The sequence below is a fragment of the Camelus ferus genome, chromosome 25 (genome assembly GCF_009834535.1).
Source record: "Camelus ferus isolate YT-003-E chromosome 25, BCGSAC_Cfer_1.0, whole genome shotgun sequence".
In the NCBI taxonomy this organism is placed as follows: domain Eukaryota; kingdom Metazoa; phylum Chordata; class Mammalia; order Artiodactyla; family Camelidae; genus Camelus; species Camelus ferus.
In genome coordinates, this window is record NC_045720.1 from 30,525,058 (window position 1) to 31,548,161 (window position 1,023,104).

General features: G+C 36.4%; 9 protein-coding genes, 2 long non-coding RNA genes and 1 pseudogene across 32 annotated transcripts; 5 read left to right on the plus strand and 7 right to left on the minus strand.

Annotated features, from left to right (window-relative positions):
* Positions 1 to 674: 674 nt before the first annotated feature.
* On the minus strand, positions 675 to 70,150 carry SPAG1 (sperm associated antigen 1). Of its 3 annotated transcripts, XM_032468261.1 has the most exons (21): positions 70,037 to 70,150; positions 69,561 to 69,713; positions 68,184 to 68,301; positions 66,944 to 67,085; positions 65,093 to 65,252; positions 54,203 to 54,328; positions 50,504 to 50,568; positions 49,677 to 49,786; positions 48,948 to 49,053; positions 46,097 to 46,227; positions 43,223 to 43,329; positions 41,313 to 41,472; positions 26,523 to 26,903; positions 26,037 to 26,136; positions 20,901 to 21,053; positions 15,770 to 15,936; positions 12,950 to 13,082; positions 10,949 to 11,075; positions 3,247 to 3,411; positions 1,830 to 2,198; positions 675 to 1,725 (listed from the first exon to the last, which is right to left on the minus strand). In XM_032468261.1, the coding sequence occupies exons 4-21, from the start codon at positions 67,081 to 67,083 to the stop codon at positions 1,594 to 1,596; spliced, it is 2,832 nt and encodes a 943-aa protein (XP_032324152.1). In that variant the 5' UTR covers positions 67,084 to 67,085; positions 68,184 to 68,301; positions 69,561 to 69,713; positions 70,037 to 70,150; the 3' UTR covers positions 675 to 1,593. The 3 variants fall into 3 exon arrangements, with proteins under 3 accessions (XP_032324152.1, XP_032324153.1, XP_032324154.1); XM_032468262.1 differs by lacking the exon at positions 69,561 to 69,713; XM_032468263.1 differs by lacking the exons at positions 49,677 to 49,786; positions 66,944 to 67,085; positions 68,184 to 68,301; positions 69,561 to 69,713; positions 70,037 to 70,150 and having other exon boundaries at positions 65,093 to 65,230.
* Positions 57,531 to 60,513, minus strand: LOC102515567 (annotated as a pseudogene).
* Positions 70,151 to 72,550: 2,400 nt separating the features above from the next.
* On the minus strand, positions 72,551 to 75,281 carry POLR2K (RNA polymerase II subunit K). Of its 3 annotated transcripts, none has more exons than XM_032468266.1 (4): positions 75,214 to 75,281; positions 74,456 to 74,521; positions 73,500 to 73,592; positions 72,551 to 72,983 (listed from the first exon to the last, which is right to left on the minus strand). In XM_032468266.1, the coding sequence occupies exons 2-4, from the start codon at positions 74,514 to 74,516 to the stop codon at positions 72,961 to 72,963; spliced, it is 177 nt and encodes a 58-aa protein (XP_032324157.1). In that variant the 5' UTR covers positions 74,517 to 74,521; positions 75,214 to 75,281; the 3' UTR covers positions 72,551 to 72,960. The 3 variants fall into 3 exon arrangements, with proteins under 3 accessions (XP_032324157.1, XP_032324155.1, XP_032324156.1); XM_032468264.1 differs by having other exon boundaries at positions 75,185 to 75,267; XM_032468265.1 differs by having other exon boundaries at positions 74,456 to 74,534; positions 75,185 to 75,250.
* A 4,532-nt stretch (positions 75,282 to 79,813) lies between these two features.
* On the plus strand, positions 79,814 to 90,868 carry FBXO43 (F-box protein 43). The gene is made up of 5 exons (XM_006192814.2): positions 79,814 to 79,935; positions 81,959 to 83,445; positions 85,900 to 86,002; positions 89,935 to 90,138; positions 90,244 to 90,868. Exons 1-5 carry the CDS (start codon positions 79,933 to 79,935, stop codon positions 90,490 to 90,492), a joined length of 2,046 nt encoding a protein of 681 aa, XP_006192876.1. The 5' UTR covers positions 79,814 to 79,932; the 3' UTR covers positions 90,493 to 90,868.
* A 13,065-nt stretch (positions 90,869 to 103,933) lies between these two features.
* On the plus strand, positions 103,934 to 238,299 carry RGS22 (regulator of G protein signaling 22). Of its 7 annotated transcripts, none has more exons than XR_004315277.1 (28): positions 103,934 to 104,119; positions 104,626 to 104,654; positions 114,309 to 114,371; positions 124,954 to 125,178; positions 125,883 to 125,968; positions 126,637 to 126,805; positions 129,977 to 130,106; positions 131,851 to 132,460; positions 133,988 to 134,149; positions 139,826 to 139,994; positions 143,643 to 143,776; positions 147,251 to 147,362; positions 148,802 to 148,924; positions 149,737 to 149,838; positions 175,399 to 175,593; positions 177,574 to 177,666; positions 179,448 to 179,620; positions 180,549 to 180,711; positions 184,992 to 185,150; positions 187,169 to 187,237; positions 189,542 to 189,703; positions 193,718 to 193,897; positions 197,382 to 197,540; positions 203,297 to 203,395; positions 205,553 to 205,646; positions 205,769 to 205,849; positions 234,274 to 237,516; positions 238,152 to 238,299. XR_004315277.1 is itself a non-coding variant. In XM_032468228.1 (27 exons), the coding sequence occupies exons 1-27, from the start codon at positions 104,095 to 104,097 to the stop codon at positions 234,291 to 234,293; spliced, it is 3,786 nt and encodes a 1,261-aa protein (XP_032324119.1). In that variant the 5' UTR covers positions 103,934 to 104,094; the 3' UTR covers positions 234,294 to 238,299. The 7 variants fall into 7 exon arrangements, 4 of the variants coding, with proteins under 4 accessions (XP_032324119.1, XP_032324120.1, XP_032324121.1 ...); XR_004315278.1 differs by having other exon boundaries at positions 234,274 to 236,448; positions 237,377 to 238,299; XR_004315276.1 differs by having other exon boundaries at positions 234,274 to 234,426; positions 236,159 to 238,299.
* A 149-nt stretch (positions 238,300 to 238,448) lies between these two features.
* LOC102514870 (cytochrome c oxidase subunit 6C) lies at positions 238,449 to 245,254 on the plus strand. The gene is made up of 4 exons (XM_006192813.3): positions 238,449 to 238,605; positions 239,596 to 239,730; positions 240,324 to 240,452; positions 245,132 to 245,254. The coding sequence occupies exons 1-3, from the start codon at positions 238,543 to 238,545 to the stop codon at positions 240,435 to 240,437; spliced, it is 312 nt and encodes a 103-aa protein (XP_006192875.2). The 5' UTR covers positions 238,449 to 238,542; the 3' UTR covers positions 240,438 to 240,452; positions 245,132 to 245,254.
* A 550-nt stretch (positions 245,255 to 245,804) lies between these two features.
* Positions 245,805 to 873,568, minus strand: VPS13B (vacuolar protein sorting 13 homolog B). 11 transcript variants are annotated; one of them, XM_032468224.1, is made up of 62 exons: positions 872,736 to 872,882; positions 852,219 to 852,362; positions 832,418 to 832,538; positions 825,907 to 826,074; positions 821,772 to 821,953; positions 818,087 to 818,261; positions 814,345 to 814,613; positions 809,337 to 809,432; positions 808,755 to 808,877; positions 808,156 to 808,293; positions 807,113 to 807,200; positions 800,872 to 801,063; positions 793,379 to 793,548; positions 790,387 to 790,581; positions 784,633 to 784,757; positions 761,655 to 761,836; positions 699,051 to 699,185; positions 698,090 to 698,263; positions 635,421 to 635,530; positions 631,744 to 631,891; positions 609,982 to 610,109; positions 599,801 to 600,035; positions 576,756 to 576,976; positions 566,781 to 566,984; positions 553,527 to 553,698; positions 552,882 to 552,996; positions 550,450 to 550,591; positions 546,961 to 547,369; positions 537,343 to 537,454; positions 502,919 to 503,122; positions 492,341 to 492,467; positions 490,129 to 490,272; positions 436,093 to 436,408; positions 435,721 to 435,975; positions 417,074 to 417,211; positions 393,970 to 394,365; positions 376,995 to 377,197; positions 374,245 to 374,452; positions 373,766 to 373,950; positions 338,928 to 339,124; positions 334,268 to 334,449; positions 332,672 to 333,021; positions 327,311 to 327,472; positions 304,953 to 305,108; positions 295,789 to 296,052; positions 295,028 to 295,111; positions 294,675 to 294,850; positions 294,083 to 294,253; positions 293,524 to 293,725; positions 292,197 to 292,385; positions 289,485 to 289,631; positions 287,230 to 287,513; positions 284,905 to 285,032; positions 284,496 to 284,695; positions 271,498 to 271,616; positions 266,699 to 267,504; positions 262,480 to 262,656; positions 260,317 to 260,487; positions 253,848 to 254,024; positions 251,586 to 251,688; positions 250,835 to 251,084; positions 245,805 to 247,150 (listed from the first exon to the last, which is right to left on the minus strand). In XM_032468224.1, exons 1-62 carry the CDS (start codon positions 872,880 to 872,882, stop codon positions 246,902 to 246,904), a joined length of 11,940 nt encoding a protein of 3,979 aa, XP_032324115.1. In that variant the 3' UTR covers positions 245,805 to 246,901. The 11 variants fall into 11 exon arrangements, 10 of the variants coding, with proteins under 10 accessions (XP_032324115.1, XP_032324113.1, XP_032324112.1 ...); XM_032468218.1 differs by adding an exon at positions 873,338 to 873,568 and having other exon boundaries at positions 246,902 to 247,150; positions 435,721 to 436,408; positions 872,736 to 872,914; XM_032468219.1 differs by adding an exon at positions 873,191 to 873,317 and having other exon boundaries at positions 246,902 to 247,150; positions 435,721 to 436,408; positions 872,736 to 872,914.
* Positions 304,507 to 317,795, plus strand: LOC116659903. Its single transcript, XR_004315279.1, has 3 exons — positions 304,507 to 304,670; positions 307,959 to 308,126; positions 316,423 to 317,795. It is a non-coding gene; the product is annotated as an uncharacterized LOC116659903 (long non-coding RNA).
* On the plus strand, positions 872,912 to 874,941 carry LOC116659843. The gene is made up of 5 exons (XM_032467886.1): positions 872,912 to 872,944; positions 873,099 to 873,287; positions 873,343 to 873,711; positions 873,800 to 873,856; positions 874,274 to 874,941. Exons 1-5 carry the CDS (start codon positions 872,912 to 872,914, stop codon positions 874,313 to 874,315), a joined length of 690 nt encoding a protein of 229 aa, XP_032323777.1. The 3' UTR covers positions 874,316 to 874,941.
* A 2,820-nt stretch (positions 874,942 to 877,761) lies between these two features.
* On the minus strand, positions 877,762 to 894,401 carry LOC116659802. Its single transcript, XR_004315165.1, has 3 exons — positions 894,303 to 894,401; positions 883,392 to 883,464; positions 877,762 to 879,326 (listed from the first exon to the last, which is right to left on the minus strand). It is a non-coding gene; the product is annotated as an uncharacterized LOC116659802 (long non-coding RNA).
* An 11,842-nt stretch (positions 894,402 to 906,243) lies between these two features.
* Positions 906,244 to 917,484, minus strand: LOC116659844. The gene is made up of 3 exons (XM_032467887.1): positions 917,416 to 917,484; positions 907,072 to 907,515; positions 906,244 to 906,530 (listed from the first exon to the last, which is right to left on the minus strand). Exons 1-3 carry the CDS (start codon positions 917,482 to 917,484, stop codon positions 906,273 to 906,275), a joined length of 771 nt encoding a protein of 256 aa, XP_032323778.1. The 3' UTR covers positions 906,244 to 906,272.
* A 9,294-nt stretch (positions 917,485 to 926,778) lies between these two features.
* Positions 926,779 to 934,386, minus strand: OSR2 (odd-skipped related transciption factor 2). 2 transcript variants are annotated; one of them, XM_014565412.2, is made up of 4 exons: positions 933,999 to 934,386; positions 929,236 to 930,004; positions 928,125 to 928,224; positions 926,779 to 927,366 (listed from the first exon to the last, which is right to left on the minus strand). In XM_014565412.2, the coding sequence occupies exons 2-4, from the start codon at positions 929,889 to 929,891 to the stop codon at positions 927,184 to 927,186; spliced, it is 939 nt and encodes a 312-aa protein (XP_014420898.1). In that variant the 5' UTR covers positions 929,892 to 930,004; positions 933,999 to 934,386; the 3' UTR covers positions 926,779 to 927,183. The 2 variants fall into 2 exon arrangements, with proteins under 2 accessions (XP_014420898.1, XP_014420899.1); XM_014565413.2 differs by having other exon boundaries at positions 926,779 to 927,284; positions 933,999 to 934,385.
* Positions 934,387 to 1,023,104: the final 88,718 nt, after the last annotated feature.

The window sequence follows — 1,023,104 nt, forward strand, 5'->3', positions numbered from 1 at the left end:
AATCCCTCAGTGGGGTACATCCAGAGGCTGGTGGGCAGACTTCCTGCTGGAGTCCTGAAACAGTCAGCAGGAGCCATGCTTCTTTCATGCCCTCGATATTCTTATTTGCTTCCTTCACTGTCTCTTCCCTTCCTTCAGTCATGGAGGTCCACCTCAGGGCTCTGGGTGCTGCTGGGGAGAAACAGGTTTCTCCAGGCGCCACCCAATCAATTGGGCCAGCCTGGCACCCGCTTGCTGCTTCCCACCTCCTCTGCAGGAGAGGCCGCCCCGCGCAGCTGGTACCTGGTAGGCAACTGTCGACAAAAGAGAATGTTTCCTTTTTACGTTTCTGCTGTAAAGTTACTAACACACTCCATCATTTACTTGTACAAAAACTTAATAATATTAAAGAGGACAAAACTAGTTTGTTTGAAGACTAGAAATAAGTACCCATTATGGTAGATTCTCATTTATGAACTTAGGAAAGAACAGTTTAAAAGAAAAATGGCATTGTTTGAAATCACTTACCTACAAGTTTTTTTAATGTTCTATAATTATAAAATATTAAAGAAAAATGGATATGGTAACAGTGAAAGTGACAGTCATCTTTCATCTGTACTTCTAAAGAACAAAAAAATGTTCCAGAAAAGGACAACTGACTAAAGATTACAGGAATAAATGACAGAACACTAATAGACACCTGACCGGTTTATTGTAAGAAACACCTTTACTTTGGCCCAGTTAACAAGGGAGCTCTCAATATAATTAAGAGGTCTTCACTTTCCCTTTTATTCCAAGGGAATAAATATGATCATGCTTAACGGAGGGAAAACAAAAGAGGAAGAAGATATTTTAAATGTGTGGGGGAAATGTGGGAGTGACAATTCAAACAGAAACACAGGCTTAGCTGCTTTTATATGGTGGCGTTTTGTTATTGCTTATATAAGTGGTATATGAGGGGTACTAGCTTTTAAAAATCTAGTAAAAAGTGGTAGAACTTTTGGCAATTTTTGTTCTTAGTTATTAGGCAATGCTTCTGTACTAGAAAAAAATAGGTTCTTATAGCTGTAAATTAATAATCACAATTTAACAATCATTTCATATTGCAGACTTAGGTGTTGCACTTCATCTTAGTGGGCGGTAATCCGCAAGTAGTATACAATGGGATTTATATACGTATCTTAGCAGGAGACAAAGGTGATGTGAGCATCACTGTTAATGATTTTCACTTTTAAAAATGAATTTTAAAGGAAGTTTTATCAAACTTAAGAGGACTCTTTCATAGCCCGGAGAAATGTAATTTAACTCAAATTTTTAACAAATTAAAAGAAAATGTGTAATATAAATTAAAATGCATTTAACAAGTTCCAAATATACTTATTATTAAATATATAGATGTTAGCTCTGGTACATAAGAAAATATTTACAACTGATAAAAAGCACATATTGTAGAATATACGTGTTCTATGTATAAAAATAAGTCAAATATTTATAGTCCAGACCAAGGGATCTTTTCTAAGCCAGGTTTTATCCGTGCAGCTCTATTACAATACCATCTCATTAGCATTACTGGAACACATACATGCATGGAAGAAATTTAAGAATAATCTCGATTTAAAGCTCATACTGCCTTCTGAGGGCCTGTACATCTTCTAAGGTAAAACGTGGGCTTGGTGTGTCTGAGAGGTCATCAAAGAGCTGTTTAATTTGCTCTTTTTGGCCCATGCTAATCAATGTCAACATCATCTGAAAGAAAGAGGAAAATTAGATTAGCATGCAAATTAACATTTTAAAGTTATAAAAACCCTAAAAATAATCAATCTCTATGAATAAGATGTTCTGCCACCTACCTTAAACCTTTCTGCTTCACTCAGATACAAAAGATGCTGATACACCAAAGAGGGATCTTTATCAATAAGATTATTTTTCAGAGACTGAATGAGGAGGAGGAACGTATCCCCCTCCAGCTTGTTACTCAACAACACTGGCAAGTCTTTCGGTTCCGTGATGGCTAAAAGGTGTGCACAGGCCTCTCCGTCTTTCCGAGCGCTGAGGGCGCTGATGAGCTGACCAAACTCGTAGGCGTTGTTGGGCTTGGCGATTGGCAGCTGCTCGTGGAATTCTCGTGGCCCGTTGCTCGTGTCCCCCTTCTCAAAAGCAAGGCAGTGGGTGGAGACCTCCTCCGAGGTCCTTTCAGGCTCTTTATGGCCTCCATTCACCTTCATGAGGAAAAAAAACTGCACTGTGACACAAACGACAGCCACTGAGCACATCCTAAGTTACCTTTCTTAAAGTGGGAAGGAACTGAAAACCACAAGGGGACTGTATTTTAGTCAAGTTCTAAGTGAAAAATGTCTCATTTGTAATAAATCATAAAATCTACTTTTTTCAAGAAGAGAAGTTTTAAGGTATAAGTATCCATTCATAAACATACTCTTTTAAAGTTAAAAATTTTTTTGACATTGAAAATATGACAGTAAAATTTCTTATAATTTTCCATGAATAAAAGCTACTATATAAAAGACCTATAACCACCTTCTCTTTTTCATGATAAATTTTACATTGACTTATTTTCTTACATTTAACAGAGAAATGAACTCATATTTTTCAGTTTTCTTAAAACAGTTTTGCCTTCTCTCCAGAGGGAAGAAGCTTCCTAGTCTCTCACGTTAGCCTCTTACTCTTAGTGGAAATGGAAGCTGACAGATGGTCTGACACTGGCACTCATGAATGCAGAGGAACTCATGAGCTGACATCCTTCACTAAAGCAAAGGCCTGAGTTATGTGAAGTCACACAGGGAGGTTTGCATCTAGGGAAGTCCAGGATCCCTGGCGAGGCCAGTCTCGTTCCAGTGTACTGAAAAGGTCTGAATCAAGCGGGGAGAGGGGAACATCTCTCCGTGAGGTGTGGCCTGCAGGGCCACTGAAACTGAATCAGTTGTAGGGTTCTCTCCACAGTCACAGGCGCCCAGGGCAATCTGGAGTGCAAGCAATCAACCCCCCAGGCCCGGTGGCGCTGGGGAGGGAGCAGAGAAGGGAGACCCCAGACTCCCAGCACCTCCCTGGGCCCACGCTGGGAAGTGCAATGGCTAATTATCACAGCAAAGGAAACGTTTTGACATTATAATCGGTTAAAATTTCTTCACTGATCATCAGAATTAAAAGTTTTAAATTTTTCTGGTAGAACTCATGGAATGTGACCTAGGAAACCAACATGCATATAGGATCCCCAAAAGAGTACTTCCAAAGATAATCAAATACAAATACCTCTTGAATCTCAATTTTCCTTCTCTCCTTTTCTTTGTTGAATGATGCTGCACCATCCTCAGTATTAAGGATTCTGGTTACCTCTTCCAGTTCCATCTTTGCCTCGACAACACCTGGGTCTAGCAGGAGAACTTTATTGAGGTCGTTTAAACTTTTCTGATAATTCTGAAAGTAGAAAGGCAGAGAAAATAATTTCCATAAATAAAAGAAGGAGCACAGATGCGCCCGAGTAGGGGTGAGAATGGTGAGGGGGGTGTGTGGTGTGTGTGCGCTGGGTTCCCGTTAGGACCACGGTTACAAAGGAAGGCCTATGGGGTTAAGTCTTGGGCTGAAATATCACAACCCATATCACAGTGAACATCCTCCGCAGAAGAGCGAGCACGGAACCTGGAGTGAGGTCAGGTCTGTATCACCACTTCATGGTCTCTGACGCACACAGGCATGTGCCATCTGCTAATGAACAGATGAAAGAATGGACATCCTCACATCAGCACCTCCCAGCAGTGAAACCTGAACAAGAGCCTAGAACCTTTCTGAGTTTCAGTTTTCTCATCTTTAAAATAAGGATAACGAAAGCTTTATTCTAGTTTTCACAAGGCTGTGCCAAGTCATAAATGAATTAATAAAATAATGAATGGTTTAAACCTATAAAGGGCTGTTATATTAGTTGTTACCATAATATCTTGTTCCACAAACCCTTCGAAGTTACTCACTGTTCAAACCGGCCAGCGTCAACAATGATTAATTGACAGAGTCACACAATACACTGGAGAGGTTGAGGGGAATGAAAAGGAATCTAAGTAATGAAACACAGCGTGGAACCTGGTGGCAGAGACAGATGCCACAAAATCACAGTCTGCTGTGACAGGCCATATTCTAGAACTACGGGCTACACCCATGTTTTAATTAAACCAAAATTAATTCTGTGAGGAGGTGGAGAATTCCAATGATGTGTAACAGCTCAAGTATTCATGACACATTGAAACCAGAGTGCACGGGACACAGGCACAGGCAGAACAAGCCAGTGATGCTGTGACATTCCTGGGGCCTAGCTGCGAGGCCACTTCCCCCACCCCCATCCAGTAACACACCAGAGCAAGAGTGGTATGTCTACAGGGATGACCTTAAACCTGATCTAACTTACTTTTTTGAAAAGGTAAATTATTTACAAACCACAGTACATGAGTACTATTAATAACAAATCTCCACACAGCCCTGTGTCACAGCAGCACAGGTGGAACCTGCCCCAGAAAAACAAATGACATCGTATTTCCATCCTAAGTGTTGCAGGCAGGGAGCCAGGTGGAAGGGGGGCCGGCGGGGCCAGCTGAGGGAGGAGCAGTAGCTAATTCTCACCATTTGTAGCATTTTGCAAGGAGTGTTACTGTGCTCTCATAATAGCCCTGTAAGTACTTTCATTGTCCCCACTTAAAGAGGAGACTGAGGCACAGAAAGGTACTCTGTGCGATGAGCAAGGCAGCAACGAGCAGAAGGTGGACGATCAGACACTGGCTCAGGTGAGAGGCCGGGAAGTGGAGATCTGTGCCCGCAGCCTTGGAAACGGGAGGCCAACGCCGTGGGAGCCGGCAGGCTTTCTGTTTCCAAGGAATGTCTGTGCTACTGAGCAACCTGTTTGGTTGGAGGAAACCTAAGAAACCAAGAAATGCACTTTAATTATGTGTTCGGACAGAGGGCAGGACAGCAGGAGAAGAGGAGGGGCTGGATCCTGGAGCCACACAGACAAGACCCGTCTCCACACTCCTGTGCCAGGAGCAGGAGCACGCGGGGGAAGGACAGCCGTGCCCTGGCCCTCATGGGAACTTATGAAGGGAAACAATAAGAAAACAAACGAGTAAATAAGAAGAGCATGGACTGTCATGCATGCATTTAAGAAAAGCAAGGGTTGGGAGGGATACTAATGAGGGGGAAGGAGCCTCTGTTCTAATGCAGCTGTCAGAGAACACAAGGCCTGGAGGGAAGGAGGGAAGCCAGCCACACACAGGGGAGGGAAGAGCAGAGCTCAGACCAAGAGAAAGTGTGGCTCCGGCAAAAACGAAGACAGTGAAAGTTACTAACGACCTTATTAGGCCTTAAAGAAAAAAGGTAAAGTATAATCAGGTGTCTGCAGTAACACATACTATTAGTAAATGTGCTTAACCTACAATTATTTTATAAGATATTACTATTTTTGATACTTCTGACCCTACAGCATCCCCAGTTGGCTGTAAACTCCTGAAGTGGGCACCATGTCTTACTCACCTCTGTGCTCCCAAAGCCTGACACCAGATGACATTCAGTAAAAGACACAAGTTGTAATTAAAAGCAAAATGTTCCATTATCTTTTCCTATGAAGAACAGCTATACATTAAGGAAAGCCCTTTAATGTTTCAAAACTGACACACAGGAGGAAAAAAGAAGCCCACTAGAAAACAAACCAAAGATCTGAGAGAGCAGAGGGTTCAGCTAGGAGCCACGGGCAGGCCCTGCTCCCCGCAAGCCCCTGCGCACTGCCCCCAGTCACACGGGGAAGCGGGGCCAGGCGTGAGTTCTGCTGCATTTTACCAGCAGCTGCGGCCTCTGAAGATCCTCAATTTAAATTCACTTGGCACACACTCAAACTACAGGGGATATAAATCAAGCTATAAGAAGTCAAACCAGAAAAACAAGCTGCCAGCCTCATAATCCAGGGGGATAGGGTTACTCAAATTCGGGATCAGCCTTCTGTGTGACAATACAATTTTCAGCATTCCATCCGAGGAAGTATTCAATTCTGGTCTTTCACTAGGTACACCTTCTCAGAGTCAAGTAAACGAGACCAAAGAGTCAGGCAGCGGGTATAGGATAAACGTGCTGAGTCTGGATACACATAGACTCGTGAGGCATGCAGACCACATGGACCCCTCATGGACCCAAATCCATATGTTCAAAAGCAGCGGAGTAAATTTTCAAAGAGCATCTTTTAACTCATGGTGCCACATACACAGGGAATCTTCACGTGATATTTACAAATTATTATGTTGCTAACAGAAAGGGGCCATTAGGGCTCGGTCACCTGGGCACCTTGAACACACAGTGAACACACTGTGAACACAGAATCCCGTGGCTGGGAGCTGCTGGGTTGGTGAGTGGGCGTCCAAGGGCCGGGAGGGTGGCACACCCCAGCTCCCTGAGGACAGACGCTGCTGTGCTTGAGCCCCTCCTGGACCCTGTGCACCTCTTCACCTGGCTGTTCGTCTGCATCCTTTACAACAAACTTAGAAGGGCCGGGCAGGGCTTGGGGGGAGGTCAGGCTCCACTGGGAATGGGGGTCCTATCATGGCATCCGCACAGGTGTGGCTCCTGCAGCCTGAGGGCTCCAGGATCCAGAAAAGCCTCATCGCTCGATGCACGGATCGAACTCATGATAGAGGACACAAGGCATGATCACCCTTGCCCAACTAAACCTAAGTTTTACGGACTACAGTTTTAGGTATTTCCCTGTCAGTGATGGGCATGGGATTAAAAGAACTATCTCAAACTCAACAAGGTCTAAACTCCCTCGAGGCTCCCCCTCCTGCTGTGCGGCCTCTGTCATCACATCCACTTGGCCACTGACACAGATGGGGGCAGGGGCAGCAGCCCTTCTGTTCCTTCCCCTTCTTTCCCCCGTATGTCTGACTGCTCCATGCGGCCTGTCACCTTGACCCTCAATCCTCAGTTAATCCCTCACCTTCTGTTATGCGCCGAACTGTGTCCCCTGAAAATTCCTAGGTTGGAGTCCTACCCTACAGTACCTCGGAATATAACCACATTTGGAAACAGTTTCTTTAAAGAAAAAAGTTTCTTTAAAGAGGTAATCAAGTCAAAATGAGGTCATTAGGGTGGGTCCTCATCCAATATGACTGGTGTCTTTATAAGAAGAGGAAATCTGGACACAGGCATGTACAGAGAAGAGACGAAGTGAAGACACAGGGACAAGACAGCCAGGGAGAGGTGCCGGAACACATCCTTCCGGCACGGCCCCCAGAAGGGACCAACCCCGCCCACACCCACACTGTAATCTTACACTTCTAGTCTTCAGAACCGTGAGAAGATAAATTTGCTGTTTCCGCCACCAGCTGCCGTACTTTGTTAGGGCAGTCGGAGCACGCTTACACACCTTCTCTCTCCCCTCTGCCATTACTTTCCTGTAGGCACCTGCTGCTCGGCTTGCTGGCCTCTCACCCATCTCCCTCCTCCACGCTGGGAACCCTTCTGATCCACCACCTACAACATCCCCAAATTGAATCAATCGTGGCACCTTTTCCACCCTTTGGGGGCCCCCCATCACCCTCAGGATCAAGCTTAGCCTCCATAGCATGACCTCTGGGCCTCTTGGGATCTGACCATCCCTCCCCACCCCCACCCACACCTGGCATCCAGCTGTACCAGTTCAGGAACAAGGCCATAAAAATACACATAAGAATGTCACAGCAGCTTCATTCATGACAGCCCCAAACGGGAAACACCTAAATGTCATAAACTGGTGAAGATGTGAAACAAACTGTGGTATATTCATACAACTCAGTAATAAAAAGGAACAATTCCTGATACTCATACAGTAAGGATGAAACTGAGACGCCATGCTGAGCAAAAGAAGCCAGACTAGAGGACATGCTGCATGATTATATTTATGTAAATGTCAAAAAAAGGCAAACATCTCCAATGATAGAAATTAGATGAGTGGTTGCCTTAGGGTCTGGGTGGAAGGAGGGAGATTAAGGTCAATGGACATAGAGAACTTTCCGGAGAAACGGAAATGTTCTGTTCTTGTTGGGGTGGTGGCTGCGAAGGAATGTACATTATTCAAAAATCAATGACTAAACTAAGAAAACAATCCCATTTACAACTGCATCAAAAAGAATAAAATACCTAGGAATAAATCTCACTAAGGAGGTGAAAGGCCTCTCACTGAAAATGAAGACACTGATGAAAGAAACTGAAGATGACACAAATAAGAAAATGTTCAGTGCTCATGGATGGGAAGAATTAATATTGTTAAAATGGCCGCATTATCCAAAGCACTCTGCGGATTCAATGCAATTCCTATCAAAATTCCAATGGCATTTTTCACAGAAACAGAACAAACAACCCTTTAATTTGTACAGTAACACAAAAGACCCCAAACAGCCAAAGCAATCTTGAGAAAGAAGAACAAAAGTAAAGGCATCATGCTCTCTGATGTCAGACTACATTACAAGGTCAGAGCAGTCAAAACAGTATGGTACCATCATAACCGTCCCTCGGATCAGTGGAACAGAATAGGAGAACCCAGAAATAAACCCATGCATATATGGTCAATTAATTTACAACAGAGAAGCCAAGAATTCTCAATGGGGAAAGAGTAGTCTCTTCAAAAAATGGTGTTGGGAAAACTGGACAGCCATATGCAAAAGAGTGAAACTGGACCACTCTCTTATACCATACACAAAAACTAACTCAAAATGGATTAAAGAACTGAATGTAAGACCTGAAACCATAAAAGTCCTAGAAGGAAACACAGGCAGTAAGCTCCCTGACATTGGTCTTGGCAATGATTTTTTTATATTTAACACCAAAAGCAAAGGCAACAAAAGCAAAAACAAATGCGACTACATCAAACTAAAAAGTTTCTGCACAGGAAAGGAAACCATCAACGAAGTGAAAAAGCAACCTACTGAGTAAGAGAAAATATTTCCAAATGATGTATCTATAAGGGGTTAATAATATCCAAAATATATAAAGAACTCATGCAACTTGGTATCAAAAAAAACCAAACAATCCATCTGTATATCTTCTTTGGAAAAATGCCTATTTAGGTCTTCTGTCCATCTTTTGATTGGTTTTTTTTTTTTTGATATTGAGCTGTATGAGCTGTTTGTATATTCTGGAAATTAATCCCTTGTGGGTCGCATCTTTTGCAAATATTTTCTCCCATTTTGTAGGCTGTCTTTTTATTTTGCTTATGATTTCCTTTGCTGTGCAAAAGCTTTTAGGTTTAATTAGGTCCCATTTGTTTATTTTTGCTTTTATTTCCATTACTCTACGAGAGGGATCCAAAAAATATTGCTGCAATTTATGTCAGAGTGTTCTGCCTGTATTTTCCTCTACGAGTTTAATAGTATCTGGTCTTATATTTAGGTCTTTAATCCACTCTAGGTTTATTTTTGTATATGGTGTTAGAGAATGCTCTAATTTCATTCTTTTCCATGTAGCTGTCCGGTTTTCCCAGCAACACTTCCTGAGGATACTGTCTTTTCTCCATTGTGTATTCTTTCCCTCTGTGTTGCCTTCAGTCTCTTTCATCAGTCTTATAGTTTTCAGAGTACAAGTCTTTTGCTTTCTTAGGTAGGTTTATTCCTAGGTATTTTATTCTTTTTGATGTGATGAAGACATACAGATGAAAAAGCACATGAAAAGATGCTCAACATCACTAATTATCAGAGAAATGCAAAGCAAAACTACAATGAGGTGTCACCTGACACCAGTCAGAATGGCCATCATCAAAAAATCTACAAACAATAAATGATAAAGAAGGGTGTGGAGAAAAGGGAACCCTCCTACACTGTTGGTGGAAATGTAAATTTGGTGTAGCTACCATGGAGAACAGCGTGGAGTTTCCTTAAAAAACTAAAAAATAAAGTTACCATATGATCCAGCAATCTCACTCTTGGGCATATATACAGAAATGATGAAAACTCTTAATTTGAAAAGATACATGCACCCTAATGTTCACAGCAGCACTATTTACAATAGCCAAGACATGGAAGTGACCACAATGCACATCAGCAGATGAATGTCTAAAGAAGATGTGGTATGTGTATGCAATGGAATATTACTCAGAAATAAAAAGAATGAAATAAGTCTACCTGCAGCAACATGGATGGATCTAGAGATTATCATACTAAGTGAAGTAAGTCAGAAAGAGAGAGACAAATACCATATGATATCACTTATATATGGAATCTAAAAAAAAAATGATACAAATGAACTTATTTACAAAACAGAAAAAGACTCACAGACATAGAAAACATATTTATGGTTACCAAAGGGGAAAGGGGATGGGAGAGGAATAAATTAGGAGTTTGGGATTAGCAGATACAAACTACTACATATAAAATAGGTAAATAACAAGGACCTACTGTAAAGCACAGGGAATTATATTCAATATCTTGTAATAGAATCTGAAAAAGAATACATACATACATATATATGTATCATTCTGTAGACTCACACTGCCCACAGGCCATTAAGGCCCAGACCATATGAACTTCCCAAACTCTGGTATGTCTCTACCAAGTTCCTCTGGTGAACACGTCTTCCATTCTGACACCTTCCTTTCCTTCCACCCCACAGACAACCTTCACTAGAGGAATCCAGGCATTGCTGGTGGCCCTCCTTCAGTAATTCAGTAACAAGCCTTCCTGTCCCTTAAAGTGGACTTATAACCAACACCACTCCTTAGAAAATCAGAAAATAAATCATCATTTTTGAGTAGGAAGCAATCTCAGAAATTATCTAGCTCCATGGTACAGTTAGGAAAAATCTGAGACACCTTCCAAGGTTTCAGGACTGATGAGAACAGAACTAAGATTAAATCCCAGGATTATGTCACTCCCATTCCTTGGTCCCACAAGTTATGTTCATGAAAACCACATGAGTTGCTCACAGAGCTGAAACTTACATATTATAATGAAGATCTCACCTTGAGTCCCTTATGAGCAAGGGCTCGTCGATAGCATGCTTTCACATTCCTGTTATCTATCTGAAGAGCCTGATCACAGTCCTGCTTTGCCTCTTCAAACTGGCACAGCTTCAAGTAACAGAGAGCTCTGGTATAATGCAATGGAACTGGGTGTTATGAAAGGTAAAGACAACATTATCTGTACATTTGGACAGCTAACAGGAATCAGAAATAGCTAAGGAAGTCTGTTTCTATACCACAGCTGCTGCAGCTGAAACCTAACATTTTTCTCCAATTATGGCGTTTTCTTGCAATACATGTAATTATGGCCCTGGGACACAATGACTATCGAAATACAGTACCGGCCCTCAAGGAGGCTGCAGTTGAAGGAAGAGGCAGACAGTTAAAATCAGCAAACACAAAATCTGTACTAGATGCTCTGGGAACACAGAGCTAAGACTCTCATCAGATCCGGTGGAGTTGAAGCAAGGGGAGGAGTAGTCAAGGAAGACTTCCCAGAAGAAGTGACATTTAAGTTGATGTCCAGAGTATGACATGAGAATTATCCAGTATGAAGGCATTGGGCTGAGAGTTAAGATGCAGGGAAGGGAGAGTAGAAGCCACAGGTACAGCATGTCAAGTACTACAGTGAGAGAGAACACGGTGTTCTGGACGGACTAAGGAAAGAGCCCTATGGCTGGCGTGTGGGGATGAGGCTGGGAGAGTGGGAGGCCACAACATGAAGGGCCTTGTAAATAATGGCAAGGAGATTGAGCTTTATCCAGAACTTAATGTCAGTCCAGTGATGGGCTTTTAAACAGCCTGACATGTTCACCAGGTCTTAGAAAGATCACTCCAGCTGCAACTTGGAGAATGATAGGGAACAAGACTGCACAGGGACACCCCGGAGGGCACTGCAGACATCTGGGGACAGTCGGTGATGGCTCAGAGCAGGGACTGGCGGTGAGGGTGGAGAGAGGAATTTGGAAGGCAGGACACCTGAGCTGCTGACAGACTGGGAGAGCGAGGCGGCGGTCAGGCACGATGACTGGCCGTGAGTGCAGAAGGGCAGGGCTCAGGTCCACATCAGAGACGGAGACTTGGGAGACAACTAGAAGGCGGTGACCAGAGCTGGGGAGAGGATGAAATGGGCCAGAGAGCACTAGAGCAAAAAAGGGATTTACACCTTTAGAACCCCAAGAATCCCAGGGAAAGAAAAGCCTCACAAAGAGGGAAGGGGGGAGCCCAGCAAGCGAGCTGTCTGCACGGCGGCCAAGAGAGAGGGGGTCTCCAGGGAACACTGAGGGGCCACGGAGGCCCAAGACCGCACAGGCCGAGCAGGAGCGGGACAGAGAGATACCTGCTGTATTTACTGACAAAAGTTTGGGCAAAAAGTTGCCAAGAGAAGAAAACAGGTACAAAAACAAAGCAGTGGGGGGTTAAGTTTTAAAAAATGCATCTGAAATAACTAGGAAAACCCACCCCTACTCTTTAGGAACCGTACCTTATTCTTCGTTGTCACCCCAGACTCTTATCTACTCCCTAAAAATTCCCAAATCACTGTATTCTAGGAAACTATCTTTTCCACCATAATGTGGTAAAGGTGGCACCTGAGCAGCATTCTAGAACAGTCTGCACACGGAAAGATGCCAGTCCCTTCCCTTAGCGCTTCAAGAGAAAGGGGCACTTACGACACCAGTTTGAAGGCCAATGGTTTCCTGCTCCGGCCACGGCACGGAGGGCGAGGTGAGGCCCGCTCCCCGGGCAGCGACGGCAGCGCAGGAACAGCGCAGACCACGTCAGGCCTCCCAGGCCACACCACCATGCTTTCCATCTCTCTGGAAATCCTATGGCCCTACCTCTTTAAAAAAAAGCACTCCCTTTGCTATATAAATATACGAACAGAACAACCTGACATATAAATTCTCAGAACCATGGAGAAAGACTCTCGCAATCAATCCATCTATATTTTTAAATCAAAAGTATTCACATAAGAAATACATACAGTTACACAGAACTTGCCTGTTAGTGTAAATGGCACATTCCTTGTTGTTAATCTTTAAGCATTCACTGTATTTACTAAGGGCATCTTTATAGTTTTTGTCCTTTACATACTGATTTCCTTCTTCTTTAAGGGTTTTAAACATTTTTTCATCTATGGGACACACAGAAGAAAGAGGAAATTCTCACGTAAGCATCTCTACAAATCTTAAATGTACTGTAAATTAACTTGACTATACACTGTACAGAGATAAAGTTGAAATGCAACATAAAACTGTACACAAATTAAAAAGATAAACTGATTATAAATAAAAATGATTATACATTATGACACTATTTTTTCAAATTAGAAAATAAAATATGAGTGATTCTCTCATCTTATCCATGTTGGTATGCCTTTGTTTCTCTGCTTGAGATACAAGTAGCTAGAGTGTTTGCTTGAGTAACTATTTCATGAAAAATGAACACACAAACCCATTAAACCCTGTAGCAGACATCTGTCCAGCACTCCAGATTTCCTTGGAAAATCACACCACCTCCACTCTCTACTCCTGCGGCTTAGGTAAAGCAAATCCCACCTGAGCCCTCCCTTTGGGGGTCATCTTTGTTTTATTAATCAACACATTACATCCCCTTGGTCACAATAATCTAATTGGTCACAGATGGACCTGTGAGAACCAATGAGCTACAATAAGATTTTTGTGGCAGCTTCTGATAAGGTAATTCTTACTCTCTCCCGTGGAATAGGAGTGTAAAAGGAGGAGCTATTTTGCGTTCCTGCGGTACAAGGGGAGAATCTGAGAATGGGGCCAGCAGAGCAAAAGAGAGGCCAAGATGGAGAACTAAAGACTAACCTCTGAGTCCTGAATCCAGCCATCCCTGCAGTTACTCTTGTGGACTGTATTACAAGAGCCACGATAAACAACCTTTTTTGCTTAGGCCATGAAGGGTTGGGTTTTCTAATATCTGCAGTCAGAGTCCCAACTATTACTATTATCTCTTATCTTACAATGATCATGGCTGACCCCTGCTCAGGTTCCACTTTCTTCTTCCTCGGGGGACCTCGATATTCATTCGGCTGTCCCTCCTCTCCTGTTCAGGCCATGTATTCAAGGCAAGCTGACCCCACTGACCAGGAAAACTCAGGCCTAAGCCAATCAGGCAGAGCATTCCTTCAGCACAGGGACTGGCACTTGACTCATTAGAATAAGTACCAGTGGAATTCGAGCCAACAGAATAACAGGCTAAACAAACTAGGTCTTTGGAACAACTTATTTCTTCATCCTTAAATTAAGGCCACCAAAAGCAATGGTGTCTCTCTCCGTTTGAACACTGATAGGTACAGACATGGTAAAACTGCTATGGTTCTACTGTCTCCGGCCAGAGCCTGAACCTTGCTTTTAGAGTCTGCCTGGGCCCTTTCAGTTACTTGAGCCAAAACCATTCCTTTAAGTCAACAGATTTTTCTCTTAATTGCAACTTAAGTTTTCTAACACACACAAAGTATTAAAATTAAAAGCTCTAAAGCCATGAAATAACTTTACTGTATGAGTAATTTGATATAAAATAAAAATCCATAAACTTAAAATACACCTTTAAATTCTGCTTCGATCTAAAAATCTTGATAGACACACTGAATTTAAAGTATAAAGTTGGAATGTGTACAATCCTCTTATTTGTCCCTTTGCACAAATGGCATGAAATGTTGGTTTTTCATCCTTTATTTCAAATTACAGAGCATTTCTGCCTAATGTTTCATGTTTCAAAAGATCTCACTGTGGTGCCAAATGACACTTCCCAAGAATTCTTGTGTATATATAAGCTCTAAGACAGAATATTACAGAGGATTTTTTTCCCTCTAATTTGCTGAAAAACTTTCTTCAAGCTTTTCTCCCCACATTGTTTTTAAGCCTTGGGTATCCAATCTCACTAATGATTGGTACACAAATATGAACAAAAAAGAGCTGATTCTACTTGTACTTATGACCTACTATCATATATCTATGGGATGGTTAGTATATGCACTTCATTAATAATGAATAGCTACCCTTTATTGAGCAAATACTTTGAGCCAGGCCCCATTAATAATGCACTTGAGAGACTACAGACCTCCACCTAAAATCCCCAAGCGAAATTCCCTGCGCCTTCTTTCTAGGCAATGAAAAGGGTGAGGGTCTAACACTAGCCATTGGGACATCATGGCTCAGGAGCCTCCGGGAGTCTGCAAGATGAAGCTGACTCCAGCCACAAGTGGGGTTTCTAAGCAGGCAGTAGAAATGGGGCCTCAGCTGACTCCAACAGAAAGCAAGAGTAAAGCCACATCTATTAAACACTCCGCACAAAGTACTAAAGCAAGCACTGTGGGATGCAGGTGTGGATGTGGACCACCCGGTACAGGGAAGGAGGTGCTGCTAGACATGTGTTGTAGGGCTTTGTTTTATTATTTCATCAATCTCATTACACTGGCTCTGCCACATACGTGGTGTGTACGAACTATGTGCTACTTCTTTTTCTTATTATTAACAATGCTAACTTAACCTTTATTAAGAGGCTACTATAAGCTTACATAGTCAGCACACGCATTAAGTATTTTATATGCATACCTCCATTTGTTCCTGAGAATAACTCCATGAGACAGTTACTCGTATTTCCCCATTTCCCCCTTCTCACATACACTTAAGACACTGGAGGTGTGAAGCAACTTCTTAAGACTGTAGTTAGGAAGAGGGAGGACAGGGTTTTAACTTAAACCCAGGTCTGATGACTGAGTTCATACCCTTGTCCTTCTGCTTTACCGTGAAAACAGACACACGGCTCACGATAACCTTCGGCTTCCCCTACCTGTGGCACCAGGTTGCTGATGGCTGCAGGAGTCTCCCACTTGCTCTGGGGCCGCCTCTGCTGCAGGTTGCCAAGCTCGCAACTGTGCGGAAGTGGGCACAGCGGGAATGGGTGACAGCTTCTCCCGCCAGCTCGGTCCATCCAGAGCCATTAAAATTCTTGTGATTCTAAAAAGAAAATGAGTTTTCTGTTGATCATGCAATTTGCTTTTTGTATTACTGATGGTCATATCAAGAGTAAAATTTATAAATGCTGTGCATGTGTGTACTTCCCTGTAGAAAACACATAATCTTGAACTATCTGCTGTCCACTTAAACTTTTAAAAGAAGAACTTTTAAAAGGTGCACCAAACTATGTAACTTTAGATCCTTTTTGTATCAAAAGGAAAAATTAAGACAGTTCTAACTGGTTAAACAATTTTTTAATGTATATGCAATAAAATTTTAATTTTTAAAAAAGTGAAATATAAATATATAAAATTTAGGAAGCCTAGAAGAAATAACACAGTCCCACATAACACTGAATATAATTACTAAATTGATAACGTATTACTCTTGAGAATAATCAGAAGTAGTTTAGAATTTTATGCCCAAACTGTATACTAAAGACAGGTGCACACTGGCTGCTGAAAGTGATGACTTGCCATTGCATGAAATACTGCTTTTTTCTTAAAACATTTACATGTGGTTAAGCTTCCCTTACCTTGTATTTTTTTATCTCTAAATTATCCACTTATTACCTCCCCCCCCAAAAAAAATTATCTGCTCATTTTGTTTTCATATGCATAAGATGGAAGAATAGGACACTGGTGTCTACGACAACGATCCTTGTATTAATGCCACTTGCTAACATATAAAATCCAGATGAACATCCCTGACTATCACTTTCTCATCATTCTGGACATCCAAAATATCATACTTAGATTTTAAAACAAAATTGAATTATGTCTTTGGGATACATCTGGTTTTAAAAAGGTGCTCCCCAAGACTGAGAGTTTACTGGTTATTTATAGAATGCATTCAAATTAGTTAACTCAGTAGTTCTTTTTGTGTGTAAAAATTTTATCCTTATATAGAGGCAAATATAATACACATACTTTCCCTACAGTTCTTAAACTGAAATTTCAATATTGCTCTTTGGTTATGATAACCAAATCTCATATATTTTAGTGTAAAAAAATAAATTTGAAAAATAATGTATAACCACCCACAACTGCAGAAGAAAAAGCAGCTTTAGAAAAAAGAATTTTCAAGCAAAACCTGTATTACCAGCAGAGAAGAAGGAAGAAGCAGCTGAAAAGAGATCATGTGTTGCCAGGGAGTAAATAAGTATATGCGGGGAAATGTAACATAAGATTCCTGGAGAGGAAGAGAGGAATATGGTTAATGGAAGACACAAACAAAATAAGCACAGGTGTTTAAATTAAAAAAAAAAAAGCTATCATTACTTAGATAGAAAAGCAAGCATAAATATGGGGATTCATGAAAAAGAATAGAGAAATTTTTAAATGGATATTATATACAAAATATATATACAGACAAAGCCTCATCTTCTCATAAAACAACATTTTTTTTTTAATTGAATGGTTCTTGCCACTCCTGGGCATATATCTGGAAAAGACAAAACTCTAATTCGAAAAGATACATGCACCCCAATGTTCACAGAAGCACTATTTATAAAAGCCAAGACATGGAAGCAACCTAAGTGTCCATCAACAAATGAACTGATAAAGAAGATACACACACACACACACACACACACACACACACACACACACACACACAATGGAGTATTACTTGGCCATAAAAAAGAATGAAATAATTCCATTTGCAGCAATATGGACAGACCTATAGATTATCATACTAAGTGAAGTAAGTCAGAGAAAGACAAATATCATATGGTATCACTTACATGTGGAATCTAAAATATGATGCAAATGAACTTATTTACAAAACAGAAGCAGACGTACAGACAAAGAAAACAAACTCACAGTTACCAAACGAGAAAGCAGGGTGGGGAGGAAGGGGAGGAAGGATAAACTGGGAGTTTGGAATTAGCAGATATGAACTACTATATACAGAATAGAAAAACAATAATGTCCCATTGTGTGGCACAGGGAACTGTATTCAATGACTTGTAATCTACAATGAAAAAGAATAAATATATATGATGTATAACTGAATCTCTATACTGTACCTCAGAAACTAACACAACATTGTAAATCAGCTATACTTCAATTTAAAAAACAACCAAGAAAAACCCCCCAAAACAGATTCACAGACATAGAAAACAAATTTATGGTTATCAAAGGGGAAAGGCAGGGAGGGATAAATTAGGAGTTTGGTATTAACAGATACACACTACTACATATAAAACAGATAAACAATAAGGACCTGCTGTATAGCACAGGGAACTATATTCAGTATCTTGTAATAATCTGTAATGGAAAAGAATCTGAAAACGAAGATATATACAGATATATGTACATCTATATGTGTAATTGAGTCACTCTGCTGTACACCTGAAACTAACACATTGTAAATCAACCATACTTCAATTAAAAAAATTAAAAATTAAGAAAATAAAATAATAAATGGGTCATAAAAGTCAACTGGTATAAAAGAAACTCCTTGAGTACATATAAAAATTATAATACACTCCTGAAAAAGCCAAACAGAATTACCATATGACCCAGTAATTCCACTCCTACATCTACAACAAAAGGAACTGAAAGCAGGTATGCAAATAAGACCTTGCACATGAATATTCATAGCAGCACCATTCGCAACAGCCACATGGTGTAAACAACCCAAATATCCATCATCGGATGAATGGATAAACACAATGTGATATACCCATACAATGGAATGTTATGCAGTCATAAAAAGAAAGGATGTCGTCACACATGACACACCATGGACCAACCTTGAAAACATTGTTAAGTGAAATAAGCCAGACACAAAAGAACATATTGTATGATTCTATTTATATGAACACTATCCAGAATAGGTCAATCCATAGAGACAGAAAGCAGACTGGTGGTTGCCAGGGGCTGGGGGAGGAGAGAATGGGAAGGGACTGCTTAGTGGGGACAGAGTTTCCCTTTGGGAATAGACGGAGGTGGTAGTAGCACAACACTGTGAATGTACTAAAGGCCACTGAATTGTATACACTTTAAAATGGTTGATTGAGTTGTCACGTGAATTTTACTTCCTTTTTCTTAAGTGTAATGTAGAAAGTTCAGAAATGTGAGTGATCACTGTCTCTATGAGCCAGATTTCCTTAAAATACCTCTTCAACAGGGCCCTCGTCTCTGTTAGGCACTTCAGGTGTCTTCCTGCTCCGTTTCACGGGAACCCCTAACTCTGTGAGACGGTCCTAGTTTCCCCAGCTACCTGGGAGACTCCCAGACTGAGGATGGGCAAGGTAAGGGCAGAAGCCCGCAGCGCAGGGTCAGCCCTGCCCTCTCTATTGGGGAATGCATTCATCCCACACTCTTTACTGAGGAGACCCCTGTGCAAGGTCCACAGCTACAAAGATGATAAAGTCCAATCCTAGTGGAATGGGAGGAAAAGAACTTCACAAAAAGAGAGGGACAAGGAGTTTACCAACATCATGGAAGCTGGGCACAGCGTTGCAGAGGCACCGAGGAAGGGACCCTGAAAGGCGTGTGAGCCGGGGAGACAGGTGGATCAGGGAAGGTTCTCACCTAAAGGGCAAGAAGGAATGAGCCAGACGAAAAGCGGGAAGGCACGCACGCCTGACTATGCAGGATGGAGGCCAAGGAGGCCGGGAACGCCCAAGCTGCCATCTGGTCCCACTCTAGATCTGACAGCCAGGATCTGTCCCTTTCTTCCACTTAGCCTGGGACCAGACAGTATCCCTGTGACCACAGAGTGGAGGTGCCCGAGATGGCTGTCCACTTGCCACCCAGATCTTTCCAGCTGTTTCCTCCAAAGTGCAGTGACACTGTGTGGGGAGGTTAAGGCAGGATTTTAGAAAATGAATTACTTGAAACATGCCATCTCATATTCTACAGCATTGTTCCAGGTCTCCTCGTGGTCTCTCTGGGCCCTTCACAGACCACCCCTGCACCGTCTCTCCAACAGCTGTAGCCGCACGGACAGAGTGGGGCTGGCCGTTCTGTGGTCCCCCGACCTCATGAACAAATGTTCACACTTGAGGATACTCTGTCTTACGCTGAGTTTTTTCCCCAGCTATGTTCTACTTTGCCCAAAGACAGAGACTCCGTCAGTTTTTTCTCTTTTTTGTCTTTTTGTGGGGAGTGGGGCAATGCACACTACACAGGGCACAGTGTAACACACAAGAACTTGGAAGAAATTATACTTTAGACAGATGGAATCAGAAAACAGTATACATAACTAGAACTGTTATCCAAGTAGTCATTTTCAAGTTTCACCTGAAAGCAACTTATGGAAGTCTGGAAATTCTTACCTGCCCATTCTCACTCAGGGGATCAATAGGTCATAACATAAATTAGATCCAAATTCTTTGCTATTTCACCATTTTAAGTTAATACTCATCCTAGATGGGTGTCTATTTAAAGGGCATATAACACAAATAGCTAGCAGACTCATGAAGACATCCACTCTCCTGAGGACAAACAAGATGTGTTTCCACTGACAGGTGTGGTGCCAATGAACACCTGCAAATTCTGCCAGAAAAGATTCAACATGGCAGTTTTCACTACATTTTTGGATCTTGTCCTATAATTAGTACTGATTTATGACATCACTGAAACCATCTTTCTAACCCCATAGATATTTACAAATATCAAAATCAAATTCTGTGCATTTTTGAGCAGCACGAAAGAGCTACATTCTGTGCTATTAAAAATAAACATATATATAGAATATCCAATGGACAGTAATAAATGGACCAGGAAACAAATATAAAGGTATTAGAGGACAACTCAAAATGTGTCATGTGATAGAAAGGTAAGCTAGAGAGAGAGAGAGAGAGCCAGTGAGAGAAGACAATCATTCATGTAAGGCCAGTGATGGAGAACATGTCTACACTTTGGCATCACTCTCGATGGAGAGGAAGAAAATAAAATCTCATTCAATTATAAAACAAGTAGACCTCAGGCAGCTGCCTCAGGTTAGGTTACCTGTTAATACTGTCATTTGCTATCTGGATCCCGCAGTCTATCTGCAACACTGTTTTGTAATCCACATAAGCTTTATGATACTGCTCTAAAGTTTCATAGGCCATTGCTCGTCGAAGAAGAGGCTTGACTGAGAACGGATGAAGTTCCAGAGCCCTGAAGGAGACAGAAATATTACATGTCATTTGTTTTGAAAATTACTAACAGTACTGGATCCTCACATACATACACATCTGATATTTCACTTTGGGGACTTGGCAACACACCAGAAAGGCAAACCCAGAGTAGCAGAGCAATCAAATCTGTGGTTACTTCCTTTCTTTTATTTACTTATTTATTTTAATATTTTCTTTTTTTTTCAATTTATATACATTTTTAATGGAGATACTAGGGATCGAACCTAGGACCTCATGCATACTAAACATGAGCTCTATCACTGAGCTACAACCTCCCTCCTACTTCCTTTCTTTTAAACCAGGACCAAAGCCCTTTGGCATTTACTCTTTCCCCCAGTGAGACTGAGCTCCCTGGCAGCAGGCAGTGCCCTCCCTCTCCCCGCTCCCCTATGCGCTAACAGATCAGCCCCCCATGGCAGCAGGTACAGAGCAGACTTTCAACACGTTCTTGTTATTGACAGATTAAAAGGAAAATTTTGACTTGAACCAATGTATTTAATAAGGTACCTTAGCACAGACCCACAAAAACCTGTATGACCTTTTGAAAATCAGCTGTCTAAAACTTAATATAGTCGATTATGATTTACTTGCTGCCCAAGGGCTTCAAAAACAGACCAGAGGGAATCAAGAAGGTAAGTATACAATGATTTCTTGTAAGTCATGAATTTTCATCTTGTACTTTTTAGTCTATGAAGAGTCACCAATATCACTGGAGATGTATTTCAAGGTTATGTTCCTTGGTTTTGTTTGAAGTAACTGCTTAAAGCTACCTCACTACTTAAGGCACTTCATTATATTCTGAAATAAAGCATATAATCAAAAGACTGTATTTATGAATGAAAACTATTGTACTCTTAAGAAAATCAACTGAAACTGTAAAGAAGTGCTCTTTGCAGAGATTCTTTGAAGAGCCTATTTTCTCTATAAACCGCGGAAAAGTATCTGCACCAGACTGTCCACACTGGGGGCAGAGGTTTGCTCTTCCGCTAATTCTTATGCACGAGCAGTTCATGTATCAGACACCCAACCTGCTTCAGGAAATGCATGAGGAAGGGCTGCTTTGCTTCTTCCCAATAGTCCTAAGATCTGCCATCTATCCTGTCTCCCGTGACCTGGCAAGGATGCTGCACCCACAGAATATCTGCCAGTGTGAGTCACTGTGGATGCCCTCACCTAGGGTCACAATGAGCCTGCACGTTAACATTAATGTGCTCATTTGCAGGTGAGGAGATGCAGAGACACATGGAGCCATCTGCTCACGTGCCTTTTGAATTTAAGCTTCGGGGAAGCAAGGGCATCGCCTGTCCTGATCACCACTATATTCCCAGTGCCTAGATCATTCCTGGGCCACGAGAGGCACTCAGTAAACACCTCCTGAACGAACGTTCAGGGCCTACACTCTTTTGACCACAAATACATACAAAAGCACCACAAATAAAGGAATTCAGAGGCATCTGCCACTCAGACTCCTTCATAATTCTCTCCACTGTACAGATACTCAACTGCATACATGGCGTGTTCCTGGGCTCTGTACCATGCAAGTTGTTCTAGCAATGTCATTAAATCTAATTAGCCTCATGCCTTTGAAAAATAACCAATTTTGCTCTGCCTCGGTGTTAGGATTGTGGGTGATTTGAATGATCTCCTTTGTGCTATGTTGGGTTTTAATTTTTTTTTCTGTAATAGGTATGTGTTACTTTTGTAGCCAGTAGAAGTTATTTAAAAAATCAACTAAAAACACTCAAACACTAGAAAACAGGTTTCTGGATATCAGGATCTATCACCGGTACCACTGCCTTAAATCGACCTTAGTTTAATGCTTAGGGAATATTAATTATACAGTGATTACAAATATAGGTTATAGACACATGACTACCCTCATTTTACCAAAGACTTCCTTCCAGTGCCCAAAGTGCTATTTCTCCATGCAAGATGGACGTGAGGTAGGCATGGAATCTAAAATTGAATGAGACAATGCATCTAATCCATTTAATTTTTAGCACTCCCCAGCCTAGTAAATGGAAGGTTTTTTCTTTTTAACCACAATCCTGAAAATAACAGTTTTGTTATGTTTTGTTTCATATATTAATCTTATATTATATGTGCTTATAAATGAGAATTCCACTCAGGAAAAAAAGCACAGTCATTTATAAAAACCAACACAGAGAACTTTTCAACCAGAGTTTACAAAAGCTTAAATATTCAAGTTAACACAGTGAAGACTCTGAAGAGTCTTCTACTTTCAAGTTCGTCAGAGAGCAGCAAAAATGGAGCAAAAGCAGAGAAGCACTTGGCAACACTGATTTGTCTTCAGTCTGTCAAAATACCTTCCGTGGAAAGTTGGTGAAGGATTTTTGGTGATAACCCAAAAAAGTTCTCTGACAGATGGGAACAATGAAGTTTTTTTTTCAGCTGGTAAACAACTATGAGAATGAAAAAGTAATTTGTAGAATAACAGTTTAAACTTTCCTTAGGTGTCATAACCCTGTTCCATGTTTCACCAGGAGGCCTAAATTGGGAACCAGGAGCTGCTGATGGAGGAGAGGGCAGAGCCCGCAGACCCTCAGCCCCTTGGACAACTCCTCACTCTCCAAGTGCCCTGGGAAGCAGCTCAGAGGACGTGATTCCGAGCAGGCCCCACAAGTGCACACACTTAAAATCAAATCCTTTTCCCCCTAAATACATAAAAAGTTGTTTTCATTGGTAAATCTATGAAAGCTATTTCATAGGTTCCCCCTCCCCCTTGTTTTAAATTTTGCCCCAGGGAGTTTTTCCTTTTCACTGTCTGAATCCTGCTACCACTAGCCTTATAATAAGGGCTCATGGAACACAAAACCACTTCCTAAAAAGCAAAGGTAATTTAATAAAAAACTGAAAAATAGGCTTCTTTAAAATGCAGGCAGTCTTCTCAAGGTTTCTGCTAATGACTGATTCCTAGTTTATACAGATTTAAACACATCCATATTTCAGTACGTTCACAAAAGCAAATCATGGTTTCTCTGGCATCAAAGAGGAGTTTGAGAATCACTGCTTTGGAGTAAAATCACCCCATGCCCCTATGCTGAGACTCACAGGCCAGATATCAGAAAAAACATCTAAGTAGGTCGGGCTCTAGAAAGGTCAGTAGTGACCAGCAGAGCCAGATTCCTTGGCCTAGAACACAGCCCTTAACTAAGGACACCTTACCTACACCGTCACCCACTTCCCTGCCTTCCCGGTAAGCAACCTTCTGCTCTCCTCCAGGACAAACCTCCATTCCAGCCTCCCTAGACAGTCTCATTTGTAATTTCCTCCTGGGTCTACACTAAAACACAACAAATTTTAGCAGGAAAATGTCTGCCACCTTAAACGATCTCAAATAGGGACAAAGTAAGTCCACTCTTTTGCAGTAGCCCTTCCTGAAGGGGTCCCAATTTTTAACTAAAGAGTCCTGAGCTCGCTCACTGAAGGGAGACCTAAGACAAGCCTGAGGGGAAATGTATTAGCAACAGACACTTGAGCTGAAAGGTGCTTCGCTGCAAATCACAAGGTGCCTGATAACCTGCAAATTCATGTGGTCTTGTTGTTAGTTATGGGCAGTGGTAAATGTTTAACAACTGGCTCTCCTAGGAAAAAGGCCCAGGTTTGTGGCGTCTGCGTATTTTCATGGTATTAGTACTCCAACCACGTCAGATTTCAATTAGCACCTTGACTTCCACCAACTCACAAAATCCTAAAACTGTAACAACTAGCTAGTGTGAGCTAGCAAAATGGTAGACGGGGTCTAGAGTCTGACGAAAGTGACTACAAATAGTATTTATTTTAAATCTGAACATGCAAAATTGGCAAAAAATGCAAGTGGCTCAAGGCCTTCTTTTTAAAACTGCAGGCACAGTTTAAACTAGCAAGTTTTTACCCCTATCAATTAATGAATAGTATCAATGGGAGAAAAAATTGTTCACCTTCTAATCAAGGTGTCCACGCATGTTACTGTCCAAACTAGGTCTTCTGAAAGTGAAAGGGGGTGTTATTAATAATTATACCCAGACTACAGGAGTACGCCAGTATGGTGAAGGTCAAACCAGGACATGTGACTTCTGCTTTTCTTAGATGCACTAATAGTAGCTTCTTTCCAAAGGGCTCCTGAAGCAGGCTTATTACTTAATGGTAAAAGAAGCCAAAACTTTTTATTCATATAAATACACTCATCCATCTGAGCATGTAACCTGTTGAGTACCATGGGTGACTACTGTGCTGGGCAGATGCAACACTGCGTAAAACATGATTCCTGACCTCATGGAGCTTAAAATCCAACGCAGCAGATGACACAAGTACCTACAGGTGTGACAGTGACAGTGCAGGAGCTACAGTCGTGTAGATCACCAGGGAGCCTGAGATGACCAGGAAGGCAGAGACCAGGGGCAGCTGAGCGAGGACTTCAGAAGCAAAAACGTGCAGAGGGCATTATATAGTGGACCAAATGGGAGTAGAAAGCTTGTCTGGGGGGCAGTATGGTGAAAGAGGAGCTTATAATTATCTGGAAGACCATACTAAGCCACTGAACGCTCCCTGAAACAGTCCGCACAAAATAACGCTTCAGGAAAAGTTACTCTGATGTCACAGTGGGTTGGAGGAAGCAGAGAGACTAGTTAGAAGTCCTGTAGAGTGAGAAGTACCCTAGTACTAGTTAGAAGTACTCTAACTAACCTCTCAGGGATTGATGTGAAAAAGATGTGATTGATTGATGTGAAAAGAGCATGAACTCAGGCGGTAGCAGGGGAAATAAAGAAAGTTTGCACAATTTTTTGTAATTGTCTTCATACATGTGAAAGAATTTATGACCTTTATGTATTTATCAATTCAAATCCCTTAAATGTCTAAAAAAAATCAGGCTCTTATGCAGAAAACTTTAGAAGGAATTAAATATTGTATTAATTACATCGAAATGATAATCTCGTGACAAACCTGAAACCAGGCAGTTTACCTGTTACAATCTTGAATGCAGCCACTGCAGTTTCCGTCTTTTATGTAACACGCTGCTCTGTTAGAATATAAGATACTTAGATCCTCTGCATTTCCACTTCCTAAAATCACATTTAATTAAACACAGTTAAAATCCGTTAGCAAAATCACCGGAATTACAAGACGACAGAGGCCTGCAGCGGCACCGCGGTCCTACACACGGCTGGTAACGCAGCTCCGAGCCGCCGCCTGGGCCCGCAATGGTCACAGAGGCCAAGCCCGTAGGGGCAGCTGCGAACGCGCCTCGCCCGGGCACATGCTGCGCGTTCCAAGATGCTGCTCGGGGAGGTCAAGTCGCACCCGCCCTGCCCGCGGTCACCAGGAAGGAACGTACAGAGGCGAGCGCCTGTCATTCGGGAGGTGGCCTGCGCCGGTCCCGCGGTGGCCCCTTTAGGTTCCGCGAGCCTCATCTCGAGGGCCTGGGACCCCGTGGGCGCAGCCCACTCACCTGCAGGCTCCAGCTGCGCGATCGCCGCCGAGTACTTGAGGGCCGCCTCGGCGAACTGCCCGGTTTTGAAGAGCTCATTGCCCTGGCTCTTCAGGCCGGCGGGGCCCACCGGGGCGGCGGGGGCTGCGGGGGCGGGCGGCGGCGCTCCGGGCCCGGGGAGCGCGGGGGACGCGGGGTCCTCGGCGCCCCGCACGCTGCCCGCCGTCGCCGGGGCCCGAGGTCCGCCCCGCTTGTCCGCACCGGCCCCCGGCGCCCGTCCCCGCCGCGGCGCGCCCTTCTCCGGCCGCTTGCCGCCCTGGCTCTTGCCGGTCAGCTTCTTCTGGATGTTGCCCATGGCGCTCGGCTCGGCGGCGTGCACGGCTCCCGCCGGCTCCGCGGCCTCTGCGGGAAGTGGATGCGGGAAGTGAGTGTTTGCATCATCGGGAGCAACTACCGCTGAGGCCGCGGGGGAGCCGGCGGGGGGCGGGTTCGCGGGGTCAGCCGGGCGGAGCGGGCCCGCCCCTTGGGCGGAACCCCGAGGTTCCCGCGCCGCCAGGGGCGAGTCCTCCCGGAAGGTTGACCGCCGAGGCCGCGCTCCGAGCCCCCGCGCCTTCCCCAGCTACGGACGGAAGCCAAATCCGGACTTAACTCTTCAGACGCTGAAAGAGCTTGGAACGTGAAAACCGGCATTTCAAAATCACTCCCTTCGTCAAAGCATACGTGTCGAAGGAGCTCTTAAAATACGTACTTTTCTTCCATTTACAATTTATGAATGAATGAAGGAAGTTACTAACACTTGAATACAATCCTGATACCCAAAGTTAGGAAATGCAAATCAAAACTATAAGCAGTTACCACTTTATACCCCCTTTCTTTATGTTAAAGGACTGGGAGTAAAAGATAATTTGAGGGGAAAAAAAGTCCATGTGATTTTTTTAGCCATTGAAAAGTCAATTTAGCAAAGAACTCACATAAAACAGGCACGTAATTTTTAGTTTAAAGTGAACCTTAAAAAGACAGGAAATTTTCCATTACAACGCCTTATTCAAATTAAAAAATTCCTTTGATCTTGACTGAAAGATTTCAGGTATTATCAGCTTTGGTAATTGATCATTGAATTGATTTGCTAGGGGGTAGGTGTGCAGCAGAAGTCTGAATATTTTCTATGAATAATTTCTTCGGCTATTTTCGTTTTAGAACTTCTATGATTAGGTACTGTTTACATGAATTGACTTTGAAGTATGAAAATGACGTATAAATATTTCATTGATGGGTGTCAGTATTTAAAACAAAGCAATTTATCTTTTCAAAGCACTAAATACAGACTTTTCAGCTTTCTCTTGTAACAAATTCTAATCTGATTTTTAAAACCACATAATCATAACTGACACTGAAAAAGAACTTGACAAAATCCATCACCCTTTCAGGATAAAAAACAGTAAGAAAATTAGGAACAGAAGTAAAATTTCTCAACATTATAAAGTAGATTTATGAAAAATGCAAAACTAGCATCATACTCAATAGTGAAATCCTGAAAGCTTTTCCCTGAAGCTAAGGGACAAGAGAAAGATGCTGTTTTCACTGAAGCTGCTCTGAATTGTACTGGAAGGTGTAGCCTGATCAATTAGGCAAGAAAAAGTAATTAAAGGAATCCATATTATAAAGGGAAAAGTAAAACTATCTCTATTTGTAGATGACATGATTATATAAAGATAGATTCCTTGGGATTATATATTTACAAAATTTGTTTATATATGAATTAACATACATTCCCAAAGAATACACACACACTCTACTACTAGAGCTAATAAGCAAATAGAGCAAAATTTCAGGTTACAAGATCAACATAGAAAAATGAGTTGTTTCTATACACTAGCATTGAACAATTCTAAAAGCAAACTACAGAAACAATTCCATTTACAATAGCCTCCAAAGGAATACAATATTTAGGAACAGATGTAATAAGGTGGTGAAAGACTTATACACTGGGTAAAGAAATTAAATAAATGGAAAGATATCTCTTGATCATGGATAAGAAGAATTAATGTTATCAAAATATCAGTACTATACAAAGCAATCTACAGATTCAGCATAATCTCTATCAATGATAAACTCCACAACCTTTTTGGCAGAAATGGAAAGGTTGATTCTCAAATTCATATGGAATTGCAAGGGGCCTACAATCACCAAAACAATCTTGAAAAAGAACAAAATCAAAGGACTTACACTTCTAATTTCAAAACTTACTGAAAGCTACAGCAATCAAAACAGTGTGGTACTGGATAAGGGCAGACATATAGATGAATGAAACAGAGTCCAGAAATAAACCTATACATCTACAGCCAACTGATTTTTTGGGGGGGGTTAAAATATGTTTTAATTTTTACCAAATGCAAATCAATGTAAGAGTACAATGAAACTTCTAAAAACCACACACGGACCATGTCAGTCAGGTTTCTTTCTTAAATTGACGTATCATTGACTTACAATATTATATAAGTTCCCCATGTACAACATAGTGATTCACAATTTTTAAAGGTTATAATCCATTTATAGTTCCTATAAAATATGGGCTAAATTCCTTGTGTTGTGCAATATATCCTTGTAGCTTATCTATTTTATACATAATAGTTTGTACCCTAGGTCTCCTACTCCTACCCTGCACCTCTCCCCTTTCCTCTCACCACTGAGAGCTAAAACCATAAAACTCTTAGAAGAAAACGTACGGGTAAATCTACATGACCCTGGATTTGACAATGGGTTTTTATATACGATGCATGGCATAAGCAATAAAAGAAAAAGCAGATAAATTAGACTTCATTAAAATTAAAAACTTTTAATCTGTAATGAAAAAGAATATGGAAAAAATATGTATATAGGTGTATAACTGAATCACTATGCTGTACACCAGAAATTAAAACATTGGAAATCAACTATACTTCAATAAAAAAAAAATTTTTAAATAAAATTAAAAACTTTCATGCATCAAAGGATATTATCAAGACAGTAAAACGACTGCACAGAATGGAAGAAATTCTGTGTAAATAATGTATCTGGTAAGGGTCTAATACCCAGAATATATAAAGAACACTTATAATGCAATAATAAAAAGACAAATAACCTAATTTTAAAATGAGAAAATTACTTGAATAAGCATTTCTCTACAGAAAATATACAAATGGTTAATAAATATGAAAATGATCAACATAATAAGTTACTAGGGAAATGCAAATCAAAACCATAAGGAGTTACAACTTTATACCCCCTAGGATGGCTATAATCAAAAAGGCAAACCATAACATGTATTTGCAAGGATGTGGAGAAATTGGAGTCTTTATATACTGCTGGTGGGAATATAAAATGAATAACAGTCTTACAGTTCTTCTAGAAGTTAAACAGAGTTACCATATAATCCAGTATTCCACTCCTAAGTATCTACCTAAGAAAGTTAAAAACATATATACACACACACCAAAATACTTGAACATGAAAGTTCATAGAAGCTATTCATAATAGCTAAAAAGTGGAAACAACCCAATTGTCCATCAACTGATTAATTGTTAAAGAAAATGTGGTATTATCCATGCAATAGAATATTATTTGTCCACAAATAGCAATGAAGTACTAAGACACCCATCTTAGTAATATTTTTTTGAACACATCTCCTCAGGCAAGGGAAACAAAAGGAAAACAAACAAATGGAGTTGTATCAAACTGAAAAGCGTTTTTTGCAAAGGAAAGAAAACTATGAAAAAAACAAAAAGACAACCTACTGAATGGGAGAAGATATTTATAAGTGATATATCTGATAAGGGATCAGTATCCAAAATATACAAAGAACACATACAACTCAATAGCAAAAAAACAAACTAGATTTAAAAATGGGCAGAAGATCTGAATAGACATTTTTCCAAAAAAGACATACAGATGGCCAACAGGCACATGAAAAGATGCTCATCATCACTAATCACCAGGGAAATGCAAAAACCACAATGACCTATCACCTCACAAATGTCAGAATGGCTATTATCAAAAAAAATAACAAGTGTTAACAAGAATATGGAGAACAGGTAACCCTCCTACACTGTTGGTGGGAATGTGAATTGGGGCAGCCATTATGGAAAACTGTATGGAGGCTCTTCAAATATTAAAAATAGAACCACCACAATACAGCAATTCCACTCCTGTGCATTTATCTGAAGAAAACAAAAACACTAATTAGAAAAGATATATACACCTCTATGTTCATTGCAGCTTTATTTACAATAGCTAAGATATGAAAGCAACCTAAATGTCCATCCGTAGATGAATGGATAAAGATGTGATACACACACACACACACACAATGGAATATTACCTATCTGTAAAAAAGAACACAATCTTGACATCTGCAACAACATGGGTAGATGTAGAAGGTATTACGTTAAGTGAAATAAGTCAGACAGAGAAATACAAATACTGTTTTCATTTATGTGTGGAATCTAAAAAACAAAATAAATGAACAGACATAGCCAAACAGAAACAGAGTCATAGATACAGAGAACAAATAGGTGGTTGCCAGAAGGGAGAGTATTGGGGGGAGGACAGATATAGGTGAAGGAGATTAAAAGGTGCAAACTTCCAGTCACAAAATAAATGAGTCACAGGTATGAAATGTACAGTGTAGGGAATATAGTCAATAATTATGTAATATCTTTATATGATGAAAGATGACTAGACTTATCATGATGATCATTTTGAAATGTATAGAAATATTGAATCATTATGTTGTGTACCAGGAACTAACATAGTGCTTTCAATTATACTTCAAAACAAACAAGCAAAAAAAAAAACAAACCAAACAAACTCAAAGAAACAGAGATTTGTGGTTACCAGAAGTGGGGAGTAGGGGGAGAGTGTATTGAATGAAGGTAGTCAAAAGGTACAAATTTCCAGTGATAAGATTAATAAGTACTAGGGATGTAATGTACAACATGATAAATATAATTAACACTGCTGTATGTTATATATAAAAGTTGCTAAGAGAAGAAATCCTAAGAGTTCCCATCACAAGGAAAAAAAAATTTTTCTATTTTTAAAGTTTTGTATCTGTACGAGTTGATGGATGTTCTGTAAACTTAATGTGGTAATCACTTCTTGATGTATGTAAGTCAAATCATAATGCTGTACACCTTAAAATTACACAGTGCAGTATATCAATTATATCTCAATAAAACTGAAGGGAAAAAAGGAATGGAGAACTGATACATGCTGCAACATGGATGAATCTTGAAAACATTAAGAAAAGTGATAGAAGCCAGACACAAAGGACCACATACTGTATGATTCCATTTGCAGGAGATATTCAGAACAGGCAAATTCATGAAGACAGAAAGTAGCTTAGTAGTTGCCAGGGGAAGGGAAGATAGGAATAACTGTTGATGGGCATGGGATTTCTTTCTGTGATGATAAAAATGTTCTGGAATTAGGCAGTAGTGATGGTCGTACAATCCTATGAGTTTACTAAAATCCATTGAATTTGTAAAGGATGAATTTTATGACATTTAAATACTTTTTTCCCCACGTTGGCCCATATGATGGGAGAAAAAAAGGATCTATATTTAATTTTCATTTTTTACCAATACATAGTTTATTGATGATTTAATTTCTTCAATAGTGATTTATCTGTTCATATACTTTGTTCTCTTTAACTTTTTCTTATTGTTTTGTAAAAGCTCTTCATATTATAAGATTATTAACTCCTTGCCATTTTCCTAATTTATTTGCCTTTTTTATGGCATCTTATTATACAAGTTTTTCATTTTTGCATAATCAAAATCATTTACCCTTCTCTTTATGATTTTGTCTCCTGTTTTAACTCTTAAAAATCCCCATACTCCCACCCTCCTGATCCCACCAATTCTAGGACAAGGTAAGTATTTATTTAGATTTTATTCTTCTGTTAATGACTTTAGTTTTCTTATATTCCATTTTTTAAGCGAGTAATAAGCAGCAACATTACAAGGGAGTCTAGACGTTAACTCTTTTCTCATGGCCACTTCCAAATGCTCTCTACGAGGGAAGGACAGCACAAAGAGAAGGCAAGTTTCTGGGAAAGCCCATGAACTCAGAACCCCAGTCTAATCAGCCTGGCAAATTGGCAGGTGTTTCTTCATACCAGTCCTTAGAAGGAAAGGTGAAGAACGTCTATCAATTGTCTAATCTCAGTACGTGACACAGAGTAGGTGCTCAGTAACTGTCAGCTGTTAAATTAAATCCCTTGGTTATGCTATACCTCAGTCTGCAAGAACCGGGCCTGGCCAACCCAAGGGGAGCCAGCGGGGGAGCGGCATTATCAGCTAAGGTTGGAACACACTAAATGTTGCATTTTCCCAAGGTCTTCAGGGCTTCCTGCATCATACCCCATAATGACTAAGAATTCTTTCTTGGAATCTGGTGGAAGAGGAACCACAAGCAAGGATTCCTACTTGATAACCTCACTCTGGGCTTTCACTTTATTTTCCTAAAAGTGACCTGGATTTCTCCTGTCTTGTCCAAGGCTCCAGGACCTCTTTTTACATGTCATTTAACAATAGAACTTAGTAGAGATGAACATAAGATAGTTTCATTGATCTTATCTTAAAAGGATGACTTCTGGGCTTCCAGCCATTTAATTTACCTAATCTTGATTTGCTTTCCTAATAAAAGGGAACTAACTGGTCTTAGAATTTACATTCTTTCTGTCCAGACATTTTTCTTTTCTGACTCTTACATATTTTTATATATTCCCTAAACTACAAAATAATTATTGGGGGGCATGAATAACAGGATCAGAAATGGTTCTCTTACAGCTCTGGCTGCTTGGAGATCTGGATGGGAATATTCTCTGTGGAACTTACCTTAGGGATAACCACCTAACTCAAGAGAGAAACAAATTAGTCTGTTAAGTGATATTACACTACATCAGTCCTGGCTCAGATTTATAATCATGGAAGTGTATTACTAATTTTTTGTGTATCTCTTTCCTTTTTATCTTTTCTGTTTATCTCTACTTATGAGAAAGGCATTTTAGGATGTTTTTTGAGATGTAATTGACATACAACATTGTATAAGTTTAAGGTGTACAATGTGGTGATTTGATACATGTATATATTGCAATAAGGTTACTTAACATATCCATCACTTCATATGACTACAATTTTTATGCAATAAGAATATTTAAGATTGACTCTCTTAGCAACAAGTATATAATACAGTATTAACTATAGTCACCATGCTGAATACTGAATCCCAGTACTTACTCACCATATAACTGGAAGTTTACACCCTTTGACCACCTTCTCCCCAATACTCTAACCCCTCTGCCCCTGGCAACCACTATTCTACTCTCTATTATGAATTTAGCCTTTTTAAGATTCCAAGTGAGATCCTATAGTATTTGTTTTTCTCTGTCTGACTTATTTCACTTAGCATAGTACCCTCAAGGTCCATCCATGTTGTTGCAAATGGCAGAATTTCCTTCTTTTTATGGCTGAATAATATCCCTGTGTGTGTGTGTGTGTGTGTGTCTATGTCACATTTTCTTTACTCATTCTTTGATGGACACTTAGGTTGTTTCCACGTCTTGGCTATTGGCAATAATGCTGCAATGAACATTGGATATCTCTTCAAGAAAGTGATCTCATTTCTTTTGGATATATACCCAGAAGTGAGATGGCTGTATCATATGGTAGTTCAATTTTTAATTTTTGAGGAAGCTCCATACTGTTTTTCATAGTGCCTATATTTCCACCAACAGCACACAAGAGTTCCCTTTTCTCAATATCTTTGCCAACATTTCTGATCTCTTGTCTTCTTGATGACAGCCATTCAAATAGGTGTGAGGTGTATCTCACTGTGGTTTTGATTCTGATCACTGATGATTAGTAATGTTGAGCATATTTTCATGTACCTGTAGGCTATATGAATATTTTCTTTGGAAAATGTCTATTCAGTTCCTCCGCCCATTTTTTAATAAAAATGATCTTACTAGTCTTTAAGTCATTTACTTCTCAACATAGATTCAACCTCTGATGAGTTCTTGGTAAAACATCAGTGAGCACAAGAGTGGATAACCACCAAGTTATATCTCTTTCTTTGACAGTGTAGCCCAGTGATGTTCAGCCTGTGTTTTATAAAACCTACACTTTCTTAGTTGACATCTAATAACTACTTTTAAGAGAGAGACTTTGGAATCTCAAAGATTTAGGGCCACACCCTAACCATATGACTTACAACTGCGCAAATGTGGTAAATAACCTTTCTAAGCTTCTACTGTCTAGTGTATAATGTATGAATAGTAGAGCTTCCTTGCAGATTAAGTGAAATAATCTATGTAAAGTGCTTTCATAGTTCATCAAATGTGCTAATTGTTCAAGATAAAAAAAAAAAGTAATGAGACGGACAATTCCTGTCAAGATAGAGTAAATATACTCTGTCTCTCACACTCAATACCATTGAAAATCTGGGCCAGAATTCTTGGAGAAGATACATGAGGACACTGAAAAGTAAATGGCAGCAGGCTGACTGGGGAAAGGAACTAGAATTTGAAATACTATTCAAACAGCAGTGAGTATCTCATTTTTCTTTTCTCTGATATCTTCTAGCCTGAATCAAAGGCAGTCTGAAACCCAGACTGTGCACTGGGTATGGACAGAAAGAGCTTCAGAAGATGCTATTATTTATCTAAAGCAAAAAAGATAGCTGGCTTCTTTGGGGAAGTTGCCTATTTCTTTTTTGTTTGTTTTGTTTTTCCATTGTCTCCAATCCCAGCCGCCAGGCAATCCTTCAGCTGCTGCAGTGGCAGTAAGCAGCCAAGGAGATACCTAAAACTTTGAGGGAGAGGAACTCTTATCTCTGGTTAGAGAAACTGTGGTCCCAAGAATGTCTCCACTGCTTTTTTTTTTTTCGCTTTCTCTCTGACCTCTTGCTGTTCAGTCCTGGAGGCACATACTCATGGGAATTGTACAGTAGGATGGGGAAATTAAAAGTGTGGTTTTCTAGCCAGAGGAAGAGGAAGGAAAACCTTTGGCAGCCAGAAAGAGTAGGGAGGAATCACAGAAAGGAGGGAACCCAAGAAAACAATTTCATAAAATTGTATCTGAAATAAGGTCACATTGCAGGTGATCCATATGCATAAATCTGACCCTAAACATAATATGAAAAAATTTTAGAAGTGAATTAAAGGGGAAACCATTGCCAAGACTCCAGCTGGTAACAGGGTGGTGCACAAGTGGGACAAGTCCAAATAGCACTGCAGAGGTTTTGAAACTAAATTGACATTAGAACCACAGTCCACAGAAGTCAGGCAGGAAAACTGTTACCCAAAACTTTTTAGTCAGGAAAAGGAAATGAGAAAAAAACAATTGCATGAAGATGAAATAACGTGCGACTAAAAAACCAATGGGTCAACAATAAAAATCAAAGAGAAAATTAAAGAATACCTTGAGACAAATGACAATGAGAGCACAACAACACAAAGTATATGGGATGCAGCAAAAGTAGTCCTAAGATAGAAGTTCACAGCAATAGAGGCCTTCCTCAAAAAACTAGAAAAAACCCTAACAATATAACCTACCACCTAAAAGAATTAGAAAAAGAAGAACAAACAAAACCTAAAGTCAGAAGAAGGAGAGAAATAATAGATGAGAGGGAAAATAAATAAAATAGAGATTTAAAAAATAGAAAAAAAATCAATAAAACCAAGAGCTGGTTTTTGAAAGGATAAACAAAATCAACAAACTTTTGGCCAGGCTCACCAAGAAGAAAAGAGAGAGAAACCAAGTAAACAAAAAAAGAAATGAAAGAGGATAAATTACAACCAACACCACAGAAATACAAAAAAAAACTGTAAGAGAATATTATGAACAACTATATGCCAACAAATGGGAAAACCTAGAAGAAATGGACAAGTTTCTAGAAACATACAGTCCACCAAAACTGAATCAAGAAGGAATAGATAATTTTTACAGACCACCACTAGAAGTGAAATAGAATCTGTAATGTAAAAAAAACCACAAAGCCTCCCTACAAACAAAAGTCCCGGACCAGATGGCTTCACCGGGGAAATCTATCAAATATACAAAGAAGAACTTATACTGATCCTTTTCAAACTCTTCCAAAAAACAAAAGAGGAAAGAACACTACCAAACTCATTCTATGAAGCCACCATCACCCTGATACCAAAACCATACATTACCAAGAAAGAAAATTACAGGCCAGTATCTTTGACAGATATAGATGCAAAAAAATTCTCAACAAAATATTAGCAAACCGAATCCAACAACACATAAAAAAATCATGCACTACGATCAAGCTGGATTCATCCTGGGATCACAAGGATGGTTCAACATATGCAAATCAACCAATGTGATACACCACATCAACAAAAGAAAAGACAAAAAAACCACGTATCATCTCAACAGATGCAGAAAAAGCATTTGATAAAATTCCAACATCCATTCATGATAAAAATCTTTCACCAAAGTGGGAATAAAAGGAACCTATCTCAACATAATAAAAGCTATTTATGACAAGCTAACAGCCAACATAATACTCAAGTTGAAGGCTTTCCTACTAAAATGTGGAACAAGACAAGGATGCCCACTCTCACCACTTCTATTCCACACAGTATTGGAAGTCCTAGCCAGAGCAATCAGATAAGAAAAAGAAACAAAAGGAATCCAAATTGGAAGAGAAGAGGTAAAACTGTCACTATTTGCAGATGACATGATACTACATATAAAAAATCCTAGAGACTCTACACAAAAAATACTAGAGCTGATAAAACCAATTCAGCAAGGCAGCAGGGTACAAGATTAAAATACAGAAATCTATTGCATTACTTTACACTGAGAATAAATATCAGAAAAGGAAAGAAAAAAATAAAAATTCCTTTTAAATCACATTAAAAAAATAAAATACTCAGCAATAAATCTGACCAAGGAGGTGAAAGACTTATACACTGAGAACTATAAAACATTGATAAAGGAAATTAAAGATGATTTAAAGAAATGGAAAGATATCCCATGCTCTTGAATTAGAAAAGGCCCAGAATTGCCAAAGCAATACTTAGGGGAAAAAAACAAAGCTGGAGGCATAACCCTCCCAGACTTCAGATAATACTGCAAAGCTACAGTAATCAGAATAGCAAGGTACTGGCACAAAAACAGACGTCAATGGAACAAAATAGAGACCCCAGATATAAATCCTCACACCTGCGACCAACTAATCTTTGACAAAGGAGGCAAGATTATATAGTGGAGAAAAGACAGTCCCTTCAGCAAGTGGTGTTGGGAAAGCTGGGCAACCGCATGTAAATCAATGAAGTTGGAACGCTCCCTCACACCATACACAAAAATAAACTCAAATGGCTTAAAGACTTAAACATAAAATAGGGCACCATAAATCTCCTAGAAGAGAACACAGGCAAAACATTCTCTGATACAAATTGTAGTAATGTTATTCTAGGTCAGTCTCCAAAGCAACAGAAATAAAAGCAAAAATAAACAAATGAGACCTTATCAAACTGGTAAGTTTTTGCACAGCAAAGGAAATCATAAACAAAATGAAAAGACTGGGAGAAAATATTTGCAAACGATGCAACTGACAAGAGCTTAACTTCCAGAATATACCAACTCAATAACAAAAACAACAAGTAACCCAATAAAAAAATGGGCAGAAGACCCAAACATATATTTCTCCAATGAAGACAGACAGATGGCCAACAGGCATATGAAAAGATGCTCAATATTGCTAATTATCAGAGAAATGCAAATCAGAACAATGAGGTATCACCTCAAATCGGTCAGAATGGCCATCATTAAAAAGTCCACAAATGATAAATGATGGAGAGGGTGTGGAGAAAAGGAAACCCTCCTATACTGTTGGTGGGAATGTAATTTGGTGCAGCCACTCTGGAAAACAGTATGAAGATTACTTAAAAAACTAAAAACAGAGTTGCCATATGATCCAGCAATCCCACTCCTGGACATATATCTGGAGAAAACTCATATTTGAAAAGAAACCACCCAGTGTTCACAGCAGCACTATTTACAATAGCTAACATGGAAGCAATCTAAATGTCCATCAACAGATGAATGGATAAAGAAGTTGTAGGGGACACACACACACACACACACACACTCACACACACACACACACACACAGTATAGACTATTATTCAGCCATAAAAAAGAATGAAATGTCATTTGCAGCAACATATTTGGACCTAGAGATTATCATACTAAGTGAAGTAAGTCAGAGACAGACAAATAACATATATCACTTATATGTGGAATCTAAAAAAAAATACAAATGAACTTATTTACAAAACAGAAACAGACTCACAGACATAGAAAACAAACTTGTAGTTGCCAAAAGGGAAAAGGGATGGAGGGATGAATTAGGAGTTTGGCATTTGCAGATATTAACTATTATATATAAAACAGATAAACAACAAGGTCCTACAATATAGCACAGGGAACTATATTCAAATCTCATAATAACTATAATGAAAAAAATATATATTATATACATATATAAATCTGAATCATTTTGCTGCATACCGAAACTAACTCAACATTGTAAATCAACTATATTTCAATTTAAAAAAAGAATGAAAACAAAAAGCTATAAATAGGAAAAAAATATTCGCAGATCTCATACCTAACAAAGGACCTGTATCAAAAATATAAAAAGAACTCTCAAAACTCAACAGTTAAGAAAAGAATAAGCCAATTTTAAAAACTGGTTGAATGATTTTGGCAGATACTTCACCAAAAATGATACAGACACAGCAAATAAGCACATGAAAAGTGTTCAGTATCATTAGCCATTAGTAAAATGCAAATTAAAACCACAATGAGAAACCACTATACACCTAATGAAATGGCTAAAAATTGTTGTTAAATAAAATACCAAGTGCTGCCAAGAATGTGAAGTAGCTAGAACTCTCATATGTTGTTAATGGGAATGCAAAATGGTACAGGCATTCTGGAAAAACAGTTTGGAGATTTTTTAATAAAGTTAAACATACACTTCCCATATGACTCAGCAATCCTACTATTTACTCAAGAGAAATGGAAACGTATGTTCACCTAAAAACTTGTGCATGAGTGTTAACAGCAGCTCTCCTCATAAATACCAAATGCTAGAAACAACCCAAATGTCCTTGAACAAATGAAGGGATAACCACATAATGGAGTACTACTCAGTAATAAAAAGGAATGAACCAAAGATACATGCAATCACATGAATCAATCTTAGTGATATTATGATAAGTAAAGGAAGCTAGTCTCAAAAAGTTACATACTCTCTGATTCCATTTATATGACATTCTGGAAAAGGTAAAACCACAGAGAACAACTGATCAATGGTTACTAAGTGTTGGGGTGAGGGAAGGGTTTGGCTAAAAGGAAAGCAACAAGGAGTTTTCTGGTGTGATGGAATTGTTCTATACCTTGTCTGCAGTGGTGGTTACATGCAATTATACACATTACAACTGTATACTGAAAAAGTCCATTTTTACTATATGTATATTTTAAAAATAATTTTAAAATAATAGCACTGAATACAGTTTATACTATATCCTGTCCCAGATAAGATTTAAAATGATTTCCTTTCATTGTAAGGGGCTTGACTAATTATCTTAAGCTAAATATAAATATAAACAGAAAAACATCTGTTACCAGAACTTACTTAAAGGTAAGCCTCAATCCTTGAAAAGCTGCTTACCTTAATTTCTCCTTTTCTCCTCCTTAGATGCCCTCCCTTCCTTTCCCATCTCCCTCTGGTGCTCTATTCTGTCTCTTCTTCTCTCTTCCCTTTTTTTTGTGTGCCTTTGTTTTCATCCTAGCTTAACCGATCATATTTTAACCTGAGGTGTATATTTCACATCATATTTTTTAACCATTAAAAAACTTTAAAAAATAGATAAAATAAAAACATATACTCCTTGTTCTTCTTTTAAGTCAAATCAATAGAACATTTTATATTTCTATCTAAAAATTAAAATATTCTGTCAAAATACTTACAGTTGATATTTACCTGTGAATGATTTTCAAAGTTGGTATTCCTCTCTTAGCTGCTAAGAGCTCTTAAGAGAGAAGAAAAACTTTTTCTCCCCCGGTCAAGTGAAAAGGCAGACCTTTCCCCTTAAAGCTGATATAACTTTCATCGTTTTACATCATGAAGGTTAAGCTTTATATATTCTAGATTCTTTTTAAAAAATTGTATCAAAAATGAAAAAATTTTGCGAGGCACCCACAGCAATTTGCCAACAGTGCATTCATTTTAGGTATATAACCCCTCTGAAGCCAAAAACATATGTTTCCAACCAAGTAGTTACATATAAAGATGATCATCCAAGAGATGGATTTAAGGTGAACTTGCAAATAGTAGGTGTCACACAGACACAGCCATTTGCATTTAAAGGTAATAATTAGGAATTAAACTGAGCACTAGAAAAGATATCAGGTTAAGAAGAAAAGTTGGTTTGAAGATTAAGAAAAAGAGTTTAACTAGACTTCTCATGGTGATCATTTCACAATGTATACAAATACTGAATCATTATGTCCTACACCTGAAATTAATATGTTACAAGTTAATTGTATATCAATAAGAAAACAAAAAAAGACAAGCTGTATTACGGAAAAACTTACTTGTGGATTTACAAGGTAAAGGCTAGAAAGTCTGGTAGACAAAGAATTTTTTTACAAACAGAAAATTTGAACCAACTCATCACGTAACAAGAGAAGGGTTTTTTGCATAAACAAAAGAGAAAAGATGTTTTACTCTTATCTCCACTGCCATCTTCATGTTTTCTTCCATGGTCCTTTCCACCCTCATCTTCTGAGTTTTCTACTTCCTGAATAACCATCCTTTTCCCCTTGACTTGAGTCTTAGATGCAGGTTCAGAATTTTTCAGATCTCTTTCAACCTCTGACAAGGTTTTCTGCAACATAATCACCACATTAAAGAAAAAATTTTTCCTTTAATTAAAAAAATAACTATTCTTGCAGGTAAGAATATGAAGATATTAAAAAGTAAAGATGACTACGATAAGGCTTCTCATGGTGGTCGTTTTTTTTTTTCTTTTCAAACAACTTCATTGCTCTGTTTGATTATAATCATATATGTCCATTGTAAAAAACTTAAAGCATAACATGTATAAAAAAGGAAGAAAAAAATCACCTGAAATCCTGCCACTCAGATAACACTACTGACAGTCTGATGATCATCTTCCTAGATATGTTCCTGTGCATATATACTCACAGGGATGCACAGTTTTATGAAAATTAAATAGTATATATGTTTTTTAAGAGTAATCTTGAAAGTTCTTTAATATTTTATGCCTGTTAGAATTAAAAAATATATCAAACCATTTTCCTTTCCTTCCTCATTTTTAACAGCTGAGGTATAGTTGACATAAACCACACATACTTATAAAGTGTACAAGTTAATAGGCTTTGACATAATAATAAATATATCCATCATTTGCAAACATTTCTTCCTGTCTCTGTTATATTTCCCATTTGTTCATCCTTGCAACCACTGTTCTTTCTGTCATGATAAACTAGTTTGCGTTTTATAGGATTTTATAGAGGTAGAATCATACTATATGTATACTCTTTTTGTCTGGCTTCTTTTACTCAGCAAAATTATTTTGAAATTCATCCATGTTGTTGTATGTACCTACCAGTTCATTCCTTTTTATTGCTCAGCAGTATTCTATTCTATGAATGTAACACAATTTATTTATCCATTCACCTACTGATGGACATTTTAGGCTATTTCCAGCTTTTGGCTATTAACAACAAAGTCATTATGAATGTTTGCGCATAAATCTTTGTATGGACATATGCTTGCATTTTTCTTGGTAAACACTAGGAGTGGAATGAGTGGGTCAGGTGGCAGGTGTATGATTGTTTTGTTTAACTTTTATGAACCTGTCAACCTGCCTTCCAAAGCAGTGGGGTCATTTTATATTTCCTAGAGTTTCAGTTCCTCTGCATCTTGGCCAACACTTGGTAGTGTCAATCTTTTTCATTTTAGCTGTTCTAACAGATTTGAAGTGGTATCTCTTGTGGTTTTAATTTACATTTCCCTAGTGACTAATGATATTGAGCACTTTTCATGTGCTTCTTTTCCATTCACACAGTTCTTTTGGTGAAGTGTCATTTGATGTTTTGCTTATTTTTTATTTGCCTGTTTTCTTGTTATTAGAGAGTTCTGTATATACTCATGTTACTAGCCCTTTGTTGTACACACAATTTGCAAATATTTTCTCTCAGTCTGTGGCTTGTCTTTTTATTGTTCTGATAGTACCTTTCAAAGAGCAAAAGTTTTTAATTTTGATGAAGCCTGATTTATCGACTTGTTACGCACTGTGACTCTGTGCCATATCTAAGGAATATCTTCTCATCCAAGGTCATAAAGATTTCCTCTTATGTTTTCTTCCAGAACTTCTACAGTTTAGGTTTTATATTAAGTTATATGAGCCACTTTCAGTTAATCTTTGCATATGGTTAAGATAAAAATGCATTTGGTTAAGGTATTATATGTAAACATGAAATTGTGTTGAATAGTCAAAGTAAAGGTAGTCTTCCTTGCTGGATGATCATCCGGCAAGACTGATATCATTTTAACATGATACTGATAGAGCAAACTAGAAAGTTAGGGGAGGTATTACTTTCCGTACTCACTTTGGCCAACTCGTTATGAGGTTCAACATCCAGTACTTTATTCAAATCTTCTATAGCTTCCTGGAGCTTGTTTTGATGTTTATATGTAGTCGCACGGCGCAGGAGAGCTGAAAATTTGCCAAAATAAAAGTCGTATTTGTTAACATATGGCATTACGATCATCACACATTTTTCAAGTAGAAGACTATATGTAGCACGGAACAGTTTAGGATGCAGCTGTGCAAATGACACCCATTTTCATATTGTTGCAAATACAGGAAAGGACCCTGAAGTAAACAGAAGAGGCTGCATCAGGCAACTGTTCCTTCCAACAACTGGCGCGCTGACAGCCCCAGGCCCTGCTAGCTCCCCCAAGGGCTGAGAGTCTATACCTCAAACCTTCAGAGGCACCACGACGTGCTGCAATATTGAGAAGCTTTTCACTAAACAACAGTATTTTCCTCCTTATAATCATCATTAGTATTACTTCACCACTTTATGAAAACTTAGAAAACCATTCAAATTTAGTGTATTACTGACCAGCATCTGACCCAGAATATGGGTCATTAGTCAAGTCTTTGTAGCAATCTCTAAAACAGATGGAAGGAGCTATTTCACACAGGGAACTGAGGAAATCCTGATGATTGAGTCAGCTGGGTTTAGAAATTGAGCACTTTAGTAATCTGTATCAGTTTTTTTTTTGTAGGTTGCAATGTCTAATTAGATAATTTTTTGAAACTGAAATGAATGCATTCTTGGACCCATCATTATTAATCATATAGTGAGAGAATTCTGTGTACTAAGCCACTACTTTGAAAAGCATCAGGCGAGAAATTTAAATCTGATATATTTTAACATGGTATTTTAAAACATAAATTTGACCAATTTGATTTTAGTCTTAGAATGACTCATGAAAATTTATCTAAAGGATAAATCATTTTGTCATAAATTTAATCAAAATTATAGCACTGTAAGTGCACGTTTAGCTATTACTATTACTACTCAGATTTCAGAAGGGAATATCCATAAAGAAATATTAATGACATAAAAATCACCATTTTTAAAACTTTAGTTTGGAAATAATTTTAGATTGACAGAAAGTGGCAAAGATAACACAGGTAGTTCTCACATACCTTCACCTAGCTTTTCCTAGTGCTAACATCTTATGTAACTACAGTATATTTGCCATAACCAAGAAGTTAACATTGGTACAACACTGTTGACTAAACTATAGGCTTTATTTGGATTTCATCAATTTTCCCACTGATGTCTTTCTTCTGTTTTAGGATGTAATCCAAATACCACATTGCATTTAGAACAATTATTTTTTGAGTAAAAAATAAAGGTTTGAAGAGGAAGATATTTATCCACACTTCTTAAAGTTTTATGCCCATATTGATTACTAGATTTGGCTCTGTCAAACTTGTTGTTTATAGTGTGAAGATTCTGGTATTTAAGAATTTATTCAAACAAGGAAGAAGGGAAACAGACGGCCATTGTACTGGCAAGAGAGGGGCACCGTGGCTGCATGTGGGCTCTGGAGCTGAGTCCCGTGTTGAGTCCCGGCTCTGCCATTTACTAGCTGTGTGATCTTGGGGGAGCAGGTCAATCTTTCTATGCTTCAGTTTCCTTTTGTAAAATGAGTGTGCTAGTAACAGTATTTGCACCCTTATTGAGCTGTTGTGAAAATTAACGAGGTTAATACACGTAACACATGGCACAGGGCTGGGCACCCGCCTAGAGCTGGGAGCCCACCCGTACTCTGTGGCAGAGACAAAACACAGGCACAGGAGACCTGTACTGGGGAAAGGAGGGCAATCCATGACACTGACAGTCAGGCTGATGTACTGGGACCCCTCAGCACACCCGTGGTTTCTGCCCACCATGTTTATAGACACAAAAGCATACGTCCCATGTGAAAAAAATTGTGTTTATATTTACTTGAATCCATAAATGTTTAAAGAAATAGAACGAGTCTATTATAATTTATGCCACTCCTTTTTGGAATGACTCCTTGATCACAGAAAAGGGCAGTGCAGTCTGACTTGCATACTTCAGGCCTGGACCACAGCACGATGGTGCAGTCACTGAGACAGGAAATCAGAACAGCAGGCAGGTGTTGGTGGAAAGATGTAGTCTGTTTTGGATATGTTTAATTTAACACTGTTTAATTTAAACATTAAAAAAGGACATTTAGGTAGCGACACCAATGAGGCAGCTAGGTAGAAAGTTCTAGAGCTCTGGCGTGAATTATATTAATACATATCAAAAAATCTATATTAAGTTATACTTAAATTTATTTTTTGGATAAAAAGATACAGTTTGATAAACCAGGTACAAAAAGATAAATACTGTATGATCTCATTTCTATGAGGTAACTAGAACAGTAAAAATCAGAGACAGAAAGTGGACTGGTGGTTGCCAGAGCTAGTGGGGTGGGGACAGTTGAGAGTTGTGGTTTAATGGGTACACTTCCAGTTTTGCAAGATTAAAAAAGTTCTGAAGATGGATGGTAGTGACGACTACACAATATACTTAGTACCACTGAACTATATGCTTAAAAATGATTAAGATGGTAAGTTTTATGTTATGTGTATTTTACCACAATTAAAAAATCTGAAAGAAAAAAAAACAGTTCAAAAGCAAGTGTGAGATATTTCCTTAAAAACACACGTACATTTTATTCAATCATCTGGGATTATTACCTACTTCAATGTAAATGATTAGGAACTTAAATTCCAAGTTAAACTTGAAATTAAAAGTAAGTTTATGAAGGTAATGATAGAAATTTGAGTTTATTTGAAATATTTTCAGTGTAAACATAATGAGCATTTACAAATGGTCTTTAACAGATCCTGCTGCAAAGTTAAAGGCATTCTATAAACATTTTTTTACCCTTTATGTTTCCAGGTTCTAACTCCAAGACCTTCTCACAGTCCCGGAAAGCACTGTTCCAGCTTTGCAGTTTGAGTTCTGCTTGAGCACGATTGTTATAGGCCGCTACGCTGGGAAGCACCGAGATGCTCCTGTAAAAGAGAGACTTTCTGGCAACAAGCAGATGAGAGAAAAACGTAAAACAGAGAAACTTACTTAGCTAAAACTGTAAGTAAAACAATCGTGGTTTGTGTTATGGGTAGAATTGTGTCCCCCAGAATTCATATGTTGAAGTCTTAACCCCCAGTGCCTCAGAATGTAACTATACTTAGAGATAGTCTTTAAAGGGATGATTAAATTAAAATGAGGTCATGAGGGTGTTCTCTAATCCAGTGTGACTGGTGTCCTTATCAGAAGAGGAGATGAGAACACAGATAGGCACAGAAGGAAGGTTGCTTGAAGTCAGAGAGAGCAGACGGCCACCTACAAGCCAAGGAGAGAGGCCTCAAAGGGAAGCAACCCCAGACGGCTGGATCTCAGACCTAATCTCTAACCCCCCGAGCTGTGAGAAAATAGATTTCTGTTGTTTAAACTGCTCAGTCTGCGGTACTTTGTATGGCAAAGCCTGCAAACTAATACAGCCTGCATCATCAAAAGTAATGACACCAAAAAATAATACACAATTCTACAAACATACTAAATCAATACTTTGGACAGATGCTTAAATATCCAGTTTTAAAGTTGACTCTGGCTTGAGAAGTGACATGGTAATTTAAATAGAACTTCTTAAAAACTAGTTTAGTTAACATGAGGTATCAAATACTTTTTTTTTTACTCTTTGCAATTTCCTAGTACCAAAAAAAATGGAGCAATCAGCCACAATTAATATTCTTTATTACTGTTACTGTGTTAACAGACACAAATTAGTCTGTAATCTATAAGTAGATTTAACTCTAAGGAAATGATCATAATTTTATCAGAGGAATTTAGTTGAAGAAAACAGAAGAGAATAGTAGTAATTGAGGAATACAGACCTTAAGAAAATAAATTTTGCTACATTTAAGGGTATGAATGTAAAATAATTAATGAAAAGAAGAATTTAAAACCTACCTGGATGCTGCTTAAAAAACTGACTTGGAATTCTGTAAAATAATGTATTCCTACACATAGGAAAGTTAAGGATATCAGTGCACTGTATTTTCTAAATCCAGAAGAAGAGAATATAAAAATGGAAAAGTCACAAAAAGTATCAGTTTACTAAAATCATTAACAAAGAATATAAAGAAATTATATGGTTGGGTAGAAACCAAACATGGAAAATATACATAAGAATAACACAAGTACCTGTGAGTACTTCCCACATGCCAGGCACTGAACACTAAACTCATTTACTCCTCATTACAATCCAGGGAAGAGGTACTACTGCTCTTCTGATTTTACAGATGATAAAATAAATGGAACAGAAAGGGTAAGTAACATGCCCAAGGCCAGAAGCTTATAAGTGATAAAGTCAGGATTCAAACCCCAGCAGTCTACTCCAGCACTTGCTTTCTTTACTATCATGTCATCCTGCCTTCCAGCATGTTGTTTTATTTAATCCTCACAGCTGCTCTGACGTAGGCACTGTTACAGCCTCATCACATGGAGAAAACTGGAGCAAGAGAGGTGAAGAATCAGCCCAAGGCCAGAAAATGGCAGTCTGAGTTCCCTTAACCATTATACCATGCTTTAATTCTTCACCTCTATGATTCCTTCAAAGAGGAAGACAAGAAAAATGTTTCCTCCCTGTAATAGACAAGAGTCTCCACTGGTGGAAACCTACAAGAAGAGACGTAACAGTATAAGAGCTGACTTCCACCGGCCTGAACAGGGGAGGCTGTACTGAATGAATGCTACCTCAATATCCTCTTTACCTTGTATATTCACTTAAACAGTTCAGCAAATTTCTTTACAGATGCAAACAACATTTTTAAAAAATGCCTTCCTTCCAAAGGTGGAAAAAGATTGTAGAGTTTAGTTCTAAGATGGCATTAGTGATTCTATATATAGGTAGTTTGTTAAAAATATTTTAGGGAATCAGTCTACTTTTCATAGACTGTAAATGCTCCAGAAGTCATACAAATATATAGTGAACATCTACTATGAACCAGGTACTTTGCTGGGCATTAGAGATACAGTGACACACACAAAAAAACAAAAACCAAAAACCAAAAAACCTGACAAGTGGGCTCTGCTCTTAGAGAGCCTACAGTCCAGTTAGTATCAAATCACACAAATTTAAATTGTAATGCCAACAAATACTACAAAAGAGAGGATTGCTATAAAAGTCCATAAATTGGAGGGAGGAAGTGGAGTAGACAGAGATATAACCTAGTCTGAGAGGTAGAGAGATTTCCCCCAAAGAAGTGAGGCACAGACTGAGACCTGCAGAATAATCTAAAATCATCTAGATAATGAGAAAAGGGAGGAGTATTCTAGATGGAGGACCCAGAATATGCAAAGGCCCTGTGGTGGGAGGTAGCACCATAAGTTAGGGTTACATCCAGGCAGTCTGACTGCAGAACCTGACCTCTTTACCTCTGTGCTATATGGACTTCCTGTCAAGTTCCATTCAGACTGCTTCTATTTTTTCCTAAAATAGGAAAGTTAGGACCTCTGTCAAAAGTGGGGGTGGAGCGGAAGCTTAGAGGTTTAAGAAAAGTATTGAAAATAGAATGCAAACACAACTGAATTTCTGATAAATCACAAGTATAATATCTTGAGTGATTCTGAAGCAGATTACTTAGCTTATCTATATCATTTCAACAATCTAAATTTAAATATTAGCATTTTTTTAAATGGCAAGTATAAACCACAATGAAAATCTGCTCACCGAGTATAATACATCACAGCCTCTTCATAATCTCCTGAGTTAAAAGCTTCATTTCCTTTTTCCTTTTCACGAGTAGCAAGAAAATCCTTTTCCTTCTCAGTTAGACCTAGAAATAGATGTTATCTGCTATAAGTAAAAATATAATTTAATAGAATTTTTAAAAATTTAAATCCAAGAATGCTTATTTTAACAGAAGCAGAAAATTGTAAAATAAATAAAAGAAAATAGAAGGTTTCCTAAGTTTAGAGATATTTCTTTTCTTTTTTTTAATCATTCAGAATGTTTGAAGGTTTAAATTTTGTATGGTTGATTGGTTTTACCTTAACAGTACTATCCACCTGTGGACTTCAAATGAAAACAAAGTGCTCCATCTTTTTTTTTTTTTTTTTTGAGGCAAAAAGAAAAATTTTTGAGGGTTTTGGAGGAAAAAGAAGATTCCAAAAAAAAAAAAAGGAATGAAAAATGAATTAAAAGAATTACAGTAAAAAAAAAAGGTTTATATATGTATTTTAAAGTCTTACTTAAGTTAATTATTATAACTATTACTCACATAAAATTAAGTAATTAAAGGGTAGAATGGAATTTGTAAGAGGTGTTCAACTCTAAGAGAAAATCCATAAACATTTAATGGAAATTTGCAGCATTTTAAGAGAATGTCTTTGGGCAGAGAGCATTTATAATTTAAAATATTTAAAGACTACTAAATTATTCTTATCTTCCCCCAATTACCTGCTGTGTCTAGTCTTGTCTCAATTTTAGATAAATGTGCCTTGTTGTTTACTACAGTTTTTTCTTTGTAATCTTCATCAATTTTTGAACATTCCTTTTCCACGTCAAATCTTAAATGAAAGAATAATAAAAACTAGGGGAAAAAGTACAATACAAGCAAGAGAATAAAATTATTGATATTCTTGTGTTTATATCAATTGTGCCTTTAGACGTAATATTCCACAAATGCATAATAGTTTTGTTTCATGAGTCATCTGTATTCTTTCCTAGAAAACATGGAATTTAGTGAGGACTTAAATATTAATCAGACCTAAATTGTGCAGAACTTTGTAATTAAAACTGTGACCAATTGCTCGCAATTTAAAATTTTGTTCTTTTTTATTCTGGATGGGTGTAAGTATTAGTTATTTTCGGTATTCGTATAAACAAAAGGATACAATAGTTTTTTATTTAATGAAAAAATAAAATCAAGAGTGCTTAGAGCAGATATTCTTAGAACTCTACTGATATAACTTGGTATTTTTGATATGTTCAGGCTGAAAATAATTAAGTTATTTCAGTATTTTATGGTAGAGAATTTTTCAGTGACAATTTTACATAAAAAAATAGAAGGATGTAGGTATAGCTTAGTGGTAAGAGTGCATGCTCAGCATGTATGAGGTTCAGGGTTCACTCCCAAGTACCTTCAATAAAATAAATAAATAAATAAATAAATAAATAAATAAATAAATAAATAAATAAATAAATAAATAAGTAAGTAAGTAAATAAATAAATAAACCTAATTACCTATCCCCCAAAAATTGAAATGAAGAAACATAAAACATACTTATCCCACTCTGCATAATCCCTCGGAATTTTCTTTTTAGCTGGTCTACTTTTAGAATTTTTTTCCTAAAAGAATAAAATATTTTATGAGATATTTAATACAAGATTAGCAAGTTTTCCTGTAAATGTGAAGTATTAGATTAAGATATACGAAATGAATGAATAAGAAAAACGGGCACCCTTTCAGTTACAACAACTCCAATGTTATAATTATTAACATAATAAAACACAGCAGGTAAAAAATTCGTTTTAAATCTGTAGTTATTTCTGAGTGTGATCAATAGGACTTTAAGTACATATACAAAATTTTTAAATTTACATATATGAAATGTGATTATTATTGATTTTCTTATAATAAAAAATTACTAAACTATCATTCTTTTAAAACCTAGGCATTGAAGAAATAACAATAACTCCTTTGCTATATTAGTCAGAGCTCTTTTGCTTGCAATGACACACACACAAATTGGATGAATTTTATTTTAAAAGAATACATTATTGGCTTATATAACCTACCTGATGAAAGGGCAGGAGTATTGCTGGGTAACAAATTCATATACCCTCTCTCTGCAACTCCCCTCTCTCCCCTAGAAGTCTCTGCTATTCTCTGTCTGATTTTGATTTCCCTGCTAGCTACTTGCTTTTTCCATGTAGTAGGATGTGGCCACAAGCAGTCTGGGATGATAACCTCACAGGCCTCCCAACCAGAAAGGAAAAGGAAGAGTGACTCTTCTCTCCATCTTTAGTTAGAGAAATCCCAGGGAAGGACTCTAATTAGTTAGCTTGCGTTATGTGCCCATCCCTAACCAAGCATTTGGTCACACGTCCACTGCAAGCACCAAAAGGGAACGTGAGGAAAGCAAACAATAGCAATTATGCTCACAAATAGTTCCTTACGTGGTTTCTTAAAAGTCATAATTTGAAACCATCTGAATGGGTCATTTCTGCAAGCACAATTTTTTAACATTGTGCACTGGTCATTATGAGTTATACAGATCTTCCAAAAATTCCTACATTTCATTATACAATTAAAAAATCTTATCTGTTAAAATCTTCATGGAGCTCACCAACAGGCACATGAAAAGATGCTCAACATCACTAACCATCAGAGAAATGCAAATTAAAACCACAAGATATCACCTCCCAACTGTCAGAATAGCTATCATCAAAAACAACACAACAAATGCTGGCAAGGGTGTGGAGAAGAGAGAATCCTCACATACTGTTGGTGGGAATATAAATTGGTGCAGTCACTGTGGAAAATGGTAATGGTGGTTTCTCAAAAAACTAAAAATAGAATGACCATACGATCCAGCATTTCCTCTCCTGGGTGTATATCCAAAAAAAAAAACCCAAAACACTAATTCAAAAAGATAAATGCACCTCAATGTTCACAGCAGCATTATGTACAATTACCAAGTTCTGGAAGCAACCTAAGTGTCTATCAACAGATGAATAGATAAACAAGATGTGGTATATATGCACAGTGGAATACTACTCGGCCATAAAAAAGAATGAAATCTTGCCATTTGCAACAACATGGATGGACTGGGAAGGTATTATGCTAAGTGAAATAAGTCAGAGATGTATGACATCACTTATGTGTGGAATCTAAAAAATAAAACAAACTAGTGAATATAACAAAAAGGAAACAGGCTTACATATACAGAAAACAAACTAGTGGTTATTAGCAGGGAGAGGGAATGGGGGAGGGGAAAAATAGGAGTACAAGATTAACAGGTACAAACTATTATGTATAAAATAAGTTACAAAGATATACTGTACAACACAGGGAATATAGCCAATATTTTATAATAACTATAAATGGAGTATAACCTTTGAAAATTATGAATTGCTATGTTGTAACACCTGCAACTTGTAAATATTGTACATCAAATACATCTCAATATGAAAAAAAAATTTTAAAAATCCTCATAGAGCTCATCAGAAAAATCTCTGTCTCCCTTAAGGGGAAATTTTTTTGTCACAAGCAGGTATTTGAGAGCCCCATAAGAATATGAAATACTCTAAATTCTACTTGAAAGCTCAGATTTTCACACTGGCAACAAATATTGTTCATTGTTTTCCTTGAAGTGACAGACCATTTCATTCACTTCCAAGAAAATGTCTGCCAAAAATTCAGCTCTGAACAATCAGAGCTTGTCAGTCACTTCTTCAAGTAAAAACTGTTTCAGGAAAAAGTGGCTACTTTAGCTGGCAACTCAATCACAGAAGTGCTTTTTCTTATGACAGTCGTATTTCAATTCACAGTGAAGTGTCTTCTGCATACTCCACATTGTATGATGCAGAATACTAAAAAGATGTGTCCTCAAGATTCAAGATTAAACAAACAAAAGTTTTATTGTTTCATCGGGACATTTTTAAGTTAAACTGGAATGTTTTACTACAAGTACACAGCAGTGGAGAAAATAATGACCACTAGTCCAGCTGGTGCCACTGCCTTGATTCATGGTAAAGCACCAGCAGTTTTACCCTCAGTGCAAATGTCAACACAGTGAAAGAGACAAAGTATTAGCATTTTTTTTTTTTAAACAACACTGACTTTCTGAATCCTCTAGAAGGATCTCTGGGACAACCAGTATCCACGGACCATATTTTGAGAACCACTGTACCACCAGTCTGTCTATCCACACTGGACGATAAGCTCTCTACGGACAGAGACCAAATGTTACTCACTGCTATATTTTCAGGACATAGACTTAGCACATAATGAATGTGCAGTAAATACAAATTGACTGATTACAGGTAATGGCATCCTTACCATACTTACTTACCATGTACCTCAGTTACCTTAATGAGGAGTAAAAAGATCCAGGAAGGTGAATTTCCAGGGAGCAGAATGATGAAGGGCTATGCATGTTTTTCAAATAAAATTGAGGACAGAAGAGATGAGACAAACAGGAATGACTCAACCCAGAACAACCCAGAATGAAAAGACTTAGGTAGCTATCCTTTGAGAAATGATAGGAATGAAAGAAAAGAAAAAAAAAAAAAAAAGGAGGGCAGAGGGAATGAAATGTATGATCCAAAGCAAAAGCCCACTGGAGACAAGGGCTGGGTTCCATCATATCAGGGTCAAGTGGATGCCAAGAAGCTCATTTTTAACTTGAAGTTAAGCAGAGTGAAACTGGAACTCCAACAGGCCCCTTGTCTATGGAACACGTCAGTTAAAAAGGAAAGATATGCATGGCAAAACAGGAGCCGATCTCAGTGAAATAACCATGAGGGGCTGGGGATAAGGAGGAAAAATGCAATAGACAGAGAGATGACAACTATAACTGCTTGAAAGTTTCCATTTAATACTTTAAATTCAATTATGTATACCTAATAATGTAATAAACTACTCCCTCTATACCTCTACTGGATACATAAAATTATTCCCTGGAACTCTCACCCTGAATTGTATCTTATGTACTCATCAAAACTTGTCAGAGTAGAAGAAACAGAACAGTAAAAGAAAAAAATGGAGAAGGCAGTAAACCCAAGATGCAAGTCTTCAAAGGAAAATTGATGTTTCATTTTGATCTCCAAGTGAGGCCTTCTCAAGGTGATAACACAAGGTCAGCAGAAAAAAAAATCTCCAGCTCTCCTGGAGGACATCATGCTTTGGCTACACTGACTAAACTGAGAGAACATCCTTACTTAACAACAACCTTCTCTCCCTACCAAAAAGGCCTACCTTGGCAACGTGAAGATGGCTATTTGAACCACGAACTGGAGGCAAATTATCTTCCATGGCTGGAAATGTTTCAGTTTCATGAAAGTGTATTTTATCATCTTCTTTTTTAATTTCTGATACCCAACTCTGAGAAGAAGGGAGAAAAAAAGGTAGGTAAATGTATCAAATTCATGAGGCACTAGAAAGGACTATACACCATCATAGTTTACAATGGGTCAGTTCTGAGGTGACAATATGATCATGCCATTCTTTACCTGAAACGCCCTTCTTACTCTCAGTATGTTCATATTGTTGTCGCCCCTCCTACTTTTATTTATCTTGCAAGATCTTACTCATTGTCCCTTTCAGCAAGTTTTCTCTGAACTTTCTGGTTGGGCTAAAAGTGCTCCTCCTTCAGGTATCAGCATAAAGATTTCAAATCCTCTGTTTATTGTTTGTCCCTCTGTCTGTACTGTAAATTCCTTAAGTCTTAATCTCATTTGTGTGATTCAAGAGCCTAGGACATCAGATACAACTTACCTATATATTAGATTGACCTAGTCTCCAACTCCAGCAGTCTGACAGAAGGGAAGGGCCCTTTTCTATAGGTATATATTAATTACTGCAGATTTCACTTTTTTTCTAATATATACAATGGTCAGCATAAAATATAAAAATAACAAGAAAGACAAATAACCAGAAAAATGGTTACCTCTAGTCAATAGAAGCAGACACAGAGAGTGGATGGATGTTGGGAATAACAAACACGGACTTGAAAACAGCTGCAGTAAATATGTGAAAAGGGTGGACAACATGCAAGAACAATTGCAAAATTCAGGAGAAGAATGGAAACTTTAAAAAGATTCAAAGGAAATGCTGAAAATGAAGGACTCAGTATCTAAAATAAATAATTCATTTGATTAACAGTAGAATGGACACAGGAAAAGAATAGACAGAAAAAAAATCAGTAATGCAATAGCAGATTTGAACAACACAACTTCATCAATATTATAATTATATGTTCTTTTCAAGAGCACAAAGAACATAGGCAAAAAAGGTCTTAATAAATTTCATAGGCTTGAAATCATACAGATTACAGTACTTGGCCATAACAGACTTATACTAGAATTCAATAAGTATTTAGACTATCCCCAAATAATTGGAAATTAAACAATACACTTATAAAGAACCCATAGTTTAAAAGGATATCAGATGGGAAATTGGAAAATAATCTGAACTAAGGGATAATGAAAACATGACATCATAATTCGTAGGATACAGCTAAAGTATTATAGGGAAATTTACAACCTTAAACAAGGAGAAAGGTTTAAAATCAATTACTTAAGCTTCTACCTCAAAAAGCTAATAAAAGAATGAGAACACAAAACTAAAGTAGGTAGAAAAAAGGAAATAATAGTAATAATAAATGAGAGTAGGAATTCCTAAAATGGAAAAAGAAAGAAAATTAATGCTCAAAAAACTCATCTTTTCGAAATAAATTAATACAATTTACAAACATATAGCAAGACTAGTCAAAAGAAAGTGAAAGAAAAAATATAAATTACCAATATCAGGCAAAAAAGAGGTACATCACTAATAATTCTACAGCTATTAAAAAGGTGAAAGGGGATGTTTTAGACAGTTTATACTGATAATTCTGCAATTTAGATTAAAAAAAATAAATTCCCTGAAAAAATACAACTTAGCAAAATTGATACAAGAAAAGCTGGAATACTTAGAAAAACAAAAATGAACAAACAAACAAAATCCGAACATAATGCCTGGCATATACTAGGTTCACAATAATGTTTATGAAACTGAATTGTCACAAAGACCAGAAAAAATTGAGTAAGAGATGTCTTTATTATGTGTGAAGTTCTATTATGTACTACTCAGCAAATACATAGGGAGTGTCTAATATTTGTCAGATACTCTTAAAATAGGCCCTGGGATAAACATGTTAACTGTCCTACCCATGTAGGAGGCAGGGAGGATGAAAAGGGGGCAAACAGGAGAAATAGGAAGAGAAACAGAAAAACAACAGGGAAGAAGGGTTAAATGAGAGAGGAAGAGGAAAGGGGGTAAGAGAGAATGGGGAACAATGGAAAGTGGCAAGAAAAGTATGAAGAAAGGGGGATGAGAAGGAGACAAACTCAAGACGGGACAGAGAAAGAACACACAACTGGGGAAAAAGCAGGCCCTGCAATGAAAACTCAGCTGTTTCCCCTCCAGAAAATAAAGCCAAGGAATTCTGGGCATGAACTGCTATTTTTACTTGTAGATTAGTTACCAGATTTTCAAACTCAAGTCAATAAAATGATAAAATGAGAAAGCTGAAAGTTTTTATAAAAGTTAGCACTTTGAGGTAGAGGATACCCAAACCTCAAAATTGTTTTCAGATGTCTTATTCACCCCAGAAAAATATGCTGAATAAAGTAAAACAGAAAAAACTATTTTTCCAGAGTGTGTCTTTTTAAAAAATTCTTTTTTTGTTTCAATTTATCTTTTTATTATAACATGAGCTAGATTTAAGAAATTACCCTAGTCTTCTGACTTTATTTCCCAGAGTTGTTAGAAGAGCTAAATGATAATATAACTCATTATGAAAACATACTGAAAAGTACTAAAGCTGATGTAAAATGGTAATCAAGGTTCCAGGTATCAAGGGATTAGAGTAACTGAAAAACAAAACCAGGTAGGCTGCAGCCCAACAGACAAAAGATAAAGGATGTGCTGGTTTAACGCGATGCCGTCTAGAAAGACCATCAAATGTGCACGGTGTCAAGTCACAGCCTAAGAAATATTTCCATTGGGTGAGTTCCTTTTTTGCTTTATAAATGAGTTTTCTTCACTTAATAACTTAGGAGTCTCTTAAATTAACATTTCAAAATTCATCAAATAGATACCATTTTTATAGGTAAGGTAAATTATAAGATAACATATTAATTTTGCTCTTTTTAAAATCAAAAAGCCAATAATGGTCAGAGATTGATGGAGTGGGGATGACAAATGTACATTTCAGACTTTCATTAACAAGGAAAAAAAAATGAAGCATATTTATAGACTTAAAATTGTCATTAGTGCATTTAGATTCTGATGAAGGAACATTTAAAATATCTCTACAGTAATACAATGTTAATAGAAATTGGCCATGTACTGAGGTCATTTTAGTAAGCTACCATCATTCAAATATAAGAAAAGTAATTTCCTGGTCCAATTTAGTGAAACCTTAAAAAAGATTGTCTCTAGAGAACATTATTTGAGAACAATGCTTTTTCAGACACATTTTGATATTCAAATCCACTTTATAACACAATTACAGATTAACCTTTTAATTACATCTTTCTTATTAAAAAGCTGTAATATTTCCATTTCTTCGAAAGATGTTTTCACCAGTGTGTTATTAGATTCCACAGGCTAAGAGTTCTTCATTATTATAAGAATCTCAGACAGATTAGAGAGACTGCCATTTGTTGCTTTTTCGTCTTTCCAGAATGACACAGGCAGACTTGCTAGACTAAAGTTGATGTCTTTAAAGGCATGCAACAAAAATATTCCCACAATGATTGTAAAGAAGCCACTCAAAGTACCAATGACACCATTAACAGGCATAGCTTGCCACTCCTTAAAAAGAATAGCTGAGTAAGTTAAAACCGATGTTGTAAAGAATACGTAATATACTGGAGTCACAAGGGAAGTGTTGAATACGTTCACGGCCGTGTTCAGGTAATTAATCTGTGTGCTCACACAGACTACAATGCTCAGCAGCAGAATCCAGGCCAGGGGATGTCGCAGCACAGGCTTGTCAGCAAATAGCTCTTTGATAGCAATGCCCAGGCCCTTAACACAGGAGACTGAAAATGCTCCAATTACAGAGCAGACTGTGATATAACAAGAATGTTTGTCCACGGTGAGGCCCCGCCACAAAGATTAGTATCAAGGACACAATGACCACAAGTGTTGCAAAGGCCACAAAACCCGGATCCCATAGCTTGTGAGACATTTCATTTAAAGTCTCAATCTCCTCTTCTTTTGGAGCATGAATAACCATAACTGCAGATCCCAGAACACTTAGCAAACACCCAGTTTTTCCATCCAGATTATGTCTTTCATTTAGAAAGTATGAAGAAAGAATGGCACTTAATTAGCATGCAGAGAGCTCCTAACGGAGTCACTAAGGTGGCTGGGGCAAAAGCATATGCAGCAAACTTGGCCACCTGGCCAGTTCCCACTGACAGCAGTCCAGCCACCACTGCCATTCTTTAAGATATGCACGGCCACCCTGACCTGCCTTCATGGAGCCTTTTCTGGTGAGCTGCAGAAGGCCTTTTTTTCTTTTTTTCAAAATGAAACACCCTCCAATGAAAATGCAGGCGCTCATAGCCAATCCCAGACCAATGTAAAAGTCATACTTTCCAGGCCCCTGGCTCATTTCTTCCGTTACTTTAGAAATTACTGTGAACCACAGTGATCAAGGACAGAGAACTGCTGGTGCTGGAGGCAGGATGATGCAGTCTCAAACAGTCTGAAAGCAGGGCACCAGTGGGAAGAGTCCTGGAAGGAACAGTTGCTTCACTATTTTCAGACCAGGTGATGTTCTGCCCACTCTGCGTACCTGAAGCTCAGTCACAGCCGGGAGAGCATGTAAGTTTAATACGGTCTCTCTTATGAAAAAAAGGCTGGAGGAGGTTAGCGATGACTTCACTCTCATTTCCTCATAAATAATACCCTTTATTCTCATTTAAAGTTTTAAGCCCTGGCAGAGTAGCTCCAGCCCCAGTTTGCAGGCCTGCTGAGCGGCATCCCCTCCGCTCTCTGGCCCGGGTCACCTCGGCCAACACTCCCACACAGGCCACACTAGCCACCCCATCCTGAGCTTGAGCCTTCATCACAGTCCAATGGGAGCTGCAAGCATCCAGCGCTGCAGCTGTGCAAGCCACCCCCTCCATGGGGGAGTGCCCGGGGAACCTGTCCCTATGACCTACTGTCCCCACCACTGCCACTGGGACCAAGGGGCGCCACCAAGGAGAACCTGGGTGTGGCCAAGTGACGCCAAAAAAAAATATATATATATATTTCGTAAGCAAAATGAACCACAGAGGAACTATGAGAAAATATTGGTAAATATGTGTCTGGCAGAAAGAAAGTTTTCGTAAGTATAAAACAAATGTAAAGATCACAAAGGATAAAATCAAGAGGTGTGGTTGCATAAAAATAAAAAAAAATAAACATAGAAAATACCACACACAAAATTTACAAGGCAAATAACAAATTGATGGAAGAACTGGAATATGTAGGACAAAACTCTTACAAATAAGTAAGAGACATGTCAATAGAAAAATCAAAAAAGGGACCTCTTCTGGCCCTGATGGAGTAACAGGGACTGGATTTACCCTCCTGCCTTTAGAGCTTTAGAAAACTGGATAAAATACATGAAACAATGGTTTTCAGACCCTGGGCAATAGGTAGCACAGGACAATCATTCCTGAAAGAAGGGAAACAAAGGAGGTAAGTCACACACTTGCCCCCAAGTGACTGCCTAGTGTTTCCAGGATGCAGCACAGGGAAAGGAAACGCTAGCAGCCCTGTGGTCTCACTGAATTTAGAAGAACAGAGGTCAGACTTCAGGGAGGCCAAGACTGCAAAGATGTGGGGGACAAGATATGAGAGGACAGAGCTAGACAGGTAGAAAGCTCTGAAGATAACCTGAACAGCCCTGTGTCTACTAAGGAAACTAAATTCACAGTTAAAATCTTTCCAATAAAGAAAACTCGAGGCCCAGATGGCATCAATGGTAAATTCTAGAAAATATTTAAGGAGGAAATAATACCAATTATACACAAACTTTTCTAGGAAATAGAAGAAAGAACACTTTCCAACTCATTCTATGAGGCCAACATTACCCTGCTATCAAAACCAGACAACAACATCACTAGAAAACTACAGACTGATATCTCTCATGACTCTTAGACACAAAAACTCCTTTACAAAATTTTAGCAAATCATATCCAGCAACATATAAAAAAGATACATCATGACTAGTAGGATTCATCCCATTAACGCCAGATGGCTATAACATTTGAGAGAAGTGTAATCATTTACCCTATTACCAGACTACAAAGAAAACCATACGTTCATCTCAATAAATGCAGACTAAAGCATTTCACAAAATTAAACATCCATTCATGATAAAAATTTTCATCAAACAAGGAACAGAAGGGAATTTCCTCAACCTGACAAATAACATCTACACAAATCTAAAAGTAACATACTGAATGGTGAAAGGCTGAATGATCTCTCCTAAGACTGAGAACAAGACAAAGATATCTGCTCTCATTTCTACATTGCACTACAGGTCTGAGCCTGTGGAATAAAGCAAGTAAAAGAAATATAAGGTAGCCAGCCTGGAAAAGAAGAAAATCTCTCAATATTCACAGATGACATAATCTTGCACAAAGAAAATACAAGGAAACTACAAAAAAGCTACTAGAACTAATTTGAATTAGACAAGACATAGGATGCAAGGTCAATATAGAAAGATCAATTAGATAACTATAAACTTGCAATGTACAAATAAAAACTAAAATTAAAATTCCACTGATAGGAGGTATCTAGCTTAGTCAAATTCATAGGAACAGAAAGTAGAATGGTGGTTGCCAGGGGCTCGTGGTAGGAATAGTTTGGAGAGTTATTGTTTAATGGGTACAGAGTTTCAGTTCTGCAAGATGAAAAAGTCCTTGAGATTGGCTGCACAACAATATGAATATATACACTTAACACTAACGAACTGTATACTTTAAAATGGTTAAGATGATACTTTTTATATGTGTATTTTACCACAATGAAAATAAACCAATAAGATTTCAAAGCTGGAATGACTCAGAATGAGCAAAAAAAATTTTTAAATATTAACTTTTACAATGGCATAAAATATATTAGATATTTAGGAATAAATTTCACAAAAATAGAAGTACACACTGGAAACTACAAGACATTGCTTCAAAAAAACTAATGACTTAAATGAACATAAAAAAAAATGTTCATGAATCAGAAATCTCAATATTGTTATAATATCAATTCTTCCAAAACTGATTCACAAATTCAACATAATCCCAATCCAAATATAAGCAAGTTATTTTGCAGAAATTGGCAAGCAAAGGACCTGGAATAGACAAAACAACTTTGAAGAAGAACAACAAAGTTGGAAGACTTGCACTATCTGATTTCAAGACACTGTTATCAGGACAGTGAGGTACTGGAGTAAAGACAGACATTTAGATTAATGAAAAGAATAGAGTCCAGAAATAGATCGACACATACATGATCAATTGATTTTTTAAATTTAATTTCTAAAATTGTTTTGTCCAACTATTATATTTTTTTAACTAATTATTTTCCATAATTTGGGGGGGGGCAGGTAATTAGGTTATTCATTTTTTTTTTTTAATGGAGGTACTGGGCATTGAACCCAGGACCTCAGGCATGCTAGGCATGCACTCTACCACTGGGCTATATCCTCACCCCTAGTTGATTTTTGACAATGGTACCAAGAAGTTAAGTGAGGAAAGGATAATCTTTCATTAAGTGATGTTTGAACACTGGGATATTCATATTAGTTTGTATGAACGTGTGTGTGCACATGTGTGTATCTATTTGTATGAGTGTGTCCAAAAAATAAAACAGATCTTAGACCTAAATTCAAGAGTTAAAACTATAAACTTTCTAGAAGAATCATAGGAGAAAATTTAGGGATCTTGGATTAGACAAAGATTTCTTAAATAGGACACAAAAGCACAAACTATAAAAAGAAAAATTGTTTTCATCAAAAGTAAAAACTTTTGCTCTTCCAAAGACACTGTTAAAAAAAAAAATGAAAAGGGGAGCCACTAAAGAGTATCAGAAAATACTTACCAAGAGGTATCTTTGTGTGTAACATATATGAAAGACATGTATTTTTATTTTATAACTTAATAAGAACACAATCTAATTTTTTAAATAGGCAAAGGATTTACCTTTTTTTTTTTTTGAAGTACAATCAGTTACAATGTGTCAGTCTCTGGTGTATAGCACAATGCCCCAGTCATGCATATACATATATATATATATATACTTGTTTTCATATTCTTTTTCATTAAAGGTTATTGCAAGATATTGAATATAGTTCCTTGTGCTATACAGAAGTTGTTTTTTTAAAATCTATTTTTATATATAGTGGCTAACATTTGCAAATCTAACTTGCAAATTTATCCCTTCCCACCCCCTTTCCCCCAGTAAACATAAGATTATTTACTATGTCTGCAAGTCTGTTTCTGTTTTGTGATTGTTTCTTTTTTTTTAGATTCCACATGAGTGATATCACGTGGTATTTTCTTTCTCTTTCTGGCTTACTTCACTTAGAATGATGATCTCTATGTCCATCTATCTGCATTGCTGAAAATGGCGTTATTTTATTCTTTTTTATGGCCAAGTAGTATTCCATTGTATAAATATACCACAGCTTCTTTTCCAGTCATCTGTTGATGGACATTTAGGTTGTTTTCATGTCTTGGTTATTGTATATAGTACTGCTATGAACACTGGGGTGCAAGTATCTTTTTGAATTAGAGTTCCCTCTGGATAAATGCCCAGGAGTGGGATTGCTGGATCATATGGTAAGTCTACTTTTAGTTTTTTGAGGAATCTCCATACTGTTTTCCATAATGGCTACACCAAATTATATTCTCACCAATAGTGTAGGAGGGTAGATCCAAATTAGAATAGAAGAGGTAAAATTGTCACTGTATGCAGATGACATGATACTATATATAGAAAACCCAAAACGCTCCACACAAACTACTAGAGCTGATAAAAGAATTCAGCAAGGTAGCAGGATACAAGATTAACATACAGAAATCAGTGGCATTTCTTTACACTAACAATGAATTAGCAGGAAAAGAAAATAAAGAAACAATCCCTTTTAAAATTGCATCTAAGATAAATACTTAGGAATAAATCTGACCAAGGAGGTGAAAGACTTATACATGGAGAACTATAAAACCTTGATTAAGGAAGTCAAAGATGACTTAAAGAAATAGAAAGATATCCCTGCTTTTGGATTGGGAGGATCAGTATCATCAAAATGGCCTTACTGCCCAAGGTAATCTACAGATTTAATGCAATCCATATCAAATTACCCATGACATTTTCCACAGAACTAGAACAAATAATCCTAAAATGTACATGGAATCACAAAAGACCCAGAATTGACAAAGCAATATTGAAGAAAAAGAATGAAGTTAGAGGAATAACCCTCTCAAGACTTCAGACAATACTACAGAGCTACAGTAATCAAAACAGATATATGGATCAATGGAACAGAATAAAAACCAGAAATAAACCCACAGACCTATGATCAATTAACCTTTGACAAAGGAGGCAATAAGATACAATGGAGAAAAAACAGTCTCTTCACCAAGTGGTGCTGGGAAAACTGGATAGCAGCATGTATCTATCTTTATATATAGTAGCTAACACTTGCAAATCTCAAACTTCCAAATTTATCCCTTCCCACCCCCTTTACCCCAGTAACCATAAGATTGTTTAGTATGTCTGCAAGGCTGTTTCTGTTTTGTAGATGAGTTCATTAGTGTCCTCCTTTAAATAGGCAAAGAATTTAAAGACACTTCACAAAAGATAATACGGATGAAAAATAAGCACATGAAAAGACATTCAACATTATTAGTCATTAAGAAATGCAAAAGAAAACCACAATGAGATACCACTACATACTTAAAGAATAGCTAAAATTAAAAAAACTGACAACACTGTGTATTGACCATGATCTAGAGCAACTGGAAATTTTATCCATTATTGGCAGGACTGATTGCCACTCTAGAAAACATTTTGGCATTTGTTCACCAGTTGGTAAATGGTTAAACTGTGAGATAGCATGCAATTCACCACTACTCAGCAATTAAAAGGAATGCAGTCTGGACACATGCAACAACATGGAAGAACAGCAAAGGTATTATGCTAAGTGAAAGAAGCCAGGCACAAAGGAAGATACACTACATAATTTTATTTATATCAAAGTCTACAAAAGGTAAATGTATAATAATAGAAAGCAGTTCAGTGGTTACCAGGAGCCAGGATATGGGGTCAGTATTGACTGAAAAGGGACACAATGAAACTTTTAGGAGTAATGGAAATATTCTATATACATTTGTCAAAACTCAGCAAAATATCATAAAATAGCTAATTCTTACTGAACATAAATTATACCTCAATAAAGCTGATTAAAAGAAATCAGTAAAGATACAGATCATTAACAAAAGAAGAAATTCAAGCGACAGACTATTAAAAATTTATCTCCACTAGTAATCAAACAATACACTATGTATGATAATTTTTTCAACTATTTGATTTTAAAGTGTAAAAACTGACTACAGTAACCAGCAAAGAGTATCTGAAACAGGCATTCTTACACACTGCCAGTGGGAGAGTACAAAGGTCCAACTTTCTGAGAACACAGAGATGCATTTCAAAAGCTTTAAAAATATTAAAATCTTTGGATCAAGAAACTTGAATTTTAATAATTTATCCCTAGGAAATAAGCAGAGTGGTACCAAAAAACTTTATGAACAAACATGCTTGGATAGCACTCTTTATAGATGCTGGCTGAATTGTGATTCTTCCATAGAATGGAATATTATTGTCATTTAAAATATACACAAATGCACAAGCACGCACACACATAACAAATCCACAAACACACACATTCACAATATTCTCCTGGGTGTAAGAAGCAAACAATACCACCTCAGTGATCACCACTAAAAGGCGTTTACTGACAAATAAGAAGCCTAGGATTTCAGATAAGTGAAGGAGATATATATTCGTGACAATGTCGCAAAAAGTGAAGTTATCCTGTACCTTTATATCACCGTCAATTTTTTCCCATTCTTCTGCAGTAAAACTGGATGATGTTGCTGCTGGTTTATCTTTCCTCAAAGCTCTGCTTTCTGGAGCCAAGCCTGTGAGGCGCTTTTCACAGAATTCTGTAAGTTCAGGATAATATCCTTCCTCACCAGACCTTTAAAAAAAATTCAGAGTTTTAGAGTTACTGCTTTATTTAGAGATCATCTAGAGCAGTGGTTTGCAAACTGGGTTCCATGGATCCCAGGGGTTCCATGGGGATCTCAAGGTCTGCCCCTGCACAAGAATGAAGGCTGGGTTGCTGCCTTCCCACACCTCTGGAACGACCTCCACGTCTATCTGCTAACAATGGAGTGATGTGATGAAGGAAAACAGGAGCACCAAAGACACCAATTTTCATCGCACCCTTTAAAAGTTGCATAATATTTTCTCTCCTCTTTAACATACATATGTTCATTTTGTATGTGAGGTAATTTTAAACTTATAAATGGAAATTCATTATTAGAGGAGCACAAAGAGTGAGACTTCCGACTTCCTTTCCAACACGGAGTTACTGTTTGCCACTCAATTTTTTTCCCCCTCAAAATGATGGGAAGAAAATGCACAGGAATGGTTCAGAACAACACACCTCTAAATTCTACCACTCAGGGAACAGAATTCCTTCCTTGAAGAGTTAAACAGACACACTGCTCTTTTTTGCTTTTTTTTTCTTAAGGAAAATCAATCTTTTCCCCTTGAAGTCTATTCATTTTTACATTTTTAGAACCATAGAAATAAATCCCATTTTCAAATTAAATTGAAAAAAATAATTCCAAGTGAACACAATTAGCTATTCATAAAATGTCTTAGAACCAACATCACTGTGGCTTTCAAACTCTTTCATCCTACAAACTTCTGGTTTCCTTTATTAGTTCTTGACCAAATATAAATGAAAATGTTCTTATATGTTGAGAAAAACAAAAGGGAAAATGATGACATAATACATCAACTCTGGCTGAGGACAAGCAAGGGATGCTCAGGAAGGACAGGGGGTTAAAGGTGATGAGAAAGAAAAAGGAAAGGACACAGTGATAAGGAAGGGCCTCAGAGGAAAGACAAGACAGAACCACTGAGCAAAAGGAAGACTACTGATGTTCCAGAAAGGAGCAATTCGTGCTCATAAGTGCTACTGCAACTCCAAAAGACAACTCCTCAAAAAACCCAAAATATGTGGCACAGGTTGGCAGCCATGGAACAGTGTTGTTTGTAGAGAGTTCCCTTGACCACCTGCACACCGATCAGCCAGCGTGCTTGTGAAAAACACACATTCCTGGCCCCACTCCTGATTTCCTGAGTCAGAATCTCTAGGAAAGGGGCCCTCAAATGTGCATTTTTTTTAACCACCTTCTTTGGTGTATATTAAAGTTTGAAAATCATGGCCACAGGGCTCTTACCCAGAGAAGGCCTGGATTCCCTGCCTCCAGGTCCTACCTCCTAGCCTCCCAGCATACTGTGTGTGACAGCTCCCAGGGACTCACCCACATTTGTGGGCTGTAGTATGAAGTGGGAGAGTGCCAGAGAATTTTATGAGTAAGCTGGGGCCTCCTAATGGCTGCTTTATCTTTTCCTAGGAAGTGGGAGGAAGCCAAAAAATGCCCTCTTAGATATAAATTAGCCTAAGTCTCAAGCTGGAAGCAGACCTAGCCAGAACCCTCCTAACCACTAATTTGGAACCTATCATGGACAAAAACAACAATCTCAACATTTGAAAATTTGCTCCAAAATTTCTTATGTAGCTTTGACTTTCAGAAGTCAACAATATAATTTAAATTGGTATACTGAAATATGAAATGATTTTTAAATGCTTACCTGAGCACACAAAGAATTTTTTCCAAGTGTTTAACATCTGAACATTTTTCAATATACTTGAAATCCAAGTGTTCAACAGGAATTTTAAATGTTTTTGTTGTTCCAAAGCCCCACAATGATGGATAATCTTTGGCAGTCATGGCTGAAATATTATATAGGAAAATAATTATGAATCTCATTATATATATACTCATAACTATTATGAATCTAAATATATATATGTATATTCAATTCGGATAGTAATAACCATCTAGGTACATCTGTAATGTTTGTTTTTCATTTCCATATAAAAAGAGATGGAGGATCTCTTCTAAGGAGGAATCCACTTATTTTAAATTCTCTCTCCCTGCTAAGAACAGTTAACATTTATGAAGCTAAGTTACCATATAGTGTACATGGGTTATTTTAATTAATCTTCACTTAAGCAAAGTTGAAATACAATGACAAAGCAAATTTTGGTGCGGGAGAGGAAAAAAATTTTTTTTCCTCTAGTCATTTGGGTTCAGTAGCTGAGGACTGTAAATTAAACTGACAAAAGACATTAACAGAGGAAAAGATTTATTTTATATGCACACAGGGGCTTCATTGAAAAGCGAAAACCCAAAGAAACTTTTAGGCCTATGTAGGTTCTCTAACGTATATACCATTTTAGCAGAGGGTGATAAACTGCGCAGAAGTGATTAGACAAGGCAAAAGTTCTGGCTTCCAGGAGAAGGTAAATATATGGAGAAACTAATGGAAGATAAGGGTTGTTTAAGTAAGGTTTGTTTATGCAGACTCATCTAAGTGCTAACTGTCCATCTACTGTAATAAGGGTTGTTCTCCTTGCCTTGGTATGGAAAGAGGAGAGAAGGGGACACCTTCATAAAGGGAAATTTATGCCCTGCTTTTAGGCAGAAAAGAGGAGGGCAGAGAGTTCTTCCAGTGCTGCTGTTTCTTAACTGCCTTCAGCTCAAGATAATCCTTACGCCAAAGTGGCCTATCTAGGGATGGCATACTGTGATCCCTTTCAATGCTCAGATTGCTTTTTAAGATATCTTTTAATGTTGATTTGAATGACCTTCTACTTTGGCTGTTAACATCACAACCATCATTTTGTGATTCAGCACAAACTTAAATAATGTCCTTTCTGTCACTTGCCTTAACATCACCCTCTTTCCCATTCCCTGCCTCCTTACATTCCCAGTTACCCACAATGAACAGCTCTTAGATCTGTGTTCTAATGGCACCTTATACATACCTCTTATAACGTATCCAAATTATGTTTTTTTGTCTTCCCTTCTAGATTGTGAGAGATTTTACTTTATTCATCTCAGAGCTTCAGAACTAACACTTCAGTGAGTACTGTCTTATATCCCCTAAGAAAGATACAGATAAGAAAGGTGACATTTCAAGCATATAAACTACTCAAAGTCATTAAACTATTAAGTAGTGAACTGAAGAACTCAATCTCAGTAGGTAACTACAGAGCCCACATACTTAACCATCATATTTAACTGTGCTTTTCAAATTGCAGGTGGCAACCCATGAAATAAATCTAGTGAGTTGCAATCAGCATTGTTTTATGATGATAGAACAGCAATAAAAACAGACCACCTAACACACACCATTAAACATTGTTTTGTAAAAACTTTCATTTCATGACTATACAAAGAGAATTATAAATATATGTGTATACAGTGCACGTGTTGCAAAAAAAGTTTTATTATGAGTTATTGTCAAAGTTTTTAAAGACCACTGCACTAAAACATATTGGGATAAATTTTAAAACAAGAAGTAGCAATGGGTCTAACTCATTAGTATCTCCTTCACCGTGTCTGCCCTCTGGGAGTCTGGTCATATATCAAATGTCTGCAGAAAAAGAGGATGCTCTGTCAGTATCTCCTCCATATCCCTGCTGGCTTTGACTTGGGTATAGAAAATAGGTAACAGTTTGTCAGCTTTTGGATGAAATCCAGCTGAGAAATGAGAATGGCTTTCACACCATACCACCAGGGAACCAGTATGATGAATGTCTCTCATCACAAGGAGAGCCTTAAGGCTAGAAGTTACAAGAAGGAAAGTGAAGAATTTTTAAATTATTGATGCTGCCCCAAATAAAATGGGTTGTCTTTAGGAGAATTTTTCCAAAGAGCCGGAGGATCTCTGATGGGATTTAAGCATCTAATGGGATTGAAATAGATTACCTCGAATTGAAGGAGTCTTGCAACTCTTGAGATTTCATGATTTGAATAAAATAACAGTGAAAAACATTTGAAATGATAAAGACAGCTCCTACCTAATCAAACGAATTTCATAACGTTTCTAAGAATCCTTTTTGAAAATCATCTTTTCTTTTTCTGGCAGGATATACATTCTCAAGACCACTAAATGTTAATCTTCATGTTCCCCAAAATAAGTTATACAATACTTTATTTGCCCTATTTAGAACTCTTCCATGTTTGTTTGCAATCTTTTTGTCTCTGATTCGGAATAACTTTGGTCCTAGTTGGTTTTAATTTTTTCTCCATCATCTTGATCCACATCAACTTCCCATGTTTCCTAATCAGTTTATCAGTAATACCTTCAAAGCAAACCGTGATGGGTTTAGTTAACACGAAAAATTGTTTTCTTTCACCTGGGCACGTTTTCCAGCATTCACAGCGCCCCCTGCAGCCAGAGGCCGAAAGGAAAAGGCAAACTCCGGCCGTAGCAACGGTTTCTATGTACAGCTCGGCGCGAGGGCGGCGGGGTCAGGGACTGGCCGGGATCCGGGAGCTCTACAGCCAACCTGCAACGGTCAGGAGGCCCTTAGGACCCCATGAAATTGCTCCCCATTCCCCGGCTCTGTTCACCAGGCCTGGTGGCAGCTGGCCGACCCCCCGAGAACCCCCGTGTTTCCATCACGCCCCAACATGCGCCACTGTCGGCCAAGAGAAACAAAAGGCCCCCAGTTTGTTTTCCCTGACCAAGAAGATTGTTCCATCCCACATGCTCCCTCCCACTCGAGTCCGACAGGGAATTTGCTCCACTGGGTCCGTCTTTCACGCCAGCTCGAGGAGAGAGGGATCGCGATGGGAAGACGTAATTTACTCCCAGCCTGGAGTGACTCACCTGGTTCTGAGCCCAAGCCGTGCAGAGGAGGCCGCAGCCGCACACTTTACCCGCTGCCCAGCAGTTACCGAGGGAAGGGCGTGTCGCCCCGCCTGGGCACCCAAGGGCATGCAGCTGACCGCCGAGGGCGGGGACTAGGGCATCTGCGGGATGATTGGCTAGTCCCCGATCTGCCACCCCGCTGATTGGCCTTGCAGGCCCAGCTTCACCCGGACAAAGGAACAGAAGCCGAAAAATAAGAGGCGCAGTGTGAGCTCTCTCACTTTCGCGCTTTCAGATAGTTAAAACACTGTAACTGTGCTACACCGTTGGACTTTTCAATAATACTGAAAGCAAGAAGACAATAAAGCAATACCTCCAAACTCTGATGCTGGTGAAGAACACACAAAAATGTCCTTACAGAGAGAAAAGCATGAAAAAAGGAACAGGCAAGAAAGAAGTAAGGTCTGTTACCTGCTTAAGGAACTGCAAATGTTTCCTTAGAACCAAAAGATTGAGAGGTGTGTTGCAAGTGGTGACAGAGGCAGGAAAGGATTCTGATTATCAAGGACCAAATATACTATTCCCAACAGTTTGGTTTTTATCAAAATGAGAAGCTACTGAGGACTTTCAGCAGAACAGCACCACGAAATTTCTATTTTAGAAAAGGTAAGCTGAGGAGTATCGAGGACAGCAAGGCCAGTAGCTGAGACTAACCCTAAAGCTAATCCGTGCAGAAAATGCTAATACTTACAGTAAAGGTGTTAACAGTTAACATCTATTAGGTTCAGAGTTTTTACGGATTATTTCATTTTATCTTGCAGCAAACCTCTGAGGTAGGGCTATTATCTCATGCCTATGTTACAAATAAGGAAAGTGAATCCTGGTCAAGTCACTGCCATCTAACATGGGACACTGTAGGAATATGGACCCAAAGCCTTTCACCAAAGTCCATACTGTTTAAGTACTCTTTTAAGTACTAACCAACCCATGAGTAAGCTGTTAGCTCAACTTCAAAACATGTCATAACCAGCTACTTCTCACTCCCTCCACAGCTATCACTACATGTTAATGGTAGCATGAACTAGTACAAGTGGCCCCTAACTGGCTTCCCCTATAATGACCATTCCTACAGAACAGACGGAGAAATCTTTTGAGTCTGGGCAGAGGGTCGGGTGGGTGGATTTGTATATGTGAAGAGGCAACTTGTTCTTACATCTTCTCAGCTTATACTTTCTCACCTTATGCGATAGTTTATTCTTCCTTAGAATTGGTCATTTCTGATTTCATCTATTTTTGAATTTTTCCTAACTTCAATCTCTGAAGATAGCTTCAGAATCTCAAAGCACTGTTCTGACCATCATTAATTCCTCAACTTTGACAATGAAGCTGAAGTTAAAAGAAATGAAGTGAACTGGCCAGTAACTGAGTAGCAGGGCTGGATGTGAACCAATTTCCATGCTTTTTCTGATGGACCTGCATGTCTAGAGACACTGGTAAGCAGTTTAGTAGGGGACAAGTTATGACTTAACTTCAAGCTCAGATTTACTGATTTTTATATTTCGAGCACTATGCAAAAGGATCTTTTTAAAGCTATTTTATATCTATTTTACCCTTTCTTAAAACTGTCCAGGTAGGTTAAGAAGTAAAATTATATCCATTTTATAGATGAAGGGGACACCAAGGGGTAAGTAACTGATTGAAATGATGGTCTTGAGTTCCAGTGGTAATACTTTTCCCATCAAATCACTGTCTAGTTAACCAAATAACAATATTCAATTAAACTACTAATACGCAAAGGGCCTATGATGAAATCAGAATCATTAACAAGCGCTGCCCAGTGAGTTCGGTTTTGTTTAGGGTACTATCAAAAATAGCTATTTACTGGAACTCTTTTATATAGAAAGAACAAGGTCAAGAAGGAACATGGCAGAATTACCAAATTATGAAAGCCACAGTCCAGGAAAACCTGGACCAAGGAACTACTGTACAAATTTTGAGCATAATAATGCTTTGTATAGCACATAAATTTATAGACCTTAGTATTTGAGGATAGTGGTAGAATAACATTTTTTTAATAGCATAGTTAATTTTTTGAATGTCAGAGACACACATAGCTATTAATAAAGCTGGAATAGATCTAATCTTCAAAATGAGTATTAGAGAGGCCAATATGGCATTCCATAATGATGAACTCCTGGAACAGATGAAGTATCTAAGTATCCATATCCCTAAAACCAAGGCAAAAGCTTTAAACATTTATCCAATAATTCGGTGTAAAGCAACTCCTTTTTATGTCCTGAAAGCAGAATTTTTTACCTTAATGAATGATTACACCTGGCAAACTGCACTTGCCTTAATAGTCCATTTCATCCATTTTACTTGGGGTTGATTTTGCCCTACAAAAAGCAACCATTAAAGTTTCTTTTCCCTTGCCCAAGATTTAAAAAATAGTCAAGCATTACATACATACACAGAAAGGCCTAGGCCAAGCTAAATGAAAACTAACTCAAAATGAGGTATGCACACTGACAGTTAAGTACATTGGTATACTCCATACAGAATAGAATGATGCTGGAGAATTTACAGTTGGTGATGTAAAACAGTGGTCTCTTAGGAAGTTACTTAATCAGTCTTTTAGAGGGCCCAAGAAAACTTCATTTTAAACAAGGGCCTCAGATGATTCTAGGTTTTGATTAAAGTGTAGTTTGGGGAAGCACTTTTAACCTTCATTGTGTGTTAGTTTACATACACAATAAAACCACAAATCATGTAACTGAACAAAAAATATCTTTATATAAACTATTAATAGATACCTAAATACAACGTTTTTTAAATGAAATCATGTGTATATAGTTGTACTCATACAGTAAACTAATCAAAAGCTATACAACATTAACAGCAAATCCAAATCAAAATGAAGATATTCCTCTTAATTCCATCTTTCATCGAGCATCAAAAACCACCACTGCATTAAACTCAGTTAAGGACAAAAAAAAAGTAGTTTAAAATTATATAAACTATTTTAATTTTTATTAATCCCCTTCCCATGATGCAAAAGACCAGTGCACTAAAGACCACTGAAGCATTGTTAAAGGTGGCACCTTAGTGATTTAAAAAATACTGTTACTACGCTCTCAGTCTTCTGGCTAATTTGTAAGCCTCCTTTTTTCCATGAGGCAGCATAATCAGTATCTGTATTTCTCCTTGTATAATTTAGTTTGTCCACAAATTCAAGCTCAAGAATGAGTATTTAAATATAGAATCCCTGAAAAATACACTTATGAAAACCCAAATCAACAAGTATTTATTTAGCACAGGCCTATACACTGGCATACTGGTCCATAAAAATTAATCATGCCCCTTTTTTGGTAATTCAAACAGTGTTACCATTTTCACCAGAAATTAGTCTTTGACTATCAACCCAAGCCTTATTCTTCACTTCCTCCTAGCTCATATTTAGAAAGCACAGTTAAAAGGATACATCTTTTAGTCCTTTTCTTGTACATTATTCTGTATCCACATTCTCTGCATCGGATTGGATCCCTGGATTTTATTTCATTTTCTGTGTGACATTCTAGAAAAGAAAACACATTTATTCAATGTCTAGAAGGGAAATATTACAGACAAGCAAATTATCTTTACCATACTTTTCACTCAAAGCACTAAAATATGTATACTCAATCTCAAGGGTATGTTGCTATTACCAATATACTAAGGGCGTCAAAAAAAAAAAAAAAGAGTGGTGGGCAATGCACTTTTCCTAGTGTTAGGACGTTTAGATAGAAATGAGGACTGTGCAGGGGGAGAGGAAGGGGAAAGGAACAACCCAGAAAATGGCAGTGTGTCTGCATTCAGGAAAAGGGACTCCAGAAATTTTTACTTTCTCTCAATGAGAAACAGTAAAAGAAGCCAGTTAAAATCAAAGCGCTACAGCTGCTCATGGGAGGGGGACTTGGTATAACTTGACCCAATGAACCTGCCCAAAAAGGGATGGGCGTGCCAGAGTGCAGGGAACCTGAGCGGTCAGTCAATTAATCAATCAAGAAACCAGGATATAAAAACAGGAAAAACAAAGGAACAGCGCCATTTTTCCTCTCTTGGATTGGTCCGCTCCCAATTCTCAGGGGTGTACTATCTTTCACTATTTTTACTTCACTAATAAAAATCTTGCTTATATCACGCTTTTTGTCTCTCCTTAAAAATTCTTTTCTCAGGTGACTAAGAACCGAGGTAATTCTTATTTTCCTTTTCCCAGTAACACTAAGAGAGAAAGTGAAATCTTAACGAGAGGATTTTTTTTTAATGGTTGTTAAAGCGTTCTCCTTTCTAACTGTAAAGATGAATGACTCATTTTAAGACAAAGATAAATGCAATAACAACAACAACAAAAAAAAACTTAAGTAAAATACTCTTACTTTAAGTAAGCACTACTCTTACCTCCACAGATATATATCATTGGCTGCTGCTTTGGGGGTTGAACGTCCTTCTGGGTGTCCATTGTCCCTGAAATCACAGACTGAAATATTGACTATCCCAAAGGCGCTCCTCACAAATCCAACCAGGCCTCATTCTCCTCAGGGAAAGGTAAAAAGGTCCCTATTCCTAATCTATACTTTTTTCAAATCCTATGGGTGGATCTAAAGGATGAAACAAAAAACAACGTATCCCCGCATTTACCCCCAAACTGGAAATAATAAACACTTAACATGTTATCTCATATATACACGTTATTTCATTATAATCTTTACAACAATATTACTGGGTAATACTCTTATTTTACAGATGGAGAAACCGAGGTTTCCGGACGTTAGTTTCGGCAGGATTATTCAGCTATTAAGAGGCACAGAGATTTAGACCTAACTGGGAAATTCGCGTTTTCATTTAACACAAGAACAAGTTCTACTTCTCGAAACTTTAGCAGGAGAGGACCAAAAAATTGCATCTCTCAACACGGGAACCTACGAACCAAGGAAAAAATAATGAAACAACTCCCAACAGCTGAACAGCTAAACGGAAAGAAACCAAGCAAAGGACTAACAGCATCAACTCTATTCCCAGCCTCTCCCAACTTTAACCCGACACCGGACCTTTTTAACCTCTAGTGTCTTTCCAGTTTTGGCCCAAATACCCACCCCACAAACCCCAAACTGGCAATTCCCTACCCACCTAGCACGGAGAAACTTCTCTGCACTTACAAGCAGATTCCAGCTCGCCGCTGTGTCGCCTCCAGCTTCCGGCGCTAGCATATGATGCAGGGTGGAGTCTCCGCCCCTTCCGCCCAGGGCGTGGCCGAGGAACCCGGATTGAGCACAAACGGTGAAGGCGGGGTTTTTGTATGTTAACCTCTCTGCGCAAAAGTGTGTAGCTGTTTATAGTTTTCAGGAAAGCAGAGCATTTTTAGCAGTTTCTTATATCCAAGGAGGTTTGTCTTCTGATAAATGAAGCCGGTAGAAAGTAACACTTTTCCAAGAGGACGGAGGGTTAGAGAAACCCAAAGAGCAAGTGCTCTTGGAATTCTAAACTGACCGTTACTAACAGGAACGTAAAGAAATTGTCTCCGCTGCTGATTTTCACGTAGAATAAGACTTAACTGATTATGTATTTCAAATCGTTTGGTACCTGTGCTGGGGCAGTGGAGCAACTGCCCCCTATCCTTCGTGTAATTTCGTTTTACCTTTTTGACCCTTTCTCGCCTAGACTTCTATCATCCCTCTCACCTGTGCCTTTCACTCGCTTAAAGCATAGGCGGGCTTGAGGGCAGCTACATCAGTTATTTCCACTTAAGGGATTTAGGTGGTGGTAAATGTCCACTGACTCTCCTTTCGTCCCATGTATACCTCCCCAGAAGAACAAAACGACCTGCCCAGTGGAGGCGTGTTCTTTAAAAGCTCAAAATATTTGTGAGAGTATCAGTTGGGTTCACAACATTTGTTTGCTTCTTTCACAGCAAATATTTTACTTACATCAAAAGGAGGGAGAAGAAAAGTTATTAAAATTTAGGAAATAACCAGTTGTTAATAACTAACAGTTAATAGGAGAAGCAGATTTCTTTCTCTGCAACATGCACTACTTTGGTTTCTTATTAAGCAGGCTATGCTGCTTTCCGGTCTTCCATCCAGCAACTCGAAAACTTAGAGCTTCACCTTTCATTTCCAGAAGAGGTTCCAACTGGTTGCACCTCCACAGACCAACTTGAGAGCTTTAACTCGATCCTCCCAGTCTTCCTAGATGCCAATTTTTAAATTTCCCGGAAACACAGTGGAGTGTCCCGCTTTTTCCCCCACAGAGAGGCTAAGATAGAACATAAATATTTTGACCATCAGCTCTCCTCTGAAGTCCCTCTCCTCTCAGCCAAAGGGAAGAGGTAATCCAATAGAACAGTCAAAATAAGATTCCCTCCAAGAAGTACTAGATAAAACCATTATTATCATAAGAGAAAGATGGTGGACTTATCCAGAAAGAGGAACTTTAATCATTGCAAGCTGACCTGGATTCTGACTCTCCAGCTTGAGGTGTCAAGATGATGCTGGCACATAACACAGTCTGTGGATATCAGAATGGATCAACACATGTAGAATACCAATGGGTCCTGGGACCCTACGGAGGGGTAGGGTAAAGACATGTTGTAGCAAGAAGATCCAGAATTTCAACAAGAGTTCATGTTGAGGCTAGTTTCCAATCCAACACTCTCTTTCCTATCAGCAGGAACCAGTAGTTTTAGGATCATTATGGAGCATGGTCAGTGGAAGCTCTTATCAATGGTAACAGCTAACTTTTCTTGAGCATTTACACTATGCCAGATATCATTGCATTGCTCTCTACTAATGAGGGTGTTGTCTTGCCCTTGGATACTAGTGCTTTTAACTCCTTATTATATGGTTGTGGAGATGCAAGTTGCTATTTTTTTCCCTGAATATCTGTTTTCCTTTTCATTTAAGTATATCTGCATAGCTTGAATATCACGATGGAAAAGTCTTCCATTATGTTTTACCAGATGGTCCCCAAAAGAAGCATTAGATCTGTGGAAAACATACAGGTTTTAGAATTCTGAGGTCAGTAATGGGATGACACCCAATACGGAAAGGGAAGGGAAAAGGCCAAAGACTGTGATGGGTAAAGAATAGGAAAATACAGCTCAGTAGCTTAAATTTGGGGTATATGAGTAAAGCTAGGGCAAGCTACATGAAACTAGGTGTCTTTTTGCCCTTTTTTGGGAGAGGGGTGTAAAAATTATTCTTTGAATGAATAAAAGGGAGCTATGATATGCTCTTTTACTCTTCAGTCATAGTGAAATATCTAAAGAAAAATTAACTAGAGAAAGAGAAAAGAGCAATGTTTAAATGGTGTTTAAGGTCATGTGGATTTTACTTAACCATAGGCAAAATCTCCTGCCCTGTTTACAGTGTAGTGGGGAGCAGACAATAAACAATATAAGTAAATAATATATTTTAGAACATGGTAAATTGCATGGAGAAAATTCAAAAGCAGAGGATTGCAAGTGCTGGGCAGGGAGTGGCAAAATAGAGACTTTACTGTAAAGAAACTTGCTTGAGGGGCTAGAAAGAACACTACTTACTCTCCCTGAGCATGTGAGGAAGGCTTCAAGGAGCTGCTGTCTTGAAAAATGTGTAATTTACCAATTCCATACCATAAGTCCTCCAGGTACCTCAAACTTAACAACCTCACACTAAATTCATCTTACTTTCTCCTAAACCTGTACTCTTTGTTCCTTACCCCCTGCTCCATACAGCTGATTCTGCCAACTGAATGTGAGTCCAGGTTCTTCTCCCCCCCACCCCCCCCACCCCCACCGCACTATCTTCTGGAGTAATGCAGCAGCTTCCTAAGCCACCCTCACTTATCTTCCTCTTGTCCTCCATTCTGCCACCAGAGTGGTCTTTCTAAAATGCTCTGCATTGCCTAAAGGATAAACTTCAGACTCTTAATATGCATCCAAAACTCTCCATGGCTTGGTTTCTTCTCCTTCTCAAGAATTTTCTTTGCCCTTTCCTCAAACAATTCTTAGTTTCCAGCTATTACAAATTGTTTAGTTTCTCTAGTGTGCCCAACTGTTTCAGTTTTCCTGCTCTTGCACATTTTGAGTTTGGAATCACCTGTTATCTGTCTTTGAAACTGCCACTCGTCCTTCAAAATCCATCTCATGTCACAGCCTTTTTAAAGTTAGCTCTGGCCCCTCTTCTGGCGTAGGGTTAGTTGATCCGTCTTTCTTTTGCGCTACTACCATTCCTCTACCACATTCTATAGCATTCAGGGTAGCTGTGTCTATCTTTGTATTCCCAGTACTGAGCCCAGGAATTGGCACATAGTCAGAGATTAATAATTGTTAGTGAGTTTGATTTGGATATATGGCATTTAGGATATCTAAGGGGCATCCAGATGGAGAAATGGCCTGTTGGAGGAGAGTCGTAGCAGTGGCAGTTACTGGCTTTAAAGCAATGGTTGTCGCTCTGAGAGTTAGGTAAGCACAAAATGGTAAAGTAAGAAAAATGCTGGGCAGGACGCCCTATTTAGGGAATAAGTAGAAGAAAAGAAGCCACAAAAAAGAGATAAGGAAGAAGCTGCCAAGAGCAAAAGGATGGAGCCTGGCCAGAAAATAAAATAAAACATCCCATTTTAGATGCCAAAAAAAAAAAAAAAAAAAAAAAAAAAAGCATAATCTCATCTAGAGTTGCTATAACCAACTTAGTCATACCTTTCAGACCTTATGCTATGTATATCTGTAAGCTAAAAGGAGTCATTCAGTTTATGTAACCCGCTTCTCATGCTCAATTTCATCTCCGGAAACATTTTCAAGTGAATGTTCTCCTACGTAATTTTTGATGGCATCCCGCTGTAGGATCTATTAGCCCTTCCATACAATGTTCCCCAGAGTTAAAATGGGGCGGGGAAAAGCCTAGCAAACTAGGAAGCCCTCGCTGTGCCTCTGAGGGTGGAAAAGCGAGGACCAGACCTCATCCAGCGGAGGCAGGGGCCGGGGGCCTGCACGTCGCGGGGCGGCCGGTGGGGGCGCCGCGGAGCGGGAGGGAGGGGCGGCGCGGCGCGGGGCGGCGCATAGCGGTTACTCGGGGCGGGCGGTTCAAACCGAAGGAGGGAAACGCGGCGGCCCCACGCGAAGCCGGCGTGGGGGTTGCCATAGCGGGGCATCCCTGGGGGCGAGGCCGCGGCTCCTCCCCGGCGCTCCAGCAGCAGCCGCCTGTGTCCCCGCCCGTCGGCCCCGTCGGTGCGGCCGCGCCGTGGTGTCCAGGTGGGCGGGCGCGGCGGCTAGCGGGCCTCCGGGCGTCCCCCGGCCCCGCGCCCTCTCTGCTTTCCGGGCGCTGGGACTAGAGAGGCGCCCCGACGCCGTTCACTTTCCGCCTCTCTCCGCTCCAGGTGACGCCCGTCCACTCTCGGCCGCTCGGTGGCTTTCCGGGCCCCGGGGCCAGGCCGGGCCTCCCTCCCAGCCTGGCCCGGGGAGGGTCCGCGGCGGGACGGGCGGGCTAGTTGACAACCTGGGGAGACTATTAACCACCCGCCCGCCGACGGCACCTCGGGGGAGGAGATGACAGCGCTGCAGCTTACACTGCATTGTCGGAAACCCGAATTTGGGGAGTTTCCTCAGATCCAGGACTAGCTGGAGAAACCAAAGATATTAAAATTACTGTTGTCTGGAAAGCTGGAGGAAATTCAAAATAAGTTAGGCAGTTTCGAGTGTTAGAAATAATCCCTACAGCATGTAGTTTATGGACCCTGCAAATTTTAGCCGGCATCGTGCTACTGCACGTTTCAATTACTTTTTCAAACTAAAGTTTTCTCTTTAAGTGGTTTTACTTTGGTATGAATTTTAAAGGCAAAGTGAGAAATTTTCTTTTTTGGAATCCTACAGAACATTGACATCTAGAGCTCAAGATTTACTGATGGTAAGATTTTTCCACTTTAACAAATGAAGGAAATTTAGTTCTAATTTGTTCTTATGTTATTACAAGTATTTTATTCTGAGTTAACCAGTGCTTTTTTTTTTTTTAAGAGCATCATAGAGATACATGTTCTCAACCTTTTATCTTGGGTTGAAAATGTGAAAGATGAAAATGATGACACCGCAGAAAGCATGTTGGAGGCAACTTCAAATGTGTAGATGAACTGGAAAAAAATAGTTTTTTGTATGTTTAAAGCAAGAGGTCTGTGGTTTTTAGCGGGAAGAGAATGATATTTGTACCCCGACTTTTGTTTCTAACCATTTGCCTCTGTTTCCCAAATTCTATCATGGTGAGACACCTGGTGGTGAAGTAGAAGAATAGTTACGTTTAACTTTTAAAAAGTCTCGACCTAAGTTCACCAAACGACAGGAGTGAAAACTATTCTTTAATAGAATGATTCTCAGAAAGGGGAAATATTCATGAGTGGAGGTGTAATTTGAAAACAAATTCTGTTTTATTTAATATTTTGAAAACAAAAATTGTATTAAAGTATAATCCAAATTGTAAAAAGCAAAGTTTGATCATCTTGGCTGGTAAGCATGCAAAGAAGAGAGCCATGGTTCTCACAATCCGGGGAGATCTAAATCAGAAGAGAACATGTATGAGATTTACCAAAATGGAATATAAGGTTTAAAGGTTGAAAAACACTTAGATACTTTGCCCAGTAATAATGACCTTCTAATGATCATTAGACATAAAGAAACTATTCGGTTTTGTGGTTAGAGTAGCAAGTTTTAAAAATAAAGTCTCATCCACTTATATATTTAATTGATGTAGCTTAAGCATAAATAACTTTCCCGTTGTACTCAACTGAAATGTATCTTCCCAGGATCCTTTTAATAGAGAAAAATCATGTGTTTGGTCTGGAGAAAACTTTGAAAGAATGAAAATTTTCTTAGTATCCTTTGAATAATCTGGAGAAGTATCAAAAACTATAACTTTTTTTTCTTATTCTTTGAGTTAAGATTTAATTCAAGTTTCTAAAAAGAAGGAATGTAATGATACTGTTGAAAAAGTTAAAGAGTAAAATATTTCCTAGTGTCATTCCATACAAATATAATTAGTGAATCACATTTCTTCTTTAAGTAATTTACTTGAATTTTTATTTGCAAGTTCAAGAATATATTATAAAGGGTGGGTTGTCCACAAATATTTGCCAGTTTACTCTGAATTCAAGCCTGCAACTTGACCTTATGTCTCAAAATATTTAGGAGATGAGATATGAATGAGTGTAACATGCCAGGTTTGAAATGGCCCCATGTTTGTGGGGCAGTGGATGATTTTGGTTGGCTCAAGAAGAGTATGTTAGTGATTTATCAATGAGCTGAAGAGTCTTTGCGAAGATGAAAGTTGGGAACTCAGACCTTGTCAGTGGTCATGAGGACTGGATTTCTGAGACAGGCCTGTGTTACAAGTATGAATAACAGTATCCTGGAGTTGCTTAGCCAAGTTGCAGTTAAGTGCAGTGGCAGCACTCATTTGTCCCATTTCCCAAAGACATATATAGACTTTTTTAAGTAGCTATATTTACATCCCAGAAATTTGAAGGGAAATATCCAGCCGACTAGATATAGGCCAGCACAAATGTGCTAGAATATTAAAACTACATTAATTTACTCCAGTGCTGTTGAAGTCATAAGGTAATAAAATCATCTAAAAATGATGCCATGAGAGGTTTTTCTCTTCAAATGTATTTCCAGGAAATATTTGTGCATGGTGCCTAAACCATGCTTAATCAGTTAATCTCTGAATATTTATATCCTGGAAATTTTGTTTTTTATAATGTTAAAACCTTGTTTTAAGTAAGATACACATGAGTATATTGTAGAGTAGATTTGTTTTTAAGGTGACTTTTTTATTGCCGTTAAAATTTTCCAGTATTATCTGTGCTCATAACAAGTAGCGTATTTTGGTGTAAGTTGCCAGGCTGTTCAAAGTAAGAATAAAATTTGTTTTCACTTTGTAGAAACGGGTTTTGAAGATGTCAGAAAGGCATTCAGGTCAAGCTGGCACTGGAGCAGGAAATGAGGTAGACTCTCCTATTGTCAATGTCAAGGACTCCAGCTCTGGAGACTTGTGTTCCATATGTTCATTTCAAGATAGTGGCTACAGTGAGCTGTTAAAATCTTGCAGCTTTGATAATACAGATAAAGAATTTTTTGGAAAGAAAGAAAAAGGCTCAACATTAATCCATGAACATCCTGAAACTTCAAGCCTGGCCTTAACACCTAATTTAGAGTCTCCGACTCAAAAAGTAAGATTTGTCTTCCCTAGAAAGGAAAAGGATAAAACTCCAGAACTTTGCGAAACTCCTAAAGTCAGTGGAAAAAAATTTTTACTGCGCAGAAGATTGGACATATCTTTCTCTTTTCTAAAGGGGGACTTTGAATCACAAAATAGTTCTCTTGAAAGTAGTATAAGCCAAGTTCCCAATTTAAACAAAAATATTCCAAGCACTGCTTCAGGTTTGTCAAGGCAAAATAATTTCAATTCTTTAGTTAATAGCACTTTGAAAACAGAAGAAGCAACTTCCAGCAGTCAAAAATTGAGGCTTAATTTTTCTCAACAGAAAACTTCCACAGTTGATGATTCCAAAGATAATGGTAGCCTATTTGAAGTTGAATGTATATCTCCAATTCAGGGCAGTGGTTTTAAAGATTCTTTCACACATGACTTCAGTGATAGCAGTCTATGTGTTAACGATGAGAATACACATCCCAAACTTCTGGGCTCCTCTGTTAGTGGAACAACATATGGAACAGATGAAGACATATTTGTGACTCCAATAAGTAATCTTGTAGCAAATATTAAGTTTACCGCAAGTCAAAGGCTTACTCCTTCAACTGAAGTGAGACGCAACATTTCAACACCCGAAGACAGTGGTTTTAACTCTCTTTGCTTGGATAAATCAGGAGATTCCCTCTCTGACCAAGAGGGTTCTTTTCAAGAACTACTTCAAAAACATAATGGAGCTCTCAAAGTTGGGGACACTGTAAGGAAGTCAAGGCATCTTGAAAGGTTGAGAAGACTGTCCACCCTTCGAGAGCAAAGCTCACAATCAGAGACAGAAGAAGAACAGCTGGTCAACCACTCTGGTCCTGAAACAACACCAGCGGTGGCTTCAGACAGCTCAGAGAGTCAGCCAAGCAGTGATAATAAGAGTGAGGATTTGATTTTAAGCTTTCCAAATTTATCAAAGACCCCAGCTTTGCAATTAATGCATGAGCTCTTTATGAAAAGCAAAAGGAAAAGATTCCAGCAAAATGGTGCCCATGAATTGTTAGAAGAAAGGGACGGGGAGAGAATAGCTGTACTACAGCGTGTACTTGCAGGACTGATTGGCAAGAAAATGGGTATAGAAAAACTGGACATCTTAACAGAATTAAAATGCAGAAATTTAAAGCATATTCTTGCTGTGGTTTTGGACTCTTTGACTGTAGAAAGCCTGTGCAGGTAAGAATTTTTTTTTTTCTGAAATACAGTTGCCTTTTATCACTTTCTTTTTTTAAGTTGGAAAGTTTTTCTGCTAATTGAGTAATCACCCTGGGTTTTTTTTTTAATTTGTTTTGTTTTATTATCTCTACCTTGGTTACCTTATACTTTATCAAAGGTGATTTAGTGAAATTCTTCAGTGTCACAGAAATGTCACAGAAATTTCAGTATATTGAATGCTGCTTAATAATGAAAGAAACGAAGTCATATATAGGAGAATTGAGGCTGGGAACTAACTAAAGTGACAAAAATTACAGTGAGACTGCATTTATACTGGCAATTTTGGGAAGCACAGGACTATCAGAAGACAAGCCCCTTGGGTATGCCCTGAGCAGGAAGGAGGGAGGTCATGTGGAACAGGATTTCTGCAAGGTGTTGGGGCAGGGCATCCAAGGGAACCTCTTGGAGGTAGCGAACCTCTTCTGTAACAGGTAGATGTCAAGAGTTTGGTTCATAGAGTCTTTGCTCTTTTTGTGGCCCCTACTTCCATTAAAGCCCTTCTTCACCTTTTCCCCATAAATTAATTGTAGGCTACTGTGGAGAATTGGAGAATCTCATAGCTGGAAGTCTTCTGAAATATCTAGTCCTGTCACATATTTTGCAGATGCAGAAACTGAGCTCCAGAGAAGTTAAGTGGCCTGCCAGTAGTCACTCAAGGAGATAGGAATAGATCCAGATCTACAACTGAGCCATCTGATTTCTAAGTCCCACAGACTCTTATTAAGGTTAAGGCTTCTCAGAATAGGCTTGATCAGGAATATATTTGGTGTAACCCAAGTAGGATAATAAGCAGATCAATGACATATATGCTTGTGCCTTTAAATAAAGGTTCAAATGAATAAACAGGATTATACTGTATAGCACAGGGAAATATAAACAAGATCTTATGGTAGCTCACAGAAAAAAATGTGACAATGAATATATATATGTTCATGTATAATTGAAAAATTGTGCTCTACACTGGAATTTGACACAACATTGTAAAATTATTATAAATCAATAAAAAATGTTCAAAAAAAGAGAAAATGTTCAAATGAAATACATTATTTTTAAAAAAAAAATAAAGGAGATGGCTGAGATATTGGAGTTTTATTTTTATATACTGGAGTATTTGGATACAGACCAGTTAAAATAAAAACTTGGGTGACACTTTTGGGTGCTCACTTGGGGGAGCAGATGATATTCAGTCATATTTCAATAATTGCCCTTCCTGTCCATACCTCCAAATTTATTGCATTTGTACTGTGGCATGCATGTGTGATGTTGGCAGTGCTTATTCTCGGTAATGTGAGAGACTAGTCAGCTGAAATAGCTGAGGGGCGAATACGCAATTATGTAGTTCATTTCTTCCCCATTAACGGGTGACTTTCTGACTATTTTCCATCTATCTGCTACAAGGCACATGTATCTGCTTAGGGAGTGTTCACAACTCAAGTATAACCTGGGGCTCTCCATACCAAGTGACTTGTTTTCAACCTTCTCCTGACGTTACTCACTTTGAGTGACTTGTTAAGTTAAAGTAATAAAAAAGACCGGATTAACAGTTGAAGGATTAGCTTTTCTTTAATAATTAATGTAGTCAAAGTTATTGATAAGTAAGTATATTACTGGATATAAATTGTGTTTTTTCTTTAGTTGTTTCATTCTCATAAACTTTGTTTTATAAAAAAGGAACTTCGTAGTGCTGCCCATAATATTTATTACAATTGACCTTGAACAACCAAGGATTAGCGGTGCTGAGCCTCCACCATGCAGTCTAAAATCCTTGTATAATTTATAGTCAACCCTGCATAGCTGAGGTTTTTCCATATTCAAGGTTCAACATCCACAGTTTCCCATCCATGGATTCAACCAATGAGGGACCATGCAGTATTTACTAGTGAGAAAAACCCACACGTGAGTGGACCCACAGAGTTCAGACCCATGTTTTTCAAGGATCAACTGTATTTGGTACTTAGTACTTGCAGCAAAGGATTGATTGTTCTTGTGTTTATTTAATCAAAACGACAAATTTGTTAAATACAATAAGAGGAGAAATTTACAAAAATCTCTTGCACTATAGATGATAATCATTTGCTGCATGTCATGTTCCACATTTTTTAATCTTGGTATCACGTTTAAGTTAAATCCTCTTAATCAGTTTCCCAGTGGACTTATATCAAGTTTATATGAAACTTTGTTTTTTCCTTAACCGTTTATAAGATAGTAATATGGTGCTGGTATGTTTCAATATTTTTATTTTAAGAAGTATTCTTTCACAACTAGGCAGATCAAGTAATATTTTTATTGTAAGTTTTTAGGTTTAAATTAACTATCCAAAATCTTTAAAATGAGCTTTTCTTATTAATTGCTATGTATAAAAAATGTTAATTCTGTGGAATATATACAATATTAGGACTGATCTTTTTGTTACAGTGTTTGGAAAGTGAGTAGAAATTGGCGTGAAATTATTGTTCAAGATAAAAAAGCAAATCGGAGGAGGAAATTTCATATCACACAACTGAAAACGGATTCTGAGGTAATGTATGTAATACTATTATAAACTGGATTTGTATAAATACCTAATAGCCCCAAATTGCTGGACAACCTAATTTGGTTTTCCTGCTATCTTTTAACCTCACCATTTACCAACATTCATTTGTAAACTCTTGATTTTCCCCAAACTCCATTTCTAGCCAGTCTGTAAGTGGAGTAGACTGAGTGATGCCAAGAACGTCTTGCTGGATTTTGTTGTTGTTTAAGTGTATCTGCTGTTAGCAGAATTTGAACACCACTCGATTAGGATATGCTGGATCCTATTTGTCATTAGGCATCTTTGTAGCATTTTCTATCCAGTCTTTTGAGTGGATCTTATAGGCCAGTCACTCAGATTACAAAGGAGAACATTTTTGACATGCTCTCTGCTCTCTTGGAGCTCATATCCTGTGGGGGATACAGGTATAAACAGGTGGTTACAACACAGGTGTGGTAGGGGAAGCCCAGACGTAGTTCTATTGGAACATTTAAAAGGAGTGTTTGATACTTGGGGATCAAGAGAAGAGAAAAGTGCATCTCAGCTGAGACCTGAATAATGAGTTAGCATTAGCCAGGTGAGGACGCTGTTTCAGCAGAGGGAGGAGCATATATGAAGGCCTGGAGGTGCGTGAGCGTGGCAGATTAGTCCTCGTAACGCATCATAAACCTGTATTCCCTGAAGACTTGAGGTCCAGCTTTGAAATTACAAGAAGTCCTACAGCTGATTTAATTCTTTCTGGGGACACTATGCATAACAGCACCTGATGACTCTGGCACCCGTATTTACTGTATATTCAACTTTTAGGCCTTTCTTAGACATCAGTAACAAAGAAACTCTGAGAGTTAACTTCCTTATCCTTGTCCTAGTAAAAAGTGTTTAATAACATAAGTAAATTTATACTTTGACTAAATACAATAATTGAGATGAAGCACGGCATAGACAAACATGAATACCCAGGTACAGATTGGGGCGTTTCTCATTCCAAGAAAATATTAGGGACTGCTATGAACTAAAACGTTGCCTTTCCATTTTATTTGAAGAAAAGTTTTCCCTTTTCACCTGTGGTAATCCTTCATGACTTATTCCCGGCTCTTGGCTACTTACTGCTGCAGTGCTTGGTTCTGGGAGCTTATAATAGTGAAGGCATTAATTGCTTTCTTAATTATTAACTCTTAATAAAATTCTTAAGTTTTAGAATGCTGCCCTACATGCTAAGGACAGACCAAAAAAAAAAAAAAAACCAAATTTTTAAGCAAGTACCTATTAATATTAAACTTTTAGTTCCACATCCTCCTTACATCCTGTGTGAAAGAAGCATGTGGTTGTGTTGGCAACCTCTGGGTAATTCCAGATACAGTATTCTACCCTCATGTGCTAGCTACCACTATTTTTTAAACTTGGTTTCTTAAAGGACTATACCTTTTCCTTACTTGTGCTTTTTTCCTATATTTATTTGTTTTTTAATTTTTAAAAATAAAAACAAGTACCTGGTTTAAAATGTTAAATTGGACTTTGAGGCTGAGAACACACATTCTCCTGCCCTGTCCCTTCACACTCTTGATTCTTGCCTCATCAAAGCAATCACTTTGAACTCTTTAGTTGTTCCTTCTGAGGTTTACCTCCATGTTTCCAAACAGCATGGCTTCACTGCTGTTTCTTGTTTTGTTTCTATAGAGGGACTAGCTTAGTTCTCTAACCTCTCACCGCACCTTACCTGCCTCTCCCTCTGAAATCCTTCCTCCTGTCTTATGAAGGTAACTCCACCGTCATTTGGGAGCAAGTCTGAATTGGGTGCTAACATTATTAAGACTGTGTAGAGATTATTATGACTTTTTGACAGCTGTAACATGTAGTAAACTATGATTGTATCTATTGTACCCTCTTTCTTATATAACTTTTTTCCTCAGTTAATAATTGCCCAGTTTCTTTTTTTCTTTCTTTTTTTTTTTATTTTTTTGCTTAGTGTTTTCTCTGTACAGATCCCTGATTCATCTCCTATTATCCACCAGAACTGGAATCTCCTCTGTGTAAGTCTGAATAAATCAGGTATTCTAACGGTTCCTTCTTTTTCTCAGAGACAATCTTCCTGGTGCCCTTTGCCCTCTTATTCCGAAATGGACTGGTTGCTTTCTACCTGAACTATCCAAGTGTGTATCATTGACCGAAACAGAAAAAGTGTAAAACAAAATTGTTTGGTGGTTTTCCTCAGGCTTGTATAGCATCACTGAAAGTTCCTTATGTGTGAAATTAAAATGCACAGACCAACTACGTGTAATAGGATCTCAATTTTATGTTTGCTTTGCAAAATGAGAATGACCATAAAAATTGGAAGATCACACCTTTTTGATTAAATTTCTTAATTTACTGTAGTCCTCACTGTTTTCTTATAAACATGGAAATGAACAACAATAAGGCGGCTCCACTCTTACCCTTAAATATTTTCTGGAAACGTGATGATGACTATATTTTGAAACATGTTGTTGCTCACGAACACGTGCCTTTGATGACTGTTGAGCCTTCTGCTGTTCAGAGATAGCAGCACATGTTTTAAGGTCCAGGAGGACAGGAGTTAGACTGTTTGATTCACTCGGCAGCTATTGGGTGTCTTATGAATATTTGTTAAATGGAGGAGTGTTTCTTCTGTGGCTGAAATTTGCTTCAGCAATATATCTCTATTGATTTTTTGGTGCACGCCTCATCACTGTGTTTGCCAACTGCATCGATATCCAATGGGTGTGTTCTTTTAGCGTGCTCTTAAGTCATGTGCTTCTGGCCTAGGCTGCAAATCATTTCTAAAATGTAATATAAAGAGACATATTGAGTCCTTAGGTAAGTTTAACCGAATCCATTCTAATTTCTGAAAACCAATATTCATCCATTACACTTATGCATATGTTGTTAAACTGTTCATTGCACAATTTTTCGTGACCAGCTAGCCTCATTTCCTATACTTATCTGACTATAATTTCTCATGTTTTAGCTCTCCTGCTGTTAGGGGCCAGTTGTGGCAAAGGGAGACTATCAAGGGAGAGGAAGCAATTAGAGCTGGACCCTTGAGGAAATTCACATGTAGTACATTTTATTTTGATAATTGGTTAAGAATGCCAATTTATTAAAAAAAAAAACTTACTATTTTTTTTTCTCATTCCCAACTTTAACAAAGTAGAAGGCTATAAGGATTACTCATTGAGAGTATTTCTTGGCTAAATATTTGAGTCATGTGGAAATCCAGTTCAAATAAGAGATGTTTTTCTCCTCTTAAAATATCAAAGCTTTTTAAAACTTAAGGGTAAAAATTAATCAGGTATTTACAAGTATTGTAAGTATTTGGTATTTGTGAAAACCAGCCAAACAGATTGGGTTTCATGGTCTAATCACACCCATTATTCTTCTGATGTGTCGCTAAGGTAAGAAACCTTCGAATTATGTCCCATAGCAAACTTCGGAAAGATTCATCTCTACTTAGACTTTGGCTTGAAAGGGAGCTTGGTAAACTCCAGTCCGTGGGCCAAATCCTGTCTGTCACCTGTGTTTTTAAAGTAAGTTTTATTGAAACACAACCCTGTTCCTTCAATTATGTACCTCTACCTCTACAGCTACATTTTGCTAAAGGAAAAGAGAAAAACAAAACAGTTGAGTAGCTTGCAACTATCTGGCCCTTTTCAGGAAAAGTTTGCAGACCCATGCCTTAAACAGAAAAAAATAACACATCCTGCAAACTCAAAGCTAGCATTTATTGTTTTATCTGTTTCTTTTTATATTTCTTTGACTTCTAAATGCTAGATGAGAGAAAATTTTTTTTCTAGAAAGGGATGGTTTAGGGAGAAATTCCTAGTGGTGTCAAACCACTTTCAAACATTCGAATACACGTGCATTGTAAAGCTGTCCGGGATCTTTTGCTGTTACAGTGTTGACCCTCTTGTCTTTTACCGCAGGGGGCTGTATTAAATGTTGAGGATGCTGCCACTCGGCTCCATGTTTTAAATCGATCAGCTTTAAGATCTGTGCAAGCACAGGCTAGGACACCAGGTTTTCAGAGAGAACAAATTTCAACATTTTCTCCTTGGGGAGAAGTTTTGACACCTGTAGCAAGTTCTGCTGTTACTCCCTTAAGTAGTAAACAGGAAGAATATGTTAAGGTAAGTATGTACTATAAGTTATTAGAAATAAGTGTTTACAGAGTTTGAAATAAAGCAACGCTGTGTGTGAAACCGGGAGATTTAGTGTGTGTGCTTTCACCGCAGGTTGCCAAAACACTTTTTATTGATGAAGCATTAAAACCTTGCCCAAGGTGCCAGTCCCCTGCTAAGTACCAGCCCTATAAGAAAAGGGGACTGTGTAGCCGCACCGCCTGTGGTTTTGACTTTTGTGTGTTATGTTTGTGTGCTTATCATGGGTCTGAAGAATGTAGTAGAGGAGCAGCAAGGCCAAGAAATAGAAAAGATGCTCTTCCAGGAAGTGCCCAGAGTAAGCGGAATCTAAAACGCCTCTAAAGAGACTTTAAATATAAAAGAAGCATCCTCCCCTAAGCAACTTTTGTTTATCTGACTTAAAATTATGAATATTTTGAAAGCATGCAAGTCTTCCCATTAATGACAGATGATGATTTATTTCCTATTTTGTATATATTCTAATCCATGTCATTGTTTTCTTTGAAGTGGTGAGTTTTGAAAATTTTTATTTTACTATGTCATTTTTACTCATTTTAATAACAGTGTTTTTAAATAAAGAATTTTCAATGTTATCGTATATATGTATATAACTGTTTTGTATAACATTAAAAGATTGTGCATTTCATCACCCTATGTTGAAATGTTCTTCACTTTCAAAAAATAATTTTCCAAATAATTTTTAAAATTTTGAACTTGAGACAGATGGCTTTTGCAGATTTTGAAATCTTTGACTATTTGACTGAAATGAAATATAAATAAAATGTTTTCTGAAGTTCTGTTGAATTTACTCTGTAACCTCAATCTTTCTCTTAATTTAATGAGTATCATATTTGGACAGACTTCTGGTTAAATAAAACTTACTTAAAATTGACAACTAAGGAGATGTAGAGAGTAAATTATTAGATATATGTGGTTATTCACAATGGGAGTCTTAGTCTAACCTGCCACGAGTCACATATAAATTTCTTTTACACATGAAGTTGTCAGTTGTGCAATGTAGAAACCTGGAATCCTATTTCTAGCCCATTACGAGGCACTTTGTTACTGTTTTATGTGTTGCAACCACACCGCCCTCTCAGTGGGATCACATTTGTCATCTTTTGGTTACCCAGTCCATTGGAATGTAATTTTTTATTTTACTCCCGTGGAGAAAAAGTAGATTTTTAACCACATTTAGTTTTAGAAACTGGTCATCTATATATGTTCCTCTCTACTGCAGGTACTGTTAAACAATGGAAGTTCAATTTTTAAAAAATATTTCTGGTGTTAAAGTGGAATGAATATTATAACAAAGTAGATATGACTGAAATAGTGTAAGGACTTAGTACCACATATTTAAATGAGTTTATAATGAAACTTTCTGAAGAAAAAAGATCACCGTGGGAATTCAAGTTAATGAATGAAGCTGATTCCACACTTCTTGGTTGGTTTTACATTTGGGATGAAGTCAAGAGGTAGATAGGTTAACTGAAAGAAAATCATATGGTATGCATGAACAACTTTAATAAGAAAACTCTCCAGCTATCCAGAAAATAATCATCAATATCCTAATTATAAATCATCACGTGTTAGAGTAACTGGCCGGCGCAGCTGCCTCAGCTGGAGGGTCTAGGAGTATCCTGTGCTTCCTCTGTCACGGGGATTAGTGCACTTTACTTAAATTGTTTCCTTAATTTTTTTTTCCCCAAGAGACTGTAAGCTCTTTGAAGGCCTGGACTGTGTCGTATTTGATTTAAATACCATTGCATCTCTAGCCTAGTGCCAGGCAAGTAGCAGGTGCTCAATAAATACTTATTGAATGAGTGGATTTTTTTTTAGCACTACCAGTGTTACTTTCTATTTAAGTAAACCATTATAATTCTACCTTAATAATGTGTTAATTTTTTTAATGTTTGATTTCAGTGACTAAGAGTTGATTACACAAAAAAGTGGAATCTAAATGATTTCTTAAGTTTCTTTTAAACATGTAATCAGTGGATTTGTTTGGTCTACTCATTGTTTTAGTTGACTTTTCTTACAATTAGTTAGGGTGCAGTGGAAGGAACACTGGACCAGGAATCAGAAAGCTGGGTTTGGTATCCTGAACCACCTGCTAGCTGTGCCCTTATTTATGTCACTTACTGATTCTGAGTATATTTCTTTAACTGTAAATAAGGGAAGTTAAAAGAAATGATGTAGTGTGAAATTACTCTGTGTTACACCAACCGGTGTTACACATTTGGCTATATGAATACAATAAAACGAAATAACATTTGTTGGGGTAGAATGTCTGACCTTGGTATCATTAGCACTATGCTGAATGAAGCTGTAGAGTCATCTCTAACCTGCTTGTGAAAAATGGTTGAAAAAAAAGTTCAATATACCATTAATTGAGCATTTACTATATACAGGCACTGTTCCAAGTTCTTTACATGAGTTAACTCATTTATTCTTCAAAGTGACTCTAATGCAGTTATTATCATTCCTTTTTTTATATCAGGAAACCAAGAATAAGGGTAATTATCTAAGATTGCACAAACAGCAAGTGAGGGGAGCTAGAATTCTAGCAGAGGGAGTCTGTCACTTGTATGTGACAAAACTCTTTGCAGAACCATTGTTGATAAATTCATTATGCATATAATTATTGTGTCTTAAATGGATTGTTTTGCCAGTTAGGAAAAATTATTGGTATACCAGAGAAAAATAATTCTAATTTAGAACAATTTTGCCTGAATAGAGTAGTTCGTTAGCTCATGAGTGGCTTAAACAACTATATCTTCGATGAACTAATGAATTGCATGAATACACTATTATCTGGGATCTCAGTTCCAGAGGCCACTGCTCCCAAGGCCTTTGTAATCAAAAGACACAAGGCATGAAGACAAGAGCATTACCACGTTCTAGTAATGACTACATTCTTAACAGGTTTTGATTACCGGATGAGGGAAAGCAATGAGCTTTTCTCACCAAACATTTATTGCTGGGACTATTCTGTTCCCAAGATTTCAAAACAAGGGGGATGATTAAATTTGGCACTTTGTTTTTGTATTTTGTTTTGTTCCTTAATGAAGGCATAAGGAAAAGAATGAGTGTTAATTCCGGGGGAAACCAATAAATGCTTTACTTTCTACTGATTTAGGGTAAGAATCTGTCTTTTCCCCCTATAATGTGTCCCCTTGTGGCCGTGCTATCTAATGGCAGGAATTTTCTTTTTTGACTTCCACTTGATTCCAGGAGGGACAGATATTTCCCATTTCTGATCCCACTCATTTGGAAAAAAAATGGTAATAAACTTGTGATAAGTAGTATATAAAGTGAAACAACACTTTAAGTGCTATCTGATTGTTTTATGGTAGCATTTCTATGGGCAAAAATATGGATGTTTAAATTTATTCCAGCTATTTAAAGACTTAATAAGGTCTTACGGATTTCTTAGCAGTAATTTAAGGGTAGAAGTACTATTGAGAAAATATTTTTGATACTTACATAGCACTGTGTAAATCTAAGGTTTAGAAAAAATTTTTCAATTACCTTTGCTTAATTTATGACACAAAGGAAAACCGTCATAAATTTATGACACAAAAATTTACTGAATATTTTCAACATTTGACCTCTTATGTTCCTAGTTTGCATTAAGTTATTAATATGGATTTATTTTAAATAGTGTCTCTTTAAAATAGTGTAATATATGTAGGAAGTGCTTTAAATATCTTAAAAGATGGAAATACCCATTGTTTCTGTGTAGAAGAGGGTAAATATTTCAAAGCTCACACTAAACATTCCACAAGAGGGCGCCAAAGACTCATTTATGGTTATTTTGGCTGCCCTTCAAAAAAGTAAATTTAGTTTTTATATATTTGACATTGATGTGCTATGACATTGCCAGATAGGGGCCATGTTCTTTAATTTTTTAAGTGTATATAGGATGAATGTTGTTAATAGTTAATATACTAAGAGTTGGTAATTAAAATATTTTATCTGGCTTACAAAAGTGTACTATTTTACGGGATGGCTTAATGAGAGCACCTTTTTGGTGGCCGGGTCTGTACCTTGGCCATCTGTGTTCACTTGCCCAACAGCTCTGCCGTCCTGGCTCCCTCATCATGGACTGTGGAGCCAGAGGAGTAGAAGGAGCAGTAGAAACATGGAGGTGAGCGCTGGTTGTGAATGGTGGTGGCGCGCTACCAGCTATTTCCCTCTGGAATTCTCATTTCTGCCGCAAAGTGGTGCTTGGTTCAGGTCCTAATCACATCCTGCCTAGATTCTGCTCCATGCCTCTTAACAGGTCTCTTTGCTTCTGCTTTCTTCCCATCTGACTCTGTCCTAAGTGTCCATTGCCAGGTTATTTGTACTAAAATGTGGCTCCAATTATGTTGGTTCCTATTAAAAATGTAGCAGAATTTGGAATCTCCTAATGGTCCTAACTTTCTAGTAATCTCTCCCACCGTTCCACTCTGCACACTTTGTTCCAGCCAAACTAGACTCCTTACTGTTTTCTAAACTTCCCCTGTGCTTTCTCCCACTTCCTCTCTCTCGCCACACGAAATCCCGTCAAATCCAGCTAATCCTTAATTTCTTTCCCTGAATCATTTTCTGATCTCTCCAAGGTGGAATTCCTACCTTCTTTGAATCTAGTGTTTATTTATACCTTTCTTGGGGTATTTCTGGCATGTCTTATTCGTATTAAATTCTTTACTTGTCTTCCACCATTAGCAAGTTCCTTAAAAGCAAATTGCTTTATTCACCTCTCTCTTTTAGCAGAGTGTCTTGTGCATGATAAAGGATGCAGCAAGTATTAATTGAATTGCTGAATTAATGATGATTATTACATGCTATTATAATGAATCATGATGGTGATATATAATAGGATAATATCATGAATGAGAATTAAGATATGTATGCATGTATGCATATATACATACATATACATATGTTAAATGTTTAAGGGCAGTGGATTTCGGTCTTTAGAGGAAAATATGCATCAATTTATGGTTAAGTGGTCGTAACTACATGCAGAAAGTAAACCATACATTCAAATTTTTATGTGCTAGGGTGGCAAAGAGATTTCATTTTTGTGTGTGTTAGTGTTAAAAAGAGGGAAGTATGTGTTCAAAACATAGTATATTAAAGGAAGAAAATATTTCTTTTTTTCCAGCTTCATTGAGAAAGAATTGACATGTAATATTCTGTAAGTTTAAGGTATACTACATTTATTTAACATATATTGCAAAATGATTACCACCATGGTATTATATTAGCTAACACCTCCATCCCATCACATAATTACTATTTCTTTTTAGTGTATGTGTGGTGAGAACAATTTAGATTTACTCTCTTAGCAACTTTCAAGTATATAATACAGTATTGTTAGCTATAATCACCATGCTCTACATAAGATCCCCAGAACTTGCTAATCTTATAACTAGATGTAATTTTATTTCTTGAATGCTTTCATGCATTTTGGTAAATATTAATAATTTTGGTAAAAATAAAAATAATTTGAAGCTTATTTAGGTGTCACCTAAAAAAAAGCTGGATAATCTTATATATTTAAAATAAATACTTTAATAATAAAGCCATGGGTTAAGAACAAAAAAATTACCATCTGGGTGATCTTACTGAGGTACAAATCTGAGTATATCTCTCATTTGCTTTAAATATTAATTAATTGACTTGCTGAATTAATAATAATTGGTTGCCATATGAGATAAATTTTATCCAAATCTCAGTTTTCTTTACTTATTCAGCTGAGATCATAGGGAACTTCAAATACAGTTGTTTGTTTTTGAGAGAGCTAAAATTGAGCCACTGCCTGCTTCATGCTCCCTTTGCTCCAGCTCTCTGGCCACTTAGAGTTTGCCTGTTCTGCTTCCTCCCTCGGATCCCATCGGCATTCTCTCCCTTCCCCTCTGCCTCACTCCTATTTGCTTTTTAGAACTCTGCTCAGTGGACAGCAGGGCTGATCATCTTCCCCCCTCCCAGGCTGGCTGTGTCACTCCCCGGAGACCATTTGCATCTGTGTTATCTCAGCCTTTATCAGAACTTTTATGCTTTCCTCCTTAGGCAGGGAGGTCCTCTGACCGGTTGGTGTCTGTGTCCTCAGCACTTAATCTAGTGCCTCAGCACTGAACGGAAGTTCAGTGTGGACCAAAAGGCTTTCCTGCTGTCACTCCTACGCCCAGCCTGGGTTAGGTCTACGTGGGGTGCAGTGGGGAGCAGAGAGAGGGAGCTCTGTGTCATTGTTAAAAATGAGGGATTGCCAAGGCTGCTGTCAGGAGAGGCCTCCTTTTTCCTTACTGTGTGCTGCCAGAGCCGTGTACCTGGGTTGTAGTTGTTGAACCTCCACATACCCTGCTGCCTCTCTCCTTTCCTGCTGATACAGACGGTAACCTGCACTCGTTTTCAGGTTGCTTTGTAAGCACTTTTGAATTGTTTCATGAAGAGTGTAAATACCCCAAGGACAGAGGCTGTTTTTTCCTGCCGCTGTCTGGTGCTCCAGTGTCCGCTAGTGTGACCAGAGACACAGTAAATGTGGACTACATGGGCTGTGGAACCCTGAGACAGTGACCCCAAATTTAAAATATTTACAGCTCTTAATTGTTGGGGCTAATTTTTAATTTGGTTAGGAAATGAACCATGTATCTTACAGACATGATCTCATTATATTAAGAGCAATGCTGTGAAAGTGGTACCGTTAGTATTTGCTATTTTTTCCCCAGAAAAGCCTCAGAGGAGTTTAAAACTGTGTTCATCCCCACTAGTGAATGTAGGGCTGCGGTTAACATGGTGGCTGTTTGCCCCCAGACGTTGAGGCTGGGCTTTCTGCCTGCCCGTGCCAACCAGCGCAGTGCCCTCTCCCGTGGCCGTGGCCGCGGCCTCTGCTGCTCCTGCTCCCTGGTGATTAGAGAATCACGTGCTGTTGGTCTGGCTTCAGGTGAGGCGATAGGAAATTCAAGCTATTGGATTTTTTATTTTTCCTGATCCCTGGTACCCGATTAGGGGATTAAAAATTAAGAGATTTTTTTAAAAATCTACCAGTTTAATATTCTTTATACCTTTTCAGAAAATCTTTTTTAGAGCAGTTTTAGGTTCACAGCAAAATTAAGAGGAAGTTGCAGAGGTTTCTTAAGCTCCCTATCCCCACACCTGCACAGCCACCCCGTTATCAGCATCCCCAGCAGGGCGGTGCACCTGTTTTAACCGAGGAGCCTCCGTGTACACATCATAATCACCCAAAGCCCATAGTTTACCTTTGGGTTCACTCTTGGTGTTATACACGCTGCGGGTTTGGACAAACGCATGACTTGTAGCCCCCACTGTAGTATCGTGCAGAGCAGTGTCACTGAGCTGAGAACCCTCTGTGCTCTACCTGTTCATCTCTCTCCCCACTGACTTCTGGCAACCACTGATCTTTTTACTGTCTCCATGTTTTGCCTTTTCCAGAATGTTGTATAGTTGGAATCATACAGCATATAGCCTTTTTCAGTTTTGCATTTTACTTAGTAATATGCATTTAAGGTTCCTCCATGTCTTTTTGTGGCTTGATAGCTCATTTCTGTTTAGTGCTGAATAACATTCCATTGTCTAGATATACCGCAGTTTATTCATTTATGTACTGAAGGGCATCTTAGTTGCTTCCAAGTTTTGCTGATTATAAATAAAGCTGCTGTAAACATCCTTGTGAAGGTTTTTGTGTGGACATAAGCTTTCAGTGCCTTTGGGTAAATACCAACAAGCACAATTACTGGATTGTATGATAAGAGTATGTTTAGTTTATAAAAAACCATTAAACTGACTTCCAAAGTGGCTGTACCATTTTTGCCATCCCACCAGCAGTGTACGTGGTGAGTTCCTGTTGCTCTACATCCTCACCAGCATTTGGTGTTGTCAGGGTTTGGATTTTGGCCATTTGAAAAGGTGTGTAGTGGTATCTCATAGTTGTTTTACTTTGTAACTTCCAATAATATAATCTTTATTTCTTTATTCAGTAAATATAATCCACTTATTTAACACATATTTGTTATTTACAGTATCATGGCAGGCTTTGTTCTAGGTCCTGGGGCTACAGGAGAGACCAAAACACGTCAAAAAAATCCCTTCGAATTCAAATTCATTTTTTAAAAAAAGTGGGATGGGGAGGAAGAAAAAAGGGAGAAAAGAAAAAATAATGCATTCTCTATTTGTAAAAATTACAACATCCTAGAGCAATATTAGACTTAAAACTTTAAGCAGGGAAGGGTTAAAAACTTGAATTATCTCATCAGTTTGTGAAAGAAACAAAGTAATATAATGGAATATATTGACAATTAGAATAAATCTAAAACAGCAGGTCCAGCTGGTAGTTATCTTGGATAAATTAAGAAACTGCCTAATGACAGTATTAAACTCATTATGCTCCTTCTTCAAAAAATTATGAACTGTTAAGTTAGGAAATAGAAAAAAATGGCTATTTTCTAGTTAAATGTGATACGGATGTGAGCAGTTGTTATCCAATATAGATAAGATAGTAATTTCACAGAAAGGAAAGAATCTGTGATTATCAAAAAGAGGATGGAAGGAAACAACATACATTTTATAACCTGTGTATCTGATCTCCTTGCCACAACAGCAGTTGCTTTAGGGACTGGAGTAGGAGATGGCATCATATATCATTAGATGCTGAGTTGCCCCCTGGGTCCTCGGAGAGACATTCTATTGCATTGTCTTGTCATTTTGATTCATTTATTCATGAACAAAAATGATTCGTGTAAAAGTTAAGGATATAGTTTGGCTGTGTGGAAATAAGTGAAAATAACCCAAATGAGAACCAGCAAAGTCTACTTATTCAGAGTTTGCTACAGCAAAGGCATCGGCCACCATCACTTGCACGTGGCAGTGGCTCAAAGGCACGCAAGAGAGAGGAAGAGCTGTACAGTGAAGAGGGGAAGACGTCAGGTGTGCTCTGATTGGAGGTTGTGGGCGTGGGGAAGCTGGAAGCAGGCCAACCAGAATCTAGCAGGCATCCTGTTGTTAGTTAGGGAAGCATATTTGGCTTTCTCTGGTTGATCCTGAGTTGGAAGCGGGGACAAAAATTAGAGAGACTGGCAGTTACTGACCAAAGCCAGACCATTCCAGGCCTGTTGCTGCAGAAGTGTGGCTTGGCTTCCCAGGCTGGTTGCTGCAGAGGTTATTAAATTCTGTTGTCATAAATGGTCTAGCCATTGTCCATTTGTACATTCAGACTCTCAGCCTGTTAAATATCCCATTACTATCAAAAGTTAAAATCACAATGATAATAGGAGTTTCATTGTCTGATGCTATTCCTGTTTCCTGTTCACATTTAGAAAGGTTTAGAACTAGGCTTAAGTTTGACCCTACCACACTAAATGCCAGGAAGGACCGCTTCTTTTAAATCATTAAATAGGTAGGATGCCTAAAAATAAGCTCTTGGTTGTCAAGGAGCTATATACACATACACATACCCAAACACACCAGTCCCTCCAGCAGTACGTGGGAGAATCATTGGATAAATCCCTTCTCACCCTGAGCAGGCTACACAGAGTAGCCCTAATGCAAACTAATCCTTGCAACTCAGATCAGCCCTCGTGACATTTGGTTTGAGGCTTGTATTTGGAAACCTGATCATTTTTCTTTGTCTGCAGCAGGTTAATGTGGCATCACTTCTGTCCTGTTCCACAGTTATGTTGGCTTCTCACCGTATCACAGTTTTAACTGTTTTGCAGGGAGACTGTCTGATATGCTCTACCCAGATTGAATTTTAGGTGTACCACAAAGTCTGTGTTTAAGTAAATCTGTCTCAAACATAGCCTTCAAATTTGCTAACAGTAGGTCCAGAATCAGAGGAGAATAAACAAAAACTTAAGTCCATTTATGCAGCTATAGTTCTCACTATAAACTTGTGGTTTTGAACTGCCTTGATTTTCAGCAGTGGTAAAGACTAGTCGTAGAAGAAGGCTTTTTTGGAAAAATGAGCTAGTTTAGGGGCAGAAACATAATGTGTTGAAAGTAAGTAAAATCTAGTCATCAGGGAAACGCAAATCAAACCCACAGAGAGCGACCACTTCACACCCAGTAGGATGGCTGCAATCAAAAAGACAGATGGTAACAAGTATTAGTGAAGATGTACGAAAATAAGAACCCTCATCCACTGCTGGTGGGAATATAAGATGGTACAGTCAATTTGGAACATTGTCTTGCAGGGTGAGGAGGGTGTAGCTTAGTGGTGGAGCGCATACCTAGTGTGCACAAGGTCCTTGGTTCAATCCCCAGTACCTCCATTAAAAATAAATAAATGAATTATCTCTCCCCTGAAAAAAATTCTAAAAAAAGAGACAAAATAGTCTTGCAGTTCCTTAAAAAGTAAACATAGAGTTACCAAGCAAACATAGAATTACCACATTACCCAGCAATTCCACTCCTAGGTATATATCCCGGAGGAATGAAAACATATGTCCACACAAAAACTTGTACACAAATGTTAACAGCAGCATTATTCATAATAGCTTAAAAAGTGGAAACAATCCAAATGTCTATTATACTGGGGAGTGGACAAATTGTGGTATATCTATACACTGGACTTATTCAGCAATTAAAAAGAAATAAAGACCTAATTCATGCCACAACATGGATGGCTAGATTTTACAAATAATATGCTAAGTGAAAGAAACCAGTCACAAGAGACCAACATATGGTGTGGATCCCATTTATATGAAGTATCCAGAATAGGCAAATCTATAAAGACAGAAGGTAGATTAGTGGGTGCAGGTGGGAGTGGGATAAGAGAGGTGACAGCTGAAGGGTATGAGTTCTCTTTGAGGTGATGAAAATGTTCTGAAATTGATTATGGTAATGGTTGCAACTCTGAATATACTGAAAACCACTGAATCACACAGTTTAAACAGGTGAATTTTATGACATGTGAATTACATATCAATACAGCTGTTACCAAAAAAATCATCAAAACATTAAAATAGCTTATAACCTACGCATTTGGGTGCAAGTTACTGTTTTTATGATTCTTAGGCTGTTTTAAAAATCTCTGATGAGGTTATTTTTAGGGAGAGGCTAAGTTGTTAGCACAGTTGTTAAAGAGCAAAGGCTTTGGATCAGACAGACTGGATCAGCTGGTAGCTGCAACACTTGCAAATTGTTTGTCTTTGGGCAACTCATCTCACCTTTCCAAGTCTCAGTTTCTTAAATTGTTGAGAACAATACTGGTCTCTTAGGGTTATTGTTAGAGGTCCACAGTGAGAGTGCAATAACTGTTAGCCACACAATGTTAAAACAAATTATTGACTCATCATCAATGTGCTATCTAAAACAGGAATTAACAAGTCTTGTCTGTCAGCAGGGAACAGTGCAGAATGATTGCAATGGAGAAATGTTTCAACAAATACGTAACGTACTGAGCGGTACGCGCTCAGTAGTGGGTGCTGGAGGGGGTGTGCTTAAAATAACATGGATCTCCTTCACCCCCAGGAGTTTACTGTCTGGTTAGTGGCACTGAGAGTAGAGGGTACACCATCCTGTACAGATAATTTTAATATTAATACAGTTTTAAGATAGGAGTTTGTACCAAGTATACAGCAGCAAGGAATTCATCAGAAGGTATTCTGCAGGTGACACCCAAGCTGAGTATTGGAGAATGAGATAATTTAGCCTGGTAAAGAAAGGCCGGAAGGACTTCCCTGGTGACAGAAACACTGCAAGCAAATGCCTGAAAAGCCCGTTGATATGTCGACTCTCAAATTTATATCTCCCAAATTCCAGGCTCCCATGTCAACTGCAAACTCGAAATCTTTGCTTGGATGGCTAAGAGGCAGCTTAACCTCTGTCTGACCTGTGGTCCACTCACAGCTTTCCCCATCTCCAAGGACTGCAACTCCATCCTTCAGGTTGCTCATGGCAGAAACCTCCGAGTTATTCTCAACTACTTTCATTCCTACATCTAATTTGTCAGGGAATCATCCTGGTTCTAACTTTAAAATACATGCAGAATCCGAGTCCATCTCAAGCCTGTTACTGCTACCACCGTGCTCTCAGCCAGATCTGTTACTACCTGGGACCATCTCTATTCTCTCTGTACAGCGCCCAGAGTGATCCTTTTAAATACATGTGAAATCTCTCTTTACAACTCCTTTTTTTGGAAGGGGGAAAGTAACTTATGGTATGTATGTATGTATGTATGAATGGAGGAGGTACTGGAGACTGAACCCAGGACCTGGTGCAGGCTAAGCATGGACTCTACCACTGAGCCATACCCTCCCCTCTCTTCACAACTCCTGTAGTTCGCATCTTAGGCAGGATGAGAGTCCATCTGAGGGCGGACAAAGCCCTTCCTGACATCCCTCACACGTCACCTTTTTCTTCTCTTCACTACTCTCCCTTGACTTCGTTCCGCACACTGATTTTGTTTGGCCAAGGGAGTAGTCCATTGCTTTAGTTTTTGTCTTTGCCTGTGTATGGTTGAAAAGGCAATGCATATAACTAAGCAGGTGTTATAGTTCCTGGCAGTACAAGCACCCATTGTCTTACTCCTTGTTTGCTTAAGCATTGACACCTGTGGGTCCCTGGGAGGCAAATGTGGAGCCACTGAAGCTTTTAAGTAGGTCAGATTTGCATTTAGATTATTTTGCTTTCTGCATGGAGAATGGATTTTAAGGGGAACTCCACTAAAAGCAAAGAGTCTAAGAGACAAGTTAGGAAGTTCTTACAGCTGTCCAAATGGGAGCCTGTGCTAGGGCTGCGGTTGTTAGTGGGAATGCAGAGAAGATTCCAGATTCCACAAATACTTTAAGGTAGAATTGGCAGAACCTAGCGCTTGGCTGAATATGGGGTTTCTGGCCTGGGTCACTTGGTGGATGAAGGTACCATTTACTGAACATGGAATTTATGTAGGAAGATGAAATTTGACAATAAGAAATCAGAAGAGTGTGAATTTCCTTTTGGACATTTTGGTTTGGAAGCATCCAAGAAGAGCTGCCACAGGTAGCAACTGAATTTAGGGTTCTTAGGCTCAGAGGGAGAGGTCTGGGTTGGAAATTTGAGTTAGCCACGACATTTCTAAAAGTGTACCCCCTCCCCCCCATTAGAAGTATTGTCTTTTTTCAGATTTCTCTTTTCACTTAAAACTGCTCTATCATAAGTTTCCCTAGAACACACACCGTGGGCATCCTCAGTTGACTGTTCCCCTTCTTGCCTCCTCTGGTAATGGCTAAAGCCTACTTATCTTGAAAATTCGGCTGTCCTAACCGACTGGAGGAAAAATGTGGGGAAGATCTGGTTCCTAAGGTACGCGAATATTAAACTTTTGATGGAGGCATTTGATACAACTGTGAATGAGCTCAAGCAAGAGCTGTGTGTGGGGAGTACTCGTCCTCCTTTAGTATCAAAAAAACTCTTCCCTTTCTACCCACTCATCTCAGGAGGACCAGCCCGTCTGGCCTCCACTCCCGCACCCGCTCCGAGCGGGTCTTTTGTTTCCACGGACTCCACATTTCCTGGACGGCGCGGGCGGGAGCGCGTGCGGGGAGCACCGGCCGAACCGCGGTCACCACGGTAACGAGGCCCCGGCTGGTTCGGGGGCAAAGGGCGACGCGCGTGTCCGGGGCCCTCGCGGTGGCGGCACCGGGGTCGGGGCGCGCGGCGTCCCTCAAGCGTTGGCGGTGGCGCCGGCCCCCCACCAGGAGGAGGACGGGCTGGGGCGGCCGGAGAGTCCCTTCCCCCAAAAGGCGTGTGACCGCCCGGAGCGGCCCGCTGGTCGGCCCCCGCATTGTCTCGGCTCCATAGCAACTCGGGCCGGGCAGGGGCCACAGCAGCCGGCACAGCCCGGGGCCGCGCGCCGCTCCGCGTCGCCCTCCGATCCCGGGCCTCACGGCCCGCGCCCATGGCGTCCTGACGGCCCGCGCGGGGTCGGGGGCCTCGGGCGCGGGCACCGGCGGCGGCATGCCCCAGAAGCGGCTCTCCGCCGGTAGGTGGGCCGGGGCCGCGGCGCGCGGACCGCCGCTCTGGCCCGCGGGGCGGCCCCGCCGCGTACGGCCTCTGGGCTTTCCCCTCTGCCTGGGCGTCCCCTCTTCCAAACATTCGAAGCCCTGGCTTCAAAGCCCTCTCATTGCGTTTTATTACGAATTTTACCGAAACCACCCCGCTTTTACAGTGCCTCCTTGGCACCCTCTTATTTTATCTTAATTCTCCGTTTTACAGCGGGAATAACAGAGACCTCCATCTAGTAAGGCTAACTCCAGGGTCACAGTGAAGTAGTGACCAAGCTGGATTCCAGAGGCCTTTCCTCCCCACTTCCACCTTGAATTCCAATTTAAAATTCAATCCATGTGCAGAGAATGAACAGAGGGCCAAAATTTTTACTGAGCTTGCCCACGTATAAAGCAGGGCTAAGTACTGTCTCAAATTATTTCATTTACTTTAAAAGGAAATCAGATTTGAGTGAGATAATGTCATTTTTTTATCTTGTTTCAGAGCCACCAGCTATTACAGAAGAAGAGTTTGTAAGTACAATTTAGAGGGCTGCTTTTTTTTTTTTTTCTTGGCTTTTTCTTTTTTTAACAGCAAATTATCATAGAAAAAAGCTGTGCATTTTCTTTTCTTCTTTTTGCCAAATGGGTATAAATAGAAGCTTTGGTTTCATAACAGTGGTGCTGAGTACAAGACCATCTTGTATTTTTTAACAGGTACATTTTTAAGAAAGGGCCAGTTGATTTTTATGGTGGATGCTGTTCATTGTTAAAGTTCTTTTACATAAATGGTCTCATTTAATTTTGCTGAACTTTTAAATGACTCCTTGGCAGGTAGATTTTATCTCCATAGTTTTATTGTGATGTGGCTGTGCAGTTCCTGGTTACAGTAAACAGTAGTAGGTGGAATTGATTGATAATAAGTGGTCAATTTATAGGCATAATTCCTTTAAAAGTGTACTGAACTTTGTTCTCAGGTCAGACTTCTGGACAGCTGAGTAATAGTAAGTACTTTGCTGAGTACATTATATACATTTTCGTTTAGGTGAGCCCTGCATCTAGGGTGGTAGCTTCAACTATAATTCCCATTGTGTGTTTAAGGAACTTCCCAAGGTAATAATACACTTAGATAGGAAGGAGTGGAGCCTAATTTCTACTCAGGTTTGATTCCAAGAGCTCTGACCACTTCTCTAGATTATTTGCTCATGTCCTACAGCACTTAATTTCTCTTGCTGGTCGATTATCTTATTTGCTTTGGCTTTTTATTCAACAAACGTGAGTGCCTCTGTATTCACAGTGCAGTGCTCCATGCTGAGGATAAGTCAGCAAGTTCACTGTCTAGGAGGGGCTAGGAGGGGCTACGAGAGGAGAGGGTCTCTGCTAGCTGAATCCGCTAGCACTTTCCACTTTCACCCTTTGGTCCACCACTGAGAGAGGGGGACCGAGACAGAGGCACAGAGAGCCAGTCAGAAACTCCACCTGTCTTCCTGTTGCCTTGGTGTAACACTGTGCAGTGGTAAACTTCTTTAAACTGCTTCCTGAACTGTTCTTCATCCCAGCCAGGAGTAAGCGTTTCTGGGGGCAATCCTTTCCCATGCAACGCCAGCATAAACTCTCTAAAGAGCACTTAGCAATATTATACTTAACACTTAAGCTGTCTGCTAACCTCCCCAGGTCTTTTCCCAGTTTGTGGGAACTCATAGCCTTGAAGACTATTAGCTACTCCTCTTTTTCTTGGTTTCTTTGATGCCACTCTCCCCTAGTTCTCCTGTCTCTCATTTTGAAGTCCCCCTCTCTGGCTTCTCTTTTTCCTTGCCCACAAAAGTGTTGACCTTCCTCAGGATTCTCTGGGGGCACTCCTCTTCTCCTCCTATAGCTTCAGCTACCCTTATGTCCCAGACTCCCACCCAGCGCCGCGCACCTCCAGCCCACACACCTCTTCTGATGCCAGAATTCTGTATCTGTTGGGTTGTTGGGCACCTTCATCATCTGGATGTCCCTGAGTCACGTCAGTCGTCTACAATGAACTAATCCCCACCCCTTCTCCCTCATTCTGTCTTTCTTCCTCTTTTATAATTTTGGTTAGTGGTGTCAGTGGCCAGTCATCTAAGCCAGAACCTTTCTTCCCTTTTCTTCACCTCCCACCTGCAGTCATTTACCAAGTTCCTTTCATAGCCAGATCTTTTTCTCCGTCCTCGGCAGCTCCTGTCTTATTCAAGCCCTCATCCCTGAGCGTGGACTTTGGCAGTAGTCCTAACTGATATCACTGCCTCCAGTACTCCCTCTGCTGACTTCAGTTTTTCTTTGCCTGAGGCATAAAGTGCAAACTCCTGTGCATCAACTATGCAGATTACCTGCTGTGGCTTTGCTCTGCCTTTAGATTTTTTTTTTCCTTCTCCCGTCACTCCTGCCTTAGCTATCAGATTGCTATTAACTCTAAAAAATCACCACATTACTTGATTGCTCAGAGCTTTCATTAATCCTACTATTTACTGAATGCTGACTACCTGCTAGTATTTAACCTGAAAACAACCCTATTAGGGGGTTATTAACACCCACATTTCACAGATGAGGAAGTCAGCGTTCACAGAGGTTAACTAACTTGGCTTGAGGTCACACATCTAGTAACTGGCAGAACCAGAATGTCAAACACCTCCCTTTAGCGTTCAGAATCGTTTTCTGTAACTTTTCAGGCTTCTTTAACCTTACCTCCCAATACTTCCTGTGTGATAAAGACAATGTTCATACTGTTTTTGGTGTTTATAAAGTACTTCACATGCCTTCTGTTCCAGCCAAACTGCCTTGGTTGCCTCCTTGCCTTTGCTGTCGAGTTTTGTCTCAGTTGCTCTCCCCCATCCATTTCACAATCTTGCACATTCTTCGAGGTCCAGCTCATCTCCTCCGTTTCCAAACTATAATCACCCAGATTGCCTTTGAGCCCTGTGCAGCTTTCAGTTTGTGATCAGTATGTGACGAGATCCTCAAATTCATATGCTCACCAAGCATTATCTGTCGATTAAATAATTTATATGTCAGGCACATAATATTTATCTGTCTTTTTCAAAAGTGTAAAAGTTTCTCTTTTTCTCATTAATATTCTTAGAAGAAAGTGTGTGGCAGAAGTCTCTGGTTCCCCAAAGTCCATTCTACCATTTTCCATAATACATACTAGACACATTGCTCTCCAGAATAAAGACTACATTTTCTAGCCTCCTTTGCAACTAAATTTAACCAAATTCTGATTAATAGACTGTAAGCAGAAGTGTTGTGTCCTATTTCTGGAAACCTGATGTTTACAAAGATTAAATAACTAACCCAGAGCTCACACAACTAGTGGCTGGTTGAGCCACAGTTAGAACTTGGGTCGTTGTGCCTCTAACATTTAGGTAAGCATAAAGGGAAAGAACATACTCTTTTTCTTTTTTCCTGTTGGCTGGAATGAGGATGTGATCCTGGAGCTCATCCCTGCAGTCATCTTGGATCATGAGGTAGAAGTGGTATCTTGAGGATGTCAGAGTCACAAGATCAAAGGGCCCTGGGCTCCGGATACGTTGGGAAGCCACAATGCCAGTTCTGAACTGCTTATAATTATGTGAGAAATAACTTCTATTTTATTTAAGTAGTGTTGTTTTGGTTTTCCATTATTGTCAGTATAATCCTATGTTAATATAAAATGCTTCCATGTTCATAGGAACTTTTTTTGTATTGCATTTTCTCACTCAGTGATCTAAAATCCGCAGTGCTATATGGATGTCTGCAAAATATTTAACCTTTACGTCGGGTCTTAATCTTCAAAGGAGAGAATAACATTTAGGATAAATCATTTGTTGTCAGGGACACATTGCCTTGTATAATTTTAACTTATTGTTTATAAATTTTGCAATTTCTTAACAAAATTGTGAGCTCCTATAGAGCTAGTATTGTGTCTCAGTACGCCTTAATATTCCCTTTAGTAAGTAGCATGATTCTCAGAATATGTTATTAGATGATTAATAAATTTTGGTTGATGGATATTTTCATAGATAACAATTAATATAATTTGCTTCACTTATTAAATTTTTTGCAAAGCTTAATTTGATACATAGTCTGTATTTCCTGAGTATTTCTCTCTTGACTTTTTTTTTCTACTTTAGTGTCTTTATTAACTTTGTATTTGATTGGTCTTTGATAATTCTCTTAGGAAAAATATACACCAAAAACTTAAATATTTGATTCTCTCATTAGTTCCTTTGGGGGTATATTTTTAACTACATAAGCAATATATAAATACATTCTTACAAATAATTCAAATAATAAAAGTGATAAAGTGAAAGCTTCTCCTTATTACTTCCCTAAATCTCAGCCTCTCTTTTGTATTCCATAAAAACTGAAATATAAATCTATCATAGCAAGAATAGTGGAGTTCAGACTGCTTTATGATACATTGGGATTTGATTGTATGTTAGATATACACTGAAAAAAGTTTAAAGTGACAGTGACTCCCAAAATTCTTTTTAACTTTAAAACAGAAATTAGTATTAAAGATGTAAGTACTTGACTCTTAAATCCAAAATAATCATATTTTTTGTTGTGCCTTAAAAATTGAAACTACACATATAGATATGCCATGCTTCAAAATAGTCTTGGTAGAGTAAAAATTTTGTAATATAATGATCTTGTTAAAGATTTTCAGATATATAAAACCCACAGTTTCAGCTTTTCTTTTTCAACCACAGTTTCAAGTTAAAAAGCAGATGACATTTAAAAAAAAGAAAAAAATTTTTTAAAGCAGATGCCCTTTATTTTTACCATCAAATTAAGAGAGACTGTAGTTTCAAGCAGTATTTTCTGTATTTTCCTTGTTAAAAATCGTATTTTTTGAGCTAATCGCTAGTCTGTTCAGATTCATATTCTGTTATTTGTATAGGTTGAATGGAATTATTATAAACACAGCATTTCCAAAGCATGAGGATATTATTATTATTCTAACCTAGTATGCAAATATTTTCTCACATTATGTAGGTTGTCTTTTCACTTTCTTAGTAGGGTCCCTTTAATTCATAAAAGTTTAATTTTTATGAAGTCCCATTTATTTATTTTTTCTTTTGTTGCTCATGCTTTACATGTTGTATTTAAGAATATATTGCCAAATCCAAGGTCATGAAGATTTATCCTTATGTTTTCTTCAAAGTAGTTTATAGTTTTAGCCCTTATGTTAGGTCTTTGATCCATTTTGAGCTAATTTTTGTGTACGTTATAAGGAAAAGGTCCAACGTCATTCTTTTAAATGTGGGTAACTAGTTTTCCTAGCACTGTTTGTTGAAAAGAGCTTCCTTTCTCCACTGAATGGTCTTGGCACCCTGGTTGAAAATTGTTTGACCATATATGAGAGGATTTATTTCTGGTCTCTATTCTATACATCTGTCTTTATGGCAGTACCACATTGTTTTGATTACTGTAGTTTTGTAGGAAGCTTTGAAATCACAATATGTGAATCCTTCAATTTTTGTTCTTTTTCAATATTGTTTGGCTATTCCAGGTCCATTGAAATTCCATATGAATTTTAGAATGGGTTTTTCATTTCAGCCAAAAAAAAAAAAAAAAAAAAGAAGAGGAATTGGGATTTGGGTGGAGACTGTATTAAATCTGTAGATTGCTTTGGGTAGTATTGTCATCTTAATAGCATGGGCTTTCAATCCATAAACATGGCTTATCTTTCCATTTATTTATATCTTTTCTGATTTCTTTCAGCAATTTTTTTAGTTTCAGTGTACAAGTCTTTGGCTCCTTGGTTATTATTCTTTTCTCTGCTACTGTAAATGGAATTATTTTCTTAGTTTCCTTTTTGAATATATGTAACTTTTTCATGTTAGGTTTTATGCTTGAAGTGCCTATGTGCAATTCCTAATCAAGACTTTTTAATGTTGATCTTTTACTATTTTTGATTAGTCTCTATTGGTGAGAAATGGTATCTCCCAACAAATATTAACATTTTTGTACTATCTTTATAACCATTCACAATTTCAATAGTTGAAATTAAAATTTAAATTTAGCAGTACTTCCTTTTTTTATGACAAATATAATGTTAAAAATTCTTACGATAAACAAATTAAGAAGTCAGTTAAATATTTCAATTATTTTAAAATAATTATGAAACTCTACAGTTGCAGCATATACATACATTTTTCAAGTGATCACTTTATGTCTAGCTTGTATATTACTACAGGAATCTGTCAGTTGCCAACAGACAGAAATATCTGATATAAGTGAAGGTAAAGATTTGGGGCCATCATCTGTAGTCTTGCAGGATCTACCCTCCCCCTTTCCTCCAAGCTGTCAGCATCTTCAGCTATGAACTATTTTCTTGGACATCTCAAACAGAAACTTCTCCAGCAGCTTCACAGGGCAGTGGTACACTCTGCAGCTAGCTAATAAATTCATGTCCAGGGGCTTGGGCAACTCCTTGGCTGTGCTCAGCGTCTGGGTGTGGGATGTGGCTCATAAATCACCGTCTCCAGGGCAGGGAGTTGGATCTCAGGAGTCCCAAACAAGGCTGCTCACAACTGCAATCCTGGAAGCACCGGCCATCCCTGACTCTGCCTGTTTGCCATGAGGGCTGAAGAGTTCTACTTTCACTTGACCCATTGAATTCCATTGTCTGCACACCACTATTTGTCATTGCATACCTGGTAGAAAGCTCTGGTATAATGATTGGCTTGTTTAGAAAGGAGAAAAGATAGAATTTATATGTGGTTTAGGAAGAAAAAGCAAAAAAGAGGTCCATCCTGATAGGTAAAATTTTGGAAATATGATCGATCTATCCTATCTCCTGATCGATGATAACATCCCCAATCTAAAGTGTGTCAGTTTAGGATTCTGCATAGGAAATTAGATGAATGGCTTTGGTTTAATGTGTGAATGGCTTGAAAGGAAGTTGGAAATTTGGATTATTTTTCTACTGTGCCATTAGCCAACTGTGATCACCATTACTATGTTTTGCTTTCCATCCTCTCTTTCTTTCTTTGCACTGTATTGCCTGTCATGTGTATATTTCTAAATATAGAATTCGAAGTTATTTGAAATCCATTTCAAATGCCATTTTCCCCACTTGAGTCTTTTCTGATTCCTCTTACCAAATAATATCTTTGCCTCCTTCGGGAGAAAATTTTTATGTTGTAATTTTCTCATGGCATGTATTATATTCTTTCTTGGATGATGGCTTTTATCTGTATTTACCCCATTTCCTCTTGTTTAGAAGATCTTCTTTGTATATCTTGCATCTTTTAGGGTTGTGAAGAAATTGTAGTTGATCTCATTTGAGGGTCCAGCAAAATGAGTTTTTAAACAATGAAAAATTTTACCTATAAAAATTAGCAGACACATATAAACTATTTCGTTTAATCCTCTTTCAGGAAGAAATGTGAGAAGTTTGGACTAAAAACGGAAAAGATGACTTCACTTTCACAGATGGCACACCTGTAATACATGAAAAAACTGGTTTCAAGAGCGTATTCAATTCTGAAAGACTGTTCCTACCTTCCATTGCATCATTCAGCAGAGAATCTGTGTTGCAAACTTTGCAGTCAGGTTCATGGAATGATGTAATGGAGGAATTGATTGTAACTCAGTTTTCTTCTTGATTGTACCGCTAACCGTCAGCAGTTTATTGGTTACTTGAAAGATGTTAAAGCTGAATGTGGAGACTTAGTTCATTTTACTACAGCCAAATGACTGGATTGTGGAAATATACTGAGAGTAACTGGGCTGCTTCTGCAGATCAAGGCTTTAAACTTATTTTTCTCTTTAACTAAGAGGTTTTGAGAAAAAAGGATATATCAGATCCTCGTAGGTTCACAAGACTTTGTTACTGATGTGGCAAGGTATCTGAACACATCAGACTAGAGACTGCAGCAGGAAAATATGCTCACTTACTTAGAGACGTGCAGGCCTTCTCATTAAAGGGTGATGAGAGGATTGAGCAGATGACACTAGGAGGCTACACTTATTTCCATTGTGGATCTGACCACCCCGATATCAGCAGAAACAAATGTTTAATATTGGTAGAAATTAAGATACAATTTCTGAAAAGAAATACAGATTTTGATGGATTTGAATACTATTTTAAGGGTCCACGGTTGTAAGTGCAAACCTGAGGATGTGACTGAATGCCAAGGAAATGCCCTCTCGCTGTGGTTCTGCTTTGGGGGAACCTGAGGGAGCTGAGGGCACCCTGCTCACCAGGGAGTAAGGGCAGCTCTGCTCCAGTAGGTGTGCGGACTGTGCCCCCTGAGAACTCCTATCCGCCCATCAGGAAATGAGTTCAGAAATCGAGAGTAAATGTTTAGAAACTTTATGGTAATTTGACAGAGTATGTTTATAGCTATTGAATTTAATAATAAAAAAGTTGGGCTTGTATTATGTATATTTTTATTTCATTTTCTAGCAATTCATTCTATGGCATTTTACAAAAGTTATCTGTCTGAAATGAATTAGGGAAAAGACAAAACAAAACAGGTACTTCATCCCAGGTGGTTTGGAAAGCACTGAGTGTCTTAGAAGTGTGAGGCATCTGGAAATGAATACCTGAATCTGAGGATTCCCTACAGATTCCTGGCTATGTGGCTGGCCAAATTCTAAGCAATATTTAGGTCCACCACCCATGAAATACACATTGTTTTATGGCTAAAAATTTAAAACAAAATGGCTATTTTAGAAAAATGAACACGGGACTGCCCTCCATTACCATTACTAACTTAAAATACTCACCCTTCCCATCTGTGGATTTTTGATCATGAGCCTAGTAGTGCAGAAGTTGGCCACCTTTCTTGTAACACAATGCCTTTTACCTAGGAAATCCTAAAAATGTTTTTTGAATTCAGTAGATTTCTCCTAAGAGTTAGCAGAAACTAGGTAGTTCACTAAGTGAAGTCCAGACAATTAGAGTAGCTTTGAAAGGTAAGGCTTGAAAGATTATTATCCTTTTAGCCTCCACAAATGTTTTCTGCCTTGTTCTGCTTTAGGAGATCTTTGCCAATCAGAATTTTGTTTGAGATTGTATTACTAAGGTACTACTAGAAAGGTAGTAGGTTTGTGAGATCCTAAGTTTGTTGTTATTGTTTTAATCAGTTGAGATTTTTAAGTAAACTAAGTCCTTAATTTGTTGTCATTTTTAACCAGGTTTTTACTAAATTGCTTGATATAAATCCTCTAAGTGATTGTTCATAACTCTATACTGACACTGCAATTACTTAAAGAACTTACCCTGAAAATCTGTTTTCCAAAGTAGGTATTAATATATTATAATTTCTTCCTTATATTTTCACACTGTACTTCAACAAAGTTTTTAAAATTGGCCAGTATAAGAAGAAAATAATCAGCCATATGGAAATAATAGCCTTATGTCATATTGTCAGCTTTCATGTTAGATTTGTGAAATTGAAATATAATTATGAATAACAAAATAAACACATGCGCTATACAACAGAGTATGCCATGAAGTACTTTTGACACAATGGAAACAATTACTAATCAAGTAAGGTGTTTTATTTGGAAGAGAGAATTCGTTCTTGGCAGTGGCTTTCCAATTTTGCCAACTTTGAAAGTGACTATGTTGGTGGATGAGATAGTTATGGAAAAAAATGTATACAATCCTTATGCTTAGAACACATGTACTGTCAAAATTTCTTAATGCGAAAGTTAAGGAGGACCCAAGTTACGAACAGTCTCATCCTGAAGGTGAGGCAGTAGAATACTTTCTTCACTTAGTTGATCACAATTCCATTAGGTGATTTAAGAAATTTTTCATCTGAATCTCAACTTAACTCCATACATTGGTGCTGTCTTTACTGACTCTACCTTTTTTTTTTAATGAAATAAATATTTTTAATTAGTCCATGGGAAATTTACCACGTGTAGTATTTTGTATTTGCTGAAGTTTCTTTAAGTGCTGTGTTGCGTTTCCCCTGTGTTCTGTTTTCCAGCTGAGTCCAGTAGCAAGGTCTTTTAAGAATACGCTCCATTCTATTTTCTTATTTCTTCCTTCCAGAGCTCAGAGCACCGTGTTCTATTTATTAGCAGGGGTTCACTACTGACTGATAAAGATTTGAAGATCTACATTATAATGTATTAATATCAGAATTAGAGAATAACATTGGCGTGTTTTAAAACATCTTAGTATAAGCATAATATTGTGTTTTTATATTTTTGCAGGAAAATTCTTTGGCAACAGATGATTTCCTTGTGGACTACTTAAATGAATTCCTAAGCCTTCCAGTGAGTGTATTACTGTGTTCTGTAGAGTATATTATCAAAGCAAAATATTGTAAACACTAGATTATCTTGTGAGACAGATTTATCAGCGATAATATTTTTTTAAATACTAATTAAAACATTTAGGTAAAGTTTGTGTCTTTTTTAAGGAGTTAATCATTTGGGTTTGATCATATTTAGGAATTATTCTTATTGAAGAAAACTGGGTCTGTCATACAACAATAAAAGTAAATAAAGAGAAGAAAAAGAAAGCTGGATTCTTTCTAACCATCAAAAGCATTCTGTATAAAATCTGATACAGTTGTATTTGGTACCACTTTAGGCTTTGGACAGAGGTGATAAGGACAGAATATCAAAAAATTTAAGAACGTAAATTTCTTGCCTGTAGGCAATTATTGTCATCCTCTTGGACAGATTTTAAAGTGGAATTTGTGTTCAAGGCAACTGGAGTTTTATGTCAATAGTAAATAGGCCTTGAGACACTGTGTTGGTGTAACATAGGTAGATGCCAAATAATAGATTTGTGGTCTTAGCCAGCAGTGACTGATAGAGTAAACGTTGAGGGTTTGGGAAAAGTGAAATGGGGATGCATAAAAACACTTACATTGTTGTATAGAAATAAAGTTCATCGGGAATGTCAGATGAAAGGAAGTTAGATAAGAAAAGGTTTTCATTATTGTTATGAAAAATTTTTTAATTCAAATACTTAGGGAAAATTTGAAATATAAAAAAACACAATTTTTGAAGAGAATCGACCGTAAGATGCAAAATCTCTTAAAAGCCCAACAACTGAAAATGTTTTTGGAAAGAAAAGAACTAGATGCATTTTTTTGCCCAGATTAGTCTTTATGTATATGTATGTATCTGTGCATGTATGTGTATTTGTTTTGATTCTCTTTTACAAAAGAATTTGCTTTCTCCTCCATGCGGCACCACTGGGTCTCTGGAACCACTAGGGGGGTCTAGTAGAGACATCAAGGCACCCTCTGCCTTTCCAGCCACAGGCCTGAGCACCCCGGGAGGCTCTTTTGTGGTCTGACTCTTCAGCTTTCATCATCCAATTGTGTATTATAAAAAAACCCATCAGAGTCACCAAATTGTCAGAATGTTGCTCTTCTGGATTAGGTAGTCTTTCCTCTAGGCTCTGCATTCTCCATTCTTCCTCAACAAAAAGTACATTATTGTGAAGTTTTAAAAAGAAGAATCTCTATATTGAGTCTGATTTCAGCTTCTCAAGATTTATATTTATTGTCTCAGGAGTTGATTACCTTGACTTTTACTTGCTCTGGAAAATAAACCCCCCTGCTTAACTTTTTTTTTAATCGCTTATAGAAATCTTATAACAATAGCATAGAAAATTAACCTCAAATGTAAGAAAAATTCAGCCATAGTCTTGCCATCTAGTTAGAATAGACGTTACCTTTTTTTTTTTTTTTTTTTGTATGTTTTCTTTCAGGCTTTAGGTGAAATGACAGAATGTGGTTTCTGTTAACTCTGTGCGATAATGTTTTTCATCCCTCTCCAGCAGACACCTGCAGTTTGGCCCGTTCATACGTCCCATGCAGCCCACCTGGGCCACTTCTCCCTCTTTTCTGTGTCTTCACATCCTTCTGCTTTTACATTCTCTCTGCCTGTCTGTCTGTCTCCTTAGCTTCTACATTTGGTACCACCACAACGACTTATTAACTACCTGTGCTTCATACCACAAGATGGAAGAAGGGGAAATGTCACAGGTTTTCAAAAAGAATTTAGGGGCAGGGAGGAGAAGGAATGATGGATTCTCACACCAAGTTCCTGGCAAGATTCTAGAACAGATTAGTAGTGTTTGGTTTATGAGCACTTAACTAAGAATTAGAAGCCAGCGTGGGTTTACTGAGAATTAGTGAGCCAAACTAATTTCTCTCTCTCTCTCTTTTTTGGATAGTTATGGACTGGTACTTCAGGGAACCATAGATTTAATTTATTATGATATCAGTAAATAATAGTACTGATGATAAATTGAATCATGTTACTTCCTGCTCAAAACTTTGTCTAGTGGCTTCTCATTAAACTAAGGCTAAAATTCCAAATCCTGTATGATCTGGCTCTTGCCGTCTGTTGGTCTTTACTTCCTATGCTTCTTCCCCTTGTTAATGCTTTTCCAGCCTGGCTGGGAGACTTGGCCTTCATTGTGTTTCTCAAACATGAATATGCCAGGTATGCTCAGGGCTTTCCAGCCTGGAGTGCTCTTCCCTGAGATACTTGTATCACTTTCTCCCTGATTTAAATCACTTCTGTTCAGAAAGCCTTCCCTCCCAACCCTGTATAAAACAATACACCCAACACGTGCTCCACTTACGCTGCTTTATTTGTCTCCAGAGCCACATCATTAGCATTATCTGTGAAATTACTAACCGTAGCTACTAGGGGTTGACTCTTGGCCAACAATTGAAGTCCAAATTCCTTAACATGGACCCTTTGCCATTTGTCCTCAATCTAACCTTCCCAGCATTATCTCTAGCTTCATGCTACTTGTGTCTCCCTGAGCACCCTTTCCTGCCTCCCCTCACCCTCCTTGACCACACACGTTCTTCCTGTGCTCCTCTCCCGGTGTGATGGTTGGAACAGGAACAGGAGGGAGACAGAACTGTTTGAGCTCAGCTCCCCTACTTATTACCCACGCGATCATAGGCACATCCCTTAATCACTTAATTCCTCGATTCCTTTCTATGTGAAAACAGTGTAACTATCCTACAGGATTGTTATGAAATGAGGTAACAGTATATTAAGTGTCTGGCGCAGAATTAGTGCTTCTCTTTCTTCCCTTCATTAACTAAACCATCTCCTCCTCCATACCTGAAACATGAGGGGCAGTCACTCTTCAATTGGATTGATGGGTCATTGTCATTCTAGAGAATAATTTTTGCTACATTGGCTTTGGCTTTTAAAAATTGTTTTTTTATCAGAGACTTGAATGAAACATTGTAAGTGAACTAGTGTTTTTCCAGCTTGAGGTCACTCAGCTAGTAAATGACATGGTCCACCCAGGTCCACATGATTCCAAAACTTGTCCTACCACACTGTAATCCCTATAGAACTGGGAGCCAGGGAGCAAACTGATAGTTTGGATAACAGAGTTTGGTCTCATTTTTATCATGGTAGCCTGAAATGTGCTAGAACAAACAACGCTAGTATGTTTTTAGGATGCATTAATAGAAGTATAGTTAAGATCAAGAAAAATATTAGTCTGGAGCTTAGAAGACACTCAATAAATGTTTTTCTGAATTGGATCAAACTGTCAGACCACATTTGGAATATTGTGTTGCACCATATGTTAAGAGTTGCTCTGCCAGACCAGACTCAGGAAGGCTCAGCCGATGAATGCTCGGGAAACCATGTCGGATGAGTAAGGGTGGAAGGAAGTGTGGGTGCTGAACCTGCCTTGGGAATGGGCAGCCCTTTCCAAATATTTGATGATCTGACAGAGGAAGAAGGGTTAACACATTCTGCGAAGCTAGAGGGCAGAACCAGGGTCAGCATTTATGAGGAAATTAATTTTCACTCGCTAGAAGAAAGATGTTTATAGATTGTTTTCTAACAATAGAATGGGCTGGCTTGTGAAGGACTAAACTCCCTGTGATTGAGGATGTTCAGGTATAGGTTAGGCAGTCATTCGGGGGAATATTTTATAGGGGATATATGTATTGGGTGGGAGATTAGACTCCTTCAGCTAAAGAAAATTTGATTAGTTTCTTCCCTGTTTATCTCAGGAAATACAGCACACAATTGCTGGGGGCAAGGATAGATCCGTTTCTTCTGTATTTCCCAAAACTTCTTGAGGAAGATTCTGTTTTTATTTTTACATTTTCCATGTGAGATCCCTGAAATAAACAAACTTTCTAATCTCCTTTTCTTCTGCCTCCCCTCCTCCATCACCTCCACCCACCAAAAAAAGAAAAGAAAGCTCCCAACAATCTAAAGTCTGAGGGTGTGGACGTATATTACAACATTCTCTATCTAAAAGAGCTCTTAGGTTGTCTAGATTTCTGAGACTTCTCCCACATCTGGAGCGATATGCCCAAGGTCCCATAATCGGATGGTGGCAGAAATGGGTCCAGGAATCAGGCTTTCTGGCTCCTACACCATTTCTTTCCATTACACCATTACCCGCTTGGGACACATTGTAAGATCCAGAAACTGGTGGCTGGTAGCCTGCTTCCAGGTTCACTTTGTGATGAGGGGAATCCGGGACAGTTGCCGCTATTATAAATAATTATGGCACTTTCCAAATCCTAGCTTTCATAACTTCATTTGGTTTGTTCTGGTGCCAGGTTCACATTCAGATATTGTTTTCATTTGGTGTCTGGGAGGTGTTTTTTTTTTTTTTTTTTGCTGTCAACTCTTTATGGACAAGTGTTTGCTTATTAAATTTCCTTCTATGCTATAGTGTGAAAACATTTTTTTTTTCCTTTTGGTTTTGTTTGGTGTGTTTTTATGCTCAGTGACTATTGTGGGATTGAGTAGATGAGCCCACATACAGATTTAGGTTGGTCCTCTGTGGGTGGTTTAGAATGTTTGTGACATTTATGGTTTGCAGAAGCTGAAGGGGTGGCCTGTTCTATACCCTCCTTGCAAAGATAGGTATGTCATGTGTTTGCCAGACCATGCTTAGCTATGCGCCTTTGGAATTTTACCATAACTTCCTTTTTTTGGAATGATTCTCCACACTTTTTAAAAAAAAATCTGTGAACTATTATAACTTCTTGCAGCTTTATGAAGAAGTTATATGTTAGATAGATTGTTGAGTAAGGAGAGAGAGAGAGAGAGAGTATAGATTTGGGGAATGAGTGAGACAGAGGGGGATGAAGGACTTGGGTCTTCCCCGACCATAATTTAAATACTTAGAGATTGATTTTTAAAGGCATTGATGGAGTTCCAGTTCTCCACGTAGTACTGCTTAGCTCAGCACTTGTAACTACGGGTGTTTTGATAAGCCTGCAGCTCAAACATAAAGCACTCAAATTACCTGATGTAACTATTTTTTGTGCATTTTATGTGGCACATTATTCCTTCCACCCTACTGGTGAATATGTCCAGTAAATAGTTTCTGGTTAAACATCTAAAATGACAATAGAGCTTAGATTAAAAGAAGTAGTTATTGGTAACTGACTTGTTATATTCAAGTAGTCAGCTGTTTTTCATTCACTGACTAAGATGTATGTGTAAAATATAGCTTTGAGCTCAATTAGTAGAGACAGAGTTGGAGTAGAGATGAACATGTATTAAATTAACCTAGTCATTAGTTTTTAATTTAAATACTATTCAGCTAAATAATTTGGCACCCAGTAAGTTTCAGTGGTGCTGGGCTGGCAGTTTAAGCACATCACTAATTATTCACAGGCTTCTCCCCCGCCCCCCACCTCTTTTCAAAGAAATGTGGAACCAGCAATTTATTGTGGTAAAAATATTTTCATGCACTTGCTTTTTCTGTGAAAATATTTTTCGCACATGGGTGACTGGTACTACAAAGTTAGCTTTCACCACCTTCAGGTCAGTTCGTTTTAGAATGTTTGGAAAATGATACCCTTGAAATAAGAAAATTAAGTAAAGGAAAGAGCAGTCTGTAACAACTTGTGGAGGACTGGGTTTGAGGCTCAAACTGAACAGTTTTTCCTGTCAGATGATTAAAAGCTGAGTGTTCTCTAAATCAGCCTACTCAGCTTTCCGGGGAAAGTCTTCCTCCATCGTTCATGTCTGTCTCCCCCACCATACAAGTCTTGTATTGTCACATACTAAACTAACTTGAGGAATTTTGTAGATAAGCTTAGAAAGTGTAAAAACAGAGGATTCGCTGTGTGAGAGAGATTCTTTCTAAGCAGACAGCAGGACTTTGCGGAATGAAGACCAGGGTTCTTTCTCCTGTGTGGAGAAGGTGGATGCCCAGCCCCTCCGTGTATGTGAATATGCACGGAAGTCAGCGTGAAGTAGCAGACAGAATGCGGGCTTCGACCTTTGTCTTTACCTGTTTCTGGTGCGGAATTCCCTTCTCTCCCTTGTTTCTCTGATGAGAATGCCTGTTTATTCTTCAAGACTCAACTTTCTCCGTACAACTTCCTTAATTTCCTAAAGATAGTTAGCAAGTCCTTCTGTGCCGTCACTCCATCTGTATATACCTTTACTGTAGTTATTATGTGTTAAAGTGGACATGCATTATACACGCGTTACTACTCAGAATGAATAGTGCTCTGCAGAGGGATTTAAAGAGCCAGGGTGACTCTGTTGTCCCAGTCCACTGGCACATGCAGACCACTCCGTGAGCATCCCAGAGCGGGTGAGACGGAAGATGAGAATCTGCAGTTCCCTCAGTGGCTCTTACCCTTCTTTCTTCTCATAGTGTGGTCATTTTATCTTGCTGAGGGTGATTCTGGTATTAAACATACCTATTTTTGTAGAACATGAGCTTTAAACACATGCCCACCACTTCACCTGGTCTCTCACTGAAGAATTAGTGACCATTTCAGTGTTGGAGGAAAAATTGACCGTGGTCAGCTTCTTGAAAGATAGGACAACATTGTACTTAATGGGTGTAATGCGTTTTCAAGGATTTCAAGGGATAATTTTGACTAAATATGGCTTCACCTTATGTGCTGACTGTAGAATCCATTTCTCATGTCTCGCATCTCAGGACACATCTTGGGATGTAAACCTTGTTGATTTTCGAAATTAGATGTTTTGGAGTCTCATCTCTCAGGTGCGGGTCTTAAAAGTTGAGGTGCTCGATTTGGAGTTCAAACCCTTTGCTCCTCATGGAGAAGCTCTGGGTTTTGAGTTCCCTTCCAATTATGGGTCACTGCACTGGGGTGGGTTTTCTGGCGAGGTTATGTCCCACCTTTTCTTACCTTTTTGATGTGGTTTTCTTCTTGATTGCCTGATATGTAGTCATCACTCAGCCAGCCTTTAGGCTTTTTTAAGAGGAAATTGTTCCACATGTAGCTGTGGACTCAGTGTGTCCACTGGAGGAGGTAAATTTAGGATCTTCCCAAGTTGCCATCTTGCTGAAGGATGAGTCTTTATTTTCTCTGTGTATTTACATATCTTTCTTCTTCTGTTAGATTAGCATGTTCTGAGATGAAATCTGTGTCTCATTCATTTCAGTTGGGGCTTGTGGAGGATGCTCTGAATCGGCTCACTCAATGTAGCAATATATCATCTATCCTGGTGTGTAATAAGGATTCAGTAAATACTGTACAGAGCTACTCCAGCAGGACTGGGAGGATGATGTTAACCATAAAACTTTAAGCTTGGTTCTTATCCCCTTAGTATGCAGAGTGGACCATGGTTTCTTGTGATAAGATACAATATTTTTGTGTATTAAATCCACTACTTTTTTAAATAAAACATTTTGTTTTTTAAAAAATTCTTTCCTAAAAAAATTAGGATTCAATAAATACTTACTGAATAAATGCATTAACAAACAAAGGAACATTAGAGTTGGGTGATTTCTAAGAGACCTCCCCAGAGTAAACAATCTGCCTCACCAGTTCGTGCGCCGGCAGGAGAAACTCCACACTGCTACGGGGAGAATTTTCCTAAAACTCAAATGGGACTACATTACTCCTCTGCTTAGGGTTTACCCATGCCACCCTTTTCCTCAGAGGATCTGGATAAGCTTATGCTTCTTAAAATGGCATGCAAAGCCTTCCATGGTCTGATCTTATCTACCTCATCTACTTCAAGTCTCTTTCTCTGTTCCTTAAACTCTTCCACCTATAAACTATTCTAGTTCTATTCTATTAGCATTAAACTGCTTAAAACTACCCGCATGTATCTTGCTGCTTCAGTGCCTTGCATAAAGAAGATGGTCAGTTCATGCTAGTTTTATCATGCGTGAGGCAACATAGTAAAGAAGGGGAAACGTGCTATCTTTGGAACCAGACAGATTTGATTCTATAGTCCCGAACCAGCTATATTTATAGCTGAGTCCGTGGTCCGTCGCATAACCATCCCGAGCGTCCATTTTCTGTAAAGAGCCGTCGCAGGAATGTGGAAGGAGTCAAGACTGCATTTAAAGCGACTATCACATGCTTGGCCCCTGGTAGATGTTCGGTAAACTGTGGTTCTTATCACTCCTGTTATTTCTACCAACTGCACCCTAACTAATAAGATTGGCTACTGAGGGTCTCAGAGTGTCACGATGCCTTTAAATTTTTTTACTTGAGCATTTTTTTTTACTGGATTAACAGAAAATATTTTATTTGTCCATAGAAATAATTACTTGGCAATTTTTGCTTTGGGTTATCACTGCTTTGTGTTCCTTCAGGTACAGGTGTGAGGATAAAAGTCAGAAAAAAAGAAAACAGTAAATGAAGGTCAAGCTTGTTCTCTTGTTCCATGCTCAGAGCTAGAAGAATCTTTTCCACATGGTCCTTCACGTTATACTGCTGCATTCCCCTTGCCCCAGTTAATATCTGATGCCCATTCTCTATCAAGTTTAATTCAGTTCCTTTCTCCAACTGGATGAATCTGGTCTCTGACATCAGCAGACCTGTTTATCTCTTTAGTCTAGTGATGGTATAATTTGGAGATAATATTTGACATTCAGGTGGGTGGTGACTAGAATCTCATGTTTGAAAGACAAATGTGGTGGGAAACCAATGAAATGTATTTATTGAAGAAACCTGATACACAATTTACTGCTAATTATCGTTACTTATCCAGTGAGTTGTATTTGTCATTTTGAGGGGAAATCTTTTTTTTTAGCTTTTATTTGTATTTCTTTTTTTCTTCTGGCTTAGTTGAGATATAATTGACATAGAGCACTGTATAAATTTAAGGTGTACACCATAATGATTTGACTTACATAAATCTTGAAATGATCACCACAGTAAGTTTAGTGACTATCCATCATCTCATATAGATACAAAATAGAAGAAAAAAAATTTCTTTGTAATGAGAACTCTTAGCATTTATTCTCCTAACTTTTCTATATAACATACAGCAGTAGTGTTAATTACCTTAATTATGTGGTACATTACATCACTAGTGTTTACTGATAACTGGAAGTTTGTACCTTTTGACCACTTTCATTCAGTTTCCTCTCCCCTCCCCACCTCGCCGACCTCTGGTAACCACAAACTTGATCTTTTTTCTATGGGTTTGTTCATTTGTTGAAGAATAATTGACCTCCAACACTATGTTAGCTCCTGGTACACAACACAGTGATTTGATATCTCTGTACGTTTCAAAATGACCACCACAGTAAGTCTAGACACCATCTGTCACGACACAAAGGTATTACATATTATTGACTGTGTTCCCCACACTGTGCATTTCATTTTCTTCACTCATTTATTTTGTAATTGAGAATTTGTACTTACTCATTTTCTCACCTATTCCCCTCACCCCCCCCACCCCACTCCTCTGAGGGGAAACCTTAGCCGTGAGGCCTTTTGGACTATGGGCTGACATTCATATTAAACTCTGTTTTCTGTGCACTGTAAATTCCTTAGGAGGGGAAATAATCAGACGTTAGAGATGTGATTTGACCTGACATAAGGAAATATGAATATATGTGCAAACAAGCAATAGGTTTATACGTATTCACACATATATTTCCAACTCTAATTTAAACATCCTGCCATTTATTAGATTTTAACTGCAGTATATTTAGCAATATCTTAGTAAAACTGGGAAGAATTGGTATTCTCCCTAGGACACTTACTGATCCACAGGGAAGGGTTTAATGTCTTCTACCATGTGGCTAAAAATATATAGATTAATCTATATGAGTATGCAGTTCACTGGTGGTATCCTAAAATAAATTAATATTCTGAAAAAGGGACCTGATTCTTGATTTGGAGGGCAAAATGGAAAAAGGCACAGCCAATCCCCAATTTACTTGGTATGGAGATGGAGGCCCCAAATATGTCAGTGGTTTACCCATACTCACAGGGCTACTTATTGGCAAGCTGGTATTCAAACTCAAGACTGCTGACTGTTGTATATTAACGGACTGACTTTAAATAAAAGTTGGCACCATTTAGTAATTACTGAGAAGAACTCAGAAATGTTATTGTCTTTCACTCTCTCCTTTTTTTTTTTGTCACAGTGAATGGAATGGTGTTGAAATAGTCTTAAATGAAGAACACATTGTACTTAATTTTCTCCTTTTGGGCAAGGAAGACTTAGCTTTCATGGTTCCTGGGGGTGAAAGAGACAATAGGAATGTTATTTCTTCTTTGCTCATTCTTCCCTGGGAATCTGCCCCCTTCTAAGGGAGTAACATTGCTTCCTAGAGACCAGGTGTGTATTTCTTTCCAGTTCCAAAGAGGCACAGAGATAAGAGGTTATACAAAGGGAATTTCTGCCATAATATACCCTGACACTTATCTCATAGCATAAGTACATTTGGAAGGAAGGATTCAGTGGGTTCTCTTACCTGTAGTCAAGAGATTTCCAAGCTCCTAAAAGGAAAGAGGTAATGATTAAGAACACAAAACTTTGTGTGAGTATATATGCATAAATGTAAGTATCAGAACTTCTTGGAGACAGTGAATTTCTGGATTTAAACAATCTTTAAACATATTCCCACAAATTTATTTTGCAGACCTTTTCAGAGGCAATTAGATTTAATGCGGACTTTGGAGTTTTTGAAGTAGTTAACAATGCTCCACAACTTCTGGAAAAGCAACTGAAAAAAATTCTGCTAGACCAGCAACCTCGGAATCCCATCTATGATGTTGTAAGAAAAGAAAAGAATAATGTCAAACCTGTTCAAGTGAATGCCCCCCACTATGAAGATAAGACTGTTAATGTCAACTACAATATTATGGTAAGAAAGTATGTTTGTGATCTAGTTATACTAAACTTATCTATGTTTCCTCTCCTGCTCCCTCTTCAATCAAAGCTCATCATGCTTCCAGTCAGCCATGCTCTGTGGGAAACCTTTGCTGGCTCCGTGCCCTGTGGCCTCCCATGGGAGCCTGCACTCATGGCACTAACCGCACTCAACCATTATTGCTTATTGAAGTATCTTTACTCCGTAAGAGAAGGGCCTTATCTTTCTTGTTAACCTTGGTGTCCTCGAGGATAGTTCCTGTGGATATTAAATATTTAACAAAATTTTCTAAATATGGAAGGGCAAGGGGCTTGCAGTTACTCTAGCAGCCTTACCAAGTTTTCTGGTTAGTTCTTTTTCTGTTTGTGATTATTTTTAACCGATTTTATGACTGAAAATACTGAGACTAACTGACTTTTTTTTCCTCATTTTTCCTCCTTCAATAAGTTACTTAACTTCTCCGGATTCAGCCTGTTAATCTGTAAAGTGGAGATAATAGTTGATACAGGGTTGTTGAGAGAAAGAAGTACCGGAAGGCAGGAAATAGCTTCAAATTTGTGACTCAGGGTTCTTGCTGTCCCTCGTGCAAATGGAGGGTAGAGCAGGGCTCCCGGGAGGAGCTAGAGGTAGTGTTGCTCCAGTGATGAGGCCATAATTGTCCTACAAGGTGATTTTCTTTTTCACTTGTTCTCTAATAGTGTCTCAGTCGTGAACAAGGTATTCAGTGGATCAAAAAAGAAAGACTTCCAGCATTTCTGGAAAGTGATTGCTACTTTGAATACAGGTATTATAGTCTCATCACTACACATATTTTTAAATGCTTTGTATTTTTCCACCTAAAATCATTTCTCTGTACTTTCTTAATAAAATTGTATACCTTGAAACCGATTGGAGTTTGTATTCCACTTGCTATAATATAAGAGTGATAAAGCATTGGTGAAAATCATTTAACTTTTCCAAAGAGATTTCACAAAAGCAGTGCCTAACAAATGTACTTCAGTTCTGCTTCTGTGATCATTATATTTAAAATCTTTTCTATTTGTGGCGAAGGTATTTATGTGGAGGGTGTTAAAAAATAAACATGAGAGTCATGAAAAAGAATGTTGTAGTGCAGGGCCAAGTTTTCCTTTTGTGTCCCCTGACTTTTAAAGTTTAAGTACCTAAACATTATGAAATTTTACTAAAACTTGACCTTTGCTTAGAACAACCATCTTTTAAAATAAAAATAAAATAAAATGGAATAATCATTTAAAAAATAACAGAATGATTATTAATTAATTTATTAGCAGTTCTATGAATAAGCCATCAGTTTTAGCAGATCCTAAGAGAATCATCCTGCAGAGTTAGGAAGGGAGGTTGGCTTGAATACATAAAATAAAATTTTGGGTTTTTTTTCCTGAATTCTACTATATTTGAAACTTACTTCAAGTTTGTATGATTTCTACAATGCAGGTTAGCCAAATTGGTTTCACAAGTAAGATGGAGTGAATCAGGCATGAACATCATACTAGGTACAGATTTTAATCCCTGGGTCCTGAAAAAACCACCCAGTCCACCACCTCCTGTTGTTGAAGACGACAATGTTATGATTCTGAAAAAGTTCTACATTTCTCTTGGCGAGGTAAAAGTGTGACTGTTTCTTTGTGACGTGGCACTTCAGTGAAGCTTCTCATTTTAGGGACATGAATTTCATTTGTACCACTTGACTAGGAAGATGATTTCAAATACCTATTTTATGCTGACCCATTTGCCCTACACTCTTTCACTTGAAATGTAATTAGAATTATTATCCTCATGGAGAGGATATTATCCTCAAGGAGAAATGCCGGATGGAAGAATGTGCCCAGTGTCACCTGGAAAGCAAGGGTTTCATCGTTCATTCCAAATTTTTTATTATTTGGGTTCTCTAATTTTTGATAAATTGGGTTTTCTCCTCCCTATTGTCCAGATTATTCCTCAGTAATGAAGTACCTTACTGTTTAACTGCTGTCGGGTAAATCTGTCCTCCGTGATTGGAGAGTGTTGGGTTGTATGAGTACGTTTGAAGAGATATAACCTAGAATCAAGTGTTGGAGAAACATGGTATAGTGAAAATTGCTGTTTGATCTCTGGCCTTGCTGGGGAGGAGAATTTTTCCTTCTACCCTTCTAGGTTCTTTGGCTGGTCTGATAATGAAATTGGCGTAAGACAGAGTAACAGGAGAAAAGCAGATGTAATTTCATATGTATGGGAGTCCTATGAGAATATGAGGCCCACGAGCAAGTTGAGCAGTGAGGCTGATGTGCCCTCTTCAGCTAAGGAAGGGGGTAGGGGCCTGGGGCTTCAAAGGGGAGGCGGGTAATTCACGGGAGGGTAAGAAGAGCAGACCTTTGGTAATTAGATGTTTGCCTGCCTACAGATAGGTCGATCAGATAAAAGTTATCTCTGGCAATAGTCCTCTCTGAGCCAGGCCTCCTGTCTAAGTTCTTTTGCGTAGTTAAGAGAGAGGTGGAAGTTTTTCTTGAGTCTGCTGGGTCTTGATTGTCTTCAGCTCACAATAATCCACATGCCAAAGTGGCACATTTTGAGGTCACATATTCTGCTTCTCTTTAGCCTCTAATTTTCACATCTTCTGTCTGAGAACACATTTCCAAAATAGAGTTCTTTACAAACCAAGAATTGCAAATATGTGGCCCATGTGTTGCTTTTCTCCTACTCTCCATTCATGACAGACATTGCTAATCAATCATGGCAATTACCCTGCTGAGCTAGGACTTGGCTCCAAATTCTTGTCAACACGACACTCTAGGCAGGCACTTCCAATTGATCAAAGATGTCATACAAGACAAAAACTATTTGCCATCTCTGTTGGAATAGATATCCTTATCTTATCTTGCTTTTAACATTTTTTTTTTCTGTGTAAGCTCCTATTTAATTTTGTAGTTTGGCATTTCTATTGGTAATATTTGGCAAAAATGTTAAAAATTATGCCAGTCCCAGTATTTCCTCTGAAAGATGCTTGGAGATGTACTGAAGGCATATTTTCCTTCTCTCTTATCCTTATTTTTAAGTATTTTTTCTCTTAACTTACGTATTATAATAATGTCAGGAATGTCAAAAATATATACTGATCAATATAGAGTACAGAGATCAATAAACATGCAAAGGAAATAATCAGTCTAGTGGAGTAAGTTCTGATTCCTCACTTGTAAATTGAATCAGATCTAAGAGAATGAAAACGCAGGCTAGTTTACTTTTGCTATTTTCTGTGATGAAAAAAATCTCATTTCTGTTGACTCGAGTCATGCTTTAACTATATATTATCCTTTTAATAGCTTTTGAACTTTGAGAATTCAGTGTTCTTTGGGTTCTTAAGTCATTAAACCGTGACTATTAAATAGGGGTTAATCTTTATGATAATTGGTAATATTTCTTTGAGTCTTCAGTTTTACTGTGTAAACACAAACAGTTGACCCATCTTTTAAGAATATAAAGTGGAATAATTAACTGCTTTTATGTTTGACTAACTACTTCTTTCTCCCCTGTCTTCATCATTTTTTGTGCAGTTGAAATAGCAAGGACTCTTGTATGTTAGTCTCTCTCAATTCCTTGAAAGTTCCTTAATTATTTTGGCTTCCTCTCAGTGCTTAGGATACTGCTTGGAATAGAATAGTCATTCAATAAATATTTTGAATGAGCATGTTATTGATAATAAATGACTTGGCTTTGGAGGAAGGAGAAGAGGAAACAAAAGGAAATTAGATTCAAAGCTTTTATCTAGCCAGGAAACCTTACCTTGAAGAGGGGCAGTGACTACACAGATGGCACCTGTCACTTCTCTCTCTTGCTTTTGGTCTTACTGTGTGGCCTAACTTGTCTTGCTAATTCTGCATAATGACCAGGGAACTGTATCTACTCCATTTGAGCCCTGCCTCCTTTGTGAATGTTCCTTGGGTGAAGGGGCAACCAGCTGACTCAGTTGGAGAAAGAAGAAATGAGAGCAGTGCTGGGCACTGCCTTCTCTGCTTCGGTTGAATAACTTGGGTTATCCCAGAAAGATAGGTGAGGATATTACCCAGAGAAGTAGAAAGAGGAATTTTCCCAAGAAATCTGAGATGGGGTTTCTTAGGACTGGGGTCCTAAAAGCTGCGGGTCAGTTTGGGAATTGGGTCAGCTGGCTCAAGAGTACACAAAAGAAAGGAGCAACTGAAAACTCCATCCAGGGGCAGGTGAGTCAGGAATCAGCCTTCAGGAAGCATCCAATCCAAGCCAAGTCAGGAAAACAGAATCTAAGACAAAGGGGCAGATGAGCTTAGAGAGGTTTCCAGTGCTACTGAGAGTAAATTTTTGTCATATTATGGACACATTGTTAAAAACACTGAGCCAGGCCAGACAGAATCGGGGGCATGAAATAATTGGGAAAGTTGTAAATGGGAACAGCTGGCAAAAGATGCATCCAAAGACTGATGAGCCATGGTGACTGCTCAAGTTAAAGTTAGATGGCATGAGCTTGTAGTGATTACAGGAGGCAAGGTTACATGCTTCTGGGGGCAGAGTAAAGAATGTGATGAGTATTGCGCTCACCTTTTTCCTTTGGTCATCTCATGCGAAAATAATCTTGATTGAAATTTCCTTACCACTATTTGCAGCTAATGAATCTTTCTGTATACAACATTCTTCTCTTTCATGGCATAATTTTTTGTTTACATATTGTACTATGCAAATGACATATTATCATAATGACTTGTCCAGGTTTGTGATTGGAAGAATACTGCTAATCTTATGTTAAACAAATGTGCTCCTTTCTTTGTAGGCCTCGTATACTCAAACAAAAGATTGGTTTACATTAGCAAAACAGAGTCAGCAAACAGTATCAACCTTTTCATTACCATCTTGTGTGCTCCACAATAAAATTGAATCACCAGTTATTTCATCTGTTTCTGGTAAGCAGAAAAGGACGAGAATGACTTTAAAACTGCTCTTTAAGCCTCTTTTGTTATTGTTCTAAACTTATAGCATGACACTTAGTGGATAGGGAGAAAAATTGCCTCCCCCCAACTTTACTTTTTACTGTTTTTCAAGAGACAGCTTGGTATAGTGAAAAGAGCGTGAGTTTAAACCCAACTCTGATATTTATTAGCTTGTGACTTTTGTAAATTATTCCACTTCTGGGAGTCTTGCTTTGTCATCTGTAAGATTAAAATAATGATATATACATACTAAATGCATAGAAAATGCCTGGCCTAGTGTTTGGTATCTAATAGACAGTCAATAAATGTTTGTCTTTATTTCCTATCACAGTTTACAAATTCTTATTAAGCCTTTGAAATAGAATACAACCCTTCTCTCCTCCCGAAAGTGAATAGTGATTCATGGAACTTGAGTTTTCCTTCTTTTTTTAAGTTCAGACTATTTTTCACCTTGAAAAGCAGATAAATTTCTACTGTGGGGATACAAACTTTTCTTAAATAAAAGGAACCTTCCAGAAATGAGAGTGATTAACATGTATAATTTGCTAGGCAAAAAAGGAAATCTAGCAATGTGATTCAGGAGGGGAACTCAGCAGTTCAGTGATAGTTCTTACATGTTTCCTTTGAGAAGTATAAGCCACCTCCAGGGGTAAGTCTGGATTCTCTGGAACTGAACCTAAATCCAGGTAAAGAGGACAATAACCTTCCTAATTGAAAATAGCTGAATTTATGGATTTCTTACTATCTCCCCCAATAGTAAAGCAGGAAATTGGAGAGTAAAGGTAGTCAACAGGAAGAGAAAGGTGAGCAGGAAGGTGGTGAGCAGAAATGCTGGCCTTCGCTCTGCCTCCGCGTCGGTGGGGTTGAGTGGAGACTCAGTATCCTTTCACAGGTTTATGAGAATCTTATCTTAATATTGGCAAAATTTGATATATTTATCTTCAATAAAAATTGTGGTGAAACATTTCCGGTTCACTGAGATTTGAAATCTCTTACTGAGAAAATTGAGCATGCACATCAAGGTTTGCCATGAGAAGTGAAGTATTGATATCAGATATTTCACTGATTTCTGAAAGACAGAAAATAGGAGCTAGACTGTATCTTTAGAAAAGATGTAAAAACATTCCGTTTCTATTTGTAAGCCTTCAGAAGGGCCTTATGCAATTTTGTAATTTTTAATGATAGTTTGTAAGTGTAGTAGTAATTGAATCTTTCTGATAAAATAGTGAATTTTAAAAAAATTACTAATATGACTCCAGTTCTGATCCTTCGTCTCATCATCGATGGTGGCTTATTTTATTTTACCATATACATGAAATATTAAAGCACTGTAATTATTTGATGTACACATTCTAATTCTTTAATAGATTTGGCATTTATATGTTGACATTCTCTATCAGCCTGAACTATTGCATTTTAAAAGTGGTATAATGTCTTTTTGGAGATCCTCTTTATTAGGGATATCAAATATTTAGTTCATCTGCCACCATTATCCCCTTTCGCGTCCAGGGAAGACATGGCTAATCCCTGTTGGCAGTTTTTTCTCTGCTGGTCCCAAATGTGGGACCAGAAGTTTAGAACTCCTCACAACATAGGTCCCTGTGGTCACTAACTGTATTAAACCCATTTGCCATCCTAGCTCTATAACATCCAGTTAGTAATTTAAAAAATTTTTACATTCATACCTCACCTAATAGCCTTTTATGATTTAATACAGAGAGTTTTATCTTTGATGATGGAGTTCACCCCAGGACGAAAAAGGACCCATCTAAAGCCACTAGATTAATTTCTGAATTTGAAGAAGATGGATCTGTATCTCTACAAGACACTCCTTCTCAAGCTCTTCTGAGGATATACCTTGAAAAGCAACAGGATGTTGAAGAAAGCCTCATATTGCATTTCTCAACATGTGAAGAATTTTTAAAATCTTATATAACTTTTATTTTGAGGGTGGCAATTCATCAAATTCTTGGAGTTCCGCTCAGAGAAAGCCCAGATTATATAAATTTCAACCATGTAACAGAAGTGGAGCTTGATGAGTATTTGGGGCCTACCTCTGGCAGGAATGTTTTGCTAAGTGAAATGGCTCAAGCCACAACGGAAAAGTTAGAAGAAATGTTAGAACAAGGAATTTCAAAAACTGACAGCATTGGACCAGAAGGCAGGGCTGACTGGTGTGTTTCTCACAAAACTTATGACATTGGCAATAGAAAGGAGTTCGAAAGATTTAAGAAATTTATAAAAGGTACTTTGGGGGAGAGATACTGGTGGCTATGGATGGATATTGAGAGGTTAAAAGTTCTTAAGGATCCTGGAAGACGTCAAAGGTATTTCTATTTTTTTTTTTTTGTCAATGGTTTTAAAACTAAAGAATGTTAGTTTGAGTTATTTAAGCACAGGCAGAAAGCCTGAAATAATATATAAATGTAATTTATACTTTTATAGAAATGAATAATAAGATTTATTTTATTATAATATTGATTTCACTAGTTCTGTGATTTCATAGCTTTCAGATGCTAATAGTAGCAATTATTTGTTGTTAAACATAATGTTTCTCCCCATAGATTCTAAACTTACTTTCAGATTAATCATTCTATTTTATTTTTATAATATTCCAATGATAGATTTTTATTGAAAAAAATGATCAGTTATATGACCACAGTGGCATAAGATACCTTACATGAAAGATATCTACTACAGTTCCTAGCAGTGTGCTTGATTTAACAAATTCTATGCTCTTTAGGTGGATGCCGCCTAGACATTTCGTACCTGGATGAGTTCATTTCCACTAGATAGCATGCTATATGCCCTCTAGAGAGCCTTGTAAAGGTCTGCCGGGGGGGGGGGGGTGCAGGTCTTTGGCTGCTTCATATGTTTTGGGTCATTGTAAGTCTTAAGAACCTTAAGAGGACCCTGTTTTAGGAGAGTCTTTATTGTCTGTGTTCTCTGGATCTTCTGTGAAACAGCTCAGCTAGAGTAGACTTCTTCCCATTTAAGGGTTTGACTGAGTATGTTCTCGTGACTGGGCTATTCCAGTTATCTCAGTGGCGTTCAGATCAGAAAGCTTATTGTTGTACATAGTTACAAGAGCAGGAGTTACCAAATGGTTGATTATGAAGCATGACCTGATTGATCCTGGGGTGGAAGGCCACTACCACTTTCCAAGTCACGTTAGGGAAGGTATTATGCAAGCCACCTACACCGGTTCTTTAGAATTAATGCTGTATTAGTTCTATTGTTGCAGTAATAAATTACCACAAACTCAGAGGCTTAAAGCAGCACAAATCAATTCTCTTACAGTGAGAAAGTTAGAAGTCTAAGATGGGTATGAAGGCTGCAGTCCTTCTGGACACTCTGGAGGAGAAGCTATTTCCTTGCCTTTTCTAGCTTCTGAGGCCACCTGCTTGGTTCATGGCCCCTTCTTCCATATTCAAAGCCGGCAGCATAACGTCATCTCTCCTCTCTGACCTCTGCTTCTGTCTCACATCTTTTCTCTCTCACTTCTGCCTCCTTCTTAGAAGGACACTTATGATTACATTAGGGCCAACTGAATAATCCGGGATAATCTCCTCAAAATCCTAATCACATCTGCAGAGTCCCTTCTGTCATGTAAGGTGATAGTCTTAGGTTCTGGAGATTAGGATACTGCCATCTTTGCAAGGCCGTTTGTTGTCCAGCCTACCAGAAATACCCTTCCCATTTCCATACCTATGAGAAATATTTGTATCTCCACATCGGTACCCCTGTAACTCACTTCTGGTTTTAAGATAGTTCATTACTTGTCTGAAACATTTTGGAAGTGAAAATATTTGGCTAGTTGAATATTGCATCAATGTGTATATGTTTTATTTCAGACATCTTGAGAAGATGAAAAAGTGCTATCTGGTGAGCAGTGGAGATTGCTACCTTTCTGCAGAAATCTTATCAAAATTTAAACTGCTAGATGGATCTCAGTGGAACGAAGGACACTTAAAAAACATTCAGTCTGAGGTTGTAAAACCCTTACTTCTTTATTGGTAAGAAAAATAAAGTGAATCAAAGTTATTTGCTTTCACTTTTCTTAAGCTAGTTACAAGTTATACTTTTTTTGTCTTAAGGATATATTATATATGGAAATTTGAAATGACAAGATTATTGTATCTTTGGCCTTCCTTAAAGTATCTATCCTTTAGATAGTGGGAGTTTGGGGACCTTTAAATCCATAATAAGACTGGAGAGTACTTAAGCTCCTTTTTAACTTTGTGAGCCCGTCCTTCTACACCTGATGTTTTTTATGCTCAGTATCTTGTCAAATTGATGTGTGTGTCTGTGTGTGTACATGTAGCTAGAGTTAGATTTATCATCTCAATAAACATTTTTGAGCACTTACTGTAGGCTAAGTGCTGTGCTACAGATACAAAGGTAAAACATGGTCAAGTCTAGTGATTCTAGTCTAGTGGGAGGAACCTGCATGTGAAATGAGTATAATACAGAAAGTGTGGTGAATGCACAGGATACAGAGAAGGAGTAATATTTCCCCTGGGACTCAAGGGACACTAAGCAAGAAAAAGAGAATGGACCTAGAGAAGAAATGTGTGTCATGTGAGGATCAGTGAGTTGTCCATTGTGGCCATGATGGATCTGATTGTGTCACTTCTCTGCTCTGAATCTTTCAATAGTTACCCCAAAGCTTTCAGTATAAAGTTCAGATTCCTTAAGTTAGCAAATGAGGTCATTATGATTTGTCCCTTGCCTACTCTTCTAGCATTATCTCCCATCTAGGATTTCCAGATTTCTTGTATACTTTGTATTTTTCCATATATAGAGAGAATATTCTTTTTCTCTTTCTTTCTTTAAAAACTTCTATTCTTAAATATTTAAGACATGCAGAAAGGTATAAATTATACTATAGTAGGCACCTACTATGTACAAACTACCAAACTTAATAAAATATTAATCCAGTACAAGCTTTCATTTTTAAGTTAACTTTTCATTTTGAAATAATTGTAGATTCATATGCAGTTATAATAATACAAAGAGATTCTGTATACCTTTCACCCAGTTTTCCTCAGTGATAACATCTTGAATAACTGTAGTATAATATTGCAGTGAAGAAATTGACATTGATATAACTCACTAATCTTTTTTTCATTTTTTCACCAGTTTTACATGCATTTATGTCTATGTGTGTATAGTTAGTTCTGTATAATCATGCATTTTCCATTACAGTCAAGATACAGAGCAGTTGCATTACCGCAAACATCCCTTGTGTTGCCCTCTTACAACCATACCTACCTCTTTCCTTTCCCCCTTTCTTTCCATCTCTAACTCCTAGAAACTACTAATCTATTATATAAATGAAATAATACAATATGTAATTTGGGGGATTATTTTTTTCATTCAGCATAATTCACTTGAGATCCATCCAAATTGTTGTGTGTATCAATAGTTCTTTTTCATTGCTGAGTAGTAGTCTATTGTATGGATGTTATACATTCATTCACCTATTGAAGGACATTAGGGTTGTTTCCAGTCTTTTGATGTTACTAGTAAAGCAACTATGAACATTCATGTACAGTTTTCTGCATGAACATGTCTCCTCTGGGATGAATGTGCAAGAGTGAGATTAATGGGTCATATAGTAAGTCTGTTTTTAGTTTCAAAAGAAACTGCCAAACTAGTTTTCCAAAGGTGATGTCCCCTTTTACATTCCCACCAGCAGTGCATAAGTGATCCAGTTTCTCTGCATCGTTGCAATGCTTAATGTTGTCACAGTTTTCTTTTTTAGCCATTCTACTAAGTGTGTAGTGATATCTCATTATAGTTTTACTTTGCAGTTCTCCAATTGTTAATTACACTGAACATCTTTGTATGTACTTATATTCCATTTGCATATCCACTTCAGTGAAATACCTGTTTTATCTATTTTCTAACTGGATTGTTTTCTTTATTCTTATTGATTTTTACAGTTATTTTTATATTCTGGGTACTAGTCATTAGTTAGATATATAGTCTGCATATATTTTCTCCCAGTCTTTAAACTTCTTAAAAGGTTCTTTCAGAGCTCCTGGGTTGGTGAGCACGTAGAGGTGCTGGGAAGGTGGTGCATCCACAGCCCTTGCCCTGTGCATTTCTTCTATCTGGCTGTCTCTGTGCTATATCCTTTAACAAAAAGCCAGTAATCTACATTAAGCAAACAAGTAAAATATTGTAGATAATGGGAATCAGAATTCTCATCAGTGTGGAAGAGAGTTACAAATGTGTCAGAGAACAGACTGAATCCTGTGGTGATGAACTGGAATTAGAGGTGCAAACGGAAAATACATCTTGCACAAGCTCAAGTTACCATACTCAATTGTGAAGACTAATACACTGAAAAAACAGGACAAATCAAACAGGCCATGCAGACAAGAAAAAAACAACTTGTGAGAGAAAGTCTAAGGTTAATTGTGTGTGAAATTTTCCCTGGTGGAGGGGAGTGTATTGGGGGGCTCTCTAAATGAAGATTTCCACAGAAGTTTTACTCCAAATGTTTCATTAGAATAGAGGCAATTATCCTCTTGGGCCAAGTTTATTCAACGAATACAACTTTTCTATGTCAAATGTTGCTGCCTGCACCTACTATTAAGAATAAATATAACCGTATCTTAAGGACCAAAAAAAAAAAAGGTTTTTTAATAGAGCAAAATTTAAAAATTTGTTGAGATCCAGTTTTTCAGCTCTTCCTTTTATGGATTATACCTTTAGTGTTAAACATAAGAACTCTTTGCCTAGTGCTGTATTCTGAAGATTTTCTTCTTTGTTTTTTCTAAAAGCTTTGTAATTTTATGTTTTACATTTAGATCTGTGGTCCATTTAGAGTTAATTTTTATATAAGGTATGAAGTTTAGGTCAAGATTGAGTTATGGTTTCTTTTTTTAATTGCTTATTGATATCTAATTGCTCATCCTCATTTATTGAAAAGCCTGTTTTTCCTCTTTCTTTGTTTTACATTAACGTACAGTAAAAGCGAATTATATAGATTCACATAACCAACCACCATGACAATCAATGTACAGTTATCCTCCTAAGAAACTCTCAGACTTCTCTTTTGTCATTATACACTTTCTTCACTCCTAACTAAAGCCTGGCAGCCACGAATCTGTTCTTTGCCATTATAGTTTTGTCTTTTTCAGAATGTCATAAATTAAGTTATACAGTATTAACTTTTGATATGCATTTTTCTAGTAATTAGTGATGTTGAGCATCTTTTCATGAGATACTTCCTTCTTCCTCTCACCACACACCAATATCATGCAGGTCTTATGGCTGATTGTCTGTTCCCACCTGCTTGTATTTTGGTGTTTGTAAAGATACTTTATTTTATGAAGGTTTTGTTGCAAGTGTTGTCCATGAGTTTTGGTTTTGCTGTCTAGTTGTGCTGTCTCTTTTTATGATGGGATTCTGAGAGGTAAAAAAACAATATGACTGACAGTGCCATTTCCCCAGAATCCTCTCTTACCTTTTTTCTTGATCTAGCTAAACCCTGCGTATTCTTTAAAATTCAAACTAAAACATGAACAACCTATGTAATCACCATGCTGGCTGAGAAATAAAGCATTGCCAAGACCCTTGAAGGTGCCTTCCTAATCACAACATCCTCACTCCCATCTTGACTTTTGTGATTATCATCGTGCTTTTCTTTATAGTTTTACCAACCGTGTATGCAAATAAATCCCTAAATGTATGTTTTTATCAACCTGTTCTACAGCTTTATAAAATGGAATCATGTTGCATGCAATCTTTTGTGTCTTCTATCAGCAGTATATTTGTAAGATTTGTCTGTAACTGTATTTAAGAGTTTTATTACTTTTTCTTGTTGTATAGAGTATTCCAGTACGTGACTATACCATAACTTACTGGCTATTTCTAACATTTGTGGTGTTTTCTCTTTTCATAATTACAAGCAGTGCTGTACACATATCCATTTTTCCAAAGTAGTTGTAACGCTTTGTACTTCCACTAACAGAATATGAGAGTACTCATTGCAACAAATCCATGATGACCTTTAATATTTTCAGATTTAAAAATTTTTGCCTGTGTGTTTGGTATGTCATTGGTGTATTGTGTTTTTAACTTGCATTTTCCGGATTATTGGTGAGATTGATAACCTTTTCAGTGTTTATTGGTCACTTGGATTTCAACTTTCTTGAATTGCCTGTTTATCTTCTTTGACCAAGTTTCCATTGGTAGATACATAAATTGACTGATAGACACACACACACGTATAAACACGTACATAAATGTATATATATGTTTACACACACAGTTCCTTGGATACAGTTCCTTTAGTGGTATTATGTGACAGATATCTTTTCCCACTCTAGGGCTTGAGAACTAAGACGTGTACAATCAATGTACATGAAAACTGGTATGACAGAAGCATGAAAAAATCCAATACCAGTTTAGCACTGACTGTGAAATGTAGTCTACAATATTTGATGAATTCACATAGTGGCTAATAAGAAATTAATGCAATGAATGAAATTTAGAATGCAAGGTTAAATTAGTAGGGGTTAGTAGGGACTTATGGGGTCATATGAATATACTGTGGTGATGGGAATCAGAAATTGAGGTACCTAGATTTCTTTTCCAGCACATGTATGATTTATTTGATAAGGATCTTGTAGATATGCCCACTTGTTAGCATGAAAATGAGATAATTTCAGATACTTCCAAGTCTGCAAGTAAAGGTTTTGAAATATAGTGTAAAATGACCATGCAGATCTTTACAAGGTGTTTTCTGATCCTAAACTAATCGTGGACTTTGGAGTCTCTTCCACCCATAATCTGTGTTCACATCAGGGAAGTATCTACTTTCTTCCTATTTTAAAGGGAAGCACTATGGAGTGGGAATTAGTCTTTGGGCCATCCAAACTCAGGGGGAAAACCTAGTCCAAGATGCAATTAACAGGCCCTGGCAGCTGAAGTTAACCCTGTAGCCAGTATAGAGTTAGCCTACAGACTGAGTACCAGAATGTCCATCCAAGTAAGTGCGGCCTTGATATTGTGCCAGACATCCTCTTTCCTAAATTTCTGGCAGTAGTGTTGGTCTTTCATGTATATAAATTGTTGTAAAATTAATTCTTACTTTCAAGTTTAAAGCTTGAAAACAGATCATATGAATTATAACCCTCTTTAGTAGTATACTTAAGCATTATAAAAATGTTTATATATATGCATTTAAGTGAAAGCAAGTTTATTTCAAGAAATGTTTATATATTTTAAATATTAATTTCATCTACCATTTTTTTAATTTTATTTTTTATTCATCCACCAGTTTTTATTTGATACTACAGATAAATTCTAAACTGCTTAAAAATGGGTCCCAGGTGCATTTTATGTTTGTTTTGCTATAAACTAAAAGTAATTTTTAAAAATTCCTTCTTCAGATAGATATATAGATTTCTTTCTCTTAATAATTTGGATATAATTTTATAAATTGTTTTTTCTTCATGCATATTGCTTCTTTATATAAGTGAATGTGACTTCAGGCAGTTGGTATAGAATAACATTTGGTTGGGGAGGGTTTAGACAACAGAAAAAGAAGGAAGTATTAGAAAGGGGTATGGAAGACTGGTTGTTGTGACCATGGGTATTACACATTTATTAGGCTTTTGATTTTTGAGGCTTGTTGCCTAATTTAACCTTAAATTTGTTTTTCCTCTACCTAGGGCACCGAGATTCTGCATTACTCATTCATCCTCAACAAAACATGCTAGTGCTGAACTGAAGTTCTGGCACCTTCGTCAAGAGAAACCAAGGAAGGATGTTGACCCTTTTCCACAAATGGCAACCCTCTTGCCATTAAGACCTAAATCGTGCATTCCACAGATATCTGAGGTACAGGCAGAGTGTACATTGATACTTTGATCTCGTTGTTAAGTTTGTAGCAAAGTACCCATGCTTGAATTTTGTACACTAGTACTTAAGTTTAATCATAAGCTCTTTTGTTATTGCTGTTAATGTACATGCTGCAACAATTAGGAAATAAGAAAACCGATGGTCTGTTCTCCACCAAGCAGCCAATGTGATCTTTTAAAAATACATGATTATGGCACTCACTTACTCAGAATTCTCTGGTTGGCCTCCTTTCTCATTCAGAATAAGAGCCAAGGACTTTACACAGCTGTCCACGCCGCTGCTAACTTCCTAACCTCATTTCCTACCACTCTTCTGTAACTGACTCCACTCCACACTGGCCTTGTTGCTGTCCTTTGAATACACCAAGCAAAAGCCTGGGAGTTGGCACTTTACTTGGAGCACTTGCCCTTCACTCACTTTGGCGTCTGCTCAAATATCACTTAATCAGAGAGGCTGTCCTTGACTCTTCTGTATAAGCACGCGTGTAGAGTAGCACTGCTACCCTCCATCACTGTCCTTTGGATCACATGATTTGTGTTTATTGTCTTTCACCTCCTACTAGAATATAAGGGACTTTTTTGTTAACTGCTTTTCCTCAGTGCCTAGAACAGTGCCCAGCACATAATAATTGCTTAATAAGTATAAATTGAACAAATAAGTGAAAAGTAGCAACAGCAAAATTAGAAAGAGTGAGAATTTTTTCACAACAAGGAAGAATAAAATAATACAAATTTTCTTCTCTTTCTGGGGAAAAAGCCCAGAAAGAGAAGAAAAATTAACCAATTTATGGAGAAGAAGTAAATAACCCTGCATGCTTTGGCACAACTACAAAATAAATGTAGCTAAGATCTGCATTTCAAAAGAGGAGAAAGTTATTAATCTTTGTAACCTTTAAAGGTGTCACCCAGTGTTAAGTGTTATTGGCCGTAGTCAACCCCTTCAGCAAAGATTACTTTATGATTAGGATATCTTATTTTTAAAAGGTAGAAAGACGTATAATATAGTTTTAAAAATTCTACGTCTACAAGTAGTGTTTTAGAGCTGGAAAGATCTTAGTTTTTCTGTCAGTGGTTTCTTAACTGTAGATACATATTAGAATCACACAGAGAGCTTTTAACCATACTGATGCCTGGGTCCCATCTTCAGAGATTCTGATTTGATTGATCTAGACTGGGTGGGAGTCATTCTGTAAAATCAGGGGGTTGGCTTAGAACTGAGGTTCCTATCCTGCCTGAACATAGAGTCACATTTTAGAAACTGCATTTTAATAAGATTCCTAGGTGGTTTGTATGCATAACACTGCTGTAGGCTAGTGGTTCTCAAACTTCAGCATACCTGAGTCACCAGACGAGCCTGGTAAGCTAGACATCCTGGGGCTCCACCTAAGGAACAAGATTTAGTAGGTCTGGGGTGGGGCCCAAGGATTTGCATTTCTAACAAGCTCCCTCTGAGGTGATCCTCTTGCTGCTGGTCTGGGGACCATTGTTAGAGTTAGTGTCACTTTAGTGAACTAATGGTGGCCTTTTTTATGTCATTTGTGCTACCTTCTTAGCCCATGTGACTTTGTCACAAGTTAATACACATCTTAAACATGTAGTGTAGAAAGTACATCATAACACATAAACAGATGGCACTTGTGCAGCATTTGAGAGGCAAGGGAGAAACAAGCGATGTATGGTTAACGAAAGGAACTTGAATGAAAGAGCAATGCCAGAGGAGTGGGGAGAGACTGGCTTGTGTGTGGTGGTATAGACAGGACTGACCTCGTCTGTTACTTCCCTTCGCTTTCTTATCATCACCGTGTGTCGTCATGGATGTTTTCTAGTTGGATAACTCATTCTGATCTCACTCTGTTTCTCCTTGGTGGAAAACTGTCCAAGGAATGGAACTCAATTCCATTTTCTTTATTTTCCTCTTTTAAAAGTTAATATATCATTTATGTACAGTAAAATTCACCTTTTTTAATGTACAAGATCTATGATTTTTGACAAATATATACATTGTGTAACTCCCATCACAATCATGATACAGAACAGCTCCTTTACCACCCCCCCACTGCCCCCCACTTCTGCTGTGTCCTTTTGTCAGTTTTTTCCCTGTCAGTTTCTTTCTGGCTTACTTTTCTAGCTTTCACCCAAGCCAGAAATCTCAGAAATTCTAACTTAGGCCATTCTCTCATTTTAAGTGTAATACACTTAAGTTTTTTTTAATACTAAAATTTTTTTCTTGTGCTAAAAAACATGACATAGAATTTAATTCACCATCTTAACCATCTGAAAGTATATACTACAGTAGTAAGTATATTTGTATTGTTGTGAAACAGATCTCCAGAACGGCTTTATTTTGCAAATTTGAAACTGTACACCCATAAAACAAATCCTCTTGTAGCCCCTGGTAACCACCATTCTACTTTGTTTCTATGAATTTGACCACTTTTAATAATCTCAGCTCCCTGTGGTCCCACTCATTTATTGAGCGTTGCTTAATGTCATGCTGTGTTATGAATTTCTAAAACAGATGTGAGCCCTGAGACATGGGAAGTGATATGTGAAATGTACTTAAGTAATTTTATTTACAGAATTCTTAAAAAAATAGTAGTGGTTGTTAGACACCTAGAGTGTATACGAGATTTTTTATTATTAGTTCTGGATAATAAAACATCACAAATATATTTCTTTCACTTCAGCAGCATATATCACATTCTAACTGAAGTTGACATGTAAGAAGTTTGTTTTTCAAATTATAAAAATAATAAAACCACTGTACATTTGGAAACTGAAGAGACAGATTACACCTGTCTCACCAGCTCCTAGACAACTGTTATTTATTTTCTCTTAGGCTTGTGAATGTTTAGCTTTAATATACTTATATTTTTGTATTCTGATAATTCCTTTTAACATCATCAGTATTTTTCCATGTGTGTCATAATTTTCATAGCTCTTACTTTTAAGTATTATATAGTGTTACATTTATGTATATCTCATACACAGTTAATTATTTCTTTCTCCTCTCTTTGGACAGTTTGTACTTTTTTGTGTTTGTACTTTTTTGATTCATGCATGTAGCATCTCATATTCTAGATTTAAATATTCACTTTTACCATAAAGAACATTTAAAAATGGGAACAATACCGATGAAAATAAAATGTCCAAAAATGAGAGGAAGTAGCCCTGTTAAGATAAAGGTGTCTTATGGACCAATGCTATCCTCATCCTTCACCCCACCACACCACCACGTGCATTCCCCACCCCGCTCCCCACATACATCCATCCACATCCACACACAGCACTAAAACCTATTCAGTTCTGGAATAAAGAAATGTTTTTTTGCAAAGTTCTTCCTCCAGGAAAGAGTCTTTTTTCACAATGATATAAGGATATACAAGCCTTTGGCTTTTTTCCCCTTATACTTTAAATAGTAGTAGGGATTTCAGCCTGCTGGTTGCATAAAAGTGGGAGTATTTTTATTCTAGCCAGAAGCATAGTAGGTGGTAGAGTGAGGGAAGAAATCGTCTAGTGATCAAAACAAATTTGAAGTGTATATGGAGAGCCATGCTTTTATTCTTTGTCCCCTTTTTCCCCCATTGTGCCCATTTTTCACTCTGTTCATTATCTTACTACTTTTTAGAAAGAAGAATCCAGTTTATTGCAACTTTCTAAATCTCCCAAGAAACCACCCAGAGTAAAAACAGCAATTCAAAAACCTTTGAAGAGTGAGTCTTTGTATCCAGTTTCTTCTAAGGAGGATGTGACTGAGAAAGGGTAGGTGCAGCTCTTTGTGTGACATGTGCTTTTCTGCAATGGTAAGATTTTTGAAGAATTTAAAAATTAAATAGAAATTGAAAACTAATTTTGGCTGTTAAGCATCCCTTGAGGTTCCATATGAGTTTTAGATGGATTTTTCTATTTTTGCAAAAAATATCGTTAGAAAGTTGATAGGGGTTGCATTGACTCTGTAGACTGCTTTGTGTAGTATTGAAATCTTAACAATATCAAGTCTTTCAATCCATGAATATTGGTATATTTCCATTGTATCCTCTAATTATTTCAGCAATGTTTGGTAGTTTTCATTATATAAGTCTTTCACCTTCTTGGTTAGTTCTGATATTGTTCCTTTTCATGCAATTTTAAATAGGATTATGTTCTTAATTTCTCCTTCTTTTTTAGTTCATTATTAGTGTGTAAAAATCAACTAATTTTGTGTAGCGATTTTGTTTCCTTCAACTTTACTAAATTCATTTATTAGTTCTAAAAGTTTTTTTGGTCAAGTCTCTAGATTTTTCTCTATAATCATGTCATCTGCCAACAATGCCAGTTTTACCTCTTCTTTCAGATTTGAGTGCCGATTATTTTCTTGCCTAGTTGCTCTGGCTAGGGCTTCCAATATACTACATTGAATAAAAATGGCAAGAGTGGGCATCCTTGTCTTGTTCCTGACCTTAGAGGAAAAGCTTTCGGCTTTTCACTGTTGAGTGTGATGTTAGATGTGGCTTTGTCATATATTGCCTTCATTATGGTAAAGTATGTTCCCTCTACGCTGACTGTGCTGAGAGTTTTACTCATGAATGGATGTTGAATTTTGTCAGATGCTGCTTCTGCATCTGTTGAGATTGATCATATGATTTTATACTTCATTTTTTTAATGTGGTATATCATATTGATTGATTTGCAGATATTAAAGCATCCTTCCATCCTTAGAGTAAGTCCCATTTGAGCATGGCGTGTGATCTTTTAAATGCATTGTTGAATTTGGTTTTTTTTTTTTTTTTGTATTTTGTTGAGGACTCTTGCATCTATGTTCGTCAGGAATTTTGGACTATGATTTTCTTTTCTTTTCTTGTAGTGCTCTTGTCTGGTTTTGGTATCAGGGTAATGCTGGCCTCATAAAATGAGTTTGCAAGTATTCTCTCCTGTTCTATTTTTTGGAGGAGTTTGAGGATTGGTATTCTTTAAATGTTGGTAGAATTCACTAGTGTAGCCATCTGGCCCTGGACTTTTTGTTTGTTAGGGGTTCTGATTATTGATTCAGATGTCCTTACTAGTAGTTGGTCTGTCCAGATTTTCTATATCTTCATGATGCTGTCTTGGTAGGCTGTATGTTTCCAGGAATTTATCCATTTCTTCCAGTTTGTCCAATTTTTGGTGTTTAATTATTCACAGTAGTCTCTTCTGATTCTCAGTATTTCTGTGTGTCAGTTGTAACATCTCCTCTTTCACTTCTGACTGTATTTATTAGTCCTGTCTCTTCTTTCCTTGGTGACCTAGCTAAAGGTTTGTCAGTTTTATCTTTTCAGAGAACCAGCTCTTATTTTCATTGATATTTTCTATTGTCTTCTTAATTTCTGTTTCATTTATTTTTGCTCTGATCTTTGTTATTTCCTTTCTTCTATCTCTGGACTTTGTTCTTCTTCTCCTAGTTCCTTGAAGAGTAAAGTTAGGTTGTTTATTTAAGATTTTTCTTATTTTTTTGATGTAGGCATTTATCCCTATGAACTTCCTTCTTAGACTACTTTTACAATATTCTGTTTTGGCATGTCATATTGCCATTTTCATTTGTTTGAAGATATTTTTGAGTTCTCTTTTGATTTTTTATTTGACCCATTGATTGTTCAGTAGCATGTTGTTTCATCTCCAGATATTTGTGAATTTTTCAGTTTTGTGATGGATTTTTAGTTTCATACCATTGTGGTCAAAAGAGATGGTTGATATTATTTTAATATTCTTAAATTTATTAAGGCTTGTTTTGTGGCCTAACATATGATCTACCTGGAGAATGTTCCGTGTGTGCTCGAGAAGAATGCATATTTTGTTGCTTTTGATAGCATGTTCTGTAAATGTCTGTTAAACCCATCTGGTCTAATGTGTGTCATTTAAGGCCAATATTTCCTTATTGATTTTCTGTCTGGATGATGTGTCCACTGATGAAAGTGGGATATTAAGTTTCCTTATTGTTGTTGTATTGCTGTCTATTTCTCTTTTTTGGTCTGTGAATTTGCTTTATATATGTAGGTGCTCGTATATTTGGCACATAAATGTTTACAAATGTTGTGTCAGAAGTATTAAGGCCTGAATCTTTGTGATTCTCTTGGCCATTCCTTTATAGTCAGTGGTGTTACAGCTCCTGACATCAAGCTTTCACATCATAAAGAATGAGGAGGGGCAATATCCATGAATCCTCTCCCTTGGTCAGGAAAGCAAGTTCTCATAGAAGCTCTGCAGCAGGCTTCATTTTATATCTCATTAGTCACAACTGCATTACATGACTACCCCTCCACGCATGGAGTCTTGATAAGTGAATGTTTAGCTTTTTAGTATTTTAGTGGTGCTCATTATAGAATCGTGCCACTGGAAATGGGTGTTGAGTTAGCCAATTCACAGTGTCTGCTACATGGGGAAGTGGAGACTAAAGCATATTGTACCTACATTTTATTTGAGAAGAACCTGAGGAACCTGCAAAGTAATCTGCTGGTGGGTTGGAGTTGGGGTAGATTGGTGTGTTGGAACAGGCACGTTTTGTGGCACTGGAAAATGAGGTTTAGGATAATTGCAGTGGGCTGTGGGAGAGGGAGCTGGATAAGAGAACATAAAAAGATAATGTCCAGAGTCATTATTCTAACTCTAAAGTCTTCCATTATCTCATCTCAGACTGCTATATATAAACCCTTATGAATCCCACCTGTTGTGAGGATTAAATATGATAATATGAATTTTATTTGGCACAATGATTGCTTTGTAGTTTAGTTCTTAGTGTCCTCCTACCTTAAGAAAATTAGTTAACTTGCTGCATTTTAAACAAGACTTTCCTTGCCTACCTTCATATATTGTTCACTATTCTTATCTGAAGAACCCCTCTAAATACACACACACACAGAATATGTCTAACCCTTTTATTCAGGAAGAATCTAATTTCTTCAATTACTAATATAGCTCAAAGGAACTTCTCGGTCTTACACTTGCATAGTTTTATTATCCAGCTCAGTCATTGGGCATCTATAATATGTTCTCATATTCATTCAGTCAGCAGTTATCTTATTGGGAGTTGTCTTTCTATATGACTATATATATAACTTCCTATATGACTGCTTCGTTTTTTCAACTACCTCTTGAGGGTTGGACCTGATGCTTATACCTTTTTTTTCTAATTATTTCACAACGCTTGGAAGAAATCTCCTAATATTTGATGCCATGTATACCAAAGGTGCTTAAAATACTTGTGATCTCATCCCTATAATTTAGGTCAAGGCACATGTCAGAAAGCAGAGTTATTCGTTTAACATCTTTTACTGACATTTCTGAATGTCTGAAGCCCCAGCTGGATAGAAGGTATACTTATACAGAAGAACCTTTGGTAAGTATTTTAAGGCCGATTAATCTGATTTTTCATTTACCTAATCAATTTCCCCTGATTTTTAGAGAATTTTTAATTGATTTACCATAGTAATTTTTTCTTTACTGAACAAAAATTTTATTTTTTCCTTGCAAAAGGATTTTTATTAAGAAAAAACCACGTTATTTCCTTTTGTAGAACTATGTTGCTATATACTCCATTGGTTACTGTTTTGAAAAACACCTATGTTCTGGTTTTGGTATGATCACACCTCAGACACAAAATAAGATCCTCTAGGATTTTTGTTGAATATTTAACAGTTAAAGAAAGATAAAATTTGATGTTATACTTTGGAACCCTAGAATTTTTATAAAGCAGAATCTTTCCAAAGTGTGGCTGCCTTGATAATGTATATTTAATACATCAGTTCTCAGTGAAAATTTTACATTCTCTAACAATTATACTTTAGGTAGAAAGCTTGGTAGTCCTAATATAGCCTGAACACTTAGATGTAATTTTGTACTATTTATTTTATTGTAAGCAAACAGTTCTCCTTTTCTTCTAATTAGTATTTCTTTTCCTACAAAAAAGATTATTGTAGTTTTGGAATGCCAGTGGTTAAACATCATAAAAACATTAAATTTTTTATGTTTAGGAAGATAGAGAGGCAGAGAGACATTGTAACAAAGAGAGAGCAAGGACCTGATTTAAATGTTAAATTGTTCATGCCATAGTTATCTTAAAATTACAAAGAAGTCTGAGTTCCACACAGCAGATAGCGAAGAGTTCATGTGAATAGTGGATGCCCTTGCTTATTCCAGAGTTACTCTTATGCTTGGAGAAATAGCCAGCCTTCTGTGTCTTAAAAATGGTGTTAGGCCTGCCAGCGTCCTTGGCAGAGAAGCCCATAAACAGTAAAGTTTTATGAGAGCTTATCCAGCCATTTATACTCTGAAGGCCGTGACCTGTGTGGAGTGAGACTGTCCAAAGAGGGACCCCATAAGGACAGTTAATGAACAGCGCTAAGAGGCCATGAAGATACTTCTTTTTATAACTCTCTTGTAGCTATTACAGCAGCAACTCACAGCTAAAATAACACTAAGTATGTAGGAAAGAGGCCACCAACAGAGATTTGGAAGACTCCTAAAATGGTATCACTGTGCCTGAAATGTGAAAATAGTTGAGGTTGGGAAGTCAATGTAACATTAAGTTTGAAATCAGATTGGCTTATAACAGAATGAACTCTGCTGCTATGGTTGGCTCCAAAAATGAATCTTATGCGACAGTCAGATGCAAACATACTGCATTAATTACATATATGGTACAAAAATAAAATAAAATAAAATAGCTCAGTGGGGAAATGACAGCCTGGCAGAATTTATGAAATCCTGTTGTTGTACAATGCCATAAAAAATTACAATGTTTCTGGGTGGATAATGTACTTCTGTTTTGTTATCTAGATTAAAACCATGGCAGATGGTGCCTTGGGAGGATTTGACATGGAAAATTTGTTGCAATCTTTGTATGTAGAAAATAGAGCTGGATTTTTCTTTACTAAATTCTGCGAGAATTCGGGGAACAAGGTAGAAGATAATTATTTTAAATCTGACTTTACACTTTTACTTCATTTTAAAATGAGAGCTTGAAATAATTTAAGGCTGAAGTAATTATATTTGATGTTAAAATTCCCATCTCCTGGTAAGAAATTTCATGCTAAATATTTAGTAAAAATTTAAGTGTCTTAATTATAATTCTCTTTGGTTCACTAGCCTACTAAAATTACAAGGAGAAGTAAAATACAGATAGACAAGGATTGACTTGTATTATTAACAGTTGTTAACTTTCCTGTAACTTTGTTTCAATGTAATATATATTAAATTCAGTTGATTTTTATCAGTCCTTTAATTTTTATTTTTAATAATTTTAATAATTACAATTACAATGAATAGTGACAAACTTATTTCCAGGTTGTTTGCTTTTTAGTTGTCACAAATAGTCTTCATTTTGCTCAAATGAAAAGTATTTCACTAGCTCAGTTATTAGAGTAGTGTTTGATTCTGGTATAATGAACTTTTGCCCATAGATATCAAAATACCTTCAGATTTTGGTTTTATGCCAGAAGTAAGTGATTACTCGTTAATTATTAACTAGAACACTTATTATCTTAATGACCAATTATGTGAAAAAATGTAGATGCAGAAATAAAATGTTCTAGTGACAATGCCAATGAATATTTTGTATGTTGCCAGTTTGTGATAGAAGATTAAACCATCTTAAACTGAACCTGATTTATAGTAACACCAAGGAGCTAAACAATTATTTATATTTGAAATTAAAGCTTTGTAGAGCTTTAATGATTGGGTGGTAATAATTTATGTACTTTTTCCATCTGCAGTTGTGGAAGAACAGTGTGTACTTTTGGTTTGACCTACAAGCTTATCATCAGCTTTTCTACCAAGAAACACTTCACCCTTTTAAAGTATGCAAGCAAGCCCAAGTAAGTAGTAAATAACGCTGGTTCAGTGTGAAGCTTTGAGTACACCGAGAAATAAAAAGTTGCTTCCAGCCCCAAACAAGAGAAATCTGGGAGTGTGGGGAAAAAGTGCAGTTAAATTGTTGCCATTGGATTACTTTATTTAAACGTCAGCAGAATATTGTTTTATAATCTGATTTGTGGGTTCTCATTTTTATCTGTTTTATTTGATTTGCTCTATTTTCTCTTTGCTGCCAATTAATTGTTCTTCCAATAAAAGACATCCTATTTTTTTTCCCTAATTTTTGCCTTTTTGGTTGAGTTCTGAGTCATTTAAAAGAGAATCATGAGAGAGGGCTTGTAATGAATCATTGAAGTGACTGGGAATGGAGGCACTGACCAAAGCTGTGCTCTGAGCTTCCTGCAGAAATCAGCTGTTGGGTATACTTAGGCTGTTGGCCTGTCTAAAGAGGAGGAAAGAATGCTGACTGACACTGTGTGGTGTAGACCCCGCATCATTGCCTGGGCTTCTGTGCTGCATGCCATGTAAGACAGATACTCCAAGTTGGAGAGAAGAATATCTTAAGACCTCTCCAAAGCAAAATAGAGGAGGAAGAACAGACGATTCTCTGAGGAGAAGGAAAGGGAATGGAATTATGGCTCAAGCTAACTTGTCTTCAGTTTTTTATTCTTAGGCTGTCCTGATCTTTTATGGAGAGATGTCATCAAGCCTAGAAAACTGCCAATCACTTCTGTACCTGTTGGCCACTTAAGTGCTTCTTATAACCTGAAATAACCCCATTCCAGGGGACCTTTCCCTGAACAATGCTGAACAGATTAGCTCTGTCATACTGTTTATTATCTTCCTGTTATCTTATTTGGGACATCAGAGAGTACTGCTGGCTATTTGTTGTAACTTACACCACCCTGACTCCGGTATTAATAACTATGTTTTGTAAATCAGCCGACAGATCTTTGTACTTTTTACCATGAAAATAAGGGCTTCGGCTCCTACATAGCCCAGATCTGACTCCGTAAAATGATAAAATTATACCTCTAATTTGCCAATACCATTTTCTGAGACCACACAATTGGCTCTTCTGCTTGTTAATCCTTTACCTATAAAAGTACTTACTTATCTACTCTCTACTTATCCTCCTTCCCTAACTTCTTGCCCCTGTCTGCTAAAGTACCATCTGTTTTTATTATGTTTTCACCGCTACAAAGCTTACTCCTTCAAAATCTTCAGCAGCTCAATTAAGCAGATTTTCTTGTTATGATTGTAATCACCATATTTCCATGCACTTGTAAAAGTGGGAATTCTGTTTGAGCATGGTAGATAGTAAGTCTTTGTAATGGCATTCAACCAGCTATAAATGGTTATGAAGCAGGATACAGTCCCATTTTGGTTATTCTGAGATGGAGTATCCTGTTTTGGGATTAGCGAGGCCCATAAGCTGTTTTCTCTTCCCTACGTTCTCTTTTGGTGAGTAAAGCAGAGTAGGGGGAGGAGAGCCATGGAGACATTTGCTTTCAGGTTAATACGGGGAAATAAAAGGAGCAAGTAGTGTGATTTTTTTGGACTTGCTTGCTTTTTGTTTCTATGGTTACTTTATTTTTTGGTTAGCAAAGCAATTGTCTAAATTGGTTCAGGCTTTAATTATTTGAGATTTCTGTGCCACCACAGTTGAGAATTGTTTCAAATACCATAATCCTATGGATTTGTTTCACAGTATGAAACACCATTTCTTTATTCTTTAACATATTTTTATTGAGTTATAGTCATTTTACAATGTTGTGTCAATTTCCAGTGTAGAGCACAATTTTTCAGTTATACATGAACATACATATATTCATTGTTGCATTTTTTTCGCTGTGAGCTACCGCAAGATCTTGTATATATTTCCCTGTGCTATACAGTATAATCTTGTTTAGCTATTCTGCATATGCCTGTCAGTATCTACAAATTTTGAACTCTCAGTCTGTCCCTTCCCACCCCCCGCCCCCTTGGCAACCACAAGTTTGTAGTCTATGTCTATGAGTATGTTTCTGTTTTGTATTTATGTTCTTCTTCTTTTTTCTTTTTAGATTCCACATATAAGCAATCTCATATGGTGTTTTTCTTTCTCTTTCTGGTTTACTTCACTTAGAATGACATTCCCGAGGAACATCCATGTTGCTGCAAATGGCGTTATGTTGTCGGTTTTATGGCTGAATAGTATTCCATTGCATAAATATACCACAGCTTCTTTATCCAGTCATCTGTTGACGGACATTTAGCCTGTTCCCATGTCTTGGCTATTATAAATAGTGCTGCTGTGAACACTGGGATGCAGGTGTCTTTTTGAAGTAGGGTTCCTTCTGGATATATGCCCGGGAGTGGGATTACTGGGTCATGTGGTAATAAGTCTATTCCTAGTCTTTTGAGGAATCTCCATACTGTTTTCCACAGTGGCTGCACCAAACTACATTCCCACCAGCAGTGTAGGAGGGTTCCCTTTTCTCTGCAGCCTCTCCAGCATTTGTCATTTGTGTACTTTTGAATGATGGCCATTCTGACTGGTGTGAGGTGATACCTCATTGTAGTTTTTATTTGCATTTCTCTGATAATTAGTGATACTGAGCATTTTTTCATGTGCCTATTGATCATTTGTATTTCTTCCTCGGAGAATTGCTTGTTTAGGTCTTCTGCCCATTTTTGGATTGGATTGTTTGTTTTTTCCCACCATTTCTTTATAATAGAAATGCTGTATGACTTCCTTCAAGGGTACATTTGCAATACAGATCTTTGGATTGATCATGTCAATGGCAGAATGTCATCGGCTGGCACTGTGTTACAGTTGCTATGAACTTGATTTTTACATTGTTTTTATACATCTGACAAGCTGTATGGTAGGAGACCAAGAGTTGATTACAAAACACTTATATGCTTTTCTGTATGCTGGTGGGCAAATTATGTATCTTAAAGTTTTATTTCCTCAAGAAGTACTACAGAAATATCTGTAGGCAGACCAGGTGGGAGGTCGGTGACAGTGATTTGCCATGACTAACTCTGGTCCAAGAGTTTGAACTGTAGTCCCTGGCACATCCTGAAGATTTTATTTCACAGCTTTAAGATAGACTAATGTGGTTAGAAACCTAATGAAATGGTCTCGGCAAGGAGAAAGGGAATCACCACCATAGTGCAGAGGTACCATCTTTGATTCTAGCAACAAGTTGCCAGGGTCCCATCCATCACTGCCAAGATTTGGAGCCCAGATTGCTGCCACAGGGAGTCCTGCTGCTTTTTTTTAACATTACCTACTTGCTCCAGTGACAGAGCACTACAGTAGAATGAAGTACATGTGGGTACCACTGTCTTTTGTAACTTCTTCCATCTTCGTGGAAATCTTTCAAATAAACTGTATCCCAACAGAAACCATGCATTTAGAATTTACCACTCTCTATAGCATATACATTGAGATTAAAAAAAAATTAGTGAACCTGTATGATGCATAAGTATTATACATGTTTACATGTATGTAGACACACATACATACAAACATGTTCAAAATTTTAAAAAAATTAAATGAGATGGAGGAAGAGAAATTAACAGGCTCTGTCCTGTGTACCACCAGTTGTGGCCCAGGCCACACTGGAGCCCCTTTGGGCCATCTCTGCACAGCCAGCCCCAGTGCTTTCCACAGGTCTTTCTACTGAAGCCCAGGTTTCAGCACCCAGTGCACACACGCCCCAGCAGACGTGCATCTTGTGCTAGAGACTGCAGTGAGGTGGCCAGGACCCTCCGTGCTGGTCTTTCTTTGTTCTGCCTGCCATGAGCAGGCTGCTGCACTCTCCTCTAAGCCTCTGAAGCTCCCTGTCTGTCCCAGCTGAACTCCTGGCCAATGAAGGGAGTTTACAGGGTGAGGGAACCTTTCCTCTTTCACAGGTCCCTCCCAGGGGCACAGGTTCCATCCAGATTCCTTTTTTTTTCCATCCTACCCAGTTCCATGGTGCTCTTTCTTGGAGTTTTGGTAGTATGAGGTCTTCTGCCTGCATTCAGTAGGTATTGTGTGAGAACTGTTCCACATATAGATGTATTTTTGATGTATTTGTGGGAGGAGATGAGCTTCGTGTCCTACTCCGCCATCTTGATCTCTCCCCCTTGTATGGCATTTTAGATTTTGCTTTATAGCCACCGAGTAGTCTTCACTATCTTGTTTTTGTCAATGCTATGTAGATTTATTCACACTGTTTTTTTTGTTTTGTTTTGTTTTGTTTACCATTGCTTTTAGGACCTTTTCCTTCCTCTGGGTTTGATTTCTGAAGAATGTCTTTTAGTAGGTTTTTCATCAGGATTTACTGGTGGTAAAAATCTCTTAGGTTTTGTTTGTCTGAAAATGTCTGTTTTATTCTCTCATTGATCATTTAGATGAATATAGAGTTCTAGGTGGACAATTTTCTCTCAGCACTTTGCAGATATTATTCTTTTGTGTCTAGTTTTTGTTGCTATTATTGAAGAGTCTGCTGTTGCTCTTTTAAAGGAGGATGTTTTTTCTCATTGTTTACTTTTATGATGTTCCCTTTGACTTTAGGATTCTGTTTGTCACCTACATGTGTTTACTACCATTATCTTTCTTGGGTCTAAGCTGCTTCTAGAATTTGAGGAATCATGTCTTTCATCAGTTCTGGAAAATCCTCAGCCATTATTTCTTTCAGTCTTTCTATTCTTCCTGTCTGTATTCTGTCATTCTCAATTCTCTGGTCAATGTGGGTGCTTTTCAGTCTATCGTATCTCTCTCTTAATCTCAAGATTTTCCACCTTATAATATCTGTGTTATATGTTATAAACTGAAATCAATCACTTTCCTTTGATCTATTTTCCAGTTCATATATTATTTCTTCAGCAGATTTCAATCTGCTATTTAACCCATCCATTGAGTTCCTTAAGGAATCATTTAAGGAATTACTTTTTCTTTTTAATTATTTTTTAGACATTCTACTTGTGTTTTTCAAATTTTCCTAATGTTTTTCTCTTTGTCTTACTTTTTCTTCTTTTTCTTATTTCTTATTTTATGTCTCTAAGCATCTTAAACATATATTGTAGTTTGTAGCTGTATTGTTATCTATTCCTGCATAAGAGTATTAATTTTGTGGCTTAAACAACATGCATTTATCATCTCACAGTTTATATGGGTAAGGAGTCTGGGCACAGCTTTGCTGCATCCTCTACAAAACTGTAAATCAGGATGTTGTCCACGGCTGGTTTCTCATCTGGAGTTCAACTGAGGAAGGATCTACTTCAGTGCTCACATGGTTGTTGGCATCATCCAGTTCGTTGCAGGCCACCAGAATAAGAACTCCGTTTTTTTGCTGGCTGTCAGCTAGCAGCCACCTCAGCTCTGTGCTATGTGGCCCTCTCCGCATGGCAGCTAACAGTGTGGCAGTTTGCTTCTCCAAAACCAGCATGGGAGAGAGTTTCTCAGTAGAACTAGCATTGCCATTTTATGAACATAATCACATACATGTAATCACATAAATCTCATCACTGTTTCTATGTTCTCTTGGCTAGAAGCAGGCCATAGGTTATGTCCACACTTAGGGGAGAGGGTTATGAAAGGGAATGAACACTAGGAGACACTATGTTCATGGGAGCCACCCTAGAGTCTGGCTCCTACAGGATCCAATAATTCCATGATTTGTAGTTCTTGGGAGAACTAATTCTGCTATTTATTATTTCTGCTGAAATGATGGATTCTTTCTTTGTGAGTTTTGTAATTTTGCATTATGAGCTTTTAAGTGAGATTTTTATCTGTGGTGCTTCTGCTGGGCACATTTTTAATGTGAATTTCTCATCTTGGAGAAGTAGATGAGAAATTCCTCATTTGCCAAGTGTAATCTTGAAAATCAATCCCAAATGATGGTAAACTCACAATAATGAATTCTCAGGAGATTTTTTTTCCTCCACATAGAGTCTAGGCCAAGACAAGCATGCTTCTTTTTTGTTTCCTAGGTTTGGTAGGTGTATATACGTTCATTTTTCCCACTCTGCATTTCACTTTTTCTATACCCGTTCAAGGATCATGGTGTATGTGTGTGGATCTCAGTGTCACCTTTTCACTTTGTGAGGGTCCAGGGCCTTGTCTCCTTTACCTTGTGGCTCTTGTAACCCACAGCTTTGACTTACCCCATGGTAGTCTTGTCTCATGGGATAAGCTCATGCTTATCACCCTGATTTTCAGTACACTCCTTCATTTTGACCCCTGGTGACTTTCCAGTATGATCTCAGCCACGCATTTAAGAGGATATTTGTTATACTCTATCCAACATTTCTAGGCAATTTATAGAGGAAAGGTTTTCAAGTAATCTAGCCTACCAAAAAAGGAATCTTTATAAGAAGCGGTCATATGTTTTCTAATTTAATACCCATGGTAAGCATGTGAGGTATTTTTATCTATTTTTTGTGGATAAATGAGAAACTAGACCTCTGGAATGTTAACCTTGCCAAGGTTTCATAGTTGGGAACAAAACTGAGCTCAGACTTGTGATGCAGAACCTACTTCAGTGCTGCACTTTGCCTTCTCTGCTGTGCGTATAAAAGCTCCTCATGACTGCCTCGGAGGACTTTGCAGGGACTGCATAAGATGATGTAGTTGGATGTATTCTGTAGTTTAATGTAGAGCACTCTATGGAAGAAGTATGTAGTATTATTAGAGTCAGTACTTAAGGCTCTGTCAGTTATCTGGTTAATGGGGAAGAAAGGCAGGAATTTGAAGAAATTGAAGAAAATAGGCTGGAAAAACAGCAGCTCCTAAGCAAAGAGATATTCACTCAATCACTAACTATAACTTATTCTAAGATTCAAAATAAAACTTAAATTAAAATACGCTTCATAGAATCACAACCTTTTAAGATATATTTTATAATATCCTGTTACTTAGTTATTAATTTACATTCACAGAGAGCCTACTATATGCCAAGTAATGTTCTATGAATATGAAAACGATTAGGACAAAGTTCTTGGCTTAAAGAGCTCACACTCTAATTGGGGAGAGAAATAATTGCTGAAGTACTTCAGTCACATTTGAAATAAAATAACATATAACAGCATCTTAATTGGAGATTAAGTAAGTTCTTTCTTTACCAGGAGATAAAAGTTGATTATCATTTTTTAAAATTATCAACTTCTTTTCAAATACCTGTAGAAGGAAGGGAAACTATTTCCTTTTTTTTTTTTTTTTTGAGCCAAAACATTTTTAATCCTTTGGTCTTACTTCTGCCCTGTGAAGCAATACAAAATAAATCTCTGTCTTTTGGGTGACAGTTCTTCAAACAAAAAAATTGTACTGTCCTGTTTTACTCATATCAATGACTTTAGACTAAATCTCAAATCTCTTCCATATCTTTAACTATAGCTAGATGAAATCTTGACCTTTGAAAGTCCCATTTCTGCAATCTACACCCAGTAATTTGACAGCTTGGAAATATTCTGGCCTAATGCTCTAGTGAGAGACTCTTGTGCCTCTGTTTATATTCCTACAGAGAAATTAGTTGATGGGTCAATGGCAAATAATTGTCAGTGTTAAGTGACTACCCCATCTCCCCTATCTCCCCAGGGTCTATAAGAGTTTATTCCTATGTTTGCAGGATTTCACAAGAGAGAAAGAAAACAAAAAAACTGAGTCAATTATGGTATTCAGACCTATACCGTGTATTGATGTTTTTAGGAAACCTTAAGTTGTGATGTAATAATAATGCAGAATTCATTAATTTATTCATTCAGCAATTATTATTATTTTTTGTGGTCTAATGCCTTTTTTAAAATTTTTATTTTTTTAACTTTTTTTTATTGATTTATAATCATTTTACAATGTTGTGTCAAATTCCAGTGTAGAGCACAATTTTTCAGTTATACATGAACATATATATATTCATTGTCGCATTTTTTTCTCTGTGAGCTACCATAAGATCTTGTGTATATTTCCCTGTGCTATACAGTATAATCTTGTTTATCTATTCTACAATTTTGAAATCCCATCTATCCCTTCCCACCCTCTGCCCCCTTGGCAACCACAAGTTTATATTCTATGTCTGTGAGTCTATTTCTGTTTTGTATTTATGCTTTCTTTTTTTTTTTTTTTTAATTCCACATGTGAGCAATCTCATATGGTATTTTTCTTTCTCTTTCTGGCTTACTTCACTTAGAATGACATTCTCCAGGAGCATCCATGTTACTGCAAATAGCGTTATGTTGTTGGTTTTTATGGCTGAATAGTATTCCATTGTATAAATATACTACATCTTCTTTATCCAGTCATCTGTTGATGGACATTTGGGCTGTTTCCATGTCTTGGCTATTGTAAATAATGCTGCTATGAACATTGGGGTGCAGGAGTCATCCTGAAGTAGGGTTCCTTCTGGATATATGCCCAGGAGCGGGATTACTGGGTCATGGGCTAAGTCTATTCCTAGTCTTTTGAGGAACCTCCATACTGTTTTCCACAGTGGCTGCACCAAACTGCATTCCCATCAGCAGTGAAGGAGGGTTCCCTTTTCTCCACAGCCTCTCCAGCATTTGTCATTTGTGGATTTTTGAATGACGGCCATTCTGACTGGTGTGAGGTGATACCTCATTGTAGTTTTGATTTGCATTTCTCTGATAATTAATGATATTGAGCATTTTTTCATGTGCCTATTGATCATAGCAATTATTTATTGCTATCCTTTTCGTCCTCTCTGGACCCAGATCATTTAAATTTTCCATTAGGTTGTACCAGGTTGTCTATTACTGTAGAAACAGGAACTTAATATAAACTGGATAGCCCTTAGACCAGCAATTACAAGCAAATTTTCCCTAGCCTAAGAAATCCACTGATATTTATACAAACATTTATCAAACGTCTAGTATATACAAGGCTCTAAGCCACACTGGGGAACACTTTGGGGAGCAAAGCATACACAGGTGCTGCCATGCAAGTGCTGTCAAGGTTCAAGAATATGCTCTTTTCTTGGCTGCTTTTCCAGTAAGCCTTAGAAAGACTGAGAAAGAAGAGACCATGTAGCTCTTTCTCTATAAAATTTGCATTGTCCTGACAATGTTTTCCATTGAAGTCTGAGCTAATTTTATGTAACCAAAACCTTGGGTGTTACCACAAATTCCTTCGAGAAAAAAAAATGTTATGGCAAAGAAGATGAGTGTTGAAGATTTTTCTGATAATCAGCCTGGTTTTTCTTTGCCCACTGTCATCCATTACCTTAGTTGTTTAGCTACTCTCTTTACTTGGCATTTACAAGACTTAAATACTTCAGGGTGGTCCTGACATTTTCATTAAAATGCTATGAGCTGAGTGCTCCTTCTCTAGGCTGATGGTGTATTTTCAGGTGCACTAACAGAGATCATTCTTTCTTTATACAGCAGCAGCATTGAAAATAAAGCTGTGTTTCCTAAAAGGTGAACGGGCATGGGTGAGGGGTGAGGCTGGGGTGATGATTAAATGTGAGAAATCATGTACCTCTTTACAGCTTAATGACAAATTTCAGTGTCTTCAGAATTAGGTTGTTTCTGAGTGCGGGGCCAGTTATTATTCAGGCTTTGTTACATTATTTGTTTCTGTTACCAGAGAGATGGTGTCCCAAGCAGCAGTCCGGCTTGGAATCTCAAGCACTATGAATCACTGAGCCGAGAATCGGCAGGGTTCTCTTCTTGCATCCCATTTTGTGATGCTTACTAGTGACAGGGACTCAGGAAGAACACGTGTAGCAGCCAGCTTTCTGGCTTTCAGTTAGTCATTCATTTCCCCTGTTCCTCATGTTTGTACCAGCTACCCATCTTCAGTTTTAAGATTGTGACTATTATAAGATTATGGACCAGAAAAGCTCCTTTTTTTGTCCTCTTGTTTCCAGAAAAATCAACACCTGAGCTTCTCTAAACCATAATTATTATTATACCTAATGTTTATTTAATGTTTACTATCTGTTGGGTTCTGTGGAAATCACTTTACATGGATAATTTTATTTCATTCTTGACAATTATAAAAGGTAGATATTGGTATTCTCTCCATTTTATAGATTAGGAAACTGAGACTTAGAGAAGTTGAATACTTTCCTAAGACAGTACTTTGCATTTAGCAATTAGTGAGCTTGGAATTAAACCAAGTATTCTGACTCCAGACCCTGTACAGTTAACCTCTAAGTCATTGCTCTCTGATTACTTGTCTCTAGAAAAAAATCACCTTATTTAATTTTAACTTTGATATCTTAAAGTCTTTGTGAATATTAAATATCAAATTCACCCTTAACATTTCCCCCCAGTAGATTGTAAGTTCCATGAAGACAGTCTGCTTTGTTTATATACTTTGTATATTCAGAACTAGAGCTGGCATATAAAAGGTGCTGTAATATTTTTTGAATGACTGAATGAACTCATTGGCATGTTTATATTCTTAGCAACATATTATAGACCTAATTATACATAATGATTGACTATCTATATATGACTGCCAGCCAGATGTTTTTAGTTTTAAAAAAATTTGTTTTAATAAAAAAGCTTAATGAACTCCCATCACTCAGCTTTAACAATGATCAGTATTCTATCTTTCCAGACATAGTGTGTTTATAGTCCAAGATTACTCTTAATAAAGATCTCTTAACAAGCTTCACTGAAACAACAGTGAAATCTCCCTGTATCCTCCCACCTCACTCAAGGAACTTAAAAATAAGGTTGCTTTCTGAAACTTAAACTATGAAATCAGTGTGTAATAATTCAGAGAGGATATGAGCAATTATCTGGAGACAGAATGGTTTCACAGGTCTCAGGACTTATAGTGAATGTACCAGTACATCTAAAGAAAGAGTGTTCCAGGCAAGAAGAGGCATTGGTCAGCAGTGGCATTTTAGAAAGGGAAAATGTACAGAGGTGGTCCTTGACCACACACTTGAAGCACTGTGCTGAGCTGGCTACTCCTGAGAGCGCCTGGTCAGCCTGATAGATCTAGAAGAAAAGATGATTCTTTCCATAGAATCATAGTTAACTTCCCTTATTCTGACTCCAAGGAACCTGCTACATTTGAGCTTGCTTTCCAAGGTGGAGTGCTGGTGAATAGAAATACTCCACCTGTTTGACAGTTGATTTTCTCGTTGTAAAGTGACCCCTTGATGCTCTGGTTTTATGTGTCAGTTTCTTGTGCTTTGTTAGCATGGACTGGCTTCTCTAGGGGCAGGGTTTTTTTTTTAAGCCAAAAATGTTAATATAGTCATGCTTTTCTCACTGAATTATCCTTTGTTCACTGATTTTCAAGGAATTATTTTTATTAGAGTTTAAATAATTCCATTAGTTTAAATACATATTTTGCTTTTGTCAGTTAATAGGTTTTTTTTTTAATTGAATCCAAAAGTTATGTGAATAAAATCCTTATTTGTTCCTTAGGTTGCCTGAACTGCTTAGTAATAACTCTTTGTGTAATTGTTTATTTTATTCCTTATATACTTAATCAATTTTGCTTAAAGTACATTAAGCAATGGCCCAAGTCAGTCTTAAGCCTATTCTGTTTTGCCCCTTGAGTTTGTGGTTCGTTTTTGGCTTTACTTAACATACTCTTTTCCCATTTGATTTTTCATTTTGTCCGAAATGATTCAAGTTTGTTTTATTCTTTTATCCTATTGGCATTTTCTTAGCTTCTCTTTTGCATTGAGTTCTGTTTAGTAGAGTCTGAGTAATTGCCAGAAATTCTGTTTGATTGTCATCACGTTGTCTTGTTTGTGCAGCTCCATCTTGTGTTTCTCTCTGCAGTAGTTTGCCTCTGCGTATCACAATGTTGCAATCTCTAGATCCCATCTTTTAAGATTCCTAATTGAAAAACCCCAAGGTCCCTCACATGAAAATCCACTTGTGGAAAGCTCCATCTGTAATTTATTCCCTCTCGGCATAGTTCCTCAGTGATGTTTTTGAGCTCCTAGTTGGATGTGAGAGATCGTTAAAAATCATCATTTTTTCCTCTTTTTGCAGAAAAAAAAATTGGATTGCTTGAACTTGCTCATTATTTTCTTTTTTTCTGCCTCATATGAACCCAGATAATGATGTTCAGTGCCTGCTAGAGCTGAGAATCGTTATGAAAACAGATTTTTTTTTTTTTTTGCTGAAGTGAATATTTTGTGATTTCTGAAGGTGTCCTGTATCAGGGTATTTACATTCCCTTTATAAACCTCTCTAGGGGCTCTTTGCCTTTAGCTTTTTGGAGCACAATTTCATTTCATTTTTTAAATATAAATTCCAAAGATGGAATCATTGAGCCCAGTTGAGAAGATCCCACATTACTTGCTATTTGACTTCAAGTACAGTAATCTGTTTTTTGTTGTTGTTACAGTGTAGGGGACATCTGTTCTGTTGTGTCTGATTATCCGTGAGTTGATTTTGGTCTCCTTGGGGTCCAGACACTGCATCAGGACCCATCAGTACCAATTTTATTCCTCAGGAGGCTTTAATGCTTCTTCGCTGTAGCTGCTCCTTGTACTTTTTCATGAGGACAAGTTAACAAGCTTCTCCCCACTAAACTCTTACCTCTTCTGATTTACTAATCAGATTGAAGTTAAATTTAACATGTGAAGCTTAGCTTTGCCCGTTTCTAAATAAAAACTATTCAGAATGTAAACAAACAATTTCAAAGAGAAACTTATTTGCCCTCCTCTTGTAGTTTGACTTTAACTATTAAAAAGTACATTCTACATCCATGTTTTAAAAAATGGATGCCAATTAAATAATATTTAAGTAAACTGTGTTATAAATTGGCATGTTTTAGTGTGAATTGGTATATTCTGGTACGTGCTTTGCCTCCAGTGAATATTTCAATTAGTTGGTGTCATTTGCTTTTTTCTTACTTTATTTCTCTTTCTTTAGTCATCATGATAGGAAAAGAGAATTATATCTGCCTTGTAATCAGTGATATGGTGATAAATGTTTAATAACCAACTCTGGGGCCGGGGAAGCAGTTCTGATTTGTAGCATTTGTAGATCTCTGGGTGTAAATAGCTGCCGCGTGGCGTTACTAGAGTTGGAAAGAGAGGTGCAGCAGCCCACCGTTACACAGTATTCCACCAGACAGACAGCATGGAGGTAAAGGACCTCCAGAGCACGGACAGTCGTGAAACAGTAAAGTCATTAGGAAGTGTGGGCTGTGAGTATTCATTATCTTTGTTTTTAGTATAATTTTTTAAATTGTAAGCTTATATAATTTAATTTTTGATAATGACTAAATTTAACAACCCACTTACCAAATTCCTAAAAATTCATGAATTAGCTCTTGTGCGCTGTTACGAGCTGGCTCCAGCATACCAGTGCTCGTAGTGGTGGAAGGAATCACTCTGATCCTTCAGTCTTAGGTTTTTCTAACATTCTAACTGGAGACCCTGATCTTCCACCATCAAATTTTTCTCCCACCCTTTAGAGACTGCCCATGAGCTCCTCACTTTTACCTACCAGAGAAAGCATATTAACCTTGGCTGCCGTTTGCTGTGAACTGAAAAAAGGAGCCTGTGAAAAATCTTTGTATATTTCAGTAGCCAAAGTTTTTTTTCTTCTTTTATCCTTCAAGTATATAAAATAGTGTCATGGGTCTTATAGGACATTTCTTCTTCCCCGGGGGCCAGCTGGATCTTTGTTGATAACACCCTGTCAATCCATCTGGCAGGACCCTAATGCTACCTCCCAGTAAGTAGAAGGAAATACCAGTTAGTCTCTGGACTACTTTAACAACTTATATTGAAAATCTGCTTTTTAAATGTCCCCCAGTTTTACTTAACCTGGTAATATGCTCTGCTCAATGTCCTGTAATCTAGTATTAAGATCTCACAGCATATAGATTTTGAAACATCTTGTATCTAGTGTACTGAGGGACTCATTTTAAGTCATACAGTTCTGAAGTTGAACTTTTACATTTCTTTTCTTACTTCCAGCCCTGGCCTGGTGGTGACAGCAGAACATCATGCAATCAGTGTTACCAGGCAATCATAGAAAGATACATATACATGATCATTAAAATAAATACATCAGAACAAAGTATGTGAGACTGTTCCATTAACATAACTAACAGCTGAAATGTAACATAGCAAATCAACACATGTGCTACAACATTTGGTGTTATTCTTGACTTTGCCTTTTAAGGCTACACAGGAATTGTTCTTATTTTCATTGGAACACAGCTGAGTGTCAAGCTGCAGCTCATCAAATGGCCCCTACTTATGGAAAAGATGCTCTCCCAAAGACTGTGCTCACCTTTGGCACAGCGAGCATGCTTTGCTGGGTGCTTCTACAGCATGATAATTGGAATCTAACCCCATAGTTGTCATCATTTAGTCTTTGGTACAAAGAGAAATCCAAATAGCACAAAGAGTTGTGGAAACCCTTCCTTTCCTTTCCTTTCCTTTCCTTTCCTTTCCTTTCCTTTCCTTTCCTTCCTTCCCCCCTTCCCTTCCCTTCCCTTCCCTTCCCTTCCCTTCCCTTCCCTTCCCTTTCCTTTCCTTCCCTTCCCTTCCCTTCCCTTCCCTTTCCTTCCCTTTCCTTTCCTTCCCTTTCCTTTCCTTTCCCTTCCTTTCCCTTCCCTTCCTTTCTTCTTTCTTTCTTTCTCTTTCTTTCTTTCTTTTCTTTCTTTCTTTCTTTCTTTCTTTCTTTCTTTCTTTCTTTCTTTCTTTCTTTTTCTTTCTTTCTTTCTTTCTTTCTTTCTTTTTCTTTCTTTCTTTCTTTCTTTCTTTCTTTCTTCCTTCCTTCCTTCCTTCCTTCCTTCCTTCCTTCCTTCCTTCCTTTCTTCTTCCCTTTTCCTTCCTTCCTTTCTTCTTCCTTCCTTCCTTCCTTCCTTCCTTCCTTCCTTTCTTTCTTCCTTCCTCCTTCCTTCCTTCCTTCCTTTTCTTTCTTCTTTCTTTCTTTCCGTCCTTCCTTCCTTTCTTTCTTCCTTTCTTTCTTTCTTTCTTTCTTTCTTTCTTTCTGTCTTTCTTCTTTCTTTCTTTTTTCTTTCTTTCTTTTTCTTTCATTACACTGTTAAAAACAAGAATAAATTCAATAAGCCTCAAATTCTACTCTCCCAGATATGCTCATCTAGGCTTTATGATGCAGTAGGAAAACATCAATACATTCCAGGGTCTATGAGAATCAATAAAATGTCCAAAAACCAAGACTGGAATGCATTTTCATACACTTGAAAGGAGGTATGGATCCACTTTCATCCAAGAATATGCTCATAACATGCACTTTCAAAATGATTTTGAAAACTGTTAAGTGCTGAAATCTTGCATGAATAATATCTTAGCATTGGTGAAAATGTAAATTGAAATGGGAAATGTCATATTTTAATTTGAGCCATCTCCTATGTAGTACAATACAGCTGTTGTGTTCAGGATTTTACTTCTAGTTAATGAAGCATCTGAGATTTCCTTGAAGAGGCAAACAGAAATATTTTCTTATTTTTTCCTATAATACCAACAAGCTAATGGGTATTAATAGTAATTTAAATTAAATATATTTTTAATTGAAGTACAGTCAGTTACAATGTGTCAGTTTCTGATATACAGCATAATGTTTCAGTCATATGTATACATACATTAATTCGTTTTCATAAAATTAAATGTTATTTGTCATCTAAACATCTTTTAGAAAAAGCAAAATATTTATGAAAATATTTCTCTCCTTTTCTCTCTGCCTTCGTCTTCATTTCTCCCAATTTGTTCCTACATTCCACTTTCCAATTCAGTTCTTCCTCTCATCTCCAAGGTATCCATCCTACATCTTTTTCTCTTACTAGTCTTGAGAGTTTAGTTTAAAAAGAAAATTAACTTGCAGAATTTCAAGACTGTAAGAGATGTTTAAGGGGGAGGAGTTGCTTTTTTTTTTTTTTTTCCTTTCTGATACAGATGCCAAGAAAGTGAGTCACAGGCACAGGTGTAGAGCAGGGCTGGGCAAGCCGCCCGTCGTGCATTTCCTGATTACATAACCTCTGAGTGTCTCCAGGAGAGATGGGGTTTAGAGCCATGCTGTGTGCAGTGCCAGGCAGTCTGATCACAGACAGGCAGTGCTTGTATCCCTCTCAGAAACTTTCCTGCTGTGTTGTTAAAGCATCATAGGTTAGTGTTTAAATTGGAATGATGTGGGCCACAGCTGTGCATGAGTGAATCTCTGCTTTAATGTGAATCAGAGTAACTGACTGAGAAATGAAGGGAACATTTTCTTTTCCAACATTAGCTACATTGTTATTTGCTCAGTGGCTAGAAGGGAAGAACTGGGTGGCCAACAAAAAAGCAAATGATCCAGGATATTTAATATTTCTATCCTGTAACTAGAGTTTATCATTTAGCGATCATAAAGCATAATCTTTAGATTCCATTGGAAAGTCAGCTTACATCAACTTAAAAATGATTTTCATCATCTTTATATAGACCTTAAAGATGTTGTTTAGCTTCTTAATTTTGTTTCATATATATGATTACATCCTTTGTGTTTATTATATATAGTTAGTGGTCACTTGTCCACTCATCAGTTATCTCTGGATTATTGGAAACATATCAGAAAGACATTCTCAGATTTTAATGGCATAATTAAGTTGAATGTACTATAAGTTTACTGTGTGGCCTAATTAAGGATTGAAATCAAATCAATTTTCTCCTTTTTACCTCCTTAACCACCTTGGTTCCTACCCACCTGGGGAGGTGAGGAAGAGGGAGAGACCAGAGACCGAGCCTCAAAGGAAGACAATACAGGTGCACAGCGTAGACTGTCATGGGGAGGATGAACTTTCAAGCCCCTTTCTAATGCTTCCTGTCCTGTGATTTTATAATAAGACTGGTAAACAATCAGTGAAGTGAAGGGAGTATGTTGCTCTTAAGGATTATGCTGGTTATCATGGGGGTCGGGTGTTGATACTTGAACAAAGAGAATTACTTAGGTGATAATGAACAATGTTCTGATAAACTGGCTGTGAGGAAGAAAAAAAAAAGAAAGAAAAAGAAAAAAATGGAAGAGCAAATACCTACATTTAGATACAGAGAGGGGAAATATTTTAATTTCTATTAAGATTTTCATTTACTGCATTTATTCATAAGAGGAAAGTCCATGAAGCTTCAATCCAAGCTCTAAATAAAATATTCCTGGTTTGGGATTTTTGGCTTTTGATAACAGCTATTCAATTCATATGATTGCAAATTAGACAAATGTGTGTTTATTAGAAAGGAATATCCTCTGCCTTTCTTTCCTATATTTTCAGCATTAAGTGTGTCAAGCAGTCCTGAGTCTTGTTTTAGAGAAACTTTAATTTTATCTAACGGATGACAGTTAAACATAGGGAGACCATATAATTTGCCATCTAAACCAGGATTCTTTTGAATGTAAAAGGGGAACTATTAATAATTATGCCAAGACAGTGGGCTTAAACCAGAACGAAGTTGTATGGCTATCCTAATTGTAGTTCATTGAGGCTGTAGGATATGCAGTTAAATCATATGCAAACTCATAAAAAGAGATCGGATTTGTGGCTACTGGAGGTAGGGGTGGGGGGAAGGAAAATTGGATGAAGGTAGTCAGAAGGTACAAACATCCAGTTGTAAGATAAGTAAGTACTAGGGATGTAACGTACAACAGGACGACTATAGTTAACATTGCTGTGTAGCATATATGAAAGTTAAGAGAGTAGATCCTAATAGTTCTCATCACAAGGGAAAAAAATCCTTCTTTTTCTGTTTTTGTATCTATATGAGATGGTGGATGTTAACTAAACTTATTGTGGTAATTATTTCATGATATATGTAAGTCAGATCATGCTGTATTCAGTAAACTTTTACAGTGCCATATGTCATTTATATCTCAATAAAACTGAAACAAAATAGTTGAACAATAACAAATATTACACATAGACCCTTGTGGCTTTATAGAGCATAGTACGAGTTGGGCACAGTAGCCTGGAAAGGATCTGACCTAGCTTGGCCAGAGGACTGAGTTTTTTTATCTTTTTAATTGGGATGGAAATGCTGCCCCGTATTTCCTCCTCATATTTTTATACTTGGTCTTGTCAGTTTCTGCTTGTTTCGTTATAGAGAATTAAGTTCACAGGACTTGCATTTGAGGAGAAAGGAGAAGAGTCAAAGATCATGCCATGAGTGGTATGTTATTAATAAAAACTGGAAACACAGAAGGAAATGGCAGGCTTGGGAAGATAGGGAATGGTAATTTTTTACGTTATTGAGTCCTTGAGTTTGAAGGGCTGTATGCTATCCATGTAGCTATAACAAGTAGGTAGCCAGAAGCAAAGGTTTTGAATTCAGGAGGGAAATCAGGTCTAAAGCTATATATATCTGGGTTTCTTCCACTGTAGTTGACTGTTAAGTCTCTGAGAATGGATGAAGTCTTTAATTCATTCATTCATCCATCATTCATTCTAAACTCAGCATTTCGTTAGATGCTATAATTACAGTAATAAACAAAGTAAACCCAATCTGTCTTCATAAAGCGTGTGATCCAGTGGGGGGAACACACAAATACAGGGTCCCATGGGCATACATAAGAATGATTCCTGAGCCAGACTTCAGGAAACTTGGTCCTTTGGGATGGAGAGAAGCTCAGCTAAAGGGGAAAAGAGGATGAGAGTGGAGCAAGGGAGAGAGTCCAGAAGGGAAGTCAGCAGTGTTAGAGCTGCATAAGGAGTCAAGTTGGATTAAGATTAAGGAGAGAAGATATTGAACTGCTGGCTATGTGGTTATTAGTGATCTTAGAGATCAGTTTCACTGGCACGAAAAGCAGATTGCGGTAGATTGAGAGATGAGTGAAAGTGAGTGTGAAGATTTGTAGGGAAGGGAAGGAGACAAAAGGGTGGTAGTTTGTGGACAAAACAGGAAGAATATTTTGGAATGGGAGAGATGCTTCATTTGAACACCTTTGTAGGATAAGGAAGGAGATGGAATCAATGGAAAGATAAGGACATAATTGGTGTTGGGAGGTTCTCAGGGAATGGAGTCAGCAGCACACATGAATTGTTTAGCCTTGGAAAAGAGTCCTTTGAAACAGAGAAAGAAAATGATTTAGAAGAAAGCTCTTGAGAGGAAAATTGAGGGCATTCATACCAGTGGTTTTTCTGAGTTAAGTGGAAGATAAAGTCCACTGAGTGAACAAGCACGGAGGAGGCAAAGTTTAGAAATGGGGGGATGGAGCTGATTAGAAATAAGCAAAATTGCCAAGCTTTGCAATCACAGCTAAGGTTTTTTTTTTTTTTTCTGTTTGTTAAAGTCTATTAATAATGAAGCCAATTATCATAGTTTTTTTTGGGAGCTTGAAGATAGAATTAGAAAAATGAATGATTAGGCTGACCCAGAATTGGGCCTTGACAGGGCAGAAGATCATGGTGGCAGGAATTCAGGATGTTTTAAGAATGCAGTTGAAATGCTGGACAGTCTTCAGTCCTAATTGTGTAACAAAGTATGAGAAACTAGGTGGTACATGGCTCATTTAGAGGACATGAAGAAGCTGCAGATTGTGCTGAAAGTAAGCAGATCTTGGTGAGAGGTATAAAAGGATGAAGAGTAATGGTCAGAGAGAAGAAGCTGTGCTGTTATATAGTCAGTGCTAAAGTGAAATGCTGTTCATTCTGAAGAAAACCATAGAGCAGAATTCCAGAAGGTAAAAGGCCAAGCCAACTGGATCCAGTTGCATACATGATCTGGCTTTATCCTGACATCATGAGATGGCCACCAGTGTATAGTGAGTGACAGAGTATGTACATGGCATCTAGAGTCTCTCACAGGACTGGAGGTAGCAGCAGATTTTAAAAGACACGAGAGTGAAGGCAAGACTGGGAGTGAAAAGGAAAGGAATCGATTTGGGTATCAACTGGAATCTGACAGTCCTCTCGCTCTTATTCTAGTCACCATTTCAGCTTTTGTATTTTACCCTCTTCACTACTATGCTTTTAAGTCAGAGGATTTGCCCTAATGTCTGTATAGAGTCTGACAGGTGGCACATCAGGCCGTCTGAAAGCACAGCTTTGAACACAGCTGACCCAGTGACATCACTCCTATGTAGAATCTAAAAAGAGAAAAAAGAAGACACAAATGAACTTATTTACAAAACAGAAACAGACTCACAGACATAGGAAACAAACTTATGGTTGCCAGGGGGAACCATGAGAGGTTTGGCCGTGAGAGGATATTCCTGCCAATGTGGAAGCTGACTGCTGATGTTAGCTTAGTGATTTGGGGAGTCAAGTTTACTTTCCTTTGAGGTAAATTTGAAATTTGAAACAAATTCTGGAGACATTTTTTTAGTGTTGTTAATTTGATCATTTTAGTCTTTAGTTTCTTAATTTACTTTAGTATAGGCATTATTTTCATTAGTGCGGTTTTTAAAACTTCCAGTGTAGAAAATGTTTAGTAGTAGAACTGAATCTGATAAAATTCTAGCTTTTCAAACAGATTAGATTTACAAGTCATTCTTCTGAATAACTCCCAAGGTTAAGAAAAATGGTCATGTGTATGTGAACCAAATTTCATTTTAGATACTATAGAATCACTTGGTAAGAGCGTGGTTCACTTTGGACTATTAAATCCAGCAGACTATGTACCTGTGTTTTAGGGAAGGAAGTTTCCAGACTGTAGATGACCTAATTATATAGAAGATCCCCAGTGGCTCTTATATGCCCTTTCTCCCATATTTCACAACACTTAGGAGGAAAAAAATGTCCTCTGCTGCTGTTCAGGACTCATCTTTTAATAGCTTCAAAAATTTTGAAGTCTATTCCATCTGCTAATTTCCCTTCCCCTTAACCTCATTAATGTTTTCTAAAGAACTTTTAAGTTCTCTTTATCTTCCTAGGAGTTTTCAATACATGACTCTTGAAATTTCTCCCTACTTTTTCTCTTTTATCATCTTGAAGCTTCTTTCTACATCCACACTAATAATCCTTACAACATATGTGCTATATATTGTTTCTTAACTTACCCAGTTCCAAATGTCTTTTATCTCCATTTTTCCTAAGTTAACTGTAGGGATGGCTATATCCTAGGATTCATCATAATTTGGAACTAGGTCAGCTTAAAATGTTTGAACTCTGAGATTTCCCTTTCAGATCATAATCTCAGTTTAGGCCCCTCTCTTCCATTCATTCATATAGCAAATATTTATTGAGTGCCTATTATGTCCTGAACTTGATAGTACTCCCTTCTAACTGTGGTGCGTGTGCTCCTCCTCTGTCTTCACTCCTCGTTCTTCGATACACTGCCCTGCTTATTGTTTGTTACTACCCTGATTCGAACCTGTTTTGTTTTCCTACCTGTAACAGGCCTCATGGTAGATCATTTCAATTGCACTTTAATTCTACACCTTTCATTCTGACTTTTCTTTTGTAGGCTCTTTTACTATTTCCTCTGACTTTATTCATTATTATTATATTTTCCAATCAATATTTATTGATATTTACCTACATATGTGTGCTTTTTGTTGTTCTGAATTCCATCCTGCTTTTGTCTAAGGCCTCCCTTTTTTTTTTATTTATTTAGTGCAGATCTGCTGGTGATGAATTCTGGTTTTGTTTATTGATTTATGACATCTTTATTTTCATTTTAGAAAGATATTTTTACTAGGTATAGAATTATAGGTTAGCAGTTATTTTCTTTTGGCACTTTAAAGACTCAAGGCCAGAGTCTATATCTGGTCGACCCCTGCTCTTAGAGTTTTTTGAGAGCCTGAGGTGTTTATAGGTATTTCCTCACTGACAGGTCCTGAACTACAATTCTTATCCCCTCAGCATTGAGAAATTTCCAAAAACTTCAATTATAGTAATTGTAAGGACTTTGACTTTTTTTTTTGGTAATATATTTTTAAAAATTGAAGTACAGTCAGTTTATAATGTGTCAATTTCTGGTGTACAGCATCATGTTCCAGTCATATGTATACATACATATATTTGTATTCATCTTCTTTTTCTTTATAGATTACTACAAAATATTGAGTATAGTTCCCTGTGCTATACAGAAGAAACTTTTTGTTTATCTATTCTATATATAATAGTTAATATTTGCAAATCTCGAACTCCCAGTTTATCTCTTCCCACCCCCTTTCCCCCAGGCAACCATAAGTTTGTTTTCTGTGTCGGTGAGTCTGTTTCTGTTTTGTAAATAAGTTCATTTGTGTCTGCTTTTTTCTTTTTTTAGATTCCACATATGAGTGATGTCATATGGTATTTTTCTTTCTCTTTCTGACCTACTTCCCTTAGAATGATGATCTCCAGATTCATCTATGTTGCTGCAAATGGCATTATTTTATTCTCTTTTTATGACTGAGTAGTATTCCATTGTATACATAAACCACAACTTCTTTATCCAGTCATCTGTCAATGGACATTTAGGTTGTTTCCATGTCTTGGCTATTGTACATAGTGCTGCTATGAACATTGGGTGCATGTATCTTTTCAAATTAGAGTTTAAGGACTTCGACTGTTATTCTGTATGAGATGGGAAGTTGCTGGAGAGTTTGACTAGAGGAGTGATATTCAAAAGAATTACTCTTTTTGCTGTGGTAACAAGAGACTGAAAGAAAGCAAAGAGGAACCTGAGAAGACCAGTTAAGAGGCTGTTGCAAAAAAAAAAAAAAACAGGCTAGAGACGAGGGTGGCATGTAATTTTTTGTTCGGCTGTTAAAATAACTTCCAAACTGCCTCAAATCTTGATCTACTGAAACCATTTCTCCCTTCTGATACCATAGTGATTTATTTCTAAAATTCATGTAATGATGTCACTCCTCAGATTTTCCCCATTATATATCTTTAGGTAAAAATCCAAATTCCTTACCAAAGGATAAAAGATCATATCCACGCTCTGGTACCTGCCTCCCGTTATAGCAACCGCTCTCATTCTACCTCTGTCCTTTAGCCAGTGTTACCTGCTTGGAGACTCGACTCTCCAAGGTTATAAAACCTTCTTAGGCCTCCTTGCCTTGACCCATGTTTTCCTTTTTGAACTATCCTCGTCGACTCCCTTCTCTTATCTGGCTGACTCCAACTCATCTTTAAAAATTCAAATTAAAGACTAAGGCTAAGAAGCTTTTCTTCTCTTTGAAGAGTTTCTGGACCTTTTCCTTCCCCAGTTCCAAGACAAAAATGGGTCTTCTCTGTGGATTCAGTACAATTCAATAAACGTTTATGGAATCTGCTCTCTACCAAGAACAGTTTTAGGAGCTGGAGAATCACGGAAGACTAAGCTGCAGTATTTGCCCTCGAGGACCTTGTTCTAGAAGAGAAGACACATGAATACAGAATCGCATTATAGTCTGGTAGGGTAGAAAAGTATGCTCTTGGGAGGAAGATGTGAGTGAAAGCTTCCTGGAAGAGAAGAAATCCATGTTGGATTTTTTTGTATATATATTTTTTATTGAAGTATAGTCAATACTGTGTCAATTTCTGATGTTCAGCTAATGCTTCAGTCATACATGAACATACGTATATTTGTTTTAATATTTTTTTACCATACGTTACCATAAGATATTGAATATAGTTCCCTGTGATATACAGTATAAACTTGTTGTTTGTCTATTTTATATACATTAGTATCTGCAAATCTTTTTAATTTATTTTATTTTATTGAGTTATAGTCAGTTTACAATGTTGTGCCAATTTCCAGTGTAGAGCACAATTTTTCAGTTATACATGAACATACATATATTCATTGTTGCATTCTTTTTCACTGTGAGCTACCACAAGATCTTGTATACATTTCCCTGTGCTATACAGTATAATCTTGTTTAGCTATTCTATTTATACCTGTCAGTATCTACAAATTTTGAACTCCCAGTCTGTCCTTTCCCACCCTCTTCCCCCCTGGCAACCACAGGTTTGTATTCTATGTCTGAGTCTGTTTCTGTTTTGTATTTATGTTCATTTGTCTTTTTCTTTTTTCTTTTTTTTTTTTTTAGATTTCACATATGAGCGATCTTGCATGGTATTTTTCTTTCTCTTTCTGGCTTACTTCACTTAGAATGACATTCTCCAGGGACATCCTTGTTGCTGCAAATAGCGTTATGTTGTCATTTTTTATGGCTGAATTAGTATCTGCAAATCTTGAACTCCCAATTTATCCCTTCCCACTCCCTTCCCCCTCTGGTAACCATAAATTTGTTTTCTATGTCTGTAAGTCTTTTTCTGTTTTGTAAATAAGTTGGTTTGTCTTTTTTTTAGATTCCACATATAAGTAATATCATATGGTATTTTTCTTTCTCTTTCTGGCTTACTTCACTTAGAATGATGATCTCCAGGTCCATCCATGTTGCTGCACCATGTTGGTTTTTAAAGAATAATTCAAAGTTTGTTGAGCAGGCTGCGTGCATGGGGTAGGGCAAATATCCAAGGCTAAAGGAACAACTTGTGCAGTGGTATGGAATGAGAAAACAGCAAAGCTTAGGGAAATTACAGAAAAATTGGTGTTTGAGCATAAAGCTTAAAAGGTGATTGATAGGGGGTGAGCTTGAACAGAATGAACAGGCAATCATTGAAGATCTTATTTGCAATGAATACCTTTATTGTGGTGCTTGCCATGCTATATTGTTAACACTGTTTTTCATCTCCATGTCACACCAAAAGGCTTCTTCAGGCCTGCATTGGGTCTTAATCATTAATCTCTGCACACACAGCACCTACCCAAGTGTCTAAGATGTAGCAGATATTCAGCAAATACTTACCAATGTGAATCCATTTAAAATTTATGAAAGGCTCTTTTACGTAAGACTATTATTTGGTGTTTGGCACCAATCTATCTATCTATCACTTGGGTTCAGTCTAGGCATTATTAGGTCCAAAATCTAAGTATAAAAATAAAATTGAAATAAAATACAATTAGAGATTCTTAGTAAAACTACATTTAAATCTGATGTGTAGGGCATGACATATCCAGTAAATATCATTTAAAAAATAAAATGTTATTAAATTACCTCTCAGATTTAAATGGCTGTTATTGAGGGAGAAGACAAATGAGTAAAATGGAATACATACTTATGCAGCTTTGTCTAGGAAGCTAGAAGTTCCATCTGTATCTTTCCATTCATTCTTATCTCCTTCTGCATCCCTTCCACTGCATTAGACACCAGGTGGAGATGTGTAAGAACTCTGCACCTCAGTTAGGGAGGGCAGGTGGTCTCCTGGGTCTCTAGACTAGAAGAGTGATAGCCAGTTTTCAGCCCTGGTATATTCTTGCCTCTTGTTTCCAAAAGGGCATTTCAAAGCACTTTGGAAAGTAGCACAAATGTGTTAGAAATGTCATGAACATAAGAAAAAAAGGGGACATATAGTGTGGAATCTATCATAATAGTACATAGCAGTAATCTGAGAAAAAATGGAATATTCATATCATGCATTGTTTTACAAGATACACTGGCCAATTGACTAATTTCCAATGAAGAAATAGGAAAAAAAATGAAAGGCAAAGTTTTTTGAATAAACACATTGCTTTGTCTTAAGTAGTCTGCACATCTCTTCAAGAAAAAAAATCACTTGAACTTGTCTGCCTTCTCTTACCTTTTAAAATATGCTTTTGCTAAGGAATCTACTAACCATTATGTTTTCTCCCAATATCCTCTCCTTTCTCCCCCTTCTCCCATAGTATCTTTTTGCCACATACATTGCTCCTTCAGCCACTCTTGACATTGGACTCCACCAGGAAAAGAAAAAAGAAATTTATATGAAAATACAGCCACCATTTGAAGACCTTTTTGACACAGCAGAAGAATATATCCTTCTCCTCCTTCTTGAGCCCTGGACAAAGATGGTAAAATCAGACCAAGTTGCTTACGGAAAGGTATTGTGGCTCTGATCAATTGTATGTGGACCATTCAGATCTACTACAAAACTGATGATAAGTTAACTCACAAGAGAGAAAAGCTGGAAAAAGGTTTCATACGGGCCAAGGACTCAGAGTTAAGATTTGGGCAGACACAAAATTGGGGCAGGGAAAGTATTTATTAACTTAATTATTTATCAGTTTCCCTATTGCCTCCTAACAAAAGACTAAAATCAATGTCATTTTTTAATTCTCTCTACAAATATGTCAGCAGAGAGAAACCTGAGTTTTGGTTTCCTATGAATCAATAAAATACGCCATGATAATATAGTGGCTTTGTCCCTTCCTGTGTTTCTCAGCAGTGGCCTTAATTTAATTAGTGGAAAAAGCCCGTTTATTTTTCTGCTGGATGAGTTATAGTGAATATTACACCCATGGAAAATAAAAACGTTTCATATGTATTGTGGAAGGCATACTCTCTGACTTCAGTGCTGCTGTTTTAAAACACCCCAGATGTTCATCAGGTCAGACTGCTTGATGGGATAAAAGTGTCAACACATCTTTTTTTTTGTTCCAGAAAAGGTCATTTTTTTTTAAAACCTCAGTGCTTGAATATTTTCGCTTTTCTCTTGATGGGTGGAGGACATTTCTTTAAATGTTTATTCTGAATCACAAATTAAAACCATTCGTGTGTATTTTTAATATTAAGTTAATGCTTGTCCTTTGTACATGAGGTCATTTCAAAGGGAACTCTGCTGTCTTTGTATTGCCCTTCTTCGTTCGTATCTCCTCAACAACTTCTGAGTCATGTCTTCTTCCAGAAAGGATGGGTTAGGTAATTAGGGTAAAATTAATACCACAACACCTTGGATAGAATGACTCTATTGGATTGTGACCAAAACAACCTTTATGACTTACTAAATTCACTGACCAAAATAATGAGTTTTTAACCCCTGATTTCTTTTCACCCTGAAAAATTAGCTTTCACATCCTTTCTACTACAAAAATACGTATTTTACACTAGGAAAATTGGGATATCATAAATGAAATTTTAAAAAAATTCTCTCCAGTAATTATTTTAAACATAGTTGTATAATGTAGAGGAAACTGGATCTGAGATATGGTCCTAGGGTGACAAAACAGTTAGAACTATGACTAACTTCCCTAAACCAAAAAGTCTGGGCATTAGTAGTGATTCTTATAAAATTCATGGGAAAAATTATATACCATTTTTTAATAAGAGGAATAATAAATTTCTCTTAATTCTAGAAACTTAAATTCAGCCCAGAGGACTTCTCTAAAAGTCCAGCCGACTGGATTATGTAGACTCTTTCCCAAAAAGGATAAACGAGGAGACTTACCCAAAATTAGCTGTTAAACACAGGAAGTTCTCAGTCAGCCAAACTGGTGTTTCCCTGCAACAGAGAGATGGAGAATGAGCTTGTTCTCCTGACCGTTTAAAGCAGTACAGGGCACACGCTGAAGACTGAGCCCTACTGTGAGGTTTAATTTGAGGATTAACCCTCTCCTCTCTTCCCACAGCTATAAAACCCTCTGCTCACAGACCAGTTACAGTAGAGTTCAGTCATTTCTTATTCTACTGTGAATTATTAGGTCCCCAAAGCTAGCAGTGCCTACCTTCATGACTGATATCCTGTTACAGTGAATAGAAGCTGGAAATGTCACCCAACATGTTTGCACTGTCTATTAGTTCACATGGGGTATCCAGAAAGGAGGAATGATCTTTGGTGGCACTGTATCATTACATAGAAATGTATGTATACTTTTAATCACATGCATTTGCAGCCTGACTTTGCTGTCTCTAATATTTTTCGCCATGTTGGTCTTCCTGCTTTTGTCTCCTGACTAGCTTACTTTATTGGCAAGTGTATTTGTTTTTTAGCCCACTGTTTTATTGGCAAATTGTGCATTCTTTCCCCACTTCTTCATAATGCACATTCTTTTGATGTTACAAGCTTTATTATTGTTTTATTATAGGTGGAGCTGGTGGAAGAAACTCGACAGCTAGATTCCACATGCTTCAGAAAACTACAGGCTTTGCATAAAGAGACACTTTTCAAGAAAGCTGAGGTAAGAAACATTCTACTTAGAAAAACAAGTATTTTAACCTGGAGACGATTATCACTGCATAGGTGGGAGGTGGGAGAGGGATCTATATTGAGAAGATCATGTATTGATATGGTAAGGGACAGGCGGTTTCATTTTCTGCTGCTTCTTTGCCTAGCGTGCTGAATTTGACAGGTGTCACATTATACTGACAATTTAACAGCAAAGCCAGAGAAACAAAGCAGATGAGGTTGCATAGGGAGCCAAGATCCTCACTTGCCTTCAAGCCACACTATGTTCCTTTGAATGGTACTAGTTATTTTCTGTACAGCCACAGCTCTATTTGTTGTCAAGTCACAAAAGAATTAAATCGAGTTTTCCAAACAGAAAAGGAACTGTTGTGTGACAGCAGTAAGCTAAACAATAAAGAAAAAGTATGGAGAGGGCTTGCGAGAGTCAGTACAAAGATCATAAAATTGACTAGGATATTAAAATGTTATTTTGATTTATAAAGATGCAACTTTTGGATTGGCTAAGTAAACCGTGACAGATCTATAAAGCCGTAAGATTAGATGTGTGTATCTATGTAAAAATGACAGTTTAGGTTCATGTTTATTGATATGGAAAATGCCCAGAAAATATTATTATATAAAAATGTAGGGAACAAAAATACTGGGATCATATAATCCTATTTATATAAAATTATACATGCATTTCTACTTGCATACATACATGCAGAGAGAGCTATCTGGACAAATGTTCATCCAAATATTAAAGATAGTGCTGAGAGGTACGGTTTCAGGGGATTTTTTACTTTCTAATTTTACCTACCTGAAATCTGTATTCTTTTACAGTAAAATTTTACACAAACAGTAAAGTTGTTTTTTTTAATGGAATCTTCATGATATTGCCTTATTAACATGGAAGTTCTTTATATGAAACACAGTATCTGGAAAGGATACACAAAAGTCCATAAAGATAGCACATTAGAAAGTTGTATTTAAAATTTTTTTTGATTTATAATACTATTCATAATACTTCTACATATCAAAAATTGATTTTTTAAACATTGGTAATTTATCTCATGGTCTGATGCTTTTCGAAATCAAATAGGGAGATGAATTAATTATACAGCAAGTTACATAAGGAGGGATTTCCAGAGAATAAACTTCTTTAGCTCTTTGCCCTGGAGGGCTCATAAACTGTTCCCAAAACATAAGCAGTCTTTAAAATACCTCACAGTTAACTGTTATATGAAGGAGATTACATTTAAAGTATCTTGTATTACTCTATAACTTTAAAAATTGTTATAGACAAAATAATGTTTTATGTTCATAATATACTAAGGAAAAGAACCAAGTTCTAAAACCATACATAATTGTTTAAGCCTATCTTCATTTTTGATAAACTACATGTATGAATACAAAAAAGACTAGAAGGATGCACGTGAACATGTCAATGGTGGTTACCTCTGAATGGTAGTACTGTGTATGCTTAATGTTTTCTTTTTATTACAAAAGACATATTACTTCTGTACCAAAAAAATTATAAAAGTAACATTTTATAAGCAGGTATATAGTAAATGTTTACTAAATGTTCCTGAAAAGAAGGGAATGGAAAGAAAAGGAACAGAACAGAATTTGATGTGAGTTAGAACCAGATTCTATATTCTTTACCCAGTTCTACTACTGAAGTGATAAATGGCATTGGCCTAATAGTTAATTTTTATTTCAGTTTCTCTATTTAAATTTGGAAAGTAATTTGTTGTATTTAAGAGATTTTTATGGAAAATATTATTCCACTAGGACACCACTTGTGGAATTGGAACTGGCATTTCACCACTTCCTCGTGTCTCTAAGCAATCAGAATACTGGAATAATGTGCCTGCAGAATATAAGCATTTTACTTTTAACGATCTGCTTAACAATAAATTGGAGTTTGAACATTTCCGTCAGTTCCTTGAAGCTCATTCTTCAAGGTGAGGAACATAACCATTTTAAAATTTATTTCTCTCTTAAAATGGTATTTTTCTAAGCTATTTACTTTTTGAGCTACTTATTTTGATAAAGTGATTTGGTGCTCAATTTTAGCCATTTCAGTAAAAATTAATGAGCATAATTGTCTCAAACCTGTATGGATAACTTTTTGGTGGAGATCACATTTTCATAATAGCTGCCTCCAAAATGTTATTTTCAGTGATCAAACAAGATGTGTTGATACTTTTAGCATTGGCTAAATGAAAACACCAGTATGATTTATTTTTTCCCTTTCCGCTGCTTCTTTTGTATTTTTCTACACAAGTGCTCTAATTACTATTTGTGAAAAGTTTCTCTTTTATATTTCACTAAGCTACTGAAATTACTGTACTATTTTATAATTTTTGCTAGCTGATATATAAGTGAAACATTGTAGTTTTGCACAGAATCTTGGAACCTTATGACACATATGTCTAATATAAACTGAAGCATTAATCATATTTTTTCCAATACTTTTCTCTCAAGTTAGCAAAAACGGGTTAGACCTGGGAGCCAAATTTCACATATACAGTTTCTCTTCTTTGTGATGCGGATTATTCTAAATTTAGCATGTTGCCAAATAGACATGCAATAGGTGGAAATTTTTACATATTTGAAAATGACAGTACTAGTTCATCATTAATGTAAGAACACTGAGACCCTGCCAATATGGTGGGAGATTTCTTTTCTGATCCCAGTGCTCCTTTTATTCTTTCATATATTTAGCCAGGAGAAGACAATGTTGTACTCATTAATTTCACGATCTAATCAGATGTGCTAACTAGTCAAGACACTTTCTAAGTTCTGTCAGAAAGACAGCTAGTTTGGTGCTCAGTATAATTGAAAGAAATAACTAAGAAGGACTGTACTTTGTTTTTGTTTTCATTTTAGCATGGACCTTATGTGCTGGACGGACATTGAACAGTTCCGAAGAATAGTTTACAGAGATCGAGAGCAAAGGGAAGCAAAATCTATATATATTAAAAACAAATATCTTAATAAAAAATATTTCTTTGGACCCAACAGTCCAGCTTCTCTTTATCAGCAAGACCAGGTATCAAGGTGGAAACACATTTTCTATATTCAAGTATAAAAACTAGTAATTTATTTCTTTTTACCAACAACTTTAAAGTCATCTTTTTTTTTTTGCTTTTATGATTGTGTCTTAGACACTTTTGATATCTTTTTAAGGTATTCATAAGTATCTGCAAATGTCTTTACAATTCACTCAAATGTTACATGTTATAAAAGCAGTATTATTTTAAAAAGTAACTTATGGAATGAAAGTAACTTTGTTCATCCACTCACCCATTCATTTGACAAGTATGGGTACCTGTGATATGCAAGACACTGTTCTAGGTGCTCAAGATAAATGGTAAACAAGGTAAACAAAGTCCTTGCACCTTTCAGTTAGCAAGAAAATAGCCATTTTTAGCCATTAAGCCTCATCTCTACCTCTTTTCTGTTCTTCTCGTAGCTGATATTACTCCAAACATAACCGATCATTGAAAAATCCTGTTTGCCATTGTATTGTCCTCCAAAGCTGTTTTTATTGATCAGTAACATAGGTTTGCCATTTTGTTGAACCAAAACCACATACCCTTCATCACAACTTATTAATAACTATACAATGTCATTATTTACATCAAAAATGTCAGGTTGGGATTCCGCATTGGGTTTGAGTATTGATGTAGCACTTTGATCACATAAATTTAACTCAGTTTTTATGGCTTTGAAATATAAAGTATTAAGTGTTATAATTTATTTAATTTGAAGTTTGCTAGTCATAGAAGTTTGTCAGATCAAATGTATAGCATTTGATTTCTTTATTTTTGTAGTTAAACAGGATGCATATCTTAATGGCAACATGTATAAAATAAAAATCTCAGATTAATTCAGTAAAGTAAAAAAAATTCAGAGATGTTCACAAGTAGAGCATACCACATTAAAAAGCTAGATCTTTTGGAGAAAAATAAGCAAAAGTCCTTGGGAAAAAGAGGGAGAAGAAATTCTAGAATTAAGCAACCTTAACAAGAATGCCTTTGCCATTAGTTCCCTGAGATACAAATCTGGGATATATTAAGCAAAAGTGGTTGGGAGTATCTCAATAAGCACAAGTATGAAATAAACACATGGAAAGCATTTGTTTTCTATTTGGCTTGTGCTGCATTGCGTGAGGTTTCATGGTATCTGATGCTACTGTGTGAACCCTCCACAGTAAAACATGCTGAGAACTTAAAATTCAGTGGAAAAAGTCACTCATTGCTGTCGTAGCAAATGGTTGTGCTTACTACAGAGGGGTTTTCCGAATGACTCCTCCTCTTCATCTTTGTCTTTACTTTTACTATTATTATTGTTATTTTTCTTTTTACCTATTTTATACTTAAGTATATCTGCATCACATGTTTTATATAGACCATGCTAGTTCTAATTTTAGTTGTGTGGCTAATTTGCAGTCTGATTAGCAAAGTAATCTTTCCCCTTATTCTGTTTTCTTCTTCTTTTTATATAAAATAGTATTATTTTAAATTTTGATTACTATTGTTAAAGAATGCCTAAGAAGGTTTCTCTTTTGTTTATTACTTTTTTTTTTCAATTGAAGTATGATTGACCTGCAATGATGTGTTAGTTTCTGGTGTATTTATTTTTGCCTTTATTTCTATTGCCTTGGGAGGCTGACCTAGGAAAACACTGCTATGATTTATGTTAGATGTTTTGCCTATGTTCTCTTCTGAGAGTTTTATGGTGCCCTGTCTTATATTTAAATCTTTAAGCCATTTTAAGTTTATTTTTGTGTATGGTGTGAGGGAGTGTTCCAACTTCATTGATTTACATGTGGCTGTCCAGCTTTCCCAGCACCACTTGCCGAAGAGACTATCTTTTTCTCCATTGTATAATCTTGCCTCCTTTGTCAATGATTAATTGACCGTAAGTGTGTGGGTTTATTTCTGGACTCTCTTTTCTGTTCCATTCATCCATATGTCTGCTTTTGTGCCAATACTAGCCTGTTTTGATTACTGTAGCTTTTGTAGTATTGTCTGAAGTCTGGGAGAGTTATGCCTCCAGCTTTGTTCTTTTGCTAAATATTGCTTTGGCAATTCTGAGTCTTTTGTGATTCCATATAAATTTTAGGATTATTTGTTCTATTTCTGTGAAAAATGTTCTGGGTAATTTGATAGGGATATTAAATCTGTAGATTGCTTTGGGTAGTATGACCATTTTGACAATATTATTTCTTCCAATCCAAGACCATAGGACATCTTTCTGTTTCTTTAAGTCATCTTTAATTTTCTTTATCAGTATTTTTACAGTTCTCAGTGTATAAGCTTTTCACCTCCTTGGTCAGGTTTATTCCTAAGTATTTTTTAATGCAATTTTAAAAGAGATTTTTTTTTTTTTAGTTTCCTTTTCTGATATTTCATTGTTTTTGTAAAGATATGCAACAGATTTCTGTATGTTAATCTGGTGACCTACCACCTTGCTGAATTCATTTATCAGCTCTGGTAGTTTCTGTGTGGAGTCTTCAGGGTATTCTATATGTAGCATCATGTCAACTGCATGTAATGACAGTTTTACCTCTTACCTTCCAATCTGGATCCCTTTGATTTCTTTTTCTTGTCTGATTGTTGAGGCTAGGACTTCCAACACTATGTTGAATAGAAGTGGTAAGAGCAGCCATCCTTGTCTTGTTCCAGATTTTAGTGGGAAGGCTTTCAAATTTTTACCATGTCTATTATATTGGCTATGGGTTTGTCATAAATAGCTTTTATTATGTTGAAATATGTTCCCTCTATACCCACTTGGGTAAAAGTTTTTTTCATGAATGGATGTTGAATTTTATCTAATGCTTTTTCTGCGTCTATTGAGATGATCATATGGTTTTTGTCTCTTCTTTTGTTGATGTGGTATATCACATTGATTGATTTGAGTGTGTTTGAACCATCCTTGTGACCCTAGGATGAATCCAATTTGATCAGAGCATATGATCTTTTTTATGTATTGTTGGATTTGTTTTGCTGATATTTTGTTAAGAATTTTTGCATCTGTATTCATCAGTGATATTGGCCTGTAATTTTCTTTTCTGTTGGTGTCTTTGTCTGATTTCAGTATCAGGGTAATGGTGGCTTCAGAGAATGAGTTTGGGAGTGTTCCTTCCTCTTCAGTCTTTTGGAAGAGTTTGAAAAGAATCAGTATAAGTTCTTCTTTGTTTGTTTGGTAGATTTCTCCAGTGAAGCCATCTGGTCCTGGACTTTTGTTTGCAGGGAGTTTTTTTTTTTCATTACAGATTTTATTTCCTTTCTAATGATCGGTCTGTTCAAATTATCTATTTCTTCTTGATTCAGTTTCGCTGGACTGTATGTTTCTAGAAACTTGTCCATTTCTTCTAGGTTGTCCAATTTGTTGACATTTAATTGTTTGCAGTATTCTCTTACAGTTTTTTTGTATTTCTGTGGTTCCCTTTTGTTTTTAATGAAATGATATTATTACAAGGACTTGATTAATCTCATTAATCAAAAGATAACGAAGAAGAGATAATTTTTCTAATGATGAGTCCAAAAATTTTGAGTGGTCTGTACACAGAAAGAGGTAAAAAATCAGAATGATTTATAGCAGGAAGTAGCCATTAGTATTGTTGAAGTCAGTAATTATGCAGAAGGACGATTTGGGCCACAAAGAATTGTGTTTATAAAAGGTGCTACCCGTGCAAGTAAGAGACTGTTGTCTATATAACCTGACTTTCCTCTACTTGCTGCTGCCTTTTTTCTTCTTTGAAGTTGCTGGGACAGCCCTACATTGCCACCACCACCATCATTCCACCATCTCCAACCCAGTGTTTGTTTGTGATGTGCATACTTATAATATCTGAGTCAAGATCGTCTCTTAAGTAATTAATGCCTTATTTTTCTCTTGCACAAAAGAAAATGCTTTCTCAAACAAGTCCATTTGAGTAGAATCACAGATTCACTAAGTATTAGTTCTAGAAAAGGACTCACAAGCTAATGCCTTATTTTACAGTTGAAGAAACTGAGGCCATGGAGAAAAAAATGGCATTGCAGTTGTTATGCAGGATAAAAATCCCTGTGTTCTTTGAGACATACCATAAACAAAACCATACATCTGACACAACCATCACATAGACCACAATTCTCTGTTTGATGTTAGGGGAGTTATCTCTCTTTACTATACACAGTAAAGCCAGGAGATATTTTACAGAAAATGGAAATTATGGCATCTGTCAGGTGCTCAGCAAATGGTTTTGGGGTGAATGAATAAATTAAAGACTATTAGTGTTTCTTTACTTCTTTAAAGAAGTTTCTTTTTTTTTTTCCTTAGATAATGAATTTAAGTGGTGGCTGGGGAAAGATTCTCCATGAGCAGCTTGATGCAACCGTTCTGATTGAAATTCAGAAGCACGTCCTAAATAGGCTAGAAAATGTGTGGTTGCCGTTGTTTCTTGCAAGTGAACAGTTTGCAGCACGTCAAAAGATAAAGGTATATACATTAATGTAATCTTGGGATAGCAGTTGACAGCACCTCTCAAAACACTGAATGCACATACTTGCTGACCCAGCTATTGTACTTCTGTGGCATAGTGGTTAAGAACATGGAGTCAGACTTCCCAAGTTTTAATCTCAGCACTGTCACATATTAATTGTGCAACATTAAGTTTTACAACCTTAGGTTCCTCATTTGAAAAAACATGAGGTTAATAAGAGTAATTGCCTCATAAGACTTATGAAGAGGAAATGAAATGATGTATGTTTAGTTTCTTAGCATGGTGCCTGGCACACAGCAAACTCAGATATTGTCTATTAAATATAGTTGTTATTTTTTATATTATTATTATTGAGTCCTCTTATAAATGGGGAAGGATGTACAAAGGGGAATAGTTAAATGAATTATGATAATTCCATACTATGGAAAACTATGCAGATTTCCATGTAAATGAGTTTATAAAAATGAGATTCCCACATATCCTGATAATGAAAGATGTTATTTACTGAAACAAACAGGATGCAGAACAAAAATATATAGAAAATAATCCTATTATATATGCTTATATCTCTGTATCTGTCTATTTAATGCATCTCTCTCTCTTTCTCTTTATCTATTTATATTATGTTTATGAACAAAAATCAGAAGAGGATCTGCATCCTGGGAATAGGTTTAGGGAGTGAAAAGGATTTTTACTTTGTAAAGTAGGGTTTTTGTTGTTGTTGCTGTTTTGCTTTTTTTGTTATAAGAAGCATGTATTGCTTTGATAATTTAAAATGTCATTATCACATTTAATAGGTGAACATGATCTTTACAAAGAGAACACAAGAGGCAAAGAGCATGTAATTTTGGACTTTAGTGTGTAAAGCACATGCCGCTAGTATTGATCAGGAAGAATGTAAAAAAGCTGCTCTCCATACTTAATTTATCAAACGCTTTGAGTCTTACTTATCTGGAAATATCCTTAGTCTTCTGCATACCTTAAGTTATAGAAAACACAGTACAGCTGGAAGCATAGGACTTATAGTATGAGGAAGAAGACCTGATTTGCTTTAGGCAAAAAATTCCTGGCAATAAGCTTTGGGACAACTCAGATTTTCTCATTTTCTTTCTTCATGATGACTCTAATTCTCTATCCAAAGCCAAGTAAAAAGATACTTGGCTTACTAATATCATTTACCATGTCTTCTCACTATGTTTACCACAATAATTTTATTGTTACCTACAGCCACTTCCTGCTTAGCAATTCTTTGGATGGTCAACAACATAAACTGATTCTGGCAACCTTAAGCCAAAGGCAAAAGAAAAGAGAGAACAAGTATTTATTACAAAATGATGCTGGAGCATCTCACAAACGTAGGGGAAGAATTGACACACAAGCTTTAGAAAGGCTAGAGGCCAGGACAGCCCTGGGAACCCAGCAAGAAGAATCCTCAGATCTTTTCTCCAGGCTGGGGCTACCAAAAGACTCAGCAGCAGTGACTCTGGGTCACTCTCTAGGTCAGCTCCTGGATGTGTGTGTGATGGACAGGGAGGTATGGTCACATGGCGCAGAATAGGCGGGAATGGTTCCGAAGAAAGGGAAAATACTGTGAATAGGCAATAACCTCAAGAAATACCTACTGTATTTCTTCCTTGTGTTGAGTAACATTTTTGCTCTTCTAAAATTAGTTGTTTTACTGGAAAATAGCACAAAAATCTGGGAAGTTCTAATTATCTTTCTAGCTTTAGTTTCCATGTTACCCAGAGTGAAACTATTGTCTGCCTTTGGCGCAATGCACTCAGGTGTTCTTATCTCCACTTTGCAGATGAAGAAACTGTTCAGAGAATTTGAGTGACTTGCCCAGGAACCTGGACAGGGCATCCATTTCTAAGTCTTATCCTCTTTCTCCTGTTCTCTGTCTTTTATCTGCACTGACCTTTACATCATTTTTAAAAGCTATTAAATTAGTAGATAATTTCAAAACTGGGGACATTCTGAATAACTGGGATAAAATCATTGATTTTGCTTCTAGGTACAGATGAGAGACATAGCTGAAGAGCTTTTACTACAGAAGCATGAAAAGAAAATCGGGGTCTGGAAGGCAAGTAATATTTGTTATATTCTTCCTCTTGTAAGTTCTGCTCTGTCAAATGATTGTTTTTCTTCTTCTTGTACAAAGAACCTCATTGTAGACACTGCTTTCTGAGCTACCAATAGACTGCTGACACTGTTCTTAACTGGCTGGTGGAATCTAGGGAAAAGTGTGAGTCTACTGGAGCCCTCACCTTAAAGAATTCCTTGACCTGCTCAACCCAAGAAGTGTGTAGTTGGACTTTAAATCTATATTTTTATTTGTTTTGCTCGTGATGGATTTATGGAGACAAGCTGTTCATTCCAGCATATGGTCGTTTATTTATTATTGGGGGTGAATTACACAAAAAGGATGAGAAGTATGCAGCAGAATCAGCAACTTAGATGATCTTACATCATCCTCTTGATTTAGAATTACATTTTAACTTTAAAACAATTAAAATAGGTATCATTTTGGTGATTATTTAAACCATTATAATACCTTATTAGAAATTGCCTATTTTGCTTCCTAACAAGCATGCTAAACACAGTCCTCTTTTTGAGCCTGCAAATCCATGTGTATTCATCTTTCTACGGGTCTTGATAAAATGTCAAGCTAGACCCAGGTGACCCTCTACAACTAGCAAAGATAAAAATTTATTAGACTGTTAGAGGAATGTATGTATCTGTTAGGGTGCTCTTTTTCTGTGTTTTCCTCTTGAAAGGAAATAAACTGTCCTTATATTTATCTTTTGCTTTATATTTTTTTAAATACTAAATAGAATGGGCTTATACTTCATATTATTTTGCATTATCTATTATGTTATTTTCTGTTTAGTTAAATTACAGGTTTTAGTTAAATTGCTAAGTTTTAGTATCTTAAGAAGCAGGTCTTAAAACATTATTTGTTGAGTGGGTTTTAAATAAACATCCCGGTCTAATACATAGTTGTTCCTATTTATGGGGCTGTAATTTTAATAGGGACCATATGGTGAGTGTCTTAATGTTTTTATCCATAGAACACCACATGTGCCTCACTGAAATAGTGATAGACATCTATTCACTTTATCTGGGGTAAAGGACCCACCATTCATCTAGACTGCCTCGGTTGCCTTCACTTTTCAGTTTCCAACTCAGATGTCATCCTCAAAGCCCTTCTCTGGCCTTCCCCAAGCTCTTAACTCCTCCAGGCAGAATTAGTAACTCCCTCCTTTGTGTTCCCATAGAGTTTTTACACAGCTCTCTTAAACACTTATGTTGATGATCACATATGACTTATTTCAAGAAACTTATTTTATGCCTTGTCATTAGTGGATATTTACCATGCATAGTGGATCTTTATCATTGATTGTTACTGTAATTCCCAAGTTCATTAAAACATTGCCTTTAAAATGATGCCTCCTTGCATGGTTGTAGGCTAAACTCAGATTTAGAGAACTTCAGTAAATTTATTGAGTGAAAAAATTAATTCAGTGAATGCAATAAAATCTATTAAGTTTTTTAATCTGAGAGGCTAAAGGAAGATGAATATGTGATCTAAAATGGTCAAAGTAAAAAAGTAGAAATCATATTTCAAAATTGTGAAGATATGAAATAAGTAATGCCTTTAGCCATAGCAAAACACCCTGGGTTCCTTCTGGTTGTTTTGCTATATAAAGTAAATCCTCAGTCAGAGGAAGTTTATTATTAAACTATCCATTAATAGTTATTTCTTCTTGCTGTTAATTATTAATAGCAATTTATTGTTAAGATAATATAAAGATATCTCACCTAAAAACATGGTCTTTCTAGGGCAGAATTATAGTGAAGCTTTATAGTAAATTTTCTATTTAAATTAATAGGATTCATTGGTAGTTTTTTCTAAAATTTTTGAAAAAATTCTTAAGTGTTTAACTGCTTTTACTTTTTAAAGGACAGGAATTATATATTAACATATATAACATAATATATGTAATTAATAACAATATGTGATCATAACATTATGATTACTTTGTTCTGTTTAAGCACAGAACTCATACTGTACACCAAATTGTAGTCTTTCATCCTAGTCCCAAACTGTAATGATTGTTAACGCTCTTAATGTAATTATGTGTTCTAAATCATCCAGTCATTTCTTTTTCCCTCTACCTTTTAAAAACATGATGCCATAAAAATATAAAGGAGAAAAAAGAGAGAAGAACAGAGGGGGAAAGTTGTGTAATTCTGTTCATCCGTGCCATGAATTTCAACAGCCAAAAGTAAAGGAGACAGAAGTTGGTCACTTTTAGCCTAATAAGTAACTTTATTATTAATTTTTAGAACACAGCTAATTTTCTGTATTCTCTGATTTGGACAGCCTGTGGAGAGTAAGTGGATATCTTCATCATGTGAAATCGTTGCTTTCCGTAAAGCATTGTTGAATCCAGTTACAGCAAGACAATTTCAACGGTTTGTGGCTCTGAAAGGAGATTTATTGGAAAATGGGGTGCTCTTTTGGCAAGAAGTACAAAAATATAAGGTATTACATTAAAAACTGGAGAAAACCACCTCTTTTTGAAGAGGAGATGCATTAACATATCAGATTTCTAACTAATTTTATGGACAAGATTTTGATTAAGGTGTCGCAGATCTTGATGTCTTCACACAAATGTGTCAGTATTGAGGTGTTTATTGTTCTATGTTAGATACATTTAATATTCTACAGTGAAGAGTAACAGCAAGCCCTGAAATGATAGTATTAGGCCTTTCAAGGTGTTCACATGTATTATGATCAAATGAGAACCTTCTTGAAAAGTTTTAACTAATTTTTGCATATCACTTATCTATAAATGTACCATGCACATTTTTTCCTGAAGATATCCATATTCAGTACTTTAACCAAGACCTCTTTACAAGAATTCCTTCTGACTTATTTGCAGCTTTGTTATCAATATCTTTGATATCAAAGATAATGGACTATAGGTAAATAAACCAACAGATACGAGAGAGGATTTTCTATTAGAATGGCCAAATTTGTAACAAAATAAATAAGTGAAAGAACAAGTTTTTAGGTACAAAACAGTTTTCTTTTTCAGGTTTAATTGTTTGATGGAGTCATATAGAATCTTTGCATTGAAGAGGAGGAAAGGACTTTCTAGGCTATATTCTAGACTTGAATACAGGAATGTTGTCCAGAAATACCTAAGAATAGGCATCCAGCTTAAATACTCTCAGATTAGCAGGCTCATTTCTTTGCAGGCAACCTATTTTATCCAATTATAAAAGCTGAGAATAAAAATAAAATGGAAATTTTAGAGGATAATGCTTTTAATTGGCCCATAATCTTAGTATGTATTAGGCAGTGCTAGTACTCTGCAGCATGTATGTTCTATATAGTTAGTAGCTGTGCAATGCAATCTTCTTTCCAGACGTTCTCCAGCATGCCATGAAACTGTTTTCTACTCTTTTCTGTTATCAACAGTTTTTGTACTTTTCTCAATGAAGAAATTTCCTCAGGAAAAAAAAAAGTATTTTTAAATAAGTTTTAAAAAAATCTGTCACAAGTTAAGTAATAATAAAATACTTTTTTGAAAATTAGAAAGGGGGTAGAGTCTGTTCTGCAGGACAGGCAATGATGATGAGTGGGCAGAAGAGTCTGTAAGCTAAAATGAGTATGAGTAAGGCCAGCCCTGCTAGGGCAAGAGGTAATGAGATAAACTGTGCAGAACAAGCTTTTTAAAAAACCATGGTCTCATACACAGTCAACCCTTAACTCTGTGGCTGATTCTCCTTTAAGGCTGCCTTTGGTCCCCATTTAAATATCTTTTCTGTGGTATAGAATGAAGGACAACACTAGGTAGCTGTTAAAAATTATGCTGTAAGAGTAAGTTTGTTCATTTGGTAAGCATATATTGTCCCTAATATGCCAGTCATTGTGCTGATTGTAGGAATAAAAAGGTGGATACAATGCACTGCCTTCCCTCAAGGAAGGAGACGTCCATGAAAACAAATGTCATGAAATAATATTGATTCTGATCCATGTTCTAACTAGGCACAGTTTTGGCACAGAGGAGAGAATGATTCAGGGAGGCTGGTAGGTCAGGGAGATCTCAGCAGAAGGGATGATACTTGAACTGAGTCTTGAGGAAGTTTGCCAGGGGAGAAGCGTCCCACACAGCAGAGTCTTACTGTGCTCGCTTTCATGTGACTTACTGAGTGTTTACTGTCTGCCAGATATTGTCTTAACACTTGTCATGTAATAACTAATTTATTCTTTATCAGAATCCTAGGTCAAAGCTATAATTCTCACCATTTTACAGATGAAGTAGCTAAGGCATAAAAAATTTGAGAAACTCCTGACATCACTCACACAGCTAATCAAGTGGTAGAGCTGGAATTTGAACCAAGCCATTCTATTGCTAAAGCTTGTGCCCTTAACCACTAAATTACGCTCCCTTCCCTGATGATTGTAGTAATATGGAAAGAGATGGCTGCAGTGATCTTACTCAAACATTGTTCTGAATTGTTAAAAATTAGAAAGAACCCAGATGTTTGGCAACAGGCCATGGGTTACTCAATTATGATACATCTATACAACAGAATACTCTGTAGCCATTAGAATGTATGCTGTAGGAGAATAATCAATGATGGGAAAAGATATTCATCTCATCGATTTTTCAACACCTAGCTACTAGAGAACAGTATGATTTTAATCTAAAGTATGTTTGTACGTGTGTGCGTGTGTGTGTGTCCGTAGAGAAAAGACTGGAAGAATATATACATCCAGCAAATACTTATTGAGCACATATCAAAGGCCAGGCTAAATCCTGGGGGTGCAACTGTGAACAGTCTTTCCTCTTAGGGCTTACACTGTTGTGGGAGGGACAGACAAGTGATAGACTAGGCAATTATAAGAGTGTGATTAATGCAGTGGTGGAGGAAACACAGGATGCAATGGAACTACCTACAATGGACATCTTTCCTGGACTGAGGGAACGTTTACTAGGGGACATTGCAGTTGACCCTTGAATAACACGGGTTGAAATGTGCAGGTCCACGTATAGTTGGATTTCTAAAAAATAAATACAGACTACAGTACTACACAATCCACTGTTGGTTTAATCCCAGGTTGCAGAATCGCAATTACAGACAGCCAACTCTAGTTACATGTAGATTTTCTACTGCGTGGCAGAGTCTGTGCCCCTAACCCCCATGTTGTTTAAAGGTCAACTGTGTGCTCAAACTGAGACTTTAATGATGGGTGAAAGTTAACTTGGCCAGTGGTATAGTAGGGCAGAACACTTAGGAAAGAATCAAAATTCTCAAAAATTACACTCTCAAAATTAAAACTGCATAACTTCACAAATTTATTTTTATTTCACAAGCCTTGCAGCCCATAATAATAATAAGCCAGCTTGCCAAATAATCTGATACGATAATTTCACTAGTAATGGTAATTTTTGGTAACGTACCAAACATATATGTTATAAATAGGCATTTTCTGAGGGGATACTGAATTGAGTAGAAGATGCTAACTGTTGCCTCAATGTAACATTTATATCAAGATTTTTCACAGATAACTTATTCCAAACTTGTAACTTATGTATGTGAAGTTTTATTTGGTGAGCACTAGAATTTTTCTTTCTTTAATAGTGTCCTTAAGACAGTTATTACAATGCCTGTCATATAGTGAGTACTTAGTAAATGTTGGCTTATTTCTGGCCTAGAATTACAAGTTTCCAAATATGTTTACCTTCTAGTGATTTAGAGAGCAGTGTCTTTGACAGAGAAATACCATGATTCAAGCTAAGCTACCTCTTTATTTTAAAAAACGATAGCCTTACATCTCGGCATAAAACTGGGTCTTTTAAATGTACAATTACTATTGTTAAGTTCTTTAGCTATAAATATGATAATGTAATAAGTTAACTTAAAACAATGTAGATACTAAGAGATGTGTAATACCCCACCTGCCAGCACAGGATTCCCGCTTATGTTGCTAGGCTTTTTGAGCCTAGGTCACCTTGGTGTAGAAGCAGTTATGGTAGAAAAAGCTTTTGCGTCCACATGTAAGTTGAATTAGGTGCCTGTTCTCAGTGCTCTCCCAGGGCTCCGGCTACCTTTACGGACCACTTAGATTAACTATCTCAGATCGGAGTAACGTGTTTTCATGCTTCTCTTCCAATAGATATTGAGCCTTTAAAGGGCAGGTGCTGTGTCTCGGGGCTCAGCTCAGTGTCTGGCATATAGGAGGCATTTAATATAAATGTGTTAACTGAGTCAAAGTAGACACTAAGCTGCTCTTTTGCCAGGAGAAAAAGCAATCAGGATTAAATAAAACCTGTATTTACGTAAGGTACATGCATCAAAGTCTTAGGTTCCTCAAACCTAAGAGAAATAAAAGCTACGATTTCTAAGGTAGTCAGCATGTCCTAGTACCTTCCTGACCTGAAGTTAGAGTGTACATAATAACTGAAGGACATATTGACACATTCTATAAAGTGTTCTAGTAACGCATTAATCATGTATTATTCTGTCTTTCTTCCTTGGTTAGGACTTGTGCCATTCTCATTGTGATGAGTCTGTCATCCACAAGAAGATCATGACTATTATCAACTGTTTTATTAATTCCAGTATTCCACCAGCTTTACAAATTGACATTCCATTAGAGCAAGCCCAGAAGATTATTGAACACAGGAAGGAGTTAGGACCATATGTATTTAGAGAGGCACAGGTAAGAAGTCAGGACATGTGGCTAAACATACTTTAAAACAGATGAACAGTCTAGATATTCTTTTAAAGTTTTTGCATTATTCATATTTTGCAAGGTTCTAATTCTAATGCTGGGATTTATTCTATTTAATTAAAAAAATCTTTGCATATGCCACAGAACATGGAAACTAGTAACTTAATATTTTGTTGATGATAATGTACAGAAAATACCATTATTTAAATACTGTGCTTTGACTTTGCATGGTTATCATTTTTATTTCTAACTTATAAAACTCCAGTTAATTCCTCCTTTCTTTCCCGCCATTCATATTTCCTTTTAAAATATCTGCTATGACAGATGTGTATAAAATATGTATGTCCCAAGATTTGCATATTTTTAAAGATTGGAATATTCACATAGCTCATAAAATAAGTGAGAGGAGATTTAAGTACCCAACCAACATAAAGTACACAAGCTCATGAAAGGAAAGTCGGGCCTGTTAACCTGCTCAAGTTACTTCTTTTTTGGGTAAATAATAGAAAACACTGCTTTGTTGAACATAATTTATTTGCATTTTGAAAAGCCTTTTAGTGATGCTGTTCCTGAAAAATGATTAAGAAAAATAAATTATAATAAGGGTAATAGGGAAGGCTGTGTCATGATTTAAGTGATATGAAACAGAGACTGAGGGTATGATTGCCCTTGAGCATGGAAAAAAAGCCGTTATTCCTTAACATGCATTTGCAAGCCAGCTGTGTTCTAAGTCCTAAAAGGAACTGAAAGTAGACTCACAATCCAAATTATGCATTAAAATAGGCAAAAATATAAAGGAATGATTGAGGATGTGCTAGAGAGAAATAGAGAAAGTATGGTGCCAGAACCGTAGCATCTGTTAATGAAAAGATCACTCAGCCTAGCCTCAGTCTCCTGAAGCCCAGGCCGGGGCTTGCCCGTCTAGAGCGTAGACCTTGAGTCTGACAGTGAATGTCCAGAGCTGCTTACATTGGTAAGTTCTGCCACACTGTCCAGGGATTGCAGCTTGGGAAATTTCCTGGAGTCTCCTAGTTTATGCCTTCTCCCTGGGTTCCCAAACAAAGTCCTAGACATATCTTAAATATGGACTTTGGAGCATCAGAAAACACCTCACCAAATCTATTACTCCTCTGTGCATAAGGAAGCTCAAGGGATGGCCTGCCTCCTGCCTGGGTGTACAAGCCACAGGTCTGGTTGCCATCCTCATGGCTTCCCTCTCCTTCACTCCCTTACCTTTGGTGATCTTCAGTCACTAAAACATATCCAATTGGCTCCTTGTTACCTGTTATTTTATCTACTTTTCTCCAACGCCATGCTGCTACCTCAGTTCACAAGGGAATGTCTTACACTGACTACCAAAATTCCCTGCCTCTAGGCTCTCTTGAAACTATTTAACTCACTGCAGACAGAGCCATCTTTTTCAAAATGTATATTTGATCATGTCACTTCTCTGTTTTCAGTTTCGATTACTCCCCATCATCCTCAGAATGAAGACCATACTCCTTCCTGCATATCTCTCTAACCACGTCGTCCTACCCGCTGCCATCTATCTCCCAGTCTTACTGAAATGTTTCTTCCCTCCAGAGCTTTTTGCAGTATCATCTTCTCTCCCTTATACTTCTGTAATGTCCTGTGTTTGTCCCTGTCAGAACACTTATCACACAAAATTGAAAATGACTATTCTCATGTCTGACTTCCCCATTGGACTATAAGGTCTTTGAGGGCAGGGAGTGTTTCTTATTTACCTTTGTGGCCTGAGTGCCTGGCACAGAATAGACACTTGACACTTTTGAATAAATGAAAGAGTGTGAGAAGAGATCCATCATGACGGAAAGGAATAGATCAAGTTGGAAATGAAAGCGAAGCTGAACAAAAGGGCTGAATAGTAAATTAAAAACTGTTGCCTGTTTTTGCATCCTTATCATTGTAGCCTCTGCCTGCATTCCTAATAGCTTGAAAGGTTTCATCACTCAGCCGTATTTTCACTGACCCTTTTAAATAAAACTACAGCCATTGCCATCTGCTGGCAGCGGGCAAAGTAGCTCTCTATTTATGAAAACATTTCCTTACCCATAGTTAGGTTATCTTTTAAGGTTCTGGAGGTACAGGGCAATTTTCATGAATAACATGTATGTCATTAACCTTAATTGCAACTTTTAGAAGTAGAGCAATTTTATGTTTGCCTTGAAAAATTGTGTCCTAATAGGGTGACTTACTGGAAGGCCTTCTAGATGAAAATAAATATATTTGAGAGCTGGGAATGACTCAGGTTTTGGAGCGGTAACTGAGAAGTTGAGTCAATAGTTGGTAAATAGAGGAGGAGGAGTATTTAACCTTAAGGAGTTCATATGAGAACCACTATGATCCCGTGACATTGGAGCAGGGGGTTACTTAATTAAATGCATGGCAGATAACTGTAAATGAAAAACATTTTTAAAGCCTGCGTTTCATCAAATAAAGTATCTTTAGCTTTTGTGCTTACAATCCCAAGAGGCTATAGAATTCAATAAGAGTGTATTTTAAATTGTATTACAATTACTAATGATATTCATGTACAGAAAGGAAGAGTAATAAAATGTATCAGTTCAGGACTCTGTTGATCACAGCAGCATTTACTTTTTAAAAATTCCACTTTCCCCCTGAAGAGTTGGCTTAGAGCCTAACAGGATGGTTCACTTTTCTCCAGGGCATGAGGTAAAGGCCATTCTTAGCAACAAGATGTTGGACTTCATCTGATGTGGCAAGTCCTACCTTCTTGGAAGCAATGTATGCCTTTGGAACTAATGGAAAAACTTGGCATGGGGATTTGAGCAACAATTCTTATCTCTATAAATATCACAATTAATCACTTAATGTAGAGTGTCCTCATAGAAAGCATTTGTCCAGGATACCACTCTGCTTTTTAAATGTTACTTTTCTTGCTCTTACATAAAAGAGAGATTATATCATTTAAAAGTTACTCAAGATTTATTCTTAGATCTGCAGCTTTGTTTAAGAGCTTTTCCAGAGGCAAAATGGTATTTCCTTTCTCTGAAAGAAGGAAAAGGGGGGTGGAGAGGAGTTCCCCTTGATGAGCTGAATATTTGGAATACTTGCATAAAACAACAGAGTGTGTGGCAGATCAACTAGTATATGTTTTAAAAGAAAACATAAATTTCTTATTTAGAAAGACCTAATGGATTCTTTATTAATACAATCAATTGGTTAGAGAAGCATAAAGAATAAAGTGACTTTTAAGTGTATTTAAGTGTATTTTTTTTTTGAAAGAAAGACTTCTCGTTGGTAGTAAAAAACATTGATGATAAGCATGTGCTGAGCTAAACTATACCAAGATGTCTGGAGACAATAAGTTGGAGGAAACATGCTGTATATTAAAGATAGAATAGTTAATCCATTATTATGGTGAATTAGAGTTTAAATTGGTACATTTGTATAAAATTGTAATCTGAGACATGCTTTGTTTTTTATACAGATGACAATTTTTGGGGTTCTGTTTAAATATTGGCCTCAGTTTTGTGCGTTTAGGAAGAACTTAACTGATGAAAAAATTATGAGTGTTTTGGAGAGAAGACAAGAATATAGTAAGCAGAAAAAAAAATCAGCAGTCACAGAAGATGAAAAATCTGCAAAGGTGAGACAAGAATCATTTTGGGTTTAATCAGACCTTTAAAAGGTATGTGATATGTGTGAATTTAAAGAATCTGGATTGGGCAAAAAGACAGAGAAGTTATAGAATACAGATTTTAGTGGCTTTATGCTTTCAATCAGAGATTTCAGACTTGTTTTTGAACTTTTAAAAATTATCTCAAATGTCATCTCTTCTATGGGAAGGCTTCCTGGACCCTCCTAGCACAGCAGCTCACATCTGCTGTAAAAGCAGTCCTGCCTCTGTTGGAGAACACTTTATATTGTCTTGTGAGTAAGTTTTTGCATCTGTCTTTCTTGCTGGACTGAGATCCTCAGAGATACTCTTAACACTTTAACCATTGTCCGGTTCATGATCAATTATTAATCATTGTTTACTGAATAAGAGAATGAATGAAAAAATATTTTGTACTGTGGGCAGCATTTTCAATATTAAAATTACAGAGTGATATATTAACTGTGAAACTTACAAATGTAAGTCATAAATTGTCCAGCCTGCCTATTTGTCTGTTAATCTGTCCATCCATTCATCCATCCATTCATCTAGCTCTCTTTATGTTTATCTGTTTTCTTTGACTTGAAAAGGATTAACAAGTAATATATTTAATCCTATTCACAAATTTATTCCTATTCTGTTTTTTAAAGGAAATTTAAAAGAAACAAAAGTAATATAATGAACACCCCAATTTGCACAGGTCAAAATAACTTATTTTCTCACAGTTCTGGAGACTAGAAGTCCCAGATCCAGGTGCCAGCTGATTCGATTCTTGGTGAGACCTCTCTTCCTGGCTTGTAGACAGCCACCTTCTTGTGTCCTTGCTAGTTGAGGAGGGATGGAGATCTCTCTCTCTCTTCCTCTTCATATAAAGCCACAATTCCTTTGGATTAGCACCCCACCCTTATGACGTCATTTAACCTTAAAAATCTCTTAAAGACTGTATCTCATGGTACAGTCTCACTGGAAGTTAGGGCATCAATATATGAATATGGGGAGACTGAATTCACTCCATAGCATATATTATGCTTTCTACATCTTGCTTTTAAATTCATTTTGTCTTTTAATTCTACTGCACTACTTAGATCTAGTTTATTCAGTTTTATTGCTGCATTTCCATCATATGAATAAATACACTATTTTTATTTAACTATTTCTTTATTGTTGGATTTTTTTTTCCAATTTTCACCATTACAAACAGCACTGCAGGCAACGTTCCTGTAAATGTCTCCATATTCACTTGTATAAAAATGTTCTGGAATGACTGAGTAGTAGAGTATGTACGTGTGTCAGTCTATATTTCTACCAGTGGTATATGAGAATACTGCTTCTCCCCATTTAGTATGTTCAGACTTGGAAATTTTTGCCAATGTGTTGATGACAAACAGTATGTCATCATGCTAATGCATTTATTTACATTCACCTAATTATTGGTAAAATGGAACAACTTTTCAAATGTTATTTGGATATTTTGATCAGGATTGTAATAAACCTATAGATCAGTTTGAGAATTGACATTATAACAATATTGTGTCTTCTAGTCCATGAACACAGTTTATCTCTATTAAGTTCTTCTCTAATTTCTCTCATTAATGATTTGTCATTTTCAATGACAGGTCTTGAATGTATTTTATGAAGTGTATTCCCAAGTATTTCATATTCAAAATATTGCTATTGTTATTTTTTAAATTTCCAATTCCAGGTGATTTTTTTTAGAAAAAACTTTATTTTGAAATAATTAACATTCACAAGAAGTTGCAAAGATGGTACAGAAGTCCCACTTTCCCTTCACCTAGTTTCCCCCAGGGGCTACATCTTACGTGAACTATATACAATAGTAAATCAGGAAACTGACATTGGTACAAGGTGTGTGTATAGTTCCGTGCCACTTTGTCACATGTGTAGGTTCAAGTAGCCAACACTACGTCCAAGATGCACCACAAAGTTCTCCCTTGTGACTACAAGTCATATCCACCCAATTATCCCTAATGTCTTGCAGCCACACGTCTGTTCCCTATTTATGTAATTTTGTCATTTTGAGAATGTTATATAAATGGAGTCATATAATATGTGACTTTCTGAGATTGGCATTTTTCACTCAACATAAATGCCCTTTAGATCCATCCACACTGTTGTGTATACACATAGTTCATCCTCTTTATTGGGTCTGTTGTATTTGCCCATACCTTTGCTCTTTCCATTTTTCTTCCTTTTTGATGTTCCAAGATTTATTATTTTATTCTTTCTTTTCCCTACAAGTAAGGTATTGTTTCTCACTTCTTCCAAGATTTTTCCTTTGTTTCTAGTTTTCATAATTTTGATTATAATGTATCTTCTGTGGTATTTTGGGGAGTTGATTCTGTTTGAGGATTATTTGGGTCCTTGAGTCTGTAGGTTTATATCTTTTGCCAAGATTGGATGAGGGGAATTTACATTCATAGTATATTTATATTCATAGTGTGTATATTCATTGTGTGTGTGTGTGTGTATATATATATATATATATGTGTGTGTGTGTGTGTGTGTGTATGTATATATATATATGTGTGTATACATGCACTTTATTTCTGATCCATATTCATAATCCCATGGGCACCTTATAGCTTCATTTCTGAGAGATTTTGGTTTTTTCTTCAATTTTTTTAAGTTCAGTAAACTGTCAGTTTTACATTTTCCTTTTTAAAATTTTTTTTGTCTGTTTCTGTCCTCAGCTTCTGTATTTATGATTTGGAGTATTATTTTATATATGCAAGTATTTTTGTAGGAATATTTTATCTATTTTGGGATCCTACGTTAGAGTTTTCCTCTGATTCATGATTGGATTTCTTAGAGAGTACTGTTATCAACTAAAGTGTTGGAGTTCTCATTTTCTTTTTTGTTCTTATAATGGTTTTATATGGCCATCACCTGCCGTTTTCTGCTCATTTTGAACTGTCATATTTTCTTCAACAACCAATAATAGGGATGTGGAGCAATCAGAACTCTTATACACTGTGAATAGTATAAATTGATAATCACTTCAGAAAACAATTTGACTTTATCCAATAAATTAAAAGATGCACTTAGCCTTCAACTAAGCAAATCTAGGCTTATATGTACGTATATCCTATAGTAATTCATGAACACATACATCAGGAAATGTGCACATGATTTATAGCAACCGTGTTTTCAATGGCAAAAAGTAGGAAGCTATCCAAATGTCTATTAACAAGGGATTGGAAAAATAAATTCATGTGGTAGAATCCTTTGCTGTGATGAAAAGCAAATAAATCATAACCACAATAATAAGTGTAGATGTATAGCAGGAGTATAATGTTGAGTGGAAAAGTTGCAAAGGAATAGAAGCAGTAACCTCTACTTATATAAAGTAAAAATTCATGCAGAACTAATTAATACAAATATGGTAGACTATAAATAAGCAAAAGTAATGAGAAACACAAAATCCCGTATAGCCATTACCTTTGTGGTTGAGTGGAGTTAAATGATGGGATTGAGGAATGATACAAAGTGATACTGCACTTCTTAAGCTTTGGTGGTAATGTTACTATTCATATCTGATGTGAGTGTTACAAATATTTTGTGTTTAATATTTAATAACATTTCTATATGAATGATGCTACAAAAAATTATCAGATTTTCAGAAGCTACTCTTTGGTTGTTTTCTATCATCTGGAGGTTGATAAAAATCCTCACATTTAATTTCTCCAGGCCCTTGAGGCAAGTCCATATCCAGCTGAGCTGTATGAATGTGATCCTAAGTTGGTAGCCTCAGGAAGGTTTAAAGGGCTGATTGAGGGAGGAAAAAAATAGAATGTTGTCTAACTTATGTACACTAGGAGCTCTGTTCTGATTCCACCTGTGGCACATGAATAACTTCACCAACCAGATGTCTCTTGTGACTCTGCTGCATTTTCTACTAATGTGGCCTAAATAGTGTCTCAAAAGAACTTCCCATCCTAGTCCTTTTCTTCCTTCTTTCACCAGACTTTTATTAATTATCTACTACATAGAGTTTTATGGATCATCTGTTCATATTGATCCCTGCTACATAAGCTAGGGATATGAATATAATTTACCTATTGTGTAAGGGTAGGTAAACACACATATACACTTAACTGGAAATGGTATAAACAAACAACTGAAACCACAGAAAATGAGCAATTAATTATTTGTGGGGAATGGTAAAGGATCTCAAAGGAAAGGTAAATTCGAGTTAGTCTTAAAAAGTAGGATTTTAGTGAATGATTTTAAATGCATACTTATTGAATAAAGAATATAGGTTAGACTTAAATATGACATGTGAAGCATAATGAATATCATAAAGTAAATATTAGTTATTATCTTATTTATTGTAACAATAACTGTCCCTTACAACAAAAATACTAATGTCAATTATATCCTTCATCTATTATTCTTATAAAGGAATCAAATGGAGCTAGGTAATCTGAAGAAAATTATGACAGGAGAAAGAATGTCATGAAAAGCTTTCATATAGTTTAATGTCAAGTACTTAAAATGAACAGTGGCAAATTCATTAAACAAGGATCATAATAAGTTAACTAAATCTTTTAAATTGTAAATGGCAAAAAATAAACAAGGTTAAAAGACAAATTAGGAAAATATATGATATTTCAAAAAATTTATGATATAAGTTATAAAAATAAAATATAAAAGGTAAATACTCTAAACAGAAGGTAGGGCAAAGGGCATTAACATACAATTCACAAAAGAAATACAAATGATTAAAAGCATTAAAAGATGTTCAACCTCACTGATAACCAAAGACATGCAGAGTGGCAGAAAAAAAAAATCCAGTGTTGGTTGAGGGTATGAGAAAAAGGCCTACAAATTCATGCATTATTGGAGGAAGTATAAAAATGATACTCAGTTTCTGGAGGGCAGTTTGAGAACTTATATTGTTTAAAATATTCATTCTTTTTAAACTAGCAAATACACTTCTAGAAATTTATTGTAAAGGAGAGAATCAAAAAAGTACACAAAGATGTGTACATAGCATTATTTGTAATAGCAAAATTTTAAGTGACCTAAATTTCTAATAGCAGGCAGTGGTTAAATTATCTGTGGTACACTCCTTTACTAGAATATTATTCACTTATTGAAATGATAATGTAGTTTATTCTTTTATCATTCAACAAATATTTGTGTGCATAAGACTGTTCATCCATAGAAAATAATAATTTAATTTATTCATTTCATCATCCATCAAATATTTGAGTATATACTATGTGTTCTACTGTAGGCATACTTGGTATATGATACAAAGACCATGCCCTTACATTCTTATTCTATATTTATTCACAGAGAAATGTTTTCACAATATTTTGCATGAAAAAGTAGGTTTTAAAGGAGCACATATAGTGTAATACCATGTGTATGAAATTTATGTAATAAAATAAACATATTAAAATTATAGATTATATCTAAGCATCTCTCTAGTGAGAAGTTTGGATGAATGTTTGTAGTGGTTTTTCTTAGAAACTAGAATTTGGGGGTGATTTTTACATTCTACGTCATAATTTCATTTATTTTGTAATATTTTTATACTAGTATGAAATAAAATTAAAGATCATAACAGTAGATTACGTTATATTAGTGATATTGGTGAAATCTCAGGTATGGGGCTCACCACAAAATATTTTTTACATGATATGACTTCTGAACTGTAAGTTTATATTAATATAGCATTTTTCCCTTTTGGGGAATAATTTAACTCAATATAATTACAGGATGGAATCAAACAGTATCCGAGTACTTCAGGATCTGCTATCAAAACAGCCACTTTAGGCAGTGACCCAGGTTTAGGCCTGCAAGCGTACGGCCGACAGGTAAGCAGGAAAGATGCCACAGATAACATTTCTTCTACAGAGCACTGGACAGCAGGGTGCAGTAACCCAGTCATTTTATAGTAGCAGAGGTGTGTTTGGAAATGAGGCTAAAGAGAGAAAATGGCCTCTTGAATAAATAGTTCTGGGGAAACTGGACAACTTCATGCAAAAGAGTCAGACTGGGCTACTTTCTCACACCATATGCATAAACAAACTCAAAATTATCAAAAACTTAACTATAAGACCTGAATACATAAAACTGCTAGAATACATAGGCAGTACGTTCTTTGACATCTGTCGTAGTAAAAATTTTGTGTAGCTCTCCTTAGGCAAGGGAAACAAAGGCAAAAATAACCAAATGGCACTACATCAGACTTTTTTTTTTTGTTTCGAATTAAGCTTTTGCACAGGGAAGGAAACTATCAACAAAATGAAGAGGCTGCCTACTGAACTGGAGAAGATATTTGTAAACAATGTATCTGAAGGGGTAATATCCAAAACATACAAAGAACTCATACAACTCTACATCAAAAAAGTAAACAACCCAAGTAAAAAGGGACAGAGGACCTGTATAGACTTTTTTTTCAAAGAACACATATAGATGGTGAACAGGCACATGAAAAGATGCTCAACATCACTCATCATCAGAAAATGCAAATATAAACCACAAGGAGATATCACCTCACACCTGTCTGATGGTTATTATATAAAAAAAAAACAACAAATAACAAGTGTTGGCAAGGATATGGAGAAGGAAACTCTCATGCACTACTGGTGGGAATGTAAATTGGTGTAACTACTATGGAAAACAGTATGAAGACCCCTCAAAAAATTAAAACTAGAACTACCATACAAGTGGAATCCAGCAATTCCACTTGTAGGTATTTATCCTAAGAAAACAAAAACACTAATTCTAAAAGATAGATGCACTCCTGTGTTCATTGCAGAATTATTTACAATAGCCAAGACTTGGAATCAACCTAAATGCCCATCAATAGATGAATGGATAAAGAAGATGTAGTATATACACAATGGAATATTACTCAACCATAAAAAGAATGAAGTCTTGCTTTTGTGACATATGAATGGACCTAGAGGGTATTAAGCTAAGTGAAATAAGTCAGGCAGAGAAAGACAAATATTGCATGGTTTCACTTATACGTGGAATCTAAAAAACGAAACAAATGAACAAACAGAACCAAACGGATACAGAGTCGTGGACACAGAAGAAACAGGTAGTTGCCAGAGGGGTTGGTGTTGGTGGGAGGAGAGAAATGAGTGAGGGAGAGTGGGAGGTGCAAACTTTCAGTTACACAATAAACCAGTCACAGGTTTATTGTGTGGGGCACATAGTCAGTAGTTGGGCGATACCTCTGTGTGGTGACAGATGTTAACTAGATTTATCATCATGATCATTTTGAAATGTATAGAAATACCCAAAACTAACATGGTGTTGTAGGTTAATTATACTTCAGAAATGAAGAAGAAAACAAACAAATTCGTAGAAAAAGAAATCATATTTGTGGCTACCAGAGGTGGAGGATGAAAGGAAGGTGAATTGGATGAAGGTAGTCAAAAATATAAATCTTCAGTTATAAGATACATAAGTACTAGGTGTGTAATGTACAACATGATAAAATTGACACTGCTGTATGTTATAAATGAAAGTTAAGAGAGTAAATCCTGAGTTCTCATCATAAGAAAAAATATTTTTTATATTTCTTTGATGTTTTATCTATGAGTGATAAGTGTTTATTAAACCTCTTGTGATCATTTCATGATGTGAGTCACATCATTATGTTGTACACCTTTAACTTAAACAGTGCTATATGTCAATTATATCTCAATAAAACTAGAAGAAAAATTAAATTATTAAAAATTTGGGTCAAGGCTATAGAAAACTACCTTTACGTTATCATAAATATATGTACATAAATGTAGACCAATAACAATTTGTGGCATCCAGTTAAAAGTTTAAATGGGCAAGTTCTGTTTGTGAAAATTCATATAATTATAAATTTATCACCTGTGTTTTTCTTTGTATGTGTTATTCTACAATAAAAGGTTTAAATAAAGGGGATGATAGAAGCTATCTTACCTTCAGTTTACTTCCTAGGGCAAATATTTCCAAATTAACTTTGAAAATTATTTTTCTAGCCAACCTGGTGCTACTCGAAGTACATAGAAGCTTTAGAACAGGAAAGGATTCTTCTTAAAGTTCAAGAAGAACTAGAAAGAAAGTTGTTTGCAGGTAGTTTTTGCTTTTTCCTTACAGAGTTGCTTTGTTATCTTCTATCATGGGTTCAGTTCAGAGGACTTGACTGATGGTTACTTCACTGTTTTCCTTATTTCTCTCTCTTATTTTTTCTGCAGCCACGCCATCTTTTACAACTTTCAAGTCTACTGCTTCCAATATGTCTCTGAAAAAGACCATATCTTCTCACAACATCCAGAGTGAGTTTCAAGTGCTAAGTCTATCTTCGGTTCTTTCTTTCTTATTGTTAGAGCTTCATCTCTTACCTCACCGTCCGGAATATAGAGGGCAGGAAGGGATGAGGGACAACTCCCTCCCAACTGCTCTGATCCACACATTAGGAGAATTCCGTGTGTGTGTGTGTCCTGTCTCTCTGTTTTTCCTCCTCTGCTGGAGAGGAAGGACTAAGCCTATACCCAACCCTTTGCCCCATTCCCAGAGTGACAGCACTCATGGGAGCTGCTGTAGGTACAAGGTAAGTAAGAGACTGAATTGATCACTCCCATCCATGTCCCGCTGACTCACACACTGATGCCCATGCACACCTGCACAGAGCGCACACGCAAAGCACACACACACATAGTTAGACTCCCCACCAACAAGTTGGTGGGTAGGAGCACCTTGCCTGCCTTCTGAACACAGCCTCCTGAGTAGGAAGGCCTCTGGGGAATGACCATTTATTGCTTCTATTTACTTCTTATCTAGTCTTCTCTTCCACAGAGAATATTTATGGAAGATTGGGCTCTTGCTCAGTTTCCCAAGTTCTCCCAAGCTGAATTTTTCTAAGTTCCATTTTCCCAAGATAGGAACATAAGAAGGGACTGAAAATAAAGAACCAAAACTCAAGCTGGAGTCCATCTCACACAGATACTGATGAGGTTATACAGTTTCGATCAGATACTAATGTTAGAGTTTAGCAATGCCCTTGCAAAGTAGCGCAGGGGTATAACCTGTGTAACGCATTGACCCAGTACTTAGAACACCCAGTAGAAGTCCCTATTCTCTTACCTTCCATCTCGCAGCTTAGATTTTCGTTTCTTAAAATCCATAGTTTTCTGGTTCTTGGGAGGGTTTGATGAGCAGGCCTGTATGTTCTTAGCCTGCTCATCTTTTTTCTCTTCTGATTTGCCCTTGCCTCTGCACCCGCTGCCAGTTCCCCTACCCTTGAGACCAACCTCACAGTGCCTCTGGCACGTAGGGTGTGCTGACATGTGTTAACTTTTTTGATCCTTGTTACAACTCTCTAAGTTTTTGTTTTTGTTGTTTTGGGTTTAAATTTTTTGTAGCTGTTTATGTTTCAATCATTTCTCCTTTTTTTTTTTTTGCAGGAATTCTTTAAACCAAATTTAACTAACAATGGAAGCTCAAATGCTTTTTGACAGTCTGCTTTAGAGCAAGCCTATCATCTAAATAAAGTTTGGCTTGTTTTACTTCCACAGTTCAAAACTTACAGCTACTCTGTACACATGACATACAAGACTATAAAAAATTTTTAAACTTATTTAGAATAAAACAACTTCTATCTAGGTTAGAAGAATCAAAATGTTTCATTTATCACAGACCTTAAGGAGCTATAAATGTTTTGCTCCTCAAGTAGTCTTTCAACAAATGTTTCTTGAGTATTCACTGTACAGTTGACCCTTTCACAACACAGGTTTGAACTACGCAGGTCCACTTATATACAGATATTTTTCAGTAGTAAATACTACAGTACTATAAGATCTGTGTATGATGAACCCACAGATACGGAACTGCACACATGGAGGAACCTTCAGTACAGGGGCCTACTATAAGTTATATGCAGATTTTCAACATTGCAGAGGGTCAGTACCCCTACCCTCCATGTTGTTCATTGATATATTCAGCAAGTGGTCAGGGGACCAATATTGCTAGCAATAAATTGACCCAAAACATAAAGGGAAGACCCTTCCCCACTTTATCCCTATCCCTATACACAATTCTAAAAAAAAACCCCATTTATTAAAGCAGTGGTTCTCAAACCTTAGTGTGCATCAGACTCAGTGTAACATTTGCTAGAAATGCAGATTCCTGGGCTCACCCTCTGAGAGGCTGATTCAGTAGTTCTTGGACAGGACCCAGGAATCTCCCTCTTTAACAGACATCCTCATTGTCTCTGTGATACAGGTGTTCCACAGTCCACTCTGACGTAAACTGTTAGGGTAGTAAGAGAAGAGCTTTAAAAGGTAAAAGCTCTCTTATTAACTGGAGTTACACTTGTAGCAGAGAGAAACCCAGACACGCATCCTCCTGTCCTCTTCCTGGAGGCAAAGGAGAATGTGTGAGAAATGATCTGGGGGGTGAAGCTTCACCATCCGTAGGCCCTGGGACTCAGAAGCTGTGACCTGGAGTAGCGGCTTGGAGGCGCTGGACTTACACTCTATTACGATCCCAGAAAGTATTTTCAAGTAGAAACTGCCATTCCTAATTCTCTAAAGAGTTGGACATTTTAAAACGGGAAAGCATCAGGAGGCACACATCAGAGATCATTTTTTCCCTAACACAGTGGTTTTTGGACACTTTTTTTTTAAACATTGGAACCCTGTAGTTCCCTCTGCTCTCACACTCCTCTAGACCCCATATTGGCCAAGGCGTTTGTATCTGTTTTCCATTCATTGCCCTTGTCTTCTTTTTTTTTTTTTTTAAATTCCATTCCTTTTCTGCCTTCTTTTGATTTTAAATTGAGCATTTTATGTGATTCCATTTTCTCTCTTAGCATATCAATTATACTTCTTTTTAAAATTTTCTTGTTGTTATTTGAATACTAGCATCTGACATAGAACATCTAGACAATAGATGTTTATTAAATATTTGCTGGAAAAATGAAGGAAATATCTCCACTCTAAAATCTTCAAAAGGTAAAAAGTATTGCTCATCTAAGAATATCAGTATAATGCTATTCACAAAAATTTTCCACTTGTGTTATTGTAATGATAAATGCCCAGTACTATGGTTATTTTATACCATTTTTCATATTTATGAAAATAGACCAATGTGTCATCGTGTCTTTCAGAGAAAAAATTAACACATATTAAATCACATTCAATCACTTAAATCACTTTCAGCCTGAGTTTCTCAACCTTGGCACTATTGACATTTTTGGCAGCTAATTTTTTTTGTTGTGAAGGGCTGTCCTATACAATGTAGAATGTTTAACAATATCCCTGGCTTCTACTCACTGTATGCTGGTAGCCCCTCCGTAGCTGTGACAACTGACAGCATCTCCAGACATTGCCAAATCATCCCTAATTGAGAACTACTTTAGACGTTGGAACATTTTTGCATTTTACTTTTTGAAATCTCTAATTACAATGGAATCTTCAGATTCTAGTTCCCCAGCATATCATTTTTTAAAAGTATAACGCCTGTTAGCTCCATTATGCTACCAACAGCGTCTTCTAACTGATGACAGCTTGTTTGTTTCAGTGAGTAGCTGTATTACAGCCACTTGAATAATTTCTCCTTTTACATCATCTTTGAAAGTAAAATGCATAAAGGAGATGCTCAGCCAATGTTTGTTGAATTAATAACACACAAATTCCTTAGATTTAATGTAACATACACTATATTTTAGGTAATCTTAAAAGTGCCCTTAAATCTGTCTTGGCTTTGTACAAATAAATAAATAAATTCTAACTGTGCTATACATGTTTGCATCTAATGTGCTTCTTGACTTTATGAGTTCTCATAAAGGAAAAACAGTTTACTTTTCGAAGCCTTAGGTTTTAAAAACACACAAATTATTCCATATACTATGTCAGCTTACATCCTTCAAAACATGCGAAAATTGAGCTTATACTTTGTTTACATTATTGTTTTGAGTGAACAGTTTGAAATAAATACAATAGTGAAATAATCCAAAAGTAATTTGGCCAATTGGCTCAGATTCAGCTTGTGTATATTATTTTTTAATAAACAAATTTAGTGTTAAAGAGATAACCTAATTCATGCTGTATTTGTTTAAATATGTATCTTTATCATTTGTTATATAGTTGAAAATTACAGAACATTATCTGTGAATAATTTTTTTAATTGACATTTTCTTTTTAAAATTACAATAACCTTTCTACTTCAAAAATATCTCAGTTGGTATATATCCAAAGATTGAGGAAAATTTGGTTCTTTTGGTTCTAATTTTGGATCAATTACTATCTTTCTGATTTGGAGTCATTAATTTTACCTCTTTGAATCTCAGTTTACTTACATATAAGAAACAAAGGATCATTTTTCTAGCACTAATATTCTGTGATTCTATAAGTTGATATTAGAACTTTTTAATTTATAACTGCAGATAGAGTTTTGGTGTATTCCTCAATGTGCAGTTATTTTAAATTAGAGCCTTAGATCGAAAGATGAAGGGGAAGGGTTCAAGATGGCAATGTAGGAAGATCCTGAACTCACCTTCTGACACAGAAAACAGATCTACAACTACATATGGAATAATTCCCTCAGAAACGGACCAGAAAACTAGATGAACAGAGCCTCTGCAACAAAGAGTTAAAGGACAGCAGCAAGACCAATAGGAGAGGCAGGGACAGACTCAGCAAGGAAAAACCCACATGCCAGATGCAGCAGTCCACAACTGCGAGGGATCACAAACGTATGGGTCTTTTTTCCTGAGGAATATCCATGTCAGGCGCCCCAACCTCTAGATCCTGCATAGGAGAGACAAGCCCCAAACCACCTGGCTTTGAAAACCAATGGGGAATATACCTAGGAAAACTACAGAACTACAGGAAACAGAAAACCTGGTCTTAAAGAGCTTGTGCATAGACTCACTTGACCTGAAAATCAGCACAAAAACACCAGATGGAAAAGTGTATGGACCATGGGTGAGAAGGATCTGTGTACTAATCTTGAAGCATCTGACAGAGAGGCAAAAATCAGTAGGACGCTCCCTGGGGATTGATTGATTAATGCACGCTCCCATTAATGCAATCTTAGGCTACCTTGCTAATACTAGTGGTGGTGGGCGCCGTTTTGGAATTCTCCAACTAGACTGTTAGTGTCAGTAGGAATGCCCTGCTGATAGCCCTGCCTACCCTTATGTTCCAGCTGAGCCTCACAGCTGGCTGGGCAATAGTGCCACCCAGCACTGCTCTACAGCAGCCACAGCCTTGTCATAACAGGAGGGCACATGCAATCTACATTGGGGACAACCCTTAGTGCCTGGCAGGATTGCACTTGTGAGCCCAACAGGACACCTTCTAAATAAGGCCACTTCTTCAAGACTGGAAGGCATAGCTGAATACCTAACACATGAAAGCAAACAGAGAACAGGCAAAATTAGAAGACAGAGGAATATATTCCAATTGAAGAAATAAGACAAAACCTTAGGAAAAGCACTAAATGAAATGAAAATAAGCAATCTATCTGATAAAGATTTTAAAAATAATGTTCATAAAGATACTTACTGAGGGGGAGTGTGGCCATGGAATGCAAGTCTACCTCAGGAAACAACAAAGTATCAATTAGCCTAACCTTACACCTAAAGGAACTAAAAAATGAATAGATAAAACCCAAGGTTAGTATAAGGAAAGAAATAATAAATATGAGAGCAGAAATAAATGAAATAGGGATTTTAAAAAACTATAGGAAAGATTGATGAAATTAAGAGCTGATTCTTTGAAAAGGAAAACAAAATTGAAAAACTTCTAGCTAGATTAACCAAGAAAAAGGAGAGAGAATTTAAATAAATTTAGAGATGGAAGAGAAGTTGCAACTGACACTGCAGAAGTATAAGGGATCATAAGAGACTACTGCAAACAAGTATGTGCCAAAAAATTGAATAACCTAAAAGAAATGGATAAGTTCCTATAGATGTACAATCTTCCAAGACTCAATCAAGAAGAAATAGAAAATGTGAATACATCAGTTACTAGTAAGGAGATTGAAACAGTAATAAAAATTCTCCTAACAAAGCCCAGGACCAGATGGCTTCAAGGGGGAATTCTGCAAAACACTCAAAGAAGAGTTAGTACCTATCCTCAAACTATTCCAAAAAAAAAAAAAAAAAAGAGGAAGGAACACTTCCAAATACATTTTATGAAGCCAGCATTACCCTGATATCAATGACAAGAACAACCACAAAAAAAAGAAAGTCACAAGCCAATATCCTTGATGAACATAGATGCAAAAATCCTCAGCAAAATATTAGCAAACCAACTCCAACAATACAGTAAAAAGATAATACACCCTGATCAAGTGAGATTTATTTTAGGGATGCAAGGATGACTCAACCTCTGCAAGTCAATCAACATGATACATCACATTAACAAAATGAAGAATAAAAATCGTATCATCTCAGTAGATGCAGAAAAAAACATTTGATAAAATTCAACTTCCATTTATGATTAAAAAAAACACTCAACAAAGTGGGTATAGAGGGAGCATACTAAAGCATAATAAAGACCATATATGACACATCCACAGGCAACATACTCAACAGTGAAAAGCCGAAAGCATTTCCTCTAAGATCAGGACCAGATCAGGACCAAGACAAGGATACCCCCATCACCACTCTTACTCAACATAGTATTGGAAGTTATAGCTATAGCAGTTAGGTAAGAAAAATAAATAAAGGAATCCAAATTGGAAAGGAAGAAGCAAAACTATCACTCTTTACCAATTGCATGATACTATATATAGAAAACCCTAAACAGTCCACCAAAAAAAAGTTGTAACTAATGAATTTCAGTAAAGTCACAGGATACAAAATATACAGAAATCTGTGATCTTTCCATAAACTAATAACTTGCAGAAAGAGAAATTAAAAAACAATCCCATTTACAATTGGCATCAAAAATAATAAAATACCTGGGAATAAATTTAACCAACCAGGTAAAATACTTATTCACTGACAACTAGAAGACAATGATGAAAGAAATTGAAGAAGACAAATAAATGAAAAGGTATTCTGTGTTCATGGATTAGAAGAATTAATATTGTGAAAATGTCCATATTACCTAAAGCAATCTACAGATTCAGTATAATCCCTATCAAAATTCCAGTGGCATATTTCGCAGAACTAGAACAAATAATTCTAAAATTTGTATAGAACCGTAAAAGACCCAAATAACCAAAACAATCTTGAGACTGAAGAACAAAACAGGAGACATCATACTCCCTGATTTCAAGCTCTCCTATAAAGCTACAGCAATCAAAACATGTACTGGCCAAAAAACAGACACACAGATCAATGGAACAGAATAGAGAGCCCAGAAATAGACCCATACATATATGGACAATTAATTTACAACAAGGAAAGCAAGAATATACAATGGAGAAACGACAGCCTTTTAAACAAATAATGTTGGGAAGTAAGAAAAAAAAGAAACAATAGTGTTGGGAAAACTGGATCACTTTCTTACACCATATACAAAAATTAACTCAAAATGAATTAAAATCTTGAATGTAAGACCTGATACCATAAAATTCGGAGAAGAAAACATAGGTAATATCTTCATTGACAGAGATCTTAGCAATGTTTTTGTGGACCTGACTCCACAATCTACTTAATGAGAAAAGATATTTGCAAATCATATATTTGATAAGGGGTTAATAACCAAAATATGTAAAGAATCCATTAAAAAATCTAAAACTAGACTTACCATATGATCTAGCAATCCAACTCCTGGACATACATCCAGAGAAAACTAATTTGAAAAGACACATGCACCCAAATTTTCATAGCAGCACTGTTTACAATAGCCAAGACATGGAAACAATCTAAATGTCCATCAACAGATGACTGGATAATGAAGATGTGGTATATATATATATATATATATATATATATATATATATATATATATATACAATGGAATATTAACTCAGCCACACACACAAAAAATAATGCCATTCACAGCAACATGGGACCTAGAAATTATCATATTGAATGAAGTAAGTCAGACAGAAAAAGACAAATATATGATACCACTTATATGTGGAATCTGAAAAAAAAAAAGATACAAATTCTATTTGCAAACCAAAACCAGATTTACGGACATAGAAAACAAACTATAGTTACCAAAGGGAATGGGCAGGGAGGGATAAATTGGGTTGAGGATTAACAGACACACATTACTATGTATAAGACAGATAAACAACAAGGACCTACTGTATACCACAGTGAACTATATTCAACTTCTAGTAATAACATGTAATGGAAAAGAATCTGAAAAGAAAGAATATATATGTATGTATAAGTGAATCACTTTGCTGTACATGTGATGCTAACATTGTAAATCAAGTGCACTGCAATAAAAAATTTTTTAAAAACTAAGTTGATTCACTAAGGAATTATTCACAACTTTTGCATGGATAATGCTACAATGGTTATGTTCAAAAAGTTATATTTTGTAGATACTGAAATATTGGTGAATGAAATGATATGATGTCTGATTTTTGGCTTTGACATGAAGCTGGATATTGGGAGTTCATCATATTATTCTCATTGCTTTTTATAAATTGGAAAATAGCCAGAGTAAAACTATTTTAAAAGCCAAAACAAACTGTAGACATTTTTCTAAGGAAGACATACAGATAACCAACAGGCACATGGAAGGATGTTCAACATTACTAATTATTAGGGAAATGCAAATCAAAACCACAATGAGATATTACCTCACATCATTTAGAATGGCTATTATCAAAAAGACAAGAAATAAATGTTGGAGTGGATGTGGAGAAAAGGAACTCTTGTACCCCCTTGGTGGAACTGTAAATTGGTGCAGCTACTATGGAAAGCAGTATGGAGATTCCTCCAAAGATTATGAATATAACTACCATATGACTCCACTATTCCACTTCCAGATATAGGGAAAGACAGATACCATATGAATTTACTCATATGTGGAATCTAAAAAAAAAAAATTGAGCAAACAAAACAAAAAAATCATAGATACAGAAGACAAATTAGCAGAGGGGAAGGGGGTTACGGTGGGCAAAATGAGTCAAAGGAGACTGCCTATGTGGTAATGGATGGCAACCAGGTTTGTAGTGTATATCAATGTTGAATTATAATTCTGCACACCTGAATCTTACGTAATTTTGTAAAAGATGAAAATAATTCTATACTGTTTCCTTTCCCAGAGTAAAATACTTAGGGTATAGGCCTGGCCTGAAATAATTACTATTTTAGAAACTTCTTCTTTACTGTAATTATTATAAAACTAATGTATATACTTCATTTTAAAAATTCAACAGTATATGATGTTATTAAGTGGTAACCACCCTTTCAACCCCATTGTGATAGAGATTGCTGTTTCCCAACGTCTGTCCAACTTATGTCTTTTAGTAATGGAATCCCCAAGTTCTAGCTGTGCCCATGAAAGCCTAACTGGAGTTAATTGTCATTTCCAAGTCTACCTTGCAGTTAGATATGGCCATATGACCACTGTCAGGCCAAGGGGTATATAAGCAGAAGTGTGAAATGTCCATTCAAGTTTTTTAAAAATGAAACTGCTTGCCAACCATTTTCTTTTTCCTCTTCCTATAAGCTGGATCACAGTTGCAGTGCTGGCTGACAAGGTCCCACCACATAGCTGGGGCACCTTCCTAAGGAATTGTATAGCCTGGGTCTCTCGGTGACCTCATGAAGAAGAGACACCTTGCTCTGGACTGTTATGTGAGAGAGTTTATTTTTGTGCCTTTTTGTTATAGCAGCTTATACTTAACCTTAACTAATGTAAAAATTGCTATCAAAAGTAGAGTACTGCCATAACAAAAACCTAAATTATGGGACATTGGTTAATCAGTCAGTCTTTGGGCAGAAGGAAACAGATAATTGAAGGCTAGAAAGGTGGTGACCTTTGTAATGTCATGAAAAAATATTTGGTGGACCTGTTACTTCTGATAACTTGGAAGGTAGACCATGTGCTTGCTGTGCCCATAGCTTTCTAAAGGAAGTGGTCCCCCCCCCAAAAAATAGAATGTTAGTGTGTGTTTATGTGTTGGCTGTTCCATGTTGATTTTAGCAAGGTACCATGAGCAATATATTATGCTAGAATTAACCCATTTATAAGTAAAAATGAAAGCTAAAGGGAGTCACATTCTCTGACTGTGGCTTACAATTAAACCTGATATAAAATCTGATAATTTGGCTCCTCAAAGCTGGAAAAGTCAACTGCAACTATGCCTCATAAAGCAGAGCCTTTGGTCAGTGCCCTTTTTAAAAACTGTTCATTAAGACTTTTCATCTGAATAGTGGTGGCCCTATAACAAAGGTCAGAGTAGAGGTGTTGCCTTGCTAATCTAGCCTATTGTTTTAAATGACCTTAAAATGACCACCACTAAAGTAACAAAGAGTGAAATGTGCTGAGCATAGAAGTGAATAAGAGAGTTGGCAGGCTTAAAAACAATGACAAGAAGAAATTTTGACATGGAACCAACTGGTAGTAAATAGACTGAAAGCTTACTAAATTTTGATGGAATTGTATTCTCAAGAAAACCACAAACCTGGCCTGAAAGTGCCTGTAGTTTTTCAGTCTATAAAACAACCAACAGCCCCCAAACTTGCATCATCAGAAAGCAGGCTGTGAAATTTATACAACCTCCAAAGAGGCCTACTTTCCAATGCCAACTTGAGACGTGGCCTACAAGATAATAGATAAGGAAGTTTTTCTCAGAAGGCAAAGTCAGGGGCCCCAGAGGAGTAGGAACAAGAGAATTTCTCCCTCACAGAGTAGAATCAGGCTCTAACAGTGTGTTCATTTGGGCTTCTGTAACAGAACCATTGAGTGGGTGGCCCTTTAAACAACAGAAATTTATTTCTTCCAGTTCTGGAGGCTGAAAAGTCCAAGATCAAGGTGCCAGCAGTTTTAGTGTCTGGTGAGAACCCACTTCTTTGTTCATAGATGACTGTCTTCTTGCTGGGTGCGCACGTGGTGGAAAGGAGGCGGGAGCTCCTTTGGGTCTGTTTTATGAAGCACTGATCCCATTCATTTGGACTCTCCCCTCATGACCTAATAACCTCCCAAAGGCCGTCACACTGTACCATCACACTGGAAATTTCAGTTATGAATTTCAGCGTATGAATTTCAGTTCATTGCACAAGGTATTTTCACAATTCTAGCCAAGATGATGAATTCTGATTAGTATGTATTGTCCTTTCAAGCCATCATGTTGTATTGTTTCTTTTCTCTGCCATTGTTTCTATGTCAGTATGGTCCCATCAGCTTTTTACCTTATAGTGTCAAAACCTCTGTCCCCTGATGAATTCCTTTCTGATCCTCAATACTGTGATATGTTTATTCTCATGTGCTATCATACATGTAGGATTTTCAGAAGGAGGTGTTAGAAAGTATATACTTAGTTTTGACATATCAAATTTGGTGTCTTTAGCAACTTTTTAAAAATTACTTAATTCCTAAATAGGGTGGGACTTATAGGCTGAGTGAGAAGTTTAGCAAATCATCTCGCCAAAAAAAACAAAACAAAACAATAAAACTGGACAAAATTGTCAAAACAACTACTTCAAATATATAATAAATAGAGGAACATTTATTCAGGAAAAATTACTGAATCTCAGTAGGAATAGTTGGGGGTTTGTGGATTCATGGGTTAGGGCTGCTTCCTCTCCCCTGTGCTGTTCCATGTGTAGTAGTTCTTCCGGAGTGGGCAGTCAGCCAGGACCAGCAGCCTTGCTGCCTGCAGGGAGCTGATTTGATTTACACTGGAACTCCTCATCCCCAGGAGTTTTGTCAATACAGTAGGACAATCCAAGAACAAGAGCATATATCCAGGAAGGCCAACCTCATAGCCAGACTGAGGTCATGCCACTGGTTGGGGCCAGCGACGTACCAGCAGACCAGCCAGAAATAGAACAGAAATCAGAATGAAGAACCATAGTGGCACTGATAAACTTTTACATATCCCTGATGGTTTGGAAACTGGTGGGCACACATGCTCAAGAGAGATCAGAGAGAACCCTAACCATCTCTCATCTTTTGTTGAATATGAGGCCTGTTTACTCAGAAGGTAAAAGTTGAAGCAAACTTACAGACTGCCTAAATTTTGAATTCAGTCCCTAAGCCACTGCATTGTGATGCAACACTTCAGCGCATCAGCAAAGAGTGAAAACCTTACTAGCTCATAGTATTTAAGTGCAACTTCTGACCAACCATTGGCTGACCACTAAGTTGTGCAGGTGGTCACACTGTAGAGGCGATAGCCTCTATAGACTTAGCCCAGGCGAGCCAATAAACAAATAATAAACAAAATGAAAACAACCCCTGGGTGGGGTAGTGAATTGGAATCTAGAGACAGTACAATATATCATCTAAAATGTCAGGTTTTCAACAAAAAATTAAAGGAGGTGCAAAGAAATAGAAGAGTATGACCCATACACAGGAAGAAAACTAGTCAGTAGAAACTGCCTCTGATGGGACCCATATGTAGTATGTTTGCAGCAAAAATTCTTGCAGCAAGCTATCTACAGCATAAATGCTTCTGATCAAAATACTGAACAGACTTAGCTGGGAGCACTTATTCAGTAGTTGTTCACATATATGTTCTATAAATAAATACAAACCTACATTTTCAGTTCCCATCATGAGAATACTGAGATTGTGTATAGTATTTTTAATCAAAGCTGTTTTATCAAAAAGGCCTTCTTTTTAAGTTAAAGTAACATTTATATACTAAACTTTTCCATTTATCATCAAAAGAAAAAAATAACATGTTTTTCAAAGAATACTTAATTTGGCTCATGTGAATATAGTGATAACATTTATTCCATCTGAGGGTTTTAAGTGGATTGTTACAAAAAAAATCAGTGTGCATTTTGTCATTTTGTGTACTATTCATTTTTAAGACTTGTCAGCAGGCAAGAAGAATACCCTTATTGTCAGTCTAATTGAATTTTTTGGTCCGCTAGAACTATTATGGACATGGTCCTTTTATGCTATACGTGTTTGAAGTTCCCATCCTGACAGAAATATTTTTTTCAAATCAAGAGAATTATCTCTTCTCAGAAAAATATTCTCGCACACAGAAAAACAATCATCTCATTAAGTAGAATGTGATATGAGACAAATGACAGGACAAACAAGGAACAAACACGCTGTCATACAGGAAGAATGTGCTAGCGTGCAAGAGCTTATGCATCACTGTTGTTAAGACAAATAATGGGATATACGAGCAAAATGTAACATACTATGTAAGATTCTTGTAAGTGTGTGTGTAGGGGGTGTATGTGTGTTTGGAGGATGGCTGTTCTTGTTGATAAGTATTCATTACCATATTCCAGCGTAAGGAGAATGACGGTTTTAACTCAGATGTGATTCAGCAAAGACCACTGTGTAACCATCATAGCCATCAACAAACTGATTCGTGTGCAGTTGGTCCAAAAGTTACAAAAGCTGTTTCTGAGTTCTTGTTTGTACCCACCATCTTAAGATTACATCAGAATTAAAGCATGCAGGACTTGAACTGACTTCAAAGACTAAACTTAGACTCCTAGCTAGTTTAGTTTTTTTCTTTTATTGGTTCATGTTTTCCATTTGGCTTCCATATCCTGTTTTAGCTTGATGCCCCTTCTAGAATTTCATTTACAAATCTTACAGCCTTGGTTGGTGAAACACGCTAATTAATGTTGTGGTGGAGGCTGAAGATCTTAGCAATCTCATGCCTCCTGCTTGGAAAAATATCTGCTGTTTTTCCACCCCATGTCTAGCACCATGCTGAACATGACAAAATGCATCTTAAGTGGAACTCTAAATGCATTTAATCAAAATGCATTCAAGAAGGACTGTTTATACTATCTGCTGCCAATACTATTAATCATGAAGCTCAAACCTTTCAATGGAACAGAAATATGAGATCTACTTTTTCCTAATTAGATTTTTTCAAGAAAAAACAATAAAGTAAAAACAGGTTATTTTATGATTTTTTTGAAGTCCCAAGTAATGCATAAGCCAACAGCATTCCAGCTTTATAAAAATGAACAATTCCATGGGCTCTGTAAATCTCTTATGACTGCATTAAGCAATACCAATTTAAGGGACAAATTCCAGCTCCATAGGTCTTTGGCCAGCCTGAGAATCCTGTACAGGAAACCAAGGTCAGATTTGCAGTTTTATGCTTGAAGATTTGTCTGTGACCAATTTCTCAAAAAATTTTGGTTAGTGCTATGGTATATCCATCATATTTTAGTTGGTATTGAATAAACTTTAAAATACTTGGGTTAATTTGCCTACTATGCTTTTAGCAGATGCAGAGGGTGCCATATATTTTTGACTGAGTCTAATTAGGGTCACCTTCTCTGCATGCTGTCTTGTGACAATGTGGGTACACATCAATTCAGTGTTTGTTGAGCAGCGTGTAGGGGCCAGCCTTTGAAGAAACAGTTGGATGGTTTTATAAGCACTGTACTTTGGAGTTCCTGAGATTATAGTTAAGTTTTCAATTCATGGTGGAAGACAATGTGTCCTTAAAAAAAAAAAAGGAAAAAAAATTTCAGCTCTTAGATTTCTCCAACCCTAGCTAACTGGTGAAAAGTAAAAACAAACTACTCTTGAAACTCCAAATTCAGTGGTCCTGGAACATAACACCTTTGTTTAGTGGACTCATTTGGCCACATTCATTAGCCATCTGTTAACCAAGGGAGATGGAAAGGATACTCGGTGAATTTGTGCCATAGATGTAGCAACCTATGCTGCCAAGTTCAAAGCTTTGCCATGTTACCTGATCCAAATCGTCACGTATTTGAAAGCTTTATGTGTCCCCTGAGACCTTCTGATGAATGGGATTCCACCATATTTCCAAGAGCCCAAGGCTCCAGGATTAACTAATGAAATTATAGTTTATAATATATTTACCTTGAGCTCTGATTGGCAGTATCTGTGTTAACGTAGCCCCTGTGTTCTGTCTAATGTGTGTGAGAGCAAACACAAAGGAATCGCAAGCTGATTCCAAAACAACAGTTTAAAAATATATGAGGAAAAAGCTTGTATGTGGTTTGCTTAAGGCTGTTTTCCTCATAATTTAAAAATATCTTTCCCAGGATGGCATACGCTGATTGTTGAAACAGAAATCTAGTTCAGAAATGTATTTCTTGACTTCACTTTTAAAACATCTATCCCAGTTTTCAGTATGCCGTTTATAGCAATACTCTTATTTTACTAAAGAAGGTAAAAGGAAAAGCCCCAAATGATGAAACATATTGCTTATATTCTTAGTCACGCTCTCATGCAAAGTGAATGACAAAGTTGTCATCTGTACTAGTGACATCTGAACGTTCATACTATAGTGGTAATGATAATTGAACATGATGATTGCTAACATTTATTAAATGGTTATTAATTACCAACTTCTTCTGCATTCCTTACAAGAACCAGCACCATCAACAAAAAATTATTTTACAGATGAGATAACTGGGGCAACAAAGAGATTGACTTATCCATGGTTACACTGCTAAAACTTGTACCGTTAAACCATGATGACTTCCAGTATTAATTCTATTTTGAGCCTATCCAAGACCAACACAATTTTGTATCATTATGACTCGTAGCCTCAGCGATAAGAGAGAATTGAAGTCGAAGCCTCATATGAAGCAAATTAGTCTTCTTGTTTGACAGTAACAATAACATTGCTTATTTGTAGGCGGAGTAGACGATTAAGTGGTAAATGCAGTCCGCATACCTCTGTGACAGGTAGGAATGACCTCTTTAGAAATGTTTGATTTTTCTACATTGTGAAGCTCTGGCTATGGTTTTAGACTCTGATGTTTGGCCTAAAGACACTGACATTTATACATATATTTTGATAATGCAATGGTTAAAGTATAATTTTATTTTTTTGGTCATGTAAGAATTGATTAGCCACTTGAACTCTCAAATGAAATGAGAAAGTCCTTTTTTAAATTTGGAAGTTATTTTTTGAGTGATCTCTGAGATGTACTTTGTGGCATGGCCACTTAAATGTGCACATGTATGCGTGTGCATAGGTATAAGTTAGTTTTCATCTAATTACTAATGCCTATGCTCATGATACTCTTGTTCATGAGTAATAACATTATGGGTACCATATAGCTTCTTTTTTACTTGTTAAAAATAATCTTTGATTGGTAGATCAAAGATAAGCCAGGCCATACCATTGTAATAAATCCTGAAATCTAAGTGGCTTAAAATAAAATACTGAATGGTACTTAGGTATGACTTAGATGGATTCCTGATGTTCAGCTCTCTTTTAATGAATTTACCGATCATATTTTCTGTATCCTCAGTGCAAGTTGAGATGACAAAAGTTATAGGAAGCACACAGATAAGGGTCCACATGTTTCCTATCCTGTGCAGAACTAAACTGGAAATCATGCGATGTAGGTTTGCCCACCTTTAATTTCTCACTGGATAAATATAAGCTTGATCTATAATAACTAAAGAAATATTTGAGGACTTCTGGCACTGAACATGTTGGAGTAACAGTACCAGACCTCTCCTCATGCCATAAACAACTATTAAATTGTTGGCCTAAAACAAATAGGCTACCAGTTATTTCTCCAGAAAGAAAAAGAAAAAGAAAGAAAGGAGGAAAGAAAGAAGAGATGAAAGAAAGGAAGGAATAAAAAGAGAGAGAGAGAAAAGGGTATTTAACATCAGCAGAGGATTGCACTTTAAGGTCTGCAACCACTGTGAATCACATGCCAAGTCCCCACTTAGCAAGGGAAGAACTCTTATAGAGGGAAAAGGAAGAACTCTTATAGAGGGAAAAGGAAGTACTGTAGTAAACAGTCGACAGCTTTTCATTGGTCAAGTTATTGCCAAGAAAGAAGTCTTTCTTCTTCCTATTGGGCTCTGCTATTGTCACAGAATGTGAGAGCTCCCTCTTCTGGTCTCCCAACTCTATTTAATTGAAATTTCTGTTTATTAGGTTTTTTTGCAAAACTAAACAAAACGTACAGAGCAACTGTTTTGAGACATCAGACAGTACACAACGCACAATGTCATCTTTAAGAGTAAAGCACAAAATAAGAGCTCTATATTCAACCTGAGGGCATTTTCTAAACTATTTGCAGGAAATTGGAGAGGAAAAATTGAGATTGAGGTTGTGAAAGTGGTTGGAGATTGCAGTACAGGTACATAAGAAGAAGGAAGCCTCAAAGAAGTAGCCCCAGGAATCTGCACAGAAGTTTCCTTTGGACTCTTGTCCAAATCCTCAGCTTCATATTTGCTGGGTGAGTCTCTTCAAGGCATGTCAGAAAGCAATGGCTGGACAAGCTGAAAGGAAGCCTAGATTTTAGAAGTTGTACAATGCTGTGATGACATTGGAGTCACTGCCCATTCAGAGTGGAGATGTGTTGTTGAGACTTCAAAAAGGCCATGCCCTAGGAGTAAAGCTGATACATATAAGTAAGTGCTAAACCTTAAATCTAAGGAAAACATGAAATATATCCACAATGAAAGCCTAAAATAAACCTCAACAGACTCAAAGTGATGTCCTAGCAATTTAACTTTCTGCCAGAATAAAATACAGTACTCTTCAGAGGAAGATAACAAAATCTAGAGTCTATGTCCAGCACAAGATTTTAAAAATTACTGGACATGTGAAGAAGCAGGGGAAAATTAACTCATAGTTAAGACAAAAAATAGTAAATCTAAGAGACTCACAGATGACCAAGATGTTGGAATTAGTAAAGAAGGACTTTAAACTTATAAATGTGTTTTAAAATGTTAAAGATCTTTCCCCTGTTGAGCCTTCATATGTGCCCACAGCCTTGGATGACATCTTGGCTACAACTTCATGAGACAGCTCGATCCAAAGACATCCAGCTGAAACAACTACGCCAAACTGATTCCTGACCCACAGATACTGTGAGATAAATGGTGTTTTAAGCCATAAAAATATTTAAAGCAAAAGATTAAACAAATGGCTGAAGAGATGGATTAACTGGAGCAAAGAAGTGGAAAATCTTTAAAAGAACCCAGTGGAATTTCTAAAACTGAAAAATATAGTAGCTGAATTGACTCCACTGGATGGCTCAACAACAAATGGACAAAGCAGAAGAAAGGATGAGGAAACTTAAAGGCAGTCTAGTGGAAATTAGCCATATTAGAGCATGGAGAGGAAGTAAAAGGTGAAAAAAAAAAAAAAAGACAGAGTATCAGAGACCAGTGGGACCATATCAAATGATATAATGTATATGATGGAGAGAATGGGGTAGAAGAAATATTTGAAGATATAACAGCTTGGATTTTTCCAAATTTTATAAAAGATAACAACAATCTATAGATCCAAGAAATTCAGAGAGCCGGAAGTGTAATATATCCTTTGAAGAGTACACGGAAGTGCATCATAATCAAACTGCTGAAAACTCAGAGAAAGAAAAAAATCTTAAAAGCATCCAGAGGAAAAAGAGGTAATACATTTAAACACAGAACAGTAAGAAGGATGGCTGACTTTTTATCAGAAACAATGGAAGCCAAAATGGAATGACATTTTTAAAGTGATGAAAGAAAAAAAAAAGTCAACCTGAAATTCTATATCCAGTAAAAATATCCTTCATAGTTGACAGCCTTCATTTCATCTTTGTCAGAGCCATGAATTCAGTTGTCAAAATCAGTGTGGCCAGGCTCAAGGCTTTGGCCTGTATGGTTGGTGGAGGCAGCACTGAGAGGATGGCCTATATGTTTGATAACATACAGGAGGATTAACAAATTGTATATTGAGGATAATGGGAGCCAGCTTTTCAATGTTAAAGGAGGAAGTTACAAATGTAGTAAGTTCAAGACACTTACCAACTTTACAGTAGAGAAACATAGCATGTGACATTTTTATTGTGGTAAAATTTAATACAGAATTTACCATTGTAACCATTTTTAAGTGTGTAGCTCACACTTAAAGTCCATTAAGTCCATTCATATTGATGTGCAGCTATCATCACTATTTCCAGAAACTTTTCATCTTCCCAAAGTAAAACTGCCCCCATTAAAGAATAATACCTCATTCTCCCCTTCTTGCAGCCCCTGGCAACCACCATTCAACTTTCTATTTCTATGAATTTAATGATTCTAGGTACCTCATATGAGTGGAATCATATAGTATTTGTATTTTTTGTAATTGGCTTATTTCACTTAGCATGGTGTCTTCAAGGTTCATCAATGTAGTAGCATATGTCAGAATTTCCTCTTTTTAAAGCTGAGTAATATTTAATTGTATGTATATATCACATTTTATTCATCCATTTATCCATCATAGATACTTGGGTTGCTTCCATGTTTTAGCTATAGTGAATGATACTATTATGAACATGGGTGTATAAATATTTCTTTGAGAACCTGCTTTCAATTCTTTTGGGTATTTACACGGAAGTGAAATCTCTGTTATCATATGGTAATTCTGTTTAATTTTTTTTAGAGGAACTACCATACTATTTTCCATAGTGGCTGCAACATTTTATATTCTGACGAATAGGGCACAAGAGTTCCAGTTTTTCTACATCCTCCCCAACACTTATTATTTTCTGTTTTTTTAAAAAAATAATATCCATCCTGATGGGTGTGAAATGGTATCTCATTGTGATTTTGATGTGCATTTCTCTGATGGTTAGTGAAGTTTAGTATCTAATTGGCCATTTGAATATCTTCTTGGAGAAATGTCTATTGAAGTCCTTTGTGCATTTTTGAATTGGGTTGTTTGGTTTTTTTTGTTGAATTGTAGGAGATCTTTTTGTGTCCTGAATATTAGCCCCTTATCAGACATAGGATTTGCAAATATTTTCTCTTATTTGGTAGGTTGCCTTTATACTCTGTTCATTGGATGCACAAAAGTTTTAAATTTTTATGTGATCTGATTTATCTAATTTTTCTTTTGTTGCCTGTGCTTGTGATGTCATATCTAATAAGTCACTGCAAAATCCAATATTATGAAATTTCTCTTGTATTTTCTTCTTAGAGTTTTATAGGTTTGGCTCTTACCTTTCGGTCTTTGATTCAAGTTGAGTTAACTTTGTATATGATGTAAGGAAAGGGTCCAACTTCATTCTTTTGTGAGCTTCCCAACACCATTTGTTGAAAAGACTGTCCTTTCACAATTGATTATTTGACTGTGTATGTAAGGAGCTTTTGTGTGTGTGTTTGTGGTGGTGGTGGTGGGGGTGACTCTATTCTGTTGCATTAGTTTATATGTCTGTCTTTATGCCAGTACTACATTTTTTTTTGTAATTGGGAAGTATGAGTCCTCCAACTTTGCCCTTCTTTTTCAAGTTTGATTGAAATATACCACCTTGACCAAGTAATAAAAATTAACATTACAAGTAATGAGGACAATTGACATTGTGTGCCTCCTGAAAGGATGCACTGAACAGGACATAGCATCACTTCTGTGTCATTCCTGCTACCAAAAACAAAAACAAAAACAAAAACAAAAAACCTCCCTTCAAAAATAAGATTATATCAGACAAACCCAAACTGATAGATATTCTGCAAAATAATTGGCATGTACATTTCTAAAATATGTTAAGTTCCTGGAAGACAAAAACAGAGATTATCTTCCAGATTGAGAGAAATTAAAGGGGCATCATAACTAAATGTGACATGTGATCCTGGATTGGATTGTAGACTTATAAAGAATATTGTCAGAACAATCAGTGAAATTTGAGTGGGATCTGTAGATTAGATCGTAGTATTGTTTCAGTGTTAATTCCCTGAATCTGGGTTGTTAGATCTACAGCTTACTTTCAAATGGTTAAAAATCATATTATGTATATTATACAAAATTATATTATGTGTAATATCAAAAATTATATTATACACACACACACACACACACAGGGACAAAGGGACAGGGGGAGACAGAAAGAGAATGATTAAACAAATGTGGCAAAATGTTGACAAGTAAATGTTATCAGTTAGGAAGAGTATATGGGAATTCTTTGTACTATTCTTGCAATTTTCTGTAAGCTTAAAATTAATTCAAAGTAAAATTTTAAATGATAGATAAATGATGGCCAAATATAGACATTTTCAGAAAAACAAAAGCTAAGGAAATTTGTTGGCCCTAGACCTGCACTGCAGGAAATACTTAAGAAGTTCCCAGGGCTGAATAGAAATGATCCCAGATGGGATCCCAAATGGGAGCCTGCATTTTCAGGAAAGGAGAAAAGCACTGGAAATAGTAAGATTTCTAAACTATACTTTCAGGCTTGTAATTCTATATAGTGGTTTAAGCACACGTGTTTAGCTCCTCTTCCTCCAAATCCCTAAAAATTACTATAAAGGATAAAGTTATAAACCCACAAAAATAAATAGAGGGCATCAGTTGATCAGAGGTTTCAGCAAGTTTCTGGAGACTGAAAGTGGGTGATGGAGTAAGTATTTAATGAGGCAGGGAGGAAACCTCACTTGAAAAAATGCATGGTAAATATTGTAGTTGAGGAGACTGTACAACTTCCCCTCATAAACCTGGAGAGGCTGAGGACTCAGAAGTGCCAGGTCCTCTGAGACAGTGAAACATGGGGATGAAAATAGAGGAGTTACTGGAAGATTTGTAGGCAAAACACTTAATACATATGAATCTCTGCAGAGAATGCCTCATTCTCCTCAAGCAAAGAGAAAAAGAGAGACAGAGCAAGAGTGAGAGGGAAAAACTGACTAATTTCAATTCAAAAGACATGGAAAGCTACTATTTTTTTTTTGTGTGTGTGTGTGTGGTGAGAACACTTAAGATCTATACTTTTAGTAAATTTCAAGACTATTATACAGTATGGTTAACTATAGTCACTATGCTGCACATTAGCTCCTCAGAACTTATTCATCTTCTAACTGAAAGTTAGTACCCTTTGACAATATCTCCCCATTTCCACCATCCCTCAGCCCCTGGCAACCACCATTCTTCTCTCTGATTTTGAGTTCGACTTTTTTAGATTCCACATAGAAATGAGATCATATAATATTTGTCTTTCTGTGTCTGGCTTATTTTACTTAGCAAAATGTCCTCCAGATTATCCTTTGTTGCAAATGGGAGGGTTTCCTTATTTATGGCTGAGTAATATTCCATTGTATATCATTTCACAGCGTATGCATATACTAAAGCATCACATTGCTTACTGTAACAAGAAGAAAAAAATTACATTGTACAACCTAAGTTTATGCAACTATTATTTGTCAATCTACATTAATAAAGCTGGGGGAAAAGGAATTTAAACAAATTCATAAAACCAAAAACCAAAAACTAAACACCAAAAAAACAAAAGAAATGGAAAGAATTGTCTGGTGAGAGACTGGGCAGTAAGCATGTGAATTAGTGCCTTTGTCAGCACACAGCTCTCCTCATTTCATTTTATAACATCCAAAGCTTAATGGCTTCTCCTTGTCTGTTCACCTAAAGTGACACTTTCCAGTTGACAGGCCCTGCCATGAACACAGATCTGAAGGTGACCTTTTATATTGCCTCATTTTTTTTAAACACTTTTATTATGGTATGATTCCTATACAGTAAACTATATATATTTCAATGTACAATTTGATGAATTTTGATAGATGTATACACCAATGAAACCACCATTACAATCAAGATAGCTAACATTTCCATGACTCCCTAAGAGGTACAAATTTCAAATTCCTAATTTATCTCTTCCTAACCCCTTTACCCACTGGTAACCATAAGTTTGTTCTCTATGTCTGTGAGTCTGTTTCTGTTTTGTAGATAAGTTCATTTTTGTCCTTTTTTTTAGATTCCACATATAAGCAATATTGTATGATATCTTTCTTCCTCTTTCCTATTTACTTCACTTAGAATGCCAACCTCCAGTTCCATTATGTTGCTGCAAATGGCATTATTTTATTCCTTCTTATGGCTGAATAGTATCCCATTGTGTGTGTCTTCTTTATCCAGTCATCTGTTGATGGACATTTGGGTTGTTTCCATGTCTTGGCTATTGTAAATAGTGCTGCTGTGAACATTGGGATACATATGTCTCTTTGAATTATATTTTCCTCTGGATATATGCCCAGGAGTGGTGTGCTGGATCATATGGTAAGTCTATTTTTTGTTTTTTGGGGGAATCTCCATATTGTCCTCCATAGTGGCTGCACCAATTTCCATTCCCACCAGCAGTGTAGGAGGGTTCCTTTTTCTCCACACTCTCTCCAGCATTTATTGTTTGTGGACTTTTTAATAATGTCCATTCTGACTGGTGTGAGGTGATACTGCAGTTTTGATTTGCATTTCTCTAACAGTTAGTGATGTTGAGCATCTTTTCATGTGCTTGTTGGCCATCTGGATGTCTTCTTTGGATAAATGTCTACTTGGGTCTTCTACCCATTTTTTGATTGGGTTGCTTTTTTTTGTGATATTAATCTGTATGAGCTGTTTGTATATTTTGAAAATTAGTCCTTTGTTGTTTGCATCATTTGCAAATATTTTCTCCCATTCTGTAGACTATCTTTTCATTTTGTTGATGGTATCCTTAGCTGTGCAAAAGCTTTTAAGTTTAATTAGATCCCATTTGTTTATTTTTGTTTTTATTTCTATTACTCTAGGAGCTGGTTCGAAAAAAATATTGCTGCGATTTATGTCAAAGAGTGTTCTGCCTATGTTTACCTCTAGGAGTTTTATAGTATCTGGTATTACATTTATGTCTTTAATCCACTTTGAGTCTATTTTTATATATGATGTTAGAGAATGTTCTAATTTTATTCCTTTACACATAGCTATCCAGTTTTCTCAACACTGCTTATTGAAGAGACTGTCTTTCCTCCATCGTATATTTGTGCCTCCTTTGTTTATTTGACCATAAGTGCATGGGTTTATTTCTGGGCCTTCTATCTTGTTCCATTGATGTTTATGTCCATTTTTATGCTTGGTCCTGGCCCTCTGGTGGGTAGGGCTGTGCCTAGGCTGCTCTGGACTGCTGATGGGTGGGGCTGCGTTCCAGCCCAGTACTTTGGCCTGACCCAGTAAGCTGTTTGGCCTGAGGCTTCCCAGCACTTAAGCCTACAGGCTGTTGGGTGGGGCTGGGTCTTGGTGCTAACAACCCAAGCAAGCTGTCAGCCTCTAGGATAACTCATGTAGATAAACACTCCCCAAATGTCTGCCACCAGCTTTTAGGTCTCCAGGGTGAGCCACAAGAGATTTATTTAATAGCATATTATGCTGTCATATTGAAGGGCAGCCAAATATGCTACCCCAAAATATGCCACTTTGCATATTGATTATTTTGAATTAAAGTCACTCCAGAAACAGCCAGTGCAGGAGAACACTCTGACCCTCCTTTGTCCCTCTGAAAGCAGGAAATAAATCTCCCTTGTGAAAGGCACCCTCCCTGTACTAGATACTGAAGAAATGTACCTCATCACCAGAGATAGAGAACTTAGAGCTCTCTAAAAAGCTATAAACCTTGTTAGTTCTTTGCTGATTTATTACCCCAAATCCAAACTTCTTTTTCTTGTCAATTCTGCACAAATTTATCGTATATTTGTCTAAAAGGTATAAAAGCTGCCCCCGTTGGTCACTTCTTTGTATCTCATATTTTTCATGAATTCCTATACATATGAAATTAAATTTCTGTTTCTCCTGTTAATCTGTCTTATGTCAATTTAATTATTAGGCCAGCCAAAGAACCTAGAAGGGAAGAAAAGAAAAGTTTTCCTTCCCTGCAGTAGGATAGCACATTACTACATAATGATAATATATTATTTATGCTTTCACATGGTAGCATATGATTGCAAAATGATAGCTATGATTCATAAATATAAAGATAATAAATGGAAGAAACAGTAAAAGTAGTTGCTTCTGCAGAGTAGGATGACAGTAGGTGTATTGAGAGAGAGGACTGTATAACCAGGAGTGTGGATGAGTTTCCTTATAGGGTGACTCTGGGCAAGAAACTGAACAGGTGGACTGGATCAGACTAGAATCTGCTGTTTCACTCCATTAGGAGCGTGAACTTGACCTACAAGCTATGAGAAGGCATTGACAGTCCTAATCTGGGGAAATTGTCTGTTGTGTGGGGATAGTCAACAGAGGAGTCCTTGATGAAGCCTCCCATAGACTGGGAGGGGGACCTAGTAATGCCTCTAGCTTGTGATTCTTCCCAACCCTGTATCTATGAGAGCTGTCTATGCTCCAGAAATGTTAGTGTGTTACAATTATTGACCAAGAGTCAGTGTTCCTCCAGGTACAGGACAGCTCACTGCAAGATGATTTTAAAGTAGTACACAGCAACTGCACTAAGCAAACAAAATGGGGTGGGGGGGTGGGGTATATAGCTCAGTGATAGAGCCCAAGCTTAGCATGTATGAGGTCCTGGGTTCAATCCCCAGTACCACCATTTTAAAAATGAATAAAATGTAAACTGGGAAAAAGAAGTTCAATGTGAAAGGCAAATACATCATTAAAAAATTACATAAGTTGCAAGAAAAAAAGGTGAGGGAATCTATAAATTGCAAGAGATGTAAAAGACATTTCAAACAATCGCAACATGTGGTCCTTATTTGGATCCTGATTCAAACAGTTAAAAAAAAAAGACACTTAGAAATCTGAATGCTGGATATTTGTTGATGGTGAGGGATTATCATTGTTTCAGGTATGATAATGATATTGTAGTTCTATTATAAAATAGACTATCTTTTTGAGATATATAATAGGATATTTACAGATGAAATTATGTGGTAGCTGGGATTTGCTCTGAAGTAATCAGTGAGATATCCAAGCTCCAGTTACCTCTTCCCTGATCCTTCTCCCCCCATCTCATTTAATTTTCTTTGGAGTAAGAAACTGCTTATTTTGGACTTATTGCTTATAATCCCACTTTCTTTATACCCCTGCTTCCTAATGGACTAAGCTATTGATTCTTGAAGACTTTCTTTTTCCTTAGAAAGCTCACACCAATCAAAAGCTGTGGCTTTTAAGACTATTTGCCAACTGAGAGGTTCAAAATCACTTCAACAAGTTGACTACCCTGAGGACAGTGTGTAAAGAAAGCTCTTCCCCTGGAGTGAATGGTGGCCCTATGGACATTGGGAACGCCCAAGTTTAGCATCTCCAAATATTAATGTCTATACTGATTTTTTCTAATGAGTCAATTTAAAGAAAAATGTTAATAAGTAATAGTATAGGAGTGTGCAGATAATTGAAGCATGGAAATTTTGGGTTAAGCTGCATGCACACTGAGACCCTCTCTCTTGGGGCTGCCCTTATCTTTACTGGTCCTGGGTCAGTCTATCTCTCCAGAAGGCAGAGAGGAAAGCACAGCTAATTGATACATTGAGCTTAAGTCTATCAATAATGAGAATAGCTGGTGATATTAAAGAGATGGGAAGCTTAGAGGGCAGTGTCTTGGAGTTCAGAATGAGAAAGGAGGGGTCTGCAGGGCTCTAGGGGCTCCCCAAGGATCAGGATAAAATCATGTTCATCTTTGCTTTCACAGAAACTGCCACAAGATATGGCCTGTAGTAACCTCAGTAAATATTTGTAGAATAAGCATCTTAGATGGAGGGAAAGGAGGATTTTTATATTTTTAAAGTTATTTAGAGAAATGTGAGATGTGGTCTGATTCCACTTAAAATGGGATGGCTTAAGAGGAATGAAAGGACAAAAATTAAAAATTAAATTAAATTTAAAAATGAAAATATAGTTCTGAAATAGAAGCCACACCAAAATTAATGTAGTTGTTCAGGGAACTCTCAGGTGAGTTTGGTGTTTAAAAGCTTATGTACAAAAGCGGCAATGAAAGTTATGTCATCAAAGTCAGGTATGAGGGACAGTCGCCTGCAAGAATTATACCAAGATGACTGAAGAGTGGTCTGAGGCTTAGAAACGATGCTAAAGACATTCATTTGTTGTAAACATTTTATCATGGAAAACATCAAACATATGCAAAAGTAGACAGAATAGTATAGTGAACTCCTGTGTAACCGTGGTCCAGCTGCAATAATGCTTACTAACTAGGGGTCAGCAAGTTACAGCCCAAGGGCCAAGTTCAGCCCACTACTCGTTTTTATAAATAAAGTTTTATTGGAACATAGTCATGTTCATTTCTTTATATTTTATCTGTTTTACTTTTGCATTTACCAGCCACTACCTGGCCCTTTATAGGAACAGTTTGCTGACCCCTGATTAATTCTCCCCTAATCAACATCCCTCACTCTTGTCCATCTACCTGCCAACCTCCCTTGTATTATTTTGAAGCAAATCATCATCATCATGATGTCATTTGATTGGGAAATATTTCAGTATATATTTCTAAACCATAATGCCATTATCATTCCTAAAAAGAGATTTCACAATAATTTCTTAATTTCATAAATAACCAATTAGTGTGGAAATTTCCTATTACCTCCAGGGCATAAATCTTTTTAGATTTTTTGTCTTCCTGCTTTACAGTTCATTTGAATCAGGATCCAAACAAGTTCCACACATTGTGATTGCTTGACAATTCTCACTCCCTTTTTTAGTTCCTTACAGTTCTTTTTTTTTTTTTTTTAAAGAAACCAGGTTGTAAAAACAAAACAAAACAAAACAAAACAAAACAAAACAAAACAAAACAAAAGAAAGAAAGAAACCAGGCTGTCCTGCAGAGTTTCCCAGTCTGAATTCTAACTGCATCCCTACAGTGGTGTTTTAACATGTTGCTCTGTCATGCTTGTATTTCCTATAAATTGGTAATTCAATTTAGAGGCCCTCAAAGGAACTTTAAAGCTCTTCAAAGACGCAAGACCATTTGCCACTTTGCATTGCACTGGTTTGTTGTTTACTTGATATTTAACACCTGCCATAATTAAGTATGGGTGATCAGAGCTCTGTTCCATCGCATAGTCCCCAGGGAGGACTACAGCTGGGAAGATCACTGGGAGATCTTCAGCTATGCTCCCATGAGTGAGAGAAGACGCTACTGTATTGTAACCCTGCTAGGCCTCAGTACTCCATAGGAGAACAATGGCTCCTGGTGGCTCTCTAAATTATAACATCACCTTTCAACTGCTAGAACTATTTTGTAGGAGGGAGGGAAAATGGGATGAGATTCCTTATGTATAGGCTTTTATGTTACTATATTAAAGTGAGCTTTTTGGAATTGGTTTGGCTTTTATCTTGGGTGTGTGCATGAGTGTCTTAGTATAGGAGTCCGAATTCTGTTCTCTCTCTCTGCTTTTGACCTTCATTATGGAGTCTTAGTAACTTGAATGCTGATTCAAGTTCATCTGGAAGTGAGTGAGGCATGTAAATGTGATGAGTGATATGTATTATTGTAAATGATCTACCTGGGCTCTTGGGAACTTTAATCATCTGTGATCACCGAGACTAAAGAAAAAAAGAGGTCTTTTTAAACTCAAGCAGGAAAACTGTGAGACCTCTGGCTGTGTCTGTATAGATATATGTATACGTGTACAGTATAAGTGTGATATGTCTCTGCCTCCAAATGGCATTGCCAAGATTGGTTTGTGGATAAGCTCTGTTTAATCAGCTTAAAAGAATTAAGCACTTATGTAAATTCTCAGAAATATATAAGAAACTGGCCAGAATGAATTTCAGGTTGACATGATCTGGGAAATATTCAATATTAAATTAATATCTGGTATTTAATCTGGTATAGCTTAAGCTTGTTGGTTTGATTAATATAGACATGTCTTTAAGGTCATCAGTATTAAGAAGTATACTTTTATTATACTAGGTTTACTGGAAGTCAAATAATCTGTTGCAATGTGTCAGCAAAGAAAGTAACATGATACTGTGGACAAAGAATGCTGCCTGCCATATCAGTACACAAGGGATGTTGTGGCTATCAAGCCATCAGCCACTGCAGCTGCCCTCTCCCCTCCACAAGGTACACCCTGAGGGTATCCAGGATGGAGGAAAACAGCATACTGGTCCTAGATAGTTAAGGTGCACATCAAAGAAATAACTTCATTAAGCCTGGATTCTTGCATCTTCTCACACAGAGAAAAGTCCTAAATTTATTAACTTGAGTTGTCTGACTTTTCTTTAATTAACAGTAATCTTTTGATGTTCAACTACCTGTTTTTGTTTTTTGCAAAAAGTCCTATATATTCTGACTCCTCCCTTATCTCTTTGGACAGTCTCTCAGTTACCTCTGAGAGACTGTATCCTACACTGAAGACCTCAGTAAGTCTGCCGAAGAAAATGTAATTAATTCTCAACTTTTAGGTTGTGCATCTTTTTTTCAGTCAACAGTTTGATGAAAATTATAAGTAAATTCAATGTAAATGAGATAAGAGGTCTTAGGTAAACTCTTTTGGAATAATTATGTTTTGGAAATGTCTTTCTAAAACAGTCTCTGCAGATTTTGATAACTTGAAATTTTAGTTTTGCTAAATTCAATTAAATGATAGGAATTTATTGAAAATCCAGGTTATTTCAAAGAAGATAAAATGCTAAGTGGGTCTGAGTTTACCTACCTTTGCTTCTTACAAGAAGAAAACTAAGGCAGGAAATGCTGGTATGACAAACAGTTTACGATTACTTGCTTCTCAGTTTTTGCTAGAGACTTAAGGTTAAATTTTATGGGTTAAAATTAAAATATAACGCTACTAAAATAATAAGAGAAACATTTCAGTGTGCCAGGAGAGTAGGGTGTGTGTTTTTAGTAAAAGGAGGTAGGAGGAATGGAAATTTTGTTAAAGGATAAAAGGGTAGTTTTGTCCTGGAGCTGTTTGTTTCTGAAGGGAAAAGAAAACAAGGGCCAAAATAAAATGGATACAAAAAGTTGTAGGCTTGTAGAAAAGGAATACCGAGAAAAGCTTTGTACATGGTCATGATTTGCTCAGTTTGGATTTGTGAAGATTTGTGAATGAAAAATAGTCAAGTCATATCAGTAAACAAAGGATGCTATGGCCATCAAGTCGTATGCTACTACCTGCCCCTGCAGCCACCCCCAACAGTGCACCCTGAGGGAACTCAGGTTGTGGAAGAGCAGGAGACTGGCCCTAGAGAGCTAGGTGTGTATCAAAGGAATGATTTCAGTGAGCTCAGACCTTTGCATCTTCCCATACATAGAAAAGTGCTAAATTCCTGAACTCGAGATGTCTGATTTTCTTTAATTAACAGTAATTTTTTGATGTTCCGACTACCTGTTCTTTGTGGCAAAACTCATCTATCCTGGCTCCTCCCCTGCCAATTTGGATCAGTCTCTTATAGCCATCTGAGAGGCTGCTTTCTGGGTTTGAATCCTCAGAAAGTCCGCCAAATAAAACATAACTCTCAGCTTACAGGTTGTGCATCTTATTTCAGTTGACAGGTTAAATGTAACTAGGTAAACTGATTTTGTTTTTAAGACTAGGCTGGTGTAGGACTGGATTTGGTTTCTCACTATGTTAAGAGAACAAACTTTTCTTGGAATGCTGCTTTTGATTAGATTGTTTCTTTGTGTGTAAGTGATCTGTATTTGCTTTCAAAATCTTTTATTGTTGCTTTAATTACATGAATAGTATTCACACTGATCTGTGATCCTGTGTGACCAAGTGTTTTGAAACCTTTTTGATATTTTTGACAAACTGCCCAAATATCAAATTCAAATTGAAGTTTTTTTTCATCTACAGCTCACTCTGGAAACCTGCAGCATCTCGGAGAGAGTAAATTAACTAGGATTATTTGGTGTGTTGAATTACATGGGAAGCATTGTGAAATGAGTGATTAAACCTCAGGTTATACTGTATGGGTAAATTTTATTAATATAGACATTCTAGAAATTATATGAATTTCTCAAATTTGGACATGCCCTGGTATATAATGTTATTGTTACCTGAAAATTAGGTTTGCCTCTTGGTGTCAGCCAGAAGACACACCACGCCAAAGACCGGGAGAAGAAAGGATTTATTGCTTGCAGCAAGTAAGGAGACCACCTGCGATCTTTCCCAAAGCAATGTCTTCCTGAACAGCCAAAGTTTTAAGCTAAGGGTATATGCATGTTCATGAAGGGGCTACAGCAGAGGAGAATTCAGCATTGAATTGGGGCAAAGGTCGACAGAGTCCCAGCTTTAGGTGACTGAAGTCACGAGGGTCAGAAAAGGCCATCATCCCTTGGGTTCCAGTTGAATGCCCAAGGAGGGTTACATTCTGCAAAACAGCTCAAGAAAGTGCTTCAGGCTGGTCTCTACCATTGAAATAGAACTTGCAGTCTTCCTTTAAGATCATTATTACTGAGATCTGTTCAAGGGCAAGCAATGTGGCCAGGCTTAGATCACAAAATGGCTTAGGTCTAAAATGGCTTCTCGTATGTCAAAAAGTTCCTCCAGGGACCCCGTGCCCTATCTGCTAAAACCTTATCAGTCATTATTTTAGTTAGTATCTTAAAATGTTGTGTGTCACAGCTGTGACCAAGTTTCTTTGTCTATTACATTGTAATAAGGTGTTTAACAATGTCTTTTAAAGTCTTGTTATTCGTAGACAGTTATTGTTGTACTTTTGTTAAAGTGCTTCATCTTTAAGAAAATTCATGGGAAGGACTCTTTGACAAATACAAGTTTCTGATGAATTTCAGATCATAATGCTGAACTGGGTAAGAAATTTAAAAATCCCAATGGAAAATCTGATGGCTTCATAAAACTATTAACAAAAGGTTTGGTTATTGAGTAACTGGTGAATATGGTTATAATTTTCATGGTTTTGTTTGGAATATTACTGGTTTTGATCTGTGTTTTCCAGCTATAAGGAAACCCTTCCCTTCGAGCTAATTATGACTTAGAGCAATTTGGTAAATTACACCTTTGTAAGTAGAATTAAAACATTTATCTTTTCTCTCAACCTGATCTCTCTAGACTTTGGAAACTCTTGCGTTCCACGCAGCTTATCAGGTGAATAAGAAAGGCTGCCCCCTGACAGATGATGGAATCTTGGTATTTTGAGGACCTCAAGAAGAGAGAAGTTCACCCAGGCAGAATCTAATGGCAAGCCCTTGGTGTGGTTTTCTTGGCCTTTCTCTGCTCTAAAATCTGATGTTTCAGTTCGTTTGACCTCACTGTGCATTGCTTGTAAACTTGGGTTCAACAATAAGTAGCCTGAAAAAAAATGTTGCTGAGGTACAAACCCAGTTTGACCTTCAATCAGCACCTTTTCCTTGTGACCTAAAGGTTTCATGCCCCAGAATGTCTGTTAACAAGTTGAACACAAAGACTCACTGACAAGGACCACTTCCTCGATGATTTATAATAGCAGAGTCTGGTACATAGTAATTGCTCAATCAATATGGGTTGAATCAGTATCATGTATCTTTTGTGTCCCTAGGAATCTTTCACATTGCTTGCTGAGTTGACTTAAATAACACGATACAAATCCAGGTTGTTTCAATAAAAACCAAGCCAGACACCCCTAAGGTACAAGAGGCTTACCTTTACACACGACTTTGCATAAACTTGCAGATGCCTTCCTTTAAAACACTTGTCTTCTACTAAAAACCCACGCAAATACTTCCATCAAAACTTGCTCTGCTCTGCTAAGCAGGTAATTGCTTCTGCAGCAGCTGGGTCACCTCTGTGTGGTAGGGACCACTGTTTAGGATTGGTGTTAATCTGTTTATGTCTGTCTCATCTGCAGGGCTGTGAGCTCCTAGAATTTGGCTGTCTTGTTCACTCTTTAACCAAACAAGCAAGCGGTTGGACGCATAAGGGTAGTCATAATGAAAATGTCGGTTTGTGTACATTGTTGGGGCGATCCATGCCCAGGATGATTTGTACTGTATTTGTAGGGTACATTTAAAAAATTCACGTACTACATCTTTGAATTCCCTAATTCTGTGTATTAGTAAGATCAATATCTCTAAATTACTAAGGAAGTGGACTCATAAGGTGAAGCCCTAAAACCAAAGTCCCGAGGGGAAGAGACTAAACACAGGGATTAACTTCAGCTGTGAACAGCGGGAGGCGCGCCAGAGGCATTTTGATCTCTTTCGGCCACCGTCGCCGGGTCCTCGCCACGCCCTCTATTTATGCGCCTGCGCACTGCGGGAACGCCGGCCATTTCTCCATCAGTCTGGAAGGGCGTTGTTGAGGTGAATCGTGTTGCTTTTCCTTCCCTTGTTCGGTTTTCCTGCGTGTAGCCTCCTTCGGTGTGCTTTGGAGTTGGGTCTTGATTTTGCATTTCTGCGGTCGGAAACCACGGACCTCTCGCCCGCGTCGACCCCAGCGCGGCCTCTGCGGGCAGGCGGGCAGGTGGCAGGGGCCCCACGTAGGCTGGGTGGGCTGCGGGGCCAGGAGGAACCGCCGGGCTGGGTCCCCGCTGCGTTTTCCCCTCATTCTGTGTGACCTTGGTTACGTCATTTGACCTGCCTGGTCCCGGTGTGTTCGCTTGCAGGGAGGGTGGTTTCTCCCTCGGCCGGACTTGAGGTCCAAGGAACAGTGTGGGCCCTCGGTCTGCGTCCGCTGTGTGCTGGCGTTCGTGATTAGGGTTGGGAAGCTAGAGGAGGGTCACCCTGCCTGTGGCAGGAGGGCAGGGTGGGCTTCAGGCAGCCCCCTCCGCGCGCCCACCGCCTTTCCGGCCTGGTCCCGGCCGCGCTCGCTCAAGGTCGGCCCGTGGGTGAGACGGACGCGCCCCGGTCACTAAGTGAGACCTGCAGGCAGCTCCTGGGTGCCGACCCAGTGTTAGTCGTTGACCGCGTGACCTTGCAGTAGTTCCCTAACCTCGTTTTCTCATAATTAAATGGGAATAGTAATTGTCTCACAGGGTCCTCTGGACGATTAAATGAGTTGGTAGGAAGTTTGTAAATACTTAGAAATGTGATTGTCAGTCTAGAGCCACTGTTAACCTTCCCTGTAATTGCAAGAGATTTTTTTTTTGTCGTTTTTGATCCCCGGTTACTGTTGTGCTGCAGTTGTCTTGCTTATTTAGGGTAGTCAGAGGGTAAACAGGGTGCAGCCGGCTGAGCCAGTAAACACCTTAGGCTTTGGGGGAGGAGTCGGTCCTCTATCCTTCCCCTCTAGGTACTAAGATGTACAGAATTCTTTAGGTGTCTTATGAGAGTTTTCTTTTTATTACTATTTAGCTGTCAAAGATAATAACTACCATGACTTCTGGTGCTTTGACGAAACCTCAGATGCGAGGCCTTTTGGCCAAGCGCCTGCGATTTCATATTGTTGGAGCGTTCGTTGTATCCCTGGGAGTTGCAACCTTGTATAAGGTATGTATGTTTGGTTTTTATTTTGTGCTCATAATATAGAAATGTGTCTTAAAGTTGAAAATGTGTTTTATTTTCATAAGAGTCTTTTAAAGAAATTCCCTGTTTAATACATTCCCTTTCTCTGTTCACCTCTGTGTGACAGGAAAGTATCATTTTCCCCAAAGAGCTTTGTCCTCCATCTTTAAATGAAGCTGTCTTAGTCGGCTAGGGCTGCCATAGTTAGCAAAGTACCACAAACTGTGTGGCTTACACAATATAAATTTGTTTTTTGTTTTGGAGGTAAAAATCCAAGATTAAGATTGCTGCAGGGTTGACTTCTTCTGAGGCCTTTCTCCTGGGCTTGGAGATGGCTGTCTTCTCCCTCTTGTCATATGGTCCTGTGTATATGAGCTTGCCTCTGTCTCAGTTTTCTCCTGTAAAGGTGCAAGTCAAAACTGGATTAGGACCCAACCTAAAGACCTCATTTTAACTTACTTACCTCTTTAAGGGCCCTAATAGGGTCAAGTTAAAGTTAACTTTGTGATTTATGTTGTCTTTAGATATTGTTTCTAATAATCTAAAAAATAAGCCCTAATGTAACCTGTACTTTTTAGTTTGGTGTGGCTGAACCAAGAAAGAAGGCATATGCAGATTTCTACAGAAACTATGATTCCATGAAAGATTTTGAGGAGATGAGGAAGGCTGGTATCTTTCAGAGTGCAAAATGATCTTGGAATGTAAAGGTAATGTGGTTATTTGAAGTTACTGTTTTAAAATCTTTTAAAATTGTGGCAAAGTACACCATCTTAAGTATTTTTAAGTGTACAGTTCAGTATTGTCAAGTACATTTACACTGTTGTACAACCAGTCTTCAGAACTCCTTTCAGCTTGCAAAACTGCCACATTTCCCCTTTCCCCTGGCAGTCACCATTCTACTTTCTAAGTACCTCATGTAAGGGGAATCATAAAGTGACTTTTTGTGACTTATTTCACTTAATGTAATGTCCTCAAGGCTTATCTGTTAAAGGATATGTGGGAATTTTCTTTGTTTTTAAGGCTAAATAATCCATTTTATGTATATACCACATTTTGTTTAATTAATGCATCTGTTAATGGACACTTGGATTGCTTACACCTTTTGACTGTTGGGAATAATGATCTGTGATGTGTGCATTTCTCTCTGGTGACCTGCTTTCAATATTTTGAGTATATACCCAGAAGTGGAGTTGAGTATATACCCAGAAGTAGGTTATACGACAGTTCCATTTTTAATTCTCTAAGGAACCGCCATACTATTTTACATGGTGGCTGCACCATTTTACACTCTACCAACTTCTGTGCACAAGGGTCCCAGTTTCTCCACATCCTTGAGAACATTTCTTTTTTAATAGTAACTATCTTAGTGGATGTGAAGTGATTATTTTGGCTTTCATTTGCATTTCCTTAATGGTTAGTGATGTTGAGCATCTTTTCTTGTGCATTTTGACCATTTAATTGTATCTTTTTCTATTCAAGTCTTTTGCCCACTTTTTGATTATTTTATTTTGGCCGGGGGAGTCGGGGGAGGTAATTAGGTTTATTTAAATTTGGCGGAGGTACTGGGGATTGAACCCAGGGCCCTGTGTATGCCAAGTATGTGCTTTACCACTTGAGCTATATGCCCCCTTCTTTTGCCCACTTTTAATTGGACTTCTTGTTGAGTTTGTAGTTCTTTAAACCCCCTGTCAGGTATGATTTACAGGTATTTTCCCCCCATTATGTAGATTGCCTTTTCACTGTTGATTGTGTTTAAATTTTTGATAGGAGTCTGATTTATGTAATTTTTGTTGCCTGTGCTTTTGATGTCACATCTAAGAAATCATTGACAAATCCAATGTCATAAAGTATTTGTTTTCTCCTAAAGTTTTAATAGTTTTATCTCTTACCTTTAGGTCTTTGATCCATTTTGAGTTAATTTTTGGATATGATGTTAAGGGAAAAGTCTACTTCATTCTTTTGCATGCGAATATCCCGTTTTCTCAACACCATTTGTTGAAATGACTTTTCCCCATTAGATGTTGGCACCTTTGTTGGTGTGTTTGTTTTGTACTGTATATGTGAGGATTTATTTTTGGATTCTATTCTGTTGTTTTGGTTTATATTTCTTTATGCTGATACCACAGTGTTTTGGTTACTGGATCTTTATGGTAAGTTTTGAAATCAGGAAGTGTTAGTTCCCCAACTTTGTCTTCTTTTTCAAGATTGTTTTGGCTATTCAGGATCCCTTAATAGACCGTATGAATTTTAGGATGGATTTTTCTATTTCCGCAAGAATTCCATTGGGATTTTAATAGAGATTGCATTATATTTGTAGGTCACTTTGGGTATTGTGGACATCTTAATTACAAGTATTCCAGGCTGCGAACACAAAAGATGTGTTTTCATTTATTTGTGTCAATTTCAGCACAGTTTATGTTTAGTAGTTTTCAGTATACCAGTCTTGCCCCCTTGGTAAGTTTATTACTAGTTTTTTTTTTGACACTAATGTAATGGGTATTGTTAATTTTCTGGTTATTCATTGTTAGTGTACAAAAAATGACTAATTTTTGTATGCTGTAGCTTTGCTGAGTTTATTCTGACAGATTTTTTTTTGTGGAATCTTTTAGGTTTTCTGCCTGTAAGATCAGGTAATCTGCAGAGATAGTTTTACTTCTTCATTTCCAATTTGCATGTCTTTTATTTCTTTTTCTTGCCCAAGTGCTCTGGCTAGGACTTCCAGTACGATGTTGTCTGTCTTTTTTTTTTTTTTTTTTCTTAAAGAGCTTTATGTTCTATTTATTATTGTATTATTTAATTACTTTTTATTTTGGTGGGGGGAGGTAACTAGGTTTATTTATTTTTAGGGGAGGTACTGGGGATTGAACCCAGGACCTCATTGCATGCTAAGTAAGCGCTCTACCATTTGAGCTATATCCTCCCCCTCCAGTCTGATGTTGAATAGAAGTGATAAGAATGGGCATCCTTGTTTTTTTCCTCCTGATCTTAGAGTAAAAGCTTTTAAGTCTTTAACCATTGAGTATATTAGCTGTAGATTTCTTGTATAATCACCTTTATTATGTTGAGGTAGCTTCCTTCTATTCCTAATTTTTTGAGTTTTTTAAATCATAAAAAGGTTGTTAAATTTTTCAAATGCTTTTTCTATATCAGTTGAGATGGTCATGTGGCTTGTCCTTCTGTGGTGTTATTATGTTTGATATCCGTATGTTGAATCATCCTTGATGATCCTTTTAATAAGCTGTTGAATTCTGCTTGCTAGCATTTTGTAAAGGATTTTTGCATCTGTATTAGGGATGTTGCTCAGTACTTTTCCTGTGTTATATTTGTCTGGCTTTGATATCAGAGTACTGCTGGCCTTACAGAATGTTTTGTATTCATTAGTGAGATGGTCAGTCAGGTGTGGTCACAAGAGACTCAGGAGAGGCTCAGGGAAGCATGGTAGGGACAGTCTCTCCTCCACCCAGAAATCTTTAGTGTCTCAATATATAAAAAATAAATATATATAAAATATGTAGAGTGAATTTAGAAGTGTTACCCACTCTTGAATTTTTTTTTGAAGAGTTCGAGGAAGATTAGTGTTAATTCTTTTTTAAATATTTGGAAGAGTTTAATCTGTGAAGCCACCTGATCCTCGACTTTTTTGTGTCCAGAGGTTTCTGATTGCCAGTTCAACCTTTGGTGGTGTGATTGCTTATTGTATTCCTTTATAGTACTTTGTGTAAAATCATTTGTAATATCCCTGCTTTCGTTTGTTTTCAGTTGTCTTAGTCTGACTAAAGTTTTGTTAATATTGTTGGTCTTTGCAAATGGCTAACTGTTGATTTTGTTGATTTATCAGTAGTGTTTCCTGTTCTCTATTTTGTCTCTCATCTTTATTTCCTACTGCTAGCTTTGCTTTTTTCCTAGCTTTTTAAGGTGTAAACTTAGGTTTTGATTTGAGATCTCTTAAAATTTCTTTTGTGATACTTAACTTGACCCAGTGGTTGTTAGTGTTTGTTTAATTTCAACATACTTGGATTTTTGAGTTTTCCTTCTGGTATTGATTTCTAGTTTCATCCATTGTGACCAGAAAAGATACTTTCTATGATTTCAGTCTTTTAAAATCTGTTGTCTTGCTTTATGGCCAAACATGTGGTCTATCCTGGAGGATGTTCCATATGCTTTTTAAATTGATTTAAAAGCATGTGTGCAGTACCTGATGGAACTATTCATACTCTGGAATCTTGTCATTCATGTCTTTAACTTGATTCAAGCTCTACAAAAAAGAGCAATTTAAGGAGAGTTAAATGAGCCTGTCTGCCACCTCAGTGAGTTTGATGTGACAAGGGGAGTATGAATGTTATTTTTTTTTTCAGGCAGACTTTTCCTTAATGAGCATTCCAACTGCCATATGTACGTGTGTGTGAGAGTGTGTGTGATCTTTGCTAAGATCTGGGATGTGGGGGAAGACCTGCTGTATTGGACTCAGATCAGTTTTCTAAGACTTAAGGATGATTTTGAATATAAGTAACTTTTGCCTAACGTGAAATTCAACTCTGTTATAGTCCATTTCTATAGTTTATCTTAAGTATCTGTATTATAGATAAAACATGCATAAAAAGCTATAGTTTATATTTAGTATAGGTAATATACAATAGAAAAACAACTTTATTCCCAGTGTTTGGAAAATTTGATAAAGGAATTATGACTTTCATACCATGGACTGTTAGGTCCATTAGAAATGATAAACACAAAGTAATATGAAGAAATTTATAATAGAAAATTAAGAATGTTTTATGTAAAGCGTGAGCTATGTTAAGTGAAAAGTGCATAGAAAAAAAAGCTGAAGGTAAGAAGATCAAGAAAATATTAGTGGTTCTGTGTGGAATCTTAACATTGCTGTTTTCTTATACCTTTGAAATTTTCAGAATTTCCACAGTGGGTATGTATTTCATACTCAGATGTTAACAGGCTGATTTTTAAATATTTAGGTTTATTTTACCTTTTACTTACAAGAAGTTGATTGTTGTTTTTGGAGGAAATAGGTCCCCTTTCAGTTTTGATTTTTGTTTTCTCCTGTTTTGGAGACAGGACTAGAAATGTTTAGAACTGGTGGGCTGCTTTTTAAGAACGGTATGGGTATGAGAAGGGAATGGAGGGCGGTGGACTTGAGGGGAAAAAAGAATTTGGTAAATAAAAGCAAGAAACCTCTGGGGTAAGATATGTATGCCCCAAATGGCAAAGAGGCTGATCAGAGAGGTCAGGACGCATGGGGGAGATTGGACCCGGAGCCCAGGCTCCTGGGCGAAATTCAGCTCCACTGGTAGCAGTAGACTTCAGGGGACCTTCAGGGTGGTGAGGTACTAAGAGAAAGCTTGTTAACTTGGCTACTCTTTTTTCTCCACAGAATTTCTTTGGGTTGAATTCCGTGGAAGTTTGTCACTTACCTGCGTTCCTGAACTATGAAACTATGAATATCTTGGTTAAGGAGTAGTTTCTCTTGATAAATAAACAATTAACAGATACTGTGGACACTGAGTCTTTGCTCTGTTTTTCATATATATATACATGTATGTATATATATATGAAAACACACACACATACACACACACACACTTGCATTAGATGCTTCTGGACTTCATTGTCTCTAGCCCTGCTGAATCCAACCACCGGACAGATGTAATAATAGATAATTGGAATTTAAGAGTCTTTCCTCAGTATTATGGAAGAGCTAACAGAATGTATGTACAGTATGGAAAATGTCTAATCCAAAAAAGTTGTGTCTTGTTGGAATTGAGTAATGCCTGCTAATTTACACAGTGTGGTAACTTTTTCCAGAGGAGGTCTCAGGACCTTTCTCCCCTTTCATAATTGTTTTTTTGTTGTGATCAAATGACACTATAGAGAGCTTTAAAAATTAAGTGTATTTTAGGCAAAGCTAATTTAATCCCCAGTTTTATTGTTATTAACTGATGCAAAATTCTTGAGTCCCATACTGTGGACTGTAGTAAACCCAGGTATCAGTGAAAACCTGCATTTTAAGAGCCCCTGGTAACAACACATTTATGTGTGGTCAGTAATTCAAGGATTCTTTTTATTTTTAACAATTTTTAGAAGTAATATGCAAAATTACCATAAAAGATACAAGAATACATATTTACATTCTTAAAAATAGTTTTACTCTTCAGGTTGACAAAACTTTAACTTTCTTAAATGAGTATGATACAAGTAATGGACAAACTACTTTTGTTTTTCATATTCAGCCTGAATTGTCTATTAACAGTCTTGCAGTCTAGAAACAACTATGTAGTTAGTTACTTCTTATGCTCAATAGCATGTGATGTCTAAGGTAAAGAAAGTTAATGTGGGCATTTGAAATTTAATTTTCTTAGCATCTCACAATTGTAGGTGTCAGGTTGAAGGCCCAAGTTTCAATGTAATGAGTAAAAATGTGTTTTAATTGGAGTATAAGATAAACTCACCTGAGCATTCTGGGTCCGTTTTTATCAGCAGACACAAAAGATTTACGCCAAGCTTGCCTAGTAAAACAAACTAGGAAAACAAAAACATTTTTTCCAAAACACACGTGGACAGTCATCAGAATGTTTTATAAATTTCAGTAAAATGCAGAATGTAGAGTAGGACTATACATGTCAGCTTTCACTTAAAAGGACAGCATCACATTTAAGTAACAATAAGGTAAACAGAATCCTAAGCACTTAATTTCATTTAAAGAATTTAAATCTTTGCATACAGGGGTGTTAAAGGTGATGTCTTAGCCTAAAAACAGATGCAACTGGGTGTGAAGTTTCAATCTGTCACCATTCTAAGGCGTGACTTTTGTGTTAGAACAGAGTTAACAGATCTTAATTATAGTTGAGATTTTAGCAAATACCAGAGCAAGAAAGAATGCATTTTCTACTTGTGATAAAACTAAAGATTCTGTTAATCAGGATTCTGTTAATCAGAAAAGGAAGTTTTTCTTTTTTGATCACTCCATTTTAAAGTATCGTAGTTTTAGGGAAAAGGAAGAATCAGAATTCATTTTAGAGGCTAGATCACTATAACTATAGAACAGTGTTGCCCTTGTGCTGCATTAGACGTTAGAAACCCTAAAAAACTCGTTAGGTTTCTTTTCCAAAAAGAAACAAGCAGGAATCAACACCTCAGAGGGGGCTCAAGGGAACCCTTTCCTCAGGGCTTTATTTTTCACCATGGTAAATTTACTAATGAAGACTTGAGCAAAATGTGGCTCAACCATATAATGGTATGATTTCACAGTGGAGGGGAGAGGTTCCACAGCCACCACAGGGCAAGGTGTCTGCATGGAAGAGCAGCTGGGGGCCAGGTGACAAGATGTCTTTGTGATGTAGTCCACAAGTCTGTTATACTGTTGCTCTGATAGTCTCTCTCGAGCTCCGTCCACCTGGGGTCCAAAAGAAAGATTCTTTAGTTGCCAAGCCCCCCATAATGAAACTTTCCATAAGATTATCTCTTCTCTTGCCTTGATACACTGTTAGGCCTTTTAGGTTATCTAATAAAGGCCCTGAATAAGCATTTGGTGTGTAAAATTCCCAGGTTTAAAGTTGATGATTTGCTCTTAAAAGTCATCTCGCTATTCTTTACTAACCTAGTCCAGGAAGAAAGGAGAAAAGTGCCTTTCCTCTACTTGAATCTCATCAACATTAAACTCTGCACCCTGAGATAAAAGCTGTTTGCCTGTCTCTGCAAACCTCTCCAGACAGAACCTCTTTAATTTGACAGGAAAAAATGGAGAATAGCGCCTCTTTCAAATCAGTGGCTTTGGACCGAGCATTTAAAAAAATAAATACCTTTTGAACTGTAACATTTTCTGTTTTTATAAATACTAGGATTTAAAGCCAGAGAAAATAAAAAAACTGGGCAGAGGAAGGGGAAATTTTTATGGAAAAGAGGGAGGATGCAAAGTACATTTATGGTTCATAAAAGTCTGGCTCATCTTCAGTGGAACTCAAATAGGAGAACTGAGATATACTACCTAAGTTCTTAAGCAAGATTTTCTGAGAAAGCACCCATCAAAGGCAAGTGGAGCTATAAATTCTTCCCATCCTGAAATCCTGCAGCTATGTAGTGTGTAAATCAAGTGCAGTTGGAAACTTGAAACGAAAGCCACTGATCTGTGGGAATCAGGTAGCCACTGACCTTTCAGTGGTCTTTACCTAGCAAATGCTGGCAAGACCACTCTGGGAGAATTACATTTTAATGTGAGCTTCTTACTTCCTGAAATAATAAAGAATGTACACGTTTCTGTGTAGGGCACAGAGACAGTGCAGCTAAAGGTGCTTTAAAAGCTGTAGAAAGCCAGTGGGCTGGTAAAGGGTGAGGTCTGCCTGCCAGAGCAATACATAGGGCATCCATGCATTAGAGTTCAGTCTGTCTTTTTAAGCTTGGTAGAGAAAAGGAAGGCCCCCAAAGGTTCACTGACAGATGAAAGCTGTGCACCACCAGGCAAAAGCCAGAGCTCTGATGATATCATTTGATGGGGTCAGAATTCACTTGGAAAGCTTTGAATACACACACAGTCTTAATTGCTCCTCCTGAACAGCAGCACAGGAAAACCCGTGTTGTGAAAGGAACATGGCCAAGGAATAAATTGACCTTCTGACTCATTTTGAGCCTCTCATATGGGACTTCAACAGTGTGCCAGGCATATTAAGCAATTATTACCCTAAAAATGGCTGCATTTAACCAAGAAGAGTAAATGCTGATTTTTAAGAAATCAATCCTGCGATATTTGAATATACTGAATGATGTCATCTATAAATTAATTCCTTCTAAAACTCAAAGGAGCTGAGTTTCCTAGCATCGAGAGCAAAATCCCAGAAAAGCCATTTTATGTAAAGACCTTAAAATACTGTTCTTTAGTTTTCACTGGAGGACACTGGGTAGGCTTCTCAGCCCAGTTTTACGCCTGTGCATTAGGCTGGTGAGCACTGACGTGGGCATGGCCACTGGGGACAGTTCACTGTCAAGACAGCACTGCTGACGGCCCCCCTACTCCCACTTTGAAAATACACTGGATATAGGACTCTTAAAAGGTCTACTGTCTCAAAAAAAAAAAAAAAGGCATTTTGTTCTGCAGCTTGGGTGTCCACTGGGGTGAGTAGGGGAGGTTAGGGTTTGGACACAGGATTAACGAGGCAGTTACTTTTTGTTTCCTGTGAGAAGATAGTAAGAGCAGAATTTGGAGGCTGAAGGCATGCTGGGGATCCACCTGGTCCTGCCCAGTGCCAGGTGCTGCTGTGGAAGCACAACAGTGTCCCTGCTCTCGGTCACCTCTTCCTGCCTCTGTTTCAGCCACCCCTCAACCCTGGTCCTGTGACCCCTGAACACCAGTGGAAAATGAGTGGTGAGCTTGGTGTCCAGAGTGTCAGCGCTTCTGCCTCCAGCTGATCCCACGGTCTCAATTAGCCTTGGTGATGCCTAGGGGTGGTGACTCCAGCTATCATCTCAACAACCCCCAGAGAAACTGAGGTCTGGTCCCCTCCTCAAACAGTACCCTTCTCAAACAGGAAAGCCAAAGAGAGGGATAACAGCAAAAGATGATTCTCTAGTCTCAATAGTTTAAGATCTGAAATATTTCCCAAACAGCTAAGGAATAACGATGGTCACAGATACTCCTCAGGGCTTTGGAAGTTTCTCGTTAAGGACCAAGGACTTGAAGATAATGATACTATCCCCTGCCAAGTCCTGTAGCCAGATTACTGCTGCTTTATTGTCAACTGGATCAGAAGATTTTGGCAGATCTAATAAAGTCAGCCTGGACATCTGACCTCTTGTTTATTCCCAGAAAGTCATCAACTCGAACCAGCAGTGTAGTCCTAGTGCCAAGCCCCAGCTTAAAGCCTGACTGATTATGATCCAAGAAACTAGAGAAATCTCAGAGTTGTTGTGGTTGGCTGCCTTCCATCTTCTCAGATAATTTTACCCAAACGGTGGTGTGAGGAAGACGCAGGCTCCCATACCAGGAAGAAAAGAAAGAAGGAATCAGGCAGGAGGCAGGTGTGCTGTCCTCTCCTGGGGCTCCTCAGTTCCTAAGTTAGGACCAGCAGGCTCCAGCTTGCCACTGGTCTACCTCTGGTGAGCTGTGTGGGAAAAGACACCTGTATCTGGGGTCAACTCTCAGGGCCCTGTGGATCAGGCAGTCAGCAGGGAGGGCAGTTTTCCAGTGGGTGCACCTGCTCACCGCGGCCTGGACTACAGGAAGCTGGTGCTCACCTCTGACCCCTGACACCCAGAATCACCAACCTGAACAGCCATTCTACATCAACTTCTGTGTGGCCAGCACATTAGCCAGCACATCTCAAGCTGTGTGGCCAGGGAGCTGCCCCAAGAGCCCAAGCAGCATCCCCAGGAGGCCCCCTTTGGTCCATAAGGGATGGGAAACTGTCCTCTGGGAAAGGGAACACAGAACGCAGAGCAGGGGGTGGGAGAGAGACACACACTGACAAAGTTTTCATCCTGAAGTCTGGGATTGGGAACGAGGGAGGGAGGGAGTCAGACCTGGTCTGTGACCTTGCAAAGGTCCGGCCTACTGCCTGTGCCTTGTTTCACTCACGACACCCCTCACTTCAATGGTGGTCCCCTTCAGTCCCCACAAACCTAATGCAGTCACTCCCAGGCCATGTGCAGATGTGGGTCTGCTCTGGGGAGTTCAGACCAGGAGGTCTGCTCCGTGCAGTATTTTCAGGGAATTGCTGCCTCGGCCCTGGCCCCTTCGCATACAGGCCTGCCCGCTTTGGAGCTCCACTGTCCTGCCCACTCCAGTGCCCAAGCCTCAGGACAACCAAGCCTTCTTCAGCTCCTGTGGTGACTGAGCCCCAGCTGTGAGTCCATCCAGCCTCCTGCCTGGCTCTCCTGTGACAGCCTCACACGCACACCCGGGTGAGAGCTTCCCCACCCGCTTCTGCAATGGCTGCCTCACCGCCCGCACACCCTCCCCCGACAGCCCTCCTGGTCTCCAGCAGCCACTCTACAGGCTGTGGGCTCAAAAATGCCTGGAACCACCGGTCACCCTGTGTCTCGACTCTGCCAGCAGCAAGCCCCGGTCGCCCTGCTTTCTGAAATGTACCTCCACATCACAGGCCACTCTTGGCTGCTTGAGCTGCACGATGAGCAGGTTGCTTTGCTTGCTGTCCTGTGTACAGTCGATCTCCGTGACGGGGAAAGCCTGTTGCTGGGTGTCCTCGCCGACACTCACCACGAAGAGCACTTCTGACGTCAGCAGCAAGCACCCTTCGTGCTCCTGGCCTGAGCCCCTCACCAGAACCACATCCAGGGCCATGTGGACTTCTGGTCTGCCCAGAGACTGAAGCATTTTCCTATTTCAAAGGAGAACAGTGAGGCCAGGAGGCAGCTTTGAAAAGATGGTCACCTATCAGGGCTCACTGTGTGTACCAAGGAAAAAGCCCTCACCAACCTGATGATTAATTTCAGCCTGAGATGTAACTGTCAACTTTAAATCTCAAATTGATACTGATCAACAGAACCCAGCTCCTTCAGGAGACATACCTCCCTTGGCTCTGGTTAATTCCTCTTCTTCCCACTAGAAATGTCACCCCTACTTGGAATGCTGGCTCCACAGAGAATCTCAGGCCCTCTCGCAGGCCTGGGCTCCTCTGCCAATGTGCATCCTCCCCTGAATGGGACGCATAGGGCGGGGGAGTTCTGCCAGCCCAGATCTGTATACGGCAGACTTTCCCTGAAAGCAGCTGCCCTGTGTGGGCTCCCCTGGAAGCACGGCCCGTTAGTTTGAAATCAAGCCAGAGCCTGTTAACATACAGTGCGCATGTACCCATGACCCAGTGTCTAGGTGATTTTACCAGACGTATTTGACGTGGCTATTTGGAGCCTGGTCAGCATGCAGATCACTTGGCTGATAGCGCTGTTTGGGGAGCTGAGAAAGTCCAGCTCCGTGTAAAATACCTGTGGTAAGAGAAGTAAGGGAGTTTTACTAGTTGTTTTCTGGAAAACAGTTTCACGCTAGAGTGATGTCATCTGCTTAGCGCCATCCATAAACTACTACAGATCCAAAATGATGTCACATCTTTGGAAGCATGTGCATAGATAATCATTAAACAGTGGAAGGCTCTTAACCCTGGTGATCTTACATTAGCTACAAACTGAAATATGAATGAGCTACAGTCCAAGCAGAGACAGGCAATTAGAGGAAGCATAATGCTCCTGGGAGTAATCAGTCCTGAGCAACAGCTTACACATCATTTACAATTTATATGATAAAAAAAGTCAAGATTGTTAGTCAACTTCCTTGCTTAATATTACAGTACTTCTGTATCTGCTGTGGCTGGTCAAATAATAAAAAACAACACACACAGATGCACACAAAGGCACATGTTTTGCTTAGATACGTATTTAAGTGACTTAATCCAGCTGTTAAACATGAATCCATATACATTTATGAGCGCTCCTGGGGCCTCTGGTTTATGACACGCTCTCCCTGGTGCCAGCACCAAACGAGGGCACCCAGCAGCGGCCACGCAGTCCTCCAAAGAGACTCTCCAGAACCAAAGATGGTACAGCATGTGTGCTTTCTGAGGGCTTGTAAATGTTTATAAAGGAGGCACAGTCATTAGACTAAGAGTTAGTGGTTTGTAAAACCTTCAGTGCGGTAATAAAAGTTTTACAAGAATGATGGAAACCAACAAGTCCATGTGAAGCTCTGTTCTGAGATGCTCTTACATAAGGGAGAGTTCCGCAGCCCTGGGAAGCGCACAGTGAGGGACAATGGCATTCTCAAGACCAAGGGAATTTATGAAGTATAAGCTGACTTTGCCTCACAGGCGTCCATCGCAGAAGGAATAGTTTTTATTACTGTGTAAGCATCTGATAAGGAAGCATTTAACTTTGTCCAGTTATGAGTTGCAGCAGTTCTTTTTGTCAGTTTCCCTGCAAGTGAAAATGTCACTCAGAGAAGGAGAGACAGAACTAGAGCGGGAGGCGAGGGGGAAAGCGGAGGGGAACACATGTTCCTATCTGTGTGGTCTCTTAAAGGAGCCTCTCTGGATGGCTGCCTGAGTGTGGGCATTCGTCCCCCGCTCTCTTCCTTTCAGACAGTGTTTTATGCCTGATCTGGCTGCCTCTTGTCGGGTCTAGTGAGGCGCAGGATGCCGCAGTGAAATGTAGCCCTTGGGCTTTATGGCCAGATGCAGATGCAGAGCGCCCGCAGGGAGGAGGAGGGCCTTCTCGTAGCTGGTGATGCCAGCTAGACAATAGCTTTGTGACCAAAATAAAGACATGATTTTAGGAAAAAAGGTAACAATTCCAGTTACCTGTTTACTGAAAGTCCCTTTAACTTGCTCAGTCAAGACGGCAGAAAATTAGCAAAGGAGGAGGTGCTTCCTTTCCCAGGCACCCGGCGCTCCCGTGCACGCAGGCGTGTGTGGAGAGCCCAGGCACCCTCCAAGCACGGTAGTTCCAGGAGCCCAGGGTTTCTGCAGCCTTGCGCTTGGGAGAGGGGGGTTCCGGCTGCAGATCACATGTCTTTGCTGACATTGGCCGGGAGACTCGGCCAGGTGGCAGCAGGCCCCCCAGTCTGCTGGCGAGAAAGCCATGCCCAACGCTGCGTGCACACGCACCCACCTACACTCAGGCCCCTCTCTCTCACTCTCCAGTGTGACAGTGACTTTGTCATTTAAGAATATCTTCCTGCCGTATAACCTATTTTTTTCCTTTCAAATTGCTCACCAGAAAAAGTACTTCTACTCTCAGCTTCAATATATTCTACATCTTGACCTCAACCTCTAACTGGTTACTTTTCATTAAAGTCTATTTTATTAAATGTACTGGAAAAAGATCTGTGACATATATATACTGAATTTACTCACTGATTTCCTGGTTCTGCACTTTTATTATTTATTATTAGTAGGCCAGTTCTACTCTTTGTATAAATAAGCATAAGGAGGTGAGAAAAATAGCTATTTATCTACTTATAGATTTATCTATTTTATTTTTCAGTCCTTTGTCACGTGAGGGGCTGGATTATCTAAGTGGGGGGGGCCTCGGTATAGAAACGCAAATGAATGGGTAATGTCTGAGTTGGCCCGACAGGCTCTCCGCCGACTCACCATAGCCAGTCTGCGACACGAGCTCAGCAGCCCCGCCGATGGGCTTGGTGAACACCCCCATGATTCCTTTCCCCACGCCCGAGATAACACCCTTGGCCTTGTGTCCTGCTGAAGCCTGCGCCTCCAATGTTTTCTGGAAGTTCTGCATTGGCTGATCGACGATACCAGCAATTGCACCTGAAAAACAATGAGTCCCTGGTGAGGATTAAGGCTTAAAGTCCTGAGCTAGTGAGAACCTTCAATCTGGAACATAGTTTTATTCGGACTGACACCCCAGCCTCATTATGAAATTCTTTACTATGCATTTATTTCCCATTTGTCTAAGTACATTGAGGCTAAGTTAGACATTTATTATCTTCATCAAAACTACAGGTTCAGACTGGGTTTGGCCCATCACAGATGGGACCTGTGAAGTTCAGTTCAGAATTTAATAAACATGCCAGACCATTCTGAAGTGGCACCCTTACACCTTTCCAGAAACCAGGCAGCACAGTTTAGGGAAGAGAGCTAACAACTCCTTAGAAGAGTGAGTCTGCTCAGCCTCGGACATTTTCCCTGAATGAAGAGGATGAAAAACTGCAAGGGGCCAGGCCTTTCCCATGTTGTCTCTTTTAGAAAGAATAAGAGCAATCATTTAATAATAATTCAATATTTATATTTTAATAATTGTTTAATAATGAATAATTTTGATATAGCAATTATTCTTTCCATTATAGCGAATCTGTTTTGAGTGCTGACTATGTGCTAAGAGCTTTACCTGTATGAGGTCATTAATCCTCACAATCCTAGGGAGGCAGGCATGGTTTTTATCCCGAGTTCCTAGATAAGGCCCCTGAGGCACAGGGAGGTTAAGGAGTTGTTCCCAAGGTCACACAGCTGTCCCGTGCTGGAGCCAGGATTTAAGTTTAGGGAGTTGGAGTCATAGCCTTGCTCTTAACCACCAAACTATTCACTGATCCTGCTTATAAAACAGGCTCTTCCCTTTGCCACTCTGGGAAAAATTTCCTTCTCTCTCGCTTCAACTGAGGTTTGGCCACTTACTCTTCACTTGAGAACAGCTACAAGGCCTGTGCTCATGACTCTCTGCCCTAACGGCTTTCCCCCAGGGTGGCCAGGCCGGGCATGGAGCTGGAGGGCAGACCCCTCAGCTGCTGTGGGTCCCCTCCTCGCTCTTCTCACTCTGAGGGACCAGGGATGAGTTTCAGTAAAGTCCCAACAGTCCAGATTTTTTTTCCATAAGAGTGAAGGGTTCCCTAGCCCAGACCCAGTAAGAGGTAAAAATCTTATTACAATTTTTGACCGAGTTCTCTGTTTTCAACTCAAACCTGCTAGGATTAATGAAAATGCAGTCTCCCTGGTAGAAATTTTAGTACATGTCAAATCTCATTATTCCAAATGCCACTAATTCAAAGTCTCCTGGGTAAATGGAGATTTCCAGGTCTCAGTTAATGACCTGCTAATTTCAAGCAGTATTACATTGAACCAAATCCAGTAAAACGAAAGGCCAGTTCCTTCAGATCAGTTGTAAAGGGAACGTTCTTCATGGATTCCACTCCTCTAAATTTTGACAGAGCCATTTAAGTTTATGTATTGACAGATTAAGAATGACCTGAGGTGACAGGTCTGTTTCCCAGCCTAGACCACTGCTTCCCTAACCTCCTAAAGAAATTACGTGGGAAGCTGCTCACAGCTGGCCCGGCCACCCTGGCCATTTGGGGCCAAAAGATGGCGGTCTCAGTGCCCCACAAGACACTGGTCTTGGCACTTGCGCTGGGAGCTCACCTCATGCTTTCAGTCTGAGGAATCTGGTGTTCTGCTCCCCCTCTATGAGATCAGGACTCAGAGCAGCTGGGAAGTATTCATGGAACTGGCTGCAGTGGGGAGGCAAGAACCCTGGGGTCTTCCCTTCCAATCACTTCAAAGCAGACAGTTTGAGGTGAATAGCATCCAATCAAACAAGACAGCTTTTGCGATTTCATTCTCTGGTATCTTTGAAAGGTCTCTATGCAGAAGAGCAGAAAAGGTGGGGTAGATAATGCCAAATTCACCAAGAAGTTAAATTATTGCCTGTATTTCTGGGAGAAATGTCTTTTCTCAAGTGCAGATTTCCAATCAGACTATTAAAATTGAGCCGGGGCAAGTGAAAATCTCCCATTTCTCTTTAATGTGCCAGGCCCACCCAGCACCTGGAGCAGGGAGCCGAGACTGTCCACACAGGGCTCGCATCTACATCCGGCTAAGTGCAAACAGGTCCCACAGGGAAACTCCCCTTTGATCTTCCACTTTCTCCAGCCACCCGCCACGGTGAAGGCTCGGTTCCTGCGGCTCTGAGAGAGAAACCGGGCAGCCTGAGAGGCAGGAAGCCTGAGCCCCGTGACAAGGTGTGAGGCTCTGAGGGGCAGAGAAGCGCTGTCAGGGCACATGCCCTGGGCCAGCACTGGGCCCTGGGGCGGGGAGGCCGGCCTGTCACACACCGACACCACACTGGGCACCAGATGCGAGGCCGAGAGAGGCCGGCAGCCCCGGCCGGTCTGCAGCCGAGCCCAAGAGGCAGCTTTCTCCAGGCTTCAGAAAGCTCTCTTCTTAAGTGTAATCCAGCTAAATCCCACCACTGGTAAATTATTTACTGTCATGTGCTCAAATTCTGCTCTAAGGCTTTAGGGAGTGGAAATTGATCCTCAAACTTGTCTGCTGGCATCAGGCCCACGGGGCGGGGGGCCACATGGAGCCAGCTGTGAGGTGACAAGTGAGGCCGGGGAGGAGGGACACGCCTCGCAGGGACGCTTCCACGGACCCTGTGTGCTGGGCAGGGCTGAAACCGGGACCGTTTCCTTTCCTGCCCTTCGCTGGAAGAGGGGGGCTTGCTTTGCAAAGCAAGGGAACTACCAGGCCCTCCCCCACCTCTTCTGTGACTTCCTCCCCAGCCTGAGGCAAAAACACTGGGTCAGAGATCCGCCTGTGGGGTATCTCGGAGCTGCCCTTCCCACACACTGTGATTTTATTTTGGCCACTTTTTTTTTTTTTTTTTTTAAATCATAACAGCAGAGGGATAGGCCTGGGCTGGGACACCTCTCCTCAGCTGACTATTCCAGGGACAAACAAGCCCCACAGAGGGTATTCGGTATTCTGGCTTCAGGCTGGCTTTTTCTGACCAGAACAGATTAGCAAACTGAGAAGGAAGCACGTCTGTTACTCCTGGATTCCCTTCCAACTGCAAACCAGGCTGCTGGGGCGGCATCAGAGGGACAGCTCGTAAGTGCTGTCTGGTGCTGGCTCAATACCCACTCGCTCAGGAAACCGCCGCGATTCACCTGGTGGGGGCCTATGTCGTTGGGATGCCAAACGGCACCCCCGGAGTGGCTGTGAAGATAGAGGGTGTGGTCGCTGGGAAATCCAGCCACGCTTCCTCAGTCAGGTGCTCTCAAAGGAGCGTGGGTCAGAGAAGCAAGTTCTGACATCCTGTCCTTGGTATTCACGCACCACAGGTCACATCCGGGAGGGAGGGTGCCGTGTCACTGCCACGCGGAGCTCACATCCTCTCCCAGCAGACTCCAGCATGAAGCAGAAAGCGGGGGAGTCGGGGGAACAGACCTGGTAAATGTGGGCAAGCCTGGTGCCAAGTCTGCAGGCTCCATGGAGTTTTTCCAAAAGCTTTTGCTTTCTGAAAACGACTGTGGATCTCCTCCAGGGACCTCGGCGCATCTCTCGCAGGCCAGCACTTCCTTGCTGACCTGGGGCAATGTGGCTGGGCATGGTGGCTAAAGACGAGCTTTGATTTCTCAAGTGCCTCATAACACTGCACAGTGTCCCCACGAGGGCCAAGAAGAGTCAAGAAGGCCCACAAACTCATAAACATTTGGGGGAAATGTGTTTTTCCTACCCTGGAACTTTCAACTGTTCAGCCTCCCCACATCCTGATTGTTTCCAGGTTGAAGCCCTCCAGGGTAGCTGACGTGGAGAGGCCCAGGCTCTGGTCCTGCCTGGAGGTCTGACCTGGGCAAGTCACTTCACCTCACCCACGAATAGGGTCTGAAGATCAAATAAGATGACACATAGGAAAGTGCTTTGTCAACCCCGAAGTGTTCTTTAAATACATGTTTACTAACTGGGTCATCAGTGTTTATGTCTTCTAAAGGAAGAAACCGAGGAACCAGCATTTTGATGTCACTAAGCATGGCTTTCAAACTCTTATATGTAATAGCTCTAACTTCAGCTGGGCACCTACTTGCATTGGGCCGTTTTAAACACCATTTCTGGGGATGGATTAAAGGGCAATAAATCTATACTTTCCTCTCCCTCTTCTTCCTGCCACATATCAAGGACTAGATGTTCTGAGATGACCCAGTGATTACGTGGAATACAGAAGGTTCTTGAACTCCTCCAGGAAAGGGAGCTGGTTTGGGCCACCCTTGGTCTGAGGAGCACAGAAATGGACACACTGCTCCGGGTGCGCTGCTGGCAGCGGAGCTCCTGGGGGCGCAGGGCCAAACCAGTGTTTGCAGGCGCAATCAGTTCACACGGGGGAGGGATTTACATCACTCCCTGAACTCCCAGGTTTTGGGAAATTACCAGAGATTCAGAAAGACTCCCTGAGCCTACTGCAGTTTCCACAGACAGGCTAACTGATTCCCATGCATGGACAAGACACAATGACTACAGCAAAGATCAAAGATTTATGATTTTCTACCCTAGTTAACAACAGGAGCCACGCTCAAAAGGGTGACATCACAAGGGCAGAATCACGGCTCCCCACCTAACTGATTTCCACCATCAGGTACCATTTTATGCAGTGGAAACTGGGTAGTGGGTGTCGGCTTCTCTGGGTGGGAAGAGAACAGATGAGTCAGGATGGAAACAGCCACATGCCAGCCAGCTCCGGTCTCCTCTGCTGAGCACCTCCATCCAAGAAGAGCTTGGATGGAGGGAAGGAAGCTGTCCTGCCCAGAGCAGAGGGCACGTAAGGCCACAGTTCTTAGCAGAAAGAGGTCCCACAGATCCCAAACAAAGACTTAAGTCCTCCAAGATAACCTCATTATCACTTCCCGTGGTTACAACAGCTTAACCCAGTGGACTAAAACTAAAGCAAAAATGCTCCTCCATCACTCACATGGCTCTCTTTGCTGAGACTCTCTGAAACCAGGCAACTCCTGCAGTTCCTTTGCTACCGCAGTGTAATCGTGGGTGCTGTTTACCAAACACAACCCCTATGCCTGGCACACAACTGACCATCGTTACTTCTAACAATGGCATTTCCAGCCCCAATTTACAAAGGAGAAGGCCTGAGGTCATAAAGAAAGGACCTGGACACCCAAACCTGGGGTCTCCTGGCTCCTGAGGAGCGTGGTCACCCCCTCCCTCTTCCCCAGAGCAACCACGCTGCCTGCCCGGCTCTCCTTAACCCGGCTGCTCCACCCAAGTCCCCGTTCCCCCACAGTATTCTGAAACCGTGCCCCACGCTGCTGTATGTTAGGACTTACACAGTTTCTAGTAACTCAGCCTGAACTTGGAACATCTTACTACTTCCTCTTAAAGCCTCAGCTGGCCGTGCTGCGGGTTGAGGGGTCGTGTACAGAACCGCAGCCTGGAGAGAGGACAAATACTTTCAAGCTCATCTTTTCTGACCTGTGCTCTCGCTGCTTCAAGCCACTTTGATCTCTGTGAGATGCACACTCCTTCAGATGCTTGGTAGGCAGGCTGCCAAGCAATACAGTTTTAAATTCCTTTGCAAACAAATAAACAAGATACTCTTGAAAATCCTGCTCTGCAAAATTTCAGCTCTGAAGCTTCCTTTTTATAGATTTTTCCAAAGCAACTTATTTTTCAAACATTCGCAATATTTCGAAATACCCACCGCAATCTGCATCTCTAACTATACATCTGGCTGCTCGACCGTCACTAATCACTTGGAATCAGGCAGATCCGGCACTCTTACAAAAGAAAGAGGAAAAAGTGGGCTCCTCACTGAAGTTTACATGACACTTGCACGTTGCTCAAGTGCTTCCCAAACAAGAGCAGGCGTATGCAGTGTCTGTGACAGAGAAGGAGTGGGGGCTTCAGGAGGGTTGCCTGTTACTCCCTTCTGCAAGCAAACAGCGGCATGACCCCATCTTTGTGCTGACACCCCGCACACAGTCCCCTGTGGAATGATGCTTTCTTACAGCCACGAGGAGGCAGTTTCCACTAGAGGCAATGGAAGGTAGGGCTGGGGCGTTTGCTCAGGAGTAGTGATGCGGCAGGGCCTGGGATGGTGCGAGCCATGTTTGCACCAGGCTCTGGAGAGGGTATCCTGTTCTAGAGCCTCATGATCAGGGCAGGAACCAGAATGTGTGCCTTATCCTCTCTGAGCCCCAGCTTCGTCTGCAGAAAGAGAGACAGTCCACAACCACCCCCGGTCCCGGGCCTGGGCGCCGTGGCCTGCTGGCAGAGCCGCACACAGACGCCAGAGCCCCTGGGTCCCTCGGCCCCTTACCGAGCAGGCTGATGCCCAGCCGGGACAGGCCCTGCCGGAGCCCCTCGCCCAGGCTCTCCGGGAGATGGCGCCGCCACTCCTCCTGCCGGCTGTAGTGCTCCTCATCCAGCGAGAGCCGGTCCATGTTCCGGGCCAGGCTCGTGGCCAGGTTGGTGATGGAGGTGAGGGTACCTGAGGGCACAAGAGCGCACGGGTCGGCCTTCTGGTCACATGTATGGTGGCCCCGAGGTGAGGGGTCCCCGGAGCGCTGTGGGGGAGGGGGGGGACAGTAGAAGCACATCTGCCTTCTGGACGTGCCTGTGGAGAGTGACAGTGGCTTCCTCTTGGGCAGCATGAAACGACAGCCTTAAGAAAAGGAGGTGATGATGGACACTTGTTTACGAGGGTGATGGCCCTCCTCATGAGGGGTGGAACACAATCTCTGTTACCAGAAAAGTGCTTAAAGTCTCCGATGAAGTTATCACTCACTATCATCTGATGGTCAGGGCTTGGCTAAAATAGTTCAGAAGTCCATACTGAGGCCCAGTTTTGAAGGGTACAATTTGTCTGCTCTGATTTTAAAGGTTAAGGTTATGTTGCTGAATTTTAAACAGATTGTAAAGGAATGTTTCCACTTTCAGAATAAAATGTATTCCCTCCTTATTACTTCAGTCCTCGTAAAGGGAGATATTAAACTTTATTACGTGATATTCTGAGGCAGTAATTATTATGCCACAGAGACTATGTGTGATTTTGATATTCAGGATGTTAAGTGAAAAAAAGGCAAGGACAGTAAAAGGGAGTTAAGCATGTGAAAGCCACGACTCTGTCCGGTTTTCCCAAGGAAGGTACTTCTGCATCTTGCTCCAGACAATCATAACCCCCTCTAGGGAGTCCGCACAGATCATCTCCGTGAGCAGAACTGAAAGACATCAGTGGACATATCCTGAAGCTAATGAATTAGCTCATCTGTTTTTGGATGTCTACTTTCAAGAAGAAGTGGAAGATGTTGTTTTTGCAGCTGCATCTCTACCAGTAATCTGAAAAGAACAAAATCCATGTGCACACACACACTGACAAACCAAACAGATTTTGCTAAGAGAAGGAGAGGACAAGAGAAAAAAACATCCAGTGAGTCAGTATGCTAAAATTACCGCCAGGGTTCAGTTGAGCTGGTGCTCGTTGTCTTATTTTAAAATAAAAACAACAGAACCATAGAGATTCAAGTGTCAAGACTGAGAAATCCACCAGGGAATCATCTGTGAGTCCCCACAGCTCTGCCCGCAGCCTCCCGGGTGGCGGGGTCCGGGGCAGCGGTCCTGTCGTCGTCCACGGAATTTGGTCCACTGCTCTCGCCGTTCTCTTGCCAGCCCTGCTCGATGAATCCTGGGTTCTTCCATTTCAAGCTCCAGTTTCTTCTTCTGAGGCCTTCTAGAGACTTCTATAAGCTGCCTACTCATAACAGTTACAGCATAGTTCACAGTAAAAAGCCTTTTATGGGGGAGAAGGCCTTTGCCCTGTTTCCCCTGCCTCCTGCCGAGAAGAAACAGGGACTCAGATGGCCCTTGTTAGTTCCCGAGTCACTGCCAACCTGACCCGAATGTGGGCAAACAAACACACGGATGAAAGGAGAGCACGCTCTTTCTCGTGGGCGGCAGTCAGACTTCTGGGCTGGTGACCAGTCTTGGCCACAAGATGGCACTGTTTACGTGGCCTGCTAGGGAAAGGCTGGCTCCTTCACCTCCGGATCGGCTTCCCCATCAAAATATATCCGTATCCTTACAAAAGTTATGACAACTGTATCTACATTTAAAAAAATATGATGAGGCAACGCAGTGTAGGATTTCTGATGTTTAGCAGAAGTCCTGAACACCTTTAATATTTCTGTATTTATCACATGGAATAACAGTTGAGCCAATCCTGGTTTTCCCAATGGGAGGTTTAAAATTCTGCAGTTTCTGAAACATTTTCACACACTGCAGGCAAGGAGTGATCTGTTTAAAACATAAGACGTTATATATGAGCTTTGCTACAACTCCAACCTTTCACTGCCAGCTAACAAGCCAAACAAAGCTAGAGGCAAACTTAATTCACTGAAAACTGTAACACGGTCTTCAAAAATAAAAAACAAGACAGGGAAGGAAGGAAAATAAGGCATCGTTTACAAGGAACCCAAGTAGCTACCTTTGGAAATGTGCTTCACAAATGATGTCGTCCCTCTGGAAACTCCGCTCACAAAGGCTCCAGGGCCCCGGGTCAGCCCCTCGTACGGAAGCCGGAAGAAGTCGGCGATCCCGTTCCCAATGCTTCGCACCAAACTCGCCGGGCTGCCGAGGATTTCCAGGGATCCAACCACCCAGCCTGCGAGGGGCCAAGGGGAAGGGGTTACTGAAACCCTAAATACAGCCCTTTCAACATTTGGGAAAAGTGACCCATTTTCCCTGCAATTCATTTTTCACACTAGAATTGAGAATGTAATAAGCTCCTTTGGAGCCAAATATGGGAAATAACTCATTCACTGTGAATTCATAAATGGCAAACTTTCATACTTTATAAATCAAAGTGATCCTTCTGGCAGCCTCACAAATGGCTTTAATATGACTTCCCTGCCCAAGCCTCCCGTTCCTGCTAAAAGGGACCCGTGTACAGGGGACGGGCGCTCCCAGCCGCCCAAGGAAAGGCGGTCCCTTGGGCTGCAGGTGTTCGCAGGCTGGGAAGTCATCTTGAAAACCTCCTTGGGGAGCAGAGGCACCAGGATGAGGAAGAGACGCCTGGTCGGGGGAGGGGACCAGATGCTAAATGGGGTGTTGCGAAGGGGACACACAGTTCTGACAAGGATGGGGGAGTTACTTTTAATCTTTCCCAATCCTACCGAGCTGAGTGCTTCCCTTTGGAGTGGAGCTGGAGCCAGAGAAACGTCTCCCCTTCAACCCTAGCTTCAGTTGTGTAAACTCTGGTGACAGGGACATACTGATTAGGTTAGCGAGAGGGGCGTGTTTCCCGCGAACGTCCCTGGAGGGGAGTGTTGGATCGGGTTTCCTATTGGAGCCGGGGCTTGCCAGGAGCGGGTCTGCTCCAAAGCCTGAGTGCCGAGCGCACGGCCCTGTGGGAACGCGGCTGTGGTGTGGACCCCAGAGTGGCTACCCTTCCTCTCCCTCCCGGGGTGGGGGCTCAGAGCTCTAGCCCAGAGGACAGGAGGTGCCAGCAAGGATGGAGGGCTCAGGAGAGGATGATTCCAAACAGATAATTTCCTCTGGGAACACAGTAACCTCCCTAGCCTGGGGCCGAGCGCTTTAATGGGGAGGCCGCGGGGACAGGACCCATGCGGGAGCCAATCCTGCCTCCCCAGCAGGTTCTTGGAGGCCAGGCCTGTGACAGAGACCCGCCATCAAGTCATCCATCCCAGAGTGTGGGGAAGGTGTGGGTGCCAAGCCAGAGCCTTTACCAAAGGGTTCCCAGGCCCAGCCCTTGTCGGGAGGATGATTCTTAAATTCTGAGCCCACCTCTCTTCTCTGTGACGTTAGGAGGTAACACTAGGGTTCAGGTTAAAAGAGGGAATAATTTCTAGAAGATGAAGATTAGAAACGGGAAGGCCCTGTGGGTGCCAGGCATTCAACCCACTTCTCACAGCAACAGTGCAAGAACTCATACCTGCCTTCACATACATTCAGATTAGCTAGAGACTGAGCTTCTCCTGGGTCAGGCTCTGTACCAGGCACAGGGAACAGAGCCTAATCCGATGTGGTGTTGCCCTGTGTCCACCATCTCAAGGGCCGGCAGGAAGAGGAGGAAACTGCAGCTCAGAGGTTGGGTCAATTCTCACAATCTCCCCACTGGTGAGACACTTGGAGGGGTTTCCAAGCCGGGTTTACCTGATTCCAAAGCCCACCCTCCCTCCTTCGGGGAGCCCAGGCTGTACCCAGAAGGCTGGGTACCATGGAGGGTACGGAGATTTTCCCTTGGAGGGCCCTCTCTGGAGGTAAAAAAACAACAGATTCTCTTTAGACTGGAAAAGTTGAAAGGTTTGCCTGGAAGCAGAAGATTCGACTAGAAACATCTTATTTCCCCTTCCCTCCAAAGGTTCTATACAGAGATTAAAAAAAGGGAGAGTAGCTACTGCCAAGCAAAGACCACTCACTCTTCTATCTGTGGGCCCATTCAGGCCAGTGCGGCGGGCACGGAGTGCGAGGAAATGGGCCAGCCTCAGACCCCAGCCTGTCCCCCTGGACAGGAAGGTGAGGGAGTCTCTCCTCGGTTAGGATCGCTGCAGAGCTACTTCTCAGTGGCATCTGAGTTGGCCAGAAAAGGGCCAAAGCATCCAGGGGCATTCCTTCTTTAATTATTTCCCTTCAAAAGCAAATACAGCTTTTGCTTACTTGTTTGGAGATTTTGTTGAAAAAAAGGTGTTGGTCTGGCTTCCCATCAAACTAAGCCTTGGGGGTAAAGAGGGATGCCAGGAAATTACAAAGTCCACATTCTTGCCTTCAAATAGGGCCAGTTGTTACTCATTTCTAATTACTTTATTGTTAAAACCTCTACAAGTTACTTCCCTAGAAATGAGGTCAGGGTGTTTCAGACATCGAGGTCAGAAACCTTCTAAGTAAGTCCAATGGGTGAATCTTGACCCGTGTGAGATGTAGAGGCAACTGGTCCACTCCCAGGCCAGCCCTCTCCCGGCCTCTGCAGGAGTGCCAGTACATCCTCCTTATGACACTTCTACCCAGGGTGTTAGTAACCTCCTGCCATCTTCCCATTTGCAGCTCTTTCCAATCACTGATTTCCTCCAGATAATCTTCAGACTGTGTAGGCCTTGAGTGACAGAACTCCCAACAGGCCTAAAAAGTTGGCCCTCTATTTTAGAATTTCTTGTCTCAGCATCTAATGAGATTGGGACAACAGCTTGGAGGATTTTTAGGTGGATTACAAAAAATCCAAACAGAATGTTCTTGTGAAAGCTCATGAAAAACAAAACAAAGAGAGATTGTTGTTAGCACACGGGCTGCAGGGACCTAGTTCCTGGTGCCACAGCTGGAGTCTCTTACTCTGGTGGGTGCTCCCACACCTCAGCCTTATGTGATGACCAGATGGACAGGAGGCTGATTCCTTCCCAGGCTCCTGATCAGAGCTCAGTAGCTGACATGCCTGCTTCTCATGTTAAAAGCCAAAACTGCCCGAAAGAGAAAGCTCCTAATATACCCATCTATTAAATTTGAAATGTTTGTGGCTTATTTTTAAAGAATTTCTTAGCCAGAGGGTAATATTTTTTTCACTCTTGTACCAGCTATCAAAACCACAGTTCCGGCAGGGCGCTCTCCAGACCTCGCTATTTTCAGCTGGGAGTCCTGGGCAGCCCTCTTAACTCTGTGAACTTCATTGTGGAGACAGTGTCATCTTTCCAACGTGGCAACAGCATGGGTCAGCTGGTGCTACCAGGTTAACCTCACAGGGGAAGGCACTCACAAGTACCACGTGACAAAGGTCTCTCCTTTGTTATTTTCAGAAAGCAAGACCTCTGTGTTCTTTACCAGAAGGAATCGCAAGACCAGCTCCAGTTGGTTGGTGTTGGTTGCTTGAATTCATGGGAACTTGAGGAGCCAGATTATCAGAAGGAAACCATTTTAGAGTGAATTTAGCTCCAGAAGGGGTGCTCTGAAGCCAGTTACCATAGAGCATCAAGAGACAACACCCTTGGGCGCACAGCACACTCCATACGACATTCTGTACACACATTCAAGCCGCCCCCAGCAGACTCTGCCCGCTCAGGGCTACGGAGAGGCTGGGACACCCAATGCCTTCTCTTTGCCATCCGTCTAGACAGGGAGGGCCTCACGGGGTAGGTAGAAGGCTCTTTGTGCATCTGACGAGCACACAAATCCTCTGAATTTCTCACCTAGAGCTATTCATGGGCTGTAATGAAGAAAGCTAACAAGCCAGCACTGGATTCCTGTTAGGGCCAGGGGCTGAGGGCTGGGGCTGATTTTCCTGGCGGCACCCGTGCGTTCACACAGAGCTGGTGCCTGCGGGGAGCTCACAAAGCGCTGAATGGGATTGAAATTCTACGTTACATAACAGCCGGCATAGCAGTGACTATTGCTGGGTGTTCACGAAGTGCCAACCCAGATTCACTACTTTACCCCCTGCCATTTTATCCTGTCAGAAGTCTTAAAGCCCATTTTCCAGATGAGGACACCGAGACGTGGGAGGTTCAATAGCCTGGCCAAAGCCTCACAGCCGGCAGTGGCTGAGTCTAGACTAAAATCCACTGCTGTCTAACTGCCAAGGCCACGCTCTTCACTTCCCACTGTGTTGCTTCCCTCTGTCTTGAGGTCCGTGAGTCCACCCCGAAGCCTTTCCTTTCTGCTCGGGCTCCAGCCCATCACGGACCCTCAGCCCGTGTCCTCACCTGCTCTGAAGAGGGCCCCCGCAGCGTAGTGCATCGCCAGGGCGTGGACCAGCTGCCTGGCCGTGGTGAAGATGGGGCCTCTTTCAAACACGGAGAAGGAGAGCGGCGTGTGGTCGGAGGCTATGTACAGCTTGAGGGATGCGTGAATGCTGACAAGGAGATTCACCGGCTGTATCACCAGCTTCCGTAACGTCACGGGATTCACCAAGGCCCTGGCATGCTGCCTGACCTGCACGGGCAGCCCCTGTTTCCCACCTGAGAGCCTCGTGGCCTGACCAGCTGGGCAGCTGCTAGGGAGGTAGGTCTCAAACAAAGTTTTGATGTAGTAGACAAAGGTATCTTCCACATATAACCGGGTGGGTTTCAATTCAAAACTGAACTCATTAATATCAAATAAGAAGCTCTTGCCCTCAGTTAAGGTGAGGCAAAGTTTGATAAAACAATTTTTCTTGTATTCTTCCAAATCTTTGCTGGATACAAGGAGATTCTGCATCTTGAAACAGTGAGCAGCTTCTGCCTTCTCCCCCCGGCAGACCAAGACAGCAAAGTGGAAACTGGACTTGTCGTACAGCTGGTTGTCCACCTGCAGGTCCCCACAGCAGACCTCGACACAGTAAAGGTGGAAGAGGGCTGCGGCCGTCTCTTCCCCAGGGAGGTGACCAGCCCCTGGGGTCATCTGGAGAAAAACATTGTCCAGTGTGAGTCTCAGAAGTTCAGATGATGCTTTGTGGTGGGTGAGGTCATCAAACACCGCCAGGCTCAACTGGGTGATGAACATTTTAAATGTCACGATCTTCTCCAGAGTTCTAGAGGAGAAAGGGAAGAGAACATTAGCCTCCCCTTGCTTTTTTTTTCTTTCTTTCTTTTCTTTACCTCCCTCCCTCCTCTCTAATTTCTTATTTTCTAATGATAGCGCCTTATTAAGCACCTCCTGATGTCCCATCAGATTCTCATAAGAAACAAACAAGAACTTAACTTTCAGTACATCGTGTCTGGACAGAGCCCATCACACTCCAGCAGTACTGGGAAATGTTTCCAATGGGACTATTACAAGTTCTTGTGTTTCTGTATCATATTTCCCTTATCAACACGAGATTTTTATTCCAAAATCCCTCTTGTTCTTTGTGCACTAATTCTCTGTCGTGATTGTCACAAGGCAAAAAGTCATAATAAAATAACCAACATGCCTTAAACTGGAAAAGAAAAGCAAGCAGAAGAACACTGACCATGAATTCCCACCACAACGGCCCAGCTACCAGCATCTCAGGTCGTGTTCTCTGCTCTCCCTGCCATTTTCAGAGCTGAACTGCCCAGGCTCTGGTCTCTGTGAACCCCTCTACCGTGCGCTAAATCACTGTGCTCTTGCCCTCTTCAAGGTCATCTCTCCAGCAAGGCACCCCTATTTTTTTCCTTCACTACTAGCAGCTTATAAACATGCTGTTATTCTCCTATCTTAAAAAATCCCTCTTGTAATTCCCTTTCCTCCTTTACCTACTACACATTTTCCTGATCACCTATATATAAAAACTCCAAAGCATTTTCTATACGGCATCCCCTATTCCTTGCCTTCCATTTTCTCTTACCCTTACACCAAAGGAGGCTTCTGCCCCCTCCGGTGTATTAAAGTGGTTCTCATCAAGGTCCCCAGTGACTTCTGTGTGGCTAAGCCAAATGACTGGCTTTTAGTTTGCGGCTATCTGATGTGGTCAAATATTCCTCCTTCTGGAAACACTATCTTTGCACTTCTGCTCTCAGCTCTTCCATGTCTGGTCACTCATCCTCATCACCTATGTGCCTCCCCACTCTTCTCTCTGGCCTCCTCAAGTTCAGGTGCCCAATGTTCAGCCCTTGGTCCTCTTCTCCTCCCATTTCCACTCACTCCCCTTGGAGATTTTCACCCAGTCCCAGGGCTTGACATGCCATCTATATGCTGATGACTTCCAGAGTCACATATTCAGCTTAGAACTCCCTGTGAACGCCAGTCTTATGTATCTAACTGCCCATCCACACAGTAGTCACTGTATGTCTAAAAGACATTTCAGGTGGTCATGTCTGTAGTCAAACTCTTGATCTCACCCTCAAACCCACAGATAGTCTTTCCCATCTTCGTTCAGGACAACCACATCCTACTGGTTGCTCAGATCAAAACTTTAGGAGTCCTCTTTGACGTCTCTATTTTCAACCCTTATCCAATGTGTCAGGGAACTCCCACTGGCTTTTCCTTAAACATATATCCAGAATCTGACCATTTCTTATCACTTCCACTGGTAGTGTGGTCCAAGCCATCAGTACCTCTCGTGTGAATAACTGTATTAACCTCCTAACTGGTCTCCCTGCTTCCTCCACCTTTGCTTCTCCATAGTCTACTTCAAAAGCAGCCAGTGGTCTTCTAAAATTTAGGTCAGAGCACGTAACTTCTCTGCTCAAAAAGCTCCTATGACTTCCCCTTTTCACTCAGAATTAAAACTAAGCCCTACACAACATGTCTCCTCCTTCCAGCACGTACTTCCCAGACCTCAAGCACTGCTCCTTTCACGTTCCCCCACTGCACTTGGCCCACATTGGCCTCTTCCCTGGTTCTCCAATTTGCCAGGCATGCTCTCCTGACCTTGGAACTGGCTGTGCCCTCTGTCTAGAGAGCTCTCGCCCCAGACAACCACGTTCCTAACCCTCTTGCTGCTTTCATGTCTTTGCTCAAGTGTAAACTTCTTGGTGAGGCTTACCTACACCAGTTTTTCAAAACCACGCTCTTTCTGCTCCTATGCCCTGGCATTCCTGGTCCTTACCAGGCTCTGTTTTATCCTTGCTGAATGCCAACCTTCTACTGAACCATAAAATTTCCTTTATAAATTAATGTTTATTCTCTATTTATTCCACACCTATGAGAATGTGGTCTCCTCAGGAGCTGGGATTTGGGACTTTTAGGTCACTGATGTATCCACAGCCCTAGAACAGCACTGGCATCCAGGAAGCACTTGAAAAATATTTGTTAAATAAATGAATTAAGAAAATACGAGTAAACACTTGTACCTTTCCTACTTTGACCACAGAGTGTATAGATTGTTGCTACTATCATTAACAATGCCCTACTAATGCCCTAGATAAAACATTTCTGAAATTGTGTGGGCTTGAAATTTTGTGTTATACAATTAAAAATTCCCCCGTATTTATTTATTTATTTTAAATTGAAGTACAGTTGGTTTATAACGTTGTGTTAATTTCTGGTGTACAGCATAGTGGTTCAGTTGTGTGTGTGTGTGTGTGTATTTCTTTCCATATTCTTTTTTGTTACAGTCTATTACAAGGTATTGAATATAGTTCCCTATGCTATACTGTAGTACCTTGCTGTTTATTTTATATAAAGTAGTTGTGTTATGCAATTTAAAATTTAGCCTCCAGCCTTATTACAGTATTAATTTTTTACAAATACTTCTGGGCAAAGGAAACAGTCTGTCCAACCTATTTGAAATATGATAAATTCAAATTAATAATAATTTGGCAAGGTCCAAAGTAAGGAGTTCTTAACCACATACGAAAAGCAAGAAACTAAAAAATAAAAGACGGCTTAAACAAATGTATGAAAGTTGATATCACTAGTTTATATTTTAAATAATTTGAATGATAGTCATTTTTATGATTATAAAATTCTTATAGAAATTAAAATACAGAAAATTATTAAATAACCACTTACAACTGCACATCTATTAAAATTTTTCATTCTTTTCTTTTCAGTGGAATTTCAGAGGAATGTTTTCTGTGAGAATGTGTGTGCATACATGTACTTATGTGTATATATGTACATATAATTAGGATACATATATATTCAATTTTATATTTTGTTTGCTTTATTTTAGATTTATTGTATGTATTTTTCTATTTCACTAAAATCCTACAAGCCTCTTTTCTGTGGAAATACCATTTATGATACATTAATGTATCCTTTATGCCCCTACTGATGGGATTTGTACTCTGAATATTTTGCCATTATAATTAGCAATGTGATAATTATCTCTTGGCATACCTTTGCCTATTTCCCTAATGACTGCTTTAACTCTTAAGCTCTTAAAACTCTTAAAAGTGGAATTTCCAAGCCAAAGGGATTTTAAAGTTCTTACTATATATTGCTAAAGTGCTCTCCAGAAAATGGTTAACAACTTACACTTTTACTAGGACTGTATATGATGGAATATCATGGTTAATATCTCATTTAAATTTGCATTTCTTTGATTACCTGTGTTTCCTCTTCCTAGAATTTTCTGTTCATGCTTTTTGTCCTTATTTAATTTTTAGAAGGAGGGACTATCTTTGTATCATACCTACTGAATTATATGAGTTGTTTTAAAATAAGGATATTAACTCTGGTTCACATGTCTAAAACGTGATGGCGACATTCAGGTTGAAGAGGGGAAAATGTGGTTCTAAGAGGTGAATTTATTTTTGTTGTAGCTCTAACTGCTAAATCTGATTACCAATTACCAGGTTGTGCTGTGGATACAAAAGTATGAATTTGCATTTCATGCTAATGATAATGTATAATTCTAAGATGCATGTCTCAGTTTGTAAATCAGTTTGTTAAACTTTCTACAGAAGAACTGGAAGCGGTACCCACGCAAGATGATATATTGCTTCTTATTATCGGTGTCATTTAATGTTAGTAACCACATCCTTATGGAGTCCACAACAATTAACCAAAAGCTTCAATGTTATTTTCAGGGATGATGAGGAATGGTAAACAGTAAGCTGACAACTTTAACACAGGAAACTTACCATGCTGGTACTGGGATAATAATGAAGCCTACCTGTTGGTATTAGTTAAAATAGGTCCAGCTTTTCCTTCTGGGGCCACAGTGATGAAGGCTGTGCCACATCGGTGGGCAATGTCCACATAGACATAGCCAAAGCCAGTCAGAAACACAACCTGCAAAAAGTATTCAAAATCTGATTGAAAAGAAATAAAAGATGCTATTGAAATGGCTTCTGATGTCTTAAGTTCTGATTCAATACCACAAACACTTCCTGGTTATATTTCCTTTATAACCATTTTTACAGGCTATTCCGCTGACTTGGAATGAGAAAAAAAATCAAATCCAGATTTTTCAATATCCAGCTGTAAGGTTCACAGAAAAAAAAAGATGGATGACGGGGCATGAGTATCTTCATTCTCTGCTCTCTGGAATTGGCAAATAACTCTACAAGGGCTGGAGTCCCGCCATGGGCGAGCTTTACGTGTGCGTATGAATCTCTGGGGGGGAAAACCCCCTAAAACTCAAGATTTGAAATGCAATGTGCAAAAAACTTGCAGGCTCTTGAGTATTGACTTACTGCCACAAGGATGCCCTTCTATGCTGGGGACACCTGAAAACCACCAACAGGACATGCTATAATCCCCTCAAGGTCCCTCATATAACTGTAACAAGAATGTCAGATAACTTCATTTGCTTGGAGTCAAAATTAATTTTTCTTCCATGAGAAGGTGGACTAAGACCTAGAAAAAAAAGTTCTATCTCAGAAGCCAGGTGCCAGGCCAGCAGAACAGATGTCCTTTCAGCATTAAATACCGATGGTGCTTAAATGGATAAATATTTGAAAACAGAACAGAACTATTTGAAAAACAGCTCCAAGAACACCATGTTCACAGCCAGCATTACCTGAGGTTAAGGGCAAGAACCTCCCTGTGTTTGGGAACGTTGATCCTGGTGATTTGCAATACCAATGCAGGCCAAGTCTGGGCCCTTTATTATTGTTAGGACAGCAAATAAAAGAAGAAAGAACTGAAAATTCCTGGGTGAGGGAACAAAGCTAGATGTCCACCTGGCATGTAATGAATGTATTCTAATTCTGACCAAATGAAGAGGTACCAGGAGTCTGTGATTCTCACTCCTGGATGTGACTTCAAGACCACTGGGCTTCTTTCTTGAATAATGGCTCCTCCATCAGAAATCCTGACCATCTTCAGCATCCAGGGCACCCGGAGGTCATCTCTGCCTCTTCCCTGTCTTCATCTCCCGCTCTGCCGGCTCCTGCACTAGCTTTTTCATTCTGCAGCCATCGAATGCTGTAGCTTATTTAGGCCCCTGTCTGCCCCTCGGCACCCTCTGTGCAGAGAACATGCCTTCCCCCATGAAAGCCCTTTCCAAATCCTCTGTATCTTTGCACCTATAGGTAAGAACACCTTATACCAGGAAGATAATTCTCTAATTTTTCTACTCCTTTCCTTAGCTTGATACCTACTCGTACATTTCTAAAAATAATTTAACCATACTTCTGTTTGATGACAAATCTTATTGTATGTATTACAGTCACTGGTTTCTATCACAGATTCAATCACTAGATTGTCAACTTCTTAAGGGCAGGAGTGGAGTCCTTTTGTATTCGCTAGTGGCATGTTTCCCAAACGGATTGTTTTGCAAAAGTATCTGTTTCAGAAAACTCTGTTTCCTGAATTTGCTCCTTTGTTCCAAGATAAGAATTGAACTGACTATGATAAAATGTGGAATGCAGCCAACCTGAAAAACGGCTCAGCTCACGAATCTAAAACAAAACAGGTACTCTCTGAGAGACACTCACATTTACAAAAAGCTATGATTTTTACAAAAAGTATGATATGTAAAGGAAATTGATCGGTTTTTTACTAGGCTTACAGACATGGGATTATTCATCTGACACAAATCTTTGTAAGGTCCTATGTTCCCATCCATATTCCCTTCTCTCGAGGACTGTCTGTAATTTCAGAGCATTCTCCGGGGTTTTAGCAGACAGTGTTAGAAACCAGAACTACCACCCCTCCCAAGAGGGAAGGAGGTGATCAGAAGAGGGAAGTACGTATTGTTCTGCTCAATCTCAAAGCGATCTGGAGGCAGTATGAAGTGAGGACACTTGGACTTCCTAAGATCGGAAAGGTAAGGCAAGCTGATTGTTTCTGTTAACTGCTCAGGGGACCTTGAAAGCAAGCAAAGCAACCCAAACCTTTAAGGTACTTCTTCTGGCCAAAAACGTAGACTCTGGAGAGAAATTCTGCAGAGTGCCCCTTTCACTCACGACTAGAACGGAAGAAACCCAGACCTTAACTTCTGGTGCCTATTCTTAGTTCTTTCCGCATGTGGAGAAACAACTTATAACGTCAACCATTTTGTACAGTGTGAGCTTTAGGGATTAGAGAGTTAGGTACCTAAGTGCCAGAGGAACTGGGCACCTAAACCCAGGTCCCCCGGAAATTAAAATCAGTCCTTGTCTTGGTCTCATGTTTGATCATTTAATCATCCAATCATTTATTGGATGTTTAAAGCCAAGTTCACAAATAATGAAATAAGAGCTAGCAGTTCCAGGGTAGAGATGTATAAAATGCTTCTCCCCCTTAGGGTGTTAACTACCAGAGTCTTCAGTATAAGTTTGTGAGGGCAGCAGTTTTGTGTGCATTTTCTTCAGTATTTATAACCAGCGCCTCGTGCTCAATGAAGATCTGAATGGACATCATCTCGATGTGGTTCCTGTGGTAGAGACTTCCAGTGTCCACCAACGTCGAGCTGCCCTCTCCTTCTCAGCGGGGAGTGGGGTTATACTCCCTGCCCCACTGCTGTGGCAACGTGACTAGCTCTGGCCAACGGGCTGAGGGCAGAACTGACAGATGTCAGTTCTAAGCCAAAGCATAAACGCGCCAGCCTTCTCCCCTGCTGCAGAGACGGAATAAAGGCTTTATGTTCCGTATCACTGGTGGGCCGCATCCAAGCAGATGCCTGTTCTTTGAAATAGTTCTATTGGAACATAGCTATGTTCGTGTATTTACATACTGACTCTGTCTAATAGCAGAGTTGAGAACTTGTAAAGAGACTATGGAGCCTGCAAAGCCTGAAGTATTTACTATGTAGACCTCAAAGAAAAAGTCTGCTGACTCCTGTTCTACGTAGCTGTGGTAGACTGTTAGACAGTCACGGAATTGCACATCTCAGGATCCATGCCCTTGTTTAATCCCTTCCCATAATGACACAAAGCTTGGCTTTGCAACTTTCTTCAGCTAACGGGATGTCAGCAAGCACGAGACAAGAAGAGGCATGATACAGCTTGCTTTTCGAGGTTTATCCTCTTGTCAACCATGCAAGGAAGCCTGGTCTAGTTTCCCTGCGAGGGAAGGACCACATGGTAGGAGAGCTGCCCAGACTTCCCAGCTGAACTCATCCCTAGCCAACCCCCCTCTTGAATGCAGCTGCGTGAGTGATCTCAGGTTCATCATGCAGAAACATCACCCAACCAGACCCTCCAAATCACTGCTGTTTCAAGTCTCCATGCTTTGGGGTGGTTTGTTACAATGGGGCAATGGAAGATGATGGAGCCTCCATCAACCTGGGTCCCTGTGTGACCATGCAGAACAGAGCCCCCTGGTGACGAGCACTGGCCATGCAGCACGAGCAAGGAGGAAAAGCTAGGATGAGGGCCGGGCAGCATAATGCAGCCTATACTGACAGAGAGAGATACTGGTCACAGTAGGGTTCCAGCAAAAACCTAAAATACGACTCCTTGGCTTAATGGTAGGCAGTAGAAATTGCTATTGAAAGCTACAAGAATGGGAACTCATGTTACAAAGCAGCAAGACACTCAGTAAAACCACTGTCTGAGATGACTTGAGAGGTAGATTGTACACCTAATAGATTTATTTGTAGCTCTAGAAGATGAGGTTTGAAAACAAAATATTAGCAGTGTGTGTTGGCTGCTGCTGGCTGCGCCTGGCAACGTATTATGAAGAAGACATGAGCTCAGGAAAGAACTAGCCAGTTTGCAAATAAAAATTAAAGAGAAGAAAGAGATTCCAGAAATTCAGGGCTCTGCAGAGTTAGAAACGCTTTCAAACCCCAAACAGCCAGAGATAAAATGTAGTCTTTGGACATGCTGAGGGCCACGTATAGGCATCCCGCTCACTGCTAAAACTCCTTAACTGTTTCAGTAACCGAGAAAAAAGTTTAGATGGAGAGTATAACTTTGCCACACAGGCTGTTTTAAATTCAGACAGAGGTAGGGAAGCAAGATAGCACAGAAAATATGTCTTAAGAACTAAGGATGTGGTTATTAGCATGTGGGATTCTCTGGAATCAAACAGATAAGAAGTCCACCGAGTTCTGGAGAAATCACTATTGCCTAATTAATTCACGAACATGGACTAAAGGAGACTGGGATTGACTAGGGCTCAATACGCCTTCAGATGTGGCCGAGGAAGCCCTCGGAGGGTAAACCAGGGACTGGAAGAATGATGGTAAAAGAGTGCTTCCACAAGCAGCGAGAGGGCCTGAAGACTGCTCCCAGCTTCCAAGGTGTGCCCGCAGGGCGTGCGGGGAAACTTCAGAACTGTCATGGACAAGAGGCTGGGTATGCCTCTCATTCCCCCTTTTTCTAATTTGGAGGAGTTACCACCATTCTCTTGTCCTGTCATTTGGCAGGGGGCTGATGGGATCATAGGTCTCCAGATGAAAACAAGTCACATCCAGACTCAGAGAGCACCACTCAGAAGTATGCGATTTCCAGTGGGATGTGGTGACTGGTTAGAACCCTGGGGAGATTTGTTCTGTTGTGTTTGGGGCGGCAGTGTGGGGGGTGGAGTGGAGAATGAAGTGAATGATTAATGGCCGAGTGGATTATTTTTTTTGGGTTGTTTGTTATTACAGTATAAGCTAGTCAGTCCTGATGGATGCTGTCGTGTAGTTGTTTTTCACTTTCTTCGCGTTGGTAGTGTGAGGGTGTGCGTGGAAAGCTACAGGCGACATACAGTAAGAGAACTCAGATCAGTAAGTAAGCACTTAGACAAGAAAAACTTTGAAGCCTAGGTCCTGCCTTCTACATAGTACATTATCTTTTCCTACAATTACCAGCAAGAACAGTGTAATATGACCTGTGCTTTGCTGTATATTCAGCTATCTTTATTAAAATGGTTATTTACTATATTTACAGCCAACAAACAATATTTTAAAAAATTTATACCAGTTTAATTTTACAGAGTAAGTAAGTTACAAGGTGATGCCTAGGAAGTAACTGAAATTCTTGAAAGTCCATCTCTCTTCCTTTCTCTCCCATTCCCCCCACCCCACACCCCCCCTGCACCACTCCCTCCAGGCAATATGTGACAATCCAGGGATAACCAAGAGGGAGTTAGAAAGCATCCCAGTGCTGCGGCTGAGTTACGGAACAGGTATCCCTGTTATTAAGAGGCCTTAAGCTGCACACTCCTCCAGTTTGTACTAATTTCCTCTTCAGCTGGTCTTCGTTCCCATTATAGTGTCTCTTGTTGGACTTCATCACTCTCCAGTTCTCCCTCTACCCGACTCATCTCACCCCGACCCCCTCACATTTTCACTTCCTTGTTAATGGTTAATTTTATGTCCACTTGGCTGGTCATGGGGCATCCAGATTAAAACATTATTTCTGGATGTTTCCAGGGGAGATTTGCATTTGAATGTGGGTGGGCATCACCAATTCATTGAGGGCCGGAGTAGAACAAAAGGTGGAGAAAGAAAGAATTTGCCCCCTTTTTGTCACCTCTCTGTTTGAGCTGGGACATTTCATTTCATCTTCTTCTGCCCTTGGACTGGAATTTTACGCTATGGGTTTCCCGGGTTTCCAGCATGTCTCTAGCAGATTGTGGGATGTCTTAGCCTCCATAAACTGATTTAATCACATGGCAGTCAGACATTGCATTTGTTCTGCTGACTTTCTGCAAAAATTCATAAAACATTTCACCCTCTATTTGGGTAAGGAATAAATATAAAATTTACTTATACCTCCAGATCAAACAGTTTGTTAAGGAATGTTTTAAGAAGGCAAAGCATGGTACAGAAGAATTCAAGACTCAGACTTTGAAGGGAGGAAGAGAGTTCCACATGATTGAAGTCTGACCTGCAGAGGGAGGAAGGAAGGGAGTGAGAGGAGCTTTCCTGGTCGCAGGGAGTGGTTTGTCTTCAGCAGTCCAGTGGGCTGGAGAGGCTTTTCTGGGCTGGCCCTGTGTTTTAGCAATCACTTTGGTGGAAGTCGTGGAGACAGATTTGAGGGCAGGGAGGTGATAACAGAGAGACCTTTTAAGGGGCTACTGCTAAAATCTGAGAGAGAGAGAGATGATAAATAAAAGGCCTGAGGTAGACCCTGGTCACAGAGAGAAGGGGCAGACACAGAGACACTTCTGAGGAATTTCTACCACAACCTGGTGACTTACTGGATGTGCAGGGGAAGAGAGAGAAAGACAGGCTTGGGACCTAGACAGTCCTGGGTTTGAATCCCAGGTCCACTTGCTCTGTGCAAGTTAACCTCTCCGAGCTTCAGGAAGCATTCACCTTTATGAGATGTGATGTGGACTAATGACAATATGTCAAGTGCTTGACATAAAGCAGGCAGTCCATACAAATTTATATCAATGTTGTTTAAAGTTTTTATACTGGGAAAACAGTGACGACATTAACTGAAGTACAGACTCTAGGAGAAGCTGGCTTGTGGAATGGAAAAGGGTCACTTTGGTTTCAGACGATGGCGATGGTTTGAGGTGGCTGTAGGTCTTTCAAGCGGAGATGTCTGGCGGGTGGCTAGAAGTAGAGATTTGAGCTTGGGAGGGATGTGGGGGCCAGAAATAGACATCTGGGAGTGATGGGGTGATAGTTGGTAGCTAAAGCTCTGAGATGAATTAGATCTCTCAGAGGGGAAACAAAGGGGGGACGAATTTCTAAGATGATCAAGGTAGAAAAGATTGGACAAAGATGAGAAGAAAACAGCAGACATTCTGGGTGTATTATTCCCTCTGTATACTTATTGAAAAGTATTTCAGGGAAATCCCTACTCCCAAGTATCTTTGGTAGCAATGGGGACTCAACCAGAACAAACTGGAAACACACAGGAGACTCTAGACCAGGCCACTTGGCAGATGTTGGAAGTGGGTGCCAACTTGCTGATATCTCTTCTGGCCCTGATCTGGGGTGTGAGGGAGAGAAGTAAGCAAGAAGCCAAAACATCTGCACTACACATATGCTAAATCAGGTACTCACTTGGATCAGTACCTTCTTCTCTCTGTAAGAATCTGGGGACTGGGGCTAATGAGAGCTCTGAAAATGACTGCATGCTCTGGAAGCATCAGTGCTCAGGCTTCCTCCTGTCTGATCTGCACCAAATGGACCGATGACACATTGGAGTCCTGGCTCCTCAAGGCATTTACTGAAGTGTCTCATGATGCTCTTGTAAGCAAGATAAGAAAAATATCTTATACAGTAGAGATTAAAAGTGCTTTTAGATGCATTTTCTTATTTAAGAAATGTGGGCTAGATGACAGTAGAGTTTGGTGCATTAGTGGCTGATTGAACCCATGCATTAGGGAAGTGTCTGGTGATTCACCAGTATGTAGACCTTGGACTTGTCCTGTTCAATGCATTTATTAATGACTTGGATGAACACATAGACTGCATGCTTACCACATCTATAGATGACATAAAGCTACTAGGGATTCTTAATATGTTGGATGACAGCATCACAATTTTTTAAAAAAGTGATTTCAACAAGTAGACTATGCCAATAGCAACAAGATTTAATTTATTGGGGATAAATGTAAAGTCCTGTCATTGGGTTCAAAAAGTCAACTATACAGCAAGTCATACGATAAAGACCTGGGGGATGTGGCTGACCACGAGTTCAATAATAACAAACAGTCTGAACTTGTTAATAAAAAGCTAACTCAATCTTCTACTTTATTAATGGAAGCATAGGGAGGTAATAGCTGGTTAGACCACATTTGGAATACTGTGTGTAATTCTGGCTGCCAGATTTTTAAAAGGGAACAGAACACGCTAGTGTGTTCAGACAAGGGTAACTGTGGTGATGGGTCTGGAAATCACATTTACTGAAGGAATGATTCAAGGAACCAGAAATGTTTGGCCTGGATAAGGGAACACTTAGAGAAGATGTTGAAGCTGCCTTCAAATAACTGTAGTGCGGCTGTATTAAAGGGGAAGAAAACATTCTGTGATGCCCCAGAGGGCTACACAAGGAAGGATGAATGGATGCTACAGACAGAGCTTTTGGTTTGATACAAGCAGAAATTTTCTCATAGTCCCTGCTGGAATAAGCCATGACTGGTACCCTGGGAGTCTTCCGAGGTGGGATGTCATGGAGGGGACTCTTGTTTTAGGGAAAAGGGGAAATCAGAAAATCTCTTCTAACCTGTGCTTTCACTGACTTTCAGGTAGCAATGTCTGTAGCCAGGGCAGGACTCCACATGGCAGTGACCTCAACTTGGTGGAGGAAAGACAAGACCAAGCCACATGTGCGCAGACCCAGGTTCCAGCCTGATGCTACTTAATTAGAAAGAACCCAGCGGATTACTCTTTAAGCCTCAACCCTCTCATCAGTAACGTAAACATCAAAATTACTGCCCTGACTATCTTAGAATTTTTGCAGTGATCAAAGGCTCTGTGTTAGGACTTACTACTTGACCGCATTTATTTAGTTACTCAGGTGCCTTGAAGGTGGGAATTACACATTATTCGGGGCAAGGGTTTGGCCTTTGATAGGTTCTCAGCAAAAGCCTGTTGAATAATTGAAAGAATGGGGACTGTCAGACGTGAAAGCGCTCTGTAACGATACAGAGCTCACTGGAGAAGAAAACAGCTGAGGCTGACCTGGCTAAACACTTCTGCTAAGGGTCAAAGATCATGAGAATTTACTGGATCTTCGTAGAAGAGAAATTACTGGCAAAGGGAACGTTTTAATCTGCTTTTTGGGGTTCAAACTGCTCCTTCTTTGGCTCAGTAACTGCTTTTCATGAATAATTCAATCACTTTCCATGGCTCCTAAGATAAAAATGGAAATCCTTGATTGGAGCGACAGGATCTTGCCAGGTTTGGCCTTGAATTGCCTCACTGGCCTCCTCTCCCTCCCCCTCTTCCTTCCTCTGGCACTACCAACACACTGGCAGCTAGGTCCCTGAAAGGCCCACGTGCACGCTCTGAGCACCAAAGCTCTGAATATGTTGTTCTTTCTGCCAAGAAAACTCTCCTGTTCTCTTGTCTACTTAATGCCTGTTCCTCCGTGAGGGCACAGACGCACGGTCGACTGGCCAGGGACACACTCCTTGGCCTCTCACACTGGTCTGCTGGGGACAGCACAACTGTACCTATCTTTCCTTCAGAGCTGTTATCAGAGTTCACAACAAGAAACGACCTACGTGATCGCTTGCTTGTTAATTACCTCCTCCCAACGCAGTCTGCTTGAGGGCGAGGCTGTGTTGCATTTCTGTTCCCGTGCTTTACACCAAAACTCTCACGTCTGACATGCGCTAGAAGCTCCCTAAGTGCTTGCTGACTGAATGACTAAAGTGCACTTCGCAATGTTTATGTTAGTTAAATGGTAACTACGATGTTTTCTTTGTACTTTTTTGGTTTGGAATTTTTCAGAAGAATGTTGCCTAACTCTGACAAAAATAAGGTTTCAGGCTGTATCAGTTATTGAAATCACATACACTATGACAGGATTCTAAACTATTTCCCTGATGGGGTCAAAATTATGACTTAAAATGATCAACCTAAGCTTACTTTTCATGCCTTTACTTATTTATTGAGAATCTAAAGATATTTTCCCCCTCAAGTCTGGCTCTCAGCCACAGCTGCCGCTGCAGGGCCTCTGGCTGAGACACCTTCTGACTGGGTGTGAGCCGGGGACAGACCCCAGAGAACCCACAGCAATGAGAATTTTGCAGCCTGCATGCTCTCAGGTCTTTTTGATAACTCTTGATCCAAAGAATACTTCTTTGGGTGATTATAAAGTGGTTTTCTGCCTCTTCCCTCCCATATTGCACCTCAAAATTATACCACATGACACGGTCCTATTTACAAAATCGAGGCAGTTGCGTACCTATGACTGACAACAGCTAAGTGAGTTTTCTCCCTTGCGGCATAATGGGGATTTTACGGTGTTTTAATTCTGCTTTTTTAGGTCAGCTTTGAATTTCACATCACGTGCCTCAGAGCCAGGGCCGAGGAAAAGCTTCTGGGAGACAAGCTCACTCCTACAGGAGGGCTGCCTCCTTTCATCGGAAGACACAGCTCCCCACGCTCCCTGGTGATTTATATGTCCTGGTGTGTTACTGAGGAGATGTCAGTGAGGGTTTGAAACAAATCTTCCTCCAGGGTAGGAAGTAAACCGTGGTCTGCAGGACATATGGCCCGCAGCTCCTTAAAGATTAATGGGAACATGAGACTTTGCTGGGTCCTCAGACCAGGGATGATAAGGGTGTTGGAAAGAGTACCTCCTCTTAGCTTTGAAGTGTCCCTGACTACAAAGGTTTGAGGAAATTTAGAGTGAACGGGAATCCCCAAACTAAGGTTTGGCAGGCACAATGCCTATTGTAAAGAATTCTCTAGGCATATATAAGCAAGTTTCAAAAACCTTCATAACGATGCAGGGGAGCTCTGGGACCCTCAAGTAGTTGGTGATATTTATTTTGTAAATTCCCAAGACAAGACGGGGGATGTGTCCTAAGGCCGTACAGACCCAGCAGCTTCTCCCTGTTCATCACATGGGCACTGCAGATGGAAATCACAGCCCTCAGTTTGGGGCCACCACACTTGCAGGTCTCCAAGGTGAGCGGGGACCCCAGCCTGCTCAGCCCCTGTCCCTGGCCACGTCTGTCACCTGTCTGCACAGCTACTGCTCTCCCCGGGCCCCCACCCTTTCCCTCCCTCTCTCTTAGCAGCTGATTCAAACCATGCTTCACAGCAGACTTAAGGCCACCGAGCATCACTTCACCCCATTTCTCAGCCCTGTTCCTCCAAAGATCTCTACCTATATCTCTGCCCAGCCCCACCTCTCTTCCATCGTCAGAGAAGAAGGCACGGTCCTCCTGCTCGAGTAGAATTACACCCCCGGAGCTTTGGACTTGCCACTCCTCTTTCCTGTGGTCACGGCTGCTTGACTGGCTCCTCTCCTACCGTAATAAAGGGCGACCCCCCAACCCCCGATCTCATTTGCTTCATAGCCGTACTCCTGAAAAGAGCACTTCCCACCCATTCTCGCTCTCCCTCACTTCCACTGCCTCTGAACTTGTAACTTCCAGTGCTCATCGTGCCTGCCCTCTTCTCCCTGCCTTCCACCTCCTAGGCTTCCTCTTTCAGGGCCTTCATGTTTCCACCCCGCCCGGCCTCTCCCCCTGCTACGCACGACACTCACATGTTGGAGTTTCCCAAGGTTAGCCTGCGACCTTCTTTCCCTCCTTCACAAGATCTCTCTTGGGAACCTCATCTTCTCACTCATTCATTCAGTCATTCATCTATTCGTTTGATATTTATTCACATCTGACTGTGTTGACAGGCACTCTGCTGTAGGCCGAGGATGAACAGGGCAGGTATCTGACCACCAGGGATCCTGACTTGGTAGGAAATCATTTCCAGAAATAAGTGCCATTAAATGTTACAAATGTTATTGGAGTATGTAGGGGGTCCTGGGGGTGGGGAGGAGACCTCACCGGGGTGGAGAGATCCCTTGAGAGATGAGACAGAGTGTGCCAGCAGGACGGGGGAAGAGGGGAGTTAAGGCTTGCCTGACTCCAAAGCATCTGCTCTAACCACTACGCGTGAACGCTACTTCCTACAAGTCCCTTCCCTGGGAACACGTGGGACTTAGGCCACGTTCCCTCTGGACGCCTTAGTTTTCACTTCTGTAACCTGGAGAGGACAGTTCCTATCTTGCGTGACTGTTGCAAAGGCTAAATAAGAATGAATGTAAAGTGCTCATTAGCACAATGCCTGGTATACAGTAAGCGATTATGAAATAACCACTGTCATTATTGTAAATACATTCATAAATTGTGTTTTGTAACCATTACAATAGGACCTACTTCAAAGCTTGTTGTGAAGATCAAATGAACTAATAGATGTGAAAGAACTTTTGCAAAGTACACAGTATTATTTAGCCATAAAAAGGAATGAAGTTCTGACAACATTACAACATGGCTGAACCTTGAAAATGTTATGTTAAGTGAAACAAGTCAGATACCAGAGGACGAATGCTGTATGGTTCCACTTACATGAGGTGCCTAGAGTAGGCAGATCCAGAGACAGAAAGCAAAACAGAGATTACCAGGGACTAGGGAGGGGGAGAACGGGAGTTATTGCTTAATGGGTACAGAGTATCTCTTTGGGATGAAGAAAAGTTTCTGGAAATAGATAGTGGTTATGGTTTTACAACATTGTGCATGTATTTAATGCCACTGAAGTGTACTTTAAAATGATAAATTTAAGTAGAGCAGAAAGGAAATGCTAGGTTCCTGTGCCGTTTTCAACAAAAATAACACCATTAGCATCCAGAGTAAGACAAGAGACAAACCAGGACATAGATCTGTTCAGGTTTTTAAAACTGTCCTTATGTTTGCAAAGTTTCATGTACTCCTGGGATAAGTATGTATATTTTTAAACAAGCAAATTTTCAAAAGAGGCAGTTAAACTAGGGTTGGCATTATGGTTGTCCTAAAATCTGGAGAGTTGGACCACCTTCTTAATGGCAGAAGATAAGTAATTTAATTTCATTTTTGACCTTGGATTTGACCCAGGAGGGGAAGCTTTACCAAGCGCTCCTCTCTTATATCTTCAAAGTAGGGCATACTTTGGAGATACATGCTTGGTTTGAGAATTCATAACCAAATGAGGATGTAAAAGTGGACACACGTGTGCCCTCACACAGAGACAAGAAGTTCAGCATTTAGAAAACTATGTTTAAAAACAGACAACCATGGAAACCCTAGAAAAGGGACTTTTTCTTTGGGCTTTGGCAGGAACGCAAGCGGCCCACTGACCTGTGTTCCCTGATGGTTGATGTCGACGGCATCACTCCACTCGGTCGTTATTCCCTCCAGCAATTCCACTCTCAGAAGGAGGCTGGGAAGTATGTCTCTGGTCCTGCAGTCTGGGTAACTGGAAATCTGATGATACAGCTCATGATGGATTGAGCACTCAGGAGGAACTCTTCGGCAATACACCTCAAACATTGGAATATCTAAGAGTGAAAAAAAAAAAAGGCATAGGCAGACTGAGGCCTTGAAGACAAAGACTTGGGGATATTAAACGTAAGTGGTGAGAGAAACTTCTGGAAGTTTACTTAAAGAATAATATTTTTATTTAAGGATCACAGGAAACTATTAAGTCAAAAATCTCCAGAAAGAAGATAGGTTTTATATTATTTAAATTCAATATTGTAACATATACCTTTAATATTTTCCTTTATAAGTATTGTTACTGGGCATCTGTTGTGGAAGATTATTCGAGGGTTAGGGTCTTCGGAGAGGGTTAGATAGGTCACCCCCAAGTGTTCCTGATACGTCAGTGCTACCGCCCTGGAAGAGAAGCCAATCACAGGACAGAGATGGTTTAGAAACAGATGCATGCTTTCTCTCCTGGTACATGTTCATTCGGATTTGCAATATTCTGAACCTCTGTAACATCTCTCTTATACATCAGAGGAAATGTTTTCAGAGAAATGAGGCCGTCCTCTCATCTATTAACTGCCAAGCACTATTATTAATTTTTTCTTGACAATAGTAACACGTATTTATATGAAATATTAAAAAAAATGTGAAAAATTATTTAAAATAAAAATCCTGCAGCTTCTACCACTCAGAGAGAATTACAGACGTGCTAGCTTTTCCTGCTGCTCTTTTCCCCTCTCTGCACATGTGCTTTAATCTCTTCTGATGGGCTGCCTTCTTCCTCAAAAGCGCTTGGTAAATTCTGGCAAAGGGGGAGCCGATGTGCTTTTAGGAGGACGACTGGAGAATCTGGGTGTCTGCTCTGTTTTTGTTCTACAGGTAGGTAGGCTCACTATGTCTGCTGTCCATTTTCACAAGATCATCACACCTTACAGGATCTCCATTGTGACTACCAAGAGCAAAACTGTATTTTCTATTTGGCATCAGAAACATTGCTGTGCGGGCATAGGCTGCCCTCTACAACAGACAGAGGGAAACTCTCCCATTTAGACCTAGAGACCACCAAACAATGTTTTATATCAAAGCAGGAAAAAGAATTCTCTCTGAAGTTTAAATTACAAAGAAGGCATATACTTGCCAAATGTGACCCTTAGTTTACACGGATTATAAGCGGTCAGTAACACACTAAAGAATTTCCCATTCACCATCTACCCTGTTCGCCAGCATGAATCCTTCCCAAAGACTATCTGTCTGAGATGTCAAGATGAACTGTACATTAGCATTTGAGGAAACACCAACACATGTGCACTGTCGTACTGAGGGGAGGACAAAGAGGAGGAGATGAAACACTTCAGAGTATAATCTTTGGATTGACAATGAAATTCAATCCCAGCCTAATTCTGGAAGAGCCGGGCAGGCCAACCTCAGAGAATGTCTCACTTAAAGTCAAGAAAGTGGGCACCAGGACTAAAATATGGTACATTCAATCTAATACCTATCTTATTATTTATAGATAAGGTTAAATTACATTAATAAAATCTTAGAAACTTTAACATAATTTCTCATTGTGTTATTTTAAATTCTGCCTCTCAGTTTTAAAAATAAGTTTGGTTTTCTACACATAGGTTTACACTGCTTTCAAAAATACTTCCTTAAACTTACCACACTTAACTTCTCTAACCAGAACATTAAGGACAGCCAATCCTCTGGAGTTAGAGATGGAAAGTGTTGATAAAATCAGGGATGTTTGTGAATGTTGTGAAGGAAGAAAGGATGTGTGTGGGGAACAGAGCCTTACCATTATGGATGACTTGAGTTAGGAAGTTATCTTTTGAAATACTACCTCTAGCAATCTCTATATACATCAAAGTTAAGATGGCTAAAATCTCCAATAAAGTCTATAAATTCATAATCATGAGAATAAGGTACCTCTCATAAGGTCACAATATGTTTTCTTTTGTACTTTTAACATATACCATAAATAAGTTATTCCCGACAGCTACAGAAAGGACGTACTGCGTGCAAAGCGACCACAAAATAAAAATCCGGTAAGAGCAAACCATTACACGTCTCTGGCTTGATTCTGTGGTTGTTATTTGCATAATTGGTAATTGGTAATTGGAGCAACTTGCGTGCAGGAACAACCCAGAACAGAGTCTTCTGTAACTTGTGTTTATCTAAGTTATCTCTCAATAACTTTTTGGGAAAAATTCCATTTTGAAGTAAAAGTAAAATATGGGAAGAGAAAATGCTTTCCAACTTGACTCTCTCATATTTTAACCTTTATTTCTTATCACTTGACAGAGGCTAAGAAGTCATAAAAGAAGGCGATCTGTTCATTATGATAGATAGGTGCTGCTATTCTATGGTACAAACACCACATTTTCCCCGGGTTTAGGCTGTGTTAGGGGAAAAATCTCATCCGTAGTACACCGGGATATCCTATGTGTGATCATAACCCTTGCCCAGTTGTAAACCATACCTAGAAGCCGCTGAAAATAAAAATCAAACCTAATTTTACATGCGGTGAGCCCCACAACTATCCTGTCTTTTCTGGTACCTGGATGAATGAGCAAAGAAGGGCATTTACATAAACGTAAACTACCTGGTGCAGAATCCATTTTCCCTACAATTCCCGAAGGGCACGGCCACACTCTGTCTGGGAAACTCCGGTCTGACCAGAGCTGGCAGGCTCCAACACTGTGAGCTGCCGGCAGCTGCGGCAGCGGAAAAGGCCAGCAAGATCTGTTTTTGAAGCAGGGATGCATCCAACGCTGACTGACTGATGTCAGGCATTAAGTCCCAGCAAGGGAGGGAGCTGGATGTCACAGCAGGCGGCTCACCACCCGGGCAAACGCTGTAAGTAGTGCTGTCTGGAATATGAAAATACTGAAAAAAGAAAAAGTGCAGAGAGCGCCGTTACTATAGTCACACTGAGAAGTTAAGGTCTTTAGAGAACAGCTTCTAAGAAACCAGAACTGTGTATTCTCAGGAGGTAGCCAGGTGGGGGACATGGGAATATTGGAAGACCTGTTCCCATGAGAAAGCCCTAATGAGATGATTACAAGCAGTGAAGGCAGGGTCTGCTCTTCTAGGCATAATGAAACGTGATAGAGCTGGTGTGATTTAAAAGGTGATGTAAAGTTCTTGATATCCCCCAGGTATTGCAAAAAATCCAGATGCTGGTGGTAGAAATGCCATTTGTTGGGAGGGAGTCCTCTTGGAAAGGTATGGCTGCACGAAGAGGGTGGCGGGTGCCCTGGGGGACCTTGGAAAGAACAGACCTGAATGAGATACAGAAGGTAAGCTGGGAGCTCAGAAGATGCACTTTTTTTGAAGGCTCATCCCGAGGGAGCAGGAAACTCTGATCTCCAGCCCTCAGTTAGAATTCCAAACGCTTTCTGGCACATGAGAAGAATCTCAGAATTTGAGACTTAAAAAGGGCCTTAGAGATAATTTATTGGCACCTCCTCTTCCACAGCGAGGGAGCTGTTTTCTAGAGCGCCGATGATTTGTCCAGCAGCACGGAGCCGGGTGTGGCAGACCCTGGCTGGAAGCCAGCCTTCCCCCTGCCCTGGTTGCTGTTTCTCCCACTGTCTCAGACAGTCTCCTAGAGAGGGTAGGGATTATCATGTCTTTAAAACATTCCCACACCTGCCCGAAGCAGGGTCAGGGTTGGAAAAAGGGGCCCCCTCGGCTGCAGAAAGAACGAGGATTTCCACTTCTCTCCAGGAGCCGATTGTGAGCTGGTGTAGAGGGGGCTGCCGGCAGCTCTCATTTCCTGAGTGCCCAGCATTCTTCCTCATATCATCTCATTTAATCTTCACCCAAACCCTGCAAGGAATGGAAAATTGTGCCCATTTTCAGATGAGGACGTGTCAGTCTGGAAAACTCTGACCCCAAATCTCAGGGTGGGGAGAAGCAGGAACATTATCAGGGCACAGGCTGGTTTTATCCTCAAATCCTCAACTACAGCTCAATTATCATTGACCTCTACTTCCTGACAGGGGACTTCTGGTCACCTATTTATTTTATCAGTACTTCAGTGACCCAAGATGAAATTCTAGTATTCTGACATTTTATAAATACTATAATGCTTCCTAAGCATCCTTGTGTATTGTTCTAATGTAATTTTTAGGAGCTGAAAGTAAGGGATAACAATAAATGCAGATGAAAGCAAAGAAAAATAATACTTTCCTATATGATGGTTTCAATAGCATAAAATAATAGCATACCACTTAGCATATTCTGTTTTTAAGTCCTTTTAAATATCCCCTTACTCTCTTAAAATGAAACTGTTCATCTGAACTGTATCAAGAACTGAATAAAAAAAAAATCCTCCCTGGATTCATTTCCCGAATATTCTGCCATAGAGACGTTAACATAAATGAGCTGGTACGTTGTTTTCACATTTCCTCTCCTTGCGGACACAGAGCTCAGTGCTCCCAGATCTGGGGCTCGTCTGGGCTGGGCCTTCGGCACACATGGCTCCTTCAGGCAGCACAGCCTGTGAAGCAGATGTTCTTTTCCACGAGACGGTCCTCAGGCCCACTTCCCGCCGCCGGTGCGGCCCGGCTTTAGTGAGGGCGCCCGGGTGCGCGGCAGCCTCCGGGCAGACGGCGGCCGCACTCCGCCCGCAGCTGCCGGGATCTGCGGCTTCGTAGGACGTCTCCGCGTCCAATTACCTTGGAAGCGCTGCCCGAGACGGCCACGGTTTTAATGAAAGCAAAACTACACGAATCTTTACCTAGATTCTGTGTGAGCTTTTCATTTGTTCTAGGTTAAAAAAAAAAAAAAGCTGATCTAATTATTACTTATTTATCAAAACTTAGACAAATCAGTCACGTTTGAATTGCTTACCTCCTTTCCAGAGTGGGGTCTGGAGACAGATAACTGTGGTTTATAAAACATCTGATACGGCGTAGTATTGATTATTGTAGTCTTGTCTTCAATCTGAATGATCTGTATGCCTTGCTGCACCATGGAGGAAACGCAGAACTGACATAACTGCGGGACAGTTGAGGAAAGAGTACTTTAAACAATGTGACATGGCATAGAAAAATCTGATTATTTTCGAAAGGCCATTTTAGCCACTGGTTTGACCAGGACGATGTCAATTTTACCTTTTGTCCCACAGTACTTCATACAGTTCCTTTTCAGTCTCAAAACTGTCAGTATCTGCTTTTCAACAGGGTGCTTTAGCCGCTACTGTGTGGTTTTCAAGTTATTTAACCAATTCCTTCACAAAATATTTATTTATATAGTACTTACACCTAAACCGATGCCACTTATCTTTTCCAACATAAACAAATCAATCCAATTGACACAACACTGTAAACTATACTTCAATACAAAAAAAGAAAGAAAGAAAAGAAAAAGAAGTCCATCCAGCACTCCCTCCCTCCTCCTCATGCTCATCCCAGCAACCACCTCACCGTAGGTATATGTGGACCACGGGGAGTTCTGACAACTGTAATACTGATGGCAATAATGAAGAAGACAGTAATGACTGACCTCACATACTGCTTTCTTGTGCTTCACCAGTTTAAAGTACTTTATGCATATTAACTTGCGGAATCCTTACTACACCCACATGTGGTAGCTACTACTATTCCCATTTTACAGAAGAGAAAAAAATGAGGCACAAATTGGTAAGCAACCTGCCCAAGGTCACAAAGATAAAGAGGGTCTAGGGCTTGAATTGAGAAACCATGCACTCTGGTTTCATGGTGTTGCTCTTAACCACTACATGTATCACCTCACCTTCTTACCACACTGTATGAGAAACTGATGCTCAGAGACGGTATTATCTACCTAAAGATACCCATCTAGTAAGTGGTCATGTCAGAACAGAACTTCTCCAAGTGTGGTCTGCGGATACCTGGAGGGGATGGTCTTTGAGATCCTTGCAGGGGCCCAAGGTCAAAACTAATTTTACAATAACACTAAGATGCTATTTTTTTCACTCTAATTTTTTCCTGAGTGTACAGTGTAGTTTTCCAGAGGCTGTATGACATATGATGTCAGAGTTCTTATGGCTAATGAAATGTATGTTCGTGAATTCTTGTGTTTAAAATTTTCTGCTTTAATTTCTAACTTGATAAAAGTCAATAGCTATAATCCACATAAACAAAAGGTTTTTGGAGGTCCTCGGTATTTTTCAAGAGTGTAAAGGGGCCCTAAAACTAAAAAGTTTGAGAATCACTGCTAAAGAATAATGAGATATAAACATAGTAATACTACATTTTCAGCAGTTCATTCATTCACTAACATTTATTTGCATTTGCTGCGGCCACTTTGTGAGATGCTGGAGGCACTGGGTGTTTGACTGTATATCATAACTTCTTCTCCAGGTTTTGATGGTTTTTCTCAACTTACAGCTATTCAACTCTGGGTGATTCACGCCTACAGCTCTTTGCCATTTACATCCATGTTACAGTATTTTGGCCGGCAGAGCATAAACATGTGTTGCCCAGACAACTTGGAGGAAATGGATACCAGCCTTGAAGATTGCAGACCAACTTCTTTGTATCAGAGAAATTTATTTTTAAAAAGTCATCAAATGACCCTAACTTTTCTCAAGAGGCTCTTCAAAGATGCCTGTCAAAATCTAACTTCTCCCCAGAGAAAGGTCATTCTGAATTACACCACTCTGATGAAGTATGCCTTCTTTTTCTGATTTGGGACAGCTAAAATAATGAAGATATTCTTAAGCACAGCATGAGATTTCTACATGGTACACGTTGATACTGTACTTTCACACATCCAGTTAACTGTGATTTGTTACTATGTTACTCAGTTTAATTGGTTTTCATATACTACTTGAGAAAAAATTTATGCTGAAAGGCACATACCATTTGTACTTAAATAACTGATTAAGTATGTTTTTTGTATTCGTATCTTTACAAACATGGGTACCAGTCCCTTGTTCAAGAATACAACTCCCAGAGGGGAAGAGTGTAGCTCAGAGGTAGAGCACATGCTTATTAGCACGCACAAGGTCCTGGGTTCGAACCCCAGTAACTCCATTTAAAATAACTAACTAAACCTAATTACCTTCCCCCTCAACTAAAGATAAAAAATTTTTTTAATTATAAAAAAAAAGAATACAACTCTCTCTCATAATGTTGGTTCTATGGGATCCACCTCATTTTGGTCAGGACGCCCTTTCCAGGAAAATAACCTTTGCTGCAGGAGCCTTTGTCTTTTCACTCAATACTCAGAATGTTAGCAACTCTGCTTCCTGCTCTAAAACAAGGAGGCCAAGTACAATTTGTGGATATTTTGGAGTAGATTCATTTTTCCCCCACATACAATAAATCAAGTGACTGCTGAGTGTTCTGAAATAGAGTGGTTATTGGATAAATTATGTGACACAGCTATTATCACTGGTAAAGGAAAAAAGAAGACATTGTAAAACAGAGAGGTCTAAGAAATCACATGTTTCACTGTTATAAATTGTTTAGAACAAGTAATACCAAAAAGGGGTTAAAGAAGAAAAGTGTAGACTCATTTTAAACAGGTTGAGGGGATGGCACGCTACTCCCCCCAAACCACAGACTCTGATCCTACCTTCTGATGTCCTGGGAAAGCACCAAGTCTGATTTCAGCATCAACAAACCCTTCTTCGTCCAATGACACAACTTCACCATTACCTCCATCTTTCCACTTGGGAGACGTCAGGTTATGGACCAGTTTAATTGCTACTGACTTGTGCACAGTGTTTGTATTTGCCCAGTATATTCCAATTTGAAAAGCTTCCTGGAAAAATAATGCCTCAATTATAAAGTATTTTTCTTAACTTTGATATTTTTACCTCAATTCGTAGGAATTTTTTTGTGTGTTATATAATTCATCTACTTAGGCAACCAATCCCTCTACAGTTTTCTTTCCTTTTTTTTTTTTGATAATGGCAACATACATTTTATTTTAGTTCCCAATGCTTTCTTTGCTTCACAATGGAATTCATATTTATGGAAGGAGGGAAAAACATCAACCCAAACTGCTTCTGCCTTGTAAATACCAACGGCTTAAAACCTGAAGGTTTCATTTCATTTGACAAGAGAATAATATGCAATATTAGGTACATGTAGGTCAACATTCCAATTCCATAAGGTAACATCATGTGATTATTAAAAAAAAAAGGAAAAATGCAATTGAATAAAGATGTTTATAAACTGGAGGTCAAGAAAAAGTACTCTCAAATTGTTCCCTATCAGGAAAACACTTTATTTAGGAATTCCTTGTACTCTTATTTTCTTACAGATTTATGTGTCTTCTTGAACTGGGCTAGCCTTATCAAGAAAGCTCTCCTGTGATGGAATATAAAATCTTCCTGTGAAATTCTGTTTTACAATGAGATTTTTCCTCTGTGTTAGCAATGATTCTATGTTGCTATTATCGATAACGGGGGGGGGGGGCTTCCATGGTTACGGACAGGTAAGTCCCCTTACAAAGGAAAAAGGGCCTTGACAAAACCAGTTGTTCAGAAATCTTTAATTCTTACCCACCTTGCAAATCTTAAGAGAGTTTCTGCAAAAATCACAAAAATATCTAGGGGGTGGGTTAGCACAGAATATGACTCTGTATTCTTAACATATTCTGAGTAGGCCAGAATACTTGTCAAACATTCTGTACACAATGGAAATAAGCCTGTAACTAGTAAAGTCATCAAATTTAATGATAACTCAAGCATGAATACTGCTGATGGGAAGAAAAAAAAAACATACGAAGTATCTCTGAATATCAGAGAACATTCCATACCCCTTACACATGCATCTAGGCGGACAGTTTTCCACAACTGATTCATTCTGTTAAGAACATAAATGTAACCTCAGAATAAAAGCTGGTTGTTGAAAGACAAGAATTCATATTAGTTAAAAAAAAAAAGTTACAGTACCTGAAAATTAGGGGGGATAATAATTTTGCCAGCAGGAACCTGCAGAACAATCTTCTCTCCTTCAAACAGCCAGAGGTCCCACGTGGACTGATTGATGAGCAGGGCCCAGGGGAGCAGCTCTATCAACAAGGTCCTCACATACGGCTTCCAGGCTGACAGCCTCACTCGCATCGGGCTGTCCCACTGACTCAGCTGTTCGTTCCTGTGCCAAACACCACATCCAAGAGACACAATGAAACGCGATGACTTCAGGATTCATGAAACGTATTTAAGAATTCCAGACACACGACGCTCCAGTATGACACTTCACACCAGAGTCATGCAATGCTATGCTGCGTTTGCATCCTGGAGAAAGGAACTTTTCATGCAATTACGCTCCAGGTTAGGAAAGAAGCAGTCTACAAAACGTATCTACCAGGTGATAAAAGGTCAGAATCTGACACATACGTGCAAACATCTTTTTGAAAACATTTTTATGGTATCTAACATTTTTGTGAATGGTCATTTATTTCTTAAGATTGGGAAATGTTTGTAGAAAAACAGCACTGGAGAACATTACCTGTCAGCGTCCTTTTTATTATAGGGCCACACAGGTTGAAGGGACTTTTCTGGCCCGTAGAATTCATCAAGGATCTGATTAAGTGTGCCTCCAGGGTGTATCTTGGTGGCTATTTGCTTAATGAGAGATGTTGAAATGGGAACAGCACAATGTGAAGGGTCATCTTCTTCTCTAGGAAATGGAGAGAATAAACAAGAATGAGTATTAGATGCATTACAAACCAATGCTTCCTTTTGTGAGACTGAGTCAATGTTTGGTGATTTAGGGGTGATGACACAGTTTTGGGATGATCTGGGCCATGGCCTTTCCTCCCCAGTGCTGGGGTGAGATCTCTGTTCATTTTTTTATTCCACTACAGAAATTATGTGTCAATTAAATTTTCTGATCATTCTTATTTATTTCTAAAGGGGCTGAATTTTATCTTAATGTACAGATGAGAGTAAGAGAACACTAGGCAGGGCAATTTTACAATAATCTTCTTATAAGATAAGGAATCATACAAAAAAACTCCATCCTCCCTTTCCCCCTCAATAGGACAAGGTTATTTTTTGACTGACTCTCTTTTAGGAAAACGTAAGGACTTTTCCAGTACCTTGCTTGAAATGTCAGGTGATGTACAAGGTCAGGTTCTATGTTTTGCAGTGGTTTTTCCTGTCCTTTTCCTGGAATAATTTGTGTTTCACTCAATCCCAGACTCCTTTTCTCCAAATGTATGATAATGGGGTCTGGAAGATGACTCCTCATGATAAAAAGAGGGCTGAACACAATCTATAAAAATAAAAGGACAGAACAACTTTCATATTTGCTTTGTTGCAGTATTCCAGCTGTTTGATGCTGAAACAAACTTGTAATAAATCTCTTCCCTGGGTCACTCTGACCTTAATTTATTTCAGAACAGGAAAGGTCAGAGTCATATACCATATTTTAGGATTGGAAAGCACTCACCATTCGCTGTTGCACTTGAGAATTGGGTTCTAAAGTCAAAACTGTGCACCAAACATAAATAATGGAACTGTTTGAAGATGGCACCTGCATATGAGATAGAAAAGAATCCTATTAAATACTACATGGTTCACTAATTAATCAAAATAAGGCACAGATATGATATCAGCGTGCAGGATGAAAAAAGTTTAAAGTTACAGAAAAAAGCCATTAAAGAATAACTAAGGAAAAGCAGACTTCATTATGGCATCAAGTGAATGTGCAGTGAGTCAATGGGGCCAATTCCTTCCAGAAAGATGAAGGGATTCGTATGCAGAGAGGCTGATACGAGCATGAGTGGGAGAACGAAAGACAGGACTTGTCCTTTATGGGAATGAAAGTGATGATGGTGGAGACTGAGAGAGAGCTAAAAAAAGTAGCAGATCACCACAAAGATTCTCACATGGGGAGGACACCTTTTATGCCCTCCCACCCCCTCAAAGCCCTGGTGCATCAGAATCTTTTTCAAGATATAACTCATCTCCATCTGGGAGGGGTAGAGTCTTGGCCATGAGAACTATGGGAACTAATATAAATGTGTTGTTGTGGGATAGGGAGGAAAAAGTTTGAGCAGTAATATTCAAAGTGATTTTTTATTATTTCAGGCATCCCCTCTTCTGTAGAGATCCCTTCTTAATAAATTAAATGCTGCACTGAATAAAGAGCATAATGAGAAATTTTACATTTTAAACCTGCGCTATTTTAGATTGTATTACTTCTCATACCTGAATGACAATGCTATACTCAGGGTCCTTGGATTCCAGGCACACGTCTCTTGACCAGTCTTCATCTCCTTTGGCCTTCACACACAACTCAGTCAGTTCACTGTTTTCTAGGATGTATGAAGGCAGTTTCTGTTTGGCTGTGAGGCAATCAAAATGTTCTCGAACCACAGCTTGTCCATCTTGACCAATGTAATGCTGAACAACTTTTAGTTCTATACTTTGAGACAAGTAACTACAGATGATCTGTCTTCCACAGATGATAATCTGGAAAAGACAATCAATCAATCAATCAATGAGACTTCATCTATCTAGATTCCATGAACTGGAGATACAGGCAAACCTTGGAGACATTGAGGGTTTGGTTCCAGGTCACTGCAATAAAGCAAATATTGCAATAAAGGGAGTTACATGAATTTTTTGGTTTCCCAGAGCATATAAAAGTTATATTTACACTATACTATAATAGATGGTGTGCAAAGCATTGTCTAAAAAAATGTATATACCTTAATTAAAATTTTTTTGTGCTAAAAAATGCTAACCATCATCTGAGTCTTCAGTGGACTATAATCTTTTTGCAATAGTAATATCAAAGATCAGTGATCACAGACACCATAACAAATATAAGAAATGAAAATGTTTGAAATATTTTGAGAATTAGCAAAATGTAACACAGAGACCTGAAGTGAGCAAACACTGTTGGAAAAATGGCTCCAACAGACTTGCTTGATGCAGGGTTGCCAAAAACTTTCAATGTGTAAAAATGCAGTATCTGCAAAGTGCAATAAAGCAAAGTGCAATAAAACATGGCATGCCTGTATATAACTGCTCAGAGTAAATGATGTTGATTTTAATGCAAAGAAAATGAAGCCATTAGCTTATTTAGAGAGTTCAAGAAGAAAAAGAGGCTTGGAAGGAGGGAAAGGATTTTGCTTTGGTTATGTTGTTTGAGGTATTCAAAGCACAGACAGGTAGGCAGGATCCATGTCCAGCTAGAAATGCTGGTCATGTACTTGAGAGTGAAGGTGGGGCTGGAGATAAAAGATCTCGGAAATCAAAGCTTTGCACAGACTCTTTATCTGGAAAAGAGGGTGGAGGCTCAAACCCAGCAACTGACCAACACTGTCAGGGCAGACCCAAGGTGAGAAGCAGAGTGAGGGCTAGAGAAGAAGTGTGAAAGGAAGAGAAAGCAGGAGAAATATCTCTTCCACTGGTAGAAATTGAAAGGATGATGCAAAATTTATTCTTATGCAGTGAATGCTTTGAGAAAGCAAATCCTTCTGTAATGTGAAGAGAGAACTTTCATATACTGGATTTCCTTCTTTGTGGAGGTGAATCAGGAGAAAGCAGTGTTGCTGAAGTCATGAGAGAAGAGACCAACAGGAAGTGGTGGTCAGTGGTATCCAACAAGGCAGCAGGCACAAAGGATGGGGACTGAGAACAAGACTTCAGTTCTCATAGCTGAGATAACAGTTGTGATCAGTCCATCCCCCGAGGCTGATTCCCAAGGGTTTATTGTACTCATATGCAATACAAGATCTCTGCATAAACAGATAATACAAACCACTTTTAACTCAGAAGTCTAATTATATTTTATCTTACTCAGGTTTTTCCTATACTGTGGAATCATTTATCTTTATAAAACACACAGAATTATCCATTAAACCCATGGATTATTCAAATTTACATCCAGCTAAGCGTATAGTTCAGAGTAGGCCTTAAGAAATATCTTTTTAGGGGGAGGGCATAGCTCAGTGGTAGAGTGTGTGTCTAGCATGCACAAGGTCCTGGGTTCAATCCCCAGTACCTCTGTTAAAATAAAACAAAACAAAACTAGTAACTCCCTCTCCCCAAAAAATAAAACTAAAAATTAAAAAAGGACACAATATATCTGTATTAAAAAAAAATCTCTCTTCAATTGGTGGAAATTGAAAAGATAATGCAAAATTTATTCTTATGTAGTGAGTGCTTTTTAGAAAGCAAATCATTCTCCTATATGAAGGCAGAACTTTCACATACTGGATTTCCTTGTTTGTAATATTTTCCCAGGTTATAAAATAGTAATAAGTAATATACAAATATAGCATATTTACTGGTCTAAGGATATGATGGTTACTTTAATGGGTTAACTTGAATGGGTTACAGGGTGTGCAACTGGTTAAACACCATGCTGGGTGTGTCTGGGAAGGTGTTTATAGGTGAGATTAATATTTGAATTGGTAGACTCTCCCTAGCATGGGCGGGCTTCATGCCATCAATCAAAGACCGGAAAGAACAAAGAGTCTGAGTGGGAAGGAACTTCACCTGCCTGATTGCTTGAGCTGGTCTTTCCCAGCCTTTGGACGTGGACTGAAACATCAGCCCTTCTTGGTAAACTGGTCTGCTGGCTCTTGGACCGAAACTACACATCACATCAGCTCTTCTGGTTCTCCAACCTGCAGACGGCAGACCGTGGGACTGTGCAGCCTCCATAATTATGTGAGCCAATTTATAATACATCCGTCCCTTTCCTTCTCTATGTGCATTCATATGTACACACACACACACACACACACACATCCTATTGGTTCTGTCTCTTTGGAGAACCCTAACACAAAGCATTTTCACAAATTATCTTTTATTCTCACAGCAACCACATAAAACAGGTGCTACAATGACTCTTCATCTTAATAAGAAAAAGGAGCGGCACAGAGATTCTGAATAACTTGCCTGATATTACACAGATTGGCTCAGAGTCTGTGTTGATAATCACCATGATGTTCCATATTTCAAAAAATTAATCTCTACTAATTAATAAAACATAGAAACCACACACAAAAAAAGGAGAATAAAGGCTGCCCATCATAAGGTAAATGTGGCCAAAACCACTGGTTCCATTCCACACAGCTGGTCTCCCCTTTCCCCTTGCTATTAAAATCCCCAACTTGGTTTAGGTCTCAAAAAGCAGCATAGCACCAGGGCAGGTGGCCACCTCCCCCGGCCCCCAGAGCTGCACCAGAACTGGTTCAGGCCAGTCCTGCTCATTATATTCCCTTTTTGTCAATGATGAGTTTAGAGGCGAGCATGGAACTTTGTTTTGGTTAATAACATAAAAAAGGAAAACTGGTAAAAATGTTCTAGGAAAGATTTCACTCCTTGATAACAAGCGTGACAATTTGAGAAGAGAAAGCCCTCCTTTTCTCCGCCGTGAAAGATGTTATGAGAGGATAGTCAAAGCTTATGCAACCATCCTGAGACCAGGAAGACAAATTCAAGAGAACAGCAGAGAAGCAGACACTGCACTGAGTTGCTTAATTAACTAAACGACACTGAACCTGCCTTCTTCCTTCTGGTTACATGAGATAATACTTACACAATAGGAACATAACAGTATCTGCCTCATTAACTTGCTAAGAAGATTAAGAACCCTATTCTGTAACTTCACGCTGAAAGCATCCTAAGTGATACATTTTCCCATGTCGCTAGGAATACTCTGTAACCATCATTTTAAATAAAACTATTATTTAACACAAATAAATGTAAGTATTTATGAATGAATTATTACTCACCCAAAACAAGTCTGCTAGATTAATAGACCAAAAACTAAGGTCATGTTGTTGACTAGCATTATTTGAATAGTGAGGTTTAGTACTTTCTTAAACATTCATTTTCTAACTACCTATTCCTTTGACTTTTCTTTAGAAGGAACACATCTGTAAAAACCAAGCTGTGCTTAACTGTTACATTTCCCCTAGGTCCCCTGGCCATTATTATCTTTTAAAACAATGTTTTCAAAATAACAAACACAGAATTCCATTGAACTATGAGTCCCACATTTTCTTGAGCAAATACTAGGGGCTGCTAGACACCATGAGAAGCCTTATGGTGCCACAGTGCTGCCTAACTTCGAGTAAACAGTTGAAAGTTGGGGCAGTATGTGACTTGGTTCTTCTTCTGGATGTGCCCAGGCCTGGCAATGTGTGCTCACTGCCTTTGCTCAGAACCTTTGAGCCCCATGTGATTTAGGAGAGAATTTGGCTGTCTCTCACAGAAACCACAGAATCTCCACAACCATCTGGGACTCACTTTGTTTAAAGACAAAGATCCTCTTGGTCGGTTTTTATAGTTTCATTTTCAACTAAAAAGCCTATTAAATAGGCTTTCAAATTTGATAAAAAGAAAAACCCTTAAAAGTGGCCAGGGAGGGAAGGCTGCTTGGATGAAGGAAAATCCAAAATGGCGACTCCTTGGAGTGGGGTCTTCATGGCTGCTCCCACATAGGGTTCAGTGAGAGCCATGTCTGCTTTTCTTCAGAGTGGCAACACTTACAATGCCGTTATTTTGAAAATTATGGTTAGAATTTCAAGACTAATTCATCAGTTGAAGACAGCTTCTTAATTTTTTTTTAATGTTGGCTTTCTCTTTAATACACATTTCCAGGTTTCACACTTATTCTCCTCTTTCCCCAAAGCCACAAAGATGTGTATTGAAGATTTCCACATATGATTTTACTTAGCAGGTTTCAGAACTCTTATTAGATCAGTGCCAAGAAGAATAGTGATATTAAAGAATAACTCCAGAGTACCAGATGCACTGGAAAATGATATCTGAACCATGATTAAAAGTGCATGTATAAAGATACAAATATGTATCTATATATATGCATACATTCATATGTACATTTAAGTTTTTAGAGGGGCAAAGCTTTCCTCAATGAAGGGATGGAAAACATGGACACAAATACGTGTACCTAAGTAGTTGTGTAATTTACAGAGTTCCTGAGAAACTTTACAGTGGTCAGTTTTCACTCAACTGGGGAAATGAGAGATGTACAGATAACCAAATGCCAGTGTTCAAACAAGCCTTAGCCAGTTCTCTGTTGTCCAGTGGCATATTGACGTGGTTAAGGTACATCAGGGAGCTGCACACACTCAGCTCCTCGAATGGGGATTGGTAGTTAGGCAGCTGCGGTTTATTGCAAATTTCCAGGCCCAAGTCGGCAGAAGGAGAGAAGCCAAGTCGTAAGGGAGGCAGGAATCCACGAACCTCTTCTGGAAGCTTGGTTCCTCATCTTCCTTCCTAACCAGGCCAATTGCAGAAATCCTGGGTCTCTGATGTAGCTTCACTACAGCTAATCTGAATGTTAGTTAATCTACCCTGAGCATTAAAAAAAAATCCAATTTAAAAAGAAATAATATATTTTTACCTGTGTGTGTGTGTGAGAGAGAGAGAGGGAGAGAGAGGGAGAGAGAGAGAAAGAAAGAGAGACAGAGACAGAGAGGGGGAAAGAGAGAGAGAGATGAGAGGCTGAAAAACACCGTCTAGGAAGCATTTTCACAACACTGACACATGAACAGTTGGTTTGAGGTTGGCAGGGGTGCTCTGCTGAACATCGTATTACCCGAGTTACTGATGAACCATTTTCCATTTGCTTCCTTCTAGGTTAAGTGAATTGCTGTTTCTTTGTTCCACTTTTCCCTGCTCTGCTCAGTTTTAAAAATGGTCCTAATGCAGAGCTCAATTTCATCTGATGATAAGAAGTGCTAAAACTCAAAATATAAGTTACGTGCATATCTGCCTCCCATGATTGTGGGAACGTAAAATGGACTTTCCCAGTTCCTGTAGGAGAAGAAGACACTTCCCTTCAAAGAGGTAAATGCTCTGGGAGTGAGGATTATGCCTCTGTTATTGCTCTCCATATAGTCCTTTCCTGCCTGGCTAGATTCGACTTTTTTTTTTTAAGAGTATTTATTATAAGCAAGGTAGAAGCAGAGAAAGGTGTGAGAGGCATTCCCCACAGAAAAGGATTATGACCATTTAACAGTACAAATAACATTTGGAAAAGTCTTGAAATGTAATTTGGCACCAGATGCGTTAAAATCTACAGTGATGACATTAACAGCGAGAGTGATTACAAGGATTCCTTCAACTTCCAATGTATGGAAATTTTTCCTCAGTTCTGATTTGAACACTTCTTATAAACATTTAAGATTTTACAAAATGCTAATGGTTTGAAAAATTCAGGAAATCAGCAGAAGTTTAAGGACAAATATACATTGAGCTATTTAAAAGCTTAGTATAGCCCAACAAGACTCTGGTAAGACAAAACAAAGAATTTTGTCTAAGGAATAAAGTACATGTTTTTAGTTTGGGAATGTGCATCAAGCACCACAAAAACATTCATACTCTTTTGCTCAGGTAATTAAATTTTATAGCAATTATTTTAAGGACAGACTCAGAAATTTGGTCATATATTAATATACAAAGATAGTTATTTAAGGATTTATTATAGTGACCAATTGAAAATTAACTAAAAGTCCAACAACAAGGAAATGTCTAGATATGATTTGATATGTCATATGATAAATCATTATGCAACCATTAAAGGGATAACTCGAGAATTCTAGATAATCTGAGAAAATAAGCATTATATACTGTCAAATGAAAAAATGAGTTGAAAAATGTAATTACAATCTGATCTCACGTTGGCTAAAAAATTATCAGCACCGAAAAAAAGAGCAGAAAAAATACACTAAAGTAATAACAGAATATATTTTTTGAGTGGTAGATTTATGGGTGATTTTTACTTTCTTCATAAGACTTTTCTGTGTTTCCAGATATATTTTGTAATAATTAATATAAAAATAACTTTGTGAACTAATATTTATTGGGTAATTTCTTTTATAAAAGGAATATGAAGTATAGAAATGTTAAGGCATTGGCCTAAGGTCATATAGGTAATAAGTACTAGGGCTGAGAAATCTTTTGTGACCAGAAAAAAAAAGTACGTAAAATTTTGTGAGAATTTAAAAAAAATGGATTTTTCACAACTAACTTTTTTGACTTACGGTATACTGTCGTAATAGTTATCTGCTCAGGTACACTGTATATATTAATTTATCCCTGAAATTTAATACCATTTCTTGAAAACAGATAACATTGGTGGCAAGATGAGGCATTAATATAGAAACACAAAAAAGTCCAACTAGCATTACTTGCGCCTGGGAATATTATTGTAAGTGCACTAAAATTTAATGGGTTATGACAGTGGGCCAGGAAGGACCCTGCCATTCCACTGATTTACTGGTAAACGTTCTAGCAACCACATGCCAAAGAGCTGAATGAATTGGGAAGCTGTAAACCAGAGCCGTGGTAGACAAAGCACCTGAGAACTTGTTAGAAATACACCTTGTCATGCTAAACCCAAGACCTACTGAGTCTGGAATGCTGAGGGTGGGACTCAGCAATCAGTTTTAACAAGTCCTCCAGGGGATTCTGATCAATGCTCAAATTTGAAAACCACTATCCTAGAGGGAAAGAAACTAAGGGGAAATACGCTAAATCTTCCCCTGTTTTTGGAGGGCCCTAGTACAGAGGAGAGGTAACAAGTTGTGTGCCTCCTGGGTATGCCTCACAAGTTCTGAGGAATGGTGAACACTGGCTGAATGGGGACAGATTTTGGCTCAAAATTAGGAAAGAACTTCATGAATAGCTGGAAGTAACGGACAATGGAAAGGGCTGCCATGGGAGAGAATGAGACTCTCATCATTTGGAGTATTCAAGTGGATGCTGAGTGACCGTTTCTCAGGCACACTGGTGAACGGGAGGGTAGAGAGGCATTCTTGAGAGACCGTGAATGACAGGTTCAGAAAACCGGTATGTATTGGGCAGGTATTTGTTGGGAGCCTGTCCACATAAGAGAGCTCTGAGGGCAGGTGGGAGTGACACTTCTTATTCTTATGACTTCCCAGCTCAAAGCCCACACTACCTAGGCTGGTCTCCTCAAGAGTCCTTGGGTAAGACCCATTTGTCCCATATGCGTATCTTTGTTTATCCCACACTGCCGACTCCGACTCTTAATCCAAATTCTACATGTTTTCCGAAGCCCAGCTCAAGCCGTCTTCTTAGTGAAACCTCTAAATTCCCTCACACTTACTGTCTGCTGTATGCATTGTTGGGTTTCTGTAAGTTTTCAGTTAAAGAGTGAAGACTGTGTCACATACTTAGTGCTTTTTACCCCGTCCTACAGTGGGGAATCAACAAACATTAGGAGGAGTGGTTGGGTGATTGGGAAGACTCTTCCATGCTCCCTTTCTGAGACTCCTCTGCTAGTGTTCTTTTCACTTCTGTTGCCCACAAAAATGAGACCCCGAAGTCCAGCTCCTTGACTAGGTGCAGACCAAGAATGTATATGGTATGGGCCCTACTGTTGCCCTCACCAGCTGCTTCCTGCCTGCCCCCCGGCATACAGCAATGGAGGAGCCTCTGATGCCCAATATGAAAAGCTCCCTTTTTTCTTTTCTAGGGACCCAATGCTGTGTCTGTCATGTCCCCAGTTCACATAAGCTCTGGATCCACTGTTACAGTCCAGATGCAGATGTATATGTTAAAACTCTTATGACAAATCCAGTTACTATGTGTGCAGTGAAGCCAGTTTTCAGATTTTAATACTTCCTTTTTTTCTTTCTACTCTTGTCATATGCTCCACGCTTGAAAAACATCTTTTAAAACCACATTTTCACATCTTAAGAACACAAAAAAGTGTCAGATACTTTTCTCCCCCCTTTGCAGTCTTAGAACTTCAAAAACAGCCAAAAGGAAGTTTTATAAAATACGTAAAAATATGTGCTGAGAGCTGAGGTTTTATATGCCAACAGTTAGACTGCAGTGAATTTTTACTGCAGTTAATATTAACTCCTAGGAAAAGAAAGCTTGCTGGAGACTCAGGCCCGCTCTGTCGCGGGAGACTATCACAACACCTTGCAGATTATTTTTGCACGTATGAGAATCAACTCCTGGTTATCCACTGTTGGATTATCCAGAGTCCTCACCATCCTTCGCTTCTTTTTTCTTCTCCATAAAGACCCTCTGGCCATTTCACAGCTCATTAGCACCTCCACCAGAAGGTAGGTGGTGACAGGGAGAAGAGGTGAAATGAAAATCAGTAAATTTTACTGCTCGTTAGCAGCTCTTGTAAAAGGCTTGGGACAAGGGGGATGAAGCCACCATCATCATCACGATCATCAACCAGCACTTTTTAAGGGCTCATGTGCAGGGGAGTGGTAGGCATAACTCGGCTCAGTCCTGTGATTTTTTTAAGTGATTATTTTCATTTCTTTACGTTTCCCTTCCATTAATTACACCAAATAATTAAGAGTCATCTGGGTCATGAACAGAAAGGAACTCACCTGTTTTTGTACTCCACTGAGTTGCTGGACCTTGATGATGAGCGAAGCAGTACGACCCTTGTACTGAATAGTTCTAATAAACATCCCAGCATGGTCCACACTGAAGGGCTCTGACCAACGCCAATTGCCCCAGCCTTCAATGCAGATGTGTAACAGCTGGAGAGAAAAACAATAATCGTCATAATGCCAAAAGTGCCAACGAAAATCTAGTCCTAAAATGAAAGTCTCATTGCTGGAAAACCTTCCTATTTGTAATATCTAGCATCTGTTTTCTTTCTAACCTGCATTATTCATCCACTTCCAGCTTATTCAACCAGGCTAAGAATAGCAAATATGCCACATAGAGTCAATGTGGTTTTCCAGATCACATTTTAAACCTTCTTAAAAATAATTGTCCTATCAAATGGTAAAAGGCCTGGTGAACATTTGAGGAAAGACCATTTCATTCATCTGGAAGACAAGAAGGCTGAAATGTGAGATCAAAGAACCTTGGTCTTGGCTGATAGTTTATTCCTTCTTACGGCTAGACAGTAATTAAAGCTAAATTTGGTTTGTGGCATTATTTTTGACCCTAAATTGCCATTCCTTATTTTTTCTCTTGAGAAAGAACACAAAAGCAATTTGAGGATACAGTTCATTTAATATATTCTCCTTATGAGATCACATGTATCAAATGAGAAATACCTTTAACATTTTGAATGTGTGAGAAAATGTCTTTGTTCTATTTTTTCTAGTGTGTGTCTATTGTAACTTTTACCAATTGAGTCTCCTGATCCACATTCATATGTTGGTAAAATTTAGATTCCTTTCACGGTCAGCAAATATTTTCTATTTCTACTCCTACCCACTAACTGCAATTAAGGAAATCAGTTTAACTGAACAAGTATTCCAAAACAACAATAATTACTGCTTCTTTAGGGTACATGTTTAAATGAAAATAAGCAATGTGCTATATGATTACTGAGTCTAAAGAAATAAAACTGATATTTTAGGAAAAACATTTAGATGATATACAAAATTAATATTTTCTTTCATATCATGTATAATTTTTTTTACAAGAGCTAGCCAAAGGCTAATCACATGAAACATTTTCCCAATTAACAGAATGAGTAAACTTTTAAAAAATTCTATAAGAACTATCATAATAGGCTCTTGAAATAAATACATTGAGGATTTACATGGAAATTGCCACCATAATAAAAGTTTTTGATGAAAAGATTTTTTTTTTAAGTTTTAGCATTAGGAGAACCTCTTTTAAAGTGCTTTAATTTGAAAATTTCCCAAGGTCACTGGTCATCATAATATGACTTCTGGTGGAAAATTAAGAGAGGACTTTTTTTTGTTTTTAAGTATCTTAATAAAATACATAAAAAAAAACCCTCCTAACTCATCTCCCCGTTTTTAATATGGCCTCACTTCAGTTCTTCCTCCATATAACTGCTAGTGATCTTTTGAAATCAAAAGGCTACCATTCAGATGACTTTTAAAAAAGAAGTCTAACAGCTAAAAAAAAAAAAAAAAAAAAAATCCTGGACGGCAGAAAAAAAAAAAAGAAAACCTTTAGGAAAAATTTGGTTTTATATGCACTCTACAACATAAAAGTACCAGAGTATCTTTGATGTTTAAATATTAGTTACAGAAAAAAAAAAAAGGAAAACAATAGCAGTGTTTGGAACCATTTCAGTTTTTTTTTTTTAGCAGCAATTGGGAATAAAGCTCAGGGTACACACAAAACTAAAAGAAACAAGAAAGCTGTTTTCTTTGGAGAGACTAGTAGCTGGAAATGACAAAAAAAGAATAATGAAGCAAGGTACTTAAGGTCAAGTCCAGCTGTATTTTTCCTGAAAATTCCATAGCCTCTAAAGAAAGTTTTAGTGTACACAATGTAAATTTAATTGAGGAGTGTTCACATTTGCAGATGAGCTCAGTTTTATGTAGCTGCTCACTTTGTGTCCATAGCTTTTAATGACTGAATGTCACCAAGGAATATGCTGTCAGGTTTCGCTTGGCAGCTATTTGTTCTCAAATTGTTGGCACGTATATTTTCCTTGAATTATGAAAATTCAGATATATTTGGAGTTAGTTCACACAGAAAAGTTAAGTGGGAGAAAAACATGACATTTCTACCCACATGCATCACCAGTAGAGTATCTGTAATGTTTGGTCTACAGTTAAAAAGCATCTAAATATCATTGGCGATTAGATGTATATAATTTATTAGGAAAGGAATGACATTCCTAAGAGAGAAAATCTACAAAAAGACCCAGAGGAGACTTTAGTCCTCCTTCCCATGGTGTGACTGATTTGGGCACTAGACTGCGGGGCTCAGATACCCATGGACTTCAACTGAGGGTGGGAAGTTCCGTTCTTGTTGGACCAACTCACTAAATTTCACTGCTATAGGCACTGAAAAGTCTCCATTTAATAACATATACTCATGTATCTATTTTTACTTCTAAATCTAGGAAACTATAAAATCAGGCATAAAAATTTGAAATTTATGTTAGACTGCCTAATTCTATGAGACTTCTATCATTCATCCAATACATTTTTCTTACTCAGATACTATAAGGAAGGCAACATGTTAGGAACTGTGGGGGAAATAAAGAGAAGAGCTTTGTTCTTTGTCCCACAAGGAGCTTAAAATTTTACAGGGAAAATAAGGCATGCACAAATAACTAACATGAGGCATTAGAAGAAGTACAAACTGATACAGGAGTTAGAGAAGGGAGGGCTGGTGTAGACTGCTGTGATTAGGAGGGCTCCCTGAAGCATCTGGGTCTTAGAGTTAGGGTAGGATTTCAGCTGGTAAAGATGGCAGTCATTTCCAGGCCAAAGGCACACTCCGAGAGGTGAAGTCAGAAGGTCTGCCTGGGCAAAGTTAATAGTCTCAACTGGCCGGAGAAAAGGGAACATGTAAAAAAGACTGAAGGATAAGGTCAGACAGTGGATAGAGATTGTGGCCAGCACTGATTTACTAAGCTAAGGAAGCTGTGCTGTATTCAGGAATCAGCCTTCTGTATAGATGCACCATGTGCTGAAGGATGCTGAGAGTGGAGTGCAGACGTGAGGACAACGGTCACAGAACGAGGGGCAGCGTGGGCCAGAAACACGTGAGAAAAAAAGCCAACGGGCTTAGCGAGATATCACCCTCCGTTTTGCCTAGAGCACAAGGTATCTTTAATGTTCTCTCATCGACTTGGAAATTTTCTTTCCCTTCTTTTTTTTTTTTTTTTTTAATTAAGTTTCCCTCACTGACTCACTTCCTTCACCACCTTTTCTATTCAGAACTTCTCATTCTCTGTGGCCTACTTAGCCAGTGTCTAGTATTTTCCATTGGAAAAAAAGGCAAATAGGATCCACTCTTGTTTGAACTTTTCAGTGGGAACTGAAACTAAGTATAAGGCAGCCTGTACAGCGGCCACACTCAATGGAAGGGCTCAAGGGGCTGCAGCAGATCACCCCACCCCCAACTCTGCTGCACTGCACTGGCAGCCAGATTAAATTCGTAGTTTTTCCACCGAAGGCCTCAAATGGGAACACAGAACTTCTCACTCACGTTTTTCAATACAAAGTAAAACTTAAGACTGAATTACTGACCAGGGGATTGAGGGTTGAGCTCTCAGGACCACCCACAGTTACATCTAAAGGGAGGATTCCACGGATTACAGAGGAAAGAAAAACAAGATGAAATCCAGGAGAATAGGGTACACCAAGGAAGAGAAAGAGAAAGGGGATAGTTAAGAAAAAAAAATTTAATTATCTCTTAAATATAAAGAAGGTACTAGATACTTTTCTGTGAACTTTATTTCACTATTCATTTTAAAACTATTATCAAGATGATTTCTATCTAATCAGAAATTGAAAATTTGTCTCCAGATTCACTTTAATATTTTTTACATTTTACAATAATTTACTATTCAGTAATATATAATGTTCTAAAAAGAAACTGAAAATCTAAGTAACTTCAAAATATTTCCCTAATCCACTGTAGTCTTTTAAGACATTTCAGGAGTTCTAAAAAATTAATGTGAAATCCAAGTGAAATAAGCTACTGCATAGATGTGTATATAAAATAAACATATATAATATATAATGTATGTTAGTATATATATTAAAGCTTAAGCATATTTATTTTTTAAACTTCTAAACTTATCTCTATGTACCAAGAGCCTAGTGCATAGTAAGCATTCAATAAAAATCTTTGTTGAATAAATGAATCAAGATTATTGAAAAATAACTCAAAGTAGATATTCAGAAATTTTAGTGGCAATATTTATGCATAAATATCATAAAATGAGAATCAAATCAAAATATTTAGAAACAACTCCGATTATGAATGACCTTTCAATACAAGAGATTCACTTCAGGTGGATAATGATACTAGATTAAACTACAAGTCACTGTAATCCCTTAGATCATTAATTCAGACATTGCAATATTGATATTACATCACAAAGCAGACCTCAAATGATCTACTAGGTGAGCAACATGAGTGAAAGTTAAGTTAAAATATTTTAAAAATTATTGGTCTAACTAATGAAAAGCTACAGGTCAAATTAAACTGATCAAAGTTAACTGCTTATTTAGAATGCATATGTGGGACTGACAGTACATTTCACACCAATAAACTAACATAAAAACAAAATGAAATCTGTAGCTCATAATTGTTTTTTTAAGGCAGTTGAATTTCAGGATACTCAGAGTATCTGAAATAATGCTAAAAGCCAAGCAGGAAAATTTCTAGACAATGGCTAATGCTTGGTGTCACCCTGATTCAACACCAAAATTCTTAGGACCCTATATACCCTTTTACATTTATAGAACATAATCTCACACCTAAAAGAATGATAAAGTGGAAATAAATCAAATTGAATCCTTTTTTTCTGGTAGAACAACTTGGACTCTTTGATGCAGTGTAATCTGGAAGAAAGAGGAGAAAGAAAAAGAAAGCTTTCCAAATCCACCTTTCAGGAGGTGATACAATGGAGGCTTCACTGTCATCACACAGGCATCATCACACAAATTTTGAGGCTTGTGGGTTTTCCCTCAAGACTGTTTGAACTCAGTGAAGGCCACAAATTCTGTGCAATTGGCATAAAACAACCACTTGCAAAACAGGGAACCCTGGCACACGCACTCAGTGTTGGTTAGAATGAAAACTGTAGCTGGAGGGGTTACCCTTGTATCAAAAATCTAGTTTCAGATAATCACTGACATCAATTCTAAATAAGAATTTATCCTAATACAATAATTATACATACGCACATAGATTCACCTACATGTATTCCAGGATTGTTTTAATAATGGAAAGTTGGTATTACTAGGAAATTGGTCAAATAAAATATAATCAAAAACAATAATAGCTATCATTTATTAGACACATACTTTGTGTCAAGCACTGGGCTGAGTACTTTTTATATATATTTTCTTATTCATTCCTTAAAACGATCTTACATGCAGATACTTTTACTTTACAGATGAAAAAACAAGCTGAGTGACAGAGAGGCTGTGTGACCTGCCTAGGGCCACAGCACTGAGGAGGGCAAGGTATAAGATTTGAACTTACTTTACTGAGAAGTGTGCTTACTCAGAGCCTCTCCTCTTCTTTTAAATTGAAGTATAGCTCCCTTACAATGTTGTGTTAGGTTCAAATGTACAGCATATTGATTCAGTTGTATATATTCTTTTTCATATTCTTACAGGTTATTTATTGTAAGATATTGAATCTAGTTCCTTGTAGAATCCTCTCAAGCCACTGAAGAAAATTACAGCATGAAAAAATGTTAATAATATTACTTAGCAAAAGGTTAACTGGAAAAAAGCACATTACAAAAAGATATGTGCAGTCTATGTCCCATTTTTGTAAAATGAACAAAAAAGTATATATGCCTGTTTCTAAGGGAGAAATGGCTAGAAATATACCCAAATGCTAACAGTGGTTATCTTGGGGTGGTGGGGTTATGTGTTTTAAGTTTCCTTTTTGTTTGTGTGTTTGTGTGCTTTTGTGTAATTTCCAAATTTCATGCTATAAATATGTATTACTTTGCAATCAGATAAAAATTAATGTTATTAAAATGAAAAAATGTCTAATAGAAAGCATACAGAGCCTGCATTTTAAGTAAAAAGGAATTATACATGCCTATTTTAAAAACTCATTTTCGGCTTCCTGCATGAAGTCTCCTCATTGGTCCTGGTCAGTGTCACAGCCTCCCCACCTGCTCTGCCGGCACTTTGCTAAAAGGGTGACACGATCCTCGGTTCATCTTTGCAGGCTCTACCACAGCTCCTCACACAGGGTCTGGCTTGCTGTAATACTTATTAACATGATTCTTGGAGCAGTTTAATGTAATTATTTGAGTTTTTTCCCTAGGGCAATAGTTTTTTTTCAACTTAGCAAATATTTCCAGGATCTACATCTATTTAATGTTTACCATAAGCCAACTAACTGTACTACACATGGCAGATACGGACACAAGTGAGGCAGACACACAGAAGATTCTCACGATACAGTGGAGAGATATCTAACAAGAAAAATTATACTGTAAAAATTTATGAAAGGAAGGAAAAAACTGTTGTAGGACTCCAGAGGTATTATGCTTGGGGAAATAAAAGATTGACTAGAGACTGAAATATTTTACTTATCCAAAGAAGTAACATGAAAAAAAAGACACATTGAAATAGAATAAAAAGGCATACAAGATCACTATTTTCTAATAAACAAAGGTGAAGGCCTAACTTGGAGTAGTTCTTTCTGTACAAAATTAATGTCTCCAAAACATACTGATTGCATTACAAACAAAGACAAGTGAAAAAAGTAGCAAACTATGGCTTCAAAACATTTGTTCAAATAACTTGTCATACTTCTTGTCAACGTAACTTGGAAAATAAACTCTATATTATGAACTCATCAAAGCTATTCCTCCTGTAGCTTTGACTATAATCCAAATGGAGCCACTGCATTTTGATCCTGGAAAGGAAAGAGTCATACCAGAACAAGTATCATTATTTCAGGAGGTCAGATCTTGCTCTTGGGAAGCCAAGAGGCATGTTTGTAGATTCTTGGCGATGAGGAGAGTTGAGAGTTAGTAAGAGGAGTTGCCTGAGAGAGAGTGGTAGAGAAAGGGAGGTTGAAGAGGCAGTGAACTCTTAGATCAGGAACTGTCACTTCCCCTCAGAGCATCAATCATCAGTAAACACCAGGGACTGCAACATTAAAGACACTGAAACACAGTAAGTGACAGCTGTTGGGTTGTTTGAAATAATATACTATTCACTATCTCCCTGGTCTTTCTATTTCTAATCAGAGATAGTAGCTCCCAGGAAACAACAGATTCTAGTAGCAGCCCACTGTATTTTATGAGTAGTCATCACAAGATAAACAGATGAAGAAAGAGTCAGGAAAAAAACAACAAAAACAGCAGCTGTGAACAAAGGAAATTATAGTTCACATCATTTGAATTTCCATGAGTAAATAGGATATCAAATATCACACATTTTTAGCAAACATTAAGGCTTAATCAATGTTCCAATATATCTACAATCAAGTTATAGAATCTTTTTAAAAACTAAAAAAATTTTTCATAAATAACTATAAACTGAGTTCAAGAATTTATTTATGGTTTTTCAGTGTTTGGGCATTAGTCTCTGTTCAATCTTTGACTAAAACTTACATACTTATGAGAAAAATAAGTTAAAAAAAGAAAAAGTAGGGTGAAGAGTAGTGGCACTTTAAATTTATACATTATCTATGAAACAATAAGATGCTTAAATGGGTATTCTTTGCTAAAAAGTTACCTAAAGTATCTAAATTAGGGAAAAGTAATTTACTTCACAATTTTTCTTTGCAAAAAGGTTTACTGAGCAAATTCTCTTATATTTAAAATTTTTAATTTTACACATAACTTTTTAGGAACACATTAATCATGGAATCAGATATAATGTACACAGTAAAAAAAAAAAAAAGCATGAAATGATGTATAGGCTTGTTTTAAAGAGGCCATTTCAACATTACACGTATCTGTTGTTTTCATGTTTCTAAAGGGTGTGGGCTTCCCTATGTTTAAATGATATATGACTTAAAAAACATGAGCTGTGATGCTAATAGCGGCCTTACATCCAGAATTGTGAGAGTCTTTGAGGCTGTTCACCCTTGATGCTACTGCCATAAGGGGTTGAAAAGTGAAAATTCAGGAAATTTGTTATGTATGTGTATGTGTGTGTACAGAACAGGATGGTCTATGTATAAAATATGAACTAATTCACACTTTATTTTTAAATAATTAAATAAATAAGAACTTTAATTGCTTAGTTGAGTGGCACTAACAGCCAGGAGATTCTGGTGTTGTGTAGACAGATTTTCTTGACAGAATGATAGTGAATGGTCATCATGCTCTTGGTTGAACCCAACTCTTCAGTGGAAAAGATAAGAATATGTCGGATGGAAATAATAAAGAATATTTTAAGGTAAGCTGAGAAATGGAAGCCAGAAAGATAAGAAGCTGGAGATATCGTTTGATAGTCATTCAGATTTAGATTAATGTTCTGAGATTCTGAGCCAAATTGTCAGGTATTTTTTGTTTGAAAATTAACTTTGACTAAATACAAATATATGCAATAGAGAAACCTAACCCACATTTGAATAAAATTTTTCTTTTAAATTGTTCTTAAATGTAACATTCATCATTCAACAAAATTTAGTTTAACAGAAAATAGAAGGCATGCCAACACGTGTCCTAAGAAAAGACCAAGTAGTTTCATGCAGTCTGTAATTGATTTTTAGTCATCATGGCAATTCAGACAATTATGATTGTTAACCCTAATTTTTAATTAGCAAAAAAAGAAGTCAACAGATGGATATAAAAGAAATCCAAAATTTTTAGTTATTTATTTTCCTTTAACTAAACTGCCTTGCCATACTAAGAAAACATTTTTGTAAAGGTTAAATAAAGTATTTCATGGCAACCGCTGCTTCTCAGTGCCTGTATAACAAGAAACATGAGCCAGCCAAAGTTGTGCAAGTTGGTTTTCTTTCCCAGTGAGGGAATGTGGTATCTAAGACCTTGCCCTAACTCATTTTATCCCCAAGTGTAAGTCAAGCAAGTCAAATGTGAACTAATGCCTGAAGGGAAGTCCCTGACTCCAAAAGTATGGATTATTTCACATTTATCTTAAAATCTGCTCTCAGAGTTCTTAAAATTCACTAACTTGGCAAGTCAGGAATTATCATGAGAAATGAAATAATTTCATAACTATGAAGTCATCCAACATTCCATGCATCTGACGCTCATTGGGCTTGGCCATGTCTTGGGCATTATTCTGACCTTTAGATAATAAGCCCTTCAATATCCTGTTCAGCATGGAAATAATTAAGAAGTGCCACAGCATAATAGGTGCACCACTGTCTTTAACAGAGTTAACGCTTTTGTCACACAGACTTGTGGTAATAGGCTATGATTAAACACGATCACATTATGTATGCTGAAATCTTTGTAACATTCTTAATCAGTATTTCCCATTACTTAAAAATGGCAAAATACCATGTTTTAATGGTCCAGCTGCATTTCCTTTCTCCAAGCACTCTGTATTAAAATTCACATTTAAAATTAGTTCAGTCAAGTACCTTTATGTTTAGACACCAAGAATTCACATTTGCAGAGCACTAGCTTGTGAAAAGCCTTTGAGTGTCTTGTAAAAATCTTAAGGAATCCTCAGTACATTTTTCTCCAAAGCTATATTTTCAGTGTCTGAAATTTATTGCCAGAGAAGGGACAGAGAGACCATTAGCAGCACCAGCAGCCATTCCTCTGGGTGCTTCGCAGCTGAAATAATCCCCAGTCGTTCGCTTTCATGCAAGCTTGTAGAAAAGTCCAGGAATCAGCCCTGGGACTGGATACAGCGTCCTATCACAATTCTATCCTTGCCATTGCTTGTGAAAGACTTTAGAAGTCTTAACTAGGTCATATTGGAAAACACTTTCACAAACTTCGAAACATACAGGAAAAAGAAAACTCAATCCCAAACTTCTGCCTCTCATTTAAATAGAGTGAATGTATTTCCCAACAGAAACTGAACAAATTCCAAATATGTTCTATTCACTAAATACTTAATGACCAAACTGTTAGGGCCCCATTTACTGGTGACTTCAACTAGGCCCTATAATCTCCCTCAGAGAATATAAGTTTCCTGGGATCTCTCAAGAAACTACAAATATTTAAGAGAATTTAAAAGAGCTAGGTGAAGAGACTGGGTCTACAGTCTACTATTTTGCTCTTTCAATTACTGCTTGAAACTGAAATAAAAATGTATTTGATGGTGACTGGACGGTAGGTCTCAGGTACTCAAATGGGGTCAGTGCTTACAGAATATTTTGGATTACAATCCTTGCCAGATGGTCCCAAGAAGTGTTTACCTCACTGTTGATTTCAGCTATTTTAATGTCAGCAACAATAAAAAGAAGCTTGTTACTGCCACTGGGGAGCAAAGGCATACAATCCTTCCTCCCCAGATGGAATTGCTAGATGCAGACAGCTGTGCCCTACCCAACAGTAAGGGTGACACTGCAGGTTTCTGGGGATCTAGTTCCATGATTAGAGAAAGAGACAATATAAGACAAATTTAACTTGCAATAATATCTACTTTAAATCAATAATACTTGGTCAATTGTACAATGTACTTTTAGTTTATGATAAACAATAAAACCTTTTCAGAGTTAAACACAAGTAGGTGGAGTTGGACATGCATGTGGGCCTGAAAGTTGGTCTCAGTTGAAGTTTACTGCTAATCCCCTCCTGCAGCATTTTACTATTTTATAATAGTTTCCATGAGAGGCCACTGGGAGGTCAAAGGGGTGGAGGTGAGGGAGACCAGGAGCTACTCTTACTTAAGCGTCTAATTGCACTGACAGTATACTAAAGCATACATTTTGAAATTAGAGGACCTCTTTTCATGTGTCTGTAGAATATACACAAAAGCATCCAACATGACACAAAGAATACTGTTCATAATTTCCATATTGTTAAATTAAGCGTTTAAATCTATGTTCTTGAGAAATGTCAGAAACATTATGAGACAGCTCAACATTTATTTATTCAGTGAACATTTATCAAATGCTGATTATGAGTGAGACTCAGGGTTAGATATTGCGGAAAATCACTTTTATAAAACCCTCCTACTGCCCCCACCTTTTTCCTTTCAGCAAATACTCGCTACAAACCACATCTATACACACACTCGTCCTCATTCTCTCTCTCCTATTTCAAAGCAGGAGGAGGTTTTTGTGGTAAGTTGCTAATTACCACACATTCTCTGAGCAACTCTCATCAAGAGGTTAACATCTTGTTCCTTACTCTTTGGCCCTGCCCTAACTTTGTGACTTTCTCTGCCTAGTAGAATGTGGCAGCAGATACGGTGAGAGCTCTGAGCTTAGGTCAATAGGCTTTGCAGTTTTTGCTTTTGCTCTCCTGTCTAGGCTAGTCTGCAGGAGAGGCCACATGGAAGAGAACCCTGGCCAACAGACTGCCAAGTACCAAAAATGCAGGCGAGGCCACCATGGACCACCCAGCCCTGGCTGTCCCTCCAGCTGACTGCAGCCTCACGAGTGAGCCCAGCTGAGATCAGCAGAAGAACTGACTTCCTAACTAAGAGCATCTAGATTTCTGACCAACAGACTTATGTGCTAATAAACTATTTTAAGCCACTAACTTTTGGGGTGGTTTGTTAAGCAGTGGTAGATATCTGGTATAAGCCTCTTTCCATCCAGCATCAGTCCTACTGGTGATCTGGATTCTTTCTCTTCTCCCCTTCTGAGACCTCATGCCATTAATCATTCTTCCTGCCTTCTACATCACCAACCTATCTGCTATTTATTTCTTCTCATATGCGGACATGCCCAAGTTACTACCACTTAAAACCCTTGCTTGACCCTGCGGCTTTCTCTAGCTAATACCCAATCCAGAGTAAAAAAAAAAAAAAAAAAAAAAACAACTTATGCTCATTCTCCCCATTTCCTCACCTCCCATTCATTTTTCAACTCACTTCAGTCTGACTTCTATCCCTATCCTGCCACTGGAAATGCCTTCCTTGAGCTATCAGTGACCTCTCAAGTGCCCAATACAATGGTCTCTTCAGTCCTTGCTTCACTCAATCTGCTTATGGCATCTGGCAACACTGATAATCCTATCCTAGTAGACATTCTCCTTTCTTGGCTTTTAGCACACCATTATGTCCCAGTCCTCCTACCACATCTTGATTTTCCTTCTTTCTCCTGTTCCTCTTCAATGGATCCCATTCCTCAGCCTAACCCCTAAATTCTACTACTAGTCCTTATGGCAGCCCACCTCCAAGACAGCCCCAGTGATCCTTGCTTCCTTCTATTTGTGCCTTTGGGTAGTCCACTCCCACACTAAATAGGACTGACCTGGGTAACCACCAGGATATTACTTAAACAACAATGAATAACTCCTCAGCCTAGGTCGTAAGGAACACTGTGGCTTTTGGCTTGTTCTATCTTGGATAACTTGATCCGGGGGAAGTCAGCTGCTATGTCATGAGAATACTCAAGGCAGCCTTTGGAGAGATCCTTGCAGCAATGAGCTGAGGCCTCCTGCCAAGAACCATATGAGGGAGCCATTTTGGAAATGGATCCTCCAGCCCCGTCAAGACTTTAAAGGACTGCAGTTCCAGTGAATGTCTTGACTACAGCCTTATCAGAGAGTCTGAGCTAGAACCACCCAGGTAAACTGCTCCCGAAATTCTTGGCTAATGAAACAGAGATCATAAATATTTGTTGCTTTATCTACTCAAATTGTGAAGTAATCTGTTAAACAGCAATGTGTAACTAACCTGGAGTGTGGTATCTGCATGTGAGGTGCTACTGCAATAAAAGCCTAAAATGTGGGAGGGGCTTTGGAGCAGGTAAGTGAGCAGAAAGTGGAAGAACTTGAGGAGAGTATTCGTGAATGTCTAAGGTGCTTCAAAGATATTATTAATAGAAACTTGATGGCCTTAGAGGAGGCTGCCAATGAGGAAGCGAGGAAAATGCTATTGGAAACTAGAGAAAAGGGGATTCTTGCTATGTAGTGACAGAGAGTTTAGCAACACCATTACCTGCAGTAACTTGGAAAGTAGAAAATGTGCCTTATAAGCCATGCTATCTAGCTAAGGAGATTTCCAGGCAGTGCTGAAGTCCCTCTTGGCTTCTATCTGCTGCTTATATTAAAGTCCAAGAGGGGTGCTCTAAACTTAAGGAAGGACTGTTAGATAAACAGGAGCCACAACTTGCTAGTTTTGAAAATTTTCAGCCTTCCAGACAGCAAATGATGTTAAAAGCAAGAAATTGCTTCCAGGCTAAGGTCAAATTCAGGACACAGCCAGGAAAGTTGAGTGGAGAGATGAAGCTAAGGATGTGGCTGTAAAATCCTTTGTTAAGATCTCAGAAAGATCGAAATTGGTGTCTCAGCAAACTAGTCAAACAATAGGGCTTCCAAAACACTTAAGGGTGATGTCCCCTAGCAATGTCAGCAGAATCTTAAGCAGGGAAGGAATTATCTTGGGTAGGATATGTGGGTACGATTTTTGTCTACAGTGCTGAACTTCAGTAAGATTAACAAGAGACCTACAGTGTTGTTTAAAGAATTATGTTGGCAGAAACACTGCCAATTTATTTTTATTATAATCTTTTTTGTTTTTTGATGGAGGTACTGGGGATTGAAACCAGGACCTCATGCATGCTAAACATGCACTCTACCACTGAGCTATACCCATCACCCCCACTGACAATTTAGACTGAAAGAGGCCAAGACAGTACAAAATGTAAAGAGGCCTTTAAACCTTCATAATTCTATTGGTAGAAAGCAGGCTGAGAAAACTATGAAGTTCAAACAAAGGATACTTTTCATGGAAAAGGATGGATGACACAGAGGCCTGAGCCAAGAGTCCAAAGCCATGAGCCATGGAGAATCATTCCCAAACAGAAGTATGAATGATTACTAGCCCAGAAACTTCCAATATTCACCTGTTTGGATTTCAGAGTTTCTATGGGCCAGTAACTCCTACGTGTCTCCTGTTTTCTCCTTTTACAATGCGAGTGCCTACAGAAGCTATCCTATGCCTGTACCACCACTGGACACTTTTCTACAGCAAGAGATAACTAATAAAGCCCTCTGATCTTAGCACTCCCTCCTTGGGCATTCTTCTCTATTCCCAGTGCTACCTAGGCACTGATGAAAGGCCAAAGTTTTACCTCTAGGCCAGACTATCTTTTTGAGCTTCAGGCCATTACATTCATTTTGTCTACTCTACATGGCCACTTGGATGTGTGGTTAAAAGGAAAAAAGGAAGGAAAGGAACCTTTGGATATACAGAGCCAAGTTCTTAGGGAGGCACCTTATGAATGTTATCTCATGGGATATTCATAATAATATCTTAATTTTGCATAACAGGAAGCTGAAGCTCCTAGCAAATAAGACAATGGCCAATTTTACACAGCTAAAAAACTTTAGGAGTGAAGTTCAGGTATTCACAGCTTCAATTTTGTGCTTTTTCTAATATATCCTCTTTCCTGCCCTCCAAAGTAACCTAAAACTCAGCGTTTCCAAATGGATTTCAGGGACACCTTGCTGCGCTCCCACATCTTGCACCACTCTCTGTATTGAAAACACCGTCCTACTCAGTTCCCTGTTGCCAAAGGCAACACTGCCAACTTGTCCCCTTTGTCTGAAGCCTTGGAGTCAAACCAGGCTCTTCTCTCCCACAATCAATTACCAAATCCTGGTGATTATAACCTCTAAAATAACCTCCAAACAGATCTCTTGCAATCTAAACCTTCTCTTTAGCACTTTGAGGATTTTGTTCCACTGTCTATCAGCCTCCATTCTAAATAAAGAGAAGTCCAGAGTTACGTGAACTGTTGCTTCCCCTCTCGTTTTCTTCTGGCTGCTTCAAGATTTCCTCTTTACTTTTGGCTTTTAGTAGTTTCATTATTTGCCTGAGTGTGAATTTCTTTGAAATGACTAGAGCTTTCTGGGCCTGTAAATTTCTGACTTTCACAAAATTAGGGAAGTTTTCTGGGATTATTTAATTTTTTTTTGCCCCATTTTCTCTCTCTTCTCTCAATCTTTCATTGCAATTACTCATATATTACACCTTTTGAAACTGCCCCACAGGTCCCTGCAATTCTAAGTATTTTGTTGGGATCTTTTTTTCTCTCCCTCTCTTCTTCAGATTGCATGATTTCTATTGATCCATCTTCAGGTTTACTCACTTTTTTCTTTTGTCATGTTGTATTATTTCTACTGCTGAGTACCAAACTGCCACAAATTCAGCAGCTTAAAGTAGCTCAAATTTATCATCTCAGTGCCAGTGGGTCAGGAGTCCAAGCATAGCTTGGCTGGGTCATCGGCTTAGGGTCTCACTACTGCAACTGAGGTGTCAGCTGGGCTAGATTCTTACGTGGAGGCTCAACTTGGGAAGAATCCACTTTCAATCTCACTCAGGTTGTTGGCAAAATTTTTTTCCCTTTGTCTATATGGTGAGGGCTTTGACTTAATGACTGGCACTGGCAGCCACCTGCAGGTCCTGGAAGCTGCCCCCAGCTCCCTGCCCATGGCCCTCTTCACAGGCAGCCAGGACATGGTAATTTGCTTCTTCAAGGCCAGCAGGAATGTATGTATCTTTCTCTCCTCACAAAAGGGCCCAGTCAGTACCTCTTTTAGGATTCTTTAGATTAACTCAGCCCACTCAGAATTACCTATTTTTGATTAACTAAAAATCAAGCAGATATGGAGAACTAGAGATTTTCAGTGGGGAGAGTGAAGGGGAGGGGCAAGATAGGAGCAGGAAGTTAACAGGCACAAGCTACTATGTATTAAATAAACAAACAAGGATATACTGTACAGCACAGAGAATATAGCCAATATTTGATAATAACTTTAAATGGAATATAAGCTATTAAAATTTTCAATCACTGTATTACACACCTGAAACTAATACAATATTGTAAATTAACTATACTTCAAAAAAAAAAAAAAAAGAATGGTTAAAAAAACCAACTAATTTAGGACTTACATCCATAAAATCCCTTTACTGGTGCTATAGTCGCTTTAGAGTTACATATGTGATGGTAACTTCAGTTAAAAAAAAAAATTTTACATGTCTGATGATTCCAACCTCTGGGTCATCTTGGGGGGTTGGCATCTTTTAATTATCTTTCCCTTGAAACTGAGTAACACTTTTTTTTTTTTAAAGAAGTAAGTAACTCATTTATACTCAAACCGAAAATTCTTATATCTGGATGAGTGGCAGCTCAGACTAATTCAGGTCTTGAAGCCCTGGGTACAAGCTGCTTTCAGTCTGTCCATGCATGCATGCGTGGTTCAGCAGTAAGCCTACAAGCGGGGCTAAATTTAAACGTACTATCTTCCCATTCTCTGGCCTTCCCTTTTCCAGGGTTTTCTCCCCACTCTCTACAGCCTTGACTGCCTGAGCTCTTTCACCTGGTACCTTGGGCCAGAAGGACAACGGGCCACCCTTGCCTTGCTGCAACTGTAGCTGCCCTCAAAGCAAAGCCACACAGAACGGGTAATTCACTCTGTGCAGATTACTAGCTCAGAGATTCTACGCCCTTCCAAAATCTGCCTGCCTTTGTTCATCTCCAGAGGTAGTTGTTTAGTGTTTTGCTGAGAATTTATAGCTATTTGTCACAGAAAGGTCAGCCTGTTAGGCGTTTACACCAGTCTATGACTTCTACTCTGTCCTGGCTCAGGTACTATCGTCTCTCTCACCCCTGGACTCTGCAGTAGTGTGCATACAATTCTCCGAGCATCTTCTCAACCACCACAGGAATCGTTCCAAAATGCAGCTGTGATCTTCTGACTCCTCTATTTAAAACCCTTCAGTAGCCAAAAGCTTCCCACCACATACAGGTATCTCTCCTCAGAATGGATTGCCAGGCTCTTCAGAACATAACTCCTCCAAAAAGTGGTGTGCTGGAGCTGACTCATCCTTGCTTGTGAAAAAGAATTGCCCCCCCCCCGCCCTGTATTGCCCCTCCTGACTCCTCCCAGGGATAACCACTAGTTTGTTCTCTGAGTCTGCTTTTTTATTGTTGTTGTTATATTCACTAGTTTGTTGTATTTTTAAGATTCCACATATAAGTGGTATCATAAGTGATATTTCTCTTTCTCTGTCTAACTTCATTTAGTGTAATGCCCTTCAAGTCCATCCACGCTGCTGCAAATGGCAAAATTTTGTTCTTTTTAAATGGCTGAGTAGTATTCCATTGTATATATATACCACATCTTTTTATCCATTCATCTGTTGACAGACACTTAGGTTGCTTCCATATCTTGGCAATTATAAATAATGGTGCTGTGAACACTGGAGTGCATGTATCCTTTCGAATTAGTGTTTTTGTTTTTTTTGGAGACATATACCCAGGAGTGGAATTGCTGGATCATATGGTAGTTCTATTTTTAGTTTTTGGAGAAATGTCCATACTGTCTTCCTCATTTGCTCTTTCTAAATAAACTCTGATATGCATGCCATGTGCCACAAAACAGCAGAGGCAAACACCTGAAAAATGTATCAGTTTGAATAGCTTTGCCAACACGGAATATTTCCTTGCCTCCCTAAGTCTGCTTTTAAATTTTCAAAATTGTGACTGTGGCAACAAGAAATGTGCTCATTCTCTAGATATATGGGTACACATGCATTATATAAATGGATACGAAAAGAGCAGTAACTAAATAAGAACTACAATCTTGTTAATAAAATTGACAACTGGTTGGAATTACCATAAGACAGGAAGATACTCAAAATCCTTTACTCTCCCTTTTGACAAGAGAAAAAATGGTCAAATCTCACTTTAAAATATTTTTACATCCAAAAAAAAAAAAAGAACTGCATAACTTTCTGTCTATGTAGGCCAAAAACAAGTACAGCAAAAAATATTTTACTGCTTTGTGATAAGTCCAGGTTGATTATATGTGTTAGATTTAAAATATTACCTGTCACGTCTTAATTTCTGAAACATCTTACCAAGTTTTCAAGTGATCAGAATACCATTTAGACCAGAGTGAAAACAGTTTAAAATCATATATCTTCAGTCTATTTAATTAAAAAAAATTTTTAATTTAATTTTTTTTTATTGAAGTATAGTCAGTTTGCAATGTTGTGTCAATTTCTGGTGTACAGCATAATGTTTCAGTCATACATATACATATATATTCTCTTTCTTTCTTTTTAAATTTTATTTATTTTTTAGTCTATTGAATTTTGTCAGCTGAAGAGACCTGAAAGCAGGGGCTGGCAAACTAGGCATGGCTCATGGGCCAAATTTGGTGCACTTATGGCCTGTGTGCTCAGATGGTTGAAATTCTCAAATGGCTGAAAAAGGTCAAAAGAAGAATACTGTTTCGTGATGTGTGAAAATTGTTGAAATTCAAATTTCACTGTCTATAAATAAAATTTTATTGGCACACAGTCACACATTTGTTACGACTGCTTTTGTGCAGAGCTGAATAGCTGTGAGAGAGGGTCTAAAGCCCTGAAAGCCTGAAATATATACTACCTGGTCCAACACAAAAAAGTTTGCCAATGTCTGCCTGAAACGAATATATGATTTATATTTTCTTCACCAAATTTGATTACTGTGACAAGTATTCCCCAGATCCTCTGCTGCTCTTCCAAACTGATTCTTAACCTTGTGGCATTTTGCATTTCAAAATATCTGCAATTTTTACAAGCTTATGAAACTTTCTATTATATCCATTGTGAAGGAATATTTTGTTATTTCCTATAGCTCTGTCTAGAGCCCATTTCCACCTTGACTGATGGTTTGATCACTAAAATTAATTCCACAGGTCACTGGAATTCTGCAAATCTAAAAAAAATGCATCATCTACAAATTGGGCATGTTTTCAGGGTAAAAGCAATTGTAGTTCCTTATATACAAGACAGAGGCAGTCATTCCTAGTTCAAGCAGTTTAATCAGCCAAGAGTGCTCTCTCTTAACCAGTAAAAGAAGTTCACTTGAACAGTCTCTAAACACAAATCCTACTACGACGGAAGTGCCAGTGTATTTGGTTTGGCTAAATTTAACGAAACTTCCCTTGACCCTGAGCTGCAAATCCTGCCCATGTTCTGGGGAAAGATTCCACAAACTCACCTATCCAGTCCTTAGACTCAACCTCACGTAACGTGAAGCACTTCTCGGAAGATCAGTCCTTTGCTGGTTACTGCTCTCATCCAACCTGCTCTGAAGTCTACTGAACTGGGGGATTTAAGGGCCCTTTGTGGTGGCATATATGATTGTGCAGCTGAGCATGCTCAGTTATTCCCTAGGAAATAGCTTTGTTCTTCCTTTGTTTGTTTAGACAAGCAACTGCTGCGGGATATCCAGCGTTTTAAGTGATTCTGCCTCAGAGAATGTGTTAGAAACTATAAGGAGAGGTTATAACTTTTCAATTCTAAAAGGTTTTTCGCTTTAGCTTTCTGGACTTGGTTGTGTCCATGTTTCTTCCCATCCTATTGGGACTTACTGTTGTTAGCAACCTCCTGTGTGGTTCTAAGACATGTTGACCTCTTTGAAACCTTTCCAGGTGTCATTGCCACTTTCTTGATCTCTGCAATATAAGCTACATTGTTCAGTGGAGTTAAGTTCTATGAACTTTAGAAATCCTCCCTGAGACTATGAATTGACTAACGCCCAAGGTAGCATAAACACGCAGACACAAATGTTCCTGAGACCCAGCCTGCTGGGCAGCGCAGGATATGACTTGGAGCCTGGAAATGGGAACAACTTGCTCACTTGTGAGTCTCTGACTACCTCCAGGTGCAGTATGAAGCTAAGTGGCTAGTTTTTCAGATCCTCAGATGTAACCTCTCATTAGAACACAGCAGAATTTCCAATTGTGGATGTTAAGGAATTCCTTGAAGACCCTCTGGGCCCATTAAGACCTCTCTGACTTCAGAGAGTCCTAAAACACACTTCCTTCAGCATACATAGCTGTAGCAAAGAGACACTTTCCACGGAGTTGATCTAAGTTTTAGTGAAAGATTATAATGACATAGCTCATCTTAAGATTTGTATCCAAAAGATGCAGTTACAAATTAAAAAGAGAAAACAAAGTTTAATAGATACCTGTCTTTTCTTTCCAGCTTGTCATGAAAAGGTTCTTACTGGTTTTGGTTCTTAAAGCTTTGCAAAGGTTCATACTCATACTAAGGATCCCATGTTAGTCTAGCTTTAAGTGTGGAGTACTATGCTAGTGATTTCTCAGCCCTTTTCTTAAAACCTCTTAAAACAGCTTGTCTATTCTAACCGACAAATCATGCTGCCAAAACCTGGGAGAGTTTGACAGTGTTGTGGAAATAACACTATATTGAGAATGAAAAGATACAGGATTCAGTCCCAGCTTACCACTATCTTAGCTTTACATTTCTGCCTCTTTATCTATAAAATAGTCATAATAAAAATTCAAATCACACAGGGATATTACGAAAACAAAAGCAGTAAAAGTGCTTGAAAAAGTGCAAAAGAGTAGAAAAGCGAAAGGTGTACTGTGCCCATGGTCATCCATGCTTCTTTCCTGTTCATCCCCTTCCCATCCAGAAACTGTAAGTCCATCACACGAAGACTGCTGTTCCTCCACACCCCTGAGCCAGCTGTTTATACCGTCACCCTTCCTTTCCTGGCTCAGTGTCCAGGGAATCTTGAGGGTCACCGAGGGCCATGGTAGTCTATGCATCTAAAAATGACTTGGAAGGGAGTTGAAGCTTCCTCTGCTTTGCTTTCCACTGGCTGAGGGCTGCAGCTTATGTGTGTAAATGGGGGAAGTGGCTACAGGTACAGTGTACGGTCACACATCACCACACCTCAGAAGTTTCTTTCCTGTCACTACTAGTTCACTTCTGGGAATGCAATTATCATAGAAACCTTTCAAAGGGCTAAAAGGCTACACAACAAGTATTGACACGGATTGTCTCTAGCTGGTTGGAATTATAGGTCGTCTTTTTCTTTTTGGTTTATATATCTCATCTAGAGTCTCATTTGTGCAATTAATAAGAAAAAAATAATGATTTAATTTTGAAACAATTTTGAAACGAATCAACCAACTAATTGCTCTTTAATTATGTTACAAGGGACAAATAACCAAATAACTTAAAAACACTCTAACAAGGACATTTCTCAAAAGGAAAATTAGAAAATAAAGGCAAGTCATTCACTTTAAAAATACAAGCGCAATATCATATCATATATGGGACTTTTGTAAGACCTTTTATTAAAAAAGAATTTATGGCATTTTAATCTGCTGTTAGATTAACTAGAATTAAATAGATAGACTTAAGAAGAATTGCACTGTATTTACTTTCCCAAATTTTATACTAGTAGTGTGGCAGTATGACAAAAAAGCAAGTAAGAAATCGAATCTAGCTACTGGGGGAAAAAAAAAAAAAAGGGAACTGGGAGCCTGAGGGTATAACATACTCTAAAGCTGGTCTATAGCCCAGATGGGAAAACTTGTTCTCTAATCTAATGACTTTCTTTTAATTACAAGCAGACAGTAGTTTCCTTATTACCCAGAGTTTTGGAAATACATTATTCTTGTGAATACTTCCTAGGCTTTCTTTCACTCATTTAAGACCACATCTTTGTATTTAATTCCCCCTCAGTTACCCCTGCAGGGCACACCCCTCTAATCATTCCCATCTAAAGTGACAGGAAAATGGAATTATACTACTTGGAAAACAGACATCCTTCGGTATGTCTTTTCTCAGTGCTCCCTTGGGCATATTTTGCCATTGTGCTCACTTTTGCCGCAGATTGTGAGCTGTCCTTGGAAGGTAAGGACTGAGACTTCTCTGCCTTTGAATTCCCAGTGCCTAGGACATGACTGGTGCAGACTATGAATCAGAATAAATGAATGAATAATAATACCGAAGGCATCATGTTTACAGTAGTGTATCAAGCACAATTTTAGTGCCTTATACATATTAACTGATATAGCCCTCCCCACCCTATGAAATAGGTACTATTATCCCCAGTTTACACGTGAGATAACTGAGGCAGGAAAGCAAAGCGAGGTAATCCAGAGACAGGATCCAAGCCCACGTCCTGTGGCTCTAGAGTTAACCTCATAAACCCCCCGCGAACCAGGAGACATCCACTCCGCGAGAAGCACGGGGACACTGTGCTCCCCACTCTAAACATTTCTGGGTTTTGATCGGATGTAGCTATACTTTGCGGTTCCTCGGGAGACTTGAAAAGGGAAGTAACTGGACACAGGCACACAAATGCAGAATAAACGACTCCCCAACCTTAACAATTGCTGTGTTTGTAAGACTGTTTCTCCAAATACCTGTGGGGATTTGTGAGAGCGCCAGCTGTACTGGTGACTATGGAGACTGGCCAGCAGAACATTTTCATCGGTGTCCACCTGGCCAAACCGCAGTGTCTCCTGTGTGTCGTTACAGATCACAAAATGGCTGAAGACCAACTCCTCTACCTCAGGGCATTTGTTCTGAAAGAAAAAGAATACGAAAGCCAACGTGCATCAGGTTAATTGCAAGATGTTTGGCAGCTGTCTGCCCAGTGGCGATTGTTACAACACAGAAATACTAAAAGATCTGTTGTCATTAGCTCTGGTATACAAAGTATTCTATACTTCCAGGATAAGCACAAGAAAATACCTTAAAGAGATCTTAAATGTTCCAAGAACATGTTTTGATTTATATTCCTGCAAAATAAATCATATACACAGAAGAGTAAAAGAACAATGAGATCCCTCAAACTCGTAGCATTTTAAAATGAATTAACACGCTACAAAGACTGCTGTACTGGGTAGTGTGCGTTTTTGAGCAGAGTACCAGGGGCTAGAATTACCATGTTCCCGACCTTCTAAACTTGACAATCAAGACCAATTACCAAAGCCACAGTTTGTACCCTACAGAAAGTAAGGATCATTTAGGTAATACATCCCCAGATTCCTTAAGGGGGAGGGTGTGTGTGTGTGTGTGTGTGTGTGTGTGTGTGTAAATCTGCTCAGGGAGAGATGTAAATAAAACCATAACTTTCCCTCTATTGTTAAAGAGGCTGAACATACAAAACAGATCAACCTCAGAGTCAGTGTAAGCTGAGATGTAGTTTTCAAGAGAAATAACATTAGCTGAAAAGCAGTTGTTGGTGTCTGTTTCAGCTAATAATCAATCAGCTAATGTCTTCCATTAATCTAGCAAGACTCAGCAAATTAGTAACATGTTCCTGTGTTGATACCTCCTTCTCAGCGATATCTCTACAGGTTGCTATTATATCAAAACACTGGCCAAGTGATAGAGCATTTCTGGGATTACTCTTTTATCACTTTGGATAGGTTATGGCTTAAAAAACAATAAATGTACCTCTGGTAAAGGAAAACAATAGCTAAATAAACGATTAACTTGAGAATGCAACAAAAATATCTCAATTAGCCAATGACTTTGCAGACAATGGGAGCTCATATGTAACTGATGCTTCTCCAGTTGGCCTCTATTTCCTGGCTGTGGATCTAAACACTGTCACAATGCCATGCTCCATCATTTGTCATTTTACTGAGGGGAGGGAGAGTAAAAAGGGGATACATCACTCACGAGCATAGAGATTTCAGTGATCATGTGGCCTGAAGCCAAGGAGTCTATGGATGAACGTATTTGGAATCCAGCCTGGACCAAGACCTGACCTAGAACCTCACCAAGAACAGTTACCTAATCATCCAGAAGGCCCCCAAAGTGGGCGGGCAGAGCTCTCTAAGTGCAGTTGGTGAGGAGGCCCTGGAATATCTCATCCTTCCAGATACCCCCGAGGACTCCTGAGCGTTCGACCTGTCATCCGTCTATTCTCACCAAACCTCTCTATTCTCATGGGGCGGAACCTTGCTCGACAGCCACGCTCATCATAGATAAAAGAGTCTCTAGCTAAGTGAGACTGAAGCAGTTAGGACCAACAATTACCTGTTGTCTACCATACTGCTCTTTGCTGTGGCTTTTAATCATGACCTATGATTTCAAAACTGGACTGCCTGCAGGTTTCAGGCACCCTGCCTGATCCGACCCCCGCCGCATCTTGAACCACTCTCCATCTGCCCACTAGACCCCAGCTCCGCCAGCCCCTTCAGCTCCTCCAGTACCACAATGGCCCCCTTTCAGTTCATCCAACACATGAAAGTCCTTCCTGCCTCCGAGCCTTTCTTTTGCTTGGACCTCTTTTCTTCCTTGCTTGGCTAACTTCTTTCTACTCAGCTTTCAGGTTCCTGTTTCCAGGTCATGCCCTCCTGAGATCCTCCTGGACCAATTTTGACCCCCCTATTTTATGCTCATACAACACTGTATTTCACCTTCACAGCACTGATCCCTTCAGGGACTGAGTAATTATTTGCATGATTATGGTTCACTGTTGTCTCCATCATTAGACTCCACACTGCATAAGGGCAGGAACAAGATCTGCTACTTACAACTTTATCTCCTGTGCTCAGAATAATGCCTGGCGCATAAGTACTCTATAAACACTCACAAAACAAACACATGAGTAAATCTAATTTTTAAAATTATAAAACTAATATATGCTCCCAGTAGAAGGATTAGAAAGTGCAAACAGTATGAATTTTAAAAAAAAGTTTCTAATTTTATTTTAAGAGATATTGCTGTTAACATTTTGGTGAATTTTTTCCAGCAATTTTTCACTTCTGAGTGTCCCAGCTGCTCCCTACCCAGTCCTATCTTAGATATCTTATATATTTAAAGGTTTAGAAACCTTTAATCAAACTGGAGTCACAGTGTATAATTAGTTTTGATGAGATTTTTCCACTTAGTATTGTATAATTAACATAAACTGCTCTCCTTGTAAACATTTTTTTCTCCTTTAGGTCCAAGAGTACAACCATGAAGAAAGGGATAAGATTCCAAATTCCCACTCAGACAGACATCCTGAGATTGAAATTCAGTTTTCATAATGAATTGGGATCAATCTGCTGGTAACACAGAGGTTAAGTTACCAGATGGGGCTTGAGTGAAAAAAAAAAATGATATTACTTTCCTCATCTCTAAAAACTGACCTTTAATAAATGATGAGGGTTTTAGGAAAAAATGTAAATGAAAGAGCACAAGGGGGTTGTTTACATTTTTCTAAAGAATCCTCAGAATCCTCAGGGAACCGTTTCTCTACAGCTCCTTCATCTGTAGAGTTCATTATGACTTTAACAAGTTTAAGCATTTCTTAGAATGTTTAAATTCTAGTATATCATAAAAATTCATACACATTTTGTATGACATCATACAAGCTAAACCTCAGAATGCTCACTCAGATTTGTAATTAAAAGATGGCTTAACTATATTTAAGATTTGTGCTGCAGTGTTACACAGGCATTTGCAAGTAAAGAGAGGTATCATTTTGGTGTAAGGTAAGACACATGAATATAACTTTGATTTTTAAGTAAAAATCTTGAAATGCTATTTTGTCTAAATGTGGGAATGTGACATAGAAATATAAAGCAAACTGCAAGTGGCACTTTGGGTCCTTAATCTGGTTTCGCAAAACATTAATCATTTACGAAAGAGGGAAAAAACCTACAGCCAGAGAAATCGGACACTGATGAAGGCTTCTGTTAATCTTGAACTCATGACCTAAAGGTGAAAGGCCAAATTGTTTCATGCTTCAACTGTCTGGTCCATCCACACTGGATATAAATGACTTGTCTTGGATCTGAATATCCGATAAAAAGTATGTGGAGAACTCAAATAACTTATCCTGCTTATTAACTTCACTTTCTCATTGGGAGTAATTATACTCCATGTGAGCATCAGAACACAATAAAATCCAAGCTTGGGAAACTAATCTCTCCCTCTAAAGGGGATAAACCACATTCAGAACATCTTAGAAACAATGAACTTAATAACCCCTCCATAAGCCCATTTCAATGTCAAATGTCCTATAATTTCAAAGTAGTGTGTTTTGGTATTTATTTTAGAATACACAGGGTTAGATGCCTACCACATTAAAACTTGGTGGCAAGTACCCTTGACATGGGAGGAAACAAGAAAATTACAGCAACAATTACAGAAGTATATCCTCTTGTGGCTCACGTTAACATTGCCAAATCCCTGTATAAATCAGAACCAACTATTCATAGAATGTACCTGTCAGCAATATGCTACGTGACATATGGCTCTACTTAATCAAATATACAATTCCATTTAAAAAAAAAACTCAGAGTATTCCTTCAAGGCACTCTGTTAGCCAGTCAGTCACTCACACTCTGATGTGGTTTAAAACATTTAAATATTTATGCACCGTATTTTATTTATATGTATAGCTGTGTCTAAGAGAAGATTTTTACCCTGGGAGGAAACATATTTCTGAGGGCCATTTTGCAGTAGTTGCTACACATGAGTCCCCTTATACTGGCTCTGATACCAGAACAAAAATATCCTGGGTTTAAATGCTCTATCAATGAGTCTTTTATATTTTCTAGGTTTGTTTTTTATTAAATGCATTGTTCAAAATATGACAAAAAACAGAAATTGGAGCCATGGAGGTTTTTTTCACATCGCTATTCGAACCAGCTGCAAAGATTTAGATCACACTAGCTCTTATTTTACGCATGTCCTCTGCAACAAGAAAACCATGGAATGCCCTTAAAAAAGAATTTTAAAATATAAAACAGATGTGTTATCTTCTTTCCCTTTGCTATTGTAGTGCCATGTTAGGTAATTAATTCCTTAGTCTTGTATAGGTCTTCATGCATATAAAGAAAAGAGTTTATTCCCATAAAAATTCTTAAGTTAGGGAACTCAAGACCCTCCCCCTCTCCACTGCCCCATCCCCCCATGAGGTCAGAGCAGAATGAAGGACCGTTTCACTTGGGGAGTTGGTCCACACAAATGCATGTAACATACAAAATGTGGGGAAATGTCTCAGCTTAAATAGCAACACAAACTATGTGGAAACACAATACTGAAAATCAGTAAGGGAAGCAGAAGTGATTTGTTATTAAGTCACTGAGCATATCACTATCCAAACATTTCGTGAAATTATTTTCATACTAGTGGATGCGGGCATTTCCCCACTTTAAATACGCCATTCAAAACAGACTTTCCATCTCTTTTCTGAGGTGGCTGATTTCTGCCAAGAGATAAAAGTAAAACAATTACCAATCCAGAGACTTTAGTTAAAAAATCTGTTATCCGGTGCTTTTTTAGTGACTCAAAATGGCAGAATGATAATGGGGGAAAGACTGAGACTATACTGTGTTCACACATTTCCTCTCACTGCCTTTTCTCTTTGAAATGCTTATCTCTCAGAAAGGCTCACACAGGCTCTTCATTTCTGCAGTGGATGCTTAGACAATTTGATACATAGCTAAGTTGAAGCTTTGGCAAACTAAAGCCATAAGACTTGGAAAAAGTTTCTGGGAATATGTAACTTTCCACACAGATGTGGTACATTAGTCACAAAAATGTGGGCATGATCTCTGGTGCATGTGTAGAGAACCCACATTCTCCAAAGGTTTTAAAAATAACATGCATCACTTTGCCAAAACAGAGAAGGCCCAAACACTATGGTGCCCATCAGATTCTTCATTCTCTCGCACTTTTGTTTACGCGTAACTTATTATTAGAAGTGATAACATAGAGTGCCTAGTAAAAGATCACCCACAGACAAACTGTAAACTGTTCTAGAATGTGCATACCTGTTGCCAAGCTTGTACTGCAGTGTTTAGAGAATGAACCACATGTTGCCCAAAGTTTACAAATATAGAGTCAACCATGATGGCGGAGTCAACCAGCTTTTCTACAGCATTGCTGGAAACTGCAATCTGTCCAAAGACGCTGAAGGGTTTTACCACGCTTTGCATAGTAACATTTCTGCACTCTAGAAGTTTACAGTCTGTTTGAGCTGAGAACTGGATCTCCTGACAGACAGAATTATTGTTCCATTGTCGAAGATACATGTGTGGTTCTCTGAAGGAAATAATCATGTATTCCAGTTCAGATGGCACATTTTTATCAGAAATAAATGGCTGGAGGTATTGTGGTGGAGCTGTGGAGAGAATGAACAAGAAAAACAGCAATTGAGATGAGCTGATACTTTATGGATATAAAGAGATGAATTAATTTAAATTATTCCCTTCTTCATAACTGATTTTAATATTTGCTGTTACATAAATTCAAGCATTCTCCTGAAGATAATACAGTATTTTAATACCATTTGATATCTGCAGACAAAACTTTGTGCAATAAAGAGGTCTCTTAAATATATATATATACTTTCCAAAGGTTACATTCCTAGATAAAAATTTGATCACAAAAGACAACAAATAAAATGAAGAGGAGGTAAATATCAAAGGAGAGTTTTATGGAAGTGCTCTGTATCTACTAACCAAATCTCAAAACCAAAAACATGACCCAAAGAGAGTTAGAAAATGCAGGTTAAACTCCATTTTTGCTGAAAAGGCAAGATGCTTAATAGCAGCTGTGTTTAGTTTTAATCTGATTTTTTTTTCTTTTTCCATTACATGGAGGTTGAAAACCTAAAACCAGAATCTAAATGTATTAACTAGAGAAGGTTTGGTACTGACTTTTAGTAATAATTATTCATGTAAAATGAACAAATTTATAAAAGGCCACTTCTGGTGTGTGGAAACATTTTAATTTTCTACCTTACAAACTTGGAAAAGTGCTGGTCCTTTACATTATTTGAGAATTTGCCCATCTTTGGTAGGAGGTATTTGTGCTTCTGAAATAAGGTAATATCAAGTACTTTTGGAAACTATTTGCCATTAATGTAGTGGCTCAGTATAGAACAAAAACAGATGTATTTCTGTCAAAAAGATCACAATTAGAGTAATAGAAAAACTGGCGATTTTTGTATTTTCCTTGAAAATTCATTAGGAAGCATGCAAAATCATGGCAATTCAATATAACTGGTAACTTATGTAATAGGTCCATAAGATGGAGTTCAAGATTTCAACTGTTATATGAAATCAACTTCAGGAGATCTTTGCAAGTGCTCACTGTTGGCAGAAAGGAATGTTGCTTCTAAATATTTCCACCACCGTGTGGGTGGCAATCAGCACAGAAGGAGCTTTGGTTGGTGGTGGGGGAGATGGGGAGTGATTGGCAATCACATTCTGAAACATCACTAATACTGTGGTGCACAGAATGGAAACCTCTCCAGGCCTTTTTACTTCCTGACAATAAATTGGGTAAAAATTAACAAATTGTGTCTTAACAACACTCAGGACAAAATAACAAGTTTTAAGTAAATGTTACTCTGCTAAGAGTACCTGTGCCTAGCTGATCAAGGTGATGACAAAGATGGAACTCCAGGTGAGCAAACTGGAAAGAAATGCAAAGAGATGGGACAAACCACGGTGTAAAACAGGAGTCAACTCGGGTACAGGCAGCCAGGGCTGTTGGAGTTACAAGCTGGTCACAAGTGCTTTGGGAACCAGATTCACTTGCAGAGCTGTGGGAGATAAGTAATAAAAGAAGTTCAATAACCTAAATTTTCCAATATCATATAAATGTCTCTCTATAAGAGTTTTTAAAGCTAGGTCCCATAATCTAGTTGCCTCGCCTCAATGCCAGTAGAAGCATGAGCGCTGACGGGGAGGGACCAAGTACATCCCGGTAACTGTGGATCACTGATCAGATGCTGCCTTAATCCCCATCATAGTCTTTGGTCCTTGTCCTTCCAAGTCTGATCTACAGCTATGGTCACCTGGCTCCCTAATCCATGAAGAGCCTAGAGAAGAAACACTGTGGTTTATAATATCCTAGTGAGAACTATGACAGGAAAAACTGAAGAAATAAATCCTTGGTTTTCAAAGAACTCAGTCTAATTGGGGATTTAAAATATGTAGACATTTGCAAACATTAGAAAACAGAACAACCATCCAGGAATAGGAGAGTCAGAAGTGCTGCCAGGATGGCAACTGAGGAGGAGTTCAGAACGGCACGGGGTGAACTGTGTGCGGTTCTCAGAGAGTTAATCTTCAGCGGAGTTTTGAAAGAAGCTGGGAAAAGGCTGGTGAAAATGAAAGCTAGGTTTACTGAACGTTTAACTTCAAGGGGTTTAGAGTTATGTGGTGGTATTTATTGCAATGTTAGAAACACTCCATTGTATTGAAAGAAAACACAACTCTGGGTCACTACGTTACTGATGAAATGCTCTGTGTGAGAACGTATCTAACTATATTCTTAAAATTTCTATAAATGGGCATACTAATCCAAAAAGCCTTCTAGGAATTTATCTTTAGAGTTACAAATAAAGGTCTCATTGGCAAGGTAAAATTAAAACTTGTATTTATTCAGAAATTCCAAAATGTATTAGCTGTACATGTGTTTTACAAATCTGAATTCCTTCCCTTATACTACCTTTAAGAAGTGCTTAAAAATACTGGTATAGTGTTAGTCAAAATATTATTAAAAATCCAGGTGAGAGTTCTTTGAGATCAGTTTTAAAACAGCGAGTACGCAATGAGGTGTTTATCTGAAGAATTTTTCTTGCCATCTGTAATTTTTCACACTTTTGAGATTTTCCAAGATTTACTTTTTTCTCTCTTGAGAGTAGCAAATACTATAACATATTGAAAAAGGTTGCTAAAACATCACAAATATGCCACAAACTTCATTTATAACAAATTGATTCATTATTCACTTTTCCTAAATTAAACACACAAAGCAATGGTTAAAAAGGGATTTTTAGGTAGTCCCCTGGCTTGTCTTTTGGTTCAGCCAGTGGGAGGTGCCCACAGGGGACTGGAGGTGGGTAGAGAGTTGGTGGGGGAATGTATTCCCCTGGTTCCTTCTTAGCTACATCTCGCACATTGCTGCATCCTTCCATCAAAAACAGCTACAACCTGCTCTTAGTTAGTTTTGGTAACGGCTCAATCACCTGGTTCTTCAGGACTAAGAACAGGATGGCTCCCCGGGGCTTCTAGTGTCAGGCTCCTGTACTATCCCTTAACCTTGCCACCACTTCTGTAAATAATCTACATTAAACTCTCCTCAGCCTCCCAAGCTGAGTGTGCCATCTGTTTCCTGTCAGGACCTAGATAAAAGGGGTTTATTTAGGCTTCAGCAATGGGCAATGGAGATGGGCAAATACACACATGATGAGATTAAAAACAAATAGCTGAAATGGATATCCTGATCAGAGAGTAAATGTTGTATCTCTAGCTTCAGTCCAGTGCAAAACAAACAGGAGAAGTTTTCTAAAGGTCAATAATATTGTGGAAACTAAGCTCGAAGTTACTCTACTTCCAATGCTACCTTGAAAAATACAATCATTACCAATCATTCATTTTCATGTGATCAAGCAAAACATTAGTTAAAGATAGTGGAAAATAATTATTACAAATACACGGGGATTAAATGAAAGATGTCTGCATGGGATAAATGGACCAGAGTTTAAGAGACTTAAGTCTTTTGTCTCTAGTCCTTTGTACCAAAGGCTACCTGCCACTCCCCAGACTGGTTAGCTCCTGTCCATTCCTTAAGGCCTCAGCTTAGGAATCAGTTTCTCAAGGCCAAACAGCTAGCCAGGACTTAAACCAGGCCTGCTAACTTGAAATTCTCTATTAAATCGTGCTTCTATTTACATATACACAGTGATGCTATTACCACGAAGAACCTTACACTGTTGCACTTTTTGCCAAGTGTGGGCAAGATTTTTTTTTTTTTTTTTTTTTTTTTAAAGATTAAGCTTCATGGAACTTATTTTTAGGAGCTTTCTTCCAGTAGTGTACAATGGTCTAATGTATATCCTTCTCAAACCATAAATATTATTTAAGATAAGATAATCTCTAATCATAAAAGTGTCAGGTTTTTGTCCAGTTTTAGACTTCTCATAACAGAATACAGCAATTTCATTTCTACATGAAGTGCTGACATATTATCAAAGCACTGGTGTTTCTTTCAAGAAATAAGATGAAATTTATTGTCCCCTTTGAAAAATGTCTTAATAGTGTTATATTATGTTGATTTTCAAACCTCATTTCACTAATACCAATTTCTATCTGAAAAATGCTTAATGTCAAACAATTTAAAGCCAATTCCGAAATATTAGGCAAGTTGAAAAATCCCAGGTGAGGACAAAAGATCTGTGATTACAATGCCAAAAGCTTGGTGAAAAACTGCCTAAATTTGATTGTCTGCATAAATTTCCATTCCCTAAAGGTTCCACATTTCTGCAGTGCTAAGCTTACCACAAAGTGATTTTTATGAATGTTTCAGATTCAGAGGAATTAACCTTGTCTAAAATGCTTCTTTCAATGATGAAAATGCATTCTTTCATAATTAGAATCAAGAAATGTTTTCTAACTTGATACAAATAATTAAACTCAGGCTTTAAAAAGTCAATTTCATTCTCCACAGCTTTGTTTTATGAGATTTCCTAGGTAACTGATGCTTAGAAGAGGCAGTCTTTCTGTCCATCTGCTAACTCCTCACACGATGGGTGTTCTCTTCATTGCTGTGTTTCATTTGGGTAAAAACAAGATCCCACTGCTCTAATACATTTTCACCATTTTTACATTACTAGGTAATATACTAGGAAGGTAATAATTTTTAAAGAGCCCAAATGACCTAGAAATAGGATATATAAAACATATTATTATTAAGCATATAAAGTAATCAATGAAAAAGACTGTGGATGCAGAGTAAAACGTGAACAGAGGTTGTCTCACTGTGACACGATTATGGGTGGTATTGTGTTCTTTATTTTGCAAATGGTCTTCAATGAATATATATTATTACTAATTAAATAAAGCATTCACAGCTATCTATAAAATAGGAATCAGAATACAAAAATGGTATGCTGTGATTATAACCTTGTAAAGGCATACAGTTAATGGACAAAAATAAAGGTTAACAGAGAAGAGAAAACAGCTCATTTGTAGGGTGTTGGAATGGTGGATTTTTTTTTCTCTTAGTGTCAAAATGTTCTTCGGGGGGAAAATGGAGGGATTATAGAAAGGGAGCAAGATAATGCTAAAGCAAACTCACCAGGAGAATTGGAAGATAGGACATTGAACATGGTGGACAGAAAGATCAGCAAATGCCCACAATACGCACAGCACAGGACCCAAGAAACCGTTCACTGATGGTGATTTGGTTTCTTTTTCTTGTCATTTATGGGAGCATGAACAGAAAGATGTGAAAGAGATATGGAGCTGAAGAATAAACTGCTGAAGCCATTTTCCTCTACTCTAAGTGAGTGGATGTATTAAGCAGGCAAATATTGGAAATGGGGACAATCTGGCCCTGTTTTGCTACTAACCAGATATTTGGTAGGAGGTGTGGAACACGAAGTTCTGGGGACATGATTCAGAGTACCTGGCTCTAGAGAGAAATCATGGTCAAGTAGACTCTAGAGCTGGGTAGAACTCCGGCTATCTGAAATCCTTTGAGTATAAGTTATTTTTGTTACCCAAGTTTTCCTAACGTCTGGAGCTTTGTCTTTTTAAAAAGTTTTTTTTTTTTTTTAAAAAAACCACGTAGGAAGGAAATATCTCCAAAATTTATCTTTTTAAAAGGAGACAATTCAATTTACTTAACCTTTCTTTTAATGCCCCAGGGTTAACATTACCCATACTGATGACTGTGTCATTAAGAGTCTATTGAAGTGTATATGGCTCTTTTCCTCTACATTTTTTTTTGGTTCAGGATAACTGAATTTTTTTGTGGTTTGTTTTGGCTCTTTTGTATATATATATTTAAGGAACAGGTACTGAGAGCTCACAGTAAAACACAGAAATTTTAGTATACAGACTTTGAAGCATCAGTTTCTGTCTTGTTTCCTGGTTCTTATCTGTAGTTCAGCCAGATGCAGCTGCGAGACAGGGGAGACACAGCTAAGTGAGGGGTCACTGGATGAGATGACTTGACGATTGTTTCCTAGTAAATACCACTATTTCATTTTCTCTTTGTTCACTGAGTTACCTTTGGTCATCAGCTCCATTTTGGCTGCTGTTCAAGACAATTCTCCAAAGGTCCGAGGACACCAGTTTCTTCTGGTCATACACAAGATTGACATCTGGCAACTGCAGTTCACAAACTTTGCTTTCAGACAGGCTAAATTCTCGATATGCAACAAAAACCTTCTGGAGTTCATCCCAGTATTCCAAACTACAGGGAATCTGTAGTAAAAGAAAGAAGATTTTAGGAGCTGCAAACAGAAACTATGCTTCTGTATTTGTTGACATGCAAATTGAATCTTCATAAAAGTTATAACATTAATGAGACTTTTTAAAAGAGAATACAGTTGTAAAGGACAGTAGTTTAGGGTTTCTTCTCATAGTTATAGTCATCCTGTTTACCTACTTTATTTTAAAAGAACCATTCAAGAATAATATGTGAAAATAGCCAAGTTTTTGAAAAGAAATTTTTTAAATAAGAGAAAAAATGGGAAAAAAAATTCTACCAGGTATGAAGTGTTTTATAAAGTTAAAGTAATTAAAAGATAAGGTTGAAGTAGTTAACATAAAAATAGATAGAAGAAAAAAAATTATAAAATACAAGTAGATACACTGTAGCATGTAATAGAGGTACCATTTCAGATAAGCAGGGGAAGGATGGGAAATGAGGTTGCAGAACTGGTTAGCCATTTGGCAAAACCTAAGTGGGTCCCTACATCATTCTTACATGAAAGTAAATTCCAAAAGAATCAAAATGTTAAAAACTGAAAGCATAAGAGAAAAAAAATCAGTTAATATTTTTATCATAATAGGGTAGCCTTTTTTATGTATGGCATGAAACCCATGGATGGGAAAAATCCCACACATCATAAAATCAAATTTAAAAAAAAAGCAAACTAGGATAAAACAAGTAATATTCGATGATGGATCTAGGAATACTTTTGAAAGCAGAGCGCTTTTAGAAATCAGTGAGAAAATGTTAAGTAAGCATACAGAAAAATAAGCAAAGGTTGTCGTTGGAACCCCTGAATGATCTTCCATGTTCTTGCCAGGTGTGCAGAAGATGCAAGGCCCTGAAAGCTACTACTTGGGGCCACGTCTCAGGTTGTGTTTGCAGAGAGCAACCTTGAGCGATAAGGTCAAGCCTCTTTCCCGGACAAAGAGCAGACTTGCTCTAAAAGTTAAGGTGAATTTGACAAGCTCTATGTTCCCTGCAGTGCCACTGATCTCCTGCATGCAGAGCATCCCCCTGGGGCCCTTCTGCGTCGCCCATGGGATTTGGGAGCAAGAGGAACCAATGCGATCGTTATGCACATAGCACTTGCTGTGCTACAAGCAATGATGTTCTTTGTTTCTGACCCAAAAGTCTCATCTTCTGTCAGCATCCATAAACATTACTAGGCTAATTTATTAGTATGCATAAGGTAAAATCCCAGATTCTGATAGCAATTAGTTCACAGAAGGAAAGATATAACCAGCCAGTATACATGTAAAGATACTCAACTTCATTAATACTTACAGAAATTCAAGTTGAAGCAATAATGCAATATTTTTATTTATTAATCTGGCAGTTTTAAAAAACTAACAGTTCCAATTTCTGTACACATGTGGGGAAAAGCATTTCTATTTAATATTTTTGGAGAGAAATTTGGCAACATCTATTAAATGCTTGGAAGAATACATCTATGAAATTGCTTTACAGATCTTCCAATGCAAGAGTGTGTGTGTTGCATGTGTGTGTATTTACTTCAGTACTACATATATTGGTAAGAAATTGGAAACAACTCAAATATACATCAGTAGGGGTTTAGTTAAATATAACACGTAGATTTACAGAATTAATTACTGTACAACCATCAAAATGAATAAGGAATAGCTACACATACTAACACAAAAGACACCCAAGATGTATTATTAAACTAAAAAAATTAAGCTTCAAAATAGAATATATGGGTTAATTCCATTTGTCTTAAAAGAAAAAAAAGACTGGGGTCAGCTGTGTCTCCTCTTTCGGAAGCATTTCCTAACTATCATTACCCTCAGAGTTGATCCCTGCCTCCCTCGTGTCACTTTCATATCTAACACACTCCTCTATCATAGGAGTCATGACACTTCGCAATTCCTTATTTACATGTACATCTTCTTTAGTTGACTCTGTGATTCTTGGGGCAAAAATGGCACATTATTTTAAAAAATATTAGCATCTAACACAGTTTTGGGGACACAATAGGATATTAATGAAAGCTTCCTGAATGAACAGAGTTCTCCTTAACCTTTCCTTCCTAAATAAGTGATTCTCAGTCTTTCAATGGAAATACTATTTCTTGAAATTCTCCCTCTCCTTGCTTTCCATGACATATTTTTTCCTAACTTTCCCCTCTCTGGGTCTTTGTTCCTATATTATCTCCCAGCCTGAAATACCTGTAGACTCCCTAGTTTCTCAATGTCTGATGTTTAAATCTTCCCCATCTATCAAGGTCCAAATGAAATACCACATTTATTTGAGCCTTTTAACCTCCCAGATGGAGACATGCTTTCCCTTTTCTGAACTCCAATAGTTTTTAAAAATGGGAATCTGTTTCATAGCTCTTATCACTATACAACTCATGTTACAGTTATTTCTATACATGACATCTTCCCCGGTAGACACATTCTTTGAGAGAATGATTTCCATTTGGCTAAGCTTTGGATTTCCACAGCACCTGGCCAAGTGTACATAGTGAATGTTCAAAAAATAAAAAGTCGCTGAATGAAGGAATGAATAATTCATGAGTGAATGAACGAATATACACATCCTGGGTGATTCAGTCTATCTCTGGCACATTAAAAATTCTCCACAAAGAAGTATAGAAGTTTAAAACATAAACTTTGGCTTCCTGATGGCATTCAATTCCTAGCTCCATTAGTTATGAGCTCCTGGGCACATTAGTTTCCCTAACATCAGTACCAATATATCTCTAAAAAGGGGATAGTAGCAGAACTCTCTCACAAATTGTCATGAGGAATAAATGAGGTACAGCATCCCATTTAATACTACACAGCAAAAGCTTAAGAAATGTTAGCTACTAATTAGTCATCCTTCTTATGCTCAAAGAACACTTCTGACGCTTGGGTGTCGTTAAAAGAATCATGTAGGTTGTGAACAAGAGTCTTGCTTGTTGGATTTCCTAACCATGGGTTGGACTTGTGGGAAGAAAATAATAAACCTTGAATCTGGATGTTCAAGAACACTGTAATCATAGTTCAATATGATTTTCTGCTGCGTATCTATTAAAATATGTCCCTGTATGTTGGCTATTACTTGAGACATAAATATCTCCTTGCTTAACTCCTCTCTAGACTGCCAGTAAGTCAGCCCTTCAGCTTAGGAAGGTCATAAGCAGAAATGGATAAGATGTGGGAAGTGTAGTGAAACATATGAGAATCTCATGGAAGAGTGAAAATGAGTTTAGAAAAAGCATATTTAATATACCTATTGATTTTTATTAACAATAAGTTAACTGAATGTAAAGATCAACATCATCTTCTTGGTAGAGAGGTCACACAGCAAATAGGGTGAAAAAAAGACTTGTTTCTGGTATTGTCTCCAGAATTCTCCATTAAAACTAATGTATAAGAGTTTATGAAAACTGGATGTCACACTGGAACTCACAGTGGGGCCTTAGGAAAAAAGTGCTAGTCAGTTTTGATGTACAGGGGAGAGTTGGAATGGATCCATAATAAAAGGCAATCCAAACTGGGAACCATTGTGGGAAGCCATTAGGTAGTTTAAGGGCAATGAAAGTGAACTGAACCAACACTGGGGCTTAGGAAGGAGAAACCGTGAAAGTTTAAAAAGAGAGATTTGGAAGAACATCAAAAACAAAACAAAACAAAAACCCAACCTGTTTTTAGTTCACGACTTTGTGTGAGGCTAGCTCTGTGGTTACATACTTCAATTGGAACATTCCAGGTTACTCTCAAAATTTAGAAAACAACAGAAAACTAGTACAGAAATACATCTTACAATATGTCAGTTACGTGTTTGTCAGGATTTTCCTGTATACATCCTATTTTCCTTGGTTAATAAGGAGGTATTAACAAATTCAAATGAAAATTCTGTTGAATTTTTTTAAAGTTGTATGCCTATAAGTGCATTTATAGAAGTCACATATTAATCCTTTCCCCCATTTTAAGAACACTTTTGTTTTCAAAACCTCAAAAGAAAAGCTAGGAACAACACTCGGTACAATTAGTATTTTAAAGGTAATTTCAGTCAACTGTGCACTCAAACACATACTGAGCCATAAATTTATAAACCATGTAGACAGAATTTTTATTTTTTAAAAAAAATTTCTCCATCATAAAAAATCTTGTTGGAATTATACTCACCTAGGATAAAATCCTGGCACTGACAATCACTGCTCTGTGACCTTGAGCACCTTATTTAGTAACTCAGAGCCTCAGTTTCCTCATTTGTGAAATGTAGGTAATAAAAACTAAATTTTTAGGCCATGTTAAGAATTTTAGACTTTATCTTAATGTCAGTGGGATATCTTTGAAGGGTTTTAAGCAAAGAAGCAATGCTTAATGCCGAATTTATGTTTTTAAAAGCTTCTGGATACTGTGTAGAGAATGCATTAAAAGAGAATGGGGCTAGAATGGATGTGAAAAGACAGGAGGCTAGGGCAGTGGTCTAAGCTAGAACTGTAGATAGCTTATGGTATGGTTTGTGGCAGTGGAATGGTATGCGGGAGATCCTTGGGGCATAAAAATTATGTTGACTGACAGACATAAGGGGAGGGAGTTGTTAAGGATGATTCCCAGGTCTCTGGCCTAAGCAGCTGTATGGATACTGATGTCATTTACTGGGATGGGTAAGACTGATCTGTCCCTCTGGGAAGTAGGTTTGTGGTATGTGTAGGGTAGAGAGGGGGAGATCATAAGTTCATTTCTAGACAAGCTGGGCTGGAGGCACCAATGAGCCATCCAAGTGGAACTCTTGAGCATGGAGTTGGCTATTCTAGAGAGTGGGACAGGGAGTTAACTGTGTTGATACACAGCTGTAGGCTCATCCAGCCTTAACCTTTCGTCAGGAGAGTGGAATGGAAAACACACTCAGCAGTGAAGTTTATGGTACTTATTTGCAAGAGGGGGGTTTAAATGATAGGTGAAAATTATAAACTGGTTAAAAGGGGATGTGAAAACAGAGTAAGCTGATGGATAGGGAGAAAGCAGAACTACAGGTTTCAGAGAATGAATGACTACAGTGGGGCTTGTTGAGTGAGCAAGTAGGAGAAGCTGAGACACTGCGAGTGGGACTAGGATGCTGGCATGAATGATTTGGGAGGCAGAGCAGTTTGGGATGTTGACAAGTTCCAAGGCTTGTGTGTGGAAGGGAGTACTTACATGGAGTGGAGGAGATGATCACTAGAGTGAGAAGCTCAAGCCGGGCTTTTGGCTGGATCTTTTACATGGATGTTGATGGCTGTGAAGAAAAAGGCTGGAAGCCATGGGCCAAAGATATAATGAGGGAGAGTGACCATATAGTGAGTGGATGGCAACAACAAAGTGGGGTGAGGATGGTAAGACTGGATGGAATGAGCCTCAAAGAAGGAGGAGGATTTCACAGGCGTAAAGAAGACTCTATGCAAGTGGCATTGGTGGGCAGGAGGACATCTTAACTCCTGACCGTGAGGTGGAAGGGATGTGAGAGAATAAACAGCTTCCACCTCAGGAGGTTCCAATGTTGTGGAGAGTCCCAGGGAACAGCAAGATTTCATTTAAGGTAAAGGCGTAGGGACAATTCTTGAACAAGAGGTTGACGTTTAGGGAAGTTCACTTATCATAGAGCAGGTGTTCCTTGAGGGCTTAGTGGAAGGGTTTGGGAGGTAGAGAAGGAAAGAGGTTGGTAAGAGAAGGAAAAGGGGATATAAATCAGTATCCAGATGCAAGGGGACACATCTTACACTTTGGGTAGTGACTAGGAATGACAGAAGTGAGGCATGTGTTGGAATTGAGACCTGATTTAGGAGGGGAGGGATAATGATTGTGGCTCTAAAAGTAGCCTACTGCTCCTTCCTGAGGCCTGGCTGCATTCTGTGTGTTCTCTGCCGAGCATTCTTAAAGAACTCGACCTATTGCTCCAATAGAGTCTGGTACATGGTACACGCTTAATAGTTTTTAAATTTATGAAAGAAGATAGGTGCTGAAAAGACAATAATCTTTTTCACAGTTTTCTACTCTAAAAGGGTCTTGTTTTATATACTGAGCCCTCCCACCAGATTTTGTAATCACACCCACTTTTAACAAACTTTTCGTCAGCTCACTGATCTTCCTTTGCCTTTCAGTTAGAAGCAGACATTGCCCAACTAATCTCTAGGTAAGTAGTAATATAATTAAACTGAAAACCTAATGCAGTCACATTGTGCTTCATATGGTAGCAATTAATTACTCTCAGGAATAACTCTGGGCTCTATTTTGTGTGATCTACTTAAAATAACTTTATTGTGTGCTTTTAGGTTTGAAAGAGATGATGTGAATGATCTTTAGTTTCATATCTATAACTGAGGATTTATTATTAATGCCTGCACTGAATAACTTGAAAGAAAGATGACTATTCCAAGAAAGTCTGGTTGCCAAAAAATAGTTTAGAAAGCCTGACTATCTAGTACTGAGTCATGGGAAGTGGGAACAAGTAAATTGGTTTCACTGGAAAACATTCCACATGTAACACATGGTACATTTCAAATGACTGTCAAGATTATGTATATTTTTATTACATTTTGTTTTCCTATCCATTATTTGACAGGACCTAAAAAATTAGCCAGCCATACATAATAAACTGTACTCTAAGCATATGCGGTCTTTGCATAGGAATATATTTTAAGTTGTATATCTGCCAGTTGGTAAGAGCACATGCATTTTTGCATTTAAAATGTGATTCCACAATTTTTTTCCGTTTGATGGCTAATTTGGGAAGATCTGCATGTATGTTGGCCATTTAAAAATATTTTCGGTACAAAGAATATTTTGGCAATTAATTTGTTTTTATTACTAACTTGTACTGCCAAGACTATTAGCAGGGTTGCAACTGCCCATCTGTCCTCATAGATAAATAGCTCTGAATTCTTTGTGCAGGGGCTGCTGAAGCTGGGCCACTGCCCCTTTGCCCACTCAGTGCCACCAAGAAACCCAGGAAAAGGATACAGAGGAAGTGTGTTCTCTGTATTTACGTACGTAATAAAGAGGTGGTACTATTTAGCAAGTGTTATTCTATCAATCAATCTGCTTCAACTGTCCTTTTCTTTATGTTATGACAAAATAGAGGCAGTCTAGCTGACTGTGTAGGGCTAGTTAGTGTGCAGAAAGCTAGAGCGTCCATTCAGGAGTAAGCTTTTAAAGCCTGGTTAAAGCAGAGGATACCATCTTTTATCACTCCTCCCATCACACTTCCAGATTTCCCAAGACACCAATCAAGAGGTGACTATCGTAGAGGTAAGAAAAGCTTCCATCATCACCTGTGTTTTTGGAAGGAGCAGTAATAATACTACTGATGGAAGAAGCTGTGGTAGAAGAATAGCCTTTTTCAATTTACAAAGATTGTTCTTATACATTATCTTATTGAGGAGATATTACTCTCATTGTACAGATAAGTTACTGTGGCTTAGAGAAGTTAGGTAATATGTTCAAGATTACACATTTAGTAAGTGCAGACATTTTGGCCATAAATCCTATGCTCTACAAACTAATCACCTTTAGATTAAAGAAGAAAAACAGACCTGATAATGTATCATTTCAAGTTTCTAGTCATAGTTTCTTTAAAGTTGATTCTTAGAAAGAAGTCTGAATGCAGAGTACATTTTGATCCTTACCATTTATCCCAGTCATTTATAGCCCACAGCTAATATTATACTCAACTGTGAAAAAAGCATTTCTGCTAAGATTAGGAACAAGCCAAGGATGCTCATTCTTGCCACTTTATTCAACACAGTATTGGAAGTACTAGCCACAGTGATCAGACAAGAAAAAGAAATAAAAGGAATTCAAATTGGAAAGGAAAAAGCAAAACTGTCATTGTTTGCAGATGACATGATAACTATACACAGAAAATCCTAAAGATGCCACCAAAAAAACTACTATAAAACTCATCAATGAATTCAGTAAAGTTGCAGGCTACAAAATTAATATATAGAAATCCATTGCATTTCTATACCTTAACAATGAACTACCAGAAAGAGAAGTTAAGAAAACAATCTAATTTACAATCACATCATAAAGAATAAAATACCCGGGAATAAATGTAAGTAAGGAGGTAAAAGATCTCTACTTGGAAAACTATAAGGCACTGATGAAAGAAACTGAAGATGACACAAACAAATGAAAAGATATACCATATTCATGGATTGGAAGAATTAATATTTTTAAATGACCATAATACACAAGGCAATCTACAGATTTAATGTAATCCCTATCAAATTACCAAGGGCATAATTCACAGAAACAGAACAAATAATTCTAAAATTTATATGGAAACAAAAGACTCTGAATAGCCAAAACAATCTTGAAAAAGACCTTAGTAATATTTGTGAGGTATGTTTACTTACGCAAGGGAAACAAAAGTAAAAATTAAAAAATGGGACTGCATCAAGGCTTCTGCACAGCAAAGGAAACTATCAGCCACAGTTTCCATTTCCAGTTTCTTTAAAGTGGATTCATAGAAAGAAATCTAAATGCAGACAATATTTTGATTCTTACCATTTATCCCAGATACTTAATTTGGCAAATTTTTTCTCTTTGGCAGCCCTTTTCTTTCAGCACTTTGAATACGTTACCTCTTTGCCTTTGGTCTCCACCACTGCTGATGAGAAATCAGCTGTTAATCTTATTGAGTATCCCTTATATATGATGAGTCACTTCTCTCTAGTTGCAGTCAAGACTGTTTTTTGACTATTTCGTGCAGAAATCTGAGTTTTGTCTATGTGGAGTTCACTGAACTTCTTGGATGTGTAGACTAATATTTTTTATTAAATTTGAGAAGTGTTCAGCCATTAGTTTTTCAAATAATTCTTCTTTCCTTAAAGGCCTGGAATCAGTAAGCACCCACAGTCTTTGCTGAGGGACTCTATGTGGCCGTTGAGGCATACCCTCAACTCTGCCTTAGCTTTCCTTTTCTGCTTCTGCAGAGTCTTAAGGTCAGCCAGAGGTGAGAGCACAGGGCCTTCTTACATCATTCTTAGCATGCGCAGAGCCAGAAGTGAATGCACAGACCTACGCATGTGCGTATCCCACTAGTTTCCCAGAAATCTGCTAGAGCTTTTCACACTGTCTGTGGACATCTCATTCCCCAGCTTTTCCTTTTAAGCTTGTTGCTTAGCTTAAAAGTTTATCTGTTATCCACTGCTTCAAGCACCATTTAAAAAAAATTCTTTCTCACATACACCCTTGGGTAGGTAAAGGGCTTTTCACACTGGAACATTCCTAGTTGATAACTTTTGAAAGAGTAATTGTTATGAAACCTTCATTTTGTTAATAGAAAGTTATTTTACCTCATTAACCAAGTAAAAGTGTATACTAAGTTTATCACAATGTCAACATGATGATAAGACCAAATATATTCCCCCTTGGGGAATCCAGTGGAAAAAACAAGAGGTAGATAAAGAGTTTTTAATTGATGACTGGAAGAGAGTAGGTATGTGGATAGTTAAAACATAGAATGTGAGGTCTGAGCATGAAATAGTGGATTGATGCATGACTGAAAGATACAATGTATATATACATCATATCATTACATAAATTAGGACAATTTATTACATACTATTATAGAAATTCGGATAAATGGATATCTATATAGTATTATACAAATGAAGGTAAACTAACAGCAATATAAACATTAAAACCTAATAAGCTAAAACACCAGCTTTGCCTCTATAAATAAAGAAGACTGTTTTCTACTTACGATTGTGACTGGACTTAACTGTCCTTTTAAACATCAAGAACATTTATTACAATCAGTTATTTATCATTATAACAGAAAAAAATATTCATCATACAGAACAAACGCAACTGATTTTCAATGGTCAATTAAAAGTAAAATGTATTCTGATAATGGCATTTGTCAGTTTTTTGTGTCTACTTCAAAGTAAAAATCTATCATTTAGTAATAACAAAATACAGATATGTATGTAATTTCAAATGTTTTAGCTTATAATACTATTTTTATATGTATTTGCTTTTTAGTTGATTTTGAAGAAGGAAAAGAAAAGCTTCTATACATCTTCAACTAATAGAAATCATACCAAAAAAAAAAAAAAAAACCTTAAAATATTGGAACCAGTTGAGAAACCACAAGTATTCAAATGCAGGAAATCATGATTTTATAACATTTTAATGTGATCTACTCTTGGGAAACAAAGTTAACCAAACCTTATTTCTGTACAGGAAATATTCCAGCATACAGTTGTAATACTTTGTGGTGAAGGGGTACAGCTGCAGATTTTTCACCTGTAATGCCCCACTGGTATTGTGGCTTACTACATTGCACCAAGACTGCCTTCCTGTCCGGAAAACCCTCTAAGTACAAACAAGACTCTAAGTCCAGATTTTATTTTCCCTTGGTATCAGAATATGGTAATTTAAGAGTCCTGAGAAATACTTTTTTAGCCTTTAAAAGGAAATGTGTAACATTCTTTTATTAGGATCTATGTTTGGGTTGGTTTTTCAAAAACCTTAACATATGACCCAGTTATCTTATCAATTTATCAAGCTACCAAGTTTCAAGCAAATGCAGGTGTGTAATATGACATCTTTCAAGATAATATTTCCCATAAAGACAAATAATATAAATATATTAAGAACTTCTGAGTCAAAACAAACTTAGAACAGGGGCAACTGTACTATTTTATGGTTTCTTTTAATGAGACTACAAATCCTAAATTCAACATTGTGCTCTAGTCTCAGCTCTAACTATTCAGGTATTTTACTCATCTGTATGGAATAGTCAGATGTACATGGTACACTGTAAAGAACGCTAACAAGGAATCAGGGGAGCTTAACTCTAATCTAAACTTAGTTGCACACTAGTTTTTAACCTTGAGTTGAAGTCACTGGCCCAATTTGAGCCTCACTCTTCTTACCTATAAAAAAATCAGATGATGGATTAAGACAACTCCAGCTCTTTAAAACTTTAAAGTGATAAAGATACACACACACACACACACACACACACACACACACACACACACACACACCAGCTATGGAAGATACAGATAGTGTCTCTCTACAAAGAAAAGGGCAGGCACGTTTACCTCCTTTTCAAAAGATTCAGGTTCCCCAAGTTTGGGGTTCCTTTCTTAGAATGTAACTCATTGTGTGTTTAAGTGTCACCTGGCTCTCTTCCTGTTACTCTAAGGGAATTGAGGCTTGGGGAACTGGCACATGTGCAGACACTCTGTTGTCAGTAATACACTGTCCTTCACCTCTGATCCAGCATGCCCCTATTTTCTATCAGCGTCCATGAGACTGTGGCAGGCTAAGTTGTTAACTTGCAAATGGGGTAAACACTTTACAATTTTTGACACCTATACTTTATTTAGCATATATTTTTCTATGTATCACATATATCCTACACATACATAAATGTATATGTAAAAGTGATATTAATTAGCCTACCAATTATATTTTATTTATTCACCAAATATTTACTGTTTCTAGGATAAGGGCAAGCTCAGGATTCAGCAGTCAGCAAGGGAGACAGACGTGGTTCATGACTTCATGGAACTGACAAATAAGGAATACAGAGTTAAGTACCTGACGTTGCCAGGCATGATTTAAAGCGTGTTAAGAAAATTTTTTTTCACACAATTACTCCATACTTTTCTGGTAAATTTGAATCTGTCTTTCGAGTCCAAATTAATGTGGTTTAACTATTTATAAGTGGGAGGGTTTATTTTCTCAAAGCCTAAGTCCATAATTTCACACTATCTTTTCACCAGATCTTCTACAGAGCTGCTAATAAGTAGGCAAGAATGACTTACAATTTTAACTCTGATGGAGGTACTGTGGGAAGAAGAATTATTTGTTGGCAGGTAGCAGGAATGAAAAGCAATGAAAAATTTAAAAAACTAAGTCTGCACAATCAACCCTTGAGTAAGGGGCAGACTGTGCAGTATAAATTTTGGAATAGTAACCTTGGTTGACCTCTGGTATTCTGGATAAGTGTCCTAGGGGAATAAATCTCAATGTGGTAAAAATGAAACTGTGTGCAGATTCCACTAACATTCCTAAGGGAGTATCCCTAAATTCTGGCCCTTCCCTGTCTCCCCAGACTAACCACCTACTTTTACACTTTTACATACACATTTAGCGGCCATTAGTTTGTCTCCATCAGTGCTTCTTGAAATCTCAACCATCTTTCAAAACTATTCTCTTCACCTCCTTCTAGAAAAACAAAACAAAAAATCCTTCTCTAACAATCAAAATTGGAAGCGATTTCTCCCTAGACACATGTGGCTTAAACTCTTCTTACTGGCACTTGGTAATACTATCTTAGAGTCATCTGTGTCTATCTGTGCAGATGGAACTCCAGCTTGTGTACCTTTGTGACTCCCTGCCTCTCCTGTGCAGAATAAGCTATAACTCCAGCTCTCTTTGTTTAAACTTCTTGTTAGAAATATTACTGGGTTCTCCTTGTCTTCAGCCTGCTCATTTAGGAGACTTCACAGATCCACCAAACCCATCATGACAATAGTATGTAAAGCCCAGACTAAAATGAGTATGTAGGTGAGGCCTTACTTAGGCAACTACCTTTAGGACACAGTCTCAACGCATTAAGCTAACCTTATTCTATTTCACTTTAAGCTTTCACTCAGTCACAGTCAACACCCATTAAGTGCTGTGTTAGGCACTGGAGAGCAAAGATAAATATCATAAACTCTGCTCTCAAGAAGCCTAAAGTGAAGGAAGGAATCAGTAACATAAATAGGGGCAGGGTAATATGGATGTCCTCAAGGGGGGCAACTTTCCCAGCCTGGGTGGAGACAGAGGATATCAGGGAAAGCTTCCTGGAGGACCAGAAAGGAACAATACATAAATATAAACAAAAACAATTCATACATGTACAAGATGTGTTTCATCTTCTCAGGAGTCAAAGTCTTCCCTACCTTGGAAATATTATATTACAAAGGAAAACAAAATACGTATCATTAAACTAAATTTGAACTGTCCTATTTCAAATATACATAAAACCCAACTGACAAGAAATGACAATGTAATTGGCATAAACCACTGTGGAATATCCATTTTTAAAAATGGATAAGGTTTGATGATAAACTTGAAAATCAGGAAGCATTTTTTTTATCATTATGTATGTAATTAAATTTTGTTTATAACACATGAAACTGTTTGGAATTTCAAAACGTATGTTCAAATCTGATAAAGGAAACATGGGTAAACTATATAGTTTCCTAAGACAAACATTCACAAATGACCACCTCAACACTGTAGTCCCAAGGTGAGACGCAAAAGAAAAGTGAAACGCAAAAGAAAAGTATCCAGGCACGTCGATGATTTATTCCCTTACAAAGGAAACATGAATGTCTTTGACACTAATTACGATTCTTTTCCTATTACCTGTCATGTCAAATTTGCCTGAAAGAATGACTTACAGTAGTTTAGTGCCATTCACTCTTAACCTTATACTTTCCTGATTTACCATTAAGAACAGCCAGAGGGTGTTAGAAAATATGTCCGTTACACAGCATATCTGAACATATCAAACCACAGCTCTGTTTGCTTGGTTTGTTTTCAGGTTTCAGGTGGCTCAGGGAACAAAGAAGGCTCTCATAGATATCTGTAATTTTCTAAGTCTTGCAAAATCATCTCCGAAAATCTACAGAGAGGCAACTTTTCAAGGCTGGAATGACTGGCTCTTTCCTCATAAATCTGCAGATAGAATTTCTGGCTGTACTGACCAATATTATTTGGTGGTGACCTATGTCCCATTAAGCGAATCATCATGTAGAAAGAATGTAATGTGGAAAAGATGAGTTTCGGGAATGCTTTTTAGACAATTTAGCTAAATTCATAACACATCATAGACTCAAATAAAAGCCGCAGCCACCTAATTTGCTGTTTAGGGGTACATCATAGACTTTATGTGACAAATGTTTCTCTTGAGATTTATGGAAAGGAAAAAAAGTAAAATAGAAAACTAACAAATAGTATGGACAGGATTAAAAAAAAATACCCAACCACATGTTGTGCCCATAGATCAGTTTTGATATTCACACAGAATGATCAGGCACCTTCTTGGGTGTTCCCCACTCTGATTGTCTTCCCCTGACCCTGCTTCCCAGGGGAAAAAAGTATTCTTGGAACATGTCACTCTTGAAAAAGTCAAAAACCACAAAGAACAGATTCTTTATTATTCCCCAATACAACCATTTCTTAAAAATTTAGTAACCAATTAAAATAAATGGTATTAACTTTACAGATGTTTCCATAAAAAAAAAAAGACTTTTACTTTTAGTGTTAAAAAGTACAGATATTTCTGTGATATCTTACATAATTATACAGTATTTTAAAGATTGTGATTTTCATTTTTAATTCTTCTTATGCAAACACTGATACTTCCAAAGAGCATCAGAATGATTTTACTCCTGAATGAAAAATATAGGATTATAGATTCTTTAAAATGTACAGTCTGGCACAGGTCTGAGGACCTGAGAGTTGGTCTGCATTTCTTTGAATGTAACGAACTATGATTTTTTTTTCAACTATATATCCTCAACCACAGGACTTTATTGTACCTCAACTGAATATTATGGCTTAATAGTTTGATCTAAGTATTAAAAAAATTCTTTTGGCTAAAGGCCAAATTCAAAACTTTTTTTGGTACAATAACATATCTATTTCTAAATTCTGGCCTGCTTCTTTCTCCCTTTGGACCTCATCCCTGACAGACATCTGTATTTTGTAACTTTTCCTACATTCTGGCTCTGAAGACAGGCCGAGTTTTGGCCCAATAATCCTTTTCTGTTTGAATTCATTAGTGTGAGAATCGCAGGACTAGAAAGGACTTTGGGAGGTCATTTAGACATCAACTTGCTCTGGACAAGACTAACTCCAAACCATGAAGACAAATGATGTTTAAAGACTTGGAGAAGAAATTTCAAGATTTCTCTCATCAGCGTTGCAGGGCTTAGCACATCTCCCTATTAGAAAATGCTTTATGATACAGTTTTCATTTTATAAAAATGTTATTTGGCAGACATCATGGCTTTCTATAAAATGAACTACCATAGAGCTTACATTTTTAGTCCATTAAAGGGATATTTAAGACTGAAATAAATTATTTGCTGGGCTCCAATGGTCCATAATTGGAGCAAGGGAGGTACCCAGCTTATTTGACACTGACATCATTTTACGACAGTAATACAAATGCTATAGATGTTTTCATTTTTCATTCAGTTTTGTCTTTAGTTTTACATTCTCTTATCTACCTCTACATATACATGAAAATTAATATTTTTAGGTTAATTTTCCGTAAAAACAACTCCTAAAACCAGCATAACTGGGTTCACTTACTAGCTATACGACCTTGGGCAAATTGTCTCTATTTGCAGTTTCTTTCCCTATTAAACTATAATGATGATATAGAATGCATAGGATTTTGGGAAGGGAAATGAAAGAATGTAGATAAACTGCCAAGCAAAATTTCTGGCACACAGAAATTGCTCAATAAATGCAAGTTGCCTCTTCCCTCTTAGGGAAGAATGAGTCACTGAATTTACTCTCTGTGGTTTGTGGAAATTACTGACAAACTATGGTACATATCAATAGGTGCTAAAACCAATGTGCGGAAGGTTGATGGGGAAGTTGATAATGATGGATAATGACCTGATCAACTTTAACATTGCTAAAAGTGAAATAAAGCAGATATCATGTGTCTCCCATTGTGATGCAACACAAAGAATGTTGTGTCACTTGGGAAGCATTCTTTACAAAAAAAAAAAAAAAAAGGCAACTCAAATCTAATCAGTCCTCCATAACAACTACTAGATTACAGAAAATATGGGAGAATAGAGGAAAATGTTAAACAACATTATAAGGATAAAGTGAGCCAAAATCCAGAGCGTAGGAAATTTTGTATGTCAAATGATCCAATTTCTTCATCAAATAAATGACATAGGAGACAAAAAAAGAGAGAGGGAACTGTCATAGATTAAAAGAGACTTAAGAACTGTATCAATCAAATGTAATGTGTGGAACTCAGCAGGATCCTGATTCAAGCAAACCAACTCTAAAAAAATATCTCTGAGACAACAGGGAGAATTAAATGTAGACTATTATATGATATTAAGGAATTATTGTTAATTTTGTTGGCTGTGATAAAGATATTGAGTCGTATTTTAAAATATTTACCTTCTGGCAATGCTTACTCAAGTATTTATGGGTGAAACGATGTGATGTCTGAGACTTCTTTTAAAATTCTCCAGTTTTTACAACAACAGGATCAACAAAAAGTGCTGAGAAGAACGGGTGTAACAAGGACACTAGGATACTGATCATTACTAACGACGTGTGAGAGACACACCGAGTTTAGTACGCTAGCCTCTTTACTTTCATATATGTACATTTTTCATGACAAAAACTTTTTTTCCAAGGGGAAATCATCAGATTTTTTTCCCTAACTAAAATTGATCGAATGTTAGAAGTCTCTGTTAGGAATAATATAATAAACGTATCAGTCAAGAAAACAATTAAAAATTGCTCAAAACTTGCTGCAAAATCAGTTTAAGAATCATTTTAGAAGGTAGAGCTCATATAAATAATTGTGATGAAGCCATGTATATATCTCAGAAAAGGCCAAATTTGTACTTGCTACTTTACATACATGTACCATGACGTAGCTAAAGAGAAAAAGGTCCTAGTCAATGTTTGGAAATGACTTTTCCTCATGGAGGGAAAAAAAGAGATGTCACAACAGGGGATAAAAAGATGGGTACGATTAATTAAATCATTATTTACTTTTAAAGAATGGTTCAAAGTTGGCTTATATAGCATATATTTTTCTAAAGCTGAATACTTTTTAATCAACAAATAAGATAAAACCATGAATGTAGTTTATATATATTTCAAGATCACTGCAGTAAAACGAAGTCTGAGAGCTGTGTTAGAAAGCTGGTTGTGGTGAAAATGAGTCCTTTGAGAATCTTGGTTCAGTTTATATACAGCAAGACTCACACAAGTAAAGTACAACCACATTAGTCATCTCTTCACTAAAACGCCCTTTGATGAGTATTATTTCCTTGAGATAGTTAAAGGAGGCAGTCGCCTGTATCCCACATTGGATAAGCACACATTCCAGTCCAATATATGACATGAGAACTGTTACCAAGAAAAAACACCTACCTGAAGTCAGCCAGAAAGAGAAAGAAAAATACTATGTGATATCACTCATATGTGGAATCCAAAAACAGAAAAAAGAAGATGCTAATGAATTTATCCACAAAACAGAAAAAAGATTCATAGACATGGTGAACAAACTTATGGTTACTGGGGGGACAGGGGGTGGGAGGGGATAAATTTGGAGTTTGAGATCTGCAGATTCTAACTACTATATATAAAATAAACAACAATTTTCTACTGTATAGCACAGGGAACTATATTCAACACCCTGTAGTAACCTAACATGAAAAAGAATGTGAAAACAAATATATGTATGTATGTGTATGACTGAAACACTATGCTGTATTCCAGACATTGACACATTGTGCACTGAATATACTTTAATTAAAAAAAATTGGGAAAAGAAAAGAAAAAACACTTACTAAAATTCCTTCTAATAGTAGCCTAAAACCATCATATTATTTAGTTACTTTGGCAGGATTCTGAGCATCTCTACTTGGTGATTCACTACTATGTGGCCGATAAAGCAGTGAAGAAATAACTGCCATTTGCAGTTACTTATTTATGTAAGTCTAGGCTTTCAAAACACTGTGACACTAAGATAGAAAAAACTGTTGACACAGTTTTCTCTGGGTTTCAATCAGTTTTATAAAATACAAGAGGATCTCTTCCAGTAACTAATAGTATTGGTAACGAGATAGACAGGAAACTCTTTTGTAATAGTAAGACCAATAAAAATGCATCATAGAATAGAATGTAGAATCTGGATGGAAAACAAGAAGTGTTTTCAAACAACAAGTCTGTGCTTGACGGAGGCTGCTTCGACCCACCCATGGACACTGAAAGTTAAGAAACACTGATCACACGTAAAAGTGTGTTTCATGAAAGACATCTTCCGTAGGTTACTTAACCGCTCTGAGCCTTAGGGTTTCCTTAGTAAAATGTGAATAACAGTTTTTGTAGCTTGAGGATGAAGTAAGGTAGTCATCTAATACTCTTAGCAAATGGCTGGCACTAAATAAGAAAGCAATAAGCAAACAATAAGTGAGAGAGGGAGAAAAGTCAAGAACTACCCCTTCCAATCCTGAAACCCTAGGATCGTTTTCCAAGTTTGTTTTTTGTCCTCAGCATACTGCCATCTATCACGGTTTATTAGCTAGAATACAAAAGCAAATAGATATACGTGAAACCTCTATTCAGGCCCTGTCATTGTCACCTTACAACGTAAAAAAATTTGACATCTTTAGCGGAGAGTATAGCTCAGTGGTAAAGCGTGTGCTTAGCACGCATGAGGTCCTGTGTTCAATCCCCAGTACCGCCAATAAAAAAATTAAACACACCTAATTATCTCCCCCTTGCCCCCTAATTTTACATCTTTCCTCTTAATTTCTTCCATCTCTAAGGAATGAAACTTATCACTCAACTCTCTGCTTCTAAGCCCTCCTGCCAGTAACTTCCTCCACAGAATCAACTATAAACTAAATTAATAACTTCTTTTCTAATCCTAACTTCTCTCCATCCCTCAGATCATTCCACAAATCAATACTGAGCAACTACTATATGCCAGTCTCTAAGTGACAAGGAAACACTGATGAATAAGGCACAGGGCCTTACTCTCACGGAACTTACAGTCTAGTGAGGGTGTCACACAATTAAGTCCAATGTGACACAAGCATAGAGTCCAAGATGGAGATGGGCTAATGCAAGGCAATGGCTGCCATGGTGCCCTGGTGACTAAAGCTTCTCTCCAAGTCAACAGTGATCTCAGAGTTGTCAGATTGACAGCCTTTTCTCCAGTCCACAACATACCGTGTTTGTAGTCCTGATACTGCCAAGTTCTCCAAGCCTCCTAAAGTTTTCACTCTGTTTGGATTTGCTGACACTGTTGTCTCCTCGGCCTTCCTCTCTGACCACTTCTTTGTTGATTCCTGTATGAGTTTCCCAGGGCTTCTATACCAAATTACCACTAACTTGGAGGCTTAGAACAACAGAAATTTGTTCTCTCACAGTTCTGGAAGCTCGAAGTCCAAAACCAAGGTGTCAGCAGGGCCCTGCTCCTCTGAGGGTCCTAGGGAGGAAGACCTTTCCCTCTCTTCTCCCCAGCTTCTGCTGGCTCTTGGGAATCCCTGGCTTTCCTAGGCATGTAGTTCTATCGTTCCTGTCTCTGTTTCTGCCTTTACACGGCCTTTTCCCCTGTGTGTGTTTGTCTCTATTAAAATTTCCCTCTTTGTATAAGAATACTAGTTACTGGATTATGGCCCAGTCTAATCCAGCATGGCCTCATTGTAACTTAATTATAGCTACAAAGACCCTACTTCCAGACAAAGTCCTATTCTGGGGTTCCAGGTAGAAATGAATTTTGGGGGGATACTATTCAACCCACTTCAATTCCTAATCTACTATTTATTTACTGGAGGGGGTGAGATTTCTCATGATTCTATTCTCAGTTCTCTTGTCCTTGAACTCTTCATTCTGTCTGTGTGTGACATCTCTCCATTTCACCTTTATGGCTTCAGTGTTTAATTCTGTGAGGATGACTCGCAAAACATTGCTTAAATAGCCTGACCCTCTTCTGAGCTGTCAGCACGTTTCCAAACTTGTGGTAGGCATTTCACCATGATAATTCCTCTAAAACCTTAAATGGTGAGCATTCAATGAAGAACTTACTATCTCTTCCACAAATCGGACAACCCCACTTTTCCTGATATTTCCAGTCCCCATTAATGATGCTCAATCCATCCAGTCACCCAGGCTCTATACCCACAGGGTCATTTAATTTTCCTCTCCTATTATCGTATGCATCTAGATATTAAAATCTATTTATTCTACCTCCAGATGTCTCTTACATTCATTTCCTCCTTCCTGTTCCAAATTGTGTTCTGAATAGGTCTCTACACAGCTGACCTGTATAGGTACACCACGAAGATACTGTGGGTTCGGGTCCAGACCACCACAGCAAAGTGAATATCCCAATAAAGTAAGTCACACGAATGTTTTTGTTTCCCAGTGTATGTAGAAGTTATCTTTACACTATACTGCAGTCTAAAAAGTGTGCTAGCATTATGTCTTAAAAAGCACATATTTTCTCATTTAAAGAGTATTTTATTGCTAAAAATTGCTAACCATCATCTGAACCTTTCGTGAGTTATCTTTCTGCAGTGATATCAAAGATCACAGATCGCCATAACAAATATAAAAATAATGAAAAAGTTTGAAATATTGCAAGAATTACCAAAACATGACCCAGAGACACAAACTGAGCAAACGTCATTAGAAAAATGGCGCCAAGAGACTTGCCCGATGCAGGATTGCAATAAACCCTCCATTATGTAAAAATCACAAATCTGTCAAGCGCAATAAAGTGAAGCACATTCAAAATGAGGTCTATGCTTGGAGCAGCCTCTAATTCACCCTTCCCTCTGTAATCAGCCTAGGTTGTTGCTCAGCTTGATAACCGTAACGACGACCCTTACAGAATAAAGCGCTTATGGAATAAGCCCAAACGGCTCAGACAGCATTTAAGATCCTCCACTGTCTGGGGTTTAAGTCTACTTTGCAAGCTCATCAACTACTGTATGAACTCCTTCTCTGTACTTGCATTAACACTTACGGTATCACACCGGGTGCTAGTTGCCTATGGGTTTGTTTCACGAAGCTTGGATTGTAAGCTCTTAGAGATAATGCTTGTATGAACACCATGTAAATGTTATTGAGCATCATCAGCACCTTTTGGTCCTTCCCCTCAAGTTTGCAGGACAGAAGAGAGACTACGTTAAGTGGCTAAGGACTCAAAAACACTAATACCAAAATGTCCAACAACTGATGAATGGTAAGTAAATAAATTGTGGTAAATCCATACAATGTATGAATTTGGTAATAAAAAGGAATGAATTTGGTAACAAAAAGGAAATACTGATGTATGATTCGACATGGGTGGTCTATGAAAACATTATGTTAAATGACAGAAGCCCATCACAAAAAATCACAACCTATGTAATTCCATTCATACGAAGTGTCCAGAATAGGTTAATATATAGAGACAGAAAGTAAATTAGTGGTTGCTAAGGGCTGGGGACGGGGAGACTGGAGATTGATAGCTGAAGGCCACTAGGTTTCTTTTTGAGATGATGAAAATGTTCTAAAATTGATTGTGGTAGTAATTGTACAACTCTGTGAATATACTAGGAACCACTGAACTGTACTCTTTAAATGGATGAATTGCATGGTATGTGAATCGTATCTCAAAACAGCTGCTAAAAAAAGTACTAACAGTGTAACACAATCAAGATTCTTAACTTTGATGTAGCATTTGACGATGATGGTACAAAACAAGTAAGGTTCTCAAGTTTGATATTTTTTCTCCTAACTAGAACTTGAATAAGGAAATGGGAAAGCCATGCATGTTTGAAAATATATGACAAAAATTTGAATTTTTCAGACTGATATCTTTAGGAAAAGGATGGGTAAAAGGATAAAGAGCTTTTAGTTTGTAACCAAAACTCAGTTTTTCTCCAACATTTAAAATTCAGGGCAGAACAAGAGACAAACTGGCACCTATTGATGGTAAGATTTTAGAGGCAAGTCGTAATTGCTAACATTTATAACGCATTAACTATGTGCTAGACAATGTCTTAAGTGCTTTTTACATATAGCAATCATTTATTCCTCCCAACAACCAAAACTGTTGTGCCTAATTTACAGATGAGGAAGCTGAAGTACAGAGAAGTTAGGTATCTTGCCCAAGGTCACCCAGTGGGGCTTGGATCTGGACCCAGAAACTTGAGTTCCAGAATCTTTGTTCTTAACAACTATTCTATGTTGCCTCTCTATACTTCACTTTTCTTTCTGTTTGTTACTTTCTCAACAATGTAGCTTTCAGAAGACAATTTATACTTTTTGAATAATAGTTTTTACTGTAATTCTCATAGAGGGAAGTATTTCTATTTGGGGGAGAATAATTTCTAAAAAGATGATCATAGATCATCAGTTCATATTTACTATTTTTCTTTTTTTTTTTAATACCTCTAACATTTTTAATGCTGAGCAATAAACATCAAACACACTGACTGCTAAGTATAGTTCATTTCCAGAAAAAAATGCTTCCCCCACGGCCTTTTTAAATGCAAGAGTATTTCACGGGAAAAGAGAAATAGGCTAATAAAATTTCTCCCACCAAAAAAAGTGACAGGACAAAAATGACCTCAGTATTCTCCCAGTTTGCAAATGTTTTCCATTTACTTTAAAAGCACGTCTTATTGACAGATTCCTTCTCCACCTCTTTCTTACTTATTCGAAGCATAAGGAATGCTAGCATTTTAAACTATTTATCTATTTATTTTTATGTCAAAAATCTCATTTGCTTTTTAAGTTTTCTCTATAAATTCTGTTTCAGCAGACCATTCACTAATAAACTAGAAAGTGAGTTCTCTTACTGCACCATAGACTAACTGGTGAATTTCACAAGCAGGCCAGAAGCAGACGCAGGCCACAGGGCTGGCTGGCGCAGCGGCGACTGTGGACCCAGATTCTCAGGAGTTACAGTTGTGATGCCAGCACGGACTTCTGGTTGCCTCCCCAAACCTCTCCTTCACTTCTTCCTCAGCAAATAAGTCCCAATTTCCCCTTTAACTAGGAGTAGCCACATGCTATAATTCTAGACCCTGAGATATTGGCAACACAGTGTGCACGGTGTGGTTCCAAGAAACATCCTTAAAGTGAGGAGGCGTGCTCTTTTTTGGTTCCTTCCTCTTCCTATGGCTGGACTGGGGACCAGATGTTTGAAGCCTGCACAGCCATCCTGGACCATGAAAGAAAGGCCAGTGCGGGGGACGGCAGAGCAGCAGGAAGCAAGAAGACACCTGGGCCCGCATGACTCCGTAGAGACACTTAACAGTCATAGATCACCTGTTTTCAGACTGTTCTCATGTACGATAGGAAAAGAAGCTTGCTTTGCTTAAGCTACCATTATTCTGTATTTTCTGTCTCTCATATCTAAACCTAATCCCAACTGACATGGAGCTCTGGCAGTATTTCTTGTTGGGAGCCTTCACCAAAGATTCATACACAGTTTATAGGAATCTATATACTTTTTGAATCTGTATGTTAAATCTTATGTGCAATCATGCCCTTTTCAAGGAGAAGAGGCTCATGGCAATTCATTTAACTTTTCAGATCCCCAGCTTTCTTATCTGTAATGAGGGGAGAAGACCACTCATCTCTGCAGCTGACTTCAGGAGTAGATGTAATCTGCACAGCGTGCGTAGCACAGTGAATACTGCCCAGCATGAGAGGCACTCCTCATATTTTTGAAATTTTGTAAACAGTCTTACCGTACTTCTCATTGAGCTTAAATCTAGCCATCATCTATGACTTCCCTTATCCCTCTCATTAAATTATCATATTCACTGTCAAGAACATAGATTATCTCTCTGCAGTGTCTCCCACATTCTTATCTTTTTCCCCATATCAGCTGCTACCTCCCCCGGCTCCTGCCCCCAGGTTACAGACCCCTGACAGATCTTCTCATTTTTGGTCTCTTTGTATTCTATTCCACTCTCTATCAGACTACTAGATTCATTTTTGCAAAGTCCTGGGCTGCCAATGGTTCTCCAATGCCATCAAATGAAGTATAAACTCCATACTCTAAAAGTGGTCAGGGTAGCACAACACAGAAGAAAACCTTACGCATTCATACAAACCTAGATATGAGTCTCAGTTTTACCTCCTTACTTGCTTTGTGATCTTGGGAAGATTGTATAACTTCTCAGATCCTAAGTAACTTTAGTTCCAGAGTAGAGATAATAGTACAAACTACACAGGGTTACAGAGAGGATAGAAGAGACATGCCATATAAAAGGACATGTTTCATGCCTGGTACATACACTAGGTGCTCAATAAATGCGTCACCTTCTTCTACCCTCCATGGAATGAATGGTCATAGACTAAAAACCCAGAGGTGCAGCTCATCACTCATCCCTTACTTGTATAATCCGTGCTGGTCAAAGCAGATTATTTATCACCTTCCAGGTGGAAGTTCTGTCTTCTCTTACTCAATTCTGAAACTTTGCTCTGACTGATTTTTTCTTAATATGTCCTTTCTCCCCCTTTTATCTGCTGAAATCCTATTTAGCCTTCAAGGATCCTCTCAGTTGTCACCTCCTCCATGAAGCATTTTCCTGATGTGTCAGCCAGATGTAAACTCTCCTTGTCTAAAAGGCACGTTCTCTGTGTCTCCTGTGGCTCTTCACGGTTCTGTCTCGCCTTATTTTGTGTACTTATCTCTCCTAAAAGTCTGTTGGTGCCTTCAGAGCAGGACTAGAGACCTCTCCTCCTTCGTATCTCCTAAGGCCCTAGTTCAAACTCCTTTATCTGTGTTTACTGAATTAACCTCAAAATTCTCAGGCGGAGCTCTTTTCAATATATTCCTAGATCCTTTTTTAATACTTTTACAACACTACGAAGACAGAATGATTAAAAGTGTATCCAGGGAATACTCTATTTTAGGTTCCCCTTCACTGTCCAAAAAAGGAAGCAATGGCTTCTGGATGCAAAATACTTAGTAGTCAATCCAGCACTGTTCCCCATTATTCAAAACCATTTATTACTGTGTCCACTGGGTACACAGGACTTTTTCCTTTCCTTTATTTCCTAAGAGTCTGGCTCTGCCTCTGACTTCCTCAAAGCCCCCAAGGCTTCTTTTTCTTTTCTGCATTTCAACAACAATGAATCGCATATCTGGCTTTGAGCACCCCTCCTAAAGATGATGGATAGGAGCAAAGTCTTCTGGGACACATTAGTACAGCTGCCAGTGGACAGGAGGTGCTTATAAAATAAAAAGGCTCAGGATTCTGGGAACATATGTGCAGCTATAAGTGAACCGCCCAACACAGCTGAAAAGAAACACCCAAGAACACTTCCTTTTATTCTTTTTAAGTTGTGCATGGAACACGCAAATCATATTGGATTGCAAGTAACTCTCAGAAGGATTCTTCTTCTGTAGTGTCACCCATGTGCTAATATCATAACCTTTGCCTATCAGGTCCATGTGCTTTAGAATCACAGGAAGCTTGTAAAGTCAAGTTTAAAGCAGCAAAAGTCTAGTTTTTAATTTATTGGGTAATGTTGAGTATTACTGTCTGACTCTGAACATTTTTGCATATAATTATGAAAAGAGTAAAATCCACACAACTATGAGGTTTAATGAAGCTTTAGTTCAGTCTGTAGATAAGCATGTAAGATAAAATGTTATTAGAAAACCAAACACAATTAAATCACCACTCAGCTACAGACATTAAGCATCACACTGTAAACTCAATTTCAAAAGTCGAAAATTATTTTATATGTAAAGCTCTCATACATCATTAGAACTAAGACAGTACTTACAGAGTCTGTGAAGTTGCTCATGTGTTATATAGTCATCGAATTCAGAAGATACTTGGGGACAAGAAAATAGCTCTTATGTGCCTGTAAGACATAGTAGCTTGCCTAATCTATATTTTAGGGAGACGCAGGGGGTGGGGGTGGAATGAGAAGATTTAAAAAGTGATAGGAAGCTCTTCTCTAGACACAGACAGCCCATGATGTGCAGACAGAAACAGCTTTGCCAGATATTTACAAAGGGAAGAAGTGGAAAAACCATGGCAAAAAGGAGTAAATTTCTTTAGTGAGGCAGTCTTTCAAGAGACCCTCTTGCCAGTGGCGACTCTTCTCCAAAACCACAGACAGTATATAAAAGGCTTCTTCTTGGAAGAGCAGAATACACTGTGAAGATCTTCAGAGTCGATCAGACTGGACAGAAGCAGCCTACAGCGTGAGACAGGTACTGACCATGAGTTTGGCCAGGCCAGACATGGTGGCAAAGAGGAGCAGTAAAAGAGATACGATATAGGATGAATCCCTTTGGGGGTATCTGCAAAGCCCACAATGACCCCTAATTCACAGCCATCTTGGTTAACATGACACCACCCCCATGGCCTCAGCTGAATGGGCCAAAAGCACCTGACAGCAAATTAGGTCAATCTGGAATGCAGAACTGGACCAGAGGCTGGACTTGTACATTCGACTCTGGGAGCTCTAGGAGTTGTGTGGGGACTACCAGGTGGCCTGAGAAGCAGGGAAAAAAAGAAGCTACTCTGTTGAAAAGGAAGAATACAGCAAAAATGGGAAAAGCAGCAGAGAAAAGTGACAGTGGGCAAATACTCCCCTGGACTCCTGTCTTCTCTTCCTGGCCCTGTCTTTCTACAGGCCCAGCTGCATTTTGCCCTTGGCCTCTAGGACTCCCCACTGTTATCTTTCTAAAAAAATTATTTTGGGGGGAGGGGGGAAGTGTTTAGGTTTATTTATTTATATTATTATTATTATTTATTTAATGGAGGTACTAGTGATTGAACCCAGGACCTCATGCATGCTAAGCATATACTCCACCATCGAGCTATACCCCTCCCACCTCCACTGTATCTTGATACTAGATCCCTCCTCTGTTTTTCGCTAGGCTAGCTCCAGCGGGGTTTCTGCTGCCTGCAACCTGGAGGACTGTGGCTGACGTACCACCTCGGAGGCCGCTGACCATGGAGCTGCGGGAAGGCGGTGTCTCTTCCAGCAGCAATTCCCAGTCGGTGAAAGCATTACACTAATCACATGCAGAGCCATCATTCTCAATAATTAATTACGACCTTAACAGGCTATAAACACAGTGTATTTCTCAGGAAACAGGGCTTTCTGGATCTACATAGCAGGATCCAGGTTCTTTGATCAGTGGATATTACAGTAACGAGGACGATGATATGACGACAACGACAGCAGTTACCAAGGGCTGTAATAATAACTTACTGAGCCTCTGACTGCTTAAGGCACTATGTGCTTTACATGCATTATCTTTATTCCTCACAACTCTTCAAGGTAGTGGGAGTAACATTTTGTTTGGAAAGGTTTGTGACACACTGCACAATAGAGACATCATGTGGGAGAGGCCCGCGTGCTGGGAAGGCAGGTAGCCACAAGAGGGGACTTAGCGTGATGGATGCACCATGATTTACCATCTGGCCATTGGTCTTGCGGTCTCAAAACATTTCCATGGTGTCCTAGCACTGGCTCCATTCAGGAATGCTGAGTCATGTAACAAAGTTCACTAGAGACTGATATATAAACCAGATGCCAAGTTATTAATTTACCATGAGATGTATAACTGCCAAGCAGCCTGGAGACTGAAGCTGGCCTGAGAATGTATGAAACTCTCTGTAGACAGAGTGCATTGGGAGCCAAACTATTAGAAGGTTGTTTGGGTGAGATGATTTGAATGTTAGACACAGAGACCTGACAGCTGCGACACTCATCTCCATAAAGGGGATTTAGCTGCCAGGTGAGCCTCGGGCACCGTTTCTTTGGATGCAGCCAGGAGGGCTTCTTCCGACAAATGCTTCCCTGACCATCCTAGGCTCCTACAGCTGAGCAATTCTCCTTCTGACAGAAATGCTGTTTTTTTTTTTTATTTGAGATATCATAATACGCAAACCATCATCTGTATCTGGGAGTCCTTTTATTTATTTAAGGTTATTTTGCATATCTTTGGTCTGATTCATTATTTCATGATTTAACAATTTGAAGCAAAATAATTTTATTTTCCTTCTTTCCATATTTCTCAACAGAGTTGTTTACTATCACTTAAATGTATCCTCTACAATGTGAATACCCTGTTATTTTATAAATAGGGTAAAGAACATAAGTTTTGGAGTTAGAAAGTCCTGGGATGAAATTCTGGCTCCCCTACTTTTAAGTTTTATTTAAAAAAATTTCCATTAAAAAAATTGAAGTATAGTCAGTTTACAATGTTGTGTCAATTTCTGGTGTACAGCATAGTGTTTCAGTCATACATATACCTACATATATTCCTTTTCATAGTCTTTCTCACTGTAAGTTACTATTATATATTGAATATAGCTCCCTGTGCTATACAGGATAAATTTGTTGTTTATCTATCCTACATTTAATAGTTAGCATGTGCAAATCTCAAACTCCCAATTTATCTCTTCCCACCCCCATTCCCCCACTGGTTAACCATGAGTTATGATTCAACACCAGTTAATTCCTCTTGGCCTCAGTTTCCCCACTTATAAAATGGGGATAATGCCCACCACCCGGAATAAAATGAGATTTAATAAGGTTATGTACGCAAAACACCTAGCACAGTGCTGAGAGAAAAACACAAAGATGATCACAACACTTTGGAGCACAAATAATACAGATCTTAACCATTTAGATTTTCCTGGGCTTCCAAGTATGTTTGTTTTTTGTTCACTATTCTTCCAATGTGGTTTCACTTTGATTTTTATAATCATATTAGTGTTACTTTAAAAACTAATTTTCCTGACTTTTGAACTGGATAAATAAAAATGAACTGGGCACGAGTGTACTGATTTCTTTGGCTTACTGTTCTCCTTCTCCACCAGAAATAAACAAATGACACAGCTCGCTTTTGTCTTTTTCTTCCTGTTATTCTTGGGAGGGCATCATTTAAGGACTCTAGTCATAATTTTTGTCATATTCAAGAGTTCTGCATTTAACTCTGAAGCTTGAAAATGCCTTTTTAACTGAGAAAGTGCTATGAAATCACAGAGCTGTAGTAACAAATTTATTCTTTTTCTCCCAATTAATTCAATTTACTCTTCAGATGTTAGAATTCCCCAAATTACATGATTCCTCTGCTATAAATGGACCCTAAAATATATTCAGCTTTTCTGAGTTTGTATATGCATTTATGCCCTGTCTTTTCAATTAGATTATAAACCTTATCAGAGTAAGGACAGATTTTCCATCTCTTAATATCTTCACTGTCTATATGTGGTAGAACCCTCTACTGATATTGAGAAGATACTGAATAATTATTTGTTAATGATAAATGCTAGGAAGTGAAAATAAAAATAACAGAGACATGATTATCTTCTCATTTGTTAATTATATTCACATTTTCTGAAGATGTAACTCTGCATTTAGGTGTGTATTTAATTTTTCTAATATAAGGTTTTATAAACCTATGTAAAAACTTCCCTAAATTACTTAAACACCTTCTTTCCCTTTTACCTGACTTTAACATCAGTAGCTTACGTACACCCTAGATGTTCCTTGCATTAGCTCCTGTATCCTTCCTTTCAATCCATACAGTTATCATTCACTGTACTTCTTTAACTTTGCTTCCTCTCTGTTCAAATTGCTTAAGTGACCCCAACCTAACATTCAGTATTTGTCTTGAACTGTAGTGCTCAAGCTTTATAATCTTAGATTTCTGGGAAAAGAGGAAATTTAATTTGCCTGATTGTCACATAGCAAATGAAGGTATCTAAAAATTTAGTGCCATGCATACATGAAAATAAATACGGAAAGAAGAAGAATTCAGAATTGAGAGAACAGGAACAAGCCCCCTGACAGACGTGTGTGAGAATCAGAATATCCACGACCCATTCTACTACAAGGGATGAGTTAAAACTCTGCAATCTGAGAACGTAGGCATTTCCAAAATGGAATCCTTGGTAGGCAGTGTACACAATGGGAAGGGGAGAGACGGGAACTTACAGTATGTGCCAGACGCAGTGCCAGCAATGTCTTACATTTAAGCTCATTTAAACAGCACCACAGTCCTTCTAGGTTGATGGCATTACTCTACCTTACAGATTCTGATTTTACTGACATCTAAATATACTACTGACCCTTAAAATTTAACGTGATAAAATTATAAGTCGACCACAAAGTAAGCTCCTTTTGCTTTCTGTGAACATTAATTTCAGGGTTTTTCTTCTGTACCTATGGTTAGTTTAATATTATGGGCATGTTTTCCATATTTTTTAGTATAATTACAAAATAAATTCCATAAAGTCATAAGAGGAGCCTGTTTTTAAATCCCAATATCAATCATGGAAAAATATATAAACAGATATATTTAAGGGTTCTGTACAAGGGAACTGTATAAGGTCAAGTTTTTTATGAACTAAATGGTCCTGAAAGGAAGAAGTCATCCAACCTCAATTTTGTTTTTATGACTAAAACCAAGGAGATCAACTTATTTTTGTATTTAAGAACTAGCCTCTGCCTAGGGGGCAGTGGGCTTGGCAGAATATTCAATGATCTCACCAAGAGCCTGTGTAACATAATGACAGTAGACTGTGTGTTTATAGTAGGTAATACCACTGAAGCATAACATAATGCATCCTGACATAATTTAGTTTGTAAAACCAAATGCATCAATAGCACCATGAAATAGTGACAAACAATGTAATACTTCTGAATTATGTGGGGTGGGAACAGACATTCATGCACTCATTCATGCATTCAATGTACTGAGCATCTCCACCACAGTGGACACAGTAAGGAACATGATGACAAATTAGCTATGATCATTTCCTTTGCGAACCTCCAATCTAGGAGGCAGACAAGATATAGATGGTTAAAATGAGAGCAATAGGTGAGAAATAGCATACAAGTGGTTCCATGGAGTGTTACAGGACTTCAGAGAAAGGCAGTGTCATGTTTGGAGATGGTGTCCATGAAGGGCTTCATGGAATCGATGGCATTTGAGCTGTCTGCAAGTGTGGGTGGGAGAAGGGAGAGATTCACATGAAGAGAGAGTGGTGTGGAAGTGGGATGCCGCAGGCTGGTTTGGGGAATGTCGAATACCCCAAATGCGGTTTGACCAGAGCAAAGATAGCGTGTAAGGGAAGGCAAAGCTGGGTCGGGAGGTTCTGCAGGGCTGTCCCAATCAGTCTAGCAGGGTGGTAAGACCACTGAAGGTTCTTCTGAGGAAATCAATGATATTTATGTTTCTTTAGGAACTTAGTAGGATAGGGTGGAAGAAGAGTTTGAAGGATGGCATTTCACTCAGGAGGCTCTTTTAGTGGCCCAGGCATTTGTTTGTGAACAAGTGGAGGAAAGGAAATTAACATCTATGAAGAGCTCACTATGTGTAAGGCATTTATTTGTTTTAGCTGTAATATTTCATTTAATTCTCATGACAACTCTGAAAGGTAAATAACATTAACTCTGGTGTTCAGTTGAGGATATTAAGGATATTAAGAGATCAGTAGTTTGCCTAAGATCACTGAGTTAGTAAAATACAAAGGGGAGGGGAACAGGAGTCAGCAGTTGAGACTTTAACGTCTGGGTTATCTACACTATGCTGTGTTGATAAAGGGCTTTCTTTTCCTAACTTCCTTGCTGTTCAGGATTGGTAGTTCAATATTTCAGCTGTGCCTCTGGTACAGATCTGCATACAGCAGGAGAATGATTCTGACAACAGAGAGGTTTAATGCTGAATGCTTGAATTCTGAAATCAAGGAGGGGGAAGGGTATAGCTCAATTGGTAGAGCGCGTGCTCAGCACACAAGGGGTCCCGGATTCAATCCCCAGTACCTCCTCTAAGCAGAAATCAATGAAGAAACCCCATTACCTGCCCCTCAAAATACAAATAATTCATACTGAAATCAAGGAAACTCTTCTGCCCCAAACAACCACAGAAACCTGCCTGCTAGACTGAGAGCTTCTTCTGAGCAGACAGTGTCTTACCTGACTCGGAATCCCCGGGAGTACGCCCAGGGTCTGGTGCTGCAAGTGCTCAAGGAACAAGCTGCCATACTGAGTCCCACCTGTGACTAATGCAATGTATTTTCTGTTCTCAACAGAAGCTCCAAGGAAACAGCCCATTTGTATGGTAAGATTGCAACCCAGAGAGTTATTTCTACAGATGAGGCTCACCCCCACCCCTGGGACAAATTCTGCTCCTAGTCATGGGAACAGAAGGGGGCTCACGGGCTCAGGAGCATAGCAACTTTCTGCCAGTCCTGGTCTGTTCTTTCATTCCTTGTGTCGGTTCTGGTGTCCTTTCTTACCGTGGGGATCAGGCTTTCCCTTTCGGCTTACAGTAGGTACAACCCTGTCTTGCTTCTTATGCCAGCATCCCTGTCTTTGAACTCTGCCAGGTATCAGTTCCTATCTCTCCAACAAGATACAAAATATAGCAGAAAGTCTCTGATACCAAGTCTTTGCTTGTTGTAGGCCCCTCTGACTGTCCCAGATCTCCTAGACTACCCGAGCTGGTCTATGGACCCATTAGACCCCAGCTCTCTCTAGTCTAGCCTGTGCTTCTGCTTGTTGAAAAGACTTTGGATGAGGAACATATTAATAGTGTTGGTAGTACTCATACTGACATAGCATTTACTATGTGCCAGGCATTGTTCTACATGTCTCACAAATATTAATTCCTATAATCACTACATTAGTAATAGTTTCATTTTATTGATGAAAGAAAAGCAAAACAGAAAACCTGAGGCTGAGAGATTAAGTTACTTGTTTTAGGTGACACAGTCTGCAAATGCAGTGCCAGAACTTGAACCCAGGCACTCTGGCTATAGCTCATTCTCTTAACCACTAAGCTCTCCTGCCTCTCCAACGGCAGTGAAAAGATGAAGGGCACGTCGCCTAGAGAGTGTACTTACTACCTTAAATGCTCTGTTAAATACAACTGGCATAATACTACCACCAACAGTTATCAGGCTTATGTTAATTAACATTTAGCTATAAATCTGAACTCCAAAATCAGTTATAAAGAAGCCCTTATACGATGCTGAAACTTTGATGTATGAGTATTTTCATTTTGACCAAAAATACTACAGATGTTCTGCATTTAGGCAAGTCTAACAAGACAGTAGGATTCAAAGACAATGTGATTCTACTTAGCAAAGATAATCCAAGAATACTGGTAGAGAAGACAATCATGAGTATGACCTTGACAGAAGGGGAAGCAAATCTGAGGAATTAAGAATCAAAGTAGAGTTGCTAAGAAGGTAGATCTTAAAGGCTCTCATCACAAGAAAAAAAAAAAACAAAGGTAAGACTGTTGACATCTTGGCAAACTGGATAGTTCTGCACACTCTAGTTCACTTGACAAAATGATGACACATTTCATTGTTATCAATTCAGAAGTTGTGTATCTGACTATATAATAATCAGGAATTTAAACAAGTATTAAATAAGCATATAATAATACCTATGTTAATATGTACTGTAGATTTCTCTGATTTGTATTATTACTCTGACTTGTTAAGTATAATGCAGTGATTTAAAAAATTGGTTAATACCTCTATGTAGCAGAAGCTGAAGATAAGTGATCAAGACATACAGGAAGCTTATTTTCTAATGGTAGAGAAAGACCATAATCAAGTAAATAAATAAATGCATAGGCTCATTCTGAATAGAAATAAGAGCTATGGAGAAAGTAAAACAAGGTAACGTAATACAGAATAAAAAAGCAGTGGTGAGCTAGCCAGGATGTGACATTTGAGCTGGTACCTGACTGAAAAAGAGCGAGAGAGGTGACTGTCAAGTGGTATGCTCAAGGAGAAAAAAGAGACCAGTAGGGCTGGAGCAGTGTGAGAAATGGGGAGACTGACATGAGATCAAGCTAGAGAGGTGGGCAGGGCACAGATCATAGGTCCTTGCAGGTCACAGTAAAATACCACATTCTGTTCTAACTGTTAGAGGAATCCACCATCAGGTTTCAAGTGAGGAATGTAACCTAATCTACATTTTTAAAAGATCTCTCTAGCTGCTGTTTGGAAAATGTATTACAAAGAGTCAAGGATGGAATCACAGAGACCAATGAGGAAGCTCCTATAGTGGGAACAGAAGATGGTAGCCTGGACTCAAGCTGTACCAGCAGAAACAGAAAGAAGAGGTGAAATAGGGAAATATTTGGAGGCAGAGCTGACAGGACCTGTTGATGAATGAGATGTGGGGAGTTGGGGAAAGAGAGCAATCAGGAATGACTCTGAGTGGATGGCTGTCTGATCTAGTAATAGGTAGAAGACTAAGAGAAAAACAAAATTTAGGAGAAATCCAGATCTGTAGAATATTAACCAGTAGAATAAGAATTTAGTGATATCCACATGCAGGGAACTGACAAGCAACAAACTTTCACAAAATCATATGGAATCTCATCACTGTTACATGGTTTTCCTATCAGCCTCAGGGCCCAAGAACTTTTTCAGTTCTGGAAATGAAATGAAAATTGAGTCATCCATTCTGACCTTATGGGGATGTATCTTATTTCACAGAGCAGTTCTAAAAATGCTAAAGAGTGTGAGCACATGGTAGGTACTTGGAAAACGTGTGGTGAACTGAGTGACACCTATCTGTCCCATTACAGTTAGGGACCATGTAAGCTACTTGTAACAGGACAAGGGCAAAATTAAGGTCTCTCAAAATTGCTGTGTACTGTGAATCTGAATAACATTCCCTTATTTTAAAAAATTTCTTGTGTGTGTGTGTGTGTGTGTGTGCGCGTGTCTGTGTATGTATGTGTTTGCATACACACGTGTGTGTATTCGCTCTGATACTATGGATGGAAAAAACAGATATGCTCCCAACATTTTTCCTACTATCGAATCAGCACTTTCCCACAAATTTTTTATTTAAAAATGAATAGTCCCTACATACCTGGAGCATATCGCCAAGGTCTGCTGTGCTAATATCCGGATCCTCTGTGGTGTTGAAGGGCACAGGGGTTATCCGCACAAGGGTGAGCACCCGTGGTTCCGGGTATCTCCATAACATCATGCCCGGGCTGTCTTCAGTTTCATTGTAAAACAAGACTTCATAGACACCAGGCATTTTCAAAGGTTCTGTTAAATGAAAGAATAGTTAATTGCATGCTTTTGAAGGGGGACACATTGGTTTATTATAGCACGAAAAAAATTATGAGAATAAAAAGAAAAGAAGCTGGTTGATCATTTTTATATGGTTTGAGACAGGAACAAATCAAGAGTTTTCCCTTAAGAGAGACTGAATGACAACATACTATTTTTGTCCTGCAGGTATTCACTTACTTTTCAAGTGATCTTGATGTGCTATCATTTAGCAAGTGTGCAGCTAAAAACAAACACACACACACTCATACTGAAGCTAGAGCTACTTACCAGCATCTCGTATGTACTGAAATAGACCAGTCCGCAGGTCGTCTGAACTTTGTTCACTTTTAAACATCTGATTTTTTTCCAGAGGAGACGGCATCTGTGGCATTGCTTCAGAAACTTGCACTTCAAACTTTCCCTCCTCGTTAAGATATCCTTTGAGTAATTCATGTAGAAGAACTAGACAATTCAAATGTTCTTGACCCCAGAAAACCTTTAAAATCATACAAAAAAATTCAGTAGCTTTAAATACAAATATTTCATGAGGATAATTAGGTACAATCATATTTGAATCAAAGACTGTAATTATCTTTAATTACTGACAATAACTAAATTACAATTTTTAAGTAATTGACCTATTAGATGAAATTCTATTATTTGGGTAAATACATAAAAACAAGAAAATCAATTACATCATATACTGTGTGAATAACAATCAATTTTAAATGCTGAATTAGTGACAAAATTACGTTGACATGAAGTAATGTTTGTGAATTAACTTAGCTAAGAGAGAAAAGAACACCAATCATAGTGTGAGAGAAGGCACTGAAGATCCTCTTGGGTGAAAATGGTAATAAAATAATAACCTCGTGGAATAGCTTCCTACACGTTGCCATGAGGTTAAATGAACACATCTTGATTATAGGATTCTTTTCTTTTTTTTTAAAATAGTAATATTTATTTATTTTATTATTTTTGTACTTGAAGTAGAGTCAGTTACAATGTGTCAATTTCTGGTGTACAGCACAACGTTTCAGTCAGACTATAGAGTTCTTTTCTTTGCACTTTCACTCTTCAGAGAAAAGGAGAGATGAGATGCTCAATGAGCCTGAACTTAGAAGGCTCCCAACTCTGTGTTTAGCGAGAATGTGTCAGTGCACAGTATTCCACAGCCTCTGAGAACCAGCTGGACAGGAGCTACGGCAGAGTTTCAAACAGAGGTCTTGGTGTTTTGTCTAACACACAGGATCAAGTTCCCTTTTTCTACATGTGAAGAATGTTGTTCTACAACAGAAGTAAGACCAGTGGCCAATAATGATCAATGTCAGAGGATTTCAAATTTTAATAATGTTAAATTTCTCTGCTTATATTGGATAAAGGCAATACAACTATTATTTCTAAGAGAACCGGGTAACACAGAAAAGAAGAAAAAAATATACAGAGATAGAAAAGAATAAGCCTATACCTTGTGGGTAAGTTTTAAACCCTAAGCTTAGGTCTTGATCTCTGGAATTAGGGCATCTCAGAAATGAAGGTAAGAGACATGATACTAAGTCTATTTTTTTTTCTCATCAATCTTATTTTTATTGAATCCTGAGAAATGGAGATAGGTGAAAAGCTAGGGGAGTCAAATACTGTGTCCCAGCTCTTAAAATGTCAAGACACTTTATAATGTAGAGATGATATACTTTGTTTTTGCTCTTAATGTTGTTTTTATGGTAGAGTTACTTTGCTACCTTGGAAAAATGGTAATACAATTAATATTCTTGAAAAAACAACACAAAATCACAAGCTTAGTAAATACATGAAGATTTATGATAGATGCTGAAAATCTCCAAAGCAATAAAAAGCATTAATTATTAGGATCCCCCACATGTAGCTCTGTGTCAGCAAGAAAACTTGTGAAAAGTTTGAGGCAATACAACTTTTAGATGAAAATAAGAAACTGCCATTTAATATGCCTCCGCTATTAACAAATTAGTCATTTCTATTTTCTATAACTGTGAATTTCTCAAGCTTTTTAGACTTGTGTCAAATTTGGGAGACATCAAATCATATAAAGAATACATTCAGATTCCATCCAAAAAGGAAATTATCAAATAAAATAAGTTGGATACCCTCACAAACCCCCTACTTGGCTGTAAGTCACATGCATGAAAGGTTGCAATGTAAGATTGTATATCAAGTTAGTCATCAGACATTATAACAGCTAAAGAATCTGTGACTAGGAAATGGTTCTCATATATTCCTGATGACACTGTGCTTGAGACAGGTTAACTACTCTGTAATCATGGAAGTCTACACATTAGAAAAAAGTTTAAGGACCCAGCAATTCCACTCCTAGTCATATTATCCAAAGAGAAAGGAAAAATATGCCCACACAAAAACTTGTACACAAATGTTTAGAGCAGCATTATTCATAATAGCCCAAAATGGAAAGAACCTAAATGTCCATCAGTTGCTGAATGGATAAATAAAATGGGGTATACCCATACAATGGAGAATTATTTGGCCATCAAAAGTAATACAGTACTGGCATTTGCAAAAACATGAATGAACCTTGAAAACATGCTAAGTGAAAGAAGCTAGTCACAAAAGACCACATTTTACATTATTTCATTTATGTGGAATGTCTAAATGAGTCAAATATGTAGCGACAGAAAATAGATTAATGCTCGCCTAGTCCGAAAGGGGATTAGAGGGTAATGGTGGGTGAATGCTAATACATAAAGGATTCTGGAGGCATGTGTGTGAAAATGTTCTAAAGTGGACTGTTGTGATGACAACGCTACTCTGTGAATATACTAAAAAAACCCACTGAATTGTATACTTTTGGTGAATTGTATGGTATGTGAATTATATCTCAATAAAGCTGTTAAAAAAGTTTAGTAAGAAAAAACAAGTTTAGCAAGACAGCAATCTGACAATACCCTTTTTTACTACATCAAGATTTAAAATGTAATGGAACAGTTCAAAAAATGAACAAAGGCTAGTTAAAAATTTATGGGGGAAACATGGAGCCAATCTCCACAGACCTGTAGCAGACCTCCTCTTAAATCAATGGATATTTTTGGTACGGACTGTTCTGGGCCTGGATTGCCACTGTGTTTACACCATTTAGCTTCCATATTGGCAGTAGCACAACATGGTCCTATTAGAATCCGACTTCTTTCTTTGAGACTTGTTTTCAGAAGAAGATCATTTACAGTGAGTAGAAATGATGACCCAATAATTAAACCTGAAAAAAAAAAAGAGAGAGATGGAGAGAGGTATATATTATAATTCTTCCTCTTCAAAAAAAATATGTTTGGGCAAGAACTATCTATGTTTTTTAAGAACGTTTATTCACCCTCCTTTGTCAGAGCCTTCTTTTCGGTTGGCTTTCCCCCACAGTTTCATGCCATTTATATAGAATTCTAGTTATGAAGCAGGTATACCTCATTCACATTCCTAACAAAGCAATATTTGCCAAAACATTATGACTTTTTCCATGTGTGAGCATTTTAAGTTTTATGAGTAGAGACATTTTCATTAAATTGTGGAAGTTTTTCAAACAACTACATTAAGAATAAGAACAGCTGCTTCATTTGTCTATTGTTAACATGATGGGGAAAGGGCAATTTTCTGTGATTTCTTATAGTAACAGAGTACAGTATATTACTCTGCTAGACATTCAAGTTTTTGACTGGCCTATGTTAAAATTCAAAACAATCAAAATATATAACATGTGTTTTCTAAAAAATTTTAGTTTAATCCAAACTTCACACATCATAACCACTTGAAGTTTACAAAGTCTTAAAAACAGATAGTGGCAGGTTAGATTTATGAGAAAAACTATACGCTATAGTTCAAAGTAAATATACCCAAAAAAGGAATACACTTTAAAACGTAGGTTTTCTTTTGAACTTAAGCTAGAAGTGTAGATCAAAACCTTTTCATAAAACCAATGGCACACTTCAAGATACTTGGATGCAAAGTTAAGAGTGGTGGGTTAACTTTCCCCTAAGGAGCTCACATTCTGAATTGTCATTGTGAATATTGAATTTCACCAGACTACGTTTGTAATGCCCATGGCTTATTTTTCTAATGATATTTGATCCTTAAAAGAGATGAAAGATTAAAAAACACCTTAGGCCCACAGTATACATGTTTCAAAGTACAGTACCCACATTGACTTTTCAATTCTCTAGAGACTTGAAAACTTCATATATGTTGTATGTTCGTACTGCAGAAATAAGATACAAACTTCTGATCTTCCGTGGAAGGCAATCACACTCACAAAAGTGTTAGGGTTAAGACTTTGGTTAAAATTGTGATGGTGGAAATTAATTTCTTAAGTTTGTTCATCAAATATATTGTGACAGTCAGATTTCCACTTCATTGACACAATTTTCTTGATTCAAAGCTACACTTCACTTAGACTAAAAAAAAAGAAAGTAAATTAAAAAATAGAAACACATCAATTATCCAAGAATCAAAAATCGTCCTTATTGATGGAGTTTAGAACTTAAGTCATAACTTCTGACTTAACTGCATTATACTTCCTTCCTACTGTTGAGAAATACTTACCTCTCAACAGTAAATGGCTGCTAAATTAAATATACCAATTCATTATTGGGATACTGTCATAATGGGATTATTAAAGGATATACTTAATTCAGTGCAATCATCCAGCAAATGAGCATTAAGGGAATGTCAGAAGTACATTACCCTTTATTCTAAATACATGCATCTTCATACTACTCTACAATGAAATACTCAGTTACCTGGTGGTAATCTTAATGTCAATGTCCCATTGGTCCCTTATACACAAAGTATTTAATATTAAAGGCCTAGGTTGTTTATCTTATTTAATGTTTATCATTATCATCAGGTACCTCAAACTGGAAAATCTTGGAGCCCGCTTTGGGGGGGGAGGGGGTCTCTCAATTTCTGTATCATTTCATCAATTTCTGTATTATTCCATTCAACTTTATTATTTTAAAACATCAAGGAAGAGAGGCCTTAGTAATCTAAGTGATTGAGAGGGAAGACCACATCACTTTCACAGGTAGACTGTGACAACCCTGGAAGCAAGGACCAGCCTGTGCAGTACAGCACCGAGCACAACAGTAGCTACTCAGGACATATTCCACTGAACTCAACTGACAGTTTAGCATCTGATCCTATTTTCAGCTGCTGCAATATATTTCTTAGGTGACAGACAGAAAAACGCTTAAATCTTTTGCCATTCTTCATTTTGCATCACTGTATCGTAGAATAAGACTGCATGGAAGAGATCTTAGAAGCCGTCTTTCCAAGTCCCCTTCCTCTCTCTCTCTCTCTCTCTCTCACACACACACACACACACACACACACACCCTTTTTATTTTGAAATAACGTTAGGCCTACCTAAAAGTTACAAAAATAAATGTAGTTCCCATATACCTTCCACCTAGCTAGGTATCTATAGTACAAATGATGAAGTCAGGTATAATGCTATTACATCATCTACAGATCCTATTTACATTTTGCCATTTTCCTCATGAATGTCCTTTTTCTGGTCCAGGACCCAATCCAGGAACCCCACTGAATTTAGCTGCCAAGTCCCCTTAATCTCCTTTAATCTGGGACAGATCCTCCAGCTTTCTTTGTCCTTCAGGACCTTGATACTTTTAGATAGTCCAGGCCAATTATTTTGCAGAACATCTCTCAATTTGGGTCTGTCTGATCCTTTCTCATTAGAATGAGATTATGCATTTTTGGCAAGAATACCAGAGTAGGGTTGCCCTTTTCGGTGCATCATTCCGGGGTAAGTGACATTGATGTTTTACTACTTACTGGTAATATTAATGTTGATCACATGGCTACAGTGGTGTCTGCCAGGTTTTGCCACTGTAAAGGTGTTGTTTTTCCATTTGAAAATAATAAATATCTTGGGATATATTTGGAGATTACACGAGTATCTACTTTTACATCAAATTTTCACCCAGTAGTTAGCATCCATCACTGGCTCTTGCCTGCAATGATTATTACATGGTGCTGATAATATTGATTTCCTATTTCTCCTATTCTTCTTCATTTATTAATTAGTATTCTAGAGTTAAAAAAAAAGAAGCTGTCCCCTCTACCCTATTAGTTCAATTATTTATTTATACCAGGATGGATTCATGTACTTTTACTTTATTTTATGGGTTATAATCTAATATTATCATTATTTCCTTTGTTGCTTAAATTGAGCCAGATTTGGCCTTTGGGAACCCTTTCAAACAGGTTCCTGTGTCATTCTGACATACCGCCAATATTATCTGAGAACTTCATTACTTTCAAGATGTTTTCAGGCTCATCTTGTTTTTTCCCCATCCCATCTCTAGTATCAGCCACTTCTCCAAAGAGCTTTAGTCTCTTTTGCTGAAGAATGGCATCTAGAAACCAAAATCTGGGCAGTAGGTATGCTCATTGCTGCTAGGGTGTCACTGTTTCTGGGCCCTGTCAGCAGAGAGGGCTAAGAGATATATGCATGTATACGGCCCACGTATATGCACACATCTGTGCTTCTGTACCCATCAGTAAATGTATTAAAAATCATAAGTTCATACTGATGCCTCTGGCTCTAACCCAACACCACAGGGTGGCTTCTAGCCTTCTCACTCTCCTTATTTGAAATGTCTTCCTACGACAGGGAGAAACCTGCAGAGTACCCCTTCTGATGTGCTGACTTCTAATCATCCCTAAAACATCACCTTTGGAGAGAGTAGCTGAAATTGAAGCAGAAGAGTGAAGACAGACATAAAGGACAACTTAATGAAAGCAGAGGTAACTATCTACCAAAGAAAAGACCATCAAAAGGAAGAGCTGATATTTAGGAGTTTCATTAAAAATGGGCTTGACAACATTTTGTCTGGAGAATACAGATAAATGATAAACCTTTCTCATTGTATAGCAGCTTTCTTATACAAAGATACTTGTAAGCCTAGGATAAATCTTTGTAGAAGTAAGTTAATGTGTACAGAATTCGAACCTTACTAGATATTTTTGCTATGCAGGAATGACTTCAAAATATTGATACTGTACTAAATTCGTTTCTGAGATTCTGCCTTTAAAAAATAGTACTAGGATGACAAAATCTGCCTCATTATTCCTGACTGTATGTTCCTTAAGAATACCTATCTTTTCTCAAAGAAGAACATAAGCAGGGTTGATGGAGGGCTCATCTTAATTCCCCAAAGTTACACAATTTGAAGTATTTACTGGCTGGGGTGAGGAGGGATGTAAGAAAAAATTCTAGACTTGATTACAAAAACAAATATCAAAATGTTGATAGCTCTTATATTACTGTGTCCACTGCTAAACATGTGAACATTTTCCTACTGTCATACAAATTCCATTCATTCCTGCTCGGGTAGAGTGAATGAGATACCTAGAATTCTCGGGAGGGTAAAGATAAAAGTAGGGACTGAAACCCCAGGAAAATGGCCTAACAATAGGAAGCCAATGGGCAGGCAAACATTTGGGAGCCTGAAACAAGCAGAAAGCAAGCACGCCAGACTCAGGTGAGCACTGAGGAGGCAGGAGGAGACACAATGTGCTTGAGATACAAGAGACCCGGCAGTGAAGGCACTCACCCCGCTACAGCTACATTCTAGCAATAGAATCTAATGACTGGTTTTCTAGAAAGTTGACTAGCAGGGCTGGGAACCTGTTGTCCTTTCTAGATTTTCATGTTTGATACTCTCTGGAGTTTGATTTGGTTCAAGGATGAACATGAGATTCAATGAAAACCAATGAGGTACAATAATACTTTGGGGAAAGTGATCTTTCCTCCTGCTGTCCAGTTGTGAAGTTAAGAAAATGAAGGTGCTGGAGCAGCCACCATGTGGAGCCCGAGGCTGAAGCTGTATGATGCAGAAGGAAGACCTAATGGATTCTGCCATACCTACAGCAGGCGCTGGTCCCAGGCTTTTCACCTACATGGGACTGCTTAAATCAGTTTAGGTTGGATTTTCTGCCATTTATAATCCCAAAGTATCCCAACTTGATATACATTCTCAAACTGAAAGGATTTCCAAGCATGAGTTTTATTCCTCCCCCCCGTCCCTAATAGCTTATTTCTGTGAACTTCTTTACTATCATGGCTTTAAGTATAATTTCTTACGACAGTATCCATAACCTCGCTTCATTTCTTCAATAAGTACTGCTCCCATGTTTCTAACTGTCTTTAGGGGATTGGATATCCTGGATCACCTCCAGCTTAATGTTTATGCAAGAACATATTCATTATTCAAAAACATTTGCTGATTACCATACACTGGGTATATACAAAAATAAAGTAATTTGCAACTGTCTTCCACATCACAAGATTTTTCCTTGGCAATGTGTTATTAGGCTCAAGTTCTGAGATCTCAGAAAGTACTGGAGGCAAAAAAAGACAACCAACATTTATAATACTGACTCTGTCAAGCAAGTAAACTGTTGAAAAACACAAACACTTCCCTATTATCATACAAATACTTTGAGTTTCTGCTTTATATTCACTTTATGTGCTGTCAGTTCTTTTACGCTAATCAAATATTTAATTGAATACCCACGTGTAAGGTGCTGTTCTTTTCTTTCCTCTTTTATTTGCCAACAGCCTACCCCTCACTCACTCTGTTTTTACTTTTTCCTTTACAGTTTGCACTTCCCTCTATCACAGGTCGTCCAGCATTGACCATGGGCTTGTTTAAACACACAGGGCGCTCTGAGAATTGAAGATGCTAATGTTGGCGATGAGGACCCAGGAACAGGTACTGCCTGAGGCATTAAGAACACACATGACCTAGAGATATAAACGTGCCCTGCCTGGTTCCTTCTGTCTCTTTTCCTTCATGCCACAAACCTACAAGGAAATTAGGCATGGTTCACTTTGGAGACTTAAACAATGAATTTAACTCATCCCCACATGTCCACCTGCCCACTACACCTGCTACACACACCAGCCTGCTGTGGCTTTGCTCCTCCATGAGGGGATCCAGTTCCCTGTGGCACCAGAGAAAGGGTCACCCACAAGTACCCGCTTTTAAGTTTAAAATAGTCTCCATTCCCTTTTGAACATTTCTTGCTACATTTTTTAAAAAGCTACAACAAAGTAACAGAAAAACATGTTAGTCCAAGTGGCTTTAATCTTGGTATAAATGACCAGCAATAAGAGATTACGGTGATCACTTAATAAGAAAGAGTGGTGATTAATTTCACAAAGCGTCATTTATAAATGGTAAACTAAAGTTCACACTTCTACCACAAAACACGAAAATAAGCCCTGGGATTCATGACAGGGTTATTAATTCTCCTTTCCCCTTTCTTTCACTCTATGAGAAGCTGGCCCATGGGATGTCATCCCCCCTCCTTTTTTAAATCAGGAAACATACTAAATATCTTCCAGAGGATAAAATGAATCTTATTTTAAATATCACCACACATATAAACCCAGGGCCACAGAGAATACTCAGAGTTCATATAAGCTGGATATTTATACATTCAAAATCTGGTACAAATGGCAACAGAAAGTGAGTTAAAGGCACGTATTATTCTTCTCCCTAACGGACTAATGTATTATGGGACAAAATGACTACAGGTAAAAGTTATAAAAACTAAATTCTTAGCATTGAAACATTAGAAAAGTCAGAATAGTTCTGTGAAGTTTTACCCACTCCTCCGCCCCTGTGTGTGTATGTGTGTTTACATATTGTAAATATGACAAAATGTTTACATCTGTTCTAGTTGGTGAGTATACAGGCATTTGATGTGTTATCCTTTATATTTTCTGTACTTTAAATTTTTTCCCTAATTTATAAAAACAACAAGGAGAAAAGAAAAGAAAAATTGAAGTGCAAGATTTAAAATGATCACTTAAACTTTACAGGTACAAATATTATTAAAGCAATTTATGTAATCAATGATCAGGTAATTCAAAATTTAATTATGAAATAATTTCAGGCTTTCAGCAAAGTTGATACCCTTCATGCAGCTTCCCTTAATGTTACCAACTTACATAAACTATAGTATGATTCTCAAAAGCCAGAAAATTGTCATCCACACAATACTACTAACTTACAGACCTTATCTGAATTTCACCACTTTCTCCCTTCATGTACTTTTCTTGTTCCAGGATCCAACCCAGAATCCTACCTTGCTTTTAGCAACTGTGGGATCGGGTCACTTCTGACCAGGTATATAACTTCTCTCTACCTCCTTCCATTCAACAGAATGCTTTTCTGCCTGAATTTTTCCATTGGGCTCTTCCAAAAATCTGTTTATATATTTAATTTCAGCTCTAGCAAACTAATGGCAGATATTTAATTAAACTAAATGAGGTGTAGTAACATTGAGAAGTAATTTCAGAAACAACTGGTTGATACATAGAAATAATCTTGCTTTGTTTGCAAACTGACATACTTTTCACTGAGTGTAAAAATTTAGTTCAATAAACAAATAGTTTCATGACTTTAAAAAATACTCCTTCAGAAGACAAATAAATGCAAACCACTTGTTTTGGAGAATGTTTACAAAATGCTGCCAGCCCTACATCCTCAGTCTCTACTAGATCTTTAGTAAGACTTCTACTCTCTACATGCTGACTGTGCAAAGTGCAATCTACATCAAGCTTCTGTATGTCATTAGGAAAGAGTACTCAATGATGACATATGCTAGCAAAGCATATCCAGGTATTTTTTATCCAGCTGGAAATAATCTAAGGCTACTAGAAAATCAGCAAGCATGTGTTAGATACATCCAGAAGTCAATCTGCATAATAATGAAGCATGAGTTTGCCTCAGAAGTGAGGAAGAAAAATTTCTGTAAGTATGATCCATAAAGAGATGACCATCAGAGAAAAAAATGTGACAATGAATATATATATGTTCATGTATAACTGAAAAATTGTGCTCTACACTGTAATTTGACACAACATTGTAAAATGATTATAAATCAATAAAAAAACGTTTAAAAAAAAAAAAAAGATGACCGTAAGTGGCTGGATGACTGGAAAAATCTTTTTGTAAGTCTGGTCCATGAAGAGAAGATTAAAAATCTTTTCAACTAACTATGTTGAAGCACATAAAAATGGCACTTGGGTATTTTAACCATGAAAAAGAACTCGCTTCCCCTATCTTGATCAGAACATGCAAGTGTTTCAGATCCTGTTTAATTACATTCTATTTTGTAACAGGCCCATATATTTGAATCTATTATTACAGTAAGCTGTAGTAAAAGATAAGATTATGTATAAGACAAAAATATAACAAAACTGTCAGAGACCTACATGAATACTGATATTTAAGCCGAAAGGGATGCTGGTGCCCCGAACAAAATTACTAAAAAGTTTAGTCCTCAAAATGAGAGGTCAATTGGGTGGTCCATCTCCTAAATGTGTCCCTTCTCCAAAGCACCTGATGACTTCTCGTGGGCGGCACTTCCAGTCCCCAGGGACTCTCATCTAGTGAGAGTAATAGCTGGGACCCCTACTCTAATCCAAATCTCTTCTTTGGATACAAGAAAATGACAAATAGCAGGAATACAATTTTCTTTTTCTTTCACATAAAGAAAGGGAGAATCACTAAGATGACAATGTTTACTGAGTTGGCTATTTATACTTGGCCCTCGCCTGGGAAATGTATTTTTTGAGAAATGTTTTATAACTCTTGGATCCTAGAAAAACTAAACTGAAAATACCAAAGGGTGATGGAAGATTTGCTTTGCCTCTTTCTTCCCCTCCAATCTGCCACCACACTTACTGTTTTTACAGTTGTGTCAGTTTATTAGAAAAATAAAACTTGACTGGATCATGTGGATATGCTTAAAAAAAAAAAAAGCAGACTAGCAGATCTGACTCTGCATATTGGAAAGTAGATGACAACCTTCTTACAAAGGAAAGAACAGCAGTAAATATGTACTTCAAAAGTTTCTCAGATGAATACGGTAGCTGGTTAATTTAATTAAATGAGAATACTGTTGGTGAATCAATTTTTTTAAAGTAAGTCACATGGATGGAAGACTTGGTATAAATTTAAACAATGTTGAAAGCAAAATGATTTCCTAAGTGATTTACTGCAATGGCTTAGAAACTGGTCCTGATCCACATAATCCAAGTTTTAAAAGACTGCTTTATTAAAAAGACTGGAAGCCAGAAGACGTGTTATGGTCCTCACTGCAAGTCAGAATATCCCTGGGCAAATCACTTAATCTCGACACCCTTAATTTAGTAACCTCGGACTAAGCTCAGCAGGCCTCAAACCAGGGTTCTCTGACACTTTAGTGGACCCACACAGTAATGGTGATCCACATGGCATTTTCAGTATTTCAAAGAGCCTGAAATAAATCATGAATTTGTTGGAGACAGGGCTGAATAGGTGTACCAAAATTTTTATTTTTGGTTACAGTCATATCAAGTTGGTATGGTCATGTTATTAGCTATCTTATCCTTATTTACTTTATCCTAAATACAGCATGTTTGGATGATGGAGAGAAAAGGATAAAAAGGGTTCTTGATAAAGATAAGAATGATCTTTGAGATAATCTTCAGCTTTAAAATTTAATGCTCTATGACCTCAGCATCCATGTGGTGTGACTGAGTTGGGAGAAGACGATACAAAAAGACAAATATTTAATGAGGAATTTAATACATTTATGCCAAGGAATGTGTACTCAGCACACATTATCTCACCTAATCCTCTCAACAGCCCTGTGAAGTAAGGACTTTTGCCTTTATTTTGGAAATGAGCTGTGTTGTAATTTTTACCACAGTTAACTGTCAGCAAGTAGCAGGGCTGGGATTAAGAGTTTGCCTCTTTCCAGCACCATGTTGCCTTATAAAAACTACTGCTATTAGTTAGCTCTTTAGTAATTTCATTTTTCCAACTGGTAACAGGGTTGTGAATAAATGCTTTTTCCTGTCCCCAGCTGTCTTGCAAGGCCCCAGTAATATTATGCCAACATAGCCTACAGGTCCAGGGGCCCAGCCAGAGAGCAAAAGAACATCTAAGATGTGTCTTCAGCCACTCATCATTGATAGTGTTGCTTTGCCAGAAACTTTCCTAGCAAACAGCCTTCTGGCTTATGTGGATGAGAGGGCAATTTGCTGTGACCGCAGGCAAAACTAAATAGTGTCACAAATTCACTAGAGTCGGGGACATTTACTTCTAACCTTCTCTTTTTCCATAGTCCCAGAAGACATACACAGCCCAGGACAACAGGACACAATTTTAAAATATGTAATCTGAAGCCAACAGTTTTCTAGCAGTCTAGATTAAGTTTGGAATTCGGTAACTAAAAACAATAGGGAGAAGGCTAATTTAGCCAGAGACAAGGGCTGAAGGTGAATATACTTGGAAGAGCAGAGTAACGGTACTGGATTTCTCATTAGAAGGGAACACAGTCTTATGAAGACTTCATATTTCCCAAGAGAACCATATTTACACGATTAACAATTCTTTTGTTGAGGAAAGAAAGAGCTTTCATTATTGCATGTGGACACATGTGGGCTGTGTAAAAATATAAGGGATGTGTAACACACGGTAAACAGAAAGTAATGATCTTAAACAGGCCAAATCCTTGAACTCGTCATTAATAAATGTCTCTCCTGCATTCAGCTACCCGGGCTGCTGGGAGCCTGTTTTCTTCAAGTACTTCAAACGCTGAAATCCAGGAACATTTATTATTTTAATCCATTACAGGCAGCGCTTGATTTAACTTTATTGGTTGTGGTGGTGGTAGTGGTTATAAGTGGGGGTACAGCAATGTTCTTTTACACATCATTTCAAAAGGGCTTAATTATATTTTATAGTTTGGGCCAGGAATTCTGCTTGTTTTTTGTCTAACAAGGTTCAAGTGGAGTTCAGGTCGGTGATTAATCAGAAGAAAAAGTCAGAGATGGTTATCTCTCTGCGCTGAGCTCATCTCCCTCTACGCACGGCTGGGCAGGTACATCGTGTTCACTATGCCAGGCGCACGACAGTGCTCTGACATCCTAGGACCAGTGCTTACTAGATGATTTTTACCTCTCATACAGCCTGGAGATGAACATATCAGAAATCTCACCCAGTGGTCATCATCTAAATTCCTGAAGTTGCTTTCCTATGTATTTAAAGGTTTCCCATTAAAATCCAAAACAGCTATAATAACTGAAAAGATCATCACTAAAAAAATGTACATGAAGAACAAAAAGCACTCAACAGATATTTAAAAAATGCATAAAACCTTTAACACAGAAAAACTTAAATATCCTAAATGAAAGATGTAAAGAGTGATCAGCATAATTTGGTTAAACAAAAAAACAAACGACCATATAAATATGCCTGAACAGCATATATACTAGTGGAAATTATTTTTAATATCCAATATTTTTAATTTTTTACCTCTCTTTGTGAGGGGTCGAAAAAGATCACTTCTAAGAGAGTAGTATTAATATTGCTTATTATTGTCCAAAATTCTATCTAATCATGTATTATGCTAACCATTACAGCCAGGAGAATAAAACTTGTATGGTGGGATTCCTTCTCCACTGCATGTGATTTCTAAAAGAGAGGACAAGAGAATTACTCCCCAAGAGGATATCTTACACATTTATGGTTTTTATTTTCTACCACATTAGAGAAAAAATATGGGACATTATTTTGAAAAGAAATTATGAAAATTTTACTTTTTCCACTTGTTTTCCATTCATTTTTAGAACTTCTTATCCTACCTTTTTTTTTTTTTAATGTCTCAGTAGTCCACCAGTATGCACAGAAAAATATCACTGTTGAAAAAAATCAGTAATGTACAGGTAATTTAAGAATAAAAAAAAATAAAAAGAGGGACATGCCAGTTCCTCAGTAGCAACTTTGAACCTTGTTATAAAGTAATAGGAGGGAATCTGAGCAGGATTAATGGTGGTACTCAGCTCGGGGATGAGCGGTGTCATGTTTCACGGACTCTAGGCCATCTGCTCTGCCTGCCTACATTTTACTTCTGCAAAACTATAAACGCACCTCTACCTCAGGGACTATAGAAAGGCATTAGAATTCTTCTGCTTTTCATTATCACAAGATTCAGTAACTCATTTCATTGTCAAGATAATCCCCTTTTATTCTTTCTTTTGCGCTTGCGAGGTATGCCAAAATGACAAATAAAACCCCAGATGTTACAGACTCTATGAGGTCTCCACCTTTCCCTGAGTGTTGGGTTTAAGCTACTTGGGACACAGTGTCAAAAATGACAGGACTCTGATGCCCACACCCAATATTCATTATGGTTTGTTAGCGATTTGTATAGCTGTCCACAAGTCCAACTTCCACTTCAATTCTCAGTGGCTCCTTAACAGTTAAGTTTGTCCTCTGACTTTAACTGTCAAAGAATTCATTTCCTATTGTTCAGCCATTGGACAGAGATACTATTTCTTTCTAAAAGTAACAAAAGTCTTTGGGGTATTGTAAATGGCTTGTTATTGCAATATATTACTTTAGGTATTCATACCTAATTTAATGCTTTATTTTCCCTCAGGCTTCCTTGCGTTTCTGCAGCATCCAATGGCTATGACAACGCCTTAAGAGATTTTCCTCAGGAGATCCAGTTGACTCTGGAATGAAAAGCTGGAGCTCCACTTTGTATCAATTAAAGCCCAGTTTCACTTTTCAATACATGAAAAGGAGTGTTAGGTTCTTTATGTTTTATTGGTCCTGAATTCAGTGAACTTGAGAAGAGGCATTTGTATATGTGAAAAATAATGTGGTTATGCTTTCTTTCTTTTTACTTTTGTTTATACACAAAGGTAAGTACATCTGGATGACAGAGGCTGGGGTAGTGGAAGTTATTTAAACCACAGCTCTTTGACTAGGAGTTCAACTCTTTGCTTCCTGCATGGATGAAAAGTCCCCTAAGTCCCTATGGAAAGAGGATCTTTGCAACTTTCCCCCAATTCTGACTCAAATGCCAGCCAAGATGGCCTCACTTCGGCTCTTCCTCCCACCCTCTGTGCCACCTAATTTGTTCATATCCTATTTCCCTCCTCCATGTCTGTGTGGAGGATGCTACTATTCTAAGTGCCCCTGAGAAGAGCAAGGCAGCCCAAAGCACAGCTATCTCACAGCCTGAATTGTGTACCCTTATTTGCCAAAATCTAAGAAGTGCCGCCCTAATAGAGCCATAATTTACTCTGACAAGGGGAGCTAAAGTCTGCGGCTCACTCCTCACCCTGCCTGTGCAAAGTGCTACACTGCTGGTCTGGAATTTATAGCTACATACTTATGGTTTCTCCAAAATGACACACTTCAAACAGCAAAAAAAGACTGTGTGGGGTGGGGGGGGGAGGAAGAGGGGTGCTTCTAAAAAAGAACATATTATAGAATGGGATGGATTTAGTAGACAGCAAAAGAAATATTATCTGCCTTAAAATGTTTCAGAAAATAAGATGCAATTTAAAAAAAAGATTAATTTTGTTATAGATAATACAATCATAGACATTTTTGCGATATTATACACAATCAGAAATTTTTGCAATATTATAGAGCAATTTAAAAAATACAAGCATTATGTCTACTACAATCAGAACTTTAGGGTCATTTTACCAAAGACATACAGGAGAATGTAAGTATTTTAGCAGAAAAATGAGTTAGGTTAATTGTAAGTCACTGTTAAACTAGCATCTGTAGAGTGGTATTAAAAAAAAAAAAAAAAACCCAAAACCAAGTCCCTTGAAACACGGATAGTTTAGGGCCGCAGAACAGTACAGGAGGCTACGAAGGACTCGTGGATTTTTCTTTTATTAAGTGGAAAATATTTAACCATTTCATTTTGGTTCAAATGATGAAACCATTTCAGTGAATAATCTGTACATATTTTGTTGTAAAAACAAGTAAGTGACTATAAAAGGGTATCAGATTTAATGTATTGACAGTGTCTGGGAAGAAAATTAACTTCTCTCTCTCACTCTTCTATCATTCCCTTCCCCATGCACTTCCCATAAGCGCATGACGGTTTAGATGATAAAAAATATAATCATTAGGCAAACTCAAATATTTTTTGTACTTTCCAGAAGTGAGGAAACATGCCTACAACACATTCCCAATTGTGTTTCTCTAAATATTACTCAGAACATAAGATTCCTCTAGCATTACAAATCTATTTCAGATCCTAAATTAAAACTCATCTGGAAAGGACCGTTTTACCCTGTTTATATAACATTGTCACATAAAGAGTGTTAAAAAAAATATTTCACTAAAAATAGCTTGCGTAAGTTAGGGATTAGAGTAGTTTCTGCTGCTATAATTGTTCCTTTGTAGTTTTTTCCATGATGTTTTTGCACAGTGTTTTTGACTGTGTTTATTAAAGTCAGCACATCAAAAAGGATCAAAGAGAAAGTGAGTGAGAACCAAAGAAACCCCAAGTGTGTTGTCTCATTGGGGAGTTATGCAGATTCGCATAAACAAGTGCAAATTGTTGAGGTTTTAATGAAAATTTTCTGCAATTATTTTATCTTAAGTCATTCTATACAATAACATCTGTACAGCAGATGGCTATGCTGTACCAAGGCAATGCTCCTTTTTCTTTCTGTTTAATAGTACGTCTGAGATGACTACTTTTGTCACTGGGCTCAATTTGGTTCAGCAAATAATTTGAAAAGTGCAGCTGCTGCAGATGGTCACAACAGTTATATAAACTGTACAATCAAAGACGTAGTTAAGTATTTCTGCATTAGATTCAAACTATAAAAATCTTGACATTAACTCTGCTGTGCTCAGAGAAATAATATAAAAAATTTTGGTTGAATACATTATGATGTCACTTGAAAAATACACAAAGAAATATGATTACTGGTAGGAGAGTTATTTTTTCGTGAGGAGAATTTTTTTTTACAAATATCAAAAACGTGTCTTAAATATATATTTGCATACATTTCGACCAAGGTGCAAAGCATGATTTTTTAAGGTACTCAATTACACAATGAAATTGATGTTCAAGGTTTAAATTATATCTTACTTTAAAAAAAATTCTGCTTAGTTAAAAATCAATTTTTGAAAACTATGTAGTAATCTCTCAATTATAATTTCCTAGAAATCTGCCTACAGCAATAATTAGAATTTATAATCTTATTTCACTTAATTATAATTTGTTATTACCTTGCTGACTTCGTTATCTTTTAAACATTTGAGCATGTCATCGCTTTAAGCAGAAACGTAGAGAAAACAGATTTTGTGCTTGTTACATTCTCATAATAAAGTTGTTCCTATTAAATGGCTAACTTCAATTTGATTTGATTTCCTGATGTAAATAACTACTTCAGAACATTTGCTGAATGCTCCACATTAGAGCTGTATAAGGTAAGTCTTAGTCAGAGCTATAGTTTCTACTTCTGCATTTAACTAGGTAAAAGGAATAGGGGTACTGGTATAAGAGGGAAAAACAAGTTAAAAAAAACCAGAATGAGTCTACTACCTTGTAGTGCTCAGTGAGAGGATTTTAATTATATTTTAGATATTTACTCAAAATTGACACTATTAAAAGTGGATAAAATACGAATAGCAAATGAATAAAATAAGAAATGAGGATGAAAAAAGGAAAAGGAACTAGAATTAGGTACAGTACACATTCAATTCTTTCACTATGTTTGAGTCCTAACCCTTTCCCTCCTATGATTCAGGTACAACTGGAAAGGAGTGGGAATGGATCCAGGGTTGTCTGGGTTGCAATTTATTTGTGGATAAATCAGATATTGTAGACTCCAGTGTTTCATAGCCTTTCATGTCCGGGGGACCTTACATGTTTCATTTCTAACTTTAAGACTAAAAAATATACAGTGCTTTTAGCTGGCTTGGTCACAAATATTTCTGGTGAGAAAGAAAGAAATCATTTCTTTTTTGGCCTAAAATTCATACTTCTCAACTCCAAAATTCTTTATCTCTTCAACTACTCTGCCCAAACTGGCTATATGGAACTAAGTTACAGCTAGTCTCCAGCTGCCACTTAATTACTTTATAGAAAGCAACTAAGTTGCATATAGTTTCAGGATTTACTTTATCCCCCACCCCGCCACCCGCACTACGCATCTAGTCCCACTTCTTTACTGCAAATTCAAGTGGAAAAAAATGTTTCCCTCTTGCGACTTTTACTTTCAAAGTAAAATTTCTGGCATCCTGCCCTGAACGTTTACAGTAGTAGTTTCTGTGATTGAAAATGGTCATTTCCCACCTGTACCTTGTCTTTTCTCTTTCCCTCCTGCCCACCCTTTTTGATTCAGTCTGAAAAAGCACGTAACAAACTAGTCACGGTAAGAAAAGAGGAAAATGTAGATGTCACTGCCCATTAATTTCTCACCTCTCCAACCATCAAGGGGGTTCAGTTGGCCGGTCCACAGCTCCCTCTGCTCAGCTGGGCACAGAAGCACAGCCTTTCCTTGCCAGGTGTTGCTACCTGATAATCCTCAATGGCATTGTCTTTGCAAAGTTGAACCCTGGCTTCTATTACACTTTGTGTAACATTCATGCCACCAGAGCAATTTTTCTTTTTTAAATAAATTGTTACCAGTGACTTAATGGAGCACATTGGAATCACCTGCAGGGTTTGCTGGGACACAGATTTCTGGGCTCCATGCCCAGTTTCTGATTCAGTAGGTCAGGGGTACGGTCTGAGAACTTGCATTACTAACAAGTCCCCAGATGATGTGGATGCTGCTGGTCCTGAGATCACACTCTGAAAGCTATTAATGGTTCACAAAACCTGATACGTAGCCTGTTCTTCCACTACAGCTATTTTAGGTAAAAAGAAATTTAGAAATGAGCAGTTTTAAAGACATCTGTAGGAACACGCCTGAAGAAGTGGATTGGAACAGTTTAGTTCAGGGCTTAAATAATTTGTTATAAAATTTTCTGTAAAGTAAGGTCACAAACCAAAAATGTCTCCATCTCTAATAGTCCCAGAAACTTTTAACCTCTCCATGCATAGATCAACCTTCAGAATTATGCACTTTCAGATGTGAACAAGTCATACTGTCATCTCCCTCTCCCCTTTTCTGTCACTTACCAGGTACTTTTTGTGCTGCTTTGACGTTAAGGCTTCCGTTGAGTGTTGATAAAGATGCTAACAGGCATGGTTTATTTGGATGAGGGACAGTTTCCATGGAGACCACAATCTGAGTAGTATGAACAGAAATCTTCTGAAAGCAGGAAACAGTTCTCCACACATTTTCTTGAAATGGAATCTTTTGTGTTCCATCACCATGAACTTTCAGTTTAGACAACTTTCCACGGTAGCATGTGGAGGCTGGAAGCTCATCCTTACTCAGCGTGGTGTCTGACAGAGCTGAGGTCTCTTTGCTGTGTGCACTTTTTATCTTCTGTAAAAAATGGTTTACCTGGTCCACCTTGGTAAAACTCAGGTTTGCTTTCAAAGGTTTTGATATATCCAAGTTGATGTCTGCTATAGAATTGAAAAAGATAAGAAAATTACTGAAGCTCTCTTATTAACTATAAGCCTTTACTTCCCTGTTAAGCTCCTATTTAAGCTCCTCAACACCTGTACTGTGGACTCATTATGATGCCATTATAATTCTTCTACTCATCACCTAACTATTCTTCCCACTTTGTTGCTTAAAGGAACACTTTCCCGGGCTTACTTACATCCTACACTCCTGTCTCCATCCATGTGACTGTTCCCGACAGGGTGAAGGCCACGCATGGACATCTATCTGCCCTCTCCACTCTGAGGCAAAATTAAGCAGCCTTTCCAGTTTGTTACTGGCACTGACAATCTTTCTTTTGAGGTAAAAGTTCTTCCCTCAGCATTCGGCACAATGCTTGACACAAATACCGGTATTCATGAATATCTGTCCACGTGATTCACTGAAGTGGCCGCTCCACAACTTTGTTTGTTTCCTCTTTGTGACCTGCTAAAAACCAGAAGAGTGCCTACATCTTTCCCTACATTCTGCACGGATAGAATATCAATGATCCCATCCAACGTAAGATGGGTGAACTGAGATTTCTTAAAATCTACAGTTCATTTGCCATGTATCATATATCACATGGTGCCCTTATTTGCCACTCAGTCACCTGACTTTAAAACTAACTAGGTCCTATTAGTTCAGTTTTTGCCTTCTTACTTCTTTATTGTCAATAAGACATAAGACTATAAGCATCATGAAGGCAGAGCAAGTCATAAATTTTTATACCCAGTGCCTGGCACAGTGTCTCTCTCAAATGTACGTGTTCAATAAATGGTTGAGTTGAATTGAACCTATCAAGTGTTCTTTTCATTGGAGCCTGAGGATGTAATACAAGCCAACCACAGATGAAGCTAGAAATAGCAGTTATCAAGCAGATTAAGTTCATATTCTATCTCTGTCTTCATAAGGAGGACCCCTTCTCACCTTCCTCAGATATCAGCACCTTAAGGGTTCTTCCTGGGTACCCAGGCTCCCTCAGGGTACCATGCCTTTTGAGTGTGCCTTTCCTTGTGTTTCTTTAATCAGGCCTAGGAAAATGCTGAGAGTCCTGCTTCCAGTTAGCTGTCCACTGGAAAGGGTCAGACCCCTGAATCACCCTTCTGCAATACTAAAATGTTCCCTGCTGCCTACACTTTTTAAACAAGAAAGAAAAAAAAACCTCATTTAAGGGAATTAATTTTTTAACATCCTTACTGACATATTAACTCACACACCATATAATTTACCCATTTAAAATGTAACAATTCAATGGCATTATTTTTTGACTTGTAGAATTTGGGGTACTGAAAGGGGCTGGTGAGCAAAATATTTTAGGGAAATTGGATGATTCGAATGACTCATACATCAACCTGCTCTGCCTATAAATCCTATTCTGTGGGCTTCCAAATTTGGTGGCTTCACAGAAAATATCTGCTTTTGTCTGGATTCATAATGTGAGATTTAAATTAAGGGTCAGAAGTGCTCATTCTGTAGCCACAGAAACAATTTAGTGACCTACCCAGGAAGCTGCCCAAATAGCCACCTATACCAACTGCTGAGCCTAAGGGATCTGCTTCCCCTGCCTGTGGACCGGCAAAGCGTCCATGCAGTGGCGCGTATGAGTCGCTAACTACCATCTCACCGTTGATCCTCCCATCTCAGGTATCACGTCCCAGTGACACAGAAAAAAACTACACCTCTAGTTACTTGCCTAACTTGTTTTTGAGACTTAGTCTTTGAGTTACTTCCTCCAGGAAATCTTTCTTGACCCTTGTGGCTGAGTAAGGTACCTCTCATCCACTGCTTCCAGAGTATCTTATGTGTTGTGTCATCATCAGGTACCTATTTATATTATTTTATATAGTTACTGCTTAGGTATCTGTCCTGGTCCAGCTAACTGTGAGCTCCTGAACAGTCAGGACTGTCCTACGTCTTAACATTCAGAGTGTCGAAACTACTGTTTAGTCCAGAGTGAGTACTAAATGAATATTTAATGATGTAGTGAAGGCAAAAAATGAATGACTTTTTCCTTTCTACTGAACTCCCACAGGCTCATCAAATCAATTCATCCGGAACAATCCATCAACTCCTCTCAAACAAGCTATATTCCCAGCCTCAGTTACTGGCTCTATAATCTTCCATTTGGCTCATATTAAGAAAAAATCTGACTTTTGGACTCATTTCATTCTCTTTTTCCCTGGTCCAAATCTGCTCAATGATTAAGTTCTGTTAATTTCACTTCCAAAATATTGTTTGAATCCAATCTCCTTCTCTCCAGCATTCCAGCCACTCCCCATTTTTTCGTTCATGCCTTTGATATTCAACTATTATAAAGCCTCCTAAATGGCTTTTCTGTCTAGACCAATTCCTGTTAATCCAGTCTCTCCAGAGCAATTTCCAAATGATTTGTTTCAAATGTGATCCTGATTGGCACACTAGTACTTAAAACTCTTTAATGGCTCTTCTTTACCTATGGGATAAAAGACCAAGCTCCTCAGAATGGAAAAAAGAACTTGCATTTCTTTATAGCCATTGCCCACTACAGATTAAAGTTCCAGAAATATCAAAGAGTTTACAGAGCTCATTTCCTCCAACCCACGCTATGTCAGACCTTCAGGCCTTTGATCATGTTGCTCCTTAGTCTAATGTACCCTTTCCTTGCCTGACACCTAGTCTTCAGCATGCTGCTCAGCATTTGCTCCAAAAAGTTGATCCACAAAGCTGGATCTGCACAAGTAGTTTTCTGTGAGATATAATCCCAACTAAGAAGATCCTTGAGTGCATGTTTTTCATCTTTAACACTTAGCATTGGGCTTCAAACTCAGCATGAAGTACATGTTTGGTCACTTCACCTGGAGCACTACAGAACATTCTAATCTGGCTCTGTGGTAGGCAGAATTCTAAAGATGACCCCCTCTCCCTCAAGATTCATCTCCCCTGATTATTGAATCAAACACTAATCTAGGTAATGCTATGCTGTGAAGAGATTTTACAGTTGTGATAAAAATCCCAGATAAATTGAATTTATGACACAGAGATTATCTGGTGGGCCTGATCTATTAAATGAGCCCTTTAAAAAGTACATGAAGGAGGCAGAAGGGAAAGTCAGAGAGATGAGAAATGTGAGAAGGGCTCTATGGTATGTCATTGTTGCTTTGAGGATGGTGGCGGCCATTTGAGAAGGAATGGGTGCTCTAAAGCTGAGGGAAGGAAGCACTGGCCAACCACTAACAAGGAATTGGGGACTTCAGTCCTACAACCATAGGAAATGGATTATGCAAACAAATGGAATGAGTCTGGAAGTGGATTCTTTCCTAGAGCCTCTAGTTTAGAGCCCAGCCCAGCTGAATGACACCTTGATTTTGGCCTTGTGAGATTCTGAGCCAAGGATCCAGCTGAACCCACCTGGACTTCTGTAGGTCAGGATACTGACTTGCAGGATTGTGAGATAATAAATTTGTGTTCCTATAAGTCACTACATTTGTGGCGACTTGTTATACATCAAATTCCATATGCACATGTACCCACAGGATAGTTCTAGTTTCTAATATGATCATGAATGAAGTCTCAAGGCCTAGGAATGTTTGCCTCAGCTTCTTTTATCTTCTTCCTCCAAAGCAAAAATATCTAATATACCTTGCTCTTCTCTTTGTTAGCTGCCAATTTCTTCTCTTTAAAAATTATTTCAGAGTTCCAGGAAAAATGGAACCCTGTCTCTCCCACTTCATGCAGTTATAATATCTAGAGAGAGTATAGCCATAAGACCTACACAGAGCAGCTATTTGAGGACTCTGAAAAGTAAGTGGTAACACACATAATTATATGTAAAATAGATAAACAACAAGGACCTACTGTATAGCACAGTGAACCTTATTCAATTTCTTCTAATGAGCTGTAACAGAAAAGAAACTGAAAAAATAAATATGTATGCATGTATATATATAACTCAATCACTCTGTTGTACTCCTGAAGCTAACATTGTAAACTGACTACAATTCAATAAAAAATAAGAATGAATGAATGAATGAATGAATGAATAAATAAATACACACATACATACATACAATGAATATATGGGGAAAAAAAGTAAATGATAACAGATAGATTGGGGAAGATGACTAGATTCAAAACACCACCAAAATGTAGTGAGTTTCTCATTTTTCTTCCCGTACTCCCAGCCTGGACTAAAGGCAGCCCAAAACCTGGAGGTGGGCATCAGGAATGGACAGAGGGAGCAGCAGGAGAAACTCTCTATTTCTGGCGTCAGAAATGGTAAGGAAATTTCTAATGTTCACAGGGACTATGAAAATCCCTCATTTCCCCCTTATTTATCTTGTCCTGTAGGAAATAGGAGACAACACTCATAAATTCATTTTGTGAAATCAACATTACTGATAGCAAAGTCAGATAAAGATAGTAAAAGAAAATTATAGACCAATATCCCTTAAAACCAGAGACATAAAAATCTTAAAAAAAAAAAAAAGACAAATCAAGCAATGTATGAAAGTAATAATATACTACGACCAAGAGGGGTTTATTCTGGGACTACAAGGTTGGCTCAGTATTAGAAAATCAATCAAATAATAGTATTACCAGTTTACAAACAAACAAACAAACAAACAAAAAAAACACCACCAACAAAAAAAGACATCATCATATCAATTGATGCAGAAAACGCTTTTGAAAAACTTGATAGCCATTTATGATAAGAATTCTTAGCAAACTGTCAATAGATGGGAGCTTTCTTAACCTGTTAAAATTCACAGGTGAAAAAACCTATAGTTAACATCATCCTTAATCATGAAGGATTGGATTGACTGAATGCTTTTTCCCTAAGATCAGAAACAAGATAAGGACATCCATTTTCACTACCCATACTCAACATAATACTAGAAATCCCAACCAGTGCAATATGGCAATAATAATAATAAAAAAAAAAGGCATGAAGATTGGAAAGGAAGAAATAAAATGATGGTCTGTTCACAGATGACAGGATTACCTATGTAGAAAACTCCAAGAAATCTACAGAAAAGCTCCTTGAATTAATAAATGAATTTGGCAAGATTTTAGAATACAAGACCACCACACAAAAATCAATTGAGTTTGTACAAACTAGCAACGTGCAGTTGGAATAAAAAACATTTAAACAGAAAATAACATTTATAATAGCACCAAATAAAATAAATACTTAGGTATAAATCTAGTAAGACTCATACAGAATCTGTATGTTGAAAACTACAAAATGCTAATGAAAAATCATTAAAGACCTAAGTAAATGGAGAGATATGCTGTACACATAACGTATTTATGGACTGAAAGGCTTAAAGTTATAAAGATGTTTTTTCCCAGTTGATCTACAGATTTCACATAATTCCAATCAAATTCCGTAAGTATTTACTGTAGATATAGAAAAGCTGATTCTAAAATTTATAGAGGAGCTATACAACAGAAACTGACATCTTGTAACTAACTATACTGCAAATAAAAAAATGTATACAGGAAAGCATAAGAAATAGAATAGTCAAACACTTTTGAAATAGAAGAATAACACTGGGTGACTTACACTACCTGATTTTAAGACTTAGTATGATGCTACTATGATCGAGACAATATAATCTCAGAGAAGTGATATACATGTATATCAAGCAGAACATAACAGAGAATCCAGAAATAAAGAGTCCAACCAAATACTGTGAATTTTCTTTTCAAGTGCAAAGATACTTCAATAAAGATTAGTTTATCAAAAAATGGTGCCAAAAAAAGAGAAAAGTGAACTTTTGAACTTAACTTTATACCTTATCCAAAATTAACTCAAAATGAATCACAAATCTAAATGTAAAATGTAAAATTATAAAACTTTTAAGATGAAAACATAGGAGACAATCTCTAAGTCCTGAAATTAGGCAGAGTTCTTATATACAGTACCAAAAAGAGCATGATTCTTTTTAAAAATTATAAACCGGACTTCATAACTAAAAACTTTCACTCTGTAAAAAGTAACATTAAGAGAATAAAAAGACAAGCTATGCACTGGGAGAAAATATTTGCAAATCACATATCTGACAAAAGACTTGCATCCATAATGTAAAAAAAAAAATTCCAAATTCAACAATTAGAAACAAACAGGTTAATTTTAAAATAGGCAAAAGATTTGGATAGAAACTTCACCAAAAAGCATATATATAAGTAGCAGATAAACACATATAAAAACATAAGACATCATTAGTCAACAGAAAAGTACAAAAAAATGACAATGACACATCTATTAGAATGGCTAAAATAAAACATACTGACAATACGAAGTGCTGGGGAGGATACAGAACTAGTGTGATTCTCATACATCACTGGTGGAAATGTCAAATGATACAGGCAACCTGGAAACATTTTAGTAGTTTCTTGTTACTTAACATGACCCACCAATTTCATACCTAGGTATTTATTATAGAGGAATGAAACTAATGTTCACACACAACCTATACATGAATGTTTAAAGTAGCTCTATTCATAATAACCAAAACTGGAAACAACTTAGATGTCCTTCAATAGATGAAGTCTTAAACTGTGGTATATCTACATGATGGAATACTACTCAGCAATAAAAAGGAATGTGCTACTGATACACGTGACAACTTGACCAAATCTCAAAGGCAGTACAATCTCAAAGGCAGTAGATGAGTGAAAGAAGCCAGTCTGAAAAGGTTACATGCTGTGTGATTACATTTGTATAACATCCTCAGAAAGTCAAAAGAAAAAAAAACAAACCTTAAAGTGATGGAGAGCAGTAGTTATCAGAGATTAGGGTTTATTGGTGGGTGTGATTACAAAGGAATACCATGAGAGTTTTTTAACATGGTAGAACTGTTCTGTATCTTGACTATGGCCATGGTTACACAATTCTATACTTGTATCAAAAGTCATAGAATTGTATACCAAAGAAGGACAATTTTACTACATATTAACTTAAAAAATAAAAAAGAAACACAAGTTATTCCAATGACTTTGTCCTATGCATGATAGGAAAGTATTTTCCACTCCATTTATTTTTTACCCACACGTGTGCTTCTCAAAAGGCCAAAGGGCTTCAATGTGTCCCTATGTGTAGGGAAGCCCACTTTATGCCTGAGTGTTAACCAACGCTACTGGGTCAGTTTTTGAGGTTTACTTTCCATTCTCTGTAGCCCCTCCAACAAGGTAGTAGAACATCTGTGCTAATGGTGAGATCAGGGTGGCCTTTCTGTAGAAGGTGAAAAAGGGGGACTGCTACTCCTAAGTGTTAGGGAAGCCACAGGACAATTCCTGATCTTACTAACACCAAATGTTGTGGCACATGAAAATTAGAGGCTTTAACTTAACAGCTGGACTAGAGTCAGTTAAGCCAGTAAAACTCAAAAGCATAGGTCAGTTTGGTGCCACCCAAAGCAGTTGAGTTACAAGAGAGAAATATCTGTTCATATGACTTGGCTCGTATTACAAAAGAAATTTTTTAAAACGGTCCCTTTTTTTATCAGTAGGAGTCAAATGCTGATAAATTCAGGAAAAGAAATGTGTATTAAAAAAATCTAAACATATTGGTGAAGTTCAACCATGAATCTAATTGAGTTACATTATTGACCTTATTCTACCAAATACAAATTCTTTGAGTAGTATAAAATCAGAAAGACCCATTTCTCAAAGCAATGTCAAGGTCAGCCCATGACATGTATTTGGTATAAGTCTGGTAGCTCAAAATGGAGATGGCAAACACATAATTAATTACAGTTGCCTCTCTTGTTCTATCTTTAAGTCATGAATCTCTACTAGGTTACAAGTTTATATATAACAATTCACCAAGACTCAACAAATTTTAGCAATAAGAAAGTCTGAAGCAATTTATCTTGGTCCTCCCTCTCTCATGTATCTCATATAGTTTGTCCCCAAAGTATCAGTGTGATTTTAAACTTAAATAACTTCAGAAGAATAAATGCTACAGAATTATTTAAAAAATCATTTTAAAGCTTAATTACTTAAATTCCTTTGGCTGCATGAATTTGAAATGTGAATTTTTAATGTTAACTTTTTATGATCTGGTTTCTGGATGGCTTTCTTTGGCCAGTGGATTGCTAAAGGAAGGCTTCTTGTTTGGACACTTTGGCCACTTGATTTATCTTTCCTATGAGGTCAGGTCAAAATTGTTATGTATGCATCAAAACTTCATTTTTTGAGTGATCTTAAACCTAGGAGTACAAATTCAATCTCTCAGTCACTGAATACCAGCTGATGAAAGTTTTTAGTTTTAGTTCAAAAATCTAGAAGAGCTAGATACATAGTACATGATAGATGTTAACTTTTTATTAAAAACAAGTTGATATTTAAAACATCTAAATAATTTACCTTTCAGATGTTTTTTAATTGTTTGTTCGCACACAGTGCAATCTCTGTGCATGGTGCCCTCCACTAGGTCACAGAGTTCCTCTCCCCCACCCCCCATAGCTAGAATGCTGAGCCACATTCCTTGCAAAACACAGTCTGTCCTATGTATAAACAGAGGGCTTGGAGCAGTCCCATTTGGGTGAGCTGGACAGTACTCTAGGCCAAGAGCCCAAAAAGCAGAGTGGAAATGAGGCCATACTGTAATATTACGTATTCCTTTCAAAGCAGCAGGTCCATCAAGAGACACACAGCAAACACCAGAATGAGGAGAACCACAAATGCAACAGCACCCTTTCCTGCTGGATAAAGTCCATCAACATGTGTGAATCCTCCAACTAAAATCATGAAGCCATCGTCACATCTGGTAATTCAATAAATTTGTATTGTTACTTTTGCTACCTAGTGTCTCTAGACTACTACGTCCTTGAACTAGATAGGCACTTTTTTTAGGTAGAAAATTAGTGCCTTTATTACAAATATTTTCAGCTTCATAATGATAGGACGATTACTTTTACAAATGGGAAAAGTTATACAACATAAAAGTTTGGCATTTCTTAAACATAAAACATAAAAATTGGGCAACATGTTTTCTAGTCTTCTTTTATACTTTTAAAAAATTGATGAAAAACATCTAACTTCATTATTAAGATGAAAACATTAAAGAAATGGACTACAAAAAGTTTTATTCAACAGAAACACAGTGGGAGCTATATAGAATAATATTTTAAAAGACATGGAAATGTAACTGGATAAAGAACCAGGCATAGATTGATAATGTGGATTTTACTCCAATTATTATCATATTCTTGTTTAAAGGGTTTAAATTTTTTCATAATTCTCATTGAACTTTAATAAGTGGACTATTTTCAAAGTTTAGATTTTAAGACTATGTAGTAATAGAGAATCTCTCAGCTGAGTCATCTATTTCTCTGCCAACTCTTAATTTCTCGCCATTCCCAGAACACATTCTGTATCTTTAAGTTACCAAGTAAATCCATGCCTGTCAATTATTAGATTCTAATTACCCTTCAAAACTTTCTGAACAGCTACCAGGAAACAGAATGATGGAATGATTATTGAGTTAAAAGGAGATTAGACAAATACAAATAAATTATACTTATTTTATGTTCCCATCACCCTAGGAGATGACTTAATAGTGAAAGGAAAAGAATCATATTGTAATAATGAAATCAGAGAGGGAATTCAAGCCCCAGAGGTGATTCCTCTAAGTTATGTTAATGCACACCTTGTGGGGGACCAAACACCAACTGGAAAAGTTTCCTGAAAACTGTTCCAGATATTTTCTCATTTAAAATGTTCCAACTTTACTTGACCCATTAGTCATCATATTACTTACATTTATGATGTATTTTGAAATCTATTACCAAAAACCCAATGGATTCAATATGGCTTGTTATACCCAAATCATAACATTTATGAAAGAAAACTTCTTTGTTAAGTGTTTCTTCCTTTGGAATTTTATTTGTAAAAGACAATTTTTTAAAGACAAGCAGGATTTACTAGGAAAATAGTCAGTGGCTATGAACAGACACATGAACGATGGTGTTTTCCCCCCAACCTTAGAGGGGAAAATGCAAAAAAAAAAAAAAAAAAAGAAAGAAAAAAGAAAAAAGAACACATTTTTAATCAAATTTGACTCTATGCATTATAGTAACTCTAATAAAATATGTATTTTTTATTAATAGGTCATAGTATGGTTTTTTTCCTCTTATTCAGCATTTCAAATTCAGACTTTGGTTACACTGTCCAAGTAAAGGTATTCATGATGATAATGGGCAGTGGAAACTGAGTATTCACAGGTGTGAGAGCTAGAAAATTTGAAAAGCTGCCCATGACAGTGAGATCTACAGGTTTTCACTGAAGTGTAAAGACCTCAGCGGTGGCAGACGCTAGCGTGTCAATTAACAACAGTATACCAAATGGAACTGGGTGCAAGCTGTCCCATGAGTTGTTGGGGAGGCTCAGAGACATGGACTGACACATGTCCTTGACTGGTCAGTCAGCAGCTACTTACAGTGGTGCTTCTCACTGGGATTTGGGCATCATCATTAGTAGCATAATTACTCATGCACATATTCTTTTGATCAACCACTGACTTTTTTGGACGACACTGTCCCACTCCCCAAAAATCACAACATAAAAGTTCTGATTATAGGATAATTGTATTGGCTTTCTAAAATAAATGTACTGAACTTAAATAAACTCATCTAAATGAGCCTCTCTCCCTCTAAGTAGTTATCATAGAAGGCTAAGTATATTCCATTGCTCTAATAATTGTGGCAGCTTTTCTGGCGCCCATTTCTTTTTTCTTATTTCTCTATTCTCAATGATGGCATATACTTATCCGTGGAGACAGCAGATCTGATTTTTGCAACAGTGAAGTGTTTTGAGATAAGGGAGCAAGGATTCCAGATTGAAGGAAAATTAAAAACACAGAGAAGTCAATTTACAGAGGCTCCCACTGCCAATGATGAGACAATTTGAGCATTAAAAATAATGAATTCAGAATAACAGCAAACAACAACTAATTAGCCACCACTGGAATATCTAGAAAACTAACTCATTTCCACCCCCATCCCCAGTTTTATTGAGGCATGATTGGTAAGTAAAATTGTAAGATATTTAAAGTGTACACTGTGATGATTTGATACACATGTACATTGTGAAAAAATTCCTATCTAAAAAACCAACTTATTTTTTTCCCCAATGGGTAAATAAAGGGAAAGAATTAAGCATTTATCCTACCTTTCTTAGGTGAACAATACTACTGAGTAACCAAATAGTAGATAAGGAAATGTTTCTCTTTACAGAAATATTCCAGCTAATATGAATATTTAAAATGCTAGAATTAAAAAGGAATGCCAGAATTAAAATATTACTGTCTGCAACCTCCAATGAATTTAGGCACTAAGCATCACTGGTTGTTAACATCACAAAAAGAGACCTTCAGACATTATGTGCTTCATGGAACAATATAAAACCTTTTACAAAACAGTCATGCTAAAAGTGAATAAATAAATAAAATAAACAAACCTGAATCAGATTAAGCCAACTACCAGTTTATATGTAGGAAATATAAAGGACAGGGGTAGACAAAGCCCCAACTGTGGTAAGTGCTACAGGACAAAAGATCTGGTTTCTTTAATATACAAATTGCAAGAGATGAAAAAAGAGAGAGGAAAACCTACCAATTAAAAGAAATTTGAAAGACAAACCAATAACGACGTGTAGACCTTATCTGGCTTCTGATTCAAAAACAAAGAAACAAAAAACAAAGAGGCACACAAACACCCACACACATTATGATATTTATGAAATAACTGGAAATCTGAACACTGAATGGGTACTTGATATTAATGAAGAATTATTCTCTTTAGGTTTGATAATAGTATAGCAGTCCTGTTTTCAAAAGTTCTTATCTTTTAGAGATTCATATTGAAATATTCCAGATGATATACTATGATGCATGGGATTTGCTTCAAATACAGAAGATGAGGAAATGCCCAGGGTTATATATGAAACAATGTATTGGCCATAAGTTGACAATTGCTTATGCAGGAAGTTCTATATACTACTCGGTCTACTTCTGTATATGTTTAAAATCTTCCATAATAAAAAGTTTTAAAAAGGCATAGAGATGATAGTGAATTTGGTACATGAAAAAGTCGTACTAGAATATGATTTCAAACCATTTGCCTCCCAACTATCAAATTTCTCTCTTTTCTCTTCAACTTCAATAGGTGACTTTGCTTCTAGCTTCAAGGAAAAAGTTAAAGGCATTAAATTTTCCTCGATTTCTTGTTACCAAGTTGAAAACCTACCTGCATATGCCATTTCCTTTCCTTCCTTAGTTTGTTAGGTAACACCAGTTCTGTCACATGTGCGGTGGATTCTTCTCTGTCCCGCTTTCTAAGGAACCTGCCTTTATCTTTTCTTTTTAGTTTATCCAGTTCTTCTCTCAACTGGATTCCTGTTGCTGATATTTAAATACGAGAAAATTCATGTCTCTTTCAACATAAAAATAAACCCCAAACTTCTGATCTAAAGTGCTCCTTCATTTATAATAGCTATAAATAGAGTATAATGTTTAAAAATTGTGAATTACCTGCATCTTACATAATATTGTACATCAACTATACTTTAATTAAAAAAGTGGAAAAGTAAAAAACAAAATGTTCCTTAATATACTATCCTCATTATTCTTCTTCACAGCCTAACTTCTTGTAAGCATTATATCCTGCTTCCATTTCTTTTTCTCCTGCTTACTCCTCAATGCATCCCAGACTAGTGTCCATCCAGGTTAAACCAATGCGGAGGAAGTACTTGTAGTCACAATGTCTATAAATCCACTAGATATTTTTGTTTTCTTGTCTTTCTCTATCTCAAATGACTACTTGACATTATTACTTCTACACTTTTTCCCTGGCTTTTTTGACTTACACCCAAATTTCCTCTTCTCCCTCAGTTTCCTCTCAAGGGTCCCCCATTTCCTCTTGGACAAGAAATACTGATTAAACTTCTTCAGAAATGAAGTCTTAGGCTCTTTTCTCCACTTCCTCCCTGAGTAACCTCATCCGTGCCCGTGGCTTGAAGTAGCATCTACATCCCAAAGCTCCAAAACACCCAGTCCTTTATCACTAGTCTTAGTCTTTGTTGTAAGCTCCAGATATGTACGTACAATTGCCACAAACTCAACATATTCAGGATAAAATTCATGATCTCTCCCTACACATACAAACAAAATATGACTCTTTTCAAGTATTGTCTGTCTCACTAATCAGGATTACCACCTGTCTTAGCCAGCTTAGGCTGCCATAACAAAATACCATATGCTGGGTCACTTAAGTAACAGAAAGTTATTTTCTCAGATTTCTAGAGCTGGAATTCTGAGATCAAGGTGCTAGCATGGCTGGTTTCTGGGGAAGGCTCTCTTACTGGCTTGCATGGCTGTCTTCTCACTGTGTCCTCACATGGCAGAGAGCGAGTGAGGAGACAGAGACAGAGACAGAGACAGAGAGACAGCAAGAGAGAGAGACACAAGACAGAGAGAGCCAGCAAGATCTCTGGTGCACTAATCCCACCATGAGGGCCTGACCTCCAGGACCTTATCTAAACCTAATTATCTCCCAAAGGCCTTATATCCAAAAACTATCACAGTGGGGATTCGGGCTTCAACACATTAATTTGGTGGGGATACAACTCAGTCCACACCACAACCATCCATCCACTTAAGACCACTTAGAAACCCGTAAGTCATGCTGAAATCTCTCTTACCCTCTATCCTCTCTACTCCACTACTGCAGTCTGTGCACTTTGCCTCCCCAGTATCTACCAACTCTTTCACTTTTCTCCATTTCTAGCACCATTCCCTGATCCAAATTACCATGACCCCTCACCAGTACTACTGTAATAGTCTCCTAATTGGTTGCTTGCCTCTACTCTAGCCCCTCTCACCTACTCTTCATCCTGCAACTGGAATCATCTTTTCAAAATGCAAATATAATCATATCAATACACACACATACCTCCTTCCTCCTCAATAACATACATGCCCCACTTAAGAGTTCTTCAGTGGTTCCCCAGTGCTTTTAAGATAAAAATCCAAAATCCTTTATTACAGCCAGCAAGGCCTGGCCTTTGCCTCTCTCTACAGCCTCTCCTCCTACCACTGTTCCCTCGCTCTGCCCTGGTTTCATTTCCTTCAGGGTGCCACGATCCACTTCCCCACAAAGTCTTTTGCACACATTCTTTCAGAAAGCCACCCTCCCCTCCATGTCTTTGGTTAACTCCTTTTCATTCAAGTATATGAACTTGGCTGAGAGAAGCTTCCCTAAATCTCCACTCTTGGGGGCTGAGGAGGGTTATGACTTGATCAACAGAAGGAGGTGGGTGGTCAATACTCTTATGAGTTTGGCAGAGAAGGTTAATCTACCAAAAGCAAAGGTACAAGATTATTGAATAAAAGGAGAATCTGAAGTGAGGGCTGCCAGCAAACAGACTGAAGAAGTACCGAGGGCACACACCAGGAAGGTAGCAGGCATAATGGAGGACCATTTCAAAGGAAAACTAAAAGGACTTGAATAAAAAGAAGGATGAATCAAAGGTGACAGTAAAACTAAGAGAAGACATGAGTAGCAGAATGTTGCTATCACCAGTGCATGCGAAGAAATTTAAAGACTATACTAAGAGAAGGAGTGCATATGAAGAGGGGAGAAAATTGGTTTGATTTAATGTGAACATAGTGAATTTTAAATAACTAAACACATCTAATAGGCAGATGGAGAAACCATAAGTTATTAGAGATAGATAATAAAACTAGAACTAAGCATTTGGAAGTTAGCATAAAAGAGGTAGCTGAGGTTACTGTCTGTACTAAGAACAGAGGGCTCAAGACAAAATTCAGCATCCATTCATGATAAAAACTCTCATCAAGGTAAGTACAGAGGGAACATACCTGAACATAATAAATGCCATTTATGACAAACCCACAGCCAACATACTACTAAATGGTGAAAAGATAAAAGCCTTCCTGCTAAAATCAGGGAAAGACAAAGATGCCCCTCTCACCGCTTCTATTTAACGCAGTACTGGAAGTCCTAGCCACAGCAGTAAGAAAACAACAGCAACAAAAGGGCATCCAAATTGAAAGGGAAGAGGTAAAACTGTCACTATTTGCAGATGACATGATACTCTATACAGAGAACCCTAAAGTCTCCATCCTCAAACTATTAGAGTTAATAAATGAATTCAGCAAGGTTACAGGATACAAGATTAATCTAGAAATCTGTTTCATTCTATACACTAGTAATGAAATGTCAGAAAGAGAAAGTAAACCCCCCCAAAAACCCCCAAAAAACCCTGTTTAAAACCTGCATTAAAAAGAAAAGAAAAGAAAAGAAAAAATCCTAAGAATAAACTTAACCAAAGAGGTGAAAGACCTACACGATGAAAACTATAAAACACTGATGAGGGAAACTGAAGATGATTCAAAGAAATGAAAAGATGTCCTGTGCTCTTGGATTGGAAGAATTAATACTGTTTGCCAAACTACCTAAAGTAATCTACAGATGTAATGCAATCCGTATAAAATATCCATGATATTTTTCATAGAACTCGAATAAGTAACTCTAAATTATATGAAACCACAGAATACCAAGAATTGCCAAAACAATCCTGAGAAAAAAGAACAGAGCTGGAGGTATAACCCTTCCAGACTTCAGACTATACTACAAAGTTACAGTCATCAAAACAGCATGTTCCTGGTATAAAAGTAGACACATAGATCAATGGAATGGAATAGAGAGCCTATAAATAAATCCACACATCCACCGTCAATTAATCTATGACAAAGGAGGCAAGAATATACCTTGGGGAAAAGACAATCTCTTCAACAAGTGGTACTGGGAAAGCTGGACAGCTACACATAAAACAAGGAAATTAGAACATTCTCTCACATCATATACAAAAATAAATTAAAAATAGTTTAAAGACCCAAATATAAGATGTGGCACAAGAAAAGCCCTAAGAGAGAACATAGGTGAAATATTTTCTGATATAAATTGTAATAATACTTTCTTAGATCAGTGCCCCAAAGCAAAAGAAATAAAAGCCAAAATAAACAAATGGGCTTTAATCAAACTTAAAAGCTTTTTCGCAGCAAAGGAACCATCAATAAAACGAAAAGACAAACTACAGAATGGAAGAAAGCATCTGTAAACAATGCAACTGACAAGGGGTTAAGATCTAAAATAAATAAACAGCTCATACAACTCAATATCAAGACAACAATCCAATCCAAAAATGGACAGAAGACCTGAAAAGACATTCTTTCCAAAGAAGACATACAGATGGCTAGCAGGCACATGAAAAGACGCTCTGCATCATAATTATTAGAGAAATGCAAACAAAACCAAAATGAAGTATCACCTCATACTGGTCAGAAGGGCTATCATCAAAACGTTCATATATAATAAGTACTGAGAGGATGTGGAGAAAAGGGACACTTGTACACTGTTGATGGGAATATAAATTCATGCAGCCGCTATGGAAAACAGTATGAAGGTTTCTCAGAAAACTAAAAATAGAACTACCATATAATCCAGAAATTCTCCTCCTGGGCATATATCCAGGAAAAATAAAAACTCTAATTTGAAAATATACTTGCACCCCAATGTTCATACTAGCATTGTTTACAATAGCCAAGAGATGTAAGCAACCCAAGTGCCGACTGATAGATGACTGGCTTAGGAAGATGTGAGAAAATACATACATACATACATACATACATACATACATACATACATACATACATATATATATATATACACACACACACACACACACACACACACACACACTGGAATATTAACCATAAAAAGAATGAAATATTTCCATTTGGAGAAACATGGATGGACCTAGAGAATATTATGTTTAGTGAAATAAGTCAGACAAAGACAAATACTGCATGATATCACTTATATGTGGAATCTAAAAAATTATACAAATGAATGTATATACAAAACAGAAACAGATTCACAGACATAGAAAACAAACATGGTTATCAAAGGGGAGGGAGAGGGGGAGGAACAAATTAGGAATATGGGAATAATAAACTACTCTATATAAAATAGATAAGCAACAAGGATTTACTGTATAGCACAGGGAATTACACCCAATATCTTGTAATAACCTATAATGGAATATAATCTGCAAAAAAAACCCGAATCACTATGCTGTACACCTGAAACTAACACAATATTGTAAATCAACTCTACTTCAATACAAAAAATTAAAAAATAAAATAAAGTTCTCGGTCTATTCTCACTTTGACACTCTGACATCAAATTTACTGCTTCATTTTGATAAATCATGGGGAAAATAAACTACAATAATGCAATGCTGACACTGCAAATTGGAACCTATAAAACTCAGGAAATGCAAAAGTCAATGGTCTAACATTTTTATTAACTAGTTTACATTTCTTAAATGTAGAAGATAGCCTGCTTGCATGGCTGTAAAACTGAATTAAGACAGAGATAGGACTCCAGTGATTAGGGTATGGGTCTTGGCCCTATTTCTGGAAAGAGAAAAGAGGCAAAGGGTTAACTATCAGGGTTATACTAAGAGAAATAAATTAATTAAAATGAGCTTTTTAAGGTGCTTCTGTTCACTTTGAATTTTCTTGCATTTAAAAATCATATTTCTTAATCTTCATTTTCTGCTCCAGAAAAATGTCAGGAGGCTTTTTGCATCATCTTTTTCAGGTATCCTAATTCCCCCGAATCAGTTGCCTTTGACATATGTCTAAATTAACCCTCAGTGAGTAATGAACTCTGTAATAACAGAACACAAAAGCAGATTTCACCAACAAAAGTAAAAACACTTAAAAAATACAGTGTTGGGGAAAACAACTTAATTTTTGAATGGTGCATTTCTGTATCTGAGATGTTTTTACAGTAAATACATTATTTAAGTACATATTTTCATTCAAATCCAAGAAGCTTGTGGAAATGGGATATTTTAGGATGTTTAGGAATTTTTAACAGTAAAAATTAAAATTATTGCAGCCTATAAAACAGTAAGTTAACCTATAAAGTATGTGAAGAAAACAGTATTCAAAGTAGGATTACAACCAATTAAAAGTCAAATAAAAATTTAAGATAAAACTTAAACAAAACCAATCCAAAGCTAGAACGAAATCAGAAAACCTGAAAACAATACAGGTAAATTAATGAACAGGTTAGGTTAAACAAGAGACTAGATAAATGATTTTATTAAGAGAAAAAATATCAGTGGCTACGTGTTTCAACTAGAGACACCAGGTAGACCAAGATAAAAGAAATGTGAAACTGCAGTTATAACTTCATGTTTGATATAACCATGTTGCTTAAATTTATATGAAGACTGTGGCATGCTAATTAATCTATAATAAAACTTAAATGATGTGGAGATGTCCTCTCAATTTGGCGTATTTTCCTTTGTCATTTAAATGTCTATTTCATGGCTACAGTGACAGCGTTCAAAAGTATGTCTGCAAAGGAACAAGTTAAAAAAGTACCAGGGAGCTCAAATGTTTTTGTAAATGACCCTGAGTTAATTAGAAAAATCTGCACCCTTCCCCGTTCTTCTCACGTGTCAGCTCTCATTAAATGAAAAAAAAATTTCATTTCAAAGTTAAGAAATCCTATGGTTAACAAAACTTTTAAACTGGGATCAGGTGGGCCCATTCCTACGTTTCTGGATGATGTCATACTAAGCAGTTCACGGCTGAATTTGAATTTGCGAGAAGTATGAACGATTTTTCAATATAAGAAGAATCGGCTCTAATGCTAATTTCTTCTCTACAGGCTAACTGTGCTGGGAACAGGTGGCCCTGCTTTCAATTACGGAGGGCTAGCATGCCAGTGTGAGGCCTGGATTAGTTCACCTTCTCACGGGGAATTTTCCTCGGTTGGGAATGGATTTATTATGGCTTCACACATGGAATAGAGCTCATGTCAGCTGAGGGCAGTGACACATCATATGATTCAAATTAACCTGCTGTGGACTGTTCCGCGGGGCTTAGATTGTGTATTAAAATGACGACATTTTAAAAACAGCTTGAAAGAAACCAGGATTGCTGAACTGCAGTGGTTCCAATTTGTTCCAACTAATCTATCACCTGCTGGAGATATTATTCTAGTAGGTTTCTGGTAGCTGCTGTTTTCCAGGTTTCTCCAAGCCACTGACCTTGCTAATGGGTACAATTGTTGCCTCTGAAGGAAGGAGGTGGGGTTGAGAGAGCTTTGAAGGGGTTTTTGATGTAGAAGTTAAGGACCTATCATTTGCTCTAAGGTATTATTAAGTGCACAGAGGAAATAAAGGGATACTCAAGAACACTGAGTCATTTTTCCAAAAACAAATGCTACAGAGCAGCACTTGCATCACCTTGTTTAGATAAAATAATCCCTGAAAAAAAATCTGAAAGGCTTAATTTAAAAGCTGTTAAGTTTGCATCTTTATAAAGAAAACTTAACATTAGGTAGTTATAATCAGTATTTCCTTTGCTATTCAGGGTTGTAACTTTTATTGCTACTGCAACCTTAATTCAAGAGCAAGAAAATAATAAATGAAAACCTACTATTTTTTTTTTAGAAATGTAATAAACATTCTTTGGGAATGATACTTAAATAAGATGTGCATAATAGATTAAAATAATGGTAGCAAAAGATTCTTAATGACGATACTGCACAAAACTGAGCATTATATGCAATACTAAAAAAAATGCCTTTTTATTTTTCAAGGGGAGAGAAGAGTATTGGGGAATATTATATAAAGCTAAAGTTTTTTCCCCGAGGCTCAGCATAAATAATATTGCTCTTAATAGACTATTATCTAAAATCTGGAAAAACATAATTTTCTTGAGTTGCCAAAAATCTATTAACTAATACATTCCTATAACAAGAAATGCTTCAATATGTCCTGTTATTCCAGCTGGTCTCTAAGTTAATATAGGGTGGCTGGGTAGTGAGAGAATATAATTATTTATGTAATAACATCTACTTATATACTTTATATGACAAATTGCTTATAGTAAGGAAATTTCTGTCTATGATAGTAAATTCTGGAGTTCAGAGCTGTTAGGTTAATGTTCTAGTGAAATCCCACAAAGCTGATATATCATTCAAACTAATCTTCCATCAAATAATTTACTAAAGAAAAGTACTCTTGGTGAAAATGTTTTAGATTTTGAAGAACTTAAACCATTTATTGGACATTGTATTTGATTTTTCATAATAAAAGCACCATTTAAAAAACCACTCAACGTTCTTTGTATCATCCCCCTCTCCTGTGCCCCAAAATATCTGCAGTTTGAACCTCAGTAGCTGTTCCTGATGGTATTAAGAAAATCATATATATATATACAGACACACACACAAATTGTATATATCTTATTACTATATGAGTTATTTAAAATCTTGTTATAAAAAGTGTAGTCCCCAGACCAATAGGATCCACTTCACCTGGGAGCTTGTTAGAAATGCAGAATTTCATCTCTATTAAATCACATTTGCATTTTAACCAGTTCCCCGAGATGTTCAAATATGCATTCAACTGATATAATGGAAAAGAATCTAAAAATGTATTATGTATGTATAACTGAATCACTTTGCTGTATACCTGAAACTAACATTGTAAATCTACTATACTTCAATACAAATTTTAAAAAAATGTACACTTAAGTTTGAGAAGTGCTGCTATAAAATAAATGTCAATTCATTTACTTAAAAGTTTGAATCTCCAGATAGATTATCATTATTATTGAATGTGCATAAAATTAGAAATAGCATATGTATAGTTTCCAATTTTAAAAAGTATAAGAAACACAAAAGTACAACTATTGTAAAAATCACACTTCTACTACCCCGGCACATTAAATGACAGAATTATAAACATAAAATTTTTCATTTGTTCATTGATATTTCTCTTAAAATTCAATTTTTTGGTTGCCAGGCACACAATTTACCACTGACTTGCGGATCCCATCCATTTTATAAACAAATCAATCAAATGTAAGCTAGAAAACTTCCTAGCCAAAATGGTGAAAGACTGTGCCTCAAAACAAAGAAATCTAAAACTAAAAGAGAAAAATAAGAAGTAAATACAAGTTTCCCTGTCACTTCATGAACCAGCCTCATGTTCTAATCCTATTCATTCATTGTAGCATGTTCAGTCTTTTGTCTTGCAACTGATGTAGTAAGAAAACACTGAATCATACTTTAAATAGCAGATTTTTTTTCCTTACTGGTGTATAAAATGTTTTTTCCTACAATTGATGGTGGCTTAAATTCAATAAAATTCAGTACTTCACATTCACTAACCAAGTACAAGGACTCACACTCCTCTCAGTCCATCCAACTCACTCTGAAGGATTCTTCTAACTTTCATGACTCAACCTTTATCATCAGCTTCTCGCTTTCCCCTGAGTTTTTAAAACCATGTCTAGATACCTATAGAGGTTAGAAATAGTTCTTCATACTTCTACACCTTTTAAACCCCAGCACTGGAGAAACATGCTTAAGAAGAACTGGGCTCCAATGAAACGGTCAATTGAGGTGGTTTCAGGCTCTTTTTACTCCAGACAAGGTGATGGGCCACCTTCTCTAACTGTCGTCATGGGTCATCAGTGCATTGGCATGTCATGGCATACAAACTGAATCAGGTTCACAGAGGGATATGTTTGAATCATCAAAATTCATGCCTTGCAGAGTATTGCTAGAGAGCTTAAGGCAGTGTGATACTGTTGTTTTAAATCTGTAATGAAGAAACTAGCATTGTTTTGGTGACTAACATGCTCTGCAGCACTGTAAGTGTAAGCTAACAAAAGGGAAACTGAAATGTAGTAATTTCTGTTAAATAAATAGTTAAGATCTCACTGAGGTGAGGAAAGAGTAATAAAGAAAAGAGAAGAAGGAACGTGAGGTGAAGGAAGAAGAAACAGAGCAGGAAAAATAGAAAAGGAGTACGAGGAGACTATGGAGAAGAAAGAAAAAATCTTTAGTTATGCCGCAATTAGTGTAGTACAAAAGTGACCTAGGCCTCTGAGTCATAAAGACCTGAGTTTGAAATGTTCCTCTGCTACTATGACCTTGGGCAATTTACTTCATTTTTCTAAGCCTTAGCTTCCTTATTATAAAATAGGGATAATTACAGTGCCTGCTCCCTGGGTCTATATGAGTATGTAAAGCACTTAGTACCTGGGACATAAAAAGCACTCAATAGCTTTGATATCTGTATCTATCTATTTAAAATTGAGTGTTAATATGCCCCAAGCACTTTGCTAAGCATTTGAAATAAGCGTTATCTATCTATCTATTGAAACTATCTGTGCATACTATCTTGTGTATGTATGTCACATAGCCTATCCATTCATCCATCCATCTACCTATTGACCCACCCATGTACCCACCCATTATCTACTTTATTCTCTTCATTTACAGGTAAGGAAACTGAGGCACAGATTAGATAACTGCCCAAGGTCACACAGTTAATAAGCAGAAATAAAATCATCAATTAAAATTATTTTTAAATTGGTAACAACTTTTTGTCAGACTAATGGTAATTTTTAATGCATATTAATATTTGCCTTTTGACTTCTAGAATGGCAGCAGGAGAAAAGTACATGTTTGGAAAATGAATTACTTATTTTTGGCAAGGAATGTCAAGATTACTAACAGATCCTATGTACATGTTAATATACTCACATGAAAAAAAATTGAATTATGACTTTCTTACCTGGTCCATTAAGAAAGTCTTTAATTTGCAGCGTTACAAGGGAAAGTGGAATACCACTTTTGCTGTCTATTTCTCCAGGCACTGTCTGCAGCCAAACTGTGCAGTAATCGAGGGCTTCAGGCAGAGTCTTTCCAGGATCTGAAGTGACAAAAATAGAAATTAAAAATGTCAATTACAAAGCAAACATCCCATTTTGGTGTAAGAGTATGAGCTGAAAACAAGAGGAAAAAATGGTTAAAACATTATATGTAACTTTCATTAATTCATTTGTTTGTACATATTCAGTACATAAATACTTGTATGGAGAAAGAGAAGCTCTCTGTCCAAGGTAGAATAATGAAACCATATTTTCCAGAACCAAGCCAAAGAGGGAAAGATATTTCAAGTCTTAAGTCATATCATCTTTGAGTGAAGATAAAATTTCTGTACTCTGAGCTGCTGTTAACAGTTGAACAGTTAGATTTTTTTTTTTTAAATAGGATGTTGGAAACAAGTTTAAGAAAAAAATAGCAACCTTTTCAGCTTAAAAAGAGGCATATACAGGTTCAAAGATGCAGTGGATTAGTACTACTTAGGGGTTATTCGATCTGTTTCAGAGTTTTACTGACATTACAATCACTTTTACTACTAGGCTTTTGAAGTTAACTTCAGTAGCTTTCCCATAACCTTCTTTAATGATAAAATCGGTCAATCTTTTAATAGTTCCAATTACAACTAAAAGTTGCCTTTTTTTCAGTTTGACTTTTTCTATGAAATAGTAAATAGCTTAAACTCTTTTTAAGGTTAATATTGTACATTTTTAAAAAGTATTTTTTAGCTATTGATGATGGCAAATGGAATTAGATTTTTAATTCTTGGCAATCCACAGTTTTTACTGAAATAGCTCTTTAAATAAAAACGACTTCTGTATCTTGGCATACAATGCAGTAGGCTTTTTAAAAACTTCTAAATATTCCCAGCTTTTCTTTAGTTTCAAGATTGTTTTACTGTCTGTGTTTTAATGGCCTCTGAATGTCAATTTTATAGGGATGTCCTTGCCACAGAGTCCATCTATTCCATTTTCAGTCAATTTGAGATGTGTTATTAAAGTGTTAATTTATTTTAGGCTTTATTGATTGGATTGCTTTCAAGAATAGCATTTACATACTGTATATTATATTCAACATATGGTTATATAGTATTACTGTCATATGTGAACTGAGCATATAAATTCTGCCTTGGAATTTGTGTTTCTTGACCTTATCATGTGATTCTTATGAAATTTGGCACATATGAACCTTTATGTGATTTCAAAGAAAATACTGAAAGCAATTGATTGTGACGTTAGATCTATGTGGTAAAGATCAAACACTAAGCTAGTGCATTCTTCTCTTTTTATATGATCAGTGAATATAAAGCAGTGAGAATATGCATAGTAGATCTATTATAGTAACACAATACTATTCTCTCTTTTAAATATAATGGTCAAGTTTACTGAAAGGATGGCAGAAGTCTGTTGCTGGTAGGATCTATAATCAGTAGGATCTGTAATAGTTTGTAGGAGCTATGTAAACTGCCAGGATCTGAGTGTCTGTTTCTAGGCCTCCAGGTCTGTGCAGCCATCATCAAGAAGCCATTATTATCAAGTAAGCAATACTGTGGCAGACCTATGCGAGGAGACATAACTTCATTTTGAATCTAGAGAGAGAACAATCATCTCACAAAGAATGAACAGAGATGAATTAAAATGATGTAGAAATATTAATATGTGTACAAAACTGGCAAATAAAATAGAAATAATAAGTGAAACAAATTACAGAAATCACATATTCAAACTCATATGACAGAAAAGGGATATCATGAATATGTAAAGAGTTCATATAATCAATACAGATATTACTAGAAAAATAGGTAGAGGATAGTATGAGTAGTTATTTAATGAGGAAAATAAAGAATAAATAAAGAAAAACAAATGACATAAAAAGTTAAAAATATAAACATTAAGAGCTACTAAATCTTAGCAATAATCAAAGGAAAAAAATCTTTTAAAATAAATAGAACTTTCTACCTATCAGGCCAAGACTAAAAAAACTGATAAAGCCTATGTAATTGACATACAAACACACACACACACACACACACACATTCATTGCATGATTTTTTATCATAGCAAAAAGTAGAAAACAACCTAGATACCCATCAATTGATTAACATTTATATAAACAATGATAATCCATGCAATGTATAAAAAAATCAAGAAGATTTATATGTACTGACATAATAAGACAGCCACTTTATATTGTTAATAGTGAAAAAAAAAAAGCTGGATAAGCATCTTTTCATTTATTGGCGACTTAGGATTCCTCTTTCAGAAATACGTGTTTACTTGTTTTTCTATTGGGTTCTTTTTCTTACTGATTTGTAGGAGCTCCTTATTTAGTGAGGGTGTTAATGATTTGTTTGCCGTGTGTAGCAAATGTTTCCTCTTGGTATGCTAGTTGCCTTTTAACTATATTCTGATGCTTTCTGCAAACACACTGTTTTTTTAATAGGTGTGGTAAAAAATCATTAACTTATATTTTATGGATTTATCCGTTAGTTGATTATATATTTTCCTATAGTTTCTTGAAGCATTTAAAAAATTTTATTTTTACTTATTTAACCCTTCTGGAGAACATTGTTTTATGAAAAATAGGAAAAATTTGCTCAGTCTCACTATTAATTAAACAAACACAAATTAAAACAAAAATGTAATTTTTCACTCATCAGATTAGCATAAATTAAAAATACTGATAATATCTCCCATATATGGTGGATAACAGTGTAAATACAGTATTTTTGCATGGGTGGGGCGAAGGTTGAAAATGAGTGTCTACCAAAATTCTAAATATCCATGCTCTTGTAATCAGAAAGGCCACTGCAGGAATTTCTCTTAAAGAAATACTTAAGAATACATAGATAAATGTCCAGAGAAGTTGACTGCAGCATCACGTGAAATATTAAAAATCTGGGAAAAACAAAACTAAATATCCATCTACAGAGAAATGGTAAAATAAATTATGACTATATTGTGAATACAGAATTCTGTGCTGCTAATAAAAAGAAGCTAATGAATTTGATGTACTGATATAGAAAAGCTTCAAAATGTCTTGTTAAGTGAATAAAACAAAGGAACAGAATACACACAGCTTTAGTAACTTCAAATGTAAAAATCCTATCTCTGCACGCGCACACACACACACACGTTTTGGCTTTTTAGTGCTGGAGGATAGTCATCTTTAGGATGGTCCTAAGCACAAACTGATATACGGACCTACAATTTATCGAGAGCTGAAGAAAAATAGGACTACATACCAAGCATTTACAAAAATTAAAATAAGAAAAAAGCATTTCAAAGGATGTATGATGTCCTACCTTCAACAAGGTATGGACGGGGGGAGCAGCAAATTCTGATAATGTGAATGAGAGTTCTCCAAGTAGGGGACATGGGTTTCATGCAGGTTGCTTCTCTTTGGGTAGAAGTTAGAGGGCCTGGCCATCTGGCACCCAGTCAGGGAGTCTGCACTGGGGCAATTACTGATGGATATGACTCAACAAAGATAAAATAAACAACCTGGCAATAGTAGGAAGCAGAAAAGGAATCAGGAACGAAAGAAAATGTAAAAGTCCAGGAAACTTAAGCAAGGAAGTTAAAATTTCAGTGACTATTTCCCCCCCAAATATTACTGGTCTAATGATATAATTGGCCTAATATTACTACACAACTGGTTTAAAAAGTACAACTATATTTAGAGGACTGAGAGAACAGAAAAACTGAAATTAAGACCATTTAGGAAAACACTGGTTGCACGGTTGATGAATACTGAAGGGATGACAGAGCTGGTGGCTACCCTCCCAGGTTTGGCTACAATCTCTGCTTCGGCTGTGCCTGCAGTCATGGCGGTCAGATGAAGCAGCAGCAGCCGCAGGAAGGTGGTGTCAGAATCCCAGAGAACAGCTCGGGTCTGCAAGTCACCGTTTAGTCCCTTATGGTCTGATGGCTAGATGCTGAGGGGCATGACTGCTAGACTTCCTGTACTGTCTTCAATTTAGCTTCTCCTTAACTCCATCATCAAGGTCTAGAAAAGAGGAGTCATGTTACACATTCCTCAGGGTCACTATAGCTGGGAAAGCACCAGATAAACGAAGATGAAAGGAGCCTGTGAATACAATATAAATGGAGTGGCAAATAGGGATGACTGTTTCATACTGGGAGCCACTTCAGACTTTGCCAGTTTTCTTCTCCATATATAGCAAACACTCTTGTACTTATTTAAGTACAAGAAGCTCTCAAAAATAATAAGCTCCTATTGCTACCGATGAGCACACTTACATGTACACTGTCATCCTTAAGCCTAAGAAACAGGAGAACACCTTATCTTATTAGGAGTCACAGAATGTGGGAAATGGGTCAGAGCAAATGACAAGCTGCTCATAGCCATAAATCTTGTTCAAAGTCAATTAGAATTCACTTCAATGAGACACTGGTGTTGACAAAATTATAATATTTGGTTTTCTTCTTGGATGACCTGGCCTCCAGAAGAAAATATTTCATCATAACATGTCATAGAAAACAACCGAGAAGATTTAGAGTCTGAAGTCTATTCTCAGATGGATCAAGGTACTCCTGGCTTTCAGGGACTTGATTTGGATTATATTCTGTGCTTGCAGGTTACCTTGCTCTTCTTCGCAAAACCTTCATTTCTCTTAACTGTGTGGGAGGTCCTCCTCTGACTCTTATAGTGGTGCTGCTCATTATTGTTATTTCTTAGCCCTTAGCAAATATTCAGAGTTTAGTATACCTTTGCTTAACGTTTGAATTATATAAAACATAACATGATTCAGTGTGGCCAACTCAAAATGAAACTTCAAAAATGAACTCGTTTATTTTCTTTATAGTTTTCTACTTACAAAAAGTTTATTTTCCACACTTATATAGAACAGCTGAATGCTGCAGATTTTGTAAGCTTTATTATTACTTGGGTGTTTTTTAAAAGAAAAACAGACTATATATTTTTTTCACCTTTTTTCAAAGTCTTCAATGACCTCTTATTTTGAGTCACAAGTGTCCTGAAGTCTGCTGGAGCTGATGAGCCCAGGCCTGTCCGAGGGTGTCACAGAACTGAAGTGACATGTATGGCTACTTAGGGAGACTGGTTCTCTTTGGCCTGAGGTATCCAGGGATGTCCTATTTATGAAAGAGCATTTAAGTGACTTCTGATGAACTCTTGAGGGACAACAGAAGGCTTGTGAAATAGTTTATTACTGTCCCTGGACTTACTGAACACAGCTTTTCTTTTGTGGAGCTATCTAATATTTTGTTCTATAGAAGAGTTTATATTAGGTTATAACACAGGAGAAAATACAGGGTGATGAAAGGCCATGAACTCTGGAGGTAGATCTGTGTATAAATCCTGACTCCTTGGGCTCCTTGAACTGGGTAAATTTAATTTTAACTTCACTGAGTCCTCCTTTCTTCATTTCCAAAATGAAGATAATAAACTAAATTGTGAGGATATTGAGACTATTACTATTGTAATGTATGTAAGATGGTTTGCATGGGATAGGTCATGGTAAGAGTTCAATAAACGGTCACTATTTGATTTATTAAACACAAATTCTAAACAAAATAGGAGTATGTGTGTGGTATATCTTTCAAGTATCTATTCTTAACTTTTTGTTTTTGTTTTTTAACTTTGAAAAATCTTCATGGCTGATCTAAAATAAGAGGAGAATAAAAGGTAAAAAACAAAAAGCCTTGCTTATTAGTGAAAATTATACCCAATTTTGATTGTAAAGCTAATAAGCTTATTTATATTTAACTTTGAAAATAATGATTATTGAGGCCTGAAATACTAGTCAACATATTTTACTTCCCTGACAAATACTTTTGGCTGAGTAGGAGTTATAGACCTGACAACTTCCCTGCTTTTTGGTTCTGATAATTATCAAACTTATATTCTTACTGTCTTTCTCATCCCTTAGAAATATCTGGCCTACAGATGAATCAAGGGATATAGATAATTACATAGAAGGTTGACTCCTTTCTACTTTTTAAACTAAAAGTTAGAGACCCCTTTTACAAAGGTGTCTGGGTATATCAACCTTTCCACAAAGAAGAGATTGAAATGGCATTCTAAAATAATACACAAATAAACATGGTGAACCCATCAGGATTTCAATTTCACAAGGCTTTCTTTTTTAAGGAAGATCAAGTAGAATTCACAACCAACCAGAAAAGGGGGTAAGAAAATACCTAAAGAGGAATCAGGGTAGTACGGGCAGGCTTAGAGACTCCCTGCTTTCTGACTTCATTGACAAGATGTTCCCAGATTGTTCTTTAGCTGAATTCTCTTATTTCCAGACAAGAATACCTAAAGGTGTTCCTTAACAGAAATTGAATAAAATTTAAAGGAAAGCATTTTGGGAGGATCTACTGGATCTACTGCTTCTGTCTATGAAATCAATATGGTTAAAGCTTCCAGGGGCCTCTTTCAGGAGCTACAGTTGTGCTTGGGTTTGGTATGTTCAATGGTGGGAAGTGTAACTCCTTGCAACAAGTGGCTGCTATCAGAGGGGTCACTTTCCAACCACTGGACACACAAAAGGCAAAGCTACAGGCTTACTGAGTTTCTTATATTTTTCTCTGTTTATTTTATGATCCTTAGTTTAATGACTTCCTTATTCTTTTTCTTTTTTTTAAAAAAATGTAGCCACAGAAACAAATATAGTCCATGAGGCTCCTACAGTACCTGAAAATTAAATCCTGAAGGAACCTAGACTCATAAAACACAGTAACAATTCAATGTTAGGACAGCAAAACCGACCAAGAAACCAATTCTAAATTGCTATGGATGCAAGGCAAGTGCCGCTGTCTCCTTGTTGGTATTCAGGCACTTGGCAAACTCCACAAGCATTTTTTTCCCATGTGCTGTACTCTGCACCTCATAAAATGTGACAGAAAGGGGAAGAGATTTCCTGGTTTGAAATCCCAAGCCTGAGCCCATAGGAAGAGAAAGAGGAAAAGATTAAAATGGCCGCTGGCATGTGTGATCATCAGTGTCTGTTGGCTCTAACTTTTAGAACCAAATCTTCCATATCTTGCCAGAAGAAAGTGCATTCTTTCTACTTAATGAAGCTAATCAGCAGATAATATATGAAATATCATTTCAAATATTTCTTTTTATTTTCTAGGCTGTTCTGTGTTCTTGATCACTTTCCCATTTCATTGTTTTCATGTTAAATTCTAATGTAGGTTTCAGATATTTTAGAGAACATTTGATTAAATCAGAACAAGTAAACACAGGGTGCTGTCCAGTCAAAAAATGTAGCCAAATATATCCAAGGAAGATCAACTTAATCCCAATCGTAAGCCTCTTCTCTGCTCTGACTGAAGTCTGGGTTCTGTAACACTGAAAGCCAATTCAGTGGCTAAAAATGATTCCTCCCGTTTTCCCTTCATTTTGAGTAAATGCTGATGATTAAAACTGGTGTCAAAAGGGCCAGGACACTAATCTTTTTCTCATGTCCAGAAAGGAAGGTCTATTAAGCTCTCCCTTCTACTGCTAGTAACTACGGAAGCCCCAACTTATAGCTGAATATTTCATAGCTCCCGAGGAATTTCATAAATATTACCTCATTTGGAGCACGGACTAAACTACTTGCCCACAAAACCCAGATATTATTATAAAGGTATACCTTGTCTTATTGCACTTGGCTTTATTGTGCTTCACAAATACTGCATTTTTTAAAACAAATTGAAGGTTAGTGGCAACCCTGTGCTGAGCAAGTCTAATGGTGCCATTTTCCCAAAGGCATTTGCTCACTTTGTGTCTCTGTGTCACATTTTGGTAAGTTTTCCAATATTTCAAACTTCTTTATTATTATATTTGCTATAGTGATCTGTGATCAGTGATCTTTTATGTTACTATTGTAATTGTTTTAGGGTACCATGAACCATGCCCATATAAGATGATAAACTTGACCCAAAAATGTGTGTATTCTGAGTGCTCTACTGATGGGCCGTTTCCCTGTCTCTTTCCTTATCCTCAGACCTCCCTATTCCCTGAGAGAAAACAATATAGAAATAAGGCAACTAATGGCACCACAATGGCCTCTGACTACAAAGTGCTACTTCAGTGAACACATAAATGGTAAGGAAGCAAAACAACCTTACTGCTGATATGGAGAACGTTTTAGTGTTCTGGATAGATGATCAAATCAGCTACAACACTTCCTTAAGTCAAAGCCTAATCTAGAGCAACTCCATAAAGGCTGAGAAAAGTGAGGAATCTGCAGAAGAAAAGTCTGAAGCAGCAGAGTTTGGTTTATGATGTTTAAGGAAAGAAGCCATCTCTGTTAACATAAAAGTACAAGGTGACTTTCATAGCTACAGAGGAGAAGTCAGTGCCTGACCTCAAAGCTTCAAAGGACAGGCTGACTCTCTTACTTAGGGGTTAATGCAACTGGTGACTTGAAGTTGAAGCCAGTGCTCATTTACCATCTGAAAATGGTAGGCTCCTTAAGAATTAGGCTAAATCTACCCTGTCTGTGTTCTGTAAATGGAGCAGCTAAGCCTGGATGACAGCACATCTGTTTACAGCATGATTTCCTGAATATTTTAAGTCCACTGTTGAGCCCTATTGCTTACAAAAGAAGATTCTCTTCAAAACACTACTGCTCATTGAAAATGCACCTGGTTACCCAAGAGTTCTGATGGAGATGTTCAACGAGATTAATGTAATTTTCATGCCTGCTCACATAAGGTCCATTCTGCAGCCCATGGATCAAGAAGTAATTTCAACTTTCAAGCCTTACTATTTAAGAAATACATTTTGTAAGGTTACAGCTGTCATAAACAATGATTCCTCTGATGAATCTGGGTAAAGTAAATTGAAAACTTTCTGGAAAGGATTCACCACTCTAGATTCCATTAAGAACATTTGTGATTCATGGGAAGATGTCAAAATACCAGTATCAATAGGAGTTGAGAAGAAGTTGATTCCAACCCTCTTAGGTGACTGAAGAGTTCAGGACAACAGTGGAGGAAGTAATTGCAGATATGGTAGAAATAGCAGGAGAACTAGAATTAGAAGTGGAACCTGAAGATGGGACTGAATTGCTACAGTCTCATGATAAAACTTTAATGGATGAGAAGTTTCTTCTTATAGATGAGCAAAAAAAAAAAAAAAAAAAAAAAGTGGTTTCTTGAGATGGAATCTACTCCTGGTAAAGATATGGTGAAGACTGCTGAAATGACAACAAAGGTTGCAGAATATGACATAAACTTAGTTGATAAAGCAGCAACAGAGTTTGAGAGATTGACTTCAATTTTGAAAGAAGTTCTACTGTGGGTAAAATGCTATCAAGCAGCACTACATGCTGCAGAGAAATTGTTCACGAAAGGAAGAGTCAATCAATGTGGCAAACTTCACTGTTATTTTAAGAAATTGCCACATCCGCCCCTACCTTCAGCAACCACCATCCTGATCAGTCAACAGCTATCAACACTGAGGCAAGAACCTACACCAGTAAAAAGATTAAGACTTGCCGAAGACTCAGATAATGGTTGGTATTTTTAGCAATAAAGTATTTTTTAAATTAAGGTATGTTCATTGCATCTTAGACATAATGCTATTGCATGCTTAACAGACTACACTACAGTGTGAACATAACTTTTATATGCACTGGGAAACCAAACCATTCATGTGACTTGTTTTACTGCAATATTTGCATATATACTGTGGCTTAGCCACAATATTTCTGAGGTATTCCTGTACCTGTATTTTATTGATAAGGAAACTAAAGCACCAAGAAATTTAGTTATTTTCATGAAAGAGCGATGGCATTTGAGTCAAGGCTGAAAGTCAAAATTTCTGACTTCCATTCCAAAACCCTTCCCCATACATTAATTCCCCACACTGGTTGGGTTACTTCTTACTTAACTTTCTCACCACAACTCTCCCTGAGTGACCTACTAGAGTACCTCCCATTTAAAAAATCTACTTACTTGCCGATTCCTGTCAAAGTAATAATTTCTTTTCACATTACTGGCCAGCAAGAAATGCTCCTAGCAGCTACATTTTCAGATAAATGTTTAAGTTGTGATCATTATGACATTCAAGTCACAGGTTAATTCTAAGTCTTTCCAGGGATATTAGCAAAACCTTAATTCTAAAAAGACATGTAATTCAATCCTTCTCTTAAAGTCACAATAGCTGAATGAAATAAAGATATGATTTATGAGGTGTTAGGAGCCAGTTTATGATTTTCTAACTGTTGGTTTACTCAAATGTCTTTGGCACATTTCCTGTAGACCTACTCATGAAAGAGTAAAGAAGCCAATTATTATAACTGAAAATTTTCAACTACACAATATTTATAAGTACACTAAAATGATGTTAATTTTTTTTTGGCCGATTACAACCACTATTTAAAAATCAGTTTAAAGATATTAACAATAATGATAGAAGCATCAACAACAACAGTACTAATATTCATTGCATCCAGGGCTACACACTTAGCTAAGAGCTTCATGTACATACATAATTTACCCCTCACAGCAATCTCAGGATATATGATCTCACTTACATGTGGAACCAAAAAAAAGACGCAAATGAATTTATTTGCAAAACAGAGACAGAGACTCACAGATACAAACAACAAACTTATGGTTACTTATGGGGAGGGATAAATTAGGAGTTTGAGATTTGTAGATACTAACTACTATATATAAAATAGATAAACAACAAGGTCCTTCTGTATACAGGGAACTATATTCAATATCTTGTAGTAACCTATAATGAAAAAGAATATGAAAGGGAATATATATATGTATAAATGAATCACTATGTTGTACAGCAGAAATTAACACAACATTGTAAATCAACTACATTTAAAAAAAATAAAGATAAGGAACTGAGGCTTAGAGAGGTTAAGTAATTTGCCCAAGGTCACACAGCTATATGTAGCAGAGCTGGGATCAGAACTCAGGACTGACTGACTCCAACTCTTGACCTTTTAATGAACTCTATTCCGTGTTTGCCTCTTAAACCTGAAGTCATATTTGTAACATTTACAAAACTTTAAAATGAAGAAAGCGTCCCATACTAGAAATATCATAACATGGATGTTTCTGTCCTACAGAGAAGTTGTGTTATTACCTGCTTTTTCAGTAAGATAAGTTCTAATCAACTGTAATTTTGGTATTTTAGTCTAGCTGATGATTGAAAGACTACAATAAAGTAAAAAAGTTTTCAAATTAGTTTGTTAGTTCCTAGCACACATTAATGAGTAATAAGATACTGGACTAACTGTGTACTGAGGAAGTACAGGGTCAGGGGTAGGTTAAATTCCCTCAGAACGGTTCAACTCCTTCACAACTGACCAGATGGCACAATCATTTCTTCAAAAACAAACAAAAAGCCCCAAACAAACAAGAAGAAAAATGACTTTTTGAGGTTGCCTTGGGCTGCATAGTCAAGATATGAGGCAATTTCAAATCTGGACTCCATTACCTTAAACAAAACAAATACCAATTTTTAAATATTTATAAACACAACTAATATGATTATGTTAAAACAACTACATACATCTTTATTTAAATGAGGATTGCCAACAGTACAGCTGCTGCATGTAAAGGTGCTGGCAGAAGATCCCATTTCTCTTAGAGGTTGCTCCAAGTTGGAAGGGCATGGAAAAGGGGCATTATTTTATCATTTTAAAAAGAAACTTGTTAACTCACCGATGTACTATCTGCTTGGACCATATGGAAAATCATCTATAGGTAATTAGTATTAATAGTCATAAAAGAAATGCAAGTCGATAATTCAGATTTCAAAAAATAATCTGCCATTTTTAAAAAACTGTGGAGTGTAACACAAAGCACCATATATATTCTTTCAGGTAGAGCTGGCATAATTTAAGATCATAAGTTACACAGATTGGCAATTATACTTTATTTTTTATTATATATATTTTTAAGTTTTATTATATATATTTTAAGTTAAAAAAAATCAGGGGGAGGTAATTAGGTTTATTTATTTTCTTTTTAATGGAGGTACTGGGGATTGAACCCAGGACCTTGTGCAAGCTAAGCACACACTCTACCACTGGGCTATATCCTCCCGCCTTATACTTTATTAATAACACTTTCAAAATCAAAAGCAATTCTCCTCATTCTTATTTCACTTTGGGTTAAGATATAGATATAGGTATAAATATTGATTCCATTTAATTCTGGGTAAATGTAGAATTTTGGTTTTTAAATATATATGTGTATAAATGGTATATATGATATGCACATATGTATATATACTAGCCACACGTGTTGAGAAGGCAGATCGACATGAGGAACAATGAGTTTCACAGCATTTCCTCTTCTAACTTGATTTTATAATATATGAAAGAATATCCCTAAGGAACACACTGTGAGGACATTATTACCACCCTTTGAGTATTTGCATATGTACTTTGCTTAATGGGGACATGGGCAGAATTCAGTTAATGCTGACAACTCCCTGGGAGCAGTAATTATTCATTACAATATATTTAAGTGATCTGTGCTCAGAGATGTAAAGATATTAAAGTATCACTCTTGGAGGAAATCCTGTATTAAGTTTCTCAGAAAACTATGCCTCCACTAATAGACTAGAAAACATTTTTATTATCTTAAAATTGCAGGAATTCTGGTGCCAGCCAAAATTGGAGTAAGCTCACTGCAGTCCAACTCTCATGTTGCTTGAATTAAAAACTCAACCAACCCCCCCCCCAAAAAAAAGCCCACAATAAACAAGAACAATGCAGACTGGGGAGGGGAGTTAAACTTGTAGATATGACCCCATAGTGGTGAGTTCTCTACTTTGTTTTGTTTTTCCTCTTTTTTCTTGTAACTTTGACTTGACAGTGAGTCCTAAGTTGTTGGGCAGGAACAGCCCCAAGTCCAACAGAAATCCTGTCTGGAAGATACGGCCCCTGTGGTTTCAAGACTGTTGAGGAAACCAGCTGCTTTTTATTTTTCTTTTCTTCTCTCCTGGTTTTGCCCCAAGGGTGGGCTGTGTGTGTGTGTGTGTGTGTGTGTAGTGAAGAGGTAGTGCAATGGCTGTGCTGTGGTGTCAGTGACATAAGCATTTAAGGCTTTGTGGGAGTACTATAACTATGTTTCATGATGTAAAGGTAAGCGCGCTAGAAATGAATGGAAATATAGAAGTTCTCAGAAGAGAAATAGAAACTACAAAGAAAAAAATTTAGAACAGAAAAATCCAATAGAAATTATCCAATGTGAAGAACAGGTAGGAGAAAAGAAAAAATAATGAATGGAGTCTCATGGATCTGAGGGATAATATACAAAGGTTTAACTCTGGAGTCCTGAAAGGAGAGGATAAAGATTGGTACAGAAAAATATTTAGAAAATAATAGCCAAAAAGTTCCTAAATTTAGTTAAGAAAATATTTACAAAGTCAAGAAATTCAGAGAACCTCTAACAGGATAAATTCAAAGAAATCAAGCTCAGACACATCATATAATAAGCCTACAGAAAACCAAAGATAAAGTAGAAAAACTTGAAAGCAGCTAGAGGAAAACACATTACAGATACAGAAACAATGACTGGAACTACCATGAATTTCTCATCAGAAACCACAGAGGGTAAAAGATGGTGGAACGATACCTCTAAAGTGCTGAAAGAAACGTCAACCTAGAATTCTATATCCAGCAAAAATATCCTTTGGGAATGAGAGGGAGAGAAAATAAAATACTCCCAGATGATGGAAAACTAAGACAACTTGTTGCTAGCAGGCCTGCTCTAAAAGAAATGCTAAAGGAAGTTCTTAATTTCCAGAGGAAAACTCAGAACTTTAGGAAAGAAGGAAGCATTCTGGACATGGTAAGTACCTGGGAAATACAAAATATACTAGTTTTTTCTTCTTTAGTTCTTTAAAATATGTCAGATTATTGAAACAAAGATCAAAATCTTATCTAGTAGGGTTTTCAGTATGTGTAAATATACTGACTGTGAAAGACTAAGTAAGCATATTCAAAACCTCAGAGCAAACACTAAAATACATTTTAAGACATACAGCCAAAGAGCAAATAGATAAATAGAATAATAAAATTATTCTGAATTGCAGCTAGAGCTGAATCTACTACTACTTAAAAAAAAAAAAAAAAAAACAACAACAACTCTGAAGACTAGTTCTGTATCATTCCTCAAAATCCAAGCAGCTTTCCTTAAGTCATTTCATACAAATCTTACTAAGCTTTTCTAAATCGCTTCTCCGGAAGTTACAGCTCTTACTTAACTTTAAGTGTTTCACAGCCCTCCATATCATGAAGACCCATATCCTGTTCAACTTTCATCATTAATCATAATAAGTGTAATTATTAAATGATGGGACATGCCTGAAGGACAGAACTGGGTCTTATTACCAATTCCTCCTCATTTTGAACAGGTCTGATAATTAGCCAGGGTTCAAATGAAGTATATGAAAGACTAGTCCTAAAGACTGTCTGGATCTAGAAATGAAAGCACACCAGGGATTAGAAGTTCATTCTAAACTAATGTCAAGATGATTGTACAAAACAGGAGGGTGTGATTTTAAAAACCATGCTGATTAATTTAAAGTAGTTACCTTGAGCTATTACACCATATTCTAACAAAGTTCAAAGGATTTTTAGTATTTGCTTTCAGGGTCTTCACTGCAGTCTCCTGAATATGTCAAATAAAAACCACATCCTCATAATCTCATGTTAAAAATACTTCCATCTTTTTAGAATTACCCAGAGCCATGCTTTATCAATGAATAAAATCAAGGATGAAGTGGCTCGTACCATTTTTATTATCTTAATGAATTAGAGAATCAAAATTTCTGAGACGACTAGGGCCTTAGAGGTCTCCTGCACTGTGAATTCCTTTGTAACATTCTTATTGGTTCCCTCATTAATTAATGAGTTAAACAAAATCTTTGACATGTTCATTTTCTGTTTATATAAGAATTATGATTTTTTGGAAATTATCCTCTGAACATGATAAGTCTTTTTAAAGAGTGAAACAAAATCCTTTGTTTACTTTTAGTTCCATATGATTTCCATACAAAGGATCATGAACACATGTAATAATGGCCTGTGACTTCCACATAAAACAGTTAACAATTACAAACTGTTGTGCTGGATTTTTTTTTTTTTAACAATCAAATGTTTTTCTCCTCTTTAAAAAGAAAACCTATTATCTCCATAACAACCTCAGGCGTGTCTGAAATGCTGAAACTGGGCAATGAATGAAATGCACATATATGCTAAAACTGCTATTGGCTGACTGCCACTTGAGTTACCTTATAAAAGAGGATGAATTTTAGTATCAGGAAAGTATGAACACTACAGGAAGATCTAATATATTACTCCTTTCATTTTTTGCTTATGATGCCTTTAACTTTTCCCTGACCTTTCTCAGAAAGTAAGCTTTCCAGTGCTGTCCCTTTTTGTCCCTCCAATTAAGACACTGTAAGTAGTCCTTCACTTTAGAATTGTGAAAGGCCATCTCCACCTTACTGCTCCTCCCCTGTGTGGATACTAACATTACAGTTATTTATACTTTTTACTTTTTTCTTTTTTCTTACCCACATGGTAACTATTGCAGGGCTTCAGAAGAATCCTGGACATGGAACACTGTTTTGTTCTGGGTAGAAAAGTGCTACATGAAGTGTTTCTGGATAAACTAAATTGATAATGGGACTCGGATAGTTCATTCAACTGAACCAATTCAAAATAGAAATTCCCCAATCAGTTTTTGAAAAATAGCTTCATTAACAATTAATACACATTTATGTATTTAAAATATTGAATTAACTAATCAGTGCTCCAACAGAATATCAGAAGAAAATCTGCATCTTTAAAACAAGTCAAAATAAATTTTATCTGATAGGTGGCTTAGAGATGTCAACTCCCTGAGGCCAAAGCTAGTTTAAATATTTTTAGAAAGGTGAGTATGGGGAGATGCATTCCATATTACAGAAGGATAAAACTTTAGAACTGGAATGGACCTTGTTAGTATCTATTATAATCATCGCATTTTATACCTAAGGAAACAGAAACCCAAAGAAGTGAACTGCCTGGCTAAGATCACTTTGCTAGTTAATAGCAGGGCCAATATTAAATCGCAGGCTTTCTGCTCCTGGTTTGGTCATCTTCCTACTACAGAACAGCTAAAGCAGAAGCAGCAAACATTTATGAGGGTCTAATACTCGCCAGACTCAATGCTAAGTACATTCATGAATTATCTCTTTTCAATTTCACAATCACCCTACAATATAGACAGGTACACATCTTGACAGTGACAAGAGTTAGAATTTCAGCTCAGGTTTGTCATATGATTAGGAGAGGCTGTACTGTGTAGCCACATCATGGACACATATGTACAAATTCACCAGTTAAAACACAGAATGTGAGATGGGAACATATTTCCCATTTAATCCCATGAGGATCAAATGAGATCATGCATTTAAAGCAGTTAGCATGATTCCTGGCACAGACTGAATTCTCAATAATTGCTAGTTGCATTTTTTAGCCATTATATTTTAACTGCTTGCTTCTGACAAATTTTTCCAAATCACTAAATTCATTTTAAAGAAACATGATAATTTATATTGATTAACTCTTTACTTGGATAGTATAAATGTCCAAGTAGATGCTTTCTGTATAAGGAAAGGGATCCACAACAGTATTACGCAAAGGATGCTCTGTGGGACATATGTTAAGACATTTTCCTCCCACACGTAATCCCCTATACTGAATCTGGCCCATAAACTTCACTCTAAGCTTCATCTACTAAAATTAGGTTCCATCTTGCTCTACATACAAAGGTTTTTTTTTTTTAAACAAAAAATATTTTGTTATTTCAACCTAGGAACCAGTTATAATTCAAATGCACACATTTGCTATGAACCCTGATAACTCTGCTGAACTTAGTATCATTATGTATTGTAGAGGCTGCTGACGCCACACAGCCATAAAACCAACCACAGCAGAAAGCACTTAAGGAGGGGCTTGGAAGTGAAATTTATTTTCCCAATCCTACACCTACCTTTTGCCCATGCTCAGCAGACACCCAAACAGGTATCAGGTATGCAGGCATGAGTCCTTGAATCACATAACACCAACTACCTCAGCACCAATCCCATCTCCAGGCTCCCAGAAGTACCTGTTATATTGTAGGCACTCAGTAAATGAGAACATGCTTGAAGAAGGGAGGCAGTGGTTACTGGTAAATGTTTAACAACTGGCTCTCAGAGTAGGAGAGCTGATTGATAGCATTTGCCAATATCTGTGGCGTAAATACTCTCACTATGGCCGATTTAAACTACCAGTGGTTTAACAACTGTCTTTCAAAGTTCCTAAAAATTTAACAGCTCTTTTGAGCCAGTATGAGCCAGCTCCAGCACACTGACAGAGAGAGGGCCAGCAGGCAGCCCAGGAGGTAACTCTAGGTTATTCCTTCTTAGCAACTGGCCAATTACCCCTTTCTAAAGCGGAGGACTTCAACTGTACCTCAGCAAAAGCCAAGGGCTCCTTTGACCCTACTTCCTTGGGCTGAATCCTGATCCTCACACCTGCCATCTACTCTCCAAAATCTTGCCATGTAAAACGGTTCTCCCTGATGCCAAGAATGAACCAGGCTGACTTCCAAACTGGACAAATTCTCCAAATGCCTCACTGCTGTCTTCCATCTGCTAGACGGGACCACCTGAGAACAATAAAATGCCTGAATTATACCTGAGCTTGCTAGGGCCCCCTTCCAATGTCGAATTTTAGATGATCCAGCTACCTTCTCTGGGTGGTCTTTGCAGCCATATTTCTAATTCTATCTTACCTCAGGGAAAAGGTCCCTATATCTTGTTTGGCCCTGTTTCCATTATCTTTTGTTAATTAACAGCCTGTATGTCTTAAATCTGTACCCCGATCACTTTCCTAGTTTCAGTAGGCAAGAAGCTTCAGAAGTTATATATAATGCTTATAATATATGATGCTCTCTGGTCATAAGGAAGGTGTGGATGGGACAACAAGAGCCAGCTGGCCAATATGGCTAATAAACATGCTCGTTGAACATGTATAAAAATCTTACTTTACTAATAAACCTTCTCGAATACATTTCATATTATGCTGTTACAGCAAGATGACTAGAGCAAAAGAACACCAAAACAATAAACTTCGCTTTCTAAGATTTTTCTTTTTTTATCCAAATAGTTGCATTAACATGGAAAACATACCACCTATGGGCCATTAATATGAAAAAAAAAAAAAAAAAAAAAAAAAAAAAAAGACAACTTTGCTCCCTAATCATTGGAAATTGTTAAGCATTTAGCCCAGAGACAGTCCCTGTTTCATTTAGCTTCTGAAAACAAATGAATATTCAGAGGCATGGTAAGAACACTAGGCTAACCCTTTTTCCATTTCAAACATTTACTTAAATACGACTCAGCTGTGGGATATGAACTTTACATATTTACATATTCTGCAGAGAAAAGAAATCTTGTCTGGCCTGCCAGCTGTTTTCTGTTTGATCAATCTTGAAGCTTTGGGAATAAAACTTAATTTGTAGTAGTAGTTATTAGCACCCCAGTAAATCTGAAGGCTCTTACCTGTACATTTGTAATCAGAAGCCACCCCTTTAAGCACAGCATCAAAAATAGATATTTCCACTCGCTGCTTTCTGTGGTGACAACTCAGAAGCAAAGAAGGCTGGGACACAATAAAGTACAAAAACGGTTCTAGCTGCAAGTCACCGGCTCCTCTTCGCCCAGGCTGCCGAACGATAGTTATGCCAAGTGCCTGTCTAGCAGATGACCTTGCGGATGCGTGAAGACTTTCAAGGGAGATGACCCCGACTTTTTTCCCTGAAGGAAAAGATACACTGCTGCTTAAGAGATCTTCTGCTGTTACCATGGAAATACATGCTTGGCTGGGCTTAGCAACATCTGAATCAACTTCTGGGAGATTTAATGAACTCTTGCCTGTTTTTTCATTATCCTTTTGCTCTTGCGATTTCGATGAGGGTAAGGCCGTACAGGAATAGGTCATCAGTGAGATTCTACTTGCAGTAATAAATATGTCAAAAGGAATAAAATTTAGGTTTTTCACAATTGATGACTGGCGGGAGGGGCGGGCAATGCGATGCTGACTGGTACCACTGTGCTGCTCTATTTGCACTATCCTGATTTTAACGCTGTCACTGCCAATTCCACTATCCTGAGCACCACTGTACCGAGACGAGGTTTCAGCCATGCTTCCATCAAATGTATCCGTTTTCTTCTGTTCTTGCTTAGAGATCTGTAAGGAAAAATAATAAAACATTTTAAACTAGTTACATTCCAAATGTTACTATACAAATGTTACAGAAACATGTTAAAAATGGGTCCAGTCTAACTTCTAACAGGGTAATCAGGAAAACAAAGTAGGTGCCCATTCAAAACAATTATTCTTATTAAAATGCCAAGGCAACACTTGAGAAAAAAACATCAAATGTAGGAACGAGGCCAAGATGGCAGAGTAGTAGGACGCTCGTGGCTCACCCTCTCCCACAGATACAACAAGACTCACATCCACGGACCCAGTCAGCCAACCAGAGCACCTGCGGAACTCAGACAGAACATTGTCCTGTTCAAAAGACAAAGAAGCCAAAAATCTGGTAGGAGAAAGGAAAAAAGAAAGACGAAAAGGCAAAACAGTGAGGGACTGATCCCACGGGGAGGGAGCGGCAAAGAAGGACTAGATCGTTCGCTGGGTCTCCCCTCTCCAACGCTGGGTCTCCCCTCTCCAACGGAGAGGCCAGCGGCACGGAGCGGGAGCCTCCGAGTCTCGGATCTGTATGGAGCAGCTCTTGACCGACAGAACTAAGTTAAACGGGCACAGAGGGTCCCTGCGACACCCAGCCCGAGACCCGAGCCGGGAGCTGGGGGCTGGGGGCTCGGACAGGCTGCCTGAGCCGGTCGGAGGACAGAGACGGCTGCACTGAGGCAGCCCCAGGGAACTGCAGGGTGCTGCGCAACATGGATGAGTGGGTGCACAGGGCAGAAAAACCTGGGCCCCCCATAAAACATCACGGCTGATGTGCCCTGGGGGGAAGGGCGCATACCCCCATCTCTGAAAACCCACGGAAGGTCTTCCGCAAGGAGAGGCGGGGGCGCCAACAGAGGGCCATTGGAAACAGCAAGCTGAGTTCGGGAAACAGGAAGACACAAAGACTTCTCATTAAGAGCACACAGTCTCCAGGAGAACATCCCCCCACTTTTTTTTTTTAAATCTGTTTTTACCTGTTGTATTTTCTATTACCTTTTTAATTTTTACTTTTTAAACAATTATATATCCTCCCAGTTTTAATCCCTTTAAAAATTTTCTTTTAAAGTATTATTATTTTAAAAAATGCACGTCATGTCATTTTTATCTCTCTTGGTTTTGATCTCCTGTTATTGGTTATACACAGGTTTCAAATGTATTTTTTCCTCTTTTCTCCTTTTTTAAAGGTTTTTAAGAGATGTCTCAACCCGACTGTTATTCTGCTTCAACTTGCTCTTCAATTATTCATTATACAGTTTTCAAACTTTTTCCTACCCCTTTTCAAAATTCTCTTTATATTTTTTAATTTGTTCTATTTTTATTACCTTTTTAATTTCTACTTTCTAAACAACTGTATATACTTCTAGTTTTAATTCCTTTAAAATTTTTCTTTTATTAAAGTAGTTATATTATTTTTAAAAAATCCACCTGATTTCATTTTCATTTCCTTTGGGTTTGAGCTCCTGTTATTGATTATAAATAGGTTTCAAATATTTTTTGATCTTTTTTCCTTTTTTTTAAGGGTTTTTAAAAAGATGTCTAAATTCGAATGCTAGTCTGATTCAAATTGCTCTTCTATAATTGATTAGACACTGTTTTCAAACCTTTTTTTCTCCCTTCTCTTAGAATTCTCTCTTTATTTTATCTTTTTTATCTGTTCTATTTTCTATTACCTTTTTAATTTCTACTATCTAAACAATTGTGTATGCTTCTAGTTTTAATTCCTTTTTAAATTTTTCTTTTAAAGTAGTTATATTATTATTATTCTTTAAAAAATCCGCCTGATTTCATTTTCATGTCTTTCGGTTTTGAGATCCTGTTATTGATTATAAATAGACTTCAAATATCGGTTTTTGATCTTTTTTCCTTTTTTTTTTTTAAGGGTTTTTAAAAGAGACGTCTAAACTCGAATGCTAGTCTGATTCAAACTGCACTTCTATAATTGATTATACACTGTTTTCAAACCTTTTTTTCTCCCTTCTTTTAAAATTCTCTTTCTCTCTCTCCCCTTTTTCTTTTTAAGTTTTATTCCTACATAGGCATTAGATAGATAAATAAATAAACTCCTTTAAGGACCACAATAGATAACTGATACTCCATAAACCACAGTGCCAGAGAGATATGAGCAAGATGAAGAAGCAGAGAAACTATTCCCAATTAAAAGAACAATCAATGAAATAGACATCGACACCCTACTAGATCAAGATTTCAAAAAAGGAGTGATCAAAGTATTGAAGGAACTAAAAGAGATAGTGTTTAGAGATATAAAATATGTCAAAAATGAAATAGAAGCTATAAAGAAAAGCCAAGGAGAAATTGGTAAACTCATTGGTTGAGATGAGAACGGATCTAAAGGCGATGCAAAGCAGACTAGATAATGCAGAGGAACGAATTAGTGACCTAGAAGACAGGACAACAGAAAGCACCCAATCAGAACAACTGCAAGATAACCAAATAAAAACAAATGAAAGCAACATAAGGGACCCATGGGATAATATAAAGCATGCCAATTTTCGCACAATAGGGGTCCCAGAAGGGGAAGAAAGATCAAAGGGGATTGAAAAGGTTTTTGAAGAAATCATGACTGAAAACTTCCCAAACTTAAAGAAGGAATCAGATATCCAAGTATAGGAAGTTCAAAGGATCCCAAACAGGAAGAACCCAAACAGACCCACACCAAGACATATCATAATCAAGATGGCCAGAGTCAAGGATAAAGAAATGATCCTAAAGGCAGCAAGAGAAAAGCAAAGAGTGAGTTACAAGGGAACCCCCATAAGGCTCTCAGCTGATTTCTCTACACAAACACTACAGGCCAGAAGGGAGTGGCAAGATATATTCAAAGTCCTGAATGAAAAAAAGATGCAGCCTAGGATACTTTATCCAGCAAGGCTATCCTTTAGGATAGAAGGAGAGATAAAGAATTTCACAGACAAGCAAGAACTAAAAGAGTTTAGCAACACTAAACCCATGCTAAAAGAAATATTAAAAAGTCTACTCTAAATAGAAAAGCAGCAGGATGCTACAGAAATGAGAAACTCATAACTGGAAAGGTGATAACTCATGAATTACAAATAAACACGAAATTGTAAAAGAAGACATCTAAATCATTAAGAGTGGGAGAGGGAAGCAAGAAAATATAGAGTATTTTTTTCTTTCTTTTTAAAATTTTTTGTTTTCGGTAGGATGGGTTTGAGATATAGTAAAGGGCTAATAGACTTACAGAAAAGGGTAACCACAAGCCAAAAACTTACAAGGGAGTCACAAAAACTAGATAAAATCCATCATAATACAATGGAAAATTGCCAAACCACAAAAGGAAGAAGAAAGGAACAAAGGGAAAATACCAAATCAACTGCAAAGATAAGTTCAAAATGGCAATAAACACACATCTATCATTAATTACTGTAAATGTTAATGGACTAAATGCTCCAGTCAAAAGACACAGAGTGGCAGACTGGATAATAATGCAAGAACCTTCAATATGCTGCATACAAGAGACCCACTTTAGGGAGAAGGACACATATAACATTGAGAGTGAAAGGATGGAAAAGGATATTCCATGCAAATGGAAAAGCCAAAAAAGCAGGTGTAGCAGTTGATTTCAGACAAAATAGACTTTAAAACAAAGGCCATAAAGACAGATAAAGAAGGACATTTCATAATGATTAAAGGAGTAATACAAGATGAGGATATTACACTCATTAATATATATACACCCAATATAGGAGCACCTAAATACATAAAACAATTACTAACAGAGATAAAGGGGGATATTGATGGGAATACAATCATAGTTGGAGATTTTAACACCACATTAACATCACTAGACAGATCTTTCAGACAGAAAATAAGTAAGGCAACAGAGAAACTAATACAATAGAAAAACTAGATTTGGTGGATATTTTCAGAGCATTACACCCCCCAAAAATAGGATATACATTCTTTTCAAGTGCACATGGAACATTTTCCAGGACTGATCATGTACTTGGGCACAAAAGAAACCTCAACAATTTTAAGAAGATAGAAATTATCTCAAGCATCTTTACTGACCACAATGCCATGAAACTATAAATCAACAACAGAGAAACAAAGGAGAACAAAAGGAAAGCATGGAGATTAAACAATATGCTATTAAAAAAACCAATGGGTAAATGAGGAAATCAAAAAATACCTTGAGACAAATGAAAATGAAAGCACAACCACACAAAATTTATGGGACACAGCAAAGGCAGTGCTAAGAGGGAAGTTTATAGCAATACAGGCCTTCCTCAAAAAAGAACAATCTCAAATAAACAATTTAACACACCAACTAAAAGAACTAGAAAAAGAAGAACAAAAAACCCCCAAAAGGCAGCAGAAGGAAGGAAATTATAAAGATCAGGGAGGAAATAAATAAAATAGAGATTTAAAAAACCATAGAAAAAATTCAACCAAACCAATAGCTGGTTTTTTGAAAAAGTAAATAAAATCGACAAACCTCTGGCCAAACTCACAAAGAAGAAAGCGAGAGCACAAATTAGCAAAATAAGGAAGGAAAATGGAGAAATTACAACAAATAAAATAGAAATACAGAATATTATATGAGAATATTATGAAAAACTATATGGAACCAAACTGGATAACCTAGAGGAGATGGACAAGTTTCCTGAAACATACAGTCCACCAAGACTGAACCAAGAAGAAACTGACCACTTGAACAAACCAACCACTAGAAATGAAATCAAAATAGCAATAAAAAACCTCCCTACAAATAAAAGTCCAGGACCGGATGGCTTCACTGGGGAATTCTACCAAACATACAAAGAAGAACTCATACCAGTCCTTCTCAAACTCTTCCAGAAGACTGAAAAGGAGGGAATACTCCCAAACTCATTCTATGAAGCCACCATCACCCTCATACCAAAACCAGGCAAAGACACTACCAAAAAAGAGAATTATAGGCCAATATCACTGATGAACATAGACGCCAAAATCCTCACCAAAATATTAGCAAATAGAATCCAACAACACATAAAAAAGATTATACATCATGGCCAGGTGTGGTTCATCCCAGGGACACAAGGGTGGTTCAACAAACGCAAATCAATCAATGTAATACATCACATCAACAAGAGAAAGGACAAAAACCACATTGTCATCTCAACAGATGCAGAAAAAGCATTTGATAAAGTTCAACACCCATTAATGATAAAAACTCTCACCAAAGTGGGTATAGAGGGAACATATCTCAACATCATAAAAGCTATATATGACAAACCTACAGCCAGCATAGTACTCAATGGTGAAAAACTCAAAAGCTTCCCACTAAAATCTGAGACAAGAGAAGGATGCCCACTTTCACTACTCCTATACAACATAGTCTTGGAAGTCCTAGCCACAGCAATCAGGCAAGAGAGAGAGAAATAAAAGGGATCCAAATTGGAAAAGAAGAGGTAAAAGTGTCACTATATGCCGACGACATGTTACTATATATAGAAAACCCTAAAAGGTCCACACAAAAAACTACTAGAGCTGACTGAAGAATTCAGCAAGGTAGCGGGTTACAAGATTAACATTCAAAAATCAGTGGCATTTCTTTACACTAACGATGAATCAACAGAAAAAGAAACTAAAGAAACAATCCCCTTTAAAATAACACCCAAAGTAATAAAATACCTAGGAATAAATCTAACCAAGGAGGTGAAAGAATTATACACAGAAAACTATAAACCATTGATGAAGGAAATTAAAGAAGACTTTAAAAAATGGAAAGATATCTCATGCTCTTGGATTGGAAGAATCAATATTGTTAAAATGGTCACACTGTCCAAGGCAATCTACAGTTTTAATGCAATCCCTATCAAATTACCCAGGAAATATTTCACAGAACTAGAACAAATCATAACAAAATTTATATGGAACCATCAAAGACCTAGAATTGCCAAAGCATTACTGAAGAGAAAGAAAGAGCTGGAGGAATAACTCTCCCAGACTTCAAACAATACTATCGAGGTACAGTCATCAAGACAGCATGGTATTGGTACAAAAACAGACGTATAGACCAATGGAACAGAATAGAGAGCCCAGAAATGAAGCCACAAACTTTTGGTCAACTAATCTTCGACAAAGGAGGCAAGAATATACAATGGAATAAAGACAGTCTCTTCAGCAAATGGTGTTGGGAAAACTGGACAGCAGCATGTAAAGCAATGAAGCTAGAATACTCCCTTACACCATACACAAAAATCAACTCAAAATGGATCAGAGACTTAAACATAAGACAAGATACAATAAACCTCCTAGAAGAAAATATAGGCAAAACATTATCTGACATACACCTCAAAAATGTTCTCCTAGAACAGTCTACTCAAGCAATAGAAATGAAAGCAAGAATAAACAAATGGGACCTAATGAAACTTACAAGCTTCTGCACAGCAAAGGAAACCATAAGTGAAACAAAAAGACAACCTACGGAATGGGAGAAAATTTTTGCAAATGAAACCAACAAAGGCTTGATCTCCATAATATATGAGCAGCTCATAGGACTTAATAAGAAACAACCAAACAACCCAATCCAAAAATGGGCAAAAGACCTAAACAAGCAATTCTCCAAGGAAGACATACAAATGATCAAAAGGCATATGAAAAAAATGCTCCATATCATTAATTATCAGAGAAATGCAAATCAAAACTACAATGAGGTATCACCTCACACAAGCCAGAATGGCCATCATTCAAAAATCTACAAATGACAAATGCTGGAGAGGCTGTGGAGGAAGGGGAACCCTCCTCCACTGCTGGTGGGAATGCAGTTTGGTGCAGCCACTGTGGAAAACAGTGTGGAGATTCCTCAAAAGACTAGGAATAGACTTACTGTATGACCCAGGAATCCCACTCTGGGCATATATCCAGAAGGAACCGTACTTCAGGATGACACCTGCACCCCAATGTTCACAGCAGCACTATTTACAATAGCCAAGACATGGAGACAGCCTAAATGTCCATCAACGGATGACTGGATAAAGATGTGGTATATTTATACAATGGAATACTACTCAGCCATAAAAACCGACAACATAATGCCATTTGCAGCAACATGGATGCTCCTGGAGAATGTCATTCTAAGTGAAGTAAGCCAGAAAGAGAAAGAAAAATACCATATAAGATCGCTCATATATGGAATCTAAAAAACAAACAAACAAACAAAAAAAACCCAAAAAAACCCACAATAAAACAAAGCATAACTACAAAACAGAAATAGACTCATAGAAATAGAATACAAACTTGTGGTTGCCAAGGGGGCGGAGGGTGGGAAGGGACAGACAGGATTTCAAAATTGTAGAATAGATAAACAAGATTATACTGTATAGCATAGGGAAATATACACAAGATCTTATGGTAGCTTACAGAGAAAAAAATGTAACAATGAATATATATGTATGTTCATGTATAACTGAAAAATTGTGCTCTACACTGGAATTTGACACTACATTGTAAAATGATTATAAGTCAATGAAAAATGTGTAAAAAGAAAAGCAAATTTAACCCCCAATGGAAAAAAATATGAAATGAATATATATGTGTCTGTGCATGACTGGGATTTTGTGCTATATATGAGAGACTGGCACATTGTAAGTGTACTTCAACTAAAAAATAAATAAAAGATTAAAAAAGCAAAAAACAAAAACAAAAACAAAAAATCATCAAATGTGCATGTCTATCATTAAAATATATTTTTCAGTGCCAGACTTTCTTTCTTTGGATTAATATGAAGCAGTATATATTAAAAATATACCTTTTAAACAATTATATTGGTCAGTATTCTTTATAGTGATTTTTCCAAGTAGTATAATAAATTGCTTACAAATCATGATTAGTATTGGTTAAAATTATATCTTAGGCAAGAGTAGTTTATATTGTGTACCCATTTTATTATAAAATTGATTTATAGTATTTTGGATAGTAAGAAATAGAGGAAAAAGTCAGTGGTTCTAAATTAAAGGACAAAGAAAAGTAATCTAAAATACAGGTATGCCATTCAAATGATGTTTATTTTCCTTTACTACAATAGGGCTTGAAACAAAGGTAAATGTAAGATATCCTGCCTCCGTGGAGAACAGAGAACAACTTGGTGGTGGCAGCAGTTAGGATGACTTTGGCAGCACAACTGCAAGACCTCCAGTTTGATTCTTTGGTTCCTTTTTCTCAGTCTCCCAACCATCAGTTTGTGATACTGTATTTGAGAGCTAGATAATTCATTTGCTTTCTCACTGAAGTAATACAGATTCATTAAAGAGATCATGGAAAATCTGAGAGAAGAACAAAATCCTCCTAACCCTCGTTATATCACCAAACATAACCAGTGGCGATCTTTCAGCGTATTTCCTTTCGGTCTTTTATCCTCCCTGCCCCTACACCTTTATGTTTATAATCATACCATAGAGACCAATTTGTTACCCAATTTTTTAACATGTTAATAATACTCTTCATAAATGTCATTAAAAAAAAACTGCGTAACATTTCATCGACTGTTAGGAACCATTTGTTCAACTATTCTCATATAATTGGACATTCAAGTATTCAATTTTTGCCAACATCTATGACAAACCGAGTAAGATTTTTCTTAGGACAGGAATTACTAGGTAATGGGTATGAAAAAGTTTAAGGTTATCAAATATTGCCAGTGCCTTTCCAAAAAGGCTGCACTAATTTACATTACCAACAGCAGTGGAAGAATACTCCCCAAAGTATTGGGTATTGCTTCTAATTTTTTAGACTCTTCCTTATTTTGGTAAATACAGTATTATTTTTCCACATGCTACAAATTATTATAAGTTGCTTGTGAAAATGTTAGAGGACAGTTAAATAATTCAGGACAATGATGTGATAGTTATTAAAAGTTTTCAAATAATATTTTTTGTTAATTGATCTTAAAGTTGTTGAGGAAGGCACACTGTCGTCAGAAAAATCCAACCTTAGGTATATGAAACAAAAACAACTAATCTGTGTTCTTTGAAGACACCACGCTCTTTTAAGCTGTTCTATCTCTCCCATGCTGTCTCCCTGCCTGGAGCCCCCTTCTGAGCTTGCTGTAGCTGGCAGACATTTAGCTATGTGAAGACTCAGAACAAACGACACTTGTCTGAGAACTGTGCTCGCACGCTTTTCCTTCTTGCTGGTCCTAGTACTTATATTTCTATTCTAGGATGTATTATTTTCTACTAAAATGCTCTGTGGTGGCAGTAACAGAAAAGTGTTAACACAATATAAAGGATTTGGAGCCAGACAGAAGCAGGGTGAAGGGTGACACTTTCTAATTGTATGATACTGGACAAATTACAAACCTCTCTAAGGGTATATAACCTCATCTGTGAAATGGGGATAATAAATCCAACCCCAAAAGGTTAGTATGAGAATTCAATGAGCTCAGGTACCTAAAGAGGTCAGCACAGTGCCTGGCATCTAGTAAATACCCAGGGATGGGCAGCTCTGTCTCATGTATTATTCATGTGAAGGATGCAGGAGGGACGGGCCCTATCATTCTGCTTCTGTGTAGCACCAAGGAACAGCGCAGTGCTTGACACACTGTAGGGAGGATCCATGAGTGTTTGATGAGATGTTAGTTTCTGATACAACATTAAATGGAAAAAATTACTCTGCCTACTAGAAATACGTTATCGTTAACATGTAAATATATGGGTATACTGTACTCTTTAAGGTCTTTTCAGACTATTCACAAGTCCTTTCCTTAACTGCATCCTTCGTGCTGTGGGCTGCTCACACTTCAAGCAGTCCTCTCAGTCTCTGCTGGATGCTCATTCTCACACCATGGATGTTAATACCCAAGCCACAAAGCTGCTGCAACATTGAACCAGGTATTGTACTGACCACACATAGCAGGCATTCACTAAAGGGTAAGTTCAAAAGAGAAGTCACCTTTTTTGGGAAGACTGCCTCAACCTTTCCAGGTGGTGTGAGTCTCTCCAGCTTCTCTGCTTTCATAGCAAACTGTTATTATAGTACTTTTCAAACGCTGCTGTGTCTCAGCAATTGTAATCAAAGATAAAAAAGTAAGATACCACTGAGCATGTTTATTATTTGCCAAACATTGTTAGCACATGACATACATTTTCTTTACTAAGTGTTACAGACTTTTCAAGGGGGTACTTTTATCCCCATTTTACAGTAGAGGAAACTGAGGTTTAAAGAGATTAATCAATAGGTCCAAGGTCAGACAGCTAGCAGGCTCAATGTAGGAGAGAACGCCATTAGTATCCATGGCACACACCACACTGCTAGTCACATAGTAAAGCTCAGTAATTATGTGCTGACTGAACAAATGAATGAACAAGTTTAATTTTAAAATTCAGTAAGATAAAAATAATTAAGGTGACTATTAAAGGAACAATTTAATTGGAAAGGTTTTAGTTATGTATTATAAAAAATTTCAAATATACCTCCAAATCCATTATCAGCTAGGAATTTGCAAATAGTATGTGAAAAGTTAAAAGAATCAAGTATATACGTAATCTGAAATTTACTGCCACATTTTGAAACATTACAAACTAAATAGCTGTATACAGCAAAACTAAAAAAAAATCCCTTCGGTTAGCTGCACAGCAAACTCAAAACAAGAACTCATTTATTTTTATTCTCTCAATCAGGAAAGGCAACCGCAATGAACTATGGGAGACTATACTTTGAATGAACAGAGGATTGTATTTTCTTCTTCTGATTTACAGATTTGTATTTAAAATCTAGTTTCTCCTTTAAAGTGAATTAAGTGTTCCCATTGGTGTCAACAGATGACAAGACAGACCACCTGTAGGTAAAGATAAAGAAATGCAGTGCCCAGCCCTATTACCTGTTGAGATTGCCACATTAGACTCCAGCCTATGTCAAGTGGCACAATCTTGAGATATAAACAAACAGCAAAGGCAGGATGGCAGCTATCTGCTTAGGTCACACAGGTTACTGAACAGAAGTCAGTTGGTAACTAATTCTAGTTACTACTGAGCAGAATGAAATTTGAACCAATTACCCAGAGATGAAAGACTCAGACTCTTCTTGGGAAAGGAAAAAAGAAAAAGAAAAAAGAAGTACAACTTCCCCAGTACTAGAAGGCTAAATTCTTAAAAATGGGCCAAAAGCCAAGATTTCCTCCATTTTTCTAAGTTTCCAGACATTTGCAGAACTGAAACAAATAAGCTGGTGATTTTGGGGACATATTTAAAAATCCATTGGTTTGTCACCAGTCCACTGCAGATTCATCTATTATATTGAAGAGTATCTGGCCTGCTATTAAGAAAGTTTTATAATTAATTATGTGTGCTAAGCCCTAAAACTGTGCATCAATTTACTACTCCTTTGTGGAAAAAGAAAAGTTCACAATGTAATAACTCTGAAAATAACTTTTCCTTTATTATGATCCACAGGGACTAATAATTTAAGTTGTCAAAAACAGCAATATTTGCTTGCTGTTAGTGAATGCAGCAGAAACACGTATCTCTGGGCAGTGCTGTTACATCAGCTCTCCCGCTCTTTACCTAACTCATTTAAAATGAACAATAAAAGTTTTCTTTAATTAGCTACTGGTGTGCATTAACATGATCATGATTAAACCATAAAAACCAACTGTACATTACACTGCTCCTCTCTTCCATGTGTTTTGAATTACTCTGTTTGAAAATGTACTTTACGTCCCTTTTAAAAGTTTGACCTTCTGCTTTCAGAGAATTAAATGCATATTACTGCAGTGAAGAAGATAATGTTTCAGACCTCCAGGCATATATTAAACACACTGGCAGCACTTGAGACAAAATGCTTTACTTATTAGATACTTCCTATTCTAAACAGTGTCATCAAAGGCTAAAAACAAAATCCATATAAAAGCTGCGCAATGCTTCCACACAGAACCTGTGCCAAAATCCCTGTACTTTCCAACTAATGAGGAAAGGATGTGTACTCTTAACATATGAATGTAAGATTTTCCAAGCATTCACTTTAGGAAACTGGGCTATTGATTCCATATGGGTTATGTTAAATGAAACTGTATTGGTAAAATAACCTTTAAGATATCTGGCATGATAACTATAATTAAACAATATTCAAAAGACTAAAACAAAAGGGAATTTGGTTCCACAATGGCTAATTAAAATAAAATGAAAAAATACAGCATGCCATCTATCAAGATAAATTGTTATTGTTTAAGAACTATTTAAATACTGCTAAAATATACTTTCAGATAAAATCTGAAAGAGCTGGAAAAATATTTGTGGCTTAAAAATGGATAGTTTGGTGAAAAAAGTATAGGACTCTGAAATTTTATGCAGAGATAACAGCTTTAAAGCCTTGAGCACAACCAGATGGTACTTAAATCAGAGGAATTCTACAGTTTCACTATCAATGGGTTTCAATATGAGAAGGTTTTCAATAGCTAGGAAAACATGTCAAGTTGATCGTTTACTTCTCAGATCATTTCAGCGCATTTCCCCATCCTTTCGCAGCTATATGTGGTACAGATATTAGCCACCATTGAAAAGGTGCTGAAAGCAGTACTAGGAGCTACGGAATTCTTGCTAATCCCTGCTTTTCATGTACTGAGATAGGTAAGTTTACTAGCTCATCCTGGAATTAAATAAGAGCCACAGTGTCTCAAGAGCAGTGGCTAAAACCACACTAAGTATGCGACAATACCAAAGAATGCATTAAAATAATTTCGAATGACATTAATTAGATGTTCTGCAGTAGCATTTTGGAGTGGAGAAAGATAAGCTTGACTGATTGTAACTTCTTGTTTGGCCATATCAACATTTTTGTGAGCGCACTCCAAAGTCAGCCTTATTGATAAAATGCTGCAAATAAAAGGGTATTAAAAAATTTTAAGAAAATACATAGAAACTGACCTCGAAAATGAACAAGGACTAGAACAAATATAACTTCTGTTTTGATGGCTGACAAGAAAGGGCAATGCAACACCTATTCCAATATTTTAATTCACATTATTTCTTTTGCCTTTTAAAGGAAACTTAAACTATATACCAAACATGATCATACTCACATATTTTCCCAACTTCTTAGCATGATTATGGTTATATAACAGCAGCAGTTGGATTTTAACCTTGATCAAAATATCTTTTGCCAATCATGAGATCACTTTTGACATCTTATAAATTATAGAAAAGTGTGAAACCACAAAATCTAAGTGACAATCACATCTGTATACTACTGTGACATTTATTCTAATTTATTTTATTCTTGCTAAAATGTAGTTGTATTTTCAAAGAAGTAAACATTCTGTCTATCTTACAAAATTAAATACAATAAAAAATTGATTACAGTATTTTAATGGTTTTATGTACTGGAATTACAAAAGAGAGTTTTTAAAAGCTTAAAAAAATTATGTGCCTCATTGTCTAAACATTTGCAAGCATGATCTCCTAACTATATCTTTAAGAAGTCTGGTTTTTGGATAGGGTAGGGTAGTGCTGCTGGGAAAGGTTGTCGTAGGCTTTTAACACAGAGGTAGTCTACGCTGGAAGCTTTAGATAAATACAAATTGTTGTACCAATCAGAAATACACCAACTTGATTAATTAATCAACTGAACAACAAAAGTATATTTTTAAGTCTCATATTCTCAGTGATGTCAGCATTACACTTTATGAACATTTATTATTTTATAGATGAATTACAATCGCAGCTCAGGGATGTGCTGGATAAAATTTATCTAAGCACATTAAATTTAAAAACATTATAAACAATAAATTGACTTTGATATGAAATACCTCCTTCAGTGTCACCAGTCCATGTTATTTTTTTATTTAAAAAACAAACTTTAACAAGCACTGTATGCACTGGGTACTACAGATACAGAGTGCTAGAAAACAAGGGCTTTTTATATTTTATTTCTCTAAGCCAAATGTTATACAAAATCCCACAGGATGTAATTGTTCCCAGTTGGATGGCAAAAAAAGTTTTCACAATACTGCAGTAATTATGCAAGAGAGCAGAACTAATGATACCCATCACTGCTTAACAGATAGAATGGTAGAGTACCATTTCAAGTTTTCCCTTTCATGAAGTTACTTTTCCGGTTCTTTGAAGTAACAGTATGAGGCCACTACTGCCTGCTAAGTATCAGTTCAGATACTCACATTTCAAGACCAGTGCTAACTGCAATAAAAGCAGCATGGAGACAGTTCAGGCAAGGTTGTGTTTTACTTTAGTTGTGTTTGATCTATTGTCCTAATTTAAGTTGTAAATTGCAAAAAAGGGACCAATTCTAGTGCTAAACTGACTGTAATACCTAGATTATTATCAGTGTCTGTTTCAATATGATAAACCAAAGAGCTAAAAAAAAAGAAGTAAACACACCAATCTCTTTGCACAAGTTCAAATCCTACTGAGATTTTTATCAGCAGAGCTGATCCTTAAGACTTTTGTGCTTGTCTCTCCTTTTATATATCTGTATGATTTCACAGCATTAGCTTACTTTCAGGGGCTTCTAAATTCATGAAAAAAAAATTAGTTACAGGTAAGACTTTGTATACAAAATCTTAACTCAGAAACAGTTCTGATTCTCTCTCTCTCTCTATGCCTCTCATAAAATTGGAATAGTTTGGTCATTTTTGTTAAAGGAGACTAGATCTGTCTGATTTATACTAACTTCTAAGTTTGACTTGTTTGCTTTTTATAATGAATTCAGTTTAAAAAAATAAAACTTGACACATTTTGGGAACTTGGATCTTAATCAAAGATACCTCTGTATCAGAAACAACAACCTGCTTTGAAATGGCCATGCTGTTAATTCTTAAACAGTTTGCTACTATGTGTTCAAGGTAAATACTCCTCACACTGATGAAATCCAAGGTTCATTCCACTGATGTCAATGTGGAAACCATCCTGTCCCGTGGCTGCTTAAAGATTTTCAATAGGATTAAATCAGCTGCAAGTCCTCATTATATCAGGGTTTACAATTGTGTCTGAGTTGGAGTCTGTTTCTCATAGAATTTTACTTAGAGACTGACTTAGATTGGCTCCTTAGAGCTAGTCTGATTTTACTAGAAACAACTGTATCACATCAGCCACTCTCATAAAACTGCAGTAAGATTGAATCAGCCCTGACCCTGAAGCAGATGAACGGTTACCCAGCTTATGCATTCTCTGAGAGTCACAGAAAAGTTTGCATTTAGTTTCTGCAGTAGTGCAGAAGCAGAACATGCTTATTAACTATTCCAGCAGGCCTTTGCTTTACTATTATGAACCCGATTTTCTGATAAGAAAACTATAGTTGAGCTTGGAAAAACTTCTATTGATTAAAAAAATATGAATCCTTGGTTATTTTATCCCTCAAATCACATACACTCTTTTAAAGAAACTATGCAGTTTATGGTAATGAAGCAAAAGCATGTGTTAAAAATTTCCCCTAATATTCAGAACAAGTTGAAAAACAACGAACATGGTTTAAGTGTATCTATTCCTTTAACTAGTAGCTGATCTTCCTTGCCAAATAGAATATAGTTACTTAACAGAAATATTAAGCTGATTTTCATTTATATACATTCTATCTACTAAATCTAGACCAACCTGGCCAGTTAACTGTAGATTTTCTTCTAAGTAAACCTGAATATTAGTAATCTCTATATTGTATCTGATTTTATTGAAGTACATCAAGACATTACAGAATACAGGGTCATTTACAAACTTTTATTGGCTCCCCTTTAACTTCATGATGGCAGATTAAATTCAAATTGAACTAAAGGTACATATTGATTCTCTGTGTGTCATATGTTATCAGTACCTTAATGATGCAATGGACTTGAAATGCAAAATGGTCAAGATGTTAGAAACATTTATTTATGCCCTGCAGCCATTTCTTCTTTTCCATTAGAACAACTTTGTTCTTCTCTGCTACTCCATAAAAAGCATCACTAGGACAAAATGACCTTCTACACACACTGCTTTGATCATATCAACCTCTCCCTTCAATCCTTAGAAATTTGAAGCATTCTCTAAATCAGGTAAATATTCTTAACTTTAGCTTTCATCAGCTAGCCCTACATCATTAATAAATTTTTATATACAGATATGTCCCAAGAAAGCAACTTTCTGTATATTAATGAAGGTAATCCAATCTATACCTTAAAGATAGTCCCGGTCATGTGGGAATACTTGAGTAAAAGTTTAGAAGTTAGAAAGAAAAAGAAGCTTACCTCCTTCCCAATATCAAACACTCTAGTAACTAGGCCTGGAAAAAACTTACATCTCTCTAGACTTATCAAGGAATAAAGTTTCTATTTTTTAAAAAAATTACAGCTGACCCCTGAATGAGTGTAAACTGTGCAAGTCCTCTTACAGATGGATATTTTTCAATAGTAAATCCTACAGTACCACATGGTCTATAGTTTATTGAATCCACAGGTGTAGAGGAACCTAGAATACTGGAGGGCTGACTATAAATGATACATGGATTAACCCTTGCACTGATCAAGTGTCAACTGTATTTTTAAGGTAACATTTTTCACTCAAGTATGGTTAATGTTTGGACTTCAGCTATACAATTTTATTGGGATAAAATATTTCCTGAGTTGCTTGAGAACAGCCAGTGTCAAAATTATTGAACAAAGTGTGGACTACAATTTGATTTTTCATTATTCATTCACTTAACAAGTTCTTATTGAATGAACATCTACTATGTTTCAGGGACTGGCTGGGAATACAGCAGAAACAAAGCCCCTACCTTCATGGAGTCCACATTCTAGTGTGAAAGTCAGGTCATACAATTTTATACAATACAACACACATTCATACCCTGTGTTTGCTGATGGAGTGGATGTTGGGTAGTATGAGAGAAAGACAAGAGTCAAAACTGATTTGAGTATTTTGGCTTGAGCAGCTACAAGAATGAGAAAAGATGATTTTCTAGACTATGCAAGCAGCTTCCCTACCAGTCTCTGAGTTAGGCCAATGCTTTAACAATTTGCCTTTCTAAATTTTGCCTGTTTTCCCAAGAATCAAAAAGGACCACCATGATCTTCACACAGAGAGATGATGACATCCCATCAAACCCAGTTTTAATAAGACACCCCCAGTTCAATTATGATGTCTTCCTAGTTCCTCCAGCAAGCGAATCCTGTCAGCTGAGAACTATTCAAGGAAGGCCTATGATTAGAGATGGTTTTTTAGAGTTGGGCTTAGGCCTCATTCTAGACAAACAGTTGGAGAACAGGGAAATGAGGCCAACACATGGAGTCACACCACATCCCAGAAAATTAAATAAATGAGAGATTATTTCTTGGGAGAATTTTGGCCCTGGAAGAGTTGAGACTGAAAGAATATTTGTGTGTTTCGCTGGAGAAGGGCAAGAACAGAGAGGACCGGGCTCTTACAAGAACTTCATGTTCGTAGTTGTTACCGAGCATTTCGACTCGGATGTCCCTTTGTTACTATCATGCATCTAAAAGATCACCATAACATTTAAAAATACCTTCTCCCCAAAATACTGCCTCTATGCGTTAACTTTTTGTTCATTTGTTCCTTCTCAGAAGGCTCAAATATTAAATATTTCTCCCCGGTATCCACCAAATACTGCTGGTCATTCCTTCATTTCATTAATTACCTTTGCTGTTACCTTCGTATTTTCTATTTTCATGCAGCCTTCCCATTCTACACTGGATCACTACTAGAGTTTCCTAGTTAGTTTCTTTCCCTGGTCTTTCCTTTTCCTAAAGAACCCCATATAGTAATGGCAGATAACTCTTCTGAAAGAAAACACTTTCAATATTTACTTAAAAACATTTGTCCCGCTAGAATGTATGATCCAAGGAAACAGATTTTTAGTTTTTATTTTTCTACTTTATCACCAGCTTTCAGAACAGTGGTTGATACACAGGAGGCACTTGGTAACACTTAGTAAACGAAGGAATGAACAAATGGACTGAATCATTTGCAAGGTGCTCATTTAGGTTCCTGTGTTGGGTAGTAGATATAAAAATCACTTAAACTTGAACCCTGCCTTCTAGATTAGAGATACTTACTTAATAAAGATGCTTTTAGAACGCATCTGAACCAAGACTGAAAGAAGCCAGAATTTGGACTTGTTGAAATGGCAGTGAAGACACTGAGACTGAGAGAACAACATAAATGAAAAAAGGACAAAAGACAAAAAAGGGTATGGGTAAGAGAATGGAAAAGGAAATGTCCCAATTTTCTCAAACAAAAAAATAATGAGAAGAATGAAAAACGAGTTAGGATAAAGCAAGATTCTAGGTGGATGTTAAGGAACCTGGACTTTCAGTTTTGTCCCAGTTTCCCTCAAAGCAGAGCCTCTTGACCACCTGCAGCAGAATCGCCCAGCGTTTCAACAGAGGTTCTCAGGCCCCATGACTGACGCATCTTATCTCAAGGTGAGACGTGCTTGTAATAAATAATTTTATGCACACTAACATGTGAGAAACTGCTGCAGACAATTGAAAACTAGAACTTTCTAAGCAAGTAAGTGACAAAAGAATGCTTAAGAAAAATTAATGTGAACAAAACGGTGGGAGTAGGAGATTGGAGAGCAGAGAGATGGTGGGTAGCACCAGCAGTTAGAAAGCAGTTGACCAGATGACGACGCCAGAGATGTGAAATAAAGTAACGCAGGAAGCAGTGCAGCTCAGGAGATGAAATGAGAAAATTCTTACTTGATCACTCCAGCTCAGAATCTGGCCAAAGCAGACCACTGCCTACTGAATAATTTAACCAGTATTCTGGGACCTCCTCTCTACCCACCCCTCACTGCTCCTTTACTCAAGTCTCCATTCTGGAACTTCACATTCACCTTCTTGCCTCTGTATCTTCACTCAAATGGTAGGATTCTTGAGTTCAGAAACACACCATGCCCATTTTTGTAAATCCTGTGCATAGAGCATGTGTATGTGGGGAGGTCAGTATTGAGGATGACAGTGATGAAGGTGATTAACATGGCAATGATGACAGCCCACCAAGCTGATTACCTAATATTCTCTAAAGCAACAACACTAGCACATAGGTAACACTTACTGGATGCTGAGAATGTGTCAGGCATTTTTCTATGTGCACTTGGTATATATCAGGCACTTTTCTGTATCAACTCATTTAATCTTCAGAATTCTATGAAGTATTATTACTATCTCCATTTTAAAAGAAATGGAGGCCCGGGGGGGATAAAACATACGTAATGGGTTCAAAATCACACAGCAAGTAAATGGTGAAGTTTGGATTTGAACACTGGCATTAGGATTCCATGCTTGTGTTAAAATCATAACCTACATAGTCTCTACGTCAGAACCTTCTTTCTTTCTCTCATAGCCCTCACAATTTGAAATTCTTACAACTCTTTGTTATTCTTAATATATGTCCCACTACTAGATGGCCAGATCTTAATTGTAGGGACGAGTTAATTTAGTTCAGTGCTATATACCTAGTGCTGGGCACTTAGTAGATGCTTTATAAATACATGCTTTGGAAACAAATGAATAAATAAATGAAAAAATAAGGAAGGAGGAGGAGAGGAGTGAAGCAACAAATACCATTATAAATATGTAAGGGACTAGAGAAGCTTTTTATTGCTGCAGATTGCAGACAGATGGCTTCCAGAGAAAGCCTTCATCAATATATAAATACATTTTGAAATGCTGAAAGAAGAAATCCATTTTGCAAGGTGCTGGGACCAGGTGTGTCTATTTTAGCAAGTCACTATATTCAAGAACAGGAAGCAGGGCTTGGAGATAGAGCACTACACCAGGGAATGAAGACCTGGCCAAGTTCCACAGTTTCCACTAAGTCACACCTGTGTGCAGCCATGTGGGGAAAAAAACCTCTTTGTTCACAACTTTCCTTTTTGACATGGAGCTAAAATGTGGGTAATCTAGGCCAAATAAGTTCTCAGTTCAATGCAGCAGAATAATGGCTTGTTAGAGCTGGAAGAGGTTCTGGAGCTCATTGTTTCCAGAGATTTTCAAACTACTTTTTAGCCACAGTACCATTTCTTCAAAGAATATCTTACGGGGCAATGGGGTAGCGGGTGAGGGCCAGGTCGGGGAGGGCAGATGCACAATATATAAAACAGATAAAAGCAAAGCTGCCCAGGATGGTTGGGTCACCAATGTGTATGCAGGTGATTTGAGGGCCACAAAGTCCAAATCTGCTACAGGTCAACTACCCCTTAATGTAAATTCTAAATATATGTTTTATTGAGACAGTAATTCACATACCATATAGTTAATCTATGTAAAGTGTACAAATCAATTTTTTTTGGTATATTTGCTGAGTTGTGCCACCAACACCACTCTCAATTTTAGAACATTTCTGTCCACCCCCAGAAGAAACCCCATACCCATTAGCGGTCACTTTCCTTCACTATTCCACTTTCCTCCCTCCCCACCAGCCCCTACACTAACCTACTTTCCATCTCTATAGATTTTCCTGTTCTAGACATTTCATATAAATGGAATCATACAGTATGTGTGTGGCCTCTTGTGACTGGCTTCTTTCACTCTGCAACACGTATACAGGGTCCAGCCCTGTTGTAGCATGTGTCAGTCTTGTATTCCTTTATACGGCGGAGTGATATACTCCTGTACAGATACACTACCTTATACTTACTCAAGAGTTCATAGACATTTGGGTTGCTTCCACTTTTTAGGTATTTCTTTTTTTTTATGAATAATGCTGCTATAAATGCTGAGGTACAAGTTTTTGTGAGGACAAATGTTTTCATTTCTCTTGGGTACATATCTAGAAGTGGAACTGCTGGGCTGTATATAACTCTGTGTCTAATCTTCTGAGGAACTGCCAGACTATTTTTCAAAATAGCTGCAACATATTACATTCCCATCAAGTGTATGATGGTTCCAATTTCTTCACATCTTCACCAGCACGTGTTATTATCTGTCTCTATCATCACAGCCATCGTAGTGGGTGTGAAGTGGCGGCTCATGCTGGTGTTGATGTGCATTTCATGGAAGGCTAAACGGTACTGATAAGTTTTTTCATGTACCCATTGGCCATTTGCGTATCTTCTTTGGAGAAATGTCTATTCAGATCTTTTGCCCATTTTAAAATTAATTGCCTTTTTATTACTGACAAGTAAGGATTCTTTACGCAGTCTAGATACAAGTCCTTTACCAGATATACAACTTGAAAATACTATCACCTATTCTGTGGGTTGTCTTTTCACTTTCTTAATTTTGATTAAGTCCAATTAATTAATTAGGTTGTTATGCTTTCTGTGTCATACCTAAGAAATCATTGCCTAATCTAAGACCTTAGCTTTAGCTCTTAGGTCTAGGACTTGATGTATTTTGTGTTAATTTTTGTATATGGTGCATGACAGTATTTTCTTCTAATCCTTTTTATTTCTACAAGGTCAGTATTAATTTCCCTCTTTTATTTCATATTTTAGTAATTTTTCTTGGTCAGCCTAGCTAAGGGCTTGTCAATTTTGCTGTTTTCAAAGAACCAAGTTTTGGTCCTGTTGATTTTCTCTACTGTTTTTCTATCTCTTGTTATTTTACAGAAAACTTAGAGAAAGTGAAGTTTGGGTTGAAGCAACAGCAGCTTCCTACCCACCCCTCCATTCAAATGGTCACATATCTGGGATGGCTCCGGCCAGTCCTATTTCACACCTATTATCTTCTTTACGAATAGCGTCTACTGCCATTCTTGAAGATTTCCTGTCAGATAGGAAGTCATATGGTCACTCTACGAAGAGCCTTGGTCTGAAACTGTGGATTTCCCAGAGGTTCTATCCAGCTTCCTCCTAGCCCCTTTCTGTTTGAGTGTTCCTTGTGGTCCTGGGCTCAGGCATAAAACAAAGTAAAAAAGTTAAATGAGGACAATACAAACATGTGATCAAAGGGACACACTTGCAGTTAGATCCATAAGAATAAAAAAAAAAAAGGGTTTTGAGAATGCTGGCCAACTAAGGAAAAAAAGTAAAAGAGCTAGTCTTCACTTGTCTCTCTGACTGTTCTTTTTATCCTTTTATAAACAAGTGTAAACTGTGGTTAAGGTCACAAAGAAACATTCCCAAGGATGGCTGTGGAGAAAGCAGTCTGACTTTCCCACGGGCAGGCCCCCGTCCTCCATTCCCTCAGCATGCCTGTGCACATGCTCTTCCTTAATGAAGATGGCATGCCCGAGCACAACGACAGCCTTTTGAAGGGGAAATGGATTCTTTCCCTTTAAAAAAAGGGTCTGGTCTAAGGGCTTAAGAAAAAACAGAGTTCACACTACTCTCTCTTGCTACCTGCCTCCCACACTATAATCGGTGTACCCAAATCTATCAGATGCCAGTAATTCACTTTGCATTCTACATGCCCATTCCCCTTCTGCCCTGAACCTGTACTCCCCAAGGAGCAGGAAATGGTTTTATGATTCCATCTGCTCCAGCACCTCAGATCTCCTAACAGACTCTCCTGACACAGCCGAAGGCACACATGCAAACAAATAAATACATTTTATCAATTATTGAGGTATATTTCATTCACAATAGGAGTCAGGGAATTGTACATTCACTATTTCTAGAAGTATCCTGCACTAACCCAGGAGAATTAAACACATTTTAATGTACCGTGTTTGAATCTTAAAATCTTTTGTTTGTACTTTATTAATGTAAAAATCAGACTTGCTGTGTTGGCCTGACTATTGCATGATACTCACAAAACTTAGTTTTATTTTAACCAAATGTGCTTTTTTTCCCTAGCTATATTGGTCTTTAGACTTTATTTGAGAGGATATTTTAAGAATAGAAGTTTTAAAACATTTTACAAGAACTTCTTTGTTAATAAGAATTTGCTTGACATCAAAGTTAAAGCACAATGAAAAATCTGGTATGCTGAAGGTTTTCAGTGGAACAAAAATGCTCGTTAAAAGTCAGGGAAAAATATTACTGCTGTTTTTGGCAATAAAACACAATGATGAAACAAAGCTTCCTTAACAATGTAAAGACAGTGGGACAGTGACTCAAGGCACTGGCAGATATTTTATTTTGATACGTAATGTAGTTCACAGAATACCAGTTGACTTTATTCTTAGGAACACTTTTAAAAATGGCAGTGATGGATTTTCAGGCCTGGTTACACCTACCAGGAAAATGACGCAACCGTTATTCACCTCTTCCAACTCTGGTTTTTACTGGCATCTTCTATGAGTTACACTTTGGCACTCTTCTAAACATCATCAGGCCACAAGCTCAGTCTAAATCAAATATTTTTACAAACTAAACAATCCAGTGCTAAAAACTACCCAAGTTACAAAGACCCAATGCTGTTTCCGTTCCAAGGAATGGGCTATTTTATAGGGGAAAAGTGCTTACTACATGAAAAGGGAAATGGTCCTTTAACCCAAAAGAACCAGAATGGTCAGGGCATTAGAAAAACACTGTTAGGATTTAACTTCCACTGGCCACCAACTGACAGACATAACCTGCTAGTGACCTTTTCCATTCTCTGTCTCTCATGAGCCCACATAACAGATTGTTTAGACAAGTTAGTTCATTTAGTATTGAGTTAGTTAAATTAGATTTGTACAGAAAAAAAAAAAAGACTGTTTCATAGACATACCCTATAGTCTTAATTCTGGCTAATACTCTTGCAAATGTGAGCTACTATTCACATTATTATTGCAAAAGAACAATTCAAGTCCAAGTGCATGTCCTACCAATGAAAGGTAAGTAGCATTATCCCTGCATGTGCAGAGTATATGATTTTAAAACAGCTGAAAGGATGCACACAAGCAATGCTGGCAAGCTAACCTAACAAACCAGTGAAATTTTCATTTTTCTACAGTAAATACAGATATACTAAAACATACTCTTTGTAGCTGCTGCAGGTGTCACCTTGAAGTTAGTTACACAGTGCGTGGCGCGTAACAGGGAAAGGTACTCGTTTGAATGAGTAAGTACAGAGTATCTGGTTCCCTTACAGATCTGAGAAAGGTGTATCATGTCGAGTGCTATGTAAGTAACACTTAGGAAGCCACAGGCAATTTCATTTCATCTTTTTTTCCTTTTAAAAACAAAGGCCACTACTCTTTATTTGAGGAGTTTTGTAACTGGATTAACTGCTCAGCCCTCAGATCTCCCTCACTTCTGTTACCTCTATCAGTAGTCTTATCACATAGGGCTCTGCATTGGTCAATTGTTATTAGAACCAGCAGAGTATTACCTCCCCAATAACTGTAAATTCTTTGCTTTGAGACATTCATTACATATAGCCATCATTTTTTCATTTAACAAATCTGTACTGAGCTCCCACCATGTGTCCAGTGATTTTAGGCACTGGGGCTGTATCAGTGAACAAAAAGCAAAACAAATCAAACCCCCAGAACTCTCGTTGTGGAGTCTGTATTCTGAGAAGGAGGAGAAGTAATAAATATAACAAGGAAGTAAATCATACAGTGTGTTAGTCAATCAAATGTAGTATGAGAGAAACAAGAGCAGGGCAAAGGAGAACAGGAGTTCTGAGAAAGGGCAGCAATTTTAAACAGGGTGGTCACAGGAGGCCTCATTAAAAAGGAGACACTGGAGTAAGGACTTGAGGAACTGCTGGGAAAGAAACCCTGCAAATGCCTGGTGGCAGGAATCCCAGCAGGCACACTCAAGGAACAGCAAGGAGGCCAGCGGGACTGGAGTGGAGGAAGAGAGGAGATCAGACAGGGAGCAAGGCGCAGAGCTTCTAGGACCTGGGAAGCTGTCCGTGTAAAGACTTGGGCTTTTCTCTGAGAGAAACAGGAGTCAGTGAAGAAAGCTTTTGAGGGGACAACAGAATCATTTAGCTTAGGTTTTTAAAGGATCACTCTGGCTTGATGTGCTGAGAATATGAGGAAGAGAGAAGAGGGTATAAAAAACAGATGAATCAGGAGGCTACCTACTGAGTCACCTAGCTGAGAGATACTGGTGGCCTGGACCAGGGCAAAACAGTGAAGGTGGTGACAAGGAGTCGAATTCTGGATATATTTTGAAGGCAGAGCCAACAGGGCTTCCTGACAGATTAGATGTGATGTATAACAGAAAAAGAGGAAGTGAATGTGACTTAAATTTTGGCTTTAGTAACTAGAAGAATGGGAGTTGTCAATGATTGACATGCAGAAAAGACTACAGGTGTAGTAGGTCTGGAGGAAGAGAAAGATCAGGAGTTTCATCTTGAACATGTTAACCTCATGTAGTGAAATGCCATAATCCTTACTTTACAATCACAGTTCATTCTCCTTAGCATACATTTATTTGTAGATTAAAAATAAACCGATGGTCTTTTAGTTTTTAGGCACTGTATCTAGAATTGCATTGGAGACCTTATATAACTTTTATTCATTAAAACTAACATTTCTCTCACTAGTAGCTGGAAATTCTAGTCTACTAGCTTAAGAATTAAATTCTTGATTGCCTTCCGCTCACCAAAACAAATGTATTTACAGCTTCTTGGCCCCTAGATTTAAGAACAATTTGGGCAGGATGAAAGGGCTCTGGAATTAGAATAAGAAAACCTGTATGTCAAACTTTGGCTCTTCCACTTCCCTGTGATGGGACTTTAACATCTTTGGAGCTCACTGATGACCACATAAAATGGAGAAAATATCTGCTTTATAAGGATGGTATGAGATTAAATGATGTAAGTGACAAAGTCTCATGAATTGTGAAGAGTTATACCAATGTTAGAAACTATTAATATTATTGCCGACAGTTTTTCTATTGTTTTTCTCATTCATTTATTCAGTCATGCATCCCACCATCTTATAAAAAAGGAACAAACGTACAAAGTCAATAAAAGTCACTTTCCTTAGTTCCCTTCTGTGTACAGCTTTCCCTCCCAGCTTTTTATTTCTGAGTGGCTAATTCCAGAGCTCTTGTAGTGAGTTCTCACATATACTTCATTATCCTTTTGTGTCACAGACTGCGCACATAAAATGGTTAATACCAAGCAATTTCAAGGCAGGAAACACAGAATTTCAGGCCATGCATTTTCTTACAAATGGAATGCTTCCAACATAAAGGGATAATACCATTCCAGCAATTCATCTGAATTGTCACTTAGGTTACACTACTGCTGTCTTGAGAAATTTTGGCTTCTAGTTCTTCTGAGTCACCTTCAGTGGTTTTTATTACAACACCATCATCTTGTAAATTCATTTTTTTCAATATGCCTCCATGAAAATATTCAAACACACAAAAAGATGAGACTTTTATAGTAAGCATCTGTATAGCTACCACCTAGATTCTTTAATGAATATTTTCTTGTTTACTTGTTTTAATCACTATCTAGGGATGGAATGGCTCTCAGAAGAAAAAAAGGGCACTTTTATTCACTTATTGTTTATGATTAAAGAAATCAACAAAAATATTAGTAACAACTATGCTTATTTTTTGCACCCTTATGTGCTAAGTCCCTTACCTACACTACTTCTAATCCTTACAAAATTCCTACAGGGAACCCAAGGCTCAGAGGGGTTAAGGAGATGGGCAAAGCCCCAGAGCAGGTCCCTGAGAGCTAGACTTGCACCAAAACTCTTAAATATTCTAAACTGATCCTAAAAGCCAAAAGAGGAAAAACCAAACTAATCAATTGAAGGAGACATTATTGGTTACGTGTCCATCATCCATTTTAATTTTTCCCATCCTAAGAGAAATCTTGTTTTTCACAAATCTGTCCACCCCATGCTCTATGTCTCAGGGATAGTTAACCATACCTTCAACCCTTTTCTTTGATTGTTTCAGAAGTTCAGGCCTAAGCCAATCAGATCAGGAACTGCCTAAATCAGGGAGCTTGGTTCAGGAATGGGCATGTGACCCAATTTGGTCTGATAATTCATGGGAAGAAGTTTTCTCAGGGCTTCTGGGAAAAGCTTCCTCACGCCTATCAGGGAGCTTTGGGAAACAACTAGATGCCATGAAGTACAGACACGAGGCCAAGAACTATTACAGTGACGGTACCAGCAGGCGGAAAGCAATCTAAGGATGGAACCAATGCATCAAGGAGAATGTAGCAGAGCAAGTGAGAAAAAAGAAACTATTACATTAGACTGAAGTAACTCTCAAGTCTCCCTTCCTTTGGAGTTCAAGTTATGAAAGCCAATAAATTTCCTTACTGCACAATACTGTTTGGGTTTTCTGTTAGTTGTAGCTGTAGACATCATAGCTGATAGAGAAAACCAGCCAAAAATACCGTACAGAAAAATGTAATAGCTAAGAGAGCACACTAAAAGCGTTTTGTTCACAGAGCCGTACGAAGGGTCTGCCGAGTGAGGCGGCTGCCGTGGACAGCCGGCATTCTGGGGGACTTCATTCCCGGGGTGGGGGGGGAGGTTAGCAGCAGCAGCAGCAGTTTCCTGAGGTTGTTCATGCGCAGAACTCTGAGGCCTTCCCTGAAGAACAGGCCTTATTTCCACCACAGATTATAGAGAAATGAATTCCAGTCAGGCTTTAAAAAGTCTAGATGAGTTTTGGCCAGCAGCCCCTACATGCAGATAACCACACTGTCACCCGGTCCCCAGACTCTTCCCTCTGCTTTGGAGGCCGTAGTAATGTTCCAGTTCAGGCTCCAGCCCATTACCACTGTTACTGACTTTCTAGGATTCAAACTGAAAAGCCCTGGGAATGCTATGAGGAGCAACTGATAGATCATTTGTGAAATACAAACTTGAGGAATCGTTATTAAGGAAATATGCTATGTTAGCTTCTGCTCACAAGTAGATGGCTTTTGTCAGTCACTATCATTAAAAGAAATGATGCTAAAAAAACTGCCACATTATTATGTAGAGGAAGAAGTAGATTATTTATCCATTCCCTCTTCTTCCCAGCTGATTGGTGCATGGTGCTGATGGAGCGAAGTGCAGTTCTCCAAGGAGTTAGGTCATTCATATCACTGTTGATAACTATTACATTGGAAAGCAAAGTGCAGCTTACCAAGGTGGGTATATTTTGGGGGAAAGAGTGTCAGAAAATAACATGATATAACAGCCGAGAGACTGTGGATCAGCTGCCAGAGCTGAGTATAAAGTAGATAACCAACAAAATTGGGGGAGGAGAGGGAATGGACAACACATTTCTTCCCCATAACAATTCTGCCTGAGTTGGGACTATTTATTCACTTTGCCTTCTTAAAACAACAAAGCCTAGCAGCACTGAGGGTAGAAGTTGTTTATAAATCTTTCAATGTGATGGATGGCTAAATCCAGGCTCACACTGTCTTCTTGTTTCTTATAGGAGTCATACCCAACTTGATCCAAAGCAAGTTATGCGTTCAACAACAACAAAATCTAGGTTTTACTACTTCAGAGCAATATTATATGTAAATATCTCATACCCTCAACTTTCATTTTCAGCCTTAAAGCAGATCAAACAAATAGGTGAAGAATTATTTTTGAGATATAAGAAAGATACAATTCTTAACTCCAGATTTATTTACCTATCTGAGTTGTCAAATCTTAGGACTCTTCAAATGCTATTTGTGTGTATCTGTGTTGAAATTATTTTTTAAAATTTAACTTATCATAATTTGCCTTAAAATACTATTATACTACTTTGCATACAGTCTAAGAACCTTCTAACAGTGCACACTAATTCCTCCTCTCTCAGCTTTTGCATTACTGTTATCATACAGCCACATGTTATAAAGCCCCAATTACATTGTTATTATTTTAGCTTCAAACAGTCAATAGTCTTTGAAAGAGATTTAAAAAGTGATGAGGGAAAGTCCTTTACAGTTAAGTTACTCACATAATTATTATCCTCCGTGATTTCATTCTTTTGTGTACATGCAGATTTCACCTAGCATCATTTTCTGTCTAAAGAACTCCCCTTAACAATCTTTGGAGTGCAGGTCTACTGGTGATGCATTATTTCAGATTTTGTATGTCTGAAAAAAATCATCATTTTGCCTCAGTTTTTTAAAAGATGTTTTGTTTGGATATAGAATGTTTTGCTGTTCTGAACTTCAGCAATGCTGCCTCACTGTCTACTGGCTTGCACTTCCAACAACAAGTCTGCTGCAATTAATTTACCTTTGTGTCTTTGGTTACTGTAAAGACTGTGTCTATCGGTGGTTTAAGCAATCTGACAATGGTACAGTTTTCTTCCTGTGTCTGGGGATTAGGATTCTTCTTGGATCTCTCAGGTTTATAGTTTTTACCAAATCTGGAAAATGTTTAGCCATTAATTCTTCAGAATTTTTCTGCCTCTGCCTGTCTTTCCTCCCCTTAAGGACCACAGTTACACACCCACTAGGCTAACTGGAGTCTCTCACAGCTTACTGATGCGCTCTGTTCCTTTCCCACTCTCACCACAGCCCCGCCTTTTTTTCTGTATGTTTTAGTCTGGATAGTTTCTATTGCTATGTCCTAAAGATCACTGAGATTTTCTTCTATAGTGTCAAATCTGCTGTGAATCCCATTTGGTTTTTTTAATCTCAGATATTGTATTTTTCATCTGTGTAAGTTCAATTTTTAAATATCTTTCATGTTTTTCCTCAGCATGGTCATGCTTTCCTCTACCACCTTGGACAGATGACATAATTTATAATAACTGTTTTTACTGTCCTTGTCTAATAATTCTATAATCTTTGCCATTTCTGGGTCTGTTTTGTATTGATTAATTTTTCAACATTATGGGTTATATTTTCTTGCTTCTCTTCATGCCAGTTTTTATTGGATCCCAGACATTATGAATTTAACTTTGTTTGAATCAAGATATTTCTGTTCTTTTCTAAATATCTGTATTTCTTTAAATATTCCTTTAAATATCTGCTCTGTGATGCATTACTTGGAAACAATTTGATCCTTTAGTTCTTGCTTTTAAGCTTTTCTGAATGACAGTAGGAGAAAACATAGGTATGTGCTCTCTGACATTTGTCTTAGTAGTATGTTTTTCGATATATCTCCTCAGGCAAGGGAAACAAAAGTAAAAACAAACAAATGGGACTACATTAAACTAAAAGGCTTTTGCACAGGGAAGGAAACCATCAATAAAGTGAAAAGGCCATCTCTTTGATGGGAGAAAATATTTGTATATGACATATCCAGTAAGAGGTTAATATCCAAAAAACTCATACAATTCAACATCAGTAAAAAAAAACAACTCGATTAAAAACTGGGCAGAGGATCTGAATAGATATTTTTCCAAAGAAGGCATACAGATGGTCAGCAGACACATGAAAAGACGCTCAACATCACTATCATCAGGGAAATGCAAATCAAAACCATAATGAGATATCACCTCACACCTGTCAGAATAGCTATTACCAAAAAGACAACAAATAACAAGTGTTGGTGAGGATGTGGAGAAAAGCGAACCCTCATGCAGTATTGGTGGGAATGTAAAGTGGTGCAGCCACAATAGAAAATAATATGGGGGTACCTCCAAAAGTGAAAAAAGAACTATCATATGATCCAGCAATTTCACTCTGGCTATTTATTTGAAGAAACAAAAACACTAATTAGAAAAGAAATATGAACCCCTAAGTTCACAGCAGCCTCATTTACAATAGCCAAGATTGGAAGCAACCTAAATGCCCATCAAAAGATGAATGAATAAAGAAGATATAGTATATATATACAATGGAGTATTACTCAGCTGTAAAAAAGAATGAAATCTTGCTATTTGCAACATGGATGGACCTAGAGGGTATTATCCTAAGTGAAATAGGTCATAGAAAGACAAATACTATATGATTTCACTTATGTGTAGAATCTGAAAAAACAAAACAAATGAACAAACATAACAAAACAGAAACAGAGTCATAGATACAGAGAACAAACAGGTATTTGCCAGAGGCAAGAAGGGTAAGAGGAGAAGGGTAAGGGGAGGAAAGAAACAGGTGAGGGAGATAAAAGCTACAAACATCTAGTTGCAAAATAGATGAATCAAGGGCATCAAATGTATGGTATGTGAAATACTATCAGTGACTAAGTAATATTTTCGTATGGTGACAGATCATAACTAGACTTACCATGGCGATCACTTTGAAATGTACAGAAATACTGAATCACTATGTCGTGTAACAGGAACTAACAGTTTTATATGTCAATTATACTTCAAAAACAAAAAAAAACTCACAGAAAAAGAGATCAAATTTGTGGTTACCAGAGTGGGGAGTGGGGGAATTGGATGAAGGTAGTCAAAAGTACAGACTCCCAGTAGTAAGACAGATAAGTACTAGGGATATAATGTACAACATGATAAATATAATGAACACTGTTATATGTTATATATGAAAGTTTAAAGAGAGCAAATCCTAAGAGTTCTCATCATAAGGAAAAAAATTTTTTTTTGTATCTATATGAGATGATGGATGTTCCCTAAACAATTGTGATAATCAGTTCATGATGAGTGAAATCAAATCATTATGTGGCATACATTAAATCTACACAGTGATGTCAATTATGTCAATAAAACTTGAAGGAAAAAAAGATTCTTTATAATTTCATTCTACCTACATGATATTTTTATGCCCTGAAAAGCCAAATATGGTTGAAATAAAAATATGATTCTTCCTTCCTTTTATTAACTGTACCACCTGGAGGCTGAAAATAAGGCATGTCTGCTTTTTGGGAATACAAAGCCCTAAGAACATACTCTAATTATCCAGTTTTTCCTTATTAAAAAAAAATGCTGGCCTTAAGTAAACTGATTCAATAGCTAGGTGCAAATAAAATGTCACTGGCTCACTTTTCACTTGGGATGCATATATTTATGTATGGATGGATAAATGGATACGTGAACAGACATATAGTAAGATAGAGAAGGAAAATCTGGAAGAAAATATATGAAAATATTGTAATAGTTTTCCATGGGCAGTACAATTAAAGGTAATAACTGTGTTTTTCAACTTCCCTAAATTTTCAACATTGAAATTTATTGTTGTTGTAGTTGCTGTTTTAATAAAGAAGAAGAATGAATTACCATTTAAAATTCATTGTAAAACTTTATTTCACATGGAGCATTTCAGTGTATGACTTATCTATTTTATTCCCAATATTTGTTGAATAAACTCAAATATTATGTGTATAAGTCTATATACAAATTATTTAATTAATTTACTTTCTATTATGCATTTGAGCATTTAATATATACTTATATTAAAAATAATGTAGCTGGCAGGGTGTGGAGCTCAGTGGTAGAGCTTGTGCCTAGCAGGTATAAGGTCCTGGGTTCAATCCCCAATACCTCCATTTAGAAAGTAAATAAATAAGCCTAATTCTTCCCTGGCCCCCCAGAATAGCATACCTTACAAAAATAACTATATATATACTGATCCTATATTTCTAATTATTATTTAGGATAATTTCTTAGAAGCAAAATTACTAGACAAAATTATAAGAATTTTACTTCTCTTGATACATACTACCAAAATATACCCTAAAAAGTTTGTACCAAATGATATTACCACTAATAAGATATAACTACTAGCTAGATTGAATGGCTTTTTGCTATATTTATTACCTATTTTTATTCCCTCTTGCTTTGCATATATTTTACCTGTTTATCTATTGGGATCATAGTGGATGTTTATAGTTATAAGAACTCTAGAAAGGATATTATTAACCCTTTGTCTGTCTGCCTTTTTATATAGAGAATATTTGGTTTTCTTCTAATGTTAGGTTTTTTCCAGTTAGAAAAGAGTGCTGGTTGGACTCAGATCACTTACAGCCTGGTTCTACATCTTTCACTCAGTAGCTGTAATAATCTATAATTTGTAATCTCTCTGAATGTCAATGTCTTCATCTGTAAAGAAAGCATTAAATTAAATAATATCTAAGGGCTCTTCCAGTTCTAAGATTCTAAGAGTTTACGAATAACAGTAATTCTCAGGGTAGTTATAATACTTAAATTAGGCTAAAGAACTTTTCTCTAAAACAGATTGTGATTGGTGCATCTGTGATTCTATGCACTGAACACGTGAGCTAACATGCTTTGTTTATGAGATATCATTTTTGAACAAGTGGAATGTGTTAAATGGTATCCAATCCATCAAACTAAAAAACTTGGTAATCTTTTTTGATTCATCTTTGTCCATCAACTGTCATGTATTTAATATATCACCAAATCCTTGAAAATCGGTTCTATGTTATTCTTATTTTTCTTTTCTTGCCACCTCTCGTCTAATCGTGGCCCTTACAATCCTGAATGAGCAACAACAACAACAATAATGGTAGCAGATGACAATGACTGAGCACTTATTGTGAGGACCATGTCAAGTGCTTTAAACATATTATCTTATTTCAACCTCCCAACAACTCCAAGTGATAAGTAGAAGAAAATGTCCCAGTTTATAGGTGAGAAAATTTAGGAACCTTCCAGTAGGTGCCAGAACCAGAATTTAAGGCCAGGCAGCCGGGCGCCAGTTGTCGGGCCCCTCGTAGTCACGAGTACTGCTTCCTAGTGGAGACCATAGTTGCCCTCTCATTTGCAGTCACTCTGCAAATGTACCATTTACACCAGGGCAGAGTGAACTTCAGAAAACACGCATTCCTGTGCACCTCTCCATTCCTTCCATCACACTGTCCTCAGAATGAAGTCCAACCTTTTGAGCACTTTTCCTGCAGCCTTTCTCTCCTGTCCCATCTACCATGCTGCTCAAAGTCACCCAGCTATATCTGCCATTCTTATACTTTCTGACCACACTGTATCTTCTTCTACTTGTGATACCCTTCCCCATACTTTCTGCTGGGGAAATGCCCTCTTTCACAGTCCATCCTGAATGTTACCTCTTTCAACTCCTGCCTGCTGTCTCTCTATCCCTACAGGCAGAACCTTCTCTCTTCGCCTCATCCCTTTATTCATACATCTATTGCTCACTATTTAAAAAATCTTCCAACTATCTAGTACACTCCTTTTTTATCTGGCATTGTAAATGTGCAATGAGCAATTGTTGGATAAAGTAAATGTCCACAGACTAGATCTCAGCATCCCAAAATACAGACTCTTTCCCCTGCAAAGAGTAGTTTTTAGATAAAATACAATAAAAAGAATACAGCAGTTTAAACTTGGTTTAAATCACCTGGGATACTTATTAAACTACTGATTTCTGCGGCCTTCTCCAGACTTACTCAATCAGAATCTCTAGAGATTTTTAACCAGTTTTCATCATTATCATCAAGTTAAGAAAACAGCCACTTATATGTATGTATATTGCATAAAATATACATGTATACTAGCATCAAACAAAAAACAAGGACACTTAAAAAATGAACAGAAGTTAGGCCTTCAGAATGAATCAGAATAATATTCCAAAAATATACACTGAATCTAGAATGGAATGGAGTTTTAATTTCACTTATCACAACTTCTTTGCCCTAATTCTCTCATTTCACACATTTTTTAGTTTAGTGTGGAAACTGAAGTCCACAGTGGGAAAGCGACTTGACCAAGATTCTATCATTAGTGGCAGAGCAAATTTTACACCAATTTCTCTGATGCTTAGTTAAGATTTATTCTCATAATATCACAGTGTGCAAATTCTAATTTAGTTTAGATTTATTGAAAAAAATCCAAAGAAAATTTAGAAAATTACCAATTATAAACTGCCAAAACACACTGAAGTATTCAGTTTTCCTTATTAAAAGAATAAACTTAAAAAAAAAAACAAAACCTTGTAAGTTAACGTGAGACAGCAAATTCTAGCAGTGAAAACTCCTAAAATATTTGAGGGATTTGTAGTAAGAGCCAAGCTTAAGTGCTTTTTTTTTTAAACACAAAATCTCATGTAGGCCTCACTGTGAAATTAAGAATGAAGAAGTATTATCTCAAATTTGCTGATGAGAAAACAGGGACAGAAATCAAACAGTTTGCCTGCTTTTCAAAGACATAAACTGTTTGGGCCAGGTTTTGAACTCAGCTTTTCTTATCAGTCTATACTTCTTGCACTATGCTATATTACTTCACTTAGAAAACAGCTAATAATATAACTACTAATATCATATAAGGACTAATTATTGCACTGAAAAAAAGGCAAATTTCAATAGATCTGAGAAATGTCCTAATATTGATTTTGGCAAGCAAAAATTTTACAATGAAACTTGGTAAAGGTATCTGCCTTTTGTTCCCCTAGATTACCACTTTAGTATGAGACAAAATAAAATAAATGTATATTTAACCCAAATAATGAAAATATAAAGTTTTGTTTTAAATAATTAAGTAATGTAGAGCTATCTAAAATGATCTGGATCAAGTTCAAATCCCCATATGACACCTAGGTTAAAATTACCCTGGTCCATGAGACCTCCTTCTCATACTGAAACACTTTTAAAAGAAAAATAATTTAAAACAGAAGATTTTTCTTGGAGTTATTTTCTCTAGTGAAATCACGTTAGTCTACACAGACTACAAGTAATCTCTAAGTATAAATCTATGTACTCCCTCAAATTTGGCATTTAATTTATCCTTGTTTATTTAATTAAGGAAGAGTGGAAATTAAGTAAGTACTAAGAGGTCCCCATATACATCAAGACAAAGCCAGTATTTTCTTGGGTCTTTTTTTCTAGGAGAAAAAAATGGGCTGCTGGGAGTCTATACTTTTTTGATAGAATGCCAGCATGTTAAAATGAACTGTACTTAGCTAGCTCTACATGTACATAACCTGTGATTTAGGTCCTGAGGTGCTCTGACGTCTATGATACTTCACCACCAAACAACAGGAAGGCATGAAAATATTTTCACCTTTAACTTATGTGCCAGGTTAATAAACAATCCATGCAACAAAACATATTCAGCACCTATGTTAAACATGTTTTTTTTTTTTAAATACATAAAAGGAATTCTGCTGTCTCTGCTTACTATATAGAGTGAAGTCAAGATGCTCCTGCCAGTACTTCCAGTCTCATTGAATGAAGCAGGGAATGGATGAATGGATAGACAGGAGATGAGAACGGAACTAAGTAAGCAAATAATAAATATGGCTTTATTACCTCAAAAAACTTTCAGTCTAGTAAGAGGAATACACTGTTTTAGACCACATGAACTTATCACTGATTATTGGCCTGGCAGTATGCAAGGTACCAGAAGTGCTGAGATAAATAAGGTAGTTTATTCCCAACGAATTTAAAATAGGGTCTCTACCCTTCAGAAATACCTACAAGGTGTAACACGTACTGCTATACATTTTGGGACACTCAAAGATAAATCAGACTTTGAGCCTGTCTTCAAAAAAGTATGCAAGGTAGTAAGTGATCTTCTTTACTAAAAATAACCCTAGACTTCAGATTTCAACCAGCTAATAAAATACCTATACATAATTTATTTGATGTTTACTATGTTTTATATAGAAAATTAATTTGTAGATTTTTATGTAACTAATTCATTCAGCTTACTGCAAAAGTTTTAAGTATATCTGCAGCAATAAGAGATTTTATAACTAAAGGTATTATCTCATCCTTAAAATATTTCTTTAATCTGTTTAAATGAATTCATTTCCCATAGAACACTGCTTAGGGGAATTCAGCATGAGAGTGTTAGAATGTCAGCATAATTCATATCCAATTTCTAATCTAAGAGTATTTTTTTCCAGTTTTAAGAAGATATAATTGACATGTAACACCGTGTAAGTTTAGGGTGTACAATATGATGATTTGATATATGTATATATTGTGAAAAGACTACCGCCAGTAGATTAGTTACCACATCCGTCACCACACATAGTTACCCATTTTTTTGTGTGTGTGGTGAGAATATTTAAGATCTACTCTCCTGGCAACTGTCAAGTATACAATACGATGTTAACTACAGTCACCATGCTGCACTCCTAGGACATCTCTAAGACTTATAAGTAGAAGTTTGTACCCTCTGAGCATCATCACCCATTTCCCCCAGTGCCCTTCTCAAAGTATTTATATAGTCGATTTGAAGCCTGAAAGATGATTATCTGAAGACTATTCAGTGTGACAGACAATTTAAGCCTACACTTTTGACTTTCATTTCTTACTTTTAAGGCATCATGATATTTCACACAGATTTTCTAGTAAGGCAGCCTATAGAAAGCAAAAGCACCGTAGTTAAAAATCAGAAGCCTAGGATTTCAACTTAAAATGTATACCAAGTTAATTGGTTAACCTTAGACAAATAAATGAAGATTTCCTTTTTTTTTCATTTTAAAATGAGGATGAAGTTTATTTACTTTCTGAATATCTCTAGACAATGAAACTACTGAAAGTAGCTTGGGTAGGAGAAACGAGATTTTAAAAAGTACATTCCAAAATACCAAGAATATATTTTGGCTTTTCATTAACCTTAATATTTTTGGAAAATACCATTTTTGAGAAAGAGAAACAGAGACAGAAAATTTAATGTCTGAACAGCATTCTCAAAGTGTGGTCCATGGACCCCTGGAGGTCCCAGAGACCCTATCAAGGACCCCAAAAGGTCAAAATTAATTTTGCAGTAATACTAAGACATAATTTTTCTTTTTCACTATCTTGGCATTTGGTTGATGGTGCAAAAGCAATAGGGGTGCCTTAGCATGAATCTAGCCATAGAACCAAAATGAGCTAGTTCTCCAGCATACATTTACAATAAAAAAAAAAAAAAGAGAAGCAAATAGCAGTTTCATGTAAGAATGTTCGTGATGAAACAGCAAAAATTACTCATTTCATTAAATCCTGATCAATGAATAGATATCTTTTTAATATTCAGCGTGACGAAATGGGAAGCATGCACAAAGCACACCAAAGAATGACAGCTGTCTTGAGGAAAAGCAGATACACAGCTGAACTGCTAGCTATACATAAACTGATTTCTTCATAAAAATCTTTTTTATTTGAAAGAGTGACTGATTACTCAGAACTGGGTATTTCATAAATATTTTCTCTAAAATAAACTATTCTTTAAAGGAAAATAATAGATAGTATTTATTCCCAAAAGTAAAATTTGAGCTTTCAAGCAAAAATTAGCATTTCTTGTATTGGCTATCATGAACCTGACAGCTTCCCAATATTTAGTCTTTTCTGATAATATTAACAAATGTGTATTTTGATGTTATGTAATAAAATCTGTCAACTTTTAGAAGATCTGCATAACTAAGTAAACAAATACTTTCCAGAAGATCAATGCATGATGTTACAAAGTCATGCATGGGTAAAAGAGTCATTAAAACTCAAGACAAACCACTGAATTGTAACATAACAAAATAAGAAAAGTTCATCACTATAGTTCTGAGTTCCACATTGTAACTAACCTTTGAAGAAATTACAACGATTAAACATAGAGTTACCATATGATCATCAATTCCCCTCCTGGGTATATTCCCAAGACAAATGAAAATATGTATCAACACAAAAACATGCACATGAATGCTGACAGCAGCACTATTCATACCAGTCCCCAAATGGGAAAAAGAACAAAGGCCCAACAACTGAATAATACATTAAAAATATGATATATATATCTCTAAAGTGGAGTATTATTTAGCAATAAAAATGAAGCATTGATTCAGGCTAAAACACAGAGGAATGATATAGAAATTATGCAAAAGGAGCCACTCATAAAGGGCCACATATAGTAATATGACTCTATTTATATGAAATTTCCAGAACTGACCAATCTATAGAGAAAGAAAGTACATTAGTGGTTACCTTGCTGATGGAGGGAATAGAAGAGTTAGGAGACAATGCTTAAGGGGCATGAGATTCCTTCTGAGGGGATGAACGTGTTCTATTATTGATTATGGTGATGGTTGCACAATTCTGAATATGCTAACAGCCACAGAATTGCATATTGTAAATGGGCTAATTGTACAGTATATTGATTATATTAGAAAAAACTTTAAAATATAAGGTCAATGAAGTAGATTAAAAAACTATCATATCTCAAGTTTTATTACATATCAAAGAAGAATACCCACAACTATCTTAAAGGCTATTAAAATACTCCCTTTTCTGACTACATATCTTTGTGAAGTTGGATTTTCCTTCCTTTACTTCAACCAAAACATGCTGCAACAGGCTGAATACAGAAGCAGACAGGAGACTCTAGCTATCTTCCTTTAAGCCATACGTTACAGAGGTTTACAAAAAATTAAGACAATGCCAATTATTTTTGTTTTGGAAAATATAATTACTTCATAAAAATGATCATTTTAAGTCAGGAACAAATTGCTACCATAGTGTAATGCTAACCTCCAAATTCAAATTGGATACACAATAAGCAATCTCTAATACTTTTCTCTGTACCATGTCTTCTCCCCAAAGATACAGTTACGATTTTTGATGTGTTGTTTAACTCTGGACAATATGCCTAGCTTTGAGTTTGCTAGCTTGCTGTTGCCTTTTTGAGTCAGTAAGAGTATGTCATTGATCATTATCATCAAGTGGAAAGAAGACAGGACCATACTCCTATGTGGCTGTGTTGGGCAGAATAATGGCCCTCTGGGGATGTCCAAGTCCTAATCCCCTAAATCTGTGAACATGACATGTTAGATCTGGAGAAGTGACTGAGGTTACGAGATTTTGAAATGGGTAGATTATACTCGATTATCTGATTGGGCCCAATCTAATCATATGAGTACTTCAAAGCTGGGAATTGTCCCCTGCTGTGGCTAGAGACAGATGCGATGACAGAAAAAAGGTTATAGAGATGTGATGTAAGAAGGACTTGACATTGCTGGCACTGAAGATGGAGGGACGACACATGAGCTATGGAATGCAGGAGGCTTCTAGAAACTAGAAAAGGCAAGGAAATGAATTCTTCCCTAGGACCCACAGAAACAGAGCTCTGCAGACACCTTGACTTAAGTCCAGTGAGACATTAGTATCAGACTTCTGACCTACAGAAGAGAAAGTAATAAACTTGTGTTGTTCTAAGTTATTGAATGTGTGGTAACGTGGTAGAGCAGCATTAGAAAACTAATACGGTGGTAATGTCATTTTTCATCCAAAACTGGTTGAGGGAGATTAAACATAAAGTTAAAAAGAAGTTTCAGTTTCAAGTACTCTTGCTTGCATAGGGCATTTTTCAAGGTTCTGAACCTAATTTTACATTTGTAATTTGTTCTTTCTAAAAAGGGTCAACTTCAGATCCCAGAAAACTGAGATCCACCCCAAGGAGAATGCTAAAAACAATACTATAGGAAATTTTCCCGTAGAAATACACTCAAATTCCATAGGTTCACAAATACATTCTGAGGTTATTTCGGGGTGGGGGGGACTAGAGTTTACATGAATATGGTTTGATGAAGAGAGATAAGCCTTGGTAAAAAAATGAGAAAGATGGCGAGTTAACTCTGGAAAATATTTTAGGAGAACTAAAATTAATGACTGCAAAAAACTTTACTCAATTATTGAGAGGAACTCACTTAGGCAAAAGAGACATTTTGAAATGATTATACCCAGAATTAGAGTTACCTATACATTGACAAATAGAGTTTAGATTCATTTCTTTCCAAATGGCTGAAATTTCAGAAGAACAGAAAAAAGACATTTTGGGGTCACTTTTAGATAGAAATTTCTCTAGTCATATCATAGAGAAATTGAAACTTGTCATTAACTACCAATATATGATGAATAAATTAGAAACCGCCTTGCTGTGCTACTTTTTCTTAACTATCTAGTTGTTCCAATTCATCTCAACAGAGCAGCGTGGATTACCACCGGAGGTCGGTCTTGGGCTTTTCTTGGGTCATCAAAAGCACCAACGAAAGACAAGAAAAGAGGTGAAGGTCAACAGCATAGTCCAAAGCTCTCACTTTGCAGATGAAGATGTTAAAGCTCTAAGAGATTAAAGAAATGCCAGGCATATAAGGGATTAACTACAGTTGCAATCTACACTAGTAATTTACTTTTACAATTTTTGACTGTAAAAGGTGCATCTATTAATAATATATATATCCTAAAAAAAAGGAGAGTAGGCAAATCTTCAGTACAGAAGAATTCAACTGAATTATGTAGATACTCTGTCAACATCTGCCAAATCTAAAATAAAGGACATTGTACAAAATACCTGACTACTATGTCTCAAAACATTTAAGGTCATCAAAAACAAGGAAAATATGAGAACTGTCATAGTCTAAGGAGCCCATGGACACAGAACTAAATGTAGCATGGTATCCTTGATGGGATCCTGGAATAGAAAGAGGACATTAGAAAAATGTTCTCAGTGAAAACAGGAAATCTGAATGAAGTGTAGACTTTAGTTAATAATTATGTATCAATATTGGTTCATGAGTCGTGAAAAACATCCACAGCAGTGTAAAGTTTTAACAATAGGGAAAACTGGGTGCAGGGCATATGGGAACTCTTTATACTAGTTTTGCAACTTTCCTGTAAATCTTAAACTATTTTAAAATATAAATAGTATTTTAAAAGATCTATACATTCAAAAAATTGGTGAAATCTTTTAGCAATTTACTAGTATCTGAATCTCCCTTTTCTTTTGGCCGCAAGTTAAGAGCCAAAGAGTTCAGTCCTCGTGGCTCCAATTTATGCTGTCTTTTTGTCCCTCTGGTCTTAATTTTAGAAATCTATTTTACCATTTTTTTTGTATGCATCTTTGTAGATTCCAATCTATATTTACTGGGCAAAAAAGTAAAGTTTAAATAGAATAAGCAGCTTCCTGCCCCCATCTCAAATTTCTGAGCTCCGCACCATTTCTTAATAGAGGTAGGACATCCTATTTCATGGAGTAAAATATCAAGTGAGCGCCTCCTCAACTCCCAACTCCGTATTACTCGACTCTCAAATCTTCTTCCATATATGACCACCCTTCTTCCTTCCCTTCTGTTGCATTAGAAGGGGTGTCAATCTCTCTAGCTTTCATTCATGAGGTATAATTTTCTCGTCATTTTAGGAATGTTATACTACTGATTTTCTCTTCTCATCCCAGTATACTTCAACCTTTCTTCTAACTGAATCATTCCCACTGACATTTCAAGATGCTTGTCTTTTCCATATTTAAAAAGAAAACTAACAAACAAATAAATAATAACCCTCTTTTGAGCCTTTAAAAAGACAACAGCCCAGTTCAACATTTTTATTGGGGGGGCATGAATGAAATACTGAGCTGAGTATTCAACAGTTCAAGAAGGTGCAAAGTGCAGGGAGATCCCAGCCTGTGGGCTTTGAATTCAGGAAAAGCTGATGCCTATAAGCAGACATGTAGCTGGGGAGTCACTGCCCTTTGCCATCTAGTTTAGAACAGCAGGGGAAAGAACCATCTAGAGCACTACCTTTCCCTTAACACATGTGCTGAGATAAACCAGCTCAATTATGACATTTTTACTCAGAAAAAATAATAATGAATAAGCTATAACCCATTTTCCTAGGTCTTTCCTCCTTATATACAACCTTTCAAGCAAATGCAGACTTAGCCCATTACTCGCTTTCCTTCCCTTCTTCCCTAATCACGGCTTCAGTCGGCGCTCTCGTCACCTGGATCACTTCTAGGGCTTCTAGCAGACTCCTACCTAATCCATCTGCCACTATTCCAAGTGTGAATCTGATCACATCATGCTGTTGTTGAGATCCTTCAACAGCTTATCATTACAATATAATAAAAGATAAACTTTATATAAGGACAAATGAGGCCTATATACACTAGTTTTTGCTTCATTCTCCCATTAAAACACTCACATCCATACCAGTTATGTGAATGAACTGCCTCTAACAGCTCTTTTAACCAATATATTCTCAGGTGGGGGGTGGGGGGGGAAGCCTGACTTTGTTACTTATTAGCTATGTAACCTTGTGCAAATTAAGGAACTTTGAGACTCAGTTTCCATGTCTGTACAACCTGAAAAAGAGCCTCAAACTCACATGGTTATTGAAAGGACTAAAGGAGTTAAGTTATATAAAACCCTTTGGTTATGTGGCACATGGTGAGTACCCAGTAACTGTTTGCTGGTATTACAGATTCTGGGTAGCTACTGCAGTGACAGACACTCTGATGTTAAATCACTGTTGCCAGTTGGGCTTTGTGTCTTCCAAGGCTGTGTTACTGAGTGGCCAAACATTTTAAAGCCAAGTTTACTGGAATATAATTTGTAAATAAAATTTAAACTTTAAAAACATACAGTCAAATGGGCTTTGACAAATACATACAGTTGTATAACCACTGTCACAATCAAAATATAAAACATTTCAATCTCCCCAGAATGCTTTCGTGTCTTCCAAAGGTGCATTACCAAATGGGCTAATTTCTAGAAAGAAAGGTGGGAAAGCTCCAGTGGCACATTTGCTGAAGTCTACGGATCTTAAAAAACTGTAGAAAGAAGATCACTGGATTAGGTTTTGGTGTTTATTTTATGTATCTCTATACTCTATGAGAGGATTTTTAGTCATTTGCTGTAGAAAACCTTTGAAGAAGAGCCAAAATTCTAGAAATAAGCAATTTAAAAATGTATGAAACCTTAGATGAGAATTATACACATTCCCATGGCGCTGATGCTAACATATTCTTTTTTTAAAGTCAGTTCTTTTATGTAACAGTAACTGAAAGCCCTAAAGTTTGCTTGTTAGAAAAGCACAAACTGTCAGATAGGAAAGCAAGCCAACCATGGCTCCTCAGTTATTTTGAACAGCTAGTTCCTTTATCCTATTTCTACCCAGAAAAAATAATAATGAATTACTTATAACCTATTTTCCTAGAGCTTTCACCATATAGACAAGCATTTTTGTAGGTCATGAGAAATATGGTATTAAAAGACAGCACTGGAAATTCAAGAAAAGTATTTGGGAAAGGAGCAATTATCAAAGAGAATTCAAGGTCAGAGAGAAGGCGTATAACTGAGCATGGATAGGAAGAAATATAAATATAAAACAGACAAGGGAGGCCCAGGGAGAAGCACAGATGCAACGGAGAGTAGTCTTGAGCAGACAGGCTTCGACTAAAGATGGAGATGTGCCTGGAGCCAAGGGAGTTTTACCTGTTCTGACCAGCTTGACCATAACATTATTTTTTTACTCTAACTTTATCATGCTTCCTAGATAGTTAGATATAGTGCTTTACATAGTTCTTAATTCTTTAAATTGCTGTAGAGAAGCCAAATACAATAAATAAGAGCAAAAAGTCTGAGGAAATAGAAACCTTATTTTGGTAGAAATACCTATTATTTTAGAAATCTGAAGAAACATGGACTAGGTACCGTATATTGCATGATGGTTAAAGTAACTTTTTGGTCAATGAGATTTTCCTTACAGCCATCAAAGAGAGTCTAAGAATAGGCACCAAGCATGCATGGCACAGTTCACCAAGTGAGTCACTGCCATAGACTGAAAGGAAAGGGGAGTGAAGGAAGTGCCTGAAACCAAGTGGTTAAGTGGAGGAGGACAAGGAGGAGAGGAAGGAGAGAAAGCAAAGGAAGAAATGCTCAATTAGTGTTACAAGCTGTCTACATTCTTCTCCAGGATATGCAGTGTGTGGATCAAAGAACCCCCACCTTCCGATCCCCAATGATGTGGTTCTATTCTCTGCCCGTAAAAATATGGTTTTTATTTTGCTATAAAAGTTTTATTTACTCAAAAACATTCATTTGAAAATGAGCATGTGTTACTCCTTACATATACTCCTCTGTAAGCAGGCTTAATAAGATGATTACTTGCTATTCAGGAATAACAGAATAATTACTGCAGCCAAATGAACATAACCCAGGGCAATTTTACCTCTCTCGCCCTTCCATTTAGTCAATTTAAAAGTGTCTTCTTCTTCTTTTTTTTTTTTTTTAAGAATTGTAGCTTCTGGAAACAATAGGTAATATTATATGCTATAGCTATTTCAAATCCTAACTGAAATAAACTGATACTGTATTAGAATATAACATATTCTATTCTACAAGAATAGAAGAAAATGTAACTATGATATTTATGTTCAAAGATCATACACCTACTATCAATGTCTGAGTACAACTGACAGGTTTAGCCTAAAATGGATCTGAGCTTCAACGGCCATCTGTGTAAGTCATTCTCCAGCTCACCCAACTTCACCTCCTCTCTATTGCCTACTTACTTAAAACATTTCAGCCTCATAGTCAAAGCCTTCCACAATATGTACCCAAATTGTCTCCATCAAACATATAATCAGCAATTTCTTCCAGTTCTTTTGATGTATATGTGGCATATATACCTTGTCTTTTCTATGTCTGTGAACAGAAATAGGACTTCCTATGAATTAAGGAATTCATTTATTAATTCATCCTGCAAGCATTTATTCAGCATCAAATTCCATTCTGTGCTCAGCACTTCCCCTGGGTTTTATCATTTCCATCTCAGAACACTGTAACAGCGTCTGTATCAGTGAGGGTTGTGTTGGGCCTTATGTAATAGAAAGCCAAATATTAGTGGTGTAACAATTCACATCTATGTTCCTCACATATTCTGAAGTCCAGGGCTGCTTGCAGTGGCTCCATGACGTCACTCACATCTCAGGATCACTTTAACTATCCACTTTGCATCCTTTTATCCTCATGTCTGTCATCACATGGTAACAAGTGGCCAGTCACTTCTGCTGTCGTTATTCCAAGAAGGAGGAAAAGGGAGAAAACAGAGACTTTCCCAGAAATCCGTAGACTATTTCTCTTCATACCTCATTGACTAGAACTGTGTCAAGGAAGTCACATGATGTCAAAGACTTTCTCCTTCTTTCAGCTTTGCTTGTTTCTGTGAGCTCAAGTCCTCTAATTTGACACAGATTTTCTTCACATGACAGTAGTGAAGGAGAAGAGTGGGGCCACGGTCAGAGAAAGCTCCAACATGACAACATCCTCACTTAATGATCCCTAGCAGAGAGGGCTTGTTCTTCTCAGTCTCCATATGCAACACTGCCCTTGCCTGAGGAGCGTGCCTATATCCGGACCAGGGGATTCATATAATAATTAGCCAGGCCTGTGTCTCACGTCTACCCAGTAATGGGAATCCCCATCAAAATTGCATGGAATAGGAGAATGTTGTTTAGCCAAAGGAAGCGAAGTTCTATTAGCAGATGAAGAGGGTTAGAAACATTGGGCAAAGACAGTATTCGTCACTAGAGCAGCTCTGAACAATCTTCAAGCTAACATTATTTCTGTCATATTATATGACATAGAACTTTATGATATATTCAAAATACTGAAGTGAGCTGAAGCTGCTTTTTAAGGAATATCCTAGCTTTGACAACAAGGCAACCCTGAAGTCTCTGTGGCCAAGGCTGTCAGGTGCACCCCATTATTCATTATTCCCTTCTTTCATGGTACTTTTAGCAGGGCATATGGCTATACATTAGAAAGACTATATTTTCAGACTTCCTTGCAATTAGGTGTGACCATACTAACCTTGAGCCAATGGAAAGTGATGTATGTAACTAATTATGTGCAAATATGTGTTTTTATACATGTATTTGTGTTTATATTATCATGCATATATGACTAGTTATATATAAAGATATCAATATATATTGATCTAGCTCTAATTATTTGTTTGTTACTGTCTATCTTCTTCACTGAATAGATGAACACTAGAACATGAAATCAGAAACTTTACCTCTTGTTTAATGCTGTCCCCATAGAATCCAGAATAATGTTTGACACATAGAAAGGATTCAGTATTTATTGAGTAAATAAGTAGGTCATTCTTCTCTCTCTAGTCAGTTCCCACTTCTCCATGAAACTAGATCTCTGAGCACCTAGCGCCTCCTCTCCTTATTCTGGATAGCTGTCAAACAGCGCTAATTTTCCTTAGAGCGTATCTGACACCCTTCATTTACTGCTGACTTCTTAGTTGTAAATTCATTTGTTTATTTTTTATTTCTTAACCAGATTATAAAATCCTAGAGGGCAGGGACCACGGAATGTTTATTTTTCATACCTATGTCATAACTCTGTAGTATAGAGTAAGCCCTCAATGAACACTGCTGAATAAGACTAGGGCAGAAAGTTTAATGGCACGTAGGAAAACTTAATGCATTCACTGGATTTCTGGTCAAGAAATCTACATGGGCTAAACATCAGCAAGGCCAGAAAATTAAAAATTTTATGTTTTCTTGATGTTTATCATCTACCCTGGAGTAACTATGACATGTTTCTCTCTAAGCATAAGCTTGTTTATCAGGAGAAAATTATACTATTTTTAACATTTATAAAGCTTAAGTAAAATTGAGACAGGTGTGATAGTTCAATGTACCTAAGAAGTCCTTCCCTTAGAGAGAATAGGTAGTAAAACACTTAATAGCTTTTCCAGGTCTAAGATTTTAAGAAATTCAGTGTATTTCCTCACAGGCCCTGTTGTCCATTTAAGGCTCTGCTTGATTCCATATTTTATTGGAGCCTGGGTTTACTGCCTGGTTACAAGTAGTCAACCCAGGTGCCTCTGAAGGGAAACAAATACTCAGCACAGTAACGCCGACGGAAAGTCACCACACGCATGTTACCCGAAGTTCCTACCTCCTTTTCTAAAGGAGAAAGGTGAGAGAAAGGTTACAAAGGTTCCATATTTGGGTAACCTCTGAAATGGCCTTTCCCATTCATGCCTACCTCAAGATAGAAAGTCCCCAGATAGGCCACAGCATCAGCATCCTCTCCCACACCAGCCTCAGCTCCTGCTTTCAAACCCTACCTCCGCTCACATGTCTTCTCAGGGTGTATCTGCCTCTACTTCCCGCATCTGACCTGAAGCTCTGCTCCAGAAAACACCTGCTACAACATCACCACTCGAAGTCCCTGCCCCTCTTCTTTACTCTTAAGTTCCTAGTTCCAATTTTTCTTAGCAATCCTTAGGTTGGTCGAGTATATCTTGTAAGAATTTTTCATTATCGACTGAAAAGTAAGAATTTCCATTCTTACAATGAAGCACAACTCCAAAGCAGATAATTTCCAAGCTAAAATTGTAATAACATTACCACAAAACAACCTTCATCACCACTCCTAGGGCATACACTCAATCACAGTTCAAAAAGATCCAAATTATTACATTTTATAACAAATTGTAAAAACACCCAAGCAAACTATATGAGGCACATATAAGCCTTATTTACAATATTTTTCTATACTATTATACTACTTCTATATAGGAACTCAAATATGTAGTATTTTATTTAGAACAGTGGGATAAACATATTGGCAATTTTACTAATTTTTTTTTCATAGAAAAAACATTATTTACTTGATAACCTATAATTTTCCAACATTCTTTATCATTAACCTCAGAGATCACAATCTTCTCTCATCTGGCTCTGCTGCGTCAAGAGTGCAGCAGGTCTAGAGAACTACTGGTCCAGAATGGCGAAGGCAGAAGGAAGGTTTTAGGAAGAACGGTCCCAAAGGTTCAAACAAAGGGGGCATTTTTTTATGTTTCAAAGTGTGAAAAGTCAAATTGTCAGGTATTATGTAGAGTCACTGGTAGGAGCTGGGGTTGGGTGGAGAGAAAGAAGAGGTAGAGATTAAAAAAAAAAAGTTGAGCAAATAAGAAAATGTGGCAATGATTAATTTCAGGAAAAACAAGATTCTAAAAGACAGGAAATATAATCACATTATATTACTTCACTAAGCAATGAACAATATTTATATAGTCTTTATAATGAAAACAATTCATACTGGCTTTATAAATGCAATACAAGAATATTGGGAGAATGTAATAGTGGGGGAAAAGTAGAAGAGAGGTGAAATTCTCATCTACAGCAAATAGCAAGTCAACAGGTAATACTAAAATGAGTAAGTCAAGAGATGTCAGTCCATTCATTTTATTCAGAAATATGGCAATAAATTCCAGAAGAAAGGGCTTATAGAGTTTAAAACAGTTAAGCAGGATAAAGTAGGGGTATGAAGGTACTGACACAATTTTGATATATTTAGTTTAGCAACATTTGGTTGTTAAAATTCATGTATTACTTTGATAAAAATAATAAACAAACCATTTCAACTTAACAGGCTAATTTTAGTATTTTATCTATATTGTTTATAATTTTACAAATTTCAGATAGATTACTTAGCTTTTATCTCAGTTTAAGGCACTCTACTAGTTTAAAATTCTATAAAAATTATCTTTTTTTATGGTGTATTTTTTTGTGACTCAAGCTGAAGAAAATGTTTTTAAAAAGTAGAATTTTTGGTTGTTTTCTTTTTAACAATTCCTTATAATGTCCTGCATACCAATAGCTTTATGAATACTTACAATGATTTTTAGTTTCTTTTTACTATTATATAAAAATGGCCTGCATTATTACCTCATAAATAGATTTGCACAAATTAAAATCCTTTAACTCTTTGTTTATTCATATTTTTTTTCAAAAATTTCCTGACATTTACTTGTACACGTAACTAAACTATCTCCCTTGTTAAATCCTTCTTGCATGAATGTTATGATTACATTACTAATAACCACTAGTATATAACTGGGCCTTTATGGAACCTGGACTACTTTGTCAGAAGATGAAGAATCTTCTTAAAAAGTAAACCAATTGTGTGAATCACCACAGCCCTGCTAAACACTAGGAAAGAAATCAAAGATGAGTAGTGTAGCCCTATTTTTGGAGAAAAATTAGAATTGCACATTTAGATTTCACTATGACATTATCTAGGAGATGAACTCCCACCTCGTGTAAATGGCAGGGAACTAGGATGTGAGGAACCCAAATAGCATCCTGTTGTGCTAGTGCAGTCAGATGTCATCATAAAGACAAAAGCAACAGAACGGAATACAGAAGGGTAAGTACTTTGTGATGTGGAATACATTTTGGCTTTTTAAATACTAAATGCTTACTTTTCTTTTGTACTTTCTCAGCCTGTCATAATATATATAGAGGAACAAGAAAAGGTTAATTTAACATGAAGAAACTGAATATTCTGGCAGCCAGCACTCACGGAAGTCCTAACAGTTGAAAGAGACACTGAAAATCAAAGAGTACAAATACAGGCTGCTTGATCACTAAGCAGAGTGTATGTTTTCAGAGCAAAAATATTGGAAAAGTTTTAGTCAATGTAGGAGACAATTTGCCTAAACTGTAGGCGGTCATCTTATTACCTGAAGTGCCTCCCTTTTAGCTATCTATGTACTTGAAAGCTTCATTATGCATTAGTTCCCCATAAATTCAAATTAATATTAAATATTGCTTCTAGCAATAATCCTTAGATTGTTCCACTGTTTTCACTTCAATTTCCAAAGATCTGTCCATCTTTATTACCCTTTGTTTAGAGAGATGTTTCCTCTACTAACAAAAATCCCCCTTTCACATTCTTGGATACATTTTAAATTAATGTTTCAAATGAAGACCTGTGAAAGATTGTCTGAAAACTTAAACATCATCAAAGTAAGCAGAACAAAAGAAATAATAATTAGAGCAGAAACCAATGAAACTGAAAACAGGAAATCCAGTAAAGAAAATCAATAAAACCAAAAGTTGATTCCTTAAAAAAAGCAGTAATATTGAGAAGCCTCTTGTCAGGCTTAAAAAGAGAGAGTGTGAGAGAGAGAGAAGTCAAATTACTAATATCAGAAACGAAAGAGGGGACTTTAGTTGAACTACAGATCCTATGGAAATTAAAAGAATGATAATGGATACTATGAACAGGTCTATACCCACAAATTTGATAACCATTTCAAGGAAATGAACCAGTTCCTTGAAAGGCAGAATCTGACAAAACTCACACAAGAAGAAATAGAGGACCTGAATAGGCCTACATTTATTAAAGAAATTGAATCAATAATTAATAACCTTCCAAAACAGAAAACATCAGGCCTAGATGGGTCACTGGTGAATTCTACAAAATATTTAAGGAAGAAATAATACCAATTCTTTACAATATCTTTCAGAGGACTGATGCAGAAAGAATATTTCCTAACTCATTCTGTAAGGCTAGGATTACCCTAATACCAAAACCAGATAAGACAATACAAGAAAAGGAAATTACAGACCAGTATATCTCATAAACATATTTGTAACAAACTTCAACAAAATACTAGCAAATGGAATCCAACAATGTATAAAAATAATTATATACCATGACCAAGTGGGACTTATCCCAGGTATGCAAGGCTGATTTAACGTTCAAAAATCATTTAATGTAATTCATTATATCAACAGACCAAAAAGAAAAATCACAGATAGGTGCAGGAAAAGCATTTGACAAAATCTAAACCCATTCATGATAAAAACTTAGTTAACTAGGACTAGAGGGGAACTTCCTCAACTTGATAAACACTATCAACAAAAACATCTACAGTGAGAAACCTGAAGCTTTCCTGCTAAGCTCAGGTAGAAGGCGAAGGTTATCCTCTCTCATCACTACTTTTCAGTAATATACTAGAAATTCTTGCTAATACATTAACGCATGAAAAGGAAATAGAAGTGTAAAGATTGTACTAGTCTCTCATACCATGCACAAAAATAAATTTGAAATGGATTAAAGAGTTAAATGTAAGACCTGAAACCATAAAACTTCTGGAAGAAAATACAGGCAGTACACTCTTAAATAAACAAATGGGACTACATCAAACCACAAAGCATCTTCACAGGGGAGGAAACAATCAACAAAAGGAAGACTCCCTGGTGGATGAGAGAATATATTTACACACAATATATCTGATAAGGGGTTAATACCCAAAATATCCCACAACACATACAAACTCAACATCAAAAAGACAAAGAACCTGATTAATAAATGGGCAAAGGCACTGTATAGACATTTCCCCAAGGAATACATACAGACGGCCAACAGCACACAAAGAGATGCTCAACATCACTAACCATCACGGAAATGCAAACCAAAACCATGATGAAATAACACCTCAGACCTGTCAGAATGGCTATTATCAGAAAGACAATAAATAACAAGTGTTGGAGAGGATGTGTTGAAAGGGGAACCTTTACACACAGTCAGTGGGAATGTAAATTACAGAAGTGTGGTTGTTTTAAAGGTAATCAGCCCTTTCAGAACATACTGTGACATTATAAGCAGTGTACTCTGTGCAGCTGAAACGTCTTTATGTTCTTACACTATCAGGTGTGAGCTGTGCTACTCATTTATGAATATAAAAGTATTCTTCTAGTTCACTGGAGGTCTTTTCTTAATATTGGAATTTTCAGAGACATACACCACTGAGGCAGGGAATAGGACTAAACTGCCCCTCCTCATGACAGTTTGTACTTTTTTTTCAACTGTGGTAGAACATACATAAAATAAAATTTTACTATTTTAATGATTTTTCAGTGTATTTTCTGTACTGTATTTCAGTATATTATCTGTACTTTTAATATCACCTCCAAGAAGGAATTAAGGTCCACAACCACATTTTTAAAACAGCAAAAACAATCCTAGCTTGTTTATGGAACTGTGAGGAATGACTCAACATTCAAGTAAGAGTTGTTGGTAATCATAGTCTGAGTATATCTTATTTACTGAAATCAGATCCTATTAATAGGTATTAAATGTAGGTAGGTAAATAGGTGTTAGCAATCAATTTGCAAAGTTCTATGAATTCCTAAAACACATTAGAAATCTGTGAGTTAGAATTCACTGACATGATAGATTCATAAAATAGCACAAATAATGTAGGAACGCAACTTGCTTCAAGGACTTCACTGAAAAATGCCATGAGGAAATATTTTTGGTCTGCTTATTTTCATATAATATAATTGTATTATTATGGGTTGTCTAAAATATACTGGGGGAGAAGTCAGTATTTTGGAGAGTATATAGCTCTACATTCTTTTTTAAAAAGACATGAACAAACAGAAAGCATGGATGATACAAGATAATCTAGTCAGAGAATCGTTCATGAAACTTAAAAGCTTCATCATTTTTAAATAATTTTTTTAAAAAGCTGATTAAGACTAATGTTATGGTTATAGCACACCAACTGTGGCAGAATAAAAAAAAAGCACTGACTTGAAAGACTTAAAAACCTCAGATCCACCATTTTTTAGTTTTGTGTGTATGATCTCAGGCAGGTTATTTACTGTCTGTGAGCCCCAATATCCTAAACTGTTAAATGGTGATAATGCCCACATCTACCCCACAGGGCGGCTGTAGTAACATGCTTGAAGATATATGAGCTAACTTACATGAAAATGCCTGGCACACCTGCTTAGCATCAAGCGGCTCTCAATGAATACATCTTCTTTACCTTCCTTCTTAATAAATAGCACTTAGAGCCTTCTGCATAACTCATAACAAAAATAAAAGCAGTGCCTTTTTCATAGATAAACAGTTTCTTCCCTAGAGTTTTTATAAAAGATTTATTCTAAGTACAGAAACAAAAAGCAAAGAAAAGTATCTTGAGACACATCTAACAAGAAGCTTTCTTTGTTTCACACTGACATGCTTTGTGGTTACAACGCAGGCTTCCAATGAACACTGGATCAAAATTAAAATTTCTAGGCAGGCATTCAAGTTCTATGATTGTGTCCATTCTTTACTGAGCATGGGAAATGAATGCTTTAGAGGTTACTTACTAAAGATATTCCCATAGTACACTTACAAAGCTCACTTCCAAAAGAGGCTCTATCCCTGTAATGTATCTGAGCAAGTGAAAACTATACCAGGTTTCGTGCACTGTGCTTTAAAAGCTGCAGCAGGCTAATAAAATCATGTTTTCACCAGAGACTTTTCTGAGGCTGGGCCACAGCGATATTGCAAAGGTGCATGATAAATTACAGGAAAAGACAGCAAACTTCAAAAACAAAAAACACTAATCCAGAATGATTTATGACCATATTTTGAATAAAATTAAATACAGAATAATTAGCAGAAAGCATTTAATTTCAGTTTTCCTATTACGAATGTAAGGTTGGCACAAACGTAGTTAGCCTAATCAAAATCAGGTAACAGTTACCTCTGTGGCTTTGCTTGATGGTTCCAGTCCAGTCATATTTGCTACTATTAACTGATGTAAGAGCTGAACTTGAGCCACACTTAGGAAGAAATCCAGGTTTGTGGTTATATTAACTTCCAAGGAATGGCCACATACTAAAATCTCCTGAAGGGAAAAAAGGTTGAATACAGATAAAGAAACATGATAGCCATTAGATGATAATTTATCATTCTTACTTATTTGACCCTTACGATGTTGATGAATTCTCCTGGGACTCAAGTTCACTTATTAATGAGAATAGCACACATGGTGAGCACTGCCACTTGACACAGTTTAATGGATTAATTTAATAAACATTTATGAGGGCCTGCTGTGCCGCAGGCCATGTCCTAGTTATAAGGAAACAAACTAACTTTCACCAGTTCCTACACATTTGCCTTTTTCATACCTCAAACTACTATCATTGATTCAATACGTAAGTGATGATGTAGTTCTTAACATAATCTTGTTCATCCATTCAAACCAACAAGTATTTAGTGAGCATATCCTAAGTCACAAGTACCATACGTGAGTGCTGGGAACACCACAGAGGGTAAGGCCAGTCTTGAAGGGCAATCTGCTCTCGAGAAGGTTACAATCCAGTTGGGCAGACAAATGTAAACAAGTAACTATCAGCAGGCAGTTACAGTCACAAGTGGTATGGTCTGAGTATTTTCCTAAGGGGACGTTCCAAATGATTTATAACAAAATGGAGTGCTGAAGCTAAAAACAGCTAGGCTAGTTAATTTCACTTTTTTAAACTCTAAAATCTTGGCAGCTTTAGGTAGATGTCCACTGCTTAACTGGTGCTGTTCTGCATAACTGAGTCGCCTGAACATTCATTGTTGGAAAACCACTCAGGGAAGGAAAACAGAAATGAAAAACAATCCAGAAGCTTCACTTAATAAGCAGAAGCCCTGCCTCTTGTCAGGAAGTGCATGTGGATAATGTTCAAATGCTTGGAAATGTCCAACAAACCTTCTTCCTATTAGTGTCTTTCAAGGGAAGGGATTTAAGCAGACTTACGACTGGTCCAAATACAAACCACACAGCTTAGAACAGCTTTTAATAAAGCCATAAAAAACAGCAGGCCGGAAATGATCCCTACTTTTTAAAATTAAATAAACTTTTGCCCCCTAAACTTTCTAGCATTTTCTTATTATAGTTAAATTCTTATTTTATTCCTCAAGTAATGATGAAAGGAATATATTTGTGTATTCTAAACCAATTGTGTTACTAAGTAACTGAAAGATAATAGCAGACTTCATTTTTATACACCTTTTGTGGATATAGAAGATATCATGCCCAACCTAACTTTCCCCATAGGGCTATTATAAACATCAAAGACAATAACATATACTAAATAATGTTTTTCAAAAACTCAGAGAAGGTTGTAAACTTTTTATCAACTTAGATTAATATATTTAATCTGTATCTAATTTTTCTGAACTTTTCATGACAACTGTTTATAATTCAGTGATCAAAAAGCTTATCATGTTTTTAGCATAGCATAAATTTTCATGAAGAATATTTTTAGAGTTATGGTGGATCAGATTATTATTACATTTCTATTCTAGGCTTGGAAGCAGTATGCCATAGTGATCAGACTTCAAACCTGGATCCACCAGTAACTGGCTAGTAATACCGGTCAAGTTATTTAATTTCTTTTGATCTCAATTTCCTCATCTATAAAACATGGAAACTAGTACTATCTATCTCATACGGATGCTGTGAAGAATAAATAGGGTAATTCATGTAGAATGCTCTTTGTAAAGTAACCCATGTGAGAATGCTAAGTGATCTGTCAATATTATTGTTGCTTTCATTAGAAAGAGGCTGTAGAGGTCAGGAGTGTATGGCCTGGAACCAGACCAGCTGGGTTTACACCATGTTTTGCTCCTTGCTACCTGTGAAAATTTGGACAAGTTAACTCTCTATGCTTCTGTTTCCTCATCTACAAAATGAGGACAGTAGGAGAAGCTAATGGGATTATTATGGAGATTAAATGAGTTATTACATGAAGAGAAATAACTGAATAGTACAAAAAGCGCTCAATAATTATTAGCTATAGTAGTATCTTATTAATAATAAGCTAATTTGTGTTCCTGTGCACTGAAACTATGAAAACCTGTAACACACAAAGAGAACCTGCTCCATTATTTAGACTAAAACAAAACCTAAGTTAAGTTCTAACCTCAGTGTGCATATTTTCCGGAGAAATTATTTTGGTGAAAATGATGGCAGGTGCTCCAGTTATTCGAACAGAAAAATCCATTAAAATGGGAGTCAAAATTGCTCTTCTTTCCTGATGCCGTCGTATGCTAAAAGATAAATAAAAAATTATTAGCCATTTCATTTTAAGGATAATTTTCATGAAATTTGTACAAGTTTGTACTACCAACATATATGACAAAATTACATTATTATTTTGAGTGTGTCTATTTGTATATTTTATAGTTTGTAACTTCACTTAACTTCAGATTCATAAAAGATAAAAAAAAATCACTGAGAAACTCAGATGTCATTAACCAATTACATACTAGTAGCATCCTAGGACCTTTCAACAAATTACTTTGTCTATTTTTAATTCTTTTTGTTTTTACAAATAGTTTAGTATCTCTTTTGATACCAACAAAAATCTTACTATTTTGTGATCATTTTTAACTTCTTAATTTTAGTATTTCTGACATTCTACTTGACAACTGCCACCTCTCCAATCTCAATAGGTTCACAAGCATATTCTCTTAATCTTTGATTTTTTTTCTTTAACTCTTAAAACCATCTGAGTTCATAGATTATTACTGCCTTTACAGTTTGTGAAATGGCTTTGGTGACTCTGATACTGAATTCTTCTTCACAACAACCCTGTAAGTGAAGTAAGGACCATTACTAGCCCTACATTATCTGTGAGGAAATGGGTTCAGGGATGGGCTAAGGCCACCCAGTGGAAAGAAAGGTTCCACAAGTGGGCCTGAAGGGTAAGTTGATACCAGAACAGCATTTAACCTCGATTTCAATTCTTCCGTATACATTCTCACCTTCTGCTCAGTTACTTAGCACAATATTTATACCCTACGTTTAAGATTGCTAATTGCTAATAATTTCAAAGGAAGTACTGCATTCATGGTAGAAGATGAAATTGGAAAACATCATTAGAAACCAAATCTTGTGCCAGTGCAGATCTTCAAGGCTACTAACCATATTCTCAGTTTTCATTTTATGAAATAATACAGCTCTATGTTTTTATTAGTAAGCCATACCTCAGAAGTGCCTTGGAACCATTAATTTGGTATTCCTTATTACTCTCTTTTATTATAAAATGATCAAGTTGAGATCAGAGAATTGGCATAAGTTATCTCACGAAAAAGCCCAGATAAGTTCAAAACTCAAGTCTGTCCACATCCTTTTCTACAAGAGTAGTCTACAGAGAACTAGTATCTTTTGTTGAATTTTGCAATGGGCAGAGCTTTATATGGTGTTTGCCAAAAAAGCAAATTGGATCATCTGGTTCTGTGACACATAAGTATTGGATTTCAAGAGAGTCAATTTTAAAGAATTAAGAGATCTGGTGAATAGAGAGTAACAGGAAGAACTATTAAAATCTCAATACAGAGGAAGGGCTGAGATCCTGAGAGACACCATAATTATGGCCTAATAGCTCAAATTCCATAAAATGACCAATGTGAGAAACATGTAACATCTGATGTGCTTTCATAGGGGAGTGCTAAAATATATGATGTATTAAAAATACCTTAAAATGGAAAAGATGGCAGGAAACCAAATAAGAGCAAATCTTAACTGAAGCACTGATGGGAGGAAAAAAAGTACTTGTCCGTATCATAATTTTTTCCCATTACGTGAATTAAAAAAGTAACATAACATATGAAAGACTCATGACCTTAGAGATTAAAAAAGATGTTTAGTAAGTCAATAGTCTCATAAAACTAGAACTTTACTAGTATAGAGTGCTAACGTTTGTATTCTTTCTGGTAAGTATTTGAGGTAAGAATACATATTCTTTTTATCATAAAATCTTTTTAAAAGACTCAAATATTTTCAAGGATGAATTCAAAAGAAAGAAAAAATAAACATTGAAGAACTAAAGTAACTACAATAAGAATTACACTCTGCCAACATTTTACTAGATAATGGTCTAGGGTTTAAAATAACAAAAGGGGGAAGTACAACTCAAAGTATTAACTAACATTTCTAATGACTTCAGGCTCTCAGTAAACCAAGGGAATAGATTTTTAATGGCCATATTGAGACAACAGGCTAATCCTTACATCCCTGACAGTAAAGGATTTTGAAATGAGCTGCCAACCTAGATCCGGGCCCTTGAAAGGCCAGAAAAGCAACTTCCCATCAGAAATAGAAAAGAATAAGGAAGCCTGCCTGGTTTGGCAAGAAAGCTTATTGAAAAAATTCAGAGATCTTCCTGTTATTTCAACTTAAAAATTAAAATAAAAATAATGGGAAAGTTTAAAATAATGGGATTATTTTTAATATTCTTCTAATATTAAATACATAATAGATCGATAAATAGAATTTTAGATGTAACTTAAGAAAACATTAGTAAACTAGGATACAGATTTGAGAACCTTCCAGAAATGTACTAAAGTAAATTTAAAGTGGACAGTTTGAAAGAAAAGTTAAGAGACAGGAGAGGCAAGTCTGATGCATTTAACTGGCATTCCAAATGAGAGAAAAGAAAGGAAAAGGGACAGTATTAAAGTAATAATGACCTAGCACTCTCTAGAATTGCTGAAATATAGGAATCGACAGATTGAGCACAGTGAGTCCTGGTTCAGACAAATATAATAAAATCCACAATTACACGTATCTTGCTGAGTAAACGATCTTAAAATCAGCTAGAGAAAATGTTAAGACGTATGGGGTTGGAAAAGCTGCAGAAGAAATATTTCTCTGATGTGTTCTACTGTAACAATGATTTAATATTACTCCACATTGTCCACAGAAACAAAGAAATGGTACAGTGACCTGCACCTATCATCTAATGTAGAGGATTAGGCTCAAAGAAACTTATTAAACCCTCTTTAAGCATTTAAAAAAACAAACCTTGACAACCATAAGGTGTTAAATGATAGGAAAAGTGATTATATGTGTGTTAAGCTATTCTGTTAAGCTCTGGGAGGAGGAGATTTTAAATAATAAAAATTACAGATCCTTGAAATTGTCACTAAGCAAGAAGGCACGTGTATCTGCCACAAGTCCTCATGGAAACACAGGTTTAGGAGGCTGAGGCCATTTTCCTTGGGCCGGCATATTTACGCTAAGGTTCTTCTGCCCATCTCCCAAATATCTTGGTATGACTTTGTGGTAAACATTAAAGCAGTTTAAGAACCATACTTCAAAAATTTCATATTATGGAAAACTAGAGGCAGGAAAAATGGTACTAAGGTTTCCAAAATATTCCACCAAAAAGACAGAACATAAAGTGCTAGATGGTCTATGTATGCGCAGAGCATTTCTTATGCAACATGAAGACTTTCTTGGTACGGCATTACAGCTGCGCTTCAGATAGAAGACACAAGACTTGTGGGAATCAACCGAGAGAATACTTTATAGTGGATATTCCTAAATGTAAAAAAACAGTAATATTCACACATATTTATTATAAATAATAAATATATATGCTATTTGGAAAATTATTTGTTATAATTTGATTAACTATACTTATTTATAGATTCCTCTTATTTTTACATAGTCAAAGGATAAATCATTTGATTTCTATAGTGACTTTAAATTTAGTTAAGCATTGAAGCCCATTTTAGTGGGCTTTTTTTTTTTTTTCCTTCCAAGAGGAACACTATCTGGTGATTTTCTAATGCAATTAAAGTAATATCCAAAAAAATAAAATAATATAAAATCCAGACTCCCAATGATCTACAAGACCATTCATAATTTAATCCTTCCCTACCTAAAACTTCATCTGTTACTGCTGTCCTCCCAGTCAGACACGTTCCTTAAATGTGCTAAACTTATTCCAAACTCAAGGGTCTAAGTTCTGCCCACAACACTCTTGGCAGAAACACCCCAGGGGTATTTCCATGGTTAGTTCATTCTTGTCATTCAGGTATAAGAAGAGGCCTTCCTTGAACCCTAATCTAAGGAAATCTCCCAATTACCCTTATCACATTATACTGCCATACTATTTTCCTAGCACTTATCATTCTTTGAAATGTTGAGAACATGGACTGAGGGTCCACAACTGTGGCAGACCCTCTGCTAGGTGCTGGGAATACAATGGCAAAGATGGATGCATGGAGTTGAGAAAAAATTAAAATAATCATACAGTAAGACAAGTTTGATAAAGGACAGAGAGGCACAGAAACATCAGTAAGGGTTCAAGGTCCTAAACTTACATAAGGAATTATATAGTAAAGACACAGAGTCTGTGAACAATGCTGTTAGGAACTACAATTTGAAATGAGAATAATTTTAAGGTACATTTAAATAAAATGTTAGTACAAATTTATTTTTGCAAAATAAAATAATATTAAAATATTCTCATTCTTTAAAAAAAATAGAAACTAAAAACTCTCCCTCCCCCAAACAAACAAAATAACAAACCAAAACAATGGTCAACATATTTGTGATGAAGATCACAAGTGCTACATGTATTACAGTCTCCAAAACAAAGTCTTATGCGCACACCTATCCTGAAACAGCGACCTAATTCAATTTTACTGAGATGTTCAGTGCGTAATAGCTCTGGTTATAGTTTCCAGCTGTTGATATTTGTAGTCTGGAACTCCTGCATTTATCTCTACTTGATAGCTCTTTTCTGAGAAAAAACTTCAAAATAAACTTCATGGAGGAGGGAGAAACCAGGGGGACTACTCAAAGTTTCTTGGAGAAAAGGACATTTGGAAATTGTGTGTTGTGGATATAAACAGGAATCCACCAAGAGCTGGATGGTCATGAGATTTATTGTATTTCATTTTTAAAGCTTTAATAGCATGCATTGATCTACCAGGCAGAGTGCTCACAGAATTATACAAGATGGTGTATAAAAGTTATGAGTTGCACATATACTTTTAAGTAAATTTTGATATTATCTTGTTTGGCTCCATCTCTTAAAAATAAAATGTTCAAGGAGGGCTATTTAGGGCTTTAGTCAGTTGGGTTTAGATCAATCAGGGCTTTATAATCTATGTTTATATAGATAACAATTATGGTATTAGGAGCTTTAAGACTACAAAGTAACTCAAGATACGGAAGGTTTTTAAAATTTTATGATCTACTATTATGATGATTCTATTTAACTTAAATATTTTCTGGCTTTTTGAATACCTACTGTCTGTTAGTAACTATGCTGAGATACAAAGAGTAAGGCTGGGCAAGACAGTCTTTGTCATTTTATCTCTATGCCACCTTTTCAGGTTGCCAAGGGCACCTTCAGCCAATATGTAAGGAAGAAAATATTTGCTGGCTGTTGGGAAGGATAAACCAACCGCTCCTTCCTGCTGCATCAGCATCTCTTTTCCCTTCACACCACGCAGAGTTCCCAGGCACTTTGAGCAGGAGGGAGAAATCACATTTTCCCATGTAAAGCCATGACAAAGTTTAAGGAGGATTATTATCAAATCAGACAATTCAAGAAGGTTTAGGTTACTCCAGGCATTAATCTATAAACTATAAGAATTAGACTAACTTACATAATTTTGCTTAGGCAAAAATTTGCTTGACATCCTCACAAATTAAGACACAAGTGATGGTTTTCAGAGTGAAGGGTAAAAATAAAGGAAATGCTTTCCTTCCACATTCTTGTTTATGATTTCAGGTGCAATTCTGAAAAACTCTCATGTTTGATTAATCACAAGTCAAAATATGCAAGGGCTCCTATGAAGATCTGGGTGATACTTCACTTCAAAAAATAAAAATGTAAGTAATCAAAAGACAGATGGAATAGTCACTATCTCTCAGAATTAAGGCCAATTACATACGCTTCAGGGACTTTAATATCAACACAAAGTCATTCTTCCACATAGTCAATGTTACTAATTCTGTGAAGCACAGAAGTGACAGGTTTTAAGAACGTGTCAAATTCAAATTCAGCCTGCTAAGCAAACACAGAAACAACAATTAAAAAAAAAATCCTATGTGTGGGGAAAAAGGCCTAAAGGTAGTATATATAATTTGGTACATGTATATCAAAATACTTAAACAAATAAATATTCTGTGACTATTCCTCTCAATAAATTTTGAAAGATAAATTACCCAAGGAAATCAAACACAGATAATCATAGGACCAAATAAAAGTATTTTGTATAAAAACTAAATTATTTATTTTTCAAGTGTAGTTTTCAAGTCTATTCAAACTGTATCTTTAAATATTATAAACAAGAAAAATATACTAACTTGAAGAATAAAGGCTTACTGGCATTTTCAGGAAATCATAAGATAAACTTTCCACACCATCCCCCAACCCCGCCCTAAGTACTGATCACCATGTAAAACAGCAGCAGTGATTTTAACGTGTAATCTGCACATGGCAGACGTCAGTACAGGTTATTTTAGTACTCAGCACTTCATTTCCTCAGATTATAAAATAAGCCCAGATGTAGCAAAAATGGTTGCTAAAAGAAAAGAAAAAAAAAGTGATTAACAATGAACTTAGCATAAGTGTAAGGGGTCAGAGCATTGAAGAGAAGAAAAGCAGCTGACTAAGGAAGTAAAGCACGGTTCTGTACTCAGCTCTGTCTATAAGTGACATTGGACAAGCCAAGGAATCTCCTCCAACTTAGTTTACTATAGTGGTTTTGCTCTATAGCTAAGAATGGTTCAGTTTAGAGAGACATTTACACGAGAGTTGGAATGTGGAAGAGAAATAGTGGATAATAGACTCTGGAAGTCATGCTGGTTTTTGTTTTTTTGTTTTTTTTAAAATTGAAGTACAGTTACAATGTGTCAATTTCTGGCATACAGCACAATGTCCCAGTCATGCCATCCTGTTTTAAACAGCAGTGAAATTACCACATAGAGGGGCTGGCAGATTCCAGCTTGTCCTCATTCTTCCCTGCTCTGTGACCAGCTCCTTATCCAGACCGCTGGCCCTGCTGACCAACAGCAACTGCAGGTTCAACTCCAGAAGCAAGAGAACAGCCTCCCATGGACTTCTCTAACAGCCTCTGTGCCTGGTCCCACTGCTGCTGGAACCTGGCTTCCCAGGTTCCCTGGGGTGCTACTATTTGTACTGTTTCTTTTAACCCAGGTCACCTAGCTTCATCCACAATTGGGTGCCATCTTATTACTAAAATAAATCCCTTATGTTACAATGATTATAGTGGTTGTGCTGCCCTGACTGAACCCTGATGTATTTCCTCAGCTGAAAAATTAAGATTATGGAAGCAAAAGATCCTCTAGCTTTAAAATCTGATGATTCTTTACGCTTAACTTCCTTGCTTCCTTCTCCCCAACTCACACACATAAACACATTATGATCAAAGACAAAATGTGAGTAATGTATCAGGAGGAATAAATGAAAATCATTATAAAAGTTGCCATTTAATATTAATTAGGGGAGGGAGCAAATTATTCTTCACTGTGTATCTTTTGAGTTCTACCTGTAATATCTACTGAAAAGCAAAAACATAATAATGTTAAGGTTCTGTTTATATTTCTGTTAAGATTAACTGTCAGAACTGAGCAACATCAGATCTAAAATTTCTTGTCTTCATTTGAATCAGTATCTCTCAGAAACACTCACGTTCAGTCACTTGATTTGTTAGCCCTACTTAATCATCTAATCATTTAATCTTTCATTAATTCATTCAAATCTTTACTAAGTCCCTGTTATGTGCCAAGTATGTTATCATCTGGGTGTTCAGAAGTGAATAAAACAAGCCATGTTTTAATGCTCCTACTCTTTGGATCTACTGCTTTCTTAGTTCAAAATGCCCCCATCCCTCTCCCGCCACGCATCCTTTGTGGAAACACGTTCAGAAGCCATATACTCCGTGAAGCCTTCCCTGAAAACCTACCCATAGAGTTAATCATTCATTTTTTTCTTTAAATTCTTTATTTGTACCTATGTTGATTTTACATTAATTTACTGTTTTGTTTCTGTGTTTATGTCACATCTGTTAGACCGAGATGTCCTATGTTCATGCAATGTGTTAATCCCAGCTTTGCTGTGGCTCTTCCATAATCCTAAATATCCTTTATTTATGTCTATCAGAGTACTTTCCACATTGTACTCTAATAGCTAATTAACTAATCTGTCTTTTTGACTGGATGCTGAGCTCTGTAAGGGATAGGGACATATTAGAAGCTATTTTATTTTATTTCTTTAGTGTATATACTGGATGCTCGAAAGTCTGTTAACTTTTGACAAGGGTGCCAAGATCATTCAATGGGGAAAGAACAATCTTTTCAACAAATGGTTCTAGGACAACTGGATATCCAACATGCAAAGGAATGAAATTGGACTTTTAACATACACCATATACAGAAACAAACAAAAAATTTCAAAATAAATCAACAACCTAACTAGAAGCATTAAACCCATAAAGATCTCTGAATAATATAGGTATACATCTTCATGACCATGGATTTGGCAATGGGTTGTTAGATATGACACCATCAGCATGGGCAAAAAAAGAAAAAAAAGTAGGCCAATTAGACTTTATCAAAGTTAAACACCTGTGCATCAAAGATCATAATCAAGAAAGTGAAAAGATCATTTGTAAATCATATACCTGATAAGGGTACAGTAGCCATAATAAATAAGGAACCCCTACAAATCAGCAACAAAAAGACAAACAATTCAATTTAAAAATGAGCAAAAGACTTGAACATATATTTTTCCAAAGAAGATATTCAAAGGCCAAGAAGCACATGAAGAGGTACATGACATCATTAAACATTATGGAAATCAAAATGGCACCCAGAAGGATGGCTAAAGTAAAGGGAAAAAAAAGGAAAATAAGCGTTGGTGAGAATGAAGAGAAAATGGAACCCTTGAACATTGCTGGTGAGAAAGTAAAATGGTTTATCTACTGTGGAAACAGTTTAGCAGCTCCTTAAAAATTTAAATGTAAAATTACCATAGGATACTGCAATTCTACTCTTAGGTTATCTATCCCAAATACCTGAAAACAGGTACTCAAACATTAATGCCACAGCAACATTATTCACAATAGCCAAAAGGTACGAACAGTCCAAATGTTCATCAATGAATGAATGGATAAACAAACTGCGATATTTCTTATAGAGTGAAATATTACCCAGCAATACAAAAGAATGAAGTATGGACACAAGCTACCATGTGGATAAACCTCCAAAACATTAAGTTAAATGAATGAGCCAGACATAAAACGTCATAGAGTATATGATTCTATTTATACAAAATATCTGTAATAGATAAATCTATGGAGACAGAAAGCAGATTGGCAGTTTCCAGGGACTGTGGGGAGAGAGAAGGATGCGGAAAAACTGCTTAATGGACAAAGGGTTTTACTTCAAGGTGAAGAAAATGTTTTGGAACTATATAGAGGTGGTGGTTGCACAGTATTTTGAATGTACAAAATGCACTGAATTGTTCACTTTAAGTTGTTAATTATATGTATGTGAAATTCAACTCAATTATTAAACCACACATATGCACACAAATTTTTTGTTAAATGAATTAAGTATTGAATAGCAGAAACAGCTCAGTTGAGGCTGGATGGTCATAAAGTTTCCTAGGAAAATAAGGCTCATCTTTCTGGTTGATGATAGCATCTGTGGTTTTTAAGAAATGATGACCTTGAAGTTTTGTAAGACAGTAGTTTCTAAATCTGAAAACTAAGCAAAGAGAAGGAATGAGGGGATGGACCCTGGCTGATACCACGTGATGTTTAGAGATCAGGATCTGTGGTGTGGACCCAGCTCCTCCCTTCAGAACCAAAACACTCAATGCCTCCAGCTGCCAGGAGTGTTGCAAGCAGATGGCTCCATAACTACATCCCTCCCCTGAAATGTACCTGGCCAGCTGTGGGAGATTTATCACCCAAATTTAGAGCCCTCCTTAGGTGCATAGGCAATCACTTGACAATGAAGGGCTGTAATAATACATTTCATATCATGAAAGTGCCTTGTGCTAGGGATAAATAAATGGACAAAATAGTGATGATCTGTCTTCAGGACCCAAAGAGTATAGATAATTAATATTAAATATGCTAAGTGATATGGTAAGAGCATACAGAAAGGGACCCTAACCTGCTTGATGTCTAGTCTAAGACTTAATGAATGACAGGCAAGTGAAGGGTGGGTTTGGAGGGTTCCAGGCGAAGAGAAGATCACACGCAAAGGCTAGTAACTACTGACAAATCCTACTTTCAGGAAGCTGAAAGCAGCTCGTTATGACTATAGCATAACAAAGTTAGAAAGGAATGTGGGTACCTAAAGGAGAAGAACCTCATAAGAAAAGACAAAAAAAAAAATCTGACCTTGAGGATAATGAATTTCAAGGGAAAATATGAATGTATCCTTAGCCTGAGGAGGAATCTTTCATCAAAGAGGAAGATTTAAAAAAAATAAAAATTCTGACACAACTTTAAATTTATAATAATTGCAGTGTAACAGGACCTATCAGGACTAGCAGGTTTCCAAGCAAAATCATGAGCTACAATTACAAAATACATTTTACGATTGCCATGAATTGCAGAAGCAACATCCAAACACTTAGGTTGGGCAGACTAAAGACTGTATCATCAACTGTTCCTATGGCAATGAAATAGTAAAAAGTTTCTCAACCACTTCCTACCTGCTGGCCATATTCCACTCCAGGGCTGGATTTTGAGAATTTCTTTCACTTTCTGTTAGCACCCCTCCTGTGCCACTTTCCTTCTCTGGTTTTAGTTGATCCCACTGCGCAGTACCAATGTTGATGGACTGCAGGTCTATTTGGTATTGTCTATCTTCAATTTCTGACCCAGGGTCTCGAAGAATTCCTAAGTTCAAGGCTCTCCTGTAAAGGCAGTGAGAAAAAAAAAAAAGTAAACAGATAAAATAAGTTTTCTGTGTTTATCTTGTTCCCTAACATAATATCATTATCGTTCTTTCCTTTGGATTACTGGGTTAATCAAACCTATTAGGCAGGTATTAGAAAGTTACCACATATTATGACTTGAAAATACATCCAAAACTGATCACTTACAGTATCTACCCTATAACGATTTCTTACATTATTCTCAGCATTGTGTTATTTTTCTAAGCACTTTCACATAATATGATGTCAATCCTTGAGATTTGTGAGGTTCTATTATTATTTCAGTTTCTACTGAAGAGAAAATAACGCAGAGAGATTGAAAGACTTAGCCAAAGTTACTGAGCTAGTAAATCCAGGTTTTTCCAACTCAAAACACCCTGTCTTCTTTCCAATGCTAAACACCTACTTTCCCTTCCTCAGCACTCTGATGTCTTGTTAGGAAAGATGGTGAAGCCTTGCTAATTTATTTAACTCCCCTACCCCACGCCTTTGGTTCTTTATATAACCCACTGACACAGAGACTAAACTGTTGAGAAGACTACATTGCTTACTGATGTAGAAACACAATTAAGGATTACTGGCCCATAGAGAGTTGGAACTTTGATCTTACTGGACCCAAGCTTAAGTAAAAGAATAAAATTATCAGCAGCTTAAAGCTAAACTAAAAGAAGTAAATGGTTAAATTTTTCATGAAGGTTCTAGAGTGAAAAATAGCAAGGCAGTATCGTGACTGGGAAGAAGGCTAATTGGAAGCCAGTTGAGCCTAGGCTTGTGTGAGTTGGGAACTTTTTAGTTATGTTGGCTCACAAATTTTTTAAAGTGAGTTATCAAAAGGAGAGTACCACTTGGCCTCTGTGAAAGTTTCAATCAACACAAAAAAATAAAATTATATAGGGGATAAAATAGCTTTACTAGCACAGACACAACTGTAGATGTCAGAAAAAATACAGTTAAGTTAGCTACATCAAGAGAACACTAATAAAACTGATTAGTGGAGGAAGAAGGGAGGGAAGCACGGGTCCTAGTATGAAAATTATAGAGAAACAGTAAGAATGTGATCAAGACTATGCCTGGATCAAGACTAAGTAAACAGTGTGGGTCAGACCATGCCCAGGGACTGGTCAAACACTGATGGAAGGTGGATGACAACTGAGACTCAAGATGGCAGGAGTCTGGGCCAGATTCTCAGGCATGGAGATAGCATGCATTGGGCCAGGCAAGGTGAGGGCTGAGGCTAACAAATTCAAGTGAAGAGAGGAAAAAGGAGAGGCCTGGAACAGAGTGAGCAGGCAGCTCAGGAAGGGAGATATCACTGGGCATTACAATCAGGGAACAGGAAAACAAACAGGCATTGGTCAGAAGTCATAGTGGGAGCCAGAAAACAGAGAGATGGATTCTCATTATACCCAAGGTAAGGGCTGAACCTAGTCTCCTTTTTCATTTTTCTAATTTAGAAACATTACAATCTAGGAATGGGCATGCAAGAAAAGGTGCCCTAAAGTTTTATATAAACCCAAGAATTACCTTAAGAATAGGGCCCAGAAAATGGGCTGTGAACATTTGCCTTAATGAAGGGAAAGAAAAAAAGGAGTGAATGAGGGTGCAGGTGGGAAGGAGTAACATTCTGAATATCCCTATTTTGGTAGAACGCTCTCCTTTCATTTGAATACTCAAATAATTCTGTTAATTCTAAAGGCTCAGCTCAAACTTCACTTTCTAAGAAGCCCTTCCTGACCACCATTTCTTCAAACTCCCTTACTCTCAAATCTCAGCTCTTAGGGTCTTTCTATACTTACAAATATAAGAACATCACAGTGACTTGTCAGTCTTTCTCAATATGACATAAATTTCTTGAAGACAGAATCTATGTCTTCTATTAAACAATCAGTAAGTGCTGTTTCAATTCACTGATTTGAACTAATATAAATATTTAAAAATCTCAAGTGAGGAATCAATCTATAGCAATAAGAACACAGAGTCTCCAGACAGGAAACTTCTGCTGCAGGACCACATAATCTCTGAAAGACAGCAAGTATTTTTGGCATTTGGTGGCCCAGCTTATTTCCCTAGATTATTGTTCCCCATATAATAGTTACACTTACTTATTTTAAACTAACCAATGCTTTCTACATTTTAAATAAATTCCCTAAACCCATTTTAAAAAAGAGGACTAAAGCAACTTAATAATCCCTTTGAAGGACAGAAAAAGTCTAAAATAGACCTAATTGGAGTCCCAGGGAGATAGTACAGTGAGTTCTCATTCATGGAGGAACTACTTGAAGAGACAATGTTATTCTACAACTGCTGAAAAATGCCAAACCTTAGATCCAAGCAGCCCAAAGAATCCCAAGAAGTAATATAAGGAAGAAACTGGTAAATATATGACTACACCTAAACAAACATTATCTTCAAAATATTAAATAATGCCAAAATTATGAGAAGAAAATAAGCTAAAAATAAGACACTGGACAATGACAGTATATAAACTAGGGGACCAGGTAATTTTAGGTAAAGTTTTCTAAAGTCCTTGTATTTGGGGAGGGGGGAAATGAAGACAAAGACACTAACTTCAGACTTTTTAAGTACATATGTGAAAACAGCTAGAGTAACAACTAAAATAATAGACATGGAACATGTAACTCTCAAGTAAGTGAAGTAAAAATTAGAATGCAAGCGCAAAAATCAGAGAAACTTAGACAAATAGCTCATAATAAGAACAAATCCAAAGATAACTTCAATCAGAATAAATGTAACTGATTTAACTGTCCAATTAAAAGAGAAAACTGTCAGATTGGTTTTAACAAATCATAGTTTTATTGTTTTTTTTAGGAAATATACCAAAAACTTCAGTGCACAGGAAGATTGAGACAACAAATAGAAAAAATATGCATATATTAGGCCAAAAGAAAGTTGGAGTAATTATATTGATATTTGACAACATAGACTTTAAGGAAAAAAATTATTTAAAATAGTTACTATCTGAATGTAAAAGATCAATTTGCCTGGAAATTAAGGCAATTCTAAATTTATTTGTAATAATATAATTTAAATATATATATATATATATATATATATATATATATATATATATATATATATATATATATAAACCAGACATACCCACAAGAAGAAATTGACAAATATATCACCTGTAGTGGAAAATTTTAACCTACCTCCCTTAGTAATGAATTGGCTAAGCATATTAAAAAAAAAAAAAGTAAAATAGAGAAAATTTAAAAAACATAAATACATTTGCTGAAACAGACATTTATAGAACACAGTATCCAACAACTAGAGAATACATATTTTTCTCAAGCATACAGGAATATTTACAGAAACCAGTCACCCAAAAGGCAATAAAGCTACTAGCCTCAACACATTTCAGTAGGTTATTATCTGATGGACTATATATTCTCTGAGTATAATAAAAGTAAGATATTTTATTAAAAAAAGAGAGCCTGCAAAATTGCCTGTATTTGTTTAAAAACACACATCTATGTAGTCACTCACTGATCAAAACAATAATAAAAATTTAGAAATACTTAAAAACAAAATGTGCATTAAAAGTTGTGGAATGCAGTTAAAGTGGTACTTAAAGGGAAATTTATTGTCTAAAATGTTTGTTTTAGCAAAAAAAAGAAAGTCTCAAAGTTAATGAGCTGAACATTAAAAGGCAGAGTAAACTTTAAAAGAGGGAGGGGGAGGAAATAAGAGCAGAAATTATTGAAATAAAAAAGCCAGAGAAGATCAACAAAGCCAAAAATAAACAAACCTCTAGCAATTCAAGGACAAAAAAGAGATAAAGATAGGAGGCCAATAAACTACATTTGCAATAAAAACGGAAACATAACTATGACACTGTGGAGATTAAACAGATATTACGAGGATATTAGGAAGATTTATAGGAACAAAGATTGTAACAATTTATTGTGGAAAAAAATCTCTCCTACTTAATCACTGCCCTAGAAGACATGTCTTATCCTTTTCACCATGGGACAAATATAAAAGTTGTCCTCTCATTTCTTCTACCAAATACAACAGTATGTCTATCATACTCTTTTTCTATATAAAAACAGCTATTTAATATAATAGCTGGTGAAAAGTAACCACTTCCCTACTTCTCACCTCAGTCAAGACTGCCAAAAGGGTATCCTTCTATCTGAACAGCACTGTCTCCAATGAGAAAATTTGCATTCATTCATTCATTCAAAGGCTATTCAGTGGGCAAGACATGCTAGGTCCTGAGGACACTGAGTCCTGCCCTCACGCAGAGAGAGGACTTATAAAACAGTCAACATTATACAAGGTTAGGTACAGAATGCAATTGGAAGCACACAGGAGGGACTGCTGACCCAGATCTGGGGAGCCCAGGAAAGTGGAGGCAGTGTTTAAGGGACTTCAAAAAAGCTCAATCTCATTTAGCACAATGAAGAAAGTAGTGAGGCAGAGGAAACAAGAGGTTTAAAGGCCCAAAGTTGTGAGACAGCAGCCCATCCAGAAACCCTGAAGAGGCTCTGAATGGTTGGAGTGGAGAGAGGCATGGAAGGAAGCAAAGCCATAAAGCTAGTGAGGCTTCAAGCCAAAGACAAGCCTTTCTTCCCAAAGTGTCAGTGGCCTGTACTAGGCCCATCTCTGGGGGTTTTACCCTTTTACAGGTGTGGCCCACAGGTCAGGCCTGCCTAGCAAATTGGCATCTTCTCTTCTGCCAAGAAGGTTATAGAAATTATGGAGTAACAGTCAAGAGAGGAGAAAGAACTGGGCTTCTATCTTAATTATAAAAATTAAATGAGATAATATATAGAGAGCCTAGCACAAAACTTTCCACATTGTAAAAACCTCAGTAAGTGTTAGAAAATAAAAATCATTCACTTTGATTCACTCCTCAGCCTTTGTATAAAATGCTAAATAGACGTGAAATAACTGAAAAATTGAGAGGAAGACTCACCCAGATAAAGCACATATTAGGATTCGGAAAAAAACAGAAGCCTGACCAGAGAGCACCACTGACCCTCAATTTAATCAAACTCAATGAATTCTGCCCAAATTTTCTAATTTAATGTTTCATCAATCTAAAAATATTTTGACAGCACGCTCATTAGTATGTAATAAATTCCTTACTTTCTAAGGGAAGAAACAACCTATTGTATAAAATTTAGGCCTTTAATAAAAAACACAGTTCCATCTTTAAGAAATCATTTTCTTCAACAATTTTTTCACCTTCTGAGAGATCAAATTACAAAACTCTGCCGTTTCCCAAGTGTAAAATTTAAATTACTATTAATAAACATAGGCCATCTGGCTTTTTAGTTTAGGTTAATATAAAGATTAAATATATTTTAAAGAATTAGCTAATATTTACAAACTATACGTTTGGTTTGATTTTGCTCTGATAAAAATAAATACAGGATAAGTATTTTCAAACTTAGATAATAAAATCTAATTTTTCTTTCTTATTACATGATCAATATGACTTATTTTTAATTCTTTATAGTCAGAAAACATACAGTGGTGCATTGATTTATGTCATTTTCCAAAAAGTACTTGATTTTTTCCTCAACCTGAAATATTCACTAATCTTTATCCTTTAAAGTATAAGATATGCTCATTTTGTTTTATGCATACTTAAAACCAATTCCTCTTATTACAATATAGAATATTCAAAGTACTTTGCTTTGTTTCTCAATACTAAATTAAGAAAACGTACTAAAAATGTTTTCATTCAAATACCATACATTAACTTTTATTAGGTAGTATTAGAACAAGGTGTCTTGCAAAAGATATATTTCACATCTCTTGGTATACTAGATATTTTTTAAAGGTATAAATACATAAACAGCTACAGAATTGAAAATTACTTTTTTTCAAAGGCTGGAAATCATCATACAACTTTTAAAATGCTGTTTTCCATAAATAAGAACTTTATAACTAAAAGTAGTCTGTTAAGTGTGAAAAACAATCTGACTGCAAAGCCAAAAATTAAAGTATATCTTATTCAAGAAAGCTTTGATTAAGTGCATCACATTTTCACGGCACAAAAAAAAAAAAACTGCAAAATTATTAAAGAATTTTAATAGAATGATACTTTACTAAATCATAACAAAAAGCACTTTTAAGGCTTCAGTGAATGTCTAAATTAACAATATTAGCCTTAAAAAATACAATTATGATATCTCAATAAGGAAAGCTTCATACTATTTCTTAACTAAATGTTTCCTAGAAATGTTTGATATCATAAATAGGAAACAAATTTTCTTGTCTCAAATTCACATACTTCTAAAAGCTCTATGAACTTCACTCTCCCTCCTTATTACAGTCTTTAAAACCTTTTAGCAATTCAAATCAGAAAAGGGAGTGAGTCAAGATGCCCATAACTTCCTTACTCTTAACACAAAAAGCTGCTTTATTAGCTAAAATGTAGGAGTTATAATTGTAATTGCTTTGCCCTTCCGAAACTCATCTCCATACCATTTGAACTGTTCAGCAGGTGGTGTAGGAGGATAAACTGAAGTCTGCAATAGCTGGTCAATAATATAATCATAAGGAACCAAAGAAGACTTTAAGTATATAACAGGAAACACAGCTTTAATGTTTTCCTTTTTAAATTGATTTAGTCTGGGTCAGGCCTTTTGTATGTTTACATAAGGAACAGCTCATGTTGAACCACTTACTGCTCGCTGCTGAATAGGCATATCTCAGGACCTCACTGTAAAGAAGTAAAATTCATTACTTACAGCTCAATTGAGATCTACAAAATGTTAAACAAGCCAAAAAATAGGAATGTAAAAAGAAGTAAAATTTATATTCTTGATTAAATTAAATGTCTACATTTTTATTGCTGAGTCTCCATAAGTGACAGTAATTTTGAGAGTGTATAGGTAGGGGTATAGACGGTTGACCATCATGCTAAGACCAACTGCTGACTTCCGTAACTAATGACTTAGGGCAAAGGGTCTCATCTTTAGAGTGCAGAAGAATCACCCAGAGCTTATTAAAAATGTTAGGTTCCCAAACCACAAAAATTCTGATTCAGCAGGTCTGAATGCCTTTTCCTCTTTTTTTTTTTTTTTAAATCTAAGCTACTATCCTTATTGATTCTAAAAACCACATTCTGATACTTTGAGCATCGTATCTTTTTGACTTGGAACATCATTATCTCTGCTATGTGAACTGAGGAGAGCAAGAACGAGGACCAGTAAATCTAAGGCTACTTCACTTATAAAACAGAGAAATACTTGTCCTTCCTCTTTCACTGAACTACTTAGAGGAAGCACCTCTTCTCTTCAAGGCCAAGATCTCTGTTAATTCACTTCACCCTTGAAGGCTGGGTCAGTGTCTGTCTTCTCACCAGCTTCTACTTAGCCACAGAGCTTGACACAAGGTAGGCTTTTAATATATGAAAGTTGAATAAATAACAAATATTTTTCTTCATTCTCTTCATTTCCCTTGGAGACTATACTCAATCATTTTTTCTCCTGAAACTTAACCATTCAGGCAAAAAGTACCATTCAAATTATTCTCCTCGTGAAAGAGAAAGACTCCCTAAGACCCAGTACACCCACACTAGGTGACACCCTGCCACATTCCCTTTTGAACGGAAGTGTATTTCTCTCTCAGTATTTCTATTTCCTACTTATTTTCTCCTCTAATCAAGAACAATCAGATGTCATCCCTATCCCTCCTTTGAAATTTTCCTGGAAAAATTTTCCCTACCCTTAACTCATTTTCTAATTACCAGATCCAACGGACGATTTTCAGTCATTAACTCACCTAACCTTTCTGGGCACTTGACAATTCAAAGTGGCAGTACAGCATGCTGGTCAAGAGCACACACTGCACATTTAGCCTGCCTGGGTCCATAATTCTAGCTCTGCCACCTACCACTGGGTATCTTCGGGCCAGTTAAAGGCTCAGCGCTTCATTTAATTCATCTGAAAAGTGGAGTCAATGAAGGGAGTCAAATGAGTTAATACATGCAAAGGAATATCTGACTGGAAGTAAATAATTACATATTAAAGCTATTTATCACAATTGTGCTTATTCTTGAAATTTCCTCCATGAGCTTGAATGGCTTCAAACTCCCCCAACTGTCCCTCTTTAATCTCCTTTACTAGATTTTTTCTCTGTTTTCCCCTTCAATCCTTCAATATTAGTGATCTCCAGGCTTTTATCTTCAGTTTAATGTTATGCTTTCTATGCATCCAGGAGCACAACTGATTCACAAATGTCAGTATATGTATTTTTCAGTTATCTCTCTAATGAAGGAGACAGGTTTCTCAGGATCTCCTTTTATTTTCTGGCCCAGTCCATTCAATGATGAATGGCACACATCTGTAAGACTACTGGCTGCCATTAGGGCTCCATGGCCAAGGAGAGTGCAGTGTAACGCTGTATTAAAAGCAAGAATTTTAATGTCACAATCATATTCAAATTCTAGTCTACTGCTGACAGGCTATACATATATCCTTGGAGAAGTCAACTACTCAGTGAGTATAAAATTTCTCTGTAAGGAGATAACAGTACGGAGGTTTTGTTTGGGAAGAAGTACATAATTTTAACATGCCTACTATCTTATAATGACACCCTGGTTATTGTTATTGCTACAGTGCATGAAAAAAAAGCTGGATGGCCTGCTTTCGGACTCAATCCATCAGTCTCACTTACTCTGTACTATAAAATCCAAAAGTATACTGAAGATACAGACACTTCAATTTAAGCAAACAGGTCGTAATATAATTCCTTGAGTTCAAAATACAATTATGATATCTCATAAGAAAGATTAAGTAAGAAACAGAAGATTAAGTAAGAAAATGGTTTCTCTACAGTTCCAGTCCAAGGGATAAATTAATCATGTATTTCACATTCTCAAAAGAAGGGAGTTATAAAAGTAAAGAAGCAAAAAGAGTAATCTGGTTATTAAATCATTTTCTGAGATATCATATCTTTCAGAAACTAAAATTAATTTTTAAAATAAACTTTATAATAAACAACAATTTCACATTAACAATGGTTTTATAATGGGGTAATAATAAAATTCAACTTTTTCAGTTATACAACTTTTAAATGACTTATGTGTACAAATCCACAAATACAAAGTAATAGTGACATGACAGCCATATTTGCCAATTATTTTCCTTTGATGGCTAAGTTATAGGCAACTTCATTAGAATATAAAATATCTCTTGCTGCTTGAAGATTCTCAAAATGTTCTTAGTGGTTAAGTAAATAAGAAACTAGGTTTTCAGAATCTATCTTCAGGAAAAGGTGCGCTTTGAAGTTTTTGTCTTCAACAGTCACAAACTTGTGCTGTTAAGTAGTCATTTGCTCAATAATGTTATAAACAAGGTATATTTGTAAAGTGATTTAAGAAGTTGTAAGGTATACAATGTATGGGCAATGTGAAAAGTATACAAAAGTATACACCAAACAATTGTCATCCCATTAAAAACATGGTCTACAAAAATGCACTGACTGAACATGTACTGCACTGAAAAAGGTGTTCATGTGATCAGAGAACCTACATGTGCTCTCAGAGAAATTAATGAGATCCACTACAATATAGAGAAATGGAAATGCTACTTCAATTTTGTAAAAAAATCTAATTATGATGTTGATCTTCAACAAAATTGATTATTCATTCATCAGAAAGGTTTTGAGCACTTGGAAAGTGGTACATATTAGGAGTTACATGAATTACCTAAGAATAAATCAAGCCAAAACAAACCTATTTCCTTTTTTAGTTGTATTGCCATAATAAATGAGAAACTAAGCATCAATATTATGGAACTTGATGTTATGAAGATGTGTAACTGATAAGATACTTTTTTAATGTAATAAAAAATATGGGCTTGATGAAAGCACAGTAAAATGGATTTAGAGCTGATCCAAATAATATCTATTTGGAGTCAGGTCTCTAATAACATGCCAGAGGATTTGGCTCAATTCAATTATTTTTATCATTCATTAATTTTAATTAATTCATACAAATCTGTCTTATCAAATTTTCATATCACAAAGTTGGGAAGTACAGCTAATATACTGAATGCAAGAATCAGGATTATGTAATATGTCAAAATATTGGAACAGAGTCAAAACTAATAAGATGAAATTTAACAGGAATAAATGCAAAACCCATACATAGATTCAAGCAGTCAACTCTATAAGTACAAGATGTGAAAGAGATGGTTTGACAACACTTCACAAAAAAAAGGCCAACAACAACAAAAAGCCTAGAGTTAGTTAGGCTGGCTTATAGGAAAGAAAAGAAATATCAAAAGCATTGTCAAATGTCATTCTAGCCTTTTAATTTTTAAATAGACTAACATACACTATGCACATACTATAAAGTTTCACAGGATTAGGCGATCTCTTATTTATTACACTAGTAAAATAGCACAATTCTTAAATACTATTCTGTCATTAATATTTAAACATTAAAATTTTAGAATGAGTGCATTTTTCTGCATAGCTTCAATTCAAATAGTAATGTATAATAATTCATTGACAACATGGGATCAGAAAGTTTTTTTCAGTATGTTATAATAATATATTACAGGTGTATTTACATAAAATCCTCATAGATTTCTAAAACATGTAAGTACTTGGCATAAAAGTTAACTTTTTATATTAGAGTCCAGAATGGTCTTACTTAGCAGTGAAGTTTACTGCAATTCCCACATAGGTAACTTTGAAAGGTTAACTGTGTATTTAGTAAACCCTGTATTCTTCAAGTTTGTTTAGATTTCTAAAGATGATAGTAAAACAGATCAAATTTATGATGTGTCCTTATTAAAAGATAGTCAGACCTCCTTTTTGCTTCTAATGTTTCTGCAACAAATCTCTGGCAACACTCTTGATTTAGATTCTTCTATAAAATCGACCATGGCTGCAAGTCAACTCCTATTATATAAATCATGAACCACCCAGACTTTATCCAACTGTGTTAGCACACTTTTTCATTCAGAGATTTTCAAATCTTTATTCAATTTTTTTCATTTCATTTACTCAAAACAATTGGTTTTGGTACTTAACAGCGTCCTCATTTACTTATTTATAATCCTATTTCAAAATCCTATTTGAACATTTCTATGAAATTCTCACGTGTAATAGTCCCTCTTTCTCTACTCATCAGTCATTACTCATCATCTCCTACTCCTAACATCATTATTACATGGAAGATTTCCTTCCAAAAATCATCATTTAAATCAAGATTCAGGATTGCCCTCTACTCAAAATCTCAGCTAAAGATTCTCAGGAATAATAACACTATTTAGATAGGCTGGTGAGTAAATGATGTTTTAAGAGACCATTTAATTACACAGAGAGAGAAATGTTCATAGGTATTGTTAAATAGGAAAGGTAGATTCTTCTTAATTGTTTAAGTACCTTCTATAGTAAGAAAAAATCCTATAAGCTTATAAAAGTGCTTATGTAAAGCAAAGTGTAGCTGAATTAGTTGGACTACATGTTAAACTTCTAATTCTAAATTGCACGGGAAATCTTTAATAAAAATTTAAACAAAGACATTGCCCTTTATTTCTTACCAGATTCATTTTTATTAATATGCCTCTAATTCTATCTTTAAACTTTTTTCTTCTTAATTATGTTCTTTTATTACACATTATTCCAATTCTCTTACCAAACTATAAATTGTCTTATAATACAGAAAACATAAATATACATGATAGTAATAATATTAATAATATCACTTTAAAATTTGTATACAGGTAAGTAGTTTGCAAAGAGATTTTCAATGTCGTCTCAGGTAAGTGACCAAGCACAGAGTCTTGACAGGTAGACTCCATTTTATAGATGCTGATGGTTTAGGTAAGGAGACTAGGTTAGAGCTGAGTCTAAATTGGAAACCACACCTTGTGACTGCAAATTCAGTTCTCTCCTTACCTCTTTTCTATACTTCATATGAAAACTGGTTTTCAAAATAAAATGTAAAATTACACTTTATTAAAATGTATATATGATATAGTTGGGTAAAAAACTGAGAGATGTCAAATTAAACTTAAGACAGTATTTCTAAGACTACAGACTAGGGTAGATATAAAGAAATTTAGGGGTAGGGGGTGGAAGAGAAAACTTCAGATTTGGTATATAACAAAGCAACTCCTTTAAAAAATGTTTCCACATTATTTTATATAGTTTATAACATATTGAGTTGCTTCAAACCCACAAATGTTACAAAATTGGTCACAGAAAAAAAGGAACCAGAGGTCAAGATCCTCAAATTTACAACAATAAGTATTAAGCAACTCTGTTTATTAATAAAGGAAAATAGTAGTTTTTAAAAATGCAGCAATAGTTCAGGAAATCTCTTAATAAGTGATGCTAAAATATAAATATCCCAACATGTAAAATAATCACAGTAAAGATGATTTAAGGAAAGGTACCAATCAAGAATCTTCCAGTCAGCAGTAAAGTACATAGTCTCACATTTGATTAAAAATCTGGTATCTTTTCCCTGTTGTAGAGTAGGGTAGTGCCATTCTACCACCGTACACTAGAGGGGACACATCTATATATCTGATCATCATATGAGGACATCACAGCATTGCCTCCAGGTGTAGAGAGTGATATTTTTCCCTACGGGTCTTCCATTCACTTCCAGTGCTAAAACAATCCTGTCTGTAGTGTCTAATACAATGGTATTAATGCCAAGTGTTTGCCAGAATGTAGAGCAATGGCAACTCTGACACTCAGCCAATGGGAATGTAAGTCTGATATAATCACTTTGGAAGACAATTTGGTGATATCCAGCAGCAATGAAGCTATGTATAATCTATGAATTAATTCTACTCCTAGCTACACGACCTAGAGGCTTGCTGTCCAATACAGCAGAGATTAGCTGCATGCGTCTACTGAAAATGAAGTTAATTAAAGGTCAATACAATTTAAAAAATTCCCATTCCTCAGTCATAGTAGTCACAGTTTAGGTCCTCAACAGCCATGTTTATCTACTGGCTACCATATTGGGATAAGGCAGATATAGAACATTTCTATCACTGAAGGAAGTTCTTTGTAAGGCACTGCTGCAGAGAAACTATTATATATGTGTACAAGCAGAATGCTGAAGAATATTCATTTTAACATTATATGTGATAGAGAAAATTTTAAACATTAATGTCCATTATTAGAAGGAAAGACAAACAAGCTGGCATATTCATGCAATGGACTACTAAATAGCAGTAAAAAAAAATCTATGAATGAGATTATGAACATCCAAGTGATGAGTATGACATGAATAAGATAGAGTTAAGGAGCAAGCTGCAGAACAGAGGTAGGTGGTGGGTATAGAACACGTTTTCTCATTCTTTATATTATTCTGAAGTAGCTGTTTCAATAAAAAGGCCAAGAAGAATTATAATGTAGCGGAGTTAAGAGCTCAAGCTAGCTGTGTGATCTCCGGCAACCTTGAGCTTTGTTTTTCTCTGCTGCAAAATGTGAATAATAGTAATAAGTGCCCATGGCTGCAGTGAAAATTAAAGGAATAAAATATGTGAAATTAGTCTGTAAATATAAAATGCTGTGAAGTGTCAGCTAGTATTATATAGGGCTTAAAAATACAAACTGAAAATTATCTGGGGATTTTAAACCTCTTGGGTAGGTAGGATAAGGTGGGATATGTTTTTATGTGGTACATAAAAAAATTATCATGTCTTAGTTTGCCAGTGATTCTTATTTAATTTTGCATAAGCAAGGACTAGAGGTGGAATCCTTTCCCCAGATTAATCAATACAGTGCAGCCAGATTAAGTAATCATTTTTAAAATATCAGCAATAATTATGACAGCTAATACAGATAAGTATTCAGTAAATATTTCTGAATGCTTACTATATGCCAGTCAAATTCTAAATGCTTAGCAAGCATTAATTTATATAATCCTCATAACTACCCTGTAAGATAGGTAGTATTATTCCTGCATTACAGAAAGGAAATCAACACATTTCAGCATCATATGTTGTCCAAGGACATTTGGCTAGTGAGTGGAAAAGCTGAGACCTGAATCCAGACCGTGTGGTACCAGAAACTGTACTCTTTAAGCACCTATTATGTCCTTGATACTGTGTTTAATCCTCTAAAATAGTACAAACCTGATCAAAAACACTCAGGACCTCCCCCATCAGCCAGGCACTGAAGCACAAATCTTTAACCAGGAATTCAAAGCTTCCACAATCTGACCTCAATTATGTTTCCCCACCTCTCTCTCATTACGCCCCTAAAACCAATCCTCTGCTCAGGTCTCTAAATTGTACCTGCTTCTCTTCTTTGACTCCTTATTTCCCTCCTCCTGACATATCTGCTACAATTCAAAGTATCCTTCAATGGTCTCACCTAGTTCTAACTCTTCCATGGAGATTCCCTCTGGATATCATAGCATCAAAAGTCTTCTCTATGAGAAAATCTCCCTAATGTACCATCTATAATCAAAATGTGATTAATTACACAGATACAAATTAGGAGACTATGTGATTTTAAAACAGCAATGCTGCAACAAGGAAATTCTAAGGACATCCCTGTCAGTAATAAATGTACACACTGTCAAGACATGTGCTAGCAGTTTCCTAAGGTTTGGGATTAGAATTTTCTTCTTTTGATTGTATAAACATACCACAACTTCTTTATCCAGTCATCTGTCAATGGACATTTAGGTTGCTTCTATGTCTTCGCTATTGTATATAGTGCTACTATGAACACTGGGGTGCATGTAACTTAAAATTTTTCCTTATAGAAATTTAATCTCATGAGATAAGGTTCTAGAAAGATCTCCATTAAATTTAGGGTTGAACACTATCCAGATTTACAGATATAATTTAAAATATTATATATTACTAAGATTCCACTTACAGTATTTTATCCATTGATTCAGTAATTAATGAGTGAAAATAAACCACTACCTATTTCACTCAGGAACACTATCATGCCTATCCTAAGATGTACATTTTTTTCTTCAGGAAAATAACATAAAAATATTTTCTCCTGTCTTATTCTCAAAGTATAGAGATATTTGTATTTACATTGAGCATCAATGTCTTAACATGGCAAGAAATGTATAACTATGGCGATAACAAATATGATAAGCTTATTCTTAATAGCATAACAAGAGTTGATTAGGAATCCTGCCATAATAACATACAGTATTGACTTTACAGCAAAATATGAACTATCTGACCAAAATACTTCAGTTATACTGTTTAAGAACATATTATATATAAGCTTTAATTGATTCCAGAGAATAATATTCTTTTATAATCTTAAAACCTGATAAATAAATATTACTATATAGTATAATCTCTAAATATATTACCCTTAGACATTTTCTAAGCTATAATTAAAACAGAAAAGAAAATGAGATCGTTCATATGTGGAATCCAAAAAAAACAGAAACAAAAACAAACAAACAAAGCATAAAAACAAAACAGAAACAGACTCTTAGACATAGAATACAAACTTGTGGTTGCCAAGGGGGCAGAGGGTGGGAAGGGATAGACGGGATTTCAAAATTGTAGAATAGACAAACAAGATTATACTGTATAGCACAGGGAAATATACACAAGATCTTACTGTAGCTCACAGAGAAAAAAATGTGACAATGAATATATATATGTTCATGTATAACCGAAAAATTGTGCTCTACACTGGAATTTGACACACGTTGTAAAATGATTATAAATCAATAAAAAATGTTAAAACAGAAAAGAAAAAGGGAGAATTAAGGCAACATATAAACAATTTAATAATGTACATTTGGCAGTTTTTATAACAAGAATAATAATTATAAAAAATTTAACCTTTAGTATTTGTGGTTCTATACCATGACATTCAAAGAAAATAAGTTTATAGTAGAAAAGAAAATGTTGAACAATAGCAAAGACAAATATATAAAACATGAAAGTACAGTTATACAAAATAGGGACTCAAGACCACAGTAAAATCTCAGAGAACAATTACGTAGTTGTTAGATTTTGGTTACAAAATAAATACAAAAACAAAAAGTTTAATATCACTCAAAGGGAATACAAAAGAAACTGACTTAAAATTTAAAAAAATTTAAGTTTACCTATGAATTCTTCAAATCCAAAATTTTAGTTCTGAAAGACATGGTCAGAAGTAGGGGAACAGCTAGGAAATATTTTACCAATAAAACTAAAATATAAAAGTGGTGGGGAAAAAAGGGATGTTTTTCACACCTTAGCACATGTGTTGAGGTACAAGCATTCAAAATAAAATTTATGAACTGAGAAATAATGAGGTCGAACAGCTGTTAAAGAGATGCTACAAAAATGATTCCCAACTTAGCTGGTGATGAATTTTAAATATCTTTTCTTTCTGTGAACACCGTGAAATATTCCTTAAATACGTAACTCTTTATATATAACTTTAAAGAGAGAATAATGTGCTTTCTGCTTTAGGGCACCAAAAAAGAAGAAACAGGACATACCTTCACTAAAAGTGGCTGCTTCCAAATAGAGGAGATATTATCATACCTAATTCTAAGCATCTTTTCTATCAACAATTTATTTAACAATTATCTACTACAGTTATTAATCATACTGATTTTATTTTATTGTATATACTTCCTTCCCTAAATATTCACATAATCTGCCATTCATATTGTGTGTGCATTAATAAAATCACACCTTATATTAAAATAGAAATCTCATTCAACATCAATATGTTTTTGAATTAAACATGTTGTATATCTGTATCTTAACATAATGCAAAAAAATACAAAAGAATGTGCAGAAGATTATTGTACCTTTTCTTAAAGGCCAATGGAATAATTATTTACAAATTACTGGTGAAAAGTCTTAGTTACTTCATTTTTTTTTTTTTTTACTTTTTACACTATATTCTTAAATTTAACCATGATTATTTTGATCTTAAATATTAACATCATATGCCATGACCTAAAGACAACTTAAGCTATAATGACAATAACTTTAACTTACAAAACTAGTGAAACATTTCTTACAAGATAAAATAAGTGTAGATATTACATAAATATACTAAGAATATTAAAACATTCAGGAAGTTCTTCCTTTATATTTTGAATATATATTTCTTTACCTATAGAAAATGATGTTTAAAAAAATTAGTCAATTAATTAATACACTTTAAGACTAAAGATGATTAACTCATGTTCCATGAAGGTAAAGACTGAATATTTTTATTAAGTTTTTTAGATGTAATGGAGCCCTACAACTAGCAAATAGCTAGTAAATAGTAAGCATTCACAAATATTTTTGAGAAAATAAATAAATGATATAATAAAACTGATTTATTATGTAAGGAATAACAACATTATTTCTATATTATAGAAAGAATCTTTTAGGCACCTCGCACATGCTTGTAGTATTAGTCAAATCAGTATATTAATGATATATCCAGCACTAGTACTAAGAGACGAAAGAAAAATACTGCAAATATGTGGATGCACATGTGAGGGGAAAACATTAAACTGGTTCCTCGATCAAACAAGCAAAATAATCCTCAACACACACACACATACATGCACGCACGCACACGTGTACACACACATCAGAATAGAGCACATATTTCTTTAGAACCACCACTGTCCAGAGCTGAATGACTAACGGGTGAGCTAATGATACCATATTAAAAATGAAGTTTAAAAAGATCCAAAAAGCGATTAAATATAAAGGTCATAGAAAGGATGAATATCAAAGAATAAAAGACCTATTTTCATATATTTTACACTGAGTGAATAGAAAAAAAATCTTACAATTGGAAACAATATCTGAAGATTTTAAAATATAATGTATATAGAACTGCAATTTTCCCCTACTTTTTAAAACTGCAATTACGGAATTCAAATTAGTCTAAAAAAATCTAGAAAATATGCATGAATAAACACAAGAAAAACAACTTCTCATATACCAATAATCACACCTCTGACAACCATACAGGCTATTTTCTGTTCACATGTAAACATGTACATAGATCATACTATGCATGCAGTTTAAAAAACACTTTTATTCATTTAATGGATACCTAAACTACATTTCATGTTAATAAACAGGCACCCATATCATTGTAAAAGTTGCTTAGAATTTCACTGCACAGATACACTATTATTATATTAACCAATCTTCTACAGTCAAGCATTTAGATTATCAAATCTTTGCCATTATATTAATTAGCCCCTGTTGCTCATTTATGTTTAAAAAACAGAGTAAACCTACAGTCGACTAGCACTCAACTGCTTTTGAATATGTGATCTTAGAATAGTAAGGAATATGTGTAACTGTCAACTTTGTTTCATTAAAGGTACATAACAATGTCGATAGTGATTTTGTCAAAACTTATTCTTATTGCCTATGAGACTCACACATCCAGGAAAACTATACCATAAAATTAGATGTAATGTACAACATGATTAACATAATTAACACTGCTGTATGTTATATATGAAGGTTGTTCGAACAAATCTTAAGAGTTCTCAGCACAAAGAAAAAAATTTTTTCTTTTACTTTGTATCTATATGAAATGATGGATGTTCACTAAACTTACTGTGGTGATCATTTCATGATGTACGTATGCTTTATGTCTTAAATTTACACAATGCTGTATGTCAATTATATCTCAATAAAATGGGGAGAAAAAAATTATTAATTAAAAAAAACAGCTAGTTTCCATCTTGAGTTTTATATGTTCATAAGAAACTATGGGAAGAAAATGCTGATTTAAACATCAGGTATAAAAAGTAAAGTAAGGGACCCCAAAGAGCATCTAGCTACAGTAATTTTAGTATTGGCAGTCTCTAACACTGAATCATCTCCTTCATGAGAATCAGTCTCTAGGAGCATTATCCAATTATGAAAAATAAATATTTTAATGAAAACGAGAGGTGGTTATTTAAAAGAACACAGCATCCTTAATTATAATAATGCTGCTAGGTATAGTTAATGACCCTATACATTAAGGAAGGTCGAATTTTAATGACCTGGACCACACCAGGGTCACAATTGGTAGCAGAACATTGATCAACATATAAAAGCCACCGAACACATGAAAAGAATTACAGTACATCACACATCAAACATTTTGGCCTGGTGCTTCCTTCCTCTAATTCTACTGGCAGGAAATGCTCAACATATCCTTTGAGGTGACCAGACACATTTAGGAGTAGTCCCTTGTTAAAAAAGCTCTTGGGTACTGCAGTTTTCTCCAAAGAGAAGAGCAGCTTCTGCTCAGCACTGCTGCACTACATTTCAACCTGCAGCAGAGATGGAGCTCCACTGATGAGGTACTGTAACTGCATAACGTAGCTTCTTCTTTGAAGGGTTAAAAGTGTAGACAATGAATAAACCTGGAAAAGTATGTTTTCGCATTTTATATGATATAGTATCAGGTAAACTGACTCATAAATGTTATTTTATTATATATATCTATGTATGTAAATAAAGTTAAATGTTATACAAGTAAACATGTTTTGACCTACATCATCTTGTAAGTTAGATTTTCACCAAAATATACTCATAGTACTAAGAATGAATTTGAAAAGAGTATCTTTTTAATGTGCCCATACTTAACTTGTAGAATGTACAAATGATTTTGGCACACTATTCAAAATGAAGAATGCTAAATATCTGAGGATGAACTTTTTCAAATACAATAATTATATGAAGTTGGAAAAAAAAAAACCTTGACAAATTCAGAATGAAGGATAACTTTCCTAGGAGGTATCTGTTGTGACATGAGCTAGGATTTGAAACAAAGTACTTGATTTTATTGTTTTATTCTATGGTATAAACATGTTTACAGCATAATTTGATACTGTTTACCAGAATGACAGGATATTAATTACTGTGTATTTCATTAATATCTATTCAATCACCAAACTGAAGCAGTAACATTGCAATCCTGGAACTATGCATATTTTTTCCCCTATTTTTTGGATAATTCTTAAAGTTGAGTGGAACTATACCTCAGTTTTATCAGGTGTTAATTAAAATCACCTGGAAATACTGAGGTTGTGTTTCACTGAACATGAGCTTCGTGACTTCTATTCAGAACTTTAATGACTGTGAGTGTGTTCAATGCCAAAGACATGCTGTCCACAGTGTGTTTGATAAGCTGACATGGGACAGGAATTCTTTTCACTGTTGTGTCAGTTTATCAAACCCATACCTGGACGACAGTCAGTTCAGTTAGAGGACAATAGAATCCTGAATACAAAGCATTACTTCCCTTTGAGAAGCAATATACTCTAAGATGTACAAATGCCACAGGCATATGTATATGACAATCTGCATTAAATAAATGCCGCAATAAATAAAATTCACAGAAATTGGTTCAAAAGCTCCCATTATGACCAGCTATTAAGGTATATCTTAGGAATTTGTCTAATGAAGTTGTTTATTAAGAAAAACTTTAATATTCATACATGAAATTTTTACTTTTTCTTTATATTCATTAGTGATTTACATGGAAATATAGTGAATGAACACACAGTTTAATATTAAGGTACAACCAACTGAACTTAAAAATTGCTTTTTAATTCTGATCAAAATTATATTTTGAATTGTATGATTTGACACTGACTTGACTATGTCAGGTAGACTTATAGATGAATGATGTTGAGAAAAAAGTTTTCACAACTTAAGATTTCATTTTAACATTTAGGTATGTCAAAACTAATTTATGGCTATAAAGGTGAGAATGGTGGCTGTCTTCTGGAGTGTAGGGTACTGGGTGCGAAAGGAAGGAGGAAAGTTTCTTTTTGCGTACTGGGTGTGTTGTGTGGTTGTAACATAGCTATGTACATATGTAAAAGTTCACTGAGCTGTATACAAATGATTAGTGCACTTTCCTAAATGTAAGTTATAATTCAATAAAAAATAAAAAGATATGAAAAAAAGTACAAACCAGAAAAAAAATTAGATTTGTGCTGATTTTTTTTTTATCTAATCTTTGCAGTCACATTTGTATTTTTCATTCCATTCCTTTGTCAGTGTGGAATGACTTTCAGGTATCTAGTTTTTGCTCAGAGCTTAATGTTAGAAATGATGCATAAGAAAAGTATTTCCTCAGTCCTCAGCACAGAGGATGCACGGTCTCCCAACAGAGAAGTATTTTTAGTACATAAAACAGGTAAAACTGTAGTTTATTTTAGGGCAGTGACCTAGTGGACACAGAATAAAATGAGAAATAAACATAAATTTATGTATTAATAGCTATTGTTTAAATTGTTACCTTAGAAAATAATTTCCTTGATCTCATGTAAAAATTAGAAGGATTTTTGGATAGCAGCATCTCAGTGGTTAGCAAGTACTCTTAAATAATGTATAGAAGTAATTTATTATTAATCCCACATATTAAATGAACACATAGATGCTTGCTTCCTAACTTGCTTTGTAATTAGTTTTGATACTTGTGGAGGAGATATGAAGGCTGAAAACAGACACTGGTCAACAAAGGGTAAAATGGGCCTCCCTCAAACTGCAATTACAAAGCCAGCACTGCCGCTCACATTTACACATTTCTTAAACTCAAAGCTGGTCAAAGATTTTTTACCTCTCTACCTATCAATCATCTGTCTTTCCTACTGAATCCTTTTAGGATGCTGAATCGGTACATTATATGAATAACTATAAGAACACACATGCAGGTTACTCTTAAGTTATAGTATTCAGTCTTTGTTATTAATAAGAAAAAACGTATTCTTCCTTTACATCACAATGTTTTACTGCTCTTTTTTTTTTAAAGAGCTGTCTTGTATGCCAGTGGTTCTGATGAACAATGATCATATTCTAGAAACTCTGAAGATGTATCTGAAAGGTACACTATGCTTTCTCTCACGTGCCTTTAAGCCCAGAGGTATTTAGATAATAATGTCACATGATAATGTAAGTGCCTCAATAAAAACACACAATCAGGAAACACATCATAAGATACTACATATCCAACATACGGTATGTAACAAGAATGTATTTCAAATATATGTAAGAAAGATTTTCCAACTTAATAATAAAAAACCGTTATTACGTGAAACCAAACATATTCTACTATTCTGCAGCTTTTCAATGTGAGTTTCTACAGGAAAGCATCAAAAATATCAATAAAAAGCATTAAATACATTTAATGTAACATTCCAAAATTTATGACAGTAGAACTTATAGTCATTTTCAACACTGTTATTGAGGTAGCTTTTGGCAGCAAGTAGAAACACATTCGTGGAAACCTACATCCTGCTACAGGAAGCCACAAAAGACGCAGCTACTTTGGTGAGGGCCAAATATAAATCCACGGCCTTCACACTAGATCAGCTGAAAAACACGACAGGGACTAAAAGTCTGCCAACAGTATTTTCAAATAAAGCTTTTAGGCAAGTTACTCTAAATACCTACTATCCCAATCTCTCTTGATTTGCTAAAAGAGTTATTTTGAAACCAACACTATGCATTATAGGATTAGGGACATAAAGTCACTAGATATGAAACATACCTCACCAAAACCCAACACAATGGTTATTCTGAGAACATGATATAGAAAGAAAATTAGGAAGAAATTAATGGTTGGGAAAGAAAGGGCATAGTTCTGTGGAGATCTGTAGAATTTAATCTTTACAATGTATCTGGGAACTACAGCTTAGTGTTAAAGTAGATGATAAGCTAGGTTTTAGGAGAAACTGTAAAGACATACAGAGGAGCAATGCCATATGTGTGCTGCACATTCATCAGGAATAAAGAAAGCCTATTATTGATATTTCCAGAAAAAGAATAATTTTCCTATTTTGAAATAAAGACAAATTTTCAAAGCATACATGCCCAACTGTTTATGATGTTAAGCTCATCTAAAGGTTGTTAATCTCATCTAAGAATTTCTGTAGGTCATATGCTTCAATTATCAAGTGTTTGAGCCTATGAATATTGTTGAAGTATACATGTAAAACAAAATAAAAAATTAAGTCAATCTCAACCACTAATTTCACTGGTCACTAACATCAATATAATGTTAGTTCATATTGCGAACATTAACCCTTTGAGAAATCAGGACAACCATTAGAGAGTTAAAAGTTACAAAAAGATACTCTCAACATTTTAACGTATGAAACAACTCTGTTGCCTGCGGATATCTTGAACTACATCAAGGTCTGTTTATTTAAACCTTTAGCAAGGTACTTGATTCCTGATTTTTAGTAAACTATGATTTTAAAAATCTTAGTACAGTGATTATATATACACATTAAAGTTAATAAAAAATTAAAAGACATTCTATAGTAGTTTAAAAAAAATTATGTTTGTTTTACAAGCTTCCAGTAAAACTTCCATTTAGGAAATATGCATGTTTTGTGTTGAGCATCTATGCTTCTGAAACATTACTCATAGAATTAATTTTTATAATGAAAGTTAAATTTCTCAATCAACTATGTCAGAACAAAGCATGTTTTTTCCCACTCTTTCTGTATTGGTGGTGTCGCATCAGGCTCACAGTGAGAGACGGAGAGCAACCACTATTGCAAAAGTTGCCCATAAAAAAGCAATAAACAGATGGAAAACAAATTTTGTATATAATGCTGGAAGAATTCTATTAATTCAAGTCTCTAAGAGTGGAAATACATCAGCTCCCCTAACTTCTATACTTCCTTAAAGGTAGAATTTCATGAATTAAATTGCTACAGATATGGTACACCTGTCAGAAGCCTCATTTATAAAAGATGTCTTTAAAAAGTTTGCCAAAATTACCATGGATTTTTCATATAATGCTCGTAGACAATTTTTAAAAGACTGAAATTCTCTATGGAGAAAAGCTGAAACTCAATACTAGATTCAAATCTATTAAGTACTGAATGCACTAAAAAGGATTAGCAAATGTCTACAAAAAAGGTATGGCTGAAAAATTCAACAACTGACAAAGTTTTTAAAGAGCTATGGGATAAATTAGTCACAGATAAAATCCCATAAGGGACATCAGAAGACCCACAAATATTAATGGCATGAGCCAAAAGCTGTATGCAGAGGTTCACAAATGTCCAATTACAAGGATATAGTTCCCTCAAGTAAAAGATTAAAGTTAAGAAACTTTGCAATTAAAAATATTACAAAAGAAAAAAAAGTTCTGTTTTGAACATTTTGAAATTCTTCTAACAAATAAAATATTTTGGGAAAAAATAAAAACTAAATTTTACTGTTACAATCACTAGTTTATTATTTAAGTCTTTTAGGGTAAGTATTTACAAGACAATGAATTTTAGATAACGTGACAGTAATGATACAGGGAGTCAACATGTAATCTTAAATGGCTTCCAAACTTACATACCTAATTCTATAAGCCTTGTTTTCAGGTATGTAGCTTAAACACAATATTTCTCAATTGCACAGGATTAGAGAACATATATTGAGTTTATCAACAAATCTATGTAAATATTCATATCTGGTCATGACTCACTTTAGAGTTTACAATAAGTGTGAGAAAAAACTGGATCAAGATCAAAATCATGAGCTAGGGATGCCAATGGGGAGCCATTTTCTGTGGATCCAAAAGTAGTATTCAGCACAACCTGATAAAAGTTCTTTTCAAATAGACAGGTTCAAATGCCCTCAAGGACCAAAGACCTCAAACACTAGAATTATGAGTTTTCACCATAAATTACGGCTTTAATATCTATCATATTAAGTCCGCCCCAGCTTGGAGTATTTTCCAAAACCTAAGGAAAATGCATAGAAAATACACAAAAACTGGTACCTAAGAGTTTTTTCAATTTATTCACTGTTAACAAGAATGCTATTTTAAAAAAAACCTGACATCTAAACAGCAATAAAATTTAATGGAATATGAATGTGAAACTTCAAAAAAATTAACTTTCAAACTTAATGTCATACCTTGGTTAACTGAGTTAGTTAAATTAAAGCCAGTCTGTCTTAAAAGAAACTCAGTTTCAGGCAGTAAGATGTAGTGGTAAAGAGCATGGGCAGTGGGAACTGGTTCTCCTACTTATTTTACGTGTGACCTAGGAGAAATTATTTAATGTCTGTAGACTCAGTTTTTTTCATCTCTAAAATACAGATAACTGTAATACCTGACTCTTAAGGTTATTGTGTTTCGGAAGCGTTGCACTGAAGCATCAAGTAGAATCTTTTGACACAAAACATGCAATAGATGTTAGCCATTGCTGCTGCTACCACACCTACTGCTGCTGATACTAACATATTACATTGCAGAAGGGCTCGTTAGACACGGGTGCAGAAGGCCAAAGAAAGGGGACATTACTTCTAAGTAAACTGATTATGAAACGTTTCAAAAAGAGAGAAGGATTTAAGTGAGACATTAAAAGACAGATGTGAGTCTTAAAATGTTTTCTAAATTAACAATGTTGAGTACCAAAGAAAAAGATTTTTAAAGAATCCATAACCTCATCAATATAAAGTTTTTATAACAAAAACTTTGAAAAACTGAGCTGGAAGAAAGCTGTATTTCAAGTAAGTTGAAAATGCATGCATAAACAAGGGCCATAGAAAAGAACTATAAGCATTACTGGGGTAAATAAAATATTTAACTTGAATAAGTGTCTTACGTAAGAAAGTAATTAGTGGGAAGATTTGAAGTCTAGGTTGAGGTCAGTTCACAGAAGAAGATGCATTAAAAGACAGGGATTTTGTCATGTTAAAAACTGAGCACTATGACAGATATTAAACAGAGCTGCTATCATCAAATAATGTTTCAAAGTGGTACACTAAAGCCAAAACCGCCTACAATACTTTAATTCACATAGTAGTGCTGAACTGTGAATCACTTGGCCTTTGCAGTTTAAGTGGTAACAGAACACTTGAGCTACAGCAATTTCAGTTTCCTACTGGTACTGACCTATTTGTTCTCAAGGATCATCCTAATAGCTATTTCACTGAAGGAAACAACTTAGTTTTCCTTTTATATTTTCTCAGGTATAATAATGTTTTGAAAACTGGTAAATCGTGGTCACAATACGTTCTTCAAAAGTTTTCATGGAGCTTTTTAGTAATGGAGAATACTTTGTTGGCTAGAGGCAGAAAAGCAGACCTTAAAGACACTTTTGACCATCTAAAACAGCTAGTTTAAAAACAGACAAGTGTTTCTGTATATAATGACACTGAAGGATGCCCTCTGTCTATACATATACATGGATATATACATATTATTGCAGTAACACAAATGCTAGCTGCAGAACACCATGTAGAGTACAATCCCATTATTTAAAACAGACAGCAACATCACAACCACACACACCACACACACAAACACACACACACATGGTCTAAAAGAATGTCAACAAAATTATTAACAGGGGCCACAGAGTAAGGAAATGGTCAGCACTCAGAGTAAGCCTTGGAATTCCATTTTCTATGCACACACTTTGGTATTATTTATGTTTGTTTTAATTTTATTTTAAAAAATCTTCCTATTATAGGCTTATTAATAGATTAAAGGTAGATTTGATACAAAAAGGTGTCATTCTACCAGTTTCTAAATTATTTAACTTTTTATTTTAACTTATATTTTAATTTGATAAGATGACTCAGTAGTGATAAACTAAATTTTAAACAATATTTTTTAAAAATTTGGAATAAAAAAGAAAAACAGATAACTTAAAAGGCACTAAAAAAGTGATGTATTTTACTTACACAGTCTAATGAATAATTAACGTTCATGTTTCTATTCCTTTGGCTACTTTTAAAAAGAAAAAAATTTGAACAGAATTGAAGAACACTTTTCTCTATTCCTTCCTGTGAAAACTGCAAAACTGGATGGAACTTCTGGAATCATTCTTTCCCTATGTAATAATTTTAAGATGCAGGACAGAATCATTGTAAGAACACTTATAGCAAAAATGGGACCATGAAAAAAGGTGTGGGGTGCAAATTTATAACTTCTGATTTTGCTTATTTCATCAATCCAGGCAATGTGGGTGGTACTGTAGACAAAGCATGAATTATTAATGATATCAAACCTATCACAGTTTCACTACGTAATTTCACTGACTCAAATGATGTGGCTGAGGTTTTGAGTTCCATGAAGGGGGTGTACCATAAGTTCTAGTCAAAAATACATATCTATCATTGGTGTCAAATATATTGTAGGCAGTCAATAAATATCTATTGAATAACTGAAATAATTAATTGGTGTATGTGTAATAAATGAATTAAATGAATAAATTAATGCATGCACACATGTAACGGAATGGCATAAATGTCTCAAAGATCCCTACTGTTCTAATGATTGATATATAGGGCTATTTATTCCTTTTCTCATATGGAAAGCTATTCTTGAAAAATTATTTAAAACGATGAAAACCAAGTCAAACTATTTTGAAATAGTATTCAGGATCACAGTCAATGAATTTTTTAGAAAAGTCTTAGGAAGAGAAATAATATAAATCCAATATAATTTTCTTTATAGCAATTATACTATAAAACGGCTTAAGATCATGACTGAGACCTATTTCCATTTTTTAACAGAAACAACCATAAACACTACAGTTCATGAGCTGTAGATGATGTACCAGCATTTGTAGAACATAAAGTTTCTAAAAATATATAAACTATTTCTATAAGAAAATAGTAACCAAATTTATCAAATTCTTAATATGCTTAAGTTACGAACACATTTAAACATTTTAATTAAAATACTTTATAATCCCTATTTTATTTTAATTTCCTTAAATCAGTCTATGAAGTAACACCATTGGCATACGTAACTTTTTAAAAAGTCTGCCCTTATAACCTTTCATTCTTAATTGTTTCTCTGTTGAGATAAGAGCTTGAATCATCTCTCGGGAAAAGACGTTGGGTAAGATAAAGCAAAGATCTTACTATTAGGCCAGAGTGAGCTTCAGAACTTCATTATAAGTCAGGGAAATGGCTGAACACACCACAGAATAGGAAAATCTCAGGCTGAATTGAAAGGAAACTGGGAGATGGTCTTGTCTAAATCAACAGGCGAGGAGGAGGCAGGTGAAGAAGGTAGAGAGTGAAGAAAGGAGCTCATGACCATAAACAGCTGGGCATGAAGACTGAATAAATAACATGTTATACATGTTCTGTTGTTTTCTAGTGGGTCAGATGGTTTTTAGAATAATAAGGTATGAATTCATATGAGGTATTAGTAACTTAATGGAAGTTTTATATTTTACATTTTCTGAGTCAAAGATTCTAAAATAAACAACCACTATCAACTGAAAGCTTGTGAAAATTCTGAAGTTAAAAAGAGACTCCACTTAGTGATCTTGTTAGGGACTGGGTGGGAAGGCATGGGAGAGGAGGCTACTCGCTGTTTGTCATAGAACCTTTTATAATGTTTGAACTTTTAGTATTAAAATTATTAACCTTTATTAAAAATCTATTTTTTAAAAAAATCCTCTTTGTTCAAAACTTTTGGGAACCATTGATCCCATCTGCTATACAAGGTGTGGTCCCTGAAGCAGCACATTAGTATGATCCAGCACAAGCGTCATACCCACTCACTCAGGAGCTTGGTAGAAATGTGGAATTTCAGGCCTCCTGTCTTTTAACAAGACCCCTAGGTGATCTGTATGCATGTTGACCTCAAGAAGCACTGGTCCAATTCAACATTTTCAAAAATAAACTCCTGATCCCCACCTGCCAAACCCTCAAACTAAATCCAACCACAGTTTGCCTTCCCACAGTTAATTTCATCCTTCTGGGTACTTACGCCATACAACTGAGGAATTATCCTTATCTCCTCTGTTTCAAATCCCATCTGCAATCCATCTGCAAATTCTCTTGGCTCTACCTCTAAAAATCTCCAAAATCTGACCACTTCTCACTATCTCCGCAGCCACAACCCTGAGCCAAACCACCATCATCTCCTGCCAAGATTACTGCAACAGTCACAAACCCTTGCCCTTCCCTGCCTACAGTCTACTCTTCACATGTTGGCCTGAATTATCTGCTCAAATATAAACTGAACCATACCGCTTCTCTGCTCAAACCCTCTGAGGGCTTCTCATTTGATGAAGAAATCAACTCCCTAATAATCAAAAGAACTTCATATCACATATTCAGTTGACTCAAACAATAGAAATAACCCTCCAAATAATTCCTTTAGAGATCACTATCCAAATCCGACTTGCTCTTTTGAACTGTGAGTCGCTTTGTTGCTAAATACACATTCCACCTTTTTTCTCTTTGTCGATCTTTAGTCCCTGCTAGCAATAACTTCATTTCTTTCTGTAGGTAGGTATCTGGTAAACAACAAAAGCATAACTAGAAAATTGTGCAGGTGTGAATTACTGTCTCCCACAACTATAACTCACTTAAAATAATAGCCAAAGTCCTCACACTAGTCCGTGAGGCTCCTCCATAGTGTCTCTTACCTCACAGCCTACTATGTCCCCCCGCACATGCTGGTTCAGCTGCCATTGGCTTCCTCAGCAAACTCGTGCCTCAGGATCCTGTGCTTTCTCAGTGAGATGTCCAGCTCCATCTCCCCATTTCCTATCTGCCTCCCCACTGCATTGCCTCCACAGCACTGATTATATTCTGCACTAGAACATTTATTTGTAACTGTAACTATTATCTCCTCCATTAAGAGTAGGGATTTTTCTTGATCTTGTTCACTGATGTACACTCATTACCTAGCCCAAGTGACTGATAGATGTCCTTTGATTTCCCCGTCCCACAACAAAACCTCTCTGCTTATAGCCAGACAAGGCAAATAATTCCAGAGATGAAGAGTACCCAGTTTCCATTCATCCAGGAAGGGTGCTTCTCTCTCTAGAACTTAGTGCCTCTGGACCCTTCTGTGATATCAATCTTTTATTTTTTTTTCTTGAATCAGCTTTACTGAGACATAATTGACATCCCACAATATTTACCCATTTGAGGTATACAATTCAGTGCTTTATTTTGTATACTATCATTGTACTCATTATACATCTTTCATTGTACCTCACTACTAGATTCCAATTCTAGAACATTTTTATCACCCTAAAAAAAATCTTATACCCATCAGCAGTCATTCTTTTTTCCCCTCCTAAAAACACTTCTACTTTCTGTCTCTATGGATTTGTCTATTCTGGAAATTTCACACTGAAGAATCATATAAGATGTGGCTCTTTGTGCTTCGCTTTTTCCCTTCATGTGCTTTCAAGGTTGATCCATGTTACAGCATATATTTCACCCCTTTCTATGGCAGAATAATATTCTACTTTATGGGCATGAGGCCACAATATGTTTAGCCATTCATCAGCTGATGAACCATTAGGTGGTTTCAACTTTGGGCTATTATGAATAGCACTGCTATGGACATTGGTGTGCATGCTTTTTTGAGGATGTATGTTTTCAATTCTCTTAGGTACAAACCTAGGAGTAAAATTCCTGCATCATTTGCTAACTCTGTGTTTAACCTGATGATGAATTGCCAAAGAGTTTTCCATAGTTGCTGCACCATTTTACATTCCCACTAGAAATGCATGAGGGTTCCAATTTCTCCACATCTGCTGCGTTTTTGATTACAACCATTCTAATGGGTGTAGTCTTGATTCGAATTTCCCTAGTGACTAACTAGGTTGAATATTTTTACATGCGTGTATTGGCAATGTTTATATTTTCTTTGGATATAAATCTATTCAAATTCCTTTGCCCATTTTTAAACTGGGTTTTCCTTCTATCACTGAGTTGTAAGAGTTCTTTATATATTCTGTATACAAGTCTTTCATTAGATACGTGATTTGTAAATATGCTCTCCTATTCTGTGGATTGTCACTTTCTTAATAGAGTCCTTGGCAGCACAAAAGTTTATAATTTCGATAAAGTCCATTTTATCTATTTTTCTTTTGTCCACCATGCTTTTGGTGTCATTTTAAAGAAACTATTACCTAATCCAAGGTCACAAAGATTTACTCCTATGCTTCCTTCGAAAAGTTGCAGAACTTTCTCTCTTAAATTTAGGTCTCTGATCCACTTGACTTAATTTTTGTGTATAGTGTCAGGTAAGAGTCCAATTCCATGTGGATATCCAGATGTCTGAGTGCTGCTTGTTGAAAAAAAAAATACTGTTTGCCATTGAATTGTCTTGGCTTCTTTACCAAAAACCATTTGATAGTAAAAGTGATGGTTTATTTCTGGACTCTCAATTCCATTCACTGATCTATATGGCTGTCCTTACACCAGTACTCCACTACATTGATTACTGCTATTTTGTCATAAGTTTTAAAATCTGGAAGTGTGAGTCCTCAACTTTGTTCTTCTTTTCCAAGATTATTCTGGCCATTCTGGGTCCTCTGAAATTCTATGAATAATTTCCATATTAACTTTAGAAATTTTATCAATTTTTACAAAGAAGCTAGCTGGAATTTTGATGTGGATTATGTTGAGTCTGCAGATCATTTTAAGGAGCACCGACATCTAAAAATACTAAGTCTTCTGCTCTTTGTGCATGGGATATAATTCTATATATTTAGATCTTCTTTCATGTCTTTCAACAACGTTTTGTAGTTTTCAGAGTATAAGTTTTATACTTCTTTTCGTAAATTTATTTGTAAGTATTGAATTCTTTTTGATGCTGTTATAAATGGAATTGTTTTCTTAATTTCACTTTTAGATAGTTCACTGCTTACTGTTCTTGTGAACTTGACTTTTATACAGTTGCCACTTGGTATCTGTGGGTAACTGGTTCTAGGATCTGCTGGGATACCAGAATCCACAGACACAAAACTCACTACACTCCTACAGACAGCCCTCCCTATCCATGGCTCTGCATCCGTGGATTCAACCAACCACAGATTGTGTAATACTGTATTTACTATTGAAAAACAAAATCCACGTACAAGTGGACCCATGCAGTTCAAACTTCTGTTGCTTCAAGGGTCAACTGTATATTGATTTTTTTTGATCCTGAAACCTTGTTGAACTAGTTTATTTGTCCAGTAGGTTTTCAAGAGGATTCCCTAGGATTTTCCCCATACAAGATCATGCCATCTGCAAACAGACGTATATTCCTTACAAGCTGGGTGCCTTTTATTTCATTTTCTTACCTACCGTCCCAGGCTAGAACCTCTGGTATAACGTTGAATAGAAGTAGTGAGAGCACATAACTTGTCTTGCTCCGGATCTTAAGGAAAAAGCATCTGGTCTTTGACCATGAAGTATATCAGTTGTGGGTTTTTGCTTTTTTTTAATAGATGCCATTTATCAGGGTGAAGAAGACAGAAAAACCAAGATAGAAAGAAGAAACACAAACAGATTAAAAGAAAGAGGAAGTATAAACCTATGGAAAGGGAGCAGGAAAATGAAATGACTAAATTACTAACTGACTAAATAATTGAGGGACTAAATGACAGAAAATATGAATTTAAAAATAACTCTAAAAGGAATTCAGAAGAAATATATTCAGAAATGCTCTGTCATTAGTTCAGTATATGTTTTTGGAAAAACGTGAAAATTCCGTGCGCCTCAGTTTTGCCAATGAGAAAAAGAAAGTAAGGGCATTTATTCTATAAACATACTATTTGTTTACAAATTTTTATGTATTCTGTGTGAGGTAGGATGTGAGGCACTGCAGATCTAAAGAGATAATGTACATTTTATCCTTAATTTACTTTTTGCCATTATATTTTATATTCTATAAAGTAAGTCAAACTATCAAAGTAGTGAAACGGAAGGAAAAGAGATACAGGGAAAGAAAGTCAGAAATAAAAAAAAAAAAAGAAAGGAAAAATATGAAAAGGGAAAAAGTAAAGACAGATGGAAGATACAAAAAGGGAAGGAAAAATTAGGCCTGAACAAAAATAGGGAGGTAAATAAGGACCCTCACAAATGACTGAAGAGCCAGAGAGGGAAAGGGTAGAGAAGGGGAGGGGGTATGTTCGTGGTTTGTTTTATTGATGGCAATAGGGTCTTTTAAAAATCTGAAACATATTTCTTTCACCAAAAGTAAAGTAGGAAACTCTTTGAGGATCACTTACTTCTAAAGTGGAAAAGAAAAGATAAATATACCTTAAAGAATTTCCAAATGTTAGAAAATTAAATTGTTTCTCTAAAAGGGTTCCCCTGTAATCCTTTCTCTAGATATCAAGCAGGTCACAAGACATGCGCTGTGATCTTGGCTCTATCATTACTTGACATCATTATTCTTTTGGATCCTCAGGTTCCTACTCTATAAAATAATGAAGTTGGATTAGTTCATTCCTAATGCTTCCTTCAGTTCTGACACCCTTAAATTTCACATAAGCTAGCAAAATAAAAACTTATCTAAGGGATGAAGACCATAAGCTACCCAAAAAAAGTAATACAAGAGAGAGCAGGGTATGTAATTCAAAGTAAAAAAATAACAACTTGAATAATGGGGAAAAAATGAGAAAACAAAATCCCTAGGTCCACTTTAAGTAAAAAATAGCTATCACCCTCTAGGTGGTAAATACGTTACAAAACTCAGAATCTTTCCTAGCAGTAACAGTTACTGGAGAACAGTAGAAATTTATTTATTTTTTTTACAAGAGTGAGAGAGGAGGACATCTGAAAAACAGACCAGCAGGAAAATAAGACACTTGTTCATCTGTATTTCTGTGACTTTTCCCACTTGGTTTTATTTGCAACTGTACTTTTATGTCTGGCAGCAGTGCCAACTTCAGTATGAATGATATATTAGTTTTATCATGTTGATTACATATGTTCACCAGTTTAGTTGTCCAGCTATGCTTGGTGTGGTTTGCAAACAGTCAGTGACAAAATCCAGAGCATGGCATTTTCACAGAAAGTGTTTACTGTGAAATTTCTCCTTAGAAGTTTGCTTTTCTTTACAGCTTTGATCCATATGACATCCACAGTCCTACATTTCAAATAATGGCTTATAGTTAAATTAAGAAAATACTTCAATTTGATACAATATGACTGCACTGGATGTGGTAGTTTTAGAGAGGACCTCATTTTCTCATGTGATTAGAGATTTGATCAAATTCAAAGTCTGCTAAAATTTTCCAAAACTGTGCTTCTTCAGTTTTATGGTGACTTGGTACTTACATTCTGTTATTCATCAACACTTCACAGAAATACTTGATTTGTCTGAAGGAATTTAAAAACCCACAACTGAAGAAAATCAGAAAAACCTGGTTTTAAATATCAAAAGACCCTGAATGAAAAGTACTTCTACAGGCCACACTAAGCAAGTTTTATTGATCAGTGTACTTTGCGTATGAAATTGCTGCAAGATTGAACATAAGAAAATAAACTTACTGGTAAATATCTTTCCTGAGGACAGATCGGCCAAGGGGATTGTCAGCCTGGGGAGCCATAGCAACAGAGCCAATCTTCAAAACCATAGTGTCTTCTTTGGCTGCCTGATTAACTGTAACAAAAGGAATAGATTTATGAGGTATGCAGTAGGTCTGCGTGTAATTTCATGTGTAAGGAGAAGTTTTTGAATAATAGGATAGAGAAACAATAAAACGAATAAATGAGAACAAAGAAAAAATTATGTTAAAAATCAAAATATTTCTTATTTTTCTTAACTATTTCCTTTATATCCCATTAAGTAAGTTCTCTATACACATTAAAATGGCAACTTAAAAAACTTCAGCCTGACATGAAAACATATGACATTAAACATATGTATGTGGTACTGAAGTAGTATGTTTAACTAATTTCATGGTCTTACACTACATCTTTCTCCCAAGTGATTTTTTAGCCCTGGATTCTCAACACTGCATTGTTGTTTACAAATATATTAAGGATAGGCAGTAACAAAGTCAGTAACAAATGCTCAAGCCATTTAAATTTACATGATTAATAATAATAATTAAATAGAACATACACACATGATAGTACATTAAGCTGTAACATGTCAGAAAATTAAGAAGAAATATAATATCTGAAATGTGAATGAACAAAATAACCAACTGATTGTTTAATATACAAGAACATTTCAACTTGTGACTCTGGGCACTTTAAATTTTGATAATTTCTACTGGTGGTGTGTGCTTGAGAAATAGTAATTTCACACCTGTGTAAAAGTTCTACTTCTTAATGCAATCTAAAACTAAGGTAAGTATTCTCAGAAAACAATAAAAGGTAAAAAGATATATTAATTCTGATTCTCTTCTTTGTACTGAGTAAAATTATTTTACCATATGTTCTCATGTTGTAAAACTCAATTATTTTTCTGTAGATCACTGGCTAATTCAGCGTCTTTTCTAAAAATTATCTGGAATGAATAGGCATTCTTGATAGCCCCATTAATTTATATTAAATTTTACTCCTTCTTCTTCCATAGATGATTCTACTTTAGTAGTTGTTTAAAATTGTTTAAAAATTATTATCAATATATAGTTTTCTGGGTTTTGTAGAAAACATATACTAAAATTCAAAATTTCTCTCAAAGAACTATCATCTGCCACAAAAGGAACAGAAAAGGACTGGCTGCAAGACCTCAGGAATATCCTGAACAGAACATGCCTACAAAGGCATACAATCCATACTTCCCAAACTGTGCTGCCCAAAGAATGCAAAAGCTAAGAGATTATTTCCAGCTGCTTCAGCAGAACACTTGGTATGGTCTGACTTAGATTAGTCTAAAAAAGAAAGTCAGAATTAAGAAAATCAGAAATAAATAAAAAGAAAGATACTCAGTGTGGGAAAAAAGGAACCAGAATAAGATGTAAATAAGGGGAGAAACAAAATGGCAGGGGGCTTGGGAAGGCAGGAGCAGCAAAAAGGGGGAAAAAGAGATGCGCTATCGCAGTATTAGCATGCGGATGACACAATAAAGAAAGTACTTTCAAATGTCCACAGCAAAGAAGATCAAATAGAAACTACTTCTCATGCAGTTGCCCTATTTTCAAATGACTAGAGGTCTGGCTTGATTATATAAGTCCTTATACTGTGAACAATGTTTGCATTTCACAGATCTTGCATTTTATGCCAAGCTTATCAAATAGTTCCATGTGGGTAAAACCTCTGATTAAGCAAAAGACATCAATTAAATCAATAAACAGTAAGCCTGGAGAATAGACTGTACCACAAAAGTGCAATTAGTGTACTTGCTAACTGTTCTTCCAGGCTACAGATACTACCTACCATATGAAAGTCTAAAATGTAATAGAAACACTGCAGTAAATGAGGTACATATGGTAGAAAAATGACGTACTTGGTGTTACATACAAAGCCAGATCCAAGAACAGAATTCTGTTTCTGTTAGAGCCAAAACTGTTCTCACTAGATTATACTGACTATGAAGTTATAATAATAATAATAATAATAATAATAATAATAATAATAATAATAATAATAATAATAATAATAATAATATTAATAATCACTTAATGCAGATCATTCACAAGCTAAATTAATCAATTTTATTATAGAAAGTATTCAGCTTATCAAAATGTATCTTTGAGATATAAGAAAAAATAATAAAAATAGGGATTTAAAAAAGAAAGTGCCTTGAGTCATTTCTTCAGTTACTTTATAGTTGGAAAAAACCAAGTTCCCCTTTTTCAGTTTACTTCACCTGCATTTAATAGTTGGACCATATGAGGAAATGTTCCCTCTAGAAGCATTTTCAACATGAAAATGAATGTTTTCCTTCTTTGCTTTAACTGTATTTTTTAAAAATTGAGGCTCATGAGGAACGACTGACTCCAGAAGACACACACCAGATACAAAAAAACAGTCCTCTCCTCTGAAATAAATAGCTTAGGCTGGAAATCAAACACCTAGATTCAGAATCTTGATAATAACTGCACATAATGCAAGCAATATTTAAGTTGAAAACCAGACTTTCAATATCACTTCTTAAAATATTAGAATGCTAAATTTTTTTTATTATTAACTGAACTTTACACATGAACTACTAAAAACTTTTACACTTAATGTAACATGAAATATGTCTGAAAGACTGTATCTTGTCTTGGGAAAAAGGGTGTGTATTGAAAATATAAAGACTATGAACAACTCCGAAATTATGAGCTTGTATAAGTAACCAAAACCTTACATAGAACAGAATTTTCTTTTTTCTTTTCTTTTCTTTTAATGGAGGTATTAGACATTGAACCCAGGACCTTGTGCATGCTAAGCATGTGCTCTACCACTGAGCTATATCCATCCACTCTCTTCCAGAATTTTCGTGTAATTGTCAGACAATATAAGACTGTTGCTCATAACTAAGTTTTCTTAAACTCAACGTGAAATATAAGTGTTTTGGAGAGTTTAAGATTTTCCTTTAAGATTCTCAATATAAACTCTATATAGTAAAACATCTGAAGTCTCAAGAGTATTTGAACCTGCCACTGCGCAATATTACACTTTTATAAAACCACAATAGTAGTGACAGCCCTACACAAAGCTCTGAACAAAAGGTTTTATTCGTTACTGCCACATTTGCAGTTGAAGACAGAAGGAAGGTCCAATAACTGTGTAACCCAGTGATTACGTATGTTAATGGGAATATGTTGCATCTAGTTTACCAATCATCTCTGATCTTCAAGCACAAATTGCTTAGAAATATTTTTATAATATAGTTTATTCTGAGAAGTATGATATAGCAACATTTTGCTATGCTAGCATATAATTTACATTCAGTTTAATTAATCTGATTAAAAATAAGTTTGCATGAGTAAAATTTTTAAGACTTTCTGGAGTAAAATGAATACTATGCTCTTGATTCTTACTAGATCTTACTGGACTCATTTAAGTAATCATATTTATTTCCCATGGAATTGCTGCTTCAATCATGTTTTTCCTTATTTAATCACATCTTTTAAAATGTATTATATAGAAACATCCAACCTTGCATATAAAAACATACATTTAAAATTTTATCTATAATTTAAAATGGTTAAAATGGTGAATTTTACGCTATACAAATTTTACAGCAGTAAAGAATTTCTCCTGGGTGAATTATGATCATTTGAATTAAGAGTAGCAATTATGAAAGATAAAGCATAAAAAAAAAACTAACATAATATGCCAAACCTCTAAATTTCCGGCATAGACTTTTATATTTGTTGTTTATGGATATGCACATATTCTGGCAACCCGTAACATCTCAGATAGATACAGCTATGAGAATACGTAGAAGTAGGGATACATACGTGTAGATACAGATATATTCATAGACAGACACACAGGCAGAAGGCAAAAAGAAGAAAAAAGAAAAAACCCACAAAGTCTAAAATAATAAGATGTATGCAATACAATCATAGTCCAAACAAAAAGCTTAACATAAATAGCTCTTGATAAGTGATAAAGAAAAGATAAGCAATTCCCTAGCGGGGGAAAGTGCACTTTTCACTAATGAGACTGACAAAAAGTCAAGTTTGATAAACCTCTGTTAGGATGACAGTGAGGAAACAGTACAAGCTAGTGCAGCCATTCTGGAGGCCATTTTACATCCCTTAGCATATGAAAGGTACCCTTTGATCCAGCAGTATTTTTGCTAGGAATTTATTTTATATATATATATATAAACACAAGTCATGAAAAGTACCACTAAAAAGGTGTTAATTGCAAAAAGTGTTTATATAAGCAAAGGATTAAAATTAACCAAAAGTCCACAGAGACATGTGGCAGCCTGTATTTTCTAAAGATGGCTATAACAAGATCCCACCCCCTTACCCTGTATGTTCTTATTCAAGGTTACCTGCTTGGCGGGTACTTAGTCATCAGAATTTTGGAAAAGAAAGAGAGAAGGAAAAAGAGAGGAAGAGAAGGGAGGGAAGGGGAGGGAGGAATAGAGAGGGGGACAGGGAGGGAGGAAAGGGAGGAAGTGGGAGGGAAGAGGAAGGAAGGGAGAGAGGAAGGAAGGAAGCAAGCAAGCTAGCTAGCTTAAAAACAAGATAGCAAGAGTTTAGAATCATTCTTGCAATTACAATCAATAGGGGATTTTTCCTAGTTACAGAAGCCAAATGGGAAATTTGAAACAACATAAACAGAACTGTGATATATAGTAATAGTTAACAGTTATGAAACAGTAAGCCAAAAACAACAAACAAGCAAAACAAAACAAACGCACACACAAAGCAAATAGCTCCTTTCCCTCTTTCTCAAATAGCCCCTTTCCCTCTTTTCTCAAATAGCCAGGTTTGTGTAACTTAAGGCATCTATACAAATCAGTGAAGCACAGAAACTGTTTCAACCAACTACTACTGAGCATGATGGAAAAATGAAGCTAATGTTGACCAAGGAACTTCTGATCTTTGTCTCACTATGAAGGTCCTCTCCCCTTCCAGTGAGCTTCCATTGTTCTTGTCACCTGTTGACTGAACTGTGTCTGCACTTCAATATTGTTCAGAAAATACCATAAATCCTGCACTAGTCAAGAGGGCTTACAAGCAGATCAGTGATTTCTCAAAAATGATAGAATTCTAAACAAAAAATTACCATATGAGCAAGCAATGTCACTCCTAGGCATAAAAACAAAAGTATGAAAAATGGGTTGGAACAGATACTTGTGTGCCAGTGTTCATTAGCAGCATTACTCAAAAACAGCCAGCCCAAAGATGGAAACAATCCAAGTGTCTGATAGATGAATAGATAAACAAAATGTGCTACATCCATACAATGGCATATTACTTGGCCAAAAAAGAAATTAAATTCTGATACATGCTACAACATGAATGGACCTTGAAAACGTGACTAAGAGAAGTCAGTCAGACACAAAAGGACAAATATTGTATGATTCTACTTGTATGACATCTAGAAGAGGTAAATTCACTGAGACAGAAAGTAATTTAAAGGCTACCATGGAGGAGTTATTGCTTAATGGGTAGAGAGTTACTATTTGGGGTAAATTCACTGAGACAGAAAGTAATTTAAAGGCTACCATGGAGGAGTTATTGCTTAATGGGTAGAGAGTTACTATTTGGGGTAAATTCACTGAGACAGAAAGTAATTTAAAGGCTACCATGGAGGAGTTATTGCTTAATGGGTAGAGAGTTACTATCTGGGGTGATGAAAACATTTTGGAAATAGTGGTGACATCTGCACAACACTGTCAATGTAATTTATGCTATCAGTTACACTTAAAAATGGAAAACACTTTGTTATATATATACTTTACCATAATAAAAAATGAAAAGACTTCCAATGCAATGAACAAGACATTTTACATTTTACAGGCAAACTCTCTCTTAAGAGGAAAAACTTAACACTATACATAAGGTCTTCCTAGTGATGTTCACCTAAGGGCCATGACACTGATATGGATGGTGAAAATAAGTAAGTCATTTAAACTTCTCTCACACATATGGTTAGTCACAAGAATTTCATTCCAAGAAGCCCTGCAATGAAGATTAACTGAAATGAAAGAGCGATTCACTGTGGAAATATTTCCTGTACTAACAAATGACAGTCAAAAGCATTCAGAAGTGCTCAGTACATCAAATGGATGAAAACATCAAATGGAAGAAATATTTTAAGACAAATGAGCAAATTTTAAATGCCACTCAAATGCGCAACTGGAGGAAAAGCTATGTTTGATTCAGAAAGACTTACCAGTATAAACATGACTGGACACCTATTTAAGTAGTCTTAGCCAGAATGGCTCATCTAGAAAAAACAACATACTGACACTGCTTTATATTCTAGGCCCAATTTCATAACTCAAATAAGAGATGAAGCATATACCTTTGGTTTGTTTTCTTTTTATTTGTATTTGTGACCAATATTGATATTTTATAGCATGAAATTTAAAGTGTGAAACTTTAAATTAAAACAGCACAGAGGATATTAAGAAAATAGACTTAGCTTAGGGTTAGTTAACACGCAGTCACTATTCAGAGACCAATTAGCTCATATAATTTGAGGATCATTTGTACTTCCTGAACACTTCTATATTATTACAAAGGCACCATAGTCAGATACACTGCTTTACTTCCTGGCGTGTCTGCATGAACACTTTCTATTTTTTCATACAGCATTTTCCCTGCACCTCTCCCCACCTCATCCTAATCTCTAACCTCTAATACCACTTTTTTCTTTAGGTTTCAGTGAAATTTTGGCCTCACCAATTGTTTACATTTAAATGAAAATAAATAGAAAATTACAGAAGGGGAACGTAAAAATATGCTACAAGGAATTTTCAGGAAATCCTAAAAGCTTACTTACCATATTGTCTTTTAAATGAAATTACTGGAACTCATTCTCATTAGGAAAATGAATGCTTTTGTACCATCCAGAGAGATGTTTGTGGAAAATAATATCCTTAATTGTTAGAAAAAAATCAGGATTTTTCATAATAGAGGTATCCTAAGATTCAATTTACTCTTATTTTTATCTAAATACAAAATTTCTGTAGTTTTATTTTAGTGGAAAAGGTTATAAATACCACAACATAATGCTATTTTAAAATTTTAATGTACTAACCCAGACTCTATTTCCAAAATAACAATAACTCTTCTGTAATAACAATGCCAAACTACTCCTGCTTCCATAGTGTTTTCCCCTATTCTGAGTTGGAAAATCAAAAAGATGGTCTGAAAATTTCAGTGATCTTTTATATCTGTTCCTTTTCTTGTATGGTTATGAGAGAGTGTTATTACGACTCTCAAACTGCTTCTCAGAGAACTATACTGTGTAAAAAGTAGGTTTCTTTTTTAATCTATGTAACTATAATATAAATTATCTAAATATTCAGTAGATTACATATAATAATGATAATGATGATGATGATAATAATAATAATAATAATAATAATAATAATAATAATAATAATAATAATAATAATAATAATAGAAGTGTATAAAGGTTACTGCCTGTACAATGAATACACAGCCTCTTTCTGGTTAGTAGTTTGTCTCTCGTATCATTTGCAATTACTCAATAAAGATTAATTCTTTATTCTTAAAGAAGATGTATACACGCACACACACACCATGGACTACTACTTGGCCATAAAAAAGAATGTAATAATGCCATTTGCAGCAACGTGGATGGACCTAGAGATAATCATATTAAGTGAAGTAAGTTAGAAAGAAAAAGACAAATATCATATAATATCACTTATATGTGGAATCTAAAAAAAAAAAATGATACAAATGTACTTATTTACAAACCAGAAACAGACTCACAGACATAGAAAACAAACTTGTAGCTGCCAAAAGGGAAAGGGAGTGGATGGACAAATTAGGAGTTTGGGATTAACAGATACATCTACTATATATAAAATAAACAACAAGGACCTACTGTATAGTACAGGGAACTATATTCTATATTTTATAATAATTTATAATGGAAAAGAATCTAAAAAATATATGATATGTATAACTGAATCACTTTGCTGTACACTTGAAACTAATACATTTTAAATCAACTATACCTGAATAAAAAAAGATGAACTCTTTATTTTTTACCATTCATATATTTCTACAAATGATCTGAAAAGATGAAAATTATATAGTGCTGTCAGATTATAGCATAAGCAGAGAATATTAATTTGACATCTCAAAGTTATTAATTTTATGATAGTCCCTAGCAAATATTAGAACGAAAAGAATAGAAACTGGTGTGTATTGAGAATCTGTAAGTATAATATTACAAATTTATCTCTAGACATCTTGGTAATTAAAAACTATAAATCTCTACTTTTTTTTTCATGTAAAGAAAAAAAAACCTACTACTTTGAATAAAATTTAATTATTGATATTATTTGGCAGAGTATCTTCCCTAATTAAGATCATTTGTCTTTGGAAGACAGAACGAGACAGACTAGGCTCTAAGAAGAAATATAATGGAACTAGATGCTTTTCTTTTGTTATTTATCATCATTGACGATTCAATCTCTGCCTCCTCCACATAACTAAAAGGAAAAAAGACCCAACGCCCCCCACCCACTTTTGCTGTTTTTATGTGGCAGAGGTTATTACCTATCCCTCAAATATCCATTCTCTCTCCTTGCTCAAATTCACAGGGCACTAATTTATCAGCTGGGCACACCACCTCTCAGCTTCTCTTACAGTGGGATGTAGTCATATGATTAAGTTTTGGCCAATGAGGAGGAAGAGGTAGTGAAATGTGGGACTTCAGAAATCCTATTTTAAAAGAAAGGGCACAATCCTCTCCTGATCAGACTTTCATTTACTGAGAGATTACTATGGGACTGACACTCGGCACACAGTTTCTTATAGTTTGAAAGTGAGCTATTAATAAAGTCTACTATCAAGTTAGGCACTACTATTACCATCTTATACAGTGAAACTGAGATGAACTTGCTCAAGACCTCACAGTTCCTAATGGGTAAAGCTGGGATTTGAACTTTACCATTCAAGTAATGGTAATGCTGTTATCCTATACCATTAACCACTGTGCTGTAATTTCACTCAAAATTGTTAAAGTTCTTCATTCTTTTACAACATGGAGGAAACCAAAAATTTTCAAGTCCCTTTTGGGGGTGGAGGCAGAGGAATAATCAGTTCACTTCATTTTAAATTCTAGAATAATTTCAGAGGGCACTGAGAAGCCTGGAAAAAGCCACAGGAGCTCTGATATGTTGGCTAATTTTTTAAAGTAATTTTTAGTTACCTTAGGTACATGGAACCTAACATTTGAGTTTAATAAAACGAAGGACAGAAAGTATAAGCTTTACTAGCAAAAGACCTGAAGTAAAAAAATCTCATATTTCTTATTCTAGTAAGTAATAGAGTCAGAAACATACCCAATATTTTGACATAACTTTTAAAGATTTAGTTGTAAAATCACTATAACATATACATTCTTTATAAAATACACAAAACTGCAAACTACAACCAGCTACCATATTACCAAAGGAAAAAAAAAAAGTAAAAAGAAAAAAAGAAAACTAAAGTTCCTAGATGAAAGTTATTTAAAATCAGACTAAAAAAATAATTCTGAAGACAATACCTTCAATACTTGGCTGCGTTTCTTCTGTTTTTGGAACAAAAATTCTGATTACACTTGTGTTGATATAAATCAAAGGCAAATTGCGTGAAGTCAGAGTATGGGTCCTCATGGGCTGACCGGGAGATTTTCTTTTCTCTTTTTGGGCCCTTGGTAGTTTTGCTTGAAATATACTTGCAATGGCATTAAGTAGAGGAAAACAAAGGACAACGTCAAAAGCTTGTGCTGAAAGAAGTATTTCATGAAGAAAATGAGGGGAACCATCTGTTAAACCTTCAGATAACTTATAAAAACTTCTTCGCTCACTTCTTGATGTTAACTTGTGGCGGACATTTTTTGTTACAGCTTTTGTGTATGTCAAAGAGAGAAATCCATGCTGCTGATGAGAGCCATCTAGAAGTTTTGCAGTCGTCTGTTCCAGGAAAAGGAAATCACAATACACACTTCATTAAAAAAGGAAATAAAAAAACCTATTTGAAAGCAGAAAATGATCTCACGTTTTATTATGTCCACACTTCTTAACGAGCACATTACTGATCAATTTTGTAAATAGGGCAAAAGGTCCTAAGACTTTGAATGAACTAAAGTTACGAATCCTGGGTTGTAGTTCAAGATCTTGAGAGAGGTAATTAACCTCTGTGTGCTTGTTTCTATGATTTTGACATTTTCTGTGACATTCTGAATTTAGAACAGACCACCTCTAGATACATCTTTTCATTCTTAATAATTTTTCATTAAGAGGACCAATATGTTGTTATAATTTGGGTCACAGAGGGGTTGTTTATGCAAGTGAAATTGAAATAAACATGTTATATATTTCCATTTGTGATCAGTAATCTGAATAGAAAAGATGATTGACTTTGACAACACTTATATGAATAAAGTTTTTCATCTGATAATCTGTTACTGAGCCCATAAAAAGAGCCTCATTGAGACTATGCTTTCATATTTGAATCAATCATTTAATGCATGTTTAACAGAAATGGTAACATGACACAAAAATAAAACATCTTTTATAACTTGCCTATTTTGACTATCATATTGTTTACAAAACCTATCAATCCTCCAAAAACTCATATTCCTTGTGTTTAGTACTATATTAAATAGTGAAAACTGTATCATTATAACTAATATTTTTGACAAAACTTGTCCAATTAACTCATATTCAAATTGTACACTATAAAGAAATTACAGTAAAATAAAGTATTTTTTAAAGAAAGGTAAAAATGCATATTTTGTATTTCTCAACATATGAAAAGGACAGTTCTTGCAAAAAGTTTTCCTGGCCCAGTTAAAGTACACATAACTCTATTCTGCAAATTACTCAATATAAAATCAGTTAGGTTGTTATATTCCACATTCCCATCCCTTCTTCCCAAGGCCTGATGAAATTTTTCAAAGTTATTAGGGTCCAAAGAGTGATGTTAAGAGAGGAAGTGAACTGAGGAAGAAGAAGAATGAAATATATTCACACAAACAAGAAAAAAATGAGCAGCAGCAGAGCAGCAAGGTGTCTGAGCCTGCTATTCCATCACTAGTAACCCTCTACTTTGTCTTCTTCCTCTCATGTTGTTGCCTGTCACCCAGTGACATGGTGAGAAGAAAACACAGTGAAGTTCAGTTTTCACTGCTAATTTAGTCTTCAACCCGGACTTTATAATGAAGAAAGGTGAGATAAAATTTACCTCTGCATACGATCTTTTTTTAAAGTTAATTTTCCTAGCATTAAAAAAAATTTGGAAAGTAGGCATTAAATGGTTGTGCAATATAATTTTTCTTATAACTGTTTTGCCCTCAGTGGTTTTTTTTTTTTAACTGTTTCCAATTTTCTCACTGCCTCTTGTCTGATTTCCCTTACCTTTCGCTTTTTACATCCAAAACAAAAGGAAACACAGGAAAACAAGAAAAGTGACACCAGTCTTTTCATCATGCTGCTGAATTGTAGGCAGGAGTGAGTGGAAAAGGGTGGCTGTCGGGTGGCCCCAGTGGAAGAGGTCACAGCAACACGCTAGGCATCTCTACCGGGAAGTGGGGGTGGGGGTGGGGATGAGGGTAGTGAGTAGAATCAACCACTAACCTAACTCAATTTTCATTAATGGCAACATTTGAATTCTGCAATTAGTATAAAAGGTGTCTCAATGTATAAATGTAGGTACTCTTGAAAGGTAAACTCCCATTGGAGAAAGTTTATTTGCTCAACTTCTGCATTCCTAACTCCCCTAGTAGAAGGGGGGGAAATGAAAGAATGAACGAATACTACCTGGAATTGAGGTAATATAAATGTTACTTTCACAGAGTAATAATAAATACTTAATACAATTATAAGCTAGAAAACTGATAATTCAAGAAATCTTAAAATTTTTAAATTTAGAAAAATTGATTAAAAACTTTAAAAGGGAATTAACAATAATTTTTGCTTTCTTTCATGAATACATATTAAAATTATTAACAGTATTTCTCATGGACGCTAACAAACACTCAAAGAGAAGAAAATAAATCTAGACAGAACTTTCACTGACATAAAAGCCACATTTAGGGACATTTCTTTTTTCCAGACAAGACTAGAAAAAATTCAAAAATCAAATCAGAAACTAGCATTTGGCTATGGAAATATAATGTTAAACATTAAGTCTAAGAACAAAATTATTTAAAATACTTGGTTAACTTAAAAAATCTTTTTAAAGATATTTGTCTTAAATCCCTTTTGAGCTACAAAGAGGAAATAAGTACGAGTTTACACATGCTGAGAAACTAATAATGTTCTGATTTAATAAATTCTTAAGAGAATTGCTGTTGCCATTATAACTCATTCTTAATATTTTAAAATCACACGCATTTTATTAACTTTCAGAATGTCACTTAATATGCTTGTAACTTATGTAATATTGTACATCAACTTTACTTCAATTAAAAAAAGGAATGTCACTAAAAGAATTAGCTTTATAACATATTCAGATATACTGTATCCCTAGGGAAAAGAAAGGATTCTAAACTTCTAAAACCCACTGATATACAGTCTAGTGTTCATCTTCCATCCAGTCAATGACAGACGTACAGCCTTGTCCAGATTTTACAGGCATCAAATAAGGTGCTTGGAGTTAGTTGTGAGAAGGAAATGGCATAGTAATAGGAAAAAAAGCAATCTAAGTAAGAATCATAAAAGAAATAACAAAAGCAGTAGGTCAACTCTTGATCATTAATCATTCAATACACGCATTATTTAACAATCTATTTTGATTTTCTAATGCTGATGGTAAAATTCGTTTGTATTCACAAAACCAGAATGACAAAAAGCATACATAATTAGCTGAGAAACAAATTAGATTATTGTGAAAAGCAGCCTATAATTTAAGAATACATTTTAGTTCATTTACAAAGTGGGTGGTAAAGGGAAAGATGAAAATCAAGAGTTGACTCTATGGATAGTTCAGTTCCTTCTCTGGGTTCCTGTTAATGGGAGATCTGTAGCATAATTTAAAAATGATTTCTTACAGAAGGAAAGAAGCCAGAGCAATTACTGAAAGGGTCCTGCTTGCTGATGGGTCGAACCAACAAGGTGCGTCTGTTCAGCTTGTCAGTACAGGAAAGGAAGACACCTCCACATTGCCCCAGAGACCAACACTCTTCCCCAAGGCTTGAGGTGATGGACAGGAGCAAAGAAGGTGAAAAGACAAAAGCAATAAAAGCCATAAGCAAAAAAAAATCTGGACAATTTTAATTCCGCTCAAGTTTGCATAGGTTTAGGTTTGAGCCACTGCTAGGTATGGCCTCTGTCAGAACCATCTTCTGCAAAAGCATTGTTAATGGGAAAATAATTGCTTTTAGTGTAAACAGCTACTTTCAGTTTATAAAAAGGACAATTTAATAGGAATTCACTTACAAATGGGAAAAAAACATCTAAAAGTCAACATAATACATTAATGACAACATATATTAATAAAAGCAACCCTACCTTTGCCTTATTGAAAAATTTACTTAATTGCTAGAACAGGAAAATGGTTACAAAACACAAGCAGCTTAAAAAGATAAATAGCTTCATTTTGTAATGTAATTTGGGAAGAAAAGGTCAAAAAATTTACTCGGAGCTCTAATTCTTGTAACCATTAGTCCTACTCATGAAAGAACAAACATAAACAGTTTATAATATATTGTTAAAAAAATCATAATTACTAAATGAGTCTCACCACAGGTTTTTCTTTGCACTGTAGAAATACTCCTTCAAAATGTCCTGACTGCCAACCTTCCCCTGGCCTGGAAAACATAAGTTCACCTTATCTGTTCTCTTCAATTTTTCTGAGTTAAAAAATTGAGCATATATAACTATTTCAAGTAGTTATGATGTAAACAACACTATACTGAACTAAAACGTGGATGTGACAATGCAACCAACAGAACAGTTTACGTTAGTACCAAACCCTGGTAGCTCTGCACAGAAGCATCTGTCTTAATGGTAAATTGTATACTTACTTGGCTGATTATTTTTCTTTCTTACCCATGAGATGCTAAGGTCCGTAAGGGCATGTTTATGTCTATTTTTGTTAAATACTATATCCCCAGAGCTTAGCATATTTATTAAATCAATGAATAAGTAATTTATCTAAATATTATTAAATTACATAAATTTAAATGTCATTGATGGCCTAGAACATAAATTGTAATATTCACATAATCAAGACACTTTTTCAGCAGTAAAATGTAATTCATGTATCACTTACAAAAATCATTTTGACATAGAGATATACCATTCAAAAGGAACTATACAGCTAACCATTCCATTATTAAAAATCAATTAGTGATTCACCGTTACTACAACAAAACCAATTATCATAAGCTTGATAAGATAATACTAGTATAATATGTCTTAATATATATCCAGCAAAATATTTTGAACTTCACAGATATGACACATTTTTTTTGGTTGTGCCAGATTTAATAGTAATTGACAAAAATGATATATACAATAAAGAATAAAACTTCAAATATATTTAATATAAAATCAGAAACCCATTAAATAAAAAAGCCTTTGGTTTTTAGAATACATAATGCATCAATAAAGGTACAGAAACATACATGCTTCTGCAGGCACTTAATAAATAATTGTTGAGTGAGTAAATATTACAAATCTAGGAAAAAAAGGACTTTCAGGCTGTTTCTATGCCAAAATACTATGAAGTTGAAAATAGAATGCTGTTTAAAAAATAATTTTTAAAAATATGTGTGAGTTTTGTGGTATATGAATTATATTTCAATTAAAAAAATTAGGGTGGTAGCATAAAGCAAAATAAAAAAAGCATCTTTCTTTGGGAAAAATTAACAATAAAATTGCTGTAAAGTTTCATAAAAATATCTAAAACTCTACTTTTGTCCTACCATTATTTATTAGTATAAGCAAATTATATTTGTAAATTATATTTGCTTATGATCTACTTTTGATAGAAATTTATTAAGAAGGAAATATATGGTTCTAGGCACATCTACAACTTGTACATTAATCATCTGTGATATAAGAGAACTCTCCAAAGTGCAAAGGGACATGAGACGTTGCTCCATTTCGATCTATAATTATACTGGTATACGGAGTGGATGGGGAATATACAGTAAAAACCAAAGCCATCCACTGTGTCCCAGGAATCTAAACAAATATACAACATATGTAACAAGTTGTGAGATAATTAGTAGAGGTAGCTTCTTTCATTCAGTGTAGCTGAGTGGATGTTTATGAACAGATCTGCCCTCTTATAGAACAAAACTTTATTATATTCCATATATGAATGAATACCAAGTAAAATTAACCAATTTATCTGTTAAAAACCCTCTGGGAATATGTACAATATTTTACTAATCAGACCAAAATACAAAAATTCTTATATAGAATTTGTTCAAAGTAAATATAGCTTTTCCCGATTTCATTATTCATTATTTACCTGCTTCTATAGTGATCAATATTGAAACTTTCTATTTTACATTTCACTTTAGTGTAAACATCCTGGACATCTATGGAAGCACTGAGGTCTTCCAGTTCACTGACCACACAAAGCTCTGCAATAAGAAGCAAACATTAATATCAGTATAAGCCTCATACTCAGTATTAAAACTTTCTATTTCACATATAATATTGGCATAGATATCCTTCAGATCTAAAGTGGGAATGAGACTTTCTGTTCATTAGCCACACAAGATACTAAAATAATAAGGAAAATTATATCAATATAGCCCTAATAATTAAGACAGGATACTTATTTCAAGATAGGGGAAATCTCGGTTAATGTTTGAAGTGCTACATCTGGTATCAGTCAACAATCGCTGCAGTTCGTTTAGTGATGATCTAATGCATCAATCTGACCAATGGAAAGATTACCTTAGGGTTTTCGGAATGAATTTTAATACAAACAAGACAAGATTTAGGAAATAGAGTCAACATGTTAGTATTACTAGTAGAAATCACTTGAATTAGATCTAATAATGTTTATTTGATAAAAATGACAATGACAGATAAAACTGACTCTCCAATTTCTTCTAAACAATACTGTCTAATAGTTTATCTTTTCAGTAGAAAAGTAATCCTATACCTGTGCCTTTATTTTCAGGATCTGGAGCAAAGAGCTTTATAGTAATTTTGGGCAGCACCCACTGCATCCACAGACTAACACGTCCACTGGATCCACCAATGTTACTTGTAGTTTGTTCCAAGGTAACAGAATCCGAGAATGGTGAATCATCAACTGCTTGAACAGAATCTCCCTGGGATGAGAAATAACAACAATACTTTGTAACTTAAATAAAAATAACTGAAAAATTATAATTAAAAACCTGCGATGATTCCTTATAACTCATCCTTATAATATATGCTAATGCTAATCATACAGATGCTTATGCTAATACATAATGACAGTAATATAAACACATACTACTCACATGCTTTTCTTAGTTACAATGTACAGGCATGCCCTTCCAGTTTCCTCTAAACAAATTAGGATCGTACTAATGAGTATTTCTTGATCAAGAAGCTATAGTCAAGGACCGTTTGGGCTCTATTTTTGGAAATAAAGTTTTACTGCCTCACAGTCACATCGACTCATTTATCTATTGCCAATGGCTGCTATTTAGTAGAGTTAAGTAGCTGTCATAGAGGTGCTATGATCCACAAAACTTAAAATATTTACTGTCTTGCCATTTACTAAAAATGTTGCCTACCCTTGCTATGGAATATTAATGTCTGACTCTATAAGAACCATAGCAAAACATAAGTAGCATGATTTAAGAAACAGCAAGACATTCATCATGCTTCACATATGTTACTATAGAGACTTTTAAAAGTTAATAGATTTGATGATAGATTTTTTAAATGATTTATATGGTTAAAAGTGTCTTAATTAGAGGAACAGAGCATGAGCTTATTCAAGTCAACAAATACACACTGAATTCTGGATATGTGTAAGGCCCTAAATTTGGTACTAACAAACTTTCTGTAAAAGGTTTGTTGGGTTTTTCCTTTTCAGCAGCTGAAAAACAAATCCTAGTTTGGAGGTGAACAGCTTCAGTCTCAAAGGCAGGAAGAGATGGTGCCAGAAACAGTGATCACTCACTCATGCACTCCACTCTTTTAGGATTAGCTACCACGTATTTGGTTTTTTAAAATCCCAACTTTGCTGTACATCTAAAACCATCAAAAAAAAAAAACCTGAGAGCCTAAACCCATTTTCTGTGAGCTGATCAACTATACTCTAGCATGCTTATTTAAATATTAGTTATATGTGCTGAAGCTCAGTCTGATAGGCAGCCTGGTATATGAGGTTAAGGACTTCAGATACTGTAATGTAATTTAACCTCTCAATTTGTTCCCTCATCTGCGAAATGGTTATTATAATTATATTTATTATATAATAATAATATATATCTTACTTAAGATTAAGGAAGAACACAAATATAAAGTGATAATTTATAATATACAATTCATAAATGGTATGTATAGTAATCACCATCAAGCTTAGCTACTACTTAGACATTGTTACTCTCCGCCCTGTAGAATTTGGTATCCTATACCCTACACCCTCTTGCCTTTCTCATTCTGTCACCTTTCTAACTTCAGGACATTTTCCTTTGCCATGTATGTTCAACTTGTAACACTCACCTGTTGCTTTGAGTGTTTCAAACAAAATGTTCATTGCCTACGCTAAGGATCCATAACCAGTAGCCAACTACCAGACAAAACATCCTTTAAGGTTTAACAGAAGAAAATACAACATGGTCAGTACACTGTTTCCTTGGATAGTTTCTCAGATCAGAACCCATTTATCTCCCAGTCAAGGCATTAGACTGGCACCTAAAGAACAAGGAAGATAGGAAAACCTTACACAAAACAAAACCAAAAAAACCTACTCTCACTAGTACAGACATGCCATCTCTGCAGGCATATTCAGTTCTATATGAAGTTTTTACCCTGACCTCACTTTTACAGCATCTTTCAACCAGAAGAAAACTCAGTTTCCTTGAATCCCCAGAAGAGATCAAACAAGGAAGATTTTCACAAAACTACAGGGAAGTGTTTACTGTTGGAATACTTAAGGACCAAGCACAGCAAAGCAATAGTGTCTTGCAATTCACTGTGACACAAAATTAGACTTAAATCTGAATATATAGTCATCCTTCCTTCCAATTACACCAAACAAAGCAAATAGCTTACTGTTTGGGATGTTTTTATATAAATGCCTCTCTAAAACATAAGTGGTCCTAAATCTGCTATAATTGAAATTTCTTAGAATTTGAGAAGGTATACAAAAATTTAGGGTTTTGCAAAAAGACAACCTATGGAATGGGTGAAAATATTTGCAAAAGATGCAACCAACAAGGGATTAATTCACAAAATATACAAACAGCTCATATGGCTCTGTATCAGAAAACAAACAACCCATGCAAAAAATGAGCAGAAGGCCTAAATAGAGATTTCTCCAATGAAAACAAACAGATGGCCAATAGGCATGTGAAAAGATGCTCAACATCATTTAATTATTAGAGAAATGCAAATCAAAATTGTAATGAGGTATCACCTCACACCAGTCAGAATGGCCACTATCAAAAGTCTACAAATAATAAATGCTAGAGAAAGTATGGAGAAAACACAACCTTCCTACACTGTTGGTAACGTAAATTGGTACAGACACTATGGAGAACAGTATGGAGGTTCCTTAGAAAACTAGAGTTACCATATGATTCCAGGAATCTGGAAAAGATGAAAACTCTTATTTGAAAAGATACATGTACACTAATGTTCATAGCAGTGCTATTTACAATAGTCAAGACATGGAAGTAACCTAAATGTCCAAACAGATGAATAAAGAAGATATGTATATACACACATATATATACACACACGTACATATATATACACATACATATACACATAATAGAATATTATACAACCATAAAAAAGAATGAATTATGTCATTTGCAGCAACTTGGATGGACCTGGAGATTATCATACTACGTGAAGTCAGTCAGAGAAATGTATATGTGGAATCTAGAAAAATTAGACAAAGGAACATATTTCCAAACCAGAAATAGACTCACAGATGTAGAAAACAAACTTACGGTTAACAAAGGGGAAAGTGGGAGGAAGGGATAAATTAGGAATTTGGGATTAACAGATACATATTACTATATATAAAATAGATAAACAACAAGGACCTACTGTATAGCACAGGGAACTATATTCAGTATCTTGTAGTAACCTATAACGGAAAATAATCTGAAGAAGAATATATGTATATATAAAACTGAATCACTTTGCTATATACCTGCAACACTGTAAATCAACTATACTTCAATTAAAAATTACAGCTAAAAAATTCAAGTTTTTGGTTAAGTGTCTAAAGTAAAATAGTATCTAATGAAAAGCAAAAACTAATCCCAGAAAAAGGTATATTTTACAAAGTTAAATTTAATAAAAGGCAACATAATGTGTCAGTATGCCTTTCTCTACAGACTGGTTCTCAGAGCATTTACAAATTAATTTCTCTCTCCAAGAGTCAGAAGAACATCATAATCCCGAGAATGGGAATTACAGGGCAAAGAGTACCTCACATCAATGGAAGCCTTGATTTTTAACACTACTCAGTAGTAATGCTAAGAAAACTGTGGCTCAAATTTAGTAAGTAAGGACTCCTGAGAAAAAGTTTTGCTCTCCTTCTTCATATAGTTTCAATTTTCATTTTGGATTTACAACATTTGGGTGGTACTATTAAATATGTTTCTGCATTAATTTTCTGCTCTATTTCTAAATCTATAGCAAAAACTGAGCCAGAACTAGAGATGCTGAACTATTTTCCCACACCTCTTCATGCCAAGTTCTAAAATACACAATTCAATTCTTTCACCATTTTGTCACAAATTGACCAAAATACTGAGTTTATTTTGCTAACTGAATTTATCTTTGTTCATCTGGAAGAGCAAATACTTCAGCCCTTTATCCTTGGCCTGCTTCAGAGCTCAGGGATGATCATACTTTTGGCCATATTACTCTCTCTTATCAAAACAACTCCAGGGTTCTTGTTCAGTCACTAAACTTCCCAAAGGGCTAAACACTTCCACGACTGTTTGTACTTAAGTCAACAGTAACAAGTGGCCTGCTGTGGCTTCCACTACCTTTGCTCTCACTATTTTAATGTGAAGAGTGGGAAAAATAAAGAACTGTTTTTAAGCTCTGTACTTAAGTCTCTCACTCATATTTCCCCCTCTACTATCACTCAGATTGATATTCAGGAAGCTAGAGCTTTATCCACTGAAAAGTATGTTGCTCCCTATCAACATGTCAACATAAGAAGAATTATTCATAGTTTAAAGTACCCATCATCCAAGGATCATATAAACAAATACTTCTCTTCTACTTAACACAAACAATTGGTAAGAGTGTGCTTTTTAAAACTAGATCCATTTACAGTGAGTTCTTTATAGTCAAAATAATTTTAAAATAATGGTTTTGATCCAACTTAGCAAGAAATAGCAAGAGATACCTTAAACAGTAAATGTTTTAAAATTTCATGAACTTTTTGAGTGCAAGTATTAATAAGAAATTTTTAAAAATCAAAACTGCTTTTTAAAAGTGGTCCCCAGATCCATAATTGACATAAGTAGGCACAACAAATGTAAGGTGACCTCAGATTAACAGGTTATATTTATACAATAAAACTATTTGAATTTTAAAAAATAAGCCAATAATCGAGAAACCAGAGGCATCTTCTGGTATGATGATTTTGAAATAAGAAAAGCATAACAAACAAAATATTTTGTTGATTTGTATGTGGAGGCTAAGCAGTACCTGCTTTGATATATGTATTATCTTGGTTCTTTCAACAGCTACTCAGTTGATGAGATAATGATCTAAATGCTAAGATTCCTACATTTTGAATGAAAGTTTCTCTCTAAATGCTGATGATAAAACCATTTAAAGATAAATATTTAATGAAATAAGTCTATTTTCAGGAACAGATATAAAATTATTATGAGATGTTCTTAAAATAGAAATTGAGTAAAAAAGTTCAAACTAAATTTATTTTCTATAAGGATGTCTGGAATAACAGATTGAGGTCGATTACTGCTTAGGTTAACTGCACTTAATACATAAGTGAGTAACAACTTTTTATAACTGAAAAAATGGCAGTTTTGCTATGGCAGTTGCTGTCAAGTAACTTCTGTTTTTCTTTTTTTGGATATATAACTGACATATAACATTATAACAGTTTCAGGTATACAACATAATGATTTGATATTTACATATATAGTGAAATAATCACAGTATGGTCTAGTTAACATCCATTGCCACACACAGTGACAAATTATTTTTTCTTGTGAGGTGAACTTTTAAGATCTATTTTCTTACAACTTTCAAATATACAATACAGTATTATTACAGTCACCATGGTGTACATTACATCACTAGGACTTATTTATTTTATAACTGGAAGTTTGTACCTTTTTGACCACCTTCACTCATTTTGTCCCCTCCACCCCAAATTTTCGCTTTATATTTGACTAAAATAAATGCATTCTAAATAACTATTAGAAACTAAGAAATGAACCACTTCATGCTGGATTTTTTTTCCTGAAAATAAATTTTTTTATCTTAATTGAAGTATAGTTGATGCACAGTAGTATATTAATTTTAGGTGTATAATATAGTGATTCAATATTTTTACAGATAATATTCCATTTAAAGTTGTTATAAAATATTGGCTATATTCCCTGTGCTGTACAATATATCTCATGCTGGATTTTTCTGAGAACTCGGCTGCTAAAGCAATTTCAACTCCTAGATCAATAAAACATGGAATTCAAATTTTGCCATGATCCTAAGCTTCCAACATGTGTGTTTAATCTGTCAATTTTTAATTTAGGTTGAGCTATAAAACAATACTCTAGCATTCATTCAGCATTTTAGATTTTTCTAAAGCTTTAAAATTATTTCTTATAACAATACTGTGAATAAGGATGACATTATCAAAGATCTTACATGTGTACACATGAGAAAGCTTCATCAATACAATATAGCTATCCATAATAACTGTCCTTTCTGTATCCCCTTTATGGAAAGTATTGAAAATGCACAAGAGAGAAATATCATTTTACATAACTACAACAGCCTCCAAAAGAGTTACAATTTATGCATTTACCCTGTAAGGGAAGTATGTGAGTGCCCATGTATTTGTATATTGTGTGTATGTTTGCTTCGTTGACTTGTTATGTAAATGAAATCATGAAAATGTTAGTGCTTTTAAAGGTAGTTTTTATTGTTGGACTGTCTTGTAAGCAAAATGGCATAAATATTTCAATTAAAATAATTATATAATGTTTCACTTTCCTGAACAACTGATGGGACACAAACTTTTGACAATTTTAACTAGCCAAAATACAATGGAGTATGTTCTTCAAGTCTATGGGTAAAGTCTTATTTATCTTTGAGTCCATGTCAACAATTTGTGCGCCAGAGACACATTGGGTACAGCAAAAATTTTGCTCCCCATTCCATGTAACACAGAATTTTCTCTGGGAAACAGCAATGTAATTTATAGGCTAAATTTCCCAGGCCACCTATGTATCATGTGTATACACATATCCATCCCCCAACTTAAATACTATAAATTCCTCTAAGCATAAAGGACTGTGCCTTACATGGTTAATTAAAAAAAAAAAAAAGATGACTATTATTATGCTAAGTATCCAATTAAAAAAATTAGAAAAGCAACAGAATAAACCCAAGAAAAAAGCAGTATCTATTTTAGCCTGGGTAGTAGAAAACAGTTATCCTTGAGACTTTTTAAACACAACTCTAAGTTACAAGTAGGTTTGAAGGCTTGATCTCATACTACCGAATGTTTCAAGAAATGTCTATGAAATTAATAGCAAAGGGGCCCCAGGTTAGTGATAGCCTTTGGAGTTTCTCAGAGAAGGAAACACATAAAATCTCTGTTGGGGAACAGGCTCCTGACCACTACGTAAGAGCCTCATAAAGTCCCACTAGTGAAGAACTCCCAGCAGAAGAGTACATAACACATACGGCAACGGTGTAAGAGCAAGAGTTAAGAACAAAACAAACAGTAAGATTAGATTCTCAAGAAATTCAGATAACAGATCTGATAAATAATATAAAAGAATTATGTTTAAAACAACAGAAGACATGAAAACAAACTGAAAAAAACTCATTATACAGTTTTATGAATTTACATCAAAATATATTTGTAGTGACAATGAATCTATACATCTTGTACCACACCATAATCAATCAGATTTAATTTTATCATAAATGAGGTACTATTTCCAAATCATTAAACATCCATATATTCAAGAACAATGTGTTTAAAGTCTGCTCTGTACCAAACAATAGTGCTTGATACTGAGTAGGTTCTGGTTGCTTAAACTAGGGTTATTCTCAGATACTAAAAATAATAGTAGAAAGTTTGTATTTCACATCCAGGATGTGACTGAAACAATATAATCATTATTTGACATCCCTACTTCTTAGTCAGTGTAAGTCTCCCAGTCTAAATCATCTTCTAACCTATAATGTTTGTTTGACTTAACACATACTTTAGATGAAAAAAATTGCATAAAAAGTATAGCTAATATGGAAACAGAAAAAGCAACAAAGGGTCATTTATTCAATATGTCTTTTGCTATCTGAACAAAATCTGTTTGTTGAAACACGCTAGAAGGTTTCCTTAACACAAAATGACTGTCAAAAGAGAAAATTACGTTCAACTTGAAAATACTACCCAATATTTAAAAAGCTGAGTGAAATATTTATTCAACATATTACTGGAAGCCTAGCCAGAGCAATTAACAAGAAAAAGAAGTAAAAGGCAGCTAAACTAGAAAAGAAGAAGTAAAATTATCTGTTTGCAGACAACATGACCTTATATGCAGAAAACCCTAAAGATTTCACACACACACACACACACACACACATATAAAACACCTGTTAGAACTAATAAACAAATTCACCAAAGCTGCAGGATACAAAACCTACACACAAAATCATCTTTCTATACAGTTACAGTGAACAATCGGGAAAAGAAATTAATAAAACAATTCTATTTATAATCAAAAAGAATAAAATACTTAGGAATAAACTTAACCAAGGAAGTGAAAGACTTATATACTGAAAACTATAAAATATTGCTAAAAGAAATGAAAAAAGACATAAATAAATAGAAAAATGTCCCATGTTCATGGATCTTGATGTTAAAATGGGAAGTTATTGTTTAATAGGTACCAAATTTCATTTGAGAAAAATAAAGTTTTGAAGATGGTTGATGGTGATGTGAATGCACTTAATGCCACAGAATGGTACACTTAAAAATGGTTAAAATGGAAATTTTATGTTCTCTATGTTTTACCACAATAGAAGAACTCACAAAAAAATTAACTGGGACACCTTTGTCTTTTTATTAAACGCTCTTAAAACTGCCCAATTTGAGAATGCCATCTTTTTCTAACTAATATAACAGCCAAACTTGAAATAAGAAGAGGCAAATCTCAAGATGCCAGAAATGAAGAGGAAACACAAAGTCAGGGTAATGACTGGGAACTGAGTCTATGGTGGTAAAGGGAAGTCTCAAACTCAGGTAAAGGGAAAGGTCTAGGGGTTTAAGCAATGCCATTTTAACACTCCTTCAGAGACTGGAAAAAGCTTAGAGTCTGAGTTGGAGCCATTTGCATAAAGCCTGGCACCAAAAAGAGCTGCTTCTTCAGTAAAAACAGACAATCCACATGAGGCTTCCCAGACTGAAGAAATGTCATGAACGGTTTCCATACGGGGCACCAAAGTGGGGCGGGAACAAGGAACAAAAACCGCCAACCTCTCACTTCTATTACCCTCCGATCTCCTGCCTGTATCACCCACTGACTAAACCAAATGGATAAGAAATAGCTAAAAGGGCATTTAGCAAAGGGAATTAAAAAAAAAAAAAAAAAAGGAATTGAGAAAAATGCCCTAGAGAAAACACAGAGAGCTAAAAGAGTAGGGGAAAAAGGGGGAAAACAGAAAAGAAAAAACAAAACAAAAATGCAAACAAAAAACAAACAGTGGTTCAAAGACTTGGAGAGGGAATATGAGAAGTTCTAGAAAGAGAAACTAAGGACAATGTAGAAGTATTTTGTCAAGTGACAATGAGTGTTTTAGAATTGAAGAGAACTATTCCACAAAACTCAAGTGTTGAGCAGGACAAAGGAGAACAAACACATCTGCACTTGGTGGCAACAGTTTACTTTAAAAAGGAAGATTTACCAATGGATTAAGTCCTAGAATTCGTATGATAATACATCTTAGGGACTCTAAAGTCACAATGCAAAAGTTTTCATTTCAGCCTTGCCACTCATCTGTATGATCTCAAACAAATCACTCAACCGCAGGAGCCACAAATTCTTCACTGTAAAAGGTAAATAATACTACCAACCTCATAACATGGGTTTGAAAATTAAAAGAGAGAATGCTTATAAGGTGCTCAGTTTAGTGGATACTCCAAAAACTTTTTATTTTCTTCTTAGCCCTGGCTGCATGAAGAAGACTGTCACACTAAGGACACGGTATACCACAGCAGCCCTATGCTGTTATAATGCTATTTTGTTAAAACTTGGGGGAGGCAGGAGAACACAGGTATGAAGCAATCTCAAGGTAATAATTTTACTTAAATACATCAATATCAGCACCTTTTACTGCGGCAGTAACAAAAGTTTTAGGAATATATTTATCAAAGAAATACTATCACTCAGAGCTTCCTAACTAGTGCGCTGTGACACCACGGGCATGTCAATGCTGAGACACAGGTCTCTTGGCCCTCAGAGTTTGTGGGGAAGGGCTGGGGTGAATCAAGCTCTCAATGACTTAGAGCTTCTCCTGATTACTCCAGGTAGAAATATCATTTTCTATCTATGCAATGTCATGAAAAGGGTAGGGAAGTTACAGCTACAACTAACCACAAAATAGATACAGTATATTTAAATCTGTATATAGAGAGTTCTGTTGCTTATATGATGCTATTATCCAGAGAGTGTCTTATAATCACAAGATTATTAGGACAATGATTAGCAAGAGAAGCAAAGGGAGGCCAGGGATGCCAGGTTTGAAAAGTCATAAAGGCTTCTGAACAGATTAAAAGAAAATATATGTGTGTCTCTCTCCACATTGTCTTCCTTAGCACCATTCATTAAATAGTTTCTCCAGTGAGAGAACAGGGTTTTATCACCATTCAGTCAAGTAAAACTTTAAATATATAGGCAAATTCACCAAAGTTACAGAACATTTTAAAATGGAATTCAAAGGATCATAGTAACATACCTACCATGTTAGAACTCAAAATAAAAAGAATGAGAATTACAAAGGTCATTACCCACAGTTCTAGCAGCACTATAAACAAAAGAAAATGAGAAATCAAAGTCTGGGCACAAATTCTGAATTCTGCATCAACTAAACAACCACAGATTTAGTCACAAATGAAGCAATCACACACAAAGGAGAAGACAGTGACTATCTTTTCTGATGCCATCATTTACTAATTCTCAAAGAGGTTAATTTCAACTCAGATGCATACATAGTTAATCTTGATCTCCACATAATTATTTTCTTGAGAGCAAGCAGACAAATTATACATGAAATATTCAATATATGAACACCTCCTTCTAAGTTGTAAAGTTAAATCAAAGCCTTAACGTTGACTATCATATCATAACAGTCTTCACAAAAATCTTCTTGCTCCTTACAGAAAACAAACCAGTGAAATTACTTTAAGATACTTCTCAGGGAACAAGGTTCCCAAGTGACTGTGAGTTTCAAATCCATATCGAACTACTAGTCATCACTCACTTCTTTTCTTGCCCACACTATGTAAACAAAAGTGGGTACATTTTGAAACTATTTACCACATTTCCCCCCATAACTCTTGTTACCTTTTGTAAGCTGCTTTACATGGTGTCTCTTGAATATTAATGTGAATCTTTTGCGTTAAGATTCTTTCACTTTCAGATCTTTTTAAATCAGATCAGATTATATCCATAGTTAACAAAAAACTAACAAATCCACTAGAAACATTTTCATCATTTATTTCTATGATCCAATTAGAAAAAATTCTCAAAGTTCCAATTTTAAATTAGCTGCAGTCATAGAAGGAACTTATTATTAAAAGCAGAATTAAGTGATTGAGAAAATCCTCCCCCTTTGTTAATCTCTTCCTTTCGCTAATGAAGACATCATTCTTCCAGTCTATCCTATTTATTATATACCTACTAAAGCAAAACTATTACCAATGTCTTACACATTTCTTAAGATCCATTTCAAATGTTACTTCCTCTGCAAAATACCTCTGTAGATTGAATTTGAAATCATTTCTCTATAATTGCAGAGCATGATTATCTCTATTACATCTTATATCATGGTCACCACGTCCACTTTATAATTTGTAGACAGCACCACACAAACTGTACTTTGTGTGAATGGCAGTCCCTAGATGTATGACCAACAGGTATGACCATTCCTGTTGGAGCCCTGTCTTTTCTGGACCTGCAGTGTTTTTTAAATAACTCTTTCTAAAAGACCACTCCCAAGATAGGCAGTCATGTTCATATTACCATCACAATTAATACAATACTTAGCCAAGAACTGTTTAGTGGAACACTCTCCCTCCTGCCACTGAAACATCCAGAAGATTTAACTTTATAATTTCACTTGTACTAGCCTTGTCCAGCACTTTAACACCCTGAGCTTTGATTACTCTACCAAAGTATTTTACTAAGTGTATTTTGTGCAATGTTAACATATAGTGTATGAAAAAGGGGTCTTTGGTTAAATACGTTTGGAAACTACTACATTCAATAAAGTTAAAAAGTTTTCTTTACTGCAGGAGCCTTTATATTATTCTAAGAACATTAGGAATCTCCAGAAAGAATTCATTGTTTTTACCCTAAAAGGATATGCCTTACTGACTTCAAAAGGGAATATTTCTAGATTTTCATTTGAAGGGAAAACAAAAAGTAATCCTATCACTTAGGTCACTGAGTTTCTTAAGATTGGGAATAAGCAGGGACAGAGAAATTGCTTGTGCAGGGGTCAAATAGATCTACTTCAACACGTGTTTACACAAAAAGGAAAACTACCTCCATCTATGACAGTAGTTCTCGGGGGTTAGAGTTCAGGCCACTAGGCGGTGTTTTGAGAATGTGTTAGGATGTTTCTGGCTGACTGATAATTCAATGTCACTACTGGCATTTAAGAGTTACCAGTTAGGGTATCAAGAGGCCCTATGATGAACAGGACAATCTTGAAAAATGAAGCCTATCTCACAGGCATTGAAGCAGGTGAAATCCTATTTATAAATAAACATATGGGCATCCAATTGGATTCTGTTTTAAATGTAAACACTTTTTTTTTTTTTTTGCATTTCTGCATGATCTTCTTACATACAAAGAGTTCTAGAAATGCGACTATGGAAATAAGAGGGAGAATAAACTTTGTTTTGTTCAAAACTTTACCAAGTTTGCTATCACTTCAGAAAATCACATCATCAACTTGTGGTATTTAACACAGGCCTGCACAAGTCTATTTGTATCAGTCGCATTCACAGTAATCGCATATACCTGGCTACTTCATTATATCTTCTATGTAGCCATGCCTGAGCATTTTTAAATTGAAATATATATTACTGTACCTTAAATTACTTTCTTTTAATCCTTTTAATCCTTTTAATCCTTTCCACTTTATTCAAGATACCAGAAAATTTTGAAATTATATATATATTATAATTATATATATAAAAAGGTTATATTATTTTTTATTTTCATTTCAGGATAGTAAAGGGGGCATTATAAAATATTTGTCATAAAAAAGGGCACTGGCATACTGGGTGAGGTTATGGTATTAAAAAATGAAAAGAAAGGCTTTTATGATCAGAAGGAAGGAGGAGAGAACTTTGGGTCTGACAAAATTGAAAACTACAAGATAACAAAAACAAGGCAGAGAGGGAAGGGGAGCGGGGAGCATGAGCCTCTTTTGCACTCAGCTTCTAAGTTTCCATACTTCTGAGGAACCACATTTCCTGTGCCTCAGCTTTTGCCATTTCACAGAACGCCCACTGTCACTTCACTTCCTACTAAAAGTGATTAAAATACTTGGACCTAAAAGAAACTGTGCCACACGGCCACTGCTACCACAGCTCCTCAGGAGCCCCGTGACCCTGCCGGCTGCCACAGTGGTGAGGCCATCTTCATTCTCAGCCCTGAGACGGAACTGTGAGCTACACATCGCCCTTCACTTAGTAACGGGATTTTTCAGAAACACTGACCTCAGTAGTAGTCCCAATGTCAGCAGACGGGCTGCACGTGCTGGTGTCTGGAGGAGCTGTGCCTATGCTGCTCCTAACTGGGGAACCAGGCACAGGCCCTGCCACGGTCTCTGGATAAGCTGAAGAAGGGCTGGGATTGCCTCTCTTCTGAATCTTATTCCAGACTTTATTCATGATATCAGCTAGCTCATACAAGAGCTGCACCTGAGCAGAAGGGGAAAAAAAGGAACAAGTCTTTCAACTTCTAGTCACAATTGACCAAAATACTAATTAAACGTGAGAAAATTAAAACAAGTCCAGGGAAACAAGAATATATGAAACAAAAATCTATCAATGTATCACTGATCATGACATTATATCCTGACCTATAATCTATTATATATTATATGCACTGTATTTATCATATATATGATCATTTTGTCATGACACCATAATTTTGATGAGATATATAGAGAAAAAGAATTCATATAAAAATGTATAATATTAAACATTTTATCATGAATTGAATTTGAGACAGATATGATGAACTTATTTACACTTAAAATTTGCCATATGTTCAAACTGTAATATTTTATAAGCAATTTAGCATTTTGGGAGAAAATATTGCTAAGATGGTAATAATGCTAATAAAACAGCTTATTATGGGACAGTGGATTTCTTTTAATACAAAACTAATAGAACAAACACAAAGAAATGCCTCTTAAACAGAGGTCCAGATCAAAATTAGAAATCAAATAAATCCTAGTAAATATGACTATTTAGTTATACATGAAATAATCACCATTCTTATTTCTAAATTATTTCCACATTTAAATTTTCTCTATTTTCTGAGGAATAAATCTGAAACTGGATTTCTTGTGCAGCAAAATAAAGTAAAAAAGAATGATATAACATAGAACAGTAAAAGGAAAATGTTACATATGAAACTTTTCTATAGATAAAGAACATAAACTATCCAACCTACTATTCCCCTCAGATTTGTCATTCCAATATTCAGAGAAAAAACTGTTTAACTTGCACGTTGTTTGACTAAGTTGTAAGATATTTACATAAGATTTCATAAATAAGCATTAATCATGGAATTTGTATGACAACATATTGCCATATACTGTATAAAAGAAGCCTAGGAAAAAAATGCAAACACAATATATAAGCAAATCCACAGCTGGATACCATATTCTGCTTGCCACTAAAAAAAAGAAAGAAAGAAAGAAATTCTCATATTTATAAGAAGTTTCAGCCGCAGGACATATCCAAATGATAAAGCTGGCTTCTTATGTGGGCAGAACAGATGCCTAAAAACACTCTTGTCAATCCTTATTTGATATAAAACAGTACATGGTTACAGTTTCTCCTGTTTTTTGTGTGATGAAGTCTCAAATCTCAGGTTATAGCTCTTTTTGTTAAAATAATAAGCTAATGGCTAGAAATCCTATAAAAACCTTATGAGAGAAATTTTAGTTCAAATTCTTTTGTCCTTTTTGGCCATTAAATAAGATGATGCATAAATCTCTAAAAAGAAACCATTTTGCTGCAAATCAAAATTTTAAAAAAGATTTTTACTTTTCGGTAAACAATTAGAACTGACAAATAAGGAAAACATAAATAGCTTCTAAATAGTTTTAAGGACATAAGTTTTATTTAGTTAAGACAATGCTGCTTTTATTGTCACTACTCCTGATTTCAACTGGTATCATAAAAGAATTGTATATGAATGTCACCAAGTACACTGTGCATTTAGCATACCAAGCAAACACTGACATAAACTTTAAATACATTTTTATTTTCAAAATATTTATTTTTATTTATATCACAGAATTCAGACTTTCCAAATTCAGAGTTTTTAAAAAAGAAGGCAAAAAGTTAAGATAAATGTTCAACTCTTATCCTTCAAGCTGTACTGAAAACTATGCCAAATAGAGCCACAATGAGCTACTATCAACTAGCTATTAAGACATTTGAAATTAAAAAGCATAACTAAACTAAGTATTGGTGAGGATATAGAGCAGCTAAAATTCTCTGCTAAGAGAATGTAAAATTTAGACTACAGTTTCGCAGTTTCCAAAAAAGACATACATATACTGTATGATTGAGCCATTTCCTAAGTGTTTCCCTAAGAAAAATTAAAGTCTTTGTCCACACAGAGACGTGAATACAAATGTTCACAGCAGTTTTAGTTGTAATAGTCTAAAACTGGAAAAAAAAAAAAATCTCAAATGGTAACCAGTAAGTAGGTGAATGATTTTTAGAATATCCATACAACAGAATACTTGCCAATAAAAAGAAATAAACTTGGATTCATGGAAAAATATGGATTAATCTCAAAATTATTATGCTGATTGAAAGAAGCTAGGTGAGAGAGAGAGAGAATACAACTGTATGATTCCATTTATATGGAATCCTAGCAAATCCTATAATGACAGTGTCAGTGGTTGCCTGGGATTGGGGGGAGGATTACAAAGAGGTACAAAGAAAGTTTTGAGGATGATGGATTTGTCATTATCTTGATTATAAAGATGACTTCATGGGAATATATATGTCAAGCTTTATCAAATATATACTTTAAACATGTGTAGCTTATTGCATTTACGTTTTTACCCCCAAAAAAACTTTTTAAAAATCTCTAAAAAATGAGCTCTATGTGAGGTAGCTTTATGTGGTTTATGTATGGAGGTGACTGAATATCAATAGTATCTTAAATATCAAATACTGATTGAATATAAAAATGTAACATTTTATTGTTTAAAAATTAACTGCACATACTTTTTCTCATTTAACCAAATCCAATCAGAAAGGAGACTTAATTGGACTGGTGAAGTGGAGAAAAACCTCAAGGAGATACATTCTTGAAAGATACATAGGATTTAAATGGGTGCAAAAAGCCATTCCAGTCATAAGAATAGCAAGAGCAATAGCCAAGTGCAGAAAATGATCGAGACATGATGTAGGGCCATGAAAAGTTTGGCAGTGTATTAGGAGAGTCAGATAGAGGAGTGAACATAAAGGAACATAAAGGTAGACAGGAATAAGAAAAACCATTAGATATACAATGTCAATGGAAACCGAGCAGGAATGGAATTTCAAAAAACAATTACTCATCCATGTTGAATAACAACCAAGAGAATGTGAATTTACAAAGTCTATTTCATTTGGTATGCAGGTTGTTTACTAATCATTAAAATTCAGTTGCAAAAGAAAGCGTTTTTTTGAAAAAAAAAAAAACCCTTTTTATGTAGGACATTACATTTAGTCTAATTTTAAGAGATAAAAATGGAAATGAGGAGCTCAGAGAAATTAAAAATGAGTGAATAGTGGAAGAACACAAATCTGGTTTTGTCTGAACGCAATGCTTGTGTTCTTAGACTAATGCCAAATTCCACTGCCTAGGTGAAAACTAAACATAACTTTGAACAATAAAAGCTATGAATAAATGGACAGGAAAGGAGCATGAAATCCATCCTTTCTCTAGTTTCACATATTAAAAACTCAAAAATGAAAAGATAGTTTTATGTTCCTGGGAATATCTTATAGGAAAACAAAATGTATCTATTTATTGGCTGAGGGAAAATTGCAATTTTATTAGAGATCCCCCAGGCTCATTTAATTTTGGAATAAACACAATTTTTAAGGTCTGAGAAACTAGTGTCTGAAGACAAAGGGAACTGGGTAACTTTGGCAAAACACTTAAGATGAAAGCAAGGTTGATGGAAATCACTGATGGCTACAAATTCTCTAAATATCCAACCAGGTTAAATATTTATAGTGTCTAAGGCCTTGAATGGCAATGAACTCTTAAGAACTGACACAGTAGTTTAGGTCTCTGTATTTGGTACAGAGATTTACAACAATGTCGGACATGAAAATGAACTTGCTCTGGGCCTGCCCTACATATAGAGCTTGCACTGTATTTTAAAGTAGAAGAAATTAGTTGAGGGCATTAAGCAATAATGAAACATTAATTCATGGACAAGTGTTAACACTTCTGATGTCACTCTAATGCATAAACAAAAGAATGGTATTTAAGTAGGAAGTACTTGAATGGAATCAAGACGCTTATATACTCGCTATAATCGGAAGTGCACAAAGATTCTGACAGTATATTAAAATTAAGTGGGTATATACATTGTTCTGGGGAAAAGGCTATTATAAGATTCTTGAAGAAGTCTATGGCACAAAAAAGAACGAGAAGTACTTTCAAAAAACAGAAACAAAACCGAGATGAATTAGTGAGCAATCACTCACACATACAGAAAAGGTTTATTTTGAGTCATTAATCTTAAAAGAAAATAATAAAAACAGTAAAAGAAATTTTAGGATCCTATATGCATGTGGGTATTTGTATTATAGGAGCCCACGATACTTTTTATAAGGCAGGGCACCCAGAAAATGTAAAAAGACACATAGATATGTATCACTAAGAAAGATTCAACATTTTTGGCAAAAGATTCCATAAACTTTAAAGGCAAATAACTACATTACAGATACAGGGTCTGTATTTAGAGAATATAAGGGAAGCTCTTCAAATTGCTAAGAAACTTAACAGAAAAATTAGGTAAATGATATGAAATATCAATTCATAGAAGAGCAAATTCACTGGTCAAAAAACATTGAAAGTAGGCTCATCCTTATTCCTAATCAGGAAAATACAAATTAATGTAAACAATATGGATTGTCAACTCACAAAAGAGCAAACTCAATGGCCAATAAACACTTGAAAAGTTGCTCAAGCATCTGGTTTCATTTCCCTTCAGCATGAAGGATTTCCTTTAGAATTTCTTGTAGTGCAGTCCTACTGGTGACAGATTCTTCTATGTGAAAATGTCTTTCTTTGGTCTTCATTCATAAATGTTATATATTTTTTATTTAGAATTCTGGGTTGAGCGGCTTCTTTTTTTTTTTCTTTTTTAATTTCCACAATTTAAAGATGTTGCTCTTCTGACCTCTATAGTTTCTTATGAGAAGCAAGCTAACAATAAAATCTTGATTCTCTTATATGTAATGTGTCATTTTTCTCATCATACCTTCAAGACTTGCTCTTTATCTGTGGCTTTCAACAGCTGAATTATGATGTGTGTAGGCATGGCCTTCTTCATGTGTTTATCTTATTCAACTTTTCCCCTTCATTTCTGGTTTATATGTGGTACTCAATAAATATCTGCTGAATTCACTTAGGGAAAAAAAAAAATCAAGTCATCCTTTGTAATTCTGACAGAATCCAGAGGGAGTCTGGAAGCACAGGCTAAAGCAACCACTCACAAAAAAAAAAAAAAAAAAAAAAAAAAAAAATTTAAAAAAAATGGTTTATTTGAAGTCTAATGTTTTACCATTAAAATGTAGGTCAATCTAGCACACAAGGATATGAGAGTATTTACTTCTTACTAAGTATTTGAGTACATGTTGATCCTTCAAAGTGCTATTTTTTTCTGTGGCTTCCTGTCCCTTCAGGAATATTGCTACATTCTACTGGGGATATTCATACCAATTTACATAGGTAGAGGGTCTTGCATTTTATATCAGAGTCAACCTAAAGTGACAAAACGACATTCAGATTGCATATCAGACTTTGCAAACTACTTTCATAAATTACCTCACTTAAAACTTCCCAATAACCTTGTGATCAACTTTGGATATAGCAGTTGGTAACAATTTAACAGAGGCTGGTTTATCAGGACTTATCAAGAAGATATAAACAAATTATTGCTTTTTGAGTGTAAAAGGATTCTCAGGGTATGAAGTTCATTCAGCCTTGGTTTAATTCTCAAACAAACAAAAAACCCAAAAAAGATCCTTGTTAGTATCTGGGGAACAGCAGCAAGGAGGCCCTGGGAGCCAGTGACAGAAGAAAGAACAAAAGGAGGGATAAGACTTAAGAAGGAAATATCAGGCCAAACATAGGCTCGACCTATGTGATGACTTAGCTTAAAACTGGTTTATACTTCAACAACAAACAAGGTAAAAATCTGAGGACTATATCCCAGAGCTCCAGTTTTGACCAACAGTATTACATATAATAAGAATCCATAGAAATCACATTACCATCGAGGATGTCAAAGTAAAAGAAAAAAAAGTTTTAAGATTAATAATAATGGAGCCCCAGGCTAGAACAACAATGGGAACAGAATTTATTCTCAGCTGAGAGAGCTATGGACAACCAGACCATGTGGAGTAGGGCAATCCTTCCAAGGCTATAATGATCCCTAAAATAAGTCCCTAAAATAAAAGGTTCCTGGTGACAACTACAAGTGGCAGTTAGCTATCTATGATGCAGGGATTGAGCTATTACTAAGTATAAACTATGAATAGAAATATTTTTTCTGTTATTGCAAAAACTTTCTTCATATTCCTTTGTAATCTACCCTTCCTATCACTCTCTCCTTCCCTCTCGCTGCCTTGCCTCCAGACAACAAGGAACCTGCTTTCTGCCACAATGTAGTAGTTTGCAGATTACAACACTTTATATGAATGGAATTATACAGTAAGTAGTCTTTTTTGTCTGGTTTCCTTCACTCAGTGTAATGATTGCAATATTCATCCATGATGTTTCATTCTATCAATAATTCAGTCTTTTTTATGGCTGAATAGTATTACATTGTATGGATAGGCAATCACTTGTCTAAGTATTCACTTACTGATGAAAACTTGGGTTATGTTTGGCTTTTGTCTATATAAATAAAACTGCTAAATACATTCATGTAAAAGTCTCTGTGTAGACATACATTTTTGTTTCTCTGAGGAAATACTTAGGGAGGAATGGCTGAGCCGTAGGGTAAGTACATGCTGCCCCTCTTCAGGAATTCTCAAATTGTTTCCAAAGTTGTTACACAATTTTTAAATTCCCATCAGCAGTATACAGAGTTCTAGCTGGTTCACAATATCCCATCTTTTGAACTTTAGTCAATCTAATAGGTGTGTAGTGATACGTCCTTATGTATTATTTTGTTTTTCCCTGATGAATAATGATGTTGAGCATCTTGTGCTCATTGACCAGTCATATATCTTGTGTTCAAATCTTTTTCCCTTTATTTGCATTCATGTTATTTTATTTATTGTTCTTTTCCTTCATGTTATCAAGTAGAAAGGATTCCTTAAATATTCTGGATAAGTTTGATAAATTTCTTCCAAGTGTCTGGCTTTCATTTCTATCTTAATGTGGCTTTTAAAGAGAAAATGTTTTAAACTTGGTTATGCCCAATTTTTGATCAATTTGGGGAGAGCTGCCATCTTAACAATATTGAGTCTTCCAATCTGGGAGCAAGTATCTCTCTCCAACTAGATATTCAAGTTCTCTCAGCAATGTTTTGTGGTTTTCAGGGTAGAGGTCTTGCACATCTTTTTAAGAGATTCATTTGTTGGGTTTTTTTTCGGCACCAATATGAATGAAACTGATTTCCCCCTTCCATTTTCAAATTGGTGGCTGCTAGTACATAAAAATACAATTAGGTTTTATACATTAATCTTGTCTCCTGCAACCATAATATGCTTATTAGCTCTAGTAATAGGTTTTTAATTCCTCAGGGATTTTCTATAAAGTATTTGATCATATGAAAATAGAGAGTTTTACTTCTTTTCTTATCTTTATATCTATTATTTCTTTTGCTTGAGTAACTGTAATGGCTAGGATGGCCAGTACGATATGAAATACATGATGAAAGCAGGCATTCCAGGCTTTTCCTTGATCTTTGACTTTATCCTCAAAGATATACATGCTTAGGACTAGGTGAACTGCTTGAATATGTAAAAGCCTATCTTCTTCTGCAAATTTGGAAACTTTGTACAATTATTTTTTCACATTTTTCTGCCCTAAGCTTTTTCTCCCTACCTTCTGGAATTCCAATTACATATATATTTGGACACTTTATCCCATAACCACTGAAGCTTTGGTCCTTTTTTAAATGTCTTTTTTTCTGTTTTTCAAATTCAATAATTTCTACGCTCTATATTCAAGTTCAATGACTCTTCTATCATATGCAGACCACTTCTAAGCCCATACACCATGGTTTTTTATTTCAGGTTCTATATTTTGAATTCTGAAATTCCACTGGATTGTCTTTATATTTTATTTCTCCATTGAAAATTCTTACCTTTCTCATTCAGTGTGCTTTCTTTTATAACTCATGAAAAAAAAGTATAATAGCTGCCTTAAAGTCTTTTTTACAATTGAATTATATAAAAAACAAGTTGGGAACATTCATTTATGTTGTTAGTTTTTGCTTTTTTGTTTGTTTTAATCAGTGGGAGGGGCTGAGGTTGGCCTCTGATGCTATGATAGAATTAAATCTTTTTTTCCCCCTTTTTCTGTGATTAAGGATCTAAAGAAGGTGAATCCGTTTCTCTACAATCTGTGAGAGCTGCCATACAAAAGTATCACAGATTGGGTGGTTTACAAGAACAGAAATGATAGTTTCAAAGTTCTGGAGATGATCAAGTCCCTAAATCCACATATCAGCAGGGACACGCTCCCTCGGGGATTGTGAGTAGAATCCTTCACTGCTTTTCATCTTCTCCCTGGGGCAGCCAACAATCCTTGTGCTCTTCGGCTCACAGCTGGATCAGTCCAGCATCTGCCTCTAACTGCACATGGCACTCTCCCTGTGTGTCTTCCTATTAACTTCCCTCTGTGTACATCTACCTCTAAATGTCCCTTTCATTAGTTGTTTTGGATGAAGGCTCACCCTAATGACTTCATTTTAAAACTTGATTGCCTCTATAATAATCCTATTAACAGATAAGGTCACATTATGAGATACTAGAGGTTAGGAATTCAACATATCTTTTGGGGGGGGGGCACAATTCAACCTGTAACAGTTTCCCTTCCTCTTGGAAATGTTTTTCAGCAATCATCAACAGTAGAATTCAAAGAATAATCTAAGAGAGGGCAAGTCATTTCATAATTATTCTCTTCTATATCACTATGGATCATCATAGAATGGCAAATGGCTATTAAACTAGATTATTTAATATTATTCAAAATAATTTACTACTGGTTAGAAAAGAAATTATTTTTATAATAGTGGACAAGCTTTTAGTTTTAAAATAATGTTCATTTAATATAACTGTCTCAAAGTAATTCTATGTATTTTTATAATAAGGCCATCCACCACTAAGATATTAGCAAAATGCACAAATATATATAAAAATTAAACTAAACTGTGTAGTATACAGTAGGTGGAGAGAGGCAGAGAAAAGAGGAGAAAGGAGGATGGTATCAGTAAAGGAGGCTCTATAAAATGTGGAATAAAATTTGAACCCACTTTAAGAAACACAATTTAAACACTGGTTTGAAACCACTAATGCTGAGATAAACAAAGATTTATCACAGTGACCTGTCAGATCCAATAAGGTTCTAGAAAATATTGTTTATAAAAATGTAACTTCAAATATTGTTCAACATTGACAATCTATGTAGAAAACATAGCACAATCTGCTTGAGGTCAAAGAAACAAGTATTAAATTGTATGCAATTAATAATTTGTATAAACCCAGAAGATGTGAATTTATACTAAATTATCAAACTATAGAATACAACTTTTGGCCTATATCAACTGAAATGTTATAAGATTAACAAAAGGCGTTTTCACAAAAGTAATCAGTGCTTTTCTTTTCTTTTTTTTTTTAAATATGTGCGGCAAAAGAAGTTCTGAGTGAGAATCTGATTGAAAATTACATTTGATCACTTTGACAGACTCTTCCAGTCTGACAGTAGTTCTTCACCATTTAAAACTACATCTGCAACTGATTTCATTCCATCAGCCAATAGATGCATTTATGCTGCCACTGTTACATTTTCAGAAGAGTTTAAATTACAAAACTTGAGAGAACTTCAAAGCAATACTTAATCTAACCATTCTGATCTTGATGAACTGTTAAAAATAATTTAGGATGCTTAATAGAAGAGAAACTCTTCGACAAAATGGATAACAATTGTTCTTAAATCACATTATTTTAAATTTCCTTTCATAAATCAAATGTACCAACCTGGGGGTTCGAGCATTTTATCTCAAGTGACTCTAGGTCTACATGCAGACAGACAACAAACGAATGCCTCGTATCAGGTCCTGCAGCGAGTAGTTTTTGAGATGTAACAGCTAGAGTAGAGGTACAACCCATAGGTTCCACAAGGCAAAGTGTCAGCTGTTTTCCAAAGAGGGTATATATGCTGAAATGATGCAAACTGATAGTCCAAGGAAAAGCATCACCTGATAATGGGGACAAAAGGGGGTAGGGAGGTAGACATACAAAAATATAGTTAATTTTATCTTTACAGTAATGTGTCTATTGTTAGTATTTGAAATATAAAACCCTTAATATGTCACCATAAAAAGGGAATATAGTACCCCAGAGACGATGTTAAATTAGTTTACAGGCTATGTAATGGTTACCTTTAAAAAATGTTTATGTTTATATTTATTATACTACTGTAACAATAATTATGCACATTATTAAACATACAAAAGTAGAAATTAAGGAAATGAGATAAAAATATACACAGAAGTTCTAACTTTTCTCCCCTCACCTTAGTGCTAGTGGGTTGTACAGTACACCTGCTGGGGATGTATGCACTGTACCTTGGAGACCACAGAAAATGTGTTAAATTAGGAAAATGGACTAAAGGTGACCACAGATCTGACTGTGAAATAAAAAAGGAAAATAAACAATCTTCTATGGTCTGTTGGACCATCTGCACAAGAATCCTGTGAGTGCTGATATAACAGACTCTCTGGTAGCAAAGACCCAGGATGCATGCTGATATCTTCCATTGGTGATTCTCATGGACAATGTAATTCTTAAAGAAAATATACCTGATTAAAAAAAAAGCACTCAAATTTCAAGATTAAAAGCAAAATTCCTTTCATTGTTTTATATTTATTCTTTTATTAATTAGAGAAAAATTTAATATAAATTTATGAGATAAAGCCATCTGATTTTTTTATTGTGACAACAGATAAAATACTTTGTGAAATAATGTTTAAAAGTATAGTCAGTATTAGAGTATTTATAGACATTTATTATTGGGATGCCAGTTTGATGGCAAATACGTTCCTATACTTGTATTTTTGACTGTGCAATTCTACTAGCACTTGTCAGTATAGATAGTATATTACGGGCTTCTCTTTAAGTATCTAGATTATTTTAAAACAAATTTAAAATATTCATTTACTTCTCTCATTAGAGCTACTAGTACCTCGCTGAAAATAATTTATAAAATGTAATATATAAAGAAGAAAAATCAAAACCAGTCACATTTCACCTTCCATCTTGTTACTCCCAGTAATATGCACTATTAACAGTGTTACATTTCTTTCAAGTCTCCTTCAAGTCTTTCCCCCTACCCCAGTGTTGAACATACCCACACCGAGTTAGAATCAGGATTACATTGTACTTTTAGTTTCACATTATTTTTCAGTAAGAAAAAAAAATTCCAAGTGAGTAACTATGTGGATCATGCTAAAAATATATATTGTAAAGGAATCGAAATATGCAGCTGAACTGTGAATGCTGATACTCAATGGATGCTACAAAATACATTCTCATTAAAGCTTGAACATTCAAAATGTCTTGACCAAGTGGTTAATAAAATTAAAAACAGAAACTTTCAAACTGAGACTTGGATAATAAAATAAATCTAGCTACACATAGTAGCCCAAAATAACTTGACTGGAAACAATGAAAACTGCGTACTAATATGTGGTTGGCACTGTGGTACTCTGCCTGTCTTAAGATTTAAAATATTTTCCCCCAGGAAAGAATGACGAACTTTAAATCATCTGTAACTAATTCTGAAATTATTTAAAAACCTACAGAGTGTTCCATGCTATTTACAAAATAAAGGCTTTGCCAAATTTATCTTAAAGTATTTTGGAATGATTTCAGGTTACATATTTTAAAACTGGTAGTAAACTATATATAGTTTTAAATTTTTTATGTTATTCAAGAAATGCTAAATTGTGATTATGCTTGATAGAAAGGACCACATTTTAATTTGTTAAATTAAAAAAAAAATTCCAAGTAATACTGATACTATCTCAGATATGTGACTCTTTTCCTCTTTGGAATCAGATCATAAGTTGAAACTGGGTATATTATATTCTAAGTCTTAAACAGAATCTTTTAAGGTAATAAATTCATGTCCACTTATTTGGCAAGCGGATCATTTGTTTTAAAAAGTAAACTCTATCTAGAAAATAAGATCCTAGTATGTAATGACAAAAACTCCCACAATTAATCACTTTAAAAAAAAATTACCAAAACACATCATTATCTGCATTACTATCCCTTTTACACACATATACATGCACATGAAACTCCTTATATATTTATAACACTGGCAATATACTGTTCTGGGGACTCCCTAAATATGCTCAGGCATCCATGACAGACCAAGAACATGGACTATTCTGAGACCTTCAAAATTAGTATTTTTACTTTAATTGGAAAGTTCTAATGCTATAAAATTAGCCTATCATTTTAGAAAAATTATTGCTGGCATAATTCAGAAACAAGAACAAGAAAAAATAAAAACAAGGCAGGAGGATTGAGAACTGCATTTCTGTGTGAATTTGTGAAACCTCTGTATTATCAACAGAGACATGAATACCAGTAAACTAATTCTAAAAAAAAAAGATAACCAAACACTAACATACTTCAGATGAAGTAACGCAAAAGAGAGTAAGTGTAACAGAATTTTAGGACAAAATGAACAGAGAAATTTGGTGAGACTACGTGATACATGTATCAACAACGGGGAAGGGGGACTTCATTACATAATATTAACTTAAAACTGAGTGAAATTATAAACATTATATAGTGTTGATTTTCTTTTTTTTTTTTAGTGTTGATTTTCTTATACTGTATCACACGTTGCTGATTTTGTACAACACTAGAAGCTGAAGAAAAAGGAGTGACTTAGATAACAAAGAAAACATTCTCTCTCTCTCAAAAAATATATATTTCAAAAATTTTATTATCAATGTTGGCATCATGAAATAGTGACTATTTATACAGACCCTCATCATACACATCTAATTTACAACCTTGACTATTGGTAGGTAGGGATCAATATTCTGAAAAGAGGATCAGTCTTTCCAATTCTATTAATGCTATACTTAAGGGAAAAGTATATATATTTGGTTTTAACAAACATCAATATGAAAATGAAGAAAGTTAGACAACATTAGAAATACTCCCCTCAGTTTTCTTGATTTCATAACCTTAGTCTTTAGAAAGCAACAAAAAAGTACCTTACTCTTCTCCCTGATTTTTGTTCCTATGTCCCACAATCCAGTATAACTCAGGAAGGTTTTTATTTCAAATATGAATTAGTATAACCAGGAATATTCTACTCCTAGTTATGAGGGTTAACAATTTGGAGACAGATACACTGTATTCAACAAATATAAATGAGCCAAAACTGCTGACACTGTCTCCCCAAACCACTTAGCACTTAATTGATTTAAAGACAGTTGAAATAAAGGGGTTCTTTAATTCTAAATGATATTAATTTAAGTATTGGGAACTTCCAAGGAATGAATGCATTAAAAATGATATAAATTATAATCAATCTTCCTGGCAGAGGAGAACTCCTGAAATACCTGGTATAGAAGGAAATAAAAATGAGCAACCTACAGTTTGATTCGCTTTATAACCAAAATTCTACATTTGGAAAAAAAAATCACTTAGTAACAGAAAATATAAAATGTACTGCATGCATAAAATAATGTAATATAAATATTAAAATATATAAAATTTTATAAATAAATGAAATTTATATAAAAATACAAAAATCATGTTTATTAAATCATACTAATAGATAATTCATTTCAAATTTGTGAAGTATTTTCTTCACATCTAGAAAACAGCATTCAATGCTAAGTACTCTCCTCAAAGTTATTATTGGCTTAATCATTATCATCAAAAATTTCATTACTGCATAAAGAAATATAATACTGGTTTTAAGATTCTTTAAAACTTATCATCATAAACAATGCAAAACCAGAATTATCACTTTTAAAACTAAAAGTAACCCCCAAGATTAGCACTGTTCTTCCAGGAATGAAGGTATGAGTAATCACTTTACAGTTTTAAAAGAGACATTGTAACAATGCAGGATATATGTAAGGTTATATGGTCAGCTAACAAGATATAGCCTCCCTTCATGTAGCTTGTCAAGAAATGTTACAATTCCACATATTTTCAAAAGTGACTTACCACTAACTAGTGGCAATCCTTGCCTCACTTAAATTATTATATAAAGATGTCTACATAATTAAGAAAATTATAAAATATTTATTCAATCTCATCACTCAGTGATATGACATACGGATTAAAACTTAGAAATAAATATAGGGTATTTTAAATATCCTTATTTTGAAATGTTATTTTCTGCTTCCTGATTGTTTTTTACTTTAGTTTTTCCCTAAATAACTAAATAGCCAATTATTCCTTTTTAAGCTATTTAACTGAGTATGTATTTTACAAGCACCATGTTCTCAAAACTTTAATAACAGATAAGAAATCGATGCTTAAGACATGATTCCCTTTCCAAAACATTTTCAGCTATATATATTATATTCACAACAATAAAAATACTTATAAACATTTACAACACAAACATCCTAGATATCAAATACACTCAATCATTTTTCTTAACACATAGTACATGTAGTTATTTTAGTCAAATTGAGTCAAATCTCAATTACTTTCCCAAGACTTCTACAAAAGAATGTATGCTGCTATTAGACAAAAGTCATGGCTAATGATACAAAAGCACTGCCATTTTAACTCTGCTAGGAAATGAGTATTTGTGAGGAATAAAAGATATTCATTTGAGCTTTCATTTTATATTACTGACAGACCACACTGATCTACTTAAGTGGATAAATTGGTTTACTGAGTGCACTAGAATGCTATGACACTGCCTGGTACAGCAGAATGAGCCTGGATTTTGCATCAGACAGACCTAGGTAAGAATCCTAGCTCTAAGAGTCCCTTATTGTTAGGGGAGAAATACTAATGCCTAAATCCTCTGCTTCTTCTACATGAAGTGTTGAGCCATTTCATGCCTTTTCTGTTGGCAAGAACTGAGTGGACTATTTCATTATAATAAAAGAACCAACTTAGTGACAAAAGAAAAGACATAAAAATGAAAAGCAAAGTAAAAGGAAAAAGGTTAAAGGAAAAAAGGTAAAAAGTAAAGCTCTAATGAATTTCATTATTTGAAGAATTTTTTGAAAGGTAGCGAGTTCACCAAAGACCCTAAGAATCGTTCAGTTCAAGAAACTATTCCAAATTCTAAGTTACAAAGGTTGAATTAATGAATTGTATTTCCTGAAAACCTTATAAAGAAGGGAATCATATGGAAGAAAACCTCAGTCCTGGAGACTGTTATTCATAACTTAGCACCTCAAGTATGGCTTCAGTGTCTGGGGCTCACATGAACCACATCAAAACCATGCTAAAGCTGACAGGTGTGACCAGAGACTAGCCATAAAATTAGATACAGAGCAATTTTTGGTATTGAAAATAGATGCTACTCTGTAACAGAAAATTCTACCATGTTATTAGTGCCATATGATGAACAATGTAAGTCAAATAGATACCTGAGGATATAAGAAAGGAAAAAAGAAGCCAGGTCTGTGACAATCTTACAGATTTGTAAACCATCAGTGAAAAGGTGATAGCTTAACTATCAGTATAGATAAGAGTACCCAGCAAAGCTATAAATATGAAGAACAGCTACCTTTAAAGAAAGGGCAGAAGAAAAGGAGCCCATGAAAGATATGCAGAAAAAGTAGTCACAATCCACAGAAAACAAACCAAAGGACAAACCAAAGTTGTCCAGAAGTTAAGAAAGAATTTCAAAAAAGAATCAATGAACAACATCAAAGATTAAAAGGTTTCCACTGGCTTTGCAATGAAGAGGTTTGTTTTCTTAATTAAGATGAAAGATATTTTAGCATTTTATATAAAAGGGGTTAAATAAGGAGGTTATAACTAATGAAACAAGTTCCTTAAAAACACAGCGTATAGCATGTAGTATGCACTCAATAAGTATTTGATTAAGGAAGGAAGGAAATGCATGAATGAATAAAAATGGCTCAGTCCTAAGCAATGACAGAAGACTGAAGACTTATTCTAGGTAAGGTAGATTCATTTGTTAAACAAATATTTACTGAATTAAATATATGTTAGACATTATTCTAGGATCCCGGGAGAGTGCAGTGAACAATATAAGCTCACTGCTCTCATGGAGCTTGCATTCCAGTTGTGGAAAGAAGGATAATAAACTATTAAGTAAATGACACATATCACATTGGTGGTGGTAAGCACTCTGAAGAACAATTAAGCAGAATAACAGAACAGGGGATGATGCTGCCACTTTAAGACAGAATAGAAAAAGCCTCTCAGACGAAATGACGTTCTGTAGAGACATAAGTCATGAAGCTACTTGGGAGGGAGGGTGGGAAGTGTTCTAGAAGGGGAATAGTAAGTGCAAAGACCCTGTAGCAAGAACATGATGGGATGGGAAGTTGTCAGTGCTTTCATTAAAGTAATAAGGAACTTGTATGCTGACAAGGGAAAAATCATCAGAAAACTTTGAGGAAAATGGTGTAAGTTTATGACAGCTTTTATGAGGGGTGGAAAGGCATGAAAGGAATTATAAAAAGTTTACAAAATTATCAATGAGGGCAAGAAGTCATTTTTTCCCCTAAAAAAAATTGTCAAGAACTTCAGAAAAGCTCAAATGTCAAAATGTTGAAATGATCCAAGGCTACATTTTCTTCCAAGAAATTGAGAACCTACAATATCCAAAAGAATTCATACAACTCAGTATCATAAAAACAATCTGATTTAAAAAAGGGCAGAGGACCTGAATAGACATTTTTTCAAAGAAGACGTACAGATGGCCAACATACACATGAAAAGATGCTCAACGTCACTAATCATTAGGGAACAGAAATCAAAACCAAAGTGAGTTAACATCTCACACTTTTCAAAATGGCTACTATCAAAAAGACAATATATAACAAATGCCTGAGAGCATGTAGAGAAAAGGGAACCCTTTGCACACTGTTGATGGGAATGTAAACTGGTACAACCATTATGGAAAACGGGATGAAAGTTCCTCAAAAAATTAAAAACAGAACTACCATATGATTCAGCAATTCCACTTCAGGGTATTCACTCGATGAAACAAAAACACTATTGGAAAAAAACATGTGCACCCCACTGTTGATAGCAGTATTCACGATATCAAAGATATAGAAGCAACCTAAGAGTCCATCAGTAGATGAATAGATAAAGAAAATGTGGTGTAGAAGGAGATCGAGATGGCAGAGTAGGAGGACACTGAACTTACCTCCTCCAGTGAACGCATCAAAAATACATCAACATGTTTAGAAACTCTCACTGAAAACAAAGTGGAGACTGGCAGAAAGGCTATTCTATAATCAAGACTGCAAAGAAAGATCCACAGGGAGACGAGCAGGAAGGGAAGACAGGCAATCAGGTGGAGACCCATACCTCTAAGAGGGGACACACCAGAGGAAGGGAATATCAAGGGCTTGGAAGTCCTTCCTGGGGAGTGAGAGGTTCAAACCACATGTTGGGCACCTCAGCTCCTAGAACCCGACACTAAAATGATGAGTCCCCCATTGATGGAAAACCAATGGGACTTAATGGAAGGTTGTAAGAAAACAAGACTCCACTCTTGACGAATGTGAGCACACACTTGGTAACTCCCTGGAACAAGGCAGAAGAGAAGACTGAGAAACCTATACTTTGAAAACTATAAAACACCGATGAAGGAAAATGAAAATGATACAAAGAAACAGAAAGATATCCTTTGTTCATGGATTGGGGGAATTAATATTGTTAAAATGCCCATATGTCCAAAGCATTCTTACAGATTGAATGTAATCACTATCAAAATACCCATAACAATTTTCACTGAATTAGAAAAATTTTTAAATTTGTATTAAACCACAAAAGACCCTGAATAGCCAAAGCAATCTTGAGAAAAAAGGACAATGCTGGAGGTAGCATGTGCCCCAGCTTCAAATTATACCACAAAGCTGCAGTAATCAGAACAGTATGGTACAGGCATAGAAACAGCCACATATATCAGTGGAGTAGGACAGAGAGCCCAGAAATTAATCGATGTAGTTATGGTCAATTAATTAGTCTAGGGCAAAGGAGGCAAGAACACACATGGAGAAAAGATAGTCTCTCCATTAAGTGGTGATGGGGAAATAGACAGCTACATGTACAAGAATGAAATTAGGACATTTTCCCACAACACATTAAAACATAAACTCAAAATGGATTAAAGACCTAAATGTAAGACTGGAAACCATAAAACTCCTAAAAGAAAACATAGGCAGAACACTTTTTGACATAAATTGTAGCAATATTTTTTTGGATCTGTCTCTGAAGGCAAAGGAAACAAAGGAAAAAAATAATAAACTTAAAAGCTTTGCACTGCGAAGAAAACCATCAAAAAAATGAAAAAACAACCTACTAAATGGGAGAAAATATTTGCAAATAATACGTCTGATAATGGGTTACTGCAAAATGTATAAAGAGCTCATAAAACTCAACATCTAAATAACAAACAACCAGATTAAAAAATGGGCAGAAGACCTGAATATTTTTCCAAAGAAGACATACAGATGGCCAATAGGCACGTGAAAAGATGTTCAACGTTGCTAATGATTAGAGAAATGCCAATCAAAACCACAAAGAGATTATCACCTCACATCTATTGACCACAAATAACAAAATGTTGGGAGGATGTGGAGAAAAGGAGAAAATTCCCACCTGGCACACTATTGATGGGAATGTAATTTGGTGCAGCCACTATGGAAAACAGGATTGGTTTTCCTTAAAAAACTAAAAGTAGAAACACCATGTGATCTAGCAACTCCATTCTCAGATCCAAAGAAAATAAAACACTAATTTGGAAAGATACATGCATCCCAATGTTCACAGCACCATTATTTACAATGGCCAAGTTATGGAAGCAACCTAAGTGTCCATCAATAGATGACTGGATAAAGAAGATCTGGTATATACAGATACAAACATACACACATATATACAAACATATACACACACAATAAAAAATTCTGCCATTTGCAACAACAGAGATCAATCTGGAGGGTATATATTTAGTGAAATAAGTCAAAGACAAATACCGTATGCTATCACTTATATGTGGATCTAAAAAATGAAACAAAGTAGTGAATACAGCAAAACAGAAACAGACTCACAGATATACAGAACAAACCAGGAGTTACTGGTGGGGAGAATGAAAGGGGAAGAGGCAGGTACAAATTACTGTGTATAAAGAAATAAGCTACAAGGATACATTATACAGCATAGGGAATATAGCCAATATTTTAAAATAATTTTAGATCACATATAATCTAGAAAAAATACTGAATCACTATGTTGTACACCTGAAATTAATTATAAACCAACTACATGTCAGAAAAGGAAGATGTGGTTATACACAATAAAATATTACTCAGACACTTGTGACAACCTGAATGGACCTAGAAGGTATTATGCTAAATGAAATAAATCAAACAGAGAAAGATAAATATCATATGATTTCACTTATATATGGAATCTTAAAACAGAACAAACAAACATAACAAAAAAGAAACAGACTGATAGATACAGAGAACATACTGGTGTCTGGCAGAGGGGTAAGCGTTGCGGGATGAGAGAAGAAAAAGGTGAAGGGGATTAAGAGGTACAATCTTCCCAGATACAAAATAAATAAGTCATTGTGATATTACATTACAGCATAGGGAATATAGTCAATAACACTGTAATAAATGGTGACAGATGGTAACTAGACTTACCATGTGGTAATTTCATTACACATAAAAACATCAAATCACTATTTTGTACACCTGAAACTAATAATAGTATTGTAAGTCAATTATACTTCAACTGAAAAACAAAACAAATTGAGAATCTACCAGAGCATGCAACTACACATTTATTTATTACACACAGTGTGTGTACTGGACGTGCTTAAAACTCTACATGACCACCACACTCACAGTCTTCCTCTGTATAAAGCAGTCAATGGGTAATTCTTTTTGCTAAGTCACAATGCATTGTGCTGCCTGATTGCTGATGGGGCCAAACTAAAGAGACGTCCAGGCTAAATATGAGGAAAACTAGTAGCCCATGAAGTGACCTAACAGAAGAAGGGGAATCAGATGAGATTTACAATTCTGGTAGAGTGAGGAGCTTAACAAACCCTCTACCCAAGAATAAACTATAAATTTGGACACACTTGTTACAAGGGAAAAAACAAAAGTATTTCAGCACTGTGGAAATCAAAGAAAGACATCCAACAGCCTGCAAAGGATTTACACTTAAAAAACTGTTGAACTTTGGGTAAGAAGAGTTAGAGTTTGTGGTGTTCTTGTATGAGGCCACACTGATCTCCCCCAGGGCTTGCTCAGTGTGGATGCTGTGCCAGGAGAAGGCAGGTCACAAGGACTGGAGGCACTGGTGGCATGGTCAAAAAGAGGTCACTTGACTTGTAGTGGTGAACAACCAACACTCCCAGAAGTGGGGTCAGTGAAATGATGATCTCAGTCATGGCTGAACAGGGAGGGCCAACAACTCTGCTAGCCTGAGACTGTGGATATGACTGGGGCAAGCACACTCCTGACTGTGGTGGCACACAAGCACAGTGAATGCAGAAGAACAGAGTTATCTGGATACTCCCAAACAACCCTGAGACTGTGCATTTGTCTAGAGGACTTGTGGAAAGGCTCAGAGGGGAGTATAAGTGTGGCAGATATGAAAATGAACAGAACAGTGAAGGCACAATCTTATGCATACAGACATCTATTAGTAGAGGACAAAAGCCTTATTTGAGAACTAACTCTGTTCGATTTGGGGATTTTGGCTGACCACTAAGATAAGAAAACACAGTGATACCTAAAAAGCCAAGGATAAAAATAAAACCAAGAATAATAAGAATAAAACAAAACTGAGCTGAGACATCAGTGGTCACACAGTTGGGGAGAAACAGATTTAGCTCAAGGAAATTAATTTACAAAGAAGCATAAATACATAAAAGAACAACAACCATCAGGGGAAAAAGAATACACACATTAACACACACACAGAGCTAAAATCCTCAAAATTTTAGACAAATACTGAAATAGGAAAGTGTGCCCTATTCCTAGGGAAAAAATGCAGTCAATAAAAACTGTCACAAAGTGTCAACAGATGTGGCATGAAGTGCAACAAAAGATGGCATTTTTTAATAAGGAAAAACATAAGGAAACATACAGAAAAACATAAAAGAAAAATATTTTTTAAAATTCAAGAAAAGTATGACAACATGAATCAATAATCTCATAAGGAGAAAGAAAATACAAAAAAAGAACCAAGTCAAAATTTAAAGTAGACAAATAAAATGATTGAAATTTAGTAGAGAAGCTCAATAGCATATTCATGACGGCAGAAGTGAAAAAAATCAATGAACCTAAAAACAGATGAACAGAAATTATATAACTTTACTAGGGAAAAAAACCAAAAGGAGACCAGTAAAAACAAATCATCCCCAGCTGCCTATGGGAGGGAGAAAGATGTCCATGCTGAAGAAATGTACTTGGAGACTATATTCAAGCCCACTCAAGTAAGCATCCAACACTCCCCATTATATACAAACAAAATGGATAGCTAATGCTGTTAGGATCTTCGGGATCTAGAAAAACAGGCAGGGAACTTGGGGTCATTGAGGTAGTCAGGGAGAGCAGTCAGGACAAAAGTTGTCTAGAGCCCAGAGACAGTGGTCTCCCCAGGGTCCTGGTGCCACTCTCACTCCTTCTGCCATGAAAAGGTCTGCACAACAAACCCTTCCTTGTTGGCACAGCAGAGGAGCAGCATCAGCCATCCAACAAGCCCAAGCGAAGAGCCTACTGGCAAGGATGACATCTAGGAAGACAAAGCCATCAAGTCCTTTAATCAAAGCCTAAATAAACTCTTAGAATTTGGCACAGGTCAGATATCCAAAGACAGCATTTCTTAGAAGCTAGAGCTACAAGCCTTTAAATCCCCCACTGGCCTGTGGAATCTACTGTAGTGCCCCACCCCACCCCACCAACCCCACTTAGGTAGGATAAATACACTTTCGATACCTGTGTGTTCTGCTGACAGGTGAATAAAACTCCAAGATTGGAACAATAGGTGTGTTAATACCACATATTGTCCTTAGAAGTCTTGTGGCATTAACGGAAGGGACAAACTCAGTCGTGGACATGAAGGTACCCTCCCAGGACCTCCTCTAATCAGCCTGTAAGAGAGCCAGCCCAGGATCTCTGTACTCCACAACATGCCCCAGAGTGGGGCTTACCTTTGCACCTCCCTCTGCCTGCACAGCATGCTCATCTTTAACCTTTTCTGTAACTCAGAGACATCTCTGGGACTTTCACACAGCTCCTGTCAAAACCACAAGCCAGTAACTATAAACTTTATTTTGACATCTTGCTTTTTGGGAATAATTACCCTGTACCTAAAATGTTAGCCTGTTTAGTGCTTGTCCAAAAAAGATGATAATAAAGTCAATGTTGCACATTCCTCAAAGTAAAAAGCAAACAAAAAAATTCATCCTGAAAAAAGCAAAATATACTGAAGAAAAATTGACAATCTCAGAGACATGAGGAACATCAAGTGTACGAATGTAAATGTAATAGAAGACTCAAACTCAGAAAAGAGAAGGGAGAAAAGAGCAGAAAAATATTTGAAAAAATAATGGCTGAAAAATCCCCGAACTGATGAATAACATTAGTACATACATCCAAGCACCTCAACCCAAGCCCAAACAGGATGAATATTGAGACATAAATACCTAGATATATTATAATCCGATTGTTGAAAACTAAAGAACAATAAAAATCCTTAAAAGGAACAAAAGAAAAATGACTCATTACATAAATAGTGAAAAATCAATATGCTTAAAAGCCGATTTTATGTGAAACAATGGGTTCAGAAGGCCGTGCAAAATCACATTCAAATACATGAAAGGAAGTAATAAACTGCCAACAAAGAACTCTACATCCAGAAAAACTATGTAACAAATATCAAGGTGAAAAAAGAACATTCTTTGACTAATAAGGGCTGAGAGAATCTACTGCTAGCAAAGCTGCCTTATGAGTAGTACTAAAGTCAGTTCTTCAGGTGTTAATTCAAACCCACAGGAAGAAATGAAGGCAATGGATGTGACATATAAGTGGGTTAATATGAAAGATTCTATGAACATATTATTTCTCATTTTTCCTCTTACGTACTTTAAAAGGCAGTATACTATACAGAGCAGTGACTGTAACAGTGTATTGCTGGGTTATGATACGTGGAGATGTACATACATGTGAATAGAAAGGAACAGAGAGCAGAACTGCGTTAAAATAAATTTTCTGTAAATTACCAGAATTAAGTTAAAATATATCTAAGATAGAATGTGATAAATTCAGATGCATAATATAATCTTCTAGAGCCACCATTAAATAATAAATAGTAAAAAGAACAACAGAGAAAACGAAATGATATGCTAAAATACACATTTAAAACAAAGAAGATGTTAAAAGAGAAACAGAGCAACAAAAAATAAGAAAGATAACACAGCAAATGACCAACTTAGTTAAAATATATCAACATTACATGAAATATAGATGGTCTAAACACTCCATTTATAAATAAGGGATTGTCAGACTGAAAAACTATACCCACAAAAAGTTAGAGTAGCTATAAAAAATAACAAATAAAATAGATTTAAGAAATTATGTATTACATATGCATGACTGGGACATTGTGTTCAATACCTGAAATTGACACTGCCAGAAAAATGTAGACTAAAATCCCTCAAGAATGTAGATTAAAAAAATAAAAAAGCAAACTATGTTCAGCATCAAATAAAGAAAGGATATATTACAACCAATCAGCATATATATACCAAAATACAAGATTAGTTTAGCAATTATTTATGTAAAATTGATTAATTACTGCATTAATAGCATAAAGTAGGGAGAAAACAAACCTGATCATCTCAGCAGATCCATATGAACACTGATAAAATCCGAAACACCTCATGGTAAAAAGTCTCCATAAACTAAGAATAAAGTGGATCTTCCTCAACCTGATGAAGGGCCTCTATAAAAAATCCACAGCTACTATCATACTTAATAGTGAAAGTTTAAATCCTCTTACTTTCAGATGGAAATGGATGCAAGAAATGTCAATCTCATATAAAATGTCCATGATAAAACAGTAAAAGAAAAAACAAGACTGTAAAATTTGTCAGGCATTATTATCCTAACTGTATAATGAATATAATCATTTTACACAATAAATATTATATATGTATATATCACACAAAATTGAAAGATTAAACATTGGGAAGAAATTTTTAAAAATCAAAATGTTAAAAGTGGTTATCATTGATTTTTATTTTCTACTCTGTATGTTTCCTGCTTTTCAAATTTCCTTTAATGAGGGCATTATGCTAAGTTAGGTAAGTCTGACAGAGAAAGACAGATACCATATATATCACTTGTGTGCAGAATCTAAAAACATCAAACTCAGAGAAATAGAAGAATGGTGGTTATCAGGGATTGGGGGTAGGGGAAATGGAGAGATATTGTTAAAGGGTTCGAACTTGCAACTAGAAGATGAGTGAGACTTGAAGATCTGAAGCACAGCATAGTGATTACCGTCAACTACACTATATTATGTACTTCAAAGTTGCTAAGAAACTAGATCTCACAAAAAAGAAATTATGTAACCTGATAGAAATACAGCTAACACCACAGTGATAATCATATTGCAATACATAAACGTATCAAATCAGTATGTTGTATACTTTAAACTTATACAACTTTACATGTCAATTATTTCTCAATTTTAAAAATTCCCTTTAATGAGAATGTGTTACTATGGTACCATTTAAAAACCGTATTTTTAAGATTTTATGCCAATGTAAATTATATAGTTTATTTTTAAAGGATGAGCAGGAAAAATAAAATGGCATTATCAGATCTGCCATATTAATAGTTGTTTTTAAAATAAATGTGTGTTAGAGGGGTGAAAATGCAAAACTGATTAACAAGAAATAAAGCAGGGTCCCTCGTCCAGCCTAAGTCACATAACCTAAACAAATGACTGAGTAGGACAGATGTAGCTACTGAAAAGAGAATAATATCTATAGCAATTATATATTAAATACTTTTAGGCTGTTCAATAGCTTAATTTCATTCGTAAGACATATATGATGGCACCCAAGAGATTTGTTTAATAACAACAACATTAAGAACAAATCTGAAACTCTCTTCTGAACTTTCTCTTTTCCCCAGGGAATCTCATTTTCATACGGTTTAAGAATTAAAGTCAAAGACACTGAGTAAAACTGGGGAAAAAACATCTATTGCAATAGTACGTCACCATCTTTCAGAACAAGGAAAAATTATGATAATCAAACTATGTTGTTGTTTTTTTTAAATCTGTATTGGAACAGTACACATGAACCACTGAGGTGACCAGAATTACAAGGAAAAATAGCCCTCATGTTCTTCATAGATGTTCAACAACTTTCACATCAGTGTCTATCAAAACTAAATCCAACAACAGCAGAATTTTAATTTATAAATGATCTCAATATTCCATCTCTGTCAAAATATTTTATAAAAGTCACAGGCAACTCTTTCAAAGAAGGAAAAACAAACCACTGCTAGACACAGTGTAGAAACCCATCTGCTCAGAGGTGTGAGGTGGATGCAGCAAATTACATCTGTAAGCCTCACTGCAAATGCTCTCTAATGAAACTCAAGATGTTGATTTTGACCCAAACACCCTACACAGATTGGATCTGGCTATATTAGAGAGCATCTCTCCCTTTCCAGGGCAATTGAAATCAGATGACACATTTCAACAAACAGTTCCTCATTTTGAACTTTAGAAGTCCAAGTTCAGCACAGAAGAAGCCTCAAATCTATAATGAGAACCCATTTTGTTCATCCTACTGATCATCTTTGTAATGTTAGAGGGTTTTTTAAAAATTTTGTTCATATCATAATGACTAGTTCACTATACCTTGAATGTAAACAACTGGTTAAAAAATTAAGGATTTAATAGAAATTTAGAACACCAGAATGATAACCAAACAAAGCCAAACACAAAGAGCATGAGAAAACTGACTTCACAGAAGCCTTGAGGACAAGATAAAAAAAAAAAAAAAAGCAAAGAAATAAAAAAGTTTTAATTGGAAACATGGTCTTCATAATCACCAGAGTCAAATGATGAAATATCACAATTTTAACTAAAAATTCAAAGTTGTTTTCTATAGTAGAATACAGACAATGAGTCACTGAGTTCCATTTTGATTAAATTATCCTGGCTTGGTTTCTGTTGTTTGCAACCAAAGAATATCAAGATATATATATACATCTAGGCACCATCCTCTCTCTTCTGTCTTTCTCAAATAATTTTTTAAGACACTGTAAATCTATTATATCAATTCTTCACTTTCTGTTTAGTCATTAGGCCACCATCAGCCAACATGCATTAATGCTACTCCTCTGAAAGTACTGTGATAAGAGAAACCAATCATGCCAAATTGTCAAATTCCTCTCAACACCTTTTAGTCCTCCTGTTATTGGGCATCTCTCCTACATTTAAAAGACTGAATCATTTGTCTTCCATGATACTACTGCCTCGTGGTTCTTCCCGTACTTACCTCACACTTTATTTGCAGTTTCCATCATGGATTATTTTTTCTTTTCATCCAACAGGCATTAGTGTTCCCCCTTCTTCTATCTGGATTCTACTTATTTATCTCTGTACAAGTGACTTTGGGTGATCACATTTTTCTTCATGGTTTTCTCTATCATTATGTATCTTTAACAATGATTCCTCTTTTAAAATCTAGACCCATTTATGCAACAGCTCATTAGATATATTTACAGGAATGCCCCACGAACACTTCACAGTATGACCCAATGGAAATTCACCCTTCCTATCTTCCAAAACTAAACCTTTTTCTTTATTTGTAATCATAATAGTAACCATATAAACATGCACACAGGCATCCAAGCTAGGAACCATAAAGTTATTCTACATATTTACTTCTCCTTTACTATCCATAACTAATCTAGTCACAGAGTTTTGCCAATTTTCTGTTAACCTCAAGTATTTCTCTATTCTTTCTCATTTTCTCCATCGCTATCACAATTCTGATTCTGAAAGTCATGTTTTTAGACAACTATAATAGCTACCTGCAATATCCAACTCATTTCCCTGCCTCCAGTTTTCCTGCCTTCCCTTGCATCCGTGCCCAACTCCAGCCCCCACCACATCTAACCTCTACACTTACCAAAAAACATTTACTGAAAAAATGAGCTGAATATAGCAACAGTATCACAGAAACAAAGTAGAAAGGAGTATAATCAGAAGGTGGTAGAGATTTAGACACATTTATAATCTAGCTGAACATGAATGACTGAAAATATTTATCGACATTCTGAAATCAGCAAAATGACAGTGAGAGAAAAAAAAGCATTGTAAATCAAAATGAATATGAGAACAGGAAAGGACAAAACAGCAGATAAGGATTATCAACAAATTTTTAAAAATGGAAAGATAATAGATAAGCAGCAAATGATAAGGCCCAGAGCAGTAAACTATAAAGGATCAATCTGCTTCATGACATCCAGCCCTCAACAGGTTCTAACACTCAAATATACTTGAAAAAGAGAATACAGAAGTGACAGTGAAACCAGGAGGACAGGTTGAAACTTGAAAATGAAGAAATCTCCCAATTCTTTCTCCATATATGCCTGGGTGTAAAGATAAAGAGTAAACTACTCTTTACACATATGCACGAAAGGGTTACACACAAATATTTTCAAAAATGGCCTTTCAAATGACGAATAAAGATATATTTATGGTCCTTCAATAAGAAGTTAATACCTATAGTTTTTTAATGTCTAAAGAAGTCTTAAATATCTTGAAGTAATCCCATTTCCTCAGGATAGGTTTGGCCAATGAGGATGACCAGATGGTTAAAAAAATTGTTTCAACTTTAGGTTTCAATGTTGATTATACAGTCATTCTATATTCTCTTAGGGAGTATGAAAAATAGACTTTAGAAGTTTCTATTTAACTCTAGTCCTCTCCATCTGTTCTATCATTTTTTAAAGCTGAAAATAAACTAAGATGTTGTCTCAGTTCTAGAAAAAAATCAGAGAATATAATAACACCTTATGCTTTAAAGATGGAGACTTCTGTAGTTCTTAAGTCACTCATAATATATTGGAAAAAACAAGATAAGAATAAAATAATTTACCATATGAAAATGACAAACAGTTGAATTTGGCAGGAGAGTTGTAGGAATAAGAGGGATTTAAAATGAGTACTGAAGAGAAAAAGAATATAGGGTAGTATATATCAGTCCTTTCATGAAATTCATTAGAGAAAAGAGGGTATAAAATTGTCATAACATCTTTACATCATTGAAGGATTCTATTTCCAGAATCATGGTAGATTTAGTGCCCTGAATGACCCTTATGCTAAAAACAAATGAAAATGATGGAATATATTTATAAAATATTTATGTGTAACACATATTATGATTAAAACATAATTGTTTATACACACACACAGAGTATGTCCTTAAGTTCATTAATGGGTAAAGTAAGGATTATTAAGGCCAAGGAATGAGAGAAGCCAGAAAATCACAGATAAGCAAAACAAACCACTTGAGACATTTCAAAACTGGTGAACCTGAACATCCTTGTTCACAAGTAAGGTTGATTAAAGATAAAGTTGGGGGCCAATTTGCAGTGTAGAATCTAATCATATAATAGGCTTATATGCAAAAGATTTACAATAGTAATATTAGGGTAAACTAGAAAGAAAACTGCCCATTTCTCTGCTCCTCACATGACCCTATTAAAACTCTCCCAGAAAACTGAACCTCGAACAGAGGAAAAAAAAAAAAAAAAAAACTCAAAACCACAAGCCAAGCCTCGTAAGAGGTTGTAACTTGAATTTTTATTATCTGAGTGGCATAAAAACCTCTAACAAGGAATTTTGTTTCAAGTTGTCTTGAACTGGTAATACTTCCAGTGTATCCGAAGTAAATTCAATCATGCATAGAAAGAAGCTTTCAGCTAGCCTTCAAAAAATGTCCAGAGAGAAATTTCCCACAAGGAATCCTAGGCATAGGAGGCAAGAGTCAACAGGAATTAGACAATAATATGAAATAAATGATTCATATATCAAGAAATAAAAGAAAGCCTTGAAAATAATGAATAAAAAGTGAGGAGTTTTAAAAATCAATCAAAATATAAAGAATATCATAAGTAAAATTTAAAATTTAATAAAGTGGCGTGAAGCTCAAAACCAGGAAAATTAATTGATGGTTTTAGATGTCAAGATGCAGTTTGAATCTGAAGAAATAAAGGTTCGCAAGGGACTAGAGGAGATCTCCTGGGTGCTGACAGTATTTTTGATCTTGATTCAGATGCTGGCAACATGAGTAGGTCTTTTTTATAAAATGTATATGAGAATTCTATAAAATTCTATAAAAGTTTATTCATAAAAATTCAATGAATAACGTTAACAGCATATTAGACATAACTTAAAAAAATAATGAAATGGAAATCATATTAAAGAAATTACTCAGAATGCAGGTCAGCAAGTTAAAGAGATAAAATACAAAAAGTACAAAGGACAGACAAGAAAGATACAGTAAAAAGGGGAAAAATTCAAAACTACATGTAAGAAAAATAAATAAATAAATAAATAAACAAACTACACGTAAGAGAGAATAAGGCAGCAGCAGCATCTGAAGAGATAATGCCAGAAAACTTGTACAACTCATAAAAGATACCAATATATTAAAACTTTTTTGTGTGTGGGGAGAGGGAGGTAATGAGGTTTATTTATTTATTTTTAGAGGAGGTAGTGGGGACTGAACCCAGGACCTCATGCATGCTAAACATGCACTACCACTTGAGCTGTACCTTCCCCTTCATGTTAAACTTTAAAACACAAAGATTTTAAAAATTCTTAAAGCTACCAGAAAGAAAGGTCAAAATACCTTCAGGGAAACACAAACTGAAAATGGATCTCAAAATTAAGTTTGCTAACAGCATATCATAACAAAAAGGCAGAAGGAAAACGATCTGAGGACTATAAAAAATAATATAAATATAACGTAAAATAAAAATATAAACGAAGGACTGAGCTGTAAGAGGGAATGACCAGTAAGGTACTAGTATTACGAGTCAGCAAATATGGCCATGACTCAATCTTGGCTATCAGATTTTGTGAATAAAGTTTCACAGAAACAAAGTCACGTTAGTTTACTGACATACTGTCTACGGTTGCTTCTGAACCACAGAGCTGAGTAGTTGCAACAGAAACCACATAGCGGATAAAACTGAAAATATGTTCTGTCTGGCACTTTACTAAAGTTTTCCAACCCCTGCCCTGGTTATATATATGTAATAAATATAAGCAATTATTTTTTAAAGTGATAACCAGTTACTCCAGAGACAATAATTGAATTAAAGCATTTTAAGACCTGTGTGTTATTCAGGAGCAGAGCAAATAGCTTGACTTACTGCATAATTAATAAGTTAAATAGGCAGCTTAACATTTCTCGGACTAGAGCTGACTTTGAAGAGTGATAATTTCTAAGATTGAACAAAAAAAAGAATTGCTAGAAAGTAATTTCCAATACAGCAGGGAAAAAATAATTAAATTAATATATATTACAGTATAAAGGAAATAATTAAATTGATAATTAAATAAAACAAATAGTTAAGATAGTGAAAAGACAATGGGAGAAAATATTGGCAAATGATATATGTGATAAGAGTTTAATATCACAATATGAACTCTTACAACTCAACAATAAAGAGACGAATAATTCAACTAACGAGTGGGCAAAGGATGTGAATAGAAGAGGAAAATACAAAACAAGATCTACAAATGGCCAACAAGCACATGAAAAGATGCTCAACATCATTAGTCATTAGGGAAATGAAAATCAAAACTAGGAGACACCACTTTACGCCCAATGGGATGACTGGAACCAATAAGATAGACAGTAACAAGCAGTGACACAGATATGAGTAAATTAATATTATAAATCAACTATACTTCAATAAAAAGATGTGAATAAATTAGAACCTTCACACATTGATGTGGGATTATAAAATGACACAGGTATTTTGTAATTTGTCAATTCCTCAAAAGCTAAGTATAGAGCTCAAAATGACCTAACAATTCTACTCCTAGGTATGTATGTAAGAAAATAAAACACATGTCCATGCGAAAACATACACAAGAATGATCACAGCATCATTATTCATAATAGTCAAAAAGCAGAAACAACCCAAATATCCACCAAATAATGAATAAAGAAAACACAGTATCCCCATAAAATGGATGATCAGTCACCCATAAAAAGGAATAAAGACATGTATGCTATAACACGAATCAACCTTGAAATTTTATGGTAAGTGAAAGAATCCAGTCACAAAAGACCACATATTTTTTATTCCATTCATATGAAATGTCTAAAATAGGAAAACTCATAGACACAGAAAGACAAATAGTTCAGAGGGACTGTGGAGAAGGGAGATTAAGGAGTAATGATATACCAATTCTTTTTAAGGTGATAACTGTAAATATACTGAAAATCATCTAAACGTATACTTTTAAAGGAAGAATTTTACAATATGCAAATTTTAGCAATGAGTTTTAACAAAAAGTCAAGGTACAAACTGTTTTAATTTTACAAAAATTATTCCATAGTTTAAAAGAAAAGGGGAGGGGGAGCATGCCCCAGCTAACTTTGAGGCTAGCATATCCTTGATACGACATGCAACAGCTGTTGTGATAAGAAATAATTCCCTATAACCAAAAGTCAGTAGCAAAGAACAGATTTGTCCAATATGCTACAGCAACGACCAAGACAAAGAGCACATGAGAAAAGCTCTAAAGAAATTCCTTCTAACTCTTAGAACTCCATGATCTTATGATAATGTATTCATATTATTAAGTACAAATGTTAATTTGTGGCAGTAAAATCTTGCGTACTTTTGATAATTCTAAGAAAACTAGATTTCAATGGAAATGTCAATAGAGAAAAGGAGAGAGAAATCGACATCAAGTCAAAGTCAAAAACTGCACAGGCTGTATCTGCTTTTCAGTAACAGTATGTGTGGTAACCTGAATGATATCACGACTCAGACACTTACATTCTAATAATATGAACAAGGTGTTGACCTATTTAGCACTGTCAAAAATTTGAGGCTTGTTATTAAAATATAGATTCACATTATTTACTTTGTGACTCAAAACTTTCCCAAGTTCACATACTTTTTGAAATGAATACGTCGAAGTTCAAAAGGGTATGAATCTGCAACTAAAAATACTGCAACATCAGAAATCATGTATTTATTGAAGAAAGAGCCATGGCTCCAATCATTGCACAACTGTCTACTTCATTTAAATAAATGAGTAATCTAGAAATATATTATGCTTGATGTAAACAATATAGTCATTTGTCTATGTATTTATAATATATCCATTCATAACTCAAGTGGGTTAAATTAAGATCAACTTACTTATAATTCTTAGTTCAGCCTAATGCAAACATCTGAAACCAACTGTCTTCTTGAGCTAATTTTATCTATGTTTAGCATTTCAGTGACTATACTATACTGCATATGATCTTTTGTAGATAGTCTGTATATGTGTGTGTGATTAAAGGATATGGCTATCAATAAACATCACTTACCTCATTTACTTTGGACAGCTCTCATTTTAAATCTACGTAATAGATCACTTATTTCATTTTCATGTAGTTCTTCTAATGAGAAGACTGATTTACAGATGCACTGGCATATTAAAAAAACAATAAAACTAAAACTATCAGTATAAAATATAATAACCCTAGGAAGACTTTTTAAAAGATGTACCTTCTTCAAGGATGGGTCGTGGGATGACAAATGGAATGTCCTGAAGAGGTTCCATGTACTTGTGGCCAGCACTAACAATCTTTATTTGCGGCAAACAGAGGACAAGCGTTCCTGGCATGCTGGTTTGTCCATGGTACCAACTTCTTACTGTTCCAGGAATGTCACCAGATACAATTGTGCTTGGGGAAGGCAAGCTATCATTTGGGACGAACACACAACAAGACTGTACTTCAAGCTAGGGAAAAAAAGCAGAATCAAAATATTTTGGATCAGATCATATTTGAGAGTAAATGTATCCTCAAAGACCTAATATCTTTACCAGAGTACAGAGGCAAGCCAAAAAAGAAAGTGCCCCATACTTATGTCTTTATGAGTTACTTCTACTAAAGAATATAACAAACACTTGAAAAGGTGTTGTTTCTCGCTATAAAGTTGATCAAAAGAGCACAGTGACATGAAATGAAAACATATCTGCCTTTCCACAGTTCTTTCCAAGAAACATGATTGAGTAAGAAAATGTGCTGGCATAGAAGGTGAGAAAATCCTCCTCCTTTTGCAGTTCATTAGGTTTTGTTAACACCAGCTAAGGCCTTAGGACTGACTAGCATTTTATTGCTCTTACTTTAAAAAATTAAAAAAAAAAACACAAACAGCTATTTCTATGTGAATTTGTCCCTTCCTTTTTACTTTATGACTGAAATATAAGAAAAAATGTGTACAACATTCAATTATATCTCTAGACAAAAATTAAAGAATATGTCTATGACATACATAGTAATGAAGAAAATTCAAGAGACTTAAAAATCAGTGCATTAGTCCTTACTTTTATCATACTTCAAATTATTACCTAAATTGTAATTTCATGTGAAATTTTTATGTTCCCGTATCCCCAGTATAGTTACTTAGGTTGCCAGGACCTTGTAGAGTTCAAATAAGACTAAGTAAGATAAAATCAAAAACTGAATACATCATGAGTTCTTAACTCAAAAGCAATGTAGGTTGAAGCCTATTAGTCTCAGTTAGCTCTTTTACAAGGTAATATTCTGTACCTGGTTAGTAAACTGCCCAAACAGCCTAGCATACTTAAATCATTTTTAAAAAATTACAAAATATGACCTGTTCTATAAAACATTTGGCATACAAAAGTATTATCTGTTTTTATCTAATAAAAACTAAAATTTGTTTGATAAATGCTTGCATATTCTAGCAAATTAAAATAACAAAGAGACTATATTTTATAAAAGATAACTAAGAATATGGTAATATACCTTCTCTTGGAGCTAATATATTCCTTAGCGAGAGCATATATAACAGGTCTGGAATTTCTTGATAAGATAATTTGCCAGTCTTATAAATAAGCAAACTTACTCATCTTTCCTTCAACATTTCTGTACATGTACAAACTGATGAATTTTGTGAAGAAAAATAGTAATATATTATTTTGCAAAAATAAATACACTGGTTCATGGAGTATGAGAATTTTTCATTCAAGAATTTCATCTTGTAGCTTAAGCGTGTATATGTTAAGTGATTTAAGAACACAACATTTTTAACTTCTGAAATAGAAGTGTATATTGTCTAAGATGTATTACATTTATGTACGAAATATGAACTAATTCATTAGTGATGTGCACGTAGAAGGGTACAAGTTGAAGCGGCACACTGAGAGCGTACTCTCCTATACTAATTATGGTTATAGGGTCAAACTATGAAGAGTCAGTATTTAATAATCCATGTTAAGTATTGACCCTATGTTGAAAAATGCTTTCAACAATGTGAGATAATTAGGTTAATATGCCACCATACACAAATATATACATAGATGTCCTGAGAAACAAATCTCAATTGTGCCAAAACTTCCAAAAATCACAATATATTCCAAATTTCCATTAATTCAGAAATAAATTATTTAATCAAATTTAAACAGCCTCAGCAATGCATGCAGAATCAACAGCATATGAATCTGACGTATGTATACAGCAACTCCAAAAAATAAACAAATATATGTTGTGGGGTTCTTTAATGATAAGAAGCAAAACAAATACATAATCCAAATCGCTCAAACTTAATGATAAAGTTACATCTATTACATATACTAAAGATATCACAGAAATCTTTTTATACTTTAAAAATAACTGTTAAACTGTATGTCTAAAATTGTGGTTTTAATGTAAAATGTTGAGTGATTTATGTAAGTGAATATAAATCTGCAGCAGTAAATTTTGCGTTAATGTAAGGATCTGACAATCCAAGGGAAAGAAAATGAAGTAATCTGCCAGTAAGAAGTCCTCAAACTGGGGGTCAGATCATGTTCATGGAAACCATCTGGTTGGGACCCTCTGAGCCACACCAAACACAAATGATCTTTTAAAAAAATATCCTATTCATTAATCCATCACAGCTGCACTGAGTGTTACTTCATTTTTCCATGGCAACATCCTTTCTGTTTCACGGATCTTATTTCAGTTTTGGTAGCAACATGTTCTTTCGCCAATATTGAACACATTCATGTGTTAAAGTGAAGGGATTATTACAAATTCTTGAAGTAGAACCACCTCTATTTTGATTCCTACTAGGTCAAGGGCTACATACCTAAGTATCATATGCTGAGGATAAACCAATAAAGCAGAAATTATTTGGTATTGTTTTTAATAAATGAAATGATTCTTACGCATTCTGAAGTTCCAAGTTCCATTTTTTCTTAAGTTTCAAGTGCTGCTTGAAAAGATATATGGCACTGTGTACCCCTACCCTCCAGAAGTAAGGTTTGGTAAACTTGGATTTTTCTAATTTGTGTGCTACATAACTGCGATCATAACTCAGTTAAAAAGAGATTTTAGATAGGTTTCACTTATACATTAAGCTAAGCATTTTAATTAGCCCACCGTCCATCATACAGAATACTTAATATAAATGCTTTACCATAGTGTCTGCCCTTTAAATAATGTTCCTACTTCCCATTCCCAAAGTAACGTGTTTTCCTTTCTTCAAAACTTCAAACCTTAGTGATAATTATATGTAAAAAATTTATACAGAATGAAATGTTCTCAGTATGAATGTATTTTACTGCCTCAGGAAACAGTTTCAAGTAAAAAAAATATTAAAATGAAGAAGTATTGCAGGTTCTATTTTCACTCACTTTTTCTTTCTTTTATTTATGGATTCTTTAATGTCTACCATTAAGTGAGCTGGAAGTCAGGAATAGAGACAAAAGACAGAGTCCTAGCACTTAAGAACAAGAAGGTTTTAAAATGCTAATAGCCTTATATGATTTTCCCAGAACAAATCGCCAGCTCCTTTGACTGTTTTGTACTCTACAGTGTCAGCACGAAGTGTAGTACCTCCCATGTACTAGGTACTAAATAAACAACCGTTAAATAAGGGAACACAATCATTTTTATTAACATCAGATATTGATATTAATTAAAATAATTGTTTAATGCATGTTGTTCACCATTTCATTCCACAGAGACACCTCGTAGAGTAGTTAATAAAACTGACTTCTCAGCCACAGGAGTTCAACTCCAGCTGTGGAACCTCTGACAAGTTATTTAATCTTTCCATGACTTCAGTTTCCTCATCTGTAAATGGGGGGAAATCAGCTTTGATATAAAGATGCAACATATTAAGTACCACATAAATGTTTGCTGAATAAAGTCAATGAACATATTCTAAATATCCAATATATACTAGACCCATATATTAGCCTTTGTAGATTTATAAACGTTGCTCACAGTCTTTTTATTTTAAAACGCTTTTGCTTATGGTTTAGCTTTCTATGTATATAGAGGCCACCAAAATAAGCAGTATTATATTTGTACTACAAAACATATATAAACAATTGCTCAAGTCAATTTTTCTATTCTATAAATTTTTAATACATTATGAAAATATTTGGGGTATCTTCCTATGTAGTAGAAATCTGAATATACAAAATTTAGGGCATTAGTTAAAAACTTCAAAAGTGAACCGTGGTTGTCTTCTTTTCCACAGTGAGTATTATAAATCTCCACATTTTTCACATAAACATCAGTCAAGGGAAAACATGAAAAAACATTCCTATATTTGTATCCCAGACCTTCTCCTTCTAATGAACTAACCTGCAATTGCTGTCACTTTCTCAACGCCTATAAATAAAAATATGGCCCTGTGTGCAAATTTTAATCATTGAACATAAATAATTATTTTTATAATTAAGGTAACTGACAGTTGTTATGTCTAGCCTAAAACATCTACTCTTATTTAATCCTGGCAATAAGTCAGGAAGTTCACTGGCCTTGAGGATATTAAGAGAATAATGCAACATGATTACTGCATCACTGTTCATTCTCTATCTGTAACTTCCTGGGAGAGAAAATTCACTTGTTGTAGCTTAACTGGCTTATGGTAACGTGAGACACTTTGACATCCTCATCAAAATCACACAGAATGTGGTAAGTCATTTCCTAAAAGGAATAAAAGATTATTAGCAAAAGAAGGAGATAAGGATAAAAAATAGAGTCCATTATACTATACTGTCCACAATCAGAAGACTTCAGAAACTACAAAAAAACACCCAGGAAATGCCATAAGGCAGCAACATTTTCTTCAATGTAAAAGACAAGGAGACTGAGTTTGGCAAAAGCCAGGGTAATGTTATCCTTTATTACTGAATTCTAGGCCAGAGTAGTTCTATTTTGTCAACTACATGCCATTGACAATTATGTGATTCCAGAATAAAAATGTCACTTTTTTGAAGTATAATAGATAACATCTTTGCTGAGGAGCAGACAGACAAAAACTGCAAAGAACAATGAGTTTATGCTAATCTACTGTGAAGAGGGCCCCAAACTAAGTCCATATTAAAAAAAAAAGTTGTTCAATTTTTCAAGTTCTACATCTAGAACTATAAAATAATCCAACTACAATGATGTATAGAAGTTCTTTTTTCCACCATTTGAAGAATAGGTTGTTGCAAGTATTGTTTATGTCTCAATGCAATGTAAGTCTTTCTACCATAAGTTAAAAAGTACATGGGCTTAGCAAATATCAACTTGGGCCCCAAAATCAACTTTCCAGAGACTCTGATTCCAAACACATTTACTTGCTCAAACTTCCATTAAAAGAATAATCCTTTGATGGCTTTAAGTTGCGATGTTCTGTTTTATCTGATGACAACTTCCGGGCTTTCTTTTGTATGTTTTGGTTCATAGAACATCTTGGAAAATGGATTTAACTTTAAAAAAACCTCAGTTTTAGGGCCTGGATTTTGATCAAAATCTAGTTTTATCTTTAAACTTTTTCAGAATACATTAACATCTGGACATGTCTAAATATAATACAGGGCTGGGACTAGGGGTGAGGCAAGCAGGGCTCCTTGATCATATGCAAAATAACATGTATATATCATAGAGTACTCCTGTAATTAAATGTTAATTTGTATTCAATAAGCTTAGTCAAATGAGGGACATCAGACTAAACTGTATACTAAAAAATGGTTAAGATGGTAAATGTTACATGTGGATTTGGCCACAATTAAAAATACTAAAAGAAGAAAAAAATGAGGAACATCAGTATCTCTACTTATAACTAATCCATAATGACATATAAGACAGTTCATTGTTCATGGTCAAGCTAATGAAGGCACTGCATCATTACAAAACAGGCAAAAGAATCACAAAAATGTAAGAATTGGAAATATCTTAAACATGACTCAATCTAACCACCTCATACCACAGATAAGCAAAGTAAAGCCCACAGTTACCATTCAGAATCTGATACTGCTGACCAATGGTTCCTTGAAATTCTATACACTCTTGGCTTCCATGAACTCTCTGGGCTTCCCGCCTACATTTTTGATCCCTTGCTTAGCATTTTTTTCAAGAATACTTTCTCTTATACTGATTACTTTAGAAATGGTATTCACTTGGCCCATTGCTCCTTCAACTTCTTGTACTTTTTTGAATGATTCATTCTCCTAGGTTTAACCATCTGTGGATTCCCAAAATTGTATTGCTACTGTGCAACTCTTCCTTAAACTCCATATACAAATATTCAGTCCAATAGATAACCGGATATCTCACAGGCATTTCAAATACATGTGTAAATTCAAACTCCCAATTTGCCGCTAACCCTGAAAAGCTGCTTCTCTTATCATATAATGGCATCTCTATCTACCCACACCAGATCTGGAATACCAGACTTGCTCCTTTCTCTCATTTTCCAAATCCATAAGTCAGTAGGTTCTGCTGATTTTACACTTAAGTCTCGCAGGGATCACTGCCTAGCTTTTCCTATTGTCTAGTGTATTGAAACCATTGTTTAATACACTATGTCTATTTTTGGTTGTTTCAGGCAGCAAGATAAATCCGGTCCCTGTTACTTCATCCTGGGCAGGGGAGGATGTTTTCCAGAATATCTTGTGTTGTGGGATATTCATGTGTCTACTTGTTGGCTTACAAATATCATAAAAATTTCTTATATCACTTGGAATTTTAAATTGGAAAGTTTCCCTAGAGCTGTCAAATAATCACGTAACCTAATACTATTTTTCTTATCCTTTTTATATGACTACTCAAAATGCTATTTGAAAAGTGTAATTACAGTAAATTGTCCATTTTTTGTGGAATGGATAAAAAGGAATGAGGTTACTTTTAATACAACTACTTATAGCATCATGAAATAATATTTAGGACTAAAGTAGACTAACAGCTAAATATTCTTGCTAGTTATTACATACTGGACAATGCTATAGTGTCATCTAGTTCTACAAATCAATAAATACTACCCTGGAACAGTATTTAAATTCATCATGAATCTCAGTGCATGCCCTAGGAGTCCTTTCAGTAAGTGAAATTTACCTGCACACGCCCATCTCTCTTTTAGATCATTAAAGTTTTCTAAGGGAGCCCTCTAAGAGACATTCCCCACAAGACTTCATAGATGGCTCTTTGCTTTTTTCCTGCTAGACCAAGGGAACTATTATGTTTCTTAGCTCTCCTCAGCCTTTGGCATGATATATAACAAAAATTAAGTGCTGAATGTGAGGACAAATGAAATAATAATAAATGGAGGGAAAGAAAGCATTTCACAACTAGGCAACTAGTTGTTTAAAAAAATAAACAAGTTTGTACTAAGGTATTAAAGAGTTAACGTGCTTATGATTAAGCAAATACTTATATTTTAGCAAGATTTTCCTGGAACTACAATGTTTATCAGAAAGGACATACGGAATTTCAGAAAGCAAAGCAGGATATATGAAGGAGCAACAGGACCTTGGAGTAATTCCTCAAATTATATTCCACCACTTCATCAACTCCAGGGCTATTTCTGAGGGGAGTACAAGGTAATTAATTTTAACAAGACATGTAAGTACTAAGGGATCTGCTACAGTCCCACTATAGTCAAACTTTTATTTCTATACCTATATATTGCATATACATATTTCATGCGTGTGAAATGAAAGAATACTATGTAAGCTTATTTTGGTATCAAAGCACTTTCACTAGAACAGAGAAGGAAAACTGAGAAAAAGAAAAAAGAAAGGAGTTGTGTTGCCAGAAAGAGAAAGCAATAGATAAGAATCAAGAGAAAGCAAATTTTGTATAATAGGTAGACATCAATATTCAGGGGAAGTGTCCACAAAGATCTATTATACACTGAATAAGTCTTAGAAAAGACACAAAGAATACATACCTTTCCTACAACAATTCTTAGCCCTAGTTTAATGAAATCAAAATACAACTAATTCTTGAATAAGATGGCTTAAAGTAAAGTGCTAAAGAAAGGCATGATATGTAACGTAAAGCACCGCAGAAAGATCTAATAATATTTGGATTATTCCTTTCTTCCATGAAATACTATTTATATTAAATTAACATTTAGAACTTAAGATTGAACTATAATCAGATGAGTTCAGTGTTATTTATTTATGTAATAATTATAGTAGAAATATATGCTCTAAGTAGTTATACATCTTCTTAATTACTAATCACTCTAGTACTTATTGACTACTAAAAACACCACAGATTACTCTTTCTAGAAGATAACAAAATAATACGTAACAAGATGATGGGTAGTACTTATCAGGGAAAAAAACCCACTTAATTTACTGATGATTTAAAGAGTAAAAACAGAATGTGTTAATTAATCAGTGAACTTAGAGGAGCCCATGTGGCATTATGCAGAAACACAAGAAATAAGAAAAAAGACTCCTTAAATTTATTTTCTTGTGACTACAGACTAGAGTAACCTAACAATACAGACTGAGATGGACCAAACTGAGAAAGAGAATGTAACTGAGATACAATTGCCCATGTACTACCCTCATTCCCATCAGTAATGTCTCCCCTTAGATGAAAGATTTTGTTATACAGAAAAGCTACATACAAGTAAATGAATAAATATAAATAGCTATGAGGAACAAAACCAGACACTACTATCATGAAGGATGGCATGGGTAAATGTTTATACAAGGACTGAATGAAAAACAGTAAAAAAGATCATAAGGAGACAGTAGTTTACTATAGATTAAAGAAAGTAATATTGACTATAAATGATCAGCAACATGTTAAGAGCACTGTCTGTTTTCTGCTTCTACAATCAACCTCAAGCAATGTAAAGGCACTGAATGTTTCCTGCATTGCTGCTGTCTCTCTTCCTATTTGATGCCACCAACACATCAAAAGAACCTTGAAAGGAGAAAGACAGGTAAGTCAACACAGGGAGCTACAGTTACGAGGATAATATCAACAGTAAAAGGCCTAACACTGGCTGAGATTGGTGAGATGCAGCTGGTATCTGTGAAAAGGCCATATTTCTTGCAAGCTAAAAGTTAAAATGACAACAAAAGAATGACAAAACACACTTTCTCCCTCCTACTCTTCTCTGAATTTTCTATAAGCAGCATGCTCAGAAGAGAGAGGCTGTAAAGGACTCCCAAAATCCAGGTTAGTGGCTCTGGTATTAGATAGATTTGAAATACAGTTGACCCTTGAACCACAGAAGGATTAGAGGCACTGACCCCTCACAGCGGAAGATCCATATATAACTTTACAGCCCACCTGTTGGATTCACGGTCTGCATCTGCAGATTCAACTACAGATCAAGTAGTACTGAAATACTGAAAAAAATCCACATATAAGTGGATCTGCACTGTTCAAACCTATGTTGTTCAAGGGTCAACAGTAATCATATTCACATACTGATAGGAGGCAACTGGAGATGTTTCAGATTTCTGAAAAGTAATTTTGGTAAGTTTTCATTATAGTAATCAGACTACATTACAGCTATGCATAACGTGTTTGTATTGTGAGTTATCACTTTTCTATGCTGCATAACAAATTACTACAAATGTAGCAGCAAAAAACAGCACATACGCATTATCTTGCAGTTTATGTGTGTGAAGCTTCCCGGTATAATCTCCAGGTCATCCACCTTGCTCGTGTTCAAAAGGTGGGAACAACATTCTTTTGCAATTTTCTACATCTTAAACAGAAGTGAAAGACCCCAATACTTAGATATTACTGTCTGATACACATAAAACTCCACAAAGATGCCTCTGACCTCAGTCTTCCATATCTTATTTCAAAGTGGAAAAGATCTACACAAAAACTTAAAAACTGTTGAGTTACCCTTACCTAATACCTATGAAAGAAGATAAGAATTTAATTGTATATTTTCATCAGTTTAAACATGATGTAGAAGAAGGGTAATTTTAAAAGATTAAATTATGTCTACTTAGAAGTGAAAATAAGTAAAAAGAAAATTTAATAACAATAAGATAAATAAATAATTATAATTTTCATATCTAGTTTATGGTTAGGTAGGAAAAAATAGAAGGGTTATCTAATTATTCCAACTAAGCTTTTATTTTAGCACCAAGAATGGGATTTATACACCGACCATTGAAAATATATTAAATAAAGCTTAAAAGAAACAAAAAATGCAATTAATTAATTTTTTTAATTCAAGGAACATCTCAAAATCTGTGGTTTTATAAATCTATCAGGAAAAGCACAAGTGTTTCATATCACTGTTAATAACATGCAAAGTACAGCAATAGTTTTCTTCTAAATTATGAAAATGAGGTAGTATACATAAGCATCACCAGTGAGAACATTTTTACCAACATTAAAGGTACCTCTGAAAATTAAAAAGAGTCATATAAACTAAAGCCACGATATTTCTAACTTTTATTTTACCTGCAATGTGAGACTTTTTACTGCATTCCACACCACTCCAATAAATTCTTTCATTCTTTCCTCAGGACTTCTACAGCCTTCAGATATATTCAGCATGGCTTTCACAGGAACTGACAACGGTCTGGACTCTAAGTATAAGAACAGCTAATTATTTAACAGAAATACACCTTACACTTTCACAAAAATATACAGAAAATATTTTGAGAGTATTTCTTTCCTTGCCTAAAATTAAAGCTTCTATATGAGATTATAAAATATCACATTAGATCATTTTATCTTACAGAATTACTGATTTTTGCAATTATTCAAAAATAAGCAAAACTAACCTATTAAAAGTCAGGAGAGTATTTCTGACTCTTGTCAGGGATTGATGATTGGGAGGTGGGTTTGGGGAGCAATGGTAATGTTCTATTTATTGAATACATGGATGTATTCATTCCATGAAAATTTATTAAGTTGTAACCTAATAATCTGTTCATTTCTCAGTATAAAGTTAACACAGCAATAAAAGTCTTACTTGAAGAAAAAAATACAACTACAAAGCACTGGCTTTACCTGAAACTGATAGGAAATATGTCTCCCATTTGTGAATTTTTCTGATAACAAAACCTTACTCACAAGATCTCTCAATTTTAAAACTGATTTGAAACTCAATTTTAAAACTGCTGGTAACCAAAAGAAGTACTGATTACATAAAAAGCAGTTTTATGTTATTAAAAATTTTGTTCAACTAAAATAAAGAAATTAGAGAACTTCAATAATTTTATATGTAAATTCCAAAAATTATACTATAATGTATAGTAAGATATATCTGAACAGATCCATATATATTTAGGTAATACATTTTGTGTTAATGCAAACATATAATTTATAGGTGTTATTTTAAATACTATAAGATAAATAAAACAGATCTTACTTTTCAAGACTTTTACTAAGTTTGATTGATCACAGAATGTTCTCCAAAGTAAATGCCACCATATCACCACTATAAGGATGACAAATGCTATATCTACTCATATTTTTTTTCTTCTCTCAACTTAGTTCGCATATTTGTATTGATACTAGGTAACAATATCTTAAAGGCATGAGACATAAATCTTTTTTCTCATAATTCTACAGTCTAACATACTATACATATTTGAAATTCAAGAAATGTTTGTCTTAAAAAAAGTTTAAGAGAGATCTGTGGAGATAGGAGTAGAGCATTCTAGGCAGAGAGAACAATACAAAGTCTCAAGCTGGGAGTGTACTTAGGACTTTCAAGAAACAGTATAAAAGCAAGGATGGCTAGAACAGAGGAAGAGTGAGAAATGGGAGACGAGGACAGAGCTATCGCTAGGGACCAAATCACACAGGGCTTATGTGGGCCATGGTAAGAAAGTTGGGTCTTACTTTGAGGGAGCCAGGATACGATGATGGATTCTAAACACAGTCATGAAATTAATGGACATATTCTGAAAGAATATTTCGGGCTACTGTGTAGAATGCTGACTACATACATTAAGTATTAAAAAAGGAAGACAAGTTATGAAAGATGGTGGCAGCAATGGCAGTAATGAGAAGTGGTGAAATTCTGTATCCATTTCCAAGATACCGCCAACAGGATTTACTAATGGACTAGAAGTACAGGAAGAGAGAAAAGCAAAGCAAGTATGACTCCTAAGTTTTATGTCTGAGCAACTGAAAGGATGAACCTGTAGGGTGAGAAGAATCAAGAGGGAAAGAAATGTAGTTTTAGACTGTCAAGTTGAGAGTTCCATTACAGATCCAATTGAAGATAATATGGCAAAAGGATAAACAACTGTTAAAACTGGAAAAGAATATGAATGGATAATTCACAGAAAAAATGTAATTTGGCCAATAAATTTATTAAGAGACATTCATCTTCACTAACTAACAAAAATTAAGGCAACAATCATATATCCTTTTCAATTGTCATGGTGGCAAACATTTTAGAGCTAACTTATATTTAAAAATTTTTGACAGTGTCAAAGCCCCTCGTTAGAATGCTTCACATACAGGGAATACAAATAAGTACACAGTAAAGTTACAACAGAGGATATTTTGTATCTACCAGAATTCAAACATGCATGTTTTTCTACAAAAAATCCCATTTCTAAGAACCTAGGCAACAGAAATACTAACACATGTGAGAGTGCATGCATATCAACAAGTTAGAGAAGATGTTCAGCGTCAGGAGTATCAGCAGTATTATTTGAAACAGCAAAACAAATGAAGGTAGGAAGGGGAAGGGAGAAAGAAAATGCTAAGCAACTTATCTGTCCATCAAAAAAGAAATGGTTAAATTAACTTTGGAATACCTTTAATACAGATTATAATTTAATCATTTAAAACTGAACAGTTAAAGGTATGACAGAAATCATTTTCAATAACTTGTAAAATGAAAACAAAATATGTGTGGTATAATCCAAATATTTTTTTAAAAAACAGTGTGAGTTTGAGCATGTATTTGTTCATTTCATACACAGAAAAGTTAAAGGGTAAAAAACAAACCCTTGACAGAGTTATCTCTGAGGACAGTAAAACGGAACTGATGAGGGGTGAGGTGAGCTATTTAACTCTTTACCCTGTATATTTCAGAATTAATGTTTTACGACAGTGAATTTCTCATTGTAATTTTTAAAATAAAACACACCTTAATTTACTTTCCATTCACTTGGACTTCACTGCTATTCTTTTATACTTTAGTAGTTACAAGAAGAAGATGGTTACGTAAACTTATTGTAGAACTCTGCCAATTTAAACAACTGACTTAAATGTAGACCAGCCTCATAAGAACCTACACACAGATGTTTAAGGCAGCTTTATGCAACATTGCCAAGCCGGAAGCAACCAAGATGTCCTGTGGTGGATGAACTGCTAAATAAACTGAGATACATTTAGAAAATGAAATGTTATTCATCACTTAATAGAAATGAGTTATCAAGCCATAAAAACACATGCAGGAAATTTAAATGCATATTACTAAGTGAAAGGAACCAATCTAAAAAGGCTACACACTGTTTAATTCCAACTATAGGATATTCTGGAAAAGGCAAAACTATGGAGACAATAAAAAGCTCAGTACAGGAGCTGGGAAGGAGAGAGGAGTAACAGGCAGAGGACAGAGAATTTTTAGGGCAGTGAAACTACTCTGTATGACACTATAATGATGGGTACATGTTAGTATACATTTGTCCGAAGTATAAGAATGTATAATAGCACGAGTGAACCCTAATGAGAACTATAGACTTTGGATAATAATGATGGGTCAGTATAAATTCACCAATTATAACCATGTATCACCTTGGTGAGGGGTTTTGATAATGAGGGAGGCTATGCGTGTGTAGGGGCAGGGCATATGAGGAAACTCTCTGTACCTTCCCCTCAGTTTTAATGTGAACCTAAAACTACCCTTCAAAAAAAAGTCTATAAAAAATTAATATTTTAAAATGCAGACCAAATTTTAAAACTCTTTGAAACCATGAATAGCAAAAGTTCTACAAAATTTGTTTATGGTTGAATTTTTTAAATCTAGTGATACAGAATATTAGTGTTGTATAAATAATATTATCACAGTTTGAAAATAAATACATCTAATTAACGTTATCAAGCCGTATGGGCACCATTATCTGACTGCTAAGCAGTATTTCAAGTCACTACTAACCAAAACAGCCACATATTTATTATAAATGCTGTATTATGTGATAGAATTACTTAATTTAAGAAGTTAAAGGAGACCCTGAAATCTGTATATGGCTTAAAAGTGCTTTCCAAAAGGCTATGAAAAACATAATCAGTTTAAAATTCTCATTAAATAACATGATCTGGCTTTTAGAAGTGTAAAAGCACCCTATTTTGGATATACTAATTTTCAATCCATCATATTTTCTTAAAGATAATATGAAGACAAATTTGTTTTTTAAAAAGGACAGTTTTTTCCCTGTAATTATGTCTATTTTAAGGATGACATGTATACATTTATAAAGTCTGCCAATCTTGATCCATACTTTAACCAAAATTTCTGTAACATTTACTACATACCAGGTGCCACTCTAAGTGCTTTACAAATATGCGCCAGTTTAAACCTCATAACCCCCGATGAAGACACAGTTATTTACTCTTATTACTACCATTTTCAGATAAGGAAACTGTTCACAGAGAGGTAAGTAACCTATCGTAGCTCACCTAACTGGTAGTGGCAAAACAGGGATGCAGTCTAGGCCATCTAACACCAAAGCCCATGCTTTTTAACTACTATGTTATCATGCCTCTTCTGTTTTTCAAACTTTGTGCAATGACTTCTAGTTCTACCAAATATGTAATAAATGTACATTTCTACTGAGGATCTTGGTACCACAAATAGTTCAGAAAACAGTATACTTGTCCTTTCTCACTGGAGCTGTAGAAAACCTACATTTAAGATGGTAGTCTGATAACTATTACACTTATTGTTTTTAACAATTAAGGTAATTTTGAGGTCCAAATTTTGTTGGTTAAAATATTCATTTCTCAGGCATGTACCATCCAACTTGGTACAATATTATTCCTTTGTTTTTCATGTCATGGAAAAAGTACCGCACTTAGAGTCAACTTAAGGTTTCAGATTTGGACCTTCCTCTATAATATTGTAGAATTCCAATATAATTGTGAATATATTTAATTCTTCATGGTATATTATCAAACATTTAAATAGTTGTCTCTCCAAAAGCAGCAGAACATAGTAATATGGGATAGCAATAAATGGTAGTAGTTAATGGCTGGACTTTGAAGATAATTCTGGATTCTGACCCCTACTAATCTTACTCTTCCAATAAGAAATAATCTTTATGTACATATTTATTAACATAACACGAATTAGATAAAATTAGCTGAAAACACATAAAGCTAAAAACACCAAGGCACAGAGTTAAATGACTATTTTTTGCATCTAAATATCAATCAGTGATTTATATTAGAACATTCCTTCATCTCCTTATGGTTGAACTGGATGGAACCTAGTAACAATTACTCAACATTAGTATGTCAAAAACCTCTGTTCTTATTTTGAGGGTTTCAGTAATGATGTCAATGGTTAAATGGTAACTCTAAGTATTGTATAGTATGTATAAACCAATGACACCAAATAATAACATCTGATACCAAATGGCTTATGTTCTAGGAGTTAAAGATTCTCATAATAACAAAGTTACTTCGTGATATCAAAGAGTCAGAAGACATTTGTTCAGCTGCAGTAGAATTCAGTTCTCACAGTAAGTGCTTCTCAGAATCAAGCCCTTTGTGTTTCAGGTTTTTATCATCTGTTGTATGAAAGTCTTAGAGAGGTGCTATCACAAAAGCAGGCCGACCTCAGTACTTGGTCAATAGGGGAGGATGACTTCTAATAGGAAAGTAACAACAACAACAAAAAAATTCCTATAGCAATTTTTCCTATAAACATAAGACTTCTTACCACTAATTCATATGTTTATGCACTTTATTCAGTACAGTGCTAATAATAAGAGAGTATTCATTTCACTGAAAGGACAATCCATGTTTCCTTTATTTATTTCATGTAGTATCTTGAAAGAGTATAGTGCCTTTTGCTCAGTAAACATTAGTTGAATCAATCATTAATGATTAAAAAAGAGAAAAAAAAAACCATATATGCACCTTATTTAAACTTTCCATAGTAGCATATTACTTGACATTTTGGTCAAAAATGTACCTTTGTGTAAGGTACATATTTAAAATTTATGATTTCATTTTTATTTAAAATTTTAAATGATCACCAAGAAGAAAAGTGTTTCAATCTTTTATTTCTCCTCTCTGTTCATGGGAAATCAAGTTGTTCAGCCATGTATTCACTGCCCAGACAAAATAATGCCACGGGGCAGCTGCCTTAACCAGAGTTGAATTATTTAAAGGAAACTTAAAAGATAAAAATAGAAAACCTCCTGAGAAAAAGCCTTGCACACCAGGTTGTGGATCATTCTGGAAAGGCAGCATGCTTTAAACAGTGACAGGCAAAGAGACAAGACAAATCCACAAATTGCCCATATGGGAAAGCAAGGCTTACTAAGGGATAAAGAGGGAAGAGTTATAAGCTTGGGAAAGAGAGGACCTGAAGCAGGGCTATAGACTGTTTCATTACAAGTTTTCAGAAGCTGAAGACAGTCCTGAACACCAGGGTATCTATAAAAGCATGCTTTCTAAGTGTTTGTGCAGGGATTCATTGTGAACACAACAACAGATTTTCCTTGAACAAGAAATGAATTCTATTGTGTAAAGTTACTGAGATTTTTGTGGTTGTTTTTTGCAGCCACTGGACAACACTGACTACAAGGAATTGACTGACGACTAGAGGAATCTGAAACAGCTGGTCATTTCCATCTTCTTAGAACATTTTCTTCACTTCCTTCTGGACACCACTGTTTATACTATGTTCCTCTCCTACCTCACAGGTAGCTCTTTCTAGGTGTCACCGCTAGTTCATTTTCCAGCTCTCTAATCATTTAGAAGATCTAGGGATTCAGTTGTTGTGCCATGTCTCTTCTCTTTAAATGTTCTCTTCTTAGATGATCTCACTCCATGTCATGGCCTTAAGTATCCTCTACATTGTGAAAATTTCCAGGGAAGAGTCTGGATCCGTCCCCTAAACTCCAGACTACTTATCCAACTATCTACTCAATGTCTCCATTTAATAGGAATTTAAAATTTAACACGGCCAAACCAAAACTCTTGAGTCTCCCTCTGCCTTTAGATCTTTCCTTTTATATTCCTTCAGGTCTCAGTAAATAGCAAATCCACATTTCCAATTGCTCAGATGAAAACAAATAAACAAAAACACTGACCCCTCTAGAGACAGACATTTGGCATAATTTAAATTGCTCTATCCAAAAATATACCCAGAATTTGACATTATATTCTTTAGTGATACTACCCTGGTCCAAGTCACTGTGATTACAGGCATGTACGGCAATAGCCACATGGCACAAATGTGGTCACATTCTCAACATAGCATCCAGAGTAATAAATACTATTAAAACTGCCCCAAAAGGCAACAATATTCCTCTAATAAAAACTCTTCTATGGCATTCCATTTTATTCACTTTTATTAGTCAAAGTCCTTAAAATGGCTTATTAAGTCCCTATAGAATCTGGCTTCCCCATTGTCTTTTTTTTTTCAATTGAAGTACCATCAGTTACAATGTGTCAACTTCTGGTGCACAGCACAATGTCCCAGTCATGCATATACATACATATGTTTGTTTTCATATTTTTTCATTAAAGGTATTACAAGATACTGAACATAGCTTCCTGTGCTATACAGCAGAAACCTTTTTTAAAATCTATTTTTATATATAGTGGCTAACGTTTGTAAATCTCAAACTCCCAAATTTATCCCTTCCCACCCCCTTTCCCTGGTAACCATAAGATTGTTTACTAAGTCTGGGAGTCTGTTTCTGTTTTGTAGATGAGTCCAGAGTCTTTCTTTTTTTTTTTTTTTTAGACTCCACATATGAGTGCTATCATATGGTATCTTTCTTTTTCTTTCTGGCTTACTTCACTTAGAATGACGATCTCCAGGTCCACCCATGTTGCTGCAAATGGCATTATTTTATTCTTTTTTATAGCTGAGTAGTATTCCATTGTATAAATTTACCACAGCTTCTTTATCCAGTCATCTGTCCATGGACATTTAGGTTGCTTCCATGTCTTGGCTATTGTAAACAGTGCTGCTGTGAACACTGGGGTGCATGTATCTTTTCAAATTAGAGTTCCCTCTGGATATATACCCAGAAGTGGGATTGCTGGATTATAATGGTAAGTCTGTTTTTAGTTTTCTGAGGAATCTCCATATTGTTTTCCCTAATGGCTGCACCAAACTACATTCCCACCAGCAGTTTTGACCTTCCCTTACATCCCTCTTAATGGTGCTCTTCCTGCTCCAGCTAGATTGTCCTCCTTGCTGTTCCCTGAAGGCAAGAATACTGGCGAAAATACTGGGCTGACCCACCACCTTTCTCTCCATCTCCCATTTCCTTAATCAGTAAGGATTTAGGAAATTTCAGTGGAGCAGGAATAAAGGCAGACAGATGCCAATTTGTGAATCTTATTATATTGCTATTCTTCCATTCCATTAGTGTGGCTTGGAAAACACTTGAAAATGAGATAAAGGAAAATGCTATCTTCTTCCAAGACTTATGAGCTCTGGAAAAGTAGCTTAGTTCAATTCAATAAGCATTACTGAGTGCCTACTTATGCTAAGACCTTGGGAAACAAATATGCCTGAGACTGAGATTATGTCGTTGAGGAGTTTACACCAAAAAGAGGGAAATAGTTGGGTAACAAACTTACTAAATGGATCGTTGGCACAGACCTATTTCAGAAAATTTTACCATAATGTAAGAAGTATAATAACTGTAGAAGCATTGTCTTATAATGACCCTTCACACTTCTCTAAACCACTTGCATATAGCCATGGACAAGAAGCTATAACTCATTCATAATCCTAATGATTTTTATGTCACTGGAAAGAAATATAAATACCTCTTGCAAAGATAAGGAAGGAAAGTGAATTTTCACATTAAAAAATAACCTATATCTGTACTTTTTTTCTCCAACCCACATCTGCTAACCTGCTGAAAATCTTTATCACTATAAAGCAGGATAACTCACATTTCTGCAAAGGGTCTTCCTCCTTCAGATCCATCCTACAGACTAGTCTCAACCATAGGATATTATTCAAGAATAAATAGCAACAGGGGAGGACACAGCTCAGTGGTAGAGCTGCATGCCTAGCATGTAGGAGGTCCTGGGTTCAATCCCCAGTACCTCCAGTGAAATACCAAAGAAATAAATAAATAAACCCAATTACTCACCCCTTGCAAAAAATGATGGCTGGATAGATAGATCCTTAGATAGATAGCCTTTCTGAATCTATTCAACTTTATTTTCCACTCCAATTCAAAATCTTTCCCAGGCTGTTCCCATCCAAGTAAACTGCAACCTCTTGACCATGCAAACCCCATCTATTTAAGACTGACCTTCAAGTTGTACGCCTTACAAAATGAAAAGTTTTCCAATTCCTAAAATCTATATTAATAGTCTTTTCTCTAGATCCTCCTCAGTTCTATAAAGCCTACCACATAGCACACTACATTTCCCCCTTTATTTAGAACCTAAAGTTTATCAGAACAGATGCCACATCATATACTACTTTCAATTCCCAAAATTGCTGAGAACAGGGTTAAGAGCACTGAAAAAATTCAAGGTTATATTTACTGATTATTTGACTAAAAATAAAAATTTACCTCTATATGTTAGGTTGTACATGGACTACTATCACACTTCAACATTTTAAAACATATCTAAATTTCTGATGCAGCAGGAATACCCCAAAAGACAATGTGTACCAATCTAAACTGTGCTATAAGCTGCTACCTTCTCCCAGATATTTGATAAGTATCTCTGGGAAATCTGGGAACTGATCTAGAAAGTTACAGGACATCAATTTAAATCAATTAAAAGACAGAGGGTAAATAAGGTTAAGAAATGTGATTATTAAGCCCCTAAATAAAAACAACAAAAGAAAAAGGGTTTATTCACACACGCAACAATTATTTACTCAATTTGCTCAATGCTAGAAATAGCTGTTAGATTCTGAGAATACAAAAATGAACAAGTCAGATATGACCCTTGACATACAGTCTGGACGAAGAGACAGAAAAAAAAAATGGAAAACTGATAAATGTTACGAGGACAGAAAAGAGGTGCTAAGGTAAGGAACCCTGGGGGAGTGGTACAGACCTACTTTAGAAAGACCAAATAGGAAAGGTTTCTTTACTGAAAGGATAACATTTAAACAAAGACTTAGAGTATGAAAAACACATAGCTATGAAAGGAGCAATGGGAACAACAGAAACAGAATATGCAAAAGATCCCAGGCAAGAAAAAACATGCAGGATTTGAAGAAATCAAAGAGGATCAATGTAAGGAAAAATGACAGAAGATGGAATGGAAGAACCAGACAGAAAGGCTTGTTCAGATCAAACTTTGTAAGTCCTGGTAAGGAGCCTGAATTTTATCTTAAGTGCAGTAAGTCACAAGAGTGTTTCAAGCAGGGAAGGAAATGATCCAATTTAGATTTTTTAATAAGATGGCTCACGCTGTCATCTGGACAAAAGGTGACAAGATAATTTGTAAATGACAGCACTGAGACTAGTTAGGAGACCCTTACATTACTCTGTACAAGAAATTACCTGGTTCTGACTAGGGAAGTAGCATACAGACAGAATGAAACAAAGACTCAAGATATAATTTGGAAGCAGAACAGACAGAAGACACTAAGGATCAATCCTAAATTTCAGCCTTGAGCAACATAGTCAATGATGGTGAGGGAGAGTTACACAGTTGTACAGATTTGATACGTGCCCGGCTTCAGTGGCCTGTAAGATATTTAGTGATGTAGAGGCAACTGGATGTGAGACACGAAGGAGAAGGAGAAGGAGAAATAGAAGAAGAAGAAGAAAATAGAAGAAAAGAAAGACTGGTATAACAAAGCAAGCCAGTTAAGACAAATATAAAATAAATCATCAATCTGAAATAAACGTTAATATGTAGGCATGACTGAAAATGCTGGAGTTTAAAGCAGACTTAAGATGATTTAGAAAAAGAAACATGATAAAGATGACAAAGAAAAGAAAAAGTAAAATTACAATGCAGGGTCAAGAACTAAAGATAGTTTTACCTTGCTTGAAGCCTACAGTTTTCCTTTTAAAATGCAAATATGAATTGTGTTTTATCTGAATTGTGTTTTATCATTTTATAAAATTTTCACATACATTATTTTATTTAAGTCTTACAACAAGACTTAAATCTGTGAGATAGTTGGGTATACTTACTACCATTTTATAAATGAATAAAATGTGGCTGTCTGAGGTTAGCTTGAAGTGGGAGGGGGGAACTGGGTCAAAAATGTGGTTTTTTGTTGTTCATTTACTGTTTTTTCCTGCTATATCTTCCAAATTCTTGATTTGTAGTTTACATTGATCATTATTTTCAGCAACTCTATTTGACAACATAAATTTAAATAACTTGAATAGAAAGTGCCCTTTACATAGTAATACTATTTTTGAATTTCTGGAGTTTGGATAATATATAAAGCTTTAAGCAACTTGCCATAGAAACTGCAGCAATGCCTGAGACTTTTCATCAGAATACAAACTTCATTTGATACTATCACTCCAGAAAGCCCCTTGGGAAATAATGGCTTTTGGATTCTGCAAGTCAGCGTGACATGGCATGCAAAATTGCATCTTATGCTGAGCCAACCAGGAAAATATATGTCATCACTATGTGACATTCAGAATTTCATCTGGAAACTATAATCTTGCTCTGACTGCTAAACGGAGGGGGAAAAGACTGCATACAAAACAGTTTGGTTGAATTTTTGCTGAATTCTTGCCAGTTTGTGTAAAAACTCTATATTTGAAAGAATTTATTTCCAGAGAAGAACTCTATATTCGAAAACCTTTCTACGTACTTATTAACAACACCATGTGTTCTCAAAGAACTTTAAAATTAACTGACATGTTTTAAATTGTATGTAATGATAACTCAAATTAATGAATCTCCAGAAGAAATTGTTTATAATAAAACAAAGTTGCAAAATTAATAAACTGTATAAAGCAGAACTGTCTTTTCAAAACTGTATATAACAAAAACACCTCTTAATTCCTTTCCCCCAGCTGAATAAACTCTAGGTTAAGAAACAAATGAAAACATGTTGTAAAGTCTGTAATCCCATGTCTTTCTCTTCTAAACTACTTTTCATCCTGCACTCCATTCATGTGTGCATTACCTTCATAATTCATTTACCTTATTCCTATCAAAACAGAAATGTGTGAATGTGATTTAGTCTAAGTGTAATATAATCAACATTTTGTGTTTTCAAGCTGTTCTGACTGACGGTAAAGTGAAAAGTTAGCAGACATAATTGGAAAAGCTGATTGACTCTCAAAAATTATCCCCAGAGGTCATGTTTCTGTTATCCCTACATTTTCATTCCCCTGAACACAGAGGTAGACACGTGACCCAACCTGGGCTGCCACCGGGCCAATCATAACTAACCTCCTTGGCCACAGTGATTGTCCAAGATGTGTGCACATGAGCCAAAAAGGCCAAATAAAATCTTCTTCAGGTATGTTTTCAACAGACACTGGAACAGATCCCTTTCTCTCTGATCAGAGAGACTTAAGTAAGTGAGTCCAGAGGTATCACAGCCACATACACTGCTAAGTCAAGAAAAATATAGTCATTAAGAGAAAGATAAGCCAAGATTTTAAAAGACAGAATCCTAATGGAATGAAATCTCTAAGTCATCCCAAAGAAAAGATTTGTATTTGCTTTTCTTACCATTTGGTTATGAGATAACCAATAAATAATCTGTTTTTTTAAAACTAAAAACCACTTGAATATAGTTTTTCTCTTCTTATCAGAGAGCCCTTCCTAATTTAGAATTGTGTCTTCTCTAGTAAAGGAATCATCTATTAATTAGGGGAAAACCAGGCAACATGTTAGTAGCTAAACCTACCCAGTCCATGTAATATCATTACACAGCCGGCACAGGCTCCAAAACACCACAGAATGCTGTCAGCATAACATGGGGCTTACCTCCTTAATAGCTATTCAACTTCACTCCCTGCCTAGCTCACCTGGCTCTCCCTCCTTCCATTCCCACATTTACTGGTCATTATCTCAATGATTTTCTGCCTGGGCCTGTGTATTTGGGGATGCTATTGATTTTTTAACTCCTCTAATCTTTTTTTCCACTCCATAAGATTTCTTGAACTACATTAGCCAATAATTCTCTCAGTTTAACTTGGCTCCTTGGGACCCTCCCACCTGGACCTCATATGACAGACTTTCTCTAGATTATCCTAAACTTCCAGGTAATTGCGTCCCAATATAGCAATGTCCTCCAAAAATGTGGTGCACAAACCACAAGACCATCCACTGAGCTGTAGGGGACAAATATGAGAAAAATATGTATTCCTATTTACTTTTATCTAAAAATGAAAAAGACACACAGTTAATGTTTAGTAAAGTAGACTCACATTGAGGTCCTTCTCCATGTCAGAAGGCCACTCAAAACACTACGCTAAATATACTGAAGGAAGAGCAGACATTCAGTAATAGGAAGGAACTGGCAGGGATCCTTCACTCTTCAGTTTTCAGTTAACTGTGGCATATTACAATTTACACATACACAGTTAATCAAATTTATAAGTTTTATTATCTACATTTAACCAAATTGTATTACCTACATATAAGTAAATGAATCCTTATAATTTGGATACATACTTTTAAAAGATTCCTGTAAAATACACACACCCAAACATATGGATTAAAGAGACCACTAATTTAAAAACAAGAAAATAAAGATGCCACTAATTTTTTTAAAAAACAGGCAACGTCTTTCCATTAATTTGGAAGAATACCTTATCGATATAAGAAAGATAGAAACACACTAGCCTGATGTTGATAAGATCTTTGCAAAATGGCTAAGAATGAAAAGTGTCCTGAGTACATCAATGATGCCTCTTCTCCTCTTGAATCTGTATATCTCAGTGAGGTGGCTGTCAGTTATGTCAGCCACTAAAATCAATTACTGAAATAAACTGAATTAAGAACTAAATCTTTAGGTTGTTATAACAAAGCATTAAACTTTATTTTTAAAAATGAAGTATAATTTTACTCTCACTGTTAATATGGTTAACGTATTATTATAATTCAATCAGAATAGTAAGATTTAAATGTTAAAGTTAACATTTTCTTGAATGCTTTATAATGTATTAATATAGTGATACACATATATAATGCATAAATCAATAAATGATATACCACAGAAGCTGGCTCAAAATTTTTCACTGATAAGAAAGTACTAAGAAAAAAGTTTGATGACTACTACTCTAAAGATAAACTACTTTCAAACAGTTTGTTTCCTCTGTACTTGTTTTAATTCATTCTTTTACTATTTAGTAATGCTTTTAACAAAATGTGAGCCTGCCTCAGCTGTGTTCAAGGAAACCAAAAACAGTGGTTTGGTTTGGTTTTTTCTACTTAGTTTTGTTTTAATCCAAGCTTCGACCAAGAAATTTAAAAGGGGAAGGAGTAAAGAGGTGAGGACAGTAATCACAGTAAAATAACTCCAAATGATGTAGAATTTAAAAGTAACTTCTCAAAATTAAAATAATTTACCTTCTTCTAAAGACATTGCCTCTGACAAAATTCAGTGGAGGCTACAGTCTACCTTCAGAGTAAAAGTGAGAGTAAAATTTGAACATATTAAAAGAAACCATACATAAACAAATCTCCTTTACTGTCCTAGAGAAGTAAAAAAAAAAAAAAATGAGTCAAGGAGCTAATGGAACAAGTATTTTGTTTAATTAAATACGAAATAGTAACTGGTCTAATTCTCGAAAATTGAGGTTTCAAGAAGAAAAGACTATGTGCATGTAATACAAACTGTAGTACATTTTAAAATAAAAATCAATAAATGTAGTTTGCTTAACAAACTGAATACATTCTTGGAATTAATTGGCAAACACTAACTATAAGCATTCTGCTGGACACAGGAAGAGACACACTAAAAAAGTACAAATGACGTTTCTTCCTGAGCTGATGATTTCCTTGAGGAGTCCTCATATGAACACTAGCAATGAAAGAAATTCACTTATGTAGTAGAACCAAGTGAGCAATGCAATTATCAAACATGTCTATAAAAGGTCATCATCAAGTGATCAAGGGATGTTTTGTGAAACATAAAAAAAAATCAAAGTATGAAGAAACTGTAGTTGATAGCTGCAATCATCTAGACTCTGGCTGATATGTCAAATGATCATCTGGCATCTACTGAATCCTTTAGGAAACTAAGCTTAGAAATGGTAGGGGGAGGAAAGTGGGAAGGGACAGACTGGGAGTTCGAAATTTGTAGATACTGACAGACAAATGTAGAATAGATAAACAAGATTATTCTGTACAGCACAGGGAAATATACACAAGATCTTGTGGTAGCTCACAGAGAAAAAGAATGCAACAATGAATATATGTATGATCACGTATAACTGAATAATTGTGCTCTACATTGGAAATTGACACACTGTAAACTGACTATAACTCAATACAAAAAAAGGTATCTGATTATAAATTATGTTCATTGCCCAGAATAGTAGAGAAACAATTTACAATTGGAATATTAAGTATCATTTTAAACTCTGCAGGCTGCTAATACTTTTTCCCATAAATTTTAGGTTTAGAAATAAAAGTAATTTTTCTTACAAAGTAAAAAAAGAAAAAGAACCATTTAATAAATCTATATTTTCATTAAATTCTGACTAGTATATGAATATTTTCAATTTATTTTAAATATATTTTATTAAATAAATTTCATTTTATTTTAAAGCTTTTTCTAGTCTATAAAAGGAAAATATTTTTAAACCACATTTTTTTATCCCTGAAAGAATAAAATCAATTACATATTATGCATTAGTGTGTACTCATGCTTTAATATTTTCTAATGAAATTAAATATGTAATTAAACAGAAAGGAATGGAATTTTATAACCTACTTGATTAAAGTGAGCAACTTCTAATATACATAAATCCACAAAAAATATATTCCATGTACATTAACACTAATTCTATATTGTAATTACAAACATATCTGCTCAATATTCAAGCTTAATCAAATTAAGGATGGCTTAACCATTTTTAGATGAGTAACTATACTAGTGTGATCCATTTTACTTATACTTTACAATTCTTAAAAAAAATTAGAACCCAAAAATACATCAGTGCCTTCAGGAGAAACTATTACTAACAAAAACTGGAAATCTCCCTCCTTAAAACCATCCTATAAGTTATACTGCCTGTGGAGAGAATGATTTTTTTTTAAGGCTCAAAGGAATTTCAAACTTGGTGTAATATATTAAACTTAAAAAAAAAAAGGTCAAGTGTAATGTCATCTCTTATTTTCTTAGAAGGAACATACTCCTTGTATGTGAAAAACAAGGGGCTTGCCTTGAAAAAATTATACATTTCCTAATCTCTTATAGTCTCTGAAACAGTGCAAGGAAAGTTATACTTAGTCTCCATAAATATTTGTTTGTGAAGAGAAAATCAACTAAATTGGCTTATAATGGTACATACTCTTTATCTTCTTACCTCTTTCTCAGAGGAAGTGACAATTCGCTGTTAAATCCTACATCTGTTTTTAAGACCTGTGATCTCACTGTATAAATTATTCCCAACTTTACCGTATCTCCAATTTTTTCTTCTCTCCTCTTTACCTCACTACAACTATTGACTGACCTACCCAAGTTTCTCAAGAGTCAAAACTCCTGAAAGAGTTGTGTACAGACAGAGGCTGGTCTCTACATGCTCAATCCCCATTCATTCCCTAACGACTAAAGCTCCTCTGGCCAACTGATGTTGGCCAATTAAAGTTTTTCAGTCTCATTTTTCTTGATGACTACAGCACACCACGCAGTCACACCCTCTTCCTACAACTCTTTTCAATTATGTTATCTTAGACGTTCCTTTGTTGCCTGCTTTCCAGAATGATGTTTCTCAGTCTCCTCCACTGGCTCCTACTCCTTACTCTTTAATGAGAAAGTAACTCAGAATTGGATTTGGGGCCTTCTTCTTATCTTGCAGTGTAAGGCCTCCCTGAGAGATCATGCCCTTGGAGAGGCTTTGACTATGATCCACAGGTTGATGACTCCCAAACCTGTATCTCTCACTGTGAAAAATCTAAGCCATATCTCAGACATGAAAAGACTTTTACCAGCTTTGACTTCTGATAGCCCCAATAAAAGGAGAACATTTATTTTCTGTCTTCCAAAACTCAGCTTGTGACGTTCCATTTTAAGTTATTGTGGCACAGACTGTTAAATAACCACTAATATATATTCTCCCCCTTCTTTGTTAGAACCCACACATTCTAGCCAGGCATGTGCCTCAAAGAATACAGACTGCAATCCTGAGATCCCTGTGCAGCTAGATACAATCATGTGACTAACTTGTGGCCCAGAGAAATGGAGCAAAAGTGGAGTATACAACTTCTGTTTAATTTTTAAAGAGATAAAAGACTCCTGTTTACTCACTTCTGCTCACTGAAATGCAGATATGATAAACTACTGAAACATCCACTGTGGACCAGAAGGCCTTGCATCACAGGCTACCCATAGTGGAAGAGAAAGTACCTCATCTTGGAGAAACTTAACACCTCTGGATGTCTACTCGAAGCTTTCACATGAGAGGCAAAATTTGATCTTGTTTAAACCAAAGGTTGAACAAGGGTTTTCTGATATTTTCAGCCAAACTTAACACAATCTTAAGATCATAGCTAAATTACTGAACTCTTGCTTAATTTAAAAATACTATGTTTTGAAATGAGGTCAGAAAAAAATAATTAGAAATATTCTACATAATAGCCCAAGTTCATTGTCAAAAGATTCTTTTAAAAAAAAAAATCTGAAACCTTTCACTATCTATAATACAAAGTGCTTTAAAAAATTCAGGATTTTTCATATTTAATTCTTTTTATTTTATTTTATTTTTTTAAACATTTTTTATTGAGTTACAGTCATTTTACAATGTTGGGTCAAATTCCAGTGTAGAGCACAATTTTTCAGTTATACATGGCATATTTAATTCTCTTTGAAAACCAAATAAAACAGAATTTCCGTATACCTGACAAAAATTTTAAACATCTGAAACATCATAAATTTTAAATTTTATTAGAAGCATCAATGACTCTGGGATATATTTAAGGACGTGTAAGCTGTGTGAGCTCTGGGAATCATTCCATTCTCATGCAAGAAAAAGTATGTCAGTAGTAGTAGCTCACTTTGGAGTTTCACCCAGGAGTTACGCCACTGAAGTGACACCCAATTAAAGGCAGAAGGAACCTCCTTGATCATCACAGAGGTTAGGTGTTTCCCACTATACCTACATTGGTAGCTCTGATGCAAAATTCTTCACCATCTTAGTCCTATGGAACTGGGCTGAAAACTTAAAATATTCCTTTGATACAAAAAAAGACACTAAGAGGTTAGCTGATTATGTATTAGGTTTTAGCGGGGAAATTTTACATAGACCTTATTTTTAGGGTTGGTTATGTGATTAAGGAATAAAAGAGACAACTAATAATCACACAATGACTACTGTAACCTGGGACTTTCATTTCTAAAAAGTCTCATTAAATATTTTTTAAGCTTGGGTAAGTTGCTTGACCTCTTGATGATTCAATCTCCTTGATTATAAAATGAAAGGTTAGATGATTTATTCCTAAATATACATACAATCCCATATGATTTTTCTACAGGTATCCACATGCCTTACTCCCTCACTTGCTTCAAGTATCTGGTCAAATATCAACTTTCAGTGATGCCTACTGTAATTACCCTAATTTTCACCCCACAGTTCACTAAAGCTTTGTACATTTTTTCCCTTTTATTCTCTTTGTGCCTCATTTTGGCCAGTTTCTATCACTACGTCTTCAATTTCATTGATTTGTTCTTCTGCAATGTCTACTCTCCTGCTAATTCCACCTAGTGAGTTTCTCATTTCAGATACTATATTTTTCATCTCTAGATTTGGGCTCAGTTCTTTTCTATACCCTCCATTTCTCTCTGAAATGTATTCATATTTTCTTAAACACCTGGATGTAGTTATAATACCTATTTTAACGCACAGGCATTTAATGTACCTGCCAATTCTATCATCTGTGTTATTTCTCAGTTTATTTCTATTGGCTAGTTTCCCTCCTGGTCAAAGTTGCCTGTTTCTTTGCATCTCTAATAGTTTTTGATTCAATATTTGACACTGTGATTTTTAAGTTGTTACCTGTCTGGATCTTACTGTATTCCTCTTAACAGCACTGGGCTTCGTTTTACCAGCAGTGGAATAACTCCTTGTTCTGGTTTCTTCAGAGAGGCATTTTAAAGCTTATTTAAGATGGGTCTAGTATAGGCTTTCCTATGGATAATTTAGCTCCACTCTTGAGGCACAGCCTTTTTGGGGTCTCTATTCAATTTCCCAAATGATCAACGGAAATTGTGAACTATGCATAGTAGGAACCTGAATGCCTTCCAGTCCTGTGTGAGCTCTGGGGATCATTCAGACCTGGGTATCATTCCTTGGTCATCCTATGTGTGCACATCTCACTATTTGGCAAATACTCAAGGATAAATCCACTGCTGATTTATGAAGCTCTTTTGCTACACAGTTTTCTCTCTCTGGATCTCTGTCCTGTAATTTCCAGCTATTGCTGCCTCCTTTTACTTTGATCCCTTTGCTTCCCTAAACCTCAACTCAGCAATACAGCTGCGTTCAGCTTGATATATCCCACCCTGTTCCGCAGACTGGAATGCGCCTTCAGCTAAAAAGCCTGGGCAACCCTAAGGTTCAACTAATTGGTTTCCCTTCTATGAGGGATCATAGTCCTGCACTGCCTATTGTCTGATGTTTAGAAACTTTTTTTGTTCTCTCATATGTTTTGACCAGTTTATTAGTTATTTACAACAGGAATATAAATCTAGTCCCTGTTACTCCATCACAGGCAGAAGCTGAAGCTCTACAATTTTAATTAACAGCAGTATCTACTAAAATTTACATCATTAATTATCACATCTTCATTATTATCTCGGTAGCATTTAAAGAGTCAAATTAAAATGCCTTCTGTTATTTTAACTGTGTACTCACAGTGCTTTTAGACGAGACGTAATACATAAACATCTAAGATAAAAATGGCTCATATTTTTAAAAAAGCCATCATTTATGAAGTATCCTGCTTTTTAAAGTTTTCATCTCCATTACAGACATTTTCATCAAGAGTTCCAAATTAATGTTCATAACATTTCCAAAACATAGGGTAAACAGATGTCATAGCTTTTAGTGGTTTCCTTGTCTTAAAGAAAATACAGATTCTCTAGAAGATTATTTAGAATTCTGTGATAATATATTATCTTCATGTGAAACATGCTTTTATTCTGGCTTGGCCTGCCCTGCGTGCCTATATCACTCAAATTGTGCTGTTCTGCTGTCAACACATTTTCAGCCATCAAGCACATGTTCCCCCTGCAACCAGCTACTTAAAACTGCTTAATTGAGATTGGAAGAGGATGTCTGCTTCTTATTGAAAAAAAGGAAAATCAAGCCCAGTGCAGTATCACAAACCCTGGTCTTCCTGTGCCAAAAATACTATATAACACAGGGATGAACATAACATCTTTGGACCTTAGGTTGAGGATATAAAACTACAAGATTATTTTAATAAGAATTCAGGGATAAATTAACACATTTTTCCACTGTGAAATTCAGTTTAAAAATTAAAATATGCATTTCACAAGAATGTGAATGCACATCCTCTTCAACATACCGTGGGGTTACATCCTGATAAACCCACTGTAAGTTGAAAATATCTTGAGTTGAAAATGAATTTAATATGCCTAACCTACTGAACTTCATATCTTAGCCTAGGCTACCTTAAATGTGCTCAGAACACTTACATTAGCCTACAATTGGGCAAAATTGTCTAATGCAAAGTCTATTTTAAACTAAAGTATTGAACAGCTCATGTAACTTATTGAATACTGTACTGAGGGTGAAACCGAGAATGGCTGTATGGGGATAGAATGGCTTTGGGTGTTATCAGCTGTTTACCCTCGTGACTGCATGGCTGACTGAAAGCTGTAGCACACTGCCCCTGCCCAGCATCACCAGAGTATCCTACTGCTATTATTGGCCCCTGAAAAGATCAAATATAAAATTTAAAGTATGGCTTCTACTGAATCCATACTGCTTTAACACCATCATGAAGTTGAAAAACCAGAAGTCAAATTACCGTGGGCCAGGGACTGTCTGTATACTTAATACAACCAAACTGTACATTTAAAAAGGTTAAGATGGTAAAAGTACAAGAAAAACAACAAGAAACATGATATGTAAGAAGCTATGAATACCTTACCAAATTCATTACAGCTTATTATTAGACGTTAAAGAGAAAAACACTATTTCAAATGAAATCATACAATTTTTTAAATTACATTAATAGGAAATTTAAAACATTGTTTTATGGAAGAATATTTATGTTTTATATTTGCATAGATGTTCTAGCTAAGAAAGTAAAAGAGGAGGAGGAAAGAAGATTGAGGTATTCTGCATTTGCAAGAATTCACTTTAAGAGGGAACTATCAGGAGACGATTCTCCATGGGTCTCTTGTGCTTTTGCACGTCTTACAAGTAGAGGCAGTGAGTGCCTTTGTTCCCAAAGGTGTTTTTAAGGATATCTGTACAGTGTACAGCCTCAGAAGACAGAGACATTGTCTTTTTTCTGAGCAGGTTTGCTTATAGTCTTGCTAGGTATACACAGGGCTTCCCACGAGAGAAAACAGCAGGCATGCTTTCTACCCATTATTAAAGGTTCAGGTTCCCTACATTGAGGGTTCTGCTGCTACAACATAATCCACTGTATACAGGTATCCCCTGGCCCTCTTTGTGCCACCCTGTGGGAATTAGGCATAGGGCAAGGACATAAGAAAATGCTAACACTCTGGTAATTGCTAATGCCATAGATAATAAAGTCTTTTGTCTCCATTCCAGGAGCCTCATGTCTTTGGCAAACATTGATGAAACTGTACCCTGCATAACATGATAACTTGTCAGCTTAGAGGTAGGGTGAAATTACAGACCCTTTAGAGTTCTTGACACATACCTGTTACTGTTTTTGTTTTTATAGGGCTGCTGGCATATTCAGAGGCCTGATAAGACTGTTGCTTTGCCAGGGGTGCACTTCCAACAGACACGTCATCCTCCTTCCTTCTGCTAATTGGCATAACAAGAGGAACAGCTATCACAGGCTGCTGGAAGAGCCAAATGAAAAAGTAAATTATTTACTATTTCTAAAGCAGAGAAGGTTAAACACAGCATCCCTGCGGGAAGTCCTTCACATGTTGGGGTTGAGGTTTCATTATTTATTATTATTTTTTAAACTAATAATCACCATAATCCCCACCACCCCAGAGATAATAATCATTAGCATTTTGATACATTTCCTCTCAATGTTTATCTTTTTTTTTCCCCCAATGGCTTACATCACTATGTTAGTTTCAGATACACAATATAGTGATTTGATACTTCTATACATTACAAAATGATCACCATCATATGTTGGGTTACCATCTGTCACCATACAACGATATTACAATATAATTGATTATATACCCCATGTTGTACATGGGGCTCTTTTACTTTAAACAAATTAATCAATCTTTGCCACCTACCCTCTTTGTCTCTTTCACACACACTCACACAAGGACACTTAATTTCAATTTTAAATTATAACTCTGTTCAAAACCCAAGAGAGCTTGGAAATAATTAAAATTTAATATAAATTTTAATAAGAAGTATAAAGATAATATGGTAAGGATAAATCAAGACTAAAATTAACTTTGAAAATTAGGGTTATTAGAAAATGAAAAGTTATAAAATGATATTTTAGGGACATACTTCTGTAAAGTGTTTATGCACATGTTAATGCGGACAGTCCAATTTTTTTTAAGAATTGCTGAGAATCTCTATATTTTGTCTGACAAGGTGATATTCACAGCATATTTAGAAAGAATAGAAAAATATCTATAGTTAGGGAAAGCTGGAAAACATTATGATCCTATATTGAATGCATGAGTCCTGAGCTGGACAATAACGCAGCTGTTTCATCTTTATTCACTGAAATAAAGTCTGATGTTACTGCTGATGACGCCCAACACAATCTTGTCAGATTTTTGGCAAAAAAAATTAAAAAAGTATTTTAAGTTTGCTGCAGGATCAAAGATCAATGTTGAACTGGGTGGAAAACAATCATCTAATGTTGGGTTTTAGCCACAAACTGAGAAGGAAATTGCAGCTTGGGAAACAACAGATGATAACTGTGACACAGCTGCATCAGATGGTGAATCTGGAGGGGGCTGGTCAGGCTGCAGTGCAGTCTAATGTTACCCTCAACACTACAGCATCCACACTTTCATAAGCCTCACCCAACTTATGAGTCTTATTTAATATCATTTAAATTGTGAATAAATATTTCAATGAGAACATATGTACATTATATAACAGTATAATATATTCAACCAACATATGACTTAGAGGAAAAAAAAAAGCCAGATTATTTTGCAAGTTGTTATTTAGGCTGAGTAAAAGGACAAGAAAAAGGATAATGAGAATATGAAAAGATTGTACTGTGAGAACCACTACAATGTAGAACACCTGCTTTCATGTTATGTAAATATTTAGTCAAGCTGACAATATTTCTACAACTCTAAATAAGAAATAGCATTTAAAACCTAAATGAGAAATGCTGAGCATAATTTAAACTTCCTCATCTATGAAAGTTAACAGGATGGAGATGTCTACTGGAAAAATCCTTTATGCTCTAATATTTAGTGATTCTATAATGCCTTGGGTTTCTTGGCCATCATTTATAAACTCAGAATATGATGAAGCACTCTAAGAAATTAGAACAAATTTGAGGGTCAAAATTAATATATAATAAATCATCAGAGAAAATTATATTTTCCCAAAACCACCCTATATATTACATGTCACATATTATATATTTCATATTATATATAGTATACATGCTACATATATAGTATGTGTATATAAGTAAATACAGGTGTAAAAATTAAAGGATTGTATCAGTATCATAATAGTGACTGACTCTGGGAGGAACGGGTGGTCAGTTAGCAATCAGAGGGGATTTTAGCTTTACTTGTAATATTTTATTCATCTCTTTTAAAAATAAGCAAATATGATAAATTGCCAGTAATTATTGTTATAATAGAATATGTATGTTTTATTCTTTATAATTTTCTGTATTTTTACACTTATTAAATTTAATAATATAGGAAAATTTTATAGGAAGAAGGACGAAAGGCTTCTTAGGTATTTTGGAACCATGGATATTGATGGGGCAAGGAAAAGACAGAGCCAGGGCTAAAATACCACTGAAATTTGGGGGAATATCCAGTACCAAAAGGTAGAAGCATGTAAACAGAGCAATGAGAGGTTGCTAAAAATAAATGGCACTGCTTTTGTTTTGACTGGGGTAGTCGTATTTCCAGAAGAGTGGTAAGAGTCACTCATCTTATTCTTTACCCAGTATCTTTTCATGCCTGACATGCAGCACTTACATTAGCAATCATTCAGCAAATATTTATGGAGGGTCTCTGTTGGACACCATTATAAGTATTTAGAATACAGCTGTGTAGGACACACGTAAGATCCTTGCTCCCTTGGTTTTTATCTTGGTATCCACGTGGGAGAAAGGGCTGGAACCAATCTCCTGTGGATACCGAGGAAGGACTGTGCTAAGAATGGCATTACTGTATTCCTTCATACTCTCCAATGCACTAACTGCTTCTAGAGGGAGGAATGGTCTCAACCATGATTTTATTTGTGTAGCCCCATATCTAACATACTACATTGTATTCTGCAACTGTTTGATAAAAGGAAGCATGAAGTGGGAAAAGGATGGCAGAAGTCTCAAATGACATTAGGACAAAGAAAAAAAGCCTTTAACAGATGCTCCTTGAGGAGCGGAGTTATACTTTAGTTAATTTATTATATTCTTATATAATTATGCATTTTCTCCCATCAACTAGCTTTAAGTTACCTCAGGAAAAAAAATACAAAGCTATTTCAGGTAGAATATTGTAAAACTGCATTTGAGTCAATGGGAAAATGCAATCCAATACTGCATAAATTTGGCCTCAAAAATTCTTGGCTCTAGAATATACCAGATGTGACAGTAGGTAAGTAAAGCTCAATAAGCATAAGTATCTTATCTTTAAAATGGGAATAATAAAATGTCAGAATTATATTTGTATCGTGATGTGGAAAATTACATATAAGTATCCTAGAGACTATAATTGGCTACTCTTTACTCTGTAATTTATACCCCCTTAATCAAACATATACCCCAGGTCATCTGCACCAACCATCCCAGTACCAGGATTAGACACACTCAGTGCATGTTTGTTGAATAAACATAAATATGAAGAAATGTAGAGATAATAAAGTGAAAACAAGTCTTATGTATCAGGCACTCTAAGAATAAACATGTACGCACTTTGAGGGAAAACAGGCCAGTAATCTAGTCTCTCTAAAGTATCTGCTTTACGAGCAATTATACAGCAAGTCCCTTTAAAAATTAATTCAACTCAACTCTGAGCTGTAATTTCTTGTAAAGAAATTAAAGAATTTTTTAAAGGGGTACAGCAGGGGTCATAAGAATCCTGATACATCCATAAGTAAAATCAATAGAAGAAATACCTAACTCTGATAAGTGAGGAAAAAAGAGTCACTCATTGAGAATTATGAAGAGTTTCTCACCTGTGGCATATGTTTGCTGGTTCGTTTCTGAGGTTGATAAATGAGCCAAGTGTATAAGATAGGGTCAATATTAACTGCTAGTCCTTGTACACTACAAAGAAGCACAGCACCTAAAAAAACAAGGTTTGAAAACTGTTACAATTCCTCCTAAAAATAATAAGCTGAATATCACTTCACATCAATTACAGTAGGATAGGTACAATAAAAAGACAAACAGTAATAAGTTGCCAAGGATGTGGAGGAATTCAACCTTCACACATTGCTGGTAGAAACTAAAATTGTGCAAATTCTCAAAAAGCAAAACAGACAGTTACAACATGACCCAGCAACTCTATTCCTAGGTATATACCAAGAGAGCTGTAATCATGCCCATGCAAAAACTTGCATACAAATTTTTACAGCAGTATTATTCACAATAGTCACAAAGTGGGAACAACATCAATGCCCATGAATTGCTGAATGGATAAACAAAATGTGGCATAGTCATGAAACGGAAGAAAATTATTTATCCATGAGAAGGAATGAAGCACCAATACATGTCACAACATGGATAAACCTTGAAAACATGCTAAGTGAAAGAAGTCAGTCACAGAAAACCACATATTATATGATTCTGCTTATATGAAGTGGCCAGAATAACCAAAACCATAAAGAAAAATAGTAGATTAGTGGATGCCAGGGCCTGGGGGGAAGGAAGAACGGGAAATAACTGCTAATAGATATGTGGTTCTTTGGGGAGTGATGAAAATGTCCTGTAATTAGCAAATGGTGATTGCTGTACAAGCGTGCAAATATTCTAAAAACCATTAAATTATGCATTTTAAAGTATTTTATGGAATGTGACTTACATCTCATTAAAAGTGCACTTGTCTTCACAAAATAGTAATAAGTTTAATTTTTAGGCAAATAATAATTTCTATACTGGCCATGAGAATGGAGTATTATCTCCTTCTTTTGTTTATATTACAAAACTAACTCATGATGTGAAAGGAAGTATTATCATAACCACTCAATACATCACTGTAAATTACAGCTTTAAATGTGCAGAAGCAAAGAGAGAGATCTGCCTAGATGAAATGTAGGCCAACACTCTGACATAAAACACAAAGCTGAAGTGTAACAAGTTGCAATTCCATCCTACTAACTAAAATATTTTTGTCCCTCTCTGAGAAAAAGTAGCTCACATAAACTTAACTAAAGCAAAGTATCCCATTTTAAATTTATGTGTGGCAAGTGATAAATATCCATAAATAAGATTTTACATTTCTACATATATCTTTTAATTAAAAAAATACAATTAGCTCCACTAGGATGTATGGAATATGAAGGAAAGGGTATTAGTCAGTTTTGCTCTCAATTGTATTTCCAGCATCTAAAAAAGTACCTACTACCTGGCAGGGACTGAAAAAAAAGTCACAATAAAAGGTAAATAGATTCTCACATTAGTTGGAGGAAAGAGCCATTTGTTTTATAATGCTGCATATAATTTAAACAACTAGTACAATTAGTATAATTAGCATTAATACAGAGTCCTATGAAAAGTGAACCACACAAAGATGAAGATACAAGAATGGAGGAGAGGAAGCAAATGAAAGAGAAATTTCCACTTTTTTCAAAGCTTTGCACAGAATTTTCAAAGAACCAAAATTTGCCATGTGAACTCTTGTTCTGCCTTACAGTGCTGCTTCCCCCAGGGACCACAATCAGCACAGACTCGTAGGCAGCATGCCAAGACAACACGAGCAATCCCTACTTCCATGTACAAATGCATGTGCTAGTGATCAGTGATTCACTCAAACATATATCAGAAAGGGACGATGGTGAGAGGCTAAATACAAAATGACTGCAAAACAGGGGGTTTATAATTGAAGTCAATTGGAAAAGGCAATTTAACATATATTTTTCCTCTAATAGAATGCAGATCCCTCATAAGAATCTAAATTCTTCTACTTCTCAAAAACTACTACTAGTGTACAGAATAAAGGCTTAAAATGCTATATTATATTAAGAAAGATAAAATAATAGCTCTACTATACCAGTCACTACCATATCTGCAAACTAACAAAAATACAGTACACAGATATATTAGTATAAAAATGTAGCAAGATACAGTACATAAAAACAACAAGAGTTAATTTAAAGAGCGCTCCTGTTTTATAACAATTCATCCTCTTCAAATATGTTAGTCACTAGGTGAGAAACAGAACTTGGCCTTAATTACTAAAAACTGCTTATCAAAACCTTTTTATTTTAAAGAAATGAGTTGAACACATTTAAATAGAGAGTTCAAAAACATATTTAAATTCAAGAATGTAAAATTCAATCACAAAAGTTAAGACTTTTTAAAAATCCATACACAGAAAAGAAATTACAATTAGATTTAAATTACTATGAATTGCTACATGACCCCACTATAGTTTGTTTTATAATTAGTATCACAAATACTAAACACACCAAAATAATACATGGCTGACAATACAGGATGTGTTTCATCAAAAGAAGGAAATACAAGAAAAAAGACATGGGGATCCAGAAGACAAAGGATCCAACATAGGAAAAAAGTCATGGGAATCCCCAGGATCACAACAGTAAATTAGTGACAGATACATGGAAAACTTAGTAATAATAAACCCAATTATTAAATATGGGGAAAATGTTATACAGTAAAAGATAACTAATCATAGGATAAACATGACTGTGCCATGAGTAATATTTATAGACAGAACAATGTAAATTCTGAAAAAATGAATTAATTGATTAATCAAATGTATGATACAGCAAAACTGGGACTATGGGTACCTAAGAGGAATGTGTGATGGGAGCTGAAGAGGGTAAAAGTTGGCCAATTTTCATTTTCCACAGTAAGGTAATAATAAATGATGCTCTAAAATGAACAATCAAGAAAGAGCAGGAAAAGCCCTGTTATTTAAAAATATGGATGTAAACACCAAAATAATTACTGAAAAGATCTGAAACTAGCTACTTCTTGAAAAGGGAACATTAAAAAACAGGTGCAGTTGACATGAGAGAAAATATAATTAGAATTCTCAAACTGGGGACAACAGAAAAGAGAAGCAGATGAGCTTTAGATTTTCTTTCTTCCTTACAGCCACTAGCAAAAAGCAGAACAAAGTTTTCTCTTTGAAAAAATTCTCCAATTCATTGTCATACAATAGCCACAAACTAAGATCTGTAAATGGTTCTCGTTTAAAAAAATCAGTAAGCACTGCAGGAGGCAAGTAAGTGGGGGTCAGAAAAACAAATAAACAACAAATTCAGACTTTCAAGCACTGAAGACATTCGAATACAGAATATAAAACAGCTATGCAGGAAATGTTTAAAACACAAAAGTATGAAATCATGAAGAGGAACAAACAATGAGAATGTATAAGCAAAGAACATATTTTAAAGAAAAATGGCAATTATAGAAATGACAGGTTTAATTGTTGAGTAAAAAACTCATTGGGTAGGTTAAACACCAAATTAGATGTCACTGAAGAGAAAATTAATGAAATAGAAGAAACACAGTAAGATAACTCAGAATACATCTGAGATAGAAAAATGAAAGAAAACTATTAAAATGATGTTAGGAGATATGAGGACTGAGTAAGAAAAACTAATGAGATTCCAAAGGGAATTAATAAGGAATGAACAGAGGCACTATTGTTAAAAAGGTAACAGCTGAGAACTTTACAAAACTGTTGAAAGACAGTAAGCCTCACACTCAAGAAGCCCAATGAACCCAAACTGTATAACTAAAAATAGACCTACATTAAACAGAGATACAAAACACCGATGAGAAAAAGATCAGAAAAGACCCTAAACGAACAATTAAAAGATGATAAAAGAAGAATTTAAATTGATTTTTAAAAGCAAATAAATCTGGATAAGTTTTGTTCTAATATTATACATCTCAAATACAAGCAACATATAAACTTTTTCTTAATTATGATAAAAAATATGCAAAAAGATCTGTGTGTTTTAAATTTAAAATTATGCAAACTGAAAAACATAACAGTAAATTAAGGAATTACAGACATTCTCCATTTTAGGCAAGTTATTTTAAAAGTCTTTTCGTATGTGTGAAAAACTAAACATGTTGAGTAAGTTTTGAAAAATGTTCTCAGAAAGTTATTAGCACAATTTTAAATTGGGATTTTAGAGAAACAAATGTAAACAAGTAAATATTTTCATGTGAACAATTAATTTTGAAGGTTTTATTATATTATAATGAAAAAGTTAAATACTTCACCAACATCCATATAAGTTACATGATTACATTATACCAAAAATGACTAAATGACATAGCCAGAACTTGAACCTCATGAGTGTTAAACAAGTTAAAAAAAAAAAAAGAGAGAGAATAATCTTATTAATTTAACAACAATATAAATGAAATTATAATTTAGAGATTATGTTCTTTTAAATTTAAGGGGATATTTTTTATAGTATACTCCATTTACAAGATACACAAGTTTTGATATATAAGTGTGCAGACAATTAGTCTGATACTGAGTTGACTCAGAACAGAGTCCCCATAAATCACTAAAATTTGGCAATATATTATTCTGTTTAATTTTAGCCTGGGAGACAACTAATGAGAAAAGTGTGCTTTACTTCTCTGCACACTGCCAAAATGGCTCACTTATCCACATTCCATTCAGGCTTCACCAATTAGTTAACCCAAGGAACCACTGTCATTTTCAGTTACATCCTAAGCTGAAGAATGAGAACTGAATTAAGGGTTAGAGTCCAAAATTGCAGAGCAGTGAAGTTAAACATACATATTTCTTGTTAGCTACAGAAACCCTGTCAACCAATTAGACTGTCTTGTAAAATATCAAATTATTAACATGAAAAAAGTGTCTTTCACTTATCTTGAATCAATGAATGAGACAAAAGCACAGATATATGAATCTTCATCTAAGTTTAAGTGGCTAAAACTCACTATTTTTCTATTATGCAACTACAATAAAGTAACAACTTTAAGATTTGTGAAATCTCTTATGAAGTATTTTAATTTGTGAAATCTCTTATGAAATATTTGCTACTCTTATTTTTATGAATAATTTCAAGAATTCTGGCTACACAGTTACATAAACAAAAAAGGAAGAAACAATACTTCAAAAACAAGGGTGGGGAATAAATGCAAGACAGAGCAATCAAAGGCTAAGAAAGGACAGAGCAGGGATGCACTGCCAACTGCTGGCATCTGATTATCCAAGGTAACTATCAAATTTAGTATAAATGAATCATAAGATCTTTTAGCTATGTGTGTATGGTAGCTCATGTTACTTAATTAACAGTTATTTCCCCTTCTCTTAGGATGTAGAAAATCACAAGAACACTCGATCCCATTGTAACAATAAGAACAAGTCATGTAACTTATCAAAGCTTTTCAACATTCATCGGACAGATTTTTTTATGAACAAAAATCATAAAAGTGAAAGGCCCCTCATAGGGCAGAAGGAATGAATAGTGGCTTTCATTCTCGACACAGCAACAGAGGAGAAGAAAGCTGGTAAGAAGAGAACAGCTGAACTTTTAACAAATGTTTAAAGTGCTAGTTGGGGGCTGAAATGACAGTATAGAATCTTTGAGAACCCTAGACACACAGGGAATCCACCCACCTGCCATCCCTTTTCAACAAGCCTCCACCAAATGCTCATCAGAATAACGAGGGACAGGTCTGGAAAGATGAGAAAGATCCCACTGGTGCACAGGCGCATGGAGCCTGATGAAGGCTGAGTGCAAAGAAGAACTGAGAGAAATCTCATAGCCACTCTGAACTGTTCAGTGAGCACCAAGCAGGACAACCTGTGCCAGGAGAAGAAAAGAGGAACTAAGGACAGATGAACAAGGCGTGCTGAAGTCTGTGGGTGGGTCAGAAGAACCGAGAGAAAATCACAAGCCACACTTAAAGAAAACTCTGATCCTGCTCTCAAAAATATTTGAAGTCTGGAGTGACTTAATATAAGTAAAGCAAGAATCAGATCCAGGTCAACGAGAGAACAGAAAGCAAAGACCAGATCCAACTCAACTACATCAATAATGTAACAAAATAAGAGGTATGCCCCTTTCTGGGCATAAACTTTTTTTTTTTTTTAACCACAGGCTCTATTACTCGTTTTACAATGTTTGGCATTCAATAAAAAAAAAAAAATGAAACACACAGTAAAACAAGAAGAAATGACTTAATATCAAAGAAGAAAACAGTCAATAGCACCAGCCCCAAAGGTGGCAGATACTAGAATTATCAAACAGGAACTTTACAGAGCTCTGAGAAATATGCTAAAGAACGTAGTGGAAAAGGTAGATAACAAGCATGAACTGAAGGGGAATTGCAGCAAAGAGACAAAAACTTAAAAAGAGCCAAATGGAAATACCAGAATTCAAAAAATACAATATCATAAGTGAAGAATTCTTTCTACAATTCTTCCCAAAACAGATGTATGATATCAACTGACAGATTCAAAAAGCTCAGCAAACCCCAAGAAGAATAAATGAAAAGAAAACCAGATTTAGACACATCATCATCAAAACACAGAAAACCAAAGATAGAAAAAACTTCTGAAATCATACAGAGAAAAAGACACAATATATAGATATATGGGGAAACACAATAAGGATAATTTCTCATCAAAATTAATGGTAGCCAGAAGACAATGAAATGATATCTTTAAAGTGCTAAAAGAAAAGACAAACTAGATTTCTATATCCAACGACAATATTCTTTAAAAATGAAGACAGAATTAAAAAAACAAAACAACAAGAACAATTTGTCACCAAAACACTTGCACTATTAGAAATTATTAGGGAAGTACTTTAGTCTGGAAGGAAATTATACCAGACAGAAATTCAATTCTAGGAAAGGAATGGACACCAGAAAGAGTAAAATATGGTGGTTAATAAAGACCTCTTTAAAATTTTTATTTTTATTACATACACACACAAACATATACATATATCAATGTTACTCTCAAGCCCAAGTTAGATGAAGTTAAAAATACTTATTAAACACCTATTTATGTACAACTGTACTTTTTTATTTCCATCTATCCAAAGACTACACATCCTTTGATTCAAATTAACTTCCATAATTAAGACTGCTTATCACCACTACCCTTTCCATTCTCTGCCCAACTGCAATAGTGAGTATTATAGAGCTCAATTTAGCCACTGACTCAACTCAGTTTTCTCAGTAAATAAGAATGTCATAAGTTAAACATAAGAATGGCAAAGGAGATAATGAGTGCTTTAGGAAACTGCAGGCTATGTGAAATAGTGATACATTCTATTGCTTTGTAACATGAAAGACACATCTGCATTTCCTCGTCATGAATTCAAAATGAGTTAACTCATCCTGGTTGCGTGTTCTTCTCCAGTCCAGTTCAGGTACAGAGAAGGCAGAAGAACTGGACTTCAATAAGACTCCATGCATTATTTTATTTTTCCTACTGTTATTTTTCTTTTTTTCTCCCTAGGTCAAACAGTTACCTAATTGGTTTTCTCAGGTATTAAGTTAGTAACCGGTTTCCTTCTATGTGACTATTGTGTCTTATTTCTCAATTGGAAGAGATATGTGTCAATAATTAATACTTTGTGGCATTTCAAAGTTCTTACCTCTAACTTTATATTCATGACATAAAATCCTAAAACCATAGAGGTATCTATGGACAGGTCTCAGAGCAAAAAGCTTAGAAGTTCTAAATGATAAAGGATATCATAGACAAAAGTACAGGCAAAAATCAGGCTAGAAGAAAATATTAGGAAAAATAGATAACAAAGATAATATTCATGACATATGAAGACCTCCTAAAAATTACTAAGAAAAAAATATATACAACCAAGCAGGAAAATGGAAAAAGAAAATAGACAACTCACAAAATAAATACAACCAGCCTTTACTAATGTTCAACATTACTAACAGCCAAGAAATTCAAGGCCAAACAATAAGATAATTTTTCAATGACAAATTAACAAAAATTTAAATGAATTAAATTCTATTACCGATAAGGCTGTGAAGTATAAAGCATTCTCATGCACTGCTGAAAGAAAGCGGTACAATCTTTTGGAAGGCTATTTTGGAATTACCTATTAAAATTTTAAATGTACAACTCATTGATGCAGCAATTTTAGTTCTTGGAATCCTACATTAACACTTGTAGATGCTCTTAGAAGTATATGCACAAAGATGTTCATTTGTAGTATTATTTACAGTAACACAGCAACAAAAACATGTAAAAAAAATCTACATATATAGTTAAATTACAATTATTTAATGGCACACCATTCAGCTATTAAATGATGAAGCACAGAGGTATGTAATGACACAGAAACAAGGGCAGAATAGTATATTTAAAGTGAAAAAGTTAAAGTGCATATGCAAGTGTATTGCAGAGAAATCTCAGGTATTATTATGTAAGTATATTAAAACATAAAACAGTGATATGTGTAGATGTTGGTGAATATACAACTGATAACGCTGTTTAAAAAAAATCTGCAAGTTTATGAACCAAGCTGTATATAAATCAAGGGAGAACAAACATACTACTTCATGATTAAAAAATATATTACTATATTGCTGATATTCTAAAAGCATGAAGCTACATCAGCATTTTTCCTGATCAAAAACTTGAATTTCAACAAAAACTTTGGTTCAAAGAAGAAACAAAAGCAAAAATTTGATTCACCACAAGTAAAAACCATTAGGAAATTACCAGATCTCGTAAGTCTTCTTTTATTTTCAACTTGTCACTATTCTTTATTCAGGATTTTCATCATTCAGAATACCCAATCCAATATCCTGCACCAAACCAATCTGAACAAATTTAGAGTCTTTTAAAAAGTAATCTTTAAAACCAATTCTTCAATTTAAACTGAACTTTACAGTGAAATATAATCAAAATAAAATCAGCATATAATCACTTATTATCATTGACTCATATACTTCAGTAAATTTTTTTCTATTGCTAATATTATGATAGCTTTATTAATTTCAAATATTTCTCCATTTCTTTTAAACATAGGCCCCAAACTCTAACATACATCAATTTTATTAGCATATTTAAAATAACCTGAGGCTACGAGCACTGTAAAGACACTGTCAACAATAGGAGAGAATTACCTTTTGAATTAATGAAGCATAAACTATGAATCAGTGTACAATAACTCAGAATAAAACTGTGTATTTAGTTGGTTTAAGGCATTTAAAGCCAATAATGATAATCTATGATTGCTTGGTTCTAAATAATTAATAATGTACTGATTTAGAATTTTCATTTTGCTGACTATATGAAAGTTACCCACATCTGGCTTAAATTTTAAGCACACAGAGTTAAGGATCATACACATGTATTTCTTGTTATAGATGCTAGCAGGAAACTTAATAAATGTTTTTTATTATGATGATTCGTAAAATGAACTGGAATCTTCAAAGTTATCCACAGTGTCTGTAGTTTTTAAATTTCATATACCAGTAGTGGTTGGAAAGGACTCTCTCAAAATTATGATAATATTCAGCAGACTAACTAAGAGACAGAATATACATTTTGATTTAATTATGAACTCTTTGCATACTGAATTTTTATTAATAATAATAAATCAACGCGGAAATGAAAAGCAATGCTTTTTTGATGAAGACCAGTCAAGCATGCATTTTCTGATATTTGATATCATTACTTCTCATTTCATCTGAAATCTTGTGCCGTAAATCACAGGATAGATTTCTAACATTCCTAAGTCCAGGATACTGCCCTTCATCCCATCAGTCATTCTTCTCCAGCCAAGTTATTTCTTTCAGTTTTTCAGAAATTAAGGCTGCTTTTTAAATATAAGAACACTAGGATCACCATAAATTTTAAAACGTTTTAAAAAGTGTTATCTGCATGTATCAAAAAAAAAAAACCCTAATATTTATGTTTTTCACAAAGTAACCTGAAACTAAAATGATCTTCCCCCCTGATATGGCTTGCCTTTGGGGGAAAAAAACTGATGACTGATTCAAAAAGTAAATTTGCATGTTTAATTTAGCCTATTTACTATTTTCCAAAAATACTTAGTAGAGAACTTAGTAGAGATGATGGTCATCTAGAATCTTACTCTATTCACACCATATAGCACAACATAAAGAACAGCAGGTCTCTGAAATATGCCAATACTTTATTCTACCTAAGGTTGCAGTTTTTACATCTTTCCTCTGTAACATAGACATAAAACACTAGAAGATACACGTAAATTTGAAGAGCAGGCAACATTAGCCTTATACAGAGTTCTCAAGGTTACAAAGCTTACACGGGTGTGAGGATTAGTTGACAAAAGTAGAGGCTTTAAAATTCAGAGTTTCGGTTTCTGAACAGCATTCCAGTATTAAATCGAATTCATGGTTGCCAATCCTTAAAAGAGTTAAGAAGTCATTACTATTCTTGGAATTCAAACTGGATAAGAGTCTTCTGTAACATCAAAGATTAATATGGAGCAAGTATAAAAAATACAGAACACGAGGAAAATTAATGAATTACTGCTATAGCTATTAATTTCAACCACAATTATAAAGCATACTAATTTCATACTACCTTGTAAACTTTAAAAAATGAAAATGATGCTTTGAGTGACATGTGATTTAGAACTTTTTAAAATAAGTTTGTCAAATTTATTTAATTCCCAAAATTTCTATACATACAATTTTAAAAGGTTAAATCGAAATGCTAGCAAGGTTACAGTAAAACTGATAGTGTATACAGGCTTCGGTTCACAGACTGAGATAGTTCGGTAAAATTACGTTAATAAATAAAGTGTTTTGGAACACAGCCATGCCCATTTGTTTACATATTGTCTATGGCTGCTTTTGCACAAAATCAGTAGAACTGAGTAGCTGCTAGAGAGATCATATGGCCCACAAGCCTAAAATATGTAGTAGATGGCCCCTTAAGAAAAAGTTTGCTGACCCTTGTTAACACATTGCTGGCAGGAGTTTAATTAACAGTTTACATACGAATTTGGTAATAAAGAGTTAATACTGTTAACTAATTAATTTCATTTCTAGAAATCTATGCTAAGGAAATATAGGGGTTACTTACCATCAAGAATTTCACATTTAATTATTTACAATAGAATATTTGAAATGATCTAAATCTCTAACAGTCAGGACTAATTAAGAAAACTGATGTATTTAAGTGACAAAATAGCACACGATCATTAGAATGATAGTTATGAAGACTGTGATAAGAAAATATTTAGGACATAAACAGAAATTTTAAATACAATTTAACACGAAGTACATACATAGCAGGAAAAAACCCTGGGATGACATAAAAAAATTTTATAATGGTTTGCAGGTTAATTTTTTTCTTCTGCTTTCTAGATTTCTTAACTTTCCAAATTGTACTTACCAGAGATATAATTACATCTATAATAAGAACAATATATGAAAATATCTAAAGATTTCATGTGTTTAGGTAATAAAAATGTTATTCCTCTGCTTCAAACACTGACTTCCCAACCTCCTTTGCATTAAATGTAGAATTCTTCTCATAGCCTACAAAGCCATGACACATCTGACTCACCTCTCTGCAATCTCATCTCTGACCCTCTTCCCCGCTAACCATAACCAACTATCCTTGAACTTATCAAATTCTATGCTGCTCCATCAGTCACCTCTCTGTTATCCCTCATACAGGCCTGTCTCTGATCTCTCTATCCAAACTAGGTTTTCCCACTCTTTGTCATACAGTATCTTTGTTTATATTTATGATTATATAATTTTTTATTTACTCATCATCTCCCTCCTCAGATACAATGTAAGCTTGTGAGATCACAGACTATCTCTACTGTTCACATGTGACCAATGCCAAGCACAGGGTTTGGTACATAGAAAATGCTAAATTCAATGAATGAATATATGAATAATTGATTATATTTACCTTTAATCTTTCAAGTACTTATTGTTAAGTATAGTTTCATTTCATTCAGAAGCAATTATTGAAAAATATGTTTCAAATCAAAGAATATCCCAAATATTACTAAATATAAGACACATTTTGATTACTGATAACAAATAGATCTGTTTCCTGGCCTGTAATCCAATATTCCAATGTGATACCACTTCATATATGTTGTGTTAAGCCTTTTTCTGATTATATAAATAATATAGGATATGCGGAGATATTTTATAGTCCACAAAAACTAGAAGGAAAATATTTTTAATCAATATTAACATCTGGCTGTATATAAGACTCCTAATGTTTGAGGACTTAAATCCCAGCTGTTTCAACATCTATGTCTACACTGTAGTCACATGAAGCTGGTATCCAGAAACAAATATATTTTCTAAAGATATAACGAGCATTACATTCTATAATACATTTTTTTCTTTAATGTTTCATGATGAGCCTTTTCGTGCGTCATTTTTAGCAGACAGCTATTGCTTTTTACTCTCCGGCATTCCTTTCTTGTGACTCAAATACCTCTAATTCCCCACTTGTGCCTAAATTACTCTCGCAGTTGCAGTGGTGGTCACCTCTGTGTGGGTTCCTAACCAACTCCATCAGGGCAAACTGACAGAGCCTAGACCTGTGCCCATCCAACACGTCCCTTCCTCTGGATCCAGGGCCTCCCAGCTAACTCCTGAGATAAGGAACAGTGCTGTTCCACACTCAGTGCCCACAAACATAAGCAGAAGCTGGAACAGCAGCAAAGTTAGTGCCCTGAAGGGTAGAACCTTGACCAATGGAGTGTGGGAGCCAGTGGGGGTAAAAAAAAATCTCTCCCAGAAAGAACTGTCCTAGGAAGTAGTGGTAGCCAACTAGACTATACGTCTCCATATAGGTCTCCCTCCTTTGCTGACTCATAACCTTAATCTGACTATAATCCCTAATAACAGTGCACATAAGCCTTTCTCTTAGCTTCTGCTTTCTGAGGAACCCAAAAAACTCTTCTTTTGATTCTTCTGGTAAAAGCATTCCATCCAGTTCCCTCCCAGGAATTATCACGCACTCTCCCTTGGAATCACACATAGTTTAGTGGGATTATCAATCAAGGTATTCTATACTTCCCTGCCCAAAGGATATGCATGTGACTGAAATCAAGTACCTTAAATTTGTCCTAAATTGCCTATAAAGCTAAATCTATTTCATTTTACCTTGTGCATATGATTTAGTCAACCCTCTCTTCTTCTCTCCCTCCCTTTTTTCCATTTTTCACCTATCATTTATAGATCTAATATGTATAAGATACTGTACAAGGCACTCAAGGTACAAAGATAAATGATTTCTGAATGGAGTTCTAAAGAAGGAGTAGAATTCTGCCCTTGCCGGACAAGAAGCAGGGAGGACACCACAAGTATAAATACCACTTGTGCAAATACATGGGTAAGGGAAAGTCAGCGTCTTTAGGAAAATACAAGTAATTTTAAAAGGCTGGAGCTGAAGATACGTAAAGCATATTACTAGATCATGAATGTTCATTCTAAGGAGTTAGTATTTTATTCTGAGGCTGTTAAATGCCACTGAAGATTTTCAACCTGGAGAAAAAGAAATGTGCATTTCAGAATGATCAAAATGAACAGAGCATGAATTATGGACTGAGGGGTTAGAGGCAAAAAAAAATTGGTAAAATTTGGTACTTTTATAATTAATTAGGCATTTAGGACATAAACCATAAAAGCATAGCCTGACACAAAAGAAGTCAGAAATATTTTATTTGAGAGGTAGACATAACATTCCATAACTAAATTAGATGTAAGATATAGGAAAGAATGGCTCAAGCCAGTAAGAAGATACAGTGGTACAATTACTGATGAAATGAACTAAAATAAGAAATGGGTTTGAAGAGAGAGGTAGAGATAGCAATTTGAGAAATGGGAATTTGGGGTGTCTATTAGACACCAAGGTAAAGATATTTGCTAGTAATCATAATATATAGGCCAACATTATTTGGTAGAACATTATCCCTGGTACTAGAAGTGTAACTGAACTACATGGAAGGAAACAATTATATTAATCAAATTACAACCATAAGGTAAAATAAAAATAAACACATATTTAAATATGATACAATATAATAAACAGTGAAAACAATGCATATATAAATATAGTTATTATATATAAAATATATTTTATATAATATATATGTAAATAAATAAATACAGCTAAAACTGTAGTCAAAGAAAAAAATTACCTTGGACTATGTTCATCAAGGAAATTAGATGGTTATGTACAGATGGTTACAGATTGAAAGAAAATTTTGAAAAAGGAATTAAAGAATGGTTAGAAGGACAGAATTAGAATACAGAAAAATTAAGATACATCCTATCTCTTTTTCTTCAATATTTTCAAGGGAATGATCCAAAGCACTGAATGCTAATCAAATCAAGCTTTAAAAAAAAAATTGTGTGTGTATGTGTGTGTGTATATATATATATATATATATATATATACATATACATATATACATACACACACACACACACACACAAAACAAAAAATTGTATTTCCAGGCGTGGCTCACATGTTCAATCCTGGAACTACCCTGTGAAATCAATCCCACTTGAACTATATAGCTTACGGCTACTACCAGATAAGGAGGAAATGAACAATGAACAGGCGAAAACAAAAGAAATATCACACTTCACACCTAGCAGTCAGTATAGTAAATGATTACAATGTTGTGATTTTTAAAAATTTGATAAATTTAATATAATTCCAAACTTCAATGCTGCAAGAATAGTACAAGGAACTTTAAAATACCTTTCAACCAAATCCCTCAATGGTCTAAATTTGGACCCAACTGTTTTATACACACCAACACACAACAGCATGTGTGTACGTCTGTGTATGCATGTATAGAATCCTTTACTGATCCATTTCAGAATATACTGGATATATATATGGTGCCCATTTACCTCTAAATGTGTCATTGTGTATTTACTAAAAACATATACTTGCATAAATGTGTTTTTAGATAAATGTGAACAATTTTTAAGTCTTTCCTAATACTGAAAGCTCTTTTTTTTTTTTTAAAGGGTCTGTGTCATGAAGTCACTTAACATTCCTGGAAAGAAGAGATATTTCCATTACAAATAAAGAGAAAATGTAACATCACTAAAACAAAGTAAGTATTCCTCAGTCCATTTCTTTTAAAACATGTGATTTTCATTATTGGGAATTTTTCAATTCTTGCCAGTAGTCATAAAAAAGATTCAAATTTCATTTAGAAAGTTCTCCACTCCCAGGTGAATAATAATCAATGTCTACAACCCCTGACAAAGTAAACCAATTGATTATACACCCCCGCACCAGCATCAAACTCTGCAAAGTCCAGCCAGTAGAGTGCCAAAGCACAAATGTTTGACATCCAAGATGGTGATGGTACATGGAAAGACGACATGAATTGTTCATGGGAATCTCAGCAGAGTTAATCTGAATTTGGCATATTCTGAGCCTTATTTTCTCCATTTTAAAGATGAAAGGGTTCCACATGGGGCCAAGTAACAGGACTAGATTTACCCTCTCATGTGAACCAACCAAAATATTGGGGGAAATATATGAAACAAAAGTATGCAAGACAATAATTAGGCAACAGAGGACTATGGACCCTGCCTGACATGCAAAAACCAAACGAGCTGAGCCCCACAATCATCCCAGCTTACTGCCTTGAGAGAACTTCCAGGATGCAGTGCAGAGAGAGGAACCAAGCAAAGTCCGGCACTCTCCCCAAACAGATGAAACAGAGCTCACAGTACAGGGAGATCAGAGTGCCTCAAGTTCTCAGGAAGGAGCACCAATGAGGAGAAAGAGCTGAATGAAGAGAGAGCTCCACAGATCTTCAAAGGGTCTCCTCAAGTTTTCAACACACAGAAGAAAGAGGAGTGAATATACAAATGGTCACTAATCACACGAAAAGCTGCTTAACATCATTAATTAGGGAAATGCAAATCACAACCACTTCATACCCACTAGAAAGGCAATGATTAAAAAATGGAAAATAACAAATGTGGAAAAACAGGAATCACAGTACATTGCTAGTGGAAGTACAAAATGGTTCAGTTGCTGTGGCAACAGTTTGGAGATTCCTCAAAAAGTTAAACATAGACTTACCATATGACCCAGCAATTCAACTCCTAGGTAAATTCACAAGATAATTGAAAGCAAGTACTCAAACCAATATATGTACACATACATGTATGTATCTACAATATATGTATACACATGTTCATTAGGCACACTATTCACGATTGCCCAAAGGTAGAAACAATTCAAATGTCCATAAAGGATGAATGGATAAACAAAGAGTAGTATATACATACAATGGAATATTATTTGGCCACAAAAAAGAATAAAGCACTGACATATGTTGCAGTGTGGATGAACCTTGAAAACATTATGCTAAGTGAAAGAAGCCAAACGAAATAGGTTTCATATTTTAAGTGGGAAAGGAAGAGGAATCAGACAATAAGAATAAGAAACACTCAGAGAAAAAGAAGAGAAACCAAGAGAAGAAGCAAGTGGAAGAAAGTATTTCAAGGAGAGTGATCAACTTTGTTAAATACTGCTGCCACGTTAGAGAAAACAAGGACTGTCATCTTCCAGTAGAATGTAACAATGTTCAGGTTACTAGTAATTTGGACAAGAGCAGTTTCAGTGAAGTAGGGGGAGCAAAAGACTGATTGGAGTGGATTCAGAAACAAGGAGAGAAGAAATGGGTACCATAGGTATAAGACAATTGTTTTGATTAGTTTCACTGCAGAGGCAAATAAATGCAATGGTAGCTGATAAGGGGAAGGTGGGATCCAAAGAAAGTTTTGTTTCTTTCTTTTTTTTTTTTTTAAGATGGGACAAAAAAAACCCCAGCATGTTTATAGGCTGAAGGAAATGACTGATCCAGCAGAGAGAGAAAAATGAATGACTCAAGTGAATGAGAACAGATTTACTGGAGCTGACGTCCTTGAATAGGGAGAAGAGATAGGATGTAGTGAACAAGCTTTAGATAAGAGCATGGTTATTTCATCTATAGTAATGGGAAGGCTGAGTACTGGTGTAGTTACTGAAAAGTCAGTTAAGATGGTTGTGTGTAAGTGTATGAGAGTCTCCTCTCAGAGCGTCACTCTTTCCAGAGAAATAGAAAGCAAGGTCATCATTCATGAAATGGGTTTGAAGGAGCTGAGTTAGGGATGTGGGTGAGTTTGAAGAGAAGATAAAATAAGAAACAGTGGTTTAAGGACAGTGCTTCTTAAACTTGAAAGTGCTTAAGAATCACCTGGGGCAGCAGATTGTGATTCTGGCATGTAGCCTGAGATGGTGCAATTCTAACTAGCTCTCATATGACGCTACTGTCCTGCTCCAAAGTGATTACACTTCGAGTAGCACGGGTATATAAGAGCATAGGACAAACAGAATAGCAGGGAAAAAAAGAATGACTGCAAGTAAGTGATCCTGTTTCTAGGATAGTGGTCGCAAAATTACAGTGAGGTCAGTCAACATGACTATGTATTTTTCTGATCCCAAAAAGTTATTACCTGGAATAAAAAAAGATTTCACCTTAAATGGTTGTTGTTATTATCATTATATCTAAATGCAAAAAAGAGTAATCCATCTGTGATTCTTATAATCTTCTTTCAGGTTGCAAAATAAAAACAATAGCACTTTTCACGTGCTAGGCACTACTCTAAAAACTTCTAAGGCTTTATCTCATTAATTCTAGCAATGATTCAAGGAAATAGGTACACATCAAACTCATTTTATACAAGTTAAAATTGAGCCCTAGAAAAATGAAGTAACATGTCCAAGATCATAAAAGCAAATAAGGTTGGAAGATAGGATTCAAAATCAGGTCAACTTGACTACAAACCCTACACATATAAACTCTGTTCTATAATACTTCTCAAAGAAGTTACTGCTTTTCAAATATCCACAAGTGACTTTTTATAAAATATGTATTTCAGGTAAACACCCTATTTTCCTCATACCCCTTAAGTTCTAAATCTTATTATTTCTTCCATGTACACTTAAATTTTACTGAATCCTCTTTTAGTTCCTATGTCTTTTTTTAACTTTGTCCATTCACATTATTTCCATTACCCAGTGCTATGCAGTAAGTTGTTAACTAGGTTTTTATTAATTATAATTAAGATTCTTAAAAACAGTAATAGAATTTATCCTATTTTGGAGTAAGAATAAAGTATAAGTCAGTATCTATTCATTTTAAGCAAAAAGCCTAAATTTAAACAGTTTGTTATATATCATAATTTATGTTTCTTTAAAGCAAATTAGCTCAACTATGTTTGGCAAATAGGGAAATGGTATCAGCCAATATACACATAACCAAAAGGTTGTACTGATTTAAATTGGCGCTCAGCCCACTTTGAAGCTATCAGCTTTCTCATGATGAAAGAGAAAGCTTTCGCAACATATGATGTGAAAAGGCTAACGATCCAACAGAAGTGCTTTCCTTTCACACAAGCAGTGACTGATTCAGAAGCTTCATGACTCACTAGACCTTCCGTATGCTAAGCTTTCTAAAGAAGATGGGAGTGCAGAGGAAGAAGATGCTAAGACATCTACCCTATATTTAAAGAATTGTTTTTATTAAAAAGTCCATATACTGCTCCATTGTTTTTCATCTTGGTGAAAGTGATCACCCTTAAAAGCGAATTTTCTCAAACATCTACATAAACAAATCATGAGCCCAAATTTAAGGCTATCCTGACAACTATGCTGATTACAACTGCCAGAGGAGAGGTAACTGTACTAGTATTTTTACCAAAATTGTTACTGTTTTTCTTAGTACTTCTGCTATAAAGTTCCATACATTATGAGTGGTACTACTTCTAGTCCTATCTTCCCTGAAAGCTCTGTTGATTTTATGTGCCAAATGCAAGATTTTTCAAAGATGCATGCCTGGCACTATGGGAGATATGCCTGTACTGTAGAACGTCTTTACAATCACACACATACACATGTATGATACTTTTCACAGGAGCTTCTCACAAAGTTTCAACAATTTTCTCATTTCAATAATCATGATCTATTAACTTTGAATTACTTGTAATCTAAAATACGTATACACATATGCATACATATATACACATTAATTAGTATCCTAATTAGTCTCCACTAATGACTTTTATGTATATATGCACACACACAAATACAAGAGAGAGAAAGTTACCTAAGGTGGTTTGGGTTGGAGGGAGGAGAAAGTGAAGACACCTCTGTAGCTGGGACTATCCTAGGCCTGACCATGACTGACTTACTTCAAAAGGGTATGATTTAAAAAAAAAGAAAAAAAAAAAAAAAACCACCTAAAGCAATAACCATATACATCTAATGATCTGATAACTGAAACAGTCTCAACAGACAATTCCATATCTAATGTCACTAGAAACCTTGAATGGGTCTTTGGAAAGACTCGCTTTATATTAAACGTCCCTCTTTACCCATACTACACTACTTATGGAGACTTCCTAATTTAAATGAGACCATTCTTCCCTTATTTCACCATTATATTGAATCTGTCCTCGGTTAGTCAATCATTAATTCAATCAACATTCATTGGGCACCTACTATAACAGGAACCAAAGGTACAAATACAAATTTAGACGAGAATCACTACGCTTATTAATATTTATTCAGTACAGACACTGAACTAATAAACAAGTAAGACTAGCAATGCCCTAGACATGCACAAAGTTTAGTGGAAAGGCTTCAAAGTCAAAGGTATAGGTCTGAATCTGGCACTGACACCGCCTATGTGAAGTCCCTAACCATACCACCTCACTGCAAATTTCTTCAATGTTAAACGAGATGAATACCACATAGTTTATAGGGCTGTTATGAAAAATGAATGAGAAAATGTTTATAAAATGCCTGTTACATAGAAACCTAAAAAGTGAGAGTTGCTGCAATCATCATTATCATCACCATCATTATCATATCTTAGGGATGAAATTAAACGAAGAATTAAAAATAGTTCTATCTTTAGATTTCCCAGAACAAGACATGTCATTTTTCCAGTACCAAAAGCTTGCTGAATTATCTAAGGTAACCAATCCTACAAAATGGTCTTCCAAGAGACAGATGTGAGGGAAGAAAGACTCAGCATCCTATGCTAGAGGGGATGCAGTGCTCTTAAAGGCACATTTGAGAAATGAAAATCTAGTCGAGTCAAAATTATAAACCAATAGTGAGGTATACGTTAACCAAACCAGCCTTACTAGAAGGTCCTGGAAGAAATGACTTCTATAGATGCCTAAAGGGAGACTTACCAAATAGCAATACTTTCCCTCCATTTGTGTAAGTCTTTAAAATAGCTGACAGAGAGAGAATTACTCTGTCCCTAACTGCTAATATCTGAGGAGGATAATACTGCACATTAGGCACCTAGTGGGGAAAAAGCCTCATTTATCCAAGAATACAAGGAGGCAAGACTGACAATCCTGGATGATAATATTCTCCAAGTTATCTTAATTAAGATCAGCTTTACAGTTGCATCAGAAGTACAAGTCCGATATCCCTCCTTCCTGGGAGATGCTATCTTGACATCTGGCTACAGAGACTGCCTGCTACCCTGCTCTCATGTATTTCTGCTCTAAGAGAGGGTCAGCAAATACAGCTTGCAAGCCAAAATCAGTCTTCTATCTGCTTCTGTAAAGAATATAGCTAAGAACAGATTTCACATTTTTTAAAAGTTGAAAAAGTTCAAAAGATTATATGAAAATTATATTAAATTCTTTCAGTGTCTATAAATAAAGTTTTATTGGAAGACAGCCACATTCATTCATTTTCATATTGTCTCCAGCTGCTTTCCTGCTACAACAGCAGAGTCAAATAACTGAAACAGAGACCTATGGTCTGCAAAGCCTACAATGTTTATTACCCAGTCTTTTATAAGAGGTTTGCCAACCCTTGATCTAAGACAGTGTATGAGAGGTATGACTCCAAACCTCAATACTGAGAGGCAGGGAATGACTACCAGTTCCTTAATAAGATAGTGTCAAATGGATTTTCCATTAAGACTCTGGTAAGACCACTGTGAAGTCCATTTCTGGTAATAATACCAGGTAATAGCCATTATTTACCAAGCACTTATTACTGCATGCCAGGTATTTTCACCTTCATTTTAAGGATGAGGAAACCGAGGATCAGGGAGTGGTGGTAACTTGTTCAAGTTTATTATAGCTAGTATGTCAAGCTCAGAATTGTGTCCTCCAAAGCCCAAAGGTATGAACAATTGTCTGACATAAGAGTACAGAGAGTAGAAGAATCGAAATTAATGATCCCCCTCAAAAGAAAATAATTTTCCACACTGAAGTGGATAATGATGAAGTAACAAATACTCTATAGAAATCAAAACCAACATCCCTGAGAGGAAGGGATAATCTAGCCAAGGAAGCTTTTTGCAAGTGGCTAAGAACTAAACATGCGTATCAAAACTGGCTCCTGCAGCTGGTCCTCCTGTTTCTGTCAGTGATACCGTAAGCCTCTCAGTCTTTCAAGTTATATCACTTACCACCTATAACACCTTTTGCTCTTGCCAGTAGGTCATACACGAGTAGGCAAAAATCCACTGAGAAAGGGATAACTAGAAGAGAATATGTAGTCTGAAATTATGCCCCTCCTATTAAACTGTTCACATTAATTTAGCATTTTGTTTTATGAAATGAAGGTGAATTTCAGTAGTAACTTTTTCTAAATTTCCTTACTTGAAAAAGAAAGTTGGTATTCAAAAAAAGAAAATACAGTTATATTAATTAAGATTAATTAATTAGTCTTGGTTATAATTTCATCAAGTTTACAATATAATGTTTTGAAAGAAAAAAATAGTGGTTTTCCTTCGTAATCAAGTAACACTAATGCATGGCCTTGATCATACACTAATTCATAACCTAGTGGCCCTACTTTTCAATTAGAATGAACACACTGCTTACTGCATAAATGCTATGTGGTTAACCTACGTACTAAATTAGACAAATTCTATTTAAGTCTACACTTAATTGTTTATTTTATCATAAGTTACTTTTTAATGAACACTGCTCGTTACAATTTTATAAACCAGAAGAGTTTACTAATTCTAGTAATTTCAATTTTCTTTTTAGCTAGATTGAGCGATCTGAAACTTTCTGTTGCATTTCAAAATCTAAATAAACTACAGATTTATCCTTTTAAAAAAAACCTTAAATTGTTCTTTACTGTTATTACAACTATTCAAGGTTGAGCCATACAGTCAACTGTGGAAATTTACATTAAAAAATTAGTATGCACTTTTTAATTATATGGAGGACTCAGTCTACACAGTATATGTTCCTTTACTGTCTAAAACACAAAATGTCTTCATTATGATACCCACACTACTGTGCTTCCTATTCTTTATATTTATCCATCATTATTAGCATTGACTTTTTTTCAGAAATTACATAGAACCTATAATCTTGAATATAACTGATATATTTTACTTTCCAGACAAATTAGAAAAATCTAAAAATACTTTAACAAAGAATGAAATTAAGGGACCAGCTGTTCAAAACATAAAAGTATAAAATACATCCTTGTAAGAAAATTAATATTCTAACTTTCATGAAAATGTTGCTTTTAAACGTCAATGTCAGGTCATGACTATAAAATTTTATTCAAGAAATATTAAGAGTATATTTTAATTTGCAAAGAACTTGTATTTTAAGCCAGTTATATACTACATATTACAATAGAAATCAAGACAAAATTCAACAAATACATTGTACTTAAATACTTATTTCTAAAATAATTTTAAGATATAAAAGGACTTATTTTTCAATAATCATACGTAATTCAAAGAAAATATAATTTCTACCAGAGTAGTCTCGAATATTATTCCTACACACTTTAAAAACTATCTTGTTACAAATGCCTAAGAATTTAAAGTACTTAAATCAATTATTATTATAGGCAAGGTCTGAAATTAAAAATCTTATGGAAATGTTAAGAGTTCAATAGTAAGAAGAATGACCAGAATGTGTATTTGTTTTGGAAAAGTAATTGCTAAACTGAGGTCTTCCATATTTTTCCTTTCCTGATTGTCAGGATCCGTGTAATGACAGGGCACTAAAAATAAATGGCAGGGTATAGAACACACCACAAGGTGGTGCTAATATCCTCTCATAACTGGCTGGATAGACCACTGCTGCTAGTTTTCAGATGTGGCCTGAGATGAAGCTCTGGAACTCACAAGGTGTTTACCCAACTACAACATTCTCTGGTCTAAGAGAAAAACCAAACCATTAACAATATGGGAAGCTTTTGATTGTTCCTGGTAGAAAAAAATTTTTGAATTAATAATTTTCTAGAGTTAACATTTGTTTTGCATCAACGTTCTTCACATTTAGTTACAATATTTTACATGAAAAGGAGGTGACCGTATAAGCAACTATCTTTACACTGCTGTTAGATGAAATTACTATTTTACACTTAAGGAATAAACTATCGTCATGTACAAGTCAAGACTTCTTTATCAATAGGGTTCTTATGTGGGACACTGGTATAAGTGATGATGAAACAGGCCAGTATTATGAAACCCACATTCATACTGCCAAAATCTGTTTCCCAGATTAACATTCTCACTCATTTCTGTATACTTACTCATCTTCTTAACATAATGGACTCTTAGAAAAACATGTCAGGTTTCACACAATTCAGGTTCTAAAAACACTAAACCAACTGTTAGGGTTAACCTTCCTTGAGTTGCTTATAGTCAGACAGACACACACAGATGAAAAAATGGAAAAGAAGCAGAGAGAAGGGTGGGAGGAGAGGGAGGGAAAAAGGGGAGAAGAAAGATGAGAGGGTGTGAGGGAGGGAGGAAAGCAGTGGTCTGGCTCCAGAAATACAACTGCAATTCAGATAGAGACAAGGAGAGAAAGAGTTGCTAGAGAAAGTTGAGATATATTTATTTATATATATATATATACATATATATATATATAAACTATTTTACATATATATTATATATGTATAAGTATATAACTATTTTATATATATATAGAGAGAGAGAGAGAGAGAGCTGAGAGCGCACATGCGCTAGTGAACACTGAGTGGTAACTACGTGCCAGGCAATGTGTTAAACATTTTATGTCTATTTTCTCAGTTAATCCACGTAACAATCCTATAAAGTATTACTATTTTCTTCATTAGAGATTACAAAGCTGCAGCACAGAGAGGGTGGGTGACTTTCCCAAGGTCCTACAACTATTAAGTGGTTATGCTGGGACTAGAATCCAAGCAATAGGGCTACAGTAAGTCTGCCACTTAACCACTTCATAATATTACCACTCATAAAATACAGAACTATTTCCTTTGGGAATAAAATAAATGGCTGTTATGAGGAATAAAAAAACTTTTATTAAGCATACAAAATGAAAAAAAATGCTATAGCCAACACTATGGAAAGGGACCTCAAAGAGCTTGAAATCTTGAAAGGAACATACACCCCATTAAGTTGGGAAATATAATGACAATTCAAAACCACAAAATAAGATAGCAAAAAAAAGTAAAGTGGTTAATAACCAATGACTAAAGAAAACAAAGTAAGACATTAGAAATGGTAAAATATGATTAATTACAAACAATAGCTGACATAAGATTTTTTAAAAATAAGCTATCACACTTCAGATACAGCAGGTTGGAAAAGTCACCAGAAAAAGGTAGATTGTAACTAATCTTTATGAAGAGAGAGGTATGGGCAAGTGAGAAGAAGGAAGAAAGGACATTTTGAGCATTTTAATGTATGACTGAAAGTATGGAGGCAGAAAACTGTAAATTGTGTTCAGGAATAGATCAATGTAATTAAATATAGTGTTTTTAACACAGAGAAAAAAGTAAAGAAAAGCTAAATGGGCTTTATTCTTCCATAGTCATCAAAGCCTAGAGATAAATAAATATATCTATGTTTCTTGCTAATTATATTTTCTATAATAAATACTTCAGAAAGGAAAGGAAAAAGAAACAGGATTTCAAATTACATGAAGAACCAATCAAAAAGAAATTGGCTACTTGTGACAGAAAGAAATGGAAGAGACACAGGAATGAAAGAACTAATAGGAAAAAAAGTTGAAGAAATTATTAAGTCAACCATTTTGCTATTCACAAAATACTCAAAAGCAATATAAGAGACTCTCTAAGGTATTTAATTTTAAGTTATATCATTGTACAGTATATGTAGTAAAATTGTAATATAAAACTGAAGTTCATATTTTAAAATTACTTTATCATTAAAAATAGGTAAAGATTTTTGGGGGAAGGGAATAAGGGAGAATTTAAGATAATCTGAGTAGTGACTTCATAAGAAGTTCCTAAATATATTATTTTAATTAAACCTTAGAACAACCCTATGATAAGTTAACTTTACAGAAGAAGGAACACAGTCAGAGAAGTAAAGTGAATAAGTCTAATTTATATTATACCTGAAAGTGCTAAGATTCCAACCCAGTTTTCCAGACTTTGACCTGAAAATTCTTTTTCACTTTTACTATTTGGTTTGTATTTTCATTACAATAAAACATATAGTGCAAGCAGGTAAAATTTCTAAAAATTATGGACAGTATTACTTAGACCACATACACTGTTATTAATACTACATGGGTAGCATATCTAGCCCCAGAGCAGTGGATCATATGTTTCTACACCCACAAATATTAATTAGGCACCAATGATATGCTAAGCACCATTCTAGGCACTAAAGATATAGTAATTAATAGAGAAATAAACAAAAGGCAAGCATACAAGAAAACATCAGATAGTGATAAGTATAATTCAAAGAATTATAATACAGAAATAGGAAAAAGAATGAATGCGTGAATCTTTAATATTGGATGGTCATAAGTACCTCGCTATGAAACTGACATGTAAGCTGACACAGAGCCAGCCAAGAGCAAAGTGGTAAGACACCATTCCAAACAGAAGGCACGGCTAGAACAGCCCTAAACAACGATAAAGGCAGTTTAGCCAAAATACAGTGGGAAAGGGACAGAGTCATAAATTAGGTCAGAGAGGTAGGTAGGGGATTTCTAAGTTAGAAAAAGCAGCTGGAGTTTTCTGTTTCCAATTGATAGGAAAGGGCGGGCAATAACATGAGCTTATTTATATATTAAAGGGGAAAACAATTACTCAGTGTGATGTAAAGAACACAGCAGAGCAAGCTTGAAAGCAGAGACACCAATTAGAGCTAAAGTAGTACTAGTCTAGCAACTCTTAACCTTTCCCCACCTCGAACACTGAAGGAAATTATGCTCTCCAACAAATAGCAATAGAGAGGACAGTCTGACGAAACTTGCTCTATTCCAGAGGCTCTATTCTAGGAAAGACTGTTGGTAGCATTCTCCACTGCTCACTCTCAACTTCCCTTCTCCCATGATTGGACAGTTTTCCCTTTTTTTGTTCTATTATTTTTCCTTTTCCTCTGTCAAGGCTGAAAGTCCACTCCGAATGCTATTCAACCAGAACTGGATTTCTGTCTCTATAGACCACTGAAATTGCCTGAATTCAACATTCTTGATACTTTAAAAAGTTTTGATTCTGAACAGAGGCAACTAAAAAGACATCTCCACAAATAAACAGATTTCTGAACAATATGACTTGTCCTATACAAGAAAACACTAAAGATAACTCAGACTGTGATAGGCAATTTTCAGTTAAAAATCCAATTTTGACATGTTTTCTGAATGCAGGCAAATTTTTATGCAGTTTGAGAATAAATATTTTAAAATATTCAAATTTCTAGCATGTGAACACAATAAAAATATTTATGAAAATTAAAACCACTGTCTGGAATCTGATGAAATATCCAATTTTGGTTTAAGTTTCATTTCTTTGTATCCTGGGATATTTCTTCTCTATTGTTTAGAAAGCACAGACGTGGAAATACAAAATGAAAAGAAGGCCTGGAGTATAAACCTCATCATAATGGTTTTGCCCCAAAGTTCTAAGTTTTCAATTATTAAGAGTGAAAATTAAATCTCATTTTCAACTTAACCAAATGTTTCCTAACATTATCCAAGTCTCAGAAAGCAATCTGTGTTGCAATTTCTATTACTCAAAACAAAAATTCTTCATAGTTATAACATGTTTATTTGAAAATAAACTGTGAGTTGAAATGACTTCAGTTTCATTTTCTCATACAAACACTGGTAATATACAGCAGGTTATTTTCTTAATCATGAAACTGATAATTTTGGAAACCAAGATAATTATATTTAATCAATTATAAGTGCCACACATGTATACTACAAAATAAAACTTTTCAAAATGGAAAAAACAATCACATAAAACCATAGATAATATTATACAATAACACAGTGTACATTTCAAAGTTCATTTCTTGCTTTTTGTAATTATTTTAACTGCTAAAAATCATCAAAAGCCTTCCTCAAGGATATGAATCCAGGACTTATTTACAAATATGTTCAATCACTTTAAAAGAGAGACTTTCGGGAGATTTGGGTCAGGTAAATGGAACAAGAATCAGATCAAGGAATCCCTTTAGCGCTGTCTTTTCTTAATAAGTGATAACATTAGCAAACAAGTGCTATGCACTCTGGCCTTTTTGAAAGAAGTTTGCTATATTAGACTGTATCTCCTTAAAAGAAGCTATTCAACTTAAATCTAAGGTAGGCCTGCCTTTAAAATCAATGAACTATTTTTGTTTGTCCTAAAATTAACCATCCTTTAACCTCTCATTACATACTGCTCCACAATGTCAAAGAACTAGAATTCCAAGGTTATTTGTCCTAATTTCACATGTTTTATTATAAGCTTCTGTCATGCAGTTTTCCTCAGAACAGTCACTGGGACTACTGTGCCCTTTTTACCAGTTTTTTCCCCAGTCATACATGTGTGACTATCAAGAACAGAAATGTTTTTGTTTGGTTTTGCTTTTAAGTAAATTTATTAGAAATTAAAACTTGGAAGAAAAAGCACTCAGTCACATTATGCTCTTATTGAATAAAATTTTTAGAATCTCCTTTTTGGAATTCCTTTAAAAAAAATCTGTTCTTCAATCACATAAAAAGTTATTCTCTTTCACTTGTTAGCCAAAGCTAACATGACCTTAACAAACTCTTCCAGAATTTTTTTTAAAGTTATCTATTTTACACACACACACACACACACACTCTCTCTCTCTCTCTCTCTCTCTCTCTCTCTCTCTCTCTCTGTCTCTCCCCCCTCTCCCCCCCTCTCCCCATGACTACCTGTAGAATTATTTGGGTGTATAAATTAAATTTCCAAGCACTCTCATAAAATTTGACATTATCATCTTTAGTAAAAATAAAAAATAAATCATGACTAATATGGGTTTGTTGTAAGCCTGCAAAAATAGTTTAACAGAAATTTCTCAACCTAATTACAATATGTTCCACATATATTTTTAGCACCACATTCTACTTAATAATATATCATACTTAATGGGGAAACATTGGATTTTTTAAAAAATCATGACATAGAAGATGCTGACCACTACTCCCAGTGCTGGAAGTCCTAGCCAGTGAATTAAAACACAAATAAAAAATAAAATATACTAAAATTTTATGCATGGAGTATAAAACAGACACAAAAACATCCACTCACATACACATAAGATAAAATACAGACAAGAAGAACAGTAAGATTTCAATTAAATTCCAAATACAGATTTTCCTGGAACTTAAAAATTTAATTTAAATAAAGTATATGTAAGATGTGATCTCATCTTTATCAGTCCACAAAATAATGCCTATTAGTGACCCAGGTGCAGAAAGTCCAAGGGTTTGCAGTATTACTACATAGCATCAGTCCCATACCAGTGGGCCAAGCTGGCCATGAGCTTATTAGAGCCCAATGAGCACATCCATTCAGACCTGCTAGAGAAAAACATTAACACTGTTTACAAATTATTGAACCAGGCCCTGATCCTCTCCAGAAGATAGTATATGGAAACCTGAATGACCCCAGCCAACCAGGAGATTGAGTTGGGCAAGATATATCTGTGGCTGCTAGCCTGACTACACAGCCAGGCAGGATGTTATGATACAAATGGTTCATCAGCAGTGAAGTGCCCAAAATTACCACACTATCCACCATCCACTGTGACCACTTAATCAAGGCCCAGCTCAGGGAAGAGAAACATCTACACCATGCCAAGGACATAAACCAGAAAGTGCATAAATTCCTGGCAACTTCAGCTTCCAAGTATAGTATGTCCTAATGGGGGCCTGGATCTGGAATCATTCACTGTACCACTTTGGAAAATCACATACCCTGGGATTCTTCTGCTTGGAGCTTACTCCCATACTCCCAACAGTGGTCGCTTGGGAGGCATCTGAAATGGAATTGAAGTGTTGAAGCTGTGGATGGCACAGCTGTGGGAGTTGTGGGACTCTCCTGAAGTTTATGTTTCCCCAAGGTGATTGGTGTGAAACTGATAGGCTCTCCAGAGAGACCTCACCAACAGATGTGATCCTGAAGGTGGCAGGCATCCTGCAGTGAAAGGTGACATAGGCGCCACTGTGGAGTACCATGGGCCTGGTGTAGAACCCATCTCCTACACTGACATGATGACAGTCTACAGCATGGGTAAAGAAATTGGGGGGGGGGGGGTTCAGTACTCCCTTACAAGCACAGAATGAAGAAATACCTGAGTGAAGGAGGGTAAGGAGACATGGAAAATCTAGCATATAAAACTAAGGATCACTGGGTACCAGTGCTCCTGACCCTAACTGCCATTACAGCCAATTGACTGAAATTAACCTCAACAAGGTAAAGCAGCACACTGATGTGCCCTTTACCATGATCCAGCCCACTCCAGGGCAGAAGTGGGTACTGTGGCAGAGAAGGAAGCATGGCTTCTCATCATCCAAGCGGGGCTGATCAGCAGCTGTACCAACTCGAGGTATGAGCCCAGGGGGCATTCAGCAGGTATGGCCAGGCAGGAGCTGGCTTGCAGGCTCAAGCGCAAGTCCCAGTTCACCAATGCACTGGGATCTGAGCAGATCTACACTACCACTGAGCAGAACGGCTATACACAGATCCGACAGGAAGTGGATGGCCTTGTCCTAGCCAATATCTGTGGCCACTGCATTGGCTGGTAGAACAGAAAGACATCAACAGGAGGAAGAACACAATCCTCAACTCCTACAACAGGAACTTCAAGGGCCACAACAGTGTAAACACTGAGACTCATGCCTCCATTGCATCCCCAGACATTGTCACAACCCTGGTCATTCCTGGCACCCTCATAAGCAATCCAGAGATTGACTTCCTGACAGGCAAGGATGGAAGAAAGTTCAAGCTGGCAGCTTCAGATGGAGATGAGCTACCCTAAGTGGAGGCAGACCCCAGGCAGGACACCTACCAGCACCCTCTCCCCAAGGACAGCATTGGGCCGAGAGTGGATATGAGCCCCACCAGACAGAACCTGAAGCTCCTGGAGCCTTTTGACAAGTGAATGGCAAAGAACCAGGTGGCCTACAGATCCTTATAAAGGTCAAAGGAGAATATATCACTTATCAAACCTTGACTGTTGGCACCTGGCTCAAGTTCTGGGGCACATGGATAGTATCTCTAACAATCTGCTTATTGGCACCATCAACATCAAACACAGCAAGGATAACTCCATGCACAATATTGTCACCCAGGAGTTTTGTCCTATCCCTGACATTGCCCTGACTACTACAAGAAACATGGCATCAGATGGGTTGTGATCAGATATGAGAACCATGGCAAGAAAGGAAATTGCAGTATATTCATAAAAGAGATTACTATACAGCAGTTAAATGACGAAGTAAGAGTTACAGGAATGAAAACTTAATACTGAATTAAAAAGCCATTTTTGAAAGGATATAACTAGCAAAGGAATCAAAACATATGAAATATAAATTTTTTAAATGACACAAACATATATACTAAAAGTATAAAGGCACACTCAGGCCTCTATGCTAATGAGAACATAGCCTATTAAAAGAGAGGTTCCTCATAAAGAAGTCTCAGTGCCCTAGAGCTATAACTTGCAAGATTCAAATTATGTAGCTACAAATAATGTTGCTACACAGTCTGACAGTTCTATTGTCCTCTAGCTCTCATTGTACTGCTACTGTAGTAAATGGCTATCTTGCAATGCCATGGTAGGAAATGCTGCTTAAAATGGACAAAGCTGACTGCCACAGTAAGTTCGGCCAACACTGTACTGTGGTAACCATTTTGCAGTACATGATGATGCTGTGCACCTTAAACTAATGCAGTGACATATGCCAATTGTTTCTCAGTACAACTGGGGGGAGGGGAATGAACAGAGTCGATCCCTCAAGTAAGGTTTTCTAAGCACTCTTCAGGACCAATCCATGATAACAAACAAACCAAAACAAAAGAAAACAAAACAAAAAAACAGCTAAGTAAATTGCCAGCAGTCTTCACTTAAATTTAACTTTTCTTCTATAGGGCTTATCCCTTGTCACGGGCCAGATAAATAAAAGTTTAGTGGAACTATCTATCCTTATTCTGAAAAGAATATAAGAGAGGAAGTTCAATGGATGTGCAATAAATTTATCTATGATTAAAGAATCTGGAGGAAAGCATTTTTAATGCGTTAAGCTGAAAAATGAAGGAACAATCCTTACCAGGAATAGTGTGAATTTTCTTTAAGAAATTGAACTCCATCTATTACTATAATTCAATAAAAGACTAAATTGATCCTAAATGCTTTAAGATAAGTGGAAAAAAATAAATTTCTGACTAGTGACTCTTAGACAGTAAAAAACTAGTTACCAAGAGAACCTGGAGATTCTCTTAAAGGCTATTCAAAGACAAGATATCGATGGTTTCCATTCTGTTTAAAGACAATCACAAGGATCAACTAACTTAACATAGTACCTCGTATCACTATGATTTCCTCCTAACTTCTTCACTTGTCAACCCAGTACTCCATTCTCCCACAACTCAGAAGGTAGGAGACAATCAAAAATTAAAATACAGATGATAACACCTGGATATTAAAAATGAAGTCACAAAGAAGGGAATACTTAGGAGCTACAATTAATTTAGCCTGAAGGCAGGATTATGTGAAGAAAGAGGAAATGACAAAAGCTGGAATAATGTAGGAGCTTGTGTCCAGGGGTAAGAAACAATTATCTTAAGTAATGTTAAGAAAGTTCAAGCTTATTCTTTGATGTTTACTCAGCACTTGATTAAACTCCCAAAATTTATTTCTCCTTTCTCTTCCAAAGTCCCACCCTTCAAATAAAAAAATTTGGTTAAACACACACACACACACTCCATCATGGGACCCTAATTAGTACCTTATATTCTGTATAAATAGCCATAATAGTGTAACAATGAGGACAATCCTGTCACCATTTAGCATTATATTGTGGTCAAAAGATTTTGATATGGTGTACTTTAATTTTTATAAAACAATTCCAGTATAGGACATACAGAAATAGTAGCCCCAAGATAACTGCTCCAAATAACATGTCCATACTTTCAATTCTTTCCTAAAATCCGAGGAGAACACTTTTAAATAGGCATCTCCAATTACTTAATAAAAATTACAGAATAAAACATACATGCTGAATAAGTGGTTCTTGAACATTTTTTTTTAGCACCTAGTGAGTAGATATTAGGGATGCTAGAAAATATCCTAAAATGTACAAGACAGTCCCCAGCAACAATGAACTATCTATTCAGAAATGTCAGTAGAGCCATTGTCAAAAAATTTTTTGCTCTAAAGAAACAATGAATGGGGATAAGGGTACAGTTCAAGTGGTAGAGCACATGCTTAGCATGCACAAGGTCCTGGGTTCAATCCCCAGGACCTTCACTGAAAAAACAAACAAACAAAAAAAACCTAATTACTTCCCGCTGCCAAAAAAATTTTAATTAAAAAAAAAAAGAAACAATGAATGTTAGTAAATTATTTACTGGCAGAATGTCTGTACTGCGATACGTAATTAGAATCTGTCACCAGGGGGAGGGATAAATTAGGAGTTTGGGGTTAGCAGATACAAACTACTATATATAAAATAGATAAATAAGCTCCTATTGCATGGCACAGGAAACTATATTCAATATCTTGTAATAACTACAATGGAAAAGAATATGAAAAATATACATATAACTGAATCACTTTGCTGTACACCATAAACTAACACAACATTGTAAATCAACTTCAATTTAAAAAATTAAAAATTAGAACCTGTTGCAATAAGAAAGACATTATTTAGTGAAATCTCAAAGGGAATATTGTCATAGTACAGAACAGGAAAGTAAAGATCACTGAGAAAGCTTGGTGGTTAAATTTAATATAATCCACTGTAGTTGATGTCTCAAAAAGAAGTTGCTTCAAAACTGAAATTGGAAGTAACACTGCAAAAAGATCAATTTTATTTATAAGCTGGAACTAACAAGGTTTTTCTCTTTACTGTAGATGGGTTTCCTTGAACCACTAACAACATGCACTGAATGTCAAGGCAAAAAAATGTAACAAAATTTTGATCAGCATTCCCTAAGTGATTTTGTCAAACAAGATACACAGATTACAGTGTCCTTTCAGAATAACTTAAAAATGTATCTTTTCAAAATTAATCATTCATTTTATAAAACACATGCTTGGAAATAGGACAGATTCTAACTCACAGTAGCTACTTAAGTAGTATTTATTGAAATGATGTTCAAAACAATATGCCTCAAACTAAAACACGGGGTTTAGACCTCTCAAAAAATGCCAAGAGACTGAAAATTTCACCCAGTACGTTTCACATAAAACTGGCAAGATACCTCTTTATAAGCAGAAAAGTCCTATAATCCAGAAACAGCCATACTAAATGAAAACTTAGAATTCATCCTGAGCTAAACTTCTCAAAAAAGGGTACTTACTCTTAAGACATAGGCAATGGTAAGCCAAGAAGTACTCAAAGTGACAAAATAAGCAGAGTTAAGACTTAACTGAAGAGCAATCTAACCTATCAGTGAAATAAAACAGCAATGGTAGTAACTCTTTTGCAGTAACCTACTGCCCCACCCAACAATACCACTGCACTGGGTTATTTTGGACTTTCTCACCATCCTTCAAAGGCTGCGTATTACCTAAAAATTACCACTTGGTTTACTTATCAGAATGCTACAATTCCTCTCCAAGGCTGCATCTCTCTCTGGGGTTTATATTTGGTTAGAAGCATGAGCACTGCTCTTAAATTTCCTGAGATTGAACTCTTTTATCCTAACTGACTACCTACAGCTTGACCCTGGGTAATTAGCCTCTATGTATCATGGTTTTCTCACCTGTTGGGGGAAGAGGGGTGGAGAGAGAAAGAAGAAGAAGGGCGAGGAAAGGAAGAAAAGGAGAAAGGGAAAAAAGGAAAAAGAAGAAGAGTTATACCTCACAGGACAGTTATGACCTTTATATAATCTAATATATAGAAAGAGCATGGGATGGTCTCTGGCACACGAAACTGCTCAATAGTAACTACTTGTGTTATTCAAAAAGGAACTGAATCAATTTTGAACAATTTAACTTCGAGATTTTTCAAGTTCTTTTTCAACTCTTACAAGTAATATCTTGGTTTGCCAAATTATCAAATTCCATTTCCATTTTGAGCAAAATTAGTTTTACAAACTAATTTGTTTTTAACCAATTGGGTAGAGAGAAATTCTGCCTTATTCCAAATTATTTAAGTTTTTTATAAACTATTTACTTACTCAACAACTAGAAACATTCACATAACAGAGAACACACTGTCTTAGCTCTCATGAAGCTTAGAAGCTAGCTGGAAACAAGATACATATCTGAAGTATTAAATGTGAATTAACACCAGTTTATTTACTCAGTATATATACTGAGTACCTGTTGTAAATGCCAGGGAACATATAAGCCTTTTCAAAAGACATATAAGTCTTTTATGGTTCCTCATCTGAGCCAAAAAAGAGGGAAAATTATTTGACTCATTATCTTCTCAATTCTTCCAGGTATGGAAAACACAGATGCACAGGATAGAAGGGAATCCAGTAGAGAATAGATGAGAAGGAAGAATGATGAATAAGATTTTTTTTCTCTCAATAAACTAGTGGCAAAGATAAAAAAGTAACGAATCATTAAGGTACAACTATGGGCGCATGGAAGAACAGCCACCCAAAGCCATTTCCTATGAGCAACAAATAAATAATTTAACGAGGGGGAAAAAATCCAAAGAAAGAAAATGTCATTTTCTTAGAAATAATAAAAACCTTGAAAAGAATGCATAGTATAAATATTTGGAAGGTAGACAACAGAGGGATAATATAAAAAGTATTGTAGGAATTGACAGGCACCTGTTTAAAGACTCTCCCAGGAAATTGGCTCATACTTGAAAGTTGATACACTTACCTGTGTCCTACCAAAAGTGATCTTTTCACTACATGGAACTAACGTCTTGATTAGGTCTTTGTCAATCATGTAAAATAATGCTCCTGAGAGAACTAAATCATAGCTCTCCCCTGAGATACCAGATTTATGTTGATTGAGATTGTAACCTAAACCATACATACACATAGGTTAGAACTACTCTGCTAAGATTGCTCTTAGTAATAAATTCTACAAAACTGCTTTTGAGAACTAAAGTGTCAATACCTTTTAGCCTAGAAGGTAATATTTTGAAGAACAAATGAAACATAAAATTAAACTGGCTTGTTGCAATATGTTAGGTAATATATGAACAGTTGGAAAGGTTGAAACATTTGGATTTCATCTGACAGACAAATGGGAATCACTGTGGGTTTTCAAGTGATAATATCAATGGACAGTTTATACAGAATGAATGAAGGAAGGCAAAATTAGCAAGAGAACATTTAAGTGATCCAACTACTCTGTGATTAACGCTGCCAATCTAGTTTAAAGTATGGGAAGTAAGAATAAAAAGCAAGGGATAAATTTAAAAGAATCATAAAGAAAAAAAAAAACTTTAAGACCTGTTAACTGAATAAGCAATAAAGCAGAATATAGATTAAATTATGCCTTTTTAGAATAACAATACTAGTTTACATGTTCAGGACCTAAATGAAAAGTGAGGATGGTTAATACAACTGTTTCAGATTTTATCTAAAAAATATTTTAATAGCTTATCCAGTGGAGGGAGAAAGCCTTTAATTAAAAGTATCAAAATACAACAAAACAACTATTTTAAGAACTATTTATAATCTCTGCAACTAAAGATAATCCTACAAAATGGATTATATTATAGGAACAAATCTCAGAAATTCCCCTCAACCTGTAAATAATCATTTCTCTTCTTTAGAATAAAAGACTCAAGGTAATCTATATATACCCTTTCATCACGTTAAGTTTTGATCATAAAAACTTTGAAAATATATTTTAAAACTAATCATCTGTAAATTTTTAGTAGCTAAATATGAGAATTTAAGACTTTCTTATGAGCAGAACCCTTTTCTCAAACAAAATCTTACACAGTAGTTCAACAAATTAATCAGTAAAAAGTAGAGTTGCTTTTATGGAATCTAGAAATAAAGGTCCAGAGCCTTACCCAACGGCAACTCTAAGAAACTTTGGGCTCTGCAGAGCAGTTTTTAAATTAAATTAAATGGAAAAGAGAAAATTATATATTGCTTTGTCCAGTGGGATAAAATCTGCACAACTAACACTAAAATTAAATTAGTTACCTTATTGACAGATTGAGGTATACAAGTGAAACAGACAGTACTCGAAAGCTGAATGGAATTAAAAGGCTACTATTTGGTTAGAGGAAATAGGTACTCAATAATTATTTACTTCAACAGCTTGAGAAAGTGAAAATTATCATGAGAGATTGCACTTGCTTAATTTTAATTTCTTTCCCATGTTCGTACCACTGCTTGGCTTCTAAGCCTAAATTTCAGAAAGAGTTTGATCAACTGCTGAGTTAAAAAGATCTCCTACTGCTTTTATCTTTCAGTTAAGCTACTGTTGACAAAGACCTCCCCCAAGAATCACGGAGTATGAACTATAGGATTGCTCATGTCTGGTTACTTGTATCCCAGCCTGCATTCATTACTTCACCCCATTAACATTCCACGCTGGGAGTCCTTTGCCAGTTTTATGAGGCGAAACCACAAAATGTCAGGTTAACAAAATCCTCACATAGCAATTTCACCTTAAAATACTGCCTGTCAAGGACTTGCTTCCAAGATATCTAATAAATCACTAACTCTATAAAGGAGGTTGCAAGTCAAATAAAGGCAAAATTTGCATCAGAGTACAATAAAGATTAATCAGAACACAACCTGATTATTTAGAACCACAACCTTTGGGGAAAATAGAGTAGAGCAGTATGATTTCAAACATACCTAGTAACCTATCTTAGTTTTTAATTGTTCTTATAGTTAAACAGATATACTTATCTATCACAATCATTCCCATTCAGATACCGGATTTGAGACAGTTTGATAGACAGCAGAGAGCTTTGGAGACATGAACATACTGGTTCAATTCCTGGTTCTGCCACTTATTAACTAGGTGTCTTTGAGATAGTTAATATCCTCCCTAAACCTGTTTTCTCCATGTAAAAGTGAAGCAAATAATTCTTCCATTATTGGGCTATTCTGATTTTAAAAATATGTCAGACAAAAGCACCAAGCATAGTGCCTGGTAACAGTAATGTTAATAAATGTTCACTGTGGGTAAGAATAGTAAATGTTCAATAGTTGTTAGTTTTCCTCTCTCTACCCTTTGTAGAAATGAAAACTGCCAACATTAGTTAGAGTTACTGTTGAAACTCTCTACACTCTCTGAGACCATAACTAAGAAATCTAATCTCTGCATGTACAGTCATGGAGTCAAGAAAGTTAGGGTAATTATGAAAGGGATAAAAGTGTAAGGGACAGTTTTTGGCATACACGTATGTGAAAATACACCTACTAAACACATCTATTTTCCTTTGCTCAACAGGAATGAGAGAAAATAAACTGGCCAAGCCTGTGTACCCTGCCTCTAACTTGATGACCACCATCATTGCTAGTATTTGGCCCTCATGATAGTCATTAAACCATGTTGGATAACTATCCTCTAAGCAAGTACCTTTAAGTAGAATAGCCCAGGCTTGAATAAATCTTTACAATCTCTTGTTGACCATGCTACAGACCTTCCAAGGAATCTTCACAGTGGACTCTAACCACTCTTAGATTGCCAAAATGGACAGAAATTAATCCCAGTGAAACCCAAAAGCTATAGTCTATTCAGGGCTGCAGTTAGTTGACTAAGAGCTCCCTCAACATTTATTAGACAACTATTAAGTACCAGGCATTACAGCTTGCTTAGACCTGTCATCACAACCTGGAGAGGATGACCACTTTTTCAGGTCTGAAACTTTCTCTCCCAGAAAAATGGGTAGGAAAGGCAAGGAACCCAAACCAATAATACACACCTGTATAGTCTAGGGAACTGACACGAGAGCAAATCAAATTCACACTGTCTAACTCTAATTTCCCAAAAGAAAGTGATTCATACTCTGATTCTGTTCTATTTTTTTTTCTTAGTTCTTAACCTTTCTTTTATTTGGGGGGGGTGTGTTGTTCTATACTTTTTTTTTTAAATGATGTTCTGTGGCTCTCAGCCTGTTTGATTCTTTTTTAATAACTTAGTTTTACTTAATTTTATTTTTTGGTGGAGGGAGGAGGTAATAAGTTTACTTATTTATTTATTTATTTAGAGGTACTGGGGATTGAACCCAGGACCTCACGCATGCTAACCATGTGCTCTACCATTTGAACGACACCCTCCCTGCTATTCTTTCTGATAAAAATAATTTGGATTGGTCATGCTAATGACTCTTGTGACTAAATGTAGGGTACAGAGAATAACACATGTTAGAGTAAACTATCAATGAATTAAGGCAAAAATATTTACAAGCCATTGCTGTATAATTTCCATATGTCCTGGATACTAACCTAATCACTATTCCTCTTCTTCAAATCCATTCTAATTTCTTCAAATCCCTTTGTAAATGCAGATAACAAAACAGAACAGCGAAAGGAAACAACACAGGACTCCTGCAAAAGCTAAGCCTTTGCACATTTATGAGTCCCATTTCCAGTAAAATCTTTGACAATGATGTGTGGATTGTATTCATATTAAGTTCCCAATTCAATAGGTAAACGAGTATTCATGCTCTTAATCTCACAGGCAACACATGTCTATAAGAAAATTGGTTAATATTAATAATTCAGTTAAAATACTGTAATCACTTTTCACATTGGATTAATATGACCAAAAATCATAACCAATCCTCAAATTAAAAATTTACTTCTATTTTCCCCTTATGTTCTCTTAAGATATGGAGACTTTTTTAATATGCAAATTTACATTTGTACATCCAGCACAACATAAAGAGCAGACTTGTATCCCCAAAACCTCAGAAAATATTAGTGATCTAGTAAAGCCCTAAATCTAACAATTCAATTTGACCTTACTAACTGAATACATTTTAACAGAGCAAATGTACATTTCAGTGATGCATGAGATCTCAAGTACATCACAAAAAAAGGTGACTGTTTCACTCAACACTATTAGTAAAGAGCAGTCAATAACAAAGAGCTCTAAGGAAAGAACAAGGTCATATGAATAAAGACAAAGAAAGGAAACCAGTAACTGGGGCTCTCATCAGAATGATACAACTAAAGACGCACAAAGCCTTCGGACACAGGCAAATAGGCCCTGATTTTATTGTGTTCTCTCACACTTGAGAGCAGCCTGTTTGGCTTCCTACAATAATTACAATGCAGAAAGCAAAAGAGCCTTCCTGGGAATTTTACACTTTGAACAGCAACTCTAAGAACACAAAAGCTCCATCTTCTTTCTTGCATATATAAAAGAGATCTAAGAAGTCAAGAAACCCTCTGTGTTGCAAACAGACAGAAATGAGACTGAATAAAGTTAATTATTTATTATGGCTAAATCCTAATCCTCTGGATATCCCATGTCACATTTCTTATATGGTAGGAGTTAAATAAATGGCCCATAAACTTACTAAGCAAAAAAATGTTATTTGCAAGTGAAATGAAACTATAAATGCTATTCAAATGCAAATTTTAAATTAACCAATTCAGCACTGGAAATGAATAAAAAGTTTATCTGATACAAGTTTAATAATAGAACAGATTTTTTAAATTTTTTAACTTTTTTAGGAAAAGTCATTACCTAATATAATCATCCATCTTAATTATTTACGCAGATTCATAAAACTGTGCATAGAAGAATCTTCAGACTTTAAAATAACCTAAAACCATCTGAACCTTTATGCATTACAATCAGATAGGTTTTCAGTAGTTTTACAGAATGCTCCAGAATTAGACTTTGGTAATAGAGCCTGAAGCTGACACTAGTTACTCTTCTTGTGGAAGAGGCTGAATGTTTAAAGACAATTGGTCTTTAAACCATTCTTAAAACAAATGAATGCTAAACACTTTTTTAATTTTAAAAATTTCAGCAGTTATTGGCTCAGAACCAAACTTAAACTCTGAGCAATTAAAGGTTAAGAGTAAGCATATTAGCAAAAGTAGCAATGCCTGACCCAAAGGTGACCTGGAGGAATAAAAGGAAAAGAGAAAAATTTAGCTTTTCACACTGTAAATATCAAAGCAAGGTAACTGCTTTAAAAACTCATGTTCATAATAATCATCATATATTTAAGTGAGTTAAAACATTTATTTGCAGAAAACCTCAATACTTACAAGGTTCACAAGTCTGTAAAAATGTAGGGCATCACTTACAATTAAATGCTTCCTCTCTTAAAGTGGATGGCAATTTTTAAAAGAAGACTTGGGGTACCTTCCACATTTTCAAAGTAATTAGTATCATTACAATTGCCAGAAGTAACTATTCCATTTTAGTCTGTTAGTAAATGGTTTGAATTGACTAAGATGAAAGTTGAACAAATCAAATAACAAGACAAAGATAACAAATATTTACTGAGAAAATAAAATGCGTTGGCCATAATGACAGGAAGACGGGAAAAAAAAGAGTTGAAAAAGAAAACTAAATTATTGATGATGTATTTTAAACATCTGTGTAACAAAGATCAGCATTAACAAGAAACTAAAAGTACTCAGCCTTTTACCATAGTCCCCACTGACACTCTGACATTGGCAAAACAACATAATTAAGAAAATTTAGTATTCTGGGAAATGAACGTGCTTACTGGGGTAGACCCTTATCCTACAGGTCTCTTTCAAACAGAAAGCAAATCATCATATTTCTAATTTAATACACTCTTGGAAACTAGAGGACATAATCCCAGGGTGCTAGCATTCTCAGCTAAGATTCACAAGTTCCAAAACACAAGAGTAAAGACACAGATGATAGCCCCTGTACCTATTATAAGCAATCACTCCCACACATGCTTTTAATATTGGAACAGTGTAACACAGAAGAGTTAAATAATGAGTAAGCAAATATTTATTAAATACCTACCAGTATTAGAAAATAAAGAGGTGAATAGGAGAGAAAGAGTCCCATCTCATATGAATCACATTCCTAAAACATATTATATTTTATCCACCTAACAACTGTTAAGATATTCTCCCAGTTTTCCAGAAAGGAAACTGAGACTAAGGAAGGTTAATTGATTTGTCTAAAGTCACAGTCAACAACAAGTCTGTAAGGAGAAGAAAATTGAAATCAAATCCAAGACTGTGACTCCTGCCAGTAGCCTGTACTCACTATCCTACAGCCAGTAGATGCTATATAAGTGTTGTACTATCCATTACGAGTATCTCTGGAAATTAATGTTTCTGGTTGTCACAATGATTAGGAGATGTTACCCGACATTAGATACCAATCAAGAATGTTCAAAGTTGTTCAATGCTCAGAACAGTCCCTTACATAAGAATGGTTCTGCATCCTACACAATTTTCAAATATCCTGACAGTTCATGTGAGGGAAAATCTATTTATAATTACTTGAATCTAGACTCTAACTCCAATTTACATTTAAACACATAGTGGTTTCCATACTCACTTTTAATAAACCTGAAAGTTTCAGAAATTTATCTATCAGAAGAAAAATTATCAATCACTGAGAAATGACCAAGAGGTGTTTATCATTTCAGAAAATAACTTCACTCATGGCTATTCCATTTGAGTACCTGTACTGCTAATTTATCAAACATGCAGGCAGGTAAGATTTATAACTGTGTTGATATAACACATGCGGCAGATTAAATGACTTACCTGAGCACTTCTTCATGTCTTCTAGTCTACTTACAGTCTAAATATTGAATAAATCGCTTTCCTCTTATTTATCCCTTACTACAACTATGGCATTATCAATGGCAAATCAATGGCAAACTATGGCAAATCAATATTGATTTCTCCATAAGTTATCAGCTTAAAACATACATTAACTATAAATTGTATATCAAGATAATAAAGAGCTATCAGAAAATACATGCTATAGAAAATAGCACTGAGAACCACGTGGTTCTAACTGTGATATTAACTAGGCTATATTCTTGGCCTTAAAATAACACAGTTGGAACCATCCCAATGATAAGATTCAACTCTACTCTTGAAAAATTTCATAAAAGATACTCTCAATGGCAGGACATTTTTTATAATGAACTAAAGTTCCTTATTCTATAATTTAAATGTTTATTCTTTTCTCTGTCCTAAGACATCTACTGTGCAAGACAAGAATAGGTCAAATAAAAGAAACAAGTAGAGGCTGTATTTTATCACTGGAATTTATCAGTCTCACTATTACTTACCATATGTCCCAGTTAAGTTTTCAATGAATGTCTAGTCATAGAATGATAATTAACTCCATAGCATTCCTACTCAGTATCAGTGTGCTCATGAACTGAACAATCCAATACATCAACCATTTTATAAATGCTTTTAACTCACAATAGTTTTTTGATAGAGTATATAGACTCAAATATTATTCACACCCAATATGAAATTTCACAAAAAGAATTCTCAATTTGCAGAGGTAGTAAATTATAGCAGGCACACAATAGCACTGTCTAAATATCTGAGTTTAAAAACTAAAGTAAAGGTTTAAAATGCTAACTGTGAATTAAAGTTTTCCAAGGATCCTATAACTTTCCTACCACAAAATACAATAGTTGTTTGGAGATAGACACGTATCTATAGAAAGCAAGTATCCTCTACTAGCTTATGGACTTCACATTACATTCTGGTGCATACACCTAAATTCTTGACAAAACTTTAAAAGAATGAGTTGAATAATTTTTGCCCCATTTCAAATCCTTATTAATAGTGAATCCTCTAATAACTCTCACCTCAAAAATAAGACTAAGATGCCACTAGTTATATAATAATTGTATGGTTCAGCATCTCTAGACCTTTTACTAAATATCAGGTCAAGAGCTGCTCCTAAATGACTGCACAAGATACAGCACTATGTTGCATTACCAGATTTGGGACAGTGTTCAAAGAGGTCTCTCTTATAAATACGGTAGGCAATACAGCAGATGAATTCATTACCACTTTGAGCCACAAAAAGTGACACTAAAAAGTCCACTCCATGCCACCTCTGAAGTAGCTCCAAGGCCATGGACCATTTTCTGCTGCCTATATGCAGTTGATTTTGGCTACATCATGGCCCCTGCATATCATCACAGCTAAGACATTATTAATTCTCAAGATTCAGCATTATTTAATGTGTCATTAAAAAAGAAAAAAATTTTCAAAACAGTCTAAGAGGAAAGTCCTGCATAAAGCTGACACATGAAATCTGCCAGTGTAATGGGAAATAAGAAAAAAAGCCATCAAGCAGAAAGGTAAGTTGTTTGACTTAAGCTTCACATTGGGTAGAGAGACAAATACAAATCTTAGGGAATCTGAACCATAAGCAGATATTCACTTAGATTTGCAGTCTGAATCCACACTACCAATGAAGACCAAAAAATTCTCACGCAGACAATCTAACTTGTGGTAGTCTCAAGTTGCAGTGCCACCAGATGAGCAGCAGAGGCCAACACATAACCTCTCTGGCAGACCTTGACCTCAACTCAGGCCATGAGCAATTGTGAGGTATCACTGACTCAATTTCAGAGATGCTAAAATATGAAAAGCTGCAAAATGAAAATCAATGAAATAGCATATAGATGCTTTCAGAATTAACAAAAACAAATGAAATCATACTTAGGGAACAGAACAAAGGGATTCAGTATCTCAATACTCAGGGATTTTTCAAAGAAAAAAAAAATACAAAGTTCTAGCTAGGGAATTATACTTTCTTGTTCATAAACTGGAAGCACCTCTTTCTTAAGGAGTATTTACAGTAAGAAGAGAAGTCTCAAATTTTTCTTTGTTTTTACATGTATCAGTAAAATTACGTAACTACGTAAGATACAGAGCCCAAGGATAGCAATTTCTAACAGTTTTTAAAAGAGTCAGACTAGGTGAAAAGTTAATATTTTAAAATACAATTCAAAGGAAATTTAAAGCTTAATTTCATTATCTCTGAAGTCAAATGAATATACACATCTATAGACATATGGATGTATATATATACACACATATATATAAAGATAGAGAAGACATATAGGGAACCCTGAATTACTGCCATCCTTTACCAAAGAAGATTGAAGACGACAGGTGAAATTTTGTGTGCCTCTAATGTTAACCAGATTTAGATTCACAATTTTATCACAGTACTGAATCCATTATTATCAATTTGACAGATCCATCAAGGCATGTACTTTTACTCATGTACTAACACTTGTTTAATTGAGTTAATTAATCACAGCCTAACCAAAATAGCTCAAACAGACCTCACACAGCATTCAAAGTGTAGCTTGAAATCTAACCCACCCTCCCTTTTCTTTAAACTGGCGTGGGGATGAAGTCAATAAATTGTCAATTAATAACATACTTGCTTTGATGAGTCTTCAGTAATTTACTGTCATCCCACTTCATAAATTTTTTTAGTAAAAGTTGTGGGATTTCAAGAAAGATACCTCTTCCATGGGAAAACTCAGTTTAAGAGTTTTCTGCTGCCAATAAACCAATAAGACAAACTAGCTGATAATCCTCCCACACTACACCGTGTAGATATAAGCACTCAACCAGTGAAAGTTTAATTTGTTCCGCCATTGGCACAGAAAACCAGTCAAATTTATTTACTAAATAGATCTGAACATCAGTCTCTAGCTTTCTGCTACAGCCAAGTTGAACCAGGTTATTCACAGGCAAAAATAATACATAGTTTTGAACCTAGGAGTGTCAATACAATAAAAATAATTTTTTCTCACTACCAGAGCCAAGGTGCTCCATTATATTTATATGCTGTATCGATTTCTAATGGAAATTAAGTGGTATCCACATCCAGTCTCCCCCCAAACAGCATTTTCTCCTAACTTAAAAGTTAGATATCGCTCAACAATTATGAAGACATGCCAACCCCTGTCACCGTGGCCCTTCTGGCACTCTAGATACCACTTTTACCTCTTGGCCACAAAGTCCTGACCTGCGCCTGGTCAGAGACTTAGCCTCCTGCCACTCTCAGAGAAAACTCCCTGACATATATTTATCCTATTTACACAGTTCTCTGACCTCTTATCCTGTGAACGACAGATTCCTGTCTTCATGTCCTCCAAGGACTAGTCCTCCTAACCAATCTGCAAAATTCCCTTAAATCAACTCAGTGAACCCACTTCACATTTATTACAATGAATATGCAAAACAAGGAGGGAAATGTATATTTCCAGTCATCTGATAAAACAAAAATAAACAACATTCATAAAATTAAAAGTTAAGAATTAAGAAGACTGATGCTGTAAACAGGTTAAGTGAGAGGCACCTTCTGACAATGACTAATACTAACAAAAAAGAAGACAGGACCAAGTAGTGATTGCCACAGTGATAAGAGGAAGAAACTAACAGAATGACTAACATCAAATGGGCAAAAGTTTGAATTTCAGTCCATTTTCTTATTTTTGCCTCTTGAGAATAATTAATGGCAGTTAATTCTCATTATCTTCCATTAAAGGTAGGTTTACCATGTATGTAGCTGTTACCAAAGATTTTGTTCTCGTTCAAAACCATTTATTAATTCAACAAACTTTTACTGAACACCAACCATCTGCTTAAAACTAAATATTAAGCATTCACAGGTAAATAAAATAATCCTTGTATTTGAGCTATTATAATTTAGTGGAAAATGCTGACAAATATTAATCATCATAATTTTTATAAATGGTTTAATAAAATATTCATAAGAGGTTACAGAATGCAACAGGAGTAGAAACCATGAGGGGCACCTAACTTGCCTCGGACGGAAATTTGCATATTAATTTTCAGTGGAAGTTAATGCTTCAGCTGAGTAGATTAAAGTAGAGAGGAGACATGCAGAAAGCTTCCCATGCACTTGAAATTTGTATCCACAAATGAGAACAGTATGTGAGAACAGCACGTTCCTGGGGTTAAAAACAGTTCCACGTAATGTGGTGTACATATGAAAACACTATCTGATACAAGGATAGAGTTGTATATCTGGCTAAGAAGCCTGACCTTTATGCAGAAAGAAATGAGAGAGCCTTCAACACACTGATTGTCCACTGTGTGTTGGGTGCCCCTAAGGAAACACAACTGTCACCTAGATTTGGGTGACGTGGCAATCAACATGTTAAAGCCTATTTTAAAAGGAAGTAAAAGGATTAGATTTGTCTTACACAGAAGTTTCATAGGAAGATCTTAGAATCTTGTGACTGCTCAAACAGGAAAGATGGGAAATGAGGGAAGGAAAAAGTTTAGGACAATCCCTAGGTTTCCGATACTACCACCGTTCACTGATACAGAGAATACAGGTCAAGGTGCCGACTTGGAGTAAAATGGTGAATTTAACTTGGAAGCGCTGAGTCTAATGTGCCGGTGAATTATCCAAGAGAAATGTTCATGTATAACCAAAAATTCATCTGCTGCTCAGGGAAAATGCTGGTACTCCATATTATACGTTGGGAATAGCACAAATGTAACATTTTATCTTTACAGAACTGATTGGAATTATCCAATGTTGGGCATACAATATCAATTCATTTTACCCACTGGATACCATGCTTTATTCCATGAAAAAATAATGTTTTTTAAAAGTCAGATTTGCCAATAGCAAATACGAACTTAATTAAAATTTTCCTCCTTTCCTTATACCTGAATATCCTCTCACAGAAAAGACTATTTTATTTCTGTTTTGAGGGTTCTAGTCACAAACTTCTGCCACTATGATGGCTTCTAACATTTGTATGTACCAAATCTTACTCTGAATGCTTTGGTCACATGAATTCATTTAATCTTCGTGCCAACCCTATGAGATAGATATTATTATTATTCCCATTACCAATGAGAAAACAAAGTTACTGAAGACTCCAGACTCCAGAAACTTGCCCATGATCAGAGAGATAGTACATAATGAAGCCAGGAATCAGTCTGATTCAAAGCCCATGCTTTTAACTACTATACTACGTCATCTGTCATAAATGATACTTCTTTAATAGATTAGGATTATGTAAACATCAAAACTTATTCGGAAGCTATGAAGAATTATAGATAGAAATGAATAAGCAGATTTGAGTATAAACGGAAAAGCAGCTCTCCTTAGTGAGATACCTGTAGTATAAATTTCAGGCACTGAGCCACACCCGCACTGAGTAGGCACACCAAAGAAACAAGCACTTTAAAGCTGCATGGCATGGAGGGCTATGCCCAGAATTTCTACAGCTGCTTTGAAATCTTACTGCTACTGGAATTTTGCTTTTGGATTCACTGATCCTAGAATGCACCAGCCTTTAAAAATATTTGAAACACTCTTCATTTTTACCACCACCTCAATTCCTTTAATGGTGGTATCATTATACAGAAAACATAGCTAGTTATAAAGTTGAAGCACCATATGAATTATGGGTAAATCTGCACCGTATGAGAAATGTGTGACCACTGTCTCTATTATCAATTTTGCAAAATAATGATGCTTCATCTCTTCACTTTCTCAACTGGGTTTAAACAACAAAGTAAGACCTTTTCATGTTACTTAGCATAATTTTTACTGGTATTCAACATCAAAATACTGAAGTACTAATCTGAAGAACTAGGGATTACTACGGACTGCCCTAGTAATCTGGCTGGAGATGATGAAGTGATAGCCAAATGAGTCTAGTAACAGGCAGAAAACTCATTATCTTCAAACCCCTGGATGATGACTTATAGCAGGAGAAAATCTGGAAGGCCCTGCTTTCTTAGATTGGGTTCACTTAGAGAGACCTGACACTATGGCTTACTTGACCTTGGCTACAAACACTCACAAACACACACACACACACACACATACACAAACACAACTGGTTGAACTGATGGAGAAAAATAATCAGTAAAGTGAGAAATCCTAAGAATACATAAATGTATTATTTATTCATCAATATTCTGCTGTAGGTAGAATCAAGGACTTCAAATACAAATTCTGCCTCATTTTACATGAACACATTTAATATATCATCTATGATGACTAATTTCAACTTAAAAAAAATAAAATTCCTGTTCCATAATTATTGTGAGGATAAAATGAGATAGTACTCTTAAAACAGTGCCTGACGCTAAGAAGCATCCACTAAAAGCTAGTATTTTCATTATATGCACAGAATGCAGTTTATGAAAAAAATCACACCCACATTAATTCATCTGCTCTTTTCAATAACCCTATGAGTTAGGCTAGTATTTATTAATATTACCATTTCCCAGATGAGAATACTTAAGGTACACATTATGTAAGTGACAAATACCCAATAAAAGATGCATCTGAGTCTTGAATCCAGCTCTACAATAATGCAGACAATCCCTCTTGAATAGGTAAGTGAAGGAAAAGAAGTACAAGTAAGAGAACACAGGAAGACCCATCAGATCTCCCAGGAAATGCCCTTCCACAACTAACACCAAGGCTGGAAGAAACAAAGCAATAAGGATCCGGAAACCTGTACTGTACTCTTAACCAAACAGGTACCACAGTTGTTCAGTCTGATTTGGAGATACAGCAACTTAAGTATGACTCACTGAATTTTAAAAGGTCTAAATACATTTCAAAGAACCATTTGTTTAGGATACCTGATATACCCCCATACCAACATTACCATAATTGCATGCTATTTCAGTATTTACTCTACAACCAACACTTTGTTGAGAAATTTTTTTAACTGACAAATTATTTTTGAAAAGCTGACATAAAATTATTTAGAGTAAGTGACCTACTGTTTATCAAAGAGCAAATTAATGCCCCATGTACTATTAACTTAGGTATAACCAAAGATAAATTCCTGGGAGTATTTCAGAAACTGAAGATAAGAGAAGGTCATACAAAATAAATGAGGGTATATGAACTGATATTATGCTGGGGGAAGCCTTGCAAAACTGTGTCACCCTTGGCTACACACACACATAGGTTTGTTTATAGGGGTCTAAATAAAGCAGCTGTAGGAAAGGATATCAAAAGATAGGATTAGAAAGAAGACTCAAAGATTCAGAAACATATACAAATCTGATTTTGTAAATAAAACTTTTCCTTGTGAAACATGCTCCTAGATGAGCAGGTGGTAGTGATATAATCATATCCTGAAGCACAGCAACCAATTTAGCTCATGTTAACTCTACATCTATGTTATAAAAATAAGGATAGTTACTATGAATATCTGTAAAAATTTCTCATTATGTCACCAGCATAATAACTCTAAATATATGATGATCAACTGTTTGTCAATGAGGATGATATCTTACACTTAATACTGAGAAATACTTTTATCAACTTAAAAAAAGAAACTTATCAAACATGATAACATCAATATTGCCTATAGCCATGAACCGGCTACATGGCACCTTCCTCAACTTTACATCCATCTGTTCAATACGATCATAATACACCAAGTTTGTAATAATCATTTTACTGTCATCTGCCTGAAAATCCTGCAATAAATAATATTAATAAGCAAATTCATTTGGTTTATGACACGAATGGTGACCTCTTTAAAAGGATGTCTTTATATAATGGAGAAATGACACAGAAGTATCCAGGGCCTGGTGTTGCAATCATGTTATAGATTGAGAAACAAAGTGAGATCAAATGATTTATACAAAAACTGGGCCTCACAGTTAGACCAGAATTCAAGTAACAGTCTTGAAGTTACAGATACATTTCTTCCTTCATATAACATGAATCTTTTCCCATTTCATATTTTCTAAAAATTCACTTTGCATCAGATATCAGATGGTAGTGAAAAGATGATTAAATAAGCAGGATAAATAATTAGTTCCTTTGTTTATAGATAGTGGTGATTCAAAATAAACAGGGGAAATTAAAAATTATGCATACGAATGGATCTAATGCATAAAATTTATCCAGAAAAGCAATATATGGAGTATATTTTGTGAACCTCGGAGACAAACACATTTTAGACTTCATTTAAAGTAAATAATTAATTTCTACTGTTATATCTGAATTATTTCATGTTTAGTAATCTTGAGTATATGTGATAAACTTGAGCAAAGTAATATCAACTATGTGTTTGATTTCTGTAAATTTTAAATATGAAATATTTTAACATTACCTTTTAAGCTACAAACTTCAAAGGATGGCTGCAAAGGCTACAATCATTAAAAGTAATGGGTAAAGCTGATCAGTAATTAAATTGATCACATCTCCCTGAAGACCAAAAACCTAGATGACAACAGAGCTCAACATTTTCCAGCTGCTGAGGAGTAAAGGCTTTCAACATTTGGATATACACAGGCATCTTACTTTCCCAGGATTTCAAAGTCCACATGCAGGCTGCTGTTCAGCTATTATAAATGAGTAATTCAAGTAGGGCATGACTGCTTCTTGTATTAACTTGATAAAGATGTTTCACTCCAAATGCATCAACAGTTGTGTTAACTCATCCCTTTCACAGGCTGACTGAGGCTTACTTATGTTATGCTTTGTTAACAGTGAATCCAATATATTTTAAAAAAGATTTGTTAACTGCTGCTTTTGTTCTTTTAAAGCTAAAAATGGAATTCTACTTAATAATTAACTTCAAGCTAAACCACATAAACTAAATACAATCTAATGAACTCAACACACTTTAATTTTAAAATTTTGTCTTAGAAAACAAAAGCAGTAATAGCAAATATTCAAATATTTTAAATTTTACAATCACACTGAAAATTTTAAAATTTTAAATACAATTTTGGCAATAGTTCTCTGAATATACTTAAATACTTCAGAAGGAAAACTACCTTACCATAAATATGTACCAAGCATTTTTTAACATCATACAAAATGTTACAATATACAAAAATATGGACTTGAGCTAGTAATAATTACCAACATTTAAAACAAGACAACATAAGCCAACTGAAAGAATTTGCAATGCTTAAATAATAAGAATTTTCAACTCATACGTAATCTTTTATCATTCCAGGCTTCAATAGCTATCCTTCTTTGAGAAGCCTTTCTTAATATCATTCAATCCTCCCTTCCCATTCAAATTAATCTCTCCCATTTATTTTCAGATAGACACACTTTTCTCCCAAACACTTAGCATTTGTTAAAGTTAGGCTTGTTTTAGAATCAGCTGTGTGTATACTACTCCATAGGGCCCTGTATCAAATATCTTCTTATACCAGCCTTTAGCAGCTTCATGCTTTCAGCTAGCAGCCAATAAATGGAATTAAACAGAATTAAATAAGCTGACTAATCAATGTCTTGGGGACTGAATCTCTTCAGTCTTTGCTCTTTGGTGTAATGGTTACAAGCATGAGTTCTAGAGTCAAACTGTTTCTACTTAAAATGTTTAGCACATAGGAAGAACAAGAAAAATATCATAATTAAACCAATGACTCATAATCCCATCAAGCATTCATAACCACTATTAGAAAGTAAGTTTTTTCTATGAATACACATGTAAGTACATACTCATATGCATACATTGAGAGAAAATTTTTAAAACAACAGTCTTATTGTATGTAGGTTTATACACTGTTTTCACACAAGCTTTTATTATGAACATTTTCCTATGAACATTTTCTATTGCCTGATTTCAAAGACGTTCTTCTTTGGATATACCTTTATTTTATACTTAACCTACTATTGAACAACAAAGATTTGTGATTATTATAAATACAGTGACATAACTACTCTTAATTTTAAATACAAGTCTTTAAATGCATCTTGGATTATTCCTTTAGGATATAGTCTTGAAAGTAGGATTATTGGATGATGACCACTCTTAAAGTCTTTAATAAACTGTGAGATTGATTTCTGGAGAGTCTGCAACAATTAATAGTCGGACCAGACTTTTACTAAAGTGCTTATCATAAATTTCCCAGCTTTCAGTTTTATAATTTATTAAACTCATTAAAAAGGTAAAAATTATTCATTATTACTGGACATTATATATATCAATTTCTTTGACTATTTATTACTTTGACTTTTTTCATGTGTTTTTGGCCATTTATATTGTTTACTTTTATGTCCTTTGGCCATTTTCCTGCGATGCACTTTCTTTTTCTTTGTTATTTACTTGTAATGAAGTTCTGCATAACTCTGTTATAGTCCCACAAATACTTTCAGTATTTCAGAATTCTATCTCTTAAGTGGAAAAAAAATCAGAGAAGGTATAATTTTTCATTTAAAAGTGGCTTCTTATAATTTAGATAACATTATATAAAGCACTCAATTCTAATAAGAAAAAATACAATATACTTAACTAAATAAAATAAAAATGTCAATCAAGAAAATGTTACTTCTGTGAGGTGTGGGAACTGCTCTTTCCTGTATGTACACGTACACACACACACACACACACACACACACACACACACACTCAGCTTCCCTCTCTCACAATACCTAAAAGCAGTGCCTGATACATATATATAAAGTAGGTATTCAAACATTTGATGTACAAACACTTCTCTCAGGAAAGCTTTTTTAGTAAGTTAGAACACAGTATTTACTTTAAGACTAGGTTAGAACATTTTATTCATTTCTCTACTCAATTAACAACAACTACAAAAAAAAAAGTCCTTTTTCTGGAAAGTTGTAGATATTGACAAAGCACCTGGTTGAAGAGAACTTACTATGAGAAGATTTCAAAGGTTAAACTCAAGTCAAGTTCTACAGAATTAGCCCAGAATTATTCAACAATCAATACAGCCTTTAGACAAGAGGAAACTGTTAACTTCATCACTGCCCTCTGCCGGTGGTATTATTTTCCTTTAATTTTTCCCTGCAGGTACTGAATATTTGCCTCACAAAAAATTACGTCTGACCTGCCTCTATATTTAAACCACCCACAGCTAAAAATAGCCTAGCCATCTGGAATTTAGCAGTTACAGTGAAAAATTGGTGCTTCAACGAAGAGCTCTGCATTGTTGAGAGTACACCCTCCCAGGTTATCGGAGTCTGATTCTATGGGGACTCTGCACCTCTTCGCTGCCTCTGAGCTACCTTATAGATCTGCAAATTGTAGATAACCAACAGCAGTGCAAAATAATTCTTCATTACAGATGCAAGTAAATTCTGTCAGGTAGAAATTCAATTCACCTCTCTTTCCCACTGTGGGGAAGAAGGCTATTTTGTGACTATTTCCAAATTTATTATAGTATTATTGATCTATAAATTTCTGTGTTTTTAATACTCCTTTGATTTGGTTGTAACATCTGCCTAGTTGTCTCATTGATGATGTTAATAATCTTGAACATTTGTCAATTTCATATCTGTACGAGTCATAATTTCACTTTTTTAAAAATTATTCTTTAATAGGCTAAAGTCAGATTACATTTTTCCCCCAGAGATCAATTTAGATATAAAATGATGGGAGCCTGTAGACAATAGGGCTATGCTCAAATGGCAGAAAGCATTTTCTTGTATTTACCAAATACCTATCATGTACTTGTCATGATCCCTGCCCAGCTTCAGGGAAGGTTCCTATAAACAGTTACAACTGTCTGCCCTGTGATATGATCAAAGTACCATGGTGCTGCTTAGAAGGCAGTAATTAATTTATAAGGGAGGAGAGAGGAGAGGGAGAAAAAAGGGGAGGAGGAGTAAAAGCAAAACTCAGAGGAAGGCGAAAATAAAACAAAACACAGTAAAAAAAAAAAAGCGATTAAAAGTTCTCACACATTAATGGACAACAGACTTTCAACATTTATCTAGGAAACAAAGTAAAAGCATAAGGATGGTTCCTATGTATACTGTACTGACTGAAGTGGCTGCAAAAGCTATCTGTGGAATAAAGTTTCTTCTAGAAGGGATGGGACAATTAAGGGAAGAATCAGGTAGCAAGGATGGATGAGAATTTCACTCGTAAGAGTTTTGTAAATCAACTCCTAGTGGTTCACTAAAGCTACGACTTTTCATTCGGCCATTATGACAGCTACTACACAGCCAACTTCAACATCTGAACAGAAATTGCAAAAAAACAAAACCTTACTTTGAAGACATATCACTATCTAAAATATAAAATAAACTGAAGTAATAATGGTAGCTTTTTGATCCACATAAAAACATACAAGGCATTATACATTTTATGTTGAAGATCACTTGAAGACTATTATAACCTGAAATACTTCTTAGAATAATAATTTACTATTTACAAATGATGCTACCACTTGCTTACTTTGAATACCAGTTTCATTTTACTACATAAGCAGTTAAAAAAAATGCAAAAATTTTGACCTTGTGCTATAAATAACGAAAACAACTAATCCCCTACAAGGCTCATGAATTTCTTCCAATGGCCTCCTTCCAGAACCTGGGACCTTTCAAAGACACAAGCAAAGTAATTTCCTGTTGCTATTGAAATTGTTCCTGCCCCCTAGCATCATGCCATCCAGGAGACATTTCAAGCTGGAAGAAGGCAGGATCCTGGGTCTAGGTAAAGATTTGCTCCTAGCTTCACAACGGCATATCCACAGGTTTATAGAATTAACTTGAAGAAAACTTTCAAATCAGCGGACATACAGAAAACATGGTAGTAAAGGAAAGGACTCCAGAGAAAAGCCTCAAGGCTTGAATGAAAAAATGACTGATATAGGGTACTATTTTGGACAGAGTAATTGATACTTAAACTCTGCATTATTTTTACAGGTACAATGGACTTGAAGGTACAGTATTTAATTCAACCCACACAACAATCCTAGCAATCAGATAAGAATATACTTATTTTACAAGTAAGAAACCATACTCAGGAGGTTGACTTGTAAGTAATATAGCTTACAATGGATAAAGCTGCACTCAGAATATAAGCTTTTTTGTAATTCATTCATTCATTTTTCATTCATTCACCCTTGATGTTTATATGCTTATGTCCTCAATATGTTTCTTTACCGTAGAGCCTTTCATGTTCATTATATTTTTATACAAAAAAAACTTGGAATAAATATTTGTTGAGTGGATAAATGAATAATTTTATTAAAAAAAGAAGTAATATAAGAATGGCAAAGAAATACTGGAAAGTTTTCCTTTACTTAAATAAAGATGAATTTGAGAATCAATCACAACACAAACTTCATTATTTGAAAAAGAAAAATGTTTTAAAAAATTTCTGTTTTAATATATAAAAAAATATGGTTTCATATATATGTATATTGTCTTAATTACTATGCTAGCTAGAAATTTATATTTCTTGTACTTGAAAACACTGGGCTATTATTATAAGATACTTATGATTTACTTTTTTTTCCAAAAAAGTTATAATAAAAATTCATCTGGCAAATCTTCTACCAAACCTTTCATTGTATGTGTGTGTGTATCTGTCTAAAGGGGGAATAAAAAAAAAAGAAATTTTTTAAAGTAATTAGTAAGATAAAAAAACTCTCTGTGCTATAAATGCAACATTCTCAAAAGGCTATGTCCTGGAAACTATCATAATCCTTTAGAAATTGTTTATATTATGATTAAAAACCACTTTGCTCCTATATTCCCACAAATAGTTCATATGGTAAAGAAATCAGTAAACTTACTTTTATGCGTAACATCTTTAACATTTGCTCCCTTTTCTGTGCTTGTGATTAAATGTAACATTTTGAAATCCCAAAGTTCTGAGAAAAACATAAATCCTTGTCTCACAGCTGCTGTTTGACTCTGGAAACACATGCATTTTCTTTTCAAGCATCTACCATCAAAACTCCCAAAGGGCTTGGACTGGAGAACACCTGCATCTCTTCATTTAGTTCCAATAACAGAGCCTAAACTCCAAAATTACAAAAATAGACGCTCTGTTCAGCTGTAGTTATATTTTGCCCCTAATTCCCGTGAACAAAAATGCTAGGAGCATGAAATCATTCAGGCAAGCTCTGTCATCAAGAGGATAAGATTTTTTGCACCAGAAGCCCAGTGGGAACATGATAGAAAACTGGCAACAATTACAGATAAAGTACATAGTAAAGTCCTCAGGGAGGAGAGAGGAAATGTAATAAGATAGATGGGTATAATTTTTACACATTTATGCCCAAACCACAAATGTGAATTGTCTTTAATTGCTACAATATATAAGCATTCTTACTCATGTGTCCTGTCAAAAATACTAAAAACATAACTTCAAGGCAATTCACTTAATTCTACATTATGAGGAGAATTTTTTGGAACAAAAAACCATTTCCCATAAATTAAAATTTACAATCTAAAATATCTTCATTTTAAAAACTCCTTAACTATTCATATCCTAATCAACCAACTCTGGATGGTGAAATAAGAGCATGTGTATTTGCTAGTATGTTTTAATCCAGAAAGAGAATTACTCCTCCAATTTAACTATGAATTTCCAGAGAACAGAACTATAATTGTGGCTCTCCTTTCCAATAACGATGGTCAAAAGTTGTCCATATTTGGTGGGAGAAATATAAAATAATTTTTAATATATAGCAATCTAGTAAAGTTAAAACTTTATTTCTGAAACTGATTATACTAGGGAATTAAAAGATTGGCTTAAACTGTATTATATCTAAGTGACATTTTAAGAGGAACACTCACCTTAAATTATTTTTAAATAACATTATAATCATTTAATTCTATTATTCTAGTGTTAGGGAGAAAGTTATTTTGAATTTTATATATCGAAAGTAAATACAGTATGTTCACCTTACTTGCACAAGTAACCACAGCCAAACAGATACTTTTAAAGATATCTTCTTTATAAATGGTGGACCAAAATCAATCAGATAAAATTTCATAGGAATAAGTGTGGTATTATTCATGTAAATTCATAAATTAATGTAGGCTATAAAATAAAGAAAACTGTCTTAGGAGAGGTTATGTGAAAAAGAACTCCAACGTCCAGTGGCACATAAGCCCAAAATAAACAGTAACTAAATAGAAGTTCACAATTCATATCTGGGAAATACATTCTGTACTTTGTGCTATGTGGAAGATTGTGCTAAATTTTAAAAGAGACATTTTCAAACATGTAGTGGAAGTAATCAGTATGGCAATGAATCTGAAGGCAAATGATATGAGAAGAGACTAAAATTAATTTATTACATTTGGCCTGGACTATTCAATTTTTTAAAAAAAGCTTTTGTGGAACATCTACCATATGCAGAGGAAAAGGAGCAGCTGAGCTAGTATTAAAATCTGCAGCATTAGGAGGGAAGTAGTCATTAATTGCAACTGAATAATGGAGTATGTAAGAGGGTGGGGGAGATTTCACTGAGTTTCATTTTAAACATGCTAGGCACCAGTAAAATATCCATAGGGCAAGGGTAAAGAGGACTCCTAAAACCTGAAGTTTGGATTTCAAAAGAAAATAAATGGACAAAGTGCTATACACATATGGGTGGTTGCTTTAACACACAAACACACACACAAACACACACACACATACACACGTACAGTATTGACTAAATCATCCAAATAGAAGAGGGCCAATAATACGATCTTGGGAACAACCTATATTTAAGGCACAAAGGAAAGAAACGTATTTGAGGGGGGAAATGAAGATGGATCAGCAAGGAGAACCAAGAAACTACATTTTTTGGTGTGAAGAATTGTGAGCCTATGCTTTTACACTGTCATGAATAATATAAAAGACAAGAGACTCCTGAGTCAGACAAAGGACTTTATTATTCCTGGCACAGCAAGCAGCCTGAGTATCAACATATCTGATTCAGTTCCTTTTGCCCCCAAGTCCACAGAGGAGACAATAAAGATGTATCCAGATGGATACCTGCACATGAAGTGAAACGCATTATAAGAGATGAACCCTGAATTGAGGCACCAAATCTTTTATAAGGGGCAGTAAGTATGCCTTCCATTTTGCCTCCAGAGGGACACTAGATCTGTCTTCCAAGATGGTCCTACAAACATCCTTAAAAAAGATAGTCCAGAATGAAGAGCTGTCAGTGACTCCACTCCCAAGATATGTAAAACCTCAAGACGTATAGAGAGTTATCTCTCAACACCTGGAGGCCAAGAGAGACAAATGTTTCAACAGAAAGGGTACAGTCATACACAAATGCCAAGAAACATAAGATAACAATAAATTTTGTCAGGTATATTAAGGACTGATATATTATTTCATGTCACTTATAAGACTGAAACCAGACCAAAAAAATGGAAATTACAGGCCAACAGAGGATCTGGTAGTAACCAGACTTGTCTAACAATGGAAGATACTAGTAGATATTCTCTCCAATGGTAGATACATATGTAAGTAAGAGGAGGAAGAAGCACAGGGAGAGAAAGGGGAAGGCAGTTAATATGTATTAAGTGCTTACTATATCTGTGAAATACTTTCATACCCTTGACCATCTGTCACAAATGTTCATTTATTCATTCATTCAACAAATGATTTTTCAAGTATTCCCTACATGTCAGGCAATGTTAGGCCCTGGAGATAAAAGAAGGAATCAGTGACTAACCCTGTGTTCACAGAATTCACTATCAAGTGGTGAAGACAACATTCAAATTACACAACTACATAAATACAGACTGTCATTAAGTGCTATGAAAGAAACGTACAGTGAACTAGGAAAACAAATGTAACAGATACTTAATCCAATTGCGAGTGGGGGAGCAGCATCAAGAAAAGGCTTAATTGAAGATACGGTAGTTGAACAAAGATCTTAAGACTAAGCTGGAATTAAACAAGTATGAGGGGAAAGGGTAAGAACAGTTGTAAGAATCCCAGACCAAAAAAAAAAAAAAAACCACAGTAGATACAAAAGCATAACCACCACTGGGAAACTGAAAGAAGGCCAAGAAGATCTGCAGCACACAGAGAGGGGGACACATTGAAAGGACTCCTAACACTGGCTTAGAAATGGAAATGGATGGCCTCGAAGTTCCTTGTATTCTAAGTTTGTAGTACTTACTGATCATTTTATAGTCCTAAATAGCAGACACCTCAAAATTTATTTACACATTAATACCAGGATTAACAAAGACTAAGGACTTTTTAACAAGCAGGCTCTGTTGTAATCATAGGCAAAATACAGCATACAAAGAAAAGCTAAAGTTCGTATGTAAAAGATAAAGGAAGAAAATTGTTTAGAACCCATTTTAAAGTAATTTACACACATCAATTATAGTCACCAAGTGCTTCTACCTCTGAAGGAGCCAAAGAGGCATCTAGTATCTACAAACATAAGAAAAGAAGCACCTCTAAATGGTTCCCATGAATAAAAGCAATGAATAGAGACCGTGGGCTAGAACACTGGACTCCCACAAGAGCCTTCAGCTACTTCACTGTAATCAGAGCCAGTCAAGGAAAGAATGTGATCAAGGGGAAGAGGAAAAAGTGCAAAGGGAGTTGCTAAAACTTCAAAGACAAAGCAATTCTGTGACATGGAAGTGTGGCTCTTTAGATAGTGCTTAACATGAAGTAAGAAAGGAGATCCTCAAAGGTAAGAACTTATAAGGCTTGAGGTGGGGGAGGTATTGGGGAGGGCACGTTAGCAATATGGATTCTAAGACTAAAAGGCAAAATGATAAATAGCCTAGTACAGTGGGAAATGTTGCATGGTTAGGTGCCCCAGGTTCAAGTCCAGAGTCAGACTTCTTAAACAGTTAGGACAGTTTCTGGGCATCTATTTCCTCCTCTGTAAGACAGAATATAATTTGCTGTGCTGAAAAGTCTTGTTTTATAATCAAAGAAAATAATTTACATGAAAGTGATTTTTAAATTGTAAAATCCTATTTTTATAATGAGTTTTACTAACACTAATAATATTTCTTTCAGTAAAGTAACACCTCATTCCCATTAATAAAGCTGTCCATTCCCTCACATTCTGAAGAGTCAAAAAATTCTGTCTCTTTATCCTAACTGAGCTTCTCTCAAAACTCACTTCCTAATATAATATCCACAACATTTTCTGGTCCCTATTTTTAATATCCCACCTTCAATTTGGGGGCATACGCACAAAGGCAGCTATCTTCCACATATCATGCCATGATAAACAGAAGCCAGTCCGAAAGATCACCAAACTCCTCTAAAATACACAAATTGCCTCAAATCACTTAGCTGATCACTTACTACTCTGCATTCAAATACCTCTCATTCAAATACTATAAACCCATGGGGAAAGTTCATTAACAACCTCACTTGGACATCTGTCTGTCTGTGAAAAAGACATCAGGGATTACTTGTGCTTCCCTTTAATTGTTCATCTACATGAGTTTAACTACCCAGCATCTTTTTAAAAAGTAAACAAAAATCAGGAAAGACTCATTCTGTGTCATTTACCTTAGGTGTTCTAGCCTCAAAAACAAAAGAAAAGCAAATGTAGTCATCACTTACTTGTTCATGCATTCACTATTTGGTTTGTTTTTTTTTTTTATTTTATATCCACTCCTTTTTATTTGCTTCTCCTGCTTCTTTTTTGTTTTTCATTTTTCAGTTTTATTAGGTAGAATTGTTAAAGTTTGACTAAATATTTATTGATAGCCACTCTATGTGGGATATTGTTCTAGACACCAAGAATACAGTAGTGGCCAAAAAAGACAAAAATTCCTGCCCTAATGAAGCATAAATTCTAATAGCAGAGGGGGAAGAAAAATCAACAAGAGAAATCAGTAACATATACAGTATGGTAGACTGTGATAAGTACTAAGAAAAACTTTAGAAGAGTGGGAAAGTAAAATGTGTCAGTGTTTGTGTGCATGTGCATATGTCAATGAGAGAAAAAAAATTTTATATGCACTGGTCAGAAAAGCACATGCTTGAAAGCATGATACTTCAGTAAAGTCTTAAAAGATTGTTAATAAATTATTTCTTACTTAAGATGTATTCATTTACAATTTATTTATACCATCATTCAATATACATACACACATAGACACATACACACTTCCCCAATTTAAATCTTATAGGAACATACGATTCATCAATATTATTTTGAAATTGGCTTTAAAAAATAATACTTATGAGCTCTCTCATAACCATACCATAAATGCCTAAGCCATGAATGTGGGTGGCAGTTCCCAGGATAGGTGGAAAATTTAAATTTAAAAATACTGTAAATAAAGTACGTGAATGTAGTTTAAGTAAAAACACATTACATTTTAGGAGTAAAACACATCCAAAGGATTATTTTCAAAGCACCAAATGTTTGATCACATTAAAATTTTACAAGCAAATCCATAAACATATCACTAAACATAACACTAATGTTGAAGATTAGGTGAATTCCCTTAATGGCAAGAAAAAATGTAAAACTTTACCCTAGAATTATCATAGGTATAATTTTTTTATAATAGTTACTTTTAGACCCATAGAAAAGGTTCAAAATGCAAATATATTTCTGTGACCCTAGAAACGCATTTAAATTACAAAGAATAACATGAATATTATTATGAGAAAGATCAGATTATTATTTAAATAAGCTTGACTCATGTCATTCTGTGTATATGGCAAAACAAAAAACATAAAGTCCTGTCCAACTTAAGAGTATGCAATAGTGGGGAGGTTACATCTCAAGTGGTAAAGCGCACACTTAGCATGCACAGGGTTCTGGGTTCAAGCCCCAGTACCGCCTCTAAAAATAAACAAACAAACCAACAAACCTAATGCCAACCCCTCCCCCCAAAAAAAGAGTATGCAATAGATTCAAATAAGCTTAGTCCCTCCCTAGGTATCAAAATTCTAACCAGATTGTCAGGTCATTTAAATAACACTTTAATGACTTGATGATTTGAAAACAAAACCTACTGAAAACTACCATATGGACAATTATATAAAGGATTTTCCCAAACAACATATGTTAAAAACTTGATTAAATAGGCATTAACAAAAGCATGATATTTATTTAACCACCAATCCCTTCTCCCTAAAACAGGGAAAAGCAAACCACATAGGCTAAATCCAGCCCAACTCCTGTTTTATGAATAAAGTTTTATTGGAACACAGTCATATCTGTTCATTTACATATTGTCTCTGGCTATTTTTGTGCTATAACAGGAGAACTGAATAGCTGAGACCTAAGGCCCACAAAGCCTAAAATTAAAATGTGAGTTATCTGGCCCTTTAGTAAAATGTTTACCAGCTCCTGCCTTAGAAAATGGGTAAAATCTTTTATCTACAGGCACAGTCTCAGGTTATGGCCTCATTCTCCCATTTTTTTTCCTTAGAGATCCATACCCATTCTCATCAGAATGAACATTTTTTTTTTAAGGAGTGTTGTCTTTAAAAGCCCTGCTGAAAAAGAAAATGCAAAATAAATGAATAATGATGTCCTTACCGGAACTGTGGCAGTAGTCCATATACTGCGGAACTTGGACTGTGAAGGCTATCAGATCTGGAGCTAAGAGAGACTCTGGCTTTCTACTCTCATTGAGCCACTTGCTGCTATGAAGGTCTTTAGTGTCAGAAGGACCCTGAAGCAATGGAATTAATTTCTCTTTTCCACTGTCACCTGAGGAGAAATATTTATGAAAAAGAAATTCATCAAACAAAATTGTAAGAACAGCTTGTAGATGCCTGATCTTAAAATTTACTACCATCATAATTAAAATTTCAATTTCCATTTGGTAATTTTAGCTGTATATTTAGTTATACTCTAAAAAGTATGATAAAATTAAAAGCACTTTTAACTCTTAAAAGATTGTTTTAATACTTAGCTAATGAATGTAGAGCATATTCAGAAAAGATTTAAAATAAAACAACATGAACATACTGTATTCTAAATATTCAGTGGAATCTGTATCACTTTAAACATATCTAGAAATTTAGTCTGCACTGGAAAAAATTAAATTACAAATAGTTTAAGGAAAATATTATGAAATAAAGTACTGGTAAGAAGGTAAAGTCAATTACAACCTTAAATTGAAAAACAGCTGGGTTTTCTGCTTAATTTTATTATACTAACAACATTTTAATTCAATTTCTGTGTCATATATATGTATACCTCCTATTTCCCCACTAAAAGTATAGGAATAAACTTTCTTTTAATTTTTCCTCCCTCATAACCACACTTAAAATTATGCAAAGTTTTTTTTCCTTAAGTAAAAATTAATTTATTAAAGTCAAGAAGTATCATCCTGGCACAATTAACAATTTTTTCAAGTAAAAATAAAAAAATTCAAAACCTCTGATTCATAGGAACAATGAGTAAATTCTTGTTTCAGTAACGCTCCTTGTAAAATGCAAGGCCAATTCTCCTATACAGGCAATAAAGTTTTACACGGTCCAGCTGCACATACCTGGGGCTTTGGCACAAATTTTTATTGATCCCATGGTCCCAGAGGCACATTTGACCAATGATGTGCTGCAGTACTTCAATTCAACATTCTGGATTGAGCCCTCAAGAGTTGGCAGGGGATTCTTAGATTTCACACCTAATAAAAGAAAACTGCAAATGTACTAGCCGATTGAATTTAAATAATTTTTATACTCCTTCACCAAGGCATTTAAACTTAATTATACTTTAATTATCTACCTCAGATGTTCTTACAGTATTTGTGTTAGGTTTCACAGTTTACTGTTTAGGAGGTAAAAAGATGCAATTTTAAAATAAATGGGCTGAACTCTCATAACTATATTTATACAAAGTTGGCTCTTAATTAGTCAAGCTCAAGAGATAAAAGTAAATTTTAAACAAGTATTTGTTTAAAAATGAGGGGACTAAAAATCATATTTGATTTTGGAATATGGAATAAGATTTTAATTTGAAACAAAATTAACTTACAAATTGAGCTTTATTTTGGCAGAGACATTTAACTTAAATAGGAAACTTCCTAAGTAAACAGACTCCTCAAAATATCTTAGTCAGATGGGGTGAAAAGAGAGAAACAAGACAGCTTGAAACAGCTCCTAGGTTAAAATACAATAGCTTATAAGCAAAACTGACATGCCATGTGTAGATAAAAGAAACCAAAGGGATACTATATCACTTGACAAAAAAGTGAATATGAACGTCTCTCCTGTCTGCTACTTGCTGAAGGACATAAAAGCACAGAAGGGAACAATTACCATGAAATAAATGGTACAGAAAACTGAATTCAAAAGGGAGAAACTCATTTTGGCCCTGAAGGGTAGGTGAGAATTAAAAAGGCAGAGAAACCTTAAGAATGTTATACTAACATTATTGCAAACCACTTAAATGATGATGAGGATACGAAGAACTCTAACTAACGTTTACTGAGGACTTACAATGTGCTATGCACACTATCTCATTCAGTTCTCACAACAGGACTGTAATAAAGATGTTATTGTTATCCTCACTTTACAAATTAGGATATAATGGATTAGAGGAGTTAAGTAATTTTTGCTCAATCCTACAGCAGTAGAAGAGCTGGGGTGGTTAACACAACTTAGTCCCATCAATGAAAACCTCACCCATCATTTCACCCATGAAGACTGGCTAACATAACTTCCCTACTTTCCCTCATTCCACATTTCAATCAAATATATATTATCCTTCATATCTGAAACTCCTTTAAGTAGAACTACATATGAAAAACTAAGAAAACTATAAATTTTATATGATACATATATTAAACGTTATTCTAAAATCTCTAATCTCAAACTCTGGTGTATTCAAAAAGCCCCACAGTCCTCCAAGAGGATTCCTGAGATTTGGCCCAGGAACCTGCAGTTTAGCTAATAAACTACATGGTTTGCAGATGGTTAAAGGACACCTTGAGTAACACCTTCTCACATACTAATCTTTACTTTAGAAGGATCTATTTATCAATTTCTATTTGATTGTTATGTAAACATGTATCAATGGTTTATTTTTCCAGTACTTACCACCATGTTATTTCCATTTGCAGTGGTATCTATTATCCTCATAGCAATAGTCTAAACGCTGTGTATTTACACATTTTCTATGATTTTCTCAAATTCTCAAAATTTATGACTCAAAAAACTTAAGCAGTATGTCACAAAATTAAATGATGCCAACAATACATATATAAACACAGTAGTAGTTACAACACCTAACATTCACTGACAACTTACTAAGTACCACGCACTATGCCTAGTTTGTTATTTTTATTCATCTCAAAAAAAAAAAAAGAGGTAGCTATTACTATTCCATTTTACATACAGGAAAACCAAGGTTAAGAGAAATAAGGATTTTGCCCAGGCTCAAGTTAGACAGCAGGGAGGCCTTCAACCAACACTTTTCTCCCCATTAGAAAAGAAGCTGGGCCACTATGCATACTTAACATCTTACTGCGGATGCAGAAGTTATAATCAGCGGATAATTCACCCTGCTCCAATCATCATGTTATGTGATGAGAGGGATACAAAATGGAATAATACCCTCCTCTAGCTCTTAAGCCCCCAGAGTCAGACACTCATTCTACGCCAACTTTTTGAAAAATTTGAAGAATTTAGATAGTGATCAGCAGGCAAGAGCTACTGAAAGATTCTCTCAAGGGTTCCTGGGGGTGTTAAGAACCAAAAGAATTGAATTAGTTTCTAGTAGATGCAAAAGGAAAGAAAGATAAATAGGCCAAAATGGCTTTTTAAGAAACATTTAACACTGCTTCTTTTTACCAAGTTTACGACTCTATCTTGAATTGCAAATGGTAGGTCTTTGTTAAAACATATGTATGTTGTATATAAGACCTTGAGTGATTATGGTATGTCAGTGTAGGTTCATCAGTTGTAACAAATGTACCACTCTTGTGAGGGGGAAGCAATGCAGAAAGATATGGAGGCAGAAGGTACATGGAAAAATCTCGTACCTTTCCCTCAATTTCGCTGTGAACCAAAAACTGCTCTAAAGGGAAAAAAAAGTATTAATAAAAAAAGAATTCTAAAACAAACTTAATTTCTTTCCATTCTACCACCAAACCAAAATTTTTACAACACCCCAAACGTAATAAACACTAGGGAGGCAGAGAGGAGCAGTCTCAGCACTACACAACTCAGGACACCATTCACACTGTTCCCAACGGACATGAAGGCTGCTTCCGGAACTTGTGAAAGGAAATCTGTTAGCAGTGCAATATGGTGAAACAAAAAGAGCAAAAGCTCTGAAACTGAAAAAGCAAGGTTTCAGATGCAGGCAGCGTTATGTATCAAATAGTTAGATGGCTTAAGGGAAGCCATCTATTATTATTACCTGTGGAGGCCAAAATACTACAGTTATTGTTCAGAGTATCTAACTCTGAGAAATCAGCTGAATTTTATACATAATTTTGAACTTTGAACACAATTTAGGGAAGAGGTGCAGATTTTTGGTAAGATGTATAGTTAGCTGACACGAGTCAATAAAATAGTCACAAAGACAGTGACAAAGTCTTATATTTGAAATAATGACTACAAAGCATTTTCATATACATTTACTCAAATATTGCTGTCATAATCTACTAGAGGAAGGGAAAAGGGAATCCCTAAGGCACTGCAATTCAAATATAATTTTACATGGTAAACATTATCAACGTAATAATCTAAAAATAATACTGAATTTTTGTAATATGATGTAATATAAAATAATGCAGTTACTTCTTCTTCTTACAGGGGATTTTTCTGAAAAATATTAACTCCTAACTCCTAATAATAATATTCTTATTCCTGTGGTACACTGTTAACTCTGATTCCTTTTCCACCACTTTTCTTGCCCAAATAATTCTCCTAGCCTCACTGAGACATTAACCTTTGGTGTGAACTCCAATGTTCAGTAATCAACTTATGATCACTCCTGTAATTATCATCTACAAACTAAAAGATGAACTAATAAGAAAGACCTACATATCTGTATAGAAGTAAAAGATTAAAGAGTCAAGCCATATGTAAGTTTACCTCTGTTTCCTCCTTAATTTGTAGGGTCCTAAAACCAACAAAGAAATGAAGACGAAAAGATAAGAGCTGAATGCGCAGCTCTCGAAGAGGCGAGAGCTGTCATCAAAAATTTGGAGGATGGATATAGATGAACAAGTAGCAACAAAATGACTTAGAGAAAAGTACCTGTGGGTAACCAAACTAGGAAGCAAGCTGATCTGCAATAAGCCCTGGAAAGATAAGAATGAAAGAAGCCAGGCAGTTAAGAGGGCGGGAATCCAGAGGAGGCTGAAAAGATGAGGAGTAACTGAATGTCTGTCTAATGACTACAATTCCTTTGCCTTAATCCTTCACCACACAACTACCTCACACTCATCCTGGCAAAAAACTGAAGAGTTCACTTGTCAGAGTCTGAACCAGAAGGACTCTGAAAGGATACAATCAAAAGAAAGGGTGCATGCTAAAAATGGGAGATTGTCGAAAAAGCTAATATAAAATAGATGTACTAGATAATGAATCTCCTTTCTTTCACTTTCTAAGAACTCTGAATGCCAGATTTATTACCTGCAGGAAGGAAATGGATGGAGTTCTCGCTGTGAAAACTGGCCAGTCCAAGAAAAACGAACCAGAGATACTGATAACCGATTATCCCCTGACAAAAAGTTAATAAGTGTTCAATTCACCTACAACAACACCAGTCATCCAATAAGCTGCAATCTCACACACAGGTTCCAATTAGTTATTTAGTATTTTATTCTATAATATGAAGAATCATCAGATATTAGGTAGAAATCACCAGCATGAAAGGTAGAGATTAAAAAACATACACACACACACAAAAGGAGCTTGGGGTAAAAAGACAATGCCAGGAATAGAAAACTTAAAATAATGATAATTATTATTATTTATTACTTATTACTACTATTTATTATTTATTACTACTACTACTACCACTTCCGCTACTACTACTACTACTAGTATCCTCGGAGGCAGTACAGAAGATACTACAGTAAGAATATGATGTCTTGAAATTAAGAACATGATGTTAATTCTCCCTAAATTAACAGGAAGAAAAGAAAAGAAAATTGAGGAAATCTACCACATAAATGAAAAACAAAAACCCAAAGAGATTGAAAATGGAAGGAAAATGACCCAAAAATGAAAGGATCAGCAGAAAGAAATATCTGAAATACAAAAGTTCTAGGAAGAACTATTAAAACAAAATGGAGAAAATAATCAAAGAAATAATTCAAAAAGGTTTCCTCAAACTGAAGTACATGAGTTTCAAATTAAAAGGGTATACCATGTATCCAGCACAGCAAATGAAAAAACAAGTATCAGGGCTAAAGAAAAGCTCCTAGAAGCTTCGGAGAGGAAAAAACAGAAGCATAAAAACAGAAAAAAATTAACATGCAACATACAATTAGAATGGCATCAAACTTCTGTACAGACACTGGAAGCAAGAAGACAACAGCACAATGCTTTTAAAATTCTGTAGGAAAATCATTTCCAACCTACAACTCTATTTATACACCCAAACTACCTTCACGTATGAAGGTAGAATAAAGATTCATTCAAACACACCAGATCTGAAAAAAGTTTACTTCCTCTGCTAGAAAGATAACTAGAGAATTATGCTCCACCAAAAAGAGGAAGTAAATCAGGAAAGAATAACATATGCGACCTAAGACACAGGGGATCCAACATAAGAGAAAAGGGAATTCTCAGGACAACGATAAAAGTAAATCTCAAGACATCTCTACAGCAGGATTAGAAGCAGACAGAGACTGAAACAGGAGGAAAGTACACTAAAAAATGATGACTACAAAAATTAAAATGAATTATCTAATGCATCTGAACATACTGAGAGAAGACTTATGCTTCTCTAAGAATTCTGGGGAATTAATTAATACTAAGGACATGGAATACTAATGAAGCCAAAAAAGCAGTTATTACCTCCAAGAATAGAAACTGCATTAAAAAAACTGCATGATAGTACACTATAATTCATATATACATGGTCATAATATACTAATATTGAATATATATTTAACTGAAAATTAATTATAGTCAACGATTTTGGAAAAAGGAAGAACAGAGATAAAAAGAGTGAGTATTGGCCCTAAAAGTTAAATCCCCTTGGCAGGTAGAATAATGCTGCCCCCAACCCCCAACCAAATGTCCACATCATAATACTAGGACCTGACAATGTCTTACCTTACATGGCAATGGAGACCTAAGGTTGCAACAGAATTAAGGTTACTAATCAGCTGAATTGAAATACAGAGATTAGCCAGGTGGACCCAACGTAATCATCAGGATTCTTGAAAAAGAAAGAGGCAGAAGAGGAGAGTCAGAGAAAGACGTGTCATAACAGAAGCACTTTCACAGAAACACAATGTTGCTGCCTGTGAAGGTGGGGATGCGGGCCACAGGCCAATGAAGGCCAGTAACTTATAGAAGGTGGAAAAGGCAAGGAAACAGATTCCCTTGTAGAGGCTTCAAAGAGGAACACAGCCCTGCTGACACCTTGCTTCTAGTATGCGACTCATTTTAGAATTTTAAACTACAGAATTGTAAGAAAATAAACTTAGGTTGTTTTAAGGCATCATGATTGTTTTAGTAAAGTATGTACATAATACCTAAACGCAGAAGTTAAAAAATTTCAATGTACACATTTTATTTAGAAATTTAGAGGTATCTAAGAATGAGGTGAAAATGACTGCTTCTAATAAAACAGTGATGATGATAAGGGCCCAGAGGGCTGCCCTTTTTGTTACCAGCCTTACAAAACCTATAATTTAATCAAATAAAACAAAAAGTCTTTCAGGACACTCAAGCATCCAGGACTCAGTACAGATACACAAAAATAATAAAAATCAGAGAACAGTGAACCAATAGTAAAGGCTTCTGAAGAGGGAAGCAGTTAAGTTCTTTAAAAATATGCATTGAATGGATAGCCATCCCAGTAGGATTACTAAGGAACACTCCACAAAATGACAAAAGTAAAGAGCTTCCAAATGGTTGATATTGTAGTAAAAACCAAGCATTAGCCTTTCAGATGAAAAATAAAAGGAGAAAGTGAAATGAGAGTGAGTTTTTAAGATTTATCACAGGAGAAGAAAGTGGAAGTCTTAACAAGAATGGCTGGACAGGCAAGAACAAATAGGTGTAGCAGGAAAGCTGGTTAGCTTCAAGCCTCAATACGTGACAAAGACTGGAAAGGGCCCCAGTGAGATCACACGCAAATAGGGGACAGCAAACTTTAGAAGATAGTGGTTGTTTTATTATTACTGTTGATGATGATTTTATTGCCTTTAACATGGAAAAGCAGATGAAGTAACATGCCAGGGCTAAGCCAAAGTATTTCAGTAAAAATCACTTAATATTCTCAACAGAATATAAAATATAACCATTGAACTATAACCAATTAAATGATATAAAACAAAAAGTAATCTCAAAAGCATAGCTCACAATGATAATTAGGTGACAGAACTGAACTTTAAATCTTCACAAGGAGCAAAACACAAAGTCTTCTATAGCAAGAGCCAACTTTTCATTGTTCTACTCTCACTGCAATCCCTGTCCATATTGCTGCAGTTTCCAACAAAAAGAGTCAACAGGTATTTACTGAGCAACATGTTATCTACAGACTGGCTTCTTTAATTCTTAACATTCTGTAACATAAACAACTGCAAATAAACATTTGACAAAAACTCAACTTCACAATGACAAAAGAACAAAATAAGATGTCTTAATTTAAAACAATATATTCTGCCACCTAGTTTATGGCATAATTCTTAAATATTAACAAAATAAAATTTGCTTCTAGCTCTAAAATTCTATGAATCAGAGTCTCATTCCTACATAGCTTTGTCACATAGCCACATACATTCTTGGAAAACTAATCTGCATTATTAATAAGAATCAACCTGTTCTTCAAGCTTACTTAACATTACACTATAGTTACAGGTGTAGGAATTTAGACATTCCTGGGTATAAGGAACTAGAAAAAAAAATCTTTTCATTTGGAGTGAGGCAGAGCCTAATTAGAAAACTGAAGAACTTACAACTTTGGGACATAGTCTTTAGATCAGAAGACGACTTCAATAACCAATTTTGGCTGGGAAGAGAAAGATCACCAAACTGCATGGGCTTAAAAGAACTCCAGATACCTTACCATAGTGCCTCAAATTTAATAAATGTTCAAGAACAAGTTTATTTATCCTTGAGATATTCAGTTCCAAGTGCGGAAACTAAAAAACTAACATTAATGTTGGCAGATCATATCATTAATTTCTTTTTCCTTGGGCTGCTTTTAAAGTTTTAAGTTTGTCTTTAGCATACTGGGGTTTCACCACAATGTATCTACTTAGAAATTTAAGTTTATTTTTCCTATTCAGGATTTTTGATTCTTAAATCTGAAGATTCACATCATCCACCAATTTTGTAGGGTAAAAAAAAGTGTCTCTAGTGCCCCTCTCCTAGTTTCTCCTTCTGAGACTTTTATTAGACCTATACAGAATCCTCTCATTCTAGTAACCAGATCTATTGACCTGTATTTCACATTTTCATCTATATTTTCAATGCTGCATTCTAGATAATTTCTTTATATGCACCTTTAAGTTCACAAATACTGTCTGGCTGCATCTAACCTATGTTCATTCATTCAGTGACTTCTGACTTTCCCTTTTTTAAATTCTCTAGTCTTTACTGACAATATCTGTGCCTCTCTCATATTTTCAACTCCATTTTTATTTCTTTAATAATTTCAAACTTAGTCATTTTATACTTTTTCCAGTTACTATATTACTGAAATTCTAGGAGACTAAATTAGCCATTGGAGGTCTTATTCTTGAGGGATTATTTTTAAGTTCTCAGTAATTTTGGATTCGTAGTTAATATTCCACAATGCTTTCCTTTTTAAATACATTGCCAGAGTCAAGGGTATATGCCAAAAGCAAATATTTGTGTTTACTGCTAGATATCCAGAGATGTAACCAGTCCACCCAGGATCACAGTTTAAGTTAACTTATTGGTGTGATGGTTCCTACACCATGCAGAAATTAAAATCTGCATGATGACAAGACTGTGGTTACAAATTCTCGGGAAAGCACCCTCCTCCTTCCCCATCAAGGCCAAAATAAAGAAGCTCCTTTGTTAAATGGAGAGTGGAGCAGATATTTGAAACAGTCCCCCTTTCCACTAGTCCTTAGAAGTTATGAGCTTAGGGAAATGGAAATCACTTCCCAATTCTTCGTTTCTTGTCTCCAACCCACTTCTGGTGATTAAAAGCCAAGACCACTGATAACCGAGGTTGCCACAGCCCATTAGGACAGTTAAAGCATGAATGCCTGCTTCCCATTCTGGTTTTCAGTTTCATCCTTGTTTGAGGACTTTTTGTTTGTTTGTTTGTTTTTGTTTGTTTTCTTGTAGGTTGAGAGCAATTCACTTAGAATTATGGGTGTTTGTAGAGGAAAGCTTTTCAGGTTAACTAGCATGCCATGCTACCAGGCATAGAAGTCATCATGCTCTGCTATACGTTTCTTAAGTAAATATAGCTTGTAATTGAATTTTCTCCTCCCTACGATTTCATCCATGATAGATGAGGAAGGACTATTATTTTAAGATTAAACACTGCAGGTTATGCAGAGATATTAAACACAGTATGAACCCCAAAATGTACTTAACTACTCTTTCTGTAACTGTAAAGTGAGCATAATTCACTAGCTACCTTACAGAATAATCTTGAGTGCTGATATGAAAAAGTGGATAGTGGTTAACAGAGTATCTGGTGTGTAAGTATTCAATAAATGTTAATTCTCATTGTTACTATTACTAAAAACAATACAAGCTTAGATCATGGAAGTTCAGTTTATACACATTAATGAGGAATAAGAGAGTTTACTGAAATGATACACTAATCACTAGACTTTTATTCTAGTATAAACTCTGCCATCAAATAGTTTTGAAATCTTGGACTGAAAATCTCTGTACCTCAATTTCTTCAACTGAAAAAAAAAAAAGAGTGATTGGGTTTGACTATGACTAAGATTTCTTTAAGCATTGAAAGCCATAATTAACTTCAGTGAAAGGAGATTAAAGACTGTATGAGGGGATATATGGAAAGGAAAAGTAGCCTTTGAAGGGAGCAATACTGTCATCTGTCATCAGTTTTTTTTTTTTAAAGGCAAAGAAAAATTACACTAATAAACGAAGCAGTTATGATGTTTGTGTACATATGATTAACAAAATATATGGACTCTAGGTAAAGTCAGTGACTTTAGTGAAAGAAGAAACATAAAATTTAAAAGAATAAATATAATTTACAAATTGATATTGCAAGAATAACTTTTGAAATCTTTTATATCTCCCCCTAGCTTCTAGAGCTATAATGTCAGGTGAAGAATGATAATAAATTACTACTTTGTGATATAAATAATAAAGTCATACATTATTAGATTGGGATTTTCTATACATAAAAGTTCTTATTTGAAATAATAAATAACACCCAATTACTAGTCATGATCATTTAGTACTATCCTCATATATAAACTTTAAAAAATAACACTTAGGCTAAGAAAATAAAATGCTTAGAAAAAAACAAAGTGTCTCCTTCTTGGATTAGGTATTTCATAACACATATGGAAAGAAAATATATAAAAATAAATTCTCATTAATAACCACTGGTGGAAATATCTAAAGAAGGACTACTACATAAAAGTCATATTAAACTCCACACTATGACGGCCAAAGTGGATACAGGGAAAAAAGCCATCACCCTTGTGCATGAAATTAAGAAAAAACACTATGCAGGCGTTAGGGCAAAAATGAAGTGAAATCGTTTAAAAAATATCACACAGGCAGCCTAGAATCTATTTTTTGAAAGCTTACTGTAAACACAGGAGAAATTGTGGCAAAGATTTTTTTTTAATTATTTAAACGTGGATAAGAATGCTAAATGACTAGATGGTAAAGTAAATGACATCACAGCAAAGGGCAAAATTATCTTTTAAATGAAGGAAATTGTGTGTGTGTGTGTGTATGTTTAGAAGGAGCTGGTAAAGGGCACATCAGAATAAAAATAAATACAATGTTCACTCTCTCTGCAGAGGACAAGATCATTCTTTTTTCCATAGTTTAATTCTGCCTTAAGCCACTCTCAGTTCTACCACAAGGTCAAATTGCCACACTAAGTACCTGAGCACTGTGAAACCTTGACTTTGACAAGCATTCTTTTACTGTAAGAATTCTGACTTCATGCAACCAAGATTCACTCTTGCTACTTCAATTACTGACCTCCAATGACAAAATCAAAGGTCTACTGCACAGAACTCTAGACTGTTTCTCACTGTAAAGGGCAATATTCCTGGCTTAAGGATACAAGTTCTTGTCTGTCCCTAAGGATGATCATCTACTGATGGTTCTTCATGCAAATACTAACTTTAACTAACTTAATCACGTTTTTAAATACACTACTATATACCAAGCACAGTCCAGGGTTATGGGGTAAACAAAACCAATTCAGGCTTTTCTCTCATGAAATCCACAATCTATAGAAAGAAGTGCTATTGGTCTTTAAACCAATAACTACACAAATATGTACCTACTTGATATTATGAAAAATGCTAAAAATGGGAAGTACAAGAAAACTTAAGGGAGGGGTTAAACTAGTCTGGGGAGTCTTAAGAAAACACCACTTAAGCTACAACAAAGAAGTTAGCCAAAAGAAAGAACTGGGAAAAAAGTTTCACCCCCATGGGAAACTGTCTGCCTACATACAATGTCACAACCAGGATAGCAAACAGACAGCCAATGTGGACATCATTTATTCAAAGGGCCATATGCCACCAAGTCTCATTTTCATAAAGGTAATAACAATAATAGATAAGATTATCAACTACTATGTACATAAAACCTGCTGGGAAAAATAATATTGTTATAAGAAGAAATCAAATGTAGCCCTCTCTGACAGTTTGACATGTTTTGATTTTGACAGCATAAATAACTATTCAGAGGGAGAGGCAAAGACTTTAACTTACAGAAACTTAAAAAATTTCTTTAACAAATGCACTAAAAGCTTAAGGAATCACTTAATAAAGCACTTAGATTATCTGTTGAATGAATAAATGAATTCATGAATCAGTGAACGGTAAAGAACACAAAAGCTAGTTCACATGTTAAGAGGAAACACAAATAATAGAAAGCTATATGATGAAAGACCAGTTTTGCTCTAACTGAAGAAAAGTGAGTTAAACGAAAAGTGAAAATTTAAATAGCAACATTTAATGTTGTCGAGGTTTTGCTGAAACTTCATTACCAGTTGCAGTATATATTCATGGAATGATTTGAGAGAGCAATACATCTATATGCTACTTTTTTTAAGTTTATAATCCATAACCAAGTTATTCAGTACTGGGAATTTATCTTAAAGAAAAAACTAAAAAGAAGGAAAAGGGTTTTACAGCAATATTAATTATAGCAGCGAAAATCAGAAAATACTTAGAAGGAAAATCTTTAGATGCATTATCAATATCTCATTATTATTAAAAACCTATTTTACTTGATATTTATGTAGAAGTATACAAAATACATTTATTAAGAAATGTTAAATCAAACAATAGAACATTAGATGGTACATGCAATACAGTTACGACTATGAAAACTACACACAGAAAAATAACATAAGTTATATAGAAATTGGCATTAGTGTAAAATAGGATATTTTCCAAAACTTCATATATAACAAAAATTAACTAAGTCTGGAAGCTTAAGTGCCATCATATAATAAGGTTTCACATTAAAGACTACAGAAAAATAGTACCACGTAATCATTGTAGGTAGTATCAGAAGACAGCAACAACACCCCTGAGTAATTCTGGCATATATATCCAAATTTATAAATGAAAGAAAAGAGGATAAACAGAGATCAATATGTAAATTTACAAATAACACTTAGCTTTCCAATAAATAACTCAAACATAAAAATTAAATGGTGGAAAATCTCAGGAAACTAAAAAAATATTTTTAAAATATGTGCTAGGACAGAAAGAATAGAAATGACAATCCAATCTATACATAAACTGAGCTCTAAATTATTCATGAATCAGTGCATGCCACATCCCTAAGAACAAACATTACTACAGCCAAATTCAGACTTAGATATCCTGTCAGGACGCTTAGGTATGGCTAGGCTAAGAAATAAAAGCATAAAACAAACACAAGACTACTCAAGGTCACATTCACCCCTATTCTAACCAAAAAGAAACATAATTAAGATTTTTAAAGACACTTTTCCTTAGTTCATTATGGAAATAAACTAGTTCCACTTTCAGGAAGACGGGGTAGACTTTTCCCTATTTCTCAGGCTAAGTACAACTGAAAACCCAAAATTATGTATAAAACAAACAAAAAGACTCTGAAAGGTAGAAGAAGGTAACCAGTTAGGGACCACAGAATCCAAAGAAATACACAGTGGTGAGGTACACAGGTTTTGTTTCTGCATCATACATTCCAGACTTGAAGCTAAAGAAGCCAGCAACCAAGAAAGGCCAACAGGTACAGAACTAAAAAGTCCTAACAAAAGCCTATTCTCCCTAGCCAAAGCACCTGAATAAGGTAAGCAAGACAAAAACCTTTTAGACAATAATTGTTCTACTCCAGCCAAACACCACAGAAAAAACTGTGGTCCCAACCCCCACCAACACTAACAAAGGTCAATGGGAAGCCTAGACTTCCACTTTCAACATGCTCTAAGAAGGAAACACAACAGCCCCCAACTTGGAGAGTATAAAAGAAGGCTGAATAGGAAACCTGGACTTCCAACACAATCCGGCAATAAGGAGGCACCCCTCAAACTTCCAGGGTGGTATCAAAGAAGGCCAAGTGGAGAGTCAGGACTTTCTCCAAACTTCGGCAACAATGAGCCACTCCATCAGTGTGGTGTCAGTACCTCATGGGAAGTAGTAATGAGAAAATCCAACCACTTCAAGCCAGGAGGTTATCATTGGAGTCCTAAATGAGAGCTAGAATCTCCACCCCAGGCCAGAATTACAAAGCTCTTCCACACTTGGATGCCAGTGAAAGCCAAGTGGAAAACCTGGAGTTCTACTCCACCTGGTAGTAAAAAGGGGGCATGTCCCCTTTCACCACTGGAGCATTATCAAATAAAGCCATATGAAACAGAAGGTCTAAATAGGATCTACGGCCTCAGAAAACAGCATCCAAATTTTTAAGCTTCAATAGAAAGTCACATGTCATACCAAAAACCAAGATCCCAAAGTGAATTTTAAAAGAGAATTAATAGATGCCACTGAGATGACAGAGATGTTAGAACCAATTAACGAAGATTTTTAAAAAGCCATCTTAAAAGTGTTTCAATAAGCAATTACAAGCATCCCTGAAACAAATGAAAATAATAATGTAGCAAAGAAACAGAAAAGGAAGGAAAGGAGGGAAGGAGAGAGGCAAAGGAAGAAAGGAAAGAAGGGAAGGAAATTAAAGAAGGGAGAGAGAGGACAGGATTACAACATAAAAATAACTCAAATAGAAATTTTAGAATTGGAAAATGCAGTAACAGAAGAAACTCAGTGGATGGGTTCAATGTCAAACTGGTTAAGATGAAGGAAAGAATCACTAGACTGGAAGACAGCACAAAAGAAATTACCCAATCTGCACTATACAGAAGGAAGGAAGGAAGGAAGGAAGGAAGGAAGGAAGGAAGGAAGGAAGGGAAGAAAGAAGGAAAGAAAGAAAGAAGGAAAGAAAGAAAGAAAGAAGGAAAGAAAGAAAGAAAGAAGGAAAGAAAGAAAGAAAGAAGGAAAGAAAGAAGGAAAGAAGGAAGGAAGGAAGGAAGGAAGGAAGGAAGGAAGGAAGGAAGGAAAGAAGAAGAAAGAAAGAAAGAAAGAAAGAAAGAAAGAAAGAAAGAAAGAAAGAAAGAAAGAAAGAAAGAAAGGGAAGGAAGGGAGGGAGGGAGGGGGGAAGGGAGGGAGGAAGAAAGGACAGAATCTCAGTTATCCACAGAACCATAACCAAAGATCTAACATTCATGCCATCAGAATCCCAAAAAAGGAGAAAGATGATGCTGAAAAAAATACATGAAGAAATAATTGCAAAAAACTTCTCAAATTTGGCAAAAGACATAAACCTGAAAATTAAGAAGCTGAGCTAACCCCAGAGTAATCAAAGAAATCAAAACACATTACATATAAACTTCTAAAAACTAAAGACAGAGAAAAAAATTCTTGAAAGGAGCAAAAGATAAATGACACCTTACTCACAGAGGAAGAACAATTCAAATGACAGCAGATTTTAAAAATTAGAACACATAAAGTTTAGTAGGAAGTGGCACAACACTTTTCAACAGCTGAAAATATCCTTCATGATTAAAGGAGAAACCAGACATTCTCAGATGAAGGAAAACTAAGAAAATTTGTAAATATCAGACCTTCCCCAAAAGAACACTTAAAGTAAGTTCTCCAAACAAAACAGATAAAACACAAAACTTTGGACTATTAGGAAAAAAGAAAGAATACAATAAGCAAAACTAGAGTATATATAACAGACTGTCCTTCTTTTCTTGACTTTTCTAAAATATCTTTCATGTTGAAGCAAAAAGATCTGATGTGGTTCTCAATATACACAGAGGAAATATTTAAGACAACTGTATTATAAACAGGAGATGGTAAAGAAACAAAAATATGTATGCTTTCTACACATCAGCCGAACTAGAAAAATGATGATACAAGTAGACAGTATTAAGTTAGATATATGAAATGTAAGCCTAAAACAATCACTAAAAAAGTTTCACAAGATAATACTCAAATAACTCAAAATAACTATACATAACTCATAACTCAAATAACTCAAAATAGCTACACATGAATCAAAATGGAATTATAAATAGTGTTCAGTAACTGAAAGGAAGGAGAAAATAAAGAAATTAGAAAGAGAGCGATCAAACAGAAAGCAAAAACTAAAAATTAAAATGGCAGACTTAAAGCCTAACCAACCAATAGTTACATTAAATGTAAATGATCTAAATCTAGCAATTAAAAGACAAGTTTGGCAGACTGGATTTAACATGACCCAACTATATGCTATCTACAAGAAACTCATTTCAAATATAATGAGGTAAGCAAGTTGAAGGTAAAAGAACAGAAAAAGTTAGGATACAAATATTATTCAAAAGAAAGCAGAATATAGCAGGACACCACTGGACACAATTAAAAGGCTATTAAAAAAGGAGACAATAACAAATATTGGTGAGGATGTGGGGAAACTGTAACCCACATACATTGCTGGTGGGAATGTAAAATGGTGCAGCTGCTATAGAAAACAATTTGGCAATTCCTCAAAAAGTTAAACACAGAGAAAACATATGACCCAACAATTCGACTCCTAGGTAAATACGCCACAGAATTTAAAACATATGTCCACACAAAAGCTCGTACAAGGATATTCATAACAGCATTGCTCTTAACAGTTAAAAAGTAGAAAGAACTCAAATGTCTACCAACTGATGAATGGATAAACAATCTGTAGTACATTATGGAGTATTATTCAGTTATAAAAAGAAATGAAGTACTGATACATGCAGCAATATGGATGACCCTTGAAACCATCATGCTACATGAAATAAGTCAGATAGAAAAGGTCACATATTGCATGATTTCACTAATAGGAAATATTAACAACAGGTGAGTCCCTAAGGACAAAAGATTAGTGATTGCTTGGGGCTAGAGTTAAGTGGGAATGGAGAGTTACTGCTAAAAGGATATGGGATCTTTTGGAGTGATATAAAAATGTTCTACTAGACAGTGGTGATGGTCTCACAACTTTATGAATATAATAAAAACCTGAGCTGCATACTTTTAAATGGCTAAATGTTAAGTGCTGTGTTATGAATTTATATGTATGACTTTAATCTCAATGTTTTTTAAAAAGCTGAAATGCTTATATGACCATCAGATAAAATAGACTTAAGAGGAAAAAAATTACCAGATCAGATACTCCAAAAAGACACAGCCATCTTAAATCTGTATGAAACTAATATAGCCACAAAAAACTGTGCCATGTAGCTGATAAAAAGAGAAATAAACAATCCACAATTCTAACTGGAGACTTCAATATCTCTCTTAACAACTGACAGAAAACTTAGAAGAGTATCAACAAAGATACAGAAGATGTCAAAAACACAACCAACCAATGAGCTCTTCTTGATATTGCAGAACAACAAAAGAATACACATTCTTTTCAAATGCCTACAAAATATATACTAAGATAGACCATATTATTCTGAGCCATAAACGAACCCCAATATATTTAAAAGAATTGCAGTCAACAGAGTTTCTTCTCAAAGAGATACTGTAACTTCTTTGTATGATCATTTTGTTACTTTTCAAAAGCACTAAATTCCTGTTCCATTGAAAACATTTCCAGAATAAACCTATCTGGTAGTTTCATGGACATTACAAAAAAAAAAAAGTTTCTTCTCTGACCACAACTGATTCAACTTAGTAATCAATAAGAAAAGAGTAACAGGAAAATTTCCAATTACTTGGAAGTTAAGCAGATATAAATAGTCCAGAAGTCAAAACAGTCCAGAAGTCAAAGTGGAATACTCAAGAAAAATTAAAAGCATACATTGAAGTGAATGAAAAGACAACATATCAAAATCTGTACAACACAAATAAAGCAGTGCAGAGAGGAAATTTTATAGCACTAAATACACACTTTGGAGAAAAGTAAAAATCTCAAGCCAATAATCTAGGTTCTCACCTCAAAAACATAGAAAAAGTAAAGAAAGAAAAACCCAAAGCAATCAGAGGAAGGATATAATAAAGATAGCAAACATCAATGAAATTTTAAAACTGACAAAACTTTAGCAAGACTAACAAAGAAAAATAAAAGAGGGGTCATAAACTGCCAATATCAGGAATGAAATGGGGTATCACTACAGACTGCAAACATCAAAAGATTAATAAGTAAATACCACAAACAATTCTGCACAGAGAATGTGATAACTTTAATGATACGGATCAATAAATCAAAAAAAAAAAAAAAACAAAACCCAAAAAACAAACAAAAAAACACTCCTAAAATGTAAATCCCCAGAGACAGATGGAGAGTTATACAAAGTCTTTAAAGAGGAATTAATATCCCTTCTATACAATCTCCTCCAAAACACAGAAAAGGAGGAAACACTTTCCATTTCATTTTATGAAGCTAAAATTACCCTGATTCCAAAACAAAGACATTGCAAAAAAGGAAAACTACATACAAATATTTCTCATTAATACACATATGAAAGTATTTAACAAAACATTAGAAATGGAATTCAGCATTGAGTTTGCAGGTATATAAACATAAAATATAAATAAATACATCATGACCAAGTAGGGTTTATTCCAAGAATGAATGTTCAGTTAAATATTGCAAGATAAATGTAATCCACTATATTAGCAAGCTGAAGGAAAAAATCATTAATAATATCTACTGATACAGAAAATGCATTTGACAAAATTCAACATCTACTCATGATAAAAACTTTCAGAGAAAAAGGAAAAAAGAAAAACTTCCTTAACATAAGAAAGAGAACCTACAAAAATACCTAAAGCTCTTGATGAAAAACTGAATGCTTTCACGCTAAGGTTGGTACAAAGCAGAGGATGTCAGCTCTCGCTGCTATTATTTAACATAATGCTGTTAAGCATTATCCACTGCAATAAGACAAGAAAGAGAAATAAGAAGTACAGACAGGAAAGGAAAAAACTGGAAACCCATATGTCCTTCAACAGATAAATGATTAAATAAACTGTGATTATCCATGCCATGGAATATGATGCAGTAGTAAAACTGAACTACTGATACACACAACTTAGATAATTCCCTTAGATAATTATCACATATTACATGATTACTTTTACATGCTATGTCCAGAATAGGTAAATGCATAGAAACAGAAAGAATATTAAAAGCTATCAGGGAATGAAGCAGAGGATGAACCAGGGAGTGATTACTTAAAAGGGTATGAGGTGCTTTTAGGGAGTGATAAAAAGGTTTATAAATCAGGGAGTAGGCAGTTACACTACATTGTAAATACACTAAATACCACTGAATTGTACACTTTAAAGTTGTTAATAATAGGCTATAAGAATTTTACCTCAATTATACAGAGAAAGAGAAAAAAATCAATCTAAGCAGAGTTTAAAAAGAAAACCTACTGGTTCACATATTTAAAACATTAAAGAAATCTGAAAAATGCCATTTTACTACCCTATCTCCCTTTTAGATCATGTTTATGAAAATTCATTTTTAGAAGAATGTTTAGTGTTTAAACTAGAAGCAGGTGCTTGTTCTAAGAGTTGAAGAGAAGAAAAATATAGGCATTTGCATATGTAGGTGAAATCACTGTAAGTATTTATGGACTAATTAACATACTTTTTAATTTTTCATGATATTCATCAACCAGTTGCAGAGTTATCCTGAGAAGAATTATTTTACATTCCAAAAGCTTATCCAACTTTAATGCCTATAAAACACTCCATAGTTCTCAAAGAACAAATATTAAGAACTACAAAGAAATATTATTTAAGAAGCTCCTCAAAAATATATTTAAATACATATGTGAACCTTAAAAATATTTTTTGGTAAGTAGCATTTCTGTATCATTAACTAGATAAGAAGAAAAACTAGAAAATTATCCTTGTGTCCCTGAAAATAATTTTTTATCAACAAGTCAGCGACAAATTTCACATACTATAAAATAGTTATACTGACAGGTTATTACACCAAGAGAATATTAACCTTCAATCCCTGACTCATTCAAGAAATGTTTGCAAGAATATTTTTAGCCTCTTTATCTGGTCAAAGCACTAGGAGCTAAGTGGTGTCTGTACAAACCAATCATTTCACCAGCAGTTTTATATTTCTTTAAAGCCTCATATAAAAAGCACCTGCCTAAAGTGAGTAATGGAGTTTTATATTCATTGCACTTAGGAACAGCGTATGTAACCTATTCCGTTTTCCTCCCCTGTGGAATATATTTCAGCTTATATTGCACAACACATTACCAATGCATATAAAGACTCTCTGATCAGCCATTTGGACTGCAGTCAGCAACCTGCCTGAGTGCTTTATTTTTTTTCCTTATCCTAAATAACATACTCACTTTATTCAACAACTCAAATGAAAAAATCTTTTTAAGATGGTGATCTTACTTTCTTAATAAATATATAACACGTGGATGTGAACTATATTTGGAATACAAATGGTGAAACACAATCCTTGAACAAAATTTGTACAGTAATAGCTGAAAACTAGTTGAACACATCATTCCAGGGGAATAAAACAGAAGCCTATACGAGATGTCTGTATGCCTGCTTTTTCTCCTGAGCAACCTACAATTAAAACACTACTGTAACTCACACTACAAACAAAAGCTAAGTTAATTTTGACGCATTAGAGGCATGCAAGTAAGGCTAAACTATAAAGCTGGATCACCTGCCTATCTGCCAGGCCCCGAAATATTTTCAAGACAAGGATAACCCAGTCATTGCCAAAATTTCTTGAAATAATGAATGAAGGCAAATTTTAAAAAGAAGATAAACAACATTTATACTGTATAGCACAGGGAACTATATTCAGCATCTTGTAGTATCTTATGCTGAAAAAGAATATTAAAATGAATATATGTTCCTGTATGACTGAATTATTGTGCTGTACACCAGAAATTATACAACATTGCAAACTGACTATAGTTCAATAAAAACACATAATAAAAAATATTTAAAAGAGTAACAATGATGAAAACGTGGTATGCTACTTTATAGCTGAGACGGATCTAAAACTCAAGTACAACGAACAGAAAGAGTTAATAAGGATTGAAGGGAATTACAGATAAATAGCTATTTCCCATAATTGTAAAACTATGGCTTGGTAATACTATAAAATACTATCATATCTATTTTAACATACTGTAATATTACAGATGAATGAGTAAAAAATAAAGAACTGAAAGTGGGCAAGGCAAAAGCTCCACGCTGCCCCTTGCTGGTACCCTCAAGCAATAACCTAAGGCCAATAGCTAGCTAGGCAAGAAATGAAAAGACAACCAAAAATTTTGGAAACTCACCACTAGATTAATTCAAGTATTAACATGCAATCTAGAAAATTGGCAAAGATGTGATAATCAGAGCTCAAATATGGAGCAAGGTATGGCAAACTTTTCCTATAAAGGGCCAGACAGTAAATATTTTAGGCTTTGTGAGCACTAGTCTCTGTTACACTTATTCAGCTCTGTTACTGTAGTACAGGAAGCCATAGACAAAACTAAATAACCACGGCTGTGTTCCAGTGAAAAACAGGCAGTGTGCTAGATTTGGCCTGTGGGCTGTACTTTGCCAATCACTGTTCTAGAGGAGTTGTTCTCAACCCTGGATCCACATTCGATGGACACAGAGGTTTTTTTAAAATGAGCAGTATCAAAGTCCCACCCTCAGAGACCTCCAAAATAAGAGGTCTGGTATGGACTGAACATCAGTATATTTTAGATGCTCTAGCTACTGCCTTAGAGGCAAAGAAGTTTTGATCAGAGAAATGTGCAAGAACTAAAGCTAAGACTTGTATTCTTGCACTCTTTAGTTTCTGGCCTGAAAACAAAGAGGAAAACTGGTGGGTCGGTCTAGAGATCATGAGGCTTTTACTTACAAAATAATCTGGCACTAAAAATCAATGTATATTTGAATCAAAGAGATATCTGCATTCCCATGGTCACTGAAGCATTATTCACAATAGTCAAGACATTTGGAAGCAATCTAAGTGCCCATCAACTGATGAACAGATAAAGAGATGTAGGGGGCGTGTGTACATATATATACATAGATATATATGTACACACATATATATATGTATATCTATGTATATATATGTACACACACACAATGGAATTATTATTCAGCCATGGAAAAGGAAATCCTGATGTTTGTGACAACACAGATGGACCCTGATGGCATTATATTCAGCGAAATAGGCCAGACAGAGAAAGGGAAATACTGCATGGTATCACTTACATGTGGGATCTTTAAAAAAAAAATCAGAATCATGGAAACAGACTAAAAATTGGTTGTCAGGGTCTGGAGGGTGAGAGAATTGGGTAGAATTTGGTAAAAGGGTACAAACTATCAGCTATAAGATGAATGAAGTCTGATGATCTAATGTATAACACAGTAACTACAGTTGGTAACTCTGTATTGTATAACTGAAACTTGCTAAAATTTCAATGTCCTCACCAAATACATCTGTGTGTGAGTATGCATGGCTATGTAAATATGTGTGATGAATGTATTAATCCTTTAACAATGTATATGTACACCAAATCATCACCACTATCAAATACATAATAAATCAAATATTCCAATTTTGTCAATTATATGCAATAAAGCTGAAAAAAAATCAATGATATTTGGAAAATAATTTCAATCAGAAATAAGTTATTATGTATAAAGTAAGCTACAAGGATATACTATACAACATGGGAATATAGCCAATATTTTAGAACTATAAATGGAGTATAACCTTTAAAAATGTGAATCACTATATTATTAACCTGTAACTTATATAACATTGTACATCAACTATACTTCAATTAAAAAAATTTTTTAAGTTAAAAATAAAAATAAGCTTACTGTTAGGTAAAGTAAACTAAGAAAAACTAAAATTCTCATATCCCTTCATTTTGTCTACAGTCAAAACATAAATCAGAATTGTTCTAATTTCTAAAGTAAGGTATTTAGCAAAGAAAGATTGTTACCACTAAAGAAAGTAAAGCGGACTCTGAAATTTACAGAACCAATAATAAATTCATTCTGATTAGTTACTGGATTCAAGGCAAATTGGCAAATGGTCAGAAAGCAGCTAGGAGCAAGACACACACGCTCCCTCTCCTCAGGATGTTTAAATTGTAGCAGAAAATAGCTAAGGTTTATTGAACCTTTAAATATGCACAAGACACCATGCACAATGCTTTATATTAATTTTTCTGAAATATCAAAAAAAAAAAAAAAACACAAGTTAGACAAACAGCACTATCATCACTGGAAAACTGAATACTTAAGAGGTTAAGTAACTAGTCGAAGGTCATACAGTATCACTGAACTGGGACTTGAATGCAGTTTGACACTGAAGAGTAAGTTCCTAAACACTATGTAACAAAAGTTCATCATCCATTAAAAACAATTACAATACTAAAGTGCTTGTGAAACAAAACAGAAAGGCCAAGAGAACCAGAGAACGAGGGAGAATAGATCAGTCACATTCATTTATAGATATTCTTTGTATCACAGACATAAGCTCTGGTAGATAGAAAGACTCATCTTTTACCTTCCATGTGCTACACATATGCACGCATGTATATTTTAAATATATAAAGATGTCTGTGTGTATCTTCTTCAGTAGTCTTCCATGATGAACTACTCATAAAGCTAATGTAATACAGTCCTCTTTCATGTTTAGTGGGTAAGCACTCATAGGAACTAACACTGACAAGTAATATGTCGCTGAGTTAGGCTATTCTAACATAGTGTATCAATTTTGAGATACATGGACAAATAATGAATATTCTTAATACTGTTGTGGAACAATCTTCTAAAATGTGGCTATCTTATAAGTATATTCAGATCTTTCGTAGTCATGCTCTGGTAACTCCTAGGAAAATAAAATGTGAAAATAACTTTTTTAAATGCTTAAGTCCCTGAAAAATTTTTCTCTATAAGAATTTTTATTCTGTAACCGTAATAGATCATTATATACTGAAAATTGTGTTATATCTGGCATATGCTACTTCTAAATCTACATTAAGAAAGTTTCAAGGGAAAAACTAAATAATATTTCAAAAGAGAAAATTCTAACATTCACAAATTAACAATTAACTCTAAAAAGCAAGATGTTTATTATAAAAACTGTACTGGTTCAGGTTTCATTGTTTCTTAATACCAGTAATTCATAATGCAACTTGAAACATTTATAATCTTGTAAGTTTCAAAGAATTATTTTATAACTTGACTTAATTTGTGAGAAAATAGCTTATATGAATGCCAGTTGTATTTCTCTAGAAAGACAAATGTAAACCTATTTAGTGATCTGATTTTCTCTTTCATCTTGTCTCCAGTTTCTGTGTAGATTTATAATGCTCATTGTTTCCAATTTTAACAAATCACCTAATGGCAGAAAGGAAAATATGTTAACCTTGGAATTATTTGCAGTTGGAGAATTCCCTTTTGTCTGGCCCATACAGGGCCTGCAATCTGTTTTAAACACAGATTGTCTGTCTTTCGTCTGACAGCCACCAAGCTGCACAAATTACTTTCTGCCTGTTCACCTGTTTGCAGCTGCGTCTGTAAGCTAAAGATTCTGCAGTTTGACTTGAGCAACCACTTCAGGATTGATGACATGTGCTGCTGATAAAGTGAGCAATTTGAAGAAATTACTGGCTATAGTTATTGAAAGACATCTGGGCATGAGCTGAGAACTAGAAGCCTTCAATCATGTGCTTGCAACCTGCAGTGGCGGCTGCAGTGTTTGAAGTGATACCCTACTAAAAGAAGTTGGCCCTGGCACTAAATAACAAAACGATGTATGGAACATAATCTCTCAAATGAGTAATAAAAGGTTCTGTCTTTTAGCTATAAAAACCTGAGGTTTGGTCCTCTCTTTAAAATATTCCTTAAGAAAAAATACAAGGCAACAATTAATCCTTCCTGTTTTCTGTCCTTTTCTGAGTTAACATCACATACATCTCTTATTTCCTATGTAATTATTTATCTCAAATTGTTACAACTACTGCCATTAAAAAAATGTATTGAATATCTACTACATGCTTTGCATACTAACAGTAGGAAGAGATCTATGTCCATTATCTTATTAATACTCACATTAACTTCATTAAACCAGAATTACTATTCCCTTCCTGTGGTGGAAAAACTGAAGTTCCAGGAAATTACCCTCATATCACACAACTGTGAGCAACAAGCCTGGAGTTTCTTTGTCTTCTGATCAATAATAGCTCATTCAACTACACTACACTGCTTTCTGCTCTACCTTTTTTGGAATTTCCTGGGTCTCCTGATATACTTCTGATATGTGATTAATTGCACATTTTGCCAGAACGATTTTATCCCCAGGTTAGCCATTAGGAGGTGCAGTTTTTATTCTACCTTTCTGTCTTATTATATAAAGCTTATTCCAGATAAAGCTGTCTTCATGAATTCGGAGGCCTGATTCAATCAAAATTCATGCTTTTGAGGATAAGGGACAATGCAAAAAGTTTAGACCCTTCTCATAGTTGATGAAATCTAAAGTTCAAATAAAATTGCGCCAGAAATAATAGCAAATGCACATTCTTTTATGACAAAAGAATGTCTACTACTGAAGAAAAATAAACCATGCCTACTAAGGTGCTACTTATATAAATATTAAGGCATTATTAAAAATATTCATCAATTTGATGATATCAATAACAATGGATGAGAAAGGCATACAAAACATTAGCACAAATATAATCAAATATAGAACTATGATAAGGCAGAAAGTCAGAACAAACTGATAACTTACATCAATGCAAGAAGAATCAATTAATATATTTAGATGTACATTTGTAAAACACACATTTAGTGTATTTCAGGTGCAAACTTGGATAGAAGATTGTGGGCCAACATAATTTTACAGCATCATCACAGTTTTCTAATTAAATTTAGTATGATTTCAGATAAGCACTTAAACTCCTCTACACTTACAGTTATAAACCAGTACAAATCACATACAGTGAGATAAAAACTACTAAGAAACCCTAGACAAACTAAAAACAAATATACCCATTCAGATAACCAGTTCTCATGCAATGTCTAAAAATTCTTAATTTGAAGACATATTTCAAATATAAGAAAAAATCAATACTTTTGAAAATGGTTCAACTGAAACATACCCATTAATATTAGAAACTATATATTGAAAAAAATCATAGGTGGTAAGCTATGAGAGTTAAGAGAAAATGACTGTATCAAACACTAATCAAAAAGAATTCCAACTCTGAAATAAGTCTGCAGTTGAATAACAAATAAGACAAGGTTAATTTCTAAATAGGAATTTGAAGATCAATTTTCCAGTAATTAAATCATTATTCTTATTTAGGGTGGGCACATTAAATAAAACTGATTTCTTCATTTGGTTAGAGGGGACAAGTTAAACGAAAAAAAAAAACAAAACTCTTTCAAAGATTCTTTTGAATAAATGGCTTTTCTACTGTTTTTATGTGGATGTTTAAATTTCCACAGAGTTGGAAAATATTATCCCCATAAATATTGATATTTCTTTCAGAAAAAAAATTTAAATACATTGGTTAAAATGCCACCTAAAATACACAATCATTTCAACCTGTTAAAATTAAGGACACTGAAAAAATGGAAAGGCCAAAGACTTCAGGTAACCGTATAAATTTGGCTTTCACATTTCAGTATTCATAAATTGGATTAAACACAGACCTGATTGACTCTAGCCACAAAAGAGGATATATATCAATGATCATAATAAATTATGCCTTATTTATATAATGATAGAGCAGTAACAGCATTCTTCCACACAAAGATAATAGTTAATACCATATGTGTCACTATCCTCTTTCCTAATCATGTCATGAGTTCATATTTTTTAAAGCACCTTTTATTTTAAAAGACCTAAGTCGTGAGAACATTCTACGTACCACTTCATAACTTTGACACCAAGTACGTATAAAAAGATTAAACTTTATTTGGTATAAAATCAGTTGGCAGTTTTACATCTGTGCATGCAACATAAATACACCAGCTGGCATCTCAAGCACACACACATATGGACTTCAAAACAGAAACTTCCTTATTTGCAGCACTGCCAGGGTAATTTTGTATCCTCCGCATACTACAGCTATTTGTCAGGCCCCTGCAGGTGTGCACTGCACATAAACACACAGCTGTAGTCCAGCAAGCCAAGTGTTCCATCAAACATATAAAGGGAAACCTCAGCAGTTGGATTAGTCATCCCTACAACAGGTCCAGGGAGAACAATATGGGTTAGTATTTTTGGAATAAGCATGGATAGGAAATTTATGATTATGCTAGTCTTACCAAATAACTGGTGGATTGTGTCATTTTTAAAGATATGCCTACTTATTAAGTTTTTGTTAGAATGTCTGCAGAAAAGTGGAATTCGTTTTTTAGTTTTAAATACAAGCAATAATCTATAAATGAGTTTATTAAGTGCAAAGTGTGAAAAGGTTTTCAAATTCGTTTTGTGTTTTTGGAAGTTAAGGCAACTGAATGCCTTGGCTATAATATTTACAAATCATAGTAAGTATATTTTAAAATACTTATCAGTTCTATATTACATTTTATTATATTTATAATTCTACTTTTACTTTCATATGCTTTTAAGATGAACTTGCCAATGCTAGTTATTTGTGTCCAAAATTATGACATTTAACTATCAAAAGTTACATGCTTATATTAATGTTAAATTGTCAACAAATGTTTAGTGTTCAAATATGATATGAAAGCACATCAACCTAGTAATGGCAGGGGAAATAAATGAAAATATAAGACACGATCATTTTGCAATCATGTGAAAGCCCCTAAACAAAATTAAATGTGACCTTATTAATATTCTTCAAAATACCAGGTGAGCACTTCAAGCAGTTGGTAATTATGACTATTTTAACCACATTTCCCCCCAAATGCTCAGAGTCCACCTGGCAGTTGACAAAACATGAAAGATAACTTAGAAAATGAGCTTGAATGCATTATGCCTAATATACTAATCTTCAGTGAACTTGAGGTCAAAGAGTTAGTAATCAAGGAACACCAGCCATCTCTGACAGCAGGGGATTCATGTTTTCTTATATCTGGAAGGTATACAGGTACTTAAAAACTAAGTCTGATACAAATCACACCCTTCTACATGAAACCTAATTTTACTGAGTACTATAGTAGTTAAAATGAGCCACAAAAATAGGATCTAAATTAGGAAAAGAGATATGCGTTCTTATCACAAGATTTTTTTTCTTCTATTTTGTACCTATATGAGATGATGGATGTTCACTAAACTTACTCTGGCCATCATTTCATAATGTATGTAATTCAAATAATTATGCTCCATACCTCAAACTTAAACTGTGCTGTATGTCAATCATATCTTTATAAAATGAGAAGGAAAAACAATAGCAACAAAAGCTTGAAATCTGCCCTAGTTTTGTAGGTCAGGCTGGCTGTAGGCTGATAGGCATTTCTATAACATCTAGAACTCTAGGTATGATGGGAATAATTAAGATCTAGTCTCTCAGGAAGTTTTATGTTTATAGTATAATACTGTTGTCTATAACCAGTATACCGTGCATTGGATCTTCCAGGACTTATTTGTCCACGAGTTGCAAGTTCCTACCGTTAAACAGCACTCTCCTACTTCCCCACTCCCATGTCCTGGTAAGCACCATTTTACTCTCTGTTTTAATGAGTTTCAGTGATAGAGGTACCAGCTAACATCACAATGGCAATCATACTGCAATATATAAATGTATCAAATCAACAAGTTGTACACCTTAAACACATATATGTCAAATATATTTCAATTAAAAAGTAGTAAATTTTAAATGAATAAAGTAGGAAAAGAAAAAGTAGTGAAAAAGGGGTGAAAGGTTTATAATTATTTAATTAGATTCCTACAAAGCAAATTATCTCATGTCATATTCTATTCTGAAACTATACACAGGAAATACTTGGAATTCAACCTGTATCCCCATATTACTGATGGGTCCCAGAGGTGTGATTTATAGCTCTTTAAAGCTTCCTAGTAGCCTCAGATCCTCCAGGTTGGATCCAGCTGAGTTTTGGTTCTGAACCTCAGAATAACTCTTTTTCAGCAATTCTGTCTCAAACATTTACATCAGTACCTTTTGGCCCAAAATACTGTCATCAAGAAAAATGTCACATTGTGAGGGTGAGTAAAATATCTTGGCCCTTAATGTCCACAGAAAAATACATTTAAAACAAATTTTAGTTAACAGTATCTGTTTCAGTTATTTATTGCTTTGGAACTACTCCAAAACTTAGTGGCTTAAAACTATTTTTTATCTCTTACAGTTCTGTGGATTTTCTGGACTCACTTGGGTGGATCTTGCCTGAGTCTGTCTCATGCAGCTGCAGTCAGATGGTGACTGGGGCTGAAATCATCTGAAGTCTCTACTGAGCTGGTTATCCAAGATGGTGTCATCACTCACATGCCAGATCCCTCAGTCAAAAGGACTGGAGCAGTTGGGGGCCAGACAGGCATCTCTTCTCTAGTTGGCTAGCGTCAGCTTCCTCCCACTATGACAGTGTCAGGGTCACTGGACTTCTTATACGGCAGCTGTCTTCACCCAGAGCAAATATTCTAAGTAACCCAGGCATAAGCTGCAGAGCTTATTACCTGGCCTGAGATGTCATACAGTATCACTTTTGCCACAATCTGTTGGTCAAAGATGATTCATCACAGGGCTGGCCTGAACTCAGGGGGATGAACCTATATAAGGATACTGACAAGTATGACTCATAGCCATCTTTGGAGACTGGCTACCTCAGTATAGTAACAATATTGTTTTTTAAAAAAAAAAAAAAATTCCTATTTTTGCCAGCAATTACTCTATTAAAGAGTTAGTATTTTATTTTGTAATTTGTTGTTATTTATTAATGACATTCATATGCATGGACCTGATTATAAACTAGAGTGACTAATGGATAGCAAGGTATGATACACATCATTTTTTCCAAGCTGCTTTCACTGACTCCTTAGAGGTTAAATCTATACCCAAAACTAATTCTAATTCTGTTTACATTTTTAACACCCAAATATAAACACTGGAATTACACTTCCGTCACCAAAAATGATCAATCTTTAAGAGTTTAAAACATTTACTACCAAACACTGAAAGTTTGGCTTTTACCTAAATAAATCATATCTCACTTGCTTGAAAGGACTATACTTAGTAAATAATTACTAGAACTTTTAAGAGACCTCTTAAAAGAATCAGGGGAGGGAGAGTTAATTATAATAGATAGCCAGCTTTCTACACACATATTTACACATGCACAGACAACACACAAGAAAAAACATAACAGGCATTATAATATTCTTGTTTATGGGAGGTTAAGAGCAATTCTTAAAATGCTAAGAGCTAAACTGGAGAATACACTTCTGACAAAAATTAGAATTTTCAGGAGACCGAATGAAATAAGGAAGAGAAAGAGGGGGGAATTTTTCAACTTTTTATTTATTTGGTAGGGTGATGTTTAGCCCTCTCACCATTTAAAAGATACTTGGGGAAAAAACATGAAAATGTAAAATTCTCCCATAATTACACAGCTTTTCTTAAATTTTATAAAGAAGTAGGCCTAACATACCCCATTCTCCATCTCATCCATGCCCTACACTTTCCCAAGAGGTAACAACTGGTACTAGTTTTATATATAAAATTTTTTGCACACAAATCTGTCAATTCAGTCTATCTATCTTACCTACTAATTAGTCATCCATCAATAACATACACACATGTACACCTGCACACACACACACACACACACACACAAATACACATAGCCTTCTCTTAAAAACAAAGGTGACATGGTACTGTACATATTAGTCTGGAACTTAGTTTTTAGTTAGAACTTATAAACCTATGCTACCTATTTTAATACATGATTAATATTAAAAGGCACAGCATAATATTATATAGCATAGCTGTATACTATATTTGTACAAGATGGATGAATTACAAATATTCTGCTGAGAGAAAGAAATCAGACGCAGAAGAGTATACACTATATGATTCCACTTACATGAACTTCAAAGATAGGCAATCAGTGGTGACAAAAATCAGAACAAGAACTGGCTACAGGGGTGACTAGGATTGACTTGTAAGGGAGCATAAAGCAACTCCCAATTACTGAGTCCGGAAAACTTTGAAATTATTTCTGGTTCTAAGACAGAGTAAAACCATTTATCAACAGATTATTTGACATCCTTGCTTCTTTTTCTTCAGTTGCAGGTAAATAACTCTCAAAATACTAAGTCATTATTTTCAACACTTGGAAACAGTGGAGGAAACTGAAGTTCTGAGAGGTCAAGTAACAACCAAAATTCCATGACTAATCAGGTAGAAGCCACCTCCAGAATTCGAGCTTTCTCAGTCTTAATTCAGAACTATTTTTCCTCTCTCTTTTAATATTGTACTTCCTAGACTGTATTATAAATTTTATTGGACATTTTCAGCTGTTCCCTCTGAGCAAAAGTGGTAGAAAAAACAAAGACAAGTCTACATTAAAAACTGAAGGCCCTTAAAAAAACCCTGTAAATTAGAAACTTGAAATAACTCTGCAAAACCTCTCTCATAAGGTAAAAATAAACTTTAGCTGCTTATAACACAATTGACGTAATGAATTGGAAAGAGTAGATAATGAGAAAAAACAATTGGAAAATGTGCTTTGATTTATCACATAGATTATGTTTTGGTGGCAGACTTATGTTTTTTATATCATTCCATGTTTTCTAGTAATTCCCATGTTTCTACAATATTTCTGCAGTAAAAGGCATTTAAACTGTTGTATCTTATAAAGAAAATTCATTAAGCTGAAATTCACTTTCTCTTTGACCTACAATCTCACATTTCAGATCTATCTTATAGAAAAAAAAATGTAAAGATTTTATATTCAAAGTTACCTGCTGCACCACTCACAAGTAGTGGCGAAAAAGGAAACATCCTAAATGTTCAAGAGGGGAATGACTGAATAAATAATAGTACTCCTATACTATAAAGTAGTATGCAGCTATTAATAGAAAAGAAAGTTATATTTGTAGTATTATGCTGAAAAAATAATCATAACACAGTATTAAGTGAAAAGGGCAGGATCCAGAATATGTATATGATCTCATGAAAATACATACATATACCCAACGCAAATCTACAAATACTCTTTCTTCAAACTCCTAATTTGTTCCTCCCTCCTTCTCTCATTTCATAATCGTAAGTTTGTTTTCTATGCCTGTAAGTCTGTTTCTGTTTTGTACATATATTCATTCTTTTTTTTTTTAAGATTCCGCATATAAGTGATATCATATACTATTTGTCTTTCTTTGCCTGACTTACTTAACTAAGTAGAATATTCTTTAGGTCCATTCATGTTGCTGCAAATGGCAACATTTCATTCTTTTTTATGGCTGAGTAACATCTCATTTTACCTGTATGCTACATCTTCTTAAGCCGATTTTCTGTTGATGGGCACTTGGGTTATTTCCCTGTCTTGGCTGTTAGAAATAGTGCTGTTATGAACACTGGGGTACATGTATCTTTTCAAATTAAAGTTTTCACTTTTCTACATATATATATCCCAGGAGTGGGATTTCTGGATCATATGGCAGCTCTATTTTTATTTTTTTTAAAGCAATCTCCATACTGTTTTCCATAGTAGCTGCACCAATTTATGTTCCTATCAACAGTGGAGGAAGGTTCCCTTTTCTCCACACCCTCTCCAGCATTCATTATTTGTAGACTTCTTGATGACAAGTCATTCTGTCCAATTTGAGGTGATACCTCACTGTGGTTTTGGTTTGTATTTCTCTAATATTTAGTGTCACTGAGCATCTTTTCATGTGCCTGTTGGCCATCTGTATGTCTTTGGAAAAATTCCTATTTAGATCCCCTGCACATTTTGAGGGTTTTGTTTTGGGTTTTTTCTTTTATACTGAGTTGTATGAGCTCTTTGAACATTTTGGATATTAACCGCTATCAACTGCATAATTTTAAAATATTTTCTCCCATTTCATGAATTTCTTTTCATTTTTGTTGATGGTTTCCTCTGCTGTGCAAAAGCTTTTAAGTTTGATTAGGTCCTATTTGTTTATTTCTGCTTTTACTTCTTTTGCCTTGGGAGACTGATCTAAGAAAATATTACTACAATTTACAGCAGAGAATATTTTGCTTATGCTTTCTTCTAGGAGATTCATGGTGTCATGTCTTATATTTAAGTCTTGATACCATTCTGAGTTTATTTTTGTACATGGTGTGAAGCATTCCAATTTCACTTATTTATATGTAGCTGCCCAGATTTCCTAACACCAGTTCTTAAAAAGACTGTCTTTTCTCTATTGTATATTCTTCCCTCTTTTGTCATAATGATCATAGGTACATAGGTTTATTTCTGGGCTCTCTATTTGGTTTCATAGATTTATGATCATTTTTGTGCCAATACCATGCTGTTTTGATTACTGATGCTATGTAGTTTAGTCTAAGTCTGAAAGAGTTATATCTTCAGCTTTGTTCTTTTTCCTCAGGATTGCTTCAGCAATTCTAGACCTTTTGTGATTCAGTGTAAATTTTAGAATTATTTGTTCTAATTCTGTGAAAAAATGTCATGGGTATTTTAATAGGGATTGTATTAAGCCTGTAGACTGCTTTGTGTAGTATGGCCATTTTAACAATATTAATTCTTCCAATTTAAGACCATGGAATATCCTTCTAATCATCTTCAATTTCCTTTATCAATGTTTCACAGTTACCAGCATATAAGTCATTCACCTCCTTGGTGAAGTTTATTCCTAGGTAATTTTTGATGCAATTTTAAAGGGTTTTTTTTTTTTTTAACTTTCTCTTTCTGATATTTTGTTATTAGGGTAAAGAAATGCAACAGATTTCTGCATATTAATCTTGTATCCTGCTATCTTGCTAAATTCATTTATTAATTCTAAAAGTTTTTGTGTGAAGACTTAGGGCTCTCTGTACATAGAGTATCATACCATCTGCAAATAGGGAATTTTACCTCTTCACTTCCAATCTGGATATCTTTTATTTCTTTTTCTTATGTGATTGCTGTAGCTAGGACTTTCAAAATTATGCTGAATAAAAGTGGCGAGAGTGGGCATCCTTGTCTTGTTTCTGAGTTTAGTAGAAAGGCTTTCAGCTTTTCACTGTTGTGTGTTATGTTGGTTGTGGCTTTGTCATAAATGGCTTTTATTATGTTAAGATATGTTTCCTCTATACTCACTTTGGTGAGAGTTTTTATCATGGATGGATGTTAAATTTTGTTAAATGCTTTTCCTGCATCTATTGAAATGATCAAATGGTTTTTGCCTTTCCTTTTGTTCATGTGACGTCTCATATTGACTGATTTGCAAATGCTGAACCATCCTTGCAACCCTGGAATGAATCTAATTTGATAATGGTGTATGATCCTATTTACACATTGTTAGATTTGGTTTGCTAATAATTTGTTAAGGATTTTGCGTCTATATTCATCAAAGATATCTACCTGGTATTACTTTTTACTTAATAAAAAATTAAAAATATGAAACAAAACTAATGCCTAAGCTTTTATAAAAGATTAGCAACATATAATCAAAGAAAAACCAAAATTAAAAAGAAAGTTATTCTCTTACAAAGTCAGGGAAAAACACTACTATATTACAACATTTTTTTAAATTGACTATTCTTTAAAAACCAAACTGACAGTTTACCAACAATTATTAAGATATACTTACTATCAAGATATGGCTTTAGTGAAATGCCAGAAATACTAAAGTAAACTATACAAGATAAATAAAGATAACTAATTATTATTATTGTTGTTGTTTAGATTATTATTTAGATTACTGAACAATTCAGACCTTGAGATTTTTATTTTTCCACAGACTATAATAAGCAAAATAGCTTATAACACAATTTACTCTCAAAAGTTGAGTACCCACAGGATAAGTATAAAGTACTCTGACTGATTTTATCAATTCACATACAAAGCCTCATGCATTCAAAAAAGTAACATCCGATTCATTCAATGTACTTAATATTCAAAATTCATGACAGAATGAACATAACTGGTTAAAAGAATTTAGGCTTATACAGAATGTTTCAGTCCTACCACTAAACAGTCAGGAGAGTAAGGGTCAATAACAAGTATTAAAATTGCCTGGAAGCTCATTTAAAGTCAAATTCAAGGTCCTTGCCTAAGAATGAGCCTGAGAACCTGCATTTCAGCAGCACTTCCACGTGATTCTTATACAGATGAAAGTTTGAGGTATTTTCACATGTTATTTGTTTAAATCAAATAAATATCTTCCTCTTTTTGTTGAATTTTTGAGATGTTCTGTAAAATCCTGAACACATATATCTGAAACATACTGTTATCATCCACTGGACCAAATTACTATAGAACAGCAAAATGCCACCATAAGGCATTCCATGTTTTGGATATAATGCTATTTATTCTTCAATATCTACTTAATTTCTTAGTGCTTAAAACTGTTTTAATTCTTTTCAGAACTTTAAAAGGAACTGGAATAAGATAAAATAGACAATAACTCTAAATTTACATGAAGCATCTGCACACTTTGCATGGCCTTTTTAGAGTTTTCATATGAAATTAATTTCTTTTGAAATTTTTATTTTTTCAAACATAAATTTTACTATAGGATAGCATCCCTTGACTTCTTTTTCATTCTACTAAAATAGTGCCAGAATACACAGGATTAAGAAATCCTAACAAAATTTATTCTATTTTTTCCAGCTCCTATGTCCAGATTCACTCATCTTTCAAAACTCAGTACAGGCATCTTTTCACCTATCCTTGCCCCACGGCCACTTGTTCTCTCCCATCCCCACCAGGCAGGACAAAGAGGTAATATTTAAGTATTTAATAAGTGTTCCCTAAAGTTAAGAACTGGTAAATACTAGAACCAGAATCCATTTAGTCAAAACATCTACTTTGTGCTTGGTTAACGACAGATATTGTCTTTTCCCACAGTAACTATCTAAAACTCATTTAGAGAAATGAATAATTAAAGAATTGAAGCGAAATGTGATAAGCACTATGATAGAAGTATCCAGTGCCTTTAAATTATATACAATGGGGTCCCAGACTGATCTAGAGAAATCAGACTAAAAGATAAAGACAAGTAAATCAGAAAAAGGAATGAAAGTGGAGTGAATTGGAGTACTCCAAGCATGGGCCATGAACCTGAGAAAAGAGCTGCGATTGTCTGCAGCAGGTCAGTGGAAACGGAACTTATTGAAGGGTAGGGGTGAGTGATGTGAGGTGCAGCTAGAGAAATAAAGACCATTAAGAGTTTCGTAAGGGACTTGACCATTCCTAACTTAAAACAACAATAACAATAACAACAACAACAAACACCCAAACTGCATTATTGTAGTCAAGTAGGAACAGAAATGCTTCCTAAATTAATTACATATCCCTATAGTGTAACCCATTTTCCAAAGACATCCATGACACTTTGTTTGAATCATGACTTCGTATTAGTATTTGTTCAGTTCTCACTGACAATAGAGTTTTATGATCTGCTTTCCTATTGACTAAAATAAACCTATTATTACAGTCACTCGCCCTCACCATTTTCACAAAAGACTTCAATTGTCACCCTTGCATTGGCAACATGTTGAAAGATAACAGTGATAGAATGTTAGTTATAATCCTCTACTTTTATAGCAATTTTTACAGTTCTTAGCAAGTAATCCAAAATGTGTCTGTAAAAGAAAACAGTAAACATTTGTAGAAAAAATATATATATATAAAATCAGGTATCTGATTTACTCCAAGGGTTAAAATGATTATAAAACTATTATTTTTTATAAGTGCCTTATGTATAAGACAGTTGACACAGCAATATAAAATCGTAAGAGTTTTCCAGAATATTCTACACATAAGAAATGTAATCCTTTTATCTCCATTCTCTACTTGCCTTCTTTTAGCAACAGAGGTTCTTTTATGGGGTGAATGTAATAGGTCATGATGATCATTGCTGAATTGTAGCTAAAAACAAATCCTTCTAGTTCATCTGCTCTCTGCTTCAGCAAACATGGTAAAATCATCACAGCTTCACACTAAAATGTCATTAAGAATAGATTTCAGAAGTCCAACTGAATTGATATCAACAAATAAACTATATATTAGACTTATCATTAAAGTAAAATACATGAGAACTGTTTTCCAGACCTTAGATAATGCCTCTATGACACTTTTGGCCAAAGTGGATGAAATCAGTAGTGCTTTGAAGCATCAGCCAGTAAATGCCACTGTGGTTTACCATGAGTGGGGATACACATCACATTGGACCACAGTTAATTAAATTAAACCAGTTCTTGTACTGTTAAAATGGGTCCTGTATTATTTATTTGGATGCTACACAACTGCTTTTCAATTTTAAGAGCTCCATCCCCTACCTATAAGCAAACCCTATTCTGTTCCATCCACTGGCAAGGTAATCAATAATGAATTACCAAAGTGTTTTACTGCAGCAGAAACAGAGAGGCAAAATTGTATTTTATTTATGTATCACTTCTATTTCACAGTTATTAAAACCACTAACTATCTTTACAAAAGAACTGAGAGTAAATATTGCATGCACTGACCTAAGGGGAATATGAAATGGTATAAAATATTTTCATGGTAGTATTCTTTATATCAAATTATGTTAAAAGGTACTTCGGTCTTTTTTTAATGTGGATTTAAAGTAATGAAATAACTAAGAAGAAAAATATTTGGCAATGATTCTGTTTGTACGTGTTGAAGCCTGTAAGAAACCCTTCAAATTTTATATATAATATGCAATCTACTAAATTATTAATTAAAACAGACACTGGCCTCTGAAAAATTTTAGAATGAAAATGCAGATTTTGATGTTAAAAATCTTTTCTTCTAAAATTACCCAACATTCTACATACTTTGGGTAAACTGATATTTTTGGCATGCAGAAAAAGAAGAAGATTTTACTACTTTCCTATATTATTAAAATATAGCATACTACTCAGCTTTAGCCAAGGCCAAATATTATCATAACAGAATGCATTTCTGAAATATAAGGGTAAATATTCTAATAAAAAAATACTATAAATTTTATTAAGCATCTTAAGAGCTGACTTTTAATTTGATAATATAGTACACAATTTCTCATCTGCTGTCTGCTGCTAGGTTATTTCTGTGGTGTTGAGTCTACGTATTTGCAATACTAAGTAAATGTTCAATTTTCAACTGAAGTAAATGAGTAAGAAAGATGCTTTTTAGCTAACATTGCTGAGGGTGATGTTTCTACTAAGTAATTAAGCCTTTCCTTCTCTGTGACAATAATTTCAAACCTTCATAGGAATCACTGTAAAGAATTGTAAAAGTCTGTAATTTTGATTGGGAAAACAGAATGCATTCTAGATAGCTCATTTTTCTCTAACACTTTCTTCTTTTCATACTCTTTATACTTTTCCATTATTACATTTTAATCACAGATTACTTTATTAGATATTAGTGAACACCATTTTGAGTTATTCCTCAACAAACATTCTGATTTCTGCCTTTAATTCGACCTTATAAGATGTGAATTCCCAAACAGGACCTTATCTTGAGAGAACTGTTGCTAAAATAACTAGAAAATGAATATAATTTTAAAGTTTTATTAATGCTAGCAGATTAAACAATTTTATAGATTCTATAAAGAATGAGGCTATAATCCAAACTCTATTAATGTATTTCTTTTTATCAAATGTTTAAGAACATTTTAACTTAGAAAAATTAAGACTTTTATAAAGTTACCTAAATAAGGTATTCTATTAATATTTATTAACTATCAATCTCTTTACCTAATCATTGAACTATTAAAAAGTAATTACTTCTGCACATTAAATTTACAGTGTTCATAACCTTTGGTACTTGTAGTATTTTACTCTTATAATAAATATTTATACTTCAACTCACTGACAATTTCAACACATAAAACTGATGAGGAAATGCTCATACTTGGTTACACAGAGAATGTTTACATATAATTGAAAGTGAAAATTGAGATATTAATAATAAATCCAAGTGATATGCCTCATTAAGTAAACTGATGCTGTTAGACTATTAGATATGATGGTAAGCATTTTTACACACAAATTTAAAGATGCCAAAAATGACACTGAAGTCGTTATTCTGCAATCAATCTTTCAAAGACTAAGGTCAGAGCTAAAGCCAAAGAGCAGATTTTAAATAAATATTCAAAATGAATCTGTACTTGCGTACATCCCTAGAAAAGTAAAAACCATACTTAAAGAAAGAGTGAAAACAGTAATAATTTTCATTTATAGAACAGTTATGGTATGCCAGACATTCTGTATTATTTCACTTACTCTTCAGTATTGGCTTATAAAAACAGGTACTACTGGTCTTCCTCATTCTACAGAGAAGGAAACTGAGTCTTACAGGAGATCAAGAAACCTGCCTAAATCACATGGGTAATAAATGATGTGGCTAAGGTTCAAACTTCAGCATTAAGAAAACACTTCTCAGAACTGGAACTTAATTCTCAGCAAACAACACAAGCCTTAAAAAAGAGTCACTGACAACCAAAATCATTCTCAATTAGGCAAGTCAATATTGGGGTGAAGATAGAGTCCTAAACATGTTTATGAGAGGAGGGCAAACTTCCGATCCCAAGAAAAATAAGAGCAGCTCTTGTAGCCAGCAATGTGCAGGTCTCTGCTATATGCAAGAAACCTGGGATCTTTAAATTTTGTCCTGCACTACACCAGAGAGCTGTATGGATTCAGTGAGGGACTAGTTAAACTTTAAAGACTCACAACACAAACTCATGAAGAGTTTCAAATGCCTACATAAAATTCCAAAAAAGAAGTTTATTTGCTTTTTTCAGACTTAAGAATAGGCAAAAAAAAAAAAATCAGTTCTATGGAGTCAACTAAAAACTGTAACTAATGTGGCTCTTCTAATTGAGTAATATATAATCACTTAAAAACAAAAGAATTGATTAATGAGTTACTATAGAAATACGAAAAATGCGTAAAAACAGACTCTAATAAAGTAATTGACACGTGTATGTGTGGGTATGGGTGTGGGTGTGTATCTTTTCTGCAGATATTATACCACTGCCAGCAACGTAAAAGAATTCTCCCCAAGTGACTACATGTTGTAGCCAGAAGACAAAACATACTTGCATTGTTACTATTAAGTGCAGAAACTGATAAGCAAAAGTAAACTTTCAAACCATAAGTCAAATTGTGTCCTCCTCTGGTTAAAACTCTCCACTGACCTCCCCTTGCAATTAGAATAAAATCCAAAGTCCTTACTGTGGCTTGCAAGGCTTTATCAGATCCCTCCAACTCTCTGACTTCATTTCCCTTCTGTCTGTCTGTCTGCCTGTCTCTGTCTCTCTGTCTCTCTGTCTGTCTCTGTCTCTCTGTCTGTCTGTCTACCTGTCTCTGTCTCTCTCTCTCAACTAAATGGGCAGAGTAAAGGTCACTATTTACCACTATACTATCACTGAGGCAACAACTAGCACTTTGCTTTGTATTCTGAACTAAAACCCATTTTAAAAAAGTGTTGATCTTCAAAAATGAAGTCTCTTGGAGAATTCTTTTATACTGTTGGCAATAGTATAATGTCTGCAGAAAAGATACACATCCACATATACTCTTTTTCAGAACTCTCCAACTGGGCCTTCCTCTTTCTCTTTTTGTCAAGCTGTTGCCCATAATGGGGCCTTATATCTAATGCTCCTTTTGTCTGGAATACTCTTCCTCCAGATCTCTGCCCTATGTAAGAACAGCAACATATCTACTTTGCTTGCAAAACCCAGTTCCAGAACAATATATTCCTAATGCATAGTAAGTGTCCAGTGACAGCTACTTACTAAATGGTTACTATCATCCAAAGGCCCATCGCATCCTTGGGACAGACACATAGATCACCTTAGATTACCCTTCAGCAAAAGACACACGGCCCAGCTGACAGCCTCCAGCTGTTAGCTTCTTTAGAGTTTGCCTCAGCTATGCAGTCAAGGACACACAGTCTTCCCTGGATGTCTGCGGCAGATTAGTTCCATGATCTCCACTTCCCTAACCCCAGTAGACACTAAAATCTTCAGATGCTCAAGTCTCTTACAGTCAACCCTCCGTATCGGCAAGCTCCACATTTGCAGATTCAACCACCCACAGGTCGAGTAGTATTTTCCACCCAGTCCAGGACTCCTCCAAAAATCTTAGTTCTAAAAGCCCCTGTTGGCTTGGCAGAGATGTCAAGTCAGCTTCACAATGCAAGGACTCCTCCTGACCAACCCTGCTCCTACTCTTTACTTTTCACAGGTGTTACTTGTCAGTAAACCATTCACAGTCCTAAGTCCATCTCAGTGTTTGCTCCCTGGAGAACTCAACCAGCACTCTTTCCATTTCAAAAATCACTCCTATGACTATGAATCAAGCTGGTCATTTTTACCAGTGCATCAAGAATTCACTTTATATCAAGCATCTGATGAAAAAGTTACCACCACCCCATTCCCCACTAACATTCATACAACAAATATACCCACACACTCCCCCCAACTCCTAACCACGTGGCACTTAGCAGATTCTTACTTTATTTATAGATAAGTCTTAATTCCAATGGTACCTCCTCTATGAAGCCTTCAAAAACAATTAACTGATCTTTTTTTGCGCCTGTCTTTTGAACATCTAGCAGTATTTACCATACTATATTAAAATTACATGCTTATTTATATATGTTTCCCTATTAAGAATGGAGCTCCTTCAATCTGTGCCTGCCTCCTGTTAATAACCCCAGTGCCTTATAATGCACCTGGTTCAAGTAAGATTTTCTATAAATTTCTTGATGAAGAAAGGAAATGGACTAAACTAAGTAATTTTTTAAAAAAACTTAAAAAGCATATGATTTTTACATAGTTTAATCTGTAACGTTAAGTACATACCAAGTCCCAAACATTCATATTGTAAAAATAAAATAACTTTATTCTTCTTAGTGAATAAACTTCATTTTGTTTTCAAGAGGCAGTTATTAATGTTAAAATTGAAAGCCACTAGGCAATTTAGAGGCCCATTTTGAACATTTTAGGATATTTCCTTACAAATAACATATTAGTCACCAAGGAAAAATGAAGCACTGGTTTTCACAACTCATTAAATTTCTTTTTGACTTCATATAACCTGTCACTTCTCAATTACACCCTCCCAGGACAAAATCAGGTCAAACTTTCCTAGCATATAAGCATAAAAACAAATCTAAACTATGAAACACACACACATACACACACAAAAATAAAGTGTCTACCACCAGAAAAGCATTTTATGAATCCCAAAATTTTAATTGAGAATTGTTTAACACCAATGGTGAAGTCAAACTAATTTTTTTCAATTCAGTGAGCTAAAATGGACAAGCAGCATTACATTATTCCTCCACCCAGTAATCACAGAATAGGTGAACAATTTTAAAATCCTAGTGTTTTAAAGGAAGGCTAAGCCTCCCATAGGAAATAAAAGTGGAAATGAGTCCAAGGGAGAAAATGGCTTGGTTCCACACCCTTAAAATTGCCTACAGCAATGCATCAAAAAATAAAATAAAATAAGCCCCCAGAGTCTGGGTCAGCAGCATACTGTTACAACTTAAGCATTGGGTCATCAGTGGCAATGGTAGGCTGATTAAGGGCTGAGGTAATGTATTTACTTATTGTAGTAAGGAACTGTGTAACAGTACCGCCAACAGTACAAAGAGTTCTTGTGTGGATATCATGTACAAAGAAATACTATAACCATCTGCTTACATTTTAATATTGAAATATGTAACATACCAGAACAACAGTTTAAGAAATAAACACACATAAACTATATTACAAATACCCATTAATTCAACTTGTTTTTAAAAAAACTAAACTTCATTCAGCAATCTATTAATTATATTTTCCAACAAAAAAATTTCTACTACTCATTAAAATCTGATCCTAATTGAAACAACCTTCCTCTAATATAAGGGATAAAAGCAAAAATACAATGCTAAGATAGAAAAGGGCAATTTTATAAGTAAGAAAACCACTCTCAAATATAAACAACAAAAACTCTGATAAATTTATGGCATTAATCGGTTAAATTTAACATTAATTTGTCTTCCTGTTTAATAAACAGCTCCAATTAGCATAATAAACATGTATGAATTGTAGTATGTGTATCACTGTTCAAATCTTTTGGGAAATGTATTTGCAATTAACCAAGATAAGAATAGGGAGGAGAAGAATCTTACTACATTTGTGTTCCCAGTGCCTGGCACAAAGAGTGGCATACAGTGGTGCCCACAAATGTTTACTAAATGCAAAAATGAATGAATATCCCAAGGTCAGTTTTTCTTTAAAAGATAAAAATGTCTTTGAAATGAGAAAATGTTACCAGTACCAACAGTATTGATTTGAAAACTCATTATACCTACCGAATAACATGCATTTGGGGCAAGATGATATTAAAATTCATTACCCAAAGGAGGATGCCCAAGAGTCATAAAAAGTGTCCTTACCTTTAGTACAATATTTCTTGGACTATTTTTGCAGGGAAATAACTTTTAAATATATTAACATATGCAAAGATGCAAAATGCTTTATCTAAGAATCAATCACCTAAATTCCAAGTGTTAATGAACTCCCAAAAATTAACTCAGAGGAATATTATTTAATAATTCAATTAAAAGCATTTTTGAGTCATACAGTATATACGTGGCATCATGTTAGAAAGCATACTCTGGGAATACAGAAGTACACCTGAGTCAAACTGAAGGCAATGAAGCCTCAGTTAAGTCTTAAAGGAAAAGTAGTAGTTAAGCAAAGAAGAGGAAGAAATGGTCATGAGGGTGTTCCAGGCAGACACAATACCATGTGCAGCAACAGCAAAGAGGTACGGGAAACTTCTGTGTGTTTGGGCACCCAGTAGTTCAAAATGACTAAAGGAAGGGACTTGAATAAAGTTTCAAGAGATAGGTCTGAGAGATCATGAAACGACCTTGTACTGATACACAAAGAAGTTCCAGTTTTATCTTGAAGACAAATGGAAAACCACCGAAGGACATGAGCAAAATTCCATTTTATAAAGATCACTGAGGCTGCAATGGAAAGTAAGAGCTGGAAAAGAACAAGAGAAGACTGAGTGATCACTTGATAAGATACTACAATAATCCCAATTGGAAAAAAGAAGCAGTAACACAAAGCAGAGGTCAGAGGTTAGGAAGATTTAAGAGAAGAACTGACAGAACATGATGACTCCTAGGTGTTTTGCATGAGACCATGGGTAATATCATAAGCTATAATTAGAAAAAAGGGTTAAGTTTCATTTTGAGTATAGTCAGTTTTAGATATCTTGGCACATCCAAACAAATTTATCAGTTTCAGGAGTAAGTTCGGGGCTAGAGAACTAAATGAAGCAGTTGTCAGTATATGGGTGGTAGCTGAAGCCACACAGAAAGAAAAGATTAGTCCAAGTACTTCCTCAAGGTCAAGGATAAAAGACAAAGGAAAAGAGCCCACAAATCAAAAAGAGTTCTCTGTGTATCAAATACATAGTCAAGGAAGATAAAAACTACAAAATATACACTGGATTCAGTATCAAAGCTAAGAGGCAAAGCAACATGTGTATCATTCTAAGTTATTTCTCTGTGAAGGAAAAGAGAAAGATAAAATGAGAGGTTGAGAGGGACGCAGAATCTAAGGAAATTTTCTTTGTATGCTTTTCACAATGGGAAAAACAAAAGTATGTGACCACCAAAAAGAAAAACAATTTAATGTGATGTTATAAAAGAAAAGCATAACATAAAGTGGTATATACATAATAAATAAAAACCATGTAAAACTTTATGTAGAGGGACATGGGTTAGAACAGAACATGGAAAATTAAAAACAGTCATGTTATACTTGCGGTATTTTTTCTTTTTATGATTTCCTTTAATGTTGTCCTATGCTCTTACAACTTAAAAATGAACAAAAAGAGTAATGACTCTATACATGTATAATCTCCTCATGAAATCCAATCATAATGTTAAAATACTTGGAGATGGACAGTCTTATGACTAATAATTTAATGAAAACTATATCCATGATTCAATCATAATTTTTAATAATTGTCTAATTCTAAAATGTACATTCCTAAAAGTGATCTGGTTGTTTCAAAACATCCCAGTTCTGTAAGCCTCCCATGTCTCACTAAACTTGGAAAATATGAGGCAAATGACATATTAACTTGAACAATCATAAAAATGCTTAGAAAGTAAAAGCCTCATTTAATGAAAAAAACTTAGAAATGTTTCCATATGTTTTTATGAAGTATTCTTTCCCCACTAAATGAACGCATTCAAGATTTTGTTTCTGGCTTTGTTTCAGAAAAAACCCATCTGCATAGTACGGCACTTACAAGTACATCTCAGTCATGCAATAGTTATGTCACAGCTCATATATCAAATAAAAATCACATTCAAGCCCACACAACTTCACAGACCCAAAGTCTTCCTTTCTATTAAGAGTATTCCTGAGAGAGCTTTCATTGCACCTCACTGCTGATGTCACATGACTTTTTTTTAGGAAGTTAAATCCTGAAACTAAAATATCAAAACAGTTTGGAACACAGTTGTGAATGACCTGGAAAAAATAATTTTCTCTAGTTATAAACTATGAATATTTCCTGTTCACAGAAACAGGTGCAGAAGTGGTGATAAAACTGTGACCATACCTCACAATACTGTGATTTTTTTTTTAAATATAGCATTATTTCATTATATTAAAGGCATGATAGTGATAATGCTTCATTTAATACTTAGAATAACCTTGACAGATATTTGGAAAGCATCTCTATTTAATTCCATATGTGTATGGAAATATATTCATTATAGATAAGAATAATTCTCTTATCTAGAGCAGTTTTTACAAACTTCATGTATTTGTGTACTAACAATATTACTCTACCCATGTATCATTTGTACTATTATTGACTTAACAAAGAAGCCACAGTACTGCACAGTGGCTAAGAGGTTGAAAACTGTCAGAGCACATGGAGTGATTTTGCAGCTCTGCCATTCACATGTTCTATAACCAAGGGCAAGCCTATTAATCTCTCTGAGCTTCAGTATCTCATTTGTATAATGGTGATAATAATAGTACCTTCCTCTCAAAATTGTTGTAAGGATTAAAAGACTCTGTAGATATCAAGCACTTAGAGGAGCACCTGGCTCAAAGCAAGGACTAAATAAGTAATTAGCTAATACTAACATTTTTCTTAAAATTTACCCACAATTTTTTTACTTTTACTTGATGATAAATTTATTTCATGAGCAAACTGTTATTCCATTATTACCTTAAGTAATAATATCTGAAATCATGGGTGTAACATATGGATATATTTTTCCTAATATGGAGTAAAATAATTTTTATAATTAAAAACAGGTTCCAGCATACTTAAAATCATCTCCAGTATGAACAGCGATACTGCACCAATAAAGAACACTTACTATGTAAGGGCTCTCTTTACAGTGTACATTAAAACCATGTGCCGCAGAAAAAAAGTAAAGATCCATTCAAAGGAAATGGAGATATTTAAATAACTGACCCCCTGTGATCAGTGCACTGACAGCTATTACATGAAACATACACAATGATTTCTACAGGGAAGAAGTATTAGAAAGCAAGTAAGTAATGTAATGCCATTCAATGAGTAACTGTCATCCCATTCCATTCCAGTCTCAGAGATGCAGCAACACCACTGGTTCTTCTTTTCATCCAACTAAATTTTTTCGAGTTCTAGCTCATTTCTTTCCTTTATAGAATTAGAAAACCCTGTTATCTTTTATAAAATTGTGAAATAATGCAACATATTTTAATTACTGTTGTCAATATAATTTGTAACAGTAACCACCAATCATTAAGCCAGGCATTGTGATGAATGCAGATTATCACAACAAAACCATAAAAAATGTATTATCATCCATTTTCACAATGACAAAACTAAAACTTCAAGAATTTAAGCACCTGAGATCCTAAAACTAGTATGCAGAACTGGGAAAGAGGGAGTTGCATGGGAGTAGAATTTAAACCATAGATCCTGACTGATATAGTGAATTAGGAGACAGCCAAGAACTGTCCTTCAAAGTAGTCTTAAACTACATCAATGTCTCACTGAACAAAACATTTTTGGTACTCCTCATTTACAACTACATTTATGACCTACAAGTCTTCTTCTGAACTGTCCTAATAATGACAAATCTTGATCATCTGAGGGGTGAGTCTGAATATTTGAAAGAAATAAATACAATTCAGAGTGAAGAACAGTGGGTAAGGTGACACTGGATCTCAACAAATATTTATCTACCACAAGGTACTGGGGATTGAAGCCAGGACCTTATGCATGCTAAGAACTGGCTCTATCACTGAGCTATTTCCCTCTCCCCTAAAATTTTGTGAGAACTACATTAAAAAGTAAAAATAGATGAAATTAATTTTAATAACATTTTTAACCAAATATAAGATACTATCATTTAATATTTAATCAGTCCCAAAAAATTGATATTTTACACAATTTTGTTTTACAAAAAAGGGTCTGAACCCAGTAAGAATTTCACATGTACAGCCATCTCAATTCAGATTAATCCCAAATGGCTAGAAGCTACCATACTAGACATAAGTCTGAGTTATTAAATATTAATTATCAAAAATGTTATACAAACATACTCTATGCTGTCTATTGAGTTCTTCCAGAGAATCTCCAAAATAGGGGTCTTAGGGACCCCAGACATAAGAACTCATATAGCAATTCTATTTTAACCATTTTTCACAGGTAACTTAAATCATAGTAATTTCTTCTTAACAATTATCTTCCATAATTTAATGATAGTCTTTATTTTAAGTGGTTGACTGCTCAGTCACTAGCAGACAGATCTCCTGGCTCCTATCTACTATACTACACATGATGTTGGAGCCAGGTGCGGAAGGGGGGTGACCCTAAGAATTGGTAGAACTTGTAGTCTATTTACATTTAGAATGCTCACTCAAAAAAGCAGACATGTACTTACTATCTTTAGACACTATCCAAAGTATATACTAGTCGCTGGAGATACAGCAGGGCAAATTGAAACATGGAACCTGCCCTCGTGGAATCTACTTTCTACTTCAAGAATCTTCTGAGGAAGTGACACTTGAGCTGGACTCTAAAGGACAAGTTGCTATAAATAGGTGAAATAGAGGGAGAAGAACATTGCAGAAAGACGGAATGGCTTGAAAAAAACCGTAAGACAAAAAGAAGCACAGCTCTTTTGAGACACTGAAAGGTTAATGAAGTATAGAGCCAGATTTGAGTCTTTATCCTGCAGTTAACAAGAAGTCATTTAAGGCTGAGTGCTTTGATCACATCGGAATTTTTCAAAGCTCACTCTGGTACATGGTAGAAAATGGATTGGAAGGGGGAAAAGAAATAATGAAGTTGCCTTAGAGTGACAGAAGTAAAAATGGAGAAAAATAGATGCATTGTAAAAGTACTTAGAAAATAAATTTGACAATACTTGGTGACTGATTTACTATGGGCAGATGACTAGAGTAGAAAGTATCAATTATCATAATCACTTAATCCTATCTATTTTGGAAGAGACACTTTTCTTTAACAAAATGGTAGTTAAAAAAATGAAAAAAGTTAACAATGAAGATTATTTAAAGTCCAAGACATCTTCTGCCAAACATCCAACTAACTGAATTTAAAAATTACATGGAAGTCACATGAATAAATATGGTCATTTTCTCATAAAACCTCTATAAAATAAAAAGTACAATATTTAAAATAGGCACCAAATGAAAAGAACAAGACTATAAACCATATCAGGGGTCAGCAAAATGTTTCTGATAAAGAGCCAGATAGTAAATATTTCGGAACCATATGGTCTCTGTTGCAACTACTCAACACTGACATTGTAGGACAAAGACAGCCATAGACAACATTTAAGGGAACAAGTGTAGTTACGTTCCAATAAAATTTTATTTACAAAAACAAGCAGTGAGCGAGAGTTGTCAATGCTGGATCTTTACAATGAGGAAAAAAAAAATGCAAAAGCTAAGACAAGTGGTCAGATCAGATACCTGTTCAACGAGAAATAATGCAGTTCCTGCAGGCAAATGTAATACAATCAATAATTCCTTAAAAAAAAAAAAAAAAAGGTAACATTGGCGGTCAGCAGGTGGATTCTTCAAAAATGGTCTGGTAACAGTTAGTAGGGAGTACCACATCCATGGGCGAAAATTAAGGAGAAGCCTCAAGAACCTACGGCAGTCTAGAAAGGGAAATTCATGATGTTAGTCTTTGATGAGACAGGGAATGGCCCAGCAGAACAAACAGGCATCTAAGCAACTGAAATTGCAGTTTAAGGTGGCAGCTTGAACAATTCAAGTACAAGTTCAATCAATAGAGCTAAGGCACATAGTCAAGCAAAGTTGCAGGAGATGCTCCTGAGTCACCTGGATGTGTATTCCTTAAATCATCCCCAGATTAATGATAGAATCAGACCCAGACATGGGGCAAGGCTGAAAAAACAAGCAGAGATCAGTGGTCTAGCTGCAGAGAAGAGTAAGGTGGGTATCAAGCAGGCTCTTAGAAGAATTAAGAAAAGGTAACTATTTCTCATGGGGGAAGATCTACAACAGGAGGTCAAGTCAGATATGGAAAAAATTATTAGCTATTTTACTGATGAGTTCTGCCTTCCAGTTTACAAATAATATTAGTCTAACATCATGTGAAATTTTCTAATGTTTTCTCCTCATAATTAAATTTTAACAAAACAGAATAAAGCTGTTTCTAATTACCAACAAAAATTTTTGTGGAGGACTATCTGTTATCTGTTACTTATTTTTGACAATAAAATCTGAAGTAAATGTTATTATATTTGATAATTAAAACCAATGACTTATTGAATTTACTTTAATTGAATATTTGCAACAAATTTTAATCCAGTTATTATGATTAAGTATACTAATTGAAAGATACTTCATGTGAATGTCTAAACAAAGATCTACTACAGCATACTAGATTTTGTCAGAAAATCTCAGTACAAACATAACTATAATACAGAATGATGTGTGTAATCAAAAATTAAATATTTTATTTCCCAGACTGAAAGATCTCTGAAAACAGGGTCCAAATCTAGCAGTTACTACATAATAAACATCTGTTGAACTGAGCGATATATTAATCATAGTGATATCACAAAGGAAAAAGTAATTAACTCTGAGTGAATGAGAGAAGTATTTGCAGAGGAAATACTAATGCTAATACTAAACACTAATACTAATGTTACATTTCAAATAGAAAAGAGGTAATAAATCAGTGCATCTTTTGTGGGGAAAGGGGGGACATGAAGGCAAGGAAATCTGAAGAGCAAAGTATGCAGGATTTGATTCAACCAGAGGTAAAGCATGAGCTTCATGCTTGGGGAAAACCCAGGTCCTAAAGTGCCATACCAGGAGTCTTTTAAGTTTATCCTGAGGGCACAGGAGAGCCACTGACAATTCTTGAGGAATAGAGTGATAAGGTTACTCCTGCCTTCTTGATGCAAAGTTTTAGGAAGGGTGGATCCAGAGGTACTTTAGTAGCCAAATGAAGGGAAGTTCAAAGCTAAAGCCAATCATGGCAGGACTATCATCCAAGAGTTGAAAGACTTCATGGGAAGGCAGAGAAGAAAGCATGAAGCCATGTCCCCAGGATCCTTCCAATCCCAATCCACTGACATGGCCTCAGACCCAATCCTACCATCAGGGTCAGACAAGTTCTTGTGAAAGAGATCCACAGACACAATGCTGGTTACTCAATTTGCTTAGTGTTTTATTTAACCAAAGCCCTAACAGATGACTCATCAGGGCTTTCAAGCACAGCTCTGCTCACATTGTGATATTCGGAACCCACTGGTGGTACTGTCCTTGGTTTTGCTGCTTCCTTGACATTTCCTCTTGAATATTTGCAAACCTTAAAATGTAAAGATTTTGTCCAAAAAGACACACATATATACTCCTGCCACAGGCTGTAATACCCACTGAGATGTTTCCACTCAGCAGTTTGTGTGCACATGTGTTAAGGTGTTGTGCATCCATAGCTACCCATCCATCCATCATCTATCCAATCCACTGTCAATCCATGACAAGAATGCAAGTTCAGACCAGTCAAGCCTCAGAGTTGACAGAGAGCAGGGCTCTCAAGCTCTTCCAAAAAATCAAAAAGGAACACTCTCAAACTCATTTTATGAGGCCAGTATTACCCTGATTCCAAAGCCAGATAGGAACACTACAAGAAAAGAAAACTACCAGCCAATATCCCAGATGAATGTAAATGAAAAGATTCTCACCAAAGTAACAGCAAACCAAAATCGGCAGCACATTAAAAGGATCATTCGCCACAATCAAGTGGAATTTATCCCTCGGAAGTAAGGATGGTTCAAAATATGCAAATCAATAAATGTGGCACAATCACATTAATAGAAATTTAAAAAATCATATCATTTAGATAGAGACAGACAAAAAGCATTTGATGAAATTGAACTTCTGTTTATGATAAACACTCTCAACAAATTGGGTATAGAAGGAACCAATCTCACATAATAAAGGACATATATGACAAGCCCACAGTTAACATCATACTTAACAGTAAAAAGTTGAAAGTTTTTCCTCTAAGATCAGAAACAAGAAAAGGGCACCTACTCTTACCATTCCTATTCAACATAATACTGGAAGACCCAGCCAGAACAATCAGGCAAGAAAAAGAAATAAAAGGCATCAGATTTGGAAAGAAAGAAGTAAAACTGTCCCTATCTGCAGATGAGGTGATTTTATATATATAATATCTCCAAAGACTCTACCAAAAAATTGTTAATCTAATGAGTAAATCAAGTCAAGCTGCAGGAAACAAAATTAAAAGGCAAAAAGCAGTAGTGTTTCTATACACTAATGACAAATTATCTGGGGTGGGGGAGGTAGACAAAGAAACTGATTACATTTACAATGTCATCTAAAACAATGAAATATTGACAAATTTAATCAAGTAGGTGAAAGATCTCTACATTGAAAACTAGAAGACAGTAATAATGAAATAAATTGAAGGCCCAAATAAATGGAAAGATATCCTGTGCTCATGGACTGAAAGAATATTGTTAAAACGTCCATACTACCCAAAGCCATGTATAGTTCAATGCAATTCGTATCAAGATTCCAATAACAGGTTTTTTTTAACAGACTTAGAAAAAATAATCCTAAAATTTACATAAAACCACAAAAGACCCCTAACAGCCAAAGCAATCTGAAGAAAGAATAAAGCTGAAGATAACACACTTCCTGGTTTCAAGCATATTATAAAGTTATATTAATCAAAAAGTATGGTATTGACATAAAAGCAGACACATAGGCCAATAGAATAGAATCAAGAGCTCAAAAATAAACCCATGCATACTAATATTTGATAAGGGAGTCAAGAATACTCAATGGAGAAAAGACAGTCTCTTCTATAAATGATGCTGAGAAAACTCGAAAATGGTATGTAAAAGAATAAAACCAGATCTCAATCTCACATCGCTCACAAAAATTAACTCAAAATGTATTACAGAAATAAACATAAGACCTAGAAAATTCCTAGAAGAAAACATGGAGGCAGGGGGGAAGAAAGCTCCTTGACATAGTTTTAGCAACCATTTTTTGAATATGACACCTAAAACACAAGGAACAAAAGCTAACATAAATGAGACTACAACAAACTAAACAACTTCCACAAAGCAAAAGAAACAATCAACAAAAGGAAAAGGAAACCTACAGAATGGGAGAAGATAATTCCACATCATTTATCTGATAAGGGGTTAACATCGAAAATATATAAAGAACTCATATAACTCAATGGTAGAAAAACAAACAATACGATCTAAAAGTGGGCAAAAGATCTAAACACTTTTCCAAATGATACACAATAGCCAACAGGTATATGAAAAGGTCCTCGACATCATTAATCATTAGGGAAATGCAAACCAAAACCACAAGGAGGTATCACCTCATACCTGTTAGAATAACTATCATCAGAAAGATAAGAGATAACAAATGCCGGCAAAGATGTAGAAAAAAGGAAACCCTTAAGCACTGCTGGTGGGACTGTAAATTGGCGCCACTATGGAAATCAATATGAAAGTTCCTCAAAAAATTAAAAACAGAACTATGATATGATCCAGCAATTACGCTCCTGGGTCTGTATCAAAAGGAAATAAAATCACTATGTCAAAGAGATAACTGCACTCCCAATGTTCACTGCAGCATTATTTACAACAGCCAAGATATGAGAACAATCTAAGTGTCCATCAACAGATGAATGGATTAAGAAACTATGGTGTATGTACACAGTGGAATACTATTCACTCACAGAAAAAAAGAAAATCCTGCCATTTGCAACATGATAGACTTTGAGGTCCTAAGGGAAGTAAGTCAAGAAAGATAAATACTGTTTGATCTCACGTATATGAGGAATTGGGGGGGTGGGGAGAGGACCTCACAGAAAAAGAGATCAGATTTGTCGTTACCAGAGGAAGGGGATGGAGGGTAGGGAAATTGGATAAAGGTGGTCAAAAGGTACAAACTTCCAGTTAGAAAATAAGTAAGTAGAGGATGAAATGTACAACATGATGACTATCGCTAATACTGCTGTGTGGTATAATTCAGAGTTGCTTAAAAAGTAAATCTTAAAAGTTCTCATCACGAGGAAAAAAATATTCTTTTTTTTTTGTATCTATACAAGGCAATGGATGTTAACTAAACTTACTGTGGTAATCACTTCTCAATATATTCAGTCAAGTCATTATGCTGCATGAACATTCTAACAATACTGATTCCTCCAATCCGTGAGCATGAATATCTTTCCATTTGTGTCTTCTTCTATTTCTTTTATTAAATTTTTACTCCATTGTAAACATCAAAAAGTCTCACTGGTAGTGTTTAATGCAAAACTAACTCATTTTTATTTTTAGGCAAGGATAAATTTATAATCAATACTTCTCCTATCTGGAAAGACAATTTTATAACAGCTCAAAAATATATATTTTAGAACACATTGGAGGTGCGTGAGAAAAAAAGTACTTTAAAAACAGAGGAATAGAAAAAGCATATCACTATATACCTCAATCCTTTTCCTAAATGGTTAAAGAACTGTTCAGCAACTCCAAAATCCTTTTTATATGCACACCTGGGAAGAATACCAAATTCGTAACTTTACTCAGAGTTACACTGATGTGGTTTTAGACCAGATGTTTAAATGTTACAGTATGTACATTTTCTTCCCCTCTTCTAAGGCAGAAGTAAAGAAAGAGGAATATTTGACTTCACTCCACAAGAGACCTATTTAATAGTTTGGCGGTTATGTAAGTAAAGGTAGCTTGGCTAAGTCAATGTTGACGACATACAGAACGACATGATCCTAATGAGTTGGAAAATATTGGCTCTCATGAGAATAGACCAGATGCTACTGAGCTGAGAAAGCTACTGTATTATTGAATTTCATTTTTATGAGGTAAAATTTATTATTCAACCATTAAGGTATCCCACATGAAATCTTGCATAAAATACTTTTACAGTTACATTCTGGAAAGTAGATTTTTTATTTTAACATTAAGACATCACTTAAATAACAGATTCAAATGTCCATTTGATCACCTTCAGCACAGATTTGAGAGTCTGTAGGCAATTTCCCTGCAAATACCAGATTAGTGGAACTAGACTGTCGACAAAACAATGAACTACCTGAGCAAGGAAAAAGCAGTAACAAGTCCTTGTTTTCCTAAGCAAGCAAAAGCCACATGTGACTTTGTATTTTTATCTTCTGGCAAAATTACAGAGGTTACAGTTTCTATGATTTGAGTACCATAAGAAACATGAAAAATAAAAATGCATAATTCAATGATCCCAATTAATAATACATATTTAGTTCAAACTTTAACATCTGTTTATTCTTTATAAACTTCTTTATTATTTTAATTAAGTTGCCAATATTTGCTATTCCTTCATCACAGAATTCCTAATGGAACAGCAAACTATAATCACCTTACTTTGTTTCTGGTCTTATTTACCAGAGAGGTTGTTTGATGTAGTAGCAGAAGTAAGAACAACCGAAGGGTCCAAAGGCCTGGCTTCAAAAACTAGCTTACTCAGTGAGTATCTGTGGGATGATACTTAAGAAAAACACTAAATTGTTCCACGCATAAATTGTCACATGTGTAACACAGGACATATAACCTGCCAACATCAATAGTACTGGGGAGAAGCCAGAGAAATTAATGCGTGAGAAACATCAACCTAAAAAGGTGAGCCAATTCAGACTATTCAGTAAGTCTTACGGTATCCAGTCGCTACAATATGCAGCTCAGTGGAGGAAAAATGCTTGGTAGGCAGCTGCTCACTACATGAAAAGCAGATTAAAGGATAGGGTTTCGTATTTCTATTCTCCCACTGCATTGCAGCAACCTGTTGTTCCACATCGCTGGGGAATTCCTAACAGGAGAGAATACACGATTCATCATAGGTGTCTATGAGCTTGCAAGGCCTCTTGTCAACAGCTGTATTAAAGCAGCACAATGCACAGTTTCTTCCTTAAGTCCAAACAACCAGACCTAACCAATGTCTTGAATTTTATTCTTCTCTCATCAAGTTCACTACTTCATTATCCTATTTACTTTCCTGCCCTACTCTCTGAATTTACCTTTGCCCTGTATCTTCTCACCTAAAATACTGGATCACTGAAGCTTCAGTTTTGACAGTGATAGTTATCTCATGCCTCCAAGAACTCATACCCTACAACCACCTCCACAGGTAATATCCCCATATGTATGATTCTAGCAGGATTCCACAGCCAGGGCAGGAGCAATGAATCAACTCCTCAAGTAACACTGTATTTGGCACTCTCAAGCACTCTATGAGTAGATCTAAAGATACTATTACCATTTTACAGATGAGAAAGTTAACTGAAACTCAATGAAACAAACTGACCTTTCTTTAGACATATAAGTAGTGTGATTTCCACACTACAATTCAGTAAATTTTAATAGTCGAAGAGTGAAAATATTTTTATTACCTGACAGAGATAGTAAAACATTCATTACACCAATATTTATATAGCATATAGATTAATAAAATTCAACAGACAAAACTAAACCTCTAAGAAGCAGTGGCACAGAACTTTTTACTATTCATCTTAATTTAATATCTTTAATTTTATTCTCCTTTTACAAGAGCTGAGGAAGAAAAATTCATTGATGTAGCTCTAAATAACACTAGTATAGTTCAATATTCACACAGTCTCTTAAAGCCTCTTAAGTAAAGTCATTCACAAAATAGAAACTAAAAATTGACTCAACGAAAATTATCACATTTTTGTGACACAGTACAAAAATTGACTCAACGAAAATTATCACATTTTGTGACACAGTTTTTACTCAGGGCATCTCTCATGTACACTTTATTAAAGAAAACATCTTTTCTTCCTAAAGGAATTTTGCAGTTTTGATGCTTGAAATTAAATCTGATATCACATTTCTGAAGTACCATTATAACTTCAACATTTCGAAGACTAATGTACAAGGTTGTTGCATATTCTAAGACTCAATCAAATACAACAACCTAACTTTACTTGGTTTTACATAGAGACATATTTAACAGCTTCAGTTATTAAAAGGAAAAAAAGATTAACTAAATACGTATTTATAAAAAAAACTAAGTTAATAAAATAGTGAAATAATTCTGTACCTATAAAGAAACAAAGAATAAGTTTTTTGCACTTAGTTTTCTTTATATAAAAATGCAGTATATTGTATACCAGAAAATTGACACACTGTAAACTGACTATACTTCAATTTTTAAAAAATGTTTAAAATGCAGCATAAATCGGACACATAAAACTTAACTATCAAACTAATTTATTTCCTTTGAGTGATAAAATTACATTATCTCACAACTTGACACTGCTCACTCTTCACTAAGAATTTCTTGTTATTAGAATCAGGAAATCAATAACCATGTTTTCTTAGGAATCAAGAGATCAGAATGAAATTTTTCACATTTAAAATTTTCCAGGAGCATCTTATGCTTTACATGTACATGTATTTTGCTAGTGACCTGGTACCATCCCTCACCGTATCATCTAAAATAGCATAAAAATCAATAATGCAACTACTAGCTAAAGAATTTTAGAATTTCAAAAACATGTCATTAATTATTTATCACCCAATTCTTTTAGTTCTTTCTCTTTGGAAAAATACTAATTTTTTTTCCCTTTTTTTACTCAGGGCATCTCTCATGTCCTCTCAAAATTTCCAAAACCCAATATTCAGGAAGCAATTGCACAGAATTTTAATCCCTAGTCTTACCAAGAAAAAATTTAGAGCAATAACTGTATTTATTAACAATGTATGCCTTTCATGTTTATAAATATAATAAATATAATACTTCATCTTACTACATTACATGCATTCTATTTAATTCTAGTTCATTTCTTTCAAACTCTTAGGAGTACCCAAAGACGTCGATTTCAAACCCAACTAATAAGTTACAACCTGCAATTAATGAAAGGGTAAGATAGGAACTCAATTATAAATGAATTTTTCTAAATCTCCCCCAAATCAGTAACAGTTCAGTTCAGATGGAATAGTGTTGTTTTGGCGCTTGCAGAGGTAACACATAAATTTCTTATTTGTGAGAACAGGCATGGAGAAAACAAAGATGAAAAGAGAAAGGAAGAAATGAATATAGAAGGTTAGCATCACTGAAATTGTTGGCCTTGGGAAATCAAGGCCTTGGATAACAAGAGCAGTAAGGATTCTGATATTAAAAAGTTTAAAAGAACTTAAAAGGCTGAAAGCAATTATGAAGACCAAGAAGCAGAATCAGTAACAAAGGAGAAATAAACCACTTCTAAAAGATAACAAGGTCCAGTGTAAAGATATACTTGGGGCTACAACTGAGGAAAAAGTCGGACAGGATGTCACCATGAAGAAAGTGAACAAACAACCGACAGAACTGCAGAAAACCTCTGCGAACCATGCATCTGATAAGGGACTTGTATCTAGAAAATAGAAAGAATTCTCACAACTCAAAACAAAAAAGATAAACAGACCAACGAAAAAACGAACAAAGGATCTAAGTAGACATTTCTCCACAAAAGATATACAAAGGGCCAAAACCATTAACTATTAGGGAAATGCATATCAAAATCACAGTGAGACACTACTTTACAACCAACAGGATGGCTGGAACCAAAAAACAGGTGATAGCAGTATGGTAAGTATGTGGGAAAAAATGGAATCCTCATACACTACAGCTAAGAATATTCAATGGTACAGCTGCTTTGGAAAACAGGCTGTTTTCCAAATTTCTCAAAAGGTTAAATATACAGTTACCATATGACCAAGCACTTCTACTCCTACTTCTCCTACCCAAGAGAAATAAAAGCGTATATCCACACAAAAAACTTGCACATACATGTTCACGGCAACATCATTCATAAATGTCAAAGTGGAAACAACCCAAATGTCCATCAACTGATGAATCGATGAACAAAATAGTATATACATACAATGGAATACTATTTGACAATAAAAAGAAACTGATGAATGCTACAATATGGATGAACTTCAAAACAGTATGCTAAGTGAAAGAATTCTGTCACAAAGGACTGTATTTTATATGATCTGTTTATATGAAATGCCCAGAATAGGCAAATCCATAGACAAAAAGCAGGTTATTGTTTGCTTAGGGCTGGGGGGCATGGCAGGCTTGGGAAGCGATGGCTAAAAAATCTAAGACTTCTTTCTGGGGTAAAGAAAATGTTCTCAAATTGATTGTGGTGATGAAGACAGAGCTCTGAATGTACTACAGGCTAAATACTGCCTACTTGAAAAGGGTGACTTGTATGGTATGTGATTTACACCTCAATAACGCAGTTTCGAAAAACTGAACAGGAGGAATGCGAAGGAGGAGAGCAAGCGAAATAAAACACTTCTGGCATGGGGTAGAAGGGTAAACCTGGGCAAAGGCATAAATGTGGAAAAAAATGTAATTTTTTTATGGAACCCGCAGACTATAATGCAGGTTACAGTTTCCTGAACTACAGGAAAGGAAAAAACTGTGTTGACTTGTGTTAAAGAACTAGTTATCAAAGAAAAGAGGATAATGTAGGAGAATGTTATCAAATCAGAATTACGTTCAACAGAGACAGAAGGAAAAGCCATGAAGGTGATGGACAGGAGGAGACTGATGCTGTGGGTTAGCAACTATCAATAAAAAGACAGCAAGAAGTAGGAAGGTAAGCAAGAAGTATACGATTATCATGAAAGGTGAGGCAGAAACACTGAAGACAAGTGCTTGGCTTATAGTCAACCGTAGAATGGAAGAATAATGGTTCTTCTTCCACAGATTATCAGAATAAAAATCTGAGAAGTTGAAGAATGTACATAATCCTGCATCATCACTTCATTAATGTAATAAATGAGAACTAGCTGCAATGTGAAGCAAAAGATCCCTGGTTAAACCAAACATATTAAACAAAGCTTAACAGTGCTGAGTGATGTCTACTGACAGCCCACAGATGTAAGATAATAAACGCTATAAACTTTACACCTTAAATACATACTTCTTGGATCTTAAGACAGAAAATTTAGAGAAATAATACTATAAGCAAGCACTATGTTAAGAATAAAATGAACAGAATAAGATTTGGGGGGAGCAAAAAAAGACATAAGGAAATTGGACACTTGGAAACCAGATTTTCAAAACAAAATTTTGGCTAACTCTTAATTCACCTATTATAAATTTTATAGCTGCTTCATTTCATAAATTTAAGATTCCTTGGCGAAGAGACGAAACTTCCTAACATTATTCCATTTTCCTCAACTCCTCTAATCTCCAAAAACTTATTTCCACTAATTTTAGGTTTTTCAATGTCAGCATACCAGGTTATGGATCACTTGCTCTGTGTACTTATCTGACCCATTTTTTAATATCTATGCAGCATTCTATTAGGATAGAATATTTACAGAATAAAAAATTTTACATAGAATCTGCCTAGCACAGTCCATTTGATCAATTCAGAAAAAAATGCAGAATGAGTTTGTCAGGGAAAAAATTATAAAAGTCAATACCACCACCACCTGCTTATTAATATGAATTTTTAGACTAAGTTGACAAAAACAAAAATTTTAAATAAATAAGGGTGGATTAATACTGTGAGACAGTAAACAAACAAACTTCTGGAGAGAACATCACAGGAAACAAATCTGACAAACAAAATAATATACAGTGAAAAATGCTACTACCAAAAAAGGCCTCACCACAGGCCTTAAGGGTGAGGATCTAAAAGAAGAGCTTTCACACAGTAACTCCACATAAAACAACGGCAATAACACTGTCTTAGTCCATTCGGGCTCTAATAACAAATACCACAGACTGTACAGCAGATAAACAACAGAAAATTATTTCTCTCGATTCTAGAGGCTGGAAGCCCAAGATCAGGGCACCAGCACAGTCAGGTTCCGAAGAGAACCACTTCCTGCTGAAGGCTGCCTACTTCCTCCACATGGTGGGGGAGTCAAAGGACCCCTCTCTGGCCCCTCTTTCTAAAGACATCAATCTCATTCATGAGGACTCTGCCCTCATGATCTAATCAGCTCCCAGAGGCCCGTCCTCCTCCTTGAGCATTGAATTTCAACATATAAATTTTGGTGGAATGTAAACATTCAGAGCATAACACATAATTTAGTCCACTTAAATATTCATCAATTTAAAATGATTTTTGAATGAAATAAAATAAACATAAAATTCATCCTTTTACAAGCGTACAATTGCATGGAATTTAGCAGATTCACAAGTGTGAAGACATTACTACTATCTAATTGCAAAACATTTCCATCACCCCAAAAGAAACTCATGCAGTCATTCCCCAGTTCTCCTTTTCTCTAAACTCTGGCAATCATTAATCTACTTTCTGTCTCTGTGGATTTGCCTATTTTAAGTATTTCATATAAATGGAATCATAATATGTGACTTTTTGCATCTGGCTTTTTCCACTTAGCATGTTTTCAAGGTTCATTCACAGCATATATCAGTACTTCACTCCTTTTTATGTCTGAATAACATTCCATTGTACACATAACACATTTTATCCATTCATCAGACATTTCTGTTGTTTTCACCTTTTGGCTATTAGGAATAATGCTATGTGATCTCCTTTACATACGGAATCTTAAAAAGTCGAATTCATAGAAGCAGAGAGTAGAACAGTATTTACAGGGGCAAGGAGATGAGGGAAATGAAAGATGCTGGTCAAAGGAGACAAAGCTGCAGTTATGCAGGATGAGTAAGTTCTAGAAATCTCATGTAGAGAATGATAGTTATAGTTGATAATACTGTAGTGTATAGTGGAAATTTGCCAACAGAGTAAATTTCAGGTGCTCTTACCACAGGGAAAAAAATATAGTAGCTATGTGAGGGGACATATCTGTTAATTAGCTTGAGTGTAGTAATCATTTAACCATGTATATCAAAATATCATATTGCATACCTTAAATACATAAAATTATTAATAAAAAATAAACTTGCATGCAAAAGGAAAAAAGAATAATGTTATGAATTCATGTACATGACTTTACACAGATATATGTTTTCAATTCTTGGGTGCATATCTAGGAGTAAAATTGCTGGGTTATATAGTAACTCTAATTTAACTTTCTGAAGAACTACCAAAGTGTTTTCCAAAGCAACATCAGTTATTTTTAAGTTAGTAATTCAATAAGAGTATACAATTCCAAACAAGTAGAAAGAGGTAAGTAAGAAACAATAGTATTTTTTAAGAAGCACTGTAGCTAAAACAGTATAAAAGGAAACGATATAGTAAGATAGTAAGCAGAAACAAAGTCAAAAAAAACTACAATCACACATATAAATAGATTGAATTTACTAGATAAAAGACAGATTATGAAATTTGACCTAAAATATTCAATTGTATGCTATTTCTAAGACATATACATAAAGCATAAAAACATTGGTTTTAAGAAAAAGAATGCAAAAGGAAATACAGCAAATACCAACCAAAGAAAAGGTAATTATAAATATGTTAATATAAGAAAAAATAGATATAACTCAAAAGACTGTATGAAGAACAGACTCAGCACATTTAATAAATGAATCTATTTAAAAAGAGAACATAAATATGTGTTCGGGGGGAAATATGTTTACGCACACACTAAGATTTGCATACTATTTCAGGAAATTCAGAGTATTCAAAGCCTTTTCATATACCCCAAGTTAAGAACTTCTAAACTAATGAAACATTTGTCATTTCTTTATAAAATCCTAAAACCTGACACAACTATAAAATTCCACATTAGGCAATGGCTATATCAAACGAAAAGACTCTAATAAAAATGCATTTTTTAGACCTTATAATATATTCCCCATAGTAAGGTCTGACATTAAAACCTTCAAAAGCATCATGTAAAAATAAAACTAATATTTCAACAGATAAATGAAGTAGAAAATAATGTTATTATTTTAAGCATGATTACACTTAATATATCCTTCTTTTGTGTCACTGACAAAAGTAACATAATTATTATGAACTGAAACAATTAAAGAAGCAAGTCTTCTGTAACATTTTTTTGCTTACCGACAAAGTGAATAATAAGATGAAGATAATATCTCTTTTACAGGCATCAAAGCAGATTTTTAATTTTCTGTAGTTAATTCATTCAAGGTGTAATACTAATAATTTTCACACAAAAAGAATAATTTGCTTACCAAGTATTAATGTATTCTATAATATCAAGAATTTCATGCCACTCTACCACCATAATCAAATATTTATATTTATACTTGACTTGGTTATCATTTCAAACACACATACTGATCCCCTCAGAAGTTATCCAAGTAAGGCCAAAAGGTCAATTGTACAAGGAGTTGGTGAAAATAATCTCTTGAACTATAAAACGTATCCACAAATTGGTGGCAGAGAAAAAGATTGAATGGCTTAACTTATATCATGGATTTTACACAGGACCTATACATATCTGCTTTCACAGAAATATACTACAATTTAAGTTGAACATGCCACACATATGGGTTTGAACGACAGAATATCAGTCATCTCTAGTAAGAATTTTCCATACACTTGTCAAAAAGACTGTTCTTACCTATAGTTTGGAAAACTTCATTCATCAAAGCTTCATTCACTGCTGAAGAGCTGACATTTCCAATATGAGACCAACTTTGATATATTGCTTGAAGCAGAAGTGTCTGTGCTCTTGTAGCTTGAATTGTGAGATTTGGAAGTTCAAATATACCCTCAGTTATAGCAATCTGAGACCTTTTGGTCCTGCATAAGAAAATAGAAAGAATAACAGCAAGTAATATATTAAAAAGCATTTACAAACAACATATAAAATAAATTAGACTATAAGGTAAGAAAAAGTACACATTAAAAATATTTTAAAATAGAATTTAAACCAAATAGATACGCAATTCTACTAACTTTAAATATGTTTCACTATTTCAGAATCTCTCACAATAAAATAAAAATACAAACTAGAATGTCAACACATATTCATACACATGCATTCTGCTGAAGCAATTACACTTTTTTAATCAAGTCAATTATCAAAAATAATACTAATTATACTTAAACAGAATTTATAAGCAGATCAGCCTTATTTTTAATATCTCGTATTTATTAACTCAGAATCTTTTCATAACACACTTTGATGGAGGTATTATCTTCATTTTTCAAATGGAGAAACTAAGATACAGGTATGAAGTAGGTGTCAAATATCATACAACTAAAAAGTTAAAAAATTAGGAATTTAAGTCTAGGCAATCTGATCCAGAGCCCTCTATCCTATACTTTCACAAGTACTTACAAACCATTTACATTATACTCAGGCTCCTACTTGAGAGTAACAGAAAAATTATTTTTAGAACCTCTGCCCTGGAATATCTAACTCATTGTTGTCATATTTATCTGGTTCTGCCTTTGACTGAGGTGCCTTAATTGAACTTCCTAAATAGCAAAGCTTCAAAGTAAGGAAACATTTAAATATGTCTATGAGCAACAAGCTAACAGTGAAGGTTAATGAAATATGCAAGATAAAGTGGAAAGAAGAAAAACAAGAGATAGGAAAAAAAAAAGAGTAGGATGCTACTATAGTAGACTCAGACACCTCATTCCCTCCTTAACCCAATAAACCTCAACCCTTTATCATTTCCCCAACCATATCCACAAGGAGAGTACTGGACATCTCCTGTCTATCACCTCAAAAGCCTCTCAACCCACCCGTTATTCCAGCCACTGCTATGAAGACCATTCAATGCAGATTTTTCAGTGGCAGTGCCTAAAAGGCCACTGTACAGTTTGAGACTCCAGTGGGAATTCTTGTGTGTTCATTAATTCAGAGCCTGGAAGTGTAGAGATAAATGCTTCCCCCTTTTGTTTCCCTGCCTGACAATTCTGAGATGCATTTCACAAGCCTCTTATGAAGGTCCCTGAAGATGAAGGATCAGAGAGGAAAAAAGACTGAAATAATTGTGGGAAAAAAACCTTAATCAGCTTTGGGACAATATCAAGCAACCTCAAACAGGTGTACTTGGAATCCCAAAAGAGAGAAGAGAAATGGTACAAATGGAAAAGCACAATGTTTAAGGAAATAATGGCCAATTTTTTTCTAAATTTGAAGACAACTATAAAGCCAAAGATCTAGATAGTTCAACAAACTCCAAGAAGAAGAGACTTAAAATCATACCAAAGGTACATTATAACCAAATTGTTGGAAAAAAATCTTAAACCAAGCAGAGGGTAGAAAAATACACTGTACAACGAAACAAGGATGAACTATTATGTACAGGTTCCTGTGAAATAGACTGAAATGATAGAGCAAAACTATGCAGGTGTCATATTTAAGTTGAATACTGAAGAATAAATATGAACCATTTCAGAAAAATATAACTGTAAATTCTTTAAAGTAAAAAGATATCCTAATACAAGAATACTGCAAGGACATCAACAGGAAACTCACAGAATATCAAAACAGAAATGATCCACAAACATGGAAAGACTCTAAGCCTCACCAGTAAAAAGGGCAATTCAAACTAAAACAATGTATAACTCTTTTTAACCTTTCAGATTAGCAAATCTCTCAGCCTCTAGTTCACCTTTTAGGAATCTATTTGAAAGGAATTCTCACGAGTCTGCAAGAATACTTACACTATGACAGTGCTTGCAACATTGTTTAAAATAGCCTAAATCTGAGAAAAAGTCATTGCTGAATAAATTGTGTTGTACTGACTTGATGCAAAACTACTCAGATCATTAAAAAGAATGAAGTTAGATAAACCAACTGACATGAAAGGATATCCTGAAGTATGGGTAAGAGATATATAGTTGCATTATAATATGGCCCCACATAATGGCAGGAAGTGGTGAGTTACCTACACATAAAAGTATGTCCGCATGTGCTTGCATGTTGAGATTAAAAATTTTGGATAGAATTATTAATAGTCCTCAAAAATGAGAACAGAGGATGACTTTTCTGTGATCTTCTCCCCTTTTCCCCTATATACATGTCTATATTGTTTTACTTGGTCCTTTGAGAAATCAATATCATTTTTTTTTTCAAAAAATTTTAAGAAATTGCAATATTTTAAGAATGGACTATAGAAATCACAAACTGTGTCAAAATGAAGTAATTTCATAAAATACTTCTAAAATATGAAGATAAGATATCAGCATTATCAAACTATCTCCACTCCCTGCCCTGACACTGGATTATCAAAGGATTTCTTATCTTCTCATACAAATAAACTTGACTTTAAAGCCTCCAAAAGAGGAATGACATCATCAAAACTGGAAGAGCAAGGTACATCAAAAGTCTGGCAAAAACTATCAGCAACAAAAAAGCTGGCAAAAACTATCAAGAATTGACTTTTTCCAGAACTCTAAAAACTAACCGAAAGTCTGCAGCCAACAGGGAAACATATTAACAAAAAAAATTAAAGTTTAAAAAACAGCTCAATCTCAATAGGAAAAGTGAGTTTTGTGGTATTTTTTACTTACCCATGTTACATCCCCCAAACCCCAGCTCGGCAGTGGCACCAAACAGCCCATATTCCCAGTGTAGGCAGAGGTAACAGAGAAAGCAAAATAGACCTTATTCACAAGAAATTGTGGTTGTTTGTTTTGACCTATCTGGTGGCTACCTAGAGGACCAACTCAAAGGGCTTGCTTTATTTCTCTTAATTCAGAACTAAAACAACTACCCAGGTACACTTGCAGAAAATATTTACAGGCAAAGGTATTACATGAGTCCTTGCTGCCTGGGATAATGGTTAAGAAAAGGAGGAGAAAAGAGACTAACCAAAATCTTAGAAAGTCTTGGAAATGATGCTTTGAAGAATAAAAATGTTGAAAAGCTCCAGCACCCTCCTGGGAATACAGAAGGCATACCTGCACGTGCTCAGGGCTGCACACTGGCAAGAGAAAGGCCTTAAGCTCTCACTTCTGGCTGACTTTCAGGGTCTACACAAAAAGAAGAGGCAGCAGAGTTGTAAACTGCCTGGTTGAACTTTGAAGGTATTCCCCACCAGAAACTATGGAGGCCACACGGCAGTGGGATGAAATATTCAAAGTGGTGAAAGGAAGAAATGTCAATTGAGAATTATAATTCTGATAAGACTACCCTTCAAAAAGGAAGTAGAGATCTTCCAAGAAAGAAAAGCTCAGGACCAGAAGGCTTCACTGGTGAATTCAACCAAGCATTTAAAGAAGAATAAATACCAATCCTTTTCAAATTTTAACAACAACAACAACAACAACAACAACAACAACAACAACAACAACAACAACAACAAAGAGAAGGGAACTCTCCTCAGTTTCTTCTATAATGCCAGTATTATCCTGATACCAAAGCCAGACAAAGGCAACAAAAGAAAACTACACACCAATATCCCTTGTGAACACAGACACAAAAATCCTCCGGAAAATAATAGCAAATCAAATTCAGAATAATATTAAAACCATTATGGACCACAACAACTGGAATTTATCCCAGAAATAAGAGTGGCTCAAGAAACTCAATCAATGCAAGATACCATAATTATAGAATGAAGGAGGCAGAAAACATGTTCCCTCACTGACAGAGAAAAAGCATTTGATAAAATCCAAAATTGTTTCAAGATATAAAATACTCAACACACTAAAATTAAAGAGAATGTCCTCAGTATGACACAGGACACACAACTAACATCATACTTGGCAGTCAAAGACTGAAAGCTTTCTCTCCAAGACCAGGAAGACATCAAGTACTGCTCTTGCCATTCTATTCAACATTGTAGTAGAGGTTCTAGCCACAAAATGAGGCAAGAAAAATAAGGCATTCAGATTGTAAATGAAGTAAAACTATCACTACTCACAGATGGCATGATCTTATACATTGAAAACCATAAAGAACACACATACACACTCCAACTATAATAATAAACGAGTTCAACTAAGTTGCAAGAAATAAGGTAATTACACAAAAACTAGTTTTGTACTCATATACACTTACAATGAACATAAGAAAACAACCTAATTTACAATAGCAATAAAAAGAATAAAATACTTAGGAACAATTTAACAAAGAAATGCAAGACTTTTACACTGAAAACTACAAAGCACTGTTGAAAGAAACTAAAGGAGGGAACTAAATAAATGGAAAGACATCCCATGTTTACGGATTGGAAAATTTATTATTGCTAAGATGACAATACTCTCCAAATTCATCTACAGATTCAACACAATCCTTATCAAAACCCCAGCTGTCTATTTTGGTAAATGAGTAAACTAATTCTAAAATTCATATGGATTTAAAAGGAAACTTGAATAGCCAAAATAATCCTGAAAAAGAAAAACAAAGCTAGAAGACTCACAATTTCCAATTTTAATAAAGGTACAGTAGTCAAAAATACACATCATATAAATCAGTGCACTAGAACTGAGAGTCTAGAAGTAAATCCAGACATCTATCATCAACTGATTTTTGGTAAGAGGTCAAGAACAATCAATGGGGATAAAAACAGTCTTCTCACCAATGGTTTTGCATATTCAAATGCCAAAGAATAAAGTTGGACCCCTACCTCATGCCCTATAACAAAATTAACTCAAAATTGATCAAAAAGCTAAAACCATAAAATTCTTAGATGGAAACATAGGTGTAAATCTTCACAATCTTGGATTTTAATAAGTCTTTCAAATATGATATCAAAAGTAATAAAAAGAAACACAGATCAATTGAACTTTATCAAAATTAAAACCTTTTGTGTATCAAAGGATACTATCCAGAAAGTAAAAAAAAAAAAAAAAAAAAAAAAAAAAACCCAACAAAACAAAATGGGGGGGGGGGGTTCCACAAATCATAAATCTAATAAGGCTCTCCCACAACTCAACAACAAAAATATGTACAGCCCAATTTAAAAAATGAACATGAATACTCATTTCTCCAAAGAAGATATATATAAATGGCCAAAAAGCATGAAAAGATACTCAACATCATTAAGGAAATAAAAATCAAAAACACAAAGAGACACCACTTCACACCCACTAGGATGAACATAATAAGGAAAAAAAAATAAAATAAAATAACAAGTGTTGGGAAAGATGAGAAGGAACTGGAACCCTCATACACTGGAGACAGAAATATACAATGGTACAACCACTCTGTGTAACAATTTGACAGTTCATCAAAAAGGTAATACACAATTATATGGTTAGGTATAAACTAAAGAGAAATGAAAACATGTTCATATTAAAACTCATACATGCATGTTCATTGAAGTATTATTATTAATAGGCAAAGAGTGGAAACAACCCAAACAACAACTGACAAATGGATAAACAAAATGTGGTATACCCCTATAAAGGAATATTATAAAGCCACAAAAAGGAATGAAGTAATGATACATGAAGAAACCTTGAAAACATGCTAAGTAAAAGAAGCCAGACAGAAAATGTCACATATTGTATGATTCTGTTTATATGAAATATCTAGAATCAGAGATAGAATCAGGTTTTAAGTTTTGAAAATGCTCTGAAGTTAGATGGTGATAATGACTGCATAACAATATGAATATACTAAAAAACAATGAATTGTACAATTTAAAATAATTAAAATGGTAAATTTTATGTTATGTGGATTTTACCTCAATTAAAACAAAAGATCTCCCTCAAGTATTCAGAACTCTGTTCCTAGGAACATTAGTCCAAGCAACTAACGAATGCATTCTCTTATTCAAAAATATCAAAACAGGAACAAAACCCTGGGATAATCTGTCTCTTATTTAGCTGACGTCACGTAATTAAATATACAGCTGCACATTAAGACACCTAAAACCCTGTCCATACAACTCTTAAATATTTAATAGCAATAGATGGCTCTTCCTAGATCTACTATTCAATTTACAATCCTGGTCATATCTTACCATAAAATCAAAGGACTAGAAATATTCACTGAATAAAAGATTCCTTCAACCAATCAGGTAAAATAGTAAAGGTTAAATGAGACAGGAGGAAAGACAAATAGGATCTAATTCATCAACTTATATTTCATTATCATTATTGGTTTCTTTTGCTTTTTCAACATTGCAGTCATTTTTTAAATCTCTTTCTTGTCTTTTATTAAAAAACTAGAGGTGGTTCTCTCTCTACTATGTTCTCAAATTTCATTCATAATTCCTGACCAGAAAAAAGTTAATCAGTAGTGATACTAAGTAAACAAAACAGAAACCTACAATATAAAAATGTACAATTAATCTAGCCACTCTATCTTCAGCCAGATACTCTGTGGCAGTTAGGAAATTCTATGGTGTAGAAAGAGCCATGTTCTTATAACTATAGCAATAATTATTTATAAGGCAAAATTACAGTCAGGATTCTATTTACAAGTGGGTCTTTACTATTTCATAAAAAATTCAGCTACTGTACATGGTACTGTAGCTTTTAAGTCATCATATGTCACATAAAATGACTCCCAAGTGGATAACACAGACTTGAATAAAAACTTAAACATATGCAAATTCAAAAAAGTTAATTTATTCTACATTTTAATGATGCCTAAGGGTAGGGGACAATTCTCTTCTTCAGGTTCAATTTAACATCAAAGGAAGTAATTCACTTTGCACAAAAGCCATAACTCAATAATAAACAAATAAATTATATCATACACGTAGGACATGTTTTTGTGGTTTGTTTTACTTTCCAGCTGTAACTGACTGCAAATAAAAGTACATTTTATTATACTTCTGTTAAATACTCCAGTAGCATGTGAACTAAAATAAACTATTTAAAAATGATTTGGCAATAGATGGTAGATTATAGAATGTACCTGTTGGTTTAACAGTCTCAATGAAGGGTTTTTTTCTCTTTCGTTTTTGTCAATTTTGAAATATTTCTAACAGGTTAACAAGAAAATAATAAATACCCATGTATCCATTTCATCAAACCCAATTCATCAAACCATACCACCATAGCATATTTGCTTCAGAATTTCTAAACAGACCAATAGCTTTTATAACTTTAAGCTACTTGGGAAGCTCATTAAAATGTCAATGAAAATGCAAAATAAAAGTGTAATTTTCCCTGTGGTTTATACCACTACAAATTTATTTAAACTTTGCTTAAAATAAAACAGCTCAATAAAATTCATACTAAAATTATCTAAGAACTTCTGGGCTACTTTGTGTTTTTTTTAAATATCACTAAACCTACATTTTAACAGTTAAGTTGGTGAAAATAAAATAATTTATTTAACAAATGCCTATTTCACATATCCAGAAGTCCTAGTCTGAACATATGTTCATTTTACAGAATAGGTTTAAAAACTATCAATTCAAACATTACTCTCTAGGGAAAAATAAATCCTAATGTAACTAGTGGGATAAACAACTCATTAAAACTCAACTTGGACAAACTCCAGGATAAATTTAAGGAAACAGAAACAAGTAAGTCTTGATTGTGTAATAGCAAAGACTGAAAATGAATATGCCTTAATTAACAAACACTCTAAAAGACTGTGCCTGTACATTTGCTGAAAAATTACAATACAAAGTTGATGAAATTCTGAAACAATCTGGCATTTCTATAAAGAAAATTCTTCCTTAATTTTAAATAAAAAACATGGGAGCAGTTCTTACTATTTGATGCAAAGGAATTAAACAATCCATTCACATTCATAGCAATACCATAAAATTTTTGCCAAACATACACTTGAGAAACAACCATCCATTCTTTTAAAATCAACACACCTCATAGCAATTGAAAGAATATCCTCAGCAACAGCTGGATCTAAAGATTTATACAGAGTCCCCAAATGCAAAGTCTGAACCTACAAATTGGTTCCAAAAATGTATTTTTGTTATTACTCATATCCTGTACAGTAAAATAAGATTAGATCACTTTTTCCAAAATAAAATGAGTGTAAAACTCACTAACTCAACTGAGAAATGAAAGCAGTTTAAAAAGCTAAGAAATTTGTATTTAGTTCTGCATACAGGGATGCTTTAACATTCACAATATATCCATATTCAATGAAAGGGGGAAAAATGCCTTAATTAAATTATAAGTAAAATTAAAGGTTAAAACTCCTCTTTCCTCCTTCTGATCCACTTCACTCCCCATAGATAACCACTTTTTATGAATTCAGCATACATATCTACAGATCTCTGTCTACTGATTTTATACATTCATAGATACTGGTATCATTTTAATGGAGATATATATATACATGTCTACAGCCTGCCTTTTATGACTAAGCAACCGATCTTACTGATTGATCATCAAGACCTTTCTGCATCAGTACAGATTCTTCCACACTGGTCTTTTTAATGCACACTTGATATTTCACTGTTTGAATCAAAATTTACATTCATTAGCAGTGTATCAGCATATGACTTTCTCAACACCCCACCAGTATTAACTATTATATATATTTAAGTACAATGATTTTCAGCATTTGCAAATAGCTGTAAAATACAAATTACAGCTTGTTGTGTTGAAATATGAAAATATCTTACCATTTTTCAAATTTTTGAAATAAATATTTGAACGTGTTAGATAACAAGTGAACAGAGAAAATGAGAAGTAAAACTTGCCTATTACTAAAATAAAAATACAATGAATGCCATTATTATTACAATATACAAAGCTCAAAATCTTACAATGAATTACAGGTGGCAGCAAAGAAACAAAACAGTAATGGACCAAAGTGTTTTCTCTTCATTAATCTCATCATCTCCCAGACAAGTTATTCAATATAGATAATTCATCTACATAAGTAAAAATGTTTACTCAGGAAAAAAGAGAGAAAGGAAGTAAGTTTATGCAATAGATCTTACACATGTAATTAAAAACATTCAAATCGTACCTTGAGAATTCTGATTAGTAAAAAAATCACTTAAATTTTAATTCAGTTTCAGTAATTGAAGTCCTTGGTTTTTGCTTTGACCAAGAGCACATTTTACATATACTATGTAAGTAAATTGGAGACAACCATGGTTATCAAAAAAGCATACAACCTAAAACCTTATCGATCAAAAAACACTAAAACTGATGAAGAAATCATCAACTGCCAACACATTTATTTGTCCCTCCTATAGTTTCAAGGTTTGGAAGATAAATGTCACCCAAAAAAATAAGATACAGTCTTCACAGAACTTAACGTAAAAAGAATGGCAACACCTTAAATAATCACACAAACCAGGGTAAAATTACTTCTATGCAAAGTACAGTGAAACAACAGGAAAAATATCACATGAAAGAATACATTGAGGGGATGTGATCAGGTCACAGAAAGTATCAACTGGGTGAATATCTGAGGAATGAGTAAAAATTATTTAAACTATTGACTCCTAAGACGATATGGTGAAAACCTTGGCTGAAAAAAGACACACTGAAAAAAGGCAAAAAGGTAGGAGGGGACAGAGAGGAAGATATTCAATGAATCTAGACAGCCAAGAAGGGGCCAGACCACTGAGGGCAACACAGAATGTTTCGAAGATTTTAATCTTTATCATAAAAGCTGTGAGAAGCAAAGTATTTTAGGCAGGAGAAGGACATAAGTAAAACTATCTTCCAAAAACAAATCAGTCAAACAAACCTGGATTCAGATGTATGAGTTAGTCAGTATTTAAGAACACCTCTCTAAATACAAAGAATCAAGAAAAAAAAGCAAAGACCATGTCTTACTCATATTGGGACTTGAGGCCTACAACACAACAGTTTTCACATGGTAGATGCCAAAAATTATTTCTAAAACAAATGATTCATTAATCAGTTGAAACTTGAAAAGTGCCAAGTATTAACAGATTGATTTAGGAAACTGGAAGTATATTTATATTTATAAATCATAATGAAGAATACTATAAAAGCTATTATCCAGAGCTTGCTAATAGTTACCAATAAGCTATTAATGGTTCCGTCACCAACTAAACTAGACCTCCAGAACATCTAGAACAAGTGACTTCACCTCTTTTGATCCAGTTTCATCTTCTCTAATCCTCCATTTTCATATTCATAAAAGAGATAATATTACCTGACTTGATTATTCCAAAGATCTGTTGTGAGGTGCAAATGAATCCCTGTATGTAGTGCATCAGCTAAGTGCAAGATGCTATACTAGAATATTATGATCCTGTTCTTAGAGGTTTTCTTCTGCTACCAAATATGCACTGTATGATCTTTTGAACCCCAATAGGGGCCTCCAATGATTATTTGTTCCTAAACTTCAAGTTAGTATATTAAAGAGAGATTAAATGGTCAAATACAGTTAAGAAATTTAGAGGCAATGATTAAAGATATAAAACTTAATCAAAATTTAGTGATTTCTAATCAAGACATTTCTTTTAATAAATATACTAATAACTTAAAATTCTTTTGAATACTCAAGTTTCAGTCCCCCAAAAAATAATGAAACGCAGACATATGTAATAGATATTATCACTAGAATAAGATGTTGTCACAGAATACACTGACACTGAGACAGAATAAAATGTCTCCCACTGTACACAGATAAAAACAAATTCTGAGAAAAAGACAGTTATTCATCTCATAGAAAGAGGTATAGGTCTTGTAATAATACTCTCCAATACCCAAAACTCAAATTTAAAAGCAACACTCTAAGAAGGAATTATAAATGCTCATTTGGGTATCACTAAAACTATTTTACTAAGTCTAAAACTTTAAAAAAGGGAAATAGATGAGTCATATTTGCCTGTACAATTTCACACCTAACTAATCATAAAATACCAAATTTTGCAAAAGCAAAATCAGAGAAAACCTTCTGTTCTCACTGGACCAGCATGTCCTGGTTGTTAACATATGTTGTATGCTCATGCACTTACTAAAAAACTCAAAGGGAAAAATCTAACTGTATAAAGACAAGTGCTATTTACCTATAGCTGTGTATTTCATGTCTTTTTAATTCTATTCATATACGCACTCATTAAAAAACTATAAAAATAGGTATTTTTCAGCTAGTCATTTATTTAAACACATTATAAAATCAAAACCAAAACATGACAAAAAAATTGATAGGATTATTAACATATATAAAAGTTGGCCTTTCCAGGTACTATTTTTCAGATAATAACACATTAATATTCTAAAAAATGTACTTTATTAGTAACATATAAAATCATAGTAATACAATGATACAGTATTTATAATTTCATAATTGAATTTTTTTTACCTACAATGTGGCAAAGTGTTGAAAGTAACCAAACTAAATCCAACACCAAGATAAGCAGAGACTTTACAAGTTAGTGCTAAGATGGAAACAAACAGAACATCTAATGAAAACACATTCTGAACCAATTATGTTAATTGTTAAATTTAAGATTCTGGACTACCATTCATATAAAGATTATTTATGAGGCATTATTTCTTTAAAATTTTAAAACCTGTTATTAAAAGTCATTCAGTCAACACAAATTCATAGATAAAGTAAGAACATATTTGGGAAGAAAACATCTTTAATCAAAATAAAGCCTAGATTCATTTCTATTCTGTATTTCCCAACTTCTAAAAGAAATATTTTTTAAAAATATGGATTATGTAATAAAACTATTCTTTCAGATTTAAATAAACCGGTATTTCAGACAGCAAATGAAATCTTGGTTAAGAATTTCACCCTGATACAAATACAAGGCTGTAAATAAATTAATCAAATTAAGTAAAATAGTAAATAATAAGTAGTAAACAATAGTAAAATAATGTTTTAATTTTAAATCAGTCTTTTTTGGGGGTTAGGCTACTATATTTGTTGTCACAAAATACATCAGAGTCCTATGATATCTCACTTGTTAAAATTACATTTCTATTTTTCTTTTTATTACTTTAAAAACAATTACCTAGGCAAAAAAAGAATCCAAAAAATGAAAAGAAAATATGTGAAATTGTGTATATAAAATATAGTTACAAAATCCTTTATTGTGTAACTGAAAATGCTAGCGGCTCAGTCTCTGGCAGCCACGTGGGCTAGAGAAAGCCTAGAAGCCCTAGTGAAGAGCAGCAGTCACCTGATGGATTAGGGTGAGAGATGGAGCAACAAAGCAAGGAACAGTGAGTTGCCACCTAACAAGCTGCCAACCAGTTATCCCCTGGTCACTCTACAACTGGGGAATCAAGATAGGCATTACCTTTGCCATGAGCAAACTGCCCTTACCAAAAGCTGACAAACTCCAGAGGGAGAAATTTTGGTGGGGGAGGGGGAGGTGAAAGAAATGTTCTATAGCTTGATTTTGATGGTGACCACCTGACAGCTACATGTCTGTCAAAGTCACTGAATTGTTCACATAAAATTGTTGTACTTAGACTAAAATTACAGTCTAATTTTAAAGTGAAAACAATGTTACTGAAAACACTGGTATAATTCATATTATAAACCATTTTAGAGAAGCTTACCACAGTCTACAGAGCTCTAAAGTACTATGAAAGCTTACCACAGTTATACACTATTTTCAGGTGTAGCAAGATCCCTCAGTACTTTTATAATTTTTTTAAATTACTCACAGGGATTTTATGAAACTAAAATAATACTGTGAGAAATAAGGTATTAAAAATTAAGTATTCACCTTCAAATATTATTCCTCCAAAAAAAGTTAAAAGAACATCGTGAGACTAAAAACACTAACATCTAGAAATACAAATTGCAAGACTACTCATATCTGAATATTTATTCGCATTTATCAGGATGAACAAAAATTGAAAATATTCAAGAATGATATGTTTAACCCATATTTCTCTTTAGATGCTACAATCTAAAAGAATACTTCATAATATTAGAGCTTCGTTTATTTAAAAATATTAAGGATGAACAAAAAAGTAAACAGTTTGGGTAGTTTTGCTAACTTTTCTTCCTTAAACATCAATATGATTGAATATATCTGTTTGTTTTTCTGTCATCTTCAAAACATAAGTTAACTGATTTAAAAATTTATAAAATTAATTCTAGTTCAGTTCATTTTAATTAACATTTCTTGAAAATCAACTATATGCTAGGTCCTGGAGCATAAATGCAAATATGAAAAGTTAGTCAAGATACAAAAATGATAAAGTCCTAAAATGACAAGACTAGGCATTTCAAAGTGAGTTAACTTATCAAAGATTAAAAAAAAAAAAAAAAACACTACCAGCTATCCTTCTCCCTGAGAAAAGCAAGTCTGATACAGAGTTGGAATCTATATTTATATGAATTTCAATACCAATAATCACAGAGCAAGGAGTCTATACACTATTCCCACCTCTGTAATTTCTCAGAAATTATGGCAAAAGCTTATGTCTATTTAAGGTTGAAGAAAGGGCTAATGACGTGAAAGGATAGTCTTAGAACATCCCAAGTCACAGTTACAGTTACAGCAGCAACTGTTAACAAGGTTTTCAAACCCCTCATCCAACTCTAGAATTTAAACATCTCTGGATAAGAGTAAGGATAGTTACTTGTAAGCCTGAATATGTTTTACTTGGGAAGGAAAAGCCACATAGAGATGCAGAATAAAAGACAAGTTAGCTGCTAACACATGCTGTATCAAGGACGACCTTCAAAAATATTATGCTAAGTGGAACAAGCCAGATATAGGATACCACATATTGTATGATTCTATTTACACACCAGAATAGATAATATATGGAGAAAGAAAGTAGATTAGTGATTACCTGGGGCTGGAGATGGGGATTAGCTGTAAATGGGTATGAAGGGTCTTATTGGAGGGATGAAAATGTTCTAAAACTGATTTATGTTAACAGTTGCACCACTCAGTAAGCCACCAGAAACCACTGAACTGTACACTTGAAATGGTGAATTTTATGCTGTATAAAGTATGCCTCAATGAAAGCGTTTATTAAAAAGATACAAATTAGCAAAGCTATTCCTATAAAAGGATGTCTACGGTTACAAACTTAACGGCCAACTTGCAATACACTCTCATCAATGGTGGAAGGGAGTACTAATCTTGGGTCATGATTCAAATAGACAAACCTAAAACTGAATTTCATCTTTGCTATTTATTAGATGTATAAGCATTAATAAGTTAAGAGAAAGGTATATATAAAATGTATAATAGTACCTCTCTCATAAAGTTGCTGTGAAGATTAAAGAGAAAACATAAAAGACTCTTAGGAAAGTCCTGCTAGAAAAATTAATATCAGTAATTTATAATCAAAGAGAATATAGCTTCATATGAACATACATATTTAAAAACACAATAATTAAAAATCCTCAAATTAGAAAAACTTTACAGATTTTTGACGTGTATTCACACTAAATGTTATAATGCAGAAAAGTGGGTATTAAGAGTATAAAGCAAGGATGCAATTTTTAAATGTGTCTATTTATAAACAGGTCTTAAAAGCCCTAATATAAGTTAACCTCCGTAAATACTGGAGATTGTACACATGTTAAACTGCTGAGAAATCAAATTTTAAAAAAAGCTTATGTTAAGTCCAGAATTATCAAATACAAGCCACAAAAGTATTCAATAGTAACTGAAGAATGTTTTCAAAAAGCTGGAAGATAAAACATTGATATGTTTAATCTATTTATTCAGTGAGTTTTCATTTATCTGCAGGAACATGTATTTCAGTTTCAATCACTGTTTCCTCCACTAATTAGATGGCTTGTATTTCAGACATGAATCATTAAACATGAATCATTAATAAAAATTAAACAGAAAAATACTGAATAATTTTAAAACATTATGCAGTTAAAAACTACATAAGCATCTCCTTCTGAGGCCCAAGATAGCAAGAAGGACAATTTTATAACTAGATTTTAAGAGAAAATATACACTGCCTCTTAAAGCAATTTTTCTCTCCCTAAAATTCTCTTAATTGATTGTGTATTCTCTGCTGCCATGGGGGCATGTACCATGCCCATTTTGTTTACTGGTACATCTCTAGCCAGGGCCCTGCAAAGTGGATGTACAGCAGGCATTCATCTCTATCTGTGGAAAAGATCAAATAAACAAAACACAATCTCAGATGTGCAAAAATGCAGACATAGTGGAAAAACTCACTAGAGTTTAAAAAAACGTGCTATCGACTGGGGAACATTGTTCAAAAATTGAAGAAAACATGTATCCTGTCTATTCTGGTCAGACTTCCCTGCTTTAATTATCCCAACAAAGATACAAAAGAAGAATTAAGCATGAAGAAGTTAGAAGGCAAAAACAGTATGACCAAAACAAAGAAAGGTTCTTAAAAATATGCAAGAAAATGCTTAATAATTAAAAGATTTTTTCATTAACAAAGCAGGGCAAGTCACACAACACAGAATCCCGTAAGATGGAAGATTAAGTTACATCAAGAACAATGCCATCCAGAATGAATCCACTGCTGTATGCTTGACCTGAGATTACAGCTCATACAGAAATATACCACCTTAATAAGACCTAATCATTTGCTACAAAGAAAAAAAATTCAGCAAGTTATCCAAATCAAGAGAAAACTGTTATGAGAACAGTTTGCACTCTGAACTTTCCAAATCAAATTTGCCATATGATGTAATGGAGAAACTGATCACAATGGAATATTTTCATTGTGATTATACTTAACTGTCTCTAATGTGTAACCTACTGAGATAAAGCTTGCATATTTTGTTTCATTTAAGGCTGTAAAATTTGGACTTACCCCACCCTTAAGGTCTCACAGATAGCACAATTTTATGTACCCAGTCTAAAATTTTACATGGACGAAAAAGAGCATTTTCTAAAGAAACTCAAGTTCAGATGCAAAGCGAATGCATGAATTCAGCCAAAGACACACGAAGACTGCTATGTCTCACTCTTAAACTTCTCTAAGCATCTTTAAAAGACCCGTAAGTTATTAAGAACTATAGAGCCATTTTACTGAAAAAAAGTCACAATTTCAGAAGCCATGTACACATTTTGATGAGTTTGAATCTTACTTTGATGAAGAAATCATACTTTAATTCATCTATCTTTGAAGTAGAAACCTGTATCAGCAATATATGTCAGTTTCAAGAGGATGTGACAGAGCCAAGATGCAAAAAATGTTGGATTTTTCAGAGACTAACATATGAATCCCAGTCTATTTTGAAATGTTTAACTCTGTGACCATACAAAGATCAGTGTTCATATTTGCTTGGACTTGTTAAAATATATTCTCTAGCATCAGATTGTTAAAATCAACATTAATATCTATTACTAGAGAAATAATCTTGTAATCAGAATAAATGTCTTGACTGAACTGATTTACCATTTAATAATACCTCAAAGAGTTATATTTCAATACTCTCTTCAAGTTCAAATTGAGGAGCAATGAGCACTAGGACGATGATAGTATCTTTTTAATGAATAATACAAAAATTATTAAATAATTTTCGATTACTTTAGTATTACTTCATTTATAAAAAACTATCTTCCAATAATTAATAAGTACAATTACTAATAACAAAAAGGTGATGAAGCCAATATGTATACAGATTTCAAAACATGATGTATATATGTATGCCAACCCAGAGTAGGAAATATGAGGTATTTATAAATTCCCATTAAAAATGGGTACTAAAATCCCAAACTTCCTGCTATTTCTAAAACCTCCATGTCTTCCTGAACCCTATCCTGAATAACAGAAAGTTACTAGCTAAATCGTCATTTGATTTAATTGATTGATCATTTGTTTTAATTTTGATTTTATTATGGTATTGAAGTGGTCTATAATCTAAAAACTATAAAGTCTATGTCAAGCACTATATTTAACTTTTGAAGAGCTTAACAGACATACGTGTTTAAAATAGGCTTAAAATGAGAAGAAAGTTAAGCAGAAAAAGATCTCCCTGTATCATAGAAATTTATAAAATCATTCTGCAGAAAAACAATTATAAGGAAGCCATCTCACAGTTGGTAAGAGCATAAATTACTGTAAAGATAAACTTGTAAAGAACCCAAAGAATACTAATAAATTCATCTCTTTCTTCTTTTTCTCTAATTAGGTAGAACTATTCCAAATATACACACTAGCACTTTTTACTTGCTAAAGCAATACTAATTCTTAAGAAAAACTGTGTCAAATCTAAAAGGTAACATTTCAAACAAAAAGCAAATAACATAAAGAAGATAAACTCAGCCTCTGGCTTTGGAGTTAGATTATAGTAGAGAGACTTAACACTGAAAAGCAATGTAGTCCCACAGAATTGGAGGAAAGAAATTTACAAATCATATATATAATAGGAGATTGATATACAGAATAAATAACTACAACTCAGAATAAATAACCTTCAACTCAACAACAAAAACAATCCAATTTAAAAAGGGGCAAAGAATTTGAATATATATATTTCTCCAAAGAAGATATATAAATGGCCAATAAGCATTTGAAAAGATAGAGAGAGGTTAGGGGTTGGGGGAAAACGGTAAAGGGGATTAAGAGGTACAAGCTTCCAGCTACAAAATAATGCACAAGGATGTAACATACAGTATAAAGTATATAATCAATAATAGTGTAAAAAACTGCATGGTGACAGATGGTTACTAGACTTATCATGATCATTTCAAAATTTATTTAAATGTTGAATCATTACATTATACTAAACCATACTTCAGAAAAAAAATCACTAACCACCAGAGAAATGCAAATCAAAACCACAATGAGGTATCATTTCATATTCAACAGAATGGCTATTATCAAAAAAAGGAAAATAAGTGTTGGTAAGGATGTGGAAAAACTGGAATGCCTGTACATTGTTGATAGGAATGATGGTGCAGTCGCTGTAAAACACAGAATAGCAGTTTCTCAAAAAATTAAACAAAGAATTGCCATATGATCCAGCAATTCTACTTCTAGCTATATGCCCAAAAGAACTGAAAGAAGGGACTTGAACAGTTGTATACCCAGCAACATCATTCACAAGAGCTAAAAGATAGAAATAATTCAAATGTGCAGTGATGAACAGATAAAGAAAATGTGGTATTTACATACAATGGAATATTATTCAAACTTAAAAAGGTCTGAAAAGAAGGGAGGGCATAACTCAATGGTAGAGCACATGCTTAGCATGCCCAGGGTCCTTGGTTCAATCCCCACTACCTTCATTTAAAAAAAAAAGGGGGGGGGGTGAAAAAGAAAGAAAAGAGAGAGGAAGGGAAGGGGGGAAGGAGTTCTGATATATGCTACAGCATGAATGAATCTTGGAAATTCTATGTATGCTAAATGAAATATGCCAAATACAAAAGGACAAATATTCATGATTCCATTTACATGTGGTACCTAAAACAGTCAAATTCATAGGGACAAAAAGTAAAATTGTAGTTACCCAGGGCTTGAGGTAGGGAGTAATGGGAGTTATTGTTTTAATGGGTATAGAACATAAAATTTCTGGGTAGTGGTAATACGAATAGTGGTAAGAGTCGCTCAACAATGTGAATGTATTTAATGCCACTGAATTGTACACGTAAAAATGGTTAAAATGGCAAATTTTATGTCAGGTATATTTTATCATGATAAAAATTAAAATAATTTTTAAAGCAGTGTGATACAGTAAAAGGCAGCCCTGACTTAAGAAAACGAAAATCAAACTGAGGTACTGATATTAACTATGTGCTCTTAGGTAACTAACTTGACCTCTCTGGGATTCAGTTTTTTCACTTTTGAAATGAGAAGATTATAACAGATGATGTCAGTATTTCTTCTCAGTTCAAAACATTCCAGGAAAGCACATTCCAGATGCCAGACAAACCAAAGCTGAAAATAAGGTTGCTGCCACTCAAGTGGAGATAAGAGAATTAACATCCCAGTTAAGTCTTACCAGTTTTAAGACGTTCTGTAAGGAGAATGTTAATCACAAAAGCAGACAGAAGAAAATAAACACAGCTTTGTAAACAAGGGAATTAAAAAGATCTATCTCCAGGAACATTAAAAACGCCCAACTCTATGTTCCTGAGGCCACAAACTGCGTTACTATAAAAGACAGGGCAGTTGAGCAAACATCATTTTGGGCCTTGTGGGGTGGATTACTTATTCTCTGTTTGCTAATAAATATTATTGGCATTTTTGTTAGACTTGAAGGGCCCAGTTTCTACTGAAGCTGAAATCATTTATTCTGGTGTTATTCTGAACTACAACAGAAGAATGGCTACTTCAGTTTCCATTTCAGGGAGATAAAAAAATCAGTATCTGCCTCCCCTTTCCTCACCAATACCATGAAGCTACTAGCACCACATCCTGTATTTCCTATTTAACACTGAACTCAAACACGGATTCCACAGAAGCATCTTCCTCCCACAAATTAACAGTTTAGTAACTTGACTGCTCAAAACCAAGCTATCTGGCACCATGCTAAGAAAGGAACAGGTACTTGGATGGAATCCTTTATCTTGTAAAGAAATACGTTTTTGCCCACATTCCTATGAGTATGAAAACGGCTCATGTTATAAATAAGCAATAATTACAAAAAAAAAAAAAGAAAGAAAAAAGAAAGAAACATGAAAGCAGATTTTGATTCAATAAAAGAAAGAGTTTTAGCACTGCCCAACAATGAATCTGGCTGCATGTGAAAGTAGCTAACTCCCTTTGAATAAAATGTTCAAGCCTTGGATAGATGACCATAAATCAAGCTATGTCAGAAAGACTTAGAAATTGAGATAATAAGACTCTGCCTAACCCTTATATCTCCAATTCTATGAGATCAGCATCATAATATCCACATACTATCAACTGACACTAGGAGAATTCAGATTCATTAGCTGTACTATCATAACTAGCTTCTCTATATATGGAAATTCATATTTACTATAAGACAAGAAGGATCTTGAGTTTTCAAAGATGATTAACAAAAGATAATGTATGTCTTCACTCCTTTCAGGCAAGAAAGGGATCAAAACTTTGGAATGAAGTAACCCTCCAAGAGAATCCTTGTTCAGCCACTGTGTGACTTTGGACACTTTATGTAACCTCTCTGAGTTTTAGTTTTATAAGAGGCAGTATCACCTAACCTCACAGGGCTGTTAAAAAAACTTCGTTAAACTACATATCTGACACTGTATAAAAAAGTATTCTCTTTCAAATTCTACCCATTCTTTAACAACCCACTTAAAGTTACCTTTTTCACGTTCTCCATGACTTTCTAAGCCAAAGTAATTGTTCTCTGACTTCCAAAATATACTTATGACTAAGATCACATTTTTGAAGCCTCAATTATAGAAAAAAAAGTGAACTTAAAACTATATTATAGTTGTAGTTCAGTAACTCTGATTAGAAAGAAAGGGGACTAGTGAATATCTGATTACCTATTTTAACTATTTTAAAGTGTTCACATTAAAAAGCTTAGACATCCTTATTAGTGTACAAGTACAGGCCCAAAGTAATTTTCCAAATTCCTCCCCCACTGTATCCATTCACAGATCTAATGGACTAACCCTGACTTTGTTCAAACAATATTGTCACCTAGGAGTCTCTACACCCCAATCAACCTAAAACCTGGATATCTAACTGATACAGCCATTAAAACCCAATTCTAATGCCAATTCTCTGAAGTCCTATCCATCCCTCAGGTCCTAGAGAAATTTTTGCTTTCTTTAAACTAACAGCACATTCTGTTTAAGCCTCAACTTGGTGATTTAATGACAACTGTTCACATATGTGTTTAATGTCCTGCTCCTCCTCCCGCCCCAACTAGACTGTAAGTTTTCATAGTCAGGGTGTATCTTTTACCCTCACTGCATTCTACTTCATTCTTTCCCCAATCCCAACACGTAGCACAATGTCTATCAAAACATAGAAAATCAAAAACTATCTGATGACATCTAATGTCCCTTAATACAATTGAAGCTTCTTAAGGGAAAGAAAAAATGGCAAAGGAATGAAAAGGAAATTGAAACAAAATTCAGGTACTTACTTTTAAATTAAAATTGCGGATCAAGAATGTGTAAATCAATGTTCAATTTAGAGTTGCTAAGAATAATTATAGTTTACTTTCTATTACTAAGGAAAACAATTTAAAGAAGCTATTTCAAAGCAATACAAAAATATCACTGAAAAAATGCAGAAGTGGTCTTAACTAAAAAAAAAAAATCACCTCCAAATAAATATTAGCATTCTGTGATCTCATACTTTTAGTATTTAATTGGAATATTTTCATTTAGACGTCAGCAGACATATTTAAAGCCACATTTGGAAATATTTATAGTAAGCCTTACACATCCTTGGAATAAGCCTTACCTATTTAAATATTCAATTTTTTCATATAAAGAATATAATTCACTTGGAAAATTTTGGTTGTATTTTTTAAGTATTTTCTATAGTAAAATGCACTGTTTCTAATAAAATTTTAGTGTTATGAATGATAAATCAGCACATAACTGAGATAATAGTACTCACAAATATCTATTAAAGTTGATATCAACTTATTAACTGGGACATATCTCATGGTTTTGTGTAATAGATCAGAATATTACATTTGGCTCAAATGCAACATGCCACGCATACACAAATAAAAAGTTGCAAAGTGAAATTCTAAACAACATAATGTGATATATGAGGAATATAGATAATTAAGGACAAAATTAAACTTACCAGGAGAAATTAAGAATAATCATTTAACAATGATCTCATTTTACAGAAAAGCTAGTTCCAAGACCTAGTTAACTTCAAGTTGTATATTTTTTAATTTTCTTAATAAGCAGGCAAATTTCCTTGAAAACGTGAGCATTGACAAGTATCTTTTTTCAGAGGGGACACCTGGATACAAGTATCATTTCAAAAGTTATATATTATTAAAGGAAATATACTTTTAAGAAATGAAGTACTTTAGATTAAGAAATCAATATGTATTTTCTGAAAATTATGCTGTTTTTCATAAATATCTAATGAAAATACATCCTACAAAAAAATAAGATTACTAGTTAGGATAGGAAAGTAAAATATATTCCAAATGACTGAAATAATCCAAATTTGTAAATGTAGAAACATTTCACTAGAATTTCATGTATTTAAGCCTTATTTCATACAGTTAAATAATTATTCCTTTAATATATTAAAACTACTGCTTTCAACTAAAAATAAAAGTATGATTAATAACTATAGGCTCTCTTTCATAAATCTCTTTTAATTCAGGAAATATGACCTCCAAGTAAAGTAATCCAAAACTAAATGAAAGTTAGGGGCTAAAATCAATTTCTTCCAAAATGCAGTGACTGCACACAGGCATATCAAATATACTAAATCTATATCATGGGTATACTTTTTTCAGTGGCTAGGAATACCATGAAATTGTATTTGGTTGATAAATACTTTGGCCTTGATATTAATTGTAAAAAAAATTTGTATCCCCTCAAAAAGGAAAGAAGGTACTTGCCCTTGCAGTTCCCACTACAATGTGAAGCAGCAACATTTTACTAATAGCTGCAACATGAATTAACAGTTACTATCCCAACAACAGTTACCACTACTACAAAAGATATTATGATCTAATACATTTTAGACATTTAAAAAAAGTTTTATTACAGTATTAACTTCAGAGATTTTTCTAAGGTTTTGTATAACACTAACACACTGGCATAAGACAGATACAACTGGGTTTTTTTCTCTCCTAAAACAGTAAGTGAAAATTATCATAAACCACATTTTAACATAATACTTACCAGCATGTGGGTAGTTTAAGAAGTTTACCATAAAGAGCAGTGCTGAAAGAGGGAATAATGGGAACAGGTAAGCAGTAAGATCCCCTACAATCCAAAGACGTCAGTCCTGCCTGGAAACCAAATATCTGAAACAAGAAGAAAAGATCCAAATGTTCACAGAGACAATGTTTTAATAAGCACAGGATGAAATACGTCAGTTTCAATTTGCTCTACAACAGCTGCACACTAAATATGTTCCAATGTCTTTTTCCACTTCCCAAACATGAACATTTTCTTTATTCAATTTGATACTAAGAATTGAGAGATTTAAATATACAGTATTTCATTCACAACCCTGAAAGATCACTGCTCTTTTCACTAATTTTAAGTTTCACATTTTATTTCTACACATAATTCTCCTTTAGCATGTTACTGTCTGCTAAAATGCACATATTCTCTCTTAAGATATATAACTGACTACACTGTGCATAATACAGGTATTAACTTTAATAAATTACTGTTATATCATTTTATGCCTAAAAGAACAGTAACTACAAGAACAATCTTAAAAATATATTTTGCCTTCAACTTACAGTACACACACAAAACAGATATCCAGATATATCCGTAAGTGTTACATCTTCTCCATTTCTTTTGTGAAAATAATTGTAGGGCTAAGGTTTCTCACCTCAGGAAATTTTGTACATGGCAAAAATTATTCTTCATATGTTTATACTTAAAACAAGCAGATCACCGTCAGAACTTTAAACACTCTGAAATTCCTGAACTCTACATTTACCTTAATAGGAAGAATCAATATTAACACCACACTTTACATGAAACATGCCAAAGAACTGAATATGACAGATACATTTTCTTCCATTATTTCCACTAAGGTAAAAGATAAATGTCTCAAACAGGAAACACTGACACACAGGGATACAAAACAGTTAACTGTTTTCCAACAACATGCAGAAACAGTTTAACCCCAACACTTATTTTTCATTCCTCAGGTTTATAAAGCACTGACTTTCCTGTTTCTAGAATTAATATTAGCTGCTAAATTCAACAGTGAAACATGTATAAAAATCTCAATAACTAATTTTCAAAACAATACTTTCATTTAATGAACACAAACTGATGATCAATTTCTTAGAAAGTAAAAGTAGTTCCAAATGGTTTTAAAAAGCTACTATACTCCTATCATTCATCAAACTGACAATGTCAAATCTTCTCCTGTAAAGTCAAGTTTTCAGAGAACAAAATAATTTTCTTGGAAACAGACATTAGTTAGAATTTTGTGTTTTCAGAAAAAAAAACTGCATTTCAAAGGATCTATCCACATAATTACTATCAAGAAAAATGAAAGTGATTAATTAATTCCATAAATCCTGCTGCTAATCAAGAGGCAAGAATTAAAGTGAGAAGAAAAAGAAAAAAGCTTGTTTCTAACACTTGATTGATCAACCTTAAAGACTGTTATTCCACATTCATTTTCTGCGAAGACTTGTTCTGAGCAACACAAATGCAAGGAACTTCTAGGCACTGTACAATTCCAGCATTTTGTATTTCCTCTGAAAGACTCAGGATTTAAAGGAGTATGAAATTTATAATCATTAACACCACTTAATACAAAGCATGATTACTGAAACAATGCCCAACCTACAAATATTTCTACAGTATGAATCATGGTAATGTGCTAGCAAACTAGATTATCTGTGTTCAAGTAAGAACTCTCAAGCCACTTTCTAGTATTCTATAAATGCCCCAACAGTATAATTACAGACACTTTCATTAATATACACAGATGAAAACTGGGTGTAGAGGAGATCCCCTGCTGGTTGTCTGCAAAACTGCAAAGGACTGGGGAAATTGCTTATTGTTCTGCAGGGGTTTTTTTTTAAGCTTTTACTAAATTTACATGTTGTCCAGAGATGCCTCGAAGGGAACATTCAAGCAAGTATGAATTATAATGAAAGAGGGCTATCTACCACATCAAAAATAATTATTTCAAAATAACCAATTTTCAGTTCTCTCTTTTAAATTACAGCAATATGATACATAGACTTAAAATATCTATATAACGGAATAACTTGTTAACAACCCTTGGCCAAGATTACAAACACTTTACCAGAAAAAAGAAGCCAGCGCAGGATGAACTGAGGTTGTTTTCACCATGACTGTTCATATATTTAGAAAGAAAATAAAAGTACTTAACACTGCAAACTAACAGTCTGAAGCAAAAAGAATGTCTGAAGCAGTAAGTATAACAATAATAAAAATTTAGTTGAAAGAAATGCCAACTTGAGTAAGATGACTTTTACATCATGTTAAATGAAAAGTTAAAAATGTAGAACCACCTTTTAAAAAATCCAATTAGAATCTAACAATTTAACTAAATCACCTTATTTTATATATGGGAAAAGTGAGAACCAAAAAGGATAAAGGGGGACTTTAGAATTACTTACTGCAGGAATAGAAAAAACAATCTTTCTCACCACTACCTCTCCTCTAACCATCAGTAAGATGCCATTTATCACCTCTTATCAGCAAATATCTTAAAGTAGCCTGGAGTATGCTACATTTTTTTCATTGCCTACTCATTCTTTAAATGCTTTAAATCTATTTCCTATTCATGTATCCACTGAAACAAAAAGAAACTCTGAACTGAAACCGATATAGTCTTTTCTTATGGAAAGAAAATCAAGTATTTCTAATTAAACAAGGTAACAATAAACAATAAGTGATTTTTCTTCACCTAGATTTTTTTCAAAACTGAACAGTGTCAAAAGCAAAATAAACAAATAGGACCTAATTAAACTTAAAAGCTTTTGCACAGCTAAGGATACCATCTCAAAATGAAAAGAAAACCTCAGAATGGGAGAAAATATTTGCAAGTGATGCAACCAACAAGAAACCAATTTCCAAAACATACAAACAGCTCATAAAGCTTAATTTAAAAAAAAAAGGCAACATAATCAAAAAATGGGCAGAAGATCTAAATAGACTTCTCTCCAAAGAAGACATCCAGATGGCCAACAAGCACATGAAAATATGCTCAACATGGCTTATTATAGAAATGCAAATCAAAACTACAATGAGGTATCACCTCACAACAGTCAAGAATGATCATCATTAAAAAGTCTAGAAACAATAAATGATGGAGAGGATGTTAAGAAAAAGGAACCCTCCTAAATTGTTGGTGGGAATGTAAATTGGTGAAGCCACTATGGAGGACAGTCTGGAGGTGCCTTAAAAAACTAAAAATAGACTTACCATATGATCCAGCAATCCCATGCCTGGGCATATACCCAGAGAAAACTGTAATTCAAAAAGATACATGCAACCCAAATGTTCACAGCAGCACTATTTACAATAGCCAAGACATGGAAACAACCTAAATGTCCATCAACAGATGACTGGATAAAGAAGATGTGGTATATATACAGTGGAATACCCCTCAGCCATAAAAATGAATAAAATAATGCCATTTGCAGCAACACGGATGGACCTGGAGATTGTCATTCTAAGTGAAGACAGAAAGAGAAAGAAAAATACCGTATGATACCACTTACATGTAGAAACTAAAAAAAAAATGCAAATGAACTTATTTTTACAAAACAAAACAGACTCACAAAGAACAAACTTTTGGTTACCAGCGGGGAAAGGGGTTGGGAAGGGATAAATTGAGAGTTCGAGATTTGCAGACACTAACTACTATATGTAAAATAGATAAATAAGAAGTTTATACTGTACAGCACAGGGAACTATATTCAACATCTTGTGGTAACTTATAATGAAAAATAAAAAATGAATATATGTATGTATATATATGACTGAAACATTGCACTATATGCCAGAAACTGACACAACATTGCAAACTATCTATACTTCAATAAAAAATAATGCAAATTTTTTTTAAAAATCTTCAAAAAACAAAAGGCAATGAAATAGTCAAAAGTCAAAGCTTTTTTTTTTTTTTTTTAACATATTCAGTATTCTTACTACCAATGAAAAGTTTTTCTACATGCTATACTATGCCCAACATTTAACTTTCTGGAACATTTATCTTATCCATTGTAGCTGTAGTCAAACTAACCAAAATATAAAAGATAACTAGACAGAAAGTATAGCAAAATATTCCCAAAACATAATTTTATCTGGACTACACTGTAACTTTCACATTTCCCTAAAAATTCAAGTAAGTTTTTAACATATTAACAACAACTATGCCAATAACTTTTATGTCAGTATGGATGACACCCATACTGGTGACCGATGGCTTTGAGGGCCATTTTCCTTGAGGATAGGGCATGCTTGCTCATCTTTAATCATGAGTATCTGCAATATGGTAAGAACTTAATATTTACCAAATGAATGAATCCCAAAGAAGTAGAATATCTTGTAAAGAACTGCCTAAAACTAGACTTTTTCAACAAAACAAGGCAAATATGTTTAACAATATAATCTGATATTCAAGTTGTACCAATATTTTTTTTTAAATCACACACCTCAGTGTATTAGTTACGGGAATGAATAAAAAAGCACAAGTATAAAATATTCTCTATTAACTAACTTTCACAAAAACCTTCTGCCATTCTCCGCATGACGTAAAACACTATGATAGATCATTATAATAATGGCCCCCCAATGAAACACACTTTCCTGCGTCCACACCCCTTTGCAATATGATACTGTCACTCCTTCACCAAAGGAGTGAAATCTCCTCCATCTTCTTTTTTTTTTAACTTTTTTTATTGAGTTATAGTCATTTTACAATGTTGTGTCAAATTCCTCCATCTTCTTAAAAATGGGCTTTGCATGGACACTTGAAAAATGTGTTCTTCCACTCTACGTGGTTTGAAAATAGTCAGATTTTAACATCTTAAATTTAAATATGCCCAGAGGTGATCTAAAACTGCTATCTCTAAATTGGTTTTTTTTTTTAATTCTACAAACATGCGAATATTTAAGAACTGTAAAACATCAAACTATCAAGCACGAACCGATAAAATCAGGAGTCTATTTTTGGAGTCCTCCAACTTTTTAGTACTTTACATAAAATTCAGTGCATTTTTAGTACTTTTATTCTTGAATTCAACTTGTTACAGTTTCCCTTATCAAACAGAATTTGATTAGGTCTATGCTGATTCTGCTTAGATATTAAATATATAAGTGTTTGCTTAGCAAAAACACTTACTACTCAACATTTGAGTTTATCCATTTTAAGTACCTACATTGGGATGTATTAATAATTTACCAAAAAAAAAGGAGATGGAAGAGCTGAGCAACATCTCCAATAATTAACTTTATATAGCTTGATTTAAAGTAATAAAGTTTTCCTTTACATTAAAAAATTAAGATGAATTCAGTAAGAGGAAAATGACTAAAAAAAAATGTGTTAAACCCACTCTATAAAACATCATCTCACATAAATGTTCTCCTCAAAGAAATTATGAAGCCTTTAAAACATCCTTAGAAACTAAGTGTTCTTTCATACTGCTTATAAATATCAATGATACATAAAATCTTCAAAAATCACAATTAAATTATCTTATAAATATCAAGTTATTAACTCCAATTGAAAAAATCTTTAAAATAGGTACACTTTTATTTTTTATATTAATTATATTGAATAATGAATATATCCATATCTTACTTAAATCTCATCTTATGTAGTACTAATTCTGTAAAATTACAACAAAGAGAGAAGTTTTATTTAATTCCCACAAAGCCAACTAGATACTAATACAGGAGAAAATTCACTTTCCATACCTTAAGGTAGCAATGTGCATAGCAATAATGAAGCAGATTATCAGAAGGCTGAGTAAGGCTGCTGACCACATGCACCAACTGTTCCGCGTACATCGGCACAGAATGTTCCAGATTAATTTTATCCACCAGTATCTGAATCGATGGCAAAGGCCGAACAGACTGAAAGTTTGTAGTATTCATGAAGTTACTTGAGTTCTGGAAAATAACAGTATTCACTTTATATTTCAGGAGAACAGTGACTGATGGACAAAGCTGTCTACACAAGCTTCAGACTGACACAATGATATCAAATCATCCTGGAAATGATGCCTTCCTATGGGACTCTCTTACCATAACCAAATACAAACACCTTCAACATATTTTCAGATATGTCCCAGATTTCAAAGAATGTCTATTTAATACAAAATTATCAATGTCCTTTTAGCTAAAACTTTCATTATTTTCAATCAACTGGAATATTATCGCTACATGTCTCGGAACACTGAAGGTACTTTCTTAAGCTCAATAATTAAAAAAAAAAAATCCTAGATATCCCAGAGCCAGCCACCTTTTATCTTCTTTTCCTTCATTTAAAAGACTAAGAGATTAAGCACACAACTCAAGACAGTCTGAAAGATATGCCACAACAAGCAAAGTCTGCAGGACAGAAAAAATTCTGATCCGTATCATATCTACTAATAATAATCAAGGTAAAGGTTCATAAGTCCTAAGAATCTCGAGGTGGGTTTGGTATTTTCAGTGTTATAGAATCTTTCAAAGCTTCCCATAAATGCAGGTTAAGTTTCAAGATGTCCAGAGTACGAACTCTGATTAGCAAGCAACCCCTTCTAGTCCTTGAGCTTTACTCCTATACTTATAGCTCTCAATGAGGAACAGTATGACCTTCCGTTCAGGGGTATGCGAAAATATGTGGGAAGAGCAGTTTAATTGTTTTGTCTGTCTTTCATTATCACAATAACTCGGCAACAGTATTGGCATTTAGCTGGCATTGGCTAAAGATGGTAAATGCTACATAACCCTTCTTTAGTACAGAAAGCCAACATGGCACTATTGAGAAACACTATGCCTAAGACTAAGCTGAACGTACAATATTTTTTGACTCATTATTAATAATAATTTTTAAACCACCACTTATTGAGCAATTACTTTACTTTTTTAAGGAAATGTATTTCGATTACTGAAGTATACAGTAAAGGAGATAAATCTTAACTGTAGAGCTCAGCAAAGTTTTATGTATGTAACCACCACACATTTCAAATACCTTGAAGGCTCCCCTATACCCTTTCTCAGATAATATCAAATCCCACCAGAGGTAGCCAATATCCTCACTTCAATCACCATAGTTTTGTCTGTTCTTCAGCTTCATATAAACAGAATCACACAGAATATACTCACGTCTGCCTGCTTTCATCCAAAATAACATGTGAGAATTATCTACTGTTCACTCTTTGAGTTGACACATCATTAAAGAATGGCTCTCTTTATTTCTAATAATATTTCTTGTCTTAAACTCTACATTTTCTGATATTAAAATAGCCACTCTATCTTTTCTTTGATTAGCATTTTAAATAGTATATTTTTTTCTATCTTTTTATTTCTAACCAGTGTTATAACTTTCAGTTCCGGAATTTCTTTTGGTTCTCTTTTTTCAAACAGACTGAGGTCTTTTGAAATCTTCTACTTTTTTTTTTTTTTTGTCTCTTCTTCAACTTTTTAATCACAGTTAAACTTCTTGTCTGAAGTTCATGCCTAATCAAAATCAAATTTTAACTTTCTCCACTAAAATTCTCCCCAGGTGATCCCTTTACCCAGCAATTTAATAATTACTTATGAGTGGCAAATAGAGAGCAAATATACAAAATGAAACTACTGCAGCTTAATTCTCTGCCACACTTTCATACATTCTTCTTAAAGTTAGGACAATTTTGACTTTCAAAGTCATCATCATTATGTAGACATCAAAAGAAATATAACCCAAAAAATAAAAAATTAAAGATAACAGATAATACTTCATATATATACAGCAGTCTCAGAAAGCAACACATTGTAAATAGACCTTAAATATTAAGCATCTAATAAGTTCTCATTAACAGTAGCAGTAATAATCCTGGGTTCCTAATACACGCAGAATGGTTTACATGAATTATTTCACTGAGTATTCAAAATAATTTTAAGAGTTAGGTACTGTAGGGAAACTGCTCTGTGCCAGCTCCCTGACAATCTTAAAATCCATTTAGACCACAAAGGCAAGGCTCAACCAAAGCAGTCCATCCTGTGATACTACCAGAACAGGGGAAAATGGGTGAGGTGGTCTTGAGAGAAGCTGCTAAGAGACAATTTCTCACTTACCTTCGCATCTTGAGAAATGCTGCTATAGGACGTCTTCTCATCAGCAACCGTCATTCACATAAGATAGGGGGCTTTCCATCTGCCCCTCTCACAATACAACTGTAGGCCAAATAACTGCTTGGCTTCAGTGCGGAACTAAATCCTTGTCAAAAGGGTACCCTACCATGTGTGTTGTATGTCATTTGGCGCTCTGATTTCAAGGCTGTCCTAAAACGGACAAAGTGAGCTGATACCATTACTGATTTGCTTTTGTTGTCTATGTAAGTAATAAACTATCTAGGCTTGCTGCTTCTTTGCTGGCTGAATCTGTCAGCTTAAAAATACAATTTCCTTTTGTCTTTCAGAAAAGGAAAAAATGGTTTAGAGATATAAAACAAAGTTCATAAGGTGTCACTGCTTGTACATGGTTTGATATCTAGGCCCACGATCTTCAACATTTCTTTATAAAGCCTAAGCTACAGATTATTTATTTACATAAATATATATAAATTACTTTCTAACAGTTAAAATCATAGTTACATTGCTTTACCTTCATCATGGATAACTTATAAACAGATATTCTTTTACTTATCTTCTTCAACAATATCATAGAACCAACAAATATACGTATATGAGAAAACAAGTAATGAATCACAAAATATACCTTTTCTCCCATAATGACAGGTAGCAAATGGTCCAGCAAGTTGAATTCAGCCATGAAAATTGTGCATGTACATTTGAGGAGAGTAACACTTGTATGTCGAGTAGGAATATATTCCTCCAAAGACGCTACTTCCTCAGGATTCCGCATTGTTTCATTTTCATCCTTAATATCTAAAGTGAAATAATAATCAAGAAACTATTAATCTGTCTTTAAAAGAATAACACCTTCTGTTCATAAAAACACCACTGGGATCATGTAAAAGTAAGCCACAGACGGGGAGAAAATATTTGCCATAGACAGATACACAGACATACATAGATATTGCCACAAAGGACTTGTACCCACAGCATGTTAAAAATCAAAAGCTTTAAAAACTTCTAAAAAACAATAATACACAAATAATTCAATAAAAAATGGGGAAAAAAAGACTTGAACAAGCAAAAGATAATATACCCAAATGGCCAAAAGATATGTCAAAAGTTAGTTAACATCATTAGGCATCAGATAATTGCAAATAAAGTCAAAATGTGATAGCTCTACACACCCACTGAAAAAGCTTAAAATGAAAAAGACTAAGAATACTAAAAGTTTGCAAGCATGTAAACCAAATATCAGCAAACTTTTTCTGTTAAGAGTCATATAGAAAATATGTTAGTCTTTTGGGCCATACCGTCTCTGTCATAATTACTCAATTCTGCAGCTGTAAGACAAAAGTAGCCACAGACAACACATAACTAAATGAGCCTGACTATGTCCCAATAAAACTTTATCTATGAAAACTGAAAATTATATTTCATATAGCTTGTCACAAAATATGAATCTTCTTTGTATTTTTTCCTACTATTTAAAATGCAAAACCCGTTATCAGTTCATAAGGTGCAGGAGGAGGCAGTAAGTCACAATTTGCCAACCCCATGATTAAGAGCAACTAAAAATCTCCTATAACTGCTGGTAGGCAGGTAAAGTGGTTCAACACTTTAGAAAACAGTTTGGAAATATCTACTAAAAGTGACCATATGCAATCCTTTTGCCTAAGTGATATTAACTCTTTAATACCCAAAAGAAATAAGTATATATGTTTATCAAAAGGCATGTACTAGAATGTTGGTAGCATCACTACCAAAACAACCAAAAACCAGAAACTAATCAAATAGTCATCAACAGTAAAATGGATAACCTAAAGGAGATAGACAAGTTTCTGGAAACATACAGTCCACCAAGACTGAATCAAGAAGAAACTGACCAATTGAACAAACCCATCACTAGAAATGAAATCAAATTAGCAATAAAAAACCTCCCTACAAATAAAAGTCCAGGACCAGACAGCTTCACCAGGGAATTCTACCAAACATACAGAGAAAAATTCATACCAGTCCTTCTCAAACTCTTCCAGAAGATTGAAAAGGAGGGAATACTCCCAAACTCATTCTATGAAGCCACCATCACCCTGACACCAAAACCAGGCAAAACACTAACAAAAAAGAGAATTACAGACCAATATCACTGATGAACATAGGTGCAAAAATCCTTACCAAAATATTAGCAAATAGCATCCAACATCTTATAAAAAGGATTATACATCATGATCAAGTGGGGTTCATCCCAGGGACACAAGGATGGATCAGCATACTCAAATCAATCAATGTAATACATCACATCAACAAGAGAAAGGACAAAAACCACATGATCATCTCAATAGATGCAGAAAAAGCATTTTGTAAAATTCAACACCCATTTATGATAAAAACTCTCACCAAAGTGGGTATAGAGGGAACATATCTCAACATAATCAAAGCTATATATGACAAATCTACAGCCAGCATAGTACTCAATGGTGAAAAACTCAAAAGCTTCCCACTAAAATCTGGGACAAGACAAGGATGCCCACTATCACCACTCCTATTCAACATAGTCTTGGAAGTCCAAGCCACAGCAATCAGGCAAGAGAGAGAAATAAAAGGGACCCAAATTGGAAAAGAAGAGGTAAAAGTGTCACTATATGCCAATGACATGATACTATACACAGAAACCCTAAAAGGTCCACACAAAAACTACTAGAAATAATCAAAGAATTCAGCAAGGTAGCAGGTTACAAGATTAATATTCAAAAATCAGTTGCATTTCTTTACACTAACGATAAATCAACAGGAAAAGAAAGTAAAGAAACAATCCCCTTTAAAATAGCACCCAAAGTAATAAAATATCTAGGAATAAATCTAACTAAGGAGGTGAAAGACTTATACATGGAAAACTATAAACCACTGATGGAGGAAACTGAAGAAGACTTAAAAAAATGGAAAGATATCCCATGCTCCTGGATTGGAAGAATCAATATTGTTAAAATGGTCACACTGCCCAAGGCAATCTACAGGTTTAATGCAATCCCTATCAAATTACCCAGGACATATTTCACAGAACTAGAATAAATCATAATAAAATTTATATGGAATCACAAAAGACCTAGAATTGCCAAAGCATTACTGAAGAGAAAGAAAGAGGCTGGAGGAATAACTCTCCAGACTTCAGACAATACTATAGAGCTACAGTCATCAAAACAGCATGGTATTGGTACAAAAACAGACATATGGACCAATGGAACAGAACAGAGAGCCCAGAAATGAACCCACAAACTTTTGGTCAACTAATCTTCGACAAAGGAGGCAAGAATATACAATGGAATAAAGACAGTCTCTTCAGCAAATGGTGTTGGGAAAACTGGACAGCAGCATGAAAATCAATGAAGCTAGAACACTCCCTTACACCATACACAAAAACAAACTCAACACATGGATCAAAGACTTAAGCATAAGACAAGATACAATAAACCTCCTAGAAGAAAATATAGGCAAAACATTATCTGACATACATCTCAAAAATGTTCTCCTAGGACAGTCTACCCAAGCAATAGAAATAAAAGCAAGAATAAACAAACGGGACCTGATGAAACTTACAAGCTTCTGCACAGCAAAGGAAATCATAAGTAAAACAGAGTGACAACCTACGGAGTGGGAGAAAATTTTTGCAAATGATGAAACTGACAAAGGCTTGATCTCCAGAATATATAAGCAGCTCACACGACTTAAGAAAAAAACAAACAACCCAATCCAAAAATGGGCAGAAGACCTAAACAAGCAATTCTCCAAGGAAGAAATACAAATGATCAATAGGCACATGAAAAAATGCTCAGTATCACTAATTATCAGAGAAATGCAAATCAAAACTACAATGAGGTATCACCTCACACCAATCAGAATACCAAATGGTGGAGAGGCGGTGGAGAGGTTGTGGAGAAAAGGGAACCCTCCTACACTGCTGGTGGGAATGCAGTTTGGTGCAGCCACTGCGGAAAACAGTATGGAGATTCCTCAAAAGATTAGGAATAGACTTACCATATGACCCAGGAATCCCACTCCTGGGCATATATCCAGAAGGAATCCTACTTCAAAAAGACACCTGCACCCCAATGTTCATAGCAGCACTATTTACAATAGCCAAGACATGGAAACAGCCTAAATGTCCATCAACAGATGACTGGATAAAGAAGATGTGGTATATTTATATAATGGAATACTATTTGGCCATAAAAACCGACAATATAACGCCATTTGCAACAACATGGATGTCCCTGGAGAATGTCATTCTAAGTGAGGTAAGCCAGAAAAAGACAGAAAAATAATATATGAGATCACTCATATGTGGAATCAAAAAAGAAACATAAATACAAAACAGAAACAGACTCATAGACATAGAATACAAACTTGTGGTTGCCAAGGGGGTGGTGGGTGGGAAGGGACAGACTGGGATTTCAAAATTTGTAGATACTGACAGGCATATGCAGAATAGATAAACAAGATTATACCGTATAGCACAGAGAAATATATACAAGATCTTGTGGTAGCTCACAGCAAAAAAAAAAAAATTGACAATGAACATATGTATGTTCATGTATTCATGTATAACTGAAAAATTGTGCTCTACAATGGAATTTGACACATTGTAAATGACTATAACTCAAAAAAAAGTTAAAAAATAAAATGGATAAATAAGTTATGCTATATTCACAAAATGGGATACTATACTACAATGGAAAGGAATCTCACAAACGTAATGTAAGCTAAAGCTATAGATAAGAGTATATACTGTGTGATTACAATTACAAGAATTCTAAAATATGCAAAACTAAACCTAGTATGTTAGAAGGATGGACAGTGATTACCCCTGAGGTGAGAGTAATAACCAGAAGAGGGCAAGAAGAATTCTGGAGAGCTGGTAAAGTTCCAATTCTTGAACAGTTAGACACATAGATGTGGTTAACTTTACGAAATTCCCAGAACTATACCCTTAGGTTTTGTGTGCTTTCCAGTATGTATTTACACTTCAATACATAATTTTTAAAAGAGTGGAGAAGGACTTATAACTACTTAAGATTTAACCCTTATGCACTCATATATATGTACGTACAGGCAGCTTTCACTTCACACAGTTCTGAATTCCAACTACCTTGTTTTAGCTAAAAAAAAAAAAAAAAGTCCCCAAAAAACACAGATCAAATATCAGCTCCCACAGTACAATGACTGTAAATAACTGCATAAAGTACTAACTTCACTACTAGCCCTAAAGTCCACAATCATTAGAGATAAACATCATGCTCTGTGACCAATCATGTCACTTCTTTTAAAGTCTGTCAGATTTGGTTACTGGTTACCAGTGTCTGTCATATAGCTCTGGCACAGACAGTAAAGCATGTACTTGTACTGATTCCTTGTTTACTAGTGATAAATCCATGTGACATTTTACAAAACTGGATTATCGAAATAATGAACTGGCAATCAAAGATGAAAGTGCAGTAAAGAAAAATGAAAATGCTGGAAGTGAAATTCTAATAAAAAACAAATGGAGTTACAGATGAAATGTTGACTGTGGGAATACTGACACTCCACAACTGGAGAGACCCTGATTGTGCAGCTAGGGAAACCTAGTGAAGACAAACATCAATGTAGATGAGAAAAGTGGTTGTGATAAAAAGGATGAAGATGTCCCAGAAGTGATGTAAGCAAAATACTTCCCATTAAAGGAACTCACAGAGGTTTTTAGGACATTGAAAGTGTATGGGATAACATGTTGGAATCTAATCCAAACTTGGGAGTTTGACAATTTGCCAAGACATAGGAAAGACATTTGTTCCATACTGTAAGTTATACGACAAGAAGGAGACAGCACTGTTCAAACTACTAGTTTTTTTTTTTTACAAAGAAACAAAACACTTAATTTGTTGCTATACTTTTTACTATTTTTTCACTTCTATAAAATTTATAGTTAAAGCTTTTATTGTTTTGACAAAAATATCAAAAAGTGTGGAATAACTAATTTGCCCCACTGATTATGATCACTTTGATTTCATTTTGCACAGTTTTATGGTCTCTAATTACCATGCAGAGAACTGCCTGTATACAGTCAGCTAGCAGATGTTCCTTATATACATCATATTCCAAATAAAAACTGAAATAAAAATTAATTTAATATACATGTATATGTGTATGTGTGTCTGTATGGCATAATTCCACTGTGGAACAGACTGCTAATTGCAAACTCCTCTTCTTCCTTTTAGCAACAAAACTTTCTGAGTTTTATGTCAGATAAATGGACTCCTTCAGAGCATACATTTTTCCAGCCTTCCTGGATGCTGGGTATAGAAATATGTTACTAAGTTTTGGTCAATAGGATGACAGAGCGGTTTGTTATCATTTAACAAGACTACGTACCTACTATTTTCTCTTGTTACTCCTTCCTGTTGACTAAAATTAGACCTTGTACTGGTAAGCGAACACTGACTGTGTGGAGGAGATACACTTCAGAGGATGGCAGAATAGCTAGAAAGAATTCTGGGTCTAACATAACCTCATAAAACAGAGTCACCCTAGTCCCCTGTAGTACCTACCAGCTTGGACTTTTACATGAGAAAAATTAATTATGTACTGTTTTTTGTGTGAATATTAGTTTTCATTTCTGTGGGATAAACACCCAGGAGTGCAGCTGCTGGCCTATACGGCAGTTGCATGTTCATTTTTTTAAAAAACTGCCAAACTGTTTTTAGGAGTGGCTATACCATTTCACATTCCCACCAGTAATGAATGAGTGACCCAGTTTCTTCACATCCTCCCCCAAACTTGATGTTGTCACTATTTTTTGTTCTAGCCATTCTGTACATACTACCCCAGCACTTCTCAGAGTGTCTGGCATGGAGCAGGCATTCAAGCAAGGTGCATGAAATGAATGAACGAACATATCAAGCACTAATTATGGACTAAGCCCCGGGTTGCATGCTTTTACAGGCACTAATCTTTCTAAACTAAACAAGTGGGTCCTGTTAGTGTATCATCTCGGATAAGAGTGAATGTGCTGTAACAAAAGAAAATACTAGAAGCATCAACAAAAACAGAAGCCTATCTCTCTTTCACACAACGTGAGTCTAAAGGGTCCATCCTGGCACGGTGCCATGGCACTGCTGAAGACCCAGGCTCTCTGTCTAGTTGCTCTGTCATCCTCAGCATGCAGCTCTCATCTCATAGTCTAAGCTGGAAGCTCCAGCTCTGCCATTGTAATTTTTTTCATCCAGAAATAAGGGGAAAAGAAAAAAAGGAAGACATGCTCTTTTCTTCTTAAAGCCATGTTACAAAAAAATTCACATGAAGTTCTGCTTACATTCCAGTAGCCAGAACGTAGTCACATGACTACATTTGGGACGTGGAGTCCTTATTTCTGTAATAAAATTTCTACCATAGAAATTTCTATTACTATAAAATAAGAGGAGAATGAATATTGAGGAGACAATTAAACCATCTGTCACAATAATTAAACTCATTATAGAGATAGAGAAATGGAAAAATCAGTCATGTTAGTTTAATTTCCTAAGGTCAGTAAGAAGTAGAGGTCAGAATTCAAACCATAGTCTCACCCCATGGGCTAAGTTCTTCACTATTCTATACACCCTCATCATGCTATTGTGTCCTAGAGTGCTTTACTGCATAAAAAATAAACATGTATTTTATGAAACTGTGATAACCAAATCTTCATACCATGTAGAAAATACCAGTCATACAGAAAATTCCTTATTACAAGTAAGACCTAAGTTTTCTTCAATGTTAAATGTGTATGTTTAGAACCCACCTTCATGTCTCTTCCTTAGAATTCACTATGGTAGAAGAATGGTCATATTTCATGAGTATCCAATGGAAAAAGTATCAAAAAGGTATGACAATAAAATACTGACAAATACTGGCAAATAAAGTACGTACTTATACAAGTAACTTCTAAATTTTGACTTCTCCCATAACTTAAAGATAAACTTAAGTGTAGAAGTTAACAACTAATTATATGAACATTAGATAAGAGAAAATACGCTAAAAAGGTTAAGTTTGCGAAATACAACAAATTGGATTATATAATTATTCAAATCAATTGGCAAGAGATTCAAAATTAAGCAAAAAACAAACCTGGCTTCAGTCTGCTATATGGTTCATATTCATGTTCCAGTGCACAGGCAATCATTTTTAAAATTCTATGTACTGCACTGCTATCCAAGCGAAAATCAAGAGGACCTACAACAAGGCTTTTGGTAGACTTTTCCTGAACTGTCCCCAAATCTTCACTTTTCCCTGAAGAAAAGTCTTGTTGATTTGCAGAACCTACAAGAAGTCAAATTTTATATTAATTTTTAAGCACCAGATATATCAAGGATATGTCTTAATGTTACTCTTATCTTTTTAGCTTATACCTAAATGCCTTGAAACGAATTCTCCATCAGCTGGATACACAGTACCCTACTGGAATATAGTTTTCTTTGTGCAGATGAGAAGACATTATCGACAAAAAACAAATAAAAAACAAGCATTCTTCGTATCTACTTAATGAAGTGCTATAAAATTGAAATGGTCATTCTTAAAAAATTATTCTCTAAAATCTAATTGGCCTATATCCAATAATTTTATGCACAATAAATACTATTATGTTGACTAGGAAGAAGGACTCTGGAGGAAGTTACATTTTACTATTATTTCATCTTAGACGTTTCACTGAAAAATAGATTGCTTAAAATTACATGTTCACAAGGTGCCTTGAGAATTTTATAATGACCATGGAAGTAAACAATAGGTATTACTCGTTCTGAACTTTTTCCAGAATAAAATCATTATGGCCATGCTCCATGGTGCAGAATCTAATTTCCTCAATTCCTTACCTGCCCATATATTGAAGAGGAACCAAAGCTGTCTCCTAAAGAAAACCCTGGCTCTACTTACCGGTATGTCTCCTTATCTACCATGTACACACCTTACATTAGAGATTTGGTTTTAACATATAAATCCACCATTTTAAGGGACAACATATATTAATTTTTTAACTCTTATGCCATTTTCTTTATTCAAACAAATATAGTTGAGTAAAACTTTCCAACATTTACTATCTTTAGAATCTAGGAAGGTCCAGTTGAACACAAAAATTCCTTATCTATGCCTTTTAATAACTTTTTCAAAAATACATTTCCTTCATTTCAAACAAAGGAGTTCAGTTTAATCTTTAGTCTCGGTACCACAGACAAAAAATAATTATTCATATATTCTTAACAAGATGATCACACAGAATTAAATGTCACAAAACATACAAAGTTAATCTTACGCATATTTTATGATCATTTTATGATACACATAAATAACAGTGAGTCACATTAGAAGTTAGGCATAAATAAAATACCATTCACATTTTAAAAATTTCTTTTCATAGCTAAATCAGGCATTTCTAAAGTTACCTGTTAGGATGAGGTAACTTAAACACAACCAGAAGAACTCTGGTTGAAAATCACAATATTCAAAAAACAAGGAAAATGTGCTGCTTTGAGTACTGAAGGGACTATTATGTCACTTTATGAGAAGACATTTCTTTTTTCAGATTGCCTCTAAAATAACAGAAGGCTTGTATTTTTTCCCAGATAATGCAACTTGATTATAAGGCAGTTTAAATTTAGATACCAGTGGCTTATCTGAAATGTAAAATTGTGAATGGCTTTTAGCTGTATCTTTTCAGCAAGGTATTTACTTGTAACCACCCTCAAGGCCTGGTCATTCCAGCTCCCTGAATATCTGACTATTCTCATTAAAAGTCAAGACAATATCCAGTTAGCCTAATAAAAAGGAAGGACCTGTCAGTCCCTCCAGGATAACCAGAGGCAACAAACCTGCACAGCCCACACCTATCTGTACTTTTATATCTAACAACACAAAATTATTCTTCTTCCCTTCTGAAGAGGAATCTGCAAGTTATCAAAACAACTCCATCAACCATTTGTGTTGTCAGTGTGCAAGAAGGAACTCTACTTTCATCTGTGAGAACTATATATCCCTCATTGTCCTCTTGCACTAGAGATTCACCTGCTTTCTTTCCCTACTAGTTCTAAAAAGTTGGCTTATATTTAACTTATACCTTATAAGTCTGAGTTTCAGTTTTAAAAAAAAAATCCATACCTTTATAGAAAAAAAAAAGAGAATAGCTCTACTCCAGAAGCTAGAAAATTAACCTTTAAAGAGAATAATGTAGGAATCAAGAATCCTTCTATTTCAACATTCACCTAAATTAACACCAATACTGTCACAAGATACCCAGATTCAAAGGGCAATGAACCATGATGCCTCTCTCTCATCCTTTTCCTCAATCCAATAACTGAATGGTTTCAATTTTATCTCTATGTCTCTAAAATCTTTCTATGGTAGATTACATTTTCAGCTATCTATTTTAGGTCCATAAAAAATTGGCAATAATTTCCTAAATAAAGACTAGAAAGGTAGTAGTTATAACAGTAATATTTAAAGTTACATTAATAAGAAATTTCATTTTTAAAACACTAAGTGCTTTCAAGTAGCATAACAAAAATGAAATAACTATCAGAATGCTTATTAATATCAAGCAGGAGCCGCCAGAAATTTATAAACTGAATTTTTCTTCATATGCTATTTTATAATGTGAGCAAAGTACTACTACATCATTTACCAAAACAGAAATAAATAATATAACCTTTTTCTTACTGCATTTACTAGTTTTTTTTTACATTAAGTAGAATATTAGCGTGAGCTACTTAAAGCGTACCAATCAAATCTGCTTTCAAAATTTCAAAATTCACTACAAACTTCGTGAAATTATCAGTTTAATACTACATTCAGATAAAATAAAATTTAGGGCACTTTTTGATAATCTGGACCGAAGAAACAAACGTTGAGTCACAACCAATCAAGAATTTTAGATAAAATATTTCCAAGTTTTGAAATTAACATCTTGTGAAAATTCAAAATATTTTTCTTAGGCTCATAAATAATGAAAAATCTACAAATTTCTTGTTTCAAGTAATCCAAGAAAGAAGAAAATCTGAACACAGTGGTCATGAATGTAGGCTATAGATTTATACTAGTTGGGTTCAAATCCCATATAACAGGTATTTGATCATGGCCAAGTTACTTAACCTGTGTTAAGACTGGCTATTTACTTATCTGTAAAATGAGGGTATTATTATCTACCTTATAGGGTTAATATGAGGATTAAATAAGCTACTATACATAAAACACTTAGAGCAGCACCTTCCATTTAAAATCATTCAATATACATTAGCTATTATAATCACCGTCACTACATTATAAGTGACTATAGATTCACAATAAGAAGCAAACATACGAACACAGCTACCTAAAAGCAGGCAAAGAATAAATGAACAGATTACTGGGTGAATGAATACATTTTTGAAGTACATGTGACATTCACAAGTTAAATTAACAGTGGAATTTTATCATTTCCTCAAAAAAAATTATCCGCTCACAAAATTTCTGTGTAAGTGGTAAATCAATAACAAGAAAACGATTATCACAAACCTCAGAACTGCAGTTTCTTCTGGTGAGGGAGGGAGAAGACTGATAGAAAAGGAACACACAGAAGGCTCTAAGATGCTAACACTGTCCTGTTTCTTGGCTTGTGTGGGGAATACACAGATGCTTATAATTCTTTGCTATTCTGTACATAAATGCATAGAACTTTTCTGCTTGTATGTTCTGATCCATCATTTTGTTTAAAAAAAGTAAGGACTAAGATATCTATAATACTGCATACTATTCACAAGAATGGAATATATGAAAAATTCAAACACTAACTACCAGCCTCTCAGGCAGAAAACATACAGGCACCCTAGCAAACAGAAATCATGTTTCAATCTCTTAAAAATTCTAGAAGCAGAATATGTACAAATAACAAAACTTTCAGTGTTAGGTTTCCTTGAAAGGCCACTACTTCATACCCCATCTCCTCACAAGATACTGAATCCATAGCACATGCATAAGACATCACACTAAACCAGAAGAAACCTACCAACCTACATTTGGCTACTACAACACAATAACAATTTGCAAGTTCTTAGAACAGACTTCTGAATTGCACATTCATATACAGGTATCCCTTGCTTTTCAAAAGTTAGCTTTATGCCATTTCACTTTTATAAAAGATCTATATTAGTAGCTGTTTCCCTAACCAAAAGAAATCCAAAGCGGATTTTCACTTTTACAAAAAAAGGCAGAAATAGCATTCAGCATTTGTTTTGCAACAAGGCATTATAGAGGCAGTGCAAACCCCCAGCACTGAGAGTGGCACCACCAAGCTTCTTCCCCAGCAACTACACTCAGAATCTCAGCATCAAGCCATCATAGCTTTGAAGTGTGTCTGTGAGTATCTGTATTTTATCTCACTTTACTTTGTGCATCCATTAACAAGATGTGTCCTAAGGTAACTGCTTCTTCACTTTACACCACTTTGGATTACCAAAGGTTTCACAGGAATGCTGTTCTTCTGGACAGCAGGGGGAACCTGAAACATCTAATTGGTTACTGAAAATCTCTACCAATATCCACAGGTACCTCAAAACACAACTTTTCCTCCAAACATCTTCCCTCTGTGTCTCTATCTTCCTTAGTGGTTATCATTATCCACTAAGTAACTCAAAACCAAAACTTGATAAACTATTTAAATTTTGTTTTTAAATCAAGCAATGCAAAGGCAGTGAGGATTTTAAGCACAAAATTAAACCAGTCTGATTGCAGTATGAATTATAGGAGGGCAAGAGTGGAAACAGGAAGCCAGTAAAAAAGCTATTAGAATCTAGAGAAGATAGAGGATTAGACAAGAGTGGTAGCAGTGGTGCTTATGAGAAGGAGAGGAATTCAAGATAGATTCTGGAGACAAAATTTGACAAAATGTGCTGATGGTTAGGATGCTAGGAGAGAAGTGTGTCGTGATGATTCCCAGGTTTCTGGCTTGTGCAACTAGAAGATGGTAGAAAATTTTTCCAATAAAAGAAAACTGGAAATAGGGGTGAAATAGTAGGTGACCATGGAGGTATTACTAATTCAATTTTTGACATATTCAATTTTGAGATATATGTAAGATACAGAAGGGAAAATGTCAAGTATGTAAATACAGAAGGTACTTAAATCCATGGAAAAGAATAAGATTACTTCAAGAAGAGTTTAGGGAAAGAAGTGAATCCAAGGTTTCAGAACACCAACATTTAGAAATCCATTACAAAAGGAGGAAGCAGAAAATTACTGCTCTTTACTTCCTTTCCTTCCTAAACTGTTTTCATCTAACAAAACTTAACGATCCTTCAAGATCAACTCCTCTATGAAGTCTTCAACCCCACAGCCAAAAGCAGTCACTTTCTCACCTGGACCTCTTTTACCTGTGTGTTCATATTGCTATTCTTAACATGCTTTATTATTATAATCATTTATTTAAGTGCATAAACACTACCTATTGGTTTCTTAAGAAATGACTTGGTCTTCTTTGCCTTCACAATATCTAACTCATCACCTAACACAAAGAAATCATTAAAATATAAAAAATTAACCCAAAAAATGGTGAATCTTTTAACTAAATTTTCAATATGAAGACTGGAGCACTAAGCACAACACACTATGTTGATGTGCAAATAAAATATCAAATAGTTAAATTTTTGAAATCATTTGATTGCTAACATAATAAGAATGAAACACATAAAATAATAAAAGATTGTCCATAGTTTCTAGAACTTATTTCTACTTTTCTGCTTGAAACAACAAATTCTTTTTTAATAAAAAAATCTATATAATCTTTTGTTTTTGTGAGCAAAGTATTTTTTTATTTAAGTATAGTTGATTTACAATGTTATGTTAGTTTCAGGTGTGCAGCAAACTGATTCAGTTATACACACACACGCACGCACACACACACACACATATATGTTCTTTTTCAGATTCTTTTCCATTATAGGTTATTACAAGATACTGAATTTAGTTTTCTGTGCCATACAGTAGATCCTTAGGATCTATATAATCTTCAAAATATATGTTTTGAAAAAGAAATGTTTATTTATGCTTTTTGACAACTTAATATAAAATTTGATGTATCAAAATTTTCAATATTTGATACATATTAGAACTAATTCTAGTTAATAATACAAAATGCCTTTTCAGTCAGTTGCACAAAGAAAGGACTAAAAACATTAAGAATCTAAGAAAACTCTAACATGACATTAAAATTAAACCATTCCCCAAAGTAATGGAAAGTTAATCTGATGTAACAGAGTGCAACACTAATCAGGTAACACTTGATTTCTAAGAAGTGTTTGTTTCTGTTGTTCAAGGAAAAGCAAACATAAAGGAAAGAAACCAGTACCTTTGCCACTGGCATTCTCCATTGTATACAGGTAATCCATGTAAAAAGCCCCAAACCTTTGCATTCCAGCTATCTCAGTGTATGTCTCCTGCCAACAAAGAAAAGCAAACAGAACGGATGTTGTACAGAGGAGACTTTTGAGTTTAAAATCTAATAGGTCAAGAATCAGACATATATCCTAACACAGAATATGTACCAACTCAAAGGATTAACAAAACGAAAGAACAGAGGTTATTCAAAGAATTCAGTTACAAAAAAGTTAGTGTTACCTCTGCTACAAACCACACAAAAGGACATCTGTAATTCTACTAGACAATTTAACCACTTCATCAATAATGTTTGGTTAATGAATACCTATAATGGAGCAGGACAGTGGTTCCTGATCTTTATTACCAACACAAAACTGTCAAACATATACTCTCAAATAGAGTTACTCCTTAAATATTTTAGTACACTTATATAAAACAGTTCAAACACTAAAGATATACTAAAATATTTTAAATACATGTTAATTAGGTAAAAATTAAATTCTTTTATGTTCAACTATAAAATTAAGTTTGTAGTGAAAAGGGCTAAAATGTAAATTATTGATTCTATTAAACTACTCTTCAGTAACTTTCTTTGAATTTTTTAATTTATGCCCTAAAAAGTACATTAACATAATCTTATACAAAGAATTCAAGCAATACTAAGATATACACGAAGTCCAACGTGAAATTCTTCATCTCTTTTCATTAATTCCACACTTCAAAAGTAACTGAAATTCAAAGAATAATTCTACATGTTTCTTCCATGACAGTTTTAACAGTAGGGAATGACTAAGTGAACTACTGTGGCTATATACTGTATGAAAGCAGAGATCTCTGTGCACTTCCCAAACCTCTCTAGATATAGAAGCTGGACAAAAGTATTCTAGATGTTTCAGTAAACAACTAGCATTCAGAATACATTATTTTGAGAAAAAAGATGGCAATCACAAGTATTCACATAAAGTGTCCATGCAAACACAGCCTAGAATTTGGCTCAAATATATATTCTCTGACCTTATGATTAGCTGCATCCAAGATAAATTCTGCACGAGTACCATTATTTTCTGGGCTTCGGTAATCAAATAATGAATTTGTGAGGTATGTCAAACCTTTTACACTCAAATTTTCACCACAAATGAAGAAACAGGCTTCCTGAAAATAAACACAAAGTTTTTTGCACAGGAGGAAAAATCATTAGACAGTTAAGGAAAATAAAACTTTGGTTTTATAACACTAAGTCAGTAGTCAATACAAATCACTTCAACTTGAAGACCTGTAAAAAGACAATTTTCCATTGCCTATTTTGGCAAAGAACATTTTAACAAACCAAAGAGGAACTCCAAGTAGCTGCCATAAACAAGAAAGAAGAAACATTTATGAATTGGAAAGTATTTGGAACTACTGTCCAGGTGTTAAGTACTACCAACTTTCTAAATTCCCCAGAGCTCTATAATTTCTTACAGGGGAAAATAGTAAAGTTCCCTTCTCAAGCCAAAGATATATGTAGTCCAACAAAATTTTTGGTATGGTTAAACACTTCAATAAGCACCTCATTATCCCTGCATTCTATCCAAAAAAAAAAAAAATGGGTGAAAGTGGAGATTTTGACTTACGGTTTCAGTTCTATTCATATTCTCTTCAAAATCTTTAACACCCATAATTCCTTTAAGGCACATGGCTCTGCAACCTACAAAACCAATCTGGCAATCAAAGAAAGGCTCTCCCATCATAAGGGCCTACAAGAGGAAAGGGAACATTAGAACTATGAACTTGAATTTCATAGAAATGTTACAGGCTTTCCTTGTAGAATTTCTAAATTAGTTGAAACATCTCTAGGATTATGACCTTTCCAAATTTATTCTCCTCAGATCACAAACCCTATTAAAGTAAGAAACATCTTTTTTGTCTCTGTATCATCAAAACTTTGGATCCTCAACTGCACTTCAAGAACACTAATCCACACATCCATATGAGTACACACAGGTCAAATGGAAAAATGAAAGAAAAAAATTAACGTCACATATCACAGTAAAATCTTTGTTAAAGAAAAATTATTTCAAACAATACTGACCCTGACAGAAACAGAAAACTTATTTTTTTAAAACTACCTATGATAAAAACCTGCATTTACTGAATACTAACTTTAAGGACCATTCAAAAGATTTTTAAACATATGTTCAGTGTTGAAAGATTACCTCAACTGTAGTTCCTTCTTGTTCCCAACACAATACTTCTTTAGATTTTACTTTTTGAGGGCTGTAATAACTACTCTCGGCTTGCATTTCAGTGAGCTAAGAAACGATATAAGAATATTAAGTAAGTCAAATTAGTAGTAAATGGCAATAAACTGTCATTACTATGATGAATTGATGGAAACAAGGCCAATTTTAAGACTCGGGAAATTTAATTATTAAGCAGGAAAACAGGTGCAACAAAAACAGCTGTAACAGATTATCCATGGTATAAAGGCTGAATATGCTAGTCTAATAAATTCATATGGAGTATTTAAGCACCACTTTATTTTATTTAACTCCTTTTTCTTAACAATATTTCTTAAAAATGTGAAAGCTATATAGCTATAATAGTCCCACAGTCATAAAATGGCTCATATATTCTGCCAAAAATTTAAATATACTTTTTAACCTCAGTTCATTTTATATGCACTATTCAATCAGATTTAGTTGAATCATTTCTAAGATCTCTCTCTATCTGTAATCAAAAAGAAAGCTGTGAAAAAACACGGATTAAACAAAACTTTTTATAGTTCTATGAGCTAAGCAGATTCACGGCTGTTTACTAAGTACATAATCTCACAGCATGTGTCATAGACTCATTCGATCATGCAAATACTGAGTGCCTGCTAGATAACAAGTACTAATCTAGATGCTGACAAATAAATGTATATATTTATATATATTCTTGCTCCTCTGAAACTTACAGCATACATTTCTATGTATCCAAAAACCAATTATTTTTAAAAGATACTTTTCTTAGGGAAAAAAAAGATATTTTTCTAAATGCAATGTGGTATCCTGGTTTGGATCATGTTACAGAAAAAGGTCATTATGAAATTAAAGTATAGAATTTAACAATAACGCACCAATGTTGGCTTCCTAGTTTTGACAAATGTACTATGATAACATAAGACATTAACAACAGGAAAAACTGAATAAGGAGTATATGTCACATGTCTGTACTATCTTTGCAACTTTTCTCTAAATCTAAAACTATTTCAAAGTAAAAATGTTATTTCTTTTTTAAAAGATATTCTCTCCATGTTGCTAATGACTCAGTGACCTCACAAATGATCACACTTTCAAAAAAAAAAATTAACTTAGGTCAAAGCTGAAAAGCTATACTTGTAAGCAAGATAACCTCTATATATTGAGAATCAACTAAATTATTCTCATTCTTTATAAAAAATAGCTTTTATAAAATTTAAGCTTTACTTCTTGGAGGCTTCTAAAACAGGTATACACAATGTTGCTGTTGTAAAGTACAATTCTATAACCTAAAATGCTTAAGTAAAACTGAATATTTTAAACTTAATTAACCTTCAGCTGTCTACAATTATTCTAGAAAAAAAGCAATTAATTGATTAAAAGGACTCAAACATTACAAGAATAATTTTCAACATTATTTTTTAAATGCTACCTTTAATTTGGCATGATTTTTGTTGGATTAATATCAACTGTTCAGAATGCTAATGTAGAAACATGACCTTATTTTCTGACCAAAATATGAACCACAAATTAATTCCATACATTCTTCAAATCCAAGCTGAACAATGAATTCTGTTTTCTTTCTAAATATCAACATATCTCCTTTACAGAACCTTAGAAAGACAGAAATGTTTCAAATTTTTTAAAAGATGTATTAACTAATGACAAAATACTAGCCCAAAAGTCTATAAAAGTTTTATATATGCCTATTCTGCCTGACTCAGTTTAATACTATTCTTCTCATCAATGAAGTTCACAGAAAAGTACCAGCAAAATTTCAACTTTGAAAGTAAATACATAAAAAAAATCACAAGAAAAGATAGTTCTTCACTAGCAATCCTTAACTTTCCTCACAAATTTAAATTAAAAATAACTTCATTTGGATCATCTAAAACTGGCAAGATATCTAAACAGTTGGCAACAGCTGGCTTTTTTTTTTAAAGAGTTCTATATTTCATCGTTTTTATTTTTGCAGATTGACCCATATCCCTTTAATTTAAACAAAGCTAAATCAATGAATTTCAACTGCAAATTTTATAATACAACCTAAAAATAATTTATTTCATAAAATTCATAAACAGTAGTGCTAAGGTAGTACAGCTAATGTAGGCATTTTTATCATTTCTGCCCCAAACTATTACCCCCCTAAAATATATTCCTTAAACCAGTCAAGCCATGACTATACTTTTGTTGAAACTTATCCTCTATATTTCGTAGCTTCTGTCAAATTAGAAAATACTGAATGGTTTTAACAAGAAAAATCTTTAAAAACTGTTTATTTTAAAATATTTTTAATCTACCATCTGCTAGCGTTAATAATTATATAGCTTTACTACTGATTTTAAAAGTTTACTTCAAGCAGTTAAACAATCCAAGCTAAATTAAAGACAGCAGAGCAGAAATTTGATTTTTCACAGCTACATTTCCAGTATCTAACAAGTTGCCTGGAATAATACCTTTAATGCTACCTCACAGGTTGAACACGTAAGTTTATCTTTTTCAGATAAATGCCTCCATGAAAAAAATAAGCCCAAAGACAGATAAAAGTAAAGAAAAAAATCTAAAAGAGGGTCCAAAAATATAGAAAAATGTAAAGCAGATGGGTAGATGGATAGATGATGGATTTATTCAACAAACATTTATTTGCTGAATATGTACCAGACAATTTCCAAGAGTCAGAGATACAACTAGTCTTTTTTTTTAAAACCACCACTTACTGAGTTTGGTGTACAATGGAAAAAGAACAGCCACTACTTTCTGAAAAGGCTATTATGCCTTCCTCTATCTGATGGACATTTAAGTTGTTTTAGCTGTTTGGTCATTGTAAATAGTGCTTTTATGAAGATTCGTGTACTTTCATTTCTTTGAATTTAGTTTTCAATTCTTCTCAATATATACCTAGCAGTGTAACTGTTGGATCATATGATAATTCTATGTTTAACATTTTGAGGAACCGTCAGTTTTCCACAGCAACTGCACAATGTTACATCCCCACCAATCTTCCCATTTGTTGCTAACCAACTCCAACTAAGATTCCACCAGTGTCAAATCACTGTTCTGGACAAGATCAACAGTAATTTCCACATTGCCAAATCCAATCATCCATTCTCACAAATAACCTACTCCCTCCACTAGAAAACATTCATGGCACTTCTGGACAGGCACTCTATTGGTTTTTTCACCTACATCCTGAGTCACTTATTTTCAGTTTCCCTCACTGAAATCTCCAAAATGAAACTCCTGATATTTATCTCAAAGCTAATCCTCTCGCCATACTCCTCCATCTCAGAAAATCAGAACTCAACCCTCCTAGTTGTGTAGGACTCATCCTTGGATCCTCTTTATTTCATTTATGTCTCACAATAAAATCTATCAGGAAGTCCTGGACACTTGACCTTCAAAATACATCCAAAATCCAACTGCTTTTCACCACCTCCACTTGTTACCACCTAGTCCAAGACATCATAACTCTTGCTTCAAAACTGCAATTCTCTGTCCGATCTCCATACTTCTGCTTCTGTCCCCTAGAATCTATTCTCAACACAGCAAACAGAGTGATGCAATCTAAAATATAATTCAGATCGTCCGATAACCACTATGCTAAAAATTATCCAAAATCTACCTATCTCACCCAGGATTGATGACCAAGTCCATAAAATGACCTACATGGTTTGACAATTTATGGACCTTTCTCAGCCCTCTCTGACCTGATTTTGTACTGCTTCTACATTAGCTCACTTTGCTCTGGCCTCACCAGCCTCCTCACTGTTCCTTGAACTTTGAGGGCTTTTAAATTGCTGTTCCTAGAATGTTCATTCCTACACATCAACAAAGCTTCCTTTCCCACAAGTCTCTACTGTAATATCCCCTTTCCATTAAGCCCTTCCCTGATCATTCATTTTTAACTTGCATAATCCCATCCCATCTAGGGGAAGCATTCACTATTCCTCTTTTATTTTTCCTACATATAATAATGGGTATACTATATATCTTACTTGTTTATAATAACAATTTACATTTTAAGAGGCAGAGATTGATAGCTGATCTATTCACTGTGGCTCTCTAGAGACAAAACAATGGTACATAGATAGCATTAATATGTATTAATTTGAATATATATACTTGAATGAATTTGATACTGTTCAAGAATATTACATGTACAGTAGTACTATTATAAAAAGTCAAGAAATAAATAACACAAAATAAAGGTTGGGTTATAGTTGAGGGGCAAAGAAGACATTATATAATCAAAGAAGAACAAATAAGGGGTACCAAAGTACTAGTGGCATTATATTTTTTTAAAATAAAAGTGACCACCTTATTATTCTTTCACCTGAAAATAACTATTATATAATCTCTTTTAAGAATGTATTTTACATGTATTTGTTAATGGAGGAAGTATTCAAAGTATTTTAAACACAGCTGAAAAATAGAGTTAGATTAGGAACTAGATAATAAAAAATTAAACAATCTTAAAGAAAGATAGGTGAAAAAAAGAGAGAAGTAAATAACCCTTTAAAGAAAATTTTATATATATATGAAGTATGTATATAAACGACCCTTTAAAGAAATTTTGTAGTGAAGGAGAGCTCAGAGATGAAATAGTGGCTGGAAAAGTATATGAAGTCACAGGATATTTTCTTAATGTGTATTTCTTTCTTAATAAAAATATTAAGGTACCCTGTATGCCAACTGAAAGATTCAGAAGGGACAGAAGAACTTTCCATGAAGCTAATTATAAAACTTTCCTTTTATAATCCTAATAAAAAAGGAAAGTGAAGAAGGCCTTAAGAAGATAGGAAAAGACATCAAAATTCAGAGATTTTAGAAGAGATGACATATGGTTTTAAGAATTAAGGATTGTGAGACTCTGCCTTACATCTACTGAGTATAAAATAAACTAAGCTAGATTCTTACTGGAAATCAAAATATAAACATTAAAGTTGAGAGACAGACAATCAGCAAGAAAAAGGAAACCTACTTTGAAAGTCACAGTTGCCTTTGTACAATAAAATCCTATAGAAACAATAGGATCCTTCAAAGTCTGTGTTTTTTGTTGATGTGTGGTTGATGTAGAATCATTCCCAAGGTAGTCTTCTTCACCATCATCATAACTCACAATTGCAGGCACAAATGACCACGCCCATGATACCCATCCCTGTGGCTGCTCATCCTCCTGCTGTGAATACAGCTCTTGGCCTTTGTACTGAGCCGGATACTGCATATCTATTCTTGTTTCATCTTCTGTACCTAACAATCAAAATAAAGTTAAAAATCAAGAGAATTTAACTAAGGATAAATAGGAATTCGAATTATACAAAGATGTTTCTCTCACGTGATTTTTTCTACATATAAAATATGGACAAATCATACATTGGTTATTATTCTTTGAAACCAATAATGTAGCATTACCACTTTCAAGTTTCTATATGTTGTACTGTATCAATCTCCTTTCATAGTTGACAATGTTACATAGGGAGTAGTTTATCATGTAATTCTAAATGTATTTGATAAACACAAAAAATAAATTCATTATCATTTCACTAACTTAAAAAACAACATAAACCCACCTCCCCAAAATAAGGCTAAAGTGCTGAAAAACTGACTTTTCTCGGAAACATAATACCAAAAAGATCAAGAAACTTTCTTGATTTCCTGATGCGCCCAGCAGAGAAAAAGAATGCCAAGTGTTACTAGGCAAAATGCAACCCCCCAAAAATACTGATATATACAACATAGATGAATCCCCAATATACTATGCCTTTAGAAAGCAAAAACACTCTGTATGATACCATAATGATGGATACATGTCATTATACATTTGTCTAAATCCAGAGAATGTACAACACCAAGAGTGAACTTTAAGTAAACCAAGGACTCTGGGTTATAATGATACAGGTTCATCAGTTGTGACAAATGCGCCACTCTGGAGGGGATGCTGGTAATGGGGGAGGCTCTGCATGTACAAGAACAGGGGGTACATGGGAAATCTCTATATCTACCCTTCAGTTTTGCTGTGAATGTAAAACTGCTCTAAAAATTAAATCTTAATAAAAGGTAAAAAACAGTATTATGTTTGATGAAAGGATCCTTTGACAAGAGAATTCATACTGTATAATTTTATTTACATGAAATTCTGGAATCAGCAAAACTAATCCATGAATTTTCAAAAAATTCAGAACAGTATTTTCTTGAGTGCAGTAGGGGTGGGCAGACAGGTGGAAGAGGGAATGACTGGAAAGAGGCATGAGATAATTTTAGATGTTAATGAATAATTTTTTAGATGTTAATCATCTATATCTTGATGGGTGTTTTACATCACACAAGCATACACATCTCTCAAAACTTGATGAGTAATACACTTGATTAATGCATTTCACTTTGTAAATTCAACCTTTGAAAAAATAAAAAGAATTATTAATAAATATAAACCCTAGTTAATGATATGCTACTGAAGTCTAGGGGTGAAATGTACTAATGTCCATAACTTACTTTGAAAGGCATCAAAAACATTGGTTGAATTGATGGAGAGAAAGTGGTGTTAGATAAACAGAAATACAAGATAAAGCAAGTGTGATAAAATATTAATTGTAGAATCTAGATGATGAGTATATGGGTGTCCACAGTATATTCTTTCAACTTTCCTATATATTTCAAATTAATCATAATAGCAAGGTGGAAAAAATGAACTGAGCACCTTCTATATGCCAGGTTTTGTCCTAGGTGTTAGACATTGTTCCTGTCTCAGGAGTTCATTGTCTAACAGAAATTTGTTGCCTAGTGTGAAATAAAATAAAATGTGTTACACCTATATATGCTTACTAATGTCCCATAAGCTTTCTTTTAAGGTGATAAGATTTTTCTTCTTAACCTGTAATTTGAATCCTATAAAATTTGGCCTTTAAAGATGTACGATTCAGTGGTTTTTAATACAGTCACAAATTGTACAACCATCATCACTATCTAATTTTAGAACATTTTCATGTTCTAAGAAACAAGGAACTCCAAAAAGAAAATCTCTATCCATTAGCAGTCACTCCCCGCTACCTCCTTCCCCCAAGCCCAGGTTACTAATCTACTTTCTATTTCTATAGAATTGCCTATTATGGACATTTCATATGAATGAAATCACACAACATGTTCCTTTTTGACTGGCTGCTTTCACTTAACATTTTCAAAGTTCACCATGTTGCAGCATATACCAGTATTTCGTTCCTTTGTATGGCTGAATAATATTCCAGTATATAGACATACCAAACTGTCCATTCATCAGCTGATGGTCATTTAGGTTATTTCACTTTTTGGTTATTAAGAATAATGTTGCCATGAACATTCACATACAAATTTTTATGTAGATATGTGTTATCAACTCTGTCATATAAACCTAAGAATAGAATTACTGGGTCATATGGTAACTCTGTGTTCAACTTTGTGACAAACCAGATTGTTTTCCATTCCCATGAGCTATACATAAGGGTTCCAATCTCCCCACTTCCTTGCCAACACTTGTTATTATTTGTCTTTTTAATTATAACTATACTGGTTAGTGGCTGTAAAGCAGTATCTCACTGTGGTTTTGATTTGCATTACTCCTCATGACTAATGATACTGAGCATCTTTTCACGTGCTTGATGGCCCTTTGTGTATCTTTTTTGGAAACATGTCTATTCAGGTCTTTTGCCCACTTTTTAATTGGGTTATTTGTTCCTAAGTTTTAAATGCCCTTCTCTAAAGGCTCTAATTATAGAAATTAATCATCAACTTCTCCAAATTTTTCCTGAATCTCAGGCCCAATGCAAATCAATGATTCCTTTCAGCATTTTTCTACTTCAGATCATTCATACTTCTATTTAATCAAATATCCTACCATTCTACCAAACATCAAACTTAACTATTCACATTTCTGTCCACTCCATTATATATTAAGATTCTAAGGAAAGAATTTCTCTGTATTTTCCCACATTACCAACAATAATGTCTTACATACACTAGGTGTTAATAAAAGCAAAATGAATTAAATAACTGAAGTTAACCTGCTAGGTATCTTTCAGTGAAGTATATACTTCATTAATTAATGCTCCAATTAATTAACTAGGTATCTCCAATGAAGCATATAGTTAAGTATAATTACAGTTAATAATAATTACATATAATAATTAAGTATAAATAAATTAATTAGATATAACTCTTGGTGAGACTTCTCAGACAAATTACCAATATAGTTGTTCCTGAACAATGACGGGGTTAAAGGCACAAGTTGAATATCCAGGTATAACTTCACAGTCAACCCTCCATTGTAGCCACAGTTCTGCATCCAAAGGTTTAACCAACTATGGATCATACAGTACTACAGTTAGTATTTATTTTAAAAAATGTGTAAGTGAACCTGCGCAGTTCAAACCCATGTTGTTCTAGGGTCAAATGTACTATAATTTACTAGGAAATCTTGAGGTTGGACTAACTTAAATTTTATGTAACGTACATTCTAAACACTAATACCTATTAGAAATATTAAAGTTATTTTTAGTACGTGGAAAAAACAAAATCAGAATAGAATGCAGAATGCAGAAAAGAAAAAAATTAGTGTCAAACAACCAAAATAAAATCATTCCATCACATTAGAACACTGCAAAACTCAATCTAACGTAGTTTTTAAAGTTTCACAATGATGAAAACATTTTGTAAGAACAATAGTTATAAAATAAAGTTTTTGTTATATTTACCTGTAATGTTTCCTAACATATCTTTATTGTGACAGGTAGAATCGTCTGTTTCTCCATCTTTAAAGTTTCCGATTTCTCCATAGTAAAGAGCAATCCCAAGTTGCATTATACGGATAAACATAGGCAACTGTTGATCAGTGATAGAAAGCTTCAAACTCTCTACTAAGGTATGAATCTGTATTTTGAAAAAAACAAAAACACCAACAAAAGCATATTCAAAGAGAGTACCTTTCAATATAAGTAGAGAAATGTTAAGTCTTAAAATGGAATACCACAGGAGAAACAGTAATGTCTCCAAACTTTTAACATTTAAGACAAAATAATAGTTTACTCTAAAATCTTAAGAATTAAAACAAATTTTGCTATAATGATCAATAAACTTTAGACAGAAAGTATACTAATCCAAACTATATAAGTGGAAATAGAAATGATATTGAGCTGATACAGTCACAATGGATTTCCAGATAACTTTTCCCAGAAGTTTTTGTTATGCAAATATCCACCCTCTAAGAATATGATAGTACTCCCACAAAAACCAGAAAGATCTCTGTCACAACTACGAATAAAAGTTTCATTATGTCATTTTAGTAAGACTTGAATCACCCTTTCCAGCCTTCTTCACCAAAAGAATGCATACACATCCTAAAAACATATGTTAAGTGAGGGAATTACTAACATTAAAACTACAGAAGTAGGCACATGATAAAAATGTTATTGTCAAATACAAAAACCAAGTGAAATATATGTTCAGGAAAGTTTCTTAGACAAATTTTAAATAAGATTTAAACATGATATAAAATTTATAACATGAATCAATTATAAGTGAAAAATAAGATTAATTACTATCCATAAGATACAAATCTAGGTTTTCCTTATAGAAAGAGACGTCAATGGAATATAAACACAGCCTCAATCTAATGGTTTCCTGCTGTTACATAAACATGGAGTAAAACCAATTAAGTCATAAAGTCAAGTCTCCTGGAAGGTTTATTTTAACTACCTGGTATTTGACTGTCTATGAAACATGAAAAAGAGGTAATGATAACCATCATATTTTTAGGCATAAAGGCAAGAAGAACTGTATTTGAAAGGGAAGAAAGTTGTATGGGGCAGGTGTAACATACCATATTCAAATATGAGTATAGGTTTCTTAAAACTGACTTGAAAATCATACACTGACTACACCATAAAGAGATAAGAAAATTAGGGGGGGTGGGAGGGGAGAAGTATGCAGTACAATTCTGCCAAACTCTTCTTAAATTTGAGATTTCTCTGCCACATCCTTTTAAATACTACATAGCACCAAAAGCACCAGTAACAACCTGTCTTAGCAAAACCAATGCCAAAAAATCAACCCTGTATATATGTATGAATGTATTTAATATATCATACACACAAACATGTCATTAAAATATATATTTTATATATTATATATATGTAAGTATCTTTAAAATCAGTAAGATTAATCCCCAATAGAAAAACTGACAAAGAACCTGAATGAATTTTTCAAAGAAAAAATAATGGCCAGTGAACATATTTTCAAAAATCTAACTTCAATAATAACCAAATATTAAAATATACTATTTTTGTTCAATTTTGCATTTTTTAACATGATCATATTTAATGACAGCAGAAGCAATACAGACACTCCCCTTAATGTTCATGAGCATATACATTGGTTAAACTTTTCTGGAAACAATTTTGCAGCACAGATCACAGGACTTAAAAAGTTTAAATCCATTAATAAGATATTTGCAATTACAGAAATCTTTCATAAGGAATTAATCAGAGATGTGCTCGAAGATTTATTGCAGACTTTCATTCCTCTGAAACTGTAGAAAAAAGTAAATTTTCAAAACCAAGAGAAATGTTAAATAAATCACATACCCATATGATCTATATCTCATAGATGATATAATCTCCAGATATACTTTTTTCTCACAAAGACAGGAAATCATAAAAAGCCTAACCGAAATATGAACAAATTCAAAAGCCACTCAAACAAGCATACATAAGAGTCTTACACAAATAATTAGAGTATCTGGAACATTTCTGGGAAATCCCCTGTCTCTGAGGTGATAGATAAGGTTAACCACGTCCATTTAATACATATTTTCCTAGGGATGGGAGTTGGAAGAATGATGGGTCTAACTCAAAACAGCAAATCTTACATCTCAATAGTATTAATAAAAAACTCAAAACTGAATTTCTTTTGAGCACAATAGTATCTCATACTCAGTGACTATCAAAGTCAAAAACCACAAGTCAACAAGCTTATTTATATTAAAGTGCCTTTTACAATGAAACGTCATGGCTAATCAATTTTGAGAACACAAATATTGCTAACACTAAGCTTTCCTCAAGTTCATTTCTTTATACTCTCCTCTAATTTAGCCACATCCTAGAATGCACAATTGAATTTGTACCAATGATCAATAAGGGTTTTTTATATAGTAAGGCTTCCATATATGCATTACTTGCTTTCAAAATATAGCTTTAATTCACCCTTAACATCCTCTAACTTTAGGAGGAGAGTCAAGGACAAAGAAGGAAATTAAGTCCATTGTCCTGAGACAGAGGCCTAATTACTATTGAATTCATACTTTTCCATGCTTATCTTTGCCTAAGAAGCTAATTCAAAAGTAGAAGAAAGTAACAGAATTTAAACAAACCAATGTGCACGGCACAATGTGCAGAGAAAAAATGAAATATTCATAACTGCACATTACCAAAGAAAAACAGGTAGATTTCATGTGTAAATATAATTTTAATAAAGTTTCATAAAATAGAAAGTGTTGTTTTAAAAAACATTATGCAAAACTAATCATTTATATAGCCATGCCCAAACACATATAGTAGTCAATACCACTGTTCAGACTCAAGGCAGGCTTTTCCATTGCAGTACTTAAGCATTCAAAAGCTTGTAATTCAAATAATAAAAATTCATTCCACATTAAAACTTAGTTAACCAGATGACAAGTCACTGTATGTTCTTTTTCAAAGATAAACAGTCAGACAAGAAGTAGGAAAACTGTTATATAATAAAAGAACACAAGATTTACACTTAGAGAATAACTATACACATTAAATATATACACCAGTACCTTGGAGAACAAAGTTTCACACAGATCAAAAGACATTATCTGAAAAGTTTCCTTTTTCTTAAGATTTTAATTACAATTTGAAACCACAGATAAAAAGCTAAAATTTCTTGAACCAATCAACTAAGATTAGGTTAGCAAATTAAGCCTTATATATCTTTAAGAAAGGTAAGGGTCAGTAACTATACAGTTATCAGATCGTGCTAAACAAATTATAAGGATTGAAATACAGATTGATACTCAGTCCACTGTGGGTATAAATACACTTTTTTCATATGATCTCTTCTATTTCCTCAAAGTAAAAATCATTAACAAATAGTTGGACAAACTAAAAAGGAAAGTACAGTCATAGAAAAAAAAAAGTTGATCCCAAAATATCTCTACTAGAACACACAATGCAAAAAGTTGTAACTATAATAACATAAAAGTTAAAAAATATAAATAAAACTTTTTAACAAAAATTAATGGTACATATATTTATGAGGTTAATTTCTTCTTTGCTCTTCAATATTTATTAATATGCACAACAGCAAATAAACCAAGTAGAGACATGCAACTTAACTACTAGAAAAAGAAACACCTACTTTTATAACAGATGGCATCTTGGAATTTAGGTTATCATATGTAAAATGTAGACGAGTTCTGAAGGAACATTTGTATAACAAAGGATCCTGGTAAAATTCTATTTTACCACTAGCATTTCGTTTATCAAGACAAACTGTACAGTCGGAAAAATTGATAACCTTTCTCAGCACCAGATCAGTTGCTAAAAAGAAAAGAAAAACATTTTAAGTAAAAAGGAAAGTTAGAGAAGAAAATGCAACTATTATTTATTAGTACAAATAGTAATAAAAATAATAGAAATAAAATTAATAGCATATTTAATACATGATGCCAGAGCCTAAGAAAAGAACTTATCCTTTATTATATAATTTGTCTTCCAACAACCTTATGAAATAGGCACAATAATCCCCATTTTATGTATGAAGAATCAAATAGAAGCCAAAGAAATGAAGCAGTTCACCCCCAATTTGCTTGACACCTAACTACAAATGTAGACAAAGTCTATAAAAAATTTTGTTACATTTCACAATCTGCAATGAAATATTAAAATACAATCAAATTATTGAGAAATCATATTAAAAATAACATTTTGAGTAACAGTCATTCATTTAACATTTATCATTTATCTTATACTAAAAAACTCACTGCTGCTACTCTCAAACCTGCACTCTTCAATATGGTAGCCACTCGTGACATGTAGTTACTTAAATTTACCTATAAACTGATTACAATTATATGAAAATAAAACTTTAGGTCCTTGGTTGGATTAGCCACATTTCACGAACTCAGAAGTCACAGGTGGGTAGTGGCTAGAGTACTGGACAGTAAAAACATGAAAAATTTCAATCATCACAGAAAATTCTAGTGGACAGCACTTCTCTCAATAATAACTAATGAAGAAATTACCAAATTATCAATGACAGTATAAAGTTTGTCTTCAAGGGAATAAAAATGGAAACAATTGCTGGTAAAGTATAAACTAGAAGGTGAAACATTTAGCAAATGAGTTATTTTATTCCTAACTAATTAGCAATTCTTAGGTAAGTATCAGGCCCAAATCTACTTGATCAGTAATTTTTAGCAGCTATCCACATGCTGTGGGCATGGGAATCAAACAATAAATTATACTTTAGTCCATTCTATTTCTGAGTATATTCTGACAACCTCTAATTAACTCATTTAATTTTCTTTTCTTTTTTTGGATTTAGTTTTTACTTCTTAAAAACTTAAACAGTATGTACATGTGTGAAAATAAAGTTTCATTAAACAAATAAATATCAAATTTGTCTGTTGAAAAAATACACAAACAACGGTCGCTCTCTGTTTTCCAAGACGGCCTGCACTCTGTCTACAGACTGTGTATCTACCTTTACTTTAACCACCACCCGTAACCCTACCATGTACATCTCTCTAAATAAATCTACTTTTATTCAAAAAAAAATACAAAGTTACCATATTATTTCATTTTACACAGTATATACATAAATGATTTAGTTACTATTATATACACGTACATAAATTAAAGAAATTATAATAGGACTCGACATGAAAGAAACTAAATGCTTCCTTCCTTCTCTTTATAGTAATTATACTTTACTGAATATTTGCTATTAGACACTATATTAAATCTTTTACATCTATTATCTCATAATATTTATATGGCTCTGTTTAAAGATGTGGAACAAAGGAAAAGTAAGGGTAAATAATCTGTCTATTGTTAGACAGTTTATAAAAGAAGAGCAGAGCTGTAATTCAAATTCTAACAGCCTTACTCAAAAGCACATTTTCCTATCCATCATGCTATGAGAACATAAAGTGATCATACTTCAAGGATATTTCAGAAAACTTGTCAGTGAGAGAGGAAATTATTAAGCTTTGAAAAATGTTTTTCTTAAACATTATTACAACAGGAGCTATCTTAAAAACATACAAAATGAATGCTGATTCTGGTACTTACTTTAGATAATTTGTTACCATTTAATCTGTAAAATGGGGATAATTATGCCTATCTAAGAAGCACTCTGGAAAATGATTAAACATTATTTTGAAAATGTGAACATCTGCATATCCTCCCATCCAACAAACCTACTCGTAAGTACTGTATATGTCCTAGAAATGCTTATATGTATGCACACATTTTCAAGGTTCATCCATGTTGTAACATGTATCAGGACTTCATTCCTTTCTATAGCCCAGCTTTTTAAGCAATTAAATCATAAACAATATTTAATATGGCAGTTAATTCTAGGAGGTAGCAAGGGAATGGGACAGGGAAAAGCACACTGATGGGGAAACTGTTAATGTTCTAGTTACTCAGAGTATAAGTGCTCATTGCATTGTTTTTTTAACAAATATGTTACATAAATCCTCTTGTAAATACCAAATGTTGCATTAAAAATTAATAAAAGGGGAAACATCTACCTCAGAAACTAAAGGATTAAAACAAGATAATTAACTTAAAGAAAAAAAAAAAAAAAAAACAGCACCAGGCCCAGCATTTAACAAGTGCTCAATAAATGGAAATTACTCTTTTTGCTGTCCTTAACACCACCATCATCATGATCTTTCACGTGGTATCATCCTTGATTCTCATAAATACACTGACAGGTTGGCAGTTACAAATTTACAAATGTGAATTTTCATTACAAATGACTTACCCAAGGTTGCACTAAGTCAGTGTTGGAGACAAGATTTGAACCAAGACCCCCTAACTCCCAATCCAAGACTCTAATTCATTATAAATAATTTCCCAAAGTAATATTTGCATTACTTTGATAAAAAAAACTATAAATGAAATTTCTTTCCCTAAAATGTCAACTCGTTTATTCAGTCCTGCATTATCCAGTTCTGCTTGTTTTCTATTTTTTTAACTTTTTCTTCTGCGATTTTTACCAAGTATTTCCTCCCACAGAGGATAAGACGGAGGAGGAATTAACAATGTCTCAGAAACAAACCCTGGGTCTTTGCATGTGCTCTTAATTATGTTTCACAACAGAGCTGAGACCAGAATTATTCTTCATTTTTAAAATTTCTAGATCAAACCTTAAAGAATGCACAAAAATGAAACTGCATTCCAATTCTGCTAGTTCCTATTTGTATGCCTTAACAAGGCAAGTCAAGTAACCTAGAGACTCAATTTCACTTTACTTTCTTTTAATTACAACTTAAGATGAGTAAATGAATGAGAAAAGATATCACTCTATAGAATTGCTATGAAAATTTGAGACTGAATATAAATAATAAGAACAGCAGCTAATTTTCTGAGCACTATGTACAGCACGCTTTTATGCTGTGATACGTATTTGAGGAAACTAAGAAACAGTGAAGTCATAAATCTGTACTCAGTAGGAGAGCCAGGATTCAAACTCGGGTAGGATAACTTTAGCAATTACGTATCATGGTTAAGTCACAGATAAAAGGTGCTCACAATAGTCTCCTTACTATATTTTCCAAAAATATCCACTCCTTACCCCATCAGAACATGTACCAACAAGTACTGTGACTTATTTAACTATTATGCCTTCTGACAAAATTAAGAAAAAGCAGTGTCTATTTCTTTCACAGCTGTATTTTCAGTGCTTAGCACAGTGCCTACCTTTCATGTAGAACATAATAAAATAAATAAATGGAGTTATTAAAATTATTACTAGTAGTTCTTTTAATATAAGCAGAATAAGATGCAGCAGGTAACAAAGGAGGCTTTGGGACTACCCAAAACTCCCAACTATGCTTTGCAATATATAACCCTAAAACATAAATCAATCAGATACACTGTTTTGCCATTATCCAACTATGCAAAAGCAACATGTTTCCTTTCCTCCTTCAAAAACATTCAAAATTTTAATATTATTTAATTATTATTGCTTCAATCCACAGCATTGTAAAATATTATTTATCGCATTTGAAACAAGTATGTGACAGGCAAGAAAGAATAAAATTTAACAATATCAAAAAAAGTCTGAAATTTCTTAATCTGAGGGTTTATTAACCTCCTATAACTATATGCTAAATTTTACATATATGCCTTTTTCCAGGCTGAAGGCATAAAGCTTTCATTAGACTTTTCAAACAGCCTGTTGGCCCAGAAAAGTTTTAGAATCCAGGACAGCTGTTTCAATAATAGAAAAATCTATACTATTGTTGACATTTACTCACCAGAAATATCCATGAATGCACGATCCCATAATTCACCCACTGTATAGCAGTCTGCAGAAGTAATGTTGACTGAAAGAACAATATCATCTTCAACATATTTTAGTATGAGATTATTTATTACAATATTTACATTATTTACAACTCGTCTAATCAGACTCTGTACATAACCTATAAAACAGGAAAAAAGAATTCAGTTAGACATAAGTCTATCAATAAATAATTACTCTTAAAATGTTACTGAACTTTATGTAAAAGATGGGTATTATTTAGCATATGTTGTAAAGATGAAACTAACATTCAGCCTAGGTAACATTCAACTAGGCTTACCAAGGTGACATAACTAGTAAGTAACAGATCCATCCCCCAAAAAAGCCATTACAAAGAAGTTTTATGTAACGAAGTGCTCGCATATTAAGAGAAACCATGGGCACTATACCTCTTTTCATAACATAATACTAGATCCCATTAAATGATTACCCTATACTACGTGTACTTTGTCTGATTTCTGCCTATTTTATAAACATTTTCCAAAATGAAACAATATTACTATATACACTGATTATACAATATATTAGAAGAACTTCTTCAAGGTTCTTTTTGAACCAGCTGCATCTTCTCTTCCTACTTTAAATAGCCATAAAAATATTCAAAAGTTAGGCACAGAAGAAAAGAGAAACAAGACCATCGTAACAGATTCAATTATTTCCACATACGAATACATAATATTGAAACAAAGAAGGGGAGAAAGTATGACTGAGGAAGAAAACATAGAAAAAATTAAAGAGGGAAAAAGAATACAATGAAGAAGACAGAAGAAGAGTAAGGAAAGAAAGAGAACAGATGAAAGCATATTGAGAATCCATAATCTCTCAAGTTTCTTGCACACAATAAATGTACATAGAGATACATTACTGAGGAATTAAATTGAAAATATAAATAAACCTAAACATAAACAGCATTTAAAAAGACACAGGAGAAAAAGATTAAAAACTTCACTTTATTCAAATACATTTTCCACTATAAACCCTATTTAAAAGCTAATTAAAATTTTAGCTTATTTCATGAAATAACTATCTGTTGTATTCTTTAAACCAGAACTTTACTGGACAAAATACAATCAACTTCTGTCAGCAACTGACATTGTTAACACCTACACTGAAGTCTGCTGGGAGAAAGCTTACTTAAATTTATTCAACCAAAAACCAAATCCTTCATTCATTCCCAATGGATACAAATAGGAAAAAAATGTAAAATGACTATGTTCAAGTTTTTCACATACATGGTAACTATTAGCAATGTTTAGAGTGCCAATTATCATATGCTATAAAATTAACACACAAAATATCAAGAAACTTAAAAAATATTCTTTTATGTGAGTATATGCTACAATAATGCTTAACAAATTAAGTTTCAAAAAGAAATTTTAAGTATCTAAATTTTCAAGTTTAGAATGTATATTTCACCCATGCTATTATTATGCAACACAGATGTTAAAAATAAAAATAAATTGTTTCTGTAAAGTCAAGAAGCATGACTAATATTGGTTTTCCTATTTCTGAAAAACCTGTCAGCAATAGAGAACTCATAAAAACCTTGTAAGAGTTCATGAGTTTCTATTATCCTCAATAAATAAATAAATAAATAAATAAATAAATAAATAAATAAATAAATAACTCAAGAGATAGAACTGGGCAAAACATATAATGCAAAGCAGTTAACAGAAACATAATAATGTAAATGTATTTTAACTAACAGAATCCTACTGGTAGATTTTTTTCATATACCTTTTAATATCTTCTCTCAGTTTCTCATTACACAAACTGAGATGAATAAGCCAATTCACCAAAGTAAAAGAATCAAATACCTAAAAAGAACTACATAAAACTATGTTTTCTTATTTAAAAATTCAATGCCAAAGCAAGTAACAGTGACTATCCAATGGAATAGATAATATACTCTCTCTTTAATCCCTCCTAATAACTTAGCTCTAAATTTGCCACAGAAAAGGGTCAAACAGCAGATCTAATAGCTCTCAATACTCCATATTTAGAGACTCCCGGGGAGTGTATCTTATCTGTTCAAATGAAGTAACAGTAATCCAAATCTATTCCACAGGCACTCTGGGGATAAGAACCTCTAAGATATCATATTAGATGGCTCTAGAACAACAGCCTAGTCAACCTTTCCAGAAATTCTTATCACTATTCAACTCTCTCCCACCCATAAATCCCATTCCTCTCAACACATATACCCACAGGGCCAGATAAAACTCTATGAATTTTCACTGACTTTGCTCATGTTCTTCCTTCTGTTTAAAACAGTCTGTCTATTCTCCCTTCTTGTTCAGGTCCAGTGTACCCTCTGCCATATATCCTCTTTTCCAACCCTTCACCCTCCACATCAACATTAAAGAGACTGTCTTTACCACTCTTCTTGGGCTTAGGTTACAACTGCCTTTTGCATATGTTTATCTATACTTACCTTCTCTGTTAAATTATGAAACCCTAGAGGGCAAAGATTGTATCTTAATTATTTCTCTGATATACTTTAAGTAATGTATAGCAAATAATTTGGGTTACAAAGAGACAATATTTGCAATCGATTTACTCTAACTTGGTCACTAGGAAGCCAAGTTGCTCAAAACCAGTAATTATATGGTTGATGATCTGGTCACAGTACCTAAAAACATCCTGGTCAACTTCCTGGTGTAAAATCTGGGGGCTATGCAGCATCATACAGTCAACTTATGCTCAAATAGTTAGAGGAAAAGTAAATTCTTTGTAATGTTCTTGCATTTTTTGGAAGGTTGAAATTATTTCAAATTAAACTTTTTAAGAAAGTTTAGGAAAGAATTAGGATTCCTTATTGCTAATGCAGTAGTAGAAAGGTTCAAAAACACATGAATTTAAAAAACATCCATCAGATCTGGTAACTAGAAGGTAACTTGGGGCAGCTACTGCAGGAGCAAAGGAAAATAGCTGTGAGTTGAAGATACTTTTATTATGATTTAAGATAGACACAGAAGTTCTAAATAACTAAGTAAGGATAAAAAAGTAAGTGTAAGCATTGACAAGGAGGACACAAAATTGTCACTACAAGATGACTTTTTTATACAGAAAATCCAAAAGATGTAACTGAAAAATACTGAATTTATCTCTACCATTTTATCATAATGTCCCAATCATGCATATATATGCATATATTTATTTTCATATTGTTTCATTAAATGTTGTTATAAGATATTGAGTATCGTTCCCTGTGCTATATAGAAGAAATTTTTTAATCGATTTATATATATATAGGTTAATATTTGCAAATCTCAAACTCCCAAATTTATCCCTTTCCACTCCTTTCCCCCAGTAACCATAAGATTGTTTATTATGTCTGCAAGTCTGTTTTGTAGATGAGTTCATTAGTGTCCTCTTTTTTTTTCTTTCTCTTAGATTCCACACATGAATGATATCAAATGGTATAGTAATTACATTCTAATTTAAATGTACTGGGGCCAGAGAGGATGGTCTTTATGATAGTGGTTCTTTGAAATTTGTCAAGACTTCCTTTTGACCAAGTCTTTCCCAATGTCTATAGAAATCCAACGTGTGCATCACAAGAATGTACAACTGTCTTATCTGTTGGGTGCAGAGTTCTACAAATATCTATAGAACAATCTTGTTAATTTTGATATTCAAAGATCCAGATTGGGGATTTTTTATTTTTGTTTGCTTGATCTATCACAATTCAAAGCTAAGTTGCTAGGTACATAAAAAATCATCATAAATTTTTTTGGAGGACTGCACCTTTTATTATAATTCAGCATCTATTATGCGTGTCCATCAATGCTTTTGCCTTAGTTACATTTTGCCTAATTTTTATGTTATAAGTACAGATTTATTTTTGGATAGTACTTGTCTACTGTGCCATTTCCCGTTCTTTCAGTTGCAATCTTTCTTACTTCTCCATTTTACCTTCGTATTTTAGAAGCCACACACACGGACATAACCACTCCTTTCTTTCAGTATCCAAAAAACAGTACTTGTGCTTCCTTAGAGCTTCTCTCTGCCTTGGTTTTACACTAATTAGTAGTTCACAAAGTCTCCTATACTAAGCCATTAATTCTCTGAGGGCAAAGATAGCCTCCAATGAGCTGCTCCAGCATATTCTCATTCACACAGCAATAAAGATTTAGGGAACTAAAGGGTCTGCCACCACCAAGCAATGTTTTGAAATTCAACCTAATTAGAATGAAATAAAGGCTCTCCAGTTATCACCTTCTCTGTTATAAACAAAATATAAATGTTAGATATCTTGAAGCTTATTAACAAGATAATAGTTTGAAGCATAACCTACTTTTAAAAGGATCAGTGTATTAATGAAAAAGAACAGCCGTATGACAGAAATGGCTAGCTATCCATCAGTATTTTGTGCTCCCCTTTCCAGAGTGCAGAACTGTTACCGAGATAATACTTCTAAGCTGTAATGTCCTTGCAAATAGTTTTCCTCAATGAAATTTGAGAAGAATATATTGTTCTACAAACAACTATTGGCAACACCAAAACTTTTCTTAAAAAGTATCTCTGGATCTACGCAAATGTTCAAATTCCAAAATTATGACCACAGATTCTAGAAAAAATAACTTTCCCTAGAAAATGTTGAAAACAGGAATTCATCTCTATCCTAAAAGAACTTTAATATAATTTCCAGGCAGGATAATGTCACCAAAAATGAGTCCTCAAATAACTGTATGAGTTAATCTTTAAATTAAGTGATTTACTATTATCCAACTGGATTCTCAAATTATCCCTTTTCTTTTTCCTTTGGCAAGATTACGTTTAGCTGCTCTGCCTCCCAGTAATTGCCCAACAAGTTCAGTGACTTCCCAAAGCAATTCCTTAACTGTGACTTATGTCAGCATAAAAGAGGATACGAGTCCTCCTATTAGGTAAGGCAGAAAAGCACATGTTAATCCAAAAGCTACCTCAAGTAGTTCAGGGAAAATACAGCTCTGTTTTATGCCACTAAAAACAGGATGTTTTATGTTACATTTATGTTTTTATGTTTTATGCTTTCTGCTCCTAAAAACAGAACAATTCTCCTAATCCTGATTATCAGTGTAAATTGCAAAACAGGTTCTAAATAATCATCAAAAGTCTGGGACCTGTTTTGATTACATGCAGGTTAGCCCACAGATTTTTATCTGTGAAATCAAAAACTAACAAAATAATTAAATTTTTCTTAAACAAGTTCTTTCCCACTAGAAAAAAAATGTAGTAAGACTTAATAGTTAAACCTAAAACTGATTATTTTTTGCCAAGATATTGATTGAGAGAGTTCTATACAAAGATCTGGCTTAGGAAGTTTTAAAAAGATATGTAGTCAGAAATTTGGAGGGGTGAAAGGGTTGTCTACTTAATAAACAAGAATAAACTATAGTTTAACTTACAGTTTAATTCACCAGGGACTTCTCCCAAGGAGTTGATAATTAAGAAGAGAATTTAGAAAGTTCTGTAACCATCACACAACTCAAAGTAGAATTAGAAACATTTAGAAGTAAAATACCTTCTTCTGGCACTTTCTCCAGCTACAGCAATTAATCTATTTATTCTAAAGCCAGAGGGATTACTGAGAACTATTAGGTAAAGTTCCTAAAAACACAAAGCATCAGCATTAACATCACTATAACACTACAGTGAAAAATGTTCAGCTCAGTGCTCACTTCAGCAATACATATACAAAAAAAAAAAAAATCAATTCAAAGGCAATTTAGAACCTGTACTTGAGGGAGGAGGGCTATGAAATGATGTATCTAACTCTAATCTCTTACAAGTGAAGTAGATGATGCCAGAAGACTATCAAAAATAAACTAGGTTAAAACCAGCAGAAAGCTTCCAAATCTTTGGTGTAGAAAACAAGTATTTACCAATGTCACCTATAGCTTAAAAAAAAAAAAAACTGACTGATAAATAAAATCAAAAGAGAAGTGATAGATAACTAGTAACTGTAAAAAGACAGCAATGCACTTTGGCCACAGGAGTGATATGTAACAATCACTGTTTTTTTCCCTTTACTAAATATTTACCAAGGAACTGTTGTTTGTAAGCTACTACTCTTCTAGGTAAATAAAAATTTTAGGAAATGAAAGAGAAGAGATGGTCTCTCCCAGTGTGATTGTTAGTGAATATTACAGTTTTCAGAAACTCAAGAACAATCTAGTGTCATTCCTTTGTTTATCAAGAAGCAAGAGTAACAAAGAGACTATGACTAGGAGTCAAAGGTAAGTCTTGGCTTGGAGAGGATGTAAGAAACTTAAAGAACCACCAAGGGCAAAAGAGCATCAAAATTTGAATGAGCCCAGAGCCCTCAGAAATGTCTTTCAATTCGTCCTGACAATATGCAGCAAATGTACATATGGTTTAAATACTTCACGACACTAAGGAATACTGAAAGTACTTATTCTCCAAAGGGCTAAAACAATGATTAATAACAATCAAAATTTTCTCTTTTATCAAGTTACCTGGTGGCAAATCAGGATCTGTGGGAGCAGCCTGCTGAATCCTTCGGGGTTTTACTGATGATTTTGTATTCTCAGTAGTACTATGGTTGGTAGAATTAGAACCACAGCTTTCATGGTCATCCTGTTTTTATTTTGAAGAAAGAAAAGTAAATCAATCAATCAGTATTCAAGAATTTTTAAAAGTTTTGTTGACTGAATGCAAGTTAATAAATGTGATTAGACAAGACTCTTCTAATTTTATTTTTTTAGCTCTAAAAATCAACATAACCAAAATTTTTCATAATTGGCATTCTCAGTTTCAAAAATAACTAGAAGTTTAAAACTACAAATTGTTCATTTCTTTAGTTGGTATCAAAACAAACCACTTGATAATGTCAAAAAATTCTTATATATGGCTTCAGCAAAAGACAACAATTTTATAGAAACTTCTAAACATTTTCCATCTGAGTGCAAAATAAATGGAAAAGGTCTTAATTTTTTCCTATTTGTTTATATGTTAAGACTCCTCACAAAAAAAAAAAAAAAGACTCCTCACTATTTTGTGAGTCAAAATAAGAATCCAAGCTGTCTTCTTAATCATCTTTAATAATTAATCTTAACCATCCTTAGAATCCTTGACATCCTATTTAACAATGTTCACTGAATTGAATATTATTCAGATTAGACACAAGGTTTAATTGGGTTTTAACATGAATAACAAAAATATCAAAAAATCATACATATTTTTGAAATTTATACAATGCAAATGAGTACTCTTTTCCTGATTTCATTCAACATTTATATAATACTCTTATGTGTTAATTGCTGGATTTACAAAGCAAATTAGATACAATACTTGTCCTCAAGGATTTCAGAATCTATTCAAAACATACATAACCAGTTCTACAAAAGTACTTTTTTTCTTTGTTTTTAACTGAAAGGAACACAAAAGTCATTCCATTTGGAAGAATTAAAGAAATCAGGCCCTTAGAACTGAATGTAGGAATGTTTTAGGTTAAGATCGGCAGCTAAATAGGGAGAAAACTATAAACAAAATAGTACAAATGTATGTAGCATATACAAGGAATAATGATCAGTCCAAAAAAAAAAAAAAAAAGCCACAGTATACAATGTTTAAGATGGGGGAACAATACCAGAAGCTAGAGGCATGGATTAGTTCAATAAAAATAAGGTTATGTTAAGAACTACAGAGATGTTCTCTGTCTTCATTCTAGCTGACACTCAAGATTTGGTATTCATTCTAGCTGACAGTCACGATTTGGTAATTAGGAGCAGGGTGCCAATAACCTATAAAAAAGGAGATTTGGTAATTCCAGTAAAGGGACAGGAGTGGGAGAAGTAAATGAGTAGTCAGAGAATGAATAAGAAGTTAAGATGGAAAAAATAATTATAGATTGCTCTTTCAAGAAGACAAGTATTACAAGGAGGAAACAGGTGGGATAGTAATATGCGGTAAAAAGCACCTGGCATCAGCTTATTCCTTTTGGGGGGATAAAAGAGCACATTCTGCTTGAAGGAGAGATGCATATGAGGTGGGAGAGATCAAACATCTCTCCAATACAAAGAGGAACTGATAGTATACTGTGTACCATCAATTCATTAATCAATAATAAAACTAATTCATAATACTTAAAAGAATTGTGGTAAATTTAGGTTTTCTATTTTATATATTTGAAGAAAAAATTAAAGAACAAAAATAAGGATAACCACTAATTTATCTAAAAGGGTACCATAGGCAATTAAGAACAATGACAGGACCTCCTTTAGGAAACAAAAATTCTTACTCACTACCACACTAAGAGGATTATACAAAAGTAAAGATGAATCTTTTACAATATAGCATAGCTTCAGATACTAGTAATATATTAGCAAAAGAGAAAAATTTTGTTCAAAACTTGACTACAAGCAAAAACTTTAAATTTTGCTATAATAAACAATAAAAAAAATTTCACACACTTATGCTCATTTTAAGTTAATGCAAAACAAACTTCACAGCATTTCATTCCACGAAACAACTTCACTATTCAATTTTTATAATGACATCTTCTGTTATTTTGGGGGATGTTACAGTCTCTAAATATTAAAAGACTACTACTGTGAATAAAACCATACTGTAATTACTTTTAGTTCAACTTACATCCTTAAAAATGTCTGTAGTCATACACTTCTGCACAATGTTAACATTAAAAGCACACTATTAATTTTTGAAACATATGGTTGTCTCAAAAGCCCAGAAGTAAAACATATTCATTAAAGAGATGTGAAAAAGTTCCAAGTGAACTGCCAAAACCAGCATAATTATGAAAATATTTAACACTGAAACCATCTGAAATCACATACTGTATATAGATTACAGTGATGTCATAATAAACATTCCAGCCAAAATGCACTAAAACTACTGCAGTCCAATAAATCTGGCATACATGAAATGACAAACATTTTAAAGCAAAAGAAAGAACAAGTTATTTTTACTTTATTTTTTAAAAGTTATTAGCAGTAAAGAGGGGTAAAGTGCATAGACTAAATATGAGTTTTCAAAGTTTTTTTAAAAAACACAGTGAATAAAGCTTCCCTACAAACTACACATTTTTATTATTTAAAAGAAAAACAAACTAAATATTTGCTAAAACAAAAACTTTAATAAACTTGAAATTTTAGTGTGCCTTAAAAATGAGCATTAATCATGGTACCCACAGGGATACATACTATGAAACAAACACTACCAAACGTGTAAACACTTCTTTCTTAATTATAATTAGGAAATCATGGTTGCATATATAATTAGAAAATAATCATTTTGATAATTTCAACTTGTTTTCATCTCAATTTCATTTTAATTGCACCAATTATAAGTGAGCTTCCATTCAAATCCTGCTGCAACTAAATTAAAGAAATAAAAATAAAGTGAAATAAGAATTATAATATTTACTATTAAAACTGGAATTACTTCCATCATTAGTTTGAGTTTATCATCTGCTTTTAACCAGTATGCATCACTTTGGACTATTACACATTTTACTTCATTGAAAGCCTCTAATTTCTAATAAAAGAAACTCTGTTCCCAAAAATACTAGCTAAAATGTTTTGAGATAATTTTTAAGCCCAAACACATTACATTTATATTTTTCTTATTTAGGTTGCAATTCTTCCAAAATGTCTGGTAAGTATATTTCATGGCAAAAGAATGTTGTCTCTTGGGGACCACATAGCTATTTCTGAAAATACTGCCCTTTGCTCCTCATGAAACAGGCAAGAATGTCATTTCCTTACAAAAGTTCCTAACAGAGGGAAAATGTGGTAAATACTGTATGTAAACAGATCCATTACTTTCCTACTTAACAGATCATGGAATCATGCTGCATACTTTTCACCTCAGTCCTTACAGGGCTAGTCAATTAAAACTGGAAAACCATCTACTCTCAGATTCACAATACTGTGAGAATAAGATTGAGGACAAAACTTAAAACAGGCGACTGAATCATTCTAAGTTCTTGTTTAAAAACAAAGAGGTTAAAAGTAAGAAAGAATTGAAGAAGGAGAAACTGAAAGGCAGAATTAAGAATTGATATGCTTTATGCTCTTCAGTCCTAGGGAACCAAACTTGGCAAGCAGAGAAGGAGGACTGAGACTCACTCACCTGGCAGCTCTGGTCACCAAAAGTTCTGAAACAGTGTGAGGACCTTGGCAATGAACTGCTACAAAGCTCTTAGGGACAGTCACCTCTATCTCCTCCAGAAGCAAGTACAATTGCAATAGTTAGATGCAATAAAGAATTTCTAAGAGTAACCCTATACTTCCAGGGGTCAGAGAAATAAAGTCAGCAACGCCGAGGTACACTTGGAGAACACAAGAGCAAGCCAGAGAAACCACATTTACTAGCTTTTGTGATAAAAATGGGAATCTCTGGATCACCTATCTCTACCCTGACAGCAATATCAATAAACAATTTTAGGCATTAAAAATAATGCCAAGCACACTTAAACAAAAAACAAATGTATGTTCCCAATCTCCTCACACATCAACTTAAACCCACAGAAGAGACTGCTTCCGGCTTCTCTCCCATCAAGAGTGAGGATAAGGGGTTATGACAGCCTGGGGAAGAAGAGAGTTGACGCTCCCTTGCATCCTTTTACTTGAACCTTCCAAAAGGAAGAATAGCTAACCTGACAGGCCAAAGCTGAACATACATTAAGCTGTATTAGGCGACCTTTTAATAATGAAAGAGATCACTGTATTCACTGTAAACACCTAAGTGATGGGGCTACTCATCTATCTGAGATTCAAGTTACTGAGTAACAGGAGCAGTTTCCCAGATGATGCAATCACTAGCCATGGCTCCTCTGCCTTCTTTTCACATTCATGGCCACCTAACCCAGGATACTGCCCGAGCCAGAGAACAATCAAACTATGCCATTTAACAGCACCACGTGTTAGGAAAAAATGGTTCTTTATTATTGTCTATGACATCCCTTTCCTTTGTCTCAGTAGGTATATATCATATTGCCAAGCTCTCCTCCCCTGTTTTCAAACCATTGGATTGAAGTGGTTAGACTCACTGCTAGATTTGGAAGATGAAATAGTCCGAAATTAAGGGAGGAAAGATCAAAACTATACAGAGATATTCTGACCTAAACCACATTCTACCATCTAATATTTAGAAAAATTCACTGAGGGAATTGGATGCATCAACAGATTAATAAAACTGTATTTTGTTTCCATATATATACATATACAATATATACATATACACACACACTTCCCTCAACAAGGAATACTTGAGTGTTTTTTTAAGTATCTGTTAGAAAGTAAATAGTACAAATAGACAGTACCCTTATCCTGGTAACATTACTTACCTACTTGAGGAACAATACTTATATGCATAAAAAAGTTAAGAGCAATTTAAATTAGCCATCAATAACAAGTGTCACAAAGAAACAAAAGTAGAATTTTTGAGCACTTATATGTGCCAGGCCTCAAGTATTTTAAGGAAATATTTTAGGGCTTAAGAGGTTCCAATGTCAAAAAGATAGAAGTAACAATGCTGGGATGAACACTCAGATATGTCTGACAGAAAAGCCCCTCCCATTACTACTAAACTTGAAAGACAGGAAAGCAGGGGAAAAGGGAATAAAGAAGAATGGCAGGGAGGGAGAGGGAAAAGACACAGAGAAAAAAGTTTTTATTTATGGCACTTCCAATGTGTCATGAGCTACTACTGACATTACATTCACATCTCTTAATTCTCTTAACAACCCTATGAAGTACACTATTCCCCATACAAGAGCATCCCCATTTAAAGATGAAGACACAAAGGCATAAAGAGATTAAGTAAGTAATTCAAAATCACACGGCTACTAAATGGCACAATCCTAATTACACTGTTCTACTGCCTCCCTATAAGAAAAGGCCAACTAAACAGTGTAGTACTAAGCGCCATATATTATGAAAGAGAGATCACAGGGAGATAGATTAGTCAGGAAAACATCACAAAGGACAGAAGGTTTGAAAAGACTGTGCCCTGCAGGAAAAAAAAAAAAAAAAAAAAGGAGAGGCTGAACAAAAATAAGTAGGAAAAAAGAAAGCACTTGTCTTATTGAAAATAAAATAACTAGTCCAATTTAGGTAAAGTAGAGCAATGAAATACTGGGCTGTAAAAAGAAGCTAAAGCAAACGGTCTCTAACATGACTATCAGGCCAAGAACTGTAAGCTTTATTCTACATATCAAGCCAATGAAACCTATAAGCAGGGATTAACAAGCTGAAGTACTTCATTCAGGAAGAAGAATCTTCCAGTTATGTGACAAAAAGTAAAAAAAAGAGATACTAACAATTGAAAGGTTATTATACAAAGTTAGAAATTAAATGTTGAAGGAAGTAGCCATGAGAATTTTTTTTAAATGCTAGCACCTCAAACTCAACGTTAAAACAAAATTCAAACTCTGAAACAGATTCTGTTCCTTTCCCCAACCCCTACTTTCAAAAAAAAAAAAAAATACTGTCCTTACACCCCAATTCAGTCGATGTCACTACCGTAGTCTCAGTCTCCTAAGACTCTATTATATCTGCTCTAACTTTGCAAAATGATGCTATAATGAGCTTTGAAAATTTCAGGAGAGAGAGAGATGCTTGACCGTGAATTGTATAGGATAGACTCTGAGCTCCAGACTACCCAAAAATAACCAATTGACTTTTTAAATCTAATTTTTAAAGTAAAACAGCAGATGCAATTTTAGATATGTGGCATCTCCAGTGAAGGCACATCACACCAATCATATTTGTCCACAAGGGAACTGAACATTTACTTGTAAAGATAAAAACAGCAATCGGAGTTAGATAAGATTTGGGCCTCATCCAAACACAAGTGATATTTTAAGTAACTAGATTTCCAATTTAAAGAAAAGATAAGGATTTATGCTTCTAAAAAATATGGAAGACTAGATAACTGGAAACACTGGGGGGTGGGGGTGGGCGCTGATGCTAACAATAAAGGAAAAAAAGGAAAATTTTACCCCAGCTCAAGATGCAAAACCTGGCAAAAGCAAGTGAGCAATAAAGAGGACTGAAACTGGTCCATGTAAGGCAGGGAGACCATCACCAGGCCCAACACTTGGAATCAGTAACGTAATAAAACTCCCAACTCTTCAAGGAGGCTGAAGAAAGCTGCTGCCAACTGCTGTCTAAAACTTCGTATGAAGCTGCATGGCAAAGGAGTCAGAAGGAAACAAACCTTGCAAATAAGAATTGAGACAAGTAACTCTATATCACCCCATATCAATACTGCAGGAGCCCTGAACTGCCAAAGTAAGAACCGGTTCTAGACTAGAGATCAGAGGAAGGAACTGTACAACTACTAGACAAGAAAGGATGAGCAAAACAAGGGGCTGAGAAAGAGAAAAGATGGTGAAATAAAGACAGTGACCCTCCTATTCAAAAAAATTTTACAAATCACTATGCTTTGCCAACATAACAAAACAAATAAATGAAATTCAGTCACAATAAAATTAATTGCCTAGAACATGCTTAAAAGATTTTAAAGTAAACATATTAGGATCCTCACAGAGAAATACAAATGAATGAATACCAACATACACACATATGATACGTAAAGACAGTGGGAAGAGTGCCCCTCCTTCAGCATTATGATTTATTATAGAATTATTAAAATTTAAACAAACAAAAATGAAACAAACAAAAAAAAAGAATCCAGAAACAGATCCAGATAGATATGAGTACCTGGAACATGACATAGGTGGCATTATAAATCAATGGGAAAGAGAGACCATTTAAATACTACAGAAAGAACTGGTTAGCCATATTCCTGCCTCATACTAGACATGAAAACAAACACACAAACAAAAATACAAATACATACATACATATATATATTCTAATAATTTAATTTCTAATCTAAATCTATCTCTAAATTTTCCAAATTGATTCTATTTATTTAAGGACTCAAATTATTTGTGTATTACTTAAAGTATCTGGTAATTTAACACTAAATAAAAATTTACCTTTCTCAATCATCTATTTCAACATAAATATAACAAATATGTATACATAATAACTTACTGTGCACTTGTAAAATATCAACTCCTCAACATATGTCTGTTGACATAGAGCTCATATATGGCTTTCTTAATTTTTAGTAACTACAAACATATAAATTCCTTTTAGAATAATCAATCTAGAAATGGCAATATATGTTTTATTATTTTATACTTTTAATTTTAATGAAATTAAATGTCAATTTTAAAATGATCATATACTTTAAAAGAGGATAGACAAACTTTTTCTCTAAAGAGCCAGAAAATAAATATTTTACGTTTGTAAAACCATACAGACTCTGTCCCAGTGACTCAATTCTGCCATTGGCCACTATAACACGAAAACAGCCATAGACAGGGATTGCAATGAATCTGTATAGTGCACCTAAGGTAGTATGGTTATTTTAATAATGCTAATTCATCCAAACCATGAACATGGTGTATCTTTCCACTTATGTCATCTTCAATTTCATTCATCAATGTCTTTACAGTTTTCAGAGTACAACACTTTTACCTCTTGGTTTTATTTCTGCATACTTTATTCTTTTTGATGTGACTGTAAATAGACTTGTTTTATTCATTTCTCTGATAGTTTGTTATTAGTCTACAGAAACAAAACATATTTCTGTATATTAATTCTGTACCCTGCAACTTTACCAAATTCATTTATTAGTTCTACTAATTGTTTGCTGGAGTATTTAGGATTCTTTATATTTAGCATCTTGTCACCTGCAAACAGTGTCAGTTTTATTTTTTCCTTTCCTATTTGGATTCCTTTTACCTCTTTTTCTTGTCTGATTGCTGTGGCTAGGACTTCCAATACTATGTTGAATAAAAGTGGTGAGAGTGGGCATCCTTATCTTGTTCCTGACCTTTGAGGAAATACTTTCACCATTAAGAATGATGTTTCCTGGGGGTACATCATAAAAGGCCTTCATTATGTTGAGGTATGCTCCCTCTATACCCATTTTGCTGAGCACTTTTATCATACTTTTATCATTAATGGACACTGAATTCTGTCAAAAGTGTCTTCTCCTTCCATTAAGATGATCATATGATTTTTATTATACAATTTGTTAATGTGATGTATCACACTGATGGACTTGTGAATATCAAACCATCTTTGCATCCCTGGGAAAAGTCCTACTTGGTCATGGTGCATGATCCTTTTAATGTATTGCTGAATTCAGCTGGCCAATATTTTGCTGGGGATTTTTGCATCTATGTTCATCGGTGATACTGACACAAAAGTTTTTGCACGTATGGTGTCTTTCAATGCGATCTCTATCAAAATACCACAGAATTTTTCACAGAAGTAGAACAAATAATTCTAAAATTTGTATTGACACACAAAAAACTTTGAATAGCCAAGACAATCCTGAGGCAGAATATAAAATTCAGATTGAAAGACAAATTGAAAAAAATATCTCTGACCTATGTCAGAGAGTGTGTTGCCTATGTTTTCTTCTAAGAGTTTTATGGTATTAGATCTTACATCTAAGTCTTTCATTCATTTTGAGTTTATTTTTCTGTCTGATGAGAGAAAGCAGTCCAGTCTGATCTTTTTCCATGCAGCTGTCCAGTTTCCCAACACCATTTATTGAAGGAGTTGTCTTTTTCCCATTTTATATTCTTGCCTCCACTGTCATAGATTAATTGACTGTATTAGCATGGATTTATTTCTGGACTCTCTATCCTGTTCCAATGATCTATGTGTCTGTCTTTGATTACTGTATCTTTGCTGTATAGTTTGAAATAAGGGAATGTGATACCTCCAGCTTTACTCTTCTGTCTCAAGATTGTTTTGGTTATTCAAGGTCATTTCTACTGTTATCCCTTTAACTAATTTTAACAAAAGAATAAAGGTTTAATAAGAAAAAGGAAAGCAATTGTCAGTAAGAAAATAGGCTGAAGATTTTAGAGACTCAAAGGAGAAAAAAAATATGACATTTCTGGAAAGAAAGAATACATGTAACTGCTGCATATTATCAAAACAGAACATTCTAAACATATGCAAAACTAAAAGTTAAAAATTTGGCCAACATGATAAAGAAAATAAAACCTAAGAGTAATTTGGAAAAAAGATATATATAAGTATGGGGGGAAATCTGGATACAGCTTCTAATCACAGATAATTCCAAAAGAAGAGAAACCCAGGGAGCATTCAGTATATAAGAAGAAAAGAATACATTTCAAGATGAGTTTTTAGTAAAACAGAGTAGAACCTTCTCAATAGTACCATGAATATATCTCAGTAATACTACTGAAGCCAACTGAAGGTTTTAAAGAATTTTAAAGATTTTCAAGAACTAAAATAAAGGTTAAAAGAGTTAAACTATACACTACAATAATATTAGCAAATACAAAATTTTTAAATCCTTAAGTAGTCAGATTATAATGATTCATTTCACTTTAGGTATGAAAGGGACTTTGGCTGTAGAGCTATAGCATGAGTATGCTGCTAAAAAAGAAAAAAAAAAGGGGGGGGCCTCAAGAGCCATAATGTTTACTGCACCTCTGTTTAAGTAATAAACACTTATTTAGATTGTACTTGAAATCCCCTAACATATATTCTATACTTGAGTGTCCATTTTCATATTCACAGACACTTTAAACAATGGTTAAGAAAAGATCTAAATACCTTTAACTGTTATAAGATGCTAATATAGTCTCATCTATTAAAAAATTAAAATTTATGTACAATAAACTAATTTTTCAGAGCACATAGTTTTTCACAGTTTTAAGTTTGTCTCATTCTAAAATAAGAAAAGAATAATGATATTTTGTTTCTTAAAGGTATATCCAGTCTCTTACTAGCTCTTTTTTGATGCATACGAAAATCCTCTGTTAATCTGAACTACTTAATTGGACCCTAAATAAAACTCTTCCCTTTTTTCTTGGCATTGCACTTGCATTATAAATATTAGAAAAATTGTATTTACAGTCAACAATAATATATCCTATCTACCCTAAAAAACAAATGCCACCAGAAATTAACACAATATTATAAACCAACTATACTTCGATTTTTAAAATTTTTAATAAAATAAAAATAAATAAAGCAAATGCCATTCAGAGGCAAATAATGGTTCTACTAAATAAGATACTAAAGTTGAGAAAGAGATCTAATTTGGAGAAAACTTTATTTTTAGACAAGTTGAGGCAAACAATAAGACAAGTCAGGAGAGCTAAACAGTGCAAAGCTGGAGGTATGAGTCTAGAATTCAAGAAGAGTTCAACAACTAAGGAGTACTGATGATCATCAGTACCTCTGTATATGCAGATGCACAAAATAACCATCAACAGCAAGCAAGAGGCACTCTTTGAAATCACTCCATCTTTGGACAATGTTGGCAAATTTAATTCTTTACCAGTAAGATAGCAAATCTGAATATTATAGTATTTATAATCATCTCAAACTAGAAAACCAAAAATTAAAATTAGGGCTACTAATGTATCACTACAGAACTCCGAATAGTTCAATTAGATTAATATTAAAAATCACATAAAACATAAGTAATCTAAAACTAAAATTAATAGGCAGAAATTATTATTTAGACTAGTAATGTCCAATTATAACTGACTACAGAAAACTCAGTTCAGCTATAGGCTCAGTAAAGTTTCTAAAGATAAGATATCCCAAGTTTCAAAAGGAAAATCAAGGTAAAATGAACCAATTTAAGAAAAAAGAAAATTAGCAGCATCTAACCATCAAGACAAAATTCAGAGAACTGCTGAATTTTATGGATTGAAAGAGAATCTATAGAGCTTGTGAACCAAACAGAAATAAAAAACTAGTAACATGTGGCATGTTATTACTTTAACAAAGACAGAACTTATACACAGAATATATAAAGAACTCTCAAAATTCAACACTGAGAAAATAAATAAATTAGAAAATGAACATAAGAACAGACACTTCACTGGACAAATAAGCATACAAAAAGATGCTCAAGATTATTTCCCACATGGAAAATGCCAATTAAAACCACAATGAGACATCACCATGTAGTTACCAGAATGGCTAAAATTAAAATACCAAATGCTAGTGAGGATACAGAGAAAACGGATCACTCATATACCTCTCATGGGAATGTACAGTGTGCAGAGCCACTCTGGAAATCTGTTGAGCAATCATGTTTAAAAATAAAAATGTAATTACCATAGGATCCAACAATAGTATCCTTAGGCATTTATCCCAGAGAAATGAAAACTTGTGTATGCATAGAAATTTGTACACAAATGTTTATAGTAGCTTTACTTGCAATACTGAAACATAGAAATTACTGAAAAGTTTTTCAGTGGATGAATAGTTAAGCAATCTGTGTTATATCCATACAGTAGAATACTACTCAGCAATTTTTAAAAAATCATTGATATACACACCAACTTGACTGAACCTCAAGGAACTTACAATAAGTGGAAAAAGCTACCCTCAAAATATTACATACTGAAGAATTCCATTCATATTTGTTATTCTTGAAATGAAATTATACAAAACATTAGCCTACCAAACTCAACAACACACTGAAAGGATCATATACCATAATCAAGTAGGATTTATCCCAGGGATGTAAGGATGATTCAATATCTGCAAATCAGTCAATGTAATACACCACATTAACCAAATGAAGAATAAAAAATCATATGATCTACTCAATGGATACAGAAAAACCTTTTGACAAAATTCAACCTCCATTAATGATAAAATTGTTCAACAAATTGGGAATAGAGAGAGACCTCAACATAATAAAGGCCATATATGACAAGCCCACAGCTAACACCATATTTAATGGTGAAAAGCTGAAAGTATTTCCTCAAAGATCAGAAACAAGACAAGGATGCCCACTCTTGCCACTTTTACTCAACAAAGTATTAGGACTTCTAGCCCTAGCAATCAGATAAGAAAAAAAAATAGAAGGAATCCAAATTGGAAAGGAAAAAAACTGTCCCTGTTTGCAGATGACATGATACTATATACAGAAAATCCTAAATATTCCATCAATAAACTATCAGAACTAATAAATTCAGTGAAGCTGCAGGATACAAAGTTAATATGCAGTAATGTTCTGTGTTCCTATTACCAGTCACAACAAACTATCAGAAACAGAAATGAAGAAAACAATCCCATTTATAACTGCAACAAAAAGAATAAAATATCTAGGAATAAATCTAACCAAAGAGGTAAAAGAATTGTACTCTGAAAACTGTAAGACACTGATCAAAGAAACTGAAGACTACACAAACAAATGGATAGATACATCATGCTCATGGACTAGAAGAATTATTATTATTAAAATGACGATACTATCCAAGGCAATCTACAGATTCAATGCAATCCCTATCAGAAGACAAATGGAATTTTTCACAGTTCTAGAACAAATAATTCTAAAATTTGTATGGAATGGAAACACAGAAGACTGCAAGTAGCCAAAACAATCCTGAGAAAGAAAAACAAAGCTAGCGGTATCACACTCCCTTCTTTCAAACTATACCACAAAGCTACTGTCATCAAACAGTGTGGTACTGGAACAAAAACAGCCACATAGATCAATGGACCAGAATACAGAGTCCAGAAATGAACCCACACTTACATGGTCAATTAATCTATGAAAAGAGAGGCAAGAATACACAATTGGGAAAAGACACCGTCTTTAATATATGGGGAAAACTGGACAGCTACATGAAAAAGAATCAAATTGGACTACTTACTCCCACACCATACAGAAAAATCAACTTAAAATGGATTAAAGACTTAAACGTAGACCTGAAACCATAAAACTTCTAGAAACAAACACAGGCAGTACACTCTTTGACATCAGTCTTAGCAATATTTTTTGGCTATGTCTCCTCAGAAAAGGGAACCAAACGCAAAAATAAACAAATGGGACTATGTCAAACTAAAAAGCTTTTGCACAGTGAAGGAAAACTACAAACAAAATGAAAAGGCAGCCTAATGAAATAGAAAAGATATTTGCAAGCAATATATCCAAAGAGGGGTTACCATCCAAAATAAACCAAGAACTTAACACAACTCAACATCAAAACAAATAACCCAATTAAAAAATACAGAGAGGACCTGAATTTTTCCACAGATGGCCAACAAACACAAGAAAAAATGCCCAACATCACTAATCATCAGGGAAATGAAAATGATCAAACCACAATGATGTATCACCTCACACCTACAAGAATGGCCACTATCAAAAAGACAACAAATAACAAGCATTGGTAAGGATGTGGAGAAAAGGAACCCTCATGCACTGCTGTTGGGAATGCAAGTTGGTACAGCCACCATGGAAAACAGTAAGGAGTTTCTTCAAAAAATTACCATATGATCCAGCAGTTCCACTCATAAGTATTTTTCCAAAGAAAAGTAAACACTAATTTGAAAAGATATATGCACCCCTACATTCACTGCAGCATTATTTACAATAGCCAAAATACGAAAGTCACCTACGTGTTCACAATAAATGGAGAAAATGTAGTATATATACATACAGACACACAGATACACACACACAAACACACACACAATGGAATATTACACAGCCATAAAAAAGAATGAAATCTTGCCATTTGCAACAATATAAACGGACCTAGAGGGCATTATGCTAAGTAAGTCAGAGAAAGGAAAATAGCTTATGATTTCACTTACATGTTGAATCTAAAAACAAAAAAATATATATAACAAAATTGAAAGAGACTCATAGATACAGAGAACAAACATGTGACTGGCAGAGGGGAGGAGTGAGGGAGGAAGAGTGAAGTAGGTGAGGTAGATTAAGAGGTACAAACTTCCAGTTATAAAATAAGTCAAAGAGATATAACATACAGCACAGGGAATATAGTCAGTAATATTGTAACAATTTTGTATGCTGACAGATGGTAACTTGACTTATCCTGTGATCCTTTTGTAATGTATAATATTGAGTCACTATGTTGCCCACCCGAAACTAATATAATACTGCAAGTTAATTACACTTCAATTTTAAGAAATATTTAAATTTTTAAAAGAAAAATACATATGAAAATATAAATCTCACTGGTAAAGGTAAATATATAAATATAGTGAATCAATCACTTATAAAGCTATGAAGTGTAAAGGTTAAAAGACAAAAGTAGTTAAGAAAAACCAAGTACAATAATTAGTTGAGGGATACACGAGATAAAAATGTGTAATATGTGACATGAAAAACATGTGGCGGTGGTGGTAAAAACGCAGAGCTTTAGAATGCATTCAAAGGTATGTTGTTATCAATTTAAAATAGACTATCATAAACATATACTGTTACATATAAGCCTCACGGTGACCACAAAGCAAAAACCTCGAGTAGATATGCAAAAGACTGAGGAAGGATTCTAAGCAAACCACTAAGTCATCAAATCACAAAGGAAAAGAGAAAGAAGAAAGGAACAGAGAAGAACTACAAAACAGCCAGAAAACAAAATGGCACCAAGTATCTACCTATCAATCAACACTTCAAATGTAAATGCACTAACTTTTCCAATCACAAGAAATAGAGTGGTGAATGAATTAAAAACAAGACCTAACTATACATTGCCTACAAGAAACCCCTCAGATATAAGGACACACACAGACTGAAACAGAGGGATGGAAAAAGATATTCCGTGCAAGTGGAAACAAAAAAGCTGGGATAGCTATACTATCAGACAAAATAGACTTTGAAACAAAGACTGTAATAAGAGAAAAAGGAGGGCATTACATAATGATAAGCAGGTCAATGCAACAAAAGGATGTAACATTTGTAAATATTTATGCACCCAACATAAAGGGGTTCCCTAGTGGGAATAAAGACACTACTCATAATTTATAGGGAACTCTGCTCCTCTTTTTTCACATATGGAATCTACAGACAGAATCTAGACTACCTTATCTGCTATTATCATCGTCACCGTCACTAACCTGGAGCAGTGCAAGTGAAAGAATCATTAATAGTACAATAAATTCCACAACCTTATCAGCAATTCTGAGCCCTACCCGAATTTCTGAAAAGATAGCTATCTTAGTCCATTTGGGCAGATAACAAAATACCACAGACTGGGTAGCTAATGAACAACAGAAATTTACTTCTCACAGTTCTGGAGGCTGCGAAGTCCAAAGCCAAGATGCCAACACAGTCGGGTGAGGGCCCTCTTTCTTGCTCACATCCAGTGCCTTTTCACTGTGTCTTTACCTGGCAGGAAGGGCTAGGATCTCTGGAGCCTCTTTAAAAGTCACTAATCCCATTTATGAGGTCTCCACTCACATGACTTAAGCATCTTTCAAAGGCCCCACCTCACAATACCATTATATTTGGGGGACAGGATTTCAACATATGAATTCTGAGGGGACATATTCAAACCACAGCAGCAGTTAACCAGATTAATCCAGCTTCATTTAAGAGAACTAAAGTGTTTTTTTTTAAAGCCATGTAAATATTCTTAATAGCCTTACCAATACTTCCTCTAGCTTCCTATAGCGTTAACACATTAACAGTGCTCAAGATTCAAAGATAGGATATGATACTTCTCTATTCTATTAGCAACTATCTAAGCCAATAACCAATTTCCATAGCCCCAAAACATGAAAGGAAATGACAGTCAAGATTGCTCTGTAACCCCAAGCACTAACCAGGATTTAAAAGCACATACATTAACAAAAAGCTTAGTTCTTTATCTCAAGTTTTGAATGGAATTTTAAAGTTTTAGTTTAGGTTCAAAAGATTTTTTTAAATTTTTTTTTAATAACAAGCATTACTTCTAGAACAGCCTTACATATTATCATATTAAAAGATTCTGAAAGTCTACTTTATAGATGATACAAAGACCAGAATAGATAAGTACTTTAAAAATAAATTTATTACTCTCTTTAGGTTGAAGTTTTTTCCAAGACTTATTAACACTATGAGCAGAGAAAGCATATACAATCACAGAATAAAAGAAGTATGTAGCAAGTCTCATCGTATTTTACAGATGAGGCCCACAGAGGCTGAACAAGCAGGAATATACAAAAGGAGAGGAGCACATAGTTAAATGTAACTTTCTGGTAATGTTTTCATTCTTGGGCTGGGTGCTGGGTCCACAAGTATTAGATTAGATTAATGTGGACAAAAGTAGTTAAATAAAGTCAGACCTGGACCACTAGTGATAATGTGTCATGAATCAAAATCTGTGTCTCAAGCCCAGAAAAGAAAAAGACAGACAAATCTGCAGGATCTCAAGGTAGCCATGACTGACACAGATGTCTCTTAGAGTAAATAGCAAATAGTTAATATTTCCTAAGTAAAATAACAATATATTAAAATAATTCACAGTGAACATCAAGGTGACTTCATTTTGCCACACAACTTGGTCACCTTCACATCAAAAATAATTTCTATAATTAAAAATGATTACAAAGACACGTGAAGGCAGTATAACTATTATCACAAGAGTCACAATCATTATAAATCTTTTTTAAAAATCACAAACTAGTTAGTTTGTACTAAATTACAAACTAATTTTTTTTAACAAACTACGAACTAATTTTTACAAATTACAAACTAGGCATGCCTTCTTATCAAAGGCATTTAGCAATACTGGTTTTTTGTAATGATCTTTTCTGAATAAACCTCAGATTTCTAGCTTTAGAATTATATTACATTCTCATACATTAATAGTACTATTTTTAACAGATTCAGATCCATAACTGTAAAACACCTCTTCATTTAACCTACCATCCCACACTAATTTTACTTAGAAATTAAGACTTCTTCATTGTGAATCTATAATAATTCAAAGTAATATAAATATGGGCTTACTGAGTTTTACTAGTACATGTGTAATTTGTAAACATAATTTCCTACTATACTAATCAAAGCTTAAAATAGGAAAATAAACTTCTTAAAAATGTTTCATCTATAATGTTTTTACTGAAAAATTAATTCCAATCACTAGCATAAACTCAAGTTATTACTCTCCAGGGGTGTATACTGCTCAATAATTTGTCCAAATGTCAACTGTAATTTTCAAAAATCCTTTCTACCTCAAAATTTTAAACATCTGTAAAAAATACTTGTTTTGAGAGTGGTTTACACTCATGACACTTGACCTTTTGCTGTACACACCACAAAACTCAAGTCTCAAATACCATGCAAGCAGGAAACCTGATCATTCCTGCAGTAGCCATCTGCATGGTCCAATATCAAATATTAGTTCTAGGTTACACTGTCATGTGTTACAAATCTTTTTCTGCAGCCTCTATAATTAGTTGTAATTTGCCTCTTTTAAAATGTGTTTCTTATGGGACATCTGGCCTTGAAATTTCCACCTTCCCACTGAAAAAATACTTAGTGTCTGGATTTTTTTTTTTTTCCTCTTAATATGGAGTACTGCATGGGTGGTATAACCAAGTCCAGACTTTTTAAAAAAAAATTAAATTCCAAGAACAGATGATGATTAAGAACCAGTCAAGTATTACTAAATATAAATGTAAAATAAAACTTTTCTTGCACTATAACTATCTACAGATTCCTGGATCAATTTCCCAAATATTTAAAGGTCACAAAGTAAATTTTAACGAGAATATAGCATGGGTCCACTTACTTTCAAGAGCTACAATATTTCAGTTAAATTGGATAATAAAGGTTTGTAATTAGAGATTTCACAAAAGTAAAAAAAAGATTTGAGCCCAGTGGGTTCGTATGACACTCAAAGGATCTACTGATAACAGGAAATTATTTTAACAATTCACTAATAACCTTAACTAATTTCACAGAGATTAAAATTTAATAATACTCATCAATTCACTTGGTTCTAGAAACTTTTCCTTAAAACTTAAAGTTAAATATGGGCTAAGGAAAAAGTAATAAAAATGAAAGACAGAGATACTACTTTTCTACAAGATAAAAGTGGAAAAATTTATCACAATATGCTGCTATTTGCTTCTTAAATCAGAAAATTTTTGGTAGAAACTCCTTAAAATCAGTATCATACCTAATAAAAAACACTGAAAAGAAACATGGGCCAGAGAAGAAGTAAGTCAGAAAAAAACAGTTTCTGATGACAAAACTTCAAAGACAATGAAAAGTAGTACGAAGGCAAACTGAACATATTTTCATCTTCTCAACAAATGACTTGAAAAATTTTCATCACATTAAGAAATGCCATGTAAATAAAAAGTATACAAGTTCTTTGCAAAAATCCAAAAAAGTTCACCTAAAAATTGGACGCTATCATGCTCCATTTCTAGTAGTTATAGGTAATAAGTAATATACATAATTCCTATCATCAGATTAAGTAAAATTAGTATGGAAATAACCTTTAGAATATTTTATCCAAATTAAAGAAAATCCTTTTAGGGAACCCTCCTACATTGTTGGTGGGAATGTAAATTGGTGCAGCCACTATGGAAAACAGTATGATGTTCCTTAAAAAACTAAAAATAGAGTAACCATATGATCCAGCAACCCCACTCCTAGGCATATATCCAGAGAAAACTCTAATTTGAAAAGATACATGCACCCCAATGTTCATAGCAGCACTATTTACAATAGCCAAGACATGGAAGCAACCTAAATGTCCACTGACAGATGAATAAAAACATGGTTTTTGTACACATACACATACACACACACACACACACACACAAATGGAATACTACTCAGCCATAAAAAATAATAAAATGCCATTTGCAGCAACATGGATGGACCTAGAGGTTATCACACTAAGTGAAGTCAGACAAAAAAGACAAATACCATATATCACTTACATTTGGAATCTTAAAATATGATACAAGTGAACTTATTTACAAACCAGAAACAGACTCACAGATATAAAAAACAAACAGTTACCAAAGGGGAAAGTCGGGGAGGGGTAAAGTAGGAGTTTGGGATTAGCAGATACAAACTACTATAAACAAAATAGACAAACAATAAGGTTCTACTATGCATAGCACAGGGAACTATATTCCTATCTTATAATAACGTATAATGGAAAAGAATATGAAGAAGAATATACGTATGTACAACCGAATCACTTTGCTGTATACCAGAAACTAATACAACATTGTAAATCAACCATGCTTCAATAAAAAAATCTTTTTAAAAGAAAACCTTTTTCCAATTAATTATGTTACTTTAATAGGTATGTAATAAAAAGTGTATTAGCTAAGATTTGTTTATGTTGACATACTCCAAAAGTTAAAGAAATATCAACTACTAATAACTATCAAAACTGGTTAACATAAATAACTAGGTTCAATACTTTCTTACCTGTATTCCATCTTTAAGTTTCAAAATGCATTCCATTGTATTGATGGTAATTACCACTGGTTCTGAACCCAGTTTTGTCCATGGTACATGGATCCTCAGTTCATGTATATGTCCACTTAAAAAAGTGAATGGTAATTTCAATTCCTTAAAACACAAAATATTAAATAAAATTTAGTAAGTGCTTAATATATTTTTCATTCTAACATCTAAATAACTTTCTGAAAACAGAAAACTTCCAACATAAAAACACTCTGGGAATTACTGTTCACCAAACAATATCAAATAACTTGCTAAACTACAGTTAATGATAAACTACAAAAACTTACTGTGCAAATTACATTTAATAAACTACTTAACCTGTCTAGGCTTCCATTTTTTATCTTGCTAAATAGAAATAATACACAATACTTGGTATATAATAATGGCTCATACATGGTACTGGTGGTGGTAGTAACAGTAGTAGACTGCAACAGTAACTGAGATAATTGAATGGTATACAGTTTAAAATCACCACTTAAAAAAATGTATTCAAAATGTTTTTTAAACTAACAGAATAGGAGAGACGGAGAAGATGGCGGAGTAGAAGGACGCTCGCAGGTCACCCTCTCCCACAAATACACCAAGACCCACATCTACAGACCCACTCAGCCAACCAGAGCACCTGTGGAACTGCGACAGAACATCGCCCTCTTCAAAAGATAAAGACGCCAAAAATCTGGTAGGAGAAAAGGAAAAAAGAAAGAACAAAAGGCAAAGCAGCGCGGGACGGGTCCCGCGGGGAGGGAGCCGCGAAGGAGGACTGGCGCTCGCTCGCTGGGTCTCCCCTCTCCAACTGAGAGGCCAGCGGGACGGAGGGGGAGCCTCCGAGGCTCGGATCCGTACAGAGCAGCCCTTGACTAAGAGAACTAAGTTAAACGGGCACAGAGCGTCCCCCTGACACCCAGCCTGAGACGCGGGCCGGCAGCCGCGGGCAGGGCCAGGCTGCACAAGCCGGGCGGAGGACGGAAGTGGCTGCACGGAGGCAGCCCCAGGGGATCGCAAGGGGCTGCGCACCGTGGCTGTGGGTGCACAGGGCAGAACAACCTGGGCCCTCCATAAAACAGCAAGGTTGATGTGCTCTCGGGGGAAGGGTGCACACCCCCATCTCTGAAAACCCGCGGAAAGTTTTCGGGGGAAGAGAGGCGGGGCTCAGGCACAGCCGCCATATCCTCCGCACTGAGCACTCAGGCGGGGGCGGGGGCGAAACCTGCATCCGCACAGAAGGGCCCAGCAGCCTCAAAGGCCAGACTGAGACTGGCCTGCAGCCCGGGGCAGATAGGATCCTTCCATCCTGGTCCCTCAGAGAACTTGCTCCACAAAGACAAACAAGGAACTGGGTTTTTGCTGGGAGCAGGGACAGGGCTGTCCCTCGGTCTTCCCCGAGCCCACCTGCGGAGCGCCGACGAGGGCGGAGCGCGCAGCCGCACAGAGCAGTGGAACTACTACCGGCGACGCAGGTAGAGGGAGAGCGGCCCCCCCGCCTTTCGGGCAGGAACACAGCCCCTGACCGAGGTGCTGGGAGGGGGCATGACCCGCCCTCCTACCTGGCCAGTCTGCGGCATCTGACTGCGGCATCCGGAGGGGCAGCGACCCGCCCGCCCACAGCAGAGAGCTGCACCTGACCCAGTGTTAGAAGGAGGCGCAATCGGCTTGCCGACAGGTGCTGGGAGCAACACAGAAGAGGGCGCCGACGGAGGGCCTCTGAAAACAGCAAGCTGAGCTTCCAAAACAGGACGAAGACAGAAAGACTTCACATTAAAAGCACACAGATTCCAGGAGAACACCGACAAACCCCCCCCCCCTTTTTTTTTTAAATCTGTTTTTACCTGTTCTATTTTCTATTACTCTCTTAATCTTTACTTCTTAATTCATTTCTATTTCTCTTGGGTTTTGATGTCCTGCTATTGATTAGACACAGGTTTCAAATACATCTATTCATCTCCCCCCCCTTTTTTTGTAAAGGTTTTAAAAGGACGTCTCAACCCGATTAATACTCTGCTTCAACTCACTCTTCTATTATTCATTATACACTGTTTTCAAAACCTCTTTTTCTCCCTTCTTTTAAAATTCTTTCTCTCTCTCTCTTATTTTTTTTTCTTTTTTTCCTAAGTTCTATTCCTAAATAGGCATCAGATAGATAAAATCCTTAAGGACCAAAATAAACAACTGATACTCCATAAACCACAGTGAAAAGAGTTATGAGCAAGATGAAGAAGCAGAAAAACCTTTCCCAATTAAAAGAACAAGAGAAATCCCCTGAAAGAAAGATCAACGAAATAGACATCGATAGCCTACTAGATCAAGATTTCAAAAAAGGAGTGATCGAATTGCTGAAGGAATTAAAAGAGATAGTGTTTAGAGATATAAAATATGTCAAAAATGAAATTGAAGCTATAAAGAAGAGCCAAGTAGAATGGGTAAACTCATTGACAGAGATGAGGAATGATCTAATAGCTGTGCAAAGCCGACTAGATAATGCAGAGGAACGAATCAGTGATCTAGAAGACAGGGCAATAGAAAGCACCCATTCAGAAGAACTACAAGAGAAGCAAATAAAAAATAATGAAAATAGCATAAGGGACCTATGGGATAATATAAAGCATCCCAATCTTCGCATAATAGGGGTCCCAGAAGGAGAAGAAAGATCAAAGGGGATTGAAAAGGTTTTTGAAGAAATCATGACTGAAAACTTCCCAAACTTAAAGAAGGAATCAGATATCCAAGTACAGGAAGCTCAGAGGGTCCCAAACAGGAAGAACCCAAATAGACCCACACCAAGACATATCATAATCAAGATGGCCAGAGTCAAGGATAAAGAAATTATTCTAAAGGAGCAAGAGAAAAGCAAAGAGTAAGTTACAAGGGAACCCCCATAAGGCTCTCAGCTGACTTCTCTACACAAACACTACAGGCCAGAAGGGAGTGGCAAGATATATTCAAAGCCCTGAATGAAAAAAAGATGCAGCCTAGGATCCTTTATCCAGCAAGGCTATCCTTGAGGATAGAAGGAGAAATAAAGAGTTTCACAGACAAAAAAAAGCTGCAGGAGTTTAGCAACACTAAACCCATGCTAAAAGAAATATTGAAAGGACTATTCTAAATAGAAAAGCAGCAGGATGCTACAGAAATGAGAAACACACAACTGGAAAGGTGATAACTCATGAATTACAAATAAAGTAAACATGAAATTATAAAAGAAGACATACAAATCACTGAGAGTGGGAGAGGGAGGCAGGGAAATATAGAATATTTTTTTCTTTCTTTTTTAAATTTTTTTAACAGTAGGATGGGTTTGAGATCATGTTACTATCAGTTTAATAAAAACAGTTATAGTAATGGGTTGACAGATTTACAAAAAAGGGTAACCACAAGCCAAAAATTTACAAAGGAGTCACAAAAATTAAATAAAATCCATGATAATACAAAGGAAAATTACCAAACCACAAAAGGAAGAAGAAAGGAACAAAGAGGATATACCAATTCAACTTCAAAGATAAGTTCAAAACGGCAATAAACACACATCTATCATTAATTACTGTAAATGTTAATGGACTAAATGCTCCAGTCAAAAGACACAGAGTGGCAGACTGGATAATAAAGCAAGAACCTTCAATATGCTGCACACAAGAGACCCACTTTAGGGAGAAGGACACATATAGATTGAGAGTGAAAGGATGGAAAAGGATATTCCATGCAAATGGAAAAGCCAAAAAAGCAGGTGTTGCAGTACCGATTTCAGACAAAATAGACTTTAAAACAAAGGCCATAAAGAAAGATAAAGAAGGACATTTTATAATGATTAAAGGAGTGATAACAAGATGAGGATATTACACTCGTTAATATATATGCACCCAATATAGGAGCACCTAAGTACATGCAAGAATTACTAACAGAGATAAAGGGGGATATTGATGGGAATACAATCATAGTTGGAGACTTTAACACTGCATTAACATCACCAGACAGATCTTCCAGACAGAAAATAAACAAGGCAACAGAGAAATTAAATACTACAATAGAAAAGCTAGATTTGGTGGATATTTTCAGAGCATTACACCCCCAAAAAATAGGATATACATTCTTTTCAAGTGCACATGGAACATTTTCCAGGATCGATCATGTACTTGGGAACAAAAGAAACCTCAACAATTTTAAGAAGATAGAAGTTATCTCAAGCATCTTTACCACAATGCCATGAAACTGGAAATCAACAGAGAAACAAAGGAGAAAAAAAGGAAAGCATGGAGATTAAACAATATGTTATTGAAAAAACAATGGATCAATGAGGAAATCAAAGCTGAAATTAAAAAATACCTTGAGACAAATGATAATGAAAGCACAACCACTCAAAACCTATGGGACACAGCAAAGGCAGTGCTAAGAGGGAATTTTATAGCGATACAGGCCTTCCTCAAAAAAGAAGAACAATCTCAAATAAACAATTTAACCCACCACCTGAATGAATTAGAAAAAGAAGAACAAAAAGCCCCAAAAAGCAGCAGAAGGAAGGAAATAATGAAGATCAGAGAGGAATTAAATACAATAGAGATTAACAAGACCATAGAAAAAATCAACCAAACCAAAAGCTGGTTTTTTGAAAAAGTAAATAAAATCGACAAATCTCTGGCCAAACTCACAAAGAAGAAAAAAGAGAGAGCACAAATTAGCAAAATAAGAAAGGAAAATGGAGAAATTACAACAGACAAAATAGAAATACAGAATATCATACGAGAATATTATGAAAAACTATATGGAACCAAACTGGATAACCTAGAGGAGATGGACAAGTTTCTGGAAGCATACTGTCCACCAAAACTGAATCAAGAAGAATCTGAACACTTGAACAATCCGATCACTAGAAAGGAAATAGAAATAGCAATTAAAAACCTCCCTACAAATAAAAGTCCAGGACCGGATGGCTTCACCGGGGAATTCTACCAAACATACAAAGAAGAACTCATACCAGTCCTTCTCAAACTCTTCCAGACGATTGAAAAGGAGGGAATACTCCCAAACTCATTCTATGAAGCCACCATCACCCTGATACCAAAACCAGGCAAAGACACTACAAAAAAAGAGAATTATAGGCCAATATCACTGATGAACATAGACGCCAAAATCCTCACCAAAATTTTAGCAAACAGAATCCAACAACACATAAAAAAAGATTATACATCATGACTAAGAGGGGTTCATCCCAGGGACACAAGGCTGGTTCAACATACGCAAATCAATCAGTGTAATACATCACATCAACAAGAGAAAGGACAAAAACCACATGATCATCTCAATCGATGCAGAAAAAGCATTTTGTAAAATTCAACACCCATTTATGATAAAAACTCTCGCCAAAGTGGGTATAGAGGGAACATATCTCAACATAATAAAAGCTATATATGACAAACCTACAGCCAGCATAGTACTCAACGGGGAAAAACTCAAAAGCGTCCCACTAAAATCTGGGACAAGACAAGGATGCCCACTATCACCACTCCTATTCAACATAGTCCTGGAAGTCCTAGCCACAGCAGTCAGGCAAGAGAAAGAAATAAAAGGGATCCAAATTGGAAAAGAAGAGGTAAAAGTGTCATTATATGCTGATGACATGTTACTATATATAGAAAACCCTAAAAGGTCCACACAAAAGCTACTAGAGCTCATTGAAGAATTCAGCAAGGTAGCAGGTTACAAAATTAACGTTCAAAAATCAGTTGCATTTCTTTACACTAACGATAAATCAACAGAAGAAGAAAGTAAAGAATCAATCCCCTTTAAAATAGCACCCAAAGTAATAAAATATCTGGGAATAAATCTAACCAATGACGTGAAAGACTTATACACAGAAAACTATAAACCATTGATGAAGGAAATTAAAGAAGACTTTAAAAAATGGAAAGATATTCCATGCTCTTGGATTGGAAGAATCAATATTGTTAAAATGGTCACAATGCCCAAGGCAATCTACAGATTTAATGCAATCCCTATCCAATTACCCAGGACATATTTCACAGAACTAGAAAAAATCATAATAAAATTCATATGGAACCATCAAAGACCTAGAATTGCCAAAGCATTACTGAAGAGAAAGAAAGAGGCTGGAGGAATAACTCTCCCAGACTTCAGACAACACTATAGAGCTACAGTCATCAAAACAGCATGGTATTGGTACAAAAACAGACATATAGACAAATGGAACAGAATAGAGAGCCCAGAAATGAACCCACAAACTTCTGGTCAACTCATCTTTGACAAAGGAGGCAAGAATATACATTGGAATAAAGACAGTCTCTTCAGCAAATGGTGTTGGGAAAACTGGACAGCAGCATGTAAAACAATGAAGCTAGAACACTCCCTTACACCATACACAAAAATCAACTCAAAATGGATCAAAGACTTAAACATAAGACAAGATACAATAAACTTCCTAGAGGAAAACATAGGCAAAACATTATATGACATACATTTAAAAAATTTTCTCCTAGAAGAAATAAAAGCAAGAATAAACAAATGGGACCTAATGAAACTTACAAGCTTCTGCACAGCAAAGGAAACCGTAAGTAAAACAAGAAGAAAACCTACGGAATGGGAGAAAATTTTTGCAAGTGAAACCGACAAAGGCTTGATCTCCAGAATATATAAGCAGCTCATACGACTCAATAAGAAAAAAATAAACAACCCAATCCAAAAATGGGCAGAAGACCTAAACAAGCAATTCTCCAAGGAAGACATACAAATGATCAAAAAGCACATGAAAAAATGCTCAATATCACTAATTATCAGAGAAATGCAAATCAAAACTACAATGAGGTATCACCTCACACCAGTCAGAATGGCCATCATTCAAAAATCCACAAATGACAAATGCTGGAGAGGCTGTGGAGAAAGGGGAACCCTCCTACACTGCTGGTGGGAATGCAGTTTGGTGCAGCCACTATGGAAAACAGTGTGGAGATTCCTCAAAAGACTAGGAATAGACTTACCATATGACCCAGGAATCCCACTCCTGGGCTTGTATTTAGAAGGAAATCTACTTCAGGATGACACCTGCACCCCAATGTTCATAGCAGCACTATTTACAATAGCCAAAACATGGAAACAGCCTAAATGTCCATCAACAGGTGACTGGATAAAGAAGAGGTGGTATATTTATACAATGGAATACTACTCAGCCATAAAAACCGACAACATAATGCCATTTGCAGCATCATGGATGCTCCTGGAGAATGTCATTCTAAGTGAAGTAAGCCAGAAAGAGAAAGAAAAGTACCATATGAGATCACTCATATGTGGAATCTAAAAAACAAAAACAAAAACAAACAAACAAACAAAAACAAAGCATAAATAAAGGACAGAAATAGACTCACAGACAGAGAATACAGACTTGTGGTTACCAGAGGGGGTGGAGGGTGGAAGGGATAGACTGGGATTTCAAAATTGTAGAATAGACTACACTGTATAGCACAGGGAAATATACATAAAATGTTATGATAACTCACAGAGAAAAAAATGTGACAATGAGTGTGTATATGTCCATGAATAACTGAAAAATTGTGAACACTGGAATTTGACACAACATTGTAAAATGATTATAAATCAATAAAAAATGTTAAAAAAAAAAAACTAACAGAATAGGATTTTAAGGCAAGTTGAAAGGGGAACTACATTAAAGACAGGAGAATGACCTGACAAAATAAAAACTAAGTATGAAAAATAATTTTATCAAGCTTTACTTAATTAAGGATTGTACCAGGATACTATTTGGTCATAAATTTTAAATATTTGCTGACTGGTTTCCATTATTATTAAAAATAAGTTTCAAAATGGTAACATAAATGTCACCACAATCACTTTATACTAAGTTATTTCACCTTCAGAAAAAATTGGTTACAAATCAACAAAAGTAAATTGTAATCAGATTATATTTCAATCACATTTTTACAGTTACTGTAACTCTACTTGTGAAAGTTAAGAAAATATAAGCTATTCATTCATCCAAGAACTGTTCACCTTGGTTTAGCAACACAGTAGCAATATGGCTAAATATATATATATAATATATATATATAAGTGGATTAAAAAATATAGTACATATATACAATGAAACATTATTACTCAGTCTTTAAAAAGGAAATTCTGTCATATGCTATAATATACCATGAACCTCTAGGACATTGTGTTAAGTGAAATAAGCCAGTCACAAAAAGACAAATACTGTACAATTCCACTTATATATGGTATCTAAAGCAGTCAAATTCTTAGACACAGAACAGTGATTGCCAGAGGCTGGGGTAAGAAAAGGGAAGCAGTTGTTCAGTGGATACAAAGTTTAAGTTTTGGAAGATGAGAAGTTCTAGCGATCTGCTGAGCAACAGTATACAGCATATAGTTATCACTACTGTATATTTTAAAATGGTTAAGATGGTAAATTTACATCATGTGCTTTTTACCACAAAATAAAAATATAAGACAAGACTTAAAAAATTCTGAGTTAGAAGGCTGGAAAATCCTCCCACCAAAAAGCAATGACAAACCTAGACAAAGCTATCAAAAACAATAGCAATCTCAGAAGCAGTAAGGGAAGGCTAGCCTGAGTTCACAACACCAGATGGTACAAGCAACAAAACAGCAGAGCAGCCAGAAAATTAACAAGATAGCCAAAGACGGCCTTGTTATGACCTGTCGCTGGTAGTATGTGAAGCTATATGGACGTGCCAGCTTGTGCTTACTTAGAAGACACTGCAGAGACCCCTAACAATCTACTCATGGTCAACCAAGAACTTGTGTAAACACAGTAAGTTAAAAAATGGGTCAGATTTGTAGACTCCTTGACGTTTGAAAGCATTATCCAGTACATGCATCTGTCCACACCAAAGAGTAGAAACTTTATTGGTTCAAAAGTTTAAACAACTTCTAGCCAATCACTGGCTGATGACTCAGTTATAGTGACCCAAGAGCAATCCCTAGATATCCAAGCATAAAAGCAAAGCATTTGGGGAGAAAAAAGAAAACTGAGCAGAGACATCAGAGGCCATACACTGCAAGGGAAACTGACAATAAAAATTTACTCCAGGCAAGTGACTAAACAGATAATGAACCAACAGCAACAACAACAACAAAAAAATTCCTTGGAGAGAAGAAATCAGAGTCAGAGTTGCTATAACATACTACCCAAAATGTCTAGTTTTCAACCAAAAATATGAAACATGAAAAGCATACAAAGTAATCAAATAGAAATTATTTCTGAGTATGCTCAAAGCATCTATCAAAAATATGTTCAAAGAAATAAAGAGAGCCATATTTAAATAATTAAAGGAACATATGACAACAATGATTCATCAAATAGAAACTACCAAGAATGAGACAGAAATTACAAAAAAGATACTAAATGCAAACTTCGGAGTTAAAAGTACAATAAATAAAACTTCACTAAAAGAGCTCAATATCAGATCTGAGCTGGCAGAAGAAAAAAATCAGCAAACCTACATCCAGACACAACAGAGCAAAAATTTTGAAAGCCAGAGATGAAAAGAAAATCTTGAAAGCAGAAACAGAAAATCAACTTGTCACACAAAAGGAAACTCTTAGCAGATTAAAAGCTAACTTCTCATTACAAACAATAAGGCAAGAAGGCAGTGAGATTACGTGTTTAAATAACAAAAGAAAATAATTATCAACCAAAAATTCTATATCCAGCAAAAGTATCCTTCAAAAAAGAAGGCAAGATAAAGGCATACCCAAATAAACTAAGTCTCAGATAATTCATTGCTAACAGAAGTTCTTCAGACTGAAAGGAAGTAATACCAGGTTGTAATTCAAAACCACATAAAGAGCATTATTAAAAGTATTTATGTATATAATAATTAAAGGACAGTATAAATGTCTTTTTCTTCCATTTTCTGATTCAAAAGGCAATTATATAAAACAATTATACAATTGTAATATTGGATTTGTAACAGAGAAATGCAATATACCTGACAGTAACACAAAAGAGGCAGAAGAAATGGAGCTATGGTGAAGAGTTTCCATATTTAAATGGAATAAAGTTAGCATTAATCTCAAATAGACTGATAAATTAGATGCATATTATAATCCTCTAAGCAATCACTAAGAAAATAACTCAAAAATAATTTAAAAATTAAAGGAATTAAAATGAAACATTAAAAATATTTAATATAAAAGAAGGCAGCAAAGGATTATGAAAAAAACAAAAAAGACATGAGACACAGAAAATAGCAAAATGGTAGGCAGAAATCTAACCATATGAACAAAAACATCAAATGAGAAAAGATTAAATGTTCCAATCAAAAGGCAAAGATCGTCAAACTGGATTTTAAAAACTAGTAATATCTGACTACATGCTCTCCACAAAAGACATCCTTTAGATTCAAAAGCCACAAATAGGTTGAAAATAAGATAAAAAACTATTTTTTCATAATTTTACTGTACCTTATTTCTGTATAGATACAGATAACAGATTAGTAGTTGCCAGAGGCAAAGAGGATAGGAAGTGGGTGAAATGGGTAAAGGGAGTCAAAGATGCAAACTTCCAGTTATAAAATACCTGGAATATAATGAACAGCATGGTGAATATAGTTAATAATACTGTATTGCATATTTGAAAGGTGGTGAGAGAGTAAATCTTAAGAAGTTCTCATCATAATAAAAAAAAAGATTTTTTAACTGTATGGTGACAGAACTTTTAACTGGACTTACTTTGGTGATCATTTTGCAATATATACAAATATCAAATCATTACACTGTACACTCAAAACTAATATAACACTGTATGTCAATTATACCTCAATAAAAAAATGAATAAACAAGATCCCAGGAAATCATGTGATCCAGTTGCTTGTCTTGAATACCTCAAATCAGCATATTTTCTTGCTATTTAGGGAAATGGTATGGGATTCTATTTTACATAGAGAATTTTAAGTTCTATGATCTTAATTTCCAACAGTGTTTTCCCCTGTTTTTCATGACTCTTCTCCAATGGAAATAAGTAGCAATTAAAAATAATTTATCCCAGTCGTAAGTTGAATTTACAATTAACCAGATGAAATTTTAAAGAGCTGTGGAAGCCAAATAACATGGCTATAAAACTTTCAAACAGTATGCTAACCAGGCTTGAAGAAACACAAAGGAAAAGTGCTAACACAGTTTAAAAAGCAGTATACAGAGGGGAAAAAGAAAAAAAAAAGATGTTTCATGCAATCAGTAAACCATAGAGCTAGAGTAATTATACTATTATCGGACAAAACAGACTTTTAAGAAGAAAAAAAAAGTTACTAAACATAACATGGGACACTTTATGATAGAGGGTCAACTGAAGAAAAAAACACAAAACATACACGACCATAGCAAGAGAGCCCCAAAATACATAAAGCAAAAACTGAAAAGAGAAGTAGGTAATTCAATACTAATCATAAAGACTTTCCAAAAAAGCCAAGAGAGGGCCCAGAAAGCCAGGGATCTTCAAAGCCTTTTCAGCACTTTTCTTTGGCCAGGGAGAGGAAGCAGCTGCTGACATTACTAGGAAGTTGGAGAAACAGAAGAAAAGCTTGAAGAAGGAAAAGAAAAGGCTAGCTGCAATCACCCTGGCATCGTCACATAATAGCAGCAGTACTCTGGAGGAGTGTGAGGAGACAAGTGAAAGACCCAAAAAGAAGAAAAAGCAAAAGCCCCAGGAGGCTCCTCCAGAAAATGGAATGTAAGACCCAACTGTCTCTTTCTCCAAACCCAAGAAAAAGAATCTTTTTCCAAAGAGAAGCTGGTTAGTAGTGATCTTGAAGAGACAGCTGGGAGCTTTAGTCTTCCTAAGAGGAAGAAATCTTTCCCCAAAGAGGAACCAGTTATTGACCTTGAAGAATCAGGAAATAAGAGTGTCCCCGAGAAACAGAAAAAGCTCCAAAAGCTATCCCAGCAAGATTAGGATGGACGTTTCCTAGGGGGGTATAACTTGCATAAGTATTTCCCAATCCATCCTCTATTTCCCAATAAAAATAAAAACAAGTTCACAGTTGAAAAAGAAAAAAAAAGACCTCACTTACAGTAATGAAGAAAACAATAGACATAAAAATCAAAGATATAGAAGACACATGGAACATTTATAAAAATAGACCATACACTGGGTCATAAATTATAATGGATCAAAATCATACAGAGAATGTGCTGACCAAAATGGAATTAAATTAGAAATCAGTAACAGAAAGATAATTAACTATTCCCTAAATGTTTGAAAATTAAGCAACATATTTCTAAATAACCCATGGGTTAAAGAAGAAATCAAATGGAATTTTTAAAATTTTAACTGAATAATAATTAAAAGAAAACATATAAAATTCTGTGTGACAAATCTAAATAGAGGGTTAAAGAGAAATTTATAGCATTCAATGCATGTATTTGAGCAGAAAAAGGTTGAAGAAAATAAATAACCTAAGCTTCCACCTCAAGAAGCTAGAGAAAACACTAGCAAATCATATCCAAAGAAGGAAGACAGAAATTATTAAAAATAAGAGCAAAAATACATAACAAAGCAGAAATACAATAGAAAAAAAAACAATGAAGTTGGTTCTTTGTAAATATTAATAAAGCCTTAGCAATACTGGTGAAGAAAATACAAATTACTAATATCAGCAATGAAAAGAGGATATTAACAGCTCCTAGATTTTTTTTTGAGGTGACGTTAAAATGAAAAAAAAAAAAAAAACTCAACCTTGTACTTTTAAATATGACAACTTTGAGCAGAGACAGGCAAATTTTTTCAGTAAGGAACAGATAGTAAATATTTAAGACTTTTGCAAATCATACAGACTCTGTTCCAGCTACTTAACTCTGTCATTTTAGTTTGCCAAGGCAGCCACAGACAATATGTAGACAAATGAGAATAGCTGTGCTCCAATAAAATTTTATTTACAAAAGTATTCCCACGCCATTGTCTGCTGATGCCTGGTTTTGAGGAAATGGAGAAGTTCCTCGAAAAACCTAACTAACCAAAACTAACAAAAGGATAAACAGAAATCTAAATAGTCCCATATTTGTTAAAGTAAATCAGGAATTAAAAACTTTCCAACTAAGAAAATTCCTGACCCACATGACTTCAAGATTAAATTCTTCCTAACATTTAAAAAATTAGTAAAAGAAGAAAGTTGGAGATTTCACATTTCCTGATTTCAAAATTTACTACAAAGTTATGGTAATCAAAACAATGGTCTATTGACATAAAGACAGATATACAGACCAATGGAACTGTATTCAGAGCCCAGAAATAAACCCTCCTATCTATGGCCAATTGATTTTTCACGACAGGTGCCAAGACCATTCAACAGGTAAAGGACAGTCTTCAACAAATGGTGCTGAGAAAATTGACTAACCACATGTAAAAACAAATGGAGTTGGATCCTTGCACCATACACAAAAATGCAAAACGTAGCAAATACTTAAATGTGAGAGCTAAAACTATAGAACACTTAGAAGAAAATATAAGGGAAAAGCTTCCTGACACTGGATTTGCCACTGACTTCTTGGATATAACATGAAAAGCCTAAGCATCAAAAGAAAAAATTTTAAGTTAGACTTTATCAAAGTTTAAAATTTTAGTTCTTCAAAGGATACCATCAACAAAGTCAAAAGGCAACCCAAATTGGGAGAAGATGCTCACAAATCATATATGATAAGGGATTGATATCTAGACTATATAAATAATTCCTACAATTAACAAAAAAAAATTTTTAATGGACAAAGGACTTGAATACATTTCTCCAAAGAAGATATGCAAACAACCAATGGCACATGGGAAGATGCTCAACATCTCCATCATTAAGGAAATGTAAATTAAAACCATAATGAGATAACATTTCACATCCATTAGGATGGCAATAATCAAAAAAAAAAAAAAAAAGTGTTGGTGAGGACATGGAACAACTAGAACCCCTGTGCATTGCTGGTAAGAATATAAAATGGTTTAGCTGCTGTGGAAAACAGTATGTCAATTCCTCAAAAAATTAAAAGGAATTACCATGCAATCTATCAAATTCCACTTGTGGATGTGTACTCAAAAAAAACTGAAAGCAGAGACTCACACAGGTATTTGTATACCCACAGCAGCATTACTCACAATAGCCAAAAGGTGGAAGCAACCCAAATGTGCACTGACAAATGAACAAAATGTTGTATGTACACACAATGGAATATTATTTAGCTTTAAAAAAAGAAACTCTGACACATGCTATAATATGGATGAATCTTGAACACATTGTGCTAAGTGAAATAAGCTGGCCACAAAAAGATAAATATTGTATGTTTACCCTTACGAGGTATTAAAATAGTCAAATTCATAAAGACATAAGGTAGAATTGTGCTTGCCAGGGGCTAGGGACTTAGTGCTTAGTGAGTATAGAGGTTCAGTTTGAGAAACTGAAAAGTTCTGGTGACGGCTGCACGACAATATAAATATAATCAATGATGCAGATCTGTATAATCAAAAATGATTAACTAGTCCTTCTCAAACTCTTACAGACAATTGGAAAGGAGGGAATACCTCCAAACTCATTCTATGAAGCCACCATCACCCTGATACCAAAACCAGGCAAAGACACTAACAAAAAAGAGAATTATAGGCCAGTATCATTGATGAACATAGACGCCAAAATTCTCACCAAAATTTTAGCAAACAGAATCCAACAACACATAAAAAAGATTATACATCATGATCAAGTGGGGTTAATCCCAGGGACACAAGGCTGGTTCAACAAACGCAAATCAATCAGTGTAATACATCACATCAACAAGAGAAAGGACAAAAACCACATGCATCTCAATAGATGCAGAAAAAGCATTTTGTAAAATTCAACACCCATTTATGATAAAAACTCTCATCAAAGTGGGTATAGAGGGAACATATCTCAGCATAATAAAAACTATATATGACAAACCTACAGCCAGCATAGTACTCAATGGTGAAAAACTCAAAAGCTTCCCACTAAAATCTGGGACAAGACAAGGATGCCCACTATCACCACTCCTATTCAACATAGTCCTGGAAGTCCTAGCCACAGCAATCAGGCCAGAGAGAGAAATAAAAGGATCCAAATTGGAAAAGAAGAGGTAAAAGTGTCACTATGTGCCAATGACATGTTACTATATATAGAAAACCCACACAAAAACTGCTAAAGCTGACTGAAGAATTCAGCAAGGTAGCAGGATACAAGATTAAAGTTCAAAAATCAGTTGCATTTTACACTAACGATGAATCAACAGAAAAAGAAAGTAAAGAAACAATCCCCTTTAAAATAGCACCCAAAGTAATAAAATATCTAGGAATAAATCTAACCAATGACGTGAAAGACTTATACACAGAAAACTATAAACCAATGATGAAGGAAATTAAAGAAGACTTAAAAAAATGGAAAGATATCCCACGCTCTTGGATTGGAAGAATCAATATTGTTAAAATGGTCACAATGCCCAAGGCAATCTACAGATTTAATGCAATCCCTATCCAATTACCCAGGACATATTTCACAGAACTAGAAAAAATCATAATAAAATTCATATGGAACCATCAAAGACCTAGAATTACCAAAGCATTACTGAAGAGAAAGAAAGAGGCTGGAGGAATAACTCTCCCAGACTTCAGACAACACTATAGAGCTACAGTCATCAAAACAGCATGGTATTGGTACAAAAACAGACATATAGACAAATGGAACAGAATAGAGAGCCCAGAAATGAACCCACAAACTTCTGGTCAACTCATATTCGACAAAGGAGGCAAGAATATACAATGGAACAAAGACAGTCTCTTCAGCAAATGCTATTGGCAAAACTGGACAGCAGCATGTAAAACAATGAAGCTAGAACACTCCCTTACACCATACACAAAAATCAACTCAAAATGGATCAAAGACTTAAACATAAGACAAGATACAATAAACCTCCTAGAGGAAAATATAGGCAAAACATTATCTGACATACATTTAAAAAATTTTCTCCTAGAAGAAATAAAAGCAAGAATAAACAAATGGGACCTAATGAAATTTACAAGCTTCTGCACAGCAAAGGAAACCATAAGTAAAACAAAAAGACAACCTATGGAATGGGAGAAAATTTTTGCAAATGAAACCAACAAAGGCTTGATCTCCAGAATATATAAGCAGCTCATACAACTCAATAAGAAGAAAATAAACAACCCAATCCAAAAATGGGCAGAAGACCTAAACAAGCAATTCTCCAAGGAAGACATACAAATGATCAATAGACACATGAAAAAATGCTCAATATCACTATCAGAGAAATGCAAATCAAAACTACAATGAGGCATCACCTCACACCAGCCAGAATGGCCGTCATTCAAAAATCCACAAATGACAAATGCTGGAGAGGCTGTGGAGAAAAGGGAACCCTCCTACACTGCTGGTGGGAATGCAGTTTGGTACAGCCACTGTGGAAAACAGTATGGAGATTCCTCAAAAGACCAGGAATGAATTTACCATACGACCCAGGAATCCCGCTCCTGGGCATATATCCAGAAGGAACCCTACTTCAGGATGACACCTGCATCCCAATGTTCATAGCAGCATTATTTACAATAGTCAAGACATGGAAACAGCCTAAATGTCCATCAACAGGTGACTGGATAAAGAAGATGTGGTATATTTATACAATGGAATACTATTCAGCCATAAAAAACAACAACATAACGCCATTTGCAGCAACATGGATGCTCCTGGAGAATGTCATTCTAAGTGAAGTAAGCCAGAAAGAAAAGTACCATATGAGATCACTCATATGTGGAATCTAAAAAAAAAAAACCACAAAGCATAAATACAGAACAGAAATAGACTCATAGACATAGAATACAGACTTGTGGTTGCCAAGGGGGTGGGGGGTGGGAAGACATAGACTGGGATTTCAAAATTGTAGAATAGATAAACAAGATTATACTGTAGAGCACAGGGAAATATATACAAGATGTTATGGGAGCTCACAGAGAAAGGAATGTGACAATATATATATATATGTTCATGTATAATTGAAAAATTGTGCTCTACACTGGAATTTGACACAACATTGTAAAATGATTATTAATCAATAAAAAAGTTTTTTAAAAAAGAAATAAAAGGGAAAGCTTTTATTAACTTCCAAATAGAGGGTAAATGTAAAAAATAAATACCATGAAAAATGATTAAAATGGTAAATTTTATGATACATATATTTCACTACACACAAAAAACTCCCTAATAATACCAATCTTACTCAAACTCTTCCAGGAATTATGAAAAGAGAAAAATAGTTCAAATAATTTAGTGAGGCCAAGGCCAACAAATCTATCATAATCAAAATCTGATAAGGACATTACAAGAAAAGAAAATTACAAACCAGTAACACACGTAAACATAGATGAAAGAAAACTAACCAAAAACTTAACAAATGGAATCCAACCATATATAAAAAGGATAATACATAATACATAGGGGTTATTCCAGGAATGCAAACTCCATCTGAAAACTGAATGAAATTCACATTAAAAAAATACAGTATCAATTCATTAAATATAATACTTGATAAAATTCAACACCTACTCATGGTTTTAAAAACTTGTTGGAAAACCAGGAATAGAAGCACATTCCCTCAGAGGGGAAGGCATAACTCAAGTGGCAGAGGCATGCTTAGCATGCACAAGATCCTGGGTTCATTCCTCAGTACCTTCTCTAAAAAATAAATAAACCTAATTACCTTCCCCCACCCACAAAAAAATAAATAAATAAATAAATAAAAATTTGAAAAAAAAAAAAAAGAAGCACATTCCCTCAACCCAATAAAGAGTATTTACACCTAACAATGTACTTACTGGTAAAATACTAAATGTCCCACTGAAGTTGGGAACAAAGAATGTATTTTCAAGATCTCTACTCCACAGTACAATAATGAAAGAAAAATAAAAGGTTTAATCACTGGAAAGAAAAATGTAAAACTGTCATTATTTGCAGATGACATGATTGTGTACAGACAATCCAAAAGAATCCACCAAAAAGTATTGGACAAATCTGAAAGGCCACTGGAAAAGTCAATATATTAAAAATCAGCTGTATTTCTATGTACTGGTAACAAGTAATTAGAAAATGGAATTTTCAAAAAATAAATAATCTTGCTCATAACATCAAAAAACAGAGAGAAAATCTGATGAAACATGTAAAATCTCTCTGAAAACTTCACTGCTAAGAAAAAGTAAAGACCTAAAAACACAGAAAGCAATGTCCTGAACACAAACTGAAAAACACAATAGTATGTCAGTCAGCACAATTTATGCTAAGGTTAATTCCTCCCAAATTAATCTATTGATTCAATGTAATCTCAATAAAAACATCAATGGGTTTCCCTTTTTTGGGGGGAAATTCAAAATGGGTTTCCCTTTTTTGGGGGGGAAATTCAAAATGGGTTTCCCTTTTTTGGGGGGGAAATTCAAAAATTTATGAAATTAAAATATATATGAAAATGCAAAGGATTTACAATAGCTACGACAATCTTGAAGTAAAAAAGAACAAAACTGTACAAATTACACTATGAGATATCAAGACTTACTGTAAAAGATAGTATGATAGTGACACAAGAATGGACAGTCCACTGAACAGATAAGGAGTTCAAAACAAATTCACACACATATGACAACCTGACTTATAGCAAAGACTTATTGAAAATTCAGTAGCGAAAGAATTTCAAAAATCGTGTGGATCAGTTGAGTGGATTAACGGGGGAAAAAAAAAAGAATCTTGACCTTTACTTTACATATGCAGAAAAATTAATTTCACATGACTCATAAATACAATAAAGCTGCTAAAAGAAAATATAGGAAAATAATGTTCTTGGAATAAGCAAAGATTTCTTAAACAAGACATGAGAAGTAAACCATAAAGGAAAAGATTGATAAACTGGACCTCAATAAAATTATAAACTTCTGCTCATCAAAAGACACTTCTAAGAGAGTAAAAACACAAGCCATAGATTGGGGAAAATACTATAAAATACTTTTATAAATACTACAAATAATACTATAAATTTTATAAATACTATAAAATCTAGCAGAGGACTCATTTCCAAAATATATTAAGAACTCCTACAAATCAGTAAGAAAAAAGGCCAAAAGAAAAACCAATTTCAATTTTTTTTAAAAAGGGAAAAGAATTAGAGACTTTACAAAAGAGGATATCCAAATAGCTAATAAGAAGAACATGAAAAAGTGCTCAACATCATTAGTCATTAGGGAAATACAATTTTAAATTACAATGAGGTACCACTACACAACTGCCAAAAAGGCTAAAAATAACAAACTTATCAGGTAACAGCAAAAACCTGAAGTAACTGGAACTCTCATACACTGTTGATGAGAATGTTAATTGGTACTACCACACCAGAAAACTATTTGGCAGTTAAATATATGCCTACCTAGGTATGCAACTAAGGGATATCAATACCTATGTCCAAATACAAGAATGTTCATAAGAGCTTTCTTCATAATAGCCAAAAGTAGAAACAATCCAAATGTACATCAATAGGAAAATAAATACGTAAATGTGGATCTTTATACAATGGAATACTACAAGGCAATACAAAGAATAAACTACAGTTCATACAACGTTGTTAAGATAATCAGCCTTGGAGACAGGAAGGGAAAGGAACCAAGAACATCATTTCTCAGTGTTAACTCTAGATTATTCAATAATAAAGTAGCAGAATATAACTAAAAGTTATTGATAACATCATCATAAGATTGTCTTCACTTATCTCCTAAAAACCAATTGGTCTCTGACTCTTCTGAGTTTCTAAAGATAATTTTTATATCCTCAAGCCTAACAGATGCCTGGCATATGTTAATAATAAATGTACTAAACGAGTTAATAAGTATATGAGCTTTCAATTTACAGTTCATTTGCATCAGATCATTCTCACATTAAAAAAAAAAGAAACTTGAAGAGTAAGAAAGAAGTTTTCAATTATGCTGTCATTCTCAATCAGCGTCTGTCTACTCAGTATTCTGAGGATGCCATGGGTAGTGTCATCTTTCCTACCAAGAAACAGAACTTTCCTCAAGAACTGACCTTACTGTCTTTCCAACCCTTCCATTCCCCAAAAAGGAAAAAAGTAATATAATATCTGGCATCATATTCCTAATTCTAGCAATGTAAATCAGCACATTCGGTAATGCTAGGGAACTGAGTAAACAGAGTGAACAATTCTGACAACAAGAACAAGGAAATTGTTTCCCCATCTGTTGAGACAACTTTTGGGATTCTAACAATCTATCACTAGTAACAAACCATTTTAGAAATATTCTGTAAAGGAAGGTCTCTAGTTTCAGGGTAGCCCAAAATACATTAGCAGAAAAACTAAGTCTTCAAAGCATAAAGTCAAACTTTAGGAAACAAGATTAGTTCTAAACAGCTGAAAATGTTTCCAATCAATGACAGCTACACCACTTACCTGCTCCAGCACATCCAACTTTAACTCGAGCTTGCTGAGAACCACGTCTCCACCCCATAGTGAAAGCTGTAGGTCTGATGGCTTTAAGTTCTTGATGTAGCGATTCACATAGCTCATTAAAATTGGAGTCACGTATGACTCCAGCATCCTTTAAGGTACAGGGGAGTCAAAGTCAGATGCTGAAAAGAGTAAAGACAGAAACATTAGAGGTAACTGAATCGGTAGTGCAGAAGGAAAAAGCACTTCTCAGAAAGGGCTGAAGAGGCCGAAAAGCAAATCCCCACCAAAGCGGCCGCTCGCCTCCTTACAGAAACCGAGAAAATTCAAGTGGACTCTCTGCTCCAGCCCCGACTTCCTCACTAGTACAACTCCCCTGGCGAGGAGTGGGAGAAAAAGGTGGTGACCTGCAGAAAGCGGGACCCCCGGAGTGGGAAAAAGAAGCGAAGCGCGCTTGCCTTTGGCCGCCGCAACGCTACGCCAGCCCAGCCGCCCCACGAGGCCCTCGCCTCCCGGAACCTGGCGGGATCTACCACCGTAGAACCAGAGCCAAAGGCACACCGGCTTCCGCCCCCCGCCTTATTGCACCGTCGTCTGACACTCACGCCAGAGAGTACCGTGGCGTCTCCTCCTCCTCCTCTCGGTACCTGGCACCCGCCCCCGGCGGCGGCGCAGCTCCCGTACGGCGCCACTTCCGGGTGTGCCCCGCTCGGTGCTCGAAACAAACCGTCCGTCCTCCGCCACCACTCGACTCCGCAGCAGGACCGGAGTTCTCAGCCTGGAGCAGTCTCGCAATGCGTCTTCTAGGACACCTCTTGCGCTCGGCGAGCCCGCGTCTCCGCTCCCACCCCGCCAGTGGTTAGGACAAAGCTCTAGGAAGTGCGCGGGGGAGGTGGGCGGACCCGTAAAGTGGAAACACCGGAGATCCGGAAGTGGCGCTCCGGGTAGAGCGGCTGTGGATGGTGGAGGTGGAATCCGGGTAGGGAAGCACGCAGGGCGGATTAGGGAAAGAAAGCGGGTGCTAGCGATTAAAACCCTGAAAAACAGGTGGTTATTATTTTTCTTAGGAAATGGCCTGGGAAGAACTTGGGTTCACTGGCAGAGCAATAGCAATAAGGCTGCAGGTAGGAGAAGGGATTTAAATTTAAATCAAGAGGTTCATTTGCTAGAAAGGAGAAATTGCAGGGATTAGGATATGTGATGTAGGGGAATGCGTTTTGACCAAACGTGTAGACAGGTTCTTGCCTTCTTTTACTTTGATGAAGGAGTGGTTAAATATGGCTAAATAGGCTTTTGTGGAGCGAGGAAGGAATAGTTAAAGAGAAGATTGTGGCTATCCATTGGTCTGATATATGAGACTTAAGAAAAACAGTGGGAATAACAGAAGAAGATAAAAGACCCTTAAAGACAAAATGGGGGGCGGGAGGAGGACAGGTTATGATAGAGAATGAATTCAGAGTTTTTTAGGAGTCAGTGTTGATTTTATTAAGCTGAAATGAATATGTTTTTTAAAATTACCTTTCCTTCTTTTATCTTGCAAGCTAACCAAAGTCAAGAAACTCGGAAACATACACTTGGCATAAAGGGATACCATGGGACATGCTGCCTTTTTTTTTTTTTAATCTGTATTTCCTATTTTGGGTAACTTCTGAAGAAAACACCTACCACTGCATTTTGAAAATAGACTTTCCTTATAAAGTTATTAAAATACCCACCTTGGTTGATGCATTTAAAGTTCATGAGTAAATTCCTAAAACTCTTTGCTAGAATTAAGATTATGATTTCTTGAAAGTATTTTAAAAACTGCGGTAGGAAAGAGGCATAAGTGAGGATGCCAAGGTGTTTAGATCTGTTTTGCTAATGAAAACAATGAACTAAGTTTCAAAAAGGAAGAGGAGGGGGAGGTGTTCGAGAAAGAGGAAGGAAGGAAAAGAAAGAGAAGTGGCTAATTGCTAACTCAGAGCAACTGTCCTCAGGGAAAGCTTTGATGAATAACCCAAATAATTTGAGTCTTATTAAAATCTGCAAAGTCACCTAACTAAATTATCCAAGTAATTTCTTAGTTATGTGCTTCACTTGAAAAGTGAACGGGTTGAAGCCATGACTCAAGAGGTTATAATATGAATGCTTCCTCTAATTGTAAGAAAGCTGTAGGTGGTCTAGAGCAGGAGCTCCAAATCTAATTTTTCTAGGGAAAGATAAAGGGCTTAGTCTTATTTGTGTGGCAACTTAATAAGTAAGACCAAGGAGTTAAGATAAATTAGCCAGATATTTAAAATAGATTTTTTATTATAATGTATAAACAAAATAATAACTAACCATGGAATACTAAATTTTCTCTTGGCATCAACAAAAAAATTACCAAATTATGCCTTGGAAAAATTATTTGGGCACTTTTTTTTTGTTTGGTTTTAAGAATCAAAAAGTAGTGGTTTTCAACTGTTCTGTGCCCTGTTCTGTAAGCAGTCAAGGTAAATTTAGTTCCTTTTCACTAATGTTTCATTCATTGCTCATGGTTTTTTAATGTCAAATAAGCAGCCTTTTCCAAATCTACTATTATATGTCTTTTTACTGAAAGATTTTTTTTTCAAAAAAAATATCTTTTAAATCTCAAGAAGGCTTTGAGACAGGTTAGGTATACAGGCAATAGTTCTCCAGAGTCAGGTGAAGTTTTTTGCTGTTCTTAATTAATTAACTTAATTTTTTTTAGAGCAGTTGTAGGTTCATGGAAAAATCGTGCTGAAAGTACAGAGTTCCCGTACTCTGTCCCCACACACATACAAACTTCCCCAACACCACAGTGGTACGTTTATTACATTTGATGAACCTACATTGACACATTATCACCCAAAGTCCATAGTTTACGTTAGGATTCACGCTTGGTGGTGTACATTCTGTGTACTTTGACAAAAGTGTGACTTGTATCCATCATATACAGAATAGTATCACTGCCCTAAATATTTTCCATGCCTATTCAACTCTCCCTTCCCCCAGCCTCTGGCAACCACTGAACTTTATACTGTCTCCATAGTTTTGCCTTTTCCAGTGTCATATAGGCAGAATCACAGTATGTAGCCTTTTGAGACTAGCTTCTTTCACTTCGTAATATGCATTTAAGTTTCCTTCATTTCTTTTCATGGCTTGATAGCTCTTTTCTTTTTAGCACTGAATCATATTCCCTTGTGTGGATGTACCACAGTTTATCCATTTACCTACTTAAGAACGTCTTGGCTGCTTCCCAGTTTGGGTAATTATGAATAAAACTGCTATAGATATCCTTATGCAGGTTTTTGTGTGGACATAAGTTTTCAACTCCTTTAGGTAAATGCTAATGAGCACAATTGTTGGATTGTACTGTAATGTTACTGACCAGGGTTCTTGGCCTCCTTAATCAATAGGAATTATAAGAGGTCAGATATGAAATTCAGGTGAGGCTTTACTGGGACTAGTGCACAAGGGAGCGAAGACAAGTAACAAGTTTGCTTGCTCAGGCTTGTCAACACTGAGCCTTCAGAAATTCATTAATTACAATTTAGGTTTTCCTACCCTGACACTGGTTTCCTAGGAGGTTTCTGCTCATGGGTTTCTGCTGTGTTAAGGTGTGATTCTCTGTATTCACCTGTCTCCAATTTGGGGAGCAGTGGTTTGCCCTGTGATCTCACTTCTCTGATGGATCTAAGAAGAATTGGTGGTATTTCAGATTGTTCAGCTTTTGATTTGTTAAGATGGAGTGGCAACTTCTGAGCTACTCATATACTAGACCAGAAACTGAAAAGTCTCAGGTAAAGTTTTTAAATACCTGAGTGGTATTTAAAAGATTGAAAAAGGTTAAAGAAAGACTTGTGTATTATTTATTTTTCTATTCTGTGTAGTGTATGTATAAGATCATCAAGTACAAGGACCTATACCCCTAGCACCTTGCATATTATGTAGTACTTAATAGGTTGTGGCAGTGATGGATTTTAACAATTATTCATTAAATCTGCCTTCCTTTTCCTCCTGTGTACACGGCTAGATTTTTATTCAGGCTCTCTTACACTCAGGTGTCAATAACTGGGTTCTGACCACTTGAATGTGGCTAGAAGTGATGTAGGCAGAGGACTGACTCATAAAAGCCTTTCACATAACAGCCTTACTCGTCCCACCATCACCAAGCTAGATAAGTAGGATGCAACAGAGGACTCCAAGGTCCATGGAGATATCAAGGACAAAAAAAACAGAAGACTGAGTCTGTGAATCATTGCCTAGAGTAACACAAACTGCTGATTAGTAATATTCATCCAAATTTTGCACAATTGAGAAGTAAACCTTTTACATCATTAGATCCTGGGGTTTATCTGTTATAGCAAGAAGCATTATTTTAAGTAACACAGAGGTAAATAGATAATAGACATGAGCTGAGCTTAATCTATTCAACTTTGTTACTTCAGGAGTATTAAAATTGTATTGATTTACTCATAAAATTGTCACTGTTGAATTAAATTTTAAAATATACTTACCTAGACTATCCCTGAGTTAGTCACTGAATATTCTTACATGTTATACCTCGTTCCTTTTTTGACAAAAGTATAGCAAAATGAGGAAACTCGGGCATGTAAAGGTTAAGTTGCACTGATCATATCACAACAAAGGAATTTTATCTAGAGTATGTTATTAACTCCTATCCCTCAATCTCAGTAATAATGTAAAGCAAAAACCAGTTTAAAATACATAATAGATTTGAACATGCACTTCTCTAAAGAAGAAAAATGGATAACAAGTTGGTGCTTTAAAAGATGCTCAACATCATTACTCACTAGTAAAACGTTACAGACAATTATAATGAGATACCACTACACACATACTAAAATGGCTGAAATTTAAAAGACTGACCATACTAAGTGTTGATGAGGATATAGATGAACTGGAACTCTCATACACTACTGTTAAGAACGTAAAATGACACAATAGTTGGCTATTGTCTGAATGGTCATTGTTTTTCATTGTTAGAAGCAGTTTGGCAGTTTCTTAAAAAGTTAAACATTCACTTACCATACAATGCAGCCATTCTACTTCTAAACAGTTACAAAAGAGAAATGAAAGAATTAGTCCACGAAAAGATTGTAGAAAAATGCTTAAACAGGATCATTTGTAATAGTGCAGATCATTTGTAATTGTAATGGATAAGCAGGTTGTGATACAGATATACAATGGAATATTACTCAGCGATAAAGTAAGGAACTATTGCTACAAGCAACAATATGGGAAAATATCAAAATAATTATGCCAAATGAAAGAAACCAGACAAAAAGTGCAATATTTTATTATTATACTAACATAAGATTCTAGAAAATGCAAACTAATGTATAGTAACAGAAACCAGATCAGTGGGTGTGTCAGATAGGGTTGTAGAGTTGCACAGGATTACAAAGAGGCATGTGGAAACTTTTGAAGTGAAAGCAATGAAAATGTTTGTTTTCTTAATTATGGTAATGAGTTCACAGACTCATACATAGTTTAGAATTGATCAAATAATAAATTTTAAATATATGCAGTTCATTATATATCAATTATATCTAAATAAGTCTGTTTTTAAGATAGAAATTATTTATATTTACACATACTAGCCTAGAAATAATCCACAATTCATAGCAGCATTATTCATAACAGCCAAAAAGTGGAAACAATCCAGATGTCTATCAACTGATAGATGAATAAATAAAATACGATATGTCCATACAATGGAGTATTATTTAGCAATAAAAGGTATACTATTTGGCAATAAAAGAAGTACTGGTATGTGCAACATCCCCAAAGCTCAATGCATGCTCAGAAAAGACCTGAGTGGACCCTAAGCTTGCACCTTTGGCTGATCTTGAGGGATTGCACAAGCAGAAAGTAAACAGCTGAGGCAGAATTAGGTGGCCTGTCCAAGCATTGAAGGATTGCCTCTGCTTAGAGCCAATCTGCAAAAACAGGAAGAGTGTGTTTTTTTCTTTTTGACTCCAGGCATTTAGAGAAATCTCTGTCAGGTCACTGGCTGACAATTCAGATAATACAATGAGACTCAGTAACCACACACAAATAAGAAATACAATATTTGCAAAAGGAGTAGGGGAAAATCACTAGACAAATGGATGATTGCAGCCCTCAACAAGCAACAAGACCAAACTCTGGGGAGGGGAGATAATCTGTTTCCAGAGTTATAATATTCAAAATGCTCAGTTTTTGACCAAAAGAATATCACAAGCTATGCAAAGAAACAGTAAAGTATGTCCTATTCAATGGAAAAAAGTAACAGAAGTATCAGCATTGCCTTAAATATAAATGCATTCACAAAGTAAAAGACAAGAGAATTGGCAGAATGGGTTTTTTTTTAAGCATGATCCAATTATATGTTGTCTACAACTCACTTTAGATCCACAGACATAAACAGACTGAAAAATGAAAAGATGGAAAAAGATATTACATGCAGATAGTAAAAGAGAGCTTAGATAACTATACTAACATCATACAAAATAGACTTTAAGTCAGAAATTGTTATAAGAGACAAAGATGCACAGTATACTTGAAACAAAGGTCAGTTGATCAAGAAGATAGTATAATTTTGCATCCCTGTAAAAAAACAAAACTTTTTTACAAATGGGAAGACTTAATATTGTTAATGTTATTAATATTGTTAAAATCACAATACCACCCAAAGCAACATACAGACTCAATATAATAACTATCAAATTTTCAATGGCATTTTTGCACAAATGAAAAACCCATTCTAAAATTCATAAGAAATTTCAAGGTACCACAAATGGCCAAAACAATCTTAAAAAGAAAAGGTTGGTCTCTCACTTCCTGTTTCAAAATATATTACAAAGCTATAAGTAACCAAAACAGTGTAGTATTGGCATCCGGATAGACAAATAGACTAGAGAACTCAAAAGCAAGCTCTCGAATCTATGGTTAATTGATTTTTGACAAGCATGCCAAGACCACTCAATGGGGAAAGAATAAGCTCTTCAACAAGTGATGCTAGGAAAACTGGATATCCACATGCAAATGAATGGACCTTTATCACACATCATGTATAAACATTAGTTCAAAACAGATCAAAGGTTTAAATTTAGAAGCTAACCTTCTAAATAAAACTCTTAGAAGTAAACACAGAGGCAAATCTACATGGCCTTAGATTTGACAATGGTTTCTTAAATGACACCAAAATCACAGGCAAAAGAGGAAGGAGGAAGAGAAGGAAAAGAAGAAGAGAAAGAACGAAAGAAAGAAAAAAGGAAGGAAAGGCATAAATAGAACTTCATTAAAATTTTAAAATTTTGTACATAAAAGAACACTATCAAGAGAGTCAAAAGACAACCTACAGAACAGGAGAACATATTTGCAAATAATATATCTGATAGGTTTTAACATCCAGAATATACCAAGAACTCTGACAGCACAACCACAAAAAGACCAACAACCCGATTTTTAAATGCACAAAGGATTTGAAAAGACATTTCTCCAAAGAAGACATACAAATGGTCAATAAGCATATGAAAAGATGCTCAACATCGTTAGTCAGTAGGGATATTTGAATCAAAAACATGATGATATACAATTTCACATCAATTAGGATAGCTATAATTTTTAAAAGGGAGAATAATAAGTACTGATGAGGATAAGGAGAAACTGGAACCCTTGTACATTGCTGGTGGGAATGTAAAATGGTGCAGCTGCTGTGGAAAACAGTATGGCAACTCTTTCAAAAACTTAAAACATAGAATTACCATATGACTCATCAATTCCACCACTAGGTAGATACCCCCATAGAATTTAAAACAGAGATTCAAACAGAAACTTGTAGACCTATATTCATAGCAGTATTATTTACAATAGGCAAGAGATGGAAGCAACCCAAATGCCTATCAACATATGAACGAATAAACAAAATGTTGTATATACATACAATGAAATATTATTCAGTCATAAAAATGATGTTCTGACACATGCTACAACATGGATGGATCTCAAAAATATTATGCAAATTGAAAGAACACAAAAGGTCACATATTACATGATTTGGTTTATAATAAATATTCACAATAGGTAAATCCATAGAGACAGAAAGGACATCAGTGGTTACCAGGGGCTGAGAGAGAGAGGAATGGAAAGTGACTACTTAATGGTTAAAGGTTTTCTTTTGGAGAGATGAAAAAGTTACTGAACTGAATAGCGATGGTGGTTGCACAACTATTAATGTACTAAGTATCACTGAATTGTACTCTTTAAAATGGTTAATTTTATGTCATGTAAATTTCATACCAAAAATATGGATTACATTTATCAAACTAATAAGAGAACTTTAAAATATATATACTGAATTAAGACAGTATGAATCAATGTTTAGCTTAATATAGAGGCAGTTGGTTACACAAATAAGTATTTATAGATATGTGTATCTACATGCACAATTATTTTCCTGCTTTGTCACCTGATAGGGTTTAGATGCAATGACACACCGGTCATAATGATCATACCTAGTGCCTGCTTCCTATTTTCTAATGCCATTCTCCAATAAAAGGACCCAGAGATCCGTGGAGACCTGGCAGATTTTAGGACTCTGGCAGGGAATAAACAAGATGAGCCTGGAGCATCCTGTAGTGCCAGAGAGTAAGAAAGTGACACACACACACACACACACACACACTCACACACACACACACACTCTCACACACACACACACACACACACACACACACACAGTGATAGCCATATGTCAAAAGACAAAGGAGCCAACTGCAAGTGCTCCTAATGGCCAAATCTGGAACAATTTGAGCAAGGATCTAAATAAAGTAGTATGGAATTGTAACCCGAAGCATAAAACAAACATCCTTAAGTACATACTGACTTTAATAATTGAATGAATGAGTAAATTAATGAGGGAGAATAGACAAATCTCCTTTGCAGAATTCCAAATAATTTATGCATATACCCAAGGAGATGGAGCATAACTTAAGTGGGGGCTGCACATAGTGAATTCTTTCAAAGAGTACAGTATGAAAAGGTGAAAAAAGATGAGGGAGAGTAACTTTATGGTGGAAAAACCTGACAGTTGCAACCAGCTGATTAAGGTCAACACCAAGAGTCACACTGATAGTATGTACCTTTGATAAGATTGATGAAAACGACATTTTGCCTCTGTGGTCTTTCTTCCAAAAACCCATAATCAATCTAATCATGAGAAAACATCAGACAAATCTCAGTTGAAGGACATTCTACAAAATACCTGACAACACCTCTCCAAACTGTCAAGATCACTGAAAACAAGGAGGGTCTGAAAAACTCCAAAGGTAATGTGGACTCCTAAATAGGATCTTGAAACAGAACAAATGACCTTGGGTAAAAAGGAAGGAAATATGAAAATGTATGGACTTTAATTAATGATAATAGACCAATGTGGGTTCGTTGATTGTAACAAATGTACCATACTAACGCGTGATAGTAGTAATAGGGGAGACTGGGTGTGAGGTATGAGAACTCTCTCAACTACCTTCAGAATTTTCCTGTAAATCTAAAACTATTCTAAAAAATTATACATACATATATATAGCTATTTAGGACAATAATACAGATGAAAGCACATTGAACTTACAGATCTGAGTCTCAAGCCTGACTCTACCCATAATTTAGTTTGTGATTTCAAGTTAAGTCACTTTAAATCTCTAGACATTAGCTTGCTCACCTTATATCTCAGACTGAGGGACCTGGAGTCTCTCTATTTTAAAGTCAAAAGTTCTCTGAACCCATGATTCTATTACTGCACTAACCCAGTTACATCTGAAAAAAGCACATGGGAAAATGAAGCAGCATTCAAATGATTTCTTAATGCTTAAGAAAACTTCAAGTGCACTAAAATGAGAATAACTTTTTAAAAACTGACCATTTCATTAATAACAACTCAAATGTTATCACATAGAACTTATGAGGTGGTGCAAAATGAAGGTGGAACTCATTAACTAAAGGCAACAAAAGCTTCCTATAAATTACTTCACTAGGCCATAGAATTGATTTTATTTAAACTTATCCCCCACTGATGTATTATTTTGTACATAGAAGGTGCACAATGTTTCCTCCACTATTTTGAAAACATGTAATATATTGTTATTTTAATCTCCTGATGTTAGAATTATTTTGAGGACCTTTCATTAATATTAGCATTCATTAAATCATCCTGATTTTTCTTTAAAAAAAACACATTTTAAAAAGTTAGCATTTCACGAAAAGTATTTAACACATTAACTTTGTTAATGTAAAGTTTATGTGAGAACAATAATCAAATGTAGGGTAATTTTGCATAAGGACATCTTTCTCAATCATTACATACTTGTAAATATACCATAAACATCAGAAAATGTTAAGGGGCAAACATTTTGTCTAAAAAACCTCAGCCAAATTAAATTAAAAAAATTTTTTTCAATAACAGTTAAATAATTTATAACAGTTCATTCTCAGGCCAGCTATCTGTGGTAAGTCTGAACTTATGAGATGCCCGGAGGGTGTACATTAGATTAAAATGTTTGATTTCTTATTCACTCTGACAGTAATATAATCTAAAACAAGTCTCTGGGGCTTACTTTGGCCTGAAAGGTCAAGGATATGATAACCCTATAATCTGAAGGGTACAATACTTACCAGATTTTTCCTTTTGACTTTTTATGTGAAAGGTCGATACAAAATGTCTTTCTCATATTTGAAATTGTCATACCTAATAAAGAAAAAATAAAGTTACCTGGGGATAACTATAGCTATAATTATAATAATTGCTTCTATTATTAAAACTTTTCAGCATAGGAAAAGCATCATAAATAATATTCTATCAAATACCCTTGGGGAAAGAGGAAACATTATCACATACTATTATTAGGCCCCCAAAAAAACTGCCTTTCTCCAGCTTCCATTAAAATGAAGTCCAAACCTCCAATAGTTCTCACTTACCTGAATAAAAGTTTTAACGCTATCATCACATTTTCTTAGATTAAAGCTTTTAGGAGGTAAGAACTACATTGTGCTTTCTTTTTATACATTTCCACCTTTAAAATACTGTTTTTTAATTTTATATTTTATTGACGTGTAGTTGATTTACAATGCTAGTTTCAGGCGTACAGCAAAGTGATTCACTTATACACAGATACATATATATGTACATATATTTTCAGATTCTTTTCCACTATAGCTCATTACAAGAAATGGAATATAGATCCCCGTGCTATACAGGAGGCCCTTGTTGTTTATCTATTTTATATATAGTACTGTCTGTTAATCCCAAACTCCTAATTTATCCCTCCCCCCATCCCCTTTGGTAACTATAGTTTTTTTCTATGTCTGTGAGTCTTAAAATAATACTTTCACTAGATCATTACCTGACAAACTCATTTCATTTAATATCTTCAAAGTGTGAACATTTTCATTTTAAAGTTTTGTTAATATTCTCATGGCAACATCAACATTTAAGGAAATCTTTTTATCATCAAAAAGGAGTTCTGGCGATACTTGTTTTGTTAGGTGTGCAAACTCTTCTTCATATGATTTGCTCTTACATTTAGTTTTAGTGGATTTTAAATTTCTTCAGAATGGTGGAATAAAAGAAAGGAATGTGTGTATACATTACATTTTTAAGTATTCATTACCTTAGTCTACTAAAGTAAACTTTTGTCAAAGCATTTTATCTAAATGGTTTTAGACATAGAAAAAATAGAGGAACAATAATATCTGACCCCCTTCAAATGTACTTTGAACTGTGTTGGTTTAGTGTCAGTTATTGACTACCTGAGCCAGAGAACCCCTGCCCCTATCAGTAACAACCAGCCAAAACTACACAGTACCTTCAACATCAAAAACACTTCACAGGAATCACTATCATCAATTATTGATGGGAAGGAAGATTGCACAGAGAGACAATGTCTTCAACTGAAGGTTGTGTTTGGGGAAGAGAAAATTAAAATCCTAAATGGAAGTCAATAGTAAATCCCAAAACCATTCCTTTCGAGGGAAGTGTTACATTGTGTTTTCTACGTTCAGAATCTTTTCATCATTACAAGAGCTATTCTTTTCTGGTTCAGATCTTGCTTACCTGCCTTTTACAGTTACTCCTGAAAACATTAGCCCAGATGAGCTAATTTCAGATGGCTTATTTACCTGCTCATAGATTTATATGCCACCTGCTTTTGCTTTTTCTACGGTTGCAAAGTCAACCTCTGGGGCAAAATTCCACCTTTCTCTTTCTGCCACACAAGTGGTAAATAACATTACCCAATAAATTTTAGCATTTCCCCAAATGTGTAGGATACAAAAAATGTATTCATTCGTGTGAGATATAAAAATGTACACTCACACTTCTGAAATCAACAGCCAGCCATTTCACACTTGGGCCAAAGGCAAACAAACATAATTCTCACTGGCAGCTGGACAACATTCCAAGCTGCCACCACATTAATTAACTCACCTCAATCAGATTCCACTTCAACTTGCACAGCTTGCTGCCAAGACGCCTAGCAATAAATTGTTAGGCTAAATACTGAACCAGGTAGGGAAGGACCATATGGTATGTTGTTACAGAGGGTGGGATATTCTTGTTTAACACTAGTAGCAGGGTTTTCTGTTTACTTCTTGCTCTTGTCTCTTGTGATTTGAGGAAAATGGGCACACGTTCTTGTTGATTGTTGTTTGTCTTATTGGGCTGGGGAAGGGAACGGTAACAAGATAACAAAATGCCTTTGTCCTCAAGCTTCTATAATTGATACTCCCAAAATTTTAAGGCAATAGCTTACTTAGCAAGTACTAGGGAACCCACTGATGGTAAACTGTTGGTATTAAATTGGGGTTGGAGGCTGGCAAGGAACAAAGAACTCGAATAAATTCCATTTTCATTGAGTTCTATTGGGAATTTACAAATAAATACAAACTACTTGTAGTTGAGAAACTCTAATGTGGGAGTCAAAAGATTTGAAATTGAGTCCAGTTTCTGCGTTTGACTGGCTGTGTCACTTTGATTAAATCACTTTACTTCTCTGATACTATTTTGTCATCTGTCAAATGAAGTAGTTTGACTAGATGAGTGGTTCCCAAACTTTAATATACATATCAATTTAAGGAGCTTGCTAAAAATGCAGATACTTAGATGTCACCCTTAGGACTGAAATTGATTAGTTTTAATGTCATTCCCAAATCTGCAATTGCAATGAGCAAGAAACCCTTCAGCAGACAAAGGACCCACACTGTGAGAAATAATGGACTACGTGATACTAAGATTCCCCTTACCTCTGACAGTGTATTGTTTTTGTTTGGTTGGTTGGTTGGTTTTTGGTGGGGGGAGGTAATTAGGTTTATTTATTTATTCTTAGAGGAGGTACTAGGGATTGAACCCAGGACCTCATGCATGCTAAGCATGCGCTCTACCACTTGAGCTACACCCTAACCCCTGACAGCATATTGTTTTACTTACCAGAACATATCATTGCTTTAATGGTGTGATTTTAGAAAGAGATACGATTGGGAGACTTAATCTTCATTAATTCAAATACCTAGTCAAAAAAAGCTAAAAACACCAGAATAGGGCTACCCAAATTCATGTATGCATTCGCCTGGGGTTGTGGGATGGGTGATAGGAGTGATAGCTGACTGGCTGCTCCCCCTAAAAATCCTGTCTCTATATGTAAGAAGATTCCAAATCTAGACAAAGTAAAACACTGAAAGCCATCCTGCAAATCAGCCTTTTTCATATTCTTTATCACTCACCCTGCGGAAGACTTTCTTTGCTCTAAAGGTGTTGTGATTTATTTTGCCTCTTTTGTATGTGGTGCATTCTGCTTATATTTTAAACGCTAGAAATCAGAAAGATATTCTGTACTTATTTGTAAGACTGTCAAAGATTAGGAACTTTTGAAAACCTCATTCTTCCTAGCTTCTGGGACATGATTTGGTAAGGAAAGTAAAGGGCACTTACCAGGATACACTTTGAGTTTATTTCAAATAGGTGTTTATGGATTTATACTAAGCCATGTATCTTCTTCCATCTGATCTCTCTTATAACCAGAAGAGAACCAGCCCATGAGACAGCTGTCTGGAGAGAGTCTTAAATTAGGAAATGAACAACCTTAACTGGCCCACATAAAATGGTATGCAACACAGGCCTTTCTCATCATGTTACAGGCTCAACAGCCCTGAAGCCTCAAAAACAGATTTCATCACTTCGCTACTTGAAACTGTGAAATCACTTTTGTTCTTAGTTTCTATCAACGAAAGATGCAAAAAGGCAATGCAGTAGTTGCTTTACTATTCAATTTGCATGAAAGAACCCTGATTCTCTTAGAATTAACCAGTTCCTTCCACGCTGTTCTACTCACCACGAAAATCTGCAAGTTCTAACGAAGTTCCTTAGAGTGTGAGTGCATGGTCCCTTCCTGAACTTTGTGTTCTCCTTAGCTACTAAAATCAGGGTTTTTACTTAGTAGATGCTCAATAAAGGAATGTTGGATTGAAGATATTCTGGCAGAGAAGGAAGTATTAAATCCTGTTGCAGGGTTCTTCATCCCCTGCAGGTGGTGCTGGGAGACAGGTTCTTTATCTATTTACTTATTTAACCATAATTATATGGGCAAGCAAAGGTGTTCTCGGTACTTGATTTCAAGCTGTTGTAATTTTCAAAATTTCTTCCTCCCCCTCGCTCTGGTTACTGAGTCACAGAGGAGAACAAAAAGACTGAAAAAAAGGTGATACAAATGAAGAGAAGAGAGAAGTTAAGATAACTGATGGTGTCTCCCAGGCCTGGCAGTGGAAAGACTCTGTAGGTCTTTAGGAGAAAGAGACCTTGAACACTTGTACTTTCCAAAAGAGAAGATATATTCAGGAAATTATTCTATGCTATTATCTGACCATCTCCCCAGATCTACTGTATTAATTCTAGTCTGCATTTGTCAACCCTATACTTCTAGTATTTTTCACCATGATTAGATATGACTGGTTGTTGGTGTCTAGGGCTTCAACCTTTAAGATTTCCTGTCCATCTCACAACCTGTTCACCACACCTCCCAGTCAGGCAGCTGTCCCCTTTTCTGTGTTCCTCCAGTCTAAAAAACGTATTACTTATCTTTTAACATCTGAATCTCCCACTTAATTGAGAGCTGTCAAAGGGTAGAGATTGTGTCATTATCATCTTTGTATCACTAGTTCTTATTTTGATGCTTGAAATGTAGTAAACCCTAAATAAATTGAATGAATAAAGCAATCAATAAGGCAATAAGAATACTACCAGCCACATAACTTGGTATTGCCTGGAACCAAGTATAGTCTTCTCTTTTATCGCTCCTGTCCTGAGGTTTTCTAAAGTCAAAGATAGAGATCAGAGACTATGGTTATAAATAGGGAAGCTGGTATTTTTCAATTGACATGATGCCCCCAACCTACATTTCTAACCCTCTCTCTCCCACCTCCCCCCATAGGAATCTTTCACAACCACCAGATTGGTCTGTTCACTCTCTGATATGCTCTAAGCTTTTCCACCTCTGAGATTATGCCATCCCTCTATTTTGTCCTCAGTCTATTCTAATCAGTGGTTCTCAGGGGGCCCACGACATCAAACCTGTGTTCGTAATAATATTAAGATGCTGTTTACCTTTCCACTCTTATTCTCTCACAGTGGACAGTGGAGTTTTCCAGAGGCTATATGACATGTGATACCACAAAAGACCAAATAAGAAAATCCAGCTGTCTCCTGTTAAGCCAAATATTAAAATGCAAAATGTAAAACAATACCATTTTCCTCACTAAATGGTTCTGTTTTGGAAAATACAGTTATTTTTCACAAAATTATATTATATATATCTACATGTAATTTATTTTGAAATATATTAATAAATATGTTAAATTTTCTCAATTTCAATTTCTAATGTGATAAACATGGATAAATGTAACCCACATAAACAAAACCTCATTGAGGTCCGCAATAATTTTGAAGAGTATTATTAAATGAGTTTGACAATGCTGATCTAAATCTTCTGTACCCTTTAAAGTCCAAAAAAAGCCTTCCTTCTTGATATATTCTTTGACCACAGCAACTAGAGAGGAACTTCTCTGCCTACTTTGAATACCTCAAGCACTTACACACTTGTAGTTCTTCTATACCAGCCACCTGGTACAGAACTTGTCCCTGAAAGGAACTAGTAATGTTATACTGATTAAGAATGATATTTAAAAATCTTTGTGTTTACTGGTGAATCAGAAACCATCCTTTTACTTTCCAGTCTCCAATTACAATCTTCCCAGCCTCAAAGGAAAAAAGGAAATTTTTTTGACTTTTCAATCTATCCTTTCACTAAACAGGATAATAATAAAGTTATATGTACATATAAAACATTTGTTATGTATTTTTATCATAAATCTGATCAATGTTCTTTGGAAAACAATGAGGTAAAAAGAATTAGAAATTTAAAAAAATTAATTTCACCCACAAAGCCATCAACCTGAGGTAACAACTGCTAAAACTGTAGTGTATACTTCTCCAGACTTCTACTATACATATATTTTTTCACTAAATTTAAGTTATACTGAACACGCTATTATCATTTTTACGTACTATTTTCTAAGATGCTTTTTTGTTTCTTTTACTTATCATATGGTGTCTTAGCAGGGGATTTAAAGAAACTGGTTCATTTTAGTGAGTGGTAGATACATAGGTATTCATTTTTTCTTTAAATTAAATGTGTACATTTTAGTTCTCTTTTGTATGAAGGATAGGTTTATAATAAATGAGTTATCATAATAAATGAATTTTAAAAATAATATATGATGAACATTTTTCTGTCATTAAGTATTCATTACTTCACTGAACTCTGTAACAGTCCAATATATATCTTCTAGGGTTTATTTAACCCATGTTTAACCCTCCTCTTAGGCATCAAAATTATTCTAATTTTTTTAAAACTACAAATAATGCTTGGGTTTTCTTCCTTGTACATACATTTTGCATACGTCTCCGATGATTTCTTAAGAATAAATTTAGAATTACAAGGTCAGGAGATATAAACAATTTTAAGTTACTTAATCAAAAATGCAATCATCATCTGATGCCACTTCTGCTTTCTCACTAGAAGGAAAACAAAACTGTGATTTAGGAGAAAAGGTAGAGTTTGAGAGGCCACAAGAGAAAGCTGGGAAAGAATATGTTGGAAGAGAAACGCACAGAGAAAAAATTGCTGCCAAAGAGGAAAGAAGGGAAGGGAAGGAGAGGGGAGGCGGGAACAGAGTTGAAGAGTGTGGACAAAAGGATAAACAAGGCACACTGGTGAGAGGCGGTCTTAAGAGTCAGGCTGACTGTGGGTTTAAAGCAACTCATCCATTAATTATCTATGTGACCTTAGGCAAGTTACGTTAAGTTCTCTAGGCTGACATTCTTTTCTCTGTAAATGTGAAAAGCAAAGAGATTGGCAAATAGTAGGCAAATGATAAGTGTTTGTTTCCTTCTGAGGAAATGAAATAAAAAGTGGGGAGAGGCAGAGGTGCGGGGTTGGCAGGGGGAGGAGATGGAAGTGAAAAATAAATAGCTGAATATTCAGAAAAACAAAACAAAGAAAATCCAATTTTATTTCACAAATTACTTTTGTATAAAGTTCTGATGTAACATGTAATGATGAAACAGAAATGAAAGAAACCAAAGCCATGCATGAGCATGTGGCTTTAAAGGAATGAAAATTTGCTTATGAGCAGAGAAAAGTAGATTAATATGTGATCACAAATAAAAAGAATGCCAGATCTAAAAAAAATCAGATGTTGGCTCAAAATATTTGCAGAAGATTTTCTTTTTTGTCTTGGTATTATTGCTGCTTAATAAAACTGCTGTAGTTTGAAGAAAAGAAATGAGAAAGATGCTGATAAGTGAAAAAGGAGATTATGATTTGGAGCACTTTATATCATTAAACCGTGTTTAGAGTTGGAAACAAATTGGAAATTGGAAGCAAATCAGCACCAATACTCACTTTTGGACTGACCTTGAGCTGCTGAAGGCCTGCACTTTATACCCACACTTGCACGCACACACATGTGCACGCAGTTTATCTTTCCCTCTTATCAAGCAAAGTAGGTGGCAACACTCTTTTACTATCCTGCTTTCTGCTACTTAACTGCTGGCCTTTGGTTTCTCTTCCACAAGCTAAAGATAGTTCTAGGAGTTAAGAATCTCCTCTTCCTTGAATTTCGCTAGCTGGACTAGAAATCTTGAGAAAATAGGTTGTCTTTTTCTCATGAAACTTTTTGGCACTTCATGCTTCTAACTGTGCCAAGAATGTCTTGAGACATTTTATTTGGCCTTTCCACATGAAAATCTAAATAGAACCTGCCTGCTCAGAGGTACAAGCACATCACCAAAATTTAATGTGATTCCGAGAGAAAGTTAATCAAATTTTAAATGAGTTTTATTTTAATTAGGAATAAAGACTTGAATCAGTTTTAATGTACTCTCCAATAACGCATTTCTACTGTTTTAAACGGCTAACTTAGTTTTTGGTGGAACTATCACCTCAATGGGTGGCAGAAAATTCACTATAATTGATTTCCTTATTTGACTCCCCTTGAAGGAGAGTGCTACAGATAAGGAATAATAATGGCTTTTCACATAGCAAAATTTCTTTAGGCACCAACCAAGAAACATTAAAGTGTCATGTAGCAAACATATCATATACTTCAATTGAAGGCAGTAATCTTCTAGAAAATGGGATAATAAACAACCAGTTGAAACAAAGGTGATTTTATTCCAATCTAACACAAATAGGGTTAGACTACACTGCTGATTTCTTCTGGACTGCTCAGGCTATCTGTTAATCTCATCTCCTCCCACTCAGTAACAATATCTTCCAGGCAATTTCCCCTTGTCTTCTCACTTTCATAATATCCATCTTCCCAGACCTCTGAAGTAACTGGGGATCACAACAGAGACGAGTTAAAAATCTGTGCACATGTTCTAGATCATTTCAGAGTTCCTAAGTCAATTTAGTTTATTTACCTCATTCCTTCCTTTGCCCTTGCCCTTCAACTTCCTTCTTTGGCTAATTACCTCTATCCTTAACTCCAATGCACAGACATCAATTAACAAAATTGATTATGTCCTCAAAACGTGAAATTCTTTGATAGTAATTAGTATGTAAAATTTCTGGTTCTCAGTTTTCCAAAAATGTTAACCAGGTCTTAGAGGGTCTCAGCAAATATAATAAAAGACTCTTATAAGAGGAGCCAGTTAGTCTACACTAAAATTCTTAATACAGAGCTAGCATCACTCATTGTCTTTTCTGTACCAAAATTATAGGTCCCTTGAGAACAATGACAGCATCTTTTGAATACATCAAATACATTGAGTTTTTCAGGCCATAAAGATATTGTTGCTACAAAAATTTCCATCTCTCAACAGGAAGACATAATCAGCATTATAGATTATGGATCAGCTAATTATGGAAACTGATTTGTATAGCCTAGATCTACCTGTCCAACATGGTAGCCACTAGCCACAAGAATTTAAATTTTAATTTCAATTAATTAAAATTAAATTAAATTATAAATTCAGTTCCTCAGTCACACTAGCTACATTTCAAATGCTCAGTAGCCATATGTAGCTATTAGCTACCATACTGGACAGCACAGACAAAACATTTGGAAATTTTATTGGACAACACCAGTCTAGATAAATTAAAGATAGCATCAGATACTAAACAGTGTAATTATTAGCCAGTCATAAATAAATTTTAAATCTATCTAAATAGGTGATTATTTCTCTTTTTTTGTAATGTCATAAGATGACTTCATATACTCCTAATTAAGTAGCTGGAAAAAATAGTGTTAATTGAACAATTTAATGAAAATGCAATAGAGTATGTTTCTTACTTTCATCCTTCCTGTTATAAATTGACAAGTGTATGTGTACCCTTTAAAATGTATATGATCCTCATTAGTTTCAAAATGTTTACTTCCCATAAATTCTAGGGAAATTCTTCTTCCAGAAATATATAGGAAATGAATCAAGTTCTGTGAGAATGGGTAGAAGTAGAGATTAATATTATATGCTTTCTTAAATGTGTTTAAATTCTGTTTTCTTTTAAAATTTTTTTGAGAGGTTAAACTTCATGAACTGTAGAAATGTAGAAAATTGGCATGATGAAAGCAACTTTATTCTTACTGCCATCTTTCCAAGAACGTGGACAATCAGAGCATTTCCACAGATCTCTTGCCGAAGGCTTTTGGAGAATGGCTACATTTGAGACTGTTTTGGAACTGGAATAGGTTAGCTGTATTTTCCTTTCTGTTGTCAGGATATCCTGGGAAATACACCTGCTACACAGAGCTTATCATTTCTAAAATGATCTGAGAGGGTATCACTCTTTTCAAAAACTGTCCAAGCCAGACAGTTCCACAGAGTAGAGAAAATTCCTTTGATTCAGAATTTTCAGGATATGATTCTGTGGCTCACTTCCTCACCATGAATGGATTCAGAACAGAGAAAAGTTAGAAGTTTAGGATATTGGATCAGTTACCTTCCATCAATAAGGCTATCAGAAACCTATAATGTGCTTTTTGCGTTTCGCATCATTTTCTCTTTTATCAGCACCATTCACGTCATATTCAATTTCTTTTACTCAGAGTTGAGAAAAGTTCAGCTCAATAGATATTTTAACAATACTTTCAGTCACAAAGCCATCTACAGTTTGGCTCCTGCCTTCAATGAGCCCATTCTCTAATGAATGATATCAACAGATAAACAGGTAAGTGCTATGATAGTCAGGCAAAGACTGCAATGAGAAATCCAAGGAGACAGGGTCCCATGACCTGCCAGTAAATTCTCCTGGAATTAATATTATCCAAGCAGAGTCTTAAAAGATGAAAGTCTTCCTTCCTAGCCAGGTAAGGAAGGCATGAGAAAGAGAAAAGGTTTTAGGCAGAGGAAAACATGAGCTAAGGCACAGAGGCAAGAAAACATCAGAATAAATTCTGGTAATTATGTGTAGTTTCATATTTCCAAAATAAGAGTCAGGGAGGTAGGCACTGACTAGATTATTGTATTTAATGCTAATGTTAATTTTCTTCTGTAGGTGACGGGAGTTATTAAATGGTTCTTAGGAAGGAGTAATCTGTTCATGTTTGTGTTTTAGATGGATCAATTTGTTAGACTATGGAAACCACACTGATACTGACACAGAAGGGACAGATTTGAGAAATGTTAAGAATAAAGGGGGCATGACCTAATGAGATTAAAAGAGACACCAAATAATTTTCAAAAGTTGTAATAACTGAGGAATGAAATAAAAGAGAAACTCAATATGGAGAGAGTCAAGCTTTTCAGGAAGCAGGAAGATCATTTTTTTCCCCTTTGGTTTTGTTTGGTTGGTTGGTTGGTCAGTTTTATTAGAACTCCTGTGAAAGATAAAATAACTCGAGAATAGAAATTTTAAAAATACAATACAAAAATTTACCCCCAAAATTACCACATAATAAAGAAGTAAAGCACCGGTAGCACAGTAGGAAAAATGCTGATAATAAATCTGAGCAAACCAGAAGTCAAGTACTAACCTGCATCAAGGAAGCCCAACACACAGTCAAAGATCTTCATTTATGATACAGAGCTGAGGAACAGACAGCAGTTCTGGTTAAGGAGATGATGTAATTATACTGATAGAAATAGAAAAACATGAAAAATTAACACATTTTTAAGAAGTCAGCAAATAAGTAGGTGAAAACATAAGTTAACTTCAAAGTAAGCCCTGGATCTCCATGTCTGCAAGGGCTGTGGTATTCAAACCTCAATCTACTAGAAGAATTGTTTTGTTTTCTGTAAATGGATGCCATAAAAATTCTCTTGCCAGTTAGGTACTTTAAAGAGGAGGGAGAAATTTTATTTGACTTTAAAATAAATAGAATTTCTTAAAATAGGACTGTATGGTTTCCTGCCTTCAAAACATTCATGACACCATCTGCATCTTGAGGGTTTGAACAAGGGTTTTCATTGCTTTTGTAGATGCTCCAACAAAATATCACATACACACCAAAAAAACTTTAAAAAACTATTTTAATTACTTATCCTTCCAAAATGAACAGATTACTGACCAAAAGAATGAAAGTAAAGTGGTGCTGAATAGGAAATCCAACCAACCAATTTTAAAAAAAAAACATGCAGAAATTGGAAGCAAAATCTTTTCTTGCTCTTGCAAAAACACAGCCAAAAACCTTAAGCTGATGTTGGATTATTGTGCATAAACAATTCCTGACTCGTTCACCAAGTGAAACAAAAGTTGCAAATGTTTTTCTATCCCTCTTTTAACATTTTAGGAAACGTTCCTGAATGGAAAAAAAGACTCTTAATTTAACTAAATCATACACACACACACACACACACACACACACACACACACACACACAGAGGAACACACTTTTTTCCCCTCGTAAGGAAGAGTTAAACTATTTGAGTAACTCTCATTTATATATAATACTGAATTGCAAAAACATGAATTATATTTAATGTTTAAAGAAAGAAGGCTCCAGTCACTGTAATGGAATCACTGTTTTAAATAGGGAAAACAATAAAACAAGTAGTAATTTGAAAAAATATGAAGGAATCTATAGCAATATTATAAATAAGTAAAATACGGTTTCCTGAATGGAATCTAAATTGTTAAGTTTAAATTCCTTTTGTACTTTTACATCTTCAACTGGCTAAAACTTCCCATTGTGGATAAAATACCTGTTGCTTAAAGAAAATAATGCAATATAAATTTTATTTATGTCATATATGGCAAAATATAATTAATCAAAATTATATAATTCAAAGCAACTGCTATTACTCAAATGTCCATACTGAATAATTCAAATTGTCATAGTTCAAAATATGAAATTCAAAATATTCAACCTTATAGAATGACTGTCAATTTGAAGAATTACTTTTAATTTTTATTTTCAACTACCTAGTTATAAATTTTAACTATTCTATATGTAAAAACTTATAAAATGGCAAATAGGTATAAAAAAATAGATAAGATTTTTGGGGAGGGGGTAGGATTCCAGTTTAGAGAATTACAGAAAATGAGACACATCAAAAATAGATTTACAAAAAAATAGTTAAAGTTAGACTATATTAAAATTTAAAATGTGAAATATAAAATAATTGAAATTTACAAGTACATATGCAAATTAAATAATATTAACATCAGCCACTATTATTAAGTGCTTGCTCTGTATTAAGTACTGTGCTGGTCATTTTACATCATTTCATTTAATGAAAACCATGCATGAAGGGCCTCACTAACCATTTATACATGTAGAGTGCTTTTAAATTTTCAAAGAACATTCTTATAATTATCTCATATGATCTTCACATTATGCTATGAAACAGACAGAAGGCAAAAGCAATTATTAGTCCTATGTAAATTACAGATAGGAACATAAAAGGACATAGACATTAAAATCACTGTGTTAGTAAAAAACAGAATTATGGACTTAGTTTTCTAACTTCTAATTCCAATCCATTATCCACTACATAACATAACTATCAGAGAGCCTTAGAGATCCTAAATGTTTTAGGAGATAACCTAAAGTTAATTAGCAAGCATTCATTGACGTTTTTACAGTGTACAAACCACAGTAGTATTTGTGTGATGTAAAAAGAAATTTAAAAAAGGAAAAATTAGAGAAAGAAAGAAAGAGAGAAAAGAAAGAAAGAAAGAAAAAAAGAGGAAGAGAAGATTCTATTGAAGAACTTGGTATTTGGCTGGAAAGAAAATATTAATTTTTAGACTAATTATAAAATAATATATCAGTAAGTACAAAATAACAGTTGTGAAAATTACCTGATTTATTAATGTAATTTAACCCTGGTAATAAATTATGTATCTTTTATTTATTTGGATTAATCAAATCTTAGATAATTTTATTGTGCTAACCTAATTCTTTTGCTAAATAGAAACCCTATTATACAAATTATTGTTATAAGGAAAAAAGTCAACAGCTGGGAAATACCAGTCAATCTTTCATAAATTTTAGTTCTAATAATATTTGTTATAATAGAATGTTAGTTGAACTTACAGGAAACCAAAATACTTGTCAAAATCCCCCTCAAAAGCTACTGAGTATGAATGGAAATGTATAAATTAATAATGATCATATTTCGGATAAAAATTAAGAAAATATTATTATAAGGAAAAAACTTTGTACTACTAATTTAGAAGACAAAAAAAGAAAAAAATGTGATGTACACTCAAATACCATGTGGCTCAGAGTATTGTTTGAAGAAAGGTAATAAAGAATAAATTAAACAAAATTTACAAGATGTAGGTCTTATTTTTTAGAAAAATAACACCAAAGTTAAACTTCAGACACACACACAGATGTATAAAAGCAGTTAGAAGAAAGTTAGTATATATTTGTATATAATAGTGATAGTTTCAAGAGAAAATAATTTGAAAAATGAATGCTGAGTTTAAATTAGTGGCATCTGAAAAAAACACAAGTCAGGACTTGATTCTATAACTTCTAAGAGAACCAACACATTGTTATTGTGGAGGTTTTTTTTTTTTTTTAATGTATGGTGACTTTTGCCTCTTCTCATGTATGTTTTACCTTCATCTTCTAATTACTAATAATTTTCTTCTAACTCAGCAGTTTCATGCAACAGCTACAGACAAATCTCACGGATAGAGTAACATTTCTGAAACTAGATGGAGAACAAAGCATTCAACAAACATTATCTGAGCACTATGTGCTGAGCACAGACCTAGGCATGGGGGAATAAAAGTTAAATGGAACATAATAACTGTTCTTAAAAAAGAGTTTAGGTTAAGCTTTTAAAACTGCAGGTTATGACCTTTGGGGAGTTATTAAGTCAATTTACTGGGTTTCTGATCAACTATTTCAAAACAATAAAATAGAGCAGAATTTTAAGAACTCATTGTACACCACACATAGTAAGTTAAGTATTGTTTCATGAAAGTTTTGTTTCAGTTACCTATATATGTGTATGTGTACTGGGTTACAAAGTAAAATTTATCTCATAGTCAAAAGTTTGGAAAAAAACTTTGTTTAGAAAAATACCTGCAAGAAAATTTCACAAAATGGTTCATTCTATAAAGATGTTCATAAGCTGGTAACTTCAAATGTCCTAATCTAAATTAACTGACAAGACTGAATAAATGTCTCACCAAAGAGGTAGTCAAGCACAAACAATGTCCTTCTTTTGAAAAATGTTATCTTTATTTAGATCTCCTTTATTAAAATGTTCACCAGTCAATCACAATGCTATGCAGTTCCAACCAAATATTTTTGCCATTAGTTAATACAACATAAAATGAAATGAATATGATACATCTCTAACATGCTTGCGACTCAGAAGAGGGGGTTTGGGGAAATAGTTAGACTGTCCCTGATGATAGTCAGTTAGAAACATTATACTCTGAGTTGATTTTTAAGAGTTAAAAGTTTTCTTCAAAGATGGTAAACCACTTTCATATTCATCAAGGAGTGCACAGTATCAAAATATTTACATTATGAAATGCTAAGTAATTTAAACAGTCCCAACCAGAGGTTGAACAGCCAGTCATACCACACTTTCAGAGGCTGATTCATTCCAGCTAAACATATCTGAGTTCCAGAGAGCTTGTTGTGTTTTCTTACTTTTTTAATTATTTAAAGTAAACTCTGAGTAAATCCTAAACAACCTGAAGTCAGAGAACACATCTTATTCAACACTTTGCGGACACATAATGAATGTTAAATAATTACTATTGGATGCTTATTGATATTAATTTATTTTGTATTTTCATTTTACCAAAATGTCTGAATCAATGTTCCAGATATATTGAGAGATCTCTCTCCTTAGAGAGTTCCTGGAAAATCTAAATCCATGAGATCCATGCCTTTGTAATACTTAAACAATTAAATACAAGTGAAAAAGTGTTAATGGCGATTACTTTGTCCTAGCAAATACAGACAAGAGACCTAAATTACAGAATAAGAAAGTTTAAAGGTCACTTGGTCCTACCCTTTTTTAAGGGGGAGAATGGATCTCAGAGAGGTTCAGTGATTTGCACTAGGTTATCCAGATAATCAGTGCAGATAATCTGTGCAGAGCTAGACTAGAACTCAGGGTTTACAATTCTCAGTGGTATTCCTTCCACTGTAACACACACTTGTTTTTAGTCTGCCTCCACTTCAACCTTTTCTCTTTTCATTCTATACTATGTGCAAAATACTTCCTAGGTAATCTAAGGATTTTTAAAAATTAAGATAGTCCTTGGTCTCAAGGTACTTTAAAATGCAAAAATATACACAAAAATACATTCAGAGATTGCTGGGGGATTAAATTTTGGCAAACTAGTGTAATGATTCAACAGAAATATTATATCCTAAAGTCATTTATGACATTTCAGATAGACTGAAATACTATCTCCCTATGGTAGTGGGAAGAACATTAGAAACCTGAGTTTGTGTTGTGGCTCAATCACTAACCAGATGTTTGAATAATTATTGAACTAGGGAGAGGGTATAGAGGTTAATTATCTTTAAAGGCCCCTTTCAGATCCAAACAACAATTGTCTGTACCAGCCCATCCCAACTCTATACTATAAATCAAAGCCATCCACTTATGCAGCATAAGGTTGCAGATCTATCACGCTGGTTGTTGCAAATGTCCAGGACTCACCTTACTCTTAATTCCTCCTCCTATTCCAGTGCCTTTCTGGCTCCTTTTTTCAAGCTATCTCTTAGCCCTTGATGGCTGAACTCCATTTCCCTGGCTCTGATCCTGAGGCTTTCTAAAGAACTTGGTTTGTACAGATCCTCTGGCTCTTCTCATGCCTGAATATGTCAGGAAAATACTCCTATGTCATCTGCCTCTGGGCCCTAGGGTCCAAGACTGAATACCCACCCACTTGCAGGGAGGGTCACCTGACAGAGACCCCAAGTTTGAGGTGTCTTTCCAAGCACTGGTTTGAAATATTTCTCCTATTATTATATCAGTTGTTATTTAAATATTTTATCATTTAACTTTTTGTATGTTATACAGATCCATAATTCCCAAAACTCTTGAGATCAAATAAATTTTGAAAGTCAAAAATTTTCAGATTTCAGAAGGTAATATAGTACATATACCATGGAAGGCATAACACCGCCATAATTAAAATCATTAATATATCTGAAGTTAAACATATGAATATTTCTCTTAAGTGAAATAAATGAAGACTATAAAAAGCTTCATATCAGTTCAAGTCAGACTTTTCTGCCAAATGAGTTAATCTTGAGTTAGATTTTAGTGCCAAACATATTACAAAAAAATAACAAAGTAAGTTTTCTGGTATTTCAGAATTACTCATAAGATTGTGATCTAACAAATTATGTGGATCTTAATATGACTGCACATATCACAAGGACAGAGGTTGTGTCTTTTAATTCTTCATATTTCTAGAAAAGTGCCTTATACAACCCTCAATAAAAACAGTTCATGTTTATTTGAGGAATTCTTCACTAAGTGCATACCATATGCCAAAACTATACTCAATAGTTGTGAGGCATTAAAAAATCTCACAACACATAGAACTTGCCCTCAGGAGCATTTCAGTCTCAAGGGGAATGAAGCATAAAACAAACATTAAAATGCAAGTCTGTGATTAGTGCCAAAATTACCAATTCAGGCAATAAGGATGTCAGAATTAGAAGTAGTAAGTTTAAATGTGAAAATTGTAATTTATTTTAACAGGAGCTGTCAATATCTCCCAACTGTCAAAGCTGGCATAATGATTTATAGTCTGGAGAGGAAGTAGCATGTACTTTGGTAAGAGAATTCTATTTGTCACAAAAGATTAAATAGAAAATCACTATAACTTTTGCTTTAGAAAAATGAATTTTCAGGCAGTTTCGGTCACACTGATTCCAGAAATGGACACTCATAGGGATGACTCTACAGACTTAAAAATGAAGAAGTGTCAGGACGTGGAGAATCAGCACCGTATCACCACACAGAACTGCCCTAGATGAGACAGCCTGATTCTATGCCAAAAGGACATTACTTTTGACAAAATGAAGTCCGAATTCAACTTATTTTGCTCAGTTGGGCCTACTTTGAAAGGAGTGGCAGATTCTGGTAAAACTTAGTACCTTCTTAAGCCAACAACAAATCAAACAGGAATGAGATGTAATCACTCAGATCATACATTATTTGTAAATCTTAAAGCAACTCTAAAGATACAAGTGATCTAATATTGGTTGTAACATATTAAATTTGTTTTTATGATAGAACTTATCTGGCATCTTTTAAACCAAATTGTTAAATATTCCTCAAAGGTAATAAATATGATCACATTTCTTTTACAGATGAAACCCTTGAGCCTGGTGATATTGAATGGCTAAAGGTCAATTAGATAATTACTACATTATAATAAGTTTTAAACACAAGAATCTTAATTCCAACTTCACTGAATTAACCACTATCAATAACCAGACCTAGAGAAAGCAATCTGAAAATCCATTGACCTTACTTTTCCCCCAATATATATAACTATCTTAAATGATCAAGGAAATCAAAATAATGAGATTGATTTGTTCATTAAAAACACTTCCTCAGCCTCACTTGTCAATTCCTTCAATCTCTGGAACATAAAGAAGAACTAGGAACAAGCAAGTTATTCTCTCAGATGAGAGAAACTCCATTCTGTTCTTTCTTGTCACATTTTCTACACAGTCTTAAAGCAGTAACATTCCAGTAGGAAATTATGAACCGAATAATGATCACTTGGTTCAGATAAGATAACTGATTATGACAAAGAAAAACTATCTTTGTATTATCATTCTCTTAAGGAAGCTGAATTCATTATCTGTTATCAAGTGAATTATGAAGTATTTACAGATTTTTTTTCTATCAGTTGAATAAAGGAAACACCCTAGCTGTCTAAATGCGAAGAACAACCTGGTGAAGACTGTTGGTGGCAAAAATGAAAGGAAACCTGTAAGTGATATCAGATGACATCTTCTATGGGGTTATTTTAGTGGTGATATCATCTGACATCTTCTATAGGGTTATTTGGGGCGAGTGTGACATTTTCTTAATGAGAAAATTAGGAAGTTGCCCTAAAAGAGCCTTATGTAATGTATAAGGCCAAGGAACATATGGATAAAGTGTTGCTGGAGAAGTGTAAATATGACTCTTGAAGTAGTAAATGAAGGTTAAACATTAACAGCTGGTCCAGAGGAAATGAAAAGGAAAAAAAGTAAGCTGTCTGCTAAGCAGACTGGTGTTTCACTACCCAGTAAGTCATCTTTATCTGTTTTCTATTTCATGTCACCTGGCCAAAATATATTACACTCCAAAGTTTAAGGAAATAACTTTTAAAAGTTGCTTTCATTTAGTTAAATTAATTTTTTAAAAAAGATATTTTAGGATTGTGACTTTAAATTTTGACCTGCATTGTTTTTTTTTTTTCCTTTTTAAGAAAACAGCGCTATTTTGACTGTAAACTTATCACATTACTGCTTTTTAAGGACTCACAATTTGTACTTTTATATATTTAATCTTAGACTAGAAACACCACTTTACTCCCTCCCACACACCCACCTCTCACTTCAAAACTACAACACAACTTTACTTCTGCATTACCCAGCTTAAAATCCATTTATTTGGCTTAGGAACACCATGTTTTCCATGCAGTTTGAAAATCAAGATACGACTGGTTGCTGATTATTCCAGTTACATGGCAGAGTTAATTGAATTAAATATAAGAATCAAATGTCTCAACAAACTTCCTATAGAATGGTATTCTGAAGAGTCAGCTTGTAGTGCTCATTCTGCCATGGTACAGAATAAATTTCAGTCAATAACTGTATCTATCCCTGGTACACTTCTGGTAGTACTGTTTATGTAAAATTACTGAGTGAAGAGCAAGAATTTTCCACTGAGATCAAATCATATCCTCCCACTGAGACTAAATCATTTCCAATTTCTAAGCAGAATAAGTGAAGTTAAAAAGCTCATTTTGCCTCAAACTGTGTTCTAGGGGTAAAATAAATAGTTCCTTATGACTCAGGTTTTATTTAAATCTTGACATTAAAGTGTTAATTTTTTCTAGTCTTAAAACAACTACTGTAATAGCACTAAATGTTAATCAGTCTGCAATCTCTGAAAAATATACACACTGGTATTCTTATATCCTACATCTCTCTTTTTTCTAGCCTGGAGAAGAAGTAGTATGTAATTTGGAAAATGAATTCTGTTGGTCATAAAAAGTTATACTGAAAATCCCTGTAACTTTTGTTCTAGATATATGGTTAGTGTTAAAAGTTACAGTAAACATAATGCTAAATGCTGATAATGAAATAATGAAAATGATCATTAGATGGCCAATACTGAGCATGTAACTTATTTTGTTAGGACAAATTTATATTTGTTTATAAATTTTACCATGAAACTTATAATCAAGTTATATAAGTTCATATTGAGTAGTATATGTAAAACCGTTTTGGTTTTATTCACCTAATGGAATACATGGTACAAGACATTATGCTAGGTAAGGTGTCTCTACCCACAAGAAATTTACAGTCTAAGAGGCAAAATTAAAAACATGCCACAAATAAAAGCAATTGGAATAAACAGATGCTGTAAATAATGAGAGACCCACAAAGCACCTTGCAAATTTATAGGTGGGAAAGACCAGAACTTCACATGGGATATAGGATCTGATACAGGTTTTGAAGGATGGGTTAGAATTTCCAAAGAGATGAGGTGAAGGACAGTATAAGCATCACTTATTTATGATATATTTATTACCCACTAAATTCCAAACATATGCAAGGTACTAAGGATACATCTATTAACAAGATGGCTAAACATATTCTCTGCACTTATGGAATTTGCAGGCCAGTGACCTATGTATCCCAAATAATAAGCAAAAATAATACTCTAACTTATATAAAACCAACAAAAACAAAAATAGCAGGAGGCATATTGCAGAATTATGCCTATTTAACGTAGAGGATATTTAAGTGTTGGTTAACCCAACTGTTCAAAGCAAAATTTTGGGCACATTTTAATCACTCACACCTCCATGTTGTCTTTACTGAAGTAAAATATGCCATTCAATAATCTAGATTGAGTACTTTGAAAGAAACTTTGATTAGGCAGTTTAAACACACATGTTTAAAAATGTACCATTTAAAAGGCAAATATATTTAAAAAAAGAAATGTCTACCCATATCTGGAGTTTGACTCCCAGCTCTGCCACAAACTAGCTACATGAACTTGAGGTCACCATTGTGAGCCTGTTACCCCAGTAATAGAACTGACAAAATGGTATCTACTTCATAGCCTTATTCTGATAATTAAATGAGATAAATGTATCTTAAAGCACTTTATAAGATACAAAATGCTACACAAAAGTAGGGTAATGTGATTACTATCTATTTAACTTCCCATGTAATTTTACTACGTACTTAATTGCTTACCTACTTATCTAATCAAATCAAATAAAAAGAACTATTCTATTTAACTAAGGTTTACTTTATACCTACTTTGGGTTTAACCTACTCAAAGAAGAAATAAAATTACACTGTCACATCAGGTTGAATTGTATTTAAGCAAAACTGTGAAAGACTGTCTAGCTAGGTACAATTAACATCTGTTTAAACCATAAATTCTTCCTTTTCCCAAAAACTCAGGCAGATTTTAAGTTTAATATCCAGAGGTCCTGAAATAGTTATTAACTAGAACAGGTTCACTTTCAAATCACACTACCATAAAACAAATGATAGTTTTTTTAAAATAGAAACTTTGTTTGGAAATTAGTTCTCCCATAATTAGGCTAATCATTAACAGAATAAAATGTGTCTTTATAGTCCATGCACTTTAGTCATCTTGCATTTATAATCACTGCTGAATAATTTCCAAAATGGCATAAAATCACTTTGAAAACCAAAGTCCAGGAGTGCCAGTTTCTACCAACAGGCAGATCTCTTTGAGACTGAGAATACACACAGATTAAGGCAGCAACATGTAATCCCTTCATAGCCCCATCATTGATACAGAACTCACGAGTCTGGACTGGTCTTATGCACGATGGGTTCAGGGATATCTTGATTGGAGTTTTTAGGATATTATTCACTGGCATGATTTGGCCCTAAACTTAAGTATGATGATAAATTAAATAATACATTTCATTTTTGCATAACTGCTCCAGTTCCTGGATTCACTAATGATTCGCAGACCGCTACATATTCGCAAATAATAGGATTTTTATAGTTTGATAAAGGTGTCACAAACACGATATTTTTATAATTCTATTGGAATTTCAGTTATATATTGGAATTACCTCTCCTTGCTCCTGTTACTTATATGTGATCTTATAGATAGGAATAAGCAGAAATAGTTTTATATAAATCCTTATTTCAAGAAAAGAATTAGAGCCAAACCCTACGAAAGGGTATGTCTTATAAAAGTGTTAGATCTTTAGGCTCTTTAACAAACGGCAGTGATAGGCCAGCACTTTGTAGAAAGTCAAGAATTAGAAGGTCTGCCTTACATCTTTTTAAAACCCTCAGTGAATCTGAAATTTTCAGATTTTCTACTTACAACCTCTCGCTAACATTTCATCCTTCTGACTAACCCAACACGCAAGCACGCACATTTTAAAGAGGAGAGGAAAAGACGAAGAAGGAGCATGTCTGAATGGGGTCACCCAACTACATAAGGCCTGTCCTAAGATGCGAAAACGCCGCCCAGAAAATCTTTTTCTTTTCTAATTCTCCCGCACAGCGCCTCCTGCCGGTTCTTGAAGGCCGCGGCTCGCCGCGTCAGTGGAGGACGCCGACCCTGACCGCCTCCGGGACTCCGCCGCCCTCCTCCCGCGGGGCAGCCGGGCGCGCTCTGAACACTGATGCGCTCGAGAGACGGGAAAACGCCCAGGGCCGGGAGGAGCAAAGCCCTAAATACCCGTCTGCGCCCCAGTGGCCCCGTCAGGCCTCCGCTCCGTCTAGGGCAGGGGCCTCCCCGTGGCCTGCACTGCGCCCCCCACGTCAGGCCCCCGCCCAAGGCCGCCCCTACAGGAGGACAGACCGCGCCAGACGCCTCACCCGGGAAGCTCGGCGGTCCGTCGGCTCGTGCTGGCCGTCCGCGGCCGGCCCCGCGCTCCTACCCTGCTTGGGTCGCGCGCCGGCCTCCCTTCTGCGCCCACAGCTCCCGACCGCCGCTTGCTCCCTCGTGGTGCGCGAGCCCTCGCTGCCGCGAGCAGTCTCTATTCCTGCCCGAGCCTTAGCTCTTCGACTTTCCCGCCCCCTCATCCCCGGCCCTGCGGGGCGCGTCCGCTTTGACTCCCTCAGTGCGCGTATCAACGCGTAAACGCACAGAAGTAGCTCAAATAAGCGTTAACTGAGGAGAATCGCGAGTGGGCCTGTCTCCTGGGGGGCACGTCCCCTGGTTTAAGCGTTTCTCCCAGATCTGGGCCGGCGCCTGGGTCGCCACAGGAGTTCCCTCCCGGCCCGGCTGTCAGGGCGCAAGAGACGCGGGCACCAGCGCTCCTAGACGCGCGGGGCCTCTCTCGGCTCGCGCCCACCTGGCTTCGGGCCTGCGCGCGGGGAGAAGGGCCGTCGAGGAGGGTGACTGGTTGGTTCAGACCGAGGCCGTCGGGCCCCGCATTCGGCGTGGGCTGGCGAGTGGGAGGCGCGCGCATCTCTGGCCTCAGAGGCCGCGGTGTGAGCGGTGGTCACGGAGCCAGATGGCGCTTGGCGAGGCAGGGAGGTTTCCCGGGAGCGAGTTTGGAGGCCTGAGAGACTTTGCTAATGGAAGAAGGCACAGAAGAGAGGTCTCCTGGACACAAACTGGGCCCCTCCCTCCCCACCTAGCCGCCCCCACCCCGCCCCGCCTATCAAGGCTCTCGGGTTGGTCCTTCCCCGACCCGGCCCTGTTTTCCAACTCGCCCTCACTCCTCTCCCCCTTTCCCTTTCCCCATCTCCCTTTCCTCCCTCTCCCATCCTCCCCCCAAACCCTCTCCCCTCTCCTCCCCTAGTTCTCCCCTCTGAAACCTTCTACTCTGCCACCCTCTCCCTCTTCCCCTGCTTTCCCCACCTGCTCTCTCATCCGTCTCTCACCTGCGTTTCCCACCTCCCCTCCCCCCACACACACACCCGCCTTAGGTCTATTTGGCCCTCACTACCTTATAACCTAATGATTTTTAGTTTATATGTAAATAAACTGTCCCCGGATATGAGGCCATTTTCATCTTTTCCACTACAGCACATAATACAGTTTCTGGTACACCAGGGGCGCTGCATAAATAGTGAAAAACCTCTTAAAAGGAAAGGAAATGGATCTCCTTACGCAGTTTTCCGCCGTTGATAAAGGAGAAGGTCCTCGTTGGCCATCAGTGAAACCGAAGAGTTTTACTTTGGTTATAACACAAGACCATCCGTTCTTTTGATCTCTGACGTGGGCACTGCCCAAGCTCTGGGGACTCACATCAGGGCCGGGGCTGCCTCTCGTCTGTGGCGCTCGGGGCAGTGAGATCCCGGGGGCGCAAGTCCAGGCTCGTAAAAAGCCCCACCCTCGAGCCGGGCACGCCCGCGGGTCCCTCCGCCCCGACGGCAGAAGCCCCCAGACCCCGGCTCCAGCCCCTGCCCGAGTCCCGAAGCTGAGAGCTGGGGCCCAAAGGTGAGGCCAGCCCAGCTCTCCGCAGACTCTTCCTTCTGACCAGTTCCTGGAAGTTGTCTCGCACCGGACACCCGAGAAGGACGCGCTTCCAGGTTCCGCAGACGGTGCTGCTGCCTCTCAACGCGTCATCTCACTCTTTCGAGAAAGACCCGAAGGGAACAGTGACTGTATCCGGCCCCAGGCTCCCGGTAACCTCGAGCCTGGAGCCCCTTGGCAACCTTTCGTGCTCTCCCAGAGGCAAGGTAGAGAGAGCCACCACCGAGCTTTGAGCGTCTACCGCGTGGCTTCTTTTTGCTCCGTTAGTGTGTTTGTATGTAAGTATGTATGTATGCATGTATGTATGTATGTATGTATACATATTATATATTATATATTATTGCATAAACAGAAATGTATTAGCTATGAGCACAAGAGCAAAGTCTTCAAGGAAAAAGAGATTGCCAAGATTGGAATTTGGGGGACTTAGGGCCACAATACTACTCTTGGTCTCAACTGGGTTTGTGTCTTTGTGCCAGTCATTAACTCCCTCTTTCCTTTCATTTCACCATTTACTAGATAAAGTTGTTGGGTAAGGTATATGATTCCTATGCTCTTTTTCCAACTCAGAGACTCTCCTCCATAAGGAGGCTGTTTTAAAAATTCGAGAACCATTTGAATTAGTTGGTTTTCTTTTCTTCTTTTTAACCCTTCTTCTCTCTATTACATTCAGAGGAGATGTGAGAAACAGCTTCAAATTAAAAAGGAGAAAACATTCAGAGAAGTCTGAAAATATGGAGAAAGAAAAAGAAAGTAAAGAGATCAATGAAAGTAATAACAATCATTTTAGAAGTATCCAATTTCTTTAGTGAAAATAAAGGGGAACCTAGCCCCGTGAGGCTCAGCCTCTGGTTCAGGTGTACCAAGGAGCACTGAGGCTCAGGTTTGTACAGGGCAGGGTGTATATTGGCTTGGTAGATCCCAATCATACTATCTCATCTCCCTAGGCTGTCAGATGGAGTACTCTGCATCTTAATTGCTTGTTCCATACTGTATGTCTAAAGGCTGTTGAGTCTTAATGTTCCTAGGGTGAGTGGTAGAACCTGGCCATAAGTAAAACTGAGAAGAAAGAACTGGGTGGGGACGAAAGAAATGAGGTTTAAGGAATCTCCAGCACATGGTGTCTTAATTCAAAGCCCCGCCTTTCTTTAGCTTCTTAGGTGTAGACACCATTTAGCCAAGGGTTGAAAACTCCTTCTGAAGTCACTCCTTCATAAACCAACAGCCTGCATCTGTTATGAGCTCGGCACAAGGGGTTAAGTGCTGGCGACCCTATATTGATAAAACTTTGGGGTCCAATTTACAAACTAGTGAAAGAGATGAGTGGTATGAAAAATGCTGTTACATAGCAATGCATGGGTGTCGCGGGGGCATTAAGAAGAAACACCATTGTCAAGATCAAGGAAAAGCTCTCCAGAGAAGTGTCTCTTAAGCTGAGCTTTAAGGAAAGAGTTGAAAGGGGGCAGTTTGGCAAGGGGGTGTTGGTGGGGGAGAGGGGCATAGGTGGGCATCCAGAGAACATGCCTGAAGGCCCAAGGCTAGAAATAGCTTCATTTAGAGAAGTTCAAGTAATTCTTTAAAGCAGATATAAATGGTAAAGATGAAAAATGAAGGAATAGTGGGAAATACAGCTAAAGAAGCAGGAAGAGGCTATATCTTAAAGGGTTTTGTGTATTGAATTTGCACTTTGTCCTGAAAGCTATGAGAAGCTCTTGAAAGATTTTAAGTGGGAAATAAATGATACCATTTGCTTTTTAGAAGGATTATTTTGTCGGGAATATTGAGGACACGTAGGAGGTTGGGTAGATTGTAGAAAAACCAGTTAGGAGACTATTGCAGCAATGCCTGATGGAAGTGATGAGAGTCTGAATTCAGGCAGTGATTGTGGCTGTAGAAATGAAATTGAGGGAGGACAGGGAGGGAGGGACTGATACAAGAGATAATCAAAAGGGTCTTGAGAGAACCTGATGACTAATTGAGGGATGAGTGAGAATGAGGAGTAGAGAAAGATTTCCAGGCTTGTAGGTTAGATATCTGGAGATTTGATGACACCACACTGAGAGAGAAACCAGGATTGAAACTGAAAGATGATGTGTTCAGCTTGGGACATGTTGAATTTGATATGTCTATGAGACATCTAAGTGGAGATATCAGATGAATGGATATCTGGGTCTGGAATCCTGCAGTGATCTGGGCTGAAGGTAAAGACTTCAAAGTCACCAGCATAAAAATAGTAGCTGAAGCCCTGGGTTTGTTGAAGTCGCTCAAGGAGAGTACTTAGTTAAAGAAATTAATTTAGGGAACACCAATTTAGCCGACTGTCAGAGGAAGAGGAAGCCTTGAATGGTATTAAGAAGGAATGTCCAAACGTCAGAAGGAAAACATAACAATAAGCACCATTTGGGGAATACCTGTTATCTTCTAGGCAATGGCCTGGGATCTTTATGCATATTATTTCACTGAATTCTTATGGCAGTCCTAGAAGGTAGATGTTTTCGAACAAAAAAACTTAAGTTCTAAAAAGTTAAATAATTTGACCAGCGTATGTTCAGCCTCTGGAGTCAGATGAAACTTAGACTGAAACCCCACCTCCTGGGATGTTTGCAAATGTGTAAATGCTCTGAGTCTCGATTTCCTCATTCACAAAATAGGACACAAACAGAACCTACCTCTGAGGATTGTTGTGAAGACTAGACAAAATAGTGTATGTAAAAAAGCCTGGCATGGAGTAGGTACTTGATACTAGATAGTTACTATCCTTATTAATAACCATAACCCCATATAACTATGTTAACACATTACTGTCTCTTCTTTAGCTCCTTAGCCCAAAAATGGACTCCAAATTCTTACCTAAGGTCCTTAGTGTACAACTGAGACCTGAGCCAGGCTAAACTATTATAAGGCTTTACTAAAGATTTGGGCATAGCTAGACGGGAAAGAACACAGAGAGCAACATAAAGCTTGATAATCTGAAAGCGTATCACTTCGTGTCAGGATCCCCTAACAGGGCTACTGCCTTCCTGCCCAGGTTGAAGAAGAAGAGACGCCATCTTTCCATACCACCAGGGAGCGTCACCAAATAGTCAGTGTACCTAAAAGTCCAGAAAGAATGTGATCCCACAGGAAGTCAGGAGCTCTCACTTAAGTCCAAGACCCACCTTCCAAGATATTGATACCTGTCTGAGGAACCCCCACCCCCACCCCAGATGACTGATACAGGGATGCCCAATTTCTTCAGAGAGGATCACATCTGTCTCTAGGAGTATGCCTTACACCATGGCCTCAACAGTAGAGACTTATTAGAACATGACAAAATAAGCCCAATGTTCATATTTCATACCCCTTCTTCTACTCAAATGTCACTCTGAAAAGTGAGTTTGAATAAAGCCAGAAACTGACTATAATCCAAGTATAACAACAAGACATATAAGCCAGAGGGACCAACCAGATTGAAAGTCAGAAAAAGATTTTTTCACTATAATTGAGAAAGAACCATATATATAAGTTTTCAGAAATAGAAGATGTAAGTAGATATAGAAATGAATACATTATTGGTTAGTGTTCACTCATGTGTTTTTAATCCTGTAATATGATTAGATATTTCAAAGTATAGAGACTTTTGATCATGGTTTTAGTACAATTCATAATGGCAGTTCTTTTATTTGTTTCTTCACACTTGTTTCAAGGAATGTAGAGACATATTCTGCCCTACGGCTCCAGTTGATTTACCTCTAAGGTAGGGATTCTATGCAGATTTTTTTGAGGGCTAGGCACAGAGCCTCAGTAAGCAAGAGATTCCAAGTTGTGGCCCAATTTGCCCATCTCTGTGAACCATTTTTATGGCAATAGTTACCGGTGAAACATAGAAAAGCCGAAATGTGTTTCATTCACAGTGGATGTTTTTCATCTGAAATTATCCTCTTCAGGTTAAGAATTTTAACAGCATCTATCAGGTTGGAACAGGTCTCCCCCCAACAAAAAAAGAAGAGAGTTGTTGTCAGTGCAGTATGGGAAACGCTGGGTTATACTTTGTTACTCAGGGCTTCTTAGTGACATTAACTGTTAATGTGCATTGTGACTTTCCGATGTACTTGACTACAAAATTCTTTTTGTCCCACAGAGTCTAAAGAGATGCTTATGTCATGGATTGTGCTTTAAAAGAAACTATTATTTGCCATTACTATTTGATTACTGGAATAGCATACTTCCCTTTAAATGCCCCCTCTTCAATGAAATCACATTCACCTCCTCCAGTGAGTATCCCTTATCCCCCCCCTTCCTCCCTCACTAACTGGGGAATCTTCTGCATGTTGCCATAGACACCGACATAGACTTGGATCATAATATTTATTTATTCATGCTTTTTCTTTTCTGTATTTGTCTCTCATACTAGATTAATACAGTGCCTGACACACAGAAATACTTAAATATTTGTTGAATGGCTATCAAGTGAATGAGAAATATTGGGAAAAAAATATAAATTCAATCAGAGTAATTTCTTGGTTGCAGATATGTCTTAGGGATCTTCGTAGGACATCAGGTTGTAGAAAAATAAAAAAAGACCCCCCCACACACACCATTGACACACCCACTAGGCAAACACCTATTCCATATTCTTTTGTCCAGGCAAACTTAATCATTACCAAGAGCTCTTGTGAGTGGAACCATAGCTGTATAATTCCATTGGATTGTTTCCATAAGGTTTTAGCTCAAGAGAGAAAACATGACTAGGGGAAAGGAATCCTTAATCACATCTTAAAAATATGATCAAAAGCAACATTTAAGAAAAGTGTTTCCAGGGAAGAGCTGAGGATGACACCCAGTTTATAATAATTCATTTTCCCAAACCTCAGAGCATGGGATCAAATCTGATATACATTATCTCAGGCTTGGTACCAGAGTGACTCATTTTTTCTTACTATTTTTGAAGTTATTATTTGGATGGATTAATACATGAAGAAGAGACAAACCTGGGCCAGCCAGGTGTAGACTCTGAGTCCTGCTGCCTGATCTGTAATAATTACTCTTTGTGTGTGTGTGTGTGTGTTTAAATGAAGAAGCTGTGGCCTTTAGCAGCTTGAGACATTATCAAGCAATTCGGGCCCTTTTAAATCAAGATAGGAATATAGCAAGTTAGAACTTGCAAGAGGAGGACAATGGAATCTCCTCATTAAATATGTAGGAGGTGCAAACAGATTAGCTGTCAGGCAAGTCAGTGTGATACAAGTACTCTTGACGAACTGTGTGCTCAGTGCTAGGATCATTCAGTTAATCTGGGCCAGGGATTTAAATGATTCATACCCAGTAAGGCTTCAGCTCTAACCAGTTAATCTTCCTTCCTACCATACCACCAGAGGAGGAAATAAAACAACCAAGCTTCTAATTCCTTCTCCCTCCTCCCATTAGAAGGTACTTGTTGACAGATCTTCCAGGGAGACTGAAAATTTGCTAAATTCATTGACATATTTGGATGACAGAGATGAAAACTTCCTAGTCCAGAAGCTACGTAAAGAAGAATAAGCAACGTATTTTTTCTGAGGACCTGATGGTGTGGTGACACCATTCCCTAACAATTCTAAACTTTTTACAAAGTGCAACTCAAATATCGCATCTGTTTATATTAGAGGAATTCTCCTCCCTCTCCCCTAAGTTTACAGCTTAGAGAAAGTAGAGGACAGACTGAGACCAATCTTTGGAAGGTGCAAGGAGGTAGATTTTTGACTTGAGCATAAGACTTCTCTAACATTCAGAATTATCTAACAATGAACCCTGTGGCTTTGAAAAATTGTGCGTGCTCTTCCCATTAGTAATACTACGTGAGGAATGGACAGAGACATTTCTAAAGTTCCTTCCAATCCAAAGACATTTCTATTTTTGAAGCATAATGAAGACCATAGCTTTGAAAATATGTTAGCTGTCCTGACTAGCAAATTGGTGCCCTTAACTTCTGGCCCTTAACTTCTTTGATAAGAAATGTTTCTTTCTTCATTGGTACTGAGAACCTAAGAGAGAGCTGGGGTTGGAAAACAAAACACCTACAGAGCAACTAAAACATCTTGAACTGCATATTCACTTTTGCATATTTTAGTTTAAAAATTTAAAAAGTAGCTTTCTGTTTTCAAAAGGAGGAATCATGTTGGAATAAGTCCCTTTTAGTCACTGTAATGAGAAGAAAGCTAATTGAGAATCATATTACTCTGCACAACCAATTTTCAACTGATGTTTAATAACTATCTTCTAAGAAAGGCCTGAAAAATGAATTCTTTTTTTCTGTTTTTTGCATATATATTCTTATTGAAGTATAGTCAGTTTACAATGTTGTGTCAATTTCTGGTGTACAGCATAATGCTTCAGTCATACATGAACATACATATATTCATTTTCATATTCTTTTTCATTATAGATATTGAATATAGTTCCCTGTGCTATACAATATAAACTTGTTGTTTTTCTATTTTATGTATATTAGTTAGTATCTGCAGATCTCGAACTCTCAGTTTATTCCTTCCCACTCCTGTCCCCACTGGTAACCATAAGTTTGTTTTCTATGTCTGTGAGTTTGTTTCTGTTTTGTAAATAAGTTTATCTTTTTTTTTAGATTCCACATATGAGTGATATCATATGATATTTTTCTTCCTCTTTCTGGTTACTTCACTTAGAATGACAATCTCCAGGTCCATCCATTGTTGCTGCAAATGGCATTATTTTATTCTTTTTTATGGCTGAATAGTATTCCATTGTATAAATATACCACAGCTTCTTTATCCAGTCATCTGTCAATGGACATTTAGGTTGTTTCCGTGTCTTGGATATTGTAAATAGTGCTGCTATGAACATTGGTGTTCATGTATTTTTTTGAATTAGGGTTCCCTCTGGATATATGATATGCCCAGGAGTGGGATTGCTGGATCCTATGGTAAATCTATTTTTAGTGTCTGAAAAATGAATTCTTACTCTAATGTTTTCCAACCCTGTTTCTTGTGTAACAGCATATATTATTTCTAATATCAAAGAATAAATTTTTTATATAACTTTAAATTGGCCTCTGACTATTTAGGCATAGGTTAAATTCTTCTAGTGTCTAAATCATATACTAATATATATTATTTGACTCTATTAATTGTACTTCAACTGTTTTGTTTTTTACCATTTATTGGACACTTACTATATGCCAACAATTGTGCTAGAAGCTTTCACATACCTTGTATTTTGATAAATAGTTCTAGGACAGTAAATTAGCAGAGGAGTTTAAATTATTAGTTTATAGGAAGGCTTCAGAGACTTTGTAAAGCTAAACAGTGCATGTAATAGTAAGTAAACTATGATAAATATCCAGGGTCCATATGGCAATTTATATCTTTCAAAACACTTTCATGTGAACTCCTTTACTTTATTGGGTTTTTTCTTTGCCTCACTGTTTCTCTGTTTCACTGTTTAAATACTAGCTTTATTGAGATATAATTCATATACTATAACCTTTACTGATTCTTAACCTTATTTAAACAGTAAGAAATAAACTTGATGCCAAAGAACAGAAAAAGCTTTAATTTTAAAACAATTAAGCAACTCTTCAAGAGTCCATGTTTCACTAATATTTAATGTTAAGTATGTTTTTAAGACAGATTAAAAAGAAGAAAATATTTTGAGGCAAAGTTAGAAAGACAAAGTTTGAGGAGAGAATAAAAGCATTTGAAAAAATTTAAGAAAAGAAAGGTTGATGATATACAGCATATATATCCAGAGAGTGCAAGGCAGGGAGGGGATTATGAAGCCAGGAAACTAAGTTTGGTTTGTTGAATATCAAGAGGACTGATCAGGGCTTTTGAGAGAGGATGGGAAAGATTAAGAGACTAGCCAAGTTAATTTGGAAATAAGCCAGCTTCACATATAATAAGCTAAAGAACTATCTGAGAGGATCGGTAATTCAAGAAGGTGACCAAAGAAGCCTTGCTGCACAAGGAACAAAGATCAATCAAAATAGACTGATATATGAAGTTTAACCCAAGGGAGAAAAATAACATATACATTTTTGCAATACAAAACAGAGACAAGTGGCAGATAGCCTGTGAATCAAAGTTTCATGCTATGTTTCTGCACTCTGTGTATTCAGTCCAGCCTAAAAATAGATGATTCACCAGGAAAACCACATTGAAAAAATGTTGTTAGTTCAATGTATCCTAAATAATCACTTTTTAAAGCTAAATGTAATTATAGGATCCAGTTAAAACAATGCTTTTTAAAAATCACATGCAGAGAAGGAATAATGTCTTGTATTTGAACTTAAAATATGGCCTCTTAAATTTTACCAATTGTTCCAAACATAAATGTAACTAGAATTAATGTAATGATGATCAGATTATTTTGTATTCATTTCAAATGTTCCAAAACTTAAAAATAGCCAGTAGATTTTTCACATCAGAATTTGTTGTACTTAGTGCTGTTTATGAAATGAAATTGCTGTTTTTACTCAAAGTGGATTTGAGTCACATTATAAATTAATTCATGCCACTTTACTCTAAAGCATAATTAATTAATTAACCAAATAAATATTATTGTTCTTACTAATGTAATGGGGAACATTTCAAGATCCTTTGTTTTTTATCCCTTTGTACTACCAATATAACGTATTTTCACTTTTCAACCAAATTACACTTTTTATGTTATTTATTCCAAATAATCAGTCAGGTTACTTTTGTTAAACCTGGCTGGATCGGAGTATATACGTTGGTAAATATAGTCATAATCGAGATTTCAAAAATTACCAAAATCCTGGTCATTTATTAATTTAAAAATTAGTTTACCCTTTTAACATTTTAAAAGTTATATACATTAATGTACATTATGTACTCTTAGTAAAAAGAGAAACTTTTTAAACTTTGCACATTCAGATACTTTGACAATTTTAAGATACCTAAATATGTAAGAAAATAAACCAACATTTTAAAACATTTTTGAATCACAGATGTCGCTGAAAATCTGACGAAAGCTACAGCTTCCTTTTCGCAGGAAAAAAAAAGTATGTATGTGTATTTGCACACGAAATTTTGCTTACAATTTCACAGTTTATGGACTCTCTGAGGTCTGCCTGTGGACCCACTAGAAGTCCATGAACTCTGGGTTAAGAACCTCGGCAATAAACCCACACTTTGCTTTGACAAGATGGAAAACTTACCATTAGAAAGTATGATTGTTTAAGCTTTCATTCTTTAAGGGCATGTATCTGAAAGGAATGATTTTTTTTTTTAATCTCCCTAAAAAACTTTGGCTCAGTTATCCCTCCTGTTTAGCCTTAAAATGAGGACCAATTTCCTTTGGGTCAAACCCCAAACTCTTAGTGTCTTGACTTTCTAAATGCTTGACAACTATAGACACTTTAATGAAATCCAAATGGGTGAAATTCAACACTTCATTCTGATGTTCTTTACAGATGTTCTTAATAAGGACACTGAAGAAGTCCTTAGAAGCCTAGCTTCACACATCAGCCAAGGGAAGAAAGAATTCATTGGAAAATTAAGATAATAAGTAATTCTGGAGTGTTCCTGTACCAGTCAATATTGAGCACTTACAACACAAACCTATAATCAGCTTTGTAGGGAAGTATGTAGTGACAGGGGTAAAGTCTGCTGATAGCCTCTTGGGAAGCAACAGTGTAAGACCATACTACCTTCTGATGTAGAATATTTAAATTCTGCTCAGAATAATTTTCTGCATAAAGACTTAACTTCTATAAGGGACAGGTTTGTTTTTTTTTTAATGAATACAGAAAGAAGAAGCTGAAACAATCACCTTTGGCTATCATAACATTAAAATAATTATTTTAATAATAGAAATGAAGATAACTACCTTAATAGAAATTTTATAAATGCTGGAATTTTGTAAGTGGAATGGATGTCTTAACACCATGTAGGGTAGATTAGGGCACCATAATCATTCTGTTCTTCCGCTCCCTCTACTTGCCAACAGTGAATGAAAGCTCACCTGAAATCTGTCTTCGAAGCTCTGAATAGAATAGTTGCCGTCTGGGGAATTATTTTCCTGAACACTCATTGAACCTATCTGGAGAGAAGGATTTGCACATTTCGAGGGACACAAAAGCTTACATGAAACATTTTTATCAATAAATTTGCAACTTTGAAGATGAAAAAAAAGCTCAAATTTTTGAGCTGACAAAAATATTAGCATGGTGGGCCTTCTTCTTAAAATTTTCAAGAGTAGTGTTGGCTTTACAGGAATGTGTGGAAGTGAGGCACATTAACCTGAAAGGAAATATCAGAAAGAAATTCACTCAAGATTTTGCACTAGATTAGTCAGAGTTACGAATTCTGATCCAGAAGCTGTCGCTCATTTCCCACGGAGCTTAAGGCAGTTAATTTCACCCCCCTACTACTCCACTATTCATCTCTTTCTTCACTGGTGACATGAAAATAATGCTGATCTGCCTAAAAAGAAAGTTGTGTAAATTTAATGTCACGTTCAAAATATTCCAATAATTTTAAGGCTTATTTAGCTAAGGTTGGTAAATTTGTGATAAATTAGAAGAGGCTACAAAACAGCTGAGGCATTGTCAATGAATTTATGCCCAACACCACCAATAATTAGAGTAATATTAAGTTAGTAAGTGACCAGGGGAAAAGAGAAGTATGTGGGAAGGCAAAGAGGGAAGGCAAGTTCCTAGAACTGGTTTGCACCGCGGGAAAATCACTTAATTTTCTTCGCCTCATTTGCTTCATCCTCAAGTGACATAAAATCCTCTGTGTGGTCCTTATTAATATCTGTTTTTGTATATTTATGTGCTTATTTTTTAATTTGGGCTCTTTCCAGTAGAATGTACACTCAAAGGGTGTATAGAACGTGTCTTTCTGGTATACCAGTGTATCTCTGTATCTCCTCAGTAAATATCCAATATTAGATGGTTCCTAAGTCCCTTTCAGCTCTAAAATCAGATATTTAAAAAAAATTATTATAAACATTTTCAAGCATAAAAAAAGTATAGAGACTAATACAGTAAACACCCCTACATGCATCACTCAGTTTTGTCAAGTCTTAATTTCTATATTTGCTTCAGATTTTAAGAAATAAGTAGAATTGGAGGGAGGAGGGTATAGCTCAGTGGTAGAGCGAATGCTTAGCATGCATCAGGTCCTGGGTTCAATCCCCAGTACTTCCTCTAAGAATAAATAAATAATAAATACAACTAATTACCTCCCCCTACCAAAAAAAAAAAAAAAAAAAGGCTCAGTTAAAAAAAAAGCAGAATTGGAGTCTCCCCTCACTGTGTGCCACTTCCCAATTTCTTTCTTCTTTCTCCCCAAATGTAACTGCTATCCAAAATTTGGTGTTTATTATTTCCAAGAACATTCTATACTTTCACTATATTTATAGAAACTACATATCATGTCTCCAAACTTTACATGAATGGCATGTACTTGTCATTCTGCAACTTGCTTTTTTTTTCATACAACATTATGTGCTTGAGATTAATCCATGCTGATACATGTAAGGCTAACCCATTTTAACTACTGTTCCATTATGTGAATATTCATGATTTATTTATCCATTTTCCTGTTAGTGGGTATTTATGCTCTTTTGAGTTTTTCTATTATAGACAAAGTTTCAAACAACATTCTCCCCCATATCTCTTTCTGCACATGTGCTTAAGTTTCTCTCCTAGAATTTCTGAGGTAAAGGGATATATATCTTCAACTTCACTAGTTTAGGCCACAACATCTGATTCACTTGCGTATATTTTTATGGAGATAGTTTGTCAGGTTATTTCCTTTTTTCCTTTTCCTTTTTCTTTTTGCCTGGGTAGGAAATAAAGTGTTAATCAACTTAATGAGAGCATCATTTTTCTATTTCTAACCTTCTCTCTCTCTAAGCAGACAGAAATGGGACAGAAACCTTATAGAAGTCAAGAAAATTAACATAAAATAAGGAAATTCAGATGTACGTGGCTCAGAGTCACATAAAAACATGGCCATGTCCTGTCATCACATAGTGATATTCACAACACAGCACTGTCAATATGTGATGTTGCACAAGCACCATGCCACATGGTAAACAGTGCAGAGGCCTGTGAGTAAGTCCCTCTGGGAGCTTATGACTGTGACCCAGTTCACAAGTGAAATAACTTTTGGGGTGAAGAAGCACTGACTTTTCAGACCATAGCAAAACAATGGGGAATGTGAAGTTCTGAACCATAATACTAGTTGAATTACTGTTTTAATGCTCTCCTTAAATAGGCAAAATATCTTAGTTTAACTGGATGTTCCAAATTCGGGATTTTGGGCAATTCACTTTCCCTTGAATTTCAGATGATCTATTTGAAAGGTAGGATATGGAAAAAGTTTTTCAGTCTGTCTTTTTGGTTAAACAGCTACTCTATTTTAACAGATATTTTCTCACTCAATAAATATTAAAACAAAGAATATGAGGGCACTTGTATTATCTACCTAATGTAGTTTCTTTTTCATAGATTAATTTTTTTTTTTTTTTTAGATAAAAGATGTAGGGCTTGGACAGTAGAGGTTCACTGGGAAGTTTACCTTGGTAAAAAGACAGGAGCTATTACATTCTATCTTGTCAATGATCCGTGAATAATGGGTCACTGGGGGATTTAAGAACTGTATCTTTCAGTTCTTGCCAGGGAGGTATATCAGTGTGCACTGATGTGAACCATAATGTGACACACCTTGAAGAATCTTCAAAACCCTCAGGCACTCTCTCAGCTGCTGTCATAAAGATATGGGACTAAAGGTTGTCAGTTAAAGATGGAATTTTGTAATACTGTAAATAATTTCAATAACAATGATTTTTCCTATTTCTCCATATTAAATTCTAATGAAAGAATTAATCCTCAGGTTTAAAAGCCCTTAGAGTTTTTTTTTCCCATTACCTTAGAAGAGTATCTGTGCTGATGTAGAAAAATAGACCCCACATGTAATGTTTTATTGTCAAATGGGGAAAAAAGCAAATTGCAAAATAATATTATAGTATGAACATATTTTTATGTGCGTGCTTTAAAATATATGCTTAAATTTGCATATCCACAGCAAAATGTCTAGAAATATATACCAAATATACTAATAGTGGCCATCTTTGGGAAATGAATTTAAGAGGGTCATTAGTAGGGGAGGGAGAAATGAGAGACTTTAACTTCAGTCAAATAATTTAAAAATTAATTGAATTTTTTTTACAATAAGCATGCTCATATTTATCATCTAAAAATAATAAATATATTTATTTTTCAATTTAAAAGCATTACTTTCAATAAACAGTCTTCTGAAGAGTCACTAAAAGTTCAACAGCTTTAGGGAAACAGATGATATAGCATTTTCAAGTAGAGCTTAATTTGTAAACCCACAATTATTTTTATTGAGTTAATAAAATTTTTTATGAGAGACAAATGATATGATTTCTTGGTATTCCCTAGTTTTTGTGAAGCTAGAAAAGATCTTATTATGTGGAGCAAATTCTCATTTTAAAAGTGAGAAACTAAGTCTCAGAGAAGTTAAATGTCTTGTAGATAAACCATTCTAGAGCTTAAAAAAGAATTAAATTCTTCTTCTGACTTCATGTCCATGGCTCTTTCCATCACAAAATGGCCTCCAGCTTTGAAATTTTAGTATAATGATAATATAAGTAATTCAAAAAATAATTTCATTTAACTCTGATCTTAAAACCAGCATACACCCACACCTCAATACCTAAAACATTACTCATAGCAAATTAATGTTCCTGAGACAGAAGCCAAAGTAACAGGTCATTTGGTGACAATATTTCAACACAGAATGAAATGAGAATTAGTTTTACTTCTCTGTGATTTTCTCATCTTAATCAATGATCACATTCTCTTTCTTCTCTTGCCTCTTTAAATTAGTGAGTGGAGAAGAAATAAAACATCAAAGATACCTATTAATGTGAAAAGGAAAAATCAAATTTGGGGACAGCAGCAGTAGAAAAGAAAAGTAGATGGAGAGACCATAGAAGAGCCGTAAGAACCAAGGCAGGCAGAAATTTGACAACTTCAAGGACAGTGAGTGGGGAAAAAAAGTGGGCTGAGATTTGTTTTACATTTATTATGGTAGGCACCTACTAAATGGCTGATGGATAAGATGAAGGGGATGATGATGTCAAAGGTTAAGGCAGAAATTCTCAGTCTGTAATACACATTAGAACTACCTGAAGTGTTTGTTTAAAATACAGAGTCCTGAGTCTGTATCACTGGGAATTCCAACTCACGCACTTAGGGAGGGCCCCAAAATAAGTACCCTGGATAATTCTAATGATCACACCTGGAGGAACCCTGAGCTACAATTATTAAAGCTCTTGAAAGGGAGAAAAATAAGAACCAGGATACAGAAACCTAGAGAGGGGAAAAGAGAGAAAAGGAGATCTGAATAGAAATCAAGGAAGAAAGAAAAAGAATCTAAAAGCAAAGATGTAACTAAATGAAAGGAATGGTTTAGAAGAAGCATGAGGGTGGGTGTGAAGAGAGACAAGCAAAGACTGCTCAGAAGCAATAAAGCAAAATGAAACATAAAAATATTGAGGAAATTAAGATTTTTCTTGGATTTTAAAAATAACATTTATTACCTTTTTCCTTTATAGTAGTAACACTTGCTCATTGTGGAAGAGTTGAAAAATCAGAAAATGAGAATGAAAATGGACCCTTAGTTTGTTACCTGTGAATAGCTGATGTTAACATTTTGGAATATCTTCTGCTGGTCTTTGTTTCTGTTTAGTTTCTTGAAGGTTTTGTTATATAGTTTACTCTACTATCTGAAAATAGAGCATTCATAGAAGTGAAACACTTCCTAAGCAAAGAAGCAATTACCTTAGGACACATCTTGCTAATGGATGCATAAAATAGATTGGGATAAAGCACAGACGCTTGCAGACACGGTTCAAAGCTATAGCAGCTTGATGCAGAGGTGCTGAACCCAGTTTCCAGAGGAGCTTGGTGGTGCCACTCTCACTGCTCTGGGTGTGACACTGGCTCTCTAGCAGCTCCTGCAAAACAAATACTAAACGCTATTTTGGCCTTTTTTTCATAAAAGTGAAAATCCTCTTTGGATTTCCTTCCAGTTAGTGAAAACAGGTAGATCTTTCATAAAAGCGAAGTGGAGTAAAGAGAACTTTCAAAAAGCAGAGGATACCTGTATGTGCCATTAAATACCTGCTTTTATAACATAAGAATCTCCCTACCTGAGGTTATTGATGGAAACTTCATTTTTAACATCTGCTTCATATTCACAATAGTTCTCCTTTCTTCCTTGCTAACAGAATTTAGGTTTTTCAGACAGCCAAGAACTTCAGGGAAGGCTGTCTCCTCTTCAGTGCATAGAAGGTGAATTTTATTTAGTCTAAGTGAATCACAGTATAATTCTATTCTCCTTGTTAGTGACTGGCTGAGAAAGGGAGCAGGTGACCTAATTCTGGCCAATAAGAGATGAGGGCAGGTCTACAAGTTGGATTTATGGGAGAAGTTCTTAGCTCTTAAAAAGTGCTAACAAGGAAGAAGTAACCCCCTTTTCTGCCTATGGAATGTGTGTAAGAAGGAAACACTGGAGGTTGGAGCTGTTGCAGCCATCTTGTGGCCATGAAGGGAGCCGGTCTACACACTGCAGATGGAAGAAGAGGAAAATAGGAAGAATTCGCTCTGGATAATCCTAATTAATTACAAATCCCTGGACCCTAACTTGAAATTTCTTGTTATGTCAGATAATAAATCCCCTATTGTTTAAGCCCCTTTAATTCAAGTTTTCTGTTTCTAGCAGTAGAAAGCATCCTAACAGAGCATTATAATTTCCTAACAATTTTCCTCTTGTAGGCTACTTATGTTACAGTTTTCACTGTCAGTTTTTGCCTTGGATAGGATCAAGAAAAAAAGTTATATGGCTTAGATAATAATGTAATTTATGTTGAGGGGGTGGGAAATGCAATAAAGAAAAGAAACAGGAATGAACTTGAAATATCTCAGGTCATCAAAGCTGAATCATTCTGAATCTCCACTCCCTTTATTGCTCACTGCTGTCAGCCGAGGCAGTTATCAGGGGCAAGTTACATTTCAGAAGGAAAAGTTGGGAAACACAGTCTCAACATAACACACAAATAATCCTCTAAAATACAAAAAGCTGTTTCTGTTTCCAGTGTCACATGGTTTCATCAACCTTTTCTCTTTATTATGGTAAAATTACTTTGGTCATAAGAAAGGCAGTCTGTTATGCCATGGTAATTCTCTTCTTATATTAAATTGTGCTGTAGATTCTACACTGTGTTTAATCTAAATGCATCTAGTCTATCACACTGACAGTATCCAAGAACCGATGTTTCCCAAGGACCTTCCAGGGGTTGACCGCCGCTCCAGAATCCAAACTGGGACAAGGTTCCCTGATTGAACATGATTTAAATGAAGAAGTTCAAATGCCTGTGCGAACATCTGACAACTGAACGGTGGAAGAAACCCCCAGTAACTGCCTCTGATTTCATCACTAGCAGTGGTTAAGCCCATTTGCCACTTGAGATTTTAGATTTGTTTACTTGTTAAATACTTAGTTGTCTTAGAGTCAAATTTTGGAAAGGTTCCTCATGTAACAGAACCTATGCGTATGCAAAATAACAATTTTAATCACTACATTTATCAGGTACTAGCACTACAGTGACCTGCATTTCAATATTAGCATCAATAAGTGCCCTTAAAACACATTTATAAGTTTATAATTATTGACTACAATGTAATTCATTTTTAGAAATTATTTTTGAAATCCCACAAATAGATTCCAAAATGAGATTAAAGCCACAGCTAAATACTTAACTGTTGTTCATGAAGTTCTTCAGCACTGTGGTTATGACTTGTAACATTTTCCACTCCTGGTCTCTGGCCAGGAGTATTGATTCATGAGTTGACTATGGTAGAGGGTGTAAGGAAGAAAAACACAGGCTAATCTAAAACTCAAATAATTACTCTTCTCTAAACCAAAAAAACAAAAACAAAAACAAAAAAAACTCCAGCAAATCAATTTCATAAGCTACAAGATATTTTCCCTGTGATGCTTCATAACTGTGCCTCATGTAAGATTCATTTCCTGCATGCTTGGACATCTAAAGAAAAAGAAAACAAAACTTAGAATTTGGAGAGGAACCCACTGTTCAAAAGTTCACCTGAGATCATGAAGAATCTGGAAAGAATCTACTCTGAATCTAGATCCTTTCTGAACTTAAACGGATGCTCGATTTAAGAGTCCAGATTGAGGGAAAATGTTAAATTAAGCCCTATTAAAACATTTTAAATTATCTAGGTAGTCAAGATTCAAAAAAAGGTGCCAGTAGATATAGAAAGGCAGAAACTGATTATGAAAATCATTGGAAACTAGCACAGGACTTGGCACGTGAAAAGCACATTATAAACATTTGGTAAATTAGTAACTACATAAGTAAATCATAAATAAGTTTACCTAAACTTTTGTACTAGTGTGTATCTGGGTAGGGGAACTGCTTTCTCCACCTTCTCTGTTTTTCCTCATTCACTTCTGATTCCCATTTTTTTCAGTGAAAACAAATGGAGAGGAAGAGGATTCTGGTCACACCTATCTGTATATCCCCGTGACAGGGACTTCAAGGTTATGCCTGAACTTGATATCGAGCAAGGGTCACTCTTTGATAATTCGACTGAACCCTGTGCTATAGAACTGTGCTGCTGGTAGTCAGTTGGGGTGGGTGGGGCAGCGAGACTGACTGCATGGAAAAAGCCTGCAGGATTAGGGGAGCTCTAGGGACAGTCAATGTGTAACTCTGCCCTAATGTCTTCAAATCTTCTGTGCCAAGGTGGCCAGGATCCTGAGGGAGTAGGGGTAGGGAGGTCACTGAGTTAATTCTGTGCAAACAAAAGAAACCAAACAACAGTTTCATTCCTCTAAATACTACACACACCTCTACACTCCATCTCTGTCCCCTTTCCTCAGTGAAGTCTTTGGATCCACCCCATGTTGGGAAATGCATTTGTGTGAGCATTAGACATACAGGCTTGGTGAGTGGACATTTTGTTGGAGAGAATTGACCTCTCATGAGAAGTAGAAGTGACTTTCAGCCAGCACCCCTGTGAACAGAGTCAGCAGTGAATCTGGAACAGTTTTTGAAACCTCCTCCTAAGTTGTACTGAACAAGGCCCAGGTGAGAAATTTTGAGTCTAGTCCTCAAACCCCTACCTATTCTTTTGGAGAATTCTAAGGTACAAACGTAGGACGTTTTGCTTGGCATCACCCTGAACATGGAACATGCCATCCCCACACAAGTATACAAATGAAAAAACAAAATCTGAGAGCATCTAATTCACCTTGTTGTTCAGTATTAAAGTTTGCGAGAACTAGGCCTCTGGGCCACAGGCTCCTCTGACGTTCCCTCTTTAAGTGCAATTATTTCCCTTCTGGTGTCTGCAATAGTAACACTGTTTATCTGCATCCAAAGCCTTCCACCCAAACCCTACACAGGGTGGTCATTATGCTAGTGTCATATTCCCCAGGAACCATTTAGGAGCAAATTGAAATGCCTTAGAAGCTGATTACATACTTGTCATGAGCCCTGTACACAGAAGTACCTGTACTTCTGGCATTTTTTTCCAAGGACAAAAGGTCAACCAGTGATGGAACCCTTGCTAGTGACCTAACTCAGTTTGCTTTGCAGAGAAATCTGAACCTTCTAGAAGAAAAGAACTCCACCTTTGGGAAAAATATTTTATGCAAACATAGCTAAGTAGTTTCTCCTTTCTCCTCTTGTCCCCCATCTTCTGAAGGTTGTGCCTGCCAGCATTCTTCTGCAGGAGGATTTTAGACTTTTCCCCTCCAAAGGTGGGGTAAAGTCTCTGTCTATAGAGCTAAATCATAGTGTTCAAAGTCTAATGGTGAGAGAAGTCACCCATCATAAACTATGACAACAGGTCAAGGACTTCTAAAAGTGAAGTGGTGAGAAGCTCTCTTCTCTTCTTTTTCCTCATGCTTCTTTGTGTGTCAAGCAGCTCAGCCATTGGAGTTGCTTGTTATTACTAGTGATTATTATTTTGCTTTTATCTGAAGGGCTAATACACAAGGTATTAGAATAAACAAAAGGGGATAAAACCTCAGGGTATCCATTTTAATATTTTCAAAAGCCAAAAAGACAGCACAGTTGACCAGTTCCGAAATGCCACAGTATGAGAAGGGAAGAGATGAAGTTTCAGTAAGAGAATTGTTAGAAGTCTTATTTTAAACGCCTAGGGATGAAGAAGGCCCTTCAATACTGACTGTTTTCAAGGCATGCCACTCTTCCAGAATCCAGAGGAAAAACAGAAGTTAAATAGCAACGCACTTTTGCAGGAGTGTTGGAACAAACAAGAAAAAAGTTTTATTTTGAAATACAGTCTTTAAAGATAAATTTGGCTTCCATTTTCCATATCTAGGTGCATCCAACAAGATACAAAAACAGACAACACAACAAAACAGAGACCCACAACATTATGTACAGAGCTCTAAAATGAGCTGTGAATATCTACAAGAAACTAGTATATGTTCTTTGTGAAAGGATGTACTTGTGTGGCTTTCTATAGTTCTCAGTCCTCGGGAAGAAGAGTTAACCTCCTGGAACTGCAGGTGCGGCTGCAGCCAGGGAAGAGCTGGGGTCAGTGAAGGGCTGGGGGTGGCCCCCCATGTGGGAGGCGTGGAGAGGTGTCTGGGGAGGGGAGCGGCGGCGGCCCGGGACAGATCCGGGGCTTCTCTAGAAGTCCTGCCGCGGGGTGTGAGTCAGGCTGTGCCGCCGCAGATCACAGTTTCGCCTGAACACTTTACCGCACTGCTCGCAGCTGTAGGGCTTGATGTCTGTATGGGTGAGAAGGTGAGTTTTCAGATTACTTCTCTGATTAAAGGTTCTTCCACATGTGGGACATTTGTGTGGAGATTCCTGTTCAGATGTGAAGCAAGCAAAGGATTAATCCTTCACACCGCCACGGCACCCTTCTCAGTAGTTTCTGTCTTATCGGTATCACAAGCGTTAACATAACACGCACGACCACAAAGAGGGACTTGCAGGAACAAATCTGTGCTCCTAATCCTCCAATCACGAAAACACACGCGCAGGCACACACGGGGGGGCCGACTGCACTGATAACTGCCGGTGGCCACCGCGGTGGGCTTTGTGATTTCCAGCTCTTTACATTTCATCACCATGTCATAGGCAGGAAAAGGGGGAAGGAAAAACTTTAATCCTCTCTTAAGGAACGACATTCTCCCGGGTAATAAGGCTCCTCTTTGCTGGAAAATTAAACTATTCCTCAATGTTCTGAAACCTACAAATTATGAGGCCCCTGGGAGAGAGCGCGTATGGGATTTCACCATGCCTCCATTATCAAAATTACCTTTATTTCCTCCCAAACACGAAAGCTTTAAATGCAGGGCAGATCAGATGAAAAAAAAATTCTAAAATTAGGATTTGGAATAATGAGAGTGGCCTGTTCTTTAAGAAAAAAAACACATAAATATTTATGTTAAATAAAATTAATTTCATCTATGGAAAAAAAAAATCAAGAGTGCTGCTTTCCCCACCTAGAAAGCTAACTCAGAGCCTCTTAAGACAAAGACCCTGCCATTAAAGCACCTTCTGTAGAGCAAAAATGATACAACAGAACCAGTAGTTGTTTTTAAAAAAGAAAATAGACTTACCTGCATATGTAAAGTTTTGTGGACTGCTAGAGTTCTAGACTGACAAAATCCTTTCCCACACTCCTGACATTTGAAGGGTTTTTCTTTGGAATGGATATACCTGAAAGTCAATATAAGGTTTCATTGAAATGGATTTACCACCACAGTGAAGAGTTTCTTTTGGCAATTACTTAAAATTACAAAGTCGTAGGGGGAAAAAAGAAACAGGATTTCCATTATTTTTGTTTTTGTGTTTTTTCTGTTTATGGTTAACCTCAACTAACAGACTCTTCAAAACATTCACCGGACTCTGGCTTTATCTACACTTGATCGCCCTCTGTGGCATATTCTGGAGCTCAAAATCGTGCCGAATGAGCTCCTCCTGGTCTCTACGGTTTTTCTGGGATTTAAACTGGTCAAATCAGGATGTAAGGCAAGGCCAAGTTTAAGGGAACTGATTTTAGCAAATCCCTTAACAGCCCTGGAGGATCCTACCTTGGGGGACAAGAGCAAGTGGACTCCAGGAAGAAGATACTCTCACTCCCACTCCTGGGAAGTTTTTACCATATGTAAACACTTACATTATAGTATGTCTTCAGTTGCCTTTTATTAATGCGGAGTTTACGATGTGGAGGGAATATGGGGAGCTATTTCTAAATTCAGTGATCTCAAGACCCCCGCAAACAAGTTTAAAAGAGAGGTTGCTGTGGTGGGCTCTGGGGGTGAGTCAGGGAAGGGAGGGAACCCAGTGGAGGTGGTTGAATAGATTTCCAGAAATGATACTGTGGCAGCCAGGACCTGTACCCACCATGGAAGGTCTTTGGGGTCATCAGGACTACCTGCCCCATCCGCTATGGGTGACCTGGAGGAAACTGGAAAACAGACCCCAGGACCAAGGCCAACCCAGCAGATTTTAAATACCTAAGAATGGGGACGGCCCTCTCACATGCAACTCATGCATGCCTCTGCAGCAGCAGCCCTTTGAGGAAAAAGGTAAATGTTGGGGATTGGTTGTAGTTTACTGGGGCAGAGTTTGGAGGATATATTTTAGTTCAGAGGGGCTTTTACTTGGCATGTAAACCAGGACTTGATATTCTGAAAAAATCACCCTTCCCTGCCCAGGCCACCTTACCTGTGATCCCGCAAATGATCTTGCCTCCGGAAAGCCTTGTGGCAGATGTCACACGTGTATGGCCTCTCGTCCGTGTGGGTCCTCTCGTGGATAAGCAAGTTGTAAGATTTGGTAAAGTGTCTGCCGCAAAACTTGCAGATAAACTCTTTTTTCGTTTTGGAGGGCAATCTCCCTCGGGACGGCTTTCTGTCCGGAGTCAATTTACTGAGGCCCGAGATGGGGCTACCCAGCCCCGGGCTCAGCTTGGTCAGGTCTCCCATCTTAGGGGGGTCATCTTGTGTGGCAGCCACGGCCAAGTTGGCAAAGTCAAAACGAGGCCGGTCCTTGTGCAGGGCTGGGAGGACGTGGGCAATGGCTCCCTGCTTGGGGTGGAAGAGGTGGGTGGTAAACGGCAGAGCCGGGAAGGGGAAGCGCGCGTCCACGAGGCCTTGTGCCGCCGCCATCTCGGTGATGGTGGAGCGGGTGATCTCGTGCATGTTGGGGTACCCCAGTGTCCAGTGGTTCATGTGCATGGTCTGCACGGCACTGAGGCCGTACAGGCCCTGCAGGTGGTCCACGGCGGCGGGGAAGGTGTTCACGGCCTGCAGGAAGGAGTAGTTGGTGAGCTGCAGCGATGGGTGAAGCGGGATGGGCGCTGGCAGGGCCTTGCTCCCCATTTTCCGGAGTGTTGGAGGGCAGAGGGAGACGCCCCTTTTTTCCAGGACTCAGAGGTGAGTGTGCGTGGGGCTCCGACGAAAACCCAGAGGGACAGCAGCAAGCAGAGAAAACCCTAAAAATGGCAGGGGAGAAAAGGAAAGTCGTGACTATTATCCAAGCCTTCTCGATCTGCCTTTTGGTGCTACGTTGGTTGCCACATCTTCCTTTTAGTCCTCCTCCCCACCCTACTCCAGGGCCTCCCAAAGGAGAGGTGAGGGAACCGAGTAGCGCCTGCCAGGGGAGCTCAGCCCCGGGTCCAGGGTGTCAGGCGGGCTAGAAGTGGTCCCCTGGCCAGTGGATCACCCATCGAAGATTGGATTCCAGGCACGCACGGATTCCAGGAGCGGAAGACTCGGGCCAGGCGGGGGAGAAAGAACCGCGGGCAAGGGGCTCCAGCAGAGGCGGCACCCAGCCTAGCCCACCCACCCCTACCAGGCCAGGCGAAGCTAGGTCATCCGTGACAGCCCGCTGTGCCAACACCCGCCGGCCGGGCTGAGCCTCTGTCGCCGCGGTTCCTCCGAACTCCCCGGGGAACGACAGGTTGTGGGTCGGATCTGGGCTGGAGGGCCGGGCTCAGCCGGGCGGCTCAGAGCGCTGTACCCGGAGCCCGCCGCCCCGCCCCGTGGCCACCGATCCAGCGCTTTACCCGGACCGCGCCAGGGGTGCGGGAGAGCAGCCCGGGAGGCTTTGCGATCCCAGGCCTCCAGAGCCCTCGGAGCGGCCTGCCTCGCCCGGTGCTGACCTCCGAGGTTTTCTTTTTCCCTTCTCTGCCACAGTCCCATTTATCAGCGGTGACGGGCCACAGGAAAGAAAAGTGACACCTCGGGGGCTGGTTGGGCCTGGAACGGCCCCCTCCTCCTTCCCAGGGGCCTTCTCCTCCTACCCCCCACCAAGATCCCTTCCAGATGCACAGGCTCAGTGGGGGGTAGGGGTGGAGAACGACCCAGAGGCGGGAGCCCCTTCTCCCAGACCCAACATCAGACTCTCCGGAGGCCCCTAGGCCCGAGCACTTTTCGACCTGGCAACAGGAGACTACACCGATGAAGCCCCGGGAAAGAGAGGACAGGAGAGACGGCCCCCTGGGGAGGAAAAGGGAAGGAGCAGCAGGGGAGCCACAGCAGACCAAGTACCGCGCGGCTCTGCCCCGCTGAAGAAAGCTTGTTTTTCTGCCTGAGTTGAGTGCGACGTTGCTCCTGCCACCTGGAAGCCGGCCGGGGTCTGCGGCCTGGGCCTAAGCAGGGAGCGCGCACTTGCCTCTCCTTGCACCCCCAAGGGCAACACGGAGGTCGGCTTTCAGACCCGGTTTCCACAGGGCACCTCACCTGCTTTCAGGGTAGGCCCACGGCCAGCCCCTTTTTAGCAGCGAGTTCTGCCAGCTTGGCGTGCCTGGGTCTCGCCTCTGAAGGGCCCCCCCAGGTGCGGGACTCACAGCTAAACGCTTTCCCTGGAGAAGGGCAGGCAGGCCTTTCTGAGCCATCAACCTTTTATGCACGGTTTTTGAACCCAGCAAGAAGGTGGGAGAGTTTGTCCAGACTTCCCTTGCACCAACCATTTCTGAGCCTGAAATTTTCTTCTCCAGTGTGTTGTGAAGTGTTGCTTGTGGCTCCGAGGGCAGGCTTAGGGGCTGCGCTAATGACACAGCAGCTCCTGCAAGGCAGAATCTGGCTGCCTCCGTGAGACCCACACCTTCCGTTCCTCCTCCTCTGTTTGGAACGGCTGGGAGACAGGGATTTATTAACGAACCGCTTCTGCCTGGTGGTATGCGGTCTGGGAGTTGAGGTTGGGGAGTTAAAGAGAGGTGTGTAACAGTCAGAGGGTCTCAGTCAGACCATTCAACCGAAACAGTAAACCTCCATTAGTAATAAACTTTCCCACCACAAATCACAATTCATTTCTGTTCAGTGGCAACCCTCAAACCCTCTCCTAGAGAGGTAGGGGAAAAGGATTCTACTAACATCCCTGGTAATCTATCTGATTATTTCCTCTTCCATTAAAAATAATACATAATACCTTTATTTCCTTCTTTTTGCATAAGGAGGATTTTCCAGAGATTCCAAATATTATTTTTCCCGTAGTGTTAAAAAGCAGCCTCCACCATAGAGAGGAAATTGAAATTATTATTTGGGCGTATTCCCAGACTAGATTTCTTAGAAATAAATACAGGAGGCAAAGTGCAATTCCCACCATGTTCTCTGTGTATGTACGTCTGGGGAGTGGTGGGTGCATGCTGTTGACTGAAGGAATATCAGGACCTGTGATTTTATTCCAAATGCACAAAGTGAACTCTGCCATAAAGGTTACATGTTAATTCTGCCACCAAAAAGTGCCACATTCCTTCTCTTTTGCACCAAATGTCTTAAAACACAAAAATTAACACCTCTATTATAATTCAGCTTCATGGTGGCACAAAAGTGCTATTTCATAGTATGTATTCGTTTTAATTTGCAGGTCAAATAGTTTCTTCATAGAATAGCAAACCCTTCAGAAACTGTACAACCCTAAATATCCAACAAATACTTTTGCCATAGATAATTAGGGAGTTTAGATTTCCACTCTCCTGCTGAGTAGCTGGAAATCTATGTCAAAAGATATTTTAAGTCAATGCAGGGATCCAAAGTACTTTCGTTTTGTCTAGAGTTGAACATGTAGTTCTCACACTCAGTTTCAAGCAGTAACAGCCGTCATCTGCTGTCACTTCTCCACCATCCCGTCTTGGACCATTAGTTACTTTTAATTTTGCAAAGAAAAAAAAAAACTTAAACCAATGAAAAGACATTAATGTTTAAGTGGAACTGAGACTAGTTTTCTTTCATCAGTCTTCTTCACAAGAATTTCAGACATACACAGAATTTTGGTAAAAATTCACCTCACTGGCTGACAAGTGAGAGGTGTACATACTAATTTCAGTTCAGTGAAGCTTTCAAAACATTGGAGGAAAAAAGGCAGTGGTAATTTGATTAGGAATCTCGCTCTTTGGTAATGTGTTACTACACTGATTATCTAAAAATAATATACAGTCAGGGGTCATCTGCTAAAACCTGTGCTTTGGAGTCTGAAAGAAATAACTGATGAATCCATAGGCTCGCTGAATTTCTCGGCCCAAGCCATAACAGAACTTCACATAAATCAGAGAGCTACACTCCAGGTGGATCTAAGGAGATCATTTTTTGAAAAATAAAATTAAAATGGGCAGACTGGATCAGGTGAACAGAGAGAAACGACGGCGAATTTCCTGCCCCTTCACTGCGCCTCTGCCTTCCCAAGGAGTTAATTAAATTAAGATGCCTTCCACATAAGCTGGGTTCTGTTTCTCTCTGCTCCCTCACTCCCCCTGCGTGAGTAATTTTCTTGTTCTGCTCGGGACTGCAGTTTGTTTAGCAGAGAAAGTAGCTGTCTGCGCCGTTTCGCTCCAGGAAACGCCAGCCCTCTTTTGTTCCCTGCTAACAGGTAGGGAGACAGAGCCAGCGCACCCTCCAGACACCTTTTTCGCCCTCCTTCCTTCAACGCAATTCTGCTCTCTGTTGCCATTTCTCGAGAATCCAAGCGTTTAAACCCTAGGGGAATTTGTCTTCTGCCTCCTCCTCCCAGACTGGAGGGTGGAGGAAAATCAAAAGACCCGCACAAGGTTGGAGAATTACCTAGGATTGAACTATTACTCTCCTGTTGAAACGCGCTGGCTAGACAAGCACTGTGTGTCCCGGCCTGTCCGCGCAGCGGTGGACCAGGAATACTAAGGCAGGCAGAAAAACCATGGGCTTGTGGGTTTAATCTCGACGTACGTCGATCAGCTTTTATAAGAAGACTTGCTGAATGCTTAGATTAAATGTCGCAAAACAAAACTAGAAACAGTACATGAAAGCGTCTGTCGTTGCGTGTTAGCTAGGAGTGGCGTGCCTGGGATCTGATAAAGTGAAAAATACAAAGCCCCGGGATTGTATCCATATGATTCTTTTGCACAGCTTCTGAACTTGTGGCACGCTGAACCAAGAATTTGAGTACCCTCCTTCACCCCTCTGCAGCCTTCCTTACTTAGGCGGCTGCAGCCCCTTCCCAGAGCGGACACTCACCTCCAGCAGAAAGGTCCTTCTGGGCAGCGCCACTCAGATCTGGTCCAGGCAGTCAGACGCACAGCTTGTAAAGGTCATTGGGTCCAGGCCGGGCAAACTTCTTTTTCCGCGCGGAGTCCCGGGAGCCGCAGACATGGTCCGGAGGACGACGAGTAGCCAGAACGAGAACAGATTCTCGCTTTCGTCCGAGTCTGTGGACGCAGAATGTGTAAAGACCCGGGGTGGTTGGCCCCGGCGCTCAGCGCTCGCCTGGAACCTCGCGCCGCCGCGAGCCTCTCGAAGCCGACTCCGGGTAAGGTCGGAGCCTGCAGCCTAGCAGGGCCATCACCCTCCAGCAGCGAGCGCGCCGAGCTCTGTCCCCTCCCGCGTCCCTCCCCAGGCTGTTCGCGGCCCGCAGTCTCCGGCTTTAGTAGCGGCCCCGCCTCCCCTTCGGGCGGGCGTCCCACCGCCTAGCCGGGCCCACTGAGCCCAGGCTCCGCCTCCACGCCCGGAGCCCGCTAATGGTCCACTCTGTTTACTTGTGTTTGGATAGCAACTGAGTCTTAAAGGCACAGGTTTGCTCGAGGTTTCCCTGTTACAGAGGCAAAGCCAAGGTGACTCAGTTCAAAACTCACACACAAACACAAAGCGCACCCACTTCCTTCTCGGTGCCACTTTCCCTTATAACATTAGAAACCGAACAACTGTCTTCCTTGCCTCCCGAAGACCCCGCAGACAAACCCAAAGGGCATTTTGTAGTTTTACTTGGCGCCCTCGCAGCGTTCATTTCCACATCTTAACAATTTTAACGTTAACTATCTTCTGCGTAGATAAAATCAATCACTTCTAGATTGTATTCTCCAGCATGTATCAACCTTCCCTCAACTTACAATACAGTTTTGTACATACTTTTGGTCTATTATGACTACATGTAGTCTGCTTTCGCCTGCAGTTTTCAAAACGAGGTTTGTTTATAGAGGTGACAATTGACTAATTTTGTAATTACTGCAAAAATATGTGGAATGTCCCAGGAGAAATTACTTCCAATATTTAAGCTTTAATCCTACAATGTACATTTCATAAGCAGTTAACCAACTTGGTTAAAAGCGTGGGCATCTGCAACCCATTGGCAAACAATAAAGAATCCATCTGGAGTGGGTGACAAGCAATCATTTAATATTTAGGAAAATATTATTCTAAGTTCTCAAACGTGTACATCTTTTTTCATTCCCAGCTTCTCCCCTCCCCATTAGAGTTCAGTCGCCAGGAAACGTAATCGAATTAGTGATTACGATTGTAATCTGTAGTGATACATTTTTCAGGTTCCTCTAAAGGTTTGGTCCTGTGTGAGTGTAATTGCAGAACGCAGTTCAGCTACTCTAGAAGTAGAGTGACTGAGTGACAGAGGATGACATATTCTCATTTTAAACAGCTTCTTTTCAGATGATCTGGGTGAGCAACACTGAGCAAAACGCTCTTCGTCCCAGACGAGTCTCTGGCGATTCCCATTAGCCCCCTGCAAGCCTGTGCTTCGAGGGGCATAGATCTTCAAGCCAAGAAGCTGCACAATTCAAAGGTGTTCCGCTAAAATATGGTTTTTGATGTGCTGCCCCAAAGGACAATTAAAATAATCTCAATCGTGAGGGGCAGTGGACGAGTATAAGCAGAAGACGAAAAGCTGTCAAAAGGTCAGTGATTGAGGAGCCAGGTAGAAGCTACGGGACATTATTTTATTAAGATAAAATTCCTTCCCATTTTACTAATGCAGAGGTGGATAGAATTTTTTGTACCTTTGGCAAAACATAATTCAGAGATAGCAGATCTTTCTTTCTTTTTTTTCTTTCTTTCTTTCCAATTTCAAATTTACTAAGGTTAAAAAGTGAGCTTGGAACGGAGACCCAAGTGTTTCATACCCTTCAGTATTTAACGGCTTCAAAGTAGGTTTGATAAAACAGTGTGGAAGTAGCAAAATGCCTAAGTTCAGGACTTAAAAAAAATTTTCCCTAGTGGATTCTATAGGGGTGCTTTCATTTTAGCGCTCAGCCATGAACCCCAGCTACGGGGATGCCTGCGGTCCCCTCTCTCCAACCGCCTCATTCCTTCTGCAGCTTTTCTCAATTTGGAAGATTTGGAGAAAACTTTCTCTTCTTTCAGACCCCCAGGACACAACTACCGGGGTGGTGACCTGAAGAGTGCTCCTACGCTTCGTATTTCCTCTTCTGCAAGTGGAGGTAACTCCCCGGCGATGGGCTTCACACCTTCCTACCGTGTGTGTGTGTGTGTGTGTGTGTGTGTGTGTGTGTGTGTGTGTGTGTGTGTGTGTGTGTGTGTGTGTGTGTGTGTGTGTTGCGCAGAACCGCCTGCTTTTCCCCCGGGATAAACAAAATTTCCAACCATCCACAAGCTGCACCCTCTTTCCGCAAACCTCCTGAGCCCAGGTTTTTCCGTAAACCTATTTACCTCGCCCACCCCAGCTTCCGAACTTCCACAATGGAGTCTGGGCCACGCCGGCCAGAGCGCGGCAGCTGTTTGAAAGGTAGGGAAGGGTCGGCGAGCTCCCGGTTTGGGGGGAAGCCTCGTGGCGGGGCAATGCCTCGCCAGCCTCCAGGCCCCGCCACCGCAACGGGCAGGTGCGCGCCCCACTCGGAGAGCGAGCTGGAGGCTGAACGCGGCGCCGCACGACTCGTAGGACTCTCTCGGGCCACCTCCGCGACGGGATCCTTGAGCTTCTCCACGCTCTGCCCCAGCAAGCCCCCTGCCCCCGTCGGCGTCTAGAGCGCACGCTCTGTGAGGGCCCACCCAGAAGCAGCCTCCTCGGCCCGACTCCCGGGTGTCAACGCCCGGCAAGGAGCATAGGCCACTGAGCCCGCGGGGAGTTGTGGGGTCCTGGTGTGTGGAGCTGGAAGTCCCAGAGCCTACAGACGCCCAGCTGCGCTCCAGGAGCTGAGTCTCTACGCAGCCCTCCCACTCCCCCTGCGCCCTCCAGGAGCTGCGCTGCGGGTTCACTCCGACGTTTCTGCCGACTGGTCATCTGCTGTCCTCCAGGCTCTGGGCTGTCGACACTAAGGAAGCTTCCAGGGAAAGAGCTAGCAGACTGACGGAGGGAGCGCGAGCAGTTGCTGCCCAAACCCGAACTTCCCCTAGAGGACTGGACGCAGGCGGGGAAAGGACAGCGGAGGAGTGGGAGGAGGAAGGGGCCCGCAGAGTAGATCCCTCCCCACCTCCACCGGCCCACCCAGGTGGCTCGGCCAGTTAAACGGCGAACAGGTGTCAGACACACGCTTCCCTGGGGTTGACTCCGAGCCTCTCCCACTCTGACCCACACGCTGAGAACATCGTAAAAACTTTCGCCCTTTAGAATACACACTATGGAAACCCCATCTTTTTTCAGGAATCTCAGCTGCCATTACCTCTGAGGACTGAGGACTCGCCTCCCTTCTCCCCAGACTTCCCGTGCCTCTTCAGGGCGGGGACCTTCTGCATTTGAACTTCCCGCACTGTTTGCCGCTTCTCGCTGGAGCCCGGAGGTAGCTCTTCTCTTCTCCAGTCCTGGAGTAGTGAGGAGGCCCGCGGAAACCTAGAGAAGGATCTCGGGCACTGGGCTTGGAACTGAGGGTGAGGAGCCAGAGTCCAAAAGACTAAGAATTTTACCTTTAAAAAAGTAGGTTCGAGACGGAGCTCTACAAAGGGATGGGGTGGGAAAGCGCAGCCGCAGGCGGGACCTCGGCCGCTCGCGGGAAGAGCCTCAGCGCCCCCTGGAGGCACGGGCCGAGCACTACGTGGCGCGGGCGCCAGGGGAGGTCACTCAGGCTCCTGGGTGTGAATGCCTGGCTGCCAGCGACCCTGCCGGCCGCTGGTTCCCTTTCACCTCGACCCGGGCCCCTTGGCTGCAGTGGTAGAGTCAAGTGCGCGGCAGGGGTGCTGAGGAGAGGACCTGGCTTGTCACGGCCAGTAAGCCGCTCTATCCCCACCGCTGGGGCCTTTGTGAGCGTCCCGCTCGGTGACCTCCTCGCGACTCCTTTCCTGGCAGGTTTTTCTAAGACAGACTTTCGGACTCACGACGCCGCCGAGGGTGGCCCTGACTTCCTCAGGGCTGGGGAAAGACACTAGTTATGACCCCAGCCCAGGGAGTTCGCGGCGCTCCGGAGCTGATCAGCTCAGATTCTGGCAGATTCCAAAGCCTCGTGTATGGTCTCTGCGGGAGAGGCAAGAGGTTTCTCAGGGGACAGCATTTGGAAAGGCTCTCCCACTCCCCACACTTACCCCTCATCTCACCCAGCATTTGAAGCCCTATCGAGACTGGATCGCTGGACGGGTTGCGCCGTCCTTGAGCCTTAGCCGGAAGTCGCGCGTCTCGAGGCGCGCGAATTGCGCGGGACCCTCTCCTGGCCTGGGAGTCTGAGGACCACCCGCCGCCTCCAGCCGTCCAATCCCCGGGCCTCCACCTCCAGAACTGAGCCGGGCGGGAAGCCCCCGAGGCCGGCCTAGTCCCTTTGGCTCTTCCCCCGGGGCGGCGGCAGGGGGAGAGGGGCGTGTTGGGCCCAATGGCGCCCTCCTGGTGCGTGCGCCCCCGCTCCGTTTCATTCCGTCAGAGGCCTCGGCGGGCGCCCTTTCAGCCACCAGCTTGCAGGGCACCGAGTCGCCGGGAAAGGGGAGCTACCTGTGGAGGCTGAAGACGGGGTCGGAGGGTTAGCTGCGTGGCCAAAGCCAGGGTGGTCACGCCTGGGGGCAGACCCTCGGGTGAGCCGGGTCCCGTCGGAGTTTGGCTTTCCCGGGGGAAGTCTCCGGCAGCGCCGCCGCAGCAAGGCCAACTCGAGGCCGCCCAGCGATCCGTCAGCTCCCTCGTGAGCCCGAGAGCGGCCCCGCGCCTTCACGCCGCCAAGAGTCCCGAGAAGTCTCTGGGAGGGAGCGGGCAGCAGCGACCGTCTGGCTTCGGCACGTGCTGGGCGCGAACGCGGGCTCCCGGGGTGCGCGGGGCCACGACGCTCTTGCGCTTTCAGTGCCGCTAGGGAAGCGGGTCTACTACGTTTTGCCCCGCCAGAGAGCGAGCCAGGTCAATCCCTACGTTCCCGCGTCGAAGGACAGCTTCCATATCAAAGTGCTTTTCTAACGGGGCCCACTGGTATCCATGACCAGGAAGACCGGTTTACAGAAGATAACCGCAGCCAGGGACAAGACCCAAGCGCCTCCCAGGAGGGAGAGCCCTGCAGATGGTGTCCCTTTGCGGCAGCTCTACCTAGGCAGCGTGAGACTGGCCCAGCCCTTGCGCTCCGAAAGACTGTCCTCGGAAAAGACTGGGACAGAGTCTGCAAGCCTAATTTTATTAGGTTTTCACTTAAAAAATAACTTACTTGCGAACGCTTACCCATTGGGAAAATTTTAAAGAAAATCTTGATTTCCAATGAGCTCCCTTTCCTACGCGGCAGTGAGCTGGCCGGAGCTGAGCTGCTCTGCTCCCTGTTCTCTGAGGTCTGTTTTTTAAATGCTGGGCCTTGGATTGCCCTGGATTTTCCATTTCTAGCTGCAGGGGTCGTTTCTCTAAGATTCTAAGATCGGTCCAGAGTTACTGTCATAAGGTGTGGTCCAGTAGCATCAGTAGCGTCTGGAACTTGTTAGAAATGCAGCTTCTCTGGCCTCACCTACTAAGTCAGACTCTCTAGTATTGGGACCCGGCGATCTGTGTCTGAACAAGCTCTCCAGGTGATTCTGATGCACGCTAAAGAAAGCGAACTACTGACCTAGATTCAAATGACTTTTGCGGGCAATCGCCGGTGTGCGCTGTTTGTCTTCCTGTCTCTCTTCCTTCCTCATTTCTTCCCTTTTCTCCCTCCTTCCTTTTTTTCCCCTTCTCAAGGGAGAATATCCGGGTAAAATTCTAGCCTAGGGCAGCTAATTCATTCTTTCGCTCATTCATTCCCTCACTCTCATTTATCTGACTTTTCCAAGGCACCTCCCAAGTCCTTGGAGACGTGCTGAGGACCCCCAGGTGAATTAGGCGCGACACTTTTCAAGGAGTCGGGTCGGAATGTATGCAGAAGAACAAGGGAGAGAAAGCAGTACAGATGCCTGCCCCTTTCATGGTCAATGGGGGGGGGTATTATTATAATCTAATTCTAAATTTGACCTGACTTCAGTAAATGTCCCTGCTAGGGACCGAACAGGAGCAACGCACCCCATTTTAAAGTTCCTGACCTTTGGGGACCCTCCACTCCTTCCTCGCCAAGATTGATGTTACTCTTTTCCTAGTTTCATCACATCCTGGAAATTCTGTGTATCTGCTGCATACACTTCCACACACACCTTGACATACACTGCCCACACTTTACCTGCCCTCCCTGTACTGGGTTAGCGTGGGTGGCGCCCGGGGTGTGAGAGTGTTCCAGTCGGCGGTCGGGAACGTGTTTGGACCCAGGCTCCAAGCCTCTGTGCCCTTGGATTTCCCTCAGGCTGCGTAGGAGGATCTTAGGACAGCTGAAACTGACATGCACGCTTGCTCACCCACTCTGTGCTCGCTGGCTCGCACTTTGGGTCCTTCCACCCCGAACTGACCAGCTTCCCGAGGTTGAATGTACCCGGTCGTTAACGTCCTGTCCTCAACATGCGGATTTGTCACCTTAAGATTGGGTCAAATCCCCTTAACCTTTCGCTTAGTAGTACAAAATCTGTTTCCCTCTCACAGAGTATCTAAAATTCCGAGTGAAACTCGCACTTTCTAGTTTTCTTACACCAAATCAATCCCCCTTAAGCTTTCACTTTGCAATTTCTCTCTAGAATCTTGACTGAACTTCTGTCCTCAGCCAGGCAAGGAGCCGCCCTCCACTGGACCTTTTGCTTCCCACGGAGATTTTCTGGTTGTAGAACAGCGAGAACGCGGAAGGCACTTTGCCCCTCAGTCAAGTGGCGAGTCCCTCAAAAATCGGGGAAGCCTCGAGCTAGAAGCCTCTTGTCGTCTATTTTAAGAGTCAGAAAAAAAGTTCATTTTAGTGAGCCAGTGCAGGAAAGCCACTGAAAACACACACACAAACATGAATTTTCATATTGCCCTAGTCATAAATTGTACCAAAAGTACTCAGCTCCATTTTGACAAAGTTGCTATTTTAATATGACTTTTTCTTATAGGGATTTTCAAAATATAAAATGTATAATGGTCAGGAACATGATAATCTCTTTACAACCTGTGATCATATTTCTTAACAAGATTTTGCTTTCCAGTGCAGATGGTTTGACATAGGAACATTCAAAGCAGCCAGCGCTTACTTAGGAAATGCCAAGGCCAATATTTGAGTGCAGACACAAGGTTTAACAGAGGAAAATGCATATCCCTGTAGCTGTTTGCTTGTGAATATTCCCCAGAAGATTAATACACTATTCTTGAATCTAATCCAAGTCAGCAAACTCTCTAAAAAGTCTGAGAGGTGCCAACTCATAAGGCACTTGGAATTTCTTGTCACAAAATATTTTTGAGTGTCTACTATGTACCAGGTACTAGACAATTGTGTTATTGTTTGAGACCCTGAACTTTCATCCTGACTTGGGGTGGGGGCAAGGGCAAGGAAGGTGGGATTTTAAGGTTGGTTTCCTCTGATTTTGTTAAATTGTTAAAGTATTCATACTTAATAGCAATCTTTAAAACATTTATTGAACTCTCTCTTACATTTTTAGGTCATTTTTACAAGTCAAGGAGAGAAAGTCAGTGTTTGAGCCAGCTCATTTATTGGAAAATGAATGCCAGCACAGCCTTAACTTTCAGCTTTCCAACTGGAAGAACTTAATATCATGACAACATTTTACAATAATTTTATTTCCATCATGCCAGGTGATAATTTAGCTGTAGATTCCTTATGATTGGTGACCATAGCTCACTCAAGCCTGTTTTCACCTCCTGACTCTGCAGGGAGTCACAGAAAGAAAAACACCCTTCTTCCTCGGCACCCTTGCTGGAGGGAGGGGTAAAAGAAGTGGCAGACAGCTAGAGTGGCCCCATCATTATTCCCTGGGAGAACTTGGAACAGTACCAGCTCAGGTCCAGTTTGCTTCAGAGTATCCAGGTCTTACCAGAAGTGATGAGCTCTTTTATCTCTGCCTCTAAGTGTAAAACACAGCAAGTTTCCATGGCTCTGGAGACAAACCAGCATAAGAAGCTGAGAGGTCCCATTCTACTCTTACCGCATGCATTGTGTCACCATGGCTGCTCACACTGCATGTCTTAGCCACATACTCCATTTTACAGTGCTTAACCCCTCTTCCCACATCATCTCCCTCGACACCCTCCCCAGCCCATGCCTGGCAAGTGGGCCTGCCTCCAGGAATCAGACTGGGTGGATGCTATGATGTCAAGACACCAGGCAGCAGTGTTTTTAACATGTTAAACCATGGTTGCCTTTTCCTTTCCCTGGAAAAGTACACAAAGTGCAAGTTGTCTCCCAGGCTGTGAGGCACACGTCCAAATGCCCTACGTGGTGGGCCCGCCCAGGCCCAGGAGAGCGTGGAGGAGAACACGAGTGTGTCATATGGGTGTGTTCACCAGTCCTGCTCCCCTCTGTCTCATCCTTGACCACATTCTCCTGACAGGCCATATGGCCTGGGAGTGATCTGAAATAGATTAAGAACATTGGCTTGTAGAACCCTTGCAGAGTAAGGGAGCAATGTCAAAGTGGGATTTTAGACTTGTTAATTCACTTAACATGTGTTTATTGAGGATGTTTAGTATAGTCGGCCCTGCAGTAGATGCTGGGGATACAACAATGTATAAGGTGAGACAGACAAGTAAATAGACAGTTATGATATGGTATGAATCAGAAAGCCTGGATCCAAGGTCCCTAGTTAATAGTTTATTACCTGGACAAGTCATGCCACTGGTTGGAACCTCAGTTTCTGAATCTGCAAATTAACAATATTCTGAGGGATAAATGACGTGAGTGCACATCAGTGCTATAAGTAGTTATGATTCTTTCTTACCTGTTAACATAAACTGACCTTGTCAGCACAAAATTATTCCTCTCACTTCTCCAAGGAGTTGGAAAGAAAACCGAGGGGAAGAAATTTGACCCAGTGTCTAGTATCTAGTGGTCAAGAGTATAAAAATTAAGTCACTGCAACAAGTATTTCTAGAGAAAAAGTCATCTAATTTGACAGTAAGGCTTTTATCAAGACTTTTATTTTTACCATTGATATTACAAAATAGGAGTACTGTACTGTGCATTACATTTTTGGGTACTCTGTGGTTTTATTTTATTGCAATTAGAGAAAACATGGACTAGATCTATGATGATTAGATTTTTTAGGCTTCAAAGTTATTATTTTGGATGTTACTCTTTAATGAAACAACAATGCAATTAATTTTGGGGTGTCGTTGCCATCCCATAAGGTGGAAGGAAATTGTATCAGAATACAATTGAGCTGTATCAGAAAACCCAAAATAACATGGGTTGAAACCACAGAGAAGTTATTTTAACTCTTACATAAACATAGGCAAACCAGAATCAATATGGTGGCTGTCTCCTTGATTATTAGGTCCTTGGGCTCCCTCTGTCTTGTTGTTCCACCAACTTCCACCTTACAGTCCAAGATGGCTGCATTCCAGCTAGCGGCGAGGAAGGCATGCCCCCTTTATTTAAGGAGGCTCCACAGAAACCAGAACCTAGTCACCTAGCCAGAACCAGCTGCAAGGGAGGCTGGGAAATGTAGTCTTTACTATGAGTGGCTACATGCCTAGCTAAAATTCAGGCTTCTGTTGCTAAAGAAGAAAGGGAGAATGGGTACTGGGGGCTGACCAGGAGTCTCTACCACAGGATGTCTAGGTCTGGTGCTTGGTTCTTTATGTAAGTTATCTTATATGTGTTGGCACCATAATCACTGTCTTTGGTTCTGAATAGTAGTCACTGTATCTTTTGTCACTTTTATGGTTTTGAGCACCATATGCAATGTCAGGATTCTGTTTTGGAATGCCTCAGCGTATTGCCACTACTTACTTCCTCTTAGTTGTGGCTGCTGGTATATGATTTTCTGCTTAGAGTGGGGAGGTGGGAACAAAGAAGGTGGGTGAGGGTGGGAGAAAAGAGGTGTGAGAAGCTTGCCCAGGGAAGGTCTTGTTGCGGAGTGTGGGGAATACCACTGATCCCACAGGGCAGCATTCCCTTTGTGGGATGGGCCTTGGGTGTCAGGCGGGTGTTCTGCAGGAGTACTTCATTTTTTCCTTGGAACATGGGACGAGAAATGAGACAGAACATACTAGAGGAAGTAGATGCCCTGGATTCTTCCTGGCCCTGTCACTGTGTCAAGCAGGCGTGGGGGGCAACTGTAGAAGCCAGGATCTGCCTTTTTACGGCCTTGGCAGCCTGTGGCTGCAGCAAAAATGTGCAGCTCAGGTTGCCCTAAGGGGCAGAATCAAAACTGCAAGCAGACCCCCCACATAGCCAAGAAGGCCCTGCTTAGCTAGAGTCCAAGGACAATCTCCAGAGATAAGTGTGGAGAGACTTTATTACCATTTAAAGTTGTCCTAGCCTGACCTCTCTGCCTGGTTAACTTTGCTTCTGGGTCTTCCTTATGCTCTGCTAATACTTACAGGCTCTCTTCTCCCCTCCAAGCCTAGGAGGATACTTAGCAACAAACATGACCTTCTAGGTGTAGAGAGAGGCAAGTGGGAAGGGCCTGTGGATCCCCAGCCTCACCCGGGGTTCCCCTTCAGGATGCTGCTTGGCTTGGGGCAAGTCTGATCATGGAGGTTGCATGCACAGTGTCAATGGGGGAAGGATTCTTTCCCTGCAGAAACATCTGGAGTGACACTGAGGACATTCTTATACACATTTACATGAGCCCCAGGGGATTCCCATGCCTGAGAGAACTGGCTAGATAGTTCCTATTACACATTTATTTCCTTGAAGGAGGTATTTTATATTCTACCCTGTAATTTGATTCCTTTGGCTCCCCACCCTGCTAAAAAGGAAAAGAACATACAGTCCAAACAATTTTTAAAACCAAGGTTTTTTTCCCCCTCCAAATAGTAAATGTGCACAATTCGTGCAGCTTTTATACACATCTGTAAGCTATGACTTGTTTATGCCAGCCCTTACTATATTTTAAAAATAAAGTATAATGTTTTTCAGTCTGTATACAATAGAATTTTCTTTTATCAACCACATACAATTGTATTTCCCCCCTTAGGGTGTAACTACATGTCTAAATAGTAACGTATACAATTGATGTATAGGAAGGACATGCATGTTTTACAGCAAACACACCAAAAGGATGTATGATACTCATGTTGATTCTTTAAAATTCAGTGACTAATAACCTGCAGAGTTAGAAAAGGCCACCTAAGTTGGTTTGACCCTATTCTATGCTCTGGGGTTAAAGGATTTGGGATCATGAAATGAGAAAGTATTCTAGAGACAACATAATTCAGTCCTGTCATTTTACCTGTTTGGTCACAGAGGCTCAGGAGGAAAGTAATTTTCTCAAGCGCTGACTTTTCCACAGCCCCGAGCTGGGATTCCTGACTTCAGAAGGGGCTCTTTCTGTTATACCTCACAATCTCATTTAGGTTGAAGCTGGAATTTTCCTCCAGAAAAAGAAGTCGATTTGATTTCAGCAGCCTGTGGGTGCTGCTGACAGCCTTCGTGTACCCCAACTCCAGCGGCAGCTGGCCTCCAGGACTTAGCTTTTCAAAGTGTGTTTGGAGGACCAGCAGCTTTGGCCTCATCTGGGGACTGGTTAGAAGTGCAGCCAGACCTACCGAATAAGAATCTGCATTTTAACAAGATCCCCAGGTACTTTGCCTGCAGATTAAATTTGGGAAGAACTGCTCCAGGCCAGCGCCTCTACCACCAGATCGTTTCCTTAAAGACCAATTTAATCGTTTTCCTCTAATGCATTAAGAACCCTGCTCATATACTAGACTTGCTTTATAGGTGGGCCTGGGAATCGAGATATTTAAAGCTGTCCCTGGTGACTAACCTTCATGGGTCCTTAAATTGGCTGTTTGAGAACAACTGATCTAAAATGTTGCTTTGGAATAATTTAGAATAGGTAAACCATGGAAACCAGCAAGCATTTCTCCCTGCTATCTTGTTTTTCTCAGAAAAACACAAAAGCTGTTTTTCTACTGACTATATTTTCTCTCTTCTTTCTTTCCCTTTTATTGGCTTCTCACTTGCTCCCAATTTGAGAAGATAAATTCTGCTGGAGTCTCAAATTTCCTCTTCCTCTTCCCTCTGTTAATCAGGAGCTAACTATTCTGGAGGCCTGTTTCAGACCATTCTGAGAGCCAGTCATCAGGGTTTACCTGGCTGCCTTATCTGATACCCCAGCGATCAGCAGGATTGATTTGGCTAATCTGGTTTGCTACATGCAGGTCTCCACCAATCTCATCATTCCACTAAAATCGCTCCTGAAGTTGTGCTTTGGTCCAAGGGAACAACATTCCCAGAGCAGTCAAGGCTAAGTCAATTAATGAACTCCATTTTCTAGAGCAAAAGAAAGCACTTAATTATGATTCCCAGCTCTGAATTTGTACCGATTCCAGGAAAGGGGATTGTTGTGTGTACTAGAGTGTAATCTAGTTCACGGTTATTGTTTTGTTCTGGAGGGCTCCCCCTTACAGAGGCAATGATTTAGGGTGGGGCCAGTCAACAGAGTGTTTTGTACTCATAAAAGGCTGTTTACCAAAACCCAGTGCGTCTCCTGGCCGTTCACTGTTACCTCATTACTAGTGATGTTATCTGCTGAGCATCAGGGCTTACCGCTGACACAGGAGAGCCCTGGGCATTATTTGTCCACATAATTTACTTCTTCTTCTCCTCCTCTTTTTTTTTAAAGTTAAATATGTGCAAGATAGATCAGGCTCGGGCAGGGTGGCGTGGGGATGATTATTCCACCGGGTGCAATGTGTGCTTTTTCAGCATCGTACTTCTTCCATAAAGTAGACTTTATAAGCTGTATGCCAGCATTTTTGTTTTCTGACTTACTGTTCTCTATCCTACAATTGTTCTATTAATTTGATAGTATATGGTTTCAGCCAAACATTTGTTCCAAATTCTGCCAGATTAAGGGGAAGTTTCCAGACCAAGCCCTTCCTGGGAACCTTCCTAAGTAAGCAGACCTTCATCAACCCACCTGCCCTTGCCGGCCACTGCACTGTCTCCTCAGGGGCCTTGTGAAGCTGAATGGTGGCTGCTCATTGGACCCCAGTTTGGCTCATTTCAAGACACCTGGTCTCTCTGTGACCAGATCAGCAGCAGAAACGTGGGTCAGACAGAAGCAGTGGATTAGATACCAGATTTGAGTGCTGAGAGATGAGTACAAAACCTGTGGGGTCAACTCCTTCCCTCTTGGGCTGAGCGTTTCCCTTCAGGCACTGTGGCATTCCCAGTCCCCTCAAGTAGTCGGCTTTTGCAATGACCTGGGGATTTGCATGACTACAGAGGTCACTGTCTCTGACAATTAAGCTTTAAAGTTAATTCCCAAGATAAACAGAGCAAATTGACACCACTTTGGTTGCAATTTTTCTTGTTTCAAACTCTAAAAGACAACAGCGAACCAGCTGCCAGACTCAGTTCCTGGAAACTCTAGAAACACAGGCATTTTATTTTCTACCTTTCTAAATGAGGCAATTTAGGGCCGTCAGAAACAACAAAATCCATGTAAAAGTCTTAATTTTACCATTTTGCCGGCATTTCTGAGAGGACAGAGAATCTTTGTTTTTTGTTTTTTTTAAGCTCTATAAGTGGTGGTTTCTTTTTAAACGGGGATGATACAGGGTTGTAATCTTTTTAATTCAGACCTTGCAGCAGGAAAGCTGGGCTTCCTTGTGAGCTGTATGACTCAGTAACACACTCTGCATGGAACCGGGAAAGTAAATAACTGAACACATACTTTATAATTACACACGGAGGGAATTCAAAGCTGCAGGGTGGGGAGTGGACTTTGGGGGCCGGGGGTGGCAGCTGTAGTTTCTGGCTTCTCCCTCACACACTTGAAGGCATGGGAGGGACCTAGATGTCCCAGCAGAAGCCCCAGTGGTGAGGGGAGTTGAGGTGTATTGAGAGAAAATGAAAGATCTGTCACTTGGGGTCTCAGCTAGCAGGAAAATAATTAGGAGTTATAGAATAAAATGTGAACCTATGCAGGGACTCAACCATTTCCTAGATGGTGTTCAGGACACCTCAAGATTTTTTAATAACTTTGCTGAGGAAAAAATTCCATTGTCAAATAAGTTTGAGAAAGATACATACCATATTCCCTATTGGACAATCAAAAGTCAAGTTAGCACAGCCAACGCTCTGAGAAGTCCTGCAGCAGAGACCTCTATTGAATCCCGTCTTCCCATCCCTGTTTGATTCCTAAAGTTCCTTTCAGCTACAAAATTCTATAGGTTCTTGCCGACCGAGCAATTTCAGCTTTCGAACTAGTTAATTTGCTGACAGAGCAAACTCTGATAATTAATTCAGATTTTAAAGATTGGATTATATCACACTCAAAAAGTATAAGGATTTCATTTTTCTCATTGTCAGTGTAAACTGAGACGCTGGCATAATTTAACTTAGTAACCTGATCTTTTCATTGCCTCACTGTTACTCACCAGCTATGTGACCTGCGCATTCAGTTAACCTCGGTTTCTCTAGTTTTGACCCTTGAATTAAAACTTTTTTTCCAGCTCAAAAACTTGTCCATGTGTGGGAGTATTGATTAGAGACTTTCTTCCAATAGTTCACCCAGCTGTTAGACCCTTCCCTACTCATTCCACCACGGAATCTGTTCATTAGAAAAGTAATAGCAGGTTTTGAAGTCATTGGAAAACCAAAGATTAATGAGCACTTACTACGTGCCAGACACTGGTTTACTTGCGTGAGCCCCCAGGCCAAATCACACGGAGGCCCACTTCTCCGTAAGCCCAGGAACCCGGAAAGGTGGAACTAGTGAAAAGTGGAACCAGTATAAAAGCTACTAGCTTCTCCTGAGGGGCCAGGAATACCAACCAGCCAACCCCTCAAACCCCAAGCCTTTTAGAAGGGGGCACAGAGGTGTCTTTCAAATCACAAGGATTGCAATTACCTTGCTTTTTATAGTTTCACAGGTGTGGCTCTTTTGTGTTCAACTAGCTTTTCTACAGGTTATTTGCAGTGGGCTATAAACCCAGGCATTGATAAGGCAGACCAAACATTTTCTCCTCGTGAGATGGTGGTCGATAGCCCCGTATTGCTGTAACTTCAGCCCTCTCTCGGGGAGCCAGAGGACTGTTACCCGCGGAGGGATAGTCGGTGTGTTTACAGACCATCACTGAAGCAGGGCACACTGGTGAGGTGAGGACAGCCGGAGCCATGGAATGCCACAGCAATTGTCCGAATGTCATAGGGTGCCAACCTGTTTTTAACATCCTGACTCATCTCGGCGGCTCTCAGCTTCCCCAGTTCTCCCAGTGCATACAGGAGAACACCACAGACAAGCCTGCATTAGTCAGGACTCTTATTGACAAATGACAAAAACCCAGCTCTAACTGGCTTAAACTAGTTAAGCTAGCTTAAACGATAAAGGGTGTTCCTGGTCCATGTAGCTGGAAAGTCCACGGGTTGAAGAGCTTCTGGCACAAAAGATCCAGGAGCTCAAGCCGTAGCATGAGGGCCTGTCTTCGACCTCTCTTTCTCTTTTTCTCTCTCCTATTCGTAATACAAGGCCCCATTCTCTTCTTCTGAGGCCTGGGAAGATGGTCATTAGTATCTCCAGTCGACAGAATCCTTAGAGTTGGGAGGAGTAGAAAGTTCCAGATTCACTATGGAGGCATCAGCAGACAACCCGTTCTGTAGCTGGCTGATAAATTACATTTCCATGTCAGTGAGTAGGTATTTATTTTACAATTAATGATTCCCCAAATACAAGAACTTCTAAAGAGCAGATAAAAGCAGCTGCAAATGTGATGTTGGAATAAAAATCGGGAAAGGAAACACAAGCAGCCCGTGGAGTTCCAGCTGCTCTCCCCCAAGTGCTTATCAGCGCTCTTATGGTCAGGCACAGTTTGAAGTTGGAAGGCACATTTCCAACAGCTCTTACCCTTATGCATGATTCTTAAAATATTACAGACATTCTGGTTCCTATCAAAATAGTAGTCACTGTCACCAAAATTATTCATTTCCTTCTCATCCTCTGTTCTCCCTCTGGCCCCTCTTTGGCATCTGCATTCTCCATCCTAATGCTCAAGATGACAAATCCTAATTATGGGGCGTCTGTGACACTACATACTTTAATACGAGCTGAGTGGAGCCAAGGTTAGCCTGTGATTTATGTGATCATTCTATTCACTGGGGCAAGCAAGGCTTTCTTAATCCCTTACCTTTAATCCTCGCCTCCTCCAGACTAGTCACATTTTCATCTTATTGTTGCAGCTGCAGTGAGTTCCTTGAAACGAAACTGCAGTTTTCCAGGGATGGTAATTCCATCTTCCTGAGCTGATTCAAAGATTAAACAGAGTGCTTGAGAGACTGCATTCTCAGCAAGCAGCAAGGGCAATCAAAAAGTGGTGTTTGGGCCAACAAAAATACAAGTTTCAGATGGAAAGGGGGACTGAAAAAAATCCTTAAAATTAGAGGCATTTGAATGAGTTTAGATTTTTGACATTGAAGGCTCTGGGGGCTGCCTCCTATAGCATAAAATGCTAAGGATTTTATATAACTATTTTCTCAAAACCTGGATCCCTCAGGTAAATGAATGAGTGAACTATATAGTACAGAAAACAGTTTTCTCTCCAGTTCTGCTATCAATCTGCTCAATGATCTTGTGAGAGCCAATGAGAGTTGGTTTTTTTTTTCCAGAATATTTATGTATCTCTCCTTAAATTTTCAGTGTCTATTCATGCCTTGTGATACTACAAGTTTGGATGCTTTATTTTGTAGTTTTTAACTGAAAGACGAATAATTACTTATGGCTAAACTTGTGAGAAAAATCAGGATTATTGGGCCAAAAGATGGATAAAAACTTTGTCCTTGGGATTGCCAGGAGAGTTCTGGCAGCCTGGTGGGCAGAGGGAGGTGGCAATCAGAATTGCTTCTTGGCGAGCACCTACTCTGCTCAGCCAATCTGATCTTCTTGTGCCTACCTTGGAGAAGGTTTGGACTTTGTTAACACCGTTCTCATTGCAGGACAACCCACCACAGGGGAATCTGGCTTTGAAAACCTGGTAGGGGTAGTTTCTGTCCTGGTCTCCTCCCTTGTCCCCCTCCACTGGATGAAAACCGGAGGATTTTTGTCCTCTTCCTTCTGATTGGCATCACACTGTGTCACCCACCAGCAGTAATCCTGAGGCATTTTTTGGCCACAGGGCCCATCCTTTGGGGGAACCGAGCCCAGACTCCACTCCTCCATGGGAGAAGAAAGCCGGGTTCATCCCCATTCCCCTGAACTCTCATAGCCTCCCATTGCACCTACTGCTTTCTACAGACCTGACTTCTCATCCTGACTTTCCCTCTTTTTAGTCATTTAAATTAAATTAAGACTCTTTGTTCCTCAGTTCTAGCCTTTACAAAGACGGTTGCCTACGTGGTATGATTTATTTCCATTATATGGTATCATTCCCAAATATAAACCTTACCTCCATGCCCAAAATTCAGTTTATAGTGATTCATTCCTTTGTCTATGGCTTTTCTCATGGTCTTTTTGTTTGTTTGTTTGTTTGTTTAAGAATCCTGAGAAAAAAATCCATTATTGGTTCCTGAATAGGTTGATGAAAGATGAAAATAGTGGCTTCATGAGCCATCTGGGCTTTTGGAAAGGGGAAAAGTATGCATAAAAGAAGCAAGGATCCCCATGAAATAAACTGTACTGACTTCTCAACTCTACCCAAGGCTGCCTGCTTACATAACCTTGTCATTTCTTTTTCCTGTATACATAAAGCCTTTATATAACCAGGTAGGGTAAGCAGAAATTCAATTTAGCAGAGAAACAGAAGCAGATAATGTTTATTGACAAGGGAAGCAATCAGTCTTTGTTCACAAACTTCTTAGACAAGGGTTCTCCCTGCTGTCCAAACTGCAGTCTGAAGAAGCAAGAGGTGGGAGACCTGCCAATGGAGGGGAACACTGTCCTCGAAGTTTTCAAGGGCAACAAAAGCATCCTTGTCTTCATGATTCCCTGCTTTCTTGGCATGAGCTCTCTGTACCCTCCAACCTCCATGAGCCCCTTAAGAAGGCCTGACAAATCTTTCAGGGTACCATGGATGATTCTAGTGCTAGGGTTTTTCTTTTTTCTTGTATTATGAATCTAAAAAACTTTCAACAGGGAAAAAAAAGAAAAGGAACTGGCTGGCTCAACATAAAACTGTTGACATGCCTCCAAATTCTCTCCCATCACTGTCAACATATGTAGACTTGTGCTTTTGCAAAGTTGTAATCTGTGCATACACACAGTTTCATGTTCTGCTTTTTTCACTTAACTTTATTCCACATATGCATTTCCACGACTTGGCCACTATTCCATACTTAAAATTTTTGATGGCTGTAGAGTATTCCATCTTGTTCATAGACCTAGGACTGCATGACCATCCATCCTCCTACCATGGGACTCTAGGTAGTTTCAGCCCAGAGAGAATCAGTCTCTCTTTGAGGTAATGTCCCTGGGAATTCCTGGGCCATTTTTGCAAGTAGTGCTAGGTTTTAGGCTTATTTGTTTGTTTTTATGATTTCTTCTGTTATACTTCTCATTTTATGTTTGCATGAGGATATTATTTCTGGATGTGGTTGCTTTAAAAAACATATTAGTCTTCACCAACTATCAGTCCATTTGTCCTGAAGTGCAATTAAGGCCCACTCTGAAAAGCAAACTGTACAAGCATTGCCACCTGTTCATGGAAAACTTTTTACACTTGTTTCACTTGGGCCCCGCTGAAAATCAGCATGAGTGGAAAAGAGAAATTTTATTGTAATTCCCACAAACTTAGTCCTCAGATTCATTAACATAATATTTGCATTTTCCCCCTGTTCTTTTTGTTATTTTAGACCTTCTAACATGGGTCATTGACTGTGAGCTAGTATAAATTTTGCTTCATTACAATTTGCATTAGATATATTTAAAGCTTTTCCATTTGATCAAGGCTCCACATTTCTTTTTAATTTAAAATTTCCAAACATCAAACATTTTGAAAAGCCATGGATAGTACGTACCCTAGTGCTCTAAATGATGTCAGCAAACAGCCAGTTTGTCAATCCTCAGCGGAACCAATTTTAGCTAATTTCAAAGAAGAAAAATAGTTTCCATATTTCATAGAAAGAGTTGCACTAATAAACATAATAGAGGAACAATTACTTTTTTTCAAGCTTTAAGAATTAATGAGTATGTGTGCACTAAGAAAATAGGTGAACAGCGTGCATGCTGATAAACTATAATTTATACAAATCAAAGAGCAAGAACCAAGAATCATAATAGTTTGTAATCAATACATCATAAATACCATACGTCTAAAATATTCAACTAAATAATAAATTATAACCACAGCCCTCACTCAGCAACCAGCAATGCCTTTTAGTAGAAGCTGAATACATGAATTCCTGAATCACTTCTTGTTCGTTTCCTGATTTGCTGGTTCGCTCATTCATTCAATAATTATTGAGCTCTGTGTACCAGATTCTGAACTACGTGCTTGGGAATAGCAAGATGAATAAAACGCAAGCTCTGTCCTAACTAAGGTGGAAATTAAGAAGAATACAAGTTATGAAGTATGTAGATACTTCTGAATGTAGGTAATAGAAAACAGACTAATTGTGGTGCAAACATTACAAATGTTGATATCATCTCACTTAACAAGAAGGCTAGCTACCTCCAGCCTCACCTCTGGTTCCAGGGATGATTTGGTGACGATGCAGGCAAAGGACCTGGGTTATAGTCCTGTTTCTGCTCTACAATCCTTAGAAGGTGCATTTTCCTCCCCAGGCTTGTCACTATTGGTTGCAAGATGACCGTCACAGTGTCTGGCTTTTCAGTCTACGTTCAGAGGGAAAAGAAGGGAGACAAAGCAACACTAGCAGGTTCTCCTCTTTTGTCTGACTTTTTTTTTTTAATCAGGAAGCAAATTCTGTCCCAGAAGTACCCCAGCTGTCTCCCTTTTACGCCTTATTGGCCAGACCCTTAGCTGCAAGGGAGACTTTCCAACCTCTGTCGTGGGAGGGAGAAAGGGAGAAGGCGGTGAGGAACGAGTTCTGGATGCCCAGCTAACATCTCTAACATCTGCCACCACAGGAACCCAGTGTAGCAGGAAATGCCCCAGGCCCTCCACGGCTGTGGCGACTTGAAGAATCACAGTTCAACACACTCCCTCATTCAGTAAAGATTCATTTGACGGTTTTCTCTGGGCTGGATCCTGAGGATAGAGCTGTGAATAAGCCGACACAACTCCTTGAAGAACTTAAAGTCTAGAAGTAAAAATGGACAGTAAACAAACAACTGCAATAAATATGATGAGTTTATCATCATCAGATACTAATGACCCCATTAGGATTTAACCCCAAATCTAACCTCACCAAGCCCCACCGATCCAGGGAGGACCTTACTAACTTGACATAGGTGGGACTCTTAATTTGCAACATCCACCCATCCACTCCAGCCACTGACTCCATTTCAAGGGTGTATTTCAAACACCTGAGTACTACAATTAGGCTTTTTTTTTTTTTTTTTTCAATTTCACAAGTATCCTTTTTGGATTCAACAGGCACCTCCCAGCTGTTTGCATCGTGTTAGGAACCCAGGCACTGATGAGGCAGATCAGTCGGTGGAGCGAAGTTGTAGCCCTTTGCTGTTCTGACTTCGGCCCCTTGCCCCATCTCTCTAGCGACCCGGGGATGCGGGCCGGCAGTGAGCGTGGCTGTGCGCCAGCACAGGAGTCCGGGGGGCTCACTCAGTGTACACTGGTGACATTTGGACAAACTGGAGCTGCTGGAAAAATCAGAGAGCAGAGCCTCAGCCCTGGGAAAAACCGTCAATGGACTTCGCCAGGCCCAAACAACGGCTGGGCCACTTGTGGCAACATAAAAGGCCGACATCCCGGCCATGAGTAATGTGCTCTTGGCAGCTGTTAAAAGGGTCCTAAAACCCCACTGGCTCCCGGACCCAGCCGGACGGACCAGGTGCAGGCTGACAGGAGAGCTGTGTTGATTCTAAAGGCCAGAGATGTTATTTTGAGGTTTGACTGTTTATGTCTCATTACTGCTAATTTCCATGAGTTTGCAGGCCTCGGTCTGTCAGCCCATCTCTGATGGAGAAAGCTGTGGACACAGGAAAGCTAGTCACTGACCTATCCTCGCCCCCCAGTTTTTTGTTTGATAATAATAATTTCTGGGAATACGATCTTTGTGTGGAGTTTTCTCAAGCACTTTGGGTTTGTGGGCCCCTCTCCCCTGAAGTCTCTCACTGGGTCGGAGCAGGGCTGGCCTGGGACATGGTTACACATTGACCTCCCCTCCCCTTAGAGTGCTTGCAACTATGAAGACAGTGGCCTGTGCAAATGCATAAAAAGTATTAGCTTTCTCTTCTACAGTTAGAAAATTCGGTGGAAAGGGATCAGACTAATAAGACAAAAAACATGCAACACGTAGGTTTAAATCTGACAGGACATGTGGAGCAGACGAAGAGCCCCCCTTCCCCTGGGCACTTCCGGTCCGTTCTCCATGCTGCCCATTAACCGGGTGGGCCCTAATCCCATGTAGCCCCTTCCTGGCCCCCAGTTGTAACTCTTCTGACAAAGACATGTTTCAGTTTTTATTACAGAAAATCCTAAACATACACAAAGGAAATCAAATAGCATAATGAACGCCCCTGTACCCATTAGGTGCTGCCGTATCTATATCGTGTGTACCTCTGCTCTCCCCGCTCCGTTCTGATTTTTCTCACAGCTTTTTAAGGTAAACTTTGTATACTTTGAAATGCACAGCTCATAGCTGTACAAGTCTGACAGATTGATACACCACCCACATAACTTATACCCCATCACAATATAGAATTTCCATGTCCCCAGAAAGTTCCCTCATGAACCTTCCCAGTCAAACCCCTAGGCAACAATTATTCTGATTTTTGCCCCTTAAACCTCAGGGGTTTTTTTGTTTTTGTTTTTTTTTTGTTTTTTGGTCTGCTTTAGAACTGACAAAGATTTTTCTGATCTGTGTCCCATCTCTGAACTCTACTCTCAGTTTCCTAAGACAGGAGCCAGGTTATCTGCTGAAACAATATGGCCTCATTGACTGGTAGGGGCTAATGGATGGATATGTCTTAAGTCAAATATTGTCATTTCCCAGAGGTCTTTTGGGATATAGATATTAGAGCCAAAGGGTCCTTGTTCCAAGGTGAGGTCTTGTGGCCAGCTGGGGCAGAGGAGACATCTGAAAGGCCTGTTGTATGTGGTGCTAGCCAGGGGAGAGTGTAGGATTTTGCACTGATACACAGCACAGCTTGCTTGAGAGACCTTTGCTTACGAACACTCTCCACTTCCTTCCGTCATTACCAGGGCGTACTCTCACTGTTTCGGGCCCATCTGCCTGAGCCAGGCTCCCCGACCCCTTCCTCTGCTTGGCTGTCACGCTGCTATTCCCTCTCACTCTGAGGCGGGCCCTGACGTGCTGGGCGGGCACCAGGCCCTCTCCTCATGTTCCAGGTGTAACCCCTCTGCTGAGGCCTGGGTTTGAACCTTGGGGAATGCCACCCAAAATAAAGATTTAGATTTTTTTTCAACAGCTGATGTTAAGTTGTTTTCTCTGAGGTAAGCTAGCTACCTTTTAGTGTAGTTCCTGGTCTGATAGTGAAAATGTGCCTCAGCAGAGAGGAAGGAATATTTGCTGAGTATCTGTTATGTGCCAGGCTCTCAATCAGCTCCTAGGATAAGTTAGCAGCAAAAGGTACCTCAAATAGCTGGCTTCCGTAAGTCTCTCACAGGGCTTTGGCCCTCCAGGTGAACTAGGGCTTGCTTCGCTGGGGACAATTGATAACATTGCTGTCATTAGAGCTAGGAAAGCACCCACTACGTGCCAGGTGCTTTACATACTCTATCTCTACTAGTGCCCTTTTTTCTTCCTTTTGACATTTAGTTTATTATTTCTTTTTCTTTTTTGGCTTATTATTTCTTTTTTTATTTTTAATTGAAGTTGATTTATAGTGTTTCAGGTATAAGGCAAAGTAATTCAGTTACACATGTATGTATTCTTTTTCAGATTATTTTCTGCTGTAAGTTATTACAAGGTATCAAATATAGTTCCCTGCGCTATACAGTAGGCCTTGTGGTTTATCTAGTTTATATATGGTCCTGTGTATCTGTTAATCCCCAATTCCTAATTTATCCCTCCTCTGACCCCCACTAGAGCTTTTGAAGGCAACCATTTCAGTCTTTAGAGGAAAAGAAGGAAACACCATTTATCATATTTCAATGTTACACCTGGCATCTCGCCTATGAACTAAGTACTGTTAGTATCTTCTCTTTACAGATGGTGAAACAGAAGATTAAATGAATTAATACAGTAAGGTCCTTAGAACAGTGCCTGGCCCCTAGAAAACACCACATAAACGTTTCTTATATTATACTTAGGTAACTAACTCACTCAAGGGTGCATAGCTAGCAAGGAGCAAAGGAGGGGCCTTGAGCAGGTGGTCCTTCCCCTACCACCCAGGGATGTTTCTGAGTCCTTGGACCTAGAAGACAGGGTCCCAGACTTGAACTCCGTTCCTGGTATTGTGCAGGGGGTTGGTGGGATCTGGGATCTAAACGGGACAGGGGAGGTTTCTGCCAAGATGAATGAGAAGCCCACTTCCGGATTCTGCTTCTTGGAAAGCAGTCTGCATTGCTGTCCTCTTTAAAAGCGCTGTGCTGGTACATCTGCCAGTTGCTCTGTCTGAATCCTGGTCATTTCAATGGCTGTTAAATCACAGATATATCCAAGGCATTAGCTGTAGGAAATCCAATTAATATAAATATTTATTAAGTGCCTTTTATGCGTTAAGGCAATTAAGCAGGTTCTCAGAAATGTGCACATTTTGGCAGGCCTCTGAAATAATCCCTACCATGACCTCAATGCCCTGGCATCCATCTGTTTCCTGACTCATCGTCGTTCCCTCTCCGGTTTGCTCACCATGTCCCAGCTACACTGGCCACCTTCCTACCCACTGACACATCGAGCTCACGTCCATCGCAGGACCTGTGCAGACATGCTCCTCTCAGCCTGGGGTGCTCCTCTCCCAGACCTCCCTTCCAGTCACTCGGGTCTCAGCTCCAAAATCCCCACCCTCAGAGAAGCGTAACTAACCTAGAACCACTCCCATTCCTCCTCTGCTTTTTTTAAAAATTACATTGCCCTGTTTATCTCTCACTAGTACTAATCCCAAACTGAAATTACTTTACAATTACTTAGGAAGCTGGCCGAGGGGCAGATTTAATGCACCCAAGCCTCCTTCCTTTCCAGCCTGACCCTGGTCAGCAAGAGCCTGAGAAAAACCCTTTAAACCATTATACAGTTAAGCAGTTACAAACACCATTACAGATATCAGATGGTCACCGATGACAACAGGGTCCTGCTTGGTTACATTTTCCCTTTTAAATTTTTTGCATCCCTCCCTGCATGTCCAGCTCTAGACTGGAAACTGGAGTTTTAACATTTCTTTTATTTGGAGGAAGCTTGACCTCTGGAGCTTGTGCAGGCTTGTATCACAGCAGGAGACAAAACGTACATTTGAAACGGTGAATGAAGACTCTGCAGAGCTGATGAATCTGCTGCTCCTTTGTGGGTCTTAGAAACAGGAAGAATTTTCTTCTACCTTTAATGGTTTCTGAAAAAGCTATCCCAAAATAGACCCTTTAATCCTTGGTTTCTGTCCTTGGAAAAGGCAGTATGAGATACCATGTTGGCACTGGAAGCGGGTTGGGGGGACTGCTCCTCGGAGGAGAACTGAATGTTGTTTTGGGGTGGGGGGGGTCAGGGGGTGTGTTCTCTCTCATAGGGGTGGGTGCCTTGTATGACAGAATGATAAATATCTTCTACCTGGGGGCATTTTTTTTTTTTACAAGACCCAGTTTGAAAAATCACACATACTCAGTAATGATTATTATTTGCATTTTGAAAGAATTCCTCCAATGATGAAATAATTAGTTTAATATCCAGATAACTTTGCGTATATTCGATACTATGTCGGGCACTTTCATATACAGTCTCTTATTCAACCCTCACAACCACTCTTTGGGGTGAGTGTTTTATCTACACTATTCAGAGGGGAAACTGAAACTCAGAGAGAGGGTTTAAGGACCTGGCCGAAAGTTACACAGAAAGTGGCAGAAATAAATTGGGACGTAAATCCAATGTTCTTTTAAAAATGTGGTCCTAAATAGGGAATTGCCCTACAACACACAAAACGTGATTCCATTGACTCCATTTAATGAAAGATGTATTCGCCTTCAGTTTTTCAGGACTTTTTCTTTCAGTCAACCACTATTTATTTGCTTGCGTCATACAGCCATCCATCTTTCAGGCACATACTCGGCGTGGCGTATCAGTACGCTCAGCTCTTACATGCCCCCGAGCCTGCGGTGCTGGCTCAGACATCTTGTTTTGAGGACCCATGTTTAGAAAACTATTCCACTTAAATAGAGATGAGGACAGTTTGAAGGAACTAAAAACAACTTGCTACAATTAACATGTCAATAGCAGTAACAGGAAGTGCAAGTTTGAGTAATGTGGGCCTGTGTGAACAAATGATTGAAATAATTCCAGCTCCTTTGTGAGTGGGGTGTACAAACATATTTTTTTGAATTGGCACTCTTGGAGCAATCACCAAAATAATTTTCACCTTACTTGATTGGAGTTCCATAAGAATATTTGGAGAGAAAGAACCTGAAGAATCATAGAATCTCAACACAGTTCCAGCCTGATGAATCCAGCCTCAGTCTTTTTGAGCTCAGGTCCTAGGGGCTGAAAGAGACTCCAGGTCTCTCAAGGAAGAGAGGCCCCCGCTGCCAGCTGTGGCTGCCACCGCCATTACCGTGGAGGACCCTTGTTCTCATTCCTGGACTTCCGTTTGCTCCTAAGCAGAGATTTTCATTTGTGGTTGATGGGGAAGATTCTTTTCCTCCTGGGCAGTTGCACTGCGGTGCAGAAAGGGATTGAGTTTAATGTCCGAGTGGGCAAACGAGGGGCAGGCTGCTCGCACGCTGACATACCTGTGTGAAAACCTTCCCCAGCATCTCCTTGGCAGCACTCAGACGCGTGTGGACACCTCGTCCCAAGGAGTCTGGATCAAGGCCAGAAGTCTTGCACAGCAAGTGTGGGTGTTGAATCAACATACCTGGTTATGACTCTCTAGGGACTCTTCTCTGACGATTATGCAACTCCGGCTAAGAGGAGGGGCTTTCCTTACGAGCTTTACACACTGGATTAACTTTTTAAAAACAAACTACAGTTTCTCCACTCTCTTTGCAAGACGGTTTTGTGTCTTTGTTTCTGGCTAAGTTATGTTTAGGGAAGGGAGAGGGAATTCTGTGAGGCATGACAGTGTTTCTCTAATTTTAGATTTCATGGGCAGGACACAATTTGTGGAATATGAAAGAAGCATAAATCAAGTAAACATATTGTTGCATATTTTAAAAAGAAAGCTCTTACTGTTTTGTAAGTTACAAGAGCTGCTTCCGTTTAATGACTTCTTTTTCGCATTGACTTGACACCATAAGTTTTATTAATTTAGTTTAATAGTCAAAATTATTTCTTAGGATCATGTAGCCTGAGTTATCTGGATGAAGTTTTTACGATCATTAGGTTGCTGGTGGGTTGGGATTTTTCTTTTCTCCTGGTCTCATAGTTCCATGCAGGAGGCTGTCCTTAAAGTAGCAGTCCTGGTCTCTCTCTGGATGGTTGCCTTCTGCCTCTGGATGGTTGCCTTCTGCCTCTGGATGGTTTGGGCATAAGAACTGGGCGTGCATGGCTCAGCTCTTTGGAACTTCACTTTTTGCTTGGCCCAGACACCTGCAGAGAGCTTGTCATCCACATAGTATTGTTAGAAGGGCCCAGTCCATCCTGGTCAGGAAAACCCTTGGTTTTCCAGCTCCTCCTGTGAGCAGGCAGATGAGTTTAATTTGGGGGCAATGTGTGAATGAGTCCACTGTGGTTACAGATCTAAAGCCACATTCCCTAAACCAGCCTAATAGTGATCAAGACAAAAAGTTTTGATCTTCAACTAACTCTTGTGTCTATTTCTCAGCTGATTTTAAACTCAGGAAGAGAAAAAGGGGGCTTAGTTCTCTAAAACCTCAACAGATACGATGTTGTATAAGCAAATTCTTAGCTAATGTTTTTCTACAACCCATCTTTTTGGACTAGGAGTGATTTTTTGGTCACTATTTCAAGGTTAGAGAGCACAACTATAAACTATAAGCAATATGCGTCATTTAGGATTAAACTTTGTTTTCATTTTTTATTTTATTAGTTTTCATTTCAAAATACATGCCCTAGAAAAAAAAATACATGCCTTTTAAACATAATTTGAAAAATCATAGAAAGTAGGATAAATACCCTTGTAAGACCAATGCTCATAATATACTGAAACCATTGCTTCAGTGTATTTTCTTTAAGAATATTTTCTATAAGTAACATACCATTGTAGCTGCCTTAGTCATTTTGTAAGGGAGGCTGCTGAGGTATTATTGATCACTCCAAGGCAGAATCTTGACTTAATTAGCTGTGGTCCACCTAATTTGCCTATACCTAGAGAGCATCTTTAACTTAGAATTTCATTATGGCAACAAAGTAATTTGTTGAGAAGGACCAAACCCACTTTTTGTAAAGAGAATTGGAGTTTACTTACAAGATTATATGCAATAGACTACAAAAAATGCCCCCCAAACAACCCCAAAACAGTGTCATCTAACTCCAGTCTGTAGTTCTTCCTCACAAAGAATGAGTAGTAACTTTCTCTAGTGTGTGCGCCCTCCAGCAGTCCGCAAAATTGCTTACTGTTTGCGGCCTTGCTGTGTACGGGCATCACCAGGTGATGCTTCAGCTCTGTTTCCCCGGCTGAACACACTGGCTGCCACTAACCTCTCTCCAGCGAGCTATGCACGCATCCTTGGGGCTGCAATCTCTCTGTCCAGTCAGTTTTCTCTTGGGCACTGTAACCATGGGGAGGACATTTTAAAGATGTGGAAAGACTCATTCTCGCTGGAGTCTGAGTTGAAGAAGGATATCCACACAGTCAGAACATAGACTTCAGGAACATATTCCTGTGTAATATCATTTAATATTGCTATCTCCTACCACCCAGCAGCAACAGAGAGGCACTAATGATTAATCATCCAATAATGCTCACTGCATGGGGTTAGGGCATCATTTAAAAACATGGTTGTAAATTATGTGCTACATATAGCCAATAAAAGACAAGATTTCCTGAAAAGTATTCCTCAGAAAAGAGAGAGTCATTGTATGTTCAAGTCTTAACAGTCTATCATATTATAGGATTTCAATAATTTTGTTTTGAATAACAATGTATTATTCAGGGAAGACATTTTAGCTTAAAAAAAACTTTAGTCAGTGCTAGTTTTCCCTTTTTTCCATGTTTATTGAGGTCACCTGCTCGAATCTTTCAAAGTTAGTAAAAAACTTAATATGAAGTCAATAATTCATTCTTGAGTGTGATGGTTAATTTTATGTTAACTTGACTGGACATGGGGGTGCCGGGACTAAGCATTGTTTCTGGGTGTGTCTGTGAGGGTGTTTCTGGATGAGATTAACATTGGAATCAGTGGACTCAGAAAAGTAGATGGCCCTCCCCAACGTGATGGGCCAGAGTAGAACAAAAGGTGGAGGAAGGAGGAATTTGTGCCATCCCGGCTCCCACCACCGACCTCCCCAACCCTCTGCTGAGCTGGGACATCTCCTCTCATTTCCTCCTACCCTCAGATTGAGCTCCCCTGGTACTCAGACCTTCAAATCCTTAAATTGATTAATTATCAGCTTTCCTGGGTCTCCAGCTTTTAGACTGTGGGGTTTTTCAGCCTCCATAGTCACGTGAGCCAATTCTTTATAATAAACCTCCTCTTACATCCTACTGGTTCCGTTTCTCTAGAGAACCCTGACTAACACACTGAGGTCAGAACCACACGATTGTGAGTGTTGGTTATATTTATAAGTAAGGCTTTTAGAGATTACTTTTTAAAAACATAAGTGGTTATATTAATGGGTATTGCAAATGTACATCTATGTGGCAAATTTTAAAAATCAACTATCAGGGAGGGTAATAATTTAGTGGTAGAGCGCATGCTTAGCACGCATGAGGTCCTGGGTTCAATCCCTAGTACCTCCATTAAAAAAAATCAGCTATCCTACAACTTAATAAACAATAACCCAATTAAAAATTGGCAAAAGATCTGAATAGACATTTTTCTAAGGCAGATATACAAGTGGCCAATAAGCACTTAAAAAAATGCTCACCATGATCAGTTACCAGGGGAAATGCAAATCAAAGCCATAGTGAGATACCACTTCCCGCTCTCTAGGATGGTTAAAATCAAAAAGTCAGATAACAACAAATGTTGGTGAGTACATGGAGAAGTTGGAAGCCTCATACACTGCTAACAGAGTGTGAAACTGTGTGGCTGCTTTGTGAAACAGTCCGGCAGTTCCTCAAATGGTTAAACACAGAGTTTCCATAGGATCCAGCAATTCTACTCTTGGGCATATACCCAAGTGAAATGAAAACATACATCCACACAGAAAGTTGTACGTGAATGTCTATACAGACATAATTCATAATAGCCAAAAGGTGGAAATAAACCAAATGTCCTTCAATTGATGAATGGGTAAATGAGATGTTGTACAACCACCCTGGCAGCATATTATTCAACCAGAGAGAGAAACGAAGTACCAATATATGCTATAGCATGGATGAGCTTTGAAATTCTTAGGCTAAGGGAAAGATGCCAATCACAAAGGACCATATATTATATGGTTCCATTCGTATGAAAGTCCAGAACACAAAAAACTATAGAACAGAAAGTAGATAAATGGTTGCTTAGAGTTGGGGAAAGGCATGGGGCCATAGTGAGTAACAGCTAAATGTTATGGGGTTTCTTTTTGACATGATGAAAATGTTCTAAAATTGTGAATATACTAAAAACCATTGGATTGCACACCTTTAATTAGTGAATTGCATGGTACAAAAAATCTGTTTAAAAAAAAAGCAAATAAACAAAAGAAAGTCAACATCATCTACCAATAAATAAAATACACTTATCTACTGAAAAAAAAGTCCACTGTCCTAATATTTTACAACTGGTTTTATCTTGGAATAAAATTTCCAGGGCCAGAAGCCTATGTGGAATAAAAAATACTAGTATGTCACAAATAGGACAAACATAACTAAGAGGCACATACATACAAACCTTGTAGGTCACTGGTAATGGATGCTAGGAAACCAGTTCATTATTCTGAAAACTAACAAATAAAGAGTAAGAATCAAGCATTTATCCTGCTTTTCCTGCATATTGCAACTTAGGGTTATCAAAAGTTGATGAGAGAGTTTCTTCCTATAGAAGTATGCCAGCTAGTAAATGAGGAAGGAATGACAGACTATCACATTTTGCACCCCTAATGCAACAGTGGATCCAGGCAACGGCTCTGTTATCACAAAAAGACAGACAGCACAGTGTCATGCCTCCCAGTGAAAATATTCAGCGCCACTTATGAATTATTCTTGCCACTGAACAAATAGAACGTGAATGTGATAAAGTCTCTCAAGCTAACTGTGAGTTCCCGGAAATAAAGGAAACTAGAGCAACATGTCATGTGATAGCACAGGGATGGAATGAGCAAAATTCCAGATGTAGGAAACTCTAAAGGACCAGTTGACGAATGCATTGTATGGAAAGGAAAAAAGAGCAAGAGGAAGGAATTAACAGTTCCTAGATTCTTTAGATTAACAGAGAATTAAAAACACCTATCGACCAAATGAAATATCTGCATCTAGTCTGGATCCTGTATTTAAACAACTTTACGAGACAACTGGGGAAATTCGAATACTTACTAAGTATTTGATGACGTGAAGGAATAAGTGACTTTTTAATGTGCTATAATGGTGTTGCAGTTATATTTTTAAAAGGATCTTTATTATAGGGACACAAATTGAAATATTTTTGCATAAAATGATGTGATGTCTGGGATTTGCTTAGAAATAATCCAGGAAGGAGGGCATGGGGGAGTATAAACAAAACGTTGGCCATGAGTTGATAATTGTTGAGATTTCTACACACTTATGTTTATGTCTGAAAATTTCTGTAATGAAAATTTTTTTTTAAAAAGTAGAAAGTACTATGTTGCAAACAATTTAGACAGAAGTGAAGAGGAGGTGGCCTGGAAAGTTGGTAGATCTCTTTAGAGATGATGAAGACACTGATGTCAAACATGACCCTGAAGAGTTTGAATAAAATTTTTTCGTGAAATGTGAGTGTGGAAAAAAATTTTTAACAGTATATTTTCTATACATGTGGTTTTGGATGTGTATTTTAAACTAAATTAATAAATCATATATTGTAAGCAGATAATTGAATATTTCATCTTCACTGCTAAAGCTTTACATACTCTAGTTTCCTGCCCCTGAAAACTCAACTGTTTAAATTTTTCAATAGGATATTTTGGGATTGTGTAATATTCAAAGTTGCCTCATATCCATTCATGTATAATATAAAAGCAATTATGCATTTTCATTCAGTGTCTTCAGTGTCACAGCCTTGCCATTTCCCCATGCTATTATGAAGTTGTAGTAAAAATAATTTTAGTGGCTGTGACTAATGCAGTGGATATACTAAAGTTTATTGTTTGACATTTGATCTACCTTGTTTTTCACCATTACAAATAATGATGAAATAAAGTATTTTTATATATAAGCAATTTCTGTATTAACATTATTTTATTCCAGTAGAGTTCCTGCAGTAGAATTATAAGATAAAGAATATAAATATTTTAAGGTTCTTGATAATTTGATACTTGTCCAGTTGTTTTTTGGTAAGATTTTCCTTTTTTTTTCCAAACCAATTGACACTTTCACCAACAAAACATTAAAGGACCAGTTTCACCATCAGCATTAAGAAGTTGTATATATTTATTTTTTCACGTTGGCTATGAAATAGATGAAAAAGTGTATCTCACTTCTGTTTCAGTTTAGCTGATTACTCAATAAGGTAGAACATCCCCCTGTTTATTTGATTCCAATTTTGTTAATTGTTGGTATAATTTACTATTTATCTACAGGGGAATGTGAATTTTCTCTTATTGATGTGCATGAATTCTTTATCCTATAAAGATAAATAAATGTATTTACTTAACTAATGTTAATTAAGCATCTTCTACTATGCTAAGCTCAGGGGATATAGTGATGGAAAAAAATGGTCTTGGTTTCTACTTACATGGAACTTATGTTTATGGAAGAAGTAAGCATTAAACAATTTTATATATACACATATAATTAATTTTGGTAAATTATATGAAGAAAAAAGACAGGATGCAATAAGAAACCACAACATAAAATAATTTAAATAAAGAATTAGGAAAAATTCTCTCGGTAAGAAAGTGACAATAAAGCTGAGTCCTGAAGGATGAGAAGGAGTTAGTCTATATACAGGGAAAAGTGTTACAGATGGGGTAAACCATATGTGCAAAGGCCTTGAGGCAGAAAAGAGCTTAGGGTCCTAGAGTCACTGAAAGAAGAATCATTATGACTGGAACACAAAGAACAATGAAGGTGAAGGAGATGATAGAGATAAAGTGGATAGAGTCCTGGTCCCACGGGGCCTGTTAGGTGTGTTAGAGTTTGGATTAAGTGAAAGGAAGGATAGCAATGAAAGAGCCTGGATTTGGGGGTCAGAATGACTTCAAATGCCTAATTCTACCTCATTCTAGTTCCTTTAATTTGAGCAAATTACTTAATCTCTGCAAGCCTCAGTTTCCTTATTTGTAAAACAGGATGGTAATTACAGGGCTGTGAGGATTATTGAGATAACGTGTGTAGGGTTCTTTGCACAATGCCCAATACATTGGCTATTATTAAGTGCGATGGGAAGCCACTGAAGTGTTTTGTGCAGGATGGTGACACGATCCCGTTTATCATGTTTTTAAATGATTGTGGGTTGCTGCATGGAGGGCTCAGGGGATTAGCTGGCTGGTGATCAGAAGAGAAGGAGTGGACCAGGGTGGTGATAGTGGGAGGATGCAAGAAATACTGAGGAACTGAGAGGGTTTGTGATAAATTGGATGAGGGTGGTGAGGGAAGAAGCAGGAGTCAGGGATGACTCCTAGGTCTCAAGTATGTACGAACTACTGTGCAGATGGGAGTGACAGAGATTTACTGAGACAGGAATGCTGGGTGAAGGGACAATCTGAGGGAGATATGTTTTGGACTTGTTCAGTTATAGATTTCTGAGACATCCTAGTAGTATGCCCAGGGTATTACTGGATATATAGGTGTAGCACTCAGACGAGAGATCTGAACTGGAGAAAAAAATGTAGGAGTCACCAGGATGTAGACGACGCTTCAAATCACTAAAATGAATGATTTTCCTTCTTCCTAGGGGAAGAAGGAAAGTGCACAAAGCGAGCAGGACTTAGAGCCATACCCTAAGGAACTGTGGCATTCAGAGGTCAGGCAGAGGAGAAACTGCTGACAAAGGAGGGTGAGATGGAGAAGGAGGAGGAAGCCCAGGAGAGGCTGACGTCAGGGAAGCCAAGAGAATAGAGTTTCAAGAACCAGGGAGGGCTGGGCTGGGTGGAATGCTACAGGAGTTTTCCTGGCAAGGCCCCAGGGGCTCCCTCGGAGGAGCCAAGGAGCCGAAATCTTCCGAGCTGGAGGGTGACTGGAATAAGGAAGTGGCGTGCACATGTTAAGTCAATCCTTTTGAGAAGGCCCAAGGTTGACCCTTTGTCCTCTTTATTGCCCATTCTTTCCCAGCTTGCCTATTAATGATTTATTTGGCTCACAGCAGTTTCACATTTCTCTGCAGAGATCAGCCCTCCTTTGAAAAAGCTGAGGATTTCAGACAACTGAGAAGCTCTCTGAGAACACGTAAAGCTGCCCTGCTCGCCCAGCTGCCTTCATCCCCGGCCGCGGCGGCCTCTGCATCCCGAGGGAGCCGACGTGGAATGAGGCTGCCGTGAGGCAGCAGGTGGGCACAGCCCACACGGGCCGCGGTGGCCAGATCTGCCTTGTGAGCTACCTGGGAATGGAATTTCAGCCTGGGAACCCCTGCTGCTCCCGCTGCGCCGGCCGGATAGGCGGAGGCAGGAGGCAGGCGGGACGTGCCCGCAGGCAGCGCCGGGCAGGGCTTCCCAGTGACCGCCTCGCTCCTCTCGCCTTTTCTCTCCCCTTTCTCCTCTCCCTCTCTCGAACCCGTGTAATCGCTAAGCATATTTCTGTAAAGCCATTGACTAACTGAAAATGTGAAGTAATGCTGTCGGGATGGAGAAGGAGAAGAAGCTTTGAGTTATACATGCAATAAACGCTAAGAGTGAATAGTAAAAGCATAGGGGTTTTATATGTATATGATCTCCCTTAATCCTCACAATAATACTATGATGTAGGAATCGTTATCCCCATTTTACAGGTAAATAAACAGAGGCTTAGAGAGTTAAGAAACTGCCCTAACGTAACATGGTGATAAAATGGGGCTGACGATTCAATTCTAGGTTTCTAGAACTTTTCATCCATTCATCATTCATGGAGTCCAAACTTTTCATCACCACCCTACTCAACCTCACGACGGTGAGGTCGAGAGAAATGTTTCGTCTATTTGTGAATAGCATACGTTGTGTGTAGCATAGTATTCCTATTACTCATGACATATTTGTAGTACTTACGACAAAATGAAAAAAGCAGACTATTAAACTCAAACAATGTAAAAGCAACACATAGGGAAAGAGCAGAATGGAATATACAAGAAGCTGTGAATGTGTAATGGGATTTGGGGTGATTTTCTATTCTCTTTATGTGTTTTGCACTTTGGGGAATGTAAATTTGACATTTTTTTTTTTTTTTTAAATACAAGAAAAGGAGAAGAATTCCCCACTGGAAATCAAGGATAAGCGATTCTTGGCCAGCAGGTCTCCTTGTGACTTAGCTCCTCCCTGGACTCCAGTTTTTCATGTGTAAACATGCTACCAGTCAACATTGATTGAACAATGACTATATTCCAGGCACATTTACAAACAGAACAAAATTGAAGTCTCACTACAATTGTCTAAGGGAGCTCATTCTACTGATGAAGAGTGTCAGAGAAGATAAATAGGAAGGTGGTAGAGAGACTCCGATCCAGCTTTGCATCTCCGCCTCCCTCTTTGAGCTGGCTGGCTGTGGGGCAGCTACTCTCTCAGCGCCTCAGCAATTTCTGTCCTCCAGGGTTATTGTGGGGAGTAAACATGATTATGCATATCATGTCCTCGGCACAGAATAAAGCACTTGATGGACACTTATTAATATTAAGCACCTTGCTAAAGGTCTAGCAAACAGGTAAAAGGTAAAATCAGCATTCAATCCTAGGGCTGCCTGAGAGCAATGTCCAGGCTCCTTCCCCCAGGATGTGCTCCCTAGATGATCCTGCAGCATCCTCTAGCCTACCATCCAGGCCTAACAGTTTATGATCTTAACATTTTGAGCTCAGCTTTTTCCCCCCCAGGTTTTAAAACTTTTAATTTGCATGTTTAAAAAAATTGTGCACTCCAATAAGTAAAATCATTTGTACAAAAAAAGGCACTCTGATTAAACTCCATTTTATAGCCTTTTTAAAAAAAATTATAAGTTGAGAAACAAAGTCACAGATTTGTGTGGTTTTTTTTCTTATTTATAAAAATGTGTCCATTGACAAAGGCCTTGGGCTCGCAGGCCAGCCACTCATCTCTCTGTGAGTGAGATGCCTGAGTAAGCACATCCCAGCCCCTTGTGGAAACACTCGTGTGTGTCTGGGGGGGCTCCAGGACAGGGGGCTGGGGGGAGTCCACAGGCAGGAGGTTTTGTCACTGGCTGTGGCTGAGCATGTACCAGACAGCTGTGTTTGAATTAGCTCCACATTAGAAGTTTATAAAACACTTTGATCCTCGGTGTCCTCTTAAAAAAAAAAAAAAACTTAAAAAAAATACTGAAGGAAGTACACTTAATATACACAAAATATGTATTTATGTATACATAAAGTATACATAATAATACTGTATTATGTTTGAGGCCTTTGGGTCCCAGAAAGTCTTTAAGGGAGTTAGTTTTTTGCAATTGTGTGGTTTCTGTCTTTCTTAGGTCTACTCCCTTTGTCTTTTTCTACTGGGCAGAAAGATTAAGTTACTGCTACATGAATATAGAATGTAATCTTTCACTCGTAATGTATATTTCTTAATGCTTTTGTGAAGATTAGGAGTATTTAGTTAGGTAACACAAAATATTTTAGATAAGGAGAGAGAAGGGTTTATGAAGCACTAGGTTTGTGCCTTTCCTGCAGCCCACTTTTCTGAAAAGATTGGCCCAAACCAGTTCTCCCCACATAAAGTTGCTAGAGTGGTCCCTGAGTGAAACCATCCCTGACACCCTGGCCCCAGCTGACTAGACCAGGGATGGGTATCCAAGCCAAAGACTAGCATGTTTGAGCTGGATGTGTAGGAAGTTAACCACTTTTGAGAGTTTGCTGTGAAACTGCCTGACCGGCAGAGTCTGCTGGATAGGGGTAAACTGATGCTGAGTTCACCCGAAGAAAGGGATCTGTCACGCTCTGTGTCAGGAACCGTTATTCTAGCTCTCCATGTGGCCTGGCATTTGCTGTGACTTGGACGTCAGGGGACCAGGAATACAGCCAGGGACATGGAGGATGCCCTATGTCCTCCCAACGGACCCCACTCCCACAAGGCAAACTGGTAACCTGAGCACTGCTTCTCTCGGCAAACTCAAAGTGCACTCCTGGTATCAACCCTCAGAAATAATTTAATCAAGTCCCTTCTTAGAGATGAGGAACACTGAAGCCCAGAAGACAAAGTGGTCACACAGTTCGTTAGTGGTGCTGGTGGGTGAGGAGCTCAGGTCTCTCAATTCCAGCTGTGGTCCTGCCTCATGCTGGGATTCTCTGTGGTGATCACATAAGCACACTTTGGAAGAGACAAATTAATATTACCTGCACATTCGTTCATCCAGTATATTTATTTAGTACCTGCTAAGTGGCCAGAACTGAGCTAGAAATTGAGGAGAAAGAAAGAGAAAATATAGGTCTCACCCTCTAATCATTTATAATCTAAGGAAACAGGCAGATCAAACAATTTTATAAGTAAGTGATAATGTGAGTTTACAAAACAACAGAATGAGAGCTCTATTTACTACAAGGGATTTAAAAAAGATTTAAACTTTTTTTTTTTTTTTTGCTTTTTTTGGGTTGATAGTGGTTGACTATGTGATGCATAGAAAACCCATTATGAGCTCAAAGGAAAAGACTCAAAGACTCAAAGGAAATTATGCCTGATGGATGGGGATTGATTGGTAATGCCTGCTCTAGGGGTGCTGGGAGCATAGTATCCTGTTGTCAGATTTCTTGTGAAGGGGATCAGTTTTACATAGAGGTGGACACACAACATTCCTGATGCAAGAAACAGTGTGAGCAAAGACTTGAGAATGAATGTGTGTGTGTGTGTGTGTGAAGTGTTGTGGGAAGACTGACCTAATGGAATCAAGAATGGGGGCAGAAAATAGAAGCAGGTAATCAGATGACAAGTGGCAGTGTTTGATTCTCTGACACAGTGTGAAATGAAGGCATCGCAACTCCTCAGGCGCGGAATGTGTTGGGAGGATGAAGTGGGGGTGGGGAGAAGACTGGGGGAGGGCCAGTGAGACGCTGCCTGCCTCTCCCCCTTCTCTACTTCCACAACACACCACTGGTTTTTTCTATTTTATACACTGGGACTTCGTGTAAAAAAAAATCTTGCCTTTGAAGATACTATTTCTCGCTTCCATAAAACAAGCTTAAAAATCACTGCTATGAGCAAGAAGTGTCTCTGAAGATTTTTGCTCTGTGAATTGGATGCTTTGGGAAGATTAATGGGGTACTAGTTCGGAGACTGGATGTGAGAAGGGTATTAGGGCACTGTTGCAGTTATCAAGGGTGAGGGGGCAGAGCTCTGACTTAGGATTAGGGCAGTTGTATCAGGGCAACAGGTGATTGATATGAACCATTTCAGAGGCAGAGCCAGGGAGGGAGAAATAGTCTCCATCCCAGAAAATAAATAATAAATGAAATGAAATTTTGTTAATCTCACTAATTTGGATTCAATCAAATTAATTTACCTTACAGACTATAAACTTTATGAGGGTAGGAATAATTTCTGTCTAGTTTCCTTAGGATGGTGCCTGGGACATAGTAGGTGTTCAATAAACATTTATTCCCTAAAAAAAAAAAATCGTATGTAACCATTAGGATGATTTCTGCTGCAAATAAGAGGTCTTGACCTCAAATTAGCTTAAACAACAAGGATATTTATTAGATCAGCCCAGAGGCAGATTAACTTCCAGGCTCAGCACGATCAGAAGCCAAGTGATGTCATTAAGGACCCAGGTTCTCTCCCTCTCTTCACTCAGCACCCCTGGCATTGGCTTCATCTTGTGGTGAAGCTGCTCGGGTTAAAGGATGGCCGCCTGTAGTGACCAAGCCACATGCTTCTTTGTTGAAGGATAGTAGAAGGGAAAGAGGAACTTTTCCCCTAAGCACAGTTTAAAAATTCTTAGTTCTCAGCCCCATTCGTATCCAGCAATTAGCCAGAAGAACGCCTTACACCGATTGCCTTTGAGCTCCATCCCAGTCTAACCTTGGGGCTGCAGTCACTTCCTTTGAGTACTGGGGACAGGAGGGTTAGATTCATGAACAAAACTGGAGTTTACTAAGGGACGATAAAGAGAGCATGGGTGCTGAGTTGAGTACACTTGTAACTCAGTGCACAGTTTGGGGACCAGCAGACGCAGCATCCCCTGGGAACTTGTTAGAAATATACAACCCTAGGGCTCATGTCAGGTCCACGAAACCACTGTCTGTATGATAACAAGATTCCCCAGATGGTTCATGTAGAAGTAATATTTGAGAAGCGTTGCCCCACACTATCTACTTTAATGCTTTCTAGGGCCTTTGTCTGGCATATAAAGCAGATGAACATCTACATCGTCTTCAAGACCCAGGGGTGAAGAATTAATGCCCGTGCTGTCACTCCTGAGCTTTCATGGCATCTTGTTCCTACCTCTGTCATATATCCTTATCCCATTGTATTACAGTTTTCTAAATTGTCTTAGAATCCCTGAGCATCTAGGTTAGTACTTGGTACTAAAAGCTACTCAATGAGTTCCTGTCCATTCATTCATTTATTCAACAGACTTTTATTGAATACAATCCCTGGCACTATTCTAGATTCTGGGGGGCAAAGTGATGAACAAAACTAAGTCCCCTACTTCAATGGGGCTCAAGTTCCAGCTAGAGGACTAGTTAAAATATATTCTTTGTTATATCTATTTGTGGAGTGAATTAATTAATTCAACAACTATTTATTGAGCACTGCTGTGTGTTAGGAGGTGTTGTCGGCACTAGTATGACACCAGTGAATAAAAACAGATACAAATCCCTGTCTTCAGTGGTACCTACATTCTAGTGGGGTTGGCGGAGAGACTGATACATAGTAAGCAGACAAGTAAACTAGGATGTTAGACAGCAATAAATGCTATGAAACAAATGAAGCAAGTGAGAGGGGAAACGGAGACGGCTGGCGCCGTGGCATTGCAATTTTAAATGGAGTAGTGGAGGTGGGCCTCACTGAGCAGGGGGCAGTTTATGTTCTGGTGGGAGGAGTGGAGTATTCTGACATGTGACTGAGAGAATGATGGTACCACTGGCAAAAGTAAGGACATTGCAGCTGTGGGTCAGTTTTGTGGGGAGGAGGCAAGATTACGAGTTAGCTTGGACTTGCTGAATTGGAGTTCTTGGTGAGCTAGTCAAAGGAAAATGTCCTACAGACAATGAAAAATGTGGGCCTGGAGTCCGCTTGTGATATCAGGATGGATGTTTTAGACTTAGGCCTCGTTAGTATGGTGCCTAAGTCTAAAAGTGAGAGCCATCATATAAAACTGGTTCACCAAGGAAAGAATCCAGATGGGAAAAAAAAATCAGGAGCTCATAGCTGAGCCTTGGTGATGCCCCAGTCATGGGGTGGAAGGAAGGATTTTTCCCCTTGCCTGGAAACATCATTGAGTCATTGACTGAGGTCAATAGTAAAATAAATAACCAAACTATATTCCATATTATCCTGCCTCTCTCCTGATCATAGATGAAAGAGCATACTTGGGGAGGGAAATACATGAAGTACGGGCTGGTGAAATTTTTAAAATGTTTTTTAAAAATGTTTATTTATTTTTTTTAATGTTTGCTGAGCCGTGCTCTTTTTTTTTTTTTTTTCAATTTTTTTGGAGATGGGAGGTAATTAGGTTTATTATTTAATTCTTTTTTAAATGGAGGTGCTGGGAATTGAACCCAGGACCTCACGCATGTTAAGCATGCGCTCTACCACTTGAGCTTATACCCTCTTGCCATGGGCTGGTGAAACTTTTACACTTCTCTGAAAGGCTATGACATGCAAAAAGTCATAGCCGTCTATGTCTGGACAAGTTCAGGCAAACTGGCTGAAAGGATGAAACAGTCTGTCTGTCCAGTCAGCTCTGCCCTGTCCTTGCAGCTTCTCCATAGTATAGGCCTGACACTAGGACACAGCCATCAGGCCAGACCTCGGTGCAGCCACTGGGCCAAGCGCAGGTACCTAGACCCTCCACCCGTTCAGTGGAACTGACCTTTCATGGGTGGTGGCCTCAGGGGTGTGATCGGAGATGAAACTCAAGTTTTGGTTGCTAATTTCTTTACATCCATGAAGGGCCATTCTAACCCCTCCGACAGCGCCTGTTCTTCCCTTCCTTCCCAGGGCCTTCCTGAGCTGGCTGATCGACGCCGTTAGACTTTACCCCGATTCGCCAGAGCCAATTCTGCCTTCGTTTCATTAACCCTCTCACACATATTCTCAGACAGCTGTAGTAAGGGAAATCACACTCCAGTGTGAATTCCCAACATTAGTAAGTTAATAGATTATAAGACCTTTATCAGAACTCATTTGTTTATCTAGTCAACAAATATTTATTAACTGCTATGTGACAAGAATCGTGCTAGGCCCTGGAAATACGGTAGTGAATAGGTGACAGTTCTGTGTTCATGACATACATAGCCTTTTGGGAAACAATTAGACAGCCAAATGGGTAAAGCTTACATAGTAAGAAAGTGCTAAAGTTGGGATCATTTTAGGCGTTATGCAGTCTTTGAGGGGAAGGGTAGAAAGTGGGAGGGGGTTTTCTAAGCAAAGGGGATGATGTGTTCGGAGCCCTGGGAGCAAGACTGAGAGACCAAATAAAGGGGAATGTGCTGATAGGAGGCAGCGACAAGAGATGAGCTGAGCAGTCAGCAGTGGCTGGACCACGAGGGACATGTGAACCCTGTTAAGGAACCTGGACTTCATCCCTTCATCCTGCGGGGATGAGGAACCAACTAATGGTTTTAAGCTGGGGATTGTCATAATCAGATTTGCATCTTAGAAAGATCACATTAGTTGCGGTGTGGAGCACAGACTGAAGGCACAGAGGTAAGTCAGGGGGATCTGCTGTTGCCCTGGCGAGAGCTGGCAGGGGCCTGAACCATGGTACTGTCAGAGGGAATGAAGATAAAGGGGCAGAGTCAAGAGTCCTGCAGGAGGAATTTGTGATGGATTAGATGGGGTCAGAGAAGGAGAGAGAAGAGTCAAGGATGATTCCTAAGTTTCTGACTGGGATGGAAATACTCCTTGAGGGCAGAATTGCAGGCATCCGTGACCCAGGTCTGCAGCACAGCTATTTTTCTGGGTGGGGTGCATGCTTGTCACACTTAAAATCACATTATGCAAACAGCTGCCTATCCCAAATATTTACCTTTAAGGATGGCGCTGGCACTCATTTTTACTTACTGGCATAGGGAGGTCTTTTGTCGGGCTAGGACAGGACAGTCTGTGGCCTGAGTGCTTTCAGAGTGTAGGGAAGGACCACGGGGAGTATTTCCTAGAATTATTCAGATTATTGGCTATTTTCGCCTAAGCGATGACTTGAGTCCAACCACTACCCTGTCTCTCACATTATGAAGTTTCATCTTTATGCAATCTCCTTCCCCTCTGGATCCCATTTTTCCCATCTCCTGTTTATAGTGGAAGCAGTTGACAGCTGGAAGTCTTTTAACAGCATGACATATTGAATTGAATCAGCTTTCTTTTACTACTGTTTATATCTGAGCAGGGTGTATACACACACACACACACACACACACACACACACACACACACGGTTTTATTTTTTTTTTAAATATGCGGGGCTCACAAAGCCTTTAACATCATTCCAGGCAACCTAAATAGCAACTCATGCTATATGTCTGTCTCAGGCACTGTGACACAGACATTTAGATATTAGATGTTTAGAGGAATCTACCTAGAAGTCATTATCATTAAGTATGTTTTAAAAGTTCTTATTATAATCTATAATGCAACAAAGGGTGGTTAATGCTGTCTATAAAGAGTATTAAAACCATAAATGAGAAGATCTGACAGAGCGATGAGATTTAAAAAGAAAATAAGTGCACCTGGTCTCCCTTAAATGCTTTTTAAAAGACCCTTTCAGGAAAGTTCCTGTAAGTGAATTAAGTCTCTGTTTCTCCTGGGGCTGCCGGGGCTTTTTTGGCCAATGCAGCAGCTGCACCACGCGGAGCCGCGCCGCGAAGGCTCAGCGCGCAGCCGCGTTTGCGGCCCCAGCCCTGGCCGACCGGGCTGCAGCGGCCCCCTTCCGAGCCGGCACCTTGAAGAACTGTTACGAAGTCAGTTTTCACTTGTGCAACAGTGTGTAAGCTTTCAGCAGCCCCTCTGTTGGCAGAATAAAAGGCACTTGCCGGTTGGCCAGCATGGCCATCTTTCAAATTAAGCCTCTGAGTTTCTGGCACTGATAACCATGCTCAAGGCTAAGACCATAAAATGTGATCATTTTTCAATTCAAGGACAAACACAACGCCCAGAGGAGTGGTATTCAGAAGATGTATCTTTACCAAAATAATGGTTTATCTGTATATCTGTGTTTTTAGATAATGGATTGTTGTGAACTCTGGCCTAGACTCCTAGAGGGTTTCATGTCAATGGAATTATAAAAAGACTAGTTTTATAGGTGATGTTGTTGTTTTTTTTTCCAAGGAACATTAGTTGCTGAATTATGTGTTGTACCAAGGCCTGTGGAGGAAGAGGGCAGATTTGTGTGTTAGAAAGTTCTAGTAGAAACTTCTATTTATGTGACCCCTGGTGGCTGGTGGGAATGATTGGTGCACAGAAACAATTTTTCTTAAAGGCTAATTTCTTCAGGATAACAGAGTAGCTGATTGATGCACAAGGTCTGGTTGCTTGTTCTGGAAGATTCTATCATTACTTGCTGTCACATAGACAAAGTAGATAGAAAAGTAAATTCATTAATTCATCTCCCAAATATTGTAACTAAAGGCTGCTGTGACAAATTGGCTGCCCTGTCTTAGGCTACAGAGGAGCTAAATGAAAAAGGAAGGGAGGAAAGGAGTTCCTGGGTTGCGGATTTGAGCAGAGGAATTTTACCTCTGCCAGCGCAGAGACAACGATGAGGTAGGAGCCAAGGGAAAAATCTGTGTGAGTCAGAGTCAGGTTGGCTTCCCTGTTCCGTGCCAGGTCCTCTTGTCCCATTTTACTCCAGTGCTGGCAAGAGCAGTGGAGTGGGAGCCACGACATCTGGGTTTTTGGTCCCAGCACAACCACGGGCTCACCGGGAGACTGCACAAATTGATTCTTTCCAAGCCGTAATTTCCTCACTGGGAAAATGAAAGTGTTGGACCAGTTTCTGGAACCTCCTGAACTAGTTGCTTTGCCTTTTACCTTTCCTGACGCTGCAAGGAAAGGCTAAAGTCTTCATTTCCACAGATACTGCTAGTGCAAAGCCCATAGAAATCAGTAGCAGTGTGCCTACTTTTTGCATAGATTTGAAACAGGCCATGGAGATCATCTAAGTCAGTGGCTCTTAAGATGTAATCTGGGACCAACAATATTGGCAGCACCTGGGAACCTGTTAGAACTGGCCATTCTTTTTTTTTTTTAATTGAAATATAGTCAGTTTACAATGTTGTGTCAATTTCTGGTATACAGCATAGTGTTTCAGTCATACATATACATATATTTGTTTTCATATTCTTTTTCATTGTAGGTTCTACAAGATATTGAATATAGTTCCCTATGCTATACAGAAGAAACTTGTTCTTTATCTATTTTATATGTAGTAGCTAGTATCAGCAAATCTCGAACTCCCAATTTATCCCTTCTCCTTTCCCCCATCCCTGGTAACCATAAGTTTGTTTCCTTTGTCTGAGAGTCTTGTTTCTGTTTTGTAAATAAGTGCAGAAATGGACATTCTTGTGACCCTCTCCAGACCTGCTGAATCAGGGGTTGTGGGGGTGGGGTCCAGCAACCTGTAGCTTAACAAGCCCTTCAGGTGATTCTGATACATGCTAATCTTAGAGTAAAGTGTAATGTTACATTAAGTGTAACAAGCATTGAACTGTTGTTCTGTTACGCTTTGCTGGCCATGGCATAGTGTAAGAGTTTGGTATTTTTATCTTTAAAAACATGCCCAAGGGCACCAGCGATGAGATGTGATTTGAAAAGATCTGAGTCAACTCTGTATGTCAAAGCATTGTCACATTTAAACATTTCTACTTTTGTGGGGGAGGGGAGGTAATTAGGTTTATTTACTTTTTTTGACGGCGGTATGAATCCAGGACCTCGTGCATGCTAGGCACAGACTCTACCACTGAGCTCCCCCCAAATATTTCTACTTATTTTAACTTTTTCCCTCTTTTTGGACAATTACAGAGTGGTTCAAAATGTAACCCCATGCCTGAGCAAAGAGAATTCTGGGCAATGTAGTTTATTTATTTATTACCAGATTGCTTTGTAAAGTGGGAGGAGGGCAGTTTGGGAACTGTCTCCCTGGAGAGGTATGAAGTTTTCCAGGGCACCCCAGACTTGGTAAAAGAGGCCATTTCTGCTGTCGCTGGCAGCAGCCCTCGGGTAAAAGCCCACTGCATTTTATCTTTGCGTGTTTGTTTGTTCTGCTTGTTAAACACTGGCTTTCATACCATCTTGTTCTGTAATTCAAAACTGACTTTATAATTAGGTCTGAAAAGGAATGGTTCCCAGGCAATTCTTTTGTGAAACTGGTAAAGACAGTTGCGTTCACTTTGGCTTGTTTTGGTGTAATTTGTCTGAGGGGCTGCAGGGCCGCTCTGTTTGAAGTTATACTGGGTTGGCCTCTCCGTGTATTTGCAGTGGGTGCGGGGAGGGGAGGGTAAGGACTGAGTCCTGCTCTTGGGAACCTTATGTGGATGAGCCCAGGATGCTGGCCGACTTTTCTCTTTCATCTTTGGACAGTAAACTCTGAATTGGTTCATGTGTTTAAGCCCACCTGGCTCAAGTTTAGCTGTTTGGCCCCGAGGGAAAGGATCAACCAGCTAAATTACAGGGGCTGTCCGGGGCTGCCTAGAGAGCAGGCTGAAAATGATTATTGGTGTGCTAATTCAAAGTTTTTCTTTTTGAATTTCATCCAACAGAGACCCAGACATTCTAGTTAATTTGCATACTTAGAAACTGGGGTTCAAATCTAACTTCTCAATAGAGAAAATTATGCATTTGTGAATCCTCTTTGCTTCAACATCTGGCTGTAGGACCATCAGGAGACCTGGGAAGGGGAAAGCGGGTCCAACCTGGTGGGACCGTGGATCCCCACCATTGGTTTCCACCAGAGTAAATCCACTTTATTTTGATTATTTACACTGCCGCTTAAGATTTCCTTTGGAGAAAATGTTTCACTGCTTTAAAAAGCTTGAAAACTACTGGTTTAGACTACAAGTGTCCAGCCCAACCCTTGCCCTGTAAATCAAAGTAGTCCACCTGCTAGCCCACAGAGCAAGCCTCAAACACTGGAGGCACCGGGGAGCACCCTTCGTCAGCCCCTTGCTCTCTGCTTGCCCAGCAGCTCAGACTTCAGACCCACCTCTACTTCCAGATTCAGCCATAGCTCTGATCCACTCCCAGGAGGTAGGTCCTCAATTTTCTTGCCCTGGTAGGGGCTACTCCTACCCGCCTCCTACTGGCTGACATCTAGTCAGGGAGGCCTCTTGAGCCATAAATTCTCCGTAACTGCTTGGCATTGTAGTTTGTCCAGACCTACATAATACAGTGTTCCTCTAAGTGCCCTTGTCCTGAAGGGAGTCTCCCCTGCTGCCGGCACCTTGCCCTGGATTCATCTCCACTACTACTACATTTTTAAAGAAGCCAATTCCAGCCTTCTACCAGAATCAAGTCCTTGGGTTCTTAGAATGCTGTCTTCCCATTGGTTCTGTGGTTGTCCCGTTTACAATAATGAAATGGCAACCACTTGGGGTCCTGCTTTTGTTTGTTATTGCCCACCATGCCTAGGGGAAAACAGTACAGCGGGGAGCACTGCTTCAGTGTGCAGAGGCTTATTTGTCATCTTTGTCCTGGATACCATTAAGGATGGTTTCTCAGTGCTGCTGATGGATTGCCTAAGAAACCGGAAGTCTGAGAAGGGTCTGGGTTTACCATTCACAGCAAAAAAGTTAGGCTTTGAAATCAGGAGGACTAGAGTTCGAGTTCTCATCCTGTCTCCTTCACTTCCTAGCTGGTGACACAGAACACTCCCCCGGAGCCTCTGACTGCGCCTCTGTAACCTGGGCGTGCTAATACCTATTTCATGGGAAGTCACTGTAAAAATTAAACGGGATTGTGTGTGTAAATGTGTGCACGTATGTATCCTGGTATCACAGCCTATGAGAGCATTAAAGAAATTTTTCTTCTCTCTTCCTTGAGCCCCTTCCACAGCACATAGTAGGTGCTCAGAAGTGCTTTAACCACTGTTGCAGAGGCCTTCAGTTCGATCTGAAGAATCGTGTCCTGTGGTTCCCACTCTGTCTATATGCCAGTTTGATTTGGTTTCCCACTATGGTGATCAGTGGGCTTACTGGAGCTTTGTTTTTCTTACCCGTCTTCAGTGTTCATAACATTTTCCTGTTCATGGTATATAGCCTCAGTTCTGCCGAATAGCTAATAATTATTCTTTTCTCCTTTTTCAGTTTTATTAGGTAGAATTATTACAGTTCGACTGCACATACACATTATAATAATTATTTTTTACTTCAAGTACAGTTGTCAGTTACAATGACCGCTTGCTTAAAACTTGCTTAAATCCACTTGCTTTATTGGCATCTTATTGCTTTTCCACTAAAGTCCAAAATTTAACATGGCCTGCTGTACCTGCATGGTCTGGCCCTGCCTCCCGTCAGCTTCATCTTGCTCTCTGTCTTCTGTCATGTTCCTCAACTGTGCAGTGTCCCCCCTAGCCATTGGGCCTCTGACATGTCACCCCTCTGCCTAGAATGCTAACCCCTGCCTGCCTCTCCCTCTTTATCCCCCACTGCCTTTACCCCAGTTATTTGCTCAGATCTATTTCCCACCTCTCTTCTACTCTCTGTAGTAGGGGGCTAACACATGCAAACTCCATTTTCTTATTTTCTAGCTCTATTTGGCCAATGGAAAGCACTGGCAGGAAATTAGAGGACAGAACGAAGGTGGAAACTCAGGTAACTGCCCTTCCCCCACTTCCACAGCATCTCTTAGCAGTGCCTCCATCACCTCTGTGGTGCCAGCCATCTACAGATAGCCCCTTCCTCGGGGTTCCCAGCTCTCTCCATTAGCTGGCAGTTCCTGGGCCCTGTACTGTGGCACCCCAAGCCCTGAGGTGGCTGCAGCTTCCTGCGGTTAATAATCTCTGAGCTAACTCACTTTCCCGTTTGTTCTTCACATCCTAGTAACTCATAACTCATCTCCTAAATTAAATCCCTTCTAGTGAACGGCCTGGTGTGAGCTGTGTTTTCTTATCTGAACCCTGATTGACAAAGACCCATTCATCCTTTGAATCTCAGCTCAACTTTCACTTTCTTGTGGAAGCTTCCCTGACCTCCCCATTCACTTCCACAACTAACGGCAACTAGATCAAACCTCTGTATCTCTCCTGTGTGGAAATTACCCTAGTTACAATTTCACATTTATCTGTGATTATTTGATTAATTTGTCTCTGCCATTAGAATATAATCTCCATGAGGGCAGTAACCATGTCCTTTTTTGGAGGGTTACCATTATTTTCCAAGTTCCTAAAATAGTATCTAACACCTGTTATGTGCTCAATGAATGAATGAATCCTTTTGAAAAGTTTTGTGATGCTGGGGACCATTGTTAAAAAAAAAATTGCCTAAAACTGCAGAGAATACTGCAATACCATCTACCAAGTTCCCTGTGTGGTTCGGCATGGGTTTGTGAATGAGATTAAATCAATCTCAAACAATTGAACTGCCCTATTAACCATGGGAAATGTGTGAGACCAATCACTCATAACTCAGTTGTAACTGACCACATCGTTATGGAGAATGGCCTTAGGGACTTTCACAAACTGCTCGTAATATACCAGAGCCTGATCTTGCCAAGGGTGTAAAATCACTGGCTAATTAACTGAACCAAGACCAGACCCACCTCCTTGCCCCAGCACAGATGTGCTCTGATTTCAGGAGGACCCAGTTCATGTTTAATGGTGAGTATAAAGGGGTTTCAGAACAAGAACTTACTGGTGACAAGTGACAGTGAAACCAGACTTTCCCCTCTTTTACAAGAGTAAAGATGGTGTCATCTTCAGCATTTGGGATACTTCTTTGAATTTTATGTTTCAGTTTCTTTTATTTATTAGAAAAGCAATGCATTTATTTGTAATAGCCCCAAGTTGGAGACAATTTAAATGTCCTTTAGTTGGGTGAAGTGTCAGACAAACTGTTGACATCTATACCATGGAATACAACTCGTCAATAAAAAGGAACAAACTGTCAACATGGCTGGATCTCAAAGGAATTCTATCAAAAGGTTACATACTGTATGCTTCCATCTATATAACATTCTCAAAATGATAAAATTATAGAGATGGAGAACAGATTAGTGATTTCCAGGGATTGGGAGTGAGAAGAGGGTGGTTGGCATGATTATAAAGTGGTAGCATGAAGGCTTTGTGGTGATAGGACAGTTCTGTATCTTGACTATGGTGGTAGTTACAGGAATCTATACATGTGATAAAATTGCACAGAACTATACGCGCATACATGCTTGTGACTGCATAGAAAACTGGTGAAATCTGAATAAAGTTTGTGGATGGTACCAACATGAATTTCCTGATTTTGATACTGCACTATGGTCAAGTAAGATTTTACCTTTAGGGGAAGCTGGGTGAAGTGTATTTGAAACCTCTACTGTTTTTACAACTTCTTGTGTGTCTATAATTACTTCAAAATAAAAAAGGTTTTCTTTTTTTTTTTTTAACGAGGGATTTCTAATAAAACAACATACATTCAAGATACATGTTTGCCTTCACTTCTGAAATCTCACAAAATGGTTAGTAAAGGAATAAAAAAGCGAAATCTAAAAGTACACACATGTATACATATACATATAATAGTATAAGAGACCTTAAAGCAAGAAATAACTATAACAGTTTGGAAACTGGAAAACAGATGAGCAAGAGAGAACCTAGGTGGCTGCAAGGAAGAAAGCCAATAAGGAGCAAGCAGATCCATTCCACTGAACCTCTGAAAATGTCAGCAATAGAGATGCCAGGAATCTGAAGGCAGGAGGCAAGGAGAACCTGAAAAACAGTGGGGTTGAAAATCTATAGAAGAGTCATTAGACCTGCAGGTGGTCTCCCTCACCCACAAAAGCCAGAGCTCAGCCTCTTCCTCCCACCTTCCAGCAGAAGGTAGGAGGTTCACCTGATGGAGGGGCTGATTCACAGAGGCATTAGTCCCAGGGATGTCAAGCCCAGTGGAGGTGGGATGGAGCGCATGCTGAAAACAAGAGTCCAAAGTGGAAACTACATATTAGGCAGTAAGCTAGCTCTCTGAACACCTGCTGCTGAATTTACACATCCCAGATGGGAGATTGGAGAGTTTTTCTCTCTGGGGATATTCAGTAGCTCAATAGAAAAGTCCTAGAGCAACTGACATTTGAGGGTCCCTTAGCACAAAAGGCTAGGTTTCCACCAACTCACCATACAGTGAGCATGCCCTGCCCATGCATAATCCGCTTTTGAGAGTCTCATTCCTAAGTAGAAAAGACAGATAGTCAAGGGTCACCAGATATTTAAGGAAAGCTTCTAACAAGAAAGACTAACACTAAAGCAAATAAACAGAAAAAAAAAAAAAAAACCCCAAAAACAGAGGAAGTAGGGATACTGCAGAAGGGCATAAAAATAGTTAAACAAAAAGATGAATAATACTTTTGGAGAGATAAGATAGTGTATCATGAAAAAAAGAACATTTTGCTACAATAAATAAATACTAATAAAACGTGAAATTTAAATTTATTTATCAAAAAATATTCAATAGAAAGTTTGGAAGATAAGTTGAGGAAATCTAGCAAGTTGAATAAAAGATACAAAGAACTATATTTAGTAATACTCTGTTGTCTATTTGAAAGTTTCTAAGAGAGTTGATCTTAAAAGTTTTCATCACACAAAAAAAATCATAACAATGTAGGGTGATGGATGTTAACCAGACTTACTGTGGTGATCATTTTGCTACATAATGTATACAAACATGGAGTCACTATATAGTACACCTGAAACGACTATAGTTGTATGTTCATTATATCTAAATAAAAATGAGAAAAAAGTAATTTATAGAAAAAAGGGACACAGGGATAGAAATTGGAGAGAGAGAAGAAAACAGGAGGGTCACAGTTTCTTTAGCTGATAAATGATACAGACAGAAAGGGGTGAGGGGTGGAGGAAATGTTCTAAGTTAAGAGACCTAATAATCAAATGCAATGTGGGCCTTGATGTAATCCTGCTTTGAATTTGAAGCTAGTTGTGGAAAGACATTTAAAAAAATAATCAGAGAAATATGAATGTGGACTGCATATTACATTATATTAAGAAATTAGGGTAGTATTGTTAATGTGATGGTGGTGGTTATGTTTTAGAAGCTCCTATATATCTGAGATGTATACTGAAGTATTTCTGGGTGGAAAGTGATATAGTATCTGGGATTGTTTTGAAATTTACTTTTTAAAAAAGGTAAATGTTAATCGTTCTAACTGGATGATGGACGTATGGGGTTTTGCTTTACTGTTCTCTCCACTTTTTTTTTTTTTTTACAGTTTTATAATTTCTATCACAAGAATTTTAAAGAGAAAGGAAAATTACAGGATCAGATGAAAGCCAAGCATCTGACTAGTAGGTATTTAAGAAGTGAGAGCAGAAAAAATAGAAGAAACAAAATGATCAAATAAATAATTCAAGACAACTAGTCAGAACTGAAGAACATATACTTACAAATACTTTCTTGATTCTGGGTTGAGAGAAGGAACATGTTGAGACAGAGAGCAAGGAGGCCCCTACAAAAGATTGGGACGTGTCAAAGGAACTTGAAGGGAACCCCAGTGAACATCAGAATAAATAATGATAGAAATGGATTATAACCCATAGAATAAAATGAGAATTCAAGATTCTATACTTATATAACTAAATAATTGAATAAGTAAATAGGGAGAAGAGAAAGCTCTTCTATAGCAGAATCCAAATTATTAGTAATAATTATAGAAGAAAAGATAAAAATGGAAAATCATTTCTCTTTTTTTTTTTTTAACTGATGAATCATTTATTTGGACAAGACAAAGACATCTCCACATTGTTTTCTTCTATAGAGAAAGTGGAACATTTCCTATGTATTGGTTTTATTCTTTTCAACAGAAGTCATTTCAGTCTGGTCCCAGGAACCGCTTCTCATTTTAGGATTCACATTTTAGTAACACATGTGCACCCAGTGCAGCCAAAAGATCATACTTGAAGTTTTTGGATGGTCATTTATTATTATGGTGATGATACCAACATATGATTAACACCCTTTCCATCTTCCCACCGTATCTTTTTGAGCCAGCTCTGGCCTTCTTTGTACAAACTTCTATCATTGACTTTGTTATTGTCTCCTGTAGTCAGAAATTTGATGTCTTCATTATCTTTTTCATGAACTTTGATCACTCTGTGAACTATTGGAATGTCTAGTCCCACCTCTAAAAACAACTGTCACCAGCTCTAACAGAAGCTTCCTGAAACTTGTTAGGAATGCATCTTCTCTACTGACTCATCCTCATTAGGCTTGTTTCACTTTACAAACTCAGGAAGCAGACTCTTAAGTTTACCTGTTGTAGGTTCAAAATGACTTAATTCCTTAATTATATTATGTAGACCCTATGGCAATTAACCCATCCACAGTAAGAGAAGGGGGTGCTTGCACAAATATACTCATTTATAACACCCATCTTTTTAAAAGAATTATCCATCAACAGACGTTTTTGCAGTAAGTTTGGCTGTGATTTAGTAACATCATTTGGGACAGATCAGTTCCCCCAGACCTCTGAGCCCAGTATCCTCATTGGTAAAATTAGAGAATCAACTGTTCTCTTAGGTCCCCTCAAATTCTATAATTCTTTTGTTTTATTATTGTGCCTTAGAAGTGTGTTGAAAACATTTAAAAAATAGTACATAGTCATCATTCCAATATCTTTTCAAGTTATTTTTCCATAAAATGTGGAATGGCTGGATTTATTAACGTAGCATTATTGCTAGTTTTTTTTAAAATGTGAGCCTAAGGATGAAAAGTCTATAGAACAGCTGAAAGCTTTGTTCTCACATCTTCAGCTCCAGAATTTGAAAAGTAGGTGGTAGAGTCTCTTGAGCTAGAACAGAGACAGGATGGGGGATCTCAGCCTGTTATTTTAAACTCCAGACCCACCATTGATAGAATTATAATTGCACTGTAAGTGCTGACCTAACCCTGCTTTGTTATCAAAATGCCCTTTTGTATTTAACTATGGGCAGCATGGTCATTATATAGCCTATATAAACTTTAAAAGGACTCATTACTTTGAACCTCTAGTTATAATATGTGATAATACATGTTGTTTCAAAAACCTTTTGGAATAAATGTCACAATCCTAAATCACAGTTATCTATCTAATCAGAGTCATCCTAGCTAACAACGTTTACAAAAAATGTGTAACAAATACTTAGATAACACTGCAAGGCTATGTTAGAGTTTTCACGGAATAACCAGGATCTTCCTGTTCCGGGCAGAATAAAAGTTCCTTTCTCTGTTCTGTGAGGGGTTGACAGTTTACTCCAGGGCATTTCTAACTTTTCAAAATGCAAATTTTTCAAGCACATAGCCTACATTTTAAAATGCATGTGTTTTTCTCTGTTGATCTGCACAACAATTCTCTGCAAAGGACAAGGTTGCTGACGTTAGTCCCATTTAGAGAAGAAGTTGAAACAGAGAGACTGAGGGTGTCTTTCAGTCACACACCTTCTTAGAGACAATCGAGCGATGAAATTGACTGAGCCTTACTGGGAGGCAGTCATTGTCCCAGGCCTGGAAGCTGTACATCCTGGCCCCAAAGGACTTTCCTCTAGGCCCAGGAGACCACAATTTTAAGGAGCCCAGCATGGTGAGAGTGTTCCTGCAGTCCTGCCCCATGTAAATGCCTCTCTGTTTCTCTTGCCTGTGTCTTGGGTCTATTGTTGACCTTCCTGGGCGCTATTTGCCTTGCCAGCTTTGCTAAGGCAGCCAGCTATCAGTGATTTCTGATTCCTGCACAGACTCCAAAGTCTGGATTTTAGGGGCATGTCTCCATAATATGAGATATGGTTGCTTGATTCATCAAGATTAATTTCTGTTTCTTGCAATAAGAAAACAAAACAAAACCAAAAAATGAGAGGAATTTCTCTCTCTGGGTCCTTGACCCACTCCTCCAAGCAGCCTGAGTGATGGTCCTGCCTTTGTTCGTGGGAGATTAAAAGTCTTTTCCTCACCCAAACCCCCAAACCTTAGGCTCTTAGGGGTATTGGAGCTGAGCTGTCTAAGAGATGGAGGGGCCCCAAGTGCTGAAGGGGGCCACGTGGACCAGCTGCTCCCAAGTTGTGCTCCAGAAGAGACAGGACTTTTGATGGGGATGGGGAGCAGCAGTGCTGGGGACCAGAATGAACACTAAAAGCTGTCGCCTTTGGTGCCACAAGGGAAGTTTCCTATGGCTCTGCTTGGCCCTGAGGGTAATGGAATGAATAGGGCCATTTGCCTTTGAACAGATCTTGCAGGTTTGGTCCATAAGTATCCATCACTGTGGGGCCTGAGGAATAGATGCTCTTCCACCATTTTCTGGGTACCACTTACCCTATCTCATCCCTATTCTTGAGTGGAAGGGAAGAAAATTCTTCTCCAAAGGAGGAGGGGAAATTCATGTCCATCAAGGTGATAGCTGCTATTCATTGCACATTTACTATACGCCTGGCACACTGCTTACTTAGCAGGGCAACTTATGAAAAACTTCATGTGACAAATAACCTGATTACAAAATTAACTGTATCTGTGTTCAAGGCTGTGGGCTGATCAGCAAAGAATGAGAGGAATTTTTCCATATCTCATCCAATGAAGGAACCCAGGCGTTGTGTTCTGAGGCCTGGATTTCTTTACCCTCTGGGAAGAGCCAGATGACCTTTACTTATAAAGGTCTAAGCCACAAGTGGGAGTCTAGAGGTCGGAATTTCTGTTTTATTTGGCCTAAAAATGTTTCAGGAAAATAATAATTAGAAGCCCACCTTTAAAAATGGGAGATTTTGTATAAAAACTCTGAATTTCCAGTATCTCTTGGAAAATCAGAAGATGTAGGGACATTCAACCTGACTTCCTTTATTTTATTTTTTTGCTTTATTTTATTTTATTTTTTAATATATTTTTATTGAAGTACAGTTTACAATGTGTCAATTTCTGGTGTACAGCACAATACTTCAGTCATTTAGGAACATACATATATTCGTTTTCATATTCTTTTTCACCGTAGGTTACTACAAGATACGGAATACAGTTCCCTGTGCTATACAGTATAAACTTGTTATTCATCTATTTTATGTACATTAGTTAGTATCTACAAATGTAAAATTCCCAATATGTCCCTTCCTATCCCCTTCCCTCTCTGGTAACTGTAAGTTTGTTTTCTATGTCTGTGAGTCTGTTTCTGTTTTGTAAATAAGTTCGTTAGTCTTTTTTTTTTTTTTAATTCCACATATAAGTGATATATATGGTATTTTTCTTTCTCTTTCTGGCTTACTCACTTAGAATGACAATCTCTAGGTCTATCCATGTTGCTGCAAATGGCATTATTTTATTCTTTCTTATGGCTGAATAGTATTCCATTATATAAAAGTACCACAACTTCGTTATCCAGTCATCTGTTGACGAACATTTAGGTTGTTTCCATGTCTTGGCTGACTTCCTTTATGACAAGCAGTTGGGCCTGAGTTGAAGCTCCAATGTGAGACAAAGATGCCCTTCTCAGCTTGCCCAGTCCCCAAAATACCTGAATGTCTTCTGTGGGGCCCACTTCATTGAAGAATGTTCCTGCCTCTCTCCTATGAAAGTTTGATCTCTGGTCTGGGCCTCTTGAGGGGAAGAGAACTAGGTATTTCCAGATCATGGAGGGAGATTGCCCCAATCCCAGAAGTGATTTCCTCAAATATAGACAAGAGAATGGGACCTGGAGCCTATGCACAAGTGCATGGATGGGTATAAAGCTAAAGCTTTCAAAGTCTTTAAATTTTTTTCCTGAACAATATGTCTATGTAGACCAAACACTCATTGAGCAATGGGTAGTTGTCATGCAATGCTTAAAAATAAAATCTAGATCATATTACTTTAAACTAGTATTTAAAATTTATTGAATATATAAAAAAATTATAAACATTTTTATGGATGGTACAGATATACTTGTGGGTTACACAGGAAACAATTGGTGTGTTAGTTTCCTGTGGCTGCTGTACTAAGTTACTACCAATTTAGTGGCTTAGAACAACAGAATTTTATTCTTTAATAGTTCTGGAGGCCAGAAGTCCAAAATCAAGGTATTGGCAGGGCTGCACTCCTTCTAAGTCTCCAGAGGACAATCCTCCCTTGCCTCTTCCAGCTTCTGGTGGCCGCAGGTGTTCCTTAGCTGTGGCTGCACAACTCCCATCTCTACATCTACCTTCACGTGACCTCTGTGTGTCTCAAATCTCCCACTGCCATTCTCTTGTAAGGACACCTGTCATTGGATTTAAGGCCCACCCAGATAATTCAGGATGATCTCATCTTAACTTCAATACATCTGCCAAGACCCTATTTCCACATAAAGTCCCATTTACAGCTTCCAGGTGGACCTATCATTTGGTGGGTGGGCAAGGGGCACCATTTAACCTACTACACTTGGATAAATAGTTTTCTCCCTAAAAATGATTTTTTTAAAAGAGTGATTGATTTAACTTTCTGGGTCCTTTTTAATTTGGCTACATGGTGGGCAGAACTGAGCTGAGGGCAGGACTCACTTGGAGGTCACTGAGTGGCTTCAGGGGGTATGTGGTAATACAACAGTGGCCACACACCTAAGAAACACCCACTGAAGGTTTAGCTCCCTGTGCTTTGCTGTCAGGAGAAAGTAGGGGCAAAATTGCAGCAGTGAAGTTAAGGGTCTCTCTCCCCAAGGCACAGATTACAAAACTCAAGCGAGGTTTCTTTGCAAGTTGAACAGCCTCTGCTCATGCACTGCCTAAGATTTCTAAAAAGCTGACTTCAATAAAAGGTATTTTGTTTGGCAGCAAGAAAGAACTATTTTAACAGTTCTCCTTTATTTACGCTGCCTCCAGAATTATGCATTGAAGGGTTAGGAGTGCTTGGCATTTTTTTCCCTTTCTGGTTTCTGAAGTTAGCCTGACCATTGAAAAACTGGATTTTAAAATATCCAGGTCCATGGAACAATCTAGAGCTTTCATTAGAGATGAGGCTGTGAGTGTGGTGCCTGGAGAGAGTTCATCATTCTTTGGATATGGTAGTAAGATTCAGCAGAACCCTAAAGAAAACATTTCCTGCACTATCAGAGAAGTTCCCATCAATGAGAACGTTATAACAGTTTACCAGGTGCTTAGTATAGGCCTGGTGCAGCGTTGGGCTCTTGGCATGTACTACATTTACTCTTTCATTTAAACGTTACCGTGTACCCTCAATGTTCTTAGTATCAGTATTGACAATAGCCAAGACATGGAAACAACCTAAATGTCCATAGACAGATAACTGGATAAAGAAGCTGTGGTGTATATATGCAATGGAATACTACTCAGCCATAAAAAAGAATAAAATAATGCCATTTACAGCAATATGGATGGACCTAGAGGTCATCATTCTAAGTGAAGTAATCCAGAAAGAGAAAGAAAAATACAGTATGATATCACTTATGTGTGGAACCTGAAAAAAAGACACAAATGAACTTATTTACAAAACAGAAACAGACTCACAGACAGAAAAAAAAAAAAAACTTATGGTTACCAGAGGGAAAGGGAGTAGGAAGGGATAAACTGAGAGTTTAAGATTTTCAGATACTAACTACTATATATAAAACAGATAAACAACAAGTCTCTACTGTATAGAATAGGGAACTATATTCAATATCTTATAGAAACCTATAGTGAAAAAGAATATGAAAAGGAATATATGTCTGTACATGTATGACTGAAACAGTATGCTGTACACTAGAAATTTACACAACACTGTAAACTGACTATACTTTCATAAAAAAAACTTTGTAATAACTCTTGAGGCATGTATTGTTATTATCTCCATTTTACACATGGGGAAACTGAGGCACAGAGAAGTTAAGTACTTGCCCAAGATCGGTAAGGAGCACGGATGAGACGCAAAGCCATCCAGGAGAGCTCCGGAGCCTACACCCTTAACCACTTTGCATCTTCTAATCGTTTCTGACAAATTTGTGAAGTGGGTGGGGTTGCCTCCAATGTTCCTTCACCCCCTCTCTCCTTTTCCCTTTGCTTCCTTCCTGAGGCTGGGTGGTGTGGTAGAAAGCACACGGGTTTTTCAGTCAGCCTGACCTGGAATCAGATCCCAGCTATGTGTACCTGGACAGGTTAGATAACCTCTCTGAGCCTCAGTTTCCTCATTTTAAAGTGCTCATTATAATAACTAGTTCAAAGAATTGTCATGTGAATTAAATAATATAATGTAGTGGATGCTGTGAAGTGCAGACCAGATCACTCTTTCAGGACCAAGGTATTTGTCACCTCCCTCCCTTGCTGCCCGGACATTGCCTGTTGACTGTTCTGCCCTGAGCCTCTTCCAGAAATTGCCATTAGCTGAAGGGAGTCAATCACCCCAAATTCTGTCCCATCCTTAGGGTCAGTCAGCATCCAATAACTTATCAACGGAACGTAGGGGGACGGCACGAAGCCCCGCCCCTTTACCTCAATTTAGGACAGCTCTGAAGGACCATCCCAGCTGCAGAAGCTTCCCATAGGAGGACTGGTTGATGTCTCGATTGCAACTGCATCATTGCTCCACTTCTGCCTCTGCCCAATCCTGCTGCCTTCATCCCTCTCAGGTGTTGGTGCTGACAGCACTTCCCAACGAAACTCCATTCCTGAGTCTGTTTCCTGGGGAACTGATCTACAGTAGTTCATGCTTGCATGATACCTCACACACAGTGCACATTCTATACATTCACCTCATGTACATCCTGCAGCAATGCCTCACCACTTGGGAGCATGTTGTGCCTCTGACTTCCTCTGTTTCATCAGAATTTGGCAACCCTATGTCTTCCTGCCACAGAGGAGCACCTTGTCAAAGGCTGGCTAGTCATGGTCAGTGTGTCTTTTCACTTGGGCGGGGGGCATGGAACCTCCTGATTGCATTAAGTGGTCACAGGGTGAGCATGATTCTAGAGAAGACCCAGTTACACAATGTCGGTAGCTGCCCACGGCCCCGGACATAAAAGGCTTTCAGTGAATGTTTGCTGTTGATGATACAGGGCTTCTACTGACCCTGAAGAATGGACACTCAGTTTTCAGAATTCAAAATAGATGGAATTCAAAAACTAGACACAGACACTCTTTCAACAGTAAGCGCTTTGAGAACTTGACAACATTTGGAATTTCTGCACCATCAGCAACATGCCTGAGAAATCTGTGCAGCGTGGCTAAAAGCTTCGGAGTATAGATGGAGCGGGAAGCAGCAGCAACACACAGCCAATTGGCACACGGTTTTGCACCCTACGAACATTGCTTGCAGAGCCTCCCATCACCCCAGGCTGGGGAATTGTGTGGCCGGGAGGGAGAAACAGTCTGGGGCAACTCTGTGCCTTGCTCTATGGGGAGACTGTGGGTCTTGCAGAAAAGCTAGTGAACTGCTCTACATGACGGGCATTGCAGGGCAGTAAGAGGGCCACGTGGGCCTTGATATTCCGTTGCATTGCAAAGTAATATGAAATCGAACTTCGATGTATAGGAAGATACTCTCTAGCCAATGCTACTGGCCTGCTGCTATTTTAAAGGCTTATGGGTATACCTTTATTGGGGAATATCCCTAAGCAATGGTCTATGCTTTAAAAATAGCTAATAAAAATAATTTTTAAAAAAACCCCACAGACCTAATATGACCTAGAAAGTCCACTCAGAACTGCTCATGTTGGGAGGCTGAGAGGTATGAGGTATGGCGAAAAGAACACAAGCTCTGGTGCAAGACTGACCTGGTTTCAAACTGGGTCTACTTTATAAATTTAACCTTAAACTTTATAAGTTATTAACCTCATGGACCTGTTCCTTCATCTGTGAAATGAGCATAATTTTTCTTCTCAGTGTTTGTTGGAAGAATTCAATGAGAACATTTATTTCAAAGCTCTTTGACATGAAATTGCTACCCAAATAAAAGATTTTCATATATTGCATAGAAATAGTGATATTGAAGCATCCACTAGTCAATAAATTTTTGGGTTCTCAGGAAATCTTCCTTAGGCATTGCAGTGGGATTCTGTTAAGTTTGTCTGATCTTTGGGTAACAGAACCCCTCTTTCCTGTGGGAAATTAATTTCATGTGATTGCTGGTAAATGAACTTATTTCCTCTAGCCACAAAGGGTGAGAACATGATTGTTCTTCTCCCTGACCACGTCCATTGGTATACAGATAAATATACAACCCTACTTGGGTTGATCAGAGCCTTTTCCAGACTTTTGTGCCAGAGATAGTGGGAAAGACTATGGGTTTTTGCTAGAGTGCCAGATTTGTGGGATGTAAAGCTGGAGCTGCTGGAGACCATCTTGCACATGGAGTAGGCTTATCTGAGATGTGGTGAGAGCCAGTCTCAAAAGAACATGAGACCCTAGATCAAGCCATGCTAGAAACTAGCTCCACCTCTACACTTCCCAGATGTGGGAACCAAATACATTCCCCTTTCTCTTAAGCTGGTTTGAGTTGAGTGGTTGTCACTTGCAACCAACAGAGCCCTGAACAATACAAGACGATAATAATTTAGGGACTGGCATTGATAATACCGATTTCCAGGGAGTCTACTATGTGTTAGAGTCTCCATTTCCTCACCTGTAAAATGAAGGGCAGGATATTTACTTCTCGAAGCTGTCCTGAAGATTCAGTGAGTTAACATATGTCAAACTCCTTCTTTGGAGTTCATGAAATGTTAGCTCCCCTGCACTGGGCATCATGACTACTGGATTTCTATGGCTGCTTGATTTCATATAGATGTTTCCCACTTTGGGGAAAAATATCTACTGTTATCTTGAGTTGGTTACCCTCCGAAGCAAATCCTCAGGACTGCTACATAAATTAGCCTCAGCCCTGTTATATACCAGACCAACCTCGTCCCTAGGTGAGGCAGCAACACTTAAATATTTCTTTAATTGCCATTCTGTCAATCCTTCTACTGGCTGATGCTTGGAATTTTACCATTAGAGCTTCATAATTAAAAAAAAAAAAGATTGAAATACAATGTACATGTAGAAGTGTACACATCATGGGTATGGGCTTCAGTGAATTTCCACAAACCATAGTCATCATCCAAAGTAAGAAACAGAAAATTACTAGCATCCCAGAAGCCTCTTCCATGTCTCCTGCCCTCAATCATTATCCTTCCAAAAGTAACCACTGTCCTGATTTCCAACAGCATAGATTATTTTGCCTGTTTTTTTGCTCTTTATATAAATGGAATTGTTGGAGTGTTTGTCTTTTTTTGCTCAACATTATATTTGCATGATTCATCCCTGTTTTTGAGTTATAGTTTGTCCATTTCCACTACTGCTTAGAATTCCATCCCATGGTTTATTTACCCATTCAGCTGTTAATGGGCATTTAGGTCGTTTTCATTTGGGGGCTATTATGCATAAGTGTTGCTATAAACATGACTTTTAGCTGAACGTATTTATGCGTTTCTGTTGAATATATGCCTAAGAGAGGGACTGAGTTGTGAAGTATGCTTTTATTCAGCTCTAATACATATTACTTAACATTTTCCAAGATGTTCCACATCTTTTACCCTAAGATTTTCTTACTGTTGGAACTGATTATGAGAGGAGTCAGGAAGACAATGCAAGCTGCACATAATGCCGCTATGCTTTCAAAACTGTGAGGGAAAATTATTTTCAACCCATATTTTAATACCAGAAAAACTCTCATTCAAATGTGAATATAGAATCTGTACATTTCCAGACATGTAAAGAACCTTGTACCTCCCACCCAAAATGTTTAGATTGTCTGTGAAGAGTGGGAATAATGGGTGGTTTTCATTTTTAAAAAGTTTTGTGTGCTAATTGTCTTGTAGTGAGCATGTTTTATTGTTTTAATCACCCACAGAGGAACAGAATAATACCTAACTTTATTGATGACTTTTTACTAATTGATTATTTATTGGTTTAGAGCTAGGCCTGCTCTAAACAGTCTGTATTTTATGAATTCCTCAGAGCAAATCTTTGAGGTAGGTGCTACTGTTTTCCCCATTATATATGTGGGGAAACTGAGGCACAGGGTGGTTAGGTGACTTGCCCAGTGTCACCTATTTAGGAAGTGGTAGAGCCAGGGTTCAAATCCAGGGAATCTAGCTGAGAGTCTGCCCTTCACCTCAATGTGGTACAGCCCCTCCTAAAAGGAAATTCAACAAAAAGAATAGAAAGAGAAGGCAAATGCTGCTAACACTGGTACCATTTCCTTAATTTTGCAAAGACAAGAGCTCCAACTCCAGCATCCTTCACATCATCTTGACGTGCCCTGTGCGGGGTGAGAACCTTCACTGGGGACCTTCTGAGCACAGCACCAAAAGGAACACGCCCTCCTGGAATCAACTGTGTCCCCACCCAGGGGGCAGCGGGCCTGGGCTCTGCTTACTTTTAAACGCATTTGACACCCTCAGCAGCTTGGGCCATCATCAATTCCACTTAACATAGTTCCAAGGAGTCTGGTATGTGTGGGAGTGCCTCCTTGCCTCAAACTAAATTGGCCAATCCACAAGGTGCATACCTGGATCTATGCTAGGCTGGTTTGAACCTGTTCCATGTACACAAGAATGAAAAGTAGTAGACATCTGTCACTTCATCCAATTAAGTCCTACTTTTAGTTTAATAATAGAACTAAGAGCCTGACATAGGTCACCTGATTCGTTCTTTAGTAGATGCCATTTCAGTGAATTTTGCAGTCCCTCTGATACCAGTATCCTTATTTCAGCCTTCTTGTTTCTTTAAATAATTGCATTAAGTAAAATCTCGTGAGCTGAAATTGCACTGACTGTACGGGTGATACCTGAGCGTTCCAACGCCTCCAAAATGCCCTGTTCAGTCTGGCATTGAGCCATATCCAAATGGAAATCCATCAAAAAACACATTTTCTGGGCAAGAAACAATTGATGTGAGCCTAGACTGATGTGGTATTAAAGAGGCCTAGGAATTCGCACAGTTAATGTGCATTTGCTAGAGTCCCGTGTCAGGCAGTGTAAATGTTTTCCCCCTGTGGATGTACTGTGGACTGATTTGAGGTTAACCCAGTTTAAATTCTGGCAAGTGGAGTTAGTGGTTCTTATGTTTGGATTTTGGTATCAAAATCCTGGCAATAAATGATTTTAGCTCTATTATATTTAAACACCCTTGAAACCAATGTCTGTGCTTGCTTCCTGCTTTCAGAAGGGAGAAAATCTTTACTCCAGGAATTCCACAGTTTTTCTACTCTGAATCCTTTTCAGCCTAAAGTTAAATTTCATTTTTCACATATCTTCTCTCATTTGCCTAGTAAGAAGTTCTAGATTCTCCTAGTGACCCCCCTTTGATCCCCTCTTTCTCCTCAGGGTCTATGGACTCCCTGTGTCCCACCCAGACTGGGTGCCCCCAGAACCCCCAGCCACACCCCTGAATTTGGGCCACAGTGGGTTAGACCATTAAACATTTGAGTCCCACAGACACTTTCACTAAACTTATCCAATTAAATCTCTTAGGTTGGCGTTCTTTCGGATAAGGCAACTGGGACTCTAAATAATTAAGTAATTTTCCTCAGGCCCCACAGGGAAGCCAGTCCACAGACTTTGAACCTGGGTTCACGTGGCCCTCTCTGCTGTCTCCCTCAAACTAGCAATTTGTTTTGATCCAAGAGAGGCAAGTGCCTCATTACTATCTCCTCCCTCATTATAAAGGTGGCAGAGCTGTAATCATCTACACAAATTCATCCACGGTGCTGCCACGCCCTCTCCAACCTCTTGAAGGGGTGCTTCAACTTCTTGAAGATTAAGTGCCCGAATAAACGAAGGACTAATAATGCCCTGCAAGATAATGAACTATAAAGTGTCTTTGCATTTTAATTGGACAAAAGCTTAAGTGAATTGTAACTCTGAGACTTCAGAGTCCTGAGAGGTTTCTGGTGGAAGAGAGGGTGGCTTGATTGATGTTTTGGGGAGTCAATCAAATTTTCCTGGGTAAGAAGCTTAGCTTTCCAGCCCTGGACAGAACCTCCACTGTCCATCCGTGCTGCTTCTCCCCCTGCAGTGTAGCCTGACCGTAGCCCAAGCTCTGGACTTGGGTGTTTTTATCTCCTTGTCCCTCTTCCTCAGCTCTGTGTTACTGGCTCTGCCTGAAAATATAATTCATAACCTGTCATCTTGAACTCCTGTTTCACATTTAAAATCAAATGAGCATCTCTCGCCTATCTGTGCACGCCTCACATTACCATGTAATTGCCTGCGTATTCTCTTTCTTCCGCTGGGCTTAAGGGATCCTCAGAGGAAAGACCCAGGTCTCCCCCCAGTCTTGTCTGTCGAACTTCTCCAGGCTCACTGAGCTCTAGCTGGTCTTTTTGCTGTTGCTCAAACACACCAAGCTCCTGCTGACCTCTGGGCCTTTGCACTTGCTGTTCCCTCTGCCTAGAAAGCTGTTCCTGTACATTTTCACGCGGTAGACTCCTTCTCATCAACAGATCTCATGTCGCATGTCAGATGCGACCTCTCTGGGAGACTCCTTTTTACATCCATATAAAGAAGCCACCAACCTCCAGCCACACCACCACATTCATTAGTTTTTTCTCTTAGGGGGGAGGTAATTAAGTTTATTTATTAATTGATAATTTTTTAAAAATGTAAGTACTGGGGATTGAAGCCAGGACATTGTGCATGCTAAGCACACACTCTACCACTGAGATATACCCCACCTCTCCCGTTTATTTTGTTTTCTTCCTAGCACTTATCTATCTGATGTTCTCAGGTTTATTTTAATCCTTTAAAAACAAAAAAATCCGTCTTAATTCTGTGAGAACAGGGACCTTGTCTTGTTCACTGCTGTGTCTCTAGCACATAGAATGGAAGTAAACAGGAAACAAATATTGATGTAATACATGAATGAAGAGTAGTACTCAGTAAATGTTATTCGAATGAATGAATAAGTGAATGTGTTTGGTTTCTCCTTCTGAACACCTACTTCCATACATTTCATATAGGATAATTACTGTCTCCTTCATATTGCAATTATCTTATGCCTCTGGGTAGACTTGGAGCTCAAACAGGCAGGGACCCTGTCGAGTTTATCTGGGTGTCTTCCCCAGAACCAAGGAGAGTGCTTTTCACATTGTAGTTTCTCCGCGAATGTCTGAGTCATTTCTTGCATTTTTTGATGTTGGAGTCCAAGAAATGCCATTTGGGTTCTTATTTATGTAGCAAACAACCTGACGTTCTGCCTTTTTTTTCCTTTTAATTGAAGTGTAATTGACTTACAATGTCAGTTCCAGTGTACAGCAAAGTGATTCCATTATACATATACATATGTATATATATTTTCTTTTCGTATTCTTTTCCTTTATATGTTATTACATGAAATTGAATATAGTTCCCTGTGCTCTACAGTAGGTCCTTACATTCTGTCTTTGTGGGTAAGCATGCATGCTCATGCCATGTGATAGCCATTGCACAGGGTTCTAGAAAAGCACGTCCTGCATGGCCAGTCCCTTCTATTCATGCTTCTGGGTCTCAGAATCAAATGTGCTGAGAACAGTCATGACAGCAGTTTGCTCATGGGTAGAATAATCAACAATGTCAATTGTCTTGTTTCCAATAACCTTATATTGACCTTTTGAACCTCAACAGCGCATCTGGATATCTTTGAAGAACAACCTCAGTGATGCCTAGTTCCCTGTGCCCCCTTAACAGCCAAATCCATCTATAACTACAGCTTGGGTTCTTTTCCCACTGATGTGTTGTTTAACTTATACTTAGGCCATAATTCATCTGTCATTTTTACTTTGCATAGTTTATTCCTGTCATTTTGGCATATCACTCCCCATAAAAACTGAGTCTCATTTTCAAATTTAGAGATTTTTACTGTGCACTCATTTTTCCAAAACATAACAAACCATTAAATTAGATTGGCCTAGGATTGATTCCTTGGGAAATGCCACAATTTACAATTTTCCATTTAGTAATATTTCTAACCTATTACCTTGATATTAAGTCTTTATTCACAATAAAACCCTCTGCCTAGTCCTAAGGTAACACAATTGAAAAACAGCCATTGGTGTGAAAAATTTCAAAGATTTTTCCAAGAATGAAATACATTCGTGATTTCTCCTTTCCCCACATGTTTATTTTATTTTTCCTGAAAGAACTTTATAGATTAGTCAAGCATGATTTCTCCTTACAGAAACCAAGCTGGCTTCTCTCTAATTGACGAACATTCAGTAATCCTATTTTTCATTCTCGTTTCCACTAATGTGTAGATATTTTCCTTTTATAGTCTTCATTCCCTCCCATTATTACTTCAGACTGTGCAAATAATGAGTAAGTCTAGAACTTCAATTTTCAGGCTTTCTTTGCCAACAGAGGAATCAGGCTCAAGAAAGCACTTCTAAAAAATCACTCGGTCTATCCACCTTCTCTTCCTTCTCCTTCTTCTTCTTTTTCTTGTTTTTAATGGTAGCAGACTCTTTTTCGTTGTTGCTGTTTTGGGGAGTAGGCAAATAGATTGATTTATTTATTAAAAAAAATTTTTTTAATGGTGGTGCTGGGGATTGAACCCAGGACCTTGTGCATGCTAAGTGTGCACTCTGCCACTGACCTGTATCCTACCCCCACCTTACTGTTTTTTAAAATTATTTTATTATACAATAAAAAATTGTAGTCCATGTGCACATTCAGCCATTGGCAAACATGTGAGAAAGTTAGTAAAAATGATCTGACCAAGGGGAGGATATAGCTTAGGTGGTAGAATGTGTGCTTAGCATGCACAAGGTCCTGGGTTCAATCCCCAGTACCTCCATCAAATGAATAAATAGACCTAATTACCACCCCCCCAAAAGTAAAACAAATTATAAAAAATAATCTGACCAAAAGAATCATATTTCCTAACACTCATCTAAATATTTCACACCTTTTTCTGTTCCTTTTCTCTTCTCTCTAGCTTTGCCTCCTACTTCATTCTATCACCCACCCATCTAGATATTGTCACATGTTGTCCTTTCTCAGGCTTTATTTTTTTCCTTTTAGCTCTAACTCTTTATTTTAGTTTCATTGCTTATAGCCAGTAGTTGGTCTAGTGATGAATTTTAACTTGAAATACTCATTCAGCCTCTACTTTATGGTTATTGATGCCACTCTTACAAGTTTTAAATGGACTTTAATGCATTATTCCTTTCTGAAGGACTTGAAATGCTAGTAACTCTTAAAGAAGTTTAAAACCATCTATTATCCTCTAGCATACTTCTCTAAACAATCTGAGCAAATAAAACATTTAATCTTTTTTCTTTATTCTGCTCTCTTTGATAGAAACTCAGTACTCTTAGAAGTTCTAAGCTCCCAAGTAACAATTTTTGAGAATGGTCCTTTAACCTTCATTAATTGCAAAATAAACAGATACATGAAGCTAAACCTGCAGGAATCTGTACTAAATGTTTAATGCTTTTTAATGTTTTAAAAAGTCATCAAATACAACCCTCAAGTGGATTTGGTTATTTGTTTGTTTTTCTTTAACAGCTTTATTGAGATATAATTTACACACCATGCAATTCACCATTTAAAGCATGCAATTCTGTGGTTTTTAGTTCACAGATATGTGCAGCCATCACCATAATTTTAGAACATTTTCACCTCCTCGGGAAGAAACCCCCTGTTCTTTAACTATCACCTCCCTCACTCTCCATTCCCACCCCACTTCCTGTCCTACCCCCACCTCACAACTTAAGTAACCACTACTCTACTTTTTGTTTCTACAGATTTCTCTATTCTGGACTTTCATATAAAGTCACATAGTATGTGGTCTTTTGTGATTGATTTTTCATTTAGCATAATGTTTTCAAGGTTCAGCTATGTTACAGCAGAGTATCAGGACTTTGTTACTATTTATGGCCAAAAAATACTCTACAGCATGGATATACCACATTTTATTTATCTACTTATCAGTTTATGAACATTTGGGTTATTTCCACCTTTTGCCTATTATGAATAATGCTGCTATAAACATTTGTGGATGAGTTTCTGTTCTGACATATGTTTTCATTTCTCTTGGCCATATACTTAGGAGTGGAGTTATTGTTGGGTCATTTTATCATTTGAAGAACTGCCAGAATGTTTTCCAAAGTGGCTGTACCATTTTATATTCCCACTAGCAGTGTTTAAGTGTTCTCACTTTCCCATGTCCTCGCCAAAACTTTTCGTTATCTGACTTTTTGATTCTAGACATTCTAGTGGGTGTGAAGTGGTATCTTACTGTGGCTTTGATTTGTATTTCCCTGATAACTAATGCTGTTGAGTTCATGTGCTTATTGGCCACTTGTATCTCATCTTTGTATAAGTATATATTCAGATCCTTTGCCCAATTTTAATTGAGTTATTTTTCAAATTATTTAGTTGTATGAGTTCTTTATATATCCTAGATATAAGTCCTTTAGCACAAAATTTTAATTTTGATAATGTGCAACTTATCAATTTTTTTCTTTTGTTGCTCTTGCTTTTGGTGTCATATCTAAGAATTCACGGCCAAATTTAAGGTCATAAAGATATGCCCATATGTTTCTTTTAGGAAGTTATAGTTTTTGCTCTTACACTTATGTCTTTGATCTATATTGAGTTAATTTTTGTACATGGTGTGAAAGGTCCAGGTTCATTCTTTTGCATGTGGCTATCCAGATGTCCCAGCACCATTTGTTGAAAAGACTATTCTTTCCCCTTTGAATGGTCTTGGCACCCTCGTCAAAAATCATTGACCATAGAGGAGAGAGAATAGCTCAATGGTAGAATGCATGCTTAGCATGCATGAGGTCTTGGGTTCAATCCCTAAGACCACTATTAAAATAAATAACAATAATAAATAAACCTAATTAATTCCCCCCAAACAAACAAAAAATCAGTTGACTACAGATGGATGTATTTATTTCTAGACTCTCAACTTTATTCTGTTGATATGTATGTTTATCCTTGTGCCCATACCACATGGCATTGTAATGTGGATTACTGTTGCTTTGTAGTAAGCTTGGATATAGAGAATGTGATCTCTTCTACTTTATCTTTCCTTTTCAGAATTATTTTGGCTATTCTGGGTCCCTTGCAATTCTGTGTGAATTTTAGAATCAGCTTGTCAATTTGTGTAAAAAAGTCACCTGGAATTCTGATAGGAATTGAATCAAATCTATAGAACAGTTTAGGGATTATTGACACCTTAACAATGTTAACTTTTCTGATCCATGAATGTGAGAATGTTCTTCCATTTATTTAGATCTTCTTTAACTTCTTTCAAGAGTACTTTCAATTTTCAGAGTGTTAGTTTTGTTAAATTTATTCCTAAGAATGTTCTTTTTATGCTATCATAACTGGATTGTTTCTTAATTTCATTTTCGAATTGATCATTGCAAGTATAGAAATACAACTGATTTTTATATATTGCTCTTGTATCTGGATTTTTATTTCTTTTTATTACTTAGTTCCAACCGTATTCATAAGAGATATTATTCTGTAGTTTTCTTGTAATGTGTCATCTGCTTTTGGTATCAGGGTAAAACTGTCCTCATAGAATAATTTGGGAAGTGTTCTCTCCTCTTCTGCTTTTTGGAAGAGTTTTTGAAGAATTGATATTTCATCTTCATTGAATGCTTAGTAGAATTCTTTGCTGTTTCTCTAAGCATTGGCAGCAGATGTGATGAATCTGCACCAGGTCTGTGGACCACAAATGAGTGTGGCTGGCTGCAAGACTTGGAAGAAATAAAAATCAGTCAAGGGTCAGCAACCTGTGAATCAATAGAAGCCAGAATGTGCATTAGCTAGGAAGTCAGAACCAGCCATGAAAAAGAGCTAGTAGGAGGCCAGATCCCAGAGGGAGGATAAGAACCAAGAAGTATGCACATCTGGGGAGGGAGAACAGCAAGAGAAGAAAAGATGGACTCAGGCGAAGGCAGAAAGATCAGAGACCAACAGTGAGAGAGAGCCTAATGTGTGGTTCTGAATTAACCTGTGCTTCAATGCAGAATATTTTCTGTACTGTGGTAAAGGCAGAAATCACTCCCTAAGCTTGGTGCCTTGGGATTCAAAGATGTAAGACATCTGACCACACTGGGGAAGGAGAAAAGAGAACTAAAATAGTAGGAGAATCCTAAAAGTTTCCATATAACCTGCTCAAGTCGTCCCCTAAAACCCACTCCCTTAAGTACGACAGAGAGATTTCCCAAAGAGAACAATTAATTTAATTTAACATTAGTATGTACAATTTAAAATCCATTCTTGAACTACATATGACTATTCCAAACCATGAACAATTAGACTGACATTTTGTAAGTCCCAGAAACAAGAAATTATTTTCTTATATTTGGAATATAAAAGCTGAGGCTTTATTCTAAATTAACTCTCTTTGAAAAAGCATGGGTAACATGAGTCCATTAAACAAATAAAAGAAGTAAAATGGAAAATATTTTTGATCACATATTTGATTAAAATATTTAGTATTATGTATCTGGAAAAAGATTCTCCCTTGAGGAATACAAATTCCAAGTAAGATGGGGTTTATTTTAAAGGGAGAAAGCCACAGCTATGTTAATAATCCCTTTTAAGATTCTGTGGATAACATGAGACCCACAGTAGTATCTAACATAAACATGTAAAGAGATTGGAGAGAAACACAACAAAAATAAACTGTGAGAATCACCCCTACAAAGTTTTTTCCACCCTCTGGCTCTTTTAAAATCTGAAGGAAAGGACGAGAACTAGAAGAGCAGAAAAAGGTAAAGACAAGAAACACACAAGTGAATTTGTGAACGAGGTATAGAGATGGAGATTTGTTGTTAACTGAGTCAGGACTCTCAGTTGAAAGTCCAAAACACCGACATAAGTGAGCTTATTTAGCTCCAAAGGTAGCTTGTGGGCTCACAGAATTGCAAAGTCTGAGGGATGAGCTATTGCTGGATGCCCGTTACGCTCTTGCTCTTTCTATCCCTTGGCTCTGCCTTTTTCTTCTTGCTTATTTTCCTCCTCCTCATCCTCTTCTTGTTTCTCCCCATGTGGCTGGGGAAGATAGCCTCTGACCGAAGGAAAAAAAAAAACTTTTCATTCATACTCTTCAGCTAATTCTTTGTTGATTAAATTAAATAACTAAGGAACACACTTGAGGCCAGTAGAGCTTAGAAAATGGAAGGTAAGATAAACGCCCCAGAGAAAGGTCATCCCTGGAGGTCTCTTGGACTGTGATTTCTGTCCTTTCAACCAAGACCTCAGCATAAGGTCCACTGGCCCAGGCCTAAGGGGCTTCTACACATTGCCTGAGGATGAGAATGGCTTTCATTCATCCAATGTTTATCTACTCAACACACGGTCAAGTTTCTACTATATGCAGGGTACAGAGGTCAATAAGACAGATGAGGCCCTTGTCCTCGCAGAAGTTACATTTGAGTAGGTATGTGTGCTAGAGGTGTTGCATCCTTGGATAAGGTGGCCGGTGAGAGCCTCTTTGAGAAGGTAACACCTGAGCCTCTACCTTAACGATGAGGAGGATTTAGCCACATGAAGATCACTACCCAGGTGGGCTGAGAAAAATCTCTGAGCAGGTACCAGCTGAGTTTCTGCCTCAGCCACAAGGAGATGGGTATATGAAGATCATACACCTGCCACGTGCCCATAACTGAGACTGTTGCCATCTTTCACTATTGTGACTGCAGTAACCTCTCAAACAATCTTATATTCTGAAGGGTCCGCTCCACATTACCATTAGAATTGCCTTTCTAAAATGCAGCTCTGCTCATGACACTCTCCTGTTATACCCTTCTCTCAGGATAAAATCCAGGCACACAGCTGCAGTGTTATTGATGACCTGGACCCTATGTAACTCATCAGCCTTGTTCTTGTCCCCCACGCCTTGCACTGCACGTACCAGTCACATTGAACTAATCAGTGTTCCTCTCTCATGTCATGCCTTTTACACCTTCATGCCTTTTGCACATAATGTGACTTGACTGGAAAATTGCCTTCCTTTTTTGGTCCCCTCTCCCTGTCCAGTGAGCACTTATTCTCATTTTATTTTTATTACATAATTAGTTTTTTTAAATTTAACTATAGTTGATTTACAAAATAGTGTTAGTTTCAGGTGTACAGCTTTTGATTTTTTCCATTATGGGTTATCACAAGATATTGAATATAGTTCCCTGTGCTTTACAGTAAATCCTTGCTGTTTATTTTATATATAGTGGTGTGTATCTGTTAATCCTATACTCCTAATTTATCTCTTCCCCTCCCCTTTCCCCTTTAGTAATTGTAAGTTTGTTTTCTATGTCTGTGAGTCTGTTTCTGTTTTGTAAATGAGTTTATTTGTATCATTTTTTAAGACTCCACACATAAGTGATATCTATGGTATCTGTCTTTCTCTCTCTGTCTTACTTCACTTAGTATGATAATCTCTAGGTCCATCCATGTTGCTGCAAGTGGAATATTTCATTCTGTTTATGGCTGAGTAATATTCCATTATACCACACCTTCTTTATCCATTCATCTGTCAATGGACATTTAGGCTGCTTCCATGTCTTGGCTATTGTGAGTAGTGCTGCTATGAATATTGGAGTGCATGTATCTTTTTGAATCAAAGTTTTCATCTTTTCTGGATATATGCCCGGGAGTTGGATCGCTGGATCATATGGTAAGTCTGTTTTAAGTTTTTTAAGGAAGCCCCACACGGTTTTTCCATGGTGGCTGCACCAATTTACATTGCCACTAACAGTGTAGAAGGGTTCTCTTTTCTCCACATCCTCTCCAGCTTTGTTATTTGTAGACTTTTTGATGATGGCCATTCTGACTGGTGTGAGGTGATACCTCATTATAGTCTTGATTTGTGTTTCTCCAGTAATTAGCAATGTGGAGCATCTTTTCATGTGCTTGTCGGCCATCTGTATGTCTCCTTTGGAGAAATGTCTATTTAAGTTTTCTGTTCATTTTTGGATTTGGTTGTTTGTTTTTGATATTGAGTTGTATGAGCTGTCTGTATGTTTTTGTTTTCTTTTGTTTGGGGGTGTGTAATTAGGTTTGTTTGTTTGTTTGTTTAATGGTGGTACTGAGGATTGTGCATGCTAAGAACACATTCTACCACCGAGCTATACCCTGCCCCGTTTTGTGTATTTTGTAAATTAAGCCCTTGTCGGTCTCATTATTTACAAATATTTTCTCCCAATGCTTAGGTTGTCTTTTCATTTTGTTTATGGTTTCCTCTGCAGTGAGCATTTATTCTTTAAAGATACTATCTCCTTTAGGAAACCTCTGAATTCTCCTGGGCTGGAGAATTCTCTTTTGGAATTTCAAATCATGAACTTCCAGGGGTATTTTGCTGTCATGTGGAGCAAGCCCACCTGAGAATTAAGCCAAAGTAGAAAAAGGATTGCTGAAAAGCAGAGAGATGGCACCCAGTTTACAGTTCTGAACCACTGGATCCAGCTGTATCTGAAGTCAGAGCTCACAATCAAACTCCCAATTAGATGAGACCTAACTTTTTGTTCACTTGCGATCTTAAGATAAATATTGGTAACTGGAAGTGGAATATAGCAAGTGTCAGGCCCTAAAATATAGAATTGTCTGAATTGAGGTGTGGTAAGTGGTAATGAGAATTCTTCTGTTCCCACCTGAGAACTGAGCATCCAGGTTATAGGGTAGATACAAATTAGACTGTCACCTGTTGTATTTTGGAAAGCTGTCCACATGCACCCTGAGGCTAGTGCTTTAGTGGCTTGTAGAAAATGTCAAGTCATTGGAGTTAATGACTTTTTGATGTTTTTAAAATAATATCAAAAAATAGGCTTCATCAAACAGTTAAACATAATTAGCACATGCGCCAGCAATTCCATTCCCAGATACTCTAAAGAAATGAAAACACATGTTCACATAAAAACCTGTACAAGAATGTTTAGAGCAACATTATTCATAATAGCCAAGAGGTGGAAACATCCCAAAAATCCATGAACTGATGAATAGATAAACAAAATGTGGTATATGCATATAGTGGAATATTGTTCAGCAATAAAATGAAATTAAATACTAATACATGCTGCAATGTGAATGAACCTTCAAAATTTTATGCTCAGTGAAAGAAGGCAATCACAAAGGACAACAGAATTATGATTCCATTTATATGAAATGTCCTATAGAGGGAAATCTGTAGAGGCAGGAAGTAGGCTAGTTGTTCCCATGAACTTGGAGGGAGGGGAGGACTGGGAGGTGAGGGAGTGGGGATTCTTTTTAGAGTAATGAAAATGTTCTGAAATTGATTATGGTGATAGATGTACAGCTAAGTGAATATACCAAAAGCTATTAATTTATACAGCTTAAATGGGTGAACTGTATGGTATGGAAATTATATCTCAATAAAGCTCTTAAAAAGGTAGGCTCTAGTCTAAACAGCAAGCAGAAAGGGAATAGCATATAGCTTTGCCGAGAGGCCCTTTCTGCCTGAAACCAGCAATCCAAGATACCCAAGAGTCAGCTAATCATGTGTATTTGGAGAAGTCTGGGAGTGGTGTTCTGTACTTGAACCTGAAGCTAAAGTTAGTGAGAGTGAAGACAGGGAGGTGGGAAATACAGTGCAAGGTAAGACTGGCAAGGGTGGAAGGGGAACCCTGGGCTTCACCCAGGCACCTCCTGCTGTAACTTCTCTGCCCAGCAAAGGTAAGAGTAATTCCACTACTGAGAGATAGCCACTGGATGTAGTCCAGAAAAAGATTATGGGTCTTGGGGTGTTGGATCATATTTAGGGACAGAAGCTGGGGAGAATATATCCAAACCTAGTACTAGGTGGATGTGTGCACCGTTAGACTCTGTGGCAAAGAGAAAAAGCCACTGGGCTGGGAGTCATGATCCTGCCAGATCTCTGGCTTTGGTTACTAATCCATGGAGTTGACAATGCAAAAGGATTCTTCTGCCAGGGCAGAATAGGAACCAGGGTGGGTCCAGCGATCCAGAAGGAACTAATTGACCATCTCAAGTCATTGTTGCTAGGACACCCTCTTATAACCATTAATGGCTTTTGTCAGGTGGAGGCAAAGTGCTTCTGGTTTACTCTGCTAGTTAGAGTGTAGAAAGGAGCACCCAGGTAGCAGGGCCCGGGCTGCAGTGCTTTGCCCCTTACATAGACTGAATAGCACTTGCAACTAGAATCACCACAGGATCATGCTAGCTGTAATCCATTGTCATTCTTCAAGAATGCATTGAGAAAATTGACACAACATTGTAAACTAACTGTAACTCAAAAAAAAAAAAAAAAAAAAAAAAAAAAAAGAATGTGTTGAGATGCTTTCAGCCCCCTAGCAGGCTTTCCCTCACATATCATTGGTCAGAATGGCACCATATTTCCATTCTTAAACCAATTAATGCAAAGAGAATGGAATTATTTCGATTTGGGCTTAGTCTAATTAAGATTCAGCCTTGGATACTTGGGAGGGGTTCAATCTCCTTGAGGCACACGGTTGCTTATGATTTTAAGATGAAAAGGGTGCAGTGCTGAGCAAGTGAAAACAGCTGTTGGGTAGGCCACGAACAGTGGCCTTAATATCTGAAATTCCTCCCAGGGATATAGCATTGCTTTTGATTTACTATTTTAATAGGGAGAGGGAACTCTGGTGTCTTCCATTTGGTTCTTCCAACCATGAGAATCAGGGGGGAAAATCTGGGACTTTTTACCAGCTGTTAAGAGTATTCTATTCAACACAGGAACTGGAAAAAAAATATTTACACAGAATGAATGGGTTTAGAGTTTGACCAGGTCAAAGTTCATTTATCTTACTTGACCCAGGCAAGTCCTTCCTCTGAGGTAGGTTGCAGTGGAATTCTGTGTGCCAGAAATTGCTATTATCTCAAAGCAAGTATCTAAAGGTCCTTTAAAGTCTTAATTATTTCTCTCATCCTAGACACAGTTATCCTATTAAATGGCCATTAGGAATATCTAGAAGTAATAGTTAAAGAATGAACTTTGTAACCTGGCACCTAGTCTCCCCTTTAAGCAAGATGCTGTGAATCTGTGGATTCAGTTCTGGAAATTGGGTGAGGAGTCATGCCTCTATTTTATTGGCTTAGGTCAGACAATCATTCAACACACCTAGGGTATTTCAGTTATACGAATCAAGTAAGACTTCAGTGGGAACCTTTGCTCCAACAGACACAGACATTTCTGAGAGTGAGATCAGTCTGATTGCCAAGCTGATGTTCCTGCCAATTGTAATCACGCACAATTCGCCTCTGACTGTTGAGGTGAGGCGGGAAGCCCCATAAAAAGACTGGCAGCACCCCAAGGCAAGGCCGCTGCTCTCCTCCCACTGGCGTCCGGTTCCCTGGCCCAGAGGCTTTATCTCACTTTTCGCCTCTAAAGCTGCTAACTCACACCTAGAAGTCTATTGGTTTCCTGAGCTCACTTCTGATTGGTTATTTCCTTCACTCCTGATTGGTTATTACTCTCACTTCTGATTGGTCCACTTCCCTAACTTCTGATTGGTCCATTTGTAGTACTTCATTTGCATGGAGCTCACTCCTGATTGGTCTATTTCTACAAAGCTTGTTCCTGGTTGGTCAACTTCTGTTGTACTTTATTTGCATATGATGTTGCAAAGTGTAAAACTGGCAGCCTATAAAAGGCCTGTGTAAATGTACAGACAAAATCCAGAGCTTGAAGTGTTAACTCCTGTGGGCCAGGTGGTGTAATAAACCTGAGTTCTCCAACTGTCAGAGTGCTGCTTGGTCTCTCCCCCGGATCCAGGTTGCTGTCACAACTGAGCTGTGACACCGAGCTGTAACACATTTTTCTGCAAGAGAGGGGGGCTAGCTCACCTGTACAATCCCAAGATTCTCCTTTCCTGGTTGAAATTAGGGAACACACATTTCAATTGCAACATTTTTCACCAGTAATTTCCAACACGCAGAAAATCATGAATTTTTTTTAAGATGCTGGAATTTCCCTCAACAGTGCAGGCCTCAAGGCCTTGAGGAAGGGAATAGTCATTCCACTCCTTCTTGGGGCAACAGTTGTGGGTATTAAGTAGGACACTCACAATGGATCTGTGCCAGCATTCCTATCTCAAGGAGCCTTTAATTTCCTTCCTGTATATATGCCAGTGGATTTTTGGCATCTTCACTTTCTTTAATGAGGGCCAGTGTTGGAGCCTGATTTGCCTTATCCAACCCAGTTAGACACCCAACTGCTTGAGCCAGCACTTTACATGTGGCACTTCGGGTAAGTGCATCCACATTGACCAATTCAACCCATTCTAAAATTATGTTTCACTCTTCTTGGTTGAATGCTTTCAAAATATATTCCCACAGAAATTTTACTTGTAGTTTCTTTATTTAAAGTACTAAATCCTCGTAACCCTTGGCAGAAGGAGAGTCCTGGGCAAATCTTTGAGGCAGATGTTATTGCTTGTTTGTGTCTGTTACGTGCTTGCTGCAACACAGAGGACTGGAGGACTCATTGTCTTTAAAGTGCTCGGAATGACATGGACAAAATCTGGTAAGAGAATTTCCCCCTAACTCCTTTTCCAGTGGTTCTCAAAAGCACTGAGAATAGGAATTATTAAAATCACTTGAGGATCCTTGGCAAAATGGACAGATTATCTTTCTACCTCCAGGGACAAATCAGAATGGTGGTGGAGGTTAGGGTAAGGAGGTTGTGTACATCAGAAAAGCTCTTTAGATTTCCCTGTAGGCACCCTCCCACGCTCACAACTGATTACCTACAGAACCACTACCGCACACCCATCTTAGTGGTGAATGTAGGAAAGGGAAGGATAAATTGGCTGTTTACAATTAATTTTAAAGAGGTGACTCTTCTCACATTGTGATAGATTGTGTTAATGTTTCCAGTGTACTTTCCCACCCTATTTTTTGAGTTAGCCTTGTGACTTGAGTCAATGGAAGATGAGAGGAAGTGATAATGTGTTAGTGCTAAACAGAAGCTCTTAAAAGGCAATGTGTTTCTGCCAACTTGATTGTTTTTCCCTGTCCCATGAGAATGGCATGTTCCTAACAGGGGCTGCTGCTTCAGCCTGGTTCCCACAATGAGAAGATCCAGAGATCAAACCTGCAGCCACTGACTGATACCATTGTTTTGGGAAGTTGTAGAGATTTTGAGCTGTTTATTACTGCAGCTAATCTGACGAATGTACGTGAAATGACTTTGTTGTAAGAGTGAGTACCTAGGTGGACTTGGTTAAATATTTAAAGTGATCCCAAAGCTTGAGTTTAGGGGTATGAACCAAAATGAGCTAAATTTCTTTGTATAAGAGAGAAGGAAAACTTTGTTTGATCTGGTAGAAGGGGGTTGCCCATGGAAATAAAATGGGGAAAGCAGAGATCTAAGCAATGAAGCAAGAGAATGGAGATCCAAAAATTGTCAAAGGACTTTTACACCGGGTATATCTAACTTGGAATTTGGTATTTTTTCCATTTTAGTTACATACACTACGTATACATGCCGTGTGGGAGTGTGCTTTTGGTGAAAATCTAAGAAAAGAGTCGAGTTCCACATTTGAGTTAACTGCTCAGAACAAAAGTAGCAAGAAATGGCATGCTGAGTCCATCCTTTAGCTGATCCAATTGAGTAAAAGCAGGAACTTGAAGTTTAAGGCAATAATACTTCCTGGGAATTTATAGAAATTATGAGGGTTTTACTCCCACAGACCATGTATTTGGTGTTTGAAACAACATTTTCTAGATTTTTAAAGCCTAGATTTCAAAATTCTAAATTAATGTTAGAAGATCAATTCTAAGTACACAGTAAAATAATAATCCATATTGACCAAGTGGTGTTTGTCTCCGGAATCTAAGAGTGTTTCAGTATTAGGAAAGTTATTAGGATATCTTAAGAATAATAAGAAAGAAAATCACTTAATGATCACTTAGTGATAGTTGTATGATATCTGATAAATACTAATTTGTTTAAGAAAAAAAACCCTTTAAAAAGTGTAGAAGAAGGACACTTCTTTACTGTGATTAAAAAAAAAAATTTAACTGTCATCATCATAGTTTCTCGTAAGAAAAATCCCCCAAAACTTTCTTCTGGAAATTTTATCCAATATAAAAAGGCAGAAAACAGAATTAAGAATTGTAACTGTGAGAAAGTGACTTTTTTTTTTTTTTAAATGACCCTCACCCCCAAAACAAAAACAAAAAACAAAGGAAGGGGGAATTTATTTGCTATTGGAGTTTCTTTTTTTTTTTTTTTTTTTTTAACATTTTTTATTGATTTATAATCATTCTACAATGTTGTGTCAAATTCCAGTGTTCAGCACAATTTTTCAGTTATTCATGGACATATACACACTCATTGTCACATTTTTTTCTCTGTGAGTTATCATAACAATTTTGTGTATATTTCCCTGTGCTATACAGTGTAGTCTATTCTACAATTTTGAAATCCCAGTCTATCCCTTCCCACCCTCCACCCCCCTGGTAACCACAAGTCTGTATTCTCTGTCTGTGAGTCTATTTCTGTCCTTTATTTACACTTTGTTTTTGTTTGTTTGTTTTTGTTTTTGTTTTTTAGATTCCACATATGAACGATCTCATATGGTATTTTTCTTTCTCTTTCTGGCTTACTTCACTTAGAATGACATTCTCCAGGAGCATCCATGTTGCTGCAAATGGCATTATGTTGTCAGTTTTTATGGCTGAGTAGTATTCCATTGTATAAATATACCACCTCTTCTTTATCCAGTCACCTGTTGATGGACATTTAGGCTGTTTCCATGTTTTGGCTAGTGTAAATAGTGCTGCTATGAACATTGGGGTGCAGGTGTCATCCTGAAGTAGATTTCCTTCTGGATACAAGCCCAGGAGTGGGATTCCTGGGTCATATGGTAAGTCTATTCCTAGTCTTTTGAGGAATCTCCACACTGTTTTCCATAGTGGCTGTACCAAACTGCATTCCCACCAGCAGTGTAGGAGGGTTCCCCTGAGAAAGTGACATTATTAATGTTGCAGATAAAATGATTGAATAGCTAGGAGATCCAAAAGTATTGTGAATAACATTAACAAGTTAGGTCTCCTTGAATAAAACTGATCTTGATGGATACACCATATTCCTTTTCGGGAAAACTAACCAGCACTTAAAAGATGTCAGCACTTCCTAAATTAACATATAGGTTTATTTGCAGTTTATTGTCTTATTTGCTGTTAGTTTCTTTTCTTTTTTTTAATTGAAATGTAATTTGCATACATTATATTAGTTCAGATATGCAACATACTGATTCAATATTTATATCTATTGTGAAATGATCACCACAATAAGTCTAGTTAACATCCATCATCACATATAGTTACAAAGTTTTTATTTCTTGTGATAAGAATTTTTAAGACTCATTCTCTTAGCAACTTTCAAATATACAGTATGCTGTTATTTACTATAGTCATCACGCTGTACATTATGTCCCCATGACTTATTTATTTTATAATTGGAAGTTTGTGCCTTTTGATACTCTTTACTCATTTTGCCCACCCTCTCCTGCCTGCCTCTGGCAACCACCAATCTGTTCTCTGTGTGTATGAGGGATTTTTTTTTTTTTTAGATATTGCATATAAGTGAGATCATATGGTATTTGTTTTACTCGGTCTAACTTATTTTCACTTAGCATAATGCCCTCGAGGTTCATCCATTTGTCACACATGGCAATTTCCTTTTTTTAATGGCTGAATAATATTTCATCATATATATGTACATATATATATTTTTTTATCCATTTACTCATTGATGAACACTTAGGTTGCTTCCATGTTTTGCAATTGTAAATTATGCTGCAATGAACATGGGGGTGCATGTATCTTTTCGAGCTAGTGCTTTCATTTGCTCCCAGTTAAATGTCCAGAAGTGGGATTTCTGGATCATATGGTAATTCTACATTTAATTTTTTGAGGGCCCTCCATGCTGTTTTCCAGAGTGGCTGCACCAATTCCCACCAACAGTGCACAAGGTTTCCCTTGTCACATCCTTGTCATTCCTTGGAGTTTTGATGATAGCCATTCTGACAGGGCTGAGGTGATATCTCATTGTGGTTTTGATCTGCATTTCTCTGAAGATTAGTGATGTTGAGCACCTTTTCACGTACTTGTTGGCCATCTGCATGTCTTCCTTGAGAAAAATATCTATTTGGATCTTCTAGCCATTTTTAAATTGAGTTTATTTTCTTATTTATTTGATTTCTGGGATTTGACAAAATGATTATAAAGTTAATTTGGAATAATAAACACACTATAACAGCAAAGAAAAAAGATGAAAAAGTCAAGTAATGAGGGATAATTTATCCTATCAGAGTTAAAACAGAATGAAAATACAAAAATCACAATGGTGAGAGGAAGAGAACATGGTCTTTGGATCTGGTAAACTTAGGTTTGAAGTCCTGGCTCTATTTTTTTTTTTTTTTTATTGAAGTGTAGTTAGTTACAAAGTGTCAATTTCTGGTATACAGCATAATGTTTCAGTCATTCATATGCATACATATATTTGCAATTAACTTACTATCTTTAAGTAAAATGTGTATTACAGACCCTAATTGTCTTACTCTCACACCCCACCTCTACATTCACAATCCTTGCCAAGGCTGCATCATGGACAGAGTGTACTTCCCTGCCTCTTGGCTTTGAGCTTGTCCTTGTGACTTGGTTTAGTCAGTGGCATGTAGGCAGAAGTAACAGTGTTTCAGTTCCAATCCTAGGACTTAAGATGCTTCCACAGCTCTGCTTAAGAGATTCCCTTGACCTGCTGCCCCTACATCCTGGACCCCAGGGTGACTGAATGCAGAGCACAGCTGCCCCAGCTGCTCCACAGATGCATGAGAATAAATCATTGTTGTTTTAAGCTACTGAAAATGAGATAATTAAATATCAGTTATTTCTCAAGGAAGATCTCAGGAGGTGCCACAAACACTTCTTTTCATACTTTATTGGCCAGAATTTTGCCATATGGCCAATTCTAACTGCAAGGGAGGCTGGGAAATGTGCCCAGCTCAATTTGGCATTTTATTACTTTGGAAGAAAGAGAGAATGTGAACTAGCTTTCTCAGCTACAGATGTGTAATCCCTACTGATTTTTTTTTTAGTATGGTAAAATACCCGTAACATAAAATTTACCATCTTAATGATTTTTAAACGTACAGTTCATTGATATTGAGTACATTCATAATGTTTTGCAACCATCAATCCCTATTGATTTTTGAATGTATCTTCAAACATATAATTACTTATTTTTAATAAATGAAGTCATTTTATTTGATTATTCATCTATTGACTCTTGCTCCACCCAATTCTCTAAGAGCTCTTTCCATGTCAAAAATGTAGAGGCAATTAATTCTTCTAAACAGCTTTATATTTCTTATAATATGGCCATAACACAGTTTATCTGACCATTTCCCTTTAGGTTATTTCCAATTTTCTTCCTAATTCAAACAGTTTTAAAACAAAACCCTTGTATGTCCATATTTGAGTATGTATGTAACTATTTTTGTTGGAAAGATCCCTAAAAGTGAGATTGCTGGTTTGAAGCATAAATGCATTTTTATTTCAAAAGATACTATAAAATTGCCATCCAAAAAGTCTTTAATAATTTATACTTCCAAATGAGTATATCCAATGCTGTATATTTCCAATACCTTTTGGGAAGCAAATTTTAACGGTAATATGTTGAAAGCCTTAAACTGCTCATGCTCCTTATCCCATTGATTTTGTTTATGAACATTATACCGGAAAATAATTCTAAAACACAAATTCTATACAGCCTACATTTCAAAAATTGAGCAAGTAAATTGTTATACAGCCTTGTGCACAATTACAATGATGATTATAGAGATTGTTTAATACTATGGAAAATGCTTATGATATAATGTTACTTGAACATCGCAAGATTTAATTAAAAGTTTAATCAAAGTATCCAAATCAGTTGTGCTTTGGATGTACACTTGCTGATACTACTTTCTTTTACTAACTTTCCTACTTTCTATATTTCCCAGGTTTTCTTGTTTGAAGAGTATATTTTTCTAATTAAAAAATCTAATCACAGTGCTTAGGAAAGTGTTCTGTACTTGTCAGGTATTCAATTGCTTCTCTGCTGACTATCCTGGAGGCACTTTATTAAAAGGAGCCAGTTAAGAACACAATATAACAAACATCTTAGGTTGTCAGTGGCGTTATGCATGCATATAGTTCTCATTTTAAGCCAAATTGTGAAGAAAATTCTTGATTTTCACCTTTCATGCCACCTTCCCTTCAGTTCTCAGGCTTTACATTCTGTGTTCTATTCCCGAAGGAGCTTGCTTTAAGATCGCTGTTACTGTGTAAACTGGTAATAAGTAGCATTCAGAATTGCTTGAATTTCTAAAAGACCTCACACTTAAAAATAAGAAATTAAAGCTCTTAGCACAGAGTAAATGTTCAGTAAGTGCTGCTGCTGATGGTGGTGATGATAAGGATGATGGTAATGACCATGGGGAAGAAGTCTTCAGAGTAAAATGCCCCTTTGTGGGAAAAAGTGATTATTCTCCATTATGACACTTTAAAAATATTTAGGATATGCCTGGAATTTCCTTTTCCTTAAAGAAAAAAAGCTTATAATGGATCCATAGTCTGTGATAATTCTAGAGATATCCTTAACGATAACAATACTCTTCTCACATCTGTACTTTTAACCTATATGGTTGCATGGATTAGTGAATTCCTATTATAAGTCCTGTTATAAAACATTAGCACTTTCTTTTAGTAATATTGCTTCTTGAAGCTTGAAGAGGCACCTTTTCCTGCTAATATTCTTACATTCATGGAGTAAGTTTAATTAACCCTGTCCATATTTGATACTTGCCATGACTTTATAAGTTAAAACATATGAGGCTATTTATTTTCTCCTAGGCACCATGCCTGGAATTTGGTGCCCTCAGGTAAGTGGTTGAGCTTGGACATAGCAGTATGCCAAAAGCTGGGCTTCCTCTAGCTGTGGACAGCTAAGGCTTACAGCCTAAACTTTTCCACAACTATATTTTTTTTCTATAAAAAATAACCACTCACCAAACTTCGAATAAATAGTAACTAGCTATTTGTCACCAGCACTTAATTTTTTAAGGAAAGATGAGATTTAACACAAGTTTTTAAAAAAATGCCTAGCCTTAAGGCCGTTTAGTGTCTTCCTGAATATACTTTGACGGTACGGCAGTCAAATCTAATTCTGTTTCTATTTTTTGCTTCACTAAATCTCTTCCTGGAGTCCAAAGACATTTGGAACTTATATACATTTCCAATTCCGATTCCAGCTCTTTGTTTATATGTTACCTCATTTTAGAGCAAGCCTTTGGGTGCCATCTTCCCAACCCAAAGGAGTGTATCAAGATGCTTTCCTAAACAAAGGGAGCAGTTGTTTTCATTCTACTTCAGTAAGTTTTATGTTAAGCCTTTCGGCACAGTTTACAGCTCGTCTGTTGTAGGCTTCTTGAAGTCTTAAGCAGTTATGTAGTTTTTAATCTTACACTTTTAAAATTGATGAACACAAGTTGCTCTGAATACTAACCATATGCTCTCCCTACTACTGTCTTTCCACCACCCCCCTTTCCTTTCCCAATGACTTAAAAACGTTGGTGGTGCTTCATTTGCATTTTCCTGATTGTTGGTGACATTGGGTGTCTTTCCGTGTTTACTAATTGATTTCTTCTGTGATTTTATCACTTTAGGTGCTTTGCTCATTTGTCTGCTTAGACTCTCTTTTCCTAGCTAATTTCTTTCTCTCTCTTTGCATTCTAGATATGAATTCTTCACCTAATATATATGTTGCAAATGCCTTTATTTCATTGTTGGGTATCTATTAACTTTGGTTATTGTCTTTCTTCGCATGATAGTTTTCAGTTCTTATGTAGTCAAATCTGTTCAGCTTTTCCTTTCTGCTTTCTCAAGTTTGCTTTTTGTTTGTCAGATCTTCTATCTCATGATTATAAAAATATTCCCTTATATTCTTTTCTAAGACTTACATCTTGGAGGCCTTTAATGTGTTTAAAACTTTTTTAAAACAAACTTTAAATTTTAGAATAGTTTTATTTTTAATTTTTATTTTTTAAAAAAGTTTTTTGGTGAGAGGAGGTAATTAGGTTTATTTATTATTTATTATTCTTAGAGGAGGCACTGGGGATTGAACCCAGGACCTCATGCATGCTAAGCATGTGCTCTACCACTTGGGCTATACCCTTCCCCCTAGAATAGTTTCAGATTTACAAAAAAGTAGTGAAGGTGGTATAGAGAATTCCCATATACCCCCAAACCCAATCTCCTCTATTATTAACATCTTATATTTGCATGGTATGTGTGCACAATTAATGAGCCAAAAATGATATTATTATTAACTGAAGGCTGTACTTTATTCATATTTCCTTAAGTTTTTACCTAATGTCCTTTTCCTGTTCCAGGACTTACAATATATTTGGGATACCTCATTACACTTAACCCTTTTGTCTCCTTTGCCTCGTCTGGTTAGTAATATTTTCTCAGATTTTTTTCTTGCTTTTGATGATTATCTTGACAGTTTTGAGAAACAATGTTCAGATATTTTGTAGAATGTCCCTCAGTTGGGAATCATCTGATGTTTTTCTCATAATAAGACTGGGGTTTTTTGTTTTGGGAGGACGACCAAAGAGGTGAAGTGCCCTTCTTATTACATCATATCAAGGGTACATACAACCAATATAACTGATCTCTGTTGTTGATGTTGGTCACCTGGCTGAGGTGTTTCTCTACTAAAAAGTTACTCTTTTTTTCCTCTTTCCGTACTGTACTCTTTGGAAGAAAGCCACTATGTGTAGCCCACACTTACGGTGTGAGGAGTTCTGCTCTACTTCTTTGAGGGTAGAGCATTCCATAGGTCTGTTTTTAACCAGTTGGATCTTTAATGCATTTGGAATTTATTCTGATATATGATCATAGTGGACCTTGAGCCTTTTCTTTCTCCCTCCTTTTGTGTAATAGGCATTTCTTTTGTTTGGGGTGCTCATAGTGGAAATTGACACCATCCATAGCTCTAAAAGGGGGCCCTGATATTTTAGACCAAATAGGGAATTTCCATCCATCTTCCCACACTGATTTATTCAGATCAGCCGATCACTAGTTCAGGCATAAATCAAATCATTGCATGTTGGGAAATGGTGACACAGACAGCTTGAGCCAATAAGATAAGGAGAGGGGTTGAAAAAGCACTCTGGGGGAGGAGGTTTCTCCTTTTTAGGGAGCTACCAAAAAACAGTGCTTTTTCTCCTTTTGGGTAGTTTGATATACAGATTTGAAGCTTGAAACTGCAGCAGCCATTTAGCCTTAGAATGAAGCTGACATTGCTGAAGTCAAAATCCAGAGACGAAAAAAGAAAATAAAAAACAAATAAATAAACAAAACCTCCTAGTGTCTTTCATGTCAGTATTGAGCCACTAAATCAAAGCAACCCTGCAGTCTGCTCTATCTCTGGGTCTTCCAGTTAAATGAACCTTTTGTTGTATAAGGCAGTTTGAGCTGGGTCTTCAATTGTTTGCAATATAAAGAACGCTGATTCAGGGCTATTTATTTATTTTTCCAAATAGTCAGTTGTGCCCACACAATTTATTGAGTGGTTTGTTCTTTCCTCTGTGATGTGAAATGGGCACTTTATGATAAACATTGTCCCATGAAAAATGGTTCTGTTCTGGGCTCAGTGTTCATCACATATATTAATCTGTTTCTGAATTAATACCACACTACTTTAATTGCTATAATTTTATCCTGTTTTGCCATCTGGTAGGGCAAGGCTCTCTTCTTCTTGTACCTTTTATTTTTTTCCCCCCAAATTTATAAGCTCTTTTCATGTATTTTCTCTTCTATTGGAACTTGAGAGTTAGTTTGTTCAATTTCATAAAAAATCCTCTTACTGAGGTCCTGGGTTCAATCCCCAGTACCTCCATTAACAACAACAACAACAAATCCTTTTAAGATTAGAAAAAATTGGAATTACTGTAAATTTACAAATTAAATCTGGCGGTGACTGTGGCCCTGGCCAACACCTTAACTACAGCCTTTTGAGGGACCCTGGGCTGGAGGGCTTTGCTAAGCAGCACCTGGATTCCTGACTTCAGAAACTATGAAATAATAATGGGGTAATTTGTAATGAAGCAATAGATAACCAACAGGGACAGAAATTAATAAGTTATGTTTATGTTTTCAATGCACTTACTCTTAAATTACATTTTAAAACTTAATTTCAGTTTACCAAGTTCGGAAGCTTCTCTCTTACTCTTCGTCACTTCATTTGTGGCTAAATAGGAAGAGATAATCCACCTTTGTCAATGGTGATTTATTAGCAAGGTGCCCTGAAGACAGTTTCTTCTAATGCCTTTGATTATTTGTTTCAAAAAAGATTATAAAAACCATGGTCATCTTAACTTCTTTCTCAGTGAACACTGAAATTGAAATCATAGTTTAAACGTTTGAGGGAAATTAGCCATGTAAAAGTATTCTGTGGGTCATTTTTGTAAAATAATCACATCATTAAGCAAAAACGTACCTTTTGTAAGGGCATCATTCTGTTTGGAATTACATTCAAAAGAAGGAGCAAGGGAGAACTTTTAATGGAAACCCCTGTCGTTTCAGGTAGGGGCCACAACTCGTTGTCTGCGCCTGGCAACTTAATAAGTAAATGTTGATGGAAAGAATGTTTGATAGAGACAAAACTATTAAAGTTTGGGTATTTACAGTCTTTCTCCCTCCTGTTCCCCCAGCCCCCTTAAGGAAGAGTCCTTCATTTCTTGTCTCCCAGAACTATTTTGTGTTGAAGAAGGCATGTAGAGCTAGAAGAGCTATAGAATTGAAGAGAAGGAGATCAAATTATTCTCTGCAGGGAAAGGGCTTGAAATAACAGCAAAAGGAGGGAAACTGCAGCAGGGAGGGAGAAGGCTGAGTGGTTATGACAAAAGAGAAGCTTGTAAGAGTTTGGTGAACAAGGGAGAAGCGATCCGAATGGCTCACTTGAAAATTTAAGGGAGAAAGATGGGTAAATATTTTTAGGAAATTGTGTGGGGTTAACATGCCATATGAGTCTTTCCTCAGAATGTCCATGAAACTGTTACGGAAAATCTGCATCTTTCCAAGCTTTGTGAGGTTGGATTTGAGCTTGATTTGAAGCTATCAATACTAAGACTGGCTTAAGGGTGACTCAATTTTACCCCAGCTTCTCTCTGTTAAATGTCTATCTCCCTGCCTTTTTTTTTTCCTGTTGCTGTAAGTATGATTGTTCAGTTTTTGAACAGTGTTAACTGCTGTCACCACTGCGTATCTGTCCGGGAGTAGTCTTGTTTCCCTAGCTTTCCTGGCCTAAGAGTAAGTAAACAAGTTTTCTTTCTGCTTAATTTAGTCAAGACACATTAGAAATTATTCAGAGATCACAGGTAAGAATAAAAAGAAATTTAAAAAACCAAAAATATAAAAAGAGAAATCATGAAAGCATAGCATTGATTAGTTTATTAAGAATAAGTTCCCTATATTATTGTAACTGACGGTCGGCCATGGAAAGGCTTTAAATGGTGGAGTTTACCAGGTTTTTAGTATTGGTTTCTTTCTCTTCCTTGGCTCTTTCCTCATGTTCAGTGTCTTAATCATTTCTGTGTTTTGAGAGATCTTTAGTTTGTTCTGCAACTTATATTTGTATATAACAAAAACTGGCTTTCTCCTTATAAAATATATAAAGAGGGTGGGTTTTGTAAAATGGAAGGTGATTTTGTTTTGCCTAGTGCCAGCCCATATTAATTTGAACTCTAACACTTCTCTGAATGACAGAACTTACCGATAGTCTGTTACATATAGGCTTGAGTCATTATTTTACTCTATATGAATATATATTCTATATTTTCAACCAAACCATATTCTTGAGCAAGAGCCATACCCTCTACATGTTTCCCCCCATAGGTCCTAGGTGTTGTGTTTACATAAAGTTTGTGTAGATTGGTGGTTCTCAAAGTGTGATCTGCGTACCTCTGGGAGTACCTGAGAGCCTTTCAGAGGGTTGACAAGGTTGAACTATTTAAAAAATAATACTAAAGTATTATTTGCCTTTTTCACTCTCATC

Bases quoted from the DNA above. Each gene is read 5' to 3' on its own strand.
- LOC102514870 (XM_006192813.3), top strand. From the start codon at position 238,543: ATGCGCCTGCGCACTGCGGGAACGCCGGCCATTTCTCCATCAGTCTGG. The intron at 238,606-239,595 runs GTGAATCGTGTT...ATTACTATTTAG, and splicing joins TCTGGAAGGGCGTTGTTGAG to CTGTCAAAGATAATAACTAC. The intron at 239,731-240,323 runs GTATGTATGTTT...TGTACTTTTTAG, and splicing joins GAGTTGCAACCTTGTATAAG to TTTGGTGTGGCTGAACCAAG.
- POLR2K (XM_032468266.1), bottom strand. From the start codon at position 74,516: ATGGACACCCAGAAGGACGTTCAACCCCCAAAGCAGCAGCCAATGATA. The intron at 73,593-74,455 runs GTAAGAGTAGTG...TTTCTTTTCTAG, and splicing joins AATGATATATATCTGTGGAG to AATGTCACACAGAAAATGAA. The intron at 72,984-73,499 runs GTATCCTTTTAA...AGTTTAATGCAG, and splicing joins CAAGAAAAGGACTAAAAGAT to TGGTGGTTTTTGATGCTCGA.
- OSR2 (XM_014565412.2), bottom strand. From the start codon at position 929,891: ATGGGGAGCAAGGCCCTGCCAGCGCCCATCCCGCTTCACCCATCGCTG. The intron at 928,225-929,235 runs GTAAGGTGGCCT...ATTGACTTTCAG, and splicing joins GATCATTTGCGGGATCACAG to GTATATCCATTCCAAAGAAA. The intron at 927,367-928,124 runs GTAAGTCTATTT...ACATCTGAACAG, and splicing joins ACAAAACTTTACATATGCAG to GAATCTCCACACAAATGTCC.
- RGS22 (XM_032468228.1), top strand. From the start codon at position 104,095: ATGCCCCAGAAGCGGCTCTCCGCCG. The intron at 149,839-175,398 runs GTAAGTAGTAAA...CTTCTCCCATAG, and splicing joins AAGTATGCAAGCAAGCCCAA to TATCTTTTTGCCACATACAT. The intron at 197,541-203,296 runs GTGAGACAAGAA...ATATAATTACAG, and splicing joins AAGATGAAAAATCTGCAAAG to GATGGAATCAAACAGTATCC.
- VPS13B (XM_032468220.1), bottom strand. From the start codon at position 872,882: ATGCTGGAGTCATACGTGACTCCAATTTTAATGAGCTATGTGAATCGC. The intron at 808,878-809,336 runs GTAATCTTTCAA...TTCCTCTTGTAG, and splicing joins AAGAAGGAACTACAGTTGAG to GCCCTTATGATGGGAGAGCC. The intron at 793,549-800,871 runs GTTTGTTTTTTG...ATTTCACTTTAG, and splicing joins ATATAGCAGACTGAAGCCAG to ATATTAAGGATGAAAATGAA.
- FBXO43 (XM_006192814.2), top strand. The intron at 83,446-85,899 runs GTAAGAATTTTT...TTTTTGTTACAG, and splicing joins ACTGTAGAAAGCCTGTGCAG to TGTTTGGAAAGTGAGTAGAA. The intron at 90,139-90,243 runs GTAAGTATGTAC...CTTTCACCGCAG, and splicing joins AACAGGAAGAATATGTTAAG to GTTGCCAAAACACTTTTTAT.
- LOC116659843 (XM_032467886.1), top strand. From the start codon at position 872,912: ATGCTGAAAAGAGTAAAGACAGAAACATTAGAG. The intron at 872,945-873,098 runs GTAACTGAATCG...CTTCCTCACTAG, and splicing joins TAAAGACAGAAACATTAGAG to TACAACTCCCCTGGCGAGGA. The intron at 873,288-873,342 runs GCACACCGGCTT...CACTCACGCCAG, and splicing joins CCGTAGAACCAGAGCCAAAG to AGAGTACCGTGGCGTCTCCT.
- LOC116659844 (XM_032467887.1), bottom strand. From the start codon at position 917,484: ATGAGTGTTCAGGAAAATAATTCCCCAGACGGCAACTATTCTATTCAG. The intron at 907,516-917,415 runs GTGAGCTTTCAT...ACGCGTTGAGAG, and splicing joins GCTTCGAAGACAGATTTCAG to GCAGCAGCACCGTCTGCGGA. The intron at 906,531-907,071 runs GTAAGGAGATCC...TTCTTCCATTAG, and splicing joins TATCAACGGCGGAAAACTGC to CAAAGTCTCTCAGGCCTCCA.
- SPAG1 (XM_032468262.1), bottom strand. From the start codon at position 67,083: ATGACTGCCAAAGATTATCCATCATTGTGGGGCTTTGGAACAACAAAA. The intron at 41,473-43,222 runs GTGAGTACGGAA...ATTATGTTGCAG, and splicing joins CTCATAACGAGTTGGCCAAA to AAAACCTTGTCAGAGGTTGA. The intron at 13,083-15,769 runs GTAGGGGAAGCC...TGTGTCCCATAG, and splicing joins TCAGCAACCTGGTGCCACAG to ATGAAAAAATGTTTAAAACC.